This window comes from Motacilla alba, chromosome 6 (assembly GCF_015832195.1).
Source record: "Motacilla alba alba isolate MOTALB_02 chromosome 6, Motacilla_alba_V1.0_pri, whole genome shotgun sequence".
Taxonomy (NCBI): Eukaryota; Metazoa; Chordata; class Aves; order Passeriformes; family Motacillidae; genus Motacilla; species Motacilla alba.
In genome coordinates this window covers 4633316-5786748 of record NC_052021.1, presented here as the reverse complement: position 1 = coordinate 5786748, position 1153433 = coordinate 4633316, and the positions used below count along the sequence as shown (strand labels likewise).

The 1153433-nt window shown below is 44.3% G+C and overlaps 2 protein-coding genes and 1 long non-coding RNA gene across 18 annotated transcripts; 2 read left to right on the top strand and 1 right to left on the bottom strand.

Annotated features, from left to right (window-relative positions):
- The first annotated feature begins 266797 nt into the window (after window positions 1-266797).
- On the top strand, window positions 266798-275523 carry LOC119702711. The gene is made up of 3 exons (XR_005257423.1): window positions 266798-266975; window positions 273823-273916; window positions 275272-275523. It is a non-coding gene; the product is annotated as an uncharacterized LOC119702711 (long non-coding RNA).
- Window positions 275524-407371: 131848 nt separating this feature from the next.
- Window positions 407372-1042443, top strand: PCDH15 (protocadherin related 15). 16 transcript variants are annotated; one of them, XM_038140143.1, is made up of 42 exons: window positions 407955-408004; window positions 517075-517305; window positions 564914-564991; window positions 663988-664035; window positions 680635-680695; window positions 774122-774240; window positions 799708-799722; window positions 800566-800631; window positions 841512-841672; window positions 844930-845085; window positions 853097-853216; window positions 854705-854815; window positions 857460-857630; window positions 875574-875682; window positions 880770-880882; window positions 894699-894905; window positions 901041-901175; window positions 903442-903591; window positions 912046-912239; window positions 917557-917689; window positions 922790-922869; window positions 923751-923844; window positions 936562-936690; window positions 949231-949536; window positions 950467-950691; window positions 958528-958644; window positions 966981-967121; window positions 969323-969435; window positions 980973-981082; window positions 982307-982447; window positions 989684-989811; window positions 1000295-1000510; window positions 1004452-1004540; window positions 1012917-1013093; window positions 1018336-1018554; window positions 1020497-1020505; window positions 1021381-1021491; window positions 1032141-1032162; window positions 1033540-1033578; window positions 1034277-1034350; window positions 1035519-1035651; window positions 1039920-1042443. In XM_038140143.1, exons 6-42 carry the CDS (start codon window positions 774150-774152, stop codon window positions 1040469-1040471), a joined length of 5157 nt encoding a protein of 1718 aa, XP_037996071.1. In that variant the 5' UTR covers window positions 407955-408004; window positions 517075-517305; window positions 564914-564991; window positions 663988-664035; window positions 680635-680695; window positions 774122-774149; the 3' UTR covers window positions 1040472-1042443. The 16 variants fall into 16 exon arrangements, 4 of the variants coding, with proteins under 4 accessions (XP_037996071.1, XP_037996072.1, XP_037996073.1 ...); XM_038140144.1 differs by lacking the exon at window positions 1020497-1020505; XM_038140146.1 differs by lacking the exons at window positions 407955-408004; window positions 799708-799722; window positions 1020497-1020505 and adding exons at window positions 423177-423357; window positions 1036691-1038112.
- A 106623-nt stretch (window positions 1042444-1149066) lies between these two features.
- DKK1 (dickkopf WNT signaling pathway inhibitor 1) lies at window positions 1149067-1152377 on the bottom strand. The gene is made up of 4 exons (XM_038141723.1): window positions 1151901-1152377; window positions 1151050-1151206; window positions 1150859-1150969; window positions 1149067-1149996 (listed from the first exon to the last, which is right to left on the bottom strand). The coding sequence occupies exons 1-4, from the start codon at window positions 1152090-1152092 to the stop codon at window positions 1149746-1149748; spliced, it is 711 nt and encodes a 236-aa protein (XP_037997651.1). The 5' UTR covers window positions 1152093-1152377; the 3' UTR covers window positions 1149067-1149745.
- Between the last annotated feature and the right edge of the window lie 1056 nt (window positions 1152378-1153433).

Here is a 1153433-nt window from a genome sequence, read left to right as displayed (position 1 = left end):
TCAGCATTACCGAATTTCCTCCTTGAATCAGTGAAAGTGCCTTTTCTTCAGAACCGCAGAGAGAAGTCATCAGATATTGCAAAGCATGGCAAGGCTGAGAAATGGAGGTATATTGTAAGTAAGCCAGTATTATCAGTATTGTCAGATCTGGATAATAACCTCATGTCCAATAAAAATGGTGCTTTAGTTTAGCTTACTGTTTTAAACGATTTTAAGTGAGTAGGAGGTGGTGTTTGGACAGTACATTTCTGCTCTGGAGAAGAGGGGTTAGGAGCCATAGGAAACTAACTCAAGGGCTCTCTGAGTCCTCTGTGGAAAAATAATGGGACCGTTGGAAAGTTTTGGCTGTCTTGGTGGGCACAACTTCAGGACACAGGTTTGTGCAGGTCTTTGCTGCCTAATTGATGTGATGGGTTCAGAGGCTCATTGGGTCAGTTCAGCCAGTATTGGACAGAGCTTGTGACAAAAGCACGCCTATCATTCAGTGATCAAACTATTATTGCTTTAATAGTATTTAGTGGGTGTGTAGAGGACATAATTTAGTTTAAGGTGATGAGGGAATGATCTCAAAATAACATATATAGAGGGACTGAGAGGCTGTAGGGCTCATGTAATGTTCCAGGAGATGATTATTCTCAGCTTCACTGATCTTTGCCTAGTCCTCATGTTTTAACTGCTAGAGGTGAGCAAAAGGACTACAGCTGCAGAGTGGGGCAGGGGGGCCCTAAAATAAACAGTGCTCAGGCACACCCATAGTAACCTGTAGTATTGGGAGGGGAAACATCTCACATAATTCCCTTTAATTTCTTTTATCTGAACCTTCAGGTGTGCCCTGCTTCGTATAGTTCTCCTAGAGAAATCTCCTGAGTCAGTGAATGAAATGCTGTGCTTGGGATTGAGTTTGTTTTGACCATAGTTAAAGCCAAAACTCCGTTGCTCATAAGTAATGTTTTCTATCTAAGAAGAAAAATTAAAGGAGTAGTTGTTAGAATGTGATTTATTTTTAATGTTTTCCTTTATTTTTTGAAGTTGGCAGTGTTGCCTCTTTTCATTGTGCCCTGGTTCAGCATATGCTGTACACATGAACGTTTCATATGCCTCAGCGGGTTTTTAATAAAAGACGGACACAAAATACAGTCTGATACTGTAAATGTTCCATGACTGGTGGAACAAATTAGGTAAGAATACCTTATGGCCAAACCATATGTGGAAGCAAAGTTAAACTACAGGAATTAGTTCCCTTGCCTGTGTCTGTGGAGGTGAGGAATTGCATGTCATTATCTTTGGGAGCACTTTTTTAGACAGAAGAGTGAAATGTGATCTTGCAGGGAAGAGGCTCATGGGGAGGGACAAGTGTGCTTTGGATAAATAAAGCTAGATGAATTCTCACAGGACCGGCTTAAATAACATTTGAGTTGTGCTTATTTCTTTTCAGGGAGACATGCTACTTTGGAGAAGCACAGTATGGGGGTGGTGACATTGCCATTCAAATATTTCTTGTAATTTTTATAAATCAATTCCTTTTATTGTTACCTCTGTCACTGTTGGGCATGCTGTACCAAATAACAACTATGAGCTAGCATTGCCTGAGCTATTTTCAAGTTGCATGTATAACGACAGTGAATTAGAAAAGAGTGAATGCAGAGTATGTCCATAAGCAGTGACAGGAAAACCTATTAGATACTTTGATTTGATTTTTAATCATGCTCTTCAGTGTTTCATTTGACTGGGCATTGCATTGAGACGAAACACATTCCAATTATCTGTAATGGGAAACTAAAACACATTCTTCAGAAGAAATTCTGACAATACAATATCAGGAGAATGTGAAATAATACAATGCTTTTCTGAATCCTTCTGATACAGTAGCCTGATTTCCATTGTTCTGATTTCTAATGGTGAGTCACAGGTATGCCTGGGACTGTATCAAATCCCCATTGTAAATCTGTGTGCTACATAGCAGCCTTAAGAATAATGTACTGTTGTGTCTCTTTTTATTGAGGATGTTTTTTAATGGATGTGGTTTTGTCAGCCAGACATTTTGGAGACCATTCACATATCAAAGTGACAGATGTCTGGCTATTCAAGTCCTGCATTATATTCATGAGGAAAAAGATCTTTCTTTTCCACAGACTTTTTAAAGTTATTACCTTCTGAGGCTCTCCTGGAGAGCTCCACATGTAATCTGATTTTCTTCCAGCATTCTTCAGCTTCCTGTTTGGTTGGTGACTCTCTCTGTAGAAGCCCTCAAAACCAGCTGTGGTGTGTGGCCCTCCATGCTCACCTGCCCCTGGTATCTGGAAGGTGAAGGCACAGCAGCTGCAGAACAGCTTCATTCCTTTAAAATGTCATCTGAGGTTTTTTAAATGGATGAGAATCAGAGTTCATAGTGGAGATTATGAAATGCAAGGAAGTGAAAACAAGCTAAAATCAATATACTGAGTTTGATGTAGTTAGTGGGGATTTTGTTGTTGTGCTGGGTTTGGTTTTTTTTTTTTTTTTCCATACCTTCTGCTTAGTACCCAAATGAATTGGATTTTGTAATTTAGGGGCTTGATTTTAAGTATAATTTTAAAGTACTGTCTATTGGTACCTCATGTAACCAGGAGGTTAACATGCCTTGAGGGATATCTGGCAGTGCTCAGAATTTGCTAATGAGATTGGCTGGGAATATCTCATGTGCCCTGAGAGACTGTATAGGATAATCCCTTTCTGGCAGGGAAGCCCTTGGAAGGACTTTTGGGACAGAGGCAGAGAAATATTTTGTGTTGTGTTTCTGTGACACCTTGCTGCCCAGACTGTCTGACTGATACAGAAACATCAACACATTTGCTACCCATGCTGTACTCAAAGGAGTTTTGGGGGTGCCTGAGCAGAAAATGAGCTGTGGCTGTTTCCCGAGCCAGGGGCTTGCCTGCTCCCAAGGCCATAGCAGGTGATCTGTAGAGACAGGAATGGGACAGTCCCAGGTGCTCACTTCCCTGTGCTGGAAGTAAGTTTTGGAAGTGGCAGTGGCTTTTTTTGGCTTCAAAACAGGGAGCTGTGTTGCTCTTATCTCAAAGAATAAATAATATGCAAGAAGAATGAGAGATTTGGAGAGATAAATATATACAGGTCACTGTTGTGACCTTTTCAGTTTACGATAGTGCGGGGAGCTTCTGTGTCAAAGGAAAAAAATTGAACACTTATTTTCCATCTGTGTGAGAGAACTTTCAAGTCTGTGGTTAGTCAGCACAGAACAGTAATTTGTGTTTGACAGAGAAAATGTTAAATACTGCTGAAACACACCACAACAATGTAAGAGTTCTCAATGTGAAAATTTTTGTCAGCTTTTTTGCTATTGCTAGAGACAAAGAGGGAGGGAGTGCCTGGTGCTTCCTTAGCTGGATCAAATTAATGAGGTTATGGATACTTCCTCTTAATCTTTCAGTGATGTGTGAAAGCACACACAAGCACTATCCAAGTTAATGTTAACATTTCTGAACAGGAGAGACAGCTTTTGCAAGATTTTTCAAGTCAAACTAGACTTGAAGTCTCACACGCTGACATTCTCATGGAAAGAAGCTTTTTATTTGTGGTATGTGAGAGGAATTGCCGGATACGCCGTCAGTTACATTCAGGACAAATGAAAGCTGGGAGAAAGTAAATTTGGAAAGTAATTGAACACAGGCTTTAGGAGAGATGATGTAAAGCTGAAGTCTGAAGAGGTGTGAGGCATTTTGCAGATTGACATGTTGTAATAAGGCATGTGGAAGTAATTTTATATGCTCTTCCCTTTGATCTTGTCAGTAACATTGAGGTGCTAGTTATTTATTTTTTCACTTTGCTGAAGACCTTGCTGAGATCTTTGGATAACTCGACAAGTGCTGCAGCCTGAGCTGCACTCCTCCTGCCCCCAGGCTTTGGAGAGTGGGCTAAAGGAAACCCAGAGCCATCCAGCCCTTTCAGCAGAATGACTTTCTAGCTGTAGAGAACTAGAAATTCACCAAGTCTTTCTAGATCTGGAAGGATTTGGATGGCCTTAACTCACATTTGTTGGAGAAAAGAATCCATTGCTAGTTTTGTACAACTTTCATTTGTGACAGCTAATGGCCTATGAAAATTTGATAGCTTTACAGGACAAAGTGCAAAAACTTAAACTTCTAAAATGTATTTCACACATGACAAAAAGGTGTGGTAGAAATTTACTTGTTTTGGTTTTACACATTGAATTTTACATTTACACATTTTGTTTTGCACAAAGAATTTTACTTGTTTTACACATATTTGGAAGTCTCTCTTGCAAGAAAAATCATTGTCCTAATTTTAATGAGAGTGAAATAATTTTGAATTTTTTTTGCCATGCTATTCTCAAGTTCAAAAATAAATAATAGCCAGTATCTCTCCCTATTTATCTTTTTGTGTAAAAAGATATAATTTGTGGTGAGGTAGAAGGAGTGTCTTTCTGGAAGGCAATCATCCTGATTTCTGAGTATTAAATATGTTTTCTTTGGGTTATTTGTATAGGGTGTTGTGAAACTACTGACTTATGCTCTTGCAGCCTCAGGATGAAATCTCTGCTTTTTCTTGTAAGAAGGTGGCAACATCTCACCAGATGTCATTAGAATGACAGAGATTCCAGACAGGATTCCTATCACCCCAAGAGGTCTGAAGTAGCATTCAGCAGTTCTAATTTTGTTTTATTCATTGGAGTCCCGAGAGCAGTGAAAAACAGGATGGAAGGAGGGCTCTGGGCAGAAGCTGTAGAAGTAAACTGAGCAGCTTTCAATAACTTCTTTTCTAAATATTTGCAGGGATGTTTTGCTCTGATATTGAGTAAAATTGATTTCCTCTGGAGATCTGCTTCATTCCCAATTCATTAATCAAAGAGCAAAACTTCACACTGTTTATAAATCCTCTTTAAGTTGCAAAATTCAAAACATTCTCAATGCACCTGGATGTGTTCCTGTGTCACCTGCTCTAGATGACCCTGCCCTGGCAGGGGGGTGGGACTGGATGATCTCCAGAGGTCCCTTCCAACACCAACTGTTCTGTGAGTCTGTGGAAATGCATAGCAGCCCTGTGATCTGCTCCCCCAACTCCTAACTATGCTTGAAGCCACAGAAAATGTTTCTGTCTTTAAGACTAAACCCAGCCAGGCCACTCTGATCTGTGTGGTGCTGCTGCCTGTGTCCCTGCTCAGTCACAGCTTTCTACTGGTGAGAGGTTACAGCTGCTCCAAGGGTAGATGGAACTGCACTGTACTTCTGGGAGCAGCCCCTGCGGAGCCTGACGTGATGGGAATATCTGCCTGCCTGAAATCCACTCTCTGCAGTTCCTCACTTTCCTGCAGGCACAATTTCTTTTGGTTGAGTCTCAGCTTAAAGAGGGAAACTACCTCCATCATATAGGCTAGAGAGAAATGAAAAGTTTCATTGTTTGCTCCTTGCCAGAAGACATTCAGTCCCAAGTGACAAACTATGCAGAACTGCTGTCTGGTTTCAAGTTTTTAAGGAACATCCAATTTGTGTAAGAAAGGAACCCACAGTCATGGCATTAGCCTTTTCTGGTTGAAAATTTTAACTTTTTCTTTAGTTAAACTCCTTTTTACGAAGCTTCGCCTCATAAAGTTTCAGCTATGCCTCAACTTTTCATCTTTCTTGATGTGATGTGAAGGGATAGAATGTAAGAAAATAAAGATAGTGCAGAAGGTAATCTCACCCCTGAGGAGTTGCAGCTGTACCAATTATCAAAGATTAGGAACAGGCCTGACTTTACCAGTCCACAGCTGTAACCAATGAGAAGAGTGCTATTAAGAGAGTGGGTTGGCTGGTTAAGATGGGAATAGGGAATTGAGGGTGGGGTCAGTTGGGTGCCGTGTGAAGAAGGAGGCAGTGCTGTGAGGAGCTGCCCATGAGAAATCCCCAAGAAGGTATGGAACTTGTGCAATAAGATGACAACAATGTGCATATTCTTACTTGACCTTAATTAAATTTACTTTTTATTTCTGTATTTATTCCCAAATGTCTGGTCTCTAGTGAGCAAAATGCTCAAAGGTTTTCTGCAGGTCTCAAGAGGGCTACTAATTTTGCTGCTATGTGTTTGCATTTGCTGCAGATACAGGTGACATTGGAAGAGGTGTTCCTTGGCCTTGACTAATAGGTAATTTTGACAGTACTGAGAGTACTGAGTGTGTTTTAAGAGGAATTGAGGATATGGTGACTTGCCAAGAGTCACTTGTACATACTGTTATTTGCCTTGGCAACTCATTGTTATACATTACAGCTTTGACTGGCTTCCAGTCTGAAATACACTATGGAAGAGATGGTTATGCATATCCCTGAGGCTGTTCTTCCAGCACTGTATGGAGACAGGAGCACATGTGATTAAACCATACCAACACATGAAAACCTCGAGTGAGTGGAGGTTTTCCTACAGTGCTCTCATGGGATGAAGATGACTAATTGATGGTGCTGAGATGCCACATCCTGCGTTTCTAGCTCCTCTGATGTTTCTCTTGCATTTGCTGGCATCCAAACCAGGCAGAGCTAATTACAGGGGATCAGGGAAGAGTCAATTCTCATGAGAACACTTAAAAAGGACAACAGTGAACAACTGACAACAGAGCTTTTAGTTTCTGTCAGCCCTGTTCATTTTGACTGCTCACTTGCATAGCATGTTAATAGTTCAGTAAGCTGTTAAACTTAGACTTTTAAAACTGCAAAAATGAAAGCCACAAGGTCTAAAAACTAAAGGAAAACTTGTGTCATTGTAGAAGTTCTGTGAGCATCTAGAGGCAGACAAAAAATAGCTTTAAGCTTTGTTTCCTTTCCTCCACAGAAGTACTCTCTAGTTCAGTTTGTACACCTGCAGCTGTGGAGCTGCTGCTGAGTTTTTTCCTGCTCCATCTCTTCACTTGCACTGTGGTGGCTTTTCATAGTTTAATATGCATCAGGTGTAACAGTATGAGAATATTTAATTTAGTTTCTTGGTAGAAGTTAGGCATAAAAACATTTTGTATCGAAGTTTTTACATGCCCTGTGACCTGAAATGGAGAATTTTGGGTTTTTTCCAGCATAAATTTCTTCTGTTTATTATTTTTATATTAATCAAAGACCTAATGGAAGTCATTAAGCAGAGGAGTGTTTTGTTTTTTGCTGAAAAAAGGCATTCAATACCACAAAGATTAGTTCCATACAATAAGGAAGACTGGAGTCTTTAGGAACAAATTAAGTCAAGCATCCTACAGGCAAGTGAAAAAAATTATTGAACTGGAAGACAAATTATTGAACAAGAGAGCTAACAGAAACCTCAGAAAGTTGTCAGACATGGTTTAAAACTTTTATGTAATTTTGTGATGTGGTAAGAGAGTAGAAGAGTGAGACACTGAAGGACAAGAGCAGAAGTAGAAGTACCAGCAGTTTTCCACAGGTGCTTCCTTCAGGGGGGCAATGTGTGTTTGTGTGTAATGTGTGTAAAATGCCTCATGCCCAATGTCATGGACGCTGAGCTCTTGGCGCTTCTGCAAGGCTGGCAGCGTAGTGAGGATTTGGAGGGTCTGTAATTCAAACTCCAGACAGCTGAGACTGGCAAATCTAGAAAAGAATGACCTTGGCTTGCAATTTCAATAGCAGGCTAAGAGAACTGAGCTTTTTCAATTATTTCTGCTAAACTGGGGGGAAAAAATCTACCAAATCAGAATAGTTTCATCTATTGATAGCTGGCAGCCATGTGCCTCAATAATTCTGTTCAGGGCAAAGTAGCAACAGCTTTCAGATATGGCCAACATTGTGGAGACATGAACATTTGAATTTATTGAATAAATTCAAATTTCCTTGGAGATACTGACATACAAAATTGCATGATGTTCTGGAAGACTCATTTTCAATGAGGATGGTGCTGCAGCAGTTCTGGGGCAGGAATGTGGGCTGGACATCTGTAACTGCGTTAACAATCTTGGTTTCCTTTGCAAAGAAACTTTTCCAGTTTTTTGTGTAAATGGCATGTGAAAATATTAGAAATGTGTGTTCTTTCCGTGGTCATTGGCACTGTGGCAGTATCTATCCACCTCGTGTAACTTTTACTCTCTGCCCCACTCGGTTTGTGCCTGTTGCAATGGTTCATGTGCTGTCCTCAGACACCTCTCTGTTCATTTGAACAGCTGCACACAGCACAGAAGAAAAGAGCTGAATGTTCTCCCTCCACTCATCTTCAACAACGCTTTAAACTCCAGCTGTATGAGATCTCTCCCTAGCTTTGTGGGTAATTATTTCAACCCCCATGTTCTTAGGTTCCTTTTCTTGGCCAGTTGATTGCTGGCCCTTATTATAATGAACAGTAATATTGGCTTGTTGCAAGAAAGTTTTGGGCACAGGACAGCCCAGAGTTTTAAAATGAAGCTGTAAGATTTCTGCAGCTGGTTGATAAGAAGCTTGACTGGAACCTTTCTGAGGTTCATAAAAATGAAACACTAGAGAATGACAAATCCTTTAGTCTACCAATACATGACTTCATTTGTGAGCAAAGGCAACATTGTACTTGAAAGATTACAGAAAGCTGTGGGCACCACTTACGTACCAACAAGAAGTTTGCTGCTGACCAAATGAAAGATTGTTAAATTACTTTTGTGTGCACTGAATGTCTATGGCCACGGTTGCTATATTTTATATACAAACAATAATCCATTCTTCAGCTGTCCTGGTGGATCATCAGGTCACTGCTGAGTGTGCAAGAGGGGAGGTGTGGGAATGGCAAAATCACTGATGTGTGACAATTTTATAGAAGCAGCCCATTACTTTGAGCAAATGGCTACTTTTGATCTGTTTGGTGATTGAGCTGATGCTTTTTCAGGACAGCAAAGTGTTTCTGCTTCAAGTGCAGTATTCTTTTAATACATAGTAACATTTCTCTAGCCTTCAAATGTTTTGGTTTTAGAAAGGCCTTTTAAACATTTTTTTTTTGTTATTGTGGTTATAGAACTAAGACGGTTAAACAACTTTGTGCTGCATATGAGCTGGGATTTTATTCCAGCATGGAGAGTTAATTTAATAGAGTAGTTCTGAGCCACTTGCTCCTGACACTGTTTTACTCAAAATGACAGGTTTGACAGAAATCTCAGGAAGCCAGGGATCTCAGAGACACTCAAGGAGTCACGGTTATTCAGGAGATGTTTTTCCTTTTGTTGACTGGACATACTTTAAAAAAAATTCTGTGATTTATCAGTTCTCAATTGCTGGTTTTTTACCTAAGGTAGAATAGCTAGCAGAAGAGAGAGTTTATGGCCTGATCAGTACAATCTCATGAGAAACTCAAATTTATTTTTTTAAAATCCTTGTCAGGAGTGTCAGTGCAGACAATTACTGTTGCAATGTTTGTCTCATTACATGATAAATTGAAGCTTCTATTACAGTAGACTACATCTGCTTAATTGTCTATTGATAATGAAGGATGCAGCCATGCGTACTTGACAAATATTAAGAGAAAACAGAATATCAGCTGAAACTTTGTCTGACTAAGCATCTCTCCAAGGGCTTTTGGCCCTGGATTGTTTCAGCGTTCTGGGAGGTGGGAGATGATGCCTGTCGGAGTGCCTGTCCCACCTTTCCTGGGACTGAAGGGAGGCATTAGTGACAGCTTTCTAGCTGTTCTCTGTGCCAGATAGCAGGGCAAATGACTGCAGAATGAGCAGTTTGGGCAGCAGGGGGATGTTCCATGCCACACTTCTCTCACAAGCACAACATCATCTTTAAGTTATAGAAAAAGCAGCAGAACTGGCTTGATGAAACTTCCTTCCTCCTTCTTTCACTATGTCCTTTTGTCAAATCTTGCCTGTATAAGAATATAACTTTATCAGTGTAATCAACTCTTAATAAGGATTAATTACATGTGTCCATTATTAGCCTGTTGCATTGAGCACTTGCTTGGTAGCATGTGGAGCATTTGCCCTGCACGTGACCAAAGAGCTCGCAGCCACTGCTGTAAATTAGTGGCCTGTGCAGTGACATCTCCTACAGGCATCCTGCTTGTGCCTTACAAAGGCATTCCAGCAGTATTAGCTGGGAGCCACAAACTGTGACAGAGCAGATTCTGCACACAGTTGTTCTCTGAGATTTGTAGTGTGGTGACTCAATCCATCTGCCTGATGAACAGCAGCAGTTTCAGCAGTTTTATGTAAATAACACCTGCATCAGTTCTGTGAGCATGTAGTAGTTGAGTACATCCAAGGGATTAGCAGCTTGAGCATCAAAGTGATAAATTTACAAGTTTTTTCTAAACCATACCTATTTATATAGAATATTCCAGTTGTTGTGGGTGATTCAATAAAGGTTAAATTTAGTTTTATGTCCTAATGCACACAAAATAATCTAACATAAAATTTATATTTTGCTGTGAGGGTATCTGAGTCAGTCTTTTTAGATATTTCACAATATAAAAGAGAAGTTGGACATCATAAATTGGATTCCATCTGTAGCTTTTTAGTAAATATTTTTTACCTTTGTGGCTTACTGAAATAAAAGATGTTCTCTTGTTCCTGTATCCTTGCCCAAGTGATAAGGTCTCCTAGTCTAGGGAATCATCCAGATGGAGGAAGGAAGCATGAGACTGTTTAAAGTCACAACAGCTTGAACCACTACTTGCACATTGCACATTTCTTCTCTCTTAATGTGAACTCAATCTGAACTCCTTTTATGTTCTCAGTCTCTTTTTCTGGGATGCGTTAGATTAATGAAGACCCTGTTATGATAATTGTTGGTTATTGTAGGTGTTCCACCTACTGACTTGGCACATCCCAGAGATCTTCCCCAGCTCTTGCTGGGCACCAAAAGACATCTCCTCTCAGGCTGTGCTTTAAAGATGGTATTCCTGCTGCATAGGTGTTAGTCCTTCTAAACAAGGAGGAGAAAGAACTGCTTGTCCCTGGAGAAGGGTTGGTTTCAACTGTTTAGCTTGTGTTGACATCAGCAGTGATGATAAATGGGGTTTGTCTACTTCTGATACAGGTGATACCACCTTTCTATAGTTTTCACTTTATAACTGTAGGCAAATTGTGTTGCTCCTGCAGAGGGAGAACTTGTGTTCTTGGTTTTATTTCATTCTTCAGTATAAAGAAGTTTGAAGTAGATAGTGGTTCTTGGAATCTTTTTACTGCTTTTGAAGCAGAGGTTGGAGTCATAATTAGTGGATCATCATTCATGTCAGTGAAATTTTTCCAGCATTTCAAGAGAAAGATCAGTGGATCACAAGTTATTATGAACTATTTTCTTAAATTTATTACTCCCCACTCTTGCAAGCGGTCTTGCTAAAATAATTTTCAGTATTGATGGGAACAACTCCATGTCAGGTCGTCTGAAACCTGACTTTGAAAGACCTCCATGGTTTTTGTGAGTGGATCATATCCACAACATAGCTGAGGAATGTACAAGATGTTGGTTTATCTGATGAGAGAGTACAGACATATTAGAAGTCACTAGAGAGTGGCCCTTTTTTCATTTTTAATCTAAGATTTTATTTTTCATGAGATCGCTCAATTTAGTTAAGTGAGGACTTAGGAAGGTGGCTTGAATAATAACCTACTCCTTAGTTTAGTTTCTTTCATAAAAGATGTAAAACTCAATTAAAGTTGATGATTGAGGAAGGAAATTAGGTGAACTGGGAACTCTAAACAAAAGCATGTGGAAAATAAAGCACAGATTATTTTGTTCATGTACAAAGTAATTTAGATGGTGAATGGAAACCATATACTGTGAAAACCAGCAAATATTCCATGTTCATAAAAAATTTAAACTCCTCAGGGTAAAATATTCAGTTGCAGTAGATTCCTAATAAAACCAGAAAAAAAAAAAGGATATAAGACTGCTGAAGAATATCCAAAACATGATAAAGGACTCCGTTGCACCTGCATCAAATGTTCCAGGTTAACAAATGGTGTCAAAGTGAAACTGATGATCAGACAAAGTAAAATAATAGAGCAGGCTGATTATCCACTGATAGTATCTAGTGGAAGAACCTTTTGCCAACCAATATGCATATTCATAAAGAACAGTAGGTTTAAAACTTACTTCTGTCTTAAACACCAAGAAATAGGTACATGGCAGTTGGGAGTCAAATATTTATTCTGGAGATTGATGTTTTAAAAAGTACCTTTCAAGTATATTAAAATAAATGAAGAAGAAAATTGCCCAGAAATATTTTGCTACTGTTCTGGGACATGTCTATCTATAAAGTGACTATTTGTAATTCCAAAGATGCTTGAAATTATTACCAGTGCTTGTTCAAACAGTGAGACAAAGCTTGCTGTCTGAGGAGGATGTGAACACAGGAAAAAATCCCTTTAATCTGTTATCAAAAACTACCTACACCAACATTGGAGGCATAGGCTTTTAAAATGAGGTCTGACCTCAGATGCATTGCTGCTGCTGTTGTCAGAAAAAGGTGAATTATGGAAGTTAATTTTTTCCATTGCAGATTCCTGGATTATTGCCACTATAAAACACAACAGTGACCATGCCATCCCCTCAGGCAGAGGGGACAAACAGACTGAGGGACAGGAGCACGGGCAGTGCTGCAGAGACCAGCCCCAGGGGCTCCTGCAATTGCCCAGCTGGGGCACACAGCCCCTGACAATGGGAGTGAGCTGTGCCTTGCATCTTTACTAAGTATTGATATTTGCACAAAGGGGTGAAATTACTGTAATGAAGGTAAAGATTAAACTGATGCAATGAAGACATCTTGATGCTGTCTTTTGAGTAGCTCTAAGCAATGACTTGCACCACTGAACTGGCTTTCACGCTGTTAATGTCTGGGTTACCGTATTTCTGTTCTTTTCTAAAACAACCTCATCCAAACAAATACCAGCTGAGCTTGAGAGCTTTTCTTTTACAAAACAACTTTAAAGTTATCTTAATTAGCTTCATGTCAAGTTTCTTCACAAAATGTGATGTTTTATAGTCATACAGAACCATTGTTGATACGAACTCACAACCAAACCATATCAGACATTGTTGATATTCTTTGGCTTTTTTTGATCCTGTGGCCTAGCTGCTGAATTTTTATGGTTCTCAGCTTTTCTGAGTATTTCAGAACTGCAGCAAGGTTTTGCAAGAGCCAGCTTGGTACCATTAAGTTTATTTCATAAAAAGTTTTTTTTTTTTTTTTTTTTTTTTTTTGCTTTGTACTCATATTTATCAAACTGTCCTCTAAACCAGTCTGAGATGTTTATGAGCTTTACAGGTCTGGTGTGACTCACAGAGCCTGGTCTGATGGTCTAATATTCCAGTCTTTATGCAACTTCTAAAAATACAGAGGCTAGAGCCACAGCAAGCCCCATGTCATCAGCAGCTGCTGGTGATTGCTAGGAGGAATTACAGCCCAGCAACCCATTTTTGTTTGCAGCAGCAATAAGCATATCCCCTTGATTTGCCCTGAACACAACACAAACCAGGGTCCTTTTCCTCCACTATTCTTCCTGTGTTCAGTATCACCTGTGTTGCAAACAGGAAAGAATATGGACAGTTTGAATTTTCCCACTTCTGTATCATTCTGGGTTTTGTGTCCTACTGTGCAAAAATTCTGGCCTTAGTTAATCCAAATTTTGGGAGACTTCATATGGCTGGGAGAGTCTGACTTTATGTCCTGGGCATCCTCTTGTGGTCAGAACAGGGTGCTGAGGAAAATGAGCTTTGCTCTGCATCACTGATTGCTGATTTCCAGTTGGAGACAGTGATTTTGAGTGTCACTCCTTTATGGCTTGAGCATATTGTAACTGCAAATGAGAGGGGATGGAGATTGATGCTCAATAAGTGCCTTCTTCTGAGGAGTAAAAAGCCTGGAGAGTATTATTATTTTGAAGTCTGTAGTTAAGTATTGCACTTGATTGGAACAAAGCTAAATACGTGCAAGAGTGCATCTTGCAAACCAGCTTGCAGCTTTTCATATGTTTAGTAGTCTCTTGGGAAAGATTTTACATACACTTTCTATCACACAGTGCTGATGCTTGTTTGCTTTGGAGGCAAGTTTCTTATGTTGCATCTCTCTAGTGAATCTTTACTGTTGTGTCAATCAATTGTTCACTACTTATTTATTGACATAATTGTTTCCCTTGCTAATTTTCCATTACCCATTTATTGTTGTTTCTTTCTTTCATAACACAGTTCCTCAGCTCCCAAGTGAAAGTATATGTTTTCTAGTTCAAGGGGATTTTTTGGGTTTGATGTATGTTTTCCTTTTCCCCCCTCTCCTACATCTGCTTATCATTTTTTCTTAATTAGAAAATGAACATGATCAAGAGGCCCATACTTTGCCAGCTCAGTCTGAAATGCAAAGTACAGCTGCAGTTAAGTGTTGATAGCTCCCAGAAGAATTCAGATTACCATGCTGAGGTTTGATAACTGTGAGGAAAAAATGACCAAAAGCTTCTGAATACATGAATCTTTTGAAAAGAATTCTTTTGTTATTGCACCAGTGTGTTACTATAGACATACTGGTTAGGTGGTTCTGTGGGGAAAGAGAGTCACATACACAAATATAACTGTTTTGATATTTTCTTGCAAACTAGGTGATATGGAACTGTGTCTCTGCCACCTTCTCTGCTCTTTTTTTGGAAACTGACAGGATTTAACCTATTTACAAGATGTATTTGCAAATGAAGTGTATGACTCCAGAATCAAAGTGCAGTCTGCAGAGCACTGAAAGCCATTCTAGCCTTTTTCTTGAGGTCACATGTTCAATGACACTGGACCTGAGTTTCTGTTCATGGCACTGCCTCCTGATTTCTGCTTCTGTTCCACCTTCTTTGCAGCTGCATCACGCAATCCTTTTCTATTTTGACAATTAATAAAGTGTGGGTAGAGATTACTGTTCTATAAATGAAATGAGGATGCTGCTGCTGGGAGAAATGGAAATTATGTTGCTGTTGAGGGGGAAAGATTGGTGAAGATTGTGAAATATGTGGAGATCTTTCTTTGCTGCACTGTGTTGTGTTCAAAAGCTCATTCTGTTTAAAGATACATGAGCTACCTATAAAATCTTGTGAGACCACCAACCAGTTGGGGGTTGGGATGGCTTCAGGATATGGTGGCAGTGTCCTCACTGATTGTACTTAGTCATTAGAAAAGATAACTTGTTTGTTAACAAAAGGAAATGTTAAGGAGGAAATTCCCACTGCTAGGCACACATTAGTCTTGCAATTAATTTTTTGGGTTTTATTCTGTGAAGCAGAGGTGCTGTAATGTGAAAATGAGAAATCGTTCAGAGCACTGAGGCAGCTGTGGTGTCCACCAAAGCCACTCTCAGCTGCTCTCCTCAGCTGGGCAGGGGAGAGAAAATACAGCAAAACCTTTGTGGGTCTGAATAAAGCAGGGAGAGGTCCCTCACCAGCTACTGTCAGGGCAGAGCAAACTGCACTTGGGGAAATCAGAGAAGGATAATGAGAAATAAAAACTCCTATCCTAAGACACCTTTCCTCCTACTCTCCCCAGGCTCAGCATCACTCCCAGTTTCTCTGCTTCCTCCTGACAGCAGTGCAGGAGCACAGGGAATGGGGGCTGAGCTCAGTGCATCATGTGTGAGAGAACTTGGGCTCCCTTCCTCAGGGGACAGCCTCCATGAACTGCTCACAGTGTGAGTCTTTCCCATGGGCTGCAGTTCTTCAGGAGCTGCTCCAGCACGTGTCCTTCAGGAACAGGCTTCACACGGGGTCACAGTCCCCTTTGGGCATGGCCCTGCTCCCGTGGGGTCTCCCCCACGGGCTGCAGGTGATCTCTGTTCTCCCCTGGGCTGCAGGGGCACAGCTGCCTCCCCATGGGCTGCACCCCAGGCTGGAGGGGAACCTCGGCTCTGGTGCCTGGAGTATCTCCTTCTGCCCTGCCTAGGATGTCTGCAGAGCTGTTCTCTCATATATCCTCACTCCTCTCTTCCCTGACTGCTATCGCTCCTTCTCAGGAACTTTTCCCTTCTTAATTCTGTTATTCCAGAGATGGTGCTGCCATCTCTTCTGGGCTCAGATTTGGCCACTGGCGAGTCTGTCCCGCAGCCAGCTGGTGTTGGCTTCATCAGACACGAGGGTGGCTTCTGGCAGCTTCTCACAGAAGCCACCCTTGTAGCCCCAAAATCTGGCCATGCAAACCCAATACAGAGGTCCACAGAAACATTTTGTTCCTGATCTCTTTATTGGTTTTATCACCAAAGGGGTATTGGGGACAGCCAAAGGTGATAAAGAGACTCCATCATCAGAAGGCATGAAAAAGGCACTTTATTATTAGAAATCCACAGTTCTTATAGAAACAATGGTGGACCTAAGACCTGATTGGTCTTTAGGAATCTTCTCCCACCTATTGGTCAAGAAGGGAAAACTCCTTCTTTTAAGCATCTTTGACCAACAGAGATTGAGATAATAATTGTTTTAATTCTTTCTTTGAGCTTTCTCACAGCTTCCCAGCAAAATCCTGGGAGAGCTATGTCTCTCTCTGTTCAGAGGATATGTGATTACCTCAGGTTTTCTTACTCCTTTGCTGCGGTACTCAGCATCTGAGAAATGATGCAGCATGTTAAAGCACCATTCTCATTGCTTCAGCTGAACTCACCATAAAGCAGAGGTGTGCTGCAGAATTTTGAGGCGTGCTTTCTTTTGGATTGGGTGCTTTTTCCCCACTTTGTGATCTTTCTTGTTGCTATGTTTGTGTTTAACATTGCTGCAGGTGGGAACCTAGACCTGAAGGGAGATGGAGAGTAATCTCAGACAGAATTCCTGTCTGGCAGACCCCTGTGACTACTGGTTGCAGCATTTCTCTCGAGGAATTAAATAGCTCTCCAGTTCTCAGGACTGGAATGTTTCCCAGCTTCTCCTCTCCACCGGGGCAAGGGTATTTATCCGACTATGACCAAGACAGCCTGGAAAAAATGAAAATACCCCTAACTGTATGCCTAGGAATGCAGCATATCTCTGGACATAGGCAATCACAAAAATTATATCTGGCAACTAGCAGGAGCACAGCTGCAGGAGGGCTGTGCTGAACTGTGGGCTGCTGGTGCTGATGGGCTGCTGAAAACAAGGGAACTGTAATTAAGCTGATCCTCGCAGGAAGCCATGGACTCTTTGTTTCTTTTGTCTCTTGTAAACTGGAACAACTATAATCATTGCATTGAGCCTGACAGAGGAAAAAATCTGTTTAGGGGCAGAAATATGTTTTGTGGCTGTTATAGCATGAGGACTGCAGAGTAATTTAGGAGTAGGTAATGAGGCAGAATTTTGGATCCTGGCTGTTACAGGAGTAGACATCACTGTTGGGGGATTTTTGTGCAGCAGTGTCATGCACAGGGCTGTATCATTCAGCTGCTTGGTGTTTCCCCAGTAAAATGTAAATTTTTTACCTAAGTTTTAGAGAGAGCAGGCTTCCCTGCTGAAGAGAAGAGTAGAACTGCATAAGTCCTCTATGCTCTGAGTAGGTTCTGCCTCTTTTGAGCTGGTGTTGCCCCCTGGTGAGATCCTGGAAGGTAGCTGGACTCAGAAGGATGTAGAAGTAGTTTGATTTTTTGACAGATATCCTGTACAGAGCTCTACATGAAGTCAAAAATAGGTTTTACCTTTGGCATTGTACAATAAGAACTGTAAAACATCTTACTGGACAAGAGTTTGTTACATAAAGTGAATGTGTAGTGGTCCTATATTGACCATCCTCCATAAGAGCAGGCTTAATTCTGAACCTGGAGTACAAGATGCAAATCCCATGCCACTTACCAAAATGAGATATCAAGATATTGAAATAAGCACTGCTACCCAAACCCATTCTGTTTTCTGTCTTGCCTGTCCTATGCAGTGCACCTTGGTGGAGGAGAGGACTGAGTCCATGTGCTCTGCATGGGCATGGCCAGCCCCTGGTTGAGGTTACTGGACAGACATGCAGTGTGAGCATCCCCTGCCCTCTCAGCACACACAGCTTTGGCTTCTGTTGCTCACTCCCTGGGGTGTATCTGACCCAATCTGAGCAATTCCCTCAGCAGTTCCCTCTGCTTCCTTGTGCTGTACCACCAAGTCCTTCCTTTGCAGGAGTCTGAAGGGAGACATGCAGGCTGGTTGGGCTCAGTGCTCCTGCTTAGCTCTGCAGTCCTTCCAGGCTGAAGTCATTTTGTTGCCATCCAACTTCACAACATATGCAGGGGCTGTTGGGCATGGACTGGGGATGCCATTAGGGCAGTGCTCAGGATTCTTCCCCAGAACAGCACTTCACCCTCGGCCAATCGGGTATCTGTGTTTTAGTGACCAATATGTGGGTTTGGTGGGCCTGTGCTGATCTGCACTGATGACCTCATCTCAGGACCCCCCTTTTCTTGATGATTTGCAGGGAGAAGGAGGAAGGAAGTTAATTTAATCGGCTCATTATTTTGTGTCCATGTCCTCTGCAGATGGTCAGGATGAGTAGCAGAGGTAGTGTTACTGTTGTTTTCTTTGGTGCATGAATTTCTGTGATTCAAGGTCTCCTTGTATGGTATTAAAGAAACTCCAGGAACTTTCCTACTGTTAATGCCAGAAAGATTTTATAAAAGTTTTACAAAGGTAAATAATGCCAGTGTGATAATTATTTTATTATGGCGAGTGAGAAAACTTAGCTTTTTATCTTTTAAAATTCAATCTAAAAGCTGTATTTCATTCTCTTTTTATCCTGTAAAATAACTGAAAATGGTTTTCCTTGGGACACAGATAAGAAAACACTAGCGATTAAAGATAATATTGTGGGATGTCTGGCAGGGTTCAGTGCATCAATAACCCTGACACGTAATTAAAGTAATTGAAAATGCCCTGCATGTGTTCTCTGATAGAAGGCAGTAAAAAGATCACTGAGGTACCAAAGCTCTTGTACAATACCAGATATATTTTAAAATCAATCTCTTTTATTTTTAATCTTTTATTTGAATCCTTTAAATATTCATAAAGCCAAAACCTGAGCCTGCATCATTGCCTTTAGCTTTCCTGTTGAGAGAGAGCAGCTCATATTTCATTCAGCTTGTTGTTCAGGTCAGCAGAAAGGACTGGATTTCAGCAGAGAAACAGGGCCAAAGGGGCTCCTCAAGGATGCTGATATCCAACAGAGCAGGGCTGGGTCTCTCTCCTTTTCCCTGGCAGTTCTTTTCTCACAATCCAGTCTTGAAACCCCATCTTTCTCCTTTTTTTTTTTTTTTTTTTTAACTTGGTGTGCTTGTACTTTCCTTTCTGTACTTGTGCAACAGCTGTCTGAAATTAACCCTAGGATAATAGGAAAGCTTGTTATTTAGAAATTTTGTAGAAGGAGGACATGATCCCGATGTAGGTTACTTATTTCCAGATGGATCCTGGACTTCATTAACCTAGAACTCCACACTGGTAAGAATTGGGAATCTTTTGGGACCACTCTGATTTTAACAGAAGGGCCAAAATTGTATGAGACTTTGTAAATGACTTCAGGGAATATTCAAAGGAAAGTGTTTTCCATGAAGCAGCAGCTACAAATCTGGGTTTGCTTTACCCCAAGTTCAGACTCAGCCAAGGGTTAAAGTTCTTTCTGAATTTTCTTCATCAGAAAGTGGTGAGGGCATCTGGCCTTTAAAGAAGCTTGAAGTAAAATGTCATCTTTCCAGGTGAAATGTTTTTTCCCCTCGCTGATTTGAGTCAGCTATAACAAGAATAGAACAGGCTGTGTCACTTGGAAGGGGCCCACAGTGTCCCTCTAGTGCAACTGCCTGGGAGCAGGCAATAAATCAGAGGCTTCCTTCTTCTGTCCCTCCAGTCTTTACAAGGATTTTCCTCTAATGCTTGACTGAATCCCCCTTCTTCTCCTAAGGACACATTGGAATCATAGGCTTTGGAATCAGGAGTTCAAAGTAATTAAACATATGCCCATACCAGCATGATTTTATGCATTTAGTAAGCTCCAATTTTTTTTTTTCAAATTGGAAATACAACTTTGATGATGGGATGCTGAAACAAAAATGCAGGTAGCCAGGCTGATATATATCCCTGTGTCCCCAGTGGACAGTGCTGCATAATCAAAATATTCTGACTGGTTTTCTTTTATGAAAAAGAAAATAAGTTCTCAAAATTAAGGAATGTAAAATGAAAGGCTTATGTTACTGTCATGTTTCTGCAGGAAGATGGATGTTGTTAATGGCTTCTCTTCTATTTTATTAAAAACTCCTTACATTGGGAGTGGTAAATTGTTCTTAGCTCTTGCACTAACAAACGATGTCGTGGTGTTGTCAGGCTCCATCTGTACAAGTCCTTACAAGTCAGAGAGCCTTTGGAGCAAGTCCTGGGGCTCTAGAAATGTTGGGGTGGTAGTGCTTGGCAGGTGGGGCCCTTTGGAACTGGCTCTTGGGAGAAGTTCTTGCTGGCAGCATCACTAGGTGCTGGCTCAAAGGGCACAGATTTGGGAGGTTCCAGTAGCCATCATACTGTCATGTAACTGAGCGGGAGTAATCAATGTGTTATTCTTGCCTCAGGAGGAAGTAATTGAGATTAGCATGAATGGCAGTTAAATGCAGAGATGGGGAAAGTGTGCTCTATACATAAAATTCAGTGTGTTTTCCCTTAATCAGTGATGAAGGCAGGCACAGGGAATAATCTATGTTTCAGTTAGTTTGAAATTGCAATTGTGAAAGTCGCTTGAGTTAAATTAACACACAGTGCTGAAATACATTACTGCAGCCCTTGTGATCTGAGGGTGATTGTATTCCAAGGTGCCACCCTTGAATGATCACCAGAAGAGACTGATCCTGAGCTTCTTTAAATCCTCACTGCAGAGGTCAGGGAAAACTAAGTCAATGGAATTCAAGCATAAAATAGGCTTAAGTAGAGATATTTGAGTAGGATTAAAATTAAACATGTAGGATAAAGTTTCAAAAAGGTATTTAAACTTCAGAGATTCAGAGAAGGATGTGATTTGGATATATAGTCTGCTCAGTACCTAGTGGACATCAACAGTTGTTTGCATTTTTAACCATGTAGATACCTCAGGAAAGTATCTAGTTCTTGCAGTAGTGAGCTTGTGAGCAACCTGCTCTTCTGCCCATGTCGTTTCATCTTACTGTGAGCCTGCTGTGAACTCCTCAGCTCACAAGTGAGCAGTAAGTGCAGAACAAAGGGGAGCCTTGTCCAAGTGAAGGGTACCAGGGGGTAGAATCCCAGCTGTCAAGCAGACAGAGAGGAGATAATGAAAAGAATGGGTTAGACAATACAATTGTGTTTATATTTCGATTTTTATCAGTAGTTTAATTTTTCAATTACCAACATTAACTCCCTACACAGCTTAACCAGAAGGCAAATATAATACAGCTGATAAAATGCTCCCAGAGGACGCATAGAGGAACTGTACTCATGCATGTAATACCAAACTGTCATTTGCATCCAAATTCCAGTACAGAAAAGCTAAGTTACAACATTTTTGAGCATGTTTTCATCTCTACAGTAATGCCCCTCCCTCCACCCAGTTTGCATTGTATGTGCTCTGATGACGTTTTTATTTGCCTCCTCTCATCAGTTTCTCCTTTCATGAGAGAAGTGTGGATACCATAAAAGCTGAGCTGCCCAGGCAGACAGGCAGCTTCTCCCACCCACAGCTGCTGCTTGTCTTGGCTGCTCTGTCTCCAATAACAGTCTCTAACTAGTCTTTGCCAGTGTTTCACTATCCATCTTGTTAATTTGCTTTATTTTCCTAACACCTGAAATTTCCCTTGTCCCACTTCAAAACTATTCCTTCTTGTCCTACCTACAGAAACGCTTATTCTTTTCTGTTCACCAGCTGCATTTTCTGTAAGATCTTGCCTGGGTGTTCTTTAGTCTAGGCAACCCTAGTTCCTTCAGCATCTCTTTTCAGCTCATGATTTTCCAGATCTCAGATTTTGCTGTTCTCAATATCTCTCCTTAATTTAAAAACATGGGCACTGTAGCCTGCTTAGAACAACACAAAGCCTTAAGAAAAAAGCAGGGTTATCAAAATTCCTCTCAGTGGGCACATGGCTCACCTCATGTGCACAGTATGGATTGTAATTCATCCTTGGCAGATGCAGGGGCTGCATGGACATCGTGTGGATGCCCTGTCAGAGCAGCATTGTATGCACAGCTGGAAATGGGGAAGAGACTGCCTTCATTTGTGCCACTCCTCTGTAGCATGGGAGTGCTACTGGAATTTACATAGTTTATCGCCATTGTAAACCAACACAGAAAAATCCACTTTGGACCTGGAGAGCCAAAGCTTCTTTCCTAGGAGATAAAAGTGATCCAGATGCAAAAAGCTCTTGTTTTTGTTTGTATGTGCTCAGATTGCTAAAAGGGTGGAGAAGGGGAGGTGCTACACTGCTTAAAGCTTAATTTAAAACATAATGAAAGAAGCCGAGCCCCCTAATTTAATCTCATGTAGGAAAGGATCGTTTTCTCTCAGAGAACAAGTCCAGGTGGCAGCTTGGACAGGTCAAGTTCAGGACATCAGCACTAAGCTTTGCAGTGTCTGAGCTCTGTGAGGGACATTCCTAACAATGGGCAGTGAGTGTGTTGGTAGATAAATGTGTGTCTGAGGGAAACCTCAGCATCTGGGGCGTTGGCCTAACATTGTCAGACATATTGGAACAGAGTTGGAGCAAGAGGAGTTATAGCTTTGCTTGGTTTAAGAAGTCAGGGCATTCTTTTGATGTAACCAGATCATCAGCCGGGTCATCAGTGCTGTAATTGCATCTGGAATGTGTCAGAAAATCCAGCTGGAAGGATGAAGCCCTGTTCCTGATGATGGCTCCATCAGAGCACTATAGACTCTGCTTCTCACTCTGCAGAAAATGTGGCTGCACAAGAATAACAGCAGCAAGCACTGCTTGGTTTTATAGAAGTTCTCTGATGTCTGGTTCCTATGAAAACTTTAATTTTATGTTGGGACAGGTTCCAAGGACAGGTTGATGGGCACTGGCTCAGCACTGCAGAGTTCTGGTGATGCCTGTGATCAGCAGGTTATTCTGGTTGTGATTTGGAGTGCTTTTGCTCATTTTTTATGTTCAAGATGAAGGTGTTAAGCCACGCCAGCACCCGGAAGGTAGGATCAGCTTGACTTTGAGAACACCTGGGGGGACAGTGGAACATGAAGTTTTCCTGCATGAGGCCTCTTTAACACTTGAGAACAGGACATTTCTGAGATGCCTGTGGCCTTGAGGGCTGTACATTTCTTTAGTGACATCTCCCTGCTCTAACAAGCACTTGGGAACCCCATCCATGTGTGTGAGCTGGTTGCAGACTCATAAACATCAGTGGCTCCTGAGCAATTGTTTCCTGGCAGCTCTAGTGAACATCAAAATAAACCTTTGTGGACTGTTACACAGGAAAGGTAATTGGATATTTTGGAAAGCTGTGCGCAGCTCTGAGATAACTGTGAGTCATTTGGTTCCGGTGTCAGTCCTTGCCTTGTGAATTTGATTTGAAAACTGTCACCCTAAGGTGAAATGCTGGTAAATGGGGTTATAAGGGTAGAGAATCTCTCTGATTGCATGAAAGAAAATGGGGGGAAAGATGGAAATTCCTGCAAGGTGAAATGTTTGAAAGAATTGCATACTGAGAGGCTAATTGGATATAATTTTTCATCCGCTAAAAGTCTTATGATGGATGCCAGAGAAAGCTGTAAGAAATCTGTTGTCCAGATGCATTTGTTTCCTAAGGCTAAATGTAAAATTCCCATTGACAGCTGGTGCCTGCAAATGAGTCCAGGAAACAGATGATAGCAATGAATTGCCAGCAAGGAAATCAGCACAACAGACAGACGGGGGACTGTTTCACATGGCCCCTCAGCCCCTGCCCCACAGCTTCCAGACTCACTGTCACAGCCCAGAGCAGTGAGTTCCAATAACCTGATTGCTTCCCTGAATTATCAATAAGCACTTGAGCAGAGATCTGGCTTGAAAAGCTGGGAGTGTGGCTCAGTTAGGAGCTGTGGGATTTAGCAAGTTGCTCCGTTGGGTTTGGACTGTGGATTTATCGTTCACTTGCAGAACAGAGACTGGACTCTTTCATTGCAGACCAACCTGTCTGTGTCTATATGTGGGTGTGAGAGAAGGAAAAGTCAAGCCCCGAGGAAAAAAAAATACCATTTTCTCAACAAGTATAAAAGGGAATTAGCCACACTCTACCATCTAGCTGCTCCATTATCATGAGTCAGTGATAATAATAAGTTGCACTGGGAAAATTAGACATGGAGAAAAAAAAGTGATTGGAAAATTATAATTGGACCCCATGATCAGTCCACTGGATAAAATGTCATGTGCCTAAATGAGAGCATGTTTTCTAGCCTACATTTCTACATTATGGAGTAGAGATTAAAAATTTCAAAATTTTAATAAAGCAAGAAAATGTAAGTATGAATCAGCCAAACCAGGCCAGTGTGCTCTCTCTTGGTATATTGTAAAAAATAGAAGAAATGCAGAGTGTTTGGGACCTTCAAATTTCTATTTTAGAATTTTCAAAATAGTGTTGACCAGTCTGGACCACTTTCTGTTCCCTCCTCTTTTTCTATACTTTTTTTCCCCCCCCCACCATGTCCTCTTCCCTGCAGTCCTCTTTTGCTCCTTCAGCAAACTCTGAAGACACCTTCAGTTACAACCCTCAAAAAGCTCATGTTGTGCTCCAGCCTCTGCAGAGTATGGAAGAGGATTTCTCCTGGGGCAAGTAGGCAACCAGCTTTACAACTGGGTGCTACATTTTCTCCTTGCCTTCTCCAGATTCAGCTGGCAGAACTATAGACTCCCAGAGCTGCTTCTCCTTCAGGATCAAGAAGCGGCAGAGGCTGTTGCCAGCCTGCCCCATGTCTATCCTGTGACTACCCCAGCAGGACACATGCAGCCCTACTTCCAAAAGCTACATTAATGGTCCTTTTGGATCTTGAGAACTGATTTTACCTCTTTGATCTTTCATCCCACACCTCTGGAGTTCTACTGCCTCCTTTAAGTGCACGTACTGGCAGCCTGACTGAATGGCTCTGGGTTAAATCCCTTTGGCTGTCCTTGAGATTCCTCTGTGGCAGGAAGGTTTCCTCCAGAAGGTTTCTCCCAGAGCTGATCTCCACTTTTTCAGACTTATGCTTGCTGCTCACTTCCATCCCTCAGTGCCTCAATCTTGCATATATAGTAATATCTTCCACAATTGAAGAATTCATGGCTTTACCTGGGATCTAAGGAAGTCCAGTAGAGCTGCCCTCTGTGCCTGCTCTCAGCTGGTTCTGCTGCTTTCTCCCTTCCCTTTCCCATTCTTCACCATATGCCCCCAAGGTTGATTGCTTGTCAAACAGATCCTTAAGGCTTCTATTTTGGGAGCTGGAAGAAGGTCCCTGTAACCCCTAGGTACTTTTCTACTTCTTTTCCGTGCAGCTGACACTACTTGCTGCCATTAACTGATCTTAAACAGACATTGAGATCCCAGTGGTTCTGCCTTCTTCAAAGACTTTGTTCATCTCCAAGGCCAGCATTTACAATTCCCATCTATGTAGTATCAAGAGATGTGCTTTACCCAGAAGGCTTTTCCTAGGCCTCTGGACTTTGAGGGGAGTCTGCCCTGAAGGCAGGGAGGAAGGTGAGGAAAGAGGAGCAGCCATAGCTGGTGTTACATGAATATACCTGCTTTCAGAGTAAACCAGAACTGCAACTACTAAAGGTAAAGGGAGGTGATAGTGGCTCCTTAGCAATAAGGCAAAATTCCAAAATACTGCTTCCTGAGTGAGATTTTTGTGAAACTAATTTCCAATTTCTGCAGTGATTAGATTTCACTTTACAGCATTTTTTTGATCTGCAGACTGCTGACTGATTTTGTGTATATTACGTTTTATTATACCCTACAAATGGTACCCTTTGACATAAATTATTTGAATAGTGGTTAATTCCACTTGAAAGCAATGGGGATTTTGCTATTATCTTTCACATGTTGCAGTCAGGTTCTATAAAGCACTTTTTGCACTCATTTACTTGAGCTAAACGTCCAATAAATAACACAGAGTTCCAGGCTAAGCATGAGCTAGAGATGGAGTTTTCAGTTAATAGAACAACTTGCCTGCTTTTCTCAAGAAGAAACAGCAATGGCAAAGTTCTTTGAAATATAATGGTAGAAACAATAGAATGAATTATTATTAATAAATACCTGTAGCAACTTTTACCAGATTTGTGGTACTTTTGCTTATAATAAAATAGACCAATCAATACATTGAAGTTCAGTAGGAGAGAACTGATTGAGCTTGATTCATGTGTAACCAACTAAGACAAAATTGATGTGCTTGGATCTGTACAAGCTATTTATAATCCAGGGTAAACAAGGAATAGCTTGACCATAATGCTAAAGTTTGGAAGGGCATGCTTTCCCTTCTTCATATGGAGAAAGAGACCACAAAATTGAGGAAGCCTGTAGAATCTGGCTGTAGGAAACAGGATAGAGGGGATGCCATTGATGGGAAGCCTTGGAAGAACACTAAAGATGGGAAGACTCATGACAAAGGTCATGACAAAGGGTTAACTTTTGAGGTTTTTAAATTATTATATGTAGCTGTAGTCTATTGATGTAGCAGTTTATAGGGAAGTGAAGAGTCAGAACAGGATTGGTCTTCTACTGAGTGGACGTGTGGTGTCCCTCTGGAAGCATGACAAGCAGAGCAGACATCAAATTAAATCCCATTAAGGTTTCCAAAAGCTGCACAAGTTCTGCCTTTGCAGTCCTGGGTTTGCAAGCCTGCTATATAATCTCTCCATATATGTCTATCCATGTGTGTGTTTTCTTTATATATATATAAAAAGAGAGAATGTACTCTTTGGGAGTAAAAACTTAATGTTTCAGGTGTAGGTGTTTCTTTGAAAAGGAAATCAATAACCTAGTCCTGTATATCTTTGATGCCGTGTAATGCTCTCTGAGCAGAACAACCATAATAATTTAGAAATTGTCTGATCTGTTCAGAATTTTCAGCCTCTTTGCACTAGCAGTGTGTTTTCTTTCTTCCCTTTCTTTGCTTTTACTCCAGGTTTTTTAGTGCTTTCTCCATGCTTCTGCTTATCATTATGTGTAAGTCCCAGCCAAGTGCATCAAACAAAATCCAAGGGAATTAACTCTTACCCTTATTGCTTCTGCTCTCAGGGAGGTTTTGTACTGATCAAGCTGCCTCCACAGAAGAGGTTACTTTTTCTTTCTACATATACTGAATGGAGAGCACCTGTTCCTTCCTCCCCCCTCAAACTTTCCATGAGGATAATGGGCAGCAAACAGGGGTTAGATGAGAATGGAGAAGCTTCCCAATCTGCTGGGTGAGGCAGGAAATAAATCTCCACCAAAGACTCTCTGCAGTAGTGCAGAATGCAGGAGCTGAGCCTGGGGTGAGATGGAAGGAAACATCTAAGTTCTCCTTTGCAGCCTGTGGAAGTCTTTTAGCAGTCTAGGGGTTCAAGGGTGCCACTCTGGACCTACTGCTACAGAATGGAGCTGACTGTGGTTGCTTTCCTGGAATGAATTCCTCTGTTCAGTTACTAAAGCGCAGCACAGGGGTTTGCCCCGAGGCACCTCAGCTGTGTCCTGTTTGCAGCAAGCATCCCTTTCCCCTTCAGAGGATCAGAGATGCTTGGCTGCCAGGATTGCCATACTGGGAAGGGTGTTTTCATCCTACAATGTAATTAGTAAGCCGAATTTGAGAAAGCAATAATGCCATTATTAATAAACTAATAAATTTACCTCTTGGTGCAAAATGTAGTAAGGACTAAAAAAAAGTTTAAATCTTCCTGGAAGAGAGAAGGGGGGAATGTGGTGGTAGAACAGCTTAGTCAGAAGATGGATGAGGCAACAGTAGCTTGATATTGATCTCTGTCCTTGAATTAGATAGGCACTGGCTGATAAAATATCCCTATTTTTCTAGGTGTCATCACATATTTCCAGAATATCCTACTTACCTGCTGGCTGCTCAGCCTTGGAAGCGAGGCCTGCTCTGCCTCTCAATGAGGCCTCTTTAACAATGGAGATGTTAAACTAAACAAATGCAGCAGCACGAGGCTACAGCCAATTAAAGGTTCTGTTTAACACATCAAGCATGAGTTTCCATTTCAGGGAAATGTGCCTTTTCAGATGACATTGTCTCAGCATTAAATACCACAGGTATCAATGATGCAGAAACATCACACCATTGTGGCCCTGCTGCAATCTGATACATCTATTCTGAGAAAATTTACACAACATATGAATGCAAATGCAGCTTCTGGGCCAAAAGAGGGAAAGGAGCAGGAAGAAGCCCACCTCACTGTCATTTCTCATACAACTCTTTGCCAGAACTTGGCCCCTTGGGTGCTGGCTATGCCTGCCAGAGCTATCCCTAACCTCTGGCCTCCCAGCCCTTGAGTGGAGTGAGAGGCTGCAGAGCCTCTCTACCTCATTCAGCACCCCAACTCTCAGGGTGAAGGGAAAAAAATGGTGCCTCCATGTAATGTGTTTGAAAAATCTTCAGTGACATGGTTACCTCAGTAATACAGCAAGTAAATTAGCAACATTGCTGTAAGACAACCTGATAAACGAGACCCTGCTTAAAATTCTAATGGTTGTAAATATGAACACAAAGGAAATTAGTTCTTTAGGATGTCTCTCTCTGTTTCCTAGAAATCAATAATACATGACCCATCATGGAAAGCATTTATCTGTGTTCAACATGGCCTCCCCCCAAAAATGGTTCTGCATCTGCAGACAAGAATTGAAGTATGAACAAGAGTTGACACACATGGGTCACTGTTTGGCAGATCCTTTATCTTATTGTTCTGCCACTAAGGTAAAGTTGCCTTAATTTATAGATGTAATTTTGTAGTGCTGCTCATTTTAGTTGGTCACAGCAAGAGAAAGTCTTTATCTTCTGTAATTTCTCATCTTTTTGTCCTTTTAAGAAATGCTGTTTCTGATTAGCATGATTTATGTCAATGAAGTTAGTAATTTGATTTATTTGGGTGGTTGGAAGGCTCTTAAAAGTACAGGACCTTCAGGCATTCTAAAACTAATCATTATCTACACTCAGAACATCCTTTATATTTAATACTACACTTGATGGGTAGTTTGTTTTCTGTATCAGCATGCTGAGATTGCAGGCCTTAATTCTTTATGATATAGACAATCTCCCTTTTACTTGAAGGTACCCTTGTAAGCCCTGGAAACAACATGGTGCTATTCAGTGTTGGGCATTGGTCCCTCAGCAGTGTGCTGTAAGGAGCTTCAGTGGGATCTCAGTGGATGGTATCACATCACTAGTGACAGAAAATCACTGCCAGAAGATTGCCAAGTATTTAGCTAAAAAATACCTCACCTTCCTTTGATTCCTTAATGTGTCTTAAAAATGAAAGACCTCATAAAAGGACTATATTAAAGTATTGTTACAGTTTTCATTTGTTGCTAGGCACGGAGGGTAAAACATATCAGATTTGGCAATCTTATTTTAATGCATTTTCTTCAGCTGTTTTAAATGCTAACTCTTTACTAAGGAAAGAGCTGTTCCTTACAAGTCCAGGCAGAATGGAAGCTTAGCAGTAACTTAGTGTTTTCTTTTGATTTCTGTGCAAACCTTTAAATGGGTTTATACTGCTCCCTGTCTGAATGCTCCCAAAAGTTTATTCCCAGCAGCATTAAAACTGTTGTTACCTTTCTTTATTTATGGGCAGATAGTTATTGCTTATCTGGTTATGAAATTAAGGTGAGTTCAAAGCACAACAGTTTGGTTTCATCTGTTTGAAAGGTGTTTTCAGGTAACTTTTTAAATGCCAATATCTGTGCAGATATAAAACTTGGTGGTGAAGTTCTGCAGCAAAAGTGAACGGAAACTTCCTTTCCTTGGAGGCTTCTGATAAAACCTCCCCAGAAAACAGATCAATATCTACATTCCTGTCTTTTTCTTCTATCACTAGAGGTTGTGTTAAGAGTGAAAATTACTTCTGAAAGTAAACATTTCAAAATGCACAGCCTAGCATTTTATGCCTGGAAATCCTTTTTTAGACAATTATATTAATAAATGACCCCTTACTTTTGCCTTTACTGCTCTTTTTTCTAATTATACTGCACATGGAAGTTTGGTCTTCTTCATTTCTCAGATTGCCACAAGTGACAGGTTACAAAGATGGATATTCTCTCCAATGCAAATCCTTTATTTTAGTTTCCTCAGCAAACCTGTATGTCAGCAAACTGACTGGGGAAGGTGCTGTGCTTTCCTTCCTGGTTTGTTAATAGTTTGCATGACCAAATTCCTTTTTCTGGGCAAGAAATTTCCCAGTGGCAATCTAGTCTCTTACCTCTTACCTGGTAGAAGTGGTGTATTTTTAATTCTTCTATAATAATTTATACTAGCACATGCTCTGCAGTGTGTTGGAAATCTCTCTGTTAGGACCATGACTTTGCCCTACCCCAGAGGCATTCCAGCTGGTGTTCCTTAAATTACTCTTCTTCAAATTCCAGAGGTTTTTTGTTGTTGTGAAATATATTGTCTTAATTTTTCTTTGAAAGACCAAGCCATTCACCTGCATTGTTTGCATAGTACCACTTCCAATGGACATTGGACTTTTCCTACCACTCACATCTTAATTAAATTCTAGGAATTTATGAAGGATGAGGTTTTTATTCAGTGAAATTATTCAAACTGTTGATGGTGATTATTTATGAAGCCACATTTGAATTAATCTGACTTTATCAGCATCAACAATTGTTTTGGTAATAGAAAATATTACCTCCTGTTCATATAAATAAAATAAAAATAGATACTTATTTGAAAATCTGTGGTATAGGAGAAAATGTTCTTACATGAAGCATTTTCTGATAAGTAGATATGTACTGCCTCGGTTCTGATAACAGTTTCCCTCAACTGCTGATTCAGATTTGCAAAGGCTTGATGCAGCACTGCAGGCTATGAAATTACTTTGTCTTACAACAAATTATTCAGAAACTTTGTATTAGATGGAAGACAGCCAAGTCTATTCTGGGCTGCAAATAATCCAGACAGGAACAGTATTCACGTGAGCCTCTTGTATCTTAGAGCTGCCAGGAAATAAACCCCTTTCCTTGGCATTAGCTTCTGCCTGCACTGAACTTCCCAGCGTGACTTCACGGGTGCTTTTTGGCAGAGGAAATGCACCTACATGGGACAGGAGAGCAACTGAAGGTGTTGTCTCTTCTCTTCCTCCTCTTCCTTGTCCTGGTCAGGATGCAGGAAGTGGCACAGTACAGACAACAGTCCCTCATCTCTCCTGTGCTGGACTGCTGCAGTATTCCCATGCTTTTGTTCCTTCAACTAAATCAATCTTTCAAACATATACTTCTTACAGTGGTCGTAGCTAATCTTTGGACTGCTGCACCCAGGGCTTCCATTACTGTGGAAGGGACCACGCCCATCAGGAATGTTGTGTTTGCCAGTGATTGGTGCCTTTGTGCTGGAAGACCCACTGGAGTCTGTGTAGGCTGTGCAGACAGAGCCTTCTGCCCTGGAGACTGCTCTAAGCCAGCCCATGGCAAAAGCCAAAGCTGGCCTGGCAGATCCCAGCCAGCTCCTCACTGGTTTGGAAACTGCTGGAACAGCCAGTTGGCTGGTGTCATCAAAAAGATTTTGTTAGGTTCCCCCCCACACATCTTTTTTGTTCTCAGACGATGAAGCCAAGTACAAAATGACTCAGATTAGTTCATTTGCAGTAGAATTTTGTTCATTTACTGGGGCTTACTCCTGGCAGAAGCTTCCTCAGTTTTGATCCAGTTAGCTAAGCTCATGGCAAGATATTTAGGACATTTCTGAGCATTTTCTGGTGTTTTCTGAATGTTTTATGGTGTTTCATCCATTTATGGAGACTGCAGTAATGCTTTTAATGGCTTAGGCTAGGATTGCCACCATCCTGACCCAGCAAGTGTGGAAATGAGCCTGGCTCATGTCTCAAACAGTGTGACACTGTTACCTGAGTGTTACGCTGGGATGACAGCGGTTGAGATTTCTGTCTTAGTCTAACTGGTTACCTTATGAATTCAGAGCAATTCCACTTGGCCAGTGATCTGAAAGACAGCTGGGATGTACTTCCTGTGTGGAGACTTGTCCCTGTTTCCTTACTGTGACTGCTCCAGGATGATATCTGCTTCACTGACAGCCTTAGATATTTGACACCACCTGCCTTTGATTTAGATGTTGTGATGAGCATTCTTACCTGATCCCCATTCACTCTTGTTCTTTTTCCTGGGACAAGAGAGGGGTTCAGAAAGTCTTCTACAGCAAAGATTTTCTTCTCCCAGAGAGGTCTGCCAGTTCAGTGTAGCTTGTGTACAGCCAGGATCCATGCTGTGAAATGGTCACTGTCATTCTTGGTGGCCTCACTCTCTGTGGCTGTGGCTTTTGGAGCTGGCCCAGTGCTGTTTCTAGGCCAGTGTTACACCCCCACCCATTAGATCACCACTCCATGCTCCACGCTGTAATCCCTGCAACCGTCTGTCTTCAGCTGGGCACTTATTGCTGAGCAGTGGCATCACAAGTTTTGTGAACGTGACACTTTTTGGTTTGGGTCTGTCCAGTTTCCTCATCTAGAGACCAGCAAGGCCTGCAACTTTAGATTGGAAAATATGGGAGCAGACCCAGAAAGGTGATTGAGGTCACATATGACTGAGCCCAACCCACAGGGGGTTTTGTACCAAAACAAAACTTGTAGAACACTCAAAGTTTCGGATCCCAAGGCACTGAGGCACTAAAATATGTGATAAGATTTTTTTTTCAAGTGGTGACATCTTTTCTTACTCCTTGCATGAACAACAGCTGCACAACTTCTCAAAACTTAACCTCTTTAGGTTTTGGAATACCAATGGGAACAGTAACAGAGCTGAAGGCTGGGGACAGAGTGGCTGGACACTGGCCAGGCAGAAAGGGACCGGGGGGTGCTGGTCCACTGCTGGCTGAACATGAGCCAGCAGTGTGCTAGGAGGCCAAGAAGGCCAATGGCTCCTGGCCTGGATCAGGAATGGTGTGGCCAGCAGGAGCAGGAAGGTCACCCTTCCCCTGTACCTGGCTCTGGTGAGGCCACACCTGGAGTGCTGTGTCCAGCTCTGGCCCCTCCGTTTGGGAAGGACCTTGAGACGCTGGAGCGCGTCCAGAGGAGGCAACGAGGCTGGAGAGGGGCTGGGAGCACAAACCCTGTGAGGAACCACTGAGGGAGCTGGGGGTGCTCAGCCTGGAGAAAAGGAGACTCAGGGGTGACCTTATCACTCTCTACAGCTCCCTGAAAGGTGTCTGTGCTCAGGTGGGATTGGTCTCTTCTCCCAGGCAACCACTGACAGAACAAGAGGATATTTAAGCTGTTCTGGGGAAGTTTAAGCTAGATAAAAAAATTCTTCACAGAAAGTGTAATTGGGCACTGGAATCGTCTGCCCAGGGAGGTTGTGGTGTCCCTGTTCTTGGATGTGTTAAAAAAAACAATTGATAAAGCATTTAGTGCCATGGTTTAGGTTATAAAGATATGTTAGGTTGTAGGTTGGACTTGATGATCTCAAAGATCTTTTCCAACCTAGTTTCTTTTGTGATTCTAGCTTTTAAATTTTTTAAAAATCTTTGCTGTTTTTTTTTTTAAATTTTTATTTTTCCATAACTAGTGGGATTTGAATGACATGTTCTATAGCTTCCTTGATGTCCTTTAGAGGACAATTCAAAGAGGAAGGAAGTGGGAATGGCTCTACTGTTTCATTTACTGACCAGTATTGCAGGGAACTGGAAAATGAGAATGGGTACCTCTAATACAATGAGCAAGTCAAAATACTAACAGAAACAACCAGCTATTATTACGTTAAGTAATTGTCCTTCAATCCAGCACTTGCACGGTGAGTACAAAATAAATCCATCTTTGACATCTCATCAGTATTACTGCATAGACAATTTGTCAGATTATTAAAAATACTGCTGCCTGCAAGCTGGCATTGGGGTATCCCCAGAGAGAGGGTTAATGCATAATCAAATGGTGTCACATTAGAAAAGGTCTCTATTAATCAGTAATAAAATAGTTTATAAATTTGATTGGTTGTTTTTAACCCTGTATTTTTTTTTAATTTTATGGCAAATAAAACACAGTATAGTATATTCTTACACCAATTTACTGCAGTTCTGCCATGGTGCAGTAAAATTGAACAGGATTAGCAATGCCCTGTTGGGAATTAGTAAATGCAGTATTGTAATTGGTTTCCATTGCTTCAGAAGGACGACATCCACATTGCTAATTCCAGTAATTTCTAAAGTCTGTAATGCCGGGTGTGGAATGCAAAGGAATCTTCCTGTGTAGATGATGTGAGTTACACTTCCTTCCCCAGAAAGCTCTAAGAATTCACAGATAATGAGACAGTTCCATACAAAACCAACCTCCAACCCTCAAATCCTCCAGTGTTCCTTAGCAGCACTGAAATGGCTAAGAAGCCCTTCAATCTTTCATCTCAGTTTAAGACTAAATGAAAATATTTCAAAATATTTCTGTAGCCACCTCCCTAGGTGATCTAGGCCCATCCAGATGTCTCTGATAGAAAGCAAGGATGGAAGGTTTGGTACATTATTGGGAGAATTGTGCTTGCTGGGGCTGGGACAGGGATTTGGAGCTTTTCTGCAGATCCATGCTAGTGGCTGGTGTGGGAACCCCAAAGAGGAGCTGTCTGCTTCATGCCTGGGATATGCTTGTGGTTCACCAGCTCCTCCTGTGACACCATAATTCAGCATGGAATTTTGTTTGAGACTGGCAAGCACAGCTGGGATTCGGCAGTCCTGGAGAATCCTACAAAACAAATACTTTTGTGCATACAGTGATTGGCTTTCTTCTGCTCTCACAAATGAACCTAAGGGACTTCCGTAATGTCAAGAAGTATAGTGAAAACAGAATTAAATCATAGCTGCATAGATTTTGTTCAGTTCCCAATGGGAAACACACTGAGAGTTAATGTGCAGAGTTAATGAAGAAAGATGAACTATCATGGGACCCCTGGGGCAGGAGGGAGCCATGGTCCATGGGAAAGCTGCAGGAACTGGCAGGACGGGGGCTGGAAAAGAGAACATTGAGGAAAGGACTGATGGATGGAAAAAGGTCATCTTGAAAGGCTGTTTTGGAAAGCACAAAACTCTATAGAAGCTGTTGCTGTTCCTCATGCTGGGGACATAGCAACAGTTGAATATCTCTGTGGTTTTGTGTTTGCAAACTTGGGTGTTGCAGTTCAGAACTTGCAAAAAAATTAAGGCTTCAGTCTCATATAGAAGTGTGATATTTCATGGCTTCATTTCCATAGCCAGGGAACAAACTCCTGACACATCATTTTGTTTAGATGTCTGCTGTTGTCACAATGAAAGGCAAGATCTACATGATGAGAAATCCAAGAAAAGTTCATCTGTGGAATGAAGTGTGTGTGTGCAAAGAGAGACGTGTGTCTAAGCAGGGCTACATGTATATAAAATATCATCTGTGTGTTTATACAAATCTGATTTCACCAATTTCTACAGATTTTATCTAAACTGGAATTTGATTGTATTTTTCTTTGCCATAAAGATCCAAGCTGTTGTTTGTTTGGCCATACCAACGCAGTGGCTGGCAGTACCCCTGTGTGCTTCACAGAAATGTCTCTCTGCTTCTCTACATGATGCAGATTGTCATGTTTGGTAAAATTTCTTGGGAATCACTGAGGTTAGCTGTGCCTTGCAACCATCTTTTGGTGCTTGCCAGCACATGCTCTCTTCCCTCTGGTTTTTTTTTTTTTTTATTTTATTTTTTTTTTTTTACTAGAGTGAAATGCAGTTTGTTTTTGTTCTTTTTGTTTTTGTTTTTTTTTTCTGGATACAGAGTGATCCTTTCATAAGCACTGTTTGAGCAGAAATTTGCTTTTCAATAAAATCTAGCTGTTTTTTACAAGAATAATTATTCCTTCCTTAGATTCCCAGTAAACATGAAACCTCCAGTCAGCTACAAATGAAAGTGTTGAGGTGAGCACTGCCCAGGAGTGCATGGGAAGTGTGGCACTGAACATGTGCGGGAGTCCAAGTACACTCAGTTTAAAATTCCTCATTGGTGTTTCTTAGGGAAACTGAAGAAAAGCAGAACAAAGCGTTAATGAGATTTAGTTCCTAGCCAGCTTTACTGCTATTTCTGTACTTCCAGAAGCAGTTGGAATTTGGCTCAGCAGTAGGAATTAAGTGCTGGTTGCAGAGACAAAATTCCCACCTGAAATGAGTGTACCATAAAAAGCCTGATGGGCCAATGTAATTGATTGTGCTAAAAGTCTCATAACTTTTGGGTTAAGAGTATATCTGCACCCCCATAATACAGCCTTTTACACTCATTCATGCTTGAGAAAGGATGCTGTGGACTATATCTTGCAAGAGATCCCCCTTTTTTAAAATTTTTTTATTTTTCCCCCTGTTGGCCTTGTGTAGCCTTATAGAATTCCAGAATCCCGGACTGGTTTGGATGGGAAGGGACCTTAAAGCCCAACCTGTCCCACCCTACTGCCATGGGCAGGGAGACCTTCCACTGTCCCAGGCTGCTCCAAGCCCTGTCCAGCCTGGCCTTGGGCACTGCCAGGGATCCAGGGGCAGCCACAGCTGCTCTGGGCACCCTGTGCCAGGGCCTGCCCACCCTGCCAGGGAACAATTCCTTCCCAATATCCCATCCATCCCTGCCCTCTGGCAGTGGAAAGCCATTCCCTGTGTCCTGTCCCTCCATGGCTTGTCCCCAGTCCCTCTTCAGCTCTCCTGGAGCCCCTTTAGGCCCTGGTAGGGGCTCTGAGCTCTCCCTGGAGCCTTCTCCTCTCCAGGTGAACCCTCCCAGCTCTCCCAGCCTGGCTCCAGAGCAGAGGGGCTCCAGCCCTGGAGCAGCTCCACGGCCTTCCCTGGACTCACTCCCACAGCTCCATGTCCTCCCACTGCTGAGGACCCTGGACCTGGGTGCTGTATGCACTCCCAAAATTCATCTCATGTTTTGATTCAGAAATTCTTTTAAACACAATAACTGTTTCTAAAACTATTCAGAAGTTTTTCTAATTAATAGAAAGGGGGGACTTGTAGGCAAAACCCTACCGAGAATCCCCTTTTCTGCAATTTTCCTATTTCTTTCTTAATCCAAGTGCAAATAAGTTATGTCATTGAACAAGATACTACCTTAAATATAATTTTATAGAAACCCTTAATTGTTCTAGGATGTAAACTGGTTGCCAAAATTTTATCAGCATTTAATGAAAAAATAGTTGTAGGCTTTTGTGATGTGAGGAATAAGTTAATCAAAAATGTCCCTTCAGTCTAAAATAGCAAATAATTTGAATTAAAGCATTGCATTGAAGCACTACTAGCACTGATGCTTTTTGTGGTCTGTTATTATGGCATTTTGAGACAGAATTAATTTTTGCTGCCTTCTTTAGTTGTGATGATTTTCAAAATAATTACCTACAAATAATTTTACTATTTCTTTTAATGAAAATCAGAATTTTTCTTTTTACTAAGACAAAGCAAACTTTCATCAATTAATTTCCTGCAGTACACAAATTTTGGTTTTCAGCATCTCTATGAACTTTTCAAGTTAGAGAACTGGGTATTTATCCTTCCCAAAGTCTGGATCCAGAGCAAGGTGCCAGTTCCCGATTCATGGTTAGAGACTGACTTTCATGGGAATTTGATTAGTCTGTGTGTGAAACCCATTTAAACCCATTTTCCCAGCTGTGAATCTGCTGGTTGAGCTGATGTTAGTCCTGAGTCACCTGTTCCTGGCTCTGGGGCCTGAGGCAGTGACCAGATAATAGTTCTGATATTTCTGAATAAAAGGGTATAAATGCATTTCCTTCACAAACTCCTCAGAGTTGGGGACTATTCCTTTTTATTCTCATATAATATGGGAATGTCTCATTTTTGACTGGGGCTTGTGCCAGTATAAGCAAGATCAAAATTTGTGGTGGCCAAGGTGGAAATCAACTGAAATTTTACTATTTAAGAAAGCAAAGTAAAAATCCTACATTTGGAAAGAATTTATGATCCTTGACAGTTGTATTTTAAGAGACATGAAATACAGTTTTGTTTGAGCCAGCAAAGCAAAGCAACATGACAGCATTTCAACATCTATTTTCTACACTGATCTCAGTGAAAACTGCTGATTGCTGTGTTTGTTCCAAGCAGGGACATGTCACAGTTGCCTTAAATTTTCTTGCAAACAATGAATTGCTACCGATGGCATTGCTGGTACTACTACAGCTATTATCATATATTTAGACAAACTCATTATCAGCTTTGTGGATGTTAACACTCAGTAAGAGCTATCAGCCTACCCAGGGAACAAAGGGAAATAAGTAAGCACACAGAAGTTATTTTTATGGAGAGTAGTTTTAAAAAGCAGTCATGCATATTGCACTGTTTGCATGCAGGTCCTGAGCCAGTGGGATGGAGCCACATCTGAAGAGTGTATTTGCCTATATGGAATAATTGCAGATAAGAAAAAAGTAACCTATGAAAGGAAATGGTTCACTTCAGTGCCTTATCTCTGATCAGTTCTTGCTGCTGGATTCTATCCATGTTCTTAAATGTCCTTAAGCTCCATATAGGGTACAATTTATGTCTTGAAGTTCTTAGCTGTCCCTGAGAAGTGGGTGAGCAGTGAAGGGCAGATTTTCCTGTTTGGCAGCAGCAGAGCTACATCTGTTTTAAGGAGTTCATGTGTGTAGAGCTGCAGCTGAAGACCAGATGGGAAAGGCTTGAAGTCAGGGATTTCTACCTTTGTAGGGGAACATCTCTGTGGGCAGCAAGATGTGGTCACCCAGCCTGATCTACAAAAAACATGGCTGGGTTTTGTGGTCAAACACTCAGCCAGGGAAGGGGAATTAGTTATGTAAACACATCCCCAAACACACAAAGTTTCTCATGGGAAGAGATCACTATGTCCTGGTTTAAACTCTTCTCTCTGTGTGAATGTGCCCCTTTTTGCTTTGGGGCACACCTGAGCCATTGGGCTGTACATTGCTCATCTTTCTGAGTTCTTCAGCAGTTTTTGAGTTTGGTGAGAGATGTTCTTAGAAGACAACCAACCCCAAATATCTGAAGCTAAGGGACTGATAACATGCCTAAAGTGGAGTATGGAGCCCTCCACCTCCTCTGGCAATTCCCAGGCAGCACTTGTGGGAGCTCCTTGCTCCAGAGGGTCATGAGAGCATCCTGCCAAGAGCCTGGTGCTGCCTGGCACAAAGCCAGCTCTGTCTGTCTGTGTCACATCTGTGCCAGCCCATGTCCTTGTGCTGGAGGGGACTGAGTGAGATTTTCTGTTTTGGGTGATTTGGCTCCTTGCCCAGCCCTGCCTGGCCGTTGTGGCAGCAGCGCCGGCTCAACCCTGAGCTCGTGGGAAGTACCGCAGAGTAATGATTACAGCCACATAGAAAGAGCCCTGCTGCTGACACTCTGAGCGCTGCTGGGGAAGCTGAACTGCCTCTTCAGGGGCCTCCAGTGCTGCACTGGGCTCTTGGCAGTACTGAGCAACCCAGCCGCTCTCTGACACAGCTCACACGCATTTGAATGTGATACAGTGGTGCAAAGAGCCATGACTCTAGCTTGGCACTAAATGGAAAAACTTAACTTTAAAAGGAGTTTTCTAAACCCTGCAGAGCTTGTAGACCTCTTTGTTCACTTGTTCACATTTGCTTTGGCCTCCTTGCTTTATTTAATTTAGGGGCACCTGCAGAATGCAATTATCAAGACACCATAAAGGCAATTCATTCATCGCTGCCTCTTGATTTTCAGAACTCATGGCAGGCAAGTGAGGCTTCCAGACTAGTGAAATCTGTGGGGAACATTCTGAAAATCTCATATGACAGAGAACAAGTGTGAATTTCAGGAAGCAAAATGGTCAGAATAAATATGCAGCTGTATAAATGCTTATTTGAGGGCAATTTCATAGTGCTGTACTTTCAGTTTTGCCTGGAATTTTTCTGGAATGGTTTTCAACATCAAAAGTGTAGGGAAGCACATGGTTATCTCTTTCAAGGAGAAGCTTCCACCCTTCAAAAGGAGGCTGAGCTTTCAATAATTTGATTCTAAATAAGCATGTAATTATAGATTTCAGTATTAAACTCTTTCAGAAAAGCCCACTTTTCCCTGAGAAGGCTGCAGATCTGGGCTTTGGCATCTGTGGCTCAGTGACTGTAGGACAACCAGCATTTTCAATTAACCCCAGAGCTTTCAGCAGAACTGGCTTCTTACATTTTTCCTGTACCAGCTAGGACAAGTTTTTCTGAGAAACTTAAATGGTATCTCAAGTACTGCAGAAAGGGTTTGCTTGCAGAGTTTGAAAACAGTAAAAAAATTGTCATTGAAGATATCTGTTTCCTCTCTGGGTCAGAAGCAGGAACAGCTTCATCTGAGACAGATAAGAAGTACCTGTGTAAAAGAAGACAGAGTTAGTGCCGTGTCATCAGGCTGCAGCTTTCAGTTATAGACCCTATCTGAAATGTGGGCAAAAAGTTGTCTTTTTTCCCATTATTCTCTACCTGATGCCACCACAGACAGCATCACAGCCACCTTCTGGGGGGTTCCTCACTGCAGGGCTACACTGAACACAGCCCGGGAGGCTCTGTCAGCAGGGATTTATTGCAGTGTGCTCAAGTTTGAATTGTCCTGCACTGCACCTGGCTTCTGCTCACTTGCATCTCAGGGGTACCTGAAAATAGTAGGCTGTTTGAAAAGCACAAGCTATACCACTCAGGATAAATTGCTTTTAAATTTGGGTGTATTCAATTGTATGTCAAGTATTTAATAACAGAATATTGCATTTTTTGCATAGCAGGAAAAAAATGTAGGGAAAATCCTAAAATTTCTTAAGTTGTTGCATTTTGATGCAGTCATGCAGAGTTTAGTATCTTGAACAGATGTGCCTTTTCCTGCATGCTGTATTTCTATTTAAATTATCCTGATGAAATTACCCTCCGTGCTTTTATTTTGGTTTTATCCTTTAAAAAGGTGGGGTAGATATTCAGCTGGCATAAAGTGGTGGATGGTGCTTTATAGCACCAGAACAATTGGCCCACAGTGTGCTGATGTAGGCAACTGCTCTTCTGAATTTGAACACTGTTTTTGAAAAAGAGCTTGGTAAAAATGACAAAGTAAGGCTGAAAGGAGTTAAGGATCATCAAGACCCAATCAAAGACAAAAGGGAGGGAGAGGCAAAATAACCCCAGAAGGATGACCCCTGTGACAAGATCTCTATCCATCTGTGCTGGCTTTTCCTCTGAGTACATCCCAGCAGAAGCTCCCACACAACTTCCTCTGACATCTGCAGCCTGTGCTGCTGGTCAGGGCTCGAAGCAAGAGCTCCTGTCAGGCTCATAGCTGTGGGAGCAGCAGCAGAGTAAGATCCCTTCACAGCATGGCTGCACATGGAAAAAGCATGGTGTCCCAGGTTACAATGCAAGATATAACCAAAAGTATGTGTTCTATCACCACCTTCATAAGGTGTTAAAAACAAGTGGGGTGGTATTCTTTATCTCTTCCATGGCACATCCCTGGTAACTCCCTTTGGGGAGTTATCTTCTGTTACTGGGCTATGGAGTCTCACTGTGTGAGTCATAAATTACATCATCCCATTGGGAGGTGCTGTGCCCAGGGAGGGGAGCCAAGCATACTTATTTGGATAGAATCTGAGGTTTGCAACACCACAGGCAGCTTTATCTACTGGATTCCCACAGGACAAGAGCTACACAACCACCACTGGACCTTCAGAGGAGACCAGACCCTTCTACAGGATCACTGTTTCAACAGAACCACATCTATCACCTCAACAGGGCTGCAGCCACCATTTAATGCGACTGCTACAACCACCTTGACCAACGGGGTGTCAGGTTGTATCCTGACTCTGTCAGTTTAAGCTAGTGTTTTCTGCCTCTGTTTTAATTTTGCTATTAACTTGTAGCTCTGACTCGGAATGTCTCAGTGGTTTACTTTCAAACTAATACACATGGGAATAGGTAGTGTATTTAATATGTGAAAGACAGATCACTAATCTAGGACTTAGAGTCCTTGCAGGAGACAACTGGAGCTTCTTTTCTGTCCCTTCCCTCTATGTGGAAGAAAACCCCTCATACTTCCAATGTTTTCCTCTTTTGAAGATGGAAATTGTTAATGACTACATAAATTCAAAGGGAATTCCTCCTTTGACTGAAGTGTTTTTACAGCCTAATTGCCAGAGGAATTTGAAGGAGCAGCTCAGCCATGTTTGAGGCAGGGGACTTTAGTGGAAGTGGGATTAAGGCAATTTTAGTAGATGGAGCCAGCCCTCAGCAGTTCAGTGAGCAGGGAAGGGCAGTTTCAGCACTGAAGCACACTGAAGGCTGGCTGCTCTGTACAATTAGAGTGCTGAAAGCAGAGAATTTTCATTGCTTTCATCTTTTGCTTTCACGGAGGGACATTCACAATATTTAACATCTTTCTAGGATGAAGGTCACATCTTTATGCTTCTTGTTATTGTTGATAGGCCTCTAAGTGGGGGTGTGATGAAGGCATCTGAAGTGGGATGGAGGTTCTAGAGGGGGAAATGGGTGTAAAGAGAGACAGGAGAATACAGCTGAGGGATTAGATGGTTTCTTGGAGCTGGGAGTAGGCTTTGGAAGTAGGTTTAGTCTCAGGCCATCCAGCAAATGGGCTGCTGTCCTAACAATAAGACACAGGACAACAGATGTGACTTCAGAAATATAACCCCATAATTTTGCTATGGTAAAGTTTCTTCCTGTGTTTGAACCTTCGGAAGTATTGAGGATAAGCACACAGGTCAGTGCATCCCAAAAGACTGTCCTGCAGAATGGATGCTGGTGCTCAGGATGTTATGTGGTGCAAAACTGGGTACCCTTGCACGAGAGAGAAGGGGAATAGCAGGAGGGAATGATTGAGACAGTGAGTGATAGAAACACCAGGATGGGATGTTCTCAGTGGCCTTCCAAAATTCATGTTGTCATTGTACTAAATAATGGTGTGTTTTTGTGCAGTGATAAATACTGCTCTTCTGGGTGCTATGCTATGCTCTCTTCACTGATTTATTTGTTACGAGTTATATCAATGACCTGTCTTTCATAATTAAGTTGACATGCTCTTCAGTGCCCTTGGCAAGCATTGCTCAAAATAATGCAACCTAAAATAGCATATCTCAGTCTCCAGGGCTGAAATTTGCCTGCTAATGCTCTCCCAGTGATGTCCTCAAGTGGTGACTGGAGGTAAAATGCTGTGGGAAGAAATGGCAGTGTGTTGGTTGGGAACAGCTCTTCATTTGTGTAGTTGGAGTTCCAGGGCATACCTATAGTTTTGTTTCTTTTTCCAGCCAAAAACTGCAGCAGATTGTTGGAGATAAAATAATGACAAGGTAGTAAAATCCTAGCAAAGTAATTGGTGAGGGATAGCTTGCCGTTAACAAATAACGTTGTAGCATATAGCTACAAACCTCCTCATGCTCAGCAGGGAGAAATAAAAAAGAACACAAAAAGTAAAAGGGATCATTAATTGAGTGAGAAAAAAGAAAACTGTTCACAAACATTGCAAGGGGAGGAAAGAATAGAAAGTTAAGGAAAGGAAAATAATTACGTGAGAAATCTACAGAAAAATTTTGGGTTTTGTCAGAGCAGTCCCATATGTATTCATGTTTCCTGAAGAAAGCCCAATCCTACACTGAAAGAAACATGAACACAGAATTGTTCACAACAGCTCTCTGAAGAGAAAAGATATGTTTTTCACTAAGCTGCTGCTCTAGTACCCAAAGGAGCTGAACTCAGTTTCTGACCTCTTAAAATTTTGCAAGTCACCTTGAGCTAAGGCTCGAATACCTCTTGTCTGAGGGTTTAATGACACGTTCCTGGGCAGAAGGAGCTGCGAGCACTCATAGTAAGCACTGGCTGGGAATTTTTTAGGAGCTTGTTTGCATGGCAGGAGCAGGGCTGTGAGCCTTGGCTTCCCCAGTGACAGACTCCTGGCCTGGTACAGCCGGGACTTTGCTGCTCTTGGCCTTCTTCCCTGCCAGACCTATTAACTACACAGGGATCAGCCAGGCTACTAATTAGGGGCTGGCTGGTTGGGCAGTTTGGGCTGGTGACAGCAAAGGTAGCAGAGCTGACCTGAAGCTTGTTCCCAGGGAGAGAGGAGCTGTGTCCTGCCCTGTGCCTCCCTCTTCCCCCTGGCTATTGTCCCCTGCGCTGCACTGGCCCTAGGCCCCCTTCACCCTGCCATGAGCCAGTTCAATGACATATGAGAAAGTTATTTGTGTTTTTTTTCCCTCTTTTGCCTGATTGCTGTTTTTCATCATGTTAGTGCATCCAGGCAAATCTTTGCTCTGAGCTAGAGCCAACAGAAGGCAGCAGCAAGCAGGCAGGAGGAGAGACTGGGAAGGAAGAGACATCCTTTTTGGCAGCAAAGCTGACACCTTCTCATCACGTCTTGTGGAGCCATACTCTGCCAATCATTCAATTAAATAGTTCTACTAGGAAGGATGTGGGTGAAAGGCAGAAGAATAACACTGTGAGCGAGAGCGAAATGTGATAAAATACTGTCCTGGAAGCAATCCAGCTCTGTGCTATGTAAACTTCACACTTTGCAACCTTGGCATCACCTTCTTGGTGCATGAATAATGAACTGCTTGCCATTTGGACAGTCTGTCCCAGATTTGGCTCACCTCACAGCAGCTAACTAAAAGTCAAGCCTCTAGTGCCAAGGTTGTTCCATTGACTTCCTTTAGAGATAGAAAAAAGGGTCAGGCACACCCAGGCAGTGATTTATGCAGCCTGGCTGGAGAGGGGGTTTGTCCCTCTCTGGAGGTGCCAGAGGAGCCAGGCCATTGCCCTTGCCCAGGGGGAGGCTTCTCTCATTTAATGCACTCTTGTGTCCAACTGGGATCACCATCAGCTGGGCTCTCTTGCTTGGAAAGAAACTGCCAAGCATGCTGCTCATCATCCTCAACCCCTGGAGAAGGCTGCAGTGCCTCCTCTGCTCACAGGGAGGACCAGGACTCCTGCCCCTGGCACTTGAGTTGTTGAGAAACTTGTTCAGGAACTTGTCATCTCTCCTGGCAGTGGTAAGCAGTCCTCCCACAAGGATGAATCACACCTTGAGGGAGTGATGATGGGTAAAGTCTGGTGTTATTCCAGGGAGTGTGGGTGTCCTGGGGCGCCTGTGTCATGAATTCCAGCCTTACATGGGTGTCTCAGAAATCTAAAGGGCACAGACCATACATGTGCTGAGGCTGGGGAGGCACCTGTGGCCCTCTTGAGGCAGCTTCAGTCTGATGGAATGAGTCATCTCCTCTTTGTGTGTTTTCAGCATGGGGCAGGGAGGGTTTTCTCCATACTCTAGGGCACGGCTTATTTTCACAGTATTGATCTTGTCTGTTCTGGGACACTCCTGCCCTCCTTCATTCCTTATGTGTCCTCAAAAGGGAGGATGCTGTGGGGCTGGGGATGTCCTGCTGGGAGGACTAGGGAGTGTGTGGGGCCATGGCCCCAGCACAGAACATTGCCCTGTTAATGAGTCTGGTGGTGTCCTTGGAAAGCACAGGTGATGGAGTTGGGGCAGGCAGGGCTGAATGCGTAATATTGGTCAATAAAAGATCAAAATTTGGGTTATAAGTTTTATTTCCATGCCACTTAAAACTGCAAATGTACTTTTCTGTAATGATTATTTTAAGATAGCCCCACTGCTCCAGGGATCTCCTTATTATCTGAGTGTATTCTATCCAAATCCACCCCCAGGATGGCTGGTGCGAGGGCTCACAACAGAAAAAGTAATTATAATGTAAATGGAGATGTGAAATATCCACATGAGAAATGAGATGCAATTGAGTTCTCAACAGTATACAGGTTGTTATTTATTCTGGCATGTGAACAAATGACCTGATCTGCTATAGGGTAAAGTTCTAATCTGATAGCAAAATGGTATAAAAGCTTAGGTAGCACACACATAACTTACTATGAATGGGAGGTATTGCCAAATGGAAATGGAAATAAAAATGGGCAGGGCAGGAAATGTGGATGAATTCAGGAACTTGAAAACAAAGCAAACCAAACCTTTGGTTACAAGACAGAGCATTTCTCAGATACCATACAGGAAACCATTCTTTTGGGCCATGATTTGGATACCAGACATGTTAGTTCTAACCTTTATTTTTGCAGTGGATATGATGATGAAATATTTTAGGGTTTGAATTATATTTAAAATTTAATTGTGTAGAAGATTCAGAACACAACAAATTGTAAATAATTCTAGGTGGTATGAGGCTTTTCCTTATCAAGGCTAAAAATTATTTAGAAAGCAAGTCTTTCCTTCTCAGAATATTTCCCCAAAAACCAATGAGAGAACCTGGCAAGACTTGTTATAGGAAAACAGAAAATTACCAAGAGGCATTAGTACAGTTGATGTGAATAAATAATTCTGTTTGCATTTTGGGGATATAATATTCTTGACTGAACTATCAGAGCTTGAGATATTTGGGCCTTTCATATGTATATTCGCATGTGTCATTCTGTTGTTGCAGATAAACAAGCCTGCAGTTCTTTGCATGTACAATGATGTTATTATCAGTTCTGTGATAAGACCAAATGAAAGCACTTTCTTTTTTTCCTCTTGATGCAGCTTGGCAGCCAAAACATCATTGGGTTTAGCAAACCTGAAAATAGGCTGCTGCAATTTTGTGCAAAGGAAAAGAAGAGAAGAAGGTTAAAGGATGAAATGAGCTTTCTGGTGTGAGGGGTTAGCAACACCCCCCAGGTCCAGTTGTGGAGGGGAGGAAAAATGACGAATTTGTTTATCAAGTGTTGGTAATTGATGCTCAAATTCACAGAACCACAGAATGAACTAGGTTGGAAAAGACCTTTAAGATCATCGAGTCCAACCTATGACCTCATCAACTAAACCATGGCACTGGGTGCCGCATCCAGGTTTGGTGAGTCTGCCACCTCCCTGAGCAGACAATTCTAGTGTTCAATCACTCTTTCTCTGAAGAATTTTCTCCTGATATCTAACCTAAGCTTCCCCTGGAGCAGCTTAAGACTTTGTCCTCTTGTTCTGTCAGTGGTTGCCTGGGAGAAGAGACTACACTTGACTACCACCACTTTTCAGAAAGTTGTATAGAGTGATGAGGTCACCCCTGAGTTTCCTTTTCTCCAGGCTGAGCACCCCCAGCTCCCTCAGTGGTTCCTCACAGGGTTTGTGCTCCCAGCCCCTCTCCAGCCTCGTTGCCTCCTCTGGACGTGCTCCAGCGTCCCAATGTCCTTCCCAAACGGAGGGGCCAGAGCTGGACACAGCACTCCAGGTGTGGCCTCAGCAGGGTCAGGTACAGGGGAAGGGTGACCTCCCTGCTCCTGCTGGCCACACCATTCCTGATCCAGGCCAGGAGCCATTGGCCTTCTTGGCCACCAGGACACACTGCTGGCTCATGTTCAGTCAGCTGTGGACCAGCAGCCCCCAGGTCCCTTTCTGCCTGGCCACTGTGCAGCCACTCTGTGCACCGTCCCCCAGTACTACTGAGAGGCTCAAACACTCCTTGCAGGAAGGGGTCTGGACAGATGTGTCCTCCTCGGAGAGTTTTGGCTTGGTACACTTTTACTACCTATAGCTTTTGATCATTTAGAGACCATTGTGGGGAAAAAAAAAAAAGAAAAAAGAAACCTCCAACCAAAATCAAGCTAAATAAAATAAAAACACCACTAGCAGGAGCATGCCTGCAACCCTGCCTGCACAAACAGCTGTGCCATGCTCCTGTTTGCCCGCTCCACGTTGCCGCTCTCTGGAGCCTTCTCTGAATCACAGCTCTGACGGCAGGAGGGAGCCCTGCGCTGCGCCTGAACAGCTAGCGAGAGCAAGGGAAGCACCTGCTCCAGCAGAAAGAATAATCTCCATGTGCTTGCCAAGTGCTGTGCTGCTGCAGAGTCCTTTAAGGATTCAGCTGAAATTTCCTTGCAGTGCAGAGCAGAAATCATGACCTGAAAAAGCAGCCAGAGTTTTTGATGCTCGATGCTGGACCGTTAATAGCTGTGGTGGAGATCAGGATTTTCAGGACTTGGTTTGGGTGCAAGTACCTCTGACAACACTGCCAGCTTATAAAATCAATCTGGATAAGGACAGTATCCACACAAGAAGCCAGGTATTAGGAAGAACATTAGCAGATAAAACACATTTTTTCAGCACCTGTGAGATACTAGCAAGGATGCCAACATCTTTGGTAATCCTCTTGCCGCTACTTTTTGGCTGTACAACCTCTTTCTCAGGCCCCCTTGCTTTTCCCCTAGCTTAGATAAAGATTGAGATTTAGGGGAAAATTTACTTGTCTCCAGTACTCAGAGAAGGGAATAACTTTTAGTTTAGTTTTGTTGGTTTTTTTTGTTTTGTTTTGTTGTTGTTTTGAGCCCATGGTGAAAATTCTGGAAATGTATAAATCCAGCTGGGTGATGAAGTTTGAAATCTTAAGCACTAAGAAGAAATCTTGGAAACAGAGAGAAGTAGATGGAGCCAAGGAACAGAAACATTTAAATTAAGCAGATATTGATTTCACTGAAATGAACATCACGTTTTATTGATCTGAGAGATGAATATTGACTGAAGCATCCTCATGTGTTCCCTAACCTGTGCAGTTGTTTTTTCCTGAAACAGGTTTCCTTCTTTTCCCTTGTCCCTTCCCAGAGAATAACATCTTACCTCAGTTTCTCTAAACTTGCGCTGTTTTTGCAAAGCCAGCATTGTTTTCCACCTTGCTGTTGTAAACATCACAGACAGGAAAAATGGCTGTGACTTTATAAATCAATAAAGCCCTATGCCCCAACAGCTATTAACAAACTAAAAAGGTGCTTGGAAATCCAAACAACCTGTTATAAAGTAATAACAAAAGGCTCTGCAGCACAGCCAAGTTCTTGGCTCCTCTTACAGAGAAAATCTTTTTAAAATATGTGAAATTGCACTTTGAGGAAGTGACGGTTTCTGATTTTTTTGGGGAAAAATCATTACCTAATTCCTAATGCTGTCTAAAATATTTTATTGAACTGATCCTTTATTACTTTAATCTAAATACCAGTTTACAAGGGCACAGAAGCTTTGCAAGTAGTGGAGAAATGTAAATTTGGAGGGAATGAGCAAAATAGACAATATGGCTCAATAGTGAAACGATTTTGAACTATAAGGGTGGGTATACCTCTCTGTTAAAGGAATGAAAATTCAAACGTTTCAAACCTTGAAGAGCAGCTGTGTGATTGCAGCATGTTCATCTGGGCCAAGTGCAAGCTCCAGGTGAGGAAAGAGGGCTTTTGCTATGGATCTTACATATAATTTAGATTGAAATATTTAGAAATGTACAAATTCCTGAAATACTTTTCAGGATTTTATAATGCTTAAGGTTCTGCATGCTGCACATGGAAGACTGCCCAGGAGGGCAAATGAGTGAGGATCATATGGTAATACAAATGGAAGAAGGAAGAGACAAATGGCTACAAATCCTCTCCAGGCAAGTTCTTGGCTTTTAAAACACTAAACAATTTTGTTTCCCGCTGAAAACAACTTCACATTGGATTTAAACAATGGTGCAATGTGGAGACAGAGAGCCCCCACTGACTTTCCCCCTGTGGATCAGAGGTAACTCTGATCCTTGTGTGTCTGAAATTGCCAGTTTGGGCAGCTAAGGAGAAAACCCAAGTGGAATTTAGACCTACATTATGATAACTTAGAGAGATTTCACAGTGACCCATTTCTGAAATTGCTTATCAGTTAATTTCACTCTGAGGAAGTGAAGACAAATGGCCCAGAGGGAAAGGAGTGGTTCACAGCAAGCTCCCATCAGCAGCAGATTACCAACAGAATAATGAGTCTGGGTTCATTGGCTCTTTCAGATTGAGAGACAAGTTTTGAGTAGAAAGTCCAGAATAACAGAACCACTGGAATGTGAGGTAAGAGTGCCTGCCAGCAAGAGAAATCAAACACTGGGTTTGGAAAGAGCCTGAGGTGGGAAGGGCCCAGTGGGGTGTCAGAGAAGCTCTGTCAATCAGGAAATAGGGAATAGGTGCTGTTTATTTTATTGTCCTTGTTCTTCAGCTGTCTAAAGCTGCATTGTTTTCACCATTTAATAATTTAATTTGCTTTTCCTACAGCTTCCTGCTTCTTTCTTGCAGCACGTTTTTGGATAGGGAAAGGACTAAAGGAAAAGTGTTATGGAAGAACATGTGACTGAACAAATTGACAGCCCAGGGAAACAGCAATAAGATGGGAGTAGACGTGGATCTTGAGGAAAGACAAAATATTGTGAGTAGATTGTTATGGAGACTATGACAAATTTCTTAGCAAGTCAGTAGACATTTGTAAGTTGTTAATTAGTGATTAAATAATTATTTTAAAGCAGAATGTAAATTGAATTGGTTTCTTTGCAAAGTAGCAACATTTAGTAGATGAACTACTTTTAAATGAGGCATTGAAGCTACAACACTGATTCTGCCCATCACCTTGGGATCTTGGGTATCAGATTCTGCCTTTCTTTCACAAACTGCTGGGTTCTGTCAGATGCAATTTTGGCTCTGTTTTGATGTAGGACACCACAGATGTTTTGAATACACAGTCATAAATAGGACATGGAAGTATTGGAAGGACTAATTTGTAACTTGATATTGCAAGGGAATACCTTGTGATATACTATATCCCTGTTAGTAAGTTAAATTAAATTTGACTTATGAAAATTGCTGTGCAAATCCACAGACAAAATTAAAATCAAACCTGACTTTGAAGATTTGAAATACAACATTTATTTCTCACTTCCTTCTGTTATTATTCCATTATTCACAATCTCATACTATCCTGAGAGAAAAAAAACAACTCAGAGAGTTCTTTCCTAATTCTGGTTCTCCAGAACAGCAGGAGTCTTTCAAAGAAATCCTCTTCCTATGAGAATTTGAATACAATTTGACGCCCTTCAAAGAGTGAGGTATTTTCTTCTTTTTTTTTTTTTTTTTTTTTGTAGTCATTCAAGCCAGTCATGTTTGCAAACTAGTTTTGCTATTGGTTTTATTGACTGTTCTTCCAGAATTTTTCCCTTGGCAAGTTTCTTATTGTTCCTTGTGTGCTTATTATTAAAACTAGTGTGTGAACTTAGAGCATGAGGATATGGCCTTGCTTTATGTTTCCTGGAGCTGGCAGCAGCCTGTGCACTGGGATTTACTGAGCACACATGTATGGAGTGTCCCTGGGGAGCTCCACCACGATGGCTGGGCACGGGCTGGCTCAGCAGTTTCAGCTTTTCCAGGAGTCCAGAGGCAGGGTTGTATTTTCCTACTTTACAGCAAAACTTGTGCTGTTACAGACAAGAAAAAGACAAAAGGCAGTTGTGTTATTTGTGTGGAAAAAGTGGCTGAGCTACATCCTCTCTGTGCCCTTATGCTGACAAAATTTTGTGAGGTCTATCTTGAAATTAAGATAGGTCTGAATACACTCTTGAATTTTAACTTGTTGTTTGTTGATATTCTACTATAAAAAGATAGATTGGAGCTACCAAGTCATCATCACGCAGTTATCGCTTGTATTGTAGGAGTTTTCAGCTGAAACTCGCAGGAAGAACAAACTATGTTTGAAGCTAATGGCTCTTTTTATCACTGTGTGTCACATACAGCTGAACATCAGGTGCTTGGATAAAACCACACAGCTCACAGGTCTGCTCTTACAAATGGAAGAACCAAAGAGCAATCTCACATCTCATTCTTTGAACCTAAGAAAGACAGCAAATTGTAAACTCTGGTATAATTTTTTAAAGTTTTAGAACAATATTTCTCTCTTGCCTCTGTCTTCTTCCCAAGGAAATGCTCTTTGAAGTGCTGCAGTGCTAATCCTCATCACACAGTCTGTCCAAGATGATTTCTGGTGCTCAAACACAACCCTGGAAATCCAAGTTAAATTAGTTCAAGTAAATGTGACTAAACAGTGCTATCAGATCCTTACTGTGGTGCAAAGCTAAATCTATGCAATGCAGTCTCTGTTGCTTTTGGAATACTGAGAGCTATGAATGGAATACTGACATGAAACCCCAACAATTAAAATAGTCATGTGGAAAGCGTAAGGAATTGGTAACACTGCTACAACTTGATAAAAAAGAGGAGATGGTCTCTTTGAAACAGTGAAATTTCTGTTTTACCTGAGGATTGTTACTGGGCCAGGCTTACATTTCCTTTTAATATCAGTAAAGGACTGTTTAGCCATAGTTCTTTATTCCACTAATGATTTCACTGTAGGAATATTTGAGATTTCCTCATTCTTGCATATGTATGAATCTAGTGCCAGTCAAATCAACAATACCAGACACAAAACATTTCAGATATGCCGATACGAATCATTAACATGTTCAGTAATTTTTAAAAGGTCTTTTGAGTATCTTAATCCAGCTGTATCATTGATTGCTACTAGCTCCACCTAGTATATATTTGCATGAAGCTCCTTTTATGGAAAAATTCAAAAAGAATTTGCAATTTTAGATGACCAAAAGGTGGGGGTTTCGTAATTTGAATTTTCTAAATAGAGGGAATGCAACAGAATTCCTTGCTGTTGTGATGCCAAAATTGGAGGCACCTGATGACCATCAGACCGTAAAAGTTAATGAAGAACAAGTTTTGTTATCCGTTGAAAATAAATAGATCTTAAAAGTTTTCTTTATTGCTACTTGAATGGAAACTCTGGAATCAGAATAGAGAAGGAATTAAACCAGAAATTACATTACTTGCAGGATTCTGTGAGAATCAGTATTGAATTAGGCAAGTCCTTTGATTTGTTTCATTACTGTCTCTGTTAGCAGGAAAAGGACTTTTCCTCTTGGTGTGGGTGATGCCCACTGCCAATTTCCATAGTCCAGTTCCTTCCTTGCAGCATGTCTGGGAAGTCCACTGCTTCTGCTGTGTGGCTGATAAGGCCAATGTTACAGGAGGGGACACTCACAGTGCTTCAGGAAGGGACACATACACACACTTCTCCCTGGAAGAGCTGCCTTTTGGGAGGGGCACTGTTCCAGGCTCCTCCTCAGAGCTGCCTTTGGGAGAGGAAGCTGGAGTACAGAGGAGCTTAAGGACAGCAGAGTGAAGAGAAACTGATATTTTGTCAATTGACTTAATAAAAATGACATTAAATATTACCAGAGTAGAAAGTGAAGAAGTGTCATTTAGTTTAGTGGGAATAAGTGTTTACTCTGTGCCATCATTACTTAATGAACAGATCTAGGAAAATGCCCATTTTGTGAATGCAACTGTAGTTCCACTCACAGTGTGAAGGAACTGTAGGCTTTGAAATGTCAATTAAATTTTTCAATTAGTGTGCGTAGATGGGAAATGGATGTTTATTAGTCATAAAATAACACATTAATGATTCTCTGGTGATACTCAGAAATCTCTTTGTATCAGAGAGTGTAATATTCCAGTCAGTAGTTCTGCCTCCATAGAGCTCAGAAATAGGTGTCTTTCGGGAGGCTCCTGTCCTTGTCCATTGACAATTTAGGAAGCCAAAGCATGTGACTCAGTCTTACTGGTTCATTTTAGGATGATGAAACTTAGGGAGCTCAGGGAGCTAAGTAAGTACTGTGCTCTCCATGATGCAGATCCTTAGATACTGTTAAGCGACCAAATAGATTTTAAAGTGAAGATTGAGGCCAAACTTCTTGTTAGGGTGCCTACCATGACAAACCTGGATCTCCTGTTAAGCAGCCTGCTCCCTGCTTGGACATGGGAATGGAGTTAAGCAGCCCTGCACTTTAGAATCCTTTGCACTTTTCCTGGGCTCATTTTAAAGCTTTTCTTTTTGCTTTCTCTTTGTTTTTATCTTTGTTTTCAACTTCTGTTTCCCTCATTTTGTGATGATGGAGTTGTGCCACATCATTAACTATAAGAAGCATGTCTGCAAATGTTCAAAGAATGACGGATTTTATTACGCTGTCACCACAGTCATGTTGAGGAGGCCATCTTTAATATATTATTGATGCTCTCAACCATTATTTTCAACAGTATTGTGCCCTAGGAGAATGCTGCCAGTGGAATGGAAGCACAGATAAAGAAGAGTTCTGGAGCAATAATCCAGTAGAAAGTCAGTCTCAGAAGCATTTCTGGTTGAACATGTGCACTCTTTTACTTTTGAGCCATTAACTGTGGAGGAAGGATTTACTGCTGGAAATATAGCATAATTTGACAACTTGTAATTAATTTTTATATTGGTAAATATCACATGGATAGCACTTGACATGGTAAATGTTTGCTCTTTGTCAGACTTAGCTAAATGAATTCCCTGTGGCAATCTGGCATTAGACATTATAATGCACATGGCACATGGCTTTGCAAGTGGTTCATGCATTATTTCCTCCTTTGCCAGCATTTTTGTTTGGATTTTAGTTTGTTTTTGTTTTTACTAACTCGTAAGTCTGCATAGTTAATGTCTTTTCTAACTTACAGTTTCTATAGGTAATTTCAGATCTAGAGTTCCATTATGCCACCAAATAACTAAGCTTTATCTCCTAGAAATGAACCAATTTTTAGTACTTGAAAGTATAAATTTCCAAACATCCTCCTTGGCAGCATAAAGGTTGGAGTGGGTCTCTGCCCTAGGGAGGGATTCATGATGTGCTGCTTCCACACTGACATCTCAAAACCTGCCAGAGGCCCAAAGGGGAGGCAGACAATCCCCTGAGATGGTGAAAATATCATAAAGGACATGTGCTAAAATTTGCATTTTAGTGCCCAAATTAAGGCTTCTGTGGTCTTATTTAGCTCACCTCTTGCAAAGGGAAAACAGTGTTGAACATGGTTATTTACATTCAAGTGTTGTAAATACAGTCAAAGAAATTCTGCAGTCTGACATTACCTAGAGGAAATGAATCTGTTTCTCTCTTGTTTTGTGTTTTTAAGAAGGAATTCAGTGCTCTGCCTTGGGCTTTTCCTGTCAGAGGAGATCTCTCCCAAAGGGCGCCCAGCTGTCTGGGGCTCTGTGTCTGCACATGAAAGGCAAAGTGAATGGGATATGACAGACTCTGATGCTTGAGCTAAAAAAAAACCCAAACCACAGGAAATTCCAGCAGTAAGAAAGGGTGCCAGAGGACAATTTTAGGCCAGGCTGGATAATTTTGCACATCATGGACTCTAATAACTCCTACAAGCAGAGCAAGAGGGAATTCCTGGAAGAACATGATAAAATAAGCAGGTGAATGTCAGTGTTGATGTTGCTTTTCTGTCAAATTTGGCAGGGCAGAAGGCAGGTGTTAGCACAGGGCTGGGTTATTCAGCTTAGGCTCTGGATGTGTTTTCTTCATGCCTTTGTTTCTTGGGCTGCCTTGTGATTACACCTGACTTTTTCCAAAGCCTCAGCACAAACCAGGCCCTCCCTCAGAGCTCCCTTCTGTGCCAGCTCCTCCTCCAGCCAGGGGGGTGCCAGCCCTGCCCCCTGGTTCCAGCTCACCTTTCTCCACTTTGGATTAATGGCTTGGTCAAGGCTGGGGATTTCATCCTGTGGGACAGATCAAAGACTTAGTGCAGGACTCACTCAGTTTCCTAAATAAAAAGATAAATATTTTTTCTGCTGGTTGCTGCAGGTGAAGGGCTAATTTTACCTCTGAAAATTTTGCCATTCACCTGTAAATCTGCTGTGGTCCCCTGGGCTCTGTTCAGTTGTTTATAGTATTTATATTATACATTATACTATCTATTTAAAATGTATTTTTCCCTTGTCCTGCTGCAAAAAACCCTCAACACCCCCCCCAAAACAAACAAACAAACAAAAACCCAGCAAGAAAATATTTCATAGGTATTTTATATACAAAATGCAGAGTTCTAAATCATGTTGCTACTTTTCTTTTTTTATGCTTGTCAATAAGCATGATATTTGTAACTTATTTCCTTTTATTTCCCATCCTGAAACTCAGTCCCAGCAGCTTTGTTTAGATGAGAAGCAAAGTTAGAGCAAAGTTCTTGGTGGCTGAAAAAGAACAGAAAATCCTGTAAATAACAGCTCCTCATTGACTGAAGTCAAGAGGCAATTTCAAGAAGTTTCTGATGTTCCTAATTAGCTGTGTCCTTTACAAACCTGCCCCAGGAAGTTAAAGGCAAATCATGTAAAAGGAAAGCAGTTGAAAATCCTTGTGAGTCTCCAGTCCTCCAAAAGAGAGCAGCCTTCACTCCCTCACCACTGCACACCCTGACCCACTGCTCTCATTTTCTTTGGGCTTCTATATAGAATTATGAAATATTAATTGTAACTGAGAGAGTGACTTGTTGCCAGAGTAGTGATTGACTTTTTTTCTGTTTGTTAGGATGATGACTTTCACTGAAAGTATCAGCCAAGTTGTAGGGGTTTGAATGGGTGACATCAGTTATAAAACTTCTCTTTTACATGCTTTTAATTCTGAAATGTTTTTTTTTCACAGTTGCTCTGTGGTTTTTTCCCCATTATTTTCTATTTTTATCCATGCCATAAAGTATTACTGGTTACCTTTTCACTTGTAAGCTCTGCTAGTACAGAGCTGTACATTGAAATTGGTACTGTAGCTGCAAGACTGTGGTGGATTTATATCTGTTATCTTGCCTGAGCCGTCTGGGTCAGTAAGAAACAGCTTGAGAGGTGTAGATCAAGTTTACTTTTCCTTTCCTTCAGAGCAGTGTCATTCCAGGGACTTCTCTGGACCTTACTGACAGAACATTTGCCTGAGAGGTGGCGTGGTCTTGAAACACGGTCCTTGATTCATACCTGGAGCTAGCAGTACATAAAATTTGAATAATAATTATTTTTTCTTTTAAAATGGCATAAATTTTGGAAAAGTACTGTTGGTAGTTGGGCAAAACTGCTTCTCCTTCCACTAGTCCTTTGACATGTGTAAAACAACAAATGGATGGAATATAGCCTAGGAAGAGGCTGCTCCTGTCACTCATTGTCTATCACAGCTTTTGCCTTTTTTTCTTCTATTTTGTTATTTGTTTTTTGTCATTTCCTATGAATAGTAGCTTAGTATATCCTATATAGTCCACCCTTGGATTCATAACACTTTAAAATTATGTGAAAACATACTGAATATCACCTTTGTGTGATTGCATTAAAGAGCTGCTTTAAAGCCAGTAGTCTTTTGATAGTAAGAGAGCAAGGTAAAGCATGTCTCTTTTGGGAAAAACACCATAATTATGTAACTGTCATTAATCATGCAGGAAATAATGGGCTGTGAGGAACTAATGAAAAATGTTTTGGAGATGCTTTGTATACAAATGAAAAGGTTTGCATGATAACACAAAGATAAAGCTAATTTCATAGAACATCTCCCAGTCTGAATAAATAGTTGTGAATCAGCTGCAGTGCTGAGCAAAGGCAGTAACCACACTAACCCTTCTCTTCAGATACTGAGAACTGATTTCTTTATTTGATTTTTAGAATCTTAACATCTGTAATAATGTTGTGGACTCATAGAAAAATATGTATGGAAAGGATTACCAGGTGTCTAGTCAATGAACTTGAGGCTTGTGGTCAGATAATTAAATGTTGTTTTAAAACAAGTAGTAACAAAACCAAACCTAAGGAGAACAGGGAAAACGTTGGGACACAGTGTGTCTGAGGTGACCTTTCAAATCAAGGGAAGAGAGCAGGAAAATCCACCATCAAGCAAAGCACAAACAACCTGCTGTTTGGCCAAGTGACAGGGGTGATTTAGAGAATGCATTTTTCCAATAGAAAGAATGGTATTATTTTGCTATGAATGTAAAGGCAACTCAAAAACTAAAATGATACATTGACTAAAACTGCATGCTTGGCTTTAGCACAAGCAAAAGCAAACAAGGTAATGCACCTAATCATTGCTATATGAGAGAAAGGAAAGAATAGTGATTGAGAAAGGTACATCAACAATTGTCCAAACACTCCTCCATGATCCAGAGTCCGTGTTCTCTGGGGCACCCCATTTTGCAGTGAGGACCTGGACAACACTTCCAAGCAACTGGGAAAATCTTGCAGTGTGTCCACCCACAGGTGAGATCTCCGAATTCACCCTGAAAGTTTTTATAGCTCTTATTGGCCAAAATTAGGAAGCTGAAGTGACCTGATTATATTTTTAGCACAAAAACTCCTGGGTCTGATGGCACACTTCCTAACCAGCCAGGGCCCAGGCCTTGGATGGGAGGGTTTTCCCCTAAAATACCCTACAAACAAGCCTCTATTCATGTCAGTTGGGAAAGTTTCTTAAAATTATACATTTCTTGCAGATAACTTCACAAGGTGATACAGAGCTAGCATAAGCATCTTTGTCAATTCATTTTGGCTAAAAACTACTGATGGTGTTAGTCACTAAGGATTCATGGGCACTCTGGCTGGGGCTTGCTGCTCAGGCCTCAGCACATCACTGCACGGTGTGCCGGTCAAAAAAGAGGAGATGTAAATCAGTGATCAAAACAGTTATTCCTTCCTACCCACTGCCTTTGGGCAAAGGGAATTCTTCTGCTTTTCTTAATGTTAGAAATTCTGTAGGTGTTTTATTTCTTTTGCCTTGATCTATCTATTCTTGTGCAGCTGTACCCGTGGCTCTTCCCTGCTCGTGTGCCGTCCATCCTAGGCATGGAGAGCTGCCTATTCCCACAGCCTGTCACCTAATGGAGCTGGGGCAGTGTCCTCTCCTCCTGCTGCTCCTCAGGCTCAGCAGGCCCAACTCTGCCATCTCTCTGACCCCCCACCCCTCTGTGCATGTCCTGCATGGGGACATTTCCTTCCCATCAGGAGCAATCCTGGAGCTGTGTGTGTATATGGCACATGCATGGGCCATAGAGTTATATCCACTGTCTTTTGTAGCAAGCAGTCATAGACCTTCATGCCTTCAGCATTTGTTTTTGACACAGATCTAAGGGGCACTTTGCCATTGCAGTGTTTCCCCAAACACAATCATACCCTTCTCCTTCCAGCCCATGCACACGCCCCTGTGCGTGGTGCTGAATGTACCTGCTGCAGGAAAAGCCGTTCCTTGCCTTGCAGTGTCCCTGCAGTGCTGGCATGGCATTCCAGAAGCTCCATTTGACATCACCTCTGTGATGTGCAGGACCATGACTCTGAAATATGATGATGCTTTACTATAAAGTCACTCTGCCTCCTGGTCACTGAAGTTCTTCCATGGAGAGGAGTGTCTGAAGGAAAAAGGGATTTTTCAGGAATACCTGTATGAGTTCTGGTTTCACTTGAGCAGTGCAGTGGTACCTTTTGCAATTTTAATTTCTGTTCTGAGGATGTTAATTGCACCTGGAGCTGCATCCAACACTGAGTTGTTACATGCTCGTAAATATTCTGGAACTGCCAATGTTGCTGAGATGTTGCTGGAACCTTCTCAAGAATACCCATTTAATAACGGTTTCCTTGGATGGAAGTACTTTCAGAAGCCTGCCAGAGTCTGTTTAATGGGAAAGATTTAATAACATGGAGCAATTGGTGAGGCAGACAAATTAACAATGTGCGTTAATTTCTATTTGCATGCCAAGTATGTGCCAACATTAAAATCCCTTAACAATAAGCTTGTTTTTCCACCTCCATAAAGCCAATTATTACCCACATTATGTTGCACTGAACTCTCAGTTCCCAGACAACTTTACACTGGCTGAATGCTTCTGTTACTTAAAGATCTGAAAATTTCTGATAATTTGCACTGGGGAAAAAAATAGGGAAATATCTGATCATATACAAATCTTTTGAGCTTGTGGTGTAGTAACATTGTGTAATACATGAAAATAGTGTCTGGCAATGCCGAGCAAAAACAGTTCTGCTGTGATCTTAACCAGGAGTAAAATTTTATCACAGTAACAAATTTTCCTAAGAAGAAGTGAAGCAAGTTCATAATTGTAAATTCAATTGTTTAAACTTGTTCGGCTGCTAAAATTTTGGGATTAGGAATCAAGGGAGAACAAGTAGAGCATTAGGAAAGTAAACTCCTTTGAGGTGTTTGCCATGAGATTAGAAGAGAGGTCATGGAACAGGGGAAGGTAAGCATACAGAGTAGCGCTGTGCTGCCTTATAAAACTCATGTTTTCAAAACCTGGGAAATCCAGCAATTGCTTCCATCTACATGTGTATGATATTTTAATTTAGACAACAAATTTGCTTGTAGCTTCTAAGGGTCCTTTACAGAAGTTGATGTCACTAAGAATGCTCTTGGTTTTCAGGGTTTTCTTCCTGTTGTTTCCACAAGAATAAATTATTTAGCAGCTTATCTTCGGGGTAGCTGAAAGGGCAGAGAGGTGAGTTCATCCATCAGGCACAGTGATGCTTTGCAGATATATGTAAACAACCTTTATGGCATTTCCATGGCTCAGGGTTTCCTGGCACAGCTGTACTGTAGCAGGAGTGTTGCTCTGCTGGCCAGGAGCAGCATGGGGCATTGACCCACCTCTCATTCCCAAGCACTACTGAAGCTTTTCTGGGCGCCCTGGAACAGGGCACTACCTGTAGTGCCAGATTTTAGGGAAGTCTTTGCCTTCTTTTGTCAGGACTGCTGTTGACAGAGCACTTCAAATCACCTCTCTGTCTGCCTTTTCTGCCTTGTGCCTGGGGCTGTGGCTGCTGAGGTCTTTGGGGATTCTCCTGCTGCAAACAGGCAGAGTTCAGACGCATCCCTGGAGGCCTGACTTGGCCCCTTTCATGATGTACTGGGAATAAAGTCCTGCTTTTTGCTTTTGAATATCACAAGAAGTGCCAGGCCTCATGGTGTCCAGGGCACATCAGCCTCCTTCCTTCCATGCAGGGCTGCTCTGGGTGTCTGAGCAGCTCTGCCTCGGTGCAGTGGGGCCAGACTGGCCCCTAAGCAAGCCTCAGGGCAGGGCTTGTGCTTCACCTTTTCAAGTGTTCCCCTTGGCTTGGCTCAGAGCCCGTGTTTGTGTGCTGAGCACAGCCAAGCCGTGGTAGGGCATCCTCAGAACCAAGCCCCTTCTGCCTGACTTTTTGTTTAAATGTTTGGCTCCAGACACTTCAGCAGCTGATATAATTTCAAATTAAAACTGGCAAATGGCATCCAGCTCCTCATTTTTGTAATTTTCAGGAACTTTCTACCTGTTACAGCTACAAGTTCTGACATTGTATTTACCTGCTCCTCATTTAAATGCTTCTAGGAGGAAGCAATCCCTGAAGCCCACTTTCCCTCTCTATGCTATAACTGGATTACAAACTTAGGCAAAGCATGCTCCCTCAGCCTGTTCCCCCAGTGGAAGCAAAGCTCAAACCCCAGGTCATCCTTGCTGATGATTCTACAGCTTAGAGCAGTGGTTTTTCATATTTCTCTACATTTTTCTCTAGAATACTAACTTAATTTTTTTTGGTCTTCTGCAGGTGCTTCTGGTTATGCATTTGAACTCCCCAAGTCTTTTAAAATTCATATGGAAATAGTTCAGCCTTACAGTGAAGAATTATTTCTGCTTGAAATTTTGTTTGCAAGGTTATTTGACTTTTTTGGACATTCTGTTTCTTGTTTCAGAGGTGTCAGTGATAGATCTCTTATTTTTTCTTTTGCAAAAAAATCTTTAAAAAAAGATTTGCAGGGATATTTTTTGAAGAAGTTTGTATGTGTTCAGCCATCTTATTCAATGCACTTTATCAACTGAGATAAGGAGTTTTTTGCTGTGAGAAATCCAAACTGGATGGGAACATCTGTGTTCAGAGTCAGTATGTTCAGTGGTTAAGTAACTGTAGGAAATCCTAAAGAATGTTATGGATTTTGAGGTACTGAATGTGTAGTCAGAATCTAATATGGTCTTCTGAAGGTGTCATCAGTAGATAAGGGCAAAGTGGAAAAATACTAAGCTGATGAATCTTATTTGAAACTGAAATAAAGCTGAAACATCAGCTTTATACACAACCTCCCACCTTCCCACGTACAAAAATGCTTTAACTCAAAAGAACATCCAGGTCTTTGCTCCTATAGCCAGAGAAAAGTAGTTTGGGACTGATCTGTGCCAGATAAAACCCCTGAGCCAAAGTCTGTCCTTGAGATCTTTCACACTTGAGCATTTCTATTGCTCCTATAATTCTCAATATACATTTATTCCTTTATCTTTCTACAACACTAATAATGATAATATATCTCCTATTATACCCTAAGAACAAAAATTATCCTTCTCTGGCTGACTTGGGAAGCTTATTTTCTCTCCAAGGGTTCTTGAAACTCAAAGCCAGAGGTTTGCTCTCCAGCAGTTTTGATGAGGGATCGTGGATAGTAACTCATTGTCAGGTTTTGCAGCCACATTTATTCCTTAGTTTACTGCTTTCACTAAGTTTTAGACACAATGGAAAGGTATCTCTAGCACTTATTTGTATAAATGGGCAGATGTTCAGCTGCAGTGAATTGGCACAGTTTTGTTTCAATGGGTGCATTTACCCTGTGTGAATGTTGAGCTCCAATAACTAGCTTAAACCATGTTTAACTGTCAGGGTAACCTTGGATTTGGTTTTCTTGCAGAAAATTGAATTTCTGTTAGGTGGAGTATTAGTGGCAAAAGTGCTCCAAAGAGTATAAATATGAATTTGAGTCTGCTTTTATAGACCTCACATAAATTCCTTATGTAAATTACATCTATCTGCTGAGGGAGTAGATAAACTGCTGTGTGACCCCGAAGACAGTGCAGATGGCATGTTACAGATAACAACTATTTGAAATATTAGTTCTGGTCAAAAACATGGCAAGCAGAGCACATGCTAAGTTGTCTTCCAGTAAAATTCTGGGTAGCAAGCCTAGTGAGAAAGTTTGCAGGGAATCAGGAGGCATAGCATTTCTCCAGGATGGTGAGATCATTCATTAATCTGAATTGGGAATGTGCCTGGGAACATTTCTTCAGGGGATTGTGCAAGCAGAGGTGCTGCCCATGAGCAATGCTTCCGGGAGCAGTGTCTGGGCCCTGGGGTCAGTGTGCTGGACTGGGAGAGGCTGTTGGAAATGCAGGACTCTCCTGGACACTGGAATACATGTAGCTTAGCAACTAGATAAAATATCCTCTTTGTTGTCTGAAGAATTAATAGTCTACAGCATGTCACAGCATTTCCTCAACTTGGGAAATTCTGCCCAGAGAAATTGCTGATGTTCTCTCACCCCCTTACAGCAGCAAGATGAAAATCAAACCATTTGCTCAAACTGCAGTCCTTACGACTTACAATCCAAAGTGATACAGGCTAATGGGCAGTAGAAAGACATCGAGATCACCAAGGATTTCAAAACCAGCCTATAGAAAGCACAGGAAAATGTGGTCCAGGATAGGGAAGGATGAATGGATTTGCTTGCAGCCCACAAAGACAGCTGCATCCTGGGCTGATCCCACATTGTAGGCAGCAGGTTGAGAGGGCATTCTGCCCCTCTACTCCACTCAGGTGAGATCCCACCTGCGCTTGTGTCCCAGCACAGGGGAACCTGGAGCTGTCAGAGTGAGTCCAGAGGAGGTCATGGAGTTGTTCAAGGGCTGGAGTCCCTCTGCTCTGGAGCCAGGCTGGGAGAGCTGGGGGTGCTCACCTGGAGAGGAGAAGGCTCCAGGGAGAGAGAGCTCAGACCCCCTGCCAGGGCCTAAAGGGGCTCCAGGAGAGCTGGGGAGGGACTGGGGACAAGGGAGGGAGGGACAGGACACAGGAAATGGCTTAAGAGTGACAGAGGGCAGGGATGGATGAGATATTGGGAATTAGGAATTGTTCCCTGGCAGGGTGGGCAGGCCCTGGCACAGGGTGCCCGGAGCAGCTGTGGCTGCCCTGGATCCCTGGCAGTGCCCAAGGGCAGACTGGATGGGGCGTGGAGCAGCCTGGGACAGTGGGAGGTGTCCCTGCCCATGGCAGAGCAGAGGAACTGGATGGGTTTAAGGTCCCATCCAACCCAGACTCTCTATGATTCTGTGATATTGTCCACCTGATTTGGATTTGTCTGCGCCCCCAGGAAAACTGTCAGAACTAAGCACCTGTCTGAGTGGAGTTACTAACAGGGCTCTCTTTAGTACAACCAGAGTTTGGGAATGCAGCCCAGGCATTGGGAGCCTGTAGACAAAAAGGAACAGCTGGGTGGCAGTTCATACCTGAACATCTGTGCATGTCTGCCTGGCTGGAAAGCTGAGGTTTGTGTGCTGCTGCTGCCCTGCCACCAGGTAGGTTAAACATGGGTCCTCTCTTATAATGATTTTAAGGAGGGCAGGTATTTTCATGTGGCTGCTGTGTTAAAACTCTGTCTCATAATATGGACATTGAATCCTGTCTAGAATCCTCTAAAAATCGAAGAATCAAACCACTTACATAAGGTGGTTTTTCTAGTGTTCATTTTCAATCCTCATTAAGAAAATGTCATCCTGATTGCAGGTAGTTTCAGCCTCTCACAGTTTGAACTTTTCCTGCTATTTTTTGACTGGAAAGCTACCTAATCTAAAGTTATTTTCCCATGAAATCTGTCATAATGTGTTTCAAACCTGTTGTAGACCATAATCAAGTAATCTCTGACTGTTCTTGAATAAGTCAAACAGCTTGAGCTTCTCAGAAGTTTCAGTGTGATGATTTCCAAGGTTTTCCAAAGTTTCACAAACCTTTTAAAATTATTAGTATTATTTTTTTTTCTAAAGCACACATTGAAAAAGTAACTAGAGGACTTCATAATATCTTTTGAAGAAGTAATACACTTCTTTTACTAATCTGATGTTTGTCTGGTTATATTTTACATAAAATCAGTTTGAGAGTTATTCTGCAAGGTAATTACTGGTTCACATCTGGCAAGGCTCCTAAGGGCTCCTCAGGGTATGGATTCTGTTTTATGGGGTGCAGGATATTTGTTTTATTAGCATGAAATGAAGTTAATCACTTCCTAATACTCATTTAAGTGTTGATGTTTGTCCTCTCACTTCTCCTCACACTAATTTCTGCTTTGTAAAACTTCCTTTTCAGAAGGTTATGGTCCAGATTAATGACAACATCAAAATTGGGAAAGTGAGATCTTTGGAGCTCTAGGTTTTAGTGTGCAGGAGACCAATAGGATGTGTTTTTGCTGGGTCAGAAGGAGCTGGGTATCTAATAGACACAGTTAGGAAATACAGGCAAGAAGGGACATGCACAGAGTAAGTACCAAAAAAGAAAGCACAGAAGAACAGCTGCCTCTACAGTCCTTTCTAGAGAGGACACTGCTGGCATTTCTGCAAAAGAAGATGCAGGAGATGAATTACAAGTGTGAAATGGGCAGGAGGAAGAGGCTTAGGTAGCAGGAAAAGGCAACTGCTTGGGTTTTGGGGAGTTCTTTTTGCTGTAGGCCAGGGAGCTGAGTACCACAGGGTTTCTGGGAGGCAGGGAAAGGATGCTGGGGGCTGGGCATCAACAATCAAGGCTGGAGAAAATTAAAAAGGTTATGGCAGTACAGGTTCTTCTCAAATTGTTTGAATAATTTCATGCTTGCTCTGGAGAAGTTCATATGCAAGTCTTTTCTAGAAGAAAAGGACTCATTTACTCATAGGTTACAGAAAGGTGCGAACACAAATATGTCTCTTTCTTTTGGTAAAATATTCAAAATGTCTTATATTTGATAAGAGTTTTATTTTTTTAGTGGGGGCATTTAGTATCTGGAGGAAATTAGTATTTGAAAGTAAAGGCAAGTTAAGAAGTTTCAGCTAAAAATTAGTTATGACAGATTTTTTTTGAATACTAAATAATTCTTTCATATCATCATTGGCTTCTCAGAACAAAGATTAAGTAATATAAAAGGCTTGTAGAAGAATAACTTTTCTCTCCTTTTTGGGGAAAGATTTTTTGCTAGCAAGAGTCCCTGGAATCATCAGCTTGTCTGCCCTGAGGTGAATTCTTACACAAAGGAGTCAGCAGGATTGGGTAGACTCAGTGGTCCAGAAAAGCTATTAGCCGGAGAAGATAGCTTGATTATATTTTTCAGCTCCAATACACTTCTGAAAAGTGTTGGAAATGGAAGAAAATGGGATGTTTTAGAGTCTTTGCATACAAGGATGCCAGGAGCTGTTGCTGGGTGTTATCTACAGAGACGATTGGGAGAGAATGTCTAAAACCAGGAACTTTTGAGGCTTCCTGGAGCAGCGTTTGCCAACTAAAAAGTGTTGCCATGTTGGGTGTCCCATGTGAAATAACTCTACAGAGGGTATTAATTGGAAATCATGTTAGCAATCACAGGCAGGGTGAGCTGGGTGCGTCCCAGTGCCCCAGGCCCAGACATGGAGAGCTCAGCCTTTAAACAGAAAACAGGAGCCACCTTCCCTGGTGTGCTGGCACCTACATATTCCAGTGGTATCTGTGATGGTAACACACATTGTCCAGGTGTTGTGGAAGTCATTTAATCAGAGAGTGAGGGTTTCTGGGTTCATAAACAGGAAAAGCAGGAAAGCAGTAGGCTGAGGGAGAGGGTTGGGGGAAGAAGTGACCTTGTGTATCAGTCTCCAAAGCAGAGCCCTGGCAGCCTGTGTCTGTGCAGGTCACCTCAGCCCAGGGAAGGCAGCTGGCTCCAACCCAGAGCTCAGGTAACTTTGTGCTGCCCCAAACTGCCTGCACAGTCCTTGAGCAAGTCTTCATCATTTCCCCTAACCCAAATTTTTCTTCTTTGATCTCCTTCAGCTCTTGGCACCTGGCCATTGGTGTGCAGTTCTCCTGTATTATCCTGCATCCCACGTTTAAGGCTACATTTATCATCTTGTTCATTTCTGTCTGCTCTGCATCCTTGCCCTGGTTTTCCTGGTCTCAGCACTATTCCTGCTCCCGTTTCTCTGTGCCACATCGTTAGGCTGGCACTGTTAATGGTCCTTCTGCACAGCATAACTGCTCACTAGCACTGCCCATTTCAAAGTTATGGTTGCACCACATGATTATACAATGCAAGCAAAGCATAAAAAGCTACTTAGTCATTAAAAAATTGCTGTTACAGCTAAAGGAACTGAAGTAATGCTCCAGGCAGGCCTGGAAAAACCTGGAGAAAGCAAGTTTCTGTCATCAGGCTTTGCAGTGATCCTGTGCCTGGGAATTGCTGGTGGCATTACTGTATGTGGGGTAAGAGGCTCCCTTTCCTCTGGGCATCAGGAACCATTCCCATGGCTGTTGGTGTTTAAAAAAGAGAAGCTCTTTCCCCTTTGCTAAGTCCCTTCCCTCCGAGTGCTGGGGAATCTTGCATGTCTCAAGGTTTGCAACAAGAGATCCTCCCAGTTTTTCTGCATCATATAAAACAGGGACTCTTAGTGTTTTTGGTAAAGAAAGATCAACCTTTTGCCACTGATCTTTTTTGTTCAAAATGGGGAGCATCAGTACATTAAACCTTACAAAACAGGAGTAGCTCTTATAATCTGTCTGCTATGTACTCAGTGAATTGGACAACAAAATATTTCCTCCTTCAGCTCTTTCTTCCTCTTTTCCCATATCCATCGTTGATACACTTTCCCCTGGTGCTGGGACCATGGTAGACATTTCTCTGGTTGCACAAGAGTTTTACAGATCTTAGGGCAGTGCAGAGGTTTGTTGTAGCATTACCTATGTTTGTGCTTACAGTGCACACACATTAAACCAACAATTTGCTGTCACTGCTTCTTTTAGAGGGAAGTGCTTGTAAATCCCACAGCTTGTGAGATCACCTTGGACAGAGGTGTCCACAGCCCCCAGGGTGAGAAGCTTCCTTATGTGGAAGTTCAGTGTCCTGCACAGAGTAAGGAGTTTTGGGTCCCAAACTTGGCTAGTCTTTCAAAAGCTCCTGCCCCTTGGGTAGAACACGAGTAAATCTAGATAAATGTATATATATTATATCCTGCTAGCCTGAGTGAGATCAGAAACGAGCTCAACAAGATGCATGGCTACAGAAACCAGCGACCACCTGTAAACATTTTTGTCAGTCCAGAATGAGTCAAAATTTACTTGCAAATTCTTTGTTTTGGCAAATGCATTTGTTTTACCTCAGCAGAAAAGGATGTCTTAAATCAATATGATGCTTTAATTCTACTGTGAGTCTAACTGGAGATTTGATTTCAAGATCTCCCTTAAAATGCAAGTTGGTTGGAGACAGCTTTAATTATCAATAGCTAGCAGGTAGGAAATTATGAACTTGGATGCTGATATAATGGTGTGGACCAAAATGAAGTTATTTTTTTTTTCAGAGTGAAAGGCAATGTTATGGCATCAGCTGGCTCTTTTTACCTAACATGTGGAGAAAAAAAATTAAGACCTTTTTCTTTATGTGAGCCATAAAGCTACTGAAAGATAAATGATGAAATAAGGGAGTTTTACTGGTTGGGTTTTTTTCCCAGATTTGTGTTTTTTAATGTTCTGCTATGGTTGAACTTAAACTGCCTTTTATTGCTCATGGGATTGCCCTCAAAACATCCATTTCATCCAGCACCGATTTTACATCTGTCCATCTGTGTGATTTCTTTAAGTCATGAGCCAAATTGAGGCCAGCACAAGTATCATAAACAGCAATGCTTTCCATCCTGGTCTTCATTTGCCTTCAGTTTCATGTGCTCCTAGCCCTCTACAAGCACTCTGCTATCTCTATATTTCAGAGGAAAGGGTATAAATCTGTGATGGGTGATTTGCAGAAAACAAATCTTTGTAAACTAATAGCTCGACAGAAGATACATCTCAAAGAGGCAATACTGCAGCCATGGTTAATGGCCAGAGCCTGGGAACAGTCAGGAGGAATATTGCTCCATTTCAACAATGGATGAGAGGATCATCAAGTAAATCAGATCTCAATAAACAAGAAGCTGCTTAAAAGCCTCATAAACAATGCATGAATGAGAAGAAGATTGCTGTGGAGCAAACAATTAACCAGAGACAGAGCTGAAAAGTAGTTAATGACACGGGCATAATAATCACAACTTCTAATGACAACAAAATTGGGAAGACAATACTGTCTTCCCATGGAGCAAGGCATTCTGGCATGGAAATGTTTAAAATTCATATTGCATTGTTTTAATACACAATTTTTAGAATGAAGTCTAGCTGTGCAAGGATCTTTCTCTGTTATGATAGCCAAAAAAATCCCCAAAACTAAACAAAACAAAAAATCCAAACAAAAATTCAAATTTCAAAAGCTGCAAACTGCCCCCCTTCATTTACCAGAGCTGTGGAAAGGTAAATCCCCAGCCCAGTGACTGGCTTTCTCATGACCTATTTTCTGTCCAATGTTCTGGGTTTCTTACATATCCCCTTAGTTATATTTTATAAACTTAAACATAAAGAAAAATACATGTGCTTGTTTGAAATCTAGCTAGGAAGGGTTTCATGAGACAGGAATATCAATAACAGCTTTAAATGCTGATGGCTTTGAATGCTGTATGGAAATTCATGCTCATCCTTCAAAGCAAATGGTATGTGAATCAACAATAACAACAATAATAATAAGAACAGTAATAATAACAATAATAACTACAATAAAAACGATTATAATATAACTTCTGTTGTAGTTATTATTATTTCATATATTGTTCTATATTGTTCTGTGAGGGAGAAACAGCTTTTCTGGCTCCTAGATGTGTGCTCCTGATGCAGGTGTGTACAGTGATTTGACCCAAAAAGGATGTGCTAAAAAACCAGTTGGCTTTTAAAAAATAAATTCAAGAGAAATTGGAAATACAGGTAGCTTCCCATAGAGAGGAAAATGGAATTTTAAAATCTCAATTGGCTGAAACAGAAAAATGTCTTCAAGAAAAATTAAATCTTCTTTATAAGCCAGTCACCCTCTCTGGGAACAGCCAGTCAAATTCACAAATCAACCCATTATGAGGATTCTGAGACTTGGGATGAGCATGTCTGCGATTATAGTGGTGAGAATTTTATTGCCAGCTCTGACATTTTCCCTGACTCTTTCCCTTTTTGGCTATTAATTAAGACTGAAGTTATAAATGAGGGTGAGTATGGCAGTGCATACAACTCCTTGGTGTCCTGCAGAACTGCAGGATTATTCCAAGCTTTTGGAAGAATCCAAGATAGAATATGTGTGATAGAATACATGTGGCAAGTCTGTCTGAGTGGGGAAGATTGATTTTTAGTGAGTGAGAAAGAAGTGGAAGTGTATTGGGGTCCTGGTGAGTTTTTAACCAGAGATGATGATTATTCTTTAACTGCGTGGGTGGTATATTAGGCAGGAGGGACAGGGGAGGATAGGGGAGATACACTGCTTTTTAAAACTGCTGGACTCACTGATCTCTGGCTTCTGTGCAGGATGAAATATGGGAGGTTTGTGTTTAAAACAGCACAGCTCCTGAGCATTCCACAGCAAATATTCCTGTCTGGCTTTTTGGGGAAAAAGAGTTGACTAAGGTTGAAGTGCTTGTGGGGGCCCCCCAAACACAACTTTCAGGATTTGATTTACTTTATGAGTACACCTGGAAACTCCCCTGTGGAGTGTTATGGAGTTTTACAGTGAGACGTACTGGTGTGCTGAGGGTACAAAGAGAATCCAAATGAATGTGAAGCAATTCAGGCTCTGAAAAGTTTATCAGTCTGTTGAGATATCAGTACTGCTGCCTTCTTCTAAAATATCTAATGTAAAACAATATCCCCTGCCAGCAGGAGCACTTAAATGGACTGATGAGAGGGTTGGCAGATTCCTTAAAAAGAGGCATCATTTAAAGGATTCATCTGCCTTTGAATTCACTTGTGTGTCCAGTAAAGAAGCCTGCTTGTTTTATAGTTGTCTACTGGTGTTTCAATGGCAACACAGACCCATTAACAGCTGCAATACTGAAAATTGCAAATTTAACAGCTATGGATAGCAGTACTAGATACAAAAGATACATTCTTTAGGGTTCCTTTACAAGGGGAGGACAAAGAGGAATTTACTTTTCCCTGGGAAGTTTTATAGTATCCCTTTGACAGGCTCCCTGAGGGGTATAAAACTTCACCCACTGCTGCTCATGCTGCACCTGCTGAGTTACCATCTCAATCCTCCCAGATGTGCAACTGTACCAACATATGCATGACATCTAATTGGAGGAGATTCCTGTGAAGAAGTGGGAGAAGCAACACCAGCCATATGGGAAGCATTGCGTGAAGCAGAAATTGAAATTCCACCTGAAAAATGGCAAGGGCTAAGTAAAGAAGTAACATTTGGGTAGTTGGATAGCAGGCAATGCAGTATTTCCTCCGGACACCTTAAAAGCAATGGAACAAATACAGATGCCCCAGTTTAAGAAAAAAATACAACAGTTAATGGGAACTTTAGGGTACTGGAGAAAATGTGCTTGGTGTTTCTATCATTGCTCTTTACTCTGAGCAGTGCAACAACCTGAGCAGATACATCAGGAGCAAACTGTACAGTCTGTACAAACCAGAGAACCATTTAATTTGCTGGAGCCTATTTTACAGAGGCCTGCTCTCCCAGGATGAGTTGCACAAAAATCCACAGTCAGGAAATGGAATGCCTCCTTAACGGCAGCTGCAAGAGGAATCGATTAACAGAAGGACCAACTGAAGTTTCTGAATTACAGATTATACTCAATGCAGATCCATTAGCATTACACAACCTTTCAAACCCTCACCAATTTTAGATGCGCCTAGATTTACTGAGGCGATGCCAACAGAAAATACTTGGATCACTGATGCCTCAGCAAAGAGGGTAAGTGGTAAATGGCAGGACATGTATTAAACATCAACACAAACAAACAATAATAGAAGAGGGTGAAGGTAGTGCACAAGTAGGAGAGTTAAGAGCAGCTGTTTGAGCAGCTCAGAATGGAGCAAATATAATCTACCTGGGCTCCTGTACTGTTGGGGCTGGTGCTACCCAGTGGCCAATAGGAATTACTGAATTGAGAAGCAAAAAATCTTCCATCTGGAGAGCTCAAGATTGGAAATTATTAAACATAGCAAGAAAAATTGCCATACAGAATAAGATGGCTCAAAGCCCATGCCAAGGATAACAAACCAGCCACAAACTGGAGTTGAAAGGTGGATGAATTAACTAAAATCAGAGAAATAGAGGTAAGAGGCTCCTCAAATCAGGAATAGTATTGACTGGGAGAATGGTACTGTCAGAAATTAGGGCACACTGGTGAGGAAGCACTTTGCTTTGCTGCACAGAGCAAAGGTTGACCCCTAAATAGAAAAACAGAATCCTCTCAGTGTAGATTAAAATTACAATTAGATGTACGGTCCGTATGGCAAATTGATTCCATGGGGCCACTCAGACCCTCTGCAGGACTTGATCCATCCTCACAGGTGTAGGGGGAGCCTCGGGCTACACATGGCAGCCAAATGCCAAAGGGCTGATGGGCAGAGCACAGTGAGGGGACTGGCATTGTGGTTCTCAAATCTGCCTGCTTCTGATACCATCCAAAGTGATAATAGCTCATGTTTCTCCTGTAAGGAGGTACAGGAACAGGCCAAAGAAGAAGGAATTCAATGGGTACCATGCTGCCCCCATTCCAATGGAATAATAGAAAGAACCAATGGCTTATGGAAATAGAGCCTTAAACCACGTACCTGGGCAGGATGCTCAATTCTCCAAAATACTTCAGCATCTAAATAATTGGTATGGACCTACTGGGAGCCCTGTGAGTTGAAGATTTTTTGCAAAACCTGGATCAGGTGCTCCACCTGCCGTCAAAGGGGAACATCTGACAGGACTACAAGCAGGACAGTCTGTCATGGTAAAATTACCCCAAACTGGAACTTTGCCTCTGACTAAACCTCATGGTCTACCTGCTTGGGAAACCACTGAAAACAATGCTACAAAATAATGGAATTAGTGCATGGTGGCTTTTCTCTTCTTTTAAATGGGGTAACCTCTCTGAGCAAACCCTGTTGAGACTTGTTTTATTTTCCTTTTTTAGGAATTAATCTTTGGAATGATGCCAGCACATCTCCACTGAAAATCAAGTTATTCTTCTCCCAGAAGGAATCAGTGCCAGAATGAGCCAGGCTGGGCACACACATCACCAATCCTGAGCCACGGGAGGGAGAGCCTCCCTTTTCCCGTCTGTAAATGGTCACTGTGGCAACAGTTGTAGCCATGCTTGAGCCTTAATGCATCTCAACGACAAATGCTGATGAGCTCTAATGGGACAACTCTAGGAGCTTGAATGTGGCAGAGGGAAATCTCACTATAATATGTGAGATACAACCTCCAACCACTGAAGGAGGAATTTGCTTACTCAGTTTCTAACATATGCCCTTCAAAAACCAGGGCAGATGTTATAAGACCAGTAACTGCTCAGAGCATTACATGGAAACCAAATATGGTAAAAGAGGTGGCAACATGTGGAGGTGTAGTGTATCCACTACCAGAACTGGATTAATGTATTTTGGCACAACAGAACCCTCTCAATGCATTCCACCACCTCCCAGGATTGGACCCTATGCCATACACAGGTCAGCACAAGTGCTGTTTAATTCTTCCTGGTCCCTCAAATGAGTGGGGTGCTCAATGCAGATCAATATCTCTGCAATCAAAGCCCTGCTTCCCATTCCTGGCTCCATCCTTGGGCATAGTTGGACCCTCACCTCTCCAACGTGATCATGGAGAGAAGTGACTGGTATCCTGGGGACAGGATTAGGAGTTAAACAGCATGGAAGCTGGAATCCTGACAAGCAAAGTAATCTCAGTAACAAGTGATTTATACCAGCTGAAACATCCATTGCAATCTTCTCCATCAGCATTAGGAACTAATCGATGGCTCTTTTCAGATACATTACCTCATTGGGAAGGAATTGATGAAAAGGATCACCAGCTAATAGGGAGTGCCCTCAAACCAACATTGCATCATGCATCAATTGTGGATGCAATTTACTACATCAGCAATTACAGGGGAGGTGCCATGGAGATCCATAGCCCAGTGACATCTGAGAGGTAATCTGGGATAATGCAAACTAATTTAAAAGACAATTACAATCTTGGGGACATCTACCTAACCTCATCTATGACCCTACAGCAGCAAACCCACAGCTTTTGTTTAAAGACTACAGAGTGCTCTGGTAAAACCCTACACAGGCATCGCCCTGGGTTAAATCCCAGAGGAGCTATGGTGTATCCTGTACAACAGGGTACAGGCCCAACAACTAGGAACAAAATGGGAGCTGTTGGTGTTGATATCTGGGGCTGCTGTGGGGCTGGTGCAGGGCAGGGAGCTGCATCCTCAGTGGTTTACTTGGAAGGAGCTTTAGGCTCTGTTTCCGTTGAAAGAGTATCAAGAAACCCAGGAGAACATGGGTGAGTCTTGGGCTTTATCTGTGGATCAAGACTACAGTTTTCTTATCTTTGTCTCTGGAACAGTGAGCAGCCAACAGAGTAAAATCAATTTCCAGGGCTTTTCTTGCTCTCTGGTTATTGGCATTTTCTATTGATGTTATCAAGCAACCTGCTTGAGAACCTGACAAGTTTCTCCTGGAAATGTAGAAGTAAGGATTCATACTTGCTACCATGTTTTGGGAATAGGGGGAAAATAAACTCAGCAAAGCCAATAGTTTCCACAAAATGTTTTTGCTTCAGGTAAGTATTCCTTCTGACAAAATTGAGTTTGTTGGAGGATGGTCTGCCCCGCTCTGCCTTTGGGGTGGCCAGAATTCCTATTTTCTGGCAAATGAGATCACTGTTTACTATTGACTGCTAATACATACCAGCTGAAGAAGGGGGATTTTTACCAAGTCAAATTTGTCTCTGTCTTGCTCTTAAAATGATAAACTAGAATGAAAATTAAGATGTTTAAAAAATTTAAATTATTAAAAAAGTTAAAATTTTGAGGTCAAAGCATAAGACCTACTAAAGCTAGGGTCCAGTAATAGTCAGGCCCTAGGGACAGACTTTTTTGCTAGGTAAAGAAAAGTGTTCTTCAACTGCCCTCACTTGAAGTTTGATGTATTCCGGAGGGTAAAGGTACTACCCCAGTAAAATATTGGACTCTTGTGGAGATACATGGAAATCTCTTCCATACCTGGAATGATGATGAATACCATCAAGGCCTAGAGGTAGCATAATTTCATGTTCTTTTGTGAGTTGAGAGCCAGAACAGAGCTGCTTTTTGTGTGGATTGGGATGGGGCTCAGTGAGAGCTCTTGTGCTTCAATTTGCTGGTTTGAAGTGAGGCTCCTGTTGGAGTCAGTGTGGCCACATCAGGAGATACATGAGAGGTGGTTCATTTGCTCACCACTGTTACGTGACCTTTCCTCTTGATGTACAGCTGTGTTTCTTGATCTTGTTTTTACTAAAATGCAGATCTAGTTTTAAAAATGTTTTAAGTTTAAATATATATAAAATATATTTTTTAAAAATGGTGTCTTGAAATATGTCAGCAAAGTGCTTTCTATTGGCTGCTGCTGAGAGCTGAAACCTGAGAGAGGAATGGATGTTTTTTAAGAGGTTGACTGTCTTGTTCTCAGTAGGTTTTTTTGTCCTTTGCCACTTGTAGAAGTCCCAAAATTTAATGAAAATATTTTTTTTCTAACTATTACCTAATGGGACCTGACTAGTCTCCAACAAGCAATCCTGCTGAACTTCTGAAAAAATTCTGGCCTGAGTGTAGTCTACCTGCTTTCTCTTTCTGCAAGAACTATGTTCTTTGTTTCAGTTTGTAATTATAATTTCTCACTGAAATCTCCTACATTTGTGCTTGATCTGCTGGAGGAGAAGTAAAAGGTGGAAAGTTTTTATTTATTTATTTAACTGCACTGTTGGATATGACAGTGAGTATATGGAAGGAACTGCTCAAATGATGGCACTGAGACTCCTTTCATGTAGCTCCACCTCACAGAATATGGTTGCAAAATCTGCTAAATAATAGCCTGAATAAAATAGGAGCACAATATTAATTTTTGGCTGTTTCCACAGCTTGCTGCTCTCAGGAACCTTTGCATATTTCACATAGAGTAGTTCTTTTTGTTCTTCATTGTACCATCCTCCCAGTCTCTTACAACTTAGAAGTGAAACCCAGGAAGAGGATACTGGGATATTGTGGAACTCGCCATGTGGGTCAGTGCTCTTCCCTTCAGGGTGTCTATTTGCCTGTCTCAGCAGTGGTTTCTATAACTACAGAACGTGAATGGTTTATATTTCCAGAGCCACCCTCTGAAAGGTGAAAACAAGACTTTGGTACAAATTCTGTTTAGAGCAATAAAAAGCAATAGTGTTAGATCTCCTAATGAGAAAGGCTTGCCTATTTAAACCAAGTCTGAGGCTTTTCAAATGTAAGTTTCTCTGAAAAACCATTTCTGGTGCCTGCCTATCTATTATTAAAAAGTCCCTGTTATAATTCATGGTTTAAATTCTCATTATTTTTAAAGTGGTCTGGCTTGTTCCTTGTCTCTTCCCATAGAAGCCAGTGCTGTTTGATTTTTCCTTGTTCAGGATTTTCCCAGTGTGTTGAACACAGAACTAGCTGTGTCCTGCTCACAGGAGGTGGCAATGCCATGCAATGCCACACACATGAGGCTTTTCACCTCTTCTGAAACCTTTCTAACTGGGTTCTAGGGGCTGGATTTTGCATTTCATATCCCAGTGGAGGATTTGTTCTCTGTTAATCAAGTGCAAGACCTTCAAATACTTGTCCCTTTTAAAAGTTTAGATTGTTTTTTCCCTAGGAGGATGACTAAAAGTCACTGAATTTATACTACATTTCTGTGATGCCAGCAAACTATTCTATTAAAAAAAACCCCAAAAAACAAATAAAAAACCCCAACAAAACAACTCCGCCCCTGTTATTTCAGCCTCACATGGAAGGGTTGCCATGTTCCTCCTTCAGCAGTTTCTGCTAAAATAGGGAGTTGCACCAATGCAGTGCTGCGTGCAGCCAGCAGAGAGGGATTGATTGAGTCTAGAGAGCAGGCTCATTGGACATGAATTTGTCAGAATGCAGTCTTGATTGAATCTGTCTTTTGATGTGAATACTATGTGGATTCAGTCTGTTTGTTGCTAGGATTTTTTTAGTTTTTTTTTTTTGTTTGTTTGGAGTTTTTTGGTTGGTTAGTTGGTTTGTTTGGTTTGGGTTTTTTTTGTTTGCCCCTCTCTCCCCCTCCCCAGGCCCCCATCCTTTTGTCTGGAAGGAGAAAAGCTGCAAGGGATTTAACACACATTAGGGGAAGAGTTCATCAAGTCAAATACAATCAGGACCATCTCAGCCATCAGGACTGTCATTTCCTATTTTGATTCACAGTGGCTTTTACTGTAGACAGGTGAGCAGAGGAGTGTTTGAACACTGATTGTTCCTGCGTCTGCGTATTTTTAGATTCTGTGACAGTGATCACCTGCCTTTTATCTTCAGCCTGAGTCCAACAAAGATATTTTGCAAACACCTGGTTTCAGTTACATAAATTCATATTATATGGGTTAGAAACTGAAGTGAAATATTTCTCTCTCTGGGTGAAATGACTGATCCCACTTGTGTGGGACAACCAAAAGGCACAACTTTCTTTAGTACTTTGAAAATCCATCTGGCAAGATCCCAGCAAGCTGTGGCAGGTGCTGTTATCAGAACACATCTCTGCTGTGCCACTGTATTGCTTGTGGAGATCCACGCATTTGTTTCCAGTGAAAGGAGAAAATAAAACCAAACAATTTGACAGAGAATAATTAGTGCCTAAAAAGGCACAGTTTATAGTCTGATAGTATCAGATTGCTCTGCTTGGCCACTCAGAGAGCATCTTCTTGTTTAAGTGAAGGAAGGGCATGGGCAACACATGCCAACAGCAGGTCCTGTGCTCTCCCCTCAGAGCCAGGGATGTGCCATACTGGCACCATGGACTGCACACAGAGACGCCTAAAGAGGAGCACAAAGCAGAAGAAAGAGAAAACCTGGACACACAACTAAGGAAAGAAACACTTCCTGCTGCTTGAGAGACATTTTCCTTTCCTGACAGTTCTTGCTTCTGCTCAGTATTTCAGTGACAGCTTCCTTGGTCAAACGCACTTCCTGTGGGGTTTCGCTCCTTTCAGAAATGCATCTATACAGAAGCAGATTATTGACAAGACAGCCAGTGGCCAGGGCATCATAAAAAGGTAACACAAATCTGGCACAAACTTGCACAAGAAGCAGAGTAGAAGAGGGGCAGGAACAGCAGGAAACCATTCTGATCCAAGTCAAATACATTTCCCTATCAGCAGGAAAGAGGTCCTTAGCCAAATAAAGGCTAGAGACATTCCATTTATTTCCTCTCCACCTCTGCCCCTGCTTCCTACCATCCTCACTGCTGGGTAATTTGGTCTCCCCCTGTAGGCACACCCTCAGGTGTCTGGGTAGGCTATCTTGCCCATGCTCCCAAGATCAGATTTGCCCTCTGGGGTGTGGAATTAAGGACTGGCAGAAACACTGAACAGGTTTTATTTGCCTCCATTACCTGCACCACTGGGAATCAGGCAGGAATCTGCCTCACACATTCCCTGCTGTGCAGCTGCCCATGACATCAGTAACATCCTTCATCCCTCCTGTTTCCCATGCAGGGCACAAACATCCACATGGGGTTTTCCGCTCTATCACCACAGGATTTTGAGGGGTGTTTTGCAGCAGGTGGTGTTTGAGACAAAGCTTCTATCCATCCTGCTGCACTTCCTTTCCTCCTACATATAGTTGGCTGGTCATTAAATGATGGAAGAAAGGATCTAAGGAGCTGTCATTGGATCTGCCTAGAAGTTTCTCATTATCCTGGGGTGACCAAGACACCCATCTCCTTGATTTACAGAAATTTCTGTTCCCATACATGAACACTCATTTTATTTCTGACCATCACCTGAAATTCCCCACAGAATGTCAGAGGAGATCTGGAAACACTCACAGGAAAGGATGCATCAGGGTGAATTATCTGATAGCTTTTTGCCCCTATGTCTTCCAGACCTCACCCAAGCTGCAACACCTCTAAGAATATGGATGGGAGGTGAGAGCATTTCTAAAATATTATCAGGATGAGCATACAACCTGCCTGCTTTGTTGACACCCCCCTTATATATCCTCAGAATTTATTTTATGCCACCTAATTCTTTAGGAAAGTAAAATTCAACACACTTCTCTTTAAAGGTTCATTTATTCCCTTGTGACAACAAGCCATCTCATCTGTCAGGAGTGCTGATCTTGCAGCCAAATCACCTCTCCTTGGGGCTTAGAATTACCAAGAGCACCAATTTAATATGCAAGTGGACCAACCTATAAAGGGAACCCAAGGCTCTGAACTCTTCCATCAAAGACATGGAGCCCTTCTTGCCAAATACAACCGTTATTGAAATTGCAATGACTAAAGCAATCCTGAGTTGACACTGTCACATGGGAGGATACTGATGAGAGATTAAGTCTTGGATCTAATTTGCTCTATTTAAACAGTAATTCAACATCACTGGAGCACAGTAAATGCTTTTCTAACTCATTTATTTAAAAGGGCTTGACCAGGATTGCTAGCTGCTTGTAACCAACTTCAGAAGGACTGAATTAAAAATACAAGACTTCAAAAGCTACTAGAAACATTTATGGGAGAAATTAAAAGGAGTGATTAGCTAAAAGAATCCACTTTGAAATTAAAAGAGCCCAATCAGGATTGATACTGAGGCAACTGGAATCAATCTATTTTTTGCAACAGGCCATTACAGCATACGACAGAGTAAAGGGGTCTTTTAGAATGTACCACCTCCAAGGTATGGGGCAGGGAATGCTGGCAGTGCTCCTTAGCCAGGGAAGACTAAAGTAGCTGCTTGGCACCCAGAGATTCCCTGGCCAGGAGAAGGCTGGAGCTGTGAGCAAACCAGACTATAAAAACAGGGCACCCCTAATGCAGGGAATGATTGGCAGCTGACTCCAAGGCTTCAGAATACTGAACACTTGCTTTATCAGAACTATAGTATATTATATTACAACTGTATTAAAGAGAGATACTATACTATAGCATGTGTACTACTAACTGAACAGCTCGTGACTGTCTGCACACAGCTCGGACCTGATAGGCTAATTAACATAAACAATCTCCACCAGAATCCAATTACCAGATTGCTTCAGGCAAACAATCTTCCCAACACATTCCACATGTGCAAAACACAAGGAGCAGCAAGTAGAGATAAAAATTGTTTTCCCTCTGTGCTTCTCCGGGGAAAAACCTGAGAGAGAATTATGTCTCTCTCTGTTCAGAGATTGTGAATGCTGCACCAGACAGGACACTATGACTTCAGAGGGTGTAGATTAACTTCAACACAATATTTCCCTCACAGAAAACAAGTTATTACTGTCAGGGCCAGCCAGAACAGCTCTTCTGCAAAGCTATCACAGAATAATCAAAGGCAAAGATTTCTCTTTCTAACAATACCCAGAGTTGGGTAGGCAGCTGAAAATAAGGGGAACAGGACCTTTCAAACTAACCTGCTAAATATTAGAATGGCTGAGCTGAAAGCTATCTCTGGATGTGCCAGGGCACCTTCTACTACTGCTCCCCCATGACTCAGTTACCAGACACACTCACTGACACGTTTTTCTCCACTAAGCATAACAGGAAAATTACTTCTGTAGCATTTCTCCTTCTGCATGAACCAAGATAGGGAAAAACCTCTTAAGAGAACTGAAACAGTACCTCTGTAGCATTGTCACAGTTGAAATGACCACCAAGGCTTCAAACCACACAGAGTAACATCATTCCACTTCGGGAGGCTGCAAGCATCTGCCCTTCTTGTTCTTAAGCCCAACTTTTATCCCCTCATGGTTGATGCATTGCACCTCTGTGCCCTGTGTTCCCTTTGGGGTTGGTCAGTGCCCCTGGGCACTCCGTGGCTCATTATCTTCAATGCTGGTCACCTGCTTCTCACAGCTGTAGCCCATTAGGGATGGGGCTCGGCCCAGCCCCACTCCCACTAACCACAAACTGTACCTACAGCATTCCCCTGGTCCAGCATTTACTGACATTCATGAGGAATTCACAGAACTCTTATTTTGTTTAAAATGGAATTCTCTCTTCAATTCTTTAACCTGCGTCCCCCTGCACAGTGACCTGGCAGCTCTGAAGCAGAGCACATTAGTGGTGTTGATGCTGCTCCCCATGGCCTCAAGGCCAGAGGATAGCTTTCTCCTTTGTACATCAGTTTGCAAAAGAGATGAAAACACCCAGGTTCAGCCCAGACCTCTCCCAGCCCCACTGCACAGCAGCCACTGATGTGGCACATAGACATTTTCAACCTTTTCTCTGTTGCAAGTACTCGAATCATGTAAATTATACTATATTTTTTATAAATACTCTTTTTCCCCCTGTATGTTTCTGAGTTTCAGTAATCAAGATTAGTTTGTGTTGGAAAGGACCTTAAAGGTCATCTTGTCCCAACTCCCTGCCATGGGCAGGGACACCTCCCACCAGACCAGGCTGCTTCAAGCCCCAACCAACCTGGTCATCTCAACTTGAAAATAGCTGGGTTTACCAAGAACCACTTAAGTAACTGGGTTAAAACTCTGGAAAATATGATTTATCTGTCTAAAGATGCCGAGTTAAGGATTAACTGCTTTAGAATTTGCAGTGACCACAGTGCAATTCTGTGATTGGAAAACCTCACAGTCACCTAACAAACAATTTGTTCACAGAAAACCTCTCTCAAGGCAGAATTCACTTACTAATTAGTGACAGAGCTCTTGTATAATTATGCCTCTGTGGGAACAGTGTGGGTAATGAATTGATCATGTGAGACTTTTTTGCCTTGATATATCATCTAATGGGTTTGCCCTGAAAGTTGTTGCTCTCAAGGAGTGATGAAAAGCAGTACTGTTAGGCACTGAAATTTATAAACCAATTTACATTGTGGAAGGAATAACGGTTTTCCATTGAGTTAATGGTTAATTATCTGAGATCTCTTGTTCATTATTTCCTGTAACTGAATTGGTTTGTCACTTCTGTTAATTAATTAGACAAAAGAAAAAATATCATCAAGAGCTCTATTGCTCAAATTAGTGTCAGCTGTGGGTTTAGTGCATGGTTTATTGCCCCATGAGCACATGCAAGGCCAGTGTGGGCTCAGAAGCTGAGCCACTGGCAGCACTGAGGAAAGAGGAGAGGAACCTTTTCAGGCTTGGGCAGATCAGGAACACCTACTGCCTCCAGCTGGAGAGAAGTCCTGTTCCTTTAGCACTGTGGCCTCAAATATGTCAGCACTGGGAAATGTCTTGGCAGTGACTACACTTGGCTTTAAAGGGACTTATTTTGGGCTTGGGTGCCAGTGGTGATGTGAGGGTTGCCAAGGTTACCAGGAGCCCTCAGTGATGTGCGCTGACATTCACACAGGAAGGAGGAAGCAATAACTGAGTAAAGAAAACAATTTTGGAAAATGGACGTTCAAATATATTTGGATGATGATTTTCTTACCTTTCTTCCCTGACACCTGAGAGCTCCATAAGAGTGATTTAGGAAACTGTTTCCCCAGGACACTGTAGACTGTGTGCACCTCTTTCTCCCCACTAGCTTTAAAGTTAGGAGAGATCTTTTATTAAGAAAAAAACGGTGGAGTGCAGATGAGACAGTGCTTTTTTTTTTTCCTAGTCTGCAGTAAATATCTTTTTCTAACTTTCTTTTCCTTGAGTGATAAGGATGCAGAGCATGAGACATGTGGGAACCTTTCCCTACCTCCTCTCTTCACCCAACCTCAGATTGTTCCTCCTTTGCCTCCAAAACCTGCTGGAAGGAGCCCCGAGGGGCAGTGGAGAAAGATGGGCTTGTCTGTGCTCCACTCCATTTCATTTGGGCTATAAAGCTGTCTGGTAGAGGTGAATGAATTCACTATTCTCCCTTTGGAAAGGAGGGGGAGCTAGGCTGGTTTGGTGACTGTTTTGTACAGCTGTGATGTAAAGGCTCTGGAGAGATGGCAGCCCTCTTGTGCATCAGGGAAAATAGTAATGCTGCTATTCCAGATCTCTATAGACTACCTAATTCCAGCCAATTTTATAGGACATGATGCTAAAAAAGGAGGCAGACACTTGCATTCTCTTTTCCCACAGCCTTCACAGTGTGTCTAACCCTGCTCCCGAATGCTAATGGTGACATCTCTGTAATGTGTGCAAATAGCAGGGACAGTCAGTGCCAGGCAGCATGGCAGAGTCTGCTGGCAAGGCTTATGTATAAACAGTATCCTGGGGTTTTGGGGGAGCTCTTATAGCCTCCTGATTTTCAGCTTCATTTCCCTGCCTGTCAGTTTGTGTAATGCTTATAGTAAATAACAGTAGATTTACTCTCTTTTTTTTTTTTTTTTTTGTCTTGGAAAATAGGAATGTCAGGAAAATAATAGGGTACATCCCATTTTCTTAAGTGTTTGCTTTTTAATGAATGGGAGGATAAAATAGAAGCCCAGACATGATTCTCAGTAAATAAGTACCACTGTGCTGTGAATAGTTTGGTTGTAACCAGGCTCTCTACCTACCACTTACAGAAATGATGGGAAACAGGAAAGTTTGAAATGTTAACTAAAACATGGGAAGACACAGCATTGTTTAAGAAAGCAGATGGTAAAGCATTAAAGGAGAATCCCACTGAATCAAGTAGCTTTTCTGAATGAGTATTCTGAAAAGAATACATGGCTTCTGTATTCAGAAATTGTCTCTAGAAGCCTTGTTCCAACTTAGAATTGGGTGCGTTTTAGGTCTTTGAATAAACTTCACTGCTAGGGCTCTGGATTATTCTCCTGGATACATAATATATTAGGATATTTCACATTTAAAAAGAAGCCTCAGACTGAGGACTTTTTATTGTCCTTCAAGTATTGCTACTGCTATTCATTGAGAAATGATGGTGTTAACATCATGCCAGTGAAATAATATCCTGTTCTCTTTTTTTTTTTTTTTTAATTCTTTGACTCTGTTCAATATTTTTTTTCCTTCATATTTACTTTTCTCCCTCCTGGTCTTGGTTCCACAGCTGTTTCAGGAGGGTTTGTAGTGATTTCAGGTATGGAAAGCACCAGCCTTGTTCCTTAGCAAAATCTGTCAGATTACTGTGAGCCTGGAAGTAAAAAAAAATGCTCTTTTATCCCCAGCAACTGGCATCCCTTAGACTTGCTGAGAAGGAGATACCCAGGTGGCTTAATATCAGTAGCTGGATTTATTTGTTAGGAACTTGTCCAGCTGTGCTTTTTAGTAGTTTTAACTGTCCTGGAATCAAAACTCCTTGTTTGCTTCATTGTCTGTGACAGATGAGAGAAAGGGAAATGTCAATAGTGGGGTCCCTCCAACTGATTGTCTAACTGGAGCTGAAACTGAGCTGGGGTGGGTGGCCAGGCCTTTAAATGAAAGCAGGGAGAGTTTGCTGGTCTGGAGACACCCCTGGATTGGGAGTTAGGGACTGTCAATCTCTTGTCTAAACCAGGCATGGGAATGGGGAGGGATCCATGATGAGCAGGTAGCAAAGGTACTTCAGAGAATGAACTGAGGGACAGAGTTTGCTTATTCTTGCCAGTGCGGGCTGATGAGGTGTTCTCATTCCTAATACAACGTTGTTCAGGGAGAAGGTGGCCTAGGAGGCTCTACTTCCTGAGACAGAAGGGCAGGCTCCCTTGGTGAAGGGTTTTCACCTGCACTGCTCAAGTGCTGCCTGGTCTGTAATACCTGCTTTTCCTGCTGCATCAGGAGGCTGTCAGAGGGAATGGGCTTGGGGCTGGGAAGAGCTGTGTTAAGGGCTGTACTGGGTTTGTGTGGCCTGGTTTGGTACCATGCCCTACCCCTCCTAAACCCCTGCTGGCTGGGTCTGATACCCTGGCCATCCTGTAGGTGCTGTGTGATGGCACTCAAGATGATCTGCTCCATTACCTTGCCAGGTACTGAGGTCAGGCTGACTGGCCTGCAGTTTCCCAGATCCTCCTTCCAGCCCTTCTTGTGGATGGGTGTGACATTGGCCAGCTTCCAGTCATCTGGAACCTCCCCAGTGAGCCAGGGCTGTTGGTAAATGATGGAGAGCAGCTTTGCAAGCTCATCTGCCGGCTCTCTCATCACCCTGGGATGGAGCCCCTCTGGTCCCATAGATTCATGAGCATCTAAGTGGCTCAGCACTAAACTCCTGGCTGCACGTTACCCTCTTCCTTTGCCCATTGGCTGAGGTACTGGGAAGGTACAGCCTTCCTGAACCACCTAGCACATATTCCCCCTTGAATATGTAATTTCCCCCAAAATTCAGAAGGTCAGGCTTGTGCTAACCCATTTGTCTATTTCAGGACCCAGACTGTGTGGGCCTGGTAACAAACCTGCTACCCAAAGTCAGTAGAGACATTAAGACCCATTTCAAAGAGGCACCTATCAAAGTGTTTGTAAAGATATTAGCATGCATCTTCTCTCTAAATTCAAAATATCTTGCACCTAGTTTTTGAGATAAAAGACTTGACAACAGCAGTGACTGGTAAAATTAATCCAGAGTTCACACATGCCGAGAGAATCAGATTTTCATTTTATGAATAATTCTGACAACAAAAGCAACGTTTTGAATTGTAACTGAAATATGCATGTATTTTTAGGCACACATTAGCTGTCTATAAAATACCTTTTCTCTCTTCCCCTAGTAAGATAATGAATGCCTTAGGGCATTTTACATTTTGCTGGAAGCCAGGTTGGTATGGCAGTGGTTCAGGGACTTGCCTTGTGTTTTGCTCAGGGATATGCATAGCAGCTTTGTTCAGATTACAAATAAAGATACATTTTCAGGTTATTATTGCACCCACAGCTTGTTAGCTGAGAACTGAGCTGTGATGTCTCTGCTTCCTCTTCTATCAGCACCGGGCTGCCAGCACTGACTGCAGAACAGTTCAGCCCAGCTGGAGAGCTTTGGTGCCTGATTCAGCTGCTGATGGCACAGTGCCCTTTCAGCTGGAGCAGCAGGGGCTGTCCTGGGGACACTCATGCCTGGGGGTATTCCTGCCACTTCTCCTTTTCCTACCAGGGCATGTAAGCAGTGCCTCTGTGTGGGAAATGGATTTGTAGAGAGTTTTGCAAAATAGGTTTATATGCATTGATTGTTATCATAGCAATGTTAGTGATAGTGCCTTGTGTGCTTCACTGTGCACGGCAAATGATGAACAAAGCCAGCAAAGAAGTTTTTTTCTGTCCAAGAGAGAAGGGGAAATGTGGGTAATGGATTTGTAGAGTTCTCAGAGCCTGACAGAAAGCCCACACAGTATGCATCTGTATGCAAACTTTGAGATAAGAAATGCTGTGGAAGAGGACAGACATTGTTGAGAGAGAAATAGGGCTAGAAACAAGTTTCAAAAGGTGGCCTTGCAAATGAGACTAGATACTTTGGAGAAATAGAACTATGAAAGATGCGTTGTAGCAGGACCCGTGAAGGGTAGTTTTAGATGATTGGCTTTAAGGCATTTACAGTATGGTGTGGCAAAAAGCTGATAGCCAAGAAATGCTTATAATATACTGTAATTAGGAAATAGTTGGCTTCTGATTGTGGTGGCATGAATTCTAACATCTGTATTATTTCACCCTTCTCATGAGACTGAAAATGGAATAAAAGCTTTTAAAACACCTCTCAGTTGCCCCATCTCTGGGTCAGAAAAAGCTGTTGTCCAGCGCCTCTGTTCTGCAGAGCCAGCCCTGAGACTGCCTGTTGTATTCCCTGTGGAATACACTGAGGAGAGGCAGTGCTGGCAGGGTGACGCATCTCCCTTTCAGGGCTGGGTTTCCTGGCTCTGCACTAGAGGAACAGCAGTGTGAGAATGAGAACACCTCCCGTGGCTCCAAGAGGTGTCTTTCTCCACTCACACGTTCTCCTCTCATCTTTCAAAGTCCCTGCTGGGAAGGAGTGCTCTCCTTTGAGGGAAGTTTTCCTTTTAACAGGTATCACACCATCAGCTGGTTGGCTCCTGGCTGTGATCTTTGTTACAGTGTTTCTCAGGAGCAAAATCAATGCCCTGCCTGCCTGCCATTGTCTGAAGTTCAGTTGTTTGTCTCTGCAGCTCTCAGATTGAGCTGTCAGCACTAGCAGCCACAAAGTCAGCCTCTTTGGGTGATTAGAAGAGCTGCTATGAGATCAGAGCATCAGCAAAAAGGACACTCTGATGTAATTTTAGAAGCAGGTACTGGCAACAGGAATACAGAAATCCGGAAATACAGATGGGAATCCCAATGAGACAGAAATTGAGAACTGCTTTAATTGTATTTTTTAATTGTATTTTTAATTGCCTCTAATGTGTTGGACCTTCTAGCAGCAGTCATATAAGTTATTATTTCCTGATAAGCTTTTGCCTCTGTCTGACAGACAATATGTTTCTTTGAGGCTGCATTAAAATACAGGCATGGGAGATCATGTGTGCCTGCTAAGGGTGATGTTGGCATGCCATAGAGTAGATTTCTACCAGAGAGAGATTTCACTTTTGTTCAGACATCTGCATGTGACAGGGGGTGATATCAGGAACTAATATTATTATATGGTTAACACAGAAAGAATAATAGTTGAATTGTTAGTAATATCACAGGGTTAATATATTAAGTAGCTGGTGTTGCTTTTAGGCATGTGACTCTCACAAGCATCAAATTAAATGTGCCAGGATTGTCCCTGCCTACAAAGGTTTCCAGTCTAAGGGAGCAAGATCAAGGAGCTGAGGCAGCAGTCAAGGGATGCACGTGGCCAGGCCCTCAGCTGCAGGAGTGAGGAAGGACAGAGCTCGGAAGGGTCTCTGAGGTCATGGAAAGAGGTGGGGATAAGTCAGACTAGCAGAAAGTGGAATGCTGCAGGCTGGACTGTATTAGGAGTTCTGGTGTGATTGTAAATAGATGGTTCATAGATCTGTTGGCCATTTTGCTGCCCAGAGCTCTGAGTCATGGCACATGGCTCAAAGGGCAAATTCCATGTTTGCTAGGATCTGCTACTTGGTTGATCAGTTGAGTTGTAATCCAAGCTGCCAAAACTTGTTTGTCCAAAGATGCTGGAGAATCCCAGTCTGTCAGAGAGGCCAAAACACCATCTGCAGATAGGAAGATATTTGAGAGCTTCTGTGGCAATGCTCAGTTTGAAAGCAGAATCAAAGATAAACTTCTGGAGTTAATATTCAAGAAAAGCATTCTGTTTTGTATCAACAGAAAGATTTTACACATTGGAAGCTGTTCTCCAGGGAAGTGTCTGCAGTGGCAATCTAAAGTGTGCACTGGAGGATGATTGTCTTGCACCACACATAGAGAGAATTCAACCATGAGAATGCAATCATGTTTCTAATAATTAAAAGTATGTACCAGCTCTTGTGCTGGGATATCCTGTTCTGGCCTGTGATTAAACTGTTCAGTATTAGCACATGAATATTGACTTGTACCAGCAATCATTTGTGTAAAATCTTGCCTCTGGAAGATGTACAACCCATTCTTCATTACCTTGTGTAATGAGCCAGGCCCATAACCTTCTGGGTGGTGTATGAAAATAACAGTGGGTTTGGAGTGGGTTATTTGTACTAATGCTCATTTTTTGTGACTGGCTGGCATTTGCACAAGTGTTGAGACTTGAGACAGTCATCTCAGAAATTTCAAGGAAGACAACTTTCTGCCTGTTGTGAGATATTTACTGGTGAGAATGACTTGTGTCAAATCACTGTTATAATGAGAGTCACTAGACTTATTAATGTCCCTTCCAACCCAAGTTTTCTTGTGATTGGAAAAAAAAATAAATTATTCTGACTTCAAAAATCCTCACCAGCATATAAATCAGAATTCTGTCAGATCACAACAACAGCAAAACAATTTGGGCTACTCGGTACTCTGCAGCATTCCTAAATTTTACAGGACATGAAAAAAATCTACAGAATAAGAAATTGTGTAGTAAAGTGTACAGATTCTGCAGAGGGACCTGGCAAAGCCCAGAAAGCTTGGGCTGGGCAACTCACTGCCTGTTGTGACCAACAAGACCATCAGATGTTCTGAGGGTCTTTAGATGATTGAAAATGTATAATACTATAGTGCTTAAAATAAATGAAACATTACATAAGAAATAATGTCACAGGGAATCTCAGCACAAGTTACACAAGGTGGAATATGGCCCAGTGAAGTGGCATTTGCTGTATGTCACAAGCTCCAGCTGACTTCACCAACACAGTCTTTGACCTTGAAAGAGTTATTACATCATTCAGTGCCAGGAGATGCAGAAATGGGCTTTCAGCCTCTTTTGCCTCCTTGTTTTTGGTTATTTTTTTTTTTTGGCAGGGAGAGCAAGCCTCTGCTGAAGTGCTCAGCGTGTGCAGCAGCACTGAGCCAGGCTGAGCCGTAGGGCAGAATAATGGCACTCCAGAGAAATCTAAGTGAAAAGTTACATTTCAGGACATGCACCTTGCATTATTTGCATGCATCTCTCCAAGCCTGATACAGAGCATGGCACATCTCCGAGCCTTGCTGAAAATTAGAATGTAATTGCCAACTTAAATTGATGCTGGCGTGTATTATCAAGGAGCTGGTGATATACACAGATGAATCAGATGTATCTCATCACCTCGCAGACAGGCATAACTTCCCACTTTTTTTCTTCAGCTGTTCTCAGGAAAATCCAGCTCTGAGCAGGGGTTTGGCTTATGATCATTTCCCCTGAGTGCCTGCTGTTTGTGAATTGCTTCTCTTGGGGAGTACCAAACAGAGGGGTTTTTGTATTAAATTCAGGGAGGAATTCTAGGGCTGTGCAGTGTCTGCCATGGAGTGGTCCTGGATGGACACAGCACCTTTACATCCCAAGATAGGGTGAGGGGGGGCTGCTCCCTGGGTTTTGTCACACTGCTCTGCCATGGATCCCACCTCCCTTTTGACCAAAGATCTCCCCTTGCTTTTGAAAGCTGGCAGTGAGGACAGTTTGAGAACTGCCTGGAGGAGGTGAAGCTTTATTTCCTACAAAACACAGTGCTGCCACACGCAGGTTGTCCTCTGTACCTTTGCCTAATCCTGTCCAGATTATTACAAACTTCTGTGACTGCTGTAATCCACTCATTTCCCTGGCCTCTTCCACCTGCTCCCAAGCCCCTGATTCCCTTCTGCATTCACCTGGTGTATGTGGAGCCCCACCAGCTCACTGCTGTTGTATTTTAGTCCAGTTTCTTGGAGCAGGGCCTGCTGCCTCTGTGCATGCCAATAAATCCCATTTGTTAGAACTTTTTACTTTCAATTTGGTGCATTTTTGTGCAGTGCAGACTGCATTGCTCTGGGGGGTCTTCTGGCACTTCTCTAGTTTGAGTTCTCTAGTTCACTTCTGCTTCAAGGCTGGTTTATTGTTGCATTCAGGGCTCCCTCAAGTAGGGAATCTGTCCCTGCAGCCTCCCCTTACTGGGATGATAAACTTTGATAGCAGTTGATAAAGTTACAGGTGGGCAATAGTGCAAGAGCCTTCAAGAATTTTTATTTTAAAGAAGCTATTTTTAACTTTGCTGAAGAAACTCATCCTACTGGTAGCTTAAATACCAGCTTAATGGCAAAGTCCCATCTCTTAAATCTAAGCAAGGACTGTAGTGGATACCTTGTATCTTGTAAACTTACAGGGATTTAGCCTTAATGTTTCAGCTGCAGAATTTTTTGATTTGTGGTTTTTTCTTTTCTTTTTTCAATTAAATTTAAATTCTTACATTTCTCTATGGATAAAAAAATTACTTCAGGATTATTCAGGATTATTTAATCCTGAATTATTTCAGGATTCATCCCAGTTATTTTTTAGACTTGATTTATTATGATTTTTTTTCCTTTTACTTTTTAAAATTAAAAATACAGACTCTTGATTTTGTTTGATTTGAAAACCACTGATATAGTAGCACATGGAATTCCTTAATCTCTACCTGGAATTCCTAAATCCTCAGAGACATCACATTTGATGGTTCAAATATGCTCTTATTGATCTTGTGCAACAGTAGGTTTTCCCATATGGTTTAAAAAAATATCAGATGAACTACAAGTGAGTAGTATATTATCAGGGGTGAAAACTCACACTTTTCTATTTATAAATAGTATTAATTGTGTTATTTTTAAGCAGTGACAGTAGCTGCCATCTTCCATGGTGTGATGTTTGCTTACTAGTGAAACCAGGAATGTTCAGGAAAGCACAGAAGTAATGATGGGACTAGAGATCTAAATATGTATGTCCAGCTGTTGTTTGCTTCAGTTTGTGGAATGGAATCTTTGTGGCATGTCACGGGTTGTTGGTAGGCACAAGATCTCTGATGTCATTGGGGTGACACTCCTTTGGGCTCCTCCTCTTTGTTCCTGTACTTTGGGTGCAGATGTTTTATGTGCCCCTCTTCAGGCAGGGGGCTGGGGGTGTGTTCGGGTGTCTTACAGTGGTGTGCACTCAAATGTAGTCATCCAGCACCTCACATCGTATCATAAATCCCACCTTAGGTTCCAACACCATTAATTTTTGGATTTACTGACGCCTGCACTATGAAGGAGGTGGTAAAGCAGAATGAATGTGTTATTTCACTAGAGCACCCTGGTCAGAATTGCCTCTTTTACAAGGAAATCCAAGATAACTATCTCTTTAATTAAATGTGCTCCTGCTTTCTTAATAGCTGTAAACCAGCCACTTTGCTGTTGTAATTGCTGAGCAGCATTTAAGAATGCTCTGTTATCACCTGATGTGCAACTTCAGGAGAGTTATATTAGGAAGGAAAACAAAAAGCAAATTACTGTTTAACCATGATAAATACAAGTATTAAGTATGTGGTTGTCTTTCTTAGAACAGTTTCCTAGAAAATTAAAGCAAAACTCCAGTAATATTAATGCCAAATACACAGTGCTCCAAAGAAGATCCAACAGTAGGAAGAATTATTTTAATAGAGTTATTTTAATAGACTTATTTTCCTCTCATTCCTCTCACAGTCCTTTCTGTGGTCACTTGCTGATATCAAAGCAGGTCACTTCTATCCATAAATACATAGCTTCATTTTTCTGAGAAGCAGACAATTGCTTCCAAGATAACCAGGATAGTTTGCCAGTATGACTTTTTTTTTTAATATGTGTGTGTGTGTGTGTGTTCAGTTTTCCAGTACAGACTTCATTGCATTGGCTGCTCTTGATTCCCAAGTGAAAACAAAGATGCTGCTGCTTGTTGACTGTGGGTTGTCATACTGAAGGTTGCTGTATGTTTCAATACATTTAGTTGTGTGGTGCAACAAAGTGTTTATCTGTTCTTACATAGTCATTTTAGGCAGTAAACATTCATTCTAGCTTGATAAACACTACTTCTTCTGCCTGATTTGTGTTTCCTCTCAAGATCCTCTCTCTGCTTTCTGTGACTGAATAGCAAAGCCTTGTTGATCATTTCTTTTGTCATTTTTGCCCTGATTCTTTCAATTTTGAGTCACAATGGTCTCTGTTAATATATGTGTAGATCATTTTCTCAGCAGGCTGATTCCTTTTTCTTCTCTGATGTCAAATATTATGTTTTCCCATACATAAGTCTGTTATCCTGTGATATTTTGTTAATCACTTTGAGGTAGCCTCTCAGTTGTTTTTGTTGTTTGTTTGTGCTGGCTTTGTTTTTAAAAGCTTCAAATATTAAAGGTCTAATTCTGCTCCTGGTGATGCTTTCACATATTTTTCCTTTGACTATTGTGGTGGTGTAAACCCTGAGCCTTCAGCATTTGTGCTGCTAAAATGTGTAGGTTGTACTTCGGAGTACACTATAGATATATAAGGCATAAAACCAAGGCAGACAAGGGAAACCCTGTGAGGGAGCACAAAACAAACACCTCACTTTCCTGAAAGACAAGGGAAGAGGAAATCTGCCAGGAATAGCAGAGACTTAGTAGATGAATCTGGTGCAAAACCAAACCAAGCTAATAAAAGGCCAGACCACCTTGTCAATGATTTCTGCTCTTTTGTTCACTGTGGAGGAGTTTGAGGACAATTTCTGTTCCTGATGGAAAGGAGTGTAGAAACAAATGGTGGTTCTTCCCATGAACAGGCCATCAGTAGGAAGAGTGGCCTGTGGTGGGATGTGTTGTTCAGGGTGTCCCAGGGGACACAAAAGCAGCAGGGAGAGGTGGCAGGTTTCACTGCAGATACTGCATTTTTCAGCACAGGGAAAGTGAAGGCTGACTGAAGGGCTACATAAAAAAAATTCAGTGCTGATCATGTGAGTGAGAAAAGTAACAGGTGAAATGCAAAAAAATACAATGTGAGGTACATGGGGGTGGGAGGAGGAGGAGGAGTAATCCCTAGCTCCTCTTTCAGCTGAGCATTATATCTCAGGAGCAAGATTTAGGGTAAGAAAGATTAGCTGAATTCTTCAGCAAAAAACCCCCTGTCTCTGCTTGGGTTTAGAAACAGGAATGAAAATAAACCAGAAAACATCATTATGATGTTGCATGATGGTGCTTCTGCATCTTGAATAGTGCATGTAGCTCTGGCCCCATCTTCATAAAGCTACAACAGAATTGGAAAAGGCTCATAAAAGTGCAGCCTGAATGATCAAATGTACTGAGCAGGCTCCATAAAGGAAACAAATGGGACTCTCTCCTGAACAAATGCCTGAAGAGCTCTAGGAGACTGGGAGGTGAAGATATCTCCCTGGTCAACACCCAGCGGGAACCAAACGAATCTAAAGGCCTCTAGGTCAAAAAAGAAAGGTTGATCTTCACTAAGTTGGTGGCAAAACTCTGGAAAACCACAAGATGTTGTAGATTCCAGAAGTTTCCAATTGTAAAAAATGCCAACAAACCAGCTGCTTTTATTTATGGAAAAAAAAAATTCTTTCACATAGTAAATAGAAGTAGACTGTGTGTTGTTCAGCATGTCTCTACCAATCCCTCTAGTCCTGCTGGAGGCTGGAAAAGGGCTTTAGGGCAGGGTTGGTTGATTCTCCTCGGATTACCCTGTTTTCCCATGCTTCCCTAGGCAGTTGGTCTTGGACATTGCAGTGACAGGCTGTTGGGCTGGATTGATCTTGTTCATTTTGTGCCAGGGACAACTTTTGGCCCTCCTGTATTTAGTGATATGTGCTTGGAGGGGTATGTTTATTAAGCAGTGTTTTGCCATATTATGGAAGTGCATGTGACCATATATATTAATATATATATATATATATATGGCTTGAAATATATGAATGGGTTCAAATCCATGTGTCTCAAAAGACAGGAGGAGATGCCCTGGATTCACATCACTAAGCCACCTCCCACGCGTGCTGTGGTTGCTACAGCTGGCCAAGTACCAAGTAAACTCTCGTAAAGGCAAGGATGATTAGTAAGGTTGCCTCACAAGAAGGTTTCTATTCCTGATTTCCATGAGCATGCAGAAAAAATGGAGATGGCAAAACTGTTTTTACAGGAAGAGCATGCAGTAAAGGGAAAAGCTGGCAAAAGCCTTGACCTGAAGGGTGTTTGTGTGTGGTTCCTGCACATGGTAGAGGAGAAAGCACCGGGGGTGAGGCGTTGCTCTGAACCCTGATGCTGTGGAACCTGGACAGGTTCCAAACTGTGTTTCACCTTTCTGAGGGCACTCATCTCTTCCTGGCCCCTTCAGAGGGACTGCTGCTGTACAGATGGGCTGTAGATTTTGTCCCTGGAGAGGAATGCACTGGAAATGCAACTTGGAAACACCAGAGGAGATTGTGGCGGATGCCTTGGTAATCAGTGGGATACCCACCACCGAATGGGGGCAGTGACTGCTCTGCTGTAATTAGGGTGGCACTGACCTCCAGGCTTTGGCCCAGCTCCACTGCATGAGTGAAACCTGGTGGGATGTGTCCTGGGGCTGGAGTGCCCTTCTGGATGGCTACAGGCTCTTCAGGAGGGAGAGGCAGGGCAGGAGGGGTGACAGTGTATGGGAAGGAAGGGTTGGAATGTCTGGAGTTCACAGCTGAGAACCTCTGATTAAGAATCAAGGAACAATGTGGATATATGATAATCTCATTTTTGTACAATGTTTTTTTCTTTGGACACACTGCTGGTTTATGATTCGTGGATAAAGGTTATGTCCACACTAGAGCTGCTGCTGACTGCAGCACAGTTCTTTCTCAGGTGACTCAGTTTGCTGAAGTTGAAACAGTATTACACAGTTCATACGTAATTGAATGGCAGTGAGAAAAGTTCATGCTTTTACTGGAGTATGTTGTATAAATAACATTTTGAGGCCCTGATAGCCTTGATTTCACTCCTTTTGCTAGAAGACTTTGGGAAGCTCTTCATCGGCTGACCTATCAGGAGGCCTAAGCCTGGCTGAGCAAACATGATAGCCTCAACCACCTGCTGGTGCAAACAATCTGTGGAGCTGCACAGATGGTCTGCTTACAACCTGGCTGTTGGTGAAGTTCACTGACACTGCAGCTCAGCTGTGAGGAAAAGCCCCGAGAAGATGCAAGTTGTAACCCTCAGTAATTTTGTTTTCACCTCCTCTGTGGGTTCTTTTCATCAGCCCACTGAAAGGTTGAAAGAAGAGTTAATTCAAATGGCAACACCTCCCTTCATAAGAGAGTCTGAGGTCAGGACAGCTGCTCCTGCTCACCTATCAGCTCCCAGGCTTTTCCTATTGGCAGCAGATAGTGGCCACTGGGAGGTGGGTTGTCTTCTTGGAGGACCCCGCAGGACAGAAATGAAGATGCCATAACTTACCCATTAGATTATGTTTGAAAATCCCTGGAAAGATCTGTTTGGATGCAGAGATTATTACATTGCTAATTTGAGAATGAGATTGCAAGTAGGACCAGTGTTTAGTTGCAAATTCCAGAAAATAATTGGATTTTATTCTTGAAGTGTTTTGTGCCATTACCAAAGGCTGGAAATATTTGGAATTATAGAATGGTTTGGGTTGTGAGGGACCTTTAAAGGTCATCTAGTCCATCCCCATCCTGCAATGAGCAGGAAACCATATGCCAAAGTCAATAGTATGGATTTTATTTAACAGTGTCACCTTTATCTTGTCTCAAGTTCCCTTAGGTGTTGTAACTCACAGCCCAAAGTTCCAGTCAGGCACATTCAGGGAGGGGTGGGCTATGGTGATCACAGCTTTTTATATAATTTTACCATAATGGGAAAAAAGTCCTTCATAACAGTGTTTAAGCCATTAACCAAACCATTTCAGTCTCTCACAGTAAGCCAAAAGCATTTTTTGATGGAAAAATACAAGTCCAAGTGTTACCTGTCATCACAGTTGGCTCCTCAGCACAGCAGTGTGAGGCAGAGCTGCACAGGCTGTCAGCAGCCTTTCAGTGTGTTAGCAGGGGCTCTGCTGCTCATCCTTATCCACACAGACCCAACACACCTGCACTGCTCTCTGTGGGGTTTGGTTCTGATGTGTGCACAAAGCAGTTTTTGTCTGCAGACTCCTACACAGAAGATGTGGTAATGTGTGTACTTTTTTCCACTCCTCTGTCTTTTCTTTCCTGAAGATTTTTGTTGTTTCAAGGCTTAAAAACCCCAAAAAAACCCCCAAACACCTTACCTAGAGCCCCAGGATTCCTCTATAGAAAACCAAACCACAGCTTTTATGTAGTGGTTCAGTCCCTGCCTAAGTGCAGGAGGGCACCTGCAGTTACATCTGTTCACCCTCTTGGTTTGAGCAGAGCTCTCACCTTTATTGCACGTTCAAACACACACAAAATCAGCCTCCTCTGGCCTTCTCCTGGGCAGTCCTTTGGTTGTTGCAGTGTTTGTTTAACATGCTATGGATCAAGGAGGAGCCTCAGCACTGCAGGAATGTCCACAGGCATTGTAGTTCTGTCACAAACTGGAGAGTCCTGTGATCCCACTCCCACCTGGGGATCCCTACTGCTAATATCACACCAGTGCCATGGTTTCTGTTCCATTTATAAAGATTTGCTTCTGATTTAAAACATTTATCCTGTGTCCAAGAATTTAGTTCTTGGTTGCTGTGTCATCATGTTTATAAAAATTATCCTGATGTCAGGAAGGTATTTTACCTCTGTGTAAAATACCAAGGTGCCAAGGTATCCCACAAACCTGATACAGCTTGATACACAACTTGCATGTCATTGAATTCTGCCTAAAACCTGTTGAGAAAGAATACCCTTCTAATTCAAAGAGAAGGGCTGATGACAAACTGCATGTTCTGTAGATTTTTTTTGGCAGTGCTTTCCTTCCAGAGCCCTCCTGAGCAGGATGCAGCAGCTCCAATGGCATGGTTGGTCTGGACACTCACATCTGCACTGCCATGTTCATCCTTTAATTTAATTTATTCACATTACTTCTCTCTAGCCTGCCCCCTTCTTGTCTAAGCTAGCACCCTGAATGCATGAGAGACTATTTTCCTTTAATGAAGACTTCCTTTTCAGTTAAAGAGGCTATTCAAATTCATTCTTTTGTGAAAATATTTGGGATATTGCAGTCTCAGCATGGGAAAGCCCAACTTCTACCCCCAGACCTCACACTGGCTGGGAGAGATCTTAATTATCTTCCTGCTTTCTCTGCATTTGATGGCTTCAAAAGTTAGGCTCCTTAGGAGAAATTATCCTGATCTTTCTTTCTTCATGTTATGATGCAAAAGTGAGGTGGCACCCTGGTCTTGTATCAGCAGGGTGGTGAGTGTATGTTTCAATAACTTTTCACCACTAAAAAGATTTTAAAAATTAGGCAGATTTGTTGGAATGGAGCTGTTGAGCAGATTGAGAAGAAATTTTATCACCCCAAGGAATGTAATTTTCAGTGCATCTTCTCCCATTCCTTCCTTTCTGTGTTAAACCAGCTCTTTAATGACTTGAAAACCTACAGCATCAAGTGGAGGATGTGAAGCCCTCTCAGAGTGTAGCTCTGACTGCAGGTTTCATGTTCTCATCTCTGGTTCAGTTATTCAGCATTTCAGCATGTTCCTACTTCAAAGTGAGGTATTTGTATGTGCAGGGTGTGCTCAGGAGTGTAGAGAGGCCTATAAATTCTTTCTCCTTTTATGTATTGCATGGAAGGTCACTGCTGAAGACACTGAAAGGCACAACATTTGTGTCTTACACTCTGAGGCTGCAGTGGAAGCCCACACAAGTCACTGGGGGAAAGCAAAGCAGTGGAGGGAGAGTGCTGTACCCTGATATCCAAGGGCTGTGGGATAGCTGTGAGCAGAAAGGGGGCTATGCTGGCATCTTGCCTGGCAATGCAGCAGCAGTTTGGAGTCCTTTGGAGCCTTTAACAAAAAGATAAAGTTTATATGATACTTGAAAGGGAATAGGATTGCCTGACTTTACAGACTGGAGTTCTCCCTTCCTTCCTAGTCATCTCTTACCTGCAATACAGACACATCTTTTAAGAGGTGGAAAAAGAGATGGAGAAGAAGTGAAAACAAAAATAATCCAGATTATCACACAGGTTCTGAATGGCAGTAACTCCCCTGCTGAGAAAGATGACCCACAACATGATTTGATTCTCCCCTGTGCTGCCAGGGGCCAGGCCCTGAGATCAGAAGCAGAGGTCTTTGGTCTACATGTAGAGAATAAGAAAAGATTGTAGAAAGCTAAACCCACTAGACCTGCATGGCTTTGTACTGTCTTTTGAAAGGTGTTTAAATCATTACTGGAATGTTCACACCTCTCTGCTGGCTTAAGCCAGAGGTCTGTAGCCTGTTACGCTCTTTTCAACACAGGCAAAACAGAGGGGAAGAATAGGGAAGTCATGTAGTGATGATTCCTTAAGATCCTGGATTATCTCCTGAAACTGTGTGCTTCAGGCACTTCTGAACCAAATATTGTTTCTCTTTACTCAATGGATCTCAAGGGGTTTTCCTTCCTTTAATTTGCAGGGTATATTTTGAAGCTCTGTCAGTTTTTGACAGCCACACCATCCTGTGGTGAAGAGCTTTGCAGCTTCACTGTGCACAGTATAGAGAAATTTTCCTCGTGTTGTAATCCTATGATTTAAAAATGTATTTCTATTGTATAATGTTTCACTCTTTGAAAAGTTACATTAAAATTGTTATTATAGAACCTGTTGTCAGCTTTTTCCTCAGATGGAAAAGTGTGCCTGTTCAGTTATCCTTCCCACAAAATCCATTCCGTGCCTTTGATCAGATTTCTTGTTTGCCCCTTGCTCTTTCCAAATCCATGGTATGTTTTTGCAGATGGGTGCTTTGGAATTGCTAACAGCACTCATGGTGCAGATGCACTGCATATTGATGTGAGGAACTGTGATGTTTTCCCTGTTCTGTTTTGCCCATTTCCTAATAACTTGGAGCATTCAATTCCCTTTTCTGACCTTTACAGAGCACCCTGTTCAGGATCACATGGAGCAGCATGTATGGCAAATTGTAACCTCAGTGTCTCGGTTGGCTCAGAACCTGCCATTGCTTACATTGATTTAAGATTGCATTTATGCATGATGTAACATTCCTCTATGATGATTTTTTTCTGCTCCTTCTCCCCACACTCACTCAGTGTTGCAGAACTGTGGCGCTGGTGTTCCCAGCTGTATGCCATTGCTGACATCCCGGGGTTCTCAGCAGGCTCTGTCACTCCCTGAGCTGCTCACCCTGTGTGGCACAGCGTGTCACCTCCCACTCTGCACTTCACAGGGCTCACCTTCCTGACAGCTCCTGAGCCAGGGGGAAACCTTCAGTCCCATGCAGTGCTTACTCTGTGATCTTTGGGGACAAACATGGGAGTTGTGATTATTTTTTGTTAAGGGAAAGTCATTTAGTTCCATTGTTTACCACAAAACCTTTGAGCATTGCATTAAAGGCACCTTAATCAATCCTTTTCCTTTCCCTTTCCCTGCTTCCAGACAGTGCTTTTGCCTGCTAGGAAGAAGTCAGCACCCTGTAATTTATTGCCACTTGTAGTCTGTGGATAAACCAGTAGTGTGCAAGCTTAATGCGGGGCCTGGCAGTACAGGAGGGGTCTGCCTTGTACAGGCATTTTGCAATAGCTGCTCATAACCCTGGTCTATCTTGTCAATAGAGTCAGAAAGTACTTATCCTCTTGAAAGCAGTCTTTAGATTGCAAAATTAGAAAATCAAGATAAACACGACATGAGCTGTCAAACTGTTGGCAGGTTCCCAAAGTGGACTGCATACTGAAAAACTGGGCAGCAGTGAAGGTGTTGTGAGAACAGGTCTGTTGTTGTCCTTGTGTTTGTATTTTAGTATGCAGCAAAGGTCAGTTCCACTCTGGGAATTCTGTTGAAATGTTTGTCTCTGGAATGGCGCCTGCAGATCACTGAGTGAGGACTGCATACCAAACTCCAGCCCATGCAATAAAGTGCCTTCTCCCACCTCCAGTGGCTGCTGTGAGCCAGGCTGGAATTCATGCTGTGTGCCCTGGAAGGACTCTGTATTTCAGAAGGAAATGGAGAAGGGGATTGATGACCAGGGCTCTCTGTGCAGCAGATGTCCTGAAGGGTGACACTGTATTCTCCTGATCTATGGTGGAGGGCTCAGCAGGGGTTTTCATACGAGAGAGTTTGCAGCTCACTGGCACCGTGGGAGTTGTTGCTGATCACTCTCCATTGTAGATGAAATTAAGGCAGTGCTGGAAAAGCCACATTGCATTTTATCACAGAACTGTGAGGCTGCCCCAGCACAAATGGGCATTTTCAACAGCCCTCCATGGAGCAGAGTGTGGGGACGTGGCAGGGACAGAGCTGTGACATGGAAGCACTTTCAGAAATCACATCAATTGAGCATAGGAGGTTTCACAGCAAGTCCAAGAGCTGGGGAGTGGGGACAGGCCTTCTGCAAGGTTTGTCTGAGCAGGGAGCTGACACTGGAAGTTTATTTTCAGATAAACATCAGGTGGCATGGACTGGCTGGAAAAGGTGTCTTGTAGAGGTTAGCATTTAGTAAAGACTTCATTTTTTTGTGCCATATTCAAGGGAGAAAGGAATTTGCCAGAGAAAATGTATCCCTGTACAATGAATATTTAGTACAAGGCATCTGCCATGGTAAAAATTTGCCAGAAAGAGTTTCCACACTACTGTTATAAAACAGTTATTTAACAGTTTTTATGGTCATTGACAGCTAGAACTCTGTAAGTTTTCTTGTCTAATGATGTTTACTAAATATTAAGTAGTTGTCTTTACTATAATTTCTTTGCTCTGAATCACTCTCATAGTAAAATTTTGTAAGCAAGAACCTTGCCCTGTGCTTAACTTTTAGTTTTATTATGATTTCTAATTTGCTTTATTATGATTTATTATGATTTCTTATTAGAAGTTCCATTGAAATATTGGGTAATTGCTGGCAGAAGTTGTTTATTTGAATAGTTGTACCAATATTAGATAAGATTCTTTGAAAATAGAAGAGATCAAGATTTCAAAAGGATTCCAATAAAACCAGAACTGAAAACCTGGAGAAATCAGTGCTGGGAAGGTGAGGAAGATAGAAGATAGCCAAATAACTGGAAGTTTCATTATTGTTCACTTTTATTATTTTAGTACTGGTCTTAGACTATTTGGAGTTTTCTCTTAAGCCTCCACTTCCAGGAGTTCTGTGATTCCTGTGGAGTCCTGTGATTGGCAGAAAAGTAGATCTCAATTAAAAGTACTTCAGGACCTCATTGATTGGAAAAAAATGAAATCACAGGAGAAGATATTTCAATGGCATGAATGTAAAGATGGAGGTGCTAGATGGCAAATAATGTATTGCTTTTGAAAATGTGACTTGAAAGGTGTCATTGCTTACTTTTAAATATATTTCAGACTGGTTTTGACTGACAGTTTTTTGCTTAAACTTACTGTTTTCTTGAAGAAACTCTTAATGTTTTAACTTACTTGAAGTTTTACATTAACAGAACTATAAATACCTCAATTCCCAAGAGTTTAGATTCTTTCATTGAGTTAGAGAAATTTCTGCCAGTAAAATGAATACAAGGACATGCAGGCAATATTCTATGAATGTCTGCAGGTGGAAGCATAAGCAAGTAAGAAGGACTCCTAAGATCACTGAACAAGTCCAAAGCCCAGCCACAAGACATGAGGAGCTCAGTTACCAGCACTGTGTTTGGCCTTTCACAGGAGGGATACTGATGCTCTATCTCTGAAGTTCTCTTCTATGCTTGTCTGGGCATCTTCCAACCTAGGGAGACAGGTCTTCATAAACTCCTTTGATTTCCAATGGAGAGAGGGCAGTTTAAAGAAAGAGCAAAATTAATTGTTCCCTAAGGAAAGGAAAGCTCCCTCTCTTGATCCAGGAGGGACAGTGGCTTGTCCTTGTACAAAGCACACAAACCTGATTACCTGAAGGCTGAAGAGTTCCATGAGGATAAAGTGCTTATTTACAGTAATATCACCTGGTTACCTGAGCTGGGCTCTGCCTTTGGCACTCAGAATGGTGCAAGACTGAGAGCTTGGCTTTCTTCCCAGATTACCTTCTCTTGTCCTTTTAATGGCCCCTCAGGGACAACAGAGAGGGCCTGGCACAGGCTGCCCAGCTGTGGCTGCCTCTGGATCCCTGGAAGTGTCCAAGGCCAGGTTGGACTGGGCTTGGAGCAACCTGGTCTAGAAGAAGGTGTTTGTGCGCTCATGGCAGGGGGTGGGGCTGGATGGGCTTTAAGGTCCTTTCCAACCTAAACTCTTCTGGGATTCTACAATCATTCTTTATCTAAAGATTTTTCTGAAGCTCAAGGGAAGGCACTTGTGCAGATTGGCAGAAAATATTTTGTTGTAAATCATCCTGTGTCACCCTACATTAGCCAACTGTGTCTGCATCAGAGGAGCCTTAAGCTCTGCTAGCTCTCAATCCAAACAGCAGAAGGGAGCAGTGACCTCAATGCTGTCACAGCCTGAAAGAGCTGGCCTTTGTCTCAGAGGAATGAACTCCATTATTTTTTGCAGCAGGTGTTTTCAAATGCCAAGGCTCTTACAATTTCCATTTTATCCATTGCCTGTTGATTAGATCAAATGCAAACTCCAGTCTGTTATAGTTAATTCATTAGTTGGCTGTGATTTTAGTTCAAACCTTAATTTGGTTAGCAGGGTTCAGTTTTAGTCGGTAAGTGCATAAAAAGAAAGCACAAGATTTACTAATTTTTAGATTGACAAGGAGATACAAATGTTATTTTCTCTCAGTCATAAGAACGAGCTATGCTGAGAAGGTCAGGGCAAGTCCAAAGGAGACATCTGAGAGTTTCTGGCTCCCCATTTCTCTGTCATAGTTAATCTGTGACTCAGAAAACCAGCGTGTCATGTAGATGACACACATGGAGGTGGAATGTTTGACTCCCAGCTTGAAATACAAACGCATCACAGCAGGCCCTGTACAGGCAGATGCATCCTGTGTGAGAATAAGTGACCACAATCCTAGTACTAGGGAGAAAGAAAAGGCCACCTTGGGCAAATCTGTGTCTTCATTCAGCAGTTTTCTCCTACTTCTGAGGAGGTGGAATGAGTGAGTTTATTTTCCTGTGAGCTCTTCTCCTCGTGCTGTTGCTTCCCAATGGGCCAACTGCATCAATTCTCACTTCAGCACAGGCAAAATAACACAGTAGTAAATAGCAAGATGTGCTGCAGATGGAATGATCCAAAATCACAGCTCCTATGCATGAAGCAGTTTCTCATTTTAAGCAGTGGGAAATTTTCATTGACATGAATGGGGTCACAAGTTAACTCTGTGAATCTACAGCTGCTTAACCCCTCCAAATTTCCATCTGCTCAGAGTGCTCCTATATAATGACTGATCTGTAGTATTCCAAGGTCTCCTGGAGTGGAATACAGGCCTGTGTAGTGCATAGCAGTGGGAATGGGTGGGATAAAGTGTCCTTCAGAAATGCTATTTCCTGCTTGAATCAATGAATTTTTTTGTTAACTTGACAAAAAGCATCCTATTTCTTTAGGGCTTTTATATGCACAGAGCTAAAAGGAGCCTCATCCAGGTTGCTTCAGCCTGGCCAGGGAATATGTGTTGATCTTGGTGGTCTTAATTAAAGCAGACGAGTTGTTTTATTTAACAATTCAAGTGCCTGCCTGTTCCTTCCTTATCTGTGAAGTATCTGTGAAGCTTGCAGTGGGTCACAGGTGGGAAGGAGAACAAGCCTCTCTGTTATTTACTTACCTTGTTGGGGTCAGTCTGGGGGCTCCACCAGGCTGCTATGGGAGTCAGTGCCTGTGGAAGCAAGGGATTCAGCAGGACAGGAAGGATCAGGCTGAAATTCAGAAGGGAGGTCTCTGGGGAAGAGTCAAGGGATTTTCAAGTGAAAAGGTCTGCTTGATTGCACCTCTGAGGAGATGTGGAATAAAAAGGAGCAGGAGCAGAGGCTGGAAAAGGCAGCAGGAGGAGCACAGACATGTTCTCCACTCGGCTGCTGTAACTGGAGGTGTGGTGGAGACACCTTGGTGGGAGTGAGAAGGGGCTGAGGGGAGAATTGTGTTTGGGTTTAGTTTGTCAGTGAAGCAGTGGAAAAGGCTGTCTGTCCCCAGAGCATGGGCACTGCCCCGTGCAGGTTGGCATGATGGGTGGTGGCAAACACAGCTCTGAGCTGTGCCCAGTACCTTCGCTTCCAGTCAGGGCTGCCGAGAGGCTGCAGCCAGGAACAGGTGGGAGGTGAGCTTGCACTCACCCATTTATCTGGAAAAAGCAGGCACTTCTGAGCTGCTGTGTGCTGCTTGGGCAGCAGAAATGCAAAGGCTACTGCAGGCAACCTTCACCAGCTCTTGCCCTGCAACAGAAGGGGCTTATCTCACACAGTGCTGCAGATGTGGAAGGAAGTAAAGGCATTCCATGAAAGTTCATCCCCTACTGAGCATGCAGCAGCCCTGAAGCAAACAGACTCAGGGTTTTGTAGCCAATGGAGTGCCTAAACTTGAATGGCAGAATGATATTTCAGTGTTAAATACGACATTTTTCTTTGTCTTTGCTGGCACAGTGTCTCTGATCAGTGAGAAAATGGGACGCAGCTGAAAAGAGAAAGGAATATCTTTGCCTCCAACTGCAAATGTTTTTCCTGCTTTTTATTAGTACAATCTCTCTACAATAAAATATGATTTTTTAAATATTTCATAGAGGTTTTTTTTAGGATTGATGCTATATACTTTACATCCCACATCAAGTTTTCTGTGGTTAATGCTAGTCAGAAACTTGACAGAGGATAAGGTCTTTATGCTGTCATTTTGTACTGTCACACTGCTCAGGGAAACAGGGTGTTAATGTAAGAGCTCAGGAGAGATGCAATTAATATTCTTTCAGAATATTTGAGATACTACATATTAATTGAAGATATAGATCTTTTATGCATCTGTGTACGAGAAAATAAAGACTGTTGACAAAACAAAGGGGTCTTTAAAGTACTGGGAGAAATAAAATATTTGAAGACTTGCAAAACATGGATTTATTGATGAAACTAGAAACATGAATCTATGAACACTAATCAGTAAAATAGTTTAGCTTTTGTACTGTTAAAAAAAAATACTGTAAAACTCCAAGCTGACAGACTGATGAAAGACAGGTGCTGTGTTAATGTTCAACAGCAATTAAAAAAAAAGAAAACCAAGGCAAAAAATGAACCCCAAAGCAAAACCAAAAACAAACACAGGAAGAAAATTGGGCCTGATAGTTACTCTCTTACTAATTAGAAAAGATTTTTTGATACAAGAACAGTGTCATGAGTATTTCAAAGGCAAACCCAGCAGAAATTAGAGCATTATTTACAAAGAATAAGTACTGGAATTAACATACATGTTCTTACTAACAGAGCTGCCAAAATGCTTTTGAAGAATGAGTGTATGGACTTGTTTTGTGCTGAATCAAAATTGATTTATTAGCTGTAGAAGAAATCCTTCTTTTTAAAATTTAAACAACTATAAACCTCTAGTAATAAAGCTTGCTGCAAGGACATGAGCTTGCTGACTTAAAAAATCTTTGAAATACTACATGACATCTAGATGAAATTAAATGCAATGACTGGTGTGAAGCTGTTCATTCATTTGATTTTTCTGTGTTTTGGATAAAGGGGGAAGGGCATTAAAAAAGGCCCAGGTGTGTCTGGGCACTTGTTGAACTACATAGAATTCTACAAGTCCCGTTGTGATCCGGCTCACCTGTCTGCTTTCTTGTGCTATGGATAAATTATTCTGATTTCATAATGCAGGAGAATTAGTTTGAAAAAAAAGCCACAACTAACTATTTTTTTTTAAAGAAAGAGAGCCCTAAGTATCACAAAAACAAGTCCTTCCACTCACTGTTTTTGCTCTTGGCTGGCATTATTTTCCTGTGAAAAGTAATCATGACTTGGTTTGTAGGCTTTAATGCAATATACAGTTCATTGCTATGGAACTGAAGGTTTTCCTCATCTATCCCTGTGCTATTTCAGCCTCAGAATTATCAGCCATGGTAATTTTAATTTAAATGGCCTTAGAAAAGTGCTTTGGTCTGCTGTCAAAATGCTCCTGAAATGCAGAATATTCCATATGGCCTTATGCAGTAGGCTCTTTGATAAGACAGTTGAGCATTATCTGAGTTTCATCAGGACTTGAGAGAAATACTGCTAGGTATGGCACAGAATTACAGAAACCAAAAAGGATTAAAGAGGTACTGTAGAGAAAAGGCTTTTACTTGAATTCAGAAATCATGCACTTATATGTAACAAACACTCACTTTTAAATTCACTGCTGTGAGATCAAATTACACTGCAAAGCATTTCTAAGAGGTTTTTTTTCCGTGTGGTTTTTTCTGACTACTTATATTTCAGTAGTCTGCCAATCTCTCCTTGGTGAACTCCTGGGGAGCTATTAAAGTTCTCATTTCTCTTTCTTCTTTTTCCTACCCACTGCCTGCTGCAAACTGAACTCAGTCACTAAGTGAGCATCAGTTTTCTTCACTGTGGTGGTCAGTAATTTTTCTTGGTATCCCTTGCCCTTCATCAGTTGGAAATTGTGTCATCTATGCCCTCTCAATAAAGAAATCTGGTGTGCTGCTTCAGCACCAACAAACAGAAACCCTCAAGCCATGGCTGACAGACATATGCCCCTGTTCATCCTGGTGAGCAGAGGGATTTCTCCAGATAGGTGTGGCCAGTGGAGTAGCACTGGTGCTCCTCACAGAGCAAGTCTTCCCTCAGGGCTGGGACAGGTGGGATATCCTCGAAGGAGACACATGAGTGAGGCTGCAGAGGAAGGGAAATCCTGCACCTGACTCGAGCCTTCCCTTGCCAGGCAGTTTTGGGTTCGCACTGAGCCCACGTTGTGTCCTGTGTCACTGCAGCCGTTTGTTTCAGGAGGCACTTTGCTTCCAAGCATCGTCCTCATTTGGGCGTTCTCTGGTGCTTCTTAAACTGCAGGGTAAGCAGAGAGCTCCTTTTTCCTGCAAGTTAGTGAAATGAGCTAATTTTGATGTTAATTTGGAGATGTTTGTAAAAGGCAGTTAATCGATGTGGTTTGTACTGAGTAGCAGAACTGACAGTGACAACTGGTGCTGTATGGAATACCTGATTTTCTTTTAATTACATATTTATTTCCTGTGTTCCATAAAGCAGGCTTTACAGGCTTGCTTCCTTGGCTTAATTCCCTGTGGATGAAGGGAAATCAATACAAACGAAGGCCCAGTTTTACAAATATCTGTATTTGGGTTCAGTGTAGTTAGTCAAGTTCCTAATAATTTGGAAGAGCAGATCTTCATGTAGAAAGAGAGAATAGATAATTTATTTTTATCTCAGTGAAAGCACACTAGGCGTCATTGCCTATGAATACCACAGCCATGATTAAGTATTAATTATACTGCTGGAGGGAACTGCAGGGGGTAAGAGGCTTGAAGTATTGGCTTTTCAGCAAAAGCAATGTTTTATATATGACGTATTTATTATGAAAAGGTTTCTTCTAGAACAAGCCTCAGAGAGAGACTGCTCCAAGACTAGGTTTCTTTACTTTGATATTTGTAAAGGAAACCACATTTTGGTTTATACTTTTAGTCTTCCTTTTATATTCTGGTACGCTGCTTTGCAAAGTGTCAGTTTTAGGATTCAGAAATCAGGTTGAATCAATCTTCATTTGTAACCTGTCACCATAGGTGAGCTCTGGTCACTGTATTGTGAAACCTGGTTTTATTTTGAGTAGTCACTGAGTGGGAACACCTGCAGCACGCCAGGATCTGGTAAAGCTGCAGGAACTTGGATGAGGTCGGGCAGGCTGTGATGCATCCTGAGCTTTTCTTTGGTTGTGACTGCTCCTGAGCTTTTGACTGGGATCATTCTGCTCAGGGTGTAACACTCAGAGCCGTGTGGGCCTGCTGGAAATCGGTGCTGACGTTTAAAACTCTTTGGAAATGTTCATCATCTCTAAATGTTCATCATCTCTCCAGGACCAAGGAGGTGCATTAATACTTAAACAATAGGTGGTGGTCAGATCATGGCTCACTGGTTCATAGCTGCATTACAAAAGGAAGTCTGAGCAGTTTGTGGTGCGGTGTTTGCTCTTGATACTCTGTGACTGTGTTCTCTGGGCTCCTTTTGGGAGTCCTGGGATCACCCTGTAAGTGGTGAGAAAGTCAGTGGTGAAATACATGGAATGCCAAACCTGCTTTTGGTTTTCTGAAAGCTGATTTTGAAGGACTTCTTGCTGTCCCTGAGGTCACAACCATTACATAACAGGTGGGTAAGTGGTGTCAGGGAGAAGAGAGGTGTGTTTAGTCTCACAGGCAACATCACAGGAGATTAAACTGCTACAAATTCAGGCCAAATGTAGTTCATTGCTATGACACAGAGTATTTGAAAAGAAGGTAACAAAGGAAGAAATTTTGAGGGTTTAGGTAGGCTTGCACTTGAAAATCCCCACTTTAATATTTTGCTTGCCTTGCCAATGAGCTACTTTGATGGAAGCAGAAGTTCTTGTCTAGCGGGTGTTCGTGGGGAAGTGTTGTGGGTGGTGCTCAGGGGGCTTCCTGTGTTAGGGTGACCCACACGTGATGTCTCACAGCTCTGAACACTGCAGCTCCTGGTGACTGGCTGTGACCAAGGGTCCATGGACCACAGAAGCTGCTGTGACTGTTATTAATTTAACCTTGAGGAATTCTCACATGGATTAATAGCCTTTTGCAAGGTAAAAGAAGTCACTGTTTTCCTGGAAGTACCAAAGAGTATGTTTCCTGTTGGCATTTGTGGGGTTTTTAATGAGCTCAGGGAAACCCCCAGGTTTCCCTGCCTGGGGCAGGTCCCTCTTTCCCTGCCCTCTGGCAGCCAAACCAGGTGGGCAGCTCAGCATGTGCCCAGTGCTGCACTCCCTGCTCCTGGTGACTCCGTGGTGCCTTTCCTGCTGCTTGGTGCTCTGAGGACTCTGACCAATGTGGTTTCCCCCAGAGGTGCCCAGAGCAATGTCACCATCTTCTGCCCAGCTTGGCCCCACATAGGGTGGGCAGAGGCTGCCCTTAGGCATCACTCCCCTCCCACTGTGAATATGACCCCTGGCAGACAGATGAGCTGCAAAACAAGTCTTTAATGATTAACAGGAATGAGGAGTGTAGGAGAGGGCAGGGGCTGGGGGTCTGGGTGTAGGTCACTGGCTCAGGGTGGCTTCTGGCCTGGCTGCTGCGTCACCGCCGTCGTCTTTTCCTCGCTGGCTGGGCCACGGTCCTGCGGGGAGGTCTCTTAACTCGTGGGGGTGCTGCCTGGTGCAGAGCTCTTGGCCTGGCTGCTGCCAGCTCTCTTGTTTTGGGGTTCACGTGGATAGTGATGACGCTCGGTGGCTGCCTCTGCAGTGCCTCCTCCTCCATCTGGGCCGTGTGGGGTGAGCAGGGCTGGGAGGCAGTGTGTGGGCTGGGACCCGGGCTCAGGTTAGGGATGGCAGGGATGGCATCCTGGCTGTTCCTTTGCTGTGCCTCCACCACTGGCTCCTTGGGATGGTCATCTTCCAGCAGGCATTCACAGAATTCAAGGAACTCATCAAGGTCCTCAGCTGTCAAGCTGGGGACATTCGCAGCCAAGATGGTGTCCTCATTGTCCCCTTGCTGTGCCAGCTCTGCTTGCTTGTCAAGGCAGCCACTGTCCTCCAGGTACTCCGAGAGTTCTTCTAGGAGAGCATCCAAGGTGGAGCTGTTGGGGCTGTTGAGGTCGGTGTCCTCGCTCACCCCGGTGTCAGGCCAGGCAAACGGATGGGTGTTGGTGTTGTCCTCTGCCTGCTCAGGAATGGTCTCTGTGGTGGCAGCTGGTTCCTCTTCAGGCAGATCCGTGGTCACCACTTCTGAAAATGGAACCACAAGAGATTGAAGCTTTCCTCAGCTTGTATGCTGGTGCGTGGGCTTTGCCACCCCCCAAAACTTACCTTCAGGCTCCATCGTAGTTGTGCCAGCTGGTAGAGCCAGGGGAGGTTGATGGTGGATGTGGAACACACTAGAGCCTAAGGGGTAAAAGGCCTCTTCCTGGACCACAGCTCTTGGCTGGTGGGGCAGCAACGTCCCCATCACCACCTGCTGTACCCAGCCATAGGCAGGGGGACAAACAGCAGCCCCAAGGGGCAGCTGCACCAGCTGGGGAAGATGCACCACAGAGGGAAGATGAAACACCTGCCCCAGGGTCCCTGGGACACCCTGCCTGGTGGTGGTGACTGGGACCAGCTGGTGGGAGCCAGTTTGGAGCTGGACAGGCCCAGAGGACAGTGGCACCCTGGGGACACAAGGCAGCTCCCAGGCAGCTCCCAGGGAAGGGAAGCTCACGCCAGGCACCTTCACCACTGTCACCTGGAGAGGGAACCTCTCTGTTGGGGGAAGCAGAGAGGGATGATGGGGTGAGATATTGGCAGGCAGAGCTGCCTGGGGGTACCTGGAGGGCAGGAGCCCCAGGAGGAGCAGGACCCCGCTGCTGTACCTGCCATGGTGCCTGGGCAGCCTGGGGTTTGCTTGGGGCAAACACCACTCGGGGGTTCTGTCGCCAAGGCAACTGTTGGGGCAAACAGTGTTCTGGGGGTTCCATTGCCATAGTTGTTGTTCCCACCAATACCTGCTCCAGCCATCATGGTGATGGAATGAGAGCTTCTCCCCCCTTAGTGCCCACAGCCTCCAGCCTGACAGTGACAGCAGGAGATGTGGGTGTGCCTCGGTGTGGCTGGGAGCCCCCTGTTCCCTGCCAGGCCTGTCCCCATGGCCAGCACCAAAGCTGCCGTCTGCTCTGGAACAGCCTCCTGGGAATGCCCCGTTGTTCCCAAAGGGAACTGTTCCCTGTGGGACAGCCCAAGCCCCCTCTGGACCCAGCACAGGGAGAGCTGCCCCTTGCCCACTCACCTGCCAGGGCTCCATTGGCCGTTCTGGCAGTTGCCGGGTTCCAGTTCCACATCCAAGGCAGTTGGAGAGCCCTGCCCTGGCCCCACGGCCTGGGCACCCCAACACCCGTGGGCACACTGGGCACCATCCTGCTGCTGCTCGGGAATGTGGGAATGGCTCCAGGCTCACTGAGGGCACCCAGGAGCTTCCAAATCTGTCCCTCCTTCCCCTCCTGGGCTTCAAGTGGGGCTTACACAGGGCTGGGTTTGTTCTTCAAATGATCCTAAAGAGAATTTTCCTGTGGGAACAGCTATCAGAATGGAATTGGTGGAGGGTACTGAGAGGAATGTGACCCAGGTCCAAACTCAATTCTGTCGGGTTTTCAGAGCTGTTGAACACAATTCTGCCTAAAGAAAAACACAGGCTTTGGTGGTCAATTGCTCTGAAGACAACCAGAGAACTGGTAACAGCTCTCATTACATCCTAGGCTGCTGCTGTCAGAAATTTGGCTTAAAGTAATGTGGAAAAGCATTTCAACATCTTCTTTCTGCAAACATTTGATCAAAATGTTGTGGTATATTATGATAAATTAAGTTCTGTTTTATTCATGGCTTAATTTCATACCTTTAATGGAATTAATTTTTAAATGGATCTCAAGGTTTAAATCACTCAAAGTGTGATTCTTTACAGCCAGAATATACTAGGTTTTTGGTCTGATCTGCCATTTGAAGAAAATGGAGGATGAGCTGTGAAACACCTTGGTATGCACTAAACTAGTGGTTTAGTGCCGAAATTCAAGTTCAAATTTCTGCTGTACCTCTGAACTTGCAAGATGGTTTGATGTTTTATTTCATGACAGGAAAGGAGTTTTGTCTCTTTGGTGGGGTGTGTTCCAGTGGGTTATTAAAATGTATTTTTATTCTAGTTCTTTATTCCTCTTAAATCTTGTGCCTTATTCCAGTGGCTGCAGTAGTCTAGTCTAGGTCAGCTGCACATGCCAACTAGCAGGGCAGAGCCCCTGGAGTGCCTGGTGTGAGGATTACTGACCTTGTGGGAGCTCTGGGGTTTGTGTGATGGGGTGGATCGTGGTGGGGAACTGCTCTCAAATCCTGCCTTGGGCTGCTGCGATGGCTGCTGAGTGTTTCCTGTGCCCGAGGGCTCCCTGCCCCTGGTGTCTGCAGAGAGCTGCTGGGATTCTCAGTGTGCGTGGCAGGGCAGCACCTGAGAGCAGCAGATCTCACCACCAGCTGCTGCAGACTCTGCACAGCGCCAGAACCAAATTCTTGGAAAACTGTGGCGACCACACCTCCTTAACAACTAATAGCTGTCTGTGCTTAACAGCTCATATCAAAACTTAGCTACTGAACACTTGCCAAGAATGCAGAGAACATTCTGGAGGAGAATTTGTGCAGCCATGGGTCTGTGAATTGCCTAAATTCCATTTTCTTGGCTTTTGATTTTGATTTTGTTGTTTTTTTCTTAGAGCCAAAGCTCTGTAAAAAGGGTCTGGAGCACAAGCTTTCTGAGCAACAGCTGGGGGAGCTCAGCCTGGAGAAAAGGAGGCTCAGGGGGGACCTTGTGGCTCTGCACAACTCCCTGCCAGGAGGGGACAGCCAGAGGGGTTCAGGCTCTGCTGCCAGGGAACAAGGACAGGACAAGGGGAAAGGGCCTCAAGCTGGGCCAGGGGAGGCTCAGGTTGAATATTAAGGAATTTTTGTTCTTTTGATGAAGGCTGTGAAGTATTTGCATGGGCTGACCAGGGCAGTGGTGGAGTCTGGAATGCTTGGAAGTGTGCAAAAAGATTTGTGGATATGGCACTTAGGGACATGGTTAGGTGGTGAACATAGCGGTGCTGATTGATGTTTGGACTCAATGACCTGAGAGGTCTTTTCCAACCTTAAGGATTCTGTGATGATTCTAAAAGGATATTCAGTGCTATCACAGTACAAAAGCAGTGCTTGGATGGTTTAGAGTTATTCTTGGAAATGCTTCCTTTGATTTGCAGAGTTGAGGAGTGGCAAGTGCTCAAACATCTTTCAAACCCAAATCTGGCAGTCTGAATATCATTAGAAATTGCTCTGATTTTCCAATATCTCACAATAAGTTCACTGGATTTCATAAGTGACAGCACTGTAAAAGTCCATCATGAAGACACAACCTTGTAGGAGCCCTCATCTATTGTTTCACTGAGTTGTACATCAAAATTCATAACTGTCAAAAACAACTGTGAACCACAGAACTTACTCTGACATCAGGTAGTGAGCCAAAATACATCCAAATGCCATATACTTTTTCTGGCAATGAAAAAAAGGCTGCCTGCTGCATTTTGCAAAGATCATCTTTGATGATGATGACCTCACAGTGAGATTGTGTATATGTAAGAAATATTGGAGTTTAGGATGTTGTTTCCTAGTGTTGAAGAAAACAACAGTGGCATAAAAACTGTATTTGAAGAGCTGCAGGTTTTAGAGGAAAAGCAATGTTAAATTGTAAAGCAAGTTGATAAGGAAATTATGAAAATTTTTAACATCAGACATTACAACACTATATTTAGATTGAGTTTATAACTTAGGATTTAGGAGTGTGACTATAGTATAATTTTTATTTCCTACCTAGATTTCTGCCTTCTCTTTCAATTCCAATGTGGGAATTGGTGAGGAGACTAAAAATTGCACAGCATCCTGTTTAAAAAGCTGAGCTTCTGGGCCAACTTCAGGAAAAGATTTGTCAGTGAAGCTGCAAAATAGATTGAATAAACTAAAGTCTCTCCAAAAGAGCAAAATGAATACCCAGTCAAACAGACATGCAGCAGGAAGTGGTGTTTAACAGCACATCATCAAGTTAGGCAAATTAAATATTTTAGTCTTTTTTCCTCTTGCCTCTAGGAGGCTTTATTCTTCCCCTTTGTTTCCCTTCTCTGATTCTTCTAGTCTTAAAACTCAATTTTTCCTGTCAGTGTTAAAGGCTCTTTGTAACAGCTCTGATGGCACGCTGTGTGCCAGATGACCTCTGTAACATCAAGGCAAACAGTTCTAAGCAGTGTAAAACAGCAGTGTGTAACACCTTGTCTTACCTGAGTGGCCTTCACTGTATTGTGGGGATTTAAGGTTTTGTAGACTTGTAACAGTTAGCAGAGCAAGGCCCAAAGTAAAAATACTCACAAGTAGAAAAGGGATAAAGGAAGTAAGTTATTGGGCAGAGATAATATTGGGTGTTGTTTGCAGATGGCCTCTTACAAGGAAAAAGGTGAGTAACTTAAAGTTACAGCCTACAGGCTTGCCTGCCTCTTCTGGAAAGACAAATACTGTTGGGGTTCACTCAGCTGCAGATAGTTTTTTATTTGGTTCATAAACTGAAGTGTATCCAAAACTCTGGTTCAAAGAACAAGCAAGCCAAACCCCCTCGTCCCCCCCCAAACCCAAGCAAACTAAGAGATTCATGAACAGTTGCCTGGAAAGCATTTATAATTTTTTTTTATCTATTGTGATTTCTGCAAATATTTTGATTATTGCAGTGCCTGGATACTAGTTTTCTAAATGTAAATTTTATGCCTTAATTAGGCACCATTAAGCATTTTCCCCCAAACACACAGATTAAGCATTTCAATATGCTTTTCTAATTGCATTAAAAAGAAAAAGATCAAGCTATAAAACTGCCTGGAGTCAGTTCTGTGTGTACCCACACATGTAGCTCTCATTAATGTCAGAGTTAAGTGTAGAGGAGAAGAGAAATAAACCTGGGATGTACCTTATTAAAATGTGTGTAGGTGTTTAAACTTAAATCTGTGCTGGTTACTGGAGGAATGCCTGAAGAATAAGGTCTGGCACAATAATAATTTTCCAGCTCTCCATGTGTGGGATTCATCCTTCTTCCCTTCAGGCATGTTCATGAGAGGCTGAACAAGTGCCTTTCATTCTCCATTTTCCCTTGGGGATATGCCTGTCCAGGAACTGGAGTAGCAGGGCACTGGCACAGGTGGTGTCACCTTGGCAGCTTTGGGCAGGTAAACTTGATGCCTTGTGAAGGCTCACCTAGAACAGAGGCTGAACAGACTTAAAGAATAAAGCAGGGATTTATGAAAAGGCCTCCATGGATCCACCTTGGGCAGCACAAGAGCCCAGCCAGGGCTGCACCCAAGATGAACCAAAATGGTCACAAAGTGCACGACCAGTCATGGGGTCTCTCACTTTGATCAGTTCTGCTCCATTTGCATATTGGAGTTCATTGTCCAATTGCAGCTTCAGGTTATCTCCATCCTGCTTGTTTTTCTCTCTCCAGTCCATGTTGTTTGTGCTCTTGGGCCTGAGATTTGGATCATTTGTCCTTGGTCCCCAGCTAGAGAAGGAATTGTTTTGTCTCCCTGCTCTGTGCAGAGAGCTCACCATCCCTTAATGTGAAGCTCAGAACAAACACTAAAGCAGCACAGAATCTGAAAAATATAACAGCTAAAACTTAAGGCATCAGTCACAAGATCTGACAGTGCTCCCAAACACCAAGTCCTGTGTTCCCAAAAATCAGCCTGCAGCAAACCACAGCCACTTGTTTTACTAAGTTAACTTACAGACAGCTGACTCAGCAGATTGTTTTGAAAATAAACAAATAAACTGGTGTTTTAAAGCATTTTAAAATTATAGAAAACCTCATCTTCTACTTCCAGGGATCCATTTCCAAGCTTGCTTCAGCTCAGTGAGCAAATGTAGGGCCTAAGTCATAAATTGCTATTTGTAAAAATTAGAAAAACATATAATTTTATTAGGCATTAAATTAACCACATAGAAAGAATGAGAAAACATTAGGTTGTCTCTGATTTTTTTCCCCTAATAGAGAGTATTGCATTTAAATGAACACGATAATTCTTAGGCTTTAATTCAAACAAACCTAATTGTGCATGGATCACTTTGAATATGATAAAATGTAAAGCATACATCAATGGATTTAATATTTACTGCATTACTTAACTGCGCTTTAAACTGAAGCAAAAAAAAAATTATTTGATGGTTTGCTTTGCTTTATAAATAACAATATCCTCACCGAAGCTCATGGGAGACTTTGCTAACAGTAAGCTTTACTGGCTTACGTATTTTTTTAAGGTTATTTTAGTTCCTTGTTAATAAAAGAAACAATGGGGCAACAGACAGTTTAAATTGACCATGGCAAATAAATGTCAGTTCTGTATGTACTTGCAGTTAGATTAAATGTTAATGACCTAAAGGGAAACAACACAAAATGTGTCCACTAGTATTTAAAGCATCAGCACCAAACACTGGCATACCAAAATGGAATAATTAAATACATTGAAAGGCAGCAAGGTAACAGGTTGCTAATTCCATCATTCCATGGTGACGTGAAAAGCAAAGAATGGAGAGGGCAGCAGCAGTTTATGGTACCTCATCAAGGTCCAACACAAAAAATTAGATGGTATTTATATCCACCTAAGATTTCAAAATGTTTTCTTATATGAAACTGGAAATACACAGATTTTATGCTATCTCCACTTAATAAAGCGTGAAATTTGCATTGTTCTATGACAGTGTATTTTAATCTTCCTTTATGCTCTGTCTTTTGAGTCTGATTAAAGTGCACCTCCAAACAAGCAGAAGAATGGGAGGGGGGGAGGAGGTCACAGTCCTTACAATGATGTTATTTTCTCTTTTTTAACATTTTCTTTAACAAAAGATCCTGCCTATAACTGCCTGAAATAACCCTGTCTATTGAAAATTGCTCTAATTTGGTTTTCCAAGACAGAAAAGGACTAGTAATTATACTTCCATTTTTTTAAGGCACAGCTTTATTTGATTAAACAATAAAACTGCCTTGTGCAGGTTTTCAGCCTCTGTATTTCATAATCTAGTGAAGGATTCAGAACCCTTTCCACTGAAACTCTTTATCAGCACCATCTCCTCTCTCCAGCCTGGTCCAAGCAATGGGCAGAGCAGAGCAGCCCTCAGCTCCCACACCACAGACCTGCCACTGACAACCTTAACTACTCATGGCAGGGTGGCAACGTTGGCACAATCAGAATGAGACATATTCTGGTACCATTGCAAAGGAGATGGATTTCCAGGTACTATTCCTCTCAGCTTCTCTGGAACGAGCCACAGCCACCGCTCCTAACTCATGACACAGTGTGCAAACCACGGGGATCTCACACATCAGCTGCACCAGCTGGCAAAGCTGCATTAAACCTCTGTTCCCCTGGAACATTCTGTACCAAGACACAAGTGTTACTGGGAATTCCATAATTCCAGGCTATCCTGATATTCTGCTGGGCTAGATGCAGAGCCAGGTTGGAACAAAGGTTCCAGCTAAGCCTGCAGCTGGCAGGGCAGGTACTGGATACCCTGTGCTATTGGAAGTGTAGGTAACGCTTGGCCTGGCTCTATCCCAGCACCTGCAAAGCTGTGCTTTGGGCAGGTTGTCATTCTTTTGCCTTCAGGACTGACGTTTCTTTAATGAAGGTTCCTGGTTTCTCAGAAAACTCTGTCATGGTATTTCACATTTCCAGACATGTTCACAGAGCAGGACTCAAACCTGCACCAGACAAGTGCTACTCCATTTACCAAGTGAACAACTTTTGGTCACCTTCTTGACTACTAAATTAAGCTTATTAACCTGAAACCACCTGCAATATCTTATATCACAGTAAACTCTCTTGCTGGTCCTCCAGCTTTTGTTTCCCTCACTCTCTTGCTCTTTAACAGTAATTCTTCCCTGAACAAACTGGAGTCATCCATAATTTTCTTTGTTCCTGCTCTTGTCTCCAACTCCATGTTCAGCCTCCTGAGATACTAGCATTGCTAGATTTCCACTGTAAGATGACTGATGTGATTTGGAGACACACACACACAAGCACTGGAAAAAGCCTAACAGACACAGCTAACGCTCCAGCTTGGCTACCAGACACAGCTTGTGGCCAGATACTGAACACAAATAAAGGCTTATTTTACTTTTCTAAGAGTATTTGCCAGATTTCTTGACCCAAAAATTGTTGTCCTCAATGTTCTTTAGATTTATTCCCTGGTAGGCAGGAAGAAGTGTTGTGTTTTACATCTTTTTTTTTTTCTTTCCCCTCTCCCCTATAAGAAAGCAAAAAGCTCCTTTCTTTTCCATCCCACTAACAAGGCAATAAGGCTGGTTCTCCTATTTAGTTCATGAAACAGTCCAACTTAACACATCCAACTGCTGGTCTTAATCCATCTTAGTCCTCAGTTAAGCCGCCTCTCTCTAGGAACTCAGATTTTCAGCCACTGCCTTCTGTTCTGCTGAAAGGTCCCTTCCTCCCCCAAAGCTGAGCTCACCAGCTGCAGGCTCCACATATTTCTCTTCTAACCACTCTTCTCCTCTGGTGCAGATACTGTCAGTGCTTCAGAAGCCTTGCAAATGGCAGCAGCGGTCATGATAAATAATAAATAGCAACAAAAAATACCCCAGAACATCCAGCTGACGGCCTGTTCCTGACGCCACCATAACTCTCTTTGCCTGTACTTTTTGCAGGGTCCAATAGCAAGCTGTGCCAGGCATTTTGCTCACCCTCTCCACTCTGCACAACTTTGTCAAGATGCTGGGATATATATTCCACGTTTACTGAAGAGCTTTGGTTGTCATCTGTAAACTCCTACTTCACTTAGACCAACAAGCCTGAGGAAGACGGACAGCATTCTGGACTCCTTGTGAAAAGGAGAAAATCTGGTTTCCTTGTAAAGATCTTTAGTTTCTTTCTGAACTGGCTAATTTCTTGTGTGACAAATTCTAACTACTTTGGTAAGGTGTATTTTTTTTTTCCAATTACCAAAATTCTTGGTGCATATCTCAGTCCTGTTATAGGCTCTTTCCTGGCCTTTAGATGCTTCACTCAGCTTAGTATCTGCAGCAAGCCTTACTCTGCTAGACAGAACTCCTGATTTTGAATTGCAAACCTAATCCTGTCTAAAAAAATGTTATTTCTTGTTTTTAAAGAACCTAGTGAGTATTCAAGAGTCGCACTGGAGGAGATATTACAGAAGACAAATGATCTGTAACCCACTGCATCCACAAGATTATACCACCAGCACAAGCCCAGCGATGAGTTTGAGTTCTCAGATCTCACTGAAGCGGGAGATAAAGCACACCTTTGTCTCTGAGGACCTCAGCTGCAGCTTCTGAACGTAAATAGGTGCTTTCCTTCCCCAACTGCAGCCTTCACAGTCAGCACTTCACCTGAGCACAAATACAACAGAAAGACATTGAACAACATTCAGGAAAATCTAGTCTCAGTCTGGGCAAGAAGTAAGGCCCCTGACTAGGAAGGGAGTTTGATGCCTCAGGTTTTAGCTGTTATATTTTTCAGATTCTGTGCTGCTTTAGTGTGTGGGTCTGAGCTTCACATTAAGGGATGGTGAGCTCTCTGCACAGAGCAGGGAGACAAAACAATCCCTTCTCCAGCTGGGCACCAAGGACAAATGATCCAAATCTCAGGCCCAAGAGCATCAACAATGTGGACTGAGGAGAGAAAAACAAGCAGGATGGGATTGCATAACCTGAAGCTGTAACTGGACAATGAACTCCAAGATGCAAATGGAGCAGAACTGATCAAAGTGAAAGACCCCGTGACCGGTTGTGCATTTTGTGACCATTTTGGTTCATCTTGGGTGCAGCCCTGGCTGGGCTCTTGTGCTGCCCAAGGTGGATCCATGGAGGCCTTTTCATAAATCCCTGCTTTATTCTTTAACTCTGGCTGGCCTCTGTTCTAAGACAGCCTTCACAAGGCATCAGTTCTGGTGACCACGAAGGGATAGAGGCATCTGGAAAACCCCCTGGACCGCAGGAACACCAAGCTGGTTTGTGCAGCCTGGGTTCTGCTGGGTTCAGGGGGACTGAGGATCCTTGGAGCTCAGCAGGGACAAAGCTGGATCAGGACTGGCCAGTGTCATGGCTGGCAGATCTCTGTGGTGGGTCCAACCTCTGCTGTGCTCCAGGGGATTGACCTCCAAACACAAGCACTGCCAGGGTTAAGGCCCTGGCCCCAGGAGTGACCAGAGCATTATGCCAAAGAACCAAGTGTGTGGTGGCTCTGTAGCCAGACCGGCTTGCGCACACATGGTTCCTTGTATGAACAGCTCAAATTCCAAGGGATGTCTCATTCCCTCCAGGAAATACGTGTTTTTCAGGAGATAGCGCAGTGCACCTTTGAACATGGTCACAGAAGAGGACGGGAACTGTAGACAGAGGCAATTCTACTTTTTGAACCTTGTGGGCTGATCACCAGTTCTGTTTCCTCCTCAGTTATTTAAATTACTGGTGAAATTGGAAAGGCTGGAGGGACTGCTGTGGGATGAACATTTGTACATCAATTTTGTAAACAATTTTAAACAGAGTAACATGCTGCATGTTCCAGTGCTCCCACATGCTGGTTTTAAATTCTTTTGGCTCTGTTTTAACAGCAACAACTTTTCTGAGAATGGAATTAAGTAGTATTTGGCAAAAATGCAGTAAGGGATTCTCTTCACCCCTTCTCCCAGTTTGTTTCCTGAGAGTTTTCCCTGTTAATCATGGTGCAAGAAAATAAGATTTACCCTTAATAAAAACCAGATTCATTGCCCAATTCTGTTGGTGTCTTCACCACAGATATAATTTATTATTTTTCCTGAAAAAAAAAGAACCATGTTTTTCTTCGAAAATAAATAGAAAGGGCATTTAGAGGTGTTCATTTAAACTTATGCAGCAAAAGAGACATGAATCCATCTAATCTTTTGGCAATTAAAAATGAATGTTACATTAATTAGAAAATTTTCTCAAATGAATTATTCTGAAATTGAAATAATGATCTGTACTAAAGTATTCCTTTAAAAATGTATGTATTTTTGATTACTTAATGCATTTTTAATGGACTGCATTCTAAAAATATAAAAAAGCACATAATTTCTGAAAGAATTGAAACATTGCCATTTATTCCCATTTCTCTGCTACAGAATGTCTGAGAATTTGTGAGGTGTGTTGTGAATTATTTACTGTGGTTTCAGACACTATATTGTGGTAATTTCTCCATCCCTGGATCCTGGTCCATTTTGAAGGTTGTATCCAACAGGAGGTGGCAACTTAGGTTCATTCACAAATTCTAGCAGAATGTGAGCTACCAAGAAATGTGGGAAAGGGAGGTCATTTCCCTACATCTGATACTGTCAGGATTTTGCTATCTGTTAATTTCAACTCCATGTGGAAATAACACATTAACTTGACTAAATCCCTTATTAAGTCCTTTATTAAGAAAATACATGATAAAAATAGCACGTGTAATATCATAATTGGGAATTTCTGCTCACATTTCAGGAAAGGAGAAATACAGCCATTTAATAGACTGTGACCTTTAAGAAGTACAAAATACTGCTTGAAGCAGCACTGCTGTTCTCAACCTTACATTCAGCCCTTTCTTTAATTTATGGATGAGGGCCCTGGGAGGGGACACCCAGGTGCTGCTTGGGAATGTCCCCACTACTGTCACTGTCATGATTTATAACTGTGGATGGATCTTTCCAGTGTCCAATTCCTTGTGAACCCAGTTGTATTTCTGCCTTCCTCCCACCATGCTGTGGCAAAGATTTTATTATTTTAATTGTGTGGTATGAAAAAGTAGTTAATTTTATTTTTGCTGCTTGTGGTTACAGAGGGTGTCTTATAGCTCTTTTGTCTTGAGAAATAGCAAATAATGATTTTCTGTTCCCCTCGTGTCCACTGCCATAATTTTATTGGCCTTTATAGTATTCCTCATGGTCTTCCTTCATGCTACAGGGACAAAATTTATGTAGTTTCTCCCAGACCTGCAGCTGTCCCATTCCTGTCCATGTGGGCTGTCTCTACCTCATTCCAGCCTTTTTCAGTCTGTTCTGAACACGACAGTGATGCCAACCTCGTACCTCTCCCTGCAGTGCCAAAAAGGATGGGGTTTTCCAAGGTCTCCTCACTGGAATGGGGTCAGTCTTGCTCAGGCAAATGGCTAGCTTGCTGCAAAAGGAGCTTTCCAAATTACCAAGCAACTTGTAGGTTTAGACCAATGTTACTGAATGGCTCCAGCTGGCAGAAAATAGTCTTTCCTGGACTAAACCATCCAGTTGTGATTGATTTTTTTCTTTTGTGAGTCAAATGGATGGAGAGAAGGGATCACTAGACTCAGAGAGTGATACCTAATGTTGAGGTTTGTGTGAGTTATTTTGGGAAAGGGCCTCTCATTTGCTAATGGTGAGGGCCAGAATTGCAAATCTGTTCATTAAATTCACAAGTGAGCCCCAATTTTATGCTTTGAGGAAAATGTCTGAACCAGTAGCATGTCTTCTCTGATCCTTGGGAGCAGAAAGCAGAGGGAGTTGGCTCCCAATTCTCAGTGATATTTGATATAACTTTTTCCTAGGACAGCTTATTGAGGTTGATCTAGTCCATTAAGGTTTCATCCCATTCTTGAGCAACTTTTTTCAACCCAATCCCTATACTAACCTTAGCAATTCAAGGATCAAAATTTTCAGGAGGTAATCCTATTTGTCTTCTGATAATCCCATGTTGAGGCACACATGCAGTAAAGGCTTGTAGGAAAGTGGCATGGAATAATTCCATTGACTCTCTGGGATTATGTGCAAGATGCTCTTAGAGTATGGGCTTTAGAATGGGAAGCCTTTAATGTTGAATGGCCTTTGTAAGAACAGTTTACAGATCTGAAATTAGATTTTTCAGGAAAATAACCACATAAAAGCTTTTTTTTAATATCACTCTTCCCTCAAAAAGGGAGTGAAAAAAGGCAATTTCTCCCCCTTCTGTATTTTAAGTCAAATGATAAGTCACAAAGAACTTAATTAGCAGCAATACATGTGAGACAGGGACCATAGGCTCAATTTCCATAATTTCCAGACAGCATTATCTGGATGGAAAGAGGTAACATCACACTCTTCAGTGGAGCTGGAGCACAAAACAAGGCAAGAAATTTTCTCCTTTTATTCCAACTCCAAGTTTTATTGATCTTCCTCTAAGCTCTATAAAATAATTTAATTTAAAAATATGTATGTTTTACTCACTTCCTATGCTACCTAAGAAACAAGTGATGTAAATAGCATATTTTTTTAAATTAAAAGATTAATCTGGTGGGCTAGTTTGATGCTGTGTTGTGTCCCAGCAGCAGTGCAGGGCAGTTGTGTTATTCATGGGCAGGTGCGTGGCTATGCAAATAATTGAAGAAGTTCCCTGGGACCTGCAGGTGTGTGGGTCAGACTTTTGAACTCCCAGTTCATACAGAAACTTTTTTGTGTTAAACCATGGAGCCTTAAATGCTGCATAGAGCATGCAGGGAGTGGGAAAAGCTCCTCAGGCCACAGTGTGGACTCAATGAGATTTTTAAAAGTCTCCTTATTTAGATGAAAAATATTTTGAGATTTCAGTAATCTGATATTGCTGTAAATTTGCCAACAGCTGCTGTAATCTCTCATTTTAATGACACATAATCAATTTTCCCTCTAATGCAGAGGAGCAGAATTATTGAGGTGTAAATGCTCATTTATAAACAGCTCAGTGCATCACAAATGTTCTCTTGCTGATTTAACATACATCCCTCATCCTAGTCTCTCCTGGCTAATGATTTGGGAAAGAGGAAAGAATCAGGAGCCATATCCCATTTCTTTAGTGTTTTCTAAACTTAGGTGGTCTCAGCCAGCATTTCTGTGCTGATGGACATTTGTCCCCTGTAATCTTCCTCTGAACTTAGTTGTATCTGTGATGTATCCCAATAACATTTAATTAAAACCTGATGGGCATTCACTTGCTGAACTTCTCGTACTTTCCAACAAATGACCTTTTTCCTGTCCTCTTTCTTCACTCTGATTTGTGATTCTCAAAATAATTCCTGTGGGTATTTAATATAGATGCTGATCATATCTGTGCAGGGAAGACCTCATAGGAAAATTCTAAACATTTGTATTTTCTTAAGTCCCAGCCTCTCATAATTTTTTGCCCAGTGACTTTCTGAGCCAGAGGCAACAGTTTGATACCTGTGAATCCTTGGATGGGTTTTTATTGCATGACCTTAACCAGTGGCTTTGTAGAAGGTTCATGGTCTTGAGGTGAGGACCCAGTCACCTGGTGTGACATGGACACACATTTCCTTTTGTTTCTCCTGACCTGTAGCTTAATTGGGTACCTACCCCTTCCTTCTTGCATTGGAAGAGGCTGTGATCAGTAATTCCCTCATTTTCTCCACAGTAATTATAGTTTCTCCAATGTAATTAGAGATAACTGCAGAGTTGGATTTTTTTAGTTTGAATATCGTTGGATTTACCTAATTTCCAGAAGGTTTTTTTTTAGACACTTGCTCTCTAAAATTTGCAATTTGTAGAAACCAAGTATTACATATATAGGTATATATACATATGTTCCTGCTTCAAAGGAATGCAGCTATGTATCTCAAAGTAGGAAACGTGGATTTGTTGGGTGATGCTTCAGAAATAAGCACCCAGTTGTTTAGGGCAAATCTATTTGTCATTACAAGACTTAATGAGTAAAGAAAAATGCTGTGTGTCATAGGTGTGCATTCCTCTTATGTTCGTGTTATTAAATTGATTTTTGACTTAATATTGTCTTTGTAATGATTATACTCTTTACCTAACATTAGATAAAATGGAAAAATAAATCTCTTTTTGATTGCAATTTTGGACTCTCAAGTTGATGATATGTATGAATTATTTTTTATTTAGTAAACAGTCCTTTGAAAAATGAGCTATATGGGATATTGTCACTTCAAAATTTGCATTCTCTTCCCTAGTTATTACACTGAGGGTGATGTTTATGCTTTTTGGTTTCCTAAGTAGTTTCTAGGTAACTTCATTGTTCCAATTACCAGCTCTTTGTCACATAATCAAATCTAAATGGGAAAAAAGCGACCAGGGAAGAGAAAAGGGATGACTGGAAGCTGACTAACTATTAGTGCTGGTTCTAAAATCTCTTTTGTTTAATTTTTCATTACTTATTCACTAAAGAAGGACTAGGCAAGATAAAAGTGTAATCTTTTTTCATGGGTGTTAATTCATCTGATAGGGCTTTGCAGCTCATCTCCTGGAAATATTTTACTTACGGCTCTTTTCTCACTTTTTAATTTTATTTTATTATTTTGCAGATTTCTGCTGTATTTTTAAGTTTGCATTCACTTTCTTGTAAACATTTTCTCCGTGTTCCCCAGCACAACATAGGGAAAAAGTGGACTTTATAGGTTTTCAAAATGGTAAAATCCTTGCATTCTGAAGTGTGAGCCAAGTCAGCTGAACAATATTTTGCTCTTAAAAAATGGGGGGGGAAAGGACTATTACTACTGTGCATTTGTTTTCTTAAGTGTGGACATTCCTTATAACTGGCCAGCCACAGCTTGCTTTTTCTTTAAGTGGATCATGTCTTGGTTTCTATGTTCTTCCCTCATAAAATGCCCACCCTGCTCTTTGGCATATCCCTGATTTCAGAAGCAGTATTGGGGAATGGCAGAGTGCAAAGCTGACACACAGAAATGGGGAGCTTCTTGGAGTTTTCTGGAAAAAGCAGCCCTTGAAGTGTCACTCAAATACCCCTCCCTCACCAGCGGCATATGCAGAGCCTGTCACTCCAAATCCACACTGTGCTGAGCCTGGAATAAACAAGTGTGTGTTTACTGAGGTGGGTTTGTACTGCCTTTGGCACCTTCTCTGTGAGCTGTTAACTGGTCACGGTGTTTCTGCAGCATCTTGTAATTAATAGCACAGTTTATAGAGTACATTATACTGATTATAAGGAATGATATTTTTGTTTGATCAAATAATGTTTGCTGCATATAATTCAGAAGCTGCGAAAAACTCCATTCCAGTACTAAACCATTAAAGCTTGGTGTAGAATGATCTTTAGTAATTCATTTTGAGATAATTTTTCCCTTCAACTGCTCAACCGATGGAAAAATGATGGCATAAAAGAGAGTTATGATTATTGTGCAATAAAATGCTTTAAATTGTGGGATTTTAAAAGTGGCAGTTGCAATAACGATCAGAAAGTAGCAAGGGCTGAGAGCAGTGAGGAGAACTGGGAGAAGAATGAAAATGACTCCTGGCTGAGAGTGAATAACCAGGCTGGCACTTGGTGCTGGAAAGGAGCTGGGAAGAGCTGTCCCTGCTGTCACACTGGGTGTCCAGAAGCAGCACAGACCTGGAGGGCAGGGCCAGCCCTGAGTCCTGCTCTTGCCATGGGAGCAGGATCTGTTGGCTTTGTGCTGTTCCACAGGGTGGTTTGGCCACCTCTGGATGCACAGAGGTGAACAATGAGCTGTGCTGGTGTTAAGTGCCTCCTATTCCTCAGTGGGGGCCTCTGGCTGGATTTTGGGAAGGGCTCTGTGCACTGAGGATGCCCTGGGTGTCATCTTATGCCTGCCAAGAAAGATAGCCATATTTTCCATTTTCTGTTTGGGTTTTTTCCTCTTGGGTCTGTCTGTTCAATTAGGCCTTTCCATTTCTCTTTGCCCTTTGCTAAGAGCCAGCTTAGTCTGCTGCAGCATTGTTCTGCTGGGTGTCTGTTCCAAAGCCTTACTGGAGGTTCCTAAATAAAACCCAATTACCACTGGAATGGGTGAGATTCCATGTTGAGACCTCACCCTTGTGACAATTCTTTTGCTCACATTCCACCCACATTAAAATCAGACCAAACTGGCCTAAAATGTCTAAGCAGTGCACAGGTTTTTGCTGCTTTGGTTGCCCCACCAACTATTTTTGTAATTAATGATGAATTAAGATGAGTTTATTTGCCTTCAGCTCTTATTCTCTCTAGCTTTATAAAGAATATATATATATATATATATATATATATATATATATATATAAATATATAATCTTTATAGCACTTTCTTCCATAATGTTCCCATTTCTCCTTTAAGAAAAGTTCCAGACTTATCTTCCCTCACTCATGTGATACTCAAATTACAATTCTTTCAGAATCTTGCAACCTTGAGCAAAAATTTCAGACTTTGGAAATGATTTCTACTTGCTAAAAAGGAGCATTGAGTAACAAAATCAGCAAATACAATATGGACAGTAAACAAGTTACGAGATGTTGTAAATTGACTTAAGTCCTGATTCTGCAGTAATTTACAAGTGTACTGTCTAATTTTGTTAGGCTAATTTTTTACTAAAACCTGATAAGATAATCTACTTGGCTGAAAAATTACTGGGAACAGATTTCTCTCTGTTAATGTTTCTCAAAAAAAAAAAAAAAAAAAAAAAGAATCTAAAACAAAAAGCAGCATTGCCAAGATAACATTTATCACCGAGTGTCTGTGCTCCCCATTTGCTCAGGCTCAGGACAGTTGAATGTCCAATAAAATAGCTAAAATATCACATTTGAGTATTATCCTTTGCCATGAGCTATCACAATGAAATTTAGTAACTTTAGATCCTGAAATAAGACCAGAGGTTGAGGTATTTGAATTTTGAAACTAGCTTATTTCCTGTTCTTTTGAAAATGGTGTTTTCTGTCACTGAGGTGCTCTGGCCTTCCACTTCAGCATGTTTTTAGTGCAATATAGAAAGTTATAGACAATAGAGACTTGTGAAGAGTTTTGCTGTAAGTTAGGGTTTTTAGTAATTTTGAGATTTACTTTTAAATCTCTGATTTGTATTTAATTAATATCTCTTGATTTTGCCTGGACTGTAGTTTGAAAAGCACAAGCTTTAGAAGGTAGGCAGTGGGAGGGACAAACATACTGTTTCTTTAAAGCAAGCAAGGAAGCCCATTCAACTGCAAATCAATACATATTTTTCTCATTATAGAATCTCTGTATAGGTGATGCATGTACTGTAAAGGGGTAGCAATGGGAGTTAATACAGTTTAGATTGTGCTGCTTAAGTTCCATGCAGAAGACAGCTGTTATTCAGCAACAAAACAAACTGCGTTTTGCTGGATGAGAAAGAGAATTAAGTAGCTGTAATAGCAAAAGAAAGCAATATTGAGAAAACAAAAACATTGCCAAAGTGAAAAATTTCATTTAGAGGAATACCTTTCCAATTTTAAGCCTACATTTAAGTCTCTAGATTATCCTAAGAAAAGGCTCTATTACCACATTTTGGCTTCTCCATGTCTTTGCAAGCTCCTCTTCTGTGGGGGCGACTGTTAAGCCACAGTATCTGACACTGGAAAACACTCACAGAACCACTCAAGGAAATATATTCACATTTCTCTTGATTCCTTGTTTGATTGGTTTTTGAAGAATATTCTCATGGTACTGGTGCTTGCAAACTCAGGCCAGGAGGGGGGCCAAATTCTGCTAGAAGATGTAAAAACATGTAAGAAAAATATCTTTCTACAGAATGCTCATGGGTTTTTTTTATAGTTTATACTGAGAAACGTTTCTTCTGAGTACCATCCTCCAAAATAAAAACACAGCTTCAACAAAATGTCAGAGAGCAAACAAAACCAAGTCTAGAGTTACTGGTCCCATCTGTTCTAATAATGACAGACATCCTTGAAGGGTTCTTGGGCAAAGTGGGTTCCTTGGTGAGAGCTGTGACAGTCCTGTACTGAAGGAGAGCAGTGTGTACACAACATTCCTGATTAAACCATGACATTTCCAACTGGAACTTGCAACAACCTCTGTTTGGTTGAGGGTTTTCATCTTCAAACTCCCATTATTTTTCTCTGAAGATGTCTCTGGTTTAGTAGTTATTGCAAAGGAAAACAAAAAAGGGAACTGGTGGTATATGCAAAATATTTGTCATAGCAAATTAACCAGAAATGGCAGAAATGATTTTCGTTGAGGTTTTCTTTGATTGGCTGAAATCCAAACTGAGGTAAGAAGTGTAATCCCTGTGAGAACAAGAGGTGATTTCTTTGGGAATGCTCAGTTAGAGTCAGCTGCTGTTTAATAGTCTGTTCTGATATGTCAGTGGTGAAGAGATGAGGCCTTTATCTGCTGTTAAACTGTGCTCCCAAGACTGAAAGTACATTGAAGCAAGATGAGAAGTGATAGAAGAGCAGGATTAAAGGGTGGCATCAAGGGCAGGTGGGAGTCATACCGTCAGCTTCAGCCTGTGGTGATGTACCATCACACACGCATGCATGGTCTGTGTTCTGCACATGGCCGGTCCCAGGGGTTTTGTTTGAATGCCAGTTTAGCTAATCTTGGTGTAGTGTTGCTGTGTTTCTTCTGCAGTTCCTGACATTCTCCAAACACAGCATTGCAGGTCCTGTGTCTATCCTGATCAGAGCCTGAGTTACTGATCTCTTTTTCAGGGATGGTTTTTAGGATTTCCTGCAATGATTCAGCTTTGCAACTCCTTTTCTGTAACAGCACCTGCAGGTAGTGGGCTTGGGGGTTTTTGGTTGTTTGTTTGGTATTTTTGTTTTTTGTTTTGTTCCCTTTTTTTTTTTCTTTCTGCTGCTGTTCAACCAAACACTGTGAAATGGGCTTTCTCTTTCTTAGAGTGCTAAAAGCCCTGACAGATCTCAGTGTTGGGTCTTTAACAATGTTTTTTGACATGTTGCTGAAGCTGTGCCACGTAAACTGCCCTGAGCTATGGAGGAAATAAATGTTTAAAAGATACACACTGTGATGGTGATAGTTTTTTATTTGTTTGAGCAGACATGACAGGCTGTTTTATTGATTTTGGGAGTCTCCTTGTACGTTGCTAACTGTTTCAGGACTTCAGGCTAGTGCTGTAGAGGTCCACAGTGAATAAAGTGTTATTTAAACCTTGCATGGGGAGGTAGCAGTAGTTGCCAAGGTCCTGTTGCACTCCTCGTGGATCAGGAATCATATTGAGATGAACACATTTATTGTTAGCTTAGGTTGTCTCCTGAGGAAATTGTTAATACTAGCAGCATATGTGAGCTAAATGCAAAAGGAAATTGCTTAATGGAAAACTAAGGCTGAAATTTTCAGGGAATTGAGCTCCTCTCTCTATACACTAAAAGGATGTGTATCATGGGTATATTGGGTATCATGCCCTTTTGAAAGAAATTATGATTGCAGACAAACTACAGGAAAAAGATGTTAAAAGTAATAAAAGAAAAGAGAAATGAATTGAAGCACAGGCATAACAAAGGAAAGTGAAATGTCCATCTTAATTAAACACTGTAAATATTTTTAAGATTAAAGAAATATTCCTATTCAAGAAAATGTTGTAAACAGAGGGAGGAACAAAAATTGGACTGTGGTATTATTTTCATCGTTTTCTCATTTAGGGTTTTAGATGTGTCCTCTCAAAGTGGCATATATAATTTTTTCTGTCTAGAGGCAGAGATTACATATCACAGGTTTGTGGGGGGAGATATTTTTAAGGGGGAATGGCCCTAAGATGAAGGAGGTCAGTTTCAGATTAGATATACAGAAGGAATTGTTCTCTGGCAGGGTGGGCAGGCCCTGGCACAGGGTGCCCAGAGCAGCTGTGGCTGCCCCTGGATCCCTGGCAGTGCCCAAGGCCAGGCTGGACAGGGCTTGGAGCAGCCTGGGACAGTGCAAGGTGTCCCTGCCCATGGCAGGGGTGGCACTGGATGGGCTTGAAGGTCCCTTCCAACCCAAACCTTTCTAGAATTCTGTGACAGTGCAGAAAATGTGGCTGCCAGAAGGCACTTCTAGCTGGGATCCATACCTCTGTGCATTACCAGGTGTGATTGCAGATCATAATTGCATCATCTTTTTTAAACAGGTTTTAGAAAGATTTTGGTATTTGGGGCTATGGAGAGTTAATTACTAAATTATGAAAAAGATTCTTTGACAAACTTAAACAGGCCAGATCCATGTTTCTGACGCTGACTGCACAGCAGCTGGGCTATGGTTTCTGTACAGGAGTTGCTGACTGGATAATCATCTTGCTCAAGTCAATCAAATCCAGAGTTCTCCACAAACCCCACATGCACAGAAGAGCTGATGAAGTTATCACAGCACTTGTAGTGTCTGTAGAAATGACCAAAGGCAGGAGTTAAAATTTGTCACAGAGTCTTGTCTTGTGAGATTGTTTTTGGTCAGGGGCATTATGCTCGAGGGAGCAGAAAATACCTTGGAACTGTCACACAAATTACGAAAAGAGGGATTTTTGTGTCAGAGCTGTGGAATGAAATCAGCTGTGTGGGAGCCAGAGGGTTGTGTGATCTCAGAGAAGGGGACTGGCAGGCACGAAATGTGACTTTGGCCTGCTTGGAGCACTTGCCCTCACTGCCTGAGAGCAGCTGTGGTTTGTATGATGTTAACGATCCAATAAACTGGAATAAGCATCAGGGAAGAATAAGATCATCTAAATCCTTCTCCAAGGACATTATTTTGGCATGAACCAGTAGGTATTGAGGAGCTGGCTGTGGCATCCTGACAAAATGGACAAGGAACTTCCCTATTCGTTGGCCTGTTAGGAACCTCATGAAATAATAAGAACTGCTTCTCCATTGGAAACCCTCCCTGGTGTTTTGTGTAGCTGTGCTCCAGAGCACTCGGAACATTTGCTTCCAGAGCAGTGTGAGGTCCAGCAGCAGAAGCTGTGTCAGTCCCCCATGTCCTGCTGTGGGATGTTGGTGAGGAGGAGGAGGAGAAGTGCTGCCTTATGCTGCATTTTTTCAGATGTCACCGAAAGCCTGAACAGGAGTTCTATCTTAGTAATGAAGGCAGTTTTCTTGCATTCATAAATACAAAGATGAAAGGTCAGATATGGAATAAATCCCTACTGATCCAGCGAAAGTAACCTTTATTTTATTATTATGTTCATACTTTGTCAAATTAGCTGTCTTAATACCACGAATTTTTGAATCTCATTGTAAATTATTTCTCATGGATAACCTGAGTAAAAATTTCAGTTACAAAGCCAAAACTTTCTCCAGGATGGAGCAAACCAATCTAAACCAACCATGAAAAATAAATATCTTGGTGAAGGACACACTTTGTTTTCCTGACCGTAATAATTCCTTTTTAAGTCACTTGGAAGACCAGGCTTAAAATGACCCCAATATCTGTAACCAGAGACATCTTTTGTTCCCTCAAAATAATGTAATACTTGCCTGCATTGGAGTTTGAGTAATAGAACAAGTAACAAACTCAGCTGGATTTTGATGGATGTTATAGGATTCAAAATTAGAAAAAGCCCTTTCACTCATAACCCAAACAATTTCTGAATGTTTAAGAGAGAAATATGGAACCTACCAGACTAATGTCTCAAAAGTCACTCTTCAGAGAAGAAATGCACTTTAAATATGGAAAGAACCCCTGGACTTACTCTAATTATCACATAAATTGAAACATTTCCTATCTTGCCTACCCAACTGAGAGGCCAGCAGCAGTTAATAAGCTATATGTAGGTGTAAATTAGTAACACAATTCAGATTAAATTGTATTTCTTTCATTTTTAATAGACAATGTCATTTTATGGAATAATCACATTTTGTAGTTAGCAAATTGGAGACATGTCAGATTAAACATGCTGTAAAGTAATATTGAAACTAAGTATTCTCATTAAGTAGAGCAGTGGGGAGGTGGTTCAGGGTCTGAGGCACTCTCTAAGGTAATGCCCAAGTTAACTCTTAAAAAAACAAGTGAGAGCACAAGTTCAGTTCTTCACACATTTCAATATTTTGTGAAATGTGGAGCATCTACTTCAGATATATAAGAAAGCCTCCTACAACTGCAGCTGCAATTAAGTTGAAATACACAGTCCATTTTCAGTATTTCAGATAAAATCAATGTTCTGCTGAACGACAACTGCTTGAATACAAAATAAAATCGTTGTCAAGTGTATTCTGCATTTAGTCCAATATATATGGAGTCATGGGAATGGTGTGAAATATTCAATGGAATAGGTTATGGGATGTCCTCAGGACACAGGGAAGTGTGACTGTTGCTGCCAGAATGTGCTCCAAGTTGTCAATTTTGCTCCAGTTGGATTCTCTTGAAGCAATACCAGAAATCTGAGCTTGGAGCCATTGGTTCTCATACAGCTGGTCCAGGGAATGAGTGGTGCAGGGGTGCCCTCCTTTGTCTGTCCCCTCCAGAGCTCCTCCCCAGTTTCATATAGATGACGGGAGGTTGCTGAAGGCTTTCGCTGTTGCCAGACTTTCTTTGGTACAATCTTGAGGGTTGTGGGTTGTGTATATTCCAAATAAATGCTCCAGTGCTCCTCACAGAGGCTGAAAAAATGCTGCTCTCAGATGGTTCTCCAGGTATTTCTTTTTGAAAAGCACGCAGCTCCAGCTGGGAAACTGCAACAGGATGTCCAGGCGAGGCAGGCCTATGTGTGGCATCCATCCATTCCAAGGATATCTCTATGATATTAGAAACTGAGTGTTTACAAAAGCCTTAATTAGGAATTCTTGCTCAGTGGTCACTCGGTCTCTCTAAAGACAAAACACAGAGCAATCATTACAGGCAGCAGATTAATTGCAGAACTTATTGCAGGTTGCTCTATTTGTCTTGTTTTGCATCTAGACCAGTGTTAAGACAGAGTAGGTGCTACAATTTGGTTTGAGATGGATTTTCCAGCCCTGAAATCATGAAATCAGGACATTTCCTTGAGTAAGGATCACTTTAGGATCTAAGGGCATTTGAGCCCAGTTTCTGTGGATTAAGTTGCCATCTCTTGTTCTGCTCTTGAGTGTGAGAGGCCTGTTTATGTCCTCTGGAGCACTGCAAGCACTTGATGTCCTGTTTTCGAAGTCTTAACTTTCAAGGTTAATTAAAAAAGTTGAAAAAGCTCTTGGAATCTTTAATTAGCTTGTCCACTTTTTCACTTTTTTTTCTTTGTAGGGTGAGGGAGAGGCCAGCAGTATTACTGGAGATTAAGGACAGGGATGGGCTGGCTCTGTTTGAAGCAGCAAACTGTGCACGATTGCTGTCATTGATGTGAAGGCATAAAGTCTAAGATCTTTGTCACAGTGTAGCTGCTTCATAGGCCTGACTCATACCCCTACTGAAGCTAAACCTTATTTTCAAGTCTTCTTTCTGCTGTGGCAGCTGAGCTCTAGTGGTGTGTTGAAGGAACCCATACCCTTTTGTTTAAAGTTTTAATCAGTGACATTCCATTTGCTGGCAGACTTGCCAGAACCAATTTTGAAGTGTTAGGTCATAGGGCTGATGTTAGCATTGGAGACCCAGAGCTGTGATACACCATATATTGTCATATATAAAAGAATCTAGAGAATGCAAGTACAAGAGTGAACTCCTATTTCTTGTTTTAAATACCTAATTAACCTGTAGTCCTCTCCTTATTGTTTTTTTTTTCCCTGCACTTCTTCAGGCAATTAAGTTGGAGAATATCTATAAGCATTTTATGATGATAAATGTTTAGCTTCTAATTTAACTTCTAAAATTATTATTGTCAACTGTCAGTACTGAACATGCATACCACAGCTATGGAATTTTCATTTTAGTTTTGCTCTCTGATTTTTTGAGCCTTTCAATTATCTTCTTGAGTTTAGGAGAGTGCTAGAGTGAATATTCTTTACACAAAGCTTCCTGATGTCCCTTCCCTTAAAATGATGGAAACACTGATGGTTTTTAGAGGGATAGGTCACTCTGTGATGGCAGCAGAGCTCGCCTTAACTTGGCTCAGTGAATGTCTATATTAGCTATTTCGCCACTGTGTTTTCCAGTTGAACTGCTCAACTCATTTTGAACAGATAAATTGTGCATTTTAAAGTAAAATCATGGCATGGAACTTAGTGGCTTACACTGGGGAGCACTTGCTTCCACATAGGAATATCTCTAAAACTAAGCTGCCATGCTTCACAAAATTATTTTCAACCTTGTACACTGCACAGAATATTTTCCTCAAGAATTTGCATTTTAAAATCTTTGGTTTAATCATAAATACTTTCTGGAAATATTATAGAACTGTCTAGGTGGTTTGAAGCTACTTTGTTTAGTAATTCCCCGGAGTACTTTCAGGATCTTTATCAGGAGAGATGGTTTTCAAGAATTAATATAAGTTGTATTGAGCTTCTGTGATAAAAAAGCCCCACTCAGAAGGGGCATTTTAGCCCAAAGGTAACCTCAGTTTGAGAAAAAAAATCCTCCTTTGGGTTGTGGAGAAGCAGAACATGCAGTAAATTGCTGTGGTACTCATCTCCTTGCAAGAAATAATTCAAAATCTTACAGTAGCATGAGACTGAAATGCAGTTGGAGCAGGGGGGCATGTTCACAATTCAGTTAAACCGAAAAGAAGCTGACTCATTCTAAAGAACCATTTCATGCTATGGTTGTTCTAGTTGTTCTTCTAAGTTGTTCTTCTCTGTGTCTAAATATTTATGCAGGAACTGGCAATCTGCTGTTCCCTTGTAGCTGGTGATCAGAAAGAGCTTCTTCAGGGACCGGATGTGCCACCCATGCTCTGCTGCCAGGCACAGGCTCCAGCAACAGTGCCACAAAATGCCCTTCTTCTCATTAGCTGTGCTGAACTCTTCCACTGTATGCCATAGCTTTTATTTATCCTTAGTGAGTAGGTGATAGGCCTTTAGTTTGCCCAATTGGATGATTAAGTCTTTCTTCATGAGCAAATATTTCTGTGTGGTACCTTAAAGCATCATTTTTAGCAGAGCCATGAGGACTAGATCTGTAGTTGCATGTGATATTTTTATACAAGTATTTTATTAGCTCAAGAAAAACAGAAGTTCATGCTTCTGCTTGTGCATTTTCAAGTCTCTCATTAATTAAAAATACTAATTACTTTTTCCATTACAGTAATGGGTCATAGAGTAATTGAATCAAAGGGCATTTTATGTAACACAATTATGGCTATGTGAATTAAGGCTAGAGAGGTTAAAGATTAGCTTCTAATGCATTAAAATTTTTTTGTTGGTTTGGGAAATTTTTTTTAATGTTAAGGGGGTAAATATTAAAAGCAGTATGTTTAACATTTTGAATTTTATTAGTTCTGTCATTTTAGACCTTGCCAAGTTCTTACTCAGCTTGGAGAAATAATTTTTGAGAATCAGTCACTCCTTTGGATGAGTGGACACCAATATCCACAGCTGACACTATAAAATTGGAGTCTTGGTCCTTGTTTTTTCCTGGTTGCAGCTGGGCTGGCTGACACTGTAGAGGTTCACTGTTATTAATTATTTTAGTCAGGGGAAGACAGCCTCATTTCTTCCCCAAAAGCCCTGCAGAAGTGTGTTCCTGGTGAGGAAAATAATAAAGGCTAAAGTTTCATAGCCTGTGATGTAGTACAGGGGTGTAAATGACATATCACCTTTGTCCAGGGGAAACAGGACAGCATTTGAATGGCCTCCTTTCTTTCGAAGGTGACAAGAACTTGGGAGGAGAAGGACTCCCAGGCCAGGAACACAGATAGGACTGACTGTGTCTATCCTGGCATGTGGGAGGGTGCCACAGGATTACATCTGTTTTGAGGAGGTTATTTTGGTCTACCACTGCTCTGGGCTCATGAACTGAATTGGCATCAGCAGCAGATGAAGCACCCCTGGTTTAAGTTCCTCAAAAATGTGTCCCTTCATGTGTTCTGAGACCTCTCCCTCGGGTGACCTAAGGGTGGTGAGGGGGAGCTGAGGGGATTCTCCTCACACCACAATCCTGTATGAACTGAAATGGTAACCTAGATGTACTGTAACTATTCATTTATATATTTGTTTATTTATATATTTATAGATATGTAGTGTGCATATGTATAGGTAGATACATATATATATATATGTTCATAAATATGTACGTATATATGGGTATATACATGTGTGTATATATATGTGTGTATTTAGCTCCCCAGACAAGGGAGAACTTTTTAAACTCTCAGTTGCTAGCAGAAATTTTATGGCAGAAAGATTGCTTCTGAACTGCTTCCAATTCCTCTTTTAAAGTTTTCTGCATTTAAGCAGTTGTGCTTTTAGCTGAGCTGGATGGAAGCAAGTTAAGTGACCTAGTGGGAAAAGCAGTGCGGCACTGCAGCCTGGAACAGGGAGCAGAGGAAAACTTGTGTCAAGCGAGACCCCAGGAGTGACAGCTTTATTCCTGCCTGGCTTTGGTGTACAGCAGACCTCAGAAACTCGACAGGAGAGAGATAAGGACACACAAGTGTATCAATTGTAAATTCTGGAAACTGCTTCAAGGGTGTGCTCTGTGCTTAATCTGAGTTTAAGCTCTCCCTTGAACCAAAGCCCAGTAAAGACATGGGCGGTGTCTGATGACCGCTGATTTCTGAAGAGTTACCCTTTGCTGTTATCCCTTAAGCATTTCTATGGACATGGGGTGTGGAAACTGAAAAGCCATGCTGCTTCCTGGTTTCCTGCCTTCCTGTGAACCCAAGTACTGTAACATAAGAATGCAGGTTGTCGCAATTCCTCTGGAAAATACTGGAAAAGGGCATTATTGTCTTCTGGCCCACAGCTAATTATTGAGACCGGTCAGGACTAATTAGATCTAAGCGTGGTACTCTTACTACAGAATTACAATTTACTTGGCATGAGAAGGATGCCTTGGTATTGTTGCAGTAAGCAGCAAAGCAGTTGCAGTAAGAGCCTTTGCTGTGTGAGTTTGGGGGTGTGACCTGCCCAGGTGTCACAACACCTGCCTGCTGCTCTGGTGCCTTGTTTACAAACTGTGTTTCACTCCACATGGTACAAATGGACATTAATTAGAAGAGAACTGTAGGGTATGTCAATGGCTCTGAAAGAAGAAATAGAGTCAACCTGTGTGTTAATTTGCTTTCCCAAAAATTAAATGACCTGCTTGGTGTTTGGTCTCGCCTGGACTGGCACGCTGCTTTGGGGCTCCATAAAGTGAAAGCCTGTCTGTGACAAAGAGTGACAGTCTTTAGTGACTGACGGGTGGGACTGGAGATGCAGCAACCATAGCCCTTCTTGCCCACAGACTCCTGCCTGGCTTGACGTTGTGTTGGAATGCATTCCATCCCAGTCAATGGTAATGGATCTCACTTAACCACAGCGCTGTTAAAAGTTGGCTCCCTGACCTAAACTGCCCATCTGGGCCCCCTTTATAGTCGACAGGGAGAGATCAGTGCATGCACAGAGTGATGAATCGTACCTGAAGACTGAATTGTTTTGGATTGTGGAGGCCCCTGCTACCGACTTAGAGCAGACAAGTTTTAAATCACTGCAGTTAGGAGAGATGAATGTTTCCCATGGTCTTTCTGTGGACTTCAAAGTGGTTTAGAGCAGGGACCTGCACTCTTTGTTTTGGCAAGTTTCTGTATCTGGGGAGATAAGGTTCTTCTTACCACGGAAATTTACTGAGAATAAACTAAAAAAAAATACAAATTGTTCAGTTTGGCTTGTTTTGTTTTATCAAACAAATAGTAAATCAGAAAACATGGGAAACAGCCAGCTTTGCTGGTGTCCTGGTTACTGCTGAAGTGCTATAATGTATGTCACAGCACAAGGAAGAGGGGAAACACAGCTGGTGAAGGCTAAGAAACACAAAAACTTATAACAGATCTTACCAGGCTCCTTTTGTACACAACAGCTTGCCCAAGACAGTCATGACGCCCCAGAATCTCTATCCAATCTATTTTTTTTTTTTTCTCAGTTCAGTATCAGTTTTCAGCACCAGGCTAGGTTCCCCTGAGCTTGCATTTGAAACTGCAATAATTTCACTCCCATGCCCCTTTTTGGGTGCAAAATGGATTAAAGTCTCTGTAGAGCTTAGCACTAGAACAGCAGCTCTGCTAGGAAATCTGCAGAGGATTCAGAAGCTGTTTTTCAGCTTAGTGGTTAATGGTTGCTCACTTTGGGATCATTTCTCACAAATTCACCCTCATTAAATAAAGCCTTTTCTTGCTGCTGGCTTTTCCAACTTTTCCTCAAGTCAGTCATTCCATTATGAAGAACAAATGCTACCCAACTGTCAGTTCTGAAAATAATGGCTAAATTTGAAAGGAGAGACCATAATGAAACTTTTCCTTAACCTGCTTAGTGATGGTTGTATTCCACGGAGCACTGAGTTTAAGGGGTTTTTCATTGATTTTTTTAAAGAACTTGGTCCTGTTTCATATTCTTGTCCTACTCGTATGCAGTACTGGCCTAGCTCAGAAGAGAATAATTAAAGTTTTTAATGATCTTTTTAGACAAAATGAGGGAATTTAATTAGGTTAACATCCCAATTATATTTCTGTGATGGAGCACATAAAAATACAGACTGTTGCTGGCCCTACCTGGAAGGAAAGCAACATCTCTATCAAAGCACATATTAAACTGTAGTGCACAGAGAAAAGCCTGTGCTGAAATACTTCCACATGGATAGATAGGACACAAATACTCAAAATTTTTATTTTTTTCCCTGCAAATCCATAGTCGTATTTTACGTCAAATCTGTAGTCAGTAATGATTGAAATAGGAATGGTGGGGAGGGGAAGAAGTATTTTTGCTTATTAGCAGTGGGGAAGAAGGGTAAAACAGATTGATTTGATCTTGGAATTGCTCTCCTGTCTGGGGTGTGTTAGAAACCCAAAGAGCTATTTAAATGGAACTGGAAGTCTCAGTTTCACAGTGGAGAAAACGAGAGCATGAGGCAGAGTGAACAATAAGGCATCACTCAAAGAAAACTCTGGGAAAACAGGGAGTTTGAAAACTCTAGTGGATTTCTTAATTTTTTTTTTTTTTTTCTGAGTGAGATAGGAAATAAAGTAGATAGATTACTGGCTTACAGGCTGATAATAAAACAGCCAAAGCAGATGGTACGAATGATAAAGAAAAAGAGAAGGTTTATGCATAGCTCATTAACCACAGTTTGTAATTCGTTTGCAGATTTTTATGAGAAACTCTGCAACAAATAAAAGTCCAAGTTAAAAAATTAGGCAGAATTTAAGGAGGCTAAAATCAGCCCAATTAAGACAAATATATAATACACTGTTGACTCAGAAACTTAATTTTTTACAGTAAATGTAAATGTTTATCAGTTTCTTGCAAGTCTCAAAGGTAATAAAAAAACGTTAGTTGCTTGCTCTTTGATAAATAAAATAAAACCTAGTGGTTCTTTTAGAAAGTTTTAATGACTAAACTAAATGTCTGAACTTCAGGGAAAGTAATTTTATTTTACAGAATTTCAAAGCAGATTTATTTCCTTTGTTGTCATTTATTCTTACATCAGTGTAATTCCCTAACACTCGTGTACACTTGAACATGTGTCCCCAAGGGTCTGTCTGGGACTGTTTGTGAAACAGAGAGGAAGGGGATGCTGAAGCAGCATCCTTCTTGTGTCTCTGGGGTTCTTCTGCACTGGGAAAAATGGTGTTTTCTGTTTCTTTTGAGTCAGGAGTTGATAGGGATTGGTGCTTTACTTCGGGGATTGCTTCTGCAGAAATTCTGCAGTTGTCCCGCCTGAAGGAGCCGACAGCGAAGATGGAGTGTTGGAGGTTAGGATTTTTCCTTTTTTAAAAATATTTCTCTCCGGGAATTTTCTCCCATCTGTTGCCTAAAAGATGGTAATGATGATACTCAAGACAAGAGGGGGAAGCGTGCAGCTGGCCGCAGTCTCCTAGCTCGGAGCCTTCTCTTGGGCAGTGCAGAGCAAGATTTTGGCTGGGGGGTGAGGGACTGGGCTCTGCTCCTCGCTTGCTCTTGCTCTTGGATTGGAGGAGAGATGGCCAGGCTGTTGTTGCTGCGGGAAGGATTTGCTGCCACCCTGGAGCTCTGTCTTTTACTGCTTCTCCTGCTGTGGGTAGGAGCAGCTATTGGACATTTTCAACTCCCGATCTCACTGAAAAGGACCCTCCCTGTCCACTCAGGTGCATCAGAGGAACACCCAGGACCCTTTCCCCTTTACCCCCTCTTTGGGGGTATCTGCCAGCTGGTTTTGGGAGCCTGGCTGCTGCTTTTTAGTAAAAAACCCAAACCCAGTCCCTGCTCTTTCTGGGTTTTTTACTACACTTTAGCCCAACGTCCTGTGTTTGCCCAGACCCTCTGCTGCTTCTGCCTCTGCCACTGCTTGGGCTTAGTGCTGCACTTAGATTCACCACCCCCAGGGGTCTGCTCACCTCTGCCGTTCCAGCCGCTGCTCCGAGGTCCCTGCTTACGGCTCATTTCGCCATCCTGAGGGGCACCGGGACCGACCGACCCCGGTGAGTTCCCAAAGGAAGCCCCTTCTCCACGCCTCCCGCCCGCCCGGCCGCCATTTCCGCGTGAGGGGGAAGGCGGCTGAGCCGGCGCCACAGCGCCCCCTGCAGGCGCGGGGGCCGTGCCCGGCCGGGAGCCAGCAGCGCCCCCGCTGGCTGTGCCCGGAACTGCGCCGCAGGGAAAGCGCCGCGGCCGGGCCGGGCCGGGTTTGTGCTCTGCTCGGCGCCGCTGCCGCGGCTGGGCTGCGTGTGCTTGGTGTGCACACACGGACCAGGGAAGAACTGTCATTCCTGCTCCCACAGCTCGGCCTGAAAGCCCCTGAAATTCAAAGTTACATTGATTCAAAGCTAAGGGGCTCATACTTTCCATTCCAAGGGAGGTTCCAGGCTTCCTGTCCTTTAAACTAGGATGTGGAGAAAGATGTTTTAGAAGGGTCTAGTGTGCCAGGACAAGGGGAATGACTTCCCGCAGCCAGAGGGCAGGGTTAGATGGGATATTTGGAAGGAATGTGAGGGTGGGGAGGCCCTGGCACAGATTCTCCAGAGAAGCTGTGGCTGCCCCTGGATTCCTAGAAGTGTCCAAGGCCAGCTTGGACAGGGATTGAAGCAGCCTGAGATAGTGGAAGGTGTCCCTGCCCATGGCAGGGGTTGGTATTGGATAAGCTTTAAGGTCCCTTCCTACCCAAACTGTGTCATGATTCTGTGAATTTGTAGAGATATACCAAATAGGATAAAGACTAAGACTCTTCCCTGAGGAGATGGTTTTCAGCATGTATTATCTTCATCAAAAGATGTCCTTTCTATAGTAAAAATTCTCATTTCTTTGCTGGAGGACTCTGTCCAGGCTTTCCTGTTACAATGATCAGGTCTCCTGTTGAACAGCTAATTTTTGACAGGATTCTGTTTATCAGCTGCATCACTTTGGAATTACTTCCCAGAGGTTACTGCAGCCTCTGTTATTCTTGGGTGTGTGTCTAAAGGCCAAGTCAAACACTGTATGGTTTTCCTGCAGCTGAGGGATTTACATGCAGCTCACTCTGAAGCTGTGCAAACACCTGCCTTGGCAGCTCACCTGCTGCACAGAGAAGCCTGATGGAAGGGAACTGCTCTGTGCTCAGCCTGGCAGCTTTCCAGAGACAGGGCTGGATATTAATCAAACCTAAGTAAGAGGTGAAGTGTGCTGCTGGGAGCTGCTGCCCTTCAGGAGGATGGGGTGACTGGTGATGTGCGGTGGTGGTTTGGAGCACAGGGGTCCCTTCTGGGGGGCTGTGCCTCCCACGCAGCCCTGCAGCAGCTCCGCACTGGCCTGCACTGGCTCCACTGTCTATGCTTCTCTAAGGCCTCAAACAACTCACTCAGAAGGGTTTTTGAACAGGCTTATGTTTGTTCATACACCGTGGGTTAGACACTCAGGAGAAATACCCACAAGATATTCTCAAGAGGTCAAAACGACAGGAAGAATTTTATTGGCAACTTCAACAAAATCAGAGAACTTTTGCAAAAGGTTCAGTGCAACATTTAATCAACATCAAACAGTTCTCAATGCATTAACTTGCCCCATCCGACTTAACAAACTCTAAGCCCCCTCAATCTTAAGTTACTAAAAAAAATTCTGAGAAGATGGAATAAGAAGAAAGAGAAAAATACAGACATGGATAAGAAAGGTTTGGATCTCAATTTAAAGGCAAAATTCTACTTTTTTTCTTGTCTGATTAATACTGCACTTAGAGCTACCTCCATGCAAACGTGTAAAGATATTAAAATCTTTATGGTGGTGCAAAAAAAAAAAATTGAAGGGCTCCAGTTTAGTTTTAATTTAGAAGAAAACATTGGGACAGAATGTTCAACATATGCGCGTTTTGTGGAGAAGGGTTAATTTATGTGTCTGTAAGGAACAAGAAGGTGATGGGGATATTTCTGGCTTGTATTTCCAGTGCTTCTAATTGCTGTCAGAGTACAGACTAAGGACTTATAAAAACTAATTTGAATCAAGAACTTGATTGAAATGGAAAAAAGAGACATTTTGCTTAAATAGAAATGTGTAGGAATTTGTGTCCAAATTGGTTGGTTTGAAGCTCTCAAACTCATAAGCAATGTCACAAAAGTATTGTAAAAATTATGTGACTACTATACACAACTCTGGGAGTAATAATTAAAACCTTCAACCCCACAAAAGCCATGAGCTTTTGTAGGTTGAATTAAAAAAACAAAAATTATTCACTACTTTTCTTTTCTTTTGATAGAGACAAAGTTGTAATCCTCTTGTTATTTTCCTATTGATAGCATCTCCCAGAGTAACATTGTTTTTGGACAGGAGTGTATAAATTCCCAGTTTTCTGTGCCAAGGATTATCACAGGAACTTGGAAATGGGGCACTGCAGGGGAAAGCATCTTTCAGCTGTTACCTGAAAACCTCTTTATATTTACCATCAAAACCATAGATTTAGGGCCCTAAGTATACACTGTTGGCATTTTTAGCTGCTTTCATTGCTTCTTGAAAGCAGATCAGTGTAAAAGAACTGCAGTATTTTGCATGAGAGGCTTTCTGATAAAAAAATCAAATATTGATATAATCCTTGATAAAATCAGTGAGGACTGATAATTCCCTCTAATGCTCTCCTGATTTTGTAGGAGAGAAAATATAATTTGCTCTTAATGAAACTTGTCAACAGTGTGCGAAATAGTTTAATCAAGATGACGCAAAATCACGTTCACAATTACCTTGATTAGAAGAGGTATCATTGTTCTCCAGTAATTTATTTTTTCCTCAAAACCACTTTTAAATATTGAGTGCCTACAGGATTTGTATCATATAGCTTAGGTTCAGTGGCACATACAGAGTCAGATCACTGACTCTGTACTTCTTAAATGAGTACATCGTTCTGCAGAGATTAAAATAAAACTACTCTTATGAAATGATCTTTCCTAGGCTGCTGTAATGGTTTCTTTTGTTCTTCATCACACCTATGAATATCTTCCCATTTCTAATTGCCTGGAGGTTTGGGTTCTGTGAAGAGTCATTCTCTCACTTTTTATTTTCTTCCTTTTTCTCCTGAAGATATATTAAGCCTCCAGCTCTTGAAGTTATCTTCAATTTATACTTTAGTTCCTATAACAGTGTTGGATATAAATCATTGTCCACAGATGTTGTCTGCATTAATTGCTTAATTTTCCAGCTAATGGATTGAAATTTGAACAGCTGTACTGGTTTTTAACCAAAGGGGGGAAGAGAAAAAGTAGGCACAGGGTAGCTGAAATTGGCTTGTGGCAGGATGGAGAGCTCTCACCTTTCCTTTCTAATTAGTCTCTGCAGGTCCCTGGGGGCTGAAGCCTCGGGAGGTGTTTAGAAAGGCGAAATGTGAGCAGCAAAACCTGAGGGATGGGAAATGATCGAGCAGAAGAAGCTTGGATCTAGAATAGGTTGAAAGTTACATAATTGGAACTGATCAAACACCTGGAATCCTTGGTGAGCATGCTGAAGCCCTCCTGCAGTGCCCTGGGTGACTAAAGGGGTTCCAGGAGCCCCTCTCATGACCCACAATGTTTGCACCTTTGTTTTCTGATTTTATTTGTTATTTTGGTAAAGTACAAGGCTATATGGCCTGGTAGCTATATTTCCAGGCAAGAAATGCTCATTCAACCCCAAGTTATCTTAAAACTCATTGTCTCATATCACTCTTTCTGGGTATTATTCATTATCAAGTTTTTAGCTTTGTCTTCCTTTTCACCCACATTTTATGGGGTTAGGTCCACATGAAAAATTCCCGTTGATGGCTTAGCGAGTGCTTGTCTCTGGCCTTGCTCACCCTTGTGGTAATCCTTGCTCAAGTGATTGCCAATTAAAGATATTTTCTGAGCTTGCCAAGGCTGAAACACGAACCTCTGAGAGCTTTCATAGCTCATGGCTGCGGGAGAACTGAAGTCTTTCACGTTGCCATCTGCTTTCCACTTGTCAATTCTCGTTGGAAACCATCGAGGCACATGTGTTTGCTTGCAGCTATTTTGAAGAGATTTGCATTTATCAGTGTAATCTAATTAGGCCCTTTTATTAGGGATGAACATTTAAATGTTTGCAGAAATGAGATTAACAATTATCTTTTTTTTATTCTAATGCATTGTAATAGGTGTAATCTATTAGCAAAAACATTCCAGGTCATGTGTGTACTTCATCTTCTGAAGCAGCAAATGATGCAATCGCTGTTCTTTTCCTTTTGTGATGAGTCCAACTGATAGGGTTCTTTGCTAGTAGTTTCTTTTGCCTGTATATTTTTCTTTTCTGGTCAGAATTTTTCCATTAACAATTCCCTTTTATTGACTTTATCCATTACATAAAGTATTCCCCCAGTGATTTCTGCAAACAATGTTTAGCTTCTATTATTTCCTACACAGCTGAGTGATTTCAATAGCATGTTTTCCATGCGCTGCCAGACTATGCCAGCATGTCAAAGGGCTTGGGGTGCTCATCCTCTGCTCCAGCAAAAGTTAGCAGAGTGCAATTTCTATTGTGATGTCACAGTCTCTGCAGTAAGATTGGAGGAAGGAGCCTTATTGTTCCTAAAATCTGGGGATTTGGAAGTTTTTCCTGTCTAAGTGGAAAAAAAAATAAAAAAAAAATAAACAAACACTCCTTAAAGCTTGTATTCATAGACAGGATGTGATCCTGGTTTAAAAGGCCAATTATTAAAATTATTTTAGAAAACAGAAGAAACTGAGGAGACAAAGAACAACTGCTGAGCTGGTTAACTCTATTGTCCTCTTACTCTTAAATTATATTGAACTTCTGTATTATTTAAGTTTAGTATTGCCTTTTTTAACAGGGAAAAATATCTTCAAATTAATTTTAACACATTAGAGAAAAAAGTGTGTTTTTTCCTAATTACCCAAACGTTGTTCATATCCATAGCCCATTAAGAGAACAACAGTACTTCTGATAATTCTGTGACAAAAGCTGTATTGACCAATACAAAAAAGATATAAATACTTCAGAATTACAGAATATTGCTCATCAGCTGAGTGTATTTTCGGTTACATTGGATCAGTCACAGAATGACAAAATAGTTTTTAAATCATATTTAGAGCAAAAGACTTGGGTGGTCAAAGTATCAAGGACCCTGCAAGAGATCATTCCTCTCAGTTTGTTTTAGAAAAAAGCCCTGTTGAGCATTTAGCTTACTTATAAAGGTGTGCATTATTTTCCAAGTATATCTGTACAATTTTATTTTCTGCTTGAAGAATATTGCAGTGCCTGTGTGACCAGAGAGTTAAAATTAAAAGAATATCAAACAGTAGATTATTAGGAAGGCAGGGAAGCACTGCTGAGATTGGGTTCAACAGGGTTTGCTCTTTGTCCATAGGTAATGCTGTCAAACAGACCAAAATGACTGTTATCTCTGGGAGGAAATTAAATTATTCAAGGGCTGGATGAACAGTGGCTGAGATATAATATTACAATATTTGTGAAAGGATATGCCCTTCGCAATTTTGTTACTTTTAAACATATGCATTATACTTAAACTGGGTATTATGCAGAGCTCTGAGATGGTTCAGTTCCCCATTATTTACTTTTTTTTTGGTGTATATCTGTGAGAATATTTAACAGTGAATTTTCATTATCTGGAGGCAGTTGGAGATAAAGAAATATTTACCGCATTTTTTTTTAAAATCTCATTCCACTTCAGTGTTTGCAATTGATGAACTCTCATTTTTTCAAAATACTTCACCTTTCTATGAAATTCTACAGTTCTAAGGAGCTGATTTTTTTTTTTTCTACTAGATTTCATCTTGTTTCCTTGTAACAGCAAAGATTTCCAGTACCTCCAAAATATTTCTTAGAATGACCTTTGAGTTTGTGTCATACTGGATTTAAGTAGCCCACCTCTTATGCCATGATAATTAATGAAAATAATTATTAGGAGAAATTCAAGGACTCAATTCAAGGTCTCAATTCAAGGACTCAATTCAAGGACTAAATTCAGCCTCTGGTCAGTTTCTATGTACATAACACTTCTTAATTAAGGAGGCGTTTTTCTCAATGATTTGACCATGTTTTTATGTTTTTGTGTTACATCTGATCTTTTTAGTTCTAACGAAAATCCTACAAGGCTCTGGGCAAGAAAATCTGTTTGGTTTTTAGGGACATGCAACTGAATAGATGTTACCTGGAGTAATTTTACGTGTGTCTCTCTGACTATAAATACTTCCTTAAAAACATACATTTACTTCCCTTCTTCACTCTGAGGATATCGAAAGCCCTATGTCCTGCTTGCTTGGAAGTCACAGGTTGTAAAGGCTTCCTGTGGGGCAGAGCCACTCAGCGTGGACTTCCAAAGCCGAAATCCTGTCCCAGGACTTCACGAGGGGATTCTGGATGGGGCTTCTACCTGCAAAGCAGGGATGAGAGAGCAGGAGAAGCAGTCTTGTCTTCCAGATAGCACTCCTGGTACCCCTATCTGGGAAACTCAGTAGCCAGCCTGGAAATAGTTGCTGCAATCCAGTGCTCTGTCCTGGTACTTTTCTGTACTCTTCTCCAGGTGAGAACCCAGATCACAGCACAGTATTTTGGAACAGAAGCTTCTCAGAGAGACTTCTGGGCTCTGGATCAGAACACATGGAGGTGCTGGTGCTGGGGCAGTGCCTGACATGGTGTTGGTGCCTTCTGTCTAGTGCTCAGGGATTTTGGATCCTCCTTGTGAGAAAATTTTGCAGTCTGGCTCTTAGAGTATGTTCTAAAAATGGGGCATCTCATTTTCTTTGGGTTTCACTCCTTTAATGCAGGATGTGTTAACTCACTGAGCTCCTTTGCAGGTTGTTCAAAAGCTAAAGTGATTTCTTGTCCATATATCTAAGGTAAAAAAAGTATGGGTTTTTATTTTCAAAATGAGGGATTGTTTGGAAAATAATTTTACTTAAACATCAGCACTCAGTTGCAATACCTGACTGATAACATGAAATCCTTGAACACTGGAAATAGCTTGCAGAAAGAGCAAGGGGGTATTGTTTTTGAGCAAGTATTGGTGATGCTGTTGCTGAAATATCTGAAATATCTTGTTTTATTTTAAAATACATACTTTGAAAAGGCCTGCCTTTTTTTTATTTTTTTACATTTATTGCTTAGCTTCATCCCAGAATTTCCTGCCACAAGTGTTTCTCTTAGCAGTTCTTGGAAAGTTGGGTTTATTATGAATTGTGCTCTTCCCTCTCTGTGTATTGAGACAACACCTATTCAAAAGCTTGGGTGTCTTTCTGAGAATCAGAGTGTAATTTTTCTTCTGTCATTCTCTGGGTGATGGAAGCCATTTTGCCAATGACTTTAACAGTTGGAAGGAGCAGGCTGAAATCAGAAGGTATCCCTCTTTATAGTGGTGCTTTGTACAGCATTTGGTTGAGCAGCCATGTGGACTTGAGGGTATAATAAACTACTAACAATCACCATGTCACTGGAGAAATCAAAGCAACTCAATTAAGAGAAAAATGTCATATTTGTTTTTGGAGGAAAGATTATATATTTTTAGCAGATTTTTTTTCTTTGTGGGTTGACTTTTTTTTTTAGTTTTAAGTGAGCTCTGTGCCTCTTCTACATTTAAGCTTGTGCAATATCTAACTAAGCCCATGACATCCTTAAATACTGGCAAATGCAAGGCAATACTTTACTTGCTCATACAAACTACTCATTATTAAATGTATCTTTTTTTGGTTTTGTTTTCCTTTACTAGCAATCCCAGTCCTGTTTTGGCTTCATTAAGCAGCATTATGCCTTGCTGACTTGCACTTCAGCACAGGAAGTGCTCTGTGTCCACTGTGTTGGACATTATTACTTCCATGAATTTTGTGTCAACATCTGTAGCTTCAGTAGCTTGTTCAAACAGGGCAGTGGCTCTTGCTACCATAACACAGTCGTGTGCTGCCCTGTAAGTGAAAAGTACATCTTCTCAGAAGGTGGGAAGCTCATTTCCCTCCCACCACCCTGCTGCAGTCCTGCTGAAAAAGAATTCTCTGTATTTAGTTAAGGAAGCTCCTCAAGTATCTCCGGACAAACAGTGGAGCAGATAAAATCTCCCAACAGATGTATTTCTGCATCGGCATTAACAAGCGGTACAGAGAAGTCTTTGTCCATACCCAGTGTTAAAAGCAAAGCTGTTTCCTGGCTCAGGGAAGTATCCCCAGAGACTGGGATTCCTTATTTCTGGGTTCTCACCTCGTGGAGGCTGCTGGGGGTGCTGCACAGGACTTTTGTGAGCAGGTGGCAGCTGCCCACCTGTCCTGTGATGTGACACGTATGTGTTAACTGGTCCCTTGCCACAGGCTCTGGGTGTGATTTCCTGAGGGACTAATGTCCAAATGCACCCTGGGTGTGGGTGGGTGGCTCTGGAGGACCCTTCAGAGGTCAGCTGAGTACACACAACTTGTGTTGTGCTGCTGGGTACCAAGCTCCTTTGCATACTAAAGAAAGCAGCCAGATATAATTGCATAAGTGACAGCAGCTTCCTGGAGTGCCTGAGGAAGTTGCTGCATCTGGCAATGCCTGCTGAGAGGGAAGGCTGAATAGTAATAAAGGAAATGGATTCAAAATGCTTCCTGATAGGGAAGGTCTGTGAGTGAAATGCTGACAGCAGACACGTGCATGCAGTCACTTCTGACACTAAGGAGAGCTGCAGGCAGGCATCTGAGGCCAGCGCTGAGTCAATATTTCTCCTCGTAGTGTCTGCGTGAGCTTGTCACTGTTTATCCTGTTAGCCCTTTGGCCAGATGATTGCAGAAATACTGTGTCCTGTCAATACCTGACAGCAGACAGGCTTTGAATCATGTATACACAGTTAGCTTCTGAACTGGTAGCCTCTCTGATTTATTTGCTGCCACCTCAAAAGTCTCTGTCTGTTTTAAAATCATGCCTGAGTTATATTGCTGCTGGGAGATATATCGTGGCTCACCTGTTCTGTGGGTCCATGTTTTCTTTCTCTTATGGCTTACCTTAAACATTCAGCTTCACTAACATGCAAATCACCATTTTGGCTTCATTTTCATTAAACTTGTGCCCATGTTATAAAATAAGGTGGAAATTTTCTGCTAGGCCAGATGCTAGGCAGAGTCAGCTGTACTTGTTTAGAATGAAACTGCAACCTCGTTAAATCACAGCATTCATTTTCTTGCCACCAGCTATGACATGCAATGAGGAATCCATCATCTGCTTTTCAGCCACAGCCCTTGTATGGCTGATTTGTAAATGCTCAGATGAAGTTCCAGAGCAGATGAACATTGGTGAGCTCTTGCCAGAAATGTGAAATATATCTGTTCACTACTCGGGCTCCATGATGGGACCACAAGTCAAACATCACCTGGTTTTCTTTTGCTGTGGGATAGACTGGGCACTGGAACTATTTCAAACATAAGGAGATAAATAGACAAATAAAGGAAAGTGAGGGAGCTAGTTCAGCCAGAAGCAGAAGCACCTAATCCCCTAACTGGAGTTGACATTTTTAGTGCAGAAAAACACACAGTTAAGGAGCAGTGCCCATGAAATACTTTCTGTGGACTGGTGCTGAAGTTCAGAGCCTGATAGATGAAACATTCTGGTTTTCATTCCACATCTTGAACGCTGGAAACATTGAGCCCTTTTTGTAATGCTTCTCTGTACTTTCCAAAGGAGAAAAGCTTTGGGGTACAGTGACTCTGACTTCCTGGGCTTTGAGACATAAAAAACAGCAACTGTCAGAATGTGTTATTTTAGCAGGAATAGCTCAGGTTTAAGTATGTTTTCGTAACTGGGAACATGTGTGGGATCACAGATAGGTTGCTGAGAGCGTTTGGGGACAGAATACAGGAGGGACTTATGCCTCCTCTGTACCGTGTTCCATAGGTACCTGAAAACCCAAACTCTATTTCAAATGTTGAAAATGTTGGCTGTTTCCCACATCTCCCATGGCACAGCTTTGCTGAATAGCTGCTCGTTGTGTGTGTGTGAGTGACTGGAACTGGTGTTTCACCTGTGGCAGTTTGATAGAAGGAGTCAATGTCAGGCAAGTGTCACTCTGAATTTCCGTGGGGTACTTGCTATATTCGGGTCACTCGTGTCACCTGCTGCAGGCAGAAATAGGAAAAATGCAGCAAAGGCTAAGAAATATATAACAGCTTCTACACAGGGGAAAAGCTAATCTGGATTGTCACCCTGGAAAAAACAGTGAGTAAGAGCAGAGATGGAAATGGTCTAGAAAGTCATTATAAGAGGAGAGGGAGGAGATGATTTATTTGAAGATGGTTTCTCACTGTTGCTTGGAGTTAACACGTGTAGGCAACCTGGCAAAATTATCAAGCATGAGGCTTAAAGCAAATGAAGCCCCATCTTATTTTGACATGTTGTAGTTACATCCCATAATTCACGTCCATGGGATATTTTGAGGCCTAAATATAAACATAAAAGGAGGCCAAACATGCTCATGAGGTGCAGGTGAAAGAGATGTTTGTAGGGAACATGTGCAGTTGAGTATTAAGCACAGTGGTCTGTCCTTTTTATGTTTTCAGCTTCAAAAACCCTCAGGCTACAGGTCTCAGGGAACAGTAATTCTGTCCCTGTACTTGTCTTTGCTTTCCCTGGGTGGGCACTGCTGGCTGGAGCAGAGGTGGCAGCATGGCTTTACTCAGTGTGACAGGTCTCAGTGCACCCATGTGGAAATGTAGTGCTGCTTTAGGATCTCCCACCCAAACGGACAAACCCCAAGGTGAGGGAATGTAGGGGCAAAGTGTAATTGCTCTACAAGAAATAAGCTCCATGTCTGTTTGGAGAAATGTCTGTGAGATTGGTTTTGACTTTTTGCACAGGAATCTGGTCTAACAGAAAGCAGGAATATCTTACAAACCCATGAGGTTTTATGTCTGCAGATGAAATGAGAATAATTTGGGAGAGTTTTTCTTGTGAGAAATTACTTGATAAAGCCACTTTTCCTTTCAGTGATGAGTTTTCAGTTTGGATGTGTCCAAATAGTTATTTTGACATTACAACTGATGCTCTTTAATAAAATCAAGTAGCACTTCTCAAGCTGATTATTTTGCTTGGCTTTAGAATCTGTATCCTTGGAGTGGGTTAGTTTTAATGCTATACACCTCTCTGGGCTTGGGCCACCAGATCACAGTAATTTTGAGCAGGGGTCTTGAGAGCTCTGCTGTGCTGTTTAATTTAAATTAAATGCAGTAAAAGAATTCTTCTTTCTTTCTAAAAAGAGAAAAGTCGTGATTTCAATGAACTGAGAAAGTGAATTGCCCACAGCTGGTGATGAATTGTCATGGTAGAGATGATAGAAACATAATCATGGGAAGCACTGCACACACCTCTCATCCTGCTGCAGTTTTTCCCCAATTTGATTACTTCTTAATCTTTTGTATGAAAAATTGTAATGACAATGACAGCGAGACATAATTATGAGTCAGTAGGATTATTCATAACTCTTCTGCTGCAGTTTTCTGCCTGCCAAAGCCAGTGGATTATTCCTCAGGTATCACCAAACCAGAAAATAACTGAGCTACACTGGCCAGTGAATGAATGTTCTCAAGTACAAAGCTGGACATATGTTTGTTGTATGTATGAGCTTGCTGTAAGAAGGTCTGCATTAGATGTTGTTGTGTGGCAAACTCTCTCCTTCCAGTAAATTCCCAGTAATCTTACGATGCAACCAATTACTGGAGCATGTAAGGGATAAAATAATGTTCTGCTGTACAAGCTATTGACTATTTGTTAATTGTTGCCCTCTAAAATATTCAAGACTATGTCAGATGAAAGTTTCTCAGAATAAAATCTAATTTTAGACCTAAAAATGAGTGCTAATGTTGTAATGGAAATGGCTTAAAGACAAGTTCCTTGATTTTGTGTCTGGTTTTGTTGGCTTGTTGTGTCCAGCCCTGCCCAATTTCATGGCAGGAAAGGGAAAGCATGTGCTTCCAGAGAAAGCACATTGTACATTCTTTTTTCTATCCTTTTGGGCAAGGCAGGAATCTCATCTCTTCTGTTGTAAACTCTTTGAAATTAACTATTCAGTATAAGTTCTCCAAAATATTGCCTAATCAGTTTGATGAGGTGAGGCACAAGCATTGTGTGAGAGCATTTCAAATGTCTAATTTCATATTTTTGTTTTATATAAAGAATATTAAATATTTCTATTTGAATTTCCTTTTTGTTCAAATCAAAGGAAAAACTGAATAATGTGAAGTCCCTCAGCTTCTCATACAGCATGGAGAAGGATTTACATAAAAGATACAAATGATGTAAATAAAACTAAACATTCCACAGCAATCAATTTCTCAGTCAGAACTGAGAAAATTTCACTATTTTTGGTTGAATGAAGGTGCACTTTTTAACTAAAGTTCTGTGGAACTGTTTCTAGTGGGGACATCATTTTCTCTTTTCAACTAACTCTAGAGATAGTATAGATTCTTTTTTTCTCTGCTTCTTCTTAGGAAATGGAAAACATTACTGTCCAGGGCCCCTTTCACATCTCCAGTATAGGGAGGGTACTTAATTTACTCTGCTTTTTAGTAACTTTTTACCTTGGTGCTTAAGGGTAGGCAAGGTTGAAATCTCAAACGTGCCAAAGAGATGTGCAGGTTCAAACCCCACACTGCGTCTTCGATGTCGCAGGTTGGCATGAAATGTCAATTTTACACATTGATTTTGCATTGTTTTGCCTCTTTAAAAGCAAGAATGTCCTTTCACCAATTCAGCTTTCCTAAGGGGTGTGTGTGTATGGAATTTCAGCACTTGTTTTATCAGTGTGGGTCTGGCCTGTGTTATACAGTGCTAAAGACAAAACCATGGTTTTATCTCCCTTCTGTGGCAAGAGCACCACCCACTGCTCTGCAGGACCAGCAAGGCAGGTTTTAAAGATGTGGATCTGGACTCATTTTGTGCCAGGCATGCCAGGGTTTCCTTACAGGAATTCTCAATAAAGAGCAAATTGACTGACATACAACTGAAGAGTTTGCACAGTCCTCGTAATGCTGTAAAATACATTTGCCCTGTTGGGAAATCCTGTCTGGGAGAGACTGCAGGTCTTGATGCACATTTTCATTCCGCTGTTGATTCATCCCTCTCCAAACGGTTCATCGTCCTCAGTTATTTAATAGCTCATCCTAAGTGTAGTTTAAATAATTGCCTTGTGGCTGTTGAAGGCTCACACTGAGACAACCACCACAGTGTGAGATTTTTATTGATCAGAGAGTATTGTTTGAAGCAGAAGGACTTGAATTAAGAGGGTTCTTTGTAGTAGAACAAATTCTCAAGAGTTATCTCTCATATAAAGGGAGTACTTATTTTAGAATGTGGTTCAAAGGATTTTTCATGTTTTCAAGTGAAGAGTCTTTTGTGTGAATTAATGATTTTGATGATTTTAGCTTTCAGAAGACATCAGAAACCAAAATATTGGATATGGGGGCTCTGTGCTTGAAAATAATAAGATAGTTTGCTTTATTTCCAGATGAATTGTACATTTCTGTGTTGTATCTGCTCTGGTACATGGTTATAGTTAATGTGTCTGAAAACTCCAGATTAAACTGGGATTGTGCAATGTGCAATTGTGCCAGGTTATATGAGATTTGTGCCAGGTTATATGAGGTTTTTTGCTCTCCTTCCTCATACTAGGGCAGATTCAATTTGATGATAGTCCTCACATTTCTCATTTTTCATCGTGCTCTTTTAAGTCCAACTGTTCTCACCTGCCTCCTTCAGTCCCATAAATGTCTTGTACTCCAGCCAGGACTTGTCTTGCCTTTCCCTTTAGAGGAAGCTCACATAAATCTGTAGCAAAGTTTTTCTAGTGACAGATTTTAGAAACAGATAGCAGAGCCTTCTTCAGGATGCTCTGGGGTGTCCCGTGTCCCAAGATTTTAATATCAAAGTCAGCGCAGAGCATCTTGGCCTTTCCCATTTAAGAGAAGCAAACAGGTAAACAGCTCTAGGAGAGAGGAGCTGTGCAATAACACTGGCTGCTTGTCCTGTGTCAGCCCTGGCTGGTTAGGGAAAAAAAACCAAAACCCTGTACACTGCAGACCTCTGCTGCTGTAGTTTATAGTATTTTGCAGTGAGGTGGCCAGTCCAGCAAAAATAACCCTGGAATGATTTGGTTTCTTCCATTGTTGCTGTTTTCTGGAAGCAAAGGTCTGTTTCCCCGGGGCTTAGAGAGCCAGTGTCTTGTCTTGGAAGAGTTAACCTAACTACTTGCATGAACCAACCACCAAAATATTCCAACAGTATTCCCTCTGAACTTGCTGTATTTTTGTGGAGGGACTGTATCTGCTGTCCTTTGGCACATCTGGCCTGCTGTCCTCTTTACAGCCCCAGTGCCCAGCAGGCAGGCATGGGAACACCTCTCCCATCACCAGGCTGTTGATGAGCTTGTTCTCAACGTGCTCTTAGCTGTAGGCAGGGAAAAAGAACAGTACAACTGTATCCTTGGCTTCCAGTTTAAAGCTGGAAAAATTGAGTTTCAGCTGTTCCTCACAAGCCTCATAACAAGCTGAACAGGGGACATGAGGGCTGCTTTGTATGCATAAGCCTAGAGGGTCTTGTTCACTGCAGCTGAAATTTGTGGTGAACAGATCTCTACAACACGAATTCTAATGTCATAGCAGCTTTACGCTGAGTGGTTTAATTTCATGCCAGCTTTAGATAAGACATTTTTTTGTTTCGTTCCTGTGGTTATTCAATAGCCTGTTGTTAAAAGTCAGCACTCAGGTTTATGCCCATTGCAAGCCAGAAGCAGAAAACAATCTAGTAGTGCTACAGCAATGAGAAAGTTATCTCAATCTAAATTATACAAGAAATAAGCAAAATATTTGATGGGGACTCTGGTTATCTTTTCATGTCCTCCCAGCTTGTGCTCTTTGCTGTGACAGGAATTTATATATGAGGTTTAGAACTAAGAAATAATGTTTAACTCTTCATGGTAATCCTTTCTAGAACCACACTTATAGAAAATTAATATTGCTACTGTTTCCCTTTCCTTCATCCATCTTAAAATAGGAATTACCATGGAAGTAAGATGGTTGAACTGCAGCTGTGCTAATACCTTTGAAGAACATATATCTTTATAAATTTCAGTCTTTATAAATTTGAGGAGTTCTGTAGTTGTAAATAAAGACTGTTTTGGAACCGGTCTACACATTATCAAACACAAATTTTGCTACCAAGGATACAAGTAGGTGAATATTTACATGCATAATTTTCCACTGAAGGGTCTTGCATGTCTTTCTTATGCATGGAAAGTTCATCCTTGTTCATTTTCTAAAGATTCCCACTGCAGCTTTTTTTCATCCCTGTGCTTGGTGCACCTGCCTGGTGCCCCACAAAGTCTGGAATTACTCATTATGCAGAGCAAGGAGGACATGTGGAGCTGTTTATCCACCAGTATGGGCTGTTTGCATATATATCAGCAAAGGCAGGAAGCTCAGAAAACTAAGGAAAGCAACAGGACTTGCTCTGAGCCATCTTTTGAGGCATAGTAGGGAATTAAGAAGTTTTTCCTCAGGGTCTCTCCCCCCACTCTAAGAGCCTGAGTTCATCTTAAGGAGGTTGGAGAGACAGTCCTCATGCAGGAGCAGATGGAGGAGATCAGGCCAAGCTGACTCTGCTCAGCTCTCTGAGAGAGCAGTGGCTGACTCCTCCATTCCCCAGGGAGCTGGAGCACACCTTGTAGGGATGGAGGACTGAGGGGGAAAGAGCTGGGAGTCCTTAGGCCCTGGTGTAGCATCCTTCTTCTATTTCCTTCCCTGGAGCTCCTGGTCAACATCAGCACTCACTGTGTGTTTGTTACTGTGCCAGTAGGAGCTATCCTAAAACACAGTCCTGTAGTTACCTGCTTGTGGCACAGCTGTTTCAAGACATTTCAGAGCTTGGAGTTTCTTTTTCCACCTTGCCTGGAAGTTCAGTGGCCAGAACCTTCAAAGGTGGGGCTCCTGTCTTAGATAGCAAATACCATTTGGAAAGCTTTGCTGCATGCTCCTGTTGAAAGGCTTGGGCCATGAGCTTCCTCTAGCCTAAGTTACCATTTGGGAAATAGGAGCTTCAGGATTTAGCTGGCATTTAATCCCAGGAACCTTTGCCATGTAAGAAATAGCCTGTTGGATTTATGGAAGGGGGTTTTGTTTCTCAACAGTGTATTAGTATTTCCACTTAAGATTTAATTGTGAATGTGAAGTTGCTCATTAGCAGTAGACTGCTGTTGTTGTAACAGGATAAGTTACAACAAGTTCAGCTGCATGAAATTGTCCTCCATTACTCGCTTTACTCTCTTAAAAGTTTCAGTTTATCTCTATAACCTAATTACAACTTTTATGGTTTTGGAAGCAGTCCCTTCAAATAGCAGTTACCTTTCCTTACACCATGATTTGGGGGTTAAAAGTCCATTACCTATTGCAAGATGCTAAGTACAGAAAATGGGGATCGCAAATCACTGTTCCTTCTTCCCTAATATGCCCCTACACATTCATCTGATTTCTGCCCTTCTGAATTTTCCCAAGGTGTAAATCAAGTCAGCTTGCAACAGTGCTGCTGTTGATGTTGTGCATTTGATCTGACAATAAGGCACTTCAAGTGTTAGGAAATTGAAATGATGTTCCTTCACCCAGCCCAAAGCCAATCTAAAACACTCCAAGCCTTAAGCTGAGGTGCTGTGAAAAGTTGACTTTTAAAGCTTAAGCTGCAGCAAAACTCTGTTTCTAAGCAGGTCTTAAAGTAGATGGTGGGAGAACAGAGACCTCCAGTTAAGAACATTAATTTTTCTTCTGTCCCACAGAGGATTTTTTCCATGGTCCTGGGCCTCTTGAAGTGATGTAACCTATTGCATTTTGCAGTTCTCTTTCCTCACTGTGTCCGGGGTAGAACAATTCCTGAAGTCTGGGAATGAGGGCACTTCTGTGGCAGCTATTGTGGCATTTTCAGAAATTTCCTGCAGCTCTCTCTCTTTTGGAGCAAGCTGTATATCTGGAATCCTGCTGGAAGCTTTAGTTTCAGCAGGTTAAGTAGTTTAATGAAAAAAATATTTAACAATTTTTTTCTTAATCCTAAGGTTTAGCTGCATCTTGGCAGGTGAGATGAACCTAGAAAATGAGGAAGTCCTTTGGAGGCTGAGCTGCTGGGAATAGCCTGACTTCTGGGAGGAAATCTGATGCCAAAAGCTGGCTGTTCCAGGTGGGTGAAGATGATTCCTGAGCATCCACTATTGCTGGAGCTGCCACCTTTCCTCTCCTTCTGCAACTGACATGACTTTGCATGCTTAGATCTGAAAATTGTGTCTGAGAGCTGAGCTTTGGGACAATTTTGATTCCCACACTGGAGGTAGGTAATCTACCACCAAACTGTTCAGATTTAAGAATTCAAATTTTTACATTACAGCCTGAAAAATAAAGGTAAATTCCCAGGAATTTATTTTATTTGCATATTCTGCTTGTTTTCTTTCTCCTTGGGTTAAATTCCCATTAGAAGCAGGTGCCATTGCTTGGCTGTTGACAGATGACACCAGAGGTAAGGAATGGCTGTTCTCAAGGACTGCTGAGTTCTGCAGGGCAATTTGCTTTAAAGGAATTCAGGGAGTTAACACTGTGGGTCCCATTGATTTAAAACTGGAGATACAATGGACACCTGCCATTCACTAACTCGTCCTGCTGGAGTTTTTCACACTGCATAGTCAGGAATGACAGCTATCCTTTTCTTCCAAAAGCCTCTGAATCACAAGAAAGAAAAGACAGCGAGCATTATTTGATTTGCCCAACATGATTTTAGAGGCCTCTAATGTCTCCCACCCCAGTTTCTGTTTTCTGGCAGAAAGATGCTAATCTAGTCATCCCATGGTCTGACACAGTTTCTTATCTCTGATCATTCTGTCCCTTTCCATGCTTTTCCAATTCTGCTCTACTCCCTTGAGGTAAGAGAGTCAGAACCATAAGTATTGACTTGTGGGAAATGCGTTCTTTTCTAAGTTTTAAAACATTAGTTCATTTTGCATCTTTGACTCTTGAGGTTTGACTCATATTGAACAGGAAGTTTCCAACACATCTTAGTTACAATCTAAAGATCTCATTCTCTTTGTTTTAAAGAATACATTTTCAAAATAAATTCACAAGTTTTCTTGAAGAGTGGTTTGCTTTTAAGTTTTACTTTTTGGACTGTTCAATAGGATGGTAGTGCATCATTTCCTCCAGGTAGATGTTACCTGTGGCATCTTTAAAGCAATCTTAGGAGAGAACATTTACAGGAATTTTTCAAATCAGAATTTTTGATCTTTTGAATAATGCACCACAAAAGGACACAGAAGCCTGTTAGAGGAATATGTGAAATTTGATGTGCTGTCATTCTAAAATAAATAATTGATGTTGGCTGAAGAAAACAACCCACGCCTACAGGTTTATTTTCCAGCTCCATTGCTATCTGCCTATGTTTTTGTCACGCTAGAAATATGATTGCTTTTCTGCTTCGATTCCATTATTCCATTGAACACGTCTGTTTATACTTTTTTCCTATATGGACACCGGTCTTTATTTCTCTGTTTATTTCAACATAAGCATGGGCTTCATAATTGGCATTGTTGACTCAAGGAGCAGGTCCATTGCTGACAGGTGAGGTCTCATCTGAAGTACTTGTGTGGGGAGGGAAGAGGAGGAACAGGGAAGAAAGAGCTTGGATCTGATGCCTCGGGTTTTAGCTTTTCTATTTTTCAGATTCTGTGCTGCTTTGGTGTGTAGTTCTGAGCTTCATATTAGGGGATGGTGAGCTCTCTGCACAGAGTAAGGAGACAAAACAATTCCTTCTCCAGCTGGGCACCAAGGACAAATGATCCAAATCTCAGGCCCAAGAGCATCAACAATGTGGACTGAGGAGAGAAAAACAAGCAGGATGGGAGTGCATGGGCTGGAGCTGTAACTGGACAATGAACTCCAATATGCAAATGGAGCAGAACTGATCAAAGTGAGAGACCCCGTGACTGGTTGTGCATTTTGTGACCATTTTGGTTCATCTTGGGTGCAGCCCTGGCTGGGCTCTTGTGCTGCCCAAGGTGGATCCATGGAGGCCTTTTCATAAATCCCTGCTTTATTCTTTAGCTCTGTCCAGCCTCTGTTCTAGGGCAGCCTTCTCAAAGCATCAGATCAGGCAGCAAATGAGCAGGAATGTTTGTGTAGGCCATGTTCAGATGCTGTGGAAGGTTCTGCAGTGCTGGTCCCAGGTGGTTAAGTGCTCCCAGAGCTGCTCTTGTGCTCTGTATACAGCCACCTGAACAGAGCCTGGCCATCCTGGTCTCTGTTCCTAGATTTGTAACAGGAACTCTGTGCCATCCCATTAAAGCCAGGGTGTTGAAAGAAACAGAAGAAGCACAAAACAAAGGCCAGGTGCAGTCAGATGAACTGTCAGGATATGCTGGAGGAAATAAATGCTGATGTCTGGCAATAAAATCTCAGTGAGCAGCTCTGTGTCCATTATTTCCAAAAAGCAAGCGGAGCAGGATTTGGAACGGTTTGGTTGCAGACGGCGGTACAGACAACCTAGAGGTAATTGGATATTCTTCCTGTTAGGAAATGCAGATTGTGTTTTGCTCTGTGAAATGGTCCAGCCTGTGACCCTCGTGGGTTTGCTTTGCTTTTCCAACAACAGAAGTGGACCAGTGGGGGCTCAGCAGAAGGATACAGCCACAGAGAACAGTATTGCCCACGGCTTAAAATCTGTTCAAGGGAAATAATATTCAAAGAAAACCAATCAAAGAACTTTATATTGCTTAGGTCCATTAGGGCTAATTAGCAGCATTGGATGATAAAGTTTTGAAAGCCATGTTAGCCCATAGCTAATACTTGACAGCTGGCACAGGGAATATGGCAGGAGCTGTTCTCCCTTTCTGTAAGGGGAGGGAGTCCATAAAGTTGAAGTGTTTAGTAAGCAACTACATAAATTATTTGCTGCCTACTCTTGTAAGTAAAAAAATCTTGGGATTATCCGATCTCTGAGGAGAACAGCATTGACAAATGAAGATTGTCTGGACAGTTGCAATTTTGTTTAAAGCTTCCTGCAATGAGCAGATGTTTGGACAGCTGAGAGTTTTCATCTGAGCTTTCCTGAGGGGACTTTGTAGCCCAATGTGTGCAGCAAGTCTGTGGGGATGTATTTGCAGCAAGGCTTGAGGTTTTTCACCTTCCTCTGTACACACCAAAAGGATGATAAAACTAAAATGAAACTAAACTTGTGTTTAGTAACTAACTCGTGTTTTTTAACTAAACTAAACTTATGTTTAGTTTAAAACTAAAACTTCCCCTTTCTGTGTCACACATTTGTTTTTTTAGAAACAATCTCTGACTAGAATGACATTGTCTCTACCTCTTTTCAAAAGAAAGGAGGGAAATGCTGAAGTAGTTTCAACTTGCTATGAACAACAAAATTAGGGCAAGAAGGGCACATAAGTGGGGATTCCATATGCTCCTTTGCACTCTGCACAAGCAAGGCCCAGAGAGAGTCAAGCCTTGGGGTGCTTGCAAGGGAGGGCAGTGCTTCCACAGGAGGGGAAGAGCTTGAACTCCTGCTTGAAAGGGGAATGTGACTCCAAAACCTGTATTTAGTTGACCTTCAAGATACAGGTCTTCTTCCAGTCCCATGTGGGGCAGGAAAGACCTGTGTCTGTCATGCCTTCAGCTCCTCTGATACCAACACCAGCCAGGCTTCTCCATCTACCTGAAGCTCTCTTTGTGGGTAAAAATGAGATGAGCAGAAAGGGATGTTTTCTATCCCCCTTCATGGTCAGACTAAAAGGGAAAATTATCTACAGGAATGACTCCTGTCACACTCTGGAAGTAAAGGTATTTTAGGGGGTGGAGGCAGTGCTTAAGGGTGCACTATTAATGCTCTGTGGATTAGACAGCAAGTGGAAGAGAACTGCTCTGTCATTGTAGATAAAACAAATAATTGGAAATATGAATAATACAGGGAGAGAGAGGCATTTTTAAAGTCAGGTCCAACATGTACCACAAGAAGCATCTCTTTTTGTATATGGCTGTGCTTCTTTTCACACAGTCACCCCCAACATATACCTTTCACATCTCTTTCTAGATTTGCTTTCTGTATAATACTCCCTTTTCCCCAGCATGTTTTGAAAGCCCAACCTCTTAATTTAATGGACTCAAAAAGCTGCTTCCCTGAAGCAGCCTTTTCAGTTCCTGTTTACTGCAGTCTTTTTATGCTTCAGTTTACTTCAGCTCTTTCTGTTCCATCCTCCATACTCCCCATCTTTTTCTTTCCCATCTTGCCATGTTTTATTAAATAGGAAATAAAGTAGGTATCTGTTGTGGTTGGGTCCATTCAGGTGTTTCTAGACCAGCTTAAGATAAATTTTAAGTTGTGCCAAATAGAAATTTCATGAAAAATTGTTCAGTTTGGGTGCATTTTGCTTGCACCTTTTCCTTACTTCTTAAATTGTTTAAATCCATTAAATGTTCTAGAGGTTTAAAGATTAAAATATCTTAATATAGGCTAGAGATGTAAAAGCTTAAAGCAAATCCTCTCCAAGTTTATGAGCATAGCAAGAAGTTAATTAAACTCAACCAAGAAAATACAAATGCTAGAGAACAAAAATCCACATTGTGAAGAAATGCAAATTCAGGATTTGTTACTGTGAGTTTCCATGAGTGAGGCTGGGGCAGGTCCGAGGTCAAGCTTTTACCTTACCCTTCAAAGTGAGTATTTTGTGTTCACAGAAATGATGTGACATTGCAACACACCACAGCCCCTCTTTGCCTTAGAGTCCTTTGAGTCTGAGCCCCACTGAGAAGCTTTTACTGCCTGTCCAGTCCATGGTGCTGGAAAGGGCAGTTTGTGCCAGTTCAAGGCTTTTGTTCAAGCAGGACTGTTGTGGCACGCCTATTTTGATGTTGCTTTATTTCTGTCTATTATGTCTGTTTTATGTCCTCTGCCCATGCAAGCAGTTTTATTTCACTCCTGATGCCTGCAGAAAGAGGGGTACTCTGAATTCCCAGAAAGATGGCTGAGAATATGTAAAGCTGGTGTGATACATCCCCAGTGTGACACATACAGCTCTCTGTTTAATGAGGTTATGTACTGTAAATGCAGTTTTTAAGAGGAAAAAACCTGGAAATTCCAACAGTAAATGTAAATATTCATTTTAATGTCCCTGTTTAATCATTCAGTGAAGTTATTAGAGCTAATTAACCATACCCAGATAAGCAGGGAGTCATTTGAGGCCTCTTGGCAATCCCAAATTGAAGTCTGAGCAGTTTGCAGAGCCAAAGCTGTGCAGAGTACAAGCTTTTCAGAGTTTGCTGTGGGCTGTGTGTGGATCCCAGGTGCTGGAACACTGCTGACTCTTTATATGCATCACAGGGAATCAAAATGGGAATAAGGGGATAACTGTAAATGCACTGATGTAATAATTTAGTACTTGGCAATTTGTGTGTGGTCATCTAGGAGCTGCTAATCTTCATGGTGAAACTCTCTCAGAGAGGTCTTTTATCATTAATGCACAGAACCCCCATCCTAAATCATGGAATCAGAAGTTTTTACTTCTTCATAATTGGTTGGGATGAAGTTGCTCTAGGGACAAGAATGTAATGTTCAGTTCAGAAACCTTCTCCCAAAGTTTACAACAGATCTCAAAGTACTGTTTCTCTGTTTTTATCATTTTTTGGACAAGCACCTAGAAATGTATCAAAAAAAGGAGCACTCTTTGAAAAAGGCAGTAAGTCCAGAAATACTTTCAATGCAACTTCAAAGTCATTGTAGCTTGTATTAAGAAACACTTGAGTGTGTGTGGGCTGGCCCAGCAGCTGGATTGCAGTGAATTGTCATCCCTGATGTCAAACAAGTTTGAAAGGCGGACAGGCCACGTTTGAAATCTTCCCAAGCAGAGGTAACTAAACTCTAACCTGTTTCTGAGCAGTTCCAGCCTGTATGAAAACTATTGCACCACTTAAAGGCAAAGTCAGACTGGTGAATTCCAAATCCTGATCCCAGATTTCAGGTTTGACTCTGCAGTGCAGCTGCCTTCAAACGCAGCTGAGCAGTTGGCATCAAGAAGCTTTTAGGAAATTGCTCGGTCACCTCTCACCTTGTGAATGACTTGAGCCAAAATGGGCCAATGGCAAATAGGTGAGCTTGACATTGCTACTCTTTTTTCCTCTTGTTTTTACTCTAAAAGAGCAACAGGTATGAAGTATTCAGGAGCTGCCAGAGGCAGTCTGGGAAGGCACAGTCCCTTCGCTGGTAATTACATCTCCCAGCTGAGACACCGTGACAGCGTTTGAGCATTGTCCTGCAAAATCAGACAGGAGAGTGTGAGCCGCTCACACAGACCCTTCCAGGGCTGCAACAGGCTGAGTTAGATGCAGTTTGTCATGGGTTAGATTATCTTCTGCAGAATTGCTGCCTGCCCAATTGCTCTTGTCCCTGCATTTGCATTGTGACTTATTCCTGTCCCGAGAGTAACCCTGACCCTTATCCTTACTCGAGTGATTTTAAGGATCTTTGAGTGATTCCAGGTTTAAATCATGTCAGGAGCAACAGTGGTCTGCTGAGCCACTGCCAGCATTGAATTAGATTTAATATGCAAATGCACATTATAATATACACTGGTGCAGTGGTACACAGATACTTGCCTCAGAATTCTTTCTCTTGGATGAAGTTGTAGAGGTTGTCCTCCAAATAATGTTTCAAAATATTGGAGCTGTGCTAGACTAGAAACAATTAGGAGTTGTTGCATCATCCAGAAAGGCCTTTTCTGTGTTGCCAGGTTTTATCAGCTTACTGCGATTTTGTACAGAGCAGTGGGGAAAGAGGGAAGCTGCTGTGGCCGTAATAACTGATAATAAAGAGCACCAATGCAGTGTTTTGGTGCTTTGAGGCTGACTGGCTTGGAAAGCACTAGACAATTCTCTTTTACCTCATGAAAGTTCTTCTCAATTAACTTTTAAAATAAGCAGTGGTTTATAAATGTCAATTGCCCATCTTTAATTTGCTGTTAATAGTGGAAAGTTATTGCCTCTGATTAGGATTGGTTGTAATGAAAAGCCTGTGCTTAACTTCCTACCGAGTGACCAGTTTTACTGTCTTGGATGTTGTCATTTTGCAGACCTCTAAAGATTCAGGTTCTGCACATGTGATTTTAAAAGCCACAAAATCATCTTGCAATTGAGTTTAAAATTGATTGAAACAGAATTAGAAGATGAAGGAGGAGGGAAAAGAATGTCCAGAGTCCATGTGAAAAGACAGAAAACTTCTGCTTTAGGAAATATCAAATTGAAAATTATTTGATATTTAAATAGAAAAAGATAGCAAGTGCATTTGTGTGTAAAATAACTTAAAATCCTGGTACATATATGGTGTCAGAGAAGCTTAGTTTAGGATGCAGAGATGTGAAAAACTTAGTAGGCTATTTCTAATCCTAAATAAGAATGCAACCCTTCTCATTGTCCTTCTTAATAAAATCCCAATTTTTTAAATTGAACAGAATATAGGAGTAGATTACATGATTAGTCTTTCTCTACTTTTCCAGTAAGATGTTGATTTTGAGTATTTGAATCTATCTTTAAAGACAGGCTTCCTGGCACCCTAGAAATGCCAGTCAGGGATGCCCTGTGTATATAAACCACGGATTATTAGGAAGGGATTAAATCACTTCAATACAAAACATGAATCACTTGGCAGAAAGAAGCAGTTCTCAAGACAACTGCATGAAAAGCCTTGAGACATATTAGAGAATAAGTCCCTGGCATTTCAGTCAAGTATGGCTGTAGTTTGGAATTTGATGTAAGGGGAGATTGATATCTGAGATGGTTCCAGAGCCCAGCTTCAGGCAGCCCAGGACAAATACCTTCCAAAGGATGAACACATTGTGCCAGGATTGCCAGGGATTGATGGCAGATGTTGAGAGAGAACCTGTATTACAATTACTGGGGGGAGCAGGTACTCAAGTGAGCATTATTTACTCCTGTAGAGCACAAAAGGCATGCTGGCAGTGAGGGTTACCCCTGTGGCTGATCCCGAGATTCCAGGCTGCATCCTGAGCCTCCTGACCCTGGCAAGCTGAGCCTTCCCTCGGATTTCTGTGCAGTAGAAATGGATTTGATGGGCTGGTCTCAGGCTGTTTCCTGTACCTCTGGTTTTAGATCATTATAGGCTGCTTTTTCAGGTTCCCTGATTCCTTGCAGCAGCCACAGGATTTCTCGCCCTCGCCAGTGCTTTGTTCCTGCCTCTCAAGCTGTCAAACTGACACACAGGCAGTCAAACCCCATCCATTCTTGACAAAGTCTTCAATTATTTCTTGCTAACCTCGCGCTGAAAATTAGGCTCCTTGTGTCTGTGTGGAGGAGAAGGAAAATTGACACTTTACTGATTGCTGAAGAAGGCTTGAAATACAAACAGGAGCTGCTGTTATGAACATGATGCAATAGAGACTTAATATTCCCTTTTCCCCTCCTAACCAGTGCCATTTCCCTGGCTACCATGGTCTTCTCCCCACACTTCCATGGTTTCTGGTCCTATCACACTCCTGCTTCACTGCTGCTGCCTGTGTGCTTCTCTTAGGTGTCTCTATGTGAGAAACAGAATTAATTATACACAACATAAACACACTCCTCACGTACAGTCATGGTAATGGAAATTCTCTGCACAGAGGAGGTGGCAATATGGGAAAAGGACTGTCCTGCATTTTAAGAGCCACAGAAGGAATTAGAAAGGAAAATTTTCCTGTAGTACTTCAGAAGGTATTTAAGAGTAAGGAAATGACTAAAAAAAACCCCTATCATCTAATCCCATTTGATTTAAAATGAGATTATCTGTTCAATTTGGTGGTATGAAGCAGATATGAAATAATAAATGCCAATTATATATGTGTCAAATTTTTTAGCTGTAATAGCAGTCCACAGGTGTGAAATGGTGGCCACACATGCCACAGGATGCTGAGGAAATTTGGGAAATTACTTTCTGTCCCAGTCCTGCTGTGAACAGACACTGTTTTATTCCTCTTTAGTCATGCAGGCACATATAAAAATTAGACGGCTGATTTGTGTGAGGGCTGCATTACTAAGTATGTAAATTCAGGTGCTTACCTGAGTGTAACTTCCTTAAAATCTCTAAGTCACACAATTTGTACATGATTGTACAGAAACTGTAAAATCAATAGGCAGAAAAATATGATCATAAATGATGAATGGTTAATCTTGTAAAACTCTTGCATGTTATGGCTGTACCTGGTCTTTGTGGGTAGTGCAGAGGCTGAGGGCTTTCATTTAATGTTTATTCTGATAGAGAGACCCTGGGCTGATTCACTCTGGGATGGGACTGCTGCCTGCATCCTGTTTATGGTCCATGCACTACAGCTCTATTTCCAGGAATCAAAGAATTTACAACTGGAAGAAAATACTATACTACAAGGGTATGTCTAGAAGCTAGATTTAAAATTTTTTTGAAGTTCACTAGTATTTTTAAGAAACAGTGGAGTGTGAGAAAATACAGTCTCAAAACTGCACACCAGGACTTCAACAAATCACATGAACTTCTTCTGTCTGTTGGGATTTCCTGTGAGCTGAGCCTGATCTCTCTCTGGCTTTTGTGGAGTGGCATCTTCCAGATACCCGCTGAGGCAGGAAATCTTTGTGGGCAGCAGCTGAGGTGCCAGAAATCCTTCTTCCAAGAGGTCACTGTGTCCCAGGTGAGCTGTTCTTTTGGGAGAAATTCTGTCAGATGGTCCTGCCTCGAGGCTGCCATGTAATCTGTCTTCCTTCAGTTTTCTGTCACAATCCCTATCCCTTGGATGTGAGGGGCAGAGCACTCACTGCCTGTGAGTTAAGGCTGCTCCCGTGCACATCCTGGCTGCTGGTGTCAAGCAGAACAATTTTGCAGGATCAGCTCATTCCAGCTAATTCCTTCAGTGCTGATGAAGTACAGGGAGCCCTGAAGTCTCACCTTGGTGTTTCAGAGCCTGGATGCAAAGGCTGCGTCACAGAGCTGGAGAATTTAACTGACCTGGGCCAATTTTTCTGGCCTCACCCTTGAGCTATTCCAATTTCCAAGAAAGAAATGATGCCTCAGGTTTTAGCTTTTCTATTTTTCAGATTCTGTGCTGCTTTAAGGTGTGGGTCTGAGCTTCACATTAAGGGATGGTGAGCTCTCTGCACAGAGCAGGGAGACAAAACAATTCCTTCTCTAGCTGGGGACCAAGCACAAATGATCCAAATCTCAGGCCCAAGAGCATCAACAACGTGGGCTGAAGAGAGAAAAACAAGCAGGATGGGAGTTCATAACCTAAAGCTGTAATTGGACAACTAACTCCAATATGCAAACGGAGCAGAACTTACCAAAGTGAGAGACCCCGTGACCGGGTGTGCATTTTGTGACCATTTTGGTTCATCTTGGGTGCAGCCCTGGCTGGGCTCTTGTGCTGCCCAAGGTGGATCCATGGAGGCCTTTTCATAAATCCCTGCTTTATTCTTTAGCTCTGTCTGGCCTCTGTTCTGGGTCAGCTTTCACAAGGCATCAGTTCCAGAGGACCTAGAGGTGAGCTTAGAGTGGCTCGTGGGGAAGATTTTGCCCCAGGGCTGCCAGTGCAGGACTCACTCCCTGTGTGTGAAGGCTGGAAACCCCATAAAGGTGACATCTGCCAGGAATTCAGAATGTCAGATGGGGCAATGACAGAAGTGGAGAGGCAGACTGCTCCTTTTCTTGCCAAGATGTTAACTCTAGGGTATAGCTAGTTTTAGATTTTCTACAAATGAATATTTCAGCCTCTTTCAAGCTTCCTATTAAAATAAATGATATAGACTTCCTTATTCATTTCTTTATGGAATTCAAGATATTCTGACCTTGTCATAAGATCATTTCTCCTTTTAGAAGTCTGATTTTTATTTTTTTTTTTAATACAGAGAGAAAGTGATCTTCTAAATGACAAGGTCAATGAAAGTCCTGTTTAAGACATGTGGGAGAATGAATATTTCTCAAAGGAGTGGCTTACAAAGAGATGTTTTCAAAAAGTATAGTCAAAGGATTTAAAAAAGCAGAGAAATAAAAAAAATTGCAAAGTATATTCTATGTTAAGTATTTTTCAATTAATATAATAAGTACAAAGGAAATACACATTAATTAATATCCTAATAGGTGTTATGTATCTTTTGTTGGAAGGTTAAAAGTGATCTTCAGCTGCAGCTTGGGTCTGGGGTGCCCTGTAAGGGGACAGACTGGCTCAAGCCAAGTTAGATTGGTGGCCTTTTTGTGCTGGGCTGTCTAGAGAATGGTTTATTCTTGTGCAAGAGCCTCCTTGTGAAGGGGCTTGAGGGAATTCCTCAGCAGCTCCTGGGATCAGGAGCAGAGCGATGTACAGAAATCTCCAAATGAAAGTATGGCAGCCACAAACATGCTCTGAAAATTCTCCTGAGAATGTGGGAGGGTGACTGAGAAGTGTGCAAACAGCACTTGATTCTGCCTTAAAATATAATAGCTTTAACAAAAACTTTGGGAGTTGGTTTATTTTTCTTTCTAGAGTAGTTTTTCTTATCTTTTAATAGTTTTCAGCTGACTGGGGGGCAGCTCTGGAAGAGTGTTGTAGTCTGCATCTAAGAAATATAGTATTCAGACTGGAAATGAAACTGATCTTATTGGAAAGTACAATTAAAAAGATGAAAATATAGATATTGTCTGATCTAAGACTGAGTAGACATTATTGCAATTTGTAATTGCTTGTGGAGGAGGACTTGGGAGCTTGCAGTTGACGTCAACAGCAAAACCCCAGAGAGTTTGGAAAGAATCACAATTAACCTTTTTCAGAGTAATTTGAATTTTGAAAGCATAGGAAGTTATCTGGCCCAGACTGAAGTTACAAGAATTTCAGAAGCTTTTTTTTGCCTCAAGTTCCTTTTCCTGCAGGTCTTTTTTTTTTTTTTTCTCTGTAGTATAGAGAACTGTGTTTATTTTTTCCCTTCAATAAAAATGTGTGTTCCAGGAGCTAAGAAGAGCTAAATTATTCTCAGACAGTGTCACAAATGTGTAGTGCATCAGATCCTTTTGCTGCCCTGTGTTTGTGTGGGAGTGAACAGAGCTCAGCAACATTACCTGTAACCTCCAGCAATTCCTCAGAGAGATGATGTATCTGCAGTAGGTGATGGGACACAGTTGGAGGGCACACCTTTAATTCATCTGTGTTCCCGAGCACAGTGAGACAAGGCTGTATTCCCTGGGTTTTGGCAGCAGGTGTCTGGAAGCTGCTTGATTTTTCTTTTCCTGAGCCACTCCATCCTGATTCATGCTCCCAGGACAGCTGCTGTAGTCCTGCACCCTGGAATGTACAGATGCTGTAGCCCAAAACCAGCTTGCCCATGCAAACCCTCACCTTCTGCAGACTGGCACCTTCAATTAGTGTCATGTATGGGAATTTTAGAAGCTTCAGGATATTCACCCTCTGCATTTCTCCCTAAGGGAGAGCTGATTTCGTGTCTGAGCAGTAACAGGGACACAGGGATACCATATTCCCACAGAAGTGGGATGGAACACAGCCTCTAACATGACTGGAAGTCCCAGGCAAAGAGCTTTACCACTGCCTCATTGCTTTATCTTCCATCTCTCCAGCAATTCTCAAAATCAGAGTTCCCTGTTGTTTAATGTGAAGTATTAAAAATCAAAAGGATTGTTTTCCCTTATTTTTCAAGATTTTTTTTTTTAAATCAAAAGATAATCAGGGGTCATCCAGGACTCCTGTAAATTCATATCGATACATGCAGTAGATTTTAAACAAGCTGAGCAGCATTTTTACAGGTTGTGACTTTGAGACAGTGTAATTCCCTTTCTATCTGAGCACAGTAATGCCGAAGCCAGACTTGCTTAATGACATGATTATATCACCAGCTCCATTAACTTAAGTGAAAGGGGATCTACCATTATTCTTGCTATGTCTGGTATGTGTAATTACAAATATCAAATTGCATTTTGCAGAACAATTATAAAACTGGAAGGAGATTTGCAGGAATTTTTTTGTTGCTTCATGGAGTGGCTTTAAGCCTGTGCTTTTTTAAAAAGCAAAGCCACGTCTGAAGTGCAGAGGAACTTCCCTGAGAGGGCATCGTAAGCAGGCACAAGAAGGTTTTTTTTTGGCTGCAGTTTTCCAACTACAGCATTTTGGACACTCTTACTCTCTCTGTGTCTGTCGGAACCCAGGACATCCCTCTGGGTGCCCTGGATGGCCAGAGCCACTGGCAGGGGGCTCTGAGACCCTGGCATGCAGCCAAAGACACCCGTGGGGTTTGGATCTTAGCCCGTGGAGCAAATTACCAGCTCTATATGAAGAATTACAAGCCACACACACAAGTTAGGTATTGTAGTAGAAGTAGTTTTGAAGTGAAAGGAAGGGTTTCTGAGTGCTGTACAGGGGGGTTTTAAGCCTTGTACGCAGGGGTCCGAGTTTTGTACATGGGGGTCAGGGGTTCTAAGATGGAGGGATTTGGGTGTGCCCTGTCCTCCTCCTTTCTCCTTCCTAACCTCCATGTCTTTGGTGATGTTGGCACTCACAGATTGGTTTAGAGTAGAAAGTCACCATTCAATATAGATAGTAGGCATTGGGGGAAAAGTATAAACATGTAACACGTAATATATGATATCAAAGATGGCAGCAGCCCCCTGGGAGGGCAGTGTGCCTTTGTCTGACCTGCTGAACGGGCCACAGCAGTTCAGGAGAAGAATCTTTTAGATAACCAACTATAAACAACCTTGAGACTGGACAACAGAGGACTACTGAGTCTTTCTTTGAAGGCACGGGTTGGAGCAGAGACTTTTCCATCTTTCGGGGTCACCCCAATCCAGGGCTGGAAACCCCACATGTGTCCCTGCCAAGCCCCCCCATCTGCATGGCACGAGCCAGGCAAGCTGAGAGTAGGGAGTGTTACCTGCTCCCATCCTTTGGATGGAGATCAGAGTGCAGGGAGGCCAGGCAATGAGCCTCCTTTATCCCTCAAAGGGGCTGTGCATGTGTCTGGAGGGGTGAGGAAGAACTGCTGAGATGTGCTGGGAAAGGAAAAGTCCATGGGGTAATGTTGTCCATTTTCTCCATGGTGGAAAAAGCCCCTTCTTTATTCACATAACTCCTTTGTACACAGTTTTGCAGACCTTGTGTGGGACTCCAATTGGTCAGTAGCTTTCTGACCAATTACTTTATTGGTAATTAAGTATGCTGTATTGATTGGTCACTCAAACTCTCAGTGTGAATGTGCAGGAAAAGTTGTTTGTGAGAGATAGTTTTCATTTTTCTATCTAACAGTGTAAAACCAGTTTATACAGGTGCTGGTTGTTCTCTACCCAGGAATAAATTGTTATGTTAAGGAACTGCTCACACCAGGATTGCTTTGACAGGGGAACTTGCAAAGGGCCAGCTTGACAAGGCCAGCCACTGATTCCAGGAGAGCAGGCTGATTTTATGAAGCCTTTCTCTATGATTTTTCTACCTTACTGCAACAGTCCAGCATGAGATGTGAGCAGGGGGATTGTGCCATGCAGCAGTTGATCTCCAAGAGCTGCTTTCCTGGGGAATAATCAAATTCCCCAGCCCTTTGACAAAGGTGAATGTGAATGGAAAGGAAATTCCTGTATTTCAGTTTGCCCCTCTATGCCAGAGCCATAAATGACAAACCAGTTCAGCTTTAGTGCTCTTAGTCAATCTGGTTTGGTTTGTTAAGGTATCAAGTTATATTATAATTCTGTGCCCCTATTGCTGTGTGTGCTCAGTAGTTATTTTCACAGATCATTTTGCTATAGAATTATTATATAAATATTTTTACCGGATTTAACCTTTGCTAGTCATTTGGGGAAAAAGGGAATCAGTTTGTATGCTATTGTTTATTATTGTATGTTCTTAGAATACTGTCACTCACTGTTGAAAGCTATTTTCCAGCTATTCAAAATTAGGAATTAAAAAGAAAATTAATTAAGACCATAGGATATTTTAGCAAATTTCTGATTTTGTTTTAACTGTTGGCCTCTACTCCCCATTTATCTAAATTCATATTTCCTATGCTTACTATTATCTCACTAAAATTAAAAGGAAAATGATGAGATTTTGAAGAAGGAAAATCTGTTTGTTGTTCTGCTGCACTAAATAATCTATAATTTTCCTGCTGTGATTTTTTCCCTTCCTTGCCAGTCTATCATCTATATGATTTAATGTTTTGAAAATGAAGTCTTAGCTCTGCTAAGCTATCATCAAAAGACACTTCTTCCAGGATAGGTATGATGAAAAAATTTCAGCACTTATGGATTGTTGCTGGAATTGTGGATTTGGTTTTTGTTTCACTACAGGTCTGAAAATCTGGCTTTGTTAGCAAAATGCAAATTCCCCTCATAAAACAGAAGCTTTTTCCGTGTTGTACTTTACTGTATTTAATAAATAGTCAAAAGTTAAACAAATCCAGATGCTTACCGGAATTTTATGTGACAGTAGAGCGACAATTGATAGATGTGTTCTGTTTTGTGAGAGCAGCCTTCTGCTCAGATGTACCATCCTCCTTGGTGATTTTCAGTTGAGTCTCAGCTGCATTTCACTGTAGGTGGAGCTGTGTCACACATAAAACCAAACAAAGAACCCTGTTACTTTGTTGTTGGTAGTTAAGGGATCTAAATTGCAATGAAGAAAATTCTTTGACATTTGTCACCTTCCAGACAGAACAGTGGCAAAGGCAAGGCCAGGAACTCCTGTGAATGGCTCCTCTCTGGAGGAATCTACTCGTGTTGGGGAACAGATGTTGCAGTGCCAATGCCACTAAGTCTGCCTTCCCTGCCAGGGAACAAAGGGAATTGTGAAGTGTAGTCTCTCAGGAAAGAGGCTGTGTTACTGGGAGAGGTGGAAGTCACTGCAAATTACAGGCTGCCAAACCCTGTGTCATTGTAAGAGCACTGCTAGATTTCCCTCTTTACCTTTTGGATGATAAGAGAGCTGGGGAGACTGTAAGAGACTGCACTTTCTTTTGCTTTATTCCTGTCAAGTTGGCCACTTACACTGGCACAAAGTAAGCACTGAGTTAAGCACTGACTCTTCTGGTTTTGTTACCCTCCTTTTGCAGCAGTGAAACACCCGATGGAGTCGGTGACACCAGAAAAGCTGGTCATGCCTCTGAGCAGTGAGGAGTGAGGTGGAGGGAGGTGCAAGCCCTGCATGGCTGGTTAGGTGTTCGCTGATGCCAACAGTGTGGACTGATCCTCTCCCATTTATCATAAGAATGGAGGAGATTTCCAGCTTATATGGTGTAACCAAGGCTTTTTTCTCATTCTGTCCCTTCTGAATCTCTAGATAAAAAACCCCAACCCCTCCACAGAGATTTAGAGGAAGCACTTGAAACTAGAACTTCTGGCATTTGGCTTGGGCATTGAGGAGAGAAGGGCCAATACAGAGGAGATGCAGTGGGGCAAGAAACTCAGCTCTAATGCTGCTGTGTCAAGAATGTTGAAGAGTAGAAAAGAAATATTTTGTGGGTATAGATGGAAAACATACCCCGCGCCCTGGGCTGAGCCCCAGCGTGGGCAGCAGGGGAGGGGGAGATTCTGCCCCCCCCAGCCCTGGGGCCAGCACAGGAGGGACCTGGAGCTGCTGCACAGAGCCCAGGGGAGGCACCAGCATGAGCAGAGGCATGGAGCAGCTCTGCTGGGAGGAAAGGCTGGCACAGCTGGGATTGCTCACCTGGAGAGGAGAAGCTTTGGGGTGACCAAATTGTGGCCTTGCAGGGCCTGAAGGAGCTACGGGAAACATGGAGAGAGATTGTTTGGAAGGGTCTGGTCTGCCAGGAGAAGGGGCACTGGCTTCCTACTGCCAGAGTCAAATGGGATACTGGGGAAGAAATTCTTCCCTGGGAGGGTGGGCAGGCCCTGGCACAGGGTGCCCAGAGCAGCTGTGGCTGCCCCTGGATCCCTGGCAGTGCCCAAGGCCAGGCTGGACAGGACTTGGAGCAGCCTGGGAGAGTGGAAGATGTTCCTGCCCCTGGCAGAGCAGAGGAACTGGATGGGTTTAATGTCTCTTCCAACCCAAACCAATCTGTTATTTTATGATTACACACTGAGAGGTCAAATCACCAGGCTGTCATCCTAGCCCCTTGATCTATCTGTATCTGTTTGCCCATTTTGGAGTCAGACAAGATTGATCAGCTCAGCTTGATCCTCATTCTCATTTCTTATGCTTGGATTGTATGATCATGCATTATGTGTTCACTTTAAGCGCAATGTAACATTATAAAAATTTGCTAGTTCACATTCACTTTTCAAAATCTTGTAGCTTAAATGGTTTAACTTTCAGATGCTGAAAATTCCTCAGGTAGAAGAGTTGAGCTTTTGTTTGCAATTCTGGCAGAATGGGCCATCTGTCTCTCTCAACCATTTCCCTCTAGAAAGTATGATATTAAAGCTCCTGCATCTACACTGGCACAGAAGGCGAAGAAGATTTTTCTTTCTGAGACTTAAGTTTTCTAAAAATACTGAAGGGGAGGGATAAAAGTGGAGAGTAGAAATGGCTTGAGAAGAAACATGGTCTAAATAGTTAAGCCTTGTGTTATTCAGAGCAGAAGCAGGGACTTTAATCCCCTCTTACGTTCATACCATACGAAGGTCCCTGCTTGCTAAACACAATCCTGATACACAGCTGTTTAATAGCTGTAAAAAGCAAAATTCTCCTGGGTGTCTTAAGAACCTGGGAGTGTTCACTGGCCCAAAAATCTCTGAGCTTCTTAATTTATAGATTTATAGCTGCTTGCCTTTTTTTTTTTTCTTTTCTTGCTTTTTTTTTTTTTTTTCCTACCCCATGGGTTTCCAGGTGTCCTTCTGCTTCCAGCCACTTTCTTGTCACAGAGGGTGTTCCATTGTAGTCCATTTATTACTTGAAGACTCAACTCTCTGCATTACTCCATAAAAGTTAGTGTCAATGCCAGAACCCTGTGAACTGGTGGCTAAGAATCTGTGTCTTAGGATTTTTTCTGTTTATCCTGGAATCCTAGACCACGGCGTTCCAAGCCCCAATGTCCAACCTGGCCTTGGGCACTGCCAGGGATCCAGGGGCAGCCACAGCTACTCTGGGCACCCTGTGCCAGGGCCTCACCACTGTCACAGCAAAGAGTTTCTTCTTAATAAGGGTGTTTGTCAAATCTGTTTTTAGAATCCTGCAGCAAAGGAAGTCTCTCCACCTCTCTAGATTGAGAGATTCACCATTTGGGTTTAACAAGGTTTTCTTTGCTCATATTTAAGTACTTTGAGACTTTGTCCTTAGCAGAGTCATCACAGAGGACTGGTGATTGCCAGCATCCCTGTAATCTTCTAACCATTTGAAGAAGGTGGTAGTCATATAAATTTTCTTTTATTATGTATTATGCATTTTTTTTTGTCATGCATCATGCTTCCTAATAATTTTGTTATTATAGATGGTTCCTTTGGAGCAATTGGCTTACAATTTTATGGCAGTGTAGAGCTGCAAAATGTCTTTTTGAAACCCTAACAGAACAGGGAAAAGAGAATCCAGCTTTTTATTGAGTGCATCATAGCCTGAGCATTGTCTTTATCAACATCACGCTGCATTCATTTGCTTAGTGGTAGAAGTATTGTATCACGTTTTGAGATTCACCACCTAGTCCCTAGTTTATTTGAGCATCCCCCAAATGGGTTATTCTCATGAGAAATTGGGGGTTTGGTTGTTTTGTTTTGTTTCAGATTGAGTTTAGTTTCTTCGATTTCAGAGTGCTTCCTTTATTTGTGATTTTGGACTCTGTTCTTGTACCCCAGACTGTTCACAGCCCATCCTAGCTTGGAGCCATCCATAGGTTTAGGATTATATTCTATATTACAACATTGAAGCCTTTGGCAAAACTAAGAACAGAAGCAGGGCCCCTTTTGAAATGCCTTTCCTCATTAAGGCAGCTTAGGTGGTGTGTCTTGGAACAGGCTGCCCTGTGGGAAGCAGAGGGAATTCTGCTGCGAGGCTGGAAAACCTTGGTTTGTCCCTCAGTAAAGCTGGACCAATGATCAATTTGACTGGTGATATTAGCTCTCTCTTCCCCCTTTTTGCCCATGGAGGTGGAGAATAATTCCTTGTTTATTGGATTTGGCGTTTTGAAGAGCAGTGACGCTGGTCAGCACAAACTCCACCAGGGATGGAGTTTCTCAAAGCTGAGTGAGCAGCCTTGCTGCCAGAGCAGTGCCAACACCAAACAGGCCTTGCCAGGGGCAGGACCTGGCACCTCACACCTGAAGTCCTTTGTTCTGGCATCTGCTGATGCTGCTGGTGAATCACACAGGCAGGAAGGGACATTTTCTTTTTAAAACGTATCAGACTATAGCTAAGCTGTTACAAAGGGCGCTTAGGTAATTTAAGTCAGCCCAAGCTCGCTGTTAACATTTTTTCTTCTGCAGTGATTCACAGAGTGGATTTCCCCCCACCACATCAAACTATTAATTTATGCACATGTAAGTTATGCTTGCAATATTTTTTTTTTGTTGCCTGGCTTTATTTGTGCCATTGGATTTTGCTCTTTCCCACTCGAGCAGGCACTGGAATTATTTGGATGGCACAAATTCAGCACTGGAATGATTTGAACAGCACAAACTCAGTATTGCTGCGGGTTGAGTGTGCAGCTGCTGCCTGCTGGTACCTGAGCACGGGGAGGGATGTGTCCATTGTTCTGCACAGGCTGTTTCTGTGTGTCCTGCTCACTGAGGCTGAGGCACAGCAAGGAACATGTTTTTGTAAAGTCAGAAGATGGGTTTCTGCTGAAGTGGTATGAAATGACCAGACAGAATGTCTTTGTGGCAGAAAAAATTACTTGAGAATATTGGGCTAGTTCTTGCAGCTGCATATTTATGAAATTGCTGAATTATTTTAAAACCTAATATAATGGTGTAGTCACAGATTTACTGGAAACTTATATATTTACTTCTATTTCTTTTAGTCCTGATACCTTATGACACTGTTTCCTTCAACTGTCTCTTCACACAGATTTTGGTCTTTAATTAAAATACCATCATATTTTGACAACACTTCCAAGTAAGAACCCATCATTTTATTTTTACTTTTGTTTATACTGAGCAGTTGTGAAATACTTAATTATACATTTCGTATGGCTTCCCCAGTTCTGACAGAAAATCTCTTTTGTCCTGTCGCTTTCAATACAAAAATGCAACTAAGATTATTCAAATATCCCCTATTCACTGGAATGACTATGATTAGCAATGTGATGAGAATCTAATTGTAAGAAATATGCTAATGTTTAATTTATTTTTACTGAGCTACTTTGAGGGTTTAAAAGGCAATTTATATGCATTAGTAATATTAATGATGAATTAATAGATAAATTAATGATGAATTTGTGGATAGATAATATAGATAGATATATTATAGATGTTTCCAAAAGTCCTTTTTGGCAGTGGAGGTGGATTTTGCTTTGAGATGTACCATGAGAAGGCACAGACTATGAAGCTGGAGCTTAAGTTTAGGGTGCACAGTGGGAAGAAAGGCTGTGAATGCTGAGATTTGGGAAGGGAATGAGGAAATACTCATCTCTGTAACCCCACTAACTCAGAAGTCACTTTAAACACTTGATCTTCATTGCAAACACAGAAAAATGTTGCCAGTATGAGTTTGTTCTACTGCTTAATTCATTCACAGACACCTCCTAAGATGACTGATAGAGGAGATAAAAATTTAACATTTATCCAGATAAACAGCTACAGCATTTCAGGTGATGTCAGCCATGTGGTTGGAAGGCTTGAACTTTTGTATTTTATGTCAGAAATAAACTCTGAGCTATAGGAGCCTCAGGGGGGGTTTGGGAGAAGCTGTTAACTTCTTTCCTGATCTTGCTCAGCATGTGCACACACACACACATACAGAAACACCTGTGCACACACCCCCATTTCCGAGTTGTTTGCATTCTGTTCCTAAAACTGCGTGTCCTCCCCTTGTCCAGAAGTTCTGCTTGATGAAGTTCTCAATCCCTCCTCTTCACAAAAGCTGTGCTGAGAGAGTCATTACATATGTGGATAGAAATTGTAAAATAGTTTAGGAATGAAAAATTGGCATTTGGCTCTCTGGGTGTTCTGCAGCATCTAGGAGAGGACGGTGAGAAGAGATCAGACCTTTGAGCTGCTTCCTGGCCTGGCAGCTCAGTGAAAAGGGGTTTACCAGATTACCTACATCTTTTCGAGCTCTAGAGGAATGACTTTCAGGAAGCAGACCTAGAAGGTGCTCCCTGAGACACCTGCAATCAAAGCTGTGTGTGATTCCAAGGATGAGGGGTTTCTGTTTTCCCTGCAGATCCCAGGGATATCTCTGGATGTGCTCAGTGGGAGCAGGGTGTGCTAAAGAGGAGCTCACATGCTGGCATTTCTTGTAGTCTTGAGATGGAGCAGACCCTGATGTTTTCAGAAAAATTAGCGAGAGGGTTGCCATACAGCCAGTGGAAGTGAGCAACCAGCTTTTGTGTGTCAGCCTTGCTTCCTCCTGGTATGAAGTGGCTGGTCATGTGTAGGATTATTGGGGTCTCCCCCTTGGAAGTGGTCTGAACTGGTAGGAGGAAGCTGTTTGCTGTGAAACAGCGGGGAAGATAAAAGCACTGTGAAAGGTAAATCCAGTTGGGAAAGACTGTATCTCACAGTACCACACTGTTGCTTCCTTTGGGTACAGGAACCACGGCAGCTGCCTCTGAACAGGCAGCCCAGAATTCCTCCTAAAAATTTTTCCCAGGATTTTTTCCTTGCAGTGCCACTTTCCTGACTTAGGAAAGCTGACTGAGGTAATGACTGCCATAGTTCCTTTATTGTTGTTGTTGTTTTGGTTCACAAAAGCAATCTCTAGGAAGATGGAGCAGCTCCTTTGGCAGGAAGGTGTGTTTGGAGCTGCTGGGAAGGAGGCAGCAGTGGGAACACCCTCTTATCATTGGCTCCATATCACCATTGGCCATTACATTGACTTAAATCTGCTGTTAAATTGTGCACTCGTGCTGCTCCTGTGCTGATGAGGTTTTGATTCCCCTGCCAGCTCTCTGCAATGCAGCCTGTGATGATTCCACGTCAGCCCTGCTGGAAGGGCTGTGGAGTTTCTGGAGTGACTGCACTGAGGGAAGGAAATCAGAGTCATGGAATGGGCTGGGAAGGGATCTGGAAGCCCACCTTGTCCCACTCCCTGCCATGGGCAGGGACACCTTCCACTGTCCCAGGCTGCTCCAAGCCCTGTCCAGCCTGGCCTTGGGCATTTCCAGGGATCCAGGGGCAGCCACAGCTGCTCTGGGCACCCTGTGCCAGGGCCTGCCCACCCTCCCAGGGAACAATTCCCAGTTCCCAGTATCCCATCCATCCCTGCTCTCTGGCAGTGGGAAGTCATTCTCCCTTGTCCTGTCCCTCCATGCCTTGTCCCCAGTCCCTCTCCAGCTCTCCTGGAGCCCCTTTAGGCCCTGGCAGGGGCTCTGAGCTCTCCCTGGAGCCTTCTCCTCTCCAGGTGAGCACCACCAGGTCTCCCAGCCTGTCAAATGCTGGAACCTCTCAGAGCTGGTGTTTGTAATCTGTGTTCTTGGGACATTTGGATGCCTGTTGGGCTGGCCTGAGTTGAGTCTTTATTTTGTGTTTTGCTCTATGCTCCATCAGCATTAACCCTTGGAGAAAACCCAGCTTGTTTGTAAGAAGTGAGGTTTTAATATATGTGGCCAGGTAGAAATGTCCAGTTAGTTCTGGGAGCAGGTCAGGTGTTACAGGTGTTGAGCAGAAGGAATGGAACAAGTATTTCACTGCTGGGATTATCCTCAGGATGGCTCAGGAGAAAAACAAGCATGAGCTTTCACACTGGGATTGTTGACTCAATACCAGAAAGGAAGAGGCCAGAAGCAGACATTGGTATTCATCAGAATTTCAGTCATATTTCATTTACCAAATTATTAAGTCTCATGAAATTCATCCTCATTTCCCCCTGGCTCTGTCCCCCATGTTTGCTGATAGATGATGGGGTGGCAGATTGTTAGCATTTTTCAGATATTTGTGTTGGCCAGCCTGAGACCTGTCTGAAAACTTTGTGGGTTTGTTGTTGTTGTTGTTTTGTTTTGTTTTGTTTTATTGATAGTCAGAATCTCTTGAGAGTTTTCTGGGATTTCTAATGCTTTCAGAACTGCTTCTGTCTCCTTGCTCTGGTTGTTGAGCCTGCCTTGCCTCTCAATTGCCTGACATGAGAGGCAGCTCAGGATTTTAATACCAGCTGTCAGCAAGGGGCTGGAGAGCAGCATGCTGGAGCACTGAGAAATGTGGATTCTTCAAATGTCTTTTCATTACAGGTTCTTCAAATGGAGTCTCTGACCTTCAGGAAAAAAAGGGGAAGAAAGAGTCACCTGCCAGCACAGGTATGGAAACTTTCTGAAGAACCAGTCAGAAATGACACTTGGGGAAAATGGAATATGGAACTGGCAGAGATAATTATGGGCAGGACTTGTCTGTACATTGAAGGAGTAGGCTTAGAGTCAATCACATTTCCAGTGCTTTCCTATCTTTAAAGTCATGTTGAGACAGAAACACACATAACAGAAAAATACGGATTTTTAAAAAATATGTCTGGAACTGATGTGTAAGCTTAATTTTATCTGACTGAGTGCTCTGTCAAAGTTACTCAAGTGGCTCAGTTTCAGCTTTTAAGATGCCTACATGTTGTGCTATCCCCAAATGGCAAAAAGCTTCTGTTTTTATTAATTCTCTGACTTGTGTAGCTCTTGGTGGCTGAACTTGACTATGGTTTGAGTCTTGTCTCTGAGGTGCTCCATTCCTGGCTTGGCATCACATTTTTATTTTAAATTAAGGAAGCTTTACTTGATGAGGGATTGTAAAGTATTCAGTGTTCTTCAACAAATTGGTACTAAATGAATTCAATTACAACCTCTTCCAGAAGAAGTGGCAGAGTTATGTGGTTTCACATACAAAGAGACAAAGCCCTTCTGTTGGTGTATTTACAAAAACAGTCTGGAGGGAAGAGGGAAAGTTTAGCCTTTTAACAGATAACACCAGACATTTGCATGATGAAAAATTTCAAATCCTACATTCATCCAGAAAAATGTAATTCTGTTTGAAGGGAAAAAAACCCCATGTGTTTAAAAGTTCCATCCTACAGTCCTCTGGGTAAACTCTTCCTCTGCAGAACCCAGTGCAGGGCTGCCACAGAAGCACAGTTTTTCAGTATGCTTTGCTGCTGTGAATCATTTCATGGCTGAAGTGTCCACGAATTCCTGGGAGCTGGCCTGGAGGCAGTGGGATGACTCTTTTTGAATTCTGGGTCTACTCTGGCAAAGCCCAAAATGGACAACTGAGAGTGAGATTGCCCTAAAGCTTCACAGGGGCTGTAAGAGATGACTGAGAGCCACAGAAGTTGACTTCAATAAATGCTGGTTTTAGAACCACCACAGAAAAACCCAGCCTCTAATTTGTGATGCTGATTATCACGTGAGTATTCACATATTTGTACATGTTCCTCCAGCTGCTGAGGCTGTGAGAGCTCAGCACCAGCAGGAAAGTCCCATCTGCTGGTGTTCCACAGGAATTCATCAGCAGAGTTCTGGAACTCTGCTGTCACACATGGCCCTAACACCCCAGAGTGCTGAGTAGAGGTTTGGGATTTATCAGCCCTGGATATCATCACAGCCAAGGCTTGGCAGCATGACTTCTAGCAGGAAAGGAAAGAAGGGGTCTTCAAAGCAAGAGGAGATGAAATCTCCTATAGATCTTTGCTTCTGTGAGTTATTCCTGGGTAATGTGCATGAACATAGGATAGATTTTCCACAGACAAGTTCTTCTGTTCTTGTGTGTGGCTTAAACTTCTTTTGTGCCTGGGTAGGAGATAAGGTGGTAACAAGTATGTTTTAGGATACTGTGGAAAGGACCAAAAGAACGTTTTTGGATGCCAGGAGAGCATGTTCAATGGCTTAATCAAGGTTTCAGTCCAGCTCTTGGAGTGTCTCTGCTGAGGTCTCCCAGCACAGGGTAATACATCACTAACATGAAATCCTAAAAGGAAAAGAAAGGAACAAAAAACCCACTATCAACAACCTCTGAAGTCATGAGGCACCAATTTTAGTGTCTCCAGAGGGTGTTTTGTTCTCCCTCTGTGCTGGTCCCTGATCCTCTCCCACAGTGCCACGCGTTCTCGCTGTGTCCCAGCTGAATTCCCAGTTTCCAGCACACAAATGTGTGTTCCTGGAAGTTCCTGCCTGGGAGGCAGGGAGGGGCAACATCTTGTACTTGGTGTTCCACTTCCCTGGCCAAACAGGGTGGTGGAATTTTGTCCCTCTCCCACAGAATGCTGCAGCAGTACACAGGAGTGGGGCAGGAGCTGGATGTGTAATCCTTGGAGGATGTGTAATCCTTGGAGGATGTGTAGTCCTTGGAGGGGCAGTGGGAGCGTTTGTGTGAGGGTCAACAGGAAGAGGATGAGGAGGATATCTTTACCTGTTCAAAGTGGAGAAGCAGCACGTGCTCTGGCAGCTCCAGCAGAGAAAGAGCAGGAGATCAGTGAGGGGCAGAGACCCCACTGAAAGTCAAGGAAGCAGTTATGACTCTCCCCAAAAGATATTTTCCCTGTGATTCGTGGTGATTTCAGCACCCTTTTGGGGCTGGCTCTGAGTATCATGAAGACTCTGAGACACACGTCACTGGAGTAGCAAATAGAGGAGCTTGATGCCACGCCTGCTGTTCATTTAATTTCCAAATAAGACCCATGCCTGCTAGCAGCAAAGCTGGGCTGTGACAGGTCCTTTCCCCACCACCTCACTCTTACCTCACCCACGTAACAGAGCAGGATTTGGGTCAAGTGTTCGTGGAGTCACTCATCCATATGGATGGGACGTCTGGGGCAACATGAATGTTTAATCAGACATTTGTTAGCAAGCTAAAGAGGTGTCGTCGTGCCAAGCACGGAGCTGTTGGAACATTCCCTGCCTGCTGTCACTATGGCAACAGCCAACAAATGCCTGCTTGGGTTAAGTCAGCATTAGAGCTGAAGAAAAACCTCCAAGCCATAAATTCTGATCATCAGTGGCTGGCCTGGAACCAAAGAAGGTACTACCATTTTCCAAACCTATTTGTCTGCCTGACTGATAGGTTTTTTTCAGGAGGTCTGTCTGTCCTCAAGGAGCATAAATGGATAGCATGTCCATCAACCACGTGGACTGAATTTTAATTGCAGTTACTGGGCAAAAATACTCAGCTTTTCTCGAGTTGGCCCAAATATGTTCATTAAAAGCTTAGTGAAGCATATATATATATATGTTTCAAATAGCAAAATACTCTGAGCCAAGTGCTTCTTCTGAGAAATACATGGCTTGCAATGTTAATTGGGCTGGCTTTGCTGCTAGAGAGAATAACAGCCAGGCTAGCCACTGTAAAAAGTGTGTTTCTGCTGGGCTCCTTAAGAATTCCCTCATTTTCAGAGTGGCAGTATTTCATGGCATGTCCTAACAGGCTTAGGGACAGGCTTGTCTTAGGCCTCTGCCAGAGGAATCCCTATAGTTACTTTCTCTAAGGGAGCCTTTTTTTCCCTATAACTCATCTCCCAGTTCAAAATCACACGGGGGATCTTGCACTAGTGCCTTTCCTGTCAATGCCTTTTTTTTTCCTCCTTCATCCTCTGAGTAATTCTTCAGAAGCAGCTCAGGCAGAACCTTTCAGAGGAGATATTAAAGAAGGAAGATAATTCCCAGTGGCCTCCCTGTCCTCCTTCCTCACCAAAGATCTGTGCTGGGTAAGAAGCTGAGGCTCAATGAATGTTTCCATCTCCCCCCACATCTGCAATCTGCCTTCCCACTTTGTTCTTGGGAAGAATCTGGGAAAACACACAGCCTTTGGGAGCCTTATCTCCCTGAGATGAAGGGGCAGTTGAAGGATCAGAGCCAGCTGGGTAAACCCTGCTGGGTCTGGTGTAGAGCTGGCAGGTGAAGCAGAGTCACCTGGGCCACCAGCAGATGTTGTGCTTTTGGACTCTGTCTCTATGTCTCTGTCTCTCACTGTGGCTTGGGAAGCTCTGAATGATTCACATAATCTGCAGCACACACAATTGCAAAAATTATCACAGGAATCCTATTTTCCAGTTTATATTGCCTATGGATTAATGAGACTGAGGAAACAGGCAGAGATACCTAAAGACTTTCAAATGTTTTCTCTTAAACAACTCTGAAGGTTTATTCCTATGGTCATACCTTAGTACACAAAATTCTGTTTCTGGAAGGAAATTATTGGATAGTGTTTTATTGCCAGATTATACAGTTTTAGAAAATTCTGGTTCATGGCCTGTCCTGGCAGGATTCTGAGACTAAGTGGCTACTTTCTGTCTTATGAGTAGGATATGTAGGCATACATATCTTACTCCTTAAGGTGTTGGAGCCCTGCAGTGTCAGAGAATGACTGGTGCACTGGCAGGAGGAGCTGCAGAGGCATTCAAGTGCCATACATATTTTATATCCTCTGTCTTGGACACTTTGGGTTAATTGGATATTAGTTATATTCTTGGACAGTACTGCAACCCTCATTCATTCAACAAAACCCCTCAGGAGATTTGAACAGTATCAAACTGTTGATAATCTGTTTGGAAAAGCAGAAGATGAGATTGAATGGAAGTGGGGTTGTGCAGATAATTTCTCAGCCTGGTTCAAATACTCCCTGCATGGTCTCTTACCAGGGTCCTGTGTGCCCCAGGAGACTGCAGGTTACATGCACTGCTGTAATCTTGTGGCTTTTAAATAAATGGTCAAGAGGCAGCTGTGGTCCTTGCTTGATATTAGGCTGTTGAGTAGTACTCAACAATGGGTTTTTTATTTTTAATTTACTTAAAAGGGCAGTTTACGCTTTAAAGTAAATTAAAATTAAAAAGCCCACTGTTGAGTAGTACTGATTGCATAGTTGACACACTTTAAAATGACTGCATCCTCTTTAAAATGCCTGTTAAAAAAGAAAAACTTCCAGAAAATAAATTCAATAGTGCTTTAAGTACCTTTTTTTTTGCCAGGGGATTACAATCTTCAGCCACAGATAGCAATGTTAAAAGGCAGCTAGTTAAATAAAGGCCTGTTCTGTTTCCATGGGAGTAAACTGACTTGTTTTTTCATTGCTATGACCTGAAATTGCCACATTTTTCAGAAGTAACTTGAAAATGAGCTGTTGGTACATAGCCTTTTGAAAAATAAAGCTGATTACTTGATTGCCTACATTTTGGCACCCATATTGAACACCCCTGCTATATTATTCTAACCACTAAAGACAATCATTCCCAGACGACACGATTGAGACAGTACAAAGCAATTCGAAGCTGCATCTCGGGGGAAAACAATTTGTTGTTATTTTCATGAAAACTTGATGATGATAGTGATGGTTTGTGGAAAGCGGCTGTGGAAAACACTCCACAGTGTTCTCACCAAAAAATTTGAAACTTTCTGATCTATGGCCAGTGTAGCAAGTTCCAGGCTCCTTTTGATATGGCAGTTTGAATGCTGAGGTGAGCAAAGAGGAGTTCTTAAATTTGTGTCTGCATGTTTGTGTGGACTTACTGTACCTCTTCAGGAAAGGTGGGAAATGAAATGGCTGTATTGTTGCTTTTGGAAGACATGACTGAAAATCAGTTTGTGCTTTTGAGGTGGATAAGGCTCAAACCTTTGTGTTGTGCTTTTTAAATCAATATCTGTCTGTCAGTCTGTCTTGAGAGATTGGGAAATCCTTAGATTAACTTGTTCCATGCTGGTCAGACCAGTGCTGTGCTGGTTCCTGTGTGGATGGAGTTGCCCAGGTGGGGTGCAGCCACTGTACTGTCCCTCTGAATTTGGGGTTAATGGAACAGAGAACCCCCCAACCATCGCAAAGAACCCAGTGTCAAGAACCTGATTTTTAGCAAGTGCCTCTAGCTGTGGTTTGGTCGTCCTGGCGCCCTGAGGATGTGTTTTAGGAGGAAAGCAGAGTCCAGTCAAATCTGACTGAAGGTGTTCCATAGATCTGGTGGCCTTAAACCCCTTGCAGAAGGTCAGGGAGGTTTGTTGTTGTGCCACACAGAAGAGTGGTGATGACCAGGTACAAAACCCCTTGATGCTGCATAACATCCTCGTGAGAAGTCCTGTACACAGAGGAAACACAGGGAGAAGAGAGTAACTATAAACATTTGATTTTTGGACTTATATTTTTGGCAGACATGTGATATTTACATGGAAAATACATTTGGCTGTTGGTCTGGGAACATGAGATGTGTGTATTCTACTGCACACAGCTCTTACATGATGGCTGTGTACTCTGATGGCTATGACAGCATTAAAATTGAAAGGAGAAGAAGCATCAGAAGCATCTGGTTTTTCACCCCAGTCCAACCACTGAATAAGCCAGAAACTGGTGCATCATTTCACTGCTGGGAAGTTCTGTTGTATTTCTCATGGTTACTCTGCTGGTGCTGTGGTCCAGCCTGGCCTTCCCCGCTGGCTGTGATGCAGGGCTGAATTGGTGTTTTCTGACTGACACTTGGGCACCCTCTGCCTTATCCCTAATCCTAGAACATTGTGGTCACTGTGTCCTGGCCTGCTGCTCAGTCTGAGAGAAAAAACATGAGCTGTCAGAAAGATAAGGGAGAGTGGACCAGGAGCAGAGGCAAGAGCTGAGGGAGAGGAAGCAAAGGGTTTCATTTTAGCACAATTACCAGGGAGCTGGAAAACTCTTGTTGAGAAATTCACCATCAAGAATGGTGTATTTCACCATTTCACCATCAATTCACCATCAAGGTGTTGTCTCCACCTCCACAGATGGAGGCAACTGCCTAACTAACAACTTTGTCCAGGAATAAAACTTCCAAGAGCACGTGTCTTATATCCCTAAGATGTAAGAGATTTTGTAATTTGTTCTGAGACAAATTGCCTTTGTAAATGGAAAATAGGTTAATCAAGTAACTTTAATTGCTTTTTAGTTATTATGTTTTGGGGCCCTTTCCATGTACAATGAAAATTTTCACAGAATCCTGGTGTGATACCACTACTGTCTTAGTTATTAGGTCTACTTCATACCAAAAGCCACACATCACCAAAGCAGGGGGTTGAAGTGGACACTGAACATGTTTCTTACTCTCTGTGTTTGTCATACTTTGTAATTCTGAATTATTCATTGTAATACCTAGTGCAGAGTTTGTGTTTTCATTAAGCTCCTGTTCCTGCCAGGGTGTTAGTGCTGCTTTTACATCTTGCTGCACAGTTCAGAGTGATGGCTGGGGAACACTTGCAGCCTTTTGCATTTCATCAAACTGTTAATGGATTCTGCTCAGATGGCTGTCCACTCCATCACAGGCAAATGATAGCATTCTCCAAAGCCTTTTTCAGTTAAATAGGATTGATTAGTGACAGGGCAAAATGTAAATGCCTGTTAGGATTTTTTTTAATGTAGTACACGTAAACTTAGTGTCTGACTGGAATAAGAGCAAAAATTATAGATGTGACTTGAGCTACCATTAACTATTTCTATTAGTTATTAGATTAATTATTAAGCAGTACTCTGTCATTTTGTGTAATAGACACCTCAGTCATTTGTTTTGGTGCATCTTCTGTATTTTATAAAACCATTTTCCTACATTTGCATGTCACTCACCAAAAAATGAGTCTTGTCCCTGGAAAACCTAAGAAGAAGGTTGGGAGAACGTGGCTTGTTCTTATGCTTTAAGGATACAGTTCTGCTGGGGTGAATCAGCCTGGGGCAGGGGGAAGGTGTGTGAGAAACCTTCAGGTGGAAAGAGTTAAGTGCTTTTCTGCTGTGGCTTGTTTGTAGACACTGAATATTGCACCCATTCACCTCCCTAGTACTTTATACCCATGTGAATCTGTTTTTATTAAGGTTCTTCTTTTCCTTTATACATCTGAACATTGTTTAACGTGCTCTGGCAGTTCCTGTCACTTCAGTTAAGCACTCCTTATTCGAGGAGCTTCCTTTGCAGTCCTCAAAGCCTCCCTCTCCACATGGGTACCTGTGGGTTTGGGGATTGCTCTGCATTTACACCACATAAAGAAAGATGTCCAGCTGTTGATGTTTGGTTTGTTTTACTCTCCCTTTTGTACCACTTCCCAGGAAGCCTGTTCTTTTGATCTGCTGTTGCCTTTAAGTTCTGTGCTCAGATACATTTATATGGCTTGAGCTGAGAGCCAGAAAACCCCACCACAGGTACCAGACACTGAGAGTGGGGCTTAGGAGGGGTCCTTTGGAAGCTGTTTCACTGACACTTTTTGGAGTGTTCAAAACAGACACATGGCCAGTGCTGCACAGACTTCCCAGGTCAGTCTTACTGGTGCCAGCGTCGAGGGAGCTGAGAACAAAATTGTCTCCTTCATAGGAAGATGTTGAATGTCACTTTGTTTGCATGTTCTCTAAGTGCTTGAAAGACAGTGGAACAAAATGAAATGGTCAGAAGATGTTTTTATTCCTGTAGTATCATGCACAGGGACACTGGGAAATGACCTGACACAGAAATCCTAGGAAAGCTGCTTCTCTGGAGAGTTTTCCAATAAAAGGATGATTGTTAGGTGTGATGCTGTAATCACATTTCCTGCTAGAAGCCCAAGTTCCCCTGCTTTTATTCTTCATCTAACGTAAGGTCTGTTGGGAAAACCAGGCTGATCTTTCTCCTTCCCCCTCTTTCTGGGGGTTGTGATGTGACCACACACATCTCTGTGTGTGACGTATTGCCATACAGTCTATGGCATATTACAAATTTAAAAAGATGCTTTCAACTATTGAACCACACCAAAGTTTCTCTTAGCAGACTCTGCCTCATGTCATACGGTGGGAAAACTGAGCTGAAGAAGAGCTGGGGCAGAGAAGGGGAGATGCAAGTTGTGAGGGGACTCACTGGGGACCCAAGGAGCCCTAAACAAACTCAGTGTAACTCCTCCTCTATGGGGACAGGCAGGAGCACCGGCTTTGGTGGAGGATGTATGTGGTTTATCCTGCCAGAGCTGACTGCAAATAGCAGTGAAATCTGGTTTTAGGATCAGATTACTTTATTCCCTAATACATTTTAAAAATGCTTAGACAGATTGAGCCCATTCTAAGTATCAGGATATAAGAATGGATCCCCGGGGCACAAGGAGATTAAGGGTTTCTTTTCCTGCCTAAGAGTCAAAATATGAATGCAACACAATGAAAACTTGTTTAGCTCACAAAAGGATTACAGGGTGTTCCAGAGATTTTAATCCATAGAGAATTCCTAATTACTATAATAATGATTTTTCTTGCAATAGTTCATAAGTCTTTGCTGAGCAAAAAGGGAAAGTGCCTTGTATGCAAAGAAATTCAAAGGATTTAGGTTTAGGTTATTTCACAATTACCCTGTAAGTGATCACACAGTTGCTCCATCTTGCAGATAAATCAGAAACCGTAGGGAAGGAAATCTGTGGAACAACCTTTCTGGAAGGCTTTGTTTTAGTGCAAACTCAGTGACTGAGGGTAAATTCTGACTTGTGTACAATGTGGAGTGGGGCAGGGGCTGCATTCTATAGACCAGCCTTTTCTATGGTCCTGTTAGCACAATTTAAAGGTACAGTTTTTAAGTGAGTCTAAGTGCTAATGCTGCCGGGTTCTGCAGTTTCTGTTGATTCATGCAAAAACCCCAGACAAGACTTTGAATTGGCTTACAAGAGTGAGATGCTTTTTGTTCTTTTGTTTGGTTTTTAAAACAAAGCAAACCACCTATAGCACTGACTGAACAGTGTCTCCAAAACCCTGATAGAGCTGTAGACCCCCACACCGAGCTAATCTAACATCAGAAGGGGTGAAGACCACCATAAATTGCCTATTTTGCCACTTTCCCAGATTGAATCTCCCTTTCATTGCTTACAGCCACTTCAGCCTCTTGTGTGTCTTGCATTACAGTACAGATCTTCCCATATGCTTTTTGATACTTCCCATTGAATGATGAAATCCTTTTGTTCTGAGAAAAAAACAACTGAAGGAATAGAAATAAATGCACAAACTTATCAGTTTTTACTGACTAAGTAGTTGGATGTAAGATGAGAAGTATTTCTTGTTTCTGAAGATTAGTAAGCCTCTAATTATCCGATTTGGAGAAGAAAGATCTTCAGGAAGTAGGTAATTTTAAAACTACATGATATCCTGTGTCTTCAATACTGCCTGCATTTGGAGAGAAGATATGTGAACTGCATTGAAAATCCCTATGTAACTTCTTTTTAAACATTTTCTAACTTCAGGATACTATTTCAATTCAAGATTTAATCCATGCAGGTATTTGCATGAAGTATCTGTTCTATAATGGATAGATTATTTTAATATTTAATTTTTTAGATAGAACTGGTTTTGATGTGGGTTTTACATGCCAATATTTTCCATTTATATTTTTGTGAACAAACTTACAGGTAAGAGATTGTTGTAGGTCTGGGAATCAATGATAAAATTCAGTTTTGCACCTATTTCCAGTAGATTTCCATCTTTTTTGAGTGTTCAGGTATAAATAATAATCACATACCTTAAGGGAGCCTTCAAGAAAGATGGGGAGAGACTGTTTACAGTAAAGGGGTGCAGTGCCAGGACACAGGGAGTGGCTCCACACTGCCAGAGGGCAGGGATGGATGGGATATTGGGAATTAGGAATTGTTCCCTGGCAGGGTGGGCAGGCCCTGGCACAGGGTGCCCAGAGCAGCTGTGGCTGCCCCTGGATCCCTGGCAGTGCCCAAGGCCAGGCTGGGATGGGGCTTGGAGCAGCCTGGGACAGTGGAAGGTGTCCCTGCCCATGGGATGGGGTGGGATGGGATGGTCTTTAACAGCTCTTCCAACCCAAACTCTCTGGGATTGTAGGGCCATGATTCTATAATTTGATTTCTTAGAATGATTTATTTATATTTTTATTTAAATTTTATATATTCTTAAGTTCAAATGGAGTAATGGAATATAATTTCAGAGTCATCAATTTTCTTCCTGCCTCCCTTTTTTTGACGTACCCAGCCCTGTCCTGTTGCCTGGTTCTGCCCTTTCTCTCTGTCCTAGGGAGTCCCTGGCCATTTGGATTCAGCCAGCAGCTGTGACAGACAGAAAGTGAATTGTAGCACAATGCTAAAAGTATTTATCGGGTACTTTGTAAACGTCTTTGTAAATGACCAGAAATAGTGAGTTTGCTCTCCTTCCCCTGTCTCAGGCAGGGATCTGCACAGAGGGAGCTGCTCTGTCCTCAGGGAAGGGCTGGCAGACTCAGAAGGACTTCAGGCCAGGCCACAGGCACCATAGAATCGTGCTGTAAGGACATCTTTCATGGTGATTTTCTGTGTCTTGTTTGCCTTAGTAACAGACGCCATTATTTGTTGGCAAAACCTGACATTTTACATCAGCAATGAGATGTGTAGATTGACGGACTGATTCCTGCCTTCAATTCTTCTGCTTTCCAAAGTATGTCTGGAGATGATGTTGCTGGTGTTCATTTTTAGTTTGCTTGTTCATGCTGGTTATTTCTTGCTAAGCTGGATGCCATTTTTTCTTTCATGTTTTCAGCTGTAACTTGGGAATCAACTCAAAGTGATGTAAGGGTTTCTCATTTAATTTCCTCCCCAACCCAGAAAGGACAAAGGGCTTCCTGGCCCTTCTTGTGGATGGCCTCAGCAGGGGGAACCCCCCAAAATTGCTATTTACACCAAAAGTGGGGTCAGATCCAAGGATAGCATGTGTGCATGTCATGCTGAACAATGTGTGAGCCTTTCTCTCCATGCCCAGCCATTTCAGTCTCATTCAATTTCAGGTTATTTTATTTGAGAAGCAGTCTGTCTCCTCAATGAGGAGATTTAATGTCACTGTTTTGACTTAAGAAACAAGATTTGTTTTGCCATGACTTTTTTTTTTGGCAGTTGTTTTTCTTTTGGAAATGTGATCAGCCTTTGTGCTGACATCTCCCCACTGTTGGGCAGATGAAGGTCTAGGGAATTTTGTAAGTGGTCTTGGATGTTAGAAGAATGAGGTTTATTTGGTTTTTATTCTCCAGCTTAGGATGGAAGTTATCTCTTTTGTGCTGTATGAATGCCAGTGTGGTGGCACTCACTGCTAATTGTGGAAAATGCATTTTCTGCTTTTCCTCCTGACTCGAAAGACATCACATTATTGCTCTATATGAGTGGTAAATGCTTGTCTCCTTGTGTTACAGCTCAGTTTTGATTTTCAATTTCCTTTTTGCCACCTCCTAGATGTCTTTAATGCATTCCAAGGATTTTGAAGATTATGTAAATTCAGTTCACCCACGGGGTATCTGTTGTTGGTTTATTCTGGAAAGCCTCTTACTCTGTCTCTTGGTGTGAGCAAGAGCCTGGTCCTCTGGTGTCCTTGCTAAGGAGGTTTCCAAGTTTCTTTTGTAATTTGCCTTATTTGAAAACAAGTTAGAAAGACTTTGTCAGTGAGTATTTATTGTCACCCTGCTCTGTCTGACTGCCCACAATCATGTGGGTGATCTGCAGGTGCCTTTTCCCCTTTGACTGCTCTTGGTATCTTTGCCTATACTCCCAAGTCCTCTTACAGCCCATCACGGTGAACTCCTGCAGAAACAAACTTCAGTGAGGGCAGAAAGGTGGCTTGTTCTGGTACTGGAATTAAGAGAAAAGGTTGGGCCATGAGTTCAGTATCTCTGGTGTTCAGGGCTGGCAAACTCCTTCTCAACCCTTGGCAGTGAGAGGCTGTGTCACACCTGAAACCCAAGGATTAATGTATCTTATAAATGTTAATGATGTCAGAAGAACCATGGAAGTTCTCAGTGCCTGTGAATGAATGGCTAATCCTCCTTTCAGGTCTGCAAAGCTGTTGACCTCACTGATCCTTTAAGTCAGTGAGCAGCTCGGGCTAATTATGAGTAGTGTTAAAAATTTGCTTCCCTGAAGTTTCAATTTTCATCTTTTGTCATTAATATCATGTAGCTGCTCCTGTGTAAAATGCCTAGGAGAAGATAAACTGACCACAACTACATTTGGTTTATAGACTGAAAAGTCCTTTGTGTTTTTTCCTGTTGGACTTACAGGATTAATAGATTTTTCTACAAAAAACTCTCCTTAACTAGAAGTGAGAAAGTGAGGGAGAAAGAAAGATGCCACTGAACTAGTAAGATTACCTAATTTTAGTCCTTTCGAATATCATTCAGGATTTTCCTGATAAAGAAATAGTTACAAATAATTTTATTTCAGTGTCAACTTTGTATTTCTGGAAAATCTGGGGATTGCCAGAATTGCTACTGCATTGGTAGGCATTAAAAAAATCCGGGGTTCCATGGAAATTCCTCCAGCACATTCAGCAGCAGCTGAAGATGTCGCAGCTAGTCTGCAGCAAGACAAAGGTGAGACCTGGGTCCCTCTTGGCTGATTGAAGGCATTGAGTCTAGCTTTCAGCTCATTTGGTAGTTAAGAAATCCTTTTAACTGAGATTTGAATCAGTTGTGTTCTCAGGATCTCTCTTATCCTTTATTAGTGTTCGTGTTTCATTTTCTTGCGTGAAATTTTTACTGCCTGTTAGGAGATTGTCATTGATTTCACATAAAAACAGTTGGTCATCTTTGCTGACTCATTTGCAAGCGAGGAAACAGCAGCAGCAGAATACAGAGTTTTTGTCCCTCAGTCACTGCTTTACTTCATTCAGTGACCTTGTGTATCTTCCCTAATGGGCACATGAGCAGGGCTTTATTGCAGTAACATTTCTTTCTGCTAGAGTGAGACAAAGAATTAGAGTAGTCCATTGGAATTACATCACCCCCAGAGCATAAAAACCAGCTAGATGTTGAGAGACAAACCCATTTCCTCACTGTGGGCATGAGAGGAGGAGGAAAGAGAGACAGGAAAAGATGTGCAGACCTGATGGTGATTTGGGAAAGACTATTTTGTTTGTCCTGAAAAAATGTGTTTCTTCCCTCCAACTCCATTTGCAGCACATAGAAAATACTGGGGGCAGCCCTCCATCAGGGATCCAAAGCATCTCAGTCAGGTCACAAAATCTAAGTGATCTCTGAAGATAATGAAGGTCAGTCCCTTTCTCAGAGCACAGCTAATTTCAAATGCAGACTGGCTTGTTCTGGGCTTTGTCCAGCTGAGTTTTGAGTATTTCCAGGGTTGGATAGTCCTCTATGACCCTGTGCCTTTACTGGAGGGTTTTTACCCCCCCTTATGTTCAAACCACAATTTCCTCACCTGAGGGAAGTCCTCCTCCATCTGCTCGACTGGAGAGCTGAAAACAGCATTTAGAGCTGCTGTAGTTTTCTCCTGGAAGTCCTTGACTTATTCCAGGCAGTCCAAGACTCTCTTAATCCCTTCCTGTCACCCAGCAGTTGTTGCTGTGTTGTTTTGGAAGGGCACTGCATCCGCTGTGCTTGCCTGCTCTCACAGGGCAGTGTGGACTGCCCCTTTGGGTACTTGCACAAATGAACACCCGAAACCATTTATGGGACAGAGAGACTGAGCAGAGTATCAGGAGTGAGCTCCTGTCCAGTCAGAATGTGCAGCTTGGAATTCACGTGTTTGTGCCTTGTTGTCTGGTGCCATATTTTTTTTCCTCTCAATTCTTCCTTATCCATATTGCTTTTATCCCTTTATTTCTATATCCTTCCCTTCTTCTTTATTTTCGGGTTTTTTTGGTCAGTTTTTGTTTGGTTGGGTTTTTTAGGGGTTTTTTTTTTTGAGATGTTTGGAAGGAGTGGGAGCTCACTAAGTAAAAGGGAGCCTGGATTGCATTTGGAAAGAGTCAATCACCTCTGTCTTCATGGAGTGTGATTTGATTAGGATGATGCAGAAATTGTCACAGACATGTCTGGGTGGGGTTGAAAGGTAAATTTAGCTGGCATTTGAGGCCTATGGACAGGCTATAAGATGAACTTTCCCTGCAGAGGTTTTATGCAGTTGGGATCCATTCCTTCTTGACCAGCAAAGAGGTGACAGTGATTCCATAAGGTCAAAGGAAGCTTCACAATGAAGGTTTGTGTGTTTTTCCTGGCAAGCGTAAATAATAAGGGGATCAAGGCTTATCATACTGATGTAAGGGAAAAAATCCATGTTCACATAGGAAGAGGCTCAGCTGTTTTGTCTGGAAAATCCTTTGTAGCTTTGGGAAATGTTCTTCCAGGCCTTTGGAGTCTCAGAAGCAATGCTACCTGCAGTGGAGGAAATGGGATGTTACAGAGATATTCTCCATGTAAAGCACCACTAGGAGCCTGTCTGGGGTGCTCTGTGTTTGGGATAGCCCACAATTCCAGATTCATTCTGTAGCTTGCTGCATGCAAAAGCAGAACATTTTTATAATTGGGAATTCATGCTTTATGTGGGATTGTTACCTGTGCTTCTACTTTCAGATATAGAAAAGCAACCCTGAAGCTTTACTGTATTAAAAATTGATGTCTGAAGAGGGCTGTTCAAACGTTCCTTTACAAATATACACGTGTTAAGAGAAACATTTCCATAACAGTGTTTTTCAAAAATATGTTCTCTTGGTATCTTGAGTAATTACACCAATCTGCATGCAGTTTATTTCTGTTTATCTTCCAGTTAATTCACCAGATTCTTTCATCACCATCCCATGTCAGTGTTTTGGGTCTAATGTTCTGTGGCTTCAGAATTATCACCCGCATGTATATTCCAAAATTGCAATTCTACTATAAAGTCATCCTGCAGGGAGCTCTTGGGGCTTTCACAGCCTCATTTACACAGCAATAAATTCCCAAATCTCATTCAGCCAGTGTTTTCTCTGTGACTAAATATTTCAGTCACCCATCATAGAGGATAATTTTCTGAAGTTGAAGCAGTATGGGAATAACTGTTACAATTAAAGGTATAATAAACTGTTAAAGTTGAACAAATGAACTGGTGCTTTGGTGAAAAAAGGCAGTAAGTTGTAAAACCCATTGTTCCTAATTACAGTAATGGGTGTTTCTCCTGCTTGGCCCATATGACTGCTCTGTACAATCCTCAGTGCTGGGGCTAAGCTTGGCATGGCAGCTTCCTTTTAATTTATGGATTCCATTAAAGGCACCAAACCTTCAATTAAAAGAGGAATTCCATGGAAAACTCCTATTTCCAAAATAAGAGTCCTTTTATCCTATTTCCCCTGAATTACACTGAACACATATCACTGCATGTCTTCTAAAATGTGCATTGTGCACAGGGGCAAGGTAATTTCTGAGAACTATTGAGGCAGATTTTGTTTTTCTCATGAGAGAACCATAAAGTTCCCTGTTTGAAGAGGAAAGGGAGTTTGTGTGGTCGTTGCTAACAGGAGCTCCTTGCTGGAGTTGCTGCCAATGCAGACATTTGAATGGCAATTGATCAAAATTAAATAAAACACCCGTAAAAAAAGTGATGAGGCTTTTTCTCTTGCTAAAATGCATTAGGCCAATGTAATGGCTGTAGCTTCTATAATATAACTCACCAAAACTAATGGAAGCATAGCTCAAAGAGATGTGGTTGCTTTAATTGCAGAACCTGTCTCAATTGTTAGGCAGTCAGTAAATGCTTTCTTTATTCAAGGCAGACAATCTATCAGTCACATTTGATCCCATCTTTCTTGGGTAATGGTTCCATGTGTCCTTAGACCCAAAGCTCTCTGAAATGTTCATAAAGGAAGGAAATACTTGGATTGGAATACAAAAAGGGTTTACTGGATTTTTGGACATGGGACTTTGCTTTTATCTTCACACAAACCTGAAGGAGCTGTGTGAGTTTGTGACTTTTAAAATTGAAGAGTGTTTCACAAATTAAGGCTTAAATTCTTCCAGAAAATATGCCAAATAGCTCAAATCCTTTATCATACATATTGCTTTTTCTGTTGGTTGTTCTTTTAATTATTTACTTGTCCTCCTCAATACTGTTCTCTTGAGCTGGTTAATACCAAGACTGCTGAGTATTGTTGAATTGTTGAGGTTGGCAAAGACCTTTAAGATCACAGTGTGAACACTGAAAAAGGAGGAGGAGAGAATAATGATTAGTGCAAGATATAGTCTTTGTGATGTATACATCAAATTTTGGTTAGATAATTAAGCTGAAGGTTAAAATTTAGCAAGTATTGCTATTTCCACAGTTTCTGCTCTGTGCCAACACAAGCTTTGACACAGAATTCACTTATTTTTAGAGCCAAGTCAACAGATCTTAGGCATGCTTTGCTCATCACAGAATTTTAGCAGTAGCTTTTTATAAAAAAAATATTTAAGTACTTAGTAAAGTGCATTGTGTGAAAATTGTTCAGGCTTTGTTTGGTTTGTTTAGGATGCTTGCAACCTGCCATGGTTGTTGAAGAGGTGAGGTACCTGAGGGGGGAAAAGACATCCTCTTGATTTAACATTTGACCTGGGAAATGACATAATAACCCATCAGCTCTTCAGGCATCAAAATGGTGTGATGATTCCAGCATCCAAGTGTCTCTGAGGAATTCCAGTTAATTGACAAGCTTTGTTTCTTTCATGTGAACAATTAAATATTAACTGAGTATTTTTAAGAAACCCTGGCAACGTGTTCTGCTTGAAAACAATCTGGGAACAACTATCATACTTATGAATAAATTCTGATTGTTTTATACTACACTTGTAATCTTGTATTCTTTAGAAAATAATGGTGTATTTTATAGACCTGCAGGGTACTGATAATGCTTTGTGCTTGGTGCAATCCGAAAAGGTAAGATTTTACAAAATAAAATCCAGGAGAGGAGCAGAGCTGTCAGTATCTGATAAATGTGGTGTGCTTTGCTAAAGAAAAGAATGATGTCTGTGTTTTGTTCCTGACTAGTTAGGTTTGGTGTCACGGCTGTGAGGGGCCTGGATAAGAGGTTTGCTGGGATATTTGTTGCAATGTCTCTAAGTGGAAAAGCTTCCCATGTCAGCAGATGTTCTCCAGTAAGAATGTCAAAGCTCTGCCGTGGATATCCCCTTGGCACTGCATCCCTGCCCTGGCTGTCATTGCTTCAGCTGAAGTTTTGGAAAGGTGTTTTCTGTAGAGTTCACAAAACCTGTATTTATCATCAGCAGCCAGCTTAAGATTTTCCCCGGAACTTGCCCCCTATCTTTTAAGAGAGTATTTAGCCAGGTTACTCTCTTCCATCTCCAGCATTTCCTTGGGCAGGGAATATGAAAACACTGAGCCTCTGGGCTGAGCTTGGGTCAATACCTGGGAGATGTCTCAGAGCTGCCTTTCAGAGGGGTTCAAGGCCATGAGTGCCCCTGTGGAGCCCTGTGAGGGACCCTTTCCCCACACTGACCAGTGAGTGGTCACAGGGACAGGGCACAGCCATGTCTCAGCCCTTCCATCCTCCAAGTGCTGGACCCAGCAGGTGAATTCAGGATTTGAGAATACAAAACTGATGGGGCCTGGGTTTGCTGCTCTTCATTCAAGGAGAGGCCTTCAGAATTTGGATATTTCTATGAGCAGGTTTTCCTTTCCCACTCGTTGCTAGAAGTGGAGGAAACCAATGCCTGGATCAGAACACTGATCATTTCCTGAGCTTCACAGAACCATGGTAGATCAGAATTCCTTTGGTCACCAGTAAAGCATTTTGCTGACCCAAGTGTTCTCAAGACCTTCATCATTCACTAACCCTTCAGATCTCTTCTTCAGTAGTGTTTTGTTCAATGATTTTATTCAGGCTGTGCCAGTTTCTGTGGTGTTTGGGATATTTTTTCCTGCCTTCTCAAGCTGTAGTTTCATTGTTCACCAGCACTCAGCCATGAGTTGAATCTCCTGACTGTCACTGAGATGTTGTCACTTTGGTTTTGACTGGCATTGTACTAAGCCCCTAATAAATTTTCATGCTTGATTCTGTCAAAGCAGCATTGCCTGTGCACAGTGAGGCACAGTTTAAAATGTTATTAATATAACAGCACAAAGAAACTAATCTTTCACTACAACACTTCACTTTGTTCCCTGTGCCTTAATCAAGACCTTCACACTGCTGTAAAGCTTTTTTTTTGGTTTACAGAGATCATGAGAAAATGGCTTGCATTCTCTCTGCGTATATTGGCTTTTCTTTTTTAGTGAGAGTTTAGGTTTCCATTTTCCCCGAGATATATTAGTCTTTAGACTCATTTAATATTATGTTTTACATTGTTGTATGTCTTGGAATGGCTTCTTTCATTTTAAAATATCTTTGAGGCATGAGGTTATTTTGACATCTTTTCTCCCAAAGCTTTGCCCTGAGCAGTTTAGTCACCTACAGGAGAGCACAGGGTGCTTGAAGACAGGGAAGCACAGTATTCCCTTTATCCTTGTTGCTAACCCCCTGCTCACAGTGCTGTCAATCCCACACTCCAGGAGTTTAAATAGCTTTCTGAGAGTTGGATAGGTTAGTCTCTGTCTTTTCTGAGAAACAAAAGTTGAAAAAAACCCCAACAAAAAACCCCAACACCCCCAAACCGCCACGTTTCTTGTTTCCTTTGCAAGTTGTTTTTAAACACTGTGATTTAAACCTGTTGAATTTAGTGATGCACATGCATAAGTGGGAACAATATTAATTGTTTTAGAAGTGTAAAATAGTGGAAAGTGTTCTAGTGGAAATATCATAATTATATAATTTATAATAATAGTATTTATAATATCGTAATAATATCATTTATAACAACAGCGCCTTGCTCAGCTCTCTCTCTCTCTGGTATTCCTGAAGTCACCATAATGGAACAAGATAGGAAGAAATCTAGTTGATTTTTGTGGATTTTTTGTGGCTTTTCCTGTGCTTAATGACTCTCCAGTCTTCTTTCAGAAGATCACATAGGGAAATATTTGGGCAGCTTCATCACGAACCTATGGCAAAGTTGGGATGCTCTCACACTCTGCTGCACAGTCTGGTCTGTAAGCACACTCTGCATTTGGGAAAACAAATCTTCCTGGCCGAGAACACCCTGTTATCAATGTGAGGTAATCCTAAATTTGGGGTTGTCAAAGGTTTGGCTGTCAGGTTCTTTGGAACTTCACTTTCCTGAACAGTTCTCTGTGAACTCTCTGGCGGTGTTCAATTTCTGGGGGAAAGAGTTTTGAGGTAAAAGGGGAAAATTTTGTTCAAAGCCACCTGTCCCCTGGAGCAATTCTTGCTGGCTGCCCTGTGGTTGGTGTGGCCCAGCTCAGCCCTTCCCATTGCTTCCCAGCAGTGAGGGAATGGCACCTGCCTCTGTGCCTGTGCTCTGGGGTGGTGTTAGTGTTCAGGAACACAAAATCATGGAATGATTCTATGCAGGTGCTTTATTGAAGAACTCTGTGTGTCAGGGGTACAGACCCAAATCTGACTCTGACATGGGTTCAGGAAGAACACGTTTTTATACCCTTTTCATTATATAACTTACATATTAATTATTGAACTTATTTTGCTCTATTGTATACATTGATCTCATCCAAGCATGGATTCTTGTAATCTCCATCAAACCCGCCAAACATAATTTCTCATTATTCCTTGTATACAATATATATTTCCATTATTCCATTGTATACAATTAAACAATAATCATATCCAATTACCAAATAATCATCACATTTAACAATCAATCATATCATTTATCATAGTCATTAAATGATTATACAGGTGCAGTTTCACGTGATCCAATAAAGCCCAACATTTTCCCAGGGTCTACCCTAATATTTTCCCAGGGCCTACCAGGCCCAACCTTTCTTTCCAAATCCCCTGAATATCCCATGATTTTAGAAACATTTTATCCCTATGCTATCAGTGTCACCTGGCTGGATCTGACAGGTCCTGAGACAGCTCAGAGCAGTGGAATCCTCCACTGGCACACTGAATGTTAAGCAGCAGCTGCTGCGGGTGCTGCCAAAGGCACAGCAGGAACAGCTCTGTTCCGGGGATGGGATTTTCCAGTGCTGCACATGGCCCAAGAACTGGAGCTGATTAACAGCCCTCCTCTAACTGGGACTCACCTGTGGTTTTGCTGTGCTTGAGTCACGTTTAGTTCTTTGGTAAAGCAAATTGTTAAATGTTTTATTACCAGCTTTATACCTTTCAGCTGCATTTGCTGATGACAGCTGTTGATCAGAAATCTTAGTGTTCTTCCTCTGATACAGTGACACAGAACTTAAAGTAATAAAGGATGTTCTCAATCATATAAAGTGGCAGTGGTATCCTGCCTTTAAGTGTCAACGCCTTTCCCCAAGCCAAAGAAACAAGAATTTTCCCCCCTCTGTAATTCTCAAAGTTATCTTAAAATCTTGCATTGATTCATTACATATTTGTGTGGTACTTGTTCTACTATCCCTTCACTGACTTATTTTTATCAATTTTAGAAGGGCTCTTGTACAGATGACGCTGCACACAGTTTCCCTAACAAGCTATGCAAGCCACCATGAAAGGATTTTGCAGAATCATGCTATAAATCCCTTGAATAGGTGCTATTGATTTCTGAAGAGGTCTTGCTGAAAAAGGAATGTGCTGCTCAGGTCTCCAGAGGTGTTACTAAAAGGACAATAGCACTGGAGAAGCAACAACGGGAGAAAATCGATTCCCTGGCTATTTTTCGTTTGTTTGTTCTCAGTGAGATTATACAGGGGAGAGGAGATGGATTGAGCTATATTCTTTCAGCTGGGCTGAAAGTTGCTTTCTTTTTTATGTCGAGTCATTTGATGTGCCTGAAACGTGCGAGAGCTGAGGTCTATTGCTGGGTATAAGTGGCAAACAGACTCTGCTTGTCAGGTTGTTTACCTGCAGCGTGTGAGCAGTGGCTCTTACACAGTGAGCACACACTGCCTTCACCAAAGGAGTTATCCAGCCAAGTGCCAGCATTACTCCAGGGAGGAGGGAGTTTGTCTTATTCTGCCATCACCTCTGATTTGAGACCAGGCTTGTGTATTCTTTTGCTGTCAGATAGTGATTTTTTTTTTCCAATGAGAGCATAGGAAAGGAGTTGTGTTTGTAGAAAGTACCTGTACTATTCAGAGTTGTCTTTTCATCAGACCAGCCAGTGGTTTGTATTTACACTTGTATGCTGACAAATGACAGGAGGAGAGGAAAAGGAGGAAATTGCTGGAAGAGAAAATGGAGGAAGAACCCAGGAAAACTAGGTTAAAACCCCACCATTACTTTGTTTAAAAACATCTCTGATGTTGACTGGAGCTGGTTTCCATTTTGTTGTTTTGAGAAGCAGTAAGTCCCCATTCCTCCATGCCAGAAACTGCAAAGGTTTTTGAAATGATTTTAAAATGAAGCTGAAGCTTGCTGCTCTTTTCATTTACCTTTTTCCCAGCTGTTCTTGAGCTCAACAGTTGTTGCACTTCTTCCCTCATCTTTGGAAAGACAGTGTTATCCTCAAGGAATATGTTTTATCAAAGGAAATGTTCTAGCTATTTCCTTTGTATTGTGTTCTTTAAATCATGTATTTGGTTTTGTGTCTGTAGGAGCAGATTTTTGAGTATATCTTAATTTGTGGTGTTTGGGACGAGTAAGAAAATAGTATCTTTAAAATACTTCCAGAAGATCTACAGGATTTTGGAGGCTATATTCAAAGAATGGGGCATTTAAAGTCTTGAGAAACCCTTCTCTCCACTCAAAGGCAGCTGATGATATTTCTAGGCTGGTCCTTAGGCAGGCTCCACTAGAAGAGCAATGTTCCAATTCACACTGAGAATCCAGTTTAAGATGCTGGTGATTCACAGATGATTTTGTCCATCTCTAATCCCTGGCTGTGGTACTGCAAGAGGAGGAATCATTTTTTTCTTGTATAAAAACTATCTAGAAAGCTTTTCTCTTTTATTAACAGCTGTCCTCTAACAGCTTTCTTGAAAATATCAATCTGCTCTCAGATTTCTACCAGATTTTTCCCCCAAGATATTTTCTTTCCTTTTCTGTCCTCTGAATTTAATCAGTCTTACTTCAATGCTAGCAACATACAGACTTTCTTCTGCCCCCTTTCTTCCCACATCCTCACATGCGTGCATTTTATAGAAGTATTTGAGGGGAAAATACTTTTCAGATGATGCTATCTTGATTTTCTTTTTCTTTTAGGTATTCTCTGTATTCTTTGCACATACATATTTGTAGCTTTGTGGTCTTTTGTTGTAACTTAGCTTCAGTATTTTCCAAGGCAGAAAGACAAAGCAGGACCCCTACGCTGTCTTGGTTCTCCTTAAAAAGCAAGGTTGAAAACAGCTCTTTGAGACATATTTTTTTACAAACAAATCTTAGTCCTTATCTGAGGGAGGAGGATTTAGGAGGTGCTAGAGCTGGGGGGATTACTTTATTGGACATGCTTCTGACTGGGGACTCTGGTCAGATGCGCTGATTTGAGAAATTGATGAAAATTGCTCACGTGTTTTTGGCGCATCGTTGGTGTTTTGTGCCTGATGAATTGCACACCTAAGGATCCTTACATAAAGGTAACCCCTTCTTATCACCCTGTGTCTGGCTAGTGATTTTAGGACCAGAGAAAAAGACATCACAGCTTGACTCAAACCTGTTCTGGAAGGAAGCAGTCCATTTCCATTGCCTAGCTTCAGGTGCACCTTGGGAAGAGGGAGTGAAGGACTCAATATGTTCTCTCTTGGTAATTTTTTCCCCCAACCCTATTAAAATTGTAAAACTGAAGAATAATTGAGGGGGCAAGAGACTTCTGGGGGCTCCTTGTCCAACCCCTTGCTTAGAGCAGTCCTCATACATCAGGTTGCTCAAGACCTTGTCCAGATGAGCTCGGAATATCCAAGGATGGAGATTCCTCTGTTGCTCTGGAGCCCTGCTCCAGTGTATGACCACTCTGAGGTGAAAAAAAGGTCCCCTCGTGCCTCTGCATCCCTGTCCTTTACCTGCACACTGAGAGGTGGCTCTGGCTGTGCCTTCTTTACCCTGTCCCAGAAGGCAGCTCTGGTTCAAACAGAGAGACACAAGCTGTGTTAAAGCAAACACATTTTGATTAGTTTCAGTTCTTTAGAACTCAGTGCAGATTTTTCTGAAATTCCCCAGCATTTTTAATTTTTGCATTTGTTTCCAATACTGTTATAAGTAGCAAACATCTGCTTGATAATGAAAGGTCAGTCTCTTATAGAGGTAATGAAAATACAGAGAAGCCCCTGCTGACACAGGGCACCTCCAGGCAAGATGCTAAAGAGGTTTTGTCTTGAGGCACACATTTAATGTTGCTCTGGAAAGCAGAGTCAGACTCCACCTACTTTTTAATGAACTTGCATATCTGCAAAGAAATACAAATGGAATTGTGTGGAAAACCTCATTTTTAATGTGAAAACATATACATGTGATAGAGATTTGGATTGAAACTGGTTTTAGTTTTATGGGTCACATAGCTTCAGAGAAACTAATGCTGTTGGTGAAGGTCCTTACAGTACAACTTTTCTTCAAAGGACGGGCTTTGGTCCAGTCAGAAATCTGACATAGCAGCATAATTACAGAGAGTAAAAGAATGGATTTAGTTTTTTAAAAAAAATCTAATTTCTATTTGTGGTGGAAAGTTTACATGTAACTCTTGAGAAACATTTATTAAAAACCACCCCAACAACATTCAGAGCCAAACCAAGGCAACACCACCTTGGTGGACTGGTTTTATGCTTTATGTTAGTTTTGAATTTATTCTTTCTTTTCTGGTTATTTCTCTACGTGCAGTTTCCAGCATATGCCGCAGCCACCCAAAAGCTGCCCCTGATGGCCTCTGATCTGAAAACACGGCAGCAGGAAATCTCTTCTGGAGATTCGTTTGACAGAACAAGGGGAGAAAGGAGATCTCTTCTTCTGCATTGGCCCCTGGCAGTAAATTTGTTACCCATGTTGTGCCTAAACTCTGAACTGGGTGAGGTCTGAAAAGTCAGTGCTGATCCCTGATCTGGCAGTGTGAATGTGGAGGAAAGTCGTGTGGAATCACTGGAATTGGAGGGAATGGCATCTTGGGAAACGGGGTTTGGCAGTGACTCCACACTACATCTCCTGATTGCACTGAGCACTTTTTTCCAGGCTAGGGATTAATTTAACTCTGCATGGCTTTATGCTATCCAACTGCTGCAGTGCTTGTGGCCATGTGCTGCAGTCATCCTGACTGGATCTCTCTCTGGATGTCTGCCACACTGCTGCCCCATGGGTTTGCTTCCAAAAGCAAAAAAAACCAGTAGCAGAATAAATAGACATAAATAATGCAAATATTTAGACATCTATTATTTATATTTATATAGGTGTTGCTTATAGCTGCTACCTGTACAGAAATTGTTGAAAAAAAATGAGGTAATGGAATTAGTAAGTAATTGTTGAGCTGTTTTGGTTTGTACATACCCTTGATTTGATTTGTCCATACCCTTAATTTGATTTGCACATATTCTTCCACACCTTCTGTACAAACATTTCTTGCTTTCCTCAGCTATTTTTTAAGGTTTAATTAATCTTCTGGAAACAGTCGGGTGAACCCCAGTGATCTGCAAACAGACAGTTGAAATCCACATCTGTGAGTGTCAGAGCACAATTGACTTCTTGTATTCCGTAACCTCTTCCAGGGCTGCGTTTGAACCAGAACTTTTCTTTAGACACTCCAAATCCTCCATCTGGTACCTTGTATTCTGAAGGGACAGAGGAAAGGCTGAGTTTGATTTTCTATATTTAATAGGCTGGATTTGGATTGGACATCTCTGTTTCTTCACTCACTTCAGTGAAAAGCAAGCTCCTGTATCTCTCTGACTTCAGAATTTGGATGGAAATTGATAGTGGTATCACAAAAAGGAAAATACTGTTAGGAACTAACACTCAAGACAAATGACACAGGCTGGGTTTGAAAATGGAACTAATTTATTCACACGCTCCCTTGGCGGCAAAGCAGAAATGAGTGGAAAGGATGAGAAGTGATAACCCTGATGAAAGCTGTGGCATCCTCCTGTGGGCAGGCACTAAGGCTGTTTTTAAAATGTGCAGTCAGTTTTCTGACACAGAGTCACCACCTTCTGAGAAAGGCCTGGATTTCTAACATTAGGCTTAAGGCTCAAGAAAAAAAAAGTAAAATTCTATCCCTTCTGCCCACTCCTCACTTGTGTTTTGTATTCTGCTGCTTGCCTTTGGCTGTCAGCAACAGAATCACATCAGATGGGTGGGGATCCCTGTAAAATCCCTCATTCCAGCTCTCCAGCTGGAAAACAGCAAAACCCCAGTGCTGGAGGGTGCTCTGGGAGCACTTGCACAGGTGGGCTTGCTGCTGGTGTGAGCTCTGTGACTGCTTGAGCTCAGCTTGTGTCTGGAAATCCAAGGAAAATGAACGCCTCTGTCCCTGGCAATGAGCTCATCTGCTGTGCTTGCATGCTCAAATTAACTTGGCAAGAAGATTTACCCTGGAGGGCAGCAGGAGATTGTACCATGGCAGACAGAGTAGCAGGCATTGCTGATTCCTTGGTACACACAGCACTTTCAGGGCACCTTCATCTGCTGAAGCCACTGTCAGACCAGCTGCTTTCCTCCCTGACTCCAGCCTGGAATTGTTCAGGCTTGCCTGATTTAAGCTGTTTTGGTGAGGTTTTTGTTTCATGTCACCTTGTTGCTCCCTGACACCCACTGCTCTAGCTGAGTGTCCCAGCCTGGCCAGCAGCTTTTCTAGTTTTGGATCTCAGCAAGAGGGCAGGTAACTCTGAGAGCTCACAGCATCTCCTGGCTGATCAGGCACCCAGGAACAACTCTCAGCTCACACCTGGGAGCAGGCACTTACATAAAGCTTCCCCCACTTGATAACTTATCAAGTTATTTTCTACTATATTATATGTTTGTGTTATTGTCTGTACAAAATACATCTAGTTTAGTAAATTCATGAAAACAAGTGTGTTGCTGTCTGTCAGCTTGTCCTTTCCCTTTATCATTCCTCCTTTTCACTAGATTCCAGCAGACCACTCCTCTATTTCTTGGCTCCTTTTCCCTCCTACACTCTTCAAAATGAGAGGTGCTGAATGGATTTTGCCTTATGCACACAATAAATGTATTTAAATAAGCAACACTTCAGCAAAATGGGGAGGGGCAGAGAAGCACAGATTATGTCAGATATGGAAACCTGAGCAATCTGCATCAGGAGGTCCCTGTAAGACTCTGGGCAGAGTGGCAAACACCCCTGGCCATATCCTGTTTGTGCTGGGTGTGATGGCAGCAGCAGGAACAGCTCCTTAGTCCTTGATTGTATGCTCTCCATAAGGTGGCAGTCTGGCTCAGAGCAGTGCCCCCTAGACCCTGATCAAGAAGGCTATGGGGCTTTTTGGGGTGAGGATCCTTCTATGACTGGATAAAATCTGAACACTTGGGAAACCAGTGAAGCTGCTACTGCGAGCTGCAGCCAGGCCATGGTGACACATGCAAGCTTTCAAACAATTTTTGGGTTATCCTCAGTCTTTGCAGTCATGTCCCTAGAAATCTGTGATTTAGCTTCTCCCAGGAACATTAAGAAGAGAAAGGTTCTTTCCTTAGAAGCAAAGATGGCAGAATGATGGAGCCTGTGTATGGTGGTTTCATCAGGGAGATCCACCTTCCCTCAGTTCCACTGCTGGCATTGCTCCAGATTAGTGGTGCAATTCCTTCCATCCTGTTTCTCTTCCATTTTGATGTCTTGCTGAATCTCTTTCCTGCTCCATTCAGCTTTGGGGGTTTTCATCTTGTTCTGTGAATCCACCAGCTGCTGGGATCCTCAGAACCACTGAACTCCTTCGATTTGAGTTGTAGCTTTTCCCATCTGTGCTGATGGTTGACAGGGCCTCACCTTACTATTCTTCTACTTGTGTGCTCAATGTTTGTGCAGTGACTGCTGTCATTTTCTGTTTGTGCTGCTGTAACATCCAAAACCAAGATCGAAGATCGAAGCCAAGTCAAGCCAGCACTAACAAAGCCCAAGGAAATGAGAAAATGTGGTTTGTATCCCAAAGAGCTTTAATTCCTATGTCATGGTTAGACTTTTTAAAGGACTTTCTACGAGCCTAGCAGAATGTGAGAAGAAGTTGTCTAGTCTGACTGAAGAAAAGTTGACAGTCTCCCCGCCTGTGGTTTGGGTCATGGCTGGAGTGAGCAGCCTCCTGCCTCGCTCCTCCTCTCCCAGTCAGCTTCAGCATTTTGGAGCAAGCAAGGAGAAAGTTTCCTGTGACCTCAGAGCACCACCTCTAAATCCAGACACTGTTACCTAAGAGTAGAGACAACTCCTGCATATAATTTAGAGGATCAGTGCACTGCAGGACTCCTCAGTAACAGAAGCCACAGATATTTGTCACTGCTATTCTTTTTTTCTGTAATAGCTGTAGCATCTTGTTGAGTGCATAGCACAGGAGAAGAGACCAGCATGGGTCTAAACTGCCTGGTTTTAGCTCGAAGTGGGCCTTTATTAAAATACTCAAACCCCATTTGCTATATTTGGAGATTATAGTACCCTTTGTAGATGTTTGCTGATTGCTAAATCAGGATACCAAGCAATTATGAAATGGAAGTGCTTTATGAATTTAATTTTCTGATATGAAAAGCACAAGGGAAAAGTACCAATATTAATACTGTAGAATCTGAAGGATAATTCTGTAGGAGGAAGTTGCTGGTAAATATTCTAAGTAAGTTCTGCAGGAATAAACTGGTTGTGCAGCAGCACACTTGCCCCATCAGGACCCAGATCACTGAGAGCTCTGTGCCCCTTTGTGACAAATCTCATCTGTAAAAGGATCCCTGAGCTGTTCCTTCCCTTGCTCTTTTCATCATTCCACAGCTGCCTTCCCAGCAAGGCACCATTTCCTTCTTGGCCTCATCTCTCTCACTCAATACCCTCCTGGAAGGAGCCAGACAGGGTCTCTACAGGCAAACACCAGGGCCATTTGGAGCGATCTCCTTTCAAAGCATGATCTCTTTTATGCCTTTGTATACAGCGCCTCAGAAAAAAAAAAAAGAATAAATAGGAATTTTTAAAAATTAAAAATAGTTGCTTAAAGACCTTCCCACCACCATGGGTCAAGTGCTCAGATTCCAGGATATTGCTAATGGCAGTTGAAGCTGTAATATATTTCTCACCTATTTTGTTTCCTTCCCTCAAGGTTTACATTTTCATTTGCTTTCATGCATCAAATAAATTCCATGAAAGGGAAATGCTTAATAAACAGCCTCTGGTAAATAGTATGGCATAACTGGCATAACTCCTTTGCTTTTAGAAGCATGAAGATTGCATCACTGAATATTGTGCCTGTCAGTAAATTAAATAAAAAACCCAAACCAAGTCCAGGAAATTAAATTCATTATAAAGATAATGGAAAATTCTGATTTTCCTTGCTGCTGTCGTCATGCACACTTTAATTGTTTCCTTGAACAGTCAATACCTTGTAAAGAAAACAAACATCCTCTTCTTTTAAGACACTGCTCAGATCCCTAGGGATGTGTGGTGGTTGTTTTAGTGCTAGCCTAGAGTCAGTTCATGCCTGAGCTGTGGGGTTCAGGGGATGTCTGTCCCCAGAGGTGCCATTGGCACTGGCCTGCTCTGCTCTGCTGCAGGTGTCCATAACCCTCCTGAAGCACATGGGAGGGACCTGTGCCATGACCCCCCTGAATGGAGTATTCCAGCTGTGCTTCAGCCTGGCCTATCCCACAGTGCTGCATTCTGTTCACCTCTGCTGAGCAGGGCTAAACACAGCTGGAATGTCTGCAGGGAAGGAGGAGGTGGCTGTGCACCTCAGTGCTGGGGATGCCAGGCTTTGGTGGCACAGAGCAGGGAGCTTAGAACAGATTACTTTGCCCCACTTCATTCATTAATCAGTTTGATTATTTTACTCTCTCCAGTTCTGCAAATCAGACATAATCAGGTTCCCTTAATAGCATGATGGGTCTGTGTGTTCAATTATACAGGGCAACATTATTCATAGATCTTTCTCATTTCCCCATATAGACTAATCTTATTAATATTTATCTTCTAATATATTTACAAATTCAGAGAGGGTAATCTCTGTCTAAATGAAGCTAGTGCTCATGCAGAGTTCTCTTCTTTAAAGGAGTCACGGTAAAATTGGATATTATGAAAAGCTTAAAGCAGAAAAAATGTAATTAACCATGAAGCATCATTAACAATGATGGTGTCCAAATTGTTTGTGTGGCTGATTTTTAAGGTCCCTTCCAGCCCAAACCATTCTACGTTGTCAGAACAAAAGGCAGGAGGGGTAACAGCATATAGCAGGTGAAACCTCAAGTTCAGAAACCCAACCACATTGGTTCTTAACCTCAGTGTTTATGTTTGGCTACAGAAACTGCCTTGTTAAGTGGTCGGGAAGCAAAGTGCTTGGATCACCTGCCCAGGTCCCAAAGGATCCAGTGTCTGCCTCCTTCCACCCATTTGTTTTAATCAATGTGGCATGAGGAGTGGGGGAGAAAACCAAGCAGGCATTTTGAAAAATGCAGGTTACGACCTAAGCATGACTGCAGCTTCTTCCAGTTCTGGGCACTGGGTTTGGCTCCTGAACCATGAGGAGCTGTGTCTGGAGGGCTGATTTGGAATACATTCACTGTGTACCAGCTGGAAATGTCTAAGTGGGTATTTAAGGGACTTTGGACTCTTCAGTCCCTGCCAATGACAACAAGGGTTGTGTGGAGCATTTAGGTGTATACAAGCCTGTCCCTACTCAGTAAAGCACTTGAGGGTGCTTTTAAGGGCCTTGATTTCTGCTCTTGGTTTTATCAGCAGGAGGTTTTTTAAAGGCAAGAGGCTGCCTTTATCTCACAAACAGGCTAAGCTGCCTTATGGCAAAATAGTGCTCAAAAACTCTTCATTCCTCAAACTGTTAATGTCGCTCTCCCTCCCCTGCTGCAGTGCTCAATGCCTTTAATACCATTCCATTCTTACCTGTGCATTTGGGAAATGCTGTTTCTAAAGATGTCATTCTGTTCTTTATTCCCTCAAACAGCCACTGAAAATGCTCTGGGTTTTCCTCAGACTGCTGCATTTGCAGGTTGATGCATCCCTGTCAGTCATTACCTTTTTAAGTGCTCATGTTCCTGCATCACCTTGTTCAGGGCAGCTCTTCCAGGTGTGCACCAATGCAAGAAATAAAATCAAACTGGTGTGAAAGCAGGAAGAAATGGTTACATTGCTTTATAAGATTTTGTACCGAAAGACACCACATTGAGATTGAAAAAAGCACTGGGTTTCTTGCAGCCAGGCAAAAACTTTTCTGCTTCCATCCCCCTTTTACTCTGAACAGCCTGGCAGATTCTGGGGTGCAGGAGAAGGATGAGAAGTGCAGGTTTTCCTGCCGACTGCCTTAGATTTAGGATGATGCCACAGATTTTTGACATTCAGGCATCATTAGAGCCATCTTTTCTGATGCTCTTTATAGCCCTGGCTAAAGGGCTTTATCTGGTAATGCTGAACTAAATTGTCTCTAAAATTACCCATTTGTGAGGTGGAAACCAGAAAGCAAGTACATCCCTCTGTGTGCTGGGAAGCTGTCTGCTCTCAGAGGGTAAGAAGGGCACCTCCAAGTCATTCCACTTGGCTTTGGAGTTCATCATGGCTTGTTCTGCCAGGTTAAAGCACAGTGAGCAGGGAGGGATAACAAGAAAGGTTAGGGATGTGGAAAAACTTTTTTATGGAAGAGCATAAGGATTGATGCTGTTCATTGTGGAGAAGCAGCAAATAAGAGCAGATCTGAAAATGTCTCTTACCATTTGTTACTGTGAAGCCCAGTAACGGGAGCTAGAGATATTAATTTAAAATGAGAGACTTAACACCTGTTTAAAAGGAAATTGTTTATTCTTTCCATATTTTGGCCATATTTTAGCTCTTTCAAGACTTCATGGAGACTAAGACATTAGAATGATTTTTCTTTTTATAGGAGGTTTTTTTAAAGACTCCTTATTTATAGGCAGAATATCCCATTAGATATCAAGTGTGACAAAACTACAAATTAATCAAAGCCGAAAATGCTCACAATATTTGACAGAATCTTAGTGTTTCAGTGCCATGGTTTGTAAGCAACATTCCTGTACTATCAGAGGTTTTCTTCACTCAGTATAAAACAGGATCAGAGGGACCAAATGCACTTCATGGAAACACCATCTCTGAAAAAAAATATATATTAACAATTATTTTATATATATATATTATATATAGATAGATATATAGATAGATAGATAGATAAACATTTTATAAATGAGCATGAACTGAACACAACATCCTGCAATCCCACACATGTCAGTTCAGCCTGCAGAAAAGTGTAAATTGAGGCCATTTTCTCTCATCCTGTTATTTTGGTAATATACAAGTTATAATTGTTAAAGTGAGTCCAAGCAATCTATAATATAGTTTAATTTAACAGGTTGCATAAAAATATCTGCAAAATGAAAAGTATTTGGACAAATATCTTTCACAAATGATATTTAGTAGGCAGAAAAGTGCTAGAATTGCAGTGGTTTGTTTTCATACATTTTGGTTTCATGAATCTGCTAAAGAAGAAGCATCCTTTTTTTTTATTATATTGAAAAAACACCAAAAAATAATAAAGCTGCCGTATATAAAAAATATCTTGTTCATTTCCTCATAAAATATCTCTGGACAGTGTTTTATGTCTATTTTAATACCATTGATAAGCTCCTGGTTTGTCTCTTGGATTAATTTGTAGCAAAATTTTATAGACATTGGCACCTTTCAGTTCCAAAGGCAGCTGATATTTTGAAGGATGTTCCCCTGGGAATGAGGCTGGTGTTTTAATCTGCCCAGTTGCAGTTATTTTCACTTTTAATAACCTGCTACCTTGGAGCCTTGACAACATTTAAACTGAGAGTTCCATGCCTTATGTTGATGATTAATTCTTGGTTCAGGTAAGCACACAATGAAACTAAAATGTCACTTGTGGTTTAAGATACAAGACATAATAAATTAATTAAGTGAACATCAGTCTCCTTTTCCTGTTGGAAGATATTGGTGAGAATATTGCTCTGGGTTTGATTTTACTCACTGATTTTTCTAGCTGCTTGTGGGATGAATACAAATATGGGATATTTGCAGATGTGTTTGATGTTTGTCATTGCTTCAGTAATTTCCTTCTGGGATAACTGAGAGCAATTTCTGCACCCAAAATCTGTTTCAAATGTGGAACTTCTTCTAAAAATTCTAGATCAGTGGTCACTCAGGAGAGGAAAAGAGAGAACATAAGATAGAAGTTAGTACAAATAGAACAGAGTTGTTCAGGTGGAAGGGACCTGCAATGGTTCCCCAGTCCAACTGGGGGAAAATAAAATAAAAACCAAGTTCTAAATCCCATCCAGGTATTCACAGAAAAATGAGGGCTACATAGCTCGGGCAGTGATGTTTGCTTACACTTCTGTAAGTGCTTGCAGTGCTGTTTGGTTACACTGCTCCTTTCCTGTGCTTACTGAGACAGAACATTCTATGCTCTGTACAAGGAAAATGTCTGCATTTACACAGAGTGCTGGCATTATTACGAAATTTTGAAGGTACTATAACCAAAACTTGGCTGATAAAGTTTAGAATTTCGTCCATCATTTGACTGCTTGATGTATTTATTGAATTCTCATTTTGATCAAGCGAAATATTTTTATTTCTGGAAAGAAAATTGCCAGTCCTTTTAAATGCTGGAAATGCAGTCCAGAGGTTTTTTCCTAAGCCTTGTGATGCCCATTGCTGTGAGGTTTCAAATGGGCCATGGAGAGTGACCAGGGCACTTGGGGCTGCCCCTGGGTCCCTTCTCCAGCCCTGTCAGAGAGTCAGAGAGCCCAAGCAGAGAGTCCAGCACGTGTTGTTTTGGACCTGTTAAATGTCACCCCTCCACCAAAATCAAGGAGAAAATTGGTGATTAATGTAGGATTTGAAAGAAGGGTTTAGCATAGGTTCCATTTAACCTTCATCAGGTTATTTCTGTTTGAAGAAGGGAGACTGGGGAGAGGAATACTGAAGCTTGTCTACTCTTTGGACAAAGTACATAAACCTTGCCCACTGGATTGAGTTTTGGATCCTTGACTGCAGGAGTATGTTTGGGATTATTTCATCCTTGAAGGGCTTCTGATGGCAGAGCAACGCACCCTTCAATAACACAGATCAGTTTCCAAAGGTTCCCTGAGGCTGCTGGTTGAAGGATTTTCTCATGGCCCTGCAAAACTGCAGCCTCTATCAGGAAAATAGATTTCTACATGATGGACTCTTCCATCAGATTAATGTAAGAGTGTTTTGGCCTGGGTCTTTTAAAACATAATTCCAATCTTTCACTTCTGAGTCTGTGAAAGCCACAAACATTTCCTGTCGCATCAATTTAGCAGCTTTTGTCTGTCAGTGCTTTGTTACCAACGTGAGCTCTCTGCAAAACCCCTCTCTGCTCATGCAGGGTGATTCCTCCCTGGAGCTGAGCTTCTCGGGAGGGGGGAGAACTGAGCCATCCACTGGTGTGGAGCTGCTCCCACAGGCAGGGCAGGAGCTGCACTTCTGCCTCAGTGGGCCTGAGGGAAGGGGGATGGAGAAATGGAGCCATCCTTTGAAGGGAAAGTGTCAGAAATGAGCATTTCTCATACTGCAAGTGCAAACGGCTGCTCATCGCAGCAACTTAAAAACCCCTAAATAGCATGAAGGTTGTGTTTTACTGAGCTCTGCTGGGAAGGCGTTTGTCTTGGTTTAGAGACAATTTGTAGGAGAAAAACACTCTGGAATGAGTGCTTTCTGTAAGGAGAAGGGCTTCAGCAATCCCTTTTGCCAATGAGAAATGAATACCAGTGGGTGAAAGTGAAAAAAACCCCATGTTTATTAACAAAGCATGGTGCCCAAAAGGCACAGGGAAAAAAAAAGAATAAATGCTAGATATTGAAATTTTGGAACTTTACCCCCAACCCCCACCTGTCTGCTTGGCCAGGAAGGCAAAAATGGCACTGAATTTTTGTGAATTTTTGTCTCAGGGAAGAGAAAAGTTCACACAGCAGCTTGGGCAAACCAGATGGGATCCTGCTGAACCTCTGGTGTTGGTCTCCTCCTCACAGCAGATGAAGTTGTTGGATTCTGGTGCCCTTTCCTGGTTAGTTCAGCTTTTTTTTTTTTTTTTTTTTTCCCCAAGGTCTCAGGCTTGAAGCAGCCCCCTGCAGGCTCCTGGTCCACAGTCCTGGTGATTTTGATCTTTGAGCCAAACCCAAGCTGAAACTCTTTCAGAAAAAACCCAAAATGCTGCTGAAAGGATTCCTGGTACACCTCCAAGCCAGGGAAAGGAAAAAAGAAAACTTCTTGCTTAAGGTAGAAAAAAACTAATCTAGAGAAAGCAACAAAGTAATGTCCAATCCCCATGCCCAAGGGGTGAGTGTTGGAATAAATCCTGCAGCTACTCCAGACCCCTCAAAGCTCCAGCAGCCATTTCTGGGCATAAAGCAGATGATTAGGGAATGGAGTATCATCAGAAAATCACCCCAAGACAGCACTGAATCCCAAAGCTGGACCACAGCACTGTACTGAAGATGCAGCTTTGTGTGACATACACTGAAGTCCCATTAATTTGTAGATTGAATCAGGCAATCCCAGAATGGTTTGGGTTGGAAGGGCCTTAAAGCCTTAAAGCATCAAAAGGCAGGGACACCTTCCACTGTCCCAGGCTGTGGCAGTCCCAGGCAGTGCCCTGTCCAGCCTGGCCTTGGGCACTGCCAGGGATCCAGGGGCAGCCACAGCTGCTCTGGGCACCCTGTGCCAGGGCCTGCCCACCCTGCCAGGGAACAATTCCTAATTCCCAATATCCCATCCATCCCTGCCCTCTGGCAGTGGAAGCCATTCCCTGTGTCCTGTCCCTCCATCCCTTGTCCCCAGTCCCTCTCCAGCTCTCCTGGAGCCCCTTTAGGCTCTGGAAGTGACTCTAAGGTCTCCCTGGACTCTACTCCTCTCCAGGCTGAACAAACCCTACCCGCCCAAAACTCTTCTGAGGGTCCTGTTAGGCTCATGTCTGTAACATTATAGATCTGAACACCTGAGGAACTCCTGTCCCAAATCCTTCCTTTCACAGAACCTTTCTCTGTGTAAAGGAGGGGGAAAGGCCATGGCAGGGAATCCTGTGGCTGGCTCCTGCCTGCAGGAGTTGGGGATGAGTGCCCAGTGAGCAGCCCTGATGCTGGGAGCACACTGCTGGCCCAATTGTTGAGGAAAATTACTGGTAGATATTGTTCCTTCTGTAAAAAGACATAATTAATATGGAAGTAAGTGATTTTTAATGCATTATTTACATTCCTGAGGCAAGATGGAAAAGCCCACAATGTATTTTGTACCTGCCTAGGTAGGCTTCATATCCCTGCAGCTAAAACCAGCACTGTTAGCTATGAAATATATTCAAAAGGAACTTCTCTTTGCTGCTGATTCTTTCTTTGTAACTTTCCCAGTCTTTTCACTTCTTCAAGGCTGAACTGTTTTGGCCCCAGATCCCCTATTTTTGCTGATGTAAATAGGTAATTACCTGTTCCACTTTATCACTTACATCAGGCACAGGTAAAACCTTCAGGATTCGCCCTCTAAATTTTTTTTCTTTGTCCCCCTTTCTTTTCAGCTGTAGCTGAGACTTAGATTGCACTAACAGCAGGTATTTGAGACCATCCTTTATTGCCAGCCAGTTAAATGTAATTGTTGCTCCTCCTGCTCTTCCACCTCTTTGTCCCCGTTAAGAAAATCCTGCCTTCCCAAATGTGTCAGGCTCGTCCTTGGTGAGGGAAGGATTGTGCCATCTGGGAGCAGAGCAGTGCCACAAGCCAGAACCGGAGAAAATAATATAGCTAATAAAAAAAGAAATTCAAGTCAAAATGGTGAAATTACTCTAAAGGTTTCCTTTGAAAGTGTGCTGAGTGGCTGATAGAAAAATGGCATTTCTGTAGTGCTCAGCTGAGCCTGGGCGTGAGGGATCACCGAGCCTCTCTGCAATGAGGAATGGTTATTAGGAGGGGAATTAAGGAACGTCTATTATTCACAGACTGCAAGATGTGATGAAGATATCACCTGTGTTTAAATCAATCTTCTCCAGCAATTTACCTCAGCTCTTCCAACTTCAGCAGTAGTTGCCTCAAGAGGCTGTTCAGGAGGATAATGGGGATGAGAGAAGGGTGGATGGAAGAAGTTGCAATTAGGCAGGAACAGCAGAGGCTGTCAGGTTACAAAAAGCTGGGAGTGCCTTACTGAGAGCTGATGGCCTGGAGAAAGTGATAATCACTGAGTTGTTGTTGGCTGGGGACAAGGTGGTGGAAGGTCAGTGAGATCAGAGGGGGCAGCGAGGCCCTGAGCCCTTTACAGCCCTGACAGAGCTGTGGGCTAGAAAAGGGGACATCTGAGGAGCCCTGGGGATGGAACCCACCAACCTCACTGGGTCCTGAAGTCTTTGAGAAGGGAGATGGAAGGGGCACAGTAAAACCTTGTAAATGTTTGTTGTTTTTTTTTTTATTTTTTATTTTTTTTTATTTCCTGCTGGAATTGGTTTCATGTGGAATTTTAGGCTGAGTGCAATGATCTATTAAAGCAAAACAGAAGGAAAGGAAATGTAGAAAAATATAGGGTTTGCTACCTTTTATTTTTTTCCTTTCTCTTTTCTTTTGGTGTTAAACCACTTGCAAAAGAGACAACTAATCTGGGACCTGCCAGTTTAGCTCTGTTCTCATTATCCTGGCAGAAGCACAGAAAGAATGCAAAATCAGGCAGTGTCTATATTCTTCTAAGGTAGAACTCCTATTAAATGAGAGGTAGAGCATTTTATCAACAAAGTAATTTCTTGAACATGATTAATAATTGGAATTTCTATCCTAAGAGATTACTGCTGGAAGGCAGCACATGGGTGGGCTGCCCAGACACCTGGTGAGATGCAGCAGGGAGCACTGGGACATTGTCACTGTCCTGTGCTGTGCCACATCCCTGTCAGGGTTTCACGGGTTTTCCTGCCCATCTCATCAGACCCTGGGCTAATGAGATTACTGCCAGAAGAAATCACACAAAACTTAAAGCCCTTAAAATCAATCACTACACAAAGAGCAGTTAAAGAGATAAAAGATGAAAAATCTTTACCAGTCTCTGTTTTATAAGGTGCCTGCCTGTGCAAGCTGCCTGCTCCAACTGATAGTGAGAACATTTCTGTGCAGCAGTGTAATGGTTGTCTGCTTGTGTGTTAATACATGTAAAAAGAAAGGTGGTACGTTGGATATTGAGGCACTGTGCTGATTTACATGGTGTCTTGGAGGAGCTTAAGCTGTGTTTTTCCAGACTTATTTGTTTGCCTTAACAGTTTCTATAAAAAGAATGTTTTGCAATGAATAGAGGAAACTCTACCAAGCAGTCCCAAAACGATTCAGGCAACTGACAGAAGGCAGAGCTTTCTTCTATGAAGATGTTATGAGTGCCTATATTTTTTTCTTATCTCTGGCATCCACTTTACATTAGCTTTGGAGAGTGATTTTATCTTTAAATATGAATCAGACAATGTTGCCAAGACAACCTCTCCTCAAGCTTTTCGTTTCACCCCCATTGCGTGCTGAACCTCTACTCAGTCTCCCAGAGCAACTGGTCACTTATTTATCAAGTAGGGCTTGATTTGATGAAGCAGAGCATTCCAAGGGCAGGATTTTCTTGGCTCCTTTGCAGGTCGCTCCAGCCAGTGTTCCTCACTCTGTCTCCAGGTCTGGAGGAGGCCAACCACCCTGGCAGCCGAGTTCCAACACAGGGAACAAAATGTTTGGATAAGGTGCTTGATTCCTGGGGTTGATTCCTGGGGTTGATTCCTGTTGATTCCTGGGGTTGATTCCTGCCTTCCCAGCCAAGGCGTGGATATCCACATGGGAATGCAGAGCCAGTGGCAGCACCCCTGCACCCCGGGCTGTAGCCCAGGATTTCTGCTGGGCTATTGATTGTCGGTGCAGCAGTGCTGTGTTTTGGGCTATCAGAATCTAGCTCACTTTTGCATTCCCTACAAATATCTCATTGCTTTTGTTGAAGCAGGATGATTTCTGTGGCTTGGCAGGTGCTTGGTGGTCTGTAGGTCCTGGCTGTCCTGCTGCTGGCAGGGTGAGGAGAAGGATGTGGGTGTCAGTCACCTGTCAGTGCTCCCTACCATGAGAACTTTTGATATATCACAGAATATCCTGAGCCAGAAGGGACCCACTGGGATCATCCAGTCCAATTCCTGGCCCCAACAATCCCACCTTGTGCATCCCTGAGAGCATTGTCCAAATGCTCCTGGAGCTCTGGCAACCTTGGGGCTGTGCCCGTTCCCTGGGGAGCCAGGGCAGTGCCCAGCACCTTCTGGGGGAAAGAACCTTTTCCTGATTCCCAACCTAAAACTTCCCAGGAAAGGCAGTGAGCTACTCAGCTGTAGATTACTGAGCTCTGCTTCAGCATAACAGAGTGGGAGAAGACACAGGCTCTAAAAAGCTGAAATTAAATATAACTCTGTCTTGTCAAAGGGGGAGTGACCAACTCAAATCAGGTTTTAATAAATATAGGTTCAGTTTGTCATATGGTAATATTAAATTCCCTTTTCACTTCTTATAACCTCAGTGTATTTTATGCCCCTTTTGCTCCTGCTTCTCATGCCTTTGCCAGCAGACCCTGTTTTCCCAGGCACCTCTCTGTGCTGTCATTCTTTCAGCTTTATTAAATAGTGGTTGTATTGTTTTGTCCTAAAGTTGCAAAGGAAGCTCTGGCAAAGTGATGTTTTAATTAAATATAACAGTGGAGATGGCTCTGCCTCTATTAATAAAAAACTGAAAGAGTTTGCTGGAAAGGTTTCTTTGCTCCTTTACTGCCACAATAAATTTATTCCCTGAAGGAACATGGCTGTGTTGGTGACAAGGGGATGGCCTGAGACAGCCAAGGCTGCGACAGAACAGCAGGGGGTGCCTCGACTTTGGTGGGGACACACCCTGGGCACAGTCCAGAGGGGTGAGGGCTCAGCAGGGATCTAAGAGCCACCCCTGATTCCTCCTGCCTGGGCCTTCAGGAGCTGAAATCTCAGATTGGTTACCAAGAAGCGTCTGAAAGATGGACAAGACAGGAATTCATCATCCTGCCAGAGATGAGAGTTTATCCAGTGACAGGCTTATATGATCACTGGTGTCCTGAACAGTTTGTGTTTTTCACAGAGAGAAAAACAATTTCCCCTTGAAGGATTTATATATTTTTTTGTCAAATATTTCCAAAGTTTCAATTATTTTTTTTAGCTATTGCATCCATTCTTTCCAGCAGAGAGAGACAAGAGGTCAAAGTCTCTGCTGCATCTGTCTTCTAAAAGTCCTTCCCATTTCTGAAAGGCTGGCTGCAGCTGAGGGACTGCTTTTCCAGTTTGCAAGTTTAATGTGGCTTTTCTGTTACATTTATGAATGTGGAATCCGTTTGTATTTAATATGATCTGTACTGAAGCCACAGCAGAAGTATAAATATTTATTGCTAATTTTTTTCTTGGCAATTGATGAACATTTTGCACATGGGCTCTGCATCTCAGGTTTGTTTTTTGGTTTTTTTTGTGTGTGTGTGTTTGAGGGGGGGTTGTGGAAAACACATCAAAGTTTACTGAATAAAGAAAATGCAGATGATATTGTGAGCTGCAGTGTAGTATAGTGAAGGGATTATTCTAAATGCAGTACATTAAAAGTTATTTCATCCAGGACATAAACGACATTTCAGATTTTGAAAAGAATAATTATCTGAGCTGGCACATGAAAGAGCTCTTCTTTATCTATTGGAGCTTTTTGTGTGTGTGTGTGTTTTAACCTGTTAAAGATAACTGTGGGATTTATTCAGTGTGTGAATAAAATGGAGTGAGTGATAACCTTGGTCTGTCACACACAGCCATGAGGCTCTGTCCCCGGGGTGCTCTGCCCATACTTTTCCTGACATGCTAAGTAGAGCTCTTGCATCTCTGCATTTTTTGTTTCTTTGAGGCATCTTTGTGATTTGCAGAATAGAGCCTAAACAATCCCCCCATGCCTGCTGCTGTTTGAGCCCCCTCCCAGGAGAGAGGCAGTGCAGTGACTCCCTGTCACATTGTCCCTGCCCTGGCACAGGACAGTGTTTGTGGCTGTGGCTGCACGGGGGTGACACAGGGCAGGGAATGCACAGCTGTGGAGCTGGGATGTGCCTGAGTGTGGAATTGTCCAGTCTGGGTGTGAAATGCATAACTGCTGGCTTGGGTCAAACCTGAGCTGCTGACAGCTCTGGACGGAGCCTGGCTGGACAAACAGGCTCCGAGCTTTGTCTGTCTGTATAAACCAGCTTCCATACCCTGGGGAAGTGAATTTCCTCCCCATTCCTTGACAGCTACAGATCTCAGACACTGACAAACACAGATCAGCTCCCCCTTGGAGAATATGGAGAACGAAACCTGTTCTGTGGGGAACTCGATTTTGCAGTGCAGCTGAGCTCTAAAGTCTTTACCTGCTCTCTCACTTTCTCTCCTGCACTTGTATTTTTTTCTTTTAGTAGAAATGTGGATTTGGAAACTCTTGGAAATGCAAACACATGGAAACCAATTGTCTTGGTAAGCTCTTACTAGAAAGGGTTTAAACCATTCATTTTTTTCATGTACAATACAACTATTAAGTTCTTATCAAGAGCTGCTACTAAGAATATTAACCTTTTAGTGAATTGTTTTAAAGGAGAAGAGAAAAACATATCTAACTTGCATTTCTTTTGACAGGCAATAGCAAACATTTTGTTACACTTTTTTAAGAGTAAATACATTTTTGAAAAATGTACTGGCTATCTAAATGATAGAATATAAAGTTTGGATCTGGGGAAGGTACAGAAAGAACTGAAGCTGTGTCTGAAACTGACAGAAGGTGTAAGAAAAACTTAAGTTTATTTCAATGGTCTGAGAGATAAGATTTGGAGCTTTATATTTTATATTCTTTACTAACCAAACCACAAGGAAAAATTTACCAAAGCCTCATGCCTTTTCTGATTGCTTTCCAAAACTATGCCAACAGATTGCTTTAATTTTTTTTTTCATATTTATAAAATACTTAGAGGATTAGTTTAGAAGCATGATAGTAGACAAATATAGTTTAGCTCAGGAATTCTCTCTAATCACTGACTGTCTGGGCAAGTAGAAGACATAGAGTCATCTGAAATACTCCCCTAAATATTCTAAAGAGAAATGGCAGCTAAGTTTATTAGAGTTTCTATAAGGTGATGAGATTTAAATATTTTTGTAGTTGGGTTATATGCAAAATAATGATCTCCAATGATAGTAATTGTTGCTTTATTCAGAGTTCCGCTGCCTGATTCCTGACACCCTGAAGATGTCCCAGCTCCAAGGATTGCCCCTCCCAGCAGAAAGCCCTTGAGGAGTGGTCGTTGCTCTTGAGGTGAGCCCTGGGAGCTCCATGGCTTCCAAATTTGTTCTGATCACATTGTAATCATTGTTTAAATGAGCTTGTGCAGTATGTGAGCTGGTTTGGAACCTCACTGGGCAGCAGAGACTGATGTGTCAGAGTCCTGCCGTGCTCTTTATGCACATTTGAAAGTTGATTTTGCATCAGTAGCTCCAGCCAGTGTGGGAAAGTGCAGTTAGATATCAAAAGAGTGTCAGAGCTCTTTTCCTCTGTGTTATCCAGGCACTGGAAATCCATGGCTCATTTTTCTGTGAGCTTTACAGCTCTCTGTGACCACAGAAGTAGGATCCTCTTGAAAGATGAGAAAGGATGCTCATACTGGGGTTCCCTGGTTTGCAGAGGGAAAAGGGGATCTCACAGCTTATCACCAAAGGGGTACTGGGGACAGCCAACGGGTGGTACAGACACTCCATCCTCAGAAGGCATGAAAAGGCACTTTATTATTAGAAATCCACAGTTCTTGTAGGAACAGTGGTGGACCTAAGGCCTCACTGGCCTTTAGGAATCTTCTCTCACACTATAGTTGAACTATGAATAGCACACTCTGGAGAACCATATCTATAAACAATGGTTATAGAAAGAGAGATAATAATTGTTTGAATTCTTTCCTCTAAGTTTCCCACAGCTTCTACACAGCTTCCCAGGATTTTCCTGGCAGAACCATGTCTCTCTCTGTTCAGAGGATATGTAATTACTACCATGGCTGAAGACAGCCATGTCACAGTCAGTGGTACCACTGGAGGGAGAGTAAATCCAGAAGAAGTTGCTCATTTTTGAGCTGTCTCCTGTGCTGCTTTTGGCTGGGGCAGGGTTTTTTTTCTTCCCTGTGGCTGGTGTGGGCTGAGTTTGGGTTTGTGCTGAGCTCAGGGCTGATAGCACAGAGGTGTTTCCGCTCTTGCTGAGCTTGCACAGAGCCAAGGCCTTTCCTGCCCCTCATCCAGCCACGCTGGGCAGGGGCTGGGAGGGGACATGGCCAGGACACATGACCCCAGCTGACCCAAGGGATGCTCCAGACCATGTGACATTGTGCTCAGCAGACAAAGTGGGGGGGACAAGGAGAAAGGGGGGAAGTTTTAAGTGATAGCGTTTGTCTTCCCAAGTCCCCGTTACATGGGATGAGGCCCTGCTCTCCTGGGATCAGGAGTGAGTGGCTGTGGGGGCTTTGCCTGGAGTTAAACTAGGACAGTGGCTGAAGCCATGCTTTTCCTTCACTTCACAATTAACCATATAAATTAAGTTAATATTAATAATCCTTTTGAAGGGAATAAAGAGAATTCTGTAGTGTGGGCCACATATCTGCATTGTTTATCACAGTTGCATTTTGAACCCACACTTAGCTTAACCTGGGGTTTGCTCCAGCCTTTCAGTTTTATCCTTCCTGCTGCTCAGATGTTGGGGAGGGCAGGGAGTGAGCACTGTGGGTTTTTCCATCTGTCCTGCAGTACAAGGTGCCATGTGACCCGGCAGCCCTGAAGCTACAGAAAACAATTTTTTAAGTCTAGGAAAGAAACCTCATATTCTGTTGAGTCTAAATATTTACTGTCCACAGAAAAAAAAATGTACTCTTAAAAAAAACCAAAACCTCTCTTGATATTTTTATGGGGTGGGTTACTTCAGACTAAGTGTGAGTGAAAGATAAATTCATGTGGTTTGCACAAGAAAGTGTTTTATCCATTTTCACTGGCTAAAGCACACAGAAAGTTCATCCGTCAATATGAAATTCAAAGGAAAATAGAGAAATTGGGTATTATTGCTTGTTTTCTGCAAAAAAATCAATAAGTTTTCAAGGCATTTTACAGCATTGATATTTTGTTAAGCAAACACATCTGTTTCCAGATGTGGGTTGTTCTGTTTGTCCAGGGTGTCTCAGCATTTATTTAAGCCACGAACTCCCACACCCAACCCTGTATTTATCCAATTTACCAAATTCTCTTCCTTTAGTGATCCTTTATGCTTTTGTACTTGCCACCTACTGCTTCATCCACAAACTAGATTAAATTTATTTTCCTGGACCAAACACCACAGGCATAGCAAACCTCTCTGAACTGTCACAGGTCACAAGTCAAACCTTTTAAAGTAAAGCCTTTTAAAGATGTGTTTATGGTTGTTGTAAATCTCTCTATTCCCTCTCCAGCTGCAGAACAGAGTGTTTCAGAACAGGTCTCATTCGGGGAACTCTTTGCAGGATGTTTGCAGCACTCAGGAGAACGCTTGGGTAAGGAACCTTTAATGAAGGCAAACTTGACAACTTGCAGTTTTCTGGAATTTAATACAAATTGAATGGGTTTGGAAGCTGATGTGCATCCCAGAGGTTGTGGTGGTGGTTGGTGTTTTGACTGGATTGTGTAGAAGTTGATGAAGGGAAATGAGGCACAAGAGAGAAACTAAAGGGCAACAGAAAAGCAGGAGAGAGGACAGTAAGGCAGAGGCAAAGAAACTGAGGAGTGGAAATCTCAGTTGCTCTGGGTTTACCCTGCTGGAACTGTTGAAAATTATCATAATTTAAATAATTATTAGGATCTAAAAATTCCATCATTTACCCAGGCAAAATCTTCCTGAAATGCTGCTGCTTTCATCTCCAAGTACCTGTCACTGCAGGTGGCCTTTCCAGTCACTCTTACCTCTATCACAGTCATTGTTTTATCATCTTTTTTTCTCTTTCACATGGGAGAATGGAGCAGCACTGTTGTGCTGGAATTGTCCTTGCTTCTTTCATCCAAGCTCAGTTGGCTTCTCAGCTTCAACTTCTGCAGGACTCTTCTCCCCTCTGTATGAACTTCATCATCTTGACTCCAACCCCTGTATAGAATCACAGAATGGTCTGGGTTGGGAGGGACCTTAAAGAATATCTATTTATGGTCTCCTAAAGAGGGACCATAGCAGAATATCCTCTGCTATGAGCAGGGACACCTTCACCTTCCACCCTCGTAGGTTGCTCCAGGCCCTGTCCAGCCTGGTTTTTGTCTTGAGCTCTTGTCTTCTCTCATTCCCCAGAGATATGTGTGAAGCTTTAGGAGTAATTTCCCCTTACACAAAGTTCTCTGTTGAGCTCACTTGCACTTGTTCACAGGATTTGATATTCCTCAGCCACTTCACCCTTTTTTTTTTTTTTACTTTGTTCCACATCAATCCTTGTGTATAAGGGAAAAAGTATTCTAGTAGGGCTGTCCACGCATTTCTGTGTCCCTTATGATTCCTTGTGAATCTCTGCCTGTGACTCCCTTTTATGCCTGAGTGGGGATATCACATGCATTGCACTTCTTGGCTTTGCTTCTCCAACTATTCCTTTTCTCTTAAGTTTCCATACTTCCACTATTTCTGGTGGAAACTCACCTAAATAGCTGGGCACTCAACATGTCCAACAGCATTACCTGTGCTTTTTGCCTTTCATCTCATAAATGGCCAAGAAATTTAGGGCTGGAACCTGTGATGAATGTGTTGCTGAGGTAGTGGAAAATGTCCATAACTCTGTGACTGTGGTCAGTGAAAGGCTATTTTCTCTCAATGTGAAGAACTCCTAATCCTCTGGGAGGGATGGTGATCCAAACTGGTTAACTGGGAATGCTTTTATATTGCTTCTTTTGAAGAATAAAAGTGTTGACAGGAGTAGCATAATACTGGTTAAGTCTTTTATATTTGAGTAGCACAGAAACTAAATTCTGTTACAATACTTGCATAAGTAATTCAGTACACAGAATTTTGTTTCAAACTTTTAAAGACATTACAATTACCTTAAGCTGCAAAGACCAGTAAATCAATAATGTATATTAATCCCAATTCTTAAGCAAATATGCACACTTAATTTAACTTTTTTTTTTTCTTCAGGAGCATTCACCTATTAAAGAGATCTGTGCAGGCCCTCCCTGACCAGCTCTGGTAGACTGGAATGTGGTCAGGAGGCTGCCTTGAAATTAATTTTTATTCCAAAGAGTTTGCTGCCAGTCCCTTCACCTCTCAGTGTCTGAAATGAAACCTGTCTGTAAAGCTGGTGCTTGGCTGTGCCCATGGCCTGGCCTCTGGCCTCTCCTGGCTGCAGAAGGCTTTCACTTGGATTTTCAGCAGCTATTCCTGCCTCTGTCTGGGACGTGAATTCTACATCAGGTCACTATTTCTTTGGTGGTCATTCTGACTTATCCACCCACTCCAGCATTCCAGTTGCAACTCCACCTCCACCAAATTTTGATTACAACAGTACCACAGCCACTACTGTAAAGGTTTTTGTGTCTTCTGATGTACTGTTTTGTCTTCTTGTTTATTATCATGTTGTTTTCATGCTTGCATTTGTCAGATGTGTGATTCCACTGTCACCTCAGAGAATTCACAAAAAGAGCCCATTGAGGTTATCCCTAATTAGGCATCAAAAAGCCTCTGCACTGAGTTTCACATCTTGATACTTCAGCATGAACCAGATTTTCCATTATTATTTCAGTCTGAATGGGAATGAGAGAATAGTCCCTTACTTGCAATTCAAAATTCTGGTATTGGGTGCCACATCAGGGTATTTGGGACAAGTGGGATCAAGTGCTCTCAAGTCAAGTGAGCTGTTTTCCTGGTGTATAGAAAAATACAGCTCAGAAAAAAAAAAACCCTCAGTGTGTGAAATGTGCTTCACCAACATCCTTTTCTTTTTCTAACAATTCTAGGAACTGTGCCTACTCCTGAAAACAAATTATCCTGAAAGATTTTCAATTGGCAGCTGAAGTTCTTCTTGAGTGCAGCAGCCCACCCAGCACAGCTACCCACAGACCCTCTGAGGTACCTTGGAAATTCAACAGCAAAAACTAAACACCCAAGTCTTCATTTTGTGTTTTGAAATCTTAAGGTTGTCCCCTTGATTAGTCTGGGAAGCTCTGGAAGGTGGAGACTGAGAAGTTGTGTTGCAGAAAAGGGTGGACCACATGAAGCCAAGCTGGATATTGAATGTTCAGATGGGGGAGTTGAAGGAACATTATTTGCCCACTGGAGGAGGTGGTTTCTAATTTGGGGGGAAAAAAAAAAAAAAAAAAAAAAAAAAAAAAAAAAAAAAAAAGGAAGGAATTTTATTTCTGTCAGTCTGTGCTCTTCTCCTGGTGGTTAATAGTTTTCCAGGGCTTTCCAAACATGCACATGACACATGTAGAGAAGCTGTGGCTTCCCCTGAGTCAGTGGAGGGTAATAACATTGCCTGGGAACTGGCGGGAAATCCATGGTTTTCCTTCATCCTCAGATATTCCTGGCTGAAAGATGGGTGGGTGGCTCGTGCAGACTGAAAGGTGTCTCAGTCTAACTCCCATTGTTCCAAAGTAAATCTGTTTTCCATTCCTGTCTCTGACTTGCGTAGACTGCAGAAATCCATTCACATGTAGCAGTGAAATTTTCACTCAATAAACTCCTCTGCAGGAGCATTTCACTGGCTCAGGCTGATGAATGAGGAAGCTCTGCATCTTTGCTGCTGGAGTTTGACCTTCCAGGATGGAATCCTGTGCTGCTGAGAGATGTACCTGTCCAGATGACCACCACTGGGAAGTGGGAGCCTCTCAGGTGACTGTTCACTGCTGGGTGTGGCATTCACATTCTCTGATAAAATCCCTTTGCCCAGGATTTTTTCCCTGGGAAGCTGAGAGGCCTCAGAGAAAAAGGAAAACAATTCTTATCTCATTTGCTTCTCCTGTGTTGGGCTGACATGTGGAATGTGTTTGGAGGTTGTTCACCCACAGGTGATTGTTGCATTGGATTCTGCTGTGAGCTGTTTTGACTCTTTGGCCAACTGGGGCCAAGTTGTGTCGAGACTCTGGGAAGAGCCATGAGTTTTCATTATTATCTTTTTAGCATTCTGTAAGTATCTCTTCTGTATTCTTTAGTATAGTACAGTATTTCTTAATATAATATAGTATAATAAATTAATAAATTAGCCTTCTGAGAACATGGAGTCAGATGTTCCATTCCTGCCTTCGTTGGGGCATCTCTGCAAATACAATAGCTGGGAACTGTGCTCTGTGTGCCCACATTTGAGATTTGGTCCTTGGAGTTTTTCAGTGGCACAGTGGGAGGGAAGCAGGACATAAACCTGATCTTACTGAGGGACAGTGTACATGGTACTTTATTCTGGTGGTATTCTCTTTCTGTAAGATTCTGTAGACCTGCCTAGTTTTGGTGAAAGTCCCTGACGGATTCACTTTGTTCTCAAAGATGTAATTCAAACCTGGTTACTTCTTTTCTTCTGTATTTAATTCAGTTCATTTAGGATTCTGTACGTGGGTGTGTGGGTGTGCACAACCATACAGAGGCACATGAATGATTGCACCTCTGGCCTTTTCTGGGCTTTTGGTGACAGCAGGGAAGAAAGAAATAAAATAATTTCTTCCCTGTGTAGTTTGTGTGTATCTTTAGGTGACGTGGCTTGGACTGATTGCTCTGTCCTTGAGGAAAGGCACTGCTGTCACCCTATGGCCCTGTTCACTTTTTGAAACCTTCATTTCTGCAGAGAATAATTTGTCTAAATAGAAAAAGCTTTTACATTACCAGCAGGAAATGTGAACCAGCTTGTTTACCTCCTGGGGTTATACATGTGTGTATAAAACATTCCTCAATGGAATGCAGAATATACAAAACCTTTTTATTTGTCACCTGCCAGAATGTCCACGTGCCCGTGTGATCATTGCATTAGCATTGAAAGGGACAATCCTTTCCCTGGGCACCCTGCTCTGAAATAACTGATTGGAGTCACCACTATGCTTAATTTCATTGCTGTAGGTTTGGTTTACAAAAATGTGGAGGCATTTTCTTTTTAACAATATGCTTCAAGCCATGCTGTTTTTCTTGAAGCTAAAAATATTTCTGTATAAAATGTCACATCTAGAATATCACATTTGTTATTAACCTCCAAGGAAGCCTGAACTTTTGTACTAGAAGTGAACAGGGTCACCAGAACAATTTGTTCTTTGTCTAGCCTGTTACACATCGACTCCAAAGATTTCCAAAGATTCTCTGGACTGCTGTAGGCTAGAAATATATTTCCAAAACAACCACTTTACCTCTCACTGGCTGCAGTCAGACACTACCCAGATTTCATCCCAGTGGTTCTCCCATTGAGGGATTTGTTTTTTCTGTATGACTCATCTTCTGTAGACCCTGTTTTTTTGGAGTTTTTGTTTTATTTTTTTAATGGCCTACTGTTTGATTGGTATTTCTGCATTAATTTTCATTTCTGTCCACTTCTGAGGTAAGGCTGACTGCTCTGTGGGTTTTTTTTCTTCCTCTGGCTCCTGTGAGCAGGATATTTCTTTTCCTTGGTTTTGATAGGAGGAAGTAACAGTGGAAGAACTAAAAACTGATTTGGTTTAAAATAAGGCTAGGATTTCTTTCAAATTGAACTTGATAGTAAGAGAATACATTCTCCTCATTAACATCACCTGGAGACCAAGTAAAGATTTGATGCTGCCGCATAAGCAGCAGAACACTGTGGATTTTGTAATTTTATGATCATTAAAAGTAGGGTTTTACTGCAGAATAACATTTGTAGTCTCTTTAGTTGGTAGCTATTGTGGCATGTTAGATTTTAGGACACTCTTTAATTACTTCTAAGGTGCCAAATTGAAAACCTACCCTTCTTTCATGAGTTTGGGCTTCTGATTCAGAAACTGGGGTGCCTTGTTTCATCAGCACAAAATAATTTGTAGTATCCTGTGGTTTGCACATTGTTAGTTTAGGGTGCAGTTTTAGTTCCTATTTTCCAGTTTCAGTTTGGGCTCACTGATTTTCATGGACCACTAGGCTCTGTAGATCTAACAAACTACAATTTCTGCAGTCATGCATTGAGATTAGTTTGTAAGACTTTCATGGGGATTCAGTCATAAGGTGTGAGGGGCTTTGTTGTGGTAATGTGATAACTGAATGAAACCATTTTGAGTAGTTTTTGGTGTGTACAGCGCACAAAACTGTGTTATTTCCAAATGCAGCAACTCAATTAATATGAAACAAGACAAAAGTTTTCCCCTGTCCATTCTCAAGAGACAGATTGCTGTATTTTTTTTTCCTTGTCAGCTTTCTCCATGCAAAGCTTCATACAGCACAGGAGAAAGTCTGAGAGAACAAGGTCTAAAATACTCCCTGAGGCTTCAGGTGTCACAGGGTTGTCCCCTGCAGAATAAAAATAAAAATGCCTTTGCCTTGATTGCCATTGCCGTGGATTCAGTGGAGACTGTGGTTGTGCTTGAGCCCAGTTCAGGGTCTCATGGCAAGGTGAGTCTGTTCTGAAGGCCATCCACTCTATTTTCAGTGAAAATTAATAAATAATTGTTCTGTATACACTATCCACTGGCTCAAGAGGAAGCAAAAGTGATGCCTTATCCCAGCTGGTCATAAGGCAGGAAAAAACAATTGGATGCATGAAGCTCTCTGGGAAGTCACAGGGCTGGATGTGAAAGCAAAAATAGCTGAAGTGAGAGAAAGAGAGATACACAGTGAGTGGGAAACTTGTTTTCTTCTATTTTTTCCTTTCTGCCTTTCTCATGGGTGTTTGTGTTCAGAGGCTTGTGTTGTCTGGTTTCTTTTCTTTCTCCTGAGAAAGTCAGCAGGGCTCTCCTTGCAATCAGATGAGGAAGGCAGAGACTGAAAACTTCCTGATTGCACCCAGGCCAAGTGGAGAAGCACAGGCAGAGTGCTAATCCAGGGACTCCAGTATTTATGGTACTGATTTGGCTTTTTTAAAAATAAATCATCTTTTCACTTCTTATTAAAAAACCAAAAAGCCTGAGTTTCAATTAGGCACATTTCTTCCACTGTTAAAGCCAGCAAAGAGAAAGATTTTATTTAATTCAGATGCATTCAAGTATTTCTGCCACCAGGTACTTATTCTTTCTGTTTTACAGATGTTCATGTGCTACAAGTAAGAGCAGATATTGCTGCTCCCCTCTATTCCTTCTGGGTATTAAGGAAGGGAACATTTGTAGTTGTGCATTAATAATGTATTTCTCTTTGTCCAGTGGTTTTTTTTTTTTTTCCCTATTTTACATTAGGTTTGAGAGGCATGTATTTAACAAGATAATTCAAATTGATATATGTGGCTTGACTACATATACATATATATATATATATATATATATATATGCACATACACTATTTCAATAATGAAGGAAGCCAATGATAACCTTGACATAAAAACAACTGTTGACAATATTTGAAGTTAAATTTAAAGTAGCTACTGCAAAAATTATTGCTGGTACTTTGTAATGATATCTTAAGGTCCAGCCCTTAACAGGTTTCTTTGAATTGATCAGATTTATTTCTTTATTATGAAATAAAAGTTTTGCTTTCCCTCATACCCTGCCATACCTGGTAGTGTGTGTATGGACCTGAAGTAGTTCTCTTTTCCTTGGTTAGCCACCTGATTCTTCAGTTAGATATTTAAGCACGGAAACCAAAGAATCAGTCATCCCTGTAATTAGCTTTCTCTGCTTTTTAAGAGCCAGCAAAGAAAGGTTTGTCATTATTACAGGCAGATCACCAGTTCTGCTGTGTTAAGGTTCTGAACTGCTCTCTCTTTAAAGGTTGACTGTCTCCTGCATGCTTTAAAGTACACGTTTTTACAAAGATGGTCTCACAAATGAATGTGTCTCACAGCTGTGTTGAGAGTCATTAGAAACAGAGAGTTTTTCTCATTCTTATTTTATGCTGCTTGAAAAGAATACCAAGGAAGTTGTTTCTGTTACAGAAGTAACATCCTATCAGTTTCTCCCTCCAGTGCTTCACCTCCTTTGGTCTCATTTCTGTCTGCAGAACCAGGCTCTTGGTGCAGCTGGCATTGGGTGGATGTGTGTTTTTACTGGCAGGGAATACACAGAAAAGGGCTTTGCTGCAGAGAACATCCCAGAGGTCTTCTAGGTCTTCTTCTGAACTAGGTTGGAAATTGTGCATGTTTTTCTTGGAGAGTCAAACTCTCCTCTCTGCCTGAGCAGAGTTGACCTGAGGAGCTTTTCTGGTGGGAATCCAGCACTGCTGCTTCTCCCCTGGAGGGCGAGGTTGTCCTAGGCTTCATTCACATACAGGCATTGTCTGATTGTCATGAGGAAAAGGTGACATGTTTATCAGAAATGCTGGAAATGGAGCTGTACCGTTCAACTTCTGCTGGAAAGACTGGGGCAGTTTCTTTCTTGCTGGAACATGTTGTTAAACAATCTCCTGCATTTAAGAATTTCATAAATTCTGAAGAAATTATTAAGAAACTCAATCAAATCTTGGTGAATTGCTTGTCAAAAAAATGCAGTGAGAATTATCTCAGCCCTGTGAGAGTTGCCCCCTGAACACAGACAAGCACTTCTGTTCTACAGCAGAACACTTTTCCTTTTGAGGTTTCTGTGGCTTTTCTCCATAATGCTGTTCCCATCCTTCTGTGACAGAAAAGCCCTGATTTCGCTCTCATGGTGTTCTTTATCCACAGATTAGTGTGTGTGAGGTCACTGGATTAATGCTTCACATCCCCTGCTGTCCTCAGGGAATAGAAGTTGCATCCTCAAATCCGATTATTTACTGAACTGGCTGGGCTGGAGCCAATGCTTTGGGAAAAGTACTTTCAGACCTCTTTGGTTTTTAAAATGGTTTATTGCTATGTGGGTTATTATCCCTTTTAACAACAAAACATGAAGTGTTCCAAGGTGACCAACTTTTCCCCAGTAACCAGTTTGTTTTTCCAGGTATCAGAATGGTATCAGACCAGGTACCTTTGCAGAGTTTATTTACCTATACTTTTCTCCTTTGGACAGCTGAGTTTTGGTTACCCTGTGTCCCCTGCATCAGACAGCACATCCTGCAGCCCAGGAGGGCACTGGGGTTCCAGGGGCCTTATAATCAGTCTGGTGTATTTCTAATGATGCTGGTGGGATCATGGAGAAAATACTTTTGATTGGAGGGTAGGTATTTGCTAAAGAAACAGTTCATAATACACACACATACAGTCTACAACTGTAATATAACTTCATGAAAAAAGGCAGGAGAAGCCAAATCCTCTGAAGCAACTCAGTGGTAATAGGAGTACAAACCCACGTGCACCTGTGGCTGTTGGAAATGTGTAGGTGATGCCTTGAGAAGGCTGACCTAGAACAGAGTTAAAGAATAAAGTAGGGATTTATTAAAAGGCCTCCATGGATCCACCTTGGTTCAGCACAAGAGCCCAGCCAGGGCTGCACCCAAGGTGAACCAAAATGGTCACAAAATCCATGCCTGGTCATGGGGTCTCTCACTTTGGTAAGTTCTGCTCTGTTTGCATTTTGAATTTTATTGTCCAGTTACAGCTTCAGGTTATGCAGTCCCATCCTGCTTGTTTTTCTCTCTCCAGCCCACGTTGTTTGTGCTCTTGGGCCTGAAGTTTGGAATGGGTGTCCCAGGTCCCAAGCTAGAAAAGAAATTGTTTTGTCTCCCTACCCTGTGAAGAGAGCTTGCCAACACTTAGCTCAGAACAACACACCTAGGCAGCACAGAATCTGAAAAATATGAAAGCTAAAACTAAAGGCATCATAGGAACCCTTGGAACGACGACCATGCCACAGGGGTTTGGTGCCCTGTGGGCTGGGCAGGCTGGCACGGAGCTGTCAGCCCTGTGGCTCTCAAGGTGGAGCCTTTTCCAGTAAAGTCAAAACCCACGTCATTGTACATTGGCAACAATGCTGGAAAGCAGATATTCAGATATTCAACAGATGTTCAGAACCGTCTGCCAGCACACCAGAATTACTTTATTTGGGGATTTATTAGGAAAAGTGATGGAAAAAGGAAGCTCTGATATTTAAAACAAATATATATATATATATAAAATAAAAGAAAGGCCTCATAAAATCAGGCCTGCCATGCTGAATTAGTAGCTGGCCTGTCACTTCTAAGTGCAGCTAAATACTTTGCAAGTTCCCATGTGGAAACAGCCTTGGGAATGAGAGCTCCTCAACACAACAATCTATTCCTAGAGTCTAAAATAAGTGCACCTGTATAAACAATAAGATCCATCTCATGAGAATCAGGAGAAAAAATACATTAACTAAAAATACATAAGTTTGATAGATTTGCAAAACCATTGGTACCATGTACCAACCAATGAACTAAGTGTGAATATATTGTCCACCAATAAGATCTGACACAGTGCCTTCTGATAATCCTATAAAATATCACCTCTACAATAAAGAATTGGCTTTTTCTGCATGAAGAAACTGATTCCCACCTGGTTTATTGCCATATTCTGCCTGCCATGTGGAGCACATGGCGTCAGGGGCTGCTCAGTGTGGTGGTGATGAAGAAAACAAAAGCAAGTAAGACAGAAATGTAATTTTCCCTCATTTATACAAGGCCCCCACAGTCAGATCTGATTTCTCCTAGAAGAGACAAAAAAGAATGTCCCTTGTACCCATCCTGCCTTTGTCTGTAATTGAATTATAATCACCCCCATTGCTCTTGTAGAGAAAGCTGGTAGTAAAATGTTACTTCAGAGTGTTTTTGGCAACACAGAGCTTTGCTTAAAGGTTATTAATGCTCCTACTGAAGTGTTCTAGAGGTGACTTCAGGAGTATTTTTGGGATATTTTAATACTAATATACAAATAACAGGGAAAGGATGTTATTATTGCATTTGGATTGCAAATTTCTGGGGGATTAAGTCCATTCAAGCTATCACAGAGATGTTTATTGGTTCAACTTTTCAGGGCAATGTAGGGCAAAGTGTCCTGTTCATAGCTCAGTCAAAATAAAAATGTCAAAATAAAAAAATGGACTTTTTTGTGGCAGATTTGATAAAAAGTTAATAGTTTTGCTGCTTCTTGTAATTAAAGCGGAATATATTGCTAATTTTTAACTTTTTAAAAAGACGTTTTTGCAGGTGCACCAGGGGATAAATGTGTGCTGAATAGAAATTTTAACTCAACTGTTGGTACTCGTTAGAGAAATGTATTCACAGTAAAAACAGAGTTCACCGAAGAGCAGCTTGAGAGGTGATTTTCCATTTTTTTGCAGCTAATTAAGCACAGAAATGAAGCAGTGGTCCCAGGGTTTTCTACATGGCTGAAAAACACAGAGAAAAACTCAGCTGCTGAAATTGGAAATAAAGATAAATTCAATAATTAGCAAAGCGTGTTGGGCATAGGGAGATGTTTGGTTGGGATTTTTTTACCTGTCATGTTTTGCATATTTTGATTTTGCTGAAGCATTAATAATTTCCATTGAGCTGATGGGAAAAAACAGGATTTGGTGGACTGAAAAAATGAAGTGATACAAAAGAATCTTCAGTGGTGGGCAGAGAGCTGCAGGAAGGTTTGGGAAGTGTAGGAACAGAGAGACAGGAAATCCTCTGATGAGGACACTTGTTAAAAAAGCTCTTGGTAATGACCAAAAAATGGAAGGGGTGAGAAACAAAACAAAACTCATATTGTCACCCCTCAGTCACAGAGTTTGGATTTAATCTTATCATTGACTGAGTTTTCCACAAGCTAAGCATTAAAACATAGTAAGACATTAAATTTTTTTTTCTTGCCTTTCTATCAGAGCAGCAAAAAAATCTTATTTTTTTACAGTTTTATCCCACTTAAATTGGAGCATTGGAACAGAGATGGAATCTGGCATAAAATACTCCTAAGGAACCCAGTTTGTCTGGGCTTGGTGGTGTGTTCCCAAAGTGGACAGGTAGCACTGCCCATCTTATTTCACAGAACTCCATGGCTTTTCCAATAACATTTGAAGAATTTTCTCTGTGATTGGTAGAAGGTGGAGGTGGCTGTGGTTTTTCCTCCCTCCTTGTTAAATTCATGCAATAATTCAATAGAATATACTGACTATATCTTCTGTACCTGTGTATACATATATATATATATATATATATATATATATAACCAAGACTAGTGACTATATATAACCAAGACTAATTACCTTCTTTGTGTTGGCAGGTTCTGGTTAATAAATTTGAAGTAGTCATATTAATTAGCTCGTTGACAGTTTCACTGTGGTCTGTTTTAAAATGATTCCACAATGCTAGACAGAAAAATCTTTTTTAGGAACTAATCACTTCATTCATAAATTTTATTTCTGCAGAAGAGAGAATTGGAAGAACATTCATCAGCTGTGAGTCATGGCATAATAGAATCATACCAGCGTCTGTGGAATCCTTCAGAAATTATTGAACAAAATTGGTAAAGTGACTAATCTGCAGTTGTGGATTTGAGGTAACAGTGTCAGCTACCATTGAATCTATTTTCATAAATCAGATACCACTTCTTTGAACTTGTCCTATTCAAATTATTCAAGTAAAACTGTGGTTCTATACCTGATAATATTTTCCAAATTCTTGCAAATTTTCTCTATGTAATTTACATGAACAAATGGATTTTCCTTTTTTTTCTCTGTGCTTTGTATAAAATACATAAGAGAAAGAATTTTCTTGGTAAGTAAGTAAAGTTACACTTTGAATTCATATTTCCTATAAAAAGAAAGGGAAGATATGTTTTTCTTACATGTCAGAACCCCCCAAATACAAAGGAATATTCCTGCTTTAATTTGGTCTAAATGAAATGGCAGCACAAAAGGTACAGTGGGGAGAAAAGAAAAATTGTGCTACTAATGGATTGTGATGTGTGAAATGGAATTGGAGATGACAGGGCAATACCAGAGATCAAAGAAAGCTCTTCAAGACACCTCAGTAATGGCTGGCAAATGCTCACCTGACCCAAGATGGGAAGTCCTGGAGCCAGCTCCAAACAATCTGTGGGAGGGGGATGTGTTTCCATGGTGTCCTTCAGGTTCCAGAGAACTGGAATAGAAACTGATATGGTGTTTGTAATCCAGGTGAAAGAAGCAGGAGAAAAGAAAGAATTGTAAAAGATTTTTTCTCTGGAGTGAGACGTGTTTGTAGAAGGAATCGTTTGTAGAGGCAAGGGTCATACTGGAATTTTTCCCTGCAGGAATTAAGGCTTTCAAGGCCTGTTCTGATGCCCATGGCAGCCAACAGAAGGATGCTTGCCATGGAGCAGCAGAAGCAATCTCTGGAGGAGATTCCCACGACACCTAGGCTCACTTGAGTTGTCCTGCTTGTGTCAGGTTGACCTCATTTTGCTTGGAACAGAGGATGAGGAGTGATGGACAGTGAGGATGAGGAGTGGTGGACACTGGGGATGAGGGGTGATGGAAAAGGAGGATGAGGGGTGATGGACATGGAGGATGAGGGGTGATGGAAAAGGAGGATGAGGAGTGATGGACATGGAGGATGAGGGGTGATGGAAAAGGAGGATGAGGGGTGATAGACATGGAGGATGACGAGTGATGGACGTCGAGGATGAGGAGTGATGGACACTGGGGATGAGGGCTAATGGACACTGGGGATGAGGAGTGATGGACACGGAGGATGAGGAGTGATGGACACTGAGGATGAGGAGTTATGGACACCGAGGATGAGGAGTGATGGACATGGGGGATGAGGAGTGGTGGACACTGGGGATGAGGAGTAATGGACACTGGGGAAGAGGAGTGGTGGCATTGGGAACAAGCTGGCCAGCACTCAGCAGGGAGCTCAGGCTCTCGGGATGGCTGTGAAAGCCATTGGCAGGAATGGGAAATGGGATTTATTTTTCTAGCACACGTCAAACATGTGCCAAAATGAGTGAATCGCTGGCTTACATTTGAAGTGAACAGGATCTGAGAATTTTGGGAAGCAGCTTTCCCATCCTGCAGTTTTGTGACTGAGGGTTCTACAGCGTCCTCCAAGCTTTTGTGATCCTGGGAAGTTCTGATGATAACACTAGAGAATGATAGAATTTATACACTAGAGCAGGCTGCCCCATCCAGGCAGGAATCAAGTCCATTATTTTTATAAAAAAAATAAAGTTTTTAAAATATATTCTTTGCATAAATGGATGTATTTTCTACAGTGGTCCCTCTCCTTATTCTGCCTTTAGAAATTTACACTCAGCAATCAGGGAAAAGTCCAGCTCCATTTTCTTTTTCAAGTGGTTGTTAATAAGAACATGTCAAACTTCTCTTTCAGAGCATCACATGCACGTTTCATCTGTAATGTGGGAATGGCCTCATGCCCAGTTTGATTGAAAGACATTTTGTCCATCCTCCCAGAAAATGGTCAAATACATTCCTTCCTTAAGCAGGTGAACAATTCATCTTCACACCTTGGGTGTTTGCGAAGTCCAACCTAAAAACTCCAAACACTTTTGTTTCATGTACTTTCTCCTCACGTCCACAAGAATGAGGAGTTTTGAACTCTTAATGTTGACTTATTCTCACACTCTGCTCTTGGCTTTTGAAGGGTGTCTGTAACAGATCACAGCTTTCTTTGCAAAGAGTATTTGGTCCAATGTCTGGCTTTGAAGAATTAATATACCCACATTATTTCAAAGCACAGCTGTTGATTGATGTGAAAGGATTGTTGCTCATTGTTGAACTGTTGTATTTTTCTCTGTATACACAGCAGGGGAGAAGCCAAAAAAAAGCATGGCAGGTGGGGCTGGGGGGCTGCTGTGTTTTGGTTTTACGTTTGTTCAACTTTCTCAGCAACTTCAAAGACTTTCTGTTTCTTCTGAAGCACTGTTGCACTCTTATCTGTAACCAGTGCTTAATGTTCATCTCTTTATCATTTCAGTCCACAACCAAGCTTCTGTACAAACAAAGCAGCACTGGCTGCAGTGATATAGATGATGTATCACTGGCTGTGCTGAGATTTGTACATACATCATATAACAAGTGACATGGAAGGGATTTTGCAAAACAGTCTGTCAAAAAAGTGATGAGGTTTCTAGATGCTCTTTGCTCTGAAAAGGGGTTATAAAAGTGTTTGTTTTCAAAGAAGGGCACTTTAATCTATGCTAGAACTATCAGCAATGCCAGCTGCTTTTGTCCTCAGTTTCTCTGAAAGCCTGCTGAGCTCCTCTGAAGGTGTGCATTACCCTTCCTAATTAAATCGGGGTGATCAGCTTGATGAATGCACAGCTAAAATGTGCTTTCTGTAAACACTCAAACAGTGAGTTTTTCTAGTTGCGAGAAAAAAGTAAGGAGTTAAATTATGCACAGAAACAAAATGTTTTCCTGACTTCTTCCTATCATTCATAATTGACTTTCTTTAATCTTCTGTGGTCATTTTACAAGCTTAATGACCTCTGCTTTTCTGAGTGCTATCAAAGTTCCATAGCCTAAGTTTAGGGGCCAAAGGGTCTCTCGCCTGCCTGTGATTGGCATGAATCCTGCAGGAATGTAACTGCACTAAAGGTGTCAGTCTCTCTGGCGAATCTAATGGAAAACCATCAGTGTGTTAGGAAATTAGTGGGGGAAAAACAGGCTAAGAAGCTCTTCCACAGCTCCCAGAAGCTGTGTGTCTGTAGGCAGCCAGCTGGGAGCTGGAGGGCACCAGGGCAGTTGATGCTTTTCCACTGAGGGTCTGTGCGCTTCAGTGACAGCAGCATTGATTCAGCTGCACTGAGGGACGTCCCAGCCCCACTGGAATCTGTGTCTTTCATGGCTGGGCATCTCTGGGATGGGGGGATTCTGCCCCTGTGCCCCTGTGCTCAGGTGAGAGCCCACCTGCAGAGCTGCCCCGGCCCTGGGGCCAGCACAGGAGGGACCTGGAGCTGCTGCAGAGAGCCCAGGGGAGGCCATGGAGCTGCCCCTCTGCTCTGGAGCCAGGCTGGCACAGCTGGGGGTGCTCACCTGGAGAGGAGAAGGCTCCAGGGAGAGCTCAGAGCCCCTGCCAGGGCCTAAAGGGGCTCCAGGAGAGCTGGAGAGGGACTGGGGACAAGGCATGGAGGGACAGGACACAGGGAATGGCTTCAGAGTGACAGAGGGCAGGGATGGATGGGATATTGGGAAGGAATTCCTCCCTGGCAGGGTGGGCAGGCCCTGGCATAGGGTGCCCAGAGCAGCTGTGGGTGCCTCTGGATCCCTGGCAGTGCCCAAGGCCAGGTTGGATGGGGCTTGGAGCAGCCTGGGACAGTGGAAGGTGTCCCTGCCCATGGCAGGGGTGGCACTGGATGGGCTTTAAGGTCCCTTCAACCCGAACCATTCCATGTTTCTACGATTGCTCTTTCAGTTGCAGATGACAAGGAGCTCATGGCTTTTCTCTCTCTATCTATCTTTGTAATGTTGTCGTGCCAGGAAATTTAGACTGCCTGAGGCTATGGACATCAGTGTGATCTGATTGTACTTGCAGGAGAAGCCACATTAAAATGAGCAGTTCCATGAAATCAAAACAAACTTGGAAGAGCTAAGGGGTTTCTCTTTTCAGACAACTTTCTGAGGAAGGCAAGGCAGAGCTGTGAGCAGCACTCAGCAATGTTTCCTGTCTGGGCCTCAGTTCTTAGTAAACTCTTTTTCTGAGAGTTCCAGAAAGTGAACTAAAGCCCAGAGAACACTAATTTCCTTACAGGTCTAGGCTCTAATTAAAGGTTTATGGTGAAGTAAACAAAAGAGAGTCCATGGGGCTGAATCAGGACTGTCCTTTGAACATGAGGGAAAGGTGATTTCCTGAGTAGCACCATCCCTGCAGTGCTGGGAATCCCCCCTGTGATGTGGTGGTTTTCAGGGCAGTCAGGACTTGGTGAAGGGAAGGAGAGATCTTGACTCCATTTCAGAAGGCTGGCTTATTATATTATGATATATATTACATTTAAAAAGACCACACTATAACTATACTACACAGAACAGACAGAAAGATTCATCAGAAGGCGAGACAGGAATAGAAAGGAATGAATAACAAAGTTCTGTGACTCCCAGAGAGTCCGAGAGCTGCTGCCTCCTGGATTGGCCACCAAGCAGAAACATCCCACACTGACCAATCGAGGAAGCACCTGCTGCATTCCACAGCAGCAGATAACAAATTGTTTACACTTGAAGCTGAGGCCCTTCAGCTTCTCAGGAGAGGAAAATCCTAGCAAAGGGATTTTCACAAAATATCCTAACTACACCCCTGGACACGGCCCCAGCTGGGGCTCAGAGCTCCCCTGGAGGAATAGCCCAGGAGATGGCTTTGAGCCCAAGGTTTGGGTTTGCAGCCATATTTTTTTTCCTCCCTGATCTGCCATCTTGGAGAAAATCTAGAGCTCTCAGGTTTTAATCTTGATTATTTTGGCTGTGAACAAGGGTAGGTGTGGCTTTTGGAAGCACAGCTTGACAATTTCTGCACTAGCCTGTGAGGTTACAACAGAAATTTTGCTTGAGCAAACCATGATTGGTGCTGGGGAAGGAGGAAAAGCAAAGCCAGGGCTTCCTACCCTGCACAGACACCCCTCCCTGCCCCAGGAAAAGGGGAATCACACAAAACTGTCTGCCTGTGCCATGTTCCATCTGTAAAAACCCGGCTCTGAGCAGTGACTTCAAGCTTGCTCTGGTTTCTTCTGACTCTCAGTCATTTTGACTGTGTTTTCAGTAAGCCCCCAGCTTCCAGAGTTTGCTTTCTGTCAGTCAGACCTGGGAAGGCTCTGATATCAGGTGGGAACAAAGAATGCAGGGAAAATTGGGGTAAGAAGATTGTATCTGCTATTTATTTCAAAATTCAAAAATTATCCCTGGGCATCTTTAGAGAGCTGGAGCTGCTCGAGATCTTGTCTGGTACTAAGCCTGCATTGGAGAAAGGCTTGCTAGTTACTGTGAAAATTAGCCAATTTTTAATTGAGAATCCTTTAATGCAATTAATTTCTTTCATTTCTCAAGGCTGAATTTGACAAAGCATTGCTAAGAACACAAATAGTGTAGAAAATTGTTTGGGTTTCGTTACATAGGGCCTTCTAAAAACTCAGGTGTTTTAGTGTGTTGGGAAAGCAGCAGATAACCTGAACGCCTTGGTCTGAACCCTGCAATATTTTGTACTCAAGTCTGGCTTTTACTTAAGTACAAAATAGGTAAAATGTTGACTGTATTGTTCTTTCATGTGTAACCAAAATAGATTTTCTCCTGGTGGTGGCAGTGCTGGGTGAAAAATTCAGACTGAAAAGCAAGATCAGGAAAAACTTCCTAATTTATTTTGTGATTGTAACTGACCCCTCCATCAAATGGACACATTTTGATTACATGGGGATCAGTTCTCCATAACACACACTGGGGAGATGCTTTAAAATAAGAAATAAAATCAAGAGTAAGTTTAGGACAAATGTATTTCTTCAGAGAACTCTGTTCTTTAGGCCTTTTGCCTGTAATAGAGTTCATATTCTGTTTTATTTTCACCATATTGTGTAAAGGAATCTTAGTAACATGTTTTTGTCAATGTCATTTGCGCAGTTTTAAGCTTTTTGAAGTGTTGAGAAATAGGTCACTTCCCCCGAATTCAGCAGTCAGTTTTCATGTTTAGTGGAGCTGAAGGTTAGGAAAAGTTTCAAAGCCTCTTTTGTTTTTCTTTTTTAAGCCATTATTCAACCTTGAAATGAAAACTCACTCACTAAACTATGCTAAATAGCTCATTTCCCTCGTTTGCTGATGGAGCTAAATGGCCTTTTGGAGATATTTATGAAGATGACTTACCTTTTTCTTATGCACAACAGCCGCACTTTCTCATCCGTGTAATGGAAACAAGAGAGACTCAGGCTGAGGACTTTGCCTCTCTGAAATGGTTTAGCTGTTTTCCCAATAAATTTACACTTTCAATACATGACTTCTACATTTTAGAATGAATTATAAGATAAATTTTTTTTCTCTCCCTAAGGATTTGACCATGAAAATATTGTACTTCCTTGGAAAAATCTGGATTTCTGCGAGCAGGAGGGTGTCAGCTGTGCTGGATGTGTCAGGGTTGGGGTGAGGAAGGGGAGGAGAGGCTCAGATCCTGTGGGATTCCGTGGGTTTCCATGTGCCACTGGGCTGGAGGGCAGGGAGAGGAGAGGAGCCTGCTGAGGGTGCTGCTTCTGAAAGCTCTGTTAACAGGAACTCGCCGAGATGGACAGGCTGGGGGGGTTCTGCGCAGAGAGACCTCTGTGCTGTGCACCTTGCTCAGCCCTTCCCAACCCAGGAGGAGCAGGGAAGCGGGAGGGGAAGGGACACAAGGGACATTGTGGCTGAGTTCCTGCCGTGCACAGGGATGGGGAACACCTGGCAGCGCATCCTACACCCCTGGTGCTCTCCCTGGTGCTCCCCTGGTTGTCCCCTGGTGCTCCCCTGGTTGTCTCCCGCTGTTCCCCTGGTTGTCTCCCACTGTTCCCCTGATTATCTCCTGCTGTTCCCCTGGTTATCTCCCGCTGTTCCCCTGGTTGTCCCCTGGTTGTCCCCTGGTTCTCTCCCGCTGTTCCCCTGGTTCTCTCCCGCTGTTCCCCTGGTTGTCCCCTGGTTATCTCCCGCTGTTCCCCTGGTTATCTCCCGCTGTTCCCCTGGTTGTCCCCTGGTGCTTCCCTGGTTCTCTCCCGCTGTTCCCCTGGTTCTCTCCCGCTGTTCCCCTGGTTGTCCCCTGGTGCTTCCCTGGTTCTCTCCCGCTGTTCCCCTGGTTCTCTCCCGCTGTTCCCCTGGTTGTCCCCTGGTTCTCTCCCGCTGTTCCCCAGGTTATCTCCCGCTGTTCCCCAGGTTATCTCCCGCTGTTCCCCTGGTTGTCCCCTGGTGCTCCCCAGGTTATCTCCCGCTGTTCCCCAGGTTATCTCCCGCTGTTCGCCTGGTTGTCTCCCGCTGTTCCGCTGCTGTTCCCCCGGCGCTCTCCCAGCGCGGCCGCGGGCGCACCTGGACTGCGGCCGCGGGGCACCAGGGGGCGCTCCCGCACCGCCTCCGCGCCCGGCGGGGACGGGAATGGGGAGAGGGAATGGGATGGGAATGGGAATGGGATGGGAATGGGAATGGGATGGGGATGGGAAAGGGGAGAGGGAATGGGAACGGGAATGGGAATGGGGAGAGGGAATGGGATGGGAATGGGAATGGGGAGAGGGAATGAGGATGGGAGAGGAATGGGGACGAGGAAAGGAGTAGGAATTTGAATGGGAATGGGGAGAGGGAATGGGATGGGGATAGGAGGGGAATAGGGACGAGGAAAGGAGAAGATATTGGAATGGGAAGGGGAGAGGAAGGAGGATGGGAATGGGAATGGGGAGAGGGAAAGGGATGGGGATGGGAGGGGAGGGGAATAGGGACGAGGAAAGGAGTGGGAATTGGAATATGATGGGGAGTGAGAGTGGGAAGATGGAAAGGGATACAGATGGGAACGGAGAGGGGTGCAGGAATGGGGATGGGAATGAGGATAGGAAAAGGGAGTGGATGCAGAAAGGAATGGGGAGGGTGATGGACATGGGAATGGAAAGGGGGATGAGGATAAGGACGGGCTTGGGAATAGGGATGGAGCCGGGATGCACCTTCGGCGGGGCTTCCCCCGCGGGGCACAGCCCACCCACCAAGAGCCTTTCCAGCCTCTGCCTTAGATCCCGTTAAAGCACCTGCAAACGAGCCAGGTGTTGGGAAGGAAACCCGGCAGGAATCAGGGCCGTGTGCTCCCGGTGTTCCCATCTGTGTGATGTTTATCCAAGGCCACAGCTTGGGCATCTCTCTCACTCACAGAGATAAGCTAAATGCAACATTTACCAAAAGTTTAACATCTAGATAAGATGTTCTATTCCTATAGAAATTTCTATTCCTATATAAAATGAGTAGGGAAAATGGCTTTTTCCATTATTTTTTTTTCCCTGCAAAAAAATAGCTACCTCATTCCTGCCCTGTGCTCAAACATTATTTTAGTCATGAAGAAAGCATTTGAAAACCTTCCTTTAGTTTTGAGACAATGCCTTAACCCATTTAACATAATGATTTCTCTAAATCTGGAAACATTTCCAATCTCATGCAAAACTTTGGCTTATTCTATTCAAAAGTAATATTTAGCAATAGGACTTTAATTGAACTTTATTTACTAATTCAAATATGGAGTGGGTAAACAAATCAAAGTCCACTTGGAAATTGAAGGGTGAAGGGTGAAATTGAAGGGTGTTTTAAGGCGTTGCAAAATATGTGTTAATCTTTTGTGTACAAATGCAAAAAAAAGTGATTTGCTGTTTCCAGAAGTCTTTTGGAAAATGGTTTGCAGGCACGTAGACCAAAAAGGAAGTTTACATCTGACATGTATATAATGTGTTTGAATGATGATGTTTCTTCAGCTGTGGGAGGATAGAAAATTCTTTTACTGAAATCTTTGTGATTTTGCTGGCTTTAGCAGCACTTGTAAACACTAAGGTGGCAAAGAATGTGGCTGTCTTTTGGGAACATCCTTACTCCTAAACCTGCCTCTCTCCATCTTCCTAGCAGTGTTAACGAGGGAAAACAAAAAAAAAAAAAAGAGAAGATGTCTTGAAGAAAACTAATAAAAAGTAGCCTTGAGCAAAAATCTGGAGGAGGAAATCTTCCTTGGAGGCTTGGGGTGGATTTGGCAGGAGCGGCTCAGAGTCGCAGATGGGAATTATCCAGCAGAACCTTCCTCGCAGTCCTCAGGAAATCAAAGCAGCCTGACAAATGTCTGGCTGCACACCCCAGAACGACACTCAGGAATGTTCTACCAACATCTGCTCCCGCTTCTGTGGCTGTGACAGGAGACAGGCAAACAGAACGTGTGCGAGGGAGCCAGCGACTCCGACTCGGAGCTTCCTCGTGTACGCAGGACAAGAGGAGGGAAGGAAGCCCAAGATGGAAACCAATTTCTAAAATCCAACTTAAAAATGGAAATGAAGACTGAAAATGTCTGAAGTGTCCTTCCTCAGCTCATGGTGTGGCTGGGCAGGGAGTCACTTTGTCCAAGAATGCTCCTTTTTCAGAACCATTGGCCACTCAGGGAGGAGCAGAGGTTCAGCTTCCAAGCTGACATTGCAATTGGTGACAAGAGTGAACTCCAGGTATCAGAGACTTCCCAGCCATCTAAATGAACCAGAGACAAAGCCTAACACCAAACATAGCCATGAAATCTACTTCTGAGCAAAAATAATTAATGATTAATGGCATATTTTCATTATTTGAAAGGAAAAATATGCATCATATAAATTCTTCCTAATGAGTAAATGAGTAATTTTGATCAAGGAAGTACAGACTGCATCTTTTAAAGGTAAGAAAAATGCTTTGGAGACATAATGTCAGTAAAAGAATATCTTTGGGAATCTTTTCAGGCTGCCATCATGTTTACACACCACTTGGCAGATTGTCACTTCCTTCTATTTATTTTCAGCTCCGTCCTCTCCCATGTGTGGAATAATTGTTGACTCCAATTTGAAGAGCACGCCTGTGCTGCGCTCTCAGCTCAGCCATGGAGATGCCATCCTTTGCATACCAAGCTCAGCATTGTTTATGCTCTGGCTTTTTTTTTCTGTTGTTATGAGAACAATTATGGGTGAAAGCATTTTGCTGATGATGAAGTGGTAAGAGTGAGCATTTGGAATATTTGGTTCCAGCTCTGCTTCTTTTTAGTTTAGGCTTCACGCCTGTCACAGAGGAGCTGAAGGAACAGCCTGGGTGCTGAGCTGCGCTGGTACATGAGACACGAAGCAGTTCCCACGTGTGTGTGCCAAACAAGGTGTTTAGAGCTGCCAGTTCTGACATTTGGGTGCAGAGCCCAGTGCCCAGGGTGTCCCAGGCAGCCCAGAAAGGGCTTTGCAAACCAAACATCTGGTTTGAAATACTGAGACCAAATACTGAGAGCAAACTCAGTACTCTGCGCTCCAGGTCTGAGCTGCAGTGCTCCAAAGGACTGACAAAGGTCAGGTCTCATCTCACTGAGGTTTCCCTGTTCCCTGCAATGACCCCACAGTGCTCCTCAGGCCTTCAGGGCTTTGGAGGAGACAAAAAGGAGCAGTGTGTGTGCAGCTCCCGAACCTTCCCATGCAGCTGGGAAGAAATTCCCTGTTCCCGTGCAACAGGCAATTTTGATGTTAAGGTCACAAATCAGGTATCTTTCTCTTGTATGCCAATAATGGCAGTGTTGGAACACAAGAGTGGGTCAGAAAAGTATTTTGTAGCTTCAGCTGTTTATGTTCAGGTCTGTCACATTCTGGTGTGAGTTTGCCAAAGTCTGGGCCAGGGTTTGGGTAGGAAAGCAAACCTCTTTATTCCCTTTAATTACTGGAATCATGGAATGGTTTGGTTTGGAAGGGGTTTTAAACCTGTCCCATTCCACAGGGACAGGGGCACCTTCCACTGTCCCAGGCTGCTCCAAACCCCATCCAGCCTGGCCTTGGACACTGCCAGGGATCCAGGGCCAGCCACAGCTGCTCTGGGCACCCTGTGGTGCCTCCCCAGCCTCTCGGGGAATAACTCCTTCCCAAAATCCCATCTAAATTTTCCCTCTGTCAGTCTGAAGCTGTTCCCCTTTGTCCTGGCACTCCAGGCCCTTGTAAAGGGTCTCTCTCCATGTACCCTGTCAACCCTTTCAGGCACGGGAAGGCCACACTTGGGTCACTCCAAAGCTTCTCCTCTCCAGGCTGAACAATCCCATCTCTCCCAGCCTTTTCTCATGGGAGAGGTGCTCCATCTCTCCAAAGACTTTACAGAATTCCAGATGAATGTCACCCATAGCCCTCCCCTTGTTCAGTGATGGAGTCACTGCATCAGAGAAGGCCACGGGGAGGATTGTCCCTCGGTGAGGCTGTGCTGGCTGTCCCAAATCACCTCTGGGTGTCCCAGTGCCTGTCCCAGGCTCCTCCCAGCACAGAGGGTAGGCTGAGAGGGCAGTAGGCAGATGAGCTTTCCATGCAGTGTTTGCAGTAAATGAGGAGGTGGTACAGGATATTCTTCCTGGCATCTCAGCTTGAGCTGGCCATTTTCTGAGCTGGCTCAACTTGGTCTGATCTGCTATTTGAACAAATCAGAGATTTTCAAGCTCTGCTGGCTGTGAAAGGAATTGGGCTGTGTTTCTCTGGATCATTCCCGCACCAGAGCCATCCTTTGAAAGGCAGCCCTCACCTCAGTGCTCCCAAGGAAGCAGGTGTAGCTCCATAGCTGGGTATTGTTGCTTCCTCCTTGTGTGGACTTCTCCTGACAGGCTCTGTACCCCAAAATTGGGAAGACTGAGCAACAGAGTGTTTGTGGGTTTTTTTCTGGGTTTTCAGGTTTTATTTTCTGTTGGATGCAAGCCTTGCAAAATTCCTGAGGGGAGATTCTCAAAGCCAGCACAGCCTTTAGCTTTATGATTACCAGGAGGAGGCAGGGATTTTGGGAGCATCCTGGTTTTTCACCCATCTTTATACGAGGAGCAGCAATAGGGACTCAGATAAATGCTTGATTAAAATTTCTGGTGTTTTCTTCAGCTTCATTTCCAGAATAATTTTCACATTTGATGATTTTCTTTGTGGTAACATCACTGTTGATCCTTGCAGGGCTGAGTGCTGTGGTCTGAGATGGGATTGCAGAAAGTTTTGGATGGCAGAATAAGCCCAGGATGAAGAGGTTTCTGTGAAACACCTGGGAATGTATCATTTCTAATAATAAAGGGAAGGTGGGCAGGCCCTGGCACAGGGTGCCCAGAGCAGCTGTGGCTGCCCCTGGATCCCTGGCAGTGCCCAAGGCCAGGCTGGATGGGGCTTGGAGCAGCCTGGGACAGTGGAAGGTGTCCCTGCCCATGGCAGGGATCATTTTCAAGGTCCCTTCCCACCCAAACCCTTCTGTGATGCTATGATGATTCTTTAATAATATTACCAGAAAACCTTTAATTTCTTCTAATTTTCCAAGGCTTTTGGAAGGCAGTTTGCCAGTTAGTATTTAGGAAAATATGTCTTATAAGCAGAACATTTTTGTGTAGTTTGTAAACTCTGGGCTGCAATAAGAGGGGACAGAGTCTCAGAGGCAACTGTTCCAGTGCTGAGTGGTGTCTGGCTCTGCTGCTAAATTTGCCAAAAGGTTCATTGTGGGTTCCTTCCAACTTGAGATAGCCTATGATTGTATGAAAATATTCTGCTTTGTCAGCATGTTTTTTCACTTAAATTAGCCCAGAAGAAGTATTAAGAAAAAAGTGAATACTAAGAAAAATTAAAGTAAAAGAGTTGATGGGTGGAAAGGTTGATAGATAAAAGATCAGATGCTGACTGATAGAAGCTTGTGCTTTTGGGAGGGAAAAATCAACTGAGGTGACTTTTTTTTTTTTTTTTTTTTTTTTGAGCATATTGGCTGTGGGTTTATGCTGTGTTCTGGATTTAAGCTCTGCTTAAAAGTCAGTCAAGCACAGAAGACTCTGAAGATCTGAGAGGCTCTTCCTTCAGAGAAGTGACAAAATCTGCAGCAGAATGAATTTCCTGGTTTTGCTTTGGTCCTGACCAGAAAGGCTTTTCATTTCCTGAGGATGATGACTTCTATTGATTGGCAGGTGGGTAAGAACTTGTTACCTTCTTAATTCATATCTGTAATGCTGGTTTACCTAGCACTGGTCTGTATGAACATGCAGTATGAACTCCCAAGCCACACATGGGTTTTGAACACTGATCTCAAACCCCACTCCCCTCCAGAATATTATTTTAAAGAAAAAAAAGTGTGAAAAGGTGGGTAAATAATAAAAAAAAGGGAACAGAAATCTAAATGACAGGCCTGGTATGTGTCTTTCTCAAATATCTTTATCTGGATAAATCCAGTTTATTTGTATTTTATGGCTGCCATTGAGGCTGTCTGCTTTGCTTTTTTTATTCCAGCCAGCAGTGCTGTTCCTCAGAATTTGTTGCTGTTGTCTTCTTGGACTCTTTAAGCCTCCTCAACTTAGAAATGCATTATTTAGTCTGGTGGTTTGCAGAGTGACAGTGTTCTCAGGAGGAGAGAGCATTAAGAGAAAGCAGGTATTCATCTTGATATTGCCAGTTGGGTAAAAATGCTTCAGAGAACAAATTGCTGAATCTGAGGGTACATCCTTGGCTGGAATTCATTCTTTTCTTGTGGCTTTCTCAGTGTCTTGCTTGTGGCCTTTTATTTATTTTTTTTTTAATCTGAGATTTACTGTGTTTCTGAAAAGTGTGCAGACAGGATACACAGTTAGCCTGAAATGCCTTGGAACTTAGAAATAGAAGCATCTGGTTCCAGGCTGCTTGGTAGAGGAAGAATTATCAGCAAAATAAGAAATACAGTCAGGAAAAATCAAGACAGATAAGGATTACTTTGTTGAATGGATGGTCTGTGATGGAGTGAAATCAGATTTCTCTGTATTAAATAAAAGTAATGCTCTCCAAAAGTACTTCAGAGACAGCTCTGTCTCAAGAATTTCCTCCACTTATATTTTTCACTGTTCTTTTTTTTTTTTTTTTTGTTCTTTTGCATTCACTTTCCCCCTGTGAATGATTTCACTCAACAAGCAGGAAAATATTTATCAAACAGGAGAAAAGCAGTTTTTGCTTGATGTAGTATCACTCATTCTTGTTCATTTCTAAGACAAAAGTATGAGGTACTTTGCCCTCTGGTAAAATTTCAATCTCAGTTTCTGGAGCTCCTTGAAGACACCAAATCCTTATGTTTTTGATGGGGCAGAAGTTGAATTTCTCCATGACAGACAGTGCCTTTCTCATCTTCCATTTCTTCAGCTCCTGTCCTTTCTCATGCCTTAGCAACAATTTTCCTTGAAGAACTGGGACAAGGTTGTAATGTACACAAGCAGACCTGAGTCACAAACAATCTCTGGTGACCTTAATGTATCAAAATAAACAGATGTGGGGAGGGAAAAGCAGCTCAGTGACAGCAACACCAATGCAAGACATAATGGAAAAATATTTCATTGTAGTCGAACTGTGCTGGGCTCTGTGGAGGTGAAAGGAAAAACAGCACTGGATTCAGGGCAGACAGGGGGACCAGAGATGAGAAGACACCCAACTGACTACCAGAACATTTTGTCTTTGGAGAATCCACCCAGGTAGTATTCTCAGGAGAAATATTGGTTTTGAGGAGAAAAAAATGCAGATTTATGGCATGTCAGCATTTAATAATGTTTGTTATTTTGTTGTTTTTGCTAAATTGTTCATTCCAGAAGAATAAGAAACCTGGAAACCGTGATGCTACATTTTAACACTGTGAATTGAGCTACCTTTTGAGCTCGTATTTCACTTAAAATGTTTTTAGCTTTCACTTTACAGAACCATGAACAGCAAGATTAAAAACTCAATATTCAAGTAGTTCTTCAAGTTATCACTGCTGCCAGGAGGTTCAGACCTGAGCTCCTCCTGCTCAGGACCACAGCTGCCTTCTGCCTGGGCAGCTCAGCAGCAGCCCCTCACCAAGCACACGCCTTTTCCTTGCTGGCAATTCTTTACACAACAGTCACAGATTGGCAAGTCCTTCCCAATTAAGGAACTTTAGAAAAAGAAGAAGAAAAAGAAAAAGGAGCTGACATTATGGTGATTGTGACCTCTGCAAATATTTTCCGTTGGCTTTGGGGATTTGTGTTGTTTCCCCCGCCTGCCCCATGCCTCCTGTTGAAAGATCATCTGGAGAATCCAGGCTAGCCAGGGTGGAATTTGAGGTGCTGAGATTCTGCATGGCTTCAGCTACTGCTGTACAAACATCAAAACAAATAATCAAATCCATCCGATCTTTCAATGCAGGTGGTGGAACTTCCACTAAATCCCTAAGACAAGGATTTGGGTCAGGGCAGGAGCGAAGCTGGAAGCTGGAGACAATTTTTTCTTGTGTGAGAGCAGAGAAAAATCCATGGGATGGGCAACCCTGAAGGTAAAAGCTTGAAGAATTCCCAAGCTCTGCAGCTGGCAGGGATTCTGGGGGTGGTTCTGTGCTAAGGGGTCTCTTTAGCTGCTGACAGCCTTTGCCAGCCCCCAGCCCCGAGGAGAGAGGCTCGGGGGACAAAGCCAGCAGCAGAGTGCCACCAGGTCACATTTCCTTGGCATGCTGGGGTGTGCCAGCTGTGCTGGGAGTGCCAGCAGGGCTGTGGGGAACAGCTCAGTCCTGCTCTGGCAGTGCCCAGCAGGATGGGGGTAAGAGCAGAGCAGACATGTAGGGGCATTTCCCTGGAAGAGTCCCCCTGTGACTGTTTGTGCCCCTGGGATTTTCCTGGGACATTGCCCACTCCACTTGTCCATCATTTTGTCCAGTCCCCCTTTTACTGCCCACTTCTGTGGCTCAGTCACTCCTTGTGTGAAGAACCCACCCGGATCTGATTTTTCTGAGCCTGTTCTTTGCAGCTTTGCTGGACGCCACCTGCTTCTAGCATTGGAAGGTGCAGTAAAAAAACCTAAAGCAAAATTAAAAAAACCCCACCCTATTCCCCCTTTCCATTCCCATTCCTTTCATAACAGTATAGGACTTGGTTGTCTCTCCCTCAAGCATCTCTCTCATCTTTCCCATCCCTCTCTCACCTTTATGATTTTTTAGCCATTGTTGGCACAGAAGCTGTTGCAGAATGTGATCATCTTTTCAGTCTCCAGGTAAAAAAACCTGGAAGTTTTGGGTCCTAGTCAGTTTCTTCTGTCTCTCCTTAGCCATGAAGGACTTCTGTGTAGGATTCCAGAGATTCCAGCCAGGAATTCTGCATGTCCTGTCCATTGTTTCTTTGGGAATTAAGTTCTCATTACTTTTTAAACCTCATTATTTTAAGCTTCACTGGATAATATATTGAACATATATCAAATATGCCCAGCATCTTCATTCTCTTTTAATGTTTATGACAGGAATTTACTGAGACTATTCCATGGATTCATAACACTGGAAATAGAGTTAAGGGCATGTCTTTCTTGCTGTCTCCTTTACACTGCTTTAGAATGAATCACCCTGTGCCACAATAGCATATGACAGCTGTAAAGAATCACAGATCTTGCTCTGAGCCACAATTTTTTTGGGGAAAAAAGCTCCCCAAGCCAGCACAGTGTTATTTCAAGAGCTTCCTTTGCTGGCCTTTCTTTTCTGTACCCCTGTAGACTTCGAAATGCCCACACTGATTTATGATTTATCTGTATGTCTGCCCTGGCTCTGCACATTTTGTCCTGGACAAGGCTTATTTAAAATGAAGGTATTTGGGGCTATAAACCAAGCAATTAATCTTAGGCGTGTGATTGTCACTTGAATCTCAGTGGAATTTGTTTCTGAAGCCAAAGGTAAAACACCAGACAGCCTCGTTTCTGCTGCACACAGCCCAGCAGAGGGAATGGAGAGCCTGATGTTGCCCAAAAAGGACAACAAAAGTGGGGTCTGGCAGTGGCAGAAGAGAGGTCTGGAAGCATTGGGTGATCAAGATCACAAGGCAGTGAGATTTCTGCTGCTTTTTAAAGGGTCTCAGGTATAAACTGTGAACTGTGTTGCTGTTACACACTACCACCCACCCAAAACAATGAGATCTAAGGTACGTAAATAGCACAGACTCATTCAAAGGGTTAATTCTCTTGTTTTTTTGCCTCCCATGCCTCAAAGCCTCTCTTGGCATTTGGAAATGGTTGTAAATTCCCCAAATGTGCCTCGGGTCCCAAAGAGCCAATTCTTCAGCCTTTGTTTACTGTGTTTTACAAGTTCCAGAAATGTAATCCCTCTTGAGGGATGGGATGGGAAGAGGAAATAATTAGAGATTCTTATGGGTTAGAGAGTTGGAGAATTCTAAGGTCTTCAAGCATTACTGGCTGGAAACAAATACTGCCCAACATTTGCAGCTCTGTTAGATCCACTTAGTATAAATTAGTAATTTGGTCAGAGAATATGGAAAAGCACAGAGGAAATTGCTGCTGAACTATAAAAGGGAGGAAATTGCTGGTGCCCTCCAAGAGCACACATTCATTTTAGGGTTGTGGTGGACACTTTTGGTCAGCTCTGCCCAAGTCACCAGCAGTTAAATTTTCATGCACAATTTTTTTTCTGAGAAAGAAAAAGTTCTGTTGCAAGAGTTGTGCCTTCAAGTTGTACATTTGAAAAGCACCAAGACCCTCAGTAAACAGTCACCATCCCTGGAAGGTGTTGTTCAGTCTTTGAAGATAACATTCCTCCAGAGGATCAACCCAAAACAAAATCCACATCTGTTCAAACTGATTGTGTTCAGTACCTGAAAATATCCAAAATCACCCGCAGTAAAAGTGTGCGCGGCTTCTGGGCACCAGGATGGGAAATTCCTCTTGTTTGTGTCTGTGTTTGTTTGAGTGTTTGCTCTTAATCAGCACTTGAAAGAAGAGATTGATTTACAAAACAGACTTTCAGATGTGGTAATTAAACAAACAAAAAGCTGAAATAAGGGTAAACAAAAGCAGTGGCTCCTTTAAGGTACCGGTAGGATGGACAGGAAAATGAAAGAAAACAATTATGAGTAACTAAAGTACTTGTCAGAGAAGGGTTTTTAGGATCAGCAAATATCTAAGAGGCACTTCATAAAAGCTAAAATCTGTTGATCTGTTTCCCTGGGATCACTGTACAAAGAATGATCATCAGTGTTGATGAGTTAAACTTAATTTTATTACCTTGAAGCATCTCTTGCCATAGTGGTAAGATACATGCCCCAAATAGAAGTTGTTATCTTCAGATGGGATGAGGTCTACTTCTTTTTTTTGGGAATTAAGTGATCCTGTATCTTTTCAGGAGACACTTGAAACACTGAGAAATAGTTTAGGAATTTCCTGGAAAGGAAAAAAGAGTCTTCAGTGAAATTTAAATTTCTTCATGACATCATTCTGCCAAAATTAGAGATATCTGGGAAACATTCATCAGTATTTTTTAAAATACTAGAATTTGGAAAGATTAGAAGGATGATTTACAACTTTTTATCAGTGATTTGTTCATGAAAAACGAGAAAGATATAACTAGCAACAGATACTGAGTAATACCGATAGAGTATATTTTCTCTTGGAAGCATAATCCTGTTTACTCACTCCTTTGCTGAGCCCTGCAGCCTGTACAAAGTGGGCACTGGGTGGTTTCTCTTTCAATATACATTTCCAGGTCAAGATTAGAAGAATCTTTCCTGTCCTCTGTTTGCATAAATCTGTAGTTCTTTTCAAGCATCCTTTGCCGGGTCAGATTAAATTGGTGTTTCAGAAACCCAGGAGAGGAAGATAATGTCAGCTCATCCTCTGCACTGCCCAGCCAGCTCCTGAGCAGGGTGTGACCTCCTGGAATGTCCCTGCAAGGACTGAGCACACTGAAGTCCATCTTAGAGACCCATTTCTGTCACCTTGCCTCCAGTGAGCTGCAGTAGCTCACACCCTGCTTCTGCTCTCCTTCCCCTCTCCCATATCTCATTCTCTGCTGCTTGCACATTTTGGAGCATCTTGAAATGGGTCCTGTCCTTGAGGCTCCTGGAAGGAAAGTGGGACAGAGTGTGTGCACGAGAATTAAAGGATTTGGATGTGACTGGTTCCCAAACAGGTGTCAAAGATTCAATAATGGCAGGAGCCCACTCAGGGCAGTAAATATGCCTCACCTGAACTCTTCTACTCAGCAGGTTTAAGAATATTCTGTAGTGAAATCAATAGTTCATAAAAGAGACAAGTCTGAGCTGAGGCAAGCCTTAAATTATTACTTACAGTCTTTTCCTGCTAAATTCACTTGCGTAGTTTGGTTGTATTTTGTAGGGTCTGGGAGAGCATTGGGGTTTTTTCCATCTGGATGTAAGGAAAAGCTTTTTCCCAATCAGATCTTTAATCAGTGGAACAGGCTGCTAAGAAAGGTAGTGTGAACTGAACCTCATGCAGCTGCCCCTGCCATGAGCAGGAGGCTGCAGTTGAAAACCTCTGAAGTCCTTTCTGAGCTGAATAATCCTGTGCTCCTATGACTCCTATTGAGCTTATCCACTGAGAGGGTTTTCTTCCTCCCTCTGATTATACAGAGATAAAATACACAACCTTCACTTCTCCCCCCAGGTTTGTCAAAATGTGTTATTGCAGTCCTGTGTGCTCTGGTTACCAAACTGACACACAGCAACACACATTTCAGTGTGCTCCACGTCAGGAGAGGCATTTAGAGGATTAAATCATTGCTGCGAAGTGCTTGAGAACAGAAAGAACAGGGCTGGAGGGGTTCACCTGTCCCTACAAGGCTCCTCTCGTGCCAGTTTACCCATCTGTCCTTTGCCAGCACTCTGCTTGGACTTCTTTCACCTCCCCTCTGTGTACATTGAGCACAGCTGCAGTTGTTGGCAGCTGGCATTTTCCTGGCCTAAACAAGAAATTCTTTTAGCCTGTTTTTACCTCTTCTTAGGGGAGAGCCTCTAATCACCCTCCTGCCTGCTCTGCTTCTGGTGCTCACTGGGATCTGGGGCACAGCTTTGCAGCTGTGGCGTTTCCAGGTGTCCCCCCCTAACGTTTCACACCAGTTCCTGTAGTTAGGCAATGAATGCCTGGCTTCACATTTTACATCATTCTCTTGCTTTCTTCCTCTTTTCTCTTACATATTTTTCAGGTTTGCCTCATGCCCATGTTACTGGGTGTAGTGGCACCAGGCACTCACCAAAGCCTGTCTGTCTCTCACTCCCCTCCAAGCTGGACATGGGAGAGAAAAGGTAAAGAAAGATTCATGGGTTGAGGTAAAGGCTGGGAGAGCTCGCCCATCAAATATCATCCTGGCCAAAACAGGCTGGAATTAGAGATATTAATTGAATTTATTACTTACAAGATCAGAGCAGGATCATGAGAAGTAAAATAAAGCCTTAAAGACATCTTTTCCCCATCCCTCCCTCCTCCCACAGCAGAGCAGGGAGATGGGAATGGGGCCTCTGGGCAGTTCATCCCCTGTGGCTTCTCCTGCTGCTCAGGGACAGGAGTCATTCCCCTGCTGCACCCTGGGGTCCCTCCCACAGCAGAGTTCTCCAGGATCTTCTCCAACACAAGCCCATCCCACGGGCAGCAGCTCTGCTCCCACTGCTGCAGCGTGGCACACTCTGCCTTGGGCTCAGTCCTTCAAGGACAGGCTGCTCCAGGGGGGACCCTCTGGACAAGGACAGGCTGCTCCAGTGGGCACATTCTGGACAAGGACAGGCTGCTCCAGGGGGGACCCTCTGGACAAGGACAGGCTGCTCCAGGGGGGACCTTCTGGAGAAGGACAGGCTGCTCCAGGGGGAACCTTCTGGCCATGGTCCCCCATGGGGACACAGCCTCTTCCCAGGAATCCCACCGCTCCAGGGGGGGGGGCTGTTCCAGGGGCTGTGGGGGATCTCTGTATCCCCATGGGATGCAGGGGCTGTGGGGGATCTCTGCATCCTCATGGATCTCCTGGGGTTGTGGAGGATCTCTGCATCCTCATGGATCTCCAGGGGCTGTGGGGGATCTCTGCATCCCTGTGGATCTCCAGGGGCTGTGGGGGGATCTCTGCATCCTCATGGATCTCCAGGGGCTGTGGGGGATCTCTGCATCCTCATGGGTCTCCAGGGGCTGTGGGGGATCTCTGCATCCTCATGGATCTCCAGGGGCTGTGGGGGATCTCTGCATCCCTGTGGATCTCCAGGGGCTGTGGGGGGATCTCTGCATCCTCATGGATCTCCAGGGGTTGTGGGGGATCTCTGTATCCCCATTGATCTCCAGGGGTTGTGGGGGATCTCTGCATCCTCATGGGTCTCCAGGGGCTGTGGGGGATCTCTGCATCCTCATGGGTCTCCAGGGGCTGTGGGGGATCTCTGTATCCCCATGGGCTGCAGGGGCACAGCTGCCTCACCATGGTCTCCCCACACGCTGCAGAGGAATGTTGATTCCAGTGCCTGGAGCACCTCCTGCTCCTCCTCCTGCCCTGCCCTGGGTGTCTGCAGAGCTGTTCCTCTCCCCTGTTCTCACCCTGCTCCCCTCTGGCTGCCATCACATCTGTGCAACAACTTTTTTTTTTTCCCTCTTTCCTTCAGCCCGTTATCCCAGAGGCAGCCCCACCATTTCTAAGTGGCCCAGCCTTGACCAGCCTCACATCCACCTTTGGAGCTCCAGGGACTGGCTCTGCTGAACGTGGAAAAAGCTCCTGGCAGCCACCCCTGTGACGCCCTGGTACCAAACCATGCAAACGCACACACCAGGTTCTGTTTTGCTCCTGGGCTGATGGGGTGTGCCAGGTTTCCTCTGCCATCCCAGCCCTGTGTCCCTGCTCTGTTGCCTCCAGGGTTTCCATTGCCCTTTTCCCACAGAACGTGTTCAAGAGCCTGGACTGCCATTGAGATCAAACTCATGGAGCTGCTGCTGCTTTGGGTCCCCTCTTGCTCTGAAGTCTGAGTGTGGTTTCAGCTCCTCTTTGGTCAGGCAGTGCCTCACCTCCAGCTGACAGAGGCCTCTCCTATTTCACTTGCACGTCCTCCCTCAGTGCTCTCATACATTCCAGGACGGGCTCTCAGGTCCTTGCAGGGTAAGCACATTGAATCCTTTCATCTCTGGGTTTTTTTTTGACAGTGGCAGCCTCCTTTTCAGTACTTTGTTCCTATTAGACAGTGTGATTTTTGCCTTAGAATATTCACTTTTCCCCTTATGGAAAGCCAAAGAAAAAGGTTAATTCAAAAATAATTTTTAAAAAAATTAAATCAATTCCTGTAGCATCTTAATGTCTTGTCCTTTTTTACATTCTGTTTACAGGACTGAAAGCACTTATCACTATGTAGAAAACATTTGATTTAGGGCCATTCTCAAATTATTCTTATGGTTTTATCTCTAAAATGTAGCTTTCTTATGCTGCTTATTTTCTCTCTAGAGTGTAGCTATTATCTCTTCAGGGCTGATTATCACCCACTTAGGGCTGGAAGCCTCCTGAAGAAGTTCTTTCCACTTCTTTATAGAAAGGTTTTAGAGGATTTAGAATTTCTGAGTTCATTTATATCCTGAGGTTTTAAGTTCATTTTGGGTGTTAGTGCTCCTAATTTTTCAGGAGTTTTCTTGTTTGGGGGTTTGTTTGTTTGTTTGTGTGTTTTGGTGTTTGTTTGTTTTGATTTGATGGAAAATCTTTATTTCTAGGCTGGTTTTATTTATTTTTAAAGCTGGAAGTGGAACCGCCTCATGACCTTATGAGTTATTCTCCATGTTGGGTGATAAGATCAATAATCAAAAATTTAATTTATTATTATTTGCTTAATATATATTTCATTGTGCTTATGTACTGAGCATAATGTTTTGGTGGGTGTACATATGTATGTATATATACATATATATATACATATGTATACATATATATATGCCAGGAGGGGACAGCCAGGGGGGGTCGGGCTGTGCTGCCAGGGAACAGGGACAGGACAAGGGGAAAGGGCCTGAAGCTGGGCCAGGGCAGGCTCAGCTTGGCCAGCAGCAGGAATTTCTGCATGGAAAGGGTGCTCAGGCCTTGGCAGGGGCTGCCCAGGGAGCTTTGCAGTGCCCATGCCTGGAGGTGTCCCAGGAAGGGCTGGAGGTGGCACTCAGTGCTCTGGGCTGGGGACAAGGTGGGCACTGGGCACAGCTGGGACTTGGTGATCCTGCAGGGCTTTTCCAGACTCAGAGAGTCTGGGATTCTGAAATGTTACAGCTCAGCACCTCTTGTATTTCTGCTCTTTTCCCCTATCCTTGCATCCCCACCATGATAGCCATTATTTTCCTGCCATCTCTTTCCACAGCCTACCCATTGTTTGCAGTTCTTTGTTCTGTTCTTGCAGTGCACTGTGTTGCTTTACAAAAATTATGTATTTCTCCAGCCTTTTCCATTAGAGAAATCAAACCTAGACCCCAGAGTAATTTCATTGTCCATCCCCCTTTTACTTTGGTGCCTGTTAATGCTTTCTCTCTCTTTTCCCTCGTCCTTTGGTGTTCATATTCTGCATATTTTTGCACGATGTGAGTTTTTTCTTCCTTTAAAAAGTATTTTTTAAAAATCACCCACATAATTTATAGATTATTGCCCTGCTTTTCCACTCTGCCTGCTTGGATTCCAGAGGGATGAGAGACTGGCTGTTGTTCAGAGCCTGCTAGCCAGGGTCCCCTTCCCTTCCTGGACATCTGGGAAGGTTCCAGCAGGAACATCTTAGAGTTGCCTCTTGATCTGTGATTGCTTGAAACCAGCTTGTCCCTCTCAAAGGATGGCAACAGTTCCACTGAAAGTCATCTGAATCTTTTTTCCCCTCCATAAGATCATGTTTGCCCTTCAGTTTTCCTTGGTGAAAAGGTGTTTTTAATTCCTGAAGTGCTTGCTGTCTTCCACGCTCTTTTATAGCCGGTGTGTTTTGCCTTGAGCTGCGTGTGAACTCCTCTGATCCTTTCTTCTGAGAGCCCTGTCGGGCAGCATCTCACCCAGGAACATGTGTGCACCTGCCTTCCCTCTCAGGAAAACGCTGCTTGGCGGGACAGCATTCAAAAAGCTACTTAGTATTAGTCTGTGTGTTTATGTGAGGGAGTTTTATCTACATTTCTCCGTATTGCCCAGTGAAATGTGAGACCATCAAAGCAATGAAAGGGCATCAAACACTCCCAAAAGTAACAACCCCCTCCAGTAGCTTTTTGTAAGTGTTGTTTTTTACAGCTAAGTCCAAAAGCAGGATTTCACATAAGGAGGTGTTTCTGTCCACCCTGTCGTAGTTTGCTTGTTGTTAGCTTATGCCACTTCAGATATGATTCAGCAAAATGTTTAATATCCTACCCTTAAACATTCTGCATGTGCTCAAATTCTTTGTGGCACTGAGTCCCTGAGGGAGAGCTTCTACTCCAGGCCCAGGCCCAGGCCCAAAGCTTATTCTTGTGGAGAATATTTTCTCTCTGGAGGACATTGTGGCTTCCCAACAAGGAGCAGGAATGAGGCTGGGAGATTAAGACCACGATGCAAAAGCCATTTTATGGTTCCCCTTTACCTCAGGCTCAGCATCAAGTACCAGAAACCTGACATCTTGGCACACACTGAATTTTCCAGGACCTGAAGAACAACAGCAATGTCTCTTTGGCACTTTGTGTTTGTTCCCATCTGTGTTCCCACAGGATGAATAAGAAGAGGACCTGATCCTTCAGGTTCCAGTGGGATTGCTGTGTACCCAGAAGGTTTGAGGAGGGAGGTGAAGGTGATCATAGATCAGGGCAGCTTCCAGACAAGGACCCAGCCACAGCAGGACTCTGCAGGGCTGGAAGGTGACTCTCCCTGTCCACATCTTCTCCACTCCTTCCCAGGTTTCCATCTTCAGGTGTTCAAAGTGCAGACTGAAATTCGAGTCTGTGGAGCTGTAGCCAACACAGAACACCCAAAACATTCACATTTATGGGAAAAGAATTCAAATGAAGATGGACTTAAAGAACTGATTTGAGTAGCAGGAAAGCTTCAGTGATGTGATTGCCTCATAGACCCGCTGTGTCTGCAGGCACACAGCACCAGGCAGGAACGCAGGTGAAATGCTCACAGTGCAGGGCATGAAGCTGCAGGCAGTGGCTCTCTTCTCCCTGCTCTGTCCCCCATTCTCTGTCTGCACTGCATCCATGCCACACTGACCCTCTCCCTGTGACCATGCTGCCCCCAGTCTGAGAGCACAGAGGACCCCACAGATCAGCTGCAGAGCCTGTGCAAGGATTTGGCACATAAGGATCGATAACTGTGCTGTATCTTCCTTTCCCCACTGAGAACTCACCGTGTTATTTCATCTTCAGTTCATTCCAGGGCACCACCAATGCTCTGCAGAGTGTTCCTTACACTCCCCCCATTGCCACAGGCTCACATCCCTTCCAGGGGTGTATTAAGCAACGTGACAAATTTGTCACATGCTGGCTCTTTCATCTCCTCTGCATGTCTGCAAGGGATCAGTTCATTTGGGGTTTGTCTGGAGCCATAGCTACATGTGTGTGCCCAGAGAGAGTCAGGAGCACCTGTGGCTTGCCAAGCATTTGCTAAAGGAATGGAATCAACTCTAACTTACCTGCTGTTTGGGTTGGGAACTGGTGAATTTTGGTATGATCTGCAGCTTGTGTGTGAGATTGTTGTGTATTGTGGTGTTACTTCACAAGAAAGTTATGAAGAAAATGATGAAAAGTGAAACACGAGTCTTTATGTCCTGCCTGCCCCATGAGGGACAGTAGCCAGGCTCATTGCTTTAACCTCTTCACAATTCTGTATTTTATTTTGTTGGCCGTTTCATCACTTTTTCATCAGTTTTGAGAATATGAAAGGAAGAATAAGAAGGACCATTCAGTGAAATGATAGAACATTGAAAACATCAAAGGAATATTGTTTACTGTTATCTTTGAGAGAAAATACAGGGCTGTAAAACTGCAATGCCTCTTTGTTGTGACAAAGGCTGTAAGAAGGACAGAAAGGCTGGCATAAATCCAATCTTTTGACAAGGACTACAAGAGTGGCAAACAGAACAATTGAATCCACTGTTGTGCCAGCTTTTTGATTGTAATCAGCTGTTAACCCCCATAAACTTTTAGATTACTTTTAGTTTCCTTCAAGTGGCAAAACAGTTTGTTTTGTGACTGTTTTGAGGCAAGCCACAAGTGAGAAAGTGCAATGTTTTATTTATTTCACTCTAGTCAAGGGTCCAATGAATTCATTAAGTTGAGACTGCAGGATGCCTGAACTTGTCCAGGTCAGGTATTTACTCTTAGCTCACAGAAGGAGCATTTCCCATCCCTCATTTCCTCCACCAGCTGAAGCTGTGTGATTATTTCAAGAGCCATCAAGCTCAGGCTATCCATTTTTATGGCCTCACCAACAGCCATTCCTGGATTCTTCCCAGGCCTTGCCAGCAGGGCCTTTGGTTATTGCTAGGGATGAGCATTAGCGTGCAGAATGCAGAATGAAAGCCCAGCTGGGAGGGTGTTTGTGGAAGTGCTGCTTTCTGTTCCCTGCCCAAGGAAACTGATATTGATGAGCGTGGGGAATATGGGCACATTTGCTCTGACTTAGTGAGGCTGCTCTGAAGTGTGGATATTATCCTCCTTTCTCCATCTGACTGAGCTGTTTTAAATGTGTTCTCTTCAGGAGCTGTTTGGATTTCTGCTGTTCCTGATGAATGCAAACAGGCACCTCTGAAAGGCCATGGCAGGTGGCTGGCAATCAGTCCCTGTGATTACACAGGAATCCTAACAAGGAGGTGCTTACCTTTTCAATGGCTAAATTTAGATGAGATGAGCACTGATACACAAGGAGTGATTCATGTCCTACTTCTTCTCTTCGTAAGGACTTGAGCAACCCAGTCTAGTGGAAGGTGTCCCCTGGCAGGGGGTGGAGTGAGATGGGTGTCAAGGTCCCTTCCAGCCCAAACCAGGCTGGGATTCTGGGATGAGTCCTGCTTGCTGTAAATTCCAAATTCAGTTTGGACTAAATCAATTTTGTCTGATACTTATAAGAATGAATTTGAGGACTCCCCTTCTTAGTAAATCACAGAATCACAGAAAGGTTTGGGTTGCTAGGGACCCTAAAGCTCATCCCATTTCTCCCCCTGCCATGGGCAAGAACATCTTACACTATCCCAGGCTGCTCCAAGCCCCGTCCAACCTGGCCTTGGCACTGCCAGGGATCCAGGGGCAGCCACAGCTGCTCTGGGCACCCTGTGCCAGGGCCTGCCCACCCTGCCAGGGAACAATTCCTTCCCAATATCCCATCCATCCCTGCCTTCTGACAGTGGGAAGCCATTCCCGTATCCCATCACTGCAGTTCCTGATGAAAAGTCCCTCTCTGGCTTCCCTGGAGGTGCCCTCAGACACTGAAATCTCATTGACTCTAATGAGGAATACAGCTTGTTATTGCTTCATCTGTGGATCCTCAGCTCTCTAAAACGATCTGTAACAAGTCCGTAGAATTTCTGATTCAGTGGTGGAAGTAGCACAACAGGAGCCAGAACTCTGAATCTTATATGAAGATTTGCTTTGAAAATACCAAAGTAAGTAATGGTTTTTAATTCAGGGATTTTCAGAACCCAGATAAAGTAGCTATCAGATACGGATTGCAGGGTTTAGGAATGAGGTAATCACTTCTCTCCTGATCTTTCTGAATTGGTGGATCTAATTTATTATCTTGCATATTAAATTTAATTTTTCACTGGCTTTTTCAGCTAGAATTTCTAAATTAAGAGTAGTTTTTTTCCCTGCTGCTTTGTTTTCCTAATCTTCTTCTAATTCTCATTTGGCCTGAAAAGATATTTACATATCTAAAGTTATGTTATTCATAAAGCCAATCAAGCTTTTAATTAAGATCTAAAATAAAGTTGTTTTAGAAGGGGGAGTGAAATATTCTGAATTCTTATCTAAATCTTGTCTTTCAGATTTTTATAAACAGTAAATATTATGCATTTGATCAGCACATACAGATATTAAAAAACTGAAAAGTCCTTTAAAATAACCATAAATATCTTTAGTATAATTCAGTTATTTGCCTAAGAAGTGAAAATCTAATAGCTGACAGTATAATAAAAAGACTATACCATCTGTTAGCTGTATATAATTATATTAAAAACATCAGTCTGTACTTGATTCAACAATTTTCAAGAGCTTGTTAACCTTTCAAATTAGATTTGTACTATCAATTATACTTAACCAGGAACTTTTTATCCATGCTTTTATATTTCCTTAATTAGTTCCATAACTCATTTCAGGCATCTTTCTAATAATGTCACACACTTATACAGCCACAGCAGGACTTTCAGGGATGCCTGGTTCCACCTTTTCCTTTTTCTTTCCCCACTACCACACTGTAACTGGGTGATGATGAATGTTCCCACCTCCAGTTCCACTCTCACTTGAAATATTCCTGTGAGATTCATCAAGGGCCAGACTTTGTGTCTGAGAGCAGTGGTGTGAATGGGCTCTGCAGGTCCCAGCCTCAGCCTGGCATCCTGAGAGAATGGATTGCAGGTATTCCATAATTATCTCTTGGATTATCCCTGCCGCTTTTCAGAGAGGTGTGAGAAAGTCTTTTTTGCCTCTGAAACTTTCAGAGGATTCTCTGCAGCCAGTTTGTGCTGGCCCTGACCCTTCTGAGGCCAGAGTGAAGCTCACGCTGTGCTAAGAACAGCCCCAGCCCTCCCTGACAATGGGGTGATGCTCCAGCCTGCAAAGCAGCACAGCAGGATTCACTTTCACCCCAAGGAAAGCATTGTTCTTGAGGACACATCTCCATAAAATTGCTACTTTAGCAGTGAGGGAAAAGCTCCTCTCAAGACACTCTTGTGATTTGGAAAAGGAGAAAGGTGGCACAGCATCAGAAAATATTTTAAAAATCAGAAAATATTTTTAAAATATTTTAAAAATTTTATTTTTTAAAAATATTTTCATGTCTGTCTAAGAGAATAGAGAATGTAATTAAGACACAGTTCGTCTGGATCCATATACTTAGGTAATAAAATCTTTTTTCATATTGGGAACATGATTATCACTTTCCAGCCTCCTGGTTTCTTACACTTTAAGTTCTCATTGTGATAGTTTTCATTATTATTTCCAAAATACGTGCTAGACTCTACACAATCTGTGTTAGAGTACTGCACTGCAAGCAGAGAGCACCGTTTTCACAGCCACACCCATCAAATTCACATCACCAGCCCTGAGGCAGGGATACCATTTATCACAGCTTAACCTTTCTCTGTAGTTCAGAGCTGTAGGGTGGGCAAGGACAAAGAAGACAGCTTCTTAAAATAGTCTTGACAGATGTTTCTCCAGCCTGTCATTAGAGCTTTCCCCATGGACCACATGCTAAAGTCCAGCCTGAACCTAATTCCAGTCCGTGAGCTCTTGTTTTATCAGCTATAAACAGAGAGAACAGATGATATCTGACTTCTTTATGGTCACCTCCCATATATTTGGAAATTGTGTTGCTTCTCTGTAGGCTTAGGCTTCCTTTCCTTGCCACATTTTTGATCTGTCACGTTTTCTGTGCTTTGGTTCATCTCTTTCCCTGAGGATGCTGCAGAGGTCTCAGACTGGATGCGTTCAGCAGCCCACGCTCTTGTTCCAGGTCTCTTCTGTGTTTTCTGGGATTTTCTTCTCCGTTGTGGCCCTGCTGAGTCTTGCTCCTTTTATGCCCCACAGGAATTCCCCAGAGACTACACCCTGACTGGTTATTCCTCTGGTGGAGTCTGGAGCCTGCTGCCTGCCCACAGAGCTTCAGAATTCTGATTTCTTGCTGCCTCTTTGCTAAAAGCTGCCGTGCGAGGAATTAATCCAAGTATGGATTAGTGCTGGATCCTTCAGAGCTCTGCCACAGGCCTCTCCACTTTGGTATGGATCTGTTGATAATGAACCCCTGTCTGCAGGTATTTGTGCAGGTTTCCCTTTTTAAAGAGGTTTTGGTTCTGTGTATGCTCTTTTCATTCTCCTGGCCTTTCATTCCTCTCCTGGGAGCTCTCTAGGAAGACTGGGTTAGTCCAGCCAGCCTGGTAAGTGTGTAGGAAAAAGCTTATCAACCTAGGGATGCTGTGAGCCATTTTTTTCCTCACAGAGCCTCTAAGCTCACCCTCATCCTCTTGGTTTTTATTGTGTCCAGCTACCTCTACTCCTTCACAGTTTTAACAAAATAATAACAATAATAAAAATTTTTAAAAGGTTTTAAACACTCAAAATTTTGGAGAGAGGTGATCCTGTGGCAATTTCAGACAGTGGCCAGAGATTCCATCTCACACATTTCAGCAAGTCAGGCTAGCTGGGGCAAGCCATGGAGAGCTGGTCCTGCCATTCCTGATATTTTCCATTCTCCTCTTGCCTACCTGTTCATGCAGGGAGATACTGGGGAAGCAGTCCCTGCTGCATCCTTCTGCATCACTGCCTGAACAGCTCTTACTTGGTGGCTGCACACTGAAATGAAATTTAGGAGAATGTGCTCAGAGGAAGAGACACGTGAAATATGAAATATTCCCAAGGACCTTTGAAAGGTCTACAGTGAAGTGGGACAAAAATCCCCGAGAAACTCCCCTTTTCAATGGATCATGCCTAAAAGATGCAAATGCTGTTATCCTGAGGCCAGGGGAGCTCTGCATCAAAGTGAAAGGCTACAGTATGAAAACCATGGATTTTACAAATCAATTGTTTCAGTGCAAATGGATTATATTTTAAATATAAAATAATGCTGACTTTTAGCAGACCTAGAAACTGCACCATATTTTAATATTACAGAAATTCCTTGTTTTCTGATGCATATTTAATGAAGTATTTTAGAGCATTTAGTGAACAAAAACAGTCCTTGAAAGTTGTCTGTCTTAACATAACTCTTCATTTTTTTCACTTCTTCCTGTCATTGATTTTACACCAGTGCTACTTCCATAGGTATTAAACATAACTGTGCTTAAAGTAATTTAAATATGACTTGTACTGAGCATGAAGATATTGAAGCACAATGGGAAAATACTGCAAAAAATTAGTAATTTTTATTAGCTTAATATGTGTTGCTCTGTAAGAAAGCTGATGCCTCTGATCTAGATCTCTGTTTCTGAAACAAAGAACTAAGGCACAGGTTTTGGAAGCTGATATATGCAGCCATGCCAAATTCAAAAAGGAAGTGAGCATCCAGATTTATTTCCTATACTTAATGTTGTTAGCAAATGAGATGTAGATCTTATAGGAATGAAACCCAGAGCTGGATTATTCACAGAGACATTTAAATGGCATCAAAATACAGATGGATTTTGATTTTTGGCAATTAAATTATTAGATAACTTTTATTCTATTAAAAACTCCATCAACACTATGAAAAACTCACGTGTGGGTGAATGTTGGTTGTAAATTACATGGAATTTTTCGGCTTGGATGTTTGTAGAGCAGTGTAAGTTCTGCCAGAACTTAAGTCAGAGTAACAACCTGTGATTCCTGCATCTCACCTTCTGGCCAGTGTTACATCTGAAATACAGAAAAAAAAATCAGCAAAATTTCAGCTGAAATATGTGAAAAAAATTACAAATAGCTGCAGAGTGTTCTGGGCTGCCTGTGACATCGTGGCTGGGATTGCCCTTTGGATCTGATATCCTGGAGAGGTTTCCTTCTGAAAAGGCTTAGTGCCAGATCTTAATTGAATTTATAGAGTGGAAGATCTGAGCCCTCAGAAGCTCAGCTGGAGCATTGGGATGAATGATCCCATTCCAGGACAGAGCCCCATCTCTCAGGGTGTGACCTTCAAGGACACTCCCTGGAGCACCTGGGTTCCCTCCTGGAGGCTCTGGGTGAGCAGGGAAAGGTTGGAAGCTCAGCAAGCTCTTCCCTGATGGTCCCTCTGGGGCTCCTCATCTGCAGAGGGAGATCTGAGCTCGTGTTTGCTCCGTGCCCTTCAGGTGCCACCTTGCTGCCTCTGGACACAAAGAGGGACAGATTAAATGAGTAATAAACCCAGCTAATAATAAATAGAAGAAGTAGGGTGTAAAGGACAGGGTAGAATATTATTCAAAATAGGTATCTCAACCTGTTTCCCTGAGTAACTGCACAAATAAACTGTTATTCATTTTGAAGGTTAAGCTCTAATAATACCTTTAAAACACTCAAGTAAAGTTCAAATGCAATCTACTATTTATGATAAAGCGTTCCCAGTGTTGGAGGCAACTCTTTCCCAAATTGATTATATTCCCTTTTGAGCAGAAGTAGGTTTCAAGGATCTAATTCAGGAGGAGCCATCCATCTTCCTTTCTGTTAGTCAGACAGCTCGATATTCCAGTTTCTCCACAAAGTCTAACTTGCCAATGGAAGGGATATTTCTTTTTCTTCAGCAATACAGGCTCTTTTGAGTCGTTCCAAGCCTGCTTAGCATTTGTGTTCTTTTTGACAGGCATTCATTTTTGGAACAAACTCGTATGTGCAGCAGAAAGAGAAAAGAAAATTGCCAAAAAGGGGCATTTTAAAGAGTTTTAAGGATTACTAAATAATTTCTTTTTAAGAGTCACAGATATTTTACAGGCACTCTACAGCTAAAAAGCAATTACTGTAACCTGGGAACATACAGTGTTAGTTTGCATAATTTTAATTTATTGTTTGTGAGTTCTTTTCTTTATCAGTGATAAACAGATCCAAATGCCAGTCATGAATCTTGTTGGAAACATATCCAGCTATTTTTGTTATAATTGCTAAGAAAATGCTTTTATCTGGAGTTTTAAGAAGTTTTGTTCTTTTTACATGACTCTGGGATAATGACACTTCATGCTCCAGAGCAAATCCAAGAGAAAAGTGAACAGGAGTTAACCAAGGAATTTCGAGTCACATAATCATTTGGCTTAGTGACTGAATCTATCCCTGATGTCAGTCCTAACCTGAGCAGGACTTGAGGCTTGCCATGAAGTTGTCAAGGGTTCATAGTTTTCTCTCCAAACCCAACGGCCAAACAAGAAATGCTGTTTTCAGATTCCAAACTGATGTAGCTTTATTTTTCCCAGCTAAAATTGAACATTTAAATTCTTTGGCATTTAAATTCTTTGCTGTCACTGGGTATGAACAAAACTCATTCTGGCTGAAAAACAAAACATGTAGCCTTCCTTTAAATGAACAATCCCCTTTATTGGTACATTTCCATTGGTGGAATTTGCCAAAAGATAAATGAACTTGTCAACATCAAGTTGCTCCTATTTGTTCCAGGATGCCCCGAGTTGTGCTGTGATCAGTCTTTCCCCAGAAAAGCTGAAGAGATGACCTTTTAATTTTTGTTCAAGTACAGAATGCTGAACGAAAGTCACAGCATCCTGTACTCACCCTGAGTCTGCTGCTCCCAAGGCTTGAAACATGGCTCGGTGACACGACCCAGCCAAGTGTGGCATCCAAGTAATGATGTTGTAATTAAGGCAGGGGTGGATCTTCCACTTTGGACGTGTGTTTTGGATTGACGATACCGCTCTTCCAAAAGCTCCCTTCAGGCTGCAAATATCTCATGGTGCTCTGCTGTTTCTAAGCATGAGTAAAGAAAGAATTTCTGGCCCATCAGGAATTTGTAATTGTATTTGATTGCGACATCAATCATCATCCTAATCCTGCAGGGGAGGAGACTTAAAAAGCAGAGATAAACAGAAACGGAGACAGAATTCAGTCTGGAGAAGAGAAGGAGACTTCACAGCTCCTCCCAGGATCTGAAGGGGTACAGGGAAGCTGGAGAAGGACTGTTCATTAGGAACTGGAGTGGCAGGATAAGGAGGAATGGCTTTCCACTGTCAGACAGGATATTGGGAAGGAATTGCTCCCTGGCAGGGTGGGCAGGCCCTGGCACAGGGTGCCCAGAGCAGCTGTGGCTGCCCCTGGATCCCTGGCAGTGCCCAAGGCCAGGCTGGATGGGGCTTGGAGCAGCCTGGGACAGTGGAAGGTGTCCCTGCCCATGGCAGGGGTGGCACTGGATGGGCTTTAAGACCATTCCAACCCAAACCATTCCATGGTTCAATGATCCTAAAATTCAGCACAGATTTGATTTCTGGCTGACCAGCCTTGCATCATAATGTAATGAATGACTGTAATGGGCAGTCAGGGATTTCCTTTCATGTATTTCTATGCTTTTCTGAGAAGAAAATTGTTGAAATGGAATGGATGACTGGAATAATTAAAATAGGATGTAGTTCAGTAGTACACAATTCAAGGGTGTTCATTTAGGGAATAAAAACAATTTCAGGTGGAATCATGAGTGTTGGAAGAGGAGGACCAGAATTCAAATGAAGGAGTTGTAGTGCATGATGACTGTGAATCACTCATGATATCCAAACCTCAAAAATGTAAGTGAATCCCAGGAGCTCTGTCAAACAGGACCAAAAATGTGAGGATGAGTGGTCAGACCTCATCAGCTTAATTGGTGATGTGATTGTAAGGTGAGAAAGGAGGCTTTTCAAACAGAAAGATGGTGAAAATACCCAAATTTTCCAAGTGGTATTGACTCCATTAGGACTGGATGTCCTAGTAAACCTTGTGACCATTTCTCTACCTTGGGGCTCTACGATCCCAGAACAGCCTACTGAGGGATATTTTAAAGGACTCAAACACTTCAGAGTTCCTATCTTGCAAGAATCTTTTTCCTAACCTTGGCTTTACAAATATCAACTTAAAAAATTGCTTGTGGCTGACAAATACCAGTACTCCACAACTGGGAAAAAAAAATTAGAAGAACATGAAGTCCTTATATCTAGCAGTGAAATAATTATGTGCAGCATGTTCAAAAATATATTTTTTTTTCCTAGACACCACTTGTTGCTTGATGATAGAAAGTGTTTCATGGTGCTTGAAGCAGCAGAATTATCCCACCCTGCACCCCTGCAGTCAGAAAGACAAAACAGACCTAAAATAAGGATGTCACCAACAGAATTGTCTCATTTGCTTTAGTAAATAACTTTTCATTTAATAGAGGAATAATGGTGCTGAAAACAAAATGAACTCTAAAGCTGCAGCCTGTTTAAGTGTTGCACTGAGCACAGGGATCCACTCAGTGAACCCATGGAGAAGTTTTAGATTTTCAGAAGCAAAAAATTAGACTTCTTGATAGAAGTGAAGACAGAAGGGTTTTGGAAACCCCAGAAGGTCAAGCTGACCTTGTTTGCTGATTAAAAGTTAGAGACTAAAGGCAAGGTAATTTTACTGTATTGGAACATTTGGTGTTAATGAAGTGGCAGCATAATTTGTGATCATAAGATATCCATGGTGATGCAGAATGGAAAGTAGATCATAATAGCCTGTGAGATTGAGAAATGGCTGCAAACTGAATATGCAAAGGATATAGAACAAATGGTGAAAAGCACACTGGGGAAGTTGTTATTTGCAGCTTTACTTGTGGTAATTTGGGAGATTGTGGCACTTTTGGGGGTTTTGTGTTGGCTTTGCTGTTATGTTAGGGACAAAGAATTCTGCTCTTTGATTTCTTTCTCTGTTTGTATAAACTAAAAATGAAATAACTTTGGAATGATTGATTAGAGTACATGGGATGAATGAATGGGAAGGGCTGTATCCAATTTCACATATACTGGATCATAGGTCATTAAATGAAATTTCTCCTGACTCTTTCTGTCTGAGGCCTTTGGAGGAAGTGATCTCCATTTAAAGGTAATTAAACCCAACCTTTTTTTTTTTTTCTGGTGGGTTTTAATCCCAGTGACTTTCTGTTTTTACAAAATTCACCTGGAAGGATCTGTTTAGAAGATATCTGAGACCTTCCCAGAACTGACCACAAACCCTAATTTTATTTAAGCTTAGTTAACAAAATATTAAGCTGAATGTCAGCCGTCAATATCACTAATACTGTTCGTGGAATTTTCCTAATATGCCCTGAAATGAGTATTATAATCCTGTTAAATTTGAATTAACTTTTGAAGGGATTTTGTGAAGTTAATGGGAGAGTTGACATTTCACTTCAAATAGAAGGTGCTGTAGGTTCTTGGAGTTATCACTTCTTTCATTTTAGGAACAGAGCAGATATGTTTCCATTGATGTCTGCATAGGCAACTCTGGTCTATTAAAGCTGGTGATGTTGCCTGGTTGAATTAGCCTTTAAAAAAGAAATTCCAGACTAACATTCCTCTACTCTTTCCTGTAAAACCCTTCATGAGGCTAAAAGATCCATAGGATTGTACTAATTATGTCAGAACATAATTATGTTCTTTTGAGATGTTTTTCTCTCTAGATTTACATTTCACCTCTAAGCAAACACAGAAGACTGTTACATATAATGCATGGTCATTTAAGCAGAAAATTGTCTTAGAATGGTTAATTATTTAATTATTGCATATGCTATATCCTTGAGGAAACCCTGCTGAGGAGAAAAAGCAGTGAAGCAAGCAGGAGCTTTTTTACTTGAACTCCATTCCTAAATAACACTGCTGACTCTTTTCCTTGAATTAAGAAATGAGAGTGCAGATGGAAATGCTAGAAGAAAACACATTCAAATGAAGACAAGACTCACATTTTAGAAGTTGGTACTTGGTTAGCTTGGTAGCACAGGTAAACAGAACTTACATGCATTTAGAAAGAGGCACCTCAAGAAAAGAACCGCTGCTCTGTGCAGCAAGCCAAAATCAAAGAGAGATGTTTGACTTTATTGACCTTTTCCTTCTGTGGAAGGGAACTCCAGAACCTCCCTTGCAACCTCTTCCAGGAATTGATGGGTCTGATGTTATGTGATTTATTTCTCTTCCAGTGGAGCTAATGCCCTGATCCCAGACAGCAAGAAACAGCTCTGAGCTTTGACACCCTGGGCACTCCCTGCCATCTCCTTGTCTCCTTCCTTCCAGGTAAAGCCCTCTGCAAGCTCCTCTGGACGGCACCAGCACCTCTCAGCACTGCTCAGCACCGGCTGATGGCTCCCCCGCTGTCAGGGAATTCCTCTGAGGAGCTGCAGAGGGGAGAGGAGAGCAGGGGATTTACTGGATTTACCTGCTGTGTGCAGAGTGAGCCCTGCCAGGGGAGCTCTGTGCCTCCAGCAGGGTTTGATAACAGAGGTGGGGCTCAGCTGCCTGGTGGCTGAGCACTGTCCTGGCTGCTGACAGGAGATGGGCTGGGACAGGAGTGCTCCTTCCCTGGCACCGTTTATTGTCCTTCCTTAAGAGGTTTGCCAGCCTCCAGGCGTGTGCAAAGGGCACCTTGCTGTCTGAGCAAGAGGGAAGCCGATGGCACTGCCACAGTGGTGACTTTGGGGAAAAGCAGGGACAGCCATGCAAGCCAGACCTCAGAGAAGGTAGAAGATCAGTTTTGATGGGCCCAGGCTATGTGCTTCAGCACAGAAAGGCTAGTGAGGTTGCTGAGAAGGGAGGGGGCATGGATTAAAGACCCCGTGATGCAAAGATACAGTGAATTGAGGGGAGATTTCCCAGCAAGCTCCTTTCACTGCTGTTCAGTGTTTCTCTGAGTTGTCCCTGCTTTTGAAGGAACACAATTGTCTTAGTTTGTAGCCCGATGAAACCTGGCACTGGAGTTAACGAAGCTGTGGTGGTACTTTGGGGATCTTACTTGAAGGATAATGTTGAATTAATTTCAAAGCTTTTGCCAGTTCTGGGTTGTGTTGCAGCTGGTGTGCTTTTAGCACGTGTGCCTGGATTACCATCACAGCATCTTCTGGGGCTCTGCTCCTGAAGATGGAAGGCTGGGTAAAAATTGAGGGCTAAACTTGGTCCTCTGTTCAGTTGGTTATAAATCAGAGTGTCCTGTGTATGGTGTCACTGGAAAAGAACAAGTACCCAAAGCCACTGCTTTAAAAAGTGCTTTGGAACGTGGACAGCAGCTAATCTTACAAAGCACTGCACACATGTAATATTTGGGTGAAGAGAAGAGACCTTCAAAATGCATGACAGTGTTTTTCCCTGTCCCTGTCAAGGTTGGTCACCTGGTGCTCTTTCCTTGCACAGAGAGACCCTGACCCTGCCCCAGCTGCAAATGTCCCAAAGAGGACTGCAGTGGAACTGAAGTGGCTCTCACCAGCTAAGCCTGGAGCGCTGATTTTCCCCCAGCACAACAGGCTCTGCTTGCCCTTGGGATTTCTGTGCATTTTTATAGAATGGTTTGGGTTGGAAAGGACCTCAAAGATCAGCTGGTTCAGCTGGACACGAGTGCCTTCGCTGGCACCACCTCACAGGAGTGGTCTTGTTTGCAGGTCATTGCAAGGGTCATTCAGTTGCCCACCTTCAGCCAACCAGTCCCTCTGTGAGTCATCCTGCACAGCAAAACCTGGAGCAGCCACAAGCTTCAGGTGTGAGTAACACTCCAATCACTGCTGCTTGGAATGAAAATGATTTTTGGGGCAAAAACACAGACATCAGCTCATGCTCAGAGGAACCTGTGGGATGACTGATGAGGAAATACATGAAGTGATACAAAAAGCACCAAGTTCTGTTTTGTTCTGCTGACAAAAAAAAAAAAGGTAAAAGGCTCTTAAAATGTATCTCTGGGGTGTGGTTACTGCAGTGTCTTCAAATGCAGCTTGGCCTTTCTCCAGGGGCTCCTGTGGTGGCATTTTCTGTGACATCACTGGGACCACAGCTGTCCCCAGGGGGCATGGACAGCCAAGAAATGGACTGTGTTGTGGTGCTATTAGTGCACTTTCTGACATAAACTGCAGAGCGTTTTCATTTCTCTTCTTGGCCTAGGGAGGAGCAGAGCAGCACTCACAGGTCTGGTCCTGTGCAGGACTCACAGGAGTGACCAGGTGCTTCAGTGTACCAAACCCCTCCTGATTGCATCTCCTCTGTGGCTCAGCCTTGAAATGCTTCCCCGAGCTGTGGGGTAAATACAGGACTTGTAAAAATGTCTTTTAAAATAAAGGTGCTTTCTGGGCTGCCGGTGCCTGGGGGCAGTGGGGGACTGGGGGCTTCCATCAGAGACTCCCCTGTGGTGTGGGGACATCCCAGTGGGGCAGGGGGAAAGTGTGGGGAGGAAAGAACTAAAGAGTGGGGCTGTTGTGGGGTGCCCATCACATTCCCCACTCCTGCACTGTTGGGATTGGAGAGGAATCAGGGAGGGAGGAGTGAAGATGAGCCTGGGGCAGGTAAAGTGATTTGTTTCTCATCATTGATCTCTGTATCCATTAGAAATAAACCAATTTTCACCCAGTCAGGTCAGTTTTGCTCATTGTAGTGCTTGGTAAGAGATCAGTAAATGTTCTCCATGCTTTTAACTTGACCCACAAGTTAATTTTGTCCCCATCTGCTGCTGATGGCCGAGGTCACTCACCAAGAACAGCTTACAGCTTGCAGAACACGTGCAAACAAAAACCACCCACAGCCCTGCAGGGCAGGATGGATGGCATGAAGGCATTTTATCCATGCTTTCAAACCCCAGTGTCTGCTGGTGTTTATGAAGGGAGTGGAAATGGCTCAGTAGCTGATGCTGTGAAGTGGCCATAAATTTCAGTGGTGAGAGCTGAATGAAAATGCTTAAATGTGGATTTTCATCTTGGTTGTGCACACTGAAACCTGAGATGGTCATGGAGAATCCTGTCATGTGATTAATTAATTCAGAGAGAGAGAAATTTGTTAAATAAACTCCCACACATGTTCCTGTGCTAGGTACCCTAAAGGTTGAGAATCAAAAGATTTGACATATTATGGGCTGGGCTAATTGAGACAAGACCTCAAGTGTTCTCAGTCTAAAACTGGGGACAGCCAGTGTGGCTTGGGAATTAAATCTGAAAGCAAACATGTATGACAATCAATTAGTGACTAATGAAATTATTTCTTCTGTTCCAGTAGGAGTGGATGAGGGAGCCAAGGCAGATGCAACACTAGAGGAAGAGGGGAAAAAACAACTCATCTGCCAAATATAGGCAAGACATCCCACAAAATGCATAGAAATGAGGGTGATTTTCCTGTGCTTGATCAAAGGTAAAAAACACGTGTTAAAAAAAGCCTGATGTAATTTAGAAATCTTTTTGATGTGAATTTGAAGCTGTGGTTTGATAGCTTTTCCTCCCCTCAGAGGACACAGCTGGCTATTCCCTAGTAAATGGGGTGCAATTAGTGACTATCCACAGCTGAAGATAGCAGTGAGCAGGAACTCTGAGGCTTTTTGGTTCTTAACTGCATCTGGACCAGTATTCTCCTGTTTATTTTATTCTATATTATTTTATTCCCTTTTTTTTTTAATTGCTGATACCCAACTCCCCAGAAAGGAAGCAGGTCTTGCACTCGCTGTTGTGATTTTTTAAAATTTTATATTATTTTATTCCTTTTTTAATTGCTGATACCCAATTCCCCACAAAGGAAGAAGGCCTTGCACTCGCTGTTGTGTTTCTCTCACATCTCTGGCAATGACCACATGGGGTTTTCCCTTGCCCTGTAGCCTGAGGAATGTTCTGTTTCCTAGGACCATCTGGAAATTTCATCTGAAAAGCTTTTGTTATGTCAGGGCCTTGGGACCTGATGATGCCTGGGATCTTTTCTGGTCTCCCAAAGGAGATTTGGAGAACATTTTTCTACCCATTGTAGGGATGTTGGAGGCCCATTCTGCAGATCTTTCTGCTCTGAATGTCTGCTACATGGTTTTAATGGCTCTTACAGCCATTTGCAGTCATAACCATTCAGTTTATCATCAGCTGTGCTAATACTCACCATGATTTAATCTATATAAATCAAGTAAATATCGATTTATTAAATTTTCAGGGTTGTTCCTTGTATGGAAAAGCCATTATGAAGTTAATATGTTCTAAGACTGGCAATTTGGCTTTATAAATTGCAGATTGTTTTTTGCCTCAGCTTTCTGGTCGGCTCAGAGCAATGCGAGACTCTACTACCCATCCCTGTGTTGTTTTCTTTGCACATCTCACCAGCTCGATTCGTGGTTTGGGGCCCAGAGATGCTCCTGGTTTGTCTGATACCCACAGTTTCTATGTTGTGGGGCTGATTCACAGCCTTGCACAATGCAAGACACAGTGGTTTGTGCTGACTGACTCTCAGATAGCTGCCCTAACATATTTAGTTTGGGCTTATCCATCTACCAGTCTGTGCAGGATATGGCATCTGCTCCCTTGAATTTAGTTATTCTTTGCCTGATTTATAACACAAGCATGTAATAAATTATCTCAGCACAGTTGGAGTGCTCTGAACTACAGATTAAGAGCTGGAATGAGTGGGAAAGGCAGGGACTTCATAAACCAGATTTATGGAATCAAAACTTTTTTTTTTGGTTTTGATACTATAACAGAAACTAACAAAAAGTTATCTTAACTGCTAACTTTATAACATATTTCAACAAACTCTTTCCTAACTCTGCTGATCTCTCTATAATTAATCTAATCTGTATTTTTTTTAATAAACATCCTGCAACTCCAGCAACTGCTGCAGAAAGCAAAGACTGTTTCCTTGTGTTGAAGTCCAGTGCATTGGTGTGTTTATTAAATCTGTTGGTAGTTTCATCACTGAGACCTTTGCAAAATGCTTTTTTCGTGTCGATGTAAGTCACTCTCTAGGCACTGGTCAAGCACTGCCCTGCAGTGTCTGCTTGGCTCTTAATCTGCACTCACAAACCAGGCACTGAGCTTCATCCTCTCCCTTAGTGGGCACAGTGCCAGGCTGTGCATGGCCCTGGGGGCACAGCTAAAAAGGGAACAGAATTTCTGTGGAGCTGAATGGGGTGGGAGGAGGTGTGCACCCATGCCAGCGCTTAGAACCCCAAAACTACGGGACAAGGCTTCACAGGTTCCGAAGCCAGGGGAAGCTGAAGGTCTGATCAGCACCTGGAGCTCAGGGAATGCCAAAAACAAAACCTTTCTGAGGGGGTGATCTCAAAGAGCTTGTGTTGAGCAGAGTGGTTTGAGCTTGGTAAGAAGCACTGCTGCCCAAAGCTGGTTTGAGGAGGGTGCTCAGCAGGAGAGTGGGATTCCTGCAGGAGACACAGGCTGGTGATGGGAAGCACAGCCTGACTTCATCCAACAAAGAGCACTTAGAGACAAAACCAGATTTAAGAAAAAAACCAAACTCTTGTAAGCAAGCCGCCTTTGGAACAAAAATGGGTAGATTTCAGATGAGCAAGATTGATAGGACAAGAGATCCTCCACATTCCATTTCATCTCACAGGTTTCAGTGCAGTAATTTGGCAATTTATTATGGTGATGCATCTCTCTTGCTAATTATTAAAATTATTGTCAGAAATAATTTCTGCTCTAGGTTTTTAAAGAGGCTGTGGTGAGTTCAGGATGCTCAAGCTCTCAGAGTTGAATTAATTTGTTTTTATTTAACTTTCAGAGTTGAATTAATTTGTGTCAGAAGTTGGATTCCAGAAAGCACTTATTAAAAGTGAGTCAGAAATAAATTCTGTTTGTTTTCCTCAAATAATACTTTACGTAAAAGAAATTTAATTTTAGTAAATTTATTAGTGTCTCTCTGCAGAAAAGCAACGGATTGACAGTTGATCTAAATTATTACAATTGTTTAAAAGGTCAAAAACTATAGCACTTAGAGACAACCCATTCTGTTGGTCTAGAAAGCTTTGATTAACATGCCCACATATATTGTGTATAACCAGGGAAACTAAAAGCCTGCTTTTCCCGAGTTTGAGAAGCTGCTCTGTGATTTTGACTGAGTTTCCTGTCAGTACTTCCAGGAGCTGCTGCTTAAGGGAAGCTGTTGCAGTGGCCCTTGGCAGGGTGGTTTTTTCTCTGTCATATTTAACCCAGCCACGTCTAAGAGAGCCAAGAAAATAAAGTCCAGACAGTTCTGTACAACACCTCAGTGCAGGCAGTGATCTTATTTAATGCAGGTCACAGCACCCATCCCAATGGTCACTGAAGGACCAGAATAAACAGAATAAATGCTGTTTCTCTGCCTGAAATTCTCTTTTTCTAGTGACTTGCCATTGTAGCACTTAGAGAAATGCACCTGAAGCTTACAATACAGAGAAATAGGATGAGTTTTGATGGCGTCTCACCCTGAAGCTGGCCTTGGACAGGCCCCATGAGGTGATGGAGCATGGCCTTAGATAAATCCCTAAATCCTGTGTTGGTGTGCCCAGCAGTGATGCTGCTGTGTCTTCCACAGAAGCACACAACTACAACCCCCCCAGGAAATGCTGTTGTGGGGTTTGAAACCAGCCAGGTGCTTTTCCCTTCCTTCAGGAACTGGTAAAAGCTAATTTTCCTGTTATCAACTCCATTTGTAGGCTTGTCAAGCTGGACCATAAGAGCTGTTTCAGTCGTGTTTGCAGGTGGAAACCTGCAGTTCCCAAGAAATGGGTTTGCATCTCCTTTGTTTGTAATCCTGGAGTTTGTAGAACTCCAGAATGGTTATCAATTAAGGAGCATTTCCTCCCAGTGTGGGTATGGGAGCTACCTGCTTCATGTTTAACTGTTAACTGCTTCTTTGGCATCTACTTTGACATGAAATGCTATAGATTAATAAGTAATGATGGGGTTTTTTTGAATAGCCTAGGAAGAAAAACAACTTTTGAAGGTGCTTTATTTAATGCACAAAAAAATAATTGCTTTGAAATAAAAAATGTCTTGTTTACAGCATGAGGAGTCCGTGTTCCAGATGTCTTCATCTGCTGTTCTTGGAAATGTTTACCAAAAAGCTTTCTTGGATAAAGAGAAGGCTGTGGGGATTTCAGTGGCAAAAGGGGCACTGCAGTCTGCTCCAGGGTGGGTGCACTGAGGGACTGGGAGCCTGCAGAGGAACTGCTGGGCTAATGCAAGGAAAAAAGGAGGTGGTCTCAACAAATTAAAAATATAGAGCAGAGTGGTGCAATAAAAAGGACATCAGCACCCAGAGCATGTCAGACGTCGTGGTTTGGACCTAGAGGCTCAAAGGGAAAAGAGAACACACAAAGGAGCCGCCAGTGGTTAGCAGTGCACACAGTAAAGATTGGTGATTTGGGAAAGAGTTACATTTGATTCCAGCTTTCCCTCATTACTGTATTGAACTCCCAAGCTTGGCTTTAACTTGACATAATAGTTATTATAGTCTTTTTTGTACAAATGGCAATACCCAGTTCAAATCCTTCAGAGTGTATACGAGTTGATGTATTGCTCTATGATTTATTTCATTTTAAAAACAAAATAGAAAAAAGCTTTTCTTGACTTAAATGACTAATTTGTCCTGTACCAAGTTGTTTTTTCTAATTAAAAACTTTTCCTGGGGAATAAAAGCGCAACAAAATTTTTGAACCAGCACTATGACTTTAATATTAAAGGACTAACTGGAAGCTATAAACATAAAGATGAACAGTTTCTACCCAGCAGGGTGCCTAATGTGAGAAATGAAAACATAACTGCCAAGAGGTAATTGGTGTTATGAGAAGTATAGAATTTCAGTCATATAAAATTGTAGAATCACAGAATCATGGAATTATTTAGTTTGAAAGGACCTAAAAGGTCATCTCATCCCATCCCCTGCCATGGCAGGGACACCTTCCACTGTCCCAGGCTGCTCCAAGCCCCAGTGTCCAACCTGGCCTTGGGCACTGCCAGGGATCCAGGGGCAGCCCCAGTTGCTCTGGGCACCCTGTGCCAGGGCCTGCCCACCCTGCCAGGGAACAATTCCTTCCCAATATCCCATCCAGCCCTGCCCTCTGGCAGGGTGAAAATCTGGATGAATTTTTCATGCCTTTTTTGAACGCAGTAGTGCTGCCATTGCCTGAAGTGCTGCTGGAGATGAACTCCCTCAGAACAGGTACCTGGAATAACACGACTGGGTATGTTCAGAGTAACTTTACTGCGCTCACAACCCCCCTAAATCATGTTGAGTTGGCTCTGTGCTGCCTTTTGCCTGCTTTTCCCTGGGATGAGCTGATGGAGACCATGGGGGCAGAGCACAGGCTGGGAATGTGCTGGGGGATGGCAGTGAATGGTTTGTAGAAAATTTTATGGATGTTTGGATCTGTAACACATGGCTTTGGCAAAGTGCCCTGGTTTTCCTGCAGAGCTGGCTCTATGATCTCTCCAGGAAGTGAGTTTCCCTTCATTTCTGGATGTGGCTTTCTAGAGAGCAGTGACGTGCTTTTTTTTCAGTGAAAATACTTCAAGTGCTACACTATGCTCTGAGTCACAGCATAGTATTGTAGTTTATTCCATTTTTTCCAGTTGTATAACTCGCTTTTATGCAACTTTATTGTTTATAATGAATGTTCTGTAATTATAAATGGTGTTTAGGCAATGCTTCCTACAATATCCACTTTTCCTGCTTTGTGTCAGACTTACATATCTCCCCTCTGGCCATTGAATTAACCACAGAATTCTGTGAGAATTCTCAGAAATATTTTCCAGGTTCTCATAGAAAGATTGACATGTTTTGCATATTTCTATTTAAACAGTTTTTTTAAACCCAGTGTCATTTAATTGTTTTCCCTTTGCAGTTCCAATTAGAAAAGAGAGAATGGGGATTCCTAAAGTAAAGAAGCTAATTTCTTTTTGCCTTTTAAGCATTTAGCTATGAGGAATGAAAGAAATACAGATTTGAAGGGCTTTCTGTTAGGAAAAAAAAAGAAGAGTGAAATGTAGCAGCACGGCAATGATGCTAATTACAGAGGCAGTAGAGAAAGGAAATGTGTCAAATTAGTCTCAATTGCATGAATTTGATTTTGCTGTTTACGTAAAAGAGTGCAATAGTGGAAGAAGTATCCTGCAGCAATATTCCCTTCAGCTGCCATTGGGAGCAAAACTGGAGCTCTCCAGGAGTCCTGGGTCAGGACTTCCCTCTCTGAGACACTCCTGGATGGGTTTTGTGTGATTGACAGAAGGAGAATGACACAGAAATGCCTCCCAACAGCTCTTGTGCCCTCTGCACTTTGCTGCAGTGCTCTGTGCACACCTGGGCAATGGGCAGGTACCACAGTCAGGTCCTGCCAGAGCTCCCACCAAAACCTGGCCACCATGGATCGTGTTCAAAAGGCTCAAATCCAGCAGTTGTGTGGAATAATAAATAAGTGTGGGCCACGTGTTTCAATGGAAGCCTGAATGATTCATAGTCCAGTAATGCTGGCAGCAAAATATGGTTACTGAGGGGACATTGGGGATTTCATTATATGCTTATCAAGGTAGCAGCGACATGGCATTAGGTGTCTTATCCACCTGTAATTAACTTTTAGGTTGGTTTGGGTTACTCATGTTCTAGCTTTCTATAATTTCTGTGGGATGTAGATGGTTCTGTTCCTCTGGAGATGCTCTGATCAATGCAGGTAAAGCTGGTGGTGACTGAGGAGGTCAGGAAGTTCAGCCCCCTTCCCCAGCAGAAGCAATTAGACCTCAGCCATGCCTGACAGTTAATTAGCTTGCCTGTTCTTCAAACCCTCCTGTGACAGAGACTCCACTCTTCCTTGGCAATTGATTTCTGTGCTGAGCCACCTTGACAGACTGAAAGATTTCACTAACATCTGAGCAAAATTTTCCTTGCTGCAGTTTAACCCTTCTTGTCCTGTCTTGAGATGAATAGTTTTGCCCCCTTCCCTTGACAGCAATTTTCTATAATGGAAAATTGTTGTCATGGAGGCTTCACAGCATTTTGAATTTAAAAACCTTCAGTCTTCTCTCATGGGTCAAGTTTTTCAGCTCACTGAGTCATTCTGTTGCTTTTCTCTTGGTGTTTTACAAGTGCGTGGAGTTCCTGGCCTTAGGAAGGGAAGCCTTAGTGAAGCCACAGCAGTTCACAGCTAATGGAATCCTGGACTCATGGAACAATTTGCTCTGGGCAGAACATTAAAGCTCATCCAAATTCACGCCCTGCATGGGCAGGGACACCTTCCACTGTCCCAGGCTGCTCCAAGCCCCAAAGTCCAGCCTGGCCTTGGGCACTGCCAGGGATCTAGGGTCAATCACAGCTGCTCTGGGCACCCTGTGCCAGGGCCTGCCCACCCTCCCAGGGAGGAGTTTCTCCCTAATATCTCACCTAAATCTGCCCACCTCCAGGCTTTTCCTGCTTGTCCTGTCACTGCTTGCTCTTGTGAGAAGCCCCTCTCCAGCTCTCTCCAGCTTGGTAGGAAGTGCAGGGGCTGGCAGGAGCAGGGACAGGCGCCTGTGCCAGGGCAAGGACAGGCACCTGCCAGGTGGGTGATGGCTCAGGGGGTGCTGGCCAAGTGTTTGCTGGCAGGGCAAGGCAGGAGGGGCAGCTCACAGCAATCCTGTGTGTCCTGGCTGTAAAGCCATCATCCCTAGGGATGGTGGCTTTAGCAAGGCAGGGTGGAGAGGAGAACAGAGGCTGACAAGAGGATCCAAATCCATTGGAGAGGGTCTGAAGGAGGGACACAGGGATGGGGAAGGGTCTGGAAAGGCCATACAAGGAGTGGCTGAGGGTGATGCCTCAGGTTTTAGCTTTTCTATTTTTCAGGTTCTGTGCTGCTTTAGTGTGTGGGTCTGAGCTTCACATTAAGGGATGGTGAGCTCTCTGCACAGAGCAGGGAGACAAAACAATTCCTTCTCTAGCTGGAGACCAAGGACAAATGATCCAAATCTCAGTCCCAAGAGCACAAACAACGTGGGCTGAAGAGAGAAAAACAAGCAGGATGAGACTGCATGGGCTAAAGCTGTAACTGGACAATGAACTCCAATATGCAAATGGAGCAGAACTGATCAAAGTGAGAGACCCTGTGATCACTTGTCCATTTTGTGACCATTTTGGTTCACCTTGGGTGTAGCTGTCCAGCCATGGACAGCAGCTTCCCTTTGTGGGAACGCCCACCTCTCACCCAAACCACTCTGCAGCCTAAGGATGAGATGTGCTCTGAGAGGAGGGGTAATTTTCCCTTAGAGAACCATGGGTCTGTCATTTCCATCAGTTCATGTGACAAGTACAAATCAATCTACATACTCTATATTTTAAAAATGTCCCTGGTTTATTATTTTCTGAAGTTAAGGCATATTTTAAAAGCATTAGGAGAAAATATTGGCAGTTGGAAAATTCCAGGCTTTCTCATGCACATGAAAAGCAGTGGTGGGTCAGGATTATTTCAGTAGAACCTTGATGCAGAGAGGCCATTGGGTTTTGTAGCACCACTTGGTTGGGTTGGGGCCTGTTGGGTTGGGTTGGATTGGTGCCTGTTCCTCCTGAGCTCTCGTGTTGAGAAGCCAGGATCTTTCTTCCTTTGTTTCCTGAGGTTTTCCAGTGTCCTGCAGGAGGCCCTCTGAGGTCAGTGGTGATGAGTTCCAGTGGTTCTCTGTGCCCCATCCATTGCTCCTGCAGCGAGTCAGCCTCGGGCCATTTGTTTCATTTGGAATTGAACAATCCCTGCACACAGCAGGAACAAATGAGTAGCCTTGACAATCCCTTTCTGATGTCTTTAGTGATTTCTTAAGATGAAAAAGTAGATTCAAACCAGTTCAGTGACTGAAGGGAGGGCCATCTTCTTTGCAGGGTTTATTTACAAAACGTATTTTTCTGAGTTTGCTAACTATTACCCTGAAAGCAGGAGAAATTCAGATTGGGACCATTAGAGCCCAGGTTACTGCTCAGCTGTTCTCAGAAGTTTGCTGCAAACACAGCCACAGGCTGCTTGCCTCAGCAAGCAGGCCAGGGAAGGCAGAATTTTGATGAAAGATGTTGGGTTTTGTGTTTTCCAGAGCGGTGCAGTTTTTTAAACAGGACAGTCAGGATCTGAAGAGTCAATGTGCAGTAAAGTTTCTCTCAGCTTCCCCAAAACCTGTGCTGGCAGCTGTGGGATTTGTTGTTGATAGACTCTTCTTAGGGACATTCGTAAAGGGTGGGCAGGGCAGTGGGGGAAAGGAGAAACTCAGAGCCAAAAAGCCTAATCTTCAGTGAAATAATGGGGCTTGTCTCACCATACACATAATTTAGATATGCCAAAGACAAGGTTTATGTTTTTCATTTTAAATAGATCCCAGATTAGCCTGCTTTATTCATCCATCTGACACTTAACAGTAGCAAATACATGAACAATCCACGCTTTAACCTCTGGGCTCTTCAATCCATCCTCACCTACTCACATTTTCCTGCACCTCAGCATAATCCAGCGCCCCAAATCTGCTTTTCTGGATAAGTGCAGGAGCCCGTGTGGCCCATTTCTGCAGGAACTGAGCTCTCTCCTGCTTTTATTGTTCTATGTAGCAGCTTTAATGCTTTTTTAATGGAGTTTTCAGAGGGTGAGCACCGTCAGCCCTCATCTGCTGGAATGGGAAGTGTCTGCTCTGTGGAAGCAGGGTAGAAAATGAAATGGGGACATTAATGTAGGGGAGGAAGCTTGTTGATGACACAATAATGGTTTCTGTTCTCAGGCATGACTGCTGGCAGTTTAGCAGTGATTTAGGCTGGAATTATTTTTGTGATGTTCATGCCAGTGGGGTGGTCTGCAGGAAGGACTTGGAACAAAGTAATTCCAGAAAAAAACCTGTCAAGCAGTTTATAACTAACCAAAATCACTGCATAACTCATGAATCATTTGGATGATCCCTTTCATCTCACTGCATGGTTTCCCACTCGGTTTTCATTGATAAGAAATCCAATGCTTCTTCTGTAGACTTCTGATCTAGAATATTTCACAGGAAGACCTGAGAACAAATCTGTTTTTAAATGAAATGATGCATCTGTTTTATTTAGCTTCCTGTCCAGCAAATCAATTAATGTCTCGACTTCATTTTGACAACTCAAATATTTAAAGTTCTGTGTGTTGCTGCTGTTTTATCTGATTGAATAGATCTTTAACATATGATCAGTTTCTTTGGTTTGCCTTCTTCCTTGCTTTTCTTTCCTCTCTTGGGCAAAAAGTCTTCCTGTTTTAGTTGTCCTGGTTTCCTGGGTGCAATACCTGAGCCCTTATGTGTGTAACAGGGTCCATAAAACCTAAAACCACTTTACATTGGTTATGTTTTGCAGAGAGACAGGTGGAAGATGCATTTTCTGCAGCAGGTAAGGGTTAGGGTTTCAGGCACAGCTGTCTGACAGAAGCAGAAAGTGATTACCTGTGCTACAAAGTGAGCATGAGGCGAGAGAGCAAACCAGATTGTTTGGAATGGTTCCACGTGGCATTTCTGGATTACACTTTAGGGAAAGTCACTGCTCAAGCTGACCTTCGAAACTGAAATCCTGGGTTAAGTAATCAAGGCAACCACACAGAGGTACAGATGTGTCCATAATTCTGATTTGAGCCTGGACTGGGTTTGGTGAGTCTGACATGGCACTGATGTGCTTGGGCAGCTGTTTGTGATGAGGGATGACTTTCCCCTGAATCCAAAACTGACCCTCTCTTGGGTGCCATCAGCTCCATTGTAAATAACTGAGAAAGACCGTGGGGGATTCAAAACACAATTATCTAAAATCTGCAGTAAAAAAATTAAGCAACCTTCAAAAGCTACACAGACCTTCATTTATGTTGTTAACAGTTATTAATTACACAGACAAAACAGGGCTAATCAATACTACGCTAATTTCTACTGATTTTGCTTAAATGTTAATTAGGTACACTAGACCTGATACTGTTATTTTATTAATGAGGAGAGAGAAGTTCTCTGATGAGGCACTTCTTTCTCCCACCAGAAGGAATCCTGAGAGAGGGGGGGCAGTAAGTGAAGCAGCACTGCAAGAGGAGAGGGGATCAAATGTTCTGCACGCGGTTTGCAGACAGGACACAGTGTTTGGATAGGGACGCTAATGAGAGTGGGATGTGACCCACAGGAAGGACCTGGCTGGAGAAGGCAGAGAGCAAGGAGAACACCTTCAGGCAGGGATGTGGACAAGGTCACATGGTGACATCGCTTTTGTGGCTTTTAGTGGCATTTCTGTGATGGAAGTGTTTGCGTTGTGACTGCGGTAGGACCTTTGCAGAGAAAGAGCAAGTGTGTGTGCACTTGTGTGGGACTGAAAACACAGGTGGGACAGAGTTGGGGTTTAGAAATGGATTTCCAAATTCTGATTTGTTTCATTGTGCTAAGCCCATGGATATGGCAGTTTTATATTCCTGTTAATCTCTTGTGTTGGTGGTTACTGCAAAGAGACAGGTTCATCCTTCTCCCCCTGGATATTCTGTCATGAATGAAAAGTTCCTATTGTAACTTAATCATAGAATCATCGAAACCATGGAATCCCAGACTGGTTTGTGTCATAAAGCCCATCCAGAGCCACCCCCTGCCATGGCAGGGACACCTTGCACTGTCCCAGACTGCTCAAAATCCCAGTGTTCAACCTGGCCTTGGGCACTGCCAGGGATCCATGGGCAGCCACAGCTGCTCTGGGCATCCTGTGCCAGGGAACAATTCCTTCCTAACATCTGATCTCAACCTGCCTCTGGCAGTGGGGAACCATTGACCCCTGTCCTGTTATTCTCTGTCCATGTAAATAATCCCTCTGCCTCCTTTTATCAGCCCCTTCAGACACTCCAGAGCAGAAGGGCTCCAGCCTTTGGAGCATCTCCTCTGTAACAAGACAGGTCCTGTCTGTCTTGTGCAGGGACCCCAGAGCTGGAGGCAGCACTCAAGGTCAGATCTCAGCAGGGCAGGGAAAAAGGGGGGAATCACCTCCCTCAACCTGCTGGACACTTGAAGCTTTAGAAATGCTAATGCATGAATATGTGGTGATTAATTGCATATGTCCGTGACAGAAAAGTGTCATGACTTGCTTGTTAACCAATCTTGAACCCAGTGTTATTTGTCTTTCCTTAAATCCTTGATGCCTCACTGAAAAAAAAAAAAAAAAAGGCAAAAAAAAAAAAAAAAAAGCAGATTGAACAGATTGAAATGCAGATTGTGGAAAAAGGCAGAGCAATGTGGAAGGCTCTGCCAAAGAGTTTCAAAGACACTCTGGAGCCATGTATTGGTGCACAGACATACCTGTGTTTCCTCTCCCCTCACTCTCACTCTCTATCTCTTGAAGAACAAAGCAGGCCAGCCTTTCTGATCCTTCCTTCTGCTTTTCTGCAGACAAAAGTAAAATATGGAGGTGATTTCAGCAAGAAGAACTGTCCATTTGGGACATTTTTGTCGAAACCTCCTGCATCTCTGAAAAGCCCCTGGGACCAACTCCTTAATAAAAAAGTCTCTGATTTTCTGTAGTTGTTGGTTCAGTTTCCCCTAACCCAAGGTGCTGCTGGCCTTGGCCTCATTCAGTTCAAATAATTGAATCCTCAGGCACCTCCTGAGGATGGCTCACATCATCCTCAGGTAATTGTCTCAAAGTGCTGGGCTGAGTCACCCCTGGTGGTATTTCTCTCTTTGCATCAATTACAGCAAGAGCCTGGATGACTGCTTTAAAGTGAATCCTCATCTCAGATAATGCTTCAAGAGGGTTGATTCTCTTGGTGTCCAATCTCCCAGAGCTGTGGAAAAGCACCTTTCCTGAGGCTCAGCACTGGGCTAGTGGCCTCTTGTTTAAGCCTCTTCCAGGTGCTTCCTGCACTCCCAGCCCTCCCAGTTCACTGTGGCACTGCTCTGATGCCAGCTCCTCAGCAGGGATGCAAAAGGAGGGTGCAGCTCTGTTCCCCAGACACTGAGGGAGAGAGAAGATAAGCAAAGCTCCACAGTCATGTCTGCTTCTCCCTTTTTAGCTCCAAATACTAGAGTAGACCTTTATTTTGCAGGGCAAATAAATGAAGTTCCACAAGTTGAGGTGGAATTTCACAGAATCACAGAATGACTGGGTTGGAAGAGACCTTCGAGATCATCGAGTCCAACCCAGCCCTGACACCTCAGCTAAACCCTGGCACCCAGTGCCACATCCAGTCTGTTTTTAAACACATCCAGGGATGGTGACTCCACCACCTCCCCAGGCAGGCCATTCCACTTTTATCACTCCATTTTATCACTCTTTCTGTGAAAAACTTCTTCCTAATATCCAACGTATATTTCCCTTGGTGCAGCGTGAGACTGTGTCCTCTGCTTCTGTCAGTGCTGCCTGCAGAAAGAGCCCAACCCCACCTGAGCACAGCCACCCTTCAGGGAGCTGTAGAGAGTGATGAGGTCACCCCTGAGTCTCCTTTTCTCCAGGCTGAGCAGCCCCAGCTCCCTCAGTGGTTCCTCACAGGGTTTGTGCTCCCAGCCCCTCTCCAGCCTCGTTGCCTCCTCTGGACGCGCTCCAGCATCTCAAGGTCCTTCCCAAACGGAGGGGCCAGAGCTGGACACAGCACTCCAGGTGTGGCCTCAGCAGGGCCAGGTACAGGGGAAGGGTGACCTCCCTGCTCCTGCTGGCCACACCATTCCTGATCCAGGCCAGGAGCCACTGGCCTTCTTGGCCACCAGGACACACTGCTGGCTCATGCTCTGTCAGCTGTGGACCAGCACCCCCAGGTCCCTTTCTGCCTGGCCACTGTCCACATCATCTCACAGCTGTTCCTCTGCTGCTTCTGGAGATCTGCTTTGCTTCTGTCTTCCTCCTTGTGATTCCCTCTCTCTACTGCTCTCATAGATTGTGTCTGCAAGATACTCGTGCAGCTCTTCCCTAACTCCGTAGGTGAATTGATCCCATTTTGCTGCAGGCAGTGAGCAGCCAGGTGCTTGCTCTGACCCAGCAGTCTGCATTCCCTGAAAGCCAGCAGCAGAGGCACCACATTGATCTCTGCTCTGAGCTGGAGAGCAAAGCTGGGGCTATCTGCAAGCCTGGAGAGGAGAAACTTGAGGCTGATCTAACTGAGACCTTCCAGCACCTGAAGGAGCTACCAGGCAGATGGAGAGAGACTCTCCACATGGGATGGAGTGACAGGACACGGGGGAATGGCTTCCCACTGCCAGAGGGCAGGATTAAACGAGATATTAGGAAGAAGCATGGTCTAGTGGAAGGTGTCCCTACGCATAGCAGGAATGAGATGATCTCTGAGGTCCGTTCCAACCCAAACCATTTTGTGACTCTGTGGTTCTGTGGCTCTTACACGGCCAGGGGGTTGAGGGTTGTGTGTTCATCCTCCAGGAAGGGACCGTATGGAGCCCTTTGCCTCTCCTCTCATAAGGAGAGCAGTGCAGGCCCAGTGCAGAGCAGCAGTTGAGGAAAAGGTTCTTCTCCTCTCCTGTTCTCATCCCAGAGACACCCCAGGTTCCTGCAGCCAGCTGGAACAGCCAGTGATGCTCAGGAGCTGCCAGCCTCAGGGGGGCTACAGGAAAAGGGGCACGAAAACAGATTTGTTCCCTCTCTCTTACATTTCCTGATCTCCTCTTTGATGCGGGCCCCAGAACGTTCGGGAAGGGACCTGCTTTCAGGGCTCCCTGTTGGAAAGGCTTTCTTTGTGCCCACAGGAGCTTGTCCAGCAGAACATTGTTAATTGTTTCCAGTGGCCTGCTCTGAATGTAGTGACCCACAGCGACACTGCCAAAGGTGACACCTGTGTGTTTTCTTTGTGTTTTCAGTCGTGTTTTCTGCTGGACCGCACTTCAAAGGCCTGCTCAGATAATTTGTTTTCAACTCATATGATGGAGAAAACATTGTCAGATGAGTTTTTCCTCACTCTGGGTTTTACAAACTGGGCATGCACATGAAAGTCAGCCAAAATAAGTTACATAGTCCCTGTGGTAGATGTTTATTATCAAGTATTGCCACGTCCCACAGCAATCAGTTCTTTCTAGTGTGTCTTGATGTATCAAAATTTGCCTGGGCCAAAATCGTAAAATCAGATTTCTAAATGCACATTGTTTCTATGTGCATTACCTTATAAATCAGTTTTATTTTGTTCTTGATGTCTTCCTGCTGCAAAACACAAAGAAAGCACTCAATAAATGAAATTGCATCTGTCTGATTCCAAAAATCTGAGTAATAGTAGAGATCTTCAGCTTGAACATATCTATTTCTGCTAGAAAGGTTTTTCAGGCCTTCTTTCAATAAATTCTGACTGTTATTTTAGCACAGATAATGCTCTCAAAATAAGATTGCTGGAAAAATCCAGTAGATCAGTATGACAAACCCAATGTACTTCAAGCAATCATTTTTTACCCAGCAAAAACAAATATCCAGTGCAGTGCATGTCATCCAAAAGGCAAGAGGAAAGAATTGTGTCTCATGAAGGAAAAAAATCTACCCTCAGCAAGCCCATACATTCCCTAGTGGCATCACTTGCCTTTGTAAATTTGGACATGGGGGATCATAAAACCCTGATCTGTGTAGAGTGAATTTTCTAATGAGAAGAACAGCATTCAAATTCTGAATATTTTCACCAGTGTGTGTAATAATATATCAGCTTTTAATGTTTAAATGACTTAGTAAGAAATAAGAGGAGGAGGATTAGCTACTAAATTTGCCAGAAATATATTCCAAGTAAATACCAGGAGAGAAAGGGGGGGAAAAAATGATTGAATTTGGTGTTTTCCCACAGCAAATGTGCAGTGAGCTCTATCAGATTTACAAGTTACTCTTCTGTTCTGGGAGCAGAACTGTTAATCTCATGAAGGCAGGGGATTAGGTGACATAGAAGCATTTTTTGAGCAACTTCAGGCACACATTTGGGGACATTCTGCAGTGCTGTGTTTTTTTTTTTCAGTAAATTTTTGTTCTGAAGTCAGTTTATATTTATTTCATACTTCTGATCATGTGTGTATATTAAGACCACAGTAAGCTGCGAATTCTTCCATCATAAATGTTACAATTCCCTTTATTAGCATATTCTTCAGTGTCTTAGTTATTTAAAACTGAGTGTTTTTGAAGGAAAAAAATTCTGTAGCTTCTCAAAATTTGTCCAATATCCAGACTTTACGACCCTAATTGTCTTACAACATTTTTTTCTTAGTTTAGGAAGAAAAAAGTCGTTGTCAAATAAGTTCTCAGATGTCATTAGGCTAAATGCCCTTCAAACTGAAGGCTAAGTATGAAAGAGGAAAACCAGAGTGCAGAATCCTAGTGTGCATGTTTCCCATTTCAAGATAAAGACCTTTTCTGGTGAAAATATACTCATTTCAGCTGGCATTGGAGGTCTCTGCAGTTTTGTTTTCCACTTATCTGCTCTTAGAGCACAATGAGGCTGTGCAAGGATGAGTGATTTAGCCTCAGCTGGAGATGATAAAGGCAAAAAGGGCTCTTGTTATTATCCTATTAAATCTTTTCTGTAACTGGGCTGTGGAGCTAATGCAGGGCAGAAATTGATGGTAGGCAAAATTCATTACTCGCTGAGTGTGTTTTCTGAGAACTGTGTGGTCAGAGAGGGTAAACTGGGCCTGGATTCCTCTTGAAGAAGATAATGCACCTTCTGATCTCAGTGTTGATCATGGAATATAAGAACAGTTTAATTTATGAAATTCTAACCAAGCAATTTTTGAGTCCAGATGTGAAATTTTGAGGAGCACTGTCAGAAGAACTATCTGTAAAAATATATTAGTATTGAGTAGAAAAAGAAGGGGCAAATAGAGGAGCATGAGGCAATGCTCAAGAGATTCTGCTTGTAGTTTACTGATAAAACATGTGATAAACCTAGAAGTAATTATCTCAAAAACTCCTCTTGCATCTCTTACATGGTTGGACTACTGATATTTGCTCATGGTTATTCTCCCTGGGCTGTGGGTTTTCTATTTAGCTACAGCTTTGAATACAATCTTGAGATTGGTGAGACCTTTCTAAAAAGTTGTATTTTCCAGAGTGCCATTTTTCCTGCCAGCACTTCATTTATACACTCCTTGGACTGACAGCTTCCTGGGCAGCTCATGTGCTTTCAATGGTTTTGGTATTAACATCTCCTGCATTTTGAGTGTTTGGGGTTAAGATTTCAATATGCAGAGCGAGTAACCCACAAACAATATCAATGTGTGTAATAAAAATGTAAAGAAAACACTTGTAATGCCTTGACATTCGTGTAGGTACAGAAAGACTTCATCATGGCTCTGATTCATTCTAGCAAAATTACCCATTGTGCCAATTTCTGCCAATATAAAAATTATTTTCTCTTGAGGATTTTTTTCCCTTGGGTGTTTTGCTAGTTTGAGGATCTGGGAAAGCCATTGGGTAAATTAGATTTGTACATGTGCTTCTCAAATTTTTGCTTTAAGGGGGAAAAAACCCAAACTACTTCCTGGTCTGTTTCCCTGATTTCTGGCTGTTTCAAGACAAATCATGTGCTTGGAATATATTATTTCTTCATTTTTTATTCTTAAGATTGCAGGCAGACCAGCACCTGGCCTGTAAGTTGCACTTGCTAGCTCTTCTTTACAAACCCTGATTTATACAAACTCCTCGTTTCTGAGAAAGTTGCTGAAGTGGCTTTTCCAGAAGTGCTACACTGAACAGAAAATAACAGATCTCACATGGACAATGGACAGAGAGCATCTCGAAAAAATAAAGACCTTATTGAAATATTTTCAGAAAGTTGTGCCTGCACAAGTGAAGCAAGGGAAAATGTGGCTTTTAGCTTTTGAGAACACCCCCAGATTTTACTGCAAGTGCCATTTTTCAATTTAATAGCTAGGTGACACACATTTGACACATCTCTCCTGCAATATAGAATGTCTTCCCATCTTTATTTTCTGGGAAATACGTCTCTCCGCTGGAGTCACATTTAAGACAGATGCGATGGAACCTGGATTTGTATAGTTTTGCACAAATAAGAATTAAAAAAAAAACACCTGTCTAAAATTCCTTCTGTTAAACATCACTTGGTGCGTTGTTCTCCTTAAGAATGAAAGAAGTTTCTCTTTCAGAGGTGGAACTCAAAGCAGTCTCTCCTGCAGAGAGGGATTTGCATCCTTTGGAGGAAGCTCAGCAGCAGTGTCTGGGCACAGTTTGGAGGAGAGGCTTCAATCCACAGCGGTGGGTTTGAGTTTGGCTGCTTGCTTCTGTGTCTGCTTCTAGATGTCTGTGTTATATTTGGCTGAGTTGCCTGCAGGTCTGAGGGCTTCCAGAGCCTGTGAATTGGCTTGTTCACCCTGAAATTCTCTGTCTTCCACTGCAGTGGATTGGCACAGCACAGGGATCAATCTGTCAATGTACCTAAAGAAACAACAAGTGGCTGTTGCCTGCATTATCATTTTCAGTGCTGTAATCTTAATATTTTCCACACAGTAATGGTTTTTTCACAGGAGAAAATGAGAGGATCACAGAATGGTTTGGACTGGGAGGGACCTTGAAGCCCATCCCACCCCCAGCCACGGGCAGGGACACCTTCCCCTATCCCAGGTTGCTCCAAAGTCCAACTGGCCTTGGGCACTTCCAGGGACCCAGGGGGAGCCCCAGCTGCTCTGGGGAGTCTGTGCCACAGCCTCGCTATTCCAGAGTAAAGGATGTACTATCACTGAATAGTGGGAACAGCAGTTGTAGCTGTGGGGAATCCAGGCCAGAAGCAGGACCAGTTGTGCAGCAGCAGGACTCATCTGGGATGAGACCACCCCTATCCTTTGAGGAAAATTCTGTATTTGTGTCTTAAGCTCAGAAAATTGTCATCTCATTAAATTTATCTTCTTCTTTAGGCTCTGTAGTCTCTATTTCAGATGTTGCTTTGCAACATCTGCTGGGTTAGACCAGAATCACAGAAATGTTAAGGCTGGAAAAGACCTTTAGTGTCATCCAGTCCAAACATCAGCCCAGCACCACCCTGTTCACCACTAAACCATGTCCTCAGGTGCCTCATCCACTTGTTTTTTGAATGACTCCAGGGATGGTTGAACCCTCCCATCGCTGCCCTGGGCATCCTGTTCCATTGCTTTACAACCATTTCCATGAAGAGATTTTTCCTAATATCTAATCTAAACCTCAGAACTCCTAGTTTTCTTACAGCCAGGGCAGCCAATGTAAAATATCTCCTCACACATCACACTGGGTGGGATCAGACCAGACAGGTTTTGATAGAAGATGGGGTGACACCATCTGTCAGAGAAGCTCCTGCATGGCATTGTGCATAGCAAATGTTCATTGGGTATGTGCATGATCTACTAAGTCTGTTCACTAATATTTTTTGTGTGTTTGAAGTTCTTGATATCTTTTATTTTTAGCCAGGAATGAATGTGATTGCATTTTTTTTTAATGGCCTTTAAAAAAGTTGAGTAAACAACATATGTAATTACTCTGTAGGGAAATATGGCTTAATTAAATCATGAAGTCATTCTATTAGCATATGCACCTGCTGCTTATGTGGTTCATTTCTTCCAGAAATAACCAAATTAATGAATAGAAATTGTTCTATAGTTCAGCTACCTGGAATGTGTGCTTCAGTGGTTTGTCCTGTCCTCCTGCAGGTGATTCACTGTTGGCCTACCCACACTGCAGGAGGGGGCTCTGTTGGGGCCTGTGAAAGGACACAAGTTTGTCTTGGCTCTGTACAATCCCCCAAAGCCAGCATAGTTTTCACAGCCATTATCTGGGGGGGAAACCTGCTCATCAGGTGGGGCACAAAGAATATGCAGTTTCCGCATGCACTGTGCCATCATCAAAAAGAGCTTGTGGAAAGAGCTTGGAAATGCTTGGAAAAGTGGTGGCTGCTGTGTACGACTAAGTTTTCTTATTATTTAGGGTATGCCATGTATTCTGATTAGCTTAATTGTAATGCCTCAGGCAAAACACTCCTGGAAAATTGGAATGTGATGGAATCACAGAATATTCTGAGTTGGAAGCAGCCACAAGGATCATCAAGTCCAGCTCTTAAAAGAAAGGCCCTTCCAGGGACTGAACCCACAACCTTGGTGTAACCAGTCCTGCTCTAAAATATGTCCCAGAGTGAGCCCAGCTTGACCTGAAAAAGAATTAGACTTCTTAACTCATAACACGATGGGATTTAATTCACGTCACCTGCCCTTGGATGTTTTTTCCCTTTGTAATTTTGAAGTGAATGTAAAATTCACAGAAAGAAAGGAAACAAGAGCTAATGGAGTTTTCCTTTCCTCCAAGCCATGGAGGGCTGGGGGTATTTGCTTTAACTGTAGCTCTGTGCCCTCAGAAGAGCCTTAAATAAAGTGTGAGAGGTAGGGTCAGTATGAAGTGATCCCTCTCCAGTGCTTATTTCCAGTTTCTGGCCAGCAGAGCTGTGGAGGTTCTGGTGCATTTAGAGTACTGGATTTAATAGCTGTCAGTATTTCATCCTTCTCCAGTTAGGTGCACAAACTTTTCACAGAAGGCCCTGCTCTTTATTTATTGCTTTATCTTTGTTTTTTTTATACCAAGGTGCTTGGAGTATTGTAGAGAGTTTGACTCAGTTGTTTCCTACAGATTTCTACAAGAAAACATAGATAAAACCCAGCATGTGTGAGGTCCTGGTTCTGGTAAATACTGTTCATATAGTATTTATTAGGTTTGTGTATTTTCTAGGGATTTTATTTTGTATTTTCTAGGTTTGCAAAGCCACCAGTACTCCAAAGTCACCCTCAAAATTTACATTATCAATTTGCATTATTGCATTCCTTCTCTCACCTCTTCCATTTAGGAAATGGAGCTCTATCCTGTTGTGATTGCAGCAGCGACAGCCAGCAATGAAGAATAAATTGTTTACCTTCTGTGGGGGGTGTAATGTAGGTGTGTTGCAGACATCATTGGGGAATCTATCTAAGCAGCAAATGTAAGAGTGACTCATATCCCAGCAGCCACCCCAGAAGGAGATTAATTCTTTATTCCTGGCCTGCAGTAAAGGCCACAGAACATATTAGTTCCCTAATCACTTCAGGCTGTCTTTAACACGTCCTTGGTTTGTAAAACCCTACACAGCTTTGCTGTGGATTCCTCAAATATCAGCTCATTCCCAGTGTTCTGTTAAAACAACTGAAATTTTCTGATGCACTGAAGTTTTCCTTTTAATACTGGTCATAGGGACTGAGCCATTTCTGTGGATTCTTCTCTAGAATTCTGCTTTCAGCACAGCCCAGGCAGAAGCACAGATCTTTCCTTTTAATAAGTGTTCTGAATCCTGATTTTTTTTTTCCCCTCTTAACCTGTTGTTCCAAAGTATATGGAGTAAAAGTTGGAATGCTGGCATGGATTGTTTCTTTGTGGAGCATGCGCTTTGCCATTGGGGTTTGAGAAAATTCCAGAGTGTCTGGAGATGTTTGTAGCCTGTGCGGGGTCTGTGGGAGATATTAAAAAGGCAATCTAAGGGTTGGTGAATTGTGTATTCAAATCAATCAATTCCAAGGTACTGCTTAAGCTCTCTGAAAAGCTATTTCAGGTTAGATTTTCTTCATGAGCAGCACACCAATTCCACTCAAATACATGTTAGCTGATAAAAAATTCAATCTGCAAGGGAGGAGGGAACACTGAAAATGCCCTTCCATTAAAAATGGAGGACTTAGTTTTGAAAAAGTTAAGAAATATGTGCACTTTAGAAAATGAAGGTCTTAATTTTCCAGCACATATATTTAACACAACCTCATCTATTTGCCAATCAATTTATTGTTGACTGTTACAAAAGCCAGATTAAATCACTCGAGTCACCCTTTACATGGCTCCATAGCACAGAAAGTGTGAACACAATCTTTCTTTGGAGTTGTCATTGGACATTGCATAACCCCCCTCATCTGTTTTTCAGACTCCTTTCTTTTCTGCTCCACATTTCTATATGAGAGGAAAAAATCTGGAGCAGCTGCTGAAATTACTGGAAATAGTTACTGCCTGCAGTGAAACCCTCACATTCCAGGTAACCCCTAAATTCCACAGGGAAGTAGGACTTTACCTTATGTCTGATCCCTCTTCCTCTGTCTCTCTTCAGCACCTGAGTTATCTTGGAGGGAGGGAGCCAAAATTTCAGGAGAGGTGTTCTGGAGAGCAGGAGATGGGCATTCCTTGGGGACTGCCATAAAACTATCCCATGTGCTGCCAAAATGGGTTAGAGCCTCTGAAAATGTGTCTGAAACTTGTGCCAGCTCAGGCTGCAGCCTGGACAAGAAGAAAAGGCACTGGGAAGGTGTGCTAATGACATGACTGAGGGGAAACATTTTCTTATTCAGAATAGTTGCTGCTAGCACGTGATTCAGATCCCCCACATTACCTTGAGATGGACAAATAAATAGAGGAATACCTTACTCCAAAAATGCTGTCCAAACTATACTTTTTCTAGTTAGGTTCAGCCTGTAGTTTAGGAAAACATAATGGCTTCCCACTGCCAGAGGGCAGGGATGGATGGGACATTGGGAATTAGGAATTGTTCCCTGGCAGGGTGGGCAGGCCCTGGCACAGGGTGCCCAGAGCAGCTGTGACTGCCCCTGGATCCCTGGTAGTGCCCAAGGGCAGACTGGACTTTGGGGCTTGGAGCAGCCTGGGACAGTGGGAGGTGTCCCTGCCCATGGCAGGGGTGGCACTGGATGGAATTAAAGATTTCTTCCAACCCAAACCATTGCAGAATTCTGTGGTATTTAACAACTGTGTTTGCTTTATGCTGAGGAGCCTCTAAGTCCAAGCTTTAGATGCACAAGTGAGTTACATTTTTCCTTTGGAGAGGCTGAGGCATGTCATCGTTTCATTGTTGTGTGAGCTTAATAAGGGCAATAAAATTTCTAGGAAAAAGAGTGAAATAAAATTTATTATGCAAATTTGGAGTATTCCAACACTGAAGAAGTATCATGAACAAAAATAATTGAGGGAGCAAAGAGGGACAAGGAGGAATCTGTTTAGTGGGGAGAAAGTAACTACTAAACTTTTTAATACTGGACTTTACTCATCAGCAAAGTGCAGCTGAAGATGATGCTTTGCTGCTGAAGTGGAATATGTCAGAAAAAGCTGTAACTTGATTTTAAATACATATGGAGGAGCTTTCCTGTGCTTTGTGCTGTTTTGTCCTGGCCCTGGTGCCCAGTCTGGTGGGTCTGATGGGACCTGGGTAATCCCAAACAGGTTTGTGCTGTGCTCTCTGCTTTTCCATGAGCAAATTTCCCTGTTTCCAGTGCTTCCCATTGTTGGGTAGCTTGGATGAGCAGATTTGTGTGGGGTCTCCCTCCCCAGCTGACATCTCAGCGCTGGAGTTGTCACGGGTAGGAAATGTCAGCATTCAGCATCCTGCCTGCTGCTGACACCCCAGGGGAGGGCTGGTGATGGCCAGGCTGACACCTGCATGTTTGCTCACTGGCCAAGTCACTCATTTATCCAGAGGAAAAAGGGGAGTTCTTTAAAGCTGCAAGTCATGCTGAAGCTTACAATTTTCTTTCTTGTCTACAATTTTCTTTCTTGTCTACAATTTTTCACCGAAAGTGCTTTAATGGAAAGTTTCACAATCTGGATTGGGATGGGTCCCTCTTTTTGCTGTACCCTCCATACACCTGAACCCTTTCCTGGAGGAAGAAAAATGATCCTGTCTGCCAGACATGGAAAATGTGCTTGGATATCCTGAAATGGGGGGGATTGCAGTCTAACCATGCAGAAATAAGGCATGAAGCCTAAACTTCCATTTGGGTCTTCTGCAATTTCCTCAGAGGAAGGTCTGACTGAGCTTCAGCAGGTAGTGCATCCTGCCTCTGTTAGGAATATTGGCCATCAGAAGTAGATTCTCTTCATTAACTTTTGCAGGAGATTAATTGATTGTCTTGGGGTAGATGTCTAAACCTTACCTGGTAGTGTTCAGTGAATTCAATCCACCTTTAGACTCCCTGTAACTGAGATCTCTACCTGTACATGAAGACTACACTGCAGAGAATGTTCATTAATTTTTTTTTTCTGAGGTTTTCAGGCTTTATAACCATGGCAGCTTATAGAAATATTTTCTTTCAGGTCAGGTAACTTGATGAATGCCTGGTGAAAGTGTTGCCTTTGCTGGATACTCCCACAAGAAAACACAGGGACGAGTATGGGTTCTGAAACAACACAGCAGGAGAATGAGGTAAGAGGTCCTCACTTGTGATATCTGGTTATCATAAATTACTAAATAGGTCCGTGCAGCTCTGCACATGTTAAATTCTGTTCAATGTCTTCTGATGGTGTTACTGTGACCACACTGGAAATGACCGTGTGGCAAAGGAGGGAATGTTCAAACAATGGCAGAGATCATTGCTGTCCAGAGGGAGGAAGGAGGCATTCACTATGCAAACACTGGGCATCCACACAGGGAAAAATCTCCCAGCAGTGACTCTCCCATAGCCTTGGCTTTGGCACCTGGGATGCTCTGAGACAGTGCAAGGTGCCTCTGCCAAAATGCTGAACCTACTGAGACAAGAAATGTATTCTGGTTTGTGTGATGTTACGTCCTCTAAATGCACCTTCTCCTCCAGCAGGAGGAGGCTAAATCATCAGCCTTGACTAAGAATTCACCCCCAAACACAGGGGATTTTGGTTATACTAAACATTTACTGCCTGTTGTGAGGGCTCTCTGGGCAGTCCTTGCCCTCAGCCTTTGGGTCCTCAGCAGACTTGCCTTTTTAAAGGCCCTTTGCTGTATTTGATTTTATTCTTTGTCATTATGAAATTGCAGGTTCAATCTGAAATATTTTGGGTGGCACATTTATTCTTGTATTAAAGACCAGTTTTCTTAATGTATTATTCCCCTCATTGTATGGCTATTCCTTACCTGTGACTTTAGACATCTGGGGGCATAGACCAATTCTGCACAGCCCTTTTCATCTGCAGCATACCTGTACAATGTGAAAATATGTTCTTTTTCTCCAGCCCCTACTTCTCATTTCATTTCATTTCATTTCACTCTCTGTAAAAAAAACAGGGGAAGAGCAGCTTTTCCCTCTCCTTCCTTAAGAAAGCTGCCCAAGGCAAGCCTTTAGCGTTGGCCTGACTGATAAACAGGTTTAATGCTTTATATTTTTTGCAAGACTAAATTGTTATCATGCTCCAAATGGCATTGATTGGAGCTGTGCAATGCTGAAATGTTCCTTTCTTTTTCCTCTCTGTGCTGTGCTCTAGAAGCTACAGTAGAAGGAAAGTTACTCTCAGTGCCTGTTTGATCATGATGGTGCTTTCTCTTCAAAGCAGAGATTGGATGGTTTGTCCTGGTATTTTCATCCTCTTGTGTGCATACCTCAGGTTTGGTGGTGCAGGGGATGTGCTGAACTAAAAGCTGGGAGCCAGGCAGTTTCTGACAGTGCTGTGACAGGTTTCATAACGCTGGGGACAAACTTGGCTGTGAGTTTTTCTTTTCAAACCACACATCTCTATTAATTTGCCATGCAGGAAGCAGGGGGTATTTTATAGTCATTTATAGACTGGATTTTCCCATGCTGGAGGCTGCTTTGTGGAATTTGCTGTTAAACTGCCTGGAATAGAAGGCCAGTGCTGCTATTTGGGAAAGCTTTAAACTCCAGCCCGTGGAGTTACAAAAGTGCAGGTTTCCCTGTGGCTCTGTGAGCCTCTCATCCAAAGAGGGAGCCCAGCACATCTTGCCCCAGTGCCACTGGAAGTGCAAAGTAATGTACAAGCAGTAAAAGCAGCAGGATGTTGTTCCTGGAGCAGAGATCCAAGCTCACCTCTGGTAATTGGTTTAAGTTTCTTCCAGTTATTTCAGCTGAGCAAGAGGCTGCAGGGAAGTGTGTTCTCTGCATGCAGAGAACTTCAAACCCTGCAACGAGGCTGAGCATTACATCTTAGTTCAGATAATTCACCCAACCTTCTCACCTTTTTTACTCAAACATAAGTATTTCAAGCCTTCTGTCAATATTAGGTGACTCTGTACAGAATATGCTGTCAGATTTTACCTCACTGTAGATTTTCAAGGATCCCAGACATACCTGAAATTATTTGAAGTTCACAGATAACGATGATTCACCCATTAAGCCTGCATTCCTCTGAAGTTAATTCACAGAAAAAATATTCTTTCTCTTTGAAAAGGGAAGGCTCTGGTAGTGATTTATGGCACATTGACTTTGCAGGTGTGTAGAGCCAGTGTTATCCTTTATTGAGGTAAATGTTGGATTAGGGATACATTTCTTCTTGGTGCTGGGAATCCCTGATTTGTTTTATGGGCTGTGATGGCGTTGCATACAAAGTGCTCTCCAAAGGTGACGTGCTCTGTGTGACAATGCTGTGAAACTGCTTCCCACTCCTGATCTTGGCACTGCCTGCCTTGCTGGATGTGTGAGGGAGGTGATTTGTCCCAGGGCTGTGTTGTGAAGCACAGGTGACAGGAGATGAACCCCTGCCCAGCCCAAGTGGCACTTCCAGCCAAGGGCAATCTGTTAGGCAGAGGCTCCTGGCTGGAGCTGGGTCTGCCCTGCAGCTCCCAGGGCTGAGGGCTGCACCCTCCATGCCCCCTGCCAGCTGGGAAAGCCTTTTTGGCAGCACACAGGCTCCTGGGGGGCAGTGAAGGCTGGGCTCGCACCAAATCTACAGCTTAGTTAAAGTTTGGAGAGGTTAATCAAGAAACATCTTCCCTCTCCTGTTATCCAGCATCATTCACTGATGGATGCAGTGTCAGGGATGTGTTTCTGCAGGTGCTGAGGCTCTGCTGCTGCATCCGTCCTTTTATTTATTTTTTTTTTAATGTTCTGGGGTTTTCTGGCCATAAGAGTTTTTTGGAAGCAATCAATTATTTGATTATTTGCATTTCTCACAGCATCTGCTGGACAGGTTTTCTTCCATACCCAGTTCTGGTATCTCAGCTGAATGTTGCTGTGTAAACAGGCCTGTTTTGAAGGCAAATATAGAAACTGATTTGGTTCCAGTTGGCAAAAATCCTCAGTAATGCCTTAGCTGGGGCACGTGGAGCCCTCTGATTACATTGGAGGGGTGTTTAAAGATGATGCTGATTTTCCTGCTGTCTGCTGGGCTGGGTTCTTTGGGGCCTGGGGTCTGGAGGGTTCCATGGGGGAATAGAGAAAGGCAGGACTGCCTTTCCTTCTTTGCATGGAGATCTTTGCTTCAGAGAGAAAAAAACACCTACAGGCTCTCCTGCAAAAGGGGCCACCTGCCCACTGTCACTGAGGGAGAAAACATGCAGCTGTTGAATGATCTCAAATTAATTTGACCCAATGGCTTTAATCACAGAGGACCTCTTCAAGAGGTGAAGCAATCTCAGATCCATCAGGAAGTGTATTTGAAATCTTCGCTAGGCTGAGGGGGAGCCAGTAAACATTGCTAGTCTAGTGATTGAAAAAAGAGGAGGGAATGGCTGAGCAGGAGAAAAATTACTGGCCTAAATAAACTATTTTTGAGCAGCTCCAAGGTAATTAACCTCTGACAGGTGGTCAATAAGAGGCAGCATAGTTTTGTCCGAATTAAATTCAGTTTAAATCACAGCAATCAGATTTCTTCAGTGCTAATGCCAAAAGTCTTCTTAGAGGGAAAGCAAAGAGAGTTCTAAGCTTGGATTCCAGCAGAGAGGAAGCTTTTGGCAGCGTTGCTTTTGGCATTCCCATAAGGAGAACAGATCAATTAATGTGAGCTGGATGCAGCTGTCTGTGGCTCTCTTCTAAAATGCAAGGCCTCTCCATAGTCTGATTCCTTCAAGGCCTGCTCTTGGGACATTTCCTCGAATGCTGAAATAGCTAACAAGGTACACAGTTGCAGATAGTACTGGTTTAAAGGGGATACAAGAATAAACTTCTTGATTTTAGCAGAAAATACAGGACTAAAAGGAAGGTGGCAAGTTTGAAAAGCCGTCTGGCCTTAAATGAGAGTAGGATTCAGGGTGAAGTCAAGCTCTTACCCTTGGGTGGGAGCAATCATCTGCTCAGAGCCAGGCCAGGGGAAACCCAAGAAGCTACAAAAGCACACAGGAGGATTTGGAGGGTTTAGGGAACCCTAAAGCAGCAGAACTGATGGGGTCTCTGAGGTCGAGATGACCCCAAGGTGTTAGAAAGTCCTTTTCTTCCAGCCCCGAGACTGAAGAAGAAGCCCAGACTCAAGGTTCTCAAGGTTGTTTATTTTCTCTAATCTAATAGATTCTTTCCCTGACCTGCAGAGGTCTGTCTGGCAGGTCAGTCTGAGGCACAGTGCCTGCCCTTGGGGCAGTGTTAGTTTTTTATACTAAGAACAACGTGTACTTTATTTACACTAATTTTCCAATGCCTATCACCTATGTTAGACAGTCTGTCTCTACTCTAAACCAATCAAACAGTGCCACCATCACAGCAGAAGATGGAGGACAAGAAAGAAGAAGGAGAAAACTGGACACACCCAGATTCCTCCATCCTGCCTCTTGAACCCCCATTCTAAAAACCCAAAATTCTACTTTTTCACCCTGTGACAAATTCGCTATCATTCTGCTCAAACTCTTGTGGCTTGAAAATCCTCACACAAAGCTGGTAGTTTTTTCCAGGGCTTAAAATCAAAGGCACAAGTGTCTTTGACTCCGTGCCAGGGTCTCTGAGCCCCATGCCAGGGTCTCGAGCCATCCAGGGCAGCCAGAGGAATGTCCTGGGTTCTGACACAGAACCAGCTTTTCCCAGAAGAGACAGGACTGAGGAGTGCTCAGCCAGGACAGCTCAGTCAGCACCATGAGGGACACAACTCCTGCTGTTGCTCTTGGGGTTGGGAGGGCAGCAAAAATGGGACTCTGGGGGAAACCCAGAGGAGAACGAGGAGAAAGTTTGGAAGAGGGGATTGTTTCATCAGGAGCAGGCTGCCAAAAGCCATTCTAAGCCACCAGGGAGGTAATAGCTCGCTGTAAATGGTGTCCCCACCCCGTTCTCTGTGCCCACATCACATCAGATTCCTGAGCTGGGGTTTCAAACACACCAAATGGGATGCAGGTTGGACATGGGGAAGAATCTGTGAGTGGCAAGGAGGGGTGTCACACTAGAGTAAGCTTGCAAGGTAATAGGGGAGGTCTTCATTACTCGCTGAGAAGAAAAGCTTCCAGCAGAATTTTTAGCAAGAGGAGAGACAACATCCCCCAGGAGTCCTTTTGATTGAGGTCAGCCAGGTTTCAGAGCAGGGAAAGAGGTCAAGTGGCTTTTCACCTCCAAGGTTCTATCCCTTTCAGATGCAGGGACACTAATTTTCAGCTGCATTATGTGTACAGGGAAATAGCTTCTTCCAAAACCCATGTGATTGTGCCCTTTTGCCTCTCTTTTGTAAAAGGATAAATGTGGCTGTTAGAGTGAACATTTTTGTTTCATTTTTTGTGATACTGCTGGATGCATTGTCCTTTTTTCTCTTTTATGCTCTTTGAGATGTATTTTGCCAGTTTTTTGATGGCATATTAAAATTTCTTAGTGTTTCTAAAAGCTGTGGGTTGTTTTAATAACTTTTTCTTGGTTGCTTTATCTGTGAAAGTTTTCTTCTTCTATGTTTACCTTATTTCTTTTTCCTCTATCAGCTTCTCTGTTCTTTGAGTGGCTGTGCATAGTGTTTTCACCTGCATGGGATTTCAGAAGAGAGGGGTAGCAGAGAAAAGCCAGTGCATGATGCAGCTGAGCCATTTCCTCCGTCTCTTTGTGACATGATGATTTCTCTTTCTTCATCTCCCTTTCCCTCATGGAAAAAAAAAAAAAAAAAAAAAACCAAAAAAAAAAAAAAAAAAACAAAAAAAAAAAAAACACTTTAAAAAAAATGAAAGAAAACTTAAACATCTGCTTTTTAAAGATACTTCTTTGATATGTCTTAAAATGGTTGTTAAATCAGTGATGATCATCGTTAACTAAAGGTCTTGGCCCTCTTGGTTTGCCCCAGGGCTCTCCTACACTCAGGTTGCAGTGGGATGCCTGTCCTAAAGAACAAACTCTGTGGAAGTTTCTGGTGTGCTGAACAGGAAATGTGACAGATCCTTCCCAAGAGTGTTATTGCTCATGCCAGACCAGCATGGGAAGAGCCAGGCCTTGGTGAGCACAAACCATGAAAGCAGATGTTCAGACAAGCTGCCAAGTGGGTACAAAATGCTGCTCACACACATGCACTCTGAAATACTGTAAATATTATCCTAGAGAAAATGATGACAGATTTACATCTGCACAGCCTCACACTGCTACTGTAATGCTTTAATGACAAAAGACTACAGTGCCCACAGTTTCCTTCCCACTGGAAATGGAGCAGGCGGCAGCATGTGCTTTCACTGATTGAAATTAAAAGTAGGCTGACTCTCATTATTAACATTTCCTTCACAGTTTAAGTATTGAACACAAGAAAATTCCTATTGTTTCTCTGGGAAAGGTAACTGCTTTCTGGGGCTAATGGCAGGAAAATCAGCTTTTTGTGCTGCTGTGCCCTCCCAGGGCCTCCAGGCCCTCCATGGCTTCTGGGCTACCCTGCTGTGGGTTTCAGAGCATCTCAAACATCCTAATTTCACAAAAAAAAATGCTAACAGTGGTGACTAGGCCAAGGATATAAAATGCCCTGCTTTTTAGACAAGTTTCAGACGCTCCTGGGGGATGTGGCAGATTTTGTTGCCGGGTTTTAGCTGTGTGTGGGTACTGTGTTTCACCTCTGTGGGTCTCATCACACGAATGAGGAGGCTGCAGGGTGAAGGACACAGACAGGATTTGGGTTATTTGGCTTGGAGTCCACAGACCATTGGTGTGCTTAGCTGAAATTGGGGGTTTTGGCAGTGAAACAACAGCACAGTCTGAAGCCACACAGTTTCTGTGTAGATAAATAGAGATACTGTGAAGGAAGGCCTCCTGATTGCCTGCATGGCTCAGACATCACACCAGTAGTTGTCCTTTTAGTGCTCTGAAATCAGAGAATTTAGACAAGCAGGATTCTGCTTATAGCCAGTGATAGTGGGATAGCTAGTGCATCACCATCCCAAAAATCAGTCTGGGGTCATTAGCAAAAAGCTCATTCACAATCAGTCAAAAAAGGAAAAGAAAATACAGCTTGGTTCTGCAATTGCCATAACAATGTACTCTGAGGGTCTGTAAAGAGTGGTTTCAGTTTCCAGCACTGCTTGCCTCCTTCGGAGATCAGGGTGAGCTGCAGCAGAGAAATAAATGTTTGTGTTGGGATTGCTTTCAGGGCAAGCCTTCAGTGCTCAAATACTTTGTTTAGCACAACAAGTCATTCACTTACCCCTGCATTCATTCATTCATTCATTCATTCATTCATTCATTCATTCATTCATTCATGCATTTCCAAAAAGGATTTGCTGTTCTGTATGTACTGTGAGGTCCCCTGGCTCACTTTCCAATTTATGAAGGGCTCCCAGGAGAGGTTTCAATGACAGCAAGCACCACAAGCTGCTCCTGCTGCCCTTCCTGCAGATGGAGCTCTTTGGGACAGTCAAGGACAGAAGCAGCTGAAGTTTTAGTCCCAATGGACAAAACCCTAAAAACTGTTTTCCACATCCTCAGCAAATGACAACTGTGTTGTCTTTTAGATGCCATTTTGCGTTCTAATCAAAGAAAGGACAGTATTTCTGGCATTTTCAGTATCAGCCCCTCATTTGACTTGTTTTGTTTTGTTTTTTTTCCTCTATACTCAGCTAAAAAACTGTTGAGCTTTATTATTCTTAAAGAATATTAGGTCTTGCAGCCCAGACTTACATGGGCTTATATTTATATATGTGGCTTGGATGGCTGCCTATAATCCATATACTTCAAAGTGAATTTCCCAGAACTGGAGACAGTCTGTGGCCTGCAGCATTATGGAAATTTCCTTTTTTTTTTCCTTTGCATGTGAAAGGAGCTTTTAGAGCCAGCATTACTCCCATGGGCTCTTTGCCTGTGCCTCTATAAAGAGGATGTTTCCTTGGACAGTTCTGGAGGTCTCTTCTCACCTCTCTTGGACTGAGAAGCCAAGAGAAGTGTTACCTCTGGCAGTTTGTGTCAGAGGAGCCCAAGGGATTGTCTGGGTTGGAGCTGGGAGAGGTGCTGCTGGCCTGTCAGGTCAAGGGAGCTCACTCAGAGGTTTTTCTGCACTTCATGGCTCTGCTGTCTGAATGTTCAGAGGCACAGGAGAAGTGCAAAACTGCATTTCCAACCCCCTGACAGCCATCTAAATGTATGTCACATGTCCAAGTGTATATATGGTGTGCATTGCCCTCACTCTACAAACAGCTGCTGCAGCAAGAGACAAAGAGCCTTAGAAAATCACCATTAATGAGTTCCTGGTGCCTGGTTTTGTGTTTGGTGTGTGGAATATAGCCCTGAATGAATCAGGGATCGATTCCATTTTCTCTGATTTAGTTAAATATATCAGGCTGAGCTATAAATACTCCCTGTGAATTCCCCCAGTAGCATTATTTCTCCCTTTGTTTACCAATTGCTGTAACTGTCCTGTTGAAGATTAGTCACTGCAATGGGGGCTCTAATCAAGGTACCAGGCTCCTAATTGGGTGTGCTGGCTGTCACACAGTGCACTCATTGCCACTCCTGTGCATCCCTGTGCTTCATCTTGGAGCACCTTTAACAGGACAAATGGAGAGCCCTTCTCCAGATAAACCCTAACCAGGGATGTGGGACACTTGTCTGGGGAGCAGAAAGCCAATGTTTAAATCTATCTGCACAGCCTCAAAAGGGCCTTTGGAACAGGGCTTTCTTCATGACCCAGATGTCATTAGTCACATGGAGTTTCCATGTTCATCTGGCCTTTCCCAATTTTATTGCTGTTATTAAAATTCATGGAACTGAAATAAATCAAGGCTTGGGGAGGATTGACTAATCTGTTCTTTTTAATGTGGGGGTTTTTATGTTAACCTGGAATTCTTAACTACAGATGAACTTTAAAAATTATTCATTCACATGGCAGTAGTTTGAAGGGATTCAAAGCACCTGCTTTCACATCACTTAAGGGGGAATATTCTATTGGCCCAAGTTCATTGAAAATTTGCTGGAGGTTCATCTGGAAGGTTCATGAACCTTGGCTGCTTTGCCTTGGTTTTCAATCCCAGCAGATTCTTGAATGCACTTGCAGCAGACAAAAGAATGCCCTGGTGTATTAACAGTATTAATTAACTTACTCTGTAAACAAAAATGCTTGTAGGTGATCTCTAAATAGTCCAGCAGAGAATATTCATTAGGTGAAAAAACAGGAACCTAAAACTTGTGAGTGTTTGGAAGGCTTAAACACTTACAGATATTTGCATAAAGCCTCTACACAAATCCTACCCTGCAGAGTGTTATTCTTACACTATTCCAGTTACAAATTCAATGTTGGGTTTATTTAAGACATTACCTGCATCATCAGAGGGAAGAGAGGTGATAGCAGATACACAGGTAAAGGAAAGTCTGGCAGTAAGGGGGGCCAAGGTTGGGGACAGGGAACAGGGACAGGGAACAGGAACAGGGACAAGGGACAGGGAACAGGGACAGGGAACAGGGATGGGGATAGGGAACAGGAACAGGGACAGAGCTCAGGGAACAGGAACAAGGGACAGGGGATAGGGAAAGGAACAGGGACAGGGAACAAGGGACAGGGAACAGGGACAGGGCAGGGCTCAAGGGATAGGGAACAGCCCTGCAGGGGTAGTTGAGCAGCACAGCTGGCCTGGCTCACCCCCTGCCATCCCCTTTGTGCCCAACTTCAGAAGCCAAACTGGACAGAAATCTGGGGACACTGAGAATAAAAGGCCAGTCAAGCCATGAACAGCAGCCCAGTTGTCTGATGTGAACTGCAAACAGTATTGGCAGAAGGCAGTGGAAGAAAAGGAGTCAGAAAGCCATAATTTGTGACAGAAAACATACCCATGACTGTATTTTTATTCAGGTGTTATGTCTGCCTGTAAACAATGGATTGCAGACTTCTTTGTACAGAAAATTACCTTTTCTGCCTGAATAACTTGGGAAAAAATAACGCCCTCTCTGCTGCCCTTGATCTGTCCTTATACCTTGTAGTTCTCACTTGCTGGAGGAGCTGGACCAGACTGGGAGCATTTTCTCCAGAAGCTGTCAGGAGGCTAAAACTGGGCTTAATCAGGGAAAGGGAGCACTGTAAATTACATTATTTGATGAAGGTATTGAACAAAATAATGTTCACCCTGATTCTTCATCTAAAACTGTCAAAGCTGCTTGATTTTGGTGTTTTGAATCTCTGAAATGGTTTTATTCTTCTAATCTAGAAATGGTAACACTGCAATTTAAAAGAGGACTGCAACTTTCCTGTATAAAAAAAGATGTACCTTTGTTTCAAAGAATGCTTGTATCTCTAATGTGTATCAAGAGATAAATGCTGATCACTTTTATAAATGTCAAAACACATTCATTTGAGTCATTGTCAAATTCTAGTTTCACTCTTAAAGAATTTCTGAAGGAATTATTTGGATTTTCTTGATCACAGAAAAATGATTTTTTTTTAAAAGAGGTTTTATCAAATAGCAGTCTTTTAAAATTTTTAATAAAGGTTTCTGTGCAGATGCTCAGTGTAGCAAATGACAATGGATGAGGGACTGGTTCCTGAATCAGGAACTGGTTTAGCTCTGTGCTGTGTAAGGGAAGAAGCCTCTGGAGCAAACTGTCCATGTCCATGCTGCACTGAATTCCACCTTGGCTCTCCCCTGGTGGTTCCAAGGTAATAATAATTATTATTTTCAGAGTTCCAGCTCAGTGTCTGTAACACTGCAAGTTACAGTTGGAGTTTTCACCGTTGGAATTTTCACTGTTCCTTTAGCACAGGGCCAAGAGCCCTCTCTGCCTGCGCTGTGGTTCTGCAGAATTGGAGAGCTCTGCAGGGCAGGAGGAGTTCAACCTCCCTCGTTCCTGCCCATACCATCCTCTGGGAGTGATCTGTAAGTTTTATTTTACTTACTTTTATTTTACTTTGATTTGCCCAGGAGTTGTGGAGAGGTTACAGAAGCAGCTGGGGTTGGAAGGGACCTCAAGAGATCATCCAGTTCAAACCCCTTGCCAAGGCAGGGTCACCTGGGGCAGGTGGCAGAGGAATATGTCCAGGGGGATTTGGGTTGTCTCCACAGAGGGACACTCCAGGACCTCCCTGGGCAGCTGCTGAGGGGCTCTGCCACCCTCAACATAAAGAAGTTTTTCCTCATGTTGAAGTGGAATTTCTTGGTTTTAGTTTATGGACATTGCTCCTAGTCTTGTCTCTGGGGACCATTGAACAGAGTCTGGGATCATCCTCTTGGGACCCAAATGAGAGGTTGTTAAAATTGCCTCTAGCAGGGACAGGGACAATGAACTGCTGACTCTGGACAGGAGCCCAGGGGCACGAGGCCGATGGCCCCTGGGCTGTGCCAGCCATGGGGTGCCACAGGCCCAGGGCAGGGCCTGTCCCCTGGGCTGGCCCTGCTGAGGGACCCCGAGGGCTGTGTCCAGCTCTGGGCCTCCAGCCAGAGAGCCCTGGAGGGGCTGGAGCGTGGCCAGGGAAGGGAACGGAGCTGGGGAAGGGGCTGGAGCCCCAGGAGGGGCTGAGGGAGCTGGGAAAGGGGCTCAGCCTGGAGAAAAGGAGGCTCAGGGGGGACCTTGTGGCTCTGCACAACTCCCTGCCAGGAGGGGACAGCCAGGGGGGGTCGGGCTGTGCTGCCAGGGAACAGGGACAGGACAAGGGGAAAGGGCCTCAAGCTGGGCCAGGGCAGGCTCAGCTTGGATATTAGGAAATATTTCTTCAGCAAACGAGTAGCCAGGTGAGAGTCCCCATCCCTGGAAGTAATAAAAATATGTTTGGATGTGGCATTTGGGGACATTTTTAATGGTGAACATGACGGCGGTACTTGGTTGATGGTCGGAGGGTCGGATCTTGGAGGTGTTTTCCAGCCCTAAAGATTCTGTGATCCCATAAATCAGTTGAAGGTGGAGGGCTGTGGTGTTGTGATCACACCTTGAGTGGCAGGGACGTATCCACTACCACTGAGAAAACAAAAGCTCTCCAGAAAGAGTTCCTTCAGACAGAATCTGTGTGACAGCCTGCTGATGGCACTGGACAAGTTGTTTTAATGTCATTGTCCCTTCCTGAACTTGGTGGGACATTTGTGTTTGGAGAGTGCTGTCAGGTTTGAGGGAGGCTCAGCCCTGCCAGGGTGAAGCTCCATGGCTCCTCACAGCTCTCGCACACAAAGGCAAGTTTAGTTTAGTGGGTGTGCTGACTTTGAAACAAAAGCATTGGTGTCTGCACATCCCTTTTTGCATGTGCCAGCACTGAAAACAAATCCAGAGGCATTTTTCAACAGTTTGGCCAATAAACTTTTCAGTTTGTGCAAACCACGGGGGATGGTGAGAGAGTCTAGATTAATTTTGAAGACTGGGCATATGAGATTCAGCTTGCATAAATTTGAAGGTAATATGTGCTTGCAACAACAATACAAACCTCTCATGCTGCTGAGCTTTAAACTTTCCCCTTCCTCTGAGAAAAAGAAATTCTTATTGTTGCTGGTAAGCCAGCAAAGTGAAAATCTCTCCAGATCACATCAACAGTAGGAAAAAGCAAAAATTACATCTTCAACTCATTAGGGAATGGAAAGCAATGCAGAGAAAGTTAAGATTTTATTGTCAGTGACAGTCACGAGCCTTTGTTTGGAACGTGAATTATTCCACACTAAAAAAAAATACAGAAATAATTCTGCAGAGATGCAGAGGAGAGCAAGGCTAATGCTATGTTTTTGGATCAATCCTTTGCAAGATCCATCCTAAAAGGGAAGAAACAAAGAAAAAAAACCAGCCTGGATTACAGGAATCTGTCATAATTCAGTGTAATTGATGGCAGGCAAAGAAAGTGAAATGGAAGGAGCATGTCATTAGAGCACACACAGCCAACTCGTGAAGCTGGAAGCCAGTCAGAGTGAGAGCTGAACATCACAGCTGAGTGTGGTTGCTGGTTTTTGGCTAAGGCTGGTGGGGTTTTTGTGCCCAGCAATGACAGGCACAGTCATGTCTGTATAGAGGGGATCAAATTGAACATAGCTGAATGCAAGATGGAGTAGAATGCATTGAAGATAAGATGCTTGCCACAAGTATCAGCAAATAAGTTTCCCCTATGGAAAGAAGGAAAAAAAACCGCCACAAATTGTTGTTACCGCTGAATTATTACAACAGGTTCCCACTTTTATCCTGTTGTCACTTTTTCTACATCTCCATCCCCTCCAAAAAGGAGTCTGTTTCTCAGAGAATCTCCACATGTGGTTCCAAGTGATTTGTCCTGTCAAAAATGCAGTTATTCCTTGAGCTCTGAGGAAACAATGACTGAGACAGTGTCAAATTCATGGGGCTGCTTTATTTTGTTTAGCATTACAAATATCTAAGGGCAAAAAGCAAAAACCATCTTTCTGAATGTATTTATGGAGGATGGGCTTTTGCTCCCATAGGATTTATGTGCTAGTTGGACTTTGCTGTTCCTGTTTTCCTAATTGGAGCAGATTGGTTTTTGTACCTTCCTGAGGAGCATTTCTTTCAGTTCATATGGGGAGATGGTTTTTCCCTACTTCAGCTTGCTTCCTATTTCCATAGCAGCTGGGAATAAAGAGCAGTAAATTCACTAGCAAACTTCACACTGACTCTGGATCACACACGAAGAGTAAACCCAAACACAGAGGTGAACCCAGCCTCTCTCCCCAAAATCCCAGGTGCTAACAGAGTAAAATATTCCACTGAACCAAGATTGTGGAAAATATTGCACTGAACCACCACTGACACTGATGGGTGGTCAAGGGCAAAGAGGAGTGTTTGTACTGGGCAGAACTGGATACTGTGCAGCTTAATTAAGCCAGAATTAGAGTTCTTGTTTTGCAGTAAGGAATTGTCATGCAAATACTGAAAGTCATCTCCTCATGTTGAGATTTCTCTTAAATTTTTCCCACTAAAGCCATGGCAGAAGGAAACATTTCCACAAAAACTTGCTGTTTGTCCCCTAGGTCTCTGCATGCTGCCCTGGGCAACTTTAACTCACTGAAAGAAATCAAACATAGCAAAATGTGTAAATAAATAACAGTGATGTATTTGCATGATAGCATTGATGTATCATTAAGTGGAAATAATTTGGGAATACTCCCAATAAGCAGGGAATTACAGAGTCCACGAGGTTGGGAAGGACAAATCCAGCTCCTCCAGCACTGCCAAGGCCCCCTCTGAACCAGGCACCCAAGTGCCACCTGTACAAGTCTTTAAAATCCCCCCAGGGATTGTGGCTCCTCCACTGCAGCCTGTTCCAGTGCTGCACAAACCTCTGGAGAAGGAGTTTTCCTAACAGCCAAGAGGAATAATCATAGGATATAATAGAAGGATTAGGGGAAAAAAGCCAAAGGACTCCGTGGACCTTTATTCTAGATAACATTGTGGATTAATAACTATCCTAAATTGTCCCTAATTTTGGGACTACAAAACCGAATGTACAGAGAATAAACATTTCAGGGAGAGCAATGGGAAATAAAATTCAACTGATCTTGTGCCTGCACATGGAAACATGGAAAATAACATGAAACAAAATGAAGCGGTTTAGTTTTCAGTACCACCCTTTGAAATATTTCTGTATTTCCTTAGAGTTTAAATTTTACTGAGCCATAATTCCTGAGTAAATGCATATTTTAAATGAATTCAGTTCAGGGCAAGCTTTGGCTAACTTTTTAAGCTGGAGATAAAGTGAGCATCTGAGTGCTTGCTGTGGTGCAAAGAAATTCATCACTTTGTTTGACTAAATGTCAATTCTTTTTATAGGATTGTAATGGTTTTAAATTGAAGTCACAAAATTACAAGAGAGTGATTAAAAGATTTGCTGTCATCAGACCAAAATTTAGAGAAACACTTTAAACTGAGGGATATATTTTCAGGTCAATGAACAGGGTAATGGTTGAACACTTTTCCATTCAAGTACAATTAGCATTTATGAATTATTAATTCAATCAATCCATTTGTTGCACATTAATTTGAAGAACTATGTGGAAACACGTGTAATTCCTACTTCACATGATGTGAGGTCCACTGAGAAGTGGGCACTTGTCTAGGAAGATACTTCAGAAAGGAATGAAGCCCATGGAAAATGCTCTAATTCAACCCCAAAATCAGAGAAATGGAGGAGCTGTAGAAGGAGCCTGGTGAGTGCATGTCCCATCAAATAACACTAAGTCTTTCTTTATCCCATTTTTCCCCTCCAGCAGAGCAATTCTGGCCCCAGGCCTTGTACCTTGTGTGATTTCTCTGTATTCTCATGACCCAGGTGAAAGAGGAATGAGGCAGCACCAAAAAATGGAGTGATGGCAGCAACCACTGCACATTCACATGCTCTGGGTGTCCTTCAGAGAGTTTGAACAGAGCTTTTTCATACAGGAATATCCAGGTAGTTATTTCCATTTTTTGATCTTTTATTTGGAATAGAGCCTTGATGTCTCATTTGTTTTGGCAGAAAATGGTTTGGTGTCTTCTGTGCTGCTCCATGGAGTAGGAAACCCTCCCTCCACCCTCCTGTGGCCAAAAGGGGAGAGGAAATGGGCCCCAGGAGTCCAGGTGCTGGAAGAGAGGGCAGGAAGGAGCTCTGTGTGTTGGGCCAGGCACATCAGCATCTTCTCCAGGCTGACATCAGGGATTCTTGCTCCTGCACCGAGCTGGCAGCCTGTTTCTATAGTGATCTCCAAGACACTGATGGATTTGCTGTGCTTATGTAACACATTCCAAAAACCTCAACGTAACCACTGGGCTCTCTGTCAGTGGTTTGGGGTGTATCCTGGCCATTAGGACAGACAATGGAATTCACCTGCTTACATGTGAGCACGTGTTTGAACAAAGCAGAGAAGGGCCACGAGTCTGAGGTCAGCTTTCCCCTCATCTGGTCATGCTGCCTCTGGCTGGCCAACTGTGGTGTGTCCTGCTGAAGGCTTTGCTGCTGGAGATCTTTGGAAGAGCACCAGTCATGCACATTTGCTCTCAGGAATGTGAGCCAGCAAGTGCATGATCCCTGGGCACTCCATTTCACCTGGCTGGTTCCCCTTTTGCTTTCTGGACGCACAGGGCTGCACCCTAATCAAACTGATTACACCTGGTGTTCTCCCCATGCCTTTATCTAAGTATCCTTCCCCTTCCCCTTCCCCTTTCATTGTAGTTCAGGCTGTATTTGGGGCAGGTCCTTTTTTTAACCCACGCTCTCCTTTCTCCGCCTCCCTCCCTGCACACACACACACCATCTGCCATTCCTGAGTTTATTTGGTTCCATTGAAATGTCATCTCTCTTTTAGAGCAGATGGATTCAGGTGGTTCCTGCTGGAGTTAAATGCCACAGAGGGACTGGTGCTGTGGGGGGTGTGGCTGTGTCCTGACTCGTGGCAATCCATGCCACACACACCAGGGCTACCAAAGGGGACACTTTGCAAAGTGCCCTATTGCCACGTGTGGGGTCACCATTTATTGCCGTGGGTCTTCTGGGCAGTCTGGACTTGGTGAAGGGAAGGAGAGATCTTGACTCCATTTCAGAAGGCTGGTTTATTATATTATGATATATATTACATTAAAAAAAAATCACACTATAACTATACTACAAAGAACAGAGAGAAAGATTCATCAGAAGGCGAGACAGGAATAGAAAGGAATGAATAACAAAGTTCTGTGACTCCCAGAGAGTCCGAGAGCTGCTGCCTCCTGGATTGGCCACCAAGCAGAAACATCCCACACTGACCAATGGAGGAAGCACCTGCTGCATCCCACAGCAGCAGATAACAAATTGTTTACACTTGAAGCTGAGGCCCTTCAGCTTCTCAGAAGAAGAAAATCCTAGCAAAGGGATTTTCACAAAATATCACAACCACAGTGCCCTTGTCTCCTGTTGGCAAAGAGCAGTGACAGAGGAAAAGCTCAGAGAATCCAAACCATCAGTAGCTGGGTTTGTGATCCATGCTGCAGGCTAAATGCTTGGATGTTTGGCTGTCTTGGAGGTCCTTTGCCTCCAAAATGCTTGCTTGCTCTGCATGTTGCCCTCAGAATCTCCATCAGAAATATTTCTAATATCTATGACACATATTTAAAATAGATATTAAAATATGAATTTGTGTTGCAATGGCAAATACTTGCCACACTAAATGAGCGGTGTGGCACATTACTGGGCTTAGCTCTGGTTAGAATATTCCACCGTGGAGCTACTGCTATCAAGCTGTTGGCAAGGGCTCATAAATTTCCTCAATCCTTTGAAATGAAAGCGAAGCAAGATCTGAGAGGAAATACAGATGGACAGACAGGACATGGATACACCTCCCAAGGTCTCCATGAATGTGCTGTTTGCCTAGATTGTTTAGATGGCCAATAGCTGTACTAAATCCAGCTGCTCTTGGGTCCTTGCTTCCTCAGCAGATGCTGTAATCAGAACAGGAATTGTCTTTATGCTCTTTCTTCATTGTGTGTGAGTTAAATGTGCTTTAGTGCCCTTCCACCACAGCTCAAGGCCCCTGTTTCCAGCAGCACTGTGTGGCTGCCATGATGTGCCATCAAAATTTCATGGTTTTTAACTACCCAGTTTTGTACTTTTAAAAGAAGAATCTTTTCCCTATTGTCCCATCCAGCCTGGCCTTGGACACTTCCAGAGATCCAGGGGCAGCCACCGCTGCTCTGGGCACCCTGTGCCAGGGCCTCACCCTCTGCTCCCAGGGAACAATTCCTTCTTAATGTCTGATTCCAAACTTCCCCTTTTTCAGTTTAAAGCCAAAATATGCTGTACCTCTGATCCAAAAAGAGTAATATATACAGGGCCAAAAAAATCCTTTCCACATCACCTGCATTAAACACATCTTTAAATTAACCTCCAGGCAGGGGAAGGAAGCTTTTCTAAAGGACTGCTCATCCCATATTGAAGTTGTTCTCTCTGTGTCAGGTGAGCTGAGCTGCCCTTCCCCTTCAGCAGCGAGTAACTCTGAGTAGTTTTGGCTGAATGTTTATAATTTGTGGATGGCTGAAGGAAGGCTCTGCTCATGGAAAGGAGAGAAATTCCTATGGATGTGAACCCTCAGGTCCCTCTTTCTGAGGAGGGACTGGCTGTGGGAGCTCCAGGCTGCCAGCAGCTCCTCTGGGACAAGCAAAGCCAGTGCCAGAAAGGGTGGGAATGCAGAACAGCAGGGAGCTGTGAGAGGGTTCCCACCCCTCATATGCCAGGCAGGGATGGCTGCACCAAACATGCTTTTCCCTGGACTCACCTGCTGGATTTGCTGCTGCCTTTTCCCCCCATACCCCACACCCTCTTCTTCTTGTGCACAGAAAAAAAAAAAAAAAATCAGTTATCTAAATTTTCTTGGTTTTCCCCAAACTTGTTTGTCTTACCAAAATGAGCACTGTTAGCAGAGGAAGATGATAATTTTCCATGGAAACCAGTAGAAAAGGAAGCAGGTTCCAAAATATCCTCCTCACATAGACTTGAGGTGTCTTGGTGGCTGTTGTGTTGATTTTAGAGATGGGGACCCAGACACAGCATGACAAATGACACGCTTGGTGTCATCAGGCGTTGAGAGCAGGAAGCTGAGGGCTTGAATCTCTGCCTGTTGTCTTAGTCACACCTCCTTCTTAGTGTTTTTTGTAGGTTTTGATTGAATTTTTGAAACATTTGGCTTTGTTCCTTGCAGTATATGCTCCAGCCTGTTTTTCTATGTGAGTGATAAGCATTCACCCATGAAAAATAAAATTACTCATTGTTTCACAAGTAACTAGTTCATGTATTGAAATGGAGGGATGGAGTAGGATTTAGGGACAGCAGGAATTGCCCTGTTTTACCATAAAGCAGAAAATGGGATTTGTCAAAACAGAGGCCCTGTCTAGACTGAAAAATATGTCTGTGGGCGTCCCCAAAGTGGATGTGATTGTCCAGGATGGCAACACCTCCAGGTATGAACATCCCACCTGATCAGAGAGCACAGCTGGACAGGTTCCTTCATGTGAGTGCTGCTGTGTTGGTGCCGAAAGGGTTGTGCTCGTTTTCAGGCAGCCAAAAAATCACCATAGAATCATGGAATGGTTTAGGTTGGAAAGGATTGCCTGGTTCCAAGCCCCTGCCATGGGCAGGCACAACCTCCACTAGACCAGGTTGATCAGGACCCCTCCAACCTGGCCTTGGATGCTTCTAAGGAAGTCATCCCTCTTAACTCTCGTACTGTGTTGGGAAATGAGCCCACCCCATGCAGATCAGGCCTTATTTTTACTCAGAGACTGTTTTGGAACAGCTTTCCCCAAATCCTACTCACTGTAGTGCTGCAGTCACTCATCTGGATGTTTTCAGCTTTTCTACTAATGACAACTAGGAAATAAACAGCCATTTTTTTCCTACAAACCAATGCTGAACTTTACACTCTCCTCAGTAATTATTACTAGAATGAATTTTTTCCCGCATGCCATACTTTAACAGTGATGTAGAGGAAAAGAAAATGGGATTTAATTCATGTGGAATCTTTGTTGCTGCTCTGGAGGATAAAGGCAATGATGCCATACAACCAACACTGTAAACAATGTTCAAAGCTTGTTAATTACTAAAGAAAAGCTTGAGAGTTTAACCATTCAGAGAAGCTGTTGTTTTTATAGCAGATACAATATTTCCTGCTACAGAACACACTGAAAATGCTCATTCTCACAACAGGCTCTTTCAGACACTGGTCTGTCACTGTCATATTTTCTGAAAAATCCTCTTTGCCCAGGATTCTTCTCCTGGGAAGCTGAGAAGCCTCAGAGAGAAATGAAAACAATAATTATCCGATTGCTTCTCCCTGTTTTTCTGCTTTGGAATGTGGCTTGGACATTGTTTACCAACAGGTGCATGTTTGATTGGTTTCATGTGAATTGTTTTTACTTAATGACCAATCACCATCAGCTCTGTCGGACTCTGAGGAATCAGTCACGAGTTTTCATTATCATTCTTGTTAAACCTTCTGTCTGTATCCTTTCTCTTTTTCTTTAGTACAGTTTTAGTATAGCATTCTTTTAATATAATATAGTATCATAAAATAATAAATCAGCCTCCTGAGAACATGGAGTCAGATTCTCATCTCTTCCGTCGTCCTGGGGACCCTCACAAAGACCACACAGGTCTGTCTTTCAGTGTTGTTCCAGTAGTGCTGGAGTGTCACTGCTGAACAGCCCTGTGTCACTGACCCAGTTCCTGACCACTGTTCCTGCCTTTTGTGGGATGGCATTGCCTACTCCTGTCGTGGGGATAAGGTTTGAGTGTTGCAAGGACTCCTGGGGGAAGAAGCAGGCTTTGACCAATGATTTTTTTCTCAAACAGGAAAATAAATACAAATTAAATAAATGAATGCTTGGTTTCAGCAATGCAGATTACATGAACCCAAAGGCAGTTGTATTTAAACACTTTAAAATAAGTTCCATGATGTTCTTGCTGGAGCCCTTAACTCTGAGGTAAGAGTTGCAGTCACTGGAGAAGAAATCCATGAAAATGTGTGTGGTGAAATCTCACTGACCAGACCCTGAGGTGGCAGGTGCTTTCATTCTTATTGGTAAAAATCCCACTAATTGTGTGCTAAAAAGGAGTGCTTTTCATCTGGTAATTAGGAGTGGTCCAAGCTCATCCCACTGAAGCCTTTTGACACTGCTGGGTTTCTAAGTGCTGTTGAACCTTGAAGAGTCTGTGTTTGAGCTACTCCCTCTGATCCTGGCTGCCCAGATTTTGATGGCATTGGGGCGGGATTACTCTTCAGCCACTTTCTCTTTTTCCTCCATTGATTCCTTTGTTTTCTTACTCCCTTAGGTCTGATTACTTTGTCTCCTGCCCTCGTCACAGAGCAGCTTTTCCAGTGTCTGATTGAATCTTGTTATTGATCCAACTCAAAAGAATATTTTTGATAGTCTCATCTAAATCTTTTGTTCAGTCTTGCCTTTGTTGAAGTTACTGAGTGCCAGTTCTGGGAGCTATGCAGAGCTGCTTCCTGCAGATTCCTGTTTCCTGGCTGAGCTCCTCTCTCAGTGATGAGCACTGATGACAGCTGCTTCTTCTACTTGACTCTCTCTTTGCAAAAAACTGATGCAAACCTGAATGCTCTTCAATCTTGCCTTCTCTTTCATCCTGCTTGGAATCAGAGGGATAGATTGTAAGGTAATCACGTAGGAAATGCCATATGCCATGATAACACCAGTCTTTTTAGCTGAGCTAAAACTGGGGGGGTAACGAGCCACAGTTCCAGATGTGAGGGAGATGAGTGTTGTTCCACTGGGAATGTGGCTCCTGCTGAAGCATGGCTGTCTGCAGTGTGGGTACTGCTCCCAGGAAGCTTCCTGGAGCTAACTACAGCTCAACTACGTGCTCACTGAGAGTTGTGATGAGGGGGGTTTTTTATTGTTCAATATAATCCACCATCAGTGTAATTTGGCTTTTTTCTGCAAGTCATTAGCACAATAAATTGCCTAATATTCCATTTTATGGTGGACTAGTTCATCCTTTGAGGGGAAAAAAAAAAGGCAATCGCTGGTGTCAAATCCTAAATTAAAGTAAGCTTGGGAATGTGTTTGGCAAGATAATGCTGATGAAAGTGAGAATCTGAACTCCAACTAAACCAAAAATCATTAGCTGAGCTGCAGCACTTACAATAAATAAGCACAATGCTTACAAAGGGCCTGGTTTCACTACCCAAGCAACAAACAGGTTTGGTTTTCAGGTTCAATATCATGGCCCCTTTGCACTTGTTGGACTGTTTTTCTCATAAGCTTTTGTCTTGTCAGCCAGCACAGACCTGATCTGAAAGGAGGTGAGGCTTTGCAGACTCTGCTTTGCTGGGCACTCCTGGCATCTTTAGCAAATATCCTCACACCTGGTAAAAAGCGAGCAGCAGTGGTGAGGCTGAACCAATATTTGATCACCCTTACAACTGGCAGTGCATGCCTTTAATTAATAAGAAGCCTTTCCTCATCTGTTTATCTTCCACCTTAAAAGCTCAGCTGAGCAGCACAATCTAATGGAATACAAAATGACTCCATCACAGGGAGAGCCATCTCCTCAGCTGCTTTTACAGCATTTTCCCCAACATTTGCTTCCTATTTGAAAATGTAAGAATACATTAGAAGTGGTTGAGATGTCCCATGAAAGAAATCATTGCGTGTAGAGCCATTAGAACTCCTAAATAGAAGTTTCTTCTAGAGTGCTCTGTGTCCTGCAGGCCCTCTCGTAAAAGGGAATTAATGTGTCTGGAAAGGCTATTTTAGCTCTTCAGCTGAATTCTTCTTCCTGAGAGATTGTTCAGGAATCCACAGCTACAAACATTCTCTCCCAGAAGAGAAAAAAAAATAATATTGATCATAGGATGGTCTGGGTTGGAAGGGATCAGGAAGCTCATCCCATTCCACCCCAGCCATGGGCAGGGACACCTTCCACTATCCCAGGCTGCCTCAAGCCCTGTCCAGCCTGGCTTTGGATGCTTCCAGGGATGTGGAGCCCACCAGAGTAAACTGAGAATTGCTCTTCATCCATTTTTATTTTGAAAATATTTTGCTCCAAATCTTACTTTTTCCCTTAGCTCCCAAGCAATAACTCTGGTCAGAACCCTCTCATTGCTGCATCACCACCCCAAACTCCCAGGAACCCCACGAGCCTCGGGTTCAGTTCACGCCACCATTTCAGGCAGAAAGAGGCTTGCCCTTCCTGCTGTGGCTCCTTTTGGAAAGATACCCAAAAACCAGGAAAATCACCTGGAAATTTGGTTATATCCAAAGACCTATGCCCAGGAAAATCACCTGTGTCTCACCTGCTGGGCTCATGCTGGAGAACGAATCTGCACACAGAGCTGCCTCAGGTGCTTTTAACACTCTGTGCACCCCAAATCCATCCCCCTCCAGATGTCCATGAGCCCTAAAATTATCCACCTTTTCTTTCTCTTGTCCTCCTAGAAGAAGAAAAGGGTTTTTGATTAATAACTTGTTTTTGAGTGAAACGTCTTGGAAATCTGTTCCCTGCATAGACAACAGTCTCTTGTTTGAAATACAAAACAAAAGGCCTACTTTTATTGTAATACTCCCTTCCAATTTCCCCACAAAAGCAGCAGAAAGGATTTCCATGAGAATATAGTTTTTTTCCCGTGTTACATCCAATATTTGGGGATTTGGGTGTGTAGAGGGTGCTGTTTGCTTCAATTCTAACCTGATTGTTTAGTGGTTAAGTAAATGTAAGCACTTTTTAGGAACTCCCAGCTGAGGGCCAGTCTGCAACATCACTCCTCACTTCAATGCACTTAATGTCTCCTCCAGCTTTGCATTTTGGAGGAGAAAAGATCACTCTTCTCATCCATTTCCACTTAGTGAGTCACCCAACTGTTACACTGCTCTACATGGGATGAGGAGATAGGAAAGAAAAGCAAAAGCAAAATGCATCTGCAAGAGCTGTTTGCAAATGAAGCTGCTCAAAATGACCTTCACACAGAGAGAAGAAAAACAGTGTACAAATGGTCATTAAAAGGCTTCATTAACAGGACCCTCCTTGCCTGCAATGCTTTTAGGGAGGTGTTCAGGTGAGTTGCTCTGAATCCCACTGCCCCACTGCCTTTTGCCCTCTCTTACCTATTTCCTGGGGGTCATTTTTCAAGGCATCTGCTCACCCAGCATGTCTGGCTCTGGCTCCTCCAGGTCCTCTCAGATTACTATTCCAGCTGGGTGGGCTTTGGTTTTTCTGTGTTTTGTCAATGAAGCTGAGGGCTTTCAGAACAGGATTTTGTTTAACAAGACAATTTAACACTGATGTCTTGTTATACTTGCCTTGGTAGCCTTTTTTTGTTCTATTTTTAGTTTTGACTATTGTAAGTTTTGACTATTTTACAGTCACTTGAGGATTTTTATGCAAACAATTTCTTCAGCTTCTTTTGCAAACTCTTTACAATTATGAAGTTTCAGATTTGTTGTAGTGTGTTTTCCTCACAGAGTTTCAGGTGTTTCCCTGAGGGACTATTCTTCATCTCTTGTCCCATGCAAGATTTGTCACTCAACATATATATAAGTATAGAAATCTTTATACATGCTGTACTATACATACACATCAGTTAGTCAGCAACCTGCCAGACTATAAGGACTAGAGATAATATAAGTACTTACTATAAGCCACAGAGATAATATAAGTCCTCTGATGCCTGAATTCAGAAAAAATACAAGCAAATTCAACTAACCTCAAAGTGAAAATAAGATTTAAAAAAGGAAGAAGCTCCTGTAATGCTCTAAATTATTTCCTTTATTCCCTTTCCATTGCCTGCAATGAAATTCATGTTGAGAGATTATCCTGTACATAAAAAAGTAATGTCAATTAAGTAGTGGTCACTCACCCATGAACTGTGTTTGGTTTTCTCTGTGTGAGAAAATTGGTTATATCAGCTTTTGTCCAAGTAGAGAAAGGCAGGTATTGCAGCATTGACATGAGTGCACTCTTATCAAAAAATCTACTCCTTTCTATACAGCATATGAGACCTTTTAATTAGTTATGCTCTCCTCAGACTGAATAGCTGTTTCTCACATTTCAGTGGAGAGCAGTGTGAACGTGTGCTGGGACTGGCTCTATTACCCAGTTATTCTCTCTCTGCTGGGCTAGGACCTGGGAGATCCCCAAAGCAGTGGATCACTGACGGTCAAAATGCTCTGTCCCAGGATGGGAAGCTTTGGTTCTGCAGCAGTGTCTGAAATATCCATGGAATCCCAGAAGGGTTTGGGTTGGAAGGGATTTAAAGCCCATCCAGTGCCACTCCTGCCATGGGCAGGGACACCTTCCACTGTCCCAGGCTGCTCCAAGCCCTGTCCAGGCTGGCCTTGGGCACTGCCAGGGATCCAGGGGCAGCCCCAGCTGCTCTGGGCACCCTGTGCCAGGGCCTGCCCACCCTGCCAGGGAACAATTCCCAGTTCCCAATATCCCATCCATCCCTGCCCTCTGGCAGTGGGAAGCCATTGCCTGTGTCCTGTCCCTCCATCCCTTGGAAAGAGTCTCTCTCCATTTTTCTTGGCAGCTCCTTCAGGTATTGGAAAGCCACAATTAGGTCACCCTGAAAGTTCTTTTCTCCAGGCTGAAGAATCCCTTGATTAGTTCGAAACAGGAGCTTTTGTAACAAGCTTGTGATTTCAGCAGGTTCCCAGAGAACAGGGAAGGGATTTTGTAGTTTGTGTCTCAACGAGGGAATGGGATCTTCCACCCATCTGGGATGCTGAACGTGGCTGGGGTACTACTGGCCTGTACAGCTTAGTTGATTTGATTATGTTCACATAATTGCTGAAACAATGCTAAAATTATGTTTTAAATAAGAGTCCAAGCAAACTAAGGTGTTTATCCCTGTCCTGAGGAAAATGATGGCAGTGAGATCAGATTATTTTTTTTTTTTTATTTAATTGTTAGGAAAGGTTTTCATTGACAGCAAAAGGGAAAGTCTCCATCCAGTATTTTGATTTAATTGAAAGGAAAGGTATTTCAGGGTTAGTTTTGCTAACAGCTCTCTAAGGTAGGAGTTAATCTGTTGTAGCACAGAATGTAGGCCAAACTGTCTGGGTGACAATAGCCAGTGTCACATTCCAGATTCTGGTACCTGCAGAACCTTGCCTCCTTTGTGGATGATTTCCAGCACTGATTTCTTGCTGGGGGACCTGCTGGGAGACTGGCTCATTTTCAGGACCATTGGATGCTTCCCTTGGAGTGGCTTTCCAGCCTGTGCCAGAGATATGAGGTGAGAAATCTCAGAGAGGGTCACTTGTCACTGACCATGATCACCTGATGCCTGCCTCGAACCCAAGGCCTGATTGACAGCGTCACCAAACCCTCACATTGGAAATGTGCTATTTAGACATCACAATTTGAGTATTATAATACTTATGGAGCAGCAGGTGTTCTTCAAAATCAAGGCTCAGGCTCCCAGTCAGGCACACTGCACCAGTGGCTGCTTTCTGTCCTTATTTCAGTGTGTTTCAGCTTGCACATGTTGAGAATGAGGTGACAATGCTCTGTCACAACTTGTCTGCCTGCTTGCAAAGCAAGCTGGATGCTTCCCAGCTCACGGCAGGGTTCATGCTCTGCTTTCTTTTGGCTGAGTATTAACATTTCACTAAACTTGAGCAAGTCTCAAACAAACAGCTGTTTTATCACAGCCCCATGCCCTAAGTACAGACACTTGTTCCTTCATTTTCCAAGCTGAAGGCTCTGCTCTTGTGTACCTGTCACACTTCCAGCCCTCTACAGAGACACCTGCTGATGTCCTGGCTGGAGCTGGTGAGGTTGTTAGAGGGCTGAGTGCCACCCAGCCAAAACAGGTGTCCTCCTGACACATCCTGTCACCTCCCAGGCACACTGTGCTAACAGATGTCATTAATCTTTGAGAAGCCCTCACATGGTGAGTGCCAGAGAAAATCCTTTGAAAAAAATGAAAAATCCTGTCTTCAAAGCAGCAAGCAGTAAATAAGTCATAGAGCAGCACGCTGGGGCTCTAGGAGGAGAAAATACGGAATGGCTGCTTATTCAGGAGAATAAGGAGAGGGAGAAGAATCACAGAATCATTGGTTTGGGTTGGAAGGGACCTTAAAGCCCATCCAGCTTTGCCCCTTGCCATGGGCAGGGACACCTTCCATTATCTCAGATTGCTCCAAGCCCCATCCAACCTGGCCTTGGGCACTTCCAGGGATCCAGGGGCAGCCACAGCTGCTCTGGGCACCCTGTGCCAGGGCCTCACCACACTCAGAGTAAAGCATTTCTTCTTAACATGTAATATAAACCATCGCTCTCTCATTTTAAAACTGTTCCCTCTTGTCAATAGTCACTATCTGCCCATGTAAATGGTCCCTGTCCCTCCTTCTCATAAGCTTCTCTAGGTATGGGAAGGATCCTGTAGGACAAAATAAATATTCCTGTCATGACGACTCTTCTGGATGGCATACTTGCAGATGGCAACGGCAAATTCTCATCCCACAAACAAGCTGAATCCTGGGATTTCCTAACTTTTGCAGGGTTTGGATTCACAGCTTTAATAATGCTCTCTTGCCTGTGGGCTGTATGCATTTGCTCCCCTTTGTGCTCCTCTGTTTCCATGATGTCGTTTTTGGTGGACCCACACGAGAGAGCCTTTCTCTCTCCTGTGAGCCCTGGCAGAGCCCCACTTACCATAGATGGATGTAGGTAATGAATGAAGTTTATCTAATGAAGTGGATTTAAAATGTTTTCTTTGTTCTCAGATCACCCCAGGCTGCTGCCCTGGCAGGGCTGAGGAGCAGTTTTGTGGGACAAAGCACCATTCCCATGTGAAGCTGTACCTGGGACTGTCCTGTCAGTGGGATGGCACTTCAAGCCTTTATAACTGTGGTAGTACTTTACATCTGATGGCTCAGATCCCCGTGGTTCAGGGACAAATGCAGCCTTGGGGAGATGCAGGGATGCAGAGTGCTGGCCAGCTGTGGGAAGAGCCAGGCCAGCTGCAGAGCTCTGCTGCTGGCTGCCCCCTCTGGGAATCTTTTCTGGAAAGCCACATTTCTCTTCACAGAGAAAAGCAAGGCACAGTTCTTCCCAAGAATATTTCTGGGTTTCACATTCTCTGAACCTCAGAGAACGGAAAAACAATTCTTATCTCATTTGCTGTGCCCATGTTTGTGCAAAAGTAGAACGCAATGTGGAGATTTTTTACCCAAAGTGATGGTGGTTTGTTTCCCTGGCCTATCAGGGCCAAGCGTGTGTGTGTGGGGACTGTCGGCTGACAGTCACGAGATTCAGAATGTTGTGTGCAGGGTTGAGTGCTTGGCAGGTTCAGTTTTAGACGTACAGAATAATACAGTACAATAAAGTAATTAATTAGCCTTCTGATAAGATGGAGTCCTCCTCATCATTCCTTCCTTGTCAGGGCTTTCCCTACTCAGCCATAGGAGTCCTGCTCCTGCTGGAAGCAGCCTAACAGGCTGGTGAGCAAAATGCTGTCCTTGCAGTGCCCCCAAACCCCGGGAGAAGGTTAATACGGATCCTGCAGCTGCAGCTCTCTGCCCTGTGCCAGAAACACTCTGGAGCTGCTGGGTGAAGCAGCTGAGTGCAAGGCGAACGCACTCTGCGCTCTGCAGTATTTTTGGGGTCCCCAGATGAGAGAATGAATGATTAATTTGATTCTATGTCCTTAGAAGGTTAATTTATTATTTTATTATATTCTATTATATTAAAGAATGTTATGTTAAAACTGTACTTAAGAATAGAGAAAGGATACAGATGGAAGGTTACTAAGAATGATAATGGAAACTCGTGACTCTTTCCAGAGTCCCGACAGAGTGATGACCGTGATTGGTCATCAAGTCAAAACAATTCACACGTTGGATAAACCATTTCTAACCATATTTTGAAGCAGCAAAACACAGAAGCAAACGAGGCAATATTGTTTTCTTTTTCCTCTGAGGCTTCTTAGCTTCCCAGGAGAAGAACCCTGGGCAAAGAGGATTTTTCAGAACATACGATGGTGACAGCGCTCCCTCCCCGCATTGCAGGTGTGCTGCCACTGCTGCACCCCAAGCTCAGGGATGGCTTCATCTTTTCCAGAGCCTCTCTATATCCCTGCCCTGGCTATGTGTCTTACATTTTGAATCCCATCATTAATTGCTCTTTCCTTCCCAGTGTAACAAATGAATCCTGATCTTCCCTGTCAGAAGCCATTTGTACCTGCTTTGGAACATTTCAGGCTGAAGAGTTTCTGCCCACTGAGACCGGCCCCGGCTAATCACATTCCACGCAGAGGAATTTGGATTTGCATCAGAAAGCAGCACTCCTCTAGCTGTTTCAAACACTAAGCCCCAAAGAAGAGGTTGAGATGTCTCTTCCAGAGAAGCAGATTCTGAAATATCTCCCTTGTAAATTTTGGCTTCGCTGAGCAAGTGCACAGGTAAAAGAGAGGTGAGTGAAATGTCAGGTGTGGTGCAGGTTTGTAAGTACTTACTCTTACACTGAGTGTACTTACTCAGTGCTGTTACAGACCTGATGGTTCACTGGCATCACTCACTTGCAGCTGCAGAACTCTCCAGTGCTTCAGGCATGTTTAATAATTTAGAAACCATGGGGGTTTACTATGTTAAGGTAAATTTTAAGATTGATTGTCCTTCACAGTAAGCAGCAGGCTAAAGTTTGCTCCAGTAACTCTTTGGCTTACACATATATTGATGTCCACCAACCTGAGAAATCAGTACATGCATTTATTAATAATCTCACTGTGTGAAGTCACAAGCTTGGAGCTGTTCTGCTACAGGATTTTAGTAGTAAAATGGACTTCACCTAGTCTGAGATCCAGAAGAAAGTTACTCTTTGCCTTCTGAGATGCAATCAATATGTTTCCCTTGCTTTATCTGCAGGAATCATTATGCATTTTTCCTTTTCAGTGACCTGACTAATTAGGAGCATTTTTCCTTTTCAGTGACCTGACTAGAGGGGGGAGCTCTGTCTCCCCCTCTTGTATTGCTAATCTCTTTGGAACTAAAAGGAAGGCTGAATAATATCTTGATTATTTTTGGCCATCGGTGTGGCAGGACTTTGCTGCAGAAAGAAACTCCTCCCATTTGCTCCCAGTTACATTTATTGACTTGAGAAGGAAAGCCAGAGCAGTAGGGTCACATCTCCTTTAAGCCAGGCACGCTCATCATGCAAAGAGAGAAGAAGTGACATTTGGTGTCATTTGGTTTCTCTCTGAAATGACTTGAACAATATTCACTGCTGTCTGCAGTCATTTAGACTGGCAGCACTGCAAGGGTGATGTAATTTTGAGTATCTGTGAGACACCTCTCCGGTGCCTGAGAATGCTGCACAAAAGCTGGACTTTAACACTGTCTCTCCTATTAACTACTTCTTAAATTTTTAGTATCCTGTAAGCAAGAGAAAAGAGAGATCAGGAGGAAGCACTTTGGAAAGGCCCCTCAGAAGGGGAGTGCAGAAAGTGGGAGCACTTGTTGCTGTTCTTAGGATTAAAGAACTCATTAAAAGCTGGCAGGGAAAAAGCAGATAGCTTCCCCAGTTTAAAAAAAAAAATCAAAAATCAAAATAATAAAAGAGGATTAGGAAATAAATCTGGAGTGGTGTAATAAACAGATTTAAAAAGCATAAACTTTAATAAGATTATTTTAAGTGCTCTGTGTGAAAACACAAGGGTGGCCAGCAGAGGAGTGTTTATGTGTTGGGGAGTGAGTGGAGAGAGAGAGAAATGAGAAATTAAGATCATCTTCTCTGTGCAGCTCTCATTGCCTTTCATCTTTAATATCCAGCTTTTCCATAATGTATGAATAGCCACTGGATACTTTTAAAATAGACTGTATTATGTCCCTATTAGAAAAAGGATAAACTTGTACTACAAATCCACCGAAATAAAGCCCAAAACCAGCACCACCAACAAAAATACATAGAAAAAGAGGGAGTTGCAGCCTTCTGTCTTACTGCAGTGGCCACCACTGGGCAGCACAAATGCAGTGATTCTGAATTCTCCTGGCTGCATTGTCCTAGCTTGAAAATAAGACAGATCCATGTTAATGAAGGACATTTTCTGTGCTAGAAAGTTATTATTTGCCTGAATTAGTAACCTTATAACAAAAGAGAATTAATAGAAACATATCTTGTGTATCTCAGTAAGGTTGGGATGGGCCTTCTGCCCCTGGCAGAGCTCTCAGAGCTGGTAGCTCTAAATGGGGAAGTGTCATTTAACGATTCCTTTCTCCTCAGAGCAGGCCCAGAGCAAAGGGAGAGCATCTCAAAGCCCTGGTGATTGCTCACCTCTTAAGGAAGGTCACTGAGCCCTGTGCTCACTTTAATTGAGCTTTAACGTTGTGGTGGCTAAACAAAGCTGAGCTGGTGTGCCAGGGCACGGGACAAATACAATGAGATGCAGCTCAAGCTTTGGGGTTTCCTGCTTGGGTAATTTGTCCTCACAATGGGCTGGGATAGCACAGGCACAGGTTTCATTTCTGCCACAAGTGCCACCTAACAGTTTCCTCTGCATTCACAGTTTCCTTCTGACTCTTGGTATCTTCTTCAACTGAGTGGGGGAAAAACTAGAGGAAAGGTGCTGGTAGGCTTCTGAGTAGAAATTAAGTGGTTTGTGTGCTCTTTCATCTGTTCATTCAGCATTAGTGACTCCAGTGAGCTAAAACAGGAGAAGTGTGAAAATGTGTAGGGTTTCACAGGCTGCTGCATGTCCCTCTCTGGCCATAAGGTCACAGTTTGGTGAAATAGTTCTCAGATTTTTTTTAGAGCTGGATGGCAGAAAGGAAGATGGTGCAAAATGCAGTTTTTGGCCAAAGCCATATTGCCTGTAAGAGGGCAGCTGTCACCAAGACACTGCTTGTTCTTTTTCCTCAATGTCTTCACTTTGTTGGTGATGGGCTACTTCAGAGCAGCCAACTCCCAAACCTTTACTGTCAATAGAATTCTCCTTGTAGGAATTTAAGAAGAGAATGGCTGCCCCATCCCTGGAAGTGTCCAAGGCCAGACTAAATGGGGTTTGGAGCAACTTGGGGTAGTGGAAGGTGTCCCTGCACATGCTAGGGGGTGGAATTAGATGATCCTTAATGTTCCTTCCTACCCAAACCTGTGATTCAATCATTCCATGAGCTACAGTCTTAACAGTAATATCCCAGTTTTTCTTCTCCTTCTTTCCCTTTAGACCTTTTTGCTGAGATATTTCACATTAAAAACCATTTAGCCATGCAAGAGGCTCTCCTGCCTTGCCAGCTTGACACCAGCAATGCCTGGGCATCATTTAGCCTGTGTTCAGTGCTGCTGGAGCTACAGCTGGAATTAAGTCTTTCACAAATTTCTTTAGAAACCCTTACTGAATGTTGGGGAAAGTGGCAGAGTGAAATTGGACAAGTTCAGAAGAGCTCCTTCAGCCCATATTATGTCTTTGTCCTTATGAAATAGCTATTAGAGCTGATGTGTTGACAGCTGTTGAGCTGAACTTGCTGGTAATTAGACATCTCTGCTCTAGTGGTGCCCCAAAACACACAAGGAGCTTCATTCCTTTTAGCAAATTATAGGAAAGGCAGCTTTTGGTGATTGCCAATTACCCTGGGCTCTTTGAGGTGCAATTATGTGACATTTCTGACTCATTGTCACATCTTATAGTACAGATCATGGATAAAAAAAGTGGAAGGAGAGAAAGTGCTTACTACAGATGGTGGTAGCACAAGATCACCTACAATTTTCACATCTCAGGCTGCTGTCTGAGGCTGTAATACAGTTTTTTTCCCCCTCCTTGAAGTCCGGAACTGCCTTTCTTGTCTGCAGTGCCTTGCTCATTGATTTGAAAGGTGTCCTGAGTAACACCTGTGTGACCCTACTGAATTCAGTCCTCCACCACCAGAACCATCTGCATCCACTATCTAGAAGGATCAAAAAAGTGCCTTGTATTGTTTTAAGCACCAGGTAAAGGGATTTTGTTAGCTGTTACAGCATCTTACACAGCCAGCTAGTCCCACTCCTAGCTAACCTCCAGCCATTCTCATGCTCAGGATTGCTCAGGAAAAAAACCAGCAGGATTTTCTCTCTCACCCATCCACTTTTCCAATGTGAGGGGTGTCCTTTCTCATGGCTCTACTCCTGTATTTTATACATGTGAGGTATGTTGCTTTATTTCTACTCAAATTCATGTTTCGGAATTTGGTGGCTGGCAATTAACTTGCAGAGACTTTTACCAGATTAAACACACAGATTACAGCCAGGATCACTCAGCTAAATAGTCCTCAAATCTGTGTCAAGAGAGTGGCAAACCCACTCCAGCCTTCCCTGAGTGAACTCTTTGGAATCAAATGTTGGTACACTGGTACCCAAACAATAAAGCAGAGCAAGAGATGTTATATTTGGAGAGAAATAAAACTCAGGCTCCTGGACAGCGGTGGAGCAGAGTTTCTCTAGTGCAGCCCCTTGCAGCCTTAGCCATTAACTGAGGGGTGGTGGAGGCATGAGAGATTTTTGGACCATGGCAGGAAATCTCCTCTTTTGTTTCACTGAGATCATGTTGATACCAAATTATTTTCTTCCACTTTGACACGGTGCAGCCTGAAGGAAGATTTTTGGAATGCTCTTACGTGGGCAAACAGGCAGAAAATTTCCGAGGAAACAACCCATAGAGAAAGTAATTTCTGTTCAGGCAGTGTCTATAAAGTCATTGCATAATTAGCTGGATTACTCTCCCAGGTTTGTTTTATTTCCTTACAGGAAGATAAATTGTCTAGTTATGCGACGAGGAGCCCCTCATAACTCACATTAGCTGGGAAAGGCTTTAATTTCCCTCCCTTAATGTTCTCTGTCCTGCTTCCTTCCCACATTCCAGCCCAGTCATTAGTTCCCATAACTCTGCTCAGACTGGTGTCCTCACTCATTTGCTTTGCTCTTGGCTTCTTTTCTGTGGCAGCAGCCCCTGCAAAGGCTCAGCAATCCTCCTCCAGCAGCCAGGCAGCCACCAGGGCTGGTGGATTCCCACCTTTGCAAGTGCCTGGGCTCATCCATCAGAGGCAGGAATGAGAGCAGGATGAAGTGTGCTGTGCAAATGCCTGAGCTGGGCTCTCCCCAGCACTACCCTGCTCATTAAATATCAGAGTAAACAGATGGTACTCATTTCACCAGGAGTGACAAAGGAGAGAGCTGTAATATTCCAATATTTCCAAACATTTGTGTCTTCCATTCATTTTTCTTTTTAGCTTTTGTTAGTATTAGTGTTTAATTAGGCAGCTCCTCTCTTTTGTTTCTTTTCCGGGCACTTTCTAAACCCTTGATTGTTTTGAAATTAAATATTTGTTCTCTTGGGGAGGTTACAAACTTTGGAATAGTGTCAAAAATCAATTATAATTTTTCATCCTTAACATGACTTAAACAGAAGATCAACCACAGCCTTCAGCTGTCAGGTTCATCTGCCCTCTACCTTCAAGGTGGCACCTGAGACACTGACTTCTACTTTGAAATTAGAGGAACCAGCCCTTAAAGTTTACTTCTTTGGATCCTTTTGAGGTTTAGAACTAGATAATCTTTTAAATCCCTCCCAACACAAACAATTCTATGATTCCTTGGGTCTGTGTTAGGGTAAATAATTGAGAGAGGACCTGAGTTACTTGGTGTCCATCCAGCAAAAAATCTGGATTTCCAAAGTGCCAGTTCTAGAATGGGAAGGGTAAATGATATTTACCATTTTCCTAATAGCTGTCTCTTAGTGTTTCCCCACACTCATTCACAGCTCAGCATGCTCCAGTTAGTGCTGAGGGTAGTGTAATGACAAACTGGTTGTTATTACATTTTTCCTTGATGATGCTTCCTTGGTATCAGTACAGCAGCAACAGGGACAAATATGGCTCAGTGGGAGAGAGAAGGAAAATTGCCTTACCCAGAGCATGTCTGTGGTAAAGCACAATTCAAAGGTCTGGGGAAGTGTTTCTCTTCCTCCTTTCATCAAGGTAAAAATGTTTCTCTTTACTTGTGATGCTTCAGTTAAATCATGCATGCATTAACATTTATCTTCCCCATTTATTTACACAAAACTGGCTGCAGCTCACTGTTCAATACATTCAGGAGTTTTGTGTCACAACCTGAGTTCTTGCTGGGCTTTTGTCAGTGAGACATTTTACAGCACGTGGCAAAAGCACAGATCCCACACAGCCAGAGCTTTTGTATCTCCTGAACTGCCCAGATTGTTCTGTGTCATTTCTTTGTATGATGTGTTTGCCTTTAAGCAGCTAAAGACACAACTCCTGTTCAGTCTTCCTTGTAAAGCCAGAGTCCAGGGGCAATAATGCTCCCAAACCTGGGACCAAGCCTTCTTAGAAGGCTTTTTTAGAACTTGTTTCGACACCTCACTATTGCATAAGGATACCAGGAAAACCTCTTCTCACTTTTCCAACATGAGGACTGGTTTTCTTAAATCCATCAGAGGAAAAGTATGATTGACATCATAGGAGAGAAAGCCTTGTGTGTGCACCTCCAATGTGTGACAGCTCATCTATCTGACTTCAATTTGAATTGCTGTTCAGATTGCTCCATGTTTTGTCTTCATTGAAAACAATCTTGCTGGTTAGAATAAAGCACATTTCTTTAAAACACCATTTTAGCACAGGGAATAGCTGAAAATACTTTCACTTTTTACCACATTCAGAGTTTATTTCATGTCACTTTTTTCATGTAGGTGGTTAAGGGTGGGTTATATTCCTTTAATGGGTATATAATTATATAATTACATTCTGAAATGGTGCGCTGGCAGTCATTTCTGCTACTTCACATACAGCAAAGAGCAGGGTCAGAGCTAAGCCACAGGGAGTCAAAAAGGGGGACTTCTTTAGGGCATTTATGTTCTACAGAAACAGGCAACTGCTGGTGTATTTTAACCAGTGCACAGCTGCTGCAGAAAGGTTTCCCTCCTCGTGAAGGGGAATGCTTTTTGTTGGTGTGAACTCTGGGGAGAGCAGAGTGAAGGGAAAAGCTTGGTAACTGAGGAGAGGGAAGTAAATAGGAATGAGGAGGAAAAATGAGATAATAAGGGAAGCCTCAGTCACAAAGAGCATGGGTTGAGCAGGATCAGAGGCTGGGCTGCAGTGCAGCTGGGCCAGGCTTTGGGGCTTGCCTGTTTAGGGGAGCAGCCCCAACTCCCCTTGCCTGTGCTGAGCCAAGGATTTCACACAGCCACCTCCAAGGAACATCAACACAGGCTACAGAACCAGCCCCAAGGGGAGCAGGGGAGGGAATGAACCTCATTTTCCAAGCAGGTAATGCAGTGCAGGTTTGGTTTACCCTGGTTCTGAGGGCTTGGCCTCTTTGAGCAGCTATGAAATGCATAAGCTTTATTCTCTTTGTCATTTTCTGTAAGCAGCAAGATATTTTTGTGAAAGAAATGGAAAAGACCTCTCTGCAAGCAATTTTTTTTTTAATGTTGTGACATCATTTTAAAAAACGTTGTGTTCTCATGGTTTGTTTTCTACAAAACCAAAAAATAGCAAGTCACAGCACTTGGCAACTCCTGGCTGTCAGGGTTTGGTGACGCCAGCAGGAGCTGCAGCAGATGGAGAGTTGCAAACATTCTGGAAGCTGGGACGGATGGATTTGCTGGAGCTTGAGAAAGCAGCACTGCAAAAATGCTCCTACGTCCCCAAGTGTGAGCTTTCTTAATAAATAACACTTTCAGGGGAAAAGAAGTTGGGATGTGACAGTGCTTTTGGGAGCAAGCCAGCTCCCTCCCTATCTAGCAAGCTGCTCTGTGGAATGTGGCTCTCTGTGAAGCAGATGCAAAGGCAGCAGAAAAAAGTCAGCTTGTTCTCTTGCTTTGGGAATCATAATCATCACAGAAACGTGGAGTTCAGGGCTGGATAAGCATCAGGAATGACAAACCTGAGGATATACAAGCAGAGGCACCAGCATAGGCAGGAAATGTGCATTTTTTGCCCCTTTAATACCACTGCCTTGTGCTGGTGAATTCAGGGGTATCACAGAAGTCTCGCTGCACCAACACTTGTCAAGGTGTAACCCCAGCCCTCTGGAGCCTCAGATGGATGGCACTGAAGGGTGACATGAATGTTGGTGAATTACCATGTAAAAGCCTGAGAAGTCTCTAGAAACCTGCTTAAGGTGTTCCTCTAGTGCCATCTTGACTTCCTGCAAAGGTGACTGTCACATCTGTGAGATCAGAAGCACCATGAATGTGTCACAGAAAGCAGAATGAGGAGGTTGCTCTTGCTTTACCAAAAGCACCCAAAATATGCAGGATTTACAGACAGTTCTCTCTGGAGAGCCTTGTGTGAGCACAGAACATGACTGCTTTGTAGACCCACAAAGAGCAAAACCCAAAATCCTAGGTGGTTTTTGGAGCTGCTGAGGGTGACTTGTGGCCTGGAATGGGACCCGATGCAGGACTAGGGGAGATGGACAGGTCAGACCTGGACCTGAAGCATTCCATGGAGAGTCCTCCATCCCAAGGAAGCACAGAGGTCCCCCAGCCCTGGAGTTTGGTAGGAGAAACAATGAGCAGAAAGTGCCGAGATTCCACCAAGCTGGGAATCCATGAGATCCTCACTAGACTCATTGTCAGTGGCTGATGGCAAGAGAAAATCTCTAATATATGCATGGGTACGAGGCTGGTTGTCTCCTGTGCTGTGCAGCCTCCTGGTTCGTCTTTTTAGGAACATAAATCAGTAAAAAGACAGAGTAAAAAATTTAGAGGAAGGTAAATCAGAGCTGAGAAATACCTAATTTTTCAGTAATGCCCTGATGGACATGATGGAAGCCCTTAAAACTCCATCATTAATGAAGCTTTTCTCCTACATGCAGGCTCTTTGTTTCTCTGTGTCTGGAACAGGTGGTTTTCAAATGCAGCAAAATTTGTCTCCTCCTTTCCTCCATATCCTGATTTCCTCACCCAGCAGGGTTCTTACTTCATGAGGAAAATGGAATTCCTTGTGCTGCTTACCCAGCCAGCAGCCACAGAGGCTGTGTGAGGATACACACACTTAGCCAGTCAGTGCTCTCTCTTTCAGGGTCCAGTCACAGTAACTTATTTCTTTTTATGTGTAATTTTGGTGTTATTGCCTAAAACTTAGAGTTGAAATTCAACTGTATAAAAGAAATATTTGCATCATCATTATTAATGGCAATTACTGCTGCTTATGCAAAGTTGCTGTTTGTTTTCTGTCAGAAAATTTCTCCACGGTGTTGTCATAAAATAAGCCACAGTCCCACGTGTGTTTGAATTCCCACAGGCACCAGTGGCAACAGGCAAAGCTCTGCTGCTTGGGTGCTCCTGTTCCTGCAGCCACTCTGGAACAGAGAATTTGCAGAGAACCAAGGAGCCAGCCCCAGGACCTGGGGAGAGCCAGGAAAAATCCTCCTTTTGTAAGGTTAGTTTTATCATGGGGCAGGGAAGGCCAGCCCTGCTGAGTCCATCTGGGGGGGAATATGGACATTTGAGTGAGCAAAGTACTCATTTATATTAATTCTCTCCAGATGTATTGATGAGAGTCTTGTTACTGACCTGTTCCATCAATCTGTATTGCAGAGAAGAAGAATGAATTACATGCTTTAAAGAAGCCTGCATGCAGAACCAACATCTATGTGTGTAATGTACACATGCTGCCTTTTCATCCACTTGGAAAGATTAGTCCCTTTTTACTGAAGTAAACAGAGGGTTAGGCATGATCTGTCATGAGCTGCTGTGGGTGAATGGGATTGTGGTCCTCCTGTGGAGGAGCAGTGAAAGACTTGACAGCTCATTATTACAGATTTGTGCTGAGCACTGGCCGGGGTGGGAAGGGCTTGATTGGATCTTGGAGGAGAAACGCTGCAGGTGAGCTGGCTGGATGTGTCAGAGCCACAGTGAATGATGCTGCCAGGACCTGTGGCTCCTTTGGGCCTTTCTCTCCTGTTCTAAACTCATTAAAGGGTGCCAGTGAAAGGCAGAGTGCTGGGGGAGGGCTCTGCTGTGATTCACCACGAGAAACGAGCTGGGATCAGTGACCTGGGGGGACCACGAAGTGAATGTTGGGAGTGACAACAAACTGGAGGGGGTTTGCATCCTTGAAGAATCTCAGGAGCTGAGTGATAAAGCCCTGAGCAGCCTGGTCTTGCCTCAGAGGTGGCCTTGCCTCGAGCAGGAGCTTGGACTGGCTCCAGTCCTCTGTGACCTGTGTCTCCAGGCGCAGAGCTCCTGCCTTTTTCAAAAGCCACCACAAATTTCAGATGTCCTCCCAGGGGTTGGTGCTCTTGTAAGAAGAGCAGCAGAGTGGTCTTTGGTGATGAAATCGGGAGTGCTGTGTAAAGAAGGAGCACTGAAAGCTTTGTTTGTCTGACATGGGAAGCCAAGGCACAGCATTTGGAAAAGGAGTGTCCCCAGGAGACAGGCTGAACCCAAAATATTCCTGGGTCCTTGATAGGCACCTTTCACACTCTCATCTGAAGCTGACATGGCTAAGATGGCATTTTTTATTCTGGCCAGATTTATGTTCCCACAGGCAGAAACTTTTCTTATAGAAGTTTCTGCTTCCTGCCCTCTGGGGTCTGTAGCTGCGTTTCTGATGCAGCGTCCCCAAACCCCATCGTGGTGCAAGATTGTGCAGAGCTTTAGAGGAAGTTATTGCAGCCTTGCTCTTGAGGGTTTCAATGACAGGGTTTGAGAAGCAGCAGGACCAAGGCAGCAGGAGGAATGGGAGTCGGATTCAGCACATCAACATTTGATAGAGAAAAATATGTTTGTTGTCCAGGGAAGGGAACGGAGTTGGGGAAGGGGCTGGAGCCCCAGGAGGGGCTGAGGGAGCTGGGAAAGGGGCTCAGCCTGGAGAAAAGGAGGCTCAGGGGGGACCTTGTGGCTCTGCACAACTCCCTGCCAGGAGGGGACAGCCAGGGGGGGTCGGGCTGTGCTGCCAGGGAACAGGGACAGGACAAGGGGAAAGGGCCTCAAGCTGGGCCAGGGCAGGCTCAGCTTGGCCAGCAGCAGGAATTTCTGCATGGAAAGGGTGCTCAGGCCTTGGCAGGGGCTGCCCAGGGAGCTTTGCAGTGCCCATGCCTGGAGGTGTCCCAGGAAGGGCTGGAGGTGGCACTCAGTGCTCTGGGCTGGGGACAAGGTGGGCACTGGGCACAGCTGGGACTCCGTGGGCTGGCAGGGATTTTCCAGACTCAGTGATCCTGGGATTCTAAGATTTAACCTAAAACTTGGAAATCCATGGAGTATGAACCTTGCAACTTGCTCATAATTCTGTTCTTTAGTTTGATAACTTCTCTGGCTTTTTCTAAGGTGTTTTTCTAATTAAGATCCAGCCTCTGGCTGCTTTAACTTCTCTTCTAGTTTATTGTTCTATTAGGCATTCTTGTTTTTATTGGATGTTTTCTAAATGTGCAGGTAGTGTCCAGTGGCAGCAGTGGGTTAGAAGAGCAGCAAGATCTCAGTTGCTGGTTTAGTTTTAAAATACTCAGTTTATAGAGATTCTTCTAGGACAGAGAAGAGCTGCACTGCCTTGGTTCTGAGCAACAATCATAATCCACTCTGTCCTCAGAGCTTCAACTGATGTGAATCACTGATATTTATCAGGTGTTGACATTATTGCTCTCAAATGGGTTCTTTGCAAGAAAAAGGAGTTGCAGCCTGGACAAGGGCAGAGCTCTCCTGCCCTGTCTGAAATGGCAGCTGATTGTGGGGTCTGCAGAGGGTACTGGGAAAATCCCTGATCCACTGATCTGGGGAAACATCTGCCTGGGGGCTGCTGACTTCTGCTCTGAAAAGGGAGTGAATTATTACCCTGAAGCAAAGAGAGCTTGTGAGACATGGAATTGCAGAGTCATTAAAGCTGTGAAAGATCTCCAGGATCATAAAGTCCAAGCAGCACCATCACCCTGTTCACCACTAACCCATGTCCCCAGGTGCCACATCCACAAGTTTTTTGAACACTGCCAGAGATGGTGATACCACCACTGCCTTGGGCAGCCTGTGGCAAGGATTCACAATCCTTTCCAGGAAGAAATCCATCCCGATGTCCAACCTCAACCTCCCCTGGCATGGCTTGATGCCGTTTCCTTTTGTTAAACAGGACTGGCCTGGGACTGAGCCTGGGGTCACCACTGCTGGCCAGCTGGGAAATAGAGCATAAAAAACCTCTCACGGCTCAGGTATGTGTTCAGGTTTGTCTTGAGTCACCATAAAGGCTTTGAGTCCACTAATATGAATTTAAAAAATATTTTTTCCTATTCCTGGTAAATTTGCACTGAATGGACTCCATTGACAAATGTGTTCTCCCTTTGCTGTTGCATTGCTTTTGGTGGATATAAGCATGTTGCTCTCTATGACTGGGTCGATTTTTATGTCAGCTGAAGGATTTGCTCTTCATGACTCTTCTGTGCTGCCTTCTGCTGTGCTGATAATGTGTCTGCACTGCCCTTGGGATGAGGGGACAGAGCACATGTTCCATAGAAACACTGAATCCCAGTGTTTTGGGTGGAAAGGGGCTTTAGTCTCATCTCCTTCCAATCCCCCTGCTCAGGGTAGGGACACCATCCACTGTCCCAGGTAGCTTCAACCAGGCCTTGACTTAATGGAGTTTTAAAGAATTTGAGTTCCTCGTTTATATGGAAATTTCATTTGCATCCTAAAGAGCTGTGACTGCATCAGCTCTGTTGATGCACGGATGGAACAGACCAAGAGAACTTTTGGAAGATGCCCTCTTTATTTCTTTTGTATTCAACCTTAATGAGCAATTATCTGATTTTCCTCTTGTTCAGTACTTTATCTGTCTCATATAGAGGATGGTGGCTGCTTTTAAAATGTAACAAATTCACAAGTAATTAGGGCAAAGACATATCAATCAAAACAATGTTTTCCTAAGGTATAAATGAGTTTCAGCGCCAACCAAAAAACCACCAGAGAGTGGAGAGTGTTGAGAGCATGATTTTTGAATGCTCTTCTCCAAACTATTATAAAATCTGATTTATTTCGACTGCTGAGTGTGGCAGGACTGTCTGCAAGTGGCAGAACTGCAAGTAAAACGAGCTTCTAAAAATGCTGATTTTAGTTGCAGGCAGTAATTAGGAGAACAGTGAACTCTTGGGCAGAAAACAAAGCCTGGCACATCCATCATTTCACACCTCTTTGGTGAGGTGCTAATGAGATCTGAACACTACACGGGTCTGGATGTGGCCTCTGCACTCAGTCAGACAAACACTTCAGGAGTGTTTATACAGTGGCTACTTTGATTGTCTGCAATATCAGTTACTCCTTTAATAATGCAGCTTTATGTTTCTTGTGCTGGAGAGCAACAAACCTGCTTCTGCATGCAGAATCTTCCCTCTCCTGTCAGCAGGCCAGCTTACCTGGTGCTGCTGCACCACCACCCACCTGCTGTGGGCTGCGGAGCTGTTTTCTTAATTGCAACGAAATCATTTACGCCAAATAATGCCACATTACAACAGCGTAATTTAATTTGCAGCTGTTCATTATATTTCCATTACCCTTCAGCTCTGGCAGCCTCCCAGGGAAGGACCCAGGAGGAGCAGGGGAGACAGTTTCCTGGAGGGATAAAATTGCACTCCACAAAGCCCAGTGCCAGGCCTTTCCTGTGGCAGAATTCTGGCATCATTACATTCCCTGCGTTTCACTTGTGTCATGCTGAAAAATAATAATAGTGAGGGTTTTCTTCCTAGACTTTCAAATCAAGATTACAGTCTCTTGCTATTCTAACTTAATCATGTTCTATTATCAAAAATAAGAGGGTTTAAGATGCATTACCCATGTTGTTTACGTTTGAACACTGGAGCTTTTATCTAGAAATCTGTACTGAATTCTGCACTACATGAATAGATGCCAAGGCTAGAGGAAATTCAGGCTGCCTCACAATTATTGTCTAATGAACACAGCAATGAAACTTGTGAGCATTTGGCTTCCTGTAGTACTTTGAGTTTAATGTATATGGTTTAAGGCATTTACTCCATTATGACTTAAAGTATTAGCAAGCAGAATACAGTTTATTAACCATTCTACTGTTTGTCTGGAAGTATTTATAGTAAACTTTTAGAATTAATCAAAAGCAGACATTGTAAAAACAAAAATCTGATTTATTGCCAAGCTCATAAATGTCAAGTATACTGTTATGCAGGCTTTGTATTACTTCAGTTGCAACTTTAAAGAACGTTTTAAGTGATTGGAAAAAGGAAGTTTATTAAAGGCTCAGCAGGTCTTCTCTGCTCTCTGCTGTTAATAATGTAAATCATTGCATCGTGTGATAGAGGAACAACATGGCAGGAGAAGTTTTTAATCAGGTTTTCTCTGTGACTACCAATACCTCCAGGAAGAACTTGAAACACAGACCATTGTGTTTCCTCTGGCAAACAAAAGCAAAGAAATCTCAGAAGAGAGAAAGGGGAGTGTAAACCAGCCAGGGTGGTTTTAATTGCTGAAGTTTTCTTTGGGTCACAGCTTAGCAGCCTGTGATGTTTGTAAGGAAATTCAACTCTCTCACCTCTTTGCCAGTGTGTCCATAGTTGGCTTTATCTCCAGTCCAAATGCTGTGCTTGAGGCAAAGCTGATTTGTGGGGCAGCATTATTTCATCCTGTTAGCTACCAACCTCGGGGAAAGTCTGCTGGGAAAGTGAAATCATTTTGGGCTCGACCTGAGCTTGGCTTCTGGTTGGTAGCTGTTGGTTCCTGCTGCCATGGTGGGTACACACCCAGGGGGAACCCAAACACAGCCACAGCAGGGAAGCCCCTGGCTCTGCCTCAGCTTCTCCCAGGTTCATTTTAAGGTTTGATCCATGTGGGTGAGGGCTGGCGTGTGCTTTGCAAACTGCTTGGACACTGGTGGGTTAAAAATGTCACCGAATAAACAGACATTGGTTTGTTGTCAGTATGAGCTTAAAGAAGTGATACAGAAACCAGCAGAAAGAAGGGAACAACTTTTCCTGTGTTTTTGTGAGTATGACTTAAACAGGGATGATCACTGACAGCTATAGGATAGGGAAGTACTTTAATAGCTCCTCTCTGGATGCTTTGGAAACATCTCTGAAACTCTCTAAACTCCAGTTGTCTCAGAGTTGTATGTAGAGGATCCTCTTTTAGAGTCAAAAGTATGGGCTGATAGGTCCTTGAGGTTGGTTTTAGTGCAGCTGTTGCATGAAAGTAAGGGAAGAAGGTAAGCTAAGACAGATAGCTAAGGAAGAAGGAAGAAATATTTAGAATAAAGACAAAGCTATAATATCATAGAATGTTTGGTGTTGGAAGGGGCCTCACAGACCATCCAGTCCCACCTCCTGCCATGGGTAGGGACACCTTCCACCATCCCAGGCTGCTCCAAGCCCTGTCCAGCCTGGCCTGGGACACTTCCAGGGATCCAGGGGCAGCCACAGCTTCTCTGGGCACCCTGTGCCAGGGCCTGTCCACCCTCAAACTTCTCCCTAAAATCCCATCTAATCTTACCCTCTTTCACATGTTTGATGCCTATATTACTGTGTGTTATTCTACTTTGGAAAGCTCCTGATGGTTTTCATTGGAGCATTAAACAGAGAAATCTCCATTGACTGAGAAGCTTTATCACTGAGAGGTGCTGGCAAACCCCGAGAAGTGTTTACTCCTGAACAGTGCAGGGAACTCAAATTAGTGTGAGGAGGACACATGTAAAAAACACACAATTCAGAGCACTCTTTCCACTTAATAACCCATTAGGAAAAGCTTCTTTTTGCTCAGGGAAGTGAAATGGCTATTTCACAGAGATTTTTGCCTGTTGCAGAAAAAATTCTGGCAAATGATATGTGCATTAGCTTCTGAGGCTGCCATGAGGGGTGTGCAAGGGATGTCTGACTTCTGCACACCAGGGAACTCCTCCTCCTTGTTATAGATACATACTATAATATTGGCTTTTTGCAAATATTTGAATGGATGCTATATGCATAACGTTAAAATAACTTTGCTATAAAAATATAGTTTTTATTTCTGTTGTTAATTGAGCTTAGACATAGCAGCGAAATAGCTGATATAAGTATGCTTGTGCTAAAATGCCTGATTGAATGGGATAACATGCAATGAACATTTGATCCCTGCTACAGATATACCAATTCTCAGCACCCACTGTCAGTAGAAAGTATGGACCAAAGCCCAAAACTGGAGGTGATAGGATTGGATTAAAACCACACCCAAGGATTACACATGCTTGGAAAAGGCAGAGCCGAGGAGGTGTGGTATTCACATACTCTTTGGACAGAGAGAGACATAATTCTCTCTCCCAGGATTTTTCCTGGGGAAGGCAGTGAAAAAGCTCAGAGAAAGAAGAAGGAAAACAATTCCTATCTCTACTTGCTGCTCCTGTTTTTTGGCACATGTGGAATGTGTTATGGAGATTGTTTACTGAGAGTGATTTGTTAATAGCCTCTGCTGAGGGTTCCTTGGATTGATTGACCAATTGGATCAAGGCTGTGTCGTGACTGTCTGGAAAGGGTCACGGGTTCCTCTTTAGCGTTAGTATAGTATAGTTTAGTATAGTTATAATATAGTATTAGTGTAATATAGCATAGCTTAATGAAGCATTTCTTCAGCCTACTGAAATCATTGGGGTCACTGCATGTTATTCCCTGGATGGGAATAACTCTCTTCTACGATAGAGGAGGAGTCATGCTGAACAATTCTTGGAACATGTAAACTAGGCTGGGGAAAAGTTATATTTTACATAATTATTTATGAATATGCAACAGGCTGATGCAATAAAAATGGTATATAAAGGCTGTTTCCAAAATGGAAACACTTGACTAAGTGCCAAGAAGCACCTGGCCGTTAAACTCTTTGCTCTATTGTCTTTGTCTCCTTTATTTTATCTCCTCCTATTTTCCTTTATTAAACTTTTAAATTTTTGCAGGAGAGTGAACCTTGTTTTTCACATACAGCAGCTCCAGGGCCTCACCAAATGTGTGTGTGACAGAGCAAGCCTTGCCTCAACTAAGAGGCTCTCACCCTTTCCTAAGCACACACAGAGAACTGCTTACAAAGCAGCACTACCTGCGACTTCAGTCTAACCAGTCCTGTGGATCAGATCCATTCCTGGGACACCACTTGGTTGTTTCTGTAATTGGTGAATGCCCTTTGCAGAGTTTGACTTGCCTTGGAATGATGCTTAATCAGCAGGCAGGGATTTGATTGTGGCTTTCAGCAGTGCCAGCCCACATCCAACTCACTGACCTGCACAGTCAGGGTTTTAATCTCCAGATGGAAAGGAATGAACAGGTCTGGTTTCGGCCTGAAAAAAATAATGTCCTCAAAATTATGCCTTTTAAAGGTGGTATTTGGAAGATTTAATTGTTTCTCTGGAATGAAATCATACAATGGTTGAGGCTGGAAGAGACCTTAAATATCAGGCTGGCCACAGCTCCAGCCCTTCCCTCTCCAATTTCTGTTCCTGCAGGGAAATACACCTCAGCTGAATTGTCCTTGGTACTTCTCTTGTGGTGAGAGGGTTTGAAATGGCTGACTGGACCCAAGTTGGGACAAAATTTGGCTTTCAGTCCCTGAAAAAGTCTGCAAGATTTCATTCATTCCCATGTTTTCATGGGAATTGACCTCAGCTTCTGCGTGGGGTTGGACAGGGGATGGCACACCGAACCCAAGCTGGCTGCCAGGTCCTTCCTGCCTCTTCTCTGCAGAGCTGCTCAGCACAGCCAAATTACCCACAAAACAAGGAGACAGCTGGGATACAGAACTGGAGAAAGTGGCTCTGGTTGTCTGAGGTGCTCTGCAATATTTGTCATCTGTGGATAAGCAGCAATCAACAAAACTCACAATAAGCTGTAAGTGCTCTAAATGTCATAATGAGCTCAGGCACTGAAATCTGAATGCCATTTGTGTTGCCCTTTGATAATAACTTGTGATTGCCACTCAAGGAGGCAATCATGTATCCAGCATAGCTAAAAATTAGATGCACAACCCTGGCTTTCCATTCCAGCCTGAGCTGCTGTGAAGTGCACTAGAAGCATCTTTGACTGCATTTGTGTTCACATGTTTCACACCCATGTCATGCACTGCAAGAAAAGGGAACCTTAAACAACAATTTATTTGGGGGAAAGGGGTGTAGATTACAGGTATTCTTCGCAGAACATGGCACATACTGTTCTAGCTCATAAAATATATGCTAGGATGCTAACAACATCTGCTCCTTTTCCTGCCCCTCCTTACATGTTTGGAAGATTCTGCTAATCCAGCTCTTTCATGTTAAATACCTTTCTGGGAGTTGTTTTGTTCTTCTTTTTTTTTTTTTTTCCTTCTTCCTTTTTTACTTATTTATTGCTGACTGTTGAAGGGTTTTTGCTTCATTTTCAGACTGTAACACCTTTTGTTTACCTTCTGCCTCCAGAATGAAATTTTTTTTTAATATTTTCTTATCGTCAGAATTTCATGAAAGGATGCCCAGCTGTGAGACTCCTTTTTGTTGCTTTTTCTCCCTGTGTTTAAATGCCAGTTTCATCACAAATGTATTGTAAATCTGTGTTTAATGTCTTGCAAAACTCTTTTTGATAGTGCTGTACTTCAGTGCCTGTTTTGATGTATTTGTGCAAGGCTCAGTGTTACAGAATGAGGAGGCTGTGAACAGGAAGGGGCTGCTCAAGCAGGAGCAAAAAACTGTTGGCAAGGCCAAAGCATCTCCAGAGGGAGCAAGCTGCAGGGAATGTGGGATTGTACCACTAATCTGGTGCCTCTCTGAGAGGTCGGGGGGGACATCTGTCCCTCGTGTCGGGGGGAGGCTGGACTCAGCCTTTGGGACCCTGGTTCACCTGAAGGATACAAGGAAATATCAACATGAAAGGTAAATCCCACTTGCTGCTGAAATGTGCCCAGGGAGTGAGAAAGGTGATTCTGAATCCCTGAGTCTGATGGATTCCTCTCCAGGAAGGAGGGCAGGCAGCTGAGCATTTCCTCTCAGATCTGTGCCCCACGCCCTGACACGTGGCAGGAAAATGTCCCAAAAGGGTTTGGAGACACAGCAGGAGCTGGGCTCCAGAGGAGTGACACCCCTACTGCTTGCATTTGAGCAAGAAGGCTTAGGAACTCATTCCAACCATCTCAAAAATCCACTCCTATCTTTGAAGTAACACCTTTGCTCACCATCATTGCCAGGTTCTCATTTTTAGCAGGACTGGGTTTAGGTATTTTAATCTCAGATTTTTTTTTTTTTTTTTTCTAAAACGCAGTGACTGCACCACATATTCAGCAAAAAAGAAATTCTCTGTGAAAATAAGACCCTAATCTTTGAGACAGAAATTTCTTCCCAGTTCCTGCATGGAGCAGACATCACTTCACACTTTCTGGATTTTGCAAACAGCCTTAGAAAAACACCTGTGTTCAGCAAGGATGTATAAAACATGCATCAAATCTTGTAATTATAAGTCACATACATCTGAACATTTGCTGTGGTTGCTCTTAAATATGTTGTATAAATTTCCTGAAATTTGAGACATGGCTCAGCAAGCCAGATTAATGTAGAAAATACAGCTTGGGTACTAAATATGATCATTTGCTAATGAACTTTGTGGGGTTTTCAAACAGCAAACCTCCAGAGAAACTGAATAAAGTGATTCCATCAGGTACTGGAAGAGAAGGATGCTGCAGTCAGGAACTCCTGAAAGTGAGCTTGGAACTGCTTTTGTCCAGAGGCTTGGAAAAGATGAGATTCACAGAAGACGCACCAAGTGTCTTTTATTAAACCAAGTGATGCATTGTAGCTGGAAAAAGCAGATAAGATTTGGGTCCTGTTGTGTCCTCAACAGGTAAAACACAGGCTAACCTCAAAATGAAGAGAAAAAATGGATAGAAAAGGGTTAACTAACTCTTGGAATAGAGGGAAACTTAGCAGGGGAAGAGGTGATGAGTAAAGTGGAATAGAGAGGTGTCATCAGGGGCTGAAGAGAGAAGTTTGTACTATGAGAAACCTTAGTCAATGGTAATCAGATTTTCAAATAATGTGTTTCTTTATGGAAAAAATAATCAAAAAATCCCAACCTTTGAAAGAGTTTCTAGGAATGAGGAATCAAAGTATGATAGATATAGCCCCTGGCACACTTTGCACATCCCTGGGAATGGAAATTATGAAGGAGTTAGAGTAGAAACTCAAATATTTGTCTTTCATATGCCATACAAATGTACCTTTTATGTATTTTAAAGGGGTTATTAACTTAATCTATTGTTTTAAAGAAAGTATGCTGTGAAGACTTAAGATTACAGGCAGCATCCATCCCAGAAGAAAATATTACTGAAGGAAAAAATATAATAATATTTTTAAAAAATATATTATATATATATATAATACATATATAAAATATAGTAATAATATTTTTTTAATAATAACAGCAACCATTTGCTTTTTTTCCTCAATACTACCATGCTATGTAATAACACTGGGTCTTCCCAGCACCTGGGAAGGAGAGGGGAAGCACAGCAGGGACACCTTCCACCGTCCCAGGCTGCTCCAAGCCCCATCCAGCCTGGCCTTGGGCACTGCCAGGGATCCAGGGGCAGCCACAGCTGCTCTGGGCACCCTGTGCCAGGGCCTGCCCACCCTGCCAGGGTCTCTGGATTTCTGCTGGTCAGGATGACCCCAAGATGTGTTAGAAAGTCTCTTTTCCCAGCCCGGCTGTCGAAGAAGGAGTCAGGATTCTTCAGCTGTGGTCTTCAAGGTTGTTTATTGTCTCTTATCTCTTACATCCTTTCTCTGGCCTGCTGAGGTATCCTGAGGCACACTGCCCTGCCCTGAGGCAGTGCTATCTCTTTATACTAAAAACTATGTGCACTTTATTGACAATTATTTTCCAATACCTATCACCTATGTTAGACAGTCCATCCGTACTCTAAACCAATCAAGCAGTGTCACCATCACACAGAAGATGGAGGACAAGAAGAAGGAGAAAGAAGGACAAGGCACGCCCAATTTCCTCCATCTCGGCTCCCAAACCCCCATTCTAAAAACCCCAACATTCTACTTTTCACCCTGTGACAAACTAAGTATCATTCTACTTAAACTTTCATGGCTTGCAGATTCTCATATAAGGTTGGTAATTTTTTCCATGGATCAAAATCAAAGGCACAGGGGTCTTGGGCTCTGTGCCAAGGTCTCTGAGCCCCCTGACAGGGGCTCAAGCCATCCAGAGGGATGTCCTGGGTTCTGACACCAGGGAACAATTCCTTCCCAATATCCCATCCATCCCTGCCCTCTGGCAGTGGGAAGCCATTCCCTGTGTCCTGTCCCTCCATCCCTTGTCCCCAGTCCCTCCCCAGCTCTCCTGGAGCCCCTTTAGACCCTGGCAGGGGCTCTGAGCTCTCCCTGGAGCCTTCTCCTCTCCAGGTGAACCTTCCCAGCCAGGCTCTCCCAGCCTGGCTCCAGCCCTGGAGCAGCTCTGTGTCTCTGCTGTGCTCCAGCCCCACCAGTGCCTGTTTCTGCCTTGCTACCAGCTTTGATAAATCACTTCAGTTTGGAATTGATTATTCTGGGCTTGGGGTTGCATTGATCACTGACTGTGGGGCTGCTGCACAGCTGCTCTGATCAGCCCCAAGAAATACAGCTTGCTAGAGTTCATAGTTTGGAGGTTTTAATCCCAAAAGACTTAATTTATTCACCAAGCAAGTAAAACATGGCTGGTAAGTAAAAAAGAAAAAAAAATTGATTTACATTGCACTGTCCAATAGTCTCAATGGTCTCAAGTGGCACCAGGAAAGGGTCAGTTTGGATATTAGGCAAAATTTCTTCACTGAAAGAGTGAAACCCCCCCTAATTAAAAGATAAAAGACCATCAAACCAATAATTTCTCATAATTTCTATCAATCATCATGTCATCAACACTTAGTTTTAAACTGTGGAATCCTTTCCTCCTTCCCTCTTAGAATTTAAATTGATTTGTCTCTACACAGAGTAGCCTTATTACACCTTCTTTTTTTCCTTTTAAAGTAAATACAGCAGTCATAGGAATTGTCTTTTATTTGGCTTGATGTAATTGTGCTGGAGGCTGGAGTTCTGAATTATCAAATACTTAGTCTGAATCAACAGGAGAAGAAGACTGAGATTAATTAGGAAGGGTTAAGTTTGTTTTCACTGCTGGTCTCAAATCCAGGCCTCTGTCTGGGACACCCTGGAAACTGGTGCTCTAAAATATCTGGATGTCACAGAGATCCTTAATGTTTGCTTTCTTTTCCAGTTTTCTTCTTCTCTCCAGTCTGGATGTGAATCCACAGTGAACACTGCAATGGGATAATTGAAACAAACTATTGAAATGTCACTGTGTCTTCTCTTTAGGGAAACTTTTACATTGCTGCCTGTCCTTCTAAAATGGATTAATGGTGCTTTGGTACTGAGTTTTCAGGTACAGAGCTCATTTTAGTGTGTCCTCATCATCCTAGAAATCCATGTAAGTCTTTACATTCTTTACATTTGTGTGTAAGGTCTGTGTCCTATAAACTATTAATGAAATATCTAAGGACTGGAATACAGAAACTGGAGCTTTAACTGGACTTTAAGATCTTTTGATTAAAAATACATGGCAGGATGAAATATTAATAGATCTGTGTATGTCCTGGTGATCAGATTGCCTGAGTGTCCAGGGAAGCTCTTGGATTATGTTTGTGTGGTAGATGCTCATCACATCTGAAAATTAAAGCCCAGCATCAGCAAAATACACAAGAGCAAGAACAGTGAAGTGTTAATGAGGGAGAATGGGGCAGTTTGCAGTATTATGGGATGCATTTCCACTAAATAATAAGCTAAACTTATTCTCTGGCTGTTCTACCCAGGTTATCCCTCAAATCTTCTCCTTACCTGAATTTGCTATTTAATTCTTGTTCTGGTGGTGAAGGAGCACCTGACAGTGCTATTGAGTGGACTGACCTGGGTGGTCCCTCGTGCTGAGAACCCCTGGCTCAGCTCGAGTTTTATTTCTGTTTTCCCATAGCCCAAATTAAGGTAGGAAGATCAAAAATAGTGGAAAGCAAAACCCCTGTGCTGGAAGATTCACAGATGAAACAGAAAAATCTCTGAGTCTGCTGTAGATATTTGAGAATAATTAAGCTTGACAGAGGAGGAGAAAGGGATGAGGGGAGAAAGTAACAGTGCAGGAGATCCAAATGTTTTGGTCCATTTTATAAATATCTGTGTCTATATAACATGATTTTTTTTTCTTTCCAGTTTTCCTCCTCTACATAGAATGTATGTTCCAATATAAAATGGGTTATATTTCAAACTGGGAAGGTGTGAAAATCTCTAGGACCTGAGGGAAGGGCAGGAGCTGTATCAGGAGAGGGTTTGGGGTGGATCTCAGGGAAAGGTTCTTCCCCAGAGGGTGCTGGGCACTGCCCAGGCTCCCCAGGGAATGGGCACAGCCCCGAGGCTGCCAGAGCTCCAGGAGGGTTTGGACAGCACTCCCAGGGATGTCCAGGGTGGGGTTGTTGGGTGTCTGGACAGGGACAGGAGCTGGATCCATGATCCCTGTGCGTCCCTCCCAGCTCAGGCCATTCCATGATTCTCTAATTCTGTGGGATTCATAACACACCAAGTACCCAACTCCTCCTTTTTCTCCTCCAAGTAATTTCTCCGGTACTAGACCATCCCATTTGTCTGCAGGGATTGTGGATCTTCCTTCACTCCTTATTTCAGTCCTTCTGTTCCTGGCTGGAGCTCTCCTGTCTCTAGAGCTCAGGATGCACCAGTGGCAAAGCCAAGCTCACACCCACACTTCCAAGCCTTCTGGCCACCCTCCCTGCTCTGTCTCTGCACAGCTAGGCTGGGGATGTTTTCCATCATTTATTTTCTTCCCTCTCCCAGCATTTCCTGACAGAAAGTCCTGATGGTGAAACATAAGTGAGAAATTCCCAGAGCTGGCAGGATGTGAAAGCTTGCAGGACCATGAGCAGCTGAGATTTGTGAAAGACAGACCACCACCACCACCTCCCCAATAACACAAGTACTGCTCTCAAACCCAAAGCTAGATTACACCTTTTACACTGATTCAGCTATTGCACTGGATATTTAATATATAAAGGAAGGTTGTCTGTTCTTATGAGTGTTTTGGAAGCTCTGCTAACTTGCTGAGTTGAGGGTACAAAGGAATATTTCATTCTTGAATGGAATTTGGTCTTACTTACAGTAAGAAGAACATGGGAGTCGATGGAAAGAGCTTAAAAGGAATTAAAAGGTGGTAAACTGGAAGTTTAAGAACAGACAACCTTCCTTATGTATTATATATTCAGTGTAGTCTCACTTTGGGTATGAGAGCAGTACTTGTTTTATTGGGAAGGTGGTGGAGGTCTGTCTTTAAAAATGCTTTTAGTGTAGTGGTAATTTAATATTACAGAAAATCTTCCTTCAGAAGCAGCTGAAGCCATTAAATGTTTAAAGTGTAAATAATGCCACGGTCCGAGGACTGGACAGTATGGGAGTGTGGAACTAACAGCCCAGAAAATGCTGACCACTTTCTCTCTTTCCTTTTGTTCTGTGCAGGAAACAAAGATAGAATTGTTCTTATTTGTTGGAAGTGGAGGCAAATCCCTTTGCTTTTACTGCTGAATATGGCTGTGCTGTATATGTTTACCATACATATTGCAGTTATCCTTTAAAAAAAAAAAAAAAAGATAACACCCCCCCTATTTAATTTCTGTTTGCTTTTGAGCACAGGAGGTTTGTTTATAAGAGGACTGGCTTCATGATCTCATTCTCCATAGGCATTAAGCAGGAATAAGTCCAGATAATGAGCAGCCATAAAATAATGCATAACTGGATGAAAACTGTGTCTGGCTGTCCTTAATCCAATCCAAATTTGCCTGCAGTGCTTTGCATTTGCAGTCAGAGGTTTGCTGACATAGTCTGGGTAAGTAGCTATCTGTGGCCATCATTTATCTGCTCAGCACAAGCAGAACACTCCTGGAGAAGCAATGAGATGAAACTTCAGCTCAAAAGGCAGGCTCAGATTAGAGAACCTATAGAGAAATGCAAAAATAGCCCCGGTAAGGAAGAGTGAAAGAATTGGACCCAGACAATGGCCTTGTAAGAGGATTTCCAAGATTGAGATAAGGACTCTGCTGAAGCAGTGGCAGGAGGGGAGGTTTTTTACAGTCACTCCAAGAGTGGGTGCGTGTTTTTGTCTACAGCCAGAAGGGCATCATGAGTTTCACAAGGGCAGACTGCAGAGCTAAATAACGGAGAAACTTCTTTTAGGAATGCCACTGTGGCTGCCCCTGGATCCCTAGAAGTGTCCACAGTCAGGTTGGATGGGGTTTGGAGCCACCTGGGACAATGGAAGGTGTCCCTGCCCATGGCAGGGGTGGCACTGGATGGGCTTTAATGTCCCTCCCCACCCAAACCATCCTGGGACTCTGGGATTCTGTGATAATCTGTGATTCTGAGAAAGCCAGAGCTTAGTCTGTGTTCTTTAGAAAACACAGAATTCAGAGCTTGGTTACAGTGGCATCCTGCAGGACCTCTCTCTGACTGGAAACTCATTTTTCCTTCTGTATTTGCATTTGTAAATCTTTAAAATACCCCAAGTTACTAAATAGAAATGCATGACTAAAACCTTCCTCCATGGAAAGCTGGCTAAATGATTATATCTAATGAATAGATTTTGTTTTTACTTTGGCTGAAAGCACTGCATTTACTTCTGAGTGCATTCAACCTTTCTGCATGATGCTCTGCAAGGGTCAGACTGACAGAGTGCTTGTTTTCATCTTTGGAGCTCTTTTGCAAAACATTCCAAAACGTACACAAACTTTCTTTTACTTCTGGCTATTTATTTAAGTGTCAGAAGTTGAAAAAGCAGACGTTAATATTTGCAGGCACTCTGAGAAGTCCTAGCCTGGATTTCCATGTGAATCCCTGTTTCAGCAGGTCCCACCCAGCAGCTCCCACAAGCTGGAGAGCAGCTTTCCACCCTGTGTTTGCCCTGGGCTCTAGTGCTGAGCCCAGGAATAAGGGAGCTACTTTAACTGCAGGTGTTCTTTCTTTTCTCCACTGTTTTAGCTCCCTGTGTAGCTGTTTTTGTCCAGTGAACCACATGTGTTCTTTGAAAAGCCTGATTTTTCCAGCTGTTCTGCCAGTTTTAATGGCTCTGTTTTTGTTAAACGTGGCCCTGTTGTTCCAAATTCTGTCCAGAGACACAAATTTACCAGAGAACCTGAGGCTGCTGCAGGGCAGAGGACTTCTCTGAAAACAAACAAACAAACAAAAAAAAAAAAAAAAAAAAAGGGAAGATCATATTCCTTGATAAAATGGATATTTTGTTCCTCCTCTTTCTTTCTCAGCTATTTTTTTTCATTCCCAGCTTTACCTGAGTGTTCAGAATTCCCAGTGCCTGTGTGAGGGTGGTTTTTTTTCTGTGCACAGGCAGTCACAGGTGCATGTTCTTGGTAAGCTGCTGTGGCAGCACAGTAATGTATGCTAGCATCACTCTTTTTTTTTAGGATACAACATTCCTGGCTTGCACTGTAGGCTAGGGAAAAGCAAGAAAAAATACTCAAACATTTTGAATTATTGTGTGGGAAAATGAAGAGTTGTGGGCCCAAAAAAATCAGTGTGAGAATTAAAAATGGTTACCTTTCCCTGGAGCTTGAGTGATGTTTGAATTCCTCTCCAAACTTGTGTGTACTGCTGGTTCCTTTTGCTGGAGAAAGTGAGCAGAGATGGATTTTAATGAGACATTTCTCTTGGTATGCATTTGGCAGTTCTAGTCCTGGAAGAGGAGTCAAAGAGTCAAAGAGGAGTCAAACATGTATGTACAATTACATGTTCAAAATGCTAATGCAAACCTAAATCTGTTGGGAAAAGGCTGCTGTGACATAAAAGACACATTGGTTAGAAGGATTTAAGTGAAATGGGCACTTCCCAACTTGTTGGAACCTAAGGGAGGGCTGGAAATGAAGCTGGGAGGGCAGTGTGAGGAGGAACAAGGAGGAATTTGTACCTGAGAGTGCAGATGATGCTTCAGGTTTTAGCTTTTATATTTTTCAGATTCTGTGCTCCTTTAGTGTGCGGGTCTGGGCTTCACATCAAGGGATGGTGAGCTCTCTGCACAGAGCAGGGAGACAAAACAAATCCTTCTCCAGCTGGGCACCAAGGACAAATGATCCAAATTCTCAGGCCCAAGAGCATAAACAATGTGGGCTGAAGAGAGAAAAACAAGCAGGATGGGAGTTCAAAAGCTAAAGCTCTAATTGGACAATTAACTCCAAAATATTCAAATGGAGCAGAGCTTATCAAAGTGAGAGACCCCATGACTGGTCGTGCATTTTGTGACCACTTTGGTTCACCTTGGGAGCAGCCCTGGCTGGGCTCTTGTGCTGCCCAAGGTGGATCCATGGAGGAGATTCCTTTTAATAAATCCCTGCTTTATTCTTTAACTCTGTTCTAGGTCAGCCTTCACAAGGTATCACAAAGGATCATCTCAAGGGATATCTCTGAGAGGAGAGCTGAGGGAGCCTGACTTGTGTGCTGCTGCAGCCTGGAGAACAGGTACTGACAGCAGAAACAGCCTTGGATGAGAGCACCAGAAATGGGGGATGTGCTCTTGGTTTGGCCAATGAAATTGGGAAGGAGGTGTTGCTTTAGGAATGTGGCACAGAAAGTCTTCCTGTGTTTCCCTCAGGCCCAGCAGAGGAATGGGAATTCTCAGAGGATGAAGGAGGTCAGCCTCACTGGAGGCTGTTGGGGTTTGCTTGGGTTGGGGGGCACCCTGGTTCCTGTCCTGTTTGTCCTTCAGGGATGGCGTGGGGCTGCACTTTGGTCACTGGCTGAATACCATGAGCACAAGAGAGCTGCCCAGAGGAAACAGTGACACAGGATGTTGGAACCCTGGATGCTGAGAATTTCAGACTTTCTGTGCTGACAGGCTCTGACACCCAAGAGAACACTGCATTTAACCTGAGGCCATGGAGAAGGCTTCCAAAATGGAATGACAGAACTGGGATTGTGGGTGTGGAGTTTGGATAGAAGTGTGTGGTGGGAAACTTAGAGTCTAAGGTTTTAGTCTATAGTAATATATATAAACTAGATGGAGGTTTTGGGGCAGAGGCTGGTCCTTCTTCTTTACCTTCTTCTCCATGGGTTTGGGTGGTTTTGTGTAATTGGATAAAAAGTCCACATTGCAGGCCATGGGTGGTTGGTTATTGGATTAAAAGTAAAAATCATTTAGGTGTCATTTCTTAATTGGACAGTTTATCCTTAAAAGACCTTGTAGAGAGAGAGACTGGGCTCCATTTTTAGTTTGTTAGAATGAAGTGCTGTAGAACCCAGGGTTTGGGAGACAGTAACATAGATAAGAACAAACAAACATCTGAGTCCCAACAAGAAATACCATCCCATGACTTAATCCCAACCTTGGCAGAAAAGAAGCTAAAGAATCCACAACAGGAAACCTGCTCAGCAAGGGGAGGTAACAGTGAAATCCTTTAAATACCAAGGCACTGATACCCAGCCCAAACAGTGAGGAAAGGAAAACTGGTACTGAAAAGGTTAAAGTTCATAGACTGAAAGTTCACACAGAGTTATTTCCAGCAATTTTTATTTTTTATTTTTAAGCAGTATCTATTCTCACCACCTGCACATTCAGCAGAACATCGTCTCTAACAGAGAGAACTTTTCACACAAGGGAAAAAAACAGTCTTTGGGAAGGCAAAGTGGTAGGGGCTGATCTGGGTAAGGATAGGGAGAAAAGGATGTCTCAGCATATTGGAAATCACTTTAAAAAAGTGTCCCCTGGAGCAGAACTGCTCCTGCTTACATGAGGGAGAGGATGATTTCCTTTGGAGCATTGCCTTGTTGTTGCAGATTCATTGATTCCTGTCTGATGGATACTGGGTTGGTTAGGTTTTGTTTGGTTTCCTTAATTTCTCCACAGCACAGTTTTTCAGCTCAGGTTTTCCTCAAACCTGGCAACTGTGGCCAGTATTTTCAAGTGATTCTGCATCTCAGAGTTCATTTTTCAAAACTTTGAGGAGAAAATTTTGTGCTTTGTGTTTTGTGCTTGTCAGAGCAGCTGTGCCCTCTCTGCTCCTCCTGGGGACTGAGAGCAGAGCTGGAAACTCTTGCTAATATAATTCTTTCTAGATTATGGCCATCTATCATTATTCCATCTAGCAAACACTCTTCTATGATAAAAGGGGATGTAGTAACATTTGTATTTATGGTCTTGTTCAAAGGAGTGATGTGAGGTTAATTGGAAGGTTAATTAGGAGAGGCTTAATCTAAAGGCAACAAGTCTAATCTCCACTCTCAGATTCATGAGAGCTCTTTTCACACAGCTTTTCCAATAAATGCAACATTCCTCAGAGATAAACATCTCTGACACAGCAGGGAACTCCATTTATTTCGAGGTGGTACCCAGGAATACTCACCTGGAAATAGATCAAGGGGCTGTAACTGCTCTGGCTGTGCTGTGCCAGCCATGCAAATTCTTTTTCCATGTTATCACAGAAAAATCAAAAACCTGAGGCATGGCAGTCAAGTGAGGCTTCCTGGCAGGGCAGCTGTAGGGAGTGGGGCTTACCTTGCCTTTTTGGCAAGCACAAAACAATTCCCAAGGTCAGCATCAATGTCACTGTCGGGGACTCTATATGTTGTTAATCAATAAGCATGAGAAAGATGAATTGCTTTTAAGATTAACAGCCAATCAGTGCTGTAAGTGGAACAGTCAATGCCTGAAAGAATTGTGTGCCCTTCTCCTCAGCTGAGCTTCACAGAGCCCAGCTCTGCCCTGAGCACCTGTGGCTATTTCTGCAGCCAGGGATTAGGTAATGGAATGGTTCCTTTTAGGCCAAAGTCATAAAGATCATTTAAATAGACAGGGGAAATAGAGAACCTCCTGAATGGCTGCTCCCTTCTGCAGGGCTGAGTCTTGAAGCAGTAGGGATTGCCCAGGGAGGTGGTAGGGATGAATCCAAGGAGCTCTTTCCTAAACTTGCTTCTGGCCCTGTCACTTCACCAAGATAGAATTAACCTGGTGCTTTTCTCCCACTCATCAGGTTGGCTCCTGTCCCTGCCTTACCTCCCCATCTCAATATTTCCCTTCCCTACTTGTTGTGAGCACAACAGTGGGGAGGGAAAGAAGTGGCTGGAAGGAGTGAGAAGGTCTTGGTTGATTTGTTGGTTGTGTAGACTTAAAGGGAATAAAACCCTCTCCCAGTTTGGGTGGTAAACCCCAGCAGTCCGAGTGCTGTGCCAGGAGGAGTCTCCCGAGTGCAGAGGAGGAGCAGGGAGATGACATTTTAGTTCAAGCATGTGACTCTGCTGCAGATGCCTAAAGCAGACAGCAGGGTGAGAAGATGAGAAAGTGCTACTGAGGGCTCTTAAGCCTTCAATAGGATTCTCTAAGAGTCCACTTAAAGGCAAATGGAGCACTCCAGGAAGGCAGCTGATGGAGGCAAGGAGAAGAGGCTGTTTTTGAAGTGTACCTTCTGTCTTCCACAATAGAGTATTAATTATCTTTTGCTCTTTTAGTTTCAGAAAAAAAAAATTCTCAAAGTATCTGACTGTAGACACATTGTTCTACAGGCAAGAGCTTCCACTGCAATCTGGAAAATTTTCTTTATATTAAGATTGTTTGAAAAATCCTTATCATGTTTTATCCTTCAGGATTCAACCATTGCCCTTTCCACCCTTCTCTGTTTTTAAATATTTCCTTCCTGTCATCCTGATCTTGATTTTTGCCTTAACTTATATCAGCATTAAGGTTCTTCACACTTTCCCTTTTTGTGTTTGTACTTAGAAGCAAATTTATAGCTTTAATTTCTATCTCCTCTTAAAATTCACCAAGATGGGATGTTTTAGAAGCTTGTTTCTCACAGAGGTCAGGAGGGAGGACACTGTATCTGGTATTGGAGCCTGAGAGCTTTGGGAGGTGTTAATCTGTATTGATGTTTGCTCTGCAGAAGGGAAGAGATCCCGTGGCCTGTCAGGTGAAGTACCATGGGAAGTGTCAAGAGTGTGAGGAAAGTGCTCCGAGATGCCTCTCCTCATTACAGCAGCAGGGCTGGCACTTGTCTCCTCTAATTAATCAGCAGCTCACTGGTGAGGCAGTGCCCTTCCTCCAGGTGAGACTGGAGCCCCTCCAAAATCCCAAGTCCTGTTTCGTGTTTAAGCCCAGGTGAGCTGCTGGCTGCCAGAGGCTGTCACCCCTCACACCTCCTGCCTGCTCCCACTCAGCTGCCCTCTGCAGGCTTGGCTGCAGTCTCTCCCTCTCCTCATCCTCTCCTGCAGCCCCTGTTGGTGTGTGCCTGGGGTTATCCCTTTCCCTGCCAAGGGCAGAAGCACAGTCTGCTTTTTTTCTTTTTTTCAGTCAAGAGGTGAAACCAGTGCCTTCTCTTGTTTCATTCACACTCAGCCCTTGGGACATCAGCAGCCTGCACCGGGTGCTGGAAGGTGAGTGCCACACTCCTGCAATGCCATAAGGGCCATCTGAATGCTGTGGCAGGAATAAAAGAGCACTTCAGGGCAGAGGCAACACCTCCAGGGGCTCTGGAGTGGCAGCCACCTTGTTTGCATCAGCTGAGTACAGTCCAGTGGCCTTTCTCAGACATGTGTGAGACCAGGAGCCCAGACAACTTGGGAAAACAGCCTGAAATCTCATCCTGAATGTTTAGGTGGAAGAGTGTGGTCCTTCCCAGCTCCCAGTAAGACTGTGCTGGTCTCAGCATGCCAATTGTTTCCCCTTGCCCTGGAGATCAGATCCTGGCCAGCCTGGTGGCCCAGCACCAGCACTGCCAGCAGTCTCAAACCCAGGGATGGTCCAGCCCTTTTAGCCATGAAAAATCTCCTGTTCTGGCTAGGATTGGTCATCTACCTACGTCTTGCATCCCCACCCCTGCTTAGAGGAGTTGTCTCCATGGTAAGTTAATGAGTGATGGCTTAAGACACCTTTTCTGGATGAAGGAGAAAAGGAGATTTCCCCCCCACACCCTTCTTTCCCAACTGGACAGACATCCAGACAAAAAGCTGTTTGGTCAGCCCCAGGTTAAAGGCAGAGAGTGTTCCACATAGGAATACCTGGCCCTTTAGCTGGAACTGGTTTTATCCTTTTTTGGTGGCTCCTTTCCCTTATTTGTGCAGGCCCAGGTGTTTCTCAGAGAGCAGGGCCTTCCCTCTTTTCATCTTGACCTGCCAAATCCATGGGATCCTGTGACATCCCCTAGGGCAGGGAGCTGCACAGCAGACTCAGAGGGAATGTTCAGGAGCTCCAGCTGCTCCTGCTGGGCCAAAATGCTTGAGCAGGGAGTTCACTGCTGGGTCAGCTCCAGGCATGGGGTGACCATGGCCCTGGTGATGTGTGGCAATGGGAATTCCCACGTGGGACCTCTCCTTGGGCTGGGGCACAAAACCCATCTGCCTCCAGCATGAAAAACAAAAGGTCTGAGTATGAGGAGAATTGTTTCCAGCAGTGAGGTGGCCACAACAAAGAGCATTTGGGAACGTCTGGGCACTGCCACCACCAGTGGCAGGGTGCAGCAAGACTTGGAATGTGCTGATGTGCAGCTTGGAGCATCAGTGCTCCAGCACAAAATGATGAGGAGCAGAGCACAGCTTTGAGGGGAGGAAAAAGAGCTCTGGAAAGTGGCAGAGTGAACTGGGCAGCCAGAGCAGGTGGAAGGCCTGTCCCACAGGCTGGAGATGTAAACAAGCTGGTTTTGCTTTGTGATGAAGCACAGCACTCCACATTTTTGCTTTTAATTTAGCTCCAACATTTCAAGTCTTAGAGCAGTAGTGTAGCATTCAAATTCTCTGAAATAATTCCTTCACCCAGCATTTTTCTCCTGGGAAGCTGAGAAGCCTCGAGAAAAGGAAAACAATTCTTATCTTAGTTACTTCTCCTATGTTGTGCTCACATGTGGAATGTGTTTGGAGGTTGTTTACCCACAGGTGATTGTTTCATTGGGTTCTGCTGTGAGCTGTTTTGACTCTTTGGCCAACTGGGGCCAAGCTGTGTCGGGACTCTGGAAAGAGTCAGGAGTTTTCATTATTAGCTTTTGAGCATTCAGTAAGTATCCTTTCTGTATTCTTTAGTATAGTATGGTATTCTTTAATATAATATAGTATCATAAAGTAATAAATTAGCCTTCTGAGAACATGGAGTCAGATGCTCCATTCCTGCCTTCATCGAGGCATTCCCAGCAAATACAATACAGTAGTTTGAGGTTGTTTTTGTTTTGAAGGTGAGAGTTTTGAGAAGCACTTGATTCTGAGTATCCACGTCTCTCTGTGCTCTCCCAGACATCATGGCATACTGAGGCTCCTAGCTGCCTTTTTTCCTTGTACATTTAACTCAGACATGAGTTTTGTTTATGAGCAACGGTGAAAAATGACCCCACATGCAGAAATCTTTGTGGTGCCTCCGATAACAGTGAAAGAACAAATTTCAAGGATCAACAGCCTCTCCAAATTCTCCTTTTGTAACAGACATAGCAGCAAAGTAATCATCATTAGAACAGTAATTTTGTTTCAGCAACCCTTAAACTCCTGCTGTGTCACTGTATTGCACTGTACTCTATGCTGGGCTGATGGAAGGAGAGGCTGGTTCTCTTAACTAAGTTTCAGAATAATTGAAGGTCTTTTAAGAGAAAAACTTTGTTTTGATATAGGAATTTCAAAGGTGAATGGAAGCTTCAAAAGAGGCACTGGGAATGCAAAGATAATAGGTTTGAGTTCTTAGTGGTGGTTGACTTTAGATTGTTTCCTGTGAAGATACTGGTTCCTTCTTTCCACACCAAAAATATGTCAAAACAAGAAATTTAATTTGTTCAGTTTCTGGGATGCCATATGTAGCTGTCGTTTTCATGATTTAATGTATAAACATGAGAAGGCATCTTTGCCATGAAATGATATTAGCAAAAACTGTCTTTCTTCTAAGTACTCCTCTGAAAACTGGCTGTATCTTTGGAAACCAGAATGACAGAGACAGTGTTACAAACACACAGAGCCTCGTGAAACGCCTTTGGTCTTGTATAATTTCTAGACTGAGCTGTGAGATGCTGTCCTGTACAGGTGGAAAACTCTGAGCAATGAAAAGGAAACTGTAGAAATGAAAAAAAAACCTTCTGTGTTGCTATGGATCCTAGAAGCTTAGATAGCTTAGATCCCTGGCAGGCTGCTTGTCTTGCAAGCACTGCTCCTTCACACCCCTTTTGATGAAGACATTCGTGCAGCTGTAGAAGAGCAGAAAACCACCAAGAGGTTTTCTAAGTCATCTCCGTGCCAGATCTGCTCAGCTGATTTTATTCCTGAAGGAAGGTAGAAATCCCATAGTCTCCCCAGCATACCTGGTTTAGGACTTCTGTCGTTGTGGTTAAAAGTATAATTCCAGGATCTTTCTGTCTGTCTTTGATGTTCTGTGCCCATTCCTGTTCTGTGCTCCTGTGAAGAATGTCACTGGAAATGTTTTTCTTAATTTTGATCTGCTGAATCTAACCCAACCCAAACACACCTACACTCAAGACAAGCTTTTGGAATGACTGGTGTGTGCCTGGGTTTTTGCATAAACCATGAGATAAATGTTTTTTAAAAAGGCCATAACAAGGACTCTGACAAAGATCCCACTGTCTGCTATTTAACATCTGCATTTTAATGATGTAGAAGTAGAAATATTTTACTTTACTAAGAATCAGTTGCCAGTTCACACATGAATATGGGGCACAGCCAACTATTTTGGCTCTAACTTGTACAGGTTGATCAAAAAATATCGGCATACCTTGATATTTTTAGTATTCTACACAAAGCTTTTCACCATTGGTATTGATTTCAGATTTTCTGCTTGTCTAGGGAATGGGAAGATTAATGAATAAACTCTGTTCTTTCATATTACAGTTGAGTCTAATTAGATGATGGGATTAACTAATGTCAAGCAGCCACTGGAATTGTGTTGCTCTGTCTTTGACAAGGGTATTTAAAAAACCCCCAAGCAAAAAAGCCAATTTTCTTTCACATCCAGGGAGAGAAGGGAGAATGTGTAGCAATGTGTTTTTCAGAGGACAAGAGGAAAATGGTGGTGGGTGGGAAGAATAGGAGGGGTGTGGGCAATGAGATGGGATGTGAGTGAAGGAAGAGGCATCTGGACATGAGCCTCTGTAATCCAGCTGACTTTTCCTTCAAGTCTCCACGGGTGAGAGACTGGAAGGTTTTAGAAGCTCAGTAACAATCACAGAAGTTGTTCAGTCAAGAGAATAATTATGCTTTTAGGGATCACGACCTCAAGATGCTTCTCTGTATACTTAAATACTGCAAAACTCTAAAATTCGTAAACATAGGAAAATGCATTTCCTAAAAGCCAAAGCAGACAATGGTATCAGAAATAACACAGACTGAGTATTTTCCCCTGGAGAGACAGACACAGACTTTTCTTCACTTTCAGCGTGTTTCCTCTCCTGAAATGTCAGCCTTTATGCAATACTCTGCTACTAGCCCACATATGATCTTTTTTTCTCTTGTGTTCTTCCAGTTTCAATAAATGCCACAATGGATTACTCATGCATTCAACCCAAATGTTTACTTTTTATTACTCTCTTTATTTTTCCTCTGAGTTTATTTTGGTGTATTTAACAAGCAACAGAACAAGAGGAAGCAGCCTCAGGTTGTGCCTGGGGAAATTTAGATTGGATATTAGAAAAATTCCTTCATGGAAGGGGTTGCAAAGCACTGGAACAGACTGCCTGAGGCAGTGGTGGAGTCACACCTGGAAGTGTTCAAAAAATATCGTGATATGGGGAACATGGTTTGATGGTGAACAGGATGGTGGTGCTGAGTTGGTGGTTGGACTTGATGGTTTTAAAGGTCTTTTCCAAAGTGAACGATTCTGTGAGCCTATGGTGTGATGCCTGATCCAAATCCCCCTGTGGGCAGCCTCAGGGGCCTTTGTTCTCCAGTGTGAGGGGTGGTTTGCTGGGATATGTGCTGTGATCCTGGGCCCTTGGGCATCCAGGTCTGGGGCTGCTCCAGCAGCTGCTCCTGCACCACAGAGGAGCTTCTGCTCCTGGCCCTGTCATTCCTGCCCTGTTCCTTCACCCTTTCTGCACTGCCCTGACCTCAGCAAATCCTGGCTTTGTGTCAAGCTACAGTAGTTTGAAACAATTGCTCTTCTCTTCTTCCAGTTAAAAATCAATTCTATCAATGTTGGAGAACTTGAACTATTTTTAAAACGTCTTTAGATTGTCTTGACCAACAATTCTGCTGTCATCAGGTCTGCTCCTGGCCAGTGTAAGAGAGACGAAAGCCAAACCAGTGCCTTGCAGCATCCCCAATGTCTGCTGCACCTGTGGTAGAGAGGAAACAGCCTTGTAAGAATTAAAGGCAAAATGTTGAGGTGGAGAGATGTGACAGCAGCAATGTCTGTCAGAGACCTCTGCTCTGGCCATGGCAACTCATCACATGGGGGGATCTGCCTGCAGAGGTGTGGCAGGGAATTTACCTGCATCTTTTGTCAAATAGGTATTTTTAAAAGTATTTAATGCATTGATGGGGAGACCTGCATGAGTGACTCAACAACCTGTGTTTACATAAGGTGTCATTATGATGTCTCTGCCCCTGCTGCTGAACCTCATGGATATTCCTGTTCCCATACAGGGAGCTCTGGTTTGGCATGCAGAACTTCACTGCTATAGCAGGGCTTCAGCTGACTGCTGGGAAACCGGCTGGGACAGACAGCCAGGGAATGGGAGTTCCAGTACTTTAATGCTGAAATTCTCCCTCAAAACAGCAGGAGAGATGATTAATACCAATGAAAAGCTTTGTGGAAAAAAACAAAACCACTGTCAGAATTGGAGGGGAGTTTTCAGGTGATTACAGCATAGATGATAAAAGTACTGTGTGTTTAAAAGCCACTGTGTGTTTAGAATGCTCCAACACCTGTGGCTGAAGCACGCATGACATCCCTTTAGGAGATGTGTTCCCAGGGCTGTGCTCTGTCTGTATTAATCCTTTTGAATAAAGCATGATGGCATTGCTAATAAATATGCAGATGGCAAAAGCGGAGTGCCTTTCAGAGCAGTTTGTGCAGCCAGCTGCGGCTCCTGTAGTTTGATCCAGGTGATATTAAATCTGTATCCCTCTGAGGTGGATCTCTTTGAGGAGAGCACACCAAGTTTTTGTACCTGAGGCTGCACCTCCTGCATGAACAGGACAAAAGTTGCAACTCTGCCATGCAGTAAAAAAGTAGGAATTATGCTTTGCAGTTAACCAGAAAATAACAAGTAAGAGTTTTGGTAAGACCCTGGCCACATGAAAGAGACTTCATGGTAGCTAGTTCTCTATTTCAGGTGGAAAAAAATCCACAAAGCAGGAAACCTTTCAGTCTAGACATGGAAGTCCTGAGACAAGGGCAGTATTTTAGTGGTGAAGAAAATGAAATACTGCATTATTTTTCATTTTTGTCTAGGGGTAGATCCTCCAGAATTGCCGCTGTTCCTTCAGAACATCAGTCAGAAAAGATGCAGGAGGGCTTATCCTGGGTGGGAAAACGAGTTAGATGGTGTAGCAAAGTCTCTCCCAACCCTACAGTTCTGTGATGTCACAGATCCTCCAACACTAAAGTGCTACTGATGGCATTTTTTTAACAGCAAATGCACCTAATTTGATAAGCTAAAACCAGAACAGAACACTTAAAAAGTGATGTTCAATAAGCCAAACCTTCAAGGCAGCATTTCAAACACATTTACAATGTGCAGAAAATGCCTGAAACTCTTGCAGGATTTGTATTGACTGCCTTTCACTGGACTTCTTGTGCTATTGACAGGATTTCCAGATGACAAACCTGACTATTTGTCCTGGAGCTGTGTATTAGCAGTGGGCAGATCACAACAGTTTGAAGAGTTTTGAGACATACTACCAAAAGAAATGAAAAATGGATACTTTCTGTCTGTGAATTCTTATTACCTTCAGATCTGACTTCTCCATATTTCTTGTAATTAAAAATTTAAAGCCTAATATTAAATTCCTAAAAAAATCATTAATAAAGCCTATTAAGCTGAGCTACAGTTTCCCATGAGATGTTGAGGCGGCCTTTAGTTGATTTTTCCAATTTCATCATTTTGTATCCTTTCCAGATTTGCTGCTTTTAAACTGAGGGGTTTTGGTTTGGTTTGTTTTGGTTTGGTTCTTGTTTGTCTCTCTCTGTGTAGGAGGGGGCTTGATACCACAGCTGAACTTGAGATTTCCAAACATGCCCAAGGAGTCAGCATTGAAAGTAGCCTAGAGAGTTTCTTGGTATGGACCTTGCAACACCTCACAAACCAGATTTTGTTTTATTCAACTCTGTGCAAAAACACTGTGGTGAAAAGCAACCACTGAAACCACCCCAGACTCATTTTGTCCTTGTTTCCAGCCAAGGGGCTGTTTCAGCTCCTGGGCTTAGACATTCTCTGGGTGTTTTTACATGCCCAGTGCAGCCACATTCCAGCTCAATTCAAGTCTCTGGATGCTTAAACAGAGTGGCCAATAGAATCACCAGGAAGAAATAAGTTTAATTGTTGATTTTTATACAGATTGTGGTGCTTCTGTCTTGTGACAGCTATGTTTTGTTTGCCATTGGTGTGACAAAATGATGCTGCTGAAGTTTTTATCTGCAGCACAGCTGGAGAAGGTAAGAAAGAGCTTTCCTCACCCACATTCTGCTTCCAAGTTGCCACACATACCCTGGATTTCAAAATTTAGCTTTTTTTCTCTCATTTTTCTGTAATTAAATGTGGGCAACAGTTTGAAGGAGGGGATTCTGCCCCTGTGCCCCTGTGGTCAGGTGAGAGCCCACCTGCAGAGCTGCCCCAGCCCTGGGGCCAGCACAGGAGGGACCTGGAGCTGCTGCACAGAGCCCAGGGGAGGCACCAGCATGAGCAGAGGCATGGAGCAGCTCTGCTGGGAGGAAAGGCTGGCACAGCTGGGATTGCTCACCTGGAGAGGAGAAGCTTTGGGGTGACCAAATTGTGGCCTTGCAGGGCCTGAAGGGGCCACAGGAAACATGGAGAGAGATTTTGGACAAGTGCCTGGAGTGGCAGGACAAGGGGGAATGGCTTCCCACTGACAAAGAGCGGATTTGGATTGGGTGTTGGGAAGGAATTGTTCCCAAGGGGGAAGGAATTGGGAGGGTGGGCAGGCCCTGGCACAGGGTGCCCAGAGCAGCTTTGGCTGCCCCTGGATCCCTGGCAGTGTCCAAGGCCAGGTTGCACACTGGGGCTTGGAGCAGCCTGGGACAGTGGAAGATGTCCTTGCCCATGGCAGGGGGTGATGATCCTTAAAAGGTTCCTTCCAATTCTGTGATTCTATGAATGTAACTTCATTAAATTCTTTGGGCTTCTACTAAGATTTCCTTCAGTCTGACACTGCTGTACCAGGCCCTCTCAGGCAGACTTGCTGCTCAAAATGCACCTTGCTTTTACTTCATCCTTGGCGACCTCCAGCCCAGGGACAACAATCCTCAAGGAAAGATCTGAGGGGAGCTGGGGGAGGCTCTTGTGCAAACCTGTTGTGTCTGCTGTTCCAGGTGAAGTGGCTCTGAGGAAGGAAGCAGCTTCCTTTTCTGCCCAGAGATTTTATCCTTTGTTCCTCTTTTGCTGCCAAAGCTGGGACTGATGCTTTGAATGCCTCATCTTTTTGCCTACAGTTTGTATTTCTCTTGCCATGAACAAGTGCCAGTTCATAAATGTATGAGAAAGAAGTTTATTACTTTGGCTGTATCTCACGTGCCAGTAGTTGTTTTTCACTCATGAAAAGAAATCATCGTTTTCTTCCTCTTTTCTCTTTGTATGTGATCCAGAAGTGATGTGCTTGCTTAGGGGGATGAAAGGGGTGTCAGTATCCTAGAAGTTTGAATCTCAGCTGTATCAAAACACCCTCTTGGTTATGAAGGCATCCAGAATTCAAAAGATTCTTTGGCACTTTTGCTCTTTCACTCTCTGAAGAGCACCGGTGAAGGTGGAGCCTGGCAGGAGAGCCAGAAGGAACATCCTGGTTCAGTCTGGGCACTTTGGTCCATCCTTCCTATGAAGTGCAGGAGCCCTTAGGAAGGAAGGGGAGATGAGTTGGGAAGAAGATAAATGAGGTGATTTCAGAGGGAAAGAAAGGAGGAAAGGAGCTTTGCAAGAAAGGAGGAGCAGTGTGGAGTATCCTAAGGGAAGAACTGCATTGGAGAATGAGGAACAACTGTTCCATGGGGAAGAGGAAGTACAACAACCCAGTAACAGAGTGGGTTCCATGTGAAAGCACTGGGGGATGAGAGGAAAGGAATGGTTCTGCTCATTTGGGAAATGGGATATGGAGAGATTGGAGAGCACAGCCAAGACCAAACCAAAGGAACAAGCAGAAGGAGATCTCAGGTCACCCTCTGCTCCTGTGTGATGAATTCAAGTACAAGGGGAGAGATTGCTGTGTGTTCTTCAGCAGATGTGTGCTGGGGAGGGAGGAGAGCCCTTCTCAGCAGTTCTAGTACATTAATGCTGTTGTCTGCTCTTCAGAGACATTTTATGAGGGTGCATCAGCTGCTCCTCCAGGATGAAGAGTCAATTCTGAAGGCTCTTTTCTACATGCTTGGCCTGTATTTTGGTTCCCATATGCTCCCCTTCTTACTGATGAGCTAAGGGAATGAATAGCAGACAGTATTCTCTGTCTGAGGACATTATTAATCAAATGGAGAGAGTTTAGGGCACTAAAACTCTGCAAATACAGTGTAAGTTTAGTGAATAGTGCAGATGAAAAAGAGGTGACAGGACCAGGCTTAAGGTGGGGATTTTTTTAAAAGGTCATTTTCATCTTGAGATCAACTTAATATTAAAAAAAAAAAATCAAACAACCAGAAAAACCTGAAGAATCCAAAGGCAGATTATTTGTGTTTAAATTAGTGTTGTGAGTCCAGCTGAGCAAGGTTTTTTTTTTTTTTTTTGGACTACCTATCTAAAAATAAATTCACAAATCCTGTGCCCTTGCAACACTCTTCTCAGTGTGTTATCAAAGCTTCTCCAGATAGAACCCTCCATTTTGGATGTCAGGCATCCTTTTTTGATTTTTGTTTTGCTTAATATTTGCCTGTATAGTTCTGCTGCTGTTTCCTGTCCTCAGCTCACCAGGCCGTGCAGGCCACCCTCTCCTACCTGCTGGTATTTGCTGTTCCACCCCTGTGTGTGCCCTCCTCAAACTTTGTCACTGTTCATTTGGTTTTCAAGCCCCGAGTCCCTGATGAAAACACAGAGATAACAGCTGTGTGGAGTCAGACAACAGCTCCAGCTCTGTGGAGTCTCGTGGTGCTTCCTCCTGATGAGAGCAGCCTGATGGTCATCCAAACCATCTGCTTGATGGCCATGGGGATAATTTATTTCACAATGAATCCAGTGACTCACTCTGAAAGAGTGTCCTTGTCTGTTTGGGGTGGGCCTCTGCTTTGTGTTGCACTGGAGACCTTTACAATGCTCTGTGAACATTCTTTATATTCTTCAGGGCTCACTTCAGAAAAAAAATGAACCCCGTGTGTCTAAAAATTCAAGAGGGCCTGTTTTGCATTTCCTGTCTCCATGCCAATCCACACACTTCCCAAATAACTGCTTGTTGAATGCCCCTAACAGTTTTCTTTTCTCAGCACTGCATAATAGTGTAAAATACCAAATGTGAAGCTTCTTTCTCCCTTTTCTCTTTGTCTTTTTTTCCTCCCCCATTCTGTACATGCTGTGTTCCCACCACATGGATCATTCATGTGTTGCTGCAGTGAAGAACACGGAAATAACATGAAAGGTGTTTATGGGCTTTGTTCCCATTTCCTGACAGGTTGTTCTGAATCAGGATGATAATGAATGAATGATACTCAGGATTAATGATGTACGGGGAGGTTTTACTACTCCTGAAGCCAAGGGAAGTAATTCCAATGACCTTTCAGTGCAAGGATTTCACTCCAAGAATTGAATTGAAACTGAGTCGGGGTGTAGAGACATGGAAATCGCTTTTAGGATTATGTCTGAGTGCCTAGAGTCTCTCCTCAGTGCTAATAGGGGAAAGATGTCCTTGGTGCCAGCAGCATTTTCCAGTGCATTTTCCAGTCTCCAGTTTCCCGTGCTTTGTCCTCTAGAATCCATGTGGGTGCGTGTCCTATCACTCATTAAATAATTATATATATTTATGTCTCCTACAGAAATGTTCTTCACGTGTATGCACATCCACCTTAGCAAATGCTGAAGCTTTTCAGCTCTCAAAGGTATTTTTCTGCCTGGTGAGTTGAGTTGTTGGAAGTAGGAGTTGCTGATGCGCCACTTAAAATATATTTAAACTTGTACAAAGAAGATTATATAAAAGATACTGCTGGAGATGAGAAGAAATACTTTCTGAAGTAATTTTGAGCTAGTAATTGATGGAGAGCTGGCTTCAATAGCTCTCTTTTTGTGTTTTAGAGTTCAAAAGGAGATTGTGTCATCTCTTTAGCAGGTGTTGCAAGCAACTAAATACTTTGTTTAAATATTTTGTATAGTTAAGCAAATAAATTTTGAACAGACAGCTTCCATTAACCAACTGATTAGAATATCAAACATGCACCCTGTTTCCAAGAGTCCCAAAATATCCATAACCTACATTTTGAAGATGTGAGTTTTCTTTTCTTTATGTAACTGCAATGAACCTGGAAGATTTGGTGCTGAGCTGGCGATCTGACCACGAAAAAGGTGGAACTTCTCTGTGCTAATGCTAAAATTAGAATTAGAAGCTTCCCTTCTCTTTTACTTTGTTACATTTGGTCATTTCTGCTTTATTGCATCTGTGCACATGGCAGCTGTGGTACTCCAAGACATCCCCAGGCACATTTTATTCTGGGAAGATAAAAATGAAGCTCTTGGCCATTGCCTGAGACTTTAGAGTTGAGGTGTCTCAGTCCTGGCATTAGCAGGTTGAAGAGATTTGGAAAGAAAAGAGTGGGGGAGGATGCTCAATAATGAATATAAAGTATAAGGAAAATGTATTGACAACATTAGCAAATAAATCAAGCACAGATGTAGGAGTTTCTAAATCTGCTCATTAAATATTTACATTTTACACTCTCAAAAATGGAAAATATGTTGACATCTCAATTTATCTTCTTTGAACAAACTGTCATACCTGGCATGGTATAAAATTGATAACAAAGAATAAACTGGTCTGGGAAAGTCAATTACGTTTCTTGAAGGAGTGAAAATGACACTGAAAAAAATGTGTCTTTGGAGTCTGCTTTGGCTGGGCTTTATATCTTGACTGTTATGTTTATGTAGGGTGATGACAGTTTGTTCTAGAGCACAAAAAGCTTCCTGAAGCTGTCTTCTGGAAAGTTCTTATTTGGTATTTTCTGCCCTAACTCCAATGGGCCAAAGGATGGGTGTGATGAACATTAGCCAGGAAAGCATGAAGGCCTAGGTTGTTTTCCTCTGCATATGGAAATGAGCTGCAGGAGATCTTGGCTTAGAATTAGAGAAAATTTTTTTTCCAACAGAAAAAGACAACTGTTCGGATCATTAAATGCACATAAGGTTGCATTAATAAATTGTTCGATACTTGAGAAGGAAAAAGAAAAAAAGAGAATGATTCAGTCTGTCTGTTTTCATATTTTTTAAATCATTCCTTTTTGATGCTCACAGTAACCAGACCTCTTCTTCAGCTGGGATCTCTATGTCTGCAATGGGCTTTCTTTTCTGAATGTGTTGGAAAAGAAACAACAGTCACTGTGGAAAAAAATTAGTCAGTATCACTGGAACTTTTGGTCTTGGGTGAAAGTTGGGGGAATGATGTCTTTGAAGGCAGCTCCTGTATGTTGTTACTCCTCCCTTTCCTGAGGCTGGAAGAGGGCTCTGGTTTTATTGCAGGGATTTTGGCACATGGCAAGTGCATCTATTCCAGCAGGACGATGTTTCTAATCAGATTGGTTTGGTGTTAACAGTTTCTAAATGGCATTTCTTTTATTTCCCAGGCGCACAGTTTGTGTGAGCTGCCATGAGGCTTGAGGAGGCAGCAGAGCACTGTTCCCCCTGTGAGTCTGTGCTGTTACATCCCTTAGAGGCTTTACAAACCCCTGCATTCAGGAAGGAGACCAAGCTGATCTGCTCTCCATTTCCACGTGCCACTTGGCTCTTCCTGCCACAGTGTCACATTTATATTGATTCTGGTATTGATTGACTGAAAACCAGCACAATTCAGAGCCGCATCAGGCTCATGCCAGAGAACACAGAAACATATTCCCAAAAAACCAAAATACTCACAGGGAAAATGTGTGCTGTGCAGTGGAGAATATTTCTGGACACTTACCTGTGTGTGTTAATGACCCAGTGATGGTCACAGGCTCTGCAAATCAGTGAGAAAAAGCAGATAATTAAAATTACTCCCTCTGCAGGGAAAAGCCACAGGCTCAGCTGTAAAGAACTTCATCCACAGACAGGGGCTCAGCTTGGTATTTTGAAGTGAAAGGGCAGGAAGGGGCATGGAGAAACAAGGAGAGAGGGGAAAGCAACTGGAACTCTCAGAAAACAGGAAGAGCAATGAGGATCCTGTGGTGAGGGCTGTGTGCTTGCTTTTTTTCCCCTTTCCAGTCTGATTTCCTGTAGTTAGGATGGCTTTACATTAGGATGGCCTTTCATTAGGACACTCAGCTCTTGCTATTGCAAATAGCTGGGCGGACAGAGACTGAAGCACCTGAGATTTTTGAAACTCACAGTCTTGCTTGTTGAGCTAGGGAGGGTAAGAACTTGAAAGAAAAGTGAGATGGACAGTACAGAAAGGTTGGAAAAACAATAAGGGCTGCAATGGAGGCTTTTTTAAACCTCCTGTAACAGAAAATTGGTTGCAAACAAGATGTAAATAGACAGTAACATTGTTAACAAAAAGGGAAGATGCCTCTGGATGAGATTTTGAAGGGGAGGGTGAGAATTCACTAGAAATGTGTAAATTAAGAGCTGAGAACAGTTCTCAAGTAAAAGGAGGTGTATTTTTGGGACAGCTGGTCAATTTAGGATGGAGATGGTCTAGCTGGACATGCTACCCCAGCTATACACCAAAGCCTGGGTTTAAAGTATTAAAATTACTCAGTCATGACAGAATAGAGCTCTCAGGGCAGTGTGGTGGGTGGGATCCACTGGGTTGGGCTGGATCATTTGGCCCTTGTGCTGAGTTAGACCAGTCTGAAGCACAGCATTAATGATTTCAGAAGGTGAATTAATGGTCTGAATCACTGCTTTTCCCCATGCCAGGCCTGGATGTGCCAGGGAAGAAGCAGAGTGGGCATGTCCAGAGGGTGTTTGTGAGGGGTCAGCTCATCTTCTGAGCGGGCTTGACAGGAAGGAGCCTAGCAGAAATGTGTCTTGATGTCAGATCCTTGCCTTGTCCCTGAGAGAGGAGAAGGATGGAGGGCACTGTGGATTAACAGAGTGGAGAATATTCCCCCCAGGTCCTTGATGTCCCTCAGCTCCTTACCCTGAGGCACAGAGCAGTGGGGAGAGCAGGGGGGGATGTGGGCAGTGAGCATGGATGTGTTTTGTGGAGATGGGATGAACAAGGGGATAAACACTGCCTGCTGCTGAGTGTTCTGAGGAAACCATGGCTTCCCACACAGGGCTCAGCACAGGCAGGAACTGGTGAGTCAGATTCGAAAGTGTGGCTTCAGCAAATGCAAAGCCTAAAGATTCATTATCTGTCCTGCTGATTCTGGCACATATTTGGCTGACTCGTTCAGCCCCACTAATACAGACTTCACCTGTCCTCCCACACACCTGGGCAGGATGTTTTGCTCCCTGAGTGCTGTCACTTGCTGGCCCAAAGCCCTGCTCTGGGGAGACAGGCCGTGTGTCACCTCTGAGAGGAACATCTTCAGTCAATGACAGCTCTGGGTCATGTGGTTCTAAAGCTGTAATAACTACACCACTTCGACTTGTGCTGGTCTGAAATGCCTCAGCCTGGGATCTGGTTGCTTTGTATCTGCACAGAAATTACTGCTTGGAAGGAAAATACTAATTTATCAGGCACTGAAGAGCGTGCAAAACGAATGAAATAAGCTCACCTCTCCTTGTTTTCAGGCTTAGACTTAATAATGACACTGAGATTCTTGACCTTCTAACTGTGAGCAGTTGTAATAGGTACAGCAAATTAAAAATTGTAATGTTTAGATGAGGGAAAATGGGTATTTTCTTCATTAATTTGGGAACTGCTCTAAGGAAATCTGTACCTTGTTGGCACATTAGTGCTTGGGCTCACTTTCATTAATGAAAAAATATTTCCATCATGAATTTAAAAGGGGTTTTGCCAGGTTTTTAAAAAGAAAATGGGATCTCAAGCCAGGACTACATGTTGCATCCTTAGAGGAATTGATCACCCCTACCGCACCATCCCTCTTTAATCCCAGGAAAGAGAAAAAGCACTGTAAAGAAGTGATTTGGAAATGCAAAATTCTGACACCTTTTGGGGATATTAATTCCCATTTCAGCATGGGGGCGACTCTGCCTTGGCTCTGCTAGTGATGGGAATGGTTGGAATGGGGACCCCTTGCATCTGAAACTGCCAAGGCAAAGAGAAGAACCTAAAATTCACAGATATCCATAAAACAGTGAGAGAGTGGTACCCCAGGGAGCAGGGTCCTGCCAGGGAAAGGAGAAGCTGCCTTGATTAGGTTATTCCCCAAAATCTTTGTCCTAAGGAATATTTTGTTCAGTGTCGGTGAGGAGGGGTATGGTGGAGGGAGAAGTGTGTTTGTTGAGGATTCCTTGTTTTTCTTTGCTTTGTTTTTCTTTAGCAGTAACTTAAACCCCTTGAAATTCATCCTAAGCCTGGCTGATTTACAAATAGACTTTTCCAAAGGCTGTAAATTCTGATGGTTTCATTGGAGCATTCAGTCCAGGTCTTTGGGAGTTACAAGCAGAAGAATCTAACTAGCCACATTTTTTCCCTCATTGTCTTTCTCAGGAGAATGAATTAGTTTAGTGACATTTTCCAGTCTTCCTTCATCTTTATCAGAGGAATGGATTGGATATTCCTTCCTCAGTAGATTTTCCTGGAGTGCATTTCCAGTCCTTGCTGTCCATCCCCTTGCCTCACCTATGGCTGGTGGGTTCTAATGGGGGAGCTGAAAGGGTGAATGCAGAATTTTGAAAAGGTCACAACAACCCTACAGAGCCCTGTGGTTCAGGCACGAGGTGGGGATTAACATTCAGATACCTTCCACTGCAGCAAAAACTGAAATATGGGATGAAAACAACCCCTCCACGTGACAAGGATTGCAAGTGGGGAAGGGGAATAATCTTTTGGCCTGCTCCTGTAGCTGTTTTCACATTTTAATAACTTTGTGCTTGTCTTATATGACAAGGTCCTATTTAGTGGTAGTTAGCAATTTTTATTTTGCTATTTAATATCTGAATTCTATTCTCAGAGCCTGTGATCAAAAATCAAACTGTAAATTGAGGTAATAGATTTAGGGGATTTGTCGGCTTTTTTTTTCCAAATTGCTGACTGTACCAGAAAAATAAACTCTGAATTTTATATTCCTAACAACTACCCAGCCTTTGTTGCTCTTCTCTTCCCCTTCTCCTACAGAAAAACATGAAGAATTATTTTCATGGGGTTGCTTTTGATATACCTAGCCTTCAATAATGAAATAAACTTCCGTTTCAAATTTTCTAACTGAAACTGTTTTTGGGTACATGCTTGAAATTGGAAAGCTAAAATATTTTGCTTATTTCAGATTTTTTGAGTTTTTTTTTTTTTAAATATAAAACATTCCCAGATATTTTTGTTCCACCTGAAACTGCTATTTTGGGGGCCTGAGAGGTTTGTGCTATGTCTTTGTTTGGGCCTGGGCTTTGTGATGTCCACAAAGCTTAGGCAGGTGTGCTTGTGTGCATCAGGTGTTTCTTGTGTCCAGGTAGCCTTGGGAACATGAATTCCCCAGATGGGAAAACCCCTCAGTGAAATGTTGAGCCTCATTAGAATAATTCCTCCATAGAATAATTCCTGTTCCAGCTTATCCAAGTCATTATCTCCTTAAGTCTGTAACAGTCACTGCTGTGGTTGATCCCATATTTTATTTTAAAAACCCAAACTGTTTTACCAGGTGTGACTTCATCAGTGAAAGTTTAATTAAAGCCTTCCACCAGGTGGAATCTAGTTCAGCCACGTGACCCTTTTCCATGCATTGGAATTTCTCAGGTCAATGCCACCAAGTGGGATGGAATTCCCTGGGATTTTGGCCTGTGGTGAGGCAGGAGCACACATGGCAGGGTTTTCCACCAAGCTTTCTCTGCAAGGGAAGTGTTCATTTCCACTGGGGAGTTCTGCAGAGCCTTGGGAGGTGCATCATGGCTCATCTGCAGCTCGCTCAGATCCTTATTTTAAACCTCTCTGGGGCTGGGCTTTGTGTTAGTGACAGCTTGCAAAGCTGGGGAGCAGAAAGAGCTGTTGTTCAGGATAAATAGGAAACATTATTTATATATAGGGAGGAATCAAGTTGACAACTAGAACAGCGTGAAGAAACCCAAGAAAGGCACTTTTAATAAACAAGCATTGGATTAACCTGTTCCAACTGAATGAAGAAAAGCAGGAAACACCTTCACAGGAGGTGCTGCTTTTCTGTGGGAGCAAGGATTCTGTCCTTCCTCCTATACCTGACCTCTTAAAACACAGCCAGGTTAGGTCACAAATCCCTGGATTTAGCATTCTACACTGAGCAAATATGACAGCCTGAGGCTTTCTGTGCGTGCCAGGTCAGTGCAGCAGGACTTTGCAGAGTGCAGGGGGTCCTGGTGTCCTCTGCTCGTGCCTTGAGAATCAGCAGAATCCCAGGAGAGTTTGGGTTGGATGGGATCTTAAAGCTCATTCCTCTCCAACCCCCTGCCATGGGCAGGGACACCTTCCACTGTCCCAGGCTGCTCCAAACCCTGTCCAGCCTGGCCTTGGACACTGCCAGGGATCCAGGGGCAGCCACAGCTGCTCTGGGCACCCTGTGCCAGGGCCTGCCTGGGAACAATTCCTTCCCAATATCCCATCCAGCCCTGCCCTCTGACTGTGGGAATCCATTCTCCTTGTCCTGTCCCTCCATCCTTTATCCCAAGTCTCTCTCTTTCCTGTCAGCTCCTTCAGGCACTGGAAGGCCACAATTAAATCACTCCAAATAATGTAGTCATTAAATACCACTGATGCCACCACAGACCCCTGGGGGCCTCACGGGTCACTGACATCCATCAGGACCCTGAGCCATTGACCACAACCTGGGACTGTGCAACCACTTCCTTATCCATCCAACAGTCCATCCATCACATCCAGCTGTCTCCAGCCCAGAGAGGAGGATGTTGTGGGGACCTGTGGCAGAGGCTTCACAGAATTCCAGCTAAATGAGATCTATGGCCCTTCCCTTGTGCACTGATGGAGTCTCCCCCCAGAGAAGGCCACAGGGTTGGTCAGGAGGGTTTTCCCTAGGTGAGGCCGTGATGAATGTCCCAAATCAGCTCCCTGAGCTCTGTGAGCCTCAGCAGAGCTTCCAGGAGGGGCTGTCCCTGGATCTTCCCAGCACAGAGTGGAGGCTGTGGCATTCACATTCTCTGATAAAATCCCTTCATCCAGGATTTTCTCCTGGGAAGCTGAGAGGCCTCAGAGAAAAAGGAAAACAATTATTATCTCATTTGCTTCTCCTGTGTTGTGCTCATATGTGGAATGTGGAGATTGTTTACCCACGGGTGATTGTTGCATTGGATTCTGCTGTGAGCTGTTTTGACTCTTTGGCCAACTGGGGCCAAGCTGTGTCGGGACTCTGGACAGAGTCAGGAGTTTTCATTATTAGCTTTTGAGCCTTCTGTAAGTATCCTTTCTGTATTCTTTAGTATAGTACAGTATTCTTTAATAAAATATAGTATAATAAAGTAATAAATTAGCCTTCTGAGAACATGAAGTCAGATGTTCCATTCCTGCCTTCGTCGGGGCATCCCTGCAAATACAACAGGAGGCTGACAGGGCAGTGCTTCCCTTTCCACCCTTTTTTAGAGACGGGGACAATGTTTCCCTTTTTTCCAGCTTCTGGGAAAATCTGAAGCAGAGGGGGACACATTCCCCTTGGGTAAATGTAAAAAGAGATTGTTTTCACCCAGCCAGTCAGTCAGCAAAAGAGAAATAACTTGAAGTAGGGAAATGGACAGTTTGGATGGGTTTTTGCTTCTGCCCATGTAAGAAAATGCTGTCATCCCACAGGGAAAGCAGAGTTAGGAATGTCTGCAAAGATAGCTAAAATAAAAGTGCCAGTCTGAGGCTCATAACAAAGCCTCTTATCCTTGCAGCATCTTTTCAGTTAACAGTGTTTAGTGTTTTAAGGTCACCAAATTTAAATTACATCAGATATTCAGTTTGCATCTCTTAATTGGCTATCTTGATTTATGATCTTGGTGGAGAACCCTGACCTCCTTTTCACAGTATAATAATGAAACCTGTCCTAAAATACTGCCATTAAATTACCTTTTAGACACTTACTGAAACCTGTCCAACCTGGGCATTACCTTTATAAGCTTTATAACAAAGCTTTAAATTGCTTTAAATACTGTAACAGTGAAAATGCTGAAGTAGCTGTAGCAGCAATTTTTTCTTTCTTTATTGCAAAGTTCTCTGTTCTGTGCTATTATTAACTTATTTCTATGACGAAAATTATGCAAATTGGGTTTTTTAGTCAAGTTCTTCAATATGTTTGTGTCAAGGTTAAGATTTTATGAGCATTTAATTGATTTTGATTGATTTGCCAATATAAAGAGGAGCATAACTAAGAGGAGCTGGTGAGTGTGCCTGAGAGTACAGAAACGAAGAGGATGTGAAACTGTTTAATCTGAGGCATCATTCACCTGTTCTTTGAAAACAAGCCCGGGAAGGAGCACATGTGAATAATTTTAGAGGATATGTGTTAATTAGAGATAAGACATCTGTTTGAGTTTGTGTCACTAATGAATGGCTCACAATATTTATTCTGCTTCTGGAACATTTTGTTCTCTTAGAAAGAAATTACCTCAGAAATGTAAATTGTACATAATAGATCATCAGTTATCTCCCAATAAGACTTATCAGCACCACCTGTCATTGGCTTCACCACCTCACCTGGTTTAAATCTCTCCTCTGACTCCCTTCCCATAGGAGAATACAAGGGGTTTTTGGGAGGTTTTCTGTGGGTTTTTTTTTGTTTGTTTGGGGTTTTTGTTGTTGGTTTTGGTGGTTTTTTGGTGTTTTGTTTTTGTTTTATTTTTGTTGTTGCTGTTTGTTTTTACCTGTCTGAGCCACAGGTATGAGGAATTCTGTAGTGTCCCACCCTGAGATCACTGTTGAGAGTTTTACTGTGCCCATGCTGTTTGCCTTAATCATCTGATCCCACCCCACACATTTCACACCATCACTTCCATGTCTTTTTTTATAAGTAGCTGCTTTGGGAGTGTGAATTTCTGTCCTACAACATCCTTGTTCCATGTCATTCATTCTCTAGTTCATAGTCCCCCTTTAAAACCTGTCTCTGATGTCTGCAATCCATTGTTATCCAGCCTTGACATTGGACAAACTGGGGCCAGTTTGAACATGGGGAGTACTAAAAATATTCATACTTATTGTCTCCTTGCTACATACCTCTCTCTCCTCCTTTAATTTGTTTACAGACTTTTCAGAACAATGGATTTTGCTTTCAAAAGCCCCCAGTCTGATTATTTTTATTTGTTTTTACAGCACCTTCTGTAGCATTCTTTTGTGGCTATTAATGGGAACTCTGAATCGGATTTTATAACTGTTGGGATGTCAAGTCTTGAATTTTGAGCCAGGTAGGTAAACTCTGCTGGGAGGAAGAGTGGGCAAGGAAAACAAAGGTGCTAGGGGGTTGATGTGGCTCAGACATGCTGTGGAATTGGATTTTCCCTTCACCCAACCAGTCCTTTCCAGGATGCTTGGGGGACTGTATAATTTACTGCTGTTTAATTAATCTCCACTGATGATCTGGATGAACTGGACAAAGGGCTTGAGGGGCACCCTCAGTAACATCTTGCAGAACCCCAAGCCAGGTGGGAGTGTGTCTGCGCAGGAGGGCAGGAAGCTCTGCAGAGGGCTCAGGGCAGGCTGGATCCATGGGCTGAGGTTCAGCAAGGCCAAGCGCTGGCTCCTGCCCTGGGGTCAGCCCGGGCCCTGCAGCTCCAGGCTGGGCACAGGGGCTGCAAAGGGCCCGTGGGGAAAGGCCCTGGGGGCTGTGCCAGGGCTGGGCAGGAGCCCAGGGGTGCCCGGGGGCACGAGGCCGATGGCCCCTGGGCTGTGCCAGCCATGGGGTGCCACAGGCCCAGGGCAGGGCCTGTCCCCTGGGCTGGCCCTGCTGAGGGACCCCGAGGGCTGTGTCCAGCTCTGGCCCTCCTGGCCAGAGAGCCCTGGAGGGGCTGGAGCGTGGCCAGGGAAGGGAACGGAGCTGGGGAAGGGGCTGGAGCCCCAGGAGGGGCTGAGGGAGCTGGAAAGGGGCTCAGCCTGCAGAAAAGGAGGCTCGGGGGGACCTTGTGGCTCTGCACAACTCCCTGCCAGGAGGGGACAGCCAGGGGGGGTCGGGCTGTGCTGCCAGGGAACAGGGACAGCACAAGGGGAAAGGGCCTCAAGCTGGGCCAGGGCAGGCTCAGCTTGGCCAGCAGCAGGAATTTCTGCATGGAAAGGGTGCTCAGGCCTTGGCAGGGGCTGCCCGGGGAGCTTTGCAGTGCCCATGCCTGGAGGTGTCCCAGGAAGGGCTGGAGGTGGCACTCAGTGCTCTGGGCTGGGAACAAGGTGGGCACTGGGCACAGCTGGGACTCCATGGGCTGGCAGGGATTTTCCAGCCTCAGGGATCCTGGGATTCTGTGATTTCATCTTATTCAGGGGGCAATTCCCCTTAGATCTTTTTGCTTGGTGCTCTCCCATGTGTTGTAGCCTCACAGAGAGCCTTTAGTGACCCTCCAGCTCTCCCAGTGGTCACTGGGATGCCACACCAAGTTTGGCACCCAAGTTTGGTGAGGTGTCCCCTGCACTGGGGAGACCAGCTGAGCCAGAAATGTCTGTACTTGCCCCTGCTCTGCCACACCTTTCATACACAGCACAGGCTGATGTGCTGGTACTGCTTCTGCTGAGTAAATGTAAGGAGTTCACAGTGCTCCCTGAGCACACCTGGAATCCCTATTAAAAGAGAAAATGAAAAGAGAAAAGTGGTATTTTGGAAGGAGCAGAAACAATGCCACGCTGTCATTTGTCAGGCAAGCAATGTGAAAATGTGCTCTGAGACAGGAAGGCAGGAGGTTGCTAAGCTGGAATAGTTGCAGAGAAGGAAGAAAAACTGGGATGCTGTAGGTGGAATGGAGAAAATGCTACAAACTGACAGAAAAAAAACAAAACCCAAGCTGGCTGGAAAGCAGAGGAATGGATGTCCCATTTTTCATTCAAGAAGTTCACTTCTTCAGTGTTTAATCACTACCTCTCATATTCTCAAACACTCATTTGTTACATTTACCTCAAAATTCCCAACTCTTCCTTATGTTGTTATTGATAACAATCACATGCACTATGCTCTGTAGTAAAGTGTAGTATAAAAAAAGCCTAAAAAATGTAGAAGTACCATTTTAACACCTTCTAAAAACACCTTTGAACACAGAATTTTGTGCTTGCAAAGGCAGAGTTAACCTCTAGCAAAAACATGTAGATATAGGATTTTTTTGGTTATTCTAATATGACCTCAAATTCTCAGGTTTCAAATTTCTTTTTCACCCAGAGAACAAAACAAGAGAAGAGTTTCCATCCCTTGAATGCATTTCCTTTATATTGATTGAATAGTTAAAAAACCCCAAAACCACATTTACAGAGGTCATCCAGAGGTGGGTGAGGAAATAAAGTGAAGCAGTAGAGACACAAAATGCACTGGGGTGGTGTGAAAAGCGAGGCTATGTATGATGCTGACATGAAGGAATGATGTTTCATCCCAGAACGTGGCACACCCAAAGCTCTGTTGGGATTTTCAGGGTCTCCATGTGGGGTGTTTTCAGGAGGTAAAGGACTTTTAATGCCCAAATGCATCACACTACCAGGATGTCCTCCTAAGTGGGCAGTGAAGACAAATTCTACCTGGATGAAGTAACAGGAGCAGCAGCGAGATTGGGAAAGGGCTTCCTGGACTCACGTAACACCTGCTTCAAGACTGTCAGCCCTGCAGGAGGGAGCACAGCAGGAGCTGTTCAGCTACAGGAGGCCCTATGTTTTCACCCCCATCCTCAATCCCAAATGCTTTTCTGCCTTGCAGTTAATTAAGCAGAGTTGGTTTCGTTTTACTTACACTATTTAGGGATCTGCCCATGCAACACATTCTGACCAGCAGGATTGATACAGATTTATTTCTGTGTTGTCACACCTTTTGGGCACTGTCTGGGGAGAACTGAGCTTTCTGTCACATGTCACTGACAGACTAATTTGTCACGTGTTGTGAGACAGCCAGTAAGGCAGGAATATCCTCCTGTAAGACTGGAATAATGCAGCAGTTATAAAGCTGCTACAGCTGTGACACTTGATCAGCACATAAAGTCAGTATTCACAGGGCCTTCATTAGCTAACCAGAGACTTGGTTATGGGCAACTGTTTAATTTGGGTAATGGTATTTAGACTTGGGTAACAGTTTTGCTTATGTAATCATGAAAAGTTTCTAGGTTTCTTTTGCTGGAAACACATTCCTTGTGGTTAACACAGAGGGGAGGGAGTGTGGAACTCGCAAGCAAAACTTGTCTGTATTGACTCCATTGTGAGTGCCAAGGCTTCTGCTCTGTTGTTTTGCTTTGGGAAGGTTGAGAAGTGTAAATACCTTTGCTAGAGCTCATTGAGGCTTTAGCGGTGCCTTGAACAGGTGCTGAATGACCATCCCTTTTGCTGGCTTTGTGCCATGGCTGGAGCTCTGTGCCTGGGCTCTTCTGAGCTTGCCCATCCTGGGAGCTTTGGCCTGGTTTCCTCGTGAGTCACAGCATTTGGCTGAGATCAAAACTAGATCAAGGCAAACACAAGATGATCAAGTGTAAGTGTTCTGTCATGGCAACAGTTGAGAAGCTCTATTTAAACTGTGAGGCAGGATATTTTAAGGTTTGAAGGTGACCAAGGAGTGTCAATCTGCTTGTTTATAGAGAAAAAAAGCTCTGTGTCATCCACCCATCTTTTGATAAATGTAAGTTTAACACACTTGTCCCTAGCAGGGCTTGAGCAATGGCTAGGGGTTTCTTCAACCTTCCCCAACTAATTGAGAAGTTCTTGCTTTCATCAAAACTTTTTTCCCATTCTGTGAGTGCAGGTTAAAGATGGGTGTGTGTGAAATGGCAGTTCCTGTGCTCTCAGCCATAACTCTACCCTGTGGCTGGTGTTACACTCAAAATGAAAGGCTTTTAAAATTGACTCTGGCTTATTATTTGCTTGCTAATGCAGTTGTCCATAAATTTTATGTGTGACCTTAATCTCCAGGAGGAGATTCATAGACAATTTTCAAGGTTGCTCACGTGTTTCTTCTCCGTTCACTACCTCCAGCTCAGTGAAACACCAATAAACTCCGGAGAAGTTCCACGCTGATTACTGAAAGTTCTGCAATCCAGGCTTTCTCTTCTCAAAATTGCCCATTTAAGAAAAATACAACATCACTTTGAGCTGTTGTATATAATAAAATTAATAGTTGATTTATTTTATCTATCATCTAGTGAATTACAAGGTTTTAATGTTTCCATACGGGCATGCAGCTGATACTTTTCCCAGCTGCTGCACAGGCTGTAGTACAGGACTCCTAAATTCCTGACATTTACAAGCTGAAAAGGATTTACACATTTTACAAAAGTTTTAGCAGTGTAAAAAGTGTTTGGCAGCACTGTACAAGTTAACCTGTGCCCTTTAACATTACTGCCTTCCAGGAGCTGCCAGTGCTAAGTGATTAAACAATAAATCATAACACACAGAGATAACAGCAATCCCTGGGACCATCTGTACGTGACAGACTTCTGGAATGCTCTGTTATTCCCTGGACACAGTTTGTTCTTTAGAATGGTCCATCAAGAAGGGCAGTGGACTTAGAGGCTTTCTGCCATTCCTAGCAAAATATCTTACCTCTAGTGAGGGAGGGTTTGTTTTGGGGAGGAAGGTTGTGATTTGGAAATTCATATTCCCACATGAACAGAAGAGTTGTGACTTCAATTTCCTTGAGGTTGATAGCACAGTTAAAGACAGAGTTCCAACAAAAAGGAAGAAGCTGTCTTGAATTCTGGAACATGCTTCTCATTGACAGAAATGATCTTCTCAGCTGAAAATGTCAGTGTTTAGTATTTCTGTGTGATACAAGCATGTGCTGTTTACTTCTGGAAGAAATCTGTGTAAGTTCCTTCTCCTGTGCAATTTTGTGGATTTTCAGCCAGAAGTATAGAACTCTGTGAAATTAAAATTTGAAAGTTCTCTTAGGCATTAGATGTAAGGGTTATCACAGGTTTTCACTGGAAGTTATTTATTTGCACTAAGATTTTTTTAAAAAACAAAATAAATCAAAAAAACCCCACTAGATCCCCTTAGCCAGGTTTGTGGGGGCACAGAGAGATTGACAGGTTCCTTTGCCTTTCAGAACTAACTCCAAAGGAATCCAGGAAGGCTGGATGCCCTTTAGAAATGAATTGTTAAATATTTGGGAGCAGGATGTCCCCATGTGTAGAAAGACAAGTTATCAGGGAAAAAGACCAGCCTGGTTATACCTGGGCTGGAACTTAGGGAAAAAAGAGGATCTATTGATTCTGGAATGAAGGTCAGGCAACTTGGGAGGACCATAAGGATGTTGGAAGGTCATGCAGGGAGAAGATTAGACGGGTCAAAACCCAACTAGAACTTGATTTGGCCTGCAGTTAAAAACAACAAAAAAGTTTCTATAAATGCCTTGACAGCAAAAGTAGGTTCAGGGAGAGTCTTGCTCATTTGGTGAATGCAGAGGGGAGTGCAGTGACAGGACATGAGCAAAAGGCTGAGGTACTTAATGCCTCAGTCTCCAACATCAGGACCAGTAGTCCTCAGGTGTTACCATTGAGTCAGAGATGACACAGAGACCTATCAGAAGCTATAAACACCATTTTGGTGTTTATTGAGAGTCTTCTTTTAGATCCTCATTTGACACAGGTGGACCTGATTGGTCATTTAATCAATTCATTTCACATGATTGGCTGATTAAGGAACCACCCTTTGGTGAACATATCTCCATAACACATTCCAGATGCTCACAAACACCAGGTGCAGCAACTTAAGATAAGAATGGTTTATAATTCTTTTCTCTGAGCCTCTGACAGCTTTTTCCAGAATGATGCCTGGGAAACTATCTGTTTGTCTCTCTCACACTCAGGATCCCCAGCCCCTAGAGCTGGAGGTTAGTGATGAGGTGCTGAGTGTGTCTTGAAATCCAGGAGATGGTGGGTGGCCTGCTCTGCCAATCACTCACAAATCTGTGGGCCCTGATGGTCAACAGCAGCTGGACATGAGCCAAGTGTGCCCAGGGGACCAAGAAGGCCAAGAGCATCTTGGCCTGTATCAGGAATAGCGTGGCCAGCAGGACCAGGGCAGTGACTGTCACCCTGTACTGGGCACTGCTGAGGCCACACCTGGAATGCTGCATCCAGTTTTGGGCCCCTCACTTTAAAAAGGACATTGAGGTTCTGGAGCTTGTCCTGTGAAGGGCAATGAAGCTCATGAAAGGTCTGGAAAACAAGCCTGGTGGGTGGCTGAGGGAGCTGTGCAGTCTGGAGGAGAGGAGCCTCGGGCACCTCATCACTCTCCAAACTCCCTGACTGCAGGGTGCAGTGAGGTGGGGCTGTCTCTTCTGCTGTGCCTCCAGTGAGAGGAGCAGAGGAAATGGCCTCAAGCTGAGACAGGGGTGATTCAGATTAAATATTAAAAATTCAGTTTTCTCTGTTTGGGTTGTCAGGCATTGGAAGGGGCTTCCCAGGCAAGTGGTGGAGTCACCATTTGTGGAGGTGTCCAAGAGGTGTCTCGATCTGTCACCGGGTGATGTGGTTTAGGGGTCCCCTGGCAGTGCTGAGCTGATGGTTGGACTGCATGATCTGGAAGGTCTCTTCCAATCTTGATGATTGTATGATTCTGTGGCTGTAATGGCAATTAAAAACTTTTCTAGGATTTCTTTCAGGACGATTCACTGGGCTCTGGAGCATTCGCTTGTCTCTCTGAGCTTGCACAACATCCCCTCCTTGCAGTGTCCCACAGCCACCTCTCTGCCACAGTGTCCCCTGTTATCTCTGTCCACCAAAGTCTTTCAGGAAAGGTTTTCTGGAAGATTTCCTGGATCCTTTTGCTGGAAACGTGTGTAGAAATTGCATGTGGCTATCTCTGCACCACCACCCCTGCATGCTTCTGCTGTTTATAGAGAGGGATGTGGGTGGGTGGCAGGCAAAAGGAACACACAGGAAAATAATTTACTCTTGTTTGAAACACTGAATGTTTAACCTCACAAAAAGTACCCAAATTCTGCCCGTGGGAGATGTTGTAGTCCCATCTGCCAAAATATGTTTGTTCTTTATCATTTCTCAAAGGAGGGTTTTGACTGCCAAAAACCCATCTGATCTAAGTTTTCTGATACTGGTTGACATTACTGTAATAAAAATTAACTTTGTCTGATTTTGCTGCTTGGGAAGCAAATTGCCAAACGAGCTTCAAATAAGCAAGCATAAATTTAGTAAATTATCCTTAAAATAATGAATTTTTATTGGAAATGCCTTATTACTGATGCTGAAGAATACTTTATTGAACTCTTTCTATTCTCTGAGAATCAATATTTGCTTGTTCATGATAATGCTACATGTGTACAGTCATTTAGAACTGCAGTCATTAGCCAGGTACTCCAGTGCTTCTATTACAGCAAATTGAAAAATTTTGCTTTTTAAAGGAAAAAAAATGTAAGTATTATTATATGTTATGATAATGATTAGGCTAAAAGATGTTAATCAGAATAATTCACTGCACAGTACCAGGAGCTATAACTATCAGCGTAGTGCGCTATTGTTAAGACAGTATTGACGCAATGATATTAAAGCCAACAAAAACAATTATTAGGTAAAGACTGATCTCACTCACCCAGACCGAGGAGTGTGGGCACATCTCTTTGGCTCAGCCTGCAGGAGTAACTTTGAGGGATAGCCTCACTCCAGGGAGGAGTTCCACACACACCCCAGGAAGGGGATTATTAGAAAATCCTCACATTAAAAAGTGGGTCTGGGTTTCTGCAGTCCAAGGAAACCTTCTGTTAGCCAGGGGTCCCCAGGCCAGCTGTGTCAGTCAGCAGATTTAGACAAGTTATCAGTGGGATCACTTCTTGTTCCTTTATCGGCTCTGCCCCATCTTCAGCTCACTGTCAGGATGTTTCACTTGGGGATTGATGAGTCAGGCTGCTCTCAACTTTATTCATCCCAAACCCAGCATGCTGTCCCCTTCTCCATCTACAGCTCTGAAAATGGGGCATTGCTGGAGTTGTTCTGCCCCCACTCCAGGCAGAGCAGCTCTGGAGTTTAACAGGAGTGGGGCCAGTGCCTGAAAATTGCCATTGAATATTCTGTTAGTGGGGTGCCTCGATGAAGGCAGGAATGATGGATCTGACTCCATGTTCTCAGAAGGCTAATTTATTGTTCCATGATACTATATGATATTAAAGAATACTAAACTAGACTATACTAAAGAATACAGAAAGGATACTTACAGAAGGCTGAAAAGATAATAATAAAAATTTGTGACTCTCCCCAGAGTCCCGACACAGCTTGGCCAAAGAGTCAAAACAACTCACACCAGAATCCAAAGAAAAAATCACCTTTGGGTAAACAATCTCCAAACACATTCCAAAGGAGCAAAATACAGGAGAAGCAAATGAGATAATTATTGTTTTCCTTTTTCTCTGAGACTTCTCAGCTTCCCAGGAGAAAAATCCTGGGCAAAGGGATTTTTCAGAAAATATGAATGTGACAATTGAACGTGTGTGTTGTTTTTAGGCAGATTTCCTGTATTTTAGAGGTGGCCAAGCCTTGCTCCTCCCAGGACTTAGCAGTAGGAGTTCCTAGGCTGGGCATTGCAGGGGTTCTTGGCTGAGCCACTTCCACCAGCTGAGCTGGAGTTACGCCACTGCTGGATAAAGGCACCTTTTTTTTGTAGAGGTAGAGGGAACTTCTGTGGCCAAAACTTGAGAAGGTGAATTGTAGAATGTGCAGATGTGGACTCCTTTTCCAGGTGTGCATTTGGCTTCTCCAGGGTGACTGACCAGATCAAATATGTGACAGCCCAGGTCTGTGCTCAAGGCAGCTGTGCCTCTCAAGTTTCTTTTTTTTTTTATTCCACAGTTAAAACAGAGTTGTTCAGAAGAAAATGAAGGAGATGCAGAAGTGTTTAAAATGCAGGATATATTTGACAGACTTTTTACTGTATTGTTTGCTGTTATTTCCCTGTTATTGAAAAAAAGGCTTCCTGATAGATGTTTCAATAAGATCTATTGCAATAAGGAGAACAAAGATCATTTTTCAGGCAAATACAAGTAAAATATCTAGTGAGTATCAGCAAAGCTTGAATTAGGTTAATGGCATATTTGAATATTGTGTATTTTTTTCATATTTCATATCAAATTGCAAAATGAGCTCAACATATTACAGCAATATCAGCTGGTTCACATTAGCCAAACCCACTGGGGGAAAAAAAAATTGAAGTTTGATTTGTTAAATTTAAAATGAGACTTCTAAAAACTACGAAAGAACATATTAACAACTTCTGGAGGCGGAAAAAAACTAAAGTAATGCTTAAATTTTGTATATTTAAATCAAGATAAAGATTCCCACGAAATTGTGTGGACATAAGAAATACAACTCATGCTACATTTGAAGAAAAAAATATTTTTGTGAGACCGATTTTTTAAAAATTAATTTTAAATACTACATTATCTGACAAACCTGTCTCCATTTCCAGTGTTCAGCAAATAAATACACGTTAAAACCTTTGGTATTTTCCTGCCCAGCCATGTTCTTTCTGCTGGAATTGATCAGATTTGGGTACTTAGTATCCAGTGTGGGTCTCCACAGAGATGAGGCAGGAAAAGTGGGAGAAGCAGATTCTCTGGGCATTCTATGCCAGGGCCTGCCCACCCTCCCAGGGAACAATTCCTTCCCAATATCCCATCCATCCCCATGGCAGGGGTGGGACAGGATAAGATTTAAGGTCCCTTCCCACCCAAATGATTCTGGGATTCTCCTTTTTTGTTGGAGAGAAATAACGCTGCACTAAACACAAGCAGAATTCTCAGTCACACGTGTGTCCCTTAAAGCGTGTCCCAGTGGATGGTGTGACCTGCTGGTCCATAACCTGCTGGGAAGGGAGTGTTTTTCCTTCTCACAGAGGGCACAGTTGAAACCAATGTATAGCCAGGAGTGTGCTTGAAAGCTCTCAGACAGAAATGGTCCTCAGGACTGCCAGGCACTGGAGGTTCTGCCTTGGAGGGACATCCTGGGGCTTCAGAGAGTCACTGGGTGTTCTTGGGAGGTAAAACTTCACAGGGAAATGAGTCTGAAAGGAGCATCCTACTCCAAGTATTATTTAAACTCAAGGGCATTTGGAAGCTGAGGTCTGTTACTTAGTTAAATACTTCGTTCTAATTGCTTGTTAAGAACAGAGATTCATTTCTTAAGCACTGGAGGGTTTGTGAGCATATATCCCCTGCTCTGAAAGCACCTGCAGCTGATCTGAAGCCAAGGTGGAGGCACTTCTTAGTGCTCCAGCCTCAAAAATGTTGATAATATTTTATATTTTGTAATCTGTTGACTCACATGAGTCACATCTTACCTTTGTTATTGTATGGGACACTAAATGCCTGATCTCTTGCTGTTTTTTTCTGGCAAACAGGATGGTAAGAGAGCTCTATTGCCAAACCCAAAGCTCTACTTTAGTCCAGATTATCTCACCAAATGCTTTTCAGGGAAAGTAAAGTCTCCCTGTGCCCAAAGTGAAGCCTTATTGCTCAAGAAACCCTTACCAGAGGAAGAAGAGGGGTTCCACTAAGCACTTCAACATCCTCTGAGTGAGGGATGGTTTAGAATTTGGGGGAGCACCTTGAGGGCCATTTCTGTCTTGTTTTCCAGACATTGCTTCACATCCTCCCCGTTTCTCTCATTTGCATAATCCTATAAAATATGACAAAAGGATATATTTGTGGTTTCTGTGTTGCTATCACCCCAGCTAAGTAATTGAAGAACATTTACTTCCTGATTTGGTTCTGATTCCACTTTTGAAAGCCACGCTGTACACTTCAAACTCCCATGGCAATTCCAAAGGATCCTTCTTTCTCTCACTCCTCACGCACTCCTGCTTGTTGCTGTTGTGTGTAGTAAACTTTGTCTCTCCCCCCTGAGGAGCTGGAAATGATTCCTGTAAGGCAATATTTAGCAAATCCATTTGTAAAATGCATTTGGAAAACTCGGGAATGTGTCCTGGGATTCCACATCAATGGGGGATTATTTGTTCCGTGAGAATTCAGTTACACATTTTCAAGGCAGTATAGATTTTCCTCCTGAAAATAACCCATCAGATTTTCTAGGCAGGGAGGAGGGAACCCAAAATTGGTGCCTTTTTTTTTTTTTTCCTGTGTTCATAGGAATATGGATTACAGAATGAATTACCATAATTTTCCCACAGCATGCCATTTCTTGAGTGATGTTAATACCTTGATGATTGATAGTCAATGTAGAGGGAAGAACATTAATAGTAAATACAAGAGTTTTATTTCCCTGACTATACATTTTTATTGTATTTTGCCAGAAACACACGTTGCTATAGCCTTGCTGCTTTTGAATGATATCACACTATACTGCATGTCCTGAATAATTTTTTTCTGAAAAAAAATGAGCTAAGTAATTTATGAACATAATTATACCTATATTTATGGCCTAATAAAATTTGATAAATTTGGTTTAGGTTAGAATACAACATTTTATGAGTAATCATATAGGTAGGTGCATACATTGTATTCTGAAATGGCAGTAATTTACTGCAATACCCATTGGAATAGACAGCTTTAAAATGTGCTAAGTTACTGCCTTGGACCTTCAGTCTTAAAAGCCCTAGCATCCTGTGTGAATAAAAGATGGCTCTTAATAATTCCTGGGTTTCATGTTCACAGGCTTAGTCGTTTTTTTGTTACTCTCTCTTTTTCTCTTACAGACTTCACTTCTTCAGTCCCTTTTCTGCTGCTTATAGGTGTTCCCTGTGAGTGTGATGTGTTAAAAATAAACCAACAGTGGCAGGTTTTCATTTCAAACTGATATTGCTCCTTTAGCACTAAAGTCCTCAGCACAGGAAGGACATGGATGGACCTGTTGGAGCAAGATGATCAGAGGGGTGGAGCAGCTCTGCTGTGAGGAAATGCTTGGAAAATTGGGATTGTTCAGCCTCGAGAAGAGAAGCTTTGGGGTGACCTAATTGTGGCCTTCCAGTGCCTGAAGGGATTGGGAAAGGTGTTGGGGGTTGTCCTCCTCTCTCAGGGAATGCAGGGGAAAGAGCCCCAAGCTGGGCCAGGGCAGGCTCAGCTTGGCCAGCAGCAGGAATTTCTGCATGGAAAGGGTGCTCAGGCCTTGGCAGGGGCTGCCCAGGGAGCTTTGCAGTGCCCATGCCTGGAGGTGTCCCAGGAAGGGCTGGAGGTGGCACTCAGTGCTCTGGGCTGGGGACAAGGTGGGCACTGGGCACAGCTGGGACTCCATGGGCTGGCAGGGATTTCCCAGCCTCAGGGATCCTGTGGAGAGATCCTACAAGAAAGATGGAGAGGGACCTTGGACAGGGAATGGAGTGACGGTACAGGGGGAGTAGATCCAAACTGAGAGTAGGTTTAGATTGCACATTAGGAATAATTTATTCCATGTGAGGGAGGGTGGGCAGGCCCTGGCACAGGGTGCCTGGAGCAGCTGGGGCTGCCCCTGGATCCCTGGCAGTGCCCAAGGCCAGGCTGGGGCTTGGAGCAGCCTGGGACAGTGCAAGGTGTCCCTGCCCATGGCAGGTGTGGAACAGGATGAGCTTTAAAGTCCTTTCAAACCCAAACCATTGTGTGATTCTATGACTGTTCATTAGCCAGTGTGAAATGAGATCTGCAAGAGTTGATCTACAACTTGTGCACCTTGATGTAACCCATTAAGTCATTGCCTGAACAATGTAGAGGCATTAACTTGATTTTTTAAGTGGGCATTTGCTGTTTCGGTGCTTTAGCAGGAAGAGATGAAAATCACCCTCCAGGACTGGGGGTGGAACCTGTGTTGTTTAAGAAAACTGTGCTGTTGTCTGCAGTTGTCTCTCCAGGTATCCAGCTGCAGAGCAGAGATGTGACTGCACAGCTCGGCATGGACCCCAATTCTCTTCTAATTAAACTATTCATATTTCTAGGCCATAGAGTTTCCCCTCACTACCTTTCCCTGCCTAGTAAAGTACAGCTGGCAGCGTGTCTGAATGTCCAAAAGGATGTTCTGAATTAACTTATTTAATGCCATTGATCAATATTAGGTTGATTCTTGTACTGGTAAATTAGAAAATAGAAACTTCATTCAGAATATGTTATAGCTTTGTTTATTTAGGGAAAAAGGAAAATTTCCCCAAATTTTCCCCATGATGGAAGTTTCCACACCAAAGGTGTACTGCCAAAGCCCAAAATTGCTGGAAGACTTTGAAGCTGGAAGAAAAAGGAGATCACAGGAGCAGTGGATGAATGGAAACTGAAGAGCTGTTGGAATCCTGTCTGGAATAAGCCCCAGCAGTGTAAGATGAAGTCGGAGCTGTTACGTGCTGATGTTGTGATGATGACAGCATTCTCCAGAATCAGGATATTTTTCCTCTTAGGGCAACTATGAGGACATCAGAATTCAGGGGTGATTTTTATTTTTTAACAGGATTTTCTCTTTCTGACTGCTCCTTCATCCCTTCTGCAGTGAGTATAATCTGCAGCTGACAGATCATAAACAACCTAGGGCATGGAGACACACGTGGAAGAATTTGATCACTGAAATGCTCAGCATGAGCAGGAAAATACCTTCCTCAGGGGTTCCTCGTGTGCCTGGATCAGCCCTGGCTGTGCCCTGAGCTGTTCTGACCCCCAGCAGCCGAGCCAGTGTCATTTTTGGATGGGCTGCTGTGGAGCTCGGGAGGTGTGCGGGTTAATTCCAGCTTCTCACAGCTCGATGGCAGCCTGGAGAAGGCCAAGGAGTGTTTGGGATTATGAGGGCTAAAATTAACCTCTCCCCCTGCAGAACAAGGGCATAGCTTGCTCCCCTACCAGTCAGAAAAGTGAGCACAATTTGGAGAACACTGAAAGGAAGAAAACCAACAGCTCTCGTGGAAGAGATTTCTGTTCAGGTGGTGAAAAAAAAATTTATTATTAAGGAGCTGAATTTCTTACAGATAGGGTTCAGCAGGCAAATTCTTGTGCTGATTTTCAGCCCTGCTTTACCCACTGGGGTTCAGAGGTAATTGATAAAGGTGTTTGGCTTCAGACACTCACTCAGTCCAGGGAGTTGCACTTGATGTGTTTGCATCTCATCACTCAGTTGTCATTCTTCATTAGATGAGCAAAATTTTATTTTGCCCTACACAGAGAGGCCCCAGTAAAAAAAAATATCCTTGAGGTGTGTTAGCTTTCAGTCTGAGAAGAATGCAAATGGGTGTTAGAAGCTTTATTTGATCAGGTGGGGAGAGTTAATCAGAGCAGTGGAAGGTGGCCTGGAGTCCTGGGAAGTACAGACTCCTGATCAGGATTTATTTCATAAGATATTCCAAAAGGCCTCACACTCAAACAAGTGCCGATGGTACCTGTGCCAGGCATCAGCTCAGGTGTGCCAGAAACTGTTGGATCCATTGATACCTGAGCAACATCAACTTCTCTGGGGATGAGAGAGAGATTTTAGTGTTGTTCACTGGGCCAAATGGGGATGGACATGGGATAAAAAGGACCTGACAATTGGAACATATATCCTGCCCAAGTCTGTTTCTTTTCTGTCTCCGTGGACTTCAGAACACTGCTGATTATTTTACTCCTTCTATATTATTTTTTATTCAGATTTTTCTATATATGCTTTTAGTGGATAATAAATGCTTCTACTGATTTACCATGCCAAATAAACTAGATTTTGATAAATATTTATACACTGTACTTTGTAAAGCATAGTACTACCTTCATTTTCTGGGGGGGGATTATTCATAATTATTTAATGCTTACCCATATTATGGGGAAATTACATAGCATAAGCTTCCTTACCATGTTTATGTGCCTAGTTCCACTGAAATTTATGAGTGTGTTGCTAAAAGTTGACAGGGTTTGCTGCTCCTAATAAAAGATCCCATTTCTGAATAGAAAAGAACTTCACATTACCACACAGAGTGAAACAGTGAGTCCCACGAAGTATTTGATGTCCCAGAGACAGAGCTGCCAAGCTGGGATGAGAACAGGAAAGAAAGCAATGTTAAATTCCTGGAATGTGAGTTAAATGCTCCAAACAGAGAAGCTGTAGCCGTGATCTCTGTGGCCCCAGCAGGTTACAGGAACGTTGTACATTTCCAGGGTGTAGAGCACAACTACAGTTCATAGGGATTATAATTAGTGAAACAATAAATCCAATAATAGATGATGACTGAAAGCAGTAAGCACAATTCCAGGCACCACAGGCTGAAAAAAATCTGTTCTGAGCTGAAATTCCAACTCTTGAGAAACAAAACAGAATTTTGGCTGTCCCACCAGATTTATTGGCTACAACACCAGCCTTTAATGAACCTTAACAAAACAGTCAATTAACAAAAAGCTTACCAGTGCAGTAGAGCACTTTTGATGATAACATGTTTCTCTAAATTTTGAATCCCTATTGTGTTTTGGGTTTTTCAAATTGACTTTTCAGTTTGCTTTTCTGATTTTGAGTGGTTCTTCCCAATTACCCTCCTTAATTTTGGGCTACGCTCATCATTTAGCGTTGCAGGGGGGGGTATTTCAGTGGCACAGTGTAAATGTTCTGCTCGATTTCAGAAAGAAATAGAGTTGACCCATGAGGTATAATAACATGCTTTAATAATGTGCTTTACCCATGAAGTACAACAACATGGGAGGGGGAAGATCCCCAGTGAATGTGCCTGCTTTTATATCATACTTCTCATTTTGGGCTCAACTTATCAAAAGTTTGGGAATTGTGATTACACCGAACTCCCCCTTGCCCAGCAGCCGGTCTCAGGCAGTTTGCTGGCTCAGATGCCTTTAAGAGTGATGCACAAAACCCTGCTCTGGGTAATTTGTCCATCCTCCACCTGGGTTATTTCATCCTGGAGCCTGCAGGAGTGTGTCCTCCTGTTTGCAGTTTTATTATGAGCTTATGTGACTCCATTCCCATGGAAAGGTAACCTGAGCAAAAGAACTGGTCGACTTTTTATCATGAATATCTTTCAGCTGTCAGATCTTCAGGCTAATTTTGTTTTATAAAGTGTTGTTCTCTCATCCCACTTTCATATGAATTGCTTCCAGCCATCCCTTGCCTCAAGAATGATGTCTTGCAATGACTCATTCTGTTTTCATGCCATTCATTAGCTTTTGTGTCTTTGTTTTCCCTGTCTCTGCCTCTTCTTTTAGCTAAATATTTCCAGCCTGCCATTCTTCCTTCATTATAGCTGTGATTAGTTTCACTGCTGCATCATTGCCTGCTCTTTCTTTAATGGGGAATGACCAGAAATTATGACAATAATTACGCTACCTTGCTGAGTTTAATCAGTCATGTAATGTCTTACGAAGGCTAAAATTCGAGGTATTCTGTCTGATTTCACTGCAAACACATAAAAGAAAGAGCTCCCCTCCCCACCAACACATGTCTAGATGCAGATGATGCATATAGGTAGATAAAGAGAGGACAGCTTGCACTGCACTTTTAGGCTCCTAAGCCCTGTGAGGCACAGAAGGCCCCATGGTCTGTGCAAATATTTTTCTCTCCGTGCTAAACAGAGGCAGATTTTCCAGCTAATTTGTCCATAAAAGAAATGCATGGGAACAGCTGTTCCCTAACAATATCTGCCAGTCCAAGCTTACCTGAGACAGGATGAGCTGATGATTCAAATTGAGCTTGTCCAAACACTTCACTGGATTGGCAAGACACTAACACTTGAGTTAGTCAGGATTTGCTCAATTCTTCTGGTCAGTGCAGCTTTGTAACCCATCAATACCTCATATAAGTCTTCAAAGGTCAATCTCAGCATTGAAAATCCATCTTCTCCTGCTGCAAATACCCAGGTGACACAAATAGACCTGCCAGGCCTTAGGGACAATGACAATGAGTTTAGTTTAAGAAGATTCTTGGATAAAGGTCCTTCCGGGACATAGTCAGTTGGCAGTGGTGATGATAAAAGATTCTTCTGGCAGTAAAAACTAGTTTCAAAAATTAAATCATTGTTTAAATTGTTGTATCCACCTAAAGTCCCATCTGTGTTTCTGTGATTAAGAAAAATAAATGGCCTAGTTAGATTTTTGGTTTGGGCTCTTATCTCTGTGGTGCCTACGTAAATCAAGTGTAACTTCAGTGAGACTATTGCTTGTTCAACACTGATGCAAACACAGATCAGCACCAAACTTGTGGGAACCCAGGACATCCCTCTGGGTGCCCTGGATGGCCAGAGCCGCTGGCAGGGGGCTCTGAGACCCTGGCATGCAGCCAAAGACATACGTGGGGTTTTGATCTTAGCCCATGGAGCAAATTACCAACTCTGTATGAAGAATTACAAGCCACACACACAAGTTTAGGTATTGTAGTAGAAGTAGTCACCAAGTGAAAGGAAGGGTTTTTGAGTGCTGTACAGGGGGGTTTAAGCCTTGTACGCAGGGGTCCGAGTTTTGTACAGGGGGTCAGAGATGGAGGTTCTAAGGGGGTTCTAAGATGGAGGGATTTGGGTGTGCCCTGTCCTCCTCCTTTCTCCTTCCTAGCCTTCATGTCTTTGGTGATGTTGGCACTCACAGATTGGTTTAGAGTAGAAAGTCACCATTCAATATAGATGATTGGCATTGGGGGAAAAGGTATAAACATGTAACACGTAATGTGTGATATAAAAGATGTCACCAGCCCCTGGGAGGGCAGTGTGCCTTTGTCTGACCTGCTGAACAGGCCACAGCAGCTCAGGAGAAGAATCTTTTAGATAACCAACAATAAACAACCTTGAGAATGGACAACAGAGGACTACTGAGTCTTTCTTTGAAGGCACGGGTTGGAGGAGAGACTTTTCCATCTTTCAGGGTCACCCTAATCCAGGGCTGAAACCCCACAACTGGCATCCACTGGGTGGGCTGGAGACCTGACACAAGCTGACCATCAGCCTCCAATGGGAAAATGCCATGGGTTGTGTTTCCAGTGTCAAGGGTGGTCAGCATTCGATAAGTGAGATGGAATTATGGAACACACTCAGGGAAAGTGGGTAAAGAATGGCTGGAGTGGACTGGAGGAGCTGGCATATTTGGGAGGGATGTGATAAGTACCAATGGCTGTTCTTCTCCCTCAGGCTATGGGAAGAAGCCCCCAGAAGAGTAGCACTCACCATTTGGACCATTAAAAGTTACACTTTGCTCAGAGTAAAGGTTATTAACTGTCTGGGGCTGGCAGGAATCGATTTGAAATAATTGTATTGTGGTTCCTCTGCTGCTTTTCCAGTGGCTAAGGCAGTGTCCCCTTCCTGTCCTCAACACCTACCTAGAAGCTGTTGTGTGACATTTACAGCTACTGGAAAAGTGGCTTTGATGAGGTCTTTAGTGGGATATTTTTGGAAACCATTTCAACTTTAATGGGTTGCCCATCTATCCATCTCAAAGACTTGTCCTGTACCTGTTAGACATTTTATAGCTCTACGTCACCATTGAGTCAGAGATGACACAGAGCCATATCAGAAAGCAAATACCTCATTTAGCTGATCCTTTCCCCTTTTATACCTTAATTTTCTACAGGTGGACCTGATTGGTCATTTAATCAATACATTTCACATGATTGGCTAATTAACAAGACACCCATTTGTAAACAACCTTATGAGGAAAACAGCAAAACAGGTTGTTAAAAAACACCACCTGCAGATTGTTTTAATATTTGACTATCACAGTTTATCTCCAGCTTCCCAAAGCTTCCCAGGCTGATTCATGGGAAAACTTCTCTAGCTTTCTCTGTCTCTGACCAGGCTGTCACATCCACAGCTCTGTGTTTCCCATCTGGGAAAGTCACCTCCCTGACTTTCACCCCTCTGTTAGACCAGGAATTCCAGGTGAGTTAAAGCACCCAGGTGTGCTCTCTGCAGTGTCGGGGGTGAGGGCTCTGTGCTGGATGGTGCCAGATGTGCACTCCACAGCACCAACCCAGGGGACCCTGGAATTTCTTCTCCCAGCTCAGCGATTCCTCAGCTTCAGTGCTGTTTGGCACACAGAGGATCTGATATTGTTTCAGGTTTCCCCAGCAGCAGGCACTGTGCCCTATGCTGAAGTGTCCCTGGGGAATAAGGGAATGAAAGCTGCTGCCACCCTGACATTCTTGGAGGATTTTGTGAACTATTCCTTAACTTGGGACTAAACACAGATGGCTTCATGTAGAGCTGGGCAAGAGAAGGTCAACCCTTTTTTGTCCAACTTAAACACAGAAATACAGAGATTGCAGACATGTGCAAAGATTACAAAGATGTCATTTCCTCTGTAGCTTCATATTGACACATCAAAATAGCAAAATATTGAGAACAGAGCAGCTGTGGCTGCCCCTGGATCCCTGGAAGTGTCCAAGGCCAGGTTGGAGAGGACTTGCAGCAAGATGGGATGGTGGAAGGTGTCCCTGCCCATGGCAAGGGTGGTACTGGATGGGCTTTAAGGTCTCTTCCAACCCAAACCATTCTGAGATTCTATGATTTTACTGTATTTTTTGGGAAACCCTGGCCATGATTTGGTGCTATGGTACCACATTAATGGTGTATTTTTAGAGAACCTTTTTCTAATTTCCTTCACCAGCACATAAGGGTAGCCTTGTCCATCTGGAGGATGTGCTTTTGAACCGTTCATATATTTTAATTTTGGGAGGATAGGATAGCCTGCCTCCTCAAACCCCTTTCCATGCATGTCACAATGGCCCTGTCTAATGAGCTGAGGCTGCCTGTGGTTTTTCCTGGAGCTTTGCAGCACTGAGGAGGCACTTGCTTGCACCTTCTTACCAAAGCTAATTGTCACCTTCCAGTACCAGAAGGAGCTACAAGAAAGATGGAGAGAGATTCTTTGCAAGGATCTGGAGTGCCAGGACAAGGAGAAACAGCTTCCTAATGCCAGAGGGCAGGGCTGGATGGGATATTGGGAATTAGGAATTGCTCCCTGTGAGGGTGGGCAGGCCCTGGCACAGGGTGCCCAGAGCAGCTGTGGCTGCCCCTGGATCCCTGGCAGTGCCCAAGGCCAGGCTGGACAGGGCTTGGAGCAGCCTGGGACAGTGGAAGGTGTCTCTGCCTATGTCCAGGTTGTTGGAACCCTTCCAAACCCAAACCATTCTATGATTATAATGAGCTAAATTCTCTCTTTGCAGCTTGTATAGGACTCTTCTGGGCAATGATATTTTGGTTACACTGAAGTAAATTCTCATTGGGTGAGGGAAAATACACATTTTAAATTTGCACTCGTTATTGTCACAGCTCAGAGAACTTGTGCTGCATTTAAAACTGGGGGAGACATGAATGTGGGTTCCTTCCCAACCTCAACCCCCCTCCCTTTGGGTTTGCTAACAGAGAAATCAAAAGAAATATGAAATGGCAGAAACACAGAATGGTTTTGGTTAAAAGGGACCTTAAAAATCATCTAATTTCATCCCCCTGCCATGTGCATGGAAATTGCTGCCTCAGTAGTGGAGGCATGAGAGTTTCTAGACATTGTTCTAGGACACTGAATAGAAATTTCAAAATATTAAGTAAACAAGGGTTAATATTTTCCCAAGTTCTTCGTTTTATTTGGAGGCAGATAATTTAAAAAGCTATTCAAAGGTGTTTCTAAAGCACAGATACAGAAGGGTTCCTAACTGGGAGAAATATGCAAGGACATAACTTTTATTGACTTTGGAGAATCCAGAGGAATTTGAATTGTTGTTGTTATTGTGCTCACCCTCTGTTTGTGTCTTAGCTTTGTAATTTAGTTACTGGTGAGGTGTAATCACTCCTGATGGATGTGTGCACAACTAAGTTGCAACAAAAGCTGCTGAGTGCATTCTGGGAGCTGCTAATTATCCTTAGCTGTTATTAGCTGTAGTAGCAGTCAGAGATGTTCAGCTCCTCAGGATTTTCTGTGTGTTTGAACAGAACCCTTATTAGTGTCAACTCTCCAAGAAGTCCACCTGAGTCTGAGAGCTGTCCCCAGGCTTACAGAGAAGCACTGGTCAGTGGTGTGAATCAGCCCTTTTTTCTGGGACAGAGATCAGAAGCTCTGAGTGAGGTGCATCCCATGTGAGATGAGCTTTCCCAACCCTTCATCTTTCCAAACCTTTCATCTTTCCAAACCCTTCACTGGAAAAGTTGAACTGTGTGCTGTGCTTGTTAAGAGTCATAAATATGTTCTTCCTGGTACAAAAGGCTTTATGTTTGCTATTATCCAGTCTCATTTTCTGCTTCAAGCTGTGATGCTTTCTGAGCAGAGTGTGTTCATTTCAGATTATTAGGATTTACCCTGGTAAGAGACTCACTGCATGTTTTTTTGAGGCTGAAGCACCTACGTTGTTTTCCCTGAGTCTTTGGAACTTGGCAGGGAAAAACACCTCCAGAACCAGAGAAAAGCACTTCTTACTCTATGAAATTCTGTTCAGTTTTGGCTGAGATGTAAACTTGCTAATTTCCCTTTTTAGCACTTGATTTCTTAGCGAAACGCTGGCAGTTTGTCAAAACATAAATGGTGTAGCCTGGCACACTGTGCCACTGTGGGCCATGACAGTGGCACTGACAGGGACATGGGCTCCTCAGGGAACACTGAGAAAGGATTTGGGCTATACTGGGCTTGTAATGCAATATTATCTCATCAATTCTTGCAAGCGAACAAAAAAATAACCTCAATACTCCACTTGCCAGTCAAGATAAAGGTCCCTTCTCTTTGGCAGGAGATGCAGTTTCTTGTGTGGTCTGAATACAGCTGGTGGAAGATGACTGGGAACTGCTGGAATTTCTCTTTCCCCCCTTCACATGAGGAAAAGACTGGAATACAGCAGCCCTCTCCTCTTTATGGTGCTTTGATTGCATTATGAGTTGCTTCAGTTGCAGTGTCAGGCACTCAAAAGTTATGAAAGGCCAGCCATGGTGTCACCTTTAAACTCAGCATCTCTGGGCACTGGGGAGAGACCTCAAATCCTGTGTCAGCTCTGGGCCCCCCCAGCCAGAGAGCCCTGGAGGGGCTGGAGGGAAGGGAATGGAGCTGGGGAAGGGGCTGGAGCCCCAGGAGGGGCTGAGGGAGCTGGAAGGGGGCTCAGCCTGCAGAAAAGGAGGCTCAGGGGGGACCTTGTGGCTCTGCACAACTCCCTGCCAGGAGGGGACAGCCAGGGGGGGTCGGGCTGTGCTGCCAGAGAACAAGGACAGCACAAGGGGAAAGGGCCTCAAGCTGGGCCAGGGCAGGCTCAGTTTGGATATTTGGGAAAATCCCTTCACTAAAAGGATGGTGAGGCACTGGAAGTGGTGGAGCCCCCACACCTGGAGTGTTCAAAAAACACGTGGAAGTGGACTTGGTTTGGTGATCTTGGAGGGTTTTTCTGACCTCAGTGGTTCTGAGATTGGGGCATCACCTTTAAGTGCAGCACTGAACTCTCTGCCAGCTCTCTCACCTGCCTGGGCTGAGTGCACCTGAGAGTGTGTCAGGAAGATTCCCAGCTCCTGTGTGGAATTCCCAAGGTGTCAGGAGAAGAGAACAACACAGAGGATTGCTGAAAGAGAAAGGCTCACCTGTGCTGGGGTCAGGTGAACGAGAAGAATTCTCCTGTCTCCCTGTTTGGGCTGCAGGCTCTCTGTGTGTGTTGCTGAGCAAGCCCAGAACAGTTTTTGTGGCCATTCCCTGCCTCATCTCTGCACCCTCGGGCTTAATGTGGAGAAGTGCTGAGCACTCAGAGCTGAAAATGAAATTGATGGTCACTCAGCATTCCCCAAATTAATCAGGAGTGGGATGGATGTCTGGACATGGGGACAGCAGCAGGTTCTGGGTTCTGCCAATGATTTGCAGCGTGGCTTGTTTGGGTTGTTTGTGTCTCTGTTGTGAGCACAACTTGCAGTAAATGTAAATTAATTGCTGTGTGTGAGACACTCCTGGCTGTAATTTCCCCCAATAACACGTGGAATTGATATCTTTTCCATGTGCAGCAGGTTGTGGGTGGTGTTGAGGTACAGATCCAGACTGCACACAGTGTACACATCACACTCCTATAGGTACAGACAGCCTGAGATGGACCAGCACAAGAAGGAGCTGCACCTGCTTCCACTGAAATCAATAAAATTTCAATACTCACAGGAGATGATGGATTAGGAGAACTTAATTTGGGGCTTTGGGGAATGATATTCACAACTTTAATTGTATTCAGGTAAAATGCACATTGATCCTTGAACAAATTCTCAGTACAGCTGGCCATTGAAAAGGAAAAATCAGAACTTTGCAAATGCCTCTGCACATTCTTCCCGTGATTAACTGTTCTTTAAAAGAGAAGAGAAGGTAGGGATGTAATAGAAGTTATCACCCTGCTTGCAATTATTCTGAGTAGTAAAACAGATTAAGTAGAGGCTTAAGGCATGAGCTTAGTAAATGTAGCCATACCTAAATAAACAGTGGCAATTCTACTCTTTCACTCTGAATTTCAAGATTAAATAAATGGCAGAGTAATTTAAATTATATGTAAATATTTGATTAATGGAGTCTTGACACTTTCGCTTGTAATTCCTACTCTCTTATTAAAATCATCCGCCAAATTTTGAAGTAGAAATTAAATTTTCCTCTAATTAAAAGCATTACTTTTCAAATCTGATTGTGCACTGTGACAAACCCTACTGAATTCTGCATTAGCACAGGAGCTCCTGAGCTCTCAGATCTCCTGTACGAGCAAACAAGATTCTCTGCTGGGCTCTCTGTGACTCATCTAATGGTGGTGGGGAGAAATACCTGGCCACTGCAGCACCTCGGATGCTGAGCAGCATTGCCCTCGTGCTCAGCCTCCTTCTGCCTCCTTTCCTTCCTCTAGGAGTTAATTCTATCATTATAATGAGCTAAATTGTCTCTTTGCAGCTTGTATAGGACTCTTCTGAGCAATGATATTTTGGTTACACTGAAGTAAGCTCTCATTGGGTGAGGGAAAATACACATTTTAAATTTGCACTCGTTATTGTTCACGTGTCACAACTCAGAGACCTCGTGCTGCATTTAAAGGTGGGGGAGACGTGAATGTGGGTTCCTTCCCAACCTCAACCTCCCTCCCTTTGGGTTTGCTAACAGAGAAATCAAAAGAAATTTGAAATTGCAGTAACACAGAATGGTTTCGGTTAAAAGGGACCTTAAAAATAACTTAATATTTACCCTCTGCCATGAAGAATTTGGATGTTAAAGAAGCATGAGGAAGGGAAGGGAAGTAAGGGAAGAGAGGTTTTCACTCACCTGTGTGCTTACAGATCATGCTGAGGCCTGAGCTGTGAGCTGATTTGCAAAGTGCACATTGCCATTCAAATATTTACAGTGTGCCTGTGAAGCATCTGGGTACCACAGGGGTTGAAATCCCTGCTCTCATCCCTTTTGTATGGGAGAGGAGCACAAGGAGGCACCATCTGAATCAAAATTACTTTTGTTTTTGCCTTCAGCGAAGGTGAGGGAAAAAATTTCAGCCTCGGGTTCAGCTAGGGGATTTAATCTGGATTTACAGAGGTGAAATTGAGAAGAAGGGGTCACGAGGTGGCTGAACGAGTGTAAGAACAACTGGCAGCTGAAGGGGATGGTCTTGCACCACCTGCAAGGTCTGCTCATCCCAGACCTGCTCAGCTTGGCTTTGCTGCTTATCTGACTCCTCAGTGATCCCCCCTGGCTTGTTAAAGATGAAGGAAATGCTGTCTTTTGCTGCCAGGTAAGTTTTCTGCTGATTTAGTGAGTGGACCTGGGTCAAGTGAAGTTGCTGCAAGGCTAAGAGGAACTTGGGGAACTTTTCTTGTGCTGGCAGGGCTTGTTGTCTGAGCCCTACTCATGTGGGCAGCTGTGGTGGGAACAGCACCAGCCAAGGGGTTGGGATTTGGGATCTCCAGCCAACCTCAGTCTTCTGGTGGTTTCATTGCTAAATAATTGATCTTGCATCCTGTTCTGAGTGGAGGAGTCTGGCCTGGGTTACTGCATTGGTCCAGGCATAAGCTTCTAAGCTTTGGGGGCAGAGGTAGGGGAAGTTTCAGTGCATGTGCGGTGTCGTTCATAAATATTGAAGTAAAACACGAATAACGGCTAAGTCCCTGATTCTACAGGCTGCTGACCCTGCCTGTTTGGGATTTTTACTCAGATAGTTCACCAAAAATCTCCCATTAAGCCTGCAGAGCTCACATATCCAGGAAATGCCTATATTTAAAGCAAATTAACAAGGAAGCTTGTGGGCCTTTATTGAAGTGCACGAGGATCTTTACAAGTATCTCTTGTTTGTAAAGACAAATGTGCAAGGACAACTGCTGGAAGCCTAAACTCCACTTCTGCTAATGAGCTGACTCAACGCCGGCGCCGGGACACACGATATTTCCCCTCCAGCCGCTGTAATTAATATTCATTTTTCACTTCACGGGGATCACCCCTGTTCACCTCCCACCCCACGCCAGCACACCCGAGCTATTCCCGCTCTCGCAGCTGGGCGCAGCTCCTCTCTGTTCCAGCGAAGTTTGCGGCTTTTTCCCCTCCCCGCAGGTGCGCGGAGTCAGCGGGGAGCGCAGAGGTGAGGAAGAGGAGGCGCTGATGGACGAGCCGGGGGTGCCGAGGCGGGCAGGAGGGGAGGGAAGGAAGGCAGGAAGGAAAGAAGGCAGGAAGGAAGGAAGGAGAGCGAGCGGCCGGTGCCTGCGGCTGCAGTTCGCCGTGCCTCCGAGCCGCGGCGGGGGCACACTCCGCCCGCGTTTGGCGAGCGCGGCTCCGCGCCGCTCCGAGCGGGGCAAGGCGGAGGCAGCCGGGGCCCGAGGCGGAGGTGAGGACCGGGGGTACCGGGGGGTGCGATGGGGTGGGGTGGGATGGGATGGGGGACCCTCACCAGAGCAGTAAGGCCGCCCGAGCTGCGGGAGCTGCGGCCCCGCTCGCTGAGCGGGTGCGGGAGGGAGCGAAGCCACTCGCCCCAAGCCACTCGCCCCAAGCCACTCGCCCCAGAGGTTCCTGGCCGTGGCTTGTGGCCCCAAGCGCGACCGCGGTGAGGGTCTCTGAGGGGTGGGTGCTGCTACGTGGCGCCGTCCGAGGAAGATGCACTTACATGCCACTTGGCAGCATCCCGCTTCCCTCGGATCAAACTCTGTGCCCCTTGTCGAATTACCGGAGTGTTAGAGCTCCTCGGGACTCCGGAGATGCAGTGCGAGTCCTTCTGAAGGCTGGGATTGGTTATTAGGATTCCAAAGGAATTAGCAGGGTGCCCTGAAAATACCTGGGGAGGAACAGATTTTACTCAGCTGCCCTGCAGAAAATTTGTGGTTCCTGAGTCTAGGTTGACGTTTGGATTTGAGAGGATATTGAGACACTCGGGATTTACGTGGTCATCTTCATGTGAAAGGTCAGGAGTGATTATTTTCCTTGTTAAAAGGCTTTACAGACAGGTGCTGGCCGTTTTGCTGATGGAGTTGCCCGCAGAAGTGTGAGGGAGGAGCGCAGGTGAAGCCAGTAAAGGGGTTTGAAGGCCAGAGGGGAGGGGAGTTTGGTGTAATTAAACGGGCAAATTCGCGTTTTGTATTCACTTAGTTAAGGAAAAACTCTCTTCTAGGAGAGAGAGCCCGGGTCGGAGCTGAGTGGAAGGGATAGGGTGAAGCGGTGAGCATTTGCGTTTGAAACCAGCAGCGCTTTAGCTTGCCACTTCCCTTGTACCAGCTGAATCAACGCGGAGTTTGTTTATTAGGAAACGAAGGTTTGTGCTGCTTTAGGGTACCACCCGGGGGTTTGCCCCCTCGGGCTCCCTGCTGCTCCAGCAGCGAGCGCGGTTGGCCCGGTTCTTGCGGGATGCTCTTGGGGAGCAGCGGCAGCCGGCGGCGGGGCTGACCCGCCGCGCACACCGGGCACCCAACAGGTCCCCGCGGTGTTGATTCGCCGCCTGAAACTTCGCACGCCGGATTGAGGCGGGTGGCACAGCCGAGACACCGAGCCTCCGAGGAAACAGGCCTACAGGTGGCATTTGGGGATCAGGCATCGGCAGCGAGCGCAGCCTCGGCAGTGGGTGCGCGCCGCTCCGGAGTTGGGCTCAGTAAGTGCCGGGAGCGGCTCTGCCGGAGGCTCCTTCCCGGCGCCGCGGAGCATCTCCCGCTCGGGCAGGGCGGGGGGCGCGGGGTGGGAGCGCAGCCGCGGCGGGAGGGAGAGGGGGAAGGAGCGCGCCCGCAGCCCCCGGCCCGCTCTGCCGTGCGCTGCCCGTGCCCGTGGCCGGGGGACAAGGCGGGCGGCGGGGCTGCCGGGGAGTTGGCTGCGCTATCCCGGAGGAGCGGCTGCCGCGGCAGCGATGCCCGGAGCCCTCGCGAACGCTTGCTGCCTTCTCTCTCTCACCCCCCCCCATCCCCGCTCCTCCCTGCCTCCCTCCTTCCCTTCCCTTTTTTCCCTTTCGCCGATGCGGGGAGGCGGGCACGAGCCGCAGCAGCGCAGCAGCGCTTTCCCCGCGCCGGGAGCCGGGGGGGCAGCGGCGGCCCCGCTCCCGGCTCCCCCCGCCCCTGCGCAGGCAGCGCCGCAGCCGCGCTGGCCCCGGCGGGCGGAGCGGAGCCGCCGCTGCCCCCGCGCCCGCACGGACCCCGCGGGCCTCGCTGCCACAGGGCGGCGGCCCCCGGCCCGTCCCGCCGCCCGGCGCGGCCGAAAGTTTCCCGGCGGAAAGGGGTAAGTCGGGGGCGGCGGAGGGATGCGCAGGTGGGGGGATGCTGGAGCTGCCCTGCCGCGGCTCCTCGGGCTGCCTCGGCTCCCGCCCCGCTGGGGCGAGGGCAGGGCTCCGCGGCCGGAGCCGGGAGAGCCTCCTCCGGCGAGGGCAGACACCCATCTCTTCCTCCCCTTCCCTATCGGTCCCTGTCGCCAAGCGGAGGAGAGACAGTGACCTCAACTACTGTGGTGTCGCTCGGAGATGCAGGGTTTAATTTGCGAGGGCCAGTAGTGGCAGAAATGCAGCGCTCAGACTTTAATATCTGCATATGGTAATGGGTAAAATAAAGGAACCCGTTAGTATTCCGCTCCTGTAATACTTGGCGCGGGAGAGCCTGCTGCTCCATCTCGTTTGCGAGCTGCTTTGGGGGAAGCGGAGCGGTGCTGGGTGCCTTCCCCGCTGCCTCTTCCCGAGTGCCTCAGCCCTTCAGGCATCGGGAAGTCCTGCGGAGGGGTGACGGGAAGGTCCTTGCCTTGCAACCGCAAAGCTGCGGAGAGGCACCTTCTCGGGCTCGGAAAGCCTCGGGAACGCTTTGGGAGCGGGATTATGGCAGCAATCAGCAGGGCAACCCCGGTGCCCGGCTCCTGGCTGGTGATGTGACTCCGCTGCCAACCTCTTGCACACCCCAGTGATTTTTATCTATCCCTGTGGCTGCTGCGAGCCCTGTGTTTGAAATGTTGGGCGAACTTGAGGGATGTACGGTGAGGTCAGCCGTGGGGGCTGGAGCCTGAGCGCTGGGATTACCTCGGGAAGAGCAGGACCGAGGTGTGGGTGGTGTCATCCGGGGGCACACGCCGGGAGAGGCAGGTGCCGCCTTCCCATCCCCTCCGCGTGTTTCGGCAGTGGCCATTAATGACGATTGGATGCTAATTCGGAGGGAGGGATGTGGTAGAAGGGGTTTTTGGATGCAAATCAATCCCCGTTGACTCATTTGGGCCCCGCCGAGGTGCGGGGGGAAGCCCCTGTGTTGGCAAGGCGGGCTGCTCCCACTCCCATCATCAAAAGTTAAGGTGGAAACATTTCCGTGTCTGCTCCCACCCACCCCCCGACGGGAGGAGGTTCGTGACATACAAATTTCTCAGACTGCTCTTTGGGCTGTCTGCGTGTTAAGCAAATACGTTTCTCACTTCGACTGAGAACAGTTTTGCTCTCTGATGAGTGGAAGCTGGGGAAAAAAAAAGAGACATTTAAAAATAAAATCAGACGGTATAGCTGGAGTGGTAAAGCAAATGTTCTCGAGATCCCACGTAGCAAGCTGGGGATGAATGCAAACTGTTCCTGCCGTGTAACTTTTCCAAATTCAGTTCTCCCTGAGAGATGCGATCTCCTCCTGCCTGGCAGCAGAGCCCGGTCTGCATGGAGCAGGGAACGGGTGCCAGGATGCTTTTCCAGCGCCCTGAAGGGACAACGGGAGCGTGCTGGCACTGCCGCAGGAGTGACAGCCTTGTCACACGCGGAACCCGGCACCTCCAGGAGCCCACCCTGCTTTCAACTTTCTGGTGTGTCAAAGCTTTGGGAAATTTGAGGCAGGTTACTCCCAAATCGGGGACTACTGGCTCTCCCCTCTTGCTTCAGCTGCTGTGGATGTGGCAGGCCCCCTTATGTCACCCTGAGTGTCTGTAGGTGACATATGCTTAATCTTCAAGGGAATGACCGTGGACACGTAAAGGGACACTTAAATTAGTCTTGCTCTCGTTTTTACTCAAAGTTTCACGTGCAGCCTTTCACATCCTGCTTTTTCTGTAACTTCCCAATGACAACGTGTGCTCATATCTGGACAAGTGTTAGAGTATCTAATTCCTCTGGCAAAATGGGAATGGCTGGTAGAGCAACCTGCTAAACATCTTCAAGGGTGAGCGCGAGCTCGGTGTGCGTATTGCAGATGAAGAGGTTCAGTCAGCGTTTTGAGACCGTGGCTATCACTCACTCCTCCCCCAATGAAGCGTCCTATCAGCTGTGCAAATGGGCTTCTCAGATCTGGGCTCTGATTTTCTGTGCAGAGATGGAAGCCTGAGGCACAAAGTGTTGAGCTGCTGCTGTACGCCCTTGGTATAGATGTGTGGGCTAGCTTGGGGTTGGTGGCTGTTTGGGACAGCTCCACTGCAGTGCTGGGTGGCCATTTGCTGTAGGCTGAAGCTTTGTGCTTCAGAAGCTGCCACAGGACTGATGCAGGGATACAGAGCTTTGCCAGGGCTGAAAGAAGGGCATGGACATCAGACACGAGTTAGAACTTGGCTTGAGATCTCTTCCCTCACTTTACAAAATAAACTTCCATAAGTTCCTTATGTATTGCTCCTGGACACTTCAAGAACCACGTTTTTACTTGGTGGGATACATCCTTAAAAAGTGGTCTACCTCGTTTGCTTCTTCCCATGCCTCAGCAGCCTGAAATCCATGGACATTTACCCCTGAACCCTGGGATTTAAGTACTTGAAGTACTTGAAGTAACAGCTTCAAACGAAGGACATAAGATGTTAAAACTCTGTTCCTGGTAAGCAAGCAGCTGAAGGAAATATGACCAGTAGCTTTGCACTTTTCCTTTCATGGCTCTAGTAAGCTTCTTGTAGCAATTCAGCCTTAGTCCAAATGCTCTCAAACAAGAAAATAACACGAATAGTACCATTCCTTTTTTTGATTGGTTTTTTAAAATAATATTTGTGTCTGCATATGGGCCTTTGTCCAGCCAAGCAGCAAAATCTGAAGACAGGAAAATAAAATCTGATCTTAGTTCAGTTTTAACAGTAAGTCTGATATAAAACCTTTGGTTTGGCAAAGAAAACCGTTTTACCCATGAAGGTTCTTTTCGGATCTTCTTCATCCAAGCTTGAAGTAAACTTAACAGACTTCTGGCAAAATGAAGCATTGGGGCTTTTTGTGTGTGGACCAGCTGTTTTTCTCCTAAACTCAGAGTGCACAGATGAAAACTGATCTGTTAGCCAATTATTATTTACTTCTTGGTACTTGAAACATGATAACTGAATAGTGGGAGCTTGAAATCTGGATCAAACCCTGCTTGAGAATTAAACCCAACTTTGCTTGTCCCGTCCTATTAATAGTTTATAAATTCAGTGTCTGAACCACAGAAAACAGTAGTTAAAGTGGCAAGGATTATTGCTCAAAATCCTGCAATCAGAGCTTGCTGTTTTAATTAAAAATAACTAATCAACTGATTGATGAAGGGGGAAAAAAGTGCCTTGCAGGTATATATTAATTTTGCTGCTACCAGAGGACTCTATGTGATGCATTTGTTGATGTGAAGTCTTTTGGGGGAAGAGACACTGAGTGCCTAAAAAGCTTGTGCAAGCACAGCAGAGCAGGCCTCTGGGAGAGGAGATGCTCCTGCAGCTTTTCATGCTCAGGTGATTTATTACAAGAGACTTGACAGTCAGGACTAACTCAGCAGTAGTGGGAAGTGGTTTGTTTCTGGCACTTCAGGCAGTGGGTGTGATCCCCTGGCAGCAGTTTGGGGTGTTCCTGAGCTGTTAGGGTTAGGATGACAGGCTGTTCTTGGGCTACTGTATATCTGGCTGGACTTTTATCAAGCTGCAGCTCCAAAGAAGGTGGAGCAAGTAATTCTGATGGCTGGTGACAAACCTCTATTACTGCGGGTCTTCTGGGCAGTCAGGACTTGGTGAAGGGAAGGAGAGATCTTGACTCCATTTCAGAAGGCTGGTTTATTATATTATGATACATATTCCTTTAAAAAAGACCACACTATAACTATATTACAAAGAACAGAGAGAAGGATTCATCAGAAGGCGAGACAGGAATAGAAAGGAATGAATCACAAAGTTCTGTGACTCCCAGAGAGTCCGAGAGCTGCTGCCTCCTCGATTGGCCACCAAGCAGAAACATCCCACACTGACCAATCGAGGAAGCACCTGCTGCATTCCACAGCAGCAGATAACAAATTGTTTACACTTGAACCTGAGGCCTTCTCAGCTTCTCAGGAGAAGAAAATCCTAGCAAAGGGATTTTCACAAAATATCACAACCACAAACCTCTGAAGGGAGAGCTAAAGTCACTTAAAAGAGTGTCTGTTTTGTGCATCTAAACCTAGTGATCTGAACTCCTTACAGACCCTCTATGAACGCAAAGCACACAGCTTTGTGTGTGACAGGGACAAGGGTGTTCTCCCTGGATTCACTTGGGAAGGGACAGCCAGTAGGGAGAAGGAGAGAATTCCTCTGTTGGCGGAAATTTGACCTTGTCAGTGTGATTGCCCTCAATCCTTGGTTAATCCCAGAATCCCAAAATGGTCTGGAAGAGACCTTAAAGCCCATCCAGTCCCACCCTGTGCTGTGGGCAGGGGTATCTTCCACTATCCCAGGTTGCTCCAAGCCCCATCCAGCCTGGCCTTGGGCACTTCCAGGGATCATGGGGCAGCCACAAAATGTTAAGGAGCTGCCTTAGAGGTTCCAGGTTTGCAGCAAACCCCAGCACTGCTGAGCTGGGAGAGAAGGGAGCCCCTCTGCTCTCTGCCTGTGTGGGAAAGGCAGGGGAAGGTGCTAACTGTTGGTTGTCTGTTTGTTTGGGCTGCATCAGAGGAACTTTGTCTCTGCTGGGAACTCTTGCAGGGGCTCAGGAGAACAATTAGATGCCCAAACTGACGAGTGGTGAACCTCAATTAGGAAGCTGCAGCTGCAGGGGCAGCAGAGCTGGGATGAGCCAGTCAGGCTCTCCCACCCTCTGGATGAAAGCCTTGCCCGGCCTGTGCTGGCTCATACTGGGAATAACCTCTGGGAAAGAATGCTTCAGAAGGAGTTTGCAACCTTAGCCTAAAGGTGAGCAGAGGAATCCTGGGCTTTCTCCCAACTTTCCTTGGAACTTCAAACAATCCAAGCTTGCCTGTCCTGGGTGATTGCCTGAGGAAGGGCCATGGACTGCTGTCCTTCTCCAGCCTGTTTTGTCTGCCATCCAACAATGCCCTGCGACAGAGAAAAAAAAACAGCTCTGGTTCAAATAAATTCCCTGGAATAGTGCAGTCTGAAGGGCAAGGAAAAAAGTGCAACAGAGGGAGGTTCAAAGGGAAGAGCCACAAAGGCTGCAGCTGTTTTCTGTCACTGAAGTGCTCCCTTATTTTTTTTTTTAATTTAGTTCATACGCTTCATTTTCTAACCCGAACAAACCATTTGAGGTATTGAGAGAAGAAAGTGAGGTAAAAAGGCAAAGCTGACTGATTAAAGCTGGTGGAAAGATTGCTGGGAGCAGTTTGGGAAAGATGTAAGGAGAAAAATACTCCTGGTAAAGCATTTTGAGGAGCCATCTCAGTATGAGCAGCGAGTCCTTTCTAAAGTAAAGATTGTGCTTAAGAACTGAAATGCTGCTCTGGTTGAAGTGATTTAATTATTGGAAGACAAACATACAGCCACTGCTTTTACCAGTGCTTGTTATTAATTGGGTGGTTGGGCAATCAGATTTGGATAGGAATTGTACCTAAAATAGCTTTATTTTTCCAGAAATACACATTAGCACACATTTCTACTTAAAACCAACCCAAATAATTCTGTGTTTAATGGCCAAGGACCCAGGTTGTAGGAAGGAAAGTGTAAATAGGAATGCCTGAGGATCTGGGAGGGCTGTGTGACAAGGGTTGGTGCTATGATATGTCAATTTTCCAGACTTCTTATTGCTACTGGGGAACCTTCCTGCACAGCCAGGTTGTTGCATTCACTTCACCCACATGCTGATTGCTGTATTTACCTCATTCACTTGGTTCCTTCTTGCATATTTTAAACAGATAAAAATGCTCCTCTGCTTCCCATTCAAATTCTGGTTGTGTCCAGCCACTGGAAGGTTTTGGTGATTTTTTTTATTTTTTTCTTTTGGGTGAGAGATACAACTGCAATCTGTTCATTGCATTTCGTGTGGTGCTTTTGACAAAAAAAAACCACCAAAAAACCAAAAAACAAAACCATGAATACTAAGCCCAGTGTGAAGAGTAATTTGAATGGCTGATTACAACATTTTCAGCTTCCCCCTTTGTATCTGGAGAAGCAGGGCTCCTGTCTCAGGGTGCTGTCTTCCACTGGGCATTTCCATGGTTGATTTTGGCAAGAGGGAGAGAACTCCTGGGATCTGATGGTCTGGGTGTGCTGGGAGCTCCCCCATGGCCATGCTCCATGTGGATGTTGTGAGCCGGGTGCCATCTCCTGGGGAGTGTGTAACCCCACATTTCTCTGATACCCCTCATTCAAAGCCAACAGTTTCACTGAGACATCAGGATGTTCCTCGGACTGGCAGCTCCAAACATTGCTGGGATGACTCTGGGCAGCTTTGTGCTCCCTCCTTGCAGATCTTGGTGTGAACTTGGCCTCTTTGCAGGGTGTTTCCCCAGTCAAGCAAACACCCTGCTCCCATCACAGGAGCTGTGCCAACTTCAGGGATGGGTTCTACAGCACTGGGCAAGTGGCACTTGGATTATGTGTTGGAGGAGGGCTTGGCAGGGCTGGATTTGCGGCTGGATTTTGATCTTGGAGGTCTTTTCCAACCAGAATTTTATGATGGTGATGATTACTATCATGATTGTGGAGAAAAGCAATCTTTTTCTGAAAAGAGAAATCCATTTATGGCCTTTTGGAAGTAGGAGAAGAGGCAAATGTTGTTGGTATGGTTTTGATTGAGCTTTCATTAAACTGTTTTTTGAGTGTTTCCTCTAAACAACAAATATTTGAGTGTGCCTGCACTCCAAGGTTACCTTCTTGAGCACTGTGGCTGATCCTTACTCCCAAGATTCTCCCCTGAACAGAACTGTGCTTCACCAAGCAAACCCAATTTATGGATTATGAAGTTACTGGGATTTTCCTTCCAGTTTTTACACTTGGGTAATATCCAAACTCGGAACAACTCGGGAACCTTTGGTTTCTGGTGGTGTGTTCAACAACACAAAATAGCTCAAGGCTTTCTTCTCTGCCCTTGTCTGCAAACAGAGATTGCAAGTTTGAGGAAACTGCTGGTGAGGCAGCACAGTGGCAGTAATTAGAATGTGGTGTGTTTAGTGTTACTTGTTGCATCTAGGATTGAGTGCAAACTAGAAATGAAACCCACACTCTAATGAAATAAGGTTGTGACACCTCGGTGCCATGTGTATGACAAGGAGAAATGAACAACTTGATGCAGAAGTAGATTGCCATTGAATTTTTTTAATTTTTTGTTTGGTTGGTTTTTTTTTGGTTCCTGTCAAAGAAAGGGGAGGGAGATAGATGTGTGAGCACAAGTTAAATTCAAAGAAGCACTGGCTGGTTTCTGAATCCATTTAGCTTATGGAGCTTCAAGTTATTTCACATTCACAAATAGGATCTTTAAATCTCTCAAGAGCAGTCTGAACTCTGTTACTCAGATGTCCACTAGAATGAATTTCTTCATAATAATGAAATTGCTGCAGTTTTGATAGTCAAGGAGCTTTCTAGGACTCTCATTTTACTTAAGTTGCTGGACTTTTTCCTTTTTAGGTGCCCAAATCAATCATAGAGCAGATAGTGATCTTCTTCAGCAGCCATCCTTTAATACTATTTCACAGTTTTTTGTTTATTTTTTTACTTTCTGAGAGCAATGCCTTTCATTTGAATAAAACTTTCAGTTTAGAAAAAAATAAATCTTTTAACACTTAATGTGAAAGAAGGTTATTTGCATAAGTCCTTATACCTGAGGAAGATCTGGATAAATGCAGCCAGTGAGTTTCAGATGGGTTTGGTTTTTAAGGATATACAGCCTTGAATAAAATGGGATTCACGACTGGTGAACCACGGGGCTCGTAAAATTCACTTTTGTAATTTGAAAAACTGCAGGGAACGAGATACTGTGAGAACCCAGTTGGAGTGGGAGTGCACAGCCCCAGGAATTCTCCAGCCTGTCCTGTTAAAGGACATCTGTGATGTCCTTGTGCCTGGCAGCCCCCTCGGGGAGCAGAGGAGAGACGGGAAAAAGGCTCCTGCTGGATGGTGTTTGTCCTGTCTGCAGTTGCTCTGGATTTATCCAGAGGTTTCTGTGGATGAAGGAAGTTCAGCAATATGGCAGCTACAGCAGGATAGGGAAGCTGGCCACCCTTGTGGTCTTTTTTCATCTGGGAAGGAAGCTGGGGAACTGAAGCTACTGAAGATGAATCAGACTGCTCATGAAATTCATAACAGATGGAGGTTTTGTCCACTGGCACTGCAACTTTCAGCTTTATTCCTTCCTGATTATGACTTCAAACAGCAGTGAGGCAGTGGAAGACAGTGCCTGCATTGCCTCATTGAAGGGAAAAGGACACAGGATTATTGAAATCCCTTAAAAACTCTCTTTTTGGGGGGAGTTGCAATGATCTCCCTTAGAGTCTTTGACAATGTTCCTATTCTAATATCTTTGAAGGCAGATTACCAAAAAAATAAAATAAAATTTCCAACTATGAAGGGAGTCTCAAACCAAAGGGATTCATCCATCAGAAATATGGATGTTATGTCCTCTTGCCCTCCCACAATTTTCAGGATAGTGACAAGTTTATGACTTGGGCTGCCAGCCACAGAGGATGTCATTGAGGGCATGAAATTCCAAGTTCTTTCCAAGGATATCCTTGTATAACTCCTGTGGAAGAAATGAGCAGGTTCTTTTGGTGGCACAACAGGTAACTGTGGTGCCAGGGCTACTGCAAAATGAACTGAGCCTTTTGAGCCATGCACATCTGATAGAAGTGGGGACTTTTTTTGGGTAGAAAGGGATCAGTTCAGGGCAATTGTTGGACTGGTTTGAAAGTAATTCTGAACTGAAGTGAGGCTGGCATTGGTTGTGCCAGAGAGAGCCCCTGAGAGGAGGTGGTGGTTTGGCAGGGACATGTAAAGGTGGAGAGAAAGTCTCATGCAGCTGGGTAATTTTTTCTCATCCTAAATTTGCATTGTGTAACCTGAATGTTGCTGCAGAATTCTTCAGTCTGTGTGTTTTAGAGTGAAGCAAGTTTTTAACTTGGTGTTAAAACCAACAGCTACAGTTCATGGAATCCCAGACTGGCTTGGATTGGAAGGGACCTTAAATCCCATCCAGTGCCACCCCTGCCATGGGCAGGGACACCTTCCACCGTCCCAGGCTGCTCCAAGCCCCAGTGTTCAACCTGGCCTTGGGCACTGCCAGGTCTCCAGGGGCAGCCCCAGCTGCTCTGGGCACCCTGTGCCAGGGCCTCATTACCAGCAAGTCCTTCCTAAAATTCACCTAAATGCCCTGCTCCTGTCTCTGTAGAGAAACGTCTCTTTCCCCGTGTCTGTAACATCTTCACCTCGCTGCGGGAACACTCGGAGTGGCCTGGGAGGTGTCCAGGGTCCTGAAACTGCAGAACTGAAGTCACTCAGCAGGGAGCGAGTCCCTGAGACAGGAACGTCTCCTAGCTGAGGTTCACCAAGAAATGTGTCTAGTGGGACTGCGAGATCATGGCGAAAAACAGTTCCTTTCCAAAACAAAAAAACTTTGGAGGTTGATTCTTTGCAATTATCTGTGTCCGTATAGTGGCCGCTGGAATTCTGCTTTTTGGGATTTCGTGGGAAACCTCCTTCTGTCTCCTGGTACAGGCGAATGAATGCACATGCTCCAGGTCTTTCTAAGTAGAGGAGCATTTATCTGTAATGCAAAATAAATGATTTTTTCTCGTGAAGTGCGGTTGTAAAAAAGGCACACAAAGATTTTAATTTTAAGACCGATGTAGATCCATCTTGTCAACCAACATTTGTTTGCAGTTCTTGTACTGCTTTATATGATCTTTTTGTAAAATCAATTGCAGCTTAATATTACACGGGAAATTAAGAATAATGAAATCCATCACTGAGGTCCCGTTGTGAGCAGACAGGCTGAAACTCTTGTTAATGTGCTGGTTTACTCACAGAAATGCTCCTTCCCTTTCACTCAGCCTCCTGATCAAATTTTAACAGGAGCTTTGACATTTACATGACATTCACATCTGTAGCAACAGTGTTTCCTTTTCCCCACTGCTCCGTTTTCTCAGAGTTAACATTCTGCTGGAAGCAGTGAGAGGGATTGCAGAAGGGAGCCGGCAAGAAACAATCGCTGTAATAAATTGGTTGTGTTCTCCAGGCTGGCTACAACTATTTCAGCCTTCTGGAGGGGTGGGGGGAAGGCTTTAACCCATGAATTGGTGGCAGTTTCTGTGGCATCATCCAACAGATTGCCTGGTGGTGGACCCCTTGTTGCTTTTAGCAGAAGGAATTGTGCAGGGTTAGGAATAACGTGCTGCTTGCTGGTGCTATGGATTTGGGTGAGGCTGTGGGGCTCAAGAATCTGAGAAGGAGCTGGAAACCTAGGGTTAGGCTGTAAACCCCTCAGGGAAGGATGAGGGTGGATGATGTTCTGCCTTGCTGAGCTGTCTGGAGACCTTGGAAAGGGGGCAGGGATGAGCCAGGGGCAGTGTCTTGCTCACAGTGTTGAGGAGCAACGGGAGCTCCAACAGTACTTCCCATTTTTTACCTGTTTTTACAGCTATATCCACTTGTGAGTGCTTAAATTCTCTCCAGAGCCTCCTAAAAGCCATGGAGCCACTTTTAGCTTTGGTTCTGCTCAAATCAGAACTGATGGAGGGCTGTGTGTTCCATGGGCACGCAAGAGCGGGTTGGTTTTCATGGAAAACGGGGGCATTCCTGTGCTGAAGAAGTTTTGTTGCACGCAAAGGAGGAAGGGCATGGAAACCTGGGGCTTTGGATGTGAAATCTGCAGCAGGCACTGAAGGAGGAAGGGCATGGAAACGTGGAAGCTTGGAAGTGAAATCTGAAGCAGGCACTGAAGGAGTGCAGCTGCCATGAGCATGAGCAGTACCAGGCTCAGAAGGATTAATCTGCATTGCCATATAAAATAAAGCTTTATTTTCAGGTGTTTCTATTTCCCCAGTCTGATGGCCACAGCCCTTACTGGGGAGCTGTATGCCAACCTTGCCCTGCTGTATGTTTTTTTTTTAATAACTGTGTATATGATTAAATCTTGTTTTCAATTCCATCATGACCATATCATGTCTGTCAGGTGGATTTAGAGGTCAAATTAGCAGCATCTCTACTTTAAAAAAAATGCATCCAAATGGAGCCACTTATAACCAAAAATCCATGTTTCCCAGATCACAGGGTCTAGAGTTGTTGGAGTGGCTTGCTCTCCTGTGCTTAGCATGCAACCATTTACACATTTTAGTTGACCCATCCTTATATAATTTCAGGCAGGCCATGGACTTGAAATTTTGTTAAGAACACCAAGTGAGCTTAGCTGACAGGTCTCAAGGTATACAATCGGTTCTTCCTTTCTTCTCCCCTTTTCAATCCCATTGCAACATGCAGCGTGTTGTTCCATTGCTGTTATATTTCCTTCCACAGAAAGTAAAAAAAAAAAAAAAAATCACCTTTGTGTACCTAGGAGAAGTGTCAGAGCTCCAAGGATTTGGCTGCATTGTACAATGGTATCAGCTGGGAGGTGGTGAAGCACAACTAATGAATTTTGGACTCTGAAATCAGTTATAATGAGGAGCTCAGAACCTGGAAAATTATTTTTGAGAGCTGTTAGAAACAAACCCAGCGCTTCTCACCTGCAAGGCTGGATGTTGACTCCAAGGTAGGCAGACATGTCTAATGGCAAAAGATTGGTCATTAGATTTTAATCTGCTGGGATTGATGAGCATCCTGGCTCCTTTGGAAATGGGTGGAATTAGGGAGCAGGAGGTAAAAACTGCATCTTCTCTCTTCAAATATGTTCTTAGGTAGTGGTCCAAAGTCTTGTTCTCCATGTTCTGTGCCATCCCTCCTTTTCAGTGTTGTTGTATCACGTTTTTCAAAGAGCTGCATTGCTCTTTCAAATAATGCAGGCTTCAGCTTCTTGTTTTGTTTTAGTATAAAAACCTGCTTTTTTTTTTTCCTTGGGCTTAAAAAATGAGAAGAAATTAATGAAAACCAAGACCTTCTGCTGTTTTTGCAACAAAGATTATGAAAATGTGGAACGCTGGCCCAAGACAGCCTTTAAAACAGAACCCTTGGCAGGGTCTTTCCAAGAGATCCCTTGTTACCAGCCAGCCTCCTGCCCTGGGTTCCTCCACAGGCATTTCTGATGGCTCTGCTCACCTGTGCCCTCCTCCTTGGTGAGCTCTGTTGCTTTCTGCCTCTCTTGAGTGGTCATTTAGAAAATCGTTTCCTTCAAGTGCTCAAATAAACAAGTGGCTTTGTTAAAATTCTCAGAGGAATTCAGTGCTTGAGGGGCCCATTGAGCCTGCCTGGCTGCACATTCCCTCTCACAAAACAAAGCATGTCATGGGTAATATTCCCTCTTCTCAGCCAAAGGCTGATTGCTCAAATTACTCTGCCTATCTCTTACAATTTATGCTTATTTAAGACCCATATTTTGGTATTTGTTCTTGTGCCAGCGTTGTCCTTTTGCTAAAGTAGTTTCCTGCCCTTTTTGGTGTCCCCAGCCTCCACAGCCTGCTCTGGAGAGAGGGATTATGTTCCTTTTTTTTGCCCTGTAGTTTCCCAGAGGGAGCAGCCTCTCTCTTGTGAGACCTGCTTTGCTCCCAGCATCATCAAGAGGTGTGAGCTGAGGTTTCATCTGGGGCTTGAGGATTTTCTGCGTTTAAGGACTTGTTAAATTAAAAAAAAAAAAAAAAAATCCTCGGTGTTTTGGAGCTGTGTGGGCAGTATGCAAATGTGCAGTTCCCAAGGATTAAACCAAACGATTTCCCCCTACATTTGTAGATGAAAGTGTGGCTACTAAGAGTTGGGGGAGCATTGCCAGAGGAGATTCAGCAGGAACTGCAGGGATAGAGCACAGGAGAATGGATTCAAAGTCGGAGAGTAGGTCTAGATCAGCTATTAGTAGGAAGTTCTTCCAGTTCCTCACCACCCACACAGGGCAGAGAGTGCCCAGAGAGCTGTGGCTGCCCCTGAAAGTGTTGAAGGCCAGGCTGGACAGGGCTTGGAGCAGCTTGGGACAGTGGAAGGTGTCCCTGGCCATGGCAGGGGTGGCGCTGGATGGGCTTTAAGGACCCTTCCAACCCAAACCATTCCATGACTCCAAAGTGCTGCTTAGGGAATTGCTGAGAAGAGCTGATATCCTCCCTTCCCTCTCTCTCCAAACAGCCTGCACAGTGTAGACACTTTCTGGAAAATGTGGACAGCTCTCCTGTCCCCACCACCCTAATCTGTGTGTCCCCCTTTGGATGAAAGAGGCAGGAGCAGTTATGCTGCAGCCTTGCCTGGTTCAGGCAGTTCAAATGCTTTGGTGTGGAGCAGAACCTGAGCTGGTGGTGTGACCTGTGCTCCCAGTCCAGCTGTGCAAGTGTCTGATCATCATCCTGTGGGATCTGCTGATGTGGGCATAGATCCATCCCTGCTGGGAGAGCATCCAGGGCACATCTGGTTCTGAGCAGGCTTGGTTGTGTGGTGACATCACTGGGCTGGAGGGTGTCTGACCTGCCAGGAAACCTTCACCTTATTTGTGCTCATGTGCAGAATTATTTAGAAATGTTCTGCTGGGCTCTCAGCACTGCAGCCTGGGTCCCTGGTGGTCAGGGCTGGACTCTGCTCCCGTTGCAATCAGCCTTTAGGGAGGCAGCACCAGGCATGATGCCTTTTTCCTGCTGCTCTCCTGCAGGATCCTGCTGGCTTCACCTGAGCACACAGAGCCAGCTGGGGTGGTGTGTGGGTAAGGAAATCTTCTAGAGCCTCCAACACCCGGAGGCAGGCACAGCTTGGAAGCTCCAGAGAAACAGGCTCAGGTGTGACATTTTATTTGGGTGGGCAAGCACCCACTACTCTTCTCCACACTGCCAGGGTGTTCCTGCAGGCTGGGGGGCTGTGCTGGAACCCGACCCCAGCCTTTTTCTTTTGTATTTCCATTCCCTTTCCCCTCACACCAGTCCTTCAAGTTCTGTTTTCTCTGGAATATGTCCCCCTTAGGGTGTTGTACAAAAAACTTCACTACAGTTCCGACGAGGGGACAAACATCACATCAGCTTTGTTTATGGCTGCCCCAGTAGGAATATTTTGAGAAGCTGTTGTATTTGCTGGGTGCATGTGGGTCTTGGGCAGTGAACTCCTCTCATGTTTGACCTCTGCATCTTTTAGAGTGCTCTTTCCTTCCAAAACTGTGTGCGTGGGGTTCAGACATACAAACATAGCTGCTCTGAATTTTTTTTCACCTTTTTTTCCCAACAGAAATCCCGCATTCCCTATGCTGTGACCAATTATATCATTCGTGTCTTGAAACATGTGAGTGTCCTGCAGCAGCAGGATGTGCAGTGGGAATGGTGGAGCCTTCTGAAGCCACAGCCAGTCTGGCTCTGCCACTTTCAACACCTTGGATTTGTTCAGTTTTTCTTCCCCTGAGTGGTTGCCCTCTTTACCACCTATGTATCCTCAATTTCTGGCTAAAACCTGCATCCTTCATAAGGTCCCGCAAAGTTTTTGGGGAACTCTCTGTTTTTAGGACCCTGCTTTTCCCTCGTCTGCCACATGGCTCCATTCCTCCTCTGGTTGGAACATATGGCAGAGTAAGGAAAAGATCCCTCACCTCTGTGGCTGCTGCTCTTCTGGCTCTTCCAACAGCCAGTCTGGCTCTGCCACTTTCAACACCTTGAACTTGTCCAGTTTTATATGGCAGAGTAAGGAAAAGATGCCTCAGCTCTGTGTCTGCTGCTCCTCTGGCCCCAGGTTTAACAGCTCATTTTACTCCAACCTCAGCCTTTTGCTGCAGGTCGTGGTGACATCTTTCCCTTCATACCAAGAGGAGGGGATGGAAGCAAATATCTCCAAGTGGTAACACCACAGAAGTGTGGGAGTGTTTTGGTACATGTTCCTCCCCCTAGACTATTACATGGCTATCACCACTAATTTTAATTTTGCTCCAGAGGATTGCATCCAATGAGAGAAGAAGGAATTGAAATTCTAAAAGCAGTGTACGTGAAAATAACTTTTGCTTCCCCCATTGTACTGGGAGCCATCTATGGAGAACAATGCTGGTGGCTCAGCAATTTTGGGGAAAATCTGAATTTACAAAGCTCTTCCCTGAGAGCTGTGCCCAAATGCAGGCTTGCCTCTGGCTTATTACTGCTCCAGGATGGCAATTCCAGCCTGGCAAACAGGACAGACTGAGGAACAGAGGAACCACAGTTCCCTCCTCTTTAAACTACATTACCAGTCAGCATCAGGCTTAGCTGGACCCTTCTCAGCTTTCCCTCAGCTATTGCTTCCACGAGCTGAGCGTTTTTACAGCCTTTTAATTTTCTCCATATTTTTAAAACCCTCAAGAAGCCCTGATCAGGAGGACCATTAACATCAGCTGTGGACTAATGAGGAGCACAGCTCGTGTGCAGGAGGTATCGATTTGCTGAGCTCCAGTTGTGTTTCTCCCTTGAATTCTCTGTGCTCTCCCTTCAGCTGTGCTGGCTGTTTACTCACAGAACACCCGAGTGAGGAGAAGATGAACTGCTGGGATTCTGCTGCTCAGGCATTGATGCATTGCCTCTCCCTTCTGTGTTCTTTAAATGCCAGAAATCCCCTGCTTTTATTTGGAACATCTTTTTAATCTCTTCTTTCATCCATGAAGAAAATGAAGAGCTGAGTTCAACAGTTCTCCTTTTTTTTTTCTCCCCCCAGAAGGTGTTTCTTTCCCTTCAGGGGCACCTTTCTGGTATGTTCCCTATCTGAGAAGAGAAAACAGGCAGAATTTATCTCATATTTGTGTATGAGGATAAATTCCCCTTGTTTTTTTGATCAAGCAGTTTCATGTGGGCGCTTCATCAGGATTTCTGGATTTTGAAACAGTCATGAATTTGTCCTGACCTTCATTTTATCTGTGTGACATTAGGAAAACAAAAGGATCTAAATTAACAGTAACAGTGAATAATGCTGTCTAAATTGAAGAATAAAATGGAAGGGGATAAACCATCAGTAAATGCACTGGTAAAATGCCCTGAAATAGGCTGCTTACCTTCTTTTTTTGATGTATTGCCTTTTCTGAGCTCAGACGAATACTTACTCCTTAAAAGCAATTTCAGATTCATTTATCCTTGCAGGATATAACTTTACCCTGTAACGTCTCTTGTGACTAAACTATTGTTTTGGAGGAAAATATATATAAAAAAATAACCTCAAATTTAAACTTTTTGCTGCCGCATTGTGGCATTGTAAGGTTTGTTTTTTTGGTTTTTTCTTTTTTTTTTTTTGAGGTAGGAGTTGGAGCAAAATGGTTTTATGATGTCTGTGCTGAAGCAGAACCAGCTGCTCCCCCTGTCTCTGCTCCCAGTTCCAGCACTGGGTGGTCTTGATGCCTTTCTTACATTGTATGTGAAATCCAAATGGTGTTAAAGCCTCAATTTCCACATTAGCCTGTTCCCAAAGTTCATTCTTGTCTTAATACTGGGTTAGAGGACAGATTTTAAAGAAACTCTGCAGAAAATAGTGTAAATCCTTTGTCAGTCATGTTTTCTACATAATTTGTTCAAAGATATGGTTCAAATACAGGCTTAATTTTTTTTTTAAATAATTTAGTTCTTAGTTTGTATTTACTTTTTTTTTTACATCCTAGTTGCATTTACTTTTTTTCCCAAGTGTGTAGTTTATATAAAACTGTGGGTGCTGGCAGAGTGCAGTGTTTTGCACTTCTCATCTTGGAACTTTAAACAAAAAAAAAAATTAAAAATCCTGATTGTTGACTATGAAATAATCAGAAATTATCCCAAGTTGCTCATGTTGGAGCAGCCTGGTCTATGGAAGGCGTCCCTGGCCATGGCAAGGGGTGGGACTGGATGAGCTGTAAGGTCCCTTCCAACCCAAACCACTTGAGGGTTCCATAAAAAATAGGCCTTTTAAAGAAGTAGCTTATTATTGGAGAGTTCTCTCCTCACTTACATCTGAATTTCAGGATGTTCCTTTGCAAAAGAATTGGGAAGAGCCATGTTTGTCCATGCTAGATGTGGAACACTTCCACCTTTTTATGTGATTCAGAGAAAGAGAGAAAAATGCTGCTGCTGCTGCTAAGTGTTAGGAGGGACCACAGCTCAGGGAAAGGCAATGTAGCGACAAAGAAATTAAGTACAGCTTCAGAAAGTCAAATGTCTTGTTAAGTCTGGGCAGAAATCAATAAGAGCTTTTGAGAATGGTGGTATTGAGCATTCTATTTTGAGAAATACTTGTGTCTCTTGGAGAACCAGAGCAAATGGCTACAGCAGTGATGCAGATGAATTTTGCAGTGACTTTTTCTAGCTGTGCACATTGGGAAGTCAGGGATGTCTGTCCTGCTGGGGTTTCCAGGCACCTCTTGGCACCTTGGCTGGGTGCTTTTGGGGGATGTGTTCCTGGTGATCTCTGCAAATGCCTGAAAGGAAGTTGTGTTGAGGTGGGGTCAGGCTCTTTTGCTGTGTCTCATGAGAGGATGAGAGAAACCAGGGGATGTTCAGATCAGATACTAGGAAAAAAAAATCACCAGAGGAGTGGTCAGGCACTGGAATGAGTTGCTCAGAGTGTTGGCGGAGTCCCAAGAGGTGTCTGGATGTGGCCCTTGGGGATGTGATTTGGGGATGATGATGGTGCTGCTGGGGAGAGGGGTCCCAAGCAGCACCATCAGTCCCCACTTGGTGACTCTGACCAGAGCCTTGTCTGTGAGCTGTGCTCATCCTGAGCCTCGTGGGGACTTGTCCCTGGATCCCCAAGCAGGTCACTGCAGCTCCCAGGACCTGCAGGGTCTCCAAGGTCTGGCTGCCCTCCCCCACTCCATTAGCAGTGCTCTCCTGTTACAGAGAAGTAAATGATCCTGGTTTTTCCATTTTCACTAAGGCTCGGCTGTGACGTCAGCTTTGACGTGGCCCTGGTTGAGAAACGTTGGGTTTGAACCACTGAAAGTGCTGATCCTGAGCTCTTCTCCAGCTCTCTCTTCTGTCCCTGCTCACACTGGAGCTGCTCTGTCTGGGGATTTGGCCAGTGCTGCTCTAAGTGAAGAACAGCAGAAAATCCTGGAGAGCAGATACATTTTCCCGGTGCCATGGTTGCCCACAGCTGCTGGGTTTGCTGTTTGATGCAGTGGCAGCTCCTCTCTGTGTGGAGGCCCCATCTTCATGGAAAGAAGTGCTCCAGGCTGCAGGAGGGCAAGTAGGTGAGTTGAATTTTTGGGTCTCTGTGATGCTCTGTGCCCTTTGTGAGAGGAATATTTACATGTCTGCAGCAAGTTGTGCTGGGAAATAAGAGCAAATTGTGCTGAAGTCAACTGAAATAGGAGTTGGACTTTGTGCCAAATTGCAAACTGTGGGTCTCTCAATCATTCCTCTGCAGAGAGCAGCCTATGACAAAGATTACTTTGCTGTGAGACCCACAGAAAAATATCTGTTCTCTTGCACTTCTATCAGTTAATGATACAAATCTGCTGATGGCTGGGAGGATTTATTTGCTGTGAAAAGAACCTGCTTATGTTGCACTGAGCGTCACGGTTGACCAGCAGGTACCAGGCTTGTGTATTAGGGATGGAAATGATCCTGGGACATGCATTATTGACATGTCCCACTTCCAGGAGCACGGCAACGTCTCCTGAGGGCTTCCGGGTGAGCTGGGAGGAGTTTGATCCTGAACCTGGGGGTTTACACTGCCAGGCCAGGTAAGGTGCTGGAGGGCACTGCAAGAGCCTGGGGGGCTCTAGCAGGGGAACCAGCTTTACTCCAGGGCAGAAACCTCAGGGCTCAGGGGTGTTTGAAGATGAGGTTTCACTCAGCTTTTCCAGCTGTGGCAGCAGGCCCTGTACCTGGCTGCCTTTTCAGTGTGGAGGGCAGAGCTGTTACATGAGTTTTGCTTTTCTTGTTGTTTCCTCCCACTGGGGGGAAAGGCATGTTTTCAAATGAGCAGGTGTATATTTTCATAAGCCCCAAGCATTCCTTTGTGGATGAAAGAGTTGTAAAACATCTGAAAGCTATTTTCTTTGACATGAGCTTCTCTGTTTAAAGAATGTGGGGAATAATTTCTTATTCAGGCTGAAGTAGATGAAATTGTTACAATGTTCTGATGTAATGGACTGTATGAAATGGATATTTGGGCCTTTCTAAATAAAATGCTTTTGGAACTTGTTTGGAGCTGTGAACTGACTCAGATTGAACTACAGGGAGACAAATACACAGAAATACCTACGAGAAAGAAAGGAGAATTTCCTACAATACGCTGGCAAATGCGTGCTAGTGTTGAGCAGAGTATTGTTAAAGGGAGTTGGCCTTTGATTTGGGGTGAGGAATATGTTGTTTGGTGGTGGGATGTGTGAAGTGGCATTGTGGAGTCCTCATCCCTGGAAGTGTTCAAAAACATATGGAAGTGGCCCTTGAGAACAGGATGGGGGTGCTGGTTGATCTTGAAGGTTGGACTTGATCATCCTAAAGGTCTTTTTATACCTTAATGATTCAATGGTTGTGCAGTGTTGCTATTGAGAATTATGGAAATCAATAATGCTGATAAAAGGTTGAGCTGTTTACTGGGAGAATTGCACTTCCCTTCACAGGGAAATGTTCTTAAAATTGGATTGATTGGAATCTGCAGTGTTTTGGTGGAGTGAGGCAGAACATATATTGTGTGATATATTCTAGGCTGATTCAGTTTTACAGATAAATCCTGGCTGTAATTGTTGTTAAATGATTGATCCACCAGGTGTAATGGTTGCCATGCCAGAAGATGATACCATATTTTATTTTTTCTCCTTGCTGTTGCTCCTTGCTGCCCTTGAAGTTTTCATCCCCGAGGGGATGTTGCTGCTAGGGTATGAATGTGAGAGAACTCAGGCGTTCCATGAAAAATTTGGGAAGCCTGATAGCCTTAATTAGCATAGAGACCATATGCTTCCAGTCTGGGGGTCCTGTCCAGAGAATGGGAAGTGGCTGATTTGGAGCAGAAGAGGGGATCAGTGTGAGGAGCTGCCAGGGGGGTTGGATTTCACAGTTTCCAGAGCATCTTGGCCCAGCCTTTTTTGTCGCTTGCCTCCACAAGGCCTCCTGAGGATGTGCTCCAGGGGAAGGGGCATTTTACTGCTGTTTTTTTGCCAAGGCATTGGTGCTTCTTGTCTGCCACGAAGCAGAGAGAGCAAAGGTGTGGTCAAGCAGTTGTGTGTGATGCCTTAAGTTCTAGCTTTCATGTTTTTCAGATTCTGTGCTGCCTTGGTGTGTAACTCTGAGCTTCATAGTAACTGCTAGAAAGTTCTCTTCACAGGGTAGTTAAACAAAACAATCCTTTTCCAACTTGAGACCAAGGGCAGCCATTACAGCCTCAGGCCCAAAAAGCATAAACAATAGTGAACGAAGAGAGCAAACCAGGAGGATGGGATTTCATAACCTGAAGCTGTAATTGGCCAATTAATTCCAATATGTAAATGGGCCAAAACTTATAAAAGTGAGAGACTCCGTGACCAGGTGACCATTTTGTGACCATTTTGGTTCATCTTGGGTGCAGCCCTGGCTGGGCTCTTGTGCTGCCCAAGGTGGATTCATGGAGGCCTTTTAATAAATCCCTGCTTTATTCTTTAACTCTGTCTGGCCTCTGCTCTAGGGCAGCCTCACTAGGCATCATGTGTGTTCCCCAAGGTCCAGCCCTGGATTCTGGGGTCAGGCCAAATGACAGCTCTGCTACTTGAGAGACCAGAGGCCAGTGCAGTCCAGAAGATGATTGCTGGGCTGTGCCAAAAGAAGCATGAGCAGCAGCTTGGAGGAGTCAATTCTGCCCCTCTACTCTGCTCTTGAGACCACACATGGAGTTCTGCACCCAGTTCTGTGGTTCCCAGCACAGAAAGGACGTGGAACTACTGCAATATGTACAGAGGAGGCTGTGGAGAGGCTCCAGGGCTGGAGCCCTTCTGCTCTGGAGCCAGGCTGGAAGAGCTGGGGGGTCTCACCTGGAGAGGAGAAGGCTCCAGGGAGAGCTCAGAGCCCCTGCCAGGGCCTAAAGGGGCTCCAGGAGATCTGGAGAGGGACTGGGGACAAGGCATGGAGGGACAGGACACAAGGAATGGTTTCCACTGCCATGGATGGGATATTGGGGAGGAATTGCTCCCTGGGAAGGTGGTGAGGCCCTGCAATGGAATTCCCACAGCAGCTGTGGCTGCCCCTGGATCCCTGGCAGTGCCCAAGGCCAGGTTGGACAGGGCTTGGAGCAGCCTGGGATAGTGGAAGGTGTCCTTGCCCATAGCAGGGGTGGCACTGGATGGACTTTAAGGTCCCTTCCAACACAATCTACCAGACTGGGATTCTATTCCTTTCTCCTGGCACAGAGCATTTCCCATAGTGCTGGTGACCTGACACTTGTGAGACGCAGTATCAAGGCCTCTGTGTGCCCTGTGTGTACAGGAGGTTTGTCCTGCTGCACTGGCTGTTATCCAGGGACAAGGAATGAATGAGTGAAATCCTCTGTGCAGGGCTGGCCCTTCAGTATTTGGAGGGAAGAGCTGCTCGAGGCCTCGCTGTGCCTCTGTTGTTCAGTATGGTGTTTGCGGAGCTTCACTGAGGGCAACTTTCCTTTCTGTAAAGAATAATGTCTGTATGGAAAGCAGTTCTGGTTGTGGTTTGAAACACCAGGCTTTTGTTGTTTCACTTTGTGCCCAGATTTACATTTCTGTATGAATTAGGGCAGGGAAGCAGTACAGTACAGCTGTAGGTGAAGCCACCGTGCAGCACCAGGCATTCTTCATACCATGTTACTCCTTGACATGGGAGGAGGAAGCTCTGTTCTGATGGTTGAATCTGCTAACAACACCAGCTGCATCAGTTCACTTCAATCCCTTACTAAAATCAGGCCAAAGGCAGGATAGCAGCAGTTGAATTTACCTTCCAAGGCAATGTGTACCACAGCACACCTGAGCAGTCATTGCTGTGCTCTGGTGCCTTGTTTGAGTAACAGGGTGGCTCTGGATGTGAAGCTTTGCTGTGGCAGTCCAAGGTGCAGCACTGTCACATTTTGCATCTTTTCCCTTTGCAACGCCACTGAAACACAAGCTGGGATGACTAAAGAAATAAATTGTGTGTAACTGAGCTGGGTGATGGGGGGTTCATCAGTGTCCTGGGAATGATGGGGGGCTGCCCTAAAGGAGGACAGGTATGTCTCAAGTGTTCAATAACTGTTGGAACAGAAAAATGTCACTTAAATTTAAGAAGGGAGCTGTGATGGTACCTCCCTCACTCAGGATTGATGTAAGGAACCAGAGGGACTGGCTGCGCTCCCACCAGCACCTTCAAGCTGAGTGCAAAGTTTATCCAAATTCTTGCCTGACTCTTGTTCCAGACGTGATGTAGTCTTATGTATGGCACAGATCCCTCCCTGCAAGCTGGGAGCTGCAGGGCTGCACTTCTTTCTGTGAAGGCTCAGCACGTTTTTTCTTTGTTTGTTCCTATGTTGTTTCAGGGGCACTTATTTCATTGAATCATGGACTGATCTGGGTTGGAAGAGGCCCTAAAGATCTTCTCATTGCAACCTCTCTGCTGTGGGCAAGCACCAGGTTGCTCAGAGCCCCATCCAGCCTGGCAAATGTGAACCTGGAGGTCTGAGGGGTTGCAGATTCTTCTTAGAGCATAGCTGGGTGTTTAAATCATGGATGGTTTGGTTGCCTGCAAGTGCTGATGTGAGGAAGACGAGAAGTGGTGCTGTACCTGCTGGTGTGTGGTGCAGTGTCCTGGGTGCTCTGTGGCAGGGCAGGCAGCTGCAGCAGCAATGACCTGTCACTGGTTTGTATCTACCCCATTTCAGTTGGGATTTATGTCCCAAGACAGCATTACTTAGAATCCTCTCTAGAGGAGGCACAATGTTAAGCCAACTAACAAAACCCCACCACAAAGGAGCCCTCTTCAGCCCACTTGGGTGTCTTGGGAGGAGAACCCTGCACTGCTCGGGAGTTTGCCTGGCTGAGAGCTCTGCTGCTTTGTGTGTGTGTGTGTGTGTGTGAGGGGATGAGTTGGCAGAGACAATAAAATGAACTCTGCCAGGCTGGCAGGTCTAGGGACATCCCATTCCATAATTCTGTTCAGCAGTTTGATTGTTCTTCCCCCCCACCTGCTTTCCTCCAAGGACAAGCATCTCTTCTCTTCTTGCTTGGTTTTATTCCCTTTGTTTCTAGTTTTATTCATCAGAAAGCTCTTTTCAAAGGCTGCTCTCACCCCTGCAATGATTATGTAAATATCTGTATTTTATACCTCTATATAGATACATGCACTGTTATGCTGCATTTGGATGACGCATGACCTTGCAACTTCATTTGGATATACATGACCTTGCAACTTGAAAACTTGTTCACTTTCTTGTGGAGATTATTTCAATCATGCAGTAATCCTAATGTCTTAATTTGAAAGGAGATTTTTCTCCATTAGCATAATATTTCACATACATGTTAATGTTCATGAGGCAAATACTTCTTACATTTGTGCAGGAAATTGTTTTTTCTGTCTACAAATAATAGTGAGAGCTACACTTTAAACCCTATTTTCTTAGTGTTTCTTATTGTTCTTGCAACTGCTTCTTTGCTTCAGTGTCTTTATGAATAAAGGTAACATTTATGTCAAAATATTGTTGGGGAAACTCTCTGTTGTACCTTCTGTGATTCAAGATCTTTGTTGTGCTACAAGACAATCCCTTCCTTGCTATGGGGAACAGTTTTATGAGATTATGCAGTGTGGGGAATTTGATTTATCTGCTTTAGAATGTGCAGATAGAAGTAAAACCTGGGCTTAGAGCTCTTAGGAGTAAGAAAACTGAGCTGTGTGTGCTGAGCTCAGCTCATGGTTTGCTGGTTTGAGCATCTTGGGGGGTGATCCCTCTCTCCATCTCTGTCCTCTCCTTGATAAATGATGGCTGCAGAGCTATCTTTGTGACACAGCTGCTGGTTTTAAATTATGGCTTGATAGACACAGAAATTAACAGCATAAAGGTCTTAAGTCTGTTCTCTTTATATCTTTCTGGTGTTGACTTGGTAATTGCAAACTGCAGTTAAAATAACTGACCAACTTGACATGGAGGAAATCGATTCAGAACTTCAATCTTGTGCCTCCATGCACTGTTAACTCTGCTCTGCAGCTCCTGGGTGAGACAATCTCATCTCCAGGCTCCCAGCCAGACCTGCCCAGGAGGGGAAAAGCACTGCACAGGAGATCCTCAATGCAGCCAGAGCAGGAAGGATCCTGCCAAAAGGTCACCCTACAGGTGTGCATTGGCATCCAAATTACCCCTTCAGCCATGGGCATCCTGGACTGGAAGTTATTTGGAATCTTCAAAAGAAGAAAATATATTTCGAAACACTGTAATCCCCACCCTCCCCTTCTCCCAGCTGCACAGAAGTTTCATTTTGAAATTCTCTTCCCAAGAGAATTCTCATCTGCGTGACTACTTGCATTTTTTTGGAATCACAGCATGACTGCCAACTGGCAAAAATTTTAGACTTCACGGGCTTTCTGGGGCTGGGGATGAACCAGTGGTTGTGGTTCACGTTTGTGTTGGTGGTTTAGGGCCTGGGCTGTGAAAGAGGGGTCTCAACAGAGTGGGACTGGGGCCTCAGCAGTGGTGCCCACTGAAACACTCCCTGTGCTGTGCACAGGACCAGAAAAGAGAAGAGCAGTGGCTGAAAAATGATATAATGTGATGGGGAATGGGGAAAATGCCTGAAACAGAGAGCACCTGCACAGCAGGTTTAGATGATTTTGTCAAAAGAGCAGTGGGACTGTGGCTGCCTTAAGAAGAGATGAGAGTGAAGAGAAATTTATCATTAAAAAGAGAAATGGTGGAAAGTGTCTGAAACTGTGTAACCCAAAGCCACAGAATCAGCAAGTTTGGAAAAGCCCCTGAACCCCAGCACCACCAGCATCATTGCTAAACCATAATCCCGAAAGCCACATCCAGACACCTCTCACACACTCCCAGATATAGTGGTGAGAATGAGGTGGTTTAGTGTCGCAGTAAGACACGAAATGAACAACACGCACACACTGGAACGTCTAAGGTAAAAAAGAGCATAGTTTATTTCTGACTCTAATATTTATTGACTTTCAAAAGTGACCATGGATTGGAGGATGAAATTGCCACCTCTTCAGCTACACTGGTCAAACCAACAGTCCATCAAATTTCTCTTCCTCCAGAAAGGAATGCAAAACAATCATTAGTTACATGGAAAGTGTGTGAGAAACTCCATTACAAAAATGTAAACATCAGAAGGCTTAGAAAACTTAGAAGAACAGGGCGATAGTTTTGAACTTGGTTCAGCAGAAGAAAATCTGGCAGATGTTGTGAAACTCAGAGGAAACACTGAGATTTGAACAGAGTACTTGTTCGAAGAGGGTGTGATGGAGCAGGGACAGGTGAGACTTTGGTCTGAGAAATGAGTGAGGAACCTTAAATGCTCCAGCTGCTACCAGGAGCAGCTCCCTGGGGAGCCTCCCAGCAGCCAGAGCTCTGAGAAGGGCAGGGGTGTGATTCCTGCAGTTGCTGCCAGAGCCTGCTTGCATTGACCATCCTCTACTTGTTTGTAGGAGTTAGAGCCGAGAATCCATGGCAGCTGGGCTTGGCATCCAAAAGGGGAGCAGGAGCATAAGGAAGAGGTGATTGAGGAATGAAAAATGGCTCTTGGAGTAGTTCAGGGCTGTTGGATGAAAGCACAGAGCCAGGGGCCTCATGTCAATAGTAGGCCAGCTGGGTAAAGCTAATAAGGCCTAGAGGTAGCTGATTGCATGGAAAAAGCAAAATAGGGAAGAATCAATGTGACTTTTGCAGTGGGAAGCTGATGCTAATGCAATTATTTGAGCCTTTGAAAGGATCAGCTCCAAGGGTATTAAGGAACACAGGGGAATAGGAACAAAGGTGGCTGCAGTGACAAAAGGTGACTATGGAAAGCAGGAAATGAGAGTCAGCTCTCACAGTGCAGGGAAGTTGGGAGCAGACCTGTGTTGTTCTGCTACTCCTTGTGCATTGGAAAAAAGGAGTATTGGTATGTTGATGATCACCAGTCAAGAAAGAGAGATGAGAGGAGCTGCAAAAGGGCCTTGGAGTATTGAGTGGTTGGATGATAAAAAGGCAGATGAGATTCACTCCAGATAAATGTGGAGTGATGTATATAGCGATTCTCATTTTCATATGAAGCCTGAGCTCTGAGCTGACTGTTATGAATCAGGAGTGAGATCTTTGTGTTAAAATTTTAGGGAATTCTATGAAATGTCAGCTGGGTGCTCGGCAGCTGCCAAAAAGCTGGCTGAAGGGGTAGGAATTATTAGAAAAGGAATAGAAAACAGAAGGGAGCATTCTGTGACCACATAAATCCATGTGTTGCCTGGATCTTTGCACAGCCATCATCCTTCCAGCCTGGAGAGCAGCAATGGAAGCAGTTCAGAGGCTGCTGAAAGGCAGCATCTGGACACAGAATGGAGGCAGTGCAGCACAGCTCAGTGGGAATATGTACTTGTCAGTCTGGAAGGGAACAGGGGGAGAGGAGGGGAAGAGCTCTGTGCTGATTTGAGTGCTGTGGACAAGGGGAGTAGAGAATTGGGTTCTTTTCAGTGAGGGCCTGGGGGAGTGCAGAGGTTCCCAGAACAACACTTGCTTGTGAACACCCCCTGAGGGCTAGGAGAGAACAAAGGAGTGGAAACTTTTCCTGTGCCTGTGGGAAGTGGTCCAGTGCAGACATTCCCTGTGGCCAGAGCATTTCAGCTGCAGGGTTTGAAGCCTTAGGAGCCCTGGGAAATCAGAAGCACAGGCTTAGTCTGTCTGAGGGACTTGTCCATCTGTTCTTGGGCACTGCTGCAGGCTGGAAGAAAATGCTGCAGAGATCTCTGGTGTGACCTGATACCACTGCAAATATCCAGATTTAAATCAGTTTTAGTCAAGTGTTCAACCCAACAGCGTACCTGAGGTTTAGTGTTAGACATAACTTCTGAAAGCAAGAGTAACTACGTGGGAGTTATTTACCTTCAACTCTTAACTCTGGTGCAACTGTGTCCAACCTGGCTTATTTTTAGGCTGGAGCTTAAATCATCTAGAAATGATTTCAAAGGGCATCCATTCTTGCTGAGAACAAGGAATCCTGGACTGGAAGCTATTTGGAATCTTCAAAAGAAGAAAATATATTTTGAAACACTGTAATCCCCACCCTCCCAGCTGCACAGAAGTTTCATTTAGAAACAAACAAAGTAAAAATAATAATGGTAAAAACTTGTTCTGCTTTGCCCACTTGCTTTTCACAGCTTTCCTGACACTTGCTTTTTCCTCCTGACACTTGCTCTTAAACATACTCCTTATCTTACTTCAAGATTTATCTATTGGCAAGAAGAACCTACAGCAGAAGGGAAGGACCCAACCTGTGAGTCCTTACTCTGGCATTGTGCTGGGGACAAAGAATGCTTGATGTCTGTACAGAGCAGAAATTCATTCATGATTTGTGAAGAATAAAAAGAAAAAAAATTACTTTTTGAGCATGGGAGAACACTATGCTGAAGCTATGTAAGTTAATAAAATAATCATGGGGATGAATTATGTATTTCCACTTGGAAGATGTCTTACAGGCTTTAGCAAGACAGGACACAGCAGAGGTGAATGAGAACCTCTCCTGGGGAGTGAGAAGTTGCTCATATTGCTTCAGGCCAGGCAGGGGGAGATGACTTTTCACTGCAATGTGCTCCAGCACCAAAAGCAGGGAGCTTCCACTGTGAGTCTGCTGTGATAAGTCTCTGCGGGGTACTGCAGGGAGCCTCTTTCTGCACTGCAATTTATAGAACGACCCCCTTGATTAGGAAAGCAAACCAGAAACACCACCAAAAGACACAAAAAATAGAAATGTGTATTAGTGGTGAGAAGGGTTGACCATGAACCACCAGCTCCTAAATTTCTTTGTATGTTGCAGCTATTATGTGACGACAGTTGAATTGTGTTAGTTGAGTTTCTGAGCTTGGTTGCAGGTTAAGAGTGGCTTTGCATTGATGGAAATAAAAGCTTGGTTTTATTTCCAAGGTTAAACCTACTAAACCTTAGTACCTAAGGTTTCTACTGGAGAGTCTGGCTTTAGATTCTAGTGTTGCTTGAGGATTTTTATGGGTTTAACTGTTTTAAAATATATTTAATATTTTATATTTATACTATTTTATGGGTTTCATTTTTATGGGTCACATTAGCCATGGCTTTTGTTTGACTCAGAAGTGCCCTGGTATGGAAATGTGACTTGGCAGGTCTAAAATGTCAGAGATTTATTAAAAATAAGTTTTGCCTGGTTAGTTGTTAAATACACACTGCTTGACTGCAAATGACAATAAGGTCTGAAAACCTGAGAAGAATTGAGAATGTAACTCAAATAACTAGCAGTAATATTTAGAGTATCCTCCTGAGGAATGCCTTCCCTTTGGGGAGTTTTCCTGGGGCTCCTGTTTGGCGTAGTTAATCTCCATGAACTGATGCAAGGGAAGATGGCTGGGACAGGCAGCAAACATTGGCTTTGCTTCCCAAAATCCCTTGGAATGATGTAGTACTGCAGGCTCGGCTAATTAATGAACTGTCCGTGGGATGTCCTCCAGGGATCCTTCACTCCACAGTAACAGTATCAAGTTTTGTAGTTTTTGTTTCAGACTCTCCTAATAAAAACATCAGGGATCTCATGAGAAACTCCTCTAAAATTTGTTCTTGTACATAACCTTCTATATTTGGAATATCATAAAAAAAAAAAAAAAAAAAAGAGGGCAAGATGCTTAAATGAATATTTTATTTCTGTTGGAAAGGAAGAACACAATTCTGCCATGGTTTCTGTGCCCAAATCATCATCACCAGCTCTGCAGTGCTGCTCCCTCCCCCTGCAGCAAGGCACATTGCTGGGGGATTAAAAAAATTTATATAAAAATCCCAGTGTGCTGCTGGTGGATCATCACCTGCATGATAACATCTGGCATCAGGGGAGAGCAAAGGCCATCTCCCACCTTTTTTCTTCCAGCCAAATCAGGCCTGGGCTGCCCAGATGTGTGGGAAGAACTCTAATTCCCTCAGTAAAGTGAAGTTTCTGCTATGAATCCTTTACTGATAAAGTACAGGGGGGAAATAAAAACTTGGATATGGCCACAAGGGTCAAGATGTGGCCTGGAATCACAGAGGGTTCTTACCCTCTGTGAAAAGAGAAAAAGGTGGAGCAGTTCAGAAGGGGCTTTGTACCAGTGCACTCACCTGGGCAAAGGAGCTTCAAAGGGTTTGGAAATAAAAGATGAGGTGGGAGCCAGGGCAGATTACAGCATGAATAAGATTCTCCAGACTCTTTAGTGCTGACAGTGAAATCCCAGTATGAGCTTCAGAAGAGAGGGAAAGGATTTTCTAAAATTTTTTCCTGCCCTTGTTCATTTTCCTTTGCCCATTCTGGAAAATGAAAGTGAAAGGTGGACTGCCAGCTGCTGAGTGGTGTTCCTGAAAAGTGGAAGGATTTAATTCTTGAGATGTCAAAATCGCCTGCATTCTTCAATTACAGGTGTTTATCTTATATGACTTGGCTTTGAAGAGCTTCAGCTGCCTACAGCCTGGGTGAATGAAATAAATGAAATGTTAAAAACAAACAAAAAAACCCTCCCCTGTTACAACTTTTTTATTCAGTAGTTCCAGGCTGAATCAACAAGCTGTAATAAATATCTGTAACCAATTTCCCAGTGTGTGTTGGGCACAGAATATATCTTATCTTTATAGAATCACTGCACAAATGTCTTTTCTAGAAGCAAGTAACAATTAACTTGTCAGAAAACAAGATAGATGAAGCTGATTAGGAAGGCTGCTTTTATTGTGACACCATATAATTATGGAGTTCCTCCAGCCCCTTCAAATTGAGATATAGATAGGTATCTGTGTGTTTGGAGTTAGCTTGGTCCTTCAAAATTTGGGTGGCACTGACCAAAATAGAGCTTAAGGCTCTTCTTTTCTCTGAAACTTGCTCCCACTGAGAGTTTTCTGCCTTTTTATCCCAAACTGGGGCATTGTCCTAAACATTCTTCTTGTGTAGAACAGTGATTGAGCCACCAGAGAGATATTTAAGTGACATTAAGTGACAGATACCTGGAATGGGAAACCTCTGTGGGCTACAGCTGGATGGAGAGCAAGCAAATCAACAGCTCCTAACAAAACCCCTTCAGAATGGAAGGGCTTTGTCCTGCTCTCAGATTATGAGTTTAATTTCTTTCTTTTGTGAATGTGGAACAGAGATCAGTAAAAAGCCACTTTTGGGTAGAAAGTTTAAATAATTGAGCAACATGGTAACAATCTTGGGCTCTGGGCTGCACCCTGACTGGCTGGGTGATGGAAATTTAGCCTCAACCTTGCAGCAGGTGTGGAAGATCAGCATAGCATCGAATTCATTTTACCTGGGGAAAAGGAAGGGGAAATGACAGCTCTTGCCATAGATGCAGATTTTGGAAGACAACAACAAAACTTTTGATTCCAGTCTCAACGCACTGAATTTGAGTTGTCAATTTGGACTTCAGGCTGTGGTTTTTACTCCTTAAATAGTAAAGGAGTAAAAGGTGGGTTTGGATAGTCAAGGCAAAACCAATTTTTTTGTCCTGGACAAAATGTTTGGGTTTTTTGGGTTTTTTTTTGTTTTTTGTTTTTTGTTGTTGTTGTTCTTGGGTTTTTGTTTGTTTGTTTGTTTGTTTTTGGTTGGGTTTTGTTTTGTTTTTCCTTCACTCAAGGTAGCAGTGCTCCTGCAGTCCAGTTCCTTTCTGTTTTAGATAGTAATGGCTGCTCATTGAACTTTTGGTGGGAATGCAGTTTTGGCTTTGCAGCCCTGTGATATATGTTAATAGGAAATCTACATAATTTTATAAATACATATATGGAGTGAAGACTTTATTTTAGTCCCTCCCTCAGCTGCTTTGCAGGTCTTGGCAGAGCATCACTTGCACATATTTAAGCACCTTCAGGCTCAGTGGAAATGGATTTCTTCTGAAGTCCATGCTATAGAAAATGCTTGTCTTCACCAAACTCCTGTGAAGATATTTAAACTTCTGAAAAGAAGAAAGAAACCAAAAATACTGTTTGCAGGAATTAACTCAGATAGTCATGGAGATCTTCCATTTGTACTCACTGTCTAGAGGTGAAAGCAAAGGCCAGTGATCTGGGGTCCTGTGACAACAGAGGTAATTCTTAAAATAAATTAATTTTTTTTGGAACTAATATATCTATTGAAGAGGCCCAAATCTTTTTCCATATATTTAAAAACTCGTCTTTTCTATCACTTCTCTGTTCTCTCAGAAAACTGCTGTGCATGGGAACCAAATTGGATAAGGCAGGTAAAATAATGCAGAACAGGACAGATAAAGGACCTTGAGCTTTGCCTCTTACTGGCTGTGAAGAGACAGAATGAATTAACCTTCCTCCTTTGTGCACTTTTGGGGTGCCTTGGGGAGGGTTGTTCAGGATGGTTTTCCCCCATTTCTATACATTCCTTTATTTCTTTAAGAGGAGATTTCTGAATGCTCCTTGCTCAGGCAGTGCCTGTGCTCTGCCCTGCTGCTGTTGGTGCTGGGGGCATCGTGGCCCTGAAGAATCTGAACACCCTAAAATCACACAACTGCATTTTCTTGAGGTGCTCCCTCCTCTAAAAAAGGATTGCTGAGGTTTGGTGGGATGAAGTTGCCCCAGATCAGTGAGATCTGTTGGGAAATTGCTCTGGTGGTGTTTATAGCTCAGTATTGTCCCCTTCCTGGTAAAGGCATGCTCTGCTGAGGTGGAGAAGGAATTTAGACATTTGCTGGCTCAATATAATAGATTTTTTATGCTCTTTGCATGGAGGAAAGGTGCAGTGGAACATTTCTTTTTTTTTCTTGAGAGACAAAATTCTAGTTTGCATTTAAGTGGTCTGCTGTGTCCAGCAAATCTGTTGGACTAATCTGGATTAAAGCAGCTGGCAATTCTGCTACAGGGACCTCCAAAGAACTGAGAGTTTGTAGAGGAAGGCATTTGCTAACTCCCCTGAGATGTTTTCACTGGGGCTGGATATTGTGGGCCTTGTGCAGAAGGGAGCACTCAGGAGAGATTGGTGTGGGGGGGCAGGCTCTCAGAAAACAAATCCATGTGGTCCTTTTTGGTTTGGTTTTGGATCTGGCTGAGGAGCTTGGGGTGGGGGATTGGGCACAGCAAACCTCTGCTGTGATCCAAAGCTTTCTGAAGTCATCATATACCACCTGGTAGGCCTGTTTATCCCTTGGTGCCTCTACAAAATGATATGAAGCCTTAAAAACATCAACCCAGAAGTAAAAATTAATCTGTTGGACTGATGGAAACTGGTAGCTTGGTACTGCAGGACCCATTTCTGTGGTGTCAGTTCTTCCCATTGATCTCATTTCTTCTGTAAATGTATTTCAAGCCATGAGTTTATCTATTTTATTCTCTCTAATCCCTTGAACAAAATTTCTAAAGCTGAGTGGGTGCATGTTTCTGTATCCCCATCCTACTGCATCCCAGGGAGCCTGGACAGGGCAGCTTTGCAGGGAGGTTTGGTGTGACCACTCAGACAAGAGCAGACATTTCAAAGGACACCAGTTTGAGCAGAAGCATGGGGGCAGTGATGGTGTCTGAACAGCTTCACTAGAGGTGCTGCAGCATTGCTACACCTTTATAAAACCATGCACTAACTAGAAAAATATTGCCTTTGATACCTGTCTTGTTGATTCTTTTCTAAATGCCTGTGAGGAAATTTTAATTGCATGAACTGCCAGTGTTCCCTTCTTACCTACAGGGAGGTATCTGGATTATACTGATGGTGGATAAATCTTTATTTTTTTTTTTAATGCCTGCTCTAAGGGCTTCAGTTGTGAAAAACTTCAATTCTCCCTGTGGTGGTTTGATACTTGCTGAAGAGTCTGGTTGAAGTCACTGATTTGAATGTTGCTTTTGCTCCAAGAATATTTTAGAAGAAATATCTGTTTCCTTGAGTGAAATGGCACACATTGCCTCTATAATGTGATTGGTATAAAATGAACCAAAAACTGAATAAAACTCCAGTGATTGGAGTGACTGGGGCCATGTTCTAATCAAATGCTGAAAGTACTCAAAACAGGAAAATGAAGTGTTGCTATTCTTCAGCTATCTGTGCAGAAGAGATTCACTTTCTGCTGTTAATCTTCCTTAGACTTTGGAGCTACAGTTCACACATACAATAGAAATAGAGATTGGGACATTATATGAATGGTTAGGATGAAAAGTGGTAGAAATTGAGGATTAATGGTTTTTTAAATGACTTTAAAAATACTTGTGTTACTATTTGGGGTGTATTTGTCAGCACTGAAGGGCTTAGATTTCAAATGCTGAAATTACTTGGAAAAGAATTAAAATCTCCCATGGAAATAAATGTAAGTACTTCCAGTTTGAAGTCCAAGCAAATCTGTAATTTTCACAGCCAAGAGCCAGACCAAAGCTGTGTATGTGAAAAGAGAAACATAATTAAGATATGTAAGCTCAATAGTAATCTTCTTGTCCAAAATGCATTTATAATCATACTGTACTTGGAATAATGATGAAGTTATGGAAAGTTAAGCAATGAAACCAGAACCGTTCACTTTTGTCCTCAGATCAGAATTGTCTGCCTTAGCAGACAGAATCATGCTTGGAGTTTTTTTATGCACATGTAAAAGGAAACCTCAAAGTGATCAGCATTTGTAAAAGAGGATCTGTGCTTGAGAAGCAGCTCCTTGAAAGTGGTGGTTGAGGTGAAGCCTGGCAGTGCCAGGGCTGGGGCACAGCCATGAAATGATGCCCAGAGAACGATGTGATGCAGTGATCAGAACACTGCTCAGAGGATGCAGGGGTGCTCAGCTCTTCTCTGCTTTGATGAGGCTCTGAAAGGAAAATCCTTGTGTGAGAAGTGAGCAGGACTGGTAAAACAGATTAGTGTAAGATCTCCTTTTAGCCAAAATGTAAATGAAGGGGAGTAACGCTGGAGATGGAAAGGAAACAGGGAGGTGCTGAAAAAACAGCCTTGGTGTGTGTGAACTATGCTGGAATCAGACTTGAACTGCTTGTGCATCACCTGCCCCAAGGTGAATGTTCTGATGTGTGACCTGGCTTGAGAGCATCCAGCAATGAGAATGACTTAAGTTTGCTTCTCAAGCTTTAGAAAAGGAGGAGGTGTGGGATTGATAAAATCCCAGGGTGTGTGAGGCTGCGGGAGCTCAGTGGGCAGCTGGTGGCAGCTCCCTGCTGCAGCAGGGCCATCCCAGAGCCCAGGGCACAGCATTGTGTGCCCCCAGCTCTGCCACAGCCCCAGGCAGGGGAGCCCCCAGGCTCTGTGGGCAATCTGCTCAGGGCTGGGCAGTGCCCAGGGAAGAAGTTGTGCCTCCTGGGCAGGGCAATTGCTGGGCTCAGGCCCTGCCCGTGGCTCTGGTGCCATTGCTGGGCCCCGGAGCAGAGCCTGGGCCCTGCTCTGCCCCTCCCTGCACCCAGGGACACCCAGGCCTGAGGGCCCCTCTCAGCTGGGGCTCCTCTGCAGCCTGAGCAGCCCCAGCTCCCTCAGCCTTTCCTGGGCACCCAGATGCTCCAGGCCCTTGCTCAGCTCCAGCAGCTCCTGGCCCTGCTGGCCTCAGCATCCAGAGCTGGCCACAGCACTCCAGAGGAGCCTCCAGGGCTGCCCACAGGGCCACCATCCCTCCCTGCCCTGCTGCCAGTGCTCTGCTGCTGCCCCAGGCTGCCATTGGCCTCCTTGGCCCCGGGACACTCTGCTGGCCAGGGACAGCTCGGTGTCCCCCGGGACACTCTGCCGGCCCGGGGACAGCTCGGTGTCCCCCGGGACACTCTGCTGGCCAGGGACAGCTCGGTGTCCCCCGGGACACTCTGCCGGCCCGGGGACAGCTCGGTGTCCCCCCGGTCCTTCCCCACAGAGCTGCTCCAGCAGGGCCCCCCCAGCCTGTGCTGGTGCCCAGGGCTGTTCCTGCCCACTTGCAGAAGGTGGTAATGAGGTGATGCAGAATGGCTGATGTTGTCTGTCTGCATCCTGACTCGATCCTGCTGGCTGGTGGTATTGGAATTCAGCAGAAAATAAGCCTGTTTTTGTTGCAGCTGCTGCTCAGAGATCAGCAGGGCTGGGAGTGGCTGAATTTCTGATGGAAGCTAATTCAGCACCAGAATTCTGGTGGGGTGCAGAAGATGTTGCCTGAGCACAGATGTGCAAATTTTGCAGGTACCAATGCACTCCTCTAGGTCTGCTGCCGTTCCATAATTGGGCTTTGCATGACCCAGAGCCAGGTTTGTTGGAGCTCCAGGAAAGCAGGTTTGGGATTGAACTAACCAACCTACAGAATGTGAATATGTCATGACAGAATGTGTAGTAAGAGAGCTAAGAGCGCTGCCTGTGTAAATGGATATTCCTGGTGTGCTCCAGGTGCAAAGCTCACCTGCAGGAGGTGTCCCTTCAGGAGAGGACCAGAGGCACCATCCATTGACCAGTGCTGGGTGGACAGAGGTGTTCTCCAGAGGTATTTTCTTCCTCCAGCCCTTTTTGCCCTTGTGCCTCTTCATGTTATAAATTTGGAGCAGAACAGCCACAGAGTTTATAGCACTAAACAGAGGAGCTGAAAGCAAATATTTCTTTTGTCTCCTCTAAGAAAATGTAAATGTGAATTGAATTTTGGCCCTTTCTTTGAGCACATGAGCTTGATTTAATTTGGCAGCACGGCCATAACTGTGTTACCCCAATAGACCAGCCTCTCTTTCTCAGTTCTGTACTTTCATTTTTAATTTTTTGCCCTCTTTGTTGCCATTGTGAAAGCTTTAAAGCGGGTTTGGGCTGTTCCTCTGCCATCTGAATGCAAGGTGTCCCCCTTTGCCAGGGCCCATTCGTTGCCCTGCTCTGATAAGGCTCTTGTTTGTGTCTCATCTGGGGCACAGGCAGGACTTGCTGGGAACAGAAATGCCCACAAGTTCCTGGGCACGCCGTGCTAGGAAGCAAGGAAGGAATTTCAAAGCCAGCTAATTTTCTCTCTCAGTGCTTTGTGGGTATCAGCACGCAAAAGGGAATTGGCAGTCACTGGAACTTCTTAACAAAGAGCAGCTATTTGCATTGAGCTTCTAAATCTAAATTTAAAGAGAGCTTTAAGGCCCCAAAATAAGGCCCCAAATTAGCTTTTATTACTGGAAGTAAATTTAGTAACTTTACAACACTACATTTAGGCTTCTAAATAAGCCCTCACACTGAAGATATGGTTCCTAGGCACTTGGGGGCTCATGAACCCCTGACTGGGTTTAATTTTGCCAAAATTATCAGTGTTTGGTTAAACTCATCTTCTGTTTGTATTTTCTATCATGTTTTCTCAGTAGATCATGGTTAAAGTTAAAAAAAAAAATACTCCAAGGTTTACCAAAATACTCCAAGGTTTATAACCTCTGATGCTGACGTAGTTTATCTTTTTTTAATATATATGCCTAAATAATTGGTGATGTACAATCCTTGTTTAGCCCATTTAATCCCATTCCATCAGGAACACTGGTGGTAAGAAAAGCCACTGTGGTGAGGGTATCTCTTGTTCTTCCACATGCTGGCTTTTTCTCCATTTTTGCTCTGTATTGTACCTAGAATTTTACAAGTTTGAAGGCACTGTGGATAATCAGCACTTGGTGGCAGGCCCAAGCAGCTTCAAGATTTATAAATTGAGATTACTCATGGTCTGTGGTAGATTTGGGAACATTCCTCCAAGAAACATAAATAATTTTTTTTAATGGTTATGCTTCCAGTTAGTGCAAATGAGTCCATTAAGGTAACAGCTGAAACCTGTAATTCTATCCAAAGCAGAATTGGGCAATGCAATACAGTACTGCTACAGTTGGGATAAGTCAGTGAAAAAATCAGCAGCATGAAATTAAATCAGAGACCTTTCCCACAAATGCTGAGTTCTGGAAGTGCTGTGAAGCAAGTTTTGCTCAGTGTCCCTTGGTTTTGTAGTTGGGATATGTCTCACAGCTCAAACTCTCCCCAGATGTTCAGTTCTAGGATACAATGGATTGTTGTTTTTTTTTTTTAAATTTTGTTATTGTTGTTTTTACTGTAATTGCCCATTTTTCCTCCTCTGTGTGAGCAGTGATTTGAGACCTGGTTGGTTGGGTGCTTGATATCTGCATGCCACAGCTTAACCCAGGGTCATGAAAAACGGGTTTGCCTCAATAAAATTAAAAAGCAAAAAGAAGTTTGTTGAAGTTGTGAGTTACTGGCAGAAGCAGGCTGAGACCCAGCTTCAGAATGGGCTGGCGGTGCCCTATTTGATTTGCACCCTGTGCTGCTAGACTCAGGTTCAGTCAAACAATACAGCTCAGAGTTGTTGTCTGCTCCCAGCCTGGTGTCTGGGTCTGTGTCAGTGCCACTGATCTTCCTGAGCTGCTCCACGACTTTCCCACCTAAGTATTTTGCTTATTAACCATGTTTCCAGATGATGTTCTCCACCTGGTTTTTGGGAGCAGATGCAGGTCAGAAATGAGCTGATTATTCCTGCACTGAGAGTGTCACTGGGGGCACTTTGACACATCCTACCCAGATACTTCTCCTTTGAATGAAGTCCTTCTGACTCAGAAGAATGTCTGCCATTGATAAAACCTCAGTGGTTTATGAAAGGTGCCTCAAGTAGCTGAAGTTCAGTTTCTTTTTAAACCACTGAGTGAAAACCTTTCCTTTTCTTTACTGGTTCTAATGGGAACTGAGAAACTCAGTCCTGGCATTTTGGTGGCTCCTGAGAGCCCTCCACTGCTCTGTGCCCTGCTCAAGTTGGACAACTAATAAATTATTCTCTTAAGATGTATCTATGTAGGAGACTTAATGAAATTGCTGCCATTCCAAAATATCTTTTGGAGGCCACAGGTGAGTTCTGCTCAAGAACAGGGGAGTGGAACTGTAGGCACAGAGTTTGTGGTAACTGGGAGTGGGGCTGGGGCTGAGCCTCTTCCTTAACTGGCTACAGCTGTGAGAAGCAGGTGAACAATATTGAAATTAATGAGCCATGGAGTGCCCAGGGGCACTGACCAATCCCACAGGGAGCAGAGGGCACACAGGTGCAGTGCATCAGCATGAGGGGATAAAAGGTTGGGCTGAAGAACAATCAAGTGCTGAGTTTTGTTTCCCAAGGAAAAGGGCTGGAGTTCATGTCCAGGGCCCTGTGGCCCCACTGGGCTGCTGCCTCCTAAAATTCCAGATGGTGCAGGATGTGTCCCAGCCCCAACCTGCCACCACCTACACCTCGGGCTGCCCTGGCAGTGCCAAGCACCTCCTGGATACTGGGGTGGGTTTTTTTCTGGTAACTGGGAGTGGGGCTGTGGCTGAGCCTCATCCCCAATGAGCTACAGCTGTGAAAAGCAGGTGAACAATATTGAAATTAATGAGCCACGGAGTGCCCAGGGGCACTGACCAATCCCACAGGGAGCAGAGGGCACACAGGTGCAGTGCATCAGCATGAGGGGATAAAAGGCTGGGCTGAAGAACAAGATGAGCAGATACTTGATTCTGAAGTGGGGTGATGTTGCTCTCTATGGGTAGATACCTGAAGCCTTCTGATCAGGTATGGTGTTGCTCTCTATGGGGGAATGCTTAAAGCCTTCTGAAATTGTTTGGTCATACTCTGTATAGTGGCTGTCAATGCTGTGACACGGGACTGAGCTCTCTTGTGGTCCTGAGGGCAACTTTCCATCACTTTGCACCAAAACTGAAGGGAAGAAAATCCAATTGACTGTTCTCTGGAAGTGGTGGGCTAGCCTTTTTTCTTAGGTGGAATATAAACGTTATTTTGGGTACTGAGGAGAGTGTGTTTAGTGCCAAACCCTTAATATGCTAAATATTGAAGCACCCAATAATTTTTCAGCTTTGTCCCTGAGGTGGAGTGTGTTACTGGAGCCTGTGGGGAAGCTGGGCTCAGAGTGTGGGACTTGTGAAAGTCCCTTCAGCAGGTCAGTGGGTGAGTTAAGCTTCTGACAGATTTATTTAGGGGTAGAGAGTGTTTTAAAACAAATGAAAATTCCCTAATCACTTGTTATTGTTGTCGGTGTGCTTGGGGATGGTGTGAGGGTGACACATGCAGGAGTCCTCTCAAGAGCTGGGATGTAATTAAGGACCAAGGCAGTGCCCTGCTTTGTTGCTGCAATCTGAAGGAAATGCAGTAGCAGAGATGTGAACTCCTTCAGGCTGATGGTGTGGAGTTCTCTGTGCCTTAAACTCCCCTAAACCTGAGGGTGTCTTTCATATTTGTTCTGACCTCTAAGGTCCCTTCCAACCCAAACCCCACCATGATTAAAGGATTTCCTGCTTTTTTGCCCCAGACCTGTACTGCATTCAGGAAATATTTTTCAGCACAGGGCTTGTTGGCATACCCAGTGAATTGTCTTGAAATATTGAAGCTTTGAACTTAATTTTGATGGAGAGGTTGTAAATAATAACAATGTGCCAGGGATCCTTCTGCCTTGCAGGTGCTGAGATGGTGGTTATTCACATTAACAGTCTGAATTTCCTGAGCCTGTAGAGGATGCTTATTTATAAAAAGTTGAGAGCATTTGAAGGGTTTGTGACTAAAAATCAACTTTCTGTCAATTTAAGTTGCAACTATTGATGTTATGAAAGTGAAGCATATGAAATGTGTTGATGGTTGGGGAGGAGAAATTGGCTTCCTCTAAGGAAGAGAGCAGTCTGGTGCCTCTTTTATCAGGGAGTTCAGACCCCAGAAATTCTAACTAATGCCTGAGTGTTCCTACTTCTGTGTCTTCCAAAAGGCTTTTTATGCTGGAATTCCGGAAATAGATGGGAAATAGGGTACGTTTTTTCTGTTAAACTGGAGAAAGAGCATATGGACCTGCATGGATTTGGGGTGTAATGAAGATATGGGGAGCTCTCCTGTTGTGGTGCTTTGTCTTCTTGTTCTGTAACAAAAAAGAGTGTTATTTTTTATTTTTATTTGAATTTTTAATGTCTACCTGGTCCTTTGTGGAACCTCTGCAGACTTCTGCGCTAAGGATTAGGCTTTTAAAACTTATCCACTCTAAATAACTTGTGCTGGATGTGAAATATTTTAACTGATAATTTATCAATGACATCAGAGCTGTTGTGGATTGAAGAAAATAACCAGGCTTTCCCATGGCACAGGTAAAGGGCGGCTGCCTCAGTCCTTTATGGAGCTGGCCTTCCTCCCCTGAGATAGCTCTTTCTGCCGCACAAGCTTGGGAAAACTCTTCCCATAAATATCCTCAGGAGGTCTCTTGGTTTAGATTTCTCCTTTTAAACATTCTCCTTTGGTTTGCCACCTGCAGGAAGACTGGGCTATAAATAGCACAGGTAGTAACTCATTTGTTTTTCTTCTCACTTGGCTTATGAAATGCTGATTTGCTTGTACTTGCAATTTTGTGCTATTCTTTACCTTCCAAACCAGTGGCTCCCATCCAAATTTTCAATTAATGCTCTTTGTTCTGCCTATTCCTCTCACTTCTACAAATAGAACTTTTTTCCCTTTGGCACTTCACTCATTGCTGTAGAAATGTTATGGAATTGCAAGGTGTGTTCCACTGCATGGGAGTTACTTTAATGGGGGAAAGTCTGTCTTAAACTAGGATTTGAGAGGTACTTTTAGATTTCATGTGGGTCAAATATAAACCTGTTAAATTTGAAAATACAACTGATGGTAGAACCCATTCTTCTCCTCTGTAGCAGTTTGAAAGTCAGTTTAAAGAAAAAATTACATCTGAAACTTCCCTGATGTGGCAATTATATATATTTCTCTTGAATTTAGTGACATTTCAGTGATCTGCCTACCTGGCCTTCTCAAAATAAAAAGGTTTCTTTTCCTTTGCTCCCCAAGTAGACAATGTTATTTTGTCATGTATCACCTGAAGGAAGCTCACAGGACAGGGATTGGAGACATGTGAGGACTGAAATTGGATTCCAAGGCTGGTGATTAAGTGCTGGCAGAAATACCAAAAGTAAAATCAGTTTTTGGACTTCTTGCTCTAAACTTGGCAGTGACCATTAGAGTTAAAAGCTGTAACATCCTATTATCCTGACAAATTTTCTGAGAAAACCTGGGACTGGTACCATTGGGATCAGTAAGTGAATTATCGAATGTCTGCATTCCTCAGCTGATGATGGATCTGCAACATATAGCCACACAGCTCCATGAAGTAACTCAAGAGATACTTGATGCTTCTCTGCTCAATGTTTTTTATTATTTTATGAATAAACATAAGTTATTAGTGAATAAAATCTCTTACATCTCACTGAAAGACAGACAAATGACAGTAAAATGTAAAATAGTCTGGCCCTTTGTGTTCTTTCAAAATGAAAACGATTTTTATTGCACAAGGTTTGTCTTCCTTTTTTCTTTAATACAAATTATTATTGTGCTAGTAATCCATTGCAGAGGACTATGTGGGGCTCCCTGACTGCATGGCTCTTTAATCTTAGTGAATTCAGTAAGCAAATCAATGAAATTACAGTGTGAAATAGAACAGGGAAATAAAGAAAATGCTCTTCTCACGTATGTTAGCGTGGTTCTGTTGTGTGCTGCTTGGGTTATTTGTGCTGGGTTGCCAAAATAAATGCTCTCCCTCCAGCTGAACACCAGAGTTGTTAATGGAGCACAACACTTTTGGGTTTCAAGTGCCAGGAGATGAGGAAAATGAGAGAAAACAATGAAGTGCTTTACATTCTGCTATTTCATTTAAGTACCATTTCCTTTTGTGTAATTGCCTTGGCCCAGCCATATGAAAATGACCATCTTGTGTTTATGCTCTCCTTAAAAATGTCATTTCTTTATTTTTATTTTTGGGAGGTTTTTTTTGGTTGGTTATTTGTTTAGGGTTTTTTTTTGTTTTTTTTTACTTTTTGTTTTTAAAGGTGAACATTTGGCTTCTTTAAAGCTTGAGTATTTGACGTTCATTATTTCTTCCATTTACTCCTGGAATAAATTAAACAAATTGTAGTAGTTCAAGAGAGGTGGAAGCTGCTTGTAATCAGGACACAGAAAGAAATAGTGTGTGGTGAAGGAGCAGTGCTAGCTCTGGCTTCTTTTATCTGCTACCTCCTCTCTAGTTTTGATGTATTTATTTCATTTTCTTTCTTGTGGCAGTGGCCTGTGGCTTTTTTCCCCCTCTCGTAATTAATACCATTGGAGCAATGGTGTCTTTCTTGGTGGGAACTGTGAGCCAAGGACACAGGCAGAGGACAGCCTACAAAATATTTCCAGCTACTTTCCCAAGTAAAGTAAAAAAATGAAAAGAAATCCCCCAAGCCCTTGGATTGGTTTTCCTTGCCAACTTAAGGAAACATGTTTTGGGTGATTTTGTTTTTTTGTGTTTTTTTTTTTCCAAAACAAGCAACTCTCTGAATAGGTACATAATTATCTAAAGAGCTTTTCTTGTTGAGCTGAACCTCAACAAATGTTTGTCTGTGCCAAACTAGGTCACAGGTCCTGATCCAGGAGTTTGAGATATTTCTATTGATTATTTCCCCTCTGATGGTTTTCATCCTGGACTTTGCCATCTGGAATGATGGTCTCTGCTCATGGTCTTGGAGCCCTGGTGGGATTCTTTCCCTGACATGACAAGACTGGATTTTTGGTCTGGTCTGTGTCTTTTCATGCACTTGGCATCCAGGAGTTTGTTGGTTAAGCCATTTAATTAGTTATTTATGTGGTCTCTGTTCTTGACCACAGGGAATAAAAATAAATATGAGTCATAGGCCTCCTTCTGAACCTCAGTACCAGCTACCAGAGCACCAGACTTATTAACACACTGAGAGAAGTTATCAGCTTTTATATGGAATAGAGAGATGGGTTTGGTTGGGGTTTTTTTTTAGTTTTCAGAATTAAGAGTTTAATGCAATCTTAGAGCAGGCAGGATGATGTACAAACTGTCTTTTTCTTGGTTGAGAAGTCAGGACCTGCATAGCTTTCTAGCTTTTGTGTGTTGCTGGCTTTTGATTTTTGGGAGGGGTTTGTGTGCGTGTCTTTTGGGGGTTTTTAAGGTTTCTTGTTTTGTTGTTGTTGATTTGTTTTGGTTTTTTTAGTGGATTTTTTAAAAGTTGACTGATATTTTGAATCTCCCCTCTCTGACTAGCAGACATAATGCTAATATTTGAGGATTATTTTAATCTTCTGATGCATAAGTGAAGATGAAATCATATATCCCATCTGTTTTCTGTGGTGTTATCCTGCAAAGGTAATAGAAAGCCACAAGTAATAATTTCCTTTTCTAAGCTGGTGGATGCCACCTGCAGCCTTTCCAGCAGATTCCTTTTGGGGACAGAGTGAAGCTTCACCCCAAACCTTGTGTGCATTTCCCAGTCCTGAGCTGTTTTCAGACTGACCAGGGCTCTCAGCTTCCCTTTGAAATGTAAAATTTGAAGGATAGGCAGCAGGAAGCCGGAGGGGATGACAGGGCAGCAGCACCCAGTGATAACTTTGTGCTGGAGGGATGTGAAGATTCCTTTGTGAGGGATGAAGGCTGCTGAGAGATTGACAGATGGTCTCAGGCGAGTCCAAGGTGATAAAAATAACTCCTGAGTTTGGTGGTCCTTTCTTCAGCTATCCCTGGAGCAGAAACTTGCAAACTTTCCTTCCCCCAGATTGTTTCTACTGGAGTTTTGTGGGAAAAAAAAATTCAAAGAGTTGTCTGGGTTTTGGCCTCTTTTTGGAAGGTGCCTTTGTTGTGTTTTCTGTGTCTTCAGAAGGCCCAGGTCCCTCTCTTCCTCTCCTTGTCCTTGTGAACAGATAGGTGGAAGACTTGGCTCTCTTGGGGAAGGTGTGCTCACTTTTGGGGTGATTTTGATGTGTTTGAGACAGGGGAAGAGTGTTCTGCTTCTTTCAGTCTCCTCTAAAGAGTCTTAACCTTTGGGGGAGAGGAACTGCAAGGGAAGAATGAAGAACAATCTCGGCCTTATTCATGTCCTTGCGTTCTTCACTTCCATACCCCTGTGTGTGAGGTAGATCAATCTCCTTTGGAAGATTGTGGGGTGCACTGCATTGTTTCTTGGGAGAACTAGGAAATGCCACATGCCTGTAGTGGTGGTGTGACAAAAATTTCAAGTTTCACACAGAGGAGCTTGTTTGGATGGATTAGAGTCAAACAGTCCTTGTGTCTCAGGTTTTCCCTTTGGTTAAGGGTTTTACCATCCCTTGGAGTGTGAAAGTTTCAGCAGGGACTTGTAATTGGTGCTTATCCCCAGTCTGGTCAGTGAAAAGGACTTTCTGAAGATTTTGACATGCAAATGACTCATTCCCTCCTGGAAATCTTGATAAATTAATATTTGTGGCTGTTGTGAGTTTGTTTCTCGGCAACTTCCCAAGTGTTTCCCATTTTCGGAGTGGGATCTGGCCTTCCTGTACGTTTAACCTCCTGCAGCAAAGATGAGATGGAATTTCTTGAGGTGCAAAAGGCAGAGTGGTTGCTTAAAATCCTTTGGGACTTTGTGGGATTTCTTATAAGTGCTTAGACTGGTCAGTGTAGGTGGTGCTGGTGTTTTAGGGATGCTTGAGCAGACAAAGGCTCAAAGTTTGTTTTTAATTTTTTTTTTTTATGGCAAGATCTAAATCATGGAGATCCAAAAGATGATCAGCAGGAATGTTGCTTAGAGAAAAATGCAAAACCAGAGTTACAGGTGAAAGCTCTGGTATTAACACTTTGTTCTTTAACTTAAACTATATTTCATTACACATCATCCATCCCTGGATTTAGGTAGTTGGAGGCATTACTCCTCAATCTGTTTGGATGCTCAAGGTTCATTAATGGCAACTTTAAAAGCTCCATTTTTATTTATTTATTGAACAAATTCTCATTAAAAAAAAACCCAAAAAAACTCAAAGCAAACAAAAACCCCAACTGCACACAAAAAATATGCAATAGGTAAAGAAGCGGTATAAAAGCACTGTTGAACATGCTCTCAGTAGGAAGCCTAACAGAGTAAGTGGCAGGTATTAGTGAACATCAAGTGAAGGATTCTTTGGATGTATAAATTCTAATTTCTAGTGCATGTCTAAATTCTTGTACTCCTAAATTCCAAAGGAGTTGCATTTTAGTGAAGTTATCAGCAGCATGTGATGGAGAGAGTTTGTCTGGGTAGTTCTGAAGAAGGAGAACTTCAGCCCTGTAGCTTGGAGATGGCAAAACCTTTTTTCTATGCTGAGTAAAGAGTATTGTTTAGTCCTTGAATGGTTTGAAACTTATTTAAAGATGAAAAGAAATGGTGCTGTGATATTTGTTGTTCTTCTTCCCTATTTTCTTTGTGACCCACTTTTTACAGTGCAGCATTATCCTTTGTTTAGCCCAGGAAAGAAGGGAAGGAACTGTGTATTGCAAAACAAGGCGACCCCCTCAATGAGGGGAGAGAAAAATGATGAGGCATCTGACTCCATCCTCAGAAGGCTGATGAAGTGCTTTATTCAATAAATCTACAATTGAATCTGCCATGCACTCACAAGCTCAACTGCACTCATCCATGACTCTCGCTGGCTGTGTTGAGATTGCCGGCAGACAATCTCTGTGTGCCAACAGACACACTCTTGGCCTTGATTGGCCAAGGGAAGAAAACATCCTCACTTTGGGTAAACAATCTCCACATTCCATTCCACTTTGGCACAACACAGGCACAGCAAGTGACAAGAACTGTGTTTTTCTTTCTCTGATGTTCGGAGAATGTGAGTCCCAACTATATTCCTGGGAGAAGCTGTGCCTTGCTTTTCTCCATGAGGAGAAATGCGGTAACAACTGTGGAGAATCCAGGTGCATTCACTTGACACAGTAAGGACACAGAACTGGGAAAATCAGCTCAACAAGGGTAGAGGAACTGCTAAAACCAGGATGTGATCCTGATGGGAGATGCTTTCCCTGGGGTGCCACCTCCCTTTTTTAGGCTCAAGCTTGATCCCAGTGCAGAAGTCTGAGCCTGGGAGGGGGAGGTAAGGACAGGAATTCTCACCTGGAGAGGCTGCCCAGCCTTGGGAATTAAGATTTGCTCTTCCCTGGGGATTTTTCTCACCAGAGTCAAATCCAAATGTGAACATGGACAGTAGATTTTTTTTTTCCTCCTGGCTCACAGAAACAGAAAGGAAAAGGAGGGGGAGGAGAACACAATCTTCTTTGGGAGGAATATACAGAATTTCTGCTTGCAAGTCATCCCTGCTCTGACAGATGCCACTTACGCTGTCTCTGTGTACACAAGTGTGTGCTCTCTCAAGCAGCTTTCTGGAAATCTCTTCAAAATTAAGAATCCTGAAGTAATGCCTCTTGAGGCCCTGTGTGCCTATGAATCTTTCAGGCAAAGTGAAATCTTGTTTTGTGCTTAGGTGAAGTTAAGTAGGACTAAAAGAAATACCTGAAATACATGAGAACATTTCTTCTCAGCATTCCTAAACACCTTTTCAGTTCAGCTTTTCTGCTGAGTAATATTAAATCCTGAGGATGGTGATGAAATCCCAGTCCATTTAATCCTTCTTACAGATCAAATGGCAATAAATAAGCACTGATATAATGGTTCCTTAAAAAAATTCTTTAGGACATTATTGGATTTCTTGTAAGTGCTTAGACTGGTCAGTGTGGGTGGTGCTGGTGTTTTAGGGATGCTTGAGCAGACAGAGGATCAAAGTTTGTTCTTAAAGTTTTTTAATGGCAAGAACTACATCATGGAGATCCAAAACATGATCAGCAGGAGTGTGGAGAGCTCTCCTGGCAGAGCAAGTGAAGGCATGTGTGCTTTATTACAGGCTCCTTGATCCTGTGCTCTCTCCAGCTGATGCTTCCAGGGCTTCCTAGGGGTGGCCATGGAGGAGCAAGTTGTGGAGCTGGCAACAGGCTCTAGGCAAAATGGAGAAGATGCTGCACTAATTCATTATCTGTTTCTTGAAGAGCACCATTTGCTTTCACAGCAGAATTCCTCCCAGCTGCATGCACACCTTGCTGGCCCCAGAATTCATACCAGATAGGGATATCAGCTCGTAGCAGAGGAAGGAAATGGTTCTCTGCACATCAGTGCCATCTCTTCATCATCCTGCTGTAGGGAAGCACACAGCAATCAGAGCCATCCCTTTGCTCAGCTGCAGGAACAACACAGGCTCTGATTTCTGCTTGTTGAGTCTGCCTGCAGAACTCAGAAATATCAAATGTAGTGGTTTTGAGGTACCTATAAATCAGAGGTTGCTTCATAAAAATTGATCAGTATGTTTGAAAAGACCCAACAAAAACCCAAACCCAAAATTTGCTATCTGCTATGTTGTTATCCCTTCACTTGAGTTCACAGATATTTTAAGCCAACCTTCCATGCACATCAAAATATAATCATTGAAAACAGAAGCAGAGCAGCAGTTGCTGTGTAGGAAAAAGGAAAACAGAAGGAACAAATGGAAGCATCTCTTCCCAGTGCCTCTGGTGAACCTGACTTACTGTGTGTGGAAACAAGCACCTGTGTGTATTTGTAGAGATATTATGGAATCATTGAACGGTTTTGGTTGGAAGGTACCTCAAAGCCCATCCAGTGCCACCCCTGCCATGGGCAGGGACAACTTCCACTATCTCAGGCTGCTCCAAGCCCCATCCAGCCTGGCCTTGGGCACTGCCAGGGATCCAGGGGCAGCCCCAGCTGCTCTGGGCACCCTGTGCCAGGGCCTGCCCACCCTGCCAGGGAGGAGTTTCTTTCTGGTACATGAAATTTCTACAGCACCAACAGTAGTTGCCCAGCTCTCAAGCCTTCCCGTCCCCTCACCTGTGAGGAGCAGCTGTATTTTGGCAGCCATGTTCTGCTCTGTGCTGCGCTCGAGGTTGGACCTTCTGAGAGCCCCATTCCAGGGACAATGTGTTGGGAGAGCCTGTGCCTGCCACAGTTTGTCACCACTCTGCTGACTTCCCATGCCAGCAGCAGCTCTGCCAAAGGATGCCCTCTGCCATGCACTTGCTGGTCTTTCCTGTCCTAAATTTCCCAAACCTGTGCATGGGGGCACTTAGGACAGCGTGTCACAGCAGGGCCACTTGAATGCTGTGCAGGGCAATAGGCACAGTCAGACAGCAAATGTCCTTCCAGACTCCTGGAGCTGGAGCTGACTGACCCAGCAGTGCTTTGCACCAGCTTGTGCCAATCAGTTTGCAGCTCAGTGGTTCCCTTCAGCTGCTCAGTTATTCTCATGCTGAATTACAAGGCTGGTTTTGCCTTTTATTGTCATTTAAGTGCTCTAGCTTTTGATTTAATTTAACCAGCCCCATCAGTTTCCTTCCAAAGCTATGCAAGAGTCCCAGTGCAGCACCACTTACAGCCACGTTCAATCCATTTTTCATTTGACTCTATCATGCATAATTGCAGGTATGAGAAAGTTTGTGCTGTTACTGTTGCGTGCTAGTGTCATTTCTGTGGTCCTTTTTCTTAATTTCTTTCTCTGCTGGCTCTATTTCACATCAAGTACATAAAAGCAATAAATCCTGTTTTCCCTGAAATATTAAAGGTCTGCACTAAAAAGTTGCATGTTTGCAGAAATTTTAGTAGACTTATTATAGTCTAAAGTGGTTTCAGTTATCCTTGATGGCTGCTTGTTGATGCAAGGCCCAGTCCACCTCTCCATAGTTGCTGCATCTCTTGGCACAAAAAAAAAAAATGACATGCAACTGTAAAAATACTGGCCCCTTGTCCAGGGGTATTCCTACAAAAGGTGCTTGAAGTAGAGAAAACATTGACTGAAAAAAAAAATATAAAACCAGATTTGAATGCTCAGATGTTCTTCAAGTTTGCAAGTTCAATCTCTAATTAGTCATTCAAAAAACTGCCATGGCATTGGGATTCTAGTCCCTGATTTGCATAGGGGGAATTACCTCTGTAGGAATAAATAACTAAGCCCTGCTGACCCCAGTGGTGCTGTCTTGCACCACCTTCAATTGAGAACAGAACCAGTAAGAACAGTAGTTTTGGCAATAGATTTCAGCAGTCTTTGCTAACAAGTATGATTGAAATACTTGTTCTACTTTCAATTCCTCAATTTCATTTTTATTTCCCTTTGTGCATCATTTGAGTACTTAATTGATCTCCAGGACTCCACTGGAATATTTCTGTAGCAGACAAATTATTTTTCAGATAATGTTTTACAGGAACCTTTCTTCTACTACTCTCAAGTGACTTTCTTGGAGACTTTTTCTATTCTTTTTAGACAGTCCCAGGGAACTCCCACAAGAGCTCTCTGGGCTTGGGACTGACTTCCTTACTGCTGCCTTTTCCTGGACAGAAGCTCTCTAGGAGAAGCCTAATCTTCTAAAGCAAAATCCCAACTGACTGGGGATGTGGTTCCCTCTGGTAATTAAAGTTGTAGCTTCACACCAAAAAGTGCAGGATGCAGAGTCCTTGAGCTGGGTACCAGGTTGTTATTTGTGATTTAGTCCTTAGATCTTGCACTTACTGAGCTCATTGCAGCAAATCAAAGGGTTTACTGAATGTGTGGGCAGGGAAAGGAGCCTTGGAGCAAAGACAAAATCCTGCTCCCTGCCTGGGAGGATTGGGAGGGGAGAGCTGGGACTTGTGTCTCTGTCACCAACAGGGTCGTGGGGGTGCAGGCTGCATTGAAATGTGTGTTTAGATTTAGTCTGTGACAAGCCAGTGACCAAGCAGCTCCCTCTCCAAAGGGTTTCCTGCTCTGTCAGGTACCAGAACAGGGTGTTGGGGGCTGTGGGAGGGAGGTGTTGTCTGGGCTGGGCTTCAAAGAATTACAGCACCAGGCAGGAGTGGGGATGCTGCTCACCTGGAATGCAGCTGCTCTGAGACCATTCACATCCTCAGCTAAGGGGATTCCTTAAAGTGGAATGATTTGGGTTCAAAGGGGTCCTAAGGACCTCCCATTCCACCCCTTGCAATGGGCAGGGACACCTTCCACTATTCCAGGCTGCTCCAAGCCCCAGTGTCCAGCCTGGCCTCAGACACTGCCAGGGATCCAGGGGCAGCCCCAGCTGCTCTGGGCACCCTGTGCCAGGGCCTCACAAGTCTGAGACAAGAATTCCTTCCCAATGTCCATCTAATCCTGCCCTCAGTCAGTTTGAAGCTGTTCTCCCTTGTCCTGTCCCTCCATCCCTTGTTCCCAGTCCCTCTCCAGCACTCCTGGAGCCCCTTTAGGCCCTAGAAGGGGTTCTGATGTCTCCCAGGTGAATCCCCCAGCTCTCCCAGCCTGGCTTCAGCCCTGGAGCATCTCTATGGCCTCCTCTGGATTCACTCCAGCAGCTCCACATCCTTCCTTTGATGAAGACTCTGGGTTTTGGCCATTTTCTACATCTGGGACATGACCAAGTCATGTTAGACCAGTAGAGAGCAGTCAAGTGGTGACTCACAATGTTCATGGTGCACAATGGAAGAGCAGGGGTGTTTTCAGTAGAAAATGAGTTTCTCAGACACCTTGGGGACAGCAAAGGGCTTGTCCTTTACCACTGCCAGACTGCCCAGGGCTGATGGACTCTGAAGACAAGGGAACAAACTGTGGTTCAGACATTAGTAATGTGGAGAAGTCCTTTCCCTGCCATACTGTCAGTATTGCTCTGAAGTTATCCTTGGTGGATTTTGCAGTGTGAGAGATGACCCACAAATCCTCGTTTTCTTTGCAAGGCAGGAAAAGGCAGTTCTGTGCTGCCTGTGAGGTGAACCTGTGCACCCTGGTGGAGATCCAGGGGAGAAAGGGTCATGCGTGGAGACATGCATTTGCTGCTACTTCCCTTTCCTTTGCTGCTTTCCCTTTTCTCCCTCAGGCCAAGGAAGACCTTGCTCCTAGAAATTCCCACGTTGAAACCACTGCTGGCTGTTCCCTTTGCTGCCCCACTTGCATCTCTCCATCCCTGTTACTTCCCAATTCTTTTTTTGCCATCTGGTTTGTGCATCTGTAGGGATTTCAGGCTTGAGTTATATTTAGGAATTGGCTGCTGTACCAGGTGAGGCCAGGGCCCTCTTTTCCTTTTGAGCTGACCATGTGTGAGCATTGCTGTCTACTTTGTTTGCTACCTTTGATCATTTGGAGTTTTCTCTACTGCCCTGGCAGAGCTGTGGGCAGAGGAGGATTTGGAACAAGGTGGGAAACATTCCCTGGAGCAATATGTGCGTTTTGTCTTCCTTTCCAGCTGCCTGTTGAGACCCATCACAGCTTTTAGTCCATTTATTATCTCGTGGCAGTGCTTTTGTTTTCTAATCAAGATGGCCTGAGGCACCAAGTGCCCAAGCCTGAGATTCCCACTGAAAAACAGCACAATGATTTATTTTGACAAGATCTATTTACCCTGAAATCGTGACCAGTGATGCTAATTTTACTGTCATTTTCAATTCATTATTAGATGAGCCCTTATTAGCTTTTCTAGCACTTTTTGCTAGGAATGCTCTGACAAGCCTAAAATTGCATGGCTTTCATATTTTGGCACATTGTGGGGTTTTTTTCCCTCTGGTCCCCTGGGACCATTCCCACTCAGAATTGTCACATGCAATGACACCAGATCAAATGAGCAGAACACTCTGTTGCTCAACACAGAGGGTTGTCTAGGCACAGATGTACTCAAAGTCATTACATTATAAAAACAATTTTTTGAAGTAGTTTAGGACATTTCAAACTCAAATGATGGTTTCTAGAGAGCATTCCAGCAGTTTTCTTGCCTGGTGCATTTGAGCTTTCCCTGCCGTGGGCTGACATTGATCCTGACTGACAGGTTTGAGTGGTGAGGCTTGGTCTTTGCTGAAGAGGAGTGCTAATATTTTGTAAACCAAATTATTTGAAAAGGCTTGTTCAGCACCTTCACCCCAGGAAAAGTTCTCCCTACTTGACTTGGAGCAAAGCTTTGCCACTGCTCTTTCTGGTGGTGTAATACCTTTATTCCCTCTCCTCCCTGCTCGTGCCTCCCACAGGCATTAGCATAAAAGCAGTGTTACCACTAGATGGGTCTGTTTCTTTTATAAGCCATTGACTACCACTTGGAAAGAGAAATATTTCAGGACTGCTCTGGTTGATATCACTTACACGTTATCTAACTGCTCCTTGACTGCACTTACTTGTCAGCCCATTAAAAAATCAGGCTTGGTTTAATCCATCAGCCTGTGCAGTTCTTCTGCTTCCCACGTATGGAATTAGGGAGATGTCTGGGACTCTGGGAAAAAAAAAACCCAACCTTTTGGCTTATTTTAATTCCCTTTTTTAATTAGGGGATCAGCACTAATAATACCTTGCTCAAATTCCTATATGTGTATTTGAAAAATGTATCAGAATGTTTCCATTGTGTGACCTGTGACAAATGGAAATGTTCAGCTTCAGTAAATTTATTAGACATGGTCAGTGGCTGTTTTTATTTAGGAAATGGTAATTTATTGCCTTACAAGTATTGAAAGCAACAAACATTACTTTGTGTTATTCAAAACCACACACAGACCCATTCCTAAACAGTTTCAACAAAGGCAAACCTTGAATATGACACACAAGGGGTATTTTTGGAAGCAGGTGCTTTATCAGGTCAAAGATGTGATGGCTGCAATTCACTGAAGCTTTCACTCACTCACCAGAAAGAAAAGCAAATTGGTGTTTGATGCTTTGTTCTCTGTCTTGTGCCAGGAGGTACAAACCAGAGGTTGTCCCAGCCCAAGAATGGCTGGTTCAGGCAGAGCCAAGGGAGAGAGACTTGCCCAGAAAAAGTGGAAAATCGACCCAATTTGCTGCTGATGTGGTAGAGATTGGTTTAGAGATGTCCCTTCCAACCAGTGCTGCTGCAGTTGAATGAAGCCAAATAAATGAAGGTGTTCATAAACATCTCTAACCCCACAGGAAGGGAAAAAGCCCAAAAATGAACCCTAAAACTTTTCTAAAAGTGGGTTTTTTTGTGCATAACATGGCACAAGAAAACTCTTAGATCTTCCTTGTTGTGTCAGCGTATTCTTCCTAAGGTTATAACTTTATTTATTGACTTAGTATTTGATTTAATACCTCTTCAAATGTTCTTTTAAACCTCAGCCTTGAAGGAGCATCCCTGCTCTGCCTGGCAATCTAGAATTCAGCTCAGCCTGTCTGCAATACCTGTCTATAACCTGTCCCAAAGTTATGATTAAAGTAATTCCCCATAATATAATATGCAACATCTACAGTTTTAATCAACCTGCAACTGGAAATCTGACTTTCTCAAATCAGTTTGTTTGAGCTTAGCATTCACTTGTTCAGAGGTGTTTCTCTAGAGCTGATTTGCCTCAGCAGTTACACACTTGTGCCACAGATGATGGTGAGCTTCCTCCTACTCCTGCAGGTGTTCCAGCTGATGCCCGAGATACTCTTAAGGTCCTACAAGTGTTTCAAATACAAACAAAAATAAAACCAAGCATCTATCCAGTCTTCTTGGGCTGCTTTGTTTCTCGTTTGCTTCCACATCAACAGCAGTGAGAGCTTAATTCTTCCAACCATCTTATGTGGATACATTTTAGGAAGCCCATTTCATACTGTGGTAACAAATAATAACTTTTCTGGCTGTTCTCAGTGCCTGTTTTTAATACCTACTTGACTGCAGCAGTTGGCAGAGACAGAACTTGTGGGTCTGAATTTTCAGAAGACACAGAGAAGTGGGGTAACGCAAGAGGAGATGTCAGTGTGTGGTACGGTGTAATCTGACCTTGAATTATCAATATCTTGGCTGAGTAAATCCTGTTTAATGTAGAAGTTGTGCAGGTAGTATGTTCACCCTGACAGCTCTGTGCTGGGATTAAGTGCAGTTGCAAACCACAGACCTTTCATGTGCGTTAAGTTGATTTTTAAGCTGTCAAACAGATGAAAAGCATCAATTGCATAAGCTGCTTTCTTAATGTTTCAAACAAGCCCCATAGTGTTGGAGTTTGAGTTGCTGCTTCCTTCTGTTGCTAATTTGAAAACAATTATTACAAAGTTGTATTCAAATCTTCCTCTTGGTACTTAATTGGTGATTTATGCCTAAGAGAGAGATTTTGGTCAGGGTTTATTAGCTTGAATTATTGTTTTATTGTGGAGCTTTTTGTTAAAATTTGCAAGCACTGTAATTATCAATATCTGAAATCACTTCAGTTCATTAATGAAGAAAATCATAAAACAGAGCAGGATAATGATACCTAATTGCAACAAGCTGGATTACAATCTTTTATTTACAGATAGGCATCAATGAACTGGGGGAGTAGAACTTGGGTAACACACGTTCTTCTGGGGTTTAAGATGACTTTCTGGATTTTTTCTTTCCTCAATAAATTATTCCTCGGCAATACACAGGCAGGTATTTAAATGCAGGGCACTGCACAAGCATGCTTTGTATTCTTAGTTTTGCTTTTAGATAAGACTCTACAAAGAGGTTGAAGTTTACTGCTGTGGTATTTCCAAGTTGTTTTGAGGGAAAGTGCTTGGTTTTTCTCCCCATTAAATTATTTAAACTAGATGGATGTTTTTACTTTGCATTAGGTGTTAAAGCTGTAATTTTAGCTACTTTCACAGCAGACAATCTGGGTTTTCACAGTGACCCGTGGCAATGGGTCTGCTCCATTATTGGTGCATCAGGAATTTCCCTGGCTTTTGTGGAGCAACAGTTTAAGGAGGATGCAGGGGAGAACTGCCATTAAAAATGTAAGCACAGTGGTTGAGTAAAATGCAGGTTGCTGCTCAAACTGCAGACTGATTCCAGTCTTGTCTCAATTCCGCCATGGATTTTACATAAAGTGAAAGCCAGAGGTTCCTCCTAAACAACCGTGCAGTGGCTGGAGTGGAACGTAACTGCTCATTTTCACCTCACAAGTGCTGAGGAAGAATAATAATTTTCTGTTTGCAAAAAACTGCTTTTAGTTTCCCAAAACTTCAGTGCTTTAGTTGAAAATACTGGTCTCTCTGGAGCTGTGGAGTTTGCTTCCATGCAGTCAGCTGTGAGTGAGGATAGGATTCCTAAGGGGCTGTTTCTTGGGATGCCCATCTCTCTTGTGTATATTTTTGTTTGCTGGTGATCAAGGAGACTCTGGCACACCCAATTTCTCACTCCAGTGAGTGTCTGCTGCCCTTTTATCGTGAGAGAATCTTTTAGGTCAGAAAGAACATATAAGATCATGAAGTCCCACAGTAAAGTTGACATTGCCAAGCCCTCCATTAACCCATGTCCCCAAGTGCCATATTTAGATGTTTTTTAAACCCTTCCAGGGATGGTGACTCCTTCACCTCCCTGGGCAGCCCCTGCCAAGGCCTGAGCACCCTTTCCATGCAGAAATTCCTGCTGCTGGCCAAGCTGAGCCTGCCCTGGCCCAGCTTGAGGCCCTTTCCCCTTGTCCTGTCCCTGTTCCCTGGCAGCACAGCCCGACCCCCCCTGGCTGTCCCCTCCTGGCAGGGAGTTGTGCAGAGCCACAAGGTCCCCCCTGAGCCTCCTTTTCTCCAGGCTGAGCCCCTTTCCAGCTCCCTCAGCCCCTCCTGGGGCTCCAGCCCCTTCCCCAGCTCCATTCCCTTCCTTGGCCACGCTCCAGCCCCTCCAGGGCTCTCTGGCTGGGAGGTGCTCAACCCTGAACAGGTTTTGTGTAAACCAACCTCTGATCAAAGACTCCCAGCTTCTGCAGGTGACACCAAGCTCACAGACAAGTATCAATCTGCTCTTCCTGAAGCTGGAATGATACAGGAGAATATCGCTTCTGCTCCTGATCCTTTAATCAGTCATTCCAAGGCCCTGAAGTCTCTGAATTGTCCTCAGACCTCTGGTTGCAACTTCACTGCTGCCCCTTTGGGGCATCAATCATGGATAATAATCTGAGGGACTGTACTGGAGTAGGAACCTTTTCTCTTCTCATCTTCACCCCAAACTGCAGGGAGGCAGGAGACTTGCCTAAGGATGGTCTCTTCTGTAGGTGAGGCCTTCTGCTCCCTTCAGAAGGAATTCATGATGGCTTTTTTCTTTATCAAAGCTGTCATGGGGGCTGGGACAGGCTTGGCCTCAGTGTGTCAGCTGTTAATCCTCCAGGCTCCTGTGGGGAAAACCAAGGCAGCTGTAGGGTTCAGCAGGATTTAAAATCCCTGTGCCACTTTTAGGGTAAAAGCTCACGTGTCTCTGAAGGAGGTAATGAAGTTGCAAATTGCCTCATCATTCTAATGCATGCACATTGCCCTTCTGTTTGGCAAATCTGCAATCAAGCCATTGATTTGGCTTTGCTAATGCTGGCTAATCATGCAGAGATGGAATTGGAGCTGTGACTGATCAGCTCAGGGAGCAGCTCTCGGGGCTGACAGACTGGCAAGAGCAGGAAGCTGGGAGAACAGTGCTGTACTCTCCTGCTTTACACGGTGGTCTTATCCTTAAAGTGGATTTCAATGATCCCAGCTGGCTGCTCCCAGGCACACTGTGAGCCTGAGAGAGAATTCCATGTGACCCAGGCTGGTGTGTATGTCCCTAGGAAAAGAAAGTCTGCCAGGTGATCCTTGGAATTCCCTGAGTCCCCAAACCTCAGAGCTCTTTGCTGACCTGGACTATGAGTAAAGTAGGCACCCAAACCCAATTTCAATGGGTGAGTGCCTGGAAATGTTGCGTTGCTTTGAGTTCCTTAGGGACACCGAGCTGTCCCTGGGCCGGCAGAGTGTCCCGGGGCCAAGGAGGCCAATGGCAGCCTGGGGCAGCAGCAGAGCACTGGCAGCAGGGCAGGGAGGGATGGTGGCCCTGTGGGCAGCCCTGGAGGCTCCTCTGGAGTGCTGTGGCCAGCTCTGGATGCTGAGGCCAGCAGGGCCAGGAGCTGCTGGAGCTGAGCAAGGGCCTGGAGCATCTGGGTGCCCAGGAAAAGCTGAGGGAGCTGGGGCTGCTCAGGCTGCAGAGGAGCCCCAGCTGAGAGGGGCCCTCAGGCCTGGGTGTCCCTGGGTGCAGGGAGGGGCAGAGCAGGGCCCAGGCTCTGCTCCGGGGCCCAGCAATGGCACCAGAGCCACGGGCAGGGCCTGAGCCCAGCAATTGCCCTGCCCAGGAGGCACAACTTCTTCCCTGGGCACTGCCCAGCCCTGAGCAGATTGCCCACAGAGCCTGGGGGCTCTCCTCCCTGGGGCTGTGGCAGAGCTGGGGGCACACAATGCTGTGCCCTGGGCTCTGGGATGGCCCTGCTGCAGCAGGGAGGTGACACCAGCTGCCCACTGAGCTCCTGCAGCCTCAGACACCCTGGGATTTTGTCTTTTCCTATTATTTTCCTGCAGAACACAAAGGATTAATAGCACTGCAGATCTCCCAGAGAGTGAATTTTCTGTGCCCTTTGATGATATCTCTACACCCTGTGTTTCTTCAGCTGTTTGGCTTAGCATTGCTTTAAATGGTTCCTTAACGTGTTCATCAGGCTTGTGTCTGTGGTTGTGTGCTGACCTCAATTTCCATGAAAAGCACTGACTTTTATGCTTGAGAGAGAGAATATCAACACCCTGGAATCATCTGTTACTTGCAGTATGAAGTTACTAACATTGGATTAGCATCACCCTTGGCACATGCACGCAAGTCCAGCTTCCCATTCTATCACACTCCTCTTGGCTCCTTTGTGCCCAAGTTTTCCCCCAGAATTTCCACAAAAAGCTTAATTCTCATCACCTTTCTTGTAGTTTAGCTTATCTTACTTTTGGTTGTACAGTACCTGCAATCTCCAGTGCCCTGACTGATCCCAGCCCCATCAGGAAGGGATCCTGAGGATCCCATTAATAGCTCTAGAGCAGGTTTGGTCAGCAGCTAAAACCTTTCTGGACATTGCTGGAAGTCAGGGAAAGCAGACTCAGCATAGTTTAATTTGCCCCATGGTTTTTAAGAGGATACTGCTCTTTTCAAGTAGCAGCTTTTATGTTGGCCTTCATTTGTGGCCAGCTTTAAGGCTTTGTGGCTATCAGCAGAATTTCTAACCCTTATTACTAATTAAAAATAACAGATGCTTGAAAAAGATTATCAACCACCCCCCCCAAAAACCCACATCATGGATAGTTTAGGCCATGATATTCAGGTTTCTTTTTAGCTGAGAATATCTGGTGGCAGACGTCTGTGCCATGAAAAGATGACAGATAAAATGTGTGTTGTCCCACCGAGTCAAAGAAATCACTCACCTAATAACAGTAATTACACTGTGCATCTGTGATGTTCTGCATGCTTAAGACTGTAGAAATATTAGCTAATTAATCCTGTCAACACTTCTGCGCAGTTGCTCTAGCTGGCACTATTATCTTCCTACTGTAAGGGAAGGAAAAAACCTGAAAATTTGACTCATGCGCTTGGCAGCAGTGAACAAGCTCAAATTTCAGGAATTTATTCCACTGCAGTGCCTTGAAGGCATGAGGAGGATGAACATGGCAGGCAGTTCAGAATGCTGGCTGCTCTTGCCCTTCATTTTTTTCTGGTTTAGGACTGCATTACCTACCAAGGCAGTTGTCAGGATGATGGTAGACAGGGCAGTTCTTGTGGCTCACGAGCTGCACAAACAGCTCCTGATGAACATAAATTCACCCCTCAGCAGTGCTGGGGGCCTGTAACACAGAGGGGAATTATCACAGGATACCTTTGGTCTGCCAGCTGCTGAGGAGAGAAAAGCAGCTGCTGCTAAGTGCCAGCTGTGAAGATCTAGAATTAGATCTGGAGTTAATTTATAGACTGAAAGAGCAATCAGTGCTGACACAGCATTTTCTGTGAGACAGGTGAGCTGTGGTTCTTGTGAGAAGTGAGTTGGATACCAAAATCACTGGCAGCTCAGCTTCAGGTGGTGTTGCTCAGTGGTCTCAGCAAATGAGTTTCTTTCAGCATTTCAGGCAGAAAATATTTCACATTCGTCTCCTGTTTGAACCCTGTAAAAAGTATGAATGAATTATAGATTAAATTAAAAGTGTGAATTAATGCTGTTGCTGCCGTTGCACCTTGATGATGCCTTGTGTGGAGATTCCAGTCCTCAGAAGTAGATTTTATTTCGGTTCTTAAAACCATGGTGGCATTGGGAGGTGCCAGCTGTCTGTAAACCCCAAAACACCAGTCAGGATGTGTTGCCTTCACACCATGATCTGTATTTTCGTGAGCAGCTGTGCTGACCCCACTCAGGGCTGTGCTGTGCCACAAAAGCTCCTGTGCAGAAGGCTGATTTCCTCTCACCCAGCCCCTCTGCCCTTCCAGCTCAGAGGTCTTGCAAAGCCACCTGTGTGTCCTTGTGGTGCCACAGTGAGAGGAACGAGGGACAGCACATCTGAAAGCCTGTGGTTGTTGGAACAACCTCCCCAGTCTCTGAGAAACAAAGCTTTTCTCTGTACCCATCTGTAAGGGCCTGCTGAGGGCTCCCAAGTTATAAATGCTCCAATTGATGTTCTTGGATCTCTTTTAGGGCTGCAAATAAAGACATCACTGGCATCTTTCAGAGTCTAATTTTTGCTCCTTGGCAGCCAGCTCAGAACAGGCTGGTGCTGGGCAGCGCTGTGATGCCTCCCTCCCTACGCTCAGTGAATGGCATGAAAGGGAAGAGCCTAGAAGAACACAGATATTGGAGATTGTCAGGCTTTAAAACCTCAGCTGATCCCTCCCTGCTGTGCTGAATCAAGGACAAAGTTGCTGGTCATGGCACAGGCAACACTTTTAGTTTCACTGCGGGCTTAAATGCTTTTTTTTATATTTCCCTTCTCATTTGTCAGCATCTCTGCAGTGGTTTTTGACCCCATCATGTATTTCTGATCAGCCCTGACATAGGAGTAGAGCTCCCACGGCTTGTTTACTTAGTTTTGAAGGAAAACTGCAGCTGGCTATAGAAAATAAACTCAAATTATCTTCAGTGAGAGAGAAACTGTGCTGTGGATTCTACAGTTGCTGGCTGTATTCCTTTCTTCTGACCACTTGGAATCAGCCCCACTTCATGCCACCTCTAACAAGGAGCAATTTCTTGATGTCACATGGAGCTGAGAGCACCAGTTACACTGAGGCAGTTTGAATAGAGTGTTGTGTAAATTCATGGGCAATGTGGGGGAAATTGATGATATTGCAGGGGCAGCTGGAGCAGGTCCCTAAAGTCTGGTATCCTCATTTTCCATCTCTTGGAAAACATTCGCTTGTTTTTTTTTTTCTGTTGAAGAGTGTGAAGGGAAATTGATTCTTGTCTGAACTGTCTCATGCTCATGAATGCCAGTGGATGTAGCTTAATAAAAGCACAAGGGTGAGATTTTAAGATTCTTTTCCTTTGTGTGTGCATTAAACTGGCTGGTCCTGCTTTGATGTTTTGCTTTTGGATGCTGATGCGAACAGAGATGCTTTTAAGTACTATTGAATGGCTTTGTATTGGTAATAATTTTTTTCTCCCTTCCTTGAGATATTTTATTGAATTCCTGTTCAGCTTTTCCTGGCAGTTTGAAGGCTGGCAGTTTATCTGTCTGTGGGTTCAGGGGCTGCTAAAGGCGTGGCGAATTCTTCACTTGGAATTACCTCTCCCTTGGGACAGGACTTTGTCTCCCAGCCTCAGGGGTGTGGCACATCAGCTACTGTTGTTTCTGTCTCTTCCCCCGGGTTATATTCCTGTGAACGTTTTTTGCTTGGAATTTGAACAGTCACTGCGTGTGTGTCTCAACTGTGTGATGCCCTCACTCTTTCATCCACCCTCAACAGCACTTGGGAAGCAGTTTGCTGGATCTGACCACAAAATAGAGCTTTTCTCCCTTTTTCCCTGCCAGAGCAGTCTTCTGCTCACTGCTGCAGAGCAGCCAAGCTCAGGGCACAGCCTGCTCTCCCAAACTGCTGGGACTTTGGCTGTTTGTTGAAAATATTAATTAACATTTGTTCTACTAATGAGGAGCCAGTTTGCTGGAAAGCCCCCTACAAAAGGGAGTATTCACAGCACTGCACCACTCCTGGTTGTGAAATTCCAGGCAGAAAGGAAATATGACACGTTTTCTAGGGAGTGTGGATGCTTTGGGGGGTGCAAAGATGACCAAAACCACAACTGGGAAGATTTGACTCTCACCAGTGATGGAGGATGTACCACAGGGGGGACTCAGGGGAAAACTCCTTCCAGATAGAAGGAAAGCTGAGCCTGCCATGCTGCTCTGATCTGGTATTTTCTTATTTATGTTTCAAAAAGTTTCTGGATTCTAAAAGTTATAAAAGATTATAAAAGTTTCTGGATTCTGAGAAGAAATTGTGTTAAGATTTTTTTTCTTAGTATTAACTCTGCCACTTGTAGTTTTGGGCAGGTCTGATGGAACACTCATTTTAGTGTTTCACTGAAGTACAAGATTCAAGAAGTTGTGTTAATTAATAATTAGGTTTCTCTGTTGGTCTTCATCTGCCTAGACAGCACTTTTTAAAGTAATTAGGAAAATTATTTGATTTTGCAAGGCAATAAAAGCCAATATATCTTTTTCAAATGTGGTAGAAAGTCAAAGATTGGACTCAATGGTCTTGGCCATCTTCTTCAACCTTAGTGATTCTATGGAATTTGCCTCCACCCAGAATTTAAAGTGATTTTTCTCATCTTACAGGGTTTTTTTCCTCTCCCCCTCCCTCCCTCCCTCCCTTTCCACCCTTTTAGCTATGTTGCCCATCCAATTTACATTGTGTAACACAAAAAGAGGCTCTGTGTTAAAACAGCTTGCGTTTTGTTGTTGCTAATTAGTGTGAAACAGATAGTGGGATATGTTGCTGCTGGGTTGAAAGTGGGAGTAAGAGGAGAAAATCAAAAATTATTAATCTGAACACCTGACATTATCTAGCACAGAGGAGGAATTCCCTGTGTACCAGCAGTATTAAATGAGAATACATTTTGAAGGTGTATTCAAGTGGAGTGATTATTTTAGGATTGTAGCTTTTATTACTGCTTGAAAACTGTTCTCCCCTCATCCAATATAATTTTATGTTCTCAACTGTCAAACAAAATCCTGCTCTGATTGCATTATGGTGATGTACTCGGAGTGTGTTTTACCACTCCCATGAAGAGGTTTTTTTTCTCTAAATAAAGATGTTTTGTGTGTGAAACCCATGAGGATGGATATTAGTGGCTTATATCACCTAAAGCTTGTGCTGGGGGAGAGAAATGGAACTTGGAGTAAGTAGTGCTTAACTGACTGTGGGAGGTGAGGAGTGAGCAATGCTCATTGATTCCCTGGTGCTGGAATCTCTCTGTGCCCAGGTGTCAGAGCTGTTCCTAAGTCAGGAAGCCAAAAGCTGTGATTGTCTCTTGATTTCAGGAGCCAAAGCTCCTTCCTCAAGGCAATGTCTCTGTTTCACCTGGCCAGTGTTGTTACAGCCAGAGCACTGCTTTCCTTTGCTCTGCAGCCCCAAAGTCATTCTGAACAACACTTCTGGAGGCTGGTGGGTGGGAATTGAAACATTTATAAATACATGCGCACCTGTGAATCCTATCTGCATTTCCCTGAGGGCACAGAGCAAAGGCTGCTGTGCCTGTAGGTGGGGCAGGAAGCCTTTCAGCTGGCCACCAAGCACAGGATGCTCCAGTCTGGAAATCCTCACACCTCCTTCACCCAAGGCAGGTGAAAAGCTAGGTCACAGAGAAGTCATCTGGAATGGAGGCAGGGTTCTGGAAGTTGTCTTTGTAGATGTTTGGCAGAGGAATGAATGGGCAGATGCTGCTGGAACAGTGCTGGTGTTTGGGGAGAGGCACATCCTGGTGCTTGTGCTGGGTGCTCTGCAGGGCTCTGGCTCCATGCAGGGCTTTTTTCCAGGGCCCTGCCTTCTCCAGGAAAGCAGGGAAACAACTGCTTCTTCCACTGGAGGCGTATTTGACTGCAGTACAACATGTTTAGGATTGACACGTGAACAAAATGTTCTTGCTCCTCTGAGATCCCTCAGCTCCGTGAGGAGCTTGTGATGGGCTGTTGGACCAAAACCTCTTTCATTTCCCTTCTTTCCAAAACACCCAAATCCACTTTCTCCTTTAATTTTAATTAGGCGCAAGACAAGTGTCCTGTAAATAAAACCTGTTTACAATTAACATATTTCTGCATCACTCTTGCTTGCTTATCAGACATGAAGGAGCTGTTAGCCTTGTGATGGGGGGAGAAATGCAAACCTCAGCTGCAGAGCTGTTGTTCTGTCAGCCACCTTTACATCTTCTGTATCAGAACTCTGTGCTTTGCTCAGAACTCACAGTTTTATCTCTGGAGCTGTTGGTGTGATGGGCCTGTGCTTTGGAGAGGCTTTCCTGCCAATTTTGTCTAATAGCACGTTCCACGAGGCCAAATGTTGTCTGCTAAGGGATGAGATGTACTGATGTATTTCATTGATCTGCTGCTAAAAGTTAGAGACTTTTTTTCTTCGTCACTTGTGTTTTTCCCTGCAGGATCTTGTTGACAGGAGCTACAGAGCTTTGGAGGCTTCTTGAGGGTCTTTTTGATGAGCTGCTGCTTTGAATGATTGCCTTGGCTAACCCGAGACATGGGTTCTGTGTAATGATGTCTGTGCTGCTGTGCCTTTGGACTCCACAGCAATATCTTCCTAAATTCCAGAGTCGCCCTTTGGCAGAACGACACCATGGTGTGCACATGGAAAGCTCAGAGGAATTCTGGGAGTGTCACAGCATTTCTCTTGGCACATCATCTTTTACACGCAGCACCAGCTAAAACACTGATTTAAGTAGCCTGCTTGCCAATTAGCAAAAAGAGAGACAGGATTTTTGTTGGTGTGGAGAACTGGGGAGCAGTAACAGGCAGAGAGGATGAGATGGAGAGTCCCTCCTTTGGAGTGATACAGCAAATACTTGCTATGGAAAAGAAGGATTTTGGATGAGCAGAGAGTACTTTGTCCTTGCTATCAAGGAAGCCATGTTGAGCCTCTCTGGTCTCTTATCACACTTTTGTTTCTTGCCATGCTTGTCCAGGCTCTTGCCCTTTTCAGCAAAAGAGCTGATGAAACCCACGAAGATAATCTAAGAATATAAGAATATTCTTTTTGAGCAGAATACCCAAATGGTTTTGACTGCTGAAAAGAACTATCATGTATTATAAACAGAATGTGGTTTGGTTTTTTTCCCAATTGTGACAATTCCATGGTAAACTGCTGTTAAAACTAAGAGCAAAAATGCAGGTGGGCTGACACAGAGTGATGCTATGAGGTGTTCCCTGGTTATTGGCCTGGCCTGATCATTTCCCAAACCCAAAGAGTCACTTCCCTGTATAATCTTGTTTTCTTCTGGCTCAGCCTAAGGTGCATTTGCCTACTCTTTCAGCGTGCACAGTGTCACAGGGACCTGCAGTGGTGGTTTTGATACCTCAGGTTTTAGCTTTTCTATTTTTCAGATTCTGTGCTGCTTTAGTGTGTGGGTCTGAGCTTCATATCAGGGGATAGTTATCCCCTAATTCTCTTCACAGGGTAGGGAGACAAAACAATTCCTTCTCTAGCTTGGGACCAAGGACACGATCCATATTTCAGGATCAGTCAACCTAGGACACAGGCCCAAGAGCACAAACAACGTGGGCTGAAGAGAGAAAAACAGGAGGATGGGACTTCATAACCTAAAGCTGTAATTGGACAATTAACTCCAATATGCAAATGATGCAGAACTTATCAAAGTGAGAGGACCTGTGATCACTACTTGTCCATTTTGTGACCATTTTGGTTTACCTGGCTGGGCTCTTGTGCTGCCCAAGGTGGATCCATGGAGGCCTTTTAATAAATCCCTGCTTTATTCTTTAACTCTGCTCTAGGTCAGCCTTCTCAAGGCATCAGTTTGGGGCTCTTTTCAGTGGGTAAAATCCTCAGCACCTCCCAGGCCCCGAGGAGCCGAGCTGCAGCATGAGTGGTGTCTCTGGTTTAGTAACAGGATAAAAAGGGAGGGTAAAATTGTACCTTTTTAACACCACCGGGATGCCTTTCCCATGCTCAGACATGACTTTTATGCAAAAAAAAAGTGAACTGACAGACCCTACCTCCTGTAATCTTTCTGGGTTCTGTGGCTGAGATCTGCCACCAGAGCTGTTAAGCAAATCCTAGATTTTTCAGTACTTGAAATACATCAGAAAACTCTCCTTTTGTGATAAAGACTTTTCCCCCCCCTTTATTTCTTTCTTGAGCTGTCAGTTTTTATCTTCCTAGGAAGATGACTGTCCTTACTTTCTTACTTTCAGCAGAACTGGATTTTCTGGATTACATTGGTTTTTCATTATCTCTGTCATGTACTTACCAGCAAATCTCTCCATATTTCTTGCAAGCTCTCAATTTGCGATATAATTTCAAGTAATTTGAAAGCCTGAGCTCCTGGCAAAGCTGTGTTAGGGAGTGATTTTTTTTTTTTTTTTAATGTATCTTGAGTGGAAGAATTCAGAAATTGCAGCTGGCTAAGTTAAGCCATGAAGGCACCAAGTGAGTTTAGGATTTTCATGTTTGAATTCCAAATCTCTCTTACTTAACTGTTTACAGGGTTTTTAGGAACCTTCGTTACCTGGAGCACAGTTTGTTTGGCTGCCTTGAAAAGCAAGTAATGATGAAAGCAGTGTGCCTGTGTCTCTAATGCTGTTATAAAGTAGCACCAGCAGCTCTTTAAGACAGGTGGCAGAGATGTTTGCTGCCACCAAAATAAAAGAATTAATGCTTAATAAAACCACTTTTCCTCTCCTTATAGTAAAGCACATGAAGTTCTTTTAAATATCATATAAAATCAAAATGATGAGAAGACAAGAGAGTGCATGAGATGCTTGAAGTTGTTAAAATGAATACTTAGGCTCCATTAAAACATAATTATTCCTGGTTTATGTCTTTTGTTGTTTCAGGTGATTCGAGTACAATTTCATGGTTTTTTTTCTCTGTAAATCCTAGTGGGCTTTTTTTGGAGGAGTTGCTTTTGAGTTGATTTTTTTAGTCAGTAGTGTTGCATTTTTGGCAGCTCAAAGTATAAGTCTTTTATTCTTTGTAAATTGGCTCTGTCTGCATTGGAGATCTGCATTTTTACCTGGAGGTGGGAAACTTGACCCTGCCTACTCCTTCAGGCAGGAGTTTTTGTTCCTTTGCTATGAAAGCACTTCACAATCCATAAGGATAGTGCTTTTCTGAAATAAAAGCCACTCCAAGGACAGAGCAGTGGATTCTGTGGGACAGTGTGGGGGCAGAAGCTTGGCACTGGAGAAGGGACCACTTTAGGGCATTGCTGGTAGGGCTGGTATCACAATGTGCCTGTGAGCAACAAGTCTGCCAGAAATTGTTGTAGCTTCCCCTGGATCCCTGGCAGTGCCCAAGGCCAGGCTGGACAGGGCTTGGAGCAGCCTGGGACATTGGAAGGTGTCCCTGCCCATGGCAGGGGGTGGCACTGGATGGGTTTTAATGTCCCTTCCAACCCAAACCAGTCTGTGAGTCTGAGTCCATGGAGTTGGTGCCACATTTTTGAGCACAAGCTTGCAATATGCTACCATTTTCTAAAAAAATGTGTTGTGAAACATTTTGTTCTGCGGTGCCCTTGAACCTTGCAATTCTGGGTCTTGTGGCTTTTTTCTTTTTTTCCAAACTCTTCCAGTTAATGGCTTTTCCCCTGCTCCTGTGTTAATTTGATGGCTTAGCTTAGATTTCTGTACTTCCCAGCTGCATCTGGCTGTTCCCACTGCTTCCACTGGTGCTAGAATTGGGGTCCTCTCTGGCTGCTCTGGGTAGGATTTAAGTAGGACCCAACTCCTCTTTCTGAGTGTTTCACTGCATCATCTGTCTGACTGCTGGAGTCTCCTCCTGTGTGAAGAAGGCTCAGGCTGCTGCTCCAAGGCCTTTGGGGGCAGGGAATTGTCTGCGAAGTCTCCCCTTGTCTTCCAGCAGGGAATAAGATGTTTACTGTCCTCTAGAAAATCACTGCTTTGTGCTTCAAACCAGTTTGATGGTGCTGATGGTCTCCTGGGGGAGCTCCTGATGTGTTCTATATACAAATCATGGAATGGTTTGTATTTGTGGGGTTGGAAAGGCCTGAAGAGCCATCTTGTTCCACTGCCCTGCAGTGGGCAGGGGCACCTTCCCCTAGGCCAGGTTTCTCCAAGCCTTGAACACAAATCCAGCCAGGCTGTGCATTTATTGACAGACACCCTAAACAGGTGATCAAAGCATGGTCTAAATAGCCTTCCTTTGTTTTGATGATGATTTTTATTTATCTAGATTTTGGTTATTATTATCCACCATGCTAAATAACCATTATTTGGATATTATTCAACCACGTTTTTCAACATGGAAGGTCTTCTCCCTCGGGTTTGCTTTCAGAGAATCCCTTTGGCTGCCAGCTGTACTATCAGGAGTTGAAGGGAATGAGGGGTCCTGTTTTCCACAGAAAACTCCAGAACTCCATCAGGGAGCGTGGTGGCACTGCTGTGTCTGGTGGTGGCTCGTTCAGGTCATCTGTGGGAAAGCCCAAACCACAGCAATTTGTTGGTGTCTCACAGGGATAAAGAGGTAACACATGGAAGGAGAGAGGAATCACACCATTTTGTGGAGTGAAAGGCATCCCAAGGCAAAAGAGAGAAAATCCAGAGGCTGATTACAGATGGGGGTAATCAAACAGTCTAGACAAGGTGCCTACACTGGAAAGGAGAAACACTGTGGGCAATTAAATGTGTCAGCCAGGTGAACGTGTCCCACCATGACACCTGTGAGGGAATGGATCTCTTCAGGAAGTTAGGGAGCACACCACTGTCTTCTCTCTGTTTATTCTCTTATTTTCTACATCCATTTTGTGCAAATGTGAAAATGAAGTCCAGTAGGGTTTTCCATTCACCTCCCAATCCCATACCAAGGAAAATTATGCTCTTGGTATTTCTGATTTCATTTTGTTAGCTTGAAAATGGAGTTAGGAATTTGACTGAACTATTGTTCTGATTGTGGGAATGAATTGTGAAATAAATACAACTTGTGGTTATTATGTTGTTGTTCTGTATATATTCCTTGTTTACCAATTATATCTTACCTCTAGGGTAATCAACTTTAAATATCTACCAATAATTTGAACATCAAATGGCACTTACCCTGCAAGCACACCCCAGTAATCTATGCACATACATTAGGAGGGTGCCAAAGTGTTTACTTAGACTTTAATGTGATGTTCTGTATAATTTTCCCATAGATTAGCTTCAGCAGGAAGTTTGCATGTATTTTTTCCCCCCTAAAAGCTACATTCAGTAATAATGGGTCGTATTTATAGCAGTTGTGGTGAATTAGAAAACTGATTGGGTGAACTACTTGATTGCTGCTCATTTAGCAGTTACAGTCCTGCCAAATCTCTCTGAGAGGGTTTTGCAGGGAAGTTTGGGTGATGGAATGTGTCTGCCATGGCCAGGAGCATCTGAGGACAGCCAGAATTGCCCAGGCAGAACAGAAGTCAAAGCAGTGTTTGCAGCATGAGCAGGAAATGTTGGTTGTTTGTAGAAAGGACTCATCAGCCTCGTGTTTGAAATGGTGGCGTGCTGGTTTTCAGCACAAATGATTCTTCTGCCACTGCCTCAGGAGCAGAGACTGCAGGGACAGAGATGCAGCCCCATGGGCACCTTCTCAATCACAAAACTCATATATTTCAGGGGCTGCAGTGTCTACAAGCGCTCCTCTCCTGCTCCTCTTGTGGTACCAGCAGCAAGGATGAGTTTTCTCTGTCATCCAAGGTGTGGCAGAGGTCCTGTGTGATGCACGGGAGAGTTTCTCCATAAAAATTGTTGGCAGGCTGTTCAACACCTGCTCGCTTTATGTCACACATATGTTGGAGAGAAGGAGCCTTGAGATCCTGAGGGAAAGGAGCAGTCAAGTCTTTTGATCCTTTTTCCAACATGAGGTATGTTCATCCATTTTGGAGACTGCTTTTGAAATTTTTCTTTGCAAGGAAAAAGTCATCAAAATTTGTTTCTGTCCCACAAGGGTTATATGATGTGTTTGGGATATTTTTGAGCACCATAAAATCAGAAGTGCAAGAAAAATTTCCAGAGAAAACAAATGTTTTCCTGTTCTCCTGGAGGGAGCACAATGCTTACAAGGTGTAATACACAGTAGTATTTCTGTAATTTAAAATTTATTGGAACTGCATTTTCTCTGACAGGCCTTGCACAGTGCAGAGGAGTTCCTCTTACACACTGAAATCCATTTATATGTTCCCCTTTGTATCTGTATCTATATCTTCCTTTGAGGAAGAGCCCTCTTTGAATATTTAGTGCATGTGTGTTATTTTTAAGAAGAAATTCCTATATTTTTACTTCACATAGTCCTACTACAATACCTCTTTCACAGTTCTAATTCTCTAAAATACCTAGTCTTTTTACAAAGCCATATTTTAAAACTTTTTTCTAGTTCAATCTCTCTCTCAACAATATCATCTCTATTCCACAGCCTTCCTAAGTCAACACATCTTATCTCAGTGTTTACATACAGCTGTACAAGACTGTGTAAACTTTCCATCAAGTTTTGAGAATCCTTTACAAATCCATTTCTCACGCTCCTTGTGAGGGTGCCCAGAGAAGCTCTGGCTGCCCCTGGATCCCTGGAAGTGCCCAAGGCCAGGCTGGATGGGGCCTGGTGCCACCAGGCATAGTGGAAGGTGTCCCTGCCCATGGCAGGGGTGACACTGGATGGGCTTTAATATCCCTTCCAGCCCAAACTATTCCATGGATTCTGTGAAGGACAAGTCTGGGACAGATCCCTTTAACCAGACCCAGAGCATTCACAAATATTGTGAAAAGCTTAAAGTATAGCCCTGGTATTCAAATTTCTGCTGGGGCCAGAATTGAACCATTTCCTCACATCCAGAGTTTTATAGTGGATGATGTGCTCTGAGGAATTCCAGAAGTTTCCAGATGAAATTTTTTTCCAGCAGGATTTCTTTTAAGAAACATGAAAATGAGGAAGACAATTCCTAGATGTATGAACAGGATTCTGCTTCACAGCTTTAGTTACAAAACTCAGGCCTAGCTTGGAGTTAAAATAGGAGAAATAAAACAGATCTGTCTAATTTCAGCTGCTGCAAACCTCAGCTCAACATCATCTCCATTTGGGCAATTATTAACCAGATTAACATTTCAGCACAGGTAAAGCAGCTTACAGGCTTTTCCACTGCTGCAGGTGTGGGGCACTCAGCCTGCAGATGGATCTGATGCTCTGGCTTGTAAAACCTGGGAAGAAGAAAAAGAGGGGAAAAATGATATTTTGTCCTGTTTTTGTTGTCCTAAACAGTGGTGTTTCTCGGTAGGACGTCTCTTTTTCATCTCACTACCTCTTAGGAACAGTTCACTGGCTGCTTTTGTGCTTCAGTGGTCACTTAGCAAGTTCATGACTGCTGGTCACACGATGTTCTTCCTCCTGCCTTTCCCTGTTCCCAAGGGAAGCCTGGTGTACATAACCTGCTGGGATGTGTCACTGTCCCCTTTACTGGCATGAGCTGTCACCTTTTCACTTGGTGCCACACTGGCAGCAAGTCGGAGGATTTTTGAATTTGAGATAGCGTGTTGAGGAGGGAAACAAAATAATGGTGCCCAGGAATTTGAGACTGAGAGGAAGAAAAGGATGGGAAGTGTTGATTGTTTAGCCTGGAGAAAAGGAGGCTCAGGGGGGACCTTGTGGCTCTGCACAACTCCCTGCCAGGAGGGGACAGCCAGGGGGGGTCGGGCTGTGCTGCCAGGGAGCAGGGACAGGACAAGGGGAAAGGGCCTGAAGCTGGGCCAGGGCAGGATCAGCTTGGACAGCAGGATGTCTGTTTCCCTCATCTGTCTCAGCAGTTGATCCTGTGAGGTTCCCTGCTCTGATGTTGATCAGGAAGGCTGCAGAAGACTTAGATTTTTGGTTGCCATCAGTGACTGTGGCTCCATGTTGCCAGGAACTGCTGCTCAATGGGTAACTCATGATTTAGTGGGCAAGATTATTCCAGGCTCCTGTGCAATTCTAGGATCTGATTCTTGATAGATCACTGAGCAATTGACAATTCCCTCCTGTTTTTAGTGTCCCAAGAAAAGGAAAAAGATTAAAAGTGAAGATGACCCTTATTAATGAGCATATCCTGCTATTTCTTTGCATTCTAGTGGAAAGGAGGTGTAAAGACTTACTTTGGCAAATATTTTTAAGATTCTGCCTAATTGATGTGATACTGTTTTAATGGAAAACCAGTTATTAGTGAGGATGTAGACTTGGAAAAAGAAATGTATAATGAAAGGAGTGACAATTCATTTATTGGGCATTTGCAACATAGAATCACTATACTTCAAAGTAACAGATAATAACGGGAGCTGGCAGCTGCTATTTTTGCAGCTTTCTGGACAAGAGCATAACTTTTCTCTGTACCCGCTTTAAGTCCTAGACTAGTGGAAAGGCCATGCAATAAAACCTGCAGGAAGGACACCAAATGTTAAGATTTATTGAGGGAAGAGTGTGCTTACAGGTCTTGTGGGGGAATTGACCGCTTGTGGTTGCTGTTGGAGGAGTGAAGGGTGATTGCAGTGACACAAACTGTCAGCTGGGGGAGAAAAATAAACAAAGCAAGCGTTTAAAAATCCTGTCATGGCCTTCACAACGTGGCCCAGTGGGTAATGGATTTTTGACTATGATGAAGCTATAACATGATTTATGTCAGTAGCTGTGTCTAGCTAATTACAGGAACCACAATAAAATTTAAAAACTGGGGCTGCATCATAATTACTGCTATGCATAGTGATGATGTTTATCTCCCAGCACTCTTATAAGATTTGATTTTTGATTTTTTTAAGTCTCAAAACCTTAATTTTTCTTAGTATTTAATGAATTTGTGGACACCTGAAGGATGTAGTGCTGCCTGTGTTGATCTGACTCTGTTACCATCAGTTAATGGGGAGATAATGAGATTAAAATATAATTTTTGTCCAATAGTGGAGCCATGAATAAACTCTGTTGCATCATCCTGACAGTATGACAGGGACATGGTGATGTCAGAATATGATGCAATGATATGATGCTGAGTGACAGGGGTCTTACAGGAAGGGTTATTAAAGACAACTGTGGGAAACTTCCTGGCTTTATTGCATTTGACAAAGAAATTTCCCTCAGAACTCCATGCCCCTAAAATAATTTATTTCTGTAATGCAAATTTTACAAGATGAAGTCTAGTGCTAGAATTTCAGAATTATATGGAGGTTTTTTCTCTGTAAATATTTTTCCAAAGGGAGAGGATATAATGAAGGATAAACTCCATAAATAACCCTCAGAATTTTGTCTTCAGCCCACCTTGAGGGGACCTGCTACTGAATTTTAGAGCTTTCATGGCTCAGATAAGTGAGATTCTTTTCAGTTGTGCATACCTGAAAAGCTGTGTGTGTTGGTTGATGGGTGGAACTGGAATGAGAGCAAAATACCTGGAATAGTATGAGTGACTTTCTGCTACAGGGAGCAAATCCTCCTGCTTATTTTATAAAACAAAATAAAAATGAAATAAACAGAACACCCTCCCCCTCCCCACCCAAATCCCCACACATCAGTGCTGGAGTGGGCATAAGCAAAGGTTTTTGGCTGCCAGCACACATCAGACTGCTTTTCCAGGCATGCCAGATGCCTGTGATAGGGACAGTGTGTGAATGTCATTCTGAAGCACATAATCAAAATAAAACTTACTATTCTTTTAACTTGGAGCTGCCAAATAAATTTTTATATTTGTTTCATGAGAAGTCTGCCAAAAAAACCCCGACGGCAGCTGTGTCCAGTAGCACACAGCAGTAATTTATGGAAAGAGATTTATTTACTTAAAATTTGCTTCAGAGTAAATTGAAGGCAAGGTTTTACAAAATTGTATCCATATTTATGCAGCCTCCTGCCTCTTTAGAAAGTATTTTTTCAGACATGGGTAGCTTCCCTTCTTACCCTGCCAGCAAACTGTCAGATTTGGGAGAAGGGAGTAGGAATTGTATGGATTTTTCAGGTAGAAGTGAACAGTGTTTTCAACCATCCCATGGAGTCTGACGTTGTCTATGCTTTCTGATGGAAGTCAGCACTGGTGGAACTGTGGTTTGTGGTAATTGGGAGTGGGGCTGGGGCTGAGCCTCATCCCCAACGGGTGCAGCTGTGCAGGACAGTGACTGATACTGAAGGCAATGAGCCATGGGGTGCCCAGGGGCACTGGGAACAGAGGGCACACAGGTGCAGTGCATTAACATGAGGGGATAAAAAGTTGGGCTGAAGAACAAGAAAGAGAGCAGGCATTTGAAGCCTTTTGAAGTGGTAAGGTGTTACTCTGTATAGGGGGGAGCTTTCTGAAATTGTTTGGTGGCACTCTGTGTGTTGTGGCCATCTCAACTAAAACATGTGCTGTGATAGGTGGATGCAGGTACAAGGACTGGAAGAAGAAGGTTAAATGATAAAATGTGAGTTTTTTCATCATTGTTCTCCAAAAATGTCTGATTTGCTGTCCACAAAATATTAAATACCCCGCTGGTGGTACCTGGCCTCTCCAGACCTCGCTGGCCTCAGCTTTGTTCTGTTCCCAGAGGGGATGAGTTTGGTTTGTGGCGCCTTGCTGGAGAATTGTCCTAGAAGGTCTGCTGAAGAATGCAGAGGTTGAGTTGAGGACGGGCCACCCTTGTTTCTGTACCTAGCTCCCTGCTTTCTGGAGGCTCCCTCCTTCCCTCATCGTCTTGTTTCTTATCTTGGAGTCTGTCAGGGTTGTGTGGGGCAGAGTTGCTGAGGGCCTCTGATGGAGACTAAAATGAATTAAATAATGAGGCCCTGTGGCCTCATTCTTCTCCATCAGTGATGGGGCTCTGTGCCCACAGGCCTGTGTGGCACAAAGGGCTCTGGCTGTCTGGGGGAAGGTGACAGCCACGGGGACAACAAAAACCAGAGAGCTGGAGGCTGTTGTGACACCTTGGCGGTGCAGGGAAGGGTGCTGGGAATGACAGTGACCAAGCTTCTCTCCCAGCCTGTGGGAGCAATTAAAAATTCCTGAGCAGCAGTTGTTCCCTGGTGCTCTTCTGTGTTTTTGGCTGAGTGTGCCCTGCTCCTTTTTCTCCAGCAGGGCCACAGCTGGTGAGCTGCTGATGCTGTCATGTCCTGGCACTGTCCCCGCAGTGCTGCTGGCTGGGAGCTCGGCCAGCCTCCCCAGGACACAAATCTGGTACAGAGCACGTTGGGAGGAGATGGTCTGCTCGACCCGTTCTTTGCACTCACACCTTCCAGAAGCTCCACCTGCAGCAATTTCGTCAATTTACTGCTTAGACTGAGCCAGGAGACCACGAGATGGTTCCTGGAGCTGAAGGGAAATGCTCTGATCCCACATGTTTAGCTGGCTGATTTGGGGTGGGGTTGTTTAAATCATTCAAAACTTCCTGCTGTGCCTGTTCATTTTGCTTTGGCTGCAATACCATGTTCTGCTCAGGTTTGGCCTCCAGATGGGATTTAATGATGGGATTTAAAAGTGTCCAAGGAAACTCTCCTAGCTGAAAATTAATATGGCTAATACTAATATTTTGAATACTAATAATGCATTTTAAATTGCATAGCAATTAAACAAATAGAAGAAGGGCCCTTACCTAGAATGAAACATTACCTTAAAGAACACGAAAGGGGAATTTACCTTCTGGGACAGACTAGCTGCTGTATTTAAACTTGGACATTCACTTTCCATGAAAGCTCTGTCACATTTTCAGTTGAGAATATCTGCACCCATGCTGTAACAGCACCGTTTTGTTGCAGAATTCTTCTTTACTGCTAATGTAACATTAACTGAACTTGTGTAGTGTAACTTAGAACTCAAATCAACTTCAGCAGGTAAAAGTTGTGGCTGTTTTCTGGCTTGTACTGAAGGTGCTTCTCAAACATTTTGCCCGTGTAAGGCACTGACTCACTTCTGTTGTAGAATCCCAGGATGACTTGGAATGGAAGGGAACTTAAGGCTCATTCAATTCCACTCCTGCCATGGATAGGGACACCTTCCACTGTCCCAGGCTGCTCCAAGCCCCGTTCAACCCTGCCTGAGGCACTGCCAGGGATCCAGGGGCAGCCACAGCTTCTCTGGGCACCCTGTGCCAGGGCCTGCCCATCCTCACAGGGAACAATTCCTAATTCCCAATATCCCATCCAGCCCTGCCCTCTGGCTGTGGGAAGCCATTCCCTGTGTCCTGGCGCTCCAGGCTGTTATCCCAAGTCCCTCTCCAGCTCTCCTGTAGCCCCTTCAGGCCCTGCAAGGCCACAATTTGGTCACCCCAAAGCTGAACAACCCCAGCTGTGCCAGCCTTTCCTCCCAGCAGAGCTGCTCCATGCCTCTGCTCATGCTGGTGCCTCCCCTGGGCTCTGTGCAGCAGCTCCAGGTCCCTCCTGTGCTGGCCCCAGGGCTGGGGCAGCTCTGCAGGTGGGCTCTCACCTGAGCACAGGGGCACAGGGGCAGAATCCCCCCCTCCCCTGGTGCCCACGCTGGGGCTCAGCCCAGGGCACGGGGGGGTTCTGGCTCCCAGCTCTCACCCCCAGCACCCCCAGGGCCTTCTCCAGGGCTGCTCCAGCTGCTCATCCCCAGCCTGGATCAATCCTGGGGGTTGCCCCAAGCACCAGCACTTCTTCTGTCACCACAATGTCCCCTCTGGCGTTTCCTCATCCCTTCCTTCTTAGCCCAAAAGCTCTGCTGAAGCTGTGCCTCCTGCCAGGTGTCTGTGTTTGCTAACGTGAAGTGACTGGTGTCACTGTCACTCTCTGTCTCTAATGCTCACAGTGCACTTTGCAGTAGTATCTTTTTGACAGGTAACACACAGCCTCCCAAAAGAGGTGGAAATTAATGATTGAGTTCCAGCAGGTGTATTTTTGTCTGCAAAAGCCACACTGTGCCAGGTTTTGACATCCTTTAGTACTTTATAAGTCAACAGGACAGCTGTGCAAGGGAATGATTTTTAATGAGCAATGATGACAGGACCTGGCAAAGAAATAATGCTGAGTTAATCAGGAAAGTTCTGCGTGTTAGTAGCAGTCTCTTCCGCGGTGCCTGAGTGACATGATTTGAAATAGTGTTCAGAGCAAGGCACTGGGAGCTCTGCATGTACACCTAGCCTTATTTCAAACAAAGAAGGGCCTAAAAATCTCTTTATGTTGCCTGTTCATGGCTGATCCTGTAGCATTATGTGCTTACAAAGGCATTTGGCAATAAGGGCCCCATTCCTCCAGCCAGGGCTGTGGTCTCCCCCTTGAAGTGGCGGCACTTGGGGACATGGTTTAGGGGTGGTTAGGGGTTCATAGTGGGACTTAATGATCTTAATGACCTCCCCAACCTTAGTGATTATGGGATTAAACAGAGTTGGACATGCTCTGGGAAATTAAATGGAATACATTAATTTTTTAAAAATCTTTAAACTAGTACTTTTGTTCTTTTACTCTCTAAATCCTATTACATTTTGCTGAGTTCATGTATGGAATTCTCATTGTGTGGATGGAATATTTTTAAAGTAGCCTAAAGTTAATAAAAATGTAAAAATGTGTTGGTGGGCAAGGCACAGCTGGGGAATGGGACCCCTTTCTTTATTCTGCTGTGCCAAATACCTGATTTACTTGAGGAATCCCTACATTGGAAGATTTGTGATCGGTGCAGAAAGAAACTGTTTGCAGTGGCTTTTGATGTGAGTTTAACTTTTAGTGAAAAATTCAACTGTGTCTTTTATGTTGAAAAAAGACCCATTTTGTACATGTCAAAATAACTGTATTAATCCTGCCACCAGTGTAGAAACAGATCTTCTATTTTTCATTGGAATGTTAATTTTTCTGGCCCACTATCATATTGGGTGACTGAAATATTTTCTTTTAGCTTTCCTGGGCTTATTTCACCAGTTCCTCTTTGCCTAGAGAGGCTGAAGTTGAAAGGCACATTTATTTTCTTTCTTGACAAAACACAGTAGGCAAAGTGGTTTTGGGATGTGTGAACTGGTCTGGGAGCTGATCCATCTCTTCCACCTGAAATTTTCCTTCCAAAAGGCAATTTTCTTTGTGCTTCCCACATTTGCTTCTTCTCCTGCCTGTTTGCTTGGAGCAGTTCCCTAAGTCCAGCATGGCTCTTGCTGGATTTTAAGGAAACCTCGTGGTTCTTGGGACCTCTGAGGGGTGGGGGAAGCCTTCCCAGGGGTCTGGAGCCAGGAGAAATTGAATGGCTGGATTAGAATTTCAAATTCAATGGAATTGAAAATTCAAAATCAGTGCAATTTAAATGGTATTTGGTTAATCATTGTCCTGGAAGCCAAACTGGATCAGTGCTTACAGACAATTTCTTCCTGGAATTAGGAGGAGCTCCCCACCCCTTTGGAAAAGAAGAACAGAAAAGTTGATACAAGTCTGTCTGTTTAAGCATTGAAGAGTTGAGTTAGGGATGAGAATGAAATGGAAATTTCCCTCAATTGGGATTGTCCAGCCTGGACAAGGAAAGTCTCCAGGGAGACCCTTAAGTCCCTTGCAGTGTCTAAAGAGGCTCCAAGAGTGACAGGAGAGGGACTTGGGACAAGGCCCTGGAGTGCCAGGACAAGGAGGAAGAACCTTAAGCTGAATGAGGTCAGGGACAAAAAAACCCTCAAGACCCTTGATCCCTTGATTTTTCTACTCTTACTTTGTATTTACTCTGATATTTTAGATGGTTCTAAAGGCAATTCATGCTGCAGCTACAATTCTTCAGCATTTAAAAAAGCAAAGATTATTGTGGAAACTTTGAAGGTAGCCCTCAGAAAGAGTGACCCTGCCAGACTACATTTGCCTATAACCCAACTGATATTCTGCCCTGCATTTGGGGAGGAAAGGAGTTCCCTGTAAACATCCATGAGTAAGAAGTGTGGTGCTTAAAGCTCCTGCTCTTGCACAAGATGTGTGTTCCCACCTGAAGATAAGAATAGCACTCAGCCAGACTGCATGTGGGTGCTAATAAGGGCTTGGAAATCAACCCAAACTTGCTGGGGCTGAGGAAAGAGCTGGTTAATGAAGTATTGAGATTTTATTTTGTTTGTTTAGGTTTGGTTGTTTTTTTTTTTTATTAATGAACTCCTCAAGGTGTTGTGATTTATCAAAATGCAGTGTTTGCAATCTTTATTTTGAGATATTATCAGTAGTAAAAACCACCCAGTGCACTGTGAGAGCATCATTGATTGTTTTCTTTCATCATTTTTTGAGAAAAAGGGAGGAAAGAAATGCTCTGTTGGAACAGCAGCAAGGCAAGTGAGTTCTTGCAGCTGGTTAAAATGACCTGAAACCTTGAACATATTCTAACTGATAACAGGAACTTCACATCTTCTCTAGAACTTGTGTTTCTAGCACAGTTACAGAATGAAAACAACAACAAAAAAGCTTGTAGCTACTTCTACAACATGTTCAGCATGTTTATATTGCCCCATCTAATATATATATATATATATTTAATAACATTTCTGTTGTTAGAAGTTATAGAATTATTGTATTTGTGGGGTGCCCTGTGGCAGGAAGGAATGATGAATCTGACTCCATGTTCTCAGAAGGCAAATTTATTATTTTACGATACTATATTATATTAAAGAATACTATACTAACTATACTAAAAAATACAGAAAGGATACCTACAGAAGGCTGAAAAGATAATAATGAAAATTTGTGACTCTTTCCAGAACCTTGACACAGCTTGACCCTGATTGGCCAAAGAGTCAAAACAATTCACAGCAGAATCCAATGAAACAATCACCTGTGGGTAAACAATCTCCAAAAACATTCCAAAGGAGCAAAACACAGGAGAAGCAAATGAGATAATTGTTTTCCTTTTTCTCTGAGGTTTCTCAGCTTCCCAGGAGAAAAATCCTGGGCAAAGGGATTTTTCAGAGTGTATGACTGTGACACAGAGTAAAAGCTTTAATCAAGGCAGGCATTTCCAGTGCTGCTGCTGATCCCTTTTCCCTGTGTTTTTCCTTTGGGTGTCAGTTCAGGAGTTGCTGTGCTTGGCAGGGAGAAGCCTTGGCTGGCTTCTCCTGTAAAAGCAAATCCCTGAATATATTCCCCTGGTGTGGTTTCTCTTTTTTGGAACCAGGTCCTCCTATACCACGGGGAGTTACCCGAGATGGAGCTGGGAGACTCTTGGGGAGTTCAGGATGGTTGTCCTCCCTGTCCCGAGGCAGGAACACAGGCACCGACAGATGTTTGCCTAAATTTGCTCTGGTGGAAGAGATTTGTGAACTCCCCAGGTGCCTCCTGCTGGGGCTGTGCTGGCCCCTGAGCACTGCAAGTTTTGCCTGAACTCCACCCTCAATAACTCTCTTGGCTTGTTTGATCAGAGTTTTGAATTTCTCTTTCAGTTTCCCAAGATAGCTCTGATAAACAAGATCAAAATTTGAAGCTATTTTTACCCTTTTCATCATCATCCTCTGCATATTTTTGTAAATCTCCTCTAGAATTCATTCTTGAAATCATTAGTGGAGGTATTAGAGAACACAGGACGTGTCTCTTCAGAACTGTACTTGAAACACCCTTCAGGTTGAAAGAGAACATTTTAAAAACGGCTCTTGTGCCTTTTTACCTAATTGAAGAACTTAGCTCACATTTCCTAAGGAAAGCTGGTAGAGGCCTTAGAGAAGTCCTTTCATATTAATGCCCTGGTTAGTCTTTCAGAGATGGAAATGAGGTTGGTTTTACATGATTTGCACTTGACAAATTCACGCTGGCTGTTTGCTGCCATTTATTATCCCCTAGGTACCTCTAAATTGATTAATAATATGTTCTGATGTTTTTCTGGGGAGCAAAGCTAAGCTTACTGATCTCTAATTCCTCAAGTCCTCCTTCCTCTGATTTTTAAGATAATCCTTCTGTAGCCCTTAGGGGCATCCTGAGTCCTCTCTCATTTTGGGGTTTGCTTTTGGTAGTTCCTAAAGTAACAAAAATAACTTTGACCTAACCCTGCTGATCTGAATAATTCTTATAAGCCTAATATCCTGTAGCTGGGGTTTTCCCCCTCCCCACCCACTTTCGAGTTTTTGAGCTTCTAAAGCTGGACTGACTACTTTGTCGTGTCTATTATTTGTGACGAATGACATTAAAAAGGTGTGAGCATTTCAGGCTGGCAGATGGGATTATTTATCTTCCCTACTAAGCATTACTTATTTTATTCTTTGGCTTGTTTCCAGCATCCCCATAATTTTCTAATGTTCACAAACTCAAGAGTTTTCAACCACTGAAGCTTTATAATTGACAGAAAAGTTTTCTCTCCTCCCGTACTCTTATGATGCAACAAGAGAACGGGGAGGACAGAGTGGATCTTGACTGGTGGCAAGGAAGCGTGGAATGGAAAACTGCTGGAGCATGGAAACTGCTCCTGGCTGTCCTCCAAACCTGCAGCTTTTGGAGGTGTTCAGAGCAGTTCACAGCTGAGGCACAACCCAGATGGAGGGAAGGTTGTCTTTTTCTGATCCAGTTCAATTCAGCTCTTTAATTAATGCCATTCCGAGTGGAATCTGCTTTTTTTGAACACTGAGCGTCGAGGAAGGAAGAGATGGATGAATCTGAGGATGTGGCTTCCACATCAGGAGGATTTTTCTCAGTTAAGAGCAACCTGGAGTAAACAGGCTGGAAGGAAAGAGGGTACTTAAGTTCTGGCAAACTCAATCCACAGAAATGTGTTTGGGGAGTGGCTGCCAGACCACAACCTTCGGAGATTCAGTGAATGACAACTCCTGCAAGTCAATGGTCCAGCAGCTGCCAAAGCCAAATGGCAGCCAGGACTCTGAGAAATCTAGAAAATCTGGAAGAATTGTGTGTAATGAGAAGGAAAAGAGGAGAAATTAGAGGTGTAAATTGTAATTTACAAAAAGCTGTCCTGGAAGACAGAGCTCTGTTGTTTTGGCAAAGAAAGAAACAGCAGGTGGAGGAGTAAGGGCTGAAGAAAAAGGGTTCTGGGTGTTGGCAGAGCTAAGCATGGAATGAAGGATCATGACTGTGGGACCTCTGCTATCAGTGTTTTCAAACAGCATGGTGGACAAATATTTGTGAGTTGGTGTTTTTCTTGATATAACATTCTGCTTTTAAAGAGCAAGAAATAAACACCTGAAGGTCTCATAGAGCTCTGCAGATCTCCTGGTTTTATGCTGTTCCTGTTTATATTTTGGCAAATCTCCGGTGGTTCTTAGATTCTATTTTCTTAGGCTACTTTTCCATGCACCACTAGGCTTTCTCTGAAGGTAGAGGATCCTAAAAAGTAAAAATAAAATGAAGTCAGTCTACTGTTATGCATCTTTATAGAGAAGTAAAGGGAAATGTCATCATAAATTTCTTGGCCAGTGGATTATGTGGCAAAATTGTAAGGAGGAAAGGGAAAGAAATGCACAGAAATAGAAGCATGGCAATCTGGTGTCTGAATGATTTGTAATGAGCCACATAACTGCTTCTTGAAGTTAATTATTACATGATAATTGCTGAAGAAGGAATGAAATCCATAGGAATGTTCTTTCAGTGCCTCCTGATTTTCTGGACAAAAGGGTGTTAACACTTCTGATTAGCATGTAATCCAGAATTAATTGAAGAAAGAAAGGGCAGGCAGAGTTTTGCAAGTGAAATGCTGTATAATGAACTTAAACTGTAGCTCTTAATTTCATTTGTACTGGAACATGTTTCAGCTGCAGAGAAATCTTTATTTTCCTCAATCAGCCCAGTCTAGAAAGTAGGAGCAGTAAATTTTGATATGTGCAATGAGGTATTGATTTATTAGGAAGCTGTATTACTTTATGAAGTCCCTACTTCAAGAGAAGGCTTTGATTTATATTTTAGCATAATCATACCTGGGGAATGTGAGGGGCTGAGGGCAGACATGACCCAAACCAGAACCAGCATAATTTCTAGAATCCCTGAGCTGGGAGGAACCAACCAGGACCATCCAGTCCAGCCCCTGGAACTGCTCAGACCCCCCAACAATCCCGCCCTGGGCATCCCTGGGAATGTTGTCCAAACTCTCCTGGAGCTCCAGCAGCCTCGGGGCCATGCCCATTCCCTGGGGAGCGCCCGGAACCCTCTCAGGGAAGAGCATTTCCCTGCTATGTGTGCATTTATGTTGATGTCCTAAGATTTTCTTGGTCTGCTGATCATTTGGGTTTACTTCCAAATGGCCAAATTATGCCTCTGGGTTGGAAAGACTCAGATTAACTGCAGAGGGTTTATGTAAAAGCCTGTCTGAGGGAAAAGCTCACATGAAAATGCCATTATCCAGTGTCTCCCACATTTACAGGTGTGCAGCTTTATCCTCCTCCTGCTTCTAAGTGGAGCATTCCAGACATTAAATATTGTTGCCTTGGAACAAAATATTGGGTTGGGGCATCAGATTTTGGGATGTTGAGTTGAACTGTGTTTCTTGTACTCTTTAAGATGTTTCCCAGTGCAGGTGTCCAGTGTTAAATCTGCCTGCTTAAAGCAGGATTTAACTGGGTTAACACTGGGATTTGCATTATTCATTTTTACACAGATTGGGGTATTACCCCTGTGTTATCTTTGTGTTAGTTAAGTATAAATGAAAAAAAAAAAAGATTATGTTCTATTCATATTCATAGAGTTTAGGCATTTGGTACAGGTACAAATGAGGGTCACCTTTTTATTTTGTAATGATTTGTATTTATATATTTTTAAATATGCTGATATAAATCTGAATAACCATAGCATCCTATACTGTGATCAGCATTGAAGAGTGGTTTTATTTCCTATTGCCTTTTAGCCTGGAAGGGCTTGGCCTCAGAAAGCTTGGGCACGAGGATTTTTTAGTGATATGGACTGCAGCAGTTTTTTTACAGAACTGGCTGTGAGCGTGGTGTGGTTAAAAATTTAAAAAAAAATTAGATACTGCAATATATAAATGCTAATGTAATGCCATGATTTCAAGCTGGAGGAGTGCTTTTCCTGGAATGTGAGAAATACTTGGTTTGTTTTCTCATAAATCGGAGTCTCCAGGGAAAAGGGCAGGAAGAAGGGATGTCTTCAGGGGGAGTAGATCACAGAGCTTAGCTTGCTTTGCATGTATGAAATCCTTTTCCCTTTCTGAAGCAAAGATGATGTGGAGCCTGCCAAGTTTGGATAGTAGGAAAAAAAATTCCCTGAAAGACAAGTCAGGCATTGGAATGAGTTTCCCAGTTCAGTGGTGGAGTCACTATCTCTGGAAGTGTCCAAGAGGTATCTGGGTGTGGTTTAGGGGTGGTGATGGCTGGACTTGATCCCCTTGAAGGTCTCTCCCCACCTTGATGTGATTCTGTGAAAGCTGCTGGCCAATCCCAATGATTATGCACATATATTATAATATATTATAATATATTTTATATACATATTATAGTAGATGTGTTTGTGCTGAGGAGCACAGTGCAGCCTCCATGGGCACAGATCAGGAATGTTCCTGCCCTCCACATATCTGTTCCTTGAAGGGACAAACCTCAGTGTGGCTTGCTAGCAAATAGTCTTTCCTTTTAGGATTGTCATTCTTTTAATAAAGAACGTAAAACTGCAAAATAAAGCCAGGAGTATGTGCGGAGTTTATTCTGGATTCTGGCAGCAAACATTCTGTGTCCCAGAGTTGTAGTGGGGAGCCTTAGCTTGAGGGGAGAATTTTGCTTTGAATTCATTTTAAGAGTAGAGTAAGAAAAGCTGTGTCTGCCTCTGGATCCCTGGAAGTGCCCAAGGCCAGGTTGGACGGGGCTTGGAGCAGCCTGGGACCATGGAAGGTGTCTCTGCCCGTGGCAGGGGTGGCACTGGATGGGATTTAAGATCTCTTCCAGCTCAAACCAGTGCATAATTCCATTAATTAAAAAAAAAAAAAAACTTTCAGTCTCTAAAAGATATTTTGAGCCTTGTCAATTCAGTGTTAGCTTAGAACTTAAATTTGAAAGCTGCACGACAAACACTGCTGGATCTCAGGGCTGGCTTTCCCAGAGGCAAATCAACCCCATTGCAACTCAAAAGCAAGGGCAGCGTCTTGCACCTGAGCAATGGCAGAGCACCCAGGATTTTTTTTTAACTCCATGGTTTTTTTTTCTCAATCATGTTATGAAGTGAATCATTCTCTCTATTGAGAGAGGCACTCAGTGAAAGTTCTTTTTGAGTTTTCCTTCAAATAGGTTATTAAAGCCAAAAACGAGTATCTATTTGGAGGTGGGTCCTGTCATTTGATTTGAAAAGATGTAATTTTTGCAGTCTTGCTGGGCTGGAGGTTGTTAATGCTGTTCTCCCTTAGAAAACGCAAACTGTTTTTCAGAGATCTTAGTCTCGTTCAAGTCATCCAGCCAAGTGTTCCTGCAGTTGGTTAGGGATGAATTTTAGGGCTTCAGAAATGTCTGCCATGGGGGAAAACTGTTAAGAAAAACGGGTCAATCTCCTTCCACCCAGTGGGTGCTCCCCTGCCCTTCCATCATGCCAATGCCACTGGCACCCTGCCACAGCTATCCAATAGTTTGACGTCCCCATTTCTGATGTCCCCATTTCTGATATCTCTGAGGTTTGAGTAGAAACTCAAAAGGGTTTTGTGTGGTTCAGCTCCAAGTGTGTGTAAACTCAAGTGATGTTTTGATGTAAAATTTGCCATCTCACCATCCCATCCCCCTTCTGGGAGATCTTGGGAATGAGTTGCATGACTCAAACCTGAACACATATCCTGGGATGCTTCATGGACCTTTTATTTTGTGCTATTTCAGCCTTTTCAAACCCCACACCAGTTTTTCTCTTTTTTTTTTGGGAAAGCTGTCCAAGGCATTTAAGATTATAAGTAAGATAAGAATGGTGTAATGGATCTTTCCAATGATGATTGACTGATAATTTTGAGGGTATAACTCTTTTGAAATACTTTGAATTACCTTTTTTTTTTTTAATGAAGAATAACCACTCTGTGCATTGTGTGTTTTGAAGGTGCCAAAATTTAGGAATGTGGGTATAAAAATTAGATATCTGCACTCCTTTCCCAACACTGAGAAAATCTATAGAAAAGCTGTTGGCAAGTTGAGAAATTGAGCTCAGGGCAACAGCTTGTGCTGACTATTCATAGAAGGAGGGCTTCAGCATTCTTAGGTTTAATATTAGATATTATCTAGATGGAAATTTTGGGTTTTCCAGAGGTGTAACCTGGAAATAGTCAAGCCAATAACGCCAGGTCTGTGTTGCGGTAGCACTGCTGCTGGAGCAGCTCAGTGAGTTTGCCTGCTCCAGTTTGTTCAGGTTTTTGTGAGTCTGACGTGGACTTAAAAGAGCACATGGCGAGAGAATGAATTATTCAAACCCAGAGAGGCCATCTGCAATCTGAGCCTTTTACTTCTTACACTGTCCCAGCAATGCTGAAACGTTGACACATCTTTCACCATCAAATCTTTTCCTACTACATCCTTGACTTAGGTGTTTGGAGGTTCTTTTCACAGTGCACGAGTGAGGAACCAGAAAATTGATGAGTATGGTGAAAATAATGCTTTGCTGTTGTTGCTTGTTACTGAGGAAGTTGCTGTGAGGAAATTGTTTTACTTTTTTTGATGTCATCAAGATCACCACTTGCCAACAGCTGTGGAAATGTAGACTGAAGTCCGGGGGCCTTCCTGATCTTTCCTGTCTCTTTTGAACAAAAGAAATTATAAAAGATGTACTGCTTCACAAGGCTGCTCCTTGTTACTAAAGAAGGGGAAAATAATGCAAGAAAATCTTGACTCAAAAGTAAAATCACTTTCTTTACTCAGCTTAGCTGAGAATTGCAGCCCACAGGCACACCACCATCCATTTTTGATGGGTAAATTCTGACTGCAGCCCTGCAGTGTAAAACAGCTACAGACTGAGCATTCTTTCTCCCCAGCCTCATTCTTTACCCTTTTTAGTAATTCTTGCACAGCACTTTTGGTCATATATTTATTGCCAATGATCTTTAAAGAAAATATGACTTAAAAAGGAATAAAGAGGAGCATCCCTGGGAAACTGGCTTAAGAGTGGCTATTTTCCTAAAGAAAGTAAAATCTCAAGTTGGCAGTGTTAGGTTAATTGTTGGCCTTGATGACCTGAGAGGTCTTTTCCACAACTCAACAGCACAGCTGAACCAAAGAGCTGTCTTGGATTGGGTTTTTGAAATTAGAAATCAAAATGGAATTGGGATCCAAGCAGGATGCTTTGGTTCCCTTGCAGAGGACACTAATAAAACAGAGCTGCGTAAGGGACCAGGTGGCATCAGAGGTGGCATCCCAGCATTTCTTTAATTAGGCTTAAAGGCTCTTTTTCAGAGCCCTTCTTTGGGTGAACGTTTGCATCTGGGGGATCAGCAATTTAAACTGCCGAAGCACTTGGGCATAATATTTTCAAAATAAATCTGAGTTTGCAGCTTTCTGAACCTGCCTTTGTTTTGGAAATATGTGTATATTGTCCAGATGTTAGCAATGGGGCAGGGCAGAGGGAGAGACACAAGGGATGCTGTCCCAGAGGTAACTTTGGGAAAGGTTTTAACACCTGATGAAGGATTTATCATCAGCTCTCTGGGGAAAGCCAACACAAACCCCTTCTGCCCTGGTGATGCTTTGCAGGTCACTTGGCTGGCTTTGACTGGTCTATCACTGCCATTTTCCTTTTTTACTGGGCCTTTAAATGACTTCTGCTCAGTTTTGGTTGTTTTAGAACGATGATCCCCATGAACACCCACGTAACCTCCTGCCCCATTTCCTGTCACTTGTGTCATCCTAAAGATTGCAACCTTTTTTCATGGAGGAAGAAATGGGTGTCCTGCTTTTTGTCAGATCTGCTCACAGGGCATTTATATAGACACAGATATTAGCAGTCATTGATTGTTTTGGTGGAATAATTTTTTAAAGGTGTGTTTGCTACACTGATACCTTGTCCAAAAGAAAGTGCTGGGAGTGTGTTTGGTGGCTTTTGCAACCTGGTTTGTTTATTCTCTTGAGGAGGCTGGTAGGCTTTCCTCATTATTTATAGACAGATAGGTTGAAAGGGTATTATTATTGCTGTTGTTATTATTATTACTATTATTATTGTGGTTATTATTATTGCTGTTATCATTAGTTATTAACTGTGTAGGATGAGTCACATTGGTAACCCCTAGAGGCCTTTTCTATAAACTGTGCTTCTCTTTCTGGATGAAACATTGTCAAAACCAGTGAAAAAGTAGTATAAAAAGCTCCTGGAAATTCAGTATGTTTTATTGGGGTTTTTTTTTAGAGCTTGTTCTGTTTTCTTTGGGTTTTGTTTTGTTTGGTTTGGGGTTTTTTGTTTGTTTGTTTTGGGGTCTTTTTTTCCCCCTTTTTTTACTAAAACAAGCTGTGTGCATGTGCTTGGTGAAGCACGGAGAAGGGAGGAAGAAAATAACAGCAATAAGCCATTGCTACCTTTCATGCTATTTCTCCTGAGATGTATGGATTCACAATTTAAAATCTGGGATTTTCCCTTTGTTTTCTGTTTAGATCTGAATGTTTGGAGGATTTTTTTGTTGCGGGGAGAAGAGAGATGTCTCAATGAAAAGAAAGGGAGCATTTGTTAGTTTTAGGAGATATAATACTCCTTTTTTTCTTTTTATTTATGCTTTCTAATAGTTGTTTCTTCTTTTCACACTCTGGAGGAGGAAGGTGCTCATGATAAGGAAAGTTGATAATTTCCTTGAAGGCTTCAGCATGGGCAGTCTGGACTGAGGATGCTGTTAATTTGTGTGTGGCAGCAATACTTTTGTTTTTTCTTCTGAAAGGGGAATTTGGCTTCCATTTGAGAGCTGAAAAAGGAGAGGATTTGATTTGGCTGGGTTGGGAAAGTCTGACTCCTGATCCTTGCTGCTGTACTGATGTGCTTGGCATAACACCAAGTCATGGAATTATTTCACCTTTTCTTTTGAATCCTCAGTTCCCTGTCATGGGTTATTTGATGTGAAAAATCTGGCCAATAAAGCTTCAGAAAAAAAAATTCAGCTGAGCATTAATTGAGACCTGAAGATCTTATCTAATTTTGTCAAACTTCTGATGTATTTTTTTCCTTTATAACTTGACAGTGAACAATATAAGTTCATTGGGATCTGAAGCCAGAAAAATGTGATTACTTTAGACTGGCAAACCACAGCATTCAAATTTACTCTTTCAGCTGTGCAGGCTCCATTTCAGATAAGTCCATAGCATATGTCTCAGACTTCAACAGGCCTCGAGCTCACCCTGTTCATAACAAAACTGATTTAATAAGATGGTTTCTGTCCAGTCTATTCCCCTGTGGTCTTTCTGTTTTTCCTCCCTCATGGTCTCCTGGTTTTTATTTTATCTGTGGAAATACAACCTATGTGATCATGCAGCCTCCTGTGTGTCCTTATCTGTTTCCATTTCTCCCCCTCACACTGATACATTTTGAATACGTTGAACAGTTCCAACCACAACTGACAGAAAGGTAGAAATTTAAGAAATGGATTTACTGAATTTTATGACAGCAAAGAGGATGCTGTTAGAGACCCAGCTGATTTTAACACTCAGTCCTTGTCTGTTTTCTCTCCTGCACATGCAGCCGCTTTAGAGCCATGGAAGCCAGTGTAAGATTTATGCTCAATGTTTTCTGAAAAATGCATTTCTCAGGGTGAGTGTCACTCCCTTGCTTTGGCAAGCCCTGAAACCCTGCCCTGCTGGTGTGAGGATCAAAGTCTGATGTTACCACTAGTGTCAAAATCCTAATTTGGCCAAGAAGGGTCCTTATGGCCAGTGCCGTGGGAGCTCATAGAGCTGCTCCCAGGAGAGAGGGAATGTGTTTGGAATGCTTCCAGATCTCCTTTATGAGTGTGACCCTTGTCTAGCAGGGGCCTGAGAATGCACAGCCAGCTTACCTGGGGGATTTCTGCAGCAGGAATACCTGCCTGGGAATCTTTTTGCCAACCTCATGTTTCAGACTCTGCTCAGGAAAAGGTTCCAAGAGGAAGAGAAACCCTGGCCCATCCTGATCCTGCCACCCTGTGGGAGCATCCTCTGCTTGGAAATACAGACATTAAAGGGAATATTTCTGCTCCCTTTCCCCCTCAAACCTGGTTATAACTCAGCAGTGGATTACAGCCCGCTCTCCCTACCCTGATGTGTTCTTGGTGTGGGAAGAGCCAGTTCCAGGATGTGTGTTTGATCTCACAGATGCCAAAGGCTGAGTTAACAAGGGTAATTTATCCTTCTGGCCAGTGTGAGTTCTGTGTTTAAACTGCTGTGTTAAACCAGGGAGGTTGGCACAGATGTTTCCATAGGACATGGAGTTAATTCCAACTTCACAGGTCATAAATGTGGATCCAGGGACACCTTTGGTGCTGCACAGCTGCCTCTGCAGTGATGCCTCCAGGGAAAATGTTGTTCTTGTCCTTGTCCCAGGCAGTGGGATTTGGGGTTGTGTCACTGTCATATTTTCTGAAAAATCCCTTCACCAGGATTTCTTCTCCTGGGAAGCTGAGAGGCCTCGGAGAGGAATGAAAATAATAATGATCTGATTGTTTCTCCCTGTTGTGCTGCTTTGGAATGTGGTCTGGAGATTGTTGTCCAACAGGTGCATGTTTGATTGGTCTCATGTGAATTGTTTTCACTTAATGACCAATCACTGAGGAGTCAGTCATGAGTTTTCAGTATCATTCTTGTTAAACCTTCTGTCTGTATCCTTTCTCTATCTTCAGTATAGTTTTAGCATAGCATTCTTTTGACATAATAAAATATCATAAAATAATAAATCAGCCTTTTGAGAACATGGAGTCAGATTCATCTCCTCCCTCATCCTGTTCCACTGTGGGACCCTCACAAAGACACAGGGTTGCAGTGAAGGGAGGTGGGTTTTAACCCTCACCATTACCTAAGCATTCCCTGACACATTTGGGAAGGATCCTTCCTCGTGGAAATGCCTTTCCAAGCATTGGTGGTTTTGATGACACTAAAGTATGTCTGGTTGTTATGATCTGTTAAACAGCTGTTAGTCCACAAAATTTCCATTGCTGCTTGTTTGAAATGAGCCATTTTGGTAGGCAAAAGTCCCTTTCGTACCCTTGCATGGAGGAATTAATACTCCACCACTTCTGTCGTTAGATGTCTGGTTTTATTGGATGATTTTGCTTTTTACGCTGAGTGCATGCTGCTGAAAATTTCCATCTACTGCATCTGGGGATGCTGCAGCAAAGATAGGAAAATTGTTCTTGCCTGTCTGAAAAGTGAAGTTATTTTCTTATTATAAGTGACCAAAACCCCCCATATTGTATCATTTTTATAGGAATTTTCTGCCAGGAAGAATTTCAGAGCACTGAATGTAACAAGTGACAAGTATTCTTCTAGAACAGACTCTAACTTTTTTTTTTATTTGAAGGATCACTTGGAGAACTTTGAGTCATACTTTTCTATAATAAGTAATACATTTTATTTTCTGATTTAACAGTGGGGGACTTTTTCAGTAAATCTGGATGGCATTGCTCTGTGTTCTTCTATTCCTTGCTCCCAGTCTTGGGAAAGTCAAAAGCTTATGGTATTTTTTTCTTACTTTTTTTTTAGTTTTTAATGCCCACAGCCTTTTCATAGCCAGCCTCTGGTTGGTTTCTTCCTGGAGGCTGCTGTTGGACATCCCTGGCCAGCTGCTGGCTGTGTTGGATTCCTCAATGTCTCTCCATCTCCCTGCCAGGAGGCGACAGCCAGAGGGGGTCGGGCTGTGCTGCCAGGGAACAGGGACAGGAAAGGGGGAAAGGGCCTCAAGCTGGGCCAGGGCAGGCTCAGCTTGGCCAGCAGCAGGAATTTCTGCATGGAAAGGGTGCTCAGGCCTTGGCAGGGGCTGCCCAGGGAGCTTTGCAGTGCCCATGCCTGGAGGTGTCCCAGGAAGGGCTGGAGGTGGCCCTCAGTGCTCTGGGCTGGGGACAAGGTGGGCACTGGGCACAGCTGGGACTTGGTGATCCTGGAGGTCTTTTCCAGCCTCAATGATTCTGGGATTCTGTCTTCTCTATTCCGAGTTTTCATTTATTTTAATGAAAATTTCCACTGTGGACAAACCCAGTGCTAAAATTGTCAGCACTTTTTCTCACCAGCGACTTCTGAGTCTGCAAGCAATGAAAGCAAACAGCAGATTTCCTTTTCTTCTGCTGTTACTACCTGGTGTTCTGTGGCATTGTATATCACAAACTGTTGTTTCTCACCAGTGGAGTCCTTGATAATTCCTTTTAGTCTGCTTGCAGAAAGAGGGGCAAGTTCAATATTTTCATGCTGTGTGCAATGTTTCAGATTTTTCAGCAGTGTCTGGAGTTATTGCCCAAGAGAAATTTTCCCCACAGGCTGCAGTGAGTAACTGCCAGCATTGCTTGCTATTAATAATCACATGCAAAAATTCATCTTGGAGCTGTCCTAATTTGTTCCTCCTGTTGTGTGCAGTGGCTAAATTGTTTAGACCTGGCACAGTTTGGGAGCATTCTTCATCCACGGGCTGTCTGTGGCTACAGCAGCAAGAGGAGCCCCTCTGTGTGTGTTTTGAGGTGTCAGGAAAAGCTCTGCTCCATCCCTGTGGTGGGGAATAACCACTCCACAGATGCCTGGAACCCCACAGCGTGTGCAGAAGCTTCCCTGAAGATGATCTGACAGGTTCTGAGCTGCTGCCTGGCTGGTGGGTGGGAGCTGGTTTCAAGCCCAGGTGAACCTTTGCTCACCTCCATGGCAGAATTCCCTGCTGCTGGAATTCCCTGCTGCCTGGGACTTGCTGAGGCAACCAGAGGGATGGTTTATTTCAGGTCTTGAGTCTCAGATGTGGCATTGCTGTTGCTTGATGTAACCTAAAAAATCAGTGCTAAGTTTGAATGTGTTGCTTGACGTATTCTAAAGAATTAGAGCTCAATTTAAATGTGTTAATTGCATCAATTGCATTGTTTTTAACACAGACAGCCCTGAATCCTCTGTGTAACAACTGAGGCCATTCCAGTCAGTGTGGAGAGGTCCCTGGCTAAAGAAATCTTCCCTCCTAGTAATGAGAATTATTAAAAAGTATTTGATTTGCTGGTCAGCAAGATGGGCTAAAGAGCTTTCTCCAGGCCTCCCACAAGCAGGAAGCCTTCACACACCTTGTGAGGTGGGAATGGGCAATAATCAGGTTTTTTTATGGTGGCAGTCTTTGCATGTGTGTTTTATTTTCAAGTATGTGTCTGCTTTAGCAAAGAAGAATGATTTTCAGGAATGAGAACCATGTGTGTGGCGTGATGAGACCTGGAGCTGCTTTAGCTCGTAGCTCTTCCTCAAAGGCAGCTCTTGATGGCACTTGGAATTTCATTCTAAAATAGATGCACTTTATGGCGTTGCAATCCTAGCTAAATTCAGATCAATTTGTGAAAATTGTTCATGCCAAAGAGTTTCTAGTATTAGAAATCACAGAATCTATCAGATGGGCTCTTTGCTCTCCAAAACTGTGGATCCCTGTGTGCCCATCCCAAGCCTAAAAAACCACAACCAACCAAAAAAAAAACCCCAAAACATCAACCAACTGTAACAAACCAACTGTATTTAAAAACTCATCCCCTCAACAAAACTAAGAAGTCCCTTGCTGAAAATATTTGGGAATGGCATGTCTCATTTGAGAAAATTATGCTAAAGCTAATTCCTTCTGTACACATAATTTATTAATGGCTGATGTTGTAAAGCATTAGGTGGAGATTAACATTTTCTTAATGATCTTCTGGGGAAGGTTTTCCCAGCAAACATTAAATATTTGAGACTGCTTCCATTGGTTCATACTATTCATGAGAGAAGATTGGGGTTATTATTGTTATTGCTAGTATTATTGAGCCTTGCCAAGCCTCCAAAGAGGATTTGAAGTACTTGAAGGTGTCCCAAGAGAGCTGGAGAGGGATTTGGGACAACAGCCTTGAGTGCCAGGACAGAGGGAGTGGCTTTCCACTGCCAGAGAGGAAATTTAGGTGGGATATTGGGAAGGAGTTGTTCCCTGGCAGGGTGGGCAGGCCCTGGCACAGGGTGCCCAGAGCAGCTGTGGCTGCCCCTGGATCCCTGGCAGTGCCCAAGGCCAGGCTGGACATTGGGGCTTGGATCACCTGGACAGTGGAAGGTGTCCCTGCCCATGGCAGGGGTGGCACTGGAAGGGATTTAATGTCCCTTCCAATCCAAACCATTCTGGGAAATGCAGAATTGTAGATAATAAACATATTTTAAAGTAGACAATGCAAGTTCTGTGCATTCCTGTACTTCCATACGCAGAAAGAAAGGGATGTGTGCTTTGTTCTTTTCTTCCTCTGGAATTAAGTGTTAATTATGCTATTTCTTCATTTCTGTTAGATATTTTGATCACCTTTTCAGGTTTTTTTTAGGAGTCTTGAGCTTATTTTGATTGCTGTGGAACATAAGCATCTTTCTTCTCAGAGAGAAAAGAGCAGGACAGAAAATCAAACACTTGCTATGTATCTCTGGGGTGTGGGAGCATGACCAGTGCTGCAGCTGGGCTCCACTTTGGAGATGACAAACAGAGCCTGCTCTTCAGCTGGGCAGAATTTGTTGCAGGGGATATATGTGTGCGTATATAAATACATAAATACAATTACTGGTGTTTGTATTATAAATACAAGTCCAACATGAAATTCTCTTCTTCAAACATTCCCTCTGATTTCTCTGACTCGTGGAAGATGGGAAATCTGTAACTTGAGAAACTTCCCAGGGCTATATCCAGGCATAAAGGGGCAAAGGAGTGAGAAGGAAGGGAACTTCCTTCCCTGCGAAGGAAGAGAAGTTACACTTTGTGTCACTGCAAGCAGAGTTGACAGAAATTTTGATTTGTTCCTTGCCTGAGCTTGCTTGGGGCAGGGAAGGTTTTGGTCTCCTGAATGATTGTTTGGCAGCAGAAGGAAACAGTGAGGAGGGGCTGGCGTGGGTGGAGTGGGAGCTTCTAAGTTTGAGAGAAGCTCCTGGTGAGTCACAAGGCTCTGAAAGGATCCCTTGGCTTTCTAAACTCCTCCTTCAACAGGAGCCTGAGGGTGGCTGGATCAGTCCTAGACCCAGGCTTTGTCACTTTGTCCTGCAGGATCAATGCTGGCAGATCCAATCTATTTATATGAAATGATTGTGACAAAGGATTGTGATCAGAATTATTTACTACACAGCGTAAAAGATAAAACTATTGTTATGGTATATGATTGGGTAGTGCTTAATAGCAAAGCAATATTAAAGCAATTAAATTAAACCCAGCCCAAGGAACCAATTATCAGAGATTGATGTAACTCACCCAGACCAAAGCTCATGGGCAATGCTTTGACTCAGCCTCGAGGGGTATCCTTGGGGACTGTCCCAAAACTCAGGGGAGGAATTTCCACATGCTCCAAGGAGGGATATGTTAAAGAACCTACCCTAGGGAAAGTGGACTGCACTTTTCTAGGACTGACATCTGTCAGATGTTTCCAGGTCAGCTGGGTCAGCTTAGACTGACTAATTTTAGATAATAGACTAACTAATTTTAGATAATGCTTCACCACATCTGCCAAATCTTTACCTCTCTGTGTCAGGACAAGCCAGACTGATTTTAGCACAATTTAGCCCAAGCAGCACACGCTGCCCCTCTCAGCCCAGCCTTGCACTGTGTTGGAGTTGCCTGACCACATTTCCAGGCACAGCATCCTGCTACAGGGACAGCTGGTGTTCCAAGGCCACCTGTGTCACCCAGCCAGGATGGACAGAGTGATTTAAAGGCTGCTTCTGCCCCGAGTTATCCAAGAATTCATATTATGGCTGGTCAGGTGCAAATAAAAACAGCTTCATGCTCCTTTTGCTGTTCCCCAGGATGATGTTAGCCAGGGATGCTTGGCTGCTGGGTAAATTTGGGATGCATGGAGTTGATCTCAGCGTAGCTTGAACTGGAGATGGAATGAGCCAATTTGTTGTACCAATTATTCCTGTCTGTTATTCTTTCTTATCCTGCCTGACTTCCCTGTCCCAGCCCTGCTGAATTACACATGCTGGTAATGCTCCTCCAGAAATAAATAGAGAGGAACAGAAATAGGCAAAGAAGAATTAGAATTCAAAGAGGAACTTTGTGATTAACACAAAATTCACAGGAAGGCTGTGTTTCAGACCATGGAAATCACCCTTGGCAAAGGGTAGCAGTGACTATTCCACATATTCCAGCCAGAGCAGGAATCACACTGTTCACTTCTAAAAAGAGCAGTTGCTGAAACAGTTTTATCTTGGCCTCAGAGCTGGTCACTGCGAAGTGACATGGTTTTTGGTGCCAGGGAGGCTTGACCCTGAAGTGACAGCATCTGTCCTGTCCCTCTGGCTGTCTCAGGGCTCGTCACTGCTTTGAAAACATCTGCAAGGGTGAGGCAGTGCTGAGCTCTCAAGGCCTGACACAGCAATGTCCATCAGCTGTGCTGCTTGTTGTGCATCTTCCTCAGCTCTCTGGGAATAATATCCTAGAAATAAAGTCATGTCTGGGCTTAAGCTGCCTGTTTGGTGAGATGGATGCTGTTGGTTGGCAGAGTGGTGCTTCCAGAGCCCAGTGTCCTTCAGCTCCCTGGCATTAACCATGTCCCCAGGGGGGAGGATCTGAGCCCTGTGCTCCCCTTGCTGGGGATGGGATCAGCAGGTATTCCCCTCAAAGTTCATGTGATCAGCCAAATTTTCCATCTGTTCCTGAAACCATTCAGGAGTCTGTCACATTCTCTGATAAAATCCCTTTGCCCAGGATTTTTCTCCTGGGAAGCTGAGAAGCCTCAGAGAAAAAGGAAAATCATAATTATCTCATTTGCTTCTCCCTGTTTTGCTCATGTGGAATGTGTTTGGAGGTTGTTTATCCAACAGGTGATTGTTTCATTGGATTGTGCTGTGAGTTGTTTTGACTCTCTGGCCAATCAGGGCCAAGCTGTGTTGAGGGTCTGGAGAGAGAGTCAGGAGTTTTCATTACTAGCTTTTCAGCCTTCTGTAAGTGTCCTTTCTGTATTCTTTAGTATAGTCTAGTTCAGTGTTCTTTAATATAATATAGTATCATACAATAATAAATTAGCCTTCTGAGAACATGGAGTCAGACTCATCATTCCTTCCTCATCTGGGGGAAATGCAAACACAATAGGAGTCCAGAGCAGGAGAAGGTGGATAAAGGAAGCACACAGGGCACTTTAACAGGAGTGACCCAGTTTGATCGTCCTGCTCCCTGCACTGATTTCTGGGCTGCCTGGAGGTGATGTCCCCTATTGTGGCTACACTCCAGGTAGTTCATGCAGATGTTGCCTGGCCTGGTGGTTTATGAGCCTTTTCTTTCCAGCTCTGCAGGGTAACACAGTAAAAACAAGTTGTCATCCCTTTTCTGCTTCAGGAATTGTCATATGAGACATTTAGGACACATGCTGGGTCACTTTCTAATTCTCCCTGGTACCTTATAATAAAAAGGGACATTTATTAAAAATCTTATGTCTCAACTACAGTATTTTTTTACACCTTATGGAGGAACTGCTTGGGCGTATGTCCATGGCCTTGATGGACACAGCACCTACTTGTTCCTGTCTTGTGCTTTGCTAGCTGCATAATTGAATGTGCTGAAGGATCCCAGTGACTGTAAATACCTGTTTTGCTTCTGTGAGAAAATCAGTGCTGTGATCCCTGAAAGCTAATGCCCTGTAGATCTCTGTGCAGAAACCAATTTGTTAGTTGAGCCCTTGAATTATTTTCAAATTTGTTTTTTAATGTTTTCCATTTCTCTCTGGTCTTTGTACATCGATTGTTCTCCTTGTAGAGGTGGAAAGTTCTGTTATTCCAATAGTGGGTTTTAATTATCTTCTCTTTTCTATCAAGTGGATAGGAGAGATTAAGGGTGTGAGTTGGGAAATTTGCCATCTTGGTATGAAGTCTTAATTTGAATGGCACCGTTCATTTGTGCCAGTAGGGAAAACGTACCCTGAACGACACAGGTGCTGCCATCATTCTGTGCATTTTACTGCAGTTTAGGTGTGAAAGGAGCTGCAGAAGCACTGAAATGTGAAGTGTTCAGGCTCTCTTAGCCTTGAGCAAATTAAAAAACTTGGCATTGAAATCGAGCTGGAACGTCCACCACAGCTGGGAGGCTGCTTTTTGTGTCTTTTCTTGCTGTTTTATTTCAACATTTCTTCAAAATTTGAGCACAAATCATGAATTTTAAAGCCCTGTTCAAATAGGATTATGAATATCAGGGTTTGGGTTGGGAAGGGTAAAGGAGCATTTCTGCAATACAGTGGAGGGCAGTGGAGTTCCTCACTAGGGCCATAACTGGGCTCTGAGATGCTGGTTCTTACTCTTAATTATAAATGTGATTAAACAGTGAAATGGGGTTTTTACTTCAGCTTTTTTATTTTTTCCAGCTGCTCCTTTCTTTGCATCACCTTCTGTCTCTTCCCTGTGCTGCTCCCTCAGGTTGGTAGAGGGAGTTTTCCTCCAGTTCTCAATTGCTCCAGTGCTCTTCTTTATGAAGAGTAAGAAACATAATGATCTGTTCATTCCCTTATTGCCCAAAATTTATCAGCCTAAAAGGCTGCAACCAGTCACATTTGTCTGTAATTTCTCTCATGGTGTTAAGAACAGGCCTATGTGGATATGTGTAATAATACTCAATAAATACAGGGCAACATCAGCCCGGGCTCAAAAGTGAGGGTATTTCCATAGGAAATAGTGGCAAGATCATTCCTAGGCTGGAAAATCTGATTGGAATTTCAACATTGTGCTGGAAAGAGACACAGAAGTGATTTGAGGGTGCTCAATTTGCTGCAAGACAAAAGTGAATTATCCATTCGGTCGAAGGAAAAAAAGGCATGAAGTGATTTAATTCAACTTCTGTGGGCACGAGAGCTTAGGGATGATGTGAGGCTGAAGGACTCCTCACTGTGGGAGATGAAGGCACAAGGAGGCCTCTTTAATGGGAGCCTAAGAGACTCTGATTGCAAATAAAAGCTGAATTTTTATTAGCTATGCTGAAATAATCACTGCCAGAATTTACCAAATGATGACGTGCTGCATCCCCCACCAGTGGTCATTGTAAAAAATTAAGGCATTCACTGCCTCTGTCCTTCTCATTCCCAGTGGGTAATAGGAAGCAAATCTGTCCCCAGTGCTCTCAAAAAGTTAATCCAAGTTGGTCATAATGAGGAATTCTGCATTAACATATGGGTATCTCTGTGAGAAATAGATATCTCTACTTTATATCATATAATATATATATCTAATACTATACATATAATTATATATAATATTATAATGTTATAGATTATATTATAATAGAGATCTTATGTCTGTGAGAAAAATTAATAAAAAAACTAAGTGGATCCATTCATCTGTTGGAGCAAGAGAGGTTTCCCAACGTGCTCCATCCGGGTTATGATTCTTTTCAAACTCAGTGTGTTAATCTTGCTTGTGTCCTTACAACCAAGAAGTTAAGGCATTAATTTTTATGTGTTTTGAACATCAGGAGATAATACAAACATCTTAAAGTATTTGTGATAGAGGCAAGTGGGAAGGTTCTGTTTGTATGAAATTGGCCCTGTTTTCTCCCTGGCACCATGAGGGAAGTTGGGCAGCAATCTCCCCTTAGCACACACATTCCTTTTTTATGGAATCACAGAATATCCTGAGCTGGAAGGGACCCACAGGGATCATCAATGTCCAGCTCCTGTAAATGTGACGTGACCATCAAATCATGCAGGAGCAAAGTCCTTTTTCACTTCTTGCAACCCAAGTCATGGGGTCAATAAACCATGAAGTGGCTTGAGAGATGAGGGTGTGTTTGTAGGGCAGGCATAGAAATAGAAAATACGTATGTATGAGAGGCAGACAGTGGGGTTTTTATGTTAATTAAAATGCAGTGAATTTCAATTGCTGTTTGCATTTGAGCCTGCATTTTCCTGCACTTCAGAGTGGTTCTTCATCTCTGTTATCCATATGAGGTTATTGATATGGCTTGGACACCCTCCTTTATTAACGCTGCAAGTAGCGACTCCTTTTCTCTCCCTCTGTCAGGGCAGGGTGAGAAATGGGCAATATCACAGAACCCCAGCATGGTTTGGGTAGGGAGGAACCTTAAAGCTCATTCTCATTCCAACCCCCTGCCATGGGCAAGGACACCTTCCACTATCCCAGGCTACTCAGGGAATGAATGGGATAAAATCTTTGTAGAACTGGTAAAAAAAAAAAAAAAAAAGAAAAATTAATCCTTGGTGCATACTTGGTGTAATAACACGTTGAACAGGCAATTGACAGAGGGGTGCTTTCATTTCAGAGAAATGAGTGCATGTTTTGAAGGGAATGCTTGCACTAATCGTGAATTTAGGATAGGTAAATGCATAGATAGGAGCTGTGTGGGGTTTGTGATAATTTCTCCTCCATCAAGGCATTCCAACCAAGAAGTCAGAAGGAAAAGAACAAGGGAAAGAAATGGCACAATTACCAGTTAATTTAAAGTAACTAAAGTGTATTAGGCCCAGTCAAATGAACCATTTAATTTTTGTTCCTTCTTGTTTGTAATCTCATAAGTATGAGTCATTGAAAAGCCAGCCTGGCTCGGTACAGTGCGTGCTGTTTTATAGTCCTTGCTCCTTGCCAGCATAAGCATTTCCTTGTTAATGTTTCACATCTGTTCTTTGTAATTCAGTGATTATGTGCAGGCCTCTGAGTCCTCCTTGTTTGTTTTAAAAGGACAGCGGGAAGCTTCGCTTGCGTGAGATTAAATCAACGTCTGTGATTTATCCAAGTTTGGGTGTCCTGGGCTTTCTTTCTGCTGCTTTGGGTAAATAAATATTTTGAGCAGAAGATGAAGACGGGGATGGTTGGAGAAAAGTCATAATCTGCAGTCGGAATCAGCTGAATGTTTCAGAATTAAGTTGGCAAGTGGCTGCTGGAGATTTATACAGCTCCCTTATCAGTCACGCTCAGGCTCCTTGCAAGCATTTCTGATGGGTTTTTTGTTTTATCCAGCATTCAGGGAACAAGGTTTCCTTCTGTGGGGATCTATATCTGCACAGACACAGGGTATTCATGTCCAAACAAGAATATCAGTGTTCAATAGGAATCCCCCTTACAGCTGATGTTATTGGCCATTCAGAAATATAGAAAGTGGAGGCATCCTGTAGTTTAGGTGACTGATTGCATATAATAATATTCAGTATGGGAGGGCAAATGATGTGAAAATAAATTAGTTGCCTGGTTTGTAAATGCTTTAATGTCTTCTGTCTTTCTGAGGTGCTCAAATACACAAAAGGGCAAACATAATCAGATAACTGAATAATTATGAAGTTTTACTGAAGCACATAATAAGCTTTCAGGTGTTATAGAGGGAGGTTTATTATTTACAATAGAGAGGAACCAAGAAAAAAACAAATCTGTTTGTGCAAAGCTTTGCAATTAAAATCTTACATGAGACTGGAGTCTGGTTCAGAGCTCTGTTAAAGATATCTGGGTAACCTTGAGCAGATGAAACCTCTAACCTGGAATTTAGATGCTGAGCTACAAGAGGCAGGGACCCTGCAAGGGGAGATCCTACACCCCCATCCGAGCTGGCTCTGTTTCACATGGGCTCAGTGTTTGCTCATTCTCCTGTGTCTGTGTGTTGACCAACCTTTGGTGCTGACACGGGTGAAGATGCTCTGGCCCAGGGGTTGCTGATGGGATCCCGAAATTGTCTTGATTAACAAAAAAGGGTTGAGGGGATGTGCCAGTCCTAAAAGAGTGCAGAGGGTGAAGATTAAGGTGGGGCAGAGATAACAGAGGAGGGTCAGGGACAGCACCAGCCTGGGGCTCTGCTGGGTCCAGAGAGTGTCTGAGGGGATCTTGGTGGGATTCACCAGTGCAGCCACAAACCAGGTCTCCAGTTCTCTCCAGTGTTGGAACACTCCAGCTGCCTCTTAGCCACTTTGAGCTCAAGATAAAGAGTTCTTCTCTTTTCCCACTTTTCTGTCATTTTTAGGGTTCTTCCCTTGGAAAGCAGCATGACAATCCTAGTTTAGCTCGAGCATAAAATAAAAATTCTTCAGCAAGCTCTCTCAGACTCCACATGCTGTGGCAGCTGGGAAGCCAGAGGTATATCCAGGAGGTCTGCCTTCCACATAGGTGTTGAGAGTCCTTTTGGACTCTTCCCATGGGAACTCATGGAACTTTGAGCAAAGTTCCTCTGCCTAATTACAGGCCATGCAGGAAAGTCCCCAGCCTTTTGTTTGTCTGGAACTGCTGTGGATGCTCTGATCCCGAGGTTGGGCTGTCACTCTTTGCTCTGAGTGGGCCACATCACTCTCGTCCCTCTGTGAGACATCAGGTTTCAGCTTTCTTTCCCATCCTTAAACCCTTTCTAAGTCCCTGATACACTTGTTGAGATGGGGGAATCAGAATTATGTGCGACAGGTTTGCACTGTGGGTTTTACAAAGAAACACTCGATTTTTTTTCTTTTCTGCTTTCTATTCTTTTATTTTGCTTTTTTAAGTGGCTGTCAAGGAGTCTGAACCAATTTCCTCCCAGCATTAATAGTTGCAGCCCCACGTTGCTGCTCCTGCATATCAGCATGCAGCAGGTATCCATCATTTTGTGTGGAAAGGCAGGATGCTCCCCTCGGGTCCGTGACTCCACATCTCCTCCTGCTGCCTCCCATCCATCACAGTGATTGCTCAGACACTGAGACAGGGAAGGTCCATCTGCACATCCCTGCAGGTGGCTCTCAGCATCACTGTCTGGACTTCCTTTGTCTCATCCATGGAATGTCACCTTCCCAGCCTCTCTTTTCCCAGACTCTTTCTGGCATTTTGGGCAGGACAGCTCCTGGCTTGGCTGGCCCTGAGCACCCATCTCTCCATCCTTCCTTCAGCCCCCACCTCCATAACCAGTTATTTACCCATGCAAACACCCCAAATTCCCTCCAATATTTTTTATAAATGTTGACTTTTGTGGAGGATCTTGGATGGGGAGTTGATAATGAAAACACATTTCTCCTATTACTGATGCAAGATAAATTTTGATTTAGTGATTATGTCTTCCTTTAAATTATCCTGTATGCCAGGGATATAATAGTTTCTGGTTTATGGTATTTTAAACTCTAATATGGCTTTGATTCCATCATGTTTTTGAGGTTTTATTGTTCCAATAAAAAGGGTCTTTTAAAATTATTTATATCTGTAATATACATATCCTTTTACAGAGGGGCTGTTGACATCCTCCACTGTAGGGTTCAGTATTCTCACACAAAACTGATTTAATTTTGCTTCTTATCCAAGTCATCACATTAGATACACAGTGCACATTCTTCTTCTCTTCAAAATATTTAGGGTTTTTTACACCTAAACTGACATTTAGATAGAAAGAATAAATTTACTTGGCTCTTTCTCAATATCCTATGAGAGGCTACATCAGGAATCACATTTAGAGCGCTGACATTTCCAGCAACAATACCTGTATTGTAAACCCACTGGATATGTTGACAGAATCAAATTTGGTTAGGAAAACATGTATGAAAATTATTTGCTATAAAAGCAGGGAGAGGGGAGGAGCATCAGCACAGCTCTGCCAACCCCACCCCCTGAGCAGCTCAGTCAAATCTGGCATTTCCCTGCTGAATTGACTGTGTCAGAGTTAATGCTGGAGAAGTGCCAGAACATTATTTGAAGTCTCTCTTTGAATAGGGGATGTGGAGGCACCAGGCAGAGGATTCCCTGCAGATGAGGAGCAGGAAAGCTGCCTGTGCAGCAGACAGAGAAATCAGCACTTTTAGCACAGGGATAATTTTAGATTCTCTCAACCTGGTGAATAGACTCAATATAGAAGATATTAATTGCTGGTACAGTCAGAAGTATTGAGAAGGTCTAGCTTTGCAGCCATGATTCATGGAGATTTAAATAATCTGAATTTTGATCATTGCTTCCAGTGAAATTCAAGTTAAATATCGCGTTAGAGATAAACTCTGTGCCTTTGCACCCAGCTGACTTTTTATAAAGAGTTTATGAGCTGACTACACACCACAACCATAGGAGGAGACTTCTTAATCTTTAATATTTTGTTTACTTCAGAGCACTGACAGCTAAACTTAAAACCCTTCAAACTTAGCTCAGAGTGAGGCGTGTTGGGGGTGTGTCTGCAGGAAATCCCAATATTTATTTTGATTCATTGCAATTTGGATTTAAAATTCTAGTAAGAAAAGGTGTAAAAAGGTGTAATGGGCAGTTTTATGTCAGTTTGCAAGAGGTTAAGTATTTTCAGGTGGGTTTTTTTTTTTTTTGTTTGGTTGTTTTGGTTTTTTTTTTTGGTTTGGTTTTTTTATTTTATTTTTTGTTAGTTTTTTTCTTTGTTTTTTTTTTTTTTTTGTTTTTTTCGTGGGTTTGTTTTTTTGTTTGGTTTTTTGGGGTTTTTGTTATTTTTGTTTGGTTTGCTTTGGGGTTTTGGATTTTTTTTTTTACGGAATCCTGGCTCCAGGTTTAACTCTTTTGCTTGACAAAAGTCAGAAGCAGGCAACATACTCAGAATGTTAAAAAGGCAACAAAAATTGTGGAGCCCAACTTCAAGATTTCCTTTACAAGCTTTAACTTGCATAACTTTGGTGGTTTGTGTTCTATGTGGAACACAGTACATTTAACAGAGGAAAAACTGAATATTCTTGTGGTGCATTTCATGCTGCTCTTGAAAACTTAATTTTTCCTTGTCTTACTGCTTTTCAGGTGTTCAGTCACAGAGCAAACCAAGTGTATCTATATTTATGCACACAGCCATCCCATGGCTCTGCAGAAACTCTGTCATTTATTGCTGTTTGTGAAGCAGAAAATTGCTGGGGTGTCTGAGGTGCAGCTCTTAATTCTGTTGAGGGGCATAGGAAGAAGTGACCTGGTCATGCCACTTCAGGGTATGTGGCTGCACAGCTCTGGGTTTCTCTGTAAAATGGGTTATGACTCAGCCCGCCTCATCTGTGTCTCAAAGTTTTTAATTCGTTTAATAGTCTTCAAGGCAAAGTCTGAAATTTCTAAGCATAAAACAGACTATGTGCAATGAATTTAAATTAAAATACCAGCACATGTTCAGGTGTAGAAGGTATTTGAAACCAGGTACACCTGAAAATCCTTTGCCCCTGCCTTAAATAACTTCATAGGCTGACTGGAATTGGTTATTCCTGAATTGCACAGCACCTGACTAGAGCAAAACCATTGCCATGAAATATTTAAATACCATGACACCCTTGATTATGGAATTGCGTTTACTGCTTTTCCTTGGGAGGGTGGGCAGGCCCTGGATCGCTGGAAGTGCCCAAGGCCCGGGTGGATGGGGCTTGGAGCAGCCTGGGACAGTGGAAGGTGTCCCTGCCATGGCAGGGGTGGCACTGGATGGGCTTTAAGGTCCCTTCCAGCCCAAACCATTCCATGGATTCTGTGAAGGACAAGTCTGGGACAGATCCCTTTAACCAGACCCAGGGCATTCACAAATATTGTGAAAAGCTTAAAGTAAAGCCCTGGCATTCAAATTTCTGCTGGGGCCAGAACTGAGCCATTTCCTCACATCCAGAGTTTCATAGTGGATGATGTGCTCTGAGGAATTCCAGAAGTTTCCAGATGAAATTTTTTCCAGCAGGATTTCTTTCAAGAAATGTCAAGATTAGGAAGACAATTCCTATGGGTACGAACAGGATTCTGCTTCACAGCTTTAGTTACAAAACTCAGGCCTAGCTTGGAGTTTAAAAGGGAGAAATACTCCTTTTGGAGTTAAAAATGGAGAAATATTGTAACAGATCTGTCTAACTTCAGCTGCTGCAACCCCCAGCTCAACATCATCTCCATTTGAGCAATTATTAACCAGATTACTTCAAAATACACTAATCCAAGCAAACTGTTTTAGCTGTGCCAACTGAAAATACAACTACTGCTATATTTAGTTGTAAAAATGAAGTATTTCTGTAGTTGCACTGACTGGTGCTGTAAGTAAAGCATTAATCAAACAGATATCTTCATTTTTCTGAGTTTGGGGGGGGGGGTTTGTGGTGCAGCAAAGAAAGAGTGGAAGGTGGTAGGGAGAACCTGGAATCTGGACTTGGTCTAGATGGAATCAGTTAAATAAGAAATCCAGTGTGGAGGTTTGGTCACCTCTGAGGACAAGTAGATCATTTGGCATTTTTCTGCTGATGAATCTCTTTACATTAAGATGAAGGAAGCCTTGGCTTGAAGCAGATGTATCAGTGATGAGATGCCCGCAGCACTCTGGGAGGGAGATTTCTTGCCAGAAGGCAGGTTTGGAGAGGAGAACAAAGAGGAGATGTAGGATCTGAGTCACAGAAGTGCTCCTGGAGAGGGCTTCTTCCTATGGAGCTGCCAGTCTTTATTTGGATTTGGATCCCATCACCAGGGTCTGCCCCTGGTCATGTCCACATCTCACTTCTGAGCAGGACAACAATGGTTTGTTGGTTTAAATGGTTTGTTCTGATCTCAGGAAATCTCTTCACAAGGCTCTGTTTCCCTGATCGTAAAACATCCCTGGGTTCCCCCCAAAATGGGGTTCATTCATTGGCATTGGGAAACTTTCCTTCCTTCTTACAGTTGGGAATGGCTGAGAAAACAAATTAATTAGAGGCTACTGAAGTACAGATTGGTGCAGTTCTGTTACAACTGAATCCTGGAACGTCAGCAGGCTTAATGAGATGATTTGTCTCTACCAGTTTTGGTAATTTATATCCATTAACCTTTTACTTTAAAATGACTCAAATTATTGTATGTCTTCTCATAGGAAACACCTTCATTAATACAACCAACTTTGCACAGGAAAAATAGTATGAAATTAAATATAAAATATTCAATATAAAATATTTCTCTATTCTGATATATAGATTTCTCTATTCTGATATTTTATTTGAAATATATTTAAAATATTCTGATCTTTGGATTGGTTTATTTGGAACACTTTTAGCCAGTTGTTTTGGTCCCCTGCCCTTTGAACCTTGGCAACTCTCATCCTTAAATTTGAGAGCTTTAATGTGGTTTAAGTCAATTTTAAATGTATGCAGTGCTTTTGTACTGTGAGCAGAGTTAAGAATTGCTCTAATTAATATGTTCATAAATGTTAATGAACAGGCACATAGTGAAACATTCTGTGCTGTATTTACTGGGGTCCAAAGCACATCTATTTCCCATTTGGGAACCCCAGTCTGCAAAGTTTAAGTGCAAGCTATTTTAAGTTAAGAATGGGCATCACTCAATTTTTTTTTCCCCTCGAGTGCTGCAGAGTGATTTTGTTAATTTTTTATGCTCCCTTTTAAGATGAATGACCCTACCTCTGAGTTTTTTGTCTGATGCTTTACATGATTTCAGCAATCCTTCTTAATTAACTGGAGCCCTTTATGTCCAGGACATGTATTTGATGGAAATAGGAGAGGATGGGGCATGCTGTACTTTGATTTTGAATCATAAAGCAATTTGATGGTTTAATTAAGGTCACACCTCTGGATTTAGTTGAGCACCTGAGACTTTTGAACCTTTGCATTTTCCAGGCTGCTTAGCTTTTTATCTCCTGCCCAAATGTCTTGCTCTGGGGGTGAGTGTTCAAGGATTTTTTTGACCACATCCTTGCTGAACCCAAACCCTTGAAGGAAAACCTTGAAGGATAGGAAAAGATGGATCAGACAGGGAAGTTTAAGTAGGTGAAAACAGGGAAGAAGAGAAGTTTTTGGAACAAATGCCTTAATATTAGAGCCTCTCTTTCTTCCTATACACATGAGGTACACACTCACATCTCTGGAAAACAGAGGATATGTTCATGTGTAGATCTGGTAGAGAAACTGCCTGGAAATATAATTAAATTTCTCTCTTTTTTTTTTTTTAATATGTTATTTGAATTCCTGGAGATTTTTAGGTGCTTCATTACTGTGTAGGTCTCTGCTTCTCCTAATTTCACCCCTTTCATTTATTTTCCTCCTTACACGCAATTTAATAAGGCAACGTGGTAGTCCTGCAGTGTGAGATTCATGGTTGGCTTGATCTTCTTTTTCATTTTTCTAATGGATTTTCCTCCCTGATGCTGCTTTTCTCCCCCAGTCCTTGACATATTCCGAGGAGCTCTTGCTCACCTCTGAATCCTTTATTAATGTGAGCACACTGGAGCGGGGGAAGATTGCCAGCGACGGGAGGAACACTGGGCTAAATGTCACTTGTCTGAGAGCAGCTCCTGTGCAATTGGTGCTGCTTTCTCTTTGTCACCAGAGGAGGAGAGTGGGGAATATTTGTGAGAGGAAGCGAGTCGTGGAGAGCCAGCTTTTGTTTTGGGGAGGAATCTTCCTCTTTGAGCTGCACAGCCTTTGCCACCAGGGTGATCCATGTCTCTGTGTGTGTGCGTGCATTCTGTACAAGGGCTGGAATCAAAGGCTTCTTTTTGCAGGTTAGGAATCCAAGCATTCAGAAGTTCTGGCTGTACCATTTCCTTCATTCTTCCCCCTTTGGTGTTGAGCCTAAGGCTCAAAGGAGTGATTCCAGATGGTTTCATGGTAAATTTGTGCTTCAGAGGTGAATTAATTCTGACTCAGTAACTCCAACACTGATATTTTCAACACCTTCACTTCTTACACCTGCTTTTTGTGGGTAATTTGTTTCAGAAACTTTAGAAAAGTTCTGGTTTGTACTTTTCCTACACTGGAGCATTTCCTACTCTGGAGCAGGATTAGCTTTCTCCTGAAGTGTTGCTCAGTTTCATGAGTATTGTAATTTGAAGCATGTGACCCAGGGCTGAGGGATGCTGTGTGCTGTCAGTGGCTCCAGGTTCCTTCACATCCAAGGGGATTATTGTTCCTCAACACCAGCTCCTTACACAACCATCTCATCCCCGTGATAAAGAATTAAAGAACTTATTTCTGATTAACACCAGAATGTTTAGAGCAGTTTTAGAGTATTTGTGGCTCTAATTTGGAAGACAAAGATTTGTTTCAGCCATGATTTCCTGCGTGGTTAAAGGAACTCCACTGTTCCGCCCTGTTTTCTTGCCATGGCATTGCACAGGCTTTTTTTGCATAATTTGGACCAAAGTTTTATCTTATTTATCTATGAAAAGTGTTTCTAATTGTTTGGGGTTTTTTTAAATTAAGAAAAAGTGATTTTTTTCTAAACAACATGAGCTGTTGGTTCAGATCATCCTCTGTTTGCACCTTTGTTGGTGCAGCAGCTCCAGCTCTGCTGCTCAGCTTGAGGCTCCTGTGCCTGCTGCAGCCCCCCAGGCTGGTGCTGTGGCTCTGTGCAAATCATCATTGGCCCATTAACTGGATATTAAAAACTCATTCCAGTGGGTTTCACTTAGTTTTTCCTAGAACCTATTACTGTCGTGAAATGCAAGCTTTTCTGATGCTTTAAAGCAATTTAAGCTCACAATTTTTATATCTTACTGGTCTTTTCATTTGAAAAATAAGTTTGCACTTTATATTTTCTTTAGTATTTTGGAATCTCTTCACAAAATGGTCATCTCTTCACAGCCCCCTTGTTCTGATGAGAACAGACAAGAAACATTCCTGTTGTGTTTTCTGCATTTTGGTGAATGCTCTTGGACATCTCTTTAAGATCACTTGGGGTTTGTTGAAGGCACATAAGGTTTTAAGCTGTAATTAGTGAAGAGTAGTAAGAGTTAAGGGGCTCTTTTTTCCATCTGAGGAGCAGACCAATGAGCAGGACTCTTTTTCTAGGAAATGTTGCTGGAAGGTTTGGAACAAGATGATCTTTAAAGTCTCTTCCAAGGTAAACTATTCTAGGGATGGTTTAGGGGATTAGTTTGGACTCAGACCATTCTGGGATTTTTGTAGCTGTTTATTGCCAGTCTGAAATACCTAGAAAGAGGCTGGGGGAGAAGAAGGGCCAAGTCCTTTCTTTGGTCTTAGGAGCCACTGCTGTTTGGGAAGGCACTTCGCTTGGGATCGTTCTCTGCAGAACAGCTGTTCTGTCCCAGCTGTGTCACATTCCAGGTCTGGCTGTGAAACAGGTGAACCCTCCAGTGGGGAGTGATTGGCATCTGACTCCATGATTCAGAATGCTGAACAATTGCTTTATTAAAATTATACTATATTATGTTAATACTGTATTATATTAAAGAGATACTATACTTAAGAATACCAAAGAAAAAGCCGTGACCTTCTCGAGACAGCCAGGACACAGCTTTGACCCAATTAATATAAACAACCATCACCAGAATCCTATTAAGAACTCCCTTCAGGTAAACAATCTTCCTAACACATTCCACATGTGCAAAAACAACAGGAGGAGAGAATAGAGATAAGAATTGTTTTCTCTTTCTCTGAGGTTCCTCGCTGCAATTCCCAAAAAATATCCTTGGGAAGTTGTGCCTGCCTGCTCTCTATGAAGAGAGCTGTGGCTTCCATGGCTGTGCCTTCTGAGCTGTCTCCTCTCTTACCCTGGCTTTCTCTCCCACAGAGCATGGGCTTCTCCCTGCCTGCAGCACCACGAGGAGCCTGCTGAGCCAGCACAGGGGGAGGACAAGGGAGCTGCTCTGGGATGATGCCCCGGGTGCTTCTGCACGGCCGTGGAATAAGGTGCAGCTGACAAGCAAGGCTGGGGGAGCTGTGGAAGGAAAGAGGAGAACGAGGAATACAGTGCAGTCAGCTGGAGGTTTCATTGGAAGCCACACACACCCAGGGCCGAAAGGTGAGGGGCTTTCTTTAATTTCATTTTTTGGAGTAGCTGTTAGATGCAGGGAATACACTTTTTTAATAATAAAGGAGACAATCCCAAGGTTACTGAGACTGGAAAATCCCTCCCAGCCTGTGGAGTCCAAGCTGTGCCCACTCCCTACCTTGTCCCCAGCCCAGAGCACTGAGTGCCACCTCCAGCCCTTCCTTGGATACCTCCAGGGATGGGCACTCCACCAATGTCCCCCTTCCAATTCCTGACTACCCTTTCCAGGAAAAAATTCCTCCTGATATCCAACCTTGTGATTTGTCTCTAATATATATCTTTATTAAAGTTAGCCGTGGAACCTCATGTGTTAATTTGCTTAAGTTTAGTAAATTTACCTAATATTTAATTTTATGTTGGTTCTGGTGATCAAATATCCCGGGAATAAAAATTTCTAAGGAGCTGACTCTTACCTGACAGGTGTTGGAGGTGCAGAGATTGAATGAAATGCTTGAATACTGGAGGCAGATTGGAGTGACAGAGAGCAGACAAGTTCCTTGTTGGGGGCTGAAATCAGATAAATACAGAATGGAAATGGAGAGTAAGAATGAAGTTTTTAAAAGCAGTTTGAAGATGAGATCAGTTATCACATTACTTGATAGTTTTAAATCCCAATTCTGTAGAATTCAGGAAATGCCACCGTGGGGCTGGATAAAACATTCCTAACTCGGGTTTGCAGGGGATATCCAAACACATGAGAGTAATGTTCCCTTCCAGCCTTTTCTTATCTGTTTGCAGCTGATGGAAAGCATCCTTTTCAGGGCTGAAATTGTGGATCAAATTGTAGCTGGCAATTAGTGGCAATTAGAGAGTGCGAATTGTCTTCCATGCATCCAGAAACAGAGCTGCTCTCGTTGGCTTTCAAAAGGGAAACATCTGATGTGGGAGGCACAGGTTGGGTAATTTTCCAGGTGTGACATTTAAGTATTTGCTCATCACACAGCTGCCTGAAAGGGTTCCTGCCCTGTGGGGAATGGGGGGTTATTAAATGTGGCAATAGATTTGCAGTTTGTGTTCTTGATCATCTCAGCAGTACAACCTGACCTTTATTTGTGTCATCACCTAAAACTTGATGTAATTAATTCCAGCGCATAAGATTACTGTACTCACATCTGTTTCCTTTGTCAGCCAGCCTGGTTAATTAACATTTGTGCTGGTGATTCTCAGTGAGATCTCCAAATACATTCAAGAGGCAACACTAAAATAGTTTATTTTTGGGTTTTTTTTCTTTGCTTGGTTGTTTTTTAATATTATATGTTAGGTTTTAGCACATTCTCTCCTAGCTGACACTCCCTCTTGGTTGAGTTAGTAGAGAATGAAATTGCTGTGAGGTTTTTAAGGTTGTACCTGTGCTTTCACTTAAAAGGGGTAGTCAGGAGTGAACTCTCTTTTGTGTCAGGAGTGGAGCAGCAAATCCTTCCCAGCATCATCAGCTAATGGAAACTTGCACACAAAACTCCACAGGTTGATCCTGTTGCTTGATAGGTTCCTGTGCTAGGTTAGGTGTTATCTAGGCAGAAAATTCCTTTATTTTTGTGGAGGCAACAGGTTTACAATCAAACTAGACAGGAAGTTTTAAGCTACTTTTTGTGGTGGTATTTAAGAGCATGTCCCAAAATCACCCTCGTTTAATTCAAATGATGACACAGAAAAAAGAGAAAATTCAAATGGAACAGGCTGATCATTATTTATAGTTTGCATTTAACCTAATTTTGTGAGGCCTAACAAGGATTAAATGACATCCAGGTTGTATTTGTGCAAAATGGCAAACATCAAGGAATTCTGGCAAGTTATTGACATTTTTTCTATTTAGCATTGCAGGTGTTGTTCTCTTATAAATTTAAATTGAAAGCAAAATGCTCAGAAATAGGAAAGCTTTAACCTATTTATTCTGTTATAATATGAGCCATGCCAACCAGTTCAAGAAATTGTTAGCTCACAGGTGATCCAGAAAGGTCTTTCACATGGCCTGTTTTCAGTACTGCTCTTATTTATTGCAACCACTACAGGTAAAAATGATACTTCAGAAACTCAGAGTTGCAGCAAACTTTTGGAATAATTCTTTTCCCAAGTGTTTTCCAGTGTAGTCTTCAATAATCTATACCACACACACGCACACACCAATAATAGGTGAAAAGCAATTATGTTAAAATCAGTTTTCAGTCATGTAAATAAAATGTTTATCTCATGCTGTACTCAACCAAACTCTTTGAAATGCTGGCTGGATTGTGGTGTTCCCTCAGCATTAGCTGTGATTTGCACTCCAGTCCTAGCGGAGGATTGGAGTAGGAGCTGTAGAAAACAAAAAACTTGTGCCACTGTTTTTCATCCCTTCACAAGTGCTCTTTTTCTCTCAGGTTAACTCAGGCAATATGGTAAATTATTTCCAAAACTCGCAGTTGTTGTTTTCTTCCATCCTCAAATGAAAAGCCTCCACTTGTTCTGGAGGGCAGACGTAGCAGCAAAGTTATTCTTTCTATTTATTTAGTGCAGAATGATTGCATCGCTGCTCAGCTTCTACCTTCAACTAGATTCAGCTTCTAATTAAAAAAGGAAGAGGGAAAAAAAAAACCCCAACCTTTATGTGTCGAAGTGCCTTTTTGTTTTTCATCCCTAATTGAATTCGGAGATTGTTGAAAGAGAAAACACTGTTATGGATATTGGCCCTTTTGCAGGCTCGAGGGCTGAAGTCTCATCTTGAGCTGGTTATAAAAGCAGTGTTGGAGAAAGCTCCTCAAGTGGTGGCTGACAACCTCTGAGCCCAGCATTTACTGGCATGTAGATTACACACCTCTTCCTCAGCTTTTCTCCCTTCCCCAAAGCTGGCAGTCACTTTAGATTTACATGGAGATTTCCTGGAAACTTTTTATTTCTTAGCAGTGGCACCTATGCTGATGTCTGGAAGTTTGATTGGAATCAATAAATGTAATGAGTAGTAAGATTAATTCTCCCAGCACTCCAAAATCTTTTGGCAGTTGCATTAAACTTTCAAACCCTGTATAAATTTCTCAAGCAAATTTATTTAGTGAACTCCAGTTATGGCTGTCTTGGACAATACATGACTGTAATAAAAGCGTGGTTCAGGAAAGGAAAGGGGTGGGGAGATGCTCAGAGCTGCCCAAAGTCAGGGGAGCAGCAGAGTGCTGGAACTTGTAAATCACATCTCATGGGCTCCATTTAGGAAGAGAACATTCCCTGAACTCACTGCAGCACATGGGAATTTTTTTTTTTTTGTAATTTTTCTTTTCATCAAATCATGGAATGGATTGGAAGGGACCTTGAAGGACATCTCATTCCTGCCATGGGCAGGGACACCTTCCACTGTCCCAGGCTGCTCCCAGCCTGGCCTTGGGCACTGCCAGGGATCCAGGGGCAGCCACAGCTGCTCTGGGCACCCTGTGCCAGGGCCTGCCCACCCTGCCAGGGAACAATTCCTCCCCGATATCCCATCCAGCCCTGCCCTCTGGCACTGGGAACCCATTCCCTGTGTTCTGTCCCTCCATCCCTTGTCCAAGGTCAGGCAGGATAATCTGCTTTAACCCTCCCTTCAGGAAAGTTGCTCTGTCACACAATGAGTCAGGTAGAACCAGATAAATTGGTGTTAGAAAATCTGAGAGGGATTCCATCTGTCAGACACTTTGAGGATTGCTTTGTCTTTGAGACAGCTGAAAATGATCAACTGCTATCCAGTCTGGAAAGGTCAGACTGTTTTCAGCAGTTTTTGACTGACTCCCAACAACCCAGTCCTTCCATTTTTTAGTTCAAGTCCATAGGTGGTTCTTGGGTTCCTCAGGAAACGAGGTCTTCCTGAGCTGAAAAAATCCATGTGTGAACATACTGGTTTGACATTGTTTGCCTTTGCCTGCTTGAAATAATCAGTAGCAGGACAGAATACTCAAAACCATGCTTTTATTTAAGCAGCTGCTGTGTTTAAATAGTGGATTTCACATGTCAGACTGCATGAAAAGTGATTAGAGGCCAATAGCTCTGCAAGTCTCACAGTCTCCTGTATGATATCTAAATTGTCAAGAGCAATTGTTGCTGTCACCTTGCAATCATACTCTTGCTTTAGAAAGGAATGTTTAACTGTTTGGTTTTTTATTTTTTATTTTTTATTTTTTTGAAACACAATAATAGTAATATTTAGCACAAAAAAAATCTATTCTGCAATACACTGGCTGTGTATCCACTGAAGCTTTTGGTGCTCTTTGTGACAGGCTTGCATGAAGAAATTTCCTTTGACAGTGTTCATTTTGCAGAGTATAAAAGATATTGTGGTATGCTGTAACAGTTGGATCAGTGATCCCTGTGGGTCCCTCCCTGCTCAGGGTATTCCATGAGCCCTCCAGCTGCTCTGGTCTGGCTTCTCTAACTCCTGGCACCGTGCTAGGTGTTGCCATGGGATCTGTCTGAACAGCAGGAGTCCCAATATCTTGTCATGCCCATTCCCCATCTCAGCAGCAAATGCATTTTCATTACTTTAAGCAGGTTTCCTGTCAAAAATAAGAGCATGTTTGGGATGGACATGCCTCTGCAATTTCTCCATGGCTTAAATTAGGATGGGGTAACCTGAGGATTGAGCTGTGCTGATGAAGACTTCAGATTCTCATTTCTGCCTGCTGGCTGCAGTGCATGGGAAGGGGTTTGACCCACGTGGAATGTGCCTTCAGGAATGTTCACTGCAGCCATGTGTCTGGGCAGGAGTACTCCCACTTTCCAGGGGTAAATCCCAAATGTCTGGCTGGGCTTGGCAGTTTGACACACACCTGAGAGGCTCCTGGGGCTTACACAGGCAGATTGGCTCTCCTGAACGGCAGGGAAGTCTCTGATTTGGAAAATGTCATTCATCTCATGTTAGCTTCTAGATTCAGGATGATGCTCCATTGTTTGGCACTGCAGAGAAAACACAGGATTGCTTATGCCTTAAAGGTTAAACTCCTTTTCTGGTGGATGAATTAATCTTTCTGATAGCTTTATATGATCTTTCAGACATGACATAAGAGCCTTGTGCATGGGTTTGGTTTCTGGGGGCCTCTCTGTTGCTTGTGGGTCTAGTATCTGTTCTTGACAAAATGTGAAATTTGAACTTGTCACTTTATGTGCAAGAAAATAGAGAAATTCCAAATGTTTTTTATTAAGTACAGTTCTTTCTCTCCAGGGCTGACTGGTAAAAAGCCTGCTGGCAAAGGTCTTAGAGCAATCCTGATTGAGATCTCTGTCCCAGAACGTATTCTTGGACCAGTTTTGCATTTTCACACCCAGATCATACCTCTGTTACCAACTCTGTTTACCTTAGAAAATAAACTAAAAAAAAAAAATTATAGAGTAGTTTCAATTGGAAGGGACCTTAAGAATAATTTAGTCCCAGCCCTTAAATATATTTATATATAAATATATAAATATTTAAAATCAATGTATTTAATTTTCAAAGGAAGACAGGGCTTTATTTGTGTTCCTCAGACCTCTCTTGATGTATCAGATGGTTCAAACTCCAGCTTAAAGGAAGTACCTCAAGCAGGAAGATTTTTTTCTCTATTTCAACGCAAGCAGAATGTCAACAGAAGAAATAGCTCTTCTCACTCTGTGCAACGATGGTGTAAATCCTGTTGTGTCCTCGGGGGTCTCTTGGCATCTTGCTGAGAAGAGAGGAGATGTTTCCTGCAGGAGAAGACTTTAACAAGGGGTGTATGAAATCCTTCAAATGTGCATCAATTAAGGCTCTGAAAGTTCAGGTCGTCCAGAGTGGAGCTGGGATATGAAAAATGAGCTTTTACTGAGAAGTTGTACTGGCAGACATTGTCTTAGTGCTTTCCAGAGAACAATTATCCATGAAACTAAATTCTGGATAAGAACACCCGTGTCCAGGGTTCTGTGTCAGTGCAGCAATAATCCCTTGGAAGTGGCTGTTGATTTGAAAAGCCTTTAAGCCTTTTCCAAGAGGCTGTGTCCAACTGGATAAGGATTGAACATCTAATAGCTCTTCATTTATCTGTGCATAGTTTGTGTTCCCAGATCTCAGACAAACCCCTGGCTTTGAGAACATCAACCTGGATCTCTTTGTCACTTTAGTCCGGGGAGAAAAGAAAGGGCAAAAGGACAGAGTCTGCACCACATGGGCTTTGTTTGCTGCTGAGCCCGAGTCCCAGGCTCTGGGCCAGCCTGTTTGCCACCACTCCACCCCAAACCCTGCACAGGGTGGCACCTCCAGCACGCAAGCACTGCAGCCACTCACACCTCAGGGATCTCGAGTCGCTTCTGGGGTGTTTTGGTTTCTGCCTGGAATTTCCTGTGGCTCAGAATCATAGAACCATTGAGGTCAGAGAAGGCCTCCAATGTCATCGTGTCCAGCCTTGGAGCCAGCACCACCTGACTTGTGAAGGTTTAGAACTTCACCAGGCCCAGAGCACAGAGGCCAGAGTCCCTAACTGGGATGAGAAATGTGCTGGGTTCCCTGCAGAGTTTGAGACAGCTCCAGCCTTCCTGAGGGCATTGAAGATGGGAGCAGTCTGGGAGTTATAGAAATGTGTCTGCCTCTAGGATGAGCTCTGGAATCCCAGAATCCCAGGATTGTTTGGGTTGGGAGGGACCTTAAAGCCCATCCAGTCCCCCCCTGTGCTACGGGCAGGGACACCTTCCACTGTCCCAGGCTGCTCCAAGCCACATCCGGCCTGGCCTTGGACACTTCCAGGGATCCAGGGGCAGCCACAGCTGCTCTGGGCACCCTGTGCCAGGGCCTGCCCACCCTGCCAGGGAAAAATTCCTTCCCAATACCTAATCTAAACCTTCTCTCTTTGGGTTTGAAGCCATTGCTTCCTATCCTGTCACTACCGAAAGCAGGCAGAAAAGCCTGTGTGTTTTAAGCATCCAAAGATGAAAAGATTGTCTGCTTCCCTGCAATGTTATGTCCCTTGGTGTCCATGGATAAGTTCTTCCCAAGTGTTGGAGACAAGTCAGATGAGGGTGTGGAAGTCTGACAAGTGGGCCTGAGTTACCAACTCAACTTCTCAGCAGATGGACACAAAATATTCTTAAATTTTATAAATTATATGGAGATGAATACAGCTGCAGTGTTGATGTTGTGATTTCTCAGTCCATCTTTCCTAACCTTAGCATGTGGTAGAACTAAGATTAGACAAAATGCACTCAGTCCCCAGCCCAACCACAAATTTAACTGCCAAAGTTCTGTTTGTCTGGGGAATACTGTATTTGTAGCCTTCAAATCCTTGGCTGTTTTAGTGTCTTGCCTTTAGGTTTTGGGTGGGTTTTGTTTGTTTTCTTTATTTGTTTATTATTATTGCTATTGCTATTATTATTATTATTATTATTATTATTACCTAATTGGTTTCTTTAGAAAGTTTCAATGCAAAAGCAAACGAGGAGGGTTTTTTCCTTTCCATTTAGCAAATGGTACCTACAAGGTTGCAGTGCTCCCCTGGCTGGGATAGCCTAAGTTTTCAAATTTGAAATTTATATCCAAGCATTTCTGAGGATGGATGCCTGGGTGTATGTGCTTAGTTAATGAGTTTACAGAAACAGGTAAAACAGCTTCTCTGAGCTGTCTTGGGGATTGCTGCTTTTGTGTTTACACTGGAATTGTTGCTTTGCTGTGGTATCTGTGTAGCTGTGTAGGGTTTAAATTGTAAAGGCAGAAAGATTCAGGCTAAGAAGGCACTTTCCTATGCAATGTTTGCATTATAGCTCAGAGCTCAAAGAGGTTTTGCAGAAAATTACTGTCTCTTTTTCCTTGTTTTTCCTTCTGTCTGGAACCTGTGGCCAAGGAGAGGTACAGGGACTGTCCCAAATGAACAAAGCTCAGGGGAGAGACCTCCTGCCCTGGGAGTCTTCAGTGCTTTGCTCTCCCAGGCTCTGCTCCATGAGGAAACAGACCCAGAGTTTGCATTTTACTGAAATAAGTGACCTTTTCTGTGTACAATCAATTTATCTTACAACCAGGAACTCGAAGGATTACATTGATTTTTAGAGGAAGGTGTTGTAGTAAGAATAGGGAAAATAGGGGCAGGGAAAAATATTGTAAAAATATTTTTTTTACAATTTTGTTTTTGTTGGGGAGACAGGTCACTTACTGCTGTGGATCCTGCATGTATGTAATGTGCTTTGTGCCTTTAGAGGCAGAAATGTTGGATTTTCATTTTTACATGGGGTTGAGAACCAAATCAAGATAATTTTCCATGGAAAAGAGTAAGAGCTGGGGTCAGAGAGGAGAGAAAGGTGTGCCCAGGCCATGCCCTGTGGCACTGGAACACCCTGAACAGCCTCCCAAAGCAAATGTATCCCTGGCAGAATCCCAATTGTGAGGTGGGCCCTGAAAATCTCATTTAAAGCCTGGTTCTTAGCAAGCCCAGGCCAAGTCAAGTGCTGCTGCCATGGGGCTAATGTGGGAGTGTAATCCAATCTCCAGGTCTTGATGATTTCTTGTTGACTTTAGAGTTGATTTCCTTTTACCAGTGGCCCTGTTAATACTTCCCTCAAAGTGCTGATTGCCAAGGTCATGATTTTTATCAGGAGTCCAGCAGTAATGGGAATTTCATAGCAATTTTAATCACTTTTTTTTTTTGCCATGGAATGATTTTTTTCCTTTGATTTCTTTATTGCTGTCATCAAGACTAGGTATATTCTGACATCCACTCTAGACCAAGTAAATGACATCGTTATAATCATCAAAGGTAGTAATGGGCACATAAATTTTTCAGTGAGCAGGCAGTGGAAATGAAATGACATCCTGCAACTGTGCCAGATTTCTTCTGGTATCCAGTGGTACTCACAATCCAAACTTGGGATAGGTGACATTCCCAAACATTCCTATACATTCTCTAATATATAATAAAAATTACTGTGTTGCACTGAGAATTAGCTTTGCCCTTTCTCCCAAGAGCAACTTCCTACCAAAACCCAATTTTTCTAGGGAATGCTGTATTTGTAGCCTTCAAATCCTTGGCTGTTTTCATGTCTTGCCTTTAGATTTGGGAGGGGATTTTTGTTTGGTCTGTTAATGTTATCATTCTTTTTATTTACTAGATTGGTTTCTTTAGAAAGTTTCAATTTTGTAATTAGATTTTTTAAAAAAAATCTGCATTGCAGGCCATGAGTAGTTAGTTATTGGGTTAAAAGTAAAAATTATTTACGTGTCGCTTCTTAATTAGACAGTTTATCCTTAAAAGGCCTTGTAGTGAGAGAGATACAGCTCCACTTTTTAGTTTGGTAGAATAAAGTGCTGTAGAACTCACAGTTTGTGAGGCTGTAATATAGATAAGAGCTGATAAAAACACCTGAGTCCCAAGAAGAAATAGTGTCTCACACATTTAATCCCAACCCTGACAAAAAAAGTTAAGACTCTGCAGGATTCACATTGGCATTACCGAGTAGTCCTTTGGGGTGAAAGCTGCAGATCCACACCTCAGAACACAGAGTTCCTGCTCATCCTGTTCCAGATTCCATGGCATCCAGATGTGCTCAGTGCAGCCTGCTGCCGGGGTGACTTCACAGCAAAACTCTAGCTGGAAGCTGTTTTGGATGTTTCACCCCTTTTTACAAAAGGCATTCCAATAATAAACACCCCCATGAACAGACAGTTCTGGGATTCCCTTAGGCAGAAGTCAAGGGAGCAGATTTGCAGCCCATTGAAATTTGGATTTCCTGATTGTGCAAATGAGATAAAATAATATTGCAAAGATGCACTGGGCAGGCCAGAAATGTATATTGATAATCAGGTTTATTTTTCAGTACTGAAGAATTAAATTTGAGTGGGGGGAATAATAGAAGGAGTGTGTTCCCAGAAAGAGTTCTTTAGTAAGCACCTACCAGAGAAGCTGGAAGTCTCCTTGTCTTCCATGAGTAATGACCTGGAATGGATAGCTTCTAATTCCCTCTTTTAAAAATGCATTGGGAACTTAACCAGTCCTCCTTGTGTGCCTGGTGGAGCATCTGCAATTCCATGAAATGCCTGTCAAAAGCTCTGCTCTGTAATCCTGCCAGTTGCTGTTGCTTATGGAGCTTCAATTATTGAATGCCCAAAGTTTCTGTCCTTCCCTCAAGACCCGAGCTGCAAAATTGCTTTTACAGGGTTTAAATTTTGATTTATTTCATTTTATTTTTCAGTTTTGCGGAGCTTTTAGTGCTTGAATCAAAACAGCCATGAAGTAAGTGGAGTAATGTGTCAGGGAGGATTCTTGTTAGCCAATGGAACATTAGAACCACACTTTTTTTTTTTTGTCTGGAGCAGTGGAGCTCAGTACCTTCCAGAGGACTCAAAACCATTCCATTTCCCCTCCTTTCCAAGCATGAATCCTTTGTGAATAACTGAAGAAGTGTCAAACATCAGAGTTGGATGTGGAAGCATGTCTGGGAAGAAGGCAGGATAATTTTTCCTCTCCAAATCCCGTTCTGTCACCTGCTGTCCAACCCCCCTCCTTCCCACAGGAAGGAATTGCTTCCCAAATCCCAGCCAGTGACCCTGGGGCCATCGAGCTGCCACTGTGTGTCCCCAAGGCCATATCCAGGTTGGGTGAGCCAATTACAGCAATGCATGATAATTAAAAATCCAGTAGGTCTTTGTTGCCTTTCCCTGAAATAGGACAGGTTTTACACCTCAGGGATTGTTTTAATTAATATTAATTGGTGGTTCTAATTTAACATTCAGACTGAGCACTTTTGACCAGGTAACTGCTGAGTGCTGCAAATTTGAGCCTCCCCAGTGCCATTTTTTATTACTAAGTTTTAAATAAATAAGTGGCGTATAGAAAGCAAATTGGACATAAACTACTGTTGGAAGCAGATACATTTCAGAAGCTTAAACCTTTTCCAGCTTTCCCAGAGATCTTTGTGCCAAACATACTGGAGAAAGAATTCTTTTGTTCCCCATAGCTCAAAAAAAAATTTCTACAGAATTTTAATTTTTTTTCTTAAATAATTTAATTTGGTTTTATTTTAAAATATCTGACAGGTTTTCAAAGAATCCCAGAATGATTTGGATTGGAAAGGACCTTAAAGATCATCCAATCTCACCCCACTGCCAGGGCAGGGACACTTTCCACTGTCCCAGGCTGCTCCAAGCCCCAATGTCCAACCTGGCCTTGGGCACTGCCAGGGATCCAGGTGCTGCCACAGATGCTCTGGGCACCCTGTGCCAGGGCCTGCCCACCCTGCCAGGCAACAATTCCTAATTCCCAATACCCCATCCATCCCTGCCCTCTGGCAGTGGAAGCCATTCCCTGTGTTCCAGGTCCCTCCAGTTCCTGTTGCAGCGTCCCTCTCCAACTCCCCTGTGTCCCTTCAGGTCCTGGAAGGAGCTGTGGGGTCTCCACACACCCTTCCCTTCTCCAGGTGAACATTCCCAGCTCTCCCAGCCTGGCTCCAGAGGGTTTCCTCTCATAATTTTCTGGCCCATTTTGATCAGGTTGTGGATCATGCCTTTTTGTTTTTTTACTGTGTGCTGCTAAAATATCACCTGTGGGTTAAATTCATTACTTATGGGCTTTCCCTAACTGATTATCTCTGTGTTCATGTTTCTGAGAGACTGACAGATTTGCAGGTTTGCTTATTATCCTTATAAATACATATTCTCACTTTACAGCTCGATCTGAGCCTCTCAAGCTTTGGTCACTGTGAGCAATCTGTGACCTCTCCCTTCTCAGGCCCTTGCTGCCCTGTGTCCCCTCCTTCTGTCACCCTGCCCCTCTCCTGCCACCTGCATCATCGTTCCAGAATGGCCCTAATATTTGGAGATTTCAGCTGAGCTTTGTGATGACTTTCCTGAGCGCCTGTGCACTTCTGGGGTGCTGAGTTGGTGTTTTGGGCTTGGGGCTTTTTCAGATGTGGGGCTTGTCAGAGTCAGATTTTCATGAGGTTGGGAGACTTATCTCCCAAATTTCCATTTTTCTTCAAGGTGTGTGTTTTGAGAGTGGGGGGTAGAAGAGCCTCTCCAGGAAACAACGTCTCTTGCAATTCTGATTGTAAAATATGGACCCTCACAACTGCTGGGCATTTGAAACAACACCAGGCAAGGAATTTGGTCTGTTTGAAGTTTTATTAACCTATTTTTAGTGCCCAGGAACCATGAATGCTCTTTCTGCAGAGTATAATGGTAGGGGGAAGAACAAAAATTATGCTTATACAAATCACTTTGTCTTTTGTCTGCAAAAGGGGTCGATCTCCATTCCCAAAATTGTTCCAGTTGCTTGAACATCTGTGGAAGTAGACGTTCAGGTCGTGGTGAGAGCTGCTGGGCGCTGCCTGGTTTTGAAGATTCGATCCCCAGCTGCCTATTGATTAATTCTAATAAATTCTCTTTGGGAAAAGAGGCCATTTCAGCTTAAATGCCCAGTGCCCAGCAGGAGCTTGGAGGTGATGGCAGGAGCTTTCCTCTTCCTGCCTGTGGTTTTCTGTTGTCCCCCGTGTTTCAGGGTAGCAAAGACACATTGTCCTATAGAAAACATAAAAATCAGCTTTGCAAATTGCTGAAACCTTTTTATTTAAACAATTTAGCCACGTAGAGCATTCTCTCCAATGTCTCTCTGAATAGCGATGACCCCCATTAAAATGGTTATTGAGTTCTTCTGAGTTGCCTAACCTACATATTCGTGGTGGAACTGCTATTAATTAACTCCATTTTTATTGGCTTTAGAGGGATTTATGCTGAATGTGGGGACACACAGCTCCAGGTTGGTGCCTTCCATTCAACTCCTGCAAATCTCTGCCTAGCTCAAAATTGGCTTCTCAGAGCCAAACTTTAAAGGCCATTGTGGAGGTAGGCTGAGAGATTAAATAAAGAGTAGCATTGCCTTGGGTTTGGAGTGGGTTTTACAAAGCAACAGGAGATTTAGGGGCTGTCAGAAATATGGAGTTTTGATAATTTGCATTTCTCTTCAGATTAGGAGGATTTCCATAATTTGCTTGGGAAAATATCTTTCAAAGTCATCCTTAGGGCTTTTTTTATCACTATTTTACCTCCTAACCTAACAGATGTTTTCTAGCAGTTAACTTATTATGAGCATATGACAAGTTTTGTTAAGGTCCAGAGGGGGAAAAAAAAAAAATCTGTGCCTCAGTCTTGTGGTAAAATTTTTATGGTAATTGAGTGAGAAGAGAAGAAACCTTTCTGAAATATAGAGAGTGGCTGTTTCCCTGATGGACATTGCACAAAGGGGGCTGTCTCAGTGAGCTGTGGAGGGAACTGTTTTTCACAGTGGCCATACTTCCACAATATTTCCCAAATTCAGCTTTTGGTGAGCAGCTCTCCCAAAAAAAAAAAGTGCTGCTCACCAAAAGCAGCTGTAGTTTGGCCCAACAGTTGATAATATATAACTATTTTATTTCTGTTGTTATTTTTGATGGTGAGATATAAAGTTCTGTGTTGCAAATTCTGAGTAACCAGAGCTCTTTATGCACTCTTACCTCTGAATCTGTTTTTCTCAGGTCAGGCCATTCTTGGGGTGCTGCTCAGTGTAGAAATTGAAACAAACTCTACAAAACAAAATGCTAACCTGAGACCACAAAAAGTATTTTTCATTCCTCTCAGCACAAGATTAGATTGAAAAGAAAATATCCTTACCTTTATTTTCATTGTCATCATGAAACTGTAATTTCCATTTCCATGAAGAGGCTCATTTCTTTTACAATGAAGCTGTCACTAAGCAGTAGCTGTTCTCCTGAGAGCCTTTCCTGTGAGTGCGGCCAAATTCTAATCCCAGAGGACATTCCTGGGAGAGATTTTTGATTGCACAGATTTCTCTGTGGAAGGGGGTTTTGTACATGAAAGAAGTGGGAGGTTGCATTGCTCTTCAGGAATCCTGCAGACATTCCTGAATGTCCTCTGCGTGTACAGGAGTCAAAACAAGGCAGCCCTGGAACTGTGGGCTCAGCTGTAGGAGAGTTTGTTCATCCTCCGTGTGAAACGTGCTCTCATAGTAGGAGTAAAAGGAGAGACTGGGAGGTGTTCAAGGCAAATGGAAAAAACAACCAAAAAAAAACCAAAACAAAACAAAAAAACCCAAAAAAAAAAAAAGAGGAAAAAAAAGAGTTTTTAAATGGCTCCCACCACCTCATTGTGAGTAGTCCCACCTATTGAAGTCAGATATGGAAATTATGGGGTTTTTTTTGTTTGAATTTCTTCTGTTCTGAGTCAGTAATAGGTTGGTGTAAAGTAAAAATGTCTGTCAGCTTCTCTCTGGGTCACTAAAATGCATAATTCTGTAATTTTCCATGCAGTCCAACAGAAATGGATCTGGAGAAAGTTCTTATCTCCTGTTTCCCCTCTTGAGGTGAGGAAGGTGCACAGAAATGTACATTTACTTTGGTGAATTCAGCATAACCACAGCTCTTTTAATCTGCATTCCTGATTTGCTTGCATGCCTGGTGAAGCATATTCTCAGCTACCATCATTTTTTGGATGAAAAAGTCAGTTGTAAGATGTTGGCAAGCTTGGTATTACCAAAACTAGGGCTTGGCAGAACAGCTGGGAAACAGTTGCAGATGGCCATGGGTATCGATCCTCTAGCCAGCGCCAGGGGAAATTACCAGGGACAGTTCTGGATTTCTTCACTTGTGGAGAATTTCTTCACTTGTTCCTCCTGCCCATTGGCATTCCAAGGTGAAGCTGCTCTCTTGTTGGGCAATACCCTTTTCTGACCCAGAGATGGGGCAACTGAGAGGTGTTTTAAAAGCTTTTATTCCATTTTCAGTCTCATGAGAAGGGTGAGATAATACAGACGTTAGAATTCATGCCGCCACAATCAGAAGCCAACTATTTCCTAATTACAGTATATTATAAGCATTTCTTGGCTATCAGCTTTTTGTCACACCATACTGTAAATGCCTTAAAGCCAATCATCTAAAACTACCCTTCACGGGTCCTGCTACAACGCATCTTTCATTGTTCTATTTCTCCAAAGTATCTAGTCTCATTTGCAAGGCCACCTTTTGAAACTTGTTTCTAGCTGCATTTCTCTCTCAATGGCATTTCTAAGTCAACATTTCTTATCTCAAAGTTTGCATGCAGATGCATACTGTGTGGGCTTTCTGTCAGGCTCTGAGAACTCTCTACAAATCCATTCCCCACATTTCTCCCTCTCTCTTGAACTGAAAAAACTCTCTGACTCTCTTGAACTCCTACACTCTCTGACACTGCTGTCCTGTCTAATGGAGTCTGAGTCCTCAGCCACCTGGGGATGGTGCCACAGGTGACATCTCTCAGACATTCCTGTGCCCACGGAGAAGACAGAAGATAATAATCCATTTCTTGGTTATTTCCCTAAAACTTTCCGTAAGAGGATTCTCGTGGCAGTGACCTTCAGGTTTGTTTTTCTGTGAGGTACCTTTATCCCCCCACATCATTCACACAGAACTATCAAGAAGTGCTTTCAATATCACAGAGCACCAGCACAGAGTGCCCAGAGAAGCTGTGGCTGCCCCTGGAAGTGTCCAAAGCCAGGCTGGATGGGGTTTGGAGCAACCTGGGATAGTGGAAGCTGTCCCTGCCCATGGAACTGAATGCATTTTAAGGTCCCTTCCCACCCAGACCATTCTGGAACTCTGGCATTCCTGGTGAGCTAGGACTTTTTGAACCCATAGAAGTAAGGCAGGGAATGGGGGGAGTGTGGGGAGGGGGAGAAAAAGTAAATATAAGAGGCTTCAGAAGATATCTGATCTCTAGAGTAAGGTTTGATTTAATGAACTACAAGCAAAGCTCTTCTGATTATATCGTGTGTATCAATATCCTCTCCTTAGACCCTCCCCAAATCCAACCTTGTTCAGATGATTCTATGAAATATTGAAGCATAAAGGAAGTTTTACCCTTTTTTTTATGATAGAGATCAGAACCAAGGTAAAAACCTGCCAGGATAAATAACACAAGTATTGTTCCATTGATTGTGAGTGCCTTTGCTCCAGCCTGCAGTCCCCTGTCCTTTAGCAATTTTCCAGGACAGAGAACTAATTCTGCTGAGATCCCCTCACTGAAATGACAATTCCACAGCTTCCTCTGGGGACAGCCAGGAGTGTGATCAGATTTGCAATCTGTAAACTCTTATTGATTTGCTTTCTAAAAACTTCCTAAGAAATCCCACCTGGGTGTAGAATTCCTCTGAACTCCATCAGCCTCTCTAACAAGTTCTTCAAAAGAATTATTATCTTTTAAATAGGACTGCAGTAGTGTGTTCTCGAAAGAATATGAAATTAAATTACCTGAGCTGGAGTGCAGTTATTAGAGGAGGTTTAGGATGAGGCATAAAAATAGATTATCTGTCTATATTTAGGATATATACACGCATTAGATAATTAAAAATCATGTACATCCTCCTGGGTTGTTTGGGGGGCTTTGTTTAATGATTAGAAAGTCAATGGGATTTTTAGGGCTTTTATTCCCATATCAGTTAATACAGATACAGGTTGTATTGGAAAGCCATTTAACAACAAAGAAATGGGTATTGGTCCAAAAGTGCCATCATTTTTTTAGGTATTGAGTTCATATATACAAAATTTTATCTACTCCTGTGCCTTAATTCTGGCTGCAAGAATTGGATGTTGCACTTCACAAGCCAAAAGGGGCCTGGCTTCCCTGCAGAGCACAGGAAAGTTGTTTTGTTTGTTGTTGTTTTTGTTTTTTTTAAACTCAGTCTCTCTTATTCTTTTTGTACACCAGAACACCTCACCATTAAACCCTGCATATGTGGCTACATCAATCCTGATTCCATTCAGTAGGCACAGGGATGAAAATGGGATTTAAGGTTAGAATTGGGCTTTGCTCCTTCTCACTGAGTGCATGAAATACAGCTTTTCTAAGCCCTGAGCTCCATCTTTGCCCAACACAGAGCATCAGCCCCTGGCTCAAAGGTTGCACTGGATCATCTTGGAGGTCTTTGCCAACATTATTGATTCTGGGAGGTGTTTTCAGGGAGGTTTGGGTCTGGGAGAAGGGTTTAGTACTTTGATGTCCGAGTTTGAAGGGGAGTCCTTGTGCAAGGATTGCCTGCGCTGCCCAGAGGATGAACCCAGCCCTAAAAGTGCAGTGGGGTTCCACCAACACCCTGCAAGAAGGCTTTGGGAGTTGCAAGAGAGAGTGAAGAGGAGCTAGGCTCAGAATATTTTGCCTTGGTGTGTGTGGGGTTTCCAGCCCCGGATTGGGGTGACCCCAAAAGATGGAAAAGTCTCTTCTCCAACCCGTGCCTTTAAAGAAAGACTCAGTAGTCTTCTGTTGTCTGTTATCTAGGTTGTTTATTGTTATTTATCTAAAAGATTCTTTTCCCTGAGCTGCTGTGGCCCGTTCAGCAGCTCAGACAAAGGCACACTGCCCTCCCAGGGGCTGCTGCCATCTTTTATATCACACATTACGTGTTACATGTTTATACTTTTTCCCCAATGCCTATCATCTATATTGAATGGTGACTTTCTACTCTAAACCAATCTGTGAGTGCCAACATCACCAAAGACATGGAGGCTAGGAAGGAGAAAGGAGGAGGACAGGGCACACCCAAATCCCTCCATCTTAGAACCCCCTTAGAACCTCCATCTCTGACCCCCATGTACAAAACTCGGACCCCTGCGTACAAGGCTTAAACCCCCCTGTACAGCACTCAAAAACCCTTCCTTTCACTTTGTGATTATCTCTACTATGCTATCTAACTTGTGTGTGTGGCTTGTAATTCTTCACACAGAGTTGGTAATTTGCTCCATGGGCTAAGATCAAAACCCCACGTGTGTCTTTGGCTGCATGCCAGGGTCTCAGAGCCCCCTGTCAGTGGCTCTGGCCATCCAGGGCACCCAGAGGGATGTCCTGGGTTCCTACAGGTGTGCATTTGTTTGACTCTGACTCTGAGGGAGAAGGCTAAATTTGTATGGAAGCCTCAGTGGGAGGGACCTGGCAGCAAAGCTGAGCACATAAAGTGTAAAATTCTGCTCTCAGCTCACTGAGAGAGGTTTAGATGATGCTGAAGAACATTGATCAGGATGTGTCAGAGTATAACACGGGGGCAATTTGTGACTGTGGGAGGATGGTGGAGTCACAGGTTTGTTTCAGTGTCAGCCCTGTCTGCCAGCATATGTCAAATAGGTCTGGTTTGAAACAGGGGAAGCAAAATGCTCTCATAATTCAAGTTTCCATCAGTTATCTTCAGTGGCTGATTCCTCAGCTGGTCCCATGGATATCCTTTGTGTCCTGGGGGATACCAAAAGGTGAGGCAGAAGAGCTCTCAACAACTGAGGGGAAACAAATGTCGAGTTTGCAAAACACCCAGCTTTGACTGCTCAAGGGCGTGAAGTTTTGTAGGACTCTTTCCAGCATTAAAGAATTTGGTAATTAAAGAAAAATGTCTTTGTGTCAAAAAACCCTTTTCTGCTTTTGAAGTGATGGGAAGACGCAACTCCAGAAATGCTGTGAGGAAAGTACATTTTCCTGCTTTGCTGAGCTGTAACCCAGAAGGCCACAGGTGACTGAAATACAAGGGTAGAGGATGCCTTTGCAGGGGAAGTGAGTGTCAGATAGAGGGCAGAGAGCAGGGGTTATTTATTCTGCACAGAAGAGCGTGTGACACTCAAATGTAACAAACTCTGTCTGAAAGGGATGTGAGGAAGAAGCTCACAGGTGGAAGAGATACAGATGGAAGAGTTTTTGATCATTGCAACCCAGGGTTTGAGTCTTAGACAATACAATGCTGGAGTTAAAAGCTGAAATTCCTGCCTGCTTAGCAGCACAAGGGTAGGGAGGGTGGGAAAGCAGCAGATCCCCAAAGCGAGCAGAAATGGGGAAAGTGGAGACCTGTCAGAAATGTGCTTTATTCTGATGGCAAGCAGCAGTCCCAGGTGGTACCTCTCGTGGAAATGTGTGTGACATTCATGGTTTCTTACGTGAGGAGAGCCCATAAATCTGCTCACTGTCCCTCAGAAGTTATTAATTGTTGTGGCAAGTGTGATTATCACAGGATCTTTGTCCTTTCTGTGTTGGTGAGCTATGGCACAGTGGACATTTTTGGGATCTGTTTGCCTTGATTACCTGGGTCAAGTTATCTTTTCTCATCCTTTTTTGTTTGGATTTAGATGTTTATTAGTTTTTATTCATATTACAGTTTTGTAAAGTGTGATTTTTATAGTACTGTTTTTAATAAGTTAAAAATGGAGTTGTATCTTTTTTATATAAGGTTTTTTAAGGTTAAACTGTCTAATTAAGAAATGACACTTAAACTATTTTTATTTTTAACTTAATAAATAACTCCTTGTGCTTTGCAATGTGCATCTTTTTATTTAATTACATAATATTACTTAAAATTATAAAGAAGAAGGTGAAGAAGAAGGATTAGTTTCTGTTTTAAAACTTTGGTTTTGTTATATGTATACTATTATATTTTAAAACTTTAAACTGTAAGTTTTTTTACTATGTGATATTATATAGTTTTATTTAAACTACATACTTATATTTTTAGTTCTATTATTTAATTTTGGAAGTTTTCTCTATGGCCTTAGGCTAAATGTAGTGGTTTTGGGGGGGTTAGTGTCTGATAGGACAGAAAGTTTAAAGTTTTTAGTAACTAGGGTTCTGACAGGAAACGTTCTTGAATTCTTGGCTGAGGAAGAAAGGGGAAAATACCCAGATTTGGGGCTTTATGGCTTTCCAGTAACTGCTCTGAGGGATGCCTTGAGCCTTCACATGAATATTTCTGTGCCTGCTTTCCCTGGGATTGCTCAGCCAAATGATATTTCCAACCTTAAGATGGAATTTGAGTGCCAAGGTGAATATGTTGGTTTAGTAGCAAGTACAGAGCAGTTGAAAGAGGACAAAAAGGATGAAGTTTAAAGGCACCCAAAAATGAGAGAGATTCTGGTGTTATCAGTGGTGTTGCTCATTAGTTGTTTGAGGCAATGTTGCATTTTTCACCCCTTTTGCTCCTTTCTGCCCTACCTTAGAGCTTCTTTCCTTCCAGGGCACTGTGCAGGTGCTGGATGTTCACAATAAATGAGATTGTGGCTTTCAGTTCTCCCTTTTTCCCCTTTTCTGTTTAAATACTTTTTGGATTTAGTCTAAATTTTTAAGAGAGTTGTAAATTCAGTGCTGTTTAACAAAGGTTAAGTGGATATACCAGGGATTCTGATGGAGCCACCGCTGAAGGAACATTTGAGCAGTTTGAGCATTCCTTGTATCCACTATTAAATTTAGGACTCTTCTGAACTGAGCAAGGTTTTTTCATTCATCTTGTGCTATGCTTGAAAGCTTGTGCTGAACAGCAGCCCCCAGCTATGTTATTTCATTTAAAGGCTGCTCACAGATAGCCAGTTCCTGTTAGACTTTTGTATTTCTTGGCTATTGAACAGCAGCTGATCCTCTCTGCACGAGCAGGGGTGTGAAGCAAACATGTGTGAAAAGCATTAAAATCCCCTTTGAACACTGTAACAAATTCCTGATGCTGCAGTTTTTCATCAGTGACTGCATCTTCTCCTGTCTCCCCTCTGCCTTGGACTTGGCTGTGGGTGCTTCACACCCTGAAATCCCTGCTCTGCATCCTGTACTCCACCTCTGCACTTCCCCCCTGGCTTTACAGGGGTAAGAACAGACTTTATTGGTCAGCCCTTGCACTTGAGGAGTTTTATTTAATGTTCTTTGCTAAGCTACACCTGGGGAGACTCAGTGGGTGTGTCTGGGCTTCACCACAGTTGGTCCTGCTTTAAGGATTTGTTTACCTCTAAATACATAATTCATTATTCCTTGAATATTTTATGAAGTTAGCTCAGATTCAAATGCAAAGAAACATGTAAGTTTGATTAAAACACAGTTTAGCTCACACCATGACATGAGATGGGTATTTTTGAAAGAAGCAAATGCAATTTTGATACAATAAATAAATCCCTGTTTTCTAGCAGAACTGTTTTATTACAGTGCATTGTTGCAAATAAAATAAAATTATACATAGGATATAAAAAGCCTCCTAAAGATTCTCTAAAACAAAAAAATGTTGGTATGTAATTAGAAGTTTGATAGATAATGCCCAGGTGTTCTCATCTGTGTCACTTATCCCTTGCTGCAGAGAAACGTGGCCAAAGAATTCACTTATGAGCTTTCTTTGCATATTTTTTACCAAAAAGAGCTACAAATAATGGTGTCTGTGGCCACGTAGAGCTGTTGTGTGTTTAATATATTCATTTTTACAGTTGAAGATGGCTTTTAAAAACGCTGATCTCAGTTCTTCCAAATGCAATAGGCAAGCCTGGCAGCTCTGTGCTCGTTTTGTTGTTTCTAAATCTAAGAGCAGCAAACATGATTTGAAAAAGGATTTCAAATCTTAAATACCAGCCATGCCAAACTCCTAAGGTTTTCTTGCCAATGGCTGGAAATCAGAGAATTAAAAATAGAATTGTTCATTAGGTGCTGCGATAAAACATGTGGTTTGCGCTTGTTGCAAGCGTTTGAGGATATTTTTTTTCCTAAGAGATGAATCATATGGAAGTTCTTAATTATGACATCTGTACATTTAATTGTGCTGTAATGTTGTGACAATGAGGACGTGGTTGTCACTTTGCCTCAAAGGCCCGGCTCCACTCCGTGACGTCGGGATTTATCTTCGTTTGCTCGGATAATAAAGCGCCATGATCTGCTCACACTGGTAAACAAGATCCAATTTCATTGCTGCTGACAAAGCCATGTGTCTTCAGTGCAAAGGAAAATTGGCCACAGGCACTGCACAAGCCCCTACTGCATATTCTCCTCTCCTGCTTTGTAACTTTTGTCAGCATTGCTTCAATCATCATTTGGGGCTTTCATTTGCTCTTCCTGTACTACAAACGTTCCTCGGCTCCTTTTGTTAAGGCTGGAAGTTGCAGGGACTCTGCAGAGAGCAGTTTTAAGGAAGACCTTCGGAGCACAGGGATCTTTCCATTTGGGATCTTTCTAGCTTGTGGGATGAGTGCTGGAGTAGTAACAGACTCAGGGTGGGAGTGAGGATGGCTGGGAGGGAACCTGGGGAGGGCTCTGCTTCCCCTCCTGTCTCAAGTGGTGCCTTGAGAAGGCTGCCCTAGAACAGAGGCCGGACAGAGTTAAAGAATAAAGCAGGGATTTATTAAAAGGCCTCAAGAGATCCAGCTTGGATAGCACAAGAGCCCAGCCAGGGCTGCACCCAGGATGAACCAAAATGGTCACAAAATGCACACCTGGTCACAGGGTCTCTCACTTTGATCAGTTCTGCTCCCTTTGCATATTGGAGTTCATTGTCCAGTTACAGCTCCAGCCCATGCAGTCCCATCCTGCTTGATTTTCTCTCTCCAGTCCACATTGTTTGTGCTCTTGAGCCTGAAATTTGGATCACTTGTCCTTGGTCCCCAGCTGGAGAAGGAATTGTTTTGTCTCCCTGCTCTGTGCAGAGAGCTCACCATCCCTTGATGTCAAGCTCAGACCCACACACTAAAGCAGCACAGAATCTGAAAAATAGAAAAGCTAAAACCTGAGGCATCAGAGGCAGGGCCAGCTCTGGGAGCAGACCAGGCTCTCCAGGGCTCTATCTGGAAAAAGCTGAGTGGGGAGACTGCAGGGCCTCCCCTCGAGGGGATCCTTTCCCAGCAATGCTGCTTGGGTTCCAGCCTGGAGGGAGCTCTCCCTTTCCAGTGACAATAAAAACAAAGTCTGACTCCAGCCACAGATTATTCCTGGGGCTCAGAAAGTGGAGAAGTGACATTCACTTGTTAAAAACACTCTTCAAAAGCCAGCACTGAATCTTGTTTCCCAGGATATTTCAGATCAGGAAATGGTTATTTGCATTGAGGGTGTATAAATATTTCTGGATGTGTCACATTTATTCTGGTGCAAACCTTTGGAAGTGTTCAGTGTCTGGAAGGTTGGGACAGTATTTCAAGGCAAGGGTTACTCAGTGGGGAATAGGAAGGAGGTGAGAACCCTGGGCAAGTGTCTTTAATGACATGCACATCATCTCTGTGCTTGCTGCAGGAGGAATTTCTATATTAAGCCTCAGTGCATGTGTAAGGTTGTTTTAATACTGCTCTTCTAAAAGACTTGCTTGCCATTTGAGCTGCACAACGATCTGGGTAACTTGGAAACATCTCAGAGCTGTAAAACATCCTTAGGAAAGAAGTGGCATAAAGGAAACAGAAAAACCTGCACCTCTTTCCCCCTTCAAACCTTCTAGCCCATTCTCAATTCGATGGTGACTTCTGAGGGACTGAGAGCAGCACTTCAGCAACTGAACTTCCGCTCAGGTCACTCCCTTCCCACCTGGCTTTCTGCATCCCAAGGAACTGCAAGACAAGAACTGAAAGGGATTGAAGGGAAAAGGTTTCAAACCAACAGAGCAAGCAGCATGTCAGAGTAATCCATAAAAAGGTGGTGTTGTCTATTTATTATTAACAGTTCCTTGGTCCAAGGGGTGTTTAGAAAGACATGGTTAATGGAAGAATTCTGCATGTGCTGCTTTTCTTGAATTATTTCAACTCAGTTTCTGTTTCTACCCCCTGACCAGCCCCCAAATCTGTTGTGGATTTTCTTTTGAAATTACTTGTAGTGAGGCAGGAAAAATCTGGGTGATGGTGTAAATATTCCCTAAGAGTATGAGTAATCCTGGAGGGGTAGGAATGGGAAATGATGTGGGAAATGAAGCTTTTGGGGCTTTTTTTACCAGCTTTTCGCTTGAGTCTGTGCTAGGTGAAGTTCAGGACTGTGCCTACAACCAGCCTTAAAGACGGACAAAGTAGAAAGCACCTTCTAGTTATTCCCCTCAGAGCTGCTGCAGTTAGCAGGACAAAAATTGATATTCTTTGCTTTGAGAAATCTAAGATATTGCCCCATTCTGGCAAAGGAGAATATGGGCTGCAGTTTGGAGAAATTAATTTAAAATGAGAGTATTTAGCAGGCATCCAACTGTCTATCCTAAAAATAGTACTGATAAAACAGTAACTGCTGTGAGATGCATTGGAAATACAATTACTGGTATAAATATCCTGTCAAGGCTCGATGTTGGAAAAGGAGGAGTATTTTATCTGGGCAATTATAAATAACACATAAAGATCTTCTGCACACTGTGCATGATTATAAGTTTAATAGATCTAGTGGCAACGCATCCCTGTGGAATCAGAAGCTGGGAAAACAGAATCCAACATGAAATAACTGCAGAGTAGCCTGAAAATAACTCTGCTTCTCTTTTTGTTTGCTAATTGCTTCACTTAAAAAATAAATACCATTATTCAGAGCAGGATTTGTGGCATCCACAACCTCCCAATGCCAACCTGTGCCTTTCCTGTCCCAGTGGATTTCAGAGCAAATCTCTCTGAGTTTGGGCTGGGCACAGAATTGAATCTGTCACAATTGATGTGTCAAATGAGATGAGTGTCTTTGAGCACTGCAGTTTTGTTCTGCTCCGTGTCATGCTCAGGAGCAGCCTGGCTTTGCTCCTTTACTCATTTCTGAGCAAGAACAGCAAAACCAAACTCGTAGGAAATGTTTTGATGTCCATTAAAATGTGCTGCTCTCAGGTCCTGATCCCTGCTCGTGTGTTTTGGCAGAGGCTTAATGGGCTGGCCACTGGGAGAACTGATTTTTGGGGACATGAGGAAACTCAGCCACCCCTGGGTTATTTTTTAGGGCAGTTTTCAATTCTTTATCCTCTTTTTCTGCCTTGGTCAGGGTTGGGATTGAAGCACTTGAGATGATATTTTGTGTTCAGACTCAGATGTTTATTATTTCTTATCTGTGTTACAGTCTCACAAACCCTGAGTTCTACAGCATTTCACTAACAAGCTACAAAATGTGACCCTATCTCTCTCTCTACAAGGTCCTTTAAGGAAAAACAATCCAATTAAGAAATGACACCTATATATTTTTTACTTTTAACCCAATAATTAATCACTCAAAGTCTGCAATGTGGATTTTTTTATCCAATTGCACAAAACCACCCAAACCCATGGAGAAGAAGGTGAAGAAGGACCAGCCTCTGCCCCAAAACCTCCATCTAGTTTATATATATTACTATAGTCTAAAACCTTAGACTTAGAGTCTAAGTTTCCCACCACACACTTCTATCCAAACTCCACACCCACAATCCCAGTTCTGTCATTCCATTTTGGAAGCCTTCTCCACGGCCTCAGGTCAAATGCAGTGTTCTCTTGGGGGTCAGAGCCTGTCAGCACAGAAAGTCTGAAATTCTCAGCATCCAGGGTTCCAACAGTTTTGTAGTTGAGCTCTCCAGTCTGCCAAGGTGAAAACAGGCAGCCCAGAGAGCCACAGCACAAACGAGGATGTATTGGAAGTGAAACTTTGAGGTGTGAGCAAATGAACCTTAAAGCATCTGTGATTCCTGATTTCTTGGTCTGAACTGCAGGGTCAGAGCCAAGGAGGAGTCGAGCACTGCTCATTGTCACCACAGCTCATACTGAGCACGTGGCAGCAGAAATAATTACTGGAGTACCTGCAAATGATAACCTTTAATTCACTATTTTCAGGTGCTCTTCTGAGGTAGATAATTTTCTTATTTTTGTGAGTTGGGAGCTCAGGTCATCAAATCAGAAAGGGCTTTTGAACAGACCATCTCTGAAGGGAATGATGCTCTGTTTCAGAGCAGTGCTTCTCTCTGGCTGTGTGCTTCAGCAGAGCCCAAGTAGGTTGCTGTGAGTTAGAGAGCTCTTGCACAGCTGGAACATTTAGGAATAGGTTTTATCACGTGGTTTATTTGTAGGTGAAAGAGTTACTGACATCTGCCGTGCCTGTGGAGTGGTTCTCTCTTGTTGCTTGGTAGAGTTGAGGAAAAAAAATCCCAATTTTTTCCCCCCTGATTTTACTTCTTTGTTTACAATACAGCCATAGCTTCATTTGCTGATTAGTTCCTTCCTGGCCCTTCTAAACACTGATTTAAACCCACAAAGCCAGAGAAAGAGAGTGACATGAGGGAATTTCCTATATGACTGGAATAAAGGAGGGAAAGAACTTTTCTCTCCAGCATGGTCTGGGAAAATGCAGCTTAAACCTACTTTAAGAGGGACTGGGATGACCATAGGGGAGGATAAAGGGGGGTTGGAGGGGGTTCAGGAGAGGAATTGGGGAGCAGGAGAGGTGTCTGGAGGTTGGTTTGGGGTCAGCTGGGGGGCTTTGGGGATCATTTTGTTCATTTATGGGTAATTTAGGGGTTAATTGTGGAGCTGAGGGGTCATTTGGCTAATTACAGCAATCAGAGAACCCCCAGGTTGACGGCTGTAGTGGTCTGCATATAATATAATATAATATAATATAATATAATATAATATAATATAATATAATATAATATAATATAATATAATATAATATAATATAAATATTCCTTAGGGGGCTCTGCATGGCACAAGTTGGAATATGGTGTGCTTGAGCTGTCACTATTTTGTTTTTAGCATTAATTTTATCAATGCTGATTTAAAGGTGTTTGGAAAATTCTAGAGTTCTGCTTGAAGTTGGCCTGGAGTTATTAAATGGAGTCATCCATTTAATAGTATTTAATAGTTCATGACTATTTTAAAGTCTGTGCATTAAGGAAATGTATTTTAACTTTTTTCACTTTTTGGAGGTGTAAAGTAAAAGAGGATGAACTTCAATAGTAAAATTTACTTTTTTCTGTGACTACAATTATTCATTTTCTTGACTTGATGACACTTTGATTTTCTGAAGAAAGTCCTGGTCCCTTGGTTCAAATGAATTCTGGTTAAAATTAATTGCAGCTGGGCAGCAGCTGTGGCTCAGAATAAAGGTGTTATGTCTTCCCTTTGCTGTTCTTCTGGAACTTATAGGGAAACTGCAAAGTTCTGTATGGGATCTAAAAGCATGGGCAAGGATTTCTGCATCCACTGTATCCATTTTCTGTACCCAGATTTCAGCAGCTTTAAAGAATGGCTCAATATTAAGGAAGCATCCATGGCAGTGCGGTGGCTTGTGACTCTCAGGAATGGTTGGAAATCTCCTTGGGCTGTCAGGTTATATTGGTACGAAGAATCATCTCCCTTCTTTTTCACTTTTGAATTAAAATCCCCTTTTAATTTCTTTAAATCTGGTAATTTGCCTTTTTTTTTTAATACCTCATGTCTTTTTGGGCTTCTTCTCTTCATCTTCTAGAAGAGTTTTAGCTAGTGTTGTTTACATCCACAAGTAATGTTTTTGGGAAAAATGGCTTTCCCTGATTTTGGGAAAGAGAATTTTTAATTTTAATCCCTTAGCCAATTAGCAGAACTCCTTAAACACAGAACAGAAGAAAACAGAAACCTGCTACACAAAGTCTGTCCCTGCTGTTGAATTCCAAGGAGATGGATGGAATGTCAGTTATTATTGACAGGCAGTAAGATCAATTCATGATTTTATTACCTTGACTTGATCCTTTGCTGATCCTTTATGGGCAATCCTGTATTTAGCTGAAAATGAAAGGTGTTTGGAAAATGAATGGAGTTCACATAAGGAATTGTGTGGCAGCAGGGTAGGCCGTTCCTGTGGGATTTTTGGACACAGATCTCCAAGGCCTGAAGGGTCAGACTCTTTCTGAGCTCTGGTCTGCAGTGACAGTGATGGGAAGAGTGATTTTAAGCAGAATTTTCTCATTAAAGGAGGATGCAGTGATAATTCATTCTCCATGAGCAGCCTCAACTTTCACATTGTCTCCTGGTCCTGAAAATTGCTTTTTTGTGTTAGACCTGAGAAGTGTTCTTTGCAGGAATCCTGGATGGCTTTGGCAGGATGGAGGAGGATGAGGAATCTGTACTTTTATTGGCCAGCTCCTCTCCACCCCACTAACACACACTGGCTGTAGGAAATGGAAAGACAGAAACTTCCACAGACACTGAAGGGTTTGATCTGCAGCCTTGGGAGAAGCTTGGACTGACGTAACAATAAAATACACAGACATTAAGCAGAAAAATTATAAACTTATGTTTCTATAGTTGTAGGGAAGAATATTCCTTTTAGTAAGTGAGAAACTGTGTTGGGTAAGATGGTGAAGGGTTTTATAGTGTAGGAATGTAATTGTATGGAGTAAGCGAGGAGTTTAAAAGTCATAACAGAAGTACATATGTACATGTAATAGTAACCCATTGGATAAAAATATCCACAGTGCAGCAGAAGGTGATAGGTTAGAAGAACAAAATAAACTTTGTGGCAACTTTCTACTTGATTAGGAAGTTCTGTATTGCCTTGTAACAAAGAAATTTATGACTGCTTTGAGCTATGGCAAACTGCTTAAATCTCACAGCCTTGGAGGCTGATGTTAATCTGAGTAATAAATCATTTTTAGCCTGACTGTGGTTCCCATCCCTTCAATTAAAGCATCAATAATAATTGGTATCTCCAAGATAATACCAGGCCCTCAGTGTGAGCCTGCCCCTCTGGCTGTGCTGCCTGGCCTGGTTTGCCATGGCACAAAGGGATCAGCACTTGAGCAGCAAAGCCTCAAAGCCACGTCCATGAGCATCCCAGTCCCTTTCATGCTTAATCCCTTCAGACTTAACCTCCCAGATAAGCTGTAAAATGTCCCTTGCTTTCCCTTTCCACTGTGGCACGAGGTATAAATAGATGACTGTGAGGCTGGCAGAGCAGCAGATCCATGACTTTTGGTTCTACAGACAAACAGTATTTGTCTGGGAATATTTTTAACCATAAAATGAGGGTGACGTGAAAGAAAATGAAGCTGAACTCTAACATAAGAGCCTGTAAGGCAGTGTAATCCTTAATTTGGATTCTGCTGTCCCCAGGTGAATAAAGTCCTACCATGCAAACTTGGTGACATTTCAGTAAATGAACTGTTTACCTGTTGATTGATTTTTATAATCCTTCTTGCGTTTTATTTGATGTTCCCCCCTCATTTTGCCAATGTGGAAGTCACTTTAAATAAATGCTTCTCAGGCCTTTCTTCAGTGCCAAACACGAACACTGCTCCTCAAAGAAAAAACTGGGAAAATCAGGAGATGGTGCTGGAATATGAGGGGCACCTAGACAACCCCACTGTTATATTTCAGTGACATTTTGGTTTGGGTTTTGTGGCCATCAGGAAAATGTAATTTACCTCTTCAAGCAAGTTGGCAAAATGGAACAAAAATATTTAAACCACCTGGAGGAGGGATAGGGAGGGAATGGCCAAGGCTCTTTCCACCCGAGAACAGGTAAGATAAGAAATTCCTTGGAAGGATTCTTTTTTTCCATAAGAGTAATGAAACAGTGGGAAAAGGACCAAGACAAGCTGAAGCAACTCCATCCTTGGAGATCTTCGAGCCTAAATGGGTGAGGCTCTGAACAACCTCTCCAGGTTGAGCAGTGTGGAGCATCAGGTTGGGTTATAGGTGATTGTTAGGACACAAAAAAAAGGGATTAATTCAGTTTGAGGTGCCTGAGAAGAATGGCACTGTGCACAGATAACAGGAGCAGGTTGTTTGTTAAATGTATTTCCTTCTAAATATTGGTACCAAATTGAAAAGGCTCCTCTCAAGGTAGAGGATCACATGAAACGAGGGAGTGCAGACTATTTGTTGTGTGTGTTACACTGATATCAAACCCTGGAGATAATGTTCCACCTATCACCAGGTCCACTGAAAAAAACCATTTACAACAGTTCAACATTCCAGGGTCAAGTAACAGTAAAAAATTCTGTACTCTTCATCAATATTTTAAACTTCCATTCTGAGGATGGCACGAGAAGCTGCAGCCAAGTCCTCCTTTGGGCTGGAGTGACATAGAATGTGTTTGTCACAGCTGAGGAGCTGGCCCTGGGTGGCTCCACATGGCCTGGCAGGAGCAGCAGGTGTTGGAGCAGGAAATTAAAGCCTTGGTGTCGTTCTCAGCCAGCAATGGAGAAGGAGGACATGGACAAAATGGATCTTGAATTCTCAAGTTTTTTTTGAGCATGCATTTCAGAGCCTTAGAGAACCACACAGGCTTTTTACACATTCCTTTTGGAGGGCAAACATTTTTGATAGATAAAAATACAGCTTTTTCTTTCCCTCTAGTAGGAGTGAGATAGGGTTTGTACATAAGAGAAAACTGAAAGAATGCTTTCAACCAGAACAAAAACTTCTGGAACATCTGAGATAACTGAGGAATAAAATGAGTTTTATGTGTTTCCCTTTTCTGGAGAGCTGAAAAAGCCTCCTCACTGCTGGGTCCAGTAACATAAATAATGTTATTTGCTGTCCAGCCAAGTATTGAACTTAAATACTGTGTGTGGCCTAGCAATTACAGAGGTGCTGTTGCTGGTGTTTATTCCAGGTTAATCATGGGTAATCATGGAATCCCTGAGACTGGAAAATCCCTGCCAGCCCATGGAATCCCAGCTGTGCCCAGTGCCCACCTTGTCCCCAGCCCAGAGCACTGAGTGCCACCTCCAGCCCTTCCTGGGACACCTCCAGCCATGGGCACTGCAAAGCTCCCTGGGCAGCCCCTGCCAAGGCCTGAGCACCCTTTCCATGCAGAAATTCCTGCTGCTGGCCAAGCTGAGCCTGCCCTGGCCCAGGTTGAGGCCGTTTCCTCCCATTCTGTCCCTCGTAACCTTGAGGGTTTATAGAAGGTGTTTGTGCTGGAGCTGCATTGAAACGAAACCTTTTTTTTTCCTTTTTTTTCCCTATGCAGTGAATTTTCCATAGAAATTTGAAATCTTTTTTTTGTAGGGTGATCTGATTCCAAGTGTTTCTAATGGAAAGATAATTGGAATGGGATAACTGTTTTAAGATTAAATGAATTCCTTTATCTTGGTGTGTGAATAGTGTTGGGTCAACTCCTGGATATCAGATTTGTGGGGGAGGTAAATTTTGCTAAAAAGGTACAAATGCATTTTTAGTGTGCATTTTATAGTTAAGGTAAATTTTGTCACTTGGCATAGATTTATTCCCACAAACAGAATACAGTTAGGCAGTCTGGACAAATGTTTACAAAGTTTAAGTGGAGATATTTCAATTTATTTTTCTATTTTCTTTTATGTTTATGTTGGCATTTCACTCATCTGTAAATAGAAAATCTTTCCTTCTGAAAGTCGTTTCCAACTTAGATTAACTGCCCGTGAAATTTATAAATTAGCGTTCTGTGAATAACCTTTTTTTTCAAACCGTGTTCCACATACTCCTCACATTTTGCATTTTTTGTTCATTAAATTGAAGGATGACTATAGGGACAAATACAAATAAGATGGGAACAGTTGCTCATTAACTTGCATTAATTCTGCTGCACATTGCTTTGCTTCCCTATTCAAGTTTTCCCTCTACTTCCCTAAAACCTTCCAGGGTGGAAGAAACATGCCCAGACCACAGCAGGGCATTTTCAAAGGGATGCTTAAGGCAAAAAGGCCGTGTACCAAGTTCACTTTTTGTGTTTTGAAGTCTTTTTCGTTCCTGTTTTTGTTCTAGCTTTTTATAAGCATGCTTTCCTTCAGATGACCTCACTAATTCAAAACTCCTGGGGTAAATAAGCTGGGGAATTCTCCTTCTCCTTCTCCTTCTCCTTCTCCTTCTCCTTCTCCTTCCCTAAGCACAGTATTTTCCTCTGAATTATTGGAAAATATGAAGTGTGCATGGCAAGAGAACTCTCTGAGGACCTCAGAAGTTGCTGCTTCCAAGGCCCAGAATTGTCACACCCCAGATAATTTTATTTTCATTTTACTTTGATTTGAAAGTGCTTTGGGGGAGGGATTCAGCCGTTGCAGGAAGTACTTTATGAAGAGGTGCAGTGATAAAAGGGTTTGTCTAGGGATATAAAGCCAGAATTTTATATATTTTCTTCTAAAATTAATTTCTAGCAAACTCTCCGTTCCTCACTCTCCCAGGGTTCACCTTTGTTTATGAATTAATGAGACATATTTGCATTAAAATCAGTATAAACACATACTCTCCCCTTGGTTTTTGGAGTGATATTAAAAGGATCTGGTTTTAAAATACTGGAATAAAATAAATCAGAGAACTCTCACTTCAAATGGCTGAAACTCTGCCCAGGAGGTTCTTTGTGATGTTAATTGGGACAGGGAGGGGCAGGGCTAAGGTGGGCTGGGCTCTTCTGACTCAGAAATGGTTCCGTGCTGGGAAGCGGTGGGTGAGGACCCAAACCTTTGGGTTGTAGATTTCGTTTCCAAGGTCAGAATACAAGAAATCATCTGTGGCAGAAGAGAAATGGAATTTCCATAGCTTTTGGATTAGGTGGGCTGTTGAGCAACAGAGATAACCTGGAGGAAACTTGCTGGGAATGTGCAGTTGTGGAATCACAGAATCACTGAGGTTGGAAAAGACCTTCAAGACCAAGTCCAACCATCGACCAGCACCACTCTGTTCCCCACTGGCAATGTTCTCAAGTGCCACATCCACACATTTTTTGAAGACTTCCAGGGATGGGAACTCAACCCCTGCCTGGACAGCCCCTCCCAGTGCTTTACAGCCTTTTGACTGGAAAAAGCTTTCCTGCTGGCCAAGCTGAGCCTGCCCTGGCCCAGCTTGAGGCCCTTTCCCCTTGTCCTGTCCCTGTTCCCTGGCAGCACAGCCCGACCCCCCCTGGCTGTCCCCTCCTGGCAGGGAGTTGTGCAGAGCCACAAGGTCCCCCCTGAGCCTCCTTTTCTCCAGGCATCACTGAGACTGAAATTTATAAGCTGCTGATTTGAATAAGAAGGGGCAATCTTTTAGTGAACTTGTTTGCTTTTGCAATTTTCATGTGACATCACTAATTTTAGATCAGCATTTATTCTGGCATCTGTTTATTCAGATACCGAGGCAGAGCAGAGATTGAAGAGAGATCTTCTCTTCTGAAAAATAAATCTTTCAAATCCAAGTGCCACAAAGAAAGGTGAAGAGTGTTGGTGTGGGGTACCTGGTACATACTCTGCAGTGGGACCATCCAGGTAGATGGCAGGACACTGTCAGTGTGGTTCCACTTCCCAAACCTGATCCCTTAATGTATTCCAGAGCAGGGAGTTCATGGCAGTCTGCCCTCTGCTTATTTTGTCTTTTTGCTAACTCATAAAAGCACTGTAGAAGTACATTACTTGGAAGTGTTTGCAAGGTTATTTTAACTGGAAAGTTAAAATATAGAGTATTACCTTTGAATGTGCAAGAGGTGTAAAACACTGGCCTTAGTGTCATAAATACACAATGAAAAAATACCTGGGCTTTATGTTTTGTGACAGCACTTCCATAAAACACCCTTCTGTAATGAGTGAGGAACACGTTTTCCAGAGCTGAATTTTAAAACAAACTTTATTGCTGGAGCTGCTGCTGTTTTCCAGAATGAACCACGTTGTGAGAACTTCAATCTCTTCCCCACCTTTTGCTGTTTGTGAATTAATACTGCGGGTCATTTTAATTCTTGCATAATTTTTGTACTTGTGTCTGCTTAGAAGCCAAATGGGATGAAAGGATGAATCATTAGTGCTCTCAAGTACGAGAATCAGAAGCTGCTCAGAATTTAAATTTGAGCTCTCTAAATAATACAGGTAATCGATCTCCTGGGAATGCTGGAAACTGGGGGATTTTGATGCATTAATTGTACATCAAACAGCTTTTGCTTCCCTCAGTAAATGTCAGGTGACCCAGATGGAGCTGCAGCCTGAGCAACCTGAGCACAGAAACAGGAAATTGGGAGAGGGAATTCGCACTTTAGCTCTAGGAGAAGAGAGAGGATTTTTGCCACTGTTTTTCCTAAAGAGCTGAAACATTCCATGTTTTCTGGAGGCCCACGTGCACTTTGCCGGTGTGGATGAAAATTGTCCTGACTGCAGCTCCATAAGTTCCATTGGAATAGAGGGACTTTCTGCTTCACTGCCTGAGCCAAATCCTGGAGTCTCTCATTTTTGGGAGCTGCTGTCAGAAGCCGACATTTCTTTACTGTTTGTTTCAGGTGACAAGAGCTCAGGTGAATTGCTTTTGCAAGCAATTCACTTATTCCCTTGATTTCCAAGCTGCAGGAAAACAAATTACTTTATTCTGCAGTCATTGCTGCAAATTCAGTGGAAGAAACTTTTCCCTGTGAGGATGGGGCCCTGGCACAGGGTGCCCGGAGCAGCTGGGGCTGCCCCTGGATCCCTGGCAGTGCCCAAGGCCAGGCTGGACAAGGCTTGGAGCAGCCTGGGATAGGGGAAGGTGTCCCTGCCCATGGCAGGGGTGGCACTGGATGGGCTTTAAGGTCCCTTTTATCCCAAACCATTCCATGACTCTCTAAATGAGCTTTCTTCACGTCGGTGTGGTTTTCCATCAACTGTAAAGGGCACATTTGGAGGGAGCACTGGGGAAAACCAGCCTGTTGTGTTTAAGAATTGGGGATTTACTGCAAAATGATGACTGAGGCCTTGCTTTGAACAGCCTTGAACAGGGCACTGCTGTGGGACTGAGGAGGCAGGAGAGGGGACAATGACCAGCAGGGTGTGTTTGGCAGGAAAGGGAGGTTTCAACCTGAGCCTCTTTATAAGTGGAGCCTGGAGGTCTTCTGGCATCTCAGCACAACACTGCTGCCTGGGCTGCAAGAAACAAAATAATTCCTTTCTTTCTATCCTAGGGGCAGTAAAATTCAATGTTGTGTCCACTGTTGAGCAGGATTGTGCCCAAGCTGGAGAAAACTTTGTTTTTTCTAAACTAAAAATTATCCAAATTTGCAGAGGTTGTTTAATGAACTTCCTTAAGACTGAATATTTTACAATCCTCTGGAGTAAAAAGAACACCTGTGAAAGTAAAGGTGCAAGCAATTATCTGTTTGGGGTATATTCCCAATTCCAAGGTGAGAAATCTCAGGGAGTCAATTACAGTCTTGAAATTCTAGAACATGCAGTCCACACTTCAGAAAGAGAGTTTAATTTGAGTCTTTTCCTGCTGCAAGAGGCTGTAAATATCATGTGGAGCTGCTAACAAATGAGAACATGATGATAATGGGAGAATGGATTTTAATCATCAAGAAACCACCTGAAGTTTGGGTATTTCATATCCCAAGCTATTTGACATTGATTTTATAATAATGCAACAGGTGTTTGCCTTAGAAGTTGGATGTGTATATAAAATGGAAGCTATTGGAGTTTTATTCCACATTTATATAATTATTGTATGTCTCAGTGTTCTGGAGAAAATGTAGAAAAACATCAGTGTATTTTTGTTCTACAGAAAAGCATTTCATGATGGGAAGGAAGAATTCCAGAAGGTAAAACTGATTCTTCATCAGGCCCCCCCCCCCCCACTGATCTCCTCCCACTGCCAAGACAGGGAGCAGTAAAGTTTCCTCACAAGGTCACCAGTGAGACCAGGAAAGTGCCAGAAACATCTGGCAGGAAAATGAATTCCAGATTTCTGCAGCTGCCTTCTGCCCTTGCCAAGCTGTGCCATGGGAAGGCTGGAATTTGGCTTTAGGAAAATTCCTTCAGCTGCGTTGCTCAGTGAAGGAGTGCAAGGAACAAAGCCTCACTTTTCTGCCATTTGATCCCTCTTTCTTCTAGGAATATCCAGGTTTGAGAGTTTGACCATGGACGTATAACTTGGCTGCTGGGAATAACCCAGCATGACTGCAGGAAGAGGGGAAACCCCAACAGGTTGGCTTGCTGAGGGTGCAAGTAATCATCAAATCCAAGGGACTGAGTGGGACACCAAAGTAGCCTCTTCTCTGACTGATTAGAAGTCTTTAATATCACAGAATCCCAGAATGGTCTGGTGGGAAGGGACCTCAAGGCTCATCCCATTCCATCCCTGCCATGGGCAGGGACACCTTCCACTGTCCCAGGCTGCTCCAAGCCCTGTCCAGCCTGGCCTTGGGCACTGCCAGGGATCCAGGGGCAGCCACAGCTGCTCTGGGCACCCTGTGCCAGGGCCTCCCTCTGAGGGAACAATTCCTTCCCAATATCCCATCTAACCCTGTCCTCCTTCATCCTAAGGCCATTCAGGTCATTTGCCATTCTGCAGTTTGTGTGTGTGTTGGTATCTGGCCAGCCCAGATGTGCTGTGCCAAACCTTTAATGGGTTTTCTCTGTAGGTTCTTATCTAACACGAGGCATTTAGGCTGGAGAGGCCACCAGGCACCTGCCCTCCCAGCAATCTGTGCTGGATAATCCTGCTGCACATTAATCAGCATGCTCTGAGATGGAGCGGCTCATTTTGCTCCCCTGCAGCGAGGCTGCTCTCGACATCCTGCCTCAAACTGCCCCTGGCTCTTTTATGCATATTTATCCTGTGCCCACAGCCTTCATTTCACCGAGCTTGGTTTGCGTTTGCCCTTGCACAGCTGGTGTGTGAAGGGAGCAGCAATCTTTTCTCTAGGCCTTCGTGTAGTCAGATTTAAGAAGTTAAGCGCATCCTGCCTTGTTTTGTTAAACTCTCCCGAGGTGTTTCTCCCCCCCTAATTCCTTCTCTCCACCTCCTCTGCACTCCAAAAATATTAATTTCAAGTACACAGCCCAGACAAGAGGTGGTGTTGGAGATAAGACCTCACGTTGCTCTCCAGGATCTCAGCAGGTCTCTGGCTCTACCTGAAACCAGGTGAATGCATTTGGCAAAAAGCAGGATTAAAAAAGCACTTTGAAATGTGAGCAGCTTGGGGAAGTGAAGCAGAGAACTGTAAAATCACACACTTGGCATGTCCTGCTCTATGTGTGGAGTCAACTGTAGGTATTTATGACATCAGAGGTTTGATTAAATATTTTGCATTATAAAAAGTAAATATTTAATTGTGCAAGAGCCAGAACCAGCTGAAGTTGTTCTGCTTAGCTTCTACTTTATCAGCTATATTATTTGATCATAGAAATGGATTATTTTAGGTTTGAGGTTGTGTGACTTTTTTTTTTTTTTTTTTAATCAGTGGTAAATTTTTTGGTAATCTCATGCATTAGGCCTGTTGTGGTCATTCAGAAGTATTTTCCTCTTCTCCCCTGGACTGATCCTATGCTTTTCCACTGATAAATAATAGATTTAAGGAATCTGCAATGTGAGCAACTGGTCTGTGATGCGCTTTATGATTGGATGTTTGAAGCTGCTGCTCAATCTGTGAGACTGAGCCCCTGCTGACAGGACTGAGAAGGTTCAGGGTTTTGCTCTGGAGTTATTGGTGTGTTTGTTCAGTGGGAACGAAGCTCTCCAAAGCCCTAAGGAGATGTTTCCAGGCTACTGAGTCATCTGCCTGTGAAACTCAGGATCAGGACAAAGCCCTCAGGTTCAGGTTTTCAGTAGACAATGATCATCTCTCCTGGTTTCATCAGGTATTTGAGATGTGGCAAGATGACACATTTTCATCATCTCCTGATGTCATGGCGTTCTCCACTTTCCCCTGGCACAGTGACCATTCAAACACACTGTGGGATGTTTACACCTGATATCCTACAGGAAGGAAGGGTCCCATCTGACATCCTACAGGAAGGGTCACACCTGACATCCTACAGGAATGGTCACATTTGACATCCTACAGGAATGGTCACATTTGACATCCTACAGGAATGGTCACATCTGACATCCTATAAGGAATGGTCACACCTGACATCTTACAGGAATGGTCACAGCTGACATTTTTGGCTGCTTCTGCAGATGATGTTGCTCACTCTCTGGGGACTTGTCTGCCACTGGGAGCAGTTCAGGCAGCAAGAGCTGCAAGCTCAGCACAGCAGCTTTGTCTTGGCTGTGCCAGAAGAGATGCTCCTTCTGCTCCATGGATCTGGCTCCAGCCTTGTGGGGAACCTCCATGCTCCACGTGCATGTCCTGGGCTGGAATTACTGCCAGGCTCTCCTGAGGTGTGCTTTGAACTAGGGAGCTTCTGTCTTGGTCTAAATTATCATGGAATCATGGAAGGGATTGGGTTGGAAGGGACTGAAAGCTCATCTCATCCCACCTGCCACTATCCCAGGTTGCTCCAAGCCCTGTCCAGCCTGGCCTTGGGCACTTCCAGGGATCCAGGGGCAGCCACAGCTGCTCTGGGCACCCTGTGCCAGGGCCTGCCCTCCCTAGGGAACAATTCCTAATTCCCAATATCCCATCTGAAAAGCCTTGGTGTCTGACTTTAATGCTGAACCATGGCTGCTCAAGCAGGTTTTATTGATCCAGGCTTTCGAGGTGGTGCTGTTTTGTGGACTCTCAGCCCTGGGTGGGAATTAAAGTGTACTCACAGGGCTGGGCTGGGCTGGGTGACTTTTAAAGCTTCCTAAAAGAATCTGTCTGAATATGGAACTTCTATAGGATCTGGGCCCCTAAATGGCCTTATTTCCTTTTCTAACCTGGTAGAGATGATTAATTTGCTTCCATGCCTTTATTTTGAAATGTGTTACATTGATTTTAATGTGGGTTAAACCTTGGATTTTCATCTGGGTTGCAACTTAGTCCACAAGGGTGTCTGTGCCAAAAGTTCAATGTCTTATACGGCTTATTGTTTTTAACTTGTGGTGTAGAAACTTTTCACGTCTGTTGCTAATTATCACTAAAATCACTACATTACTGACTTTTGCTTAAATACACTTTCACTTCAATAATTTTCATTGTGTGTTAATTGCTGTTCCAAGCTAAGATTTTTTGAACAGATATGTTTCCCTCAAGCAAATGTCCTAAAGTCTTCTCAGCTGTTGTTTTTTCAGGTGTGGTTTTTCTGGTGTGTGTTGTTCTGGGTTTTGTTTTTTTATTTTCTTGCTCTTCAGCTCCTGAGTTGCCTTTATCTGAATAACTGCAGCTGTTCTTACCACCAGCCCTTCCCCTCCTGTGAGCCAAACCCCTCCTGGAGGAAGGATGGGTATTTTGACTTTCATATGTTGAGAGAGCAGATTTGGAACAAATTGGGAAGGATTTCAGACCTACAGCTGCTCTGGACTTAGGTGGACTAGAAATGGAAACAGGAAAGCTGCTGTGTTTTCCATACTTTCTGATGTAATTTCAGAATCGTGTTTCAATTCATGTGTATGAGAATGGCTTTAACTGAATAATCCTGAGCATTTTCTGCTGTTGAAGTCTGTTTTGGCCTCCCAGATTTTACCCACCTGAAAAAGAGTTTATTCCACCCAAACTGAAGGTGCCCACACTTGTTTTGAGAACTTCCTTTTATTGTTGCTGTCTCCTTGGCTGGAATGATCTCTGCTATATATTTTCTATTTCTCTATTCAACTGTGCTGCAGATGACAAAGCACAGCCTGCTCCTACCCCTACAATTTCTGCCCAAGTGCCCAATTCACTTTTCTTCCAGTTGTTCTTTTAATACCACTCAGCAATTCATTGTTTTCATACATTCTCTGGGTTTGGTGATGTGCTGGCACCAGCTGCTGCCAGAGGTGCACAAGTGCCCTGATGAGGGCAACAGGGATGGTTTGCGATGAGTCTTCTCCTCCTAAGCTCAGCTGGGGAATTATTTTTAGCAGTGCTCTCCTCCAGGCCCTCCATTGTTTGCTGAGACAATGCAGCTGCACTAAAATATCCCTGTGCACTCTGGGCATTTTGCATTTCTTCAGCTGCACTCCCAAGGTAAAAGGAAAAGATGAAATTCTTCACAGCTGAATTGAGGAATTCCAGAGAAAATGCTATTTCATCTCCTCCAGCCTTGCCTCTGTCTGTTAAAGGCACAGAGAACACAGCAGCCTCTCTCAGCCCTTATTCAAAACAACAGAGGAGAAACTAGATTTTTTTTTAAGTGGAATCTTCCCTGCAACCAGTTGGATTTTTTGTTTGTTTTGGGGTTTCTTTTGGGGGGGTGGTATTTTGGGGTTTTTTGGGGGTTTTTTTGGTTGGTTTTTTTGGGGTTTGTTTGGTTTGGTTTGGTTTGGGTTTGGGTTTTCTTTGGTTTTTTTTTTTGTTTTTTTTTTTTTTTTTTCCTGGAGTAGCCAATAATTCCAGAATCAATGCCCAGAAAAAAAAAACAACAAAAAAAACCAAACCAAAACAAAACAAAAAAAACCCAAAAACCAAAAAAACACCCAAACTGATTAAGAAACTATCTTACTCTTTGTGCTGCTATCAGCCAACACTGTGTTTTAAAGCCTGCCATCTAATTTAGCACATTAAACCACAATATACTTATTCTGTTTCTTGTAAGGCGTGGAAAGGAAATGAAAGATCTCTTGAAAGATTTTTCGGCCCTGTTTCTACCAAGAGTTAAAAAACAATAACAATAAAGCTGCCAGAATGATACAGAGATCTTATCTCAGGCCTGACTGTTGCACTGCTTTTGATCAGCAATATTGGACACGTAGGGATTTGAGCTCTGTAATCGTTTGGATTATGCCTGGTTTTTGTGAAAGCAAAATTGCTCAGTTTTAGTCCACTTATGAATAACAAAAGACTGTGAAATCTCAGTCATGGTGTTTGGTTTTCTTTAATGTTTATGTTGAAAACTTAGGGAAATTGGTATCTAGAGCTTATAATTAAAAATCAAATACAAAATTGAGTCTGCATCCTGCTGCAGGATTGATTCAAGTCATCCCTAATGATGGGGGAATGCTTCTGCCATGATTAGACAGCTTCAGGCTCAGAGGAAAACCCTTTAATTAGCTGGGAGAAGAGAAGCTGCTGTGGCTGAGCCTTTGCAAGGTGCTTAATTTGCCTACTTGTCTTTGGCTGCAGGTGCCACTAATGCTGAAAAAAAGATACATTGAAGAAAATTTTCAGGGTTTGGGGAAGGGATATTAGAGAAAGACTAAATTATTTCCTCAATTCCCGTTTGTTTTTAGTATTTTGCCCTGTGATATTAATCTATAAATACATTGATTTGTCTTTGAATATCATAATTGCCTCTCTTTAGCAGGGATGGCTAAACTGACTTCCTTCATTTATCCTCAAAATAATTGTTCTGGTTATTGCCATGTTCTGATTGTTAACCATGGAAGACACTGATTCCAGAGGTACTGCTGGCCACGGAGAGCAGATCATCTGATGAATTTTTTTTATGTCAGGGTACATTTCCCAGGAATTTTGTTGGCTTCCTAAGAAAATCTTTATCACCACATCAGTGATATTCCTCAGCTCTTTAAGACATCCTTTAGGACTGGGACTCTGTTTTCAGAACTCAAGCAAATACTGCCCTTTTTTGGGTGATTTTTTTCTTTTAAATCAGTGCAAGAGCAATACAGGAACACTCATCAGTTTAGAGCTTCCTGTCAGGTTTTATACACACTGCCTGAAGCATAAATCACTGCAAAATTCATCTTTCAGAAATCATTGCCACTTAAAGGAATATTTATCCTTTCTACGGGCTGGACATGAAAAGCCCTGAAGGAAAGCAGATGCTTTTGCAAAGGCTTGATGAGATACCTGGGCTTGCAGTAGTTTTTAAAAATCAGACTAAATACTTGATCTTTAGCACTTTTGAGGTGCTCTGATAATGCAGCTTTGCAGCTGGACTCGTTTCTTATCTGTGCCACGTTTTTTTTGTCCACCAGAGTGACAGCTGCACTTATTTTTTTCTGGCCATTCTGTACCTCATAATTTATGTTTTGATTGTGTCATGTCTGAACACGAGGAGATAAATGGGAGAGGAGAAAAGGATGAAGATGGTGGGGACCACTTTTATGGCATTGCTGGAACCAGCACTTAAAGGGAAATATGGGAGCTCTGGGACCTTCCTTTCCTGGAATACACCACCAGCACACCTGGGGTCTGCCTTCCAGAACATTCTGGGTACAGATCCCTCTGTTCACCCCATCCTAAGGGGATTCTTGGGCTTTCCAGGTGGCATCACTCTCTGTGACCAGGCCTTGTCCTGGTGACAGAACCCCCTGATCATATGGACAGGTAATACCAGGAAAGATAGCAGAAAATCAGTCCCTGTACTCTGGCTGTTAGTACCGTAGTGAGGGGCAAAAGTGATGGAAAGATCAGAGGAAATATGGAATTTCAGGCCAGGGAATCTTGCTTGGTATGGGGTTAGACCCCGGTGTGGGCAGTGCCAGTGATGGGAGCTGCTGCTGGCACAGAACTGGGGGCACTGCTGGATCCACCTGACCTTCAGCTGACCTTCAGTGGGACCTTGAGAGGCTGCAGAGAAACCTGGTGAGGCTCAGCCAGGGAAATGCAGGTCCTGCACCTGGGCAGGAGCAACCCCCAGTGCCAGCACAGGCTGGGGGGAGCTGGAGCAGCCCTGCAGGGAAGGACCTGGGGATGCTGGTGAGAGACAAGGTGGCCATGAGTGGGCAGAGTGAGGTCCTGGGGACATCAGGAAGGGTAAGGCCAGCAGGTCAGGGAGGGATCCAGCCCCTCTGCCCTGCCCAGTGAGTGCTGTGTCCAACTGTAGGCTCCACAGTTCAAGAAGGACAAGGAGCTGCTGGAGAGGGTCCAGCAGAGGCCACGGAGATGATTTGGGGTCTGGAGCATCTCTCTGATGAGGAGACGCTGCAGGAGCTGGGTCTGGTCAGTCTGGAGAAGGGAAGGCTGAGGGGGGATCCCATCAATCCACACAGACATCTCCAGGGGCTGTCAGAGGAGGGTGCCTTTCAGGTTTTTGTGTTTAAGATGATTTCTGAGGTATTAGAAAGTTTCTTTTTTCTTAGTTTCATGATTGAAGAAGAAGTTGAGATTCGTTGGTTCTGTTTTTTAAGGTTGTTTATTTTTTTTATTTATCATATTTTTTCTCTGACCTGCTGAGGTCTGTTAGCAGGTCGAGTTGAGGTACAGTGACTGTTTTTAGAGTGGTGTTAGTTTTTTATACTAAGAACTACATGTATTTTATTTATAATAATATTTTAATACTTATTACTTATGTAAGACAGTTTGTTTTTACTCTAATTATAAAGTGTCACTATTGCAGTAGAAGATGGAGGACAAGAAGAAGAAGGACAGGACATGCTCAGTTTTTTCTATTTTCCTTCTTGAACTGTAATTCTAAAACTCTAAAATTTTCTTTGTTCACTTTGTGATAAAATAACTATCACTCTACTCAAACTCTTGTGGCTTGTAAATCTTCACATGAAGTTGGTCATTTTTTCCATGGGCTAAAATCAAAGGCACAGGTGTTTTTGACTCCGTGCCAGGGTCTCTGAGCCCCCTGCCAGGGTCTCGAGCCATCCAGGGCAGCCAGAGGAATGTCCTGGGTTCCAAGAGGTGCCAGGCTCTGTTCAGGGCTGCCAGTGACAGGATGAGGAGCAGTGGCCATACATCACAAGTTCCACCTCAACACGAGGAAGAACTTTCCATGGAGGGTGGCAGAGCCCTGGAACAGATGCTCGGGGAGACTGTCCCTCTCTGGAGACATCCCAAATCCAACTGGATGTGTCCCTGTGCCACCTGCTCCAGGTGCCTCTGCCTGGCAGGGGGATTAGACTGGATCATCTCCAGAAGCCCCTTCCAGCCCCAGCTGCTCTGGGGTTCTGGGAATATTTACTGGGTCACTTTGTGGCCCTGCAGTGAGCTGTGTGTGATGCTGAGCTGGTGGTGCTGTCTGACACTGCCCTGCCTCACACAGGCTGGGAATTCCAGGTGATTTTTACCTGCTAGGAGCAACAGCATTAATCCTTGCCTGAGCAGGGACTGGAACAGCTTCCTCAGGTGGTTTCAGTGTGCTCTGGGAAATTGTCTTTGCTCCCAAGCATTTCAGGCTGAGGACAGTGGGGATTCTTTATAAAGCCCTCCTCATCATGGCCATGCATCACAGCACCTCTCTTTAGGGCAGGGGCTCATTTTCCAGTTTGCAGGGGGGTCAGAGGGAACATCAGCACATCCTGGGGTCATCTCTGCATCCTCAGGGCTGGCAGTTCTGCTGCCAACATCCTGTAATTAGTGTTTGGGAGCTGAATTATTTAGTGCTCTGTGTTTCATAGCTGCTGAAGGGATGGATTTTATTTGCTGCCTCAGGAGCTGGTTATTCCGTGTCTGAGTAGGTGGATATTCATGGAGAGAGCTCTTCACTCGCTGCCCTTGCACTCCCCAGATTTGTTTCTCCTCACCAAGGAATAGATTCTCTCTCTTGAGGAAGGGAGAGCCACGCAAACTGTGTTTAAAGGATGTAAAAAGGGTTAGGGTTTTTTTTATTGCCTCATCTCATGGGGAGTGAAAAGATTTTTATTATAAAATGCCGCACTGCCTTATCCCCTCTCACAATTCCACCTCTCCTGGGCTGTTCTGAACAACAGGCTCTTCACAAGTCTGAGATCAATGAAAAGGAGTCTGTGGGACTTTAGTCTTTCACTGATTTGAAGTCTCTCAGTCATATTAGTTTAAGTAGACACTACAGAAAAATGAAAAGAAAACCTCTGTGTTAAACTCTGTAAAGCCACTGAGTGACTTTAATCATAGGTTTTAATGCCAAATCTATTTTATTTCCTTCAAGGCCTTAATGTTATTATTTGTAGCTATAAAAACATGGCTGACCTAGAATAAACTATATTTTTAATCTCATTAGGAAAAAAAATAATTATTTATGGTCTTGAATTAATTGAGTGATTAGTTTTGTTTTCAACATGACTTAGGTGATTCCACAATGACTTTCCAAAGGAAAGGTGATCCTGAGGTTCCCTTACTACCTGCAGTGTGAGGTCTCAGAAAGGTTTTGCAAAAAATGTTCATTTTATTTTACAGTTAAAAGTCACTACAAATGTGAAAATTACAAGAAACCTATCTACATCTTGTTTGCTTTTAGTTTGAAACTGTGGTTTTTTTTTTTTTTAATGTAGCCTCAGCATAGCACTGTTCTGGTGAGTTTGGTTTGGTTTTGTTTGGTTTTTTGTGATCTGGTTTTTGTGCCCATGGTCAAAACCCCTTTCTTAAAACACAATAAGGAGAAGCCATTTTAATAAGTTTATTTTGGTTGTGAATCTCATTATGTGTATTCAGTCGACTGACTCTTACCTTTTTATTTGTTTTAGAAAAGAGCAGGGCAGATCCTTATATTTTTTTAGTTTTTCAAAACACAGCCATGTCCGTTAAAATTAATTAGAGTGGAAGGTCAGAGTGTCAGTGCTGCTGGAGTTGTTATGACACATTTTTAGGAGTTGAGTCTCAGCAGCATTTAGAATCACAATCAGCAAAATTCAGTGAGAGGAGCTGAGGGAGGAGGCTGATTAAACTTCTGCTCCTGCTGTTGCCCATGAACTGATTTAAAAGAAAAAAATCTCCCTAAAAAGGGCAATATTGCAGGGTCAGGAGTGGAACTGGATCCTCATGGGTCCCTGGTAACCCAGTGATTCCACTCAGACATTCTCTAACTCACCAAAATAAACAACCAAACAATCATTTCATTCACTTCAGAATTACTTGAGGGGTTTTTTTAACTTTAAATCAAAGTACATAGGAAATAAATCAGGCAGGCTGAGAAGGTAGAATTTCAAAGCCAGTGAATCAGGGAGGTTTGACTCTGCCCGCTTCCCTTGCTATGCCACTGGAATTTTGGATTCCAGAGGGAAGAGCTGCTCTCTGCTGCACCAAGCCAAGGCTTTCACTGGGTGAGGGCACCAACCTTCCCTTCCTGCTGCTGCCACAAGCACAGGGTGTGTAAAGGGAGCCACCAAAGACAAATCCCTCAGCTGGCACTTGGGGAATGCTGCTCTGCTGTCCCTGTTAGAGCAGGAAATCAGATTTTGGAGAATCTCCTCGGGTTCTGGTCCTTTGGCTTGGAATTAAATCCCTACTGCTCATTTAGGAGCACAAAGGTCAGCAGATCATGAAGGGGCTGGAAGACTGAATTTGAATTTCTCTGATCTCTGAGAGCCCTTGCCTCACCTGAGACCACTCTGCTCCTTTCCTTGTCCAGAAAATCCTTCCTTTTTCCTCTGTCAAGGACACCGAGGAACAAATTGGAAAAATCTGAGTTGAGCTACTAATACATGAAAGAAGTTCAAGAATTTTGGCTCATCAAGACAATGTATTCACGTCTGTTATTGCTGACAGTTAATCTGGTGAGCCTTTATAGGTTTTTGAGCTGGAATGGCAACTGAAAATGAATAATTTTGTATTACAGGGAGTTCTCATGTGGTTGAGAATGGCACAATGCTGCAAGAGCTGTACAGATTCCAGACTTGCTATTTATTTAATGTTTGTTTAAAAAATTAGGTTTCTATCAGGAATTAAAAGGATTGCATTAAAATTAGAGATGATTAGGTGAACTGTTATGCCAGATATGGGAAATTTAAAAATAGCTTTTGGGATAATGAGCAACTTCATTATATTAATGCAAAATATTTTCCTATCATTAAAAAATTAAAGAACGCTCCAAATGTTATTTTAGGTCCTAGGGAAGAAAAACTTACTCTTTTTTTCGAGCTATTGCTTTATTTTTAAATAAACTGTTACCTACAAAATATTGTCAGAGCATTTCACTGATCTCAGAGAGAATACTCTAAAAAAACCACCATCCAGCTTGAAGGGAAATAACCATTTGAGTTATTTTCAGTCTCTTCCCTCACCACATAATATTAATTTATTATTTGTCAGAAGCAGCTACAAAGCAGTGCTGTATTGCTCCTGCTAATTTTGATTTCCTTAGGAAAATGTTGTTTTCACTTGGACAAAAACCCAAATATGCTTGCTGGAAATAGCTGCGAGATGCACAGATGAGAGGGATTGTCATGGGAATGTTTCATCATCCGTGGCCAGCAGCTCCTGCTCCTGCTGTAGTTTCCTTGTGTGCACTGGGAGAATTCATTCCCTCCCTGCCCTTCCCACGAGCAGGAGAGTGAAGCTGTGTCTGACCAGGGGGTGTCAGGGACAACAAGGCCACACACAAAAATAAATGATCATTTCTTTGGTAGGGTGAGATTGCTTTGTGTCCCAGCACAGACATGCTGAAATCTGCTTTTGGTTCTCATTTTCTGCCTCTTAACATTTCATGGGGACTCCTCAGGACCAGCCTTCTAACAAAAGGGCCACCACCACCAAGCAGTCAGGAGTGATTTTGGTGTCATCAAAACTCATTGATGGGTTTTTCCTCACAGCCAGGTCCCCACTGCTCTGGGGCAGAGCCTAACTTACAGGTTTATGAACTTATTTAAGGTTTGTGCAAAACAAACTTTGCTTGTTCCTTCCTCAAGCTGGTTATAAATGCAGCCAGTGTCCTTCAGGGGGCAAGAGAGGGAGACTGCCAGGATGTTCCTGCCTTTAAAACTAGGAAAAGCCAAATTAATAAAGAGAAGTTCTTTGGCCCTGGAATTCCTCCTAATTCTCAGCTTTAGTGAGCTTTAGTCACATACCTGCTAGTGCTGTGTGCTTTGCCTCATTCTAACTCAGTTAGTACAGCATTAAATATTGTCTGTGTGCTTGTGAATGTATAGAATAATGGGAGAAATAGAATTATGACAGTGATCCATGGATGTATTTTGGAAATCATACACAAGCACAAGGAACCATCAATCTAGTCCTGCAACAGTTTTCAAATTTATTGTGCCTGTGTAGTGAAAATTTCAAATGAACTCATGTATTTTAAATCATCGTGTTTGGCACAGCTGGGCTTGTTTTGTTGGTGGTGTGGTCAAATGACCTCAGAAAATACTTATTTTGAAGTATATTCCCTCTTGCTGAAATCAAGGCTGTTACTTGAAGGATAGGTAGGAGAATACACTCAAAGGCACTACTTATAAATCAAACCAATCCTTTCTCTGCCAAGCCTTGATTTATGCACGTCAAATTAACTTTTCCAAACTTGCTGTAATTTATCTCAAACACAGGACTTCTCAAAAAAAAAAAAGGAAATGAAATGTATTTGTGCTGTGCACTCAAGGTAAAATTTCTGAGTCAGTATTAATCAGGAGCAATGTGTTCCAGGATGAAGGGAACGTAATTCAGCACATTCCTTTGGAGCAGCACTTGTTCTCCTGGCTGACAAAGGGACCAGGAAAAATGGTAAGAAAACTTCTTCTTTTAACTGGAAAGTGTGTCTTCAATTCTCTCCATCTCTATTTTTTTCTTTTTTTTAATTTTTAATTCATTCCATTAATAATTTGAAAATGCATTTTGGGAGTTGTGATGGTGAAGTGTTGAACAGATAAAACACGTAAAGATTAAATTGTTTAACTGGAATTGTGTAATAGTAAAGAAAGCGTGATGGTTTATTACCTCCTGAGGTATAACTAATGTGTCATTTCTGCTGTTCTGCATGTACAAAAAATAGTTCTGGGGTCTGGGATAGATTTATTATTCTTCATTGATTGCCTCATTCTGTAGCAGGACGTTTCTGGCAGTAAAGCAGCAGAACTGTCACATCCATCATGATGTGTCGGAGATGTGTCAGGGCTGGGGCTCTTTTTTGAACTTTACTGCTCCTGAAAAATGTAGCTGAGCATTATAGGCAGAAGTCTGACATTTCCAAGATGAAAATCAATCTTTTTTTATGTGGTGATTCTCAAAGCAGACTTGAGCTTTGATTGCACAAGGGGTGGTTTCACACGTTGGGGGATACAACAGGGACACCAAATAATTTGGGTAACAGATCTGGCAGGTGTTCTGTAATGAATATAAATTGGAGAAATGATCATAGAAGAGATACTCAAGTCAAGATGGCTCAGCAAACATTGATCTGCTGCTGTCACAGCTGGGAACCTGAACGTGTTGCTTTTTGGTTCGTGTATTTTCTTGTATTTCTCTTTAAAGCTGGGGATTAACCAGGTAAATACAGCCTACTGTGAATTTATATTTCAACATAAATATTTATACGATATTTAGTGGGGAGGAGGAAAAAAAGAACTGTTAAAATAATTGCTAAAAGCGTGAGAAGCAACAAGAGGTCCTAATGTACAGGAAGGGAGGGCAGATGAAACACTTTGGGCTTCAAAATGAATGCTAAAAAAAAGGTGCAGGCAATCTGTGTAATTGTAAATACCTTGAAAAAAGAAAAGGCATTGTGTCACAGCTCCAGGGGCTCAGCACCTGGGCACTATGGTGTTATTAGAGACAAAAAAAGGGCAGTTTTGTGCTGGTGGCTGTGTCTAGAGGCAGCAGAAACCTCAGGAGAAGTGCACCACAGAGCCACAAACAGCCAGACAAGCACAAATTTTTAGATGCTGGGAGTGTGATGATAAAATATTTTGATGTTGGGTTGTTTCCCAGGGAAGATGTTTGGAAGTAATGAGCGGAGCAATCTTGTTTTCTCATATTCTTTATTCAGAGAAATATCTAAAGAAATAAGATGATGGTGTGATGCTCAGTTGTCCCATTCCAAGAGGAAGAAGCATGGAAATTCCATGTGGTAGCCAGTTTGAAAGATCAGTTCAAGATAATCAGTTGCTGTTGAAATCAGGAGGTTTCAGCTTGGTTGTTTGTCAATTTAGCCACTCAAGTGTGTGATGATTTTCCCCATAAATAATGTCCCGTCAGCCACAAACCACTGACTCAGTTTTGTTAAGGAGTTTAGCAAGGCATGAAATGCATAATTAGGGGAGGAACAGTTTCATCCCTTTGAGTTTCTAACAATTATTTAATTTAGGACAAACAGCGAAAGTCCCTAGAGCACACGAGTAGTCTGAAGTTTAAACAAGATGACAGCTTGGATGGATCGATAATTTCTCATTCCTACAGTTACTAATAATAAGGTGAAGAAAGAAATATTGGCTATTTCCAAGCTAAAGGCACAGAGAGGAGCAAATCCACTCCACTCCAGAGTAGACTCCATTAACACAGATTGCCTTCAGCCCATTAAGCCTCAGCACTGAGCTGCTCTGAGCAAGAGTTTGTTTCTAAAAGTCTGGAAGCCAAGGAATTAAACCCCACCTGAGTTCTAAAAGCATGTTTTCTGAGCCTTAATAGAATGACACTTTGTTCTTACTTTTGTGTCTCCAATCATGCAGGAAATTAGAGGACTGGCTTCTTCCTGCAGACTTTGGGTTTCAGGCTTCAGGCTCAATTTGGCAGCTTACATTGCTCAAATTGGCTTGTAAATGAGATATTTGTTTCTAAAGTATGACTGATATCAACTTGCTTACAAATACTTACAACGTGGACATGTCTCTCATTTGATCCTGTAATTATATGATGGTTTTTCTTGTCAAGAGAGCTCAGAAACTTAATATTGATTTATGTTCCTGAGTTTCTGAAACTGCGATGTGTCATTGTTGAGCATAATTTAGAGTGGCCTTTTTTCTCCCCTCGAATCTTGTACGTGTCAAGCTTGAGCTCATTTGGGGCTGGAATGATCTCAAAAATCATTTAACCCTTGTGGGGGTGTGGTGACAGGGGTATGGGTGATGATGATGATGTCATTGAGGTGTCTGAAATGATATTTTCAGTGAAGGCCCTGAATAAACTCAGCATGAGAATTATTAACATTCCAATCTCTTGGGCATCCTGTGGGGCTTTATCTTCTCCTGACACAGCAGGAGGTGGACATGGATGCTCTGCTTGCCTGTGTCCCAAAGTGCCATGCTGGCACCCCAAAGTCAGCCAGACCTTGAAGGGATCTGTCAATGCCTTCTCAGGAAAGTGAGCTCCTCAATGATGCCCAAAATATTTTTAAAATTGAAATTTAAAACTGGCAGCTTTTGATGGAATAGAAACTCAAATGATCAGTCTGTCTTGATGAACAAGAGAAAAAAAAAGGGTAAAAAATCAAGGGACTATTTTCCAACCCAATCCATTCTGAGACTGTATAAATCTATGATTAGTAGATTCTGTGTTGTAATAATGCATTCAGGGGCGGCTACATTTAAGGAACACAGGGGCATGTTTGTTTTCTGTCAGGTTTTTTCTTTGTATTTGCATTCCAGACCATCTGTAGAGGCCCAGACAAACTGCACTCTGTGCCCTAAAAGCTCTGCTGAAACCCCTGCATCACAATTCCCCGGTTCAAAGGAGACTGCCATTGAGCTGATATATTTAACATGCAGATAAATAAATGCACAAACCTGGTCCATATTTTCAATTCGTTTTCCCAGCAAAACTAAAATCATGATGGTGAGAATTGATTTTAGCTTTTGCATTAATGAATTGATTCGGGAATAAATATCGGGAATATTCCGAACATTGAATTCTCCTGGAATTTCTTCTGAAACGTGGTGATTTGAAATACAGTTTGTGGGATGTGGAAATGAATTTTTGACACATGTTGACATTGTGGTCAGAGCTCTAAGTTTCCCAGGATGAAATGAAAATGAGGAGCTGATGTGGGTCAGGTGGACTCTCTGTCATGGATACTTCTGTCTGTGTGCTGAACCTGTGCTGCCCAGTCCCTGACCTGGGATCACACAAGGAAATGTGGGATGTAGGAGTTTGGGCTATTTGATGGAGGAGTTTTGGCTATTTGGAAGTGTGGGATATGGGCAGGAGTTTGGGCTATTGGGTTTCATTTCCATTAGGAGATTTTTATGTTAGCTCAGTGTTAACCATTCAAATTTATTCAGCTCAGTATGAAGTGTTGAGGTTTCAGGACTGCTGTGCTCACCCCACAAGATTCTTTAGCTGGGAGAGGATAATTCCTGTCAGCTGGAAGGTTTGAGTAGCTCAAACAACACAACTTTCCTCTGAGGGCTGCTTGCTGGTGGGATTGAGGGCAGTGGTGGGTTGCAGGTTTAAGAGGAACATCAGAAGCATGAGGTGAGGAGGAATCCAGCAGAGAGAGATGGTGAGGTGGGCAAAGCTCATGGAGCATTCCCAACTGCCTCATCGTGGGAACAGCCCTGGGAACTGTTCATTTATCAGCTATTTCATGAGTGGAGAAGCATTTCTGTGCCTTCACAGACTGACTGGTGGCAGAGGTGTTTATCATCAAGTTTTGTCTTTGTGGAGGAAGCCAAATTGGTGCATTGGTGAGAGGGGCACATAGCTGAGGGAGGAAGTGTTCTGCTGAGCTGCTTTGGTCAGATAAAACAGGCCTCCTGCTGGAATGCTAGCCATGTGCAATGTTCTTTCCTAGCTGCTCTCAGGTGAGAAGGGCAGGATGTACACCAGCAGTGAGATCTGTTCAATTTTTCTACCTAAATCCCCCTCCCAGACTTGCCTTTAACAACTCTTTAATTCTGAACCGCTTCCATCTCTGATAAAATTGCATTAATTACTCATATTCCTGTGTTCACTTTGCTCTGAAAAAGAATAAATTTTCTTTGTGTTCTGGCACAGCATTCTGGAACAAACAGAAATCCAGGATCTGTAGTGTTTGTGTCATCACAGGAGATCTTTGAAGCACAGGCTGAAGCAGCAGAACTGTTCTGCACTCACCGGGGGTGCATTTGTGCCTTGAGGATTGCAAAGAGAGGATGTTTTCCCATTCTGTACTGACAGATTTGCTGCCAGAAATATGTAGGGTGGGTCAGGTGTCTATTCAGTGATGCTGTCACCATTTAAGTTCATTTAGGAGACAGTGGGGGCCAGCAGGGGACCTTTGCTACCTGCTGTAAACAAGAGGGAACATTAGGTTTTCCTTCACCTGCTCAGAACAGCCTTTCTGCAGCTGCACCATCCACATCCCCTTATATCTGTGTCCATGGAGTGGTTTTGGAGCTGTTTACACTTCCAAAGCACACTGTCAGAGGTGTGGAGGAAGGGAAGGGGTTCTGTTCCCCCAGTAGTGTTTTGGGGCAGAAGGGGTGGATTGTTAAGAACAACCCAAAGCTTCCATGGTGTCATTTGCCTATTCTTGGAGAAAGTTTGTGTGGGGCACTTGACTGTGGACCTACAAGGTCAATGTCCTGGGGCTGTGCCAGCCATGGGGTGGCCACAGACTCAGGGCAGGGTCCTGCTGAGGGAGCGTGTCCAGGGAAGGGAACGGAGCTGGGGAAGGGGCTGGAGCCCCAGGAGGGGCTGAGGGAGCTGGGAAAGAGGCTCAGCCTGGAGAAAAGGAGGCTCAGGGGGGACCTTGTGGCTCTGCACAACTCCCTGCCAGGAGGGGACAGCCAGGGGGGGTCGGGCTGTGCTGCCAGGGAACAGGGACAGGACAAGGGGAAAGGGCCTGAAGCTGGGCCAGGGCAGGCTCAGCTTGGCCAGCAGCAGGAATTTCTGCATGGAAAGGGTGCTCAGGCCTTAGCAGGGGCTGCCCAGGGAGCTTTGCAGTGCCCATGCCTGGAGGTGTCCCAGGAAGGGCTGGAGGTGGCCCTCAGTGCTCTGGGCTGGGAACAAGGTGGGCACTGGGCACAGCTGGGATTCCATGGGCTGGCAGGGATTTTCCAGCCTCACTGATTTTTGACTCTACAACAGGGCTTCTGTGGTAATGAGGAGTTTGGTTTTCACAACTGAAAACAAATAATGTGTTTTTAGAAGCCAAAAATAGTTCCAGCCGTAGGCTCAGTAGTAAAATCCGGAAATGTGTTTTCATGTTCCTTCAATGCAGGGAGGCATCCACCTTTTGGGGTATTGGCACTTTTACATCTTAATAATGTCTGAATTTTACTTGAGTTTTCTTCCAAGGACAGATTGGATGGAGCCCTGAGCAACCTGCTCTAGAGAGTGACATCCCTTCTCCTGGCAGGGAGATGGACTAGGAGATTTTTCAGGTGCCTTCCAATCCATTCCAGGATTCTGTGATTCTAGTCTAGAGTTCCATCTTGCCGGGGAATAGCTGGTGAGTCAGAGGTAAATATTGCCAAGCATTCCATATGCCACAGTGGAATAATTTATGCTCAAAACAAGCTTGTGGATAAAGATCTCATTTTTGAAGTCACAGCTCCTTCTCTCTGTAAACTGGGGGGGAAGGGGGGTGTCTATCTCCAGCTGGAGAAACAGGTTGTGCAGTTTGCTTGGGTTTGGGGGGCATTGCTGCATAGACAGTTCTGCCCACACAGTTACAGACTGGTGCCATGGAGTAGCAAATACACTTTTCCATCTCTTTTTTTTTTTTTTTAACCCAACAGATTTGTGTTATCAAACCTATTAAAAAAAAATCTTGTCCCTAATGAATGTTTCTGATTCCTTCAAGGTTACAAGGACATGGTTTTAAAGTATGAATCAGTTTGTTGAGGGTTGTCTCAAAATTGGGTGCAGATTTTGCCTGTTTTGAAATTCAAAAATCTCTTAAGTTTGTCTAAATTTAGATATTAAATATAAATGTGTTTATAGCATTCATGTCATTAAGTAGATTTGCCTAATATATTTTGCATAGAGAGTTTAAATGTTGACTGACCATACACATCCTTAGACTCCCTGCCATGGGATCTTAGAGAAGACTAACTTAAAACTTAATTTAGTCCCAGTTTTTATAAAGGATAAAAAGAAAAACAACTTTTTCTATGCCTCATATGAAATTTCCTGCATTGCCTCAGCTTGAGGTTTACTGATTTTAACGTCTGTGATGTCAGGACTGGAGACAGGCACCTCATCCCAGCAGTTCTGCAGCACTGTGACACCAGGGGACGTTCAAATCAGATATTAGGGGGAAAAATGTTGGAATCTAAAATGCAGGGAACTCTCAGAACTTAGGGCCTGTAAGCCAAAGCTTAGAATCAAACCCAGGATTTGATCTGAGACCTTGGAAAAGGCTTCCAAACTTAGGTGCCAGAAGGGAGAATGTGGATTTGTAGTTTAAAGGAGAGACATGTTAAGCTGAGTAAAGGAAAGTTTAGAGCTTTAAAGTTAAAGATATAGAAAAAAAAAGTTTCAGAGGTAAACAAGGAGTTTAGAATGCAGTACTGTAGGTTTGTCTGTCATGATTGGTTAAGAAAGCTTACACTGTAGCATGGGTCCATAAGATGAAATATTGAAGAATTGGGTCAAAAACATAAATATCATTGCTGGCAGTGTTTTATTGGTTAATAAATCCTTAAAAGGTCTTGTAACTACGGGTCTTGTGACCTTCTGAACCATGCTGTAACAATGTGAGCCCGACTCACCCTTCCTGCCTATGTAGAAGATATGGGAAATAAATCACATCATCAAAAATAATTCAGAGGTCCTGTCTTGAATTCCTTCTAAAATACCCCACAAGTGAATTATCACCAAAAAAAACCTCACTGGAAGGGAGTGGTCAGGCACTGGAATAAATTTGTCAGGCAATGGAATGTGTTGCCCAGGAAGGTGGTGGAGTCACCATCTCTGGAAGTGTTCTGAAGTTTTCTGGCTGTGGCCCATGATTTAGGGGCTGTGCTGGTGGTGCTGGGGAGCAGCTGATGATCTTGAAGGTCTCTCCCAGCCTGGATGACTCTGTGATTTTGGAAGCCAGGCCATGAACTGGTCAGGTTTAATTTGGGTTAATTTCTTCAGCTCCCAGGAGATCTGCTGTGTGTCTGGGTGGCTCTGCTGGTGCCAGGCTGATTTCCACACCCAGACAAGGAAAGGTTACAAACAGCCATGTAAATCCTGAGCAGCTACCGAATCTGTACAGCTCCCAGCTGATCCCAGTGATCAGGCCACTGGAAATACTGGGTGAGCAAGCTTTTCCTTCAGTTTCTCAGGCAGCCAACTGATTGTGCCGAGCAAAGCAATGTTTTTAGGAGCGTGATTTCTCAAGGGCTCTAATTGCTGTGTGCTGAGCAAGAGGGATATTGGATGTAATGCTAAAACTGCTTATTTATAAATTAATGTTATCTAGTCAAAATTGGTGTTGAAGAGGGCTGATTGCCATTCCAGTCAGGGGTAATATGTTCCTTGAGAAGCCGTTAGTCATACTTTTTTTTTTCATTAAGTTGCTAATTTTGGTGGTTTTTTTGGTTGTTTTTTTTTTTTCCCATGTGACAAATTTTCAAGTTCAACTTCCCTTGAGTTTAACCAATGACCCAATGCTTCACGTGTTAAGCACTGGAATGGGCTGCCCAGGGCATTCCTGGAGCCACCATCCTGGAAATGTTCCCAAAAAATGAGAGGATGGGGCTCTTTCTGGTGTGGTTTAGTGACCGTGGTGGGATTTGGTGGAAGGCTGGACTGGATAATCTTGGAGGTCTTTTCCAGCCTTATTGATTCAATGATTGCATGACTGTGGCAGCACTTCAGGGGATTTTACAGCTGTCATGTTTGCTGTTTGCATTTCTCTCCTTCCCTTGCACCGCAGACACAAAGCTGAGGCAAAGCCCAGCCTAAATGGATCACTCTCAATCTTCTTCCTAACAAAAGGGTGAAGAGAGCATAGCAGAAAAAAAGACCTTGCTGCACTCATACCTTCTGAAGCTGCTGCTTCTCTTCAAACTGGAATGTTTTATACTTAAATATTTCTCTTCATTGCTTGTGGTAACTGCAGCTGTCCTTATGAGGAGGCGCATTCACCAGGATGAATCATGAAAGCTCAAAACTACTTTGAGGTAGATTATCTACTTGTGCTGTGGAGGAAAAATATCCATCTTTAATCAAATTACACATTATCTTTTGTTGTAGGCAAGTAGCTCCTCAGAAGAGATAGAGGTTGGAAAGATTATTAAAAAAAAAACCTATTCAGCTGCAGTCCATGGTCATGTTTAAGACCAGGCTGTGGTTCAGAACCCAGTAAATCTTGACTCTCATCCTGTTAAACCTGGCAGCAATTGGATTTACACTTCCCAAGATCAGGAAAAAATTAATTCAGAGAGAAGTAATGGTGTACATCCATATATTATGTCACATATATTGTATTATATCCTGTAAATGATATTAAAAATGTGATAGCAGGGAAAAGAAGAGCAAGCGTGTGGTGCCGGTGTATGAGCACAGAGACTGAAGCAAGTATGAAATAATGGAATGGAAATAATGAAAACAGACAAAATCCATCCTAAAAAAAAAAAGGCAGTGCAGGAAATTAGGTTACCAGCATTGCCTTGATTCACTGAGTTGCCCATGGTCAAAACATTCAACTCCAATATTTAACCACCTAAAAGTGGGCATAAAGGGAAGAAATACCTGATACCTAGCTAGCAGTTTGATTTTTCTCTAAATGCAACCAATGCAACTTAAAATCTTTTAACCCCGAGGTGTTTTCTATTGAAACATGTGGGCAGGGATGTTCAAGTGCAAGTAACTTCTATCAGCTTGTGGGTAGAGAGTTCCTTGCCAATTGCTCTTAACCAGGCAGGGGTTTAATACCCTATTAAGGGATGAAATGAAAGTGCAGGAGAACACCTGAAAAAAAAAAAAAAAACCACAGATGACTGCCAGAAAGAAGCAGAAATATGTCTGAGCGTCAGCTATTTCCTGCAGGTTTCCAAGAGGTGAAATGGAGATAGACACATCTGTAGCTCATGTGTGGCATTTTGGGGCAGAATCAGGGCACTAAAGGCAGGGAACTCCTTCCTCCTGCTGCACAATTTTCCTGGAGGAACCTTCTGGGCTGTGATCTGGTGGAAAAGAAATGGTAAAGGAATGAAATATGTTCATTTGGTATGAGTTTTCCCAAATTGTATTGATTAACAAATTGAGGACTGTGTGTGTGAGTCTGTTTTTACAGTAAGAACTCATTGCCTCCCTGAGGCAGAAACTCTGGGGTCAGGTGGAAAATGGAGCTCCTGTCACTAAGGATGTTTTGTTTCAGTGTAGACATTGAAAAATAAGAGACCAACTTAGTAATATAAAATTATCAGGGTAATCTGTTAATTAGACAAGTGGAGTCCCCATCCCTGGAGGTGTCCAAGGAAGGTGTGGACAGGGCACTCAGTGCTCTGGGCTGGGGACAAGGTGGGGACTCCATTGGACTCCTTTTTCAACCTAAATAATTCCATTATTCTATATCCATTTGCTGTTCCTTTTCCTCTTTTTTTTTTTTTTTTGGTTTTTTTTTGGGGGGTTTTTTGTTGTTTTTTTTTGTTTGTTTGTTTGTTTGTTTTTTGTTTTTTAAATAATGTACTATATTTCTAGATATTTATTTTATAAAATCTGTACACATTTTCCTTTATCATCTCCTGGCATTTAACAAATTATATGTGGTAGAGACACCACTTAGCTCACAAAATTTGAGCTATTTTAGGGTATTTTGTTTATTAAAGAGCTCTGGTTTGGAGGAAATACAGTGATTACAGAAGCCTCTGAGGTTTCAAGGAAATGAAAGTGCAATATGAGCAGGCTTTTCTGATAAAGCTGGAAAAACAACTCAAAATGGTTTGAGTCAGAAATGTATAAAAATGACAAGATTTTCTGGGGCTTGTGATTTTGGTGGCCTAACTGTCTTTATCTGATGTTATTTGGTGTTACAGTTGGTGTGTCCCTGTGTCATGTTATCAACTTGTAGCATTATTTATTAATTTGAAATAGAATCATTTTTCAGGACTTACGATCTGTCATGTTTTAAATCCAGTAATGCTCTTTATTTACCCCTGGGTTTCTATGTCTTCATGCCACTCAATTTCTATCGCTGATTGCCTCATCACCTCAGATATGTGAAGTTTTCAGTCTTGCAGAAAGAGAGCTTTTGTCCATGAGCTATAATTTACTGATGGGCAAAAGTTCTTGAGACAAACCCAGGAATTCTAACATTCCTCCCATCTTCAGTTCTGTAATCAAGGCCTGTATTTTACTAAATCACACACTCAAGTGCTAAGGAAGTACAAACATGCAGAAATAACCATGTGTTACAGGATGATGAGTGTGTTAAATGAAAGATTTTAGCTGTAATTGTGTCCAAAATGCTTTTTGATAATGAGTTCTTGGTTACCTGCTGTACTTTCAGGTAGAGTTTATCACAATCAAAAATCCCAATCTATTTTGAAGTACCTAAGGATTTTTTTTTTTCTGAAAATTATAATCTTGTTGTGATCTACCACAGGAAATTTGAGCACCTGGAGTTAACAGGATGAGACCAAGGGAATATGAAAGGAAGGGGAAGAGGGGGCATAAAATCAGAATATGTGATGAAAATAACTTCAACTAAGCAAAAAGAGAATAGAAGAAATTGCATGTGATTCTAGAAGAAAAATGGTTTAAAATTGAAATAAACTGGCAGAAGAAGTTCCTGACCTGCAAACTTTTGGAGGCCAGGAGCTTGTTTGGGTGAAACAAAAGGAATTTTCTAACAGGAATTTTTCATTGAAAGAATTCTCAGCTGATTTTCTGTGGTCAGAATCTGAGTCACACAAACAGTGTGAGAAAAGAAATGGAAAATAAACGTAGCCCTTGATGTAGGGATTGCTTAGGGGGAGATCTATATGCTAACCAAACTGGTAACTAAAGCAGGAGTTAAATAACAGAATAGATGGAGTAATAGAAAAAGTAATTTGCATTATGAAATCAAGAGTAAATTAGGGGTGTTTGTTTAAATGACAAATGCAGGCATTAGATCGAAGGGAAAAACCTGAAACAAAATATTCCTTGAAGGAAGCAATCAGTGTTGGGCTTAAGCACCCATGAATTGTTTTGGCTCCTGCAGTTTCATGCCTTGAGAAATCTTTTCCTTTTCAGATAATCAGGAGCAGCCATGGCTGTAGTGTCACAGTGCAAGAGCACCTCCTGCGTGTAGGAACTCCAGGGAGACCCTTTTGTATTTCCCTATAGATGTTTCCAAAATCCCAATAAAAACCCCAGCCAAACTGCTGAACCAATGCCATCATTTTTTCTTCACTTTTTTCACTCTGCATTTTCTGATCTGAGACAAAGCTTTTCCCTCTCTGATTTAAGTTGGAATTTGATCCTTTAGGGAAGACCGTGGCTGCACAGATCAGTGTCTGGGTTTGAGGGCAGCTCCACAGTGGAAAGTACAAGGCACAGGGAGTTAAAAGGACCAGCAGATCTCTGACCCTGTGGTTGATCATGAGGAGCAGTGTCACGGTAGCTGCTTACCTCAGGCAGGTGAGTAGCTTTATCCAGCACAGGTGACTTTGAACTGAGATCCTGGGATTTATTTTCACAGGTCCAGAAGGGAGGAACATGCAGGGCCTGATGGCAAATCTCAATCATTCTTTTCCTTTTGGAAAGCATAATGTTTTCTCCTCTACCTGTCAGGTTCTGTATAATTAATGCTGTTTTCCTGTTCTCTCAGCTCCCATATCTCTTCCTTCCCATGTCTCCATGACATTTCCTTTGCAAATTTGAAGGAACTTATTATTCCACTTAAAAGGCAAAAAAAAAAAAATATCTCAGACTGTTTTTCCTATGACAGCAGAAACATAGCTGTGGCTTTGCTTGAAAACTAGTGCATCATTTCCTGAGGAGGGATTTAAACTTTCCCATTCCAGACCTCTCTGGGAGGCCTGGTCTAGTGGAAGATGGCAGGAGGGTTGGACTGGAGGTTCTTTAAGGTCCTTTCTAACCCAGAGCATTCTAGGACTGAAACAGGTCCCCATTCCAGCCATCCTTGTCCTCTCCTCAGAGGCCACTTGGCTGCCTCAGGAGGCACCGCTGGAATCAGAGGTCTCTGTCAAGAAGTCTTTAGAAACCAGTGGAGCACTTGGAAGTGTTTTAAGTTGTCAAATACCAGCTGCAGAGGTGTGGTGGGACCACTGCTGGATCCACTGAAACGACATGTTTTCAGTGCTGCCGAGTTTGTACATTGTGTGCAGGATCTGGGAATCTGCTGGATGGATTCTGCACTTCCATACCCCAGCTGAGGGGTTAGGAGCAGCTAACCCTGTTCAGAGGCTTCAGTGGGTGTGCCATCAACACATGGCAGCAGTGGATTTTTGCAGGAAACCCTCTTAAAACTGGGGCTTGAATTGGTGTGGTTTTATAGACAAGGGACAAGTATCAAAATGAGATCGTAGCAGATTTCATAGCAGAGCTGTGCTCCTCTGGTGCAGGAGCAGCAGTGAACCCCCTCCTGCTGTGAGGATTTACTGGGAATGTGTGATAAGAAGGGTTTCACATGGGCAAGCACACTGAGTTTGAATCTCCCACTTCAGGCAGGGGCTGTCTCCACCTGCTTGCTCACATGTCAGAAGAATTCTGCTGTGTTATAGAAAGAGCTGTAGTTGCAATAACAGAAAGATTTTTGCCTGTGGACAGAATAGGAATGTCAGTGGTAAAATGGACTTGGTTCTTCAGTCAGATCTCTGTTCTTTTCCTTTGCACACTGTGGTTTAGGCTCCAAGGGCCGCATTTTCAGAGGATATAAATTCACATCCTTCCCTTGGGGCTTTGATGACTTACAAAGATCAGCTGTTTTATGAACTTAGCTGAGTATTTTTGGTCTTTACAGGGTTATGTCACAGCCTTGTCATTTCTTGCCATCATGTTTTGTATGGGTTCTGTTTCTCAGGGAGGCTTATGTGACACTTGGGGACATGGTTTGGTCATGGCCTTGGCAGTGCTGGGTAACAGCTGGACTCAGTGATCTTGGACTTTTCCACCCTAAATAAATAACAATTCCAGGTGGAAGCACACCAGTTTAAACCCCCAGATTCTCATTCTCAGACTGGCTTACTTTGATGTGCGCTACAATTTACTCACAGGATTTGTTGATGTCTCAGGATTATTGGTAGATGGCATTCCTGGGTCACACATCCCAAAGATTTACAGCTGATTGTGTGTAAATAATGGGAGGTTACTGGGCATGCTGACTGCAGCATATATTTTCTAAAATACACATCAGTGTGGGTTTGTTGTTTTTTTTTTTTTTTCAGCTTAATATGCAGTTTTGTTTCTTTGCTCTTCCCAAAATTTGATTAACCTGATAGCTTGGTACCTTTAAACCATCCCAGCAGCTCAGACAGATTGCAGATGCTAAACCTTATGTTCACCTCATAAAAATATTACTGAAAATTATTGGCAACATCTGACTTGAATGTAGCTGTATCTTGGTCTGTTTCTGTTCTGTGAAACTCAGTGGGATCTAGGAAAGCAAAATCTAGGAAATGTATAATCAGTAGTTTTTGAAGTTCAGAGCACAAGCATGGGCATCTACCCTTATGCTTGCTTTCTTCTGTTTTTTTAAGTTCTTTTTTCATAAGTTACTGCTGAATGGGAAGAATTTCCAACCCCTTTCAGATAAGGCCCAAAACTTACTTGTTTCTCAACCCAAATATCTTCTGATTTACCTTCCCTTGTCATGGTTTTTATTCATTGCTACACAGACTGCTCATCCTTAGGGTATTGGTCTATATCCACTCAGCTCGAGTTGGAATTGCTCCCCACCCATCAGGAAACTTCCTGTGTGCTGATCCCACCCCAAACAAACTCCATCCTTCCATATTTTTACCTCTTGCCATTGTGTAGGAACAGGTGACCTTCAAAGAGGGAGAATAAATCTTCACTTGGGCAGTTCTTCCCACATAAAACATGGGGCCGTTCTGTGGTGGGGCTGTCCGTGTCCTGTGGTCCAAAGAATTGGGCGAACTCAATTCTTGACAAGGAATTGGGTGAATTTCTGTCAATTTGTGTTTCTGCAGAGCTTTGTAGTGTGATCCCCATCCCTGGAGGTTTCTAAAGGACATGGAGAGGTGGCTCTTGGGGACAGGAGTTAGTGGTGAACATGGCAGTGCTGAGGGGATGGATTTGCTGACCCTGGAGGGCTTTTCCCAATGCAAACCATTCTGTGGTTCCATGATTAATGATCTCTAACAAGTCGAGTGCTTTATTTCTGAGCACACAACATGGTGCTTGTAAAACTTTATAGAGGCGTCAGTAGCTTTGCTGGCTTGGGGAAGGTTATTTTTTTTGCAACAGTGGCCACACTGTTAATATGGGTCATTTAAAGGTTCATTAAATCTGCTTCCTGGGGCCCTGATAACACAGTGCTGGCAGGGAAGAACAACAACTGATTTCCTACAGCTGTCTTGAATAACATGTTTCCATGGTATTTGCTGGAATGTTGGCTTGCCAAAATGGAGGGAAGTACCCTCAGAGAGCTGGGGTGTGTCTGTAGCTCTTTAGAACAAATCCCTCCACTCTTCTGCCCCTCAGTGAAGTTATCACTACATTACATATACTGAAGTGATAGTGGCTATCACTTATTTAAAGGAAGCTGGTATGAAAAAGCTGATCTGTTGGGAACTTTGAGAATTCTAATTGACAAAATCAATAAGCTCCCAGCTAGAATAGCACCTCTCTTTTGTTCATTTTCCACAATTGCATAGCAGGGAGTGATTTATCACCTGGCTTCCTGTTTTTAACAGTTTTTCCAATACTACTTTCTCATTGCTAACCCCAAAAATGTTCCCAGCTGCTCTGAGACAGAGAACACACGGGAGCTATAAATACTTTTTAAGTCTTTTGTTGCTTTATTATTTCAGGGGTAGCAATTTGAGACTACAGGTCAAATAGATGCTGTCATGACCGCTGTCTGCTCACTGCTCCCTGGAGCTGCTGTGACAGGCTGGACCCACCTTCCTTTCACCGAGTTCAGTGGAGTGTGTGCTACCTACATTTCAATTGGAATGGACAGGGCAGCATTTCACACCTCCTGCCTCAGCCTGAGGGACTCTCTCTTCCTAATCAAGTTCTCCTACAGAGTCAATAAAAAATGTGGTTGTAGGAAGCACTTGACAAATCACAGGTGAATGTTAATCCTGAGAGATAAACTTTCATAGAGCTCGGTGATAATTTCAAATTGGGGGATAAGGAACATTTAGACAAGTCTGGCGTTCACATGACATAAAGATGGGCTGGAGACCCTCACCAAGGGTGGCTGTGTAGTTATTAAAGTCCAAAGGAGCTGTTTCCAGAGGTTAGGCCTGTGAGGCCTCTGTTTATTCACAACTGACTATGATGTGCAAACAATGAGAAGTCACATGAATCGATCCTTAATCACTGCAAAACCCAAGAAAGCAGATTGAGTAATCTCTGAAAGCAGTTTTGTTTAAAAGAGAGTTAAACATGCTGCTAGATTTGTTTGCCTTGTCTTAGGAAGTCTTGATTAGATAGAGAAGATAGATTGTTCATCATAATGGGTTTTCCTACTTAGCCACTTACAGGCAGTGCAGACTATGGAAGAAATCAAAGCAGCATGATGAGATATAGCACTGAAGATGAGATTTTTTTTTATAAATGCCCATGCTTTCAGTTATTTCATTATTTATAGGCGACTGATTCGGAAATTATTCAATAACTTCCCCCCTGCCAAAAAAAGCAAAAACAAAAACAAAAAAACCAAACAAAAAAAACCCCAAAAAAACCAAAAAACCCCCAAACCATACAAAGCAGTATCTATCTACAATGTCTTGTCTTACATCTGGAAGTACAGTTTTGTCTGTTACTCTGTCTCCACTGTGGATATTGTGTTTAGGGCCAAGTCTGTGCCTTTCTTCTCCTTTTAGCCCCAGGCTGCATCATTCCCTAAACTGGATCCAGAAACTCTCTGGTCCCCAAGGATTGAGGAGAGCCAGCTCACCCTGCCAGAACCCCGGCTTGCAGAGGGCATGCAATAACTGGGGGTGAGTCCCACCACAGGGTTTCTCAGCTGTCAGGAGCTGTCTCCCAGCCCTGGCTGGCCCCACACAGTTGTAGAATTCTTTCATTTTCCATCAGCAGATGGGATCAGCACTCAGGACTGCTCCTAGCTGGAGAATAAACCTCCTCGTGCATTGGGCTCCTACAGAAGTTAGCAAAGGTGCAGAGTTCTCAGAGGGAATCAGTTTGGTGCTGCTATATTGGTCCCAGGAGCAGGGCCCTATTTTAATGGGACTTCAGGGAAGTGAATTCAGGAAGGATTGGTTTATAGCAGGGGTTGAACTGTAATCAAAACAAATGGAAAAAAAAAACAACCAAAAAAAAAAAAAAAAAAAAACCACAACAAAAAAACCAAGCAACCAAACAAAAAAAATCCAACAAAAGGAAGATGACTCATGACTCTGGTCATGATCTAAGGGGGTGGGCAGCTTCCCAGTGCCACAGCTGATGCCATGGGCAGAGATACAAGACAAATTATGCAAATTCTGGATTATCCAGCACTGGCCTGGCTACCAGAGTTTAACGCGGTCCTGGTGCCAGTCCTGGGGTTTGGGAAACTCCTGCAGGATTTTTTTTTTCCCTCAGGGCTGGAAGTTAGACCTTCCGTGCCTCTTGGTAAGGTTGTGATGGTTTCCTCAGGAAATATGTTTAGCGCTGGAGCATGTGTGTGCTCTGGCATGGAATTCCAGCTCTATCCACTTAAAATAGAAGAGATATTGCTTAATTCTCACCCAAACTAATTTATCTGAATTCTCCTGCTGGATCTGGAAGGCTTCCTGTGCCATGCTGTTGCCTTACACCCAGTTTCTTCCTTATTCTTTTATAATCATTTGCCTAATGAACTTTATGATTCTCTTAAAGGAGGTAACTCTTGATTTTGCTATTTTTGAGGAAGTCTCAATAATTTCCTGTTATTCTGCACAGCAATTTCAGCTGTTTTGTGTGGAATTCAATGATTGTGTTCTACTCTGTCTCCGTGTGTCTTAGAATCACTTAGATGACAAAAGATCTCTAAGATCATCCAAGTCCAAGCATTCTTCCAGAATTGCCAAGGCCACCCTGTCCCCAAGTGCCACATGCACATGGCTTTTAAATCTCTACAGGGATGGGCACTCCAGAGCTCCCTGGGCAGTCCCTGCCAAGGCCTGAGCACCCTTTCCATGCAGAAATTCCTGCTGCTGGCCAAGCTGAGCCTGCCCTGGCCCAGCTTCAGGCCCTTTCCCCTTGTCCTGTCCCTGTTCCCTGGCAGCACAGCCCGACCCCCCCTGGCTGTCCCCTCCTGGCAGGGAGTTGTGCAGAGCCACAAGGTCCCCCCTGAGCCTCCTTTTCTCCAGGCTGAGCCCCTTTCCCAGCTCCCTCAGCCCCTCCTGGGGCTCCAGCCCCTTCCCCAGCTCCGTTCCCTTCCCTGGCCACGCTCCAGCCCCTCCAGGGCTCTCTGGCCAGGAGGGCCCAGAGCTGGACACAGCCCTCGGGGTCCCTCAGCAGGGCCAGCCCAGGGGACAGGCCCTGCCCTGGGCCTGTGGCACCCCATGGCTGGCACAGCCCAGGGGCCATCGGCCTCGTGCCCCCGGGCACCCCTGGGCTCCTGCCCAGCCCTGGCACAGCCCCCAGGGCCTTTCCCCACGGGCCCTTTGCAGCCCCTGTGCCCAGCCTGGAGCTGCAGGGCCCGGGCTGACCCCAGGGCAGGACCTGGCAGTTCCACATTAAGTTGCTCTGTAATGCATTCTGGTGTAGAATCCTCTTTTCTATCAGCATCAGGGAACGATGATATCGTTCACTGGAAATTATGATGTCTTGGCACGGCATTTTGCTGTTCCATAAATGTGTAAACTCTGTTAAGTCCTCAAAATATAAGCCCCAGACAAGCAGTGGGTTGACAGCATTATTCTCTTAGAGCTGCTGTGCTGTCAGCAGCCCTTTCCTGGGTGTTGTCTCCTGTCAAGCACCTGAAAAAAAGCTCTTGGAGTGGGCTTAAGTGTGATGTTCCTACAAGCAGGATTTTAAATTTTTGTCGTGTGCTGCAGGTATTTCCCAGTGCCTGTTTTCTGTTTGCTCTGGCTTCTCCTTATCTCCCATTCCTGCTGTGGTTTCCCATAGCATGAGGTACCTCTCACAACCTGCAGCAGCTCTGAAGCCCTGGGCTCCTAGCCAGGTTTTTATTATTGTTCTTATGAACTATTAACTCTCCTTTTTCAAAGGTGCATGAAGGAGGCAGACCTGGAGGCTTTTACTTGTACAGCTCTTCTGTCTTTGGTTTCTCCTGGCAACGCTTTGTTCTCAACATATCTTGTTTGTGTGGAAAGGGGTTTTTATTCCCTTGGTGCTGGTCACAATTCTGAGCTGCGTCTTTCACCCTCCCACCCCTCACTGTGCTCAAATGCCTGTTTCTGAAATATGAACAACAAATACGTGTTAAAATTTAGAGAAGACACATTCAAAGAACTCAAGAGTAAATTAGAAGTACAATTCTCTATTATTTTGAAATATTATATTGTATTTCCATAAGTATCATCAAGAATTTTTTGTTCAAAGTGTTTCCAAACCATGGAATTAAAAAATCAATGCAAACGCAAGATAGTACCCTTAGTATTCTTAATTTCAGTTTGCCAGGAAAAAAATAGGTTTTCTATTGCTACTGCCCAGAGAAGCTGTGGTTGCTCCTTAATCCCTGGCAGTGCCCAAGGCCAGGCTGGATGGGGCTTGGAGCAACCTGGGACAGTGGAAGGTGTCTGTGCCCATGGCAGGGAGTGGCACTTGATGAGCTTTAAGGTCCTTTCCAACCCAGACCAGTCTGTGATTCTATGATAATACTCCTTCTGATATATTTAATAGCTGTTTCATCCTAATCCTTTCTCACTCTGATGTGGAACTAGATTTCCTCTGTGCATTTTGTGGTCATAATCTGCAGTATTTCGAATGCTGTTGCCTTATCCCACGTGCAGGTGACTTCTGTGGGTATTTGGGAATAGAACACTTTGTTCTGGTACAAGGTGTAGTTGACTCCCTTTTTTCTTTGGGGATAATGGATAATCACATCAACACACAATAAAAAGAAATAAGTTGAAGCTGGTGGATTTTGGTGCCCTTTCTCTTGCTGGTTCAGCTTTTCCCGAGGTCTGGGGCTGGGCAGAGTGGTTCCTGTAGTTTCCCACAGATCCCGGCCACGGTCTCCCAGGAATTGTCTGACCTCCGACCAAAACCAAGCCAAGCGGTTCAAGAAAAAAAACCAAAAGCTGTTGAGGGATTTCTGCTGCATCTCTTCAGGCCGGGGAAAAGGGAAAATAGAAACTTCTTGCTTAAGCTAACAAAAAACCAAGCAACAAAGTACCCACTGATCTGCACTGCACTGAGCGAGCCGGGAGCGCGGCTTTGAACAAAACCCGCGCAGGAGCTCCAAGGCTCCCACCCCTACTCCAGACCCACCTCAAAGCTACAGCAGCCACTTCTGGGCATAAAGCAGAAGACTGGGGAATGGAGTATCATCATAAAATCACCTCAACCCAACAGGGGGGTTTTGAAGCACATGTTTGAAGCACATGATCCTGTTGGAGTCACACAAGGAGCAATCAGAGAAAGGGATTCTCTGCTTCAAGACAAAAAACATAAAAAATTTAAGAGCCCAGCCCTCCTTTTGTACAAATCAACAGCCTACAAACTCCAAGAAATGCTTTTTCAGAATTGTTGCCTACCCACTGCCCCCTTGGCAGCATTTTTTCTGAATGAAGCAGCACAACAGCAAGTAACCAGATACAATTTTTTTCCCTCTACAGTCCTTCAAACTCCTCTTCGTGTGCCCATCATCAAAGGCAGCACAAGTTTCACAGTAAGAATACTCTCTAAGCTACATATTCAATCCCCTGGGAGGGAGTTCAGCACTTATCAGCATCTTCCTCCTTTTTTATTAGAAATGAAGGCACGATCCTGAAGTAAAAGGAAACATATTGGCAACTGTCAGCTCTTGGGAAGACATCACCAATAATTTTGTCATGAAAATAAGCGTACAGCCCATAGCGGCGCTGCTATTTAAGTCTCTTAACACCCTTGGAGTGATATCTCACAATTATTAAACCCCAGTCCCTAGGAACTGCTGCTCTCAGGTAATTTGGAATATAAGGAGTTATCAAAATGTTCATTTAGTCGATGTTTTCTGCTTTAGAGAAGAAAACAAATTGGATTTTAGTTGTTTTCTCATACTATGCCAATCTCTGGCCCTGAAAGAGAGCAGTCCATGTTACAGACTTTTAGTCATTTTCTTTATTAAAAATAAGTGGAATACAAACACAAACACCTGCAGCCACATAGGATCTGTGATATTTTAATAACATTTGCTAATCGTTTTCGTGTCCTTTGTAACTCCTTTGAAGCTCAGTTTCTTACAACAGCATCCTAATACATATCTTCCTTTAATATCACTGTTTTCAAAATGTCAAATTAATTCTTTAACGATCTTGTTGACACCCAAAATCTTTTGAACTTCCATCAGATAAAACAAAGCTGTCTTAGCCCAGCATCAATCTCCAAATGTTATTAACTTTTCTTTTTGTGTTTTGTGCAGACACCTGAAATATTACATGCAATTAAGAGCCTTTTGATCTTCAAAGGCTGACGTGCAGGGGCTGAAACCATCCCTGGGTGCCAGAGTCACAGGGACATCTGTTCTTGGATTAATTTTCCAAGCCCCAGACAATTTGCACTGATTTCACAATATATCCTGCATTAAATACGTCTGGACTTTTTAGCAAATAGATGAAAGAAGACAGTAAAGCTACTTTGTCTCTCCTGACTGGTTTAAAAGTCTTCTGTAGAGTATTTTTAAATGAATATTCTACCTAATGTTTTAAATCACCAGAACTTTAGCAGTCCAAAATCATGACAATTAATACAAAGTCCAAGAGCCAGTAAATATGGAATTTTCCAAACAAAAGCCCCCTTTTCCAGGTGCTCTTGTTGATCCTTTAGACAAGGCTCGTTGAAGGCTGGGTGGCCACATGTTTCAGGGTGGCAAAATTTGGGCTTTTTTGGCTCCAAAATGTTGAGCCAATCGCTTGAACAGATGAATCAGAGTTGTGATGTTCTGAGAACATCCCAAGTTAATCAGAGATGGGATGGTGGAAAATCCAGAATCTTCTATATGGAATTGAAAACTGAGTGTTCCCATACACTGTGGCCCCAAATCTGTGGGGTTTGGCAGGACTGGGACAATATTCCCTTGTCATTCACAACTTACCCAATTGCTTTGCTGCCAACTGAAGATATGGTTTAAATCCCATATCCAGCAATCAAAGAGCCCCAGGCACAAAACTCTTCCTAAATTAAAGTGTTCAATATCTGAAGGCCGTTTATAGCTGTGAGCTCTTCACTGAGTGGGGACAATACAAACGAGAACAGAGCAACAGCAATTATAATGATCAAAAAATTCTAATTTATCATTTCGCCATCTGCTTATCATGGGAAACACATGGAAAATTATTTCCCTGAATGAATCTAGAGTGAAATTCAAAATTAGATCTTCACTCATTAGAGGAACATGCTTCAGGAAAAATCTCTAAAAAGCAACAATTGGCTAAAAGCACAACCCACCACTCAGCTGGAGCTTGATTTCCTGCAAGAAAGTCCACAGTGGGATTGCTTGGAGTGAAGGCAGGGGGAAATTCCTGTTCCTCACAGTCTTTTTGAAGGGAAAAACCCTCAAATGGGTAAGAAATATTCAAGCACTTCTGAAAAGCTCAAGTATTTCTAGAGCCCTGCCAAGGGAGTGGAGATTTCCATCACGAAATGAAGATTTCATTTCAGTGGGAGAAAAAAAAAAATCATTGGGAAGATAAATCCTGGGAAGATAAATCCTGTGAAATGTGAAGAACAGTGCAGTAGTTGAAAGAGAAGGAAAAGGAATATAAAGCCATCCCAATTCCATTTAAAAGCACAATATAGAATTTTGTATAGCCTGAGAAACTCCTGATAATTCACAAACAGCCAAGGAAGAAACACACTTCATATGTCAGCTATAGATAACTCCTATATTGAGCTGCTTCCCTGGTTATTGTATTGCTCTTCCAAGCCTCCCAAAGTCCTTGCCTCATAAACCAGGGAGATAATTCCAATATATTATCCCTATCATCATCTTTTTACAGACCTTTATGATCCATGCTCATTCCAAAACAGTTTTCCCACTTGCCTTCCTTTGGCATGAATTTTGCCCCAGGGCCACGGCCCAGGCTGGCTCAGCCCTTGGTCTCAGTGGGGATCTTTAGGTACAGCCTGAATTAATAAAAATGAACACAGGGCCCTGAGGAGCTTCCAAACCACTGAAATAAAAAAAAATCCTGTGTATTCCCCCCTGTGGATGTGGTACTAAACCCGCAGAAGTTTGTAGATAAAGCAGACCTTAGAAATGCTGCAAATATCTTAATTTTTCTCTTATTTCAGAAAAATATCAAATTAATATCTTCAGTTTTTATCTTGTAAGTCACATTAAAGAGAGCTATGTCCACTTACTTTTCCTTCCATATTTAACCACCTACTTCCATATCCATGGAAGCATTCCAGCTGCAAAGAAACATCTCCTGACATAATTGTGAAAAATTACACCAAGAGATTTTTTTTCTCCTGTTCCTCTTCTGCTTCTATTAAATATATATATATATATATATCCAATTTCTTGATTTCCAGACGAATAAGCTGGTCTTGGTTCACAGAGCTGCGAATTGCTACTAACTGATAAAAGAAATGAATAGACCAAAAGTATTTTTAAAAATATCAAGTGAAATTTCGGTTTTAGTTTTAAAAGCTAGATTTGATTAAGTAATCAAATACTTTTTTTATCTTCACATCAGCCAAAGGAAATTTGAGAACATTTAGTATTAGCATCTGTTAAATGAAAATTACACATATGAAAAGTCCCAGTTTTCATTTCACGATTGGCCTGCATGTTTAAAATAGATTGGATAATGCTCCAAAGATGTGAAACATTGGATCTGGGAATAAACCATGGCTTGTGAGCTGAAGCAAAAACTTTTCAAGACCATTTTGGGGAAATATCTTCTGCATTTAACTGGAGATGGGAAGATTTCAGTAGAGTTTCTCCTACTGCTTGTAAAGAAACACTTTGATCCTGTGTCCTTTAGTCAGCCTTAGGAAAATTAAAAAAGAAAAAAAGAAAAAAACCAAAAACCAAAACACATTTTCCTTTGAAATATCTCTTCCTTTTTGCTGTGCTGGGATCTTGCTGAGTCATCACTCAGGCACACATCCCCTGGAGGCACAAAGCCAGCAGGAGCTGGGTCTCATCTTGGAGCTGCTCCCAGAGGGGACGTGAAAGGACATCCTGGCTGGGAGCTTCATCCAGCCTTGCTTCCCTTTGGAAAAGTCCTTTGTAGGCACCCCACAGGTTTGAGACTCTGTGCTGAGAAAGTGAAGTTGCTCAGGACTGGGGAGCAGATCTCAGACACCATTTCAGCAAATCATGAAATCCCAGAACGTTTTGGTTTGGAAGGGACTTTAAATCCCATCCATTCCTACCCCACTGCCATGGGCAGGGACATCATCCACTGTCCCAGGCTGCTCCAAGCCCTGTCCAGCCTGGCCTGGGACACTGCCAGGGATCCAGGGGCAGCCACAGCTTCTCTGGGCATCCAGGGAACAATTCCTAATTCCCAATATCCCATCCATCCCTGCCCTCTGGCAGTGGGAAGCCATTCCCCCTTGTCCAGTCACTCCCATCCTTGTCCAAAGCTCATTTCCACCCATCCTGCTTTTCTTCCTCCTGTCATTTTCCTGCTCATGAGAAGCTCCACTTCTTTTCCTTTCTCCACTGTTAATTTCTCCTGCCTGTAGCAGAAAATATTCAGTCTCTTGATTTTCATGAACAGCTGGTGCATAGCCAGGACTTCTTGCCAGGCTTAAAAAAGGAGGAATTTTTATCTCAGTGATATTTGTTTTCTTGCTGGTGACTCAGAGGAACAGTCCCTGCTTAGGCCTTTTTCTCTCAAACATTTAATGATTCCTCTAAATCAGTGTAAGAGGAAATAAAGAGATTCCCTTCCCCACCTTGCTGCACCTTGAACTACAATCTTAAGCATCCATATAAGCAGTGTGAACCTAAATGTTATGAAACACTGACAATAGTGGAAATACTTGTATTTCTGAACGTAAAAATCTGGTCTGGCACCATAAAGTCCTCAGTCTCTTCAGCATCAGCTGTTTAAAGAGGAGCTGAAGCTATCCAGCCAATAATTCCTAAGGAATGGAAGGAATTTCTATTGAAACTATTGTTTTAACCTGACAGAGTTCTTAGAAATTATTAATGTTCCTCACTCTTTTCTAAGCTTACATTAGGAGCAGTCCAGGATATTGCAGGAGGATGTACCTCAATTGAAAATATGGAATTCTCCTTTCATGGTTTTAACAGGCATTTATTTTCTTGTTGCTATAACTAAGTGGAGGGAGCAGGGTTTGAAGGGTAAATTTTTTTGGCCATCTGTGTTCCCTAATGTTTCCAGGTATTCCAAAAGCATGGAAGGACATTTTCCCTCCACTGACAGGGGCAGTGGCTCAGTGACTGCCTCAGTTATCATGGAAGCTAAAGCTGATTTAATCAATGCACCCTTATTCCTTCCTGAGCTCTGGGCCTGCATGATTTGACTTGACAAATTCTTCATCTTTTTTTTTTTTGTGATTTTACATCTCCTTCAGGATGCAGTTCCCCAATTCCATGTGGGAATTGTCAGGTAGCATCTGGTGAAACGAAGCTGACAAGTGTATTCTGTCAGGTTTAGTAAATGAACATGTGAAGAAGTCAGGCTTTGGGATGGGTGATAGCACCTACTGGAGGCTTTTCTGCCTTAGAGAGCTAGAGAAGAACCCCAGCCTATCTCTGGCACAGTATCTGGCTGGAGGTGACAGCTTTTACATTTTCTATAGGTTTTCTTTTGGATTTGTTGTGCTCAAAAATCGATGAACTCAAAAGGAATGTCTTGGCTGTCCCAGCCATTATAGAAAAAGAGTGAATTTTATTTATTGTGCTCCAAAAATGCAAATTGTTCTGTGAAAAATTCCTATTTTGGTGCTGATTTATTTGGTATCACATATTAAATCCTCACATCCTGGGTGTTCTGAGGAAGAATTTCAATAGAGTGTCTTTTACAACAAAAAGTCTGCCTGTGTTTACATTTTAAGGATTTTTGTGGCCCTCTCAGGACTATCTGTGCACTGAAACCAATAAAAATCATGTTACTGCTGGAGCTTGACCTCCTTTTACATCAGAGTACCTTGTGCAGAGCAGCTTTATGTCCTTCCCTGATAGAGATTTTTAAAAGAAGATGCATAAAAACACCCCCAAAGCTCTCTTTGGTGGTCCAGGAGTTGGAAATGCTTTCAATTTGTAGTCATGAGACTGGAAAAAAAAAAATCACTGAGATTGATTTGGGGTTGGCATTTCTGGCTGGTTGGGTTTTTTTTGCTACAAAACATTCTAAATCCAAACTGTTCCATGTTGTGGGGGGAGCAGCCTGGATGTAACATCATGCTGCTCATAACCAGGGCATTTTTAGCCTGTTTAATGCATTAAATCCATTAAAGGCAAGTTTTGTGAGGGCAGTGTTTGATCTCTCCGTGGGATTCTGTACCCCAGCCTGCTTTTAAATGTGTTCACTGCAATACAAGGTGTTTTAAGAATGTGAAAAAAGGCATTAACATCTGAAATCACCAGGGAAATGGACAACACAAGGGTGAAATTCTGTTTTTTAGCCTTTGCATGTGTGCTCGAGCTGAGTCCTGTCACCTCTTGGTGCTGTGGGGAGCCAGGAGTGAACATTCTCCTCTCTGAATGCACTTTGCAGTCACCTGGAGGGATCAGAGATTGTTTTTCCCTTCTTTTCCCTGGCATTAGGCATGCTCAGTTGGCACTGATGCAGTTTGCCAGTTCCACAGTGTTCTTTGGAGCCCTGTCCCAGGTCTGAGCAATGACACCACAACTGAACCTCCCGTTGTACACACATTTAAGGGCTTTGGGGGTCAGCCCACCCAGGTAAGATGTGCTCAACCACTGAGCAGAGAATTGTTGATGTCAGCCTGAATCTGAGCTTCTGCTCCTCACATTTTATCACAACCATTGATTTCAATGATTTTCAGATCATTTCTTTGCAGAGTCTTTTTCAGCTTTACAAACATGGCATGGCTCTGAGACTAGCCTGAGATGCTGACAGATCTGGTCAAGTGCAGCCCTGAATAATTGCAAAGCAGGGTGATCAGTCTTTACATCAACCCCTCTGAGTGCAATGCACAGGAAAATGGTGCTGGGAAGAGGCACTTTTGGTGACATTTGGCAGAGGTTTGGGGTGGTTCAGTGTGCTCTCAGAGACAAGGTTGCTTGGGCATGTGATGTGTGGAAGAAGCCCTCTGACAGCTGCATGAAGTGTCAGAGGGCTGTCAGAAGTGAAAATGTTTGTTACCACCAGGGCAGCACAGCAGGAGATGCAGTTTTTGTATTTACTGCCGGCACAAGGAGTGGGCGCAGGGTAGAAATCCATCAAAGGTTTTTCCTTGCTGGTCTTAAGAATTTAAAAATATTTAAGAGCCAGGGCCTGTGTGATCTCTGCTTGCTCTTCTAGAGCAGGCAATGACCTTCTAATGCTGTAAAACCAGGAAAGTTCCTTGCACATCTTATGAGGAATGATTTTCCTGTTTGTTTTGTTTCTTATTATAGCTAAGAACATATTCTTACCTTCGCTTTCCAGTCTTTCCAAACCTTCCCTCTCTAGTCCAGATTTTGGAATGAATAGACATAATTTTGCTTTCGGGAAGGGAAGGGAGGGGAAGGGAAGGTGCCTGATCACTTCTTGGGATGACAGTCACAACTGAAATGGGCACAGTGCACTGACAACTCTGAGTTAAGCCAGGGAGAGTGGTTTTAGCTTAGGAAAGATGATTTGGTCTTTATTTCAAGCTTAGATGTTCACATTTTACAGAACGCACAGAACTGATGCTTATTTTTTTTTGTTAAATTTCTCTAATTCAGAATGCTCAGGTTTGTAGCTGACCTAAGAACAATTTCCTATGAACTCAACAATTCAAGAGCTCTCTTAAGCTTAACAAGGAGAATTGGGAATCTTGAGCCACCCAAGATGTGTAAAATAGTGCTTGGAATTGATGATTAAACTAGTGCTTGGAATATTCCTTTGATGAGTTCAAATAACCTGGATCACTTAAGGTGTGTGCTCCACTCACCAGAGCTGCAGAGCAAGAGCAAAGCCTATACCTTCAAAAAGTGGTTGTATTAAATCAAATTACTGCTTTAGAAAGCATGCCTGTATCTGTCAGAGGGGTTTGCTACCTCAGTGTTACCATGGGTGCTGACCTGTTCCAGCACAATGCTGCTGCACAGCCCTCAGGGCACAGCCAAAGTGTTTAGGGACATTGTTTGTGTATTTTAGCACGCTCAGAAAGAGCAGAAAGTGTTAATTTGTGAAGCAAACTATTCGGTTGGAGCAGAAAAACTCCTAATTCCATGTCCTGTTCCTCCATGCTTCTATTATTTTATCTCATGTTGGTTTGGCTGCGTGTTGTTAATATGGAAGCAAACATAGAACCCTGGAGTTATTGAAGCTGGAAAATCCCTGCCAGCCCCTGGAGTCCCAGCTGTGCCCAGTGCCTACCTTGTCCCCAGCCCAGAGCACTGAGTGCCACCTCCAGCCCTTCCTGGGACACCTCCAGGCATGGGCACTGCAAAGCTCCCTGGGCAGCCCCTGCCAAGGCCTGAGCACCCTTTCCATGCAGAAATTCCTGCTGCTGGCCAAGCTGAGCCTGCCCTGGCCCAGCTTCAGGCCCTTTCCCCTTGTCCTGTCCCTGTTCCCTGGCAGCACAGCCCGACCCCCCCGGCTGTCCCCTCCTGGCAGGGAGTTGTGCAGAGCCACAAGGTCCCCCCTGAGCCTCCTTTTCTCCAGGCTGAGCCCCTTTCCCAGCTCCCTCAGCTGCTTCTCTCAGGACTGACTCTCTAGAACATATCCTACATTCCATAATGTGGAACTCCCCTCCTGCTTTACACAAGGTGCTTTCACATTACAGCAGTTGTGCTTGTGCAGGTCTCATTTTTGTTATGTAGGCCAGGTATAAATTGATGTAAATGTATAGAAAATAAGAGCTAGTAAGTCTGATTCTGTATATTTTATGGACTTGCCAGCATCAACAGATCAAACCAGTGTAAGCAGATTTCTTAGTTTGGTTTTTGTGACTGTAAAAGGTTTAAGTACATCTTCATTTTCCAGCATCTGACAGCAGCACTCTCTGATCATGTGATAACTTCTTTGCATTGGTTTTCTTTGGCCTGGTTAAGTCAGTAATGGATCAGGTGTGCGGGCAGGGCTTTGGAGGCACTCAGTGCCCAGGATCAGTCAGATGTTGCTGCCTGGGATTGAATTCACCACTGTCCTGTTCTCCAGGAGCTCCACTGGGTTCAGGGGGCAGGAGGTGCCGCTTGGTTTGGGAAGAGTGTGGGCAGAGCTGGCTCTTCTGTAACTGCTGTGGGTGAGGCTTTGGACAGGGCTTTGTAGGCAGGGTGGAGTTTGCTGTTACCCTCAGGATGCTCATTTGATGTTATTTGGGCTTATTTTGGGGACTGTGATGTAAAGCCTCAGACAATTACCAGATGTTCTGTTAAAATGGGCACAGATTTCTCACTTTTAATGGCTGTGCACCAGACTTAGACATGAAGAGGTGATCAGAGGGATGGAGCAGCTCTGCTGGGAGGAAAGGCTGGCACAGCTGGGATTGTTCAGCCTGGCAATGAGAAGCTTTGGGGTGACCAAATCATGGCCTTGCAGAACCTGGAGGAACTACAAGAAACATGGAGACAGGCTGTTTCCAAGGGGATGGAGGGACAGGACACAGGGAATGGCTTCCCACTGCCAGAGGGAAGCATATTGGGAATTAGGAATTGTTCCCTGGCAGGGTGGGAAGGCCCTGGCACAGGGTGCCCAGAGCAGCTGTGGCTGCCCCTGGATCCCTGGCAGTGCCCAAGGCCAGGCTGGACTTTGGGGCTTGGAGCAGCCTGGGACAGTGGAAGGTGTCCTTGCCCATGGCAGGGTGAAAGAGGATGAACTTTAAAGATGTTCTCTTCCAGCCCAAACCGCTCTGTGATTCTGTGAAGAGTTGCTCTGTCCATCTAAATTTGAATTTCTGGCATTAAAGCAAAAGTTGTTTTCCTCCTATTTGGAAATAACGTGACAGTGTCCTCTGGTGGCCTGACAGCTGGAGTTCTGCTGCATCTGCTGCTCACTCACTTCATATTTTTTTCTTTTACTTTTCCATTTTAATTAGAAGGAATTGTGGCATAATTGCAAACAGAAGGACTGGACTTGAATCACTAGTAGGAATTTATGGAATAATGTTATAATGTGTGTGTATATCTTCTGCAGTAGCCTAATGACTGATATGAGGGGCAGGGACAACTTTCTTTAGGACATTTCAAACATATCCATGTGTATATATATTTATATACACCTGTGGTTCACCTGCACAAGTAGAAGCTTCAAGGAAATCCCCAAGATTGAAGCCAGGAATTCTTGACAAACTTATTACATAATAAAGCATTAAAGGATCACAGTAAAAACCTTCTGGCACTATTAATAGATTAAGTAGAGTGGAGATTTATTATCTTTCGCCCATATTTGTCTGTGTAGACAGAACTTCAAGCCAGAGTCTGCTTCTCTCCAAGAGCCCTTGACCTGCAGTGCTCAGCTTTAGGTCCCAAAATTTAATGCATTTTAACCCAAGCATGGCTTCACCTGTCAGGATCAAGGACTATGAATTGATTCTCTGCATCAGGGTATAAATGTCTGCTTCCCAAATGGAATACTAGCTGGAATATTAATAGCAGAATTCAGTTACTCCAGAAACCAAGGAAGACAGAAAGTCAGCTTAGAGCTCCTCACCATGCAGATTTTGAGCCTCTCACTGTGACAAGTGCTTTTCATTCCAACTCCAAGGGAAAAGGTTTGTGGGGTTTTGGTTTGCCTTGAGACTGTATTTTTGGAAGCTGAAAAACTGAAGAAAAAGTTCAGCAGGTGTTCCTGATGTTTGAGGTTTCTGCAAATCAGAACAGGTCTTGAATAAACATGCAACAAAAAACCCCCAAAAAACCACAAACAAACAAAGAAAGAAAGAAAAAAAAAAAAAAAGAAAAGAAAAAAAGGTGGGTGAATTCCCATGGAATCCCAGAATGGTTTGGGTTAGAAAGGACCTTAAAAATCATCCAGTTCCACCCCCCTGCCATGGGCAGGGACACCTCCCTACTGTCCCAGGGTGCTCCAAGCCCCAGTGTCCAACGTAGCCTTGGACACTTCACTTTTAACCCCCTGAATGCTCAGCTGGTTTTCAACTTTTAGGGAAAAGCTCCAAGTTGAAGTATTGGAATTGAGGAAGTTTTTGAAGTTCTGGTCTGGGATATTTTCTGACCCTGGCAGTTGTCAGTGACTACCTAAATCCTGTAAGGGAATTTTCAGAAATGGACAGAGAAATGGATTTCTCATGGAGAAATTATTTGAGGGCCTGACTCCCATTTCTACCTTAGAAAACATTGCCTTGAATTTTTGGTTCCAAAGTGAAATTATTGAGGAATATTGTGTTAGTGATGGCATTTTTTATCTGAACACAGTCTGACCCAGACCTGAGTGAATGCAGTTGTAGTTTGGGTACTTGAACAGCTTGATTTTTCTGTCCCAAAACAGAAAGTATCTGCTATGAAAACGTTGCTTACAAACACAGTCTGATTTATGAGCCTTCTGAAGGTCTATTTACTTGGCTAAGGAAATGTGCCAATTAGCTGGGGTGGCACCAAGTAGCTCAAAGCCATAATTAACAAAACAAATCAGACACTCTGGTGGTTCTTATCTGTTATCATATATGCATATATGTAACAGGAATTTTATACTATCATCTCTTTATTACAAAAGTTTTGTACCTTTTTGGTGTTTTCTGGTGAGCAGCTCCTCTGAGCACACCCTTACTCTTTCACCAAGTAAACAACTAACTCCAGTTCCCTTCCCACTTCAGGGCATGTCCTCTTAACAACCCAACCCACTCTTTTATGGCTCCTGTTGTTCTTATTAGTTACAGCTGTGGCCTGTTGAAGTTAGGCCTTCTCCTCATTTTGATAATTAGCTCCAAATTTTGATAATTAGCTCAGCTGCAACTCCTTAGGGGTAAGATTACTTTCTATACCATCTCCATTCTATCCCCCCACACTTATCTTTCTTCTACATAATTAACACACTTTGCCTGTGGTTAGAAAGGTCAGCTCTAGATCCACATTCCCTATTTGGCCATTTAAAATATCGTGAAAATGCTGGAAGGTGATGCCAAGAATCAGGAAACTGAGAATCTTCATGGAATTTTGTTTGCTTCTCAGTTTTCGAGGTAGTGATTCTTCCACCATTTTCTCCTTGATTTTTGTTGTTAGCTCATCCTTTCACCTTGGCAGAGACAAGGAGTGAAACTTTTGCAGGAGCACTGATTTCTCCACACTAATTCACCTCTTTCTCTTCTTGCATCACATCACTTCCTTCTCACCAGTTCCACAATCCTGGATTCCCGTTCAACATCTTGGTTGTGAGTATCCCAATGTGGAGGAAAGGCCTGTGAGGTTTTTTGTCCAGGTGTGGTGCCACCTCCCAGCTCTGGGATATGGGGCAGGTGACAGAGGACAGGATCCCTGTGCCTTGTGTGCCATCTGCTCCTTCCTTTGCCAGCTGGATGAACAACTTCCCACCTTCTCTGTGCCACCAAATTTCACTTTGGAACCGAAAATTCAAGGCAACATTTTCTGTGGTAGAAATGGGAGTCAGGCCCTCTGAGTGAAAATAATTTCTCTGTCCATTTTTGAAAGTGCCATGCAAAACAAGGGGGTGGCAGACAGAGCCTTGCCCTGTCTGGGGGAGTAATTAGGGTTTATTTCAAGAGAAGACACCCCGATATCAGAATTACAGGGAAAGCACAGCAGCATGAATGTATTGGAACCAAAGGAAGGGTTAATCAAAGTAATAAACTTCCCAAATTCCAGGATAAAGGCAACATTGTTCAGATAGCAGATTATGAATATGTAATGATCAAGGAATAATCAGAATCCCAGAAGGATTTGGGTTGGAAACAACCTTTAAGCCCATCCAGGGACACCTTCCACTATCCCAGGCTGCTCCAAGCCCCATCCAGCCTGGCCTTGGGCACTGCCAGGGATCCAGGGGCAGCCACAGCTGCTCTGGGCACCCTGTGCCAGGGCCTGCCCACCCTGCCAGGGAACAATTCCTAATTCCCAATATCCCATCCATCCCTGCTCTCTGGCAGTCTGAATCCATTCCCTGTGTCCTGTCCCTCCATCCTTTGGAAACAAACTGTCTCCATCCTGTAATGCTTGATTTACTGGAAATTCATCTGGGAAAGTTTTCTGGGTCTCAGCACTAATACCGGGAGAAATTTTGCATTTCCTGTGTAAAACCTCCTAAACAGCACAGTAATATTTGCTTATTACTGTGAAGTGGTTCAAAACACAGCCTGCAGGTAACATGGTGAAAATTAATTTGGTGAATAACACTACATTACTGCAGACTCTCCAAAGTTAATCAGGGTTAGCAAAGAACCTAAACATTCATGCTGTCACCTGACTAATTGGCTTTTGACACTGAGATATTTTAGAAGATGAATTGTTCTGTCCAGCCAACATAAAGATTCTGTGCCAAAAATAGCCTGCACTTCAAATGGAAAATAATTAAACAATCTATGTGTGGTCCAGAAATTTCTCATGTTTTATTTTTAGTCTTGCAAATGATTCACAGGAAGAGCAGAAATGCTTCAAGAGACATTTTGTGGTGTGAACTCCACTATTCAAGGCAGTAACTGCAAAAGTGGAGGGAGAAATCCACAGAGAAATCAGCTGCACTTGTTCAGGGGTGTAAAAAGATAAACCTGCAAGATGAATTAATGTACAAAACAAAATCATCCGTGGTTTTGAGGTTGCAGTTACATCAAACCGATTTAAATTCTTTCCTGAGTGTTGGAACTTGGATTGAACACATCTGCATAGCCATTCAAAGGTTTGATTTTTATTAGTGAAAGTTTTGGTATTTAATTAATTAGCACTGTTTTCAAATAGCCTTTTTTTTTTTTTCCTTGGAGTGGTAATAGTTGAACAAAACACATTTTTAGAGTCTTTTATTTATTTAAAATTTGTGAGGAAGACCCCTGAGTTTTCTCAGGACAGTTTTCTACCAATTAGGGAAAACCTTGTAAAGTTTCAGTCCTGCAAGTGTCAGTTTGGGGTTTTTTTTAGTATTTATCTCCCCTGTTTTGGCCGTGTTATTCATTGCTGCTGCTTTTCAAAGGAATGTAGCATTGCTTTCTTCATGGAAAATGTACCATTAAATTGCAGATGTCATGGATGAGAGCACTGTAACGGCAAGAAAAGAGATTTGACATGCAAATATGTCAGGATCTTATTCCATTCTTGCTGAAGTCAATGGGAATTGTAAAATTGACTTCAAATAGGGACAGGAGCAAACACAAGATGCCAAGGTTAAAAATTAAAAGGCTTTGCTGTTTAATTCTTATTGTCCTGGACCCACTGTGATCTGCAAAGCAGCACTGCCTAAAAGTGCCTGGGTTTAATTATTTGTTTAAAGATGTTAATGCAGCCTTGCAGGGGAGTCTGTTCCCAGGCACAGATGTCTGGTCCTGACAAGCTCTGAGTGCTCTCTAGTAATTTCATGGACAACATCAGGCTCGGAATGGGGCTCCCAGTCCTTTGTTTGGCCCCTTGGGACCTTTGATCAGCTCCTGGAGGAGCAGAACATGGGGACGGATCAGTGGATTCCTTGGGAATCTCCAGGTGCTTCCTTAAAATCCTTATGGCTCATGGCTCCATCAAGCAAAGTGGTGACATCTTTTTATATGGTTGATTTTTATTTTCCTTGATGCCTAGTTTTCCAAAAAGTGCTTGGATCACTACAGAGAGTGTGAAGACACGTCACATTCACATTCTCTGATAAAATCCCTTCGCCCAGGATGTTTCTCCTGGGAAGCTGAGAAGCCTCAGAGAAAAATGAAAACAATCCTCATCTCATTTGCTTCTCCTGTGTTGTGCTGACATGTGGAATGTGTTTGGAGGTTGTTTACCCACAGGTGATTGTTTCATTGGACTCTGGTGTGAGTTGTTTTCACTCTCTGGCCAATCAGGGCCAAGCTGTGTTGAGGCTCTGGAAAGAGTCAGGAGTTTTCATTATTAGCTTTTGAGCCTTCTGTAAGTATCCTTTCTGTATTCTTTAGTATAGTATAGTATAGCATTCTTTAATATAATATAATATAATAATATCATCATAAATATTATTATATTCATAATAAAATAATAAATTAGCTTTCTGAGAACATGGAGTCAGATTCATCATTCCTGCCTTCCTCTGGGGGCAACACAAATACAACAAAGACAGGGGGGTTTCTCTCCTGTGTCGTAGCTTGGTTGGTTCATTTTAAAATGGGTTGGTTTCACCTAAGCACATACAAGTTGGAAGCTGGAACATTCTAGATGCAGAATGCCCTGGTCGGGAAAAGGATGCTGTAAAAGCTTAAGGAGCAGCAACAATAAAAAAAAAAATGGAGCTGTTCATTGGAAAGTGGAGGGGTTTAGAGAAGCTCTGTGCAAGTTTAGCACAGTGTTGGGATCGTAGATCTTGGTGATGGTGCAAAGCACCTTCCCTCTTGGAGGGCCCTGGGGTGGAGTGAGGGGAGGATTTGGGGTAAATCCTCCTGCACCATGCAAGTCCCTGCACGTGCAAAGCAATGACACTGCTCCTTTACAGCTGCTCAGGTGTTAGTGAAGCCTTTTATTGCTGAAACCCTCACTTGGACACACCCCCAGGAACAGCCCTAAACCTGCAGTGTATTTACAGCCACTAAACTGCCCTTAAAGCACTGAGAGAAGGAGCAGCTTTTATTTTTGGCAGAGCTGAGATCCACGCTCTGAGACCCAAGATTTACACTCTGCTTTCAACCTCCTTTGCTCCTTAACAGTCTTTTCATTACACTCTCAACAGCCCCATATATCCTTTGCTTTTCTGGGAAGACACAGAGTCTCCTGAAAGTCTCTGCTCTTAAGGATGCACTGTCAGGAACTGCATTTCCCTTGGAATTACATTTGTAAGACACATGGTGTGGTTAAGTTTCTCTAACTTTTGTCTGTAATTCCATTAAGTAAGAAGCATATTCTAATTTGCTTTCAGAAATTATTTCTCTGAGTGTAGGGTTTTTTTACTTCCTCGAAAAATGACTGAGGAGGAGGGAGGAATATTAATATGGGGTTAGTTACAAGCTGAAAAATGAGGATTTGTTGAGTTACACCTTTACCAGACCTTGTTTCAAATGGTTTTGGTAAATTACAGTTGCCTGAAGGGGTAAATAAATAAGATTGCCTTCATAAACTCTGTATGGACACTTGAAATTATCCCCAAAGTGTGTTTGGACTTCCTATTTCACAATGTTTGCTAAAACAGATACAATTTTCAGATTGTTGCCATGACATGTTAAAACATACTCTTGAAAGAATAGAGGAGAAATAAACTTTTGATGGGATCTCAAACAGCATTTTTGAATGTCACTGATGATCAAGAACATGATAACAGTGAGTTTTTCATTTTGACATTATGAGAATTTCTCTGGGTTTTTTTATACCAAAGTGAAAAGAGATTTGACTGAGCCTTGAAAAGTGTCACATGCAATTCAGTGATATTTTTGTACTTGTCCCTTCAAATTGCTTCCCTCCTTTGTTCTTGTCTGAAGGAGGGAGGCATATCTGCAACAGGTTCCCTGTGTGAAGGAACAGCCTCTGTTTGCTCTCCCCAGCCCATGAAGTGGCTGTGGGTTCAGGGTTAGCTCTGTGGCTGCTCTCAAGTGAGTTTTTACAGCACAAATTGTTCAGTTCTTCCCCCAAAAAGTCACTCACAAAAGCTCATTCCTGTCTAATTTTTGACTGTTGCTGTCAATAATAAATGCTTTGGGGGAGAGTGAAGGAAAAGATTAAAATTTATAGCAAACCAACAAGAAGGATTTTTTTTTAACCCTCCACAGCACTTGATTTCCTATCAAAACTCCTCTGTGACACAAGTAAGGAGCTCTGGCTTCTCTATTCCCTGGGCATATCCTCTCAGGGCATCACCTCTTGGTGTTCCTAGGAACATCTTGGCTCCCAGGAGCTGTGCCAGACCCCTGGCTCAGCTGTTCTTTTCCTCACTGGATTCTCAGATCATTCTATGCAGCTCCAACATTCCTAGAGCTCCCTTCCCTCTCCCGTAGTTGAAGTCGGTAAGAAGAAATATTTTGTGGTGATTTTTCTTCTTTTTCCATTTTATTTTTCCCCTTCTTTTGCTATGATAGTAACCTGGCATTCCCAGCTGTTTAGGATCTTCTATTTTAACTTTTCTTGTTGTTGTTTGTTTGTTTTTCGGGTTTTTTTGGGGTTTTTTGGTTTTGCTTAAATATTTGTGAGATTTGGTTTCAATTTTTTTTCCTCCCCATAAAACCTTTCAGTGCCTATGTACGGAAAAATTGGAATTGCAACGGGATACCAAAATACAAAGGGACTCCCAGAATGGTTTGGGTTGGAAGAGACCTCAAAACCCATCCATCCCACCCCTTGCCATGTGCAGGGACACCTTCCACTGTCCCAGGCTGCTCCAAGCCCCAAAGTCCAGCCTGGCCTTGGGCACTGCCAGGGATCCAGGGGGAGCCCCAGCTGCTCTGGGCACCCTGTGCCAGGGCCTACCCACCCTGCCAGGGAACAATTTTTCCCATATATCTCCCCCAAATTTCCCCTCTGGCAGTGGGAAGCCATTCCCTGTGTCCTGTCACTCCATTCTTTGTAAATTGTCCTCTCCATCAGCCAGCCCCTTCGGGTCCTGCAAGGCCATAGTTTGGCCACCCCAAAGCCCCTCCTGTCCAGGCTGAGCAAACAGGAATATTTACAATTCAGGCTGTTTGCTGAGGAGCTGGGGAGCCCACACCAGTTTTTATTTAAAGCCCTGGAAATCATTCCCACCAAGTGGGGAGGATCTGGAGGACGTTGTGGGCTGCTGGCCATGCTGGAGCTGCATATGCAGGGATGTCTCCCAGTATGCTGCTCACAGAAGAAATCAGCCTCATTACTTTCCAAAATGCAGTCAAGGATGTTTGAAGCATCTCCTGGTTTGACATCCATGACGAGTTTTGAAAGACAGGATTGCAGATAATGACAAAGAAACAAAAAACAACCCATGTATTAATTTCTCTCTGCACATCTCTCCATGTGGGGTGCATCCTTCCCCAGAGTCCTGTCACTGATATTTAATTATTGTACAGAGTCTGATGACTCCCTTGCTGTTGTATCCATGGCTGTGGATGACTCCAGGGAGGAGCTCACCTGGGAGAGGTTGTGCTCCCTCAGTTATCACTGACAACACAACACCTGCGGGGTTGTTTTACCTCTTCTCACCTTGTTGGCCACACAAATCTTTAATGTCCATGAGGCTTTGGAGTTTTTTTGGTGTCCTGCTGTGGTTTTTAGGCACTGTTATCATAAAAGAAAAAAATATTATATTAAAATATCCTTTTTAATACAAAAGCCACAGGTCCAGGCACAAAGATGCTCTGAGGGCTGGAGCACTGTCCTACAAAGACAAGGAGAGCTGGGGGTATTCACATGGAGAGGAGAAAGCTTGGGGAGACCACAGAGACCCTGCCAGTGCCTGAAGGGAGCCTGGAGGGACGGGGACTCTTTTTATGGGCACACAGTGACAGGTCAAAGGACAATGGTTTTAAATTGGCAGAGGGTAGGGATGGATGGGATATTGGGAATTAGGAATTGTTCCCTGGCAGGGTGGGCAGGCCCTGGCACAGGGTGCCCAGAGCAGCTGTGGCTGCCCCTGGATCCCTGGCAGTGCCCAAGGCCAGGCTGGACTTTGGGGCTTGGAGCAGCCTGGGACAGTGGATGGTGTCCCTGCCCATTAAGGTCCCTTCCAACCCAAACCAGTCTGGGATTCTATATTTTGAATAAAAGTTTTGTTTCCATTGATCGAGAGGTTGCTGTTGGACTGGCAGAGTAGAGTACTCTGAATCAAATACAGGTAGGAGTTTTCACAAAAATGTCACTTTTAAGTGAATTACTGGGTGCTCACCAAGACACTGGGACAATAAAATTGAATTCAGGTGCCCTTAAAAATTCTTGAGTAAAATTAACTTCATTTTATACTTTTTGCATGTATCTAGCAGTTCCTCCACACATCTTAGAGGTGGTCCTTGTGATTTGAGGGTTGGACTTGGTGATATTAGAGAACTTTTCCAACCTTAAGGTTTCTATTCTGTGATTTGGAGGTGCTCTGTTTCAGTTTTAGCAGGGTCAGTGGTTGGTTTGTTTGTGTGTTTGTTTTGACACCATGGGGCAGCCACAGCTTTTCTGGGCAAGGCCTGTGCCAGGTCTTCCCCAGCCTCACAGGGAACAATTTCATCCTAATATCCAATGTAACCCCACTCCCCATCAGTTTGAGACCATCCTCCCCTGACCTGTCACTCCATTCCTGGTAAATAGTCCCTCTCCATCCTTGTAGGGTCCCTTCCCTCCTCCTGTCCCCACAGTGCTGCCTTTGGAGCTGGTTAAGGCTCCAAAATTCCCATTTCTTACACACATTTGGCTGATGGACACAGATGGACAGGGACAGAGAGCTCTAGGGGGGCTGGTGGTGGCCTGACCTGGTGGCAGCAGGAGCCTGCTCCTTCTGTCCCTGGGCTGAGAGTGCTTTTGTTTGGCCCCAGGGTGACCCAGGGACATCAAACTGAGATGGTTTCAGCTTTTACCTTTTCCTGCAGGTCTCAGTTTCCTCACAGAAAGGGTGCTCAGGCATTGGGAGGGCAGCCCAGGGAGGTGGTGGAGTCACCATCTGCATGTGGCACCGCATGCCATGGTCTGTGTGACAGGGTGGTGCTGGGTGTCAGGTTTGACATGATGCTCTAGAAGTTGATCCTCTGGTTCTGGAGAAGCAGCTGTGCATGGCCATTCCTGATGGATCTCAGGACAGCCTCAGGGCCAGCTTCAGAGGGGTTGTCAAAAGCACAAGTCACCCAGGGAGGGAAAACAACATCATTTCTACCGACCTCTTCCCAAATTCCTGGGGCTGCAGGAAGTGCAGCAGTCCCTCAGGCAGCGATATTGATGTTCAGGGAGCTGTGCTCCCTCCAAAAGCTCCCTGTGTGTTTTGTGTGCCAGACCTTTCAAATAGAGCAAATAGAGCAAGGCTTTTTTTTTATAAAACACATTTGTCTTCCAGTCCTTGACCTGGGCTCAGTAAATGAAAACGTAGCAGAACTGAATCCCCACAGGATCAGGAGAGGGGCAGTGCAAGCAAAAGGGAAAATAAAGAAAAATGTACTGGCACTTGGGCTAAAGGACAAGCAGAGCAGAAGCCACTTTGTGGCTGTAAAAGTCACACTTCTTATCAGTAATTCCTTATCCCTGGTGGACAGAGGGTGCTGCCCATCCCACTGTGCCTGTGTGAGACACCACACTTCCCTGAGTGTTTCCAGCTTTGGGTGTTCACGTGCCCTATGAACAATTTCTGCATAATTTCCTTTGCCGTGAACCCTCCTAAGGTTACGTTTTGCCTCTGCAGAGAGGGAGCAATAATCCTGCTTTCCCTTTCCTTCATGAGAAACCTCCTGTGGTAACAGTTTTAAGGAGAGCTCATAAAAGGCTCCCTTTCCTTCAGTGGTTCCCTCCAGGAATCTTCTATTGATTATTCTGTAGACAATAGAGGGAACTAAAGAGTTGCTGTGCAAGAATGTTGTACAGCATGAGGCAGCTAAAGGCAGATCCTGACTGCAGATTTGTTGGGGTGGGAGCGGAGCTTGGCTCTTCAGATACTTCACATCAGAAAGTGCAGTTGATAAATTCAGGGGTACCCATGCAAAAATAGAAAATCAGCTGCCAATCTGAAACCCAGCGATTATTTCATTGCAGACATTGATGTTGCTTCAAATTTTGTTTGAAGTGGTTTAATAGCAAAAGGTTTTTTCTGGAGTGTAATTCATTAAACACTGACAGAGTTCGATAAAATCGTGTTGGTTTTGCTGGAAAGAACAGTCCAGTGTTTCTGACAGAGAGGAATCTTTTCTGTGCAGGACACCATGTTCAGGCCAGGAATATGGGAAAAGAATGGGAATATTTGAGATCCTTGATGAGCCTGTTTGCTTCTCTGCTTCAAAACAGGCACTGGCTGGTTAAAATGCAGTGATAGCAGAAAGGTTATTGAAAACTTTGGGGTCCTTGTCAGCTGTTGACCATTTGCCACCCTTTTTGCTTGGCTCTCTGTGAAATACATGCATTTATTAGCACCTTTGCTTTTGGAAAGCTGCAATCTCTGAAACACGAACAGTTTGCACCTTGGAGTTTGTCACACCAACTTTAGGATGGAGGGAGTAGTTCAGGATGCAACCAGCCTCTTTCCCTGCCAGGATAAGAAAAATCAGTCTCATTTCCTTCATCATAAGTCATCATTAGTGAATAAATGAAAACCCTTGGCTGTTGGGGAATTTTGAGTCTCCATCTGAAGGACATCTTAACTTTGACTGTTACCTTTGAGTAACTAATTTTTAAAGGTTCTGATTTTTATTAAACAGAACATTTAGGTATTTTCCAAATTTATAATCCACAGCCAAACAGAAGGCCAAATACCTGGCCCCATGAAACCCACCCATGGCCAAACTGAAGGAGGAGGTTTCCTGTATTTGCTTTAAATCCCCTTCCATTCCCTTTTGCTTTCCTGAGCAGATTTTGCTTTATAGTCATAAACACATTGGAGGTGGCTTCCTTGACTGGGAGTTATGCCTTTGAATCCCTTCAAGGAAAACAGGGAACTGAGCCCTTCTTGCACTTTGTGGCTGGGAGCTCTGATATTCTGATATCTCAGGAGCAGCTCTGGCTTAGGAGAAAATATCAAACTCTTGTGCTGCTCCTGGAGAGCCTGACTTGTGCTCCATAGCAAACCTTCTAAAGGAGCATTGATCATCTCAAGGACTCACAGGGGTCTCAGTTTTTGTTTTTTCCAGAGCCTGTGTGTGAGTGCTGAGCTGTTTGTGTGCCCAGGCAGGGGAAGGAGTCAGAATCACATCATGTCCTTATGAAACACAGATGTGAGCTCTGCCTGGCTCTGAAATGGGAATTCAGGTTTTCCTCCCTCCTCCTGCTGCTGCTGGGCATCTGAGCCTTAATAGGGTGTTTTACAAGTGTCCTACAAACAGGAGCATTTTCATTCTTTGCTCCTGGCAAGTTGCAGTGTTTTTCAATTGGGGACATCACTGGGCAAGGCCTTCAGGTGACTTTAAATGTCCCTGGCTGGGGAGAATGAGCACTTTATCAGGTATAACTAAGGCTGGCTCATTGTTATAGTGGGCAGGCAGGGAGGAAATCAGGGCTGCCTGAAGCCTCCCTGTCAGGGTTAAGCACAGAATGCACATATCTTGTTTTTTCATGTAGCTCAGCTTTGACTCTGGCAGCCTTTGAGTGTACCTGAATTGAATATACCTCAATGAACTCATATTTGTTCTTTTTGTTAGAGAAGAAAACATTTGTAAGCACAAGCACTTAAGATATTTTATGCTATTCCTAAATTTAATCACAGGTGTCCTGAGAGTACTTAGTGATCTCCTTGAAAACAGGAATGGTGTAATTGAGGGACTCTCTGTTGAGAATGAAACGAACCATGGAGCACAGACTCTGAAGAAACAGCAATCCCTCCTGTTTTCAGGGTGTGGAGACGCTGCATTAGGTCCCTTCAGTGCAGCAGTGACTGCAGGAGAGTGCTGGCACTTCATTCTCTGAACAGGCTTCCCTGGAAAACTAATGGAGGAGGAGAAGGGCTGCTTGCACCATTTGTTCCTTTCCAGGCAATTTTTCTTTGGCTTGGTTTAGTGTCAGGCTTTAGCAGCTATGGTAAAGGCTGTGTTTAGTTGTACACCGATAATCCGCTCCAGGAAAACTCCTTTCCTGGCCTTAACATTTCTCGTGGCATCAGGACCCTGCATTCCAGCTGCACAACACCTGTATTTCCCCAAGGTGAGCCTTATTCCAACTTATTCCAGTTATTCCAACTTCTGTTTTGCTTGGCTTCAAAATGGAGAGAGGCTTTGAAGAGAGTCCTAAGGATTGATTTATGCCCGGTGTTCCTGCAGCTGGTGCATCCATTTGAAGCTCTTTAAGGCGAATGGACACAGGAGAGGCAGCTTGAAGTGCAGTTGTGACCACAGAATCCCAGAATATTTTGGGTTGGAAGGGACCTTAAAGCCCATCCCATTCCAACCCCTGCCACGGGGTTGAATCCCCTGGATAGCCAGTCAAGCTTTGCTTTAGCTGTTTATGTCTATATTTTTGTTAAGGATAAATCAGCCACAAAATATTTCCCCCAAACAAGCCCGAGTGGGACTTTGTGCACTGGCAGCTTTCCATCCACATTACATTGATGATTTGAAAGCAGGGCTGAAACCAGGTGTTAAATTGACCCTGCCTGAAAAAAACACCTGCACATTATTCTGTTCAAGTGGCCAAACAGTGCTGATGCAACAGATCCCAGCATCGACCACAGGAGCAGCTGGCATTAAGAGCACACTCCCTGCATCCCATATTTGAAAGTTCAGCAGGTCACTGTGGAAATTTGAGATGGTGAAGCTGAGTCACTGTTAAAAAAGGGATCTGTGTAATTCCAGCCATGCTTCAAACAGAAATGACTGCAGCTTTAGAATTAGGTGATTGTTATTTCAACTTAGCTCAACTTGTTTATGGCCACTCTGTTTTTGAGACAGCATTGCTAAAAATTAATTCTGTGAATACATTTTAAAAATTAGACTTGGGGAGTATTGAAGTAAAAATTCTCACCCTGATGACCTTGGGAGTTTGCTGGATGTTGGTGTCTCATGGCCTCTTTCATTATCACTATGTAGGAACATCCAGCCTACAAGCCTGGTTAATACTAAAGAAAGTTTAATTAGTTGAATTTCTTCCTTTTATTTGAAAAAACAGGATTTTCCAGAGTCACAGCTTGCTCTGAAGGTAGTATTCTATCCACCCAGTTCACAAGGGAAATCCAGATGTTTTGATACATTTGTGTGATTCACTGACAAAATCAGAGCAGGCAAAATGAAGATTCAATTATTGCAATTGTCTGCATTTAGGAGGGGTTCTCGCTATCAGCAGGCCTGAGAGACCACAGGGAGATTCCATTATTTGGGAATAATACAAATATAATGGGGGTCAGTTTATCAGCAATCCAGTCAGCTCTTGATGAAATATATCTTTCATGTTAATATTTCACAAGCCGTTGCTTTTATACCCTCTAATTTATGGTAGGAGTTTGTAAGATTGAGATTTCACATAATAGTAATTTTTTTTAAAAAGCAGCATTCAAAGAAAATGTCATTCCTGGAGGCTCTAAAAGCTGCAGAAGGGGTGGGTGCCTCAGTCCTCACTGCCAAGAGCAGAAGAGAACTGTTTGCACTTTGTTCAATTCTGGAAGTGAACATTTTTTGGGAAGTGACCACTTGGATGGGTGGAGGTGACATGGATTCGTGGAGTTTCTCTCACCTGATGATTTTTAGTCCTTTGAGAAGCTGGTGATCCTTAGGTTGACGTTGCATTCTTGAGGGGGAGAAAACTAGCAGAAAATAGGATTTTTCATGATTTTGGATTCTGTTAGGTTATTTCTTGAGGGGTGGTGGCTCAGCCAGAGCTTTACTGGGGTCTCTGATACCATCTCTGCTTCTTTCCTCATGCAGTCATCAACCTTTATTTCAGCCTCCTCTTTACGTATCTTCTTTTACTAATAGCTTGAGTCACAAAAAGAAAAAGAAGAGAGATTTTAGCAGCTTTAACCCTGCTGAGTGTGTCTTGCTCTCAGTTTTGAAGGAGGGTGGCCTTGGTGGGAGGAGAAAAGCAGCAAAGCAAAGAGTCCTTCAGCGGTACTGCCCCCTTGTTTTGTGACCCTGGTTTCAGCTTGTCCAAACTCTCTGGGTGTTGTGCAGTGGAGAGTTAAGTCATATCCCAACTCAAAATTCAGGTGGAGACTGCAGGCATAGCTCCTCCAGAGGAGAAGCCCTGGAGTGGGTGCTTGGAGGGGTAACACACAACTGGGGCTTTGTCCCATGCAAGCAGAAAGATCCAAAGCGAGTGTGTAGTGTGGAGCAAATAAGGCAGGATTTAGCATGATAAAAGGCAGTTGGAGTCATGTTGGAAGTGATTAGAATTCCACGAATAAACCGGTGTGCTGCAAAAAGTGGTAAATAAGTGAAATCTCCAAATGCAAACTGCCGTGCAAACACGGAGAGGCAGCTGTTGTTCCAGATGCCAGGAACAGCTTAACAGGGAACAGCTTTTCACCACCTGATCATTGCTATTGTCTGCAGAGCTCTCAGTAGGACCCAGAGCACTGAATCCAAAGCCAGGGTGCTCTGGGAACAGGTGATTGGCTTTTCAGACCAGCAGCACCCAATCAACAGAGCACTAATTAGAGAATCCAACGAGTTTTCCACTGAAACCTTCAGAAAAAAATTCCAAAACTCTTCAGGGAACAGCCAGGTTTGGAGCACCCTTTTGTGGGACTGATTGAAGGAACCTGGTGAGAGCTGTAGATCTCGAGACTACAGGAAACTTCCCATCTTTTGGGAAGACTTCCCATCTTTTGGGAAGCACAACTAGAAAGAGCTTTTTAGGTTCACTCCTTCCAGTGAGGTCGTTGTACCCCTGGGCACCACCACCCTCTGGGAGGGCTCTGCCCACACCAGATTGGAGCCAATCAGGAAAAAATATGTGGATTTAAGACTGAAAGAAAAATTTTATAGAAGGAAAAGCCATAGGAGGTAAAAAGACGTTGTTCACCCTAGTGGGAGACAGAAGAGATCACATCTGGATTCTTTTTAAAGGTGGTTGCTTGGATCTGCTTCCAAGGTTTTGACTTGAGGTCATCCCAGCAGGGGAAGGTTGGATTACTTCTGGTAGCTTCTATAATCCAGTGCAGAGATGGGTAAAAAATGTAATTTAGCTGTAATATAATTTTCAATTTCCATGTAAGATTTGTTTTTCTTTTCACTGCTTTCAGTTCCAGCTGGGCTGTAGAATTGATACCCTGCATTCCTCCTCTGCTTGCCAGCCCCATACCCAGGTCTGCCTTGCTGAAAAGCTTGCAAAGCAACTCCTGGAGAAAAAAAATATTTTAGAGCATATGTTTTACTAGAATATCCTAAACGCATCATTATGCCAGGGGAACTGTGGGAAAACTAGGATGGAAGAGAAATAATACTGTCATTAATAGAAGAAGAACATAAACCTTATGTTTTCTTGTTAAACAATTTCAGTGTTTGAAAGTTTCTCCCACACATGTTGGTAAAGTGGGAGAATGACAATGAGTGTTACAATAGCACAGTCATTAAGTATTAAAAGTGTGTTTCATTTCATTCTAGATGCCTGAAACCAAGGAGAGAAACTCCAGGTTTCTATCAGAAAATAGCTTCAGTGAAGGAGAAGCTGCATTTGTCACAGTGTGTTTTCCTTCTTTTGTTTTCCTCATAAAGAAGAGATAAAAACATTTTCAATGATCACCTTCGAAAAGGGACAAAAGTAGACTTCAAATTAATGAAGGAGATGTATTATTACAGATCCTTATCAGCAAACATCTCACATATGATTAATCACGTTACACTTGTTTGTGGTTAACGATTGCACTAATTGAGTTTTAATTTAAATGGTGAAATTGAGATTTAACATTTCAGATAGGCAAGTTTGGGAGACTGAGGTTAACGCTAATTTTTGTGTGAATGCAGTCAGGAATTGACCGAGAAGTTTTTATTTCTGCCTTTTGATATTTCATCAATGATTGGGAAAGTCCATAAACACTCCATTTGCATTCCATTTTTTATGCAATAAAGATGCCAAAGTTTGGATGAGTTTTTGAGTCACCTGGTCTAGTGGAGGTGCTTCAAGGCACCATTGTGGCTGACAAAACAGGAATTGTGGTATCCCATCCTAAGGCTTAAGTGCTGTGTGTCATCTGTGTTATTTTTTCATGGAATTTCTGCTGATTTGAGTTCATCAAGTCTGTTTCCTCACAGGATTTTTCATCCCTTGCAGTCAGCACATTCAAACCCTGGGCACTCGGTGCTGTGGCTGGGAGTTGGTGCCTTTCTTTTGGGTCAGCAAACTCTACCCAGGTTCATTTCTTCCCTCTTCTCTCATTTTCTCTGAAAAATTTGGTTCTGCTTGGCATGGGGCTTCCTAAAATTTCTGATATCAAGTATTTGCCCTTAAGCCTTATTTATTTATCCTGTATTTATACTTGGAATCATTATTGATTTGCTTCCTTTTATCTATTTTGCTGCATTGAGAGCATTACATGGAGCAAATTTCCTTGACGCAGTGTGTCCATACTTAATCACTTTGCTTGAATTAAAAGGATACACTGAAAGAGCAAATTCTTTTGAACAGAATTCTCTAAAGCTGCTACTCCCAAATCCCAGCCTCCAGTAGTTCATGTCTGGAACTCCTCAGCTTCTGTTAGAGCAGAGAGAGCAAAGCAGAAAGATGGAAAGCCATGAACAAAGTGCTCACGGGGTCCTTTTTGGTTTTGTTTTGCTTTGCTTTGCTTTCATCTAAAAATAGATGTGTCTTCCTTTTCTGTGGGCTGCATTCACAGCACCCAAGGATAGGAGTGAATTCAGACTTGTGCCAAAGGGAACAAATCAAGCTGGATGTGGAAGGGACAAGAGTTTCTTTAGGTCACAGATGAAAATCTGTTTCTAGCTTGCAGTCTAAGGAGGGGAAGGGAAGTTTCCAGGCATCTGCAAGCACAGGCACCCCAAAAGCCTAGTCAGTGCAAGGAAAGCCTACAGGAAATTGGAGAGGAAATTTATCAGTGGTATTTTTGGGGTGTTGGGAAATGTTGATCTCCAAAGCAAATGAAAAAGAGATTTCAGCCCTGTGCATTCAGAGAGAACAATGGGAGCAGTTCAGGATTCAGGAGTGCATAGAGGTAAATGTGAGTGGAAGTGTCCCAAACACAACACAGTTCATAAACACTTCTGTCCATCCATGCATCTGCTGCAATTCAAAAAGAGTGTTCTCGCGTGGGGAATTATTTATAAAACCACTTGGAGAGGCTCTTCCTCAGGAACGAGAGTGATGGGGCAAGGAGCAGTGGATACAGGCTGAAAGAGGGGAAATTCAGGTGACATATTGGGAAGTAATCCTTCCTGTGATGGTGGGCAGGCCCTGGCACAGGGTGCCCAGAGCAGCTGTGGCTGCCCCTGGATCCCTGGCAGTGGCACAGATGAAGGACACAGATCTGCTGGATGCTCCAAGGGCTGGAGCCCCTCTGCTCTGGAGCCAGGCTGGCAGAGCTGGGGGTGCTCACCTGGAGAGGAGAAGGCTCCAGGGAGAGCTCAGAGCCCCTGCCAGGGCCTAAAGGGGCTCCAGGAGAGCTGGAGAGAGACTGGGGACAAGGCATGGAGGGACAGGACACAGGGAATGGCTTCAGAGTGACAGAGGGCAGGGATGGATGGGATATTGGGAAGGAATTGTCCCCTGGCAGGGTGGGCAGGCCCTGGCACAGGGTGCCCAGAGCAGCTGGGGCTGCCCCTGGATCCCTGGCAGTGCCCAAGGCCAGGCTGGACTTTGGGGCTTGGAGCATCCTGGGACAGTGGAAGGTGTCCCTGCCCATGGCATGGGTGGCACTGGATGGGATTTAAGGCAGCTGCAAAAGGTAATGATTAAATCCAATGTTGTTCAGTCAGCAGGAAAGTGGCTGGAGCAGAGGTGGGAACTGAACTTCCAGAGGTGCAAGAGGTTATTTGCAACTCATAGAGGGACTGGGGAAAGCACAGGCACAGAAAATATTCCTGTGCTTTAAAAAATAGCTTGGGAAATTGAGGAAGTGTTTAAGCAATGATTGGTGAGTGGTGGCTGGGGAAAGCACAGGGAGTCCTGAGAGGTCCATTCCAATCCTTTACTCCCTGCCTGTTCACTTTGGGATGATGCATTTGCTGTTCTTGTTTACAGGCACTTGGCAGTCTTTTATGCTCTGTCATGTCCAGGTGTTTAACAGACTAAACCCTCAAAAAGAGCAGGGAAATGTGCAGGCAATGTCCCTTATCTTTGTGGATAATCAGATGTGGATATTGCAGGAATGAATTCATTACTAAGGCATGGTAGGAGCAAAGCTGATGCTCTTCTTTAGATGAGCTGAAGGTAGATTTAAAAGGTGAAAAATCTTTTGATTTGATAAAAAATAAAATAAGAAAAAAGAGTATTAAATTTAGAATACTCTTTTCCATGTATACAAAAAAGGCTTTTATTCATTTCAGAAACAATTTGAGTCAGAGAACACAGACTCTCCAAAACCAAGAAGGCAACTCAATTTCCATGGAAGTTAATGGAAAAATTTCTGGGAATTTTATGACAGGTCCTAGAAAAGTGAGAATGATAAGTAGGGCAATTCAATAATCCCACAGGGAGAAGATCATCATCTCTGTTAAGATAAAGGTGTTCATTTTCACTTGGATTTGTTTTATAAAGTGCACTGAATACGCCTCTGACTTGATGGCACAAGTGATAGTCAAATATAAGCCTGAGACTGGGCTGCTGGGGAAGAGAGGCAGCTCCTGGAGTTCAGGAAATCCATATGAATTCTGCTTTAAAAGGAATTGTAGATTCTTTTTTCCCCTTTATAAATACCACAGAGAACAGGAAATATTTTGTGTTCATCCTGAACCATTTGGTTATGCTGCAATTAAAGAACAATATGAAGATTTTCCCCTCCCTGTGGGCCCTGTGCAAGGGTCTGTCCCTGTCCACAGGTCATTCTTCACCTCCAGAGGTGGGAGATGGAGCTTAGGGGAGAGAAGATTGAGCAGTTTTTATTGTCCCCCAGCCCAGTGGCCCTGGAGGTGCCTCCTGTCTCTTCCCTGGGCACAGCTTCCTGCTCATCCTGAGGTGCTTTTTGCAGCCATTCCAGTGGAAAATACAGAATTGCTTGTGGGTTGGAGCATTTCAGAACCCAGAACATGACCTCTTTTGCTTTTGCTGAAGGCACTCCCGTGAATGTGGCCTTTCTCCTCCAGGATTTGGCTCATGTCAGTGCCATTCCCACTTGATGGCCTGGGTTTTTATGCCTTGCTAGGAGCCAGTCCTTTGTTATGTGGCTCAGTCTACAGCCCCTGACTACTCATGCTTGTCCTTTGCTGCACCACTAAAGCCTTTGCAATGTTCTTTTTGATCATTGGAGGGTTTAGTAGGCTAAAATATTACATTATTGACACATATTCTCCTGCTGGGAGAAGTCAAATGTGCCAGTTATTTGGGAAAACTAGAGACTCCAATTAGGGATCCACAGAAAGGCACAGTTTTCTCTCCATTTATCTTCTCTACTTGCCACTAAAGTCATAATGGAGATTTTATTCCAGCTTCTCCTATTTAACTGCAGTTAAATTGGAGGATTTTCTCTTGTCTTTCATATGTTAACAGCTCTAAGAGGATTTAAAGGGAACTTTTCCCTCACACAGTTGTTCCTATTCATGCCTATTGCTCTGGTTTTCCACTCTGTACATCTCCTTTGCTCTTTGGTGTGATCTCCATCCCACTCCCTGCAAGGATCCTTGTTTTAACTGCTGGGGGATTCTCATAGGAGTAGGGATGTGTAAGCTGCCTCATTATCACATCCTCATTTCTACATCACGTCTAGTATTCTGGTCAGAAAAGGTTTCATTTTGGTTATATTCTTTTATTTCTTCATTATAGAAGTGATAAGTAAATTATTATTATTATTATTAATAATAATAATAATATATGGATTAGGGTACCTTGCTCCAGGTACTCTGTGAGTTCTGGTTTAAGAATCAAGGAATGGTTTGGGTTGAAAGGGACCTTAAAAGACTGTGAAATCCTACTCCCAAAACTGAGCAGGGATACCTTCCACTGTCCCAGGCTGCTCCAAGCCCCAAAGTCCAACCTGGCCTTGGGCACTGCCAGGGATCCAGAGGCAGCCACAGCTGCTCTGGGCACCCTGTGCCAGGGCCTGCCCACCCTGCCAGGGAACAATTCTGTGGAAACCCAGAGCACTGGGAATATTTCTCTCTCTGCTCTGGGGTGCCCTGGCCCCCAGGGGAGCACTGACTCTGACCCTCATTCATGGAGAAAGTTTCCCAGACTTCAAGATAGACTGGAACCCACAGAAGTGTGAAATGGATTATAGAGAGTAGTGCAGGTGTATCACTTGGGGAGAAATTGAGGTTTTGGGATTTTTTAGTATGTTGTGGATGGCAGCAAGATGGAGGCACAGGGTGTCATCCTGGGTTTCTTCTTCATGCTTCTTCTTCCTCCTTCTTCATGGGTTTGGGTGGCATTTTGTAATTGGGCAGAAAAGTCCCCATTGTGGGCTCTGTGGGATCAGTTGTTGGGTTAAAAGGGAAAATAATCCAGGTGTCAGTTCTTGATTGGATAGTTTAGTCTTAAAAGACCTTGTGACAAGAGACTGTTGCCATTTTGTGCCTTGCTGCAGAACTCATGGTTGTGAGACTGTTTTACTGATAAGGAATAATAAACACCTGAGTCCAAACGTGAACGACTGTCTCAAGTGCCTTCAACCCAGACCCAGAGAAACTGATACAATTCTTTCCCAATATCCCATCCATCCCTGCCCTCTGGCAGTGGGAAGCCATTCCCTGTGTCCTGTCCCTCCATCCCTTGTCCCCAGTCCCTCTTCAGCTCTCCTGGAGCCCCTTTAGGCCCTGGCAGGGGCTCTGAGCTCTCCCTGGAGCCTTCTCCTCTCCAGATGAGCACCCCCAGCTCTGCCAGCCTGGCTCCAGAGCAGAGGGGCTCCAGCCCTTGGAGCACCCAGCAGATCCATGTGCTTCATGTGTGGCAAGCCTTCCACTGATGTCAGAGATCTGATTATCCAACTCTCCGTGCATCCTTCTCTCCCCTGCTCATGTCTCAGTTAATCACATACTTTTGGGGGGTGGCTGTCACTGGAAGGCAGCAGCTGTAAAAACCTCCTCAGCTCGTTCTTGTCAGCCATGGGAGTTACCTTGTCTCCTTCTTGTCTGTTGTCTGCAATTAAATCCTGAACAGGCAGCTGGGATTTGCAGGGCAGACAAATGAGCTGCCTCTCCTGGGGACACTGGTTTTGGTTGGATGATAGCAGCTATGGAGGTTAGTAAAGAGTAGAGCTTTGGTGTGACTGAATTTTGTTGCTTAATGACAACACAAATGCCAGCAGTGGGTTGTGCCTGAGCTGCTGAATTGCAGGCAATTTGTTTAATTCCTTATGTCAGAAGTTTATGAAGGTTGTTATTTAAAACAAAAAAATAATACATACAGACTGGAAAAACAGGAAAAGGAAAATAAACTTGACTGCTGATTAGCTTTTGCCCAGGACCTTTCTCTTGACCATGAGCTTGGCATTTTAGAGCTGGTTAAATAGAAATGTTCCTCTGTACTGCATCCATGTCCTCACTCCATGTGCCTTCTCTGGCTGTTCCCTTGTGGGAAAATGCCAAGGCCAAAGACGTTCTGCCTTTTTCAGAGTGAATGCTTCCATTTCATATAGAAAATGAGGCTGAGATGTGTTTGGTCCTTTATTTTTTGAGAAAAGGTGAGTGCACAGGCAGTTTTCAGTATCACAATTCACTGCTATAGAAGAGAGAAGCCCAAGTGATAAGAGATTTATTACAGAAAGGACATTTGAGCTGGATCATCTGGATAAACCCTAGCTACATGAAAGGCTGTGTTTTACAGCAGTTGGTGCAGAAGCTCCAGAATCCTTTTGAAAGACCCCTGTGAGGAGTATTCATGCAAAGCTCTGTAATAAATCAGAGACAAAAATATTTAGATTGGTTTCACAAAGCTGCTCTTCACAGAAAGCAAGTTCTCTGAAGAAATCTGTTCTATTATGCATTTAAGTAGCTGTGACATTAATCATTATGTCATTAATAATTTGACATCAGTAATTTTTCCCATCGTTTAATCCCTTTTAATCTCTCTGCTACAAGATGCAAGCATTAAAACAATCAGTCAGCCTCAGTGTTTTCCCCTCTGTCCTCAGAGCTGGTTCATTTCTAGGTGATGTGGAGAAGTCAGATCTGTCAATTCATTAATATCAGATCTGTGGACAAGTTCAGCTGTCTTCTGGGTTTCTATTTATCACAGTTCATGTTGGTTCATGTTGCAGTTCTGTTTCATTTAGTCCTTCTGCTCTGCCCAGCATTTTCAGGAGGAAGATTCAATTTGTGATTTTCCTATTGTTGGCTGGACAGGGTGAAATTTTTATTTCTGGGCCCTCCAGCTTTTTTCATTGTGTTGGTTGGGTTGAATTACCCTGGGATTAGCTGTGGTTTCCTTATGGAGCTGCAGCTTTGGAAAGCTCAAGGGGAAGGGTAAAACAACTGCAAACATGGCCTGGATCTTCTCCCAGCTGACAGGAAGGAAGTGGCAGATGAATTTGTCTGTGGGCTTAGAGATGGTTAAATAAAAGCAGAGTGTTAAAAGGGGTGATGTTATCAAGCACAAAGAGTTTATAAAATTTAACAGATGTGGCTTTAATTGTGTGGCAGCTGCTCAGAGCTGCACTGGAGGACATTCCTAGATAATAAATACCAAGGCAAATGAGTGTGTGCATTGCAGGCCTGTGGGGGCAGAGATAAGGCTCCATTTGCATATTGCTTTCTTTGCTTCCCCTGTTTCCAGAAGTTGCAGTTGAGCACAAGCACAACGCTTCTCTTGCATGGGCTGAGTTACTGTTGATTTGTTTTAGAGGATTTTCGTGGAAATATGAAAGCTGTTTGAGGGCTGCAATAACTGCTCAAGCCACTGCCATTGCAGGGATGGCTTCCAGGAGAGATGGGACTGTGGCTGAGGGAAAAATCCCCTCCAAGTCTGGCTGCTTCCTTCTGTAGAGCCCCAATCCTTGAGGCAGGGTGCATTGTCTGCACGTTGCATTCTCCATCCAGTTCCATTCATTTACCCCCAGCTGCATTTGGAATCCTCCTCCTCCTCTTTTGGATGCCCACTTGTCTGCAAATTGGCTACTTCCCACTGTGTCCTTGGCTCCTGGGTGTGTGCCTCACCAAAGCAGTGCCTGGAGAGTGGAGTCACTGCCCTGGGTTGTGGAGTGACCAAGAGTCCAACACTTTCTGTGCCCTCCCCATCAAACCAGAGCATTTCTAGCACAGGCCTCTTCCTTTGCCCTTTTTATTTGCTGTTGCTCCATATTTCTTGTCCTTTTACTTACCTTCACTTTTATCACTTACCTTTTACTTCCCTTTTGCTCACTACTGATCTCTTTACCATCAGCCCTTTTTCTCGGGAGCTTGTGGTTTGCACCTATTTTAGTCTATTTGCTTCCTGACCATCCAGGAGGAAAAGGGATTTATTTTTTTCTGTGGAAATCAGTGCACATCACACCTGGGATAAAGGGACAAGGTGACAGATCAGCCATGTCACAACCCCCGGGGCAGGAAAGATGAAGACCATGCAAAGTAAAGCTGCTGAGGGGTGAAGCTGTCAGGAAGCTCAAGAGATGGACACAGACAGAGCCTCTGGTTCAGAAGGAGTTTTTTAGCAGCTGCAAATAAAAAATGGAGAAGCAAAAAAATACAGGAATGTGCTTCTGGATGGCGTGAAAGGCGTAATTGTCCTTGGCACTGGTGCCATTGAGAGGAGAAAAAAGCAAGATGCTAACAGAGGTGAGCCCCAGGAAGGTGAAGGAAGAGTGTGAAATGAAGCTGTAACTGAGAGCTCCGTCTCTCAGAGACTGACACCCCGTTGCAGGGGAAGAAGCATTTAGGAGTATGTATAAAAAAGGGGAAAAAACTTAAAAATGAAAAGGAATCCATACTGTGTAACTGATGGATACATTGCTGTGCCATTTTTCCTTGCTCTTCTGAGGATCTAAAAAAGCTCCCAGAGTGCACCAGGAAAAGAGAAAGATTTACTACCAATTTCCTATGACATATGGCCACCCATCCCTCCTCTGAAAATGTGGGCATTAGTTAATGGATAAAACTGTCATACTTGGCTTTTAACATTAAAAGCAGGGTCTTTTGGAAAGGAGAATGCTCTCCCAAATTGGAGTCTGAGAACAAGATCTCAAGATTTTATGTGATTTGGCACCCATAGTGAGTTGAGTTGTCTAATAAATGGCAGCAATTCATCATCTACTTTGGGAGTCTGAAGTTTAGTAGGCAGTCACATAGTGTGTCTTTTGGTGCCTACACTACCTCAGGAAAAAAAAATCATGGATTTTGGAGGGGCAAAGGGATTATGGCTTGATTTATTTGGCAACAAAATTGACTATAAAACTACTTTTACTATGCTCAAGGGAGCAAGGCATAGAGATGTCATATTGAGTAATAACGTCAGGATAATATCAAGGTCTTTGGTCATCTCACTGATTTCACACAGGCAAAGCCACAGATATAAAACACTTGATACCAGTGGAATAGGACATTTCATGTGGATAATAAACACCTGGGAAAATTAATGACCTGTCTGGCTAAAGAGATAAACCCTGAGTCACAATAAGTGAGAGCACTGGAGGGAGAGCCAGCGTTTAACTGTTTTAGTGCTGCCTGGAGTAGCACTTACCAGGGGAAACGTGGTTTGTACATCTAATATTCCTACAGAAGAGCCAGTGCAGCATCAAAGGAGCGCCCTGAGGTCGGCTGAGCGCTGCCTAATTGCAGTAGTTGATGAATGAAGTGCATTTGTTGTAAGGTCTCTTTTCCCTGGGACACATTTTAATGGTTTAGAGCTGGCAGTGGCCAGGTGTCCGTAGCCTGTGTCAGTGAGACACTGGGAGCCTCCTCACACGGGGATTGAGCTTCCCTGATTTTTGCCTGGCTCCACAGTGAAGTGCCCAGGATTACACAGCAACGTCCAGGAGGGGCGAGCTCATCTGCAGCTCTGGGCACTCAGAGCCCAGCAGGACCAACCCCTGTCACCCCCTCAGGGGCTGCCTTGGGAATGTGAAGCACATGGAAGCAGCAGCACTCAGGGCCTTGTGGCAGCAGATCCCAGTGCTTTTCCACCTGTGGACATGGCTGGACAGGAGCCCAGGGGTGCCCAGGGGGGCAGGGGCCAATGGGGACCAGCCACGGTCCCTGCTGAGGGACCCTGAGGGCTGTGTCCAGCTCTGGGCCCTCCTGGCCAGAGAGCCCTGGAGGGGCTGGAGCGTGTCCAGGGAAGGGAACGGAGCTGGGGAAGGGGCTGGAGCCCCAGGAGGGGCTGAGGGAGCTGGGAAAGGGGCTCAGCCTGGAGAAAAGGAGGCTCAGGGGGGACCTTGTGGCTCTGCACAACTCCCTGCCAGGAGGGGACAGCCAGGGGGGGTCGGGCTGTGCTGCCAGGGAACAGGGACAGGACAAGGGGAAAGGGCCTGAAGCTGGGCCAGGGCAGGCTCAGCTTGGCCAGCAGCAGGAATTTCTGCATGGAAAGGGTGCTCAGGCCTTGGCAGGGGCTGCCCAGGGAGCTTTGGAGTCACCAACCCTGGAAGTGTTCAAAAAACACATGGATGTGGCACTTGGGGACGTGGTTTCCTGGTGAACAGGGTGGTGGCTCTGTTTGGCAGCTGGACTTGGGGATCTTGGAGGCCTTCTCCAACTTTACTGATTCTGCAGTTCCATGATTCTGCTACCAATACACTGCAAACAGATGAAATAAATCTGTCCTAAAGGACAGGGCAATTCAGGTTGGGGTTTCCCTGTGCTGGGCTTGCTTCTGTTTAATTTTTTGTTGTTGTTGTTTAGCTTTGACCTCCTCTGGTGGTTTTTTATGGGGTCTGTCCCCACATCCAGTGGGATTGATGTCAGCAGAGAGTTCAAATGTGCCCTTCCCTGCAAGCCTTGGATCCTGCTGAAGGCAAAGCTGAATGAACTCCTCAGTGGAGTGAGAAGGACGTGGAGGATGTGCCCTGAGCACTGCTGGGTACCTGCTTAATAATCTGCTCACCTGACAGGATGTTTGATAGGACAAACTGAATTAAGCAGAGGTGAGGAAAGGGCAGTTTGGAACTCTTGCCAGAAAATCTCTCCATTTTTCTCCTGCACAAAGATGATATTCACAGTAAAAGGGGCAGAAAACAGATCAAACTCCTCTGTGGGTACAAAGCACATGCAACAACTGATCTGTTGTAGCAGTGCCATTTTCCCCCGTTTCCTTAAGGTGACCAAAATTGAGACTTTAAATGGCCTTGTAAAAGACATATTTATATCTTCCCCAGTAAATATATTCATTTTAAAAGAGAGAAAAATCTGTGAGCAGTTCAAAAGGACCTCCTGAGCCTTGGGATGAATCAGTGAGCGATGAATCAATCCTAGGGAGGTAGAGAAAAATAGGGACAAAATCTGGCAAAAACTAGGGAAGGCAGAATGGTGTTCTGCATGAAATGAGTCCAGATCCTGCCCTCGTTGGAACTAAAAATGCTTGAACCAAACTTTGATCTTATGTGGGTGGAGGAAATGCCATAAACAGAGAGTTTTCAGATCCAAACGCGATTTTAGCTGAGTAGTTGGGAAGTTTTGGAAGGGAAAAAAGGGAAAGAAGGCAAAAGTTGGTTTAGAAATGCAACCTGGAATCGCTGTCAGTTGTGCTCTAATTTATTCTGTATAGTTTATAAAAAATATGTGAATTTAGATTTTTAGAGACATTTCTGTGAGGTTTGATCATTGTGATTCTCCTGATGCTGAATTCTGCAGCAGGTCAAGTTATAAACTGCTCCAATATTTGCATTTTTAATACCTCATTACATTTTATGAGTTACAGTTGATGCTTTCCCATTTATTATCATTTTATTTGGTCTGTACATGCAGAGCTCTTGCAGCAAAATTGCAATTTACAGCTGTTCTCTCACAAAGAAACTTTTTAAGAATAGCCAGGAACTGTTATCCCAAACCCCTAATTGCAAATTTTATCTCAAATCACTATTCAATATGTGTGCCATATAAATGATAGATCGTGCTGTGGTCTGAATACAAATAAGTGATAAAAAAACCTACACATCTTGTCAATGGATGGGTTAAAAAGGAAATGTTTATAATCAAGCACAAATATACAGGACATTTTTCACAAAATTTAGTGGCACAGAAGTGTCCCTTTCTCCAGGGGCCAGAGGAATTGGAAATCCCCAGAGAAAGCGTGCACTGCTGTGTGTGCACAACCTGAGGATGCATTGCAGTGTTGGATTATAAAAAAGGGGGGAAAAAACCCAAATCTGTTACCTTAACACACGGTTTTGAGGAAGTTTTGGTATATAAAAGCTTGGTCTGAACTCTCAGAGGCTGAGACAGAAAAGACAAGGCCGGGTGAGTCAAGATGTGTAGGAAGCAGGGAGGAAAAGGCAATTTATGATCCAGAGACCTCACTTGGTAGGAGGAAAAAGAAAAACACAGGGAGGGATCTGGCAAATTTCCACGCTGGGGACAGCAAATGAGGTGTCTTTGGGACAAGAGAAGAGAAATAGGATCATCTAACCTGTCAAATCAAGCAATTGCTGTTCTCCCTTGGCTTTAACAAAGCAGCAGACTCAGAACCAAAGAGAGCCAAGGAAAAGTTCAAGGGCTCCCAGTCATCCCATCATGGGTACATCCAGTTCCTGGGCTGACTCTTGAGGCAAATAACCTCATTTAGCAAATTTTAGCAAATTTTTTATAAGTTCCAGATCATGGCAAGTCGTTTTTCACCACTGAGGTTTGCTTGCAAAAAGAGGTGTAAATTGCTAATTGGCCTTTGAGCTTCCTAAAGTACTTGAAGATGGATTATTGGGAATGATTTACCAGATTTGCTTGAGTCATTCAAATTCTAGCCATGTTCTTCAAAAGTTTCCATAGCACTGTTGTTTCATTTATTTGTATTCTTGGAGAAAACCACTGATGCTTTGGAGATCATTTAATTCCTTTGTTTGTTAAGGAGAAAAAAACAGCTTTTGCCATTAGCGTGAGATTAATTTCACAGAGACGTAGAAGGTGAAAGAGAAGAGAAGGACACGATTGTGCAGAGTTCTAATTGGCCATTTCTTCTGTAGCTTTCTGTGGAGCATGGGGAAAGGGTTGAATATTAAAAAAAAAAAAAAAAAACAACAACAACAACAACAACAACCCCAACAAAACCAAAAAAAAAACCAGAAATACATTTTCTTATCTATTGATTTGACTGTGACTCCTGGAAGAGTATTTTCACAAGTGACCTTGTCTCTGTATAGGTTGGGAGATCTAAGATTAAGTGATGGAACCAAGACCTCATTTTCCTGCAATGTTAATTAAATATACTAAAAGTATAGCTCACATTTTGGTCGTGTCCCGAGGCTCTGCTCTTCAGTGCTTTTAATGCCAACAGGATTTTTGTTCTCCCTGTGCTGAGGTGAAATGGCTGAAGGATGAAGCTGGTCCTTGTAATTCTTTCACACTCGGACCTTTCCTAACCAGCACAGAGTTTGTCCTTGCAAACTTCTTGTCCTCACAGTCCCAGTGGGTGGGGAGTAATTGCTTGCAAAAAAAAAAAAAAAAAAAAAAAAAAGATGGTGTGTTGCTCAGGTTGCTTTAAAAGTGAAATGAGATGCATTCATTATGTTATGCTTCACAAATTTAAGAACTAAACCCATATTCTCTTCAAACTCATCCTTTTTATTGTGCTAGGTCTATATTACCTGGTGTATCTATGAACTCAATCTGTACCCAGTTTTCTGCTTTTAAAAAATGGTAAAAAATATTAAGAGTCACTTGAAATTACACGCAGATAAATGAACTGTAAATCTTTGCTATTACAGTTAATTAAGAATATCACCAATTGGTCATCTTAGACATATTTATGCTGCTCTGTTTATGTGGTTGTTGCAGAGACTGGAACTGCCAGGGGAAGAAGGATTTTTTAAATGCTCATTTGTTTCTTTAGACTGGAAGTAATGCTTTGCAGAGGATGGTTGAGCTCTCCAAGAAATTCCTGCAGTTAACAAAGTCGTTGAGATCTCTCCAGGGGAGAAAAGCAGGAATCTTTAGTGTATGTGCAGTACATTCAGAGAATCACAGTGGTTTGGGTTGGAGGGACCTTGAAGCCCATCCAGTGCCACCCCTGCCCTGGGCAGGGACACCTCCCACTGTCCCAGGCTGCTCCAAGCCCAATGTCCCAACCTGGCCTTGGGCACTGCCAGGGATCCAGGGGCAGCCCCAGCTGCTCTGGGCACCCTGTGCCAGGGCCTGCCCACCCTGCCAGGGAACAATTCCTAATTCCCAATATCCCATCAAGCCCTGCCCTCCTTCCCCTTAAAGCCATTGTCCCTTGTGCTGTCACTACATTCCCTTGAGGAATAGTCCCTCTCCAGCCTTCTCGTGAGCCCCCTTAGGTACTGGAAAGGGGGAAATGCAGAAATTTGGGAAAATGCAGATCCTTCTTCTTAAAATCTGATTTCAAAATGCTCTGGGTCTGAAAGGGAGCAGCTACACTTTCAGCAGGTTTTAATCACAGAGCAGGCACATGATTTCAATTAGCTATCCTTTATAATTCCTTCTATTAAAGTGCTTAAGTTCTGGAGGAAAAGCAGATTTTAAACAGACAAGGTAGGGAATAATCAATTCCTCACTAGAGTGCCTTGAACTGACTGTTGAAGGGAGTAGGGATAACCTTCTGGGACATGAAATAGTGGAGGTTATCCAATGTTTTCTGCTGTTTATTTTCCATTGGCAGTAACAGGTTGGGGTCAGGAGTGTACAAACACAGAGCTAAGAAACTCAAAAGAGTTCTCAGAGAGAGAACTCTGTCTTAGGCTGCTGATCAGAAGGGAATTAAAGAAATTCCAGGCTGAATCTTGCTGCTGTGACAGGAGCAGACTCACTGACAATGGAGATTTTTTGGAGGGTTTTGATCTCTCAGAGTCAATATTAAATGTCAGCGTGAAGAAGCTGATGCTGCCAAATTGTTCATGATATATTTACTTTCAAGTGTCTTCAGCTTTTAGGTCTGGCAGAAGCTTTCATGAAAGTTAAGTTAATTTCCAAGACGTTGTTTCTAATTTGGTACCACGGAGTCAGCATTAATCCTTCATGTGTTCCATGATAAAGGCCATGCTTTGAGTGATGGCAGAGATGCAGTGGGAGAATAACTTCCTGCTTCTCAGAGACTCTATTAATTTTCAGGAGGTGGTATTTTCAATATTGATGTCTCTGCAGAAATAAATCAGAGCTTTGTTCAGCAGAACCCTGGAGGGGAGTCAGTCTTGCCAAGAGCAGCAGCCAAACAAACGTGTCCCCCATAGGGACCTGGAGCGGGGGTACAGCAGCAGAACTGCCCAGAATTGGGCAGAACTACCCAGAATTGGGCAGATTTGGGCAAAACTACCCAGATTTGGGCAGAACTACCCAGAACTGGGCAGATTTGTGCAGAACTACCCAGACTTGGGCAGAACCCAGCCTGGCGATGCAGTGGGTTTGTGTCATCTAAATGTTGCCCTGAATATTTCGTAGTCTCAGTGGAGTCCTTGGGAATTTTCTTGCCTCCCATGATTTCCTTAGAAGCTCCTGTTCCAATGGAGGGTATTTTGTTTCCCTCAGGGAGTGTTCCAGCACAGACAGCAGGGGTTGGTTTGGGCGTGGCAGGCTTGCATCCAGGATTCAGGATGGTAAATATGAAAGTGTATCATTGAAGTCTGAAGGCTCCTGTTCCTTTGTACCCTGGGAAAATCCCCTTGTTTGAAGGAACAGCAAGAAGTTGTGTGTGCGATCAAGCACAGCTCCCACTTCAGGTTTATCAAACTGGATTGACAATGCTGTCATCCTGAGGAATGGCTCCTGATCTGGATCCCACCCTCACCACTGCAGAGCGTGTGATCAGAGCTTGCACAGGCCAAGGTTTGCTCTGCTCGCAGACCAACCTGCAGCTGCAAGCTACATGCTCCAGCAGGACATCATCATTTTTAGGGACTGCTGAGGGTTACACTGAGTAAAATTTTCCCTCTTGGTTGGGAAACTGTGGGACTTGCTGTGCATGAGGTGGCCAAGCACATCACTGAGTTTCCCCATAGCTCCCACATCAGGGCTTGAGCACCCCCCCAGGTTTCCCAGGCTTTTCCCAATGGAAATGAGATCCTTCAGAGCTTTTCCCAGTGGGTCTGGCTTACAGCAAGGTGGTCTTGTCCAAAGAGCAGAGGGGCAGGATTGCTTAGATGGAGTGTTGTGTTTTATTGGGTTCTCCAACTTATTTTTATTGTAGGGGTTGGGAGTGGTAATTCCTCTTGCTCTGTTGGGCAGTAAATCTCTGGGATTCCTGAGGTGGGGATTTCCCACTGGAGTTGTGAAATCTGGTTCATCTCAAAAGGACTACTTAGGACTTTCTGGAGTCCCAATCCTTAGGACTGGAATCCCAATCTTAACAATTGCATGAAGTACAGGGAAAAAATACCCAAACCACGTCTGAGTTAGGGAATTACAATTTAAATTTGCAGCACTTAAGGAATCAAGTATGGAAGTGCAAAACTCAGGTAGGAAGTTAAAAGCAGAGCTGAAATTGCAGAAGGTCAGAGACAACACAGCCTTTTCTACACATCATTTACTCCCCTTGATACATCGTCCACGCTTCCAAATGACTGCTCCCCGTGCCAGTTTTTAGGGACAGAAGTTTATTTTCTCATCATGAAATGAAGTTTGAAGCATAATCTCCCTCCTAATGAGGTGAAACTTGTTTTCCCTTTCCCTCCTGGTGAGTGCAGGTAGCCAGAGACCTTGCTAAGTGCTCGTAAATTTGGGTTTAATTTCAGCAAATTCCAAATTCAACAGTTTCCGAACGGGGATATGCTGAGGTTAGAGACTTTGCTAAAATACGAGCAATTTAATTGTGTTAAGTTCTCACCTCATTAGATAAGTTGGAGCATTTGCCAGAAGTAAATGCTGTTGTCGTGGTTTCCCAGTTATTTAGTGGTTAGCTTGGTGTAAGTGTTTTAACATTGCAATTAGAACACAGATACATTTTTATTCCTTTGTAGTAAAATGATTTAGTATGTATAATTAATTTTGTATGTATAATTAATCAGGCCTGCTCTAGGTTTCTCTATGCATTCTTAGCTTTATGGCAGGACTTTGTGAAAAAAAAAAAAAAATACAGGCACTGGCATTAATTTTTATCTGTAATGCATGTTCCTGTTAAAGGAAAGAACATAAACTCTACTTCCAGGGGCAGCTTTTCTCTTTCAGAGAACCTTGGTTTTGTCTGGAGAAAGCAGGGACCAGAGCAAGTAATGCCTCATTCCTTGGACACCTCCAGGGATGGGGGCTCCAGCACTTCCCTGGGCAGCCCCTGAGGCACGGGAGCCGAAGAAGTTAGAGGAATTGCTCAGTTTGATTTCTGTGTGACTCAATGAAGTCACAGCAGCTGAAGCTGGACATTCCTCTGTCATTCCCAGAGCAATGACATCCATCACCTGGCTGAGGGAGGTGTGTCAGACTTCCATAGTGCCACTGTTTTTCTTCCCAGGATATTCCATTCCCATGGGGAGTATTGCTGTCCCTGTGCCTCCATCCCTCTGTGCACACTTCTTACAGCTGTTTGGTTTGTTTAGAGGTGGGGATTAATGCTCGGCTGTAAATACAGGAACATTTTTCAGGTTTCTCTCCCTGCTTTATGTATAAAGAAACAGCTGAAGCTGTGAACACACTCTTCTTGCGTCTACCACTTCAAGGCTGGCTCTTGCTATTGGTTAGGCTCAGAGTCTTTTAGATTCCTGGAATGCTGGATTGGCCAGTGTCTGGCAGCAGCCCTCGCCTTGGAGAGGCATCACCAGAGTAATTTAATTTTTCCTCTCTCTGGTAGAAGCTGAAAATACAAAACCATTTGTTATTTCAAAGAAAAACATGGAATAGAGGCTCTAATGTTTTTTTCTGCTTTCCCCCTGATGTTTTCTGGCTGCATCCTTCTTCCCTTGGGAGACAAATCCAAAGTTCTAAATCCATCCACAGAGTTTTCTGTCTCTCCCTCTCAGAGTGTTCAAGCCTTTGACAGAATTCCTGTTCTTGCTTAGTTGTTTTGGAGTGTTAAGTGATGCATTGGTGGATCAGGGGGTTATTTTCCCTAATGGCTTTCTTGGCTGTTTTCCTGATAGGAGAAGTGAGAAATACGGACATGAGCTTTGTAGTAGGGCATGAGCTGTGGTTGGTTCTTGGCAGATCTGTCAGCCACAAGCAGAAATCCTCTTGCCTTTCCTGAGAGCCCATTCCCTGGAGGCTCATGAATTCCCTGCCTGTTTTCACAGCTTCATTTAATGAGTCTTATCAAAATCAGGATAAAATTCAAGACTTCTTGGAGTGATTGCCCTCTTTCCCCCAGCTGGGAGATTTTGTTTTTTTCTTCTGAAAATCTCCTGTCTGCACTGCTGAACTGAACACTGTGCAGGAAATCCTGGGAAGGGCAGAGGCTTGCATCCTCTGGAATGCAAAAGGTTGGTAGCAAATGGAAATAACACCCAGCTCACAAGACTTCAGCCTGTAATAGACTCTGATATCAAAGTGAATGAAAGGATAATCTGATCCCAGGATTTCCAGGATCCCTATATCCACAAAAGGCTGCTCACTGCCCTGCAGGTGATGTTCTTCTGACATGATTTATGTGTGATATATTTGAAGAAATAGAGGAATATTTCGAGAACCCAGGGCCAGGTTTGGTTTCTTCTACCTGTTCCCTCTGCAGTTCCGTCTGAGGGACAATCTGAGGGACAATCTGAGGGACAACCAGAGTGGATCCCACGGGATGTTTCTGTCGGAAAAGAGGGATGTGCTGTCACATTCTCTGAAGCTGCTGTTGTGTATCGGGAACCAGATCCATCCAGCTAAAGAGGTGTCACTGCTCCCCCAAGGAAGGTCACACATGGAGTTCCTGTTTGAGCCTTGCTTCTTATCTTTATTAGATAGAATTTTCTAACACGAAACATTGTCCCCATTGCTAATAAGGGTGGAAAGGAGGAGCCTGGGAGGCACAGCCCTGTCAGCCTCCCCTGTGTGCTGGGAAGATCCAGGGACAGCCCCTCCTGGAAGCTCTGCTGAGGCTCACAGAGCTCAGGGAGCTGATTTGGGACATCCATCACGGCCTCACCAAGGGAAAACCCTCCTGACCAACCCTGTGGCCTTCTCTGGGGGGAGACTCCATCAGTGCACAAGGGAAGGGCCATGGATCTCATTTAGCTGGAATTCTGTGAAGCCTCTGCCACAGGTCCCCACAACATCCTCCTCTCTGGGCTGGAGACAGCTGGATGTGATGGATGGACTGCTGGGTGGGTAGGGAAGTGGTTGCACAGTCCCAGTTCGTGGTCAATGGTTCACAGTCTTGATGGACTCTGAGAAATTTATCTCCTGTGAGCTGTCACGCCATGGAATAGAAAGGTATATCTTAATTGAGTTAAAGCTCATGGGAGTGTTGGGTGGATGGGTGTCCTGCCTGTACAATTCCTGGCTTTTCCCTATCCCAGACAACCAGAAGGAGCTGTCTGTAAATCAAAGTGTGCTTTGTCAGTGACCAGTGGAGGCCCTCGGGGGTCTGTACTGGGAGCACTGGTGTATAATATCTGCATCTATGACACAGATGAAGGGACTGAGAGAACCCTCGGCAGGTTTGCAGGAGACACCGAGCTGAGGGTGACCTAATGGTGGCCCTCCAGTGTCAGAAGGGGCTGACAGGAAAGATGGAGATGGATTTTAGACAGGGGCCTGGAGTGCCAGGACAAGGGGAATGGCTTCCCACTGCCAGAGGGCAGGGATGGATGGGATATTGGGAATTAGGAATTGTTCCCTGGCAGGGTGGGCAGGCCCTGGCACAGGGTGCCCAGAGCAGCTGTGGCTGCCCCTGGATCCCTGGCAGTGCCCAAGGCCAGGCTGGACAGGGTTTGGAGCAGCCTGGGATAGTGGGAGGTGTCCCTGCCCATGGCATGGGTGGCACTGGATGGGATTTAAGGTCTCTCCCAGCCCAGGCTGTTCTATAATTCTGTGACACTGCCTTAGTCCCAGTGAGCTGAAGGGAGGAGAAATTTGTAGAAGGAAAGAAAGGCAATCCTACTTTCTCTCCTTAATTTTCTTGTCTTCTTTTCTTTCTTGGACACTTGTCCAGAGTTGATGGTGTGGAGTGCTTTATGCAAGCTAAAAGAACATCTTTTCCAATAGCAACCTCCTGCCATGTGCTGTCTGAAAATTCCCTGTCTCATTTAATGGATAATTACATATTTGATTTCAAATAAATGAGAATTGTTTTTTCTTCGGTGGCAAGGAGTGTAAAGGAGGATTTTATGACCTGAAATCCCCATTGGGCCTGTTTAAAATCCCTGCTGTTGTAGTAGCACGGGAGAGAAGTGCTACTTTATAGTGTTTAAAAAGAAAAGCTTTTCTCTAGCAGGAAAGTAGAACCCTCTAAATAAAATCCTTGTCCATGGTGGCAATTCCAGGGAATGCTGGCACGAGTGACAGATCCTGCCAATCTGAGGGACTGTCCAACTTAGTGTCTTCCATGTGAGAAATTAATCTCTTGTGAGCTGTCACACCATGGAATACAAAGTTTTATCTCAATTGAGATTGACTTAAAGATCATGGGAGTGCTGGATGGATGGGTGTCCTGCCTGTACAATTCCTGGCTTTTCCCTGTCCCACACAACCAGAGGGAGCTGTCTGTAAATCAGAGTGTGCTTTGAGAAAGGGAACATTTTTCCAGATTGATAACATGGATAAATAACACTGTGAACTCCTGGCTAAGGTTAAGCCAGGCTTTTTCTCAGAGGGTATTTTCTGTACAAGAACAATTATTACTCAGTCACGTTCCTTTGAGCCACCCTGGATGTTTATTAAGCCTCTTATTTCTTTTCACAGATTCTTGAAACAATAACTTTTCCCTGCTTTATGATGAAGATTTATAGTTTCATAGAAGCCTGGAAGGGTCCCACAAGGATCATTGATCCAGTTCCCAGCCCTGCCCAGACCCCCCAACAACCCCACCCTGGGCAGCCCTGGAGCAGTGTCCAAATGCTCCTGGAGCTCTGGGGAAGAACCTTTCCTGATCTCCAGCCTGACCCTGCCCTGGAACAGCTCCAGCCCTTCCCGGGGCACGTCCCTGTCACAGAGAGCAGAGAATGGTGCCCAAGGGCTGTTGCAGACAGTCTTTTAATACTTTTATGGAAGTAACAAAACCCAGCACTGGATTTTCGGGGATTTTCACAGCAGATTTGTTGAATGGTTATACCATAAAACAGGAGTAGTCCCTGTCTAGGCTGCACCTAATAAATATCTATATATTGGTGTCGTTTGCTATGCTCTGCTTTCTTTGAGGAAGACTTGGCAGTCGTAATTAATTCGGAAACCAACCCAACCCTGAATTCCACATTACATGGCTGAGAGTTTTTCTCATTTTTGTTAGAAGAATCCAATTTAGCTGCGATTGACCTCTGTTCCTTCCTTATAGCAGAAGTTATTTGAGGAGCAGGTTTTATCTGAAGCTAATGTATTTGATGTGTTTAGGGTGAAATTTATAAGGAAGCTCTGAAAAGGCTGCATAAAAGTTATGGATCTGAAAATATTTGAGGAATTTGGTGCATTCTGGTGTGGGTATTTTAAGGCTGTGACAGCACTGGATTCAATCTGTTTTCCTTAGCTGAAATGAACACCCAGATTTAGCACCAAGTCCCACTTGGATTGCTTTAGGTTGTTTATTTTTCCTTGTTTTTCATCTCACCTCATATATAAGAATGACATGCTGGTGCCATGCTGGCAATATTGCCCCATGTTACTTTGTTATTATTATTATTAAAAATAACATTGTGCCACGAGTTTTTTTGGGGCTTTTTTTCACACAAATAAAATATGTTTGTCTCCCTGAAGGGATCAAATAATTGACATATTTGCAATGTGTGCAGGTGTGGTATTTAGTAGGCACGGCACATTCCTGACTGGAATGGAAGTGTGTGAGACTGCTTCTGGAAAGTTCCTGGAGCTTTAGAAACTTCCTTTCATCCTACTGAATGCTTCAAACTTGGCCAGAAATCCAGAACCTAGAGATGCAGATATTTTTCTGTCCATCCCTTTCTTTTCTATTAGTCCCCTAAAGGGTTTTTTAAAACATAACTAAATTTATGATGAGGGTCTTGTTCCAACCTGTGATACATTTCGGGTAGTTAAAGCTGTATTTATACTCGATGGACAGAAATTTGACAAGTGTTCTTTATGCTGTGAAATAGATGCTCAGTCCATGCTTTGTCTAATCTTTGTCTCACAGCAGAAGCAGAGATGCCAAAGACAGGCACAGCTCCTCCCTGGCACAGGAAATTATTTTCCTATGTGGATTTGACATCAGAAATGCTCCTAAAGCACCTGGGGGAATTCCTGTCCTTGAGCCTTCCCATTGGATTTGGGGACCTGGCAGAGCTGGGAACCCACTGGAAACCAGGCTGGGGATGAGCAGCTGGAGCAGCCCTGGAGAAGGCCCTGGGGGTGCTGGGGGTGAGAGCTGGGAGCCAGAACCCCCCCCGTGCCCTGGGCTGAGCCCCAGCGTGGGCAGCAGGGGAGGGGGGGATTCTGCCCCTGTGCCCTGTGCTCAGGTGAGAGCCCACCTGCAGAGCTGCCCCAGCCCTGGGGCCAGCACAGGAGGGACCTGGAGCTGCTACACAGAGCCCAGGGGAGGCACCAGCATGAGCAGAGGCATGGAGCAGCTCTGCTGGGAGGAAAGGCTGGCACAGCTGGGATTGTTCACCTGGAGAGGAGAAGCTTTGGGGTGACCAAATTGTGGCCTTGCAGGGCCTGAAGAGGCTGACAAGAAAGATGGAGAGAGATTTTGGACAGGGGTCTGGAGTGCCAGGACAAAGGGGAATGGCTTCCCAGTGCCAGAGGGCAGGGCTGGATGGGATACTGGGAAGGAATTGCTCCCTGGGAGGGTGGGCAGGCCCTGGCACAGGGTGCCCAGAGCAGCTCTGGCTGCCCCTGGATCCCTGGCAGTGCCCAAGGCCAGGCTGGACAGGGCTTGGAGCAGCCTGGGACAGTGGATGATGTCTCTGTCCATGGCAGGGGCTGGGACTCCATGGGCTTTATGGTCCCTCCCCACCCAAACCCTTCCATGGTTCTGTGATTCTAGGACATCATCTCAAGCTCATATTCTGCCTTCATTTCATGTAGAAATACAGAAAGGGTTGATTCTGATCAAATTTTGAATAGGCTTTGGGACAGGGAACATAAATGAATCATTTCCCTAAATGTTTTATCTTACCTGTGTCTGGAACTTTTATCCAGACATGCTATTTTTGCAACTAACAGCAAGTACTGAGCTTAGGAGATTTTAAACCCACTCATTTTTCTATAAATCATCCTCTTCTACATTCACCTTTTTCTTTTTTTTTTTTTTTTTTAATCCCACTACATCCAGCAGATCAGATGTGAGAATTATTTTGGTGGGGAATGGGATATAGTGTCAGTCCAGTGGCTGCTGAAGATGAATAGTCTCTAAATAAGTAATAAAGCTGAAGTGGCTGTAGCTCGCTCTGAGGAGTTTGTTTATTGATACTTTCTGCCACTTGAACTTAGATTTTGCTGCCATCAAGTTGAAATGGGCACTGCCATTGGTTTTTTATTTTTTTGGTCTTTGTTTCTGGGGGGGGAGATGAGGGTTAATTGTGGGATTTAGGTTTTTTGATTGGTTCTTTAGAAGCTGCATGAGCATTATCCTGACAGGGCAGTTATTTCTTATTACAATGTACTCCAAAGCAAGGGTTGAAATTACAGTTTAAGGGAGGTTATTATACTTTACTGCATCATCTAGAAGTTTGCTAAGCAAAATATTTTTTATGAAGAATTCCATTTGGGTTTCTGTAGAGCTGAACCAATGACAAATCATAATCGGTCTTTTGTGTGCAAAAATATTTTCCATGCCTTCAGTTTTTTTATTAAATTTATTCCTATTTGTCCCCATCTCCAGATACTAATAACAATTAGTTTTAAAGCTTTATATGAAACTGAATAGAGCTATGACTTCCATTTTTGATTCATTTCCCAAACAGTGCCCTCTTTTTCAATGAGTTGAACAAGAATGTGTGAATCTATCTATGAAAACTTCAGAGCAGCTGTGGCTCCCCCTGATCCCTGGAAGTGTCCAAAGCCAGGCTGGATGGGGCTTGGAGCAGCCTGGGACAGTGGGAGGTGTCCCTGCCCATGGTGGGGGATGGCACTGGATGGGCTTTATGGTCCCTTCCAACCCAGTTCTGGGATTCTGGGATTTTGGGATTCTGGGCTGGTGCATTCTCCTCTGTGTGCCCCTGGGAGCTGTGCTGCTGCAGCCAGTCCTGGAGCAGGGGGTCACTCTGAGCTTGGGGCTCCTCTTCACTGTCCCATGGTGGCTGTTCCCTTCTCCAGCACCTGGGAGAGTGGTCAGGCTGATGGTGCTGGGTCAGGTGTGCAGTGGGACACTGGGAGCTGGATCTGGACAGCTCGTGAGATATCTGGGTCCTGGGGTTTATTTAGGGACCTAAGGAGATCAGAGCTTTCACCTGACTTGATTCCCTCACGCATTCACCCCTGTGAGCCCCCTCAGCCCACAGCTTTATTCTCTCCTGCCTTTCCTGCCCTCAGGGCAGATCCCTGCTGGCTGGAAAGGCTGCACAGGAAATCCTGCTTGTTCATGCAATCTCTCCATTACCAGGGTTGAGCATCACCAGCCGAGGTCCCTGGGCACGCCATGACATTTGTCTGCACAGACTGCCCCCATTTCCAGGCTCTCCCTGCACTGCCAGCACCTTTCCTCTAGCCAGGATGATTGCTCCCTCCTTTCCAAGCCCCAAAACCCCTGGGTTCCCCAGCCTGACCAGGCTGTGTGCAAAGCACATCCTTGATTTGTGTTTCCACCTCACCCCTCTTTATTAATAGGAGGATTCAGAATGTGGCAATTTTGTTCAATCCAGCATTATGAAAATTTAGAGATAATGAGTCAGAGGCTTCTGTGGAGAGTTTAAGAGTTCACTTTCACAGCTTCATGCACAATTCTCTGTAACCATCACAAGGACCTCAGGCTGCTGCCTGTCTCCACTGTCCTGAGAGCTGCAGGATCTCATGGCACTGTTTTTTTACTTGTGCTCACTCTACAGAGCCCATTCTGCAGGTGGCCATAGCTGCTTAGCCGGGGATGATCCTTCTCACACCAATGGATTCCCAGCCCTGCAACAAATTGTCCCTTTTAGAGTCACATGATTCCTTTGCATTAGCAGGTCAATTCCAGGCCGATTCCAGCCAGCCTAATAGAGCATGGAAACACCTTTCCAAGTGCTTGGCTGACAAAAGGGGAAGATGGATGGTGTTGGCAGGAGCCACTGTTGCTGCAGGAGAAGCTCAGTGTGTCTCTGCTCTTTCTCTTCCTGCTCTTCTCAGCTGGAACAGCAGGAAGCTGTTCCTCAGTGCTGGAGCACTTGGGTGTGCAATGGGCTGAGCATTAGAATCCATGTGGCTTTTGGCTTTTGTCACTGAACCTGAGAGTTTTGGAGACGCTGCCTTCCCTTTTCAACTCCAGCTTTGTGTATCTGCTGTGGTTTCCAGCTAGTGATGGTTCCAGGCACTGCACGAGCCAGGGCTGACAAGGAGCAGTGCAGGTCAAGGCATGGGAATAGCCTTCTTTCTCCATGGAAAGGGTGCTCAGGCCTTGGCAGGGGCTGCCCAGAGAACTTTGGAGTGCCCATGCCTGGAGGTGTCCCAGGAAGGGCTGGAGGTGGCACTCAGTGCTCTGGGCTGGGGACGAGGTGGGCATCAGGCACAGCTGGGACTCCGTGGGCTGGCAGGGATTTTCCAGCCTTAATCATTCTGGGATTCTGTAATTAAACAGTAATGAGACTCTCCTTGGTGCTCTGGACTTCCAAAGGGAATTAGATTGGGTAGAGAGTTGAATGCAGCTCTGTGCTGGTTGGACCTCAGGAGTGCCTTTGCTTCTTCCTCCTTCCCTCCAGGTTTAGTTTTCGGTAAAAGGAATGTTTTGGAAAGACAGGAGCCTCTGGAGCTGAAACAAACCTCATGTTTCACATGGCACCTGTGGAAAATCTGGAAATCTGAGACTACCAAAAAAACCTGCTATAGGTGAGAATCAGCAGTGGTAGAGGATCAGTCTCTCTGTGCTCCTTAGAGGCTGCTGTGTACTATAAAAAGTTAAATACGGATTCTTGGTTCCTATTCCAGCTGTCCAGGAATTATTTTACCAATGAGCAGGGCAGATTTTGCTTGTGGTCTCACAATGAGCACATACCCAGCTAGGAATGGCACACTGCCCATGGTAATCACACATGATGAGACTGTTTGCTGTGAGTTTTGCTGAAGAGAATAATTTTAGGCACATTTTACAGCAGTCAGGATAGTTGAGATCTAATGGCCATGCGGGAAATGTCAGAATTCGGCAGTCAAACAGTCAAATTCCAAAAGCCTTTTGGCACCACTAAATTCTTATCATGCAGAAAGGACATCATCACCTGGAATGGTCAGTTTAAAGACGCTGCCTCACTTTGCAGGCACTGGTGTTGAAATGCACACAGAAATTCAGAAGGGTCACTATTTGTACCTTCTGTGCTGGGCAAGGCATGTCTGTGCACATCTAGAGCAAGACCAGATGGGCAAAGGGTGCAACTTTGTCTTTTGGGGTTTTCCCACTGTCTCAGAGGTGAGGATGAGCTCCAGCTCCCACCAGACCTCAATAAGTGATTCTCTGATTATTAAACGAGGAGCAACCAACAAAGAATGGAAGAAGAGACCTTAAGGATTTTCCACAGAATAGAGGAAAATTGATGAGGCTCAGTGACTGCAGGCCCTTCAGAGAACAACTCCCAGCTAAGCAGGCCTTAAAAGACAGGATGAAGTAGTCCTTTTATTTAAATGCTTTCACACAGTGTAATATCACTTTCATTAGACTATTCCATAAAACATTCTATGCCATATAATCACAGTAAAATAAAATATGAGGGCTTAAAAGATTCTGCCAGATTGTGTTGGCTGTCAGTTGTCTCTCACCAGATCATTGGTGTTCACCCGTGTCTCAACCCTGAGTTTTGTACATTGTAACAATAAAATCTTGACATATGGCTTCATTTTGGAGAGAATATAATCATTTTGTGAGAATTACTCCAGTGAAAAATATGTTCTGCCATTAAAGATGGATGGTTTACAGAATTAATCCTACTCCCAGAGTATTCACTGGTACATTTACATAGGTGATATGTTCTCCATGTTCAGAATCCCAGGGTGGAAGGATGGAAGAGACCACACTGGGGCATCTGCTCCCACCTCCCTGCTCCAGCAGGACCATCCCAGAGCACAGGGCACAGGAATTGTGTCCCCACAGCTCTGGAATAGCCCCAGGGAGGAGACCCCACAGGCTCTCTGGACAATCTGCTCAGGGCAGAACTTCCTTCAGTCCTCTGCTGAGGTCACTAAGGAAGGTACAGTGCCACAGCAAGGATGGGAATGAAATTTCTACTCTTCTTTTTCCAACCCTAAGGTAAATCTATGTGCTGCTGCAGGGCAAGAGATGGCAGAGGAAGCACTTAGGATGTAGCACTGGGGTCCAGTGGCTCTTTCTAACAGCCAGAAACACAAAAAAATCATGTGATGGCATTGCCTTGACTTGCAGTTCCCCTCCCATCTGCTCCCTCTGGGGTTTTCCTCCAGAATTCCACAAAGGAGAATCCATAAAGGCTCCCTGCAGGCCATGTGCTGAGGCTTTCACCACAGCCACAAGCCAGGCTTCCTGTGTGACCAAGATCACCTGCAGGAGATTTCCAGGCCTGGAAGGTGGGGAAAAGGTTCTGCAGATATGCTCGAACAAACTCAGTCACTTAAATCACCGTGCATTTAACATAATTGTTCCTGAAGGCTGTGAAAACCTGGAATTATTTCACATCAAGTTGCCTCATTATGGAGGTTATTGGTAGTGTCACGTTTAATTTGCTGGAAATGAAGTGCTGTGAGAAGAGATGCAATTTTCACAGTCATGGAATCTTGTTTTGCAGCATGGATATATAAACACACTTTTAAAACTGGGGTGCATTTATTGATTAATAAAATACTCTCAGAAAACTTCCGGATCCAGTGGAAACATCTTGTGGGAACTCACCGGTGGTTTTCAAATGAGAGTGCATGCTTTTAGTTCTAATGAAAGGGATTTTCAATATCTTACCTGAAAATATAGAAATGAAAATAGAACATGGAGCCCTGTGGTTCCTTGGTGATCTGAAAGCTTTTGCAAGCTGCTTGTGACACCCTGGGAGTGTGAGCAGGGTACAAACGTGAAGCTGTAAAGACACCTCCAAATGTGAAATTGTTGAAGGATGGGCCATGGAAAACATGAACTGGTTGGAAACCCCTTCCTTCATACCTTTGAAGTTGTAATAGTTAAATCTATTCAGTGTTTTTGCTGGCTGTAATATATCTGCTGTCCAAGGAGGTTTGTCCTTCACAGAGATCCCACCTGACCTCCATCTGCCTCAAGTTCGGCGGCTCAGTGGGAAAATTTAGGTTGGATATATGGAAGAAATTCTTCCCTTTAAAGATGGAGAGGCCCTCGCACAGGGTGCCCAGAGAAGCTGTGGCTGCTCCTGGATCCCTGGAAGTGCTCAAAGCCAGGTTGGACAGGGCTTGGAGCAGCCTGGGACAGTGGAAGTTGTCCCTGCCCATGGCAGGGGTGGAATGAGGTGAGCTTTGAGGTCCCTTCCAACCCCAACCATTCTGTGTATGATTTTACAGCTGGGACAGGCACAGTTGTGTGGCAGGTGATGAAGTATCCACAGGAAGGTTGCTGAGGGTTCACATGCACCATAATTCCACACTATCTTTCCCATGCAGACGTTTGCCCTGCGAGATACCGACAATTTTATGGCGTTCCTTGCAACCCCTGGGAGTGAGTTATGGGTTCATTTCTGCAGGGGAGAATGAACAACATTAATGGGACTTTGGAGAGCAGTTTGAGTTGCAGAATGATGTATCCTTATCTTTTGAAGTTCTCCTGTACCAATCTTTGGAGCAGATATGAAATCATTCAAATGGTGCTTTATGATCTCCCTTCAGGAAAACAAATGTCCGTAAACATCGCTCTCTTTTGATGCCCTAAGAAGTAGCTCCTACCTTTATATACTGATTATAGCCACTGTACTTATAGATCCTGCTGTCTTCCCCTTTTATCTTCTTATTTTTACCCCAGCTCTTGTACATTATTTTGGTTCAGATTGGTAAAAGCTTTCACATTCAGGGGAAGTCGGGTGTGGAAAAATACCTCCCGAAGGAAACCCAGGGATCTTGTGAGTAGGTAGGTGCTGATAGGACTTATTTCCACTTGTAGGCCACTGATGAGAACTAAATTGAGGTCACTCCTGGGCACAAAGGTTTATTTGAGAGTGTTGGTGTTGAGATGAGGTACAATTAATGTGTGACCTGGGGGCGCTGCAGCCAAGCACATCCTATTGTTCAGCAGTGAAAGCTGCTCCCCTGCTCCAGAGGGAGAGAAAAACAGCTTCAAAGGATTCTGTCAGGGATGCCACCAGGGTGGTGGGACACTGCTGGGGTTTGGCATCCAAAAAATGACTGTGGGGCACTTTAAACTTGTTTGTTTTCTCCTCTAGGTCCCAGTTTTTGGAATCTTTCCCCTGGAACTTGTAAATTTAGCCCTAAGTGGTTCTCTGTCTCATTCCCACCTCAGTGGGTTCATTCCTGTTGGAAAGGAAAAGGAAAAGGAAAAGGAAAAGGAAAAGGAAAGGAAAGGAAAGGAAAGGAAAGGAAAGGAAAGGAAAGGAAAGGAAAGGAAAGGAAAGGAAAGGAAAGGAAAAAGGAAAGGAAAAAGGAAAGGGGTAAGAAAGGGAAAAAGGAATAGGCCCTCCCCTGCAGTGGCGTTTAGTCCAGGGGTATTTCCAGCCAGGAGCTGGATCCCATGCAGACCCATGGTGCTCTCACAGGCCAGGTGCTCTTTGCCCACCTGTGCGCCTCTGGCAGTGCAGGTACAGTGGGTCTGGGTAGATGAGGCCAGAGCAATGATGGAATTTCTCTTCATATCCTCTCCTGATTCCTCCTGGGGCTCTCTGCCTGTCCCCACACCTCACGGTAGGTGTTTGTTCATGGTCATCTGGGATAGACTCATTTACCCAGACTTTCTTCACGTGAAACATCAATCACCACAATAAACACTGAAATTCATTCCTTCTAAACGACATCCTTACACTTAGGGGTTCTTTCACACCCTTTTTTCAGTCATGGACACTTTTGTAGGTGTGTTATTCTTATGGATTGTGAAAGAGGAGGTGCAAAACACTGCACGGGAGCACCTGGCAGGTTTCTGGGTTCCATCATGTGTTTGCCAACTGTGGGTCACTTTTCCACAGAAATTAAAACATGCTCTTTTTGTCTTCATATAGAAAATTTTTTCATGCAAATCACATTATTACTGCTTTTTATTACTGTACTAACAGTGCAGTGTTAACCCTGATGGATGGGTCAAGCTTCTTCCCACACAAACTGTGTTAAATCCATGGAGGAATGACTTGGAATGCCACAGGGTATGCACCCAAATGTTATATTCTCCAAATCCTGGTATTTAATAATCAGTTGGTGTTCCTTGCCTCCCACATATTGCTTGGAAAATGTCCTCATGAATTTAATCTGAAGCAAATCCACTGTTTTGAGCTATTGAGGCCTTAAAAACCGGGCTGGATTTGGGATAGTGGAAGGCTGGTAAGTGTCATCAGGCTCACACTGCTGTAGTAGAGTTTGGGGGTCTTTTTCCCCCAAAATTCACAGTATTTCTCTGTTAGACCTTTTTTAAAAATGCATCTTGCCAGCTGGGATAATTTGCATGGCAGTTTTTCCCATTTCACTGCTCCTGCTGTTTATGCAGAGATGTAATTTCAGTTGTAATTTGACACAGGCTCGTTTTTCTGTCCCTGTGAAGATTTTGGTGAGGGGAGGTTTGCTCTCCATCTCCACTTGATGAACAATACAATATTCAGATGCTGTGTGAACCCTGCATTTCATTTTGGCTCATCACTGGATGAAATATGGAAAATGTTCAGTGCTGTGTGATCAAATGATTCAAACCCTGCCAAGGCCAGGAGGTGAGGGGTGGGAGTGCTGGTTTTAAAAAGCAAACCCTGACTTCTGCACAATCTTTGGAAAGTTCTAAAGTAGTTTTAGGAAAAGACTGAGGAAATACAGGCCTGTCTTGAAGAGGAAACCTGGAGAATTTGGAGAACCAAGATAAATAGAGGAGCCCTTGTTGTGGGGTGCATGGAGAAGCTGGAATGCCACAGGTTGGAATGGTCTCGGGAGGGATTCACGTGGAGAGTTTGCAAGGGTGAGTTGTTGTCCTGATTCCTTCCTGCTGTGTCTGGATGGCAGAGCATGGAAAACTGAGAGCCCTTGACTTGAGGTGAGCAGGACCCAGCACCAACCACAGCATTAGTGCCTTAACAATGGAATTCTCATCCTAAACCCCACAGCTCTGCATCAGCTCCTGGGAGCACAAATAATTCAGTCCCAGCCAAAGCCAGGGCTTCTGGGACAGCAGGAATTTGCTTTGCTTTCTTCAGAGGGGTGGAACAGGATCAGACATGGAGGAGACACAAGGAAAATTCACGGGAGCATGTTGGATTGGGATACTTGGATGTGTCCATCATCAAAGGAACGCAGAAGCTGAGAGGGAACAGTTGAATAACATCATTTGTGGCAAGGAAAGACACTTGTAACAGTCACTTTTTTTTGGGGCCTCCCCATTTTTCTTCAGTGGTTCCCACACCATTCCCTGAGGGCAGCTGGGATTTGTGCCCCTAGCACTTGGCATTCTGATGGCTATCACTTTTTTCCTTCTTGTTCTATAGGGATTCTGGTGTTTCTTCATAATTTCATGGGCTCTACAGAACATTATTGTTATGCAGAGGAGAAAACACCTAAGTTTCATTCAAGGGTTTTTCGCTCATGTTAGGTTTGTGTTAAGAAAAAGAAAAAAAAAAAAGTGGGTTTGGATTTTTTGAGTGTGATTTTCTTATTGCGGCCTCTTCCAATTAAGAATTTCTTGATAAGATTAATGCAAGAGCTCTTATGATATAAGAATGAAATGAGTTGTTTGTTTTAGGCTTGTAATTATTCTCAGCAATAGTTTTAGAATTGTAACTGATTTGTAAGCTTTAATAATCCTAATACCCCATCACACCTTGCAGCATTCCATGGATCAATCCATCTCTGCTTCCAGCCTGGAGTATCAGCACATTTAACATGCTTGTGTTTCCCATGGTTTAATTAAGACTTTTAATTAGCACCATTTCAAATTGCCCATTCTGGCAGCCTGTGGACGGATGGAATGGGGATCAAATCGTTGTCTTGGGAGAACACTGGAATTTACAGCGGAATTTGTGCAGCCACGCACGGCTCAGGTGGTTTTTGGGCATTTGAAAGCCAGTGTGTGCCTTCCTTTTCCATCAGTTACAAGGTTTTTTGTATGATTGCTTCCTCTGGCATGTGGGCAATGAGAATTCTGTGTCCCTGACAAATAAAATGAGTATTTTTCCCTCAGAATTAGTGAGGAGAGGCAGCCGGAATGACTCCCTGTCTATAATGCATTCATTCGGAGCAGAACAAATGGTGTGAGATCCCCGCTGTCTGCTCGGGTTCCAATTTCACTACATGATGACTTAAAAGGGGAAAAAAAATAATCATGGAATGTTATTTTCCTCTATTTGAGATGTGGAAGGAATTTTAAGTTCTTCTATGTCGAGACCACTTTGGCTTAGTAAATACGGAGCTGAATATTCGGCTTCAAGCAGAGACAAGAATAATATATTTTGTCATGTAATATAAAATAATAATATTACCACATAATAATTCTATGATATAACATAGCAACTAATGTAATTCAGCTGAGAGGCTGCAGGGGCTAAGGGTGAAACTGAAATCTTGGAGAGCATTTCAAAACCATCAAGAAAAGATGCCCCTAATTGAAGGAAACAAATATATTTAACTGTAGTCTCGGGAATGGAACACCAAAATCATCCAGAATTTAAAGTCATTTTGGTAATTTTTATTAAAGTGCTTATGACACTCAAATGTCCACAGAAATTAATGCTATTACAAAACCTCAGTAGCTTTAAATTTAATTATTCCTTGCCAGGAGCAAAGGCTTAGAGTCACCTGTGATTTGGTAAAAGAGACACTTGAGAGGAAAATTGTCCTTTTTTTGGCTTTTCTACTTATTGTGGCTTTAGTCAAAGGCATGTCTTTTACATTGTAGTCAAAAGTCTTTAAATCATCACCCCTCAGCTTGCTGAAAGAGGTGGGGTTGTTCATTGGGCAATGCTGTCAAAAGCATTTTAAAAAAAAAAGTTAAGATTGGCCATTTAAATTCTACATTTTTTAACAATTTCCTGTGGGGTTGAACCAGAGCTTCTGGATATTGGAGTTTTCTTCTTTTTTTTCCTTATGGCTGAGGCAGGTGGACGATGTGGAGCTAGCAAAGGGGTGATTTTAATTTTCTCCTGCTTTTTGTCCTGCCGAGACAGTTCCAAGGCTTTACCAATGGGAAATTCCACAGTTAGGTTACCAAGATCTAGTTCCTTTTTTTCTGGGAAGACCCTGCGATTCAGCTGATGAAATACTTTTCTCTGTATTTGATTTCACTGCTTGTTTTGTTCAGTATGAGGGAAAAGGTCTGCACAAGGGTCGTGGAACTCCATTGTTTAATTTAGGGAGGGATGGGATCAGAGGGTCTGGTTTTCAGAGGAGAAATACGAAAAAATTCTGTGTATTATATGCTGGATATAAAATACTGGCTGTAAAATTGAAGATATATTTTACAGATAGTATTTAACTTTTAAGTAGTAAAAGCCTGATGTTTGCCAGCAATAAAGGATTCATTGGAAGGTAATAGGGTACCAACAGCTGGATCATAAAACAGTTTCCCCCAGTGTGGCAGGAGGAGAAATTACACTTCTCATGGATGACAGAGAAATCCTGCTGTACACAGTTAAAGGGGGATGCATGAAAGGAATCAAATTAGGATAGGAATACGCTTTGCTGAACATCTAATTGCTACATTAAAAAAAAGAAACCAAAAATCAAAAAAAAGCCACCCCACAACAACATTTATTCTGAGCATCTTCTGACTCCAGATGCAGCCAGAGCCAAGAAGGGGAAACTGCAGCCTTGGAATTCCTCCTCTGAGATGGCTCTCCCTTGGTTTGTCAGGGAATCCCAAACTGGTTTGGGTTGGAAGGGACCTTAAAGCCTATCCCATTCCACCCCACTGCCATAGGCAGGGACACCTGCCACTGTCCCAGGCAGCTCCAAGCCCCATCCAGCCTGGCCTTGAGCACTGCCAGGGATCCAGGGGCAGCCACAGCTGCTCTGGGCACCCTGTGCCAGGGCCTGCCCACCCTGCCAGGGAACAATTCCTAATTCCCAAAATCCCAACCAGCCCTGCCCTCTGGCTTTCCTGTGTCCTGGCACTCCAGACCCTTGTAAAGAGTCTCTCTCCATAGTTGGTCCATCACACACTGGAAGGTTTAAATGAGGTCACCCTGAAGTTTCTCCTCTCCAGGCTGAAGAATCCAAATTTTCCCAGCCTTTTCTTTTCCACTTTTGACAGGCTTTACTCTTAAATTTCAAGAAAAAATTCAAATTTTCTCATATAGTTTTCTTGTTAAAATTGCCTTTGTTCATCCCTTTGTCTACTGGGACTTGCCATTTCCTCTCCTGTATGGCTTTCTGTCTTTATTACTTAATTATAAAATAAATGGAATTTTGTTTAGAAAGTTTTGGGCATATTAACAATGAAGGGAATCAAAAATCCTGTAATGGAGGTGTCCAAGGAAGGGCTGGAGGTGGCACTCAGTGCTCTGGGCTAGGGACAAGGTGGGCATTGGGGACAGCTGGGACTCCATGGGCTGGCAGGGATTTTCCAATAGATTGCTTATAGATTCCAATTCTATAATGAATTGGCAGAAGGACTGGGAAAATTTATCTAAGTGCTTCTTGTGGACCTTTTTTGTCATATGCCATAGACTGAGGCAAGTTTCTCTTCCTAGGGATGAAGTGCCAGCACCTCTACAAACACATTTGTATTTTTAGGATGTTGTTGGCAGCAGCAAGAACTTCAAAACTGCCTCATCATTACATGATGCCCACCAGACTCAATGGGAAAAGTTGTTTGTTCCCCTGATTAACAGGGGGAAAAAATATTTTTAGCACTCTCCTAAGGGAAGATCTGAGAATTCAACACCTAGGTTGGATACCTAGCAAAATGGTGACATTCCTGAGATTCATCCAGGTATTAGGGATCATTCTGGGATTCTGAATCCTCAAGAGAAGTATCCCTGGAGTGGCGCAGAGGCATTGGGATCTGGCTGGGTGCCTCCATCTGTGCCTCTGGCTCGGGGATAGGTGCACACCAGACCTCTGATGCCAAGTGCTTTGTGTTGCTTCCCTGCTTGCCAGGCAAATGTGGCAAATGGAAAAGGAGCAAAAAAAACCTGCCTGGAAACAAACCCGTTTCCTTGTACAATTTGCTCTGTAGAGCACAAGCAAAGAAGCAGAAAAACACAGTAATTAGAATCCTTGTCTTGTAATGGATATTACAATTACGAACGGATAATTTCCCCGATTTCTCTCTTCCCCACCAGCCTGGAATTCTGTGTGAGCAGACCCAAGTGCTTTGTGTTTCCGTGGATCCCCTCCTGACTCAGTGTCTGAGGCTGGGTTCTCTGTTCAGAGGTGAGGAAAGCACACCCTGTGCCACGAGGGACCTCTGAGAGGGGCAGTGATGGAGACCTGAGTGGAAAAAACTGGCTCTTCTGCTTGGTGGGGATGCAGGAGCTCCACATCCATCTTCCTGCTGTCAGGACCTCCAGGCACACTCCAGCAGTGGTTCTTCCTTTCTGTGCTGTCCTCTGGGTGACACTGGGCTGTCTGTCTGATTTTCAGACTCTCTGCAGATGTGGCAAGATGCTTGTTCAGCCATCAGCAGCGCCGTGAGTGGTTTTCAGTTCATCTGGGTTGGCAAGAGACTGATCTTTGGTCACTTGAACCCCTGGATATGACAGCAAAAGGGGATTGAGAGGTGAACATGCCTGCAGAAGATTTTGTGCAGCAGGACAGGATTTTTTTGCAGGCACTTGATCTTTTCCTGCCTTCTTCCCAGGAGTTTTTGTGGAGGGACTTTTGCCTGCTGTGTGTGTGAGAATTGCTGTGTTTGTTCCTTTAGGATGGCTGGATTTGTGCATTTTATGGATAGATGGGACTGTTGGGAGGCTGCCTTTGCTTTTGTTTAACCAAATGAACCCTGCATTTTTTGGCCAGCTGATATGTAGAATCACAGAACCTTTAAAGTTGGAAAAGTCCTCTAAGGTCACAAAACCCAAACACAAACCCAGTTCACCCCTAAACCATGTCCCCAAGTGCCACATCCACATGGCTTTTGAACACTTCCAGGGATGAGAATTCTACCACTGCTCTGGGCAGCCCCTGCCAAGGCCTGAGCACCCTTTCCATGCAGAAATTCCTGCTGCTGGCCAAGCTGAGCCTGCCCTGGCCCAGCTTCAGGCCCTTTCCCCTTGTCCTGTCCCTGTTCCCTGGCAGCACAGACCGACCCCCCCTGGCTGTCCCCTCCTGGCAGGGAGTTGTGCAGAGCCACAAGGTCCCCCCTGAGCCTCCTTTTCTCCAGGCTGAGCCCCTTCCCCAGCTCCCTCAGCCCCTCCTGGGGTTGCTGGACAGGAAGATAATTTTACAGCTACGACATTACACAACACTGGTTCAGCTCTTTCTCTCTAATTCTCTGCTTTGCATTTCTGCATTGCAGCACGTGTGTAGGCACAGAGTTTGTGGTAATTGGGAGTGGGGCTGGGGCTGAGCCTCATCCCCAATGGGTGCAGCTGTGAGAAGCAGGTGAACAATATTGAAATTAATGAGCCATGGAGTGCCCAGGGGCACTGACCAATCCCACAGGGAGCAGAGGGCACACAGGCGCAGTGCATCAGCATGAGGGGATAAAAGGCTGGGCTGAAGAACAAGAAGGGCAGCTGCTTGCAGTCTTCTGGAGTGGAATGGTGTTACTCTGTATGGGCTGAAGTTTTCTGATATTCTGTGGTGATACTCTGTGTGTTGTGGCCATTTCATGTGTGGCATGTGCTATGATACACATTCTTTAGTCAGGGAACATGGATAGGGAATATCCTTTCCTCCTGGCATGCAGACGTGAATCCACAAGCAAATGAACTTGATGGAAGAGGAGTTTGGGTTGTTTTTAGGGACTTATTTAGTACCACTCTCACTAATTATGTAGTGTTACAACCTTTAAGTCTTCATTTCTCCTTGTCTTTAACTTATATTCAAACTCTTGATGCAGCATTTGCCTTCAGAAACATGTCCCTGAAATCCGTATCCCACTGGTGGGCCCAGGACCTCCCTCCTCCCTCTGGATTTGCTGCCTCTGTGAAGATCAATGCCCCAAAGTTGCCAGCAGCTCTGGATGAGCAATGCCCTGACTTCTGCTTTGTGTCCCTGGGCTTTGAAGGTGTCCCCAGCCTGAGGAGGGGTCACAGAGCCCCAGATAAACCCTTCTCTTCTAAAGAGCTCTGCTTTGTGTGATCCCTGTTCAAACACAGACTCCTGGCCTTTCACTGGCAGGATATTCACTCTCCTGGGATAAAGTGCTGGAGATTTGTCTGAGCCAGGAGAGGATGGGCCATGTGACAGCAAGGGCTTAAATGGTTCTGTTGATGCCAAGGGTATTCCTTGTGGACAGCACCAGAATCAATTGATCCTGAAGCATGGAACGATTCTCAGTTTTATTTTCAAGGCTAAGATTTAAGTCCTTCCAGCTCTGTTCCTTCCCATAAAATACAGTATAAAAAGCATTAATGAGCAGCGTGACACGAAGCAATCGTGATTGTGAACCCAAGGATACCATCAGATTTCAGTTTATCAGTGAACTAAAAGCAGATCTGGTGATGTTAAATACCATTTTGGGGTTGTTTAGCCGCCCCCCCCCCCCCTCCACCCAAGGGCCTGAGGGTCATTAGGAGAAAGAAATGTGATGCTGGATGTGCTGTACTTTTGTTAGTGATGTGAAATTTAAGAGATTAAGCAGAGAAAAGACTTTGTCTCAGCAGGAGGTGCTCCCAAAGGGTGGGATAACAGATAATCCCCTCACACTACAACAGCAATCAAAGCAAAGCCAGGACAGCCTGCAAAAACCTGCCTGAAAGGCTCTCCTGGTGCTACAGAGGCACTTTCAAAGTTGATAGAACAAGATCAATTCCCTCTTTATCTAAACACAGCGTGTTGGATGTTGGGGCTCCTCTGATGCTGCCAGGAGCTCTGTCCCAGGTGGAAATCTGAGATGTCACCTTCTTTAGCAGCTCTGTTTAAACCTAAATGGAGTAATAAAACCCCTCTCTGAATAGGGTTGGTGTGTTTGAGGAATGTGAGGTTTTTTCATTCTTATTTTATTTCTTGCCAGTGGCAGAGTTGTATTTTTTTTATTTTTAGCCAGATGGCAGCTCTGATGGATATTTTGCGGGCCCAAGTATCTGCTGACCTGCTGGGAATGGGGAGAAGAGGGGAAATACAAGTGAATTCTACTTAGAAGTTGCAAAGGAGGGTGCTAGTCTGAGCTGCCTTTTAGCCACTGTCATCAGGCAATCAGTAACATCAGCAAAAATGTCTGTGAGGGGTTTTGATTTTTGATTTTCCTTTCCTCTGGGGCTCCCTGAGAGAGCCCTTGCCTGGGGCTGCAGCTCCATGGAAGCTGCCACTCACTGGAGCCTGGCACTGTTGGACATGAGGGTGTGTGGGAGATTTAGGACTTTTGGATAACTAACTAATGTGATTAGTTAGATTAGCAGAAGCTACTTTATTTTTTACATTATGCTCTATTTATACTTTCTAACACTACTGCTCATGGGATCACACACTTCTTGATTGGTGCCTCTCTCTTGTCCACGTGTTCTGCACACAGTTTTCTGGGTATGGGATTGGTTATAGTCCAGGTGCTTCATCACCCTCCTTTATCTAGTTCTTGTGGTCTTGGTATTTTTTTTCTCAAGCCCTTCTTTCTTAATTTAGCACAATTTATGCCTTAGTAACCTTGATGAATTCCAGAGGGCTCTGATAGGAATAACTAAAAGTGGTTTGGCTGGAGCACACTGTGGCCCAAGCTGTGCAGATACATTGCTACAAGGGTGGGGCAGGATTTCCCACTGGATTCCCACCTGGGAAGGAAGCTCCAGGTGAGGGGCTGTGGCAGCAGTGATGACTTTGGAGCTGGCAGGGCCATTTCCACACTCACAGAGGCGTTTCCCAGACTCTTCCCCCTTTTTCTTTGGTGTAAGGATGCCTTCAGGCAGTTTGGATCTGGTTTTCTGGGATTTCTCCTTGCAATGAAGCCTCTGCCTTGCCAGAGCCTCCTGTCGTGTGCATCGGGGTGTGTGGGTGGCTGTACTCCTGTGATAGCTCTGAGTACTTCAGCACAACGATGCAATTTCAGAAAGGAAAGATTAGGGAAAGATTTTCTCTTGCCTTTCAGTTGTGAGGGCTCCTCCTGACAGCCAGGAGCCCTTGCAGACATTACCCTGTTATCTTCCTTGAGCTGTGACTTTTATTTTTCTGGTGATATGCAGCCGTGATGTGATGAAATGCAGAACCATCATCTCTTTTACAGAGACAGATCTTTGAAGCTCAAAACACTTGCAAGCTCATTTTTAAGATTTGCCTTCACCAGTGAATTGTCACAGCAAAAAAAATGACTAATTTTGTACTAAATAAGGGACAGGAGAGGTACAATTCTATGGGAGTGCTGCTGTACATCCCAAATTTAAATAGCTGGTAGTGATGATGGCAAGTTCTAAAATGTTCCTAAATGATTGCCACGCTGGAGATGAGTGATCCAGCACTGGGTGGCCACATGTGAGGGTAGTGTCAGGTTATTCTTTGGAAACCACCTACTGTGCGGTGCCTTCCTCCCCAGCATCTGCTGTGCTCTTCATATGTCGTGGATTTCTCCTCACCCCCTTGCTGGATTTCCTGGCTTCTCTTTTCCTGTCTCAGCCTTTAAGCCCTGCTACCTCCCTGGAGTCTTTGTTGAGGAGTTTTGGGGTGATGCTGAGAAAGGTGTGGAAGCACCTTGCACCCAGTTCACTGAGCTGTGTGGTTTGGGCACAGCACGGGATGGAGAGCCCTGGGGAGCTCATCAAATCAAACCTTTATAACTGCAGAATAGAAAGGGAATGTTAGAAGAGGACCAGAAGCAAAAAATCTCTTAATGCCCAGGCTATTCCTTGTAACCTTTAAATGCTATAGAACCACCAGGAAAGCACTGAAACATTTCATAACTACCAAGTGAGGACAATGATGCAAACATGGACTTCTAGGATCCCAGACTGGTTTGGGTTGTGAGGGACCTTAGAGCTCATCCCATTCCATGGGCAGGGACATCTACTAGACCAGGTTGCTCCAAGCCTCATCCATCCTGGCCTTGGACACTTCCAGGGATGTGGAAGTGTTCTAACATTGTTTTGTCCAATGAATATGGATGAGAGGACAGCAGTGCTGAGTCTTGGCTGAGCATTACCCGCTGCACAAATAAACTTCCCTAAGAGAGGAAAGATCTTCTTGTAGCAGCCTCACTATTTAATCATTAGTTAAAATATCACACCAGTTTGTGGGCAGTGAACCTTGAGAATGAGCAATTAAAGGGTTTGCTTTGATGCTGAGGGTTTTTAATGGTGGCTCTGTGCTTGAACCCCTGGAAGGTGTCTGTGAGGTCACAGCTGAGCTCCCAAATCCCCATGTGTGTGTTGCCTGAGCACATGAAGCTGCTTGGTGGAGCTTTATTTGAAGAGCTTGTTTTTCTCACCTGGGTGTGCTTGTCTGATTCATGTGGGGAGCTTTTTTTCCACACTGCTGAGTGGCACCATGGAGGTATCTTGGATTCCATTCTGCTGGCTTTGCTGTTCTGCAGCATTAGGCATTCCCCCTCCTCCTCCCCTGCTTCAAAGGCAGTGGAACCCAGCCCAGAGCCCAGCTGTGCTCCTTCCTCTCAATCAGCAGCCACAAGGCACCCTTGGTGACACCGTGCAGTTCCCCAGCAGAGACATTTTACCCGTGGCATGTGGGGCATGCTCTCCATAGAAAATCACCAGCCAGGAAATTAAAGGTTGTTTTTAAGGCTTTGGATGGAAATTTGCCCAAAACAAGGCACAGGTGAATCTTAGACTTTCTCTTCTCTAGGAAAACCCAGTGCACTGTGGTGCCAATTTGATATAATTACATGCCTTGGTGTCCTTTGGTAGCCTTGGTGTCCTTCTTGCCCTCTCACAGAATTATTGAGGCTGAAAAATCCCTGCCAGCCCCTGGAGTCCCAGCTGTGCCCAGTGCCCACCTTGTCCCCAGCCCAGGGCACTGAGGGCCACCTCCAGCCCTTCCTGGGACACCTCCAGGCATGGGCACTGCAAAGCTCCCTGGGCAGCCCCTGCCAAGGCCTGAACACCCTTTCCATGCAGAAATTCCTGCTGCTGGCCAAGCTGAGCCTGCCCTGGCCCAGCTTGAGGCCCTTTCCCCTTGTCCTGTCCCTGTTCCCTGGCAGCACAGCCCGACCCCCCCTGGCTGTCCCCTCCTGGCAGGGAGTTGTGCAGAGCCACAAGGTCCCCCCTGAGCCTCCTGTTCTCCAGGCTGAGCCCCTTTCCCAGCTCCCTCAGCCCCTCCTGGGGCTCCAGCCCCTTCCCCAGCTCCATTCCCTTCCCTGGACACGCTCCAGCCCCTCCAGGGCTCTCTGGCCAGGAGGGCCCAGAACTGGACACAGCCATGGAGGTCCCTCAGCAGGGCCAGAACAATTCTGCTACAAGCCAGAATGCTTATTGCTTTTGAAGCAAAACTTCATTAATTCCTCATTCTACAGAAAACACTATAAACCTCAAAACCAGTAGGTTTAAGAGAAGGAAGAGTCCTGGGGAAAAAAAAAAAAAAGTCAGCACTGTAATTCCTTAAGTATAAAACTCAGTGTAATGGGAGATGTGAAAGGTTGCAATTTAGAGGCCTCCAGTTAAAGCCAGTCTCGACCCTGGTTTTGGTGAGTGATAAGCAACAAAAGGACTCTGAAAAGGCTTTTGCTTTGAAGAATTTGTGTGTTGATTCTCTTAAGGCATCACTGCAGTAAAGCCCTGGGAACTGCACAAGCACATAGCGAGTAAAGGGACAAATTGTACAGTGGTGTTTCTGTTCAGGCATGAAACTTTATCTCTGCAAACACCTGGTGGAGAGGGAAAAATCTGGAATGAGGATCATCACCAAGGTATCACCCTATCACCTCTTAAATGTGGGAGATGTTGCTGGGAAGTCATATCAGCTCAGGCACCTCAAAATCCCTCTATGACCCTTTAGAGCTCAAAAGTTCCTCTTTCCTCCAAGAAACTGTGGCACTCGTGTCTCTCAGTCTGCCAGAACACACACTTATCCTTTTATCATAAAACAATCAGAGTCAGATGAAGCAGCCTTTGGGGCTTTGGAGTGTGAATGTTTCCCCTCTCTGTTTAGTAAAATATTTATCTTCAGGCATTTTTGAAGTTTAGTTTTGCTCCCAGGTAAGTGTAAAATGCAATGCTTTTCCAAAGGATGAAGTGTTGAATAGTAGGATAAATATTTTATTAAATGCTTCCCGTCAGCATGAGGAGCAAACCAGAGCTTCTTCACTAATTTCAGGACAAAATGCAAGGGTCCAAGGAGGAATAGGTAAAGTTAGAAAAATAATTAAAAAATGATTGTTATTCAAGTCACCAGACTCAAGCTGTTCACTCTGAAGCATCTGTAGAAGTGTCCAGGACAGTCTGAACTGTTACCTGTGACCTACCCTGAGAGCAGGAGAAGTCCCAGAGGACTGACAGGGAAAATTCTATTGTATAAATCATTGGTTTAGGAGATTTGTATTTTTTTTTTCCAATTCAGTTGTTCTTGTAAAAATTCAGAAGTGAACATCAGAATTATAATGTGGGGTGGGTCTCTAGAAATGTAATCATGGCTGAGTGTGAGCCCACTGTCTCCCCTGCCTGCTGCCACACAGGGAGGTGTTTTCAAGCCTGTCCCGAGGTTGTGACAAACATTAAACCATAATTGTCATGTTTAATTTTTATTTTTCTTCATTGAATTGTGAGAAGTCATAGATTAGAACCAGAAAGTTGCAGACAGAACAGCTTCAGAAAGGTCTGGGGGCATTTCAACAAGGACAGACTTATGATTCTAAGTGGTGTTGATACAGGAAGAAATGATCTGAAGTAATTAAGATTTATTTTAGTCGCTGTGAGTGCTTGGCAATGCCAAACAGAGAAGGAATGGCTGTGCATAACTAACAGGTCTGGAAAAGGCCTCAGGAGGGGTCACTGGGTGAGTGGCATTGTGCAGGGAGTCATGGGGGGGATGTGGGGGGCTCAACCTGAGACGTGCAGCTGAGGCCTGGGACCTGTGCAGGGACAGAAGCTCCAAAGTGGGGGGAAAGGATTTATGGGCAATCTGTGAATTCTTTCCCCTAACACAGGCAGTAGGGTTGGCATATTGGCAATGAAATGATCCAGGAGCAGATTTCAAGTGAGCCAATGGGTTCTGTCCCATGGCATGGGACGTGCTCAGGGCTCACTGCCTCGGAGGGTGAGGAGATGGGGAGACCTTGGAGCCCTTTCCAGTGCCTAAAGGGGCTCCCAGAGAGCTGGGGACAAGGGATAGAGGGACAGGACAAGAGGAAATGGCTTTAAACTGAAAAAAGAAGGTTTAGATGGGATATTGGGAAGGAATTGTTCCCTGGCAGGGTGGGCAGGCCCTGGCACAGGGTGCCCAGAGCAGCTGTGGCTGCCCCTGGATCCCTGGCAGTGCCCAAGGCCAGGTTGGACACTGGGGCTTGGAGCAGCCTGGGAGATGTTGCTTCAAGGATGAGCTTCAAGGTCCCTTCCAACCCAAACCAGCCTGGGATTCTGTGGGAAAGGCTAAGTTGGGTTCAAGATGCAATTTGGCAGCTCCATGCAGGAAAAGCTTTCCAGTGGCCTCAGCAGACCCGGGCAGGACCTCAGGCTCTGGCAGAAGATTTTGGCTGCTCTCAGGAGCAGCTCCTTCGCTGGGGGAGTTCCCCTGGAGCTGAGGGTGCTGCTCCTCTGCTCCGGCATTGCTTCCCAAACCAGGCTGCTCCAGCACCAAATTTCTGTGACTGCAGCTTTGGAGACAGTTCTGAGCTTTGTGCTGATCTGTAGAAAACTCTGGAAATTAGGAACAGTTTTTCTCTGTAGTTAAAGTAGAAAAAGAATCCCTGTAAAATCTTTTTTAGGCTTCTTGCCATGAAAATAATTTCTCGACTTGCTTTTATCGTGCAATAAATTACCCACAAAAGTGGATAACAGATTAATTTAGCCAATTTAACTTAATCCCAAATAGTGTGTTGTTTTATTAAGCAATGCTGTGGTGTAATTAAGAGTTGTAACTGATAAAACACCTTGTAAAGACAGGGCTGTTAATTAATACTAAATTACAATAAAATCAACAAAGTAACATAAACAAGCCATGTAAATCTTTTTAAATGACAGGGATAATTCATCAGCTAAAAGCTGCTTATGTGAACCATTTCCTAAAGAGTTTGCTCCAATTAATATGTATATAATAATTGGAATAATGGAAATGGGGCAAGAAGAGCTTTCCTTAAGATTTTTCACTTCAAATGACTCCTTTGATAAGAAACATGGGAGTTTTTTAAGCTGAATATTCTCTAATAATGTTGAAGAAAACGCCTTGAACCTCAACTTATAGGATGCAAGGACAAATCTAATATTAAACCTCAATGACACCTTAAAGACCACCTCTGCAGCTGACACTTGTTTGTCTCACTGGAATATGAAGCTGAACAACTGCTGCCTTGCTAAGCTTTAATGTGAGTATTATGTATTAATGCTACAGCTCCAATTCAGATCTCATTTGCAGGAATGTCAGGAAATAGCTGAAACTTCTTTGCATACTTAAAAGGTTTGCTGGATTGGCTGGTTCATAAGCACTGGAAATCCCACAGGTATTCCTTTGTCTTTGTGAATTAAGCAGAGAAACACAAAATCTGGGATCTCAAAGTGCAGGCCTACAGGGACCTGTGGCTGCAGGAGACAGAGAAATAGTCCTGAACTTTTCCAGACTTAGGATCAAGTCTGATTAAGACCAAATAAATTGAAGCAGGCTTTAGCACTGTCTGAGAACCCCCAGCAGCAAGACTGCCAAGGTGTAAAATACCACTCAGGTCTTGGGATTTCATTCTGTGTGACACAATGTACAAACTCCTCAAAATCTCTCTCGGTTTTAATGGAATTTTGGAACTTAGTAAAAAATTAAAATTGACTTTTTCTATTATCTCACAACCAGAAGCCCTAGAAATAGACTGTGGTTTTTCCTCAGGAAGTTATTCAAATTTAAAGACTAAAATTATTATGCTTGTATCATGCTGTTGAATAGTGCTGCGAGTGTTAAAATTATGCAAAACAGACCTGGTGTGGGTACGAACTGAAGCCCCAATGTCTAAAGCAGCAGGCAGCTGACACGGGACTGTGTGCAGCAGGGAGGAGAGCCCCCAGGCTCTGTGGGCAATCTGCTCAGGGCTGGGCAGTGCCCAGGGAAGAAGTTGTGCCTCCTGGGCAGGGCAATTGCTGGGCTCAGGCCCTGCCCGTGGCTCTGGTGCCATTGCTGGGCCCCGGAGCAGAGCCTGGGCCCTGCTCTGCCCCTCCCTGCACCCAGGGACACCCAGGCCTGAGGGCCCCTCTCAGCTGGGGCTCCTCTGCAGCCTGAGCAGCCCCAGCTCCCTCAGCCTTTCCTGGGCACCCAGATGCTCCAGGCCCTTGCTCAGCTCCAGCAGCTCCTGGCCCTGCTGGCCTCAGCATCCAGAGCTGGCCACAGCACTCCAGAGGAGCCTCCAGGGCTGCCCACAGGGCCACCATCCCTCCCTGCCCTGCTGCCAGTGCTCTGCTGCTGCCCCAGGCTCCCATTGGCCTCCTTGGCCCCGGGACACTCTGCTGGCCAGGGACAGCTCGGTGTCCCCCGGGACACTCTGCTGGCCAGGGACAGCTCGGTGTCCCCCGGGACACTCTGCCGGCCCGGGGACAGCTCGGCGTCCCCCGGGACACTCTGCCGGCCCAGGGACAGCTCGGTGTCCCCCGGGACACTCTGCCGGCCCAGGGACAGCTCGGTGTCATCCAGGTCCTTCCCCGCAGAGCTGCTCCAGCAGCTCCCTGCCGTCTGGATCCTGAGACTGTTCCTCCACCACCGTTGATGAACAATTTAAAAAATCCTGGGCCCACCAGAACTAAACCCTGGTGATGCCACTAGTGACAGGCTTGTAGGTAATTTAAGGTGCAGCTCTGGAAAGATTTCAGGGCATTCATACCCATAAAGTCACTTCTTGTGTGTAGTCCTTAACAGGAATGGCCTTGTAGATACCCCGTTGCTTTCAAGTGCCAAAGTTCGTGCAGATGTGGGTGTTGTCTTGAGCATTAAAGGTCATGAATTTCTGAATTTGCCTTTAGTTTTGTTTATCAGTGGATAGAGGGCTGATGGAGGAAAAATAGGTGGGAATGCCTGTGTCTGGAGACATAAATCTGTACATTGCTGAAGGTTTCCTTGAATAGTTCTGTGTAAGTGGGAAAAAATATTAACCAAGCCAAACGCAGCTTAAAATGGGCTTACATAAATATTACACAGAAAACATTACACACACTGGGGGATGAAAGACTGTGGGAGCCTTTACACCTCAATATGCTGTTCAGGCATTCCTGAGCCTTATTATGCTGGAGAGTAGGAGGAAAATTTCAGGAGGACAGGGATGAGTATGAAAAATGTGTATGAGCATCCCTTTGTTTAAAAAGCACGGTGTAATTACATCGTGCAAGTTCATGGCAGTCCTATTTCAAAACTCCTTCTGAGCTGTGGGAGCACCCGGAGTGTAAATGAGGGATTGTGTCTGGTAACATCCATGCTCTGGTTGAGCCCAGCCCGTGGCTGAAACCACAGCATTGTGTTTATGGCCCAGGAGCAGCTGCAGCTCCATGTTTGCACAGATAAATCCCGAATCCTTTCCTGTCCTGTGTGGGTTTTGCATTTGGTGCCTCTTACAGTCAGTTTGTAACTACAGAAATGTGGATCTGATTGAACCCTGCATCCAGTGCAGACCTAAATTCCCCTGAGGACTGAGGTTTGAAATGCACACTGCGGGGTAGGTACCCCATTTTTCCAGAGTGGAAAGGTTGTTCCCAGTTTGTCTGTGCTGAGAAGGGCAACATACAGCTCCTCCCATTGTCCCTGCATTCCCAGCTCCCCAAACCCCACAACTGTGGAGCTCCCAGGGTTTCTTCCCAAATGAACCCATCCCTTCCACTCGTTTGGCTGTGATGGAAGCAGATTTGGAGCACTGCGTGGTCCGTGCTCCCAGCAGGGCTGGGGGCGTGGGAGCCTGGCCAGAACAGAGTGAGGAGCAGCTGGACGTGGGCAGGGACACACATGGGCACTGCCAGCTTGGCACTTGGCAGAGCTGGAGCTGCTGAGGACAGATCCACGAGTTCTGCCTCTCCCTGGGTTTCTCTCCAGCTTCCTGATGAATACAAGATTTCAGAGCAAAGGGCTGGCACCGTGTTGTCTGCCTTTAGAAAGAAGTCAGGATTCAGAGAGCTAAAGCCATCGCAGCCTGAATTAGCCAGAGCAAAGTTACTTGTTACATTTCCCCTCATGTCAAACCATTGGGGTGCTCCTTGTTGGAGGACCCATTTCTTTTGTGCTTTAAGACATCTTCCAAAAGGAATATGATGGGGAGGAACAAGGCAGTGCCCCTGTGCTACCTGCACACCACATTCCAGGGATGGGAGTGCTCATTTGGAGAAGAGAAAGCTCTGGGGACAACTCAGAGGCCCTTCCAGGGCCTAAAGGGACTCCAGGAGAGCTGGAGAAGGACTGGGGACAAGGCATGGAGTGCCAGGACAAGGGGGAATGGCTTCCCACTGCCAGAGGGCAGGTGTGGATGGGATTTTGGGAATTAGGAATTGTTCCCTGGCAGGGTGGGCAGGCCCTGGCACAGGGTGCCCAGAGCAGCTGTGGCTGCCCCTGCATCCCTGGCAGTGCCCAAGGCCAGGATGGGGTGGGAGTGGATGGTCTTTAAGGTCTCTTCCAACCCAAACCACTCTGTGCTTCTACAAAGTAGTTCAAATGCTAACTTCTTGGAGTTCTCAGCTCCTGACCCGGCTGTCACACTCGACATGTTGCAGCAGAGCATCCCTGTCATCTGTTGGGTGGGTTATGAACCTCCCACATGTCAAGTTTTCAAAAATCTGGCAAGTTCAGTGCCTTAGTGAATTCCATTTTCTGCTCTGATTTATCAGAATGCTGCACTGGATGCTGAGGTTCCACCTTGAGCAGCTTGAAATCCCTAAAACCAAACATTTTCCACGATGCTGTGGAATTGTGAACAAACTGCCCTTAGGAAAAGATCCCGAAGTCTTTTTAAAACTACTTTGGAAGTTTAATTTTATCATAAGCAGAAAATTCTTTAAATATACTTCAGATGCAGTTGTGAGTTTGTGTGGCAAAGAGCACAGAAAAGAAAACTCAGATTTTCATTTTGGAATTCAATCACTGCTCCCATGTGCAGCCAAGCAAGCTCCACAAGCTGGGTGAGAGCAGCATTTCCATGCAGTAGAAACAGAGGCAGACATAAATATATATGAAATGTATTCAGAAAACATGAAATAATGCTAAAACAAATCTTACTTTGACTCAAGCTTACTTCCCATTGCCAAGAAAAACATGACTGGGTTGATTTTTCCACAAAAAAGTTGGCAGTAAATCAGATTTTCATGGCTCTGATTTGACAAGAAAACTTTTAATAAAAATGCCAGGGTAGTACCCTTTACATATTTGTAGTGTTTGATGGAGACTTTTTGGAAGATGGTTGTTTTCCAAGATATTCTAGGAACAAAACCTGTAATTTTTTTTACCAGTAAATGAGTATACTTGTAAATCAAACCTGGAGCAGATGAGTTGTATTAGTTCTAGGGGATATAGTTGCGTTTGTATTTTTTCTGCTGAAAACTTTTAACACACTTTTCAGGCAAAACCAAACCCCATTTTTTGCTGCAGATGAGGAGAAAAAATGTTGAAAGCAAAGGAATTCTGCTGCCCCCACCCCAACCAATTTTGGTTCACGAATGTGCCTTGCAAGCAGCAAAAAACGGGAGAGATTTGTCTTGGCAGAAAGCAGCTTCTGTGAATATTTCAAGGCCTGATCAGTATTCTTTAAGTTCAGGATAAAATTTCTAAAATTCTGCATCAAAATGCCAGGTGAGCCACTGAGAGAAATACAGAGATGGAGTTTGCTGGGGGTGATATAGGAGAATGTACACACTGTAAGCATCATTACAGGTAACACTGGCCTAATGAAAATAAAGAGGGTAATTTTCAAAGCTGCAGGAGAGATTTAGGAGTCTTGCTTAATGAAAAATGTGAGTTTGCTTGCTTAGCTGCAGTAATACTGGTCTTCATGCTGGTTTTTAACATTTCTGAGTGCTTGCATGAGTTACTTCTCTGGGTTGAGAAGAGGCTGAGCGGAAATGTCATGCTGGGGAGAAAAAGGTAAACTTCAGGTAGAAACAAATCGGGCAGGGCCAAGACATTAACAAAATTATATTTTTCTAAATTCCCAACTAAAGGTGTTTGTGGAGGTCAGGAGGGTTCAGGTAGGGTCAGACTGGGAGGGAGCTTCAAGGTCCTCTTCGGAGAGGTGTAAGCACCAAAACCCCAGAGCCCTGACTTTAAAATTAAACCATATCCCCACCTCTCACTCCACTCCCACAATCCAATTCCTAACCCTCCTGTTTTAATCATAGAAGCAGGCAATGGTTGAGGTTAGAAGGGACATCAAAACTCATCCAGTTCCATGGGGAGGGACACCTTCCACTGTTCCAGGCTGTTCCAAGCCCCATCCAACCTGACCTTGGGCACTTCCAGCATGGAGCTGCCAAACTGCATCTTGAACCCACCTAAGCTTTTTGCACAGAATACCAGGGTGCTTTGGATTGGAAGGGACCTTAAAGCCCATCCATCCCACCCCTCCCATGGGCAGGGACACCTTCTACTGTCCCAGGATGCTCCAAACCCCATCCAACCTGGCCTTGGACACTGCCAGGGATCCAGGGCAGCTACAGCTGCTCTGGGCACCCTGTGCCAGGGCCTGCCCACCCTGCCAGGGAACAATTCCTTCCCAATATCCCATCCACACCTGCCCTCTGGCAGTGGGAAGCCATTCCCTGTGTCCTGTCCCTCCATCCCTTGTCTCATTTCCCTCTCCAGCTCTCCTGGAGTCCCTTTAGGCCCTGGAATAGACTTAGAGGTCTGTCTGAAGCCTTCTCTTCTCCAGGTGAACACTTCCAGATCTCCCAGCCTTTCCATCCCTTTAATCATCTCCATGGCCCTTAAACAGGAGAAGGCTGCCCTCAAAAATGAGCATCTTAATGTTGTCATATATGCATATATGTAACAGGAATTTTATACTATCATCTCTTTCTTACAAAAGTTTTGTACCTATTTGGAGTTTTCTGGTGAGCAGCTCCTCCGAGCACACCCTTTCTCTCTCACCAGGTAACTGACTGACCCAATTCCCTTCCCACTTCAGGGCATGTCCTCTTAACACACCAACCCACTCTTTTATAGCTCCTGTTGTTCTTATCAGTTACAGCTGTGGCCTGTTGAAGTTAGGCCTTCTCCTCATTTTTTGATCATTGGCCCAGCTGCAACTTTTTTAGGGGCAAGATTACTTTCTAGACCATCTCTATTCTATCCCCCCACATCTTAGGAATGCACCAAAATAATGCTTCAGATGTAATGATGGGAGTTGTTTTTTTCAGGCAGTTGCCAATTGTAGAAATTGAGTTATTCTTTAATTTCAGCCTGGAACATGCAGTTAGTGAGTACAATATCACACAATTATTCTAATGTCATTGGTGCTTATTCTTGTTTATTGAATCTTGAGTTGATTCCATGTGGTTTTGTGCCTGTGAATGAGGAAAGTAAAGCAGATTTGGTGTCCAGTGGGCACCAAATGCTCTTCTCCCAATAACAGGGGTGTGAGAGCCCAAGGGGGTGACTGATCCTTCTCAGGGAGGCTGTAAAATCCAAAGTGAACCCCAAAATTATAGACAGTGTGGATGAAATGGATCCAGCAGCTCTTGCTTCCACCTGCTCCTCTCACATCAAAGCCCAGGCTGATGGAACAGCCACAGCCCAAATTTCTGTCATCACCTTCCAGGGAAACTCAGAATTGAAGACTCTGGCTCTATTTCCAACATTAAAATACAAAACCAATTCCCATCTCAAGAGCCTATTTTTTTTTTTTCTGCAAAACAATCTTCAGAACTCCAAGCCCTTGCTGATTAGAGGAGAAGTGTTCTGCAGTGTGTGAACAACACACAGCATGATGCATCTTCATTACCAAAATTCACAATGACGATCATTTATCATAAAAGCTGCTGACAATGGGCATTAATCTCTGAGTAAAGCAAGGAGGAAACTCTGTTGTCATGGCAGTGGAATTCATTTAGTACCTTTCATCCATGCCTGAGGGGCTGGGAATTCTCTGAGCAAAGCAATTGCAGCCTTAGCAGTGTGGATTTTTGGGGGTGGAATCCAGAGGTGACCACGCTGCTGGCAGAAGGTGCCTGTGTTTCACACAGCCCAGAGCCGCTTCACTCCCATCCTCAATTTTGGAATGGACCTTAAAGACCTCCCATCCCACCCCCTGCCATGGGCAGGGGCATCTTCCACTGTCCCAGGCTGCTCCAAACCCTGAAGTCCAACCTGGCCTTGGGCACTGCCAGGGATCCTTCCTGGCACCCTGTGCCAGGGCCTGCCCACCCTCCTAGGGAGCAATTCCTTCCCAATATCCCATCCATCCCTGCCCTTTGGCAGTGGGAAGCCATTCCTTGTGTCCTGTCCCTCAATCCTTTGTCCCAAGTCCCTCTCCAGCCCTCCTGGAGCCCCTTTAGGGACTGTAATGGACTTGGAGGTTTCTCTGGAGTCTTCTCTTCTCCAGCTCTGTTTATAGCAGGGAATAGGAATTCTTTCAGGCAGAAGTTCCAGCAAAATATTTCTATGCTGGAAACATTTATTTTTCTTTTTAAAAATATATTAGAACTGTTGGATGTCTTCAGAAATACAAGCAAATATCTGCTGTAATGAACTGTGTGTTGTCTATGCCGTATTTTTGTCTGGTTGTACTTCTTTCTTTTTGCATATATATATAAATGTATTTATATATAGGAGAGATAAATGATTTGGTCAAGCAGACCTGGGAAGAGTGATGCACTCCCACACACATCTGGTGTCTTGTTAATGAAGCTTTACCTATTTATACTCAGTTAAATTCTGAAGGCTATGAAAATACCATGTTGTTTCCCCTTACGGAATATTTTGTTGGAAGTCCACACAACATGCACGTATTTCCCCGAACTCCCATCAGCCTTCAAAGCTGGGAGTTACCTCCTGAATCTCACTGCCCAATGTCGTGTGGGTTTATTCCACCTCAGAACAAGGCAGCAGGTTTTGTTGGGTTATTGCAAAGCAAACTATGCGTGCCTAAAACTCCCTGTTTCTGCTTGGAGAGCATGGCAAGCTGGCAAATTCCAATGGAATATGGATTCTGTGCTGAGTAGCCTGGAGAGGAGAAGGCTCCAGGGAGAGCTCAGAGCCCCTTCTAGGGTGTAAAGCGGCTCCAAAAGAGCTGGAGAGGGAATTGTGACATGGGATGGAGGGACAGGACACAGGGAATGGTTTCCACTGCCAGAGGGCAGAGATGGATGGGATACTGGGAAGGAATTATATGTGTTTATAAGGACCTGGATTTTCTCAAAAGCAAAAGGTGAAATGAGCCCAGCATCTGAGCAATTTGATTTTGAAGCCCCCCAATAACAAGTTTCAAAGTGCCTCTCACTATCCTGGTGCTCTCCCTCCCCATTTGGAGCCCTGGGGTCTCTGCCCTGTGTTTCCCTTTGATGCTGAGAGAAAGGGGAAACCTCCGACCCGGTCCATGCCTGGAGGCCCAAATGCTTCCTGGATTTTCCTGAATTCCTCCATGGCACAGTCTCAGTTGGATAAACACTGGGGAAGCAGCCCCAAAATACCCCTGCACCCCCCAATTTTGTTCTCCATCCCTGGGATAACTCACAGGCAGGTGGCAAAGAAGAGCTGGAAAGAGCCAGTCAGAGATTTTCCTGTTCAATATTTCATTTTGGGGAAGGGCAGGGAATATATTTGGTTCAAAACAAATTACAGAGAAGTGCCTGATGTGTTTTAGGGTGGGTATTTTAAAAGGATAAAACTGGTTATGAATTTCTCCCTGGTTTCCAAGTTGACAGCCTTCATGAAAATATGTAAACTACTTTAATGAAAACCTCAGGCATTGTTTTCTTGTTATTTTTCTTATTGAAGCTGCCTTTATCAGGAATAAAACAGCTGATATTGAAAGCTGTGTGTTCTGCTCTTCTCTGTTTGTTTGGGAAGTGAAAACTATTTAAATAAAGGAAAATGTGTCAGATTAGTTGCTCTTCTTAAACAGTAATTAAGATATGAACAATATCATTAATCTTCTATTTTACATTTTTCAGGTGATCAACATATAATCCCCACAGTTATGGCTGAGAAGTGCAGTTAAGGTACTGTGATAATTCCTTTTTAATATGGACATGTTTTTGCTGGAAATCATTCCCAAAATTCTCTCTTGAATAATTTGTAATAATCTGTATTCCTTGAGGCTGAGTTCACCTCTGGATGGTTTTCATTTGCCAGTTTGTCCACTGCACTTCCTGAAAAAGACATTATTTTTTGTTTCATTGTATTCCTTAACTTTTGGCTTCTTGGTGTTAAATTCAGGAATGTTTTAGGATATCTGTACAGGCAAACAATGCTTCCATGATGAAGGTCATGCCTTTGAAACTAGTAACTCTGAAAATATGGTGGGGAAAGGAGGGAAAACATGTCCCTCTGGAATGCTGGCTGCTGCACACTCTGTGGCGCTGAGAATTTTTTGATTGAAATCACAAGATGGAAATCAGCTCAGCAGCTCTGCTGGGCCACAGGGAAAAGAGGCTTGATTTTGTTGGGAATGCACATCTCATGGCCAGGATTATCTCCCCTCAAGTTGTGTTTGAGTTCTGGCTGGGATTTTGAGCACAGAGTGGCAGGAGGGGAGGATTAGGAGGAAGAAATGTGGCAGGTTCTTTTTTCCGGGCACTGAACTCAGGTGCCAAAATAAACATGAATGGGGAAAAAAGTTATTTCTTTCCTAGGAAAAATTCCGATAAAGACTCAAAACTTGATGAGCAATATGAAACAGTTGCTCTCGAATGGCAGGAACTAATTCTTGCCAAAGAAATTGTCAGGGCAGGATTTCCATTCCCCTTCTACATCCACATCAGTTTAATGTTGCTGTCAAGGGAAGAAGCTGGAAAATCATCCTTCAATTCCAATTCTCCTTTTAATTGGGGTTTTTTGTTGCTGAGTCTGTGTGATTTATTTGACTAAGGCATAGCAAAGCTCTTAGCTTTGTTAGTGACTTCCTTTGGAGAAAGCGAATCCATCACTTTTTCAATTGTTATCTCTGCTCCCTAGCAAAAACCTTTAATGTTTATTTCCATCTGGGAATATAATGAACTCTGATGTGAGAATACTGGGCAAAAGGAGATCCTGGAAAGTCCATGCAGATCAGCAGATTTCTTAGGTCAGGTTTGGAACAAAAAATAATCCAGAAGGTCCTGAGTGAAAAGTGGGATAAAAGGGAAAAGTCTGCTCAGCAGGTGATTTGATCTGAGTACCAGGCTGGTTCTTTTTGCTGAGCCAGTGAACATCTCACACTACATCTCCCCCAGAGTTGCAGGGGGCTTAAACTCCCTGGATTTATAGGCACCATTTATTCAGTGCAGTTCCCAGAGGAAATTATTACTGAAAGTGGAGATGGCACAGATTAATACAGGAATTATAAGGAGCTGGCTAAGGCACATAAGGAGCTTGGAAAAGAGGGGACTGGGACAGCATGAGGTGAGCTCCAGGTACAAGGGAGGTATCAGAAGCATTCCTGAGGGACAGGTCTCATGAAGAGCCCTCCCTAATACTCCTTAAGTGACCTTGGCACAGGGTCTTTGATGCAGGTTTTGAAACTCCTGTAATGCTGTGAAGGACACAAGAATTACACGAAAGAATTTTGTTGACTTTGTGGATTAGTAGAACAAATGCAGCATAAGATTTAATAATCATAAGCTGTTGTGTTAGGGACTAAGAGCAAGGGGCTGCTGTAAACAAAACAAGAGTTTCAGCATATGGAAGTTCAACTTTTTTTTTCAGGGAAAAAAAAGTTGGTCGTAGCACATAGCTGAAGCTTTCACAGCTCCAGGATTTGCCAGGACACCTGTTCCTACAAGAGCTACGATTTCCTTTAAATAGTTCAGAGCCTAGGTATGTTATAAAGTCAGAATAAATAAAATGTTAGATCTAAAATATCAAGTTCTGAACCTGATTCCATCAAGTGTGAATCGGTGCAGGTGGGAAGCCAACCTTGCCTGGGGAGTAGGAGGAAGGTGCCAGACTAGCAAGAAGTGGGTTATTGTAGCAGCCTTGGAACTGATTTTCATGGAACCAGCCAAAAATCCCCAAACAAACCAAAAAATGGAACCAAGCCAAGGTGAATCTCGGGCTTGAAGTGAGCAGTCCTGTTCCTCGAGGGAGGAAACCTCCATTAGGATAGGGGAACTGCAGCAGCTCAGCTCAGCCACTGGGACAGAGCTGGAGGCAGAGCCCTCCCAAGGGGATCTCCAGAGGAAGCTCTTCTAGTTCCATGCCCCTGCCATGGGCAGGGACAACTTTGACTGTCCCAGGCTGCTCCAAGTCCTGTCCAACCTGGCCTTGGACACGTCCAGGGATGGGAAATCTTAGCACAACCCCACCTGCAGAGTAGCATCCCCAGACCGGTACCAAGATGATAGTTAAAAGGATTAAATGAGCCCCAAAATGGGTCTTCATCAGTGGAACAGGAGTAGATCATCACGAGTGTGCTGTGCTGTGTCCAACCCTCTAAGGATTTGGGATTAAAGCCAAAAGGATGAGAAAGAAAAGGAATGCTCTACAAATCAGTGAAAAAATTGGTCAAAAGATAGGAAACAGAAGGTTGGAGTAACTGAGCAGTTTCCTGACTGAGAGGATGACAGCAGCACGGTCTCCAAGGAATCTGCACAAACCTGTGATACTCAACTGATAAATGAGCTGCGAAAGACACGGGGTGTGCTGCCAGTGCTTCCTCCAGAGCACTGGAGCTGAGTGCTGACTGTGGAAAACTGCAGCAGGATTGAGGCAGAATTAACTGCTGGGCAAGGCAGTGGCAGGTGAAATCCTCCAGAGGTGGATGCAAAGGGAAGAAGACAAAAATTCCACCCACAGGTGATGTGTGCTGAGCTGGGCATTGCCACTCACCAGCCAAGAGCTGTGTATTTGTAAAATACAAAGGGTGCCTCTCCCAGAATCATCATCAAGGAATCATCCCAGAATGACTTCGGTTGGAAAGGCCCTCTGCCATGGGCTGGGACACCTTTCACTATCCCAGGTTGTTCCAAACCCTGTCCAGCCTGGCCTGGAACCTTTCCATGGATCCAAGGGCAGCCACAGCTACTCTGGGCAACCTGTTCCGTGTTAGCTTTAGTCCTGGAAGTTTTATAGCAGGACCTGAAAAATAGAAATCCTTTTTGTTAAGGAAGCAAGTGAGCTGCAAGTCTTTGGGAAGTTGGAAGTTTAGGGAAATGGTCCCATGGGATGAATATCTCTGCTCTTCCTTAGGGGCTGCTCCTGTCAGGGAGGGATTTCTGGGTTTGATGGACTCCCTTGTGGAGGGGCTGTTTGTAGCTTGTCCTGGGGCTTAAAAGGGGAGGAGCAAGGAACCACTGGTGATGGAGCTCCTAAAAAATCCCACACTGCTGGAAGGGGTTTCAGGCTGGGTCTGGTGAGTAGACAAGTTTGTCCAGTAGTCCAAGGCTCACTCATGTGTGTGTGGTTGGGTTGGTTGTGGTCAGATGAAGGTTTATTTAAACTTGGAGAGTCGAGAGAGGGATGAGGCATGGCCTGGGGTGCCTCCTTCCCTCCTCCCTGATCGGGATCCAATTCCTTTCCTAGCCAAATAGAGATGTTCAATTTTTAACAATACATTGAGGGCTCAAATATCAGCCAGGGAATAGAAGCTGATAACCCAGCTGGAAAGGCTGGTGGGCTAAAGTGTGTCCTGAGTGTGCTTAAACTGGAATTTGGGAAAAGAACTCTTAACCAGGGAGACAAGTGGAACTCCCAAAGGGCTTTCCAAACAGAGCTGGGACACAAACCTATGTTTTTCAAGTAGGATTTTAGGGAAGGGATGAGATTTCTGATTGCAGGCCCACTAGTAGTTCTCAGAAACAGCTCCCAGGAGCGAGAGCTGGGCCCTCAGTTTGTGAGTGCCCCCAAGCTTTGTAGAAAACAACCTGAGGGATGTGTCAGTTGTATTTGCTCTTATCCAGCAATACCATTGGTGGTTATTCCTCTGCCCTGGGACTCCACAAGTTGCCTCAAGAGTCCAGGAAGACTTTTTGATTTGATGATTGCTTGATTTCTGGGATGTTTCCCTTCGTCCATAATTGGATGGGTCTGGTAGGATCATAGGCATGTTTTCATGGGATGTATTCAGCATCAATCATCATACTCTCCCCTCACCTCCTCTACTTCTCCCCTCATATTCTATAATTTTGGAGCGTTTCCAGCTCATCTCCTAAAGATCATAATGTGATAAAGGCAGCACTAGCAGTAGGAGCTTGAGGACAAGTGACTCTCACTTATCCACAACCTGCTGAGGCCTTCCTGCTGCTACGTGGACATCCCCACATGGAGGAATCCTTCTCTCAGAGGGCTGGATGGGGACACTTGGATGCAGCAGGATGGATTTTTGTTTGGGACACTGAGGTTAGATCTGTTAGGATCTAATATATTTGGAGCCATACACAGTACAGATGCTGGGAGTCTCCAAGTCTGTTCTAAAGTGCCATTTTAAAGCATCTTAATCAGGACTTGAAACTAATTTTTTTCTTTTGTTGTTGTTGTTTCACAATGAAAGGAAGCTGTAACATCGTGGGGATTTAAAAAACAAACAGAAATCTGTGTGTATGTAATAAGATAAAAAAATGGTGTCACTGTTACATCTAACAGGGCCCATTAAGGACAGATGTTCCCAGAGAACAGATATCCATTAGAACACGATGGAAAGTGGGAGATTTTGAAAGGGAGCCAGAACCTACAGATGGAAACTTTAAATAAATAAAAATCAACTTGTAAGTAGCCAGTATAAATAATGCAGGGGATGTGTAACATGTTCTGGATTGCTCAGAGCAGCAGACAGACAGCCCCTGCATTCCCAGTGGGCTGGAAGGGATGGAGTGGGATCAGCTGAGAGGAGTCAGATCCTCTGAGACAAAAGAAATGTCAGGAGTCCATGAAAAAGCAAAGACTGTGCAGAACTGGTTGTTTGAACAGTGATTTTTCTCTCCCTGGTACTGTCCAAGAGTTAGTTTGGGGATGCTCCATCCCACAGGAGTTCTTTGGCCTGCGTTGAAGATAAACAAAGGTGAAAGGAGAGGATGTAGAAGGACATTGCATGTTTGAGTGTATGAAGTGATAAAAGACGGGTAAAAAGAGTCCTCCCAGTTGGTGCAACCTTTTCATTTGTTTCTTAACAGAGGAAGTTTTTTGGGCAGAGTAGCGTGAACAAAGAGTCACCTTTAGAGAGTGGCCCCTACGGTGTCCTACCAAGCCCCAGGTGACCTCAGTGGCAACAGAGGGCAAGTGCTTTGCTAACCACACATCAAAAGTGCTTGGGGATTGCTGATTTTGAGAAGCCAGCCACAAGACTCAGAACAATTTTAATGTCCAAGCAACAATGAAGACAGTGTTCCCTTGGAAAGACCCCCCCACACTGACTGTGCTGGCTGGGAAACAGAGGATAACTGTGAGAAGGAAGTGCTGAAGCTCTGTGTGTCCCAACTGGCTATTGTCCTGCTCTGAGGAGAGAAATAATTTCACTTTGGACACAGAGAACCAGGAGCCTTGGGTGAGGAGAGATAAAATTGTGGTTTTCCCAGCAAATTTGGTGACCTCTCTTTTGAATAGGAATGCAACTTCTCAGTCTTTGTGTAGCTTTTACCTCTCTACAAAAAAAGAAAAAAAAATCCCTAATTGTGTTGCTTGCAGAGCTGTCCATATGCTCATTTCAGCCTAAGGGCATGCCTGTTGCCACCACGAGCTGTAAATGCAGTCCTGTAGCCCTTTCCACATGAAATCCATGGGAGATTAAGAGCACCCTCAGCAGCTGAGCAGGAGACACCAAGCTGAGGGTGCAGGGACACAGCTCAAGGACAGGACCATCCAGAGGGGCCTGGACAAGCTCAGGATGTGGCCCATGGGGATCTCATGAGGTTTAATAAGTCCAAGTGATGGTGCTGCCCCTGGGTCTGGACAATCCCAGATAAGAGCACAGTCTGGAGGAATCCTTCCCTGGGAGGGTGGGCAGGCCCTGGCACAGGGTGCCCAGAGCAGCTCTGGCTGCCCCTGGATCCCTGGCAGTGCCCAAACGCCATCCCAAGATGGGGTTTGGAGCAGCCTGAGATAGTGGAAGGTGTCCCTATCCATGGCAGAGGGTGGCTTTATCCATGGCACTGGATGGGCTTAAAGGTCCCTTCCAGCCCAAACCACAAGTGATTTTGTGATTTTTATTTTCTGTTCCCTTAATGCCTCGCTTGTTTTTTTGCATCCCAGCTCTCCAGTTACACATTAGCAAGGAAATATCTGTATATAGCAAGGAAATATCTGTATATGTTGTGTTCCAGCTCTCATACACCATGGGTAAAATACTGTCATTAAAGGAACCAATTTAGAACCCCATGTTATTAAATAAATGCTTCCTGATAAACATCCTGACAGGGGCTTGATGCAAGAGGGAAGTTGCTGGCAAAAGTGTGTCATAAAGCAGAGACTTCACATTAATTAACAGAGCAGGGAGAAGGATTTGCATTTCCTTATGCTAAAAACCAGTGTGAAGAAATTATTTTGAACAATTTCAGCTCATCAGTGAAACCTTGTGTCTGGTGAATTCACCAGGCTTGATTGAAAAAAAAAAGGGTTCTGTGAAATTTCTGATGCATCATTGAAGTGATTTGATTTTATAAGAGGCTGTGCCTTTTTGGTCTCTGTTTTCTGGCAATTTGGGTGATCTGGGAATCAGATATTTGCACTCTCCACAACTCCCTGCCAGGAGGGGACAGCCAGGGGGGTCGGGCTGTGCTGCCAGGGAACAGGGACAGGACAAGGGGAAAGGGCCCCAAGCTGGGCCAGGGCAGGCTCAGCTTGGCCAGCAGCAGGAATTTCTGCATGGAAAGGGTGCTCAGGCCTTGACAGGGCTGCCCAGGGAGCTTTGCGGTGCCCATGCCTGGAGGTGTTAAAAAACGTGTGGATGTGGCACTTGGGGAAATGGTTTAGTGGTAAACATCATGGTGGTTGTGGTTGATGGTTGGACTTGATGATTTTAAAGGTCTTTTCCAACCTTAGTGATTCTAAGATATTCTCTGACCTCCCTTGTGCTGCTGTGCTAGAAGCCAGACCAGTGTGTTCAAGGAAGCTTAAGGGCTTAAGACTGTCCTTTGTTACAACAATAATGGCTTTATTCTTCAGAAATTAGGATTATTTTGATACATTTTGCTGCAGGAGCTGCATTGCTGCTGTGCCTCCCCTCAAAGCAGTGGTTCTGGCACATTTAAAATGGTGTTTTATGTGCAGTGCTGTTTTCTTATTTCATCTGTCTCCCCAACTAACCCTGGAGCTTGATTTCTCCAGACACAAATTTTCCTTATTTTCACCATCCCATCTCAATTCTCTGCACTAAAGCATTGCCATAAGGAACAAAATGTTGGGTTGCACTGTTGATCATGGCAGCGGGAGCCAGCCAGGCAGCAGGATTGCCTTTGCCATAATGTGACTTTGTTATGAAATTAGTGGTTATTGGGGTTTCCAAGAAGAGGAGTGAAACAGAGAAATACAAGTTTGTGTTTTGGTTTAACTCTATGCCAGCCAAAGCCAGGAGAGGATGGCTTTTAAGGGCATTTAAAATTGGTGATAAAGTGTTGCCAGTAAGAGACATTCCCATGTGGAAGTCAGAGTGGATTTGGCAGTTTTGACTCCCTCAAGAGGAGCAGAATCCAAACCTGGGCTTGTGCCTGGTCACTCCTTGGAGGACAATGCTCTTCCATTCCTGATTCTATTCTCTGGATATATTTCTGTCTGTATGTTAAAAATAAATAAATCCTTTTGAAAAATCTTTTTTTTTTGTTTCAGCTGAGGCCAGACTTTCCTTGGTTAAAGCCTTCCTTTATTATTTCTGTGGATAGTATAAAAGCCTTCCCTGACTTAAGAGTAGAATCTTTCCCCAGGAAAAATAAATAGCATGCACACTGACCTTTCAGTCCCAAGGAGAGTGTCTGCTTAAGAACTTCACACCTCCTTGCCTCAGTGCAGGTTGACATTTGCAAGGTTGATAAGTTGGTTATTTGGATGTAAATCGACAGGAAAGGAAAACCACTTTCAATAGTTGTGATAAGAGTCCACTTTTTCTCGGTTTAATTTAAAATAATGGACAGTACGTCACAGAAACTCACCATCAGCACCTAATTTAAATAGTGGCTGCTGTTATGTATCAGTCTGGAGGTCTGAAAAGGAAAAGAATTAAAATTTATTTGAATAAAGAGGACGAAAATTCCTATCAGGGATTTTGCTCACTATGCCTTAGAGCATCTTTGCAAGCAACTCTGTGTGGTGGTAGTATTTTAGGGATTAGAAGGGCCATGGAATATGAGTCATCCTGAATTCTAATCAAGATGTGCAAGCATCTGATACAGAGAAGTGAGAAAAATGAAAGTTTAGGGTTTTTTTCCTTCCTTTCTTCCTTTGAAGAACCTGGATTTCATCCATGGTTCTCAGTGTTTGGCTCTGGCCACAACAGCAACAACTGCCCACACTCCTTGTTTTTGGTTTGGTCAAAGCCTCTTCCAAAATCTTTATGAATTTGGTCTGGGCAGAAGCAGGTTCATGTATTATCATGGAATATCCCGAATTGGAAGGGATCCACAGGGGTCATCTAGTCCAACTCTCCAGACACCCCAACAATCCCATCCCATGTCTGAGAACATTGTCCAAATGCTCCTGGAGCTCTGGCAGCCTCAGGGCTGTGCCCATTCCCTGGGGAGCTTGGGCAGTGCCCAGCACCCTCTGGGGGAAGAACCCAGCCCTGAAACCCAACCTAAACCCTCATGGCCCAGCTCCAGCCCTTCCCTGCTCCCAGAGCAGAGTTGGGAGCTGTCCCTCAGGAGAAGCAGTAGGATGATGATGTGGCCCTACTGAAAAACCTTGTGCTCTATAATTCTCCATTTTCCCATTAGCAGATCTTCTTTTTGGAGATATGGGCAAGGTGTTACTCCCACGCTGCTGTTCTGGGAAAAGGAAAATCTTTGTTTAGAGGCTCCCCAGCTTATTCTGTGCTTCTGATTCTCAATGTGGCTAATTCAATGTGGCTTTAAGCATGACTGTTTATAAAATAGTGCTGACTGGGTAAGACTCTGCTTCTGAATCCTCCATGGTCACTGCAAACTTATTTGGAGAGGGCCCCCAGAAACAGTCCTTGTACTCTCTTGTTCTTAAACACACACAGGCTGCTCTGCACTGGAGCTGTTCCAAATCACTCTGGAGCTGTGGTAGAACATCCTGTTCTCCTGGCATCCCAGCAGACTTTGAATGGGATATTCTGGAATTGTACACTTTGGAAGGCAGAAATGGGAGCATTTCACCTCTCTGGGCAGCGCCTGCACAAGGCTGCAGGTTTGCTGCTCTGTTGGACAGCTCTTCCCCCTGCTCTGCTCTGCTCATGGCTTGTGAGTGTGAGAGTGCTGCCTTTGCTGCCTGTCCCTCTGCAGGATTTACCTGTCATGGCCTGGCCTGGGACACAGACTTTTCTGGGATGAAGCCTTCACACTCAGCTCCCTCTTCAAACCTTTCTGGAGCATTGTCTTGGACTGGTTTTATGTTATTTGGGGTGTGTTCTGAGCTTTGTCCCTTAACCAAGTGAGTGATGCCAGGCCCTGCATCACGCCTGTCATTCTGTAAGACAGGGATTGAGATCATACCCGAAATTAATTCCAAAGGTGGCCTGGAACTCCTGCCAGGACTGATCCACCACCTCCTAGCCCTTGCCTTGAAACTGCTGTTACAGTCAGAAAAGAAGTGCTGTAATGCATAGAACATTTGCTAGATACACATTAGGCCCTCCTGGGACATTCCTACACTTTTATTTATCCAAACTTCCCCCTGCTCTCACCTCAACCCCTGAAACTCATTATTAAATTTGTATAAAAAGAGCCTTACAGAACACATGTTTATTCATCTGGTTCAAAATTATTGGCAAGCCTTCTTCCTGAACATCAAGGCAAAGCCAACCCCATCTCCTGCAGCCTCTGAGAGCTGCAAGTCAGCACAGTGAAACAGCCCAGTGCCTTTTATTAGATGTTGTGTACTTGACAGCCAAGTCAAATGCCAAGCTTGGGAGAGCAGTAATTCAATTCCTGCCTGAGTAATACACTGAATGTGTCATTCCTGTCCTCCAGAGAAACCTGTGACCTCTGCAGCCAGGGCCAGCTGAAAACAAAGAGTTTCCTCCTCGGAGATGAGTTTTTCAGGGTAATACCAGCAGGGTCTGAACCAACCCCTCCACAAATGAGTGTCATCTTCCAGAGGCTTTGGAAGTGGGGAATAAAGGAGAGGCCATATCTGGTCTATCTCCAGAAAGACAGGAGAACTATAGTTGTTATGACAACAGAAAGCAAAGAGAAAATTGAAAAAAGGTCATTTTGGAGCAAATCCAGAGGAGGCACCAAGATGATCAGAAGGATGGAGCTGAGAGATTTGCTTGGGATAATTTCCATGCACACTTTTATTTCACTCCAAGGAAAATTTGCAAACAAAATTACTTTTTTCACATCAGCATTTTCCATTTAATGTGCTTTTCATACCATAATGAGTGGTACTGCATTTAATAAATTAGCTTATTTCTAGCAGGAATGTTTTATAAATTGAATTTTATTATGGTGTAGATGAAGAGTTAGGGCCCAAGCATGTGTCAAGAATTAGGCAATTTATTCCATGAAGATTCCCACTCTGCTTTTTTGGGATCAATGCAAGATTTCTCAAAGGACACTAGAATTTCCTAAGAGTGTGAAGAAAAGAGTTTTACTTCTGTCATCGAAGGAGTAAATGAACACAACCAAATGGCCAAAGGTGGTGATGATTAAACTATTTTAAGGCAAAACTTCTAGGAATGAACTAAATGATTGCCCAAGAGACAAAGAGGTCATGGGAGGAAGTGAGATTAATCCATAGCCATATTTGTGAGTTTATTATTTACTTACTGCATTAAGTAAAATGAAACTGTGATTATTCAGCTTCCATCCATATGGAAATTCCTCATAACCTGCTACTTTGGTTGTTAATAATGTCGTTGGAACGTGATGTTAGACGGGTTTACAGACCCATCAGATTTCAAGTACTGCTCCTATAAAATGAATTTAAAATCAGACAGGGGTTTCTACAGGTTGTAGAATACCAACCCAAAGGGTAACTCCAGTCCTCTAGCTTCCAAGAGGTGAAAAACTGCTCAAGCAACAAATCCAACCAATCCATCCGTGCTCTGTATGTCCAGCTTCAGGAATATCCTACACCATTAGCACTTGATCATGGGAAGGACATTTCACAGCTGAAATGGTGACTGGCAGTGGGTGACATTGATGTGCAGGGCCTTAATTTCACATCTCATTCAACAGGCCCTCTGTCCTTTCCCTTTTCAGAGAAGACCAAAACAAAACATGAGCAGATACCACTTGAAAAATACAATAGGTAAAGACATCATTCCTGATGAAGGTGACAAGGAGCCATTGGAAAAATATCTTTTCCATGCTTCTGCCAGCCCTGTTGGGAGACTGCTGTGATGCCTGGCACTGGTTTTAGGATAAATCTTCATTTTATCTGAAACAGATGTAACTGGTCTGCAGCTATTCCAATTCATGCCTTGCAAGCTTGGGATAAAGGAAGGCAGGATCACTCCTTAGCTGAACAGGATAAAGGCTCTTTGGGATGAGACTGGTCTCACCCATCACATTCTCTGGGATATAGATTGTAGGTTCTTTTTTTTTTTAGAGCCAGCAATGTTTCTGTCATCAGGTTAACCCTTCTTGCCTTTTGCCTCCTTCCCGACTGTCCCTTTTGTCCCTGTCACCACTTCAACAGGACCTCAGAGAAGACTTACACAAGAAAATTTGAATGGTGAAAGGGTGAGACATTAAAAAGGAAAGCAAATTCTCTCTCTTACAATAAGGTTTAAGATAAATTCATTTACTGCTGGATACTGACATTTTCTCAGTTTCATCTAAATCAACAGTTCTTCAAAAAACTGAGTGGACATGTTGGTATTCAGTCAAATATTAGAACTGATAACCTTGGAGGTCTTTTTCATCCTGAATGATTCTATTATTCTATTGAATCCTAATTTCAGTGTGAGTGCAATTTATCCTTCTTGCTCCTTTTTTTTTTTTTTTTTTTTTTTTAATCAATGTCATTGTTTTATTCAGAAAAGTGCAAAACGAGGGTTGGGCTTTCTTGGCCCTCCTAGATTGTGAATATCCTGCTGCTCCTGAAAATGTGGTTGGGCTGCCTCTCTCCCATGCCCGGGAAGGGCAGGAGGAGCTGCTTGTGCTGGAGTCATGGAAAACAACAACTGTGTTGTCTGCACAGTGTTTCTGGTCCAGGCAAAAATCTGCCATTTTAATGCAAAATAAGAACAGAAATCTGAATGTAACTGAGTTAAATTCTTGTAGTTTGAAATTGTGAAATGCCTTCATTTAGGTACAAAGTTTGTTCTCTCTTTTTAAAATTATTTTTCTTGTTGATTTATGGCAATGTTTTCTCTTAATTTTCCTCTGTTTTCTAGTTGATGAAAAATAGACTAAGAATGAGCACTGATTGAAAAAGAAAAAAATCTCTTGAGCAGAATTGATTTAAAGCCACCTTAGCACTGTTAAAGCTCCTAAGAGCCACTTCAGGGCACAGGCAGCTTCTTAGGGACATTGGGCCTGTTTGGAGAGAGAAGGGAAATTCCACTTCTGTCTGAAATCAGGGAAAATTTAGCTGAGCTGAGTCCAAAGTCAGGCAATGATCAAATTCCCTTGCTTTTCTTCTGAAGGAAAAAATAAAACAAAATATGTAGAATATCCCAAAGAGTGGATATACTTAAATATCTCTCCAAAGATTTTAAACAAAAATGGATCAGGAATGAAAGGTCTGGTGGTGTCTTGGAGCAGGAACTGCATGTCATGATGGGACATGGCTGGACAGTGGCCAGGCAGAAAGGGACCTGGTGGCACTGGTCCACAGCCGGCTGAACATGAGCCAGCAGTGTGTCCTGGTGGCCAAGAAGGCCAATGGCTCCTGGCCTGGATCAGGAATGGTGTGGCCAGCAGGAGCAGGGAGGTCACCCTTCCCCTGTACCTGGCCCTGCTGAGGCCACACCTGGAGTGCTGTGTCCAGCTCTGGCCCCTCCGTTTGGGAAGGACCTTGAGACGCTGGAGCACGTCCAGAGGAGGCGACGAGGCTGGAGAGGGGCTGGGAGCACAAACCCTGTGAGGAAGCACTGAGGGAGCTGGGGCTGCTCAGCCTGGAGAAAAGGAGACTCAGGGGTGACCTTGTCACTCTCTACAGCTCCCTGAAAGGTGGCTGTGCTCAGCTGGGGTTGGGCTCTTTCTGCAGGCAACCACTGACAGAACAAGAGGGCACAGTCTCAAGCTGCACCAAGGGAAATATAGGTTGGATATTAGGAAAAAGTTTTTACAGAGAGGGTGATAAAGTTCTGGAATGGTCTGCCCAGGGAGGTGGAGTCACCATTCCTGGATGTGTCAAAGAAAAGCCTGGATGTGGCACTGGGTGCCAGGGTTTAGTTGAAGTGTTGGGGCTGGGTTGGACTCAATGATCTTGAAGGTCTCTTCCAACCCAGTAATTCTGTGAATTCTGTGACCTTGTTGAGGTTCCAAGCACCTGCTGCTTGCCCTGAGCCCCTGATTTTGTCTTCTGTGAGGAAAGGCTGAGGGAGCTGGGGCTGCTCAGGCTGCAGAGGAGCCCCAGCTGAGAGGGGCCCTCAGGCCTGGGTGTCCCTGGGTGCAGGGAGGGGCAGAGCAGGGCCCAGGCTCTGCTCCGGGGCCCAGCAATGGCACCAGAGCCACGGGCAGGGCCTGAGCCCAGCAATTGCCCTGCCCAGGAGGCACAACTTCTTCCCTGGGCACTGCCCAGCCCTGAGCAGATTGCCCACAGAGCCTGGGGGCTCTCCTCCCTGGGGCTGTGGCAGAGCTGGGGGCACACAATGCTGTGCCCTGGGCTCTGGGACGGCCCTGCTGCAGCAGGGAGCTGCCACCAGCTGCCCACTGAGCTCCCATCGTTCCTCAGCCAGTCTGTGGCAAACACACCCAAACCAGCACCAAGGACAGAAGCGAAAATGGGGCTGGGAATTAAATCAGCTGATGCTGCCCAAAAGCACAGCTGAAGCGAGAGGTGGGGGAACACCACCAGGCCTTGTTTGGATAATAATAACTTCTGATGCTTTATCTCTGCAGAGGACTTTGCCACGTACCCAGACAATTTCAAACACAGGGATTTTTCTTTCACCTGTAAATTGTAGTGTAGGAAGACACAAGTTCATTTTTCTCCAATTAAAGTTGGAGAATGGCAGTGCTGATGGTGGGGACGGAAGCTTTCCCCCTGTTCCCATTAAGTTAGCTTGGATATTCCAGGTTTTTTATTTCTATTTTTAATGAGCTATTATAATGAGCTAAAACAAATGGCAATGCTTGCCAGAAGCTTTGCAGTGTACTTGCTAATGGGAGAATGAAAATATATTTGGAATTGTTTGTAGAAGTCTTTGGATTAAATGTGTTTATTTTTGAGTGACTTACCTCCCTGTCTGAATATTAACAGTACATTCACAGAGCCCTGTCTCATTTGCCAGTGGCCTAAGGAGCCAAATGATTTCCTGCTGCTGAGCAATTTTGTTGCTAGAATATTGATTTTACAAAGTTTTCTACATAACCATATGGTCAAGAAATTTTGAGGTGAGAGGCCATAAAATGGAACAAATACCTCTGAGGTTTCGGGTTGTGTTCTTCACAGTTATCAACTCCATCTAATGTAATTTAAAACCATTATTTTTATGAGCACGTAGAAATGATAAATCACAGCAAATACTCACATTTACTAGCAGATTACCTTCCCTTCTCCCCAAACAGTGCTTTCACAAGGTCACATCCAGAGCAGGAGTGTCCAGAAGGGACCGGGCAGGGGAAGCAAAGCCTGAGAGCTTCCAGTTCCCTCAGCTGCAGCACCTCCACTGAGAATTTTTGTGCAGCCATCCCTGCACCTGGATTTGGGGCTCTGAACAAACTGGAGTTTTTGTGTGAGACCTGTCTTTTTATATTGACTCTGAAAGGAATGAGGAACTTGTCTTTACAAACAAACTGTGGGTCTGCTGGTGAATAAAGCTAGATTCTGAGAGATAAAAGAAACAATGGGAAGGATTCCACTGATTGATAAATGGGATGAGAGATGTGTCTTTACAAACTGTAGGTCTGCTGATAAATAAAATTGGATACTGAGAGATGAGAGAAACAATGGGAAGAACCATAAATTCCATAAAGAATCCCACTGAGTGACACAAGGAAAAGACAAAGGCGGGGGGGTTATACATTAGAAGGAGGGTCTTAGATTTTTCAGGGAATTTGTACCTCTCAAGTACCTCAGCCAATGGGGAAAGAGAGAAGGACATGTGGCTGGGAAATTAGGATAAAAAGGAGGCTGTGTCCTCCAAAAATTTGAGTCCCCAGTGGAAATGCCCCATGGCCTCTGCCTTTATTCAAATAAATTACAGGACTCCTCTGTCTCCTTTTTTTTGGACATAAACCTCTGGTGTTTGTGGATTAATTTTCCTGACAAGTCCTTTGGTTGAAATAAAAATCTCTGTCACTGAGTGCTGGAGAGAACTCCAGCACTGCATTTGGATCACTCCCAGAGGAGCAAACCATAAGAAAATGGCTTCTTTAAAGAATCCAGCTTCTCTCCATTTGTATTCAATTCCATCATCATTTTCCTGTGGTAGAGACAGGAAAATTAAGATTATCTCAGCTGCTGGGCTGGCTGCTTGTAGAGCAGGCTTTAATTCTGTCTGGGTTCAGCTGGAGCTTCTCTAACTGGGCCAGGCAGCCACTGGCTCACCCCTGAGCAGGAGATTTGCTCTTTGAGATGATGCACCTGAGGACCCATTTTTAATCACAGAAAGATCCAACCTCTCATTGTGGCTGGGAGAATTTCCCAAGCAGCTGGGCTTGGCTGTGCTCTGGTTGGAGAGCACTTAGGTGTGACTGAGAATCTGGAATAAAGGCTGCATGGAAAGAGAGGAACAACTTCCTGCCAGATGGGAGCACGATGCTGCCAGGCTGGGGGGTACAGTGTGAGCTGGTCTGTGTGAGAGAGAAAAACCCCACTAGCAGTGCTTTACTCCCAAAACCAGGAGTTCCCTCTTTTGTGCTGTGGGCTGGCACTCAGCAGGTTGATGTGGCTGTGGCTGTGGGCACCTTCCATGACTTCCATGAAGTCAGAACAATATTTCTGATCTCCCCAGTGCCGTTTTCCACCCAAAGGTGCCGCTCCAAGACCTTGACACCCATCTGTATTTCGTTGTTGTCACTTTTTGAACCACCATGTCACAGAACCATTAATGTTGGAAAAGACCTCCAGGATCATCCAGTCCAACCTTGGACTGATTCCACCATGCCCATGATCCATTCTAGTGCTCTTTCTTGGTTGCACCTGCCTTTTATTTTCACTTTGAATTTTTCCTTCTCTGGCGAAGGAAGAGTGCCATCACCAAAAATAGATTTCTCCCAGGAGAAAGATCCTCCAGTCTCTGCAAACCCCCTCCAAAATGTGTCCCCAAATTATTGTGACACACAGAGAACTGTATGTCAGATGATAGCAGAGATCTATATAACAGATGATAGTGAAAGGATTTTGTTTCATTCCATTCTGAGCATGAATAGCATTGTCCCAATTTCTCATTCCTACAGGCTCTCACTCTGGGACTCTTCAGCAACTCTGCCAGAGTATGAGGAAGGCTCAGAAGTCCATGTGAGTGTTTACCTGCACAAACGTGCTTTACAGAAGCAGCCATTAGCTCTCCATCCCTTTTTAAATCCGAGGGAACCGATACAATAGGGAACACTGATGGCAAAGAGAGGAAACCGTGGCGGGGGGAGGAAAAAATAAAAACATCAGAAACGAGATGAAAAAGCGCAGCAGGTAAGAGTGAATTGTCAGTGTCTGACTCCTCGGGAGCAGCAGCAATTTATAACGCGGTGACTCAGCCGGAGTCTGGAAGGAGGAGAGCGCAGCGCTGCCTCCCGGCTTTGATCCCTGCCTCTCCGGAGCGCTCGGATGCAGCAGGGACCGCTGACTCACCGCGGGCCGGGCACATCCCACTTCTGCACCCCAGTAGCTCCAGACCGCCGGGCCTTTCCCTAGTAACCCCCTGGCATCACCTAACACACACATTTCCCAGCCCTATGTCGCTGCCTTCTTGGTGGTGTTGGTGCTAATCTGCGTTCCAGAGATAAACGGAGCATTAAGGGAGGTGTGGAGAGCTCTGCCTGTGGTAATTGCAGAGCCACTTTTGGAATTGCACGAGGTTTACAAAGCTGGGAGAAGTTCCTGCAGCTTATGATCTTCCTGATCATAAGCACCCGTGCTGTATTGATTAATGCTCTCATGTGCAAGATAAGGCCAAGGATCCTGTACCTGCTGTACTGCTTTTAGCTGCTGAGCCTAATTGGAGTTTTACCCTGGATTTTACGTATTCCATCAGTAATGAGTTATTGTATATGCCAAATGGATGATGAAGTTATTAGCAGTGTGCCTGAAAACCACAGAGGAGTTAGTTATCCAGGAGGCTGCTTTCTGCTCTGGGTCCTGGCTGGTTTGATATTAAATTGATATTAATTTGAACACTGATGTCACGCTGTTGTATGTTGTGTAAACACTCAGCTTTGCTCAGCTGTATTTTCCCTGTTCCTTGGCTTAATGTGACTTTCTGTTTGCCCATGAGGACCATGGCAGTGGGATGGCCAGCTGCACATTTTAGCTTAGGTGCAAGATTTCTGTTGGGGGAAAAGAAAAAAAAAAAAAAAGGCAAATCCCAAGGGAAGAGCTCTGCTGTAAAGCCTGTCAGTGCAATCTGCCAGAGAGCCTGGGATTTGGGCTTGGAAAAATCCCATTGCAGTAATCCATTAATCCGTGGAATTACCTGTAAGCTTTTCAATATGAGGAAGTCCTTCGATGAGATGCCATTTAAAAAAAAAATTGTATTTAATATTTATGGCTCCTCCTGGTGCTTGATTTTCTTTTATCCACTGCCCTCTACAGGTCTCATGGATGGAGTTAGACTGAGGGAGATGAGGTTGCAGCAGTGGCTGGCTCTGGCTTTGAAAGAACTGCAGAGATGCTCTCAGAGCTTTTTCCATGCTCTCTGGGAAGGGAAAAAAATATTTACAGTGGGAGAAGTTCGGGTTTTAATGAAGTGAGGGAAATTCCAGCTTTTATGGGTACAAAAGCAGGATACAGCATTCCTTCCTAAAAGCCTCCCTGCTTTATTCCAGGTGATAAAAGCTATGCCACAACACAATCAGTGCATCAAATGTCTATCTCTTTATCCCTTCTTAGTGTATTCCTGTTAAAAACCATTTCCAGGGAGAGATCATCCTTGTGGATGAACTGAGAAATGCTGCTGAACCTAAAAGTCTTGCTCTGAGTAAAAAGAGGGGTGAATTACAGGCTCCTTGTTGTTCCCATGTCCTCACTGGGCTCTGGGGGCCTTTCCCTCTCCTGGAGACTGGGAATAACTGGTTTTCCATGGATTCTCCTTCCATTTAGTGCACAGGAAGTGAAACTGCAGCACATTCCCTTATAGGAATGTTTGGGAATCGCTCTCCTCTATCTTGGCTGCAGCTTTCCTGAAGTGATTTGCATCTTAATAGCTTTGATGCTGCTATCAAAGGATTTTGGGGGAAGGACAAAAAGGCAGCAGCGTGGAATGATTATGTGAACCTCTCTTCCCAGAGAAACTAGGCAGAAAATAGAAATATTGGCTTTAAATCATGCCAAAGCTTCAGTTCAGGCTTTGCTGTGCCCGCTGGTGCTTGGCATCACTCTGAGAAATGAATATTAATTCAGATTTAGCTCTTTAGTGGGCACCACTCAGCAGAACTGCTGCAATCCCAGGACTTGGGCAGTCAGGGTAAAGACAACATGTTGGTGTTGAGTTAGGAAACTTCTCTGAGCACCCTTCTGTGAGGTGCTTTTAAGACATTGTGGTTCATATTTGAAGTTAAATCAAAGTTGGCAGGAGCATGGGGGCTTCTCCTGAGCCAACATCCAGCGAGGAGCCCGCTGTGGGAAGTTTTGGATGGACTAAAGTGTGGCGTAGGTGGGAGCAGTTCCTGCTGGGGATCCCACATCTCTCCAATATGTCCAGTTATGCAGAGTGTCTGCAGCCTGGGGCCTGGAGTGGCTGCTGGAACAGCCACACCATTCCTGGATTTCGTGGTACTATCCTCCAGGAACAGTTTCCATGCTCCCAGAGCTCCCTGCAGTGCACAGCAGTGTGCAGGGGACAACGAGGACAGTCCTTCAGAAGTGACCCGAACTGGAGCACTCTCCCATATCAGTATCTCCATCCTCACCAGGAGAACAGGATTAATCCCAGATGACTGCTGCACTAATTAGGTAGCCTCTGTAGATTTCTATATGATCCTTATCTCCGTGATTTGTCTTTCTCATGCACACCCTTTAACTTATTTTCCCTGTGAAAAGATAAAGATAGAGTTATAGATAACTTTAAAGGCTCTGTGGTTGGAGTTTTGGTTGAATTGTATCTCAGCACTGGGGCATTCCTCCCCAAAGTGGATTTGTTCCTAAATCATCCTCCCTAAAGGACTCTCCCTAAAGTTCCTGCAGCTGTGCAGTGATACAAGAAAAGGCCCAGAGGTAACCAGAGCAGGCTCTGCTCACTGTGGCACCCAGAATTTGTCAGCTGGGTTTGAAACTTAGCTGAGCATGATGGAGGGGGAAAAGGAATTTCCATTGATCTGCAGCTTTGCATTCTTCTTAATTTTCCAGTTGATTGGGGATTTGGGGTGTCACAGAAGAATTTGTCAGGTATCAAAATCTTGATGCACAAATAAGCCACTGCAAGGTGTCACTTACAGCAAAATGTTCTATTATGGTGAGGTCTGTGGGATTTAAACAGAAAGGAGTGTTGGCCACTTTGCAGGAGCTGTGAATACAGAAATGAGGGTAAGGAAAGGGTAAAATACCCAGGAAGAATTAATCCAAATAACCACAGGTCCCAGTAGGATGGAAAAGGCTGGGTAGGTACATTTAGGAGGCAGGCGGGTACAGGACAGAGGTCTGTGCTCATGAGTTGCAGAAGAGAGAAAATGGGAAAAGAATGTTCCTTCCTTTGACTTTAGGACGAATTTCTCCATGGAAAAGGTGCTTTGACCTTGGCAGGGGTGTTTGTAGTCCCCATCCCTGGAAGTGTCCAAGGAAGGGCTGGAGGTGGCACTCAGTGCTCTGGGCTGGGGACAAGGTGGGCACAGCTGGGACTCCATGGGCTGGCAGGGATTTTCCAAGATGAAGGATTCTATAATTCTGTGATTCTTTTCTCTAGTATTTTCCCAGACAGCAGCTCTTGTCCTCAGCAGCTGCTGTTGGAAGCTCCTTGACTGGCTTTGTCCTCTCCTTGGCTGCTCCTCTGCCTGTCCCTATGCGCTGGGATGTGCCAGGGATGATCAGCTCTGAAATTCTGGTGGTGCTTTACACTGGCCTCAAGCCCAGTTTGTATTCCTGGGCTTCCCACTGGCCCTTGGGATTGCACTGCCTTCACCCAGATTGTGACCATTCCAATATCTGGGGAGAAATGTCTGGGGGTTTTATTGCTGCTCTGACAGAGCCAAGTTTTCTGAGGGCAGATGTTGAGAGGTTGATAATTTAGGTGTCAGCATCAGCCTGAAAACTCTGCCAAGAACACATCAGTTTTAAGCCAGAGCAGGACAAAATATGTAGAATCTGTTAATTGCAGGCTGTTGGATTTTTGGATCAGAACTGACTTTTACAGGGAAGAGAGTCGGGTCTAATTTTGCTCTCATTTTCCCCAGGTAATTGTGTCAGTCAGGATACACTTCCCACAAATACATTGCTCTTCCCATTAATTCTACCCACAGATGGCTTTGCTGTGTAACTCCCTCCCTGCACGCCTTTATGTGGTGACAGGGTGGTATAAATCCTAATGTTCTCCTTCTAAGATACAACAGAGGTGGATTAAAAGCAGTTCCTCTTGGCTGAGCACTCCGCTCATGGAATTCTTCTGCCTTCACGTGAGTAGAGGGTACCAAAACCTCAGCAAAGGACATTGCTGCCCACCCAGACAGGCACTCACAGATCCCTCAGGATGCTGTCAAGTGTCTACACCTTCATTTATCACTCCCTTGACATACCCTTGAACAGGATTTACAACTGGCAGAGCCCTAGGTTCACATAAATGTATTTTTGAAATAAAATGCAGCAGGGAAATTCAGTTCTCCTTAATTCCTGATCCCTTGGCACTGTGATTCCTTCCTGAGCCTCTGTTCAGGATGAAAACAGAGAGCTGCCCAGCTCCAGCAGTGCCTGGCTCACTTGGCCATTGATGCATAATTTTGTTTGGGTTTGTAATTGCTGCTTAAGGTGGCAATTAATTCAAAAATATGCAATTTGCCACATCTCAGCTGAGGCCGTTCAGGCTGGGGAGCAGAGGATCTGGAGGGGAGGCTGGAGGCCCTGGGATGGGCAAGAATAGCCTGGGCCGGGTGGGAAAGGTGGCTCCAGGGACATTGGCTTGGGCTCTCTGTTCTCAGCAGCACAGCCAGAAATAAAAACCTCCCAGCCTGGAGCTGACCCATAATGGGCTCCGATCTGAATCACCTCTTTCTCTTTCATCACCATTTGAAAGCTCTGTGATCGCTGCTTAAAAAGGCTCCTGGGTTGTTTACCTTGATGGAAACGAAGATAATCCTAAGGCTACTCCAACCACTCTGCTACCGTCAGACCCCAGTGTTGGCTGAATTGATTTGTCTGGAATCAAATAGAGTTTTTAGTTTTGGTTTTCTGGGTTTTTTGAGGTTTTTGTTTGGGTTTGGGGTTTTTTGTTTGTTTGTTTGTTTTTTGGGTTTTTTTTGGTGGGTTTGGTTTGGTTTGGGTTTTGGTTTTTTTGTTTGTTTGTTTTTTATTTGTTTTTGTTTGTTTGTTTGTTTGTTTTTTGTTTTGTTTTTTTTTTTAATCTGATGGGAGCAGAATTCTGGCCAGGTTGATTTTTCCCAAATTAGCTTTTCTGCTCCCTGGTTTAATCTCTCCTTCACATGGCTCCCATGAAGGCAGCACTCCCTGGTGTCTCTTCCCCCCCGATCAGAGCCTGGGCTGTGATTCCCAAAGGAAATTGCCCCTCTGCACTTGCAGCAGTGGAAACTTTTAAGGTCACAAACAATTCAGGGATTTCTAAACTGGAATGGAGTATTTCCTGGAATTTGGGAATCTCAAAATGTTCCCCCCTCTGGGAGCAATTATATTAAAGCCAGCAAAAAGAAACAATTATTAAGTAGGGATTGATGTAACTCAGCCAGACCAATGTTTGTGGGCAGATCTCTTCCTTTTGACCTTGATGTCCCTGGGGGACATCCCCAAAACCCAGGGGAAGAACCTTCACACACTCCAGGGAGAAGAACATGCTGTTTGAAAGGGAGAATGGAATTTAGTACCTTCAAGGGGTTCAGTCCTGCATCTCCAGGTCAGTTTAGCAGCTTCTCTGCCAAGTCCTGGCCTCACTCTCAGGATGTTAAGTCAGGTTTAGTCACCAGACTGGATTTGCCACAATTCACACCAAAACCAGCACATGGCCCCCAGTGACAGCTTGCAAATAGAGCAGTCCCAGTTCCTTGACCACACTCCAAGGGCAGAGTATCCTGCCCCATTGCCCTTGGCTCAGCAGTCTCCAGAGCCCCTGGGAGCTGTTGGACACCTGCACCCAGCAGAGCCCAGGCCAGCACAGCACCCGAGCTGCTTTCTGCAGAGGCCCTGTGCTCATCAGCAAAGTGACATTCCAGCTCCTGTGGAGCTCAGAAATAAATCCAGCTGGATTTTGGCCAGTCTGGGGACTGCACAGAGACTTGTGCCTTGCTCCTATTCCTTGTTCCAGCAGCAGCTCTGGAGGTGCTGGGCAGGGAATGAAGGACAGTGGGATGAAATGGTTGAGGTTGTCTTGCATTATTTCATCTCTAGGATGAAAATTCCACAGATGTTCCCAGATCCATAATTTACTTGGGCAATTCATTCTGCAACCCTTTTTGGGGGGGGGTTCAGGCCAATGTCAGATGGGAAAGTGCTGAAATCCCAGGCTGTGCTGAGCTCAGGAGCTCTGCATTCCAGTTTGGGACTGGATATTTTTTATTTGGCTGTGAGGTGGAGCAGGTAGCTCAGGAGGGATACAGGATCTGCTGCTGAGCTTCTGTCCCTTGATTTGGAAGTGCCAGGGTGTCCTGCCCCAAGAAGATCACCTGGATACACACTGATAACTCCAGCTCATCCCCAGGGGGCAACATAACCATGGAAGTGTGATGTGGCAAAAATTGGTGCTCTCTACTAATAGGATGGGTTTGTTTGTTTGTTTGTTTTTTCTAGAAACAACCCAGAGCATTCAGAAATTCCAGCATGCAGTTTCCAGGTATAAATCAGACATCATAATTTCCTTACATGACCTGAAAGAGATTCTGAGCAACCATTCCTTTTTTAAATGGTATTAAAATGAAAGGTGTTGTCAGTGACACTCTCTGGGTGCTGGAGTAGCAGAGAACTGGGCTGAAAAGGCCAAATGTTTCCCAAGCACTGTTCTGCTGCTGCTGGAAGGGACCTTAAAGCCCATCCCATTCCCACCCCTGCCATGGGCAGGGACACTTTCCATTATTCTGGGCTGCTCCAAGCCCCATCCAAACTGACCTGGAACACTTCCAGGGCTGGGGAGCACTCAGGTCTCTCGGCAAGATTCCCAACCTTCCCCAGTTTGCCAGTAACACAGAGAGAATTCTGCATTCAGCCTTCCAGGCTCTGAGGGAAATTCAGGAAATTGTTCTTAATATTTCAGAAGTGTAGCAGGAAAGTCAAGACTCCCCCAGAGGCTTCTGATTTTGGGGAACCAGGAGCCCTGAGGCCCTGCTGGAAAAGTCCCCAGGGCTGGCCAGGGAGGTGAGCAGGAGGATCTCGCTTGCAGAGGAGCCACAGCAGGAGCAGAGAGTGAAGGCTCACCCAGCTGAGAAGAGGGCAAACAAGAGGACAGCTTGTTGGGATCAGAAGAAGAGTAAAGTGGAATTAAGGCTCTGTCTGAGTGGAAATGAGAGGAGTGCATCTCTGCCTCATTCTGCAGGAACAGATGGCTCGGGGTGTGTGCAGCCCAGGGTGAAGCACTAACAGGGGGCACTGGGATGTCTCCTCTGCCCAGAGTGGGGCTCCCCCAGCACTGCCTCACATCCAGATAATTCCAGAAGTGTGACCAAATGGGCATGGACAGGGTGGACAATGTAACAGGATGGACAATGGACAGGGACTGCAAGTGCAGCGCTTGCAGCCTGATTTCATCCCAGGTCTGGTCCTGCCTGTGGCTCTTCTGCAGCCAAGATCCTCCAGCTCAGCTCCCTGCCCAGCCCTGGGTACACTTCCAGCAGCACATCAGGGCTGGTTTTGCCCCAGAATCTTTCCAGGGCTGTTGTTACCCCAAAATCTTTCCACAGAAGTCTCTCGGGGAGTCCATTTGACTTTCCTGCTACACTTCTGCAATATCAAGAATAATATTCTCCCCAGCCTCCTCAGAGCCTGGAAGGCTGAGTGCAGAATTCTCTTTGTGTTGCTGGGAAACTGGGGGAAATTGAGAACCTCATCCAGAGAGGTGTGAATTCCCCAACCCTGGAAGTGTTCCAGGCCAAGCTGGATGAGGATTGGAGCAGCCTGGGATAGTGGAAGTTGTCCCTGCCCATGGCAGGGGTGGCACTGGATGGCCTTTAAGGTCTCTTCTAACCCAAATCGCTTTGGGATTCTGTCATTCTATGAAGAGAAGATGTTCAGGGAATTGGAATAAAAGCAAAAGGCTTTCCCTGCATTTGATTTTGCTTTCCATGAGGAACGGTGCTGAAATGCACACAGCACTGTTTGCTGCAAATTGAGGGATAGGTACAGGACCAAGGTACAGGACACTTTTTCTCTGTCCCTTGCTGAGTGGTTTGGCAGCTGAGGCACAAAATACTCCTTCACTGTCATATTTTTCCCCCCTTCTGTGTTTTGGAATCTTGAGTTTAAGCAAAGAAATAGCAAAAAGAGGTTTTCAAGGAGAAGCTTGAAAAATGAATGGGCGAAATTCAGAGCTCTGTGGAGGTTATCACCCTTCCCATTTTATTTTGTGGTGCTGCTCAGAGTTTATAAACTCAGTGTGAATAAACAGGAGAGTCCCTGCAGGTGGATGAGCCAGGGAAGATGGGATTAGGGATAAAAGAGCTGAGCCAGCTTGCTGTTCCCTGTGCCTTTTGCCACCTCTTGTTCTCCAGCACTCCTGTGGAGTCCTGTCATTATAGCTATCCCAACTTTTTATTTCTCCAGCAAAGTCAAAAGGAATTTAAACCTGAATATACTTGGGAGTGAATATTAAAGGAGTCTTAAAGCATTCAGATTTTGCAGGCAGAAGGATCTGAAAGAAGTTAAAGTGTCATTGGCTTAGTCTGTCATCAAATCAGAGTCTGGGAAGTTTTCTTTGATGAAGCTGGAAAAGCCATTGCTGTGAGGGGGGATCAAAGGCAGCAGCATGAGCAGGGGAGTTTGGCTGTTGGCTTCATGTTTACTGCTGGGTTTGGGCTGTTGGATGTGTTCAGCTGCTTTAATTACCAGGATAAACAAAGCTATGGGATAATGAACCCATCCTTAGATGCTGATTAAGGAATAATCTTTGTCAGAATTTTCAGTGCAACGAGGCAGTGACATTGTGACATCGTGACATTGTAAGTGGTCTGTTCAGCATTTCAAATACTCTGTCTAGAACAAGCTGGGAGGTGGCATCAGACACCAGCCCTGGGATGGGGACAGCTGCTTGAGCAGAGAATTGATTTTAAACCATGGAATTCTGGAATGGTTTGGGTTGGAAGGGATTTCAAAGCCCATCACATTCCACGCTCTACCATGGGCAGGGACACTTTCCACTGTCCCAGGCTGCTCCAAGCCCCAAAGTCCAACCTGGCCTTGGGCACTGCCAGGGATCCAGGGGCAGCCACAGCTGCTCTGGGCACCCTGTGCCAGGGCCTGCCCACCCTGCCAGGGAAGGATTTCTGCCCCATATCTCACCTAAATGTTCCATCTTTCAGTTGGATCCCATTCCTCCTCGTCCTGTCCCTGCAGTTCCCCACGATGATTTAACTTTAAAAAACTTTGATCCCCACAATTTTTAACTTAAAAAAGTTAAATAACTTAATATTGTGCATGAGCATGGAGGACTTGGCAAAAAAAAAAAAAAAAGAAGAGAGCTTGTAGTTCTGCAAACAAATAGATGCATTCAGAACAGTCCTTGGAGTGAAACTTCTGCCTCCCTCAATTTAATAAAGAACTCAAAAAGCTGTGACTGTGATTCTGTACTGCACAATTCTCTGGCAGGAGAATTTAATATGTATTCAGTCTATTCATTTTTGCACCTGTGAGCCACCAAAGTGTGTGGTTTGTGACGGCTATGAAAGCACCTCTCCATTTCTCCCCAGGAGAACATTTGTCTCAGTAATTATTACAAGGCAGGCAGGAGTTTCAGAGGGCAACTTTCAATTTATTTCTTTTATTCTTAGTTGCTTTTTTGCATTGTTTGCTTTCCTTTAAAACAAGGGGTGATAGGGGGAAACTGCTGAATGCAGCAAAATCAGGTTATGAGAGATGTAGTGAAAGATTTTGTGCCTGTGGAATAATTTTTTCCAAATATTTTTCTCAGGGTTAGATGGGATAGGGGCTATATTTTAACAAATTAAACAACCTTGTCTCCCCCAGCCCTCCCTGCTCTAAAAGCCTGGCTATTTTAATCTGACCAGTGGAAGTTACGTTGGAAAATGTAAATAAAGTAAAATTTAGTGGTTTCTCTTTTAGGTGTAGACATGGGGATTTCTCCCTGATCTCAGCTTTGAAATTGTACCGTGCTGCCAGGAATCTTTCACAGTCCAATACCACTTCACTGCTTCCTTTTCCGTTGTCTGCCTCTTGCTGAGACCTAAGTTTAGGCCCACACCAAGCAAGGTTCTTATTCTGAAGCTCAGTATGAATGAAAGAAGTGCCAAGAGTGAGAGCTACCAAACCCCTCCACTAAGAAAACCCGAGAGTGCTTTCTTTGATATTTGATTTGATAAATAAAACCCAAGGCTTACCCACTGTCATGCTCAATGCAGCTCCAACATTGCTCATAAACTCTTTTCTTTTGGTAAATAAGTCACTGCTGCTGATATTAGTTAATCTTGCCCCTATAAAGTTGGGGTTTGGAGGGTTTTTTGGTTTTTTTGGGTTTTTTTAAGTTATGAAATAAGACATCAAAGAGGCACGAATCAGAGTTTTCCTTCCTTGAAAAATAAATACCAAATTTCTCTTTGAAGTGGAATCAAAGCCAGGGAGTCTGCAGCTGATTTGAGAACCAAGACAGGTATCCTGTGAGAGAGGCAAATCCCAGGTTTGGTGGTGACAGAGACATCTTTTTTTAAATACTTGTGTTTCTTGTGATTTTCCCCTGACTTAAGGCAGTTTTAGTCACCAAGAGTCTGCAGCTCATGGATTTCTGTGTTTACATTGCAAAGGAAATGCAAGCAGAGCAAGGAAAGATTGGATCTGTTCTACCACATCATCTTTAACACACAAAGGAAAAAATAATGTAAATAATCGAACCCAAAGCTTCTAAAAATACCTTGAGAAGTGTTTGAGTAACCCAGAAGCTTCCCTTTGGATTTGAAGGGAAAGGAGGCATCAGGAAAATCCATCTTATTTCACTGCTTGGGGGACTGGCAGCTTGGTGCTGGTTTGGTGAATGGAACTGAGCATTAACGAGTGATCAAAAATACTGTGACACATCTGCTTATAATTCTGAATACTGAAAAGTAGATTCATATTTCCTTGAGGACTTCCCAAATCTTTGCCTCAGCAATGTTGTTTCATAGACTCACAGAGTCCCAGAATTGTTTGAGTTGGGAGGGACCTTAAATCCCATCCATTTCCACCCCTGCCATGGGCAGGGACACCTTCCACTGTCCCAGGCTGCTCCAAGCCCCAATGTCCAACCTGGCCTTGGGCACTGCCAGGGATCCAGGGGCAGCCCCAGCTGCTCTGGGCACCCTGTGCCAGGGCCTGCCCACCCTGCCAGGGAACAATTCCCTCCCAATATGTCACCTGAATTTCTGCCCTTTCACTTTGAAGCCATTCCTCCTTGTCCTGGCCCTCCAGCTCCTGATGAAAAATCCCTCTCTGGCTTCCCCCCTTCGAATACTGGCAGGATTTCTTTCAGGTACTGGAAGGAAATTTAATCCCAAGCTCTCCAGATGCAAAAGAGAAAGATAAACAGCTCTTTTTTCACTGTTAGCTGTCATCTTTGAAACTGCACCAGCTTCCTGCTGCTTTATTGTCCTGGTGGGGTTTATATTTCTTAGGGTTCTGGTGGGTTTTATGCTTCAATTTTTGCCTCAGATTCCCAAGTCCTCCCTCCTTTTAGCCCTAATTTTGGCTGTCAGTCGTTGAATGAAGATAAAATCTAACTGCAGGTTTTCTTGGATAATTCCAGGAAATTTTTGGCTTGTTATGGCCATGTTTTGCCTTTCTTAGGGTTGAGTCATTGTCACCTCTTCTCTATCTCTTCCAAAAACCAGAGATTTGATAAAACCCTTTCAGAAGTGGGATCCAGGCAGGGAGCAGTGCTGTGGGGGATGCAGCTTCCCCTCACCTCTCACTTCCCATCTTCCCATGTGTCCCTGACCTGTGACAACAGATAGAAAGAGGCAGCAATTAATGTGAGTTATGCCAAAAGATGGGTGGATTCATGGCAGAAGAGCAAGTCAAGTTAATCAGGAGCACTCCACAACCTCTATTCCCCCCGAAAGTGTGTGTCTGCCTCTCCTCAACCCCACAGTGGGATCAGGAAACCTGAGAAACCCAGCTTTGAATCCCACAGCTCTTCCCCCCCAGCTTTTTCACAGCTTCCATGTCCATCTTTGGACTGTAACCCACAGAAAGAAAATAGTGCTGAGGTTTGTTTTTCAGATGTTTGGGCTGTCAGACGGAGGGTTCATTTCTGGAATTCTGTTTACATCAGGATTTTATAGTACTGCCACAGTTATGTTCAGGCTAGGATCTACTTCTGTACTCTGCTTCTAGGAAGATACTTAATGGCCAAATGTTGATGCTGATGGATTAAAGAGGGACTGATTTTTGGTTTTTAAGTAGACCTCTCATTTATCCAATGCTGAACTTCAGCTATTTGACAATGACAGAAAAAAAAGAGCAAGAGAAGGGTTTTAAAATCCATTTTTGCCACACACACTCCCAATTTAGCCCTGCTAGTGGGAGTGGGAGCAAAAAGTCCTTGCACAGCTGATCCCTTGGAAGAGTGTGAAATATTGCATATTCTAAAGGAGTGTCCTATAGAGCTTGTAACCCTGGAATGGGCTTTACAAATGTATTCCTCTCCTGAAGCTTTCTCCTTGGAAGTAGATGCATTGATAAGGATTGTTTTGGTTTGAAAAGATGGGTATCTGCTAAGGAAGGCAGGAGCCTCCCTTGAAATGGAAAATGTAACCCATCCCTGCTCTGAATCATTATAATTTTGAAATTAAGGGGCTCTCAGGCAAAGATACGGGAGCAGGAATAACAGTTCTTTATTAGGGAAAAAATTAAAATAAAACAACAATGCTGTAATACAAAACAACACTGTCAGTCAGAACAGGCCCTGGCACCCTGTGGGTCAGGGTGGTGGCAGCAGTGCCATTCCGTGGTGGCTGCAGCCCTCCTGCAGTGCCAGCTGTGCTTCTGCTGGAGCAGGGATCCTGGACAAGGGTAGGAGTTTTCCTCTGAAGCTCCAGGGCTGCTGGAGATGGGCCTGCTCTCCCTCTGGGAATGCAGTGAGAAGAAAGCTGCTCCTCTGGGAATGCAGGGGGCAAAGGCTGCTGTGCTGTTCCCAGGGTCAGATTGTATCCAGGTAGGAATGCTTGGCTCCTCCCCTGGGCAGAGCCTCTCCAGTGGGATGATGGAATTTTATCAGCCATGCAGGGACACTCAGTGGCCATGAGCAGAAGATAATTAATAATTAATGGCCCATGAACAGCAGAGATCTCCTGGAGGGAGGACTGGTTGTGGGAGAGATAAAGAAAACTGCCCAGTGAACAGAAGGTAACTGCCCCATGTCTAACACACCCATAGCCACCTCTTGCATTTCCAACCCAAGACAAGGATGTAGCAAACCACAAAGTTGTCAGGGTTGGGAGAGAGCTCCGGGATCATCGAGTCCAACCATTCCTCCAGCACCACCATAACCCTGTCTCCAGGGGCCACCTCCAGATGGCTCCTGAGCACTACCAGAGAGGGTGACTCCACCATCTCCCCAGGAAACTTATTCCAATGTCTGATCACTCTTCCAGGGGAAAAAACTACATTCTAATATCTAATTAGATCCTCCTCTAGCTAAATACTGAGAACAGAAATAATAGCAAGGGTTACATTTGTTCCAGGGCTGCTTATGGTGGGTAATTTCTATTTTAAGGGAGTCACAATTTTTAAAGCACTTTTTCTATCTTATTTAAGTGCTATTTTTTTATTTGGTGTGAGATTTAAGTTCCTTTCCAACCAATTGATTTCTGATGTATGAATATTAATTTTGGAGAAAAACAAAAATACGAATGAGGCACAGACAGATGTCCCGACAAATGGGGAACGTGTAGGAAAGAAAACAGGAAACAGTGGAAGGAAAAAATACATTTTGAAGCAGTTAATTAAAATCTGGCTCCAAGGCAGTAGCAGGGTGATGGATCACGATGATCAGCAGAGCAGATCCAACCTATGAATATTCATTGCGAGAGCTCTCTCCTGCTGATCTCTTGGCTCCAGAGAAGGTCAGGCCCTCCCTGCTTTTCTCAACGAAACTGAGAAAACAGGTGTGGGTAAAGGAGCTGGAGCAGGATTTGAGATGGAAAACATTTTGTGTTGAAAGATGGCCGAACTCTTTGACCAAGAACAGGCAGATGTTCCAGGGATAATGGGATGCAGCCTGGCACTGGCACAGCATAGGCAGAGTGTCCAGCTGCAGGATTGGAATGTAGCTGCCTTTTAGCTGGGCTTTAATGAACTAAACAGAGCAAAGTTAGGCACGAACAGAAGTTGTTTGCACTGACAAAGGGAAGCCTTGGGAAGCAATGCTCACAACCACTGGAGAAAGGAGCCCAAGATCTGGAAATTTCAGAGCGGTGCCCTGCTGCTGTGACCTGCAGGGAGGGGACACAGGGGACATGCGGCACTTGGGGCCTGCAGGACACAAAGCAGCTTTTAAAAGGCAGAAATGGAGAGCTGGAATAACAGTTCTCAGTTCAGGGGTCCTTGCCTGTGGATTCCCATGGGAGCTCATGCTGCTCAGAAGTTTGTTGTTGATGAGGGTTTGAGTTTCGCTAGGTGATGCCTGCTAGGCTTCAATCCACAAAAAGAAGATTCCCAGACTCTGGGAGTTTAACATCTCCAGGCTGGGAGTAGCAAAAAGATACACAGGAGATTAATGGACCATAACTGAACTAAGACTGGGATTAATCTTTTAGGGTAGGGATTGAAGGAGAAGTTTTTGATCCTGGATGACTCTGTGAGGCAACACTGCATGCTGTGGTGCTCAGTGCAGGTCAAACTGTGAAGCACTGCCAGCCTGAAATAACCTGAGGATTAAGATGGGTATGTTTCTTTTAGCTAAAAATTATGGCTAAATGTCATTTGATAGTCAAGAAAGTAAAATTAAAAATGGGAGCCGTTGGGAACAGCACAGACTTTGAAATGGAAAGTGCAGTGTCAGTCAGAGGTGCACGTGGTGCAGGTGGGTCGCTCAAAAGGGAGTCCTTGGTGACCTGCTGAAGGTGGAGAGCTGGGACAGCAAAGATGATCAGAGGGGTGGAAGGGCTCACAAGGAATGACAGCAGAGGCTGGACAAGGGAAAAATTAACTCTGTATGACAGAAAATAATAAAATCCTGAATACGAGAGGAGAGGAGAGGAGAGGAGAGGAGAGGAGAGGAGAGGAGAGGAGAGGAGAGGAGAGGAGAGGAGAGGAGAGGAGAGGAGAGGAGAGGAGAGGAGAGGAGAGGAGAGGAGAGGAGAGGAGAGGAGAGGTCATCCCTTCTAGGTGTGTGTGTTTACTTTGCAGAGCTCCTTGCCTTTCAATCCACAAGAAGAAGATTCACAGACTCTGAGAGTCTAACATCTCCAGGTTGGGAGTAGCAAGAAGATACAGAGGACATAAATGGACATAAACAGACTTCATCCCTTGGTCTGGGAAAAGATTGATAAGAGAAGCAAAGAATGAGGACCAAATTAGCATTGAAGGCAAAGGGAAGGGATCAATAACCAACAGGAAATCAAATGCTAAGAATTGTGCAATGTAGAACCAATGAATGAGAATTTCTTTGGGGTTTTTTATGTATAAATGTAGAAAAAGTCTGGTAAAGAATGATGTGTGATGGAAGAATTTCTACTGCACACCCTGGCTGTGTGTGGATGGGATGATTTCCATGGCATATCCTGGCCAGGATTAAGTAATGCCTGATTCTCTATACACTTAAAAGATAGTGTGGAGAGTTTCTCTTATTCCTGCAGTTTTGGTGACAGGGTCAAACAGGAGAGAAGCTGCTGGAGTGAGAAATGGATTGATGAGAATTAGCTGCCTGCACTTGACATGTGGAGGTGACAAGGAATGGGCTAAGATGAGGAGCAGAGGCTCTGCCGATGTGTTTTGGGCATGAAAACCAATTAGCAGCGTGGGTGAGGAGATGAGCTGGAGTCAGGGTGTGAAGGAAATACAGATAATCAGCTTGGGAGAGGGATCTTCACGTGTCACACTTGAGTCTGCAGGAGATGGGGATTAATGTGCTGCTCAGGTGGTGATTTGTGCTACTTGACTCCTTAAGGACATGTCTTTATGGAATTTTCTGTGCTTGTCATTTCTCACCCGCCTGGGCCACACTTCTGAACTTTGGCTCTTCCAGCACTCTTATTAAGAAACACCTCTGGTTGCTCTAGGGGCTATAGATGAGAATATGATGAGCAGCTCATTCAGGAAGATTCACTTTTTATCAGCTTTATCACTGGGCTGGTGCATTCCCCTCCACCCCACCCCGTCATTTTTCCATATAGTCTGGAATTTCCTTCATTGGGATACTTGGGTAAAGACCAACTGGCAGAGAACAGGACAAATCTATGCATCAAAATACTCCACCACTTAGTTAGTGGAGTGCATTTAATTAGTCCTAGAGACTAGCAAACAGAATAAAGATTACAAAATATTTTTTAAAAAAGGCTTTTGCTGCTTTGGTAAACTCCACCAGGAATGTGCAGAACAGCAAAATATTATTTTCTTCAAACATCCAATAGTACAGTATTCCCTGTTGATTTTGAATAATTTCACTTTTATGTCTCCAGCAGAACTATCCAGGTTTTCATGGGACCTTAATTTATAAGTACAATGAAAAAACCACAACTTTCTGAATAGTAGTAAAATGTATCCTGGTGCTACAAGTTTTCTAGCTAAATATTATAGTTTCTTACAAAAAGTGGTGTAATCTTGGTTGGAATTTGAAATACCACTACTAGGAATGTTTAAATATGCACAGGACTCCTCACTCCTCTGGCCAGGGTTTCCCACATCTTCTATTGCTTTGGCAACTTTGCCTGGCCAAATCTGAGTTTCAGCTGATAGCAACAGTGGCTGTATCCTTGGCAGCGCTGTTGAGCAGGATTTATAGAGAGCAAGGCATTACTTGGCAGAATGAAGAAGGGAAAAATAAAAGGCAGATTTCTGGGGGAGGATGGCTCTGCTCAGGAGCTGTGTCAGTGACATCCATTGCGAACAAGTAAAAGCAGAAGAATTTTCAGGAGAAACGTCTGTATCAACAGCTACAAAACTATTTCTTATTACTTAGTCCTGGACATTTTGTGGGCTTAGAGATATTGAAAAGGCAGAATTCTTTGCCTTTTTCACATTCCAAGTATTTTAATTAATTTCTGAAGACTTATTTAATGATGCTGAGATTTGGCTCCTGTGGACGGTGCTGATCATTTTGAATAAGGTACAAGATGGTTCTATTTTTCAATATTGTCTTGGACTAATTAATGCCTCATTTAAATTCTCAGGCAATGAAGCCCTGATATTATTTTAGCTATTTCCCTTAATTGCCTTGGTATTGCAATTTGACTTTAATTTTATAATTAAAAAAAAAGAAAGCTGTAAAACCTCTGTATCTAAAAAGTTTGTTAATGTTAATTTTGCTTTATGAAAACAATTGAATGTGGAGTTTCTAAGTTGCTGCTTTCAGTCATGGAGATCTTTTTATCAGTTTCAGGGTGGAAATGAAGGATTGTGGCTGGGTGAGACAGCAAAACACCTTTGCTCAGTGAGTTTGTGCTCATCAACAGCTACAAGGGGTTGTAGGCTCCCAGTTTCAGTAGGGATTTTGTAAATGTCCTGTGGTTGTACCTGTTACCCAATTTCTGTGGATAAACAGAAATGGGAATACACTGGAAATGGGAGATCCCAAGAACAAGAGGATCTTCTATATAAAACCTACCCCTTGGTTGAGATTTTAGATTTGGTTCCTTAAATTTGGTTGTGTGCATCTCAGGCATTGCCAGCAGGGTGAAAAGAGACTTAAAAATCCATGTTTATTTCTTATTTGTGCTCATACACTGTCCATCAAGAAACAGGAATTGATTTCTAAGGCAAAACATCCTGTAAATGCACAAAGGTTTCTTACACTCTGGAATTTAGTGAACTTTGACCTAAATGCAGGGTTTTTATGTTCTCCATGATATTCTGGAATACAAACCTTAGACTGGACAGTAAGAACATGGAAAGGGTTTCCCATTAAAATCCCCTAAAAGCAAGAATGCTGTTTTCCTTCCTGGCTGTCGGGAACTGGAAGGGGCTGCCCAGGGAAGTGGTGGAGTCCCCAGCCCTGGAAATGTTCAAAAGCCCTGTGAATGTGTCACTTGAGGCATGGGTTAGTGGTGACCACGGTGGTGCTGGCTGACAGCTGGACTTGTCGATCTTAGAGGGCCTTTTCCCACCTTAACCTTTATGGGATTCCATGAACTGAATAAAAGGAAACAACATTTTTCTTTAATTGAGTTAGGGACAACTCTCAATTTGAATACTTGCAGATGATACAGTTTGTCCTTTGAGATGTTCTGGACATGCTAAGTATCAAAAGGGAGAGCAGAGAATCCAGAAGGAACCTTCCCTGGCTGGAAGCAGGGAATGGATGGTTGCTAGAAGTACAAGAGGACTGCAGAAAGCTGAAGCTGTGTCCAAGAGAAGAAAATGGAAAAGAACAATATGTGGAAGATTAAACAGTAAGGTACCAGGAGAGGGCTGGGAGAACAATTTGAGCAGGGCAGGAGAATGAAGGAATTCTTTCACAAGCACACCAGGTGCAAAAATCTGGCCACAGAGTTTGGCAGATGGCTAATAGAGACACAATAGCCAGAGTAAATAAGGCTGGAATGGGAGAGCAGGATGAACATTTTGCATCTGTGTCACCATGGAGAAGTTGGAGCAGGATGCCAAGCTCCTGTTTGGAAGGTGAGTCCTTCCTTACAAGCGCACTGAGCTTTCTTGGAGCTGTCACCAAGTCTGAGGGCAAAGAAATGCCTTTCCAAAAGCCCTGGCTCCCAGGGAAACTGAGCTGCCATGGGATGGAAAGTGAGGCATCCCCATGGGGAGATGATGGATAAAGGAGAGGAATTTGGCAGCTGTTGCTTTTGTCAAACACCTTTTGGGAAATCAGCCTGTCTAAGTGAACGTGTATTGTTGGTCGCTCTGCTGAGCACCACAGTTTGCTGCTCTTCACCTTCCAGCTGCCTTGGAGCTGAATCCCTGGGATTCTGCTTTCCAGCTAAGGCTGTTTGGGAATTCCCTCTCCTTTGCACACTTAGCAATGAGTTCCCTGCAAGTCGTTTGTAAATCCAGCAGCACTGGGGGTTTTTACTGCTGACAAAGATGACACAAATTTAGCACTGCACAACCTGCTTGCCAATTGTTCTTATGACTCTGTCACTGAGTCTTAAATACTTAGTGCAAAATGGGAGAAGAAATGTGTGATCTGTTGCATGTAAGGAGAAAAAGCAGGGTTTTTTTTTTTAATTTACTTGCAGTTTAGTGTTTGCTTTGGAATCCCAGGAAGCATTTTGAGAAGTGGAGTGATGGGCAGTGTAGCACAGCTGATATTTTTTAAACATTGGGAAAATTTGGGGGAATTCTTTTATAATAATTCCCATTTTCTGCTAACTCTTGCATAGCTCTTGCCACAGAATTGTGGAATGGTTTGTGTTGAAACATGTCCAGTGGAATCCCCCACCATGAGCAGGGACACCTCCCACTATCCCAGGCTGCTCCAAGCCCTGTCCAACCTGGCTTTGGGCACTTCCAGCAATCCAGGGTCAGCCACAGCTGCTCTGGGCACCCTGTACATTCTGTGCTGTTATACGCACAGATGTGCAAACACAGAGCTTTTTACCTCTCCTTAAACTCTCCGTGTGCCTTGAAACCCTTTGCCAGCTCCAGGGGGAAGCAGCTGAATGTGAAGAGTCAGCCTTTTCCACACCTCCCATAAATCACCATAAACACCTTTTATCATAATAAATGTAAAGCGTAGCATTGGCCTCCCGATCTCCTGCTACAGTAGGAATGGGAATATTTTCACCTGGAGGCCTGGCAGGGTGAGGCTGACTGGGTTTTAGCCTTCCCTGTTAGCACATGATGGAGGAGCCGGCGTCGCGCACCTCCGAGCACGATGCCAATTATTTTCCCTGGCAAGCTGTCACCTGGCAGGCTGGCTCTACTTCTGCAATTTCCCCTGAAGTATCTGAGACTAAACCATGCACAAACAAGGCAGGCCATGATTTATTTGGAGTGATTAGTTTAGGTGCTGATTCTCGAGGGAAGGATGCCATAGGCACTATATATTTAAATATGCAGAAGAAATCCTGGTTTGGGATGGAATAAGTGTTCAAGTCAAATTGTTGTGTTATCTTGGCTTTCCTGTGCTGCCTAATTTCCCAGCTGATGCTTTCTGTATTTCCTTGTCACCTCTGTAGTTTTCTAAATGGCAAAAAAAGCGTGTTACAAAAAAACATTTGGATTTAACCCCATGGCAGCAGATATTCTCCCAGGAATAACTGATACGAGTAATGGAAATGTTTTCTTTCTAACTTGCTTCATTGCAAAGCTCATTCTTCTTTTCTGATCACTCTACAGTGGTATGGAAACCTCCCATTGCATTTGCTTTTATAAATATCTGTAAATACATTTAGGAAAGGCTCCAACATCTGCTGCTTTCAGATGAAGTTTGGATAAAAGGCTGTGGAAAGAACTTGATTTACAAAGAATGCATTCAGTGCTCACACCTTCATGGCAGGCTAATACACAGACATCTCCTGGTTCTCCTGCTGTTTGGAATTTCCCAATAATTTACTCCTGTGCTCTTAATTCCAGCAAGTTTAATTTCCCCCTTTGGAAAACAAGGAATGATCCATGTTTGTGTCTTGTGAAATGGTATTAACTTTGCTCTTGTTGAGGGAGGGAGGGAGGGAGGAAGGAAGGAAGGAAGGAAGGAAGGAAGGAAGGAAGGAAGGAAGGAAGGAAGGAAGGAAGGAAGGAAGGAAGGAAGGAAGGAAGGAAGGAAGGAAGGAAGGAAGGAAGGAAGGAAGGAAGGAAGGAAGGAGGGAAATTCTCTTAAGGTATTTTTCTCTGATCCTGATTTATTCATTTCCTTGCCACACTAATAATTTAGTTATGTGAGGTTATAATTTAGTTTAGTGAGGTTATAATTTGAAGGAGTACTTTATCAGTGTGTGAGACCCATTTTTGCAGTTTGCCTTGTTTTTTTCCAAGATTTTTTTTTTTTGCATTTTGAATTATTTGCAAGGCAGCCTCAGCTGCACAAATCCACCCAACATCCATCTGTTGCAATGGCTGTAGTAAAAAATGAGAACCGAGTTTCTTGTCTTGTAAATATATGTGCAGTTGGTTTAGATAGCAATAAACCATCAGTATTTAAAGTGTGGTATGGGGAAATGTGGCTGCAGCAGGAAAGGAGTGTGGAGACCAATAAGACATCAAAAGCATTGGACACAGATGAGTGTGTTGCTGAATTTGGATACAGACATGAGAAAAGTTGAGACAGCTTGGAAAATGTAATGCTTTTATGCTTGTTCTTATATAAATCCTCCCTTTTGTGGGGTACCAGGGGCTCTTTAGAAATTATTTGTGGGAAAACAGTAATGATCCTTCCCCCTCAGGAGTTTTCAGCAATCTGAACCATATTAAAAACTCAGAAGCAGCAAGATCCAGCCAGCCCTAACCCAGATTCAAAGTTTAATTGTTGATGTTTGTCATTCACAATGTAATCTACCAGCAGCAGGCATTAGTATATTTAGAAAATCTGTTTTTCTGTCAAAAAAAAAAGTATTTTAAATTGAAAAGAATGCCTGCCTGAAAGATTGCTTGTGGACGAGTTCCTTATTTTCTCATTTGCCTTTATTTAATTAAGACAAATATCAAAGTAGGGAATTGGTAACTTCCTGGAAGAGAATTCGAGAAAAAGTAAACCTAAATTAACATTGCATTGTTTTCTTCTCTCTTTAGATCTCAAAAGATCTCAAAAGACCTGCATTCATAGAGATTTCAAAAGGTTTTGTCAATTAGTTGGGACATGAATCACCCTTTCCCTAAATTAGTCAGGCTGCATAATGAATATGGGAGGAAAATCCAGCTGAAATCCCAGGTGTGCATGGAACCAGTTTATCTGAGGGACACAGGCTGAACTTTAAGCACCTAATCCATTTACGTACATATCAATTACCCTGTAATGGTTAATTAGCCATGATCCCGTTAGGGGAGCAATCAAGCAATCGCATCTGTTACCCTTTTCTACAATCATCACACATTGGAGGCCACTTTGTAGGAAATATTTGACCTAAGTTTTCAGTAATTCCTAAAAATATATTCAGATTCTTTGCAGATTTATGAAAACACGGCAGGAAATCGGTGTTCATTTTCAGGGATGGGAGGTCTGGAGTTCGGGAGCATTTCCAGAGTTTGTTTTAGTGATGTTTTAAAGGCAGGGGTTCAAGTCCTCAGGCTTATCTCGGCTTCTTGGGGTGTCTCTGATAAAGTGCAGGAGCCCTCTCTGTGCCCCTGAGGTGGGCACAGCAGCAGAATATGCCTCTGCAGGGATGGACTGCCAGGAAATTCCAAATTCTGGAACATTTGAACTGGACTAAGGTGAGAGCACCCACTGCATCACGTGAAGATGATGGACATCACAAAGGTGCTCCTCCTGCTGCACATCGGTTTTTAAGCTGGTGCCAAAATCCCGCCCTAACTCAATCCAGGGAACCATCCCGGAGCTTCAAAAAAAATTAGAACAATTAACATTCAGTTTTCTGAGATTAAAGATTAAATTATAGCACTTGTGTTTGGTTTATTTTTATTTTTTTAATGTAGATGGGAGGTTGTTCCTCAAGCAGACACTTAAGGGAAGAAATCTCTGGGCATCGCAACATTCTTCCCCCATTGTGAGTTTGTTTTGCATAGGCTGATTCCCTTGCAGAGCCTGTGGAATTAAAGGCTCTGTTTTGTTTTGTTTCCTTTGGACAGGTAGAAAGAGCTAATAATAGCAGTTAAAGTATCCTCCTCCTCTTTCATTAACAGAAGATTGAGGCCAGGCTTAGATCACTTAACAGGGGACATTAGCAGATGACTTGGTGCAGAAGGGCCACGTTAAAGGGTTTTGTGGCTGCCATGTCCCGCAGCAATTTTGGGATTGAACTGGGCAAAGGGAACACAACATCCTAAAAGGCAGATGAAGTTTCTTTGTTCAAGGAGCTCCTCAGTAATCGTGTGTTCCTGGGGGTTTGTGTGTTTAGGAATCATTGCTGAGGCTTCTAAAGCCTTTTATAGCAAACATAAAAGCAAAGGAAGAAATTGGCCCTGCTGGAGTGTGTAACCCCTGAGCCTGGATGGGTTTGGATATGGAGAGAAGTGAGGATCATGAAACGCTGCACTTCCAACCTGCTGAATGCATTCTGCTGATCTTTATTCACTGGCCTCCAAAATGCAGAGCCCTAAATACCTCCACATCCTTCTCATTCTGGTCAGACTTCAGAACAAAGTGTCCCCTGTGTGCTAAGTCACTGAAGAAACACACGTGGGGTGAATCAGGAGCACCCTTGGGTGCTGTCATTAATTGTGAGAGGCCCTGCCGTAGCCTCAGGTGTTGGATCTGCTCTGTGGAATTCTAGGACTGGGGTAGAGGTTGCTGCCCTAAATGTGAGGTTCAAAAAAACCAAAACAAAACCAAAAACAAACAAACAAACAAAAAACAAACGAAAAACCCCAAAAAAACCACTTGGGGTCACCTGTTGCTGAGTTGAGTTTTGGCCAGGGCTGAAGAAGGTGGCAGCATATTCGGCTCTGCATGTGGAAATATCTTGTGTGCTCTTTTTGGCTCTTTGTTCCAAGTACAAGGAATGTCTGATTTTGTAAGTAAAGAGGTGGCATAAACAGCTCCTTCCTGCGTGAGGCTTTGCAAGGTCTTCAAAGCTGTAGCTTTTCAAGAAAGAAGCAGTAATTGTAAATCACAAAAACTTTCTTGTATGCTGATATTTCAGGGTAAAAGGTACCTTGGAGTCTGAGCTCTGCATGAATATTTGTGGCATTGACTGCTCAGCTGTTTGTTCAAAGGGGATTTTCCCTATGATCTAGGCCCTGGAAACCCCCATTTAACCCTTTCTTGGGCAACTATAGCTTGGTGCTGAAGGTGCTCCCAAAAGCTCAAGCACATCTGGTTTTCTGCTGAAGATAGTCCCAAAAGCTGTGGCACACTCAAGTCTCTAATGGCCTCCTGTCAGGTGAAGCTAAACAAGCTCTGAAATGGAGACACTTCAGGACATCTTCAGTGCCATATGGATTTTCTCAAAAAACTGAGCATTCAGTGCCTGAAAGAAAATAAAATGCCCAAGTGAACACAGTGTCCTGGCAAACCTCAGCAGCCATGGAGCCACTCCTGTCCCTTTCTCAAATCCTCAGGAGGGTTATCAGGGTGCCTTGCTCTTGTGGGTGCACCATCTGATTCAAGCTTTCCTTGTCTGTCCTGTTCTTAACCACCTTCATTTCTCATGTTGTATTTAATCCCAGAATAGAGGCTCCACTGTGACTTGCTGGGTGTTTGCCATGGTCTCCTGAAAAGCACCTGCCCCCAAATTCCTTCTCTGCCAGCTGACATGGAACTCCACCCCAGGGCTCATTGCAAGACAAGACAGTGACTCATTCTTCCCTCTCAGAAATAGCATCCAGAAAGCTCAACAGAGAAAGCCAGCAATGAACGCAAGGATTCCAAAAATGCTCCCATTCTCCACGAGTTAATTTTAGAGTAAAATCAACATTTGTTCATGGTTTAGAAAGATCTCCATCCTCATTATTAGCGTTGTTATTGTCACTATGACTATTTTTACACGGCACCTTTGATTTGCAAGGGGGTGTTTTTGACCAAACGGGAAGTCGGGTGTTCATGGTAATGAACAGAGGATTGAGTCAAAATCCCCACACTGGGAGGCTGAATTTCTTTGCAAACACAAAGGATTTCTGGGAGGTCTGGTTTCTTCGCTTTTCTTTTGGAGCAGATGGCAGTGAGAGTGACTTCATCATCCAATTTCTGTTGCTGTTTAGGACCTAAAAAATAGTTCATACATAGAGATACTGGGGATTAAAAGGAGATTTCATTTCTGCAGCCTCTCTGATGTGAGAGTCGTGGTCAGGTCTGAGGGGATTCCCACCACCCCAATCTCACTGTAACTTACTCTTTTCCAAGTTTTTTTGTCCTGGTTTTGGTCTCATTTGACTGACTTTGCTGGACACCATTTCTGCCTGTTTTGATCCACTGGTATTTTGTGTTGTGAAGACAGAAGTTTTGAATCTTCCCAAAGACAACTTGTTATTTTGTAGGGAGAAAAAAAAAAGAAAAAGTTGGCTTTCATCCTTTATTTTGACTGTCTTTGATTTGTGAAATGGAGTATTCCAGGAAACAGCCCTGTGGAGGAAAATCTGCTGGGCTCCACATACTGAACAGCAAAGCTATGAGCAAGTTAAGTGATGACAGGGACTATAAATCATGCACTCAAAACAGCCAGAGGTTTTGGTGGAGGCAGGAAGGCAACAGATCACCACTGGGCAAAGCTGATGGCTCTTGGAAAGGAAAGAAAACACTTCTTTCCTTTTTTTTAATGCGGGTAAAAGTCTTAATGATGGTAATTGTCCAAAGATTCATAGCCCTGTGTGGGAGAGGGAAGTTCCCTGTTGAAAGTGCTGTTCTGACCAAGGTAATGCCCAGGGAGAAGGGGACAGGATGGAAAATCAGTCTTTGCCATGTTGTATTCTAGGGAAGAAATGAGGATTGTCACAGTAAAATCTAAAAGCTCAAAACAACACAAGATTTAATGCAAGTTCGGCTGTAGTAAAAATGAGATGCTGGTCTTTGGTGGAATGTCTTCAGGGCTTATTGTCCTAAAAGCTCCCTTTCCCACTGAAATTTTTTCATTATTCAGCCTAAAAGTAAATTTAGGTGGAGAGGTTGTTGTAGTGTTTATTGAATTACCAGAATACTTTCCAGTATAAACAAATGTCCCTAAGCAAAGCCAGGTGTTGCTTGGCAGAGAAAATGCTCATGTGTAACTTACCACTGTAAGAGTTTCCTGCTGCTTTTAAAGAAATGAAATATTTCTTCCCTCTCCCCAAGAATGTGTGGCTATTTAGAAATAGAGGCTTCTATAACAAATGGATGTATGTTTACACTGCCTTTATATTTCTTATTTCTATCGTGTTCTACTCAGCAGGATGTTCACTTCCTAATATTATTCAGATTTAGAATTAATGTAGTTCAGTTGCACTGAGTATAAATGTATAAATCACAGAATGAAGCGCTGTTCTCCCTTGAAAGTAATAATTGGGTATAGATCTAATGCTCCCACTTCACAACTAGATTTCCCTTGAGGGGTCAAAAAGGTGACGTGAGATTTTAGCCCACAGGTTGAGAGGGAATATTTGGAGTTTAAGATGTAAATTTTGCTTCTGAATGTGGAACAATAGAGGATTTATTATTTATTACTTATTATTCATAGTGCCTTGACAGCTTGGAGAGATGGGCAGAGAAGAACTGTTGGAAACTCAACAAGGGAAATGCAGGTCCTGCACATGGGCAGGAACAACACCGGGCACCAGCACAGACTGGGGGGAGCTGCTGGAGCAGCTCTGTGGGGAAACACCTGGGGGACACCGAGCTGTCCCTGAGCCAGCAGTGTCCCGGGGGACACCGAGCTGTCCCTGGGCCGGCAGAGTGTCCCGGGGGACACCGAGCTGTCCCTGGCCCGGCAGAGTGTCCCGGGGGACACCGAGCTGTCCCTGGCCAGCAGAGTGTCCCGGGGGACACCGAGCTGTCCCTGGGCCGGCAGAGTGTCCCGGGGGACACCGAGCTGTCCCTGGCCGGCAGAGTGTCCCGGGGGACACCGAGCTGTCCCTGGGCCGGCAGTGTCCCGGGGGACACCGAGCTGTCCCTGGCCAGCAGAGTGTCCCGGGGCCAAGGAGGCCAAGGGGAGCCTGGGGCAGCAGCAGAGCACTGGCAGCAGGGCAGGGAGGGATGGTGGCCCTGTGGGCAGCCCTGGAGGCTCCTCTGGAGTGCTGTGGCCAGCTCTGGATGCTGAGGCCAGCAGGGCCAGGAGCTGCTGGAGCTGAGCAAGGGCCTCAGCTCATCTGGGTGCCCAGGAAAGGCTGAGGGAGCTGGGGCTGCTCAGGCTGCAGAGGAGCCCCAGCTGAGAGGGGCCCTCAGGCCTGGGTGTCCCTGGGTGCAGGGAGGGGCAGAGCAGGGCCCAGGCTCTGCTCCGGGGCCCAGCAATGGCACCAGAGCCACGGGCAGGGCCTGAGCCCAGCAATTGCCCTGCCCAGGAGGCACAACTTCTTCCCTGGGCACTGCCCAGCCCTGAGCAGATTGCCCACAGAGCCTGGGGGCTCTCTTCCCTGGGGCTGTGGCAGAGCTGGGGGCACACAATGCTGTGCCCTGGGCTCTGCGATGGCCCTGCTGCAGCAGGGAGCTGCCACCAGCTGCCCACTGAGCTCCTGCAGCCTCACACACCCTGGCATTCTGTAATAAACCACAATAAAACACTAACAAATGCTCAGTATCTGTTCATTAATGAGCTGCTGTATCATTACACAAAGATTTCTACCAACCTGATACTTGAGATCTGTTTCAGTTATCATTGAGAATGAGAAACAGTCCCAGTGATTCCCACATGGAGCCTACTGAACACCATTTATTGTTAATCTGCTGCCAGACAGGACACAGCAGCCCAGGAATGGGCAGGATCATCAGTATTCCTGTGCTGTGGCCTGGTTTTGCTCTTCTGTGTTTGATGTTGGCCTGCTCATGTCATGGCCATTGTAGTTCCTTACTTAGACAAATTCCCTTTGTTTGAGCTGCTTTTTGAGGCATTACAGTGATCACCATTTAGCCCCAGGCTGACTTTACTCCAAGGTTTCTCTTAGGTTTAGCTGGGGCAAATACTCAGGTGTGGTTTTGCATAGCTGCCAGCCTTCCCACCACTATCCCTCAGGATTTCTGCTTTTCAGCCTTGGTTCACCTTGTGCTCAGGGCATGGTCTGCTAGTGGGTTACTCCTTATTCTCCCTGTTATGTTTTTAAATTTGGAGACAAAAGAAGTGGGACAGGAGGAATCCAGAATCAGCCAGGCTGTGAGCATTGCTACTTTTATTCCAGCATCCCATCTGATCCAGGCTGCCTCAGCAGAGGGGAATGAAGTGTGAAGTTAGCTCTTGGAGTAAATTTGGGTCTCCTACCAGCAGACAAAACTCTCTGAGACAAAACACCTGGACTCAGTGCTGGAAAAAGGGATGTGGGATCCTTGATCTCCCTCAGTCAAATACATGGCTGCTTCCAGATGCTGGCACACCTGAGGCAGGAGTTCAGTCTCCGTGGATACTTCTGCCCAGTGGATGTGAATCCCAAGAGGTGGAAGTGCACCAGCAGTGAAATAGGTGAGAACAGCATGCGTGGAAGGATAGGGGATATCTGCCTCTGGAAAAACATGGAAGTAGGAAAGCTAACATCCAGCTGAGGGTTAAGTTTGTAAATTCTGAAAGTTTGGGGAAAGCTGATTATTGCAGATCAAATTGGGGAGTACTGGTGGAGAGGTTAGGGCAAGATATGCCACGGGGTAGAAGTGGATTCCATGGAATTTCGGATGTGGCCACTGTGACCTCAGCAGCTGGACAAATCCCCCAGGAGCCCCTTAAACAGCCACTGAGGGGAGGTGGGGACAGCCAAGAGGATGACAGAGAAAAGAAGGTGGGAGCAGAAGAAGTGAATCATCCAAGTACATGAGGAGGAAACAGCACAGAAGAAAAGGAAGAGGTCCCAAGGGGGTGCTCCAGAGGCAGGTGGAGGAAAAGGGAATGGTAGGAACTGAAGTAGGCACGGAGGGTATAAAGGCAGGAGCTGGGAAGCTGAGGGGATGGCAAGGAAGGATGAACACAGATGCACCATTGAATTTTGGAACTAGCTGAAGAGTTAGTGAAGATATACAAAGAATGGAGAATGAAGAGCTTACAAGATGGGGAAGTACCAGTAGAGTTGGGAAGAAAGGGGAGAATAGGGATAAGAAGGGATTAAGCTTAAAGCAATGGAGCTATTTTGATCAAGGCAATGTACACAGGCATAATTAACATTTAGCAGGGAAAGAGAAAAGGCATTTTGTGATCTGGACCATGTTTTGAGTTATATTTTCACAACAAAATATATGAGTCAAAAGAATGTATTACAAAAATATTCTCTGTGTATCCACTTGGATCTGGCAATTACAGCAGAAGAGTGCAGGAGAGGTTTCAAGAGGGCTCTGTAGTGGTTCTGCAAGTAGAAGTGGCTTCATACGTGTGGTGATAGGAGAGAGAGCAAAAATAAGGGCACAGGGATGATGGAAAGTGCCAGGGGAGCACAGGTTTCTTCCTTGTTTTTGTTGCTCCAGCCAGAAGAGCCTGGCAAGGATAACTCTGAGCTGTTACTCAGTTGGCACAACCTGTGTAAGGATTGCAGACAGAGAGGTTTCAGGTAGAAAATGGCCAAAGTATGAGGAGAAACCACCTTCCTCTTACTCCAGCAGATACATGGAGGCCTGGATACCTGGAGATGGCCTAACTCTTGCTTGGTTCAGCCAAACACTGATGGGGCTTGGAGCTGTGCTTTTCTCTGGGGGCATTTCATTCAGCTCTGGAATGTTCCAGTATAAAAATTAGAAAGGTGGGAGAGAGCAATGGAGATGAAAAAGGGATAAGGGGGGTTATCTGCAAAAGATTTTAAACTGGAATGTTAATGACTTCAGTCTTTTCTGTGCAATTCTCAAAGCCCCCTCAGATCAGTCTGAAGTATTTTATCGTATTTTCTATAAGACCGGAATCAACATAAAGATGAATTTGGGGAATACTTAAAGATATTTTTAATCCACCTTTGTTCTTTTCAATATGCTTTAAACATATTTCCATTAGCTTTCCCAACACTGCGCAGTGTTCCTACTTCTGAAAGCTGCTTGACCCTTGCTCAAAATCTATCACATAATGACATATTAACGTAGAAATGACTCCAGGAGGAGGTGAAGGAGAAGGCATCAAGTGCTTCCAATCTTTCTTCTTCAGCTGGATAAGAAATGCGAGGGAAAATATGTTAAATACACATTGTACATTTTCCCTGCTGCCCCGTGTCCATCCAATCAAGAATTTTCCAACAGTGAATAAGTACGAGCTGTGCAGAGCATTTTAAGAAGCAAAACCTGCCAGCTTTAGGAAAGAGGCAGGGAAGCTGGAAGTTCAGCATTCTGGGACTTGCCATGGGTGCTGTGAAAAAGCAGGTATCCTTCCTGATCTTCCTCACTCCAGGCAATCCGCTCCAGCCACATGTCCAATAAGCTCCTTGGCACTGGAAAGGTAAATATTGGCTCCCTGCTCACCTGTGTGCAAGACTCAGTGTCAGGAAAAACAGCAGCGCTGCCGTCGTGTTGGACTGATGGCAAAGTCTGCGTTGGAATTTAATCCCTAAGCACCTTAGGAGAAGCTCAGAACTGCACAACTGTGAACTCCTGGTCATATTTTAAGACTTTCATCCTAAATATTCCCATTCACTCAGAGAATAAGAATAAAAGGGAGAATAAAAGGGAAATCATGGAGTCACAGGATTATTAAGGTTGGAAAAGCCCTGTAAGGTCTTTAGGCTCAACCATCAACCGCTGTGTTCACCATGTCCTCAAGTGCCACATCCACACGTTCCTTGGACACTTCCAGGGATAGGGAGTTCATCCCGGCCCACGGCAGCCTGTTCCTGTGTTCCAAAGGTCTCCACCTTTGATCCAAAGGAGCTCCAAAAAAGCAGCCTCAGAGCTGTGTCAGTTGGTGCTTTTTTGATGAAAGTGCATTGAAACTCACTTTTATCCAGAACCGAGGAAAAGAGGGTTTGGAGCACAGTGAGGAATTATTCTCTCCTGGAGGTTCTTCTGTGAGTCTGTGGCTGATTCATCCCTGGAAGTGTTCAAGGCCAGGTTGGATGGGGCTTGGAGCAACCTGGAATAGTGGAATGTCTCCCTGCACATAGCAGAAAGTGGCACTGGATGGGCTTTAAGGCCCCTTCCAACCCAAACCATCCTGGGATTCCATGATTCCCAGGCAGCTGTGTCTGCTGGGCTGTTTGCAGATGCTGTGAGGGATTCGAGTTGAACAACAGAACACTTCTATGCCATTGTCTTTAACTTGGAAGCTCTCAGTGATAATTTAAGACTTATCTGTCTCCAGAGGGAGAAAGAGACTTGGAGAGGAGGAAGAACTGGACAATGCACACAGGGTGGGATCGCTGGGGTGTCTGTGCAGGGCCAGGGGTTGGACTAAATGATCCCTGCGGGTCCCTTCTAGCTCAGAATATTCTGTGATTCCACAAACTGGAGAAGGTGTGGAGAAAGTCTAAAAGAGCTTGGTTCAAGTAAGAGAAAGAATCTCCCTGCCAAGTGATACCCACAGCCCTCAACTAGAGGCACCAAGGAATCAGGAGGGCAAATGCTCCTCTGAATCCAGGGAAAGTCTTCATTTTGTGATGAAAGACAACTCAATGAACTCAGTTTTCTGTCTCTGTCTTCCACAGTGATTCAAACCCTCCTATTCAGAGTAACAGTGCACAGCATTCCTCGGAGACCAGATGTCTGAGGACACCGGGGAAGCAGAGGGGAGGGATTTGTGGTTGTGGGGTTGTTACTGACAACAATAACTGCGGGATCATGATGTTATTCGGGGTGAACATAGTGTTGGGAGTGGGTGGTCTGGGAACTGACACGCAGCCAGGGATTGGTGCTCTTGGTTCATCTCCTCTGATACTTTGGGAGCAGATAGCAATGATTCATGGGCTATTTTTTTTTTATTTTTTTTAATCCAAAAAGATGACTTGGGAAGGGAAAAAATTCTCTTCTCTTAGCAATAGGGTTTAGGACCTGGGGAACTGTACGGATTTCCTTCTCTAATCTGTGGGAATTAGCCCTGACTGACAGGGAGCCAGCATGCAGTTGACTTACAGTCCTCAGCTAACTTGCAGCTCTGTAGAATTCCGGGAATAAAACGCTTCTTGTCCAAAGTGGAATTCCTATGAGGATCCAAGCAGAAGGGCCAATGCCAGAACGGAGGCTGCCATTGTGTCCTGGGGGAGAATCCATGCAGGTTGGAGAGCAAAAAGGTCTTTTTGGGGGGTAAATTTTCAGTGTGTGGTAACTCCTGATGGGGGCTGTGGGGTGTGAAAAGAATAATAATATAAACTATAATAATATAATATAAACCATAGGAGTTCTGCTAAAAGGAAATTCAGTGGATTGTTGTACTGTGTAGCTGCATGTGTTATGCTGTGGTACTTTAAAGCAGCATCTCCAAAGAGAGCCTTTTACCTTTCCAAAAATTTAATTGTGAGCAATAAACCATTAAAGAATTGCCATTTGAAGACTAAAATTCCAGGTAGTGAAAAGCAGATAATCAAATGAATGCCTTGAATGTGCTGTTGGAAAGTGAGCAGAGTGTGGGAGAAGGTACCAGAGAGAGAAACAAAAATATTGAAAAGCCCTGGTGCAGTGTTTGCTTTATTGCTAGAGCAGTTAGGGAAATCTCCCAGACAGGATTACAGCTTTTCCAAAATTATTGGATGAGGAGATATCAAATCTCTCATAAGAATATTTGGTTTTAAAATACCCCTTTGCTCCAAAGAGCATTTCATTTTGTGCGGTGCCTTTCTCTGCCCTTTTATTGCTGAAGGATGAGCAAATAATTGAAGTGGGGTTTGTGTATTTCCCCTGCTGCCTCTGCCAGCTCACCTGGGGAGAAGGAGGCGGGATACAACTCCAAACAAGCTGGGTTCAAGCAGGGCAGGAATAAAATGTTCTTTATCCACAGCTCAGCCAGTGACGTCCTCGTTGCTGTAGTAGGGAGTGAAGCCAGGCCATGGCCGTGGAGCTGTTGGGTTCCTGCCTTGCTGAACAGTTCTTCACAGGAAAAAAACCCTCTTTTTAAGGCTGAGTTTTTCACCTGCTTGTGGACAATACCTTCAGGACAGAAGCACCTGAACTCTGTCTCTAGCACCAGGCTGTGGCATTTGGATGTGGCAGTGGGGTGGCACTGCCCTGGTACCCAGGACAGCTCTCACAGCCTCTGCATCCTGAGGGAGAAAGGACAGGGAAAATTCCAATTCCTCTGTTTTGTGTAATTGTGGCTTCACTAGTTTCTTATGCTTGAAGTGCTTGTTTAGGGTTCCAGCCTTGGGTAGGTTTAAAATGGTGGAGAGGGGTTAGGAGCTGCTGAACTTTTACAGCACCAAGTAACATGTACCCATTTACCAGGCACTTTTTAAGTTTTACTTTTTATATATGAGTGTGTATATTTTTAAAAAGTGTATTTTTTATATTAGTATTATATGTGTGCATGCAGTTGCTGCTTTATGTGCTACATTCCCTCTTTCCAAATACTAAGTGAACTTTTACAACCCTGCTGCATCTTTTGGGGTCCCTGGATCCTCACCCAGTGCCTCTCACAGGGACATGCTGGCCCTACAAGAACCAGGAAGCCTCAGTACTCCCACCACACTTCCCTGGACACCCTGCTCAGCTCCAGAGCCTGTGCCACGCCCTGCACTGTAAACACATGTGTCACACACTGTGACCCCGGGCAGGAGGAGCACCAGGTGACATCTTCTCCCTGAAGGCTGCTGAGAGCTCTGTGCCCACCCACGCGAGTGGGGCTTTAGAGATGGATTTTTATCCTCTTTCTTCCAAGGGTTAAGCAGAGCTCATGTTTTCTGTGTCCAGCATGGCAGCAGAAAGGGGATTCTGTCCCAGGACTTTCCCTGCATTTTTTATGGACCAGCCTAGCGAGGAGTTATCTCTTAATCTGGCTTTGCAGCCCAATATAACCTGCTTTGCTGGCAGGGATTCAGCAGCCAGGTGAGGAGTGGCTCTCCCAAAACTGTTGCTGTCCTGATGCTTGAAGGGTTTTCCTGCTGAACAGAAATGCTGTGGGCTCTTTCTGGTCCTGAGGGGCTGGAGCTTGGATTCATTTCCCAGGTGGAAGATGAGAAAATTCTGCTCAATCCTGGAAATCTCCATCCCTGCTCCAGCTGAGTGAGTGTTTGTAGAAAGCTGGAGTAGTAATTCCCTGGAGGGCTTGGGATGTGGGAGTGAGGCCACAGGAGGTGAAGTATGAGGAAGCCTATTTGTACATCTTAGCCTGTGGATTTCACCTGGCTTAAGGTGTGAAATGTGGTTCTCAGCCTCGGTGGCACCAAGTTCTGCACGTGCACGGAGTCAGAGCTGGGAAATGAGGAGGCAAAACTGCAGCAGCACCCGTGGTCTGCCAGCAGCACAGAGCTCTCCTATGAGAGAGGAGCATTTCCAGTCTGGGCTCTGATTTGGGCATTGAAAATTCCATGTATTTCCCTGAAATCTTGGTTCAGCTCAGGGCTGGCTGCCAGGCTGGCCACGCTCTGCAATGTTGCAGTGAGGGCTTTGCCTCCTGCCCTGCCCCAAAGCCTCCCAGCTGGGATAGACTCTTGTCATCCTTGGGAGCACCTTTTCCAAATCCCAGTCTGTGCAAAGCCCCCCCGCCATGCTTGGAGCCCCTGCTCTGCTGGTTTTGTGCAGGTATTTTTAGGACCTGCCCCAAAAGTGCTCCTGGCACATCCAGCATCATTTCCAAGGCAGCAAAGGGCAGGATTGGACCCAAAGTGTTGTGTTTGCAGTGAGAATTCCAGGTTACACCATCATTAGCTGCCCTGTGCTTTAGATGAGAAGTTACTGTGTGGGTTCCATCCACTTAAACCTCCTGGTTCTTTAAATAGGTGTCCTTGGCCAGCTTTTCTCACTCCGTTAATCCCAGCACAGATGAACTGGCATGAATAGAAATGTTTATGGCAGCTGCATATGGAATATATCTGATTGTTGCACATAGGCAGAGCTCTGGGCTTGTCATTTGCTGCTCTATAAAGAGTCTTGGATAATCTTTCTGAAAGGAGCTGTGTAAATGCAGATATAATTAGCTTTTTTTTTCCTCTTTTTTTTTTTTTTTGGAAATAGATATCTCTTAATAAAGCACTGGAGCACAGAATAGCCATTTCCTGTGATTTTCATTCACATAATATTTATAGTGCTGCAGAACAAATGAGCCGTTGGAAAGGCAGAGAAATGAATGCCGTGGATGAACTTGCCTTGAGAGGAGTTTGTGATCAAATTATGAATCTAACAAACTACAGTAAGCCAATTACTGCTCCTCCTGGATTTGTCAGCGTGCAGGCTCAGTGGGATTTGGTGTAATCCCTCCCTGTGAACAGATGGGCAGATTGTAGGGCTCTGTCCAGACTTCCAGAGGGCTGGGATTGTCTTTTCTTACCCTTTTTGCCTCTCAATGACAACAATACTCGGAAAAGGTTGCACAGAATCAGTGAGGATGTTTCTGACCTATCCCTGTGCAAACTGTCTTTAAATTTTTACCATTTTTTCCTCCCCAGAAGGTCTTTTTTTGCCTGCCCCGGGGCACATTGTGACATAGGGCTATAGTTAAGAGGTGGTCAGCATTTTACTATGAGCTCTTGTTTGCAGGGAATTACAGAACACCCCAACCTTCTCCTCCAAGGTCAAACCAACTGAAATGGCAGGAAATAAAACAGGAATCATTATTAGTCCTCCCTGAAATCATTTTCATCACAGTCACTGAGTTGCCAGCTGCATCTCTGGCCTTCTAGAGCTGCAAACTTTCTGCTTTACAGGAAGAAAATAAAAATGTTGCATCATCAGGTGGGAGATGAAAAGATTCTGTATTTTGTCTGCTACAATTCCAAGAGGTTCCCTGTGCACCTTGTGTTGCTTCTTACACAAACCAGACACCCATGCAGCAGAAAGCTGCCAGTACTGTCCTTTGCCTCAACTAAACCACACAAAATATTGACTCCTTTAAGATTTTTTACTTTATTGCACAGCTGTAGTCTCGCTTTTAACTGGAAATACATGCTGGTAACTTCTAGACTCGATCCAATATTTGTTTCCTAAGCAGTAGCTTCAACTCCCCAAATCTATTTAGCAACTACTCAGTAAGGAAAGAAATCGTTGTAAAATGTAATGAAATAAAGTCATTGGTCCCACGAAGGCTGAGCAGGGCCAGTTTTGGGTTCAGATCAGGTTCTCCAGGGCTTTGTCCAGGAAAAAAATGTCAGGATGGAGGCTCCAAAGCCCCTGCAGCACCTCTTACCTGTCCTTGAGAGGAAATGCTATACCTTATTATCGTTATTGATTGCTTCAGCTTATGAATCATGGGGCATCCTGAGCTGGGAGGGACACACAGGGATCATCCAGTCCAGCTCCTGGTTTTGCCCAGGACACCCCAACAATCCCACCCTGTGCATCCCTGGAGCTCTGGCAGCCTTGGGGCTGTTCCCGTTCCCTGGGGAGGCTGTTCAGTGCCTCAGCACTTTTTTCCTAAAGGAAAAGCTCTCCTGTTGTGTCTCCTCCTGCCACATCTGAGCCCTGTCATTCAACCAGGTTTTGAGATCATCCATTTTTCACTTGTCTACTCCTTCAGACCACACTGTCCTCGCTTGGATACAAAAATATCGTGGGAGACAGTGCTGAAAGTCTGGGAAAGTCAAGGGAAATTATAACTGCTGTGTCCTCATCCACATTCCATCCTTTTATTATTTCTGTCACTGTCTCCTAGACAGGTTGGTCAGGCATGATTTAGCTTTGGTAAATCCAGACTGACTGATCCCAGTCACCTTCTTCTCCTCTGCATGCCCAAAGACGTGTTTTGGGAGGACAAGCTCCATAATTACCAAAGATATCACTGTCATCTGAGGTGTTTAAAAGAGTTGGAAGATGAGAAGGAACTTTATGCAAGTTTTAAAAAAGACTGGACTGAAGAACCTGTTGTATTGAGATATAAGAGAATCAGAGCTCTGTAGCAGGTCAGCTCTGTCTGTCTGGGACAGCTGGGTTGCATTCCTAGGACAAGTTGGAATTGGCAGGTGGGGATCAATTCACAGGTTGGTGAAGTACACACAAGGCTCTAACAGAACCTTGGCTCCTGCTTTTTACAAAAACAGAATTTATTTCCCAGGCATCCTCTCCCCGAGTGCAGAGAAATGCACCTGAGCCCGGCAGAAGTGGAATTTGGTCTTCCCCGTGCTGCACTCTGTGCAAATGCATCCCAGAGAGAGTCCAGCTCATCCAGGAAAATCCTCAGTGAGAGGCTGGCCCTGGCTGTGCTTGGGTCAGACTCGTTGGGGAGTGTGGGGTTTCCTGCCCACCCAGGGATGCCAGATGTGGGGTTTCACCCCCGGATTGGGATGACCCCAAAAGATGGAAAAGTACCTCCTCCAACCCGCACCTTCGAAGAAAGACTCAGTAGTCTTCTGTTGTCTGTTCTCAAGGTTGTTTATTGTTGGTTATCTAAAAGATTCTTTCCCTGAACTGCTGTGGCCCGTTCAGCAGCTCAGACAAAGGCACACTGCCCTCCCAGGGGGCTGGTGCCATCTTTTATATCATATATTACGTACTACATGTTTATACTTTTCCCCCAATGCCTACTATCTATATTGAATGGTGACTTTCTACTCTAAACCAATCTGTGAGTGCCAACATCACCAAAGACATGGAGGCTAGGAAGGAGAAAGAAAGAGGACAGAGCACACCCAAATCCCTCCATCTTAGAATCCCTGACCCCCATGTACAAAACTTGGACCCCTGCGTACAAGGCTTAAAACCCCCCTGTACAGCACTCAGAAACCCTTCCTTTCACTTCATGATTATCTCTACCATGCTATCTAAACTTGTGTGTTTGTGGCTTGTAATTCTTCATACAGAGTTGGTAATTTGCTCCATGGGCTAAGATCCAAACCCCACGTGTGTCTTTGGCTGCATGCCAGGGTCTCAGAGCCCCCTGCCAGCGGCTCTGGCCATCCAGGACACCCAGAGGGATGTCCTGGGTTCCGACAGGGAGAGGCAGGATGCTCACAGAGGAGAGGGAACCTTTCCTGAGCACCTTTGCTGCCAAGCACTCCCAGATCGGAGCCCACAAGGTGAATTACTTCCTTTTGATGATGTTCTGAGGGAATGGGAAGCTACCAACAATAACATTCCTGGAGCATATCAAATATTTAATGGACATGTCTGGGAGCAAGAAGCCTTTTCTCTCCTTCACAGGCAGCTTCTCCTGGGTTGTCCTTTCTGCCTGTAGGAATTCTTCATTCCTGGGGGACAAATCCTGCCTCGAAGATCTCGTGCTGTTGATTTCATGGGAGCTGGCTTTAGTGTTTTGGGAACACTTTAGGAATGAACACTATAACAAAAATACAGGTCTGTGTGAGGGACAGGTGGATCTCACAGCACAGATAAACCTTCGTAATAAATGGTAGAAAAAACTAAATATAGCACACAGCTACACCAGGAAAGAGGAGTTACCCTAGGTATTACTGTGGATATTAGATTTTTAATCTTGTTTTCATTGTTTTTGATGCTCAGGTATAAATAATATTTCAGGTCTTGTAACACAAAGATAGTGCTTATTCTGATTTTTTTTAAATTTTATGAGTTTTTTGGAAAGAAATTAAGCTTTTAAGTCATACTGGTAATTTGGGCTCGTGGGTGAGAAGCAGTAGCATTAGATAGGTTTACAACAACCTTGTGTACTTATTTTTTGAAGGACTAAGGAGCAATTTTAGTCCCAGTAGAGGTTTTCAAGAACTGGAGTGCTGTGGTGTTACAGTGGTCACATGACCATATAAACCTTGTGTTATGAGCTCCCCTTTACTCTCATCATGTTACAAACTGACAGAGGGGGGATTTAGGTGGAATATTGGGAAGGAGTTTTACCTGGAGGGTGGGCAGGCCCTGGCACAGGGTGCCCAGAGCAGCTGGGGCTGCCCCTGGATCCCTGGAAGTGTCCAAAGCCAGGTTGGATGGGCTTGGAGCAGCCTGGGACAGTGGAAGGTGTTTTCGGGGGTGGAACTGGCTGGGCTTTAAGGTCCCTTCCAGCCCAAACCACGACTCTCTGATTTAAATAAGCTCCATTACATGTCTGGGTGGTCTCCCATGAGTTGCACGGCGTGAAGTTCCCAGGAATTGTGAAGGGCAGTTTCAGGGAATGCTCTTTCAATTCCTCGAAGGTGAGTCAGAGCCTGAGCTCTTTTCCAAACCCTGCTTTAGGCACCTGTATCCCGGGGGATGAGAGCATCAACCAGCAGCATCGCTGTGCCCAGCCGGCCTCGGGCGGCATTCCTGCTGTCCTGGCAAACGATTTCCCAAAGGCAGCGGGAGCTGCCGCTTCCCCCGACAGACGGACGGACGGACCCCGGAGCGGGGGAGCGGCTCGGGAGCTTCGGGGGTTCGGTACCCAGCGCTGCCCAGCTCCGCCCGCAGCGCTCCGAGCCGGGGGGAGCCGAGAGGGGAAGAGAAAGGGAGAGAGGGGGAGAGAGAGCCAGGGGGGCTGGGAGCGGGGGAGTGCCCGGAGCCAGGGGGGCTGGGAAGCCGGGCTGGGAGCGGGGGAGCGCCCGGAGCCAGGGGGGCTGGGAAGCCGGGCTGGGAGCGGGGGAGTGCCCGGCGCCGGCAAGGGGCAGGCGCATCCCTGCCCATCGCAGCAGCGGGAGCCGGTGGGATGCGGAGCCGCCGGTGGGGAATGGCCGGGCGCCTCCTGCTCTGACATGCCGAGGTATTTCCGTCGGGTTGTTGGATGCCGGGCTCGCTGCTGCTCTGTTGCGGCGCTGGGGTTACTCGGGAAGCGGAGAGGAGGGTGCAGGTGTGCTCTTGCTCCCGGGGGAACTTGCTGCATCACCCAGCGCAGCAAACTTTGAGCTGCCAACTCAGGCTGGGGGGGTCTTGGGTTTGATTTCCCTTGGAATTCAGGTAAAAGTACGCCCAGGACTAATATTTTTATTCACCTCTTTAGAAGAATCATGAGTCTCGTGTTCGATTTGGAATGGGGGGGGAGTCAGTAAAAAGAGCCGGGGTTTAGTTTAATGTCCTTTGTCAAACTGTCTCTCCATCAGTGTGGCTTCCCTGCAGTGAGGCAGGAAAGACCTGAGCACTCGCTTTTCTGTTGTTTGCACTGGAAATTCATGTTGGTGGCACTGTGGAGGTCCCACAGCTCCGCTCCTCTTCCTCAGAGGAATTCCTTCGCAGCACCCCCATGCCCAGCAGCATTCCGCCTGGGTTTTGCAGTTTTTAGAGTTGAGTACTAGGAAACCTAAGGGCTTGTACCTGGCTAATTTCTTGATAAGCCTCTACACTCAGCAGTAAGTGCTCTGTTAGTACTTTCTGTCAGCTTCTCTCCCCTTTTTCTCATACCACAGTTAACCCTAATTTAAAAAAAAAAAACAAACAGCCACTTCTTTTGGTCATACCTTGAATTCCTTCATATTTAACTCTTCTTACTGTATACTTTTGTTTCGTTGTTTTGGGTTTTTGGGGTTTTTTTGTTGTTGTTTTTTTGGTTGGTTGCTTGGTTGTTTTTTGAGTTTTGGGGTTTTTTTTTTTACTTGTTCCTTGTCTGTTAATTCAGTATTACTTTCGTAATTACTGTTCATTGAATCCTGCATTTTCCTTGCCTGCTGTTGATTGCCATGCTGCCGCTACTTATGATTTTTTTTTAAAAAAGGGGAGTTTTAGTGGTTACTGCATCCCATTTAATCTGGAGAACTGTAAACAAGTGCAAACGAGTAAACAAGTAAACTTGATGTCACATTTGAAGGCAGAGGGGAGGTGTTTGTGTTTCTCCACACCAAGGGAGGTGGTGTTTAAGGTGCTGTGTTGTCACAAGAGCATAACATTCCCTGTGGAAGGGTAACCCCAAGTCCACGTTTCCTTCCTTCCTTCCCATAAAGCCAGCTGATTGGTGGAGCTGGCAAGCTGATATTACAGGAGATATGGTAAATAATTAATAATATTAATGGCCTGGACTTTCACGCAGTGTTTTGCTTTGCAGAGTTGGAGGCTTTGCCTGTGAATTCTCAGTTCCTCTTATCAGAATTTCAGGGTGGCTTTGGGGTTTTCTTTGCCAGGGGAGGCTGCAGAATGGTGAGCCAGGGGTTATTTGATGCATTTTATCTGCCCATGGTAGCACTCAGGTTTCAGGAACATGATCCCTGTGGCTTGGCAGGTGCACCCCTAAGAAATAAGAGTGGAATTTAAGGAGAGGACAGCTCTGCTCAAGGATGAAGCCTCCACTCCCAGCTCTTGTCTGGAGCTGCTGAGGCAAGAAAGTTCCTCCCAGGTGCTGTGTTTCACACCTTACCCTTGGAGAGGCAATGTGCAGGCTGTGGAGAAGTTTGGGGCTCGATATCTTCTTTATGGTGTTCTGCTCGTGCTAAATCACTGCTTGGAATAATTGTATTGTCACCTTGTGTCATATTTGCTCAGGTGTAATGGCTCTGCCACAAAGGCAGTCGCCTGGAAAATTGTGCTGCAAAATTTTTTAATGTTCCTTGGAAAGGTGGGGAGGCTTTAGAGCCTTTTTTTCCCCTTCTGGTTTAAAAGCAGAGGTTTAGAATTTTTTCTTTTTCTCTCATTTTTTCTTTTTATGAACATCCTGGTTTCCTAGTGGCTGGGATTGTCTGGTAATTTCTTCTTTTAGGAATAGGAGATGGGTCTTTATACTGAAGAAAATTTTCCTCACAACTACTTTCAAATAAAATGAAATGAACGAAATTTAGGCTCTTTAGATGAAAAATAGAACTAAGTGGCCATGCTGTATTCTGGTCATAGCTTGCTGTACGGCTAAATTGTTGTAAGGGTTAAAGGTATAATGTGTAAATTAATTCCTTTTGTGCTGCAGGCTGTGGTTTGAGAAGTCCAGTTTTAAGTTGCTTTTTAAATTGTGGATTAGTAATTTTTGTGTGTTTCTGAAAGGCTCTTATTCACAATCATCAGTTTTATTAAAAAAAAATTTCATAAAGAGTGGACTTGTGAAGGGCATTGGTGTAGTTTAATAGCACCACTGGACTTTTGGGGCTGAGAGGTGGCAACGCTGGTGTTAGGAGGCAGTTTTAGCACTGGTTCTGAGTTGATAATTTTAAATGTGCATTAGGAGCCTCAGACAGGGAAAGACCATCTGCATCTGCAGCCGTGGGGCTGGTACTGCTGCCTTAATGCCAGATCTCTCCTGGTGTCATCACTGAGCCCTTCCAAAAACAAGGATGGGGTTGGGCTGTTGGTCTTTAGAATCCCAGAATAGTTTGGGTTGGAAGGGACCTTAAAGCCCATCCAGTGCCCCCCCTTGCCATGGGCAGGGACACCTTCCACTGTCCCAGGCTGCTCCAAGCCCTGTCCAACCTGGCCTTGGGCACTGCCAGGGATCCAGGGGCAGCCACAGCTGCTCTGGGCACCCTGTGCCAGGGCCTGCCCACCCTGCCAGGGAACAATGCCTTCCCAATATCCCATCTGATCTTCCCCTCTGGCACTGGTAATCTGTTCCTTCTTGTCACTCCATGGAAAAAAAGAATGGAAGTTTTATCACTCCACTGGAATTAACTCACACTCCCTGCTCCTCCTCTGTGGTTTTCCACTGGGCTCTTCACAGCCCTCCAGGAAATGTCTTGCACTCCCTGAGTACCTGACCCTGAGCTGTGCCTCTCTGAACTTATCCTGCTTCTGTTCCTGCAGCCCTTCAGAGCCTCCAGCTATTTCTGGGTGCTGTCCATGGCCCCTCCTCCACGTCCTGTGTCCCTGCTGTGTCACATAGGATCAACCCGTTCCTGCCATCAGTGAACACAGTTACTGCTGAAAAGTTTAATGAGATCAGTTCCAAGCCTGAATTTTAAGACCCTCTTAATAATCACTTAAGTTTTCAGCACTTCTGCTGTTGTCTCCCCATGAGCCAGATGCTCACCAACCCCTGAATGCCTCTGCCTGTGGCAGCTTAACTCCCGTTTTCCCACGTGACACTACTGAATACTCAGCTAAACCCCAGATTAATGGGATCTCCAGCGTTTAGGGAATGTTATCTGGTGAAGTAATCTCTTAGTTAGTCTTTCATGAGCTACCTTGTGCTGAATAATAAGGAATTTGGTCATGTTTCCCAGTGCTTTCATGTCTTTGGAAAGAAATTTGAAGGGAAGAGCACTTGGGTCTCTGTGCCACTAAAGGAAGTGATGTAGGCTTGGAGAGAATTCTTCTCTTAAGCATGAATTATTAATTCCCTGCTCTTTAATTGTCTGCAGTATCCCAGTTAAAGGAAATGTCGAAGTGGTGTTCAGTTTTTGTGTGCTGTTCATTTCCAAACTCTGGCTTTGACTTTAATGGTCCCTAAAGCTTTTATTCCCTTTATGATGATTTCTTCTTTTATACCCTTGTGTTTCTTATATTTTATTTCATTTCTTTTTTCATTTTCATTTCTTCACCGCTCACCCCCTCCCTCTCCTCCCATGGTAAATATTAACACCCTTACTGAAAATAAGGTCAAAAATTTCCTTTGTACTTAGACTCGCTGGATTTGATGACCTTGGAGGTCTTTTCCAACCTTAATGATTTGGTGATTAGCCTTCCCAAAATACCCATTTTGCTGCAGAGAAACCCACATTGTTCTTTTCCTGACCCCTGCCTTCACAGAGCACCCAAAAATCTTCATAAAGTTCTCAAAACCAGGAAAATACTGCATTCTTGGAGATCTTCCTGAGATTCTGCACACCAATTCTCCCTAGATTTTCTTTTAACTTCTTCATTGTGTCTGATTTTAGGCTTTTTAAAACTCCATAGGTAAAGCCTTCTAATGTTGGAAGTAGTTCCCTGTTAGCTGTGCACCCATACAGAGTCCTTCATCTTGAGAATCTTTCCTTCTCTCTTTTTTCTTTGGAATATTTGGCACCTGTCATTGAAAGATTTCTGGGCCTCCTTCGTTTTCAGGTACCTGAGATTCTCATTTCAGTTGATTTTTCTAGTTACTTTCCTTAATTCCTTCCTTTTTTTTTTCCCCAAATAAATACTGATAACCCTTAATTACAACCCCTTTTTCTTTTGTTTTTCCATCTTGTTTAATCAACTGATTATCATTCAAATCCAGTTTATTTTCTGTCAGCTAATCCTCTCCAAACTGAGAGTGAATTAACCTTATTTCTCCCAGATACAAAGGTTTCCTGCTGGATCAATCCTCTATGAGAGCAAACAAATTAAGCTGCTATTTGTAATTTTTGTTCTTTGTATCTGGAAAATGAAATTCTCCAACAGTGGCCCAATTTCTAAAGAGTTCTTAATTCCCTTAAGGACACCACAGCCACCCATGTGTTGCTTCCAGTTTAAGGAATTACTGCCCCTCAATGCAATTTACCTGGATCAGCCCTTCCCAGAGGGATTTTGATCACCTCCAATATTGAAATTTAACATATGGCTCTTCTCTGGCTCCCTGTCTCTGCCTCCAAAGGAAAATTCTTTGGAGAATCTTCTCTGCTCATGTCTGGAGAAGCAGTAAGATCAAGTTGATTGGTCGCCCCAATGGTTTTGCCTTTCTGGCAGCTCTTGGAGAGAACCAAAATGGAAAAATTTTGCCCCAGATTAGGCCAGACATCGGAACAGCATCGATGCTTCCAACCTGCTGTCAACTATGGCTCCCATGAAACTGATGAATCAGAGTTTGTTTCATCTGGGGAGCACAAGAGATGTGGGATTTGTTTGCTCTGTCCTGATGTAGGACAGGCATTCCTCAGAATACATCCCTTCAAATGCTGCTGCTCTGGTCCCTCTGTAGAGAAGACATTTTAGATTTTATTTACTCCAGTGCAAGGTGGTCCCAAGTTCATGCACACATAGATCCAAACTGTTGGTTTGATGGAAGGAGAGAGAGCTGCAAGGTTCCAGTACAACAATCCAGGCTTTTAAGAAGAAAACTTTTACAAATCACAATATCCAGAAATAATTGTGAGCTCTATTAAAGCACAAAATGTCTACTGAAATTTCATAATGGTTTTTATTATCACACCCACCTTTCATAAAGTGAAATTCTGCTGTGACTTTTCCTCTTGGAACTGTTAAATCTCTGGGATATCACCAGAGCTTTGGATTTGAAATTCTGTAGTGGCTTTTCCTCCTGGAACTGTTCTGTCTCTGGGATATCACCAGAACATTGGATTTGAAATTCTGTTGTGGCTTTTCCTCCTGGAACTGTTCTGTCTCTGGGCTATCACCAGAACTTTGGCTTTGAAGCCATGGCAGCTGAATCTACTTCCTCTGTGACACTCGAGATGCTGCAACACCTTTTGCATTTCCCAAAATCACCATTCCTTGGGAGTGCTCTTTTCCCTCCCAGCACACAAGCACATGCTAGGTTCTGAGTTAAACAAATGTTATAATTTTTAAGCACTTCCAAAATCTTAGCTCAAAACGAGGCCTGAATAAAGCAGGATTGTGACAATCCATGAGCAATTGGAGCTGTAATTTTGGGTGATTCACTGGGACAAAAAGGGTTTGGTACAGACTGAGTGTGCCGAGGCCAAGATGCTTCTGGGATGTGGAGAATTTAGGTTCCCCCAGTGGCAGTTCCTGATCCTGCCGTGGTCTGCAAGTCCCGTGCATTCCCTGATCCCACCTGTGGGATCTGTAGAATCCTTGTTTGTCCTCTGTCAGAAGTGCTTGGCAGGGGAAAGGTTTAGGGAGGAGAGTTGACAGGTTTTGGTGTCCCCTCCTGGTGTCAATGTAAAGTTTTGAGCTGTGAAAGTGAGTGCTGGACCTGCTGCACTGATGGTCCCAGGGAAATGGGCTCTGAATCCATGTCAAAAACTGGAGAAATCCCTGTAATCCCACCTTGGGCACAGCCAGCAGCAGAGCTCTCCCAGCCCAGGGAGCAGCCAAATCAAGCAGCTGCTGTCTGACACAAAGGTTGGGAGCTTGGTTCTCGGTCCAGAAATTTACATCCCTGGTTCTTAAATAACCCACACAATTTTAATTAGGCGAGGTACTCTTACACTGTATCCTTCCTTTAAAAGCTTTATAATGAGTTTACCCCACACTTGGTGCTTTGGTGGCTCTGTTTCAGAAGTTCCCTGAGCGTTTGCTTTACAAATGCTGTGCATTGCAAATAATACCATGTTTAGTATTAGAATACTCTGTGTTCAGCACCACTTATGTGGCTCAGCTTCTGTTTCTCCTTGATTTGAGGCATCCTGGGCAAGGATAAAATCACTGTGAACCAGGTAAGGTCATCACAGCATTATTTGGAAACCAGTTAATGAACTGGTCAGGGCTGTTGTTGCTGAGTGCACACTGTGTCGGAAACCTTATTTAAGGTATTTAAGAATTATCATTAAAATCCACATTCATCACACAACCTTCACTTAAAACAACAAAAACACCCAAACCAAACAAACAAATTCCCAACACTAAATCCAACACAACACAGAACAAAAATGAACAATTTACACAAAATCCGCCTTTCATCACAATTACAACGAAAATTCCCCACCATCATTCTACCCTGTAACACTTAACACTGTTCAGAACTTGATTTTGCAGTCCCAAAAAGAGTAGGATTACAGCATACCTGACCTACCTCTGAGGTTATGGATGTTTTAGGAATCCTCTCAGAATTCTACACAGAATCCTCTCTCTGTTTCTCTACTTCTGGCCTGAACATGCAGTGAAGCTGGTGCTGGTGATGGGACTGACTCTTCCCAGGGTGGGCCTGGAGAAAAACAATAATAATTCATCCTTGCCAGGGTATCAGAGTGTGGATGTAGAAGATTTGTCTTTCTCAGAGCTGCTGCTTGCCCAAATGATGGATATTGTGAGGCCCTGGCAAGAGAGATGCTGTGTGTGATGTACTTCCCAGCAAAGTGACACTCGAGGGGGTGGGGGAAGTTGGAGGGGTACCATGGAATGCTGTGGGGTTGCATCAAGGATGGATGGGGCTCTGAGCTGCTTAGAGCATGGTGCGAATGTCACTGAGGTTGTGGGTTCAATCCCTGTATGGGCCATTCACTTAAGAGCTAGATTTGATCCTTGTGGGTCCCTTGCAGCTAAGAATGTTCTGAGGTGTCCTTGCCTATGGAAGAGGGTTTGGAACTGGATGATCGTTAATGTCCCTCCCAACCCAAACCCCTCCACGATTCTTTGATAGTCAGCCCTCTCTTTGGCAGATCTAGAGGAGTTTGAGCTGGCTGGACACCCAGTGCCGTGCCTGGTGGAAGCAGGATGTGGATGGCCCTGTCTGCTTCTGCTGCACCATTAAAACCTGGTTTAATTTGTGTTGCCGTGACCCTTCAGACCCATGTAGCGTCCAGTTTGTTTTCCAAAGAGCTGAGATGGGCCTTGGTGTTGCTTTTGCAGTCTTTGTGTTCCATGAACTGCTTGAAATGCAGCCAAAAGTCTTGAGCAGACTGTGCTTGTCCCAGGTGTGCCAGGAAACAAGCAGCGAGGACGTGCTTCTCCCTTAACCTTGACTCCTGTCCTCTGCTCCCGGCTGGATCTGATTTACTTGCATGTTGAACACACCACGGGCAATGCTCTCCTTTAATGCAGGGAGCAGGATAAGAAGTTACGGCCCTGTAACTTCCAGTTTAAGAGCTTGGAATTGCCCCAGTTTCCCAGCCTGAGCTGGAGAGCGGAGCCCACATCGCCGCAATTTATGAGCCGTGGGAGAGGGCAGTAATTGCTGCAATTGTCTCAGCTGACACCCGACAAAGCTGAGGGCTGCTCCCACTGCTTTCAGAGCTTCCCAGGGCTTGATCCAAGGCCTAGCACAATCTCGGCCTTAGCTCAGCACCAGGCAATTGAGAAGGCAGCACAGACCGTCGTGTGGAGCCTGTTGCTTCTCTTTAGGGAGAATGTCTTTGTTTTTCCCTACTCACAAGGGTTTAGCTCATGCCAGAGAATTCTGTGAGGGATAGCTTGGAGATGTCTCTGTGAACAGAGATAGGTGAACCCTCCCAGTTCCTGTCCTAATTGCTCTTCTTCCTCTCCTAAAAGTGGGAGAAAAGCCTCATGTTCTTTTCCCTGTGGCCTTTTCTTGGAAAGATTTTGGAGGTGGTCCCTCTCCATCGTGGGTATCAGCAGTGTCTGGCTGCTCTTCCTTGTGCTGAGGGACACATGGAGCTGCTTGTTCTTCCCAGCAAGGCCTCTCCCTGCCTTTCCAAGAGCCATTCTCCCTGGCAGGGATGCTCACCCTCTTTGGAGTGGGATTGCTCCTCATCCCAGCATGTTGGCAGCTCTGCCTGCACCCTCTTAAGCCCAACACTGTCCATTTTAGACCCTGCTCTGGGTCTTCAGAGCTTTGTTGAGGGAAACTGGCTCTTCCTGTTTGGGTTGGGTGTGGCAGCTCTTTGATATCCATGTGGGAACACTGGGAGTTTTGAGTCCTGGCTTGGCCCTACTGCCTGTAGCAGACCCAAAGGGAACTTCATTGCATCCCAGACTGGTTTGGGTTGGATGGGGCTTTTGCCCATTGCATTTCACCTATCCCCTGCCACGGGCAGGGACACCTTCCACTATCCCAGGCTGCTCCAAGCCCCAAAGTCCAACCTGGCCTTGGGCACTGCCAGGGATCCAGGGGCAGCCCCAGCTGCTCTGGGCACCCTGTGCCAGGGCCCGCCCACCCTCCCCGGGAACAATTCCTAATTCCCAATATCCCATCCATCCCTGCCCTCTGGCAGCGGAAACCATTCCCTGTGTTCTGTCCCTCCATGCCTTGTCCCCAGTCCCTCTCCAGCTCTCCTGGAGCCCCTTTAGGCCCTGGCAGGGGCTCTGAGCTCTCCCTGGAGCCTTCTCCTCTCTAGGCTGAGCAATCCCAACTCAGTCTGTCTCCCAAGCAGAGGGGCTTCAGCCCTTTAAGCATCAATGCCAGGCAACTGAACTTCTCTGTGTGGGTGCGAGGTTTGTAGGATTTTTTTTGCCTTCAATGTCCCTGTTCATGACTGCCTTCAATGTGCCTTGCTCCTGGCCTTGTTCTTAATATATATATAAATATTACATCTAATCCCTAAAAAAAAGTGCTTTTCCTTGTGTGAATGTCAACCCAGTGAGCAGTGGCAGTGCAGATCCATCCTTTAGATCCCAATCCGAGAGTCTGGTGAGGGATGAAGAGAGGCTTCTGTGCTCCCCATCTCCGCACCCCACCCACACGACTGGGATGAAATGAACTGATGAGAGGGATGACTTCTCCCCCCATCATTAGGATGCAAGTGTTTGCTGAATGTGCCAGATGTTTGGCTTTCATTATCTGGAGGTTTTTTCCTTTCCAGCTCTAGTGAAAGGGAAGCCTGAGCAGGTCCAGCAGAATTCTAAACAGTTTCCTGTGTGAACAGAGAAAGCAGCATCCTTAATGAACTGCACAGGGTGACAGTGAGTCCAGCTAATGAATGCTGGTCCCTGCTGTTTTAGAGAGATGGCCGAGTGATATTTTTTTTCTGATTTAGGGTCACTGAATCTGTATGGATTATCCAAATCAGAAAGGCTTTCTTCTATTTTCATATTTTATTTTAAATATCTTCTGCTTTACAGTCGTATTTATGAGCTGTTCAGAACATCCTACAGTTCTCTGTGTGCTAACAGTTGAAGGAAGTGTCTTTACAAACAATTCTTGTAATAACTCTGGAGAAATCCAGTGAACACCTCTTCATGGTACTGGAATCTCAAAATCTTTTAGGTTGGAAAATCCCTCTCAGCCCATGGAGTCCCAGCTGTGCCCAGTGCCCACCTTGTCCCCAGCCCAGAGCACTGAGTGCCACCTCCAGCCCTTCCTGGGACACCTCCAGGCATGGGCACTGCAAAGCTCCCTGGGCAGCCCCTGCCAAGGCCTGAGCACCCTTTCCATGCAGAAATTCCTACTGCTGGCCAAGCTGAGCCTGCCCTGGCCCAGCTTCAGGCCCTTTCCCCTTGTCCTGTCCCTGTTCCCTGGCAGCACAGCCCGACCCCCCCTGGCTGTCCCCTCCTGGCAGGGAGTTGTGCAGAGCCACAAGGTCCCCCCTGAGCCTCCTTTTCTCCAGGCTGAGCCCCTTCCCCAGCTCCCTCAGCCCCTCCTGGGGCTCCAGCCCCTTCCCCAGCTCCGTTCCCTTCCCTGGACACGCTCCAGCCCCTCCAGGGCTCTCTGGCCATGAGAACTGGACACAGGACATGGGTGTGATCTCACCAGTGCCCAGTACAGGGGGACAATCACTCCTCTCTGGTAATGTTTTATTAAAAGCATTGGTTTGTGGAGGAGGAGGAGTTGCTGAAGCCAGTAACCATTGAAGTCTTGCATGTCCAGCTGGATTGTGTGAGAAGTGAGTTACTGTGTTACCCATGCCTGGAGCCCAGAACCTACTGGAAGTAGGAATGACCAGAGCTGATTGCTTCTATTCAAATACAAGTTGCGTCTTGCAAGAAATGAACCTTTAGAGCTGTCCTGTTGTTCTTCAGGATTCTGCTCTTCCAGGCTTGAGGTGAGAGCATGGCCAAAGCTTCTTCCTGGTGCTGGAAGCAAGGAGATTATCATTAGTGAGGCTGTGGAATGGTTTTATTTGGAAGGGACCTTAAAGCCTGTCCTGTCCCACCCCCTTCCTCTGTCCCAGGTTGCTCCAAGCCCCATCCAGACTGGCCTTGGACAGTTTCAAGCATCCAGGGACAGCCACAGGTTCTTTGCCACAGCCTCCCCCCATCACAGGGAGGAATTTTTTCCATCCATCTACTTCACACAAGCTTTGTGAAGAGCAAGATCATTTGAGACACCGCGTGTGTTCCTTGAACAGGATCCGGTGCCTTTCCAACAGGAGGAGAGGATGGCCCTTCAAATTCTGTTTGAAAGCATTTTTTCCCCTGTTGTACCAGCATGGCTTTGTCTGTGTGGGTCTTTAGAGAGCTGCTTCTCCCCCAGGAGCAGGGAAAACTGTGATATTTTTGTGTTGGCTGTACAGTACTGCTGTGTGGGGAGGTGCTCTCGCCGCCTGTGATTTCTCCCCATGCGTTCCACAGCGACAAAGGGAACTCAGCGGTGGCAGATTCATCAGATTCATCCCTGGGAAGGCAAACTCCAGGGGATCAGTGTTCCCATTCAGTGCATCCTTTAGGGAGGGCTGGCTGGAATCACTGCAGTGCGGCACCATTTCTCCCCAAATAACTGGAGGAAATTAAGAGTACTTTGAAATATAACTTGTCAGAAAATGATGAGGCCTCCAGCAGTGTGAGTGCAGGAATCTTATCTGTGCCTGTCTCATAAGTCAGAGCTCCTGGAACAGCTCTCTGCAGTGTCCAGCTCAGCTCCTCAGTCTCCCAGACCAGCTTCATTAGGAACATGACATTTTAATGCACTCCAGTGCGTTTCCATAACTCGGATCAGATTGGGTATGAAATAGCAAATCAATGAAGGTCACTCCGGTGTGGAGGTGACATTGCCAGGCCTGGATGTGATCCTGTGTGTCCCATGGCCTCACTGTGCCTGCTCCTCAGAAGCTCCTTAGTTTGGGTTAGTTAGGACCTCCAATCCTTTTTGTCAGGAAGCTGCAACTTCAGGAAAGGTTGGACTCGATAATCTCGGAGGTGTTTCCCAACCTGTGATTCCATGAAGAGAATTCGGTCATTCAGATTTTCTCCAAGACAGGTGTGCAAGTGTTTGGATTGAACAAAAGCAGGAGAACACAAAGGGAAGGGCAATAAATATGAAAAGAATAGAAAGAAAGGTAAATCTTAGAGGATGAGGGGAGAAAGAGAAGTTAAACCTGTGAATAAACACAAAAGCGGGCTGGGCTGCACAGTTGAATTTTATTCCTCCACAGAAGCGTTTTGAGGTGCACAGCATGTGGCTGCTGGAAGCCAGATGGGAATTGCCTGGAACTGGAATGATTTTGTTTCATAATCTGTTCTGGAAATGACAGGAAAGCCATGGAGTTCACCCCATGTTCACAGCAATCCATTAGCCTTTTAATGCCGTGTTTTGGAATGTGTTGACTGGGTCAAGATAAGAAGTGGAAAGAAAATTCAGTGTTTAGTGTCCAATATATGTAATAAATGCTGGAGTATTTACTCTTGTCTGAGGGGAACTGAAAGAGGGTTTATTTAATGCTTTGAAATCCATCTCTGCTATTGACCCAAATAAGCTGACTTGGAGTCCTCAAGTGGTTTTTAAGTATTAGAGTTAAAATATCAGATACAAAAACCTTTCAGAAACAGCTAATGTTTTGTAAAATATGATAATTTTATATATATAATCTTTATTGCCATGTGATGTGCTTCTTACTTTGAGCAGCTTCTTCAGGTGGTGCTCACCCCTCTCTCAAAAATAATTTGGGAACTGGAGGGTTCTTTTTGTTTGGTGGAAGGAGAACTTTATTACTGATATTGGTTTCATTTCCCAGCTGCACACCGCAGGAAGTCGGGGTTCATGTGTTCTCACAGGAATGTGGAAAAAAGGAGAATGGGATTCTGCTTTTTGGAACTAATTAGTCCTATAAAATTCATGGAAAACTGTGTTTCTTGAAAAATGTGTATTATAGGAAGCACCATAACATCTGTTGCTCTCCATAAGAGGATTTTGGAGCAATTACTGCCATTTCTTTAAAAAATTATTCCCCTTCTGCTCAATTACTAACAGTGAAGTATCATTAAATAGACAAATTTCTTGAAATACAACTCAATGATTTTTAGTGATATTGAGGGTTTGAGAATATATAAGACTAAGGATGAGCTTAAAGGAAAGGAAAAGCCAATAAAACTGCAGTTTATTCTTATATGCCGCACACTTGCAATAAATTTCTGGCTTGCAGTTAATTCATCATATTCAGTGATCAATATTTTATAAAATAAACGGACAAAAGCTGGAGCTCTGGCAAGTTTTGGAGAGGCCAACTAAATTTAAGGACAGAACCTGAGTGTTTATTGCAGGAATAGTTGCAGTATTTCAGAGCTCACTGTCGAGAAGCGACGTAGAGCGTTTTTTTCCTGAGATGTTTTACATTAATACAAGCCATGAGTATATTGAAATTATTGATTTAATATTACGTCTTATGTACCTTGAAATGGAGTCACTTCTGCCATGAGCACTCTTGATTCTTGCTGCACGGATTGTTCCCAAGGTGTTGGTGGGTTTTGGGCAGGGAGGGAAGGGCTGGGGGCTCCTGTTGTTGTTCAAAGGGTAGGTCTGGGGTAAGTGCTGGCCCAGGGAGCATTTCAGAGCTCTTCCCCTGCTGTGAACCATCCCACTTACTGCTCTCCAAGGCTTTGCTTTGCTCCCAAAGGTTTTGTTATTGCAGCTGTTGGTGTCTTGTGTCATCTCCTGCAGAAGAACTGCAGGGTAACCCTCCTCCAGGGCAGGTGGGAGTGCAGGTGGCTCCATGTTCCATGCAATTATTTTCAATGGCAATACATTAAAAATTCCCAGAGAAATGAGGAGCTCCGGGCTGCTGGGCCTGGGGTTTTGTAGAGCCTCTGCCCTCCTTATAGGAGTAGCAGTCCTTCACCCTGAAAACATTTCTCTTCTCAGCCTTTAAAGGCATTAGGCACTGATGGATTCTGTGCCCCAGCATTCCTATTGCCTCATCTAAACCCGGAGTAGTGCTGATGGAGCTCCTGGTGTGATTCTTCCTCTTGCATCTCAGTATTTTTTATCCATTACTTCTATTTCTTTTGTGACTATTTAAGAATTTTAAAACAAAAGTAAATACTGCATCCTCCAGAGGAATGGGAATATTTCCGTGCTGCTTCCCTGCTTTTTGTTAGCTCCCAGCCAGAGAGCCCTGGAGGGACTGGAGTGTGTTCAGGGAAGGGAATGGAGCTGTGGAAGGGGCTGGAGCCCCAGGAGGGGCTGAGGGAGCTGGGGAAGGGGCTCAGCCTGGAGAAAAGGAGGCTCAGGGGGGACCTTGTGGCTCTGCACAACTCCCTGCCAGGAGGGGACAGCCAGGGGGGGTCGGGCTGTGCTGCCAGGGAACAGGGACAGGACAAGGGGAAAGGGCCTCAAGCTGGGCCAGGGCAGGCTCAGCTTGGCCAGCAGCAGGAATTTCTGCATGGAAAGGGTGCTCAGGCCTTGGCAGGGGCTGCCCAGGGAGCTTTGCAGTGCCCGTGCCTGGAGGTGTCCCAGGATGGGCTGGATGTGTGGCACTGTAGGCACAGAGTTTGAGGTAATTGGGAGTGGGGCTGAGCCTCATCCCCAATGAGCTACAGCTGTGAGAAGCAGGTGAACAATATTGAAATTAATGAGCCACGGAGTGCCCAGGGGCACTGACCAATCCCACAGGGAGCAGAGGGCACACAGGTGCAGTGCATCAACATGAGGGGATAAAAGGCTGGGCTGAAGAACAAAGGGTATTTGCTGGCAGCTTTCTGAAGTGGAATGGTGTTACTCTGTGTGAGCAGACACTTGAAGCCCTCTGACCTGGTAAGGTGTTACTGTGTATGGGCTGATGCGTTTTAAAATTGTTTGGTGATACTCTGTGAATTGTGGCTTCCCTTAACTGTGATGTGTGCTGTAACAGGCACTCAGGGCTCTGGGGACAAGGTGGGCATTGGGCACAGGTTGAACTCAATGGGCTGGGAGGGCTTTTCCAGCCTAAAAGATTCTGTGATTCTGGGGTTGGTGTGTGATGTTTCAACAGGCAGGATGATTGTAGACATCTGCAGAGTCTGTGGTGATCTCAGAGAACTTAGTCTGAGTTCATCCAAAATTCCTATCCCCTGCCATGGGCAGGGACACCTTCCACTGTCCCAGGCTGCTCCAAGCCCTGTCCAGCCTGGCCTTGGGCACTGCCAGGGATCCAGGGGCAGCCACAGCTACTCTGGGCACCCTGTGCCAGGGCCTGCCCACCCTGCCAGGGAACAATTCCTTCCCAATATCCCATTCATCCCTGCCCTCTGGTAGGAAGAGTTTTTTTTTTTAATCTAAGGACAATAAATCATTGCTTTGCACAAACACCTTTTCAGGCCCATTTCAAGGACTTTATTTCAGCCTTCTGTTAAAAGTGCACCTCCTGTTGGTTTCTTTGCTTTGATTTGTGGAGCTTTCCCACTGGAAGAATGTTGCAATGGAGCATTCTTGTTACAAGCAAGAGGAATGTGGACTCTTGCTGTAAATGACAAGCTTCATCAATCTGAGTATGCAATTTATGTAATTACAACTAGAGCTTATTAGGTTTTTTAGGTAATCCCTTAAATTAGATCCAAAATAATTTTGATGATGCCTTTGAAAAGGAATTTTGTTTCCTTCCATGGAAAAATGAGAGGTTCAGTAGTCCCACAAGCTGGTCTCAGTTCTTCCTGTTGCATTTCCATGTGTTGAAGCTCCTGAGAAAATGATGCATTTATTTTTAAGGCAGGATGTGTTGTTTCAAGCACTATGCCCTGTATTTACATGAAGTTATGGAGCAAATCTTCTATCTGGATGCTGCCAGGTGGCTTTGTGGCTCACAGTGGAAGCAGGTGGTTAAATCCTTGTTCTATATCTGTGCACAGCAATCTGAGAAGCTCATTTGGTAATCCTTCTGTTCCTAAATTCTTCCATTTGTTATTTTTCCTTCCAAGGGGTTTCTAATTTTGCAGGATAATTATTTGGATGAATTTAATAGGGTTTCCTCCAAGGGGGGAGTGAGGAGGGCACAGCAAGGATGGCAGCAGGCATGGTGCCTCCCCCTTCACCTTGTGCTCTCCTCTCTTCCCTTTGCTCTGCATGCCCAAATTCTCTCTCTGAGGTGGTTTTAGGCTCAAACAACAGCTTTTGCTTCCTTCCAGGATCTCAGTACAGTTCATGCAATTTACAGCAGACTCCTATTTATAGCCATGCTATTTTTCCTGGCTGGATCTGTGTGCAGATTTCCCATTTCAGCACTTTGGATCTCCTGTATCCCCTGCTCCCCTTCTGCCTCTCTAGGAGCTGATTTTGGTGTTCCTGGGTCCTGTCTTGGGCTCCCACCTTGGAGCTGGCTGCAGTCATGGGGATACAACATTTAAACCCCACCACAGAGGCTCCTTTTGCTTGCTTTCAGTCATATTTGTGTTTAACCCAATTTATTTGGGTTTTTTCCCCACCAAAGTGAGTCTGCAGATGCTAATCACAGCATCCTGCAGTAGTGAATCCTCCCTTGGGCTACAGACACTCTCATCCTCCCCCTAATTGGTTCTGGGATTCAGACAGTGCTGCAAGAAGCCATGGCTGGGGTTACCAAAGCTCACTTTTCCCTGAGTGTCACTCAGACAGTGGGGCTTGCATTTAAAGGAGAGAAAAGAAAGGAAAATGAAATAAACTCCATGGATGCTGCTGCTACAGCATCTTGTCTGTGAAATGATGATGGTTGCACATCTTTTGGCTCTTATCCAACCTGTTGTTAAGAAATGAAACATTTTTATCTCCCCTGTCACTTGTTTAATTTAGGAATTCTGGCTTTTTTTTTGGTCAGGTGTTGATGTCACATAGGAAGAAGGTGTTTCAGTAAATCCTGTTTTGCATTTCAGTAAATCCTGTTTTGGCAGGAATTTCTCTTGAAGATCCAGCCACGTGGAATCATGTTTATTTTGGTGTTTCTGAAACTACTGAGCACCTAAGTACCGACTGATTTTGGGCTGGCTGCTCAAAGATCTCTTATCAGAGAGATGGCTGCACATTCCCTGGAGTTTTTGCTGTAGGTGGTCTATAAATTCTTGCATTTCCTTGTCATTTTATAGCCTGGGATTAGCACAAGACCTGAAAAACTAGGTGAGGAAGATGAGCTTCTTCCTCTTCCCCTCTCTGCAGCACCTGAGGGTGACATGCAGTGCCCTGAGTTGCCTCCCTGAGGTCACTCTGCTTCCTCTGCTGGGGCTGTTTTTGTTTGGAGTTCTATATATTCTTTGTGAAATCCAGTTTGCAAAGGTAGGGGTAGGGTATTCATTCCCCAGGGGTATTAATTGCAGCCTGAGCCTCAGGTGCTGCCCAGCTCTCCCCAGTTTGATGATTGGAGTTCTTGCTGGGAGAAGCTCTGGAGCTGGGAGTGAACCAAACATTGGTGGTGCCATTCATATCAAAATATCAGGGTTTTTGGACTGCCTGCCTCATCAGGACTAATACAAATTACACTTTGCAACCATTGGTTTAGGGACTGTCAGAGTCTTCCTCACAGAACACCACCTGCCATTTTTGCAGCCCTCATCTCCTGTGGACCACTGCCCAGTAGGTGGGGATGTAGTTGCACATTGGGTTAATACTAAATTTTTCAAAGGTTCCCACTTTGGAAGGGTATTTTTTAGATGAGAGTTATTTAACAGCCTGTTAAATGTTAGTTTTAGTCTGCAGAGCAGCAATATTGCTTAATCAGTTGCTCTATAAATTAATGAAGGCTTGATCTTTTCCCATTCTTGATACTTTGCTTTTAGTAATCCCATTAATTCCCAAAGTCCGGGAAGAAACAAATTACAGCTTTTCAGGATTTATGGGTTTGGCATTTTGCAAATCCTCCTTTGTGTTCTTGTATTTTTGGACAGAAGTTTTGACTTCTGGGAAACTCAATGATTCACTGACAAATCCAGATAAACCCCAAGTTGCCCTGGGTTTGTGGTGAGGACTCCTTTGGTGCTTTTCTCTGGTTTCTGAGCTCTTCAGGTGCTCAGCAGCTTCTAATAATTGGTTAGTGAGAATAAAGCAAATATCAGCATTTTCATTGAAGTCCAGATTTCCAGAACTCCTTGCTTTTAGGGACTGGGCCTGACCCCCATGCAGGCAGCTAAGAAAATGAGAAGCTGCTGCACGGATATTACGAAGGAAAATCCAGGTTAAATTGCTTTGTGCACGTTCTCCACTGGAGCAAATATGAGGCTTGCTGGGAGAATTCACCTGCTGAACTCTAGGAATGTTTTGCAGCATGAATTAGGTCAGGAATACGCCACAGAGTCAAGCAGGGAATGCTTGGGGGGTTTTATGGGGGAAATGTGGCAGAGAAAATTGTTCCTTCAGCCTTTTGCCAGGGTGAGGCAGGAGCTGAATATAAAGGTTTAACAAGGCTGGGCTTAAATCCCGGCTCTTTAGGGCCTCAGACTCGGTTGTGGGAGTGAAGTGGCAGACAGGTGATGTGCTCAGAAGTGAGTTAATGTCCCAAATGTAAATGTTGCCATTTGTCAGAGTGATTATCTTGTCTTCTCCTTGTAAAACTAACAAGATGCTTTAAAAGGCTTTGGGGACAAGCCCAGAGGGGGAATCTAAAGGCAAACTTTCTATCTATGCTTTTCAGGGCTGTCAAAGCAACATTTGAGCTTCACAGCCACCCTTCTGTTTTTTTGGGGCAGCTGATTCCTCTGGTTTTACCTGCTGAGAGTTGATTCTTCTGGCTCCTAATTTTCTTGGTCAATTCCTGCAGGTTTTAAAATTTATTTCAAAGGAAAGGACTGAGCAGGGGATAAAATGAGTGACTGTGAAGGGCAGGTTTGTGTCCTTGGAGAGAAACCTGCTGGGCCAGGTGAGAATGGTGTGACAGAAACCTGTGGCAGCTTCACTCTCCTCCTCTCCCCCAAAACCCCCAACCAGCTGGGACGTGCTGGAAAGTTTGGATGGGCTCTGTCTGTTCAGCTGTAGGAGGAGGGAGGAGAAAGTCTGATGTCTTAATAGTAAAACAAAGATGCTTAAAGCATGAGTTGGAAACCTGAATTACTTCTGCTGGGAGGAATTTTTAAAAACTCTGGAAGCTTGGGTTCCTGCTGAAGTGTGGGGTTTGCTCTAATGGGCAAGAGAAAGAAGTGGTAGCCTTTTAAAAGAGATTTTGCCTCTTGATTTTATTGTGCGTGAGAAAATTGGGGAATGTGAAGTGTTTGAGTGAAGTTTGAAACACTGCTGTGCTTACCTGAGTTGAAATTTCAAGGAAAGAGTAAAATTTCTACTTGGAGTAGTTCCTACTCCAAGGAACAGTGGCAGGTTACCAGTTTCTGTATTCAAACCTTCTTGGGGCTTTTAAATTTTGTGTCTGTGATGGTGTGAACAGAATCTAATTTAAGTCTCAGAAATGTGGGTCTGTGTGATCTGCTCTCTTTCTAAGATCTCCTGTGTTATTTGTTACTCTAGCATGTGGCAATCAGCCTTTGGAATACAAATGCAGAATTAAGCCCAGCTTAATTTGCATTTAGAATTGATAAACATTGCTCAAGAGCTGGTTAAAAAATAAAAAGGAAACAGCAAACCCTTTTTAGTCTTTCCCCTCCCAACCTGGAATTGTAGAGCTCAGACTTCAAAGCAGTTTGGACTCAGCTTCTAATGAGCAAAGGGAGATTGTTTCCATACTTGTTTTTCCCTTCAGTTGCAAGCATGTGTTTGTTTGTTTTTTGTTTTTTTTTTTTAATTGGAGAATTGCAGAAGCAATTAAACAGTACCTTTTCTCTGTTTTTTGATGTTCCTATCTCATGCAGCTGAAATTTGGGTATCAGAGCAGGTTTGTTGCGGATGTAACTTAACAGAGAGCTTGCACAAACTGTTCAGAAAAAATAAGAAATAAACTGAAGTGAGTCTCCTAGCTAGTGCTTTTTCTGCTTGCAGTTTAATTAATTAAAAAAATTGGTTTAAAGCCAAATCACTGTGTCCTGTGAAAAGTATTTTCTCCAGTCTTAGTGGATTTTAAAATAGTTTTCTACCACACACACACATTTGAGGGGACAGATGTGGCTTTGATAGGTTTTTAATGACATTAACTGAAATGTTTGTATTTGGTATGGGTGAAATTTCCCTCTTGCTGGGCTGGAGCAGCCCTGGTCCTTTAGCTGCACTTGTGTGGATGTGAGGAGTGTGGAGACAGGTGTTGATGAAAACATCAGTGTGTAGGTGAGTTTCAGTGGCATTTCATGTGGATCTGAAATATTGGGGAAGCCCAGCCATGATTTGGGTCACTGTGATTGCAGATGGAATCAACAGCAGTGACTTGGAGATTTTCAGGGGTTGCAGTGGCACCATGGTTGCTTCAGGTCTTTAAGAAGAAGAGCAACTTGAGCTGGCCATGGTGGGAATATGGGGGTGCAGAGGAAGAGAAAGTGTGGGTTTCTCTGGGTCTGGACTGAAGGCACTTTAGACAGTTGCTCATGTTCGGACTCAGGTGTTTATTATTCCTTATCAGTGAAACAGTCTCACTGCTGTGAGCTCTGCAGCTTTTCATTAGAAGGCACAAAATGGCAACAGTATCTTGTCACAAGGTCTTTTAAGACTAAACTATCCAATTAAGAACTGACACCTGGATTATTTTTCCTTTTAACCCAATACCTGGTCCCACAGAGCCCACAATGGGGACTTTTCTGCCCAATTACAAAATGCCACCCAAACCCATGAAGAAGGAGGAAGAAGAAGCATGAAGAAGAAACCCAGGATGACACCCTGTGCCCTCCATCCTGCTTCCATCCACAACATACTAAAAATCCAAAACCTCAATTTCTCCCCAAGTGATACACCTGCACTACTCTCTATAATCCATTTCACACTTTTGTGGGTTCCAGTCTATCTTGAAGTCTGGGAAACTTTCTCCATGAATGAGTCAGAGTCAGTGCTCCCCTGGGGGCCAGGGCACCCCAGAGCAGACAGAGAAATATTCCCAGTGCTCTGGGTTTCCACGTGAAAGCTTCCAGCACTTCCCTGGGACTGCTGGAGTCTGCAGAAGCTGAATAGCAGCATGTGGAGCTCTGTGCAACCCCCATGTGTTGCGGTGGTCTTCAGGACAGTCAGGACTTGGTGAAGCGAAGGAGAGATCTTGACTCCATTTTAGAAGGCTGGTTTATTATATTATGATATATATTACATTTAAAAAAAAAACATACTATAACTATACTACAAAGAATAGAGAGAAAGAATTATTAGAAGACAAGATAGGAATAGAAAGGAATTAATAATAAAGTTCTGTGACTCCTAGAGAGTACGAGAGCTACTGCTTTCTTGATTGGTCACCAAATAGAAACATCTCACTACGACTAATCAAGAAAGCACCTGCTGCATTCTACAGTAACAAATAACAAATTGTTTATACTTGAAGCTGAGGCCCTCTCAGCTTCTCAGGAGAAGAAAATCCTAACAAAGGGATTTTCATAAAACATTACAATTACACCCATGTGTATAAATCACCCCAAAGCACAGCAGGGCAATTCAGCAGCATGGAGTTTGCTCAGAGAACACCACGAGACTGTTAGAAATGTGTGTTCATGAGAGGAGAGAGCTGCAGAAATGTCTGTAGGTAATTAGGTGAGTCTCAGACAATACACACATGAACCGGCACCAAAATGTGTTCTTATGAGTGCTTTTCAGACCTGCAGCTCTCAGACAACAGCACCAGATGTTGAGGTAATCGGGGAAAATCTGGCCTTGTATTCCTTGTGTGCCTGGAAGCCTGGATTGTGTCCTGAAGGAAATGCAGCCTGCTCAGTGCAGCATATGTGTGTTTATAAACATCACCCAGGCTGTGCCTGATGGCAGGGCTCATTCCCAGCTCCAGCCCAAGTGCTTCCTCTGGGAAGGGTTCAGGCAGCTGAAGGTTTGCTTTAAAAATGAGAAAAAAAATCCTTGGTTACTTTGGCATACTGCTGTCTGCTGGCTTATCATTTACCAAAGGGTTAATTTGTGCTCTAAGTTTGAGTGTTTGATGCACCTGCTTGCCTCCTCAAGTGTCATAAATATGAGCCTAAATCTGTTGAGCACATTAAGAGAAACAGCAATGAATTAATCCAGAATTAATATTCTTGTTGTGAGCAGAGCTTTATTTTGCTCTTGTGGGCTTCTTAAGTGTGTGCACCCTGATTTCTCTAAACAATAACTGTGTTTATACTCCCCATTTTTCATGCACGGGTTATTGCTTTGTTGCAGCCAAACTTTATTAGTCATATTAATAAGAGAACAGTTTTGAAAAGGACATGAAACTTATTGAACCGATTTGTTTGTTCTTTTTTTTATTGTATTTTCAGGTATTGACTTGCAGTTATAGTGTATTTTTATTTGTTTGCCCTTTACTTAATAGTTTGGCATTAGCATCAGCATTGCCAAAGTCAGCAGCTGGGTGGATTTAACCCTTGGCTTCAGGCTTTTAGGGTTTTCACCTCGTTGGCCTCCTGTTTGATTTTTATTCTTTAAAAATAAAACCCCGAACCCCTGGTGGTCCCTTCCTTCTGCGCCTGCTTTCAACAGCTGGGTTGTGATCTTCATTACAACATGTTCTTAGCTGACCTCAGAAGGTTTTCTCATCCCTTTCTGGAGACAAGGCACAGGTCTGGGACCTTTTCAGAGAGGTGAGGAGGCTGCTCTGCTGATCCACACCACCAGAGGTGTGTGCTTGGCTCCTGGATCTCAGTGATTCCCTCAGGTTTTTCCAGGTGTCTGGGGTGTGTTTTTTTTTTCCCCCCTCCTCACTTTCTGTTCCTCCATTACTTCCTGTAAGTAGATTTGAGCTTTCCTGCTCTTCTGTCAAATTTGTCTGAAGCCAAAACTCACCTTAAGGCCCTGCAGGTGCTGCTCTCAAGCCAAATTTTTGCAGGATTCTTTTTCTTTTTTTCAGTTTTGAGGACTTGGCCAGTCCTTGCTCTTCTCAGGTTCAGTCTGTGGACTGGACACGTTGGTCTGAAATGTGGAAATTCAGGAACATAAGATTGCTGAGCAGACTCAGGAAATCTACCCCACACATCCGTGATTTTTTTGGGGGAAGATGGTTAGAGTTTGTCCTGGTCTTGCAGAGTTTTCCACGCTAGTTCAGGCTTGGAGCAGCAACACAGGCTCAGCCACCAATGCTTCAGCTGGGGTGGCTTCTGCCTGTTGCTTTGCTTACAGTAATTGTCACCCTGGGATATCCCTGCCACTGAAGGGTTCCCCGTTTTCCTCACAAATTCCCACCACTGGTTTGGAGCTGGCACTTCCAGTGTGCTTGCTTTGGTTTATGGCTAAAAAAGAGAGATTGAAATATTGTTCTCTAATGAGATAAATTGGGATTTGGCTGAGGTTGGAAATTAACTGTGAAATCCATGTGGATTGGATGGGTTCATCTGTCCCCCTCCAGAATTCCACAGCAACCTAATTAGTGCCTTTAAAAAGGAACATAATTTCCTCTGTTACTTTAATCAGGGGGTTGGGTTTTTTTGCTTTTACTGGGAATAACAGGTTGTGAAAAGGAAATACCCATATGAGCGTTGTCTTGGATTTTATTTTGCACAAACCTAATTGAATCTGCTAATTTAAATTTCATGCAAGGGGCTGAGGTAATAATAGTCCTCCTGCAAACTGTGTGGCAGAGCCAGCTAGGATTTGTGGATTTGTTGTTTGGATCTTCATCCTTGTGGAAATAAGGTGCTGTTCCAGGAAAGGCAGAACCAAAAAAACAACTTTCTTTTTTTTTTTTTTTCCAGCTCCCATCTGTTGGTTTTTAACATGGTTTTATTGATGCACTTCTTCAAATAGCATCTTGTGTTTGCGGTATGAAGTTGAGTCACCATCCCTGCAGGGGTTTAAAAGCAGTGTGGATGTGGCCTTGGCAGTGCTGAGGGAAAGGTTGGAGTTGATGGTCTTTGAGGTCTTCTTCAAACTGAGCCGTTCTGGGATGTGATGCTGTAAGAATGCTGAAAACTTATGGTTATTTGAAAGAAAATGTCATTTCAGGGGAAACCTTTGGAGTGCCTGTTCCTCCCACCAGTAGAAATGTATCCCATACTTCCTTCTAATCCTGCTTTTCAGGAGTTTTGTTACAGTTATTCAGGTTGTTGTTACTTTCTTATTACTATTTTGAAATTCTCAGACCCAGCTGCTGTTTCCTTGCAGTATTTTTCCCATCTACCTTAATTTTCTTATAAATATTGGTTCTTCAAGTTGCATCTCTTCTTGAATTCTGGTACTTTTTTTGTGGAGAGTGTCTGCCTTATGCACATTTGGGTTCTTGCACTTCTGGATATGTCCTTGTGCCTCTGACAGCTTTCAGCCGTGAGGACATTTCTTGATTCAGATTTTGGGTTGATGTGGTTTTGGGTCTGTCTGCCCTGATTGGAAAGTTTCTCTTGTTTTAAGGCTTCTGGCTTTTGTAACTTTCCTAGTAAGATAACTTTTAATAAAGGGGAGAGGAGGAAAATACAGAGATTATTTTTAGAAATCTCTTGGAAAAGCAGCTGTCCACTAATGTACAATCACGTGCATTAACCTCAGATTCATCCTGATTTCTTTCCCATGGACTCACCGCCCCTAGCAGTGGCCAAGGCCAGGCTGGACGGGGCTTGGAGCAACCTGGGATAGTGGAAGGTGTCCCTGGGGTGGAACTGGATGAGTCTCAAGGTCCCTCCAACCCAAACCAATCTGTTTTTCCATAATATCATGTGTGTGAGATAAGAGGAATAACTGCATTTTTGAGTGGAACTACTGTCCCCTGCACAAAGAGCAGAGGCAGATGGCAAGTCCAAACTTTTCAGGATTTTCAGGAAAGGGAATGCAAATGCCACACTCTGAGCTGTCTCTGAGGGCTCGTTTGCTGTTCCTGTAGATAATGCTCAAATTATCTACAGAAATCTAATGATCATTCTTGACACAAGCAAACACATACCCCAGCCACTGCAGTGCAGGAGAATTTGGCAGGAGGGGATTTTTGTGTTCATCAAAAGCACATCTCTTCCAGAAGGACAACAGTTTGTGGATGAATTGGGTTGGTGCTTGTGGAGGGGTGTAAGATCTGTTCCTCTCTTCTATGTCTGTTTGTGGCTTGGTGTGAGTACACAGAGCAGATCCAGAGCATGTACCTTGCATTTAATCAGAAAACCCAACCATCAGCTGCTTTATAGCTCTCATTTCCAGTTAATGTTTTGGGATAGATGTATCACCTGGTAAATCTGCAAATAAAGCTAAGCTGCTCTTTGGGCAGATGGGGAAAGCTCAACTAAACCTAAACACAATGTTTCAGATTATTGTGTTAAAAGAACCTTTTGGGTGATAATCCACATCCCCCAAATCCACAAACATTTGCTGCCAAGAGCTAGCTTTTTCTTTGGGATTTTGCTGTTGAAAATGCTGCATCTCCTCTTCCAATAATTCTTGTGATTGGAAGACTGATAAATACAGTAGGTGCATATTAGAGGAGAAATGGGTGAAACTAGAGATGAAATGGAAGGGATTGTCCTTTAACAGGGTCTGTATGTAATATATACATGTAACTCTTTTGGGGAGGGAGAGACAGATTCCCAGCAACAAAGACATTTATTAATTTCAGTGGTTGTTTTTTTTTCCTTGCAGCCTTTGGAGGTTTGATTTGGTGCAGTGGTGACACTGTTGTGTTGTTCATATTCATGAGCTGCCTCACTGGGAACACGTTCAGACAGCCTGAATTATCTTGTCCCTGAGCATTGTGTTGTGGTGGGGCTTTCTCTAAAGCCCTTACTCCTTAATGCTCACCAGGAGAGTCGTGTTCCTTTCTCACAGGATCCCAGGGTGTGTGAGGCTGCAGGAGCTCAGTGGGCAGCTGGTGGCACCTCCCTGCTGCAGCAGGGCCATCCCAGAGCCCAGGGCACAGCATTGTGTGCCCCCAGCTCTGCCACAGCCCCAGGGAGGAGAGCCCCCAGGCTCTGTGGGCAATCTGCTCAGGGCTGGGCAGTGCCCAGGGAAGAAGTTGTGCCTCCTGGGCAGGGCAATTGCTGGGCTCAGGCCCTGCCCGTGGCTCTGGTGCCATTGCTGGGCCCCGGAGCAGAGCCTGGGCCCTGCTCTGCCCCTCCCTGCACCCAGGGACACCCAGGCCTGAGGGCCCCTCTCAGCTGGGGCTCCTCTGCAGCCTGAGCAGCCCCAGCTCCCTCAGCCTTTCCTGGGCACCCAGATGCTCCAGGCCCTTGCTCAGCTCCAGCAGCTCCTGGCCCTGCTGGCCTCAGCATCCAGAGCTGGCCACAGCACTCCAGAGGAGCCTCCAGGGCTGCCCACAGGGCCACCATCCCTCCCTGCCCTGCTGCCAGTGCTCTGCTGCTGCCCCAGGCTGCCATTGGCCTCCTTGGCCCCGGGACACTCTGCTGGCCCGGGGACAGCTCGGCGTCCCCCGGGACACTCTGCCGGCCCGGGGACAGCTCGGCGTCCCCCGGGACACTCTGCCGGCCCAGGGACAGCTCGGTGTCGCTCAGGTCTTTCCCCGCAGAGCTGCTCCAGCAGCTCCTCCCCAGCCTGTGCTGCTTCCTGGGGTTATTCCTGCCCAGGTGCAGGGCTTTTCCTTCTGCTCTTTCTCTTCCTCAAGCCTCCTGCACCCTGATGGGAATAACCCCAAGCTGGGAATGCAGGCTGCAGGATCCACAGCTTTGATTGATGACAAAGTGACAACAAACCAATGGAGAAAACACAGCCTTATGATACACCTCACCTTCATCTCTGTTGTCCTGTACCTACATTTTGGATTTCTTAGTGTCATATATCTGTGGAAACCCAGAAAATAGCTCACTTTCCCTGCATTCTCAGAATATTCCCTTTTTCTGAACAAGCTCTTTTGGTTCTTTTTTCCTTCACACATCCAGCATTGGGATTTATACTGAATCTGAATGTGCTGAGTTTTCTTTTTCGTTTTAGGGGTTTTTTTCCCCTTTAGTGTTTTGCTTTGAGATGCAGAACTAAAAGCACCTGGGAGTTTTTCCCTCTCTGAGGCTTTTTTTTTTTTTTCCCAGTGTGTTTTGCTGTTCTGTGTATATTTGGGAAAAACTGGATCATAGTAGTAGAAACCTGTAGTTCATACAACTTTGGCTGGGACAGTTTCAGTGAAAATACTTCTGGGCACAAATGTTTACTGCTTCAAGAGTTCTAGCTGTAGCCTGATGGGGGTTTATGAAGCAAAATTCTGTGTGCCAGTAGTTAGTAAATAAAGAGTAACTGTGTACTGGGTGGAATACATAAAGAAAAGCAGGAATTTTGGCCACTGGGTTACAGCTGCTGAGTGGATTTCCCCCTTTCTTTTCTCTTTAGCTGTGTTGAAAGTTTGTGGGATTTTAGGGTTTTTTTGGTGTTTGGTTTTTTTTTTTTTGCTCCCTTCCTGCTGGTTTGTTGTTTATCATTCCTTTTTATGATTAGATTGGTAACTTTGCCAGAGGAAATAGCAAAATCTTTCCAAGGCTTCCCTGTAGAAGCCTGTATTAATGCATAACAGAGGCAGCAATTTATTGGTAGTTTTTATTACCAGCAGACAGGTTCTGCTCAAAACTGGGCCTTGCTTTTCTACCCTTTACCCCTCCTAGAGATGAACCTTCAGCATGTTATTCCCTTACTGTAATTAAGGAAGAGCAGAATCTTGATGGCTGTTCCAGGCTTCCTCCTGCCTTCCTTTAGAGCTAACCAGGCTTTTATTCCTGGTTGGAATCACTCATTGCCTGTCATCTATCTGCCTCCAGCAACTCTGGTGGCAATTCTTTGCTATTTCAGGATTCCCTAAATGTTCTTCAGGTCAGGTGTACTGCAAGCTTCAAATAATTGGGAAGATGGAGTGGGTTTGCTGCAGTCCTTGTTTGCCAGGCTCATCTGGGCTGTTGAGGTCAGGAGGAACTGGAAATTGGGCTGCCTAAATTAGAGGGTTGGTGGATATGAAAAGGGTGAAGAACCAGGTGGAACAGGCAAATGGGAGTGTTGGAAGCTCCTTGTGAATACCTGGGTGTTTCACAGCATTGTTGCTCTTTTTCAGCGCTAAAATGATATTTTAATAATAAAGCTTTAACAAGAAGAGTTGTGGATTTACACAAGCAGAGAAAGTAGTTAGCAGGGTGATCTTTTTGGTGCAGGGTTTTTTTTTTGTTTTTTTTTTTTTTTGTTTTGTTTTGTTTTGTGGGGTTTTTTTTGTGCTTGAGGGCCTCATTCTTGCAGTCAAATGTGGAACAAAATAAAATGCCTGCAAGTCAAAACTGTTGACATTGAAATTGTAAACAAGCTGTAAATATTTGACTGAAGGTAATCAACTGTTGACAAAAATTAACAAGGGACGTTATCAATTTTCCCTTGCTTTAAAGCTATTTTTAACTATAAATCTTTGTCAAACATCTTGTGCTTGGGCCACAGGAGTTACTGTGGGCATTGCTTCAGCAATAGGTTTGGGATTTGTATTTTTAAAATTGTTTTGTGGTGGTTTTTTTGTTGGTTTGTTGGTGGGGTTCTTTTTGTGTTGATGGGTGGATCATATTTTGATGAGATGAGGAAAACAAAGATTTAGATGAGATATTAAATTATCAGGGTGCTGTGAGGGCTGAGAAGCTAGAGGGTAAATAAGGTTTGTAGGGCTGTGCATGATAAATCAAATATGATAATGAATTCTAGATTCAGAAGGGAAAAATAATACACAGTTTGCATGATAATGCAGGTCACAAGCAGTACTTTTACTTTCAAATGTTGATTAGTTAAGCAGTTTTTAAAAATGATGTTGCATCCGTGTTTGGGAACAGCTTGTCAGCATCTGTTTAGGGTTTGTTTCATAATTTCTCCACAGGGATGTCAAATGGAGGAATTCTGTTGACTAAATTACTGCAGGCTATTAGTTATGCTCTTGAAATATATTATTACAAATGTAAATAATAGTCATCAGCTACAAGTGGATTGCTCCTCTTACAGGCTGGCTTATGAAAAAAAATAAAAGACTGTGGAACTGCTCTGAATTTTCAGCAGAAAAATTGGCCTGGTTTTGTGTTTTCTGTGGGGAGCTGGGACATGGTCAGTCATTGTGGTGGAGGGCAGATGAGGGACCTGCATTTTTGCCTTCATGGTTCTAATTCCTCCTTCCTTTTCCTCCACTGGAGCAGCATTCCCCTCATGAAACCTTCCAACCTTCTCCAATCCCTGAGTTCAGCCACTTTTCCTGCTGTTTTCTGGCAGGCTGAGGGGGAGGCTGTTCTGGTGGCTGAAGTTTGAGGAGTGAACAGGGAATAAGATGGGGCTTGTCCTGCCTAGGGCAGCTGGAAATGTCCTGACATGGACCAGTCTGGCTTAGGAACTCACCTGAGCCTTGCTGGGCTTCATCTTCACTCACAGCTGGTCTGGAAAGGGTGAGGTCCCCATGAGCAGACCCAGGTGGCACTGGGTTAACTGGGTGGAGTGGTCCCTGCTGCTGGCAGGCACAGGACAGTTCTCTCCAGCTGAGGAGAGAGCTCAGGGAGCAGATGTGCCTCAAGTGAAACCACTCAGTTTGTCCCCTCTGGCCACGCTTTGTTTTGGGCTGAGCTTTCCTTGGCTTTTTCCTTCCTGAAGCATGGCCAGGAGAAGGGATGGGTTTGGCTGCCTTGTGACACCCTGTCCTGCATTTTCCCTCACCACTGGACACCTTGGTGTATATGGGATGTGCAGAGCAGGGCCGGGGGGGTGGGGATGAGATCCATTGTTGGGAAAGGAGCTGGTCCTGCTGTTACAGCTGTGATTGCCACCAATCTCCTTGATGAAAATAAGCCCAGCCACATTTGCTGACTCTCCAGCCAGTTCTTTCTGAATCATCAGCTTTTGAAAAGAGCAATGGAAATTGTGCAAAGTTTTTGCTTTCACAAATAATCATCTTCAAGTGGGACAGTTGTCATCTCTGTTCCCTCACAGAATCACAAAGCAGCTTGCAGTGGAAGGGACTTTAAAGTCCATCCCATCCCACCCTGTGCCATGGGCAGGGACACCTTCCACTATCCAGGTGTCTCCAAGAACCTTTATCTTTGAGGATAGCTAAAGATGTGTCTGCATTGTTGGCTTTTCCACTGCTCTTGAAAGGATTTCTGGCCAGAATTGGAAGCAGATTATTTAATTTTGTGAATTGTTTGTTTTGGAAATTGTACATTACAACTTCTTGGCCCGCAGGTTGTTCTGTGGGAAGATGTCAGAGCAGCCTGGACCATGGAATTGGACCCAACTTCTTGGGAGTCAGATGTGTAAAGGATCATCTCAGTGTGGTTCTTTCACACACTCTTGTGGCCACTGTGAGAGGAAAGCCTCCTGGTTTTTCACTTCCTACTGCTCAGTGGAGCCTGTTCTGCAGAGAAAATCTTCCTTATGGTGCCTGTTAAAAAAATCAGGCAATGTATTCCATGTCTGCTCAAAAGAAACTGGTGTGCCTCATCTCTCTGCCTCTCTCCAAGGTTTTCAAAGAATCATGACTCACAAGGATCATCCAAGTCCAGCTCCTGGCCCTTAGTGCCTATGATAAGTTTGTAGGGGTTTTTTTTGTAAATATCCAGTGTGAAACTGAATGCAGAATGCAGAAACTGAAAACTGAATGCAGAAAATAGATTTTTTTGGTTTGTTTCTTTCTTTCAGATCTGTCATTCAATGCCTGCTCACCTCCAAGACATTTAAAACTAAAGAAATCCAGAGGGGTGTTCACCTTCAGGTTGCTTTGGGAACACCTGAATGGTTTTTACTTAAGCCTGAAAATCCCCTTTTGAGTTCCTAGCAATTGCAAACACTAAAAATGTGTTTCCAACTTAGAGTAATATTACTTTGAATTGTTTTATTACTGGACTCAAAAAAGATTGTGGAACTCATCTGAATCTCCAGTAGAAGAATTGTGCTGATTTTGTGGTTTTTTTTGTGTGAGGGCAAGCTTGAGGTGGTACCTGCTCAGTGATTCTGATGGAGGACAGAGCACGGACCTGCATTTTTCTCTTCATGGCTCTCATTCTTTATTCCTTTTCCCCCACTGAAGCAACATTCCCCTCTTGAAACCTTCTGGATTTTTCTTCATAACCATGAACTGCAAAATACAGTGAACTCCGTTGTCTCTCTGCCCTCACTTGGTGGAACAAGGTGATTCCACTCCTTTAAGCTCTCAGCATTTTACCAACCCATGACATTGGGGAGATTGTTGGGTTTGGGGAGACAAAGGAGGAGCCACTCATTTTTGGAGCACTGAATACTTCTCTTGTCCTTCTCAGTGTCTGCAGAGACTCAGAGCAAGATCTTTGCATCAGGTGGTGGGTGGTACTTCAGACAAAGTCAGGGAGTTACATTTTCTTAATTGCTTCTGATGATTCAGCCTGGAACATGAATCACTCTGGACAGAGAGCTGGATGTTTCCAGGGTAGTAAGAGCCAAGTAATTTTAGTTTGCCCCAGAGGCTAAATTGATGTACAGATCAAGTTCAATTTTTTAATATTTTTTTTTTCACACTCCCAGCTGTTCATTTTTCTTGTTCTGACAGTTTTATTTACTGAGAGCCTAAAAGGTCTGTCATCATGGACTGCCTGGGCATCCTGTCATAGCCTGGAGGCAGCACCTCCTCAACACGTGCTGTGTGTGAAAATGTCTGCCTGGGTCACTGGCTTTTTTAATTTACTTAAATTAGAAGATGTTTCTGGTGTCCCCAGGAAGCTGCTTGGTCCCAAACATGACATCTGAACCTAGTGACTTTTCAGGGAGAGACTTCTCACCCTGTCACAGCTTCTGCCTGCATTGGTTTGTGTCCATTGGGGCAAGGTGCCTCAGAAATAAAACTATTTTTGATCATTTCGAGAGTTAAAATTTTCAGGAGGAATTTCTGCATGGAAAGGGTGCTCAGGCCTTGGCAGGGGCTGCCCAGGGAGCTTTGCAGTGCCCATGCCTGGAGGTGTCCCAGGAAGGGCTGGAGGTGGCACTCAGTGCTCTGGGCTGGGCACAAGTGGGCACTGGGCACAGCTGGGGCTCCATGGGCTGATAGGGATTTTCCGACCTTAATAATTCTGTGATTGAAAACTTCTTTTTTTTTCTTTTTTTTTAGTTTTCTGACATTCATTTCAGTAGGAAAGCTTGCTTTGTGTTGGACACACATGGAATTCTCGCTGTCAGAGCTTTTGTTTCGTGTTTATCCTGCTGATGGTTGAGCTGTGTGGGAAGGTCTGCTGTAGCTTTTCTTGTTTTGTTTTGCACATCTGAAATTTCTGCCGGGGTGGAGATGTTCACTTGATCCTATGTAGCTCTGAGGGTGGGCAGGCCCTGGCACAGATTCCCAGAGAAGCTGTGGCTGCCCCTGGATCCCTGGGAGAGTCCAAGGCCAGGCTGGGATGGGGCTTGGTGCAACCTGGGGTAGTGGAAGGTGTCTCCTTCTCCATAATTAACTGTTTGGGGGTTTTGTAATTTCTGATGTTGTTTCACATGATTTTTATTTTTTTTTTTTAATGAAGTGTCTTTGAAGTGAGGCAGAGTTTGGGGATTTTCCCTCAGTTCTCACTATTCAAAGCTTTGTTTGACCTGTTGTTCTTGTATTAATTAAAATTCAGGGGCTGGTTTTTTTTTCAAGTGAGGTGGAGAGTTTAGTTGAGCCTTGCATTGCGCCCTTCCAGATGTGAGTGCGTGCTCTGGAGATTAAAATACTCTATTAGGGACTGATTAAAACATAAAATTAAATTGTGTATCATAATTTTAGCTCCAAGTTTAGATTAATTAAAAACTAAATTGCCTATAACGCCTTCCACTTTGATACTTCGGTGCCTTCCCATATGATCAGATGGAACTGGGAAGTTTAAACAGTCAGCTGAACACACTTTTACATGAACAATGAGAATTAAATAGTCAGGTTTGACTACTGCACCATTAGGATTACAAGAGACACTGCTTATGAGAAATATTGTTGTGTTTTAAAAGTTAAATTAACTGAAAGTGAATTTAAAGGGGAAAGAAGCATCCAGAATCAAGAATTTTAAGAAATTGTGATGTCTTAACCAGTAAAACTGTGTGTAGAAAACTCTTTTAGAAGTGGTTCTATGTAGTTTTAGAGACTAAAAATCAGAATGCCATTTTAACATTTCATTGTCTTCCTTACTTTCAAGTAAGATTAAAATTCTAGTCCAAATTTTAAAATTTCAGATACTAGAGATCATTAGAGGGATTATTAAATAGTTTTCAAGGTGCTGAGTGCTGTTGAAAAGGAGCACTGAGGGATTGTACAGCTAATTTTGCTGGGGCCAAAGTGTGTCTGTAGATAAAAGGTGCTGCATATGCAGCCAAAGACAGAGTGAACATGTTTTCCTGATTTGTGCTTTATTCTTATTTATTTGGTGTTTCATTTCACATCATTAAAGACTTTGGGTAAAATCTGGATGGATCTGGAGCTTCATGTGTCAGGTGGTTTTTCCAATGCTGGCCTTTATTGTAATAATTCAGTCTGCAGGGAGGAGGACACTGTCCCTTGTGGCTCTTGCTTCAGATCTATTAATTTTAACATAATTAATCTGTTTACTGAAATTTGGCCCTCTCATGCCCTGATTTTCTTCCTTCTCAGAATATGCACCTGGCAAGCTGTTCTCCAGATTTATCACATGTGCTTGAAATGGGCTGAGGAACAAAATGAAGACATTTTTCCTTAAATGCCTGACTGTCCTTGAAGCCTGGGGCTTTGCAGCAGACAGCCCTGAGTGGAAATGGATGAGGAGTTTTTCCTCTGCTCTGGCTCTCAGCAAACTTCCATTTTCTTGCCCTTCAGGTAGGAAATGGGGTGTATCCTACTATGAGGTGGAAAAGAGTAGCAGAACCAGAGCAGAGAGTGCTGAAAAGCATTTCAGGAGGATTTTTTTTTTTTTTTTTTAGCTACTCAAGTATTCCAAATACTGTATTTTGTTTTCTGGTTTTTTTGGAAACAAGCTGCTCACATAAATGCTGGAATTCTGAAATGCTGCTACTTCTCTTTGTCCCTAGGGAAGAAACTGCTTTTGTATTGCAAACTAGGTGGAGCAGAAATTTATGAGCAGCCCTTCTGTTGGGGAGGAGGGGTTCAAATAATTGGGAACCTCTGGATCTAGAAACACTCATTTTGTTTCTTCTGTACATTGTGTGAGATGACTGTGAAATGATCCCCCAAACACCCAGGGGGACCTGGACAAGCTCCAGAAGAGGCCCATGGGAAGAATTTCATGGGTTCAACCAGGCCAGGTGCTGGTGCTGCCCCTGGCTCAGGGCAACCCTGGGATGGATCCAGGCTGGGCATGAGCAGCTGGAGCAGCCCTGGAGAAGGCCCTGGGGGTGCTGGGGGTGAGAGCTGGGAGCCAGAACCCCCCCCAGTGCCCTGGGCTGAGCCCCAGCGTGGGCAGCAGGGGAGGGGGGGATTCTGCCCCTGTGCCCCTGAGCTCAGGTGAGAGCCCACCTGCAGAGCTGCCCCAGCCCTGGGGCCAGCACAGGAGGGACCTGGAGCTGCTGCACAGAGCCCAGGGGAGGCACCAGCATGAGCAGAGGCATGGAGCAGCTCTGCTGGGAGGAAAGGCTGGCACAGCTGGGATTGTTCAGCTGGAGAGGAGAAGGCTCCAGGGAGACTTCAGAGCCCCTTGGTGTGCCGAAAGGGGCTCCAGGAGAGCTGGAGAGAGACTGGGGACAAGGGATGGAGGGACAGGACACAGGGAATGGCTTCCCACTACTGGAGGAAATGGGAAGGAATTGTTCCCTGTGAGGAAGGTGAGGCCCTGGCACAGGGTGCCCAGAGAAGCTGTGGCTGCCCCTGGGTTCCTGGCAATGTCCAAGGCCAGGTTGAATTAGAAACCAGTTTGTAACAAACAATAATGATTCTTACTCCTGACGTAACAGACATTTCCTTTACTAGTGCCATAAATTCCCTTCTGCTGTTCCTTTAGGAAGTGTGGCCTGACAGTAATTAAGCAGTAATTGGTGTATGAAGGCAGGAGCTGTTCCCAGTAGCTAAGTATTGTTAGAAAATAATTTCATTTATCCAATGGTATTTCAGCAGTTCTAACCAATTTCGGGTTTATTATGTGCCATATGTCTGCCCAGCAGGACTTGGGATTGGGTTTAGCAAATGCAGTTGTTGTGCTTTATTGAATGCTGGTTTTAAAAGCACCTTTTTTTTTTGCTGCTTGCCAGGCAATATAAATATTCTTCTTTCCCTCCCATGTATGTTGCTGTCTCCCAGATTTCTGCATAGCTTTTGGTTCATCATCTCCTGTGAAAGCACAGGATTTTTGAGGAAGGGGAGGGCTGAGGCCACTGGTTTTTTGTAATTGAAGGGTGAGTTTTGGTCAGAACTCAGACCTGAGGAGTAACAGTGATGCCAGAGCTTAGCTGAGCCTGGTTTTAGAGATGTCTTCACTCCCTGCCACCAACTTGGCTCACGAATGAGTTGCGACCAGCAGCTGCTGCTGCAGATCCATGGACCAATCTGACACAATATTTTGGTTTTCCTTTATTTTTTTGTGCTTTCTGCCTCTTTTCCTGTGGTTTAATTTATGCAAGGCAGTCTTGATGATGTTTGCACACAACCCTGATCATTAACTTCACCTAAGTGGGGAATCCAGGGGTTCTGCTCTTGTTTGGGAGCACAGGTATGGAAATGACTCCTCTGTGGGAAGACAAATGATTTGTGTTTGTAGAGGAATATCCTGATAGCCTTTAACTGGTAAAAGCTGACTTAAAAAATCTCTTTCTACCCAAGACACTCTTGCTCTTGTTGCATCCCAGTGATGAATGAGGCTGATAGAGAGATTTAGCTCTTGGGACAACTAGACAGGGACATAACCCATTGTGGTTGGTTTGTCCTCAGCATTCCTGCTGGGATCCATGTCCTCTCCTGGTGGGTGGTGAGAAGTGCTTTTCCCATCTCTGAAAGGTGTAGGGCACTGCCTGTGCTGTTGCAAGATGAGAGGAAATGCAGGAATGATTGCCCAGGGAAAGCTCCCAGAGCTGAATCCATGGAAGAGATGAACCTGAAGCAGAGATGAAGTGTTGAGAGTTTCTCTTTTTCTTAAACATTTGGACTGCATTGAAAGACTTTTCAATTTCTCCACAGAAACACAGGAGGTGGAAAAACATTTTGTTCATTTTCCCTGGGAATTAGTCTCACACTTTGCCCCATTGTTCAGATTTCACAAAATCCAGGGGAAATTCAGCAGATCTTTAATTACAGGACTGTAAATAATTCCTCTCTGAAGAATAACTAAGTGATTTCAGGACTCTCAGCATGGAAAAGGAAGGACAGAAGGATGCCATGGAGCTGTGTAGTGACTGAAGGGAAAGGGGGAGCAAGGATAAATAATTCCCACCTTTTCCAATGCAAGCACTGGGCTATCAACACGTGAAATAAGTTGTTACTGGGGGTTTTTTTTGTAATTTTTTTTTTCTACTTGGTTTTGCAGTCCTAATGATCTCTTTGTTTGGATGCCTGATCAGCCATAGCTTTGTCCTGACTGATAGACACCTTTTGTCTTTGTAAGAGTGAAGAAAGATTTCATGGGTAATTTAATTCTTCAAAGCTGGCTTTTTTTTCTTTTTTCCTTTTCATACAGCTGGTATGAAAACTTCTTACAGATTTTAGAACAAGCCTATTGTTTCCTGTCCTATTGTAGGATCAGTAGTGGGGTGTGGAAACTAAAATCTGAGAGTTTTCTGCCTCTGTTCCTATTCTTATTTCCAACACAGGTGAAGTCAACAATTTCTTGGAAATAAAGCCAAAATTGTACTGCATTATAATTCTTTTTACAAATACAAGAGGCTTGTATTTGTAGAAGGAAGTGGATAGTAGCCAGCTGATTCTAGAATCTTTATTTTTCTTTGCCTCCTCTGAAGTAGGAATTAAGTTTCAGTTGTTTTTCCCACCTTCTGTTTTGCAATTCATCCGTTTGTTAGGCTTTTTAAAATAGTGAAGAGAATTTAGTTTAAATACCAGATTTATGGTCAGATTGGCCATTTAATTAACTCTAGACAAAACTTTCATATGAAATAGGAATGGGTTTGGTGTCCTGCCACAAACCAAAATTACTCTGTGTTTTGGGACGCTCTGAATTGGATTTTAGCAATGTTGTGCTGAATTATGCCATGGAATGAGGGGAAGTGGCAGTGTAAGATGATTTTTAAACAGCAGTGGCACGAGTGATTGGAATGATGAGTGTTGAGGTATTTATGTGAAGTTTTTTTGCATAATGAGAAGGGAGTGAGTTATTGGGGGAGAGATAGCAATGATCCAGCTCATAAAAGCTGTGCTCAGGAGAATAATTTCATTAAATACTCCAGCAGATCAGTAAATCCTTCAGCTGCCTTTTGCAGAACAGTCAGAGAGTTGATGTTCTTCTGGGAGGAATTCGCCTCCTGTTTCTTGCCTCCTCCCTCCACACTGCCATTTTGCTAAATCAATTTATTGCCTGGCAAAGCCTTCAAACAAAGCCTTCCGAGGCAGTAAAGATCCCATCCACTTACAGGCCTTTTCTGTTAATATCCTAAAAACCCTGTCTGATCCTTGGGTCAGAGTACAACCTGTCTTCCTCAGTTTCCTGTGGCCAGCCCAGCTCCCTGGGCTTCCCTGTCCTGCTGTTCCCTTGACCTTAACAAGGATTTTTTGTGCCCTGCTTCCTGTTTTTCCCATCAATCCACTGACCTGGCTTGGCTTTGACTTTGGGTTCTTTGGTATCAGAAGCCTTCTGTGTCATCTCCAAGAAGGGGGGGGGGAAATCCTTTAATAAATACCCATTTCTGTGGAATTCAGCTTGAGGAAAAGGAGGAACAAATATTAATTGATTGCAGTTGATACAAGTAGGACAAGGATTTGGTGTTCTGGCGAAAAATAGAGGGAAGATGTGATGAATTCAGCAGCGTTGAAAACTTTGATGCTCCTCAGCTCCTTTGGATTTTCCAGGAAAGCTTTAATTCTCAGAATTTTGTACCCCATAAATATTCTTGGAGAGTGATTCTGGTCATTCCTTACATGAGCCCAAATTCTGAATTTGAAGTGGCTGAAAACCTGGTGTTGAAATTAGATGATTTCAGATTTTTCCCAACCCATTGTATGATTTTATAATTCCTGTTAAGAAAGCAAGATATCAACCCTGAGATCTTTGAGCACTGCTTCCTCCTTTCAAGAATATAGAAGGAGAAATTATTAATTTAGAGGGATAATTATTAGAGTTGGAAAGAAATCTAGGGCAGACAGTAAGAAATCGAGTAGTTGGGTCATTTTGTGTTCCTAATGAATTTGAAAATTCCATATCTTATAAAACTTCCAGTTTGGAGCAGAGATGGTAAAATATCCTGAGCAGAATACTTTTATTCAAGTGTTGATTAACATTTTTGGCTGATATTTTCCATACTGGGCAGCCTGCTCTTCAGGAGACTTTGGGGAATATTTATGTTTGGGACAAAAAAAGACAAACATTTCAATGTGTCTTGTAAAAATTGGTTGAATCTCAAAATCTTTTTTAAGCAATTCCAATGCTGCTGAAAGGGGAGCACAGTTCCAAAGAGCAGCTGTGTGACATTGATAGATTTCCTGGTTTTTTGATATAAAATTGTGGGGTTTAAGATGAACTTTACTCTACCTGTAAAAGACTTAAGATGTCTTGTGATTAAAAGCCATAAATGTGATAAAAATTGCAGTGCTCAGCTTTCCCTGTGAGAATCTGTTTAAAAACAAGACTTATATTGAAGGGCATGAAACAGAAACACCAGGATTTTATTCCTAAAAGGGGATTTGAGCACAGAAACCCAACATCCACTTCCATAACTTCCCGGTGCCCTGAGGGTTTCCTGGTGGGACATCTGCTGAGCCAGATTTTGCAATCTGCCTGCATCAGCTGTGTTTGCAGCCACGTGGGGTGTTCATGATTGCACACTAAGTGATAACTAAAGATTTAGGCTTGTGGTTTTGCCTCTCTGCATTTGTTCTGTAAAGGTGTAAATGATGATTAAAGCATCAGGAAAATGGTTCATGCATAAAAGATTTGAGGAGAAACTCAACAGAAGTTGGAAAACACTTCAATTCCAAGAGTGGAGAAGGCTCCTGTGAGGATGTATCTAGAGATTGATTTCAATATAGGGATAATGCCCTTTAGAGCCATGATTGAGGTCTCCTGTGCTGAGGTGATTTATGGCCACCTAGTTAACAGGAGGTAGAAGTTGTTCCAGGGTAAATCCAGGTCTTGTTCCAGGGTAAATCTGCCTCTTGAGGGGGATTTGGAAGAGCTGCTGCCCTCCCATCCCAGGAGGTGTCCAGTCTAAGTGGCCTCTGAGGAGGTTTATCCAAAGCTGGGCTCTCATTAACTTTTTTTCACAGCCTTGCTCTCATTCTCATTTTGATTTCTTCCTTTCCCCCTCGACTTCTCAAAGTGGTATAACAGATCCAAACTCCTGGCACGTGGTGCTGTAGGTCTTAAAGAAATCTGCTCCTACCAAGTTTGAAACCATCTGATTCCCCCAAGATGCAATTAAAGAGAAAGCACTGAAAATTTAAACTTCAGAATCAGGGTAAAGCGTTGATGTCATTACTGTGATGTTCTCTGCTTCTCTGTGTCTCCTCAGACTGTATCCTCGGGTCAAGTGGCACTGCTTCTGTCTGGATCCTATTTTGGATAATATCCCAAAGGCCTCTTTACAGATTTTGCCTTGATTTTCATGGCTTCCCTCCAAGGCTAAACATCTGATTGTTATCAGGATATTTTGTCTTGAAAGATTATTCTCCCCAGTTTTTCCCCCCTGGGGAGGAATGCCTCACATCAGTTCTGTGAATCAGGAGCCAGCTCCAGGAAAAAACTCTTTTCACTTCTGTAACAGATCCCAGGATCCCTGAGGCTGGAAATTCTCTGCCAGCCCATGGAGTCCCAGCTGTGCCCAGTGCCCACCTTGTCCCCAGCCCAGAGCACTGAGTGCCACCTCCAGCCCTTCCTGGGACACCTCCAGGCATGGGCACTGCAAAGCTCCCTGGGCAGCCCCTGCCAAGGCCTGAGCACCCTTTTCATGCAGAAATTCCTGCTGCTGGCCAAGCTGAGCCTGCCCTGGCCCAGCTTCAGGCCCTTTCCCCTTGTCCTGTCCCTGTTCCCTGGCAGCACAGCCCGACTCCCCTGGCTGTCCCCTCCTGGCAGGGAGTTGTGCAGAGCCACAAGGTCCCTCCTGGGATGTGTCACTTTTGGAATCAGGACATTGTTGAAATAGCTGGATTTAAGCCCAAATTTCCCCAAATCTGACTGCCTTTTACTCAGGGGTAGAACTTTCCCTCTCTTCAGTTGTGTGCTGAGGACCAAAGTGATGGCAAAGGAGTAAAATTCGATTAGGTGAATTTCTTACTCCAGACAGCTTCTTTAGCTTGAAACAAGTGTATAGAACTGTGAGGGAACTCACACTTCATTTATGGGTTTTCATGTGTTTTATTCAATTTACATCACACAGCTGGGGGGCAAAATAGAACATATCAATTAGCAACTGAATTAAGCCATTAATCTGTTCTGTTCAGTAGCTATTCCTGATTCACTTCATGTTTTGGAGAGAGGAAATGTGTCCCTGAACCCTGTACCTGAGGTGAGGTGCACAGCACTACCTGGGGGTTCCCCCGCAGCTCCTGCCGGCAGTTTGCAAAAGCCCTGAAGGATGGGATGTCCTTGTTTTAATCTGCATAATTAAATCTATTGTTGTTTGGAGAGGAAACAACTGGGAGTAGAGTGTTTTCTCTGTTCTGATGACTTCCTGAACAAGCCCGAGTGTTTAGCTGGCATGAGAGAGATTTCTTTGTGTGTGTTCTTGCTTTTATTCCTGTCTGTACTCCTCTAGGACAGAAATATTAGTGTCATGGGAAAACTTTGTTGCTACAGCAGCTTTGCTGATCAAGATTTCACTTGATGTCTGTAATGTCTCTTTCTTGCAGCGGGGAATCTTAAAAATTTTCCTTTTCCATGTTTTAAACTGCCAGAGGGCAGGGCTGGATGGGATATTGGGAATTAGGAATTGTTCCCTGGCAGGGTGGGCAGGCCCTGGCACAGGGTGCCCAGAGCAGCTGTGGCTGCCCCTGGATCCCTGGCAGTGCCCAAGATGAGGGTAGACAGGGCTTGAGCAACCTGGGATAGTAAAAGGTGGAACTGGATGGGTTTTGACATCCCTTCCAGTCCAAACCAGTCTGATTTCTGAGGTAGGGTTGGATTTTTTTTGCATTTCTTGTGTTTGACAGAGGAGTGCAAGGTCACCCAGTGTCCTTCCTGAGCCCTTGTCCTTCTCTGGTGTCTCTTCTTTGAAATGATGGCAGCAAGCCCTTTGTTTAATGCTCCAGGGGTTTCCTATTGTCCTATATAATGTCATTCCAATTTAGTCCCTCTTCCTCTCCCTCCTAATGCTCCCCAGCATTTTGTTTACTTCAGCTGGGTACCCACAGCCGCTCCCTGTGCCGCCTCCTCGGAGGGGAAAATAGCTGAAAAGCTGACAAATTCCCAATCCCTCTCTGCATACATGAATACCTTATTTTTCCCAGCGTGCCTTTTTAGCCAAGTGAAGATTCCTTTCCCAAGCTGCCCAGGTATTCAGTGCATTTAGATCCTCACAGAGCTGCTGACAGCCCTCTGTTTGTAGCCAGGGCTGAACTCTGGAGCTGGCAGACTTTCACCTGGCACTTAATTCCACACTCTGACACCTTCCCCTCCTCACCCAGCAGTAGTCAAGTGCGTGGGCCAGCTCATCTGGCCTCTTAGCTCGTAGTCTTCTCTTGTTTTTACAACTGAATTGCACTAAAATGGTGTTTCCTGCAGTTCAGCTTTTTATTTTGGACAGCCAACCTCATACCCCACAGGGCTTTCCTTTCTCTCCCATCTCACTTTACACATTTCAGGAGAAAAGCCACAAAAATTGAGGGAACAGATTCAAAGTACACCTAATCTCAGGCCTGCTGCCAATCCCATGGAATACATGCCTGGCTTGAAAGGCATCTCTTCTGACACTGAATGAAAACTAAATTAATCTTCACATTTTATCTTTAGAATGAATGTTTCTTTTAATTCTGTTGTTATGGTCTCACTGCCAGGGCCTTTTTTCTCCCTCCCCATCCTGGCAGCCTCAGGACACTGTGGACACAGCCCCAGGAGGGGACGCACCACTGAGCACTGCTTACCTGTAAATAGCTTTCTGCTGCAAACCACAGGAAAGCCTCTCCCCCTTTCTTCAAAGGACCTTAAATCCCATCCAGTGCCACCCCTGCCAAGGGCAGGGACACCTTTCACTGTCTCAGGCTGCTCCAAGCCCCAAAGTCCAACCTGGTCTTGGGCACTGCCAGGGATCCATGGGCAGCCACAGCTGCTCTGGGCACCCTGTGCCAGGGCCTGCCCACCCTCACAGGGGAAAATTCCTTCCCAATATCCCATCTAGCCCTACCTTATTTCAGTTTAAAGCCATTCTGCCTCATCCTGGCATTCCAGGCCCTTATCCAAACTCCTTCTCCAGCCTCAGAGGTTGAGATCTGATGCCTGAACTTGTGATAATGCCCTGGCAGGAATGTGGTGCCTCACTGATGTGCCATGGGGAGGTCACTGAGTGTCCACGCTGTGCTGGCTGTTTCCAGCCTGTTCAACTTCACCAGCTCCACCTAATGTCTTCTAACACCATGTTTTTTTAATGGAATTCATGGAAATGTCACCTCAGTACCAACTAAAATCAAGCAGGGTGATGATAAGTGAGTGGAAGAGGGGGAAAATGTTATCAGGAGCTTGTGGATTTGTGCAGGCTGTCCAACCCTGGAGTGATTTCTGCATCTTTGAGTGCATTTCCTTGTTTGCTTTTGTCCATTCTCCCACAGCTGGCCTCAGTCAGAGACAAGCTTGTGACCTTGTGTGAGTGTAAGGGGGCTGTTCATTCAAGGACTGTCAGAAAGGAACATTGTTTTTTTCCTTTATGAGATGTTACAGGAAATTGGTGAAACAATCTTATTTACTTTGACAGCTTTTGAAATTTGAGAATAGCCCACTTTTGAAACATTCCTTTGAGTGATGTGTTATTGCTGGGTTGTTAAGCTCTGGTTTTGGTGGTATTCCTGGATTTCCTTCAAGGATCTAACTGTTACTTGGTTATCTTAATAGTTTCCTAAATACAAATATTTGTAAACCCATTTTGGCTGATCTTTTAGAAATAACCACCAGCACAGACCCTATGAGTAAAGTATTTAAATAAACAATGAAATGTTTCATGTCCAAGAAAACTACATAATCGATTCCAAGGGACGTGCTGCATTTACACTCAGGAAAATTGCTGGAGTCATTTGAACTGTAGGATTGAGGTTCTTGTGCATCACTTCGCCTGTGGCTGTTCCCTCCAGCTCAAAGTTTGCTGGTGCTGGTGTGGAATTGTCTCTGTTGCACAGCAGTGGCGTGAGATGCAGTGCTTTTCCCTCAATTTCCCTGTTTCTTAACCCGATCCTGGGCTGAGCCCCAGCGTGGGCAGCAGGGGAGGGGGAGATTCTGCCCCTGTGCCCCTGTGCTCAGGTGAGAGCCCACCTGCAGAGCTGCCCCAGCCCTGGGGCCAGCACAGGAGGGACCTGGAGCTGCTGCACAGAGCCCAGGGGAGGCACCAGCATGAGCAGAGGCATGGAGCAGCTCTGCTGGGAGGAAAGGCTGGCACAGCTGGGATTGTTCACCTGGAGAGGAGAAGCTTTGGGGTGACCAAATTGTGGCCTTGCAGAGCCTGAAGGAGCTACAGAAAACATGGAGAGAGATTTTGGATAAGTGCCTGGAGTGGCAGGACAAGGGGGAATGGCTTCCCACTGCTGGAGGGGAAATCTAGGTGAAATATATGCAAGAAATTCCTCCCTAGGAGGGTGGGCAGGCCCTGGCACAGGGTGCCCAGAGCAGCCGTGGCTGCCCCTGGATCCCTGGCAGTGCCCAAGGCCAGGTTGGACAGGGCTTGGAGCCACCTGGGACAGTGGAAGGTGTCCCTGCCTATGGCAGGGGTGGCACTGGATGAGTTTCAAGCTTCCTTCTGACCCAAACCATTCTGGGATTAACACCCATGGCTGAGTTGAACAAGAAGTGAATTTTGTGGGCTGAGTTTTGGTTCAGCTCATCAGGGCCTGAGCAGGGAGGAACAGTCGTCCCTGCCCATGGATTGGGGGATGGATGAGAGGATCTACTCAAGGTCTCTGCCAACCCAAACCACTCCTATACCAGTAATCCCTGGCATGTGTACCCTACCTCCAGCCTGAAAACCCTCCCTGTAGCAACCAGGAACCATCTGAAAATCCCTGTGTTTGCATGTCTCCCAAAGTCATCTCCATGATTTTTCTGTCTCCAAAATGTCTTACAAGATCCTATCTTTACCTCTCTTCTGTTCCTCAGAAGCTATTTCTTGCTCGATATTTGGCCAAGGAGATACTTGAGCAGATCAGAACCCACCTGTGGGTGTGTAAATCCATCCCTAGCACCTCTGGTGGGCACTCAGTGCCAGCTGTCCCTGGATGAGTGCCCTGTGCCCATCCCAGTGTCCCAGCATGTGGGCACACCCCAGCTCTGTACACCTGAATCAGCCACAGATCCAGCAGAACAAAAAAAGCTGGAAATGCCACATCAGTTCCCATGTTCAGCAGTGGGCAGGAGCATTTCTGAGAGTCTGGAAGGGTGGAAGAGAAGGATTTGGGAGATGTGGAGGCCAAGTGTCTTGAAATAGCCAGCCTGGGTGGGTGAGAGCTCTGGGTGCTCTGTGTTTTAAGGAAAGCAGGGATCCAGAAAACCCAGGAGGTGGAATGCTGAGTGTTGGGGGTTGGTGATCAGCAGTGAGGTGTGTGAGGGTATCTGGAGAAACAGAGGTTCAGGAGATGGGTTTATGTGATTGCCAGAGGACTGAAAAGCAGCTGGAGGGATGAGGAGATTCAAAAGGTGGAATATTTAAATGGATCTGGATAAATCATGGAATGACAGAATGGTTTGGGCTGGTTAAAGCCCATCTTATCCCACCCCCTTCCACCATCCCAGGCTGCTCCAAACTGGCCTTGGACACTTCCAAAAATCCAGAGAGAACCACAGCTTCTCTGGGGCAGTGAAGAGAGGGAAGTGATTCCAGCTTTGTGAAGCCTTTTGAAAACATCAAAAGACAAGTACAGATTTAAGGACCTCCTTTCCTTCCCAGCCAACCAGCTCAGAAATCAATCCAAGCATAATCAAAACACGTAATCATCTCAGTTATGCTCAGTGCCTATCAAGAAGTGACAAGAGGGATTTTTAAGGGTAAGGCTCCCCCCAAAAATACTGGGAAGGAAAATCCTGGAGCAGAGGAGTGAAAGTGCGCTTGATGCTTGAGAGATGTGGTGTCAGATGAGGGAAAGCCTGGAGAGCAGAAGAGCATGAGAGGGCTTGGAGAGACTGTTCAGCAATGACGGAGACAAGTGGGTTTGATGTGCAGAACTGACAGGGAAGGAGGAGATGGGGGGAAGGCAAGATCCCCTTTGGGGCTGGGGTACTGTTAGGATGGGAGCAGGAAGCAACTGAAAGTCAGACTTAAGGGGCAGAGGAAAAAGGAGGTGCACAACAGCAGGGATGTGCTTAAAATAATGAAAATCTGGGCTGGTGCTCCATTAATAGACTCCAATCCAGCTGAGGAGTCTTCCCAAGAAAATGGGGTGAGGTCTAAATGTACCAGGTTGGATATCTGAGGGTGTTTGTGTTGAAGCCTCCTTGAGCACGTGGCTCAGGGGCTAAATCAATCTGTGATCAAGTGCAGAATGTGGTCACTGATAAGGTACCAAGGAGTTGATAAGGATGAAACTTCTGATTTCCTGCCCTTTTTCTAGAAGAGAAACCTGAATTGCTGTGGAAGGGCTTAATTCAGGCTGGGCTCTGCTGAGGAGGCTGGTTCCTGGAGGGTGAAAGCCACAAGGGGAGTGTCTCTGGATTCCTGGGGGTCAGTAGCAGGTGGCACTGGTGGCAGAAGGAATGTGTGGGATTTATTGGGAGTGTCCCAGCAAGGCAGGCTGGCTCCTGTACAATAATGGGATTTGCTTTTGTTTTCCAGAGGACTTTTAAACCCTGGTGCAGACTTGTGGCAGCTCTCTGGTTTAACCAGCCTTACTAATTGGCATCTGGCCTGACTTCCAAAGCCAGGCCTAATTTCTGGCTCAGTCATCTCCAGTACCAAAGTCTTCAGCTGGTTTTGGGAGTGGCTGGATGAAATCTCTGCTCAGGGGGTGTGCGTGTGTTAATTCTGACACGTTGTGCACTGAGCTGCTCAAGCATGGCTCCTGCTACTCCTCCAGGGTGTATTTAACACTAGTCCTGCTGTAGCAACTACAGGCAGGTAGAAACACTCAATTCTAGAAAACTGACAAGTTTAGTGTGTTTATTTTTACAAAATTTAAATAAAAATCCTCTCAGAGATGGGAGGAGGCAGCATATAAATTTTACTTGGGAAAATGCCGTTTTCTTCGATAAAATGAACGCACTTAACTTAAATCCAATTAACTTAAACTTAATTAATCTGCATCGCGTTTGTTGTCCCAGTTTAGTTTGAGATGTTTCCATTTTTATAACACCAGTCAGTTTTTCAGCCATAAATGTGGAGACAGTTCCCGGTGTCCTGCAAGGAGCACTCTCAGGGGCTCTGGACAAAACATTTCCTGGTGTCAGACACATTTTACCCCTTGGATTCTCTGCTTTGTGCTATGTGATTCCAGAGAGGGATCCTTGGAGAGAAAATGATCTGGCAAGGGAGAGATGGAGAAGTTTTTGGGATGGAATCCAATACCTGTCCTGCAGTAAAAGCAATGAAACTAATCTTTGGACTTTCCTATCGAATTATATTTTCATTATTAGCACTTTAATGTGTAATTTTAGCTGTGTGTGCATATTTTGTGAAGGCAAAGGTTATTGAAGAATGAACTGAGCTGCTCCTGCCTAATATGGGTTGTATTTCTTGTAATCTTTTTATGTTAATGTCATTTTTCAGCTGAAGTCTCCTGGCTCTGATATCAAGTTTAGGATATCTTTGCTCTCTCTTCTTTCTGGAGTTACTATCAGCACAGCAGGAATCTCAAATGAACAGTGTCACAGCCAAACAGCTTTTGTGAACTCAAAACCTTCTGTGAAAACAGTATTTTCTAGGTGAAAGCCATACAGAGAGGCTGGAAACATGAATAAATAAATTCACAATGCATGAAAAAAAGGTTTTGTGGACAGGAATGAATGATGAAGAGCTGTAATCCTGTTAATCCATCGAATAGCTGCATTGCTTGTTAAAAAGACAGGAAATAAATCACTGCTAGTGATGGAAGCAGGAAACAAAAGTGCTTCTCTCTCCCTTCCTCAGTTATCCCATAAAGCTTTTTTAAATTTCTCTGAGTTTAGTTGAGTTTTCTCTGTGCAAACTTTCCATCTATTTATCAATCCTCTTTGTTCAGTGGGAATCAGCAGCATGAAATAGTTTTAATCCTTTTAAATCAGCATCTGTAGGATGTTCTGCTGGCAGGAGGGTGGAAAAGTGCCCTCGGAGGGTCTGGAAGGTTTCCCTGCCCACAGCAGTGGTTGGAATGAGATGAGATTGAAGGTCCCTTCCAGCCCAAACCATTCTGGGATTCTCTGGCTACCACTGATACACAGAGATGGAAATTAAAGAACTTTATAATTCATGCAATGTAGGAAAATAGCTGGTTTGGGGGTTTGGGGGTGCAAAATTGAAATAAACTTAGATTTCCACATTGAAGTAAAAATGGCTTGATAATCAACTTTTCCTTGCATCTTTCCCAGCCAGGCCCAGGGACAGCTGTGGTATTCTCACTGAAGTTTGAAATTACTTTTTTGAGGCTTTACTTTGGCCTTGCAGTGGCATCTCGTCAACTCTTAGAGAGTCATTTCTGCCAGAAAGGCACAGAAAATAACAGGCTGAAAGAGCGGGGCAAGGAAAGGAACAAAACTTCTTCCTTAGAAGAATGAGGGCAAGCAGAAATATTTGAAGATGAATTATTTGAATGTAGATACAGAGAAAATGCAGAGAAATTTCAAGTTGCTGGTGAAATTTTATTTCAGATCCTCATATAAATTATCATTTTTTTCTTGTGCTTGTGTCTTTGCTTTCTAAAAATGCTGCCTCCAAGTGAGGGTAAAATAATCAAGAGCTTGGTAACACAAGGAAAAGGGACAGATGCAGCATCAATATTGCACTTTTTTAATGTGTTTATTTATGTGGAACAGACCCAGCAGCTGGGAGGAGGGAATTGAGGTGGGAGCAGATTTGATCTTGAAATTTCATCTCAAAAATCTTCACGTTCCTGAAAGGTCTTATCTAAGGAGAGGAGGATGAGAAAATCCAACTCAACTGTGCCAGTCCCAGAGCATGAGAGCACTTTAACAGGATTGAGTAAATCCAAGAGTCCATAGGCTGAAATACTCATGTGTTAATTGCTCAAGAAGTGTCAGTGAAATAAAACCTTGGAGTAGTGTTTGGATTTTTGGAACCTCCAAAGCTGGAGAAAAGGGCTGGGTTTGCGCTGTAAATTATTCACTGTAGCACCAGCACAGCCAAATATTTGCTTATGCTTGAATAATTCTTCAGGAAAGCATTTAAGCAGATATTTGACTTCAGCAAACAGAGTTAGTCACACTTGCAGCTGAATCAGAGCCAGAACTGGTTTTAACTTGAAGGTGAAGTCTTCCTTCCCTGGCTTTTCTCCTGGTTGGGAAGGGCTGTGAGATGGGATCTGGGACTGGGCATGGCAGGGAGGCTGTGGGCTGACATTCACCCTTCCAGGATGCTCCAAGCTACCAGAGGTGATTGCTGAGCTCCTGAGCTGGAATTAGGGTTTATTTTTGTGGCTAAGCCCAGCTGAAGCTGTTCTCCAGCCTGGCAGATGTGCTCTGGATGTGCCCCACCAGTGAGAGGGGCTCAGGGCTTGGGCATGGGAGGGGGGCTGTGAGCTGATCTTCAGCCTTCCAGGCTGTCCCGAGCTGCCAGAGGTGATCTCTGAGCTGGAATGCTGGAATTAAAGTTACTTTTTCTGCTTAAGCCCCAGGTGAGGTGTTTCCCAGCAGAGGGGCTCAGGCCCTGGGTGTGGGAGGGACCTTGTGGGATGAGATTCACCTTTCCAGGATGTCCTGAGCTGGAATTAGGGTTTGGTTTGGTAGTTAAGCCTCAGGTGAGGGTGTTTTCCAGCCCCAGTGAGAGGGGCTCAGGACCTGCTCATCAGAAGGAAACCCCCTTGAGATATTCCCTGGAATTCATGGAGATGAATTCCATCCCAGATGAGGTGACTTGAGTGTTGAGCAGCACTGTGAGGCTAAACAGATTTAGGGGTTTTTTTGGTGTGTGTCTGTTCTGTGGTGAAACAATCTTCTAGAAGCTTTTTGCTTGTGCTGACTCTTAACAGAATTGTTTGGGTGGCAAAAATCAAGCATTTGGGACATGGAGTTTTTCATGAAGGAGCACTGTCAGACTCTAAAGCAAGTTCCTCTCCTTTCTGGCTTCTGTAAGAGACTTCTTCCTGCTGTTTTACTGGCATTTCTGATTTATTATGGCACCAGTTCTCCAGAATAAGCATTTGCACTCCCTATTTTATGTCTACAAACTTTAAGACAGTTCAGCTGATCACTAATAATGATGAACCTTATAAAAAAACCCAGTCCACTGTAATTATTTTGCTGTGTTAAAGCAATTCATTCTCATCAACCTTTAAAAAATAAATACTTTTAAAGATTTCTCACAATTGTAGGGTGCAAAGAGCATCCCCACTAAGCAAAATGGGTCACTCCTGATGCTTGCAGGAGTTCAGGCTTGTTGAGTAAATAATAGGACAGATATAAATGGGTGTTTAATTCCTTTTTAAATGCTGAGTTACTCGTCCAGCCACAGCAGTGTCTCAGGAACCACTGTTTTTGTCAAATACATTACATAGCAAATATTTGTTGACGTGTCTAATGAATTAATAATGCTCACTTAGTGATTTCTGTTAAAGTTTGCCAGGGTTTTGAATCCACTGTAGGAGCAAGAACTGCAAAGTGTTTGCTTCCAAAATTGTTTTCAGATTTGCTGCTCGTGGAGAACACTCAGAAATTCTGGCTGGTGGCAGTTTGAGTGGTGTGGGCACTCCCATAGATGTTTCCTATGGAATTGGGTGGGGATGTGGCAGTTCTGGTGTGAGGGCTCTGGCTTGTGGCAAACCTGGCCCAAAATTTAGATTTTCTTTTTTCCCCCCACTTGAATTATTTCAAGTAGTCAAGAAACATGTGGAGCTGTTGGAATGAGCCCAGAGGAGATCATGGAGCTGCTCCAGGGATGGAGCCAGGCTGGGAGAGCTGGGGGTGCTCACCTGGAGAGGAGAAGGCTCCAGGGAGAGCTCAGAGCCCCTGCCAGGGCCTAAAGGGGCTCCAGGAGAGCTGGAGAGGGACTGGGGACAAGGGATGGAGGGACAGGACACAGGGAATGGCTTCCCACTGCCAGAGGGCAGGGATGGATGGGATATTGGGAATTGGGAATTGTTGCCTGGGAGGGTGGGCAGGCCCTGGCACAGGGTGCCCAGAAAATTGTTATTTATTTTGACCAAGGCCATGTTCCCCCCTGCTCCAGTTTCTAATGAATGCAAAGTTCTAAAGCCTGTAATAACACCAGATCTAAAAGGAAATAATTATTGGAAGTTGCTGTCATGTTATTGTTCCTCTAAATATGTTTCAAGTGCTTGCATGTCATAACTCAGATTAATTTACCTTCATCTCTTAGAACTTAAAATTAGAATATTTTTTCAGAAAAATCCTGAGTCTTGTAAACATTTTGTGTGTCTTTACTTTACAAATCTTCCTTCTCTCATCAATTCATAGTTTTCCCTTGCCCTGTCTGGAGTTCAACCTTATTTCTTACAGGTTTTCAACCCTTGGCACTTTGTGGTAAATTGTGATTTGTTCTAAGCTATTTCCAAGTTAACAGATTCGTTTGAACCTAATAGTGTAATTTTCTGTACTTTATACTCCTGGCTTTTGGGAGTTTTATTTGTTTTGTATTTTTTTAATTTTTTTTTCTTGGTATCAATTGAAGGAAAAACCAGGATTTTTCTTCTCTTGTAGTCCAGTTGCATACAGAGTTGCTTATTCTGGGAGCAGCAGTGTTGCTATCCTTGTGGTTTATCTTGACATTTCATCACAATCAAAAATAAATCTGTCAAGATTCCATCCTAAAAATCTCTCAGGAGCAGACTCCACTCAAGGGTGTCAGCTGAGCTCTGAATAACTTTCTAAAATAGAACATCGTGATTGGAGATCTGGATTTATTTTGTTTTTCAAGGTTGTCAAATCAAGTATCAGAACCCTCAGAAATGACTTTGTGCACTCCCTTTTAAGTGTGATAACACCTAAAATCTCTATTTGGATGGGATTTTTTTCCTTAGACTGACCTGAAGACACCAAGAGTCTCCTGGACTTCTGTGTTCTGGGATTTGAGGTGTAAAAGGCTGGAGGCAAATACCACCTAATGGAATAACACTGCTTCAAGTGGAAAAGCAGCTGAGCCCAGTTCCTTCAGGAAATTTTGTTAACAGGGGAGGAAACAGTGATGAAATACTGAGAAATTCCCATCCCCAAAATTCCCAGGAGGTTTCATAATGATGATTAACTGGAATCTATTTGGGTAATGTGGAAACAGCCTTGATTTCCAAGTAGTCAGCAGTAATATATCACAAAAAAAAAAGTAATTTTGGGGTTTTTTTTTGAAGGGGCTCTTGCAAATTCCAGAATGACTTTGGAATGGGTGAAGTGGAAGTTTGCATGACAGTAACCAAATGAGCATTTTGGGAAGGAGAAGGGAGGGAAAAGGCCCTTTTGAGCAGTTCTTGTCTCCTCTCACATGGGAATAATAGTTCCTTTGGAAAGAGTCTGGAATTCTCCTTTGAGCTGTCTCTAACTACCCATTTTGCCACAAATTCCCATTTGAGCTGTCAGGGTTGCTGTCTCCTCTCTGAGGTTGTTCCCTACAATTCCCTGAGAGAAGCTGATAGTGAGGAGAGGGGAGCTGGGTCTCTTCTCCCAGGGAACAGGTGAGAGGATGAGAGGAAATGGCCTCAAGTCGTGCTGGGGGAAAGGTTCTTTGTGGAAAAGGTTGTAAAGCACTTCTTGGAAGGGTTCTTCATGGAAAGAGTTGTAAAGCACTTCTTGGAAAGGTTCTTCATGGAAAGGGCTGCCCTGGGGCAGTGGTGGAGTCTCTGTCCTTGGAGTTGTTCAAGGCACGTGTGGATGTGGCATTTGAGGACATGGGTTAGTGGTGATCATGGTGGTGGTGCTGCTTGGACTTCATGACCTGAATGGTCTTTTCCAATCTGAAGAATTCTGTGACTCCACGATTCCCTGCTGGAATTTGGTCAGAAAGAGGTGTAGAAGGGCAAGGGAAGAGAAGGAGGAAGGAGGGTGCTTTGCATGGCTTGAATTCCTGCGTTCAGTGACCTGGAGCTGCTCTGTCAAGACAAACATCGGTCTGAAATGGAAACCAATTCCCATGAGATCTGTGCTGGAGCTTCACTTGTTTCATGGGCAATATTGAAGTTCTTCTTGGAATTGCTGCCTGCTGCAGCCTGCACCAACCTCCTGCTGCTGGACAGGTTGGGAAGAGTCCTACCTGAGGGGAAGTGGAGCTTGGAAAGGCCTCTCGCCACCCTTAACCCCTTGATGAGGAGTGGAGCAATGTGTTCAGTGTAGAATTCAGAATGGTTTTGCTGCTGCCCTTTATTCCTCCAGCATGTTGGTATTAAAATCCAATAAATAAAATCCAATAAAATCCAACCTGCAATCCGTGGCTTTGACAAAGGGAAAAGGGGCTGTGCTTCTTGCTGTGAGGGAGCCTCACAAATCACAGGATACAATCACTGGATTTGGGAAAAACCTCTGATGTCCTGGTGATCCCCACCCATGTGAGCTGTCCTGCAAGCAAAATCAAGATATATATATATATATGTATGTATATATTCAACCACCTAGGAACTTTAAATACTTTAGTAAATATAGGCCACTCCATCTGGCTTATTATATTTCCCTACTTCCTCCCTTTCTCCTGTGGAAAAAACCCACAGGTTTTCCTCAAAAACTCCTGGCACACAATTGTTTTGCGCATTTGTTTGATTTTTAATAAAAGCAGCTATTTTTTTATACAATAACTTGGCTTGTATTGCTAAAAATCTCTCTTCATTCCATGTTCCTGTCATTGCATTTATCCTAAGGTTTTTAAATTTGAAGGAATATTTTTAATAACTCAGTTCTGGGCTGCAGAACTGTGCTAATTCTTTTTATTGGAACCATGAACCAGAGCTTTTTTTAACTATCTAATGTTCTGCACTCCAGGTACACTCTGGAGTTCAGCCAGACCTGTGCTGGGGATTCTGGTGGGGGATTTTTTTAATTGGGTGGTTTTTGTTTGTTTTGGGGCCCTGGTGGGGAGGAAGGGAGAGAATTGTGGGGTTTTGTTTTGGGATTTTACTTTTCTTGGAGGGTTTCTTTGTTTTGTGGGTTTATTATTTGTGGGTTTATTATTTTCTTGTTTCCTTGCTTTTTGGTTTTTTGTTTCTTTTGTGGGGGTTTGTCTTTGTTTGTTTTTCTTTGTTTGTTTTAAATTTTACTTTGTTGATTGTTTTTTCCGGTGTGATGTTGGTGGTGTTTTTTTTCATTTTCCTGGACACAACCCAACAGCCTGTGTCCTTAAAGAAGGCCACCCTGAGGGGTCATTCCCATTTTTCCTGGGCAATGCCTTTGAATCCTGGGTCCCTCTGGCCTTTTGCAGTGAACCCTCATTTGAATCAGTGCAATTTCTCTGCTACAGTTGCTTCTCCAAGGTGCTTGAAAGCAGGAAGGATACCATAAATACTTTATTGCAGGGAAATTATGGAAATAAGAGCTGATTTAAGCCAGAACTTTGCATTTTCTTGACTTGGAGGGCTGTGCATGCACAGTTGTGGAGTTAATGAGTAGACACATCTTGATTAATGCTAATTAGGGGTTCTTCTTCCTTATTTTATTTTTTTATGACTGAAACAATACCATGCTCTTAAGAGTCTGCGTATCCCCTGTAAAAAAGTTTGTAGTGGCTCAGCTTTGTGCAGGTTGAGTAATAAATGTGTCAAATCCCTCTCTTCCAGCTCTGCCTTGAGTGAAGTTTGACAGAAAATGGTCCAGCAGCTTTGTCTCTGGAAATGGTTCACAGTGGGGACGGCACTCGCTGCTGTCCTGGCATGGGCTCTGGCCCAGAATGATGAAGGTAAGGGTTTGGCTGAGGGGTGGAGCTGTGGGAGGGCTGGGATGCCTCTGGAATTTCATTGGAATGGTTGTTTTCCCCTCCCCAGAATTATTATTTGATGACATAGTTTAGTAGGAAAAGAGGTTCCAAGAAAGAAGGGTCTGGGTGTGTTGTGTTTCATGGCATCAATTGATGATTGCATTTCCTGAAGATGTTGATTTACCAAGCAAGATGAAACCTTTAGTTATGGTTGTTCAGTGTTGGACTCGAGCATCAAAATCGGTTTTGTCTTATTCATTGTGCAAGCTTTAGCAGTAAATTTTACTTTGTTCATAAATAGCAGTTGTGGTTGGAACAGGAGATGGAGAGAATGGTTAATGACCAAAAGCTTGGGAAAAAAATCCACAGTGAGGGTCTTCTAGAGAAACAATGCTTCAGGAACCCTGAAACATGGCACCAGTAGCTCGTGTTCCTCCTCAGAGCATCTTGGTTGAATTTAATTAAAAGACAGCAGAAATGTGTCCTGCCAGTGATCTCTGGTAATTAAAAATTACAGCCCTGGGTAACTGATTGGGGTTATTCTTTTGAACAATTCAACAGCATTGAAGGGCACATTCTGTCAGAGTTGTTCCTGAATACTCCTGGGAATAATGAGTAGGATAAGTGAAAACTGAGTGTGGTTTCAGCATGTCTGTAATGAAGTTGCTCATTATCCATGGCACTCCATGTGGGTAGAGCTGTAATTGTACAAATTTATGACTTGGCATCTGGGTTTTGGTTTAAAAACCTCTATTTTGTCAGTTAGGAAGTAAAGTAATTTTGCTTTCATGGGAAGTCTTCAGTCCTGCTTAAATTATGCTTTGTTTTTTGCTATCGAGTCGAAAGTCTCTGTTTCTTGTTCTACTAATTGCTCTCCAAATGTCCTTTTATTCCCTTCCATCCCCCAGCCCAACCCTGCCCATAATGTACAAGAAAGCTAATTTAATTTTCTCCATTTTTACACCCTGTCATAATCACTGTCACTCCTGACACTGAAGTGGACGAGCTGCTCATATTTCACATATTTGCTCTGTGCTGGGCTACAATTAACTGGATTTTAATCATTTATTGCAGTGGAGGAGTGGGGCCATCAGGTTGGTAAAGGTTGACCTTGGTGGTGGTTTGAGGAGGAAAATGCTGGTTTGGGTGGAGGAGAAGCAGCACGGTGGCCTCTGGCATGTCCAACAGCACAGGAGGAATGTGGGAGAGCAGCGGGAATAATGGTGGGAAGCAAAGCAGGATCATGGGGCTGTGGAGAGTCCTCAGGGGAGGCTGAAAAAAAACCCCAAAACCAGCACTTTTTAGTTGGATTTTTATTTGTGCTCACGCTGGCAGCATCACATCTCTCCAAAAAGGCATCTTTAAGGAGAATGAAATGGGGATTTTTGGTTGAGGAGCCATTTCTAGTTAGGCTTGAGTGATGGTGAAGTGTGCAAAACACAGCTGGCCCAGACAGGACAGGAACAATTTCATCTCCTGGAGGGGAAAAAGGGATCCCTCAGGTTTCCATTTCTGTTTCTTTATACTCATATAACAAATTCTCATCTCTGTGTCCTTATCCCAAGATTGTTGAGAATCCTTTTGCTTCCAGGTGATTTAGAGGAAGGGAAGGGCCACCACTCTTTAATGGCAGTGTCCTGTGACTGAGTAAATACAGCATCTCCCTTACTTCAGAGGGGTCTGAACATAATTTTTGGGTGCATTATTTTAGCCTAGCATGTGCCAATTTATTTATCACAGAACCCATGCTTGATTTTATCCTTGGTAATGCTCTCTTACATGACCTGAACAGGGCAGCTTTGTCGTAATGAGTATAAAATTTGCTGGCTGTAGCCAAAATTCTTGCTGCTTTTTCAGGGGCACAGTTCAGAAATGCTGTTTCTTGAGGAACATTCAGCACCCTGATACAAACTGAACTATTTCCTCCCTCATACTGTGTTGAGGAAAGGGTAAATGTAGCTAAAAGCACTTTGGATAAATTTCACAGGGGTATAATAGAGGAAAAAATGAGCTGGAAATGGATTGAAGCCAAGGTGGGGGACTGGTGACTCAGCAAATGGCACCCAGCTAATGAGGCAATGCTTACAGGCATAATTACTTGGAAATATATTTCTTACAGCTAAATAGAAAACTGTTTAGGGCTGGGCCTGGAGGAGTTCTGATGTGAAGCAACAGAATTTGTAACCTGAAATGTAGCGTAGAAAAGATGTGTTCTTCTGGCAAGTGCCATTTCCAACCAGCATAGTTCTCTTAACAGCAGAATAATAAAGATAAAAAAATAAAAAATCAGCTCTGGCAGAAATTATGGGCTATTTCTTTGCAGCCAGCATGCCACTCCTCTATTATCCTGACGGGAGCTGTGGATGTTGACTAAGTTTCTTGTCCCTCTTGCTGCATTTTGCTTCATTAGCTCACAATTTCTCTGTTTCCCATGTTTTACTTGACCTCCCGTGTCACCAAATCCTCCCCAGCCACAGCAATTAATGATGTCCCAAAGTAACTTCATCCAGGAGTGCCGTGGTCAGGCTGCTTTTTTCCTAGACTTCAGTAGGAAGTTTCCCTGGGATCCCATCTGCTCCTGGTGAAATTCAAGTACCTTCCATCTACTGTAGTCCCTTTGTATTGAAACCCACCCCCCTAATTATTAAAAAACCCCAAGACTTTTGTTACAGAGCCATGCCATCAGTCCTAATTTACTGTTGATGAGCCCATTCCGTGTTTAATTTCAATTCTTGCATCCTGTAATCCTTTTGTTTAATCCTGTGGTGCACCAGAATAAATGTTAGGCTTGAGTGTGGATGGGGAATATTGTGAGTATTTTTGGCTTCGGAAAGGAAGAGATCTGGTTTTACAATTCCTGCTGCTGTCTCTCTTCCAAGCAGCAGAAATACTGCAAAGGTTGGATTTTTTTCCTAATATTTTAACTTAAGTAAAAGTAGAAATGTCACTTGTAGCTGTGCAATATGTGAAATTAGGTCAGCTGAAATCTCTTTTATTTTTCTAGTGCTGCTTTATTGAATTCAGAGGCAAACTCTGAGGCTAAAGGAATCAGGGAGGAGGAAGGTGGAAACACAGGATCAAATTTCTCCTTTTTTTTTCCTCTCTAATTCAATGTCTATGGCTCAAAGAAAAAAATTTAGCAGCAATTTTTGGCCACCAAAGAAGGCTTCTGAATTCAAAACTTTCTGCCCTTTTATGCCACACCAAACAAATCCAGCAACAATTATTTGCCAATTAACATATTTAATTATTTTGAGTTCATACCTTTCATGAAAATACAAGTGATAGCTGGGGGGCCACCAATAATTTATTATTTACTCCTAAAAGATGAATAGAAGGCAAAAATCATTCTGGTCCCTTTTAAAAACCAAAAGCAAACGTGGAGATCCACCCACAAAATTTGCAATGGATCTGTTCTTGGGGTTTTCAGAAGTACTGGAATGGGGCTGTGACTTGTGGGGATCTGTTTCATACCATAGAATCTTTAAAGGGTTTTTGAAGTTTTTTAGGGGGCTGCTTTTAACCTAAAGTGCTTTTGCACTTTTTTAATACATGAATGAAAAGAACACTTGAAGGTCCTTATATTTCTCCTGAAGATTTATAGCTTTAAAAGAAGAATAGTAACAAAAATCCTGAATTTATCTGCTCAGAGATGAGCCCATCCTGGTCCTTTTGTTATCCTGTAAATTTGGATTGTGTTTGAGGGGGTTCTCCAGGGGCAGGAGGGGGAGGGGCTGGGCTTGATGTCACTTGTCCCCCCCACATTCCCCTCACCCAGGGGCCTGTCACACACCAAAAATGTCAAGTCAGTACTCAAGTCCTGCCTGTGTTTGGTGTGGAGCCAATGGAACCACAGGATCATTTTGGTTGGAAGATAGCTTGAAGAGCAGCAAGTCCAACCATAATGCTGGAAATGAGGATTTCTAGAAGAGCCTCCATTCCAGAAATCTCCTGGAGCTGTTCCATGAAATCATCCCTTCTGACTCACTTGAGGAATAATACTTGCTTATCCCAGAGGAGATGCAAACAGGATGTTGGACGTATTTCTCTTGGCATGTAAGGCTAAGAAGGAATGCTCTCTTGATTATTTAATGTTGGTTTTTTCAACTCTCTTTGGACTTATCACTGTAGTTCTTCCCATCTTCTGGTTTCAGACTCATTTCCTTTTCCTTCCTTTCTGCTTGACTGTGGAACAAGAGATGAGCCATGGACACCTGCACTGTGGGGTATGGATCTCACTGCTGGCTCAGTGGTTTTGTTTCATTCTGAAACAAAATCTCACAAAATAAAATTGAGGCTAATGAGAAGATTTGCTCATCCAAATATGGATTTCCTTTCCTAAGTGTTCAGCAGATGGGTATTTTTTATCATAAAGTAACAAAAAACATTTAAATAGTCTTTGTCACTATGCTGAGTGGGGGTGACTTTTTAAGTCAGTTTTTTCTTTCTGTGAAAAACACAACTGTTCACTTTTGCCACCAGGACTGCTCAGCCCCAAACCCCTTCACCTGTTTTTCAAGGCCCCCTCGATTAGTTAATGTCTTTATTCAGTCTAACAGTCTTCTGCTACAAAAATTGAATCACTGAGGGGCCTAACAAATCACCTGAAGAGGCTTTTTTAGAAAGAAAATAGTTTCAGATCTTGATCTATTACTGTTGGGCAGGAAATTACCTGGGGAAAATGCATATCTGAGTACCTGGAGCTCATTGATCATTCCCTGAGCCCTGCACTGTACAGATGCTGGGAGAGGAGAGAAATGCCACCAGGTTCTTGCCTGAGGGAACATGTCTGTTCTTGGGAACAGGAGTCATCTGTGTGTTTTATGGGCACTTGTTGCATTTGGTTGGGAACTGTGCCGTTGTTCCTACAGGGAAAAGAGCTCTTCTTGATGTTGGTGAGTTGTAGTGGAGCCATTAAGTTCCTCTGAAGGGTTTAGTTCTTCAAAGAGTCTTTGAGTGCCACCAGCAGCACTTTGAGGCGACAGAAGATGAATTTCCCTGTGGTGAGGAGTGATTTATTCACAAAATAGGGGCACTGAAACAAGGTTCATCTCAGTTAATGTACAGATCTTCGCCCCGGTGGAAGGGACTGAGTAACCTGGGATCTCCCTGTGGCTGTGCTGGGAGGGATGAGGCAGGAAGCTGCTTCTGGAGAAGGAGGAAATCCCAGATCCCAACAGCCCTGGAACCACCAGACTGTGGGATCTGGCTAGGAATGAGCCTCTTCCAAGCACTGGACACCCAAGTTTTTTCTCTGCTACCAAGCTGAGCAAGGGCCTGGAGCATCTGGGTGCCCAGGAAAGGCTGAGGGAGCTGGGGCTGCTCAGGCTGCAGAGGAGCCCCAGCTGAGAGGGGCCCTCAGGCCTGGGTGTCCCTGGGTGCAGGGAGGGGCAGAGCAGGGCCCAGGCTCTGCTCCGGGGCCCAGCAATGGCACCAGAGCCACGGGCAGGGCCTGAGCCCAGCAATTGCCCTGCCCAGGAGGCACAACTTCTGCCCTGGGCACTGCCCAGCCCTGAGCAGATTGCCCACAGAGCCTGGGGGCTCTCCTGCCTGGGGCTGTGGCAGAGCTGGGGGCACACAATGCTGTGCCCTGGGCTCTGGGATGGCCCTGCTGCAGCAGGGAGCTGCCACCAGCTGCCCACTGAGCTCCTGCAGCCTCACACACCCTGGCATCCTGTGATAATCCCACCTATGTGTGGGATTGTTTGGATTTCAGGCTATCAAACATCGATGCTCTTTGATTCCTTTAGGATTTACCTGTCCTGAGCCATCCCTTGGTGAGGGAAGGCTGTGAGAACATGTTTGGGGCTGGTTCTTTTCCTCTAAGGGCTGGGTTCCTCAAGGTGCTGCTCCCACCTGGGAAGGGAACTCCTGATGCAGGAAAAGCAGAGATCCCCCCCATAAAAGTGCCCTGGAACACCTTGTGTCCCCTCCAGGAGAGCTGCTCACACTTTGGGACTTGCAGCTCTAACTCCAGTGATACTTTTAGGGCTGAACTGCTAAAAAGCATCAGCCACTGCGTCTGTGCTCTCATATGTTGGTTTATAGCCCTGTGTGTGAGCAGAGCAGCTGCACCTCCTCTGTCATGAACTTTCTGGTTTATTCTTCACTCATGAAGACATTTTGTGTCTGTTCCAAGCAGTATGAAGACTTGGAAAGCCACAACCTTTCTTTCTGGTTTTCTCTTCAGCAGAAACACATTTGCAGCTTAGTTGGGCCACTAGATTTTAGTAATAAGGCCCCTCATATAAATAGAATCTGTTTCTTTACTAGGAAGCCCTGAAATGTAAATATTTTCACTTGGGAGGAAATCAGGATTTGAACTTCTCTTTGAGGGGCAATAATTTAACTAGTTTGACTTTCAAAGAACTAAGTGAGACACTACAACTGGCAGGATTTAAAAATCTGCCTCAGTGTCATGTCTTTCATCTCATACTCCACCAGTAATTTATATTGCCTGTTCAATTTTATTTTTTACTGGCAATATTGTATTTGTAACAACAGTTTGGAAGCAGAGAATTCCTGTCTCTTGGTGACATGGAAGGTCAGGAATCCTTTCTCTACCTGCTGCCTCTGTCATGTTACTTTCCAAACCTTCTCATTTTTCCTTCTCTCTACCAGTAAGAATTATTTTCTGAATCCTTATATGAGACTGTCACATATGGACAGATAAACTGTGATAGAAATTACAGAAACTGTAATTTCTGTAAACTCTGTAAAAAAAAAAAAACAAAAAAACCAAACCTGTAAACTCTTACTGCGGTTTAATCTCGCCTTTTTCTTTTTCTTTTTTTTTTCTTTTTTTTTATGAGAAGTAGCTGTTTAAAACACGGCACGAGAACTTCAGTTTGATCAAAACTTGTTTTTGTAGGATTTGATTTTCACATAACAAGAGAAGACTCAGGGCTGCATCCCTCAGGGCACGGGGTTTGTGTGTTCTGAATCACTTCAAGTGCCCAGAAACTTGCTTGTGGATGGTGATGATGGACTCTTCCTTCAGAGGGCTTTAAACAGGGATATGGGTTCTCCAGAGCCTCTGGAAAGTCTGGATTTCTGCAGGGGCTGAGTTGTTGCCCAGGCCAGCAGGATCTGTGTCCAGAGAGCCCTGGAGGGGCTGGAGCGTGGCCAGGGAAGGGAACGGAGCTGGGGAAGGGGCTGGAGCGCCAGGAGGGGCTGAGGGAGCTGGGGAAGGGGCTCAGCCTGGAGAAAAGGAGGCTCAGGGGGGACCTTGTGGCTCTGCACAACTCCCTGCCAGGAGGGGACAGCCAGGGGGGGTCGGGCTGTGCTGCCAGGGAACAGGGACAGGACAAGGGGAAAGGGCCTGAAGCTGGGCCAGGGCAGGCTCAGCTTGGCCAGCAGCAGGAATTTCTGCATGGAAAGGGTGCTCAGGCCTTGGCAGGGGCTGCCCAGGGAGCTTTGCAGTGCCCGTGCCTGGAGGTGTCCCAGGAAGGGCTGGAGGTGGCACTCAGTGCTCTGGGCCGGGGAAAAGGTGGGGATTCAAGTTGGGCTCAGAGATCCTGGAGGGCTTTTCCAGGTTCAGGGATTCCATGATCTCTGCTGTTGTGTGCACTGGGAGCCACCTCCTGTGGCTGGGCAGTAACCATGAGATCTGAGCTCTCCCAACTCACCTGAAGGTGTCCATTTTGCAGTGATCATTTTCACATTAGGGCATCATTACTGCTCAGCTGTTGTCTCAGCTGTTACCAACAGGCAGGGCTTTTTCTGACTGAAGCTCATGGAAACTCTGGGATTTTACACGGAATGCTCATGGTGAAGAAATATCTGGGAATTTTTACGAAAAACCCTCAAATACCCTCCAAAAACCACAAACCAAAGTGTCTCCCCCACGCCTTTTCCACAGACATTGCTGTAATTTTTGGATGCCCGGGTGTGATCACTCCCAGCCAAACACTTTCATCTCTTCTGGAGAATCTCTGTTGGAAGACAATTTTCCTTTTTCTTTTTTTTTTTTCCTCCTTTTTTTAACGTGCTGAAAAGACAACTTTTGGGTTACGTTGGAAAAAAAACAGTAAGAACAAAAAAACCCTCTGTGCTTTGCAGTATTTATTAGACAGTGTATTGAGGCATAGTGAGTTTTAAATTGGCAGGGAGATGAAGAGCTGATATATGTAGGCAGAAATCAAATGTTTAAATAATGCCAAATTATCCTGCTGCACATTGTTTAACATGACTGCAATGGGAAGGGCCAGGGAGGTGGAGAAGGAAGCAATGAGAGAAAATGTTTTTTTTCAATTGGATTAGAGAGAAATGGAATTTCTCTGCAATTGAAGGCTCAGTTCTAATCTGAATTATCCTGGAAAGCTGATTTGCACAGGAAGGGGATTGTGATGTGAGTTTGTGTTTGCCTTCTATATTGTTTCAGTTCCTTTTTGTGGATTTAATGGTGCTCCATGAGCCCGTCTCATTTCAGAAACATTTTAACGGGGTTTAAGTTCAAGGAATTGCAAACTCTTGGGCATCTTTAAATGTTCAGAGCAGGAGACCATAGAATTGTAGAATTATTTAGGCTGGAAAGGACCTCTAAACCTGGGCATGATTCCCACCTTGGCACTGAGTGCCACATCCAGCCCTTCCAGGGATGGGCACTCCAAAGCTCCCTGGGCAGCCCCTGCCATGTCAGATATTTCTTGGTTCTGTACCCAAATATCTTAATTTTAGTCTCTGATTTATAAGCTGCTGATTTTGCCAGCAATATTGATGCAAAATGAGATATTTGATATATTTGTCCCTTTTAATAGGATATCTAAAGGGACAGGAGTTAATAATTTGACCTGCTGGGCAAGTCTGCCATGGGATAATTTCACACCTTATTTCTAAGCAGAGTTGTTTGAAGGGAATTGTTTGGTCCTAGAGGGGGAAGACAGTGTTAAAGATCTTGGGGCTCCCTCATTTAAACATTTAATTTGATCTCCCAGCTTGTCTTAACTTAAACCAAGGTTTCTGGTGTTGCCTGGTGTCGTTTTTCTTTATGACCAGTTGGCCAATGCAGCCTAATTGTGTTTCTTGAGAAGTGGCCAGGCTTTTGATTCAATTCTAAATAACACAGCACAAAAATTGATTACTGCAAAATCATAGGAAATTTTGAAAAACTTACAGGAAAAAAAAACCAAAATCAAAGAAAACACAGTGGAGTAGTTTTTTTATTCCACATAATGGTGCTGGATGAAAGTTTCTGGTGTTGAAATTCTATTTTCCCATCTTCTAACATAAAAACCACTGGGTTTTATTATTGTTTTATTTTACTACTGTTAAGAGATTTTACTCTTTGCAAAAATTTCTTGACTCCTCAGACTTTTTGTTTGATAAAATGGTTGGGATCTTGCCACCTGAACTATTGTAAAGCTCAGTGTGCTGCTGTTTTGTTTAGAAGGTGAAGTTTCACATCCACAAGTCAGAAACTTCTGCTTTGCTCCTTCTTCAGTGTTTTTTTTAAGCCTTCCAAGTTTTCTTTTAGTATTTTTTATTGCAAAACTAATTGCACAAATCTGGGCAGTGTTCTTTGTGACCTTCTGACAATTTGAAGGGTTTTGTGCTAAATATAAAAGAAAAGCATTTTGTGGAGAGGGACTTTTCATGAGGATGTAGAGTGGCAGGACAAGGGGGAAGGGCTTTAAGCTGGATGAGGGCAGGTATGGATGGGATATTGGGAAGGAATTGTTCCCTGGCAGGGTGGGCAGGCCCTGACACAGGGTGCCCAGAGCAGCTGTGGCTGCCCCTGGATCCTTGGAAGCATCCAAGGCCAGGCTGGATGGGGCTTGGAGCATCCTGGGACAGTGGAAGGTGTCCCTGCCCATGGCAGGAGGTGGAACTAAAAATAGACCTTAAAAAGTCCCTTTTCACTCAAATTATTCTATGTTTCTGCGCAGTCACTCTGCTGTTACACACAGAAACACAAAGGAAGTAGGTTCTTCAATGCTTTGGAGTGTTTTTTAAATTTACTTTGGATTTTTTTTATTGTTGTTGTTATATTCATAGAAAATACACAGAGAGCTCCAAGTTAATGCTCCTAATCCATATATCATACAAAAGCCTCTTCTTCTCACTCTGCAGTGCTGTGCTCCACAGGATTCACTGCTGCCCCATTTAACTGGGATAAATTTCCTACCAGGACAAAGGTACTTAGTGAGTTTATCCTAAGAATCAGATCTTACAGAATATGGTGTTTCAGTGAAGGGGGAACTATAAACAAAATCTCTATCAACAAAGCCAGCAAAATAACATCTCTGAGTGATTGATGGCTGCTGTGGAAATAAATTCAAGGCTGTGAAAATTTCCTACAGTTGCATATGTTAGAAAAGATAAAATATATGGGATGTTCAAATACAAATGATGTGCAAGTGCATTTTTTGTATTATTTACAAAAGGAAAGGAAAAAAAATAAAAGCCAGAAAATGATGAACCTGTAACTCACAGAAGGAGCCACATCCATCCTGGCCTTGAGCACTGTCAGGGATTCAGGGGCAGCCACAGCTGCCCTGGGCACCCTGTGCCAGCTCCTGCCCACCCTCCCAGGAAACAATTCCATCCCAATATCCCATCTAGAATATTCAGGGAATCTTCCTCCTCTGTTTTCATTTAATGATCTTAGGCACATGAGCAATGAAGAAGTTGTAATCAAATGGAGCTAATCAGGATGACACAGCCTTGTGCCTCTGGGATGCTGCTCCAGCCAACTGCTCCTCATATCTCCAGTTTGATCTGTTTAGATAAGAAAATCGGTGGGGAGAGTGGCACAGGCAGTGCTTTTCCAGCTCCAGGGGCTGAGCACTTAGGTTTCTAAGGCTTGGTGTTTTTATTCTGCTTAGGAGATGGTGATTAACAGGTGAGGAGAGGCTCTGCTTGTGCAAGAAGCCTGATAGTACCAGAGTATTTTAAATATCATTGAACTGCTCAGTATCCAAACTCACTCCACGTAATCACTGACCCCACTCTTGTCTGCTAATTAAAATAGTGATGAACAAACTGCCAGGGAAAGGCAAACTCTGAATGGCTTTAGATAAACAACTTGTTTCTTCTTTATCCAGAACTAAACCCATCATGAACCAGAATCTTGCCCCCAACCAACAACAGCACTTAATTTTAAACTTAAAGAACATGAACAATCACACATAGAAAATAATAAAGAGCTCCCATAGCTGTGCTCAGTTGTTTTCTCTCCAACCCTGTGGATAGAACCTTTGTATAATTAAGTACTGGAGGGCTGCAAAGAAAATACCTTATCTGCTTGTTCTTCCCTTGTAATCAATGGCTTGGGATTTATTGTGCAGCTGGCTAATACAAAATTAATCAAGCTCTCCCTTTCAGCCAGCCTGGAGCTGGAGCAGAGGCTGAGAAGCTCCATGTCAGGTGTGCTGCCTCTTTATCAGTGTCTGTAGGTGAGATAAAATCAAAAAAACAGGGCTTCAAAAACTGAAGGGAATTAGGAGGGGAAGAATTTGGGCATTACTGAACGCTAAGAAGACTTTAAATCCTACAGAAATACCCATGCAATTGCTGTCTCATCTGCAGGATTATTTCCTGTGCTATCTCTGAGGGGAAAACCTTACAGGAAGGATTTTAAAGCTGCCCTGAATCCCTTTATTTCCAGCTATTAGAAATTAAACTGAGTCCAGCTTTAGGCATCACTTTGTCCTCCTGCTGGTGGCCTCTGTGTAGCCGGTGGGTCCAAATTACTCGTGTATTTTTTATGAATTATACTTTGTACAACTAAGAAAAAAAGCATTATTTTTGCTGCCCATCCTTCCTGATGGAAAACTTCTCTGGATGTACACCTGGATTGGGCTGACCTAAGAAGGACAGCTCCTAATCCTGTCCTTTCCAGGCAGGTGCTGCTTGGAGAAGGGTTTTATGTGTCCTTAGGTCTTTGGAAGGAGCACTGATAGGCAGAGGCTGAGATTCCTTTGGCATTTCCCATTTTCCATAGGAGCCCCAACACTGAGCAGAGTTGTATCCTTACAAGGAGAGATGATCAGTCTTAATTTCTGCCAGCAAATATCCTCCTTATTTAATGTTATTATTTTTATTTAATTTATTGTCTTTGCAACAAGGAGCTGAGTTGCATTTTACGCTACTTTACATGTGTAAATTAAAATAAAATTAATGTACAGAGATAAACAGAAAATGCAAGTTCAGCTTCTTTCCAGCACCAGGAGCAGAATTTATGATTTTTTTTTCTACCATTTCATAAAGTCATTGAGGTTAGAAAAGCCCTCCAAGAAAGGGGAGTCAAACCTGTGCCCGATGCCCACCTTGTCTCCAGCCCAGAGCAGTGAGTGCCACTTCCAGCCCTTCCTGGGACACCTCCAGGGACGGGGACTCTACTGCTGCCTTTTAAGGAATGATATTTTCTCCATGCCTTCAACTCTCCTGAGAGTGGAGCCAGACAGAGAGATTTTGATGGTAATCAGGATGTCCTGTAAGGTGTTGATTTTTGAAAGTGCTTTCTAAGGAGGTGGAAAAGGAGAAGTAAATATTTTCAGGCTGTGGAGTCAATATTGCAAGGGATATGAAATGTCTTTTCCAATGTAGCAGAAACCCAGCGACTCTCTCCTTGCAATTTATCAGCTGGTTGATGATAAAGATTTCAGACAGCAGGTGAACCGTGCTTACATTTTATTTTCACCACATTATTAAAGAAAAAATAAGCCACAAAAAAATCATCCTGACTAAAAGTTTCTGGAAAGAGTCTTTCAGTGTTCAGAGGCTGGAGAGTCCACACAGCAGCAGCTGTGATAGGACAAGGGGGAATGGCTTCCCACTGCCAGAGGGCAGGGATGGATGGGATATTGGGAATTAGGAATTGTTCCCTGGCAGGGTGCGCAGGCCCTGGCACAGGGTGCCCAGAGCAGCTGTGGCTGCCCCTGGATCCCTGGCAGTGCCCAAGGCCAGGTTGGACTTTGGGGCTTGGAGCAGCCTGGGATGGTGGGAGGTGTCCCTGCCCTGGATGGGCTTTAAGGTCCCTTTCAACCCAAACCAGTCTGGGATTTTATAATCAGCCTCTCTGATTTTAACATCACTTTTTGGGAATCCTTTCCAGATGGATGCTTGGGAGCACTGTGAGCTGACAGGTGCTGAGTCCAACAGTCCTTTGTCCCATCCCTTAATTCCTCCCTCACAGAGTTGCTTTACAGAGGAGATACCTGTAAACCTTCTACTCATTAAAAGAAATCCTAAATTGGTTCAAAGGCAATTAAGGGCTCTCACCATTTTGCAGTTTCCAGACAGCTTTGGATTAATAGGGCCCAAACTTTCCAAAGATGAGGATAAGGAGATTGTGGCAGGAGTAAGAGAAGATGCCGGAGATCTGTCATTCCATCTCAGGGTGTGGTTTGCTTATTAAACAGGCACTTAAGGGAAAAAAAAAAAGAAGGTGTTTAAGTTCCCCCTCCTGCTTTTCACGAAAAGGTTTTTCTAACATAAAATTTGAAAAAAGCGCTGACTTTGTATTCCCCCTTTCTCCTCCTGCTGTTTTTTTGAGTTGGGTTGGGCTTTTTTTTTTTTTTTTTACAAATTTGGAGATATTTTGTGAATTTACCTGAAAACGTGAATGGTAAACTGTGGGACAGGAAGCCAAAGCACACCTCCTGTAACACACTGTGGACTGGGAACAATTTTAATTATAAAACTAAGATAACCTTGGTTTTTACTCAACAAATCAGATCTTCAAAGTGTGCAGCTCACCAGGAGAGCCACAAATAACTCTCTGTAGCTCTCCAGCAATGCAGTCTCCTCGTTGCTTTCCTAATTAACTCAGGCTGTTTGAACACAGGCTGGCTCTAGGATGGCCAGAAAACAGCTCAGGCTTCAATTACTGAACCCATTGGACCATAATTCATTAACAGACACTTCCAAGGGTGACACTTCCTGGGAAATCTCCTTATTCCATGTTAGTCTTGGATGGGGGACATGCCAATGGCTGGGACTCAGGAGCTGGACAATGTCTTAGGTGCCTTCACCTTTTTTTGAGGGAGAGAAGCCTGTTTTCCTCTCACACCCATGGAGGGCAGCACTTTCCATGTCCTTGGCTGGGCAGTTTTTCCATCCCTGACTTTGTGTCAGCATCCTCTGTGCAAAGTGAGGTAACTTTATGAAGCCTCCATTGTAAATAGGAAGTTCATTCCCTGCCATTCCCTGGATTCTGCCATTTCATGTCTGCCTGGAAATGGGCTTAAAACCAATATTTTGGCCCTGCTAGGGCTTTTTTTGGTTGCTAATTTTGGATCCTTAAAATCTATAAGCCTTTCCAAAGCTCATGATGGTGTTCAGTGGGAATTAAATAATGGTTTAGTTGAGCCACAGTACCAAGGTCCAGCCTTTGAACATGCAGGTGAGTCCTCAGTGGTGCAGATGGTTGTTCCTGCAGGGATAAAATGAAGAAATTCTAGAATTCCCTGCTTTCAGGTGGATAGGTCAGGGCAGTCCCATGACTGTAGGATGTGTTCCTCCAGAACGGGGTTGCATTTTTGGGGAAAGATGGAGAAAATTGTGATGCTGTAATTAAGATGCACTTGTGGCAATCTCTTTGTCTGGGTATTTTTAGCAGTGTCTAAGGGAGAGTCTGAGGAGCTGAGGGAATTGGGTGTCTTAAGACAAGGGGATGTCTTGGGATAGCAAAGCCATGTCCTCACCTTCTGCCACTGCTGCTGATGAAATTCCAGGAAGATGTTGATCAACACTGCCTTCATTAGAGATGTCAGGAGAGAGCTATTTATAGGCACAATATGTAAATCTCCCCAAATAGGTGGTTAATTAATAGGTGGAACACAAACAATCCTAGGAGTGGCAGCTCAATTAGCACCTGTTTTCCTGGTTACCTGCTGGAGACAGGCACCAAGGGGAAGGCTCTGGAATTATTGGAATATTTATAGGGGACCTCAGTGGAGCAAAATTGTTCTACCAGACACTGACAACTTGATTCATTTTTGAAATAACATGTGGATGTTGCTAATTTTTTTAGGTTGAGGGGAGGGGTTTAGAATCTTAAAACCTCAAAGTTGGAGGTTTCATTCCCATTCTTAAAACCTCAAAGTTGGAGGTCTGTGTAATTATTTTTTGCCCCAATTTATAAAGTGCTGCTTTTTAAAGGAAGCCACTGAAATCACAGCCTCAAAAATACATTCAGTGGTATTCATGTGGTATTGAAATATTCTAAAATTTGACATCTCTTTTTACAGAGAATCATATTCCTGTGTACATACCAAAATTCCATGGAGGTTTTTTTTCCCCTAAAATTAGTTTAAAAATTACTTTTAATGCTTCTTTCTCTCACCTTGGCCCATTGCCATCAGTTCTGTGGAACACAAACTGAGGTGTTTCTGTGCCTGTTTTAGACATATAAAAGTCTGGACTGAAATAGGAGAAATTCTTCAGACAAGAGAAGCCTGATTATTAAATATGATTTTCAACCTCAATATTTAACCTAAGATGTAAAACTGACAAATTTACCCTTTAGGAATGTGGCAAGGATGAATGTTATTGGCTCATCTCATGTTTCAGTTAATAAATGCCAATTTATTTGATTTTAAAGAAATTCCAACAATATGAAATGTTAGGAGTATCTCCAACTGCTTTTCCCAAGTTGTTTTTATTACTGGTACTACAGCAGTCAAAATTTACTTTAAAAGTTGCTTATTGTACCAAGAATGAGTTGAAGTTCCAATATTAGAAATTTTTCATCCTCCTCTATGAGAGCTCTGTCTTAAATGCATCACAGGCATAATAGGGAAAGTGCAATCTCAACAAATACTGAGAATAAGATGACATTTGAATGCTGGGGGCATAGGAATGGTTAAAAGCAGGTTTAATCAACTTTTGAAAGCACTTCTGAAGATATTGCAGCTTCTCTCGACTCATCCAGTGCTTTTTAATGGTCTTAAAAATGACTTCTGGTAATGGTAATTTTAGCTGCTGCTTGGCATAGTATCATGTTTTTATGTGCTTTACAGTGTTTTCAGGCACAAGTATGATTTTAAAGACTCCTGTCAGTTCCAAAACTGCTTGTAAAATGGGGAGTTATCTCAATCTAAAAGCACAATGTCTGAAAGAGGGATGGCTCTGCATTCATCTCAAGCTGTAAAAATAAAATAGCAAAGCACAGCACTGGCAGGGCAATTTGCAGGTCTCAAACCCTTTAGAGATACTTTATCTGTAAATAAAATAAAGAAAAAAAAAAAGGTAGAAGAATGGCAGAATAAAGCCATAAGATAAATTGGCTGATCAGGTTGTGTGTCCTGAAATGGAACAGGAGCTTTTTATAATGGTCTTTATTTGCTTTTTGTCCTTTTTTTTTTCCCACTGGATTGTCCCACAGCCTCACTTTTTGTCCAGCTCAAACCAAACCCAACCCCAAATTCACCTCTCCCTCGAGCCTTGGAATGCCTGAGCTCCAGATTTTAGAGCAGGGCTTAACTCTGCTCAAAGCACACAAACTCTGGAGGTTTAAGCAGGATCTCAAATGGGTCTGAATCAAGCTCAGGTTTGCCTTCCCAGACTCTCCAATTAGGGATTTCTCTCAGGAAGAGCTGAAAATAGCCCGTGAAAGCCCTTCTTATGCCATTTTCAATGCAGAGCCATGGCAGCACAAGCCAGCTAATGTAAAAGGTTATGCCAAGCTCCTCCAAAACCGCCCAGCTGTGGAGCTGAATGGCCACACAGGAAACAAGGCGGGGCATTTTCCCCTGCCGTGGGGTTGCTTGGTTACTCCCTTTAAATGTATGGCTCTATGTGGCTCTTTATGAGGACCCTCAGTTTGTAAATGGAGTTTTAGAGACTCTTTCATGGCTGTGTTTCCCCCCCCTGAGTGTTCCCCGCTGAATGGAAGTGGAGGTAAGGACAAAGCACTGCTTCCTTCAGGAGCAGCTGGGGTATTTTTGGAGAATCTAGTGCAGCTGGGAACAGAAATACCTGTTCAGGCAGAGAGAGAAATGTGAGGTGCTTTGACTCAGCCTGCAAGAATTTCACTCCTGGCCTCTCCAGTTTGGAGAAGCCACTCTCGCTTTCCCAGGCATCGCCCAGGAGCTTTGCTGGGGGTTTCAATCCATAAAAGATCCCCAGGCTGGGGTTGTGAAAGATAAAGATTTCTTGAATTGGGTTCTCTCAGCAGCTTGTCTCATCACCAGCCACCTCAGCGGTGCAACTGCCCTCATGGCACTCGTTGTGCTGGCAGTGTTTTAGTGGATCAGTGCAGGTGTTCTGGCTTTGTTCCATCCTGGATCTTGTGTGCTACCCACGCAAACTCGTAATTTCCAACTGGTGGTCAGGCAGAAATCAAGTGTCTGTTTCCTCATTAATAACTTAATTCCTTATTTAAAATGGCCACAGTAATATTGGTGACTCGGGCTTGAGGATGGGACTTGGTGATTCTCACTTTGTATCTCCAGGACTTCTCCAAGTGTTCGATAGGCTTAACCATGTAGAGGAAATGGGGAGAAAAGCCTTTAAATGCTTTAAAATTGGAGAATAGTTGGGTTGGAAGGGACATTAAAGATCCAAAATTCCAGCCCCTGCAATGTCAGGGACACCTCCCATTGTCCCAGGCTGCTCCAAGCCCCAAAGTCCAGCCTGGACTTGGGCACTGCCAGGGATCCAGGGGCAGCCACAGCTGCTCTGGGCACCCTGTGCCAGGGCCTCTCCACTCTCCAGGGAACAATTCCTTCCTGATATCCATCTAAATTTCCCTTGTGTCAGTCTGAACCCGTTCCCCTTGTCCTGTCACACCAGTTCCTTTTGCAGGGTCCCGCTCCAGCTTCCCTGTGTCCCTTCAGACCCTGAAAGGAGCTGCGAGGTCTCCACACACCCTTCCCTTCTCCAGGCTGAACAGCTCCAGTGTTCTCAGCCTCTCTTCATCTCTGTTTCTTCAAACTCTCACAAGCTCTTTTCTTCCTCTCTGTAAGATGGAAAGGGTCATGGTTGAAGAAAAGCATGCCCATGAAACTAAAAGTGGTGAATGTTGAGAGGTGCCTTTGTTTAATTCTCTGTAGAGCTAAATTAAAATGCTTCTAAACGCAGAGGGAAAGAAAACAACATAACAAATCCAGACTTTTTGCTCCCCTCTAGGTCCTAGAAAAGTCCCCTCTGCTTTTTTTGAACTCTGTTCCCACTCTGTGGGAGATAATTTGAACTTGCTTGCTGGGTCAGGCTTTTTGTAGTATCAAAGTTGTCATTGCCTCCTTCCCACAGAGGTTTTCTCTGTATTGGATGTTGTGCTATCCAAGGTGTTTTCTTTCACATGCATATCAAAGAAAGTGGCTTTAGTGGCTCCTTGAAGAATTTTCCATTTTGCCATTTGTCTTATTGACAGCACACAGTCACTGAAGCGGATCAGAGCCCTGAACTCACCATAAATTCTTGTTTGCTGCAGTGTTTGGGGATGATAAAGTGGTTTATTGGAACCACGGAGGGAATAGAAGGTCGGTAGGGAGTGGTTGGATGCTGCTTCTTCCTGCACTGTGATGGGGTGGTACCATGTGAACAAGCCATGACTTGTTCAAATTAAGCTTCCTCCAGGATGTTCTGGATGCTGCACACTCTCATGGATTCAGGAAGAATTTGGGAAGATTAACAAAAAGACAAATTTTAGTGTTAATATTTTGTTCTTTCCTGTCTTGGGGGCAGCCCTAGGAAGTAAGGGATTGGTGCTGAAGAGCCTTCCACAATTACTGACAAGGTTTAGAGTCTGATCCTCATTTCAGTTAAAAATAAAAAATAAACTTTTTTTCTGCCAGCAAATAAAATAATTTCCTTCAACAGCTAGTGGGTAGAACTTTATTAAATGGAAAATCTTTTCAATTGGGCTGAGTATCTGCTAGGAACTGAGTCAGGGGTTTGAAATTGCCCATTGCACTCCCGGTGACTGTTTAAATAAAAACAAATGGAACAATTTGTCTGACTAAATAAAAGCAAACTTGAATATAAGACAAATAATGAAATAACTCAGAGTAATGATTGAGTGTTTCTGCAGCAGCTGGAAGAAGAGTTGGTGATTAGCATATGGAAGTGGATTTTTTTCCCAGTTTTATTTCAGGAGTGCTCAGGAGGAGATTGCAGTTACTTCCCAGAATCGTGTCCCAGGAAGGTTCAGGCTGGCTGTTTGTTTTCCAGATGATGCTGTTCTCCCTGAAGAGCTCCTCACTTATTTTTTGTGTCAAGGTGAAACTCCTTTTGTCTTTGGAGAGGTAGGACTAAGTTAGGGAACTTTTTCCTCACAGCTGTGCCCTGTTAATGTGAATACAAATCCCCTCTCGAGTCTTGTGGGAGACTTTGTGCCTGAAGTCACTTAAATTTTTAGGGCTTTGTGGGCCAAGCTATTTTTCTTAATAAACTTTGAAGCCATGTGACACGAAGAGCAGAATAACCCTTTCCTGACACTGCTCCCACCTCATTCAAATGTTTTATTGGGCTGGAATTTAGAAATATAGGAAATATGGGTGGTTCTTTGGGGTTTCCAAGTGATCGTGTTTGGTAGGGGGAGTATAAATGCAATTCTGGATGGCTGTGACTCCTCTACCTTCATGCCTGCATTGTCAGTCTCTGTGTGTGAGGTTCAGCTGTCCCTGTGAGGGTGACTATGTGGCCTCTCAGAAATGTGAGTGTGGGGCTTCTCACAAAAGTTTCTGAGGTGAGATTTGCAAAAGCTGCTGGAGCCTGGTAACCTCCACACACAGACAGTGGTGTAGGAATTCAGGTGTCTCCAGCTACCCCTTAACCTGTTGTTCATAGAGGAAGGTGTCCCTGCCCATGGCAGGGGATGGAGCTGGAGGATCCCAAAGGTTCTTTCCAGCCCAAACCATCCTGTGAGTCTGAGGGTCCCTCCAGTGACTGGGAGCAGGAAACCAGTGTGGAAAATCCTGTGAAAGCCTTTTCTGGAGGAACTGGTGCTTTTGGCAGAGGGGCTGTGAGGATGCAGATGGCCTTTGGGATGGTGGGAATGAAGAGAAGAGCTCAGGAGGAGAAAGGGAGCTGCTGGAAACTGCAAACCCCCATAGTTTGTGGGGCAGGGGTGGTTGGGGAGGACATTTGGCTATCAGGCAAACCTCAGCTTGTGTGACCACAGAGTCACAGGGTGGTCTGGGCTGGAAGGGACCTCCAAGGCCATCCAGTTTTTTCCACCTCCCACTGGTGACTCTCCCCTCTCAGGTGTCTGCAGACCTCTGGGTGTTGCCTTTTGGTTCCCCACAGTGGGAGTTTGTTATTAGCTGGTTTATTATCCATTGTTTTAATTTCTAGAGATTATTTTTTGTGTTTTTAGCTGTAAAACAGAGAGAAGTCCACCAGTGAATAGAAACGCTGAATGGGAAGGGGATTTGAAGGGGTTTCAAAGGTGGAAGGAAGATGATCCAGCAGGTCTCTGCGGGGAAAATACCTGATTATTCAAGTTGTTGTGTTTGTCTGTGCTCAGGCTGTTTGACCTTGCTGAGTGTCTCACCTAGGACAGTGATTGAGGGTTTCCTCTGAGCCATCTCATTAAAAATAATTAGAAATTAAAATAATGAAAATTAGCCAGCAGAAACCAAATAGAGCTGAGCCTTGACACTGTTACATGGAGAGTTTGCTAAAGAGGTTCTCACTTTGCTCCCAAGGAGAGAGGCCCTTTGTTTATCCCCTTCTCTTGATTAAAGAAGGGGAAAGCAGAAGCACTGTTAGGAAAAACAGTGAAGTTAACAACAGGAACAGAAATGATTTGCTGCAAGGTCTTAGGACAGCCTTCAGAGCTTGTTGTTTTATTTAGTAAGTTCTATTTGCCTTTTCTGTAAGGAGTTTGGGGCAGGGGCACTGCTGCCTCAGGATCCCATTTACCAGCATTGCTGCCTAAACATAAAATGCATCGTGAAAACTGTAGGGAGGGAAGCTCATTTATGGAATGCTTTTCCTTTTTAAAGTGTGTTTGATTTATCATGATTTGACTTCAAAAACTACTCCATTATGCCCAGGAATTTCAAGGACAATTTGTTTTTTTGTTGAGAAAATTGGAACAGAGGCATGTTCTGGTAATACATTCTGGTAATAAACTGCAGTGTAAAATTGGAAGAGGTAAAATAATGGCTAAAAGAGTTCTACCAAGGCCCATACACTGACACAGGGCACCTTTCTGCTCTTTGGGTTTAAAGCCTTGTGGAAATATTTCGTTCCTAAGTCACCTTTGGGGCTGCAGCTATTCTGTGCTTTTTTGGGTTGAATAAAGTAGTTGCAGTGCTGAAATAATTTCTGTTGAGGATCATTTAAACAAAATACTGGAGAAAAAAAATTGAGAGAAGTGAAGCGAGTCCAGAGGAGGCCTTCAAGATGCCCTGAGGGCTGGACCCCTCTGCTCTGGAGCCAGGCTGGGAGAGCTGGGGGTGCTCACCTGGAGAGGAGAAGGCTCCAGGGAGAGCTCAGAGCCCCTGCCAGGGCCTAAAGGGGCTCCAGGAGAGTTGGAGAGGGACTGGGGACAAGGAATGGAGGGACAGGACACAGGGAATGGCTTCCACTGCCAGAGGGCAGGGATGGATGGGATACTGGGAATTAGGAATTGTTCCCTGGGAGGGTGGGCAGGCCCTGGCACAGGGTGCCCAGAGCAGCTGTGGCTGCCCCTGGATCCCTGGCAGTGCCCAAGGCCAGGCTGGACAGGGCTTGGAGCAGCCTGGGACAGTGGAAGGTGTCCCTGCCCATGGCAGGGGTGGCACTGGGGGGCTTTAAGGTCCCTTCCAGCCCAGACATTCTGGGATTCTCCAAAAAAATGGAGCCTCTTTCACGTAACAGCACTGAGGACAATTTCCTAAGGGATACTGCTCATGGGTGTTGCTCTTTAGCTTAAGGAACTTATTTTTCCTCCTTGCTAATTTACCCAAGTGTATTTTCCAGAGAGTTTCCATTTTCCTTGATTAAATAAATTCCAACTTCTGTTATCTTTATAAGACAGACTCTCCATCCTCCTGATGACGGCAATAACTTTTCTCTGCACTTGGCTCAGTCCAAAGATGTTTTATCGTGTCCCCAGGAATTCCCACCATCTCTGGCTGGTGCCTGCTCAAGCACCTTGCTTGAGCTTAGGGTTTTTTGAACCCATATCGTTGCTTATTGATTATATTTTGTGAGAGAAGAAAAAAGGACCCCCATATATTTACAACATACCGCTTGTCTTCAAGGTTTTTCGTTAAAATTATTGTCTCTGAATTGGAGATTTGTGCCAGACTGCAGTTCTACATTTATCTGTTCAGTGCCTGGTGATGGATGTGGAACTGACTCAGTGGCTTTGTTAGGTTTGTTCCTGCAGAAGGGATGGGTGAGGTGGCAACGGCTGAAAAAGGAGGTTTGGGTATCGCTGGCGTGGTGAAATGATGTGAAATAATTTGTAAAGTTTTATCTATGCAATAAAACTTGTTTTCTTGACAAATTTCTTACTGGTTCCATGGGGTAATCCAGAAGCTTCCTCCTCCCATCCTGCTTGTTTGTTTTTTCCCCTCCCATACTTCTGGCTCTTCCTCTAGTCTCTTCTCTTCGCTGAAATTTATCTCATGATAAATTTTCTTGCTTCACCTGCTCACACCTGCAATAAATCCTCTGCAAATTGCTGTATTTCAGTGGGCAGCCCTGCCTTTTCTCTGAGACTCCCAAGATCCACATTGGATTAGTGGTCATTCCTTTTAAATGCTAAACATTCCTTTTAAATACACTGTACAATGTTTTGTTTATTATTCTGGAAATTCAGGTGTGTCTGATGGGAAACCAGCTTTGGGAAAAGTTAATGTGAGAATGTGATTTGGCTTGTAATTTTGATATTTTTTAAATTGAATATAAACTAGAAGTTTGCCTGATTTGGCTGAAACTTTCACTGGTGCACCCAGCAGGGAGAAAATACCATGGAAACAGAGAAGATGGGGGAAAAGCTCATGGAGTGTTTTTTTTTTAAAAAAAGTTGATAATTCTTTTATTAAGATATGTGCAATTTTTAGACTTAAAAATTGTCCCTGCTTTGGATTTTTATTTGGATATTTAGTTTGGTTTTTACTTTAATTTTTCTAGTTGCTGTTGTATGGAGTATAGCAGGGCTATTCCTGAGAACAAAGTTGCAGTAAAAGTTTTTATTGTTGAGCTTCTTTGCCCTAATTAAGAGTTTGTTGAAGGGTCCTTCAGTTCCCCAAATCCTGAACCTCTAGAAAATGAGAACATACATCTCTGGAAAAAAGTTGTAGTTGGTTTTGTTATGGCCCTGGAAGGTTTATTTTATCCAGTGAAAAAAAAATGAGAGCAGGGAAAAAAAAAAAGGCCATATTTCATATAGATAATGCAAACATTTCTTATCTGCCCACACAGTGTGCTCGTAGGAAACTACAGTGGTATGAAAGATGTGGTTTTCCAGGTGATTTATTTGCTCTGTTAATGCCTGCAAAACAAAAAAGCTTTAAAATAATAGTTAATTTAATTCTTAAAACCCAAACAAACTGGAAATTTTCAGTTGTTATGTATCAAAGTAGACCACATAAAAATGATGTCACTGTCATATTTTCTGGAAAATCTCTTTGCCCAGGATTTTCTCCTGGGAAGCTGAGAAGCCTCAGAGAAAAAGGAAAACAAAATATTATCTTGTTTGCTTCTCCTGCGTTTTTGCTTCTCCTGTGTTTTGCTGCTTTGGAATGTGGTTTGGAGATGGTTTGTCCAACAGGTGGTTTTTTCATTGGTTTCATGTGAATTGTTTTAACTTAATGACCAATCTCTGTCAAGCTGTGTCGGGACTCTGGAAGGAGTCACGAGTTTTTCATTAGTATCTTTCTAGCCTTCTGTCTGTCTCCTTTCTGTATTCTTTAGTATAGTACAGTATTCTTTAATATAATATAGTATCATAAAGTGATAAATTAGCCTTCTGAGAACATGGAGTCAGATTCATCATTCCTTCCTGCTACGGGGCACCTTATAAATACAACAGAATGAATGGAATAGGGAGGCAGAGTTCATGCATTAATAATTTTATTTAGATTGCCTAAGGTGCTTTGAAGTGGTGAAATGGGCATGGGAATATTTGGTCACAGGTTGGGCTCGGTGGTCTTGGAGGTCTTTTCCAGCCTGAAGGATTCTGTGATAACAAACCCAGTGTAGTGGTGGGCACCCAGAGCAGCTCCCTGTATTCCTCAAATCTGTACAGGGGAAAGGATGGTGGCCCTGTGGGCAGCCCTGGAGGCTCCTCTGGAGTGCTGTGGCCAGCTCTGGATGCTGAGGCCAGCAGGGCCAGGAGCTGCTGGAGCTGAGCAAGGGCCTGGAGCATCTGGGTGCCCAGGAAAGGCTGAGGGAGCTGGGGCTGCTCAGGCTGCAGAGGAGCCCCAGCTGAGAGGGGCCCTCAGGCCTGGGTGTCCCTGGGTGCAGGGAGGGGCAGAGCAGGGCCCAGGCTCTGCTCCGGAGCCCAGCAATGGCACCAGAGCCACGGGCAGGGCCTGAGCCCAGCAATTGCCCTGCCCAGGAGGCACAACTTCTTCCCTGGGCACTGCCCAGCCCTGAGCAGATTGCCCACAGAGCCTGGGGGCTCTCCTCCCTGGGGCTGTGGCAGAGCTGGGGGCACACAATGCTGTGCCCTGGGCTCTGGGAATTCCATCATTGTCCATATGGATGGACAGGCTCAGGGAATGCCATGCTCAGTCCTTTCCCTGTGGTGATGAGATGCTTGAACTCATCAGGGGCAATACAAAGCTGCTGCTGCTGGAGGAAAACCCTTGGTTGTAGAGGTGTCCTGTAGGGGCTTCACCTAAATGGAGATTGGAGCAAATGCTTTGCTGTTCTCACCTCCCTTTGTCTCCCTTTGGGAATTTAGAGGCTGTAACGAGCTATAGTTTGTGTCCTTTGAAGTCCACAAATGTGTAATTTTTACCATAAGATGAGAAACAGAATTTACCTTAGTTTGTTCTTCTGTTTAATTTACAGATGATTTTCTGTTGGGATTTGTGTGTAAAAAATACACCCCAAAAAACCAAAACAAACCAGTAATGCCTGAGTATTTCTTTCCTATTTTGAGCCCAGCACTTTATTGAAAGTATCATTTCACACAAATATAGTTGGGTTGAGCTGTGCATCAGAGCAGTCTCTAAGTCTATAAAATCATAGGCAATCTCACATAGTCTTGTGTGGTGAATTGAGAAGGAGAATGGTTGTCTCTTTTCTTACTGAGTCAATGATGCTCTTGGAAAATTAAAAGCTCTTCCTAATGAACTTTTATTTCCATGTGCTTTAAAAGGGATAGTGGTTTTCTGCTGTTTAATATAGAAAACCTGATTGGTCCTAAAACAGTCATCACATGTGGTGATCATGCTTTTATGTATTTTAAGGCTACACTTATGCGTTTGCTAGCTCTGCATGTACTGCTTGATATCTTTGAACCTCTCTTTTGAGTAAACCAACAAACTCTTACTTATTTTCTTTCGTTATTCTGCTCTGCTTCCATTGATGACTCTAAACTTTTGACTCCAGACTGGCAATATGAGGGTAAGATGCCAAAATATGACTTCCTGAACATTGCTCGTCTGCTTTTCATTTGTGTTTTCCTTAGAGTTATTAAAATCCATTCACTAAGTAGATCCTTTTTGTTGCAATTAAATACAAATTATGTTTGTTTCTGTTTTGAAGCTTTAATTATGATTTATACCTTTTAATCATTCCTCTGTTATTTCTTTGGGTCAAATTGCCATTGTATTCCCTGTGTCCTGACACACATTGAGATTCCTGATGGGATCTCTAGAGCAAAACACAAACAGATTCATTAGTGTAGCCATCCAACTGGCTCATGGTGGAATGGGACAACAGTCCTTCCCTGGGAGGGTGGGCAGGCCCTGGCACAGGGTGCCCAGAGCAGCTGTGGCTGCCCCTGGATCCCTGACAGTGTCCAAGGCCAGGCTGGGTACGGTTTGGAGCTACCTGGGATGGTGGAAGGTGTCCCTATCCATGGCAGGGGTGAGTTTTGAGGCCCTTTCAAGCCAAACCATTCCATGATTCTGTGTATGCATTCATGATATGCAAAGGAAGAGGAAAAACCATATAACAGTTTTGCAGTTCAGGTGTTTTCAATATGGATCATACCTGAGATCTTTTGTCATCACATCCTCCCTTGCTTTACAAAGTTTCTCTGAGTTAAGGGATAAGTAAAGAACTCTGTTTTGAACCTTTGTGAGTGTAACTTTACAATCAGTTCTAGCTCATACCTGCATCACATTTAAGGGAATACTTGCCTTCAGCATGCCAAATATGCTGACTTTTAAAAAAAAGCCCCAGCGACAAAACCCCGGAGATCCTACTTTCGGTGAGAAATAACTCTTTTTTTCATCTTTATAGATTGCAAGTTGGCCAGAACAGGTCCTCCAGCCACAATAGTTCCCATTGACGAGGAGAGTCGAAACGGTGAGTGCCCCACAGCTATTTATAACACAAATTGCTTATAACCAGTCTTAAAGGCCCTTGCGGCAAACAGACCTTAATTTTTCTTAAGACACTGGGATGGTACCAGAGGACAAAGTTCTGGTCATTATTTGGTTTTGTTTTGGTAAAGCTGGAATTTTACTCTGCAACATGAAAGGAGTGTTAACAATGTGGTCTTCTGGGTTTCCCGCGTGGCTTTTGGGAAGTTGTTTGTTGGTTCCCTCTAAGTTTAAGAACATGAGTTTATGGACACCTCTGAAATGGAAGAACCTGGTTGTAGTCATGGAAATTTCAAAAGAAAATGAATGTCCCTTTTTTTCACTATTTTAATTCTCCTGACAAATCAGAGAATTTTCAGATTGTTAGTCTGTGGTCTGAGCATTGCATTTATGCAGTGTACTTTGATGGGATGAAGTGCTTTACCCTGTTACAATCCGCTGTTACTCCTGCGAGTAAGTTACTACTACTCTTTCCTCTTTATATTCTGTCTGTTTAGGTTGGTTTGTTCTTTTTGGTTTTTTTTTAACCTTGCAAGCCAGGTCTCTTTTTGTGCTGTGTGTGGTTGTGGTTTATCAGATATGGGTGCTTGAGATGCTGAATAAAGCCTGGTGATGCTGGTGGAACCTCTGCTGTTATTCTGGGAGGATTTCCTTGTTGGAATTGCTCAAGGTCAGATGGATAAATGCACTTATGGGTAAAACTCCTCAATAAACCAATTTTTAATACACCTGTGTGTGCTGAAAAGCTGTGGTACTGGGGGGGCTGTTAAAACCAGGCTCTTTTCCCTCCTCCTGGGGTGGTTTTCCCTGCAGTCGGGAGTGTCCAAAGGAGGGCTATGAAGATGGATGTGCTCTTTGAATTGGATGTATTGGTTCTTGGCAAGCTGCTGTTGAATCCTGATGTGTTCCAGCTGTGGGCTGCTCAGTTTTGGTGGACTGACCCCTTCAGCCGAAATGGTTTGGCTGCCATAGCTCATCTGTTGTAGCCTTTCATCCTTCCTACTCATTAGAAGTAAATCTGTGCTAACAGCAAAGGGGTTATAAATAAATCCAAACCAACTTTGCCATCAAAAAAACTTTGTGAAAGCCTTTAGAGAGGTTGAAATTGTGGACTCCCCATCCCTGCAAGTGTCCAAGGCCAGGCTTGGCAGGGCTTTGAGCCACCTGATTTAGTGGGAGATGTCCCTGCCCACAGCAAGGGAGTGGGAATGAGATGTTCTTTGAGGCATCTTCCAACTCATTTCAAAGGAATGCATAGTGTTTAACATTTCCAGTGACCAAACTTTATGTTGGGATTTCCAAGAGATGCAGGAATAAAAATCCACCTAATTTTGTTCATGCCTATACAAACAAGTCTCTAGTTCCCTTAGAGTGTGAAATGTCATCCTTATTTTAGTTCTTCCATGGCACTGTTACTTCCAAGGGTCTGTTGTTGAGGTTGGAATGGCTTTTCTAAGGGTTTGGGATAAAGATCTCAAAACAATGGCTGGGACATTTTATTCCATCAGTGCATGTGGTCATTGTCTTCTGGCAATAAACAGAAAATCCTGCTCTTTAGAAATAGACATTTAGTTCCATTGTGCCGTGGCACATTGAGCTCAATCATTCCTAATTCACAGGAAGTCAGAGAGCAGCAAATCTCACAGAATAAAAAACATTTTCCCAAATAACTCTTGCTTGTTTTCACAGTCAGGCTCACAGGTACCGTGCCTGACCTTTAAAGATCCTCTTGAGATCAGCAGAGTTGTTAAGATTTGACAGTTTCCTGCCATGGGATGGATATCTCTTTATATTAAGTAATTTAGGTACAATAGTAAATTACATTATAATTGTGCTCATGTGAGCAGTCCTGGAAGGAGTGAACTTGACCTTTCTTAAGGAATAAATGGATTATTTTATGATTTTCCCTGTGTTGAACTGAATTGGGTGATAGTATTTCAGATCATATTAACAGCCAAACTGAATTTTTCTGGATGATTTTTATAGGCAGAGAGTTATTTTCGCCCATGGATTTCTTTTTATTTAATTACTGGATTTGAGGCTTGGTTTTAACTGTTTTAAAGTCTGAATGAGCCCTATTCCTCGGTCAGACTTTCTCATTGTCAGTGTACCCCAAGTTTTTGGAGGCCTCCATATGGAGCAGCCCTTCAGATGAACAGCCTGAAATTCCCAAGGGCTTTGGATCGTTGGGCAGGGTTTTTGATGGAAAGTATACTCTTGGGAAAAGACTTCTACAAGGCAAGATTTAAAGATTGAGAGATTCAATTAGAATTTGGAAGAGAAAGCAGAAGTTGGGGTAGAGGAAACAAGCAGACCAAAGTGAATTCCCTAATGTGAGGACAAATAGGAGCTGGCATCTTGGTGCTCCATCCAGAACAAAAATTTCCACAGTTAGGAATGCTTTGTGTTCTTTCCCATCCTAGAAAAATCAGTCAGTGTTGGTGTGATTTGGTTTTATTTTGGTGGGTTTTTTTTCTCTCCCTGCTTCCCTTATGATGGTGTGAGTGCTCTAATGAATAATGGGAGCAAATCCCAAAACCTCCTGCTCTCTTCCATGTTCCTTAGGGATGTCTGACACAAGGAAGTGCTGCTTTCATGGCTGTAGGTGGGTCAAGTATTATTTTTCCACCTTTTCATCTTCCTGCTCTCTCAGCAGCAACCTTTCTTCAGCCTGACTTCCTGGGGAGGCAGAGGATGTGTGATCCTGCTACAATTTCCCTTCCACAACCCCTTTTGGGGAGGCTCTCATGGAAAATAGGGCACAAAAATGCAGGAAACAAAGCTGTGGGGTTTCTTCCCCCTAATTCTGTTGCACCAATTCATTTTCAGTTTTATTAATGTAGTGCTGGAAGAATGGATGTGATTACATTGATGTTTTCCATGCTGGTCCAAACTGGTTTAACTTAGTTTTCAGGGACAATCCACAGGGATTGAAGAAAATGTCCCCAGAGGCACAAAATCTGTAGCCTCCCTCCAGAGGTGGGTTTAGGTGTGCTGATGAGGACTGGGAGTGATGCCTCTGAATATTCATTTCTCAATTAAATGTTCAGTGACCACCAGGGCTGGAATTGAACTGATTAACCCTAAAGAAGGAAGAGTCCTGCTATCCCAAGCATTTTGGTTAAGGGGAAGTAATTTAGTAAAATCAATTTGGAAGGTTGCTGTGCCTGAGCACAGCTCTGTCAAGAAATGCATTCCTTAAGAGCTGTGGCTGGATGTTTATTTCCTACTTTTCCCTCCTGTTTCAGGAAGAAAGATGAATTAATGACTTGAAGGTGCTTCAGCCTTGGAGGGCTTTTCCAGCCTAAATGATTCCATTATGTTCTTGTATTGCCTTCATGAGCATCTCACAGTTTAATTTTAAATAAAAATACTTTCACTTATTGCTCCCTATCATTCAAAAATCAGCTTTATGAAGGAAAATCATCTTAGTTTTACCATTTCAAGGGATTCTGAGAACAGCATTTCCCAAGTTTGCAGTGTATGTGTAGGTGTGGAAAGACGCCAAACTGTGATTTTATCTTGATTTTTCTTATTTTTCCCATAAAGGCACTTGGAGAACCCTTTGCATTTTGCTTTTACTTGGTGCACTATTTTTTGTGGTGTTTCTATAATGGAAAAAATTCAAGTTATTGGTTTACATGTTGTTATTATTCCTGTGAAATGTTTTCAGGGAGAAAGTGCTTCAGTTGATTTTTAATCTAGCTCATGCCATTGTCTTTATGCCTCCCTGCCCACACATAGATTTTCCCCACATCTTTAGACAATCTAATGGCTCCCTAATGTGTTTATGAATGTTTTTGACCAGCTTTTGACCATCCTTTTCAAAATTTATCTTCACCAACCTGGAATCTGGTTTGTCTGGCAATGGAGATGTGGTGTGCAGATCTAAGTTAAGGTGCTGCAGCAAATAAATAAACCTTGGAATGAAATCTGACCACTTTTAGGCTGAGTGTCTAGGCCCAGTCTGGCCATTGCAGCTCAGGGTGCAGTCGAGGTAGATGATGAGATTTTGGTGATGATTCTCAGCAGTGTTTTGCTGAATCTCTGGGTGCTGATGCTGTTCTGTGGTCATTATTCCCAAGTCTAAGACATTAGATTAGCCAGCAGTACAAATCTGAGCTGAATCAGGCCCAGGTGTGTAATAACATCTGCTCAAATTAGGCCTCGCTCTGTGCAGTTTATTCCGGCTTTGTGTTTTTATATAGGAAGAGAGGTGATCCATTAGATCCAATAGCTGCCGGATTGAGTAACTTCTGTCAGAAGTTGTTACCCTTGTGCAATGTGCGGGACAAATTCTAACAGGAGGAGTGGATTTGTATTGATTCGTGTGGCCCACGTGGCTGAACACTGACTGTGCCACGGCACAGGGCTGGGCAGCTCTGCTCCGTCTGTCATCCCTGGGCTCATCTGGAGCCTGGGGGTTTCCTATGGGTGCTACTCTAAAAGGAGAAGGCCCTGGGGGTGCTGGGGGTGAGAGCTGGGAGCCAGAACCCCCCCGTGCCCTGGGCTGAGCCCCAGCGTGGGCAGCAGGGGAGGGGGGGATTCTGCCCCTGTGCCCCTGTGCTCAGGTGAGAGCCCACCTGCAGAGCTGCCCCAGCCCTGGGGCCAGCACAGGAGGCACCTGGAGCTGCTGCACAGAGCCCAGGGGAGGCACCAGCATGAGCAGAGGCATGGAGCAGCTCTGCTGGGAGGAAAGGCTGGCACAGCTGGCATTGCTCACCTGGAGAGGAGAAGCTTTGGGGTGACCAATTTGTGGCCTTGCAGGGCCTGAAGGAAACATGGAGAGAGACTCTGTAGAAAGGATAGAGGGACAGGACAAGGGGGAATGGCTTCCCACTGCCAGAGGGCAGGGATGGATGGGATATTGGGAAGGAATTGTTCCCTGGCAGGGTGGGCAGGCCCTGGCACAGGGTGCCCAGAGCAGCTGTGGCTGCCCCTGGATCCCTGGCAGTGCCCAAGGCCAGGCTGGATGGGGCTTGGAGCATCCTGGGACAGTGAAGGTGTCCCTTCCCACGGGATGGGGTGGCACTGGATGGGCTTTTGGGTGCCTTCCAATGCAGAGTCTGTGGAGCTGTGAGTAGTACTGGCTCTAGTTCTGGGTTGTTCAGAGCATTCCTGGGCTGTTTGGGAGTGTGCAGATTAGCCTTGGAGAAAGGGGTTAAATTAAGCCATAGAAATCCCCTGGCAACAATGAAGATTCCAGGAGAACTTTTGCAAAAGGACTTCCTGCTGCTGCCTCCCTGTCTGGGGGTGGGAAGGCTGTGACAGGGCCAGGGAATCAAGAGACCCAACTGTAGCTAACTTTGTTTATTTTTCTAAATGCTCTGGTCCAAGAAGTGTCCACAATTTCCTCCATAATATATATTAAGCTAATAAATTACTTCAATGAGATGAAATATGGAATATTTTAAATTTTTTTCTAGCTTCTATTTATGTTTTTCCCCCATTTTTCATGTCAGCAGTTGGCTCTTAGGTGTTGCTTCTCAACTCTGCCTGCAGGTGCTTCAATCAAAATGTTCACCAGGAAGTATCACTTCTTTCCTGACAATTTGATTTCATTTATAAATTCATGAGATGGGAAAAGAGGATGAAATTTATGGAAATTATTTTTGTTTCATTCCATCCTGTTTGTTCGTTTGTGTTCCGAAATGATGTGCTCTCCAGATTTGGGTATTAAGGATTTCATTGGGAAGTAATGAATCAATTTGGTGTCTGATGCTGGTTTTATGCCATGGATTTAAATTCTCATGTTTTTCGTGTAGGACTAATGTGTAAAGGCTGAGGAAGCTGTAAAATGGATTGGTTTATTTTTCTACTTCTATTTATCAGCACATCAGCAGTGGTTGGGACTTAAGCAGAGGTGTTGTTAAAGGTCTCTCCAATTCTCCCTTTTCATTTACTTTTTTAAAAATTATGTATTTAAAGGAATGTTTCAAAAAGCAGGAGATAATTCAGGGTGGAAGTAGTAGAGAAAAGTTCTTATTTTAGAAACTGATTAATTCTTAAGGGTAGAAAATAGGGATACAGCTAGAAATATTTATTTATTTTTGTGCTGTCAGCTGTCTGGACAAATTTCCTAACCTGGTATTGGTGTGCTTGGTAGAGGTGGAACAGAGGTCCTTGAATTACCTTCAGGGGTGAGAGAGAGAGATGTTTCAATGGCAAAAAATAGAAATTTAACTCCATGTTGAGGTAGGAGTCATTGTTGTGGATCACGATTCTGCTCTGTAATGCCAAGGCCTTTTCAAAATGTGTTTGGGATTTCCTTTTTTACTGGAAATTCTCCTCAGGGTGACTGGAATTTTTCTGAACAGCTCATCTATGACAGTTTGAGTAGTCAGAATAAATTATTCAAATTATGGTACGTGATCCATTCATATTCCCAGCATGTCTATTTACCTTTGCCAATGAAGAACTGCATATTTCCCCTGATCATTTCTTCCATATAGTTTTGCAACAGCAAATGTTGTTTCAGTAGCAATGCTCTTTGATTGTCTTCTCCTGATTGATTGTCACAGTCCCAGTAAAGCAGTGCAAGAATCAGAGGATTTGGTACATTTTGAGGCTTTTTAAAATCAGTTTTGCTTCAGGGAGTGGGAGGTGATGGTTGGGATTGATGTCCAGAACTGCAATGTGCTTTCCAAGTGTTTTGGTATGGCTTTAATTATAGAGTGTAAAGCAGAGCCCAAAGCAGGGGAAATTCAATTCAATTCATGGTAAATCTAGGGGAAGCTGCTCCAACCAGCTCCCAGGGAAGGTCAGCCTGGCTCTGTTGTCCCATGGCAGTGAGTCTCACAGAGCTGTCCCAGTCCTGAGAGCTTAGCTTTCCTCTCCTGCCACCTGCAAAGGTGGACACTGATGTCAGAGAAAATGGATCCTCTGCTTTCTGAGGAGTGGGCTTTTATATGAGTTCTTTGTCAAACGATGGAGTTCCTGCCCTGCAGCTCACAATCAATTTGTCCTTCTGCTCTCAGCTCTGGTGAGCTCTCTGGACAGGTGCTCCCTTTCCAAAATTCCCAGCTGTACTGGTTCTTGGGTGTGCTGGAGCTGTTCAATCTGGAATCAGCCTTTTGGACCTGCTGGGGCTCTGCTGAGCCAGCTCAGCTCTCAAAATTCACCTTTGCCCAGCTGGGTCCTGTGTAGGAATCCCAGACTGGTTTGGGTTTGAAGGGACCTTAAAGCCCATCTATTCCCACCCACTGCCATGGGCAGGGACACCTTCCACTATTCCAGGTGGCTCCAAGCCCCATTCAGCCTGGCCTTGGGCACTGTCAGGGATCCAGGGGCAGCCACAGCTGCTCTGGGCACCCTGTGCCAGAGCCAGCTCACTCTCACAGAGAAGATTTTCATTCCAATATCCCACCTGAATGGTTGGAGCCATGTCAGTTCTTTTCCAAGTCCAGTTAACACCAGGAGAAGATGTTCAGCAGTGTGACGGGCCCCCAGACTGGTCTCCTTGTGTCTCTTCTGTGGCAAAAGAATTCCCCACCTTACCTTGTTGGGAAATGAAGTGTTTGATTAAAATGGACAAAACTACACTAAAGATGAGAGCTCACAGTGCCAAAGGGATGTGGAAGTGCTGGAGGAGGGAAGCTTTGCACACAAATCCCCTTGCAGTATCCAGAGAGCAGGATGCAAAGGATGGTGTCCAGGCACAGGTGTCCAGCCCCTCCCGGCTTCCCTCTGGAGCACACAAGGGATATAAGGAATTGACAGAAGATCCAGAAAGTGAGCAGCTGAGTCATTGTGGCACCTGCACAGGGAAGAAGTTCATCCTCATGTCCAGGTGGAACTTCCTGGGCATCAGTTCCTGCCTGTTCCTTTGGTGCCATTGCTGGGCAGAGCAGAGCCTGGTCCATGCCCAGAGAAGCTATGGGGTCTCCTCCCTGAGCATATTCCAGACCCATCTGGACACAACGCTGTGCCCTGTGCTCTGGGATGGCCCTGCTGGAGCAGGGAGGTGCCACCAGATGCCCACTGTGCTCCTTTCAGCTTGACCCATCCTGGGATTCTGTGTCCCTTCAGGAGGCACCTGAGAATCTTGGGAAGTCTGTCCCCCAGGACAAAATTCCCATTACTTTTCTGAGATGCTTTCTGTAAGCCAGGCATGCTTTTGAAAAAGAATTACTTCCTTCCAAGGAAACCTCACCTGAATTTCCATTTAAAGTGATGATATAACCCCAGTCCCTTTTCACACCTGGCTGAGCAGGTATGGCTTTGCATTTCCCATTCTTCAAGGTGTGCCTGGATGTGGCACTGGGAGCATGGATCTGGACCAGGTGAGTAATGAGCTGTCCTTGATGTTTTCATAACCCTTCAAACCCTTTCCCCCACAAAAAGGGGGAGGGGAAGCAGAAAACATGGGGGGAAAATTACTTTCTAGTGGTCATGTCCCAGCTTCCTTTCATTGCACGAATTTTATTTTGATCTTAAAATGGTGGATAACTGCTTAGTAATTCATGGATCATATGTTTCTCCCTCATATTCCCTGTGTATTTAAGCAGATTGCTCCAAAACATCAGAATTTTTCCCTTTATTCCAACTTTGACTCACTAATAAGGATCACACTTAAGTTATTGCTTGTTTTGAGCAGCAGAGTGCTTGGAACACTAAATGTTTCAATAAATGATGGATTTCAAAGCCCTGTTTGACTCAAACATAAATTTCATTTGTTGGTTTATTTTGTTACACAGTCTCATGTGAAAGCTCCTTGTATCCTTTCAGATTTTCAAAGTCATGCTAATCAAGCCAAATGTTCTGCTCCATGGCTCTGAGAGATTTTTCCTCCTTTATTCAAGCATCATTTTTCATCATTACTCTGCTATTCCACATTTTTATCCTATTGACACAATTGTTTAGGAACATACAGCCTGATTAAAATAAATCATTAAGTCTGGACCTCCTGGCAATCTCTAAGTTATACCATTACCCCAATCCAAGGGATCATTTTCTCCTTCAGATAAACCCATTTTTTTTTTCTTGAGCTGTTTGGGGGAGTTGTTAGAGGGGCAAGAATCTCAGGAGGTTTAACCAAGCCAGGTGCTGGTGCTACACTGGGATCAGTGCAAATCCTGGGATGGATCCAGGCTGGGGATGAGCACCTGAGCAGCCCTGGAGAAGGATCTGGGGATGCTGGGGGTGAGAGCTGGGAGCCAGAGCCCCCCCGTGCCCTGGGCTGAGCCCCAGCGTGGGCAGCAGGGGAGGGGGGGATTCTGCCCCTGTGCCCCTGTGCTCAGGTGAGAGCCCACCTGCAGAGCTGCCCCAGCCCTGGGGCCAGCACAGGAGGGACCTGGAGCTGCTGCACAGAGCCCAGGGGAGGCACCAGCATGAGCAGAGGCATGGAGCAGCTCTGCTGGGAGGAAAGGCTGGCACAGCTGGGATTGTTCAGCTGGAGAGGAGAAGGCTCCAGGGAGAGCTCAGTGCCCCTTCATGTGCCCAAAGGGGCTCCAGGAGAGCTGGAAAGGGGTGGAGGGGAATGGTTTCCCACTGCTGGAGGGCAGGGATGGATGAGATATTGGGAAGGAATTGTTCCCTGGCAGGTTGGGCAGGCCCTGGCACAGGGTGCCCAGAGCAGCTGTGGCTGCCCCTGGATCCCTGGCAGTGCCCAAGGCCAGGCTGGACACTGGGGCTTGGAGCAGCCTGGGACAGTGGAAGGTGTCCCTGCCCAAGGCAGGGGGATGGAAGTACAAAATCTTTGAGTTCCTTTCCAACCCAAACCATTCCATGATCTGTGAATACTTTACTAAGTTTTTGCCCAAATATATATCAGTTCCGTTCAGAAGAATAATTATGCATTGCTGCTACCAGGCATAAAATTTTATTTCTCAGGATGGTTTATGAACCCAATGAAAAGCCTGGCACATGTTGCTTCTGAAATGCACTGCTGAGCATTCGTGTTGGGCCTATTATTTTGTTGCTTTCACAACAGGGTGAAGTTTAAAAGAGCAGTTCTGTGACAAATCATCTTCCATGCAAGAAATTAATAGTTTTTAGAAAGGCCATCCCTGAGGAAAGCAGCAGCAGGGAGAGCCACCTCACTTTTCAAGTATGTCTGTGTGTTTTGATAGTTGTTGTTTCTTTTCCTTTTATTTTTCTTTTTTTTTTTTTTTTTTTTTTTTTGGTTACTAATCCTGTTTCCCCTCATATGCAGCTCCACACCCTCTGTTTGATGCATCCAAGTCTTTCCAATAGTTCCTCCCAGCATACAAAGGGCTGGGAGAGAGGACGCAGTGCTGGCCTGAGATGTGGCCCATGGGCTGATTCTTCCCCTCTCTGGGGTTTCTGGTGGATAATCCTCAAGTCTGATGAGGAGAAGAAAGCCCACGGGGGCCCTTCTGGCTCTCCTCAACTCCCTTACATGAGGAGGCAGCCAGCTGCGAGGACAGGACATGGAGAAACGGCCTCAGTCTGTACCAGTGTTTAGATTGGATATTGGGAAAATTCCTTCCCTGAAAGGGTTTTCCAGTCCTGGAACAGCTGCCCAGGGCAGTGACAAATCCACCCATCCCTGGAGGAATGTCACAGCCACGTGGATGTGACACTTGGGGACATGGGCTAGTGGTGGCCTTGGCAGTGCTGAGTTGACAGTTGAACTCAATGGTCCCAGAGGTCTCATCCAGCATTAATGATCTGTGATTTGTTGTTGCTCCCTCTGTTGACCCCTTTGTCTCATTCCTTTTACAAACAAAAGTCTTACTGAGTCCCTTTGGGGACTCTTTTGGGAATGATGGTCCCTCACTGCAATTAACTGTTGAATGTCCTAATTTCTTTCTGAGTTTTGTTGCCTGTGAGTTTCTCTTCCTACCTGTCAAAGGTCACTTCTTATCTATTTCCCTTTCACAAATTAGCTCGGCTTGCCCCAGAGACCAGAGATCCCTGGAGAATTCCTTTCTGGCTTTGTCTGGGTCTCCGGGGTGGCTCTCCAGCCCTGGAAGTTTCCAAGGCCAGGTTGGATGGGGCTTGGAGCAACCTGGGATAGTGGAAGGTGTCCATGGCAGGGGGTGGAACAAGAGGGGGGGTCCTTTCCAACCCAAACCACTCCATGATGTGGTTGCTGTATCAGAACAAGAGGCATATCCCTTCTTCCATATTCTTTAGGAACTAATTGGAGGCAAAATTTGAATTTTCTGTCTTTTAGGTTTAGATTTTTTTGTAAACTATATCTCATCAGATAGTAAGGAGGGAATCAGATAGAAGGAAGGAAAGGGGGTCACCAAATGGTTGATGTTTATGGTGTAATTTTCTACACATTCATGTTCTCCCCCTTGGCTTTCTGTGGGAAAGAAAAGGTTTGGTTTTTTGTTTGGTTTTCTAAATCAGGTAAGTGAAAGCCCATTTGTTGTTATTTATTTACTAAAGGAATTTTCTGGTGTTTGTTTTTCACCCTTGACCTTTTTAGAATATACATTAAGCCTATTCTATATATATAGACCTTTTAAGAATATACATTAAGCCTGTTCTATATACATAGACCTTTCTAGAATATACATTAAGCCCATTTCCTGTGGGACCTCACACCCCCAATGGGCTGCCAGAATCCGTCTCTCTAAGGGGAATGTCCTCGGAACCATTCCTCCCCTTCCCTTGTCCTTGCCTTCCCGTGGCCATGAAGGATTTCAGTTCATTTCTCCCACTCCTCTTGTAAAAGCAAAGCTCTGGTCAAAAAAAATCTTGTGGTTTCAGGTGTGTTCCACTGGATTTTTCCAGCCCGGGCATACCAGGATCTGCATTTCCCTCTAAGCTGTGTGTGCAGCAGGGCAGGGGAGTTCTTTGCTGGGGATCCACAGGCTGGGCTCATCCCTCCAGGCTTTTGGGAGAGATTCCCTGCGTCTCCTCCGCCTGCCATGAGATGCTGAGGGGCTGCCGTGGGTTGTTGGAACCCTTTCAAATCCCATCAGTATCAACTTAAAATGTTTTGAGGTGTTACATTTGTCAAGTGACCACACGGAGTTGGTTACATGCTTTTGTTCAGCATTAATGCTCCTGCTGAAGCTCCTCCAGGCACTTAATTAATCTCAGCAGTGAGAAACCATTTCTGCTGAAGGTGAGTTGTCACCATGGGTGTTCACTCCTCCCACCTTTCCCACAGGGGGCTCTGGTTTTTTAAGGATCTCTGGCTGAGAGGAGCTGAAAGGGAAGGATTTGCTGCTTTTCTTTGGTAGTATAGCTTGAGGGTGGGCCTGAAGGATGATGCTGTCTATTAAAAAAAAAAAAAAAAAAAAAAAAAAGAGGAAAAAAAAAAAAAAAAGAAAGGACAAAAAATTAAATAAAAAAGCTCGGTAACAGTGGAATGAAATATGTATTTCCACAGGAAGAATTCCTAGAACCATAGAGCTCATAGAATCATTAAGATGGAAGAATACCTCCTTGTTTAATCAGTGTTCTCACAGAGCTCTCAGGTTATTGAGATGTTATTTTTCCCCCTTGGAATGTCATATGATACCAGTTCAAACAGCTTCCTGCTATTCCATTTATTTTATTAACAACATCTCAGGCAAACCACAGGTTTTGATCTGTGGAACTCTGTAAAAGGCACTTGTAAAGCACCTTTCTTTGCCCAGGCTCTGCCCCTGGAGCACAGGCTTTTTATTCAGGTCCCTGGGGACCAGGGCTGGTTGGATATTAAGTGTTAAAGATCTGGCAGTGCTATTTCTTGCCTGTTGTTAAGCCCTCTCATGCATTATTTATCAAACAGCAGGTGAAGACTTCAACCTTTTTATGATAATTGATAGTGGTTAGAATACAAGATTACAAACAGCTCCTGAGCACCAGTAAATGCCAGCACGGGAGGTGGATTGGCAGGACGTGTTTTTCATCGTTAATTCAAAATATATGAACTTTGTTGGGCCTCACTGGGTCAACGCGGAGGGGGAGAGGAGAAATAGGTGATAAAATTGGATAGAAATAGCTTTGAGTGGGGTTCTGCCTGCTTGGGTTGTGCAAGCTTCAGTGTGGGGTGAGAGGATTACAGACACCTCCTGTGGGCTCACAGCCTGTTCTGGATGATTGCTGTGCTTCCCTGGAGCCCAGGGTCCTCAGGGAACTGTTCCCTCCATCACCTGGGGGGTTTAGGTTGTTTTAACTTGGGGTGCAATTAGAATTATCCCTATTACTAGAATCATTTCTAATAAGCCAGCTGCTCCAGGCACTTCCTTTGCTTGTGCCAGGTTTTGCCCAAGTCCTTGACATGGTTGATGCCTGCTTGGAGTTCAGGTGTCAAAAAAAGGTGCTGGAAAGTTCTACTCCTGGTTTAGTAATGTTAAGCCACAATTAAGTTAGTAAATTTTACCTGTTATAACCAGACAAGGAATTGGGTGGTTGGTAAGCTTGAAATTTAGGATTTTTGCCTTTTAGGATCAACTGGATTAAAAAAAAAAAGAGAGGAGACAGAGGCAAGAAAAAAAAAATAAACCATGAGTTGTTAATTCAGTTTGATAGAGCTGAAGCAGCTCCATATTGATGGCTCATTATTTTTAAATTGACTAAGGGTTTCCTTTCATTAATTCTTTATTCTGCAGACAGATGGGAAACGGTGGCTGCTTTTTTTCAAGGGCAATTTCACCCAACTGACAGCACATTGGAGCTTTGGGTTGGGATTTTTTTACTGTTGAAATATGACACGGCATAGATTAAAAAAAACAACAAAAGGGAAGATTCTTTAATTAAAATGTGCTGCCTCAGTTTTGTTTAATTGTTTTTATAATTAGTGCCATGATCTCTGTTAATTTTCAGCTATCTGAAAACATGCCTGGTGGGTGTCAGATGTCTCTGCTGGGTTAGTAAACATTAAAATACATTAAAACCACACATTTGCTCTCCCTTCAGTACTGATTTGCAGCATCCTTCTCATTCAGCAGCCAGGCAGAGCCCTGAACATTTTGATACTATTTTTATTAGCTCTAATTAGCCTTTAAGCATAACGAGCATCCGTGGAGTAGCTCTGTGTATTCCGAGTTTTAGATGTAGGGTTAATTTTGGGTTGTGAGTGCTGTCTGTGAGGTTAAACCCAGAAATGGAGAAGAAGGAAAAAGCTGTGAGTCGAGCTAAGCCTCTCACCCTTCCCTGCCTCATCCCATCAAAGCCATCAGGGACTCAGGGAAGCAGAACACACTTCCAGCTCCAGCCAAAATACAAACCTAGCTGTTAGGTGGGTGCAGGGATGAGCCTGAGAAGTGCAGAAGGAAAAGTGCTGAATAAATGATCAAGTTGCTGAAACCTCACAGTGTTCATTTTTCCAGTCATCACCATCATAATCAATGAACAGTCCCATCCCATTGTTGATACAGCACTTGAAAAGTTAAATATCCCACTTCTAAAAGAATATATTTTATGGGGATTTGAGAAAGAATTCAAGGCGGGACCTCTGAATTATTTTTGATGATGCGATTTATTTTTCTTCTACACAGGCAGGAAGGGTGAGTTCAGCTCACATCTTCACCACATGGTTCAGAAGGTCACAAGACTCCTAGTTACAAGACCTTTTAAGGATTTATTGACCAATAAAACACTGCCAACAAGGATATTTATGTTTTTGACCCAATCCTTCAATATTTCATCTTATGGACCCATGCTATAGTGTAAGCTTTCTTAGCCAATCATGTTATGAAACACAAACCTACAGCACTGCATTCTAAGCTCCTTGTTTACCTCTGAAACTACTTTTTTTTTCTATAGATTAAACTCTAAAACTCTAAACTTTCCTCTACTTAGCTTAACATGTCTCTGCTTTAAACTACAAATCCACATTCTCGCTTCTAGCAACTAAGTTTGGAAGCCTTTTCTAAGGTCTCAGATCAAGCCCTGTGTTTGATTCTCAGCTTTGGCTTACAGGCCCAAAGTTCTGAGAGCTCCCTGCACTTTGGATTCCAACAATATTTGACTTGTAAAGGAAGTATCCCCCTTTTAAAGGAAAAATATTCCCCTTCTGAAAGAAAACTCGCCTTCCTTCTCCCCGTGGTGGGAATCCAGGCTTGCAGGGCTGCTGTTCTCCACAGTGAAAGCAGTTTTTGCCCTGGGACCTCAAGGCAGCACAAGTCTGGACATCTCATTCCTCAGCCTCTGCTTGATGAAACAGAAAAAGGGAGTTGTAGGGGATTTCGGATGAAATCAAAGTTGTAGGATATAGTCATTGGGCTGTACTCCTCTCTAAGACTTGGATCAATTTGACTTTCTGAGTTTTGGCCCACAGGACCACCCAGTGTTCCCCCAATTCTCTGCTAATACCAGGCACACCCTTGTTATCCCATGGTTACATACCTACACCCTGTGTCAGTGCTCCTGGACAATGTCCCACCTCCAACAGGGATGCAGAGAGGTACTGGAGGAAACTTGGGCCTGCCGTGAGCCTCTGTATTTGCCCTGAGGACACTCAAAGCCTGCAAGGCTTTTCATCTCTAAAGGAAAGAGGGGCTCTGCAGAATCCAGGTGGTGTCCAGACCCTTTCCAGTCAGGACACTGATTTCCAAACCATTCCCAGGCCTGGATCTGTGTGTTTACACGTGGCTGATGCAGGGATTTCTTCCTGGCTGCATTTTGAGACCTCAGCTCACTCGCTCTTAATCCATTTAATGTTCATCCAGCTTATTTTTATAGTTTCATAATCAGCTTATGTGATACGAGGCCATGGATATTTAAACTTAGGAAGTTTCATTCCCTCTGCTCTCCAGGCTTGTAATTTCATTACAAATAACCAATTTCATGTACTTTTTTCCCCCATTGTCCCATGTTAATAGGTGTATTATACTCCTGTAGCAAGCATTTGGTCTCCTATGTCTGTTGGCATTGTTTTGCCTGGGATCAGCCTCCAACTGCTGTGTGTATTTACTGGGATTAAAGAATGGCACAGTGTTTGCTTTCCCTGTTACAGGACTGTTGCCAAGCAATCTGAGCACTCTTGGCTCTTCCAGGAGACATCCACGTGTTGGGACCAGAGGCACAGAACTGTCAACACTGGTTTGGCATGTCCTCTGTTTCAGTGCCAGTAACCAGGGTTTCAGCAGCATCTTGTGGCTTAAATCACCTTTTCCTGCTGGAAAATGGATGTTTTTATAATCAGTGCTTCTGACCTTTCTGTCCTTTGGACAGAGATGTTCTGCTACACCCCCTCTGATTTTTGGCTGTCTATGAAACATAACAATGGAGGATCTTAGAGCTGCTTCCAGGGGCTTGACTTGGTCAGTCACAGGTTTCTCCTCAGGTCTTTTGTTTCTCTGGTATTATCAACTTTCCCTCTGTCTCACATTTGGGAGACCCCACCTGCAGAGCTGCCCCAGCCCTGGGGCCAGCACAGGAGGGACCTGGAGCTGCTGCACAGAGCCCAGGGGAGGCACCAGCATGAGCAGAGGCATGGAGCAGCTCTGCTGGGAGGAAAGGCTGGCACAGCTGGGATTGTTCACCTGGAGAGGAGAAGCTTTGGGGTGACCAAATTGTGGCCTTGCAGGGCCTGAAGGGGCTGACAAGAAAGATGGAGAGGGACTTGGGACAACGGATGGAGGGACAGGACAAGGGGGAATGGGTTCCCACTGCCAGAGGACAGGGCTAGGAGGGATACTGGAAAGGAATTGCTCCCTGTGATGAGGATGGTGGGGCACTGGCACAGATTTCCCAGAGCAGCTGTGGCTGCCCCTGGATCCCTGGCAGTGTCCAAGACCAGGACAGAGCTTGGAGCAGTGTGGGACAGTGGAAGGTGTCCCTGCCCATTGCAGGGATTGGCACTGGGTGGGCTTTAAGGTTCTTTCCAACAAAAAGCTATGATTTCTATCTCTGGTTGTGTTCAGTTGCTTCTCCTTTCTGGAACATTTGCTTTGCTTTGCCTGATCAAATTATTTTGTTTTGTTTTGTTTTTTGGGGTTTTTTTGGTTGATATCTCCCTTGAGAGTTACGTGCCTGTGTAACCTTAAAATCAATGGAAAATATATCATAGTCTTTTGATGAGGCAAACCTAATTTACCCCCCTATAACACTTTATTTCTTTTTTTTTTTTTTTTTTTTTTTTTCTGTGAAGAACATCATGACAACCTTAGCAGGTGTCATCATTCCCCTGTGGTGAGGCCTTGCTTCATCTCATTTATCCCCAGAAACCACTAATTGCTGCCAGTGTGTTACAGTGGTGTTACAGCTGATGGGAAAGAGGAACCAAACAGCCCCAGGGTCTGATCCAGGGGCTGTGTGCCAGGTATCCTGGCCACGAGTGGGCATATCCTGAGGTAGCGGGCAGGACAGTCCATGGGTGTGATGGATGGAGCTGCAAACAGTGGCACAGAATGTGTACCAGGGGAAAAAATTTGAGGTTTGAGGTGTGGGATTGTTTTTTCTTGATGGTTTTCACTGGGGCTCTTGTTTGGTTTGTTTTGCTTTTGGGTTTTTTGTAAAAATGCTAAATGCTGAACTGGTGCTTTCATAGAATCTGATGGCAGTCCCAAGTGGGAATGGCTTTCTTGGAGCCCAGCATATTTCCATGATGGTTGAGTTGTCCACCCCAGGACGTGTCTGTATTTTATGTGCTGACCCTGCAGAAGACTCTTCTCCCTTTTCTTCCACTAGCTGGGAGGTGGCATCCCTTGGCACTACTTCAGCCAGAGTGACAGAGGTTTGGGGTTCTCTCAGATTTAGGGTTCTTCTGAAGGCAGTGGTGGATTTCCCTCTTGCTGACATGGGAGTCTTTCAAACACGTTCTAGAGCATTAATGCTTTTGTGATCTCCATGTTAGGAGTCTTCAATAGGGTTTATTTTGAGCAGAGGTGGACTTCCAGCTATTAGGAAACAGCAAAGTGAAGGATTGCTGGAGCTTCTTCTGCTCAGGAAGCAGCATGGGGTGGTGCTCCTTTCCAAGCATTTACAGCACAGATGTTGTCTCATTCCTTTATCCTTTGGGCCATTCTCAAAGCCTCAATTTGAGAGGTTCCTTTGAGGTGCTGTTCCTCACCCTGAGGAGCAATCCAGGCTGTGCTGAAGGTCAGATGAGGTTAGAGGGTGCATCTTCTGTGGGTGCTTAAGGAATACCTTCCCAGTCATCAGGGAAGGGACAACCATGTAGTGAAGTGTGTTGATTCCTAACAAAACACTGCCCCATCTCCAGCCATGTTCTTGCAGGTAATCTCCAACTGGAGACAAGGAAAAACTCCTGGTTTTGGTCAGCAAGCCCTCAGTTTTGGTCATTCAATTAACACCTTAATTAATTAATACCCAAAAGAGGGAAAACAAAAAGGAAGAAAAATTAAAAGGAAAAAAAGGATGTGGTACATTTTTTGATGTTAAAATAATATTCATGATGGGGGAAACAAAAAAAAAGAGAACTTGGACTTTGAATTTGAAGCAAGAGCATGAATACAGAAATGGACATTCTGCAGCTGAAATCAAGAGCTGTGTCTGGAACGCAAAGTTGACAGGTCATTAGTATGGCAGTAGGAAGTTGTTGGTGTTGCAGCCTTTAAATCCCTGCTGTGCTAAGTGGGTCTTTCTGCCCTCTTGGAAAAACTCCTCTTCCTTTCTGATTTGTACATACCTGAAGGCTGAGAGACCTTTGGTGTTGTTTCATGCTTGCAAGGACAAAGTTAATTTCCAGCTGCTTGTAATACAGTTCACTCTCTCTCTATTAATCTAAATCAATCAATTATACTAACTTCCTTTATGAGAAATATTTATGCCTACTCAGAGCAGAATCAGTTAAAATTGATTGCATCGTAATTGGATCCAGCATGAAATATTTTGTTTCTTCCTGGTAAGAGCATGGGGGAAAATGTTGTCTATGGCAGTGTTTAAATATCATTTCAGGTGAAGAAGAACAATTTTGGAGCTGCTGCCTGTACTGGTTGTCTGAGCCCCTGTTCTTAGAGAAATGGGATGGTTTGGCACTAAGGACTTGGGTTCAAGCCTCAAAATGCTGCCTTTTTTCAACCTACCCACTATTCCAGCAGACATCTGGGAATTACTGCTTGACCTACCCACTATTCCAGCAGAGAACTGGAAATTACTTCTTGGAAACTGTTAGCTCAAGATTTGTCTGATGGAAATATTCTCCTGGTAAATTGTGAGAGGTGTTGGGTGTGGGACACACTGGAATGAGAGTTACCTGTGAGATCTTTAAAACTGCTGCTAATGAGCTCCCAAAAATCAATGAGGCTGCTAAAGGAGACAGCCACCTTGTCATCTGAGGAGACACTTTATTGCTCTTTAACTCTCTGAAAGGAAGGTGGAACCAGATGGGGTTGATCTCTTCCCTTAAGAAACTGGAGATAGGATGAGAGGAAATGGCCTCAACTTGTGCCACGCGAGGCTCAGATTGGATATAAAGGAAAATTTGTACATGGAGAGAATGGTCAAGCATTGCAATGGGCAGTTCAGGGAGGTGGTGGAGTCCCCGTGGAAGTGTTCAAAAAACTTGTGGATGTGGCACTTGTGGACATGGACTAGTGGTGACAGTGGTGGTGCTGGTTCTTGGTTGGATTTCAGTTTATTAAAAGTCTTTTCCAATCCTATTTTTTTTTCTTTTTTCAGCTCTGTAAAGTTGCCAGGCAAATTACTGGCCAGCTTGATATAGCTTAAAGATTACATGTGGTATGTTCCCCCTGAAGTCTGTTTTCCCAAATAAAACAGGGTGAGAAGCAGAAGGTGAATAACCAGCTTAGCAGTGCCTCCAAGGTTTTTATGGAGTTTCATGTCTCCTTTAAATAGCTGCTGTTTCAGATGAATTTCACTTCAGCCAAAATGGCATTTATGGTTAGAAGTCTGGAGGGAACCTGAGGAATGAATGGTTTCAACAAATGAACAATTTGAGGGAATTCATCTTCTGTGGAGGAAACACAGGGATAGGGTAGAATTTGATTAACTTCAGGTAGAAAACAAGGAAGAAGTGCCGTGGGATGTAAGATTTTATTCCCATTAGACCAGCCAAGCAACCAGACCAAGACCAAATATGCACATTTTTGTACTAATGCTTGAAGTCTTGAAAACTACGGCAGCGTGGTGAGATCCGTGTGCTCTGGACATCTGGAGTTCTTGTTGGAACAGATGCATCACAGATGTGCTGGAAGGCAGGGAACCGGTGGGAACTGTACAGCAGCAGCAAATGAGAGTAACGAGGGCTGTTTGTACTAAAGCCCTAAAGGAAGCACAGATTTATAAAAGGAAAAGAATCACAGAAAACCAGACTGGTTTGGGTTGGAAGAGATCTTTAAAGCCATCTTGTTCCCCCCCCCTGCCATGGGCAGGGACACCTTCCACTGTCCCAGGCTGCTCCAAGCCTTGTCCAGCCCAGGCTTGGACACTTCCAGGGATGGGGCAAAGAGGACAACATGGTCTCTGGCAGAAGGGAGGGAGGGAAGGGAGAAGTTGGATATTTGAGCCCTCCCTGCCAGCTGGGCAGCCAAGGCCTGGTGTCTAGTTCAAGTGTAAATTATCAATATGCCATGTTTTAGTACTGATTTTACTGAACTCTTTCATGGTGTCCTTGCAGAAGCAAATGCTCCATGAGGTCTGTATGGTAATAAGTGGTAGGAAAAGCTCTGGGTTTTGGGGTGACCTTGTTGTAGCCATCCAGGACTTGAAGTAGCCAACAAGAAACATGAAGAGGGACTATTTCCAAGGGCCTGGAGTGCCAGGACAACAGGGAATGGCTTCCCACTGCTAGAGGGCAGGGATGGATGGGATATTGGGAAGGAGTTGTTCCCTGGCAGGGTGGGCAGGCCCTGGCACAGGGTGCCCAGAGCAGCTGTGGCTGCCCCTGGATCCCTGGAAGTGTCCAAAGTCAGGTTGGATGGGATTGGAACCTCCCGGTAAAGGGGAAAGCTTGAGTTGATGGGAAGGTGATGGCTCCCTTTTAGCTGGTGAATGCACCACACAAAAAAATATCTGCAGCCTCCTTGGAAAGAGTTAGAGAAGGAAGAAAGCTGGAAGGAATAGAGGGAGAATCTACTCAGCTTGGAAAACAAAACCAACCCATGTTTGAGTTCGCTGCTGCTGGGATGGATTTTAAAAGTATTTTTCAAGAAGAAAGCTCCAAACTCTCAGAGGATGCAAATGTACTGAAATAAAACCATAAGCAGGAGCAGTTGTAGTGCATGGATGTATGGGAAATTTCTGCTGGGATTGAGCAGAGTGTCACAGCAAGTTTGTACCAATAACAAGATGAAGCCAAATAATCATAGGTGCCATAGCCAGGACTGAGGATTACACCAGATAAATGTATAAATCCAGGATAATTGTGCCCCAGAACCACCTGCCAGTCACTTCCTTACGGTGAAATCCATGCTTCTGGCAAGCTTCCTTCTTCCTTTCTGCCTGCCATGAAAATGAACTGGTTGTTGGATCAAAACAACCACCCTGCTGTCTTTGGGGACAATGTGGGAAACTGCCACAGCTGGTGCTCAGTTTTTAGCTCTGAATAAACAACGAGTAGTTGGCTGTTAAATACATAAAATATCTAAGTGTCTACAGTGTCTTTTAACTTCGAGTGTGGAGTTGGAATCATTAGCTGAGCCTCTCTGGTGGAATAATGGAATTTGTGTTAGAGTTTGATATTCTTTATTGTTTGGACATTGTACAGTGGGTAAAATAACTGCATTTATGGGGCATTGGTGCATGCATTAATAGGAGAGCAAAGGTGCTCTGCACACCTACAGCTGCTTGTTTCCAGGGATTTCCCTGCAGTGAGCCCTGGCCACAGTGTTCTGGGTGGATTCAAGACCCGAGGTGATTCCTGCCAGGGCATATTTTGTGTTTTCCAAGAGGAGCACCCCTGTACTTGAGCAAAAAATATAGTAGTGGGAATCCAAGGCCAGGTTGGATGGGGCTTGGGGCAAGCTTGGATAGTGGAAGGTGCCCTTGATCATGGCAGGGGGTGGAGCTGGATGGAATTTAGTGTTCCTTCCAATCCAAACCCCTCTGGGATTAAAGTAAAATGTATAAATAATACTAATAATGGAAAATAAAAAGTGAGAGAAGAATAAATCCCAAGTCTTGTTATTATTTCTTAATTCCCATGTTCTCTTAATGATTGCAAAACCCAAGTTGCTCTTTAGAGATGTAATCTTCCAGGAAGCCTGGTAGAATTCCCCTGGATAACAGAGCTGGCCACTTCATCAGACTCCAGAGTGCCACTGCCACCAAATCCCCTCCTTTGCTGTGCCTTTCTTTTCATTATTTGTAATAAATGGCCTGGAGTTGGAGTAGCTCTGCTTCAGCCCAGCTTTCAGGAGCACAGTTTCTGTGGTATTTCAGCAGTTCATTATTTCAATTAACATATTCAGGCATTCCTTCCTTCATTTTACTCTAGCAGAGGTCTCAGATCATGAGATTACCAGTCATAAACTGTATTATAACTTCCTCACGTGCCATTCAGTCAAACCATGGAACTTTATTTGCCTAAACGCTGATTATTCTCCTCATTCCTGAATGTGTTTTTCAGGTCACTTCTAAATTGAGCAAATCCTTTCAGCTTTGCAGAGCTGATTGAGAGTTTTTCTGTCCAACATCTGCATGTGGAAGCAACTTTGTTGCCCAAATCCCCAAATGTCCATTAGGAAAATAGCTTTTCATGGCACATTACGAGTGCTGCTCAACCACCAGGCTGTTTTCATTATTCGATATTTATACGAATTTGTGTTTGAAGTGTTGTATCCAGTGCACTGAAAAGTCAGCTTGGGAGTTTTTGGCCACTTCTTATCACGTCCCATCACTCTTTTCTGAAAATCAAGCTGACTGTGTTGTTCTAAATGGTGATGTCTTCCCAAGCTAGAGGCATGATTGCCTTCCATTACTAGGAAAATGTTTGGGAGTGAAGACACTGATTTATCTTAGAAGGAATAAAGCTTGTTCCTAGCTCCATTTGGGATATGACAGGTATCTGTCACCAGCAGCAGGGCTTGTGAAGGCTTCAGCTGAAACCCATTTTTTATTTGCACTTCCCACCATTCAGTTGTTCCCTTGTGCCCGGAGCTGGAATTGCTGTCGTTAAGGCTTCATTAAAGGCTTGCAGCTGAATTGTTTGGCGGTGTGCAAAGATCGGTTTGACTGCTGCGGTTCACTTCCATTAAATCAGACTTCAGGAGGAAAAATGCCGAGGTCAGAAGGAAAGTGAGGGTTGGGATGCTGTAAGAACAGCAGTGATGGGAGAGGATGAGGTTGGAGAGCAGCAGAGCATCAGCAGGAGTTGGCACCAAGAGGTCCAGGGTTGATGGCCACAGTGGGAGCCCATGAAGAGGCCAGGAGCAGTCAGGGACACCCTGGGAAGCCTAGGCAGGGGCCTCAGTGATGTTTCCATTGCAGACTCACCCCTGCTGGCCTCTCCCTCAAAGTGAGCTGTGTTTAATGTCCCAAATCCCACAGATTGAACCATCCAGGAATGACAAACACGAAAACTTCAAGTTAGGTAAGAGAGATCCACAATATCTGAGGAAGGAATGTAAAGAAGGAAATTTGATGTGCTGGCATAGGGGGAGCAGCAGCAAGACCAGGAATGACTCAACCAAATTGATTTTTTACCCTCAGTACAGAGACAGAAGATGCAAAATCTTGAGCCTAAGAAAATTTTCTGTTCCTAAATCCTTTTGCAAATTATGTGTGTAGAGAAGAATTGATTTCCACTGCCAGGTCCAACATGGCCCAGCCTTGGTGGATTGTGTAGGAATTAGCCTGGAGAAAAGGAGGCTCAGGGGGGACCTTGTGGCTCTGCACAACTCCCTGTCAGGAGGGGACAGCCGGGGGGGTCGGGCTGTGCTGCCAGGGAACAGGGACAGGACAAGGGGAAAGGGCCTGAAGCTGGGCCAGGGCAGGCTCAGCTTGGCCAGCAGCAGGAATTTCTGCATGGAAAGGGTGCTCAGGCCTTGGCAGGGGCTGCCCAGGGAGCTTTGCAGTGCCCATGCCTGGAGGTGTCCCAGGAAGGGCTGGAGGTGGCACTCAGTGCTCTGGGCTGGGGACAAGGTGGGCACTGGGCACAGCTGGGACTCCATGGGCTGGCAGGGATTTTCCAGCCTCAGGGGTTCTGGGAATTTGTGTTAACAGCCCCTTCTTCTCTCTGTCCATGCAGACCTCCAGTGCCTGGAGCAGAAACTGAAATGGAACAGGATCAAACCAGATTTTAATGTATAATTTGTCTCACAAGCTAAACAAGAGGGATGGAACAAAGTTAACACTCGATATTGACTGTGGCTCATGTCTGGTCCCTGAGGTCAGCTCTTAATTTCCAGTAATGGAGTGGGTTTTTCCACAGTCAGATGCATCTCAACAAATCACCAGTTAGTTTTTCAGCCTTTCTATTTTATTGCAAGAATGTACTGGAAATGACAGGACTCTTTATAACGGAAAGATAAAATGAGAAGGGAAAGGGTTTGAATGTCCAAGAGGAATTGCTTCCAACGTTGTTTATTGGCCTGTGTAATGGGCTGTTATTGTGCCTCTCAAATGACGCCAGATTTCCCTTGGGATGCTCTGACCTCTTCAAGGAGAGTCTTATGCAAACTGAGAAAAAAAAGGAAACGCTGTGTTTGGCAGCAACCTGTCAAAATGGAAACCACCTCTGAATGTTCAGCTGTGACTGCCAGGGGTCGGCAAATTCATTTAGATGATGTGGCAGTGATGCTGCAGGAAGGAAGAACTGGGGAGCAGGGCAGCTTTGGGGCTGCCTCAGAAGATTCAAATTTTTGGCTGAGTACTTTTCCCTTCTCACAGAATCCTGGAATGGTTTGGTTTGGAAGGGACCTTAAAGCCCATCCATTCCACCCCTGCCATGGGCAGGGATATCTTCCACTGTCCCAGGCTGCTCCAAGCTCCATCCAGCCTGGCCTTGGGCGCTCCCAGGGATCCAGGGGCAGCCACAGCTGCTCTGGGCACCCTGTGCCAGGGCCTGCCCACCCTGCCAGGGAACAATTCCTAATTCCCAATATCCCATCCATCCCTGCCCTCTGGCAGTGGGAAGCCATTCCCTGTTGTCCTGGCACTCCAAGCCCTTCTAAAGAATCTCTCTTCATGTTTCTTGTAGACGCTTCAGGTCCTGGAAGGTCACAATCAGGTCAGCCTCAGCTCAGCATCACCTGCAACTCTCCTGAGGGTGCCCTCCATCCTTTTGTCTGTGTCATTAATGAAGATATTAATCAACACCTCTGACGCAAAGGACACCACTGTCACCCTGAGCCACTGGCCACTATTTTCCTCTCAGAAAAAGAAATCGACTTCATTTTGTAAATTAGTTTCTTTTCTTGGTGTTTATTTTGTGTGCTTGGGAGGCAGGCAAGAGGGAAGGAGTGCAGTTTATTAAGAGCCAGTTTAATACACTGTACACCAGTGGAGTTTATGGAGAGGAACATCATGGATTTATGATACTGTTCCTGCAGTAAAGCCATCACAGAGGTGCTCCATCAGTGCATCTTTCTTAGCAGAGAAACTGTTCTGGCCTGGTGCCAGCTCCTTCCCAGGGTTTCCTTTAGATTCCCCAGGTTCCTTCATTTCCCAAGGCTGGTTTTGGGAACTGTCACTACCCCCCCCCCCCCCCCCAAAAAAAAAACAAAACATAAACAATGAGGTGAATTTATCAGGCTACTTAGAAATTTTAGGTCTTCTTTTGACACTGTAACAACATTTAAAAAGAAAATTATTAATGGACTTTTACGAGGCAAACAAACAGGTCCTGTGATATTAAATCTTACAAGAAAATATTTCCTATTTAATGTTATACCTCTGCTCATCTTGAAATATAAACCATCTGATTTTATTTCCAACTCCAACCTATTAAGCCCCACACATTCCAATACACATTTTTGGTGCTTCCTCACCATGGGATGGAGAACTGGTAATAGATTAGATTAGAGAGGTGTTTTTAAACAGTAAATTCTCTGAGCAGCTCCTAATTCATGTCTGGAAGAATCCAAATATTAACCTTGCAAATTTTTCACAGGAAGCAGCCCCAGAGGACTCAAAGGCTTCTTGATACAAGTGGAAATTATCTCAAACAACGGGAGATGGAGGCTGAAGTTACAACAGGAGATGTTCTTTGGAGGGTGTCACTTCTGAAATATATTCACAAATCACTGTGGACAAGCTCCTCTGCCTGTCCTCTCCAACAGTAAATCAAAACTCCCTATCCTTAGGCACTTTGCCAGGAGCAAAGACTGGAGGAACAGGGATGTCACACCCACGTGGCACTGCTCCACCTGAGAGTGCAAAATGGAGGGTGGTTCTCACCTCTGCATGCTGAAAAACGGGGAAATGGGAAAGGATCCAGTGAAGGAAAAAGAAAATGTTGGTATAAAACTAACACTGCACAGGATTGTGGTGAGTGATCTGAATTGGGCTCAGTATGGAAAAGCCCAGCAGGAACTCACCTGATCCCTCTGGCTGAGCACTTCCAGCAGGGCTGAGTAGGGGATGTGGAAGGCAGAGTTAGAATCACAAGGTATGAAGGGACCTTAAAACCATCCGGTCCCACCCCCTGTCATGTCAGGGACATCTTCCACTATCCCAGAGTGCTCCGAGCCCTGTCCAGCCTGGCCTTGGACACTTCCAGGGATCCAGGGGCAGCCACAGCTGCTCTGGGCACCCTGTGCCAGGGCCCCACCATCCTCACAGGGAAGAATACAATCCAGCCTGCACTTCATTTAAAACCTTAAACCATCCTGGTCCCATGGAGAAAATGGGGAAGATTCCAGCAGGTGATTCCAGATACTGACCTCAGCCACCAGTGACACCACAGAGTGATGAGGCCTGGGAGTAATTTGGCTGCCGAAGCCAAAGTTTTAATTGTAGAACCCCAGAAATGTTTGGGCTGGAGGGGATCAAGATCATCTCATTCCAACCCGTATGCCATAGGCAGGAAATTCCCGGTTTCCTCTGGACTGTTGTTAGCTCTGGGCCCTCATGGACAGATCTGTACTGGTGAATTAAGCAGCACCAGGGTCTTCTGTGTCTCTGAAGCCAACTGGTGTGGGCTGAGCGTGTCTGTTCAATTAACACCCTTGGCCTCTATTAAGATCTGATTAGTGAGAGATGCCTCTAAGGTGCAAACGAGTCCATGTGCTGAAGTCAATAATATGGGATTTATGTAGCAATGAATGTGAGGTAGAGAGATAGGAAGGAATAGAAAAGAGAGGAGAGAGAGAGACAGATCCAGAAGAAGACTGTCACCATCCCTGCTTCCAGCAGTGTCCTGCTGGTGTTTCTTCATCCTGGGTTTCTCAGTGGTAGAGGGTCCCGAAGTCCTCTGGAACTTTTCCCTATTTATGTACTTCAGCAAGTAAGGAATTAATGCTCATGGGCACCACAGGTCTCTTACACTATTGGTTAAATGATTCCCTTGTTTCTAATTCTAATTAGCACCAGCTCAGAGTTTCCTTTCTTTTGAGTTGGTGATTTCTGGAATCAGTGGTCACAAACTGTCCCTGCTAGAATTCCCTTTGTCCCATTTGGAATTCCCTTTGTCCCAGTCGGAACTGCTGCATTGGCTTTCCTTGTGTCTCATAAATTCTGGGGTTTTTTTGTGTTCATCCTCAGCAATCCCTTCTCTCCAGCTTTGTTAACCTCCCCCTAAGCCTGGGATAACCTCCAGACAATTGTTTCACCTTGATCTTACCTCGGGTTCCTGCTGCAGGGGTTCTCTGCAGTTCAGGTTCCAGGTGTCCACAGGGGAATATTCTGAGGGGCTTTGGTGGTCACTGGTGGTGGCAGCTGCCATCTGTCCCTAACCTGGGGTGGGCTTTGGGTGATGCGTGTATGGCAGTTGTTTCTCTACACATTTTGCCACAGTGGGAATTTCTCCGAGGATGAATTTCCCAGGATGTGCTGACTGGATCCCACCTTCACCGGGCCTGGAGTTAACTCCATCCTCTTGCTCTCTTCTGTCCTTCTCTCAGGGATTTAACAGTGCTTCAAACAGGCAACTGTTCTCTTTAATCCTCTAAAACCAGTACTGGCACCCAAACCTAGGTGGTGGCACCTCCCAAGCTGTTCCCAGCTGTCATTTGGGCAAGAACCAATTTTCCAGGACCAAAAGTGTCCTGAAGTCTGGAAAGCAGGGCAGGTCTTCCTGCCTTTCCTCCCTTTTGCTATTGTCAAAAGTAAATTGCCTTCCAGTAATTTGCTTGGAAAATAAACACGATGCTTCATTAGCATTTGAGATACTTATTTTCATCCTTATTAGATACCAGACACTTACAAAGCAACTTGACATGTATTTTAGTTTTTTTCTATGCAAACAGGGAACTTGTACAACAAAATAAAGGAGATGCAAATGATCTGTTGCTAAATTTGACAGGGTTTTCCATTTAATATCGTTAAGCTCCATGTTCCTATTTACAATTAGCTCTGAAATCTGTTTACACACTCTGCTGTTTACTACTCCTGTAGAAAGCAAGGGAGTGCAGGATGTGTTCAGGAGAGACACAACCAGGAAACTGTTGGATTTGCAGGGGTCCCAGGATGAGGGAAGAGACAAGAATTTTGACTCCATGTTTCAGAAGGCTGATTTATTATATTATGATATATATTATATTAAAAATGCTATATTAAAACTACACTAAACGAATAGAGAGAAAGGATTCATCAGAAGGCTGGAAAGGAATAGAATGGAATGAATAACAAAGGCTGGTGACTGACCAGAGAGTCTGACCCAGCTGCATCCTTGATTGGTTATTAAGTAGAAGCACCTAACGTGGACCTATCAAAGAAGCACCTGTTGCATTCCACAGCAGCAGATAGTTATCGTTTACATTTCTGTCCTGAGGCTCCTCAGCTTCACAGGAGAAGAAAATCCTAGCAAAGGATTTTCATAAAATATGTCTGTGACAGGAAACACTGAGAGAAAGAATCAACAGCACAAATAATTTGCTGTTTGCAGTGTCATGATGGAGTTGCTCAGTGTAAAGATAAAAGCCTTGGGCCTGAGAGAACCCCTGAAAACTTCATTCAGTTCCTGACATTCTTTTGGTCTTCTATTGGAAGGTCTTGTTTTGGATGGTGGTATGTTTGTGTAAGAAATTTTAAAACCAACATGGATTATTTGTTTTGGATGTGGCCCTGTGGGCAGCCCTGGAGGCTCCTCTGGAGTGCTGTGGCCAGCTCTGGATGCTGAGGCCAGCAGGGCCAGGAGCTGCTGGAGCTGAGCAAGGGCCTGGAGCATCTGGGTGCCCAGGAAAGGCTGAGGGAGCTGGGGCTGCTCAGGCTGCAGAGGAGCCCCAGCTGAGAGGGGCCCTCAGGCCTGGGTGTCCCTGGGTGCAGGGAGGGGCAGAGCAGGGCCCAGGCTCTGCTCCGGGGCCCAGCAATGGCACCAGAGCCACGGGCAGGGCCTGAGCCCAGCAATTGCCCTGCCCAGGAGGCACAACTTCTTCCCTGGGCACTGCCCAGCCCTGAGCAGATTGCCCACAGGGGCTCTCCCTCCTGTGAAAGATTATAACTCAATTGAATGCAGAAGAAAGCGTTCACTAGAAATAATGGTGGCCAGTTACTCCCAGTTTTCTGTGTGACTCTTCAGGTTGGTTCTATTTTTAAGAATTGTTAATTCTCTTTTTCTTGTCTTTCTTTTGTAGGTTTTTGTGAAAAGTCATATTAAATGTACGTCCCTCTCCAAGAGAGCTGGAGAAGGGCTTTGGACAAGGGATGGAGGGACAGGACACAGGGAATGGCTTCCCACTGCCAGAGGGCAGGGATGGATGGGATATTGGGAATTAGGAATTGTTCCCTGGGAGGGTGGGCAGGCCCTGGCACAGGGTGCCCAGAGCAGCTTTTTTAAAAGTAATTAAGACATCAGCCCAGCACCACCATGTTCACCACTTATTCAGGTCCTCAAGTTTTTCGAATGCTTCCAGAGATGGTGAATTCCCTGGGCAGCCTATTCCAGTGCTTGAGAACCCTTTCTCTCTAGGAATTTTCCCTTATATCCAATCTAAACCTCCTCTGGTGCAAGCTGAGGTCGTTTCCTTCCACCCTGTCCTTTGTTACCTGGGAAAACAGACTGCCATCACTTCCATGTCCATTTTCATTTCCACAGGGCAAGAGAACAGCACACATTTAGTTCATAACATCTAATATTCTTTCTAATTCAGATTTTAGTTTTTAGCAGAGCTTTCAGATCACAGGTGTAGTGAAATGTGAGTTCTTAGCAACCTCCTCCAAATGTTTGGTTTCAGTTCCCTCAACTTTGTCTTTATGCTGAGAAGTGTTCAGAGAACTTTTGGTGAGGGTGTTTTCCCTGTAGAAAAGGAGCAGGTCTGGCTGAAGGGGAAAATAAAATCAATCACAGTTTGCAAGTCAGGTGATGAAAAGTTTAAAAGCCTGATGCTCAGGTAACACTTTGAAGCTGGTTGTGTCCTGCTGCCTCCCTGACAGCCAGGTCAGGGAAGGGTGAAATAATTGACTGGCTCTGGGGAACAGTGTGGCTTTTACAGTTTGCTTTTTCCCCTGATAACTGCAAAAATGCTGCTTAAAATTGGTTTTTGATGATAGCACTTTAGTGGCATTAGGGACTTGGGATTTGAGTTAGGAGGAATCACATAATCATGGAGTGGTTTGGGTAGGAAGGGACCTTACAGCTCGTCCTTGTTCCACCCCCTGACATGGGCAGAGACACCTTCCACTGGACCAGGTTGTCCCAACCTGTTCTTGAACACTTCCAGAGGAAGGAAAGTGTGGAGAAGAATGCAGTGCTTGATTGCAAAAGCAACAAAACTGCTTAGGAAAAGCTTTTCTTAATGGAAAAGAAAATTATTCCAGGCAGGATGCAGTGCCAAATATTCCTAGTTCTCCCATGTTTCTATTGGGATGTGTGCAGACACGGCCAGGAGCTGCACTGTTGACAATAAATCTGCCCCACCTTGTGTGCTTTAGTGGAATGGGGGGAAAATAGGATAGAAGGATGTCAGACTGGTGTTTGTACCAGCTCTGGCCACTGTAATCCAAGCCTCTGTTTGCTCCCAAAATCTCCTAATCCGGGATTCCGCTCCTAAAGCTGGTATGATCCTCACTCAGCTGCTCTCTTGCCAGCTGTTTGGAATTCTGACTCCTTGACAGCAGTGTGATCAGAGGCCGATGCACAGCTGCAGGTTACAAAGGGTGCTGTAGAATTCATGGATAACAAAGGCCTTTTTTTCACTTTTTAGTTCTGTGATAAAGCAATTTTCAGGAAAAGAAAGGATTTGCTCTCTGCCATGAATGAGGATGCTTCCCTGTTCTCATAGAAGGTGAAATATATTAGAAATTGTGCCTTTTCCTCAATCTGTTATAAAATCCAGTGTGCTCTTCCTCTGTAGTGCTCCACTCCTCACCTCAATGATTCCTTTGGCCTCTGGGCAAAAAATAGGAGGGATCTCACAGCAGGAATATTGTAAGGTTGAATTATTGCTTTACAAGGCTTGTCTCCAAATTTAGTTGAAGATGGAAATTTTGGTCTGTGATAATTTTTTCTGTTTGATGAATCCAGGGGAGGCACCAGCATGAGCAGAGGCATGGAGCAGCTCTGCTGGGAGGAAAGGCTGGCACAGCTGGGATTGCTCACCTGGAGAGGAGAAGCTTTGGGATGACCCTATTGTGGTCTTCCAGAGCCTGAAGAAACCAAGAGAAAACATGGAGAGAGACAATTTCCAAGAGTCTGGAGTGCCAGGACACAGGGAATGGCTTCCCACTGCCAGAGGGCAGGGATGGATGGGATATTGGGAAGGAATTGTTCCCTGGCAGGGAGGCAGGCCCTGGCACAGGGTGCCCAGAGCAGCTGTGGCTGCCCCTGGATCCCTGGCAATGCCCAAGGCCAGGCTGGACACTGAGGCTTGGAGCCACCTGGGATAGTGGAATGTGTCCCTGCCCATGTCAGGAGTAAAAGATGAACTTTAGAGGTGTTCCCTTCCAGCCCAGGCCATTCTGTGATTCCAGGATTCCAGGATTCTGTGATCACTGGGGGCCCATCCCTACATTTCCCCCAAACTCTCCTTTTCATTCCCTTTTTCAGAGCCTCAGGTTACAGGGTCTCTCACCTTTCTAACATCTGGAAACAACTGGGAGACTGGAGCCAACCTCAGACTAAACACATTGGGGCACATATTTGGAAAATAAGTTTTAACGCCTCTGCCGCTGGGGTGCACCAAGAAAATCCAGGTCTGCTGGCAATGCTCTTTTCTTTTTCCCCCAGGGTTGCTTTCCTGCAGGAAAACTGGTGTGAACAGATAAAGAGGAAAAGCATCAGTAAATTGTCCTTCTTTTACCTCCTTTATAAGGAGAAAACAGCTGCATGTGGTGCACAGAAGATGTCAAGGAATTATTAAGAAAAATTATGCAAACCCATGAGCAACGTTTAGACAGGCTCTGATAATTTTAATAATTCAGGGTTAGAGCAGAGCAGTGCAGGCTCCTGCTGCTCCTCTCCAAATGGTTTGCAAACAGACCCCAGGATGGCTCCAAATTAAGGTGAAAACATTCAAGTCATTTAATTCACACCTTCAGCAGCCACGAAGAACTGCTCGATCTGATTCATTATTTAGGAGTCCTTGTGTGTTTAAAGTGTAAATGAGGCTTTTCTAAACAGAGAGCAAATAAACCTCATTGTTGATTGGCTTGAGAAGCGGCTCAAGGAATTGGAAAGCAAACAGGATTTACAAAACTAGTTTTAAGTATTTATTTGAGACGTGGCACAGCCCCAGACTGTGAGAACCAAACCTCCAAAAGGGATTACCTGGATATGTGGGGTGTGAGGGGAGTGTGATGGATCTTCATCTCTGTGGGTTTTGTGCAGACATAATCATTTGGATGAAAGTTTCCATCAGAATTTCCCTGGCCAAGGCCACGCCCCACTCACAATTCCTGCTTCCTCATTATCAATCCTGTATTGAGAGACAAGTCCCCCCCACCAAATCCTCAATCCCAGAGATGGATTTAAGGTTAATTCTAAAAGATGGGCTCCTGTTTTCAGACACAAACTCAGCAAAGCTTGGCATCTCCTCAGTGGCATAAAACTGTATTTCCAAAGATGTCATTTTCATAGAATCAGAATGAAAATTTGGTATTTTTCCGTTTTCTATTGAATGGGAATGGAAGTATGGCACCCTCAGGAAAACATGAATGAAACAGAACAACCACGGGCTCCAGTTCATGGGGATCTTGTACATAAAGGACCATCAAGGAAGAGGCACCAAAGGCCCTTTGTCTCACACCCATCTTCCAAAATCCTGGGCTGACGTGTAGGAAAAGAGCCAAGAAAGCCTCATGGCTCCAACTTCCTTTCTCCCCACGCTGAGTTCTGGGGATTTGCAGGTTTTCCCATTTGGCAGGAGGACCCTATAAGTCTGTAGCCCCCTTCCCTGGTCACCTTGTTGCAGAGTAAAAACCCTGGGGGATTTTTGGGTCACATTTGGCATTTGAAGTGGTTGGAGGTGACACCACCACTGGTGTCAGCTCAGGCTGCTCCCTGTTTTTGGGGTGTGTAGGCACCCAGAGCCTGGCCTTGTCTTCCCAACAACCACTAATACACCAAAGGAGACAGATCTCTCTGAAAACCTGTTTGTGCTGCTGCACATTTGTCAAACCTGACAGGGAATATTCCCAGGGACTTAAAACCAGTGCTATTGGAAAATTATCCATCAGGGATTTCGGGAGGGAATGGAAGGACTGCAAACACCAGTGATATCACACACAGTCTGCAGCTGCCTCCAAAATAAATCACTGCAGTGGGCACTGAGTTCGTTCCAGTTTTCAGCAGCAGTATTTTTGGGAGCTGTGGTTTTTGACCGCTGGTGTGAATTTCTGTCCCATTGAAGGACTGGTCATTGTACATTTTGCAGGTTGCAGTTTCTGGTTTAAATTTGCCCTATTTGGCCTCAATAGAACAAGTTGGAGCAGTGGTTTCGGTGCTTTCAGCCCATGAATTTGGGGAAAAGTTTAGGAAAAGAAATCCCAAAGTTAGCAAAGATGAAAATACATTTAAAGGAAAGTGCTTGAGCTTTTGAGTTGAGCAGATTTGAGTTAGGTGAACAAAAATAAACTGGATAAAATTTGGTTTGCTTTGGCTTGGGACCTATTGAGCAGACAAAGAAGAAATACAACATTTATTAACATAGTCTCAATAAAATAAACCAGGTCTGAAATAGAACTAAGATTGGATTTGTGATAATATATTCAAAAGGGAAGATTTGGATATCCCTGGGAGCATGGCTCCTTTTAAGTGCAAATCATTCTGGTTGCAGGTACCAAACTCCTTAATCAATGTACATAATCAGAGGATTTGTGTTCCCAGGAGCTCAGCCCTGCCTGGGAATATGCACAAACTTTGTTAATATACATATTTTTTCCCCAAAGTAGCAAAATAAACTCTGGAGTTTTCATCAGGGGAAGGTGTAAGGAACTTGCTCTCAGGAGTGGGAAAACTCTTGAGGGTGAAAAGTGGTTGCAGATCTGAGTGCTGTGGCAAGACCCATCCCTTGCTTTGAGAATGTCATCCCATAAGGTGGAATTGTGTAAAGTTTCATGATCCCAAGCTCCTTTGTGCTCCAAGGTTTCCCTGTACTGGTTCTCCCTCCTCTCTGAGTGTTTCCTTTCCTCGTATTCCATAATATATTGGTGGAAGGTTGGACTCAATGATGTCAGGGGTCTTTTCCAACCTTAATGATTCCATGTGGATGGAAGTAAAACTTGCTGAGGTTTCTGCTCTGTCTCAAAATATCAGGAATAGAATAAAGACCCATCAGTCCATTCAGCTGAATCCAAGGAGATGTTTTCCTAGGGAGGTTTTGTCTGAAGACATTCAGTGCTGAAGGATATAGAGTCATTACAGAGTCTCATGGTTTTTCCTGGATTTTCATGAGGAGCTGGATCTTATCCCAGTGCCTGGATCCAGTGCTAACAGCTCTGAGCCCTTTCCATTCTCTTGCCAGTTTGGGTGTTCATCTGCATTGCTTTGAGGTGAGGACACAAACCTGGGTTTGCTCCTGGTTTTGCTGCACAGCAGTGTTTTTCTTCTTCACTTGGACTTGAGTCATTCTGAAAGCATTTTCCCTCATTGTCTGACCTTGATGGAATGCAGGGATGACTCCTGGGATCATTCCCTAGGATCATTCAGGAATGATGCTGGTTTTTTATTTCCCACAAATGAGTTTGCCTATGTACAGGAAAAATCCACAGGAAGCTTCCTGGTGCTAATGTGCTTATAGACTCATGGAATCTCCTGATTTGGAAGATTCCCACAAGGACCATCCATTCCCACACTAGGCCCTGCTCAGGACACCCCAACAATCCCACCTGGAGCATTGTCCAAGCACTCCTGGTGCTCTGGCAGCCTTGGTGCCATGTCCCTTCCCTGGGCAGCCTTTCAGTGTCCCAGCACCCTCTGGGTGGTCAAGCTCCTTTGACCAAAGGCTGTGGCACTGGAGGAAATTTCCATAATTTCCTGAAACTCCCTCCCTGGAAAGCCTGACTCAGAGTGGTTGTGTTGAGCCTGTTTATTCAGAATCTTGTTGTTGTTGTTGTGTCCTAAAAATTCTAAGTCACCTTCAAAGTTACCAAAGTCTTCTGGGAAGGGAGGCAAGAAACAAAGGGAAGGCTGGAATAGCCTGGAGAGGTTTTATCTCACCACTGGCTATGCATTTTTATTATTTCTCTGCTGTTCTGGTACAAAGAGGAATATTTTCTTCTTCAAATGTTTCCAGAAATTTTAGCCTGTGGTTTGTTTTGTTGTTGTTGTTGTTGTTTTGTTTGTGGGCTTTTGTTGTTTTGATTTTTTTTGTTTGTTTGTTTATTTGAGTGGGTTTTTTTTGTTTTTTCTTGAAAGCCTTTTCATTGTGTATAGGGTGCTTTATAAAGTACCAGTTTTGTTCACGGCCATTTTTTGTGTCTGGTATGAGAGCACCAACCTGGGAATGTTTTTTATCAAGGACTAGCAGGTTTTGTGTAGGTAATGGACAATCTTATGTCAACCTTATCAATCTGTTTCTGGTCCCATTGGCTAAACTAAAAACCAAAAAAAGAAACCTTTTCTCAGAATTTCATTTCAGGGGATATTTTACCCTTGTGGGGTTACCGGGGACTCGACCAATCGATACCAATACTGAGCATCTTCCAACTGATCAATTTTTATCCATTTAGTTTTTGTCATCTGTTGCACCTTGTTGTACCAAGAGGTCTGTAAGGCTTTATCACCAGCCTCCTGGGCAGATGAGTGGGGTTAATGTTGCTGCCTTCTCAGTGTGTGAGCTTTTAAAACCCCTCAAAGAAGAGCCTGTGTGGTTTGCAAATACATCAAACATATTTTTTTTTTTTACCCGCAAAGCCAGTAAGAGCACAGACAAAGTTATTCTGGAGCCAAGGAGCTTGTGGAAGAGGGAGCTGGAATTCAATTTCAGATCCAGATCTGTCCTGAGCACCCAGGACACCAGGTTAGGTGGGTCTTTGGGCTGATCTTGGACAGGTATTCGCATATGCAATAGATGCTTTTTATTTCAGTTATGAAGCAGGATGCAGTTTTTTCCATCCTAAAAGCAATCCTTTGTAAATTGTGTTTTACAGAGCTTGGATTTTGAGTAGCAATTGAGTGTAAACAGGTTTTGGAGAGAGGGGTTGCATTTATGTTCTGTGTCATTCAGAGTTAGAGCACGTTCAAAAGAGTTTGGAAATGTTAAGGAAAATAGAAAATATTCCCAGAAGGAGATGTTTTTGAAGACTGAAATGCAGAAAATGACCCCCTGGAGGGGGAACCTCAGTTCTCCAATCTTCTGCAGATTCATTTTGCTTTTCCACTTGGAATGCAGAGTATTGCTGGACATTTAAAGACTTTGCAGGCCACAGCCTGATCCCATAAGTACATTCCTGTGTTGCAAAAACAGATCTAAATGCAGAGAAAAGCCTTGTTTGATGTTTAGAGACTTGTCAATGACATTGGTGCCTTCCAGCCCAAACCACTTCATGATTCAATTAGGTTTATTCCCAGACCAGTGATAATTCTTTCACACTTTAAAAATGGGCTCTGCCAAAACATTCAACTAAAATGATCCCAGGATGTGTCAAAATCATTCAGGAAGTGAATCCTAACAGGGCACTGCCAGGGTTCTGTCTTTAGCAGAGCATAACCAGCAGATCCCACATTTCATGGCTTTTTGCACCTGAGTCCAATGCCCTTCCCAAAGAATGTTCACCTGAGATTGGGCTGTAAAATCAAAACCTTCCCTTTTATTTCACCCTAATGAAGATTTTCAGCTCCTGAATTCCTCTCAGGGAAATAGTCTGGTGTAAAAGAATTGTAAGAATGCTTACAACACTTCATAGTTTTTCATTTTGTTGTCCTGTTTTACAGTCATTTTTGAATAATTGCAACCAGCTCAGCAAAATTATGTTCCCTCTGGCAATAAAACATCTTTCCTCTCTTGTCCAGCCTGTTGGGTTCTGGCTGGTTTTGTTGCTTTTTTAGCCAACAGTTCCCTTGACTTTGATTCCTTGAAGTTTATCCTGTACTAATCCCTTGGAAATCTGTATGGTCATGCCACAAGGTGCCTCAGTCATCAATCAGGGAAAAGCAGCCAGATTGTGTGGTCTCCATGGAAGATGGAAAGCTGTTCCTAAAATCTGCTTGTGGTGATGGGCAATCAAAATTTCCCATCAGTATTTTTTTTCTTTTTTTTTTTTTTTTTTACTAGCCAGGAAAACTATCCCTAATGATAGTCCTGGGTGTCCTTTCCAGTGGCTTGTGCACAAAGGACAGAAGGGCAGGCCCAGAGCAGTGACTGTCCCCTGGGCTGGCCCTGCTGAGGGACCCCGAGGGCTGTGTCCAGTTCTGGGCCCTCCTGGCCAGAGAGCCCTGGAGGGGCTGGAGCGTGGCCAGGGAAGGGAACGGAGCTGGGGAAGGGGCTGGAGCCCCAGGAGGGGCTGAGGGAGCTGGGAAAGGGGCTCAGCCTGGAGAAAAGGAGGCTCAGGGGGGACCTTGTGGCTCTGCACAACTCCCTGCCAGGAGGGGACAGCCAGGGGGGGTCGGGCTGTGCTGCCAGGGAACAGGGACAGGACAAGGGGAAAGGGCCTCAAGCTGGGCCAGGGCAGGCTCAGCTTGGCCAGCAGCAGGAATTTCTGCATGGAAAGGGTGCTCAGGCCTTGGCAGGGGCTGCCCAGGGAGCTTTGCAGTGCCCATGCCTGGAGGTGTCCCAGGAAGGGCTGGAGGTGGCACTCAGTGCTCTGGGCTGGGGACAAGGTGGGCACTGGGCACAGCTGGGACTCCATGGGCTGGCAGGGATTTTCCAGCCTCAGTGGTCCTGGGATTCTGTGGTTGTTTGAGTTTTTGCTTGTGCAATAAAATTTCCAGGCAGATTTTCAGTGAACTCATTGTATCAGTGAGTTACAAATACCACCGGACTGGTTTGCTTTAGTGCTGGCATTTATGGAAAAACTGGCGATGCAGCCACATCAGATTTATCATTAGGAGGTTCCCTCCCTGGCATTATAGGCAGCATGTAAGGAAAAACAGATGTCTAAGGGGGAATGGGAAAGGCCTCTGAAATATCAGCGACTTCATAAAGTAGAAAAATAAAATTTTAAGGATGGCTATTAAAAGGCTGATTTGCTAACTGCTGTCTCTCAGAGAGACAGTACAGGTGCTTCATGAATATCTGAGGAAAATCCAGCCCGTTTTAAAGAAGAAAAGAATCCCTGGATCAAACCAAAGCAAACACAAGTGCTTTGTGAAACCAAGCAGAGAGTGAAGCAGAGCAGGGTCCAACGAGATGCAGAATCAAGGCAGTGAGTTCAGTGAAGTGATGGTGGTTGACTGCACACTATGAAATTCATCATTGCAGATTTGAAGTTGCTTAGATGTTTTTATAAGTGAATTGGGATTACCGACCCTTCTTTGTATCATCATTGAGGCACACTAAAGAGGGCAGTGCACAAACTGGTGGATGGTATAGATGTGACAGGACTTGTTGAGTAAACATCAACACTTGGCCGGGTCACAGGGTTGGAAATGAGCTGGGTTTCCGTGGTGAAATTCTCTTTTTGTTTAAACTAGTTCTTGTCTCCCAAAATATGCCAGGCCAAGCTCCTGGAGCAGAGTAGAACTGTACAGATGTCATTGAACAGGAAATTGTGCCAAGAGCCATAAAACATCTGGGTAAAAACAACGTTTCTCATGTGGTTAAAAAACTGTTGCTCCTTGAACTTGAAACCAGTCTTTGGTGCAAAGTTTGGCTCTTCTATTCCCAAATATTTTGCAATTTTCTTCCTGTCATCTCTGTTGTGTCAGAAAAAAAAAAAAAAGTAGTTTCAAAATAAATGACTGAAAAGACCTTACTGTGGTGTTTTCCCCTACAGGACTGCAAACCAGTTTGCTTGGGTTAAGATCAGGGATTATTTTACTGTTTTAGTACAAAAGCATCAGCCCCTCTTAGATGAATATTTTTATACAGAGTTGCTGTTATAAAGTGAAGGTGTAAAGAAACTTCATGCTACACTTTGGAATAAATTATTTTGGCCCTTAATAACAGGAGGTTACATGATAAATATTTTAACATAATTTAAATGTTCTGCAGCTACTGACATTCACAGATTTTCTTCGTAACTTCTGGTGAACTTCCACAAAGATAATTCCTTTCAATATTGTGGTGTGAAGCAAACTGGGGAGAGTTAATTTTGCAGAAAAATGATATTTTAGAGGAGAGGTTATAATGCTGTGCGTGCAAATCCGAGGCACTGGAGGGCAACACTCGGGGTGGTTTGTAATGGTTGATGTTTGTGAAGTGAGCTGGGAGTGTTTTCCACAGGAAATTGTGTACACTGTGGGGGCAGTGAGCTGACTGCTAAAAGGGAGCCTTAACTGGCAGGATGGGACAGGGTGGTCCCTTGTGAGACCCCATCTGTAAATTCATGCCCTGTTCTGCAGAGGAGGGACATGGAATTGTTGGAGCAGGTCCAGATGAGGCCATGGAGTTGCTGAGGGGGTCTGGAGCATCTTCCCACTAGAGCCAGGCTGGGAGAGCTGGGAATTCTCAGCCTGGAGAAGGGAAGGGTGTGTGGAGACCTCACAGCTCCTTCTAAAGCCTGAAGGGACACAGGGGAGCTGGAGAGGGACCCTGCAACAGGAACTGGAGGGACAGGATGCAGGGAATGGGTTCAGACTGACAGAAGGAAAATTTAGGTTACATTTAAGGAATTCTTCGCTGTGGGGATGGTGACACCCTGTTACAGGGTGCCCAGAGCAGCTGTGGCTGCCCCTGGATCTCTGGGAGTGTCCATGGCCAGGTTAGATGGGCTTGGAGCAGCCTGGGACAGTGGGAGGTGCCCCTGCCCATGGCACAGGGTGGAATTTTGGATCTTTAGGATCCCTCCCAACCCAAACCATTCTGGGTTGCTGTGATTCCATGAAAAGACCCATGCTGAGAGCTGCCTGCTCCTCTCAGCACCACCTTTGTCTTGTGGCTGTAATCTTCACAGCCTTGTGCTGCAATTCAGTTTCTGTTGCAGAGCAACTCCAGGTACAAGCCCTCTTTTTTCCTGGAGAGCTTTATGTAACTGTGCTTTTTTTCTCCCCTCATCACCTTGATGTGTCGCTCTCACTGCAGAAAATTTATTCCGAGTTTGGTTGTTATTTTCGTGCTTTCATTTGTTCGAGGTGAGATTGGGGGATGATTGCTCAATGAAGAAAAAGCTCATCTTGTTAAGTAGATAGCTGGATGTGACAGGTCTCATTGTCAATTTAAATCATTGTGCATTGCAAGTGCTTCTTCTGGCATTGTCTGATACAGCTGCAGTGTCAGAGGCAGTTTTTTATTACAGATAATAAGGTTCAGACTCTTTAAGCATCACTCAAAACATAAAACACCACAAAGCTGGGGTAGAAAACAGCATTTTCAGTGTCGTAGTGCTTGCAGAAATACATAGGAATGTGGATTCCCTATAAATTCTTCCCTGGGCTGTTCAATGTCGTTGCAGGCACTATCCTGGTTGACAACATGCTGATCAAAGGGACAGCAGGAGGGCCTGACCCCACCATCGAGCTCTCCCTGAAGGACAACGTGGATTACTGGGTGATCCTGGACCCCATCAAGCAGACCTTGTACCTGAACAGCACCGGCCGCGTGCTGGACAGAGATGTAAGTTTGGGCTTGGTTTTCTCCTCCACAAACATCTCTAATTAACCATGCACACAAGTCCTGCTAGAATATAATCCATGCATCTGTCTTGTCCCCAGATGGATGTGAACAGGGTTAATCTGATCCTTTTTTTGGGATTTACTGGGAGCACACAGGAACTTGACCTTATGTGCAAATATTGTGGACAAACACAACAACAAAGACCAAAAAAACTGATGTTGGAGTTTATATCCTACCAAACTTGACTCATTTGTTGAATTAAATTTTTTATTCTGATTTGCTGGCTGGAAGAAGTGCTGCTTACCCTGTGCCCTGCGACATTTATTAGCAGCCTGCTTTCCCTGTGCACACTGAATTATGAGCTGGGAGAAGTGACGAGTTGTGGCTGCCACAATTCACTCACAAAGCTTGACATGTTCCATTGAGAACGTGCTGGTTCAGAGTCTTTTTTTTTTAAGGCAGCCTAAAATATATTTGCTGTGCACATTCCTGTTGGTGTTAAGGAAATATTGTCAGGGTAAGTTTGATTTTTATAAAAAGAAAGATGAAAAGCACAAAATAAATAGGGATGTTCTCATCTAGGCTAATTTCATTGAGGAGAAAACACTCAATGAAAATAGAGACATTTCCTCACAGTGTTGCAACCTTGCGACAGAACCTGAAAGTAAAATTGACTTGCAAGTGCTTTAATCAATATGGCAAGAATGCTGTAAAACTCAGGAGCTCTGCTTGGAGTGCAGGGAAGTTTGTTTTGTATTAGCTTGATTGATTAATTTGTCTTCTCCATGTGTTTTGAGATAAATTCATAAGCACCAAAAACAACATGCAAATTTCTCCTCATTTCCATTTGCTGGTGAAAGGCACTAATTGAATTCAGCTGTTCTTAATTTTGTTTTAATTCACAAACTGTTTTCCCAAGCAAAGCACAAAGTGTGGCAGAGTGGTCATGGTGGCAGAAGACTTTCTGGGAAAGAGCTGGCACTTCTTCAAGTGCCATCCAGCAGCTGCTGGAGCAGCTTTGGCCTCTCAGATTTCATTTTAAGCCAGAGCAAAAAATGAGAGCCTGGAATGGATGGCATGGCTGGAGAACCACTGTAAGAAATGTGGGCTCCATTCTTGCCACCCCATACCCATCCATAGGGAGTTAGGAATCAAAATCCCTGTTGGACGAATCTAATTCTTCTTTTCAAGGCCATTTATTGACACTTTTTTGTCACCTTAATGTGACTCAAAGTCAATGCTTTACCCAAAGACCTCATCAGATTATTTGAGTGTCAATATTAGTCACAGTCTAAACCAATTCCCATTATTGTGAGTTCCCAGACACTTTACAGGGATGTTCTTTGCCAGAAGTAGACTCAAGTCCCCTGGAAACAAGTGAAGTGTGTACATTTTTTAATTACATTCAGGCAATAATGCGTTTCCATTGGTATTTAAGGTATTAATTCTTCATTTTTTACCATGAACTAGAACACTTCTTGCCTCTAATACTGTGTCCAGTCATTCATCTGTGGCTATTTAAGTTTGGTGGGCCATGAGAAGGAAATCTGGGCATTAAGGTGGTTCAGATTTTGGGTGTGATATCCCCTGTGCCTCTCTTGCATGGCCTCAGGGTAGTGGAGTCACTCACAACCCAAAGAAAAGGAGAGCAACCCTCAAAACCTCCAGGGACTGAAAAAAAATATGAAATGTGTGTCATGGGCTTTATTAAGATGGCTCTTTTGGGGACATGAGTTAGTGTTGGGTGAACAGCTGGACTCCATGGTCTTGGAAGTATTTTCCAACGTTATGGATTCTCCTAAAGGATATTTCCAACCTTCAGAACCAGGGCTATGCTACCCCAGCACCACAGAACCATTCAGTGTGGGAGGGTCTCTTTTTGTTAACAAAAACCCCAACCTGTTTTTCCCATCCTTCCACTCAAATCCGCTTGAAACTTTGCAGTTCCAGTGAAACTGGGGGTTTTATTAAGCTGAACATTTAGATTCAGCTTTTTTATTGCAGAGCAAAAATTGGAGTCTCTGATTCACAAATGATCACATTCCATATATTTGGATGCTCTTTCCATTTTTCTCTCCCTGCTGATTCAGTCAGCCTGATCCTGTCCTTTTTTTATTTCTTGTCTTTCTTGACAGCAAATCTTTCTAGATTCCATTGATTGTTACTAAGAATGGCAGTGTGTTTTCCAAATAAAATCAGATAAAAAGAAAATTCCACACTTTTCTTCCAAAACTTTAAGAACTTAGGAAGGATGACCAGTGGTAAATCAGAACTGAAAGCGCAGGGAGCTTCTAAAAGGTGGTGGGATGATTTGTCCCTGGTTTCATAAACAATTTTTTTTCATTGTGCCATTGTTTACTGATATATTTGTGTGAATTCAGAATATTAAATATTTATCAAATATCTGTAATTTCAAATAGTTATATTATTCTTGGCCTTGGCTAGTTAATCCAGATAAACTTAGTAGTGACTGCAGGTTATTAAAGGCAGCCTAAAAACTCTTGGATCTTACTAAAATGAGTAGTGAACGCCCTTCCAGCCTGAATTTCTTTGTCCATTCATCAATTTGGGAGTTTTAGAGCACTGCTGTGTTCACTGCCATGAGAAAAATAGGATTGTCCACACTTAAAGTTGTTTCTGATAATTTGCAAATGTAAGTGGTAGCAAATGTGATTTATTTCAGACTTGACCTTTCAATTCAAGACAAGAAAGAAACAAGAAAGACTTTGGGGAGTGTCCAGAGGAGACCACAGATGCTCCAAGGGCTGGAGCCCCTCTGCTCTGGAGCCAGGCTGGGAGAGCTGGAGGTGCTCACCTGGAGAGGAGAAGGCTGCAAGGAGAGCTCAGAGCCCCTGCCAGGGCCTTAAAGGGGCTCCAGGAGAGCTGGAGAGGGACAGGGGACAAGGGATGGAGGGACAGGACAAGGAGGAATGGCTTCCATTGCCAGAGGGCAGGGATGGATGAGATATTGGGAAGGAATTGTTCCCTGGCAGGGTGGGCAGGCCCTGGCACAGGGTGCCCAGAGCAGCTGTGGCTGCCCCTGGATCCCTGGCAGTGCCCAAGGCCAGGCTGGACTTTGGAGCTTGGAGCAGCCTGGGACAGTGGAAGGTGTAGGGGTGGAATGGGATGATATTGAAGGTCCCTTCCCACCCAAGCCCTTCTGGGATCCATTTAATTCCAATAACAATGAACCAAAGGCTCAAACAGGTGCCATTTTCCAGGTCCCTTTACCCCACAGCCTCTCTTTCCCCTTGCAGCCTCCTGTGTCCATCCAGTCCATCGTGGTGCAGGTGCAGTGTGTGAACAGGAAGGTGGGCACCATCATCAACCACGAGGTGCGCATCGTGGTGCGCGACCGCAACGACAACTCCCCGCAGTTCCAGCAGCAGCGCTACTACGTGGCCGTCAACGAGGTCAGAGCTGCCTGCTCCTCCTCCTCCTCCTCCTCCTTTGGGTGGGGTCACTGCTAAATCCCACTGCTAAATCCCTAAATTTCACTGCCTCCTCCTTGAAAGCCAAAAAAAATACGGTTGTTTTCTGTTGTGCTGCTTGTCGCTTCGGTATGCTTCAGTTTTTATCATCCTATCCTGCTTTTCCTTAAAGAATATAAAGACCAGCACAGTTTTCACCAGGAATACTGCAGAAGACACCCAAATTTAAAGCAGTGTCTTCATGAATGGAGCATTGTTTTCTGTTAAATTAAAGCACTTTTAACAACAAACCTATGTATGAAGAAAAGAAAGTAAAAAAATAGTTTAAAAGGTTTATTAGCAATGTTGAAACTTGGCAAAGTGCAGATGTGGTTTATTGCTGTTCCTCCGATGCCTGTGAAATGAATTCTTTTATTTTCTATTATTTATTATGTCATGATTTTTTGGAATAGAGAGCTGTGGATTGGACCACTGTGTCATTTGAAGGAAAAAAAAATATTTTCTTCTTGAGCTGGTACAACTTCATTTCACTTTCCAGTGAAGTTTTTCTGTTAGGGACTGAATTTTTGTATTCTGTATTTCTGTATTTTGTATTTTTGTACTGCCAATAAGCAGTACAAAAAAATCTGTGTTTTCAGGGTTAGCATGTCAGGGCTTTAGTAATGAGTAGAAACAAGAACTTACATAAAGCAATGGAAATTATGTGGGCCGAAATTATGTGGAAAATGGAAAGATGGGTCAGTTTTGTGCAGATGAAGACTGAAAGAAGTAGAGTTACATTTAAAAAATAAATTATATTAAATATGCAGCCGGGTGGGGTTTGGTTTGTGAGGTGGGAGTCTGTGAAAGAGCATGACTGCTTTGATTTTAATAGATTTGATTTGAAGAGATTTCCTATTTTGTTGTGTTTGGGAGATTCAGGTTTTCATCATGTCCTTGTGTTGTCTCTGGTCTCCATGACCACACATGTGCCCTGGGAAAGGGTAGGCCATTGATGAGTTGAGGCCTAATTAACCCAAAAGTGTGGAGGAAAAACCCTCCAAAACCACACATTATATTGGACCTGCAACTGAGATAAGGATAAACAAGGTTTTTCAAACTTCCTGGTTTTAAATTAAAAAGCATTTCCCTTCAGACACATTTTTGGAACTCCAGCTGCACGTGTGACTTCCCATTGGAATCTGGGAGCACTGGGAAAGTCCTCCATGGGCTTGTCCATGGCTTTTCACTTTAGCTTTCATGTGGCCATGGAATTTCTCTGTTTCTACAGACCCAGTGCAGGACTGTTTCTGGTCCTGAGTGAAGGCAACATCAGCACAAGCCTGAAGTGCCTGTGTGGGTTGTGCTGCAGGGCCCAGATCACTTCCAAAACCTGCATCACTTCTGCAGTGAAACCAAAGACAGGCAGTATGGCTATGCTAAGAAAACAAGGATTTCCATAATTAGGGAGAAGTCCAAAAGGCAGAGTGCAAAATGCACCATTCAAAATTTTTTGTGTTCAGAAATTGAGCAACGTTCTGAGGACACCAAGCATTTGTTGGAATTATTGCTGGGCAAAACACACTGTTGCTCTTTCCACCAGCTGCACCCTGATTTAATTAAGTTCTTCTTTTCATTTTATCACTGTTCCATGGATAACATCTGACATGGCACCACTCTGCCCTTGAGCAGCACCCTGTGAGTTCATGCTCTCATTAATTAATTAACAAAAAAATAATTCACAAAGCATCTCAGACTCTCTCAAAGGTTTTAATGAGTGATTAAATGTTTTAATGCTCATTTATTCTGCTCATAATTGGTGCTGCCTCTGGTGAATTTAGCAACAGGAATGCACTGGGACAAGGTTTGTGGTTAATTTTTGCTTCTGTTTTCTGGTTGCTTGTAAACCAAAAAAGTACAGAAATTTCTCTTACATAAGGAACATAAAACAACTCAAAGAAGGAGTACATTTTATTGTATTTTGGAGAAATTGAATGGTTTCCATGTCAAGTTGTCTTTATATTTGAACTGTCCTCAACATATTAAGATGTGTTTGTCAGAGAAGCTGAGGGTAGTTGTAAATAGCACCATAAATCCTGGTTTCACCCGTGGTTTCCATTTGAACAGAAAAAGACATGGTTTAAAATTAAGCCTGGATTTTTCCAGGAGCCTTAGAATGAGATGGATGTGGCAGAGTAGTGTCTGTGTTTAGTTTTACACCAACAGGAGTCTTGATTTCTATACTTGATGGGAATCACTCTGTTGTGAGTTAGAATAAAAGCTCCCCTAGTCCAGGGTGTTTGCTTTGCCCACGTCCTGGCAGATGCTCAAGGAAAAGCACAAGGATTGAGAAGAATGCAGTGGTGTTTCCCTAATGAGTTACCTGTGAAATCCTGTGTGGAGCAGCTCCAGACCAATTTTGTCTTTCCCAGTTGCTCATGGACGTGGATATGGTGTCCCCTCCTTTCCTTCCTTACTCCAGGTGTTTTGTAGCCTTGTTTTCCAGCATGTTTTGTCTTGTGCCATAATTCCTCACTCTACTGCTTCGGCTGTCTTCACCTGGACCCTCAGAACCCTGACACATCTCAAGACATAAAGAGTGTCTCTGGAATATTCTGCCTACTGTCCAGCAATCCTTAGGGATTTAAGCGTTTCCTTCCATCATTCCCACACTTGTACTTGTAGAAGACCCATGGGTAAAGGTGATCCTGAATTAAAATGTGCAGAGAAATTCATGTGAGTGGTTTGAAAACGTGGCTTTTCAGCTAAGAGTCAAAATCTTCATTACCTGTTTATTGAGGAATACTTTTTTTGTCAGGATTTTAATTCTTCTGTTAAAAGCATGGATTTGTCACATGGAGCTGGGCTTGTCCTAGTCAGTATTGATCGAGGCTGGAATGTTCTTTGGATGAGGTGGCTTAGCTGGGAATGGCGGTGCTGGGATCCACATTAAGTTACAAATAAAACCGATTTTTTTTAAAGCCTTAGTTGAAAACAGATTTTCTGTTTCCCCACCATTTTGGAGCCAGTTTTCATTTTCCCTTCCTGGTGCTTTTACAAGTCCAAGCATCTCAGCCAACTCCAACTGCTCTCCAAAGCGTCAGGAATCTCCACATGGAAGTAAAAGCAAGTGAAGGTTGATGTCACCATTTTTATGATAATGAGAAATCCTCTGCAGAGTTATTCCCTTGGGTTTTTGCGTGACATATTTTTATTTATATGAAAATATCCCGTTGTTATTCAGTTAGGAAAAATTCCTGACAGTGACATTAGCCTGGGGCTAAATTTGACCATATTGGTGACTTGAAGATTTGAGTTATTACCATATTAAACCCAAGTTCTGCAGCTAAGTTAAAATTCAGAAGAATTATGCAGCTCAGTTAATATTCCACAGGCAAATATATGGCATTGCCACAAGGGGTTTAAATTTATGGAGCCTAATACAGGGATTAGGAAGTAAAATCTTGTACTGCTGGGGCCCAGTGGTGGTGTCTGTGTTTTGTGTTCAACACAGCTTATCTGATCATTTTTATCTGAGCTAAATACAGCTCCAGTTTTGCATTGCCTAGGTTTTATAAAAATGACTTTCTTTGCTCTTAGTTTTTCACTTTCCTGAGTCCTACAGGGCAAGTCAGGAGTGTTTAATAGCAGGTTCTGTTTGGAAGTAGAGGTGGAGCCCCTAGAACACTGTTGAAGTCAGTATTTATTAAATGCATTTAACCTTAGAGCTGATTGTAACCCAAAATTTTGGGGTTGGTTCATTTATTTAGTTTGGGGCTTTTTTTTTATTTTCCTCCTTTAATTTAGCAGAGATATGAATCCGTGGCAAAATAAGAGCCTTTCTTGAACTTCAGTCATCTCAAAACTTTGGGTTTGGGCTGTTGAGAATTAGAACTTGTGCTGAATTTTCATTTCTTGTGGTGTAATTATTCCTGTCTTTTTCCTTGTGGTATTGAAATAATTAATCTCTGCAGGTAGACATCATCAAAAGAGCGTTAGCTCAGAATGATTAACTGTAAATCTGGCTTTGCTCTGCTCTTTGGGGCCACTCTGAAAAATTATTCATTTTTAACTTTGTAAATAGGCAATAATAGGGAAATTCATTTTCCAAATGTTTTATGGAAGAGCTGTATGCTTCTGTCTGCATCTCGACTTCTAATAGCCATTAATCACTGAAGGAAGTTTCTAAGTGTTACAGCTGTAGAGGAAGATTTATTGTGTGCATCTCCTCTCTATTTGTTTAATTGCATTCTTTTTGGAATCCTCCTTGTTTCGTGTCATCATGATTCTTTTCCACTGGATTGAGTTCCCACGGAGATGATTATCCTCAGGCTGTCGCTGACACTCCTGGAATTCTTTCTTTGCAATCCCTGAAGTTTTGTTTTCATAAGATAAAACACTTTGATGGTTAAACCCTTTGATGCACAACTTCAAGCCCTTTACCGAGGACATACCAAAGGTTCCTGTGGAGAAACAAAATTCCACTCTTTAGTGAAGGAATTTTTCCCAATATCCAAGCTGAGCCTGCCCTGGCCCAGCTTGAGGCCATTTCCCCTTGTCCTGTCCCTGTTCCCTGGCAGCACAGCCCGACCCCCCCTGAGCCTCCTTTTCTTCAGGCTGAAGTTGTATTTTATTAGGGGAACTGAGTTCCTCCTTGTTATTCCAACAAGAAAGTGATAGCAGTCTCTCAGAAATCCCTGACAAATTGTGGGAAAATCTATAATGGCTGGCTAATGTTAAATATCATAGTAAAAATCAGCATGATGCTGAGATCTCTGTGTAAAAAGTTTGTGAGGCTTGGAGTGCTGAGGGCCTCTCCCACGTGATAGGAAGTGGATTTGAAGTATTGAGTTAAGAGCTCATCTAAATTTTTCTAAAGGCTGCAGAAATCTCTAATGTGAGATCTTGAACAGGTTGAAAACCCAAGAATCATGGAATATCCTGAGCTGGGAGGGACCCACCAGGATCATACACTCTAGCCCCTGGCACTGCACAGACACCCCAAAAATCCCACCCTGTGCATCCCTGAGAGCATTGTCCAAACGCTGCTGGAGCTCTGTCATGAAGGAGTGGAGAGTTTTGATTTTTTTCCCAGTGTTCTTTTCTAGTATCATTTATTTTGCAGGAAAGAAAACATAGATAAAATTGAAACGTGCGTGTCCTGAAGGTCTGCACATCTGCAGTCAGTTATTCTGGGTGTAATGCATCAAATGCAAGACTTTAGCTTTTGACTTTTACTGTTAGAGCGTGGAATTGGAGTTCTGGTGTTTACTGATGTGTCATTTTTGCAACTGTCTCCTTTGTTATCACTTATTAATGTGCTTTACGGTGCTGGAGCCTTTTTATGTTGGCCACTATTTATCTGCACGCTGTCAGAAAGGGCTGGTGGGAGCTATGCCAGCAGCTCTAGGGTGTCTGTCATCTTCTGGGCTGCTTGGATGTGACACCTTTTTTTCAATATTTAATAGCGTTACATATATGGGGTTTTATTTGTTTTTTTTTGTTTGTTTGTTTTTGGTTTTTTTTAATACGGGACACCATCTGCAGTACAGTGTCCAGCGCTGGGATCCCCAACACAAGGAAGGTGTGGATCTGTTGGAATGAGTCCAGAGGAGGCCATGAAGGGGCTGGAGCCCCTCTGCTCTGGAGAGAGCAGGAAGGGCTCACCTGGAGAGGAGAAGGCTCCAGGGAGAGCTCAGAGCCCCTGCCAGGGCCTAAAGGGGCTCCAGGAGAGCCGGAGAGGGACTGGAGATGAAGAGACAGGACACAGGGAATGGCTTTCCAGTGCCAGAGGGCAGGGATGGATGGGATATTGAGAATTAGGAATGCTCCCTGGGAGGGTGGGCAGGCCCTGGCACAGGGTGCCCAGAGCAGCTGTGGCTGCCCCTGGATCCCTGGCAGTGCCCAAGGACAGGTTGGACAGGGCTTGGAGCCACCTGGAATAGTGGAAGGTGTCCCTGCCCATGAAAGGGATTGGGATTAGATGATTTTGATGTCTTTTCCAACCCAAACCAGTCTGGCATTCTACATGTCTGATGTCTCCAGAGCTGCTCCTCTCAGATCCATCTGGGAGCACCAGGACTTTATCCTGTTGGGCCAGCAGAAACCTGGGAGATTTCCATCACATACCACCCCATGTCCAGCCAGCACAGTGCCTGCCTCTTCCCACCAACAGGACCTTTGTTTAAACAGGGATTAACTGGTCAAACTGTCTTATTTCTAGTTGCAGGGTGTCAATGCCTGGACAGGGCCTGAGGAGTCTCTGTGAGGAGAGGTGGGAGCTGCCCTGGGCTGAGGCATCCACAGGCTCCAGCACTGGGCACATCCCAGCCCTCAGCCAGCCCCATGGCACCTCAGGAAAACTGGGTTAAGAGAGGGGGAAAGGGGGTCAAGAGAGGGGAAAATGGGTTAAGAGAGGGGAAAATGCCATGTGGCAGTGAGGAGTGAGGAGAGAACGGTGAGGAGGAGCTGGGACCTAAGGAGTGATGCTTAGCCTGGGATAGGGGACAGTGCTGGTTTGTGTCCCTCTGTCCCCATCCCTGTGTATTTTTTGCTGGCAGGATGTTTAATCAATATTCCCCATGGCTTCTGTCCTATCTGGTAGCGCAGGACAGAGGCCACCCAGGCAGTGGGTGCCTGGTCTCCCTCTTTTCCCTCAAGAACACGGGATTTTCCTCTCCTGAGCTGTTGAGGAGGCAGCAAGGGGGTGCCTGAGTGGATGTCAAGGAGCAGCCCATCTCCCCAGTGGTGGGAAAACCTCTGCAAACAATCCTGGAACTTTTCCCAGCTGGTTTTTAGGTTACTTTGGTTTTCTGTCCTCTTCTCCCCCACACATCCCAACCATTAGGGCAGAGTCAACTTCCTACTCCCACGTGTGACACTTCTGCTGCCTGTTGTAGGAGTAAATAAGCCAAGTTAGTAGCAAAAATGAACATAAAGAGTTGTGGTGTAAGTGTGTATAGTGGTGATATTATAAATTAAGCCCCACTTGTTTTACTGTAAAAAGGCTTCGAATTGGTGGGTTTTATTTCAAAGATTCAGTATTGTCAGCCCTGAAAATGTTTCCCAGAGAACTCTGCCAACCATTACACCCTTAATTAGCAGCTTTATAAATAAAACAGGAACTATGAGTGCAGGAGGAAATGGGGAGTTAAGCGTTTGCTTTATTGTGAGCACTACAAAACAGGAACGTGAAATAACATCCACATCTGCACCAAATGCTGGAATGACTCTGTCCTTTGCCTATTGCTCTTCTTCCAACATCTCAAACCTTTTCAGGCCCTCTAGGTTTAAATATGTGCAGCAACTTCGTGTAAGTTCTGGAGGAAAGAAGAGGGGCCAGTGGGACTCTGGGAATTGAAGGGTCACAAATCTGGGGGTGATGAGAGCACCAGGGAGCAAGGGTTGTGCTGAATCCACAAGTGTTTGTTCATTTGTTTTCCCCTTTCAGGTTGATTACTTGCAAAGTTTCCTGAATATTTAAATTCAGAAACGATGACTCCCAAGAAATCTTCTGTCTTTGCTCTCAATGGGCCTTGATTTCATGCTATTTATCTGCGCGAGGATAATTATAAATTGATTCATTTTCAAAACACCATTTAATGGGTATTCAATTGCTGCCAACGCAATATTGGAGCAACAGCATCACTCCTGTGTTTGCTCAAAGCCATGGAGCTCTATGGGTGTTTGTGTTTGCATGTAACAATATTAATCTGGCTCTGTTCACGTTGCTATGAAGATGCTGTCAAATAAGCTCTGTTTACATTTGCAGCTCATCCTTGTTTTCCTTCCTGAGTCTGAAAAATGAGCTTTTATTGGGTTTAATCTATATTTATTTCACGGGTTCTTTCAGGTTTAAAGAGTGTTTTTCTTATTTTTGTCTCTGTTTTTTTTTTTTAAAAAAAGATGAAATTCTCTCTTGATGCTTAATAGACCAGAGCGAGGGGGAAAAATAAGGTTTAAATTTACTTTAAAACCTCAAAGTTTTAATAGAGATCTCTTGCTGTTCTTGCAGTTAACTCCAGTTGGAACAACCATCTTTACAGGATTTTCTGGAAACAATGGTGCTATTGACATTGATGATGGTCCCAATGGCCAGATAGAATATGTCATCCAGTATAATCCTAATGACAAGGTACAGCCATTCTGGCTTTTTCCCCCTCCATTTATATTTATATTTATATTTATATTTATATTTATATTTATATTTATATTTATATTTATATTTATATTTATATTTATTTATATTTTTATAATGTGAAGCAGCAAAGGAACAAGAGGTTGCTGTTGAGCATAAAGAAATGTTTTCCTTCATATCAAGTATCCTCTCTGCCCATGAGCTCTGTAACCACAGATGAATTTACCTTCCCTCTCATTGCCTCGCTGTCAGCAGCTGGATCATTTCACTTTCAGTAATGCCCAGAGAAGTTGTGTCTATCCCATCCCTGGAAGTGTCCAAGGCCAGGCTGGCCATTGAGGCTTGGAGGAACCTGGAATAGTGGAAGGTGTCCCTGCCCATGGCAGGGGTAGGACTGGATGTGCTTTAAGATCTCTTCCAACCCAAATTATTCTGGGATTCCATTAATTCTGTTTTGCCTCAGTATAAATTCCCTCGTTGATTTTTTCCCCCCCTTGGTGAGAACTAGGAATATTTTATCCTGAAAGATGAGTGCCAAATGCAGACTATGTCCAATTATTTATCAGTCTGGGATGCACTTCTCAATCCTGTTTTCCTGCCCACCATGGATTCCCCATGCTGCATGGGGAAATTAACACTAATTCTCATTTATTTGCTGAAAAAAACCCCTTCAATTTTAGGAGTTATTTAGTCTCTTCAAGGAAAAGAGCCTTATTGTGTGATGTAAAGAAACAACATTCCTGTGTGCCTCTGCTGTGTCTGGAATCTTGTATTGCTGTTGCTGCCTGTTCAAAATACTTAAATATTAACTAACTTCGATACCGAGAGATTGAGGCATGGAAAGATGGGGGTTTTTTTAATCAGGTTAATTTGGTGATGAAATTGCAATTGGATATCAGGTCAGAAATTTGTGCCCTCCTGCCAGTTGTTGCCCCAGCTTTGTCACCTGAGTCTGTGGAAGCAAATACACGGAACAAATTGTATTTCACCCGATTTAACATCTGCATTTACCCTGAAATGCGGATTTCCTCGGATAGGAATGTATGCATGAACTGGCACCTAAATGTTGATGTTCTCTGCTTGTTTAGCACTTCATTGCCCTCATGAAAGGCAGAATAAAGAGCAGATAAGAACAATGATGTGGATTTCTTATCTCTGCTGCCTGAGCACTTGATTTGAATGCACCACTGCAAATTGAGGATGGCAAAGGGGAAAGAAGCAGATCGGTCAGACTTTTGTGGTTGGAAGTAGTAACAGATAGGTAAAGAATCCAGGAGAATTCTGTTCTGTATGGATTAATTCTTGGGGGGTTCTTCAGGAGGGAATTGGGTGGGGAGGAAACATAGAAGGCTTTATAATCTCTGATGTGAGGAGCAGATGCAGCCTTGGAATGGCAGCCAAAGGATCATCCCATTGTGGCCCAGCTACAACACATCTGAACTTTGAGGCATGTTCAATGTTTTTGTGTTGTTTTCTCATTTGCAGACTTCCAACAGGACCTTTGATATTCCTCTCACTTTGTCCGGAGCAGTAGTTCTGAGGGAAAGACTAAATTATGAAGAAAAGACTCGTTATTTTGTCATTGTTCAAGCAAATGTGAGTATAAATCTCCTGAAGGCCGTTTATGCCCCTGATTTAGGTGCGAGTTTAGTTTCCTTCCCAAGGAACAGCAGAGCTTTGCTGAAATACCAGCTCTGATAAATCCTCTTCTGCTGAAGATCTAATTTAAGATTTATCCAGGCTGTTGAAAGCTCAGGCATATTATTACTGCTTAAAAAAGCTTGCTCAATGTGTGACAAGCCAACCTTTTTGGCACAAGGAGCAACTTGCAAATGTGCAGTGCAGCCCATGCAGAAAAGTGCAGCCTCATGGCACTAAATGTCCCATTTTCCAACAAATCTGGCGAGGCTAATTGTCACTCAGATGAGTTTAATGGACACAATTTCATTGTATTCTTCAGGTTGGAAATGCATTTTATTATAAAGAGATGATGTTTCCTTCAAGTCATACCACAAGTGTACAGGGAGGTTTTTCCAGAGTGCCTGGCAGTGGATAACTGAGAAGAAGAGTGATGTGTAAACTGTATCTCAGATATCTGTCATCAGAGTGGGTTTTTGATGCCCTTGAGGGCTGTGAAAGGTTTTCTCCCTTTTTTGTCCTTTTGATAACAACTGAAATGAAAACTTCTCTTCTGTTGTTCATGGTGATACATCGTTGTTCATGGGAAATGATATTTGCTCTGAAGCAACAGGAGATCCTGAATCCACACCTCCACATTCCTGTCGTCTCTCTAACACGGAAGTGCAGATGCGTTTTGCAATCTCCTTTCTTATTTATTTGGTGGCATGTTCAGCATTCTGCCAGCAGAAGTCAGGGCCCAAGGGTGGCTCAATGCTCCTTGCCCCTGTGCCCCTGAGCTCAGGTGAGAGCTCACCTGCAGAGCTGCCCCAGCCCTGGGGCTAGCACAGGAGGGGCCTGGAGCTGCTGCAGAGAGCCCAGGGGAGGCACCAGCATGAGCAGAGGCATGGAGCAGCTCTGCTGGGAGGAAAGGCTGGCACAGCTGGGATTGTTCAGCTTTGGGGTGACCGTGACCTCACTGTGGCCTTGCAGGGCCTGAAGGAGCTGGCAAGAAGGATGGAGGGAGACTTTTCCAAGGGTGGAGTACCAGGACAAGGGGAAATGGCTTCAAACTGACAGAAAGCAACATTATATGGGATATTGGGAGGGAATTCCTTCCTTGTGAAGGTGGAAAGGCCCTGGCACAGGGTGCCCAGAGATGCTGTGGCTGCCCCTGGATCCCTGGAAGTGTTGAAGGAACACAGCTGAGGGCCCCTCTCAGCTGGGGCTCCTCTCCAGCCTGAGCAGCCCCAGCTCCCTCAGCCTTCCCTGGGCACCCAGATGCTCCAGGCCCTTGCTCAGCTCCAGCAGCTCCTGGCCCTGCTGGCCTCAGCATCCAGAGCTGGCCACAGCACTCCAGAGCTGCCTCCAGGGCTGCCCATAGGGCCACCATCCCTCCCTGACCTGCTGCCAGTGCTCCAAGTGCTGCCCATTCAGCTCCAAGTGATGGGAAAAGCCATAAAGCACGGCCCATCCCTGGCAGTGTCCGAGGCCAGGTTGAACTTTGGGGCTTGGAGAAGCCTGGGACAGTGGAAGGTGTCCCTGCCCATGGCAGGGGTGGCACTGGATGGGCTTTGAGGTCCCTCCCATCCCAAACCATCCTGGGACTCTGTAACCCCACAGGCTGCAGTGAGTTGTCTCTGGTGTGTACTGTGCAATCACATTCCTCTGATTACACTATCAGTGCTTTGTTGTCCTTGCATCCCGAAGATACTGCTGGAAATTAATTACTCTCTATCTGCTTTGATCCAGAATTGCTCAGAGGCACTTTCTGAAGGAATGGTTTAGTTGATGATGAAAGCTGCTCCATGTAGCTGGGATTGTTTTTCATCACTGACCGTGAAGAAAGCTGAATGCAGAAATTCCCATATTTGCTCTTAATGTGAAGCTGGTGCAAGAACTGAGTGGACTGCAAAATAGGAAAAAAAAATTTATTTCCATATTCTATCCAATTTAGAGCAATGGCCTCCTCATCTTACAGAGATGATGTTATTCAACAGCATAAATTAAAAAAAGACATTTAAAAATTGCTTTTTTTATTTCAGTGTTACAATAGGATAGGAGGGCAAGATGTAATTCATGCCACATATTCGCCCCCCCCAAGATTTTAATTCTGCAAAGGAAAGCTCATGCAGCAGTTCCTCTGTGAAAATGGGAATATTTTTGAGTATTTTAAACAAAATATTACCTAGTCACGATGTTTCTTCACTAAAGGAAGAAAGAAGACTTGAACTGTTGCTAATGTGTACTTTGGGTATAACCACAACAATTTCTGATTATAAATAAGGCGCATGGCCTTTTTATGTTCTACAAACACGCTGCATTATTGTAGTTTTAGTTCTGTGGTTTTCCCAAGCTGTATCATTTCTGAGCTCTAGATGTCTTGCAGTATTGCTTCAATTTTTCCCCTAATTTTACTTGTGAGCCTTTCAGGCTGCAGCTCTGAGGCTGAAGTTCCTGTAATTACTCCTAGAACATGGATAATTCTGACGCTTATATGTTTTATCCTCAGCCTTGCTTAAAACCTTTGGGGTGGTTCTTTTTAGGAGATTTTTAGGAGGTTTTTTTCCAGGAGGTTCTGAGTTCAGGAAGTCTCACCAGATGGGCCTGGTTTGCTCCACAGGACCGAGCCCAAAACCTGAATGAGCGGAGGACGAGCACAACCACCCTGACCGTGGACGTGCTCGACGGGGACGATTTGGGACCAATGTTCCTTCCCTGCGTGCTGGTGAACAACACCCGGGACTGCAGACCCCTCACCTACCAAGCCAGCCTGCCAGAGCTGACAGAGCCTGTAAGTCCTCTGGGATTTTCCCAGGTTTTATCTGTTTGCCTGTCATCTGTTCCTGTGAGCTACAAGGTCATCTGTGCTTGATGGTGTGTTTTGTGTGCTAAGCAAGACGAAGGCAAGGTAAGATGCATGTGGGGATGATGGTGAAATTCCAGCTTGGATCCAGTGCCAGACTGCTCGTCGGCAGCAAGGGCTGAGTCTTGCAGAAATTTGGTACATTTTGGAATTGATTTTCCTGATCTGTCCGTGTTTTGCTCTCAAAATATCCCCAGGAAGCACTTTTGGGAGGGTACTTGATGTTATTCCATTGAGGGTTAATACAACCTGTAGGAGAAAGATTTTTGGGAAGAGGAAGCATTAGTCACTGACCCGTGAAAGGATTTTTGTTGCAATTATCAGGTTTTGACCAAGAGGCAATGAAGAGCAATGGGGGTTTATCCCATGTAGGTCCTTGTGCTAAGTCTGTCAGTTAATCCATCCATGGGGTTGGGAAAAGGTGAGTGTAAGGCTCATTTCACACTCCATGCACACATGAATCCCAAAATGAGGTGATAACTTTTTCATTTCTTCTTGCAACTTGGTGCCAACTGCCATTCCTTACAGCAGAGCTGCTGCTTGGAGATCTGCACCTCTGGTGGGAGGAACAGAAACAGGGATTGCTGAACTAATATTGATATGTGACCTTTGATTCATATAATTAAGAATAAAAAAAAAGCAGAACCAATCGAATCACCAGGTATTGCCCCACCTGATTAACTCTGACATGAAGGTGACATTAAAATAATGTTAAGCTTTGGCATTAAGCTTTGTGACTTTGGTTGCTCGTCACAGCACACACTCTGTGTCCTGCTGCCTCCAGCCAAGGGCAGGTTGAGGTTGGAAGTTGTCGTGGTTTGAAAGACAGGTGTGTGTGCTAAGGAAGGCAGGAGCCTCCCCTGAAATGGAAAATGTAAACCCCCTCCCTCCAAATTATTATAATTCTGAAATTAAGGGGCTCTCAGGCAAAGATATGGGAGCAGGAATAACAGTTCTTTATTAGGGAAGGAAAAAAACAAACAAACAAAAAAACCCAAACCAAAACAAAACAAAAAAAAAACCCAAATCAATGTGGCAATACAGAACAACACTGCCAGAGTCAGAACAGGAGCTGACCCGCTGTGGGTCAGGGTGGTGGCAGCAGTGCCATTCCGTGGTGGCTGCAGCCCTCCTGCAGTGCCAGCTGTGCTTCTGCTGGAGCAGGGATCCTGCACAAGGGGGGAGTTTTCCTCTGAAGCTACAGGGCTGCTGGAGATGGGCCTGCTCTCCCTCTGGGAATGCAGTGAGAAGAAAGCTGCTCCTCTGGGAATGCAGGGGGCAAAGGCTGCTGTGCTGTTCCCAGGGTCAGATTGTATCCAGGTAGGAATGCTTGGCTCCTCCCCTGGGCAGAGCATCTCCCAGTGCGATGATGGAATTTTATCAGCCGTGCAGGGACACTCACTGGCCATGAGCAGAAGATAATTAATAATTAATGGCCCATGAACAGAAGAGATCTCCTGGAGGGAGGATTGGCTGTGGGAGAGATAAAGAAAACTGCCCAGTGAACAGAAGGTAACTGCCCCAACTCTGACATATAGGAATAGAATCCACACCCCCATTTCCAACCTAAGACAGAAGTGTGGAGATTCCTGCTCTTGCCTGCCTTATCTCCCTTCCTGTACCTCACACTATTTTCCCATCCCACACATTTTGGTGTCTTGCTTGGTGTGGCCTCAGGACTCCTGCTGCAATTATCCTTGGGATGGGTCAAGGGAAGGGAGATGATCCCTATTTAACCTTGGAGTATTGATTTCCACACACACTTCTCCACCTTGGTGTACTTAAAAGCCCTTTTTAGCTGTGTTGTGCTTGGGATTTGGAGAAGAACTGCCTTGACTTTAAATTCTACTTTAATCTGCTTTGGGCTTGGTGGCATTTTGAGGAAAGGGGCAGCTCCCTGTCCAGCTGAGTGTGGCACCTCCTCAGGGTGAGCACCCAGACTTTGCAGGAGGAGGGACTGTGACCCCATTTCACCTGCACAGATCTGTCATAATCGCCAGTGTGGGAGCAGATGAGGCAGGAATTATAAATAACTGGTGTTTTTATGGGTTTTTATCGGCTTATCTGAAGGTATAACACACACCAGACAATTTTTGTGGTGCTGCTTCTCAGTCAGAGGATTCCAGCTCCAGCTCTGCTCCTGCCCTTGGCCAGGCACGTTCCCCCCTGGAAGACAAAGCAGTGTCTGCCAGGGAGAGAGGCTGGGCCAGGAACAATCTGACCTGGGATTTAGGTACTGAGCTGAAAGCTCATTTATTTAAACTTCCTGAGCTGCAGCGTGCTCAGGGGCAGCTGCTTTTGTTTGGTTTTTAGCTTTTCTTGTGTCACACTGCCCCTGATCTATGAAATGAGCCCTGGGTTGTGTTGATGAACCACGAACTCTTAGCTGTTTATCTTTTTGCAGCACTTTTGATAAACCTGAGTGGAAGAAGTTATACCTTGAACCTCAAATATTTACTTGGCTTTTGAGAGATAATTCCTTTGGAAGATATGGATGATACCTGGATTCAGCTGGGAAACATTTATATTGCATTTTTCCTTTACATTTTTATGTATTGTATTTATTCTTTACTAAGCTACTCCATAGCTACCATCACCCTACTCCCAAGGCTAAAGGACTGTTTTTAGTTTAACACCACCTTTTTAAAATTATTTTTAATTTGATTTTTAATTTTTCAATGAAGACGAGAAGGAATATTAATGAATGTGGAACAAAGTTGAAGTGTGAATTATTCAGAGGCAGTAGCTGGAAAAAGAAGTCCTGCTTTACTGGGCAAGATGTCCACTCAGCTGACCCCTAAAATAAAGCATTTAATGTCATTGGTAAGAGTAATATTTTTGTCCAGTATAGTTGGAATCTACCCATTAATTTACTGAGGTAAAAAGTTGGGAATTAATTACTTGATGTTAGCTGAATTTCAATTTCCAAGAAAACCTGTGTTGGTTGTTGATTAGGTTTGGGGATTTTTGTTGTTGTTGTTACATTGCTTTATATTTATATTATATTTTAGTGTTTCTGTGTCAGATCAGCTCTGGTAATTAATTTTTTCCCCCACTTGTGTCAGGAAGACTTGAATAAGTTAGCATTTATTATCAGGATGTGTGAGTCATCACGTGGAGTTAAAAAGTACAACCTCATGAATATCTCATGACATGGGCAAGATAATTTCTCCTCCTTTTTTTCCCCCTTTCAGCCCATTCCTGTCACACTCACAATGTGAAGGTTTCCTCCACTTCTGCACTCAGTATTTTCCATCACCATGAAAGAAGAAAGGCTTGTTAGGCAGCAAAATGTAGGTCAGGTTTATTTAATTAATTGCAGGGCTAGATTTGCAACCATGGGATTTATTTTGGGGTTCTGTGGGGTAATTATGGGGTTCCATGGGGTAATTAAGAGTCCCCGTGGGCACTTAAGACACTCCATGGCACCAAGGATTTTGTACTCAGTCCAGATTGGACCTCACTCTTCTACAAGTTCCTTGTTCTTGTACCTCTGATGGATCCTCCTGCATGGAAGGGGTTTAGGTTTGTACTGATAATGCCCAGAATCCTCAGGAATTGTGTCAGAAGGGACCTCACAGGGTCTGTGGGCTCAGGTGCCCTCATGGAGCTGAGCTTGAGCAGAGCATGGAGAGATGAAAGGCTAAAAAATAATAAATAAAACCTTCTCAAACAACAAGTGGAGTTGAGAGGGGTGAAAAATACACAGGAGAGCAGGAGGTGGCCCTGGAAGCCTTCATGATTGAGAAAGACCTCTTCAGTTCCATCAGTTTGGATTCTGGGGGAGAAATATGCAATTTTTCTGAGGAGGTGTTGTAATCCTGCTGAGTGAGGTAGGGTTGGGAGCACAGGACACTTCCAGAGGGTTTTAATCAGCTCTGGACAAATCAATTTTATGCTGATTATTGGTAATTAATTAGCACTGTACAGGATGTGTTAATTAATTACCAGTAATCAGCATAAAATTGGACTTGAATCGGTTTTGGACTTGATGACCTCAAAAGTCTTCTCCAACCTAGTTAATTCTGTGATTAATTCTGGGTTTGGGTACCTCTGGGCTTGAGGATGACAAACACCTGACAACTGAATTCCCTTGCAGTTCCTTCCTTTGGCCCTGCAAATCCCAATTCCTCCCAAACACAAAACCTCCTGGAATTTTCTCCCAGATACACATTAACATAAAACCTACAGCAGCAGCACAAGTGAAAATTCTGGAAACAGCATCTCCCCATCTTGGTTATACTAACCAAAGAGAAAAGTTCATCAGAATGTTCTGGATTTCCTCCAGTGGTCATTAAATTAATTCATTAATCATTACCTTATTTTGCTGTGGGAAATACTGGTACAAAATACATTTGATCCAGGGATCTGCCATGGAATGAACACCAGGTAACCACCCCCGAAGTGGGAGAGATTTCCTGGTTCACGTGGAACTCTCATGCGGCTGCCAAGGGAGATTTTTAGTGCACTGACACAGCCTTCAGATTTTGGCCAGTTAGGCTGAGTTGAAGTGGCTGCGTGTGGCTAAATCCACTTTAATAGAAGCTTTCAGCAGATGAGGAGTGCCTCTCTTACCTGTGTGAGTGATAAAATCCCACAGAATAATTGGGTTTTTTTCTTGATGACTTCGAAACCTGATTGCTTAAAGACAATTCACAGGGAGGGAATCACTCCTAATAACAATCAAACTGCCTAAAACAAAAAAAAATCATCTTCAGTTGCCACTTTATCCACTTTATCTTGTCTTTTTTGTTTGTTTGGTTGGTTTTTTTGGGGTTTTTTTTGGGGGTTTTTTGGGGTTTTTTTGTTTGTGTGTGTGTGTGTTTTTGTCAGATATGGGGCATTGTAAACTGCAAATGTTCACAGTTAATGTAGGGAGTTGTTGGTCTCTGGAGCAGTTCAATCTCAATCTGCCTTTATTTTCTTTGCCTTATTTGTACCAAGATTTGGCTTTTTTAATTCAAACATGATAAAAGAGCTTTGCCAGCCATTGGCCTGTTGAGACTACGAGCTGCATTTGTGATTCAGTGGCATCAAGCCTCAGGAAATTATTTGGGATTTGATTTGCTTCTAATTATTCCTTTCCCAGCTGAACAGGCTCTGTCCAGTTTTTGGGAGTGCTGCTAAATGCTTTGTGGGGGGTGGAATTTACACTTCCTGCTGGAATTAGCCCACGATTGACTGCAGTTGTGTCTGCTGGCAAAACGAAGTGTTCAAAGTCTGCCTTCCAGAGAAAACAGAGTTTTCATCATTAGGAGAATTGTTTCTCTTTGTACGAATCATTTTGGCCAAGAAAAAAAGTGATTTTATGTTTTGAGTAGGCAGCATCCAGCCCTGCTCTTAATTAGGCTAAAATCTTTGGTGCAAGATAATTAGTGCTGGGCTGAGATGAATGGGAGTTCCTGGGTACTTTAATTCCAAAAATTATTTGGTGGACAGGGCATTGGTATCACTCCAGGAAATAACCAGAGAAGTATTTTTTAAAATGGCTGTGTCTCTACATTCTTGCTCTTAAGTAAATTGGAGAAGAACTTCATGACTGAGGCTTTGAACAGTCCCTCTACCACTGAAAGATGAGCAAATTGTCCCATTTTTTGCAGGGATTAATTTTTCAGTAGCAATTTAGGTAAATGCTGCGACTCAGACGAGTGGAGGGGGAATGCAGATTGACCTCCCTGACTCCTCTGCAGCTGTCAGGCTGCTTTTTGTGGAAGAAGGCAGAGTTGTGGCCAAGCTACTTGCCATTTGAGGCAGATAGCAATTTTCCTAATTAAATTTCAGCAGATATGCAAGATGAATAGATAGGTAATCATGAACTGCCTTGGAAGGGGGAAAGCAAGGCAGAAACAATGATAAAATCCTCTCGTGGCTGCAGCCACGCTGTTTATTCCAGGCCAATCTTTCATTTGCATTTCCCCCCTCTTTCCACTCTAATTGCAGCCCTACAGAGATCACCAGCTTGAGGTGGACTTCAAGGTAATGGATGAAGTTCACAATAATGGGCTGGTTTTTAACCTGGTTTGGTGATTTTGAATGAATCACTCAGCAAAGTCAAAATGGACAGCTTTGATAAGCTATTGATTATCTGCTAGTACCTGATAGGGAGCTATAAAAGGTGTTTGAAGTCTGCCGATGTGAATTTCCCTATCCTTCCCCTTTTTGGGATTGATTGTCTGTCTCCTACATGCCATCCCTTCATAGGTAGGGTCTTTATTTTTAAAAGGAAAACGTCACTGAAAAGTAGCGAAGCATGAAAAGGTTAAAATCACAAAGATGTGGTGTTACAGATAATTAAATTTTATGTATTTGGGAGGGTACCAGGATGGCTAATTAAAAAGAATTGTCAGTAAAATTGTCAGGAACTTTAATATGTGAATGCATAAACCTGAGAATATTCTCCCTTAGCAGCCAGGCAAGCTCTTCCCTTGGCTGATGTATTGATCAGGCAGGACAGTCCCTGTTAATCTAAGATTACCCTGTATCTTTAAATATAGATGTTTTTCAGATAGAGGAGAGGTGCATTTGCCTGGTTTGCCCTTCAAAAATCAAACAAAACCATGATTCTAACTTCCAAAATGCAACGATTGTCTGAAGAACCAGGTGTTTCAAACAACACTGTGGTTGAGAAAATTATAGCAAGGCTGCAGAATAAAGTCTGAAAGGCACTTTACTTCAGGGGATTTAAACCCAGTTGTGGTTCAGAAGTTGAGTTACTGTCTGTGGGTAAAAAAAAATTAAATATATATTTATATATATAGTAGTTCTAATCCTTAAAAGTGGAGGTTTTGAGGGGAAAAGGATCAAGCTTGCCTGAAAAGTGAGAAGATTTTTGGTGAAAATAATGAAACAGGGAAAGAAAAATGTCGCTGCAGATCATCTTTGAAGTTGTGTTTGGGTTGAGAGAAGCATTTTTTGGGTATTGCTGGGGCTGGGTTGTGGGACACAGAGGCCCTGGAGCTCCCTGGGTGGCACAGCAGCAGCTCTGGGAGCTCTCCAGAGACTCAGGCTGGGCTGGAAATTTGGCTGCTGCTGAAAACAGGGGCATTTTCTAGCTATTTATCAAACTGTGAAGTTAAATCTTAAATCTGATTCGTTATCAAGGCAGGAATAAACTGGTAAAAATTACTGATTTTATAATTTATTGTTTTGTTTTCAAATCTGGGAATGTTCCATCAACTGTCCTTTATCATGGTTAGGAACTTAGAGGTGAGAAAATGCTCAGTTTTTCTGGCTTTGCCAGGAGTTGAGAAGGAAAAGGGTCCTGAATTTGCTTGGAAGAAGTAACAGTGGTTCTGAAATGAGAAGGAATTTCCTTTCAGGAAGGAAGAGGAGCTGCTTTGATTCCGCCTTTGGTCACAGCCACAGCAATCTAATCCATCCAAGGCTGGAGAGGGATCTCCAGGGCTTTGGTGTGGGCAGCAGGGCAGGTTCAGGAGCACAAACCAGCTTTTTGTGCAGCAAAACTGAGGCTAGAAATCCAATTAATGAAGTAATCAACACCCAAGTGTTGGTTGAGGAGCTCCTGTAAGATTCAGTTCTGTTTTCTCTCCCGTAGATCCTTGTTTGTTACAGCACCAAGAGGAGCTGCTGTCACAAAGGAAACATATGTAGCAATTTATTTGATCCTTAAATGTCACTTGAAAGCATTTGAAGGCTTTAAATGTTGACATTTAAACAAAATATTCTTGCTGTGATGCTTTATTAGCCAACTTCACTCCAGAAAAATTCTCATCTCTGTCACATCCCTGGGCCTTGCAGAGAGAATTATTTCAGTGCCTGGGTTGTCCCATTAAACTGTAGCTGATCATTAGGGGTCAGGAGGAATTATTTCTCTTTTCAGCTTGTTGTCACAATTCAGAGGGTGCAGATTAATTCCTCAATTAATCAAACATGGGCTGCAAAACCTTAATTGATGAATATTTGTGAGCACACGTTAAAATGAAATCACCCTTGGAAATGAAATGAGAGGAAAATCCCCCTTCCCAGGACAGTCATGTTTGCTCTGCTCCATGCTATTGATAATTGTTTTGTGGAAAACATTCCTTGAATCCTAAAGGTCTTTCTTGTGGAGAAGATGGAAATTCCTGGTGAGTGGAACTTCCTCTCCTGAAGGAAGAAAATGGGATTAATCTGCATTTGGCTCTGGATCCATACCCTGGGCAGCACAGCAGTGCTGGGGAAGCAGGGGTGTGCTTGGTAAATAATTCCTGCTTTTTGTCCTGGGATTGGCAAAGAAAAGCATTTAATAAAACACAAAATCTCCCTGTTTCACCCTAAAAAGATATAAGGATGAATTTAAGGATGAAGGTTGTGAGTATTGCAGGTGAGGTGTGTACATGCACACATGAAAATTTGCACAAATTTATTGAAAATACATCCAAAATTTAGCTGGCAAAACCCATTTTTTCCCTGTAACCTTCAATCTAAAAGTGCCACTTTTAATGTTATGTTAAAATCAGTGTAATAAAATGGATTTAATAATGGAGAGGCAGAATTTGTAGCTGGCTCTGGCCACAAAATCTCTCCCTAAAATTATTTTTCTGATAGGGTGGCAAACTTTAATGAGGAGAGGACAGTGGTGGATACAGCTGGAATTAAGTAGCAAGGTAGTTCCAGATGACATTCCAACTCCTGGACTGGAGAAGTGGTCGTTGAGTACCCAAAAGAGAGGAAAATCAGTACAGAAAATGAAATTACTCTTGAAAGCTGAGAGTGGGAACCGCAGTGGGGTTTTGCTGACCCCAAATGTCCCCGTCCTGTTTGAGCCTTCTGAAATCCCCACTGCTGTGAGGCACTGCACCTGGCTGGTTCCTGCAGGTGAGGAAATGCCAAATTCTCTGCAGGAAAGATGGAATGTGGCCATGAGAGAAAGAGCCACCAACATCACTGTAATAAAATCTCCATGTAAAGAGAGTCAGCCAAGAGACAAAGGGCCTGGGTGAAACACTGCCCTCTTCATCTTGATATTTCTCCTTTTTTTTTTTGTGGATTTCAAATTAATTACTCTCTGGGGTTTTTTGGGTTCTTGTCCAGTTCCATACAGCTGAAATTAAGAAAGATTCCACCACTGGTACTGGTTATCTTTTCCCACCAAATCTTTCTCCTCTTTTATTATTTGCTTGTAACTTCTTATGCCTTTTGTGGTGTATTATTGTGTGGCTCATTTTTCTAAAGGCATAGAGAAGCCATCAGCCTGTCATCTTTAGGAATATAAATATAAATATAAATCTATTTTTATATATAGATATATGTATTTATAGATATGTAATAGAGAGAATTATCCCTCCATGAGAAATAGCATTTATAAGGAAAGACACTTGGGTTAATATTACATTTATTTAGTTGCAAAGAAATTACTCTTAGAAATTAAAATAAAAAGAATCTGGAAGTCATTGTGGTGGTGCTACATGTTTGTTAAATATTTTCTGAGTTTTGGGAAGATGTAGATGCCTGTCTTAGGCTTCACAGTTTGCTCCTCTGCACAGGAATCAGGATAATAAGAAACCCACATCAAGAATTTGAGGGATAATCAAGGAAATAGACTTCATAGTTGTATGGGGAAAAAAAGCCAAATGTCAAAAAAGAAATGTTTATTGTTCTTTAATGCCAGTCATCACCTTGGAAGGAGGAGAAGCTCTGGCCTGAATTCTGGTTGTGCTGAGGCAGGAAGCCCATTGCATAATGCATTTCATTTAGTCCCCTGCTCAGACACTGCTGGGGACACTTCTTATCAAGCATGTCAGATACAGAAAAAGCAATTTAGTAAGCACTGTGATCAGATCCTGATGAAATTCAATTCTTTTTTGGCCCTGCTGTTCCTGGGAGACATCATTGTTAAAAATAGTCTCTGTTTTCCTCTGTGCTCAGGTTCATTATGCTCTCTTGCTGCTCTTTCAAAATGTTGGGATTTTTTTTTCCCCTCAAAGGTTGCTTTTTTTTTACAAATGAATGGAAGGAATTGTGTTCTCTGACAGCTTACTCTGTTAACAACCCGAGCTGCCAGGATATTTGAATTTTACAGTTTTCATTTCAAGAAATTGCATAAACATGGAGCATGACAGAAACCCAGGGATGCAGCAGCCATGGGTTGTATTGAGCAGCTTAAATCAGGTGCTAAAAGCCATTTGATAATTTAGTATTGAGTTTAGAAAGAAGGTGAATTGAACAATTAATCCTGTGTCTTAATTTTTCCCATTGGTCAATAAAACACTTTTTTACCCCTAGAGAAGACAGGAGAGGCCAGGTCACCATCAGCATAAATTACCCACTGTGGCTTTTTAGCTGTGGCTCTGGAAATGAAGGGGAACTTCTGGAAAAAAAAATAAAGAGAAAAGTTGGTTTAGTTTTAAATTTGCAGATCACTTCTGGGTCCCAGCACAGGAGGGACCTGGAGCTGCTGCACAGAGCCCAGGGGAGGCACCAGCATGAGCAGAGGCATGGAGCAGCTCTGCTGGGAGGAAAGGCTGGCACAGCTGGGGGTGCTCACCTGGAGAGGAGAAGCTTTGGGGTGACCAAATTGTGGCCTTGCAGGGCCTGAAGGAGCCAACAAGAAAGACGGAGAGAGACTTTTCCAAGGGATGGAGTACCAAGACAAAGGGGAATGGCTTCAAACTACCAGAGAGCAGGTTTAGATTTGATATTAGGTGAACATTCCTCCCTGTGCGGGTGGAAAGGCCCTGGCACAGCTTTGCCCAGAGAAGTTGTGGCTGCCACATCATTTCCCTGGAGGGGTTAAAGAAAAGGCGTGGATGTGGCACTTGAGGACATGGATTAGTGGTGATGGATTGATGGTTGGACTGGATGGTCTAAAGCTCTTTTTCAACCTTGCTGATTCCGTAATTCTAAGTATAAATGGGGTGAACTAGCTCTAAATCTGTGGAGTTTAGCAGTGTAGATTTGGTTTTCTCAAGTTGTTGTGCCCTTTTTGGGGAAGTGTTTCCAGGGCCAGAATTTTTCTTATGTAAAACTCTCTTTTGCTCCCGTGACAACTTGATGTAACAATTTTCTGCAAAGAATTTATTCTCTTTCAGCTGCAGAGTGTATTTTAAATCCACGCTTTGCTTCCAAAGCCTCCAAAGCATTCAGTTGAGGTCTTGTCCCATGGTTTGTGTTCCTGCATTGTGAGAATGTGAAGGGTCGGAGGATCCCATTCCCCCTGGATTCCTGTACATCTGTGTGTCACATCAGCCTTCAGAGAGCAGCACAGGAATTCCTGCAGGCTCCTGATGTGAGGCTGTGCCTCCCCTGGCTCTGATCAAAGGCAGGAATGTGTAGCTGCCAGTGGGAAGGCAAGAAAAGAGGGAGACCGGTGAGACCCTACAAATGGGAGATTTGATGTGACATGGTTTGACTAACGATGAGATTTTGGTGGTATCTCCTGCATTTGTAGCACGATTCCTCCTTTTTGGATTGACTTCTTTTGTGGTTGGATAGCTCCACTGAAACGTTCCCCACGTTTTGCTGACATGCAAGTGCTCTGTGATGGATTTCTGCTCATTAGTGTTTTGTCACAGCCCTTGTTGTGCTGGCAGAGCAGCTGAGGCAGCAGCAAGGAATGATGTTGGAATGGTTCTGCAGCTCTCCCTGCTGTTTTAGTGCCGAGTGTTGGCAAAGTCACAGGCAGTTCTGCACAGCATGGAGAGAACTCAGCTCATTTCCCACTTACAGCTCGTATCCCAACCTCAGGAAAGCACAAGGAGAAGCAGTGTGACCATAATGATTCATCAATTCATCAAGAACTTTGTTGTTTTAATAGTGCAGGGCTCCCTGGGAAGGGTTTCTGGATGGCACCAGGGGCAATGTGTGTTGCTTTAGTGATATTTTCCATCTGGAGAAAAGCTCCTCAGCCTTGTTTTCCAGAGGGATGAGAGTTCAGCAGCAAATTCCTCAGCTGAGCTGGGAGAATGGTGCAGGGTGGAAGGTCCTGAGACTTTATCTGAAGTCCACTGGCCACAGCTACAGCTGCCTGCAAAAATAATAATTTTCAGGATATCAAATATTGGTGTGAGATGTCCAGTGGGAGCTGATTGTGCTGATACAGAATCCTAGGGTGGCTCAGGCTGAATCCCAGGTGGCCCCACTCCAGGAGCTCCAGGTCCCTTCTGGTTTAGGTTTCTGGCCACCTTGGTGCCTTAATAACTCAGTTTTCAGTGGGACTCGTGGGTAGAAAATGTCTTGCTGCGTTTGGCTCAATAATAAATTGGCAGTGTAGGTTTTTGTGCCTTCTCTCAGTGGATTTCTTGAGCTCACCTCGGTGAATCCAAACAAAACTTTGGGGACTCTGGCTTTCCATGCAGTTTTATCCTTTGCAGTATTTTCCACCTGTTGGTGGCCTTGGCCCATGAGCCCCAGGGATGTCTCTGGTGGGAGCTCAGGTGGTTTTAAATTATCAGTGCAGCATCACCAGAGTGAAACTTGGAGCTCGTTCATGGTCTGGTGTCTTCAACTGTACAGAAAGCACCTCTCAGGAATGTATTACCTGCTCAGAAAAAGAACCTTCCTAGTTGAGGAATGTTGGCTTCAGTTGGCTTTCAGTTTCATAGAACGCAATGATATTCCTGGTAACAAGCAAAAAGAAAAACAAACCCAAAATACACCACAAAAGCCCCCAAATACACCATAAACCCTCATACAAATGGAAAAGCAGCTCTGACCAGAAAATTGGGTTATTCCAGCTCCTAAAAAGTGCCATTTTTCTCTCTTTTCCTTCTCATCTTCCCCAAAGAGTTTTCCTTAAGTATCTAGGGTTGGCAAATTCAGCTTTGCATCTCAGGTAGATGGAAGAGATAGAAAATCTGATTTTTTTGAAATCCTTGTTGTCAGCTGTGCAGCAATTATTCTTGTACCCTGACTTCAAAAAGAATTCAGCACTGTCCACACCCTTTATTGGAAGCCTGACATTTCTAGACATCTTAAAATAATTTTTAAATATATATATATAAATATTTTAAAATATATTACTTTTATTTTTAAAGTCACGTTGATTTTGGGGTGTTTTTTCTTTTGTTCTTGAAAGATCCAAATGCATATTCTGCATCTCAGTTGTAAATTCCCTCATAATTATTCCACGGGATCATGGGATGGTGAAATCAATGCATAGGCAGGTGCCCAAAAATCCTGTTTGGATTTCTGAATGCAACCGCACCCCTGAATTATTAAGCACCCTTTAAATACATTAATTAAAAATATCAGGTGTTTCTTTAATTCACAATCCCCAGTAGGAGCCTAAAACCCCCCTGGCACAAGTGGGACTCTAAAATTTGCCTTGTTCCATCCATAACATTTCTGAAGGCCATGGATTTTTGCAGGTCCTGCTGGACATTCCACATGGAGAAGGTGCTGCTGCGCTTCCATGGTGAACACAAAAATAGGGGAGAAGAAAATGAGGTTTTTGCTGCTACCTTATTCTCTCTGAGCTTTTTTTAAGTATTTTTCTGCCTTGATCATCTCGTGGCCCTGCAGACTCCCTGGCAGGCTCCCCATCACGGCTCTGTTTGAAGGAGGATTTTTTAAAATTTATTAATATTTGTGCTCAGAGTTGCAAGGTGGGGTTGGAGTTCTGCTTTTTGGCCTACCCAGCTCTGCTCTACCGAACACCTGGAAGTCAATTAATCACCATACCAATAACTGAGGGAGCTTTTCCCTAACGAGGAAAATAAATGACTGCATGTTCCACCCTCAGATGGGCAAGATTTGTTTGGTTTTTAATCACCTGCCAGAGCTTGGGCAGCCTTTTATGTTCCCCATGGCAGAGGTTGGGATTTGAAGGCCAGCTGTTTATTCTGAGTGATCTGCCTGCCCTGCTGCGGCTCCGTGCTGACTTTCCGGGCACTTTTTCCAGCCTTTCCCTGCCAAAACCCCTGGTGCTCTTGCTTTGCCTCCAGTTGGCACCCATGGGCACCTCAGACACTTCACTCCTTCATTAATCTGTTTTCCCTTCCTTTTAATGAGCTTCCATCTCCTCATGAAGCTCCTGAGAAGGAGCCTGGTAGGGGATTTTTTGCCTCTTTCAGGGATGTTGGATGCCTATGGAAGACTTCTACTTGGACTCCTCATTTTAAAAACAATTATTTCTGCTTAAAAGCATATACACACTTTCTTAAGCTTCCTATGTGTGCTTTGATTAATTTATTAACATGCTATTACCCATTTATTAAAGTAATGGCTGCTTTATTGTTTTATGTTTTCGTAGTTCTGAATTCTAGATTTGAATGAAAAAGATGCTGCATTGTCTGTGGATTGTTAAAGCAATATGAAAGCACCTTGAGTTTTGTTCAAAGGACATCAGCCAATTTAATTCAAAACAGTTATGAATTATTAAAGTTGGGGCTGTTCAGCCTGGAGAAGAGAAAGTTGTGGGGAGACCCCACAGTCCCATCCAGGGTCTGAAGGGATCCAGAGAAGCTGGAGAGGGACCCTGCAACAGGAAATGGAGTGACAGGACGAGGGGGAGTGGGTTGAGACTGACAGGGGGAGATTTAGATGGGTTTGGATTGGAAGGGACCTTAAATCCCATCCAGTGCCACCCCTGCCATGGGCAGAGACACCTTCCACTGTCCCAGGCTGCTCCAAGCCCCAGAGTCCAACCTGGCCTTGGGCACTGCCAGGGATCCAGGGGCAGCCACAGCTGCTCTGGGCATTAATGGTGAATTCAAACCCAGAATAACAGAAGGGATTTGTTTTGTTGTGGGTGTGTTTCTAACTCGAATGTGGGGTTTTTCTGAGAGTGCTCCAACTGATCTGTGAATTTAAAAATGGCATTTTAGTCTTGGTCAGTCTTCTGCATAATCTGCTCTCTTCCCATGCAACTTCTATGCCATCCTAAAGCCTTTTAAAAATTCAAGCAGATGTCAAATATATCTTCTTCTCTCTTTCTTTCTGCCTATTTTGAGCTCATCTCCCTCATTATGCTTTTAAGACTTTAATTTTTCAGGGAGTCCCAAATGGAATTGGGTGATGACAAAGGACCTGGCCAGTGGGGTGGGGACAGGAACAACAGCTGTGAGCAGGAGTGGAGTGAGGAGCTTCCCGGTCCCAAATTGGGAGGCCAAGATCACCCATCCTCACTTTTTAATGTGCCTATCCCTGACATGTCTGTACCCTAAAGTACTTTGGTGTGGAAAAAGCTGGAAAAGCCTCTGGACTTGAGAAACCTGTTGGCAATGCCTGGGGGGACACACCTTGGGGTGTGGTGGCAGGTGACCATGGGGCTGCCCACGAGGGGTCAATAAACTGCCTTTCCTCCACCCCTGGCTCCTTCTCCTCCTGGCTCATCCCTTCTCCCGTTGAGTTTCCCATCAGCAGGTCCAAAGCTCTCACAGCTCCCTTCCAGCTCTCAGCAGGATGATTTCTGACAGCTCTGCCAGAACTTGGCTGAGCGTGGATTCGTCTCATTCCTATTCCCACGCTAAATTTCAAGTCCCCTCTTGCAGAACAAAGAGCTTTCCAAAGGAAAGGGTGCCAGGACGGGTTGTATGTGGGAAAAAAAAAAAAAAAAAAAGGGTGTCTGGCTTTTCACAGAGCTCATTAAGGGTTTTTTTCATGCAGGGAAATGTTCCAAGGGTAGGGGAAAGCCTGGTGTGCACACATCCATGAGTGGTACATTTGTGGTTGGTTGAGCAGCCAAGGTCACTGAAACTGTGGGACTTGGGAATGGCAGCTCTGGAGTTGCCACTGGAGGCTGGATTGACAGAGATGAAAGCTGGCATCAGTTTTGGGGTGACCTCACTGTGACCTTCCCAGACCTGAAGGAGCTTCAAGAAGCATGGAGAGGGACTATTTCCAAGGGCCTGGAGTGCCAGGACACAGGGAATGGCTTCCCACTGCCAGAGGGCAGGGTCAGATGGGATATTGGGAATTAGGAATTGTTCCCTGGGAGGGTGGGGGGCCCTGTGAGATTCCCAGAGAAGCTGTGGCTGCCCCTGGATCCCTGGCAGTGCCCAAGGCCAGGTTGGACAGGGCTTGGAGCAACCTGTGATTGTGGAAGGTGTCCCTGCACGTGGCAGGGAATGGGATTTTGGATGTTTAAGGTCCCTTCCCACCCAAACCATTCCATGAATCTACAATTCTATCTCCATGTTAAACATTTGAATTCATCTCCAAATAATGGTGAATTGTTCCCACACCCATCCACACTTTTCCAATGCAGTTACCTGTTCCACAGACATTCCCTGCAATGTCTGTGTAGGCACACAGTTTGTGGTGATGGGGAGTGGGGCTGGGGCTGAGCCTCATCCCCAATGGGTGCAGCTGTGCAGGACAGTGACTGATACTGAAGGCAATGAGCCATGGAGTGCCCAGGGGCACTGACCAATCCCACCGGGAGCAGAGGGCACACAGCTGCAGGGCATCAACTTGAGGCTATGAAAGGCTGGGCTGAAGAACAATCAAGTGCTGATGCTTGAAACTTTCCTCTGTGTAAGTTCTACCTTTGCTGTCAGTGGTGAGCTTTGCTTCCCAAGGAAAAGGGCTGGAGTTCATGTCCAGGGCCCTGTGGCCCCGCTGGGCTGCTGCCTCCTAAAATTCCAGATGGTGCAGGATGTGTCCCAGCCCCAACCTGCCACCACCTACACCTAGAGTGCTCTGGCAGTGCCAAGCACCTCCTGGAAATTGGGGTGGTGTGTAGGTACAGATTTTGTGGTAACTGGGAGTGGGGCTGGGGCTGAGCCTCATCCCCAATGAGCTACAGCTGTGAGAAGCAGGTGAACAATATTGAAATTAATGAGCCATGGAGTGCCCAGGGGCACTGACCAATCCCACAGGGAGCAGAGGGCACACAGGTGCAGTGCATCAGCATGAGGGGATAAAAGGCTGGGCTGAAGATAAAAGGGTATTTGCCTGCAGCCGTCTGAAGTGGGATGGTGTTACTCTCTGTGAGCCACCACTTGAAGCCTTCTGACCTGGTAAGGTGTTACTCTGTATGGGCTGAAGCTTTCTGAAATTGTTTGGTGATACTCTGTGTATTGTGATACTCTCAACTGTGGCACATCTGTACCCTAAGTTTATTTTGGAGCGTGTGTTTGTGGATCACAGCCATTCCAGCTCCTAATGATGCTCCAGTTCAATTTGCTGTTTTCCTATTTTCAGGCATTTGCTGTGTTTCGCTGTGTGATGGCTGAAATCCCTGATTTGAGGGGCTATTTATAGAAATGCAGTCAAGTATTTGTGAGCTTCCTTTAGCAAGTGTTTACTATCAGCTTCTAAGCTGATGAGGGGGCTGGAGCACTTTCCCTGTGGAGCTAGGCTGGGAGAGTTGGGGCTGGAGAAGAGAAGGTTGTATGGAGACCTCACAGCTCCTTCCAGGGTCTGAAGGGGCTCTGGGGAAGCCAGAGGGGGACTTTTCATCAGGAACTGGAGTGACAGGACAATGGGGAATGGGATTCAGACTGACAGAAAGGAAATTTAGGTGGCATATAAGGAAGGAATTGTTCCCTGGGAGGGTGGGCAGGCCATGGCACAGGGTGCCCAGAGCAGCTGGGGCTGCCCCTGGATCCCTGGCAGTGCCCAAGGCCAGGCTGGACTTTGGGGCTTGGAGCATCCTGGGACAGTGGAAGGTGTCCCTGCCCATGGCAGGAGGTGAAATGGGATGGGCTTTAAGGTCCCTTCCATACAAGCCAATCTGGGATTTTTGTGATTCCTTTCCTCCAGGATCTGTCCTAAAGCTGTATCTCACAGTATGGTGATTGCTATAGAAGTGTTTATGTTGCTTGGTTAATTTAGATTTAAAGGGACCATGAGCTGTAAATGTTCTTCTCATTCTGAAGGTATTTCCTCCTCCGATACCCTTCCCAGTGAGCTGTTGTTGTGCTAAACCTCCAGATCTCCCTGCTGGCTTTCTGATTGCTCTGTTTCCAATGTGCTTTCTCATTTCAGGCCCGTGTGAATCCCATCAGTGTCACTCCACCCATCCAAGCCATAGACCAGGACCGAAACATCCAGCCTCCTTCAGATCGACCTGGCATCCTCTACTCCATCCTAGTTGGTTGGTGTCTGCTACTTTTCCTATCCCTCCCAATCTCTTTATGACCAGCCAGGAAAAGGTTGCCTGGGAGAGTGGAACACTCATTAAAAATTCCTCTTGTGGTCAGTGGGATGTTTGGAATTGTTCTTCTGCCTGTTGGTGTTTAATTGCCACTTGCAAGTTGATTTCACAAGGTTATTTATTTGTATTTATTCAGGTCATATCCAGAATTGTTGTCTGGTTTAGCAAATGGAACAACACAGTGAGGGAAAGGAGAGCTCTGCTGGGATGTGCTTTCCATTGACAGACACAAAAAAAGAGGCTGAAAAAAAAGGCAATTAGAGCAAATTTCACCCCATAATATCGTAGGGCAGCTCTAAGGGTCTTACCACATCCACCTCCAGTTTTGCTGCCTGTGAGCTTTCCTTTGTGATTTAAAGTTTGTTTAGTTGGTTACGCGGCTCTCTTCTTTTTTTCTCCTGCTTCCCTGTGTTTGCCACTTGTTTCTGGGTTTGTAGGATGTGACCATGGTCGGCTTTTGCAGGGTTCCACCTGCCTGGCTGGTCCCAAAATCCACCCAGGGACCTTCCTGTGGGATTTGGAAACAGGGAATTTTGTGGAATCACATCTTTCCCTGTCTTCCCTGTGTTGAACTCCATGGTTTTCCCAGCCAAGGAGAGGTGCAAGTGAGGATTTAGAGGAGCACATTGTGGTGGTTTAGCTCTGCAAATGGGCTTATTTATACATGTCATAAATTGATTTTACTCCTAAGTTCTGCAGGGACAGCTCCACCCCAAAGCCACTTTTAGGCCAACTTCTCAAGGTTTTTTTGCATAATTTATTAAGTTTGTCAGGAGTGAAGTTATTAAAGATTGTGTGTCACTAACCTGGGATGTTGGGAATATTGGAGTGGCTTCTGACCTCCAAGAAATAATTCAGAAAGATGTGGTGCAGCAAGTTGGGTTGGGGACCCTTTTTTTCTTCCTTTTTTTATCCTCTCTCTTTTCTTTTTCCTTCCTTTTTTCTTTGCTTTTTTCCCCTCCTCTATTCTTTCTTTTTTCTTTATTGCTTTCTTTTTTCTTCTCTTTTCCATCTCTCTTCCTTCATTCTTCCTTTTTTCCTTTATTTGTTCTTCCATTTTCTTTTGCTTTTGTTATTCTCCTTCTTTTCCCCTTATGTTTTCCTTCTTTTTCCTCTCCCTCTTTCTTTTCTTTTTTTCCTTCTTTTCCCCTTCTCCCCTAACCTTTTTGGCCTTCTTTTCTTCCTTATTTGTTCTTTTCTTTACACATATTTTCTTCTTTGCCTTCTTTATTTTTTCCTTATTTCTTTTTTCCTAGTTTCTATTTTCCTTTTTAACTTCATTTCCCTCTAATATTTTCCTTTTTACTTTTTATTTTTTCCTTTCCTTTTCTGTTCTATTTTTTGCCTTCTTTTTTCCTTATTTTCTCCTTCCTCTTTTCCTTCTCTTTTCTTCCTTCTTTTCCCCTTATATTTTCATTTTTCTCTCCTTTTTTTCTTTTTTCCTTCTTTCCCCTTCCCCTATATTTTCATTTTTTCATAATTTTTCTCTTTTCATCTTTTTTCTTCTTTATTTTTCCATCTTTTTCCCTTGTTTCTTTTTCCTTGTTTCTACTTTCTATCTTTATTTTAAAATTCACTTTTGCCTTTTTTTCTCCTATTTGCTTCTTTGTACCTGTTTTTGCCTCCTTTTTCCCCCCTCTTCATTTGCTCTTTTTTTTTTTTTTTTTCCTCTTGTCTGGTTTTCTCTTTTTATTTTCCTTATTTTCCCTCCACTTTTGCTCTTCCTAAGGATTTCTTTTTGGATTTTAAGTCTGCCTTCATCTCTTCCAGGATTTGCTATTTCTGTTTTAGCCTCAGAAACTATTAAGCAGTTTCACAGAAAACAGCCCTTGCAGATATTTCTCATTATGTGGATTTTCTCCCCCCTTTTCTTTAGATCTAAACCTCCTTCTCCTTGATATCTTTGGAAATGTCCTTTTTTTAAATGCTGGGAGGTTTGAACTGTGCCTCTGGAATGAGGGAATAAGTTACTTATTAGAATGATTTTAATTTTATTTAATTTGACTGTTATTTGGTTCTTTTTTTGCCCACCTGTGCAAGGCACATGCTCCAGGCACTGTGGATATTTGATGTATTTAAGGTTTGGGAATGGGATATTTGGAATTTTTTTTTTGTAATACAATAATTTTTCCAATCCTTGGCTTTTAGAAATGTTCATTTATTTTGGTCTTTGCAATACCCACAATCCCTGGACTTACCCAGGTATGAAGCAAGGCCCTTCCCTGTATTTTTTATTAACAATGCTATTGATTCTATCAGTAAATTTTATTATTTTGACTAGGAAACTTTATTTTTTAATAGTAAAATGTATTTTGTTTAATAAGTAAATTATTAATAAAATGTTCTTTTTAGGAGTAATTTGAAGTCTTTATTTTCTCTGGGGCCAATCCTTGAGAAAAGCTGAATTTTCCTTTCAATCATCAGCTTTTCTTTTTGCCCTTGGAACTGGCTCTGTGATTTCTGCTGCCACTTTTGGACACTTTGGGTTGATATTTTAAAGAAACTGTGCATTTTTGGCTCTAACTTTTGGGAAGAGGGGGATCCTCTTCAGTCTTGTATCCATTTCTAGCCCCACAAAACCTCTCCTCTGGCTCTGGGAGCAGCAAATTGAGGAGTCCTTTCCCTCTCCCCTTGCTTGCCCCCCACATTTTGATCCCTCAGCCTCTCCAAACACATGGAATTTCTGGAGCTAGGAGCTCATCCGTGGATTTCAGCACAGGCAGAGGTGGACTGAGAGCTGCCTTGTGCTGTCAAAATGGAAATTATTCTGTTTATGCAGAAGCAGATATCCCTGTTCCTGGGAAAACTGCATCCCAGAGTTTAGGAATCCAGGAATCTGAGCTCTGAATCTGGGGAGCTCAGCAGGCATCCCCAGTCAGGATTTTGGGCATCCACCTGTGTTATCCCTTAAATTTTGCTTTTCCATCATCCACTTTGCTGCCTTTTCCTCCTTTACCTGCTGCAGTTGGTTTGGTTATTTGTGGAATTTTTTTGATTGTTTTTTTTTTCCTTTTCTTTCCCCCTGGATTCTTTCCTGACATCCTTACACAATATTAGCCTCCTCTTCCCTTCTCTAGACCCCTTTGGGACTCTTACCCTCCTTCTCTACATATTTGTTCTCCTTTAGGGCACTTTTTTTTCTTCCTTTCTCAGAGTTTTTGTGTTTTTGTCCCTAATTTTGTGACATTTTTTAGCTTCAGCAGCAGCCCTGCTGATGTGCAGCCTCTAAAACCAGCAATCTGTCACCTGCCAAAATTTTGGAGCTCCTACTGGGTGCCCTGAGCCCTTCAAAAATTAGATTAATTAGAATTTGAAATGAAAAGGCAGGGCAAGGGGATCCAGGACCTGGAGCTTGAAGCTCTGTGTTTGAGCTGGTGATAGAAAAGATAATCCATGGTGGTTCTTTTGCTGGTATTTGGGTTGGTGATATCAGTGTAGATGACGAGAGTAACAGAAAAAAATTATATATTTGGAGATGCATATTAATATACAATACAGGTAATATAATATATTAATATATTAATTTATCAATACATTATTTTATTATTTTATATATTTAATAAATATATATGTAATATTGTAGGTTTTAAATATCTAAATTTTTGTTAAAATATATTTTTGTATAATTACATATATATTGTATATATATTATATATGGTATAATATAAAGTTAAGTTAATATTTTATATATTAAATATATAAAGATATCAACATTTATTTTATATCATTAATATATTATAAATAAAATATATATTAATATAGAATATGTAATGATATAAATATACTGCTTATATTGTCATTATAGATTATATTATATAAATATTATATATTAATTATAGATAATATATTAAATATATTTTATTTTATATTTTATATATTATATATAAATTATGTGTATAATTTATTTTAATTATATATTATATATATAATTATGTGTATAATTTATCTGTCTAGCAGATGGTTGTCATTGGAGGATTGCAAATTAAATTATTGCAGTAATTTATCTCCTGGCTTTCTGAAAGTACTTTCTAACCATTGCACTTGTAAGGGGAACAAAAACCAGCAGCATTGATCAGGAAAGTGCTCTTCCCTTGTGTTGCATCCACGCCTCCTTCCTGGCTGGATGCAGGGTTTGGCAGGGCCAGGTTTGTGCTGCTCCTAGGGCAGCTTTAGGGGCTCAGGGATTTTTTTGGGGGTTCTTACCCCTTGAGCTAGGAGTGCCTTCTGCCCTCAGCTGCTGACAGGGCTGCTCCCAGACCTAAACCCCTCAAGATATTAGGCTTAGAATTTTGACTCCTTGGGATGCTCTCACATTATTGCTGAGCTGGGAATGCTGGAGTTCACTCTGTGTGGAACACCCGGGCTTTCTGGGCCTTTTTGCACTATTTCTTTGAGAATCCCAGGGCTCAGAATTGTTGTAGCTGGGATTTTTCCCTCCTCCTGTGCCAGGCTGTAGTGCTGGAACACTTTGGTTTTAGGCACAGGTGCATTTTTGGGCTGCAGCTGCCAGGCACAGCCTTGGAACAGCCCTTCCTCCATCTCCATGGGCTCCCAAATCCATTCAGGCTCTGAGGCTTATGGAGAATATCCTGGAAATCCACAGGCATTAAAACACCATTTACAACTGGCAATAAATTGAGATTTCATCTGTGCTTCCTCCCTGAGGAGAAACTTTTCCCAGAAGGATTTCTAAAATAAGCTCTCTGTTGTTACCATATTGTTATTATTTGTGTTACTACTTATATCTGTTATTTATGTGCTATTAATAATATTCCTGTTGTTATCAAGTACTTAGGGAGTGCCAGTTGAGAGGAATCTTTGTGGTTCTGGAGAGTATGGAAATAATAACATAACATTAAACACATAACTTTATAGCATCCTTAAGCTCCATGTCCACATAAAGCAATATTTTATCCTTCCAATAACAGAATGAGGCTTTGTTCCTTTTGATGATTAGTGAGTAAAATAAACACATTGCTGAGCTAAACCTTTCAGAGCTGTTCAAGCCTCAATGTCTTTTTTTGCAGGTACTCCTGAGGATTATCCCCAGTATTTCCATATGAATCTCACAACAGCTGAACTGAGGCTCCTCAAGCCAATAAATAGGGATTTACACCAGAAGTTTGACTTGGTTATTAAGGTAATTTGGGCTGAATTTTTTTCAGTGTTTTTATATTCTTTGGGAAACAAAAGGCTCTGGAGAAAATGTAGGGTGGGCCTGCTTGTCTTTTCTGCAGTTTTCCTTTTTTGCCTTTTCATCCTTTATCTGCTGAGGTTGGTTTGGTTGTTATGGGAGTTTTTAAGGTTGGTATTTCCCCTTTTTTTTCCTGGCTTCCTTCCTGACATCCTTGTACAATATTTAGCTTCATCTTCCCTCCTCTAGATCCCTTCGTGTGTCTTAGCCTGTCAGGCATCACTTAGCTCCATGGGAGGAAGAAGAGTGTGAAGCATTTGTGGAAATGTGGGAATGAACCTTGGCAAAGTTGGAACGTTTCACGTTACATTGTGTGAACAAGCTCAGCATCACTTGTCCCCTTGCTTTTTATGAGCCCAGTTGTCCTAAGAATGCAGCTGGTTTCTGTTTCATGTGTTCAGTTCACAGCCCATTTTGGAACTTAGGGATACAGAGCATTGTGTGAATGGTGAATGTTCACAGAATCCCACTGATGCCTTGAGAAGGCTGACCTAGAACAGAGGCCAGACAGAGTTAAAGAATAAAGCAGGGATTTATTAAAAGGATCTCCTCCATGGATCCACCTTAGGCAGCACAAGAGCCCAGCCAGGGCTGCACCCAGGATGAACCAAAATGGTCACAAAATGCACACCTGGTCACGGGGTCTCTCACTTTGATAAGTTCTGCTCCATTTGCATATTGGAGTTCATTGTCCAGTTACAGCTTCAGGTTATGCAGTCCCATGTATTTTATTTTTCTCTCTTCAGTCTACCATTGTTTATACTCTTGGGCCTGAGATTTGGATCATTTGTCCTTGGTCCCCAACTAGAGAAGGAATTGTTTTGTCTCCCTGCTCTGTGCAGAGAGCTCACCATCCCTTAATGTGAAGCTCAGACCCACACACTAAAGCAGCACAGAACCTGAAAAATAGAAAAGCTAAAACCTGAGGCATCACTACCATGAGTCAGGTTGGGGTAGCAGTGAATTGAGTAACTGAGTAGTGAATATTCACTGGATGCCAGAGTGGCTGAGGCTGCAGGAGCTCAGTGGGCAGCTGGTGGCAGCTCCCTGCTGCAGCAGGGCCATCCCAGAGCCCAGGGCACAGCATTGTGTGCCCCCAGCTCTGCCAAAGCCCCAGGCAGGAGAGCCCCCAGGCTCTGTGGGCAATCTGCTCAGGGCTGGGCAGTGCCCAGGGAAGAAGTTGTGCCTCCTGGGCAGGGCAATTGCTGGGCTCAGGCCCTGCCCGTGGCTCTGGTGCCATTGCTGGGCCCCGGAGCAGAGCCTGGGCCCTGCTCTGCCCCTCCCTGCACCCAGGGACACCCAGGCCTGAGGGCCCCTCTCAGCTGGGGCTCCTCTGCAGCCTGAGCAGCCCCAGCTCCCTCAGCCTTTCCTGGGCACCCGGATGCTCCAGGCCCTTGCTCAGCTCCAGCAGCTCCTGGCCCTGCTGGCCTCAGCATCCAGAGCTGGCCACAGCACTCCAGAGGAGCCTCCAGGGCTGCCCACAGGGCCACCATCCCTCCCTGCCCTGCTGCCAGTGCTCTGCTGTTTCCCATTCAGTTCCAAGTGCTGGGAAAAGCCATAAAGCACAGCCCATCCCTGGCAGTGTCCGAGGCCAGATTGGACACTGGGGCTTGGAGCAGCCTGGGACAGTGGCAGGTGTCCCTGCCCATGGCAGGGGTGACACTGGATGGGCTTTGAGGTCCCTTCCAACCCAAATCATTCCATGACTCTCAATATCCTAAGGAGTTACAGGTTAAAGCCCTGTAGCCCTTTCTTCCCAAACTTGGGCTGCACAAGAAGTAATTTAAAAAAATCAATTAACTGGTGTGGGAGGATAATTTCTGTGCCTAAATAGCAACTCTGATCATTAATGGCCATATTTATAGGATTTAGTAGGTTTCCGTTGCTGTGGTGAATGTGCAGTCAGGGAAAATAAGGAAGCTGTAAGGAAAAGGATCACTCTGTAAGAATGATTATGTGCCACTTGCTAAAACAATAAAAGTTTTTATGCTGTATCCTTCAGGGACCATTGGGATAATGGCTCAGGCTTGTACCAAATCAAACCTTCAGCTTCTTGTGTTGCACATTTCTCATTTTGGGCAGTTGTAGGATCTGATTCTGTTTTATCTGGAGGGTGCAACGTGTGATGTTTCTCTTCAAACAGAAAATATGCTATTTTTGCAGCATGTGCTCAGTTTAATCTTTAAAATATTCCCTCTGATATGAGGAGATCAATTTTTTTTTTTCTTCTGTTAAGATATTATGGAAAAGGTGGTTAAGTCAATACAGGGATATTTGAATGCAGGAAAGAAGGTGGACAGGAAATGGGGGCACTCGCCTGCATTGCTGATAAATGTTGAATTCTCAAATGGGGAGACAATGAAGAAAAACCCCTGAAGATCCTAATAAGAAATGCTAGATTTCAGCCTTCCTCTACCTCTGGAATATATTAGATTATAAGAAAGGAGAAAACCAATTTTGCCCTCCTATGGAAGCTCTTGACACCTCCATTCCCTACCAAGAAACATGGGCATTATTACAACATCGTTAAAAAAAAAAAAGGTGGATTTCTCGGGAGTTCCCATTGGGATTTCCATGTGGCAACAGCAAGGCTGCCACAGTATGTGGATTATACTATTAAACTGAAAGGACTTAATTGAAATTAGTGGCATGGCCACTGCACTGTAGATGTGAGATTGTTCTTGTTACCTGCTCTAAAAAGTGCCAGGCATGTTTTATTTTTTTTAAGCATGAAGCAAATGGGAGAATTAATCAAATTGATGCACTTTGCTCCTTTCCTATTTGAGCAGGGGTTATTTATCAATCAGACAGAATCTAAGCTGGCACTTCCATTATGATCCATTTGCAAAGAGGATGGGCTATGGGAGGCTGGATGTGCTGGCACAGGCAGGGAAATGCTCATGGATGGAGTTCCTGGACTTTGGAGAATTCACCACACCTGAGGAAGAGCCAATTTTGATGAACTTGCTCATGCTGGGGGTGACTGAGTTCACAGGGACTTGCTTTTGGAGTAGACACAGCGTGAGGAGCTGCAGGGGTTCCTCCTCAGTATTTGCACTGGGTTGATATCCAGTAATTAAGGGAAAATCATGACTTTTATCCATTCAGAGCTGCTATAAAACCTGTGGGAGTTGCAACAGCAAAAAACCCTGCAAATATTTTGGTGCTAACCAAGGGCAGAGAATCCCAGATGGGTTTGGGTTGGAAGGGACCTTAAAGACCATCCAGTGCCCCCCCCTGACAGGGCAGGGACACCTTCCACTATCCCAGACCTGCTCCAAGCTCTGTCCAGCCTGGCCTTGGACACTGCCAGGGATCCAGGGGCAGCCACAGCGTCTCTGGCAATTTGTGCCAGAATCTCCCCACCCTCTCAGACCTTTTCTGTTTCTGGTTGTACCACTCTGCTCTCTGTTACTTATCCAGGACTACATCAGATTTTCTCCCCTTTAAAGAAAATGCCTCTTTGTCATATTCAAAATCAGGGAAAACGTTTTATTTCTCTTGCAAAAACTGATTTCCCTTTTCTAATGGCATTGTATTAGTGACTAAAAATGCTTTGGTTTTTAGAAATTGGGTGGAAAAATAGAGGAGTGTTTTGGTGATCTCATGTGGACCCCTGTGTACTGGTGAAATTAAACTGATCACTTTAGAGGGGTTTAGATAGTTAAATTGATAGATAAATTGATTTAGTTAATTAAATTGATAGGTCTAGAGTCAGTGTTCATCCAGCCTGGCTGGTCAAGTCATGAACCATTGTCTGTTGTATTTGGCTGTATTTGGGATATTAGGGAGGATTTATGTGACGTGGGCACCTCAATAAAAACTTTAATTAAATTGTTAAATAAAATAAGGGGGGAAGAGGGAAAAGGTAAGATAAGGTTCCCAGCTTCAAATAACATTTGTAGCCTAACTTTTATTAATAAGACTTTTCCTTGAATGCAAGAGCTTTAGGGCTCTTAGTGAATACAGTCTCAACCTGGGCTAGTGGAATTGGGTGAGCTTTAAGGCCCTTCCAACCCAAACCAGTCTGGAATTCTGTGAAAAATAATTGGTTTGTGTCCCTTGGGTGGTTTTAGTGCCTTCCTCACAGAAATGTGCTTCGACACCATCCCAGGGCAACGCAGAGGATTTTGAAGAATATTCTTTCATGGCATTTTCCGTATCCCTTGGATGTATCCCTGTGGTCCCAGGAGGGCTTTCAGCCGGGCTGTCATTAACCCAATGACAGACAATTCCACAGAAACAGCTCTACAGTGGGAGTCTGTTTCCCTGTTGTTTAGAAGGTCGGAGTGGAGCAGAGGGTTTGCAATTCCAGTGTTAGAGGGAAATTGGTTTGGGATCCCACTGTGCACGAGGTGATGGAGCACATTTCTGCTGTAGTGTCTACTCTGGAATTTCTCCTGGCTGGAATTTTTGAACTGAGTGGGATTTCCAGCCAAACTGAGCAGCACAGGCAGCTCCAATCTCTGCTCCCTGTGAGCAGGGACAGACCCAGGGAATGGCTGGAGCAGTGCTTGAGTGCCAGGGGAGGTTTAGGTTGGAGTTCAGGGGAGAGTTCTTCCCCCAGAGGGTGCTTGGCACTGCCCAGGCTCCCCAGGGAATGGGCACAACCCCGAGGCTGCCAGGGCTCCAGGAGGGTTTGGACACTCCTCCAGGGATGCCCAGGGTGGGATTGTTGGGGGATCTGTGTGGGGCCAGGGGTTGGATATGCGATTCTTGTGGGTCCTTCCAGCTCAGGATATTTTGTGCTTCTCTGATTCCTTCCTCATGGAGTGCTTTGGGTCAGAGAGATGCCGCCAGCAGTGCCAGTGCAGTTCAATATCAGAATAATCACACAGACTCCATTTTCTTCATGCAGAAAAAGGCCATTCTTTATTCACATAACTCCTTTTTTACAGTTTTACAGATCTCGTGTGTGACTCCAATTGGTCAGTAGCTTTCTTGCCAATTACTCTATTGGTTAGTAAAAGGTATTTTACTTGTCCATCAAATCTCTTTACTGTTAAATTGTTTATGTATTTTCTTCACTGATTCTCATGGGATAGATTTCATGTTTTTCACCCAGGAATGATTATGTTAACAAGCTATTCACACCAGGTTTGTTTTCATGTGGGAACTTGCAAAGTACTAACTTTGCTTAGAAGAAATGACAGGCCAGCCATCCATCTAACAGAGCAAGCCTGATTTTATGTGGCTTTTCTCTTTTAATTGTTCTACCTGACTGCAACAGTTCAACTCTTCCCAATGCCCATGATTCTCCAGATGTGGATCTCAGCAGAAACAACAGGAGGTGATGCTCTCCTACTTCTCTGGAAGTTGTTGGATTTCTCTTATCCCAATGGGAGCTTTGTTGATCCCTCCTGTCTGTTGGTCTCAGAGCTGTCAAAAAATGCTTGTATTACAGGGAAAAAAGGCATGGCTTCATAAACAGCCTCAGGATCAAACTGTGGACCAACGCTGGAAGGCAGGGAACAGGGATATTTGTGTGCCATGTTTGGTGTGATTGCACAGGGATGTTTCCTGTTCCAAGTGGAAGTACAAGGAGATTGTGAGAGGATGTTTGCCAGCCACTGGCAAGGGCAAAAAATGATCAGGTTTAAAATACAGGGAGGTTGTGAAGGAGAGCTCTAGGCTGGAGAATCTTGGGAATGATCTCAATGGTTGAATTCCTGAACTAGTAGCTACTTCTGATCCTGAGGTATTACAGAATCATAATGTATATATAATAGATGGAAAATATTCTGGTTGTAAATACAAGGATACAATCACAGAATCATTTAGGTTGCGAAAACCCTCTGAAATCATCAATTCCAACCATTAACCCACCACTACTCCATGTCTTCCAAACACTTCCTGGCATGGAACTTCAGGGATTGACTGCAGAATTGCTGAAGGACTTTGCAAGACCAAGTGAGTCAGTGATAAAATGGCTGATAAAATTAGGCATGGCTTAAAAATAAAGTGAAACATCTCAGGATCACCCTGAACTTTATGTAAAATTATGGGTTCTGGCCTGACTTGGGAATGAGATCTTGGTGTTAGAACTGGGAACAGAGTGTGAAGGTTGGCTCAGTGATCAAAAAAAAAAAAAAAAAAAAGGTAGAATATAAAATGAAAATGGAACATTAGAAATCATTAGTGAAAATAGAAAAATAGAGAAAAGAACAGGGAGCAAAGCACTGCAGCTCTGAACAGATCCAGGTGTCCTGAGCACAGTGTCCCAAAAAGGGCAGGGCAGGACAGAGGCTCCTCCAGGTGGGGAGGAAGAAGCTGGGACAGGGGACAGACACCTGTAAAATCCAGTGGGAGTGGCAGTGAGGAGGAAGCAGCAGTTCAGCCTCTCCTCCAGTGCCAGGGTTCCCAGCTGAGACAAGGAGGTGGCAGGGTTAAAACAGACAAAATGGGTTCTTCTCTGGAAAAGGTTGGGTGGAGACCTCACAGCACCTTCCAGGATCTCAGGGAAGCTGGAGAGGGACCCTGCAACAGGAACTGGAGGGTCAGAACAAGGGAAAATGAGTTCAGACTGACAGAGGGGAGATCCAGATGGGATATTGGGAAGAAATCATTCCTTATGAGGGTGGGAAGGGGCTGGGATGGAATTCCCAGAGAAGCTGTGGCTGCCCCTGGATCCCTGGCAGTGCCCAAGGCCAGGCTGGATGGGGCTTGGAGTAGCCTGGGACAGTGGAAGGTGTCCCTGCCCATGGCAGGGGTGGAGTGGGATGGTTTTCAAAGTCCCTTCCAACCCAAACTGTGATTCCTGCTATGACTCAAATTTGACAGGCAGTGCTGTGGGGCTCGATGCTGACCTGGGCTCAAGGGGAGGCCAGGCTGGCTCATGGAAGACAAGTTTCGTAATAAAAAGAGAAATCCATGGAGATCTGAGCTGCTTCTCTTCTTCTCTAGGCTCCTGTGTTTAGCTGCAGCTTCAAGCAGGATTTTGGAGTTGTTGTTCTTATCATGTTCACCAGGGATGGTTCAAATTAGGCAACCAAAAAAATTCCTTTTTCCCTGAAAATGTGGGCAGGCTTTGGGAAAAGTTGCCCAGGGTAGTGTTGGAGTCACCCTCTCTGGACATGTTCAGGAGACATCAGGATCTGCCCTTGGGGACACGGTTTAGGGGTGATGCTCGTGCTGCTGGGGTTGGACTCTGACCTTGAAGGACTCTCCCAACCTTGGTGATTCTGTGGCTGTTTTAGTCTGAATTTCAGACAGCACAATTCCAGCAGGCAGTGAGGAGATACCCATCAGTTGAAGCTCACTGGACTGGAAGTTCTTGGATTAGAGAAATGCTCCATAGGTTTTAAGATTTAAAAAGTCTTGAATTATCTATTTTTTTTTGTTTTGCTTTGTTTTCAACCCTTCAGAAACATCATATCTACAAGGTTTGGTTGATTTTTGCAAGAATTTCAGCCTTCAACTCTTCCTACCCTGTTCTGATCCCCTGGCTCCATCATCTATTCACCTTTGTTACCTTTGTTTGGATAGCTCCAAATTTCCCCTCTTCCCATGTCTTAATTTTCTTGCATTTCAGAGGATTTGTGCTTATTCTCTGCTCCTCTAAATTTTGGGTTTTGTACTCAGGGCAACAGATTAGGAAAAGAATGGAAGAAGTTCATTTTCATTAAGAGTTGCTCCATCCTTTTCCTGTCAAGGCTGAGATTTTCCAAATCAGTCCTTTGGCTGTGCATCTCCTGAAGGTGCTAAGGACAATAAATGATTTTTATAAATTAGTTTTTCAAAGGTTCAGCCCTTAGGTGAACTCAGAATTCAATTAATTCTCTTTGAGACAGCTTTTTTTCCCCCCCTCTTGTGTTTAATACAGTGATGGGATTTGATGTAGAATTAAAAATCTGAGTGCAGGGACAGGGTTTGTCTTTGTGATGAAGGAAAAAAGGGTTTAGGACACCCAAACTTTTCCTTTAATTCATTAAAATTTTTCTTCAAATCAGTAAGATTGACCCTAAATTTTGTGTCAGAACTCTCAGAGCAATGAAATCATTAAAATCAATAATTGGGATATCCTGTAATGCTTTTATTTACAGAAATTTCTTTTCTGCAAGAAAAAGCAATCCCTTTCTGTGTAAAATTTAACATTTGGCAATTAAAACTTGGCCTAATGGCTTCATATATGGTGGGGTTTTTTTAAGGGAAGAAGGAAGAGCTGTAACATTTGGAAAACAATCTAAATAATTAATTATTATTAGCAGTAATTACTGTTCACTGCCCTGCAGCATTGTGAGTCTTGCTGGTCCTGAAGTCACCCTTTACCAATGGCCCTAAAATGGATGTTTTGGGGTTGTTTCTTTTGTTTGGTAGGTTTTTTTTAAGCCCAGGGTCCGAACACAATTTGTGCTGATTTAATTTCTCTGCTACAGTGACACCAGTCACATTTCTTCTGTGTTCTAAAGACAGAACACTGTGTTCTGTGCTCCTTGTCCTTAAGCCAAGTTTTAATCCAGTTCAGTGCTTCTTTCCCTGTGCTGTACATGCTGACCTTGGGAATTATTCCCCAATCCTAAAGTTTAGCCTAAATCTGGATAAATGCTGTCCCTCTTTTCACCCTGCCCTCCTTGTTCCGTTTTACTGAGTGATCTCCCCTTTCAAGGGAGCCACTTTGTCACCTTGCCCTTCCTTCCCTCTCTCCCTGCTCCTGATTTTAATCACATCCATTTAAATAATAGATCACAGAATCCCAGGATGGTTTGGCTTGGAAGGGACATTAAAACCCATCTCCATCCCCTGCCACCTAATTTTGCTTTCTTTAAATCTGAGATCTTCTTGGAGCTCAGTTTGCAGCTTCCCCTGCTATTCTTCCACATGGATTTGTGTGTAGCCCCTCACCAGGAAGAAGTCTTGGCATCCCAATTTTTTTGGGATGTGTGAAGTTCATGTTTGTCCCCATGCACCACTGTCCCCCTCAGCTCCACTTGCTCATCTTGCTGTTGGGATTGGACAGGACAGAGGCCTTTTTGGCATTTTTTTTAAATTTGTTTGGGGTTTATTATTTTTGGTTTGGGTTTGTTTTTTGGGGTGATTTTTTTTGGTGTTTTTCTTTGCTTCCAGGGATGAACCTTCCCATTTTTAAAAAGTAAAAGATCTGGCATGAAGACCAGCCCCGCATTTGGTGGATTTTTTAAAAAAAATTATTCCTAATTAGCCTGTTGTCCACTTCAGGTAACTCTGTAGTCCTGGAGAAGAAGAGCAGCATGGATGTGTCTCAGCTAAAACAATTCCATTTCCTTGCACTTTAGGACAGATTTTTTGGATGGAGGATTGCTGAAGTGGATTCTGGGATTCCATGGAGAAATGGGAACTCTGAGTTTTATCTAAGGGAACCATGTTTTGCTCTCTTTTAAATGTTTCGCTAGGACAGGACCTGCTGCTTTGGCAGTGAGAGGGGACATTGGGAACTGGCTGGAGAATATTCCAGGTCTGGATTGTGCTGAGGGCCTGGAGCTGGACTCAGTGATCCCTGTGGCTTCTTTCTAGCTTGGAATTCCACTTGATGATCCCTGTAGGTCCTTTCCAGCTTGGAATTCTCTGTGCTTCCATGAGGGAGCCTTTTGCATTGCCCTGATTTCTCGTTTTTTGGGGGAGCTGTTTCATCTGCTGGTTTTCAAGGAGTGAATTTCTAGTTGATCCTGTTAATTCCCACACCCTCCCATTCACTCCTCACTCCTTGCATCCCTCCTGGAACTGCTTTCCTGTCATCTCCTGCCATCTTCCATCTGTATAAAATTATGGACACCAGAGATACAAGCAGATTCAGCACAGATGTCATTAAAGCAGTTAAATATCTGTGACAATTAACATATTTCACTTTTTCTTTTCCTGTAGCTGCTCTTAACTACTAAGTTGTACCAGAATCTAATCCTGTGCTGCTCTTTTTGTGTCTCGGTGAAGGTCACATCCTTGGGGTTATTTGAGAGATCCCCCATTATTTTGACACTAAAACATTTTCTTTGAAGGACTGGAACTCAAATGTTTTGTGGCTTAGAGACCAGTCCCTTTCTGGATGAAGAGAATGTAAACTGTTTGCTGTTTGTGCTCCAAAATGTGTGTTAGGAAACAACCTTTGGCCAGCAAGTCCAGATAAGTGTTTAACAGGGCAACGTGAGGGAAAAGGGTTTGCTCTCTCAATAGAGGACTCAATGTCTGGAATAACTCTCATGAGGTATAACTTAGTCTCTTTAGAAAAACATACAACAAAACCAAAAACAGCAGAAAAACCACTCCAAACCACCACAAAACAAAGAAGAAAAAAACCCCTCCAACCTCCACACTAAGAAAACCCCCAAGAAATAGGGCACTGTAGCAAAAAATTGTTAATGTTACAGCTTTTTTATGGTTTTGGAGCATTATGAAAGGGCTGTGTTGTGCTCTGCTTGTAGTCAGGTGTTGCTTCTAGGACTGATTTCATGGAACATTGAAAGCAAATCAATTACTGGCATTGTGAAATGAAATTCCTTGTTTCAAACAAAAGGCAAAAAGAAGCATCTGTTTGCAAAGCTTCCTTTTTTCCTTAAATAGTGGTGTCTTTGAAAACAAAACAAATTAATCCATCATTCTGACTTGTGAACACGAAGGAAAGCTGAAGTGATTTTGACTGGAAGTGCTCAGTGAGGAAGAACTCCTTTGCTTTGTTATTTTGGGCTCCAGGGTTTCAAATTTGAAGTCCAATTTTGGGAGCAAACAACTCTCTTTGTGTTTGGCCATGTGTAATTCCCAGCACTTCAAGAAAGCCTGCAACACCTTCCTGGGTGAATATTCCTGCTTTTATCCCAGAATGAGCTCTGGGTTCACTTGGACATTAAAGCAAGGCATTATTGTGGTGTTTCAAGCTGTTCAGAAGATTGAGACCCTCTGTTGCTTGCATTTTCCTTTTTTTAGGATCTCTTTATAGCAAGGAGCATCAAGTGTTCTTATAAAGTAACTCACAGGGGTTGTATGGAAACTTTGGGCTATGAGGGGACCGATTTTACTCGGAAAAGGAGAAGAAAAAAATTTAATGATGAACAGCCATTGTTAGTCCTGTGGGGAGGAGGACGTGAGGAGAGCCCTGGAGGGGCTGGAGCGTGGCCAGGGAAGGGAACGGAGCTGGGGAAGGGGCTGGAGCCCCAGGAGGGGCTGAGGGAGCTGGGAAAGGGGCTCAGCCTGCAGAAAAGGAGGCTCAGGGGGGACCCTGTGGCTCTGCACAACTCCCTGCCAGGAGGGGACAGCCAGGGGGGGTCAGGTTGTGCTGCCAGGGAACAGGGACAGGACAAGGGGAAAGGGCCTGAAGCTGGGCCAGGGCAGGCTCAGCTTGGCCAGCAGCAGGAATTTCTGCATGGAAAGGGTGTTCAGGCCTTGGCAGGGGCTGCCCAGGGAGCTTTGGAGCCCCTATCTATTGGAATAAATCACACATGACTCCATTTTCTTCATGGTGGAAAAAGCTCATTCTGTATTCGCATAACTCCTTTTTATGCAATTTTACAGACCTTGTATGAGACTCCAGTTGGTCAGTAGCTTTCTTGCCACTTACTTTATTGGTAATTAAGAAGTTGATATCCTGTATTGATTGGTCACTCGAACTGTGTGTGTATGTGCAGGAAAAGTTGTTTCTGATAGTTTTCATTTTTCTATCTAACGGTGTAAAACCAGTTTACACAGGTGCTGGTTGTTCTCTACCCAGGAATAGATTGTTCTGCTAAGGAACTGCTCACACCAGGATTGCTTTGACATGGGAACTTGCTAAGGGCTAGCTTGACACGGCCAGCATCTGATTTTAGGAGAGCAAGCTTGATTTTATGAAGCCTTTCTCTATGATTTTTCTGCCTTACTGCAAATCCCTGGAGGTGTCCCAGGAAGGGCTGGAGGTGGCACTCAGTGCTCTGGGCTGGGGACAAGGTGGGCACTGGGCACAGCTGGGACTCCATGACTCTGGAAGTCTTCCCATCCTAAAAGAGTCCCGGATTCTGTGGTTCCATCATGCATCTGCTTATAAAATAGAATCCCAGCAGTGTGTGTTGCTTGAGGAGCAGGCTTTTCCTGGGATTTTCTCTCATGCTTTCAGTACTTTAACTTGGGCAAAAATTCCATCTCAGGACGTTTTTGGAATTTCACCTTCGTGGGTCAGGAGCCAGAGTCCTGCCAGGTAATTTTGGTGATGTTGATTTTGACACATGTAGTTTATTTTCATTCAGAGGAGCATTGACTGGACTGGGTATTTTTGTCCTGTTCAAGAGTAATCCAGCTTTATTTTAAAAAGAAAAATCAATTTTTTCTTAAACACTGACCATGAGTTTTTTACAGATTACTTAAGGTGTCATCACCTCCTTTAAAGAAAATAGCAATTATTATGTTTATATTTCTTTTTATTTGAAATATAAAATTTTAATACTTGTTTTTCTTTAGTAGAGTTTTTATCATTACCAAACTATTTCTGTTTTATAAGCAAAGAGAATGAATGTTTTTCAGACCAAGAAAAGATTTAAATAGTTTAACTAAGAATTTTTTTGTTTAAAATAACAGTTTAAATAAGAAGAGTTTAAATAAGAAATTTTTTAAAACTGTGATGATATCAAAGAGATTTTTCCAGACTGAGATTCCTTGGACTATTGATTTGAAAAATGAGGAATTGTCTGTTTGAAAGGGGGAAACACCAGATTAGAAGTAAAACCTCTGCTAACAGAAAGTCCTGTTAACAACAGGAATTTAGGAATCTCTCTGTTGTGATCCAGAGTCTGTGTCCATCCAGACTTTGGGAATACAAATTTTGGCCATAGGAACAGGAAACTCTCAATGCCCTACTGTTGTCTTGCTGCAGTGTCATCTGCAGGACTGTAATTAAAGCTGGTTTGCTCTTTATAAACTGGAGACCAAATTACTTTTCATCTCCTAATTCCCTTGTTTCTTTGCTTTGATTAGTTGTTGGTTGGGAGGTTACAGGAAAATAAAGTATGACTGTAGGTTTTTATAGGATTAGCACCCTGAAATGGGCAATTAGTGCTTTTATCTTTCGGAAGTTTGAGAATAAGAATAAATCAATTGAAAAATATCAGGGAGTGAATGCTGGGTGGTGCAGAGCTGCCATTGAGATGTGGAGGTTATTCATGGAAGTAAAGAATTTTGCTGGACACATCCACAACTTCCCTGGGAACAGGGTGCCCAGAGCAGCTGTGGTTGCCCCTGGATCCCTGGCAGTGCCCAAGGCCAGGTTGGATGTGCTTGGAGCAGCCTGGGGTACCGGGAGGAGTCCCTACCTAAGCAGGGGTGGAATGGGATGAGTTTTAAGATCCCTTCCAACCCAAACTAGTCTGGAATTTAAAAATAGGCAAAATCACAATTAAAATCCCACTCATGTAACACTGAAGAGGTGGATTTGAGGAAAGAGGAAGCAAATGTGTCCATATGTGCCGTTCCTACCTTTTGGGTTTAACTCTCTTGCTGCTGCTCTGGGTTCTGCTGTGCAATCCCAATTCCCAGTTTTCTTTCATCCCTCAGAGCTTTTTCCGAAAGTCTCAATCCTAAGAGTTTAAGGAGCTGTGTTTGCACAAGGTTTGGGTTTCTTGTAGCTGTGTAAGTGTGACTGTGATGGAAGGTGATCCTCTTCTCTCCTAGCTAATTTTTAGTTGGTATTTCTCTTTTCCATGATGTTGAGTTCTGTAGTAGGGGGACCTGAGAAAAAAAGTCCATTTTTAAACTGAATTATGACTCTTATTTAGAACCATCCCCAGTCACTGTTCATAACTGGGAACCTTTGACAAATGAGATGATTTTTTAGGCTGAACAAGACAATGGCCATCCTCTCCCTGCCTTTGCCAATCTCCACATCGAGATCCTGGATGAGAACAACCAGAAGCCTTATTTCACAAAATCTGCCTACGAGGGCTTCATCCTGGAATCCTCCCCAGTGGGAACGACCATCTCGGATAACCGGAACCTGACCTCCCCCCTGCAGCTTGTGGTGCTGGACAACGACGTGGAGGAGGTACAGTTGGTTCTTTTGGAGTGGTTGCAGTTTTATTATTGTCAGGCTTCTTTTTTTTTTTTTTTTTAATTGAGACAAACCTATTTAGATCAATGAATAAAAAAGAAATCTTAATTTCATTATGATTTTTTGGTTTCGTTCTGAGTTCAGGTAGACTTGGAAATGGGTTTTTTCTGACCCGTGTTTTGCTCACCTCTCTGGAAGACTCTGTTCTGTTCAAGGTGGTGAATGCTCAGTGCACAGAGAAATCAAAATGTGTTTTATGCCAGGGATCAGCTTGCCTCACACCATAGAAATGGGAGAGGGGAGCTCAGAGGGAAAGGGATTCCTCATTTGAGCTAAAAAGAAGAGGAGTAGGAGGAACAGTAGGAGGCTGAAAGTTCATTGCATTCTTTGCTCTGCCAGATTTTGATGTAACATTACTCAAAGTGGAAGTCAGGCATTTCCAGAGGAATAGTAACCAAGTAGTAGCATCTATTTTAAAGCTTTCTTCTTGTTGTGGTGTTCTGCTGTAACTGGGAGAGATAAAGAAATTCAGGTGGATTAACATCTAAATGAGTGGAGAGAGGCTTTTTCCAAGGGTGTGCAGTGATGCAAGGAGGAACAGCTTCCCACTGCCAGAGGGCAGGATTGGATGGGATATTGGGAAGGAATTATTCCCTGGGAGGGTGGACAGGCCTTGGCACAGGGTGCCCAGAGCAGCTGGGGCTGCCCCTGGATCCCTGGCAGTGCCCAAGGCCAGGTTGGATGAGGCTTGGAGCAGCCTGGGACAGTGGAAGGTGTCCCTGCCCATGGCGAGGGTGACACTGGATGGGCTTTAAGGTCCCTTCCAAATCAAACCATGCTGGGATTCTTTGATACAGCCAGAGGGGATCAGCCTCATCCTTGGGTGGAATTACTCCCTGTTCCTGTTCCTTTGGCATCACCTGGTTCATGCACAGCCCTTTCCAAATCTGTGGCGTGCCTCAGGTGTAACATGGATGTGAGAGAACCAGATGGAATTGCCTGTGTTTCAGTTCATGTGCCAGGGATTCACAGAGTCCTTCTAACCTGCTGTGGGCAGGAGAATTCGCAGAATTCACAGAATTCCAGCTGGGAGTGCAGCAGTTTCATAGAGCTCCCATATAAAATGGCCAAACACTAAAATTGCTCCTCATGGAGCTGGGTGGGAGCTCAGGGTGGGATTGTTGGCAGAGGTAATGGTCATTAACTTCTTCAGGCTTCAGTGTCCTGATGGTTTCATTGTACCTCAGTAAATTCATGTATTTAGAAATAAATTTAAATTGAAGGATTGCTGATGAGACACTGAGACAAGCCCCCTCTGTGCTGGTGCATCCCAGTTCCCAGTGGTGACCCTGGTCAAACATAATGAATTCTGCCTGCTAATTGAAATATTAAAATTACTCCATGTCCTCCGGTAAATGCAGAAAGAAAGTGCTCACTTAACAGGGTGTCTGAGGAAAAAAATGAACAAAACCCACTCTAAATTGAAACCCTGTGGGAATAGAAGTGAGTCCTGCTATAAACCTTGCAGAAATTAATTTATAGATGGGACATTGCAAACAGACCTTTCAGTAGGACAGCACTGCCAAGTGCTGATATAATTAAGTGCTCTGTTTAAATGGCATAAATTAAATTAGGCTACAGGAGTGCCTTAAGACCTGAGCAAACCAAAGCTGAGATGAGGAACTTAAACTGTGTGAGCTGAGAGCTCTTTACATAAGGCTTCCCATGCCTCTTTTTTCCTTCCTCTTTGGTTTTCATGGGAGAGGATTAATTTATCCAGTGGTTAGGGTTGGTGGTAAGGCTGCACTGAGTATCAGTCATGGAGTGGGTTGGGACCTTAAAGCCCATCCAGTGCCACCCCTGCCATGGGCAAGGACACCTTCCACTGTCACAGGCTGCTCCAAGCCCTTTCCAACCTGGCGTTGGCATACCTGGATTATCTCGTGCAGGACCAGGAGCTGGACCCAATGATCTTTGTGGGTCTCTTCCACCTCAGGGCATTCTGTGATTCTCTGTTTTGGGTTTTTTTTTTTTTGTTTTCATTTTTTCTCAGAGAATTTGTGGGACATTTGAAAGCATTTTGCTTAAGTATGTCTTGGCAGCAATGTGAGCAGACAGAGCAAGTAATGGATGAAATAAGTTTTACTACAAGTGCAGGTTATGAATTTTCAATAATATATCTAGAGAAGGAAAAATAATAGATTTTTTTTTTTTAACCAGGAGAACTGATGCATTTTAAATACCAAAGTATTTTTCTCGGATATTTGCCTGATTGCTTCTATCACTCCCAGTTTTTGTTTGAAATTGCTTTGCAGTCAATGCTCTCTCAAGGGGACAGTTCTGGTGGCCCTGGGCAGTTCTGCTGTGACCCTCCAACAGTTGTAATAACTGAGGAAATAGCCTTCCCAGAATTAAACAGCCCATTAATGTCATCACTAAAACAAACAGAACATCAAGGCAAAGACAAAAAGCTGCTTTCATTTCTTTAGGGTTTATAAAGATAGGGGTTAATTTTTTTTTCAATCTTTACACTTAAGGAAAAACAGAAATATAAACACTGAATTGCTCCTGTAGCACTGTGTGTCTTCGTTGATTATTTCAGGATGAATATCTCATGGTTTCTGCCTCCTGACCCTCCCAGGGAACAATTCCTAATTCCCAATATCCCATCCAGCCCTGCCCTCTGGCAGTGGGAAACCATTCCCTGTGTCCTGGCACTCCATCCCTTGTCCCCAGTCCCTCCCCAGCTCTCCTGGAGCCCCTTTAGGCCCTGGCAGGGGCTCTGAGCTCTCCCTGGAGCCTTCTCCTCTCCATGTGAGACCCCCAGCTCTCCCAGCCTGGCTCCAGAGCAGAGGGGCTCCAGCCCCTCCGCGGCCTCCTCTGGACTCATTCCAACAGATCCACATCTTTTTGTGTTGGGAACACAGAATTCCCCCTGCTTCCCTTCCGCAAGGCTCTGGATCTCAGATTTTCCACATGAACATGGGAAAGATTTTCTCCTTTCACCCAGAAACTAGGAGGACAGATGCTGGAAACAACTTCCAACAAAACAAATTTTTCATGGACATTTCACTGCTGATCATCCTCCGCTTGAACGTGTTGGAAAACTCAGCTGTGTCATCAAAGTGTCTTTGTTGTTGCTGCAGCTTTTAGGCGATGGGTTTGTGCTGCAAATTAGGAAGTCTGAGCAGTTTGGATACTCTTGGATCTTGTTCTGGCTGCCCTGGAGAATTTGACAACCAAATTGATCCTGTCCAAAAACTTTTGGGATTGTTGAAACACGCACAGAATAAATACCCTTTTCTGCTCAGTCTCATGATTATCCCAAATAATTTTGGTTTCATCTTCATCAGTTTTAGAAAACTGTTTGCTTTGGGCAGAGTGGTGGGATTTTAGGAGCAGCAGGAGTGGAACATCCACGTCCATGCAGGAATTTCTCCAGAGATTTCTCAGGCAGAACACACTCGAGCCCAGGCTTTGTTTATTGAGTGCAGCATTTTGTGTGTCTCATTTTGTTAGGTTTTTTTTTGTCTGTAACCGTGAATCTCCCAAATGTTCTGCTGTCCCTCAGATCCAGGTTTGTGCTTCCTCAAGTGTTCGTTTTGTGTTTTCCTTTATAGGTCCCACCAGGTGCCTTTCCCGTAGGTATTGGGTGTTATGTGTGCAAAACACCTTTTTTGGGTTTAACTGTGTGATTTCTTCCTGTCTTTCCTCCCTCATTTCTCTCTGCCCTGGTGGTGTTTGAGGCTGGGACTGTCCCTTGGTTTGTGAAGCCTGCAAAGAGCCCTTTAAACACATTGGACCCAATTTAGGGCACAAAGTCATACATTGTGGTTTCTTAATGTTCATTTAATTATTACAAATCTTCAAAGACATCCTGAGTATTACAAAAGTGCTTTTTTAAATTCAAAAGTACCTCAGGTGTGAACTGTGTGCTTAAAATGCTCCTTGCAGGTTGCATGTGAACTCTTTGTGTGGATTGTGATAATTTTCTACTTAAAATTCCACGTTAAATATATCAGAGACCAGCCTTGTCTCCAAGACCCAGTAATGTCACCAGAAATCACAATGCTGCAATCCACGCCCCAAAATAAAATTGTTTTAAAAAAATAAATGATTGAAAATTGTGTTGGCAGTGTAGCTGGGGTTATTTTCTCTCACGTGAAATATTCAGTTAAACCAAGCTGGCTTTTCAGGCAGCATAAAATGGGATAATAATGTCCAAGATCCCTGACAATAATGTCAAATATCCCTGGTAATAATGTCCAAGCATAACAATGCTTTTCCAGATGAAGGGAATAAATTGCTCTGTGGCTCTGACATGCCTGGGAGGTGGTAAAGTAGGCATTGATTGCTGTAAAGGTGATTACCTGCCATATTAGGAGAACATTTCTAAGACAAGGACAGCAAAGGAATAGGACACATTACTCCAGGAGGGTTTGGGATCTCCATCATTGGTTTTTCTTAGGAATAAACTAGGGGGGAAAGTGCTGTTTATTAGTGTTCAAAAGGACATGAAAGCAAGAACTGCAACACTAACTAGGGGTTTTGTAAATTAAATTCTTAACGGACTTTATAATGTCTACAAAGTGAGCAATTATGGGCAATTACCTTACCAAAGTTTTCCTGGAATGAATAGGTTGCTGTTCCCATTGCTGGCTGTAAAATGGATTTTCATTTTCCTGGAAGCTGCAGTTGCAGCTTTAGGCACTGAGGAACCACTGGTGTGGAACACTTGGATAATTCATTCCCATGGCTTCCTGGAATGTTTTCTCATTTAAATTGTGGAATATTTGCCTTTTTTTTTGTTTGTTTGTTTATTTGGGCTCATTTAAAGTAGTTTTTCTCTGCCCTGGTGTTGTGCTGCTCTGTCCCGGTGCCACCTGGTGCAGGTCAGGGTTGGCTGGGGATTGGGGACCTGTCCTGTGCTCCCAAGGGTTTTAATCCTCCAGGAATGGCACTAATGGAGGGACTCTTCCAGAAGAGCTTTGGATTCAGAAAGAGTTCAGAGAAGTAATGCTCCTTTGGGGATTTTTTGCTAAATTCAGCTTTTCTCCTTTTGGAATTGTTTCTGGGATTCAGCTGGTTCTCCCTATGGCCTCCTCTCTAGGGGTGGGATTTGAGGAATGATGTTGGAAAGCAGCTGGTAAAAATCCTGGATTTTCTGTCATGGCTGGGGCCACTCCTCTGGTTCCTCACCTCCACATTCCTGGGGGCAGTTGAAAGCAGTTTTTATAGGACTTGTCTCCCAGCCTTTTGCATTTTCCTGGAATTTTCATTCCCCTACCATCAGAAATAAACTCTTCAACTCATGAGCAAGAGCAGCAGAAGTCAGGTTAAATCAACCAGATTATGGACAAGGATACAAAAAGTTGTTGGAATACTGTGGACACCAAAAAGAAATTTAGTTTGCTTGAAAATTTAACTCATGTGGAGTCTAACCAGTTAAATAACTCAAAAAATACCTCAAAAGAGGTGGAAATCAGGAGTGACCCAAGTCCTCAAGAAGCCATGAGTAAATTTACAAGGCTTTTTACCTTAAAATATTTTTTTTTCAGTTAATTTATGATGTTTTCCCCCCATCAACTGAGAGGTTCCCAATCTGCATAAATATGTTTTGGATTCTTTCTGGGACCTAAAGAGACCCCCTGAGCTGCCTCTGTTTCCTGAAATACTTCATCACATGTCATTCTCTTTGTTCAGTGCACCAACCCAGCTGTTTTATTGCTCTGTTAATCAAGTTCAGCTTCTTTTGGGCTTTAATATGAAGATAAATGCTTGAATCTGGTTTCTTATATTAAGTTGTGCCTGGCTTTAAAAATATATTGTGTAATGGGGGGAAAGAAGATACTTTTTTAAAACCAGTACACCAAACAGGTATTTGTTTACAATTGGATTTTCTTACTCTAGTGATATTTAATACATTTTTTGTCAAGAAGATGAGATTTTTAGGCCAGCAGTGAGTTTTTACCTTTTTTTATTTTACAGTTTTTTAGATTTTTAGTCACAGCATTTGTGCTTATTTAGGTTTCAACTGAAACAAGCACTTGCAGCGAGCTGAATTGGAGATTTAATGTCCCTCTGAATTTATAACAAAATGCTCTTTTTTCCCCTTGATGTTGTTGAAAGACCAAGGATCCACAGCTCCATCTCTTCCTGAACGACTACACCACGTTTTTCACTGTGACCCAGAGTGGCATCACCCGCTACCTCACCCTGCTGCAGCCCGTGGACAGGGAGGTCCAGCAGCTCTACACCTTCTCTGTAAGTTAAAAGAATACAACTCTGTCACATCCAAAAGCTGTTTATCTCCAGGTTTCATGGCAAAATTGAAAGGTCTGCTCGTTATTGGGGACACAGTTGTGGCAATTGTTATCCATAGGGTGTAAATTTCCATCAGACATCAGCGCTGCATCTTTTATTTTATTGCAAATGGAAAAATGATGATTCCTGACACAGAAATCTTGCTCAGACATAAAACAACGAGGCCAGAGATTAATAGAAACACAAATGGAAGGAGAATACAAGAAAACAATGCATAATCTCTGTCTCTCTGACAGGTATCCAGAGGTTTAGGTTGGATATTAGGAAAAATGTCTTCCCTAAAAGGGTTGCCAGCCCTGGCACAGCTGCCAGGGGAGTGGTGGAGCCACCATCCCTGGAGGTTTAAAAGATGTGAGGCTATGGCACTTGGGGACATAGGGCACTGGTGGCCTTGGCAGTGCTGGGGGAATGGTTGGACTCGATCTTGGAGATCTTGCCCAACCTAAAGGAATCTGTGGGCTCTTCTTTACAGTATAACTCAGGGCTCTTCTTTACAGTATAACTGCTGCAAAACATGAAAATATACTACAATAATTATAGGTAATATAATTCATTAATTATCACTAATTAACAACTAATTATAATTAATAGTTATAATTAATTCTCATTAAGTAATAGTAATAATAAATATTTCATTGTTTATTGTTAATACTAAATATAGATATAATGTTGCAATATTATATTAAAATATAGTTTGCTGCAAAAAAAACCTCTGCATTCATAGAGCTACAAGTAAATAAAATCCTCTGTCTTCTGCTTTGTTAACAAAATACTACTATGCCTTAAGGATGTTGTCTGGGGTCTTACCCCCAGAAAAATGTAATTTTTGCCTAATCTTTCTTATCCAATCAGCACAGTGTCCCAGTTCTTTGCTTATCAGCTGCCCAGAAGAGGGAGAGCAGTGAAGGATGAGTTGGTTGAGAGCAGCATTTTAGATTCCCCTACCAGTACCTTCTCTGTGACCCCAGGACTGGTGTCTGCTCCTCATCCCACAGCACAATCTAAGCCCTCTTTTTTTATTCCCAGCCTTGCTTTTCTCATTGCCTTTTCCCCCTCATCCTTGGAGCCAGAAACATCAGCCTTGTCTTGGGCTTTTTGTTTTATTTTTGTCTCAAAAAAAAAAAAAAATAGTGGATGGAAAGTACAGCCAGCAATATTAAAAAAAATAAAGAGGGGAAAAAAGCTTAAATGGATTTCATATTCCTTCAGATTGTGAGTGAACCCCTTAACAGCCCTACAATGATTTGGAAATAGGCTGTGGGCAAACCCAGTTCTTCTGCAGGGGTTCCCAGTCTGTGCCTCCCTATTTTCTGTCCATTTTCATTGGAAAGGAGAGCTCAGATTTCCTCTGTGGAATAAGAAGAGCCCCCAGCTCTGTAATTCCCACCTCAAAATATTGTCTAGGAGATCTGATGCCTTGAGAAGGCTGCCGTAGAACAGAGGCCAGCCAGAGTTAAAGAATAAAGCAGGGATTTATGAAAAGGCCTCCATGGATCCACCTTGGGCAGCACAAGAGCCCAGCCAGGGCTGCACCCAAGATGAACCAAAATGGTCACAAAATGCACGACTGGTCACGGGGTCTCTCACTTTGATCAGTTCTGCTCCATTTGCATGTTGGAGTTCATTGTCCAGTTACAGCTCCAGCCCATGCAGTCCCATCCTGCTTGTTTTTCTCTCTTCAGCCCACGTTGTTTGTGCTCTTGGGCTGAGATTTGGATCATTTGTGCTTGGTGCCCAGCTAGAGAAGGAATTGTTTTGTCTCCCTGCTCTGTGCAGAGAGCTCACCATCCCTTAATGTGAAGCTCAGACCCACACACTAAAGCAGCACAGAATCTGAAAAATAGAAAAGCTAAAACCTGAGGCATCAGGTTTAACAGAGCTCCTGGGTTTGGTGATACCCGTGTGAGACCCCATCAACTCAACAGCTCCCATCCCAGCCCTATCCCTGGGAAATTCCAAGTTATTCCCTCTCACTTCTGTACTGGAAGGGTTTGGATGTGTTTGCTTTGCTTTTGCTTTGAGTCTTGCATGTGCAGGCTCGAGCTCTGCTGAATCCTCCTGTAACTGTAAATGCAGAGAAACAAAATGCTGATTTTTGGGTTGTCAGGCTGTATTTTCTCCTGTTGGGGTTGGATTTCTCTTGGAATTGTGTTGAGAACGCACCATTAAAATACATTCCTGTCCTGCTTTTTCTGTCCCTCTGAAGATGACAGCTTCTGATGGAGTCCAGGAGAGTGTCCCAGTGACTGTCAACATCCTGGTGATCGATGCAAATGATAATTCCCCAACCTTCTCCAACATTTCCTACAATGTCAAGATCTATACGGATATGCAGCCTGGGGAAGGTGTAATAAAGGTAATTCCAGGGCTTTTATTACCTTTGTTAACTCACTTTTTGTTAGCAGTGCATGGCCTTGTTCATCTCAATTGGAAGTGCACTGAAACCAGCTGGAAATGAAGTTTGGGCATCTGCATCCACTTCATTAATTAATTATCTGTTCAAAATTGCTAATACTAAATTGTCAGGCCTGTCCTAGCTGTAGAGATGCAGCTCAGCAGCTTCCTCTGAGGTTCCACCAAAAAATTTCAGCTGAAAAATCTTGAAAGAAAAAGAAAATTCTCCTTTATTAGCAGGATATTGAGATAAAACATTCTGGGAGAACAGGTCAGCAGTGGAGTAGGATATAACCAGGAATGTTTTCCCATGCCAGAAAACCTGCTGGTTTTTTGCAAGTTTGTTTGTAAAGCAAATGAGCAATGAAAAATGGGTTGAACACAGGCCCAGGGAGAAGCAGTTTCAATTAAATTTTGCCAGCACTGATTTATGTTTTAGTGCAGGACTGGAGGTGAATCCTGGTGCCACTGAAATTAAAGGAAAAAGGCTGTTTTTGTGTAATTCTTCCAAGATCTCAGCCCTGCTCTGAGTGCTGCCAGTCTAGATGGATGAGAAGACAAGATGCCACTGGTGGCTTTCCAGAGTGGTTGAAGGCAGTGGGAATATTGGGAAAATAAAATTAATCAGCTGACTTAATATAAAATGCCATTTTCTGAACAGTCATCAGGAATTTATTTGAGTGTAGCAGTGCTCAGGAGATGGTTCAGAAAATGGAAAATGGCATTTTCTGTCCCTCCTATCCCTCTTGAGCAGTACTTGTGCCTTTGCATCTTCAGCTCTTCCTTTGTGGTAATTTGGGCCACAAGTGCCTAAAAACCATCAGGGACAGCCACAGGGGCATTTCCAGCAAGATTTGAGGGAAAGAGAAAAGTTTGAAGCATAGTTGAGTTCCTTGAAATGCTGCACAAGGCTGGGTGGAAACACAACAGCAAAGAAAAAACAAATAAACATGGGATGTTATGTCATGCCAGGGAGCATGAGGCAGAAAATGTTGTTAAATGGGATTTCTGGTGGGGAAAAAGAATGTTTTCTACTCAAAGTTGGCCTTGAGGATGCTCAGAGCTGCCTGAGGTGTGGTAATGGCATCTGGGATGAAGCAGAGCAGCTCTGGGCTTGTCTGAAGCTGCTGAAGTGTTTCTGTGCTCAGAGGGAAGGTGCTGCTCTCCAGCTCCTCAAACACATCCTGGTGTTGCAGCTGCAAACATATTCCAGGCCTGGGGGCTTTCACAGAGCAGGAGAACACATTTCTTTGGAAAACTGAGCCATGACAGGTTATTTGGGATAGGAATGATGGCGAAGTTGGGCCATTTAGCTCACCTCTGCTAAAACATTTAAATTCCAAGGTGTTCCCAAATCCATGCTTCTGTCTGCACAGTCAGCACATGGCTGCTTGCAGGGTTTCTGAGTTTATAATCTGGTCAGAGCGGGAAGGTAGAGAATTCTGGATGGTTTGGGAGAGGAGTTGTTTTTCAACTCATCCCACATTACCAGATGATCTGAGTTTCTCAATTACCCAGCTTAAAAATAAAAAAGCCAAAAGCTAAGGGTCAGGTCTTAGGATTTCAGAGGACTGGTGATGATGCCAGAAATAAAGAGGGCCCAGCACAGGAGGGACCTGGAGCTGCTGCAGAGAGCCCAGGGGAGGCACCAGCATGAGCAGAGGCATGGAGCAGCTCTGCTGGGAGGAAAGGCTGGCACAGCTGGCATTGCTCACCTGGAGAGGAGAAGCTTTGGGGGGACCAAATTGTAGCCTTGTGGGGCCTGAAGCTGCTCCAGCAGTACTGGAGAGGGACTGGGGACAAGGGATGGAGGGACAGGACACAGGGAGTGGATTCCCAGTGCCAGAGGGCAGGGATGGATGGGATATTGGGAAGGAATTGTTCCCTGGCAGGGTGGGCAGGCCCTGGAATGGATTTCCCAGAGCAGCTGTGGCTGCCCCTGGATCCCTGGCAGTGCCCAAGGCCAGGCTGGACAGGGCTTGGAGCAGCCTGGGACAGTGGAAGGTGTCCCTGCACATGGCAGGAGTGGCACTGGATGGGCTTTAAGGTCTCTTCCAATCCAAACACTTCCATGATTCCCTGATCAGGATTTTGGGCAGCTGCACTCTTTGGTAGGTTGCTCAGTCTTTGGATATAAAATAACTGTAAGTATGTATATATGTATATATATATGTGTGTGTGTATATATATATGTGTGTGTGTATATATATGTGTGTGTGTGTATATATATGTGTGTGTGTGTATATATATGTGTGTGTGTATATATATGTATATATATATATACACACTTCATATATTTAAAGGCTTTTCTCAAAGGCCAGACTGACCTTTCTGTCCCATTTTTTGAACCCTGACACAATGATTTTGAGGGGTGCTCATCTTATTGTCTCCATGAGGAGCAAAGTCACCTTTTACCCCACCCTCCATTCTGGGGCCATGATCCTTTGGGATTCTCTGCTGGCAGATTCTCATCTCTGACAGTTCCCAGAGGAAAATGAGTTCATAAAACCACTTTGTCTGATCAGAGAAAAGCAGGTTAGAAAAAGAACACTGACCTCAGAGTGTCTGGATAGTCTCATAACCATCTATAATAATCAGACTGATTTTCAGCCACTTGGCTTTTATTATCCTTAGGGTAATATTCTTACATCTCTTATATTTTTTTCCAGAGTCAGTTGCAGGAAAATGTACAAATAAAATGGACAAATAACCCCAGTTTGTGCTTTCTTGCTGCCTCATTTTGTGGGACGTTGTTTTGATTTTATTCCTGAAAATCGCCCCAAAGCATAATAGCTTTTAAGTTACTTGTGTTTGCTGTCTGGTACACTCTTAAAAAATAAAGGAAATTTAAAAATTCATAGGTTCTGCTTGAAAATAACCACAAGTGGCAGGCAAATATCTTCATTACAAGCAGAATTCAATTTTTCCCCCATTTTTTCCTTTCTGCCTGGATGATTGGACCAAGGACTTTTCTTTCTTTCCCTGTTGCCTTTCAGTGAAGTGACAAAAACAGGTTTTATTTTTATTTCAGTTGTCTCTTCTCAGTACTTGTGAAATTGTTTCAGGCCTTGGTTGAGGAGATTTAAGTTTCAATCTCTGTGTGTTTTGCTCTTTTCAGCCTGAAAATTTCTCATTTTTCCTTCTCCATTCATAGGTATTTTATTGTGCTCCCTGAGAGTTTCTCAATTGAGAAATCTATACTTTAAACCAGTTAAATGTGGTAAATAATAACTGTCAGTAGAAAGATTATTAACAGTAAACCTAGTAAAGTACTTAATTCCATCTTTTTTATGTTATTATATTTTTGCTGCCCAGTTTCCCATTTTTTCCCTGCTGTGACTCAGATATTGAAATGAGTTACACATTGATGGGTGGAGTTTGCAGCAGCGGTGCAACAAAATTTCATCTCAATAATTTAAATCCACTGGTTTTTTTTAGACATCCCTCGTTTTTATATTCAGGATGCAGGGAATAGGAAATATTGAGTAGGAAAATGAGAGAGCTGGGAAGGGACAGAGGGTGGCAGAAAGTATTATTCACCTAAATCTTGATCCATGAGGAGTTTTTTTGTATTTTGTCTTTACAGGAAAACTTGTGGACTGGCCATAAATGTAATTCATGGAATCATGGGATGTTTTGGGTGGGAAGGGGCCTTAAAGCCCATCCAGTGCCACCCCTGCCATGGCCAGGGACACCTACCACTGTCCCAGGCTGCTCCAAGCCCTGTCCAGCCTGGCCTTGGGCACTGCCAGGGATCCAGGGGCAGCCCCAGCTGCTCTGGGCACCCTGTGCCAGGGCCTGCCCACCATCCCTGGGAACAATTCCTTCCCAATATCCCATCCATCCCTGCCCCCTGGCACTGGGAAGCCATTCCCTGTGTCCTGCCACTCCATCCCTTGTACAGAATCTCCCTCAATCTTTCCTGTAGCTCTTTCAGGTCCTGGAAGGTCACAGTCAGGTCACCCCAAAGTTTTTCTTCCCCAGGCTGAAAAATCCCAGTTTTGTTCTTCTTACATCCTACCTCAAATTATCCACATATCTTAATTTCTGCCTAATTTCCTGGTTCAGTGGTGTGACTCAGGTTCAAGGGCTCTCTTCCATGAACCTTTAAATCATTCCCCGATTTAAAATGGAGAATAAAATACACAGGGGATCAGTGCCCTGTTCCCCTCTGAAGCAATTTTGTCTGATAGCACCAGTACAAACTAATTTTTAAGGTCCTGCTCCAGCTTAGCACAAGTTCTTGATTTACAGCTCTTAAACGTGCATTGTGCCATAAAAGAGCAGGACAGTTAACTGGAAATCTGGAGATTATGGAATATCCGCAGCTGCAAGGGATCCACAGGGGTCATGGATCCATCTTGGCCCGTGAGGATATTTTTTTTTGTTTTGTCTTTCAGGAAAACTTGTGGACTGGCCTTAAATGTAATTCATGGAATTACATTTACATTGTAGAGAATGTAAATTCAGGGAATTACAATTACATTACATTTACATTCCAACCCCTGTTCCTGCCCAGGCACCCCAACAATCCCACCCTGTGCACCCCTGGGAATGTTGTCCAAACCCTCCTTGAGCAGCCTTGGGGCTGTGACCTGTTCCATGCCTGACCACTCCTGAACGTTTCCCTAAAACAATCCTCACAGAAGTCATCTCCAAACCCCACTTCATCTTTTATTTACGTGTTTATTTGCAACCTTTTGCCTTCTGCCTGCCAGGTAATTAATTCCCATCTCCAAAGCAAACCTGATTAGCAGAGAGAGAAAACAAATCTGGGCTTTGTTTGCAGTGCTCAGCAGACTCAAGGAAAAAAAAAAAATGGACTGAGGCTTGATGGAATGTCTGAAGGAGATAATGAAAAAGTATTTTAACCTACTCAGAGATCATTATGTGGGGTTGACTCAAGCTCAGGGATATCTCCATAACAATCCTGGAGTTTTTCCATCACACTGAATCTGGTGAAAGCTGCTGGGAATGTTGGTCATCGCTTTATCTGTTCAGGGCCAGGTGACCCTAAGTGTTGCTCTGAGACAGGTTCCAAGTCAAACACTGAAGCCCTTTTTCCTCCACTAATGAAGTGAGTCTGAGAAGGGTTTATATCATAACCAAGACGTGTCTTTGTAAGCTTAAGGCCATCCTTTTCCTACCAAGAAAATCACTGCTAAACTTCCTTTCCCTCCCAGCAAAACCACTCCTGAATCTTCTTTCCCTCCCAAGAAAACCACTTCTAAGTCTCCTTTTTTCCCCCAAGAAAATTATTCCTAAACCTCCTTTTCCTCCCCAGATAAGCAATCCTAAATCTCCTTTTCCTCATAAGAAAACCACTTCTTGCTGCAGCAGAATCCACACCTATTTTGCCAAACTTTTAGTACATTAAATGTTGATGCAATGGAGCTTGATCCTGCTGGATGAAAATTTCTTAACAGAGTAAAAGAAATCTTGTTTTGTTCATCTCCCTTTACATTTTAGCCCGTTTCTTAAATCTTGTTAACTATGGAGCTCTATCGGGCTGGGACAGCTGGAGATGGAATTTCTGGAATCATATAATATGGCAGCAGTTAAACTTTAATTCTATTTAATCCCAGGTTGGATTCTTGGTTTTGCCCCCAAAATGTTTTTCAAATTACTTATCTTTCCAAGCATTTGTAGTTTTAATTAACCTCCTTAATCTCTGCGCTTGTGTAGTTAATTAATTTTCCTTTTTCATGTCGTCACAGTAAAATCTGGCCTGGATCCAAATCCTGCCATTAAATCCTCAGGACCCTGTATTTTGCATAAAGGCTTTATTTATCTTTTTTTGTGTGTGTGTCTGTTACTTTTGAAGTTGAGCAGACAAGGTTTTTACAGCTCTGTCACTTGGGTGGATAATTATTCTCTGCAAGGTTTATTAACACACCCAGGTATGTATAGAAGCTATAGAAGGAGTGATTAAATTGTAGTGTTCATAGCATGGCTCCCTCAGAATTCCAGAATAAATTAGAGCATGAGGTAGATTTAAAAAAAAAAGCCCACACAAATATTAATTTGTTTTTTTTAAATTTTTAAGAGGAGATGACCTCTGTTCCATGATTTTTGGGGCATTTCAAGGATTTATCCTATGTTCACTATACAACGTGTCCCAAAATGCTATAGGAGATGAATTAAGATTTGTTTTTAAAGCTGTTGTAGGCTTAGTTCTTGGTTTGCAGAATATTTATGACTTCCTAAATGAAATTTTGTGTTTCATTAAGCCTTTGTGCACGAAGGATCAAGATTATCTTAGAAACCAGTAGAAACCCTGAGTTTTTCTCTGGAAGTGTCCAAGGTCAGGCTGGATGGGCCTCTGAGCAGCCTGGTCTAGTGGACGGTGTCCCTGCCCATGGAAATGGATGAGCTTTAAGGTCCCTTCCAACCCAAACCATTCCATAATTCCATTAATTCCTCCCCTTGGTGCTCAATGTTGTATACAAATGGGATTAACTCAGATATTGCAACTCTGGGGTTTATTATTGTTTAATTGGCAAGGTTTGGTTTCTGCTCTTCTGAATCTTCAGCCATCCTTGGTCACAGGAGTTTTGATGGTTCCAGGTGGCGGTTTGGCAGTTTTAGATGGTGTTTTGCAGCTGTAGGTGGTGTTTTGGCACCTTTCGGTGTTTCTTTGGCAGTTTTGGGTGGTGGTTGGCAGCTTTACATGGCGATTTGGCAGTTTTGGGTGCTGGTTTGGCAGCCTTGGGTGGTGCTGTGGGAGGCTGTGAGCTGCTGAAGTTGATGTGATGCTGCACTGATTGGTAGATGGTTTTCTATCATAGCATGGCAGGGCCATCAGGGAGTTCCTGTCCCTGACTCCAGGTGTCACAAGGTGACAAGAGGGGCCCAGAGGCAGAAGCTGAGGCTGCTGTTTGGCTGGCAGGAACTGACTGTTTATCTGCTGCTTGGCTGGCCTTGCCTCAGGGACTGGCTGTTGATCCTGTCCTTGGCCTCGCAGTTGGTGCTGAGGTTTTCCATCACTGCTGACATCGAGCATTCCCATCCTCCATCCCTGCTGCCCCAGGGCAGGAGTGTTTGTGTCAGAAAAGCCAAGGCAGAGACCTTTGAATTTTCATCCTCATATTGGGATCCCTGCAGGCATCCTTCCAGAGGCTGGGATTACTTTGGACATCCCAGGAAAGCTCTGCTGCCACCCCTGCTGGTGCCCTTTCCCATTCCCCACCTCCCACTGCTCGCCTGGAGCTGAGAGCAGCAGAGAACCCCATGGTGCCATCATTCCCTGTAACTTCCACTGCCAGCTGGATGCCCAGCTGGATGCTGTGGCCTCCTGGATGTTCCAGTGCTGCTCAGACCAATTTATGTCATTCCTGGTGCTGTTTGAGGGAGTGTTGTCCTACAGAATGAAAAGGCAGTTGAGGAACCTGTGTGTCAGCAAAACGACTCCTAAAGGAGGAAGAGACAACAAGGCCAGGTTGAACAGGGCTTGGAACAACCTGGGACAGTGGAAGGTGTCCATGCCCATGGCAGGGGGTGAAATGGGATGAGCTCTAAGGCCCCTTCCAGCCAAAACCACTCTGGGATTTTCTTCCATGATTCACTAAAAGAAAATATATTCCCTGGGCTCTAATTCCTGGCCAAGTGTGTGTTTGATTTAGCGTGGCTCACTACAGAAACAGGATAAATTCTCTGCCTTTCCCAGGGGGAAGAGAAGAACCCCCTCATTTCATTATGTTCACCATTGGAATTTGGGTCTAATACCAGGATTTAGATTTTTCTCAAGGGATTTAAAGAAAACATGGCGCTTGGGAACATGGGTTAGTGGTGGCATTTGCAGTGCTGGGTTAACAGTTGGACTTGACCACCTTAGAGGGCTTTCCCCACCTGAATGATTCCATGATTCCAAGTGGGTATCCATACGGGAACAGCTGCCATTTCCCTTCCACTTGGCTGCCACAGCCATAGGTGCATATGAACACAAACATTGCTTTCCAGCTCTCCACAAAGAGGGCTTGGAATGCCAGGCCTGGACGTGAGACTTCTGGCACTACCAGGGCTGTCACCTGGAAAAGTGGAGAAAAGGATGGGAAATAAATAAGTACAAGCCTCTCATTACTATTAAAAGACAAAAGATGTCAAAGAAGACAAAAAATGTCTTCTTTTTCCATGTGCTTTTATAGAAAGTCTTATATATTCCAACCCACAGGGAATAAGCTCAGTCTAAATAACTTAACTAATCTGTATCTTAAAACAATTGGCTTGCAGTCTTTAGCAAGCAGTTTTTCTCTGCTTCATGATGTTTTTACACCTGTTACTGTTCATTTCAGCTGTATCTTTGTTACAAATTCCTGTGTGGGTTCCAGATGCTGGAGCTCCCCTCTCCTCCTCTGGAATCACCTTCCCAGAGCCTGTGGAAGTGTTCCCCTGCTGACCCTGTGGTTTTGCCTTGCAGCTGACGGCCGTGGATGCAGATGAGGGAGCCAACGGGCAGATAGTGTACGAAATCCTGGCTGGGGATCAGGGGGACTTCACCATCAACGAGCACACGGGCCTGATCACCATCGCTCCGGGGGTGCGGCTGGCCGTGGGGCGCTCCTACGCCCTCACCGTCAGAGCATCTGACAGTGCCCCCCCTGCGCAGAGGAGGTAATTAATGCATCCCCTAATTACTCCAGCAGTAACACCTGTGCCACACCCCACAGCCCCATGTCTCTAGTCCACGCCTCTGTTCTGGAAAAGTGGCACACAGAGCAGAATTCTTGCCCTTTGTGTGTGGGATTCACCCTCTCTGAACCTGGGCAAAGTAGAGGAAAGAATGATCAAAACAATTCTTATCTCATTTGCTGCTTCTGTGTTGTGCCAAAGTGGAATGCAATGTGGAGATTGTTTACCCGAAGTGATGGTGGCTTGTTTCCTTGGCCTATCAGGGCCAAGTGTGTGTGTGTGTGTGTGTGTGGGGACTGTCGGCTGACAGTCACGAGATTCTGTGCACTTGAGTGCCTGGCAGATTCAGTTTAGATTTAATGTAATATAGTATAGAATAATATAGTATAATGAAGTAATCAATTAGCCTTCTGATACCAGTGGAGTCCTCCTCATCATTCTTCACGGACGTTGGGCAAAAACATCACCGATATTTGTGGTCTTTAGTGATGTTTCCCTTACAGCACTGGGTTTTCATGATTCCATTTGCTCGCCATGGTCTGTTGTTTAAAAGTTCCCATTTGCACTGTCACTGTGCATGTCTGTTCACTTATTGAGGTGAAGGGGTGGAAAGAAGAAAGCAAGTGAGAAGGGAGATGCTTTTTGTTCAGAAAATGCAGAAAGGATCCCAAAGAATGGGGTTGCTGAGCTGGAGAGCCTCTCCAGGTGTAGGGTGTGCAGTGTCCCCACTAAGACCAAAATTCCTAAGGGTAGAATTATCTCTGTTGTACCCCAGCTGAAAAAGAAGAGCAGACTGCAAATTTAGGATTTAGGCAGGGAGGGGAACACCATCATCTTTAAGGTCCCTTTTTTACCCAAACCATTCTGTGATCTATATGCTCAAAAACCAGCAAAGGTATCAAGCCCTGCTTACCTGTTTCTGTGGATTTTGTGTTCTAAATGTGCCAAAATGTCATTTCACAAAGGTGAGGAGGGAACAAAAAAATGTCTCTTGTGTTCTGGGTCTGGTATTGATAATGTGACAACCTCCTTGTCCAAAGAGCATGAAGGGAGGAACAGGAGGTTCCAGCATTCAAACCTCCCACAACAGTAAAGTGAAAACCTCTTCTTCAAATGGGAAATGTAAGAAGGAAATGAAATTCAAGACTAGGATTTCAGTAACTGGATTTTCCTCAGGACCTGTTGCTTCTATCATGTCTCCAAGAAAGCAGTTCATGCTGTTGTGCACATATTTTATAATTACTGTCCATTCAACTTGTTAAGTTGTTCATAAAATTAACATCTGGTAGCAGTCCCTTGGCTGAATTTCACTGCCTTTTTCCACCTGCTTGCTTTTTTGATAAACCCTCTCGAGCTGGTAGCGGGCTGCTGGTTGTGCTGAGGAGAAGACTGAGGACAATTACGCATTTATTTTGTGTAGTGCTTCAGAGAGAAGGCCAAAAATCAGTAATTCCCCTTCAGAGAGTCTGAGATCCCCATGGTGTGGCTCCACACTACAGCTCTGATTGCCATCAGCTCCTTTTGTGCTGGAGAAATCTTTGTGCTGCCTAAACACATGTATTTCTGAGGATGGATGTTGGGAGCCTGTGCTTCTTCCTCTGACAATGCCTTCGAGGCAAATAAGAAGTGGAAAGCTTTGCCAGGATAACCAAAGTCACCTGGAAAGTAGCTGGTTTTCAGTCACCTCCCTTGCTTATGCACAAAGCAAAACCCAGGCACTGACCAGGCTCAGGAATTGTAGCTCTGCAGCCTTTGTGAACACAAACTTCAATAGGAATTTGGAATTCTGTGTAGGTTTGTTGGGGCTTTTTTTGCATGGAATGATATTTAAAAATGTTGGTGAGTTGGGACTGTGTCCCAGCTGAGATTTGGGGTTTGATTGTTATTAATTATAATTATTCATATAAGTTATTGAGATATCATGGAATTGTTAAGGTTGGAAAAGACCTCCAAGATCATGAAGTTCAACCTTGTCAACTAAACCACAGCAATTGCCACATCCAGTTGTTTCTTGAAATCTTCCAGGGCTGGAGATTTCACCGTTTCCTTGCACAGCCCACTCCTATATTGAAGCACAACAATTTCTATTTTTGGGAAAAAAAAAAAAAGGCAATATTTGTAAAATCAAACAATTTCAGGTCAGACTTTAAGCTTTTCACAATCCCTCAGATTCCTGGGCAGGGGATTCATATCACTTGGGGATGCAGGGTTCTGCTGGATCAAGTCAAGATAGGTTGGTCCACATGGATGGAAATCCATTCATCCTGGATTTTGTAATTGCCCAGAGCAGCTGTGGCTGCCCCTGGATCCCTGGCAGTGCCCAAGGCCAGGCTGGATGGGGCTTGGAGCAGTCTGGGACAGTGGCAGGTGTCCCTGCCCATGGCAGGGGTGGCACTGGGTGAATTTAAGGTCCTTTCCAACCCAAACCATTCCATGATTCCATTTGGAGATGATTTAAGCAGAGATGGGGGTGCAGTTGACTTTGAATCAGCTGGTGGGGCACAAAAGCTGTTTTTCCATGCTGGAGTGATTTTGGGAGCTCTCTGCAATTCCCAGATGCTGTACTGCTCTCTGTGTATTCACCTGCAAACACCAGCTGCAGTGCTTGGCTCAGCTCCATCTCCTTCCCCTTCCCATGCCAAAGGAGACTTTGGCAGTTCCTTAACAGGGCTATAACCCACGCAAAAGACATGAGGGAAAAATGCAAGGTGTTAATAAAAAATTGGATTGGAATTGCAAAAAAAGCCATTTAATATCAGAGTGCTTTTAGTTTGCGGACCATTAGTGCTTTACTCCTGTGGTTTTGCCTTAAATATTTGAAGAAAATTTGCTACCTATTCCTTGAATCCCAGCATGGTTTGGGCTGGGAGAGACCTTAAAGCCCTTCCAGCCCAGGGCAGGGTCATCTTCCACTGTCCCAGGCTGCTCCAAGCCCCAGTGTCCAACCTGGCCTTGGACACTGCCAGGGATCCAGGGGCAGCCCCAGCTGCTCTGGGCACCCTGTGCCAGGGCCTGCCCACCCTCCCAGGGAACAATTCCTTCCCAATATCCCATCCATCCCTGCCCTCTGGCAGTGGGAAGCCATTCCCTGTGCTGGCACTGAATCCTGTCACTGTGTGTGTGGATGTGCCCTGAGGGGCAGAGTCCCTTCCCTGGGGATGCAGTTTGTCCTTCTGGAGAGCAGTTTCTTATCCTGGAGCATGGCCAGGGGGTATGTGACAGTCCCCAACAAGGACTCAACAGGCTCTCAGCCCTGGTGTTGCTCTGCCCAGCTCCATCAATGACCCAGACCTCCAAAACCTGCTGGGAAAGGGCAGTGGGAAGCACCAACAGCACAGTGATGACTCTGCTCAGCCACAATTTTGGGCAGCTAATTAAGAATATTGATCAATAATGTGTTGTTTTTATATTCAATGAGCTCTCTCAGTTAATGCAGCAGCTGTTTTAATAATAAATGTCTGGTAATTTTGGGTAGGACCCTCTAAAAAAGCTCTGGAGTTTGCTAGCCCTGCAAGAAGCAGCTCTTTGGGCTCATGATTTTTTTCTTCTCTCTCCCTCTTCCTGCCCCACTTTCAAAAAAAACTGGGACAAATCCCTTTGTTTTCTTTCCTGCAGGTCTAAAACCTGAGATTTATCAACATAAATCCAAGGATTTATGAGGGGAAAAGCTCCACCTGCAGCACAGCACTTGCTCTTCTCAGGGGTTTGTTCTGGGGTGGGGATGCTGTGCTGACATCAAGGAGGGGAGGCAGGTGGGATAATGGAGCAGAGAGGCAAGAGGAAGATCACTTGAAGTCAGATTTTTAATCTCCCATCTCCAGGGGGACTCCTCGCTCCCTTTCTCAAGTTGAAGCTGTTTGATATCAAGTGGGCTTACAGGATGGTCTGTGCAGGGTCCTCAGAGTCCCAAAGAACCTTCAGTATTCCACCTGGAATGCTGTTTGCTGTCTGTTTGGGACAGGGATTCAGTGCAGCTGAAGGGTTTGCAGCCTCCTGCATTGCCACTGCTCTGAAATGGGATGTGTTGCTCTGAAGTGGGGATTGCTGACCCGCAGCATTGCAGCAGAGCTGTGTGCTTCTCTCCTCCCAGCATTTCCCTCTCTGCCAGCATTCCCTGCTCCCCCTTCTCCAAGCAAAGGAAGCAAGCTGGCTGCCAGCAGGGATGCTCCAGGGGTGGCTGCTGTGTGTGGCAGGAGCAGTTCCCTGTTGTATTTGCAGGGTTGCCCCGAGGCAGGAAGGCAGGAATGATGAATCTGACTCCATGTTCTCAGAAGGCTAATTTATTACTTTATGATACTGTATTATATTAAAGAATGCAATACTAACTACACTAAAGAATACAAAAAAGGATACCTACTAACTGCTCAAAAGCTAACAATGAAAACTTGTGACTCTTTCCAGAGTCCTGACACAGCTTGGCTCCAATTAGCCAAAGAGTCAAAACAGCTCCCAGCAGAATCCAATGAAACAATCACCTGTGGGTGAACAACCTCCAAGCACAGTCCAGACAAGCACAACACAGGAGAAGCAAATGAGATAGGAATTGTTTTCCCGTTCTCTGAGGCTTCTTTCTACCTTTCAGCTTCCCAGGAGAAAAATCTTGGGTGAAGGGATTTTTTCAGAGAATGTGAATGCCACAGTTCCCAACCTGGAGTTTGAGCTGCTCCCACAGAGGACACAGCACACTGGGAGCTGTTTGTTTGTGGAGCATGCACTGATATCTCACTGCTCTGTTTTTGAAAAAACGCCACTTTGGGCTGCTTTGAGGGAAATTATTGAGCTTTTCTTCCTGTTCAGAGTTCCTCTACAACTCCCTGAAAGGTGGCTGTGCTCAGGTGGGGTTGGTCTCTTTCTCCAGACAGCACTGACAGAACCAGAGCACACAGTCTCAAGCTGCATCAAGGGAAATATAGGCTGGATATTAGGAAACAGTTTTTTTACAGAAAGGGTGATAAAGAACTGGAATGTTCTGCCCAGGGAGGTGGAGGAGTCACTATCCTTGGATGTGTTTGAAAACAGACTGGATGTGGCACTGCAGGGTTTAGTTGAGGTGTTGGGGCTGGATTGCACTTGAGGATCTTGGGGGGGTCTCTTCCAACCCAGTGATTCTGTGAATTCTGTGAATGTGGCAGCCTGCTTTCCTTTTGATCCAGAAGTAAAAATATGTCCTGAAGCTTTTAGAGGAGCAAAGGGAGGCTGTTAGAGCTCGAGAACACCCTGTGTGTACATCGGCCACTGTGAGTTGCCTTGTGGATTGGATTTATTGATTCTGACTGGATTTTCCCCCCTTGCACTGCAGGAGCTCCATCACCACTGTTTATATTGAGGTGCTGCCTCCCAACAACCAGAGCCCCCCGCGCTTCCCCCAGCTGATGTACAGCCTGGAAGTCAGCGAGGCCATGAGGATCGGCGCTGTCCTGTTAAACCTGCAGGTACACAGGCTTCCCTGGCCCTCCCTGAGCCTGCTGAAATCCTCTTCACCTTCCTGCCCTCTGTGCCTTGCCGTGCACAAGCCAGTCCTTTCATCCAGGGGAAAAAAGGGGCAGTTCAAAGGGACTGAAAATTGGTTTGTTTTGATCAGCAGCCCCTTTTACGTGGACTGTAGAGAAAAAGGGCTCTCTTGGCTATTTCTGTTACTTCTTTGTTTGATTTAAATATCGTAAAAGATGCTGTAGGCTGCAAATGGCACTGCCCAGAGAAGCTGTGGCTGCCCCTGCATCCCTGGAAGTGTCCAAGGCCAGGCTGGATGTGATTTGGAGCAACCTGGGGTAGTGGAAGGTGTTCCTGCCCATGGCAGAGGGTGGAACAAGTTGATCTTCAAAGTCCCTTCCAATCCAAACCATTCTGGGATTCTGTGATAATTATACTAGAAAAAATTCTATGAGTGGCTGGGAACTTGAAAGGCCTGTGATTTATTGTGTTAGAATGTCTCTCTGTATTTGCCAGCAGATCAGAGGAGCTTCAGCACCTCATTCATGGGGAATTTCAGCAAGAGTTTTGGCAATTTGCTTTCTCCAGCCTGTTGTTTTTGAAAAATGCCCGAAGATATTTCTACCCCTTGGTGTGTGTAACAGCCGGCTGAGAGGGAGCAGAGATCCCAGTGCTGCCATGCCCAGGATTAGTGGGACCTTGTGCCCTGGGATCAGGGATCATGCAACAGCTTCTGGCCAGGTCCAGGAGCAGGAGCATCCCTCATCCTTGCACCAGGACCAGACCTCCCCTTGTTGCACTAATAGATAAAAAACAGTTCTCTCTTCACTTATTTTCTGTTCCTTATCTACTGCATTGTATTCTGCCCAAAAACCAGCTCTGCAAAATAGGGAAATAAATGGCAACTCTTTATTGAGGGTTTTTTTTTTTTTTGAGGGATCAGAAACTTACTTAATGCTGTGTTTAGCAGTAGTGAAATAAAGGAGCTCTAATTAACTCACTGAAGCAGGTGGATGGGAAAGCTCCTGCTAAAACGGTTTCCTGCTGAAAGGCTGGGATTATTCTGGCTGGTTAAGCTCATACAGTCACCTGTGCTGAGGGAGGCTGACTAATTTAGCTCAGTGCTGCCAATTAACTCCTGGTACATTTGTGGTGCCTGCAGGGAGGGAGGAGTGGAAGGGCCAGGCTGTTCAGGAGCCTTCTCCTCCCCGGTGAGAGACACTTGGGGTTGGAAGCCCCAAAGAGGAACAGGAGCCAGGAACATGCTGAGAAACAGAAACATTTGTGTTTCCTTGACAGGTGTTGGAATCTGTGGCTGAGGGCCTGAGGGATCTTTGGAGGCAGAAAAAAAAACCTCTTGGCATGTTTTAGAATTGGAGGATTTGATGGGATTTAAATATGGTTGGAAAGTGAAGCTCCAGTGGAATAACCTGCTTTAATGTTTCACTAAACCCCAAGCAGCCCATTCTGGGCTGGCCCTGCTGAGGGACCCTGAGGGCTGTGTCCAGCTCTGGCCCTCCTGGCCAGAGAGCCCTGGAGGGGCTGGAGCGTGGCCAGGGAAGGGAACGGAGCTGGGGAAGGGGCTGGAGCCCCAGGAGGGGCTGAGGGAGCTGGGGAAGGGGCTCAGCCTGGAGAAAAGGAGGCTCAGGGGGGACCTTGTGGCTCTGCACAACTCCCTGCCAGGAGGGGACAGCCAGGGGGGGTCGGGCTGTGCTGCCAGGGAACAGGGACAGGACAAGGGGAAAGGGCCTCAAGCTGGGCCAGGGCAGGCTCAGCTTGGCCAGCAGCAGGAATTTCTGCATGGAAAGGGTGCTCAGGCCTTGGCAGGGGCTGCCCAGGGAGCTTTGCAGTGCCCATGCCTGGAGGTGTCCCAGGAAGGGCTGGAGGTGGCACTCAGTGCTCTGGGCTGGGGACAAGGTGGGCATTGGGCACAGCTGGGACTCCAGGGGCTGGCAGGGATTTTCCAGCCTCAATCATTCTGGAATTGTGTGAACCAAATCAGTCCTGCAGAACGTGGCAAAGGTGTCTCTGCCTTAGGTTGTGCACAAATGAATATCACCAGGCCTCAAATATTGAACAAGTGTTTTCATGTGTAAATTTTCACAATGATGTTTGTTTTCCTGTGTCTTATCAATTCAATCAATGTTTGGGCTGGTGCAGGTTTAGAAATTATGCTTTTATGTCTCCCTGTTAGTAGTAACTTGGTCGTTCTGCATACAGCAGGAGGGTTACAAAATCCTGTAGAGAGCCAGCAAAACTTTTCAGGTATTCCCAAATTATCAAATCTGATCATCTGCAAAACATTAGGGTCAGTAACAATGCAAATGTAGCTGCTTTAAATTTGCCCTTTAGACTTTAGAAAAATAAAATTCTTTTTTTTCTTGTTCATTAAAACTTCTCATGCTGATGATGGAGGGCTTTATTTCTTTCTTATCCCCTTATTTATTTTCTAATGCACCCGGCTGGTCTTGACTGGTGTTTTAATTAACAACATTTGAGATTAATGCAATATTAAATGATCTCCACTGCATTAATTTGTAAATAAACCTCAGAGTTTATATGCATGCCTGGGAGGCGTTTATGGCTTCATGTTCTGCCAGCCATTATTAATTAAAATATGCAAATGCTGTCATTTTTCTGGGAGCCTGCAGAACAAATAGGGCTGTTACCAGGGTCCAGTTGTGTGCTGAACAAGGAGCTAACATGGAATTGTTGTGTGCAATTTATGGAACCACTCTATGCCATTGATCTGGAAAGAAATCAGGAATAGGTTGCTCTTCTCCCTTGCCCTCAGTGGTTTTTTTCTGTACACAAGAACTTTGTGTTCTTTGCTTTTAAAAAAAGCAGGAGTTTTTAAAAGATTTTTTAAGATTTTCTGCGGGAACAAGGGGGAAATGAAATCAACAACAGCCAGTCTTTGATTTTGTAGCTTCCTGAGAGCCCCCTGACTTGCTATGAGAGAATGCAGACCATAATGATACCCCTGAGACAACTTAATGTGAAGGGAGGGCAGGATGCCCTGTGGGGAAGGTAAAAGGAGGACAAAAGGCTAGAGACAGGAGGAGCCATGGGATTCTGGTGATTCAGGATCAAGGACAGTGCTCAGAGATGCCAGCTCCTCACATGGTCTGCCTCCAGTGCTTGCAGCATTTTGTGTTCTTGGCTCAGATCCTGACTGTTCATATCCTCAGGCCAAGGAGATCCAAATTCCACCCACGCCTCCTGTCACTCAGTGCCACCCATGGAATTTATAAACAATTTTCCCAGTTTTCCCAGTCTGTCATCGATGTTTGGATGGGAATATTGATCAGTGCTGGGAGTGCTGTACACACCCATGCAGAGCTGAGTCAGTACTAGCACCACCCACTGCTGCCTGGCCTTCGTTTTGATGATGGGTTTAATTCTTGCTTAATCCCACCCTCCACTTGGGGACTATTGTTGGAACTCCTTTGGGAAAACATCCCAACAAACAGTAGGAAAAGCCTTCACCATGGCTCAGCTACTTTATTGAGCCACAGTTTCTGCCGTTTCTGTTCAGGAGACTTGTTATCCTGTTGGAAAATCAAATTAAATTGCTTCAGCATCCTTTTGTGCTGGAGAAATTCAGTTCTTTGTTATCCATCTGCATATTGGAATTGCAGGGAACTTACAAATAATTTGGGTATTTGTGGGTTTCTGGGAATTGCACTCCACCTGCCTGGTGTGTGATTTCCTGGCTCATTCTTTCATGAAGGACAGACCTTGGGTTTGCCCTTCAGCATTTTAGTTCTCTGAGAGTGCCCAGAAAAAAATCTCTGATGGTTTTGAGATTGCTGCAGCCCTTCTATACACCAGGATGGACTTTACCAGGCTTGAATTCCAGCAGCTGACTCAAAGATGCTCTGTTTATGAACATCTTCTCTGCCTGACTCTTGCCCAGCTCTCAGCTGAAGTTTTACCCCAGTTAATTTAGTTTGGAGCTGGAACAGGGGCAGTTTTACCTCTCTGAACTTCTCAACATTGTCCCTTCTGCTTTTCAAACCACTCCTCAGGTTCCTTCTTAACTTAAACTTAAGTTCTTCTGTAACTTAAACATTTCTTTGTTATCCTTTGTGTTCTCTCCTGTTTCTATTCCAGTTTTGCCTTGACTTCTTCTGGCTGTGTCCCCATCCAGTTTTTCTTGCTCTTTCTTTGTGCTGATCCCTCCCATCTGACTAAGCCCCTGTTTTTTATTTGGCTTAGCCAAATTGTTTTCTTACTGCGTTCCCTTCTCTGCCATTTAAATGGTTTGTGCTTCTGTTCTTAATTTTGGGGGGGTGTTTGAGTTGGGTGTTTTATTATTTTTCTTGGGTTTTTATCTCTAAAACTGCTTTGTAGGTGGTAAGCTCAAAGCTACACAGCTTTTGATTGTGGTCCACAGCAACAACTTGACAGGAGCAAGAGGTGGGGTTGGCCTCTTCTCTTCTAGACCAGAGGAAATGGCCTCAGGTGGCACCAGGAGAGACATCAAAAGTAGTTTATTCAACTTTTAAATGATTTTTTTTTCACCTAATAGGTGGAGTGTCCTCATTTCGGTGCCATTATTGCCTGTTCTTAAAGGCCTTACCCTGATCTTCAACCCCCAAAAAGCAAATTATTGTGGAGGGGGAGTACTGCAGTCAGAACTCACTGGAGCATCAGCCAAAGATTGGGATTCTAATAAAATAACAGAGAGAGGGATCTTGATAAGAAATGGAAATGAAGAATGGGAAGAAAGGAAACTGAAATTCAGCCTAATCAGTGTGGAACTACAGAAAAATAGAAGTAAATGATTAAAGCCTGAATTTCATACTCATGCTGCTGGATGTAGCTGTATTTTGATAATTAGATAATTACTAATAATTAATAGTAATTATTATTCTGCATTCAGGATATTGTCATTTCTGTGCAGCATAGGAATTCTGATGTGCTCCAGCTTTATCTTGAGTGGCCCATCAATAACCAGAGATGCCTTAGAAACAGGGATTGGTGTCATCCCTGTGGGAAACTTTCCTAAAACCTAATTCCCTAGTTTCTGCATAGAAGGGAAGAGAAGAAATCTTTGCCATTGACTGAATTTTATCCTCTTTTTTCCTTCCCTAAAGGCTTTCGATAGAGAGGGCGACCCCATCAAATACCTCATTCAGAATGGAGATCCTCAGCAAGTTTTTAATCTCTCTCAGAGGTAAGTGGGAAACCCTTGGAAAACAGACTTGGAACTTGTCAGCCCAGGGAATGGAGAAGCTGAGAGAAAAGGTTAAGACACCTTCAGTTGCTCCTTGGAAGGGCTGTCCAAGCCATTAATGAGAGCTCTGTGAGCCAAATCCCACTCTGGGCTTTGTCACTGGCCACTGTTTATTTATTTTAAACACTTTAGGTAAGAGAAACCCACTGAGGTGGAAAGATTCCATTTAAAAGAGTGGCCAGGGATTAATTAAAACCCTTTTACCTGTCAGCTCCTGACTAATGGCAGGGACAATTTTTGCTTTAATTTCCTGACTTGTTATGGTTTAGCCTGTAGTGAAAAGCCTTTTGAGCATTGTTTAAGAACTGTATTTTCCTTAAATTGAATTCCAACTTAAATAGAGTGAGAAAGAGAAGGTTTGTTATGAAATGTAAGCACCAGATTGGCCTGTCCCTGGCCCACCACCCTTTATTTTACCTATTATTAGCTATTAATTATTATTTGCAATACAAAGTATCCTTTTCCTTGCAGGGGGAAGGAAGGGTGGTGAGCCGACTTCTCACAATAAATGATGGGACAGAAGTAACCTGGGGCTTATTAATTCCTAATGCAAAAGAATTCTAATTTGGTGTGAGGGAAAGATTGTGAACCTAAATACCCAAACCTCCTGAGACAGGTTGATGTTTTAATCCAGGATTATTCCTGTATCCAGCTGGAGAGCATTAGGAATTGGCTCGTGGCTTTTCTTGGCTTTCACTCACAGAAGGCCTAAAAGCTCCTGCAAAGAGGAGCTTTGGTGTCAGCAAGGTGGTGGAGCTCAGGTGCTCATAGAATTCTCCCAGGTACCCTGCTAACGTGTCCTGGTGTTGTTTCATTGCCAGCTCTGGCCTGCTGGCCTTGGGAAAGCCCCTGGACAGAGAGAGCACTGACCGCTACATCCTCATCGTCACGGCCTCGGACGGCAGACCCGATGGGGTGAGTGTCCTGGTGGGGCCTTGAGAAGGCTGACCTAGGTCAGAGGCTAGGCACAGTTAAAGAATAAAGTAGTTATTTATTAAAAGGATCTCCTCCATGGATCCACCTTGGGCAGCACAAGAGCCCAGCCAGGGCTGCACCCAAGATGAACCAAAATGGTCACAAAATGCACACCTGGTCACGGAATCTCTCACTTTGATAAGCTCTGCTCCATTTGCATATTGGAGTTCATTGTCCAATTACAGCTCCAGCCCATGCAGTCCCATCCTGCTTGTTTTTCTCTCCTCAGCCCACGTTGTTTGTGCTCTTGGGCCTGAGATTTGGATCATTTGTCCTTGGTGCCCAGCTAGAGAAGGAATTGTTTTGTCTCCCTGCTCTGTGCAGAGAGCTCACCATCCCTTAATGTGAAGCCCAGAACTGCACACTAAAGCAGCACAGAACCTGAAAAATAGAAAAGCTAAAACCTGAGGCATCACTGGAGGGCTGGACAGCACTGGCCACCTTCACATGGTCTGATTGTGTGTTTTCCATGGATCTTGACCAAACCTATCTTAAATCTGGGAGTTTTCCTTTGGTTGGTGTGGGTGAAGCCTATGTGTCACTACCTTTGATTATGGATGAAGGGATTTTGCTGCTGCTTTGTGTTACTCTTTAACAGCCAAGAGTTTGTGTATTCACAGATGTTCATCTTCTGTTTCTTCTCTGTGCTCTTAGATAGCTCCTCCTCTTCTTCCCGTCTCCCAGATGTGGAAGTTTTATTAGTGACTTGTACTTTATCCAGCCCTTTTCCACACCTGACTGTCCAGCTCTCCAGAAAAATCCCACTTCTCTTTCAAAAATAACAATTTTTTTGTTAGGAGCTATCTCCAGGTCTTCTGTGTTTGCATCAATCAGTGACCCCACAACCAACCCCACCAGCTGCAGCTCACACTTGTGTTTTGTATAAAAAAATTGTGATTTTTGCAATTTTCATATTATAAAATTGTGGACTATTTAAGGAAATGTGTTTATTGGTCAGGCAGAGGCAACAGAAATATTTTTCCTGAAAGTTGGTAGCTGGATTGTGCAAAGTACCTGGGAATGCAGCAACTCTGCCGTAATAGCATAGGTGTAATAGGAATAATAGCACAGGTGGGGGAGAAATCTCTGTACATCTGATCTTGTGTATAAGGGCAGATCTAAAATAATATCAATAATAATTAATAAATAACAAGAATGCATTATCTGCGCTGTTCTAGAAGGATTTGAGATTAAAACAGAGCTATCTCTGACACATTGCTTCAGAGTGATCATGAAAATTCTGGTTGGACCTGTGCTCATCGTGGCAGAAGAAAATCTCATTTGTTTTTTCTATCTCTTGCTATTTTTAGCTTCTTCACCTTACAATCTTAGCCTTCCTACTCAGGATTTACTCAGAATTTCCACACACACAGTCAAAAATATCAAGGAAGCCTTTATACAATTTAGTGCCAACATGGAGTAATTATAAGAGTCTCCACCTTTTCCATGAAAAATCTGGTTACAGCTCTTGTGGGCTTGTTCTTGTGAACTGCTCTCACAGCTGTGAGTTTGGTGGTTTTGATCTCAAACTCTCAGCTGGGAAATCTGAAGATGTAAATTAAAGACTTGCAAGTTGGTTCAGGCTGTGTTACGCTCCTGAAATACTCTCTGGAGTGTAAAAAAAGGGGGACTGAAAAGCTCATTCCTTTTTCTTTCATCTAGAGAGAGATTCATTCGCTTTGCCCCGGGATTAAGTGGCCAGCAGATTAATTCTAACATTCTGAAGGTGATCGTTGGGGTTTTGAAAGGAAATCCTGTTAATCATGGCACAGTGCTTAGCAGAAAATAGTTGTATGTGGACTGAGATACGGTGTTTGAAGCTCAGCTCTGGAAAAAACACCCAAAATAAACCATGGAGGGCTCCTTTAGAGCTGTCCCTGGACTGTGCTGTTGAACACCTCTTGAAGTTCTTGTTACTGGTTGTAACAACAAAATCCACTTTAAGAACTCCACCCCCTGCTGTCTCCTCTCCTCCCTCAATCCCATTGGCAGGGGCTGCCCAGGGAACTTTGGAGTGCCCATCCCTGGAGGTGTCCAAGGATGGGCTGGAGGTGGCACTCAGTGCTCTGGCATGAAGATCAGTCACAGAGCAGACTTGATAATGTTGGAGATCTTTTCCAGCCTTGTTGATTCCATGATTCTGTGATTTCATACCAGATGTTTTGCCCTGGAATTTTGCAGCTGCAGGTGTGTGTGCATTGTTCTCAGGGTGAAACATGGGTACACTCTGTAGCTTGAGTGTTTTCCCTCTGCCTGGTTTGGGGCTTTTGTCACCGTCCCTTATCTGCCAGTAGCTGCTTTCTGCAGTTCATATTTGTCAGTATTGGGGCACCTTTCTTCTTAAGATTGTCCAGCAATAGGACTCAGTTGGCCAAAGCCTCTGGTGCCAGCAGCTGGAAAGGGTTAAGAGCTGGGCTTGCCAGGATTACAAAAAGGCTGGATAAGCTCCTTGGCTTTCATTTTACAAACAAATGGATGAAACAAGGCAGCTCAACCAAGCCATTAAGTCTCCAGGCCTTTTCCATGCCAGGAAACAGTGGGTGTGACTGTTTTGCCAGGCTTCCTTGTGTCTTTACAATTCCCTTGATTTGCAGCTCTTATGGATGTGCTGTTCCTGCTGTTTGACAGGCTTCTCCTGGAGGAGGGTCAGGACTCACTCAAAGTTCCTGGTTGGTACTGGGCCAAACCCTTCTGAGGACACAGATCCTTGGTCCAAGTGGTGCCATTTCATGGAGCAATTTTGCTTTTAAACTAGTTTTTAGCAGGAAGCAACAGTGTCTTTCTAAGGGAAAAAAAAATCCACAATTACAAAACCACTGCTCCCCTAGCTCATTCATCTGCTGCTTGTCATCCAGCTCTGCTTTTTGTGAACAGTTCCTTTAGTGCCTACAGAACACTGGTGATGTCACCAGATGCCTTGTTGCAGTTTGCCCAAAATCCCAAAATTAATTCCCCAGGCAGGTACAATGTCATTTAAATCCTATTAACATATTTTAGCTGGTAACATATCCAACCTGATCCCTTTCCATCCAACATGAAATAGCTATTAGAGTCAAACCTACTTAAAGTCAGCTTTTGGATTTTATTTCCTGTATTTGCTTGGGATTCTTTAAATTTGAAAGGCATTCAGAGGAAAAAGACTTTACTGGTGTGGGGGGTTTTGTTGTAATTGTTGTAGGTTTGGTTTTTTTCAGTGAGATGTGGTGGCTTGACCCTGTTCAACTCGTGCCTTCTCCAACTGGACAGGGGAAAAAATACAAGGAAAGACTTAGGAGTTGAGATAAGGACAGGGAGAGAACCTTCACCAAGTATTATCATGGGCAAACCAACTTGGGGAAATACATTGATTTTATTACCCACAAAATGAGAGCAGGGTAATGGGAAGAAAAACAAATCTTAAGAACATCTTCCCACTACCCCTCCCTCCTTCCTGGGCTCTCCCTCTTCCCCTCCAGTGGCACAGGGAGATGGGAATGGGGCTTTGTGTTGTTTGTGCTGCTGCTTCTTCCTCAGGGAGAGGAGTCAGAGTCCTTCCCCTGCTCCAGTGTGGGGTCCATCGCATGGGAGACAGTTCTCCCTGAGCTGCTCCAGTGTGAGTCCATCCCATGGGCTGCAGCTCTTCATGAGCCACTCCAATGTGGGTCCACTTCCATGGGGTCAGTCCTTCAGGAAAAGGCTGCAGTGTGGGTCCCTCATAGGTCCTGGGTGCTATCAGCAAACCTGCTCCAGCATGGGCTTCTTGCCACACAAACCTGCTCCAGGAGAACTTTCCTCCTCAGTTGTGATATGGATAATTGGCATTTGTGCAGTTTTGCAGCTTGCTTTTGTGAACAACAGTCATGGGATCCCCAGATAAGTTCTAGTTGCATGGGGGGGGGGGGTCTCAGGAGCTGATGTTCCTCAGGCACTGTCAATTTAAATGTAGTTATTTAATCATACCTTTCAAGCATAAAGATGCCCAAAAAGCCCTCACAGAGTGAGAAAAAGGGAACATTTGTATTGGTCTTCCATACTCACCTGAGTAAGTTCAGTGTTTGTAGCTTCACCCAGTTGATATTGGTTCAGAAATTAGGGCCAGCACTCCAGAATTTCAATATCCACAATGTTTCCCAGCCAAACTCTGTGTGTGAACAAAGATTTTTAGCCATTATGACATGAAAGCAAAGGGACAAAAACACTGCTCATGAGTTTTTAAATAGTAGTGTATAAAATCTTGGAATACCTCAGCTGGGAAAGGTTGCTATGCTTGGAAATTGTTGATGCTTTCAGGAAGAATTTTATCCCAGGCTGCTTTGAAGGCTTTCTATCTCAAAATGATGACTCTCTTGTTCTCAGAAAACCAGGGATGTTTTTCTCCATGGAGCTAAGCAAGGCTCAGGTATCCCCAGCCCTGATCTTCCTTGGCCCAGGGAGACACATTAAAATGGATTTTTCTTCCTATTCTGCTATCTCCAGGAGTTTGGAGGACAGCAGGACACCTCCCACATGAGCTTGTGGGTCCAGCAGCCCCATCCTCACACTTGTGGGGAGCAGCATTTCCTCTGGATGCCTTTCCCATAGTAATGAATGTCACAGAATCCTTAAATTCGGAAAAGACCTCTGAGATCATCAAACCCAACCATCAGCCAGCTCCACCACTACCATGTCCTCAACTGCCACATCCACACGTCTTGAGCACTTCCAGGGTTGAGGACTCCACCACTTCCTGAGAAGCTGTTCCAGTATTTCACAATGCTTTTGGTGAAGATGTTTTCTTTAATATCTAAGCTAAACATCCCCTGGCACAACTCCAGGTCATTTCCTCTCATCTTGGACAAGACATCTCTCTATTTCCTTTCCAGTTCCTGGATTCTTCATCTTGGACCTCCTTCCTCCACAGCTGCCACCAGGGCAGGCCAATGCTCTGTGCCTGCCCTAAAATCCACTGGAATTTAGGATAGGATACAATGTGGTATTGGCTCTCCTTTTGGTCCTTGATATTCTTTAGAGAAACCCCCATCATCATCAGTGAAGTCTGTTGAGCTCATTTTTGCATTTGGAAAATCTGTGGTCCCACACACATGAATTTTTGGGGGGGTTTTAAGGTTTTTGGATTTTTTTCTTGCTCGTTTTTCTGTGTCATTACCAAAGGGCCTAAGAGAGGTTTGGCAAGACTGCTGTGGAACAGATTAATGGAGTTTTCTCTTTTCTAAGACCCAAGGCTGATTTAACTGATTCATGTGGTGTGGTGACAGTCATGGTGACACCATTTGACTTTGGGGGACTGCTAATTCCATCAAAATTAATCCAGAGCCACTTATGCCCTCACCCAGCACCTTGGCTTTCCATGGAATGCGGTGGCCTGGCTGCCACCTTTCCATTACTCTTCCCTGGAATGCTCCTGGTTGTTTAAAATGCTCAGCTGTGCTTCCCAAATTATTGTTCTGAGTTATGACTTGGAGCATTAACTGGCTTGTGGGTTTTCCCTGGAAAACACGACCTGTCACTGTGAACAATCTGACACAACAAACAATTAAGGATGCATTAATTTAGCAGGCAGGAAAATGCTTGTATTTCCCAAGTAATGAGCTTTCAGCTGTAGATGGGTGAAGTGGCATGTGAAGGAAAAAACCCATTCCAAGCTCAATTTGTGTTCACAAATTGGGGTGTGTTTGGATGCAATTCTAAGGCAAGAATTCCTGTCTTCACCTTCCAGAGGGAGAAGTTTGAAATAAATACACGTGGCTTTTGTCAGAAGAAAGAAAAAGCCTTCTGTGCTCTTGAATTTTGGCTTACGTGTGTCAGTTGATTTAGAGAGGTGAAGCAGGAGCTCCATTTTCTTGTCTTAGTGGGTCTTGTGTGAAATAAGGGGAATTCCAACCTCCAAATACTAATGTCTCATCCTGAAAATATTCATCCAGCACTGCAGAAATGGGATTTCCTGCCTGGCAAAGCAGAGCAGCTCAGTGCCTAGTTTAAAAATCCATTTGGGAATTAGGAATTAGGTGTTCTTGAAAGTTGTCAGTCATCCAGGGGATGTTCCCAACCTCCAGCTCCAACCTCCTTTTTTATGTGTCTGAAGGAGCACCAGGGTGTGTTGTGGTCATGGTCACTTTGAGGTACTCAGAAATTACTGGCAGGGTTCAGATTCTATTTTTGTCTTTGAAGACTCAACCATCAGGCCACCAAACTCCATTGGAAGTCCAGGAGAAGCTGTCATCCGTCCAGCTGTTCAGGGAATATCCCAAGACTCACCAGCTAGGGAAGATCAGAGGTGACCTGGCTCTGGCAGGGTTTCTCTGAAAGCCATGAATCCAAGATCTATCCCTTCAATCTGACTGTGCCCATTCCATCTGCAATGAACACTTCAGGAAAAAACAGGGATCATTCAAGCCCTGCAGAGTCCAGGACTGGTTTGGGGCCACATTTCCTGAGGAGACAGAGGTACCATCACCCTTGGAAAGGCATCTGAGAGTGAGCTCAGTGCTCTGGGCACTGCAGGCAGGGATCAAAGTGGATGCACAGATCTGGTGTTCCTTGAAGGTCATGGGAGGAAACAACAGTTGAAAAGTAGTGGGAACCTCAAGGAACTCAGGGAATCTCATCTCCTTCCCTGGCAGGGTGGGCAGGCCCTGGCACAGGGTGCCCAGAGCAGCTGTGGCTGTCCCTGGATCCCTGGCAGTGCCCAAGGCCAGGTTGGACACTGGGGCTTGGAGCAGCCTGCGACAGTGGAAGGTGTCCCTGCCATGACAGGGGTGGCACTGGATGGGCTTTGAGGTCTCTTCCAACCAAAACCATTCCATGAATCTGTGATTTTAGTGCTTTCTGTTTAATCCTGGAAGTCAGATTTGGGGATTTTGGCCATCTTAGAAAATCAGTCATAATTCAGAGCCTCTGTCTCCCACGACACTTGAATTAATTCCCTTCCTTAGAGCAAACAGGTAGCCCTGAATCAAAGTAATTTAAACAAAGATTTACTTCATGAGTAGCATACAGAGAACTCATAAATTGCTGTAAACTTTCTGTTACTCCTTGGAACTGTTTCTGTTTCTTTTACTCCTGTCTCTAGTCCACATGAGTTCCGTTACTCAGCAAGAAAGAAGCTAGAGGGAATATTCCTAAATATATGAAAAGGAACAGTATACACAGATCCATAATCTGATCTTCCTCCTTGAAATAACTTCTCCTCACATTATTTTCTTTCCAAGCTCTAATTAGAGACACTGCCTATTACTATTTTCCTCAAAAGTTCTGTATTTTGTATAAGAAATCCTTACAAATTCCAGCTGATATATGAATTCCAGTTTGCAAGAGAGGAGTTTGTCCAGACAGATTTCCTCCTCTTGGAGAGAAGTCTTTTCTTCCCAAAGCAGCTCTTTATTATGGAAAGCCTCCCAGACTTTCAGTGGCTTAGCATGGATAATATTCCCTATAAAGGCTTTGATTTCATGTGCTAAAAGGGAAGGGATGAATTAAGGAATTCTCATAAAGCAATAGATTGATCCCAGTTTTCAATCCCATTTGGAGCAAATTGTAATTCCTAAATAAGGGATACAAACAAATAAGTTCCCATTAAGAGAAAGTTGAGGGGGAACTTCTGACTCTGCACAACAGGAGGGGACAGCCAGGGGGGGTCGGGCTGTGCTGCCAGGGAACAGGGACAGGACAAGGGGAAAGGGCCTCAAGCTGGGCCAGGGCAGGCTCAGCTTGAGGCCAGCAGCAGGAATTTCTGCATGGAAAGGGTGCTCAGGCCTCGGCAGGGGCTGCCCAGGGAGCTTTGGAGTGCCCATCCTTGGAGGTGTTCAAAGCCATGTGGCACTTGGGGACATTGTTCAGGGTGGCCTTGGCAGTGCTGGGGAAGGGTTGGACTTGCTGTTCTTAGAGGGCTGTTCCAACCTAAACTGTTCTGTTTGTCAAGGATGTTCCTTAAATGTCCATGATTTTCTCTTCCTTTCCACATGAAGTGCTCATATTTTCTGTTCTCTTTTGTGATGTGTGAGGTTTTCATTTTGGGAGCTTTCACTTTGGGCTTTATTTTGGAGTTTTGACAGTTTTTCTCTTTGTCTCGTCTCCAGGCTTATTGGGATTTTTTCTCATTAGTGTAATTATTGACAAGCTACAGAAGTACACTTCCCTTCACCTCAGGGTCTCCTCTCCAAAATTTCTTTGCAGTCCAGCTGGCAATTTCCTCTTTATAGCTTGGAGAGGTGGAGATGGTTGGGAGAGACTTCTTTTAAACTTCTCATGGAAGGGAAGAAAGTCTGAAAATGGAATCATAGAATTGTTAATTCTGTCCCCATTCAAATATGGTTTTCTTGAGATGAATATCAATAAATCCTGATATGGAGATCAGCAGAATTATTTACCATTTCTTTTTTTGGTCAAATAAAGGCTTTGCGTCCAATCGTATTATTTGCAAACTGCTTATCTCTGAACATGATAGGTTTGTCTAAGAGTTTGTCCAAATTAATAAACTTGCTCGACATCAGAGCCAAGAATGTTTCCTCTCCAAGGCATAGAATGCTCTCATCAATTCCCAACTTCAATTTAAATGACAGGGTACAAATAAAATAAGAACAAAGTGGAATTTCCTTCAGATTCCTCATCCGTAACATTTATCAGGGCCTGGCATCCTTAGGACTTGTGCAGGCGATGTAAATTTTACAATTATTGCTCAGGGAAGAATTATCTATGTAAGAAATATTTGAGGGCCCCTAAGAAAGATATAAACTGCTGCTCTGGATCTTTTATTTATGTTCATTATAAAAGAGAAGTTAGCAGGGTTTCTCCAGTAATGAATAGGAAATGCCTGATACAAGGCTGAGATGGCTTTTTCACTGGTTAGATTTCCAGGAATAGCTTTAGGATTCCTTCCCCAACTGTGCTGGATGATTCTGTTGTAGAAAAGCCTCATTTTAACCAGCCAAAGCAGTTTTCAAACTTTCCTATGCTGGATTTGTATGAAGAGTTTCCCTGGAAAACCAGTTGTGAATTATGTGTATCTCACTATTTTAGGGAACCAATTCTTTAAAGAATTTTAGGGGTATTTAAATATTTGGGAAGACATTTTTTATTGTTTCTGTGCCTCTTTTAGCATCCTCTATAAACCTTGGCGACTTTTCATAATTGTTTAGGAAATCTGTGAATTCACTTTCCAGGAAAGATGGAGAGAGACTCTTTCCAAGGGCCTGGACAGAGGGAATGGCTTCCCACTGCCAGAGGGCAGGAATGGATGGCATATTGGGAAGGAATTGTTCCCTGGCAGGGTGGGCAGGCCCTGGCACAGGGTGCCCAGAGCAGCTGTGGCTGCCCCTGGATCCCTGGCAGTGCCCAAGGCCAGGTTGGAGCAGCCTGGGACAGTGGAAGGTGTCCCTGTCCATAGGATGGGGTGGCACTGGATGGGCTTTGAGGTCACATAAAAATAATGGAATCACAGTTTGTGTTGGAAAGGACCTTAAAGCCCATCCAGTGTCACCCCTGCCATGGGCAGGGACACCTTCCACTGTCCCAGGCTGCTCCAAGCCCCAAAGTCCAACCTGGCCTTGGGCATTTCCAGGGATCCAGGGGCAGCCACAGCTTCTCTGGACACCCTGGCCAGGCTCTCTACATTTTTCCATATGTTCTGATCCAGTGTCAGGCTGAAAAGAGACTCTGGCTGGTTTATCCCTGAACACGGGCAGTGATTATTTAGTCAGTGGGATTTTTAGTGTCTGGTGACTTTTCTGTGATTCCCAGCAGGGTTGATGATGTTGTTCCCAATCCTGCTCTGTGCTGCAGTTGTGGAGAAGCCCCTGTAATTCATTCTGGTTGTCAAACAAGGGCTTTTTTCAGAACACCGCATCAATCTGAGGTTGGAGCTTCAACAAATCTTTGGAGCCATCTAATGGGGATGTAAAAACGTGTGTTTTGGTCTATAATCTTTGATCACAGCACTTTCTGACATTAAAGTGCTGCCCTCAAAGACACACAGGTGAGTCCCATTTGGTGGTAAAGGTGGGCATTGCTGAGACAGCAGTGAGATAACAAATGTTTCCTGTATTTGGGTGAAATAGGGAGATTTTGAAGCATTCCCATTTCCCTTCTCAGTTTCAGAGTCTGTTACTGATTTTAAGGAAGAGAAGTCAGGGGGTTGCTGCTAACCCAGAGTCTGCTTTGAATTCTCCTTGTGATTTCACCCACTGTTGGTCATTTGCTAAACTGTGATTTTAAAAAAGGAAGATTATTTGAAATATTGGTATTATAACAATGATTTCTGAATTCATTCACATCTGATAATTTTCTAAACTATGACATATAAAAACATGGATTACTTGAAATATTGGTCTTCTTACAGAATCTTATTTTAACACCCTTGCAAGTTTAGGGAGAGGAGCATTTGATAAAATTTCCTAAACTAATTCTAGTATTTGGCAGCTCAATAAGGTGGGTTTTTTCCCTTGCAAAATACTATTTCTTTGCAAAAATCTTGCCTTTTAAATTCAGAAGTGAAATTTTAAATATGACAAGTGGAGCACTGGCCTGGGTGTGTTGGCTGATGGTAGGTGGGGATGCTTAAGATGAGTAAAGAATGGCCAGGAATGTGAAAAGTACTGAAAATCCTTAGGCAAGAGTTGGGAAAAAAAATCCAAAATGTTTATTTTCCTTCCTCCCTTTCTCCTTCTAAAATCCTCTCAAAGAAACAAAATGCTGCAGATGATCAACCACAGCCCATGAAAATTATCTGGAATGAAAAGAAATCTTTTCCAAATGGGAATTCCTGCCTTAAGCCATTGTTATTTAACACCATGTTGCCTCAGTTTATTACATGTGAGGGTGTTTATTTCCCTGAATTTCATGGAGCTGAGTTACCTTTGGAAAAGCTGATTTACATTCGGTGTGCATCACGGCAGAGCAAACATTCTGGAGTGGCTTTTGCGTGGACAAGAGGGCAGAAAGTGCATTTTCCTTTTAGATATAAAATGTGGGAATGGCAGTTTCAGGATCAATAAGCAAAGAACTGGGGCTCAGTAAACAGAAGCTGCCAGCCTGGGACCTAGTGCAGTCTTGGTTCAACAGCTTCTGGATTTTTAAAAATTTTTTTAAGTAGTGAAGAGTTATTTTATGCAGACTTTGGGAGCTCTGGGGACACTGAAAGCACACCAGCTGGATCTGGGGCTGGGAAGAGCTGATTGTGACACCAGTAGAGCACCAGAAGATGCATGTCTCCATTCAGACTTTTTGGTTGGGGTTTTGTTTAATTTCATTTTTTTCCTTCCTTTCTTTATTTTGCTGTTTGGGGGATTTTGTTAAGGGAAGATGGTTGCAGGTTTCTCTATGAAGCCTGTGAGGTGCCACTTTCAAACAGGTTTGTTCTTCCTAAAGCAAAGGATTTCTTCTGGGGTCACATCACCACAGGGCAGTTACTCTGAGTATCCTGTCATAAACATTTTGTGGAATCATGAAATTTTTATGGTTGGAAACAACCTCCAAGGTCATCAAGTCCAACCTGTGACCAGGCACCACCTTGTAACTAAACCATGACTGCAAAGTGCCACATCCTCTCACTTTTCAAACACTTCCAAGCATGGGGGCTCCAAACCTCCTCTTTTAAACCTATCCCAAGGCCTGAGCACCCTTTCCATGCAGAAATTCCTGCTGCTGGCCAAGCTGAGCCTGCCCTGGCCCAGCTTCAGGCCCTTTCCCCTTGTGCTGTCCCTGTTCCCTGGCAGCACAGCCCGACCCCCCCTGGCTGTCCCCTCCTGGCAGGGAGTTGTGCAGAGCCACAAGGTCCCCCCTGAGCCTCCTTTTCTCCAGGCTGAGCCCCTTCCCAGCTCCCTCAGCCCCTCCTGGGGCTCCAGCCCCTTCCCCAGCTCCGTTCCCTTCCCTGGCCACGCTCCAGCCCCTCCAGGGCTCTCTGGCCAGGAGGGCCCAAATTTCCCTCAGAGGAATTTGATGCAAAGGATCAGAACACACAAGATTTAAGCTTTAAGACACTGAGTTGGATGAATTTATTTAAAATTCAATATATTGAACACAATAATTTTTTAAATACATCAATATGGGGGTTTGGTCTGGAGCTCTCAGTCTATGGGAGCAGAGGAGAGGGATGTGACTCAAGCCAACACTCTCCACCTTTTGGATTCAATTTGGAAATTGAAAATTTCCACAGATATATTTTGTTGGCATTTTATATTAAATACAATTAATTCTCCTGTTCCCACCTCCTGGGATTCTAAAATTGGGTTGCAAAATAGAACATCAGTGTGGATTGGGGGAAGGATGATGCAGGGGGATGATACAGGATGATTATGCCACTTAATCAGCTTAGTTGATCATGACTGTGGTGTATTTTGCTTGATAAATCACTTATTTCCTTTTCACATTCTGGCAAATTTTGGTATTTCCAGATTTTTCCCTCCACTCACAACAAATACTCCTTAAATCCTTGAAGTACTATATAAAAATTGAAAGATAACTGATATTTTTCGTGCATCTCTAATATATGAGTCAGTCTTGAGCTTGCTTTGTCTTCCAAAAATTCAAGATAAACCCTTGAAACGCTTCTCTTTTCACAAAAAACATGTTTTAAAATTGATTATCTGCTTACCTGTGATTCTGCCCAATAAGTAACAGCAGGGTTGTCACCTGGGGAGCTGAAAAATAAAGAGAATTTCTTCAAAATGTTCTTTTTCTGCCTAGACTTCGACTGCTACTGTCAATATAGTGGTGACAGATGTCAATGACAACGGACCGGTTTTTGACATGTTTCTCCCCAAAAACCTCTCTGTGCAGGAAGAGGAAGCCAATGCTTTTGTCGGTCAAGTAAGGGTAAGTCAATAAAATTGTGTATTTTATTATCCAAGCTGTCCAGTTGATGAGGAAGGAACACAAAATAATTGTACCTCAGACAAAAACCCATCCAAATACCTTCAGCTGAAATGCAAACTCTCTATTTGTGGCTACAAAGTCACGTTTGGGGGGCTTTAAAATATTGGAATTGTTTTCTTGCCTGTGCTAAATACTGAAAACACTTTGTCACTTAAAACCAGCACATTACAAAGCTTGTTTTTTTAAGAAGTTCCACTGTAAAATCTTGGTGGTAACAGATTTACAGGGTCAAAACAGTGTTGCCACATTTTTAAATGATTTGTTTTGAGATAGAATTCAAACATGCTGAGCAAGTGACACCCGGGTGTATGAAATTGTCACACCTAGAGGAAATTTTGAGGCCATTAAGGGGAAAATCAGTTGAATCCTTGAGTGACATAATTGCTGACCTGGCATAAAAATAGGGGATAGTGTTAATTTGAGGGTTGGAAGCTGTAAATTTTTATAACACATGGGGGTCTTCTGGATGAGGATTCAGTCTCTTGAAGGAAAGATCACTTTTTTTTTTGGTAATGTTTGTTTTTCCTGACTCAAGGGAAAGAAAAAAAATATTAATTAGAGGGGTTTTCAAGCCAGAAGTTGAATATAATGTCTCATATCTGCTGCACTAAGGTTGGATCCAGCAGGAACTGTCAGTAAAAGAGGAATTGGGAAGCATTCTTCAGGAATTTAGGTAGAAAATGTGCCTTTTTTTTTTTTTCCCAGCAGCAACCATATCAAAAGCAAATGGGAGCTCCTTAAGTAGAAGCTTCAGAAAAACAGGACATTTTGGGTACCATGGGAACCCAAATACCCATAATAATCATGTTCCTTCCCATCCTTATTTTATTTAATAAGAAATCAGAGCTGGTCTTGGACAAAGTTGGGATCCCTTGGTGCAATTAAGTCAGTTTTGATAAATGGTTAAATTATTGCTCTGCTTTTTGTCATTGCCTTCCTGTGTGGTTGTTTTTCATTTTGCATCCTAAAAGGCACAGGTGGAACATTTCAAATCAGTCCCAAATATCCTTCAAATCCATTTTGTGCTTTGCTGGGGGCCCTCAAGGCTCAATCATCTTCTCAAACACCAGCTTGCCTCTATTTTGAGCTGTGACAGAACAGTAAAATACAACAAATAATTGCCACAAGAAGCTCCCTGGCTTCTAAATTAGTGCCATTTCTAAGTTGTGTGGAAATGAAAATATTTATTGTGGTCTTGGGATAGTTTATTCCTATTTGGCGTGACAGAAACTGCTTCTGTCATATCCTGGCCTGTTTATCCCTGGATGGAGAAAGCTTTTTCTTTATAGCCCAAATACTGGGTGTATTTCTCCTCTCTCATGTTCACAACTGCCAATTGATGTAGGGGTATCCATTGGAAATGCCATTCTGGGGTATAGAAAAGAGAAATTGGGGCATTTGGATTTTTTTTTCCTGGCTCCAATGAGGTTATTGAAATAATGGTGATGAGAGTTTGGGTGTAGCTGTGTTGTTTGAGGATATTCCTTAAAAACTGAAATAGCTTTTGGTGTGTTGTGCTTCTCTGTAGATAAAACCACAGCGGCTATGGGAGAAGTGTTAATGGGAATAAATTTTGTATGGAAGCTTTATTGTGGATAAAATGTACATAAAGGGCTATTTTAGGTGGGAATAGCCTGGTGAAATAAATCCTTATAGTACTGTGTATTTTCCCTACCAAGAATTAGCCCACTGCTTAACAAAGCTGCTTTGCAGAAAACTTTTTACTCATTTCAAATAGAAACCTAAAATCCGCCAGAGCAAGCAGTCATACAAGAGGATTTTAAATAAACAGACAGATTTTGTGGTGTCCCTTTCCCTTTGGAATGCCACCTTCCCTTTTTACCTGGGGAAAAAATATTGACAAGAGATTTTTACCTTAAAACCCAAGGTCTGTCCCTGCTGCTCATGGGAGCAGAGAACCTGGTGAGGAAGGTCATGGAAAAGGTGCTCAACCACTTTGCTCCCTCAGGATTTTTGACTCAAGAGGTTTGGTCTCAGGATTGTGTGCCTGGGCTCATTGTCAGAGTGGTTTGGGTTGGGAGGGATCTTAAATCTCATCCCATTCCAGCCCCGCCATGAGCAGGGATGCCTTCCACAACCCCAGCTTGCTCCAAGCCCTGCCCAGGCTGGCCCTGGACACTTCCAGGGAGGAGGATTTTAAGCAGTTTGGGGTATAAATCAGTCTGAACACTCCCAGGAATAACTCCTGCCACAGTCCAGAGATTTCCATGCTCTGCTTTGTTTTCAGTGGGAAAGCTGGACTTTCAAATGGATTCCCATAAGGACTTTGATAATATTTGGGGCTGATTTCCCAAGGAGATGTAGTAGGAAGGCAGGGAGAGGTTTCCTGTGGGAGAGGGAGGGTTTGGTATTGTATTTGCTGGGAATGTCCTGACAAAGGCAGGAATGATGCATCTGACTCCATGTTCTCAGAAGGCTAATTTATTACTTTATTGTACTATATTATATTAAAGAACACTATACTATAGTAAAGAATACAGAAAGGATACTTACAGAAGGCTCAAAAGCTAATAATGAAAACTCGTGACTCTGTCCAGTGTCTCAACACAGCTTGGCCCCAGTTGGCCAAAGAGTGAAAGCAGCTCACAGCAGAATCCAATGCAACAATCACCTGTGGGTAAACAATCTCCAAACTCATTCCACATGTGAGCACAACACAGGAAAAGCAAATGAGATAAGAATTGTTTTCCTTTTCTCTGAGGCCTCTCAGCTTCCCAGGAGAAAAATCCTGGGTGAAGGGATTTTATCAGAGAATGTGAATGCCACAGTTTGGAGCATTTATTCCATGCAGGCAGGCAATATCCACCCTTGGAAGTGCTCTCCCTCTCCAGCAGCTCTGCTGCCAGCTGGAGCTGCAGGAGGCACTGGCACAGAAGTGCTGCCTGTGGGCATTCCAGGAGCCTCCTGAAGATGAAAAGAACAAAAGCCAGACAGGATAATGCTGCCAGTGGAGCAGATGTGCTTCCAATCCTTTTATTTCACACTGTGTTCTCTGAATTGGGGCAGTCAGAGGTGGGTTGGGTTCCCTGCTGCTGCTTCCCCTCTGATCCTGGGGATCCCCCAGCAAGGCAGGAGTACAGCTGCTGTGTAGGAGTGGAATCCAAAAGCTCCAGCTGGAGACTCCACAGTGAAATTCAGGTGCTTTCTTGCAGTCTGAACCAGCTGGAGATGGGGCATCAGGATGATCTGTGTTGTACACTGCACTTTAATCAATCCCAGGGGCATGGGAGGTAAAAAAGATGGAATGACACTTAGGAAAGGGATCAATATATTGATCTGCAGGCATGTTCACAGCCTTGGGCAGGGGAGACAGTCCCCAGCAGTTTGTTGCACACTAAAAAAGCAGCCTGGGGTTAAATAAAAAGCTGTTGAGCTGATGGGGCCCTGGAGAGGAAAGACATCCCTTGACAGAAGTTTTTATTCATTTGGGGTTTTATTTATATCCAGCTTCTTTCACCCAAACCCATAATTCATTTGTTGTTGGATATTTTGGTGTCGTTGATCAGCACTGTGTGAAAACTTCAGCATGAACGTGTTGCTATCAAGGAGAGATAGCAACAGGGAAGGAAATGAGATGGAAAATGGGGATAAAGAATTATGTGCTCAAGTATCACTGGCCCTTGGGTCTTCCCTAAAATGGAAGCAGGATAAATTAATTCCAGTAATGAGAGCAGTTTGTAGAGTGTGTGATGCCTCTGTCACCTGCTTGGTTTTAAGTTACAAAAGAAATGCCTTAAGAAAGTTGTTTTTTAGGATGGACCTATTCTTCCTCCTGGAAAAGTTTGGAGGAATTTATTTGGTTGTACTGTACTAGCCCTCCTGAATGCTGATGAAATGTAATTATTTCCCAACAGAGCTTTCTGTCCATGGGTATCAGTGAATTCTTACATGCTCCTGTTTTTATTTAATAAATTCATGAGGTGGTAAAGCCTGGATCTAAAGCCCGATTTAAATTTCACGGCTGTTGGGTAAAGCTTGTTGTGTTGGACTAAATGACCTCTGGAGATCTCCCACAAGCAGCTCCTCCTGTGTTTCTACAAGCAGGAAAAACTCCTTTAAAATGCTAGTGAGGAATTATTGCCCATGCACATGGAATGGTTGGGATGAGATGAGCTATAAGGTCCTTTCCATCCCAAAGCATCTGTGATTCTATGATTTTATTACATTACAGTTTTTTGTGGAGAAGTCTAGAAAGGAATCTTGAGTTTTCCTAAATCCCCACTGCATTGTTTTTGGTGTGAAGGGTGTGATTTCCCAAAACCAGGACTGCAGATTGCACTTTGTCTGTGTTAAAGATACAGGCTCCTTAAAATAAATTCCCAAATTTCCTGGACTTTTAGACAGCTTGAAGGAAAATTAGAGGTGGAGGAAACAGAAGACCAGGAAAAAAGGGAGATTTATTGGCAGGAGAGGACAATCCAGGAGGGAAAGGACCCAAGCTTTTGGGGAAGATTAAAATCACAGGCTCTGAAGTAATCTCAAATACTCAGAGTGAGTCCAGGACTCCTGCTCATTGCATGATCCAGTGGCTAACAGTGCAGTTTGAATTCATCTCATAGATGTAAAACCAACAGGAGCAGCTGGGATTTGAGTCAGAATCCATAAAAAAACAAATTAGACCCCAAAATCAGAGAATCAGAATGTGGCAGGTGAACTCCAAGCAGAGAAAGTTCAGACTTCATTTATTATAAGTGGTTGGATAGTCATAAGATCATTGGGAGAGAACCTTGGTGATATAATTTTTTTCAGTTTATTAATGAATTTGTCCCCAGGGAGGATAGACTGGACTTTAATAAGGCTTTCAGCACTGTCTCTCTCAAGATCCTCATGGAGATGCCGGTCACAAAAGAATTTCATGTGCTTCTAGTTGGATTTTCTTGTTTGTTAAAAGGCAAATTCCCCTTAAACAGGATTGATGTCTCAAGTCCAAAGCTGTGGCATCAGGAGAAAGAGGTGGGGTCATAGATTTGGGCTGCTCATTTCCATTCCAGACCATCAGTGCTGGACAGAATTACCTCTTCCTGCTGGCACCAGGGAATTCCTGGAGGATATCTGGCAGCAGTGGCTGCAGCCACAGTTCCTCATCTTTTTCCACTGCTCCTTGAACTTAGGTCAGCTTGGGCACAGATCAAAGCGGTTAAAAAATCTCCTTGCCACCCATAAAGTGGCCTCTTAAGTGAAAAGGATTTCAAAAGCTGTGCTTTTGCCTTCCCTGTTCCCAAAATTTATTGTATTTGTACATTCATCTGCATCTTTGCCCTCCAGATAATATTTATGCTTTAGTGCAGTGGAAATATTGATATTTGTTATCAGCGTGTTCATGGCAGTTGACTGTTGAGAGTCCAAGGATTTTTCCAGGAAAGGAATTCTTGGTTTTGTCTGCTGACACGTTACATTTTGAGATGCCTTTAAGCCCTGTTCTCTCTTTCAGTTTGATGCCAAACTAAATCTTCTGAATCAATGATTTCATGTCTTTGGTTCATGCCCTTATAGGATTTTGATGCCTGATTCCCATCCCTGGAAGTGTCCAAGGCCAGGCTGGATGGGGCTTGGAGCAGCCTGGGATAGTGGAAGGTGTCTCTGCCCATGGCAGGGGTGACACTGGATGGGCTTTAAGGTCCCTTCAAACTCAAAGACAAGAGAAATTCCAAAAAGTAACTGTAGAGGAATATTTGGGAGCCCGGCTAAATGTGCAGAGTTTAAACAGAATATTCCATCTGTGATTTAGAAAGGTTTGTTTGGGGAGGGCTTTTTGGTGTTTTGTTTTTTTCTAGTGTGCAAATGCATTGATTTAATCTCTTGATCATATCATTGCCAAAGAACACACTCATCAAAACCCAAATTTTTTAATCACCCTTCAAGGACAACCAAGTCTCCAAGGCTGGGATTGTGTTGTGTGCCAGCCTGAAGAAAGCTGGGCTGGTTGAAGCTATGAAGCATTAAAATGTGATTAACTCATGTAGGAGATTCACCGGCCCATCCAGTGATGGGTTTGCAGCCACGAGCTTTTGGATTTTCATTTCTTTTCATTTATATTTGCTCTTAGGGTTTAACTGCTCCTAATGTGCTGTTTTGTTTGGAAGCACATTTAATTGGTTTTGGAATTAACCCTCCAGGTGCACTGGAGTTGGCAGACACTGTGGAAGTAATCATCCAGGGTTCTTCTGGCTTGTCTAATGCCTAAAAATAGGGCAATGTATGAAAATTATGTCAGTATTTGAAAATTTACAGGGTGTTTCCTTTATCCTACTCTGAGTGGAGTGAAGGATAAACTGCCATGACTGGGGAATTCAGTAGGATGCTGAAGTTCCTGGAGGATATCCACAAAACCGGCAGGATTTTTCTGAAGGATGTGTGTGCACTTGGGTCTTAAAGAAGTAGAATTTGCCTTGAAATTGCAAGACTGCCAAAATAAAAGAATCAAAGACTGGTTTGGGTGAGAGGGACCTCAATGCCCATCCAGTGCCACCCCTCCCATGACAGGGACAACTTCGCTGTCCCAGGTGCTCCAAGCCCTGTCCAACCTGGCCTTGGACACTGCCAGGGATCCAGGGGCAGCCACAGCTGCTCTGGGTACCCTGTGCCAGGGCCTGCCCACCCTCACAGGGGAAAATTCCTTCCAATATCCCATCCATCACTTCCCTCTGGCAGTGGGAAGCCATTCCCTGTGTCCTGTCTTTTCATCCCTTCTCTCAAGTCTCACCATCTCTCCTGTAGCTCCTTCAGGCACTGGAAGGTCAGTGAGGTCACCCCAAAGCTTCTCCTCTCCAGGTGAACAATCCCAGCTCTCCCAGCCTTTCCTCCCAGCAGAGCTGCTCCATCCATCTAAGAAAATTTAAAAGTGAAAGGCTGTGAAAAGCTGGCAAGAAGCAGCAAAAGAGAGGAAAAGCCTTTCTGAACTTTAGGAAAGAAGGAAAGTCCAAACTTTTATAGATGACTGATGCTCCCTCCTTAAAATACTTACAAATATTTGGTTTATGACGAAGAGGTCAGGCACATTTCAGATGTTTGTGGCCTCTGACTGCATCTGGGAGATGTTAATTTTGTCCTGTGGGCACAAACTGTAATCTCCCTGCAAAACAAGTCCAAAATCCAATCTAACACTCCCACCCACACTTGATTTGCTTTTTGACACAAATGAGGGGCTTGGGAATACTTCCAACCCAGAGTAATAAACCCATTAAATCCTCAATAATAAACCTATTAAACCCCTAGTATAAAAGAATCATGTTATCTGCCACGAGAACAATAATTCTCACCAACAGCATCATTTGCATCCTCCAGCACAATTCCTGCTTTGAGCTGTGGAATACTGGGGGAGCTGTCCAAAATCAGGAGTTTGGTTGGCTTGGGTAGGGACTGGGGGAACTTTTGCTCCTGAAGAAGGGAAATTTAAACTGAAGGAAGCTGGTTTGGTGGCAGAGTGGTCCCTAAGAAATGTTTCAGCCTTCAGGAAAGAGGGATACCCACCATGCTTGTCTCTGATTTAGAGACAGGTAGGAATAGTGTTTGCAAACAAACATAAGGTTTGTTTTGCTGTTTTCCAGCTCCTACATTCCAGGCACAAATCCTCAATTAACCTGCCTAAATCCTGTCACCATCGTGAGCAAGAGTTGAGGATACAACAGGAGGTTTTTTTGCAAAGGATGATAATGATGTAATGAATATTGTTGACATTCAAGCCCTTGTCATTATATTTCAGAGTTAATGATCCTTCAGAGGTGTCTTAGTCATTCCCATCTCCCAGGACTGTGTTTTCCTGCTGTCTGAGATGGAGGGAGATAATTTGTTACTCCGGAACCCTGTTGGTTTATATTCCTGAAGGTTTCCTGATGATGTGGAAGCAGAGCAAGTAACACAAATCTGAATTTACCACATCAGGTAAAGGCTGTCACCTTGTGGGTGATGGCATCTCAAATAAATGTGGGATGTATTTTCTGGGAAATAAAGTAGTGAGCCATTCATATTCCCAGGTTTCCATGTTTGTTTTATCATGCAGTACTTAATGAATTAGAGACAGAAATAAGAGTCATCCTGGAGATCTGAGGAGTCACCAGAATAACAGCAGTGCTTGTTCTGTCTCTTTGCATGGACACGTTTTTCCTGATTCTGGATAAACACCAGGAGATGTATCCTGGGCTCATCCCACCATGTGGAGGGAGGGGATGCTCCCCTTCTCTTATGCTCAGGTGAGGCCTCACCTGGAATTCTGTGCAAGTTCTGGTGCCTCCAGCATAAGGAGGACATGGAACTGTTGGAACAGGTCCAGAGGAGGCCTTGGAGTTGCTGAGGGGTCTGGAGCATCTTCCCTATGGCTGGGAGAGCTGGGAATGCTCAGCCTGGAGAAGGGAAGGGTGTGTGGAGACCTCACAGCTCCTTCCAGGGCCTGAAGGGACACAGGGGACCTGGAGAGGAACCCTGCATCAGGAACTGGAGTGACAGGACAAGGGGAAGAGCTTCCCACTGCCAGACAGAATAGATGGGATATTGGGAATTAGGAATTGTTCCCTGGGAGGGTGGGCAGGCCCTGGCACAGGGTGCCCAGAGCAGCTGTGGCTGCCCCTGCATCCCTGGCAGTGCCCAAGGCCAGGCTGTACTTCGGGGCTTGGAGCAGCCTGGAACAGTGGAAGGTGTCCCTGCCCATGGCACTGGATGGACTTTGAGGTCTTTCCAACCCAAACCATTCCAGGATTCTGGGGTTCTATGACATGGGTGAGGTAGAAATGGGCCAGCATTTCAGATGCAATGGCACTATGGCCCTGTCTTGGAAGCTCTACTATTCCTTTTGTAGTTTACCTCTTCTCGTTAGTTCCCTCCTCTTGTTTGGGTTTTTTTTTATTCTGGTTTAGGTTTTTTTGGTCTAGTTTCCATGTTGCCTGTGTTCCCAGTGGCCTTTGAGGGTTGTGTTGCCTCCAGCAATCACAGCTGCTGTTTCTGCTGCCTCGTGTCAGGTAGGAGCAACCTCTGCAAGGTTGTGCAGAGCCTTCTGCCTGTGAATACATCTGTAGCTCCTTTTAGGGTCTGGTGTCATCTGGTGGCCCTTTACATACCAAAATTTCAGGACTCTCACCATATTTTTTGTGCAAATCACTGGGGTTGAGTTGTGGTAGAAAGCCTTGAGGAGCACCGGAATGTGCTCTCGCCTCTTTTTAGTCCTGCCTTTTTCTCCCTGGCTTTGGGACTTTCTTTAGGATTCAGGTGATATGGGAATGAACTGTTTCCTGGCTTGTGTCCACCTCTGTACCTGTTCACTCACAGAATTCAGCCCAGTGTTGATAATAACCAAATGGTTCCTGTTGTCAGGGTCCAGATAAATTCAACCAGAGCTGGTTTTTTGAAGCAGAACTTTCTGGAAGCTCCCCATTTTCCACACCTCCTGTTCTCTCACTTCCTGGGAAGTCTTGTACCTGTTGATGACAGATCTGGGCGTGAAATTTGGGTTAAAGTTGTCCATTTTGGTACAAAGTGATGACTGCAAAGAAGGACAGAGAATGTCCACACCAACAGCAAGTCCTTGTCCAAGGAGCTGCTTCCCACAAGCTCTGAGAGGCTCTGGGAAATTATTTCCATGTGGGAATAGTTGTGCACCCTTGAGACAGGATTCTTTTAGAAAACAGATTAAACTCTTTTTTTCTTATCCATAGAGAGAACATTATCTCTTTTCAAGTTTAGAGTGATAAAAATGTTAACTCTTCACCGGTGTTACGGCAGTATAATCCCAATTAGACAATTGGATTTAGTAATGATGCTTTGCTTGCTACTCTTTGTGGAAATATGTGTTTAATATCTTTATCAAGGATCTGGATGAGAGGATCAAGTGCACCCTCAGTCAGTTTGTGCAGAACCCCAGGCCAGGTGGGAGTGTGTCTGTGCAGGAGGCAGGAAGCTCTGCAGAGGGCTCAGGGCAGGCTGGATCCATGGGCTGAGGTTCAGCAAGGCCAAGCGCTGGCTCCTGCCCTGGGGTCAGCCCAGGCCCTGCAGCTCCAGGCTGGGCACAGGGGCTGCAAAGGGCCCGTGGGGAAAGGCCCTGGGGGCTGTGCCAGGGCTGGGCAGGAGCCCAGGGGTGCCCGGGGGCACGAGGCCGATGGCCCCTGGGCTGTGCCAGCCATGGGGTGCCACAGGCCCAGGGCAGGGCCTGTCCCCTGGGCTGGCCCTGCTGAGGGACCCCGAGGGCTGTGTCCAGCTCTGGGCCCTCCTGGCCAGAGAGCCCTGGAGGGGCTGGAGCGTGGCCAGGGAAGGGAACGGAGCTGGGGAAGGGGCTGGAGCCCCAGGAGGGGCTGAGGGAGCTGGGAAAGGGGCTCAGCCTGGAGAAAAGGAGGCTCAGGGGGGACCTTGTGGCTCTGCACAACTCCCTGCCAGGAGGGGACAGCCAGGGGGGGTCGGGCTGTGCTGCCAGGGAACAGGGACAGGACAAGGGGAAAGGGCCTGAAGCTGGGCCAGGGCAGGCTCAGCTTGGCCAGCAGCAGGAATTTCTGCATGGAAAGGGTGCTCAGGCCTTGGCAGGGGCTGCCCAGGGAGCTTTGCAGTGCCCATGCCTGGAGGTGTCCCAGGAAGGGCTGGAGGTGGCCCTCAGTGCTCTGGGCTGGGGACAAGGTGGGCACTGGGCACAGCTGGGACTCCATGGGCTGGCAGGGATTTTCCAGCCTCAATCATTCTGGAATTGTGTGAACCAAATCAGTCCTGCAGAACGTGGCAAAGGTGTCTCTGCCTTAGGTTGTTCACAAATGAGTTCACAACATTCATAGTCATGTTTTTAAACCAGTTGCAAAGCCTGCCATATATTTGAAAGTAATTTTAATTTCCTTTCCTAAACAAGAAGTTTATCTATTCTAAAACATGCTTCCAAACTAACCTGATGCAAAACTGTTGTCTCATGAGAATTTTTTGTCACGGTTTCCAATTATAGGCGTATTTCAGATTACTCTTGGAGGTTCCTATGGGGCTTTTTGGTTTGTTTGTTTGGGGTTTTTTTTTCAGATCTGTTATTTCTACAGAGGAAATGGAATTGATTGGAAATTAAGGAAATCCAGCTGACAGATGTGGATTAGAAGGATTCTATATACCAGTGGACCAGTCAGAATGAAGTTGTTGCAAACCCTCCTTAGCACATGGGCATGATGCAGGGAAGAAACACAGTGATTGTTTTCCTTATTAGCAATTTTAATTAACTTCTAATTGATTTCTAGCAAGATAAATGGTTTCATTACCAAGCCTTACAATGAACACCATCACCAGAATTAAGCATTCCCGGCGACTGTTCTGAAAACAAAACATGCAAATCTCTTATGATCTTCACAGATGTCATTCATAAAGGCAAATAAATGAGAATAGAGTAGGGCAGAGTGCCCTTTGTATAATTTACGTAACCTTGTTCATCACACCCTAATTTAATTAAGAAGAGGCAAAATAACAGGTCAGCATTTCAACCTGAGAGCTCTATGAAAACCTATTAATTTTGTCCATCCCTATAATTATGTGATAACAAGAATTATTTGGCTGACACTGAAATCTGAGGCTTGGCTCAGTATGTGAGAACAAAGGTACCAACTAAAGAAATTGAGGTGGTTTTCTGTGGCAGTCATCAGCCTGTTGTGAGCACAGAAGAATAAGGATGAAATGTGATAATGTTTGGGTTTGAAGAACAGGATGAACAAAACAGAAATGTAAGTAGTTCTTCAGAGAGCAGCGATGAAAATATCACTGAGTGTGACAAATGTGTTAAGTGGAAAAAAAATTTCTAACTCATGTGTCCCTTCTGTCTGTCTGCTTCCATCCTTCACCTAAATTCATTTTCCATAAGGATTTGGGCAGCAGTGAAATACTACATCAGGGTTAAATAAAAGTTCCTCTCAGACACCACCCAATCCTAAATAACCCTCAGCATTAGAATTGTCTGAGGGCTTGGCTTCACAAGCATCAAATTCATCCTCTGTTGAAGTTCAGAGAAACATAGGATAGAGTCCCAGAATCATTTAAGTTGGAAAAACTTCTAGGATTTAGTCCAGTCCTGGAAAACCTCCTCCAAACCTGTGTCTGATCCCAGCCCAGAGCACTCAGTGCCATGTCCAGGCCTCCTTGGACACCTCCAGGCATGGGCACTGCAAAGCTCCCTGGGCAGCCCCTGCCAAGGATTCCTGCTGCTGTCCAAGGTGATCCTCCCCATGCGCAACTCCAGGCTATGTCCTCTTGTCCTGTCAAAAGTTTCCAAAGCTGAGCAGATAAATGTGCCTTTTCTCCTGAAGGGATCCAGTTAGCCTGGCTTCTGTCACTGGGAATGGAGCCATTTGTTTCTGTGGGATGTTTTATCTTCAGTCAAAGCACAGACAAAGGCAGGCTGCCCCAGACACCACAGTTTTCGCAGAATCCCTCCCTGCCTCACCTGGTTTCTGTCCTGTGGGCATCTCCCTTGGAGTTTTGTAATTTGTGCATTAACCCATGGTTTTCCTGTTGTCTCTTCAGGCTACAGATGCAGATGCTGGGGTGAATGGGCAAGTCCATTACAGTCTGGCCAACTTCAACAACCTGTTCCGGATCACCTCCAACGGCAGCATTTACACGGCAGTGAAGCTGAACAGGGAAGTGAGGGATCACTACGAGCTCGTGGTGGAGGCGACAGACGGCGCTGTGGACCCGCGGCGCTCCACGCTCACCCTGGCCATCAAGGTGCTGGATATTGATGACAACAGCCCCGTGTTCACCAACTCCTCCTACACTGTCTGTGTGCCAGAGAATCTCCCCCCAGGAACTGTCTTCCTGCAGCTGGAGGTAAGGAGGTGGTGGGTGAAGGTGGCACGTGTTTGTTCTGCTATATTCAAGGTTCTTATTGATCTCGGCAGTGAGACTGCAATAAAAGATTGGGGACTGGAGCATGGGGGTAAGTTCTTTTGCCCAGAGAAGCTGTGGCTGCCCCTGGATCCCTGGAAGTGTCCAAGGCCAGGGTGGATGAGGCTTGGGACAACCTGGGACAGTGGAAGATGTCCCTGCCCATGGCAGGAAGTGGCACTGGTTGGGCTTTGATGTCCCTTTCAACCCAAACCCTTGTGGGATTCTGCGATTCTGAAAAATGCTTGGCCCTTTGCCAGGTTCCAAAAAATTCTTTAAAGATAAGGTTATTTAGGAAATAATAGCAATTAATAAAAACAAACAGTGAAACAGCAAAACCTACACTGCCACCATCCACACAGGCAGACAGCTATGGGCCAAGGGGAAGAGTTTTAAGCTAAGAGAAGAGAGATATTAATCAGATGTTAGGAAGGAATCGTTCATTAGAACGGTGGTGAGGGGCTGGCAAAGGGTGCCCTGAGCAGCTGTGGCTGCCCCTGGATCCCTGGCAGTGCCCCAAGGCCAGGCTGGACAGGGCTTGGAGCAGCCTGGGACAGTGGAAGGTGTCCCTGCCCATGGCAGGGGTGGCACTGGATGGTATTAAGGTCCTTTCCAACCCAAACCATCCTGGGATTCTGTGATCCTGGCAGTGGCCAAAAGCAGGTGCCCAGGAAGGAGAACTAAGACCAGCTTCAGTTTCCATTGCCATTTTCCCACAGCTTGAGCCTTCAGTGAATTCTTCATTCCTTATGTCTGTGCACATTGAATACAAATACAGCTAAACTCAAGAGGTTCTCAACAGTTTGCCCTTTAAACCTCAGAGGGATATTTTGTGAGGATGGATTTTGTTTGATGTCCCTGTGTTCCCTGCAGGCCAAGGACGTGGACCTGGGTGCAGATGTGAACTATCGCATCCGCACTGAGGAAGCCCGGCAGCATTTTGCCCTGAACAAGCACACGGGAGAGCTGTCGCTCCGGAAATCCTTGGATTATGAATCCTTCTCTGACACAGAGGCAACCTTCACCTTCCTTGTGGAAGCCTTCGACAGCAAGGGCACCATGCCACCTGGGCTGGCCACTGTCACCGTCAGAGTCAAGGTAAAGGGGTCACTCCTCAGCCAGCAGCATCCTCTCCCTGTCGTGCCAGAATATTCCACCACCATGCAGTATCCTTAGGAAGCACCAGCACTCTCTGCTCTCCTGCACCTCACTTGTATTGGTCTTATTCTGTTCAGTTAAACACACACTTAATAACAGCTGTAATTGTTTTCCCCATGTGCAATTACATAGTTAAATCCTGGATTTATGAAATCAAAGAACACCTGACACAAATACAACTTTTAGAGAGTCCATTAGACTCTCTAAAAGGCTGAAATAAACCCTCATGGAATTGTTTCAAAAGTGACACGATCACTTTTCAGCCCACAAGTTGTGATTTTAAGACCCACTGGGGTGTATTGAGTGCTGGTGTGGCACAGCACATCCTGGATTCCAGATTCTGCTGTTGGAAAATCCAGCTCTGCAAAGGAACAGCCTGATTTAGTGTCTTGCACCATGAACTGCAGTGAGCTACAGCCTCACCTCAGGGTTTCAGGGGCCTCCCCAGGGGTGCTGGTGTCTGTTTGGGAATGATCCACAAATGAAAAGTGTTTTATCTGGGACAGCAGCACTTCTCCATCTTTATTTCCCTGTGTCCAAGAGGAGAGCTCAGATGCCTTAATCCTACCCCTGGCATTCCCAAAGGTGCAGCTCTGTCAGTCATTCTGTCCTATGGAGCAGTTGCTTGAGTTTTTGGGAACTGTGGGAGAAAAAAGACTTTAATTGCTCAGATTTTAGCGAAGGAGCAAAAATTGTAGCAGGACCAAGAGCACAGCTCACAAATGTTCAGTTTAAATGTGTCTGAGAAGAGTGTTTGGCAGTCTGGGGTTCAGCCTATTCTGTAGCTGCAGGTGCTTGAATTGCCACTTGGTTTTGAGTAATTCTGTTTGTCAGTCTCTACTGAGCTCACAGTTCTTTTAGGACAGTAAATGTCTCCCATTATTAGCTCTGGTGACAATGCCAGAAGGCTTCTATGATGCTTCTCTGTCTGCAGAATGTCTCAGTGTGAGGTGCAGGTCACCTGTTTCTGACTAATCTGTGCTTTTCCCCAGCACATTCCACGTCATTGACAGGAAGCAGCTTTTCATCATTCCCTGAGCTGCTTCTCTTGGACTTTTACAGAGCAAGTTGCTCAAACCTCAGGTTTTTTCCTTAAAAAACCTTTTCCCAGCACACTGGATTTTTTGAAATAATAGTTTGGGTTGGTTTGGATTGGTTTGTTGGGGTTTTGTAAAGGGTTTTAAATAGGATTGTGTTCAGAGAAAAGCTGTTGTCTGTTTGATTGTGTGGTTGATTGTATCAATTAATGTCAAGGAAAATTTTAAGTTCAAGCTGTCAAGTACAGCTTGGAGGCCTCAGTGTACCAGCAGCTTGTGCACATTCAAAGCATGAAATAGAGAATTTAAGGAGGGGACTAATAGGATCAAAAAAACAGTTCATGCTCTCTTGGAAGCTCTTCCCACACATGAGCAACAAAACGGGAGCAGGATGATGCTTTGGAGAGGCAGGAATACCAGGCTGGAGCCAGAAATAACAATTTTGGAGTAAAAGGTGTTTGGCTGGGGGCAGAACAGGGCCTGGGAGGGAGGACAAGCAGGGGATACTTTAAGTGAGAGAGAAAATACATCAAATTTAAGGTGAGTGTTTTCATACTCAGTGGCAGGCTGAGTTTTGCAAGAGATCAGGGGACATAATCAAATATTATTTAAATGCTGAGATGAAGATGGTGCTTAGCTTCCAGCCTGGAGTGAGAGGTAGGACAGGGGAATTTTGAGTGGCGCTTGAGAGAATGGAGGAGGACTTGTGGAAAAGCCAGATTTACTATCTCAATGTGTTGGGTAGATGTCATTAGCAGGTTTTATGTCAGGTGGCAGATATTTTGAACATTGGTGACAAGTGATGTCTGGATGGTTTAATTTGAGCTTAAAGATGACCTTCCCAGATACAAAATTCACAGAGCTGAGGGTGGAGGGTGAAGGCAGAACCCTGTGGTGTCCCTGTTTGAGATGGGGAGGATCCTCGAGACACCTCAGAAGGCTGATCCAAGAGTCAGAGCAGCAGGAGCAGGGTGCGGAGTCTTGAAACCAAGTGAGAACAAGAACAGGCCACCCTTTCCCTCCCACTCAGCATCTTCTGCTCCTGCTGCAGGAACTGGATGCATTTCCTCTGAGTAGTTCCTGAGCTTTCCCTTTATTTAGAGGCTGGGCTTTGAGTAATTACTTTAATACAGGGTTTGAGAGCCCAGATAGGAACTAAACCAAGTGCAGATGCCCCACAGCCCCAACATAAGAACACAAAATTGAACTAGAGGGAAGTGGGGGGAACAGAGGCAGTGCTGGGGCCAAGCTCATGTCACCATCACAGATCCAGCCCCTCCAACCCTCAGGACTTTATTTTTGTTATTACTGAGTTCTCCAGCCCTCTGGGGCTCCCACTGCTCCGCTCACATTTGTCATTTCTCTCAGCCCGGCTCTTCACTGCAAGCACTGTAATTTTTCCTGGGTAATGGAATTGTGTTAAGCAGCTATGGATGTCTGATGGTGTCGTCCATCATTTGTGTGATATCCAGCAGAATGAGCACACCCAGAGCCCCCTGCTCCCTGTGGCTGCAGGAGAGGATGCACACTGGGCTGTTCTTTGGACTCTCAGCCCTTGGCATGACAAGTTACAAATAGTTTGTATTAACCTGCCCTGAACTAGGTCGAGGCACAGATTGCAGAGCGGGGCTTCCACTGCGGGAGGAATAACTTCATCTGTACCCTCACGTGGGGATGGAACAAGTTATTGGCCTCTGCTGCAGCCAAAAGGCTCCTTGCAGTGTAAGGATGTCCTAGGACTCCTTTGGCAGAGAAAGCCAAAGGTGAATCAATGAATTCATAGAATCATTTAATTGGAAATGACCTCTGAGATCACTGAGTGAAACCATTAACCCCCCACCACTAAACTGTGTCCCCATGTACCACATCCACACTTCTGAGCATTGTAACACCTTCATCGACCCTTCTTCCAGGGATTGTAACGCCTCCTCTGCCCTGGGCAGCCCCTTCCGATATCTGGCTGCCCTTTGGGTGAAGAATTCTCTCCTAATATCCAACCTGAACCTCCCCTGGCACAGCTTGAAGTTCTTTCCTTCTGTCCTGTCGTTGTTTTCTGGAAGAAGAACCTGATCCCCACCTGACTCCAACCCCTCTCAGGGAGTCATAGAACGATAATTACTGCATCCATTCAAGTATTTCTAAGGAGGAATAGTCTTAAGTGGCACTAATTTCTTCCCACCACCTCAAACAGACCAAGATTTTTCTCTTTTCCCTGTTCTCAGATTCCTTTGACTGCTTTCTTAACTTTTCCTCCTGAAGCTGCAAGAAGCCATGGGGTGTCTGGGAGGGCTGAGTTGGTTTTGCTTCTCGTTGTACACACAAGCATCCCCTCACAATCCAGATGATTCCCAGGACTGGAGAAAGCAAAATCCTTGCAGTTCAAATTATTAGGATTTAGCATTTGGAAGGAACTGTTGTGGTAATAGGGTTTGTTAACAGAAACAGTTGCTCTTAAGTGAGTAATGTGTTCCTAAACATAAATAATGAAAATTTCTGTATCATGGGGCCTGTAAAACCTCTGCATATTTTATGCTGTGTCCTCCTATTCTTATTACCAGCATTTTTTGGTATTATTTTGCCTTTTCTTGTTTGTAGAAGCGCTTTTCTTCTCTTTGTGGGTTGGGGATTGGTTTGCTTTGAAGTTTTTCAAGGACATTGTGTGGTGGAATGAAACCATTGTTACAGGTGAAGGATTCAGAGTGAGAGAGCAACAAAAATAAATAAAAACCAGAGGGTTTCAGTTCTAACAATGCCAAAAAAATGAGGATTAGGAGGCAGTGAGGTGATTGAGAGCTGGCTGATCACAGGGGTCATGATCAGTGGCACAGGGCGTGATTGGTGGCTGTCACTGCAGGTGTCCCCAGGACTCAGTGCTGATCCCAGGATTATTTAAATTGTTCATCAGTGATTGTGGAGGAGCATCCTCAGGCATCAGTACAGGCTGGGGGGGCAGCTCTGTAGGGAAGGACCTGAGGGACACCGAACTGTCCCTGGGCCAGCAGAGTGTCTTGGGGGACACCGGGCTGTCCCTGGCCAGCAGAGTGTCCCGGGGGACACCGAGCTGTCCCTGGGCCAGCAGAGTGTCCCGGGGGACACCGAGCTGTCCCTGGCCAGCAGAGTGTCCCGGGGGACACCGAGCTCTCCCTGGGCCATCAGAGTGTCCTGGGGGCCAGGAGGCCAATGGGAGCCTGGGGGCAGCAGAAAGATCCATGCAATGATCATATTTTTCCATTTAAAGAACAGAGCAGCCTTATAAAACTTAAAGGAAGGTGAAAAAAATCAGCTGGATTGCCTCCAAAATATTTCTCATTTCTGGTGACACTAATGGAATAACAAGCCTGGGGTTGGGCTGCAGTGCTGGTAAACAGATTTATTTCTTCCCTTCCGTCTCAACTGATCAGTTCAATCATCTGCCAGTCATTTATTGCCTCGTGTATTCCATCATGAATATTATCCCTTAATTTATAGGATGAGCTACTTTAGGGCCTGCTGAGCACTAAATGGGAAAGGGATGCAGTTGTGCCATGTGAGCAAGGCCCTGTTCTGTGCAGCTTCAGACAAAGCCCTGGGCAAAGCAGCTGTGCACCCGCTCACAGACAAAATTTAAGGGGCCACTTTGGCTATATCAGCATCATCAGAAGGGTTTGAACTTGGTTTTAATTAAGGTGTGTTCATTATGAGAGGCCAAGAGGATAGGAAGGGAAGTTCTTGATACTCCAGTATCTGGTGAAATCAGGTATTTAATGGAATCCCAGAGTGGTTTGGGTTGGAAAGGACCTTAAAACTCATCCTGTTCCACCCCCTGCCATGGGCAGGGACACCTTCCACTGTCCCAGGCTGCTCCAAGCCTCATCCAGCCTGGCCGTGGGCACTGCCAGGGATCCAGGGGCAGCCACAGCTGCTCTGGGCACCCTGTGCCAGGGCCTGTCCACCCTGCCAGGGAACAATTCCTAATTCCCAATATCCCATCCATCCCTGCCCTCTGGCAGCGGGAAGCCATTCCCTGTGTCCTGGCACTCCAGGCCCTTGTAAGTTCTCTCTCTCCAAGGTCCTGAATCCAGTCATTGCTATCAAAGAGAATTTAATGCTGGACAGATGCAGAGATGGAGTTTTCAGCACAGAGAGACTTTGACAACAAATATTTGGAGCAAGTCCTGGGCTTTGTTCTGAGCAGAGCCCAAAGCCCCAGATGTGTTTTGCTTGTAAACAGGTAAATAATTGAAGATTACATCTGATGGCTTCTTAAAACACCTCTAACCCTTGCACAGAAGTGGATGCAGCACATGAGTGCAATCCCCAAGCACAGGTTCAGGAATGGGGCAGTAAACCTCCCACAAAGAGGTTGTAAGAAGTCATGAAATCACCTTTTAAATGTGAGGCACAATCCCACAAGTGGGGCCAAACTGCAGCATCTTAAAACCTTCCCCAGTTCACTGCTCCAGCCACATAAATCCAGGCTGCCATTAACTCAAATCCAGGCTCCTATTAACCATCAGACATGCTCCAAAATATGGGAATGGGAAATCTGGGAAATGGGTTCTCCATATTTCTCACTTTCAAATACCTGGACTGCCTGTTTTGACAGTAAGGTAATAACAGATTTATATATATAATATATAATTACATATTTACAGGTAACTACAAAGCAGCCTTTGTGTCCCTGCTTCTCTGGCTGCAGATTTACTCTATTTTTACAAATATTTATTTACAAAACAGAGCAAAAGGCAAGCATAACCCCCCCAAAGCTGTCTCCCTACCATAGATACTCTTTATCTACCACTTTTTGTTGGTTTTGTTCCTCCTTGTTCCCTTGGGGCAGCACACAAGCACTGCAGGATCCTGACATCCCTCCCCTGCACAAAGAAAGTGCAATTTGGGAGAGATGGTTTAATTTTAGTGTTCTCGAGGATCCACATTTGCACCTTCAAAAGCAAGTTAAGACCTATAAAGGGATTTCTTGATGCCAGCTCATTAACTCAGCTGTCACCCTCAGCATGTTCATGATCCCACTTCCCCACCACATTCCTTCTTCTCTGAGCAGGACGCAGCTCATTCCCAATGCTTACACAGGGCTGGTATTTAGGAAAAAGATTGGTGGGAAACAAACACTGCCCTGCCTGCAAGGAGTATGAAAATGCTGAACAAAAATGTTGGGAAGTGAGACTGTCATCTGGGAATGGCAAAGAAGAGAAACAAAGCAGGAGGGGAGGGAAGGCACTAAGGAGGAATCAATATGTAATTTAAAACTCATTAAGGCAGTCCCTTGCTGTAATGCACTGATACTTACCCACGTGCTTCCAGACAGGTGGGGACAGGCCAAACACAGAAAAATCCCTGAGGTGCAGCATTCCCAGCATAAAATAGCCTTGGGAATGTCACTGTACACAGAGAGATTTGTGGTTTTTTGGTTTATGGCGACACCAAGGAACCTTTCAAGCTCGTGCCCCACTAAGTTGAAAATGTAAATATTTAATACCTGGGTGTTAAACCCCCTCTTCCTCCTGCTTCACTGCTCTGGGAAAAGCGCTCCTTGGGTTCCAGTCTCTGCTTCCAGATTCCCATGGAATCATGGAATGGTTGGTGTTGGAAGGGACATTAAAGCCCATCCCCTTCCACACCTGCCATGGGCAGGGACACCTTCCACTGGACCAAGTGACATCTCCCAGTTAATAACACCCAACATTAAATGAGTGACAGACTGGTCTGATCTGAATATGCCACAAACCTAAAGACTTTCTACAGAAGAATAAACTTTAATTGGAAAAAGTAAAGTGTTTTGGTAGGCATCTTGTTTCATGAAAGGAAAAATAAAAAACAGAGTTTATTTTTAATCTCCACACAAACAGAAGCAACTCTGGGTGACCCTGCAAAATATTTGAGATATGTTGAGGTGTATATACAAATATATACATGTATTTATGTATCCTTGCCTATCTCAAGCACAAGAATTTGTGCAAGTGCCCTTTTGTCTTACAAAGGATGTTTTATTTCCCTTAACTTATTGGATATTAGAGGTAACAAACACCATCAAGCCAGAGCAGCTCATTCCTTTCGGAAAATGAGGCAGGCCTGCTGCCACAGGAGCATTGTGGAGTGGTGTGGAATTCTCTGCTCTGTTCTCTTGGGCTGTGTTTTCCTGCAGAATTCCCTTCAGCTGAGCAGTCCCACATCCATTTTTTGGTGAATCTTCAGCACTTTCCCCCCTCATTTTGTGCAGGGGTAATGGAATTGGGAGAGCCTGAGAATGGCAATCCCTGCGGCGGGAGGGAGACTCAACAAAAACTTGTGAATGCATCCGGAATTTTGCTGAGACTCCAGGACTAAACTCTGACTATCATGTATAAATGCACATTGAATCCTTTGGCATCCCTGGGGCAGCACTAAAATGGGATCTGGAGCCCAGAGCAGGTGCTGTGGTCTGGGTAGGCTTTTCACAGCTGTGGATGTCCTTAGGGCCATGATATCTTGTAGCCTTATAGAGGTTCCATTCTGTTTTTTCAGCAATAAATAGCTTGGATTTTTGTTTTTGGAATCAGGTATTGAGTGAGAACTTTCTGTGGTTAAAGGTTTTACCAGAGGAATAGGAATTTTCCAGTTCATTGATAACAAAGCACCCCTTTGCTTTCCCTAGAAAGGAGTTTCACAATTATAGGAACATTAAATGTGCCCCTGCAAGTCCCCAGACAGCAGGGAACTGTTGAACACTCCAGAACTAAACTCTGACTTCTGTTTTTTGCAGGATATGAACGATTACTCTCCAGAGTTCAGCCAGAAGCTCTACAGGGGAATGGTTGCTCCTGATGCAGTCAAGGGCACCGTTATCACCACAGTCTCAGCTGAGGATCGCGATCCCCCGGTGAGGAAAAAACTTCTCTTAATATTCTTAGGTTGATAAGGAAGTAAGTTTTTTGGGAGGCTGTGGTCAAATTGATCAGTGCTCAGTCACAATAGCAAATGTTCTCCGGGCGGTGCCACATGTGACATGGAAACACAAAAAATTCCAGCTGTGTTTCCTGAAGAAGCCTATAATACAAAAAAGACTCCTCTCTCCCTTAATAAACTAAATATTAGTTATCTGAAAAGTAGTAATGAACAAAAAGTTAATTTAGTTAATTTGAAGAGTAATAACTAAATTGAAAATCTCAAGTTTTATTTCATACTGTAGTAAAAATTACATGGGGGAGGAAGAACACTTTTAAAAGGTTTTCATTTTAAATTCTGTATATTCCTTTTTATTATAGGTTAATAAAGTTTTTTTTCTTTATTTCTAAGCTTAAACCTACTCTGCTCTATTTCTAGTCACATCTTGCAGCAACCATTAAAAAATAAATATATTTTCATAAAAACACATTACGCCAGTGTCAAACCATAAGATATTCCACACCCAGGAGGGAGCAAACTCAAACCCTCTGAAGTGCTCCTGCTCTCTCCTCAACTCAGAGTATGAGGAGCTTCACAGAGGAGTAACTCCTACCTTTGTTTCTTGTCAGCCTGGCTTTGCTGCTCAGGACAGGCTGCGTTTCCAAGGCTGCCTCCTGGAGCTGGAAAATCAATGCTACAGCTCCTGTCTGTCAGGGAGGCTTTGGGAAAGCTCTTTATCCAGCTTCAGAGAATGAGAGCAACAGGCAGGAAGGGCAGCTGTGCCTGTCTTTGGTGTAGCTCAAGAGGAAAGAAACCACAGTTCGGTGAGGTTGTCACTGTTTGATGTCACAGTCACGATGCACTTCCCAGCTGAGCCATCCCAGATTGCTGTGGGACTGCAGAGCTCCCCAGCTGCACATTCCATGGGCAATATTTGAGTCCAGGACACTTGGTTTGGGGATAAAGTTGATTTTTGTCCCTGTTTTCTTCTGCTGCTCCCTGATGAAGCCCTCGAGTGACACAACCGGGCACACACCTCTGACTCATTGCCTGTTCTGAAGTTTGATGTCAAATTTTGTCATCAGAGCCTGATGGACATCAGTGGCCAGATGATCCTCTGAGGACAGGAAAAGGCAGAGCTCTTCTACCAGCCAGGTTTAATTTTTAATTGCCAGAGTTTGGCATAAGAAGGAGAATAATCCTCAGGGGGAACAGTTCAGGGGGAATGTGCCCTTGCACATTAAAAGCTGATGAAGTGCTTGGACACAAATCAGGTACAGCTTAGCTAAATGTGGTGTAACTGGGGCTTGGGCAGCTTTTATTTAGCATTAAATAAATATTGTTGTCTTATAATGAGATTATTTGGGTTCTCTTTGCCCATCCTGATAAAAGCTCCATTTTATAATCACTGTGTCTAGGTTTTGAAAACTAAGAGATCACTGAAGGGAAACAAAATATTTCTGATTGAGGACATTTATAATCCTTAGTCTTGTGCAATCAACATTTCCAGTGCAAAGTTATTTCATTTTTCATTTAACAACCCCAAACCCTACTGAACATTTTGTAACATTTTTGTCACTATCGCATGAACACCTGTAGATGTTTATGAAGATTTAAAAATGAAGTTACCCTGAAGCCTCTAATAAGTGCAAGGGCCATAAAAGTCAGCCAGCTATGGAGCAAAGCTCTTAAAGGAGGTTTTGAAAGGAGTTTGTTATTTTAAAATAATGGCTGATAGTTTTGTCCCTCATCTTTTTTTATTTTACAAGTAAAACTGCCAGGCATAAATGGCTGTGTTTCTTTTTCTGCCTGAGCCAGCCTGTGCTACTAGAAAAATCTCTATTTATTTGGAGCTGACTTTGACATTAAAAGGTGCCACAAAATATTTGATATGAATTAACTGGAAGTTTGGTTTAAAAGCACACAACCTTTCCTCTGCTCAGCAAGGGGACCTTGCTCTAAACTTGCCTTAAGGGATGGAATATTCTTAGTTATCATCAATACTTTACTTGTGTGGCTTGGGTGTTTTAAACCTATTGGAATCCTATTTGCAGGGTACTAATACATTTATTTTATCAGTTCAGGGAAAGAAATTTGTATCTATTAAAAATAATTGTAGCTTTAAAATATGCCTGTTTATAAGAGCCCAACTAATTTGAAGTCTCCAAGCTTAACTTTTCCTCTTGTTATTTTGCAAGTAAAATATGTAACTCCCATATCCTGAATAAAAGCCCAGCCAGATTTTTCCATCATCTGCAATAAAAGCTTTTCAGACCTAATCAGCTCCTCAGAGACAACCATTGTTTTCAGCAAATCCCAACGTTGTCAAATTAATATGGATGCTGTGAGGATCCAGCTGGAAAGGCCCAGCACCTGTGTGGGATTTCTCTGCAAATAAGGCAAATTTGAATTTTTCCAGGAGCAGAAGAGCAGCTTTGAGGAAAGGAGGAGGAGCTGGGAATGGTGGCAGTGGAGGTGGGCTCTCCATTTCAACCAACAAGTATTAATTTAGGTGAAGCACAAGAGGGTGAAAGACACCTGGGACATCGTTTTCTGTGTGTATTTCCTAAATTATTTAGGAATTTATAGCATATAGGGGTAATAGTGAGCTTTTGCTATTAAATAATCCAACAGAACTTCATTTATTGGAGAGGGAGATGAAAGCATCTCTTGGTTGTGTTTTTAAAAATCCTCTCATCAAACCTTCACACATTGAGTTATTTACAACTTCTTCCATGTTGGACTGTGTATCCCTATGAACAAATCTGAGGGTGAAAATGTAGGATTTTCTTAATTTAACTGGTGCTTAAAACCTTAGGCTATCATTAGAATGTGCTCTTGATAAGAGGATGGGTTTTGCTGCAAAAGCCATTATTATGAAGAGTTGCTCAGTTAAAACAGAAATAATTTGTGCCAGAGTCAAGCACTTCCTCAGAGATACTTTGTAATGTTTTTATTTCAACCTGTGGATTTCAAAGTGGTCAAAACCTCTTGGACTGAAGGCATCAGAGACCTCTGATAGTTATTCTTCAGGTCCTTGGTGAAATGTCAATTAAAACATAAAACCCAGAGCTTTTCTCTAAAGGCCACAGCAAGATTTGCAGGGCTGTTGTGAGTAAATGTCACTTAAAATTCTTACCAGTTGCTCCTTTCTTTTCTAGTTTTAATTCTCTTTTTATTTGCAGCGACTGAGAATGTAAATTATGTTTTAATAGCTACTTTTACATGTATTATAAACTTGAAACACCCTTCTGATCATTGAAATTTGGGAAGTTTTGCCTAAAAACTTTGTTTCCATGAAATCCGCTGAACCAACATTTTATCCTTTGGTTGTTTGGAACAACCAACACTAGATTTTTTTTTTTTTTTACATTTTTAAAGTAGTAAGAATTTATATAAATACATAAATAATTTTTCAAGTTACTCAGTGCATCCTCAAGTTGCTCACCCTGCCTTTCCCAGAGGAGCTTCTACCTAATTCCAGGTATAAGCAGGAAATATTAAGCAAAAAGCAACAAAACCAGGCCAGAGGGAATGATAGGGAAAAGCAGAGCCATGGCTGCCAAGGAAAAGCTTGGAAACAGCTTCAATTCTTTCTAAATAACTGGTAAACCTTATAAGAATAAAAAGCCTTGATTTTAAGCACGTTGCAACTGGAATTGCTGAGGCAACTGAGCATTTTTTCCATGTGAACAATTCCTTTAATTGTGAGTTCTCCCTCACACATCACCTTGGGCTTCCTTTCCAGAGGTGATGTCCAGCTGCAGCTTAAGGAATTTTCCAGTTTTTGGGGTTTTTTAGTCCCTTGGAGGGGGTTGGTTTAGGCTGTTGGGTACTGTGACCAGGACAAGTGGTGAGCCCTGTGCAGGGAAACTGTGCCTGCAAAACACCTCTGGAATTCCAGGTGAGCAGGAGCACCCACACAGCTGGGTGGATTTGTGCTCCCAGGCTTTGCCTGGCTGCCCACAGTGGGAACAGAAATGGGATAAAACTGAGACACAGAGAACTGGGGGAGGGGTTGGAAGGAGATATCTTCAAGATCACTGTCCCAGGCTGCTCCAAGCCCCAAAGTCCAACCTGGCCTTGGGCACTGCCAGGGATCCAGGGGCAGCCACAGCTGCTCTGGGCACCCTGTGCCAGGGCCTGCCCACCCTGCCAGGGAACAATTCCTAATTCCCAATATCCCACCCATCCCTGCCCTCTGGCAGCAGGAAGCCATTCCTCCTTGTCCTGGCACTCCATCCCTTAGAAACAGCCTGTCTCCATGTTTCCTGTAGCTCCTTCAGGCCCTGCAAGGCCACAATTTGGTCACCCCGAAGCTTCTCCTCTCCAGGTGAACAATCCCAGCTGTGCCAGCCTTTCCTCCCAGCAGAGCTGCTCCATCCCTCTGCTCATCCTGGTGCCTTCTCTAGGCTCTTTCCAACAATTCCATGGCCTTCCTATGTTGGAGGCACCAGAGCTGTGCACAGAATTGCAGGTGGGGTCTCACCTGAGCAGAGTAAAGGGGGAGAAGCACCTCTATGAAAATATTTCAAGTCCTGCTTTGCTTTAGTTAACACAAGTGTGCTCAGATTTGGGTTCCCTTAGATATTTCCCAGCATTTCCAGGGAAAGATTCCAAAGCCTGGACAAAGCCAGTACCTGGCTCACTCACCTGCACTTCTGGATGTTGCTGGCACAGGTTCCAATCTCCCAGCTAGCACCTACTGCCAACCATCTCTCTTTTGGGCATTTATATCATCCTTTTTAGCTGAAGAAATTGTCAGCCTGGATTAGTGTTGGGTAAATCCCTTGGAGACAAGGAGAGTTTTCTTCCTGGTGAAAATTTTATGCCTCACTGAAGTGGCCTGGTAATGAGAGAAGAAAAAATGGTTCTGAGTGGTCTCAAAGCTCTTAATCCTCCAAAAATGTGGGCAGGAGAGCACCAGGAGCTGTTTGATAAATGCTCAGTTTATTTATCCGAGGTGATTCCCAGGACTGACATAAAAAGAAGTGTTTGTTTTTCCTGTATATCCCTTTTTTGATATGGGTTATCACTGTAAAAGCTGGAATATTTCTGCCATAGGCAATTCCCTTCCATATCCTGCTTTTTTTTTTTTTTTTTTGATTGGAAATGTTAATAGAAACAGATGCAGAACACTAATTTTAATGAGCAACAGCTTCCAGGGCTCCAGAACATCCCATTTAATGCTTTATCCATTCTCCTAACACCTCCTGAGGCTTTCCTTCAGTGGAGCCCTTTTGTCAAATTGGGAGTAATTGTCCTTTTTGTCTTCCATGCACTCACTAAAAGTAACAGGCTATGAGATATTCAATTAAAGATTTCACTGCATTTTAATTGGAGGTAAAACCATTTTCAGGCTGGCCAGGCTTTGATCTTTTAGAAGCTCTTGCTGTGGAATTTCCAGTGGTTGCTGGAGATCATGATATGGGACATGTGCTGCAAATTCCAGGAGTTCCTCAAGTCGTTTTATCAAGGCTTTAAAAGTTGATGGTTTTGGGGTTTTTTTGTGTTCAACTTATGAGAGTTAAAAATTAAGAATTTCCAGCTTTAGCATTTCAGAATTTCAGGCTCTCTTGTTGAGTAACCTACTAAAGAGTAAAAGCCTTCAAATTTTAGGGTTTATATAAATGAAATTAAGGTGAATTTACACCATTCCCAACCCTGAACTGGTGTAAGACCCACCAAACTCATCCACCTGCTTTGAGCTGTCCAATCTTCCATGGTTGCTTTGAGTAAGTTACAAAAACCTGTGAATTTGGGGGGTTTAGCACCATTTTCTAATTTTTTCCCATGGAACTAGCTTTACAAAACTTTCCTTATTGAGCTCCTTATTATACAATTACTCAGATTTGAGTTGAAGTCTACATATGGAGATTAACCTGGGAAATAACTCTGTGTACATGATGCTGCCATTCCATACTGGTCCTTAGGGGTGAAATCCAGGCACACCTGGGATCTTCACCTGTCAAACTCAAATGAAAGCAAAATTCATTTTTCCCTATTCTTCCCTGGGCTAGGAAATTCTGGGGGTTTGTTTCTGTTACCAGTTTGAGTCCCAGAGTGGTTTGGGTTGGGAGGGACCTCAAATCCCATCCAGTGCCACTCCATCCCATCGGCAGGGACACCTTCCACTGTCCCAGGCTGCTCCAAGCCCCAAAGTCCAACCTGGCCTTGGGCACTGCCAGGGATCCAGGGGCAGCCACAGCTGCTCTGGGCACCCTGTGCCAGGGCCTGCCCACCCTGCCAGGGAACAATTCCTTATTCCCAATATCCCATCCATCCCTGCCCTCTGGCAGTGGAAGCCATTCCCTGTGTCCTGTCCCTCCATCCCTTGTCCCCAGTCTCTCTCCAGCTCTTCTGGAGCCCCTTTAGGCTCTGGAAGGAGCTTTAAGGTCTCCCTGGAGCCTTCTCTTCTCCAGGCTGGACATTCCTAATTGTCTCCTCCTGTATTCCTAGCACAGGTGCTCCAGCCTTCCTTTCCTGGGGAGTGGAAGTGACAATTCCTGGCTTCCTCTTGAGTTGCTTGCAGAAACATACATGAAAACCCCCAACAATCCTGGTGTTTCCCTTCTCCCCGTTTTCCCTGGCTTTATTCCATTATCTTTTTTCTTCTGGGAATTATCTGGACATGTGCGTCATGCAAGGCCCCTTTTCCAGGGGCAGCCTCACCAATACTGGGGACATGTTTGTAGCTGTCAGCTGTGTCAGAAATAAATGGCATTTCCCCTGAGCAAATGGAATTTTAAGGAATCATGCAGCCATGGAAGAAATAATTGGAGGTGGATGAGCTTTTTTTTTAAAGTTTTATGTTAGTCCTGAATCTCAGGGAAACTTTGGTTGGAGAGAATGAATGTGGTTCCTGCCAAGCACAATCCTTGCTCTGTGGTTTATTTGGGAATATTATCAGCTAGATTCCAGTTTTGCTGCAGACATAATAATGCATCTAAATTAATTTAGAACAGAGGCAAAAGATGATTAATATTTCAGATAATTAAAACTCGCTTCTAAATAGATTTCCCTGGGAAATCTCTCTGGAGATTTTTCTAATTACATCAGTGCCAAAATGCCATAAATAAAAAATAAGTCCTGGTTTTGTTATTTTTCTGAAGTGACAGGAGCAAAGTGTACTTGATAATCACATCAGGAACAACAATAACCTGATGAAATTTTTGTTTATTTAATCACAAATTACCTGGTGTGAGGAGCTTTAATGATGATGAGGATTCTTAGTCTTCCAAGCAAGTTTAAGGCCATTACTCCGAGCCCAAATAGGCTGGATTTCAGCAGGTAATTTGCTCTTAATTATAACATTGAAGAAAAATGACTGAAGCAGGGAATGCCAGGGGGAAAGTTGATAATGAACTCTGCTATGCCGTGATCCCAGAAATTTCTCACTTTTTCCAGGATTTGCCCTCTGTAGCATGTGTGAAGTGCTTTTAACTATGAACACAATCATTTATTAATTTGCTAACCACTTGAACATGCCTGGCAGACCCGTTTGGGATGATTAAAGTTGCTGATGGCCTCATAAACCCTGCCCAGGCTGGAATTCCTCGGAGAGCTCCAAGAGGCAACGCTCAAGTGACTTCTGTTGGATCAGCAAAACATTGACAGCATTTAGTGAGCTCAAATCACTTTTGTAGCCATTTCCATTGCTGTTTACAAAAGGAAATGTTCTGTTTCCATGTAGTTTGTGGCTGGCATGGGACATGGAATATATTCCCAATCCCAACGAAGCACATTATTGAATACAGGTAAAAATCAGCCATCCACCATTAATGATGTTTTGGCTGTTTAAACACAACATAAAGGTCAAAGCCTGATCTGAGCTTGAGACTCGGAGGCGTTCAGAAAATTAAATCATGCTGTTGCTAGGACAGAAGTGTTTCTCTGAGTCTACTCCCAAATATATTTAGCAAACAATTTAGTTGGAATTTTGTAAAATGTCCCAAATCTCTGCATATCCAGACTTTGGCATGCTGGAACACCATTATTCAGACATTACTGTGCAAATAGGATCAGAGGGAATCTGTCCTAGAACCTCTAGCATGGATGAAGAGGCAGATGAGACATCCTACAAGTAGCTGGGAGAAGTCTTCTCATTGCAAACTCTGGTTCTCATGAGGGACTTCAACCTGCCAGGTGTCTGCTGGAAATGAAACCCTGCAGAGACAAAACCCTACAGGAGACGCAGAGAGAAAACATCCAGGTTTGAGGAAGACAAACAGCAAGTTTTACTTGTGATGGCTCTACCAATAGTACATTTTAATGCTTCAGGAGGTGTGCAAAACCCCAAAAATCTCCAATTTGCCTCTTTTTGCCTTCCAGGGCACCCCAGCGAGTCGGGTTCGCTACAAGGTGGATGTTGTCCAGTTTCCCTACAGTGCCAGCATTTTTGATGTGGAGGAAAACTCTGGACGTGTTGTCACCCGAGTGAACCTCAATGAAGAGCCCAGCACAGTGTTCAAGGTACAAATTCAGCTGCAGTGCCACGAAATGTTCCCTGGATTTGCTGGGATTCCTTTCACCATCATGGTTCTCCTTTGTTTTTTCTTTTGCATAAAATGATTCCAGAATCATTAGGGTTGGAAAAGACCTCCAAGATCAAATCTAATCTTTCATGGGATATCCATGCAAAATTTCACTTCTGTTTGTTCCTTTGTTTCCACCTTTTTCTCGTGGCGTGTGTTTTGTGCCTTTGTGATTTCAGGAATGTCTTGAAGGGATGTGGTTGCACCTGTTGGGAGGGTGGGGAAAACAGGGAGGCAGCTTGGGGAACCCTCATTTTTTCCAAGTTCACTTTCTACAGGGCTTTTGGGGAGAATTTGGGGAGAACTTTGAAAGAAGAGCTAGATGTCTTGTCAGTGAAGTTACTGCCCAGCTGGGTAGTTCAGGAGTTTCTGTTCACGAGTGTTTTAATATAAAAACGTTGATTTTAAGGAAACCTAAACTCCGATTTTGTTGTCACTGGTTCTAAAGAGTCTGGAGTGAATGAGTGTGGATTAAGGTATGATTTTAACCTAAATCAGCAGAGCATCTGCCTTTTAAGATCCATGAAGGAAGGGGGTAGTAAAAAATGTAAATAGAATTGGGTCGGAAGGGAAAAAAAATATTATCTATAATATCTTTGATTTGGTGTAATTTCCCTACTTGGAAACTTCCTTACACTCATTAAGGTGTTTTTTACTTTCAGTTATTTATTTCTGGAATGAGGGTTAAAGAGAGGTTTATTTGCACACCTTCCATTATGAGGAATAAAGCTGTGCACTGTTTTCCACTCCTGAGTGTCCCATCAAGGGCTACTTGAGCTGGAGCAGCCCCTGGTTTAGGACAGTGCTAATTTAAGTCCTTTTAAGTTTCTGATTAATATAACAAAACCCAAGGGGGAAGAGGATTTTTTTCTTGGTTAACATCACCAGAGTGGAAGTTTTCTGTTGCTGCACTTGCTGGTTTTATTTCTTAGTACTTATTTTACTTCTAGTGCTTATTTCCAAAACTGGGATCTGTCCCACACTGTTTCATATCAAGGCAGTAAATGGGACATTCAGCAGGGAATTACATTTCAGAAAATGTGGATTCTTAGGAAGAAAGCACGGAGAAGACTCCAGAAATCAGTAATGGGAACACTTGGAGTTGATATGTGCTTCAAGACCACTGGGCTTGTGTCCCCTGCTGAATCCTCTGGGAATTTTACCAGTCACTATTTAACATCTGGATAATTTTCCGCAATTATATGTTGCACTGGTGATTTTCCTAATATACTGGCTGGAAAAAAAAAAGGGTTATTGTGGAATAGCTTGGACTGGCAGAAATTAGTTGAAAATGTTCTGCTAGAATGAGATGCAGACCTGCCTCATGTAGCAACCTCCAGAAAGGAAAAAATTTAGGGAGAAAACTGGAAAAATGTCCATTGCTCCTTCTTCAGTGTGCTGGAGTCCACACACAAGCACATTTCATGTGAAAGCTAAAAACAAATTAACCTGCTGTGCCAGCACAAAATCACAGATCAAATCAACAAATAGACATGAGAAAAGATTTTTAAAAATCAGCATATTTATAACAGTCTTCATTTAAGAGAAGGTAATTTGGTCTTATTCATGTTTGAGCTTAGAGCATCTCTTTTCTGCAGAGGACTTTTTGGAGGGGAGTGGGAAGTAATCTTAATTTTTTCTGTTCTGACATGAGCCCTTGGTTCTAGACATTAATGTCAGCAACAGATAATTCTCACCCAAGGCTTTTCCTGTTTGTTTTTTTGGGAGTAACAGAATCCCAGAATGCCTGAGGCTGGAAAAGCCCTCCAGGATCATCAAGTCCAACCTGTGACCAATCCCTGCCAGAGCGCTGAGTGCCACATTCAGCAGTTTCTTGGACACCTCCAGGGATGGGGACTCCACACCTCCCTCAGTAGCCCATTCCAATGTTTAACAACCCTTTATGGGAATAAAATTCCTCCAGTTTACTGTGTTTCTCTAAATTTTCCAGCAGAGGTTCAACCTGAGGATGGCTGTCACCTTTTCCCTCCGTGTTTTGTTCTTACGCCGCGTGTGACTTGCAGCAAAAGAAAATCACGTCTGATTTTTTAGCCCCTGCAAGTACCAGAACTGCTGGAAGTCAGGATGAAAAATGTTCTTTTGTGTGGTCAAGAGCCTGATTTTTTGTGTTGTTTGTAGCTGGTGGTCATTGCCTATGATGATGGGGACCCAGTGAAGTTCAACACCACCACGGTGGAAATTGCAGTGCTGCAGCCCTCAGTCATCCCGCGCTTCACACAGGACGAATACAGGTAAAGAGTTCCTTCTTTCACCCTAAAACTGGTATTTTTAAAGTCAAAATGAAGTCCTGCTTGAGGGCTAGTCTGAAACAGAGCTACAAAAACACTCTGTCGTGGTGGAATTTTACTGTCTGAGCAGGTTGTCACCAGTTGGAAAGATCTGGGCTGATGGTGATGATGAGGGAAGGTTTGCTTGAAATTTCCCCCTCAGAAGTTGTTGAAAGTATCAGTCATTTGAATAAACAAATTTCATGTGCTGGAATTGGGACTAGGATCACCAGGGCTCTAGGTTAAGTTTCCTGGAGTGTGTTTTGACCCTCTACACCATTTTTGTGAGGCATATTTTGATCCTCTACACCATTTTTGTGAGGCGTGGGAGAACTCAGACTCGACGTCTTCAATGTTAGAAGTGCAGGTGATGGTTATTATCACCACAGAGACATAATTTCATAAATTCGCCCTCTGAAAATTCACCCCCCAACCTCAGTGTCTTAAAATTGATCAAAAGCAAACCAAAAAGTGGGCTGATTAGTTTGTTACATTTTGTAGCAGAGAATGTGTTTGTGAATTTGACATTTGTACAATAATAGGAAGTGGTAAGATCAGGGCAAGCAGCTTCAAGATATCAGGAAGTTGCAATGTGTTCTCTCTATGCCACTGTAGTGACATAATCAGCAGCAGAATGTAGTGGGGTTTGTACAGATATTTCCAAATCCAAGGACTGCAGGGAGTCAGAAAGCAGAAATTCAACACAAATTGTCTTCAGTAATGGCCTTGTTCAGCTATTTAAAGTTTAGACAAAAAATCATTATCTGCTCTGTATTTGTCCTCATGGTTGAAGTATTAGCATATTTCCCACTTAAAGAAGTGAAAAACAGCAAAAACATGCCTCTCTTCTCCTAATTTGTATTTAACTTGGAACAAATGTGAAATCTGAAGGACCAGTGCAAAGTGACAAACTTTGCATTTGATAAGAATCCTTTGCTGAAGGATTTCTCGAGAGAGAGAAATTGTTCCTGCTGCTCCCTGCAGTTCCTTAGGTACCTCCAGAGGTGTGCAGTGTTTGCTGCATTACTTTGGGTAATGTAGCAAATAAAAACATGTCCATGTGGGACTGGAATTTCAGATCAGGGCAGGCAGGTGTCTGTTGGAGCAAACTTGCTGTGGAGCAAGTCCAGAGAGGGCTCAGAAATTGCTGAGGGGTCTGGAGCAGCTTCCCTCTGGAGCCAGGCTGGGAGAGCTGGGAATGTTCACCTGGAGAAGGGAAGGGTGTGTGGAGACCTCACAGCTCCTTCCAGGACCTGAAGGGACACAGGGGAGCTGGAGAGGGACCCTGCAACAGGAACTGGAGTGACAGGACAAGGGAATGGGTTCAGATTGACAGAGGGCAGGGATAGATAGGATATTGGGCAGGCCCTGGCACAGGGTGCCCAGAGCAGCTGTGGCTGCCCCTGCATCCCTGGCAGTGCCCAAGGCCAGGCTGGACAGGGCTTGGAGCAGCCTGGGACAGTGTCCCTGCCCATGGCAGGGGTGGTGTCCCTGCCCATGGCAGGGAAGGTGTCCCTGCCCATGGCAGGGGTGGCACTGGATGGGCTTTAAGGTCCCTTCCCACCCAAACCACTCTGGGATTATGAGATTTCTGAGCCTGTCTTGAGCTCCAGTTGTCTCCCAGGAGCTGGGAATGTTTTTTCACTACAGTGAAGAACTCTTGCAGTACAAAGTGACTTGTAGCCCATAATACCTTTTGATGACAACACCTGAATAAGCCAGGTTATCTTTGTGTCCCCGTGAACTCTTCAGGATTATCTGGACAGCCTGGTTTCCTTTTCCAAAGCACAGCTCCCCTCCTGGGAAATTCTTTTCACAGTGCTAAGAAGCTGGGGACAGCAAAGGCAGTTATTTATTTTCCTAAATGTCAAAAATGAAATTAAAACAACCCCAGAAGTTTCTGATTCAGCTCGGAGACTCTCAAATATTCGGGAGCAGGACTAGTGTTGATTCCTAAGGTTTTCAGGGATTGTCGCTCTCTGCAGGCTGTGCTTTGTGTTTAGTTTGTTGACAGTGACACAAGGTGGAACTGGCAGGTGTCACAGGACCTCATTTTCCAGTGACATGGGATATCTTTAGAGTGAAATGCAGCACAGAGCAGTGGTTCCCCTTGCAAAATGGAAAACTGCTGGATGTGGGTGCTTGAATTTCAGATGGATTGGGAATTAGTGGCTTTAGAGTGGATAACTATTGATCTTTGCTTGTCTAATTATCATAATCTGGATGATTCCAGCGCAGTTCTCGAGCTGGTTTACAAACTTCCTTCTTGTGTGTTTAGGGAAAGGTCAAATAGTTTTACAGCATAAAGCTGCAGCCTGTGCTACAAAATCAAACATAAATACAAAATAGAGAGAGAGCAGATGGCATGAGCAGAAAGGGAGATGAAAGTGCCACTCTGCCTTGAGCTGACCTGCAGAGCCTGGCAGCTCTGTCAAAGGAACACCAGCACTGCTTGGAGCCCTCTTCACACCCAGGGAGACTTTGATTGATCATTATCCGTGTTTAGAGTGACTTCCAGAGGAGACACCAGTCAAGTGCATGAAGGCAGAGTGGTATTTATTCCCTGGCTGTCCCTCTGCATTATTGCATCCTTTAGGGCAAATTAATTGGTCTCTTCCCCCCCACCTTCTTTGTTTGGATTGTAAATTATTCTGGAGACTTCTAAACACTGCTGTGCTCTCCATATTAAACAGCAAAGGGCAGCTGAGGGCTCTGAGATCCAGAAAATATGGAATGGAGCAGTTGATTTATGGTAAGTGGGGGATAAAATATAATTCCTTCTTAATGAGTGCAAGAGATCTGCCTAAAGTCCATCAGAGGGGATCTTCTGCATCCTTGGCTCCTCTGGAGGGAACTGGCAAAAAGAGGCCAGGTGGGATTTGGGATGTTTCTCACCCCTTCCCTCTGAGATGTTTTACTCCCTCTGAGAAGCAGAGCAGCAGCAGGGCAATCTTCTTACTCTCTTCAGAAGAAGGTTGGAGCCAGGAGGAGTCAGGCTGTGCTGCCAGGGAACAGGGACAGGACAAGGGGAAACAGCTTCAAGCTGGGCCAGGGCAGGCTCAGCTTGGCCAGCAGCAGGAATTTCTGCATGGAAAGGGTGCTCAGGCCTTGGCAGGGGCTGCCCAGAGCAAGTCTGGAGTCACCATCCTTGGATGAGCTCACACAGGTGTGGATGTGGCACTTGGGGATGTGGTTAGTAGGGAACAGAGCGCTGCTGGGTTCCCAGCTGGACACAATGGCCTTTGAGGGCTTTTCCAACCCCAATGACTCTGTGGTCAGCCCTGTATGGTGCCTGGATCTTCCCTCCCTGTGGAGCTGAGCAGCATTAGCAGTGCGACTCCTTGTCTGTCCTTGCCATGGATGGTAAGGATGACTCGGAGAGAGTTGATGGCAGCAGTGCCTGACAAAGTGACTTCCAAGCCAGGCATTGTTCCACAAAAACACAATGCAGAGAAAAGAGGCAAAAATCCCAAAGAATCAAAGTGCTGGGCTGTGGGGACATTTAGATGGAGATGGCTGGGCCACCTCAGAGCCCAGCTGACCTTTGGTGCCAGGGAAGGACACGGCTGATGCTGCTTCTGTCACCACATCTCCCTCAGGGTGCTGGCTGTCAGTCAGATTCCAGGGGTTTTCTACAGAACTGGTGGAAGACATGGACACGTGCAGTGTCTCCAGCCCATGTGACAGCCTGAAGAGAGGATTGGTGGGGACAGGGAGATTTTCTACATCCCTGCCCCAAACAGAGTGAGACAATTCCCACAGTTTATTAAATGTTTTTAATGCTGGCTTTGATCTCATCCTGCTTTGTGTCGGCAAAATGGTCTCTGGATAAAGAACCATGGAATTCCAGAGTGGTTTGGGTTGGGAGGGACCTTAAAGTTCATCTCATTCCACCCCTGCCATGGGCAGGGACACCTTCCACTGTCTCAGGTTGCTCCAAGTCCTGTCCAGCATCCCTTGGATACTTCCAGCCATAGCTCCTCTGGACAACCAAAAAAAATAAGGTTAAAACCCAATAAACCAAATAAATCCATTTTTGAGAAAATCAAATCTGCCATACAGAGCCCCTTTCCCAAGCTCCTCTTTCTTTTGTCCTGACTTCACCCAGATCACCTCTGGATCAAGGATTTCATCCAAAAGTTTCCATTACTTCACAACTTATGGCAGCACTTTCATTTCTTAATTAACAGATATTAATTAGTCGTGCTATGAAACAGTGGAGACCAGATGTAACTGGAACCTCAGATGAATATAAGGAGGTATTTTTAGCAAGCCTGTCCTCTTTATGAGCACGTCCTCAATTTAAAACAGTAAAAGTTGAAAGGGATTTGGGGTCTTTTTGGTGTTGTGTTAATTAATAAATTCCACATCTTCTGCAAGGGGAAGGTCATTGCTCATAGCTGGAGCAGGGAATGGAATGGGAACCAGGAGCAGCGTCATTGCTTCCTAATTAGTGCCTGTGGGCACATTAACCAGGTGTTCAGTCATTCCAGAACAGGAAAAATGGGGAATTTTGCAAACTTGCAGCTTCTGTTAGTGTTGCATTACAGCTCCCCAGCCTGTCAGAAAAGATGTGTCCAGTTGCCCAGCAATCTGAAGTTTTATGGGGAAGTGTGGGAAGCTGTGAATTCCAGCCTGTAACTCGATGTAAGTGTAGTGTGGCATTTCATTTAATTTTATTTCTCTCCCAGCACCAGCACTGCTGTGGAAATGTGTTCTGCCTAAAAAGGGAGATTTGGGGACACGTGGAACTCACTCTCCGTTGGTGGAAGAGCCGTCGTAGTGTTTTCCACCCAATTAAATCCTTCAATATTGGACTCAAACACCATCCAAGCAAAAGGAATTCACCAAACAAAATCACAGAGCTGTATCAGGAGTCAATTATTCCAAGAAATTTTCCCCACTTCTCTGGTTTCCTGCTGTTCACTCAGTTTCCTCGTTGGGAAATAGGGAATGAGGAACCCTGTGCAGTGACAGTGAGGGTAGGGGGTGGCATGCCATGGTTGGAATCTCTGTAATTGGTGCTTCCTTCAGAAAGGTGGGAGAAGCCTCCACAGTGCTCTGGGTTGGAGCTCTGGAGCTGGAAAGAGTGGTCCTTTCCAGCTTGGGATATTCCATGGTTCTCAACATCCATGAATGCCTGAGGCCTTGATGAATGAGAGAGTTACGGAATGGCTTTGGCTGGAAGGGACCTTAAATCCCATCCAGTGCCACCCCCTGCCACGGACAGGGACACCTTCCATTATCCCAGGCTGCTCCAAGCCCCATCCAACCTGGCCTTGGGCACTGCCAGGATATCAATTCCACCTTAGATGCTTTTCCATCAGGCTGTTCCTGAGCTGCATTTCTTTAAACCTCTGGAAGTTTCCCTTTTCCCCTCCTAGCAGAGCTCCCTGGCATTTTTCCCTGTTAGGGATCATTTTTCCCCTCAGGAATCATTTTCCCTTTCTTGTCAGAGTTCACAGGGGGTTATTTTTGTCCCTCAAAAGTGTTTTGTCCCTCAAAATATTTTGTTTAATGCTGGTCAATTCCATTTGGATCATCCTTTTCTCAGGTCCTACCACTGCTTTTCCCACCTTTCCTAGGATGGAATTTACATTTTATTCAGGGAAGACCACAGCACCCTTCTAGTTGCAGCATTTTTGAGATGTGGGGGTAAAAGCAGTCGATGTTTTCCTCACACTTAAGCTGGAGCTTCCAACATACATTTGGAATTTGCATCTCACTTCAGTGGCAGCTTGGATTCAGGAAAATGTGTGTGATTTTCCCATTGGAATCACTGGTTTAGAGTGATTTTCTGCTGGTACTTTGTTTGGTCTGTAATAAAAAATTAGTAAATGTGGTTATAAAGTTAAATTATTTCTACAGCAGGTACTGAAGCAGGATTTGCCATGGAAAAATGAGGGAGTGAGTTACCAGGTGATTACAGGAAAAAGATCCTTTTCTCCCTACTTTTCCTTGTGTTTGTAGTGCTGATTGCATTTTATTAAAACTCTATACTTCTTTATACTGAATGAAAAGGAAACTAGAATTTTAGGAATCATTTCTCAATGAAATATTTTGGTGGGACGTTTCCTGGGGAAGAGGAAAGCACAAGGAGCCAGATCCCAGCAGGGAAGATGTGCTTGGAAAGGCTGATGGCCAGATCTCCCAACAGCACGTTAATTAAATGTAGGAATAAATCACTCTGGGGGTGTGAATATGGACCTGAAATTACCCATAATTTTAGTATTAACCCCATTGGCATCCAGCAGTGTGTTTTCCTTCCAGCCATGTTATCCTTGGAATTTATCCCATCAGTCTGACCAATCCAAGTGTGTGACTGTGCCCTGCATTGGGCTTGCTGGGCATTTTTTCCCTTTTTTTTTTTGCTTCTGCAGAATGCTGCCAGGAACATTCCTGCCTTTATGGCCTCAGGTTTAATTTTGGAAGATTGGAGGGATAACATGAGCACAGAGAGGTCAGGAGAGCAAAACCTGACATTTGGGTTAAAATACAATAGGTTAAGACAGGATCGCTGGAGCAATGTCCAGACTCCCTTGTCATTTGTTTTGGAGATAAATACCATGGGAAGGTCAGAGTGCCTCCAACCAATCTGGGAATTGAGACAGAAAGGCAGGATATCAAGTCTAGGAAGGAATATGTGACACTCTGAAGATAAACTGCTCAATACATACATCTAATTAACACAACAATATTCTTTTCCAGAAAAAAAAATTATTGCCAGGGACAAGCTGACCAGGTAGTTACTGGGAAAGCAAAAACTTGATAAATTGATGGATTATTGCTCTAAAACATGTATAAAACTTGATAAAATGCTGGTTTATTGCTGTAAAATATGCCCAGGTCTGTCTTTTTTAAACAAGCACAGGAAGCCAAGGTAGTTTTTATGTGCTGGTGAAAGGGTTAAAAGAGCTGCCATGGGGATCATGGAATCCCAGACTGATTTGGGTTGGAAGGGACCTCAAATCCCATCCAGTGCCACCCCTGACATGGCCAGGGACACCTACCACTGTCCCAGGCTGCTCCAAGCCCTGTCCAGCCTGGCCTTGGGCACTGCCAGGGATCCAGGGGCAGCCACAGCTGCTCTGGCCCTCTCACCACCCTAAGAATAAAAATACCCTCAATGTTAATCAAGTTGAGGTGAGCAATTTAATTAAAGAGCACCAAACCTTAATTTCTGAAGGGTTTTTAAGGACCGCCATAAATTAAAATATAAATATATAAAAATATTTTGTATTATAATATTCTATATAAATAAATATAAAATATAAAGTCCACAAAGTAGAGGCAACTGAAGTTGCTCATATGGAGTCCATTCACATCCCACTATTAAGCTTCAGCTCTAAACCAATTTTCCAAATTATTATTGGGTTTGCTGGCTTGAAATTTAATTTTTTATTAAATCTCGCATTCATGCTTTTGGAGATAGACAAGTTTCATGGTGAATTTAAAGCATATTGGCTATCAGGCAAATTGAAAAAAGGCTGGGAGTGATGTGTTTAGTGCAGGGAAAAAGAAGAAGCAGAAAAGTAGAGAGGAAAAGTTAAAATTTCACTTGGACACTTCCAGTAGTTGGGCCCTGCAATGTATTTGAGATGTGCCCAGTCTCCCTTCCCCACTCTGATCAAGACACAGATAATTAAGACATAGCAAATTCAGTGATTTTTTAAAAATTGCATTTAATTTCAGTATTTTTGTGCACAAGTAATGTCTTTAATCCTGTTCTTCTTTGTGGTTGCTTTGTTTATTTTCTGAGGGACAAACACATTTTGTGGTTTCATACTCAAAGAAATCAACGAGGTCTCTCCTGGTCTCCACCCCACCCTGGATGCTCCCAAGATACCATTTATTATTCCTGTGGGAAAATTAAAGTGAATCAGAGGGCCTAAATGCCACATTGCTGTGATGGTCCTGGAAAAAAACACCCTGGAAATGGATGAAATGGATTAAAGTTGTCATGGTCAAAGGGTGGTTGTGTGGAGAAGGGGAGTTTAAAACTCTGGATAAGGCTGAGGTGGGATGGGGATTAAAGTGGGTGTTAATTGTGGTTTATCCCCAAAATTTGTGGGATGCAGGTGGACTATCATTTATTGCAAGGGACCTTCTGACATCCAGGGATGGGATTGATGTAGATCCTGGGCATGGGAGTTTTGGGAAGGAATCAGAAATCACAGGTTTGAGAAGGTGGGGAGTTCAGAAGTTCAGAAAGGAACCATTTCATTGAAAATGTTTCAAATATTTCAAAGCAATTCCAGGGAAGGGAACGGAGCTGGGGAAGGGGCTGGAGCCCCAGGAGGGGCTGAGGGAGCTGGGAAAGGGGCTCAGCCTGGAGAAAAGGAGGCTCAGGGGGGACCTTGTGGCTCTGCACAACTCCCTGCCAGGAGGGGACAGCCAGGGGGGGTCGGGCTGTGCTGCCAGGGAACAGGGACAGGACAAGGGGAAAGGGCCTGAAGCTGGGCCAGGGCAGGCTCAGCTTGGCCAGCAGCAGGAATTTCTGCATGGAAAGGGTGCTCAGGCCTTGGCAGGGGCTGCCCAGGGAGCTTTGGAGTGCTCATCCCTGGAGGTGTTGATAAACTGTGTGGATGTGGCACTTGGGGACATGGTTAGTGGTGAGCAGGGTGATGCTGGTAGATGGTTGGACTTGATGATCTTGGGGGTCTTTTCCATCCTTAAAAACTCTGGTTCCATGGAGCCAGCACTGGGCTGGGAGGCAGAGACACACCCAGGTGACAGTGACACATCAACCCCATCCTGGATGATAGTGGCAAACCAATCCCTTCACCCTCTCTGCCCCCCAGTGGTTTTGAGCTCACAGAAATTCCCTTCCCGTCCACTGCCATGGGGGTTTTCTAATCCTTTTCTGGGTGGTTTGGGCTGGATTTTCCTGCTTTCCCCTTCCCACAAAAATTCTAGCTTTTATCATGCAGTGATGCAAAATTATGGCATAAAAGCACCTTTCCCTGTGCCTTAAAACACCTTCAAATAATGTGTCAAAAAAAAACCCCCACCATTTTCCATCCTAGCCATTCAAACATTGGAAAATAAGGAATTTATTCCCTTAGAAAGGTTATTAGAGCTGGAAGCACTGGGTAAAGAGCAGGATATAGGAAGTTGGATGCTCATCTTCTGCTGCTTTGTTTCTCCACAGTCCAGAGGAATGCTCTGAAGGGATGAGCTGGGTGTTTTACTGCAGCTGACGCATTGCTCCTGTTGTTCCCAATCCCTGGAATTAAAGGAAAGGAATGAAATCAGTGCAATTATAATGGGGGGGAGTGGGGGGTGCTGTTCTTCCTCCTCCCTCCAGAGCAAACACAAAACCTCTCACTAATTATTATTGATTTGTCAATCCCTTGGATTTAGCACTGGCAGAGGGAGCTATAAGGTCATTCCCGCTGCAGAAATATCCTGGAATTGTGCTGGGAATGAAATGCAGGGCTGTTGTTATGCTTTAGAAGACAAAGAAAACAAAATTATCTATAATGCAGCATAAAGAGGGCATTTTCCTCTGTGACCTCATCAAAAGAACTCCAGCTTTAAATGCTTCCAGTGTTGGAAGTTTTTCCCCCCTGTATTTCCCTGCCTTTTGGCATCTTTTTAATCCCTAAGATTAGCATTTGCATTGGTTAAATACACCTTAAAAAGCTTTTCATAGCAATGGTTTAAGAGCTTAATAAATTAGGGAGCAAGAAGGAATTTTATTCCAACCACTGACGCAGAGCAGTGGGAGCAGAGGGATCTGCTCCGTGCAGAGTAAAAGGGGATTTTTCCATCAGTGAAAAAAAAAAAAAGAGGAGATCACTGTTACATTGCATGATCCAAAACTTAATTCCATATATTCATTATCTCCATTTTTTTCTAGGATGTTCAAAGCAATATTGATTCCAAAGGAAGTGTTTGTAAGGTAGACTTCGAGGGAAGATTGGCCACTTCTTGGTGGGAGAAGTTTGGGTTCAACAGTTGGGATTGTGTCCTGGGGTTCCAACTTTGATATAATCATGGAATATCCTGAGTTGTAAGGGACAGACAAGGATTATTGATCCCAGCTCCTGGCCCTGCCCAGACACCCCAACAATCCCACCCTGTCCCTGAGGGTATTGTCCTGGCACTCCTGGAGCTCTGGCAGCCTCGGGGCCATGCCCATTCCCTGGCCTTAAAATGGGAAAATGTGGTGTGTGGTGGAGGATTTGAAAACTACCTGGAAGATGAAAGGGAAAAGTGATAAAATATTCATGGAATCACAGAATTATTTGGGCCCGAAAAGACCCTTGGGATCATCCAATCAAACTCTTCCCCCAGCACTGCCAGGGCCACCACTAGACTTTGTCCCCAGCTGCCATTTGGCCTTCTGAATACCTCCATGATATTCCCTGGAAAGAAGCAGCTGTAGTTTCTGTCCAGAATTTTGAAGATCAGTGCACAACTGCTCTTCAAACTCAGGAGCCTCTCTGAGCAGATCCTCATCTGTATTTATTTTGTTATCTATCAAATGAGTGTAATTTTTAAAAATTGAAAACATCTGCATAATACATTAAAAAAAACCCATCTGCATTCATAGATGAGTGCCAAAACTTCCTTCTAAATTTATTTTGAAGAGTTTGAAACATGAATTCAACCACTGCTTGCTATGAGGAAATTCTGAGGAGCAAGATTTGAGATGAGCTCAAGCCTCTCACTTCTCCTTGTTGAAATTGTTTAGATTGCTGATTTAAAGACATCGGTACGGAGTCATGGAATGGTTTGGTGTCAAAGGGTCTCCAAGCCCATCCAGTGCCACCCCCACCATGGGCAGGGACACCTTCCACTATCCCAGGCTGCTCCAAGCCCCAATGTCCAGCCTGGCCTTGGGCACTGCCAGGGATGCAGGGGCAGCCACAGCTGCTCTGGGCACCCTGTGCCAGGGCCTGCCCACCCTTACAGTGGTTGGATAGCCTTGGGCTGCAGCTCATTTCCTGAAAAGCATCCTGGGTTTGGTATCAAAATGTGTTGGCATGAAAATTTTTGGATCTTTGTGAGGAGTAGAAATTCCCGTAGAGGTGGCCCCAGTGTGAATCCTGTTCAAGGCATGGAATTTTACCCATGTATGAATTTTCCTGAGTTGTTTTCTGACAGATTACTGTGTTTTCTTAGTAGACTTGAATATATTCAAGATCTATTATAAAAGAGAGATATATATATATAAAATATATATAGAAAAGATCTGTTTTGTCTTTTATTTCTAATTTATCAGGCTGTGGTGGTTCTTGTTTCTCATTATTCCCTGCTTTCCCACTTCTCAGACCCAAGAATCATTACATCTTTACGTTGCCACCTCTTGTCTATTGGACTCCTCAGTGGGTTTTGCATTCTCAAAGGTTAAACATTTTCCTTTTTAATATGATTTTCCCTCATAACAGATCCTTTGGCAGCCGAATAGGTGGAGGACATGCTAACCTGAGGAGTAAGTGCCAATAATCTACTGCTCAGGAATGTAACACAACTCCTTCTGTCCCACTCTGCAGGCCCCCCCCAGTGAGTGAAAGTGCCCCAAAAGGAACTGTGGTCACCGTTGTCACCGCGGCCGCCTTGAACCAGACAGTGGTGTACTCCATTGTGTCAGGGAATGAAGATGGTAAGTGTAATAATATTTATATTAATACTAATATTCATATTTCAGTCTTGTGGTAATGGGGAATCAGAGATCTGCAAGAAATTGTGGAGAAGTAAAGCCGTTGGGGTAAATCACAGAATCCTTGAGGCTGGAGAAGAGCTCTCAGGTCATCGAGGTGAAATCCCACCTCATCTAGACAAGCAGGAGGGAATTCCAGGGCTGGAAGGGACCAACAAGAAACCTGGAGAAGGACTTCTTGGAAAGAGCAGGATAAGGGGGAATGGCTTCAGGCTGGAACAGAGAAGTTTAGATGGGATAATGGGAAGGAATTGTTCCCTGGAGGGCTGAGCAGGCCCTGGCACAGGGTGCCCAGAGGAGCTGTGGCTGCCCCTGGATCCTGGAAGTGTCCAAGGCCAGATTCAACAGACTTGGAAACCCTGGAATGATGGAAGGTGTGCCATGGCAGAGGTGGCACTAAACGGGCTTTAAGGTCCCTTCCCACCCAAACCATTCCATGATTCTGTGACTGCCATTACCAAGCCTTTGGAGATAAGCTAAAGATCAGATTAATTAGCAAAAACACAAGAAAATATTTCTCACTGATGTGAAAATTCCTGTGGATGCCACATAGTGTGAGTCCATGGCACATCAAAATAAAAACATAAATAGCTTTGATGGAATTGTACTTGCTTAAAAATCTGATTTAAGGGATTATAGACTCGGCCATGCTGGAACAAATATTGGATTAGAGCCTGATATCCAAACAAAACATCCTGCTGGGATACTCTCTGTGAACCACCTGAACATCCTGACAAAATAACACAGAATTACTGGGAGGGATGTAAAGAATTCCCCACCCCATCCTCCTTTTTGTGAGACTGGGCTCTTTGTCTTGTCCTATCTTTCCATTTCTACTCAAGTCCTGTGCAGGGAGTTGTACTCCCTGATCATCTGGGTCCCTTCCAGCTCAGGATATTCCATGATTCTGTGATGCTGGGTTGGTTATTCCAGTAGCAGGGTAGATCCTGCTGCTCTGCTGCTTAAAAATATCTTCCAAGATGAGCTATGTAGGATTTTCCAAGCGGGACAGAGGGAGGTTAGGAGGGAGGGAGGGAAGGAGGGAGGGAGGTAACGACTTGCTTGGCAGTGTCAGAGAATTTTGTCATCCCCAAAATAAAACCCTTGGGCATTGAAAATCCCTGTTTATGCATCTCATAAAATTCCTGTGGTTTTGCTGCCTTCCAGATGTGTTTGCCATTAACAACAGAACGGGAGTGATCTCTGTGAAAAAGCCTCTGGACTATGAAAGTGTCCAAAGTTATGAGCTCCGAGTGCAGGCAGACTCCCTGCAGGTGGTGAGGTCCAACCTGCGGGTCCCCTCGAAAAGTAAGTATCAAAAATCCTTCCTTTGCCATCTTTTTTACACAGATATTGCTGGTATTTGCTGAGAAGGCTGAAATTGCTTTCCAGTGACCTTGCTGTGTTTTAGGGGGGTGATGGTGATGATGGGATCACAGCCCATGGTGCATTTTTGGATCTCTCAGCCTAACTAGCCCAGAGAAGCTGTGGCTGCCCCTGGATCCCTGGAAGTGTCCAAGGCCAGGCTGGATGGTGCTTGGAGCAGCTTGGGATAGTGGGACCTGTCCCTGCCCATGACAGGGGTGGCACTGGATGGGTTTGTAGATCCTTTGCAACCCAAACCAGTCTGGGATTCTGGGATTCTGTGTTAGCTGAAGGTGCTCAAATATTTGGGAACATGCCACAAATCTTGGGGATGGCCTGAGACACTGTACAGGAGTGGCAGTTCCAATACCTTCATCAGAGTTTCTTTCCAATGCTACCCACAGAACTGGGGAACAGAGCTGGAGCCCCAGGAGGGGCTGAGGGAGCTGGGAAAGGGGCTCAGCCTGGAGAAAAGGAGGCTCAGGGGGGACCTTGTGGCTCTGCACAACTCCTGCCAGGAGGGGACAGCCAGGGGGGGTCGGGCTGTGCTGCCAGGGAACAGGGACAGCACAAGGGGAAAGGGCCTCAAGCTAGGCCAGGGCAGGCTCAGCTTGGCCAGCAGCAGGAATTTCTGCATGGAAAGCAAGGTTAAACATTGGAAGAGGCTCCCCAGGGCAGTGGTGGAGTCCCATGCCTGGAGGTGTCCCAGGAAGGGCTGGAGGTGGCCCTCAGTGCTCTGGGCTGGGGACAAGGTGGGCACTGGGCACAGCTGGGACTCCATGGGCTGGCAGGGATTTTCCAGCCTCTGTGACCCTGAGATTCTATAAATAACACAGCCCTGAAAAACTGCTCAGCCACCACACAGGTCTGAATGTCACAAAGCTCAGAAGCTGGGTATCAAATTGTTTTCAGTCATGGTATTATAGGAAATAATTATAGAGAAGTAGGAGCTGGAGTTTTCATCTGTGCAGGGGAAAAGTGAAAGTGCATTAAGTGTAACTGAGCTTGTCATTCCGTGATGGTGCCAGGTGATAGCGTGGCAATAATTGAATAAATACATGAGGAGAGAAAGTAAATTGAGATGTCCTTTGGAGTATGAGAACATCGAATTGGTGACTTAAACTGGGAGTTTCATAGATGATGCTAAATCATGCAAAGTCACATTCTTGTTTTCAGCAAACTCATTAAAGGAGTTACTTTAACTGAAACATCGTGATATGAAATTGCTGTGTTGTTTTACTTCATTTGAGTGGATGGTGATCTAGGTTGGATGATGAGGATGACTTAAAAAGCTTGGAGTTCTTCTTGAGGATTCTGATAATGCTGAGGCCTGAAGGACCTTCCATATTAATGGAGTTTGAACAATACTCTCAGGCACAGGGTGGTATTTCTGGGGCTGTCCTGTGCAGGGCCAGAAGCTGGACTTGGATGCTCCTTGAGTTAAGAAGGTAAGGGGTAGGAGGAGCAGAAGGATTTGTGTGGAAGCAGAGGGAGCAGCAAAGAGAAAGTACTGCCTAAACACAGAGACAAAGAGCATTGGAACAGGATGGACAAGGAGGGGACAAAGAGAAGCTTTTACCTCCCAATTCAACCTGGTCCCAGTTGTAGAACCAAAGCACTGGTGGGCATGTCCAGAGCAGCTGTGGCTGCCCCTGGATCCCTGGAATTGTCCAAGGCTAGATTGAACATTGTAGCTTGGAGCAGCCTGAGATAGTGGAAGGTGTCTTTCCCCATGGCAGGGGTGGCACTGGATGGGCTTTAAGGTCCCTTCCCACCCAAACCAGTCTGGGATTCTGTGATTTCACATTCCTAGAGATACAAAGATAATGACAGAACCCCGTGGTGGCTTTTCCTGTATTTAAGAGGAATTAATTGACTGGGTGACAAGGTGGAGATTGATCACAGGTCATACTCCATGATCTTGGAGGTCCTTTCCAACCTGGATGATTCTATGACAGGACCGTGTTAGACACGGTTTTTATCTTGCTGTCAGAAGGTTTGAAAACAAAATCACCCTTTTAATGATTATTTCCACGTTTTATCCAGTCAGGTAGAACTGTTTGTCACCTTTGGCACCCCCAGGGCTGGTACAAAGGCACTGTCCTGGCTCTGCTGAACCCAGCTGTGATCAGGGATTTGCTCTGGGAGTTGGGGGTAAGGCAACAGTCCTGACTCCTTCAGTTTTTGTTTTTCTAAACCCAAAAAACCCTTTGGGAATAAAGTGGAAATGGGAGTTTTACAACTAAAATTCTGCAGCTGCTCCATAGTAATTGGGAATGATGATTCCACTACATTAAATATGAGCATGAATTCTGTGTCCCTGTGGTGTTGATGTAACAGTAAAGCAGCCTTATGTTTTTACTTGCAAAAGTTGGTGCTGGCAGTGCTTTACAAGTTGGCTGCTCTGGCAGTTCCCAAATCCAGGAAGTTGTGACAGATGGACTCAATGCAAGCAGAGCCTGGAGAGCTGATCCTGCTGCCTCACAGCTCTGGGGGAGCTTGGGACAAACTTCCAATTTCTTTGGGCAGCAGAGCAGTGCATTTTAGAGAGGCTGCACAAAACCTGAGCTCCCACTCAGGTCATTATTTGTTAGAAAAAGAGGTTTTATATGGATTTAAATCAGACCTTGGGTCTGTGCTGCTTCAAACACGTTGCTGTTTGCTTCTTTTTGCACTCTCTCAAGCAGTGACAGCGCTTCATGATCTTCTTCAGACATTATGGGCTCATTTAGATCTAAATGCCGCTGAAAAATATTCAGTGCTGATTCCTACTTGGTTCTGCCAAATGCAGGAATGTGAGCTGGAGCCCAGCTGCAGTTCAGCACAGCTCACCTGCCAAAGCACAGAGCCTTCTCCATGCACTTGTAAGGCAGGAGTAAAGCAAAGTGCTCCTAAACCCTGGCAAATTACAATTCTCCCTCCCAGCTGAATTCAGATGAACTTTGGAAAGGTTCTTTGAAATCTGCTGTTGCCTCCTGCAGAATTGCTTTTGGAGATGCAGGGATTTGTGTGAGAATTATCCGTGCCTGAAGAGCAGCTGTATCCATGGCTGGGTTGGAACGTTGCAGAAGGCAAGTGCAGTGCTGCTGGTGAAAGCACTGAGTAAAACTCACCTGGGGACACTCAAAGCATCCTTGATGCTGTCCCAGTGTCCAAAAATCATTGCTTTAGTTCAGCTTCATTTCTGCAGCCTGGCAAGAAACTACAGGCTCACATGGATCTGACACATTTTTAGATGGGGAAACTGGAAAAGAACTTTCGACAAAGATGTTTGGGAAAAACTTATGGGAATGAAATGCTAGTACACACTGGTGACCCAAGAGTTTTTGTTGGGCTGGTTTTCTGTGTTACTTATTCATGGTCTACTCATTTTAGGTGTTTCAGAGGTTCCTCAGCTTTGCTTTAGAGCATCTTTCGGGGTGTTTTCACTCCCCTTAAGCAAACCACAGAAGCTGAAAGATCCAAAAGTCTTGGCAGTGATTATTTAGCTGGTTCCTATAAGCTGAGGATGACTTAGAAGCAGCTGCAGTTCTGTATTTTCTGTGCACTGCAGCTCATCTCCAGGGGGCTGGAGGAAAAAGGAAACTTGTAGGAGACTGAGGTACCACTGAAATCAATTTTCTTGGCTCTTTTTGCCCACCTTGGCAAACTGTGCTGCTTTGTCCAGGGAAAGATGCTTTTTGTTCTGCTCTTTAAGCAGCACAGTCATAAGTTACAAGATTTTATACTTGGATTCTGAGAGGTCTCACAAGAATTACCACCAAGGAGTAAATCCTGCTTTCAACTCCTGGAATCCATGAAGAAAAAAAAAAAATAACTGGAGCTGGATTCCAGACTTAGAACCCCAAAGATGGGAGGTTTTACATGCATGGGGGTACACATTTACCCTCTGGAAGGTGAATGTGAATACTGACGGCCTGTGATGATCACTGTCCTCACAAAGAGGATTTAAGCCACACCCAGTGTTTAGAAAAGCAGGTAAAAATTTGGAATATGAAGGAAAAAGGAGGCTAATGACAGAGTCTAGACAAGACTCTCTAAGAGTGCACTTTGTTTTTGGCCTTTTCCTTTAGGCTGGGGGTTGGGGGTGCAGGAATGGTGGATTTGGGAGCACCAGAGCCCCTGTGCAACGAATATTCCTGAATCAAGCAGAGGGAAAAATCCCCATGGGAGAGGGTCTGGTATGACCTTCCCACATGGCACAGCTGCTGCTGAGGGATTTTAGTGAGAATTCCACTGTGAAGGTAAGGCATATTCTGTAGCTGGTAGAGAGCCCTTTCCTGCAGCCAGCTGTGCGATTGGATCCAAAGGTGGGATGGGGAGGAGCTCACAGATGCCACATTCCACTCCATCTGCTAGAATGAAGGACTGTGGCCAGAAATCAGGCAGGAAGCTGAAATGCAGGTAGATATTCAAGGGTGACAGTCCTAATGCTGGCCTGTGGATATGCAGGGTATTTAATTTGCTTTGTACTTAATGTAATAACTTCCATTTTTCCATTCTCATAGCATTCACCCTTTGCTAAACAAATCAGCGTTTTAGCAGCTCAGAGAACTGCCAGCAAATTAAACAAATGGGGAGTTGAGCAAATTGCAAGGCAAACTTTGCACAAGGCTCAGCCACCTCACCCAAACTGGCCTGACACGACAAAAGTGTGCAATATGCAGATGATGTTTAATTTGAATTAGAGAGAACCAGTGCAGGTGAGCCAGCAGCTGATCCCACCTGCACAGATAAAATCAGGATCTTCCCTCCAACACCAAACTAGTGGCAGCCAGTGATAGCACTGCTTATAGGCTCAGCAGGGCAAGGTCACTTCCACACACAATCCTGCTTTTAATGCCACCTTCTTCCCTAAAGGGTGGAGCTGCAGGGGGAAAGTCTGCCTGGAAAGCTCATTTTCCTACCATAGTTTGGTATTGCAGCCAGAGACATTAAGGACCTGGTTTAAGAGGACAGAGACTTGACAAATGATGTCATTTCCTTTCCTTTTCTTTTTTTCTCCCCCTTCTCTCCTCACTGAAGAAGCCCACAGGGTGTGTGAGGCTGCAGGAGCTCAGTGGGCAGCTGGTGTCAGCTCCCTGCTGCAGCAGGGCCATCCCAGAGCCCAGGGCACAGCATTGTGTGCCCCCAGCTCTGCCACAGCCCCAGGGAGGAGAGCCCCCAGGCTCTGTGGGCAATCTGCTCAGGGCTGGGCAGTGCCCAGGGAAGAAGTTGTGCCTCCTGGGCAGGGCAATTGCTGGGCTCAGGCCCTGCCCGTGGCTCTGGTGCCATTGCTGGGCCCCGGAGCAGAGCCTGGGCCCTGCTCTGCCCCTCCCTGCACCCAGGGACACCCAGGCCTGAGGGCCCCTCTCAGCTGGGGCTCCTCTGCAGCCTGAGCAGCCCCAGCTCCCTCAGCCTTTCCTGGGCACCCAGATGCTCCAGGCCCTTGCTCAGCTCCAGCAGCTCCTGGCCCTGCTGGCCTCAGCATCCAGAGCTGGCCACAGCACTCCAGAGGAGCCTCCAGGGCTGCCCACAGGGCCACCATCCCTCCCTGCCCTGCTGCCAGTGCTCTGCTGCTGCCCCAGGCTCCCCTTGGCCTCCTTGGCCCCGGGACACTCTGCTGGCCAGGGACAGCTCGGTGTCCCCCGGGACACTCTGCCGGCCAGGGACAGCTCGGCGTCCCCCGGGACACTCTGCCGGCCCAGGGACAGCTCGGTGTCCCCCGGGACACTTTGTTGCCTTAGGGACAGCATTTTAAATATTTGGGGTTTTTTTCAGATTTCACTTCCATTTATGAGGCCATCATTTGTTTCCCATCAACTGGACCATCAGATAGGCAGATTATTACTTTGGCCATGTCAGAAATAGTCTGTGGTTTAATATTTTCTCCCCTAAACATACAGCTCCTAAGCCTTTTCAAAAGAGCCTGCATTGTACAAGTAACTCAGATCAGTGGCACCTGTGCAACACTGAAATTATCCTGGCACTGAAAGGAGCTGGGAAGACCAGCTCAGAAAGAAGGCAATTTATCACTTGCAAATGTGGTTTTAATGACCTGGATATCATCATTTCCAGCAATCTTTCTGGATGATACGATTCTGAAAGAGGGAAGCAGATGTTGGTGGAGATTACTGCACAGTGGAATCTGTTTGGCATCAGGTCCGTGGTTTTTGCTGGATGTTTTTCCCCTTGCAGAAGGATGGAGATGTTTATTGCTCAATGGGCTGGAGCAGGAACTCTTTAATAAAACCAAATTAACAGTGGGGTTTCTGGTTGAACCTCTGGTGTTTTGAGTTGAGCCTCTCAGGTGAGGCAATGCTGGTGGAGTTCTCCTGAGCCAGGCCAGATCTGGGAGGAAAACAGGCTTGGGGATGCTTTCAATTAACACAGGAAATTAATTAAGTGTTGAGGCTGCTAAGCCAGGATACTGTGTGACCATTCATGAGTTTACAGACACCAGGACTGAATCAGCCATTAAGCATTTGCATGGAAGTAGGAATAATTAAAATAGACAAAGCAAGGTGCAGAGCTGCTGTTAATGAGCTCATTGTGACATCTCTTCATTACCTGCTTGTGACACCTGTGAGTATTTAAAGGGATCAAAAACCTTGGAACTAAGGTGTGATATGGATCCCTAAACGGAGCTGGGGAAGGGGCTGGAGCCCCAGAAGGGGCTGAGGGAGCTGGGGAAGGGGCTCAGCCTGGAGAAAAGGAGGCTCAGGGGGGACCTTGTGGCTCTGCACAACTCCCTGCCAGGAGGGGACAGCCAGGGAACAGGGACAGGACAAGGGGAAAGGGCCTCAAGCTGGGCCAGGGCAGGCTCAGCTTGGCCAGCAGCAGGAATTTCTGCATGGAAAGGGTGCTCAGGCCTTGGCAGGGGCTGCCCAGGGAGCTTTGAAGTGCCCATGCCTGGAGGTGTCCCAGGAAGGGCTGGAGGTGGCACTCAGTGCTCTGGGCTGGGGACAAGGTGGGCACTGGGCACAGCTGGGACTCCATGGGCTGGCAGGGATTTTCCAGCCTCAGTGACTCTGGGATTATCCAATTTTTGCCTCCTCTGCTCTTTCATGGATTTATTTTTATTTTATTATCCCTATACTTATTTTTCATTATCTCCCTGAGCTGTAAATGCATGAATGCCAGAAGATGTTACAAATTATTGCAAAATATTCTATTTTCTCTTTTCCTTCCCTCTTTTAGGTAATACAGCCAAAGTCTTTGTTGAGGTGAAGGATGAAAATGACCACGCACCTGTGTTTACAAAAAAAATGTACATTGGAGGGGTGTCTGAAGATGCCAGAATGTTTTCTTCTGTGCTTAAAGTGAAGGTAAGGCTGAAGTTTTTGTTGTAACCCTCACTTACAGAGGGAATATTTGTACTCACTGGTTTGACTTTTTGCAGGAAAATTTGAAATTTGCATCTTCTAAAGCTGGTTGATGTTGGCGCAAGAATGATTTTGAGTTAAAACTCAGGTTTTGTTTGTAGTCAATTTTAGGTGCTTGGGTCTTATGCCAGTTTGTAGCTCTCATTTTAGATCTGTTAGTATTTAAAAATTTGGTTTATATTCAATGCCAGTTTTTACCTGATTTTTTTTTTTTGTTTTTTTTTGTTTTTTTGTTTTTTTGGTTTTTTTTGTGGTACCTTGTTTAGGTTGTAAAGGGGAAATCCAGCAGCTTTAGGTCTGCACTGGGAGGAAAGTGGGCATAAAATTAACCATCCATAGGGTTGTTTTTTTGTTGTTTTTTTTTTTTTTTAAGAGAGAAAATTATTTGAAATATAAGATACAGACTACATGTCACATCAGATATTAATAGCCAGGAGTAAAAGCTCCTTTTTTTTCAATAAAACAAATAAATCGTGTTTAGAGCACCAGGAATGATAAAAGGGTCAGGGCTTAATAAAGTTGTTCCTAGCTGGGTTTTTTTGTTGGTTTCATGAGAGTCCTTCCCAAAATAAGCCCAGAGAAGGCAGAGGAGCGTGGAATTGGGAAGCTTCTACTTCACCAAAATTAGGAATCCAAAAATGGTTGCAAATCCAAGAATCATTCAAATCCATGAACTTTAGAACTCCTGAAGAATCACGGAATTGTTAAGGTTGAAAAAGACTTTTAAGACCATCACGTCCAACCATGCACCAGCACCACTGACTGTGGTCACCACCAAAAATGTCCCCAGGCACCATTTCCACACATTTTGGGACACTTCCAGGTATGGTGACTCCACCACTGATTTGGTCAATGCCTAACCATCCTTTCTATGAAAAAATTCTTCCAATTATTCCATCCAAACCTCCTCTGGAACAATTCAAGGTTGTTTCCTCTCCTCCTGTCCCTTGACTCATCCCCACCTGGCTCCATCCTCTTTCCAGGGAATTGCAGACGGCAGATAACAGGATAGAGGCACTGGAGTGGACAAAAAAAAAACTCTGGAAAGTAAAGTAATTTAGGGAAAGAAACATTTTGTTCCATATGAAAGCAAATGAATTATGGGGCACAAATGTCAAAACACATTTGGAGTCGTCCCACGAAATGTGGACAGGCTGTGAAATCCTTCCTGGTTTTCCAAGAGGATTTCTTAGGCACAGGTATTTCTGTGTCAGGGGGATAAAAATTAGGTGGAGAAAAGCTAAGGGAAATTTGGGGGTGACGAGGGGAATCTGCTTTTGCTCTTTAGAAGCATTTGACTCAAAACAGGTGATCAGTCCACAAGGAAGGAACAAAAGAAATGTCAATTTTGTGTCTTTAAGCTTTTTCTGTTCCAATCCTGCCTGGTTTTGCTGGCACAAAATGGAAGGAGGCCTAAGCCAGGAGTTGGTATTCGTGGATGGCATTAAACATAATTGTGTGTTTAGTGAAAGGAAAATTAGAAATAATTAAGAAGTTCTTTTGTTGCAGAGGATCAGGCGGGAATTTATTGTTGTAGCACTGAGCATTTGCAGCAGTCAGTGCTCGTTACCTTTTTTCCTGGCCTTTAGAAAGCAAAAGTAATTGCTCTGTTAGTTAAACACAATCCCCATTCCAGCCTGGTTTAAGAATAATTAATCGAATGAATGTCTGTTCATGAGGAGTAGAATGAAATGAGCAGCTTTCCAAGTTGAAATTTAGGAGAACATTAATAAAGTACACGCAGAGCTTGCACTGTAGAAATTATTCAGTTTTGGATTCCAGGGGGAAATTCAGGTTCTTAGGAGGTGTTTTTAATGCATTTGCTTTCATCTTCTGCATTCATTAACAGTTGCTCACTTTCTTTCACATCATCTGAGTGATTTTGAGAAGAAAGTTATTTTCTCAGTGTCTTCTCACTATTGCTGGCACTGACAACAGCCTTGATGAGCCTCAAACGTGGGATATTGGAATCAGAGAATCCTGGGGTGGTTTGGGTGGGGGGGACATTAAAAATCATCCAGTGCTCCCCATGCCGTGGGCAGGGACACCTTCCACTGTCCCAGGCTGCTCCAGCCTGGCCTTGTACGCTTCCAGGGGCAGCCACAGCTGCTCTGGGCACCCTGTGCCAGGGCCTGCCCACCCTGCCAGGGAACAATTCCCTCCCAATATCCCATCCAGCCCTGCCCTCTGGCAGTGGGAGGCCATTCCCAGAGTCCTGTCCCTCCATCCCTTTCCCGAATTCCCTCTCCAGCTGTCCTGGAGTCCCTTCAGGCACTGGAAGGGGCTCCAAAGTTTTCCCAGGGCTTCTCTTGTCCAGGCTGGCCAATCCCAACTCTCCCAGCATTTCAAGTGACCTGATGCAAAACTACAACTTCCAAAAACAGCCCAAAAATTACACAGTTAGTTCTTCTTTAACAAGACATAATAACTTATGGGGATAATTAAGGACTGCAGTCTTTAATTATTAACAGAGAGTTGATGTAGATAAGTTTTGTATCAATTGATCACAAATACACTGCTGAACATTCAGATGCTTCAGTTGCTTGTCATGCTCTACTCTGCCTTGAACAAAATTTCACCAGTAATAAAAATAAACAAACACCAAAAATAAATTAAAATAAAATAAACAGAAAAGAAAACTAATCCTGAGACCATGATCTTCCACACAAATGGAATTTAGAAACGAATAGACCAATAAAATGTTGGATGAAACTTCTCTCATCATCCAAACAGTTGATACGTACCAAGGCAAATCCTATGGAGTTTCTCCCAGCTCTCTAAGGTCATTGGGTTTACTGCCAGCAGCATCCTCTTAAATACATTAATTTGAGAATAAAAGCCTTTTAGAGGAGGATAATGAGCTGCTTTGCTCCAGATTCATAGTAATGTTCCTCTAAGTAGATAAAAAGGATGCTTGAGCTCAGCACAGTACCACAAATCATTCTCCAAAAGTTATTTTTAATCAGAATTAATTTGGGCAGTGATAAACCACATGAATTATTCTCTGTGCATCTGATTGGATTATGAGCAGTGGCCTCTGAATGCTGGGAGGTACTGATGTTCCCAGAAAAAAAAAGGGGATATATTTGAATAAAATGGCAATTTTTAGCAAAGAATTTGTTCCTGCTGCTTGAATTCCCCTTCTCTGCAATTCCCATTTTTTACCCAGAATTTCCAATGTGTTTGAGAGCCCATTTCCTTAATTAAAGACCTTTTTGTGCTTTTCATTAGGAATATACTAATTAAAACCAGATGTAACATGCATAGCCTCTAATTACAAATTCTGTGCCTTGATCTTTGCTTTGTGTTTCCTTGTATTAGAATTATTTTGTTTATCACTGGTATTTTCATGGAACTCCTGTTGTTCCCCCTCAGAATTCTAACCAGGCTTCCTTGAGGCCCAAACACAATATTTTCAATCTGCTCCAGGAAACAAACCCACAAAAGAATCTTTAGGGAAATTACCAGCAGGAATTGGCTTTTCCCTATAATGGAATGTTATTAGCTCTTGTTTTTTAAATATTAACTGTATTAACCTCTGCTTTTCTTCCTTTATTTATTAAATTATTGACTCATTACAGATTTTAAATGAGGAAATATCAGAGGTCCTAATTCTAGTGAAGAAAGAGAATTGTCTGAATTCCTGCTCAGTTTATAAAGGTGGTTTTGTCCTGAAAATGTTTGCAGGGAAGGAATCTTGCCTAAATAATGACAGCAAATCCAAGGCTCTGGAATTGGCTGGCTGTATTTGATGGAAATGCTTTGATTTTACAGTATTTTCATTCCAGCCCTTTTCTGTGCTCTTAGCCCCTTTCTGATCAGATTTTTCATGAAAATTTATCCTTTATTCCCTTTGAATATCCTTTATTGAATATTGAAGATCCTTGGAATATCTCAACAGAAGAGAGCAAAATTAGCCAAAGCCATTTCAGGCTGCAGGTTCTGGCCCTAAGGACACACAGGGGAGTAATTCCTCTTTTCTTCACTTCAAAAGCATCTTAGAGATCCCATAATGAGCTAAAACAATGGATAAAAGAAACAGTTAAAATTCCTGGACAGGGACAGAATACCAAAATTCCTTTTTTTTTTTTTCACAGATCTGGCATTAAATCTCCTTTTTTTTTTTTCTCTTTTTTTTTTTTTTTTTTTTTTTTCCTATCTGTGCCTATAACCTGTAGATTTCTTTTGATAGTTCCTTTTCTTTGGGATGACAAGGGAATCTTCAGAGTGGCAAGTTCTGGAAATTCAGAGATTCCTCCTTGGGCACCCAGGAGAGCTTTCAGGGCAACATTTGGCTCATCCCTCCTTTGGCTGTTGCACGACTCGTGCACAAAGCCGAACTGCTTTGCCAGTCACAACCTTTCCTTCCTTAAAATGTGATTTATGGATCCCCGAGCAGGGAGAAAAGATGCTTGGTAGGAGTAAAAATCTCTGAAAGGTCATTGCAGTGACAACAGCACAGCCTCCAGCTGCTGGAACATCTGGCCCCAAAAAAGCTCTGTGCTCTGCTAAGACAAATATTACATGAATGCCAGGCATTTTTCCTACAAAGATCATATTCCTGGTTTTTATGTTGGCTTCCTGAACTTTTTACTCTAAGCTCTCTTATTTTCCTATTATTTTCCTCTGGCAGCAATCAGAGAATTCCCTCCCCTTTGGGATTTTTTCCCCTGTAATTGAAGATTATTCCAATTACTTTGTTCTTTGAGGGCATTTTGAAGACTGCTGGTCCTGCATGTGCCTTCCTGAGTAAAGGCTCCTAGAGGGGCTGGGAGTGGGGAGTGTGCCTGGATCATTCCCATCCCATTGAGGAAATCCATGCGTGTGGCCTTTACTTCCTCTCACACACACACAAAGTTATTCTATCAAGCACTAACTGCTATTGGCTGAAGAAAAATGACAAAATCAATTTTTCCAATATTTGTTTCAATACCCAGCTTTGGGAACCTCTCTTGTTCAACACCTTTTCCCATGAGACAGCTTGTCAAAAGGAATCTGGGTTTCCTTTGGCACCTGGGAGGTTTTGGCCACCACTGGAGGGCAAAGGAGCAATTCCCATTCACCTGATTTCTTTCTACCTGTGTCTCTTAGAAAATTCTTGGCACTGGAGGTACTGGGAGTGAGCTGGGCAGTGATCAGTATCAGTGATGTAGTGAAGAAATATAAATTCATATATAAATTGATATATAAATTCAAAGCAATATAAATATAAATATAAGTATTAATGAATATATGAAAATAACAATCAATATACTGTTATATAGATATATAATATATTGATGTATTATATATGGAATATTTTATGCTAAATATAAATTAATTATGAATATATATATTTTTTAAAAAATCAAGGCTACAAATTCTGGAGGCGGCCAGTGGCAAACCAAGATGAGGAGCAGGAGTTCCAAAAGGCTTGAGCCAGATGAGGGTGTAAAAGAGCATGGAAGTCAAGAAATACAGGAAATAAAGGAAAATTGCAATGCCTACCCCAAATTTCCAGGCTTAGGTGTCTGTAGAACACCCAGAAACCTCCCCTAAAAGAGGCCAGTGGCAGCTGTGCCATCAGAACTGGAAATCTGCAACAATCTGTAAATTCCTACCGGCAAAACGGTCTGGTTCTAAAAGCTGCTTTGTGTGCCAGCCACTAATTGGGAACATTGGAGCTGCCATCTGCTAGGAAGGGGGAAAAAAACCTTCAGCAGTCCAATCCCAATCCTGCCATTTTCCATGCCCCGTTAGCAGCCTCGGGCTTGTGGTCAAGGGTGACCCTGTGAGGGAGGTGGAAAACATTTCAAATTAACGACTGCATTTCCCTCTGAGCAGCAAATCTGGATTTAGTGCAGGCTGATAATGCTAAAAACTGGGATCACCATTGATTATGCAACAGCTTCAGGAGTTACTGGTAATTTCTATGCTCATCTCAAACATGCCACTGGTGATTTTTGGTGACAGGGTCAGAGTGCTGCTGTCACACTGAGTGGGGTTTACCAGCCTCCCTGGGTGTCCTGCCATTGAGCTGTGCTTGTGCAGTCACATGGAGCCAGAGATTAATTAATTTGTGCTTTAAAGGCATCATTTGTTGGGCCTTCTTGCAAAGGAGAGGAAAAGAACGTGTTGATCACTGAGAGAATGGAATGGCTTGGGTTAGAAGGGACCTTAAAGCCCATCCAGTGCCACCTCCTGCCATGGGCAGGGACACTTTCCACTGTCCCAGGCTGCTCCAAACCGCAAATTCTAGCTTCGCCTTGGGCACTGCCAGGGATGCAGGGGCAGCCACAGCTGCTCTGGGCACCCTCTGAGTAAAAATGCCCTCTGTGCTCTTGTGCTGGGATTAGGGAGCACCCCAGGATTTGTGCCTCGTCCTCCTCTGTGGGAGGGGATGGGAAAGGGCTGGAGGCAGCAGCAGCAGCAATCCTGACCCAACTCCCGTTGTGTGGGCACACCTACACTCAATCACAGGAGGCTGGAATTTGTCCTGGTAATTCCTGAGATCATCCATATTTATCAGCCCTCAATCACAGCAGGATTTAGGAGACATCTGTATTTCTTGCGCAGAACAAAAGGCAGATATGCTGCTGGAATATTAAGATTAAGTGCAGCTCTTTCTCTTCTTTGACAGTCATAATGCAACTCTTGAGATGTCATAGATCTCTTCCTAATGAAGTGTCAAAAATATTTACCTTCAGGACAAATTACAGGAATAGCAAACATCCTTCCTAGGATTAGAGAAGTTTGGGAGGTTCCTGGGAGCAGCTCACAAGCTCTCTCTGCTGGTCCTGACAAACCCAGTGTCCTTGGGTTTGATCCAAAGAGCAGAGAAAGGGGGAATGCAAAAAAACAAAGTTAAATATTTGAAGCTGGAACCTGATCATTTTTCCAGCCTGTTTGGCACCTGTTGCTCATCTCTGGTTGGATGTGGAAAGAGCCTGAGCTGTGATGATGCTGGGGCTGCTGATGGCTCTGGGGTGGCACTGAGCTCTCAGAACTGGTAGCAATTAACTCAGAGCCTGTCCACCAGCTCGAGGCACCTGAACTCTGCAGGACTTTACAGGCTGTGAGCTTCAAATGTCAAAAGGCCTCTTTCACTGGAGTTTAATGCCTTAAACTCAGCTGCAAGACTTGAACATCTCATTAGTGCTGAGCTCCGGTGCCCTGAGCTTTGTGCAGAAGACCTGACTTCATTTAATGCCAGTGCCTGCAGCATCAATACCTCAATTTGGATCCAAATTTTGTTTGTTTTTAGTCACACACGTCTCCAGGCATGAAATGCTGAAGGTGAAATTGATTTCTGGTGTCGTTGAAAACAGTGGCTATTAAAAGCCGTAGCTTTTATTGAGAGAGAATTTGCCAATATTAAAAATATGATGGTCTTCTGACCCGGCTGAACCAACCTCATAAATCCATTTTAACAAAGAAATTGGCTTTTTATTGGAAGGGCGTCATGCTGCTCTCCAGGGCACCTCTAGGAGGCCTTTGGACTTCACTGGGCACTCAGTGGGGAACTTGGCTTGCTCACAGATGTCACCAAAGGAGCTGGATCAGACATTGCTCCTGTGGCTGCTGCTGGGTCCCTCATGTGCCATGTGAGGTTACAGGAATTCTGTTTTTCTCTCCCCCCCAGCTCCATTACCATCTCATGCAAAGCTGAGAGTGGATAAACAAGAGGGTTTGGCCAGGCAGGACTTTTCTGGATTGGTCATGGCTTTATCCTGAGCTGTGTTGTATGAGCTGAACTCACCCTGGAATCCCAGAATGGTTTGGGTTGGAAGGGACCTTAAAGCCCATCCTTTCCCACCTCTGCCATGGGCAGGGACACCTTCCACTATCCCAGGCTGTTCCAAGTCCCATCCAGCCTGGCCTTGGGCACTGCCAGGGATCCAGGGGCAGCCACAGCTGCTCTGGGCACCCTGTGCCAGGGCCTGCCCACCCTGCCAGGGAACAATTCCTAATTCCCAATATCCCATCCATCCCTGCCCTCTGGCAGTCTGAACCCATTCCTTATATCCTGGCACTCCAGGCACAGCTGAGGTGCTGCTTTAATTTTTGTCTTGTTTCTCACCATCCAAACATCAGCCTGGTGTTTCTTTCCAGCCACTTCCTTGAGTTCGGGTTGGATTTTAGAAATGTTTCTTCATGAAAGAGTGGCACAGCATTGGAAGGGGGGTGCCCAGGGAATGGTGGAGCCACCAGCCCAGGAAATGTTCAAGGAATGAGTGGATGTGGCACTGCACAATGTGGTTTAATGGGCAAGGTAACGATCAAAGGTTGGCTGGGGTGATCTTGGAGATGTTTTCCAACCTTAAAATTTCCATGATTCTATGACATAGCGTGTTTTTCACATTCATTTCTTCCTTCAGCAATTCTCCCGACTCTCTCACCTCTCTGCTGGCTCTGGGATGTCGTGGGGTTGTGTTTCCCTGTGCCAGTTGGAACAGGAAAAGCCCACTGATATCTTTACTTTTCTGACTGACAGAACAGAGTAAATTTCAGAAAGCTTTTTAACCTTCCCATCTTTCTTAAAATCACTAATCAAGGAGTCTGAGCTCACCCAGGAGGCAGCATTCTCTGTTTTAAAGGCCTTAAAAAAACCTACGGAGCTGGAGAACAAAAACAACACATTTTATATATATGCTTTTGGTAGTCAACCCAGATGAAGCTTCGTGAATTTAGAAGAAAGCAAAATATTGAGAGAGGGTAGGAATTTAACCAGTTGTGTGTCCATGATGAGTGACAGCCAGTGTCATTCCAGGAGCTCATCTTTTGGGCTGTTCTGATTGAAACTTGCTCTTTCCAAATAAACCAGCCTGGATATTACCCATTAAGTGCTGGATGGTTCTGTCTGGGAATCTGGGCTGATAGGAGTTGGAGTAGCATGGAGCATACACCGCTTTGAGTACCTGGCTCGCTTATTGGGTGCTGGTATTCCCTGAAAAATTATCTGAAAATGAATAAAAAACCAGAAGGGACGATTTCCACCATATAGAACTTGTTCAGTGCTGGTGAGGAAACAATTAATGATGATTAATGGCCCCCTGTTGAAGGCTTAATGACCTTGCACAGATAATTCTCTTTTAGTAGCTGTGGTGTCTCATAAACAGCTCTGCTCTCTGTGAGCAGGGACAGGACCCCAGGGAATGGCTGGAGCTGTGTCAGGCTGGAGATCAGGGCAAGGTTCTTCCCCCAGAGGGTGCTGGGCACTGCCCAGGCTCCCCAGGAAATGGGCACAGCCCTGAGGCTGCCAGAGCTCCAGGAGAGTTTGGACACTGCTCTGGGGATGCCCAGGGTGGGATTGCTGGAGTGTCTGTGCAGGACCATGGGTTGGATCAGTGATCCCTGTGAATCCCTTCCAGCTCAGGATATTCTATGATTCTACAAACTCTTCATGCTGACACAAACCCTCATTGTTTTTCATTCTTAAGCCATGGCACAGGATGGATTTTCCATGGATTTTCCATACACCTTTTCAAAGTTAAGGCTGGTTTTTATTCCAGCATTAGCTCAAGTGACAGGCCTCAGGAGCAGTGCCAATATTTCCATAAAAACCTGCTGATAGATCCTGAAGTATTCCAGATGCTGAGGCCGTGACCATGACTAATGAGTGCTCAGGCATTAATTAGCTCCCACCTCACTGATCCCTGGAAGGAGCACAGGAAAGCACGGTCAAGGTCCTTGGAAATGCTTCCCTCTGGATACAGGTTGAACAGGAGCATAAGGAATGGGGTTGGAGAGGCCAGAATGGGCCTACACAGGGCTGTCAGGAGCAGAGAAGCTGGAATAACAGTTCCTGGGGCTGCCTGGTTGATGCCAGCTCTGCATCTTGATCCAGTTCAGCAACGGTGCCAGGGCAGCTGTGTGTCCTGAACTGGGGTGCCCAGCAGGTCCCTGTGCACCACGGCAGGAATGCCACTCAATCCTTCCTTATTTTAATAAAAAGTTACTTGATTGCACCAAAAATACCTGTGCTCCATCAGAATATGGATATTCTATTAGACATCCCTCTAATATAAAGAATATTCTTGTGTAAGTTTGTGCATGAATTGGTGAGATGTTTTTTTCTTTCATAATTCCTTTTCAATGAGAATTTGGCCGTGGAGGTTTCTCATAATTAAGCAGTTCTTAGGTATTGTTGCAGACTTGAAAGTCAACTTATATTTTTCTACTTTTTAATTTTTTTTCTTTCTTCTGAAGCAGTTTAATGCCAACAGAGGAGAAAGAAATTGCTGGAAAAGCAAAACTGAGTGCAGCAAAGTTAAATGAAGCATTTAAAGCAGCAGCCATATCTGTGCTCTGGGATCTAATGTTTTAAATGTCAGAGTGGCAGAAATTTGCTGGGCCAAGATGTAACTTTATTTAAAGGACAAGGTTAATGGCTCCTTCCATGCATATTTACCTTGTTTGCCTCTGCTTGTTTCATTTTCCCCATTAGGCTAATGATAAGGACACTGGGAATTACAGTGCCATGCAATACAGGCTCATCATTCCCCCCATCAAGGATGGCAAGGAGGGCTTTGTGATCGAGGCTTACACGGGGCTGATCAAAACTGCCATGCTCTTCAAAAACATGAGGAGATCCTATTTCAAGTTCCAGGTCATTGCCACCGACGATTACGGCAAAGGACTGAGCAGCAAAGCAGAAGTGCTCGTAAGTATCAGCCAGGGATTATTAGTATGGAATAATTCCTGAGGAAATTCAAATACTGCAGAAAGTTTAATTCCAGGCAGACCTAGAGAAAAGCCATCAAGTGCTTGTGCCTAATTTTTTGAAAGCACTGGAATAAAGCTTTTTGTTTCTTAAACCAAAAGATTTTGTGACCTATTGGAGTGAGTTCTGAGGAGGCACCAGATTGAGCAGAGGAGTGGAGCAGCTCTGCTGGGAGGAAAGGCTGGGAGAGCTGGGATTGTTCAGCTGGAGAGGAGAAGCTTTGGGGTGACCAAATTGTGGCCTTGCAGGGCCTGAATGAGCTACAGGAAACATAGAGAGAGGCTTTGGACAAGGGCCTGGAGTGGCAGGACAATGGGGAATGGCTTCCCACTGCCAGAGGGCAGGGATGGATGGGATATTGGGAAGGAATTGTTCCCTGGCAGGGTGGGCAGGCCCTGGCACAGGGTGCCCAGAGCAGCTGGGGCTGCCCCTGGATCCCTGGCAGTGCCCAAGGCCAGGTTGGACTTTGGGGATTGGTGCAGTCGAAGTTGGAATAGGGATAGTGGAAGGTGTCCATGCCCATGTCAAGGGTGGCACAGGATGAGCTTTAAGGTCCTTGCAACCCAAACCATTCCATGATTCTGTGTCCCTTGGTCATGTCCAGGTTGTCTTAGTTGCTTATGTTAAGGAATAATTTTGGGCTGAGAATGAGCTTTTCAGTCCTTGAGAAAGCAGCATTTCAGAACTGGCATTACCTTTAGGCATCAGGCTCGTGGTTTTGTGCTGTTCAAAGAACATTGACTTAGTCCAGGCACTGAAACCATCCAAGTTAAATTTCCTTAAAGCCTATAAACTTGATGGATTGGCTCAGTATTAGCATAATGTGAAAGGGATGGAGTGCATTATCCACTTCATGGGAACACTGTCAAAGGATACAGATGAGAGCCAGAGTCCTTGGTGTGGTGAGTTCTGCAGGAGTTCACCAAGTAAACATAAAAGATGACACCCTCATGCTTGACCTCCCAAAATGATGGGGCATTCTCAGGCAATTTAGGCACTAATGGGATATTAAAATATAGCCAGAAGGAATCGACATTAACATTAGAAAGTGAAGGATGTCTCATTAATTTATAGAGGTTTCTTTCTGATGTCTGGCTGAGTGATGAGCCGTGCACCCAGCTGCTTTGAGCAGCTTTTGAGCAAGGCCTGGAAACCTGGAGGAGCTGGAGATAAAATTCCAGACCAACCCCATGCTGCCTAGAACACTAGCACATGGACCTGTTGGAATGAGTCCAGAGGAGGCACCAGGATGAGCAGAGGGATGGAGCAGCTCTGTTGAGAGGAAAGGCTGGGAGAGCTGGGAGTGTTCAGCTGGAGAGGAGAAGCTTTGGGGTGACCCAACTGTGGGGTGGCATCCCAATGCCTGAAGGCGCTGACAAGAAATACAGAGAGACAATTTTCAAGGGATGGAGTGCCAGGACAAGGGGGATGGCTTTGCACTGCCAGAGAGCAGAGATAGGTGGGATATTGAGGGGGAATTGTTCCCTGGCAGGGTGGGCAGGCCCTGGCACAGGGTGCCCAGAGCAGCTGGGGCTGCCCCTGGATCCCTGGCAGTGCCCAAGGCCAGGCTGGACAGGGCTTGGAGCATTTGGGCTTGGAAGGTGTCCCTGCCCATGGCAGGGGTAGCACTGGATGGGCTTTAAGGTCCCTTCCCCCCTGGCCAGTCTGGGATTCTCTGATTTTATGCACAAAGTGTGATCCATACTCTGGGATTCTTTTCCATGATTTTAACAGGATTTTCCTGCTGTGGGGTCAGGGGCTCAGGCTCTCAGATGTTATTTCTTTCAAAACCAGTTCAAAAAGTACACAGGGAACAGAAATTCATTTAATTATTCCCATGCAAAAGAATAAGACATGGGGGAAGAAGATAGGACTGCACTGGGGGGAGGTCTGGGGAGAAGAGGCAGGTCAGCACCACAGGGACAATGCTGGGAAGAAGCTGAGCAGAGCAAGGTATCCCCCAGAGCTGGGACCAGGATGCTTCCCCAGAGCCTCGCACAGCTCTGGGAGCAGCAGGATCTGTCAAATCCCCTGGTCAAAGGTCTTCACACTGGTGGGGACAATCCATGGACACCAGGATGTCTCTAGTCAGACACCTGTGGCTTGACAGTTTGCTTCCATGGGATGGAGTTTTCCTTCTCGGCCTCTGTGAGATGAAAGAGATACAAGAATTACATTTTAAAATTAGTTTCCTGCAAGAAAGCACCTAAAGGTGCTGAGGAAGGGTAGGTAGTGGATATTCACTGTCATGATTTGAAATCCTGGATATCATCCTTATGATGTCATAGATAACATCTCTAATCAAATGGTTTTTGGGGTTTGAGGAGGCTTCAGGGCCCCTCTTCATTCGGGTCCCACCTACTCCCAGGAATCCATTGGTGCCGTATCACAGTCAAGAGTCTTTGTAAGCTCTGCCTTGCTGAATTTAAAACTTGGGAAGTGCCTGATGAGCGAAGCTTGGGATCAAAGGGATATCACTTGTGGGCTAGAGGTTACCAACAATTTTCTGCTTTGCCTGCCTTTACAAATGGGGATAACAAGCAAGTTACTGTTACCATGGAAACCTCAAATGTCGCTTGATTTTTGTCCAACATCCTTGATTTCCTACAACTTGTCACGAATGTGTGTTTATGCCTGGTTTTGTACATGAACAAGCGATGATAATTGTGATTTCTTCCATATTAAAAGAATTACTGCATTTGTTTTTGGTGTTGCCTTTCTGCTGCTTTCAGTTCCTGGGTGCACAGTGGTTGCTTGAATTGGCTAATGTAATTAATTCTATTAAATTAATCATTGCTTTCCAGTTCCGTTGCATGATTTTTATTTGGAGCTCATTATAATTCTGTGTTTCTTACACAGAAGCCTGTACGTGCTGATCAGGGCATCTGATGACATTTCAAGAATATTTAAATATTTAAAGTTGAATTAAGCTTCAAAGCTGGTGAATCAGTGTTTGATGTGGAAGCACATTTAGGTTTTTCTGCTGCTATGCTTCCAGGGCTTCTCTTTGGAAAATCAGGGCTTGTTTATTTCTTTTAGAATCAACTAACCCTTGATTTTTAAATTTATCAGCTTTAACATTGGCCTAGTTTTCCAAATTTTCCTCCAGAATCCTCCACAGTATTGGAGTGATGTTGGGTTCATAGTAAAAAAACAATAATTGCCAGATATTTGCTCTGAGGTTACGCTATACCTCAGTGGAAAACTGAAATTTAATTTTATTCCAACAAAGCACACAAGTATTGAGTGGATTAGAAGTGTTTTTCCTACTTTGGTTTTTTTTTCTTTTTGTGGGTTTTTTTTTGGGTTTTGTTTTTTTTTTGTTTTTAAGGAAAAAGCTCAGTTCTAAAATGTGCAGTTTTAGGATAGAGGAAGAAGCTAAAACAATTGGAGATTAATATAAAACCTCTCACTGATCACTTCAATGTAAATGAACAATTTCCTTTCTGATTTTCTAACAAAGTAGCATTGATTTTGTGGAATTAATCCTGTATTTCCATTTCCCTTGATGCACATTCCATGGCTCCAAAGGAGGATTTTCCTGGCATCCAAACCATCCAAATGCTCAGAAGTAATTTTGAATACAGCCCGTGGGAGATCTGGGATTCTCTAAGTCAAATCTAAACTAAGAGCAGCTTTTCCTGTCCCCCCCTTAAAAATCCATAGTTCTGATGCAGACCTGGAATCACAATTCCAGTTAAATCTTTGATGTTTATGGGCTTTGGCTGCAAGATTTCCCAGCTCTTCTATTTGGAATTAAAAGGAGAAATGTGAATATCAGGGCATGGTGTGGAGGCAAGAGAGGAATTTTTCCATTGCTGTTGGATGGGGAGGGGCCTATGCCTGGCAGTGCAAATTGAATTTCCCTCTTTTCTTCCCAGGTCTCTGTGGTCAATCAGTTGGACATGCAGGTGATTGTCTCCAACGTTCCTCCCACCCTCGTGGAGCAAAACAAAGACCAACTCATTGGGTAATCAATTTATTTTCTCCCCAAATATCAGACAATTCCCTGGCTTTGGGATTGGATGGATCAGGGAGTGAGGGAGGTTTTTTATCTGGTCAATGAGAGTCCTCAGACACCACATCAGCAGCAGCTTCCAGGGGTCAGGTTTGCACTTCTGGCCTCTTTTCGTAACACAGAGACAATTTTCTCTACTTGCTGTCGTGGAATTAGCTATTATGGGATAGAAAATGCTGTAGGAAATAGTCCAAAACAAATCTTTGTCCTTTTTTTGTCATTTCAATCAGTGATGAGTTGCACTTCCCACAGGTCTGGTCCATCCTGCTTGTTGTTGTGCATAGAATTTGAATTACCTTGGAGTTGATGGTCCAACCAGTCATTGGAAAAGTCTCTGAATATTTCACATCTTCACTGGGCTAGGAAAAATTGCTGATGGATTTGAACCAGGAATAACTTCCTGATGGAAGGTATTGCCTAGAAATAGGAAGAATTTCCTAAAATGAGGTATTGCCTATAAATAGGAATAACTTCCTAAAAGGAGGCTGTACTGAAGTGGGATCAAGCGCTTTTCTCAGGTAACAAGTGGCAGAAGGAGAGGAAACAGCCTCAGGCTGCACCAGGGGAGGTTTAGATTGGATTTTAGGAAGAATTTCTTCATGGAAAGGGTGGTTTCAGCATTGGAAGGGGCTGTCCAGGGAAGCATTGAGTCCCCATGTTTGGAAGTGTTCAAAACCATGTGCAATTGGCACATGAAGACATGAGTTAGTGGTGAACAGGGTGGTGGTGGTTGATGGTTGGACTTGGTGGCCTTGGAGGTCACTTCTAACCCAAACCATTCTGCGATTCTGTATTTCACAGTGAACAAAGCTTTGGAATGAGAACAAATTTTAAAAAACCTCACAATATTATCAGGTTTTGAGTTCTCCTAATCATCTTGGGAAGTCTTTACCTTCACAAACACCATGGGCAGATCAGTGTAGCTGGAGAATTTCTCTTCTAAGAATAAGTTTTTAAGGACAGCCTTTGTCAGAAGAATTACATCAACTTATTTTCAAATAGGCCCATTCATTCCTGAAAATATTTGTAGAGAACAAATATCTCAAAAATAATTTTGTAGCTGTGTACAAAGGTCTATTTCACAGAGAAATCTATTTATTTCACCGCTCTCTTCAAATTTCTCATGTTTTCCTCCTAAATTTAAAAGATCACCTTCTCTCTGTTTTTATACAGGTTTGATAATTCGTGCAGCCCATAAAAACAAAATAAGAATTTGTGATTTTTTTTGTGTGCAACCACAGGCAAAGGGAAAACAAATTATTTGGAATCTCAGACCAAAGTAGTTTTTCCACTTCAAACAAAGCAGTAATTTATGAAAATTTAATGTGTAATTAATTAACAGATAAAAAAGACTGTCATCAACTGTATCTAGTGTGAAGTGTCCCTGCATGTGGCAGGGGAGTTGGAACAAGATGATCCTTAAGATCCCTTCCCAACATAAACCATTCTGTGATCTGTGAATTAAATTAGTCACTACACAAGTTACTCAGCTCTTTCTCCTCTCATTTTGGCAAATATTAATCCCTGAAAATAGAACATTTAGCCAACAGTTGGTGATGGGGAATGTTAGGGAGGGGGGTACATGAGTCATTTGTGGAATTGCAGTGATTTTTCACAATAAAATAAATAGTGGTTTAAACAACTTTGGAGAAGAATTTATACCAGGTCCGGTCGTTTTCACGAGGAGTTATGAGATATTAAGAATTACATAAGAATTACTTTTTCCACACTCAGCACAGCCAGAGATGGGTGGGAGTTAATGGTCCATATAAAGGGAGCAAAGCAGGGAAGAGATGATTTAAAGCATCAATATTTGGCTTAGGAGTTTTTTGAGGGATACAATGGACTTGTCTTCCCGGACACTTCCAATAGGATCTTTTGCAGTCATTCAGTGTTTTCCTCCAACTGCTTTAATTTCATCAAGCTCTTCATACTCTCATCAATTTGCCATTTCTCTTGCCCACTTTAATTATGGCTGTGCAGAGAGACCCCTTTCTGTCTGCTGCAAGATGTGCAGAGAAAATAGGCTGAGGCTTCTTGGAAAATTCAGTGTGTGCTCCTCTCCTTCAGAAAACTTGGTGGAGACAGATGACAGAGTGTTCTTGAAATATGGAAGATTCGGGGAGTGCTTGTTTGTTGGGCAAGGAACAGCATTTCATGGAATCATAGTATATCCCCTGTTGGAAGCAACCCAGAGGCATCATCAAATCCCACTCCTGAAATAAAACAGCCAAAGTGGTTCTCAGAGCATTTAATTCCTTGGATTTCACGTGGTGGCCACTTAAAGCTCTGCCTAAAGTCAAATAAGCCAGACTGTCAAGACAGCTCTGAGCTTCTCCCACCCTGCAGGGAAGAGAATGTCTTGGGAAGTAAATTCCTCTGTACACTCCTGTATAGATGAGATATCACATCAATTCCTCTGAACTGGAATAGTGGAGTGAGAAATGAGATTTTGGATCAAATATAGAGTCGCAGGGTGTGTGAGGCTGCAGGAGCTCAGTGGGCAGCTGGTGTCAGCTCCCTGCTGCAGCAGGGCCATCCCAGAGCCCAGGGCACAGCATTGTGTGCCCCCAGCTCTGCCACAGCCCCAGGGAGGAGAGCCCCCAGGCTCTGTGGGCAATCTGCTCAGGGCTGGGCAGTGCCCAGGGAAGAAGTTGTGCCTCCTGGGCAGGGCAATTGCTGGGCTCAGGCCCTGCCCGTGGCTCTGGTGCCATTGCTGGGCCCCGGAGCAGAGCCTGGGCCCTGCTCTGCCCCTCCCTGCACCCAGGGACACCCAGGCCTGAGGGCCCCTCTCAGCTGGGGCTCCTCTGCAGCCTGAGCAGCCCCAGCTCCCTCAGCCTTTCCTGGGCACCCAGCTGCTCCAGGCCCTTGCTCAGCTCCAGCAGCTCCTGGCCCTGCTGGCCTCAGCATCCAGAGCTGGCCACAGCACTCCAGAGGAGCCTCCAGGGCTGCCCACAGGGCCACCATCCCTCCCTGCCCTGCTGCCAGTGCTCTGCTGCTGCCCCTGGGATATCAGGATCCCCAGGTCTTCCTTGTGCCTCTCCCCTCACTTCAGCCATACTTTTCTCAGTCTTATGCTCTGAAAAGAATGGGGCAGTGCCCCAGATAAGGAAGATCCATGCTGAACACTCTTAACACAATGCAGAAGTGGCCAGGCAGGCTTTTCCTTGAAAATCCAAATGTAGAATCAAGTGCTCAGTCTTGGAATTTTTGCTGAAGGAGTTTTTGGAATATGAACGTTGAACCTTTCAACTTAATGGTTTGCATATATAAAGCTGACTGCCATCATTCTTCAAAGGAACTCCACTTAATGCACAGAAACTGTGCCGCACTTAAAAGAGATGTTATAAAATACTACAGCAGTAAATACTGCTGTAAATTATAGATCATAATATACAGCACATGTACATTGTGCATCACATAAGATTTTATGTCTAATCATAGTATATGAGACAATAAATTTTATATCTGGGAGCTGGAACACACAGTTCAGAGAACTGTTTCAGACGTGGATGATTTCCCTGCAGTTGTGCTTTTTCTTCTCCTCAGTCCCTGAATTGGTAAAAAAATGAGCTCATCTCAACTGCAGGGTATAAATCACTCAGTCTTATTACTTTTCCCACAGGAGAAGTCACATTCCCGTGCTCACTTTATAATTTTTGCCAGATAATTGCTGAATTAAGTCTAATTACAGCTGACTGCACTGTTTGCCTGTTGGGGTGGTGGCAGTGACCTTGCCCTTGAGCCCTCTCCACAGGTGGCACTTGGTTTCCTGCCCTTTATGAAAGATTCCTGAGTCACAGGTCCAGCTGTAGCTGCTTTGTCCTTTACCCTTCACCTCTGTGACAGGAACATTTTGGGGTCACTTTGCTCCTGTCCCTCCACTCCACCTCCCCTCCCCTTTTTCTCTGTCACTTCTTCGCACTGTAATGTTTCATTCCAAATTAAATTGCAAACTCAGAAAAGGAATACATTAGATAATAACAGAATTGATTGAATTAGATAAAATCTGAATAAATAAATAGATTAGGGGCACATTTGCCACCAACTGGCTATCTCCTGTTTCATGTCCTGCCGGTCTGGCTTTGCTGGGAAAGTGTCCCAGGGCTTGATGCAGTGTTCACGGAGCCTTTCCACCCTTTCTCCTAAGCAATCAGGATGATTAATAACTGCAGGCCACCTTTATTAAGTTGGGTAATAGAGACCCAAGCTTCTACAAGTCCAGCTTTTCCACTTGCTGCTGGCCCTGGGAAGCCGTGGTTCAGCGAGCCCCTGCTCTCCATAACTCCCGGGGTTGTTGTGGTAATGGATCTCTCCAAAGCTCTCTAATGCAGTGAATAAAGCTGTAAACTCCTGCTTTCCCCAGGAATTGCTGACAATTGCAGGAAAAGCCCTTTTGTGCTGAGATCTGGAGATTGTCCTCGGGGTCAGAGGGGAGATGTCTCTGGGTATTATTCTTTGGATGAGCTCAATGTTCCTTCCACGACCGGGACAAATGAGGCTGAAATAAAAAAGTTGGAGTGTGTGTAGGGGTTTTGGAGGGCAGGATTTTACAGGATGAGCACAAAGAGAAGGACAGCAACTTCAGCGCTGTGTAAGAAAGCAAAGTTCCTCTCTGGTGTGCAAACCAATTTGCTTGTAGTGGTGCTGGGGTGACAGTGGGACTTGAACCTTAAAGGCCTTTTCCAGCCTTAATTCTCTACTTTTATGGGATTAGGATAAGTGGGGATAAAGGCATTGGCTCTGAGTTGTTTTCTAAACAATATTAATAATATTGTTATGAAATATTATATAGGGTATAATTTATAGGGTATAATATTATATAGGGTATTATATTCTGAATTGCTTGCAGTCCCGACATGTCTGAAATGTCTGGGTTTTGGCTTTTATTTTTCAATTGCACTGCATTTGATGATATCTCATTTCCTGAGTGTTTTGTGTCTTTCTTTTCTCTTTTGCAAGATTTTTTTCATTTCCAGAAAAGATTTCCTTTTGGGAAGGGAATGGAAATCTTGCAATTTCAATGGGAATCAATGGGGCAAGCTTTGCTCCATGTCCCTGCACTTCATGGTGTCCAAAGCCTTTGGATGCATTTCACTGTGGAGAAAATATTTCTTGTTTTCCCATATCTATGCCAAGTCCCTTATACCTTCCCCTCTACTTTGCATCTTGCTCCTTGATTTTTTCCCCCTGATTTTGCAGCATCTGTCAGGTCAGTTTGGCTTTGTTTGGCCCTCCGCACTGCACCTCCATTGATTGCAGACCAATTGCTTGTAGTCCCTACATGTCTGAAATTTCAGGGTTTTGGCTTTTATTTAGTTACTCGATGACTGAGTAACTCCTCTTGTCCAGTGTCACTGCTGGGAAATGGGAGTGCTGTGCTGGTGGGGATGCATTGGGAGACATTTCCCTCACTACTGAGCAGTTCCTGTGGACTTGGGGTAGTTGGAAGGGCTCCTTGCCTGTTCTGCTCCTGCTTCCACCTCTTACCACTTGGGAGGATGGGAATGACCCTTGTGGGATTAAAAAGTGGCAGACTAATTTTAATTTGAAAATCTGATCAGTACAGCAGAGCTGCGGACGCTGTTGTTACTTAAAAGTAGGACTATTTTAAAAATTGTCCTTTGTGAGTACCACTGCAAGCAAGTGGCCATTTCCAGAGGAGTTCTAAAACACTACAGTGTTTTCAGCATCACAAGTTCAGCTGAAGGATTTTTCAAACAGCTCTATAGGGAACTGCCCTATTTTTAAGTGAATTCTTTAGCTGCAGCTTTTCAGTCTTCAGTGTGATTTTATTCTCTGTTTTAACCTAAACATGCAATTTGTGTGTTTCAAATCAAACTTTACTGCCATTCTGCTGGACTTTGTGGGGTTTCCTGCAATGTCAGTATAGCCAATGGCTGAAATGTACACAATTCTCAGGAAGTGATATCACAGAATTCCAGGATGGTTTGGGTTGGAAGAGACCTCAACACCCATCTCAGTGCCATCCCTGCTACAAGCAGGGACACCTTCCACTGTCCCAGGCTGCTCCAAGCCCCAAAGTCCAGCCTGGCCTTGGGCACTGCCAGGGATCCAGGGGCAGCCACAGCTGCTCTGGGCACCCTGTGCCAGGGCCTGCCCACCCTGCCAGGGAACAATTCCTTCCCAATATCCCATCCATCCCTGCCCTCTGGCAGTGGGAAACCATTCCTTGTCCTGGTACTCCATCCCTTTCCCAAACATTGTTTGTTCTTCAGTTTTAATAATGTTTTAGACAAATATATTCTCAAAGGCAATGAGTTCCAGCAGGATGCCAGGAATTACAGAAGAAAGGGAATCTTGTTACCGATTCTGCCAGAAGTGACCCCACATTATAACTTCTCAACCTGATGGAATATTTCTGTCTTGGGTGTAATAAGGAAACAGAAAAGGACAAGGGGAAAGGGCCTCAAGCTGGGCCAGGGCAGGCTCAGCTTGGCCAGCAGCAGGAATTTCTGCATGGAAAGGGTGCTCAGGCCTTGGCAGGGGCTGCCCAGGGAGCTTTGCAGTGCCCATCCCTGAAGGTGTCCCAGGAGGGGCTGGAGGTGGCCCTCAGTGCTCTGGGCTGGGGACAGGATGGGCATCGGGCACAGGGTGGGTTCTGGCATTCTGTGATTCCATGAAATTCATCTCCTCCTGAAGCCAGAGAAGACAATTAAATGCTAATTATGGAGGCAAGTCCTTTACACATTTATTCTGCCTGACACCTTGTGCCAAACACCCTTCTGAGAATGGTTGTGGTTTCTTTTTAGCCATTTACACTCCCATCATGTTTGGTGGTGTTTTATAGTAATCTCCATATCCCAGATTGGTCCTGGCAGGTTTTCCCTGGGGGACTTATTGTTGCTGAGGTGTCTGTGACAGGTTCTCACCTTGGCTGCCAGTGCAGAGCATGCCAGAAGCAGAGATAAGCAGAGTTTTCCATATCTGCAAACAACAGGAGAGCTTGTTCAGAGGACACCACTCCACAAGCACCGTGTCAGCCAATCTGTATCCCTATTTTCTCTGCAGTAATTCCATATATTCACTCCTCAGGTATGACCTGGCTCTGACATACTTGAATTTTTCAAGATCTTATAGAAAAGCTTAAAAGCTTACAACGGGTTTTAAGGGCACACTATATTTCCACACAAAGAGAGGAGATGTTCCTTGGATAAATGTGAATCAGGAGTCTTGAAAAATCAGGAGCTGGTGGAAATCTTGTGTTGGGAAAAAAATACAACAGCAAAAATGTAACCTCAGCAACTGCAGAAGGTTTTGTGTTGAACAAGTGACACTTTAAAGTCACTGGTGTCCTTTTTTGTGGGAGATGTGTCTTCCTCCACACCCTGCTGCATCCTTGCTTGATGGGTCAGACAACACATTCCCTGTAGTTCCCTTTCTTTTGCCTCCCAACTCAGCTATTGCTTTTTGATTTTCTGATCATATCAATTACCCCAGGAAATTCTATATTTTCTTATGAGTTTAGATGGAACTTGTATGCTTCCAAATGCTCTGGTTTGTTTCTCCCTCCTTTTTTTTTTTTTTTTTTTTTTTTGCATAGAGTTGATGATATTTGCATTTATGCCTTTGTTTATAAAAACTCTCTGTGGGCTTTGAGTGAACCTTGCTTGGTCCCACGTTGGAAATCTCATCAACCATTAGCAAGTCTGGTTGTTGTTTTTGTTGTTTTTGTTGATATTGTTGTTACCTCTAAATTCTATCAGCCTTTCTTTCCCCTGCTTGTGGAATCCTGCTGCAGTTTATTTGATTTTATTTCCCATGGTAAAAGTGTCAGCCCAATATTCCAATTTCCTCCTGCCTGTAAAACCTGGTGCCTTTTGGAGCAGCAGGTGTTGCAGCCCCCCAGAAATGTTGTGTGATATTGGAGGGCCGGATGAAATATCCCACCAAAAATCGTTCAAGTGGTTGTTTCTCTGGGTGAAAATTTATGGAATGCACCCTGTGGAAGGCTGAAATGGAAGTGCTGGAATCATATAACTTAATAAAAGGCTGACAGGGGGATTTTGTGTGAAATGTAGGTGGTTATTCCTATGAGCCATTTAAAACTCGACTGGGGTTATAAATACAAAGAGCTGGACTAAAGGACACAATTTCTGAAGACCTCTCCAAGCCTTGCTGAGCTTTTCTCAGGAGTTCAGCACTTCAGAGGTTATGTGGAGCAGCGATTCCTTTTTAAAAGTGCTCTGAAGGTCAAAATCCTTCTCAGCCTATGGGTTTTGCCTATCAGTACCTCATTTGGGCTGGGGTCAGTGGCGAGCGGCACAAATCCATCACTGCAGCTTTCCAGCTCCCTCTTCCCTTTAGGATTTTGGAACGCTACGTCCAAGACCAGATTCCGGGGGCGACGGTCGTGGTGGAATCCATCGGAGCACGGAGGTTTGGGGATGGATATTCTGAGGAGGATTACACCAAGTCCGACCTCATGGTCTACGCCATCGACCCGCAAACCAACAGAGCCATCATGAGGAGCGAACTTTTTAAGTAAGTTTTGGTTTTGTTGATCTCTCTCTGTTTCCATGGATTGCTTGGGAATTTGTTGGTCTGTTAGAAACTGGTTCAGCATAACAGGAGCAGAAGAATCCATTGAAACAGCTGCTGCATGGATATCCCCTATGGATACCTTGGGAATTTGCCACTTCCTACTTCAGTCCAGTGCCTTGGGCTAAATTGTCCCAATCCATATCATATAGACATTGTCACCATGACAGCTTGTAATGGGTTTTGTCCACTCTGTGGAGGAGCTTCCAACTGAAATTCCTTCAAGGAATTTCCTGCCTGTGTACACAAAGTCCTGTGTGATCTTCAGGCTTTGGTGCTGCAGTGTTGACCTTCAGGCTTCCCACAGTTTCTGTTTGAAGCTTGAGTCCATTCTTTTCTTTTCTTTTCTTTTCTTTTCTTTTCTTTTCTTTTCTTTTCTTTTCTTTTCTTTTCTTTTCTTTTCTTTTCTTTTCTTTTCTTTTCTTTTCTTTTCTTTTCTTTTCTTTTCTTTTCTTTTCTTTTTTCTTTTCTTTTCTTTTTTCTTTTCTTTTCTTTTCTTTTCTTTTCTTTTCTTTTCTTTTCTTTTCTTTTCTTTTTTCTTTTCTCTTTTCTTTTCTTTTCTGGGGAAGGGAAGGGAAGGAGTAGAGGAGATTTGCACCTCATGTAAAACACAGACTGGGACATGGGCCAGTGTGCGCCTCCACACACAGGAGATCAGGCTCTTCAAAATGTAAATCAGGTTCTTCTTCTAAAGGAAAAAAACCCACCTTTTTTGGTTTGGTTTGATTTTTTTTTTTTTTTTTTTTTTTGCACGTGTTGCACCTTGGTGTTGGTTTTTCTCTTGGTGAGAACCCCACCGGGCTCATCCTGTGCTGTGAGCATGTCCTCAGCAGCCTGGCAGAAAAAGGGCTGCAAACCACAGCAGGGAAATGAAGTTGGAAAAGGCTGCTTCTCCTGAGCTCCTAGTGGAGCATAGGTGAATGGCAGCATAGGAAAGTTCTGCAGATATTCAGATTTTGTAGGCTGGGAAAGATCACTGGGATCAGTCTGAGCAAGTTGGGGAACGAAACTCATTCTGCTTGGAACAGAAATTAACTCCCCAAATTAATTCTGCTTGGAACATATCTGTCAGCAAAGCAACTGCACCAGACAATCCAATCAACTACAACTTGGGGATTGTTAGTGCAGGTTAGTTCCCTATCAAAAATATGGCCTTTTGTCTTTTTTTTTTTTTTTTTTTTTTTGCTTTTTCTAGGCTCAGTTTTATTATAACTTGGGGTGCTAAATTAAAGCATCCATTGGTGCTTTTAATTTCTGGGTCTCACCAAGGTCTAGGCTCATGTTCACATGTTCCTCTGTATTTTTATTCTTGATAAGTTCTGCTCTGGACTATGTTTTAATTCTTTTATTCTCTTGAAGTTTTCTCTGAACCCACTCCAGTCTTCCAGCATCATTTTTCTAAAGTAGGAATATAAATAATAATAATATTTTATATAAAATATATATTTAATAAAATATATTATAGAAAATGTTGTATACTTGTATATAATATAAATTATATTTTATATTAAAATGTATATTAAATATAATTGATATCAATAACAGCTTTCAGGGGGGTGGCAATAGAACCTCCTTTCTTCTCCTTGTATTTGGTTTTAGGTATCCCCATGGTCATTCAGTCTTTTTAGGTCTCAGTGATGCTCTGGGTGGTTGTGGTCACTTGTCCAGTATTAGTCAGAAATGGAGTCATGGTGATCTTTTCCCAGTTTCATTCAAGATTCTGACACCCTTTTCCTCCTCCCTTTGGAAAACTCTCAGTAAATTCACTGCTACCAGGATATGAAAATCAGCTGTTACTTGAACAGGGAGGCAGTTGACTCTTTGAATTCCAGGAAAAATAAGCTTTTCCCTTTGCAGACTTTCTTCATGGTCAGAAAAAAAAAAAGTCCCTCTTCATTCTGGCACCCTTTGAAAATATTGGAATATCTTTTTAGGGATGTTGAGATGTCAAGTGAAGTACCCAGAGCAGAAGAAGAGGAGAACCTGGGAGATTTGGGCCAGGGACATACCCAAATCCACAAAGATTTTGACCTCCTAAAAAGGAAAAGGTCTCTCCTGGGAGATTGATTTCAGAGGGATGGCTCAGGGCTCTTCTTGCCATGGTCAGAGGACACTTTAGCAGTGGTTGTTCCCTCACTGGGAAGCCACAAGTCCCAGCCACCCTTCTGCCAGCCAAGAGTCTGCTCTGGATCTGACAGAAAAGGGATCAGGGGGAGAAAGGATCATTTCGTAAACTAAATATGATGGGAGGAATGTGAATTAAGTGCAAAAGAAACAGAACATCCTGTTTTACTAAAAATTAAATTTAAAAAAATCCTATTTAATTAAAAATTAAATGTTTTACCTAAACATTTAATTACCAACAAGGAAGATAAATTCCCACAAATGATTTTCCAAGTGTTCAGCAATTCCATGATGTATCCAGGACCAACAGCATGGAATTAGTGACATTTGCCAGCTTGGATTTTTATACAGCTCACCAAGTGATTGTGTATTGGAAGATACCTGTGGCTTTTCCAGAATGGGCTTTTTTGGGAGCACCTGCTGTGTTCCTGCTTCTAAAGCAGAGTGGAGGCTCTGATTTAACAGAATTTCTTGTGAACCTGTCACTGTTTGAAAACAATTATTTGTGAAGGTCGAATGCAAGGGGAATTGAGGATGAAGTGGAGCAGCAGGTGGAGAACTGCAGGGATACAGGCAGGAGTCAGGGATCCAAACCCAAAGCAGCTGGAGCTGGGAGAAAGGGGTGGACACAGCAGCTCACCAAGCAGCAGCTGAACAGAGTAACAGTTGTCACCATGAGAAGCAAACCCTACTGAACCAAAGCATGAGGCTCCTGCAATCCATAATATTAATCCCCCAATAATTCCAGGGAAATGTTTACCTGGAAAACAAAGGCATGATTTAGAAGTCATGGATGTAGCAGCCAGTGCCAGGGGGTAACACAATGAGAGATCCGTATTTTTCCTTCAAACTGTTATGATTGATTACCTGAAGTTTTGTTTTTTTTTAATCAGGGATCTCATAAAACAGAGCCATTCAGGTTGGGAAGAACCTCTGAGCTCATCAAGTCCAACAATTAACCCAGCATTTCCAAGCCCACCACTGAACCATGTCCACACATTTATGGAACGCCTCCAGGCATGGGCACTGCAAAGCTCCCTGGGCAGCCCCTGCCAAGGCCTGAGCACCCTTTCCATGCAGAAATTCCTGCTGCTGCCCAAGCTGAGCCTGCCCTGGCCCAGCTTGAGGCCCTTTCCCCTTGTCCTGTCCCTGTTCCCTGGCAGCACAGCCCGACCCCCCCTGGCTGTCCCCTCCTGGCAGGGAGTTGTGCAGAGCCACAAGGTCCCCCCTGAGCCTCCTTTTCTCCAGGCTGAGCCCCTTTCCCAGCTCCCTCAGCTGTTCCTCCTCTGATTTTTTGCTTCAAATCTGTTTGATTACACCCTAAAAATGGGTCTGAATAGTACCTGTACTTCACTATGTTCTCCCTCTTCCACAAACCCTAAAAAACTCTGAAGCCGCTCAGATAATTTCCCAGACTGAAACGTTCAGCCTCCTTTCCTATCTTATAAAGGGAAGAGGCTTTGATTTATTGGAGCATAAAAACCAGTTGAATGCAGCAAATTCCTTCTGCATAAATTAAGTGGAAAATGTCCCCTGTTAAAAAGAAATTGTGTGAAGCTCCTGCACAACGTGTCAGGTTCCATCACAGAGTAAACGCTCACGGCTGAGTTACGGACCTGTTAAAAAGGCTCTGTCGGGAAAATGCCAGCGGAATTTCAAGGGGGAGATGGTTAAGTCATCCAGGGATTTAATGCATCCTGCTGGGAAGGCTTTTGCCAGCTCCAAGGACGTGGGACATGCACCAGTGACATCTAGTGAGCAACAAGAGAATGTTTATATCCACTTTATGCCATCGTCTAGGTTGGAAAAGGGATTTTTCTCAAGTACCAAGGAAATGGTTTGTGGAAGATGTCAGGAATGAGAATTATTCTTCCAGACACTTTTGTGAGGGGGGGGTGAGCTGCCCCTTTTCCCTCAGTATCATGAAACCAGCCCAAATTCATCATTCAGGATGAGCTGTTCTGCTTGTGATGAGATCAAATTCATCCATTACACACCCGGAGCAGAGTGGATTCTCCCCAAAATTCCAAAATAAAAATAAACAGGGACAAGAAACGCTAGGAGGGTTTATCAGGAAATTAATCTGAGGGGAACTCAATTATAAGAAGTTACTGCCCTTAAAGAAATGGCCCTTGAGGAGTGGAATATTTGTCTCGTGATCAGAGTAAGGAGATCAAAGCTATCTCAGGCTTTCTTTGGACATTCAGAGTTTATACACAAAAATATGTATGGAAGTTTTTTGTTGCTTTTTATTTGACATTTTCTGGAGGTTTTTTCCCCCTCATCTTTCTCCAGGAGAACCACTGTACGTGTAAGGATCTGGAATTCTGCTATAGCTCCCACCATTTAGGGTCCTCCATCCTTACACATCTCCTACTTTGGTCTTTGGAGCTGGGCAGCTTGTGAGACACTCAATCCTCACTTCTGGAGTGATCAAGGATTTTTATTTTCCTTCAGAAGTTGAAACCTTGGACAATGTATTTTTTGTCCGGCCAGCCAAAGAATTTCCCTAAGGAGCTGAGCAAACCTCTAAAAATTGCCTGATTTTAGGGTAACAGCAACCATGGAATCCTTAAGGGTGGAAAAGACATCTGAGGTCATCGAATCAAACACTCCCCAGCACTGCCAAGGCCATGTCCCACGTCCCCAGGTGCCATGTCCACAGGTTCTTTGAACGCTTCCAGGGGTGGTGACTCCACCACTGCCTTGGTGATCTTTTGGGCAGAGTGGTCCTTAGGGATGTGTCCAGGAAGGGTTGGTTGATCCTCGGCATCAAAGCAGAGAAGGAAAAGCACAAAGCAAGGCTTTTGTGATGCCAGCAAGAACTTTGTGCCTCTAGACATCAGGATGAGCTCAGCTCAGCCCTCCTTTTCAGTGTCTAAACTGTGTCCTGGTGTTAAGTCCATGGGAATTGTCCCTGGCACTGGGATTACAGGGAATTGCCACTATCCCAAAGCCCACAGAGATGATGTATGCTCTTTATTGGGCTATTAATCTGCCCTAATTAAAACTCTCTTCATGACCTTGGCCCTAATAGCGGGGTGTTTTTGTGCCATTTAAGGTTCCTGGATGGCAAACTGCTGGATATCAACAAGGAGTTCCAGCCCTACCTGGGCCAGGGCGGGCGAATCCTGGAGATCCGCACGCCGGACGTGGTGGCCAACGTGAAGAAGCAGGCGCAGGCCGTGGGCTACACGGAGGGGGCACTGCTGGCCCTGGCTGTCATCATCATCCTGTGCTGCATGCCAGCTATCCTCATCGTCATGGTCAGCTACCGGCAGTGAGTACCCTCCTTCTCCTCCTCTACCAGGGCTTGTAACGTCGTAGTAGAGGTGCTGCAGGTCGTAGCGGAGCCGCTTCGACGATTATTCGTCTTTGTGAGATTAATTTCTACTTATTATTGCCTAGTTCTATAATATTTTGTATGTGTTATCTAGATTTCTAGTATATAAATTAATTTCTGGGTGTAATCCTCTTCTCACCACAAGGGTTGCTCAGTGCTTGGCGTGATGAACACAGGAAGTACATCCTGGGTTTCCCAACACGGTGCAGGATTTTTGTGCCAAAACAGCGGCTCAAAACCCAGGTGCTGGATGCAGAAGTGAAGATTCAGAGCTGAATTCCATACCAAAACAAAAAAAAGAAAGATTGAGGGAAAAGGTGCTTTTTCAAGAAATTAATCAAAAATCAAATTAGAGGATTCCAATGTTTTTGCTTAAATCCTAAAATATTTTTTCCTGAGCATCTAAATTGCAAATGTCTCCTGGAGAGTTGGTTTTCTGCCACTGTAGGGCAACATCAGAGATACTTTTTGATATCTCCTCTTGCCTCTGATACACTGAAGAGATTCCAGTAATTGGCTGATAAATTAATTCAAATCAACATCTGCAACAAGTTCCTTTCAACAAAAATTTTCAGGTCTACTCATATTTAAGATCGCTGCATTTGGACTTAAAGGCTCCATATCTATTCATTTATTTATTTAGATTTATTTATTTATTTATTCATAGATTTATTCTCTAATTAAAATTCATATTCATAAATTTACGTACACATTATATTCTGGTTCATAGATTTATAAATCCATTATTCACTGATTTGTTCTTTAATTAATGATTATATTCACATTCCCTTTTCTCCATTTTGGATGAAGAGAAAAAACCTTTTAAAGAAGTTTGGGAGAGCTTGGCCAACTTCTGCACCATCGGGATGACAGATCCTTCCCAAACTGCTCTTCCTCTCCCAGAATTCTATGGAAAAATTGCTTCCGTGAGCCAGTTCATCTTGCAATGCATTGGTGGCTATTATCTGAATTGCAGATTCCTTAAAGGATAGAAGCAGCCTCATTTTTCCTTAGCATCTGTTAGATTATCTAAACATCATCAATCTCTTTTAGGAGCTCTCAGGAATCTGCTTAAATTCATTTCATCCAAAAATCCCATTTTTCCAATCTAGAAATCTGACTCGGAGTGGGATTTATAGCAGCCCATAGTGAATAAATTGTATTTTTATGGAGAGTGCCGAAGAAAATGAAAGGAATTTTAGAGTTAAATTAAAATCCTGAGCATCATGGTTTGTTTTTGCACTCCAGCCTTTTTCACTCCTTTTCCAAAGGATTCTTGGTATTTTTCCTAAAATATTTCTTTAGTAATAAATCTAAAAATTACTCCTTTGAAATCCAGTATCCAGCACAAACCTGTAAGGTACTTATAAATTATTTATTATTTACTAATCACAAGAGAATCGCATCTTCTAAATAATTACCAAAAATAATGCTCCTTCATTATTAAAAGTATTTTTGTATAGTTTTGAAATATGCTCTCATTGAAAAATGAGAAAATATAGATAAAATAATAATTATATTATTTATAATGTTATATAAAAACACTTCAATATAAAGAAACAAGTCTAAAAATGTGCCTGCTTAAGGAAAAAATTGGAGAAATATTCATGTTTTCATGTCTTGTTTTCATTCCCTGCTATAATTCGTATTTCTGCTGACTACAGAATTGTTTCCAGGGGATCAAAAATAACAGCCAAATGCTGTTCAGCTCTGGAAGTTCTGATTCTTTAAAGAAGTCATTAATTCTGGAATTTGATGTGTGGAATAATTAAGTAGCCTTAGTAGTTTATTACTCCTGTTAGAGTCACTGTTATGGGCAGTTGTTGGAAGCAGAATTTATTTAACCTTCCTTTTTATCTCTTTTTTTGCAACCAACCAGATTCAAAGAGTAAGTATTTATTTCCAGATTTGTTTCTTCCAGCTTGCACAGGAATACTGACAAATTTTGTTCTCAGCGTTTATTAAGTATAAGGGGTTTTTTAAATTCCTATCCTCAGCTTGCTCCTGAACTCCTGGTGCAATGAGTTTAAAAGTGATTTATTTTTATGGCTACTCGGTGTCATTGGGGTATATCAGCCACATCACCCTGGTGGTGCTCCCCACACGAGGAGCTTTGTTTTCTAGACAGGGAACAGAATTATTTTCCCACAGTGATTTTACTCCATATCAAAAAAAATTTTTTTTTTAAAAAATTGAAAATAAAAAGGAATTTTTTTTCAGGATAAACCATTAGTTGAACATTAGAAATTTCCCAGCCAACTCCATTAAGAAAAAACGAGTTGTGAGTGAGCAAGGGGAAGTCAAATCAAACTGAAAGGAATAGATTTAGAAGGGATATTGGGAAGGAATTGTTCCCTGGCAGGGTGCGCAGGCCCTGGCACAGGGTGCCCAGAGCAGCTGGGGCTGCCCCTGGATCCCTGGCAGTGCCCAAGGCCAGGCTGGACTCTGGGGCTTGGAGCAGCCTGGGGCAGTGGAAGGTGTCCCTGCCCACGGCAGGGGTGGCACTGGGTGGGCTTTAAGGTCCTTTCCAACACAAACCATTCTGGGATCTGGGAAGCTCTGGGATTCCACCAAAACAGAACAACCAGGAGCTGAAAAATCCAGGAGCAGATGATCATGTTGTTACTTATGATGAAGACAGAATCCAGGGATATTTGTTAACCAGGGCAGGAACATAGAAAGTCTCATATTTTGGCTTTCTTTGGGGTGTGTTTTGGGGTGTTCCTGATGAGTGTTTCTCCTTCCCCCCATGGCTCTCCAAAGGCGACAGGCTGAGTGTGCCAAGACTGCAAGGATCCAGATGGCTCTGCCAGCAGGAAAACCGGCCGGAGCCACGGCCAACAACCTCTATGAGGAGCTTGGAGACAGCACCATGTGAGTATTCATTGAGATCCATCCAGAAAATCACTGCCCCTGGCAACCCGGGATAGTGGGAGGTGTCCCTGCTCATGGAACGGGGTGGGTTTTAAGGTCCCTCCCAATCCAAACTGTTCTGGGATTCTATAAAATCACTTCATGCAGTCTCTTTGCAAAAGGTTTTCTTCATTCCCCAGCTGCTCGGGGTTCTCCAACATCCAGAAAAGAAATAGGCTGGCTCTGGAAGGAGGGAAAAAACCAATTTAATCTCTTGAAATGCATGGGGCAACCTTTAGCAGACTTTAGGTGGGCAAAAAGGTCTCACCAGATGGTTTTCCTAAGAGCAAGATCCTACAGCAGGTCACTGCTGCCAGGATTGGATTCCTTGGCACATCCAGGCCAGCACTCCATGTTTTCCAAAGCTGTTGACTAAACACATCCAATAAAATGAATTCTTATCCATTACATTCCAATGGCAATGATAATTCCCTGAAAATTGCTGCCCCAAAGTTCTTCATTTCCTGTAGTAAGATGTGTTCAGTTTGTTGGGAATTTTTGTTCTAAATTTAAACCTGTTTAATATTGAAATTAAAGGAACTATCAAAGCAGAGAAACCCCCTGGTAGCTCAATAAACTCATCTTTTACCTCTTACATGCTCATAAAATAATAATCTGGCAAGGCTGCCTCTCTTTTCATGCCTCTGTAAACCTGAAGCTGATGGACTCCAATAACAATTTAACTCTCAGTAGGAAAACATTCCAGCCAATTATTATTTGTCTGATACTGGGGGGGTTGTTTGATAAGCTTTGCCACCCTTCCTCATCTCTGTTTATACTTGAAAACCAAGGAGTGCTGAAGAGCCCAGCTTGAATAATATTTGAGCAGGCAGGGAGTGAGTGGATGGTGGAAATGAGGATTGCTCCATTTTCAATCATGATTTGTTTTGCCCAGAAAGTTGAAATTTTCCAGCTGCTGTGATGGAGTTTATAAAATGTTACAGGGCCATGACAGAGCTTTAACTCTTGGACAACTGGGTGCAGTGTCTGCATGTGGAATAATTCCAGGGCTTGAGCTTTTCTGAGTAAATAGGGGGCTAAAAAATGCTGGGAGTAGGAATAGTTTCTCCTAAGGGCTGAATTTTTGCCTTTGTCAAGTTATGCTTGGGCAGGAAGGGAGGAAAAATGTGTGGAATAAAGTTTTTTTGGAATGGGAGCACTTCTGTTTGTGAGTCACATCTGTACCCTTATGCAGGGAGGTGCCATCTGGATAAAATTCATCTTTTTTTACACTAAACCAAATTTCTGCTGAAATTAATTCTGTGATGCTAAACCCAGAAAAGGCCTCGGTATGCTTTGTTTTATCTGCAAAGGTTTTTTGGGTTTAGAACTGCCCCAAAGAGGTGCCAGTTCCCAGATCTGCAGTATTGACTTTGAGGCTTAGCTTTATGTTAATTTGGACAAAAAATAGTCTTCATTGCACCAAAAAAGGTGCTGTAGTTGGAATATTTTCTCTCAGATGTCTTTGCATACAACCAAGGCTTATCTGTCATGCTGAGGAACTGATTAAACACAAAAATCCTTCAAAGATAAATCAAAATCCATAGGATTTGCAAGAAAATAACAGGCTTCAATAAATATAATTACAAAATAACTTTTTCTTCCCCATTAAATATTTTACTTGAGGGCAGAGGTATACCTTAGAAAATTCTTATTTGGGAAAAAATCTTTTCTTGCCATTTTTCATGAGTTTTAGCACATTGTTCCCTGTTTTAGTTGTCCTAAGCCTGTCATCTTTCATTTGCAGTCTCTTGTTTGCTTTCTTTGGTGTTTATAGCAAATGAAACGGAACAAAGCTCTTTAGTTTTTAAATCTGCCTTGTCTCACCATTTTCATTTTTCCCTGTCTCTGGATCCTTAGGCATCAGTAAGTAAGCTTATTTCATTTTCTTAATATTTGTAGCTGGTAGAAATTAGTTAATTTTCCTTCCAGCAATTTCCATCCAACCTTGCAAGGTGAAGTTCACATTTTATTTGTCCATTGAGCAGGAAAGACATTTACTGGGAAGTTCCAATACTTCTGAGCTTCTTTATCCAGCTTCTTGGAAGCAGAGGGAGGAGGGGCAATTGCTGAACTTGAAGGGCATTCTTTCTAAAGCCAAAGGGTCAAAAAAAGCCAAACCAACACTGAGTGCATGAACAGAGAGGTTTGCTGGGAGTTCATGGATTTATGGCTGGGTTTAAACCTTCCTTAGCTGTTAATTCCAATCCCATGCAATGCCCTTCTTTGAGCTGACAGAACCTGAACTCTCTGGTCCTCAGTGATGGAAAGAGCTCCACACGAACAGAAAAACATGGTGGGGTCACCTCAGCTCTCAGAGACCTCATGCGGAATGAGGAAGAGGCTGAGGAGCTTTTGAAATAATCTGCTCCAGTGGCAGAAAGTTGGTGGCACCTTGCATGAGCCTTCTGCTGGAGGGGCTCCTTCAAGTTCAGTCACTGCTTCTCTCGCCTCTCAGTAGACGCAGTGCTTGGCTGACCTCAAAGCTGCTGCTTCAGAAATCAGAGTTCCTTTATAGAGGGGCCTGGAGCTGCTGCAGAGAGTCCAGGGGAGGCAGAGAGGGATGGAGCAGCTCTGCTGGGAGGAAAGGCTGGCACAGCTGGGGGTGTTCAGCCTGGAGAGGAGAGGCTTTGGGGTGACCAAATTGTGGCCTTGCAGGGCCTGAAGGGGCTACAGGAAACATGGAGAGGGACTTGGGACAAAGGATTGGGTGTCAGGACAAGGAGGAATGGCTTCCCACTGCCAGAGGGCAGGGATGGATGGGATATTGGGAGGAATTGTTCCCTGGCAGGGTGGGCAGGCCCTGGCACAGGGTGCCCAGAGCAGCTGGGGCTGCCCCTGGATCCCTGGCAGTGCCCAAGGCCAGGTTGGACTTTGGGGCTTGGAGCAGCCTGGGACAGTGGAAGGTGTCCCTGCCCATGGCAGGGGGTTGGAGCTAGGTCATCTTTAAGGTCCTTTCCAATCCAAACCCCTCTGGGATTATCTAATTAGAGGGAAGTTGATTATTTTATCCATTCAACCCAGAGGAAACCTTAGGCACACTCAGCTCTGGCAAACTGCAGTGCTTGGAGAAAGTTTATTTACTTTGTGGAGCTTTGCTGGGTGCGTTTTGCAAAACAGAAATGAGAGAATGATCCCTGGGTTCTGTGTGTGAATTCCAGTCCTCCTGGCTCCCTGGAACATTGGGAAGCTGAGGGTTCCCTGCTTGGGTGGTCCCCTGATCAAAACAGGAAACAAAAGTTAAAAAACAAAAGTGTTTTGTTATTAAATACAACCCTCAGAGGACTTTCACATCTTAAATTACTTAGAGGAAAAAGAAGATCTTTTCATTAACTCCTTCTAGGTATTTAAATTTCCCTTCCAATTTTGCTAGGGACTATTTAACCAGAGATTAATTTCTCATTAATTTGGACTTGGTTGTGTTTTCTGAGATGTGAAGCAATACCACCAACACCCACAGAACGATGTGACCAAGAGATCCAAAAGTTAATCTTCCAACATTCACAGAATCATGGAAAAGTCCTTTTTTTTCTCCTAATCCTTTACCAAATTTCAAATTTTGGTAGAGACAAGGCTTAGAATTTTTAACTCAGAACTTATGTGAAAACACTGGACATCTCTAAGTCACTAAAACAAATCTTAAATATTTTAATTTGTGCAGGTAGATAAGATTGCTACTCTTGTTGTACTTTAGCTCTGCCTCACACAGGCCTAAATCTTAAATTTCTCACAGTTTGATAGAAAAATAAATCTCATTTCAGTCTGCGGCGAGCATTATTTAAAATAGGCCTCAAAGGGCACTTTTCTGGCAGGCAGTTTGGGGCTATTCCTTTTAAAATACTGCTTATTTTCAAATCTGCTCAGAAGGTTGTGGTATTAGAAATATTTGAGGGAGGAAGTTAATGAGGGACTGGGAGGTGATAGATGCAATCCAGAAAGTGGTGAGACCTCCCACTTTTGGCGTAGAAATTCGATGTTACCCAACCGCAGGCGCTTTCCATTGGGCTCAACACGATGAAGAGATGAAATTCATACACACAAGACATTAAATTCATTCACATATTGATACTTCTGTGATGTTTCGTGCTTCTAGGTGGATAGGCCACAGTATTAACTGATCATTTCGAAATCAAAGAGGTTTTTTTTAACCAGAACTGAATTTATTTTTGAACTCACCAAGTAGCTACGCAGCTTCAAATTAAAGCAAGCGGCAGCTTGCTTTAATTTTAATTCCTTCCCCCTTAAAGAAGATGCAAAAGTAAATGTCTTGCCAGTAGTAGATGTGCTCCTGCTGTTGGGTTGTAGTTTGCTAGAAGTGATTTAATGGCTCTGATTCATGTCATAAGTTCTTTTTTTCTCTCTCTCATAAGTACCTATGTCCATGCATGTTTCCTCACATGTGATTATCTTCTTTTCTTTCAAGTCTTTTTCTTCTCTACCATTTCCAACAAAGCAGGGGAAAAAAGTCAGTCTTAGAAGAAGGAGACCGACAGAGAGTTATAAGCAGCTTTGCTTCCCGTGCTATAGAGGCTCACAAGCAATCCAATATCAATGGATCCCTGAACAATAACCTCCCCAAATCCTCGAGTAACATCACTTTTTTGTCCGATGAGAACCCACTAACAACCCGAAACCCGTTGTACATGGAAGGTCTCCCTCAAAGCCCCGCTGCCTCTGGGTTCCTACGGAAAAGGAACGATACTTTAGATACTCTTTCTCCTTCAAGACTGGCCTGGAGAGAGGCCTCTTTTGGGGGCAGCCACCGGGCGTGGACAGTGCCCACTCACCTGACCAGGAGACACATGTCAGGGTCCCTGGGCAGGCCGGTTATCATGGATCCCATCCAGTGGCAGCAGCAGAGATTCACAGCCAAGGAGGAAGGAGCTGAAAACCCCGATAGCAGTGATGATGTCAGCAGTCCACTCTTCCAAAAGATCAGTGGCCCCAAGCTGACTGTGAAGGAGAAGGCGAGGCAGTTTGAGGCGCTGCAGGAAATGAAGCAAGTGAGGTCTCCCGAGGTGAAATCCGCGCGGTCACCCACGCACAGCGCCAGTGTCCAGGAGGGAGAGAGTGCACCAGAGCAGTCTCCCAAAAGCGTGGTGGCTTCTCCCCACCTTCGCTCCTCCCCTCTGTCCTCTCCAAAGCCTTGTGCTGAAGGAGTTGAAGCAGAGGCCGCCGTGGTCCCCGCTGTAATCGTCACTCACCACGACGACCGTCAAGAACATTCTCCTCCACCGACTCGCAAACCAACTCCTCCGTCTTCTAGGATAAAGAAACCACTTTGCCAAAGTTTTCTAGCTCCTCAGACCAAAGAAAATGTAGAAAGCATTCCAGATCCGCCTAAAATTCCCCCACCTCCACCTCCACAGCTGCCACCTCCACTGCCACCACCACCTCCATCCCCTCCTATGTTGCCACCACATCCTCCGCCTCCACCCGCAGTTTCTCTTCCTTCTTCTTCTTCCTCTTCTTCCTCTCCATCTCCTCTAAGCACGCAGCTCCTGTCCCCTGCCAAGCATTCCAAATCCCCTGCCAAACAGCCAGCTGTCCCCACCCCGGCCGCAGTGCCAGAGCTTCCTCCCCGCAGGGAGCTCAAAGGAATTCTTAAAAACATTCAGAATTTGGCCGCCATTGAGAAGTCGGTGGCCAACATGTACAGCCAAATAGACAAGAACCACCTGCTGCCCAAGCACGTCCCCAAGCTCAAACCAGCCCCGACCCCAGAGCTCCCAAATCCAGAAGCTGCAGCTGAGCACAACCAGCAGAATGGGAACTTGAGCTGTGTCGTGGAGGAGCTGGAGAAACGCTTCCCCTCCCAGTCGACAGCTCTGTAATGCTCACAGGTGGATGTTGCCTGCTTTTTTTTTGAGTGGGAGGACTCTAATGCAGCACACAGTATCTGCCTCAGACTCTCCAGAAATCCTGACTTTCCCCCTTTTCTCTGCTGTACACGACTTTACCCACTCCCGATCCCAAATGGAGAGACGTTGTCCTTCCCGTTCGCTCGGAAACTTGTGATGTAAAATACATTTCTCCAAGTTGTTTTCTCAGAACTGCATCTTGCTGGTTCTTAGTCTGTTTCCTGGAAATTCTTGGGGGAAACTGTCCATTTTTTACCCAAGGATGTGGCATAGATGGCAGCAGGCTCCATACTTCTTTAAGCAGCCTTCACTGTAGGTAACGTCAGTCAGATTTTCCTGCAGCTGTGATTGGAATCTCTTGCTGTTCCCATAAAAAGGAAGGAATTTTTCCCCACCTGGAAGGAATCTTCTGCCACATATTGGGCATCAAAGCAGGGAAGGCCTGGGAGTAGCAGGCTCATCTTTGGTGAGCCGGGTTATTGGCTGGGCCTTGAGCAACCTGGGATGGTGGCCCTGCCCATGGGATGAGCTTTAAGGTGCCTTCCAACCCAGGCATTCCATAATTCCATACTGCATCTCCCTGCTCCATGGGCTCTGCTCTGCTGACATTTTCTGGCAGCTCAGTTCCTGTCTGCTGTCAGAAGGGTTTGCTCTTGGTTTCCCAGCAAATGTGGCTGTGTCCCCACTTCTGTTCTCCATCTTCTGCCTTCCATTGCATTTTTTTTTATTGTAACTGCATGTGAAAAGTTTATATTTTCTAAATTCCTTTCATGTACAAAGCATTTGTTGTTTGTTTTTTATGATTTTGCATGTGCATGTTGTTGCTGTCTCTCTTTAATTTCCATGCTGGTCTGTCACGAGCTGAAACATCTCACTTAAATTGTAATAAAGTCACTCTGATTAGTGTCACCAGGTGAAGGGTTTCCAAGTACTTGTAAAAATCCACATAATGTGGACTTACTTACCAGCTTTTTTGCTTTCAGTGGTCTAAATCAGATCTTTACATTTCCATAAATATGTCAGTTATAAATGTATATATAAAGTAAATTAGCTTGTCCTTTGAAAAAATGGTAAGTAAAAGCAGTTTGGGCATTTAAATGTTTGGTTCAACTTTCAAGTTTCCTTTCAATCCTTTGCCAAAATTTAAAAAGTTTAATATGACAACTTTGAAAAATCATATTGGGAAAAGCAGATATTACCTACTGAAGCAAAACTAAGACTCCGGTTCGGTATCAACACTGTAATTCTGAGCAAAAAGGTAATTAATTCTTTATCAGACTGTTTATCAGACTCAACATTTCCATGGTGCTTTGCTTTTTCTCTTTTCTCCTGTTTGTTTTCTTGGTTTTGGGTATTTTTCTTTTGTTTTTTTTTGTTTTTGAAGTCTGCAGTTAGGACATGTGTGGATGCTTCAGTCAAAAGATGCTCAAGGTAGTTTCTCTTTGTTTGTCCCAGTGCCAAACTCCGTGAACTCCATCCCACAAGTTCTGCTGATCCATTAGAATTTTTCTTAACTTAAAACCCTTGTTGGGATAGGTTGTAGGATCAGGGTAGGTGTATGAGTAGCTAAATGTGTGAGAGGAGGGATTATCCTGTTGTCCTATTTTTGCTGTAACAGAATCTGTGTCACTTATGAGATATGCACATTTTTGATGCTCAGTTCTCCAAAGGTGGCACAACTGCAATGTGTAAATCATATCCCCAAAGCTCAGCATGTATTAGGTAGAAAATTTTTAGGATTGAAGAGCCAGAGTGGGAATATGAGTTAAATGTTCCCCTCTGTGTCCCGGCCATGCTCCTGGTGAGGGGACAGTGGGAAGAGGGCAGAGATGGGCATGAAAAATTACTGGGCTGCTCATGCTCAGACTGGACCAACCCCAAAGACAGAAATTTAAATTTAAGTACGCAAGCCCCATGTTAGAGCTTGTAAACAGCTGCTGTTATGCAGATCTTTACATCCCCAGTGAAATATGACACAAATAGGACCTGATTTTGTGGTGTGTAAGGTCACATAGCAAAAGTGGAGGTGTTCAGTCATTCATGGCAAAAACTCCAGTGGTTTAGTTTGGCTACAATTAACTGGGATGTTCCTTAAGCAAAAAGAGTGGACATCACACAGAAGCTCCACTTTAAATATTTGATTTCATCATTTCTGAACAGTCTGGGAGGGGGTCATGGCAATCAGCTCTTCACTGATGAGGAACATTTTGTTCCTCATTCTGGAAACCTTTATGAAGTTGAAAACTTTACAAAACTGGATTCATTTTGTCTGGATATAACGCAACCTTTGTTCTTCGGCTGGCTTTTTTTTCATAGCCTTTGTTTAAAAAAAATACTGTGTTAGACTGGGAAAGAAGCTGTACCAGGGAAATTCTGTCCCATTGAAATGTTTGGGTGGTGCAGGGGAAATTGTTTTAAACCAGAAGAGGAGAGATTTAGATGGGATATTGGGAAGGAATTGTTCCTTGAGAGGGTGGAGAGGCCCTGGCACAGGGTGCCCAGAGAAGCTGTGGCAGCCCCTGGATCTCTGGAAGCATCCAAGCCTAGGTTGGGGCTTGAAGCAGCCTGGGACAGTGGAAAGTGGGTGGAGATGGTGGAGGGTGAGCATAAAGGTCCTTTCCAACCCAAACCATTCCATGGTGCTGCAGTTATGCAGTGCAACAAAGGATTAGATGCAGTGTAGGAGCTGGTAGCAAGATGAACATCTGTACTAATTTATATATAATTTAGCCCTCCCAGGTTGTCTGATTTGGTCAGCTGGGGTCCTGTGTGACCCTGGATGTACCTCTCATCCTTTCATCATCACCCTGATGGGGCCAAGTCCTGAGCAGGAGCAGAGATGGCACTAGTGCAAAGCTGGAATTGAACCACAGTGTTACCGTTACTCATCCTCCTTCCCAATTTGTCCTCAGTTCCAGCTCTGAACTGCGGGAAAATCTTCATTTTAGGAGCCAGGGCAAACTGATAAGTAGTTGTTCCCTCTGAGGAGTATCTGTAGTATTTGGGATTTGTGATGATTTTGTTTTTGATATGAAAAAAGATTTAAGTTATGGAAGAGCAGACACCTGCCGGGGTGCCAGGAAATGCTGCTTTAGGCAAATCCCAGTTCCTCTAACCTCTTTTAGCAAGGAAAGGTTGGCACATCTTGTCCACATGAGTTCATTCTGGCTTTGTCTCTCCCCTTAAGTACCAGCTCCGTGTTCTGGCTGTCCTGTTACCCCACACCCTCACAGGCTCCATGGCCTCGCTTCCCATTCCACACAGAAGATTCCCAGACTGCAGTGAAGTCTGGCTGAGAGCATTTCCCAGAAGCAATCCCTCCCTCTGTGGAGAGCTTTAATTCCTTCCTGGAAACAAATGATGTTGTCCTGACCTTTGTGCCAGCATAGATCCTTGTGCTGTAGTGAATGAATGGGTTTTTTATGTCTTTTGGGGACTTTTTGTTCCTTCTAATCATGGCCACACAAAAACTATTCGAGAAATATCAGCAAAACTCAGCATGGTGCTATTTTTATGAAAGTTGAATTCCAAATTTAATTAGAATTACTCATATTATGCCTTTAATCTGCAATATAGTGCAATTAAGAGTAATAGACTTCCTTCTCCTCAGACCTCCTTTATCTGAAGATTGTTGTAGGCGATATGGAAACTAAATCCAGCACTCCTCGAGTGGGCTTTGAAAAGTCACAGATCATCTTTGGATGATAAATCTTCATTTCAGCTGGCCATGAGGTTTATATTATATAGGCGACAGCATTAATTCCATGCTGATAATCAATTCCATGTGCTGAATATTAATAGGAAGATTTAGAGATGGGGATATTAAAGAATTAAAAGGATTTCTCTGGTCTTTATTATTTATTTAGTGTAATTAAAGACTTCCCCATGACTGCTGGCTGTGTCCTAGGTTAAGCCTAACATAATTTAGAGTATTTACCCTTTCCTTCTTAAAAACCATAATAAAAATAATCCAGACTTATCCTTAAGAAAAATTCCAAGGCCTGAATTTTTGTTCTCTAGTTTTGCCAAAACCATTTCAATTTTCAGGCGCAAAATGCGAAAATAGAGAACTTGACAGACATGAATGCATTGGTCATGGCCAGGAATGACTCCAAGAAAATTAATTAAACCAACAATAAATTCCCCATAAGATCAGAAGCCCCAAGTCTGTGGCATAATAACTGCAGATAGCAAAAAAAAAAAAAAAAAAAAGGATCTACCATCTACTTCCCCTCCACTGGGCAAATGTTAGGAAAGGTGTAGTTGAAATGAAAATGTTGGTCGAAGAAATTAGTAATACAAGCTCCAGTGTAATTCCTGATGGATACAGAAAGTCCAGGAGAAGTTGTTTCAGTGCTTGGACAGACATGTGAGGGAACAGGCTCCCTCTGTGGATGGTGGCACCGCAGGGAGGGGATGGGGCAGGGCCCTTCTCAGTCCCCCTTTCCCTGTGCTGAGTCTCTCTAGATGCTCTGGCTCTTGGGGATTGGGGATTTCTCCTCACCCATTCACAATCGAAAGCAAGAAAAGATCCTAAACTTCTCCAACCTTTCCCATGCAACAATCCCTGTGTCCAGAGCAAACCCAAAGAAAAACATATTTGGTGTTAGAGATGTGTATTTCTTTCCATGCTAATTGTATTTCTGATTACATTCTCTTTCACCTCTCTCCAGCAAGAATGGTAATGGCATCTTTGTGCAGGCTCACAGCATTATACTAATCTATTTCTTGTCTTTTTCTGACTTCTAGGCGAGGATATGCACAGCAAGAGGTAAGGCCAGTGCCCAATTACTTTTCAAATATTGATTGTACCAATGTGCTTTTCCCATGCAGCCCATGAGTGTGGGCAGCAGGGGAGTGGGAGAGTCTCCCCTTCTACTCTGCTCTTGTGAGACCCCACCTGGAATTCTGTGCAGAGTTCAGCTTCTCCCAAAATAAGAAGGACATGGAATTGTTGGAGCAGGTCCAGAGGCCATGGAGTTGCTGAGGGGTCTGGAGCATCTTTCCTCTGGAGCCAGGCTGGGAGAGCTGGGGATGCTCAGCCTGGAGAAGGGAAGGGTGTGTGGAGACCTCACAGCTCCTTCCAGGGCCTGAAGGGACACAGGGGAACTGGAGAGGAACCCTGCAACAGGAACTGGAGTGACAGGACAAGGGGGAATGGGTTCAGACTGACGCAGAGGAAATTTAGATGGGATATTTGGAAGGAATTGTTCCCTGGCAGGGTGGGCAGGCCCTGGCATAGGGTGCCCAGAGCAGCTGTGGCTGCCCCTGGATCCCTGGAATGGCCCAAGGCCAGGTTGGACAGGGCTAGGACCACTCTGGGATAGTGGAAGGTGTCCCTGTCATGGCAGGGGGTGGGATTAGCTGAGTTCTAAGTTGCCTCCCAACCCAAACCAGTCTGGGATTGTGTGTTGTGCCTCCCAGGTACTGAGTGCTTTAGAGACCAGAAATTGAAAGTGCTTCAAGAAGTTTATGAGCCATAGATCCCCTGGGGGCTGAGATCCATTGTGGCAGCAGTGTGACCTCCAGGCTCAGAGATTGCTGCTTAAGGAGCTGCCAGAAGGAGCTTCCCAGGGAATTCCCTCCACACCTGATGTGTTTTCTAATGTCACACCCAATCATTTGCCAGGCATGAATGGGACTCCATGGACCTCCCCTGCAGCTCTGTAAGGTCTGCTGCTCCTGCAGTATCAATTTCTCCAGAAATGAATAACAGGGAGAAGAGTTTCCTTCAGTACAATCTCATTTAATCGTTGGAAAGTTCTCCAAAATACATTTCTATCACAAAGGTTGATATTTACTGATTTTTCTTCCTCTCTTTACACAGCTGGTTTATGTCTCTTAATTTAAATACAGAACATAATTCTCTTGGCCTCTGGTAGAAGTTCTTGAGTTAAAGATGTCAAGCAGTCACCACAAAAACTGGGAATTTGATTCTGTATTTAGGCAAAAGAAACGGTGGACTGTGAAAGGATTTTACTGCATCAGGAGCTCCGTGTTCTCACAGGGTATGGAAGTCTCCAGCTGCCTGCCATGAAAAAGTTCCAAAGGACTTATGGTTTCAGCATTTATTACTAAGTTTAGACACCAATCACCTGCACTTTAATTGTTGCTGCCTAATTAACCACTTTCTCATTTTCTTTTGTAGCAACAGCAGTTGCTGAGACCTTCTCTTCTCAGACCAGAGGTACACCCATTTTTCATTTCTTAATTGTTCTCTAAGTTTTGAAATGGTTTTTACATCATTTCCTAATAAGAACTTGTCTGTCTCAGGTAATTTTTCCCCCGGCTCTTAGATAAAAAGCAAAATTCTGGCTCTGTAAGCCCAGTTCTGTTATTTTAATTAAATACCTTAAATTTACTGCATCTTGGTACTTCCAGGGCCAGGTTGGGTGGGGCTTGGAGCAACCTGGGATAGTGGAAGGTGGGACTGGATAGGCTTTAAAGTCTCTTCTAAACCATTCTGGGATCTGTGATGTTCCCCATGAGCATCTTTCAGTGGCTCCCACTGGCTTCACCCCACAGTTTCAAATTTCCCAGCAGAATGATTCCATTGCTCTCTAACTGCTGATTTTTTCCTGGTGTCAGTCAGCTGCTGATGGATTACTGCAGCTGGAGCTGAGCTGAGCAGTTGGTGCTGGAAGCTTTAGCATCTTGCTGTGCAGTGCAATTGCAAATCTTTCTATTTCCAATCTTTTAGGCCCAAAATTGTTTCCAGAATAAGCAGTAAGAGCAAATGTGAGACATTGGTATTTTTGTGCTACAGGATGGGGATCATTTCTGCAGTCAGAAGAAGTAATTACATAATAAAGAATAATAAAATCAGTAATTACATTTGGGCCTTTTTTACACTGTTTGCATTCAATCAGTGTTTCTCTCCTCCAGGAGTTGAGTATGGAGTCTGGAATTGATCCAGGGCAGGAATACTATGGCCAGGATTACTACAGTTATGAGCACGGGTATAGTTCCATTTTTCCTCTTTATTTCTGAAAGTGCTGCTTTTCCAGGCTGGTGATGTTTATTATTCCAGCAGTTAATCGTGAGACTTCCCTTCACCTAAGGATTACTTTAATCTTTGTGTCCACAAAGGCGTGAACCAACAACAAAACTCTTTTCAGAGGTTAAGGGGGTGTGTGATAACTCCCTGCTTCTTCAGGGATGTCATTATTCCACTTACAGAGCTCACATCTCGTCCCTCATGCTGGGTTTATACCCTTAGTGTGTGGATTTCTGCTCCTGGGAGATTAGTTTTCATCACCTCCTCCCCTCCTGTGTTCAGGGATTAATCCTTTCTTCTCTCAGTTTCCAGCCAGTTGCTGGCCTTTTAAATTTCCCTCAAAAAACCCCATCCTGCTTTGTAACCTTTTAAATTTCCCTCAAAAAAACCCATCCTGCTTTGTAACCTTTTAAATTTCTCTATTTCTCTCAAAAAACCTCATCCTCCTTTGTAGCATTTTGAATTTCTCTCAAAAAAAATCCATCCTGCTTTGTAGCCTTTTAAATTTCTCTATTTCTCTCAAAAAACCTCATCCTGCTTTGTAGCATTTTGAATTTCTCTCAAAAAAACCCATCCTGCTTTGTAGCCTTTTCAATTTCCCTCAAAAAACCCCATCCTGCCCTGTGACCTTTTAAATTTCCCTCAAAAAAAACCCAATCCTGCCTTGTGGCCTTTTAAATTTCTCTCAGAAAACCCCATTCTGCCTGGTGGCCTTTTGAATTTCCCTCAAAAAACCCCATCCTTCCTTGTTCTGAAAAATCCCATTGGCAGGATTCTCAGGAATTACTGCTGGCATTCCCCAGAACTGATCCCAGGGAAGCTGCTCCTTCATTCCATGATAATTAAGAAAGATCCCCCAAAAAATCAGGTGGATAGAAGGAAGGTTGATGTACTTAGACAGGTTTTGATTGATCCAGCAGACCCCAAAAGTGAGGTTACCCTGAGGGGCTTGTGGCTGTTGGAACAGAAGGATATCTGGGTTTTGGTTGCCACTAAGGAAGAAAAGGAGGGAGGAAAGCAAGGAAAGCAGTTCCCATTGCTCTGGATGTGACCAAGTGCGGTGCTGGCTGTGTGGTGAGAGGTGTGAGCCCATTTGGGCCCCTCCTGAGGAGCTGTGGTGTCCCTGGCAGGTACGAGCTGCCGCAGTACGGGAGCCGCCGGCGCCTGCTGTCCCCATCAGGCATGTACGATGAGTACGGCGAGGTCGTGGTGGAGAGCGACGGTGGCTACTACTACAGTCCCCACGGGCTAGCAGCTGAGGAGGTAAGGAACAAGCTCTGGAGGGCTCATTCTGTCCCTTTAACAGCTTGAAGGGCCACCAAACCTCATCAGTTGTACGCTGGAATTGATTAGAATTAGGTTTTGTTTAGATCAGTGTCAAGCATTGTTGGCCCCGTAAAGTTTGTCAGCATTAAATTCCTTTTGTTTTCTAGGCACAAAAAAGAATTGCTGAGTTTCTGTTAGGATACACATCTGGTTTTAGTTCAAAGAAAATTCCACTTAGGTAATTCCATTTTATATCATTACCAAATAAAGAAACCTTCCAGTATTTGTAGGGACGTACAAGGAAGCTGGAGGAGGACTCTTCAGCAGGAACTGCGGTGACAGGACAAGAAGAACGGCTAAAGACTGAAAAAGGGAAAATTTAGGTTGGATATTGGGAAGGAATTCCTCCCTGCGAGGGTGGGCAGGCCCTGGCACAGACTGCCCAGAGAAGCTGGGGCTGCCCCTGAATTCCTGGCAGTGTCCAAGGCCAGGTTGGACAGGGCTTGGAGGAACCTGGGATATAGGAAAGTGTCCCTGCCATGGCAGGGGGTGGCACTGGATGGGCTTGACTCTAAGAGTCTATTAGTAATATTCTTGCTATAAATGATGACTTTCCGCTGAGAAAAGCAGTACCTAAACTCATCTGTCATAAAGTTCACAGTGAAATCTAAAGAAAATTTAAAATGTCAGTGGCAATCAGAAGAAAGTTGATGTAAACATTTCTTTTGAGAAAAAAGTCCATTTGTCATAAGTGCCAGATCTTAATCCATTATTAAATGAGAAGATAGAACATTTCAGTGTTTTCCCCATTGCAGAATAAGGTAGTTGTGAATTTCCAGCCTATTCTAGAACTTTCTAAAACTCTAAAATTCCCAAACATTTCCCATAACTTTGGTAAGAAAACTGTTCTAAAACAGGTAAGTTCATTTTGATGCTGGGAAATAAATGTTGCATCTTCTCCTACCCTATCTTAAGGTACAGCTTTTCACAATAACTCTCTTTCAAGTGGTAATCAATTAATTTTCATAATTTTCAGGGCATGAGTCCAGTCAGAGGCCCTCCCAGCAGAGGTATAAGCCAGGCAGCAGGGCCTCAAATGGAAGGGAGACCTGTAGGTGTTGGGATGGACCTCAGCCGTGGTCCTGGAAGAGGATTTAGGAGCAGCCAGGGGAAAAGGAGGCTAAAGGGAGTCATGCATTTAAGTCGCGTGACAGTCAGTGCCCACAAACCTGTAAGAAAAGCTGAGTCTGCCCATTCCCGGTGGAAGAAAGCAAAGATATTCCCGATGATCCTGCAGAAAGTGAAAGGTAGGAAAGATTCCAGCTATGCCAAGCTGCTCTCGGCTCGCCAAGCGGACGGGGACAAACCCATGATGATCAGGGGAAGCTACTTCCAGAAATCCACGGATGACAGGCCCTCCATGAGAAAACTAAACCACGTGTTGAAGCGCATCAGCGTCTCCAAGAAATTCCAGGAGGGCCTCGGCAAGGATTTGGCACGTGGAGAGGAAGGGTCTGAAAGGGATGAGGCCAAGTCAGGAGTTTCAATCAGTATCACGGCAGAAAGCGAGCAGGAGGACAGTGACCTTGAGAAGAGGAGGAAGAGGAGGAGGAGGCGCACCTCGGATGAGTCCTCTGAGAAGAGCAGCAGCTCCGGCTCCGAGTCGGAAGACAAAGACTATTTGAAAATAACCCTGGATCAGGATGAGGCCACGGAGAGCACCGTGGACTCGGATGAGGAAACTGAGGATGTGGGGGATTCCGATGAGGACTCTGAATCCAGCTCCAGCAGTGAGTCGGAGGAGGACTCATCAGAAGAGGACGATGATGAGGAAGACTCTGAGAGCGATGAGGATGGCAGCCTGTCCAAGAGCTCATCCACACGGAGCTCCTACAGCAGGTCAGGGAACAGTGAGTCCAGCAGCAGGAGAAGCACGGAAATGTCCAGTGTGAAAAGCAGGGCAGGCAGCTCCCGTGGCAAACGCTCCAGCCAGAAATCCCTGAGCTCCACTGCCTCAGGTAGTGACAGGGACACGAGCTACAAGAAAACCTCGGGATCCAGCTACAAGAGCAAAACCTCCTCTGCCAGTGTGGAAATAGAGGACACCATAGAAGAGGTGTCAGAAGAAGAGGAAGAGGCAGAGGAGACGGCAGATAGCTCAAACAAGGCGGTTTCTAAAACTGCCAATGCAAAAGCAGACGCTGCTGCTGGAGGGGGCAAGGGAGGACAATCAGCTGCTCCTGGTGAGGACAGCGAGGAGGAAAGTGAAGAGGTTGATCCAGAGGACAGTGACAGGGAGGACACTGCCAGTAAGAATGAATCTTCTTGCCTAGACAGTGAAATCAGTGCGACTTCCAAAGGTACCACAGGGACAAAAAGCTCAGGTAGTGCCACGTCCGGGAAAACTGCCACGTCCCCTGAGACTGAGACTCAGAGCTCTGACACCAACAGGAAAGGAGTGAAAACAAGGAAAAAGGTGTCCCAGGAAAGCAGCCAGTCCCCATCAGATGAGCCCCAGGGTACTGGAGTTACGGAGTCGGAGGCCACTGGTGATTCCACCTCTTTTTAAAGAGGAGTGACAGTAGGTGATGGTTTGCAGTGAGGAGTGGCTTTGTTTGCTGTGCCTTCTGTGTGGTCTTTCCTAAGCAATGCTGACAGGCTGGAGACAGCCAAAAGGAAAGGGCAGCATGTATTGATCCAGCATTTCACTGTCCTTGGGAGAGAACTGTGGAAAACCAAACTAATTCCAGCCCTGTGGAAATATATATATATATATATATATATATAAATATACATACATATATATACACACACTATAGATATACTCAGTCATAAATACAGAAAGTTTCATTTTCATGGAGCAATGAAACATGAGAATGTTTCAGAGAAGAATGTCTTAGGGAAGAATGCAAATGATGATGAGGAGGATGTAAAGATTTTAAAGTCACCCATAATTAGCAGGATGTAAAGATTTAAAAATCACCCATGTTTTCATCTTGTACGTTAATATTGTATTAATACATTTGCTAATCTTCAGGTGAGTTCTCTGCTGTCAAGGTCAGCTCTGTTTGCAGGGAGGACAAGTGGAATTGCAGCAGAACAACATTCCCAAAACTGGAGGGGATAACTGGGAGAGCTGGGATTGGGCTGTTTCTGCATCACAGGATTCAGGGTGCAAACACCAGTGATGCACAAGCCAGGAATGCTGAGGCAAGAGGACCAAGTGAGCTGGGTCAGGAAAGGGAATGGATTACATTTCCCACCTTCTACCTTTCCTGCCTATCACAGTACAGTGGTTTTATTTTATTTTATTTTTATTTTAATTTTAGCATCTCTTTAAATTCGATCCATGGTCACTTACCTGCCCCTTTGTGTCCCCACACAGCACAACGTCATAGCTGCACACAATGTTTTGATGTAAATCTCACTTAAACTAAGCAGGAATAGATCCACTGAACATATCCATGTGAAGAACATTGTCTGTCTTTTCCAGGAACAATAAAATAGGCATCTAAGTAATTTTTAGCAAGTGTAACTTCTGAAAAGCTGAAGAGTAATCACCTATTGGTACCTTGCATGAGTTTTTTCTCCAAAAACTGGATTTTCTCATGTTCCTGTGTGTGTTTTGCAGTGGGGGTTAACTGTGATGGCACCTTAGTGTTTGAATTATTCATTCAAGAAGGGTAATAGTTCTTTTCAGTGCAGTGCATTTATTTTTAAAAGATCAATTATGAATAATAATAACTAGTGGGGGTTGTGTGCTCACCACAGAGCAATCACGCAGCGTGGAAATTGTTTGCATTAATTCTTTGAAGAAATATTTAACTTATATAAACCTAAAGCCTTGTTTCTCTACCACCTTCCTGAGCATTTCCACTGATCCCACCTGTCTGGAACAGTCACAAAGCCTTACATGGAGCTGCTCTTTTTGTAACCAGCCAGTTTTGCCAGAGCTCTGCCTGAGATTTTCCCTGGTGTATGTCCCGGGATTTTCTCTGCTGGATGTGTGATGCACACAAAGCAGAGCTGGCCAGTGCACGGAATTCACAATGCAAGGGAAGAAAACTTCCAAGGCCTTCCTAGAATTTACACCTTGGAGTAGTTTCTTAAAGGTATCTCTCACATAGCAGCTTCCTCCTCAGGGCCCTCCCAAGGAAAAAGCAGCAAAATTAATAGAAATTGATGAGAGTCATTAATCAATGAACAGAAAGGGCAGGGAAATGAACTGCTGAGTTGCCCTGACATTTCTTTTTGTTGTCCAACAGTGGGCCAAAAAGAAGAGGATCAAGTTGGTGGTGGACCCGGAGTACGAGACCAGCTCCACGGGCGAGGAGAGCGCTCCCGACTCCAGCCAGAGGAACCGGCTGAGCAACGCCGGCTTCCAACCCAACGGCAGCAGCAACATCTACGTGGCCCAGAATGGCTCCGTGGTGCGCACCCGCCGCGCCTGCCTGGGCAATAATTTAAAAGTCACGTCCCCAGTGAGGCTGGGGAAGCAGTTCAAGAAACTGGACAAGCTGGCGGTGACACACGAGGAGAGCGTCCCGCTGAACACGTTGTCCAAGGGATCATCCCCCAGTGACAAAATGAACTCCAGGCCATGCAGTGTCTCCTTTTCCTCTACTATAGGGGCTGAAAGTGTAGTGACAAAGGCCGGGGCGGCCAAACTGAAAAGCACAGACGAGCAGGAATCGGTTGTTGACCACGAGGAAGTCAAGGAGCCCTTGGAGTCGCACAGTGAACACACACAGTCCGACGAGGAGGAGCTCTGGATGGGCCCTTGGAACAACCTCCACATACCAATGACAAAACTGTGATTTTAGTTGATTTTTTTTTTTAATTTTGGTTTTTACTTCGGTTTATAATAAACTGCGCTTTTTATTGTCACCCAGGGGCAGATGTACGGAGTTTGTATGGTGCACATCCGTTGTCCATGACAAACGGCACGCTTTAAAATTCCCAGACAAAATTTGCACTCACATTTGGACCGATCCATTGTCCTCCCCAGTTCTGACAGGCTCCCATTTCACTAAACACTACTTGGTTTCAATTAATGAGTTCTTTTTGGATCTGGAGTTCTTGTTTAATAAACAGTAAACTACTAATAAATGCACAGCCCCCATTGGTTTAACCCTCCAGACAGTTCTATACCTGCCTGGCTTTGTTTTTCTGTATGCTACTTGTGGCTCTACTGTCTAGATTTGGGAATTGTCTATTTATGTTCGAGATTGATATCCGGAGCTCTGCCTTCTGACCTCAGAGTAATAAATTAAAATAAACCCATCCAAGTCAATGGAGCAAATCCTCGGCTGCTGCTGGAATTTGAGTCCCAGTTCCAAAGTCAGAGCAATTTATGCAAACAGTGCCCAGCTGGCAAAGTTATGGAATCAAACTTCCTGAGATTACAGCACTGCCACTTAGAAAAGTGCAAGAGAAGCTGAAATAAGATAAAAATTGCAAAGAGGAAGGCAATGTGTAGCAATTAATCTTATTCAGAGCTACCTGGCCGTGGTTTGTTCATTTTCTTTTGTAAATTAGCTCGTTCCAATTTTCTTCTCCAGTCAATTTTTCATCTTTTCATCTCTTCCCACATCAGTTCTGTTTGCTTCTTTCCATGGTCTTTAGCTCCAGCTTTTGTGCTCTATCAGTAATTGTCATCCTATGGCTGTATTCCTCTGGAATAAAGCAGGATGATCCATGAGCCTGTGATAGTGGGAAGCACTAAAGAGGAGTTAATGGGAAGAGGATGGATCCATTCCCAAGCCCAGCCGGCTGCTGGGTTAAGCAGTGCCATCACCATTCCACTTTGATAACTGAACACAAACGTGCTGAAAAGACAAATGGATCCCACAGGGAAGAGGTGAAAAAGGGAATGTTTTATGAGGTGAACGTGCACAGACAGATCTGGGAAGGGCAAAGGGTCTCAGGACACACACACAGAGTTGTTTCCAAAACTTTTAGTTCCTATCACCTGTGAAATACACAACATAAATTCAGGTACCTGGTTACAATTTCTGGTTTTACCTTGAAGTTTTGAGTGTGTTGTCACAGCTTGGGCAGGGAGCTGAGAATTTTCACTGTTTGGTGTCACCAACACCCAAAAAAAAGACAAAGAAAAGTGGTTTTCTCCAGTATGAAGCAGCAAAAGAAAAAAAGCACCACGTTCACCTGAGAAAAGTGTCCTGTTGTGTTGTGCAAACTTTTTTAGGGTAAAACCAAACCAATTGTGAGAACAACCTGGATTCCTCTGGAAAGATTGGAAGAGCCAGCAGATAAATGTGTGTAATTAGCAAGGAAGAGATTGGCACCACCATTCTCTTCCCTTTCTGCTGCTGAGGCCTCACCACCAGGCCTGGGTGAGGATGGATCTGCTCTGGCAGTAAAAGGACTTTGTGCTGCTGTGGCTGTGTTGGGTTTCCCTTTGCCCAGGTTCTCCCCCAGCAGATCCCTGGGAATGTTTGTCTTTGGGAGCTGTCTGCATGTGGTGTCGATGTGACTTCTCTGTCCAATACCTCCTTCTCAAGCTGAGGTTTCTGACCAAATATTTTGAGCAATGGTGCTTGTTTTCAGGCAAGAGAGAAATGCACTGTAGCCTCTCACACGTGGGAAAAACAAACCCACCAGATGTTTCTTTGCCCTAATTCCTTTTTCTTGGCATATTTGCACTTGGGACCGGCGCTAAAACAGCTGTTTGGAGTTAAGCTGGAGGCTGGACATGCAGATAAGACTGATGGAAGAAAGAAAAAAAAAATCTATTCTTTGAAATAACGAGTAAAATGTTATATTTTAATCCTGTTTAAGACATTGTTATTATTTCACTGCCTCACTTTTATTGCAGAGTTCTGTTCCTAATATTCATTACTGCTTTTCTGATTAACATTTTCTCACAATTTTCTGAGGGAAAACAGAAGTTGTTTCTTTATTTCTAAAACAACTACAGCACCTGTAGCTCTGGGAAGGATCCTGGGGCTGGACACTGGTGGTCAGTAGTGATGTCCCTGCTTATCCAAGGTAAATTCCATCCCCACCTGCTCCTTTGTGCTGTCCAGCTGCTCAGAGCTTTTCCCACAATGCAGAGAGATCAGAATTCCCACTTTTTTTCAGCAATGAGGGGCTATGTTATCTAAAATTAACTCAATTTCAGCTAAACTTTTAAAATTGGGAATACTGTGGGGAAATCTTTCTCAGGTGTACAAGATTTGGGGGTGTGGAGGGTATTTTTTTCCCTTTTATTTTCTGGGTGTGTCATCTTGTCAATTCATACAGAATTCCAAACTTTGCCTTTTGGGCATGCCATGCCATGAATAACTCTGGATTTTAGGCTGTGAGCAGGCGCTGGCAGCCAGAACAACAGCAGGAACCTCACAGATTGAGCCAGTAAAAAAAAAAAAAAAATCCCTTTTATTTCCCTTTGGGAAGCGAGGCATTAGCCCAGCTTTGGATACAGGGAGTAGAATTCCAGATCTGTGCCTTGGGATGTAATTTACAGCTGTTTAAGCACCGAAATTGGTCAGGCTGAGGCAAGGCACGAGCAGCTTCCCCTGAGTGGCAGAAGCACTCGCTGGTGGATCAAGGTGATAATCACCCCTCCTGCCACTGATTTAATTCCTGCACTCCTCCAAGCAGGATTTTGTGGCTTAGCACAGCATCTGGTACAGTTTCAGACCAAGGAAGATCCAAATGAGAAATTCTGGGGTTGTGGCAGGGCAGTGATTCCCATTGGGAGGGGAAAAGGAAAGCAAGGTGGAAAATGGAAGTATTTCTATTTTCTCCCTTAAGTATTTACTACTTACAACTATAAAGAAAGGCCCACAGATCTGTCAGGGATCTGTTGGGAAATCAAATATTAATATTAAATAGATTTCTATTAATGGTGGGGAGTCCCTGCACCCAGGATTTGGAGCGAGGGAAAAGACAGTGTGGTCGTGGTGGGTTACAAGTGTCTGTCTGCTGGCAGAAATTCCCCAGCACAGTCACTCAGCATCCTCCCATCACAGCTTGAACCCTTCCAGAACCTGGAAAACAGTCAGCAAAATGGAAAAGGGAGTGGAAAACAAAAAAAAAAGTGATTTTTTTAGCAAACGCTGGGAAAGCACCCAGTGGGAATGGGCCATGGAAATGCTTCCTGGGAACTATCACACATTCCAAGGGAATACTGCTTGATATTTACAGGAGTCTCCAGTGCATGACAGCCACGGTGGTGGTTGTCCCCAGGTTCCTCCTGTGTGGTGCTTTCAGTGGCTGGGAAGTGGCTTCTCCTTTTCCTAGCAGTTTACCCCAGTAAATGCCAGGTGTTACTGGAAAGGTTAAAATTAGGGATAATTTCCAGCTGGGGGTAAATGGTTCTCACCTTGTTTTCCTGCACACGCTTGCTCACCCCTCAAATGCTGCTGCAGGAATGGTGGCTTTAAAACTCTCCTGAAGGACAGGGCCACCCAGGGGGACCTGGACAGGAGTGGCCCATGGGAATCTCATGGGTTCAACCAGGCCAGGTGCTGGTGCTGCCCCTGGCTCAGGGCAACCCTGGGATGGATCCAGGCTGGGCATGAGCAGCTGGAGCAGCCCTGGAGAAGGCCCTGGGGGTGCTGGGGGTGAGAGCTGGGAGCCAGAACCCCCCCGTGCCCTGGGCTGAGCCCCAGCGTGGGCAGCAGGGGACGGGGGGATTCTGCTCCTGTGCCCCTGAGCTCAGGTGAGAGCCCACCTGCAGAGCTGCCCCAGCCCTGGGGCCAGCACAGGAGGGACCTGGAGCTGCTGCACAGAGCCCAGGGGAGGCACCAGCATGAGCAGAGGCATGGAGCAGCTCTGCTGGGAGGAAAGGCTGGCACAGCTGGGGGTGCTCACCTGGAGAGGAGAAGGCTCCAGGGAGAGCTCAGAGCCCCTTCGTGCACCCAAAGGGGCTCCAGGAGAGCTGGAGAGAGACTGGGGACAAGGGATGGAGGGACAGGACACAGGGAATGGCTTCCCACTGCCAGAGGGCAGGGATGGATGGGATATTGGGAAGGAATTGTTCCCTGGCAGGGTGGGCAGGCCCTGGCACAGGGTGCCCAGAGCAGCTGTCCCTGGATCCCTGGCAGTGCCCAAGGCCAGGTTGGAGCAGCCTGGGATGGTGAAAGGTGTCCCTGCCCATGGCAGGGGTGAGATGAGATGAGATGAGATGAGATGAAGTTTAGATCCCTTCCAAGGGAAGCCATTCCATGGTTCCATGTTGCTGAGTTACCATTGTTTGTAGTCTGAGGAAGACATGCATTTATTACAAAGCACTGTTAAACCTCAAGCTTTGATAAACCCAAAGAGCAGTGCAGTTTATCAGGTGAATTTTGGAGGCAGCTGGCTCTCAGAAGCCCATTAGATGAGAACTGAGGAGTTTTGCCTTTTCTTCCTTGTTTCTGGAAGGAGTGCCAGTGATTTTCCTGTCTGGACTGAGCCCAGCTAATCCCAGGCTAAAGCTAGAGCTGGATCAAAGCTGTAGCAACACTTGGAGCAGAATCAGGTAATTCACTCATAGCTGAGAAAACCAAGGCTTTGAGGTGGCACCAGCCAGGGCAGCTGGAATGTTGTTTCTCTTTCTGGCAAGGACGGTTGCTCTTTACAGGATAAAATTGTATTCATCCTCTCAGGAGTCACCCAGCAGGAGCAACAACCCTGCAAAAGGTGGTTCCAACCTGGCCTTGGGCACTGCCAGGGATCCAGGGACAGCCACAGCTGCTCTGGGCACCCTGTGCCAGGGCCTGCCCACCCCGTCAGGGAACAATTCCTTCCCAATATCCCATCCATCCCTGCCCTCTGGCAGTGGGATTCCTGTGGAGATGCTGTGCTTTGCACAGAGCTGTGGGGTTTAGCCAATATTTGGCTTCCAGGAGGTCCTGGAGGATTTGCTTGGAGGAGAAAACAGCAAGGAAGTTGTTTGTGTTGGATCCCAAGTGGATTTGGGGAAGGGAAGTGTCTCTGCAGTGGCTCTTCTGCAGCTCTTGGAAGAGAAAGGACAAAACCTTGAGTCAAACTGTTGAAAACCTTTCTCTTTGCCTTCAAAGCTCTGTTGAACTGCTTAGAGAACAGGAAACATCATCTTTTTAAGGCAGCAAAGCCAAAATTAACCTTTTTTAGTCTTACCACTCCAGATGGTGGTTTCTGCTCCCAGAAGATTGTGGGCATGGTACCCAACTAAGTGGAATGTGAGAGCGGGCCCGGGGCTGCTCTCAGGGCAGGTGTTCCTGGGAATGCTACAGAAATCCAGGCAGAGATTCTGGGGCAGATTTTTGGGGTTCCAGGGATGAGATGCTTCTAGAGAATGGTGCAGAACTGAATGTTGTAATGCTGGGGGGAGGTTTAGATTTGTTTCAAGAGTTTAGAAAGAATGACAACACCAAAGTTTAGAGAAACTCTGCTTTGTTGTGGTTATTTTTAGTGGGTCAGGAAGAAATTCTTCTTTCCTCAATAAAGGTCACCAGGGAAATTGTATTAAGGCCATTATTTAATCTGATGAATTTTGCACAGGTAGAAAGATGATTATTTTTTAATGTGTTACATTTCAGACATCAGACCTAGACAGCGTCGCTCTCCCAGCATTCACAAAGAGCTACTTTATTCCAAGCTGTTATCTCAGAAATGCGGGTGAGAGGCCCTTTTCATGAAAAAGGAAAGTGCAGGTTTTAAATATATCAAATATTGAGCAGGATTTAGCATTACACAGAGCTAGTCCTAGGGAGAGGAGGGGGGGGAAACAAATTGCTCACTGCTGATTAATCACCACGGTTTAAATGAGGAACACGAAGGATAAACTCAAAACTTTACCCCCATCACCAAGCCAAGAATAATGAATTGTTGTCTCTCCCAGCAGTTTAATTTACTGCTGCACATTTTTGCCTTGCAGGCTGGAAATGCTTAAATAACTGGGGGCTGAGGGTGGGAATTCTGAGGAGACATCAAGGCACGGACCTTGAACATGGATGGGGGCGTGGGAGGGAGTATTAAGGCCAGCAGAAGCACAGGGAGGGGAGTGGTGATCCCAGGGCTCTCATTCTTGGCTCCACCACCGCCTCCTCCTTCCTTTCCTCCCAAAAGGTGAGGGAGGGCAGGAGAGGCAGGACTGTGCCCAGGGATGGAGACACACACAGGTGTCACGCCGGGCATTATGCTGTCCAGGCTAATTAAGCTGCCAGGATGACAAATTACAGCCCAGGCTGGTGGAACAGCCCTGTCCTGGTGTGTCTGGAGGGGATTTGCTCCCTTCCTGCTCTTACAGAGACACCATCGTGGTCCTCCTGCTGGGAACATGCAGACAAACACATCTTCCTGGGAAATGAAAGGTGGAAATCCTGGTGAAAAATGGGATTTGTCTCCAAGGGGGCAGGAGGAAGGAGCAGCTCACAGGCACGAGGTGCAGCTTCCACCAAACCCAGAGCACCATGCCCAGAGGAAGGCATTCCCTTCAGGAGGGGAAAGCAGCTGAAGGGCTCCCCGTGCCAAATGTGTTTGGGGTAGCAGAGGGCAAAGTGCTCCACAAATTGGGAGCTCACATGATTTGAGCAGCTGCTCTGCTCCTGACACAGTTTCCCAGCCTTCCCAAAATCCTGGGAGTCCTCAAATTAACACAGGAGTATAAAAGGAACAGACAGCAAAGCTGCTGGGTGTTAGGCAGTGAAATCACCCCACCTGCTGCTGCTGCTGCAGGACGTGTCACCTTGATTCCTGTGCTTCCTTCCCAGCACGATTTGCCTTTTAGGGATTTAGAGGGAAATTCTTTACTCCTGGATTGTGACATACATTCATCTGAGCGCTGCTGGTTCACCCTCCACGGGAAATAACACGGGATCATGGAACGGTTTGGGTTGGAATGGAAGAACACCCTGGATTCCCAACACCCTGGTAACCTCTACCCCTCTCCCAAAGGAATCACTGCATCCCTAGGGATCTGCAGGGAAACCTGGCCAAGGCTCAGCAGCCACGTTGTGCTTGGGCACTCAGCCGAGCCAGCTGCAGGTGACAGGCTTGGCCTTGGCTACTACAGCACAGATCCAGCCCAGGATAAACACATCCAGTGCCAGTTTATGGAATTCTGGGAGGTGGATGGATTTTAATTGGCCAATTCATACCCTTTTCCTTTGTGCCAATGAAGGAAGCTTCCTCAAGAAGGATTTGAGGCCAATCTATCACTTCAGAGCCACCTGTAACATTCATGAATATAAAGATAGCCCAAATATCAAGACCCTGCCCTTTTTTTGACAAATTCTCACAAATAATCAGCAAAAGAAGGTCAGGAATTTGGAAACGCTGCCCCCACCCAGCCATAGCAGCTGCACCTTTGCACTTGCCTGTGCTCATATGATTTATTAGATTTTATTGCCCCAAAACTGTAGAAACAGAGCATATTTAGAAGTGCCTAAGGCCAGGTTGGATGGGGCTTGGAGCAGCCTGGGACAGTGGAAGGTGTCCCTGCCCATGGCAGGGGGTGGAATGGGATGGGCTTTGAGGTCTCTTCCAACCTGAACCATCCTGGGATTCTGGGATTCCAAAACTCCCCTGGCACATCTGCATGCTATTACAAACAGCAGCAATGTGAATTTAGCTGGTGTTTAATCTGCCTCCATCTTTCTATAAAAGGTTTGGTTTTTTATAGAAAGATAAATAAAAGGTCTGGTCAGGTAGGAGGTTTTATTTACAGCTGGGTACAGCTCTTTGTGCCAGAACTGAAGAGGAAAATACAACCCCAAATTGAACACGGGTCTCTTTCCTACTCTACATTATTAAAAAGGCTGCAGAACTCTCTTTTGAAGAAGGTTTAGGAAAGAAGGGTTTGTTTCAAGGTCTTGGTTAATAACATGTTTCCAGACTCTTCCTGGCTGAATCCAGGGAAAAGAGTGTTAGTGTAGATCTTACAGGATCACCAAAATCCCCAAAACCAACCAAGCAAAATGATTTCTTCATAGGCCCTGAGCTGGAAGGAGCCCACAAGGATCACTCATACACCCCAAAAAAACCTCAGAGTAGCATTTTTCAATGACTTTAAATCCCAAAAGCAGCCTGAAAAAACCCAGAAATTCAGAAATTTAAATTATTTTTGTGAGTGCTTTATTTACAGGTTGGACTGGGCTCGTTGCACTTGGCAGAGAGCCTTGTGATCCATAGCCATGGATCCTGTGGGAAGTACTCCTGCCCTGCCCTGCAGCACCACAACCCCACTGTGCTTCCATCACCAGCACTTCCCAGATGCCTGGTGAAAATTAGCCCATCAGTAATTAGTTCTCCAGCAGGTGTGAGATACTAATTAACTCCCCTAAGACTAGAGGACCTCTTTTTTTTTTTTAATAATGCTCTCCTTACACTCCTGCTTTGAAATTTATTTCCTATGGAAATAACACTGAGGTGGGTGCAGTGTCCACCACGTGTCAGGATAATTCAGAATACTTTCTGAACCAAATGGCCAGTTTCATGCAGATTTGAAAGAAGATTCACAGTCTAAAAATTAATTAATTTTCCCCAAACTTCAGGAAAATTGAAAGCTGGATAGAGGGAAGTGGGAAGGAAAGAGATGCTTCTGTGGCCTCTGAAGAAGAAGAGAATGCTTTTGGCCAATTGGAGGGGCAACAGCTTGAAGATGGGCATCCAGGTTATTCCAGGATTCCTGGAGTGTCCTAGGGATACCTGATGCCACTGAGGAGTGGGCGGCAGAGAGATGGATGAGGGAAACCTCCTGCAGGAGGTCCTGGGGGACACCGAGCTGTCCCTGGGCCGGCAGAGTGTCCCGGGGGACACCGAGCTGTCCCTGGCCAGCAGAGTGTCCCGGGGGACACCGAGCTGTCCCCGGGCCGGCAGAGTGTCCTGGGGCCAAGGAGGCCAATGGCAGCCTGGGGCAGCAGCAGAGCACTGGCAGCAGGGCAGGGAGGGATGGTGGCCCTGTGGGCAGCCCTGGAGGCTCCTCTGGAGTGCTGTGGCCAGCTCTGGATGCTGAGGCCAGCAGGGCCAGGAGCTGCTGGAGCTGAGCAAGAGCCTGGAGCATCTGGGTGCCCAGGAAAGGCTGAGGGAGCTGGGGCTGCTCAGGCTGCAGAGGAGCCCCAGCTGAGAGGGGCCCTCAGGCCTGGGTGTCCCTGGGTGCAGGGAGGGGCAGAGCAGGGCCCAGGCTCTGCTCCGGGGCCCAGCAATGGCACCAGAGCCACGGGCAGGGCCTGAGCCCAGCAATTGCCCTGCCCAGGAGGCACAACTTCTTCCCTGGGCACTGCCCAGCCCTGAGCAGATTGCCCACAGAGCCTGGGGGCTCTCCTCCCTGGGGCTGTGGCAGAGCTGGGGGCACACAATGCTGTGCCCTGGGCTCTGGGATGGCCCTGCTGCAGCAGGGAGCTGCCACCAGCTGCCCACTGAGCTCCTGCAGCCTCACACACCCTGGCGTCCGTTGAATTCCAAATACTTCCTTTGCTCCTGGTGCCAATTCCTTTCTTTCTGTGCTGTCACACGCAGCTGGGACATCAAAAAGGATCATTAAAGGAGGTGAGGATCAGTCTCTGTTGTCTGATACATACATCTGCCATGAGATGTGATGTGCCTATCACTGTTGCACTTTTCCTGGCAGAACAATTCAAGCACTGGCCTCCAGCAGGAAAAAAAAAAACCCTTTGCCTTTTGGGTTTAGATAATGTTTTGAAGATATAAAAGGAATTTAATGTGTCAAGTAGGAACAATTATTTGTTCACTTATAATGAGAATTATGGCAGCAGTGCAATACAAATTTTCTCCCCACTAAAAGGAAGCCCTAATTAGAATGATAATGTCTCCTCTTTGGAGAAGCCTTTAAAGGAACTGCGAGGTCACCTCCACTTTTGTGGGAATTGGCAGCTCATTCTCAGTTCCATTTTAGTCGTGACTCTCACCACAAACCCACAGCCTCCCACTAAATGAAGTAGCACAATAGCTGAGTTTCAATTAGAGATACTCAGGGTTTCTTCTGCATTTTAGCAAAGAGAGTCACTGTACAGGGAATTCAGGGTGAAACTTACTGGCTATTATATTAACTCCCTAGAAATTGAGAGTTATTGTGCCTTTTATATTCACTTCCTACCAGTTAAAGGGAACAAGGCTTGTGTTTTAACTCTTGATTTTCTGGGTCACGTCTGAGAATACCAAATGTTTTCAGTGTGTGCTGTGGCTGGGGGTAGAGAGTGGTGTTTGTACTGGGATTTCAAGGCAGCCAGGTGTTAGTAGAAAGTGCAGAAAACCACGATAAAATATGGCCATGTTAATAAAAATGTCAAATTGTGCTTTTGTTCTTCTTCTGGCTATTTTTAATACATTAAGGCAGATGTGACTCCCTGGGTGGCTGAAGTTGGCCAGCACTGGCCACGCACCTCTTTCCTCCCTCCCAGCACTTTTCTATGTCCTTTTCCTTTTTTTCTGCCCCTGCTGCCCAAATCTCAACCTGTCTTGTGACCCTCTGCAGCTTCCACCACTGCCAACATCTGGCTCTGGTGCTTGGTGTACCTGGGCCAGGTCCTGCCAGCCCTGGAATCTGGTCAGAGTGGGTTGTAGGACATAAAAATCTATGAGCTGGCAGGGGGTCGGTTTGTCATTTTTATCTAAACTGGATCAATCAAGTCTCTTTAATTCATTAATAAAAATTAACAGGATATTAACAACATACAATTTGCAGCATCAAACCAGGAGCTGGAAGAAGCCAGAGCAGCAGCTGGGCATGAAGGCAAACCGATACCTCTTAATGAATTTCACAGATTAAAAGATTAAAAAATTAAAGCCTAAAATGGGCTTTGCATATTGAGATGTAAAACTGATTTATTCCTCTTCTCTGTTTAAATCCTCTTCCCCCAATAAAGCTGTAGGAGAGTCCCCCTTGTGGCCCTGGCCAGGAAAGCAGCGCTGTGATTTTTTACCTGCTTTAATTGCCCGCCCTGCTCTGCAAGTTAAATCATAGATTCTTCCCCGACTGGGTTGGAAAGGACCTTAAAGCCCATCCAGTGCCACCCCTGCCATGGGCAAGGACACTTTCCACTATCCCAGACTGCTCCAAGCCCTGTCCAACCTGGCCTTGGGCACTGCCAGGGATGCAGGAGCAGCTACACCTGCTCTGGGCACCCTGTGCCAGGGCCTCATCAGCTGGGGCTGCATCACAGCCCCTGTGAAATGTGCTACTGGAGACAGGAGAAGAGGGTTTTTGCAGGATTTTCATCCATTCTGGAAAGCTGAAATGGGGAAGAGGAAAACAGTCACTGGGTCATGGAACGATAAAATCACAGAGGCTGGAAAAGCCCTCTGACATCACCACATCCAACAATTCCCCCAGCACTGCCATGTTCCCCTCTAACCCCTGTTCCCCCATGCCACACCCACAGGGCTTTTGAACACTTCCAGGAATGAGGATTCTTCCATTTCTGGGCAGCCTGTCCTGAACCCTGACCACCCTCTCAGTGAAGAAATTCTCCCTAACATTGAAACCATCCTCAAAGCCCCACAGCCATGTCAGCCCTCACAGTCCTCATTGTCTTTAAAGCTCTCACACCCCAGAAAGTCCTCACAGCCCCCAGACCCATCCCAGCCTTCAGACTCCACTGCCATCACAGCCCTCATAGCCCTTACAGACCCTATAGGCCATTCAGACCCCATAGCCCTCTGAGTCCCTACAGCCCCCATAACTCTCCCACCCCCTGTAGCCCTCAAAGCACTGAAAAACCTCCCAGACCCCACAGTCCTCAAAGCCCCTGCGGAGCCCTCATGGCCACCAGAGCCCACACAGGTCCTACAGCCCTCACAACCCACACAGACGCCATAACCCTCACACTCTCCCTTCCTGGGACACCTGCAGGCATGGGCACTGCAAAGCTCCCTGGGCAGCCCCTGCCAAGGCCTGAGCACCCTTTCCATGCAGAAATTCCTGCTGCTGGCCAAGCTAAGCCTGCCCTGGCCCAGCTTCAGGCCCTTTCCCCTTGTCCTGTCCCTGTTCCCTGGCAGCACAGCCCGACCCCCCCTGGCTGTCCCCTCCTGGCAGGGAGTTGTGCAGAGCCAGAAGCCATCTCATCCAGGGCAGCCTGAGTCGTAGGTGGTGGCAGGTTGGGTCTGGGAGACATCCTGCACCACCCAGAATTTTAGGAGGTGACAGCCCACGCAAGGCCACAGGCCTCTGGGTGGGGCACAAGCCCCTGGACATGAACACCAGCCCTTTTCCATGGGAAACCAAACTCAGCACCCCAGTTTCCTGATGCCAGTTTCCAGGAGGTGCTTGGCACTGCCAGGGCAGCCTGAGGTGTAGGTGGTGGCAGGCTGGGGCTGGCAGACATCCTGCACTGCTTGGAATTCGCCAGCCCAGCAGGGCCACAGGGCCCTGGACACAAATGCTGCCCCTTTTCCTTGGGAAACAAAACTCACCACTGACAGCAAAGACACGACTTCTGCTGAAGAAGGCTTTAAGCACTATCACTCGGTTGTTCTTCAGCCCAGCCTTCTATCCCCTCATGCTGATGCACTGCACCTGTGTGCCCTCTGTTCCCCGTGGGATTGGTCAGTGCCCCTGGGCACTCCATGGCTCATTAATTTCAATATTGTTCACCTGCTTCTCACAGCTGTAGCTCATTGGGGATGAGGCTCAGCCACAGCCCCACTCCCAGTTACCAGAAAAAAAAAACCCACCCCAGTATCCAGGAGGTGCTTGGCACTGCCAGGGCAGCCCAAGGTGTAGGTGGTGGCAGGTTGGGGCTGGGACACATCCTGCACCATTTGGAATATTAGGAGGCAGCAGCCCAGTGGGGCCACAGGGCCCTGGACATGACCTCCAGCCCTTTTCCTTGGGAAACAAAACTCACTACTGACATGGGAAACAAAACTCAGCACTTGGTTGTTCTTCAGCCCAGCCTTTTATCCCCTCATGTTGATGCACTGCACCTGTGTGCCCTCTGTTCCCTGTGGGATTGGTCAGTGCCCCTGGGCACTCCATGGCTCATTAATTTCAATATTGTTCACCTGCTTTTCACAGCTGTAGCTCATTGGGGATGAGGCCCAGCCCCACTCCCAGTCATCACAAAAAAAAAACCCACCTCAGTATCCAGGAGTTGCTTGGCACTGCCAGAGCACTCTAGGTGTAGGTGGTGGCAGGTTGGGGCTGGGACACATCCTGCACCATCTGGAATTTTAGGAGGCAGCAGCCCAGTGGGGCCACAGGGCCCTGGACATGACCTCCAGCCCTTTTCCTTGGGAAACAAAATTCACCACTGACATGGGAAACAAAACTCAGCACTTGATTGTTCTTCAGCCCAGCCTTTTATCCCCTCATGCTGATGCACTGCACCTGTGTGCCCTCTGTCCCCTGTGGGATTGGTCAGTGCCCCTGGGCACTCCATGGCTCATTAATATCAATATTGTTCACCTGCTTCTCACACTGTAGCTCATTGGGGATGAGGCTCAGCCACAGCCCCACTCCCAATTACCAGAAAAAAAAAACCCACCCCAGTATCCAGGAGGTGCTTGGCACTGCCAGGGCAGCCCGAGGTGTAGGTGGTGGCAGGTTGGGGCTGGGACACATCCTGCACCATTTGGAATATTAGGAGGCAGCAGCCCAGTGGGGCCACAGGGCCCTGGACATGACCTCCAGCCCTTTTCCTTGGGAAACAAAATTCACCACTGACATGGGAAACAAAACTCAGCACTTGATTGTTCTTCAGCCCAGCCTTTTATCCCCTCATGCTGATGCACTGCACCTATGTGCCCTCTGTCCCCTGTGGGATTGGTCAGTGCCCCTGGGCACTCCATGGCTCATTAATTTCAATATTGTTCACCTGCTTCTCACACTGTAGCTCATTGGGGATGAGGCTCAGCCCCAGCCCCACTCCCAGTTACCACAAAATCTGTACCTACACACCACCCCATAGTGTGTGTCAGGTTTTTTCTGATGTCAATTTTCAGGGGATGCTTGGCACTGCCAAGACAGTTCAAATTGTAGGTGGTGGCAGGCTGGGTCTGGCAGCCATCCTGCACCGTTGGGAATTTTGGGTGGCGGTTCCCACCCCCAGTGTCACTGAGTCTGTGAGTCTGAGCAAGACCCAGCAGATGTCAGCAGAGGACTGGAAAAAAGCAGGAAAGAGCCTCTAATCCTCTTCAACATCTCTCCAATAACCATCCCAGACCATCCCGGGGACTTATATTTAGAAAACTATTGCATTCTTTATTTTTTTAATAGTTAAACGAAATCTTATTACACGATTAGGGTAAGAAAAAAAGCCCAAAATGTGGTGGAAGTTGCAATATTCATGTTTTTCTGGGGAAGATTTTTTGATAAAGCTGTGCGTTCTGCCACAGATATTTATAATTGACTTGCAAGGCAAAAGTGAAGCCTATTTTTGAACAGTCCCAAAAGCTGCCATGGGAAAAACCTTGGATTTCTCCATAAAAGGAGTGGTCAGATGGTCAAATGAGTGGGTTCATTAAAAACAAGCAGCGTCCTGCTCTGGTTTTTGCCTTTCCTGTTCTTTTCATTTCCTCTGAAGCGCCAGAACTTTAAGGAGTTTCTCTTTTTTTACCACAAAGCTTAAAAAGGTCATTTTTTGCAATGCAACAGTGATGAACAAATAAACAAAATGACTTTTTCTTTTGCAAAGTCAGAAAAAAAATGCTGCAAAGGAGTGTATCCATGGTGTGTCAGAAGAATCCACTGGGAAAAACGCTGGCATCCACAGAAGCTTTATGGGATCCGCAGCTGGATGTTCTGAAGTATTTTGGCTGCTCTTCCTTAACTCCTGAGTCTCCGGTTTCCTACTCCACAGGGAATATAAAAGAGTACGGAGAGAAAAGAAATAGAAAAAGACAGCAGCTTTGCCCTCCTTTTCCTGTAGAAAATCCCAGTGTCTGCAGCATTTCCCAAGGAATTGTAGCTCTTATTTGACAGGAGTAGGAAGATTTTAGATGATACTAAATATTACTAAATATTTCATTTTTAAAGTTCATTTGAAACTAGATATATTTATTTTTTTAAAAAGAAAAGGTTTTCAGAAAAAGAAAATTAAAAAGTGAGAAGGCTTTGTCCCCTAAATCCTGATATTTTATCAAGATCTTGACAATGTTTGAATGTTTATTCCATGGAAGTTTTGCTCCTGACGTTAGGAAATTACAGCCCAGCCCCAAATCTTCCCATCTTGGCTCTGCTGCTACTGAAACCTGTTTCATTTTCTTACTTATGGGGCATTACTTACACTTAATGCAGGGATTAAGGGTTATATATAGAGCTGGGAGCTATAAAAACAGAATTATGTAAATATAATAATTTACATAATTATATATAATAATAAATATAATATAATAATAAATATAATAAATAAAAAGAATAATGTAAATTATTACCACTGACCTATTATTGCCCCTTGGCTGTTCTCTGGCTTGGTATTTTTAGTATTCCCTGTTTTCAGAGCATCTTCGTACACCTAAAACTTAGCCCTTCCTTTTTTTAGATGGAATGTTTTATCAATAAATAGATTTTTGGCAGGATAGTTTTTGCATTATTTAGAGAAAATACTGTAAAGGAGCAACAGGTTTAGGCTGTAACCCCCTGGGTTGTACAGTTGCTTGTAAATTTAAAGGAATATTAAATCATAGAATTGTTAAGGTTGGGGAAAATCTCCAAGATCAGCCAGCACTGTCAGGGCCACCACTAAACCATGTCCCCAAGGGCCACATCTGCACATTGTTGAACATCTCCAGGGATGGAGACTCCAACTCCTTTAGCAGCCTTTTCCCAGGGCTTGAGCACCCTTCCAGTCAGGAGATTTTCCATTATATTCCCCTGCCACAACTCACTCAGAGTGATTTCTGTTATGTTTTACCCCAATGAAGCAGTTTTGGAGGAATAAATTAAAATTAGTGTTTAAAAAGCTGAGCAGGCCACTCTGGGCTGGAGATTGGAAGGATCTGGGCAGATGCAATCAGTGAGAGATTGAAGGCAACATAATTAACACCAATCAAAGGCGTCTTGTGAGAAATAATTCCTGCAAAGCAAATATCAAATTTGTCCTGACAGGGTCAGGAGTTTAATCAAGAAAATCAACTTTTAGGAGCTGGGCTGCGAAATCATTTGCTGCCCTTAATTAAAGGCAGGGGAAAGGGAATTTCATGGGGTGCTAAATGCAGAGTAGAGCACTCAGGGGAGCAAAAAAAAAGGAGTTCAAAGAGGAGGCAGCTCTGATTTGGGGAGTGAAGATCCCACACTGGGCTCTGCTCTCAGACGGGAGCTGGGGTGAGTTTATCCAAAGCTCCTTGAAGCAGCAATGGAGACAGAGATAAATGAAAGCATTCCCCAGGGTGGATCATGGAACCAGAGAATCCAAGCATAGTTTGGATTAGCAGGGACCTTAAAGGTCTTCTCATTGCAGCCCCTGCCATGGGCAGGACGGCACCCACCTGATCCCAGCTGGGATGCTGGCAGGGAGAGCTGGGGATGCTCAGCCTGGAGAAGGGAAGGGTGTGTGGAGACCTCACAGCTCCTTCCAGGGCCTGAAGGGGCTACAGGGGAGCTGGAGAGGGACCCTGCAACAGGAACTGGAGTGCCAGGACACAGGGAATGGGTTCAGACTGATACAGGGGAAATTTAGATGGGATATTGGGAAGGAACTGTTCCCTGGCAGGGTGGGCAGGCCCTGGCACAGGGTGCCCAGAGCAGCTGGGGCTGCCCCTGCATCCCTGGCAGTGCCCAAGGCCAGGCTGGACAGGGCTAGGACCACTCTGGGATAGTGGAAGGTGACCCTGCCCATAGTAGGTGTGGAATGAGATCATCTTAAAGCCCCTTCAAACCCAAACCATTCAGGAATTCCAAGATTTTTACCTCAGTGCACACATTAATCAGCATAATTGCACTGCACTGGGATTATACTGATGAATGTATGTAATTGTATAATGTGTGTTTTGGTAAAAAAGCACACAGAAAATCTGCATTATAAAAACACCTACCCTAAATTATTTGATGCTATTTTCAGGACAGCATCTGGATGGAAAATCCAGCCGAGGATCCTAACTAGGTGATGTGCAAAGGGGAAAATCTTGTAGCTTCACTGTGGGGGAGCAGGGGAGGAACCCTCCAGGTGCTCAGGGCAGGTAAGGAGAGGCTTTTTTGGAGTCATCCTATCCCACAGGACAGATTTCACTGGCAACAAACACCAGGATTTGCTCAGAGGGTCAGAGACACAGCCAGGCTGTGAGGGTCTGAAAGGTCCAACCTCCACCTGCGTGGTGCTGCTGGACATTCTCCTGCCACAACATCCACTGGTTTTCCTGCTGAGGAAATTGTGTGGGGCTGAGCCCTCTGCCTCATTTTCACAGCTCCTCCATGAAAGAGAGAATCTCCCTTGATCTCAGGGAAAAGGTGGCAACTGCTCCCTGATAAGGGCACCTCCTTATCAGGGGTGTGGGTGTGATCAGCCCTTGATCAGTGGGATGGCTGAAGCCTCTGGAGGGTGGTTCCACCTCCCCAGAGAGGCACTTTCCCACTCCTGCACTGGGAATTAAATCCTCACTTTTATGATCCAGCAATTATTTAACCCTGGGGTTTCTGCCTTTTTACCTGGCAGTTACACACCCTTGATCACAAAGGTGTGGGCCCAAGTCGTTTCAAAAGTCATTTAAAAGACTTAATTCCAAAAGGCACTCCAAGAAAGTGATGGGACACTTTGGGAATCACTCCAGATCTTCAGGATAAGGGACAAGATAAAGGTGTTCTCCCTTTCTGTTGTGGCATTGAACCAGGGGATTCACTTTATTCATCCTGTTCTTCAGTATCTGCTGCAAAATGGGGCTGGGACCTCTTTCCTAACTGGTTTTTAGGGTAATTCTCCCTGGATTTCATCACTTTAAGCAACCTTGGGATAGAGAAAAGTGTCTTCAATGGAATGACAAGAGCTGTAAGGTCCCTTCCAACCCAAACCAATCTGGGATTCTGTCACCATGTTGGCAGCACCTCTGCCAGGAATGGATGTGGCAGAATTCCCTATATTCATCTGACTGGAAATCATCCCAGATATTTTATGTCCTAACTGTATTTCACAGTTATTTCTTCTGGCTCTTCTCAGGTTTGATGCTAAACTTTATAATGAATTGTTATTTTGGAATCACAGCTCATCCCAGAATAAATTGACAGATTCTGTTATAATTTGTACCATTTTAAAAATGGAACAGCAGGTATGAAAGACACAAAGGAGGCAGTAAATTAGAATTGAAAATACTTTTGGAAGGAACTAACGCAATCAAGGCAGAATTGCTTTTTCTTCCCAAAAGAAAATAACTCCATCAGTTCCTCTGTGAAATTATTGGAGTCAGAAATGAAGTAAATTTCCCATCTCTGAGATGGAATTGATCATTTACAAAGTCCAGTGATTGCAGGGACAGGGGATGAAAGGGTTTAGCAAGAGCTAAATAGATTGAGGAATGCTATGGAATAAATTTAGCCTGGTCAAAAAGGGGATTTTGTGCCAGTGAAACCAGGTGTAATTAAGATTGTGCAGCATAGCCTGGAACTGAGTGCCCCAAATGCTGCAGTGAGGGATAATTTGCTTCCCTGTCCTGTGTCAGGGAACTGGAATAAATCCATGACACAGTCAGAGTGAAATGGGGGGAAAACTGGAGCAGTTCTGTCACTTAAAACATCAGCACAAGCAAAGACCAGAGAGGAACAACTTGCATGGGATAAAACCAGACCAGTCGGAATGGGAGTGGTAGGAAAATGTCTGGGAAAATGACCAGAGGCTTCTGTGCAGGATTTAGGGAGTCTGGAATGGGATGGGATGGGATGGGATGGGATGGGATGGGATGGGATGGGATGGGATGGGATGGGATGAACCCGAAAGATGCCCCCCAGGCTGCACCTCTCTGTGCAATCACTTTTTACCTGCTCTGGCACCTGGGATGAACCAAATCAGCTCCAGGCCAGACTGGATGGGCCTTGGAGCACCCTGGGATAGTGGAAGGTGTCCATGCCCATGAGGTCCTTCCAACCCAAACCATTCCCCTATATTGGAGTCCTGGAGTTCTCGTGGTCCCCTCTGGTGACATCAGATGCTCCATGTGAACTCTGGGATTTACTTCTTGCAGCCCAGGCATTGGGGGGGTCAAGATTTTTGTTTTGGGGCCAGGATTCCAGTCCAGCAGCCCTGAAATGCCCCAGCTGATCCCAAGAATTTAAGCTGGAGTTAGGAAGGTCAGAAAAGGCTGAACTCCCTGAGAATGATCCTTGGAAAAGTCACTTAATCCTTAACATCCCGAAGATCATAGCAAGCAACAGCTGCTGCATTCCAGAGAAATTTCACACTGGGATTTGGGAATTTCAGGGCATTTTCTAGTCAGATCTGGCTACCAGGATAACCCAAGCAGTATCTGAGCTTTTAAAAATAGTTACATTTTGCAAGGCCATTGGATTGATGGAGATTTGAACCCAACAGTTCATTCCTTCACTGTGGAGTTGGGAATATCCAGTACAGGCTCCTGGTCTCAGGTATCACCTCTCAAAAATGCACATAGGAATATTTTAATGTGAGGAATGATGCTTTCCTAAACATTTGGTGGTTTCTCCTTGTGGAAATATTATCCCATAGGAATCTTTCTTGCCCTATGCACTATTTCCACTGTCAGGATTTTTGTCATCTGAATAAAACTGAGGTCAGTGGACTCAAAACCACTTGGTGAATTTAAACCTTGGCAAAAAAAAAAAAAAAAAAAAAAAAGCTTAAAAATTAGAATAAAATTCACCAAAGCAGTGTGATATTAACTCTGATTTGGGTTTTTTTCGGGGGTTGTATCCAAATTCATCCATGCTGAGATTATTTCTGGAGTCTGGACAAACAGATATTGTATTTAGGAATTCTCCAGGGTCAAGTTTTCTGTCCTGAGGAAATGCAGAGCTGGAAGTTTCTCACCTGATTCTCCTGCTCAGAACGAGGTCCTCCTTCCCCTAGGAAAAACAGTTGGAAGGTGACCTGTGAAATCAGGGCAGGGGAAGTGTGTCACCGAGTTATGTAAGCCCACAAGGTGACTACCAAGGCCAAGGGAAGATGTGCTCAAGGGGAAAAGGAGCAGGAATTCAGAACCAAACCACTGACGGAGAAAACTTGGGATGAGCTGCTCCTAACTAGGAGGAATGAACTTTCCACTTGGTGAATCCTTCTCTGTAGAAAATAATTTTAATTTAATTTGAAAAATATCCTTGGGTTTTCCACACCCTAATCGTTTAAAAGAGGAGTGAATTGCTAAGGTCTGGTTGTGTGTCCTGTATTTTATCCATGGTGGTATTCCCAAAAAACGTCACTAGAGGGGGATCATGAAATGCACAAACTTTGCTCTGCCTTAAAACACCGAATTTCCTCGGTGTCCTGCTGCTGGCTGTGGAGGGAGGAGGGTGCTGGAACTCTTTTGCCACTGCTGTGGATTGGAAGCTGAGGATAATTTTGAGAGGATGCCAAGTGAAAAAGCCTCAAGGGAAGTCAGCTCTGGGTTTTGTGTGGGTTTGGGTTTAATGTATGGATATTTGGGTTTAATGTATGGGTATGTGGAGCATGGAGTGACCTCAATTCCTTCACTGTGGTCCCAGAGTCACCAGAACGAGCTTTTCCCAAGGTTTTTTGGAGTGACTTTTCCTGTTTTATCCATGGCAAAAAATGTCATTTCACTTTCAAATAATCCCAAAATGTGTCTGCAGCTCTCTATAGAAAGATGGGATCAAATGTTGGATTTCTCAGGATAATGACCCATCCTTAAATGTGACAGGAATGTAGAAGGAGTGGGAAAGGGGAACCAACAATGAGCAAGAGGCAGATGGGCAAGATAACCCAGGTAGAACAAGGGAAAACAGCTTTAGGCTACAAAAAGAGATTTAGATGGGATATTGGGAAGGAATTGTTCCCTGGCAGGGTGGGCAGGCCCTGGCACAGGGTGCCCAGAGCAGCTGTGGCTGCCCCTGGATCTCTGGAAGCGTCCAAGCCCAGATTGGACACTGGGGCTTGGAGCAGCCTGGGATAGTGGAAGGTGTCCCTGCCCATGGTAATGGAGTGGCACTGAATGGAATTTAAATCTTCTCCCACCCAAATCATTCCATGACTCTGCAGTTCTATGACCATGATGCACCATAAACCACCCACAGAGACGATTTCTTTGAGTGAGAAGTTATTTCCTACTTAATTAAATCTTAGATATTTTTCTGTGTTTTGAGGTTGTTTAATCTATTTCTCTTTTTTTTTTTTTTGTTTGGTTTTTTCTTTTTGTGATTAATGTTTGCTGTTGATAAGAAAAATTATGCTGAACATCAGGACCAGGAAAACCCCCACAGTTCCAACTGTTACAGGTATGGCAGCATTTTGTTCTTTCCCACCTGGGTTTTAAGGCCCTAAAAGAGATGCTCCAAAAGCCCACCAGTGCCTGGTGTGCCAGCATGTTTTATACACTAAAATATCCCAGGATTTTAAGTGGTAGGAATATCCTATTGACTCCAGCAGTACTGAAACAGCAGGACACAACACAACAGGCATTAAATATGTGTTTAACTGCTCCTCAGTGTCTGCTGGGCTTTCACCAAAGCTGAGCAGGGCTCTTTTTAAAGCTTTTCTCTTTGGATTTGCTGCTCCAGCTCCTGCTGTGACTTCCCTGTGGATGGGAATGACCTTGGATTTGCTGTCAGGGCCATCCTATTGACCTGTGGTCGATATTCCAGGAGTGGAAGTGGTGTGGGGTGTGTTAATTCCACATTTCCCTTCCATAAAACAAGGGCACAACAAGCAGAGCAAGCGGAGCGCACCGGGGTTGTTTCCAGGTAATTGAATCCATCTGGATTTTGGCCTCATGTCCTGGAGGAAACCACAAGTACAAGGTGCTGAAAAATCCCCTGTGAAGCTGGGGAAGGACAGTGGACCTTTCCAGAGCTGGAATGTTGGAAAGTGGGTTTGCAAATGTCGGTTGTTAATGGTGTTTGGGTAACAGCTGAAAACAAAGCCCTCCCAGGAAATGGCCAAACAGGGGGATTTTAATTTTTTTTTTTTCCATGGAAAAACAAACACATTCCAGCCTGTTGTGTGTGTGTGTCTGGTGCAGAGAAATATTCCCTGGGGATTGTGGAAATGCATCAAACCCCATAAGAAGCCTGATAACCCATCCTGAATACATATTTGGTCTAAAATAACTGTGTTGGTAACATGTCAGGTTAAAGATCCTCCCTTTTGGTACTTCACAACCCAAATGCTGTAAAATATAAATGGTATTCCCCAGTCCTTGACAGCAAGTTTGGGCTGGAATAAGAGGCATTTTATTGCAGAATAAATGGGAAGGGCTCAATCCCAAAAACCCAAAAACTGCACCGGATCTGGCAGTCCTGGTATGAACCTGAGCAACATCAGGGATTTTCCGCTTTTGGACTTATTGATGGGTGCTCCTTTCCTGTTTCTTTAATTTCCTGGGAATATTGGCTGTGACTGGGACTGATCTGGGGTTGGGCTTTGTGTGTTCCTGGCAGAAGGATGAAACCAGAACAGCTGAGGTGAGGCAGGAGCAGATGTTGCCAAGAAAAGCAACTTTCAGCACCTGTCCTGCTCTCTGCCTCTCACAGTTCATGGTTTTTATCAGTACACGGGGTTTTTCCCGTTTTCTTTCAATTTTATCCAGTTTTTTTTCCCAGTCCAGGTCCTGTATGTCCATCACCCTCTAGCCAGAGCCTCACCTGTAATTGTTTTCCTTCTGGGACAGCAGATGCCAAAGATGTGATCCATCTCCTCCCACCTTTCCTTAACCTGCCAGAGCAGGAATTGACCTCAGGAACCATTTTATTCAGGCTGATTTCAGACCTGTCTCCTCCCAGGGCTGACCCTGAGCCAAAAACTGGGATTAGGGACCTTTTGATCTTCATTGCATCCTGGCTCGAGATGAGAAATCCCAAAGGGAAAACGCCCACAATTCCAAGTCTACTTTATTCCCTGAAATCTGACCTGAGTTTTGCCACCTCACAGCTCCCGCTGCCCTGCATGGATGCACTTCCTTCATCCCTCCAGCTCCTGGTGCAGAAACCAAGGGAAGAGCAACTCCTCACTGCTTTTTTTGCAGCTTTACAGCAAATTAGGTTTACCTTGAAGTTGTAAAGAAATAGTTCCATTTGTTCCTTCTACTTTGATCTTGTGGGGCTGGAGAGGGAGGTAGCTGGGAGAGGAGGAGGTGTTTTACAGGCAGCAAAAATCCTCCAGGAGCTGCCTCAGCAAATTCAGGTCTAGGGCAGGGCTGCCAAATCTGATGTGTGATCCTCAATTGTAGCAAACTTCAAGTCCTTCAGACCTCTGAGGTCTTAATTATCAACCAGGGTAGGATAGAACCCATCAAAACGTTCCCTTTCTCTCTTTTTTTTTTTTTTTTTAATTCATTTATTTTTTAGTAAAGTGCAATTATCCAGTCTCTTACTGTTGGAAAAAAAGGATTCAACCCAAACTCTCTTGCTTTTTATCACTTTTGTCTTCTGGGCCAAGCATGGGGAGTTACAAAATCTCTTGGTTTGAGGAACAGAGAGGCAAGAAATAAAGTAAAAAATATTTTTTGCTGTTTTTGAACATGAAAGGCAAAAGTGTTGTAGTGACAGGACAAGGGGGTGTGGGTTAAAATGAAAAGAGAAAAGTATTAGATGGGATATTGGGAGGGAATTGTTCCCTGGCAGGGTGGGCAGGCCCTGGCACAGGGTGCCCAGAGCAGCTGGGGCTGCTCCTGCATCCCTGGCAGTGTCCAAGGCCAGGCTGGACAGGGCTTGGAGCAGCCTGGGACAGTGGAAGGTGTCCCTGCCCTTGGCAGGGGTGGCACTGGATGGTTCCTTTTGTCTCATTTCCCCCCTGGTAAATACAGAACTCTGCTCTGCAATGCATCCATCACATCCCCTCTGAAAGAAATCCAACTGGCCAGCCCAGGTTTTTATAACCACAGCAAGATTAAGCTTTGGGGTGCACTGGTTTAGGTTCTGGCAGCATCTGGAGGTGATACAGAAAATCCCTGTCCTACCCCAAGTGGATTATGTGGACTAAACGACTCCAGTTTAGTTGAGCAACAAATATCACCAATTTAATCTTCTCCCTTAAATAAAGGCCTCAATTTCTGAATGAAAAGTCCTTCTTACCCCAAATCACTCTGATTTATGGGCAGAGATAAATAAAAGGAGTTGAACTGTGTAATTGTAGTGAGAAAAAAAAATATCTCCCCTCTTCTTTCTACAAAAATGAAGAGGCCCAAAGATCAGCCTGAGTCTTGCCAAACTCTGGGTTCCTGGAAGCAGCTGGGTGCTTGGACAAGCTGGAGCTGGATTAATGAGCAGGGTGCAGGAGGGTTTCTGGGTGCACGGGTCCAGATCCGTATGAATCAGCAGGAAAAGCTTCCTGCAGTCCTTGACAGCAGCTTTTCATGTCGAGCTGCTTCCAGTTAAGTGCTCATTAACGGTGCATCTCTTGCATCATCAGATTCCCTCAGGAGCTGGCTCAAACTCCCCCTCATCCTTGCTGGCTGATGCACTCCTAAATCCTTGGCATGTGTCCCCTGCATGCAAGGGGTGGGAATAAAATCTCTGTGCGTCTGGACAGCTCCTCTTCCAAGAGGATTTCCAGGGGCAGACGAGCAGCTCCAAGAAGATTTCCAAGGGCTGCTTGTGCTGTTAATAAAGCACCTCTGTTTATCCAAGGAACTGCAAGGATCAGGCACGGAAGCTTCAGTGTGTCAAATCCCAGCTGCCTGGTCCATGATCAGATGTTGGAATGCAAATTTTTCCTTGCCTTTTTTTTTTTTATGAAGACAGCAAATGTTCCAGGTTCTCCACAGTGTAAATGCCTTTTGTTAACATTAATCAAAATTCCTTATCAGGAATGCAAGCAGGGCGAGCCACGCTGCAGGATGTGCTTCTCCAGGGCAGCCCAGAGCCAAAGGGATGTCAGGCTTCTCATGGATGCCTCACGGAATTCTGTTCCACCAGCACCAGCGTGGGTTCAGGCTGGGATCTCATCCTGGACAGAGAGTGGGACAGGTTTGTGCCTGAAGGAACCCACATAAAACATGGAGAGGGATTATTTCCAATGATCAGGAACGACAGGACAAGGAGAAATGGCTTCCCACTGCCAGAGGGCAGGGATGGATGGGATATTGGGAAGGAATTGTTCCCTGGCAGGGTGGACAGGCCCTGGCACAGGGTGCCCAGAGCAGCTGTGGCTGCCCCTGGATCCCTGGCAGTGCCCAAGGCCAGGCTGGACTTTGGGCCTTGGAGCAGCCTGGGATGGCAGGGGTGGCACTGGATGGGCTTTAAGGTCCCTTCCCGCCCAAACCCCAAATCCCAAATCCTAGGACCCTTTCCACAGATCCCCAAACTTTGAGGATTTCTTGCAGGACTGTGAAAGCCCAGTCACAAACTGCTCCCCTTTTTCCATGTCCTTTGGGAATGCCTTCCCGCCTACCCCACAGTGGGACTGCTGGCTGCCACCAAACAGCCAAGGCTGGGTTGTTTTAAGGTGGAAAAGCTGGAATTGCTGCAGAATGCTTCTGGTTTCATCACAGGACTATTACAGGGGAGCTTGTGAGTCCACTGCTGTTGATTTTAGACCTTACATTCATTTCCTTGGGTCCACAATCCCTGGGAGACTGGGGCTGCTGCTGCTGGATCCCCTTGGATAATCCACAGTTTGTCTCCATGATCCCAACTTCCAGAGTTCTTTTCCAGGCAGTGCACACACAGAGCACTCTGCTCCTTGGCAGGGAGCTGCTGACCACTGCCTTCTGCTTTCTTTGGGATTTAATAATTCTCTTCCTTCAGCCTCTGTGGCTTTTAATCCATCCCAAATAAATTCCTGCTTGGAAGAGATCCTTCTCAGTGTTTGGCCTGTTTCTGCCCAGCCAGCTCAGGGCTGGTTTGCTTTTATCCCTTCAGGCTTATGTATGATTAAGCAAAATTTCATTGAATTTACTGCAGAATTGTGCTTAGAAACAGTTTTCTGTTGATATTTGCTATGTGAAAGCCACAGAGAGACCTTAGAGAAACCCAGACTGGTTTGGAAAAGAAACAGGTTCACGCACCTAATGCCAAATTTGCTCTGTGTTTACCAAGTTAAACCTGATGTAAGTTAATTTAAAAGCCTCACTTGATTGCTTTGGTTTAATTTGGCATCAGTCATTAATAAAACCACAAGATATGCAGAAGTTTGGTTCTGCCTTGGTGTTTGTCGTGCTCCAGACCAGGTTGGACAGGGCTTGGAGCATCCCGGGATAGTGGAAGATGTCTCATGGCAGGGGTGGGAATGAGATAAGCCTTAAGATCCCTTCCAACCCAAACCATTCCATGATTCTTTCCACTTTTCTCTGCAGTTCCTGCTCTTTTATATCATCAAATAAGGAGTTTGGCAATGGTTGTCCAATATTCCCTGGGCAGAAACTCCATGTGGAGCAGGTGAGGGTCAGGGCTGGCTCCAGGCTGGCCCGGGATGAGCTGCTGCCCACCTGGGCATTCCAGAGCTGCCACTGACAACCTGGCCATTCCAGAGCTGCCATCCCGAGCTGCTGCACCCCAAGGGCCCGGGGTTTGCTGTTCCTGCAGTACCTGGGGCAGCAGATGTTGAACAGCTGGGCAGAGGGACAGGTGATCCACATATCCCAAGCCCTGGTCATGGGAATGTCCCGGGGAACCCTGGTATGGACACAGCATCCTGTGGAAAAGCTGATGGGTGCCAGTGAATGATGATGATGATGATATTTGATGATGATGATGCTTAGCAATGAAGAGGTCTTAAGCTGTGGCTACATCTCTGGGGCATCTCAAACTTTGGTGGAGATGATCTCAAATTATTTTTGCTTCAAGCCGGTGCCAAAAATCCCACTTTTTTCCTACCTTTGGGACAGCTTGCTGCTTTCTCCAAAAATCCCACTGCCAGCAAGAGGAACTGGAGAAGAGACAACGGTGAAGTGCAGTGAGCTCAGCACCTAAATCGTGGCAGCTGCATCAGCAACATGTCTGCAGTCAAGGCTTTGGCTGTGGATCTCAGTTCTTCCAGGGATGAGCTTCCATTTTTCTGCTGAAAGTGAAGAGGAACAACTCAAATCCTGGAATCCACTGAGAGTAGGTTCAGCTCATTCCTGTGCTGCAGAATCCTGTTTTTAAAAACCACCTCTGGGTGCCTCTAACTCCCAAGGCTTGGGAACATCTCTGAGGTGCTCCCAGCTGCTGGAATGCTTTTGACTGACAGCCCCACTTCCATGGAACTCCTCTCTGTTTCCTTTTGGATCATTTCCAATTACAGCAGCTTCGACAGAGCTGTCCACAGGCAGAGAGAATGGAAATTGGATGCAGAAAGATGCAATGATTCAAGGAAGGGTAAATCCAGCAGTGTCACTTTTTTTTTCCGGGGGAATAAAGATTTCTCCACACCAGCTCTGCATCCTGAGTTGAAGTGGCAGACAGGAAATGTTTTTTTCTTTCTTTCTTTTGGTCCCAAAGGATGTTCCTTTGTTAGAAAGCCAAACCTCCATTTCCTCTGTTTCTTGTAGCAAACCTGGTGAACACAGAGTTGACTTGGCACCGACTGCCTGAACTTGTAGCCTATTTCTTTTACAAACCCATTTGGTTTGAGTGCTGGAAGTCTGCCTTTGTTTGCCGCTGGATAACTTGGTAGGCGACTAATTGATGTTCTTGTGGCCAGATGCTGCAGCCTGCCCTGATGTTAATGAGCCTCCACTTCCAAAAAGTCACACTGAGGATAACAGCAGCCCATGTGTGCAAGTCCCCAAAGCAGCTGGTTTATGCTGAGGAGTGGCCTGGTCTCAATCCCCACTCTGACCTGGGACAAATTCCCCCTTTCTCACCCCAAATCCTGTGTCTTGAATATGGCTGGACTCAGTATAGAAGTTTCCAAGCTGGGTTTGGGAACAGGAACAACAGCTGTGGACAGCCACAAACCTGCTCTTAGGAGGCTTGGGCATAGTTTGGGGGTGCAGCCAACATGTGGAACGGCAGGATGGAAATTCCAGGAGCATTTTGAAACACATCAGTCTTGGAGCAATCCCAGTGCTGTGGGCACAGCCCAGGGGTTGGGAAAGCTGGGAATGTGGGATGCTGCAGGAGGGTGCAGTGAGGATTTGGAGCAGGTACTGCACAGCTGGGAGGGCTGGAGAAGGACTGAAAGAGTTTAGGGAAGCACCAGCTTAAACAGCACAGAAGTTTGGGGTGGTCCTGTGCAGGGGCAGGTGCTGGAATTCTTGTGGGTCCCTTCCAAGGCAGGGCATTCTGTGATTCTGTAAAAACTGAGACGTGGCAGAAATAGCTCTGGAATCACAGAATTATGGAATGGTTTGGGTTGGAAGGGACCTTAAAGCTCGTCCATTCCCACCCCTGCCATGGGCAGGGACACCTTCCACTGTCCCAGGCTGCTCCAAGCATTGTCCAGCCTGGCCTTGGGCACTGCCAGGGATCCAGGGGCAGCCCCAGCTGCTCTGGGCACCTGTGCCAGGGCCTGCCCACCCTGCCAGGGAACAATTCCTAATTCCCAATATACCATCCATCCCTGCCCTCTGGCAGTGGGAAGCCATTCCCTGTGTCCTGTCCCTCCATCCCTTGTCCAAAATCCCTCTCCATGTTTCTTGTCAGCTCCTTCAGGCCCTGCAAAGCACAATTTGGTCACCCCAGAGCTTCTCCTCTCCAGGTGAACAATCCCAGCTCTCCCAGCCTTTCCTCATCACCTCCATGGCCTCCCCTGGACTCATTCCAACAGCTCCATGTCCTCCCCATGCCGGGGAACCCAGGATTATATATTTATTTCTGGCTGTTTCTGAGACATCATTCCCAGCTGGAAGGCTGCAGGATCACCACGTGGCTCAAGTTGCCCTCACCTCCACGGATGCAGGACCCTAAAAGCACCAACTGTGCTTTCCCCACATGCAGGGGATTGTGCCTTAGGGGTGAATTAGCCACACATTCCTTGCCTAAAAATTGCAGAATAGTCCTATAAAATGTTTGTCTTTGATACACGAATCACAGGTAGAATGGCAAATTTAGGAAGGCCTGACAAGAAGCCTACAAAAAAAAAAAAACCCAAAAAAAAAAATAAAAACAAACAAAAAAAAAGACAAACAAAAAAAAAAAAAAACCAAAAAAAAAACCACCAACCAAACAAACAAAAAAACTACTTAAAAGGACTTATTTACAGGCTGGAATTGTGATAGTTGGATATCTTAGTTTGAAAAATTCCATTGTTCTGCCTGCAAACCAACTGCAGAAATCTTTTACAGGATTATCAGTAAGGACAATATTTTTGGAGATTAATTCCTGTCCTTACAGGAAACTTTAGTGCTGAAGGTGCACAGAAAAAAAAAGGAAAACATGGAAGAAGAGGTCTGTTCTGTTGCCTGACTTGAGCTGTGCCCTTTATTTCTCCTGAGATCAAATCTGGTCTTGGCAGTCAGCTCTGGGATGAAGGAATTGGCTGTCCTGCCATGCAATGAAAGCAGAGAGGAGTTCTGGCTGCTGCAGTCCAGTTTTTATAAAATGGGAAGCCAAAACTGCAGCTTGATCCAAGCCAGCAGTAAATTTTGACCACTTTAGCTGGCAAGAAAAATAATATCCATTTTAATAAACTCAATAAAAATCATTTTATGGCAGAAGATGAGTGGTCAGCCTCAAAACAGACATGTAGGTGACGACAGGTCATTGAAGTCAATACTTATTATGAAAAAAGCCACTGTTAATAATTTAATTATCAGTCTAACTTTGATAAAATACAGCCATTAGCACCTCCCTATTTTGCCTAAGGTTTGTTTAGGTCCTGTTCCCAACAAGGGTTTATTTTCTCTCCAACTTTTACTTTTTCTTTGTAAAATCTTAATATCAGGATGTGTTTAGAACATCAAAGAGCTCTTAACAACAAGGCTTTTCCAGGAAGGGATCACAGAATTTTTTAGGTTGGAAAAGTCCTTAAGATGATCAAGTCTGACCATTAATTACTGTCACCTATTTGCAAAGTCATTCTTCCTACACGGCTGGATTTTGACATTGAATTACTTTTAAATGGGATCTGTTGAAAATGAAATTCTCTTTTTTAATTTCTTCCTAATTCTGTAGGCTTTATGCAGATCAGTGGTCCCCCAAGACAGAGATGCCCTGTGCAAGGAGGATAAATAGGAGTCAGGTTTTGCCCACAGGTCTCATAAATCCCTCTGGCTCTCCAGAGGGTTGGCTTCATCTCTTTCCAATTCTTTTGGGGAAAAAAAAAAAAAAAAAAAAAGTCCAACAAAGTTGGTTTCAAATGGAGAAATACCAGGTGAATGCAATCAGCTCACACAGCTGAGCCTGTGAGGGTGAAGCCAGGAATTACCTGGGGTTCATATGCCAGTTCTAGGATCTAAAATCTTCTCAATGAAGAAACTTAGCAAAATCAAAAGGACGTGGAGCTGTGCCAGGGGAGGTTTAGGTTGGATTTTAGGGAAAGGTTCTTCCCCCAGAGGGTGCTGGGCACAGGGGAATGGGCACAGCCCCGAGGCTGCCAGAGCTCCAGGAGAGCTTGGACACTGCTCCCGGCATGCCCAGGGTGGCATTGTTGGGGGGTCTGGGCAGGAACAGGGGGTGATGATCCTTATGGATGCCTCCCAGCTCAGGATATTCCATGATTCTGTGCTCTGCCTGTGGTTGAAGCTCTGAGCTGGCTGCTGCCAGGGCAGGCTGAGCTGTTCATCCTTCCCTCTTGTCCACAGACTGTGTTGTGACCTTGTGAGGACATTCAGGGAGCTGAGGAGAAAGATGGAGAAGGACTTTTTACAAAGGATGGAGGGACAGGACACAGGGAATGGATTCCCACTGGCAGAGGGCAGGAATGGATGGGATATTGGGAATTAGGAATTGTTCCCTGGGAAGGTGGGCAGGCCCTGGCACAGGGTGCCCAGAGCAGCTGGGGCTGCCCCTGGATCCCTGGCAGTGCCCAAGGCCAGGCTGGACAGGGCTTGGAGCAGCCTGGGACAGTGGGAGGTGTCCCTGCCATGGCAGGGGTGGCACAAGCAGCAGTCCCCAAAGGCTGCAGGTCTGTTCCTGGCAAGGAAACTCCTCATTCTGATATTCTTAAGACCCTCTGGAACATATAAATCTCCAACCTGGTACTTCCCCTTCCTGCTCATCAGCTGAGCTGTAGATTTCAACAGCAACTGCAGAGTTTGTGGTTCCAACAGGATTCAGAGGCGTGTTCACTTTGCCCAGCTGCCAGGGCTAAATCTCCGTGGTTTCTTCATCCAGTTTGGTACCAATCACCCCTTTAATGCTCAGTGATGTGTCATGGTGAGAAATCAGCCTCTGCAAAGGGTTTTTGAGGCAAAAAAAGCCTTGCCTCTCCGCATGGGGGTCATTAGAAAGGTGGGCTGACCTCCTGGAGTGTCCTGCCAACCCCTGCAATCTGACCCACCCCCTAACCACCCCTCACCTCAACTCAAGCTGCACAAACTCAGCAAAAATTCCCTGAGCTGCCTCTTCAGAGCTGTTAATCAGTGCCATGCCTTGCTCCTTGTTTTTTCCAACACAATCATGGTGCATCCTGTGTTTGCTTGATCCACTTGGGGACAGGGGTGGTGCTGAAACCCTCAGTTGCTCCTTTTGAAGTCATTTTTATCCTTTCTGCCCCATGTGTGGTTTTTCCTGTGCTGTAAGGGCTGGATTTCCAAACAGACACTGCGGAGCCTGGCTTGTCCAACAACATTTTTAACGAGGGTTTCCAAATGTTTCAGGCAGGAAGACCCAAATATTAATGTTCCTAGGAAAACAAGGAACTTGAACCACTGCTGCTGATCAGTTCATGATTTCCAGAGGTGCTGCAGCTCCTCAGATAAGGCTTGTGCATGCTTTTTGTTCAGCAGTAATTCAAGTGTGTGTGCATCACTCTGACTGTGAAAAAGTGTCTTTGTTGCTGTCATGTCTAAAGATGGGTGTGAAGATCCCATGGAATAATTTATTCCTGTTGTTTGGGCAAAGTGTGTGCAACAGGGAAGAGAGGAGAAGCCCAGGAAGAGAAAATTGGGGTGTTTGTGTAAGGCTGAGAGAGCTGGGAGAGCTTTTCCAGCCTCAGTGATCCTGGGATTCTGTGATTAAGTGAGGGTGTAAAATGGGAACAGCAAAACAAGTGGGTTGGCAGCTGCCAAAAGCAATTTACCTAGCTGACCAGTATCCCCATGGCTGCATGTCCATGCTCATTCAGCAGCCTGCACACTCCTGATCTTCCCAGTCTCCAGCTCTGTCCTGCATTTGTTTCTGTTGGTGCCTAAAATCTGGCTTGGCACAACCAGGGTAATGGCAGCTCCATCCTGGCTCCCAGATCTGTGGGAATGCACAACCTCCTGCCCCTTTCTTGTGGGGTGGCTCTGAAATCATTTTGAATCCAAAATGATTTTCCCAAACCACTCTGGTTGGGATGGGTATCAGATAAATATCAAACCTTGAGAGGACACTGTAAGCCTGGAGGTCAGGACACACAACAGGTGAGAGCCCTCGGTCTGATCCAGAGGTCACAGATGAAGCCCAGATGTGGCCACATCTGCCAGGCAGGAGGCCACCTCTGCACTCTCTATTTTGGGAGCCCCACTAGAAGGACACTGAGGGGCTGGAACATGCCCAGGGAAGGGAACGGAGCTGGGGAAGGGGCTGGAGCCCCAGGAGGGGCTGAGGGAGCTGGGAAAGGGGCTCAGCCTGGAGAAAAGGAGGCTCAGGGGGGACCTTGTGGCTCTGCACAACTCCCTGCCAGGAGGGGACAGCCAGGGGGGGTCGGGCTGTGCTGCCAGGGAACAGGGACAGCACAAGGGGAAAGGGCCTCAAGCTGGGCCAGGGCAGGCTCAGCTTGGCCAGCAGCAGGAATTTCTGCATGGAAAGGGTGCTCAGGCCTTGGCAGAGGCTGCCCAGGGAGCTTTGCAGTGCCCATGCCTGGAGGTGTCCCAGGAAGGGCTGGAGGTGGCCCTCAGTGCTCTGGGCTGGGGACAAGGTGGGCACTGGGCACAGCTGGGACTCCATGGGCTGGCAGGGATTTTCCAGCCTCAGTGACCCTGAAATTCCATGATTAAATGGAAAACCAGACAGCACAACTTTTTTTTTTTCATTGCAGACAGGGTATGATGATGACTTAAATACAATCCATGAGGTAGAAGGAGGTACTGGAGGAAACAAATTAAAAGGGAAGAGGAGGGTGTTTCAAGTTACAAAATCCAGCTCCTGCTCTGCACTGCAAAATTAAGAAAGGCTTTGTAGGTTTAAGGCAATGAGCTCCTTGCTGCAATTCAGGAAAAAGCTTTTTAATTCCATTTAATACCAGAATTCATTGATTGTTTCCTAGCAAGCATTTCTGTGGACTACGTGGTTCTGCATGCCTCAAAGATCAGGTGTCCTAAACTCTGAGTATTCCAGAGCTGCACAGCTGCTCTCCAGCTGTGAGCAGGTGCATTTTGAGGTAATTAGTCTGCAACCCACCTGGGACCTGCCAGATGAAATGCAAAAGGGCTGTTAGCATTCTGAAAGATTTAGCTGCATTTTCCCACTCTTTTAAAATGGCACAGTTTGGACTATCTCCCCTTGCAAATACTCAAATATAATTGTCTTACATCTATTTTTATTTCCTGAGGCCCATTTTCTTCCCCTGGATTTGTCCTGGCTGAGGAAGCATTTCTAAACCCATTGCTTTGAATTCTGGCTTTCCATATTGCACTGACAAAAGACAGAGTCCGCCCCAAGGCCACAAATATGGGAATTATCAGCACCTTGATTCTGGTATCATTCTGTCAATCCCAGTCAAATTCCAGCAGCGTTTCTTCCCACAATTGTGATGTGGTAAGATGTTCAATCTGTGGGTGAATCAGAGCAAGCCCTTCGCTGGAGCTGTGTGATTGGAAGGATGTGTGTGGTGTGAGCAGCTTGGGAACACGCCTTTGGAATCATCCCTCAAAGGCACCTTGATGCATGTTCTCTGCAGGCTGCTTGGGAAGGAGGGAGTAATGGTTAATCCCATGGGAATGTCACTTCTACACTCCTCTTTACAGCTGTGCTTCTCCTCTTCCCAGCACACCTGGCTTTTGCTGCCCCTCAGAGACAACCCTTGGAGTTCTTTGCCAGAAGAAATCATCCCTAGGGATGGTGGTTTGGCAAAGCAGGGCGGAGAGGAGAACAGAGGGTTATAAAAGGATCCAAATCCACTGGAGAGGGTCTGAAGGAGGGACACAGGGATGGGGAAGGGTCTGGAAGGGCCATACAAGGAGTGGCTGAGGGTGATGCCTCAGGTTTAGCTTTTCTATTTTTCAGATTCTGTGCTGCTTTAGTGTGTAGATCTGGGCTTCACATTAGGGGATGGTGAGCTCTCTGCACAGAGCAGGGAGACAAAACAATTCCTTCTCCAGCTGGGCACCAAGGACAAATGATCCAAATCTCAGGCCCAAGAGCACAAACAACGTGGACTGAAGAGAGAAAAACAAGCAGGATGGGACTGCATGGGCTGGAGCTGTAACTGGACAATGAACTCCAAGATGCAAATGGAGCAGAACTGATCAAAGTGAGAGACCCTGTGACCAGGTGTGCATTTTGTGATCATTTTGGTTCATCTTGGGAGCAGCCTTGGCTGGGCTCTTGTGCTGCCCAAGGTGGATCCATGGAGGCCTTTTAATAAATCCCTGCTTTATTCTTTAGCTCTGTTTGGCCTCTGTTCTAGGGCAGCCTTCTCAAGGCATCAAGGGCTGGGATTGTTCACTGGAGCAGACTGAGGGCAGAGCTCACCAGGGGCTGCAGCTCCAAACTCTGCTCTCTGGGACAGGCACAGGACCCAGGGAACAGCTGGAGATGGGCCACAGCTGGGTTAGGCTGGAGATCAGGGAAAAATTTCTCCCCCAGAGGGTGCTGGGCACTGCCCAGGCTCCCCAGGGAATGGGCACAGCCCCGAGGCTGCCAGAGCTCCAGGAGAGCTTGGACACTGCTCCAGGCATGCCCAGGGTGGCATTGTTGGGGGGATCTGTGCAGGGAGAACAGCTAATAATCCTTATGGATGCCTCCCAGCTCAGGATATTCCATGATTCTGTGCTCTGCTTGTGGTTGAAGCTCTGAGCTGGCTGCTGCCAGGGCAGGCTGAGCTGTTCCTCCTTCCCTCTTGCCTTACAGGCCTGTGCTTGAAGGAGAACTGATTCACCAGAAACCTGTGCTCCCAGAGCCCTGCTTCCCAAGCAGCTGTGCCGTGTAGGGCGTCCCACATTCAGAAATTCAGATTAGGAAGAGGTAAATGAGGGTTGAACAGGTGAGTCATGGTGGGCTGGAGAATCAAAGAATAATCTTCTCCGAGTCGTAGGTGGGGGAAATTCTTGCAACATCTGAGTTGCAGAGGGCTGGAGACTTTCCTGGACCTCTCCCAACATTCACCTCTCTATTAAAAACTTCCTGTTCCTCTTTATCCTGCTCCTGAAGAATGAGGGATCTGTGGTTTTTAGGGTGAATGAGGGTTCCTGGTGGTTTTTATTACTTTGAGGGTGGTTATAATGCGTGTCCTCTGTCCAGCCCTTCTACAAGTAACCAGGAATGGATGAATCCATGGTATGGATCCAGTGTTATTCCAGGTGGAGCAGCTCTCTGGACTCTCTCCAGCTGGTTCTTATCTCCAGGAAATGTGTTGTGCAATACAGCCTCCTGCACTCTGGATGAGACCTCCTGGATACAAAACAAAAATACCTGGTAGAGCACCACCTTTTCCAGCTGAAAGCTGAGCTGTTCTGCTCAGAAATGATACAAAAGGGCTGCTTTTATCACATTTTTTAAAAAGAAATTAGGGGAAATAAAAGTGTTTGAGGTGGAGACAGGTTATTGTCACTTTTATTTCAAACAGCTTCACATAAAGTCTCTTTCTCCTTTCTGAGGAGGTTTTATATTGTGCCATTTCTGTGGTATTTGAGTAATTCCTTGGGTGTAGAATCACGGGATAGGGAATGGTTTGGGCTGGAAAGGAACTTCAAGCTCCTTCAGTTCCCATCTTCTACCACCTTCCACTATCCCAGGATGTCCTGGTGTCCCTGCCCATGGCAGGGCTGGAACAGGATGAGCTTTAAGGTCTTTTCCAACCCAAACCATGTTGGTATTCCATCATCTTCCAGTGCATTTTTAAATATCCAAGAACAAACCTGCTGTCATATTTCTTTCCAGTAACCAAACATTAATTTATTAATATTGTTTGATGAAAAATAAAGCAATTTATAAGCTTTTATTAAAATAACTTTCACCAGCACCATGGAAATTCTTCCTGCTTGGCACCGTGGAAATTCTTCCTGCTTGGCCCTGGGCGTGTGCACAGGTGCAGATGATTCAGGTGAAGGCTTATAGAAATGGATGCATAATTGCTCAATTTACTTAATATTGAGATTTATGGGGCAGTGAATGAATCTCTTGGGAGGAAAAAAGCCCAAGCTGTGGTTTTGATGGCCCTCAGGCCATCATTTCTCAACTGGAAAACTAAGGCACATGCCAGAAAGCCTTGGGATGAAAAACAAGGAGCAGCCTGAGGAAGGTTTGGAAAGGGAAACTGAGCTGTAAAATTGCTGTGGTTGGGAAAATGAGCCATGAGCTCCATGGAAAAGGCTGGACTGCTCCAGGGACGAGGATCTCAGCCTCACAAATGCCCTGGGGAGAGGAGGAAGATGAAACTGGGAAGTGGGAAAGAGGGGTTTGTTGTGTTGTGTTTTGGGACTAGTGGGTTGTTCAGCCAGGAGCAATCCCATCCCTGCTGCCTTTCATCCAGCAGGCAGGTGAGATGTCCTAACTGCAGGGATTGACTGAGGGAGGAGGAAATTTGGGAGTAGGGAAGGGATCCCTTGGCTCTTCACCAGGGCTGTGGAAGCCCTAGAGAGAATGGAATCTGCCTCCTTAGTCCTCTTCTGAATTCTTACCCCACTGCTGCCCTTCCCAAGGCAGGGAGAATGTTCCTGAGCCCTCCTCCCCAGAGCAGCAAGAATCAGCTCCTATGAAAGCTCAGGACTGGTTCTGCTGAAAAAAACCCCTCACATTTATCTGTCACTGATCAGCTGTGGTGATATTGTGGGAGATTCTGGATCTCTTCAAGCTCCCTGAGCCATCAGGAGACCAGTCTGGGAATTTGATCTAAACTTGACTTCTCTTTTTAGCTCTAGGTAGTAAAACCAAAAAAATAAATAAACAAACAAACAAAAAGTAGTAGAAAGAGAGCACATTTAGATGGGATATTGGGATGGAATTGTTCTCTGTGAGGGTGGGCTGCCCCTGGAAGTGCCTGGAAGTGCCCAAGGCCAGGTTGGACAGGGCTTGGATCATCCTGGAGTAGTAGAAGGTGCCTCTGCCCAGGCAGGGAGTGGAATTTTGGAGCTTTGAGGTCTTTTCCAAACCAAATCATTCCATGATTCTATGGAATACAATGGGAATACTTTACTGTAGCAGCAGCCTACACAAAATCTTCCTATAATTTTACACATGGATTTGAGAGAGGATTGTTAAGGGATTTGACAGACATTTCCTGATTTTTGCAGGATTTCTTTCACTCCAAATATGCTACAGTCAGTATTTCAGTCAGGTTTTAGACAAACCCAGGGTTTAGTGAGGTAGCTGCTCTGTAATTGTTTGTAAATGTGGCAGTAAATGAAGGCAATCAACAGCCAATCCATGGCTCCATGCCATTGGAAAAAGAGTGAGTTGGTGATGTAGCAATAAAAATGTCATTCTTGGGACTAATTATGTATATAAAATTGTTTGGGCCTTCATCAAATATGTGCCCGTAGTGGATATTGGCAGTATTACCTTAAAAATATGTCTCCAAATTGTACTGGAAAATGAAATTTTTACAAGCAGCCTTAAAAGAGAACTCGTGATATTTCTACTGCTGAATTTAATCTGTTTTCTTCTTGCTGATCATAAAGTTTTGAGGCCCTGCTTTCTTGCCTCCAGATATCCAAGTTTTGCCCCCAGACAAAAAACTCAAGCCATCAGAAATGGCTTGAGTCCTCAAAAACTCAAGTCAAAACTCCCAAAAAACTCAAGTCATGAAAAATATCCTTTGTTGCAACCTCTGTGTTTTCTCCTCATCTCCAACATGTTGGAACTGTGCATTAATGTGCAAGTAGGTGTATTCCTACTGCTGCCCCAGTGACTCCAGGAAAAAGGGATGGAGCTCTCCAACCTCTTATCTCTTTTTCCAAGCCAGCTGCTCCTCAGTGGGCACGTTCATAGTAAGGTAAAGGTGTGTGAGCTCTCCTTGCTTTTAATTTGTATTTGAATTGTATCAGGAACCCAAAATTTCCAGTAGCATTTCATCTGAAATAATTAAAAGAGTCATTTCTATGTCTTGTTGAAAGATACCGGGAATCTAATTTAAATCCAGTTCCAGGATAATGCCTGCTTTTTGTACCCTTTCTACCTTTTTGTACCCTTTCTACCCCTTCTGCCTTTCTAATGCAGAAGCTGGGGAAATTCTGCTGAATTTCTGCTTCCCTTCCTCTTTCTCTATTTTACTTTTTTTTCTGACCCTGTCCTAGAAGGGAACAGTGCAGAGAACCACATGAAAATCCTATTGATTCTGATGAAACCCTTGAATTATCCCAGAACTGGCACTTTTATTGGTAAAAGATAAATCCTGATAGATAAAGCTGGAGCTCAGGAGTGCTCAAGACAGAAACAGGCCCCTGAACACACAATATTGTGCCCTGTAGGGTTGTGTTTCATCTTTGCAGAGCAGATTAGAGCTGCTGAATTTTGTCCTGAGATCCTCATGGGAATGTCAAGTGAATTTTTTATGTCTTTACATCACCCCTGTGGGAAAAAATGTCCAAGTGGAGAAGGGAGGAGGTGCTTCCCTTTCAAGTTATCTCCAGCAAAAATGCAAATTGCTGGGGGATTTGGGAAAAAATGCCAATGGGTATGAGAGTAGGGAATGGTGGGAAAGGTGACAGCAGGACATTGTACCCTGCCCAAAGTGGGACAACTGGGAGTAGCTGGCACTGGGAAGGGAGATGAAATAACTGAAAATTTACCAAATCATTGAACTCTTTAATTATTTATTAATAATAAAGTCAGCTTGATCAAGGGCTGGTGTAATCCCATTATCTCACTGGGAAGTCTGGCCATGCTGGAACCAAGAGACCGAGTGAAACTTTCCTGGAACTGCTTCCCAGCTTCCAGAGCTCACTTCCAGCATGCTGGGGCTTTTAAATTTCAGCTGAAGAGGATGGGCAGATCATTTTTTTCTCAACATTCTTCTCTTTTTTTTTCTCAAACCTGGACTTTGTTTGTGGAACCCCAGACTCTGTGAGGAAACGGCCACTCCTGGAGTGTCAATCTCTGTGCATTCCCAATTAAGCTACCAACCTCAGCAGGGTGGGTTTAGGTGGCAATCACAGAATATCCTGAGTTGGGATCCATCAGGATCATGGATCCAGAACAAACACCCCAATAATCCCACCCTGTGCATCCTTGGGAATTTATCCAAATAATTCTGGAGCTCTGGCAGCTTTGGGGCCATGAGGCAGAGCCCTCTGGGGGAAGAACCTTTCCCTCACCTCCAAACTTTTGCTAACCATGCAGAAATATTGGAGAAAAGGGCCAAAATTCAAGTGCTGAGGAGTTTTGAGTGTTTTCAGCCTGTGGATAGAAAGCAAAGCTTGCTCTTGGAAAAATCTACCTGCTGAGGGTAATGATTTTAGTCCAGCAGTGCAGTCATCTCATGCCAAACAAAATAAAAACTCTGGGACAAGCTGGCGTTCAATAATTCCTGGGTTTATTGGAGCCACTATCCCAAAATGAACACCTGGTACAGTTTTGAGATGTGGAATCAGAGAATGAGAAGTCTTCTAGCAAATTTGTGCCTTTTTTGGTTGTTTGTAGCTTTTGTTGGTTGAGGAGGGGATAGACGGGACTGACGGAGCAACACAGCTCCCCACCTCAAAAAAACAAATTATTTTAATCCTCTAAAGCTGCTGAAGTAAAGGTTTAGGAGGATGGAGTTGCATGTTTTGATCTTCCTTCTCACCTCTTCCTGAGCTGCTTCTGATCTCAGCCACCAAGTCTGGATGGGGAGTGTGAAGCAGCTCATCAGAGGGGGATGAAAAGGCTGGCTCTGGAGAGATGGACAAGCAGCAGGACAGGCAGATGAGAGTGAGGAGGAATCAAAGGGAAAAAGGTGTGAGAGACAGGCAAGTGGGCTGGGAAGGGCAGTTAAAATGGGCAGAGTCATCAGGGGCTCCTGAGAGAAAAGCTGAGCCAGGTAGAAATCCTTGTAGGAGATGTTATTTTGGCTTCCAGCTGTTGTCACTGCTAAATACCCAGAGTAGGCAGAGAAATGAAACAAATCCTCCATTGGCTGTGGATTCTCCTGCAAATGTGAGCAACGCTGGGGAGAGGAGACTGTTGGATGTGTGTGACAAATGGGATAGAATCCCAGACTAGTTTGGGTGGGAAGGGACCTGGGAGACCATTCAGTACCACCCTGCCATGGCAGAGACATCTTCCACTGTCCCAGGCTGCTCCAAGCCCTGTCCAGCCTGGCCTTGGGCACTTCCAGGGATCCAGGGGCAGCCACAGCTGCTCTGGGCACCCTGTGCCAGGGCCTGTTCCCTCCCAGGGAACAATTCCTTCCCAATATCCCATCCATTCCTGCCCTCTGGCAGTGGGAAGCCATTCCCCCTTGTCACTCCATCCCTTGTACAGAGTCTCTCTCCATCTTTCTTGTTGCCTCCTTCAGGCCCTGCAAGGCCACAATTTGGTCCCCCCAAAGCTTCTCCTCTCCAGGTGAACAATGCCAGCTGTGCCAGCCTTTCCTCCCAGCAGAGCTGCTCCATGCCTCTGCTCATGCTGGTGCCTCCCCTGGGCTCTGTGCAGCAGCTCCAGGTCCCTCCTGTGCTGGCCCCAGGGCTGGGGCAGCTCTGCAGGTGGGCTCTCACCTGAGCACAGGGGCACAGGGGCAGAATCCCCCCCTCCCCTGCTGTCCCAGAGGTGACAGAAAACACATCTCACATTGCTCCTCAGACCCACTCCTGTTTCCCACCTTTATTTGTGTGGGACAAAGCAGTGGGATGCTCATGGAAGCATCAGAGGCTGCCCTGGCAAACTCTGCAACCCTGGACATGCAACAGCAAAACTGACAGAGGCTGTACTTAAGAATCCAATGCTCCTAGACTTATTTTTTTATATCTCTCATTGTTTCTGACTTGGCAAAGCTGTCTTTTCAGAGAAGGTTCCTTGGAAGGGGCAGATCAGAGGATCAAAGGAGTCAAAATGGGGACTTGGAGCTTGCCAGGCCAGTGAGGTTTGGGAGACAGGGATTTGTTTGCACCCAAGTCCCCTTTGAGTGCTCGCAGGCTCCAGGATTGATCCAGCACCTTTGGAGAGCCCTGCATTAATGGAAACTTATTTATGAACACAGATCAGAGCGTTCAGGATTCAATAGCTACACTTGGTGCTTGCCTGGTCAGTGAGATTTGGGAGCCAGGACCTTGTTTGCACCCAGGTCCCTTTTGGGCACTGTCAGGATTGATCCAGCACTTTGGAGTGCCCTGCATTAACAGAAACTCATTTTTGAACACAAACACCAACTTAATGAAATAATCCTTCATTTCTGAGACTGGTATCTCTGCCTCAATACATTTGACAGCAGAAAATGGAGGGTTTGTTGGTTTTTTCCTTAGGTTTTTTGTTGTTGTTGTTGTTTCTCTGCTGTGTTTTTGACAAGGCCTCCACTAATTAAGCAGTAATTTAGCTGCTTACACTTTGAAGTTTCATTCACTACCTGTCCTGTGCTAAGTCAACAAAAAGCTACATCTGAGGCAGCGAGGCTCAGGCCATCACTTTTTTTTTTTTTTTTTTTTTTTTTTAGCTGCCTAATTAAGTGTAATTACTTTATTTTGTGCAGGGCTTCATGCTTGTGCCGTTGCCTTGTAATAATTGAGACTGCCTGGGTGCTGCGGGGGGACTGTTTGACGCCAGAGAGGAGACGTTCCTGCTGTCCTTCCTTGGAATAGCCTGCAAGTCCAAAGCACAGAGCCAGCATTTCCCTACCTACTCATTAGCTGCCCTAGAGGAGAAGCAGCAGAGAGGCGCTGCTTTTATAGGGCCAGGATGTGTAACGGGCCCTCTGTTGTGCCTAAAAATAGCCTGTGCTGTTGGGGACAAGCTGGGATTAGCCACAGAGGGAATCCTGCATGTTTAAAGGAGTGACCTTCCCGTGGCACAGCAGCTTTGCATCCGCTCCTTTTTTTTTTTTTTTTGAATTCCGTAATTATGACAGATCAAAAGCAGCGCCCTGCCACTCATTATCTCTCGAGGGGGATTTGAAGAATTACTGTCCTCTTGACAAGCAAAATACTCCTGCTGCTTCTATTTGGGGGAGAGATCAAGCAGGAAGCCCCAACCCTCCCCAAGCAAAAAAAAAAAAAAAAAAAATTAAAAAAAAAAAATCACCTGCATTTCATTTTTTCCCCCCTCGTGCTTTAGGAAAAGGTTGCTTCAGGAGAAGTAAATGAGTGCCCAGCGTGGTTAATGAGCTCGGGGAGAGCTCCCTGACCCACGGAGCAGCCTGAACTTGGAGCCAGGCTTTAATGATTAATAATATGGGAAATGTAGGCTCAGTAGCACTAATAATAGGGGTGGCTTTGGCTCTGTGCTGGCCAGGGACACGGGAGCATCCTCAGAGCCCTCCCTCTCCTCAGTGGTGCCAGCAGGTCTACACAGAGCAGTTAAAACTAATGGCAGATCTAAACTTGAGTTTAAAGAGGAAGGGGGGAAAGAGAACAAAAAAAAAAAAAAAAACCAACAAAAAGCTGAACAACTTCTGGCTTTCTACAGGCCAGATAATTTGTGGAGTGTTTGGAGGAACATCACAAAGAATACAAATGGAAAAACAATTAATCAAATTAATGGAAAAGAGGGATGAGGCTGGGTCTTTGCAGGAGCAATGTCATAGCAGCATTTGGGTCCTAACAGGAAGCAGGAGCTCAGTCGGAGATGGTTTGATATCAAATGGCTTTGGGTGGGAGGGAAGACTGAATTTTTATTCAGGCAGTTTTGTGAGGAGCAGCAAGATAGAAATCAGGTATTTGCTGCAGGAGTTTGGTTTGGTAACGGTGTTGTTTGTTGGGGGATTTAAATGCTTGAGAAAATCTGATTCCTGCTACATGTTGTTCTGATTTAAACACCTTTGGCTGGCTGTGCCTGAATTACAAAGATAATTCATTGTCTCTGCCTGTGCTTGGCATCCAGCCCTCTAAGTTTGTCCTATCAATGACAGAGTGCACATGGCAGAAAGCAGGGAGATAGTGGGAAAATGTTTGCTTTTTCCTATGGAACAGGACTTTAGGCTGCTTAGGCAGTGACTGTATATTCAGCTGACCCACCTTGTATTTAGGACCTCATGAGCAGAGTGTTTGGATGAGGGCTGAGGATGAGAATGTTCATCTCCACCATGAAAAGCACCTCAGTTTTACCCCAGCACCTAAGCCAAACCACATAAATACTTTTTTTCTTTTTCCTTTTATCCTACATTTCCACCCTCTTAGAGCCCTGTTTGCCATCTCACGATGGCACAAGCTTGGCAAGCAGGGAGCCTGTGGGTCTGTGCCTGATTTCAGACACAGGGGCATCATTACTGATTAACTTCCCTCACTGAATATCAATTTAAATCAAGTCCATTTAGAACACTGCAAGCACAGAGCCCTTGGAGTCAGGCTCACAACACCAGATTCATTTGGGGATGAGCTGAACAAGGCTGTGGTGGCAGAGCTTCAGGGGGATGCTCTGCAGCATCCTTTGGAGAGCCACCTAAATTTATATTTATATGCAAATATAAACACTTACAATATTTTAGAGAGAGAGGGATTCTGGACAGGGGCCTGGAGCCAAGGGGAAATGGCTTCCCATAGGTAGAGGGCAGGGTTAGGTTGGATATTAGGAAGAAATTCTCCCCTGTGAGAATGCTGAGGTGGTTGGAATTTTGTTTCCCTTACACTTTTTTTTTTTTTTTTTCCATGGATCGATGTTGAACTTGATCTGACACTTCACTGCCCAGGTTTTCCATCTCAGACAGACCTTCAACAATTCTCAAGGAGGTGAGAAAGTTGGCAGGCTGAGAGCTGGGCCTGATCAGGAGAAGAGAAGGGTGTGTGGAGACCTCACAGCTCCTTCCAGGGTCTGAAGGGACACAGGGGAGCTGGAGAGGGACCCTGCATCAGTAACTGGAGTGACAGGACAAGGAGAATGGCTTCCACTGACACAGGGGGAAATTTAGTTTGGATTTACTGAAGGAATTGTTCCCTGGGAGGGTGGGCAGGCCCTGGCACAGGGTGCCCAGAGCAGCTGTGGCTGCCCCTGGATCCCTGGAAGTGTCCAAGGCCAGGCTGGACTTTGGGGCTTGGAGCAGCCTGGGACAATGGAAGGTGTCCCTGGGATGGGATGGGATGGGATGGGATGGGATGGGATGGGATGGGATGGGATGGGATGGGATGAGATGGGATGGTCTTCCAGGTCCTTCTACCCCAAACCCTTCAATGACTGTGTGATTATCAGCCCTTGTCTTCTTACCTTGCCGAGTGCTGTTAGCAGACGTTCCCATCTCCCTGCTCAGGGGTGACAAAAAAGGTTAATTAGTCAAATATAGTTGGGCCAAGTCCATTTGCACACCAACTCTTTTTGAGATGGTTCCTAGCTGGGTGCAGGGACTATTTGCCCCCACCCACATTACTTGGTTTATCACCTACCACTACATTTGAAGCAGTTGTTTGGACCCAGTGTGACACCCGTGAGGCCCTAAGAAATCTCCCCAGCAGCCCTGACCCCATGGCTCCAAAACAGATCCCAGATCTGGGAGAAGAATTCCCATCACCTTCCTCCTGTGGATTTCTCTGGTGGACAAAAAAACCCACCTGTGTCCACAACACCCAGATCTCTGCGAGCCTGGAGCCAACAGGGCTCAGCTTGGACATCAAAAATGCAACCCCCAAATGCTCCCAGCCCCCGTGTCCTGTTCTCAGCAGCTGGGATTGATGGGCTGCTCCCCAGGAAAACAACAAAGGGCTGAGCTGGGCCTTTAACAAATTGCCAGGGGCAGGAGGGGAGGGAGGATAACGGAAGGAGAAGGATGGTGCCTTTAAATGAGGAGGGGAAAAGGAAAAGACAATACTGGAAGGATTTTAATTGCACAAGTGCTGGGGTCAGCAAGAAAAAGGGCTCCATCCTATTGGAGCCCCACAAATGGCAGCAGAGCACGGAATTGCTCATGCAATTTGGAACCTTTTCCAGAAAACCTGAACAATATCAAAGGGATGCCAGCCCCTCAGAGCAAGAGTAATTCAGGTTCTTTCTGTCTTCTTGTAGTGCAGCAAATGTCCCCAGATCAGTGTTGTCACCTCAGTTTCCAAAGGGGAACTACACGTTCTGGAAAACGGTGATTTAAAAGTAGATTTTCTTTCTACGGCTCCAAAGCCAGCTCTAGGCAAGGTCCCCCTGTCAAATAAACCCTAGTCGAGGCTTAGCTAAGGCTTTGATAAACTCAGCTCTCCGGAGGAGCCAGTGGGGTGCCTGTGGGGGCAAGTTAAGTCTCACATTTTTTCAGTTCTTTTAGGGAAGCCCCATGTGTGTCCAAATCCCAGTTCATGCAGGTTTCAAATAAGAATTAGTCAACTGAAGGTGCTGTGGGACGAGAGAGAAGGTATTCACATGGGGAGTAATTAATTAAAGACTTGAGAAACTGAGCAGGAATGAGTATGCAGCCTTTGGAAAGAAGAGATGTCACCAAGATGTTGTTAAAGGATCTGAGCAAGGATTCAATACACTGAGAAATAAGTGGGAGACCCACAGGGTGGAAAAGTTTGTTGATGACATCAAGTTTTATCCCCCAAGTTTTTAGGGGGATGCAGTTGAGGGGTAGCTACCCTTGGATGCAAATGGGCATTGAGAGTGAAGGACTCCTGTGGGAAGACACAAAAATCAGCAAAAATGGAGGTAGAGGAAAGGGTGGGGAAAAGGAATGCCAGATCTTAGCCTGGCAAAACACTCAGGAGGATCCAATAGATCTGTGTGGAAAAAGGAGTGGTTGGTAGGGTCAGATGGGATATTGGGCAGGAATTGTTCCCTGGCAGGGTGGGCAGGCCCTGGCACAGGGTGCCCAGAGCAGCTGTGGCTGCCCCTGGATCCCTGACAGTGCCCAAGGCCAGGTTGGACTTTGGGGCTTGGAGCAGCCTGGGACAGTGGAAGGTGTCCCATGGCACAAAATGAGCTTTAGGGTGTCTTCCCACCCAAACCATTCTGGGATTCTCTGACCACAGACCAATTCTTCAATACCATTCCAAATATTTTTTTTTCCTTTTCCCTTTTTGACCAGTCATCCAAGTTGTGATCCAGGTCTCCACATCTGCTTGTGTTCTGTCTGCCAGCATCTCTGATGGCACTGCAGAGTGGAAGGGCTCCCAAGCCAACAGCTGGAAGGTCTGTAAGTGTTTTAAGGTTCTGTGCACACTTAAAAACCCCATTAGCTGAATGGTTATTTGCTGCAGAATATCAGTTTTGGAGCAGTTGCCAGAGAAAGTGCTTCATATTGACTTGCCTTGCCTTTAAATTCGACTTAGAAGGATGTACTGCTGTGGCTTTGTGTTTTCGAATGCAACTCCAAAAATACCACACAGACACTTTCAGATACTTCCCTCATAATTGTAATGTCTCTCTTGGCAACTGGGCTGCATTATAAAGATATACTGTGGCTGTGCTGAAGGTACTTGTTCCACCAAAAAAATCCTCATTAAAGCCAAATTCAATATTAATAACTGTGTGTTCTTGTGGAAACCTGAAATTGCTCTTATTGGAAAAGCTGAAGTAAATTAAGTAACTCACCCTTATTTTTTTTTTTCTCGTATATTCTATCCTCTTTCTCTATAGGGGAAAGAAATACCCCAAACAGGAGAAGGATTCCAGCTGTCAGGCTGCTTCTGTTTCCTTGACGCTTTCAAATGATTAAATGTTGCTCTCCATGGAAAGGGTGCTCAGGCCTTGGTGTCCCAGGAAGGGCTGGAGGTGGCACTCAGTGCTCTGGGCTGGGGACAAGGTGGGCACTGGGCACAGCTGGGACTCCATGGGCTGGCAGGGATTCTCCAGCCTCAGCGAGTCTGTGATGTAAAAATCTGAGAGAATCCTTTCAAATCCAGGGAATGGGCAATGGGAGTTGCTGTAAAAGTGGGCTGAGAACAGGCCAAGTTTCCTCTTGGGCAAACACGTCATTTCCAGTGTGAATATTCCACGTGGGAACAAACCCGGTGTCTTCATGAGCTGCCATCAGTCCCTGGCTCGCTCTGTCTGTCCATGGAGCTGATCCAGTCTGGGACACATGTGGTTCTCCTTGTTCACACCCATTCCATGGTCTGTGCTCCTCTGGATTCATCCCTCTTTGCTGAACTGTCACCCTCACACTGCTGATTCCTCTCTCTTGGATTGCACTTTCTTGTGTTTTCCTACAGCGCTTTTTTTTGCTCTCATGGTGTTCCCTGAGCTCTCTGACCTCCTCTGTGCCTCAAACATGTCCATCTGTAATTTAATTGCCCAAATTCTTCATCCACCCCTGTTTCCCAGTGCAGTCTTTGAGGGTTTTGATGGCTTTGCCCTTTGTCTGTGACACAAGGTCTAATTCATGTGAATCCTGCATTCCCAATCCCTTCTCCCCTGGTGTCATGGAACTGTACAATCCCAGAATGGTTTGGGTGGGAAGGGACCCTAAATCTCAGCCAGTGCCACCCCTGCCATGGGCAGAGACACCTGCCACTGTCCCAGGCTGCTCCAAGCCCTGTCCAACCTGGCCTTGGACACTGCCAGGGAAGGGGACAATAAAGCTGTGCTGGTGGCTGGCCTGGCCTCGGTGATTCATTGCAGAACATTGATAAAATATGCTCCATTTTATAAATAATGGAGGAGGGACAGAGAAAACCTTCTGTAAACTGAGTCAGAACAGAAGGAAGGTCCCTTAACTACTCCATGGTTTTGCTGTTGGCTTCTCATTCCCACTCATCCCTGGAAAACCGAGGTGTGTGTGTGGATGGCCAATATCTCTGTCATTACAAGGGCATAGATAACACGGCTGATTAACCATGGCTAATTAACCACAGCTCATTAAGCTTGGCCATGCTTTGGTGCCTGGGCAGCCTCTGGGGACACTCAGCAGTGCCATTGCTGGGCTGGGAGGGAAGCAGGAGCGGGACTGTCCCTGCCCTGCCCAGGAGCTCCTTGCACCTCTCCAGACACACAGACTCCTCGGAGCACTTTCACAATCATCTCTTGGCTCCTCAATTACCACTTCCTCCTCCTCCTCCCCCGCCTCTCCCTCCTGTTTGACCTTCTGGTCATTCCTCCGGCGCTGGATGCGGAGCAGGAGCTCCACCACCCCTCCAATTAAAGGTAGCAGAGTGTGGCACATCAGAGTAACCTAACGAGCCTCTGAACCCCCTCCACCTCTCTTGATCTCACTTCGGACCCATTTTTGCATCCCAGTTTTCTGTGGGCTGCTGTGAGCTCCCTGACACAGCAATTCCTTTGCTTTTTGGCCGTCAGTCCGGCCTTAGGCACAGGCTGAATCCCCAGGTTTGCATCTTGCACTTGAGGGGTTATTTTTAATTCCCAAAGACCACTGGATGGAACGATCAGCAATCAAAGAATAGGCAGTTATCACTCTTGCAAACTTTCCTGGGCCTCAGTAATTAACCCAACAAATTAGTTAAAGGCTCCAATGCGGAAGGAGATTGCTAGACTGTGGTCAAGACACACATTTAAGGATTTTTCCCTTAAGCTGCTTTTCTGGGGGAAGCTTTGATAAAGGCCATATGATCTCAATTATCATTAACTCCGTGTGGTTTCGCTGCGTTTGGAGCTCTCAGACGTCAGCAGACAGGAGCCCTGTGTTCAGGCTTTAATGTAGGACTGGTATTTATGTAATTCCCATTTGGATTTGTCAGCTGACAGCTGAAAGGGAAGATTTCAGACAATTTATAGGCTCAGCCTGTGGCCTGTTGTGCTGAGTGACACTTCCTCCACGGAGCTGATGTGACAGAGAGCTGCTCCAACATATTTTAAATGCCAGCTTCAAAATCCCAAACATTTCCATTTTACCTCATGCGCAGCCTGAAAAATTCAAGGGTGAGTTTGAAGGCGTCGCTGCTCGACAGCAGCCTCGGAGTGATTCAATAAACTGATTTAAATACTCTTTTTTAAAGGATTCCTACCCTCTTAAAGTCCCTAAAACATCAAAGTGTCCCTTGCCTTGAGCTCTGCTCCATCAGCCTGAGCCTTCCTCCCCAGGCAGCAGCAGGAATTCAGCAAACAGGGAGTTGTGATTCACTCTTAAGATCTTCCAATGTGCGGATGAGTCACTGATAAGGACATGGAAGTTGTGCTGACCAGATTGAGAATCTTTGGGAATCACAGGATGTAGCTGGGAACAGATGAGGGAGAGCCTGAAAAATCCTATAATTGAGGAAGCACAGATGAAAATCCCCAGTCTGGGGAGCTCGTTCCTCTGCAGGGGGAAAAAGTCCAGTTTGGGTTTAGGTTTAGGCCATGATTCAAGAAAGTTTGGGGTTCTCAGCAATCTGGAGGAAAAAAAATAAAATACAAAGCTAAAACCAAAACAGAAATTAACCCTGGAGTATCTTTATTCTGTAATATTGTGGTTTGCATGGGACTGGAAATGTATTTCCTGTGTTAGCTGAGCTTTGTATCCATGTCTGGCCTGGATGTTGTGGATATCCAGGAGGCACAAACACCTTAAGGAATTTTATTTCTACTATATTTTCAATTTTTTTTGTAACTTTTTTCCCCTAGCCACAGGAAGAGTTAGGTCATAAAATCTGAGGAAAGCTTCAAAATTTTTTCCAGTGTTCAAACATCACATTCTTAATGTTTTGCTCCTAAATATGCAGAATATGAGAAGCAGCCAAATCCCTGCTTGGTGTCACACACCAACTCCTCCTGCACAGCAGGCCTGGACTTGGCCCTGGGATTCCTCCTGCTGATTCATCCACAGGTTATTTTTCTGGGATATTGCCAGAATTGTGGCACAGCTGGAAAATCTGATGCTGTTTCATCACCTTTAACCATCTACTCCTCAAAAATTGTCAAGCACAGCATGCCAGGGATAAAGTTTCCCTGGGGCTATCAGGAAGGCTTAAGAGAATTCCTCTTTTTCTCAGGAAGTTTCAGAGCTTTTGGGTTGTCAGATGCTCCAATCAAAAATATCAATTCAACAACTTCAAGAAACACCTTTAAATGCCTTACAATATTTTTAAATGCTTTCATATTTTCTATTTTTCAATATTTTCAGTAGTTTGTTTTTTTTTTATGATGCTGTGAACAACTCAATGTTCAGCTCAGAGGCTTAAATTTTAACTTCCCATGGCTAATAGCTCCTGTTTCATTGATTAGAAATTATCCAATATTTCTAATTCCTGAGATTTTTCTCAGCCAAGGATTGTGGGAGCACAGACAGGCCCACGCTGTCTGTTCTTCCCAGGCTTTCCACCGTGGGTTACACACTGCATTCCCTAGAAATTCCCTATTTCTAGGGATTTTCTCCTGTGAAACTCCAATATTTGCAGTGTCCCCTGCCCCAGAAAGGGCCTAAACCCAGGACACACAGAGTAAACCACACAGATTAGAGGTTTCTGTGGTGACCCCTGATGCTGCTGAACAACCCAGACCAGGTCTTTTGTTTGCTTGATTGCTGATTCCTGCATTAAACTCCACAATCTGCATGTAAAGGACTGGTTTAGGAGAAGACTTCCATCCCTCCAGGAAGGTGATATTCCAGAAGGACCATGGAACAGAACTGCCTGAGTTGGGAGGGACTCTCAGGGATCACTGATCCAACCCCTGGCCCTGCACAGACACCCAACAGTCCCACCCTGTGCATCCCTGGCAGCGTTTTCCAAACACTCCTGGAGCTCTAAATTCGGGACAAGAGTGAGGTGAGGGGCTGATCCCTGGCTTTCCTCTCCCAGAGGAGGTCACCTCAGAAGGAGCCAGAGCCTGAGTGTGTCACTGTCTGATGAGGTGACCAAGGTTTGGGTGAAACCTCTCCCATCTAACACCAGCAGAAGAAATGGAGAGATTTGGGAAAACCTTCACCAGCCACTCGAAAACTGCTCCAGAAAACCGTGGAATACTTCAGGTTGGAACAGCCCTTAAAGCCCATCTTGTTTCCACCCCCTTCCATGGGCAGGGACACCTTCCACTGTCCCAGACTGCTACAAACCCTGTCCAGCCTGGCTTGGGGCACTTCCAGGGATCCAGGGGCAGCCACAGCTCCTCAGGAACTTCTCCCACCTGGTCACTTCTCACAGCTTCCTCCTGCATCACATCCCTGTCTGACCATGCCCAAAAATGTCCCAGGAGACTCCCCTGACTCACCTGTTTTCTTTCCTGGGAGATGATTCCATTACAGGGACTCCTGAGGCTGGAAGTGCCCTTGGAAAGTTCTTGTGGAGGGCTTTGCACATGGCTAGGAATGAGAAGAGGCAGAAAAATTAGAGAATCCCAGGATGGTTTGTGTTGAAAGGGCCCATCCAGTGCCATCCCTGCCATGGGCAGGGTCACCTTCCACCATTTCAGAGTCTCCAAGCCCAGTGTCCAGCCTGGCCTTGGGCACTGCCAGGGATCCAGGGGCAGCCACAGCTGCTCTGGGCACCCTGTGCCAGGGCCTGCCCACCCTGCCAGGGAATATTTTATCCAAATCTCTAACCTCTATGGTAAAAGTGCCAGGCACCTCAGCAGCAAAGCCTGAGAGGGAAGTTGTCTGGGCAATTCCCGCTGGGAATGTGCAAACACGCGGGCTCTGAATGCACGGCCTTGTCAAACAGGGGCTGGGCCCAGCCTTAAACACAGGCCTGGCTTAACCAAACCCAGCTAAGAAAAGCCTGTGGTGCTGGGGACCTGCAATTGCTGAGCTGGGCTGAGGTTGGAGGCAGAGCCACCAGAGGAAGGGGAGTTTAAACACAGCCCAACAGCACAAAGCTGGGGTTGCATGGACTCGCTTTGCTGCTGACAAGGGTTTGGATTGATGGGAATTCAACTTTGCCCATCAAGCCTTTTTGTGACATCCTCCAGTCCTTCCATTTGACTCGCGGGGAAAATTCCTGCTTCAGTCTCACCCTGCTACTCCAAATATGCTGAATGATGTTAAGAATTAATTCTAATGGGCTTTTTATTTTGCTGTGTTTTATTAATCCTCCCCAGCCAAGCATGCTGGAATCACATTTACTTACCCTTTTCCAGGCTTTTCCCATTTACACAGAGCCACCTCCAAACTAAATATTAGGAAAGTGCTGAAAGGCCTTCAAGGCAATGCTTGGATCTGCTGGGTTTAGGCTCTGGATGTGGGATAGGTTCCTGAAATCCACGATGATCCCATCACCTCTGCTCCTTAAGCTCCAGCCTCCAGGATAAATCCTGCAATGCCCTTTTCTCCATTTCCAGATGGAGGGGGAAGTTTGCTTTCAAAATCGGGGGAGTAAATTGAATTAACATCCTGACAGCCCTGGACTGGCCACTGGGAAGCAAAAAACAAGGTGCTGTTTGAAGGCTGCTGTAGGGAAAATTGGCCCCAAACTCCAGGGAATTCTCCTGGCCCATCTTTCCCTGCTGCCCTGAGTGTGTATGCCAACAGATTTTCATCACATGGGCAGCCCTGCATTCTGGAAGCAACAAAAAATGGGTTAAATGCAGTTAATTTTAAAAGAAATTGTTAAAAACCCCACAGTGTGAAGCCTGATTAATCAGTTGTTAATGAGATCACCATCTGCATAAGGCCAAAGCAAAAAACCTCCAGTAGAGGGAGTGACCAAATTAAAAATCCCACCTAAAGTGCCTCTGGAATTTCGTGTTGCTGGTGAAAGTTTTTATTCCTGAAATGTTTGGTACTTGGGAAGCAGGGAATTCTCTTACCCAGAGCCTGTGTGTGGGGCTGACACATCCCACACGTGAGGCAGTGGCACTCAAAAAGTGACATTAAAAATGGAAGCAGATCCAGCAAATTCCTTCTTCCTGCAGCTGTGCCTGCTGTCACTGTGCCCTCCATGGGGATATTTGGGATGTCACGGGCATGTGTGACACCAATCACCCTGGCTGGAGGTTCAAAAGGATCCCAAAAATCCCAGCTTTGATCCTCCAGACCCTCCCTGAGCTGAAGGCCAAACAGGAGCTGTGTTTTCTTCCCCTGCTGGAGAAAAGTCCTGATTTATCCGGAGGATTAAAAGGTTTGGTGGCTTTCAGGGAGCCCTAAAACAACAGCTTTGAGGTACCTGGGATGAAGGGGCTCATCTGGCCCTGTCTGCTTTCCAATCCATCTTTATCAGTCTTCCACTGGCATCTAAAAAAAGACTTTTTTTCTTCAAAGCAACTTGAAAAAACTATTCCTAACCAGGGTGATAATGAAAGAAAAAGCCCCTTTTTCAGCTGACTTTAAATTCCTATTTTCCCATCACCTCTCAGCTTAATCTTCTTTTTCTGTATTGGTTTTTTTCCACCCTTGCATCTGAACTCTGAACTGGGATCTCTCTCTTGCAAGGCATCAGAGGTGCAGTTTTAAAGCCTGAAGTTTGACAGCTCCTCACTCAAAACCTGTCCTAAGGTAAAAACCAGCATTTATTCAATTTAAAAATATTATAAGAAAAGCAGTGTTTGGGAAATGAGGAAAAAAAAAATGGGGGCAAGAGAGGGGAGGAGAGACAACCCCACCTAAAAATGAACTGATTTTAAATATGAGGGTTGATAGACAATTAAATTGCTAATAATCCCTTATTCTTGTCCTTTCTTACAGCTTTCCAATGTGGTTTTTTTTTCCTTTCTGTACCCAGGCTGACCTGGCTGCTCAGTCCCATGTCAGGTGAATTTTTGAAGCTCTATAAACTTCACAACTGCAGCACACAAACACTTTCTTTTTTATTTTTTTTTTCTTTTTCCCCAAGACAAACAACGTAATCTCCCTTGGGGAAAACAAGAGGGCTCCAAGTTTAGCAAACAGGCTGCAGTGATCATTAGTGAAGCACAATTTCATGGCAGGAAGTCGCCTTGGATCCCGTCTCTGCATCCCAGACATTTTATGGGCTGGATGCAGAAAGCTCAGATGGGGAATGTTGGGGTTTTTAACAGCCATATTTTGGGCCCATAAAATAACCAACTACAATGGTTCATTTTCACCCACACACCCAAATTGCTGGTTGGGATCACAATTTCAGGCCCCTGACACCCCTTACACAAACAGACAGCGTTCACCAGCAGAAAAAAAAAAAAAAAAGGCAAGGCAGGAGGGGAGGCTCGGGGGATTGGGATGGGAGTTAAAAAAACACCCAGCAAACGAGCAGCAGATGCCTGATTATACCCTGCAGCCAGGCTCACCAGGAAGCGCTTCCCAGGATGTGTTGTCTCACAGTTCTCCCATCCCTCCATCACCTTCACCTTCCTGGGCTCTTCCACCCTCCTACCATCAGCTGCTCCAGTCCAGAGCAGCTTCCAACAGCACCAGCAGCTTTAAACTTGCTTTAACTCTTCCCCAAACTCCTTCCATGGGTGTTTTGGATTGGAAGAAAATGCCAGCGGGAGGCAAAGTTGTCATCTCCTCGCCCTAACAAACTCCTAGTCCTGCTTAAAATACAAATACACAGCATGGCCAAGCCAAGCTGTGAAAAATGTTAAGGTTTGTTGCTTATTCTGATGCCTCAGGTTTTAGCTTTTCTATTTTTCAGATTCTGTGCTGCTTTAGTGTGTGGGTCTGAGCTTCACATTAAGGGATGGTGAGCTCTCTGCACAGAGCAGGGAGACAAAACAATTCCTTCTCTAGCTGGGCACCAAGGACAAATGATCCAAATCTCAGGCCCAAGAGCATCAACAACGTGGACTGAGGAGAGAAAAACAAGCAGGATGGGACTGCATGGGCTGGAGCTGTAACTGGACAATGAACTCCAAGATGCAAATGGAGCAGAACTGATCAAAGTGAGAGACCCTGTGACCAGGTGTGCATTTTGTGACCATTTTGGTTCATCCTGGGTGCAGCCCTGGCTGGGCTCTTGTGCTGCCCAAGGTGGATCCATGGAGGCCTTTTCATAAATCCCTGCTTTATTCTTTAACTCTGTCTGGCCTCTGTTCTAGGTCAACCTTTTCAAGGCATAAATTCAGTGCAGGAAAAATGGGGGGAAAGGGAATAAACACTTATTAGGATGATGATTTGGTGAGGTGAGTGGCATCCCAGCCCATGGCAGGACGTGGAATGAGAGGATCCTTCAAGTCCTTTCCAACCTAAACCAATCCATGACTCTGTGATACATCAAATAATGCCTCTCTCCCTAAAAACTTGACATCCCTAATCAGCCTCATCTTCCAAACAAGAGGATCTTAATCCAGCGCTCATATTTACACAGGATGTCTGTGCTGGAAATGAACTCTCACCAAAGGTTTTCAAAACCAAAACTTCCGACCATTTCTAGTGGGATTTGGGAGCCAAATCCTTCCAAGAGCTTAAGAAAAAAAATCATAAAATCCCAGAATCCCAGGCTGATTTGGATGGGAAGGGACCTTAAAGCTTATCCAGCTATGGCCAGGGACATCTTCCACTATCTCAGGCTGCTCCAAGCCCGGTCCAACCTGGCTTTGGGCACTGCCAAGGATCCAGGGGCAGCCACAGCTGCTCTGAGTAGTGACTAATTACTGAGTTGTAACTACCAACTATCAGCTACTCAGTAATGTAAATAGGATTGCATTTAAAATCTATTTTTTTGGGGATCTTCCTGAAATGGAATACCAGGTTAAGCATCCCGAGCTCCTGCCTCGGCAGGCCCTAAAACACAGAAAAGGGGAAGAAAGGTGCAAATTTCTGCAGCAATCTTGCATTGCCAGGGGAATTATGTGGTGGGTGATTTAGAAGGAACTTTCTGTTATATTTTAAAGCTTCGCTTTCAGTGAGAAAATCACACCAAGCATAGAAAGTGTTTTTAAAATGTTAACGTAACAGCTGGCAGTAAAAGGGAGATTTAAAGGTGACCAAGGCCCTCTGGCCAGACCTTTCTGCCTGGTGTGATCAACCTGGCCTAAAAAAGCAGCTCCACCCTGGAGGCAGCACGTTGCATCTCCTTTTTCTGTGGATTCCCACTCCTCTGAGCCAGAGGGGAGCTCAGCTTGTAAACACAAATCCTTTGGAGTCTGCCTGGGCGAGGTGATGTTTTTCCTGAAGCCATATCCCAGGAACTTCTCTCTTCAAATTGCTTCGTTTCAGAGTTGCTCATAAAAAAAGCAGCAGCTTCCTTCTGGTTTTCCTGGGGAGAGAACTCTGGGGAGAAGCTGAAATCCTCTGCCCTGCCCTGCCAGGAGGGGTTTTATCCTCCAGCCCCATTTCCCTGGGTGGAACCTGTGCACACTTGGTGTGCAGAGCTGCTCTCTCCTGGGGCTTGCATCCTTCATCTCTCACCCAAGCTCTATCCAAGACTAATTCCCAGTTTCCAGTTCCCAATCTCTTGGTTTGGATCCATCTGCAACCTTCCAGCCTCAATCCTTGCCTCCAGCAAGGGTCTGGATGAAGCCCTGACAGTTTGTTCCTCTCATCAGACGCCCTGACTTAATTCTCAAAACTTTTAGAGGCTTTTTAAACTAAAATGTTAAGTTTTACTGGTGCTGTTGCTGCTGGTGAGCCAGGGATTGGAGAGGATTTACAGTTCTCTGGGTTTTGTTTGTTTGTTTGTTTGTTTAAATTTTTAAAATGCAGGTAATTTGAGCAGCAAAAAGAGAGAGAAGAGGTGAAATGGTGTTTTGCAGCACGTTTCTTTGTTTTTAAAGTGAAATATGTCTATTTGTCTAACTAAATGCATAGATGCCTCTCAAATTATGGAATTAAATAACTAACAATAGCTACACCACCCTTGAACTGTTGACACCACTGTGCAAAACCAGAGGATTTCTGCCATTTCTCACTCAGCTTCAATCAACACTTTTACACTTCAGACTCTTGGTTTGGGGCGAATTTTTCTGACTTTAATTTTCCAAGATTTTACTTTATTTCTGATCAAAGCCACACACCATGAGCTGAGCCAGCGTAGAACCACCAGAATTAGTTTCCAGATAGCTCATTTTCTGCAAATCACACTACAATGGCTCCACTCATTGTGTGGTTTCCGTGATTGGAAGGGAATTTAAAAGCAAACTTCAGCACTCAGCAAATCCACAGAGGTCCCATGACAAATGCAGGGAGGGAATTTGTTAGGGAATGCTGAGCATGGGGTGCTGCAGGCTCAGGGAACACAGCCTGGGTTTAGTGATTCATCCTAATATTTTTGCCATGGAAAAGGAAAATATTTAATCTGCCTTCCCAGCACTGGATGGTCTCTCCTAAGTCAGGATCAGTTAGCACAAGGGGGTGAAATCTGAGCCACAGAGTTGGGAAAGGCTCTGGAGTTGCTGATATTGGGTGGGGTTGGGTTTGTTTGGGTTTTCTGAAGAATTGCTCCTCTGTGGAGCACTAATCTAAACCTGAGCCATGATCTCCACCACCATGAGCTCTCTCCAAGGTCTCTGACGGGCTGGGGTGGTGTCAGGAAGGAGGAGAACGGGGGAAATCCCAGACTGGCTTGGGATGGAAGGGATTTAAAGCCCATCCAGTTCCATGGGCAGGGGCACCTTCCACTATCCCGGGTTGTTCCAACTTGGCCTGGGACACTTCCAGGGATGGATAGCCCAAAAACTTTTCCAAACCTAGGAAGATGCTGAGCTGTGGAGTCCAAAGGCTGGGAGAGCAGCCCACTGAAAGGTTGGAGCTGGAACTGCTGGTTGGATTTATTGAGGCTTTCAGTGCTGGAGCATCTGATTCCAGAGGGCTCTCTGGGCTTGGCTGCTCCTGACTTTTCTCAGGTGGGACCTTCCCATGCTCCCCTGTTTGCATGAGTTTTCCCAGAGGAAAATCTCCCCCCCTAGACACATTTATTCCTGTGTGGGGTTTTAGCTGCCCGGTGCCAAAATCCCAGGGCACATTTTCCATACTGATGTGCAGATCCCTTTTATTTTTTTTTTTTTTTTTGTGGTATTAGTGGGAAAAGCCATGACTCCATGAGTTGAACCAGGCAGCAGCTTTCCCTTGACTCCTTGCCTCTCTCCCATCCTGTTGTTCCTAAAATCCACCACCGGGAGCAACCTAACCTGCAGCTGGATGCTTTTGCAGTGCAAAGCTCAATGTTGAAGTTTTAAAATGGATCTTCAGAGCAGAATTCCTGGATTAAGTAGGTTCTCCTATCTGCTTCTCCCCTCTTCCTCACAGCTTCCTCCTGAAGCACATTCCTACCTGACTGTGCCCAAAAATATCCCAGGAGACCTTCCTGAAAACTCACCTGTTTTCTTTCCCGGGTAGTTATTCCACCACAGGAGCTCCTGAGGCTAGAAGTGCCCTTGGGAAGCACTTGTGGAGGACTTTGCACAGGGCTGGGAATGAGAAGAGGCTGAAAAATTAAGAAACAGTTTGAGTTGTAATGGCCTTAAAGCCCATCCAGTGCCACCCCTGCCATGGAAGGGACGCCTTCCACTGTCCCAGGCTGCTCCAAGCCCCAGTGTCCAACCTGGACACTTCCAGAGATGAAAGCCACAGCTTTCCTGTGCCACCACCCTGACAGGGAAGAATTCCTTCCCAACATCTGATCTAAATCTGCCCTTCTCCAACATTTTTTGAATATTTTAGTCCAGTCTAAGCGTGACCTGCTCAACCTACGAGCACAGGGCTGTCTGCCCAGTGTCTCCCTGGGTCTCTCATGTGCGAGAGAAGATCTGTGGAGCAGCGAGGAGCACATTTTTTGAACTCTCCCCAGTGTGCAGCCTGTGCCACTTCAGAACACTCAGAAGTAAAAACACTAAAGGGAAAAAAACCCTCCCTTTTTATAGCCTACTGTCTCGTTGAAAGTGATTTATGAAATGGAGCATCCTGCCCACCCAGTGCACAGAACAAATACAGACAGAGCTTTGAAATAGCTACAGCACTGTGCTATTTTCAGTAATATTTAGCTCAGACTTAGCCAAGAAAGCCCACTAAGCTCAGCAGACAGACATAAAAAGAAACACTCTTTCTGCATTTTTGTGTGTGCGTGCGTCTATTTTGGGTTTTGCTCCTCTTTTCTCTGGTTCCATGTCTGACTATCAGGGCAGTCCCAGCTCAGGGGAGCAGCCTAAGCCCCATGCTCAGCACAAGCAGCAGCTCTGGAGCACACACCTAATTTTAAGTGCCTTAATAACCAACAGCACGTGCTTAAATTGAGATCTTTTATTTCTCGCAGCGGAACTGATCTCTGCTCCCTGTGACAGGGACAGGACCCAGGGAATGGTTGTGTCAGATGAGGGCTAGGTGGATACTGGGAAAAAGGGGTGCAGGACACTGCCCAGGCTGCCCAGGGAATGGGCACAGCCTCAAGGCTGCCAGAGCTCCAGGAGTGTTTGGACACTGCTCCAGGGATGCCCAAGGTGGGATTGTTTGAGGGTGGGATGTGTTCCTGCCAGCTCAGGAGATTCCATGATTCCATGATAACTTGTTGAACTCAGCCCCATCAGTAGCAGTGAGAAATGCTGTTCAAGTGGATGGTATTGTGTGTGTGTGTGTTTAGGAAGCCCCGTTTTCCTCTTCTGTACTGTGAGGTTTGATCTGGGCACGAGATGCCCCCTGTCACAGCTGGCATCGGGGTGGCAGTGGGAGGACACTGGCAGGGCCATCAGCAACTGACTTTTCTTTCACCCTAACCTGCAAAATCTGAGCTGTGCCTTGTTTTCACAGTTATGCTGAGAAGAAAAGATAAAACCGAGCCTAAACCCAGGCCCTTCAGGTCTGCCAAGTCCATTTCTCCTGCCCTCACCAGTACACAAACTCAGAGTGAGCACACACTGAGAGTTCACCAAGCTGCTCTTCCCTTTTCCCTGGTGATTTGGAGGATGGATGTTATTTTTCCACGAGGTGGATTTGTATTTGAAACACCATGATGCTTTTGAATTCCTGCAGAGCTCCATCATCCTCTTCCAGCCAGGAAATTTTTTGGGATGGGGCATAGCAAAGTATCTCCTTGGCTTGTTTTAACCTTGCTGCTCCTTGTTCTGCGTCTCCTGCCTGGCATGCACAGCAGATTCCAGCCTCCATTCCTCTTCTCCATGCCATCCAAGCTGTCCCAGAACACTCTCCTGCCCCCCTGGGAATTTATTTTCCTTGTCAGGAGTCCTTGTTCCTACAGGAAACTCTCACTGGAGTAGTTCTGGCATGAGTGGATGCTGGCAGGATTGCAGCATTGATCCAGACCAAGGGCTTTGGGCGCTGTCTGTATCTGGATGTATGGATCCTGAATGTAATCCAGTGTTTGTCCTAACTCCCTGCAACTTTGGGTTTCTCCTTGGAAACCTGTGAGATTCATTAGCATTTCAGTCTCACAACCTGTGAAATATCTGCAGAGCTTCCCAGCTCATCCCACTTCACATACACACACCCCCTCATTTTCCTGCTTCCAGTTGCTTTTGTTATCCCCAAAAAGCTCTGGGATCTGTCTCCCTGATGGAAGAGATGTCAGTGGGGCAAAACCATCCCAAAATCTCCTCGTGTTCCAAAGACAGCCAGAAAGGTCCCTCTCCCTGGTGTTCCCACGCTGTTAACACGTGGTTTGCTTCTTGTGGTTGACTTTGGAGATCAAATCCATGTGCTGGGGTAGGAAATGCTGGGGAAGGTCCATTTCTCAGGATGCTTTATCAGACAGGATCCTTTAGAACGTCCATTAAAAATACATCAAACAAAACCATTATTATGGTTCCCCTGCTCATTCTGCAAACACCACCGAGGGCTCGGGATTTGTGTTAGCGTTGTCTCGAAATTATATAAATCCCCCTACCCAAACAGGACTCTAAAAAACCCTTGTAAAATTATCTTTTAAAATTAAAAACACCTTGTTATTTTAGTTTAATGACGTATTATCCAGCTGCACAATCCGATTTAATATATGAGACTCCACTAGACAGAAAAATAAGTCATAATATTTAATTTACATCCCCCCCACAACAGGACATGCCACTTTTGTCACTTTATTCTTTCAGCTAAGGCACACTTTTTGCTGTGTTTTTCCCTCATTCGGGAATAATATGGGATGTGTGCATCTTACTGCCCTAAGACAGAATATGACCTTAAGAAAGAGGATACAAAGAAGCAGCTCCAGAGCTTGGGTATAATGAGATGAGTTTGGGAATAATGGAATGAGCTCAGGAATAATGGGATGAGCCCAAGATGCTTGGTTCTCAGCCCCATAATGACAAGAAATAGCTCCTTGTCCAAGACTAAAATCCCGATTCCCAGCCTTTCTCCTGCATTCCTCAGTAGGATACATTGCTGCTTCCACATGGCTGTTTTCCTTTCTCCTCCTAGTCCAGGAAAAGCTTCGATCCAGCCTTTCTGTCATGCATTAGGAACTCCACAAACATGTTTACTTAAGTACCAAACCACATGAGCTCAGCATTATTCTATGGCTCCAGCACACATAAATTACAATGGATTGTGGGGGAGCAACTTTGATCCAGGAAAGCCCACACTGAATTCCCTTGGAGGAGGCTCAGAGCACTAAATGGTCCTTGTCTCCCTTTCCTCTCGTCCCTGTTTTTGGATCGCTTGCTCTGTCTGCCCTGCAGGCTACAGGGAAAGCAAGCATGAAGAGTAGCCCTAGGAAAATCAGGCTGTTCCACGGATCCAACCTCTTTCCCTGGCACTCATTTCCATGTACAGAATCTCAGCTGGCACTCACTGAAGATCCCTTGTCCCCAGTGCTGGGTCTGTCACCCTAACAGTGGTGGAGTAGAACAGCAGCTTTGGGGAGGAGAAATGTTTTATGAGGACCCAACCCTCCAAAGAAAACCCTCATTGCCAAGATTTTTTTTCCCCATCAGAGGGCCTGTCCTGGGATTTTGGCCTCATCAATACTGCAGGAATCTTGTACAGTGACAAATATTTCAGTGGGGCAGTGAGGGAGATGCTGTTGTTGGTGGAGGAGCTCAGAGAAAAACCCAGGACGTTTTCCTCCTTCCCAACTCTCTACATTTGACCCAGCAGGGCATCTGTGGCAGGTCACCCTGTCTAGGATGTCCTGACCCCACACTTGGCAGCTCTTTCTTCCCTTTTGGAGAACCTTTCAGCTGCTGCTCTCTGGTTGATTCCACTGCCATCAACACCACCACCAGAAAATACACGAGAACCATTGTGGTGGTGCTGAGTTGATGGTTGAACTTGAGGATCTTGAAGATCTTTTCCAATCTTAATAATTCTATCAAATCATTCTATGAATTCATTCAGTGAAATGATTCTGTGAAATCATTCAGTGAAATGATTCTATGAAATGATTCTATGGAATCATACTGTGACATCATTCTGTGAAATCATTCCATTAAATCCTTCTATGACCTCATTCTGTGAAATCATTCCATTAAATCATTCCATTAAATCCTTCTATGACCTCATTCTGTGAAATGATTCCATGAAATCATACTGTGACATCATTCTGTGAAATGATTCCATGAAATCATTCCATTAAATTATTCTACAACATCATTCCATGAAATGATTCTATGAAATGATTCCATGAAATCGTTCGGTAACATCATTCCACGAAATCATTCTCTGATATCATTCTGTGAAGTGATCCATGAAATGATTCCATGAAATCATTCTCTGAACTCTTTCTTCCTCAGTGTGATTTAAAGACTGAGGAGCCATCGTGGCTTCCATGGAAGCTGGAAGAAAGAGGAACGTTGCCCCCGATGCAAATGGCAGCAGGAATCAGCCCGTGCCTGCCTTTGAAGAGTTAATTGGCCTTTGTTGATTAAGCAGCATGAAGCACTGCTCATCAGCCACTGAGGGAAAACCCTGTGCCAAGTGTTTGATTTTTTACTCTTTGTTTGTACGTGTAGAAATCTAAAGCCACGAAGCTGGGGAAACTCTACCCTCAAAGGGAGGACTTGCTTATGTGTTTGCATAAACACGAGTTTACAGAGCCCTGCAGGACACTTTGACTCGGATCCCATTTTTCCTCCCTTGGTTTTGGCAAGCTGGGACACCCTCACGGCCCCAGGCTGAACATGGGTAAAGCCATGTGCACAGAGAAACTGATCCTGCTGTTGTAGGAAACTTCTCCCTTTTAAAGGGTTTCGGATGCTGCAAGGTGTCCAGAAGTCCAACCTCGTTACAATAATACTGAAAAAAAAATCTTTCTTTCTATTTAGTTGGAGGGTCATTGCTAAGAAGTACCATACCAAACAATGAAAGCAGAGAGGAAGGATTGATAATTATAGTTCTTCATTAATAATTAGGCTTCATAAGGAAATTCACAGCTGTTCTAGCTGCCATTCCTTTTATACGTATATTATATTTTATATATACATAAAATAACCTGTATAATGGGTTATATATGGCTGATAAGGGCATTAAAATGTTGCTTTGTGTTAAACTGATGCCTCATGTGTTCTGTTATTGTGCACACATCATGAATAAGAAATAAAGAATTAGAGGATTTAAGGAGGAAACCCTTCTCCAAACTCAGGGAATTTCAAGCACACAAGGAAACTCCCATTTTAATTTTTTTTTCAGCAGCATTATCTGGTTAATCTTTTCTGTCATCAGAAAAAGACAAATTAATTGATTTTTTTATTTAAGGACACTAAAAATCATCCTGGATTTCTGAGGCTGAAGGAGCCTTTAGGAGTGATGCCCTTTGAGACAGGAGAAAGTGCTGCTCACACCCAGGGTGCTGCCACTGGGGATCCTCTTCATGGCCAGAACAGGAGCCTGGCCATGGTTGAGGTCCATCCCTGGCATCCAGGGAGATCACTCCATCCCAAATGCCCCTTCTTGGATCTGCTGGTGCTGCTCTACTTGAATCCATTGCTGATGTTTCTCCACACTGAGCCTCCCCTCCCTCCATTTTACCCTGCCACTCACCAGTGCAAGCCTTCAGCCCAAACTGGTGCAAAGAGCCTCTGGTTTAGGGAGATTCCACCCTTTTATTCTCTCCCGAGTCAGAGGAAGTCCCTTAATCCATGCAGGATGAAGGCATCCCATGGCACACCCTTTGCCCAGCTCTTAATGGAATAGCCAAATTAGAATTTGGAATAGCAAATTCACCTGGCTCTTGCAAAGTCCCATCTGCTCCCCAGACCTCAGTCCCAGCCACCCTCAGGGGTTAAACACCAACATTCCTCACCTGAAGGAGCCATTCCTCACCTGAAGGAGCCATTCCCCTTCCCCTTCCCGCCTTTTCCTGGGCTCATATCTTCTCCTCATTCCAGCCCTGCCCACCTTCCCAGTGGATATTTCATCAGCAGATTCTTGTGAGCCCCAGGGACCTCCCCAGCCCCAAATTTCAGTCAGAGAGAGCCATGGACCAGCAGAATTCACCTGATTCCTGCTGGATCCTGAGGGTTGCTCCAGATGGATGCTGCCATATGGCAAGGAAACCATATTTATTTCCATCACTTAATAAATTTACAGCCAAACCAGAGCTCAACCCTGAGTTTGTCACAGTAGAAGAGGTGACCATGAGTTTTAGGGTGCCTGTGAAGATGCTGCAACTCCAGAGCATTTATTTCTAGGAACGAAGGATACACAGAGTTACACCCATCCCTGTATTCCCTGACACAGATCCATCTCCCATCCCATGGCTTTCAGATCCTCCCAAAAAGTGCTACAGGAGTTGTCAGACACTTGCCTGGCTGAAAATACACAATGCCCTGGGCTAATCAACACAGACACAGGTGCTCATCCCCACCTTTTCCCTGAGTTTCCTTGCCTGGGAACTGTCAGGATTTCTGTAGCTCCATATCCAATATTAGGATGGAGCTGTAGGGTGTCAGGATTGCAAACCTGCTGTGAGGTTGAACAGCACCTGCTTGACACCTGCTCAAAGGGACAGATCAGAGCCTGAAAGCAAAAAACAGACTAAAGATGTTGTGCTTAAAAGAAATAAAGATCAAATAAAAGGTATAATCCAAATTCCCTCTGGTTAGGATCCACCTGCCTCAGTCTCTTTTTTCCCACAGGGAATTTTCCCTGTGGAAATACAGCTGCTGTGGTTGTGTTGACCCATGGGACAGTTTTGGGACTGCTGGGAATTGCACAGGTTGGATGGACACGGATGGTTTATCCCAAATATTTACGGCCAAAGCACAGATTTGTGCAACTACACCTCTTGGACAGGGGGATTGGGGTAACAGGAGCAGCTGGAATTTTTTTCCTAGTCTCCCTTGTGCTCACTGGAGCTTCCCTACCCTCACTCCAACCTCTAACTCAGCCCAGGGACTCACTGCAGCAGAGCCAGCAGGGCCAGTGTGGCTGGGGACAGTCCTGGGGACATTGGGCTCCTCTGTGGGGACAGAGGTGTGGCACTGACCCTGACCAGTGACCAACCACCACCCTCCTCTTCAGTCACCCCCAGGAAATGCGGAGGAGAATAGAAGGGGGAAAGATCCATGGGTTTGGAGTGACAATTTATTAAGACAAGCATCAGCTGTGCACTCAGGCAGAGCAAGAGGAGGAATTCATTCCCTCTTTCCATCCACAGGTGGCTTTTCAGGCACTTGCACATCCTCAGCAGGGGCAGCGGTTGCTTGGAAGCCAAATTCCATAAGCATGGATGCGTCCCACCTCCTTTCTCCTTCCTTCCGTGAGCTCTTACCACTCAGCACAATGCCATGACCTCAATGATCAGCTTTGTCCCTTGATCATGAGTCCACCTAAATTTTTCCAGTCTCTCTCTGCCTGCTTTGGCAGCTTGGATTTGATTTCCACTTTCCGTGGTTTCCTAAAACAAGCAGGGTCTGTCAATAAAGAGAGCACAGGGCTTTTCTTCTTTTGACAACTCATTGTCTGGTGGAGCCTCTTGGGCACAAGTCAGCTCCTCTGGACACTCTGACGTCCCTGCCTTGTGGCCACTCCATGATCTGTCTCTTCGAGAATTCCTGGGAAGTTGGGGCTCCCAGCTGGAACCCACTGTGGGACTGACACTGCTCCTTTACTCCAGGGAGCTGTGGTTGCCTGAGGTGCAGGGAGCACCATGGACAACCAGTGCAGCATCCTGGCTTGGCCAGGGAAGTGACAACCTCCTGGGCTGGCCCTGCTGAGGGACCCCGAGGGCTGTGTCCAGTTCTGGGCCCTCCTGGCCAGAGAGCCCTGGAGGGGCTGGAGCGTGGCCAGGGAAGGGAACGGAGCTGGGGAAGGGGCTGGAGCCCCAGGAGGGGCTGAGGGAGCTGGAAAGGGGCTCAGCCTGGAGAAAAGGAGGCTCAGGGGGGACCTTGTGGCTCTGCACAACTCCCTGCCAGGAGGGGACAGCCAGGGGGGGTCGGGCTGTGCTGCCAGGGAACAGGGACAGGACAAGGGGAAAGGGCCTGAAGCTGGGCCAGGGCAGGCTCAGCTTGGCCAGCAGCAGGAATTTCTGCATGGAAAGGGTGCTCAGGCCTTGGCAGGGGCTGCCCGGGGAGCTTTGCAGTGCCCATGCCTGGAGGTGTCCCAGGAAGGGCTGGAGGTGGCACTCAGTGCTCTGGGCTGGGGACAAGGTGGGCACTGGGCACAGCTGGGACTCCATGGGCTGGCAGGGATTTTCCAGCCTCAGTGAATCTGAGATTCCATGATCATGGTGCTGCATTCTGCTTTTCCACCACCACCTCCTGAAGTGTCTCAAGCCCATCTCACAGGAACACCCACTGAGCTGTTGGATGATTTTCCTCTAAACCAGTTGCTTGGAATCATGGAATATCCTGAGCTGAAAGAGACCCCCAAGGTTCTTCAATTTCAACTCCTGGCCCTGCCCAGACACCCCAACAACCCCACCCTGTCCCTGAGAGCATTGCCCAAACACTCCTGGAGCTCTGGCAGCCTTGGAGCTGTGACCATTCCCTGGGGAGCCCGTGGCTTGATATAAGAAACAACAGATGGAGTTGAGAGAAACATCAGGTGTATTAAGCATAATTTGTTTTGTCTTTATTTCATCAAAGTTTTGTGAGCTTTGTTAGTATTTTGCAACATGCAAAGATAAGAAATACTTCTAATGATACTTGAAACTAAAGCCAGAGGTCGAATCACCATCCTTGTGGAATTCCCATCCCTGGAAATGGCAGAAAAACGTGGAATTGTGGTGCTTGTGAACATGGATTAGTGACTGGCCTCAATCATCTTGGAGGCCTTTCCCAAGCTTAATGATTCTGTATTTCTGGGTGTAAGGCCAGGAGCCCTCATTTAGCCCAGACTCCCGTCCAGTATCACCAGCAGAAGAAACCAGTGGGTTAAGGCAGCACCAAAATCTCAGCCTTAGTCCTGCCTTCAAACCACCCTGTCCTGGCTCACCTGCCTCCCACTGCCTGTCACAGCTGAGCCCCAGCCCTGCCATGGAGAAATTCCTCCTGGTGTCCAACCTGAGCCTCCCCTGGTGCAGCTCGAGGCTAAAATAAAGCACAGAGTTGTGGCTTTGGGGTTTGAATTTAACCCTAGCAAATTCAGGATGAAGAATCAACACAGAAAAGCCATAATTACTTAATTAATTAAGGATTTTTTTCAGGGTCAGAGCAGCACCTGGCAGCTTCATAGGTGTGAGAGTCTCTCCTTTACAAGAGACTTCCTGACAATGTCCAGGTGCTCACATGGAAATGTTCCTGAATTTTTCCATTTTGCTCTGGATGTTGTGAGCAGAATAAGTGTGTGAGTGCTGTGATGCACAGTAACCTGCAGAGATTTGGGAATTTCTGTGTTCAGTAGTCCCCTGCATCTCCGGATGTCATTTATCAAAACCAGCTGCTCTTTATATCACTAAGTCTTGTATCAATGTCTATTTAAAGTTAAACTGAGAGCCAAAGAAGCCTGCTTTGATTTAAATAAATCAAAGCACATCACAGTCACAGCAATTAATAATCCAAGGCTGGGGCAAACATGAAGAGTAGGAGAAATCCACTTAGGCAGGGTTGTTTTTGTTTCTTGCTGCTTTTCTAAAGCTTATTAGAAGCAGCAATCCTTTGATTAGACTTCCACAAAAATCCCTCGGCATCAATAGGAATTAAGGGGCTTGATCCTGGCAGTGGAAACCCAGGCTGGGGGAGGGATTGTAAGGCTCCCTTATTTATGACAGGTCATGGAAAGAGAGCTTTCACCTGGATCATTCTCAGCCTGCCATGCAAAAGCTCCTGCTGAGAATGCAGGCTGAGGTCTCGGGCTGTAATTGTGCTGCTATCAGGTATTAATGAACCATGATTTAGGTAATTACAGCTTCAGGAGGGGAGCCTTGGATTATAGGACAAACTTCAAATTCTCCTGAAGCAGCAAAATCACTGTCTGGGTCAGGTCAGGATTTCTGTGCCTTCCTGTGGAGAGTTTTGTGTCTCCCTCCCATCTCCTCCAGCACCAGTCCTGTGTCACTGGAAGAGTCAAAAGTTCAGGAATACTTCTGGGAAATGGCTAAAGAGTGTCCTGGTGAGAGGGCCCCCTTCTCCAAGGAAGAGGTAAGGGAACCACTGGAATTCACCTTTATGTTCAGAGTAGGAGAGAAAGCCTCACCCAGCCTTCCATCTCTTCCTGCTGGGAAATTTGGTGGAATTCCAGACTGCCCCAGGCTGCAGGAGCTCAGTGGGCAGCTGGTGGCAGCTCCCTGCTGCAGCAGGGCCATCGCAGAGCCCAGGGCACAGCATTGTGTGCCCCCAGCTCTGCCACAGCCCCAGGGAGGAGAGCCCCCAGGCTCTGTGGGCAATCTGCTCAGGGCTGGGCAGTGCCCAGGGAAGAAGTTGTGCCTCCTGGGCAGGGCAATTGCTGGGCTCAGGCCCTGCCCGTGGCTCTTGTACACTGAACAATTCTAAGGAGAAAAGGTATTTTATTATCACAAGGCTGAAATGGGTGGTTGTTCCATGGAGCTCTCCTGTGATAATTCCATTTTCTTGTAGGAATAATAATTTTGCAGCTTGGATTATGTTTTAGCTGCCTGTAGACTTTCCCCACTGATTTTAGGGAATGGCTCAGTGACTCCACAGACATTTTATCAGTACGCTTTTAGGCTGGCTCAGGAAAGATGTCAAATCCAGTGGCCAAATCCCTGCCTTCAGCTTCAGGCAGGCAAGAAGGGCTTAATGGGATGCTGGAAGAAGCCTTACAAAGCTGAAAAGAAATAATACTGTGGTGGTAACCTTTCATCCTATCAAAATAATATTTTTTTAAATTTATCCAAACAATTTATGGTCATTGAACAGGACAAGAAAATACATTTTCCCTATTATTTTAATGGTTCATTTTTTATTCCAAAATGGGTTTTCTACCAAATGCCAGCTCCAAGGGCAAGTCATAATAGACATTGAGGGAGCTACAAGAAAGGTGGAGAGAGACTTTTCCAAGGGTTGGAGGGACAAGACACAGGGAATGGCTTCCCACTGCCAGAGGGCAGGGATGGATGGGATATCGGGGAGGAATTGTTCCCTGGCAGGGTGGGCAGGCCCTGGCACAGGGTGCCCAGAGCAGCTGGGGCTGCCCCTGGATCCCTGGCAGTGCCCAAGGCCAGGCTGGATGGGGCTTGGAGCAGCCTGGGACAGTGGAAGGTGTCCCTGCCCATGGCAGAGGTGGAATGAGATGATCTTGAAGGTTTCTGCCAATCCAAATCATTCCATGATTAAAAAGATAACATTAAATAGTGACTCCTAGGCTAGAATTCCCATCCCCATCAATTTGTTTTCAACCAACCCAAACCCAGCCTCTCATTCATTCCAAATTCAGCTCCTTCAGCCGTGTAAAACTGCAGGGGAATCAGTCTGGGATGAGCAAATTTTTCCAGTCCTTTTGGCTATGAAGGGAAATAAAGGGAGAAATAAAATCTGGATTCACTTCCAGCAATGAATTCACAGAGTATCAAAAAGTATTTCCCTGTGCCATGGGAAAGCAGGAAGGAAAAGTGCTGGGAGGGAGAGGAAATTGGGCTTTATTCTCTCTTGCATGAAGTGTGACTGGAGCCTCACCAAATATGAGAGGGAGAAGCTTCAAAGTTTCAAAGTTACAACAACTTGCAGTTACAACTGCTAATTCCAGCTATTATATTTTTTACAGTTATAGTGATTTGCAGTGTCTGCAATTTTCTGTCAGTTTGGTTCAGGGCTTGGATTTCTGTCAGTTTAGTTCAGGGCTTGGTGGGTTTTACAGGTGTCCTGCTAAGGCTGGGATTAGCTTAAGCCTGAGCTAGATGTTTATAGGCCTAAACCTAAACTCTGTTCCTAAGGGGCTTCTAGGATTTTCACACTTCCAGAGCCAGCAAGCTCAGCCAAAACTCTGTCAACAGCCCAGTGCTCTGCTGGACTCTCTTTGGAACTTCATAGTTATTGGACAACACCAAAAATTTCCACTGATTCTCTCCCTCTGATATATTCAATAAAAATTCACTTTTCTAATACCCTCCCAGACCTTGGGCTTTGGCTACACCATCAAAGAGCCCCTTCAGGGGTCCTGCAGCTCAGGACTGAGGTGTTTGAGGTTTTGTGACTTTGGCAAAGCCTGGTTTGGGTTCACAGAGTTTGCCTGCTAATTTAGGGCAGAAAAGGGCATTTCACCACCATTTCAGATCATATTGTTTTTGTCCAAGGGGTTGCACAAAACCAACATATTTTGCTGCCCTGGGGAGCTCAGGACACCTCTGACAGAGCCCAAACAGGAGCTCTATTTATTGACCTCTGTATATATAGTTCCCCCACACCTTCTCAAGGGCATGTTTTTCACTCCATCCTCTCTCCAGGTTTATTCCTCACATTCCCTCCCTCTTGTTTGTCAGAATTTAAGTGAAACTCCAAGTGATCTGTGTTTTGATTTCTGTAAGTAAAACTGAGCAGAGGGAGTACATCCACTATCCTGTTTAAATTCCAACTAAATTAAATGGAGCTCAGGTACCCTGAAGTTGCATCTTACAAAGAAAATGGGAAAAAAGAAATATGAATAATCCATTAGGGATATTTTTTACTTAGTGCATCCACTGATAGCAGCTGGCCCTGGATCCCTGGCAGTGCCCAAGGCCAGGCTGGACTTTGGGGCTTGGAGCAGCCTGGGACAGTGGAAGGTGTCCCTGCCCATGGCAGGGGTGGCACTGGGTGGGCTTTAAGATCCCTTCCAACCCAAACCATCCTGGGATTCTGTGATTCCGTGATTCCACTGAAGATTCAAAGCACATCAGGTTCCCTTGGTACAGTCAGTGCTGCCTCAGGATTTTTCCCTTAGGGTTTTTTTCCCTTAGGGTTTTTCCTTCAGGGATTTCTTTTTCTTTCACAAGCCCTGGAGACCACTGGAGTGACTCTAAAACCTGTCCCTGGTCACAGCACTGGCATCAGTCATAGTCAGGTTCAACCAATAATTGAGGTAAATGTGACAGAATCCCAGAATGGCTTGGGCTGGAAGGGACCTTAAAGCCCATCCAGTGCCACCCCTGCCGTGGGCAGGGACACCTTCCACTGTCCCAGGCTGCTCCAAGCCCCAAAGTCCAGCCTGGCCTTGGCACTTCAAGAGATCCCGGGGCAGCTACCGTCAGTGGATGCCCTAAGTAAAAAAATATCCCTAACGGCTTATACATATTTCATTTTCCTCTGCCATGGGACACCTTCCACCATCCCAGGTTTCTCCAAGCCCTGTCCAGCCTGAATTTTTCTTTTCTTTTCTTTTCTTTTCTTTTCTTTTCTTTTCTTTTCTTTTCTTTTCTTTTCTTTTCTTTTCTTTTCTTTTCTTTTCTTTTCTTTTCTTTTCTTTTCTTTTCTTTTCTTTTCTTTTCTTTTCTTTTCTTTTCTTTTCTTTTTCCCTGCTCAGAAAAAGATCAGTGATTTCAGGATCTGGGAGGCAGCAGAACTGGACCAAGGATCGAGACATTTTTTCACTGGAATTCAACAGCGGAGATGACCCCAGCCTGCCCCACTGCAAGGAGAGCAGCCACCCCGGCGGGGTGGGGGACGCATCCCCACTTCCAGCCTGTCCCAGGAGTTGCCAGGACTGACACATTTCTTCGCAGCGCCTCAAATCAAAGGGATTGCCACGTTTTTCCAGAGGGGAAGCCACTCCAGTGGAAGCGGAGTGAGACAGGGGGATGATTCACAGCTTTCCCGAGGCGCCGCTGTTTTCCCAGCCGGCTCTGCAAGCCATTTATCATCCCTGATCCCTGGGGACGCGGATCCTCTCCAGGGAGCGTCTCCCTTCCTTCCCTCGTGTCCTGCCTGCCAAACCCCAGCCCGGGGATGGCAGCAGAAAATAATTAACCCACGGCTCGTCTTCCTGTCCCAGGCACCTCGTCCTGCCGAGCTGAGCAGGGACACGGGCTCGGGGTGCTCCAGGAGCCTGTGCCCTTCCTTCAGGGGGTAACCAGGAGCAGACCTTCTGCTGGGAAGAGAAGGAAAACTGCACCTCAGGATCCCCTTTGGGAGCGGCCACACCACACCGTGAGGGGCACACGGGGAGATGTGACATCACCGTGGCTCCCTAATTAATTAATTAATTAAATTCCTGCTTTAGCAGCCGTGCTCAAGCCTCACCATCTCCTCACCCAAGCTCACGTTCCTGGGGATTTCAGTGCTGGCTCTGCAGATGAGCCAAGAGCTGCTGGAAGGGGGAATGGCAGGAAATCCTACTTGGCAGTCAGGATTATCATGGGATCATGGAATCGTTTGAGTCTGGCGAGGCCTGAAAGCCCATTTTGTTCCATCCCTGCCATGGGCAGGGACACCTTCCACTGTCCCAGGCTGCTCCAAGCCTCATCCAGCCTGGCCTTGGGCACTGCCAGGGATCCAGGGGCAGCCACAGCTGCTCTGGGCACCCTGTGCCAGGGCCTGCCCACCCTGCCAGGGAGCAATTCCTTCCCAATATCCCATCCATCCCTGCCCTCTGGCACTGGGAATCCTTGTCCCATTCCTCCATCCCTTGTACAGAGTCTCTCTCCATCTTTCTTGTAGCTCCTTCAGGCCCTGCAAGGCCACAATGAGGTCATCCCAAAGCTTCTCCTCTCCAGATTTAACAATCCCAATTCTCAATCCCAAGGGAGAAGAGCACAGAAATCCCTTCTTGCAGCACATCTGGCTGTAGCCAGACCTCTCTCTAATGCATGAGAGTGGTATTGCAGAATTCTGCTCTTAACCATATGCTGGGGGGGCGGAATGAAAGGCAAACAAGCAAAATGCAATCCAATCACACAAAATTCCTCCCTTTCCTAATTTCTCACCAAAGCTTGGAGATGGCGTAGGCAGGAGATAATTAAAAGCATGAGGTCATGATGCTGTGCAGCTTCTTCCCATGGCCTAGGACTAATTAAAGAGGAGTTATTTTTTTTATAATTGTTATTTACAGGACAAATTGTGCTTATTCTACAAGTGGCACCTTTACATGAAAAGCCCTGGAAATAAATGCTTCTTTCAACTCTTCTTTCCAACTCTTTTCCTCAACAAACAAGTCTTTTCCAACTCTTTCATGATTTTGCAGTCTGATCATTGCTTTGCTTCCTTCCCCTGTAGGGTTTTTAACAAAATATCACTGACCAGGAACAGCAGCATCTCCTGCAAATCCTCTGCAGTGTTTCCATCCAGATTTTCCTTTGCCACCGAGCTCCAGCATAACGAAGCTGACGTGGTTTTAATTAGTTTCAAACTCCCTATTAGAAAATACAGCCATGTATTTCCAGTTCCATGTAAAATCCAAGCTGGAGCCGTGTCCACAGCCATGGAATTGGGTTTGGTTTGATCTGTGTAAATCATTTCCTGTCCTCCCAGCAATCTGTCCTGGTGTTCCCTGAAGAACAACATTGGTCCAGCATTCCAGGAGAAGTGGAATGTTTTCTCACTGTTTCCTTGAGCTTGTTGGTGTGTTTCAGAGGATGTCCAGGAGAATTCTTGCCTTGAATATCACAGTTGCTTCCTCTCTAATGAACTCTCTTATGAGCCTCAAATTTCCATTTCCCAGATTTGCTTTTCCCTCCTCCAAAAGGTGACGAAGGAGAACAGGACATGGAAGGGAAGCTGGTAGATTTCAACTTATCTAATGGCTGTGGGAAGATTTGTAGGTGCCCATGGCTGAAAAAGCACAGCAAAAGCCAAGAAAGAGAAGTCACAAAGTTTTATTGACAGACTGCACTCTCAGCATGCAAATTGGTGTCATTTTTGTCCGTATTTTCTGAAAATAACCAGGACAAAAGAGTAAAAATGGGAAGAGCAAAAAGCAGATACCAGATAGGAGAGGAAAGGCGATCACCCATCCTGGATCCATCATCAATCCAGGTGTTCAGGGCCCTGAGATGCCACCCCAGTTTTGGGGGGTACCTTCTTACAGGTTTTTTTCCCCACCCTGGGGTCGGATTTCCTGCTCTTCCTGTAAATAAACATGCAGTCCATTCTTCTAGATCTTCCTGGAGATGGGTTGGGGCCTTTGAGGTGGATGCCCAGAGCAGCTGGGGCTGCCCCTGGATCCCTGGCAGTGCCCAAGGCCAGGTTGGACAGGGCTTGGAGCAGCCTGGGACAGTGGAAGGTGTACCTGCCCATGGAAGGAGTGGAATGAGATGGGATTTAAGGTCCCTTCCACCCCAAACCATCCTGGGATTCTGGGATTAACTCCTTACTGCCCAGGCTTCTACAAATATCTCCATGGATCCCATCACTCAGCCTTCAGCTTGGAGATCCTTCAGGAGTTTTCATTGCTGCCAAGGGACTGGACATTTACACAGGGTGGGTCTGGCAGCTCCCAGGCACCAACCAGAGCAACTCCAGGGTTTTTCCAGATCTTTTTGGTGGACATAAACCCACATCCCTCCTGCAGAGCCGTGCCCTGCATCTCCTCATCCCACACCGGTGGTGAGATGTGATGGTCCCCACAGAGATGCCACCACGTTGTGACAAAGAGCCCAAAGCCCAAGCCTGCAGTGTGCTGGCCACACCAGGAGCAGCCACAGCATTTCACCCCCCATCACTGAGTCAAAGATGTCTCAGACATCCCTCCCTCCTCGTGGAGCAAATCCATCCTGGCCATCCTTCTGGAAAGGGAGAGGGACAACTGTGTTGGTGACCCCACAGGCTCCCTCCCTGTCTGAGCAAGGCAACCCTGCCTGTAAATCAGGCTCCAAGCGAGCTCCCCGCCGGATGCTGCGAGGCAGAGCTCCTTAATGAGGCTGACAAGTATTTTTAATGTGGTGATTGCTGGCCCTGGCAGTGGCACAGACAGCGAGACTACAAAAGAGTCGCTTCAATGCAAGGAGCTGCCACTGAGCCCCTCTGCCACAGGGACAAGGACGCTGCGAATAAACACTTCTGGGGAACTCTCTCTCCTTGAAGAACACATTTATAGAGCATCCAGATGTTAGTTTAGCGCTTAACGAGTGTGGGAGAAAACAAAGCTTGAAGGGCTGTGTTTGGTTTGGGTTGGGGGTTATTTTCTTTCCTTGATCTCTTTTATTGAGTGTGTACAAACAGAGTGACTAGAAATTATATAGAAAACCCATGGATTTTTCTTTGTGCCAAATAGGACTGGTCTGAGGGGACTGCTGGGTCCTGTGAGGTGAAGGTGGGAGGATGACTCCCATCCCTGACACTTTGGGACAGTCTGGCCCAATTTATTTATAATTCATTTATTTCTTGGTTGCAAGAAGCACAAGGGGGAGGTGGACAGAACAGCTCTCCCAACCTTGCTAATGTGGTGCCAGAGATCCTAAAAGGAGATTTGGAAATTGAGTTTCAGAACTTTAACCAGGGTTTTTCAACCAGCACTTCGTGCTCACCTGCTCCTTCAGGGACACATTTGGGACCAAGGTGTCCCAGAGGGTCAGGGATCATTTATGAATTGAGAGTCTGGACCCACCCATGCACTCCCAGGGCTTCACCAGACATGGGAGAGGGCAGGGATAATTCTCGGAACCCCAGCATCTCCATCCAGGAGATCCTGGGAGCATTTTGGAGAAGCCCCTTATGATCCCAGGAAACTGCTCGGAGTGAGAGCAGTGTCGGGAATACAGAACTTGTGTTTTAATGAGATTTACGGAGAGGAAATCTGGCTCCTTAATCTATAATTCCTCCTGGAATAACTCATTTCTTGTTCTCCTCACTTCCTGTGTTCCTGGGGCGGGGGGAGCCCTGATCATCCCACCCAGCTCTGCCATGGGAGAAGCAGGAACAGTTCCAGTTGGTGCTGCTGGTGCTGCTCTCCTCTCAAGAGCAGCATCACCTTCCTGGCAATTCCCTGCTCCCCAAGCCTCCCCTCCTGCTTTTATGGAATCCTGCAATCGCCCCAAAGCATCTGCAAGGGCGAGCAGTGGTTATTTCTGTGTGAGGAGAAGAGAGAAAACAAACAGTGGATGCATTTGCAAATCCATTTTTGGGCATCCCCAGCCCAAGGAGTCGGCAGGAGTCTGGACATTCCCAGCCAGCGGGAAGTCATTAAACAGCTTTTAATTCCCATTGCTGCTGGGATGTTTTGTAGGATTCTTGAAAACACTGGCAACCACAAACTGAGATTAATACAACCCCACTGATATGGGAGCTGCTGCACTCTTCCAGATTGAAGCACAGCCAGAAAACACAGCCCACAGGCACTGGTGTCCTCCAGGGGGGACAGCACTGGCCACTTCCAGAGGAAAAACTAGGATTTGAGGCTGCACTGCTGCCTCTGCCACCACTTGTCCAAGATTTGTCTCTGTGGGAAACTGCCCTGCCTAAAACCTGCCACATAAAACCTACTTTGCAGATGAGAGTGGAAAGCAAGTCAAGTGCTTGGGTAAATTTGGCAATTCTGGGGTAGTTTTGGGAGACAGGATCATCCCAGTCTCTTCCCTGGGGCTCCTGGAATGTTTGCCATCAGTTTCTGGGTTCAATACAGACCCTCAGCCTGATGTCTTGAGGGATTTCAGACCACAGCCAAGGTGCCTGGAATATTTAGATTACTTTAGATCAGGCAGAAGGCTTGGGATTTTCCAGATCAGTGCTTGGGGTTCAGCTTTAGGCACCAAGATGCATTTTTGAGCTGGTTTTAACTTTTTGCAGCTAGTGCTAAATCCCTCAGCTTCCCTGGGGTGGAGGAACCATGGGACACGTCAGCTCATCCACACAAAGCTGGATGAAAATACAACCTGAAACTTGAACAAGGATTTGAAAATCTTTGTCTGGTTTTGCAAAGCTGCATTTACCACAGTTCCCATCTCTTCCCAGGAAACCATCCTATCCTACAGCCCAGGAAATGATGACTGAGCCTTCTCCATGCTGAGCCTGGCCCATTCCAGCCTGACCTTTGGGATGCTGCCAGGCACCTCCAGTCCCTGCAAGGCTGTGGTGGATCGATGGCATTGGGACTGGGGGTTTTTCCTCTTCACTCTCTCAACTTTCCTTCCCTCCTTGCCCCAAAACATCCAGTTAGAAGTCATGGCTGGGAGTCCAGACATTGGGGAGTGTGTAGACATGGAGCAGAGGTTGAATTCTTGGCTTTGGGTTTGGGCTTGGTTTGGGTTTGGATGGGGGTGGCTGTTCTCGGGGCGGAGGTGGATTCACACAAGGCAGAGCTCTCACAGGCTGCATCCAGCACCACCCACTGAGCCACAGCTATCTCAAATCCCATCCTCTGGAGTCTCATTCCTCATCTTCCCAGCTATCCCTGCCATGTCTCTGGGTCTGAAGGCAACACTCCCACCCTACCCTGGTCTCTCCCAGCCCCTCACCCTGTGCCTCTCTTTACTTCATTCTGAAGCTGGGCACACTTGCAAATTTTAACCTGTGCCTTTTGCCATTTTTTTGTGCTTAAGATACATTTCTTGGCCTGAGGAATTGACTAATTCCTGAATTTTCCAGCTCTCATTTGTGCTATTTTAGAATCACAGAATCATGGCACATTTTGGATTTGAGGGGACCTTAAAGCTCATCCCATTCCACCCCCTTTCACTGTCCCAGATTGCTCCCAGTCCCATCCAGCCTGGCCTTGGACTCTTCCAGGGATCCAGGGGCAGCCGTAGCTTCTCTGGGCACCCTGTACCAGAGCCCTTAATTTGCCATCTGACAGGCTGCATCTCCTCCAAATCAGGTTGCTTGCTCTCCTTGAATCCTCATCCTCCAAAGAAACCCAAGGCAGGATGCTTATTTCAGAGCCTGTCTTCAATGTCAGAGGGATTTAAGGAAATCCTTCTTGCAAAACCTTTCTGGAAAACACCCCTGCGCTTGGGCTTTAAAAAATAATACAGAGTTTATTTCTGGGGACACTCCCCATGCAACATCCCCAACACCAAATTCAGCAGATAGGCTCCCCGTCCCTCTTTTTTTTCCCCCCCTTATCTTGTAGGAAGCTATTATATCCTCACTGCAAAATCTGCCCTGGAGTCTGGCAGAGCGGGATGAGGAGCCATCGCTTCCAAATCAATTCATGGTGGTCTCCAGCTCTGTTTTTGTTCTGGCACATTAAACAGAATGAAGACATATGTCTGAATTTAAGACATCCTTTGGCTTCCCTGTACACATGAGCCAGCCGAGAAATTCGAACTATTTCAAAGCGCTACGAAAAAGAATTGTAGACACATCCTTTTGTTTAGGCATCTATTTTTAATTATCCTGCCTTTTAATATTCCTCTCCATTTGAGGATAATCAGGGAAAATAGATCCTGCTGGGCATTGTCATGCTTAATAAAAGTAAGGCTGAACATCTGCAAATTTGGCGACAGCGTGGCGCATCTGATGCACCAGCGGCCGAGCTGCATTCCCGGGTAATTATAACCCCACGTGCAGCTGGAAGGGTGTAATTCCCTGTTTACATCCATTCTAGCACTTCTCCCAATCTCCTCTGGCTTGGGGTGTTAAAAATTTGGGAATGGGGGTGTTGTTTTCCCCCCAGTCCATGGGGGAAAGGTGGAAGGGCAGCAGAACGAAGCGTTGTCTGCTACTCGGTGAAGGATTAGGATCCAGGGAGCAACTCGTGCAAGGCAGGGCTGGCGTTCCCAAAATTAGCGCCGTTGGAATTAAATCAGTGAAAGTGAGAGCAGGCTGCAGGCTTTCCCTCCTCCTATTTATTATTTAATTTTTCTTGGCAGAGCAAGCCCCACATCCTGCAGTGGCTGCCGCGCAGGCTTAGCTGTGTTCTGCAAAATTTCCCCGCTGCTCCCAGGGGAAAGATGGCTTTTTCCCCAGGGAAAACACAGCTTTGCCCCCAGGGAAAACATGGATTAGTTCCACCCGTCCCTTGGCAGGATGCAGAGCCAGACGTGATGTTTTCCCCACCACCCCAAAGCTGGGCCATCCTGGCCCTGTGCAGGGCTGGAGGTTGGATGTAACTTCTGGGGAATGACCAATGAGCGTGGGCACACGTGGGAAGAAAACAGGGAATTTCTGTCCGTGGGGCTGATGTTCACCTCCTGCTTCACTCTTCCCACACCAGGTTCTGTCCTTTTAGGGCTGGGGAAGAGGGAAAGCAGGAGGCAGGGAAAAATGACCAAGGAAAGGGGAAAATGCACATTAATGTGTTGCCAGCCCTGCTGAGCATGCAAAGCTCAAACCTCAGCAAATCCAAACCTCCCTCTGAAGCACACCTTGATTTTCCACCAGAATTCCCCACTCCAGAGCTTCTCCCAGAGGCAGAATTTAATTTATGCCTGGTGGGAGGGAGTGGATGGAGGATGTGACATATCTCTGGCTGCTGTTTTGTGGGACAGGGGTGGCCTCCTGCCCTAAATCAGGAAGAGATCATTTTTATGCTGCATCATAATTCCATCTCCAGAAAGATCTTAACTTTTCTTTGGGACCAAAGTCTTTATGTCCCAAAAAAATGTCCCAAGCTGTAAGGAGAAAATGCAGGATGTGAAGAAATAAAAATATTGTGCCTAGCCAGCAAATGGATGTTCACTGGCGCAGGTCTCCCAACTGGCAGCAAACTGTCAGAAGCTGCTGAATTATTTTCTAGGAGGCTGAGAGTGGAATCTCTGCTAGGAAAGTTCAGCCCTGACATTTTGCAGGTGTTTGAAGGATTTTTGCAGCCTTTCAGTACCTGAAAGAGGCCTGGAAGAGAGATGGAGAGGGACTTTTTATATGGGAATATAGTGCCAGGACAAGTGGGAATGGCTTCAGACTGACAAGAGAGGAGGGTAAGATGAGATATTGGGAAGGAATTGTTCCCTGGGAGGGTGGGGAGGCTCTGACACAGGATGCCCAGAGAAGGTGGAAGTGTACAAGGCCAGGTTGGACAGGGTTTGGAGCAGCCTGGGACAGGGGAAGGTGTCCCTGCCCACGGCAGGGGGTGACACTGGATGGGCACTTCCAGCCCAAACCATGCTTTGACTCTGTGATCCTGTGCCCTGATGCTTGAACTCCTTGGATCACAACCCCCAAATCTAAACATCCCCATCTCTTTCAGTGACTTTTAAAGAGAACACAGCTCTCCCATGAGGTTCACCCTCGGCCTGGGAGCTGCCTCCTCCCCGAGCCCTGAACTTGCAGCTCCCAGAGGCTCCAGGAAGCCGCCCCAGCCAGGAGGGAGCTGCCGAGGCCGAGAGGCTTCATTAGAGCATCCCTGGAAGCAAGAGGCAGCTCCTTCCCTGCTGACATGTGCTCGGCAGCTGCCTGGCTGTGCTCTTGAAAGGACGCCACGAGCTGCAGCTCCAGATGCCGGCGCTTCCAGAGAGGCCCAGCGGTGGACGCCGCTCCGGCTTGTCCTTGGCTGCTGCGCCAGAAAGGAAAAGAGTAATAAAGGAGCAGCTCCCCGCGGCTGGGGCTGCAGGCTGGGGGCTCAGATCAGCCCAGAGAGAGGGAGGGAAGTGATGCTGGAGGTGCAACCACAGTTGTTGCATCTTCCAGCAAGATGGGGCACTTGGCTGCTCTGAGCTCCTCAATGCGCGACGCTGAGGGAAATCCATGGGGTCACCTCAGCGAGGCTGAGGCACACTGGGGATTTTCAGCCTCCAGGGCCTGTCTGGTGCTCCTGGCTCCCATCCCACATGCTGATGACAGCAGCAAGCCCTGATAGGGAGCTTGGACCATTCCTTGTCACAGGAGGTGCAGCTTCTCTGATGCCTTGAGAAGGCCAGACAGAGTTAAAGAATAAAGTAGGGATTTATTAAAAGGATCTCCTCCATGGATCCACCTTGGGCAGCACAAGAGCCCAGCCAGGGCTGCACCCAAGATGAACCAAAATGGTCACAAAATGGACAACCAGTCACGGGGTCTCTCACTTTTGTAAGTTCTGCTCCATTTGCATCTTGGAGTTAATTGTACAATTACTGCTTCATGTTATGCAGTCCCATCCTGCTTGTGTTTCTCTCTTCAGTCCACGTTGTTTATGCTCTTGGGCCTGAGATTTGGATCATTTGTCCTTGGTGCCCAGCTAGAGAAGGAATTGTTTTGTCTCCCTGCTCTGTGCAGAGAGCTCACCATCCCTTAATATGAAGCTGAAAACTGCACACTAAAGCAGCACAGAATCTGAAATATATAAAAGCCAAAACTTAAGGCATCATCTCCGTGTGCATGCCCTGCAGGTTTGGGGATAAAACAGGCTGGGGTAGGAAGAGAGAAGTCAAGGTTTTAGGTCTATTTTATGCAAAGTATAGTTGTGTCCTATGGTGGGTAAAAGAACCTCCTGTCAGTAACCAAGCTTTAGAAACCTGCCCTAAACCTGGTGTGCATTTGTGTGTGAAAAACATTTTCACACAACATTTCATGTTGGAAAAGGCCCTCGAGATCACGTCCAGCTGCTCACTTAACACCATTGAACCGTGTCCCCAAGTGCCACACCCACACCCCTTTTGGACACTTCCAGGGTTGGTGACACCATGAGCCGCCCATTCCAGTGCTTGACAATCCTTTTGGTGAGGAAATTTTCCCTAATATCTAATCTGAACCTCCTCTGGCACTACTTGAGACTTGAGGCTGTTTCCTTCTCAGTTTGTTCCCTGGGAGAAGAGACTGATCCCTGCCTTACTACAGCTTCTGTCAGGGAGTTGTGCAGAGCCACAAGGTCCCCCCTGAGCCTCCTTTTCTCCAGGCTGAGCCCCTTCCCCAGCTCCCTCAGCCCCTCCTGGGGCTCCAGCCTCTTCCCCAGCTCTGTTCCCATCCCTGGACATATTTCAGCAAATTTTATTCCAGTTCAAATATGCTTCTGCACTTCAACTCCCACACAGCATGTTTTCCAGGGTATTTTCATGACTCTCCATCATGGGTCTTTTGCATCAGAGCAGTGCCAGGAATACTTTGGAGGTGACTCCCAGTCAAGTCATGCAAACCCTGCCTCCCCACTGATGTGTCCAAGGGGTTGGAGGTGTTTCAAGGCCAGAGAAGCTGGGCAGAGAGGGCAGCATGACTAGCAAGGCTCCTGTTGCTCCTCCTGTTGAAATTCCAGGTAGGATTCCAACCTGGGTGTATTCCCCCGCTGGCCAACCACTCATTAGCTGCAGGACAATCACACAGAAGGCTTCCACCACCTCCAACAGACCCTAGAAACACCCTGGGTCAGCATCCCATCTCTAAAACATCCTTACACCAAGCCATTCTCCACTCTCCGTGGTGTTCTGGGGGCGAGGGACACAACCTAACCGTGCTCCACAGGGGAGGGAGGCACTGGTCCCCCAGGACAGCTCAAAAGAAGGTTTGATTATTGCTGATCACACCCCAGATATCTGGAAAGAGATATGGACTGAGCCCAGATGTTCCCATCCTTTGCTCTTGGTTGCCTGGGCTTTGCCCTCCTCTGTAGCTACAGTGAGAGATGGGCAGGACCCTTCCTGCTCACACTAATTTGGGATCAAACCACCAAAAAGCCATGACTTATGGTCCTTTGAGTTAAGAGCCTTGTACTGACCAGCAGGGAGCAACTGGGATATGGAATGAGGGTGTTCCCAGAACCGATTTCTTTCCCTGAGGGCTGCTTGTGCCATGGTTATCCCATTCCCTGCTTCTAGCCCGGCAGCTTTGTGCAGAATCTCTCCAGGCAAAGCGCCTGATCCTGCTCCAGGCGTGATGCCCTGCAAGCACAGCCACAGCCAGGGCTGTCTTCCATGAAACCTCCTTCCCTGGCACACTGGGAACAAGTCCAAGGAGCCAGTCCCAAGCCTTTCACAGAGAGATGTCCCTTGGGAAGAGCCCAGCAGGGATGTGACCATGCTGCAGTGGCATTCCTTATATTCCCCATGCATTAGAGGCTCCTGGATCATCTCCTGCACCCACCCACCCACACCATTCCGATTTTATTCCTCATTAAACAAATACAATCAGCCCCCACATTCCAGGCTTGCAGCTAATTAAAACCACCATGGGCTTCGTTATCCTGGCTCTTCCTTGGCTCCACTTTCCACAGCCCAAAAGAAATGAAAAGGAGTCGGTTCTGGCACAGGGCTCTTCCTCCTCTGGCTCCGCATTCCTTGGGGTCTTACGGGAATTGCTGGAATTCTAAGATGTTGCTAAACAATCGGAGGGCAAATATTCCATCCCCATCCCGATTTTCCTGGGATGGCTGTGGTGGAAGGGAACAGCTTCTGTCCAGGGGGCCGAGCCCTGCAGGCCTCGAGCAGCGGTTGCTGGATGGCCACAAATTAGAGGCAGCCAGAAAAATAAAAGAAAGGAGCCCGGACCACAAGTGAGAGCGAGATGAGGATGAGCCAAAGGGAAGGCTGAGCCAAAGGGAAGCGATGTGCTGGTTTAGAGGGGCTTCCAAATTGCCCCAAATCCCCTTTTTGGAATTCCCCCTGATAAAGGCAGCAAGTCCCAAGCCCCGGTGAGGTTCAGTGCCCAGGTTTGGATCTCATTTCCACATCTTTGAAGTTCCATACTCCTCAAGCCATCTCGAGGGGTGGTTTTGAATGCCCAGGGGGGTTGAAACCCTTGTGGAGGCCACGTCAGGCTGTGCTGCCCCAGGAGAGGGCAGAGGTGCTCCTTCCCAGCCAAGGTGCCACCAGCACCCCTCACCTTATCTGGCACCTTTGGGAAGTGTCACATTCACGGTGCTGCTTCTCCCACTCCCAGCCTGTCGCAATCCAGTGGTGTGGGATGGGGGTAAAATGATTGGTGCTGAAGGAAAACAAAAATAATCGAGGTTCAGCTGGAGAAATCTTTGGGCTGCAAGAAATTTTGTGCCTTATGGGTGTTTCCATAAGCAACAAAATGTCGATGCCATGTCTTCAGTGGTGACTTCTTCAAAATAGTTACCGAGAGATTTCCTCCTCAATATTTATTATTTGGATATTGTTTGATTGAAAATGTGCAACCAGCAGGGATTCTGTTGGTTCTTACTTTTGTCCTCAGCACAAGAAAGGTGAAATATGGGTTATGCTGATTTTTAAAGGATTTTAGAGCCATATTTTTTGTTTAATTAAAGGTCTGTTGCTTAAAATCACATCAGGGAGAAAAACCGTGAGGTGTTATGCCCACAGATTCCAATATTAATCCTGCCCTCAGGGACCAGCATTTTCCTTCATTGTGAAAACGACATCCCACAACCTCTTAAACAAACAGGGCATTTGTTTAAAAGTGAAATTCTTGAATGCAGTTTTTATGTAGTGGCATTTTCAAGGTTTGGTAGTGGTGGATGCAACCACACAGGTCTTCAAGGGTAGAAGGAATCAGGTGTGTAGGAAAGGGAATAGCATCCATTGGAGAATCTGGGACTTGGATAAATAGATTTTGGGAAAATCACCACTATTTCTCTTATTTTTCTTTTCCTTCCCTTGCTCCCTCCTCACGGCTTCTCTCCTCCCACCCTTTGGAAATAAACGCTGTATTTTATCCCCCAGCACAGCCCCGAGGGCCCATCCCTGGTGTTTGCCCGAGCAGCAGGTGATTTCTCCCGGTTCCAAATCCGCTTTTTCCTCCTGTTTTTTCCAACCCCCGTTGCTTTCAGGAGCGCCGAGATGAAAGTCCCCATTAAAACCAGTGTCCCCATTAAGGGACGGCCAGCTCTTGCTGGCACTTTCATGTGGCAGCTGCCCTGTTTGTCCCGGCAGAGGTTGTTTGTCCTCAGCCTAGCTAATCCCGGCCCTGATAAACCCGCGGGATGTGCTGCCCTGGCTTCCTAACAGCTCCCAAATCTCCCAAATTAACACCTGGCCCAGATCAAAGCTCTGGCGTTCCTTTCTTCGTGCCCTCACCTTAGGCACCGAGCCTTGAGCTCGGCTTAATGGTTAAACTACCGTGATGGGAGGCTCCGTGTGCTGCCCCCCGGGCATCTCCCAAAAAAATCATCCCGGAGAGGGAATGTTTGCTCCGACAGCAGGGAGATGACACGCAGCAATTTGATTTTTTTTTTTTCCCCCACTGCCTGAGTTTCTAATAAAAGCAGGAAAATCATCCCAAGGCTTGTGAGTACAAATGCATTCGTCATTTTAGGGAATATTTGATATTGAGCTATAATATCGACCACGATGGAAGGGATATTCCTTGGGATTCCCCAAAAATGCCCTCCAAAGCCACGGGCTGGGTTTGTCCTGCAGGACAGAGCTGGGCAGGTATGTGTGCAGTGGTCATTTACATGATCAAATTAGAGCATTTTAAATTAAAATAGTGTTTTAATTTCTCCCTGGACATGCAGAGGAGCACATCCCCGTGAGCAACAGCACTGTGGTCACGTACAGCAGCTTCAGATAATACAAAGTGACGTCAGAAATCACTCACAGAATGTGACATATTGTAAATATTCCTAGATATTTGATACACTTATGTATATTTATATATGAAATGAGATGATCACAGAATCCCAGGGTGGTTTGGGTTGGAAGGGATCTTAAAGCCCATCCCATCCCACCCCCTGCCATGGTCAGGGACACCTTCCACTATCCCAGAGTGCTCCAAACCCCCTCCAGCCTGGCCTTGGGCACTTCCAGGGATGTTTGGGGAGTCAGATCTTCCTCAACTACCCAGCCAGGTCCAAGACGGGGGTTGTAGAGAGGAATAGAAGATTCATGGAAGTCAGAAAATTTTGCAAAGTCCAGGGAAATCAAGGTGTCTTTTCAGGCAGTTTCGTCACCTGGAGGGCTCAGGAGGTCTTGAAACCGCTGCTGGGTTTTGTCCTAAAGAAAGCAAAATAAAAGGTCCTATCTTCTCTCTCCCTGCCTCTCCTTATGCAGTATCCCAGTGATTAAAGCATCTTTTTAGGACGTGGGAGATGCACATTGAAATTCCTCCTTGCCTGGAGGGGTTGGGATCTAATCTCCAACATCAGGAGGCCATCCAGGGCAAAAGCAGGAACAGAAGGAGAGGAAAGAGGAGAGATCTCATGCCACCCACCCAGCCTCACATCACCTCTCCTGGAGGGCTGGGGAGCATAAAATAAAATTATAAAAATTTAAATTAAAAAAAAAGAAATTAAATTAAATGAAAATAAAATAAAATAAAATAAAATAAAATAAAATAAAATAAAATAAAATAAAATAAAACAAAATAAAATAAAATAAAATCCCTCTTTTAAAATGACAAATGAAAGCAAGTGTCCTTGTAGGTGATATAGAAGAGCGGCTGGCATCTCCCTTTTTACCCACAGAGGTAAAAGACAAGAAAATCCTGGTAAAACCAGGTAATTTCATGATATTTTAATGAAGTTTAAGAAAACTTTCACTTTAATGAAGGTTTTCCCATGGAAGAGAAGCTAGGGGCTTTCCCAGGGCAAGTGAAAAGCTCTGGATGTGAAAGGAAAACTATTACATTTGTGGTTTGAAGAAATTATTTGGGAAGCAAACATTTGGAGCACAAGGAGCAAACCCTGCCCAGGAAAAACAACGCTGGGTTTGCTTTGGCAGTGGTGGCTCCAAGGTGCCTTTAACCACAAGCAATTCTTCACTCATGGCCTTCTCCTGCTTCCCTGCTTGCAGTAACTCCTGTCCTGGATCTGTGGCAGCAGGGAAAAAATGCAATTAGTGAAGAATAAATTGTTTTAACAGTGTTTTCCTCCCTCCCACAATAATAAGGGGGTTAAGCATTTCCAACATGCCAAATTGTTCCTTCAGCAAGTCCAGTGGGTTTTCTAACTCTGATTTGTTCCTCCAGAAAATCCAGTGGGTTTTCTACTTCTGATTTGTTCCTCCAGCAAGTCCAGTGGGTTTCTAATTCTGATTTGTTCCTCCAGCAAGTCTAGTGGAATTTTGGATTTTGATCCATTCAAAAGGCTGGATAAGGGATGTAGGAATGACTGCACACTAAGCTGGAGGAGGTGATGCCTTTGTGCTTGGTGGACCTTCCCCTCTGAGGTCCTGCCTTGCTCCTGGCAGGTCTGCAGTGAGCTTGGGCTTCCTCTGCAGCCATGGATTCAGTGGTGGGCTCTGGAGCCACCAGGACCCTGGAATTTGGAGCGAGGTTCATTGTCTTTAGCTCCAAAACGAGCTGGATGGATCCTTGGAAGTACCCACTGGAGTACTAGGGATGGGGTTTGGTCACCTCATGTAGTTCCTGGAGGTGTGGAACATCTCCAGGTCCTGTTCCTCAGGGTTCAAGTCCCCTTTGCCTGGAAGTGCAAACGAGGGGTGAAATGAATTCCTGAAGGGTTTTTGGGGATGCTGGTGTGGTCAGGCAGTGCAGGGGGATCCCAGACCGGGCTTTTATCTGGAGCCAGCCCCGGCAAGCAGCAAGTGGAAGAGCAGATGTGAGATCTTCCTCCTGCACCTCCTGCCTGCCCTTTTGAAGTGGGAGATTAATGACCAAATCAGATTGTTGACTTTACAGGGGCTGGAGCTGGGCTGATGTCAGAGCGGGACGCTCCAGGAGCAGGGGGACGCTCCTGGAGTCTGCCAAAAGCAGCTAATAAACAAAGATAAATGGAATGTACTTCCAGGTTATTAATGACTTCCCAGCACGGTAATCCCCAGAAACAATAGGGAAATGTTTACCCAGCGGGTTATAGTTTGACTTGGGTTAATGCTGCTCAATTAACCCGTGTGTGCTCCCAGCAGCATCCTGCAGGGACGGATCAAATGGGATGGATTGCCTTGGGAAGGGGGGAAGGAGAGCTCAGCGGTGACCTGGGCTTCCTCCAATGTGTGGAGACACTGGGAAAAATAGTTGGGAGCGCTCTGGGCACGGTGCTGCTCGGAGATGAAGCCTGTGTTTATCTGGCCCTGTTTGTCCAGGCTGCTCCTTCATCTTCAAAGCCCTCGGCAGCGTTATCCCATTAACATCCGAGCGGGAAAGGCCAGCATGGCACTGGGGTGGGGACCTGCCTGGGGGGGACATCCACCCCAAATGTGCCAATTCCCCGTACCCAGGACAAGGAAAAAGCCCACCCCACTCGGGTGCTGCCTATGGGATAAGGATGCTGGACAGCTGCTGTCTGGACAGGAACTTCCTGGGAAAATTCAAAGGAACATACCTGGCCTTAAGAAACCATTCCCAAGGGATAAAGTGGATTGTCCTCCAGGGGTTTTGCTGGAAATGGGAGCTGAGTGTCCACATGCATGTTCACCCACACCCCAGAAGTGTTTTCTGCCCACTGCTGGTTTTAAACACAGGATTTTTTCCATTTGGGAAGAAAAAAAAAAAGGGTTTTTTTCACCCATAGCTGCCCAGTGGAAGCACAGCCAAAGCTTAAACAGAGCCACCAAGAAACTGAGGTTTGTTTTTCTATCGCTTTTCTGAACAATTTGAACAATGTAATTTCAGCCTGTGGTTCAGCTGAAAGCAATCCCAGGACGCAGAGCAGCTTTTCCACAGGGAATGGCTCTATGGGGAAGAATTTCCTATTTTTTTCTCCTTCTCCTGCTTTCTTTTCCAGACCAAAATTGCTGGGAAAGAGCTCACAAACTTGGGTGCCAGGGAGGAGGGATGTGGGGGCTGCAGCAGGGGGGAAAGCAACTTGGTTTTAAAAGGGAAAGAAGTAAAATGTATAGTAAAATGATAGCAAAATTTAATATTTGGAGTAGCCACACAACCCCAGCATGGCTCCCAGCCTTGCCCATCATCGAGTGCTGCTCTCAAGGAACTCTCCATCTGCTGCCAGCTGGAGGACGCAAAAATCAGCATGAATTCCAACAGCCAGGAGCAGGGAATATGAAATTGAAACCTTGAGAATAATAAGATTTAATTAGAATAATACAGAATTTCATAATCACAGAATCACAGACGATTTTATAAATGCAGAATTACAGAATGGTTTAGGCTGGAAGGGACCTTAAAACTCATCCCATTCCAACCCATGCCATGGGCAGATAATCCCAATGGTCTTTTCTCCCCCTGGCGAGGACACCATGGAGGGCAGCGTCTCATTTTTTGTCTGTGACATCCCGAATGTCATTTTTTGGGGTCAAGTCCTTAAATCCCAGCTCCATGGGGAGCTGCAGAGCGGGGCTGACACTCATACCCCACATCTTCCTGTGTGCTGCTCGTGTCAGGAGGGCGCACAGGGAGGGGGGGATTTAGGGCCTGATTTAGGAGCTGATTTAGGACTGATTTAGGGACTGATTTAGGGCTGATTTAGGGACTGATTTAGGGCTAATTAAGGGTGGTTTAGAGACTGATTTAGGGCTGATATAGATGTTGATTTAGAAGCTGATTTAGGGGCTGATTTAGGGGTTGATTTAGGGCCTGATTTAGGGTCTAATTTAGGGGCTGATTTAGAGGCAGATTTAGGGCCAGATTTAGGGTCTGGTTTAGTGGTTGATTTAGGGGCTGATTTAGGGGTTGATTTAAGACCTAATTCAGGGCCTGATTTAGGGGCTGATTTAGATATTGATTTAGGGGCTGATTAAGATGTTGATTTAGAAGCTGATTTGGGGTTGATTTAGGGCCTGATTTAGAGGCTGATTTGGGGCCTGATTTAGGGCCTCCATCTCTAGGTTCTCTGGAGCACACAAAGGCTCTCCAAGGAAGTTGAAGCTCTCCTGCCATTACCTTTCCAGGATGAGAAGTTGGGAAGGAGCTGCTGCTCATAGGGGCTCAGGAATGGGCTGCTGGCTCTGGAGGGGGTTTAACCAAAGACAAGGAAAACCAATTTTAAAATAATTTAGAAATCAATATAGAAGCAGTAATTTTTCAAAATCTACATTTAAAACATTGGATCCATCACCTGCAGCATCTATTCATTTGTAATTAAAGAGTCCCTGCTCTCCAGTGATGCCTTTTCCAATTGCTCATCAATTGTGGGAGCAATGGAACTCAAGAGAAACCCTGTCCATGTTTATATCCCATGTTTTCCCCTAGCATTTTTGCTTGTCATCTTCTCCTTTGCATTTTTCCTGCCCATCTTCTCTCTTGCATTTTTTTCTGCCCATTTTCACCTCGGAATTTTTCCTTCCCATCTTCTTCTTTTTTAGCCTCTCTTGGAATATTCACTGCCTGGAGTCTTAAGGATTTCTAGAATTTAGCAAAACCAAAATAAACACATCCCTGTGAGTGTGTCATTTTTTGCCTCAAGAGCAGTGCAACATCAACTCAAACAAACCTGTTGCTGTTTCCTTTTTCTTTTACTACTGGGAAAATTCTAAATTGATTGGGTAATTTTCAAAGATTTTGTCTGACTTTTTGTGCTTGCACTCATCTCTCCCACAGCGTGAGCTCAGCTGCACCTCATATCAGTGTCTGTGTGACAGTGGCTGTGCTGATTTAAGATATTAATCTTTATTAAAAAAAAAGTTTAAATTCTCATTTTGCAGCCTTGTTTTTGTTTTTTTTCCAATTCTATCCCTTCTTGGTGGAAAGTGTCCATGCAGTTTATGAAAGAGAATGTGAAGCTCCCTCCTTTAGATGAACACACAGAGGGAAAGAAGTTCCATTTCTGCCTTGATACCATAATAATGGCCATAATAACTGTAAACCTTTTTTGAAAATGTCATTTTAGAAAGCAGAAAGTGTGTTTATTTCATGGCTGGGTTAGCCCCAGCAATGGGTGTAAAAACAATGCTATATTTAGATTTTATGTTGATAAATATAGAGCACCACCATGTGTGTAAATGTTTTATTTTTCCCTTGGGAATGGAGGAAAGGGGAGGCGGGGAGGGGGTGGGGTGGAAACCCTAACAACTTCTCTGGCCCCAAAAATCAAGGAAAAATTCCACTTCAAAGTGTCTGAGTGGCTTGAGAGGGGAATCACAGCACAGTAGTTTCTCTTGCACTGGCTCATCACGGCGCTGGATGCAGTTGAAGGAAAACTTTGCATGAGCAGAGTCTCGCCCAGCAAATCAAACTGGCTGAGTGCGAGGGAGCAGCTTTGAAGGGACCACCTACCACAAACATTATTCCAAAAGCCGGAATTCTTACCACGAGCATCCAGGGAGTCAATGATAAACAGATGAGGCAGCCAGCAGAAATTTCACAGAGTTGTAACTTTAACTTTCTGCATGTGTTGGAGAAATAAGTCCTTTAAAAGGGAAGCGGAGCTGTTTATTATTAACATCATTTTATTCCTACTCGCAGCACCCAGCACTGTCCTGACCCATTGCATGTTCTCCCTTCCAGCTTCCTTTACTCAAATATAACGTTTATTTCTGCTGGTCACTGCCTAAATTACAGCCAGGAGACTGCCTGCGTTATTTTTTCATCTTTCATTCTCTACACAGCAACTTCCAGGTGCTTTTTGCTCTGGGAACAAACAAATTGCAGCAGCTGAGATGGGAATTTGGGCATTAAAAAGTCCTGGATTGGCTTTTCTCCTGGTCTTCCTCAAAGTTGTCCATCATTTTCTGACTCCTCCAGTTTTAGAAATTAGTGGCAAATTTATAAATGAGATCAGCAGCTCAAGCAGCTTAAGAGCAGAGCTCAGCTCATCTCCATGATCTCTTTGGGGTCAGATTGAAGCTGGAATCTGGAGCGTGACTTTGGAAATGCCAACGAGCTTCACATCCATCACTTCATCACATCAGAAGCCACGCACAGAGGATATTTATGGGAAGAACAAAAAAAAAAAAAAACCAAACCCAAACATATTTTGCTGGCTGTTGGGTCTCAGGACACATCCTGGAATGGTCAGAAAAAAAAAAGGCACCCTCTGAAATATGAGGGCAGTGAATGTCTCAGGCCACATTACATAATAAAATATTGATAAATAAAGAAGTGGGTATCTTCTGGAGAATGAGGTTTTGGTGGTTGTGGTGGGACATTTAAGCTCCTCTCCATAAATACTGGGAGCTTGGGACTGATCTGAGGGTTTAACATCTCCTTTGGGAATTTAATTTGTATTTCTGACAGTAGATCGTGGATTTTTCTGTACCTGAGGCAGCATCCCACCTTCACTGTTCAATATCAGGGAACCTGCATTTTTGAGTTGGGAGTTTGATCAAATCCATGGAGTTCATTGTCCAAGGACACTTGGGGTGCCTGTGCCCCGCTCTCCTCCTGTAGAATCTTCTTTAAAAAGCCTTTCCCCCCTAGCCCTAATTTGCAAAGTGCATGAATACCACATCCATGGGCATGGCCGGATACCCCAAAACCTATCTTGGAATGGCTAACCCTTCCCCACCTCCATGTGTCCCAAACCAAAACAAGCTTGGATGGTGTCTCTTGAGGAAAATTACCTGTGTCAGGTAGTGGTGCAGCATGGGAGAAATTTGGGGAGGAAAAAACGCAATAAGCCTAAATCCAGAGAATTTTATAACTGAAACTCCAACCATCATTGCCCAGAGCAGCTGTGGCTGCCCCTGGATCCCTGGCAGTGCCCAAGGCCAGGCTGGATGGGGCTTGGAGCAGCCTGGGACAGTGGCAGGTGTCCCTGCCCATGGCAGGGGCTGGAATGGGATGGCCTTTAAGGTCCCTTCTCACCTAAACCACCCTGTGATTCTGGGATTCACTCTGGGAAGCCCAAATCTCCTCCTTACACCTCCATACTTACCTGGGAAAGAACAACAAGCCAACACAAGGAGGATGAGGTTTTGGGATGCTCCATGACCCATCCAGGCAGGACTGAAATGTTTTAGAGTGGTGGCCAAGTCTTTCCCCCCTGGGATCCCCAGTAAGAGGGTTGGGACTCGGATGCCTCAAATTCCATGATGGGATTCAGTTTGGGTCCCCATCCAGGCTTTAATGAAAGGATCCTGGAGGAGAATCTGTTCACCCATAACCTCTCATTTCCATGCATCCCTAAATATTCCCATGTGGACCCTGCAGAACTGGGAACCCACTAACAGGTTCAGGTTTCAGCTGATCCTGAAAGATGTCGAGCAGTTCCCGGGAGCTGCCAGGCACATGCAACCCCCAGAAATCCTTCCACAATTCCCAAATAAACAGGGAAAGTTATTCCAAACCAAAACAGGGATCAACCTGAGCCAGTTCCCACCCTGTGTTATTTGCCTCCTGCTGTGTTTAACTCCAGATCCCAGTTTTCAGTAAATTGGGATTGAGAATGATTGGAGGGGGCTGGAGCTCGGGTAGGTATTTCCTGTTCCTGTTATCCAGCCACTTTGGCGTTTGTCAGAGGAGTTAATGCAGCAGGATTTCAGCAGGAGACACTTTTTGGGCTGGAAGTTCTGCAGGAGGACAGCACGAGGATCCATGCTGCACCCTGCTGCAGGTGCGAGCTCCAGGAGAATGATGGATGGGCTCGTGCTGGTGCTCAGGATTGGGATGAGGCCTTTCCAGTCCTTCCCTTGGGCATCCAATCCATATTAGATGGAGCAAACGCTTTGTTTTCCAAGATTGCCTTCCCAAAATACGAATATTTGTCTACATTTCTGGACATCAATTTTGGTCCTGTTGTGTGCAACAAAATAATTTGCATTTTTCCCCAGCTAAGGCTATCAACTTTAATAAAGGCTATCAACCTTGCTGTAGTCTTGCAAATAAGACTAGGTACTTAAAAGAAAATAAAACTATGAAAAATGCATTGTAGCAAAACCCACAAAGAGTAATTTGAGATGATTAGCTTTAAGACATCTACAACATAGTGTAACAAAAAGCTGATAGGCCAAGAAACACTTACAGTGTTTTGTAATTAAGAAATAGTTAGCTTCTAATTGTGACAGCGTGAATTATAACATCTGCATTGTCTCACCCTTCACATGAGGCTAAAAATAGAATAAAAGTTTTAAAAACATCTCTCAATTACCCCATCTCTGAGTCAGAAAAAAAGTGTAATCCAACAATCAGGGACTCATTGAGTCACTAAGGTTGGAAAAGAGCTCCAAGATCATCAATCCAAACTCTGATCAACCACCCCCAGGGCCACTAAACCATGAAGGGCCACATCCACTCATTTCTGGAGCACTTCCAAGGATAAGGAAACCACCTCTTCCCTGGGCAGCTCAGGTCCTTTGTTTGACCTCTCTTTCCATGGAGAATTTTTTCCTGGATACTGGACAGCAATGCAGGAATGGATTGGTGGAACAAGAGGGCATTTCTTTCCTGAAATTCCAGGAGCTGGAGGCAAACCAACAAGCCCAGACATGCAAGACTGGGCAAGAACAGGATTTCAGACTGGGCAAGAACAGGATTTCAGACTGGGCAGGAGCGGGATTTCCAGTGGGAGGCTCCAGAGGTGTCGGCCCTGCTGCTTGATGATGCCACAGTCTCACCTTTTGGGACTCAAAGCATTCCTTGGCTGCTCATCAAGGTGGATTTAATGCAATCATCATTTCACTTCTATGCTTTAATTCAGTATTCTGCTTGAAGAGCGGGAGAAGCCCTATTTCACACACAGAAACAAAAAAAAAAAAGGCAGCAAAACACAACTTTTAATTTTGGCAGCAGGATTTTTTTAAAATTAATTGTGATGGAACACCTGACACAGTAAATGAAGAGAGAGCAGGCCTAGGAGTGAAAAAATACACACCCTATGTTCTCACAAATGAGGTTTTATTTGGTATAAACAAATTAATAAATAAAGTTGGCGAATGCCCAGCCTGGAGAAGAAAAGGTTGTGAGGAGACCACCCAGTTCCTTCCAGGGTCTGGAGGGGTGACAGGGAAGATGGAGAGGGACAAATCATCAGGAACAAGGAGTGACAGAACCAGTGGGAACGGCTTCAGACTGACAGAGGGGAAATTTAGATATTTGGATATTGGGAAGGAATTGTTCCCTGGCAGGGTGGGCAGGCCCTGGCACAGGGTGCCCAGAGCAGCTGTGGCTGCCCCTGGATCCCTGGCAGTGCCCAAGGCCAGGCTGGACAGGGTTTTCAGCAGCCTGGGATAGTGGAGAAAATCAGGAAAGGAGGTTGGAATGAGCTTTAAGATCCCTTTCAACTCAAAACATTCCATGATTTTATGAATCAAACCCTGCCTTGAATCCTGGGTCATCTTTCTCCTCCTCACCCAGAGCTGCCAGAGGTGTGAGCTCTGCTTCACAGGAGGATTCTCTGTCCTCTTCTTGCCACCACTACTCAGTTTGGGAGCAGTCCTTGGCTAAATTCATGCACAATTCCAAACCCTTCCCTTTCCTCTCCACCAGCCACAGGGCAAAGTTTCACTTTTGGTGGTCAAATATTGCCAAAACCCCGTGGCTGTCACTGTGGGAGAGCCTCGGGCAAGCGGACATGGCTGGCACGGAGTCAGATAATTACAGGAGCCAATTCCACTGAAAAATTCAGGATTGAAACCATCCAGGCCACGGTGGTTTCTGGGACACTCCTGGAGGGAAATGAGGAAGGGCTGGCTGCAGGGACATGGCTTTGGGAAGAAGGGCTGGATTCCATTTCAGCCTCAGCACGCCAAACACGCTGCAGTTTGTGTGGTCTCTTCCCCAGAGCAAGGGTGGAAAAGCTTTCCTAGACAACTCCTGAGGTGAAGAAATTGGGAAAAACACCTGCAGTATCCCTTCCAATAATGCATGGATTATACCAGAATGCACTTGGTACTTTTACTTAAAAATATTGAGATTTTTTTTCCCCCTAAATTGCCGTGTTCTCCTCCAGTTAAGCCACAGTCACATGTACAAGAGCAAGCCTTGGTGATCATGGGTCTGCTGCAGGTGTTTCCTGGGGGTCTTGAGTTGGGAGGGAAAAGATGGCGTGGAAATAAGGCCAGGATTTCCACATTCCCATATCCTAGTCCCATATCCTCAGGGAAAAAAAAAAAAACAAACAAAAAACAAAAACAAACCAACAAAAACCAACAACAACAACAACAAAAAACTACAACAAAAAAAAACAAGAACAAAAAAAAACAAAACAAAAAACCACACCAAAAAACCAAAAAAACAATGGATGCAGACAGAAGAAAATCCTCCTGGGAACCCACAACCAGGGAGCTGATCCTGAAAAATGTCAAGCAATTCCCAGGAGCTGCCAGATACACACAACCCCCAGAAGTCCTTCCACAATTCCCAAATAAACAGGGAAAGTTATTCCAAACCCAAACAGGGATCAACCCGAGCCAGCTCCCACCCTGTATTATTTGTCTCCTGCTGTGTTTAACTCCAGATTCCAGATCTTCTTCTTATTATTATTATTCCAGACCTTCTTGCTACACAGCTCTGTAAATCTTTGTCCTTGTAATCCACCTTTCTATCCCCGCAAAGGCTTGGGAAAGCTTTGGCTGCTGTGGGCCAGAGCACAGTTGGGTTGGAAGCTCGGAATGGCGAGTGGGCAGTGGCTGGGGCTGGTGATCCCCCAGAAATTGAGCCCCTGTTTCCACCCTCCTCCTGCTCCACAGCCAGCTTCAGGGAATGGGAGATCATTCCAGAGGCTGATGGATCATCTCCACGATGGTGAGGAGGCCACTGTGTGCTGCTGCTTCAGGCTGAGGCAGCAGGAACAGTTAAATGAGGGTAAAAATTAAGGGAATGACAACAGGAAAGGCTTGCTGGGAGCCGGAGGGAAAATAGAGTGTGGACTGGAGCAGAGGGTGGGAATCAAGGAGATCTTGGGACGCCTCTGACCGCTGCTCCTGGAGTTGTGCACCATGAGCTGAATCAAGAACCAAACACAACCCAAAAAACCTTGTGGGGCCACCAAACTGGAGTTGAGGAGAGGACGTGGAGCTCTCTGGACGTGGAACCCACCAGTGAAAGCCCCGAGGCGAGACCTCACCCCTGAGCTGAAGGCAAATGTCACACAAACACACAAGTTCCTCGACATGCAACACCCAGGCCTCTTTTTTTGGTCAATCCCCTTTAAAAAATACTCCATTTGAGTGCCTGTTTTGCCAGACTGCGAATCCTTTCAGCACACCAGGGCTGGCTCCTCGTTGGGGGATAACCACAAGCCAATTAGAAGTTAAATTGTTGAGCACTCTGCATCTAATTGAAGTCTCTCCCTTCTGCCCACTATTTTTAGTGCTTGGCCCGAGCTGCAGCTCCACATAGGGTATAATCATGTTTATTTAAGAGCCATGTGTACCTCAGTGAGAAAAATAAAATACAGCAGGCAGAGCTGTTTTTTTTACCAAATATACATGGGTGGGTGGTAGAGGTCAGGTCTAGACTGCTCTGTGTCTCTTGCTGTCCCCCTCTCCCAACAGGACATATCCTTTTCACCCCAAAACCATGCTTAAAATGTGTTCATTCATTTCCCCTGCTCTTTTATTGTCATTTATTGTCATTTTCTTCATGCTCTGCCATGTACAGAGCAGTGACAAGAGGTTCTGGTTGTGCAGGAGCGAAGAAAGGGGTAACAGAAAATAAAAAAACTGAAGAAGGTGCTGTGAGTCAGCCCTGAGCAGCCTCCCCTCTTCCCAGGGCAATTTGGGGATGGGAAAGGGGGTTGGGAATGATCCCAGGAATCTAAGAAATTATTCCAAGGGCAACAACAAAGTCATCGGGTTGGAGTTTCTGGGAGGCTTCCAGCAAGGAGGGAAAATGGTTATTTGTCAGGAGTTTTCAATATCTGGGCTCTAAAGACTGGTGGGACTGGGATGAGACAACCTCAGAATCCTGAAAGCGAAGAAATTTTTGTCTGTGCTTGATGGGCCGAGAAGGGTGGAAGGCAAAAGAAGGACAAGGAACAAAATTCCATCAAAAACGGAAGAGAAGGACTTTTCCAGCAGCTTTTCAAGTGGTCACTTGGTTCGTTCAGCCTGGAGAAGCGGAGACTGAGGGGAGACCTCTTTGGGGTCTTCAACATCCTCCCGTGGGCAGCTCCAAGCTCTGCTCTCTGGGACAGGGATGCGACCGAGGGAATGGCTGGAGCTGTGCAAGGAGGGTTTAGGTTGGATTTTAGGGAAAGGTTTCTCCCCCAGAGGGTGCTGGGCACTGCCCAGGCTCCCCAGGGAATGGGCACAGCCACGAGGCTGCCAGGGCTCCAGGAGAGCTTGGACACTGCTCCAGGGATGCCCAGGGTGGGATTGCTGGGGGGTCTGTGGGCTGGATAATCCCTGTGAGTCCCTTCGGTGGCTCTGGGATGATAGAAGGGTGGAGAGAGGTCATCGGGGCAGAGCAGGGAACGTCTCAATCCCAGGGATGCGTGCTGGGATCCCGAGCGGAGAGGAGCAGATTCCAAACATGGAGCTCAGCCTGGAGGGTAAGGGAGGGAGAGCCCAAGAGCTCAGAGGTTGCAACAGAAGCTCTGGCTCTGACTAAACCCCACCCCAGCCATCCTAGTAAAGATAAGGAGGGAGATAGGGGGGCCAACTCCTGCCTTAAAAAGCTCTGTCTGTACCACCACTGCTCCCAGTGACCTCATCATCATCTTTCCCTCAAACACCCCAAGGAAGTAAACAAAAACAAAAGCCCAGCAGGATCCCATGCCCTCCTTGTTCTTGGCAAAATCAGATTTTTCTTACTTATCTCTGTTTGATCTCAACCTGGGGAACTCATGCACATGTGCACACCAAGTTACTCTGGAAAGAAAATAGTGTGATTTTTATTTTTCTTCAGGAATTTTGCTTATATTCCAGTTTCTCACCCTAGAAGGGATATGAGTTTGTGTCACTGAGAAGCCATAATTTTTTGTTTTAAATTCCCACACTGATTTTTCCTATTTTAGCAGCCCTGCAAAACACGAAGGGAGTACTAAACCAAGCCCGGAGCCCTTCCTGAAATACAGACCTGGAAAGATCCACCTCAGAACTTCTCCTGAGTGGAGAAACACATGGTCCTTATCTTGTTACACAGGATTAGATGTGAAGTGCCCAGTGTTGATTTCAAAGTGATTAAAACTGAAGTGACAAAGAGGAAATTAAAACTGAAGTATGTGCAAAAGTGATGGTCTGAGGCTCAACAGGATTTGAGGGATAAACTGAAAAGTGGAGGTTGAGGTACCCAAACACTGCTGGAAAATACATTTATCTTATCAAAGCCAGTGTGGGCTGCAGTCTTCTTCATTTTGATGACAGTGAAGGTTCTGAATTAGGCTGGAAAAGATGCTCCGATCTAAGGGTTCATGGCAACACTGAAAACTTTGAAAACCTTGAGCTTTGAAAGGCTCTTGCTTTGCTCATTTTTAATTTAATTACGCCCACAACTTAAGAGAGAGGCAGATCTAAGGAAGGCTCGAGATGCCCAGGTAAGAAGGGCCTGGTTTTCTCAGCCATTTCTGACACAAGAAGTTGAAATTCACCATCAGGAGCACGATCCCATCTCCAGAGGGTACCAAAACCCTCCTGGGAGCTGGGGGATGCAGCGGGCAGCACGTCACCACGCCAGGCCACGTGAACAGCACTCTGTGCTCCATCAGGGGCACAACTTGGCCTTTTCCCAAGGCCAGGAAGTTCAGCAGTGCAGAGACGTGATCTGTAGGCAGAAAAAATGGGAAAAAAATCCCAGCCAGTACCTGGGGTTTCTCAACAGCACGAAATCCCGGCGCCAGGTGGCTCCAGAGTTTGGGGTAATCACCCCTCCTTTGCTGCCATTGGGTCACAAACAGTGGCCTCCAGGGTAGCAGCCAGTGGCATATTCCACATGGAAGTCAGCTTTTAAGGAGCAGTGAAACCCGGGAGAAGGTCAGCAGAGGGAACTGATGTTCTTCAGTGCAGCTCAGCGCTCTTGGGGCATCTTAAAATAATGAAAAAAATACTGATAAACCCAACAGGATATAAACAAATCCACGGAGGTAGCAGTTGGATAATAGGAACCCTACTAGAATTCCTTCCCTGGATCCCTGGAAGTGCCCAAGGCCAGGCTGGACAAGGCTTGGAGCAGCCTGGGATAGTGGAAGGTGTCCCTGGCCATGGCAGGGGTGGGATTTGAGGTCCCTTCCAACCCAAACCATTCTATGATGGTTCCTTGCTCCCAGTTGTCAAAAACCCCCCAAAAACTGAACCTAGAACAACCTTGATGGATTTTTAAAGGGTTCCAAACAAGTCAGCTGGAAGCCTCTTTTCCCAATGCAATGCTTTGGCCAACAATTAAATGTTTTTGTTTTTTTTTTTTAAGAACACACAATCTCTAAACCAAAATTATTATAAGAGAAAATTTTAAATTTATGGGACATGAACTGAAAAAAGGGATTTCCCTCCCTGTTGATCACTCTGGCTGATTTTGGTTTCAAAGTAAAACCTGGGAATTGCTGAATGGGTTTTTCCAGGAACCCATCCCACCTCTCCATGCCAGTGTCTCCTCTTATTGTGGTGGGACCCCTGCAGCCCCCGCCAGCTTTCAGTGACATGAACTGGTGCTGTCCCCAGCTCCTGAGGTCCTGGGACAGCAGAAAATCCTACAGCAGGGGTTAAAATACAGCAATAATTTGGGTACAAAGCTTCCCTTTGGCATCCCTGCTGCTTCCTGGTGGCTCTGACAGGCCAGCTCCTGCCAGTGGGCACTGCCAGCCTTCTGATGGAATTAATATTTGCTTGGGCAAAGGATCCAGCTCTGGAATGGCATTGCCTGGGAGAAGAGGACATCACTGGCACGGGGACAGGTTTCATGGTGTTCCCAGTCCCCATCTGCCTCACCAAGGAGGAGCTGGAAGATAACACAAGGGGACAAAATACTTCAGTATTGCCCATAATAGTGCCTGGCCTTGATGGGAGAATTCCATCTTGCATGAATAAATCTCCTCTAAAAGCCCTACAAGTGCTCTGGGACAATGCTGGGGTTGAGCAGGAGCGCTGAGGCAATGACAGTGTTGGTCCCACCAAGCCTGGGGGCAGAGAGGTTGGGCTCAGCCAGGATCATTAAAATCAGGTTGGAAAAGACTTCCAGGATCATGAAGTCCCAGCTGTGCCCGATGCTCACCTTCTCCCTTGAGCACTGAGTGCCACCTCCAGCCCTTCCTGGGACACCTCCAGGGATGAGCACTTCACCACATCCCTTCCAAGGACTGCACAAAAGCTGGGAACACCCCAAAAATTCCAGCAGGTCAAAAACTGAGACGCAGTTTCCTGCAGAAAGGATGTGTGGCTTGAGCTGAGAACCCCAAGTCCATGAGCTCCAGTGGTCCCTGTGGATGGGAGTGGAACAAAGCCCTGGCAGGAAACAGCTCCAGGCTCTTCCCTCACCTCCTGCCCAGGGAGGTCATCGGGGCAGAGCAGGGAACGTCTCAATCCCAGGGATGCGTGCTGGGATCCCGAGCGGAGAGGAGCAGATTCCAAACATGGAGCTCAGCCTGGAGGGTAAGGGAGGGAGAGCCCAAGAGCTCAGAGGTTGCAACAGAAGCTCTGGCTCTGACTAAACCCCACCCCAGCCATCCTAGTAAAGATAAGGAGGGAGATAAGGGGGCCACCTCGTGCCTTAAAAAGCTCTGTCTGTACCACCACTGCTCCCAGTGACCTCATCATCATCTTTCCCTCAAACACCCCAAGGATATAAACAAAAACACAGGCCCAGCAGGATCCCATGCCCTCCTTGCTCTTGGCAAAATCAGATTTTTCTTACTCATCTCTGTTTTATCTCAACCTGGGGAACAGCTCACGTGCACACCGAGTCACGCTGGGAATAGTGGGGTTTTTATTTTTCCTCAGGAGTTTTGCTTATATTCCGGTTTCTCACCCCAGAAGGGAGGCGTGCGAGGAGCAGGGCTCCAAACAGGGGCAAGACCTGGGCTGGCAGTGCCGGGGCCATCACTCATCCCTGCAGCCGGGCTCCTGCAGCCAGCAGCAGCTGCGTTCCCGGCATGGTCATTTATGGGCAGGCAGCGCTGCTGGCACGGCCCCAAATCCCCTGGGAGAGGGCTGGGATGGCCCAGCCACCGAGAGAGGCAAGAGCTGCTCAGCCTCGGGGAGGATGGGCGGCTTGGGGCCACCCCACACCTGCACGGACCTGCTCACACACCTGGGGGACATCCCAAACCACCAGGGACATCAAACACCTTGGGGTTACCCCAAACCACCAGGGACAGCCTCACACAGCTTGGGGTTACCCCAAACCACCAGGGACAGCCTCACACACACCTGGGGGCCACCCCAAAGAAACAGGGACCTGCTCACACACCTTGGGGTGCCCCAAACCACCAGGGACAACCTCACACACCTTGGGATGCCCCAAACCAAGAAGGACCAGCTCACACACCTTGGGGTGCTCCAAATCACAAGGGGCATCCTCACACACCCTGGGGTTACCCCAAACTGGCAGGGACCTCCTCACATATTTGGGAGCCACCCCAAACCACCAGGGACCTGTTCACACAGCTTGGGGTGCCCTAAACATGCAGGAAGATTCTCACAGGCCTTGGGGACACCCCCGAACCACCAGCAGAGACCTCTTTATACACCTTGGGGTGCCCCAAATCACCAGGGACATTCTCACACACCTCGGGGCCACCCCAAACCTGCAGAGAGCTCTTCACACTCTCTAGGGACACCCCAAAACTGCAGAAAACTGCTCACACACCTCGGGGCCACCCCAAACCTTGAGACCATCCCCATGCAATGGAGAGATGTTAAAATAAATTAAATAAAAATCATTATGGTTTGGATTTGTTGTTCTTTGTGTGAATCCAGGTGTTCAGAAATAGAAAGATGAGGTCTGAGACTTCCAGGTTGTCCAGTTTTTCCCCAAATTGGGAAGTCAGCATTTTCAAGGGTCACCTGAACTGGTGGTGAAGCTACAAAACCCCCCCATTAATTAATAGAAAATAGAGAATTAAAGGAAGATCAATGCTGTGTAGAAATACTTTCATTTGTGGCTCTCAGGATTCATTAAAAAAAATAATAGAGAAAGGGAAACAGTCGTGGACTGTGTCCTTCAACACTTTGCCCTTCTGTTCATGCCATAAAAATCCATACCTAGGGATGGAAAAAACTTTATAAATAATTTAATTCTTTACTGGTTGATGGTGGCATTAGTGTGTTTTAAACCCAGTTCTATAAGCACCAGCAATATTAAGCCAGGCACAATGAAATCAAATACTTTGATTTTTTAATTTTTAAATCAAATATTTTGATTGAAATATTTTTAATCAAATGTTTGATATCAGTTATTGATATTAAATATCAAAGACAAGAGGGGCTTGAGAACCTGACCTGCCAGAGGAAGATGGACCTGAGAGATCATCTCAACTGGGCAGGGACACTTCCCACCAGAAAAATCCCTTTTTCCTCTCAAAATCAGCATCTTCAACCAATGATGTGTTTCAGAGGAGTGTTTAGTTTAAAATTAAATATAAATAATATGGATAAATAAATAAAATATTTCTAGATTTATAAATAAAATATTAATTTGTATATAAATATTTATAAAACATTAAATAAAATAGAAAAATAAAATAAAAATATAGACAAAATAATAAAATTATAGAGAAATAAGGACCAACATTTCCCTGTGGATCTGACAGCAGCCATGGATCACCTTCTCAACAAGGCCTTAAGGAGCCAGCATCCAAGAAAAACTAAATTAATAATAAAATAAAGCCTCCCCCAGCTCCAGACACTTCCAGAATGACCCTTCCCAGTGCCCATAATCAGCATTTAGAGATTTCCGAGCCAGTAACCCCCCTCAAATTCCTGCCTTCCATGAATTCCCCTTGTCCCCAGGTGACTCCAGCCAGGAGATTTATTTGTGGCCCCCAGCTGCCCAACCTGGGTTTGTTCTGAGCTGGGCGCTCCAGCTCCTCCTTGCATTGGGAAGGACAAAAATAACCCTCAGTCGTGTCCTGAGCATTGTTTACAGCCTCCCAGACCTCTCCTGCCCTCCCTTAGGCACCTGGGAGCTGCCACATTTTCCTGGGAACACGCTCCCACCTCCTCATGCCATGTTTTCCACAGTTCCGTGCTGCTGGAATCGCAATGTTTTCTGAGTTGCGATATTTCCTAAGTTGCCTGCCTGGTTTTTGATTGGATTGGATGCTCTTCGAGGTTTTTCCAGCCTTAACGAAACGTGGTTGTCTTATTTCCCCAGATCTATCCATCCTCACTCTGTGTCACCTATGGATTTAACGTTGAAAAGCAAAATAAAAGGTGATTAAAGCTGCAAAGCCCAAAAGCCACCCTTGTCGGAGGCATCACTCCCTCTTTCCACCACAGCAACAACCCTTTGTTCCCAATTATGTAAAAAATGTTATGGCAAAAAAAAAAAAAAAAAAAGGAGAAAATTTTTGGGGTTTTGCAGCAGCTTCACCTCTTTCCTTGTGGCATCCTCAAACCCCTCCTGGACTGGCACAGCGCCCCTTCCTCACGGAAAACCCAGGCGGGCTCCTTGCCCACCCCACAACATCCATCCATCCATCCATCCATCCATCCATCCATCCATCCATCCATCCATCCATCCATCCATCCACCCGCGTTTCCCTTTCCTCGCCCCACACCTGGGATTTTTTTGAGGGAAAACCCTCGCGCAGCTTAAAGCTCCCTCGCAGCCGAGCCAAGCCTTTCATCAGGCCGTGCCCATTTAAATGCTGATGCTCTTCATTCTCCCAAAAATCACCTGCTAATGGGTCCCCTCCCTCCGCCGGGGCTGGATTAGAAGCTGTGCCCAGAAGCGCCCTCCTAAATATCCCGGTTATCCTCACCCCCTCTTAAGGTGTTAATTAGCGACACAAGCCCTGCGCTGAGGGAGGGGAAACAAAGCTACAAAGAGCAGCTCCAGCAGGTGGGTGAGCTCCCCCGCCCCAGAAAAAAGGCGGCCCCAAATAAAGGGGAAAACAAACCCCAAAACCGCCCCAAAGCTTGGCGTGCTGCGTTACAGCCACAAAGGTTTCCACCTGCTGCCTGCGTTTCATCTTCCCGAGCCGAAAGGGGCAGGATTCTGCTCTGTGTCAGGGGAGGTGAGGATAAAAAACAACAGGGATTTTTTCCCTTTTAGTGCCCGCGGGGAGGTTTAAGGGGTTTTGTAACCCTTTCTTGCGCCGTGTGAGGTTTCATTCCTCGCACGAGCGTTTTTAGGGGCGTTTGGTTTGAAAAGCCCCGTGGAGATCAGTGGAAGAGAGGAGGGGGCGAGCACCGGCTCTAAACAATTATTAAAAAATAAAAAGGGAGTTTCTGTGCAACAGCTTGGGGTGGGAGTGGTTTCTGAGAGAACTTAAGGAGAAAATGAGAAGAAAATAGGATTTGCTTCCCTGAAATCTCCCCAGATGACAGCAAAACCTGTGCTGTGTCCCGTCCTTCCTCCTTGGAAGTTTAATTCCTTTGTGCCAGACTGTCCCCGAGTGCAGCAGAGAGGGGATTACTGATGATCCACCTCCTCAGAATCTGCATCCACTGCACAGGAAAATCAGTTCAGGAAAACCTTGGAGGGATCCAAATTTCCCTTCAAACCATCCGTGTTCATGCAGCCACTGGAATCCTGGGGCTGGGATGCTGCTCTGGCATTTTTAGCTGAGAGGTGCAGAGGAAGAGCCCAGAAAGGGCTGGAAGATCCCAGAGCTGCTTCTAGCACCTAAAGGGGCTCCAGGAGAGCTGGAGAGGGACTTTGGAGTGACAGCATGAGTGGGAATGGCTTCAAACTGACAGCAGGCAGGGCTGGATGGGATATTGGGAAGGAATTGTTCCCTGGCAGGGTAGTGAGGCCCTGGCACAGGGTGCCCAGAGCAGCTGTGGCTGCCCCTGGATCCCTGGCAGTGCCCAAGGCCAGGCTGGACAGGGCTTGGAGCAGCCTGGGACAGTGGAAGGTGTCCCTGTCCAGCAGAAGCCATTGTAATAGTGCCTTGCCTTGACTGAGGAAAATCATCTTGCACGAATAAACCTCCTCTAAAATCCCCATAAATGCTCTGGGACGATGCTGGGGTTGAGCAGGAGCGTTGAGGGAATGAAGTGTTGGTCCCACCAAGCCTGGGGACAGAGAGGTTGGGCTCAGCCAGGACCATTAAAGCTGCTTTACAGATTTTTATTATTATAAATATTAATATTGAACTTCACAGAGTTTGTTGAGGCTGTTCCAGCCCTAAAAACAGGAGCAGCGAGTACACCAGAGGTGCCAAAGCTCTCCATCCACCAAAACCTGCTTCTTTTATTGACTCTCCTCTTGCTTAGGAAAAAGGGGGCTTTCCCATCTTTTTGGCGTGAAAAAAAATCACTTAGACTGGTGGGGAAGTGCATCCTGAGATGCCTTTCCCAGCTGGGGTCACTGGTTTGTGTGTCAGGAGCTGAAGGCTGGGGTTTCTCCCTGTCTTCCCTCTGGATCTGAGCAGGAGATCCAGACAGGACGCACCAACCAGTCCAGACTCAGAGGCTCCACACATTCCATTTTTTCCCCGAGTTTTATATTTTCTACTTCCCACAGGCCTTTCTGTTGTCGTTGTTGTTGTTACTGGGCTGGTTTGGGGCTTGCAAGGAATTCCTTCAGGCATTTCTGATAAGGGGAATCTGTGGCTGCAGGGAAGGATCCAGGAGGGACCTTGGTGATGTCACCTGCTCATTCCTCAAGGAATGCCACTGCTACCCACCCACCTTTCCCCTGGGAAAGGGGGGCACGAGCAGCCTTTGCTTCTGCCTCCCTGTGACCACATTTCCAGGGCTCAGGGGCTGTTTATCCCCATTCCTCAGCTGCTGGAGGAGTGTTTTGACTTCCCAGGATGATGCAGACCTCGAGTGGGTTCAGGTTTTGGGGACAGAACGATGCTCAGGGCCAAGGGAAGGCTGAAATCCCTCCCTTCAAGAACAGCTTTTGTTTAATCTTAGCAGACACAGGGTCATATTCTCTCTTTTCTTTTTTTTTTTTTTTTTTTTTTTTTTTTTTTTTTTTTTTTTTTTTTCTGAGGGACGTTACTAAATCAAATTTCTTGGATTTACCTAAAGAACAAACCCTGAAAGTCAAAAAGGGGCAGAAATGGGAAGAGACCCTGACTGGAAATGTAGTGAGGGTAGGGAGAGGAGGGAATAAAACACATCAAAACCATTGTTTTTGTGGAATCTATCAGTGAAATTAATGATTCTGGAGGTGTCTGTGGTAGCAGCCATCCTGCTGGGCACAGACCATGGGACACAGACGCCACCAGTGCTGACCTGAGCTCCTCTTGCCTCAGAATGGCTGCTAAAAATGCTCTTTTTTCCTTCAACACGCTGAGAAAGTCAAGAAGGTCAAGGCACAAGAAGCAAGGACCGATGTGGAGATGGCCAACCTGAACAAAACCAAAGAGGACGGGGGACAAAGATGTACCAAAGAGAACAAGAAATGGTGTTTAATGCCCCACAAGGGTACTTTTCCCTGCCCTCAGAGGTGTCAAAGCTGTGCTGGTCCCTCTCAGTCTCTGGAGAAAAAGCCCCGACCCTAACGACAGTGGTTTAAATGTCCTAGGGGTAAAATACGACACTGTTTGTGACGGATTTGAACCCATCTGAACAGTTCCTGGTGCTTTTCTTAGCCAGGTCCCTTCAGTTTTTCACAGCCAGGTCCCTTCGTTGCCCCAGTGCCACTGGCTCTTGGCAGGCATAACATTATTATGATAATGAAATAATTATATTGTTATGTATCTTGGGCAATATTTTTAATTTTTAAGCATGATTTTAAAAAGTACTTTAAACCACTCTTTTTAAAAAATAAATATTTTTATTTATTTTATTTTATTTTCACAGCCTGGAATGATGATTCAAGCGCTAAACTCCAGCCTCTGAGTCAGGAACTCTTTCCAGGGGCTGCTTCAACCCCCAGCTCGTGCTGTAACCCTATTAAAAGCTGCTCCAGAGAGACTTCAAGGGTGGGCTCGGGTGGTTTAAGGACCATCAGTGTTTTCCCCTCCGGTTTGGGCTGTTCTCGGCCAGTTCCAGAGCTGGAAGGAAGCTGGGAATGATCTTTCCCTGGGGCTGTTCTCCCTCCTTTACATTTCCTGAGCCCGTGGCCTTGGTTCTGGGTACCACCCGGCACTGCCAGAGCTGCAGTGGGGCTGGTATTCCACAATCCCATGTTCTCAGGGAATTAAATGCCCTGGAGAGCATTTAAGAGTGCCCCAAAGGCACCGAACACCCACGAGCAGGCAGCATTTAAGGGGTGCTCCCCTACCCGGTGCCCTCGGAGCCCCGCAGGGACGTGCTGGGGTTGGGCTGGGGCGCAGAGCGCTTTTGGGGTGTGCAGGGCCGTGATTTTGCACCCCAAAGCCCTGGTCCAGGTTGCAGGGATGCTCCTGCAGCCCGGCAGCTCCACCTCCCCACCCACCACCGCCTGAAACAGGGGGCAGCCAAAGGGGTGAGGAGAAACGTGGGCTCGCGGATTCCCTCCCTCCGAGCCATCCCGAACTGCTGCAGAGCAGCAGGAACGAGCCACGAAATGAAGGGGAAAAAATAAATCTTTATTCTGCATGGAGCAAGGAGCGAGCAGTTGAGATCGGCAGCACCCGTGGCTGGCCCAGCACAGCCCCTCCGGCGATCCCTCGCTCCCTCCTCCCTTCCCAAAACCAGGGAGAGGGATTCTGCTGCCAGGCGCCCTTCCCAGAGCCCCAGCCGCGCTCCCTCTCCTCGGTTTGGCGGCCAGAGGGCATCGGTGGCGAGCAGGGAATTCCTAAAAAGCGGCTGGACGAGCAGTGCCGCCCCATCCCATTCCCATGGGATGCTGGGGATGAACAACCCCCCCGCCCCCGTCTCTCCTCCCCCGGGCAGGCACCTGGAGGCGGCGCAGGGTGAATTTTTCAGGAGTTTATTCGCTCGCACGCAGTCGGCGGCATCCCTTCGAGGCAGAAGGAAAAACCCAGTGTGTACAAAGTCACAGTCGCGGCTCGGAGAGCGCCGGGCAGCGCCCTCGGAGAAACACAGAATAACTCGTTAAAAGTCATTTAAAAAGTCGTTAAAAGTCAGTGTAATTCGAAGTCCCGGCGTTATGTACAGCTAAGTGCCAGCTCGAGTATTCACAACACAGTAACGTACTGCAACAAGTCGCTGAGGAGAAGTTCCCTTGAGAAACAACCTTCGCTCCGGCGGGGCCGGAGTCTGCCGCGTCCGTCTGTCCCGTCCGTGTCCGTGCGTCGCTCAGTGCCGCTGGCGCGCGGGCGGGCGGGACGCGTCCGTGTGTCCCGTCCGTGTCCGTGCGTCGTGTCCGTGTGTCCCGTCCGCGTCCGTGCGTCGCTCAGTGCCGCTGGCACGTGTGCAGGCGGGACGCGTCGGCGGGGCCGTGCTCCCGCTGCAGGCGGCACGCCAGCCCCTCGGCGCACTGGCAGCGCTGGAAGATCTCCAGGCCGTGCGAGCCTTTCCGCCGGTGCCGGGTGCACACCTGGCCCTCCCGCAGCACCGGCTTGCAGATCTTGGACCAGAAGTGGCGGGCGCAGCACAGCCCGGCCGCGCAGTCCGACGAGCGCAGGCAGAAGTCGCCCTCCTCGCCTGCGGAGGGACGGCAGGATTGGGGGGGATGCTCAGCCGGGCGGCGGGGGACACCGGGTGGGCATCCCGGGTTCGGCTTCTGGAGTTAGTGGGGCTGGGGGCATCCCGGAGCGATCCCAAAGGGGACGGGAGGGAAAGGGAGAAATCCCGGAGCGATCCCAGAGGGGCAGGAGGGAAAGAGAGGCATCTAGGAGCGATCCCAAAGGGGGCAGGAGGGAAGGATGGACATCCCGAGTGATCCCAAAGGGGACAGGAGGGAAAGGGAGAAATCCCGGAGCGATCCCAAAGGGGATAGGAGGGAAAGGGAGAAATCCCGGAGCGATCCCAAAGGGGATAGGAAGGAAAGAGAGGCATCCCGGAGCAACCCCACAGGGGACAGAAGGGAAGGATGGGCACTGGGGACAGTGATACAGGATGGGCATCCCGAGTGATCCCACTGGGGACAGAGATGCAGGATGGGCATCCCGAGTGATCCCACTGGGGACAGAGATGCAGGATGGGCATCCCGAGTGATCCCACTGGGGACAGAGGGGAAGGATGGGCATCCCGAGTGATCCCACTGGGGACAGAGGGGAAGGATGGGCATCCCGAGTGATCCCACCGGGGACAGCAGGGAAGGATGGGCATCCCGAGTGATCCCACTGGGGACAGAGATGCAGGATGGGCATCCCGAGTGATCCCACTGGAGACAGAGGGGAAGGATGGGCATCCCGAGTGATCCCACCGGGGTCAGCAGGGAAGGATGGGTATCCCGGGCAGATCTCAGGGAAGGGGGGCAGCCCGGACAGGTGCCCAGGGGACAGCAGGGAAGGCTGGCAGCCTCGGGCGGGACAGCGGGCTGACAGCAGCCGGGACGCCTCACCTTTGGCAGTGGGGAGCCAGGCGGGAGCGGGCGTCCGTCGGAGCAGCGTCTCGGTGCCCGTCTCGTCCGGCTCGGCCGCTCCGTGCGGCGGCTCCAGGGGCGTGCAGAGACCTGCGGGGACAGCGGGGCGGCTGTCAGCCGGCTGTCAGCCCCTCCCGCGGCCCCCAGCCCCGGGTGTCCCCTGCCCTCACCGTTGCTGCAGGTCATGCCGGGGCAGCACATGGCATCGCGCAGGCAGCGCTTGCGGCGCCGCCGGCAGCTGAGGCACAGCGGGGCCCCCCCGCCGCGGGCCGCCCCCCCGCAGAACTCCTCGGGGCCGCAGTCCTCGTCCTCGGCGCACGGGAAAGGCTGGGGAGCACAGAGGAAGCGGGGGAATCAGCGGGGCCGGTGCTGCCATCCCCGAGTGTCCCTCCTCTCCATCCCCGGCGCGACCGCTCCATCCATCCCCCGTGGGTCCCTCCCCGCCTCCAACCCCGTCTCCGGTGTCGCCTCCATCCCTGAGGTGTCCCCACTCCATCCGGTGTGCCTGTGTCCCCATCACCCTGTCCTCCGTCGCCGGTGTCCCCCTCTCCATCCCCTGGGCAGCCCCTCCATCCATCCGCGCTGCGTCCCCGCTCTTCTATCCCTTCCACCCGCGGCGTCCCCTCCGTCGCTTGTGTCCCCTCCTCCATCTCCCGCTGTGTGTGTCCTCATCCCCGACGTCCCAAATGGGTTCTTCGACTCCATCCCCGACGGGTCCCCTCCATCCCCGCTGTGTGTCCCTCTATTCCCGGTGTGTGTCCCTCTATTCCCGGTGTGTGTCCCTCTATTCCCCGTGTGTGTCCCCATCTCCATCCCCAGTGTCCCGCTCCATCCCCGGTGTGTGTCCCCATCTCCACCCCCGGTGTCCCCATCTCCACCCCCGGTGTCCCTCTATTCCCGCTGTGTGTCCCCATCTCCATCCCCGGTGTCCCGCTCCATCCCCGATGTGTGTCCCTCTATCCCCGGTGTGTGTCCCCCTCCACTCCCGGTGTCCCGCCGCTCCATCTATGCTCTCTCCTACCTGTCGGGTGGCGGCCGGTGGTGCCTTATTGCTGCCGTCGAAGGGGGGTGCGGGGGCGGCGCTGGCCTCGGCCGCCCCGCCCGGGGGGGGTCCCTTGATGGCGTTGGAGCTGAGGGCACCCCCGGGAGCCGCCGCCCGCCCCGCCGGGGCCGCGCAGCTCAGCGCCGCCAGCAGCGCCACCAGCCCCCGCATCCTGGTGCCTCCCGTGCCCTCCCGTGCCCGCAGAGTCCCCGAGCAGCAGCACCGAGCCGCGAGCAGCGGCTCCTGCGCTCCTCCGCCGCCTTTATACCCCCGGGGCTGCCTGCTGCCCGCCCCCTCGGGGCGGGGGGCCCGCCGGCTGGGATTTCAAAGCGTTCCCGGGGGGGGGCTGTGCCCATGAGCCCCCAAAACCGCCCCCAGCCCGCCCCGAGGGCTCCCACATTGGTCGCGAGGGGGTTTCGCAAGGGCGAGGGCAGAGCCCCCCGCACCCCACCCAGCATCCCCCCCCTTCCCCCGGCATCCCCCGCCCCGGTTCCCGGCCAGATGCTCCGCACTCCCCGACGCCGCCGCCGCCGCTGTCTCCAGCCGGGCGCGCCCGACGGAGGGGACCGGGAAGAGGGACAGGGGGGACACTCCCCCTTGTGCGAGCCCCCGTAGTGGGTGGGAGCCGCTGTGGGTGCAGAGAGCCCCCCGCCCTCCCCCGATGGCAGAGTCGGTCCTTTGGTCTCCTCTAAGTCTCCCCCCCCGCCGCCTCCCCCGCGTCCTTCCTGGCGCCAGCGCAGCCTTGCAGGAAAGGAGAGGGGCTGCTCCGCATCCCCCCGCGCCGGGCGGTGTGCGGGGACACGGGGAAGGGGGGGGACACACGACGGGACTCTGGTGTCCTCCCCCTACTCCCCTGACCCCAGCCGGGGCGGGGGGCAGCGTCGGTGGGGGAGAGCTCCGGGCCCTTTGATGCGGGGAGATCAAAGGCGTCGCCCCCCCTCCTTTCCCAATTCCCCCCCAATTCCCTTTTTCCCCCTCCCCGTTCCCCCCATCCCCCCTCCCCATTCCCCCCCGTCGGGGCAGAGCGGCCCCAGGGCGCCCCCTGGCGGCCCCGCCGCGCCATCGCGCCCCCTCTCCCCCCCCCCCCGGTCCGGTAATTAACTCTCGTTAATTAAACCCCGTTAATTGACCCGGCGTTTCCCGGCGGCGGGCCCGTGCTCCCGTTTATTTCTTTTCTCTGCTCGGTTTAAATGAGAATACGAAGAGCCGGAGCAGCGCCCCCAAAATCCCCGGGGTGGGGCATTCCGGACGACGCAATTCCTGCGATGAACTCCCCCCTCCTCCCCCGGTATCGCTGTCCCGGTATCCACTATCAGCTGTTCCAGCACCGAATGGCTCAAGCCGGGCTAATAATTGCCTGGGAAGGTTTCGGGAGCACGGCGGGCAGGTGCCGTCAGCAGCGGCTGAGTCACGGCCGGGCGACATGCCCGGCACAGCCCGGCCACCCCTCCTGCCTTCCCTATTTTTAGCCTGGAATAACGAGCGCCACGCCTCGCCCCGAAATCTCGGTGT

Coding starts and splice junctions, on each gene's coding strand:
- PCDH15 (XM_038140146.1), top strand. CDS start 774,150: ATGGTCCAGCAGCTTTGTCTCTGGAAATGGTTCACAGTGGGGACGGCA. Junction 800,632..841,511: donor TGACGAGGAGAGTCGAAACG/GTGAGTGCCCCA, acceptor ATGTCGTTGCAG/GCACTATCCTGGTTGACAAC. Junction 1,038,113..1,039,919: donor CTGACACCAACAGGAAAGGA/GTGAAAACAAGG, acceptor GTTGTCCAACAG/TGGGCCAAAAAGAAGAGGAT.
- DKK1 (XM_038141723.1), bottom strand. CDS start 1,152,092: ATGCGGGGGCTGGTGGCGCTGCTGGCGGCGCTGAGCTGCGCGGCCCCG. Junction 1,150,970..1,151,049: donor CGGCATGACCTGCAGCAACG/GTGAGGGCAGGG, acceptor CTGTCCCCGCAG/GTCTCTGCACGCCCCTGGAG. Junction 1,149,997..1,150,858: donor CTGGCTCCCCACTGCCAAAG/GTGAGGCGTCCC, acceptor GTCCCTCCGCAG/GCGAGGAGGGCGACTTCTGC.